General features: G+C 41.7%; 6 protein-coding genes, 1 long non-coding RNA gene, 1 other non-coding gene and 4 pseudogenes across 32 annotated transcripts; 5 read left to right on the top strand and 7 right to left on the bottom strand.

Moving 5' to 3' along the window:
• Positions 1-26381: 26381 nt before the first annotated feature.
• Positions 26382-26485, bottom strand: LOC112922782 (U6 spliceosomal RNA). Its single transcript, XR_003235523.1, has one exon. It is a non-coding gene; the product is annotated as a U6 spliceosomal RNA (small nuclear RNA).
• A 179951-nt stretch (positions 26486-206436) lies between these two features.
• RALGAPA2 (Ral GTPase activating protein catalytic subunit alpha 2) lies at positions 206437-526784 on the top strand. Of its 9 annotated transcripts, none has more exons than XR_011996989.1 (42): positions 206437-206726; positions 230027-230137; positions 235706-235758; positions 262804-262861; positions 273014-273057; positions 275653-275830; positions 276660-276775; positions 279993-280131; positions 281859-282058; positions 288319-288546; positions 297528-297695; positions 298759-298896; positions 300689-300837; positions 305409-305520; positions 311617-311854; positions 314101-314265; positions 317438-317578; positions 334050-334184; positions 335675-335772; positions 340613-340703; positions 342078-342254; positions 359434-359627; positions 360433-360531; positions 360765-360920; positions 385526-385654; positions 389968-390096; positions 390972-391030; positions 397007-397115; positions 403208-403318; positions 404995-405063; positions 405347-405484; positions 407725-407908; positions 413077-413848; positions 414670-414741; positions 419378-419501; positions 421200-421355; positions 428322-428480; positions 446470-446597; positions 507272-507393; positions 511047-511170; positions 523200-523239; positions 526324-526784. XR_011996989.1 is itself a non-coding variant. In XM_072736511.1 (42 exons), the coding sequence occupies exons 1-41, from the start codon at positions 206621-206623 to the stop codon at positions 523202-523204; spliced, it is 5817 nt and encodes a 1938-aa protein (XP_072592612.1). In that variant the 5' UTR covers positions 206437-206620; the 3' UTR covers positions 523205-523239; positions 526324-526784. The 9 variants fall into 9 exon arrangements, 7 of the variants coding, with proteins under 7 accessions (XP_072592612.1, XP_072592613.1, XP_072592611.1 ...); XM_072736511.1 differs by lacking the exon at positions 511047-511170 and adding an exon at positions 505722-505761 and having other exon boundaries at positions 446470-446614; XM_072736512.1 differs by lacking the exon at positions 511047-511170.
• On the top strand, positions 421534-427166 carry LOC140595405 (caspase-6 pseudogene; annotated as a pseudogene).
• An 18640-nt stretch (positions 526785-545424) lies between the features above and the next one.
• Positions 545425-548210, bottom strand: INSM1 (INSM transcriptional repressor 1). The gene has a single exon (XM_026002332.2). It carries the CDS (start codon positions 548132-548134, stop codon positions 546548-546550), a length of 1587 nt encoding a protein of 528 aa, XP_025858117.2. The 5' UTR covers positions 548135-548210; the 3' UTR covers positions 545425-546547.
• Positions 548211-550904: 2694 nt separating this feature from the next.
• On the top strand, positions 550905-577964 carry LOC140595404 (uncharacterized). Of its 2 annotated transcripts, none has more exons than XR_011996988.1 (2): positions 550905-551054; positions 577809-577964. It is a non-coding gene; the product is annotated as an uncharacterized lncRNA (long non-coding RNA). The 2 variants fall into 2 exon arrangements; XR_011996987.1 differs by lacking the exon at positions 550905-551054 and adding an exon at positions 575974-576067.
• CFAP61 (cilia and flagella associated protein 61) lies at positions 555715-833150 on the bottom strand. Of its 4 annotated transcripts, XM_026002334.2 has the most exons (27): positions 832978-833150; positions 826010-826160; positions 816747-816897; positions 814467-814543; positions 813560-813627; positions 813205-813331; positions 798421-798553; positions 781767-781926; positions 751730-751821; positions 745332-745406; positions 742441-742619; positions 740518-740557; positions 738357-738496; positions 717069-717195; positions 710588-710665; positions 705301-705507; positions 702116-702250; positions 671618-671745; positions 656007-656105; positions 650212-650380; positions 640777-640951; positions 627888-628180; positions 619194-619521; positions 617757-617848; positions 610291-610496; positions 564204-564294; positions 555715-556191 (listed from the first exon to the last, which is right to left on the bottom strand). In XM_026002334.2, exons 2-27 carry the CDS (start codon positions 826150-826152, stop codon positions 555991-555993), a joined length of 3714 nt encoding a protein of 1237 aa, XP_025858119.1. In that variant the 5' UTR covers positions 826153-826160; positions 832978-833150; the 3' UTR covers positions 555715-555990. The 4 variants fall into 4 exon arrangements, 2 of the variants coding, with proteins under 2 accessions (XP_025858119.1, XP_072592609.1); XR_011996986.1 differs by lacking the exons at positions 710588-710665; positions 717069-717195 and having other exon boundaries at positions 832978-833126; XR_011996985.1 differs by lacking the exons at positions 555715-556191; positions 564204-564294; positions 710588-710665; positions 717069-717195 and having other exon boundaries at positions 608780-610496; positions 832978-833126.
• LOC112922626 (ubiquitin-conjugating enzyme E2 R2 pseudogene) lies at positions 631371-632441 on the bottom strand (annotated as a pseudogene).
• Positions 825423-825914, top strand: LOC112922712 (small ribosomal subunit protein uS17-like; annotated as a pseudogene).
• On the top strand, positions 833122-848863 carry CRNKL1 (crooked neck pre-mRNA splicing factor 1). Its single transcript, XM_026002333.2, has 14 exons — positions 833122-833323; positions 834909-835061; positions 836231-836322; positions 837128-837286; positions 837935-838101; positions 839935-840113; positions 841222-841392; positions 842382-842573; positions 843275-843334; positions 844053-844133; positions 845163-845402; positions 846596-846697; positions 847141-847389; positions 848498-848863. Exons 1-14 carry the CDS (start codon positions 833273-833275, stop codon positions 848663-848665), a joined length of 2064 nt encoding a protein of 687 aa, XP_025858118.1. The 5' UTR covers positions 833122-833272; the 3' UTR covers positions 848666-848863.
• A 2181-nt stretch (positions 848864-851044) lies between these two features.
• On the bottom strand, positions 851045-866608 carry NAA20 (N-alpha-acetyltransferase 20, NatB catalytic subunit). 4 transcript variants are annotated; one of them, XM_026002335.2, is made up of 7 exons: positions 866222-866536; positions 861307-861331; positions 860878-860967; positions 858509-858575; positions 857537-857672; positions 852019-852164; positions 851045-851566 (listed from the first exon to the last, which is right to left on the bottom strand). In XM_026002335.2, the coding sequence occupies exons 1-7, from the start codon at positions 866413-866415 to the stop codon at positions 851481-851483; spliced, it is 744 nt and encodes a 247-aa protein (XP_025858120.2). In that variant the 5' UTR covers positions 866416-866536; the 3' UTR covers positions 851045-851480. The 4 variants fall into 4 exon arrangements, with proteins under 4 accessions (XP_025858120.2, XP_025858121.2, XP_072592610.1 ...); XM_026002336.2 differs by lacking the exon at positions 860878-860967 and having other exon boundaries at positions 858509-858599; positions 866222-866608; XM_072736509.1 differs by lacking the exons at positions 860878-860967; positions 861307-861331 and adding an exon at positions 865660-865771 and having other exon boundaries at positions 866222-866537.
• A 2092-nt stretch (positions 866609-868700) lies between these two features.
• LOC112922674 (proline-rich protein 3 pseudogene) lies at positions 868701-879911 on the bottom strand (annotated as a pseudogene).
• A 2145-nt stretch (positions 879912-882056) lies between these two features.
• On the bottom strand, positions 882057-1097732 carry RIN2 (Ras and Rab interactor 2). 10 transcript variants are annotated; one of them, XM_072736501.1, is made up of 14 exons: positions 1096781-1096869; positions 1051977-1052103; positions 1004552-1004637; positions 989015-989107; positions 946894-946994; positions 925239-925431; positions 921935-922046; positions 918484-918556; positions 912567-912658; positions 908126-909298; positions 894913-895218; positions 892953-893084; positions 887204-887367; positions 882057-883906 (listed from the first exon to the last, which is right to left on the bottom strand). In XM_072736501.1, the coding sequence occupies exons 3-14, from the start codon at positions 1004606-1004608 to the stop codon at positions 883583-883585; spliced, it is 2820 nt and encodes a 939-aa protein (XP_072592602.1). In that variant the 5' UTR covers positions 1004609-1004637; positions 1051977-1052103; positions 1096781-1096869; the 3' UTR covers positions 882057-883582. The 10 variants fall into 10 exon arrangements, with proteins under 10 accessions (XP_072592602.1, XP_072592606.1, XP_072592604.1 ...); XM_072736505.1 differs by lacking the exon at positions 1004552-1004637 and adding an exon at positions 984800-984981; XM_072736503.1 differs by lacking the exon at positions 1004552-1004637 and adding an exon at positions 1088516-1088630 and having other exon boundaries at positions 1096781-1096866.
• Positions 1097733-1116282: the final 18550 nt, after the last annotated feature.

Genomic DNA, 1116282 nt, shown 5'->3' with positions numbered 1-1116282 from the left:
TGGGACTGAAGTGGGAAGTGTTCAGGAAGAATTTAGGGTATGGGGATCTCCAATCTTTGGGTGTCTTCCACATATCCTATATTCAAAGTCTGGCAAAGTGTCAGTCTTTATCAATCAGATACTTAACCCGGGTCATAGAACATGTTAATATTGGGAGTTTGACCCATGCTGCAATTCAGCAGTGCATATGAGCATTTTCAGACTTGCTTTCCAATGGACTCATTGTGTCAGCACTCAGCAGGAAGGGCATCCTTCAGTAGGTCACACTGTGTTTCCAAAGGTCTGCTTCCAGCTGCACTAGATACAGATACAGTAGTCATTCTTCAGCCACTGGAAATGCCCCACTGTCTTGAATTCATCTGATCCCTGCAGCCTTGTTCTTCCTATCTTTAAACTATTCTGTGGCTACCCAAACTCTCAAAGCATGACCTGCAGAGGTGGTCTGAGTCACAAGGAACCACAAACAGTAGCTTAATGTCACATTGCATTATTGTTTAAAATGGAATCTATCCTAAGTTACAAAGACTCTCTCACATACCTGATCGCCTGTTCCAAACACCCTCTGCCTCTTATGAGTGTCTGCTTCCATGCAATCCCACTCATGGCACTGATACTTGTTATAGCAAATATCTTTGGTTACAAGGAACAGAGGCTCACTTGAGTGAACAAGGAATAAGGGGATTTATTGTAACTTACTATGATGCAAAGTTGAACTTGGAATGATATTCAAAGCTACCAGGAATTTTTGAACTCTCTTAGAATCCTGGCTTTTCTTTTTACCTCTCCTCTGTTTTTCTCCCGTTTGTTGATTCTAGTCGTTAATTCTGTGTTTTTCTCAATCTCATTAGTTTTTGCCTATTTATGGTTTCTGATATCGTACCTTCAGTTTGAATTGGCTCATCGTGACCATAAATTTTCTGTGAGGCAGAAATGAGGCAGATTATTTCCATTCTTTTGTGATACAGAGGTTTGAAAAGTGCTTGCATGTTATTATGGCTTGTCTTTTATTGCTCTTGGGACTCTTTGGCCACCCTATCAATGACCCTGAGTTAGTCTGCTGGAGAGGCATGTGGAGGATAACCAAGGACCTTTGCCAATTGCCTACCAACCTCCTGTCACAGGAGTGAGGCCATCCTGGACTACCTAGCACAGCTGATCCCCCAGCTGACTGCAGTAGTGCAAGTGAGCCCAAGCAGGAGCAGCTGAAGAGCCATGTCGCTGAGCTCAGCTCAGATCCTTAGACCAGAATGATGAACTGCTATGACTGCTGTTTTAAGCCACTAAGATTTGGAGCTATTTGTTGCCCTGCAAAAGCAAATTGATACACCAAGCAAATCAGGGACCGAACCTAATGTCGTGATATAACCCTCTCATAGGGAGGGGAAGCATTTATTTGGAAAAAGCAATACTACCTACTACAACATCTGTTTTCCATATGACATAGAGTCGTCCTTAGTTGTAGAGCTTGTATCTTGTTTATTAGTCTCATCACTCTGCGCAATAAGTGGCATCTATTATGTGTGCTCAAATAAAAGGGGGTATGTCAAAATGAAAAAAGGGCATTCTCTGTCCTCAAGCTGCCTACTGTCTAGATATGGAGATAAGAAACACATCCAAGTAATGACCTCAGGAAACAGAATAAAAAGTGCCATGGAAAGTGCTAAGTTCCACCGAGGCAGATGGCAAAGCAAGTATTTCCATCTGGAGGGAAGATAAGGTGAAGACTGCTTGTAAGTCATAACATTTAAGCTTGGCTTGAAGGATGGACAGAATTTTAAAAGGAGCTGGTAAATAAGACAGTCAATGTTAATTGTGTGAGAAACAAATAAAAAAGCTAAAAAGTTACTGCTCCTGTTTGGGATAAGGCAAAAATCCTGATTTGCTTGAAGCATAATGTGATGTAGATGGAGTTAAGATGAGAAAGGGAGAGCATTTCTAGACTGAGTTGAAGTTTAATGAATGACTCTTATAAACTTCAGGAGCAGCCAAATGTGTCAACATATTGTTATACCGCCATGGGACAGAATATTTGTAATCAACAAAAAATTTGTCTTACAAACATGTTTAATGACATAGGTTATAATTAAATGGCTAAATATAATATAAATTCACATCCTAGTTTTATTAAATCATATACAAATTTAACTGCTTATGATCCTTAAGCTTAAGACTTTAGTAGATATGATTAAACCACTAATTAGAGTGGTAATGAATTGGTGGTAGTATAATTTTGTCAGACACTATTCTAGGTGCTCTATATGCATTAGCTCATTTATTTATCATAATAACCCCATGAGGTAGATGCTGTTGTCATCCATCTCTAGCTAACATGGCGAATAGCACGGTTTGTAGGTTGTAATCCCAAAGTAGCTTTATTTGTGCCATGGCTTCTTGACCTTTATTCTTTTGGACTCATTCTCTTCTTGTCCACAGATGAAAATTAAAGTGTCTTATGCATTTTCTGGCCACTTTCATGTAATATAATGCCATCTAGTCAATAATTAATATGTGTAGTCCAGGTTGTAATCAGTACTTTACACATGATTGTTGGTTATATTTTTTTCCCCTTCTCAGTCTGGGAGAGTGAGCTCTAGGGGGTAGATGGAAAGAGTTGGATTGGGGGTGGGGTGGAGGAAGAGGCAGGAAAGTTGATATTTGGTAACTGGATAATGTGGAGAGCTGGTGTCAGCACTCTCTGCATTAGTATGTTTTAAGGCTGCCCGTTTTCCTCAAGGGCAGTACTTGTGGGTTCTCACTTGCTTGGGGATTTGCCACCTTTGATTCCCTTATTACTGATGAAAGCATCTCTCTTCAGATGGTCCCTTACGACTCCTTCCTCACCCAAAAGGCATCTGATTGTATCTCTACCTTCTTTCATCTTTTTGCGTCTCTGGATGACTCCCAGGAAGCTTCTAGAATAATCCCATGATGGCACTCTTTCATGGATGGTGCATGAGACACATTCATACATCCTTTGTCCTTCCAGACTCTGGGAGTGAATGTTCCCAGGGCAGCCACCTCAAGCTGCTTCTTCCATTAGAACATCTGACTTGTACCTTGCCCATTAGGGTCTCTGGCTCAGGTCAGACCAGTCCACTGAGTCTCCATGGCTGCTGGAGACCTCACCGTGTTCTCTGACTTCTCTATAAAGGCTGCTTCCTTGACTTCCAGTTAAACGGGAACACCCAACTCTTTCTCCATTGTGAGCATGCAGGACTTGGAGCAGCAATAGCTCTTTAAAAAATGTGCTCCTGGGCAGCCCAGGTGGCTCAGCGGTTTGGTGCCTGCCTTCAGCCCGGGGCGTGATCCTGGAGACCCTGGATCAAGTCCCACGTCGGGCTCCCTGCATGGAGTCTGCTTCTCCCTCTGCCTGTGTCTCTGCCTCTGTCTCTCTGTGTCTCTCATGAATAAATAAATAAAATCTTTAAAATAGAATAAATAAAAAATGTGCTCCCTTTTCTTCGATAGCCTCCAACCCTTACATTTCAATTTTGTGGGTGAACAATTAAGAGTCATATAGCAGTATCAACTACTTCTTTCACAAAACCTACATCGTGGTTTTGCAACTCATTTGGAAGGAGCATGATTGTCTTGGGCTGAGTCCCACTAGAATATTTTGTTAGATCCCATTTTTTTAAAAAAAAATGGGCCCAGTGGAAAAGGAGGATGAAATAGCCTGTTAAAGGTTAAGGGGTAGAAGGTAGAATTCCAATCTGGATAATTTGGTTTCAGAACCTGGACTCTAAATTCCTCTGCTGAACTGTCCCATACACATATGCAAAGGATGAGTCTGGGATAAACTTACCAAGATGTTAAACAGATTATATATATATATATATATATATATATATATATATATATATATATATATAATTTATTTCAGAGAGAGAGAAAGAGTGCACAGGGAGGGGCAGAAGGAAAGGGAAAGAGAGAATCCTTAAGCAGGCTCCTCACTGAGAGGGGAGCCTGAAAAGGATCTTGATTCCAGGACCCTGAGACCATGACCTGAGCTGAAAGCAAGAGCTGGCTGCCCAACCAACTGAGCCACCCAGGTGCCCTATAAACAGATATTTTTGAAGAGAGGGAGTAATTTTGTATTTCCCTCTATACGTTTGTCTATGTATTGCACATTTTCATATCTGCATAATGGGAAAAGTTATATTTTAAAAATTACTCTGGCAAAAACATTCAGGGGAAGTTTGGTATAATGAGAAATTGGAGATGGGAATAGTAGATAAGACAATGTCAAAGTAATCAAGAAATAAGAATATAGCAATATCGATTATAATAAAACAGAGCATTTGCTGAGCACTCTATGTCATTCCAACTTGATCCCCTCAACAGCTGACTGTACAGGTACTCCTGTTATTCTAAATTTAGAGTTAAGCACAGAGTTGTCTGACCCTCTCCATACATTGCAAGTACCCTGAGTGTAAGAACCAATTGTGTTCGTATTTTTTCTCAGTGCCTAGGAGAGAGTTGGGGCATTGCATGTGCTCAGTACACATTTGCTGAACTAGAGAGGGCAAGGTGATGGTACTTGGAAGCTGAACTGATGGGAACAACTAAGTGGGAGGACTCTGTGATGAAACCAGGCAGTTAGTGGATCATAGAACCAGTGATGGCTACTACCACATTTGCAACCAAATCCCCATCAAAACTCGTACACAAAAAAGAAGACTAAATAAATTTTTAAATCGTTTGGGTAAGAAAATTAGGGAGCAGCCTGAAGTGAAGATAGTTTTAAAAATGCATGGCCAAAGGTTAAATTTAGTGGACCACCAATTTGGTCTGAATTTTGTGGTGGCCAAAACAAAGAAAGAAACTGGGCTAGATAATTACACCACATGATTCATGATTTAATAAAGACTCAGTTCTTTAGGTTTCAATTGTCCGAGGTGCTAAAATCAGAAACAATCCCACCCCTTTGTCCTACCCATGCAATCCATAGAGTGTCCTCAACAATGTCCTTACAGCAAATACAAGCACAAGTATTATAAAGATTTTTTACATGATTTCCTCCAAGATACACTGATGGCATAATGCCAAAGCACAACCTAGTAGGAGCTGCTCTGGGAGAATGAAAACAATTCAGTCCTAGGACATAGCTCTCTGCCACCTGGTATTACTACAGAGAGATATTTTAGAGAATGTGGGCAATGGATGGATGGCATAACGTTCAGGCAGTCCTCTGTAAATATTGTTTCTTTTAATCAAGGCTTTGATAAATATTGAGTGGCAGGGAGTTCAAGGTTGCCTGGAGTAGTTTGAATGCAGCTATTCACTATGTTAGCTAAACACAGACTTCAGCAGTCAGTCTAGCTGAGAGTTACGCTTCTAGGCAGTTTGATGAGTTTGACAAGGACAATTGTCTGTATTTGTGGCAATCAATCACTGCCACAGTACTGCTGTGTAACAAATCCTCCCACAGCCCATTGGCTTAAAACAATGATCATTTATTCTCAAAATGTCTAAGGTGGTTGGTCAACTGTGTGTAGCCCTGGGCAAGCAATTTGTCTAGCTCTCTTTACATCTCCCCTCCTTACCTGATTGGTGGATTAGCTGGCTTATGTTTTTCTCACACCATTCATAGAAATGTTAGGAGACGAGGCTTACTGCACAAGGACACTATACACTTTTGCTTCTTTCATGTCCATTAATCTTCCATTGATCAAACCAAGTCACATGTCCAAGCCCAATACCAATGGGATGAGGAGGTGCACACTGTCACCATGGGAAGAGAGTCAATAATGTTCACTCTAGTTAATAATCCAAACCATCACATTCCACTAAAATTGGCCACATTGATGAGAAAGGCTTAAACTGAAATGACTGATGAGACCAAATATGGCAAGAAAATGGAAAAACTGGAATTCTCAAATACTTCCTGTGGGAATATAAAATAGTACAACTACTTTGGAAAAAGGTTTTAAAAGTTAAATGATCAACTACTATGATCTACTACTAGGTTATTTACTCAAGAGAAATAAATATATAATCACACAAAGACTTGTACAGGAATGTTTGTAGTGGCTTTATTCATTATAGCCCCAGAGTAGAAGTAACCCAAACATTGATCAACAGGAAAATGGATAATTAAATTGTGGTATATTTACACAATGAGATGTTACTCAGAAATGGAAGGAACAAACTCTTAATATATGCAACAAGGATAAAGCTCAAAAACATCATGTTGAGTGAAAGGAGTTAGACACTAAAAAAAAAAAAAGAATACATACTGTCTGAATACATTTATATCAAGTTGAAGAACACACAAAATTAATCTAAAGTAATGGAAATCAGACCCGTGGTTTCCTTTGACTGGAAGTGATATGAGGGAATTTGGGGGGTGGGTATGAGAAATGCTCTCTGTCTTAGCTGAAATTCTCTTTATGGGGGTGTATACATTTGTCAATACTCATCAAATTGTTTACTTAAAAGTATGCACTTCAGTGTATGTAAATTTACTTTACTTAAAAGAAACAAACCAAAAAACAAAAAGTGGAACTTAGGGTTTGGTCCGGCACATACAGACTAGACTACCGAGACCAGATTTTTTTATGTGTTGAACCTGGCTTACCAAGTGCGAATGCCCAGCCATAATCAAACTCGTCAGAAGATGCCCAATCGCTGGTCAATCCTGGGTAAATTATACTCTTCAAACAAACTGGCTGTAAAATGTCTTTCCTTGCAATTGTCTTACTGGGGGCTTCTGGAAAAGCTGAGCCTGAGCCAAGGACGAGAATGCAGGTGGCTTACCTGGGAGAGAAGTTCAGGCAGCAAGAGTGAGGAAGCAGGGAGAGTGAGTCTGGGGAGAAGGAGGAGAGCAAATACGTCAGTGCTATCACCTTCTACAAATTAGCTGTTTAAAGAGAGTGGAGGGCCTGATGTTAGTGCCCAACAGATGCCCAAACTGCTGTGAGGATTGTCTTCTCTGAGTGCAGTTTCCTCTTCTTCAGGAAACTCTCCTCAGCACACAGAACACTTTGCCTAGGAAATACACCCAGGGTGGCTTGTGGCCAATGATTGACTGATATGATGACATAAGAAGCCAGTCCCCTTGCCTAAAGATGGGACCGATTGGTAGAATTCATTCTTTAGAGCTCCTTATGGAATGTGGTTGAAGCTGGTCTTCACTAGAAGCCATGTCCTCACTTAGCATTTCCCCTGTCCTCTCCTGCTCCCATCTGTCCCCTTTTCTTGAGGGTGCAACCTGCATAAATCACTGAAACAAGAATCCTCCTCTCAGGCTCTGCTTCTAGGGAATTCAACCTAAGATAGGTGGTGTTATGGGTTGAATTGTGTCCCCTTCAAAAGATACATTGAAGTTCTAATCCCCATCTCCCTGTACTTGGGTATATGTCTTTATTTGGAAATAAGGTCTTTGCAGATGTAATCATGTTAAGATGAGGTCCTTAGAAAGGACTCTAATCAAGTGTGACTGGTGTTTTTATAAGAAGAGGAAAACATGTGAAGACAGAGACACACAAGGGGAGATGAAGCATATTGGGGTGTCACAGCAACAAATCAGCAACACCAGAACTGCTTGCCACCACCAGAAACTGGGAAGAGACAAGAAAGGAAGGCTGCTACCCAAAAGGAGCCTGGCCCTGCTGGCACTTTAATTTTGTGCTTTTGCCTCCAGAACTGTGAGGGAATAGACATTTCTATTGTCCTAAGCCACCCGGTCAGTGTGTTACGGCCACTCTAGGAAACTAAGAGTAGTCCTGACACTCAGTTTTAAGATTCTGCTTTGGTGCAAGTTTCACTAGGAAGAGGGGGTACTAAGCAGGAGCAGCCAGCCCTCAAATCATGCCTTTCCATAGTCTCCAGTGAAAAGTAGAGAAGAATCAAAAGACTGGGAAGAAACATCTCTTTGATTAACTGAAAAAGCTTGCCAGAGGGGTGAGTTTGGGGGGCTCTGGCCCCCTGAACCCGCTCATATACAGTAGATTCCTTCCATTTGTCTGAGTCTTATTCTTTCTTGATCTACTGATAAAAGATGATTTCTTTTGCTTGTTGCCCCATCCACTCACTACCTTCATTTCTGTCCATTACTTAAAAATAAATTCTTTAGCAAGAACAAAGGGAAGGAAGGGTAGACTTTAGTACCTACCAACTTGAAGATATAGTTTTGTTTCAGTGGAAGGACAACTCAGAGTGATCAGTGTTGACTCTTGGTTTGTGCTTTATTCTCATTATCCTTACCATCAGCAAATAATGGAAGGAAGCCAGAATGGTGTCTACAACCATAAAGTCTCCAAAATCCAACCAGCTCTATTAGTAGAAATTAGTTTGAATCTACTGCTAAAAATTTAACTCATATAAACCCATGAGCTGATCCTTAAGAATAAAAGAATACATTATGGATTGTTTTTCAAAATTCGTGTCTGTGCTCTTCACCTGCTCAAACTATCTCTGGCAGGTTTCTGTATATGTGCATTTCTAAATGACCACTGGGGATGAAGTTTAAGGAGACACTCATTGGAGTAAAGTACAAATAATTCCAAACCTGTTTCTAACCTTCCTGGTCTTCCTCCTTGACAGGCAAATCAACAGTGAAATTACTGATGTGCCGTGACCTTCACTTGCAGTTCAGTGCTCCAGAGGCTGAGTCTGGGTTTGGAAGGACAATGAGTCACGAGCCAGAAGATTGCAAAAAATGTAGGCAGGAAGAGAAAACAATACCACTATACAAAGCATAAATGATAGAGCATTGTGGCTTTGTGAAATGCAATAAAATAGTAAGTGAATTCTGGGGGCAGTGTGAACTGGTACAACCTTCTGGAGAAGTGTTTCGCAGTATCTACTAAAACTGAACATACACATGCCCTGTAACCGAAATTCCACTCCTAGATGTGTACCCAAGAGAAACAAATACCTCTGTCCAGCAATAGGTTCAGAGTAGCTTTATTCATTAAAATCTCAAACTTAAACAGTTCATCTTGTCTACCGGCAGGAGAGTGTGAAGACAGATGAGGGCATATTGCATACAACAGCATCTGACACAGCAGTGAAAATAAATAAATTGCCACTACACACAGCACCATGGATGAACCCCACAGCAGTGTGAAGCAGAAGAAAGCTAGATACAAAAGATGACCTGTGATTGCATTGATATACAAATTTCAACACAGATGAAAGGAATACTCTGGTGCTGAGGTCAGGATAATACTTTTTCATGGTGAAGGGAGGGTGTTGGGGTGTGAAGAAGGTTTAGAGGGGCTAAGTGCTGACTGCATGGTGTGTTCACTTGTGAAAATTCACTGGGCTGAAACTTGTCATTTGTGCACTTCCTTCATATTTGCTAAAACAATAAAACTCCACAAAAAAAAGAAAGGCAAGTGGAAATTCATCATCCTACTTTTGCACACACACATACCCCCTGATAAAGCATCTGTGGCTCTAAAACAGGCTGGAAATGATTGAATAAAGAACACAAGTTAATGTCCTCTGACTGCAAATCTTTATGAAAGAGTGATGCTTGCACATTATGAAACATACCTGTCTTCAACATCCAGCTGTCACGCGATTGGGACAGTATAGTGTAGTGCAGAGAAACTTCTGAAAGACACAGCAGGATCAACTCCAGCTTTATAATTTAAGAATACCAAGAAGGCTGATTCAGAGAGGATTCTCAGATTGGTTTTCTTAAGAGTTTGCTATTATCCTGGAGGTTTGCAGAGCAATGTCCCCCACCATAAAAATAAAAGGAAAAGATTTTTAAAAATATTTTATTTATTTATTTATTTATTTATTTATTTATTTATTTATGAGAGACAGAGAGGCAGAGACACAGGCAGAGGGAGAAGTGGGCTCCCTGCAGGGAGCCCGATGCGGGACTTGATCCCAGGACCCCAGGATCATGACCTGAGCCAAAGGCAGACGCTCAACTGCTGAGCCACCCAGGTATCCCTAAAAGGAAATTTTTATACTCCCTCCTTCAGTGAGGATTTTGATGGTAAAATGGACAGATTCTGAAAACTCAAATCAAATAAATTTTCCATTTCTCAAGCCCAACAAGTCTGCCCTTTCTTCCCTTATCATATACCTACAATTACCTGCTTCAGACCCTACTGAACATCCAGTTAATGTCTGCCCAACATGCCCAAATATTTGACCAACAGAGAGGTTTGAGAGGGCACCACTGTTGGGTGATGTTTGCTTCTGCTATCAGCTAACTGAGTGATACTGGACATTTCATTGAACCATCCCATGCCTCAATCTCCACACTTGTAATAGGAGATAATGACAACAGCTGGCTCATAGAATTTTTGTGAGGACTAGTTGAGTCCATGCCAGAGAAGGCTTGACACCACAGACTAAGGTCTGATGGAGTGTTCTCTGATACTGTCATTGTGCTGGCAACCTGACTTTGAATTCACCAATGTGGGATTGTCCTGGGCAGGAAGTGGCATATAGTAAAAAGACTGGAAGGGACCGCAGTAGCCTACTGTCTCTTTAGAGCTCCACTGACACAGTGAGAATTTGCCTATGTGGGTGCCAGCCTGTGGAAGCCATCCAAGCTCTGAGCTCACCACCTGCCCCAGGGGCGCATCTGGGACCTAGCTGCCTCCTCCCTCCCCCTGCCCCCTGCTCACCCACCCCTTTTCTGCCTGCTGCTGCTGCTTCGTACCCTTCTAATGTTCTCCTAATTCCTTACCCACTGGGGATGGTTTTACCCCGCACAGAATACAGATTCTTTCCGGCATGGTGCCATTAGCAGAAAGAAACCCAGACCTGTAATAACTACTCAAAATGGCCCAGCTGTCTCCATCAGGGGTCACCACACAGCCCAGAAAACAAGGCAGTGGTTTTATAAAATATAGTTTTATTTGAATAAGACCAGTCCACATGGGATTAATTAAACACATCCATAGTGAGTGAAAGGATGCATGTTGGATTTGCTCGTCTGCCTTTCCTATCACGGCTCTGGAAGGTTTAGCTTCTATTGCTTTTGTCTGCATGGGATTAAGAAGGAGGAGGTTGGACGGGGTTATTAAAAGAGAAAAGAGCATGCCTAGTGACCTAATTCCCTTCTGCATCTTTATCATGTACCGGGATGTACAAATCCCCGTATGGGACAACAATGCAAATGAGTTTTACTGGAGAATAAAACATTTGAGACAAAAAAGAAACATGAGTTTGTCATACAATATCACTGCAACTCGTAATGCTCAGACTTTTAAAAAATGACATTCTATTATGGAGTTTTATTTCCTGTCCCAGTGGGCAACCAACCACGCATAGCAATTCAGAATTCAAATACTGTACAAGGATATACAGTAACTACGGTTCTCTGAGGATTTGAGCAAATGTCAGAAAACCAAGCCCCAACTCAAATTTATTAGTTGGTGCTGATATCTAACAATTTTACGTAGACACTGATAAAGCCGTCTGGGAATCCCTCTCGCCATTAAGTGATTTAGAGGCCTCTATAGAAATTTCCTTGTCTGCTACATTTCACGAAGCAGCCCGCCTCTCCCCCTGCATGAGTAAACCATGTGAAAATAGCAGCACTGGTTAGGTGCTCTTTCCAACGGACATCTTTTCCTTCAAATGCTCATTTCTGTAAGACCCACAGACTGAGGGGTTTCTTATGAGATGTGTCAAAGCCAGAAGGAGAGACGTAAAACAATTTTAAAATTTCAGTGTTAGGGCTAAGAAAGAATCGTTCCCTCTCAGATTTACTCATCTCGCAAGCCCAGCCTTCCTCTTTAGTCCCTAGGGGTCTACCAGGGGAAAAAAATAAGTTGTTACTAGTGGATGGAGGCTTCTGGCTTCATCTGGACCAAACTTAGCTCTTGATTGTAGAAGAAAGGAAGGCCTGGGTGTTGGTGATCAGGACTCTAGTCTAGACTGGCCTGGGACTGGCTGGATGCACTTAGACAAGTAGCAAAGACACCTGGGCTCCCTGTTCTCAACTTGGATCAACTGAGCCAGAACCTTTCTTTCTGGGACTAAAATAGGGTTTCAAGCCAAAGTCCCACACCCATGCCCTTGATTTCTCCTTTCCCTCCAGTTGTCAGCCTCTCTCTCTCTTCTCTCTCTCTCTCTCCGCTCTAGTATTATCTCCAACCTATAATTGCCAAATTGCTCCTCGACCCACTTCAGCAAGGTCACATAAATGACAAAATGTGGGACTTTATTCTGCTATAGGTAACTTGCATATTTGTTGAACTTGGAAGTGATCTCTGACCTTAAAATAATTTTGAAAAGTTGACTCAACAAACTTTTGACTGGCAGTAGGGATAGAGTAACTTCTGGAATGGAAAGCTGTGATTTCTACTTTTGGGAAGCATGCAGGCTGGTCCAGGAGAGGGATAGGGAGTGGTGATTCCATGCCTTGTGGATGTGCTCTGAAGGAAGCCCCCCAAGGACAGTTGATAACACAGCCTAGAGGAATCCAGAAGCTAAGTCCAAGCTAAGTTTTAAAGGACAATTAGGAACCAACTGGGCAAATGCAAGGAAGGACTGTCCAGGTATGGAGTGAAACAGTGGATGCCTTCAGCTGTCCACCACAGAGGTGTCTTAAGATGCTGCAGGATTTGACCGTTATCCTATACTTAACAGGGCAGGGCTCAAGAGTTTTAAAGAGTGAAGGAGGTGCAGGGTTAGATTTGCATTTCCATGGGGTCACTTTATTACACTGAATAGTAAAGTGTAAGTCTGTGAAGGGCAGGGAGGAAGGAGACCAGGTCAGGAGCTAATGCAATAATGGCAGGATGACCCCAAATCTGAACTTGAGTAGTGGCAGCAGGACTTGTGTAATAATCAAGGGCATGGTGGCAGCTATAACACCCAAACCCCCCAAATGTCAGTGGGCTTAGTACCACATAAGCTTATTTGTTATTCACATCACAGTCTAGGGGAAAGTGTTCTGCTCAGCTGGAAGGCTTTTCTCCGCAAAGGAGTACAGCAGCCCAGACCCCTTCCTTCCTACAGTTCCATAGTGCTGAGGACCTCAGGTTCTCTGCCTCAGAGCAGGAGGCAGGAAGAGAAGGTGGGAGAGTCTCACCCACTTCTTGGGGACCTTGGTCTGGAGGAGACACACATCATTTCCAGTTTGATAGATAGAGCACCAGTCACAGAGCCCACTCAGATACAAGATGGTTTGGATCTGTAGTACAGACCTAGCCACATGCTGGTACCACATACAAGAAGTATGAGGTTTTGGAGGGCAGCTAGATGTTCCTGCAACAGATGAGAGGGAGGAGTGATGGTAGGAAATGTGGATGAATTGTATCTTTGGGATTTGGGGAGGATTTCTGTTCAGCTGAAAGTAGCAGGTAAATGGGGGAAGGGTGTGATGTTATCCTTTCTTAGATGGTGGTAATACCACGTAGGAGTTGATAATTAGAAGGAGCGATGTTTCTCAGGGAAAGAGGATGCATTTTGCTGGGTGTATATCTTAAGCCAAGTTTTCTGGAAACAGTTATGTGCATGTAACTTATTAAAGACATGCTTCCAGGGGAGAGTAGTAAGGGAATGAGGAAGCAGGATAGCCAAAGGAATCAACTGAGCAGGGCTAAGATTTCAGGCCAGGTCCCAGCTTCAGCCTGGTCCCACAGGGCAATGCCAGCACCTCCAACTCTCTGGGTGCGGAAGCAGAACCACATAAAAGTGAGGGAAGAACACGAGATAACAGAAGGGATTCAAGGGCATTTGGCAAAGCATCAAACATGTCTCCTACACAGTCGCTGGGGGTCAAGCCACTAGGAAAAGTGAGCAGATGATGGGAATTTTTGAGTGTGGAACCTTGGTTGCTCAGGACGAGGGATGCAGACCCTGACTCTGCACAATGGTGGAGGTTGAAACCACCACAATGCAGGAGATGGTAATGGGAGAAAGTGTGCGAGAATAAAAGGTGGAAGGGCTAGCCTTCTAGGAGAGCACCAATGCTTGCAAGTTGGAAGAGAGAAGGGATAAGGAAGAAAACTGAGAATGAGAGTCCAAAGAAGTAGGAGAACCAGGAAAATAGGCAGTCATCTGTTTCGGTCATGAGTTTTAAAAAGACAAGGACCAAAATTAAATCTGGCCATCAGGAGCCCATTCTCTATTTTGGCAAGAGCAGATTCTGTTTCATTCTGCCAAACATTTTCTGTTCTTATCTTTATTACAAAAAAAAAAAAAAAACTTTATGGGATGCCTGGGGGCTCAGTCAGTTAAGCATCTGCCTTCGGCTCAGGTCATGATCTTGGGGTCCTGGGATCCAGCCCCACATTGGACACCTTGCTCGGTAGGAAGCCTGTTTCTCCTCTCCCCTACCTCCCCTCCCCACTTGTGCTCTCTCTCTCACACTCTCTGTCTGTTTTTCAAATAAATACATACAATCTTTTTAAAAAAAACTTATAACTTTATATTTTATTTGGCAATGAACATTTGTGTGAAAATGCTGCAAAGAAAGGGTTAAGCGAATATTTTGGCTTATTTTTAATAACCAAAGGCGCTCACTTGTTACTCTCACACCTACAATATTTTATCATCCTGCAAGATAGGGGCTCCTCATTTCAATTAGTGGAAAGCTCGCCATTAGCTAACTAATTAATGCTCTTCCCTCACATCTACTTTCTAATTACAGTCACCACTGAGACTTTTTTCACCCAAGTGGCCAGTGATGCTGTGGATTTATTTTAAATTTAGTTTGACAATAACAAACACCTAATTAATGTTTATAAATATAATAAAATCCCTCCTGACAAGTTGTGGGTATTGCATACACTAGCAACTGGTTTATTAAAACATTAATTGCAGTCGGATTTGTTTTGGGATTCATGCATAATCCATTTAGTACATAGCGGGACTAACTCATTTTGAAGGGATTATGAATGAAATCCTCCACAAAGTCTTCCGTTTAATTCACATTGTAGTCAAGGAAGGGGAAAGTTTGCTTTCAGCAAATTCTGTGGCTCTTCAGTGTTCTTCAGAGGGCTACTTCATTCATTCCTTCCTGCCTTAACTCATCCATCTCATAGGTATTTATCAAGCATCTATTGTATGCATAGCTCTGTGAAGATACCCAAAATGTGTTCATGGGGTGTAAAGATGAACCCTACAAACTTCAATCGTTTGAATTCTTCTACTTCAGGCGAAAGTGTAAATTGGTACCCTCCATTTTAGAAAATTTAAAGCATTTTCTAAAGCTGAATACATGCCCACTTTATGACAGCAATTCTACTGGTAGGCGTAGAAGTGACAGTAATACATCCACATGTTCACTAACAAGAGACACATTAGAATGTTCATTGCGGCACTAGTTATCATAGCCGCAAACTGGAAACTGCCTGAATACCCATCAACAGTAGAATGGGTAAATAAATTATGGCATATTCCCATAATGGAATAGTATACAGCAATGAGAATGAACACTTTACAAAGTTCAAAAACAAGCAAAACTAATCTATGATGCTAGAAGTCGGGTACTAGCTCTTCATGGCGGTGGGTAATAAATGAAAGTTTTTGGGGTTCTAGGTAATATTGTCTCTTGATCTGGTTTCTGGTTATATAAATGTGGTCAGTGTGTGAACATTTATTATGATTGATGTACTTTTTATGCATGTTATATTTAAATAAAATTTGTAAAACAAACCAATAAAAACTCAATCTGTTAGCTAGAGACTTGTCTTTGTTTTTGTGTGTTGGTGCTTATTCTGATTTAAGTGGCTATGTGACTGCTTAGATCTGATCATTCATTCATTCCACAAGCATTTACTAAGGACCTAACTAATTTGTAATGCTGGGAGGTGTAAGTATGTGTGAAGATCTAAAAACACATCAATCGTGGTCTCCTCAAGGTTTTCACCAGGCATCTGTGGAAAGAATCACATAAAGTACTGTTACAAGTACAGTACAGCCAGCGCTAAGGTCACAGCTTGGTTCAAGCTGGGTGGTGTCGTGAGATCTTTGTGTGTGTGTGTATGTGTGTGTGAGATCTTCAGGAAAGGAGAAGAGAACATTTGCTGCTTTGTGTCCCTCAGCATTCCCTCACCCTATTTAGGCAGGATCCCCAAGTTTTATTTGTGGAGCAATTCATCATCACCTGTTGCTTCAAACATGGCCTGAGCCCCTTGTCCCAGGCCAAAGGCAAAAGTACATTTCTTCCTCTAGCTACTTTGATTGGTTCAGAGATGAGCAGGTAATTTAAGCTGATCTAATGCTTGCAAGTTGGAGTTGTTGGAGGGCTACTGAAAAAAGTCTCCTTCCTCTCCCTTGAAGATGCTGAGTCAGTGCTATGGCAGCCACCTTGCTGTTGAAAATAAAGTGACCGTGTGGAGGCCAACAGTGCTGAATCCAGGAGCCAAGAGAAGCTATGTTCTGGTGACCTCAACTGAACCTTAGTCAAGCTGAGCCTGAAGCTTGCTCTCCCTTGGGACTTTGTAGTTTAATGAGCCAATAATTTCTTTTGAAGCCCATTAGAGTGTTGTGATTTTAAATGTTTGAAAGAGATTTAACTGATACTGACAGTCTCCAAGAGGAGCCATGTTCATGTTGACCTTTGAATGTAAAGTAGGAGTTACAATAAGAGAAAAGGGGAGGGGCACCCAGAGGAAATGCTACCTCATGCCAGAAGGAACTGGAATGACCTGTCAGAACAGGTAAAGAACAGGTAAAGAAATCTGATCTGGTTGTGGGTTGGACTAGGAGAAATGAGAAATGCACACAGGGGCTGGACCATGTTGCCTGCGGCACCTGGGGCCCTCCTCAGAGCCTTTGGACTCTGCGACAAGTTCCTCCGCTGCTGCCTAGAGAAGCTTTCGGACCAGACACTGCTCTTCACAGATGGAGTTGACACTCCAAGGAGAAGCCCTCCACCCAGCACGAAGGGGCATTGGCAAACAAACACCCCAACTTCCTCCCCTGCAAGGTGTGTTCCGCGCCACCTCTCACAGGCCCCACGCAGGAGCCCGGGCCGCCCGCTTCCCTTAGTGGCGCTTGCTGTGCGGTGGTCGCCTCCCCGGAGCCCGGGCTCAGGACAGCGGTTATAGGGCCCCTCCACCCGGGGAGCGGGGTGCTGCCGCCGCGGGGCTGGCGGGCCCAGCGGAGGGAAGCAGCCGCCTGTCCCCTTCTGCCGGGCTCCCGGCGCAGGACGGCGCCTGTGCGCCCCGGCCCTGGGGTGCGGCTGTGTGCCGGGGCCGCGGGCGAGCGGGCGAGCGGGCGAGCGGGCGAGCGGGCGAGCGGGCGAGCGGGCGAGCGGGCGAGCGGGCGAGCGGGCGAGCGGGCGAGCGGGCGAGCGGGCGGGGATGACGCCGCGGCCCCACGTCCCCAGCAGCGCCTCCTACCAGGCAACTAAAAACTAAACAAACAAGCAAACAAAACCCAAAACAAGCCAGATCTTGTTTTTAGACTCCATCCTGATTTTGCTAGTGTTCAGTGGGGACACTTTGGAGGACAGATGGTTTTATTAAAAAGTTGGTTCCAGCATGACACGTCAGCTCTGCGGGGGAGAATCCGCCAGGAACAGAGTCAGGCTGCGGATGACCCGACAGCTTGGGCTCCCAGCCTGGGAACCCCTGCACTGCACCTCCAGGGCTGCTCCCAGAAACTCCACCCCCTCTCAAGAGCATTTAACACACAATGCATCTCATTTCCGGAGGCTGGAAGTCAATCTTTTCTTCTCTTTTCCCCATCAGTCTTGCTAGAAATTTATTAATTCGGTTCGTCTTCAAATACCCAGCTTCTGGATTTCTGGACTTTCTGTCCTGCACATTTATTTCCTGTTTCATTGATTTTTGCTCTTGTCTTTCATTTCTTTCCCCGCGTTTTATAATTCCTCTTCTGGCTTCTGGAAATGGTAGCTTAAGTTGTGGGGCTTCAGCCCTTCTTCTTTTCTAATATATGAATTAAAGGCTCTGCTGCAGCCTGCAAGTTTGGTAGATCATGGTTTATCTTAATGCCAGCAAAAGGATTTTGGTCTGTGCAAGCAGTTTCCTGTGACCTAAGTGTACCCGCATGCCGATGCCATCCTGTTGGCTCAGAGCTGGACTCCACAAAGGAGATTTGCCTTGTCCAGCTTTCAGAAAGTGGTTTACAATCTAGATCACAGTGCACCCCTCAGAGCCCATTTATGTGGACATGAAGGATAACGCCAGCTCTCATCCATACAGCACTTCACTTTTCAGGCTGTTTTCATGTGAACTTATTTGACTCTATTTTCATTGTTCCTTCTCATGGGAAGCTCAGCTTACCCACCAAGCAGCCTGCCTAGCTCATGCCTCTGCTTGAGGTACTGCCCTTGAAGGACCCTGTTTTGCCCTCTTAGGCTGGCAGTCAAGGCGACCTGCCACAGCCTCACCTCCAGCTAGAGTTGACTTGTGTCTGCTCCTGACTTGCTTCCTTGGCAACAACACTTCAGTCCTGCGATGACGCTGCTTTCCACTGCTCTTTTAGTATCCTGCCTGGCCCAGCCCAGCTGAGCCCCCCTTGCACCTTGTACCCCACATAGGTCCTCATGGTTCCTAGAGGGCTTCAATTCAACCGGTCTTGGAAGTTTGTATCAGAATGGCAACCACGTAAAATTGGAAGTGCAGGAATTAAAACTCTCTTTTAGTTTAAGTCTCTAGAGGCAGAGTCTGAAGCAGGGATTCTGGTGAATTGTTGAGAGAGCGTTCTCAGTAAGGGAGGGGGCCAAGCAGAATAGGACAAGGGAAGAAGCCCAGCAAGGTTGTGGTCCTCACTGTGGTGTGATCCATGGGATGGGTATGGGGGCTTTAGAGCACTATCTAGGCTACTCTGTATTGTTCCCCTGGAGGCAAGAGGTCTGGCCTTTTGTGCCTCTATGGCAGTCAGTCATATAGGAGCTGCCTGGGGAGGAGGGCAGGGGCTCTAACTTCCCAGGTGAGGCAGATCCATCAGACGAGGGCAGTTCTTGGGAGAAGGTAAGAAGCTGTGAGTGGTCAGCAGCTCACACTCCCAACTGCACTGAGGGTGGGTGTGCTGGCCCAGTACTGGGATCTGGGTGAGGCAATGGCACCATCTAGCACTGGAGCCTGTTTTGCTGACAAGCAAATCAAAAGTTTTACAACTGCCCTCTTCACAAAGCTAGTAACTTACAGAGTCAGAGGTAGAATATTTCAGATACGTATCGCCGCTTATGACTTTCCTCGTAAGACCTCACTGACAGCACTGGGCTCTGGGCGTGTCAATTGGTTTCATCACTTTGAAATCACAGCCTTCCCCTTTTATAATATACATTGTCAAGCTATTTTGATATTTGTAATGTAAAATGTCACCCTCAATCCATAATTAATTGTAACCTGCATGTCCCTAGACCTCACAGGGCTGTGGGTATACATGAGGTCCTGTGGACATTAGTAGCCAATTAAGCTAGCAATTAGGTCCTCTCTCTTTAACTTTATCACTCTGCCAAGGTCAGTTAGTTCACAGGGTTCCCAGAGGAATGCCTCATATGTGCTTGTTAAAAACTCTGTCCTGCTGCTCTCAGCTGTTCCTGCTCATTCTGTGACTTCGGGTCAATGCCTGATCCTATTGCCGTTGGTACCACTACCAATTGATTGCAGTTGATGGGAGAATGTGGAGACTTTCATTTAAAATGAAAGTGAAGCAATGGAGTTCTATGTTGGAACTTTACTCATTCGTTAGTCACATGAGTGACTTCTCTCTGAATCAGATACTCGTTTTTGAATGATGAAAGCATACTTCCTCAATTTTTTTTTATTCTATCCAGTGCAATGGCTATAAGCAAAAGTTTAATCTGCATTATTCATTTACTTATCTATTTTTTAGACTTTAATGATATGAGCCACAATACTTTTTCCCCTTAGACTTGACTTACTTTGTCATGCAGATGCTTCACATTATATTCATGTCCGTCTTTTCCTTTGTAACTTCTGGCTTCTGAGTCAGCATTAGAAAAGTGTCATCTCCGGGATCCCTGGGTGGCGCAGCGGTTTGGCGCCTGCCTTTGGCCCAGGGCGCGATCCTGGAGGCCCGGGATCGAATCCCACATCGGGCTCCCTCTTGCATGGAGCCTGCTTCTCCCTCTGCCTGTATCTCTGCCTCTCTCTCTCTGTGACTATAATACATAAATAAAAAATTAAAAAAAAAAAAAAAGAAAAGTGTCATCTCCTACAAAGTTATTTTAAAAAATCCTCCTGTGTTTTTTTGTTTGTTTGTTTGTTTGTTTTTAAGTAGGTTCATGGGGCCCAAACTCATGTGGGGCTTGACCTCACGACTCCAAGACCAACACCTGACCTGAGATCAAGAGTTGGGTGCTCAAACCACTGAAACACCCAGGTGCCCCTCCTCTTTGTGTTTTTTTTCTTGGTATTTCAAGTAAAAAAAAAAAAATTAAACATTTAAATATTTGACTCTTTTGAAATTATTTCTGTTCCATGTAAGGTAAGGATGGATCAAGCTTTATTTATTTTCAGATGGCTACTCAGTTGTCCCAACTATTCCCCCATTGATTTGAAATGCCTCCCTTATTACATATTACTTTCTTTTATATTTGAGGGTCTAATACTGGGTCTTCTTTTGTGTTCGATGGGTGTGCCAGTATCACACTATTTTAATTATTGAAGCTTCATAAAATATCACACCCTATGCTCTAATCTCTAATATAATACTTTGTAAGATTCTTTCTCACTAGTTAAAATGTCTTTTTTTCCATATAAACTCAGAAATGAACTGGCCATCTAGTTTTTTTTAAAAAAAACAATATTTTTATTTGCGTTGTGGTCAATTTCTAAATTAATTTGACCAGAAATGACATCTTTATAATATTGACATTTCTTGTCCAATGGTCTTTCCATTTGTTTTCTCTTTATCCTCTAGTGATATTTTAATTTTCTTCATAGAGGCTGTGCACATTTCTTCTGAAAGTGCTTCACCTATACTAATGTTTTTACAAGCAGGGCCTTCTGTTATGTCTTTGATCTGGTTGTTATTTGTATTTATGAAGGTTGTTGGTTTCTATGTATTTATTTTGTATCTTTGCTGGATTTTTGTACTCTGTTGTAGTTTTTCATGTGTGTCTTTGAATCTAAAGCGTGTCTATTATGGATATCATTATATACTTGAATCATGTTTTTTTAAATTAATTCAATTAACCTCTGACTTTTAATTGGAGAAACTAATCCATTTTCATTTAATGTAATCATTGATATAGGAGGATTTATATCTGCCAAGTTGCTATTTGTTTTCCATATCTTATGTGGGTTTTTTGTTCCTTAATTACTCTATTACTGCCTTCTTTTGTGTTTAGCAGATATTTTCTAGTGTACCATTTTGATTCCCTTGTTGTTTCTTTTACTTTATATTTCTAACTTATTTTCTTATTAATTCCCTGGAAATTACCATTAACATCTTAATTTATATCTATCTAGTTTGGATTCATAGCCACTTAATTTCAATAGTATATAAAAACTTTGCCCCTATAAAGTTCCTCTTTTTATATTATTGTCACAAATCACATCTTCACTCATTGCCCAACAACTTACATTTATCATTATTGTGTTATACAGTTGTCTTTTAAGTCAGATAAGAGAAAAGGAGTTATAAACCAAAAATACATTTATACTGTCTTATATTTACATAATACCTTTTTTTTTTTTTTTTACTTGTAATTACCTTTACTCATGCTCTTTATTTTCTTCATGTGGACTTGTCCTTCCTTTCATTTCCAGTCTGAAGGTCTGCCTTTAGAATTTCTTGTAGGCAGATGTGCTAGCAATGAACTCTTTCAGTTTGTTTATCCAGGAAAATCTTAATTCCTTTTTATTTTTGAAGGATAATTTTCTCAGACATAGAATTCTTGATGGGCAATTTATTTTTTATTTCAGTACTTTGTGGGTTCTTTATGCCAATTTTTAAATTCAAGTATAGTTAACCTACAGTGTTAGTTTCAGGTATAAAATAATGATTCAACCCTTCTATATGTTTTTCAGTCCTCGTCAAGATAAATACTCTTAGTTCCCTTTATCTATTTCACTCATTCCCCTCACCCACTTCCCCTTTAGCAAACACTAGTTTGCTCTTTGTATTTAAGAGTCTGGCATTTTTATTGTTGTTTGTTTGTTTTGTCCTTAAAATTCTATATCTGACTAAAGTCATATGATATTTATCTTTCTTTGACTGACTTATTTCACTTGGCCTGACACCCTCTAGGTCTATCCACGTTATTGCAAATGACAAGATTTCATTCTTTTTAATCACTGAGTAATATTCCATTGTGTACCACACCTGCTTTATCCATACATCTATCAATGGACATTTGGGCTCCTTCCATTTCAGCACTTTGAATATATCTTCCCACAGCCATATGGTCTTCATGTTTTCTGATGAGAAATGAGCTGATCATTTCATTGAATGTCTTTTATACATGATGAGTTCTCTCTTGATAGATTTAAGATTTTTATCTTCATCTTTGGCTTTTGGTACTTTTATTTTGAGGTGTCAGGATGTGAATCTGTGAATTTATCTTGCTTAGACTTTGAGATCCTTGCATGAATAGATTAAAGTTTTCAAAATCAAATTTGGGTAACTTCCAGATATTGTTTCTTCAAATATCAGCTTAGCCAGATTCTTCTCTCTTTTCTCTTTCTGGGACTTTCATTATGTGTATATTGGTATCTTGATGGTATCCTACAGGTCCCTAAGGCTCTCTTCATTTTTCTTTTTTCTTTCTACTCCTCAGACTGGATAATCTTGACTGACCTATCTTTAAGTTCACTAATTCTTTCTACTGTCTCCTGAAATCTGTGGTTGAATCCTTCTAGTTAATTTTTCATTTTGGTTATCATACTTTTCAAATCCAGAATTTCTGTTTGGTTGCTTTTATAATTTCTACACCGTTTATATTCTCTGTTTGTTGAGACATCATTTTCATACTTTCTTTTAGCTCTTGGACATATTTAAAATATCTGATATGTCTTTGTCTAATAAATCCTATGTCTGTGCTTCCTCTGGGACAGTTTCTATGAATTGCTTCCACCCCTTATGTATGGATCATACTTTGTTTATTTGCATGCCTTATAAAATTTATTGAAAACTGTACATTTCAAGTAATATAATGTCAAAACTCTGGGAACTAGATTCTCCCCTCTCAGAATTTGTTTTGTTGTTCATTGTTGAAATTATTGTTTATTTAATGAATTTTCTGAATAAATTCTATAACATCTCTATGTGTAGCTACTGAAGTCTATACTCAGTAAGCTTATGGTAGACTAACGATTGGACAAAGATTTTCTCAAACGCCTGGAGTCTATAAGTCTCCAAGTTTTTGCCTGGAGTCTCTGTTTGTGTTGCTACATAAATTCATCACTCAACTCTGGTTTAGTCTTAATTTCCTGCTAATGTAGAGCCTCCAGGAGGTCAGAAGTGAGAGCTTAGAGCCTTCTCAAGTCTTGCTGAGCATGCTCACAGCTACACCCAGCCCTAGGCAGACAGGTATCCTAGATTCCTAGAAATTCTTCAAGTGAGGCCAAATAAGAAACAATTTGCATGAGGTATTCCAGTGAACCACCATGACAAACAACCACAATTATTTGGAACTGAGCTTCATTCTACTTCCTCTGGAACTAGGAATATGGACTTACTTTTTAAGGCTATCACTGAGCTGAGGAGCAGGGAGTCGGGGGTCAAAGTGCTGCAAGCTTTCTGTTCTTACCTAGATTCACCATATTTCTATATGTTCCCAAGGATGCTAGAAGCCTTTCGTTATTTCCAGAATTCTGAAAAAGTTGGTTCTGGCAACTTTTGCCATTTGATTTATTGTGTCTATGGAGGGTTGAACTTTTGGAGATCTGTACTCTGCCACTTCCCGCTGACACCATTCTTGTCATCTGATATCACCATCTTCTCTTTATACATCTGTCCACTCCCTGTTGTATGTGCCCTGTTACTTGCAGCAGAGTTAAACAACTTTATAGTTCTTGTGCTAGTCACTCCCTAACTGGAGTCTCTGGGTCTCTTAGTTCAAATTGCTGTGAGAGAAAATCTGATTAAAACATCTCAGGCAATGGAATGACTCACTCTGTACTACTAGTTATCTATCTATATTTGTGATGAGTTGTGTTGAGAGGTAGTGACAAAGAAAAGAAAGACAAGCAGTCTTGCATTTCTAGTACAGACTTCACAGTTAATTTCTTCCTCTCTCATGCATATTCTGGAAACTTGTTTACAGAAATGCAACCCCCAGGGCACTCCCCTCAGGTCTAGGCCAGCACTCTCTTCCCACATTTCTTTTTTTTTTTTTAAGGTATTTATTTATTAAGATTTTATTTATTTATTCATAAGAGACACACACAGAGAGAGGCAGAGACACAGGCAGAGGGAGAAGCAGGCTCCCTGTGGGGAGCCTGATGTGGGACTGAGTTGGAGAGACATCTTGAAGTTTGGGGAGAATTCATAGAACCAAGATTGAGTTCTGACTGCCTCATGAAGCCAAGAAGAATTTTGCCATCTAATCAGAGCTTGCCAGGTGGTTTTCATAAAGCAGAAGCTACAGGTATGCCCACTTTATACCAGATAGCTGCTGCACAAATAGAACATCTTTACCAACTTTTAGACCAACATAAGGGGTATGATGTGGCCTCGCCAAAAGCCACATTATTATCACATTCAAGTCAACAGCCACTTAAGAGTCCTCATGTTTTTGTAAGAGCTTGTTGCAAAGTGATGATGAGAACAACTTGACTAAATATTGTTTACCACCATGGTGAGTTGTAAGACCAGCTGAAGGTGCCCTCTTGATCATAGTTCATTAGGTAGTGGAAGATAGAAGAGTCTCAAGCAGATCCATCCAGGTGGGGTAATAACAAATACCAGCTTCCTGAGAGGTTAGAGAAGCTTTGAAGAAAATTGTCTGAGCCTTCAGATACACTACTGGTGAAGCAAGTTGAAAGTTACTGATTCCATTTTGTGTATCCAGCTCCATGATACTTTTTTCAAAGGAAAAGATATGCAAGCTCACGTTAATATTTCTAGGGGGAAAAGCATGGGCAGGATTGAAAAGAAAAAAGACATTGTAATACTACTATTTGTGTTCAAGGAGCAGAGAAACACATGAGATTACAAAAGAAACTCATTTACAATCCAGATTTTGAAATCTCAACCATTTGCTGCCTTGTGTCAGGAACGAAAGCCCACCTATCAGAAAAGACAGAGGATGATCTGTTATGTAGTTTCACATATGATTTCCTATAATATATTGAGAGTCAATAAGCTATCATCCCTCATTTTATTGGTAAGAGAATTGAGGTTCGGAAAGAAGGCATGACAACCAAGATGTAAGGAAATACCAAGTACTGATTATCTCTAGCTCTATCCAGTCCTTAAGGCAGGCTACTATTCCCCAGGCTCTAGGATTACCTAATACAGTAAAGTGGCTGACCTCACAGGTGTGATAGTGGGGATGGAGGCCAGCCCTGCTCTGCTCCTCTCCAATGCTCCCTGCTCCTCTCAGCTGGGGACTCAGGTCTCCTTTCCAGCACCTGCCATTTTACATGGTCCTGGTTCTGCTTATGTGTTCTCACAAATGTAGATCATTTATGCTCCATGCCTTGTCTTGCTCCACCTCTTCTGTAAAGTGAAAAATTCTATTATTTTCTAAAAGGCATTTAGAACAAATGGTTTACATTTGTAAATATCAAAATGGAAAACTTGAATTCAACTTGGCTCTTCTTCCACCTCCAAGAGGAGAAAGTCATTTAGAGACCCCCTTATAGGTTTGGTAGTCGATGCTAGCTAGGCTGGAACATCAGCTGGGGCTGCCAATCAGAGCACCCACATGTGGCTTCCCCATAGAGCCAGGGCTTCCTCCTAGCACAGTAGCCCCAGGTTGATCAGACTCCTTATATGGCAACTAAAGCTCCCACAGTGAATGAACCAAGAGAAACAGGTGAAGCTTCCCTGGCTTCTCTGGCCTCATAGGTCACACCTTGCCACTCTCACTGCACTCATTAGGTTGAAGCAAATCACAAGCTGGCCCAGATACAAAGGGGAGCAGACATGGTCTACATCTCTAGATGGGAGGAGCTTCAAAGAATGTATGGCCTTAATTTAAAAGCCCCTTAGCCCTCTTGGGACACCTGGGCAACTCAATCAGTTAAATGTCTGACTCTTGGCTTTGGCTCAGGTCATGATCTCAGGGTCCAGCATGTTGGGCTCCTTGCTCAGTACAGAGTCTGCTTGTCCCTCTCCCTCTGTACACTCCCCACTCTCTCTCCCTCTCAAATAAATAAATAAAATCTTAAAAAACCCAAACAAAATGCTAGCCCTCTTTCCACAGGGAATCTCAGTAATCACTCTCTTCCCAGTTTCACTGTGTAATTTGAAGGCATAAGGCATGATGGTTTGATTTATACATATTGTGAAATGGTTGCCACAAGAGGTGCAGCCAACATCCATCTTCTACATAGACACAAAATATGGGATGCTTCCTGAATTTGGGTGTCATCCTTACACAGGACCATGCTAGTCTTCTCTGTGGAGTTTCAATTTAAGTATGATATTTTATTAGGATAATGATGTCCTTGGATCTACTTCTGTTTCCCATTCAAACCAACAAGTTTCAAGTTAGGAAAGAAAAAGAAGCACTTTAACAAATATGGAGGTAAGAAGAAAAATATACCTGCTTAGTATTATATACTTTGAAGGATTTCTGAAAGAAGAAAGAAAGATAGAAAGAAAAAAAGAAAGAAAGAAAGGAAGGAAGGAAGGAAGGAAGGAAGGAAGGAAGGAAGGAAGGAAGAAAGGAAGAAAGAAAGAAAAATGGCTTTCATAATACATTTCCAAACATAGTACTTCGAGTAGGTAGAATCAATACAGGAAAGTAAACATCCTGTCCTGCAGGGAAACCTTCCTTGGCTTCCCTGTTTATCAGGCTCACCTGTTCCAGGTCCTCATGGTAACCTGTCCTTGGTCCTCCTAACAGGTGTCTCAGTTTGTGACAAAATACTTGTGTGATTTTTTTCCACAATAAACTTTTTATTGTGACAAATTTCAGATATACAAAAATAGACAGCTTGGTATCATGAACTCCTAAGCCATCATTACCAACTTCAGTATTGTGTCAACTCCTGGGCAATTCAGTTTTATCCACAGTCCCTGTCCATTTCCTCCCTTTTGAATCCAATCCGAGACATCCTATCATTTCATCTGTAAATATTTCGGTATGTCTCTCTTAACAATAAAGCCTCTAAAAAAAAAACCAATAAAGCCTCTTTTTCCTAAACACAACTGCAATAATATCACATCGAAAGTAAGAACAATAATCATTCAATAACAAATACCCAGTCAGTTCCAAATGTTTAGCTATTGTCGTAAGTTTTATAGTTCGTTTGAATCAGCATCTAAATAGGAGTCTGGTCGTGGGATTAGTTGATATGTCTTTTAAGTTTCTTTTAGTGTGTAGGTGTTCTTTTCCACCTCTTTATTTTCTCCCATTGTAATTTGTTTGTTGAAGTAGATTGTCCTATAAAGTTTCATAGAGGCTGGATTTTGCTGACAGTTCTCCGTACCATGCCTAATATATTCTACTGTCCTTATTTTTTCTGTAAATTGAAAAGCAAACAAGAGGCTTTTTCAGATGTGACTTATGTGATTCCTTTGAGTAATGTCTGTCTCCTTCTCTAGACTGTGGACTCCATGGAGTCTGTGAACTCATGGATATTTTTCTCTCAACTGAAAATTTAGCACTTAGCATGCTGCCTTGTATACGATAGGTACTCAGTAAATATTAGTTGAATAAATGAATGAATGGGAACACACACAGGAACTGGGCATCTAGGAGTGAGCAGCTACACCTCTAGACAATGAACTGTAATGCTCCCCGGCCCCATCAATACAGAAATTCGTTCCTGAATGCATGTCACATGCCACACTCTGTTCTGGGCATCAGGATACCTCAGGAAACAGGTGGAATCATACCTTCTCAGGCCTAATAATCTGCTCAGCTAATTTTTCATAAGGTGACAACTTAGAAGGGTCCCCAGAGGCTTCTGGATGCATAGCAGCCATTTGTGACAGCAAAGGGAAATTCTGGGACTGTTTCAACCCAGGTGAGGATCCTAGCTCCATCACTGGCTAGCTCTGTGACCCTGGACAGATAGTCTCATTTCCCCAGTCTGTAAAATGGGGTAGCATTGCTGACTTCATGGCTTGTGTGAGAGTGTAGCTGACTCTTGGTGCTCTGCTCCCATCATCTTGGTCGGTTCTTGTGTCTTTCTGTCTGAAGGCATTGCCTGGTGCAGCCAAAATGCAGATGCAAAGTGCTGAAGATGTGACTCCCCTCAATTCCTCCAGCAATCCTCAGTCAGGGGAGATAATAAATACTCCAATTTTTTCAGTCCTCAGTGACACAGCAATGAGTTGTGTCCCTGCTGTGTCTCAGAGGGTCCCCATTGTGATTGTGAGTTCCTGTCACCTGCACAGTAACCTGCTCATTAACACCCACTGTGCTGGCTGTCTTCCCTATTCCCCATCCTTCCACATGCCCTCACCCTGCATTCTGGGATCACCTCCCAGGAACCATGTTCACCCACATCTTTACTCTGGCTCCGCTTTGGAATGGAGCATCAAAGGAAATGAGGCATAGCTAGGAGCTGCCCTAGCCAGAGCAGGATCCAACACGTACATTATATCTAAAGGGGAGTTGAAAGTGAGAGAAGCAGGAGATATTTTCAAATCAGAAAGGAATTCAAAATCACAGGGATTGGTGGAGATTCAAAGGAAGCTTCCCCATTCACTTAGGTCTCTCCCAGATCAGGCGCTGAAATGTCATAGCTCAGGGCTCAATAGTCAGAACTACACCCCAAATCATCGGGAATTGGTTATATTATGATCGCTGTACTCTCAAGGAGAAGGGAAGGGTTGTGAAATCTATTTAAGAAAGATCTCCATAAAAAATGAGTACATTAGAAAAAGACTGGCACTTTGAACAGATGGTAAGCTGCTATTATTTTGGAAAATTCACCAGCGTAGCTGGGCTCCTTCCTGGGCAACGGGAGATAAATGAGATGTGATTGTTCTAGCACCTGCACCAATGTGTTCGCCTTGCCTTGGACAAGGTGTGGCTGGGCATTGTCAGTGGAGTGGGCTCCTAATTAGATGGACTATTGTTCCAGGAATCAAAGCTGTAACCAATGCCCATGCCTTTTTCTGCATAACTCAACCACAGTATGCAGAGAAGTGAGAAAATAGGTGAGAGAGTGAATAACATTCTCAGGATCACATTTCATGCAGACCACTGCATTTCCCAGCAGATTCTTTTTATTTTAATTTTTTCACTACCAAGGTAATACGTGATCATTACAAAACCACAAACAATGAGAAATATATAAAGTAAAAGCCCTTCTCCCATCCTCCAGCCCCACTTCTGGGATGCACCATTATGGACGTCATATGAAATAGTCGGAAAGGTGTGTCCAGTCACACATCCACGTTGCTTTGCCTTTCTCACTCTGCCGTCTATCTATCCCTGACATTTTATTCCTTGGGATGTCTTACAGAATTCAACCACACAGATGTCCCACATTCTATCCAGTCCCCCTTTGGACATTTATTTTATACAAATATTTGAACATGGGACATCTTTGTACATAACTTTGTGTATTTATGAGATGATTTCTGCAAAATGAATTGCTGGAACTAGACTGACCAGGCTTAAGGGCATGCACATTTTTGCCTTTTGCTTAATACTTTCAAACTGCTCTCAAATCAAGAGAAAAAAAAAACACCATTTCATGGTTGTTTTAATTTGCATTTCTTTTAAAAACAGTTATAATTAAGCTTTCCACCCCATTTAAAAAAAGATTTTTCATGAGAGACACACAGGGAGAGGCAGAGACATAGGCAGAGGGAGAAGCAGGCTCCCTGAAGGGAGCCCCATGCAGTGTTTTATCCCAGGACCCTGGGATCACGACCTGAGCCAAAGGCAGATGCTTAACCGCTGAGCCACCCAGGTGCTCCTTTTCTCCCCACATGTATTGGCCTTTCCTATGAATGGTGTGAAAATAAACAAGGACTACCCAAATGAGAACAATTAAAGGTGATTTATTCAGGGCTTGCTAGAGCAAAGGAGCTGGCCACCATTTTGGGGGTTTGGCAAAGACTCAAAGGCAGACAGAGGGGTTAGAAAGATTTGCAGTGAGAAAAAGGGAAGGCTTCAGGTCAAGTGTGCCCTGATTGCAGTTTGTTGGCCTAAGGGAGGCTGCAGGGGGGGCTAACTAGCAGCCAGCATCCTGCATGACTGGTTAGAGGTACACGTCTGACTTTCTCTAGTGGGTTCCAAGTTGGATGCAGGGGCATAAATTAGGGAAGCTATCAGTTATTGATTGTCCTGGCTATTTGGGGCCAGTTGCTGCAGAGATGGTGGTTTTGGCTTCCTGAACTGTTTGCTGCACAATGTGAATTACATTTCTATTTTCAGGTAGGGTCTGGCCATGTGTGTCAGCCTATCTGGCCTCCCAACTGTTTTTTTGTTTCTGCTACCTAGATTTCTATTAGGTTGTTGATCTTTTCTCCTGGCAGTTTGAAGACTTGGCATAGTGGGGAGACTTTTCAAGACTAAGAAACATGTGTGGATGGTCTCCCCTGCAAAGCAGTTATGTTGCACAGGAGGAAAAAGGGATTTTCAACCCCACAAAATAAAGTTCTCTGCAGAAACAAAGCAAACCTGTCTGGTTCTTGTTCGAGGCACACATAAGGTTGGAGGTGGGGGTGCTATCGGGGGCAGAGTTTAGGGTGCCTCTATACAGTGGGACAGAATGGGACCCCTGGAGGCCGTGCATCATGGAAACTCCAGAAGATGCCCAGATGGCAGTTATTGACATTGGTGCCACTCTGCACAAAGCTTACATTTAAAGATCTGAAAACCTTCATCATGCTCCAGACTAAAGTTTAAAATGAATACTACGCATCTCCTTAATCTTGGGAGAGTGAGCAATGGGTCATTTACCAAAAAGTCTATATGTGCCTCTTGTGTGTGTGTGTGGTGGGGGGGCACAGCATTGGGTCAAGGAAACTTGGCTGTCACATTAGCTACCTTCCATCTGGCAGGTTTTGGAGTCCCCTTTTATGGTTTCTAAGCTCTGCCCCCACCTGACATCTGCAGTTTCTTTTTTGGAGGACTGCCCTTGGGCTACCAGTTCCCGGAAGTTCAATTCCTCCTACTTTTTAACCTGTAAAGAGGGTGTGCAGGTATGAAAGCTGATCCGTTCCTTTGGCACAACTTCTGCTCCAGAGCTCCCCATGGGACCCTATCCCTGGCAGGTGTTTGCGTGAGAGGCACCCCTGCCTGACCTGCTCCTTTTCTATGCCCTTGCTGGTATCCCCGGGGAGCACTTCCTTAATAAATCACTTTCCCGCCAATCATTGTTCCAGGGTCTGCTTCTAAGGAAGCCAACTTAAAATAGCATCCAAATTCCTAACTCTGTCACCAATTTGTTGTGTGACTTTCATACCGTCTTCAGATCTCTGCCCATATCTGGAAAGTGAGAGTATGAATAAGCAATTTCTTAGGTTCTTTAACAAGATCATGACTTCCTTTAAATTATGGTTACATCTTATGTTTCCTTTAGAGAAGGCATTTTTAATGTGAGACTCATGCATGGCTTTCAGATGGTCAGCAAACCCCTGGGAATTGTTTGCAAAATTATGGGTCTTTTTTTTTTTCTGGGGAGAGTGTTCATAGCTTTCACTAGATTTCTAAGGAGCCCATAACCCCCCACCAAAGTTAGCAACCACTCTTTATAGCTTGTTGTTTATAGACTTCAGAAAGGTTGTGGAGAGAGCACTGTCACTTTGCTCAAATGTTGATCTTTTCAGATTAATAACGATTTAATTGAAACCACTTAATATTTATTTTTAAATGGTATAAAGTATATGCTAATTGTAGCTACACAACAGAGATAACACATTCCTCCTAGCCCAGCTTTTAATGGCTTTTTTTCTTGTAAATATAACCTTTTGTAGGTTCAGGATGCTTTTGACCTTGCAATTGGAGTTTAATATAAATGGCAACTTTTTCTTTTTCAGACAAGTGTTGGATATGCCAGCCTGACTTTGCTAACGGAGAAAATATGTTTGCCTGTGATTAATAAGAATCCACTTACCTGAGTTCCTCTCCAGGTACGTCTCTATCCCTCTTTCCGTACTCAGACAGACAGGTATAAAGACACAGACACACACAATCACGAGTACCAGAAAAATAACTTAGAAGCTTTCAAGTGCAGGATTCAAAATCTGGTTTTGACAAAAAATAGCCCCAGCTGGTTATAGTTAAGACCCATTTGTCACGCACACAGTAGGTCAGTAAATTATGGCCCATGCAGCTGCTTCAATTTTTAGAATCATTAGGTCCCATGGGTAAATTCATGGAGCAGGGAGGTGGCAGGGTGCACAGAAGGTTCTTCTTGAGAAATGAAACATATTCTCTTGTGCATCTGGGTCAGTCACATATAGTTCCTCTTATAAAGGATATTTTATGAACCTGAATAATAAGAGTTTGTATAAATATACATGCACAAACTCACATGATGCATATGGAGGTAATAAAGAACAAGTAAGTAATGGTGAATTAAATGCATTGAAGTGTTCGGCTAGCCTTATAATAAATGAAGAGAGGAAAGCTTGAGTATGTGTGATGTCACCTTGTTATAGAAGGGTATTTATATCTTCAAACAAGGCTTCTGTGGGTTGGAGGCTTTGGGAAGAGGGGACTGGACTCCCAAACTTGGGTATAGGCCAATTACATTCATGCATTTATGACTTTGCTCAGTCTCTCTGTGGCTTTCTTTGTTAATTTATTGAATATGCAGTCACCGAATGTCACGTCCCACATTCATTGTTCAAATATGGATTCCTGTCCTGGGACTTAAAGTTTTGGGGAAAAATGACAGAAATAAACTAGCAAACAAATACTTGAATATCTAATTACTGACTGTGAAAAGATTTATTAGGGTGGTCCCAGGAAAAATCAGCAAGATATGAGAAGCAGGACAGAAAGGCAATGGGGAGCCCCACAGCAGGCTATCTAGGGCAAAGTCTTGAAGAGGGTGCTTTTGGACTGATCCTACAGGGGACTCTGGGATGTAAGGTCTGGCTGAGAGTTTGTGTCACTCATGAAAAGGGGCTGAGCTGTCATACACATCTGTTGGCTACTGCCTGTGGCCTGTGAACTCCTTGGCACTCTGGTTCTCTGGGAACAAAGTGGCTCCAGTTACCTGATAGCCACTCTCTGAAGAAGAGCCATTGGCATGAGCCAATGTGGAAGGGCTGGAGAGAAGCACTGTGCTGGGAGTGCGGTGGGTAAGAGCATTCAAGATGGAGAATAAAGCCTGCACAATTCCTGGAGGAGGAGCCCAGAGTAGCCAAGGAACTGGCTAAGAACAGGTGATGGAGGCAAAATAAAGTTGATAGCGCAAGTGAGTTTTCTGGTCAAGATGAGCACTGAGTTCCAACTTCAAAAAACCCTGTTTTTCCAAACACAGGGCAGTGATGCATGAGATATGAAGAGACAAGCAGTGATTCTTCATCTTTGCAAACAAGAAATATAGCAAAAACACAAAACAGTACATATAATACTGGGGCCTCCAGCTTGCTGGGCTGCTGTCCTGTAGAAAGCAACAGCAACTGGGACTTCAGCTTCTGAGAGGCCTAGAAGCAACCCCTTGAACAACACAGAACTGATGCAGGATCGCTGCTTGAAGCAGAGAATTCTATATCCTGAGAAACAAAGGTAAAGATAAACAAGACCAAAACCTGAGTAGTCAGGTTGTATGTCAGGCAAAAATTAACAATAGTAATAAATATCTGGCCTCCTCCTGGCAAATGTTTTCAATTACAAGGACAAGTAAAGCATTGTATTCTTGAGCATATCCTATATGCCAGGCACTAGTCTAAAACACTTGTATTTCATTTGATTCTCATGGTGACTGTATGAAATGGGTGCTGTACTCCACATTTTCAGATGAGATAAGAAAAGCTCATAGCAATGAAGTAATTTGTCTGAGGTCATAAATAGAAACTGGAGTCCAAACTGCCTATTTCCAGAACCCATGAACATTAACCATTTTGCTATATTCTTCAAACATCCAGACAGGGATCAAAAGAGGAAAGCATATCAGCTGACCTCACTTCACTACCATACTAAATGCCAGAAGACAATGAAAGGTATCTACGATATGCTGAAGAAACAAGGTATGTTCAGTTTCATTTTCTTTTGTATGTGAAGTCAAAGAAAGATACTGTCAGTCAAACATGCAAAAATAAGAACAAGTCCAGTGTACTCTCTTCAAAAGACTACTTGAAAATGGACCCTGGGCAATCAACAGAGAAGAGGGAGAAAGAGAGGGAGGGGAGGGAGGGAGGGAGGGAGGGAGGTGGAGGAGGGAGGTTACTGGGTTTTCATTTTATCTTTGCTTTTCATTAAATTCTCAGGTTGAAGTTTTCCTAACCAGGCCAATATATTTTTTCTCAATCACTTTGTAAGATACACATTATCCCTTTACAGCCACCTATCCCATAAGCATGTAAACCATGACTCAGAAAACCAAATCCTGAGACTTGGTGTCATCTGAGACCATAACATTGCCATATTACCTCTGCCAAAATCATCTATTTATTTAACAAATATTTGTTAAGTGAATAATATTTCTTTTTTAAAAATATTTATTTATTTATTTTAGAGAGAGAGAAAGAGAAGAGAGCCCGTGAATGAAGGTGGGGGCAGCATGGAGGAACACAGGGAGAGAAGAAAACTCAGACTCTCCCCACTGAGCTGGGAGCCTGAAACAGGCCTCAATCTCAAGACCTTGAGATCATGACCAGAGCTGAAACCAAGAGTCGGCTCAACAAACTAGACCACACAGGCACCCCTGAATAATAATTCATTTAACAAATATTACTGAGCATGTGCTCCAGCCCAGTTATTATAGGAGATGCTGGGAATTCTATAGTGGAGAAGACAGATGAGGACTCTGTTTGTCAGGTGCCCATGGAGATAGACCAACAATGAACAAGTAAGCAAATGTACTACAAGATCATTGCTGATCTTGGCAATTCGGTGGCTGGCAGGACCATTTACTAAAATGAAGATTTGTTTGAATTAGGAAAGCCAGGGATCAAGGTTCTATGTGGATATATGAAATGTGAAATAACTGACATCCAGATGGAAATGCTGAACAGATAGGAATAGATGCATCTAGAGCTCAGGGCAGAGGAGTCTGTTTGAGCTGGAAATAAAATGAGGAGTCATCAGCATGTAGTTGGGTAGGATCCATGAACTGATATTGCCTTAAAGCTGTACAAGATATCACCATTGGAGGAAATAGGGTAAGGGGTACATGGGTCTATTTTTGCAATTACCTGTGACTTTATAATTATTTCAAGACAAAAAGTTAAAAATAAAATCCCATGGGTCCAGATAAGATACCTTGGGAATGAATTTTTAAAAAGGATAATATGACAAAATAATTAAAATTTAAGCCATCTCAGAAAATCCAGAAATGTGGGTTCATGATAACTATGGGCTCTGTTTGTTCAAGTCCTCCAAGAAGTGGGAAAGATGGCCATCTGCTGAGGACTAGAGGCTAACCTTTCTGCATGCTGATAGGAACTCAGAGGAGTCCAAGAGTCCTGATTGCAAACCTTGTCTTCTAGGTCATTTTACAAAGGAATATTTTTCAAGGTGGGAGGATAAACCCTTATTAAAAGTTTGATGCATACGTTTCAGATATCTAGACATATATTATGGCAGCTTCCATCTGTACCTTGTGCTGGGCTTTGCCAATAGTAGAACCACTTGAAATTTTGCTAGAAGCCGTGGTTATGTGTTTCCTGAAAAATCCATATATAGATAGAAGATAACATTCAGAAAATTTAACAATTTTGAGAATTGCTAAGTAATATAAATTAATACACAAATCAACATATAAATCCTTAAAATTTATAAATAAGCTAGATTTATGTATATATTTATCTTCTATATCCCATAATTTGTTATACTCATATATCTTATAACAAAATTTCTTATCAAGTAATATAATTACAGCTAATCAAGTCATTCTAATATATATATATATATATATATATATATATATATATTTTTTTTTTTTTTTTTACTGAGTTTAGACTTCTTAGTGTGACATTTGGTTTAACTTACTGTCACTAGCTGAATGACAAATACTACTGAGCACCTGCTCCAGCTCAGGTATTGTGGTAGGTGCTAGGAATTCTATAGCGAGAATGACAGACAAGGTCCATACATAGACAACCTTTGTCTGCATGATATAACACAGGAAAACTCATCAAACTCTTTCTTATTAAATTGGTAGTCATTAGGTCCCCAGTTCTGGGTCATTTTTGCAGCTGGAAGGAGCATCATACCTTAGCCTGCGTATCTGGCATGGCACACACCCTGGAGCCTCACCTCCTGACAACAAGACTACCACCCTGCTTGCCCTGCAGTTCCCACCATGCAGGTCTTCCCCAGGGCAATGGACAGGCATTGCCCAGGCCCTGCTGCCCTGCTGCCATCCCCACCTTGGTCTACTGAGGGTTGCCAAGGGCCACCCACTTCCGCAGGAGCCCTGTTCCCAGGTTCTATTATGTATGGCCAAGTCTAGTCATTTTTATACCAATCAGACTGGAAGCATTTCAATGACCATCAGTACAGGCAGTACGACGCTTATTGGAAACTGTCATCCTGCACTCACATGCAAACTTGATGCAATTCCACATGGTTACTGACCTGTATTTCCCAGGATACACTCCAGCAGGGTCAATGATATGTCAGAAAGCTGCATGGGAGCATGAATAGACATTACCTGTCATAGCTGCCCTGGTGTCCACAGCCTGGAATGTAGCTGGTGTTCTTCAGACATCAACTGATTGACACAACTATCACCCCATCAATTCAGTGGAATCCAAAGGATGATTTAGCTACAGGTCTTCAAGCTCTCAGCTCTCTTATAAACAAAAGGCTTTTATATAGGAGAGGATTCCAATACCTAATGGCTTGGATTAGACCTCTTTTTTTCCTTTTGGATCTCCACCCCACTCTTTTAAAAATACATACCAATCTCATTCTTAACATCTGATGGATTAAAACTTTCAAGTTCCACTGAAGACTCTGAAAGTACAGAATGAAAGGAATTAGTACGGTTGAGTTTACAATTTCAGAAGGGATTGGACATATGATGAGGACTGGGTACAGATCAGAAAGTACTATTTTGGAAAAAGCCTCAGGTGGGAGAGTCCTAAAGCTAGCTTCTCTCACATGGGGCCGAAAGAGCCATGAACTGAATGTCTGAGGTAATTGATCCTACTCACAAATTACAGATGCACTAATTTTAAGGTTGGTCAATCAACTAATCAAGCGTGAGAAATTGTTCCTAAACAGGCAAAAAGAGGAGAGTTCGTGAGGATATTTAAAAAGCAAGAAGAGGGACAATGAATTCTCAGCTGCATTCCTTCAAGGTGTTGCAAGTGTATCAGACATCAGGGCTCAGTAAGGCCAAACCTGGGACGTGGGGGAGAGCAAAGGCATTGACAATAGCAAAGCTGGGGAGGGGGGGCATTCCAAATCAAGGCAGGCAGATCAGATAAGACATAAAGGAGGGAAGCAGAAGACCCCATCTATTGTCCACATGCTCAGGCTGCATTATTCAAAGACAGATTTTTAAATATGTATCAGCATTCCAGTAAACAGGGCAAGCTTGCTAATATCAGTGCAATTCAGCAATCGCTACTCTAAATAAATACATTAGAAATGTCATTACCGTAATCAGATTAAACCCGTTCCTTCATGTTATGCTTTGAATAATCATTAAAATTATTCTTAGTGAATTTGGCAAGTACGTTGTCTAGAAATACACAGAAGAAACAGCAGTGCATTAGTATTTTTCCTCTTTAAATAAGTTCCCTAAGTACTTTTAGATGCATTGATTTTTCCCCCCATATGGGCGACTTCATATGGCAAAACCAACTGTGTTCAGTTTCATGATTTCTACCATCAGGATGTAATTTTAATGCTGGATTTTATTATTCATTACAGAAGTTCATTGCTTTCTATGAAAACAATTGCTCTAATAAGTTAAATGTCATTATTTTCAAAACTACCCTCAGAGATTAGCTGCTACATCACCTTCTGGACACTTGCACTTGAATATCTGAACCATAGCTCATGATTGTATTATTCACTGGGCTGATTCTTCTTGCTAAGAATGCCTATAAATGCTTTTTCAATAGCCAGAGATCCAGTCCTGTGAACCAAACAGTCTCTACCCATTTTGGCATTGAGCAACAGCTGGGATCTTTTGTAAGTAAATTGAAATCTAGTGATGAGTTTATTTTCTATTGTAGTGGTATTCATAACGTGAAGGCCTTTAAAATTCGGACTTGTGTTGTTGGATGTTCAACATTTTTTTTAACTCATGGAATTTAAGAGGGAGAAACACGATTGTGATCATTCATTAAAAGAATTTTCCTATCAAAAAGAAAATACTCTATTATGCTACAGCATAGTTAGGAGATTAATATTTAATAAACAGATATATTGAACTAAGCTTCAACAAACATCTAATAACACCTACTTTCTTTCAGACAAAAGCAGGGACTTGCACACACTAATAATCAGCCTGAGATGGAAACCGGAAGTTCTTTTTTGGGGGGGGGGACCGGAAGTTCTAACATGACTTTTATTTATTTTGCTTTGTTTCTGTTTTGTCAACCAATACTTGACCCTTTCCACCACACTTTTAAATCTTGAAAACATCAAAAGTCGTCATGTGCTGTTCTTATATAGGAAAAACAGAAGGAAATAGTTGAAAATTCAGCCAATAGCAGTTGCCCAAAAGTAGCAATAGAAACAAATCACATAGGCCTGCTCAAATTGTCTATTTCCCTCTGCAAAATTCACCCCTCTCCCCCTTGTGCTTTCTATTCCTCAGCTTCAACAATGGCATTTCTTTGTAACTGGCTTTCTTAGGTACTTTGTGTCTCGGTTGGTCACACAGGAATCCCTGCCATCCTATAATGTCTTGAAATGCAATAGCACAGCCTTCTTTTTCAAGAGAAATTAATGAGGATCTGGAGCCAAGGCCATTCCCAAATAGGCAAAGAAAAATGAGGGAGTACAACTTGGTCCTAGGAGTGAATTTTTGACTATGGAATGTGCACAAGTTTCTTTTACAAGAAGACTAGGTCGCTATCTTACATTTCAACCTATAGTACTATAGCAAAGAACCTTTGACTCTGGCCTTTGGAACAGTGAAGATTTCTTTGGGCTGACTAACCATTCCTCCAGATTCACTAGGATAGAAGAGTTATAAGTGGAAAGGAAACCTTCAGCTCATTACATTCCTTAATTTTGCACGTGGGGAAATGACACATGGTTCAGTAGAAATAGAACTCAAGGGATCCCTGGGTGGCGCAGCGGTTCGGCGCGTGCCTTTGGCCCAGGGCGCGATCCTGGAGACCCGGGATCGAATCCCACATCGGGCTCCCGGTGCATGGAGCCTGCTTCTCCCTCTGCCTGTGTCTCTGCCTCTCTCTCTCTCTCTCTGTGACTATCATAAATAAATAATAATAAAAAAAAAAAAGAAATAGAACTCAACCGAAAGCGTGAAGTGTCCTTGAACGCAGTTCTATGCTCCTTCCTTCATCCCAATATTGTTTGTGATTTTATACTACCTTCCCTCCCCCATTCTTTCTCCTGAAGCCTGTAAAATATACCCTCATCAAAAAATAATTAATCCAATAACCCATCCACCTTGGGTTTCCTAAGTAGTTGTGCACACCACCCCAAGGACTCAAGTTCTCAGCTGCCACAACCATGAGGCCACACTAGTGCTGGTGTGGCAATTTCCCAAAGGAAGAGTGGCATCTCTCCTTCCTTCTTCTTTCCCTGCCAAGCCAATTGAGCCTGTTGCATCTTCTCTTAAAAGGAGGCAAGCAGCAATGATCTCAGGTTCCCTAGGCTTATTCCTGGAATTAATTCTTTGCTTTCACAGGAGTGTCCAGTCAAGTGAATTCTCATAGCTGCCAACAGCAAATTTTCAGAAAAATTGGCCTCAGGCAAATATTTGTAATTCCCCTTACTTTTCAAGGCAAGTATTTCTTGCTCCTAAGGAGAACCTTCCCATTTTCTCCAAAGCTTCCTCTCCTCCCTGTGGGTAGTTTATTGATTCTTCCAGACTCTTAAGCCAAGGTCTATCCATCCAATCCTCATTCCATGACCTTAGACAGAAGATGAATCATTGAACTGGGATCTCAACCTTATCAAACCAGGATTCTTGACTGAATCTATCCTTCTTCCAATACACATCAAGCTTGAAGTCATCTTCAGCATGTGGGTGAAACTAGCATATATGTGTCCATAAAAGTCAAAGGCCTTTGATTGAAGAATTCTTATATTCAGTGGGAATTTATTGACCATAAATTACATGAGCTTCTGAGCCATAAGTTAGGGCTAAAGAAAGAAAGGCCATGATCCCTGACCTCCCAGAGCTCAAAATCCAGCAGAAAAATGCATATAAATTTCCAGAATCCCACGGAGTGCAAACTATCCACTCAATAAGTAACTAGTATTAAAAGTATTTCATTGATCAAAAGGCCAAGTCCTTTGAATTCAGTGGGAGCCACTTGTAGATTGGCTTTCCTGAAGAGTATATATTCCTGTGGGGGAAAAAAATAACAGAATTGCAGGGAATTCTTTTGATGGCCTTGTGTTGAATTCAAAGATTGCTTCTGGGAAATCAAATAATAAGGTGAAAAACAAGAGGATAAGGTGAAAAACTAAGAGAACAAGGTGGATTCAACATGTCCAGGAAAACAAAGACCTAGCATTTGTGTGCAACTAATTATTGGGAGATCATAAGGTTAGTCAGAACCACCACAAATACCACTGTGTGTATTTGACCCCTAGAACTCAGTGCATAAGGTTTGCCGAACATCCACTTTGAGCATGACCCTGAAAGTGCTGGCAGCTGGCACAACCCATGGGCCCCTAAAGTCAGTTTGTAAGAAATGGCATCCCATCACCTCTATAAGGCCACCCTGCAATTAAAAAACATCCCAGTGTGATTTCTTTTGTAAGGTTAAAAACAAAGAACCCTTTTTGAAAGCAAATCTTCAGCCCTCTATCAGCTGGGAGAGGATCTCTGAAATTTGAACCCCCTAATTTCAGGAGCTTAACACAATGGAAGTTTCTTTCTCGTTCACATAATGCTTCAGGAGAGGCAGCCTTCCACGTGGTGATTCTGAGACCAGTCTCCTTTCAGCCTGTGGTTTCACCATCCTTTAGAACCTGACGTTCTCTCCTGATGCTTCTGCTTCCAGCTGGCCAGTGGGAGGATGGAGAGAGTGTGGCAGATCCAATGGGAGGTTTCTGTGGACCAGACCCAAAAAAGCATACATCACTTCCACCATTTTTCACTGGCCAGAAGTCACAACCAAACTGAACTCAAGTAAGACTGAGACACGAGGTCTAGCTACTTGCCAGAAGAAAGGGAAACTGAGTCAGTGAAAAACTCACTAGTGTCTGCGAGACGTCCCTAATGTCTTTGGTGTGGCTTTCCTAAGAGAAGAAAATGCATCTGCATAATTAAAATTGTAGCAGGACAAATTCATGTATTAAGTATGTGCCATTAGAAATTACCTTAATCTTTAAGGATCTTCATGAATTTGACCGTCAAGCCAATAAGCCAACCAATAAAAACAGATCAGGAATTATCTTGGCCAAATTATTTTAGCATCACCTGGTTGACAGCTTAAGACTATTATCAAGTGCTGCTGCTACTAAGCTTTGATTCATGAAACATAACCTTCTTTAAGAAAGATCTCAACTAATCAGACATCAGACAAACAGCTGTTTAGAAGCAGCTAAAGAAAGTACTGATTGGAATCATTTCCAAGATGGATTGTTAGGGTTTTTTGTTTCTGTTTTTGTTTTTGTTTTTTTGGCCCCTCTGCTTCCACCACCTGCCAGCCCAGCGGGAGTGGGAGCCGGAGCCCACCTGAGACTTAGGCTCCTCTTCCAAGCTGGTTGTTGGCAGAATCTGATTCTTGCTGACCCTTGGCTCCCATGGACCACCCTCAAACCCAGCAACATGGTTCTCCTGCACATGACAACCCTTGTTTCAAGGCCAGCAGGAACACCTCCCTTTGGTCCACTAGGGTGGAGTCTGAGGTAGGGGGACTTACCTAATGATGGGAAGGACATCCCATCATCTTCGCCATCGACCACGCATAAGGAGAGGATTACTTGGGACCTCCCACACTACTGGTTGCTTTTAACAACATATGCAAAATACATATAAAATATATCTGCACGAATACAGGAGGAACTACAACCCGGCTTGTCTCTGGAAAGCAAAACTTAAAGCCTGGGAATAGAGGGGAATGTCTCTGTTGTCTTTTATTATTCCTGTTTGAATAATTGTATCATATTCATACCTTCCCTGTTCACATGAAGTAATCATGTAGGCTAAGAATAGCTGGTTCAGTGCTTCTCTAGAGAAAGAGAACCATCCTCTCAGGAGCCCACAGCATGGTATCCATCTGTCCCATGGCAGATGTTGCAGGAGTGGAGGCACATGGCCAGAGCCTCTCCCAGCAGCCTCCTGCCTGAGCCTGTCAACACCAGTCCTGAATGACAACAAAGGAAGCCCTTAAACTGTCAAGGGCTCCTCTCCGGGAAGGTCCTAAGTGCTCCTGGCTGGAGCCTTAAATACAAACCAAAGTAGCAAAATTAGGGACAACGTCTTATGTGCCCACATGCCTTAGCTCACTAAAGCTGGCCGAAAGATGCCATAGTGATCAGGTGCCTTGTTTTATTTTATTTTATTTTATTTTTTAATTTTTTATTTATTTATGATAGTCACAGAGAGAGAGAGAGAGGCAGAGACACAGGCGGAGGGAGAAGCAGGCTCCATGCACCGGGAGCCTGATGTGGGATTCGATCCCGGGTCTCCAGGATCGCGCCCTGGGCCAAAGGCAGGCGCCAAACCGCTGCACCACCCAGGGATCCCAGGTGCCTTCTTTTAAAGAGACTGTCTTCCTAGATGCAAATCTTTATTTCCAATTTTTTTTTTAGCATTGGTTTTTCAAATTTTAAGTCCTTCCCGTATGGAGTATTCAACCCAACTAAGTTTGCACCTAGGACATGTATCTTGTTGACTACTTAGCTAATTTATTTGGTTTTCACATCTGGCTTTATAGTGATCGTGCCAGTGGTAAAGTTAGCAAGAACACTGCCAGGTAGCATAGTGCTACACAGTAGTTTCTTCCTGTGATTCCAAGATAGCCTGTGAAGTAGGAGTGCAGTTTTTCCTACTTTGTAAACCTAATCATTCATGAGAAAGAGAAATTTTTAATAACTCCAACCTAAAATACCTATATACTTGTTCAATTCAGTAAATTAGTATCCCATAGAAGGACTCCAACGTCAGCATCCCTCATGGGGATGTGTCTGAGACAGCCATGTGTCTGAGATAGTCAGGAAGCACCTGCAGGAATGCTGTTGGCCTCCAACAAAGATTATCCACCCAGCAGAAATCCACACTGTGTTTGCTTTTCTCCTAGACACTAATGTGAGCGAGAGCTAGTAACTGGCTGTGAATTAAGGCAACATCAAGAAAGCATGAGGAAATAAACCAAGGAGAGGAAGGGAGTCGATAAAAGGCATTTATTCACAAGCAGGTTTCTTTTTTTTTTTTAATTTTTATTTATTTATGATAGTCATCAGAGAGAGAGAGAGAGAGAGAGAGGAGCAGAGACATAGGCAGAGGGAGAAGCAGGCTCCATGCACCAGGAGCCTGATGTGGGATTCAATCCCGGGTCTCCAGGATCGCACCCTGGGCCAAAGGCAGGCGCCAAACTGCTGCGCCACCCAGGGATCCCGCACAAGCAGGTTTCTACAGTGAGCAATGGAGGCTCCATCCCTCTGGGGTCCCCCCGGGACAGTGTAGAAAACACTGGAGCGCTCTGCCCATGGGTGTGGGAGCTGGCATTTCTCTACCAACATCTCTGAGTCATTATTTGAAGATTTCCTCCTAGTATACCTGACCTGCCCCGCACTACGGGCCAGAAAATGCCCCAGCAAAGAGGAACAGGTGCCTGCAGATTGAAGGGATGTGCTGGATGTGTGAGTGGTGGGGAGCACTGAGGGGATACAGGGGATCCATAGCCTTGTGTGCAGCACCCTGTGGCTACAGATTAAAAACTAAAATTCAAAAAAAAAATAAATAAATATAAATAAATAAATAAATAAATAAATAAATAAATAAATAAATAAATAAATATAAAAACTAAAATTCTCCACTCTGGCTAAAACTCAACCCCATGCTTTTTTGTTTGTTTGCTTTTAAATTAATAGACTACTTTTTAAGGGAAGTTTTGCAGAAGGGTTTACAGAATCTTTATGGCAAGTTTATAGAAAACCTGATGAGAAAGCACAGAGTTCCTGATAGTCCCTGCCCACAGAATCTCCTATTATTAGTATTATTATCAATGTGGTTTATTTGATATCATTGAACCAATATTGATACATTATTAACTAAAGTCTGAGGTTTATATTAGGGTTCATTCTTTGTGTTCTACATTCTGCAGGTCTTGATGGTATATGTTCATCATCACTGTATCATACAGAATTCCCAAAGCTTTTTAAAAACTGCTATTTTTAGCTATTCTCCCAGGAAGACCCTCTTCCCATGTAAATTTGAGGACCTTGTACAAATCCAATTTTGATTGGCTAAAGAAGCGGCAATTCTCCTGAAGCAGTTATTTTGGCTGAAGAAGATGAAACTACCCTTAATTCTTTCAGAATTCCCAGGATGTACCCGCCTCACACCTTTCTAGAAAAGGGTCTGTTACTGACTGAATTATGTCCCTGTCCCAAATTCATATGTTGAAACTCTGACTCTAAATGTGACTAGATTTGAAATGGGGCATTTGAGGAGGTAATTAATGCTGAATGAGGTCATAAGGGTGGGGCCCGGACCTGATAGGACTGATGTCCTTAGAAGAAGAGGAGGGGACACCAAAAATCTCCATCTTTCTCCTCACACTGACAGAGGAAAGGCTGTGTGAGGACACAGTGAAGAGGTGGCTGCCTACAGGCCAAGGAGAAAGACCTCACCAGAAACCAACCCTTGTGACATCCTGATCTTGGACCATCCAGCCTCCAAAACTGTGAGAAAATTGATTTTTTGTTGTTTAAGCCCCCTCAGTGGGTAGTACCGTGTTATGGCACAGCAGCCCTGGCTGGCTGAAGGAGGATCTCCTTGAGGAAAAAAAAAAAAACAAAACAAGAGTCCTAGAAAAAACATTTTGTTCTTCTCTTTGAATCAGGAAGAGACTCTAAGAGGCCCCATGTGAAGCCTGTAGCAGGGGTTTCCGAGGCTGACACAGTGACTCCGAGGAGCAGAATGTACACTAGCTCCGGCCTGCACCAGAGGTGAGGGGGGGTGGTCCCCAGGCTCTTTTTTCTGCAGCCTGCCAGTCCTGCAGAGGCACACATCAAGCATGCTGTCAAGACAAATCCCTAGCTCCTCAGTAAATCACAGAATAAGGCTGTCAGTCATCCTGACTGCATGCCATGTGGCCCTAAAAATATAGCATCCATGAAATGTCACTGTGTCACTGCCCGATGACACCCACCGTGCCCCCTGCCAAGTCCTTATCCCCTCTCTGGCACCTCCACCACCAACATTACTCTGGTCTCAGTCCTGGCTGCACTATGCCATTCTTTTCAAGGAAGATTATCTCTTAACCTTGATCATGAGAAACAGTGTTGTTACCAGTGGTCATCCGTGTGGATACCTCCCCACTGAAGCACCTCGCATGTTGGATATTGCCCCACAGAGAGCACATCCTTTTTCCTTTCTCCAATCGTCACTCCAGACAGGTTCTTTATGAAACCAAGAACCCATTTTGCCAACTCCCATCATGAATCCCATGGGCAAGCCCAATGTGCCAACTGGCGCACCATTTTTAAAGCCATAAAGACATTTCCCAGGGGAACCGCAGTGTGCTGTTTGGGTTGGCAGCAGCACTGCTGACTATTCCAGCGGTAAAATACGTTTAGCCCGAGGTGAACGCCTTGGAAGAAGGTGTCGGGTTTGTTTACTCCAAGCAGTAGATGGGAGATAAATCAGTGCTACCCAAGCTGAACGCTGGACTCCTCCAGCAGGTTCAGAGATGGCACTTACAAGAAGCTGAAAACGCATCCCGCCCAGACAATTCTTGGTTTATTGTGTCCTTTCCCTGGGTCTTAATAAGTCATTAAGTTTCTTCGAATCAAACCAGTCTTCTCATTATGAGGCTCCTAGAAAACCAGCTTCCTATTGCTCTGAGACCTGTAGATAATGGCCTCGTTACATGGAAGTTTGAATACACATTGATAAAAATCAGATTTTCTGCATGAGATTGATATTAAAAAGACCAAACTTTTATGATTTTTGAATGCTAAGCTGCGTCCATAGGGCTGAGGTGACCTTGTGTTTGGGGTCCAGAGGAGAAGGAAGGCAGGGCGGACACCCTCCCATTGCACAGTTAATAACTTGCCCGCTGCGGAGGCCTGGGGCCGCTGTGGTGTTTGGTGCACACCTCTGAGAGCGGCCTGGTCCGTCCCAGGCAGCCGGCCTTCCCGAGCTGCATGGGAGGCCCAACCAGACCAACCGTCCTTTCACTTTCCCTCCTGACACCAAGTTAATCTAAATTCAAGAACAAAAGTATTCATATTTGTCCTTGGATGTCAGGGATTACCACCATTGAAGGGGGTTTCTATGATCTGCTTGTCACTTTCTTTCCTCCTTAATCTCTTTCTCTTGCTCAATGGCCTCTCTTACTTTCTCTCCTACTGAAGATACAAGAGAGGTTTTTTTTAAAAAAAAAAAAAAAAAAAGAGTCCTTGCTCTCACTCCCCCCCCCCTTCTAAAAAATTTAAGAAGTTAAAAGGCCAGCTCAGTCTGACCACCTGGGCAGACGAGAGGCCTTGTCGCCGGGCACCCTGCCAGCAGCCAGCTGTGACATTGTGCCCTGCCAGCTGTGCGAGGGCCCTGCTCCAGAGATTGTCCTGGCTCTACTGGCAGCCACCTCCTGCCCAGCCAGTGGCCCATTCCTATTGTCCTCTACTTCCGTTATTTAATGCTGTTTTGCAAATTACTAAAGCACTAGAAGTCTGTTAATCACAGTTCACGTCCCGTGTGAGGCCACACAGGAGAGGCAGAGCTGGGTGGGGAGACCCACTGGCAAAAGCGGATGTCTTGGTGGTGGCCCTTTCATACCCCTAACGAGATCATTACCACTAACTAAATACAAGCCCGGCCTTGTGACCCTCTAGGGAGTCAGGGGGGCCCCACACGGGGCATCAGTATTGTCCCAAACCCCCACTCTGCTGCCTTCCTGTTCTGGAAGCTAACCATGTGATCAAAAGGTCTCTAAGCCCTGCTCTGGTTCCCTGAGCGCCTGGGTCTCAGGTACCTGAGTGACACCCCCCATGGGCGCTGCCCTCAGCCCTGCCCCAGGGTGGTCAGGAACCGATTGGCCTGGCACTGCTCTTACTGGACCACCCAGGAAGCCTTTCACAGTGCCCACAGAGTCCGGAGACGTGTCCAGGTAACCTTCAGTCCCAAGTCTGGGCCCAATGTGGCCTAGATGGTAAAGTCCAGGAGGTGAGCCAGGAGTGAGGACTTTGCTGTTCATAAACAATGGGCATCTCTGAGAAGATTGTCATGAGTCTCCTTGGCATAATTTGTTTTTTTATCCAGATCTCCATGTGCCTAAACCGAGAGTGAATGTTTTCCTTCCCTGGAGATGTGAAGATGGCCACTTGTACCCACTCTCGTAAGAAAAGGTAGAGTGTGCACGAGCACACATGTGTGAGTGCATGCAAGTATGGGTGTGTATAAGCACATGAGTGTGAATGTAAGTCTCTGTATGTATATGTATGATTGTGTATAAGCATGTGAGCAGGTGTGAGTGCATATATGAATGTGCGTGTATGTGAGTGTAAGTGTGTGAGCATGTGTGGCTGTGTATGAGTGTGGGAGGGTGTACATGTGTGTATGAGCATGTGTGTGAGTGTACATGTATGAGCATGTGAGCATGCCTGAGTATGAACATACACCTGTGTGTATGAGTGTATGAGAACATGTAGGCATGTGTACAGGTGTGAGTGTGTGTGAGCATATAAGAGCGTATGTATGACATGCATCTGAGTGTGTGTGTGTGTGTGTATGTGTGTGTGTGTGTGTGAAATAGGGAAAGGTTCGCTAGGGTTGTTTGCTGCCTACCTGCTTGATGAGGATAGCCCTGGTGTGATGAGTAGAAGATTTCTTATAGAAGGAAAGAGCTGGTGATCAATTATTTCTCTTTCCCTCTCTCCTTCCTTCTCAAAAGGAGAGGTGAAATGCTGCATCTAAACGCCATTGAGCTGGAACAGTAATAACTCGAGAAAACTGTATAACCAAGAGAAAAAAACAAAAGGCAGGCCCATAGATCTAAAAAAGCACAAAAATGCAGATGGAGCTTAGTGGCCCTTCTCATGAATGACTCCACAACAGATGTGGTATTTAGACCCAGACTGGTCACAAGATTCTGGGATTAGGTTTTATTTATAGCAAATTATTGAAAATACTCTTGAAAAAGTTAACGATATACAGGTATCTATTTTATGTTTTTCTTTTCTTTTTCCTATTTCAAAGAGGTGTCACCAAACTCACAGGTGTCCGTGGACATTGCTTGCACGTGGACAGGCTTCTTCCTTCACTAAAGCACAGCGCTGTTTGGGGTCCTGTTCGTTCATCCCTCCACAGACCCTATCCCTAGAAGCCACTTCACCAGAAGCAGGACTGGGAACTCTTTGTAGGGATCGGAATTCAGAACCTTTCACACAAACAGTTCTCGTGGTTGCAGAGAGCAAACCGTTTTCGGTTATCTTGCTATCCTGGGTATGTCCATGCTCCCTACCGATGAAAAACCTCCAAAACAAATCTAACTTATTTCATGATGTAAGATGGGACAGAAGTCTACAAACAGGAAAGTGCTGAATATCTGTCTCCTAGGGACTGCACAGAGCCCCACGCTGGCATCCTTGGCTCCAGGAGGGGGAATCTGAAGCATCCCTCTCAGGGCTCATCTGAGATGGTCTTGTGTGTGTCTCTCTTTCTCCAGGAACAGGACTCAGCAGGACTCACGATGCCCCCAGGGGGCTAGGGGCTGGGGCTAGTTAAGCGATGGCTGCCTGAGCTTTGCTGCCCTCCTTGTACAAGTGAGCATCTAATTGGACCTAAGTGATGTGCAGATGGTGGCATGGTCTCCCGACCTCTCCTCAGCCCTTTGTAGTCCCACATAGGATGTGTTGATTCCGCTCCTTCTGAGCATCTCATTGCTAACACTGGCTTTGATCAGAGGAGGGAGGTGAGCTCCTGCAGAAAATTACTCTGTAGTTTGATTGTCCTGGACCAGACTGTGCCAAGAGGACAGTAAAGGGCTGGGCCTTCCCACTCAAAGCATGGTGGGTTGGTGGTTAGTAAAACTCCTGTGCCCGTGACCAAAAGGAAGATTCCCCAGAGCTTCCCCTGAAGATTAACCTTCACAGTGTGCCAGCCAAGCTGCACCATTTTCGCTTGGATGATGGAACTGGACAGAACATAAACCCTTCCTTGTGGGAAGTGAAATAAGAGAGTTTTGCTCTCATAGGTTTTGACAGAGGGTTGATGGCATCGTGAACCATGAACTGGGTCTTGTGGCCTGTGCCTCCCCACTTTGCTGTGTGAGGTTGCAGGAAGCATCTTTGGGTAGAATGCCACATATGCTTTAAGTAACTATTTATATATAAATATTAGAGTTCATCAATCAAAAGTAGCTTATCCCACCTATGACTTAGCAAAGCAGCATGCTCTTCACAGAGCGATGGCATTTTTAAAACATTAAGCGTGCTTCCTCTCCTTGCCTAACAACCTCCAAGGAAATAGCTAAACCAGAACAGATAAGGAAAAGAGTAAAGGTTTTTCATTAAATCCTTTTCAAGTTTTATCTTGGGCATAGGAATTTTCATGAAGTAGAAACACAATTTTCAGGTTCAGGGAACTGGAATATAATTTTGGTCAGTCTTTTAAGGAATATAGCTTTATCTGAATGGGTTTATTATTTTATAATGTACACCTACTTAATCTCATGCCAGGCTCCTCTTTGTTCATTTCGCTGTGACCACTCCAAGGCTGATCCCACCCCAGGGCCTTTGCATTTGCTGTTCCCTCTACCTGCTTCTCTTTTCCACAGATCACCACTCAGGTCTCAGCTCACATGCCTTCTACTTGAAAAAGACTTTTGACTCTCATAGCACAAGTAGCTCCTAGCCCCATTTTATTGTCTTGGAGGCATTTCCTTCTTAAAATTTGTCTCATCTGAATGTTTTCCTGTACATTGTCCATCTCTATTAAGGCCTCATCCCTTATTCTCTTGAAACAAAAATGCCTGGCACATAGTAGATACTCAATAAATATTTGTTGGGAGAATTCTACTTGGAAGATAAGGAAAAACCACTTGACATTTTTGTTTGCAACTCACTTGGTTCTATTTTGAAATCATATTTTATGGTGACATCAAGCAAACTAGACCACTGGACTTGTTCCATGGAGTCTGCACACACACACACACACACACACACACACACATAATATATATGTAATATATATGTGTGTGTATAAAATCTTAATATCACTTACCTTTAGTAACCAAATGTCTGCTGTGATCTTTACTCTCATGCTTATTATCTATAAAACTGAATCCACTTCAAATTGCTCCTACATTAAGAACCTGTGAAAACATGGGCTGTAAGAGCTTTGAAGGATCATTTCAAAAATCCATTCTACCAAGTTTTTCCTCCCCTCCTCCAGAGCTCTTTTTGCACCAAAGTACCATCTCCCGTGCTAAAGTAGGCTTGTAGGGAAATAAAGCACTTGAGGCCATCACAGATCGGACCAACCGATTCCCCCTTCACTATGGCTGGGTTATCCACTTGAAAGACAGTCACATTTATTCGTTCCTGTTTATATTTCATTTTAGAGTTTTTTCCACATTGTTCTTTACTTACTTCTTTTTCCTGAGTATGAAAAAATTAACATGGCTTAAAGGTCAGACTCATACTGCAAGGTATCCTAAGACAAGTGGCATTTCCGGCTCCTGCTCTATCCCATCCCCACCCCCTCCACCTCATTCTTACCCCACCGTCTCCTTCACCCTGTTCCAACCCATTCCCTGTAGATGTAATTAGTCTTGTAAGTTTCTGGTTTATCCTCCCTGTATTTCTTTCTGCAAAAGAATTGAAAATAAATGCATATTTTTTCCCCACTCTTCCTTACGTGAAAGGAGGCCGACTATAGATACTCTTTGGTCCTTTACGTCCTTCACTAACTGGCATATCCTGGAAATCACTGTATAGCAGTTCACAGTAAGCTTTCTCACTATTTTTTACACCTGCCTAGCACTGTGTTCTGTAGATGGACCACAGTTCATGCAAATACTCTCCTATGATTAAGCTAGTAGGCAGTTCTCAGTATTTTGCGATTATGAACAATGCTGCAAAGGATAGCCTTATGTCTGTGTGTTTTTGCATTGTTAAAGGTGTGTGATTTCATAGAGCTAGTACTGCTAGGTCGCTGGCAAGTGCCTGCACAATGTGTCAGCTATTGCTAAGTTCCCCTGCTCCAGAGCGGTAGCTTCTCCCTCTGCCTGTGTCTCACCAGCACATATGAGAGTATCTACTTACCCCACAACCTCATTAACAGTGTGTTGTGGAGCTTTGGGATGTTTTCCAATCTCACAGGTAAGAAATGCTGTCAGTGTAATTTTAACTAGTGTTTTTCTCAATATGAATAGAGTTGAACATCTTATATTTAAGGATCATCTTACATCCTCTTGTGAAATTGTCTGTTCATGTCTTTTACCTATGTTTCTATTCAATGCTGGTCTTTTTCCGTCAAGTATTAAGAAGTGTCTCTATATTAAAGATACCAGTCCTGAGTCTGTAATACATGTTGCAATCACTTTCCTGGGGTTGGCACTTATCTTTTGGCTTTTATTACAATGTATTCTGTGAGGCAAACTAAACTTCAAAAGTCTTTTACATAGTCACCGTCATCAATGTGTTCCTCTATTGCCTCTGGATTTGGGGACACAGAGAGGGTCTTTCCTTGACTGCAGGTCGTATGGGAACTCATGCATTTGCTCCAAATGCTGGCATAGCTTTATTTTTACACTCAGCTCTCAAATCCTTTGGGATAATTATTCCTGCATCTGGCATGAGATATGAATCTCATTTTTATTTTTGTCCAAAACTATTCAGTTAATCCCAGCACCCTTGATTAAAAGTCTCATGCTTAAGAAGGGCCTTTGAGAGCAAGGAAAGGAAGAAAAGAAAGGGAAGGAGAGAGTCAGGAAGACAAACCTTAACTCTTTCCTTTGCATGTCCCTCACCCCAAACACATTGCAAATGAGGCATATATCCAGCAAGGGGGTACCTGATTCCCAAGAAGCACCACAGAGCAGCTGTTCCTGCTTAAGCCTGAGCTTATGTCCCAGACCTTGTGGCTAACAGCCAAGTTCATGTGTCCAGGGGAAGGAAGGTTTGGGGTCAGCGGCTCTGAAGTGACAAACAGTTCCCTGAAGACCCCATAGCATATAGCTGGTTACAGCCAGCATTTCTACTTTGTGGGTTCCAGCTTATCACTACAGTTTTAATAAACAATTGGAAGAGTCATAAAACAAACAAGGGCCTTCAGGCTCTGGGCTGGAAGGCCATATGCCAAGAGGCATTGTCTATGAAGAACTCTGTAGTGGGGACCTTTGTTTCTGCAGGCTCTGGGTTTCTCTCTCTTTTTGGTGACTCATCTCCATATCTGTCTCTCAACCATTGTGGTTGGGCAAGTCCCCGGAAGTTTTGACAATAGAAGCTTCCTGAGGTATTATGATTTTTGCTTTATTTTGTTACCTAGATTTCCCTACTAGGTCAGAATCCTATTCCAAACTAAACTGTCATCCAGAACTATGACAGTGCTGCAAGTAGCTAACCTTTTCTGAGGATTCACCCTGGCCAGACACTTTGCAGACAGTGCCTCTATTACTTTCCCACAACCCTGTAAGGATTGCTTAATTATTATACCCATTTTATAGATGGGAAAACTGAGGCTCAGGCATGTTGCATTACTTACTGAGGTCATCCAGGGGATGGTAGAGTAGAATTTGAACCCAGCACCCATCTTCATAACTATCATGCTCCAGTGAGCATGACATGGGGCAGAATCAAGACATTTAGAAGTCACTGGTCTCCAGTGAGACCAGTTTCTTATAGTTACTGTGTTTAATAAGTGAAACAAACAAACAAAATCTGATAGCCTTAAGATTCTGAATTTTCCCTCGCTCATTTCACTACTGGCAAGAAATCAGTGGTGTCCCCTCCAACGTGCACCCCAGCTCTGGGTTTTATGAACAAACCCAGGCCCACCCAGCAGGAGAGTCTGAAAGAAATTGTCAGGTTGAACTGTCCACATGACATCTTCAAAAATTCCTACTATGTTTTCCAAAGGTAATATTATATTAAGTAGAAAAAATTATTTTCTAGTTAGGCCAGGTGCCAGTTATAAATTTAAAATGCAAATGGTGTGAACTAACTACACTTAAAAAATCCTAAGGTATGGCAGACTAATGTTAAATACAAAATGTCCTTCCATCTCTGGCATTCATTTGCCAGTCACATTGTTGGTTAAAAGTAGTCATTTTGAAAGCAGTAATTCATTCTCTACAGTCCTTCCTTAACACAATTTCAGCCTGCAATTTAGATGATAGGAAAATTACAACCTCAGTGCACTATATTATGTGATATAAATGTTATTGCAATTAAGCCTGGTGGGAACACACACACACACACATACACACAAAGACCCAAAGGCCCATGGTTTAGTCTAAGTAACTATTTCCTGTAAACCAGGAGGCTGTTGGGCAAAACCTGGAGTGGAATGGAAGCAGGTAGGAGATGACCTGAGAAGCTCTGAGTTTTACCTTTACTGGCCGGGATAAAAGTGTATTAGACTGACCTGAACACCAAAAAGGTTACCAGCCAGCCAGTCATCAAAGCTAGAACCACAGAGTGATCCAAGATGCCTTTCCCTCATTTTCCAGGCCAACCAGGAACTGTGACTTGAACTTCTAAATGTCTTGATTCTGCCCCCATTCTTTGCACCCGTACAGCCACCTTCTTAGATCAGCCCACCCCATTTTGTTCTAGATTATTGAAGTTGCTCCCTACCAGTCTTCTGTGTCAATGATCTATTTGCTCCTAGTTTATCCTTAACACTGTTATTCAAAAGATGGCTCTCATTCGCAAATCTGTGGAGATTCTCTTCTGGCTCAAAACCCTTGGAAGGCTCCCTGACACTGTTCCATGCCAGAGGATCACTCTTTGTCAGCAGTCTACTCTGTAACTCACCTCCCACCTAAATGTCCACTTGGACATTCCTTGTCATTCTTTATCAGCTGGTTGAGACCCCTCTCTTCTGGGAAGTTCACTCTACAAACCCCCAGTGGAGTAAATCTCTCTATCTCTCTATCTGTATGCCTTCTGTATCTGCTGCATTGGTTTTTTGCAGTACTTAGTGTAATTGTATGTGTTCATGGCTAGGCAACTCTTGGGAGCAGGATTATGAGACAATCAGTCCTGTTCCATTTCCGAGTATTCCTGGTCTGTTGAAAAATGAGGGGGATCCCTGGGTGGCTCAGCGGTTTAGCACCTGCCTTCGGCCCAGGGCATGATCCTGGAGTCCCGGTATCAAGTCCCACATTGGGCTCCCTGCATGGAGCCTGCTTCTCCCTCTGCCTGTGTCTCTGCCTCTCTGTGTGTGTGTGTCTCTCACGAATAAATAAATAAAATCTTTTTTAAAAAATGAGGGGGGAAAAATCAGGAACTACCAATAAAAGTTCTCAAAATATTTTGGGTGTTGTATGATGAATGTCTTCTATTTAATCTTCTTGGAAGAATTCTGTGATTATGCATACAGCCTTATTTGGACATAACACCAAGAGACTAAATTTAAAGCCTTGTAAATGGCAAGTTTGGCCAAATGGCTCTCCTGTTGCCTACCCTGATCTCCCATACCTCCCTTGAAGATATGTCCTATTCTTCATCCTCTGTGTAGGTCCCCTTGCCTGGTCTGGAACATCATAAACAATCAATAAATCAAAAGATGTTTGTTAAATTAAATTTGAAAGAGCACAGATTTCAAACTTTAGGTAGATAAAAAAGAAATAGTTCAATTTATTTTATATGTGCATATTATAATATATAAAATATATAATATAGAATTATATTCTGTAACTTAATATACTTATATATTATGTATCAATACAATAATATATGATAATATATAATTACAGATAATAATATATAATATTGTTGTAATATAATGTATGTGTTAATCATAGATTTTCTCTTCAAATTAGACAAAGCTAGCTACTATGATAAATTAGTTGAGAGGTGTAAAATGACTTAACGGGTATACAGTTTTTCCCCCATGCACAAAGTCCAAAAAGAATGATCTGATCATCAGGCCTCTGTCCTTCAAGCAGTAATTCTATGTCCCAGGATCCTTCCATCCCTAAACTCTACTGTCTTCCACACATGGCTTCTGAAGTTGTCTGCCAACTTTCCCTATAAAAGGGAGATGGCTGTTTACCAGCAGGAGGTTTCCATTCACGTTCCTTTGGCAGAATGCAGTCACATGTGCACACGTCAGTGCAAGAGGTTCTGGGAAATGTAGGAAAGCTGTGTCCAGTAAGATGAGAAGATTGGCTCACTGAGTGTGGAGTCAGCCTAAAGGATGTTTTTTTACATAAAGTTTGTGCTGCTTATGGCAAAAGGCAATTGCAAATCTTAGCAAAGAAAATAATAAGAGTAAAAAAGATGATGTCCTGAATGTTTACTATAGACTAGGCATTGGTCTCAGATGACATTACCCCATTTTTTTTTCTGAATAACCTGCAAGGTGGATAGTATGGTCCCTTTATAGTAGATGAGAAAAACTGAAGCTCAAATTCCTGAGGTCAAGCAGCGGAGCAGGAATTCAAACTTGTGTCTGAGTTCAGAGTCCAGGGTTTTTCTTTGTTATTATGCAGTATTTCCTTTAAAAATTGACCTTCAAAATGCATGATAAGGTTCCACATATAATGAAGTGAATTTCAGAGAGCATTATTAACAAGGAAAGGAACTTTGGGAGATACTTAACCTCTTTACAGGCGAGAAAATGGCAGTTCAGAGAAGATCTGATCCGTGGTACAGTCACAACTGGCATCCATGGTCCTGACTCTCAGGCTTTCAAACCACTGACTTGTCTAAAAAAGTCATGAGATCAATACAACAATAATTGAATTGTTTGAAACAGCAGGTACATATGTCTCTGCTAGACACTAAACAGGTTGCCTTTTGTTCTTTGGTGGATCTTAATATAAACTACCTTCAAGAAAGCTCTGGCATGGCCAAGAGAATATGATGTGGAATGATCTCAAATTCTTGGGCTCCCTTATTACATGTTTATTTAACAAGCGGAGACTCAGAACCTCTGCTTTCCAACATGGCAATGACCTTGGATTTCCTTGTTTCGGCTGGGACGAGATTGCTCTTAACCTATCAAGGGAACAGAGTGGCTTGATTCACTGGGACTCCTCCAATTTTCTGTTCTTGGGGAGCAGGGACCAGGAATTTTCCATACTTTCTACTTCTTACCACTCACCATCCATGCTCCATCACAACACCAGATAGGAGATGTTTATGCAGGTAAGTGAATTTGAGAGGAGGAGATAGAAATGCCAGGGGCGTACTCCAAGGAAATCAGAGCTTCCTGCATAAATAAGAAAGTCTCTAAATTTGCTCAGTGTCTCCATACTCGAATACATACATTTCTTATTCTTCTCATACAGATGGAATGGTTTCTTCCTACCTTAGTTTGCCTGTAATGTAGTCATATCTGGTTTATAGCATTTCCAAAACTAATAGCTAATTTTATTTATCTTTTTCTACCTCCAACCTGTCTTTGAGCTCTTTTACTTTTTCAGCCTGATTTATAAAGGAACAAATCTTTATTGTGGCCATATGTGAAAGTTCAATACATTTCACTCCATATTCCATATGTTATATAAATATAACATATTTGAATGGGAAAGTAGCAAAAAGAAAAAAGATATTGGCATTGGACAGGATTTTTTTTTTTTTTTTTTTTTTTTTTTTTTTAGGATTTTCTTCCACCTTTGTGTCCAGGCTTATTCTCTTCCTCTAACCCAAGAGCCATTTTTTTAAAAAGATTTTATTTATTTATGAGACACACACACAGAGAGAGAGAGGCAGAGACACAGGCAGAGGGAGAAGCAGGCTCCATGCAGGGGCCCAATCCCGGTCTCCAGGATCGCCCTGGGCTGAAGGCGGCGCTAAGCCGCTGAGCCACCGGGGCTGCCCCCAAGAGCTATTTTTGACGTGACTCAGAGTTAAGATTTCCAAAGCTGTAAGCAATGTTATTAATTCGGAAAATGAGTCCTGACTTAACCAGTTTTCAATTAGTCCGCAGGAGCTGAGCTATTTTGGAATCTGTTCGGACTTACAAACCTTTCATTGCAAACAGGCACAGCACACTGCTAAAATGACAACCAGCTGAGGTGTTTTAGTTCACTAGGAAATGTTTTGAGCGAATGTGTGGTGTAAAAAGTCTCGATTTTTGATAAATGGATGTGCCTTCCTGAGCTTTTAATTCCATGTTTAATTGGGCACAAAATTCAGGCTCTCAGATTTAGCATGGGAGCTGGCCAGAATAATCAAAACAGCAGTAGAATAAAAGGAGTGGCATGGGACTGCCAACTTTGATCCCACAGCACCAAGAAAGCCCTCAAGTGAAGTCTATGGTTTTATTTTTATTTATTTATTTATTTATTTTGAAGTCTATGGTTTTAAAGTGTATTTCTAATGACTGGAGAATGGTGAGAAATTGCCTTGTTTGGGCAAAGTGCCTTGCTGAAATGGAAGAATGTTAAATAGCAAACAAGGAATTTTCTGACTCCAGTTGTTGAGAAAGTGGCCACATTCCAGGCCACCGAAGCCAGTTAGTCATGCACTCCCCGCCTGACCCAAGTAGCAAAAGTGCCCGTGGCAGGCTCTCCTCCCTGCTTTTTCTGGGAGATACCACGACAGGGAGACGAACACCAGCTAAAACTCTCATGCACCATACTACTTCTTTTTGATTAAATAAATGGAAATGCTATTTTGAAAATATTCCCCATAGTGGTTTGAATACATGATCTTTAAAAAACGATTTATCATAAACCAATACTCAGTAACAATTTCTATAGAGAAACCTAAAATGACTCATTTTCTGTTTTATTAATTCCTGTTTTGATCATAATTTTATCCTCCTTGCTATTCTCCCCCTGAAAGGTAAGTCATACTTATGTCCTCCATTTCCTAATAACTGCATCGAAGATTAAAGATTTTCTTTTCAGTATAACTTTGGCTCTGTTCCATCTATTGTGACCTACACTGTTTTTATTACTTGGGTCTAATGAATCTCTCACTATTCTTATAATAGTGATTACTATTACGTGAATCTTTCCTTTTTAAGCTGTGATTTTTTCAAATGGATGTTTTTTAGTTTTTCAAAAAGTTGAAGGGGTTTGGCTGTGTTTTTAGTATTAATTTCGAATTGAGGTTTATTTTAGAGAATAGGCTTCTAATCTATCGATTCTTTGAGGTTTGTTGAGAATTTCTTCATTTAAATATTCTATGTTTCAAAAAAGGAAACATATTCTCTACCTGCTTGAGACATCTGTGTCCATCACTCAGAGCTTATTTGTGTGGTTTATTTGTGTTCTGAGCAATTTTCAGGTTGTTTTACTCTTTCTGCTTCTAGGAGTCAGGTTACAATTCCTCGTTGTGTAGATTTATCTTCATGCTTCTTGGCCACCCTTTGCTTTTTATATTTCAAGGTGAAATTATTAGGTTCATGAATGTGTGGGTTTCCTTTTTAAAAACCTGCCATGTGTGTCTTTTCCCATATTAACACTTTTTAACCTAAATCCTACTTTTGTCTGCTATGAATGCAGCTACCAGATTTCTTTTGTTTATTGCCTACCTGGGGTATCTTTCCCAGCCCTTTATTTGCAACCCTTCTGTGTAATTATGGAGTAGTATGTAAGTCCTCTTTAGCTTAGTTTTTCAAAAAACACAAAGAGCTTTAAGACCCTTCAGGAATAAATCTAGCCCAAGGCTCAGAGATAGAGGAAACTGTCCTCAGAATGAGGTTCTTCAAATACTTTCAACAACTTGAAAATCTATAGGAATTAGAGAAACAAAATTAGTCCCTTCTTTATTTGCCCATCTGGACTTGGGAGTTTTTGAAAGCTGGAGATGCTGCCTTATTTTCCTTCTTATCTGTCAACGAAGCTTGGAAAACAGCTCTGGGATGCTCAGTCCTAAGGATCATTTCCCCAATACGGAAGGCAATAATGGTGTAACAGCTCTCCACGCCCTTCAGGGAGTGTTATGTTTAGAAGAGAAAACATCCCTAAAAGCATTTGTGAGAGATGACTGAGTGTTTTTATCATCAGTGATAGGGACTTCCCCCCATAAATATGTGGCATTCAATAACACAATCTCCCTTCCCAGCTACATGCACGCGTCCTTCAAAGCCACTCTCCCTCCAACCATGTGACCATTCAGCAGAGAAAAATCAGCCCGTTTACATAACAGCTGTTAGTGCGAGCGTTGACATATTACTTCAGGGCCTTCCGCCTATAATGGGTTTTTCAAATGTGTTGCCATGTTCAGTTGATTAGTTGTGGGTGATCTGAAATGTCAAACTATTAGCCTTGACAACTACTGCCAAGGTTACTATCTTCGGAAAATATCTTTTTAATAATATAACTGTTTGTAAGTGGAAAAGGTGATGCTCAAAATACAAAGTAACAATAAGTGTGGATTACCGAACCACCGATGGCTTCAGTTTTTCATTCTCCTGGGTGATGCATGGTCTGGGGGCTTCTTTTTAATGAGCAAGTGCCACCAGCACACCCCTGGGTTTCCAGGAGCTGCACAGAGGTGGATTGCAAGATAGGAAACAGAAGGCGGGGAAGAGAGGGAGACGGACACAGACAGAAATGAGAACTTGGCGTTGAAGAGTCCTTCCGGCTCCCGAGAGTCAGGTGTTGGGAAGCTGGGTCTATAAATCCAGGATTTGGTATGGAGGAAGCCTGAAGGTCCGAATTTGCTCATTTCAGTCATCAAGACGGCCCTGGCATCAAGAAGTCCGAGGGGACATCGTATCACTCACTGGCACCTAATCCATTTTGGTCCTCTGTGCTCCCCCATATGCCGTCACCCAAGGGCACCCGGTGTCTCTACCAGTTTCCTCTAATTAGTGACATTCCTACTGATAGTCAACTCTGCCCTGCACCTTCCCTCACACATAAACTGCACTTCATCGCCTTCCATTTCTTCTGTCCTGTTCTTATCTACTTGCCTGCATGACAATTATTCTCAGGAAGCAGGCCACGATATGACGTCTTCCAACTGCATAGACACTTTCGGGAATGAAAGGGGGGCTGCAACATTACACTAGGATGTCGAGGTGGGCTGGGGCGCCACCAGACATACAGGGATGTGTGTATGGTCTCCCAATGAAAAGTCAGCAATGGTACTTTGTATTTGCCCCCTTGGGAAAGATGTTTCCATCATGACCCAGGGCTTCCTGGGAGTTACACGTCAGTCCAGGGATGTCTGTGAGGCTGGGAAATGCTGGTCTAACAAACCAACAAACACCTACTTCCTATTATCGGAGTGATATTGATACTGACTCAGCTCAAGTACCAATGCCGAGTACACTTAGTGCAAACTGAAGCCCACAACCAGCCCCCACCAGGATGACAGAGGCCAGTGCTGGGACTGACCCACACAATCGAGGTTTCAGCCAAAGGGAAAAAACACGTATCATGCTGTTTTCATGTTAACAAGCACTGAGAAACTGTGATGTTTTCTTTTTCTTGCTTTTCACAACAAAACCAGTTGAACTCTTCCACAGGAATCTAGATTATTCAGGGCGTAAAGTGGGAAGAGAGTTCATGCAGAAAGAGAGGATAAAAGAGGCATTTATAATGCATAAAAATATGAGAAACGGTGCATCTTTTCTGCATTATTTTTTTAGAGCAGTGGCTCTACAACTATAACGCCTTAATCCAAAATCAAATTAATAGTGGAGATTTCAGGCACTGTGTCAGGCTTGTGGGGAAGATACTTGAGCAGGGGCTCATTTTCTGTTGTACCTTAAAGGACCCTGAAGAAGGCTGCCAGCTCTTCAAGGAAGGCTGGAACTGCAAGAAACACTCAAAGACAAGTGGTCTTTCAAACCTCTCCCCCACCTCACCTTCCCTCCCCAGAATACCTGCAGGTATAGAAAAGTGACTTTGATACAATTTTTTTCCTGTAAGATATATGCAAATTTCAAAATGTGATTTCTTTAATCATTGCAAAACAAGATGGTGACCAGTTAAAAAATATTAATAGATACAGATTCTGAAACTTGTTACAGATTTCAGTAAAAACAAGTACATGGGTACAATTTGAAGAATATTGACTTACATTGAATGAAATCCAAAGATCACCAAACAAATCACGAGAGTGATAATTTTAAACATGTACTTTTGTTATTCGTTCCTAAAGCAGGAATCTTGACTTAATTTTGTTGAAAATAGTCTCAAAATAATGCTTTAAATGCATGAAATACAGAGAATTATGGAGAGAACCAATATCTTGCAATATAGTTACCCAAGTATTAAAATAATAAATGTATGATATGGCATATGCATACTTCTTTATTAGTGCATTAAATTACAGGATCTAGTTATAAATTCCGTTACATCCATAATTTTGTGGTAGTGGTGAGCATAAATGCTGGTTTGATATCTCTGCAACAACCACAATGTGATATGAAAATGTCTGATATCTACTGGTGACAAAGTCACAGGCCCTGTTGAAACTATGCTGTTTGTTGTCCACATTCATGATTAAAGAGAATGCTAAATTTCAGTCACAGGATTTTGAAAATAGTGATTTTTTTTTTTTCTCATTCAAGTTCACAGGTTCTCTGAATTCCAGCCATGGACCTCTTCAAGGACTGATAGACTCCAGATTAAAATCTAATATAGTTCTTGTAAGGTAACATTTACTGTGCTAATGGACTGCCTTTATTTTTATTTTTATTTTTATTTTTATTTTTTTATTTTTTTTTAAAGATTTTACTTATTTATTTTTGAGAGGGAAAGGGAGAAGCAGACTCCACATTGAGCAAGAGCCCCACACGGGGCTTGATCCCAGGACCCCCAGATCATGACCTGAGTTGAAGGCAGACACTTAACCGACTATGCCACCCAGGTGCCCCCTGTGTTTATTTTTAAGGAGGGTTGTTGCACAGCCAAGTGTAAGCCTCCCACTAAGGACCATGGAGGCCATCCTGGAAACCTGCCCTGCCCAGGCTTCATCCCATGATGGGGCAACATGTCCAGTCACAGATGTTGACAACACTTCTCCATGGCATACCAGTCTCACCAATTGGAAATCTTTGGAAAGTTTAATGACTGCATCATAGCAGTGAAGTAAAACTACATTGGTCACATATATAGTTCCTTCTGGAATGAGTCTTGAGCCTGGAAATTGCAAAATTTCCCAACTCTTGATCAAAAGGTCTGATAGAATAGTCTTTTAGCTGCTGAGTTTCTGAAAGAGAAAAAAAAAATAGGCCTTTTCAAAAAATTCCTGTTACAAAAAAATAAAATAAAAAAAATAAAAAATTTTAAGAGGAAGAGGGGTAGAGGGAGAAGGAAAGAGAGAATATCCAAGCAGGCTCCACATCCAGCCTGGACACTGGGCTCCATCCCACAATGCTGAGATCGTGACCTGAGCTGAAACCAAGAGTTGGATGCCCAACTGACTGGGCCACCCAAGCAGCCCTCAAAAAATTTGTTTTTAATTAATATCATTAAGGAAACAAATAGAAAGTGGACTATCTTGAAAGGGAATGTCACATGGTGCCAAGTATTTTCAAGGTCAAACAGATCTGGGTTCAAATTCCAGTCAAATATTTACTTAAAAAGGACCCTGACTAAGTATGTAATCTCACTGAGCTTCATGCCACAGAAGTAAAAAGTAGAGAGCACATTTCCCTGTGCAGCACTGGTGGATAAAATGAAGCTATAAAACGATGCACACACTCAGAAGGATGCCTTGAACATAGTGGTCAGTAAAGCAAGTACTGTTCTTCCTCTCTCCTAAACCCTAACATCCCTGCCACCTCCCTTTTTGGTAGGTGGCTTCTTTCTTTCTTTCTTTCTTTCTTTTTTTTTTTTTTTTTTTTGGTAGGTGGCTTCTTCTAGAAACAGTACCATTGTCAATCTTCTCATTTGAACAATGCTGTGCTCTGCTCTTGAGATTTTTTATGAAAACGTTAATTTGAAAACATACTTTTATAGTGCATGCCAACTCCCCAGCAAAGAATAAAGGCTAAGTTTTGGGCACAGAGAAACAATCCCAAATATACAGGAGAGGGGGAATCAGAGCAAGTAACTGTTAAAAAACAAAAGAAGATTCTATTGGTAGTCCAGTAACAAAATAGCAAGGAGATAAATCAGAGTTCTCAACACCAAACTAATAGGCTATTATTCTGCTTTTCATAGGAACAGTGCTATTGATTCAAATATCAAAGAATGCTGTGTAAATTGCTGTGTTTTCCTTCTTCTTTGTTTTAGTCTGGCAAAGTCGATTCTTTGAAACATTGTGAACCTGAAACTAGTATAACATAGTGTGTTAATTGTACTGGAACTTAAAAAAGAAGTAACTAAAAATTTTTTTAATCTATTATATCGTGAGTGGTGAAAGCATTGTAACAGAAAGAACTTCTTGAAGAGATGAAAACTGATAAGCGTTGTCATCAGAGAGTTGATTTTGACAATGAGGATCCACACCTTCCAGAGAAGCTTAGAGTATCTTGAGCTATCCTCCTTTCCCCAAAATGTGATCATATACATAATTTTCCCCATGGAAATGATACTATTGGGTGAAAATCTAGCTTTGGGATCCTGGAATTCCCACCAAGAGCCAGGGTGTTTGCCCTACAACGCTCCCAAGGAAAGGATTCCCTTCTAGATTTTCAGAGTGAGAGTTTTATTTTAAAAATTGTCTGTATTGGGCAGCCCCGGTGGCTCAGTGGTTTAGCGCGGCCTTCACCCCGGGGCCGGATCCTGGGAGACCCCGGATCGAGTCCCACGTCGGGCTCCCTGCATGGAGCCTGCTTCTCCCTCTGCCTGTGTCTCTGCCTCTCTCTCCCTCTCTGTCTGTCATAAATAAATAAAATCTTACAAAATAAAAATAAAAAATAAAAAAATAAAAATAAAAATTGTATTTGCTGAGATGAAGTATTCGGGACACTGCTATTGTTTTTTCCTATCAGTTAATTTCGTCTCACTTATGTAAAATAGGTCAGTGAAATTGAAGCATTTTAAATGAACATACAGTTGCCTTTAGTTTGGCTTTTTGTTATGTTAACAGCTGTTTCTAGGAGAGGAACGTTTAATATTTAATTTACCCAGAATCTTCTCAACCCACTAAAGAAAAACGACATATGTTTTCATTATATGCTGAATTTCCACCATCTTACTTTTAATAATAAATATACATCCTGCCCACATACAGAAATGGATCAAAGATAATGAAAGAAAGATCAAAATCATTAATACCAGGTAAGGACCATTCTACTCCAGTTGGTAGATGGTTACTTGTTGCCTTTCAACTTCTTAACCTTTCTACAAGGCACTGAGGGATGAGTGAGAAAGAAAACTCAAGAATATAATCCTAGTTGCCATTTATTGAGTATTTATTACATGCCAAGCACTACTGCTCACATTGTACAGCCAATTTCTTGGCTGGGAGAAAGTATTTCTTATTTCTCCTCTGAGAGCTAAGTATTTCCCTTTTAGACACAAGGACACTTAGATTCATAGAGGTGAGGGAATTTCCAAGCTCCCACAGCTGGTAAATGGCAGAGCTAGGGTTTGAACCCATGCCCTTGACCACAGAGCCTCATGTAACCTCTGCTCTGAAGAAATTTATACACAGCCTGGGGAATACAACTCATGTGCACACAGGCTGATTGTGCAACCCACCTGGAAAACACTCAGAGGGCAGTCTGGAGGTGTAGAAAATAGGGTGGCTATGAAATAAGCAGATGTGTTTATGGCTTGTCTTCCAGAATCATATCAGCAGGATTTTAAAGCCCAAGCTTCTCACATCCTCCTGAGTCCCAGTCAGAGGTAACCCAATGTCCATATTTGACTTGTACTAATTTACTGGAGGCAGCTTTTCCCATTTAGACCATAACAAATAGGCTTGAAAAACTTCCAAAGTTATGAAGTTCCCTTTTATATGCAGATTGATTTCTAAGGCTATTCTAGGGAATCACTCAATAACTGTTACAGCATCTTGATGAAAAGATAATGGTATATCCATTGGGTATCTTTTTGTGTGCCATGAGTGAAAACTGAAGGCATAGAAAGGCTAATAACATTATCTAGGGTTTAACAGTAAATCAAATGAAATTACAGGTGTGAAAGAGTTTTGCAGGAGTGAAGAGTACAATCCAAATACAGGGCATTATTATGAAGAATGCTGCTACTTCATGATGTCTTGACCCCACCACCACGCTCCAAGTACATTTTGCTGACTCTGACCTAGGACATCCTACTCTAAGCCTGATTTTTAAACTACATTCACTTATTTAACAAATACTCATATGCTAGATACTGTGCTCTTGAACTGGGAGCTAGAGGGTACGGTGGAAAATGAAGAGGAAGCAGCAGAGACCGACTTTTCTAAGTGCTAGCAAAAATTAGAATTTAGGGCACCAGAAATTATATACTAAGGAACATGCTGAGCTGAGAAACACTGGCTCCAGTTTGCATATACCATGCATTCAATAACCATGTATTGATTCAATGATGGTTTGAACCAGAGTCCCTGGGGCAAGTTGAGAGAGTCATCTAATTTAAAAAGGTGCAAGATGAAGTTGTGGCCACAAATCGGCTCTGATTTTCTATAGCAAGATACCGAGGGGCAGAAATCATTTATAAAAAATATTTTTGCCAAATGGTTTCTTTGTAACTCTTCGCTGGCAAGCAATGTCTACATGGTCACCAACACACAGGTATGGAATCCAGTTTTTCCTTTTTAAGAATTTGAAGGAGTTTTGTTTTAAAGTGTGCCCCACCCCTGTGTTATCATCCAGCCAGCAACCTAGGATCAACTGTCTTTATTTAGAGATTGAACTCACTGTGGAAAGGCTGAGCCTCTCCTCACAGCCACGAAGCCCATCCAAGCTCCAACATCTCCACCTTCAGGAAATCATGCAAAACTCGCCTCTTGAGCCTAGCCCTTTTTTGGATATCGGACCAAACAGTACACCCTACAGCAACCTCATCTGCAAGTCCTTTTTCATTTTTCTATCTCCAATCCCTCAGATCTCTCCCCATAAAAACAGCCTGAATGTTAAGGCCAGTCTCAAGGCACACACTTCCCCTATACATCAGAAGATGAAGGGAAGAAACAAGTTTCCACCCTCCTCCTCTGCTGAAGAGCTGGCCTCTTTCAAGGGTCTTTCCAGACCATGAAACTGACACTCAAAACCTGATTCAGAGCTTGATCTCTAATTGAAATTCTGGAGGGAAAAAATAGAGCAAAAATAAAGATTTGAGGATTCCACACATTTCTCTGACCGCATGAGAAGTATTGGCTAGAGATTCAGAGTCGTGAAGCTAATAGTTGAACAATCTCCGAAGAGCACAGGCCGGCACTCAGGTATTCCAACAATGCACCATTCTTTTTGTCCTTTAACCAAGGTCTGCTGGCTTCAGCTTAAACCAGTGAGGGATTGTACCCTGAGACTCTCCACCAACGTCAGAGAACAAGGATCACTTCAGTCATGGTCACACTGCTTGGGGAGCCCTATATCTACCCCCAGTGGTTATTCTAGACCAGGGCTGTCCAACAGAAGAGTCTATGATGATGGAAATGTTCCTTACCAGCGCTATCCACTGCAGTGACCCCTGACAGTGTGGCCCTTGGAGCATTTGAAAGGTGGCTAGCAGGACTGAGCAACTGAATTTCTAGTTTTCTTTCATTTTAATGAATTTAAATACCAGGAGCCACTTGAGAGTAGTGGCTACTGACCTGGCCGACATGTCAATGCAAAGTCACAGGCAGAATCAGGAGTTTGGAGATGTCTGGGTGGCTTAGCAGTTTAGTGCCTGCCTTCAGCCCAGGACGTGATCCTGGAGTCCCGGGATCGAGTCCCACATTGGGCTCCCCGCAGGAAGCCTGCTTCTCTCTCTGCCTGTGTTTCTGCCTCTCTCTCTCTCTGAATAAATCTCATGATTTATTGGTCTCTCATGAATAAATGAATAAAATCTTTAAGAAAAAAAGAAACGGGAGTTTCCCACGGGAAAGACTGGGATGATTTCCACCAGCTGTATCTGACACAAACTTCGTCTTCCCTGCCTTCTGTTTCCACATGCCTATCCATTTCTGATTTTGGTTTTCCCACACGGACATACTTAATAAATGCACCACCACCCCACTAAAAACCAGTCTTGGCAGAGGTAAGCAAACATCACAGAGAGAATCTTGGGGTTCACAGTCTTTTCAGGAGTTACATTTTGTTTCCACATCTTCTTTATTATCTAACTAGACTCAAGCTACCTCACACTTTATGACACAATTTGTCATTTGGCTTCAGTTATCCAGATAGGATGATTCCCAGTAACTCTGCAGTCCAGAGCCCTTCTAGGGGACATAGGTATAGTACTTATCTATGGTTTCCTCCTTCGGTGATGTTTCCAGGTCTCCTCCTAGATGTGATGAATCATAATGTGCAGAGGTAGATAACCCAGATTTTTACATTTGATGAGCTCTCCAATGCTACAGTCACCACGTGCTTGTACTTGGGTCAACCTTTGGCAAGTCCTGGCCTTTACGATGCTGGGCGTGCAATTATCAGGAGAGATGGCCTCCCCACTCCATACCCAGAGGGTTTGAGCAGAAGGGAATTTCACTGGTGTCATATAGAAACTGTTGTGGTACCAGGGAAGAAAACCATCTTCAAGTCTTCTCAGGAAGAAGTTCTTTCTCCCTAAGGAATTTGGAATGTCCACCCTTCCACTGAGGCATGGCTGGAAATGCTGCCTAGGCAGCCAGGGAACACAGACAAATTCTCAGTGCCCCAGTTAGAAGGTGTGAGAAAGCAAGCTGCCATCCTGAGCCACCATTCCCAGGGTCTTAAGTAGAGTGGAAAGCTAACTATACCTACAAAAGAGGGAGCATAGACAGGAGGACAAGCGAAAATGGCAGTGGCCCTCAAAAGACATCAGGAGAAGAGGAAATGCACCACCACCCCCTCTGGCCTCTGTAATTTCACCAATTCTTTTATAAGAAGTACCTAATAGTTCACATCAAAATCTTTTTGTTGGTTTTATTTCCAGTTTGGTTTCTGTATAGTAAAACACATGTTGTTCTTTTCTTTTTAAAAAGATTTTATTTATTTATTCATGAGAGACACAGAGAGAGGGGCAGAGACACAGGTAGAGGGAGAAGCAGGGTCCCTGTGGGGAACCAAATGTGGGACTCAATTCCGGGACCCTGCAATCACTACCCAAGGCAGACGCTCAACCACTGAGCCACCCAGGTGCTCTGTAAAACATACATTGTTCTAATTCTCTGGGTGTGGATCCAATCATTGACACATCCATTTGTCCATCTTCATAAAAACTACAAGTTAATGAACCTTGCAAAAGGGTGTCATGTGTGGCCACCAGGGTAAATGAGCCATGCTTGATTGTGCAGCCAGGACCCTGGAGCATAGAGCCAACTGGGCAAGCGACTGCCCATACAGAACTGTGCTCGATTCTATCAGGTCACTTGAAAGCACATTAAAATGTTGACAAGTGGGCAGCCCCGGTGGCCCAGCGGTTTAGTGCTGCCTTCAGTCCAGGGTATGATCCTAGACACCCGGGATTGAGTCCCATGTCAGGCTCCCTGCACAGAGCCTGCTTCTCCTTCTGCCTGTCTCTCATTCTCTCTCTCTCTCTCTCATGAATAAATAAAATCTTAAAAATAAAATAAATAAAATAAAATAACATAAAATGTTGAGAAGTAAATACAAAAAGATGGTGCCTTTATTTTTGAATGTGTCTTTTTCCCCCCTTTCCATTATATTTCTATGCCAAAGACTGAAACATTTGCCCAAACTGTGCTAGCTCCATGTTTTCTCTCCTCTTCAAGAGATCTCTTGAGTCATGGCAGCTTTCCAGTGGCATAAGGAGAAAATGCATAACATCGACCACACTGGGGGGTGTGATGGGGGCAAACAAACTGATCGGTTAGGGGTAATGCTGAAAGCCATGTCTATTTGTTTTAGATATCCCTTGGTGTGTAAGAATTGTTGCTGAAATCCATGTGGGGGGGATATTGGAGACTCATTCTCCCAATCCCATCAAGTGCTCTGTATAATTCAAGGATTTTCTCTTTATTCCTCCACTAGAAATTTCTTGGGGTTTTTCTGGAAGTGGGTACCTGAAACCCAAAAGGGCTTCCCTTTCACTGTGAATCTGCCCTTTCAGAGAAGGTGGCTACACGAGACAGCAACGTGGGCAAGACTGATGAGACACACACAGGGTTCACCCACTGACTGCACACTAATGCGCTCATAGTGATTCCATGTGTTCTTGTTTTCTACCGTTGAACATTTCTGTATTTTGCTGCTACGCCTTTGTTATTAGATGCGTCTGCTCAGACAAGTTTGCTATCATTTATCTCACTTACAGTAACATCGAGAACACCATTAGTGTTGCTGAGAATTACCCCGGCTCCATGAAGATACCTTAATAGTTTTGAAGGAAAGTCACCCAAATTACAGTGTATGGGGAAGAGAGTTCACACCAGTCTATAAATGTGAAGATCCTCGAGCATTGTGCTGCATTCTTTTTTATTCCTTTTCCCTGGAGTAGGTTAAACCTCTTGAATTAAGATCCATGCTCAGATGCCAATGGGAATGGAGTGTGTACAGAAACCGATACGTTTACTTGAATGTGTTTATTGCTTAAGTATCATTTCTGCCTTCATCTCTTTCATTGCCTTTTCGAGCTTTAAGAAAAGAATGTGGTATTTACGATTATTTTATCATTTCCCCCAAATGTGTGCTATGAGTCTGCTGAGAGCCATGACAATTTTTTTCTTTCTTTCGTTCTTTAAGTTATTGCTCTGGTCAATTTGTAAAATAATGGTTCTGAAGGCTTTAGTTGATTTCTGATTTTTTTTAAACAAGAGATACTACATAATTGCCTTTAGTTCCAACAGCAAAAAGAGCTTGCATTACTCTTTAGGATTCTAAATCCAAGTACAGCCAAACACCAAACCATCCCCACCCCACCCCAACCCCAAGGGTGGTGCGGGAGAGAATCGCCAGCAGGGCTTCCACCTCGGCCATGACTGCGCTTGCGCGCCCCCTGCTGGCTCAGATTATAGTAACAGCTGTTGAAGAATTTGGTTTTATTTTAAAGTTTATTGTAGCAGAGGCTCCAAGCAGGTCATGGAGGAGGTAGCAGTGTGTGCGTGTGCGTGTGCGTGTGCGTGTGCGTGTGTGTGTGTGTGTGTGTGTGTGTGAGAGAGAGAGAGAGAGAGAGAAAGGAGGGACAGAGAGAGAGGAAGAGAGAAAGAGATTTTAGTCCAGCTTGCCATTTCCATCAACTCTTCCATTTCTTTTAAAAAACATATGCAACTCCCATTTCCTCAAACTTCTATAGGGTGTTATACAAATGCACATCCAAGACCCCCATGTCCACTGCTGCCGCTTCCAGCCAGATGACTGCTTCTAGATGGAAACTGTGGACCACCACCCCACTTAGGATGTATTGAAATGTATCTGTTTAACTGTCTAGTTATATGTAATGGAAATGTTACCAAATAGTGACTCTGAAATCTCCATGTGCTGACAAAACACAGCTCATTTTCCAAAGCAGTTATGCTCTGGTAACCAGGCAGTTCCCTAAATATGAACACCCAACCTCCAGATAGTTGGCTGAAGCCCAAATGGTGTTCATCTCTCGATTCCAATACCCCTGGGCACATCAAGGGGATGGAGGGGCTGACCTGACAGGCACACACTGGAACCAGGCATTGGTAGTGTAAGTCAATGCTCCTATGGAGCTGAGACCTCAGGCTGTCACAGCAGGAAAATCGAATCTCCTTGGATTGGTGCAGAACAAATATGGCATCTGGTGCTTGGCCAGGGTGGGCTCTGGTGAAGCAGCAGTGGCCAGTGCAGTGGCAGGAAGGGCCTGGGCTCTGGTGGCCTTCTATGTCTCCCCCATGGCCATGCCCCATTTGCTACCACTATCTCTCACATCCTAATAGCTTCACAACTGCTCTCTCCATTTCCATTTGTCCTCCGGCAACCTATAATTCCCCTCTGAGGCAGCATGTTCCTCAAAACACCTAAACTGATCTTCTCATTCTTTGGATTAAAACTTTTCAAAGGTTTTAGAATAAAGACTAAAATCCCCAACCTATAGCTTACAAGGCTCATATCATAGTGGAGCCTCATATTTATCTTTGCAACCAACCTCAAATCTAAAAAGTCTCCTCTGTTTTCATTGCTTATCTTGTGAGTGCATCTAACATCAGATTCTAAGCTCCATAAGGGCAGGGTCAGACCTAGTCACTGTATCTACAGTGCCTTCCTCAAAGCCTAGCATCAAGTAGGTTATCAATAATTATAACTATTTCCTTCATAAATAAATGAATAATCCAGGTGGTGGCATGCATAGTTTCAGAAGCATGGAGGTAGTGCCAAGGATAAGTAGCACCAGCCCCTCTGGAACTCACATATAGGAAAGAGCTGCCTTGGCAGGAACATCGGTGATGGAAGCCAGCCTTCCTACTCTGTGGCTTTATTGGCAGCAAAATAATCAGCTACAGACATCCAAATGGGGTCAGAGCAGGGATGAAGGAAGATGATGGGTATCATGCTTTAACTGGGAGAACTTGGTGGTAAGCAGAGCTGAGACACCTCCTGGCCATGTGTTGAGAAATGTTGAGAGGAATGGAGTTCCAGAAATTTCCCTGGCAAGAGCTAGAGCTCCAAGAAATATGCTTTTTCTTCTTGTTATCACTTGCCAAGATTTTAGGAGTAGGCATATCAAGTTACCAAGCAACAGGTATCTTTCTGGTACTAGAACATAAAGAGGGAATATAGCGGTTCAGAGAAGGAACAACAAAGACTCAATGAGCTTCAAGGGTTTCAGCCAATGTTGATCCATGAGATCTTACCACAACAGCCTGCTTCAAGTTGCTGAGATGTCTCATCTGATTGCACTTCCTCTGGTCACATATCAGAGGCATAAAAATGCTTACAACTTCAAAATGTGGTTGAACTTTACCTCAATCCTCTTTATACACCTATATTTCTGAGATATTATATATATAGTCTTTTAAATGTTTTTTTCTTAGAGACCCTTGGTCATTTATGTGTTACATCACCTTGAAGGGGAGGGGTATCTTTGGTTCCTCTCACGTATTTCATGGCAGCCGCAATAAGTCATTTGAGCCCTTAGCAACTTATAAGAGTCAGGCGTACATCACTGTGTCACATTAAACTTGTTCAGATTTCCTAGAGAGCTTAGTAAGATTCTCTATGACATACTCAGAGATGACAGAAAGAGATATATTTGGGTTCCTCCAACTGGTTTGCTCCAAACATCACCACTATAGGTGCTAGAAAATATCATCTCACTGCTCCCGCCAGCACTTTCCTATGTGATCCTCAGTGAATGACACCTACTGGAGCTTTTCTTTCCTCTTTTTGGCAAGAATGACAGCCTCTGTGGCATCTCCTGTATTACCCAGAGCCTATTCAGAAGAGAAGCCACCCTTCTTACCTTGCTTCCAACTCCAGTGATGTTCGAAATAGCATGAGTTTTTAAGTGTGTTCTGGGCACCAAAGGTTCAGTTAACTGCATGCAGAGAAAACTCCAGATGACTATGAGGCTCTAATCCCTTGCACCAATCTAATCAAGTTATTTAAGAGAAAAACAGAAAGTGAATCAAAAGATGGGCAATATGAAAGTCTTTCCAAGCATAGGAAGGAAGGTTCAGTATACCCTAATGTGTCATATTCTATTATTTCTTTTAACAGGTGCCCCCTGTAAAGCATAGCTAATAACAATAATTTATAAACATTATAAATGTTTTATATGTAAATTTATTTATACTTATACATTTACATATAGATATTTTATACATATAAAGTGATTTATAAACATTATAAATATTCCCTTAGAATTTCAAGTTCTACATGTCAAAACACCTTGATTACCTTCCCCCCTTCCAACCTCAACTGACTGATTGTCATCAATGGAGTGACCCATCTCTCAACAAGAAGACTGGAAATTATATGTGATTTGTTTCTTGTCTCCTTCATCCCCTTGGCCCTGCAGATAACTCTTCCACATCTCACTCACATCCACCTCCTCTTTTTCATTCCCCCTACCACCTCCTGGGAATGCATTAAAAACACATTCCAACAGATCTTTCAGAATTCAGTTCTTCCTTCTCGCAATGTATCTGCATAAAACTACCAGATTAGTTTAGCATAGCTCCTCTGTGGTTTGGTCAGGTCCCCTCCTCAAAAACTTTCAATAGCACCTCATTGTTGACTTAATAAACTTTTCAATCCCTTTGTAGATTGAAATTGCAAGACTCTTTGCCCACTGGTCACAACTGTCTTTCTAAACCCTATACTATAAAAAATTCCATTACTTCCCATTTATAAGAATTTCCCTTTGCTGTCCTATCTCCCCCAGATGGTAGACACCATTTTGTAACTGAGAAAATATGGGTGAGCAGCTCTAGATACCTCCTGGACAGCGGGTTCTTTAAGTTTTACTAAAGTGACTCTTCCTCCAAGCAACCCCCCTATTTTCCCAGCATGAATTTCTTGCTTTCTTAGGTTTTCTCTAAACTCCTCGGTGGTACCCTCTGATAGTCTATGGTGTACCTGCTTCCCTTCTTAGAAGGGAGTCACCTTCATGATTAGAGGCCACATTTTTATGTTTCTGCCACTACCACCCATAGCATCTTACTCAGGCAGCACTCATTGTCTTAATAGTTGTTTGCAGAAGGGAAGAATAGTCAGTCAATGATGTTCACTGATTTGAGTGTCTTCCTTTCTCACAAGAGCAAACAAAAGGACACACCTACAAATGGCAATGCCATCCACACAACGGCAGGTAAACATCTCAATCCACACATGCCTTTATGCGCTGAACTAAAATGACCTTATTGGGAAATTGAAAAAGACATGTTTCTTTTTCATTTTTCCCCAACTAAGAAGCTAAGTGGTAAAAGCCAAGGATAAGAACAAGTAGTTTTCTAAGCTCACGACGAAGAAGAGTTATAGATTGCCATACTCAAAGCCAAAAGGAAAGTCAGGTGGGGAAAACATTGATTACCTTCACATAAGAATTATTCCCCTTACCTCACTCAGAGAGTTCTTATTCAAAGTGGCTCTTGTGGACATTATCCTACTTTTATTTCAAACAAATACATGGCTTTTATTCTCTTTGGCTAAAAACAAAAACAAAAAACAAACAAACAAACAAAAAACCCTAATAATAGTGAGCCAGACACAATAATTCCAAGCAGATATTTTTCCAGCAGGAAATCTTTTTTCCTAACATAAGTCCATTGGGAAAAAAATTCAGTATATATAGCAGCCTCTGCCTTGACTGGTAGTTCCCACTTCTGCAGCTGCTAACACTGATTTTCAGGAATTTTTTTCACCAACCAGAGGATAGTTAGCTAGGATTTGACAGAACCTTATTTTAAATATGGTATTTGAGTATGCAGCTACTTTTTCTTCATAAAGGTGTTGATTCTACCATCCTGTCCTGTAACATCTAGGCTGCAAACCTGGAAGAAGCCACCTGCTCCTGGGATGTCAAGAACCCACTTGGAAAAGTCAGCAGTGATGCAGCAGCTGTTCTTGTGGATGAATCATCCCTGCCTGCCTCCCAGCCTCTCCTGATCTGAAGGTTGATGGACATTTAGCTCAAACCCAAGGAAATGAGTTTTTGCTCTCTCCCCATCTTTTACTTCCTCCCTGGGGTTTCCTGCAATAGAAATCTTAATGAGGATTTCTACTAATTTAAAAACTCTCGGGATCCCTGGGTGGCGCAGTGGTTTGGCGCCTGCCTTTGGCCCAGGGCGCCATCCTGGAGACCCGGGATCGAATCCCACATCGGGCTCCTGGTGCATGGAGCCTGCTTCTCCCTCTGCGTGTGTCTCTGCCTCTCTCTCTCTCTCTCTCACTGTGTGCCTATCATAAATAAATAAAAATTAAAAAAAAATAAAATAAATTTGCATTTCCCTAAAAAAATAAAAAAAAAATAAAAACTCTCAAGACAAGATGAAAACTCAGAGATTTCTTAGCTCATTTCTTGCCCCTTGGTCCAGTTGGACCATCTGACAGGTGGTTCTATGGACAACTATGAATGATCTCCATAGACACCAACTGTAAGTTTCTTCCATGGTCTTTTATTTGGGGGGGGGGGGGGGGGTCTTATTTCTATAGTCTGTTTTGTCTTATTTCTGATCTGAAGGCTTATTAAACATTGTTATTTGCTTGTTTGACTGTCTTCACCTTCTGGCACTACAGTTACATGAAAAGCAGGCCTTTGTCTCAGCCACTGCTGTGTCCTCAGCACTTAGAACAGTGTCTGGCACACAGCAAGTGTTCAATCAATATTTGCTGATCGACTGTGGTCAAAGAATGAAGCATCAGTTTATCCTGATATTTCCACACAAGATAAAAAACTATGTAAAATGATTGAACTAAGTTCAAAATGCGATCTATCTATCCATCCATCTACCTACTTATATGAGGAAAGTTGAAATAAGTCTGTATCAGCACTAATAAAGTCAATCTGCAAGAAAGACCCCACCCCCCATCCAGACACAGTGTTTTTCAAACTTTTATATGCACTTGGAGGGTACCTGGGTGGTTCAGTTGGTTAAGTGTCTGCCTTCAGCTCAGGTCATGATCTCAGGGTCCTGAGATCAAGTCTCACATCAGGGAGAGGTGGGGGTCCTGCTTCTCCCTCTGCCCTCTCCCAGCTCATGCATGCACTTGCACTCTCACTCTGTTTCTTGAATTAATAAATTAAAATTATAAATAAATAAATAAATAAATAAATAAATAAATAAATATTTAAAAAACTTTATATGCACTGTAATGCCCTGGGGATCTTGTTAGAATGCAGATTCTGGTTTAGGATGTATTTCAGAGAGTGTCCCAGATTCTGCATTTCTATGAAGGTCACAAGGATGCCAACACTACTTGTCCATGAACCACATTTTGTGTAGTGAGGCTGTAGATAACCAAACAGTGTTTGAAATCATTGAATCTCTTATTTTGTTTTGAGAACAGAATGTTGACCAGAAACAATTTTTTCCCTTTCTTTTCCTTTCCTTTTTTTTTCTTGCCGATATCCTAACTCCAGAAAATACATTAACATAAAATCACAACTGAAATTATTCCAAATATGGAAATAAGCAGCTTGGTAGTTGTCAGGCTGCTTAATACACTGGGGGAAAAAAACAGGGTCTGAAAAATCATATGGAAGCAATTTCATGCCCATTAGACATTTTAACCTATTTCTTTATGACCATTGATGTAAAACAAATATACTCAGATTGATCCGGAAGGGAATCTCGAGTCTTCATACAGATTATTTCATTGCTTCACAGATATTTGGAAGAAGAAGAGGAAAGTGTTTCATACCCGAAGAGTGACTGTCCTTCAAATCCACTCCACACAAAGATTTTCCAGTTCCTTTGCTGGTGCAGCCTGCGTACAATTTTGCCTCTTTGTGGGGAAATGTAAGATGTATTCTTCCATTAGCTATTTACTATGGCTAAAATGATACTCAGCCCTCCAGATGTTTATGTAACAGAGACCTAAAGAGAAAGAGACAAAAGGAGAACAGTTCTGCACCAAAGACACTGAGAGCTCCATTCATTGGAAAGGACCCACTGACTTCCACGTTCAGCCCTGCTATTTATTCTAAAGTCACCCGCACTGTTGAAGGCTGCTGCCCCACTGCTGGGTGATCCTGGCCCAGGAAATCAGAGCAGAAGGGCGCGATTACCGCTGGTACCCTCCTGGGTGCTCACCTCTGTGAGGCCACAGAAGGGACACCTGAGTGTGAGGCAGAGCTCTGGCTTACTTTGAAGTCTGACCCCTCTGATGACCAGGACCTTATTTCCTTCCCCTTTCCCACCCCCTTTATCTGAAGCACAGGGACCTCCAATCTCCTAGTGTCTCGAATACTCAGAAGACCCAGAAAGACAAAAACAAACATAAAACATGTTGTGGCTTCCCTCTCTGGAGCCCTCTGTTCAGGGCGAAGGAAGTTATTTTGTCAAAGTTCACCTATCAGTTTGCCCATCTGGCAGGTGGAAATTAAACATGGGTGAACGTCTTCTGAGAAAATGAAAGGAGCCTCCAGTCCCTCTCTTGATAAACACAGCCCACCGTTGGACGTGGGGTTATTGCACTCCATCTTCTGGCCACCAATATCCAGGCTGCTATACACGAACACTCACACCCCTGCACATACACACCCTGGCATATGTACATCTCTGCCCACACTCATACACTCCCCACTCATACACCCCTGCATACACACACGCATACATTTCTCTGCACACTCACATCCCTGCACACATCTGTATACACCCACACATACCTGTACCCCCACATTACCCTACATACACTCTCACTTTCACACAGGTCCTGTGCACACACACACTTTCAAATTCATGCTTGTAAATCCAATAATATCCAACCAAGTGCCCCAGCACAAATATGCCCCATTTGGTTCCCCACTTCCATCTGTTGTTTTCATAGTTTGGACCACACCATGGGCCTTCCCAGGATGGAAACTTAGAAGTCCTAAGAAAATATTTAAACAGCTTCATAGTTCTGCAACCCTTAAGCTACTTTGGGTTTTGTGTGCCCTCAAGAGTCTTGTCCCACCTCACACTCAAGTTCACCTACTTGCACCCACATCTTCTCCTCCTGTGCCCACCACCTTTTTGGTTACTTTCACACTAAAGTAACATTGTCTCTCTCTTGCTCTTCCTATGGACTGGTGTCCTGTCTCTGCAAGCTGGCAGATGTCCCCATTGCTGACCCCCTGCCTGGGTGTCTGAATAATGCCTGCCTGCATGGCCTGCCTCTGTGAGCACATCAGTCCCCATCACAGGGCCCTCAGTCACCCCTTGACGGACTTCCCTCAACCCCACTGGTTGCCTGGGTGACCACTAGTTGCCTAGCACCGTATTTTACCAGCCAGATGGGCTTCCTATCATTGGCCACCCTGGGACTGTCACTATCCTTCAACACCTGAACCACTAGGTTTCATCTCACAGGCCACCCCAACCCCCCATTCTGGCATCCATCTATGTCAGGAGATAAAATTCTTAGATAAATAACATTAAGAAAACCCAATTCTAACAACCTGCTCAGTATAACACTGCTGTATTATTTGACCCAAGGGACACTGCTACTAAGAAATGGACCACAAAAAGTATCTCTTTTTATAATCTGTAATTCTTTTCCTGGTGTTCCACTGCAACAGAGCTCAGAGGTTTCACATGACCAAGTGGATGTTATAAAAGGCGCACAAGGCATTTCTAAGGAAATAAAAAGAGCTCCTCTGAGCAAATTAAGACAATGTTTTGTCAATGCAAAAATGTTCAAAGTAGCAACACCCAATACTAAAAGTATGTCATATCACCAAATAGAAACTAGCCAGGAAAAATAGACTTTTAACTGAAGAAAAGTATATACATATATATTTACAAACTAGGAAAACAAACCTAACAATAGTTCCTACTAGAAGACATTGGATTTGTTGATCTGTTTCTGTGAATCTGAGCTGCTTTCTGAAGGAGGATTGTCTGAAGGTTCCAAATAATCCTTCTGAATCCACACTTCGGCTTTTTACCATGAAAATGAAAAGTTCAGGTTCCCAGCAAGGCGGGCATGTGTTTAGATCAGTTACATCAGAAAGGAAGTAGCATATCTGGAGAGAAGGACGAAAGGCAGGTGACTACCCATGGCCGGAAGACAGAGGAGAGAAGAGAAGCCAAAGGAGGGAGGCCAGGGGAAAGGGACAGAGAGAGTCTCACCATTTAATGGCAAAGAAGGCTTTCCACCCCAGGGTTCCTCCCCTCAAGGCTGGGAGGTCATTGACTATATCTGCTGCATATCAGAGAATAGCTCCCCTGTGGGAGCAGGGTACTCACACTGTCAAGGCATTTTACATTTTAAAAAATCATAAATGTACATTCTCTGATGTGAAATGCTATAATATTTCTAGAGCTGTTGAGAGACTAATACACTGAAATTGTTTGAGTACTTAAACAAGAAATTCTAAACTTGGGACTCCTGAGTGTCTCAGTGGTTGAGCATCTGCCTTCAGCTCAGGGCGTGGTCCTGGGGTCCTGGGACCGAGTCCCACATCAGGCTCCCTGCATGGAGCCTGCTTCTCCCTCTGCCTGTGTCTCAGCCTCTCTCTCTCTGTGTCTATCATGAATAAATGAATAAAATCTAAAAAGAAAAAAATATATAAACTTAAAAAAAAAAGACAAAAGAAACCAAACTTCCAGGTCCTGGCTTAGCAGTGCTCATGGGCAAACAAGCCAAGCGGAGCTGCTGTGTCACCTCCCCTGGGATGTCTGAGCAGCATCCCCTGCCCTGTTCCTGAACCAGTTTACCAAGCTGCTCAGAGCTTGGAATGTCCACCATGACTAAACTGGGTGTCTGTTTTTCCTTGGCTTTCTTCAACGGAGACACAAAATGAATGCCTTTTCTGTTCTCTTTCGAGCTTAATAGGGCATATGACCTTGAACTTGCACAAAGCATCTGAAGACTGAAGCACCGAGTCATTGAACAGAAACTCCATACCTCAATCTCCCACTCAAGAAGCTATCAGAAACACTCTACTTGTTTCTGGGGGAGCCTACCTGCTGGTACAGGCTGCCAGTAGGAATAGAGGATGTCTGAAGTTGTGTGTGTATGTGTGTGTTTTTAACAAACCTACATAATATGCCAGGTTGGGACAGGATGTTTTCTTGCATGTGTAAGAATGATTCTTTCTCCTCCTCCTCTTCCTTCTAACTGTGATTCCTAATTTTTTTGTCTGACACGGACTCATTTTGATAACCTCATAAGTTTGGAGCTCTCTCTCCTTAGAGATTGTGCCTGGAATACACATGCCAAGCATGTTGTAGGCTCCATGATGCCCAACCTTGGATCCCACAGCCCCTGGTGAAGGGCCCCTATTCTTTGTCATACCTGTTGGGAGATAGGGTACTTCCATCAACCTGGTCTAGGGAAGCTGCCTAGGGACACCACATAGGCCACATTACCCTTCAAAGGTCACCCTGCTGGTTGTGATGTGGACCTTCTCAGTACTTCTGGATGAAAGGGGGAATGCAAACATGATTACAGAGTGGCTATCTGGAGCCAGAAGGAATTTCAGACAGGAAGGAAAGCTCTTAGAACCCTTCACAATTTCCTTGTCTAGTACACTGCTTTTTCTTTTTCATTTTTTATGGACATACATGAAACTGTTTGTCTGGATGTGGCCTGCATTATACAACCTCTCTGCATGCCTGGGTTCATAGCCATCTATTCTCAGCCTATATAATTGTTTTGCCGGTACGTTTGGTTAAAGGGTCATGATTTCCAACACAGCAAATGAGCAACTCCAGTTGTGAAACAAATAAAGAAATACACAAATGAATAATGTTACAAACACAACTTGAAAATCAAATTAGACAATAGGACAGAGAAATACCTTCAAGAGGTGCTTTTTGGGGGATGAAAGTTCTTGTAATCTTTCTGTAAAATAGACAGCAGAGACAGCAGTTATGGCTTTCTGCAGGCTCTCCCTTGGCCCTCTTAGAAGTTCACTCGTGGAGCACTCTCCCAGTCTGGAGAGTGAAGAGCTTTCTGAGCTGGGCAGGGGCCCCCACAGTGGAAGTAAGGGCTACCAGGCGGCAGGGAGCAGGGGTCAAGATGGGGTGTGGAGGCGTTGGCAGGGGAAAATATTAATGACTGTAATGTCTGCCACTTACTTAGTGTCCACTGTAGGCAGGTCTGCCACTCCCTCTAGAAGATCTTTGTAGGAAAAGGAAGGGCATGGGGTGGGGTGTAGGATGATGAGAAGCAGAAGGACAGTCACCCAGGAGTGCTATCCTGCAGCTCCCCCTCCTGACCTCTCCTGGGGGAAAAGAGAATTTTCAGGAGTCTTCTTCAAACTGGGGAATCTGAAGCTGGCCACAGGCCTCCAGAACCCAGCAGGCACCGTCAAAAGGCCAGAGGATGCAAGAACATTTTTGCAGTTTGGGAAAGTAAATTATTCCCAGTTCCATGATTTCTTTGAGAAACATCTAAAATCAGAAGTTGAAAACCTTGTTAAATTTCAAATTTCATGCTGCTGAAATATTATTTTAACACTCTAGTTGGATTGTCAAATCTTGTGAGGTCTGGGAGTGTAATGATGAAGTGACAGCCAAGCATGGGAGTGCTAAGGCCAGACTTGCTTTGGAGAAGCCACTTAGTGAACCAGGAAGAAGAGGACACGCACTGTCCCCACACAACAGAGCATCACTGAGAATGTGCCTGGACCTTTCCATCCAAAGTCCAGGGCCCCAGTATTCCTCACACTCCAGGCATTGCTCCGAACAGCCGTGTGGCCTAGAAACCTTGGTAAAATGATCCAAATATTGACAGATTATATTTTCTTCTGGTCAGGAAGGTAGCTCAAGAAATACTATGGTTAAATATGTAGTTAAATGCACAACAAATATTCCATTTAATAAAGATAAAGCACTTGAAAGCAAAGCTGAGAAAATGGCATAGAAAGGATGCATATTTCTGTCCATTGTAAGCCAGAAATGAGGTAAGATTTTTTAAAACATTTCTTTAGTGTGCAAAACGTTGATGAAATGTAAGCTGTAACACACACATCCTCATAGTCTTGGAAGGCTCCGCTCCATCAGAAAACATCTTGGGGAGCCCAACCATTCCTTCCCTCACGTAATACATGACACTGAGTGCAGCGTAGTGCGCATGCTCCTTACCTGGTTACTTGGCTGTTTCCAAGGCATGCATTTTCCTCCCTAGCTCCAGGGTAAGCTTCACAGACACAGAGGATTTCTTGTCTTTTCTTATAGCTTTGGCAGCAACAGACGTTGTCTTTCATCTGTTGTAATATACTTTCCTCTATAGTAATATATTTTTGTAAGACTTGTCTTATTCAAAGACCACAGCACTCTATGCACCCATCTCTCATGCCGTCCTATCCCTGCCAGTGAGGACGGGTCTGGAATCAGGAAAGCAGAGCTCAGTTCTCAGGTCTAGCCTTTAGGCATCGTGTGATCTCAAGCCTTAGCTTCCTCGTCTGTAAGATGGAAATATTGGCAACTGTCCTATGTACCTACACACACAAATAATCTCACATGAAGAGTGCTCTGTGTATCACAACAATTCTCCAGTGGAAATACTGGAGAGAAGTGAGTAATTCTATGGAGATAGTTCACCAGGGCAATGTGCCCACCCACCATGCAATGTTTATTCACCAAGAGGAACAGAGTGCCCTGAGCTTTCACAGCCTTATAGATTTGAATGAGGTGTTATCCACCTTCTACATCATGGCCTCTCCATGTGGCAATGTGATTTTCTGTCCTGGAACTGAATCCCTGAAAGCCAGAGAAGAGACAGCAGGGTGCCACCTGGAAGGTGGGGGTCAGAGAGGAAGCAGACAGAATTGGACTTTAACCTCAAAAGGATTTGGACATGAAGCTGGAATTTAGGTCTATTCCCAAGGCTGGATTGACAGCAAGAAAAGAGACCTGGCAAGGGACAGTGCAGGTGCCCCTGAATATATCACTTAGAGGTTTTTATCTCTGAGTCTAACCAGAAATGAGGTGGTTTTGAAGGCCAAGGTCTGAAAAGGGGAAGGTGACTCAAAGACAGAACTCAGGTTACAAAGGCAGATAGGATACTGCCTCCCATAGGGTTTGGTCTGGGACCTAAGGCAGGGCTGGGGTGGGTTGAGAAGTAGATTTATATAGAAAGCTTCTTATATGAGACAGGCTTCTGACAAGTGATGTTAACAAGGAATGGTCTACTAGAAATTTCCAAACAAGGGGAAATTCCCAAGAGGATGCAGTGATTTAAAGATCACTATACCACAGAAACTGAATTGTAGCCTTATATTGTAGAATCTCTGATTTTGAGCTCCCAAATTTAAAGATGTTATGACTGGCAAAGAAAACATATTCATTTATTTCATTTGCATATGAATGTGCTTGTGCCAATTAAAGTTTGTTTTATACTAGTGGTATGGAGCAGACTGTACACCCAGGAGCTAGTCCTCGTAGCAAGATTCTGGGTAAAGAAATTTCTCATCAGAATGGGTCAGCCACTTCATTCTGCTGCTGCTTAACAAATCACCCCTCACTTAGTGGTGACTAGAATAACTGGGGGCACCTGAGCCAAACATCTGATGTTGTCCAGCAGGTTACCCCAGGCTTGCTCATGTGAGGTAAGGTAGGATTCTAAGAAGGACAAAGGAGGAATGCAAGACTTCTTGAGACCTAGGCTCAGAACCAATATGCCATTGCTCTGCCACATTCTATTGGCCAAGGCAAGTCACCAGAGCAGTCAGAGTCAAGGGGTGGGAAAACAGAATGCAGCAGGGTCACATTGAAAAGGCATAGACAGAGGGAGGGGGATCGTGCAGCCATTTTTGGAAGCAATTTACCAGAGCCTCAGCCCCCAACATATGCCAAGTTCTAGTTCAGACTTCGGGCCCTACTCATACCTTGTAAGGAAGAGCTTGACTTTAATCCCCATAAGGCATCTTTCCCATATCCCTGGGTCCTCCCAGAGTTTGGTTGGAACCTTCTGGCTCAATTGACCATTTTGTGGCATTCACTGGGTCACAGGTCTCTGCAGGAGGACTTTCGCTTTTCTGGAGATTTAATTCTCCTGGAGAAGGAACTTACAGACTGGAGGGGCCTTATACTTCCCCACTGCCACAGGAGTTGTCAGTCCTGATGGGACCAGCCTCACAGCCCAGCACTCATTCTCTACTCCCTGTCATGTTGTCTTGTACAAAAACTTCATGCCTGAATGTAAGATAATACAGGAAGTCAGTACCCATCTCAAGGTCTATCTGTGCCTTCAAGGAAGTCATTTCAGGAGGAAAAAAAACCAAAGGTTATGATGGTTAATTTTATGTATCAACGTGGCTGGGCCATGGTACCCAGACATTTGGCCAAACATTATTCTGGATGTTTCTGGGAAGGTATTTTTTTGAATGAGATTAACATTTAAATCAGTGGACTCTGAGTCAAGTACATTCCCCTCCATAACATGGGTGGGCCTCATCCAATCAGTTGAAGGTCTTAAAAGAAGAAAGCTCACCTCCCCAGAAAAAGAGAGAATCTGCCAGCAAGACCACCTTTGGACTAAAATTTCAACTCTTCCCTGGGTCTCCATTCTGGCCTACCCTGCAGATTCTACATAGACTTTCCAGCATCCATAAGTATATGAGCCTATTTCCTAAAATCTCTCTCTCTCTCTCTCTCTCTCTCTATCTGTCTCTCTGTCTCTCCCTTACACACATCCCATTGGTTCTGTTTCTCTGGAGAACCCGAAGACAAGGATGAAAACACTCAGTGAAAGAACAAGGCCCATCCTAACCCCAGATTCTGAATTAAATAAGAAATTTAACAACTGGATCTAAAAACTGTTATAATTATCATATCCTGGGTTAAATAGTACCTTTTTTAGTAGGTTAATGGGGGAAGAAACAAAAAATGTGCACAAAGAAGGAAGAAGAGCAGGGAAAAAAAAAACATTTGTAAAGTCTATTCTCATATATTATTTCAGTTAAAGAACTGAAGTGCATTGAAGCCAAGGGGTCATATTTGACACTGATAGTCAAGCTGACATGACCTATTTATACTTTTTATTTTTATTTTACTTTTATGCTTGTTCCCTTCTTGCCAGAATGATTGTTTAAATAGGATTTCTTACGCCATTTTCCCCAGAGGATTCAGTTCTTTTACTTACATCCAAGTCAGGTGTTTTGCCAAGAACAGGGAGTCAAAGATGAGTATTTTAAAAAATGACATGGCTTTATTTTTATTTAAACCATCCCGGGAATCAAGATTTAGAAACAAAGGTTTTAAAAACAATAATGTAAACTGCCTTTAAATTGAAGATTTTCCCCCCATCGCAGTCACAGTACGGTTGCCATAAATCTTTGGGTTGGAACAGAGAACAGCAAGGTTACCAACAAGGGAGGGAGAAGGGAAGAAGCCAGAATTAGCCAGAAGCAGAACCCACAGGGTCGAACCCGACGAGTTAGCCAAGTCCAGAGAAGTGAAGGAATTCGGGGACAGCATCCTGTGACCTCACACCTTCTGAGCTGTGCGAGTCTGCAAGCTAGCCCTTCCCAGACCCGAGCGCCTGCGTCTAACGTGGGACTCTCGAGCCCCTTATCAGAAGGCCTTCTGCATGGATGACTAAAAGGCCTTTTAATTCAAAAGCTCTTCAGAAGTAGTAAATAAACCTGGAGTGTCTTACCTCAAAAGCCTGATGGCTGAAAAGAAGACAGTTTTATTTTCTGGTCCACACTGCCACCTGCTGGTCCTGCCGTCTCTCTACATTAGACACCTGCTGTTTTCTTCCTGGGGATCCGGTCCTTTAGATCTTACTCAAGAATTCACATATAAGTTTTACCTCACCATATTGCCAACAACATGAAGGGAGGCACTTGATAACCAATTCACGGACCACATGTTATTCATGTTAACTGTGGACGTGAAGTGAAATAAGAGTCAAGAAGCTAAAAATATAAATAGGTGACTCTGCACATCCCAAGTCTCATTTGGGTAATTAATATCTACACTTGTTGGCTGTGTGATTGCCCAGTAATTATAGTTTAAGTTAAACAGGTAAATCTGATGGGTATGCATTTGTTTGCGGATGAGGTTAACAACACCTGCTGTTGAAGCATCTCCTCGTCATTCCTTTGGCGCTCCATGGTAATTAGTGGGCTGTTAGGGGGTTTTTATATATGCAAATAAATCTTTAACACAGAAATGTCTCTGGATGACAGACAACAGGTTCATGAGAAGCAGCAGTTTATCATTAGCGTGGACTACTTGAGGGACATCGGTGAATGCAGGTAGTCAGGAAACTGTCAACACGTGTTTGGAAACCCATTACAGACGGTTTTTTGAATAATTCGCTTATTTAGCTGTCAAATGCAAAATGAATTGGCAGAGTCCTTCAGAGGTTAATAATTCTTGTCTTCCCTTTTAGCCTTAATATTCCTTTCTCTTCTCATTACATCTCACCACTAAATAAATAAAGGAAAAGAAACTAAGGAGGGGTAAGGGGATGGGAAATGAGTGAAAAAGACAAGAGAAAAACAAACACCTGAGGTGCCCAGGGGTAACTGTCGTGCAGTGGCAGACATGTGGGTGAAATCCCTAGCCCCCCTATAATATTTCTGATGGGTCAGGGCTTGGAAACCCATGTGTTTACTCTTTCAAGAAACTATACACACACACACAGGAAATGTTTTCAATGAACACAGAGCCTCCTATTCTCTAGTGAATAAATAGCATGTGTAAAACTAAGTGCGTTTTGGGACAGGGGCACAAGGGGTTGGGGGGTTGACCTAGTCACAGGCTCTCAAATGATCAGACACCAGATCTTCAGAGACGCAACTGGTTCTTCATCAGCTGCCCCCAATTTTCCGTGCCCCAGTGATACAATCGCTAACAGAGATGAAACCTACCCTACGCAGCCAAAGGGACCAGGATCCTTCCCCACTTAGGCTAAGATGATCCACAGGCCACTGGCAGGTTCTGAAAGAGGCATGGCTTTAGCAGAGGCTACTATCTGCTGTCCCAAACTCACAGCTCCTTTGGGCAGCAGGATGCAGCGTGCAGGCGTGAGGCTCCAGGACACTGGATTCTGCTCCTGGCTCTGACATGAGCAGTGTGTGATTTTGCACCAGCGCCGTATGCCAATCAGCTGGAATTATGACTGTGTCTCCTGCTCCTAAACAGACAATAAAGTATGTGAAGTAGCTCCACTACTTTTTAAATGCTGGAGCTTACCAAGAGGACCCTTTAAAAATTCTTCTTCTCTTCAGGATAACAGAAATGCATAACCATGGAAAAAGTAAGGAGAGCGGTGAGGAGTAAGAAAGCAGAGAAAAGAAGTGGAAGCGCAATGATTTCTCCTCCAGCAACCCTTCTAATGACGGCACATCAGCCCTCTTCTCCCATCACCACCTTGCTTTTGAAAAAAGCTGCCTCTTGCTCTGCTCTCAGTTTGCTTATTTTCTTGTCTCACCTTAGTCCTCTGGTTCTCCCAGACCCTGCACTTCATGCGGCTCAATCTGATGGACATTCTGCAAGCCTTGCCCTTGACTTTCCAGCAGCACCTGCCCTTGGCTGCTGAGCCGTCACCTGCCCCTAGTCTCCTCTTGCTTCTCTGGCCACCTCTTCATCCTTATGTGGAAGACCTGTCCTTGTCCACCTGGCTGTAGTCTGGTGGACCCTCTTCCCACTGGGCCATCTCCCCCTAGGTCTGCAGCTCTAACCCTATCTGCAATTTGAATTGCCTGGGAGCTTTTAAAATCTATTTATCCCTGGTAAATCAGAATTTCTGAAGAGGGGTTCTAGAGAACTCAATATTTTTTAAGACTTCCCAGGTGATTCTTACGCTCAGCCAGGATGAACAATTGGACCCTTCCCCACTTACACTAGGATTAGCAGCAGGTCACTGTCAGTTTCTGAAATTAGCACAGCTTCAGCAATGAAGTTGTGAGTTTTCCCTGGTGTGCACAGCTCGCAGTTACTTTGGGCAGGGACACTGTTCTTAAAGCTGGCTGCGCAGGTGGAGTCACCTGGGGAGCAGTTAAAGCTTCTGATGGCTGGCTCTGAAGTGTCAGAATTGGAGGGGTTTCCTGGGATGCATGACTTTCAGAGGAAATCTGGGGAAAGTCCCAGACAGCTCTGGGCAAGCTGGAACAACGTTGGTCATCTTACCTGGATCCTGGCCCCAGAGACTCTGTAATGGTACATGACAGGCATTGGGAATTTCAAAAGCTCCCAAGGCAAGTTTAGTGTGAAATGGTTTGAGCTTTCCTGTGCATCTGAGTCCCCTTGGAGGGCATGTTATAATACGAATGGCTGGTCTCACTCAGCAGTTTCTGACTCACTGGGTCTGGGGTGGGGCCAGAGATTCTGCATTTCCAGCACATTTCCAGCTGCCGCTGCTGACCAGAGATCACACCCCGGGACTCCCATCCCTGACTTCAGCTCAGATTACTACCCTCGCAGTAACGAAGGCAACGCGCATCTCTGGCCCAGCCCCTCCTTCCAGCTCCATGCTCACGTGCCCAGCTCTGCATGTATTTAACGTCTCTCCTGGGTGTTTTCAAGTCACCTCAAACTCAAAATGACCACAGTGGAATTCATAGTTGCCTCCCCCAAACCTGTCTTTTTAAAGGTTTATTTATCAGGGGGTGTGGGGGGCAGAGGGAGAAAGAGAGAGAATCCTCAAGCAGACTCCCCACTGAGCTCAGAGCCCAATGCAGGGCTCGATCTCAGGACTCTGACTGAGGTCGTGACCTGAGTCAAAATCAAGAGTCAGACGCTCAACTGACTGAGCCATGCAGAAGCCCCTCCCAAGCCTGTTTTCTTCTGATGGCCCCCCCTGCCATAACTCAGAAAACTGGCCGGCCGTTTTCTGGAACCAAAATCTCCCTCTGTGCATCCCCAGACCCAAGTCACCGCCAACTTTTGTTGGCTTTACTACTTCTGGGCATCTTGGGGTCTATCTACTTCTCTCCCTCCATTACACCAGCCACTGGCCTAAGCCCCACCACGGCCTTCTTCCTCGCAGAGAGCACTGCCTCTCCGACTCACCGTCCCCACGGTGGCCCTGCCACTCTGCTGTCCGTGGTGTCTTCCCTGCACTCAAATCTGATGGCAGCTTTCCCTGCTCGGTTCCTTCAGCAGTTGTGCTGCCTGGGCCAGCTTCTCCCAGTCTCTCCCCTCCCGGGCACGCTGTCACCTCTCAGACCCTTTCCTGTACACTGCTGCCCACCACCCCCCGCCCCATGCTGACTGCTCTTCATGCCCACATACACACTCCTACACTCTACTAGGTCATTACTGGGTCTCACCCTTGTCATCTCTCTGTGCTCTTCTTCCCTGCACAGCTGCCCAGGTGTGGTCATGGTGCCCCCCCCCAGGGGAGACCTGCTAGGACCATGATGCCCACTGGCTCTCTCATGAACCACCATGGCCTCCTCATGGCCTCCCCAGGACCTCCACAGCCTCCCTACTGCCTCCCAATGACCTTTCACAACCTTCCCTGATCCTCCCCACCAGCTCCCTGCACCAGCCCACCTCAGTCACTGACATGCTTGTTCCTGGACTCCCCAGCGCTGATGTGCTTGCCCACCCCAGGGCTTCACATGAACCTGTGGATGCCTCCTCTGTCCTCCACACTGCCTTCCCGACCCTACATCCTGGGTGACCCCATTTGTGAAGGTCTAATCCCCCCATCAGCCCCTTGTTCCCCTGCGCTTGCAGGGCTCTAGTCTCCCGCGAAAGCCAGACAGATGGCAGCACTCAACATGAGCCAGGCTGATGGCAATGCTCAGCTCAGTTCTAGGCACACACTAGACTCCAGTGCGTTGGGGTCGTCATTTACTATTGCTGTCACCATGGTTTAGTTTCAATTATTGGATTCAATTATTGGTCTCTCTCCAGACGCACAGTTTCTCAGCCTTGACGCTATTGGCGTTTGGGCCAGATAACTCTTTTCTAAAACACGGACTGTCCTGTGCATTAGCACCATCCTTAACTCTGACCACTAGATGCTAGTAGCATCTCCCCTCCCCAGTTGTCTCTGGACACTGTCAAATGTCCTCCCGGGGGGCTGGTGGGGACAAACCACTGTTCTGAACTGTAAGAGGGCAGGGATCAAATGCGTGTTCTGAATGCCCCTGATGATGACCCAGAAAGATGTGAGAGCTTCATGTCTTCATCTCTGATACTAATGAGCATCAGCTTGTAGGGTGAGAGAGCATGATGGAGCAGACAGGTCCTGGACTTTGGGTCCTTGGGTGTCAGACAAAGTGATTGCCTATGGGACCTTGGCTGATTATCTTTCAAAGCCTCAATTTCCCCACCTGTAAAATGCAGATAAGATTTTTCACTAAGACACTGGGGGTGGGAGCTAATAAAATATAGGGGAGTTTAAAAAATATTGACCCAGAAAACATATCACTTAGTGATTAAGTCAGATGTGGCAAAAGAACTATTTAATCTAACACATTATTTTTATTTCATAATTACCATTTATTTTTTTTAAGATTTTATTTATTTATTCATGAGAGACACACACACCAGAGAGAGAGAGGGGGGGGGGCAGGGACACAGATAGAGGGAGAAGCAGGCTCCATGCAGGAAGCCCGACATGGGACTCCATCCCGGGTCTCCAGGATCACACCCTGGACTGAAGCCTGCGCTAAACTGCTGAGCTACCCAGGCTGCCCTCATAAACACTATTTATATAATCCAACAAAGAGTCCATCTGCACTCAGTGCAAGGAACAAGTTGTGGTCGCCTGGCCTGAGACCCTTTGTGCCGTATCGCCTTTGGTGGGTAGGACGGCCAACCAGGGCCATCCTTCATTTATGCAAGTCTGCAGGGATAAGACAGTACAAACAGAAGGGGTTAACCTTGTATGTGTGTATAACTTAGCTCCTCAGTTTAATGTTTTGTCTTTTTGGAAGTATTTCATTCATATAAGCCATGCTGAAACTAATATACATTCTAGTTCTTAGCTCTTCCCTCTCTGATCCAATTCATATGATTTTTCTAAGTCAAGGGATCCTGAAGCTACTCAAGCTCTTATCTACCTAAGAGTCATCCTTCAAGGGAAGGCAAATAATTTAATATTTATATAAAATTAGGTAGATGTTTAAAAAGTGCTTGGCTCGTGATAGATGCCAAGCAGCGTTAACTCTTATCTAGAATATGAGAGAGAAGAAATACTTAAGACAGTCAATATAAAAGTTCACTTCCCTTCATGCAATGCTTTGCAGTTTACAAAGTGCCTTTCTTCCAATTCCCAGTCTGAGTTTCGGAGTTGCCCCAAAAGTCAGGCAAAACCTTTTTCATCATTATTTCTCTATTGTCGATGAGCTGAGATCTCAGCAGGGTGGAGAGCTTTGCCAAGATCACAGAGCCAAAGAGCAGCAGAGCTGGGATGGTAAGGTTGTGTCCCTGCCCCTGCCGGGAGCTCCTCCTTGCCGCACACTGCCTCCGTGCATCTGTCACTTCTGAGAGTGCGAGACCACACTGAATCTGCACGCATTTCCCCATGACTGTATCAACATGCATGCTAGCTTGGGTTTTCCAGAGACAAGGATTCCAGTGCAGATGGTTTATTTGGGGGAGGTGGTTTATGTAGAGAACATGGCGGGGGGGTTGTGCGGGAGTGAAATGGGGGTGGAAATTTGGCAAACAAAAGGTACAATTGAGCTTTGGGTTCCTCAGTGCAGTCCTGCGGGGATAGTCAGGAGCTAGCCCAGAGCACTCTTCCTAGAATGATCCCACGGGTTGGGTGGTCAGAAAGAAGTTAATTCCCTGGCATTTCCAAGCTTCTGGGCATGCACAGAGAGGTCTCTGGGGCTCGAAGCAAAGTCCCCAGGATGTGTGGACTGCTGGCCTGGCATTGTCTCTTACAACTGACTTTCCTTCCTCTTCCACCTTTGGCTCCCAGCCCAGGTGAGCTTTCTTAGAAATTCCTGTCACTCACAAGAGGGACCAGGCAGAAAAGGACAGGTAGCTCCAGGGAAAACCATTCCCCGCATAGAGACAAGCCAGCAATGAAATACCACCTCTACTTCTCTCATGGACCAATTATGTAGATCTCTTAATATACAACCTAAGAGTCCTGGCGTTTTTCTCTGGAAGCAGAATTCTTGCACGTTTTTAAAAGGACTTCCTTATGGCAGTTTGTGAAAAGCAATGGCCCTGCCAATTGTTCTGGGGGGGGGGGGGCTTGGGGGGCGTTCACAGAGATGCAGACATGCTCCTTAGGTAAACGTCCCTTCGTTTTAAAGAATGACAGGTGCAATACAGAACATGGGCTCTCAGAGGTTCAGGAGCAGGCCCCGGGAAAAGGGAGCCAGGGTGTGATGTGCAAGTTCAGCAGTTCACCTTCAGGGTCCTCTGGCTTCATTTCTCATTTCCTCTCACCATTCAGTTACTTGATATTGGCTGTGTGCCCATACAGAGGGCATTTTCTGGGGCTCCCTCCACTCCCTTCCACTGAACTACAGCTCTCCAGAGAACCTCTTGGTTTCAGGTTCTCCTCTGCAGAGCCCTACGCACCCAAGAACCATCTGATCTAACAACAGGAGGCAGCATCTGTTCATAACGAGGGAAAACATAAAACCCTTTAACTAGTCAATGCTTAGCCTCAGTACACACTTTGTGAATAGGACCAAGCTCAATTTTCCATCTCCCCTTCCCTCCAACCTCTACCACATCCTAGGTCTTAATGAATCTCAGTGTTAAAGGGAGAGCAATTCTGGTAACTAAGGAAGAGGAGCAGAGATGGGGAAAAAGAAAAGAGAAGGACCAGTATTCAGAATCATCTTTGTGCCAAGAATGTCACATGCATTATTTTGTTTCTCATCCCAAGCCTGTGACTGAAGGTGTTGTGGATGAAGAAAAAGCAGCTCAGAAGAGTTCTAAGACTTGTCGAAGATCCCAGAGCCAGGAAGTGGGGTCAAGTCAACATTGGTCTTTCCAAAGTATAAATAAACAAGTAAAGGACTAAACTCTTCCAAGGAGTATTTGCATCTTAAAAATAGAACTTCTGGGATTCCTGGGTGGCTCAGTGGTTGAGCATCTGCCTTTGGCTCAGGGCGTGATCCCGGGATCCTGGGATGGAGTCCCAAATCGGGCTCCCCACAGGGAGCCTGTTTCTCCCTCTTCCTGTGTCTCGGCCTTTCTCTGTGTATCTCTCATGAATAAATAAATAAAATATTTTTTAAAAAAATCATACAGAACTTGTGGCTAACATTTCAGATAACAAAAAATTTTAGTTGGCTTAATTAGTTCAAGGTGACAGACAGTCACAGTAGATATATGTTAATCCTCCAAACAATTCAGGAAGAAAGGCAATTTGCATTTGAGTTTTGCATTTGAAATTATACATATAGTATTAACAAGAAACAGAGAGGGACAAGGTGCTGGGTCAGACAGTACTGTTTGGTTGTTGGCCTATTAACTCAGGCAATGTGGCAGCCAGGACAATGTGTCTGCCAGGTCCCCTGCCTCAGGGAGTATAATTGACCAAAGGCTCCAGACTTTGCAACTGACTCCAGGCCCTGCATCAGCTAATGACTGAGTACAGTGGGGACATTGAAGCAGGTCTGTTCCCCAAGACTTCAGCAATTTTGACTTAAAGACAGACTCCCCGTCAGCTTCGCTGAAGTGCAAAGACCTTTCCTGTCCAATCTCCCTTCCCTCCTTCCTTCCCTCTCTCCTCCACGGGGATCAACCCTGCATCTCATTCCGAGAGTTCTGCCAGCTTCCTCTGGCTTTCTCCCCATTTTTTTCAATAAATCTCCTACAAATTTAATTTCATCTTGGCATCTGCTGCTTGGAGGCCCAAACTTATATAATCACTAAGGAAGATGAGGAGACTCTGGCGGTGGTCCGTAAACTCTAAGGAAAACCTTAACTGCTTGCCTGAGTTCCACCTGTCTTTCTTAAACTAAGAGCTTTGTCTGACACCAGAGCGCCTCTGCATGCCCCCTGCAGGCCAGGAGAGCCTGAGAATGAGCCATTCCTTGCTCAGTAGCCCAGTTAATGACTGAGGGTGTCAGAGTATAAATACCCCAACCCCCTCACCCCTCTTTGACATCTCTGCACTGCCTCCCAGAGACATCAGCAAGATCGAGCTCTAGGGGCCCATGGTGATAATTCACTTGGTAACACAGCCATTGCTGGCTGTCTTCTTCTTCTTCTTCTTCTTTTTTCAAGATATTATTTATTCAAAAAAAAAAGATTTTATTTATTCATTCATGAGAGAGAGAAAGAGAGAGAGAGAGGGGCAGAGACATAAGAGGAAGGAGAAGCATGCTCCATGCAGTGACCCTTCAGTGGGACTCACTCCAGGGACCCCAGGATCACACCCTGGGCGGAAGGCATGTGCCAAACCGCTGAGCCACCCAGGCATCCCTGCTGGCTGTCTTCTATGCCTTGTCTCACTCCTTCATGCAATTTCCAAGGTGTTTCCTTCATTCCACAGTAACTGCTTACACTTGGATCCTTGCTCAGAGCTATTCTGGGAGAACCCAAACTATACAGTGGTGCGTTGATATGATGGGACACTATACTGCAGTGATAATGAGCGATCCACAATGGCATGCAATGATACAGCTAAATCTTATGCACATGATATGGAGCAAATTAAGCCAGATACAAAAGAGGACACAGGGACGCCAGGGTGGCTCAGTGATTGAGCGTCTGCCTCTGGCTCAGGTCATGATTCTGGGGTCCTGGGATCAACATGATCCCAGGGTTCTGGGATCGAGTCCTATATCGGGCTCCCAACAGGGAGCCTGCTTCACCCTCTGCCTATGTCTCTGCCTCTCTCTGTGTCTCTCATGAATAAGTAACGAAAATCTTTATAAGTAAGTAAGTAAATAAATAAATAACAAAAGAGGACATATGCCACTAAAGGAGCGCCCACTTACATAAGAATTTCAAAAAGAACAAATAAGAAACTGTATATAAGTAATAATTAATTCTAAAACAGAAAGAGAGTGAAATAAGCACACTATATGATTACACTTTACTATAAAAGAAGACCAAGCAATCCATGCTGGTAGCAGCCACCTCTAGAGACAGGTTATGAGTGGTTGGTATGAGGGGGGCATCTGGGAATGTTCCCTTTTTGGATCTGGATGCTATTTACAGAGGTGAGTTTAATTGTAGAAAAAAAAAAAGTTCATCAAGCGATACAATTATTATTTTTTCCTTTTTATATGCATAAAGAAGACTTAAATATTTAAAAAAAAGAAACAGTGAGAAAAAAAGATTATGTTATTTATTTGTCCTTCCATCTGTCCACCCATTCATTCATCAAACAATCAAACACTGAACTTCAACAAGGCATAGGTATTTTTACCTCAAGAAACTTGGTCTCGTGAGGGAAACTGGCAAGTAAATACCATATGAGAGTTATATTTTAACATGGAGGTATTTTGTTTTGGGCAAAAGTTTCTGTATGCTTAATATTGAGTGAGGATCCTGTACAGTAGCACTTCTTTGTCATTTGGGAAGAAAAATATAAAAATAAATTCTAGGTCTCATATACTTAGCCCCTTCAATTTCAAGAATAAGACTGTTTTTTTTTTTTTCTTACAACCCCCTAAGTGAAATGGGAATGGACAGGCAGAAACCTCTCTTGGCATCAAGAGCTGCACTTCCTTTGTCAGTGACTAATTTATCACCTGACTATAGCTAATGACAGGAGGCAGAGCCACACATCTGGCCAACCTCTCCTCTTATGGTGTCAGGTTGGCAATTCTTATCTCAGGTGCCTCCGAAGACCAGAATGGAGGCAGAGTTCTCCTCCATGCTTTCTAGAAGGTATCCTGTCAGCCCATGACCTGCTCGTTTGTGGGAGGTGCTGGGCTTTGGAGAGAGCACTGTGAATCCATCACTCCAGAAGTCCCAAACCTGAAAAATACTCATTACACATCTTTGATAAATAGTTATAGTTGTCTCCCAGCAGAGGGCACCAGAGAAGAGCTGGCTGAGTCTGGGAACCCTTGACCAAAATCAAATTTAATAGGCCAAAGATACAGTCTCACTGCCCCAAGGCTTCTTTCTCCCCACCACTCAGCCCCTCCCAATTTTCCACTTCAAAATGCAGCCCCCAGTCCTGCTTTTGCACGTCTGACAGAGCAGGAAACAGACCTTGGAACATTTCCTAATCAAAAACATGTTTATAAATGGCAACCATTGTCCTGTGGTAACACTTTGAACCCTTGCTTATTGCTCAGAGCACTTTATGATGATCCACGGGGCATCCACAATCTTCCACAGGTCACACTTTCTCTACATACTTCAGAGTAAACCGCCCTTTAAAAAAAAAAAAAAAAAAGTCAGCTTAGCCCTTTCTCTTGTTCTTATTTTTTCTCAAAGGCGAAAAGGGTTAACAAGGAAGGTAGTTATGCAGGAGAACCCAAAATACTACCACAAGAGGGATCCCTGGGTGGCGCAGCAGTTTGGCGCCTGCCTTTGGCCCAGGGCGCGATCCTGGAGACCCGGGATCGAATCCCACGTAGGGCTCCCGGTGCATGGAGCCTGCTTCTCCCTCTGCCTATGTCTCTGCCTCTCTCTCTCTGTGTGTGACTATCATAAATAAATAAAAATTAAAAAAAAATACTATCACAAGAAGGACTATTCAAATCTTCACATAATAAACTAAGCTGGGGTGCTTGGGTGGCTTGATCACTTTAATGACCAACTCATGATTTCTGCCCAGGTCATGATCTTGGGGCCATGAGACTGAGCCCCATGTCAGGCTCCATGCTCAGCGGGGAGTCTGCTTGAGATTAGCTCCCTCTTCTCTGCCTCTCTCACACATACACTCTCTCTCTTTTTGAAATAAATAAATAAATAAATAAATAAATAAATAAATAAATAATTTTTATATATCCAGATAGTATTATCACTATTATCTCAAGTAGTATTATTTCTTGAATTGATTCCTTTACTTTAATATATGCAAATGATCAATGATTTTAGCAAACATTTGCAAGAAGGAAGGAATTTTAAGAAATTAATCACTGTCTTCTAGTTTTATTTGTTCTAACTTTTTTCTCTCTAGAGGCTTGTAGAATTTTCTCTCTGTTCTTAGTGGTGGAAGGGAATACTAGGGTGCTCCACTCAGATCCCCCTTCAGGATCAGACGATGGGAGAATTGCAATCACTGTCCACAGCTGAGACTCTCTCTGGGCATTGACCTCAGCCAAGGGAGCTACCTTGCCCAAAGTGGTGACGACTCTTGAAGGCAGCTTACATTCAATGTCTGTACACTATGAAGGTACAAGGCTGGGTCACCTTGTCTCAATTCAGGATGATGCTGAAGGGACATTCTAGCTGCAGAGTTCCTTGTAGGATCAGCTGTGGCCCTACCTTGCCAGATAATACTTGGCCCACCTTCCTCCCAGGATCTGCCCCACCTTCTTGCCTGGCCTCCAGATCAAGAACTAGGGTTAAGTCACGCATAACCCAGTAAGGGAAGCACTGGGTCTGCTGGCTGAGGAGAGGCACTACCTAGTGATCAAACTGCAGGACCCAGCCATCATGTACCAGCAAGAACCAGGAAGCTCATCAGGTGACTGTATCCTAAGGAGACTGGACCCAGAAGTATAGCTAAAGAATTTGGATAGGAAGATTTCATTTATATGGGCACACTCACTCATGAAGGAGATGCAATATCCAGCAAGAATCACAGAAGAAGGTGCTAACACCCTGGTAGGGTGACTTAGAAGTCTGTAAAAAGTGGTTTCCCACACTAAGTGTAGTAGAAATACCGGAACTGGGATCAAACAGCTCAGCAAAGTGATAATATTGGAATGTACATACTGTGTAAAGTTAGGAACCCATTAGATGATCATGTGCCATGGACCATCCCAGAGATCATGCCATTTACCAAAGCAGTGAAGAGTGTGCTGCCAAATCTAATCTAAACAATTAGAGATGCTTAATGGTAGCCATCCTCTGTTAGGGCAGGGCTGATGGTAGGGAATGATCTTTTTTTTTTTTTTAAAGATTTATTTATTTATGATAGACATGGGGGGGGGCAGAGACAGGAGGAGGGAGAAGCAGGCTCCATGCCAGGAGCCTGACGTGGGACTCGATCCCGGGACTCCAGGATTGCGCCCTGGGCCAAAGGCAGGCGCTAAACCACTGAGCCACCCAGGGATCCCCGTTTGGAAATGATCTTATGGAACTGGGCTCCCTGATAACAATGAGGATGAGGGGATCCTGAAATAATAGGAGTCAGGTGGCAGCACTTTGCTGTTAGAAGTTGGATGGGTACAATTACTGCAATGAGGGGCATGATTGGTGGGGCATCCAGGGTCCCTTAACCTATAGAAAGCTATGGAGAAGACCAGTAAAACATGGTGTTCTAAGGGACAAAACAGTTGGTTAGATGTGTTGGTGGTCTGCAAGACTACTCTCAGATTCAATGATTCACTAGGATTCATGGAACTCAGAAGAGCTGTTATACTCATGGTTATAGTTTATTACAGTGAAAGGATAGAGATTAAAATCAGAAACAGGAAAAGGCACAGAGGACAGAGTGCAGAAGAGACCAGATGAGAGCATCCAGTTGTTGTCTCCAAGTGGAGCCAATAGGGACAGTGTTTAATACTCCTGCAACACATATTAGAATTTTGCCAACCAAAACTCAAGCCTTGATGCCCAGGGTTTTTCTGGGGTGGCAGGGGGGTTGGTCATGTAGGGCCAGATTCCCACCCTACCTACTTAGTTGACAGCTCCTCCACAAGTCAAATTGATATAGTGTGACCTAAGACCCCCATCATAAATCACACTGTTAGCATAAACTATCTGTGAACAAAGACCCCAGGCATAAAGACACTCTTACCAGACAGGATATTCCAAGAGCTTAGAGGTTATTTCCTAAGAGCTAGTCAAAGGCCAGTTTCCTTGGAATATGCAGTTTGAACATGCCAGACCTGCTGAGTTAACCCATTACTGCACTTCAACCAACAGTTGTATTACATATTTTGTACAACTGAAAAGGAATCAAGGATGCATGATCAGAAGACCAATAATATGTTCCCCCAAAAAGGTCACAAATCCTTGCCAGTTTCAGGATGTAGGTCAATTCTGAATCCTGAAGCCCTCTGAGTAAAGAAGAGCCTGGGCCCTTGGGTGGAAGGACTCTGCTACTCTATGACAATTGTAAAAGCCAGTCCTTCCCTAAGGGGATCTATAGCCATTTAAATTCAGGTCATTGTAAACTGGGGAAAAAGGAATACAAAGAATTTCAAGACTATTAAACACAGAGACTAAATTGGCACTGATCCCTGGGGACTCAAAACATCATCATGAACCCTGGTTAGAAAGGGTGTGCACAGGGCCCTGGCAACATATGGAGTCCAGGATCAAATCCAGCTCACAGTGGGTCCACTGGGCCTATTGATTCACACGGGGGTCATGTTCAAGTCCCTGAAAGTATCATTGGTGAGTACATACTTGATAGTTGGCAGAACTTTCACACTCCTTCCTTAAAATGTGGGGTAAGAGCTATGAGAGTGGAGATGGCCAAGTGAAAGACCTGGAAACTGCCTCCTCACAGGCTTATAAAATAAAATTTAAAAACCCACATTCCATTGATAATGGCAGAAATTCATGCCATTCTTTGAGATCAAAAAGATGCAGTGTTGGTGGTCCCAATGGTATCCCTACTTAATTAGTCTATTCCTTGCTAACTAAAGCAGACAGGTCTTGGGAGGATGACTGTAGACTAACATAAAATTAACCAAATAGTAACCACGATTATAGTTCTTTCCCAGATGTAGTATTTCCCTAGAGCAGATTAACCTAGGCTAAGGTACAGGACATGAAACTTAAGAAGATCAAGGCATTGGTAACAAAAGTACACTTCAGAGGGTGACAGATAAAATGTCCTAAGAGTCAAGATCTAGCCATATCTATGAAACTGATATGCCCCAGAGGTCTGGGGCATGCTTGGATAACCTCCAGAATAAAAGATAAATGTGATGTCACTACGATGACATCACAATGCCTTGTAGGCTTCTTTGTGTTCTAGAATCAGCATATTCCACAACTAGTAATTTTTTCTGATCCATTTATTGAGTAATGTGAAAGGAACCAACTTTGAATCTGTAATGCAGGCCACACTGTAGGTGCTGCCATAAAATCTGGTAAACCTAATTTTTCTAAGTGTATTGGTAATGGAAAAGATGATATGCAAAATTCATGTTAAGATCCAATGGGATGATCACAATGTAGACTCCTAATATTCTGGAGCAAAGCCACATCCCCTGCAGCAGAGTCCCATATACCACTCAAGCAGAGATCCTTGTGTACAGAATGGTCTGGGTAGAAGCTTAGTGGTCTGTGGCCTTGAGCAGTTCACCATGAGCTTGGACCTGTCATAAGGTAGGATGGTTCCAGCAATTATCCATTGTAAGATGGGAGTGGTATGTATGTAATTGCACATGATTAGGAAAGAGGGCACAAGCAAACAGCACAAGTGTGGTGGCCTATACTCCTATGTCACTCAATACTGTTCTAGGTGACAGAAGAGGGAAAAGTCTGAGTTTGGCACATGGATAGATGGACCTGGATGTGGATGCAAGATGAAAATTGTCTGCAGATATACTACAGCCCCATTCAGGGTGGTCTTGAAAGACAGCAGGGAGGGGAAATTATTTCAAGAATTTCAAAATTCTTCCAATTCTTTCAGGCAGTGTGGAAAGAGAAGTAGCTTGAGGAAAGAATATACATCGGCCCATGGCAGTGGTAGATGATTTGGCTGGTTGGTCAGGAAGGAAAATTGGGAACAAGGAGGTCTGGGGAACAGATACGTAGGTGGATCCATGGGAGTGGGCACCACATATGAAGATCTTTGCATCACACATTAACATCCAAGGAGCATTCAATGTAGAAAAGGCACAAAGCAGCCAAGTATAGTTTGGCCAGTTGATATCAGTTCCAGTCTCTATCATTGTCCATTGCAGTGATAGCATAATGGGCTCATGAATGGACATAGTGACAGGGCTAGAAGCTATGCATGGGCCCAACAGCAAGAGCTCCAACTCTCCAAGACTGATCTTCTGCCAAAGCCAAATGTCCGATTTGCCAGGCATATAAACCAAAGCTGAGTCCCCATTCTGACACCATTCTTAAGTGACCAATGAGATGCTTCATGGTGAGTTGATTGCATTTGACTCTTCACTCTGAAAAGAGCAATGATTCATCTTTACTGGCAGTAACATATGCTCTGGGTATGAATTTCTTTTCCAGTCTGTAGAGCTCCTTGGTCAGTACCACTATCCATCTTACATTATTTGATCTACTAACATTATTTGATGTATTATACCATCTCAGACCAAGAGATTTATTTTGTAGCAGAGGAAAGCCATTTGATGGTGGGATCCAGTAGTCCTGACTGCACCACTCAGAAACTCCTGACCTTTTCTGGGAGGGAGAGGGTAGGGACCAGTGACATTTTAAAATTGGACAAGTCTCTGATATCTGATCCCTCCTCTGCCAATAAAGTAATGCAAGGGCCTTTTGAAGGCACAGCTTCAAATATGGCTCCAGCTCCACCTGGAGAATATGCCTTGCCTCATGGGGTTCCTTTCTCTAGGATGTAATATATGCCTTGAGTCAAAAACCATCACATGGTGCTGTGTCTCCTGTAGATAGAACCAAGGGATAAAAGCAAGCATGGTCCTTCTTTTCACTTCCAGTGACCAGCTTGGGGATTTTGTGCTTTTAACCCTGAAACACTAGGCTCTCATGATCTAAAGCTGCACTGCCCAACATGGTAGCCACTATTCAAATGTAACTACTTAAATTTAAATTAAACAAATAAAATCTAAAATTCATTTTCTCAATCCACTAGCCAGATTTCAAGTCCTCAATAGCCACATGTGTTTAATGGCTACCATGTTGGACAGTGCAGGTACAGAACATTTCTCTTTTTTTTAATAAATTTATTTTTTATTGTTCAATTTGCCAACATATAGAATAACACCCAGGGCTCATCCCATCAAGTGCCCCCCTCAGTGCCCGTCACCCAGTCCCCCCCCCACCCTCCGCCCACCTCCCCTTCCACCACCCCTAGTTCGTTTCCCAGAGTTAGGAGTCTCTCATGTTCTATCTCCCTTGCTGATATTTCCCACTCATTTTTTCTCCTTTCCTCTTTATCCCCTTTCACTATTTTTTATATTCCCCAAATGAATGAGACCATATAATGTTTGTCCTTCTCTAATTGACTTATTTCACTCAGCATAATACCCTCCAGTTCCATCCACGTCGAAGCAAATGGTGGGTATTTGTCGTTTCTAATGGCTGAGTAATATTCCATTGTATACATAAACCACATCTTCTTCATCCATTCATCTTTCGATGGACACCGAGGCTCCTTCCACAGTTTGGCTATTGTGGACATTGCTGCTAGAAACATTGGGGAGCAGGTGTCCCAGCATTTCATTGCATCTAAATCTTTGGGGTAAATCCCCAACAGTGCAATTGCTGGGTCATAGGGCAGGTCTATTTTTAACTCTTTGAGGAACCTCCACGCAGTTTTCCGGAGTGGCTGCACCAGTTCACATTCCCACCAACAGTGCAAGAGGGTTCCCCTTTCTCCACATCCTCTCCAACATTTGTGGTTTTTGTGGCCTTGTTAATTTTCCCCATTCTCACTGGTGTGAGGTGGGATCTCATTGTGGTCTGGATTTGTATTTCCCTGATGGCAAGTGATGCAGAGCATTTTCTCAAGTGCTTGTTGGTCATGTCTGTCTTCCTCTTTGAGATTTCTGTTCATGTCTTTTGCCCATTTCATGATTGGATTGTTAGGTACAGAACATTTCTATCATTGCAGAAAGTTCTATTGGATAGCACTGGTTGGAGGTCCTGGAGAAACAGGAAATATCCCACTAAATTTAAGCTGCAGTTGCTACCATATCACCTTGGATATTTGTGCCAAAAGGCCAGCAGGTGAGAAAAGAGGTCACTATCTAGGTAGGCAAACTATCCATGTTCCTCAGGAGGAGATAGGGCCACTGCTACACAATTGAGGCCACGGAATGGTATGTTTGACACCAAGGTGGTGTATGGGGCCATCTCTTGGTTGCCTACACCCTCCCCAATTTTGATGGTAAATGAGCAAATGCATCCATACCTGAGACAAACTAATACCAGGGCTCAGACCCCTCAAGAGAGGGGAAGAGACCCAGACTCTCTTCCAGGGTCACTACACCAGAGAAGCAACTTGGACCAGCAGAGGTGCCAGAGGTGACAAGAGGGTAAGGGTATAAAATAGAAGAGAGAGATGATGAGAATCATCTATAACCTCCAGACCAGAAGCAGTCATGGGGGTTTCGACTGATCTCACCACCCTTCCTCTTTTGTGATTTCCCAGGAAAAGTGCCCAACCAGAATCCCAGACAAATAGAAATGGATGTCTATTTCAGCAATCAAACTTGAGCAGCACAAGTGGTGCGCTCTCAGATCCCTATCTAAAACCCAGACCTCGGAGGAGGGGAAAGAAGGCGGAAGAGTAGGGTCCCCAGGTCACCTGTCCCCACCAAATTACCCAGATAACCTTCAAATCATCCTGAAAATCTACGAATTCGGCCTGAGGTTTAAATAGAGACCAGCTGGAATGCTACAGTGAGAAGAGTTTGCGCTTCTATCAAGGTAGGAAGACGGGGAAAAAGAAGTAAAGAAACAAAAGGCCTCCAAGGGGGAGGGGCCCCGCGAGGAGCCGGGCTGAGGCTGGGGCGAGTGTCCCCAGGACAGGAGAGCCCCGTCCCGGAGAAGCAGGAACTGCACCAACCTTCCCGGAGGAAAGGGGCTCGCTGGGGAATTAGAGCAGGACCCAGGGGGGCGGGGATGCCCTCGGGCTCCCTGGGACCCTAACAGGCACCTGCGCCCGGGGAGAGCCCCCCGAGCTCCCTAAGGGCTGCAGCGTGCATGGCGGACCCAGAGCAGCTCGGAGGGGCTCGGGCAGCGGCTCAGCGGAGGGGGCTGCGGGGCGGGAGCGCGAATCCAACAGCGCAGGCCCCGGAGCACAGGGCGCCGGGACACAGCCCAGGATCCGGCCTCCCCCGGGACAGGCAAAGGCCGGGAGGGCCCAGGACAGCAAGGACGCTCCTGCCCCAGCTGAGCAGATCAGCAGCCCCGCCCGGAGCATCCAGGCCCTGCAGACGGAGAGCCCCGGAGCTACTGCAGGAGCTGACTCCAGGGCTGCAGAGCTGGCCCCGCCACTGCGGTTGTTCCTCCTGGGGCCTCACGGGGTGAACAACCCCCACTGAGCCCTGCACCAGGTAGGGGCAGAGCAGCTCCCCCAAGTGCTAACACCTGAAAATCAGCACGACAGGCTCCTCCTCCAGAAGACCAGCTAGACGGACAAGTTCCAGGGGAAGTCAAGGGACTTAAAGTATACAGAATCAGAAGATACTCCCCCGTGGTTTTTTTTTGTTTGTTTGTTTTGTTTTTTGTTTTTTTGTTTTTTTGGGTTTTTTTTTTTTTTTGCTTTTTGACTTCTGTTTGCTTCCCCCACCCTTTTTTCCCTTTCTTCCTTTTTCTTTCTCTTTTTCTTCTCTTTTTTTTCTTTTTTTTCTTCCTTTTTTCTTTTTCTCTTTTCTTTCCTTCTTTCTCTCTTTTTCTCCTTTTCCCAATACAACTTGTTTTTGGCCATTCTGCACTGAGCAAAATGACTAGAAGGAAAACCTCACCTCAAAAGAAAGAATCAGAAACAGTCCTCTCTCCCACAGAGTTACAAAATCTGGATTACAATTCGATGTCAGAAAGCCAATTCAGAAGCACTATTATACAGCTACTGGTGGCTCTAGAAAAAAGCATAAAGGACTCAAGAGACTTCATGACTGCAGAATTTAGATCTAATCAGGCAGAAATTGAAAATCAATTAAATGAGATGCAATCCAAACTAGAAGTCCTAACGACGAGAGTTACGAGGTGGAAGAATGAGTGAGTGACATAGAAGACAAGTTGATGGCAAAGAGGGAAACTGAGGGAAAAAGAGACAAATAATTAAAAGACCATGAAGATAGATTAAGGGAAATAAATGACAGCCTGAGGAAGAAAAACCTACGTTTAATTGGGGTTCCTGAGGGTGCCGAAAGGGACAGAGGGCCAGAATATGTATTTGAACAAATCCTAGCTGAAAACTTTCCTAATCTGGGAAGGGAAACAGGCATTCAGATCCAGGAAATACAGAGACGCCCCCCACAAAATCAATAAAAACCATTCAACACCTCGACATTTGATAGTTAAGCTTGGAAATTCCAAAGATAAAGAGAAGATCCTTAAAGCAGCAAGAGACAAGAAATCCCTGACTTTTATGGGGAGGAGTATTAGGGTAACAGCAGACCTCTCCACAGACACCTGGCAGGCCAGAAAGGGCTGGCAGGATATATTCAGGGTCCTAAATGAGAAGAACATGCAACCAAGAATACTTTATCCAGCAAGGCTCTCATTCAAAATGGAAGGAGAGATAAAGAGCTTCCAAGACAGGCAGGAACTGAAAGAATATGTGACCTCCAAACCAGCTCTGCAAGAAATTTTAAGGGGGACTCTTAAAATTCCCCTTTAAGAAGAAGTTCAGTGGAACAATCCACAAAAAAAAGGACTGAATAGATATCATGGTGACACTAAACTCATATCTTTCAATAGTAACTCTGAACGTGAACGGGCTTAATGACCCCATCAAAAGGCGCAGGGTTTCAGACTGGATAAAAAAGCAGGATCCATCTATTTGCTGTCTACAAGAGACTCATTTTAGACAGAAGGACACCTACAGCCTGAAAATAAAAGGTTGGAGAACCATTTACCATTCAAATGGTCCTCAAAAGAAAGCAGGGGTAGCCATCCTTATATCAGATAAACTAAAATTTACCCTGAAGACTCTAGTGAGAGATGAAGAGGGACACTATATCATACTTAAAGGATCTATCCAACAAGAGGACTTAACAATCCTCAATATATATGCCCCGAATGTGGGAGCTGCCAAATATATAAATCAATTAATAACCAGAGTGAAGAAATACTTAGATAATAATACACTTATACTTGGTGATTTCAATCTAGCTCTTTCTATACTCGATAGGTCTTCTAAGCACAACATCTCCAAAGAAACGAGAGCTTTAAATGATACACTGCACCAGATGGATTTCACAGATATCTACAGAACTTTACATCCAAACTCAACTGAATACACATTCTTCTCAAGTGCACATGGAACTTTCTCCAGAATAGACCACATACTGGGTCACAAATCGGGTCTGAACTGATACCAAAAAATTGGGATCGTCCCCTGCATATTCTCAGACCATAATGCCTTGAAATTAGAACTAAATCACAACAAGAAGTTTGGAAGGACCACAAACACGTGGAGGTTAAGGACCATCCTGCTAAAAGATGAAAAGGTCAACCAGGAAATTAAGGAAGAATTTAAAAGATTCATGGAAACTAATGAGAATAAAGATATAACCATTCAAAATCTTTGGGATGCAGCAAAAGCAGTCCTAAGGGGGAAATACATTGCAATACAAGCATCCATTCAAAAAATGGAAAGAACTCAAATACAAAAGCTCACCTTACACATAAAGGAGCTAGAGAAAATACAGCAGATAGATCCTACACCCAGGAGAAGAAGAGAGTTAATTAAGATTCAAGCAGAACTCAACGAAATCAAGACCAGAAGAACTGTGGAACAGATCAACAAAACCAGGAGTTGGTTCTTTGAAAGAATTAATAAGATAGATAAACCATTAGCCAGCCTTATTAAAAAGAAGAGAGAAGACTCAAATTAATAAAATCATGAATGAGAAAGGAAAGATCACTACCAACACCAAGGAAATACAAACGATTTTAAAAACATATTATGAACAGCTATACGCCAATAAATTAGGCAATCTAAAAGAAATGGACACATTCCTGGAAAGCCACAAACTACCAAAACTGGAACAGGAAGAAATAGAAAACCTGAACAGGCCAATAACCAGGGAGGAAATTGAAGCAGTCATCAAAAACCTCCCAAGACACAAAAGGCCAGGGCCAGATGGCTTCCCAGGGGAATTCTATCAAACGTTTAAAGAAGAAAATGTACCTATTCTACTAAAGCTGTTTGGAAAGATAGAAAGAGATGGAGTACTTCCAAACTCATTCTATGAGGCCAGCATCACCTTAATTCTGAAACCAGACAAAGACCCCACCAAAAAGGAGAATTATAGACTAATATCCCTGATGAACATGGATGCAAAAATTCTCAACAAGATACTAGCCAATAGGATCCAACAGTACATTAAGAAAATTATTCATCATGACCAAGTAGGATTTATCCCCGGGACACAAGGCTGGTTCAACACTCGTAAAACAATCAATGTGATTCATCATATCAGCAAGAGAAAAACTAAGAACCATATGATCCTCTCATTGGATGCAGAGAAAGCATTTGACAAAATACAGCATCCATTCCTGATCAGAACTCTTCAGAGTGTAGGGATAGAGGGAACATTCCTCAACATCTTAAAAGCCATCTACGAAAAACCCACAGCAAATATCATTCTCAATGGGGAAGCACTGGGAGCCTTTCCCCTAAGGTCAGGAACAAGACAGGGATGTCCACTCTCACTACTGCTATTCAACATAGTATTGGAAGTCCTAGCCTCATCAATCAGGCGACAAAAAGACATTAAAGGCATTCAAATTGGCAAAGAAGTAGTCAAACTCTCCCTCTTCGCCAATGACATGATACTCAACATAGAAAACTCAAAAGCCTCAACCCCAAGATTGCTAGAACTCATACAGCAATTTGGTAGCGTGGCAGGATACAAAATCAATGCCCAGAAATCAATGGCATTTCTATACACTAACAATGAGACTGAAGAAAGAGAAATTAAGGAGTCAATCCCATTTACAATTGCACCCAAAAGCATAAGATACCTAGGAATAAACCTAACCAAAGAGGTAAAGGATCTATACCCTAAAAACTATAGAACACTTCTGAAAGAAATTGAGGAAGACACAAAGAGATGGAAAAATATTCCATGCTCATGGATTGGCAGAATTAATATTGTGAAAATGTCAATGTTACCCAGGGCAATTTACACGTTTAATGCAATCCCTATCAAAATACCATGGACTTTCTTCAGAGAGTTAGAACAAATTATTTTAAGATTTGTGTGGAATCAGAAAAGACCCCGAATAGCCAGGGGAATTTTAAAAAAGAAACCATATCTAGGGGCATCACAATGCCAGATTTCAGGTTGTACTACAAAGCTGTGGTCATCAAGACAGTGTGGTACTGGCACAAAAACAGACACATAGATCAATGGAACAGAATAGAGAACCCAGACGTGGACCCTGAACTTTATGGTCAACTAATATTCGATAAAGGAGGAAAGACTATCCACTGGAAGAAAGTCTCTTCAATAAAAGGTGCTGGGAAAATTGGACATCCACATGCAGAAGAATGAAACTAGACCACTCTCTTGCACCAGACACAAAGATACACTCAAAATGGATGAAAGATCTAAATGTGAGACAAGATTCCATCAAAATCCTAGAGGAGAACACAGGCAACACCCTTTTTGAACTCGGCCACAGTAACTTCTTGCAAGATACATCCACGAAGGCAAAAGAAACAAAAGCAAAAATGAACTATTGGGACTTCATCAAGATAAGAAGCTTTTGCACAGCAAAGGATACAGTCAACAAAACTAAAAGACAACCTCCAGAATGGGAGAAGATATTTGCAAATGACGTATCAGATAAAGGGCTAGTTTCCAAGATCTATAAAGAACTTATTAAACTCAACACCAAAGAAACAAACAATCCAACCATGAAATGGGCAAAAGACATGAACAGAAATCTCACAGAGGAAGACATGGACACGGCCAACACGCACATGAGAAAATGCTCTGCATCACTTGCCATCAGGGAAATACAAATCCAGACCACAATGAGATCCCACCTCACACCAGTGAGAATGGGGAATATTAACAAGGCAGGAAACAACAAATGTTGGAGAGGATGTGGAGAAAAGGGAACCCTCTTACACTGTTGGTGGGAATGTGAACTGGTGCAGCCACTCTGGAAAACTGTGTGGAGGTTCCTCAAAGAGTTAAAAATAGACCTGCCCTGCCACCCAGCAATTGCACTGTTGGGGATTTACCCCAAAGATACAGATGCAATGAAACGCCGGGACACCTGCACCCTGATGTTTCTAGCAACAATGTCCACAATAGCCAAACTGTGGAAGGAGCCTCGGTGTCCATCGAAAGATGAATGGATAAAGAAGCTGTGGTTTATGTATACAATGGAATATTCCTCAGCCATTAGAAACAACAAATACCCACCATTTGCTTCAACGTGGATGGAACTGGAGGGTATTATGCTGAGTGAAGTAAGTCAATCGGAGAAGGACAAACAGTGTATGTTCTCATTCATTGGGGAATACAAATAATAGTGAAAGGGAATATAAGGGAAGGGAGAAGAAATGTGTGGGAAATATCAGGAAGGGAGACAGAACATAAAGACTCCTAACTCTGGGAAACGAACTCAGGGTGGTGGAAGGGGAGGGAGTCAGGGGGTGGGGGTGAATGGGTGGCGGGCACTGAGGGGGACACTTGGCGGGATGAGCACTGGGTGTTATTCTGTATGTTGGTAAATTGAACACCAATAAAAATTAAATTTATTATAAAAAATAAAATAAAACCCAGACCTCTTTCTCTGCTGCCAGAGATACTGATTACTAATGGCTAAATCCCTTTCTAAGAATTCCCTTGGCTGAAGGGAGCCACTTTGCTCAAGGTTGCCTGCAGCCCTTGATGGCAGTCCATTTCCAGTGACTGGTCAATAAAGGGGTACAAAGGCCTAGTCCTTTTGAAGACTTGAATTTTTAACACAGGAACATTTTCATATTAATTAATTAATTTAAAACATTCTTTTTATTTAAAAAATTAAGTATAGTTGACATACAGTGTTACAGTAGTTTCAGGTGTACAACCTAGTGATTCAACAAGTTTATACATTGTGCTAAGTTTACAAGTGTGGCTGCCATCATCACCGTATATCACTATTACAATACCATTGATTATATTCTTTATGCTGTGTCTTTTATTCCTGTGACTTATTCATGCCTTAAGTGGAAGCTTGTATCTCCCACTTCCCTTTGTCTATTTTGCCTACCCTCCCAACCCCTTCCCCTCTGGCAATTATTAATTTGTTCTTTGTTTTGGTAGATTTGGATTCTTTATTTGTTTATTCATTTGTTCTTGTTTTATTTTTAATATTTTATTTATTTATTCTTGAGAAACACAGAAAGAGAAAGACAGAGACACAGGCAGAGGGAGAAGCAGGCTCCATGCAGGGAGCCTGACGTGGGACTCAATCCCAGGTCTCCAGGATCAGGCCCTGGACTGAAATTGGCACTAAACCGCTGAGCCACCGGGGCTGCCCCCTTTTGTTCTTGTTTTAGATTTCCCCATATGAGTGAAATCACATGGTAGTCATCTTCTCAGTTTGACTTATTCACTTAGCAAACTACTCTCTAGGTCGATCCATGTCATCTCAAATGGTACAACCTCATCCCTTTTATGGCAGTGTAATAGTCCAGTCTGTGTGTGTGTGTGTGTGTGTGTGTGTGTGTGTGTGTGTGTGGCACCACATCTTCATTATCCATTTATTAATTGATAGACACTTGAGCTGCTTCCATATCTTAGCTATTGTAAATAATGCTGCAATAAACATAGAGGTGTTTATGTCTTTTCAAATTAGTGTTTTTGTTTTCTTTGGGTAAAATACCTAATACTGGAATTACTGGATCATATGGTAATTCTATTTTTAACTTTTTGAGAAAACTCCATACTGTTTTCCACAGTGGCTGTACAAATTTACATTCCTACCAATAACATACAAGGATTCTATTTTCTCATGTCCTCACCAGCACTTGTTACTTCTTGTCTTTGTTATTTTAGCGTTCTAACAGCTGTAAGATGATACCTTGCTATGATTTTGATTTGCATTTCCCTGATAATTAGTGATGTTGACCATCTTCTCGTGTGTCTATTGGCCATCTGGATGTATGTCTTCTTTGGGAAAACATCTATTCAGGTCATCTGCCCATTTTTTTCATCGGATTATTTGTGGGTTTTTTGGTGTTGAGTTGTTTAAGTTCTTTATATATTCATATTTTGGATATATTAACCTCTTATCATTTGAAAATATCTTCTCCCATTCAGTAAGTTGTCTCTTTGTTTTGTTGATGGTTTCCTTCACTATGCAAACGCTTTTTATTTCGATGAAGTTCCAGTAGTTTATTTTTGCTTTTGTTTCTCTTGCCTTAGGAGATGATCTAGAAAAAATGTTGCTACAGCTATGTTCTTCAGGTTTTTTTTTTTTTCTTCTTCTCTTTCTCTCTCTCTTCTTGGGCTACTATTTTGGATTAAACTTCTGTGACTCTTATCTATAGACTCATATTTTCTAAGACTTTGCCATCAGATCTGGAAAACTTTTTTCCCTTTATCTTCCAGCTCATCTATTTCAATTTCTACTTCTATAATTAATTTCTAAAAACTATTTCTTATTTATCTGATTGTTCCTTTTACTCATAAATCTCTGTCCTGTTCTTTTTGTATAGATATGTGATAAGTTTGTTTTCGAGTTCCTTTCTTTGTTTCTTCCAGAATCAGTTTTTTCTTTGTTTTGGTTCTTCTCACACACACACACACAGCTGATTTCTGTCTGTTTGCTACTGAGACAGCTGGTCAATATCATGGCGAGACTTTCTCCTGGGTGGAAAGTGCTCCTGAGTGCTATGAATGCTAATGGACAGATTTTGCTCTAGGATACTGTGAGGAATATTTTCCATATGCCCTTCCTTCCACCCTGTCCCAATCCCCTTGTGATCTCTGCCTTCCCAGTTGTGTTTGGTCAGCAAGGCACGCTGGTAAGAGATGAGACAGAACAGACCCTGGTCTGAGTATTTACTTTCCTGTCTTCCTTCCTGTGTGTTGTTTCAGGTTACCTGTGCTCATCAGCAGAAGGTCTCAGATATTTTCAAAATGACTCACCACCCAGCTTTTGCTTGACTGCTCCCTGCCCTTTGTCTCTTCAAACTGGGGGTCATGGCAGCCCTGCAGCTTCTGGCCTTGGGTCCATCACCACCGCCTGTCTTCCCCCACTCACTTCCCTTATTAAGACTCACCTTACTTTGACCTCCCTAGAAGACAGAGCCTGAGGAAACATGCTATTTTTATTAGAGAGTTTAATCCCAGAGCAGAAGAGTAAGGAAATGGTGCTAAGGATGGGGAACCAATACTAGGAGATACAATGGTGCTGGCTGCCACTGAGTGCAGCTGGTTGCTCAGTCCTAAGAGTAGGACTATGTTCTTAGATGGGGTGTAAGTAAGATAGGCTGGGAGAAGATAGGACCAAGAATTTATCCACCAGCTCCCATCTCACATTTGTCAAAAAGTAATTCCACAAGGTGTTAATGTGCCAGCACTTTCAGGTGGCACTTGATGGGCTCCAAGCATCATCTCATTGTGTTCCTATTTGGTTTGCTAATTAAGCCCCTGGGCAAGAAGTAAAAGGTATGGCCTGGCAAGTATGAGGGGATGTGCCTGGGTGATGGTACTAAATGTTTGACAACTGGCTCTCCTATTTCTATGATATAAATTCTCACCATGGCTTATTTCAACATGGATGTGGAAGAAAGGTGCCTTGACTTTTATGGTGTATTCATTACACAGTTACAGTAGACATCTTACAGATATAATAGACTATACTCTAGGGTATAGACTATACTCTGCCTTTGGCTTCACTTAAGGTCATTACTCTTGGGTCCTGGGATCAAGCCCTGCATAGGCTCCCTGCTCATCAGGGTGTCTGCTTCTCCCTCTTCCTCTTCCCCTCTCCCCAGCTCATTCTCTCTCTCAAAAATAAATAAATTTTTTAAATCTAAAAGAACCCAATAGAATATACTCTAGATTGTATATAATAGTAAAATGTAGTGAAATAAGGAAAAAGCAATGAGTTTTGAATATTCATTCCCTTTCTTTTTTAAAAAAGATTTTATTTATTTATTCATGAGAGACACAGAGAGAGAGGCAAGACACAGGCAGAGGGAGAAGCAGGCTCCACAGAGGGAGCCGGATGTGGGACTCGATCCCGAGCCCTCAGGACCACGCCCTGGGCTAAAGGCAGGTGCCAAAACCACTGAGCTACCCAGGAATCCCCTCATTCCCTTTATTTCTAACACAATTTATTTAGCTGTAAGTTTATATAATTTAATTTTTAAATAGTGGGTATTTTAATCCTCTCACACCAGTAAAGACTGGCTCTACACATTACTGATTTGGACTTGCAAAAAAGGAAGTTGGGGCCTGCCAAGTGGCCACTGCAGCAGTGGCTAGATCAAGAAATGAGTGAAGCCCAGAGGACCTGAAGTGGTGGAAGAAGAGTCTCTGGTACAGTCCGTTATAGATAAGCCCACCATGCATTATTCTAATTGGAGTATCAGGACCCAATGATACAATTGAGTAGGTTTGGGACAACTGGAAGCTACACACTCTGCAGAGGTCAGAATTCAGAAAGCTTTACTTGAGAGGCCTCGACATCTGCTCATGAGAACACATCCCTCCCAGTACATGCAGATTTTTCCGAGAAGGTCCGCCAGATTTTGACGGAAACTCTGCACATGTGAGAGAGACACTCTCAGGAGCAGTTGTGCAACATTCCTCACACTGTGTCGAGCTCCCTTCCTTTATCCCCACTTCCACCAGACCTGCCCCTCCAGGTGCCTTAGATCCTCTAAGAGAGTTTTCTTACAGCAGTGATTCCAGATACAGTGTATAGGCCACCCCTAGCTGCAAGGGAGACCAGCAAATGCCATTTTCTAATATGGGAGGATTGCTTCCTGGAATAAAATCAGTGTTGTAAGATATGAATGAAGAATGGATATTGGATGACAGACTCAAGCTCACCAGCCTAAGGAGTACAGACCATTTTCTTTGGCCATGGAAGTTGGAGGATTCTGCAGAGAGAGGGGAGGGGATTGGGTCAAGGAGATGAAATGGCAGCATATGTGGGGAGCAAGTGGAGAGAGGAGAGCATCGGGCAATGCTATGTGGATGTGCACAGAAAGGAAAGTGGACAAACACACTCCAACCATTCTCAGTCACCTGGGAAAATGAGGCAGCTGGATGGCACTGTTTTATGAAATGCCCTCCCTGCAGCACTTGAGGTAAGAGACCTGACATTTAACTGAATGTCTTTGGATAGAACATGAAAAGCCATGTCAGCTGTCATGTGATTAACAATCTTGTCTTTCAATTATGCTCGGTGTCATTTCTTCTTTAAGACAAATGAACACCTGGGATGCCTGGTGGCTCAGTGGTTGAGCATCTGCCTTTGGCTCAGGGCCTGATCCCGGGGTCCAGGGATCGAGTTCCACATTGGGCTTCCTGCAGGAAGCCTGCTTCTCCCTCTGCCTGTGTCTCTGCCTCTCTCAGTGTCTCTTGTGAATAAATAGTCTTTTAAAAAAAAGACAAATGAATTCCTTCCATAAAGCTACTCTAAAACACTTTCTCTTCTGTCCTCTGCACTCATTTTGACACTAATATAACATTTTATAATTGAATCATATCGAAACCCTCTTCAATTTAAACTATGTACAAATGGACTTGGAAATTTTGCCGTCCTTAGCACATCAGCACCAGTTCATATGCAATCTCTAGTCACTAATGGATGACTCAAAAGACAAGGCCCAAATGAACAAATTAAACACAGCAGAAATAAATAAAGAGTATGGGCTAATGCACACATTTTACAATAAATCATAGAATCCACTGTTGATCTGAGGTGACTTTTGAATACAATTCTTCTAATGCTTAGAGACTTCTTTCAAGATTTACTATTTGGATTTGGAATATTGGAATTTCTGAGATATTTCAGTGGTTTACGGACACAAAGGATTGGAGTATTTGAAGTTGGAATTGTTCTATAAATGGCCATGGCTTCCTGCCTTGGCTATACACACTACGGATATTTAAAATTGTAGGGTTTGTGTTTGAACTACAATAATTTTTCTTTCATAAAGGGACACATAAGTGGTATGATGTAGTTCATAGTCATCAACACTAAAAGTCAAAAGACTGACACTATTGCAAGGAATAGTTTGAAATGGCCAGCTTTCAGGTCACAAAACTCTGAGGACTTTCAGGGACTCAGCTACATGAAAGAGGGCATCTCCATGTTGGCTGCTTAGAGGTCAGCAAAAAAAGAAAAATCAACCCACAGGAAACCTCGTGTCTGTCACTGACTCATCCCCTTGCCATAGTAAGACTTAGATGCTTTCAACACCATAAAGGCATATTATCTTTTGTGTTTTAAAACCCAGGTCTCTTGTGAAAGGACATGATTCCACTTCCAAATGCACATGTAGAAGTAGAAAAGAATTCTGTTCATTACTTCATTCAGCTGCATCCATCCTGTGAGGAAGAATCTTGGTTTGAGATGAGCACTTTGGCCTCTTTTTTATTTGCTAGTTACTGATGTTAGATGTTCTTTACAATGAATTTATGGCATAACGTCTGTTTTCACTCAGTGAAATACTGAGATTTACAAATTTCAAAACCTCTGCAGGTCAGTTAATGATGTGGTAAACACAGTTCACAGCTAGATAGATGGAGACTGCTCTCCAGTGCCAGCCGCTGAGGAGGTGAGGATCTGGATGGCAGGGCCTGCTCCAGGGGATTCATTGAAAATTATAACACTAAAAACAGCAGATACTCATCTATGCTCAAGAGTGATGGGCATTCTTTCTAAGGGAGATATAATTTGATTTGCCTACAAAAACACTTGCATTATTAAAAACAGAACGAGCAGAGGTCAGGTGAATTTTTGGTAGCCAAAGGTCGAGATCTCCTTCTCTGGCTCTGCTCTGCCCCTGGCTCATCACATCTGTGCCCAATTCCATCATAGGATATCTTGTTCATAAGGAATAGGGGGCCAAGTGACTGCATCCTTTAGCTTCCTGTCATCTACCAATCCCTCCGTTAAGCCATCGCAAATTAACATACTACCCGAGTGATATTGAGGTGCTTGCCGTATTAAGGTAGCTCTATGTAAGTTCCCTGATCCACCCCCCTCCAACCAGATGGCTGCCACTAAGCCCTGCCCGTATGGAAATTTTGGATCAGTCATTGCTGAAAGGATTAAGTTTATCCTAAGCTGACAGAAAAGGCTTCTCTCTCTATCACTACAAAGCTGGTGAATAGATCTACCTGAGGACCAGGCACCAGCCAGACATCTGAGCAGCAATGAGTCTGCTCATCTTTGGAAACCCAAAGACAGCTAACCAGCCTCTAAGACTCTTATGAGCGCAAGAGTGAGAGCTATTGTGTGGAGTGTAAGTGAGGACCTTGCCTGACCCTGCCAAGGCACCTAGGGTAAAGGTTTGCTTCCTGCCAGGAGTGTGCAAGAAGCAAGGCAATGGCTTGGTCCAGCCACACAGGCCTCCAGTTTCAGTAACCAGAGGGAGGCCCAGGAGTGGTTAATGTGGGGACATGGAATGGATTCCTTGTCAACCCTGCCCTCTCAGTGGCAGCAGGGGAAACTGTCTTACCTACAGTGTGCAATTTGGAGAACGATTGAAGTAAAGCAGGTAGAAGCTGGAAGAAAAGAAAATGGTGCTATCTGTTCATTTGGTAAATCCTAACTGAAAGCTGATCTGACCCACACATCATGCAAGGCACAGAGGATACAGCTACAAGTGGAAACAGTTCCTGACTCCGGGGGGCTTCTAGGTGGCAAGAGAAGAGAGGCAGCTGAAGTGTGGCCAGCCAACATCAGCAAATGTTGGGTGGGAGCCCTTAGTAGGGGATCTGAAGAAGACAGCGTGTGCCACATGCTTTTGGCCCATCCTGTGCTCACCTACAGCTGGCGGGCAGTTTTTAGGCACCCAGCAGCTTCCTACCTCCAGTACCTGTTTTGCCTCTCCCTTCTCCACCTGAGGGCTGGAAGACACTTAATACCCTTAGTGCAACATTCAACCAGTTGGTGGAGAGATTCCTTGGCTCCCTCCCTGCTCAATGGGGCAATTCTGATACATGCCTCATAGGATCTCCTAGAGGCCCCCAACAGGAGTGAGCCCCAGTTCCCCACAGCAGGAACTCACTCCTTGACAAATCCTGTATTGAAGTCCCTGCCTTACTTCTACACTTCCTCTAGCATGTCCTGAGTCACCTCCTAGTTGGTCACCTAGCCCAAATCCTTTCCTCAGGCTCTGCCTTTAGAGGTGAACCTGCCTCAGGCTAAGGATCTGAATTAGAACATGGCACTTTTGAGTAAGTTAGAAGATGGTACTCACACACTGGATGCGCAGTCAGTGCCAGGGTGCCTGTGTGGCCAACGGAGAGTGGCCCAGCTTGGATGTTGCCACACCTGCTCCCTTGATAAAGCAACTTCATTCAGGTCACAGTCTGACTAGTTTTACATGGCAGCCCCCCTGGGGTGATAGTAGAGACTTACAAAGGACCTGGAGAGGTTGTACACATGTGAAGTGCTCAAGACATCCTATCTTTTTCCTGCTGCCCATGGGATGGGTACCTTTCAAGTTATGCCTATGGGGTTCCCTGACAGCCACGGCAATATTTAGGCCTCAGAAAACATATTCTGTAAGACATTTAACACAGAGGCACAGTCTTTTAGGCAAGCCCTGTAGGTCCAACCGTGATTCAGAACTTAAATAGTCCAGAAATTGCAAGTGTAAAACCGTACATCTGCCATATATGACATATCTATCACCCCAGGCAGGGCCTGAGGCCATATTCCCTAATCCAATAGTTTAACATTTCTGTACCTTCATTTGAACACAAGGTTGCCCCAACACTACAAAAACTTTTGGTTCTCAGACCGTATCAGATCTGAAATTGCAATTACAGGATTATGGAACTATTCAATGTTCCACCCATCCAAATCCTATCACCTCAAAGCCCCTCCTCTGACTTTTCAGTACAGCACCTGATACTATCCTATCTTACATTGTTCTCATTGTTTTTCATGCCTTCATTTCAATTGCAAATATCCGTGAAGGCAGAAATCACATTTTGTCAGCATCCTGCATTTGGCAGGACTCACTTGGTGTAGGAAAAATGGATTCATTTCAACTTTTTAAAAATGGAAGTATAGTTGATTCACACTTTGACATTAGTTTCAGGGTATAACATAGTGATTGGACAAGTCTATATATTATGCTATGTTCACAAGTGTAGCCACCATCTGTCACCATGCAATGCTATCACAATACTATTGACTATATTCCTTGTGCTGTACTTTTCATCCTTGGGACTTATTCATTCCATAACCGGAAGCCTGTACCTCCCACTCCCCTTCACTCATTTTGCCCATCCTCTCCCTCCCTTCTGGAAGCCACTAGTATGTTCTCTGTGTTTGTGGTTCTGTTTCTTCTTCTTCTTTTTTTTTTTTTTTTTTGCTTGTTTGTTTTATTTTTTAGATCCCACATATAAATGAAATTGTATTCAACTTTTAAAAACTGAAATTTGGTCTCATAACTGAAAGAGTGTAGGAATAGCCTCTGATTCAGGTCCAGCTGGATCCAGGGGCTCTATTATCCAGGGGCTGGATCCAGGGAGTCTATCTTACTGTCCTTTCTGTGTTTCTGGGCACTACTTCTTCTTTGTTGGTGTCATTCTTGACCAGGCTTTCTCTATGTGGTTGTCCCTAGAGACTGGAGATTTACAACAGCTGGCTGAGCCATCCCCAAGAGAGACAGCTTCTGTGTCCTGATGTTTTCACAAAAACTGCCATCAATCACTCCCATTGGCCAGTTTGGCTCTAAACTAATCTCCATAGCCAAGAGTGATGGTGTTCTGTTTGACCAAGCATGGGTCCTTGTGTCCCCATGGAACAAGTGCTTTCAGACAATGTTGGTAGAATGCAAAATGGTACAGCCCCCAGGGAGGGGCAATTACATATACCCTTTGACCCAGAAATCCCACCTCTGGGAAGCTGAACCACTGGTGTAGTGGCAAACAAATGCAATACATCTGCATGAGACTATTCATCACAGAGCTACTCACAATAACAAAAGATTAAAAATCAGGGAAATACAAATCAAAACCACAATGAGATACCACCTCACACCAGTGAGAATGGGGAAAATTAACAAGGCAGGAAACCACAAATGTTGGGAGGATGCGGAGAAAAGGGAACCCTCTTACGCTGTTGGTGGGAATGTGAACTGGTGCAGCCACTCTGGAAAACTGTGTGGAGGTTCCTCAAAGAGTTAAAAATAGACCTGCCCTACGACCCAGCAATTGCACTGCTGGGGATTTATCCCAAAGATGCAGATGCAATGAAACGCCGGGACACCTGCACCCCGATGTTTCTAGCAGCAATGTCCACAATAGCCTAACTGTGGAAGGAGCCTCGGTGTCCATCGAAAGATGAATGGATAAAGAAGCTGTGGTTTATGTATCCAATGGAATATTACTCAGCCATTAGAAACAACAAATACCCACCATTTGCTTCAACGTGGATGGAACTGGGGGGTATTATGCTGAGTGAAATAAGTCAATTGGAGAAGGACAAACATTATATGGTCCCATTCATTTGGGGAATATAAATAATAGTGAAAGGGAATAGAAGGGAAGGGAGAAGAAATGGGTAGGAAATATCACAAAGGGAGACAGAACATGAAGACTCCTAACTCTGGGAAACGAACTAGGGGTGGTGGAAAGGGAGGAGGGTGGGAGGTGGGGGTGAATGGGTGACGGGCACTGAGGGGGGCACTTGACAGGATGAGCGCTGGGTGTTATTCTGTATGTTGGCAAATTGAACACCAATAAAAAATAAATTTATTATTAAAAAAATAAAAATAAATAAAAATCATCAAATGTCCATGAACAGAGACTGATTTAATAAACCAAGGCATATCCATAAATGGAGCTTCTGAAAGAAATGAAGAACATTATGATGGTTAATATTATGTGTCAACTTGATTGGGTCATGGGGTACCCTGATATTTTGGTCAAATGTTCTGGCTATGTCTATGGAGGGTGTCTCTGGACGAGATTAACTTTTAAATCGGTAGACAGTGAAGCAGATTGCCCTCTCCAGTGTAGGTGGCCCCCATCCAATCAACTGAAGGCCAGAATAGAACAAAAAGGCTATCCCTTTCCTAACTCAGAGAGAATCCATCCTGCCTCGTGGCCTTTGAACTGAGACATTGGTTTTTTTCCCCCTGCTTTTGAACAGGAATGTTTGTTATCGAGAGAGTGCAAGTAAATATAGGGTCTTTGTGTTTGCTGAGCCCCCTAATCTTGGTCACACAGATACTCTCAATATCATTTTCTGAAATAAATGAATGTGTTAATCAATTAACCTATGTCTTAATACTGGTACTACTGGGGTTGTTCAGACTAGAAAGCAAGAAATTACTCAGATTGGTACCAATCTATCTAACAGACTTATAGTGTGGCTGGTGATAGTCAGAGGAGGGGACAAGAGCAAAATGGTGGTCCAAGTCAGGCTTGTGAGATGGTGAAAATCTGAAAGGCAGAAAAATATGCAGGTCCAGAAACATTTAGTCAGAGTCCAGGAAATAATCTGTGGATCTGAAGCAGGGACTTATCACAATTTTTACTCATTTTTTGAGCACAGCAAGCTCAGAAGCCACATTGTGCAAGTTTCAACACAATACCTTCTGAGAAATTAGGCCATTTTAAACTCTTCCCACTGCTAAGCTTGCTTGCATCCAACTGCTTAAATTCCTTCATAGACTTTCAAATCATAAGGCTACAAGGGATTACTCTAATGTTCCGCAGTAATCCATCATCCCCTGTAACAAAATGTTTCCTGATAAATCACTACAAATATCTGCTGCTTCATTAAAAGCAGATCTCTGTTTTGTGATGCATGCACAAGATGATGGAGTGATGGCTTCTGATGGGCTTTCCATCCTGCTGATCCACAGCAAAGCTGTAACAGGTGCAGCCAATGCATTGCTGGCACCCTAGGACCCTTAAATGCACAAATCCAGCCCCTTTAGTCCCTCAAGAGTGGCTGTAGATGATAATGCCCCAAAGGAAAACAAGTCAGATTTATTTCTGGTATTATTTGAGTCCATTTGTGTTCTGTGATTAACCACCAGGTCCCTGTACATGGCAAATATGCCAACTTGTGAGGACTTAAAATAGGTAAATGGGAACCTAGCTGGGCAGACTAGACCAGCCTCTGGGACCAGCAGCTCCTTTGCCATGAAGCCTTGAGAAAGAAGCCTCAGAGTCAAAGCCCTGATTAAGGAGCAAAGGGGCTTGTGCAGTACTCACCAGATGATTCTGTCTCAGCAAAGGTTCCATTCTCTGTCACTTGGATGGGACAATCCCGAGGCACAATCCCCAGTTGGGACCATGCCCCGGTTTCCCACAGTGGTAGCCTCCCCGTTAACACACACACTGTAATGGCTGCCCCTCTACTTTCCTTTCCTTCTCTACATCTTAACTTCCTGGAATGAGCTACTCATAGTCAAATGTTTTTCTCAGAGTCTGCTTCTCAGAGAACCAAATCAAGACAGTCTCAGAGGCCTACAAACTCTTTGAGCCCAGCAGCACATGAGATGGATTCAGGAGCCTATTGGAAGCTGTGTTAGTACTGCAATGTGGTGAACTGGGACCAGAGACACAGAAATAGCAGGATGATGGTAGTATGGGAGCTGAATTCTGTTGAGCTGCTTACAGAGAAACTGAGATTCCATATGACTGCAGGTGTGCAAGGGGCCTACCTGAGATCAGCTGAGCTTGCCTCCTATCAGCAGAACTGTAGGCTTCTGAATAGTAACAAAGGATGGTTGTTTAGACCATAAACTTTGGGGCCATTTGTTATGCAGCAATAGTAACTGCTACATGACAGTTGATTTTTTTTTAATTGAGCTATGACTGACAAATAAAATTGAATGTATTTATTTTTTTAAGATTGTATTTATTTATTCATGAGAGACACACACACACAGAGGCAGAGACACAGGCAGAGGGAGACGCAGGCTCACCTTGGGGAGCCCAATGTAGGACTTGATCCCATGGACCCCAGGATCAGGCCCTGAAGCCAAAGACAGATGCTCAACTTCTGAGCCACTCAGGCATCCCAATTGCATGTATTTAAAGCATACAATGTGATAATCTGATATACAAGGGAAAAAATTGTCCCTCTGTGTTACCAAAGAAGGACGAAAATTGTGGAAGGAGGGTAACGTTGCTTCAAATGAACTATTGGGACTTAAGATAAAAAGCTTTTGTACAGCAAAAGAAACAGTCCACAAAACTAAAAGACAACCTACAGAATGGGAGAAGATATTTGCAAATGACATAGCAGATCAAGGGCTAGTATCCAAGATCTATAAAGAAGTTATTAAACTCAACACCAAAGAAACAAACAATCCATCATGAAATGGGCAAAAGACATGAACAGAAATCTCACAGAGGAAGACATGGACATGGCCAACAAGCATATGAGAAAATGCTCCACATCACTTGCCATCAGGGAAATACAAATCAAAACCACAATGAGATCCCACCTCACACCAGTGAGAATGGGGAAAATTAACAAGACAGGAAACAACAAATGTTGGAGAGGATGCGGAGAAAAGGGAACCCTCTTGCACTGTTGGTGGAAATGTGAACTGGTGCAGCCACTCTGGAAAACTGTGTGGAGGTTCCTCAAAGAGTTAAAAATAGATCTGCCCTCTGACCCAGCAATTGCCCTGCTGAGGATTTACCCCAAAGATACAGATGCAGTGAAACATCGACACCTACACCCCAATGTTTAAAGCAGCAATGTCCACAATAGCCAAACTGTGGAAGGAGCCTCGGTGTCCATCGAAAGATGAATGGATAAAGAAGATGTGGTCTATGTATACAATGGAATATTCCTCAGCCATTAGAAACGACAAATACCCACCATTTGCTCTGACACGGATGGAACTGGAGGGTATTATGCTGAGTGAAGTATGTCAGTCGGAGAAAGACAAACATATGGTTTCACTCATACAGGGAATATAGGAAATAGTGAAATGGATTATAGGGGAAAGGAGGGAAACTGAGTGGGAAGAATTAGAGAGGGAGACAAACCATGAGAGACTCCTAACCCTGGGAAACGAACAACGGGTAGTGGAAAGGGAGGTTGGTGGGAGGATGGGGTGACTGGGTGACAGGCACTGAGGGGGCCACTTGATGGGATGAGCACTGGGTTTTATACTATATGTGGGCAAATAGAACTCCAATAAAAACAAAAAACAAAAAAAAGGGCACTTGTGATGAGTACTGGGTGATATATGCAATTGTTGAACCCCTATATGTTCACCTGAAACTAATGTTACACTGTATGTTAACTATTCGGGAATTAAAATAAAGCAAAATAATTTTTTAAAAGCATTTGACAAAAAAAAAAAAAAATGAGATGGAGGGTGGGCAGTGAAGGCCAGAGCTGATCTGCAATTTTTAAGTGGAAATGACCTGATGTTTCCGTGTCACTGTGGTGAGAGAGAATTGGAGGAAAGTCTGGCAGCAGAAGCAGCTACTAAAGTACCAAAGATTCTAGAATGAAACACACCAGCCTGGGAGTACCATCTGCCCACAAGCTGTAACTTCTTGTTCTCAAAAATCCTTCATAAGGCATAAAATGGGGGAAGATTCTTACAAAACACTTATCTGAAGAAGACTTGTATCTAGACGATATAAGCAATTCTTGCAACTCAATATTAAGACAACCCAAGTTTTTTTTTAAGTTTTAATTTTTTAAAAGATTTTACTTATTTATTCATGGGAGACAATAGTTCGTTTTTGCTTTTGTTTCCCTTGCCTTCATAGATGTGTCTTGAAAGAAGTTGCTGTGGTCAAGTTCAAAAAGGGTGTTGCCTGTGTTCTCCTTTAGGATTTTGTTGGATTTTTGTCCCACATTTAGATCTTTCAAACCATTTTGAGTTTATCTTTGTGTCTGGTGTAAGAGAATGGTCCAGTTTCATTCTTCTGCAAATGGCTGTGCAATTTTCCCAACATCATTTATTGAAGAGGCTGTCTTTTTTTCAGTGGATGCCAGCTTTGTCAAAGATGAGTTGACCATAGAATTGAGGGTATATTTCTGGATTCTCTATTCTGTTCCAATGATCTGTGTGTGTGTGTGTGTGTGTGTGTTTTAAGATCTAGTAAGATCTAGTTTCATGAGAGACACACACACAGAGAGGCAGAGACACAGGCAGAGGGAGAAGCAGGCTCCCTGTGGAGAACCCAATATGGGACTTGATCTCAGGACCCTGGAATCACAACCTGAGCCAAAGGCAGACGCTCGACCACTAAGCCACTCTGGTGCCCCCTAAGTTTCTTTTTAAAGGGAAAAAAGGGTTGAGCAACCTCTTCACCAAAGAAGGTTTTACAATGGCAAATATATGCATGAAAAGATGTGCAACATCTTAGTCATTAAGGAAATGAAAATGAGAATCCTATTGGGACACCACTACAAAACCCACAAGTACACTTAATATTAAAAAGACTGACCACACTGAGTGTTGGCAAGGATGTGAAGCAACTGGAAAGGTCCCAGTCTGCTGATAGAAGTGTAAAATGGTACACCACTTAGGAAAATAATTTGGCAGTTTCTCTCTCTCTCTTTTTTTAAAAAAGATTTTATTTATTTATTCATGAGAGAAACAGAGACATAGGCAGAGGGAGAAGCAGGGTCCTTGCTGGGAGCCCGATGTTGGACTCAGTCCCAGGACCCCGGGATCACAACCTGAGTCAAAGGCAGATGCTCAACCAACTGAGCCACCCAGGCATCCCATCTTGGCAGTTTCTTAAAAAGTGATATGCTTCACTTATGACCTAGATATTCCAGTCCCAGAGAAATGAAAGCATTGTTCATACAAAGATGTGAATATGAATGTTCATAGCAGCTTAATCTCAAAAAGCAAACTGGACAAAACTGAAATGTTCATCAACAGGTAAATGGATAAACAAATTTTAGTATATCTATATGATGGAATATTACTCAACAATGAAAAGTAACAAACTATTGATACACACGACAAAGTTGAAGCTGAAAATTATTATGCTGAGTGAAAGAAGCCATGCTGTACATACTGTACATACTGTTTCCATGTGTATAAAATTCTTGAGGATGCAAAATTAATCTAAAGTGACCAGAAAGCAGGCCCGTGATTACCTGGTAGTAATAGGACAGTTGGGGGAGGGAAGGATTATAAGGGCCTCAGGGAAGTTTTGAGAATGATGTCTATGTTCATTATCATAATTGTGATGCTTTCATGGGTATACATGTGTCAGAACTCATCAAATTGTTTTTGTTAAAAAAAAATCTTCTCCTAAAGCTGATAAGGGAATGTGGTAGCTGACACATTTGGGATTCCTATCCTGGAAAATTCTACTCCTTACCGAGGCTTCTAAACTGCTTTTTGTAGACAAAACGGAATGGAGAAGTGTGGCTTTTGAGCTGCCTTCTGCTGTAAGCCTGCCCACTTTGGGACCTAGGGTCAATGTCTGCCCCAGCAGGTAAGGAAAATGAAAGGTCATGTGCCTGGTCCAAGGTCACCTATCAGGTCATGGCTAGGCCAATGGTTTGTCCTCTAACATCCCAACTGTGGATCTCTACTCGGGTCACTGAGTCACCTGGCTTCCTAAGCCCTTCATAACTGTCCATTGTTTGTTTTTTGTTTTTTGTGTTTTTTGGTGTGTGTTTTCCTTGTGAGGGCTGGATTGAGACCATTTTCTCTGTAGTTCAGAGCTTTTAAGGATGCTCTTGGAAACCAGTCTGTCTTCAGTGCAATGGTATTCCTCCTTCCATTGTATCCCCGGGTCACAGCTCTTTGGTCCTCCTGAGCTGCTTTGATCATTGGTGCCTTTATCCCAAGTCTCTACCCAGCCAGCGTCACCCCTCTGCAGCCCCCATGAGCCCAGACTCTGCGTGGGTAATCTGTGGATCAGTCTGACATACATATGCTTAGCCGGAGTAATAAATGCCTTCATTATCCTGGACCACCCAGCTAATATTTTATCTTCAATATGAATGCCTTGCTCCACAATGGCCCTGTTGTCTGCACCCTCAGGCTGTGGCAAAGCCCTACCATAATCTCCTTGTTCATAAAGGGCCCACAGGGCTCAGGTTAAAACTTTTGTGAGCACTTGTAAAATCCTTTGGGAAATCAGTGTAGTTGGTGGCAGTGTCTTATGCCGCTCCTCCCTCAGGCTCCCCCGGCCCGTTCCCGGGGGGATTTCCAAGTGACCCCACACACCACACACGGAGTGGCTGCCAGCGCCTGCCTGTGCCCACGTGCCAGGTCGGGCCGGGGTGCTCAGGCTCCCACCCTGCCCCCTTTCAGCCTCTGCCATCCCTCCTGAAAGGACTTCGTGCTCCGCACACAGAACAGAAATCCAGGAGGGCACGAGAAAGAAAAGCCACTGGCCTAATAAAATTCATACGACATTGACCCCCTTCCATCCTGCCTCGACATACCCTAGAGGAGGACAAGAGGAGATGCCTGCCGGTGTGGACAAAGCCTTGCCCTGGCTATCTATCTTCCTGACAATAAAAATGCCTCTCTGTTGCTGCCAAACTGCTGCTAAAATTCCATTTTCGGAGGTGGAACAGATGAACTTTTGTAGAACTGTCTGCTGGCACCTTGTTTCTCAATGTGGTCCACGGACAAGTGGCCTCGGCCTCAGCTGGGAGCATGTTGGAAATGCAGACTCTCGGGTCCCCCTCGGTGTCATAGAATCAGAATCTGTATTTTAACTAGATTCCCAGGGGATTAGAGCCTGAGAGGATCTTCTCAAAAAACCACTGTTGAATGTTCCAAAAAGAGAAGACTAATCAACCACCTTGATACAACAAATGGGGAAGGGGTTATTGTTTCCTGAGCTTTTTTTGGCAGTTTTTAAAGTATTCTAGAATTCCCTAAAGGGTTGATTGCCCAGTGGCCCTGGTGGGAATTATTCTGGAGGAAAGTAAAGAACACATCCAGGCTGGGACATAAAGCATGCATTTGGGAGGGGGAGGACACAGGAAAGCCACAGGTGACATTAGGCCCCCATGACCTTGGGAAAAGCCACTGGGGGTCACCAACTCACTGAGCTCTGTGACAGCTATTTTTACTAATCTCAATAAACTTCAATCACATGCCATGAGAACATTTCTATTTAAGATGTTTCCCTTTGCAGAGGTGGTATTTGTTCCTTCTCTTTTTAGACCAATTTTTCCACACAAACATATCCAAATGAACATACTCAACATGGGCTACCAGAAAAATAGAAGGGAAAAAAAGTTGAATTTATAGGATGCTGTCTCCACCAAGCTAACTTACTCTCCAGGAGAAGTTGATATAATGCCACTACTCCAGGGTTCTCTCCTTTGCTCTGCTTCCCTGGTTCCCTCTAGACCAGGGCCTCTCAACTGAGGAGATTTTGTTCTCAGGGGATATTTGACAATATTTGGAGACAATTTGGTTGTCACAGCTTGGGATACAGAGATGCTGCTGTCGTTCTAGTGGGTAGAGGCCAGGGATGCTGTGGAACATCCTACTGTGCAGAGGACAGCCCCACGTAAAGAACTGTCTGGCCTTAAGGAATCCCTTGGTTTGGGCTCAGCTCCGATCTCAAGGTTGTGAGATCGAGCCCAGCATCTGGGTCCACACTCATCGCAGAGTCTGCTTGAGTTTCTCTCTCCCTCTCCCTTTGTCCCTCCCCTCACCCTCATTTGCTTGCTCTCTCTCAAATAAATAAATAAATCTTTTTTTAAAAAAAGAACTATTTGGCCCAAAATGTCAAAAGCGCTACAGTCAAGAAACCACTCCAGACAGCTCCTGGTCTAACCACATTCCACGGCCACCTTACTGTTTATCCTACAACAAGCTCCCTCAACCTGCCCTGCCCAAGCATGACCATGTCTCTCTCTCTCCTTAGGAAAGACACAAGGGTTCTAATAATAATCATATGCCATGTATATTGAATGCTTAGCCTACTCCAGGCTTGGTTCTAGGTGCTTTCCATGGATTTGTAGCAACTCCTTTACTCTTTACAGCAAATTCGGGGGTTACTGTTATTATTATATCATTATTATTAACACCCCCATTTAATAGATGAGGAAACTGAGGCCCAGAGAGGAACAGTTTGCTAAGGTCCCCCTGCTAGCAAGGGCTGGAGCCAGGAATTATACCCAAGTGCGTTGTCTCCAGACCCCACCCTCTTAACCACAACCCAATTTCAGAAACTAAATATTTGCCAGTGAAATGACAGTGACAGAACTTCTGTGGGTAGTGTGCTGCACACCTGTCAGGACTTCAGAAGACCCAGCCCTGTGGACAAGGCCCTTCCTTCTCAGGAGAATGTGCTCTGTTAGACATGGCCTCACACCGAGAGCCAGGTCGATTATGGGACCTGAAAGGGAAAGAACTAGCATTCATTTTGGGAAATCCAGAGGCAAAGAAGTTTAAAATGTCTCTTGAGGGACACCTGGGTGGCTCAGTGGTTGACATCTGCCTTCAGTTTAGGGCAAAGTCCCAGGATCGAGTCCCACATCAGGCTCCCTACATGGTGCCTGCTTCTTCCTCTGCTGTGTCTCTGCCTCTCTCTGTGCGTCTCTCATGAATAAAGAAATAAAATCTTTAATAAATAAATAAATTAAGTTAAATGCCTCTTGGAGAATGTGTGTTATTTTCCCTACTAGGCCTTAGCAGGGCACAAGTGGGTGAGATGACCAGAATCAGGATCCTATGGTTTGTGGTGGCTGATGGAAAAAATAGAGAAATAGGCTGAAATCTGGCAACATGACTTGTAAAAAGAGAAAAGAATGAGTGTGGGGTGGTGGTTGTATTATTGTTGTTTGAGGAACAATGTGTAGTTCTGACTGATTTGATGCGAGGAGTTCCATTCCTTCTAGGAGAAAGGCTTACCTGCGCTTGAGGAAAAGTTTCAAGAGAAGCAAGGGTTTATTTTGGAATAGTGATTTACAAAAATACTAGCCTCTTGGAGTGTTTCACCAGCCACAGGGCTAAGGGGGCCCTCCGTTTGTTCCCCACCTTATACCTACGACCCCTCCACAGCCCACACAGCAACCAAGACAATGCTGGTGATTCACAAAAGACAATCAAAAACACTGTGGAGTAAGTACAGTTGTCTGCCAGCTTTTATGGACAGAAATTGAAATTTAAGTATTTAAGTAATTCAACACAATTTCTTTTACTGGTATGGACAGAATTCTTCTAGATGAGGCCTTCCTGATAAGAATGTCAACCAACACCAGTGATAATGCCAACTAAGAATGGACCAGTTCTTGAACACCAGGTACTATCGTCACTGTTTTATACTTGTATCTCACTTAAACCACTTAACACGCTTGACACCGTTAGGATGAATTAACTGAGATTTCAGATGGCAGAATGACTGGCCTGAAGTCACACAGCTGGCCAGGGGCAGGACTGTAACTCACGCTTCATTCTAATTACCAGGCCCTACTGCCGCCCTGTCCGTCACTTATGATGCTACTGAGGTGCTTGTGTATAACTTGGGGCCCACGGTCCAATGGCACCAAAGTTGTAGTTTCTTCCTTCTCTTGGAGTCAGTCGGCAGCATCCTCATGTTCCTTGGCTGCAAGTCTGGCCTGTGGAGAACAAAGTCGCCTTCCCACGGAGCTTCTCCTAATTGGTCATATGTTGGGTAGAGCCACTGGGCCAGGGGCTCTCAAGGGACAAGGGAGACGTTTGTTCCCTTGCAAAAAAGAAGACATCATGTAGAGAGTAGCCTTGCCCTTGGGTAAAAGGAGATTGAAACAAAAGTGCCAGGAAGAAGAAACTGGTAGAAGAAAGAGAAGGATTTGCCATTCTTATTTTGGTATATCTTTCTTGGGATGGTTTACCTCTGTCTTAGTGGGTTTAGGCTGCCATTACAAAATACCAGGGCCTCGTTGGCTTGTAAACAACAGAAACTTATTTCTCACAGCTCTGGATGCTGAGAGTCTGAGATCAGGGTGCTGGCAGGGTTAGGTGAGGGCCATCTTCCAGGTCTCTGACTTCCTGTTGTATCAACAGGAGGTGGAAGGAGCAAGGGGGTGGGGGCACCTGGGTGGCTCAGTTGGTTAAGCGTCTACCTTCATCAGGTCATGATCCCAGGGTCCTGGGATCGAGCCCCATGTCGGGGGGCTCCCACTCCCTCTATCCCTCTGCCTGCTTGTGCTGTCTCTCTTTCACATAAATAAATAAAACGTTTTTAAAAAGAAAGAAGGAAGGAGTGAGGGAGCGTGCTGTGCTCAGGTCTGTTTTATAAGAGCCCTAATCCCATTCATGAGGACTTTGCCCTAATCACCTCCCAAAGGCCCACCTCCTAACTGAGGTTAGGTTTCAACATATTGGCAGGGACACATTCAGACCATCACAACCTCTATGTCAGTGGCTCTCAGCAGTGGGATGATTCAGCCAGCAGGGGCTATTTGTGGATGTCTGGGGATGTTTGGACCACAGCTAGAGGGTGAGGAGTAGCACTACTGGTATCTAACAGGTGGAGGCTAGGGATGCTGCTGAACATCCCACAGCGCACAGGACAGCCACACAGGACAAAAGGACACTTGGCCCAAATGTCAGCACTGCCAAAGTTGCAAAGCTCTGCTCTGTGTGATAAAACATGGGGCTCCATTAGCACAGGCTATTTGCACCAAAACTGCCCAAACTTTGAGAAAAGCATCCTGCACTTTCACCTGGTCCCATCTCTTACTCTGTCAACAAACGATGGCGGACTCAGAAATCAAGGGACCCTCTCTGATCCCCACCCCCGAATCTGCATGTAAAAGAAATCAATTCTCAATGCTCACGTGGTCACAGACCTGCTGCGCCTTGACGGTTACCAGCGAGGCTGTGGCTTGTTTACTTTTCTTTATGGAAATGAAGCTTCTGAGAAAAAAAGTTAGTATGGCAAACAATGGGGTAGAAAAGGCAACAGGAACATTCTGAGGCATTCCAAAAAGACTTTTCAGGGGCGACCTGGCTCTAAGGTAGCTAAAGTAAAATGTACAAGTTTTAAAAAGAAAAGTAAAACAAGCAAACACTCGACAAACAACACAAGTAAGTCATAGGTGTGGTCTCTGCAACCTGGGACTTTCACAACCTGTGTTTTTTGCAAGCTGAGGAAGAGGCAAGCAGGGAGCTTTGAGCTCCAGAGGGAGGGACCATCTGCTGGGATATTGGAGGGGTCTTGCAGACACAAAGCCTGATCAGAGCCCCACCCTGCAGAGAAAGGCAAGGCCTTGTACCTGTGCCCTGCTCTGTCTTTGGCCAGAGGCCACCCCTAGAATAGAATATTGTCACCCAACCACATTTCTGGGCAGCACCTCCTTTCCTAAATGGGGAACGAGTTGCGTCGTGGGCTGGGCCCCAGAAGCAGACCCTGAGACGGGAATTTGTGTGAAAAGGATTTATGATGAAGTATTCCCAGGATAAACCTGGAAGTAGGATAGTAGACCAGAGAAGGGAACGAGGCTAAACCAGGGAAATCTTGGGCAAAATCCCACTGATGGCAACTTTGGCTCAACCCTGGCGAAGGGCATGCTGGAGTGGACCAATCAGGGTGGCAGCTGCAGTGTCCACCCCTGCTTCACCCTGCCCCTGACCCTGGTGAATCACAGGTCCTGGCTGCCCCCAGGAGCAGGAAATTCCCAGGCATTTGTGTTTTCTGCTCCGCAGGCAACGTGAATTCCCACAGTTTAGGAACAGTCCTGCCAAAGAGACTAAAGCACTGGCTGCTGGCTGTAGAAGGTGAAAACATCCCAAGGGTGGGTGTGCTTGAAAATCAGAGGGCTCTTTTCATGTATGTATACATGAAAAGTTAAAACATATTATCTTTATGAGTCCTCAGGTGGTGAAGTGAAAAATTTATTTATTTATTTTTATTTTTTATTTTTTGAAGTGAAAAATTTTAAAGTATGTTTGCTTCTATGTTTCTTACTCCTCTCATTTCCATATTATGGATGTTTTTGTAGAGAAATTTTTAAGTCTGAAGGTCCCTAAAAATCATATAGATTAGATATATAGAGTCAATAATACATATAGAGTCAGTTAATACATTAAAAAATTTTGAAGTACTGGTGAGTAAAAAAGGAGAATAACAAAAGCATCCACATAGTTGTGAAAATGACATATTGCGCCATTAGAACAGATGTATTATAGGTATTTAAGGTAAAGATTCAGCTTTAATGAACACTAAAGGGGAATCTAGCCAAATCATCTTAACCAAATACTTATGTACCAAGAAGTTTGTTAGGTATATATCCATTGTACAATTTATAATAATCCATTATCTATTTTACATTTCATAATAATGTGGTTTTTATGTTAAAGTGAGTGCCTAAATATTAAAAATATGGAAATAAAATAACATGGGTTTTAAAATACAAGCAAAAGTATACCTACGATAAAACAGTAAAATCTGCCATTGTACAGTTTTATCTCTTTGTATTTAATAAATATTTCATATGAAGGACTAAAAAAAGAAAAAGAAAATACAAAGGGTCCAAGGACGCATGGGTAGAGCTCTGACAACACTCAATCCACACTGAAACCCAAATTTACAATGATAGAGGCAGAGAAGGAAAATCAACCACAGAACCAATTATTTTTAAAGTTTGTTTAACTGTTCACTTAATAGTTACCCTGACATTTTTTTTCTTAGAAATAGTCAGCCAGGGGCACCTGACCTGGCTGGCTCACCGGTTGAGCATCTGCCTTTGGCTCAGGTTGTGATCCCAGAGTTCCAGGATCGAGTCCTGCATCAGGCTCTCTACAGGGAGCCTGCTTTTCCCTCTGCCTATGTCTCTGCCTCTCTCTCTCTCTCTCTCTGTCTCTCATGAATAAATAAAATCTTAAAAAAGAAAAAAGTAAATTTGCTAAAAGAGTAGAACATGAATGTTCTAACCTCCCTTCCAGAAAAGATAAAGATGTGAATTGATGGTTGTGTGAATTAGATGGTGGGAATCCTTGCACGATGTACACATGTATCAAATTGCCACGATGCACATTTTAAATATCTCACAAGTCTATTTGTTAATTACACTTCAGTGAAGGTGAAAAAAATCATGGTAGTATTACGAAGCTTGAGCTGGCTAAGAAAGTGACTAGGAACCCCTTACCCTACTTGACCCTCTTCAGAGCTCACCTGCCTGCCACACTAAGGCCTCAGTATTCCTGGCTGGGATATTGGAGGGGTCTTGCAGACACAAAGCCTGATCAGAGTCTTCCTAGCAGCATAATATCTATGGAGAACAAACAAGTCAAAGGGGTGGGAAGCCACTAGCTTCAGCAGGCATGTTCAATGTACTTCCCATAGTAACAGTAAATGGACTTTGCCTCAGTAGGGCTTTGGGTTGTGATAAAGCCCACCAGCAACTTCGGCGTGCACTGAAGAATTCTAACAGAGTGAAACAGAAGTTATCCTCAAAATACTTTACCCCTAAGTCATACTGCAGAAGCTGGCTTACAGACTTATTTTTTCTTCCTCTCAATATTTTTTCTTGGGTCTCTAGATAAAAGTTTCCAGAAAGAAATTTTAGAACTCTTATTTCTTCGGTCCTTGTAGGGTGGGAAATGGATCAAAGATGTCTCCCCACAGCAAATAGTGGCTCCGAGTTGGATTTCCCATGATGAATTTAATCATTGTCAATAATGGGGCCAAGTAACTTTGATCCAAACACTGTCCCCTTGAAATCCAAGTTATCTGGATGGATGGCTTATGTGAGCTTTGCCAGAAATTGTCAAATCTCCATGAAGTACTATGTAAGCACGTGTGGTATAACTTGATTTGCCTTTTCTTTTATTTTGCTTATTATTATATTTGCCGTATTTGTTTTTTGTTTTGTTTTTGTTTTTGTTTTTGTTTTTTTATAGCAGCTTTATATATGAAGAAAAATTGAGAAGGTAGTACAGACAGTTCCCATAGAGCCCCCTGCCCTCAGAGTTCCCTATTATTGACATCTTACACTAGCATTATATATTTACTACAATTAACGAATTAATGTTAACACATTCTTATTAAACAAAGTTTATAGTTTATTCAGATGTCCTTAATTTTTGAACTGACATCCTTTTTCTGTCCCAAGATCCCATCCAGGAGACCACATTACTTTTGATCATCATGTCTCCTTGGGCTCTTCTTAGCTGTGAGTTTTTCACACTTCGTTTTTGATGACATTGATAAATTTTTTAAGCTTAAATTTTATTAGTTATACAGTGCAGTATTGGTTTATGGAATAGAATTCAGTGATTCATCACTTACATACAACACCCAGTGCTCATCACAAGTGTCCTCCTTAATCCCCATTACCCATGTAGTGCATCCCCCACTCACCTCCCTCCATCATCCCTCAGTTTGTTCCCTATCGTTAAGAGTCTCTTATGACTTCTCTCTTTCTTTCTTTTATCCTTCCCCATATGTTTATGTTTTCTTTCTTAAATTCCACATATGAGTGAAATCATGTGGTATTTGTCTTTCTCTGACTGCCTTAATTCACTTAGCATAATACCCTCTAGTTCCATCCACTTTGTCGCAAATGGTAAGATTTCATTCTTTTTGATGGCTGAATAACATTCCATTGTGTCTATACACCACATCTTCTTTATCCATCAGTCAATGGACATTTGGACTCTCTCCATAGTTTGGCTATTGGTGATTATGCTGCTGTAAATATCAAATCTGTATTCTGTTGTGCAATTGCTGGATCATAGTGTAGCTCTATTTTTAACTTTCTGAGGAACTTCTAAACTATTCTCCAGAGTAGCCACACCTGTTTGCATTCCCACCAACAGGCAAGATGATTCCCCTTTCTCTGCATCTTTGCCAACACCTGTAGTTTCTTCTGTTGTCAATTTTAGCTATTCTGACCAGGTGTGAGGTGGTATCTCATCATGGTTGTGATTTGTATTTCCCTAATGACAAGTGACATTGAGCATCTTTTCTTTTTTTTTTTTAAGATTTTATTTATTTATTCATGAGAGGGAGAGAGAGGCAGAGACATAGGCAGAGGGAGAAGCAGGCTCCCTACAGGGAGCCTGAAGCAGGCCCAGGACTCCAGGATCACGCCTTGAGCTGAAGGCAGACACTCTACTGCTGAGCCACCCAGGCATCCCTGAGCATCTTTTCATGTGTCTATTAGCCATCTGGATGTCTTCTTGGGAAAAGTGTCTATTCGTGTCTTCTGTTTTGAGAAGTTACTGGCCAGGTATATTGCAGGATGTCCCTCTATTAAGATTTATCTGGTGTTTTTCTCATCATTAAAATGGGATTATGGGTTTTCAGGAGGAAGATCACATTTTCTTCACTTCGTATCAAGGGCACACATTACGGACACAAATATGACTGCTGATATTGCCTTTGAACACCTGGCGGAGGTAGTGTTTGCCAGGTTTCTCCATTGTAAAGTCCTCTTTTGTTTCCCCTTTCCACACAGTGCTCCTTGGAAGGAAGTCACTGTGTGCAGCCCATACTCAAGGAGTAGGGAGTCGTGCTCCACCATGTTGAGACTGGCATATCCCCATTATCTTCTTGGAATTCTACCTGGGAAATTTGTCTCTTTTCTCCATTAACTTTTCATCATTCACTTATATCAATATGGGCTCATGGATATTTATTTTTTATTTTACTCCTGTTTTTTAAAATACCATTTTATTTATTTTCTTGTCCACATTGTTCTAGCTTTGGCCATGGGGAGTTCTTGCAGCTGGCTCTTGTGGCCTTTTGACATACCCCTATTAGTGTGTGTTATATTTTTTCGTGCTTTTTTATTTTATAGCACTATAGGTCTCCAGTGTCATCTGGTATACTTCCCACCCCTGTTGTAAAATGAGCAATTACTCCAAGGAGCCCTGATTCCTTTTATTGGAGAACGGCATTAGAAACCAAGATGTGGGCACTAGATGCGCTTATTGCTATGAGGATGTCATTGCTAGTAGGCTGTCTCAAGCTGACAGAGCAAAGAAATACATGTATAAGCACATAAATCTATCTGTAATCATGTGTATTTATATCGAGCTAAACATGAGTTCTTTCTGATTTCTGTAACTCCAACCCATTACCATATGGTTCATTCTACCCTCCTCCCCTTGCTCATATGTAAATTCCCACTCCAACAATGAGAAACTGGCTCCCATCATCACCATCCATTAGTTTAACTGTTCCATTCCATATACAGGTATAGCAATATCAGACTAGTTAGCCCATCCCCTATGGGAAATGAGTTAATCAATTAGAGTGCAATGGTTTTTTGGCAGTTCCTTTCACCTTTAGAATTACAGACTGCATTCATTTCCAAAGTGACAGGTCAACACCTTCCCCTAGATCCCCCTACCTTGACTCTCTTCAGTGAAGTTATTTCATATTTTCAATACAGTAAGATTCTCTTATCCTAGTCTACATTTCCCTTGGATTCTGCTTAATTTGCTTCAGATTTGTAAATTTGAAGTGGTTTTTCTCTCCTTTTCAGATTGCATAGAACAGAAAATATGAGTGGCAAAATCATTTTCACTGGTAATCCAGCAACCTAAAAAAGTTGCCATCAACTATCTGAATACTTAGAAGGTGTAAAGCATGCCGCATGTTAAGGAGAGTGACAAATTGTTTAACTCCTATGTAATTATGTATTCAGTTTTCCTCTGAATCACAAAATAGTAAATGTGATTCCTACCTCTGAAGGTTTTTATAAGGTTTAAATGAGTTTATACCTCAGAAGAGAGGTTTAATGAGTTCTGATAGCCTCAGAAGAGATCCTAGCACCTAGAAAATGCTTCACAAATGCTCCGAGTTTCAGTGGAAGAGCACTGTGGCATGATTAACATCTTAAAAGATCATTCTGGAAACTGAAGTGAGGAAGCTAAGAGGCTGCTGTTAGAAATCTGAGTGAGGGATTGGAGCAGCACAGAGTCAAGCATGGAGAGAGGGAGAAGGTTACTTGCCAATGGACATGATGGAATATAAGATGGAAAGAAAGAAGTCAAGGATAAGACATAGTTTTTGTCTTGAACCAGGTGCCAGAATAGTGGTGTCATTTATTGTGGGAAGACTGGAGACTTTGGTTTGGATAATCCTGAAAGCAGAGCCTTCAAGCAGGACACAGGTGCCCAAGTTTATTTAGAAGATGGTCCCAGAAAACTGGAGTGAAGTATAGTGATCTGGAAAGAGAAAAGTCAACAAAAGATGTGTCATTGGGCCATTATTGGGATGATCCATCAGGATGAGTCATTATTGTGGGCCACTGGACTCAGTCCCACTGAGGCCATGCCTCAGAATGTTCCACTGAAGGATACGGGGTTGGGATGTTTACATACCAGCTCCTACTCCCTTTAGTGGAGAGGTGCCCCTAGAAGTGTGAACTCTCCCATACTCCCTACCCTCTGGCACTTGCTGTGGACTATGTGGGCTTCCATTAGCATTAGAGAAACCCTGGGACAGGAAGATGAAAAAGTTCTGTGGTGGCAGAGACAAGAAGTTTGTGGTGTGCACTGCAACTGCAAGAACATCAGAGGTAGTCAGAGGTGCTCAAAAAGTCGGCTATACTGAGAAAGAACAGAGTGCCAAGGGTGGGATGGAGCAAGAATTTAGGTCTTTTCATTTTCAATTCAATAATTTTTACTGAGCATATAGAATACGTAAGGTGTTCTGCCCAGGTGTGTGGGAGATACATGTGGGATACATGCCACAGACAGTAGAGACACGGTCCCTTCTCACAGGGAATTACATCTAGTAGTGTAATGGAATGGAATGTTTTATGACATTATGTGACATAACATGGAGTGCAGGCTTTGGAGTCACACATATCAGATTTAGTGCCATGCCATTTTCCACCAAGATGAACTTAGGATGTGTTGTTGACCCTTCTGAGATTTTTCCTCATTTGTAAAATAGGATAGCATCAGTTCCTCCCTGAGAAGTTTGTGTTGAGTATTACATGAAACAATGCATATGAGGTGCCAAGCACGGGGCCTGACACAAGGAAAGCACTTGGTAACGATCAGCTGCTCTTGTTGCTGCTGCTGCTGTGAAGAAGAGGGATAAGCTATTTGTCACAATTATAAGGCAAAAAGATTTTCCTAAGAAGGCAAAATCCTATCTCTCAACCCTCTCCTACTTAAATCTAGTTACTTCTAGAGTTTTTTTTTAAAAGATTTACTTATTTGAGAGAGAAAGAGAGAGAGTGTGTGTGTTTGTGTAAGCTGGGGAAGAGGCAGAGGATGAGGGAGGGAGAGAGAGGAGACTCCCCCACTTAACTCAGAGCCCATGACCCTGAGATCAAAACCTGAACTGAAATCAAGAGTCAGACACCCAACCAACTAAGCCACCCAGGTACACCTAGTTACTTCTAGAATTTTGAGGAAGACAAACAATAGGCCTAATACCTGATTGTGTAATACATTATTTATGGCTACAAAGTGAAGAGTCACCTAAAAGGAATCATTTAAAAATACTTCACATATGTTATCTTATCACTTTCCAACCTCAGAATTTATTCATTATAGCCTTAGAATCCTCTGTTTGTATCCAGAAGTGGACTACAGAGCAATTTTTCACAAGAACCGTAACCCATACTACCACTATTTAATCACCTTCATATCTTATAGCTTATTTTTATCATTTTTCGTCTTTTCTCTGTGGATTGAAATCAGGGGTTCTCAATTTGGAGAATGTATGTATTTATGCGTTTGCATGTATGTTTAAATGAGTGTGTTAAGTGTGTGTGTGTGGGGGGGGATCTGTATCAGTTTCCTACCACCATGATAATGCTGCATAACAAATGATCACAAAATTAGTGCCTTAAATAAGAAGCATTTATTTTGTTCATTTGTCTGATTAGGCTTGACTAGGCTAGATATTTCTGACTTAGTGAGACCTACTCATAAGTCTGGGAGACAGTTGGTGTTGGCTTATCAGAGTGGACATGGACTTGGCTGGAATGACTGGGGCATTTGGTCTCAGCACTACACTCATCCTCTGGCAGGCTAGCTCTGGCATCTTTCCATTGGTGAGAGCAGAGGAGCAGGACAGGAAGAGCAAACAGAAAAGTGTTATCTCACACCCCTGTATGCATTATATCTGCAAACATCCTTTGGTCAAAACCAAATCAAGGGATGGAAACAGAGACTCACCTCTTCCATGAGACAACTGAAAAGGCACATGGCAGAGAGTCTGGATACAGGGAGGGGTGGAGAATTGAGGCCATTGAGGCCATTCTCACAGTCTGTCATAGGGCAGCCATCAGAGTCACTGTGGAAATGTCTTCTAATTCCCCATACATGTCCTTTCTCTGCCACAGGGACCTTGACATATCTGGTCACTCCACATTGCTGGCTCTATACAAACAAACCTTCCTCCCAGACCCATTCAGATTCCAAATGGGTCACAGACTTCCATTTGTACAAGAATTTTCAACTGTATTTAATAAAGAAAACACTTATTGTATGTACTAGTTCTGGGGATCCAGAAATGAGTAAGACACTGTTGCTGCGCTCAAGGCACCAGAGTGGTGAAAAAAAAATAGCATGACAAACAACACTAATGTGACATAGTAGGGGACACAATAGAGGTTAAGGCAAAGTGCTATAGTGGCTGGAAGATTTGGGGGTAAGACTTATTCATTCATTTATGTGTTCTGCTTTTACTTGAAAATGCAATTAAAAAAATAAATTCCAGTTTCTTCAACAGATATGGAGCAAGAAAAAGAAAGATGGTGTTGGTGGGAATGTAAATTGGTGCAGCACTGTTGAAGATAGTATGGAGATTCCTTAAAAAGTAAAAAAATAGAACCACCATATGATCCAGTAATCACACTACTAGGTATTTACCCAAGATTACAAAAATACTAATTTGAAAGAATATACACCCCCATGTTTATTGTGGCATTATTTACAATAGCCAAATTGTGGAAGCAGCCCAAGTGTCCATGGATAGATGAATGGAAAAAGAAGATGTAGTGTATATATATATTTTTCCATATATATATATGGAATATTATTCAGCCATAAAAAATGAAATCTTGCCATTTGCAATAACATAGGTCTAGAGGTTATAATGCTTACTGAAATAAGGCAGTTTGGAGAGGACAAATAGTATATGATTTTACTCCTTTGTGGAATTTAAGAAACAAATGAACAAAGGGAAAAAAAAGAGAGACAAGTAAAAAAAGAAAATACTCTTAACTGTAGAGAACAAACTGCTGGTTACCAGAGGGGAGGTAGGAGTGGGGATGGGTGAAATAGGTGAAGGGGATTAAGAATACACTTATCTTGATGAGCACTGAGTAATATATGGAATTGTTGAATCACTATATTGTACACCTGAAACTAATGTAACCATGTATATTTACTATACTAGAATTAAAATACAATACAATTTGATACAATACAATAAATAAGTTAAAAGAAAGATAGAGGGGGATCTTACAGATCAGACAAGATTTAAGAGATGCAGAATTGCAACCTAACCATAGTATGAATCTCATTCCAGTATGACAAACTGGAAAAAAAGTCATTTTTCAGATAATCTGAAATTTAAACAGTAACATTAAGAAATTATTGTTAATTTTTTTGGTGTGAAAATGGTATTATTGTGGCTATTTTCAAAATAATGCTTATTTTAGTGCTATCTACTTAAATATGAAGTCACAAGTTTAAATTTAGCAGCAAAAATAATATGGGATGGGGTGTGGATGGACAGAACTAGCCTTTGGTTGATAGAAGTTAGGGCTGGTAGTAGGCACATGAGTTTTTATATGATTCTGTTGATTTTTGTGTGTTTCAAATTCTCCACAACAGAAAGTTAAACAGAGAGCACTTGATGGGATGAGCACTGGGTGTTATACCATATGTTGGCAAATTGAATTTAAGGAAAATATTTTTTAAAAAGAAAATTAAATAAATAAACCAAACCCATCTTCCTTGGGAAGATGGATGGAATGAACCCAACTGATACTGGTTATTTCCAGGACACCCCACATTCATGGTCCAGTCCACACACATCACCACTGAGCAGGGGCTTGGTATTTGTCATTTATATATCTCTCTTTCTTTGGTCTGGTACCCAAGGATTCCAGAAGCATGTGGAAACAGGAATTATAAACCTGGTTCATCTCCCTCCTCTCTGGGGTCACCTTGGGTGGTCCCTGACCTTACCAACTCCTACCAATCAAGGTCTTGTCAAGAATTCTCATGACTGTACTGCATTCTCTTTTAATGATGGAGGGCCATAGACTCTTAGACACATTCTTGCAAACAGGAGAGAAAGGGGAAAAAAATTAGGCCACCCATAACTCAGCAAACTGCTCTCCAGGGATAAAAGCATTCCTTTGCAAATTATTATCTTAAGCTTAAGTGCCTGGACCATTGCATGTTCAAAAATGCTAATAGTTTTATATCCTTTGTCAAGAAAGTCTTGGACACCAATACAACCAAGTCCTTTTAGCTACTCAGGCAGTCATCAGGTCCTCAGCTGAGACAATATCACTTGGAATTGAAGTTTTAATAAGAATAAGCAGGCAAGGGATGCCTGGGTGGCTCAGCGCTTGGTGTCTGCCTTCCACTCAGGGCATGATCCCGCGGTCCCGGGATTGAGTCCCACATCGGGCTCCCTACATGGGGCCTGCTTCTCCCTCTGCCTGTGTCTCTACCTCTCTGTGTGTGTGTCTCTCATGAATAAATAAATAAATAAATAAAATCTTTAAAGAAAGAAAAGAATAAGCAGGCAAGTACAGCACAGCTCATGATGCATGCATACAGAAGCTGATGCTGCCTTGTAACTAATGTGGACAGGTTTTTTTTTTATTTATTTTTTTAATGTGGACAGTTTTAATGTTTCATTCTCTTTAGTATCTTTGACATGATATCCCAGTTTATCAGTCCTCAACTACCCACCAACTCCATGGATGAAGCCAGATGGGGAAAAAAATGAACCAGTCCTTCCTGCAGGACCACCCACTTGCCCAATGCCAAGTTTCTCTAAACTGTTTATTCTTGACACACTTGGGGGTTCAATTTGGGGGGGATTAGAAACCAGGTTATGAAAGCTGAGGATGGTCAGTCTCACATGGAGACCTAAAAGCTGAGGATCATCTAAAGTGGAGGCTGAGGGCTATGGTAAGCTATCTCAGGAAGTAAGCCTAGAATTTCATTACTGTGGTCCAGAAGGCTTAACCACTTAGGCCTTCAATAGTGGCTTGATGTGGGTACTTGAGATTCTGAGGTACAGATGCAGGTGCCTTCAGGAAGCAGGCAGATAATGTCTTGGAGTGAAGTTGCCAGAGCAACTTTAATAATAATATTAATATTAATATTAATAATATTAATATTCCATATTAAGTAGACATGGCCTTTGTTTCTAAACGATTCGCGCATGCTCCCATTTTTCTTGAGACACATGGCTTTCTGTATCTATCATTGCCCCTCTTTGGGACAGATATGAGGGCATAAAAATTATTTTACCTTCTACTTCCTTGTATGTGAAATGACAGAGCAAACAAGTCGATAATTGCCAACTTATACTCAGCCTAGTGGGAAGGGTGGGGACCAGGGTAAACTATTACATCTTGTCAAAGATAGACAACGCCAGACACCTGTCAAATGGTAAGAACAGATTTTAATCAGTAATAATGATTACAATAAGGAAAAACATGCAGTGTGAACTGAAGTCAACTTTGCCTTGTGCAGAGGTGACTGGGCCTTTTAAAGAGAGAATGGAGCAATGGTGGAGGGGTGAGTTCTCAGTAGTCAGGGAAGTGAAAAAAATCACAAAAAGTGGGATGGGAAGGTGTTCCGTGAGAAATGCATCTGGGTTGGCTAACTGACACTTAGGGAAGTTAGGCTCCTGCCCTCCCACAGAGCCTGGGAGACAGGTGCCCTACCCTCAGGCATTGGCTAGAACAAATAGGAAATGCTTTCCATAGCCTTGAAGCTTTCTTAGGAAGGCACTTTAAGGGGATTTGGGTCATCCTAGGGATATGACCTTGAGCTGTTGGAAAATATTCATGTTTGGTTTTTTTCCACCCCAGATCTTTTTAGGGCCAAGGTTGAGGCCCAGTAGAGAGGAGGGCTCAGAGGAGTCTAGCTAGGATGTAATCAAGGACTGGATCTTGGTCAGTCTCAAGGTTATGTCCACTGCTTAGTTCAAATAGTTATGGCCACTTTGGACCCGACATTGCCAAGTCTTTCAGTTGCTGAGGGAAAGCTAGAAATGCAGATAACTGGCATAAAATCCCCCAATATAAAAATGTTGATAGCTTATGCCAATACATATATTTTTAAGTTTAGCAGGACAAGCACACAAAACCTGTCTGTGAACATGGACCATGGTGAACCATGGCCCTGGAACCACCAGTTTACAGCCTCAGCATAAACTAATTGGGGAAAAAATTAACCCTTGACCTTTATTCTTTCCTCATCAAAATGTCACTGTTTGGCAATAGCACTTTCCCAAATCTTTATGTGTGTGTGTGTTCAGTTTGATTTATGAAATACAAATAAAACTGCTTTTTTTGTGCATGAGCTCCACACACAATGTAGGGTTGAACTCACAACCCTAAGATCAAGAGTCCCATGCTCTGCTGACTGAGCCAGTCAGGCACCCCAAAAATGCTTCCTGACGTGAACTTTTATCTCCCAGGCCAAGTAGATAGGAACATGTCCCTTTTTCACTGCTGAATTCTATGGCTTACGAATCCTTTTCCTTTGAGAATTCACTTTTATCTCATAGCTTTAGGTAACAAGTCTACTTTGCTGAGAAAGCTTGGCAAAAGATTATATTTAGAAAAGTGGAGAGCCAGGCAAATTCCCCTATCAGCTGCACACAACCTGTGACCCTACGGGAGTGGGAGCTGCATCCTATTTCAGCCTGCCCTCCAGAGGACTTTTTATTAAACATATAATTGGATACTTCTGACTTGTATGCCCAAGAGAAGTTTATAAGCACAGATTTAAAAGAGCACAATAAAAGCCCTCTTTGTAATCATTGGGATTGCCTGATTTTATTGTTACCTTAGATGCCAGAACATAAAAAAGAGAAAGGCCATAATGAGTAGTAAAAGGGAGAGTATAGCTCCTTACCTCCCCTCCCATCTAAGCAGAGAGTTCATTTCTTAACCCCTTCTCCTAATATCGACCTACTTGTAAGCAAACAACATTTGTGATCACTCACAGTGCTCTATGCTTTCACTTTCAGGAAAAGCTACCTAGTTGGGCTATCCTCAAGTAGCAGAGGTTTACTCCAAGGAAAGATGAAGAAAAGGGAAAGAGGAATCTTTTGGGAACTCACAGATGGTCGTGCAGAATGAAGGACTCACTGAAATTCAAGGATTGTGCCTGGATCCCAGAAGGGTTCCTGATTGCAGGATTCAGTTCCATCAACGAGGCCCTTGGCCCGCAGCCCACAGAAGGAGTTTGCCCATCCCTGGCCTTTATGGGGTGTTATGGACTGAATTGTGTCCTCTACTCCCAAATTCATATACTGAAGTCATAGCACCTCAGAATGTGACCTAATTTGGAAATAGCGCTTTTAAAAAGGTAATTAAGTTAAGAGGAGGTCATTAGGGTAGGCCCTGCTCCAATATGACTGGTGTCCTTTTTAGTAGAGGAGATTAGGACACAGACCCATTCAGAGGGAAGATCCTGAAAAGACAGAGAGAGGACATCTACGTAAAAGCCAAGAAGAAAAAAAAAAAAAAAGCCAAGAAGAGAGGCCTCAGAAGAGACAATCCTGCTGATGCCTTGGTCTTGGACTTATAGCCTCCAGAACTAGGTGCTTGCTAGAAGCTGCTGCCACTACCCACCATCTTACCTCCTATTTCCAGACCATGACTTGTGCTTGGCCTCATGGCTCTTCCTGTTGGGCAAAGCACTCAAACAACCCTTTCAGGCTATTAGTTCAGGTTTCCTGCCTTCTTTCAGTTTTGTGGCCAGGAGGTCACAGGATATGCTCCCAAGCCACCTAAGGCTGTTTACTTTGCTGTGAGGCTATAGAAAGACTCCCCTTAAGGGATGCCTGGGTGGCTCAGCAGTTGAGCGCCTGCCTTACTCCCAGGGCATGATCTCAGGGTCCTGGGAACGAGTCCCACATCGGGCTCCCTAAATGGAACCTGCTTCTCTCTCTGCCTTTGTCTCTGCCTCTCTCTCTCTCTCTCTCTCTCTGTCTCTCATGAAAAAATAAAATAAAATCTTGAAGAAAAAAAAGAAAGACTCCCCTTAAAAAGGGGTGTGTTTGTGTGTGTGTGCGTGCCAGTGCATATGCCAGTGCGTGTGTACACATGTATGCTTGCCATTTGCTCATGTGTGTGCACATGTGTATGTATATACACAAACATGTGAAGGATGCTTAGATTTGGCCCATTGCCACACCCACTATTCAAAAGCAAGTTTATTCTAGAAAATGCAAATGAGCCTATAGTGACAGGGAGGTGGGAGTAAGGGGAGGGAAAGGGTGGACTGCAATGTGGTTTGAGGAAAACTTATGGTTAAAGAAAATGTTTTGGGGAGACCTGGGTGGCTCAGTGTTTGAGCTTTTGCCTTTGGCTAAGAGCGTCTCCCTCTGCCTATGTCTCTGCCTCTGTGTGTGTGTCTCTCATGAATAAATAAATAAATAATCTTTAAAAAAAGAAAGAAAGAAAATGTTTTGATCGTGGCCATGATCTCATGAACATATTTATCTTTCAAAAACTCATGAAGAAATCCTTATGATATGGATGCTATTACTGTGTTAAAGACCCTCCCCTCCCCCCCAAAAAAATTCCAAGGGAAACCTGTTTGTTTTTTTAAGCCATTTTAAGAGGTGAGTTTCCAGATATTTGGCAAATTGGGGGATGACAAAGAAGCCTGAAGGCTTTGGCCAAGCTTTAGCAATAGCTCTGCAGAAACCCCCCTTTGACATAAAAGTGATTGCTCTACTCTGCTTGGCCTGGCAAGCAATGAAGTCAGGGATGGGCTGCTTGGGGAAATGAGTGAGCAAACTGGGTCAGATGGAGGCACTGAGTAATGGTGAATGAGGAAGCCTCAGCTGATTACAGTGATCAGTGTTTTCATACTGTCTGCAAACCTCCAATTCAGGGAGCATGGAAAACACCTTCTGGACTGAGCCCTGCTTTTGTTCATCACCACTTTGCTCTGGAACTAAGATTTCTCAACATTCTAATACATACGCAGCTCAGCTCCAGTTCCACTTTGGTGTGCAGGTTTTGATAGCATCCTGTCGGCACAAGTATTTAATCAGACAGGGTGGATTGCTGCAAACTTGGAAAGGATCTTGCCAGCACCCAGAAGGGGCATGCCCAGGACACGCCCAGTGCCTTGCTTGGCTCTTGCTGGTTTCATTGTATGCTGGGTGGGCATGAGTAGATACAGCCATTATATCATCTCTAATTCAAAAATTGTAGGGTTCAAAGATACAATCAAATTTTTAAGAAAAATCTTCAAAAAACAGAGACAGGGATTTTCACCAGATGTCCTTCTTAACAAACTTTGTATTGAGATATGGCATGTACAGAAAAAAGCGCACCAATTTTACTGGGACACCTCAATGAAATGCCGCAAGTGGCATACCTCTAGGTAAGCATCCGGGTCAAGAAATAGAATACTTAGAAACGCTCTCATGCCACCTCCAGTCACGATCTCCACACACCACAACAAGATAACCACTATCCAGACTTTTAATAGCATTATATAATTTTACTTCTGGGTGCCTGAGTGGCATGGTTGGTTAAGCATCTGCTTTCAGCTCAGATCATGATCTCGGGATCTTGGGATTGAGCCCTTTGTGGGGCTCACACTTAGCAGGAAGTCTGCTTCTCCCTCTCCCTCTGCTGCTCCCCCTACTTGTACCTGCTATCTCTGTCTCAAATGAATAAATAAAATCTTTAAAAATGGTGATAATAAATTTACTTCTCCTTGACACTCATATAAATGGAATCATACAAGACAAATCCCTTTACATCTGGCTTATGTCACTCAAAATTCTGTTTGTAAGATTTACCTGTATTTTTACTTATAAATGTTTACTCCCATTGTTGTATGATACTCCATTCTATGACTACCACAATTTATTTATTCTTCTACTCTTGCTTGGCATTTGGATTATTCCAAGTTTGGATTAATATGAATAGTGTTGCTGTGAACATTTTAGTACATGTCTTTACATGAATACATGTCCTGAATTCTGCTGAGTATATATCTAGAAGCTGAATTATTGGCTCATATGTACAGTTTTAGTAGATTCTACCAAATAATTTTCTAAAATGGCTGTAGCAATGTTCATTTCCACCATTTGTGTTCAAAAGTTCCCATTGTTCCTCCTCCTTGCCAGCTTTGGTTTTCTGCATATTTTTTATTATTGCCATTCCAGGGGACCAGAAATTCTTTTGAGAAAAACAGAAGTTATAAGCTGAGAAGAAGGAATAGCCACTATAAATATGTTCTCAACATTAGGCAAATGTTGTTTCCTACAGAATTAAGTAATTAGAGAAAAGTTTTCTGGCTTCAATCAATTATATACTTAATATTGGAAGACTTAAATGTAATTATTGTTAAGTCTCAAGTGTGTTCTATGAATAATCATAATGTGGTGGAAGGAATGGAAATTGGTGCAGCTACTTGAAAGGGTAATTCAAAGGTATCCACCAAAGTTTTATTTTATTTTTTTAAATTTAAATTCAATTAGCCAACATATACTAGTACATCACTAGTTTCAGATGTAGTGTTCAGTAATCCATCAGTTGTGTGTAACACCCAGTGCTCTTCACATCACATTCCCTTCTAATGCCTGTCCCTCAATTACCCCATCCACTTACCTACCTCCCCTCCAGCAACTCTCAGTTTGTTTCCTATAGTAAAGAGTCTCTTATGGTCTTTCTCCCTCTCTGATGACTTCACTCAATTTTCTCTCCCTTCCCCTATGATCCTCTGTGCTGTTTCCTATATTCCACATATGAGTGCAACCATATGATAACTGTCTTGCTCTGATTGACTTATTTCACTCAGCATAATACCCTCCACTTCCATCTATGTCATGTAAATGGAAAGTATTCAGAATCCCATTGACTGAGGAATGGATAAAGAAGTTGTGGCATATATATACAATGGAATATTACTCAGCCATTAGAAAGGATGAATATCCACCAAAGTTTTAAATGTGTATTGACATGGCAACTCTTTCCTAGGAATAATAATAATACAGAAATTCCTAAGTACAGGGACGTGGTGGCTCAGTGGTTGAGCATCTGCCTTTGGCTCAGGGCGTGATCCTGGGATCCCGGGACCGAGTGCTGCTTCAGGCTCCCCGCAGGGAGCATGCCTCTCCATCTGCCTGTATCTCTGCCTCTCTCTTCTCTCACGAATAAATAAATAAAATCTTTTTCTTAAAAAATAAATTCCTAAGTATACAAAAATGTTCGTACAGAAATATTCCTTTGCTATTGTTTGTGTTTTTACTAAAAATTGGACACCGCCTAAGTATCAGCATAGAAGTGGTTTAATATATCATGCTATGTTTATTCTATGACATACTGTGCAGCCATTAAAAATAATGTTGATACTGTGTACTTCCATGGAAAAATATCCATAATGTATTTGTTAAGTAAAAAAAAAAAAAGAGTATTTAGAAATGATAGGTATGGTATCACTTCACATTTGTTGGGAAACAACAAACTAATAGACATTGGAAACAGTCTGGATGAAAACACTAAGAACTAATAGGGATTTACTTGGGAATAGGATTAGAAAAGTAAAATAAAGAGAGATATACAATCCTTCTCTTTTGTGTTTTTTCTTCTTTTTAAATATTTTGCTACAATAAAATATTCCTTTATAATTTTTAAAACATGTAACTTTTCCAGTATAAAACAGCACTTAATGAGGGTATGACTTTGATATGCTTTCTTAATTAAGTTGATGAATTTCACTAACCCAGCTACCCTAACAGCTCATTAATTTACTCTGATGGTTAGATTAGGTTAGATTATTGCTTAGTATATGTTCACCCCCCACCTCTATGGAGGCCTGGGAGCAGCATATTTCCTCACCCCACTGATGTTGGTCACAGCCACGTCACTTGCTTGCATCAGTGAAACTGGGCAGAAGTGACAGTGTGCCAGTTCCAGGGCAAGGCCTCAAAAGGCATCATGCATTTTCACACCTATGTGTTTTCATCCCTCTGGGACCTTCTAACTTTTGTATTGAGAAAACTGTGCCCCATGTAAACCTGCCGCACAGCGAGAAACATGACATAGGACTACCCCAGATGATCACATGAGACATGGAAATGCTTGTTTATTCTTGTATGCCACCGAGCATGTTTTGTCTTGTAGTTACTACTTGTTAATATCTTACTGGACATTCACTAACAATTTTCTTGATTTTTTGCCCCATTGTCACTTTTTTAAATAGGCACACTTTGAAAACCTAGTTTCCTATTTTAGCTCTACGATAAGCTATAACAATCATGAAACATAGACTTTATGTGTTATTTATATATTAAATATAGATTAGCACAAACATATAACTATTAAAATTTTTATGCTGATCTTTCTGAATTCCTAGAATTATCTGTTACACTGTCAGTAGTATAAATACCACATTTTCAGAAATATTGACACAATCCACAGATATATACACTCTCTTCTCTTATGTAGTAGTTGTAGCGATTTGCATAATGACCTGTAGAGTCTGTGATCCTGGAACTAAGCATATTTCTGACTGTCAGAAGTGGAAATAAACCAATGTTTTGGGCGGTTTATCACTGTTCAGTAAATTACTGGGTTTATCAGCTCAAGCTATGAGCGAGACAATATGTTGTAATGGGAGCCATTAGTTACTCGTCAATGTGCAGTATTAGCTCCATGTTTCCCTATACAAGTAAGTTAGTCACATCTATTATATTTAAACTCAAGGTTTTCTCCTATTCCTGGGAGCAGTATGGAGGCACTCTGAAAAGAACTGAAATAGCAACAAAAATCCAACCAGTTCAAAGGCAAAAGTATTTGACATCTACCAATGGCCAAGTGTCAATATAACTTGACCACTGTAAGTGATGACTGAGAAGCAACCCGCCATCTCAAAGAAGTTTCTAACTAATTGCTCAGCTGAGTAAGCCAGCATTGAGCAGCTGTTCTTGGTCATTTTTACTCTTGTAGTTTGACATCTAGATTTTGCCTCCACCAGTAATATGAATACCACACTTTCACATATACTGTCCATAAGTAATGCCTGCTCGACATCTTGAATTCTTTTATATGGCTACTCAGTGATGGCTATTGCATCTTGCATTCTCTGTGATGGCAAAATGAAAAAACCCAAAATCTCAGCACATGCTTGCTCTTGGCTGGGATTTTCTGAGGTCTAAAATATGGGTATCACACTTCTCATTTAATTCCAAAGTCTTATATAAATCTATTCCAATGCTAAGCAAAATTCCTGTCCCTTGTGGCTCCTAAAGAAACATTATTCCATACTCAGCACAAAGCGCTTTCATGATAAACTCATAAATGAAGCCCTTTTACAACTGTGGGTTCCTCTGGGGGAAAAAAAAGGACCACTGACGCTCTTTTCAGAACTTGCTACTGAAACATGGACTTGCCTATTGAATTCTGAAGCCCAGAAGAATTCCTCAGGGAGTCAGAGTCTCCAGTCCCTTTCCCTCCAAATCTGCCAGGCAACGTAGGAGAATACTTCCTTCCCTTGAAATCGGAGCTGGTTGACCATAGGCTCATTGTAATACTGGGGTTCCCCCAAAGATTTCATAGACAGAAGATTACATTGCATGGGCTTTTCAGCATATGTCTGATTTCCCATATGCAAAGTTTCCAGACACAAAATGATATGTGAATTTTATATAAAGCATATTTTTTCAAACAAATTAAAAATACACTCTGGGAACTTCCTGAGCTTAATAAAAAAACGATATCTAGCCCCATATTTACTGATGAAAGGCTGAAATCTTTTCCCCGGTCAGACAAAGGACAAAGATGAAGATATATTCTCTTGCTACTTCTATTCAACATTGTATTGGAGATTCTAGCCAGCACAATTAAGCAAGAAAAAGGAAATAAATGGTATTTCCTGTTAGTCAGGAAAAAGTAAGCTATATCTATGTAGAGATAACATGATCTTTACTACAAAAAAATCCTAAGGAACACACAGCACACATACACACACATCCTCGAGCGAATTGTACACTAAAAACCATAAAACATATTTGAAAGAAATTAAAGAAGACATAAATAAATGGAGAGGTATCCCATGTTTGTGAATTGGAAATATAAATAGTGAGATGGCAATCTTCCTTAAAACTAATCTTCAGGGAAGCCTGGGTGGCTCAGCAGTTGAGCGTCTGCCTTTGGCTCAGGGTGTGATCCCGGAGTCCTGGGATCGAGTCCTGCATCAGGGAGCCTGCATGGAGCCTGCTTCTCCCTCTGTCTATGTCTCTCTCTCTCTCTATCTTTCATGAATAAATAAATAAATAAATCTTTAAAAAAAAAAAAAGAACAACTAATTTACTGCTTTCCCTATAAAAATCCCAGTTGGCTTTTTTTGTAGGAATGAACAAGTGGATACTAAACTTCCTATGAAAAGGTTAAGATGAGGTCATTAGGGTGGACCCTAATCAAATCCAACAGACATCCTTACAAAAATGAGTAAGTTAGATATGTGGACAGATATGCACAGAGGGTACAGAATGTGAAGAACACATGCACAGGGCAAATGCTATGTGAAGACATGGAATGATGCTTACTATAAACCAAGGAGCACCAAAGATTGCCAGCAAACCACCAGATATGAGGAAGAGACAAGAAAGGATTCTTTCTTACAGGTTTCAGAAGCATGGTCCCGGCAACATCTTGATTTTGGACTTCTAGCCTCCAAAACTGTGAGAGAATAAATTTCTGTTGTTCTAAGCCTTCTGGTTTGCAATATTCTATTAGGGCAACCCTACACAACCAATATAAACTAGTTTCTTTGTTAAGGGTAGTAAATATGTGTGTGTGTGTGCGCACGCGCACGCGCACGTGCACGAACACATGCATGTGCTTTAAACTAATTTGGACTATTTTGTTATTTCACATCCAAATCTTCTTCTGCTGTTTTAAGCTCAACTGCACATAAAAACGATATGGCTAAGCTAGTCCCAGGAGCAGAGTCAATAGCCTCCTATGGTGATATAAATGATAAAAGACTACATCTGTCCAGAAGTGTCTCTAGAGTGTTGCACTGCAGTTACAATCACTCTTTGGGGGTAGTGTCTTTGTTTGAAATTGCCTCTATAAAAGGCATAAGGGCCCTGGAGGGTGCCCCATAGTAGCTCGCATCCTAAGGGGAAAAGACAGCAGGAAGTCCTAGCGGGGGCTCTCTGGAAAGCAGACCTGAGACAGTGCTTGTGTGCCCAGGCTTTATTGGGAGGTGCAATCACAAGGCAGCAAGAGTGAGGGACAAGGAGGAGAAAGACCCAGTGGGATATTACTGAGCTGATCATAGCTTCTTATTTTTTTTTAAGATTTTATTTATTTATTCATGAGAGACACACAGAGAGAGAGAGAGGCAGAGACACAGGCAGAGGGAGAAGCAGGCTCCATGCCGGGAGCCGGACGTGGGACTCCATCCTGGGTCTCCAAGATCACGCCCTGGGCTGAAGGCGGCACTAAACCGCTGAGCCACCTGGGCTGCCCTAATCATAGCTTCTTAAGAAAACACAACTGACTACTCAGTCTTGCTGGTGGTTTCCCAGAGAAACTGGAAAGTACACTTGGCTTTGGTACAGTCTGTTAGGGGGAAGAAAGGAGAAGCATTTACTGTGATTCCTTTTCATCTCTTCTTTCTCAGTGAACTACATTTCCCTCCCAAAATGTTAATTCCCCTGCATTTTTGGGTGGTTTTATCTTGACCTCCTAGGTGTCTATTAAAAAAGAAAAATCCCACGTCCAATGGTGTTTCAATCATTAATTGCTTCATAACAATCTACCCTAAAACTCAGGAGCTTAAAACAAGAACAAATTGATTTTTTAAAATAATTTTGGGCAGTTATGCTGGCCTCAACTGGACTTACTCATGTGGCCACATTCGGTCAGCAGATTGTCCAAGGCAAGGCTCAGCTGTGATAGCTGGTATGACTGGAATTCCCTCTCTGGTGTCTTTTATCCTAATCTTCTCCCCAGTAGATGAAGCCATGGAAGAGGCCAGTGGAAGATGGTGAGAACAGAAGTAGACAAAGCCTTTGAGGCCTAGGGTTGGGACTTGCCTACATCACTTCTCACTTCTGCTACATTCTATGGTCAAAACAAGTCACAAGGGCAGCCCTGGTGGCTCAGCAGTTTAGCGCCACCTTCAGCCCAGGTTGTGATCCTGGAGACCCAGGATCGAGTCCCACATGGGGCTCCGGGCATGGAGCCTCTTTCTCCCTCAGCCTGTGTCTCTGCCTCTCTCTCTCTCTCTCTCTCTCTGATGAATAAATAAATAAAACTAAAAAAAAAAGTCACAAGGCCAGCTGATTGCTTAATTTAATTTAATTGGTCCTATATCCATATAGACCCTCCCTTTCAAGTTAGGAGGTATATCTATCTACCATCCCTGTTTAATGTGAATAAGCTATATCAGTGCTCTAGATCCTACCCACAGCCGTGCTCCACTACACTTTTTCCTTTCAGCTGTATAACTAAAATATAATTACATTTAATATTTTTATTTAACAAACTGCACCTATTCAAAGTGTATATTTTGACACCTGTGGTGGCACAGCATAACATAAAGAGTTGTTGGTTGAATCACTATGTTGTACAGGAAACTAATGTTAATATTGTGTGTCAACTATACTTCAATAAAAATAAATAAATAAAGTTGCATTTTGCTGCATTAAAAGAGTTGTACAAAATTTTGGAGCGCATTCTGAATTATTCCATTTCTATTTGATTCTAAAAAGTGTACAATATGCTTAACTACTTTGTTCTGTAACTTATTAAAATTTAATGCTTTTGGAAAAAAAAGGCCAGCTGAGAATCATGGAGAGGGGAGACAGACTCTAACTTTTGATAAATAGATATATATAGAGAGATAGATGATAGATAGATGGATAGATAGATAGATGGATAGATAGATAGATATTTAACTTACTGCATATGGTATAATACTTCTTTGGAATTCAGTAGTGACAGGAGGAAGCAGTTCAGACTGTACTTGGGTTCCACACCTGGTGTGGTTCCTGCCCTTGGTGGGTTGACTGAGCCTCTAATGAAGACTGTCTCATCTGGGGGTACTGAGACAACCAGAGATGTTAGGGGACCAGGGAACAGAAGCTGTGGCCAGACATCCCATGCCTCAAGGGCTGAAGGAGGGGATGAATGTCTAAGAAGATTCACACATTTTCCTCTGTCCAAGGGACTCATAGATACAGGATGGCAAATGTTGACTGCATTGGAAGGAGTTTTGAGAAGACCCAGAATATGATTTAGGAACTAGAAAGGGAGGAGGGCATTCAATACAACCAGACAGTTGTCATAGTGATGAGGACTCTGTGTGCCTGACATCATTAAAAGGAGAACAAGGACACCTGTAAAACAAAGTTTTCCTGCTGCTTCCCATTTTTGCCTGTGTTGTCCCTGAACAGAATGCATCTAAGCTCAAACCAAAGTATCCGGCAACTTTCTTTAATTCGTTCCAGCATTAACCTTTTAATATTTAGCATAATTTCAATGTTCAACAGACTTCTGAGTTTTGTGTCAATCTTAGCCTGTGACCCCAGAAAAGACCCTGAGACAAGGATGAGGGTGCAAGTGTTTACTTTCGAGATGACTTCAGGTAACACAGATGAGAAAGAGGGAGAGGGACAAGGAAAGAAAATAGTGGAGCCAGGTGATCCAGCAGGTTAGTGAAGGGGATGCGCAGCTTACTCCTACTAGGGACTTTGGAGCCTAGTGGGGGCACACCTCAGAGTTACCTTAGCCAGTGGGCTAGGCTGCTGGAGTGCTTATTCATCAGTTCCCATCAGCCATGGGTGGAGGGCTACATCTGAGTACTCAGGGGCTCCAGAAGCCCCAGAAGGTCCTTGGGGGCTTATAGGTGGAAGTTTTTAGGTTGGTGTGTCCAGAGATGGGGGTACTGAGGAGAGATGGGGTGTCTGGAGGGAGTGTGTGCTCTAGCGACCATCTATGTCTTTAGAAAGATACAGTGCATGAAATCAGCATATAGATGATCAAATCTACACTTCTGATAATCACTATTACCCTCAATAATTCCTTTCTATATGTTTCCATCCCACCCAAATCCGAGGCTCTGAAAGCATGAATTACCAAAGAGTGGCTTTAAAAGCGTAGATCCTGCAGTGCAGTGAACCCAAGCAACACATAATGAGGGTGAGTAATATTTTGCTCTAGGCTTAAATTATTTCATTCTTGTTCGATTATATGGAGATCAAGTAGTAGTTGGCTCATCACCTCCCTTTGTGTTGTCAAACTTCCACAAAACTTTCTGGGTTGGCACTCCTAGCTTCTTGGATGCCATAAGACAATGCAAATGGAAGCCCCAAGGCAAGGATTGTCTGGGCTCATTAGCAGCGTTTGGTAGAGAGTAACGTGCTACCAGGGAGCAGTTTTGCCCTTGGTTTATCAACTTTCTTACTGAGCTGTCATATGCCCTGTCTTCCCAAGACTGACCATCAGTTTGAAAGGCAGCTGTGCCAAGTTTCCAGAGGCTGCCCTGGCATGCTGTCAGTAAGCTAAGGCTCCCACAGGCAAGGAGATCATATTTTACCTTGTCTGAATATATGGATAATGTTCCAATCCCTCTAAGACCTCTCAATGGCCTACCAAAGGGATGTACAACTCTCTAACAATAACACTTGGTTTTAGCAGCAACACAAGGTCTGCAATCAGATAGGTGAGCTGTCCCTTGAGAGGATGAGAAAAGGCAGAGAGAAAGAAGAATGTGGGGATTAGAAATCTGGAGAAAAGAAGGAAAAGGAGAAAGAGAAGGAAATAAGAGATTGAAAGCAATAAGAAAAAAGGTTTTATATGAAAGTGTACATTGGCACAGGTAAATGCCCTTTGAAATGGATATTATCTCAATATGGATTCTCTCAGAAGCTGACTCAGGATAAGCATCAGAGTGCAAAGGATTGACATGAGAAGTGAAGGTGAGGGAACAGGGAAGTGATCCAGAATGGGAGGGGTGTCAATCAAACATGCTACCGTCTTTGCCCACCATGGTGGGCAGCTGGAGCTTAGGCCTTGTGTGGAGGACCCACATCAGAATGATCTCACCTGAAGTAGAAGGAGTCAGCCTTTTTATACATCTACTTATGGTAACCATTGTTTCATGGCTGCTCCCTCAGGGTCTTAATTCCTCTAGTGCTTCTCCTCTGTAGCAAGGAAATGCTCAGTGGAAATGCAATGAGCGCCACATGGAAATGAGGCCAATGGGCATGAAGTAGGGAGGCCGAGAGGATGGAGAGCAGGGCACCCAGTGTAGACCACAGCTATCTGCTTAGCTTTCTGTTTAACCTCCTCATCTTGTAAACCTCTATTGTCGGTATTTCAAAGAAAGGTAAGGATATTGTTTTTGCTTGACTTGAATTGATTCCAATACTTTGCTAAAATGTCCCAGGCCTAGGTGACCTGAATCCTCTGACTTGAAGATATCCTCCCCTTAGTAGAGCCGACCTGGGGGTGGACACTTCGGGGACACAGCCACAAAGTTACCTCCTAACTTCTGGTAAATTGGCTTCAGCTTCAATTACCCTAGACAAAAGAAAAAGTAGCTCCATGTATTTCATATGAATGCCTTTCTTCACTGCTTGAGATGACTCACTGCAAGCAGACACGGCTGTCCTAAGCAAATAAGAGCAAAAAAAAGGGGGGGGGGCTTTAAGAATTGTATTTTTTATAGAATAGACTGTGATTTACTGTGGTTGTATTTGAGGTCATAGTCAAGAAGTTCTATAGCTGAAAAAATCAGAACGTCTTGTATGGTATCACTTAAAAGATGGTTCAATGATGTGGATTTCAAGGGCAAGTTTAATGTATTTCTAAACATGATATGACCCAGTATGGCAGTATCAAAATGATGACTAAATCACTTGTTTCAAATACTTGTTTTTTTTTTTTTTTTAAAGTACGCTTCACATTCAATGAGGGGCTTGAACTCATGAGCCTGAAAGAGGCTCATATTCTACCCACCAAGCCATCCAGGTACCTCTTAAATACTCATTCATTTAACGTGTATTTGTTGAGAATCTTGTAATAGCTCTAGTCTCTATGCTAGGGATATAGCAGTGAGCCACACCCACAAAGACTCCTGCCTTGGTGGAAGTGTCATGACAATGAATAGATAAAAAGGATACATTGGGTATTAGATGATGGTAAGTGTGATGGAAAAGGACAAAGCTGGCACAGAGCGAGATGGAGTAAGGTTGGGAGCCGTAACTTTCAATAGTGTGAATGAGGCAGGTCACACTAGACCTGGTCCAGGCAGGAGGAAAGCATATGTGAAAGCCCTGAGGTAAGAGTGTGCCTGACCTGTTAGAACTGCAACTAGAGGGCGGGGTGGCCAGGGATGAGCTACTGCAGGGTTTTGGCAGAGGAGTGGTATGACATGAATTCCTTTTCAACATGTACACATGGGTAGCTAAGTTGAGAAGAGGCTAGGCTGGAGAGGAGAGTGGGGGGGGGCAGTGGGGCAGAGGTAGGAGTAATCTAATAGCTATTCTGAGTGTGCTTATTTTAGGGGCAATAATAATGGAAGGAACTTCTGACAGCTGGCCAGAGGTACAATTCAAAGTCGAGGACTCCTTTACATCAGGAACATATCCCACAAATACTTCTTGGCGCTGGTGTTTCCAGTCCACATACATAGTCCCAGAGAGTGAGAGACAATAGCTTTATAACGAGCCAAAGACCTGAACAGACACCTCACCAAAGAGGATATACAGATGGCAAATAAGATATGAAAAGGTGCCCCACAACATATGTTATCAGGAAATGCAAATTCAGACAACGAGATACCACTACAGACCTGTTAGAATGGCCAAAATCCAGGACACTGACAACACCAAGTGCTAGTGAGGATGTGGAACAGTGAGAACTCTCATTCATGGTTGGTGGGAATGCAACATGGCAGAGCCACTTTGGAAGACAGTTTGGTAGTTTCTTACAAAACCAAATATACAGGGAGTCCTGGGTGGCTCAGTGGTTGAGTGTCTGCCGTTGGCTCAGGGTGTGATCCCAGGGTCCTGGGATCGAGTCCCACATCGGGCTGCCCACAAGGAGCCTGCTTCTCTTTATGCTTATGTCTCTGCCTCTCTCTGTGTGTCTCCCATGAATAAATAAATAAATAAATAAATAAATAAATAAATAAATAAATAAATAAATCTTTTTTTAAAAAACAAGTCATATATACTATTACTACTATATGGATTCAGCAATCACATTCCTTGGTATCTACCCAAAGGAGCTGAACACTTATGACCACATAAAAACTTGTATATGAACATTTAGGAGCATTATTTATAATTGTTAAAACTTAGAAGCAACCAAGAGGTCCTTCAGCAGCTGAGTAGATAAATGGTGGTAGCTCCAGACAATGGAATATTATTCAGCCTAGAAAAATTGAGCTATCAAGCCATGAAAAGACATGGTAAAAACTTAACTGCCAAACTGAAAAGATTTACATACTGTATGATTATAACTATATGACATTCTAGAAAAGGTAAAACAACTGAGACAGTAAAAAGATCAGTGGTTGCCAGGGGTTAGGGAGAAGGAAGCGATGAACGGGTGAATACAGAAGATTCTGCAGGACACTGTAATGGGAGGTATATGCCATTGTGCATTTGTCCAAGGCCATAGAATACACAATACCAAGAGTGAAGCCTAATGTAAAATATGCACTCTGGGTAATAATGATGACATGTCAATATAAATTCAATTTTCACAAATGTACCATTTTGGTGGGAAATTTGATAATGAGGAAGGTTATACATGAGTGGGGCATATATGAGAAATCTCTGTACCTTTTGCTCAATTTTGCTGTGAACTTATAGCTCAAAAAATAAAGTCTATAAAACACATTAATTAGTCTGCTTGCACGTGTGAAAATAAAGGAAACCTCAATGAAAATGGAGTCTAGGGAACCCTGGGTGACACAGTGGTTTGGCGCCTGCCTTTGGCCCAGGGCGCGATCCTGGAGACCCGGGATCGAGGCCCACGTCGGGCTCCCGGTGCATGGAGCCTGCTTCTTCCTCTGCCTATGTCTCTGCCTCTCTCTCTCTCTCTGTGACTATCATAAATAAATAAAAATTTAAAAATTAAAAAAAAAAAAATGGAGTCTGGAATCCCTGAAGGGGGAGCTCTAAGACTATCCCTCACCTTAAGAAACACAACTTGCATCACTCAACTGGAAGACGCTTACTTTATATACCCCAGCAGTAGGAAGAAAAAATTTCTCCCTGCCCAGCAATAGCCTAGCCAATGAGAAACTGCCACTTAGCCAAGGAGAATCCGTAATAGCCCCTCCCAGCGCTTCCTCTCCTCCTCTACAAAAACAAACCCTCTTTCTGTTTTCCAGACTTAAACCTCTGCTTCACCAGTTTTCTTGTCCCCAGTTGCAATTCTCTGCTATTCAAGAATAAATTCATTTTCCTATAATATAGCTCTTTTGTTTTTTAAGGTCAATACATATAAAATCTTCTCTTTAATTAGCGTGAAGGGGGACATTGGTATTTGATAAATTGTCCTGGGCTGGGCACTCACAGAGCTTTTTCCTTGCCACCAAAGCTCTTCAGGAGTGGGATATAAAGATATGGATACTCATTATCCCCAACCTCACCCAGTGTTCACCAGTCCTTAGGCAGGAGGAGTAGATCCAGCTGGTTCCAATGGGAACTTTTCTTTGGATTTCATTTCCATAAGCTTGGCTCCCTCTGGCCAATTGCAGTGAAGAAGAAAGATTCCCTGAAGGAAGCACCTTCCTGTCTGCTAAATTTTGATAATCCACCAATGGAATTTTACACAGTTACTTAAAATAATGACTGTGACTTTGTAGCAATATAAGAAATGCTCTGGTGAAAAAGAAAACAAAATACAAACCTGAACACATGCCACAATTACAAAGATGGATTTAAGATCTTTTAAATTAAAATTCAATTTAGTTAACATATAGTGTATTATTAGTTTCAGAGGTAGAATTTAGTGATTCATCAGTTGCATGTAACACCCAGTGGTCATTACATCACATGCCCTCCTTAATGCCTATCACCCAGTTACCCCATCCCTCCATTCCTTCCCCTCCAGCAACCTTCAGTTCATTCCCTAGAGTTAAGGGTCTCTTATGGTTTGTCTTCCTCTCTGTTTTCATCTTATTTTGTTTTTCTTTTCCTTCACCTCAGTTCATCTGTTTTATTTCTTAAATTCCACATATGGTAAAATCATATGGTATTTGTCTTTCTCTGACTGATTTATTTCACTTAGCATAATAACCTCTAATTCCATCCACATTGTTGCAAATGGCAAGATTTCATTCTTTTTGATGGCTGAGTAATAATTCCATTATATGTATATATGTCACATCTTCTTTATCCATTCATCTGTCAATGGACATCTGGGCTCTTTCCATAGTTTGACTATGGTGGACATGGATGCTATAAACATTGGGGTGCAGGTGCCACTTTGGATCACCATGTTTGTATCCTTTGGATAAATACCCAGTAGTGCAATTACTGGGTTGTAGAGTAGCTCTATTTTTAACTTTTTGAGGAAACTCATACTGCTTTCCAGAATAGCTGCATCAAGTTTGCATTCCTACCGATAGTATAAGAGGGTTCGCTTCTCTCCATATCCTCACCAACATCTGTTCTTTCACCAAGATGCATTTTAAGAAAATAGACAAGAAAAAAAAGGCAGGAAGAACATAAGAATGATAAAAATGTAACAGGGATCATATTACAAAAGTATCATAGGGCTGTGGTCACTATGAGTGTACTTTTTTTTCCTGAATTATTTGAACTCTTAGCTTTCTTATTTATTCCTTGCTACCAAAGAAAGTCTAGTTTCTAAGAACTGACAGTTTTAGAGAGTTTGAATGTCAGATTCTGGACAGCCCTGAGGGTCTGCTCTCTTCTCTTCTGTGTTTGGAAGCTGAGACTCATGTCTTATTTGCAAAGGCTCCCTTGATGTGGGAGGGCAAAATTTGAGTCACTCTATCCCTTTCAAGGTTCCAGAGAGCAATATAACAATTTCCTGGCAGTAATCACCAGTGGTCAGCAAATTAAACTGACAAAGATACACAATATTGTCTTTCCTCCTTCCTTCTTTCTCTTGAGAAATTTAGTCAAGCAGGAATTTCAAAGGTCACCTTTTCTTGTCACGTGATTTTAACACCCTTCTAACAACCTCAGACACTTCTCTGCAAAGGTAATGAATGAGCAGTTCCTGCTAACAAATGTCAAAGGAAGGAATTAAAGTTATTTTTAACTAGAAAGGGGAGTAAAAATATATGATTTGTAAAGAAGTCTGAGCTAACATGCAAAATCAAAAGTTTAAGATACTTAAGTCCACTTGTGATTATGCCTATGCAAAGGCTGCCATTGACTTCCAAATAATTCAATGTATATATTTTGGTGAAGTAATTTATACTCTCACTCAGGATCTTAATTTTTCCTTCTATAAGAATTTTGTAAAACTTGCTGTCCAAAAAGATTGCCAGGAGTACTACAAATGATAGTTGTTGAAATCACACTACCAAATGATTTTTGATCTACTAACCAAGTCACCACGGTGTCCCAAATGCATGTAAAGAAGGATCGAATTTATGAAATCTTTATTTTTCCAGATAAATATCTAATAAGATTCTCCCATATAACAATTGGGGATTTTTATGGCTATTTCTCTTTCCTCCCTCCCTGTTCCCCTCCATCCCTCCCTTGATTCCTGACTAAAAATTATAAGAATCATTAGTTACTTGTGCTCATACTACCATATTTCTCCAAACACTTAAATTATTGAGAGTTTATACTGGGTAATTTTTTTTTTAATTTTCTGTAGGTAAAAACTCAATTACTTACACTCGCCAATATATTTTCTCTTGTCCTTCTCCTGCCTTGCTTTTCTTACTTAGCCTTTGTACTCTTGCAAATAGGAATGTGGGAAAGCTACACCAAGATTTTGGGGAAAATATAATGAGGCTCCATCACTAATTAATGCTTTAATTAAAATGGTCATTGGAAGTGCTCTCCTAATGAACTGTTGTGTCCCAGAACCACAGCCATGAACTCACCCTTTGGTGTAACTGTTGTGTGGCTCTGCTTCCAAGCTTAGCTGTAAAAAATAGATCCCAGTGTAAGTTGGCATAGGCGTGTGGTTGTAATCATTTTTTGGCCTTCCTACAGAAGCTACATAGTTCCTACTCTGTTTTGAGCCAAGTTGGCTTGTCTTTCCTTTCTTCACTCTCTGGTTCTGAGGTTGGACATGGCGGGCATATAGATGACTGTGATTTGGATTAAATATTGCTAAGAGCTATCTTTAACAATATTATGTGTTTGAGAGGCTACCCCTGTACCCCAGTGTCCTCGCCATTGGGAACATAGCCATTGCACTGTTGTAACTGCAGCATGACCTGCCCACCCCTCATTCTGAGCCCCAACACAACTTTCCACAAACTTCCTCCTGCCCAAGTGGTGACCCAGTTCAGTGGAAAGAATATTCTAGGTATTTAGACCAAACTCTTAACACTTCTTCTAAAAAAAAAGGTATCTAAGCCCACATAGTCACCATTTTGTATACAATGAACACAGCAGGAATTATATAGGCACAACCAATGAGCAAATGGATCCAATAAATTTCATTTATTCTGGTGGTGGAATCCAGAATTTATAAATAGTGCAAATGTTGCAACTGGGTTCATTCCCAATAGCACACTGGTTCTAGTATAGTCATTTACTTGCAACAACACTTACTACAAGATTTGAAATAGCCAGATGTTTATGAAAGAAGCAATTTGGTGTCTCTATTTTTGAGTAATTTTCCAGTGTGGGGAATTCACCAAGTCATAGAGTATGTATATATCAATCCTTTTAAGCTTCCTGGCTGGGTCCAAAAATTACATTGATGAAGACTAGGGGTGCCTGGCTGACTCAGTCAGAAGACCATGCAACTCTTGATCTCAGGTTTGTGACTTTAAGCTCCACATTGGGTATAGAGATTACTAAAAATATAAATAAATAAACTTAAAAAATAAATTGATGAAGATTAAAAGGAGGAAAGCACAAACGTTTATTTAATATAAATTTTATGTGACGTAAGAAACTTTATAAGGAAGTAAAGACCCAAAGAAGCAGTAAGATCTCTGTACCCTTGCACTAGGTTTGATGGAGAGTAGATGGTCATGAAGGAACATGACAGGTAAGAAGTATGAAGCAATTGTAGTAAACTATAGGAAACTTAGCAAGTCCTGCTTATTAGGATTCTTTCAGTGTCCCTTTGTCTTCAGAGATAAGGAGATTCCTTTCCTCTGGGCAAAGGCGACACCTCACACACAAGGGTTTTATGGCCTGTTTTGGGAAAGAAGGGCTGGAGGAGGAAGCCGGAGTGACCTTCCTGCTTCTGTCATCCTCTCAAAATATCCAATATGGCAAGGAGCTATATTTTGAGGTACTGTGTCCTGAATCCCAGCAAAACACCACAGTTATGGTTAAGCTATCAGCTATTGACACTGCATTTTGCTCAAAATCTCTTATGACATTTCTATAAGATCTAAACACCATCACTGGTTAGAACACGTGTCATGTCGATTTGGGGAGTTGCCAGAGTATAGATTTGAAGGGGAAAAGAGGGTTTTATTAAAGGACAAAAATGTCTATTGAAGTATAAAAAAAAAAAAAAGTACATGCCAAGAGTAAGAAGTTTGCTGAATGTCTCAAACTGAGCACACCCTTATAACTAGCACACAGAGCAAGAATCAGAAAATTTGCAGTCCCCAAAATCCCTCTCAAACTCCTGCCCAGACACTACTCTCCAGCAAGGGAACCATATCCTGACTTCTAACAGCTTAGATTAATTTTTCTATTTCTATACTTTTTGAGTATGGCTTCTAAACATCATATTTGTGATCAATCCCTGGTTGCATGTACTTGCAGACCTTCGTTTTTATTGCTGTAGAGACCTGTATTTCCATGATATGAATAGACCACAATTTATTCTACTATTGCTGGCAACTTGGTTGTTGTGCTTGGCTACTACAAATAGTTCTACTATTAATGGACATTCTGGTACATACATGACTTTTGATGCACATATATGCTCATTTCTTTCTTTTTTTTAAGATTTTATTTATTTATTCATGAGAGACACACAGAGAGAGAGGCAGAGACATAAGCAGAGGGAGAAGCAGGCTCCATGCAGGGAGCCCAGTGTGGGACTTGATCCCCAGACCCGGCATCACAACATGAGCCGAAGGAAGATGCTCAACCATTGAGTCACTCAAGTGTCCCTATATTCTCATTTCTAATGAATACACCTAAAGTAGAATTATTGGGTGATAGAATATGTATATGTTCAGCTTTATTCAGTACTGCCAAACTGCTTTCCAAGGTGGTGATGTGTCAATTTATACTTTCACCAGCAATTCCTAAGAGTTCCAGTTGTTCCACATCCTCACCCAACACTTGGCATCATCTATACTTTTATTTTAGCCACTCTGATGGTGGCTGTAATTTATATTTCCTTAATGAATTAATTAAATTGAGCATGTCTTATATGTTCATTGACCATTCAGTTATACTTGGGGGCAGATTTTTAGTATTTCCAAGGAGTGTTTGCTTGTGCAATATAAAGTAATGTAGAAGAAACATTTCCACTAAAAAATAAAAATGTAAACTAAGCTTTGGGGGGCACCTGGGTGGCTCATTGGTTGAGCATCTGCCTTCGGTTCAGGTCATGATCCAAGGGTCCCTGGATCAAGTCCTGCATTGGGCTCCCTGCTGGGAGACTGCTTCTCCCTCTGCCTCTGTCTCTGCCTCTCTCTGTGTGTACTTCATGAATAAATAAATAAAATATTTAAAAACAAAAAACTAACTTTTTGCTTTTGCTTAATTTTTGATCCTGGTGTACACACACAGGTGTATTATCTGTTTGCTGTTGGGAAACAATCTCACTTAGATGGATTAGTGAAGGGATTTCTATAGTAGTGGAGGTAGGATTAACAGGCGACCAAGGAATCCCAGAGATCCACAGGAGTGAAGAGCCATATCACCCTAGACCTAAAGAGGCAAAAAGATGGAACAGTTTCCCAAAAGCCCAGTGAGAACGGCTCCAGGGAGGAAGACCTTCTGGCATAAACTGTAATTGTGGAAGGCTACAGCCACTGCCATAAAGCATTGTCCTGATGGAGAGGAAATGGGGAAGAGATACCTAACCTCTCTGTCTTCCCTGCCCTTCATTCCCCTGCTGGGGCCTGCTGTTGGCCAAATCCAACCAGAGTCTAGAGAACAAGCAAGCACTGATGAGGCACTCAGGACCCAGAGAAGGAAAATAAGGAAAGTGGAGTGGACCCGTAGGGGATTGAGATGGGGGAAACAGGTTAAGCAGTGCATGCAGGTATAGAAGTGTGGGGGAAAACACAGTCCCAGAAGCTCTGGGGTCTGGCACTCACTAGCTCTGTGTCTTGGAGAAGAGAAGTAGCCTTTCTGAACCTCATTATCCTCATTTGTAAAGGGGAGCTCTGCCTAAGTAGTCTATAGTTTTCCTTTTAGTTTCAAGATTGTGTTTTTCCAGGTCCTGCCATCTTCATAGGATGGGCTAGCCAGGTCCTCAGAGGTCCTCACCACTTCCTATTGTGCTATTCAGTCCCCAAAGGCATTTGGGTTTGGAAACCATGGCCTAAGGTTTCTAGGTACAACAAGGTGGCAATTAAAAACCTCCCCTACAGAGACACCTGGGTGGCTCAGTGGTTGAGCGTCTTCCTTTGGCTCAGGTCATGATCCTGGGGTCCTGGGATCAAGTCACCAGGGAGCCTGCTTCTCTCTCTGCCTATGTCTCTGCCTCTCTCTGTGTGTCTCTCTCACGAATAAATCAATAATCTTTAAAAAGCAAAAATCCTCCCCTACATAAGCCTTGTATTGCCACCTATAAATGTTTTTCTGCTTCCTTAAAAAGTGTGCCAGTGAGAAATAAATGACAAAGCTACTCTGGCTTTCAGAAGTTCCATCCTTTTCCAGCAGATAGCTGTCTAGATACAAGGCAGGCTTATCAGGGAAGATTGATGTGGCGTAAAGCATAAGGTGGTACTGAAGACACCAAAAATAAAGGGAGAGCTCCAGCTTTTTATACTAACCAATGAAGGAAGGTCAAACAGAAGTGTCAACATCACTGCAAAATGTTACAGTAGCTATTAAAACCTAAAACATGCACACCCAATGATACAGCTATTTCACTTCCAGATATTTCCCTGAAAGAACCCCTCGTGTATGTATGTATGTTTTGTTTAAGCTAACTTGAACGAAGTGAGTTCTACCACTTACTATCTACTTGTTACTTCCCTACTCGTTACTTATTCTGTGTGATCAGGGTCTATTTGTTGATTAATGATTTATTTTGACCTTGTGTTTGTGGAGACTGCTCGTTGAGCTTCAGTGATAGGCTTGATTTCTGCACATATTTGAGTGTTTCATTAAAAGTCATACCGTCTAGAGAAATTCAATGCCAGGAAGTGTTGCCTGATAGAGAGCCAAAGGGAAACCCAGAGGGCCAAGTGCATCAGCCAACTCCCATACAGAATGATGGCCAGCTTTGAGTGATCTTGCTCATGGTTCTGGTTTCTCCTATCTGTGCATGAAGATCTTCCTTGTAGATCTGATCCTGAGGTCACTTTCATTTATAAAGAGCCTCAGGAAGACTTTAGGTCATTCTCTGCAGCACAACAGACAAATGGCTTTGGGACCATCCAAGGTATTATCCTCTTATCAACTGCACTTGAGTTATTGGTGTCTGAAAAAAAACATCTTTGTATATCAACACAAGGAAGTTTTTGCTAAATAAGGCTGAACTTAAATTGGCATTTACAGCCTCAGTCAAGTCAGTGAATTTATGCAATGAAGTTTTTATTTAGCCATGCAGCTTCTCATCCGTTTTCTAGTTAGAAGTAGAAACGCAATCTGATTTAATAATCAATAAATGGAGAACACTACTGAAATTACAAGTAGAATTATTAAAAATTTTTATGTTACTGCAAAACATTATGTTTTCCTCTGACAACTTGCTATGGTGGGATTTTTGGAGCAAGTCAATCAAGGCATGGGATTTTTAGCATAGTTTCAGCTCTCCTGTTTTTGTCTAACACAAAAAATTAGGCCTTAATTATTAGGGTTCTTTGTTCTTTAAGAGGAAATTACATAGTTAAAGAAGCGAGAAATACAACATGGATGGGTTTCACAGACATAATGCTGAGCAAAAGAAATCGAACACAGAAGGCTGTATATGGTAGGATTCCACATGTATGAAGTTCAGAAACCGACAAAGCTGACCTATTCTGATAAAAGTCAAATAGTGGCTGCTTCGAGGCATTATAGAGGAGAGCATGAGACAGTCTTCTGGGTGCTTGAAATATTCCATATTCTGGTGCTTTTGTGAATATAGACATATGTAAAAGTTATCAATAGCTACTTGCTATTTTTGTTCTTTGCTGCATATAACTAAAAAGTAAATAAATAAAGTTAAAAAAAATCAAAGAGTTGAGTAAAAACCGCATGGTACACAGTGGTAGCTTATGACTACTATTTTGCAAATAATCTGTCTATAATTTAAAATTATTCTTGACTATTTTAAGGAATTATGAAAACAAAGAAAGAGAATCACAATTACTTTGAGCCGTATTTAGAAAACAATTGATTTCGGTAATTAATAAATCAATTTGTTTTATATGAATCTCTCAGGATGAACAATAATTAAGGACAGTCTTTACTAAACATGATTTATTTCTCAGTTGCATGGATAGTAATCTCACTGCCAAAGTTATTTGATTTTGATGATTTGGGTCATATAGGATGTTCTAGGATGTTATATATTTTAATTACCTTATCATCCAAAAATGTCCTTGTCTAATTACAAATATCCTGTAATACTTGCTTGTGTATATTTGCTCAGATACTATCTGGTGAAGAATAGGTTGATTAACATTTTTCTTTTAATACATTTTCAAAGATTTTTACATGGTTTTCTGCACAATGTCAGCTGTGTTGCTAAAAATGAATCTATTTGTTGTGTTCTGCCGGTCGTTAGATGGAAGAAATGTTGACAAATTATGAAATTAATCTTGAAGCTATAATTATTGCAATCTCCCTTGCAGCAACCCATTTGAAATAAAAGAAATATCAAGCCCCTGAATTACCAGAAAATGCTGGGCAGTTTTGTTTATTTTCAACTGCACACACAATTACTATTTCCAGTTGTTTTTTTTAACTTCTACCCCAGAGAGCTGGCACTAGATAAATCTCAGACATATGAGAAAACATGGAAGGGACTGATAAAAATCATATCATAGAGTCTAGAGCTGAGGGGGTTATTCTTTTCTATAGAGATCATAAAAATTCTTGCTCGTGGTTGTTTTTGGATGAGTTCCACCACATGGATTGTCCTCATCTTCCTAAGCCACAAAGTTAAAAGATTGAAGAGATCTGGAGCATACACTGTTGGCACACTGCCCAGCTTTCTTTGCATGGTTTCTATTATGTTTACATACCCCCCCTCTCTGGCTCCCTCCTCTGACTTTGGTGTTCTTTTCTTTCCAACAGCCTGACCTACAGCTCTTATTTGGGGCAGGTTCTCTAGCTACTGGGCAACCATTTTGCCCAAATGTGCAGACAGCCTGGAGAGCTGGGAAGTTACACCCCGCCCCCCCCCAGCAACTGTTGGGGGCAGGACTCTGGAAGCTCAGCTTTCAGACTGTCTCAGGTTGGAACAAATTCTGAGGTGTCACTTATCCTTCTGAATTCCTGCAGGATCAGGCTGAAGCCACTTATGCAGGACCTTCCTAGACCCTGTGTCCCCTCTCTTTCTGCTCCCCCTGTCCCCGCTACTGCTTCTTCGACTTCCTTAGAGGTACTTCCTTAATCCCTTTCACATAAATCATCATCTTAGAGTTTGCTTCTGGAGAATCTGAACTAAGACATGACCCCAAATCCTACCCTGTTACCCACAATGTAAGTTTCACAAATGCTGCATCAGTATCAAGATTTGAAGGTGTGCAGGAGCTGAGGTCTGCTCACCATCACTATTTTCCCCCCAATCTCTTTTTATTCTTCTAAGAATTCAATTCTAACTCCCCCACATTCCCTTTTATACACTCAGCACCTTTGGGCTGTCAACTTAGTGTTAGCACCAAATGTATGCCACAGCACGGTTGACTATATATAACTTTAAAATGGCTTATAGTGCAAAAGTGTTGGAACTGTAAGCTACTTACCTAATTTACCTCTGGTGGGTTGGAGGCATAAATTTAAATCCTTCCTATCAAGGTCTTGCAAGTCTGGTGCTATTATAAAGCACTGTTATTACAAAGCAGCATAGCTAGTTGAAATATAATGTGACACATCACTACTCATGCATTTGAAATATAGGTAATTAAGAAATAAACTAGATCTCTTGCCCATTTTTCACTCCATGTGCATAACTGGAAATGTATAGTGAAAAATACTTCGACCCTTTTGGAAAACCACAGTCAAACATTCACAAGGAGTGATCTTGAATTCACAGTATCCCTTAACATAGATGATTGGCTACCTGTTTTAGTTTTATTGAGCCCAGGAGACCTTATTCAACAATCTTGTCTGTAATTTTTAACATCAAAGGAAATTTTTACTTTTTTAGTCACTCTTTAAGTCTCCCTGGAATAATAGAGAGGAATAATTGGATAAGTAACCATTAGGGTAAACAATTCAATTTCTGCTTTTGTCATGTATTTAGAAATAATCAACCAATCAAGTAATTGCTAAATCCTAGAGATTACAACAGATGTGGCATGCCTAAAAATAGGATGCAAAAACAGGGCCATTCTAACATGATGCTTTTTTCTCACAAGTCAAAAATTAAAACAGAACTAGTTATTAGTTAGGTTATTAATCACTGCTACAAACTATTTTTCTGAAGAGTGAGACCTTGCTAACTTAGGGGCAGTTCTTTTTCCCTGTTCCTCAACCATACCCATAAAAAAAGGCTAACAGTGATGTCAAAGAATGAAAATGGGGGCTGTCCTGGTGGCTCAATTGGTTAAGCGTCTGCCTTCAGCTCAGGTGAGGATCCCAGGGTCCTGGGATTGAACCTGTGTCAGACTCCCTGCTCAGGAGGGAGCCTGCTTCTCCTTCTCCTCCTCCCTGTTTGTGTTCTCTGTTGCTATCTCTGTCACTATCTCTGTCTCTCTCAAATAAATCAATAAATAATCTTAAAAATGAAAATAATTGACCCAATAAATGGCCCTTCTTCATGGTCTTTATGGAACCAAGTATTTAGTCAAGATCTTTAGACACAATTCAAGAATGGATGGTAGAGTGCTCACTTTGCAGCACATATACAACAATGGATGATAGAATTTCATCATGGATCTCCTCAGGTTCTTTTCTTATGTCATACATACATACCTTTGGGGGAAGGGTGTCTGTGGCTTCTACCAGATTCTCAAATGGGCTCATGCTCAGAATTGGGTTAAAAATCCCTGCAATAGAATGTCCCAGTTTTGCTCACACGGTATACAGCCTTTGACTAGGGTGGGGGCACCCTGATCTAGCTTCTCGCCATGCCAGCCTCAAGACACAAGATAAGAGATTACTACAAACCATCAGAGGCGGCTTAGGGACTGGAAAGGAAAAGCAAACCAAGACAACTGGAACAGGTCTAAAATGTATATACCACACAGTCATGTTTTCTAATTTGTTCTCTATTTGACTATTGAAATTATGGCAGAATGCACAGTAGCAGCAAACAGCGAGTTTTAGCATTAAGTCAAAGAAAGTCAGTGATTGGTCCAAGCCAGACCAACAGAAGTAAGATGAAAAAAGTGGTCAGATCCGGGGCGGGGTTTTGGAAGGTAAGGCCACAGCGTGCTAATGAATTGGTGGAGGGTGTGACAGAAGGTCATGTTCAAACATGAGCAACCAACAGGATGGAACTGCTGTCAACTCCATGGGGAAACGTATGAGTGAAGCACAGTTTTGACATATTAACTTTGAGATGCCTATCCGGCATCCGAGCAGAGAAATAGGGTAGGCAGTTCATGGAAGAGCTCCAGTCTAATATAAATTTGAGTCATTAGAATATAAGTGACAAGTAAATCCATAAGACTCTCTGATATTACTAAAAAAGATAAGAAAAGAAAAGTCCAAGGGCAAAGCTCTGGGGACTCCAAGTTTAAGGAGTAAAGAAGGTGAAGAGCAACCAGTGAGTCTAAGAAGCAGGTGCTACTGAGACAGGAGAAAAGCCTGGAAGGATGTAGTACCCCGGAAGCCAAGTTTGGTGGACCTATTATCTAAAGATGTCCTCAGCACTGTTTCCTTTACAATGGGATCTTAATTCTGTACCATCGACAGGTAGGGTACAGAATTACCCTGTACCCGACTATGGCCAAAGCGAAACTAGAATTTCCTGGGTTAGATGGTAAAGGCAATACAGCTTTTGCCTGGCGCTCTCAGTCTTTGACAACACACACATTGTGAGGCTTGAGGATGTGAGACACTTGGCTACTCTGATGCAGATGCCGCCATACTGGAGAGACCACAGAGAGAAACAGACAGATGTCAGAGGAGTCCAAGCATTACAGCAGCTAGATGTGCAAGTCTTCTTAGCCCAGGCACCAGGCCTGTGAGTAAATGAGCCTCAGAGGCTTCCAGTCCCTGGCCCTTCAGTCTCCCTAGCCAGCACAGAGTACAGTAGAAATGAGTTGTCCCCTCTAAGCCCTGTCCAGTTTGCAGATTTATGAGCAAAATAGGTGTGTTCATTGTTTTAAGTGATCAAATTGTGAGATAATTTGTTATGCTGTCCTAGTAATAGGAACATGAAGTGAAGACTGAGTTTCAAAGAGAATTGAGTTCTCACTTGTGTCAAAAGCTGCTATAAGTAAAATAAGATGATGGCTGAGAACTGACCACTGAAAATAATGTAAAAAGGCATGGGAAACACTGAGAAGTGGCAAGGGCAGAGCTGAAATGAAGTGGGTTAAAGAAAGAACGAGAATTGAATTGTAATGTGAGCCAGTCACAATAACTCTTTCAAGGAGTTTTGGAAAAAGTAAATTTAAGAAATGAGGCTCTAGCTGGAGAGGAAAGCAGGGTCAGGAGACAGGCTCTTGTTGATGTGGGAGAAGCACTAGTATGTGTACTATTGGGAATGATTTAGTAAAGAGGGGGAAATGAATGACATAAAAGAGAAAGAAAATTGCTAGAGCCACTTCCATAAGAGATAAGAATGCCTGGGGTCTGTGACTCCGTGACAAAGGTGGAAGGGGTGGCTGTAGCTCAAGCATAGGCAGTTTATTCATAGTTGCAGAAGGGGAGGCAGAGTCTATGGGCACAGATGCAGGTAAGCAGATGAACACGGTGGTAGGAAGAAGCCTAACTTCTTGCTTACGTGCTTCCATTTTTTTAGTGGGAGGTTAAGTGGCTGGAGGCAAGAGATTGGCTTACTGAGCAATATTTGCAGCCCACTGGAGTTTCATAATCATGAGTTTAAAGGTAGACTAGCTAGTGTGGTTATGCTGTTATCCAGGCGCAATCCGTGGCTTGGGTGAAAGCACAAAGCAGATGTGACATGGTACTTAACTGGAGTTATGGTGTTGCCAAGAGAGAGGGCCAAGGGAGTTGAGGGTCTATGCAGATGGTGTTGATGGTCACCCAGGGCTCCAAAATAGATCTGGAGAAATTTTAGGGAGCAATCCCCTGTGTCCTGAAACCTTGCTTTTAAGTCCCAAGTGAAATTATGTTGTGAGCTTTTTGAAAGATTCATGGTTATTTTGATTGGAAACCAGTTCTTAACCAAGTTCTCTTGAGAACAGGAGTGCAGCAAAAAGAGTTGGCAAGCAGGTATAGAAACTAAAACTGGTAGTTTCAATCCATCTTGTGTGACTGGCACATGTATCCTTCCCCACTGGGGTATTTCCTGAAGCCCATGGAAGATTTCATCAAAGGAAGCCTTTGTTGGAATTACATCATGAGCCCAATTGTTTAAAGTTTCTATTACAGCCAATTAATTATAATGAGAACCAGGGGGCTCTCTATTTCAAGCCCTGATGAGACACTTGGGCTGATGGCATCACACCACAGTTATGAGAGGATGTTTGTAAGAGGAAGTTTTGTAAGAGGGGTTTGACAAGGCTCTCGTGTGTAGTATGCTCTCAATTGTATTTGCAATATCATTTCCTACTGTTGATTGTCCTGTAATTCTGGTTGTGTGGCTGTTCTGGCATTGGTAATGTGTTTGTTTCCAGAGGAGGTGGTTTGGGTGGGGAAGAAGAGGAGAGCTAAGAGGTTATTTCTTCTGTTTTTAAAGAGGGCAGCTCGGCCTGAAGGTAATTAATTATCTTCTCTTTGGGGGGAGGGAGGGAGAAGAAGGGGGGGGGATGGGAGAGAGAGAGGGAAAGAGATAAATTCTCTGATTCAGGAAATGAGCATACTAAAGTAATCTGAAGAAAATTGGGTCGTTCAAAACCAAAATGAAGTGGTAGAGAAGGAAGACTTTTCTCTACCTATTGCTTGGACTATATTTCTCCCATTTCATCCCACCATTCCACCCTTTGGGACCTCCCTGTACTTTAAAAATATGGATCCAAGGCATAGGAAAAAGAACATTAAGTTTTATCCTCAGAAAAGACCAGAGTTTTTATCTCAGTTCCATATACTGGAGTAGCCTCCAGCCAGATAGGGCTCTCTTACCCTTAGCTTTGTCCTCCATCAACTGGAGAAGGTAACGCTACCACTCAGGGTGGTTTGTGAGGCTTAAATGAGACAAAGTATGAAAAAGTATCTAGTTGGTCACAATTGGCACATTTTGTCACTTTTTGTTCCTCAGCATATCCTTTAATTCTTTCCACCATCTCCTCCTTATCTTTGTTCACAGTGCTCAGAATGTCTCCTACATTCCAGCTAATTTGGTTCCTTTCATCCATTCATCCTTCCCATGGGTCTCCAAATTCCAATTCCTCAATGAAGACTTTACAATTTATTCAGAAGATATAGTTTACATATCAAGTTTCCTCTGAAATCATCCATGAATTTTAATGACTCACATTACTATATGCTTATCATATCAATCACACATTTATTTATTCATCCAAGCACTTGATTTGCATTCTGGTTCAATGTTTCTGTTCTCATTTATGCCTCCCCATTGGAATTATACCTGAAATGTTGTATTTTTATAGTGTTTCACACTTTGTTTCTTATTTTTTTATTTTTTTAATTTTTATTTATTTATGATAGTCACACACAGAGAGAGAGAGAGAGAGAGAGAGGCAGAGACACAGGCAGAGGGAGAAGCAGGCTCCATGCACCAGGAGCCCGACATGGGATTCGATCCTGGGTCTCCAGGATCACACCCTGGGCCAAAGGTAGGCACTAAACCACTGCGCCACCCAGGAATCCCCACACTTTGTTTCTAACATGTTTTACCATACATTATCTCAGTTGAACTTCATAATATCCTGTGAGGTGAGCAGGACAAGCATTATCATCATTTTCTACTTAAGTAAACTTGAAAACAGACTCAGTGGAGTAGGTGGCTTGTCTACCCTCCCAAGGCCTCAACACTGGTTTCCAGAAGAGTGTTCTAGACCATCTTGACCCAGAGCATACTCATGACTGTCACAGACCACCTCCTATTTTGTCCAGTCTCTCTCATGCTTTCTGTGACCCTAATTCCATCAAAGGAATTCTCCAGCTACAGAAACCCAGGAGAGTGGGTCTCTGTGTGTCTCTAGTTGCTTTTTTTAGGTTACACTAGGGCCTTAATATGACATAAATCTCATTTTTCATTGATCTGAGACATCTTTAAGTTCTGAGGAACCACAGATACTGGTTTTAATTTTCCAATCATTTAAGGACCATCAGGAGCAATACCTTAATTCTTATGGTGAGAAGAGAAGATCCCCAGCAAAGCATTAGATTTTGGCTTGAAGAATTGACAAGTATTTGGGCTAATTCTTTGACCAAATAGGTTCAGCTATATTTAATTATAATTTGTAAGTTCAAAAGTATGTTGATTTGGGGGCACCTGGGTGTCTCAACTCAATTAGGTGGCCAATTCATTATTTTGGCTCAGGTCATGATCTCAGGGTCCCTGAATCAAGCTCTGTGTTGGGCTCCACACTCATGGGGGCATCTGCTTGAGATTCTCTCTCTCTGCCCTTCCCCCTACTTGCACTCATGCTCTCTCTCTGTCTAAATTTTTTTTAAGTATGCTGATTTTTATTATAGAAGAACTTGCTTATCCCTTATCTCATGAACAATTGAATGTATTTAGATTAAGTTGAGCATTACTCATGTCTCAATCCTTATCCTGCAGTCACCATATGATGTCCCCATGAACTGAAAATTCTAACACTTCTCTACAGGCAATATAATAACCTTCTAATTATATTTTGATTCTGAAGAAGGATATATTTCAGGGGATTTGAATGGTCTCACACAAAGCTGTGGAATCTTGATGACCTCATTTGCGTTACGTATGGCCCCTTGTCAAACTTGACACCTGCCCCCCCCCCACCATTAGGCACATGAACAAAGGAAAAAATACAGTGCTAAAAATAAAATGTTTGAAGCTTTTATTAATAATTATGCTGGCATTATAAATAAGTCAAGATTCCTTTCTGGAACAGATTTTGACTCATATGTCACTGGTCATTATGCATTTTCACTATTATAAACCTCTGATTAAAAATTCTCTTATTTTCTTCTGAATTTATCTTAGCAAATTTTTAGTATTTTAAGTATATATGCAGTTTTGTGTTTTATTTTCTAAGGAAGCTTCAAGTGGTTAATTTATTGCACATAAACTTGAATTAGGATGAATGTTGTCTCTTGATAGCTTGAGCTAGACTTAGAAGACAATTCAATATGCATGAAGGAATATTTGGAAATGAACTTTCAACTGAATAATATGTGTTGCATGTTTATTTTGCAATAAGCAAGGGGAGAAAAAAGATACAAATATAAGCTTTGTTTTTCAAGTATATGAGATTTATTGATAAAACAGAAATATTAAATATAATTTAAAAAATAAAAATGGATTATATCCAACTGATAGATGAGATCATCTGTGCTACACCTAGAAAAAAAGGGAATTATTAATATGAACTCAAGTCATCGTGGAATTGGCTCCCCACAAGGACATGACAGGCACTTTGCCTTCTGGACTCTTGGAATATTAGTTGTCATGAATGATGGCTAAGGAAAGATCTCATCAGAAGCCAAAAAACTTATACAGTCTGTTTTAGTTATATATAATAGGAAAAAAAACACTCCAGAACTTAGTGCTTTATTTATTCATTTATTTTTTTAAGAACTTAGTACTTAGAAGCAACAATCATTTCATTATCTTTCCAGTCTGTGGGTTGACTTGGCTCAGCTGGGTGTTTTTTCTGCTTCATGTAATGTTGGCCAGGACTGTAACCAACTATGTGGGGGCTTGACGGAACTGGATGTCCACAATGGAACACTCACATGGTTGGTGCTTGATGCTGGCTCTTGACTGGCAACTGTGCTAGAACCATAGACTGGATATCTCAGTGTGCATCCATGTGGGTTGGTCTCCTTACCATGTGGTGACTGTGTTTCAAGAATAAGAAACTGGAAGCCACCAGGCTTCTTATGGCTCAGGCTTAGAAGTCCCAGAATATCACTGTCCTTTACAGTGTATTGACAAAAACAGTCACAAGGACAGCCTGGCTGCGTAGGGAGAAGAAACAAAGGCCACCTTTCAATGGCAGAGTGACATGTGCATAAAGGTGAGGGAAGGCATTTATGGTGGCCATTGTTGGCCACTATCTACCACAGAACTCAAGCAAATGCACAAGATGTGTGGTGAATGCAATATCTTTATGTGGGTCAGCCTGCCAGAGCCATTGCTACCAGTTCTGCCACCAGTCTCCTTTCTTTGTCTTTCCTCCCACCTGTTCTTCCCTTGTGTGAACTGAACCTGATTTCTGAAGGCATTCTAAATGTAGGATGCCTGCGTTTTTCCAGGGACTGAAAGTCTTCTGGTGTTGACTAACTCCTGCATCCTAGTCCCACAAAATTTTCCTTAGTGTAAAGGGTTCTCTCTCTCTGGCCTATGTTTAGGGTCCTGGAACCCAATTGCCTCTGTGGGGTTTCATGGACTCTCAGTCCCACCCTGTCCATGTAGAATCTGATCTATTGCTCCCAATACCCTGGTTCTAACATTGATAGAGAATGGGATGGGAGTGGATGGATAGCCATGAAAGATTCCATAGATTTTAATAAGTTAAACAATTTCTGACTGGACAGAGAATGAAGAGTCTGAGCAAGGCTGTGCAATTAGGACTAGGCATAGGATGCTGACAGAGCAGAGAGGGTGGAGGAATCTTGGCTTAGACGAAGAAAAAGATAGAGGTGGGTAGGAAAACTGGGGTGTAGGGCCTGATGATGACAGCCAGACAAAGAAGTTGAGATTTGTTGTGATAAGAAGTGGTAAGCCACTGTGCATTCTTCAGCAGAGGCGTGGCCTGGTGAAATGATGTTTAAACAAGATAACTGCAAAAGTAGCATGTAGGCTAAAGTGGAGGAACTAAAATCAAGGAGGCCAATGGTTACTGGGTTCATAGATGACGAGTACTGAGGCTGCCATGGAAATGTTGGGAAAAGAGTAGATGTGAGATAATCTGAAGGAAAAAATCTAAAGGGCAGTGACTTCTTGGAAGTTAAGCTAAAGACGACTATTAAGTGGACTAAAGAGATGGACAGTAGGATGTTGCTGAGGGCTCTGGGGAGGCAAGGGGAGGAGTAGGGACTATTGAGAGCAGTGGGCAGAAGCAGCACACAGGGAGAGAGCAGAGGGAGGCAAGGTCAGTTAAACAGCAGTCACTTCCTCAGCTGGACTGGTGGATGCTGGCACAAAGAAGAGGACACCTCATCACCTTTAGTGAAAGTTTCAACTGAGAAGAAAAGGAGAAAGTATAGAGTAGAAGTGGATGTTGAAATCTTTGGGCCCACTGACAGAGATGGGGACATAGGGAAGAAAGGTTAGCTTGGGAGGGAAGCCTAATGTCACACAGAATAAGTATAATTTTCACTTGGCACTCTGGTAGGATTATTTAGAAGGGTCAAGAGATGGAGTGAGAGGTTAGGTAAAACAACATTGAAGAGTAAGTCCCCTGTTTAGAGTTGATATCCTACAGTGGTGCCGACGAGGTCCCTACCTACATTCCCAGACCACCTTGGGTTTGCTCTTCACCTTCATGAGTCAAGGGTGAAATGGCAGAGTAGGAAGGCCAATGGTACAGGGATGGTAGGGGGAGCCGTGAAATTTCAGTTCTTACCCTTATTCTTCTCAGTTCTTCAGTGGGCTCCCTGATTGCACACCTGACCTCCATCATCCAGCATGAACTGTTCTGGTCGCAAGGCTAAGGGAATATGGTTACATCACTAAGGTATCTCCTAAGTGTGATTCACATCACTCAGGTTTAAATGAATTTGAAGCCATGGACACAGCCAACTGTCATAGGTGAAAGGACAGGCTGAAAGCCTCACAACCCCTTATGCATACACTCTTTCATAAGCTTAGACCTGACCCCTGAGGAGGTAGTTCAGAATGATTCATCCTCTTGCTCCTTTTTCACATGGAGCCCACTGCATCCCCACAATATCTCAGGAGGAGTAATGCCTTCCTTTCTTCTTCTCTGTTTTGCTGTTGATTTGGAACCTAGATGCTGTTCCCAGTAGGTCTCTTTTCCTTCTTCACAGAATTTGAATATCTGGCCTCCTCAGCCCTATTATCTCAACTAGCAGCCTGTATCTAAGGAAGCTCCATGAACTCCAAGCTTTTTTTTTTTTTAATTTTATTTATTTATTCATGAAAGACACACACAGAGAGGCAGAGACATAGGCAGAGGGAGAAGCAGGCTTCATGCAGGGAGCCCAATGCAGGATTTGATCCCAGGACCTCGGGATCACAACCTGAGCTAAAGGCAGATGCTCAACCACTGAGCCACCCAGGAGTCCCAAACTCCAAGCTTTTAAACAATTAGAAGGTGGTTCCCTTTCCACTTCAAGTGCTCTCTCTCTCTCTCTCTCTCAATTAATCTCTTTCTCTCTCTCTCTCCTAACCCTTTTGAAGGTAAGTTGTATACATCATAGCTTTTTACTCCTAAAGACTCCAGTGTATATTATCTAAGAATAGAGATCCCTTAATAATCAGTGCTGTTATCAACTTCATCTGCTGCCTTTGTAAGCTGAATTTTCAATTATGCACGTTAAGATAGAAATCCACTATTCTGTTTAAATGATAGCATTACAGATAAAGCTTATTCTTTAACCATTCTTTTCTCCAATCCTGGTTCCCTCCATTCTCCCTGAGCTTATAATTGGGAGTTTGGTTTCTACCTTTCCAAAAAAAAATTGTTTATTTCCTAAAACAATGTTATATATATAACAGCCCAATAAAAAACTAGGCAAAATATTTGAACAATAAGAAGGAATTACTGATATCTGTACCAATATGGATGAATCTTGAATGCATTAAGCTAAGTAAAAGAAACCAGACTCAAAAGACTACATCCTGTTTAACGTCATCCATACAACATTTTGGAAAAGGCAAAATTATTATTTTTAAAGATTTTACTTATTTATTCATGGAGAGAGAGAGAGAGAGAGAGAGGCAGAGAAAGAAGCAGGCTCCATGCAGGGAGCCCAACATAGGACTCGATCCTGGGTCTCCAGGATCACGTCCTGGACTGAAGGCGGCGCTAAACCACTGAGCCACCGGGGCTGCCCAGAAAAGGCAAAATTATAAGGAGAAAACATATCAGCTGTTGCTAGTTGCTTTCTCTTTCAATTTATTATAGTCCTATTCAGGTTGATATGTAGAGTTCGGATTTATTCCTTTTTAATGGCTAGTTATTCTGTCGTATAAATATATTATTTTTCATTTATCTATTCCCCTACTGATGGACACTTAAGTTGTTTCCAATATTTTGCTGATGTAGCAAAAATCAATAAATATTGTTGTGTGGTTTTTTTTTTAAGATTTTATTTATTCATGAGAGACAGAGAAATAGAGAGAGGAGAGACATAGGCAGAGGGAGAAGCAGGCTCCACACAGGGAGCCTGATGTAGGATTTGATCCCAGAACTCCGGGATCACGTCCTGAGCCAAAAAGGTAGACGTTCAACTCCTAAGCCACCCAGGCACCTCTGCTGTATGCTTTTGAATGAGTTTCCTATGATGGATATGCAAAAGTTGAATGGCTGGGTGGTAAGAAGTCAGTCTCTGCATTTTCAGCTTTCATAATTTCTATCAAGAGGTCCTCTAAAGTGGCCATATAAATTGGAACTTCCACCAGAATGGTATGAGAGTATTCACTTCCCCACAGTACTTTATAACACTTCATATTATCAGACTTATCAGTATTCATGAATTTGCTTCTACTATTTTCTAAAACATTTGAAATGACGAAGTTTTGTTTTAACACAAACTGATTCAGGCTGGGGGTAGGATGGAATGTGTACTCTAGAGGCATCTATGTTTTAGCATCGAAGGGACTTGAGTATTTTTTCCTATTACCTTCACATATGGATGGATTCACTATACAGGAAAAGAGTGGAAAGCTCAAGCTGGACCTTGGGAAATACCTGCCTTGGGTTCAGGGAATAAAAATAAAAATGAGTGAGGAACAGAAGAAGTGATCAAAAACATCAGAAAAAAACTAAAAGCCAAAGAAGCCATGGAAAGGACTGGCAAATAGGAGAACCAGTAGGGAAGCAGGATGTGCTCACATCTACTGAGTCCTTATTATGTACTGGGTTCTGTGCGAATTGCTTTGCATGCACATTCCATGTAATCTTCACAATTATCTTTATTAATTATTAACATGCCCATAACTCTGAGGCATGTTCTACACTGTTGCTCAGTGTTCCCCTGGGGGATGAAACCCCAGTCGCCCACAGTGGCAACTTGGGTGATAATGCTAGCTTTAATGGCTTCTCCAGTTGCTGTTTCCTTCCTCACTCTCTGCCCAGGTTTCCAACTGCCACCTCCCAAAGAAACGCTTTGCACTCACGAACTTGTGTCAGGGCCTCAGCTGAGTCACTGTGGTTAGTGGGGCCCTGAGAGGCAGTTCTCACAGGTTCCTCGTGGGCCCCATGCATTGAGAGCTCTGAATTAAGAACAATCTGGGGGTCTGCCAAGTGGGAAGAGGAATGCGTCTGCAGAGATCGAAGTGGGTGCTCAGGCACCAGGCTGCTGGAGGATTTGGCAGACTTGGCATGGTTTTAAGTCTGCCATCAAGGAGAGCTGAGGTGATGCTGAGCAGACAGAGGAAGTTGGTTGACATCCTCTGTGAGCAGGAGGCTGACCCTTAGTCCTCCAGCCACAGGTGGGAGCCCCAAAGACCAGCAAGGTAAGAACTAGAGGTTCAAAGGGACTTTGGCCCCAGAAGGAGCAAGAAGATATCATCCCTAAGGACACTAAGTCTTTTCCCCCAACCTCAAAAGAAAACAAAATAAAACAAACATCCTGCAAAGGATTCTGGGAAAGAAGCAGAAGAGGGAGAAATCTGAAAGACTGAGCATTGCCTCATGAGACAGTGAAATGATCAGATTGACAGAATAAAAGTTAATTGCTTTCTCTGGCTCACGAGCGGAGGAGGCTTCCTTTAATGCTGTGCATTAAAACATGATTCCATTGGAGCAGCCTGCGGGATTGAACCCCAGGTGACCACGGTAGGAGCCAATTCCCTTAAGATCAAGGACCTTGGAGAACTATCCTAGGCCAGCCCCTGAAGTGCAGAGCGGAGAAGCACAGTCCAGTGTCTCCTGAACAGGCTTGTATTTCAATCCCAGCACATTTTCAAGAGTGCGCTTTGTTTCAAAGTACCACCTCTCCACCCTTGAGTACTGGCCCTCCAGGACGAAGATGTTAGGTGATTAGGCCAGCTCGTCCCTCCAGGAGGATACACTGGTTGTCCCCTCTGCTTTGTATTCTGCTGGAGCAGCTCTTCCTGAATCTGCTCGGATGGGAGCTGGCCTCAGCTGGGTGGACTGGATCCAGCCCCTCTCGGCTAGATCTGAGGGGAGGGTGCCCGGGCTTCCCTGCAAGCTGGCACACAACTGCTATTGAGAAACTGCCCACGAGGGAAAGGGGAGTATGTAAGCCTTCCGAGGTGAGCTCCCAGCTAAACAACACAGATATGATTATTTTGGGGGGTGGGGAGACATGTATCACAGAGGGAACAGGAGGCTGCTGTAAGGAATTTACAGGGCACTTAGTGTTGGCCGGAGTTTAATTATTCATTCCCAGCCAGCCAGATCATGAATGCTCAGCTGACAAAGTTTTAGCCCTTCTCTGAGCATTAGAGGAAGTAGTTTGAACCCTTTCACTTGAGTAAACACACCGTAAGTACTGGTTCCTGTGTCCTGAACAGTGTCTGAGAAGAGGGCTCTGGGCCATTTCCTTTACTGGCAGAATAGTCACTTTTCATGAGGATAAGTTCAACAGTCAAGGGCCAGAGGCCTGTCTGCAGCTCATGTTGAAGGGGAAAGGGCTTGCAGGGAAAAATCATAGCTGTCATGACACCACCGGTAGTAGACATTGTGCGTTGAGCCCCTTCTATGTGCCAGGCCATCCCCACCCAGGGCAGTCCTTTACTATCACTGTCTCATGTGACATTTGAGGACACTTGGGCTAAGAAAACTAGTTTGCCTCAAATTTTAAACCTACAACTGCTGAGCGACCAAGCCAGGAAACCCCAGTTACTATCCGGATCTACTCACTAAACTGCTTTCTATCTATATTTCTCTGTCACTCTTTCTGTCTGTCTCTGTTGCTTTCTCACATCTTCCTCTCCTATGGTGCTCTCTCTAAAATCTTTGGTTTTACAAATCAAAAATTGAGACGAAACATTGACATTTTCCCCCCCAAACTCTAAAATCAAGTCATTTCATCCATGACATTATTTAAAAATAAACTAATATGGGACGCCTGAGTGGCTCAGTGGTTGAGCATCTGCCTTCAGCTCAGGGTATGACCCCAGGGTCCTGGGATCGAGTCCTGCATCAGGCTTCCCACAGGAAGCCTGCTTCTCCCTCTTCCTATGTCTCTGCCTTTCTCTCTATGTCTCTCATGAATAATTAAATAAAATCTTAAAAAAATAAAAATGAAGTAATATTAAAAATAAAATAATATTACAAAATTCTGTACTGACTCAAGATACTGGGTGTTTGTCACCTGCTATGGGTATAGTTTCCTGTTTGACACAAGGTGAGCAAGGTGGATGTGTTTAAATTTTTCACCTCTATTTAAATGATTTATTTCAGTAGAACCTTTGTGCATAGACCTACTTTCCCCTCTCTTTGGCAAACAAGCAAGGTGACCTTTCTTTGAAGTCTCTGAGATGCTGAATCTTCCTTTACAGAACTTCTCCTCTTACCTCCCAGCACTGACTCTTGTTTCAGTTCCAGAAATACACTGACAAACAAGGAGGTCTTTAGAGGCATTCTGTGGAGTGCATCTTTCCCCTTCCACATCCCAGACAAGGTTAATGAATGCTGAATTGCTTGTATACATAACATTTTTAAATTAGTGAATTCAAATTATCCTTCAGACCCTATGGCTTCTACCTGTGGTTTGGTTCCAATCATATCAGTTTTATCTTACATGGCAATCATACTGCAAATGCATGAACATTCCATACCATGTCTGGAAAAAACATGGTAGCAAGGTGATTGAATGAGAACTTGTTTTTTGTACTACATAATTCACTGAGGTCACCTATAGGGTGTTTGTGCCACACCCCTTATTTCTGTGTGCCCACTATCACCACAGCTGCAGGATTATCTCCCAAAACTGGTTCTGGGAAATAAGTTGAACCAGCAAGGTATTACTAAAGTGTTTGTTATTTTAGGGAACAGAAGCCACTAGTTGGGTTTCTGCTGGATTTTTGTGGTTGTTGTTGTTTCTGGGTAAGAATACAGACAAATTACTATTTGTTAAAAGGTCAGGTTTTAATCACTCAGTTGGACTTTTCTTCATAAATCAGGTTAACGTGATATCACCATTAAGGTTCTTGGGTCCATGGCAACTACATTTGCCCTCACTGCTTTTGACACGGTGCCTGGAGTGCCAGGACAGAACTCCTTCCATTGTTGACTCTAATCCTGCAGTGCTCTGCTCCAGAATGTCACCCTTCCATGCTCCCTTCTAAAGCAACTATGCATTTGTCACCAGCTTCCAAGAGTGATGGGGGAGGCTATGATATATTATTACAACATTTCTAAGGCACACCTGTGACGTCTAGGGTAGCATGCCACATACTTTGGAGGGACATTCATTGAATCTTGCCAGCAGCTCTGTGCGCCATATGTCTGTCTGAATCTGGCCAGTAACAGGTGGTACTCAAAAGCTCAAATGAAGGGATATATACAGGGGTGAGGGCAGGTCTAGGGAACTAACATGGAATGGGAAACACCGGGGGAACAGCAGTAGTGGAAAGGCTTTGGGAGGAGCCTAAAGGGAGCATGGGTGGAAGGGTAGGAGAAGGGGGAAAGGCATAAGTATCCCTGATGCCTCTCTCCTACCACCTTTCAATCTCCTATGAATGGCTCCTATTGGTCGCACCCAGCTAGCAGGCTTGGCCCCTGTGGTGATGCTGCCCAGAGAGACTGGTCTCCTGGGCACAGAGCAGGACAGAGAGGAGTGGAGAGTGGATCGAGGGAAGCAAATGGAGAAAAACCCACACAGCATACTTATTCTTGTTGTCATCTCCATATAAAATGCCCATGGAAAAAATGAGGCAACTGAGGCTTATGGAGTTTCAGTAATGAGTCCAGGCTAGGAAGTGGCAAAGCAGAAGATTCAGAACCAGACTGTTTGTCTCTGGAGCCCGTGGCCCAAGGCACTCTGCCATGACTTGTCCATGGCCTTGCACCTTCCCTGCTCAGACCCCGGAATGCTGAGCTCTAGATGTTGCCCACACTTATTCTTTTCTTGATGACAAGTAGTCTGGAACCCTCAGTGTCTTTGTCAGGCCAACTTTCTGCTCAAGAAAGTAATTTCAACATGTTGTCACTCACTATAGATGACTCTAAAAATGTCAAACCACAGACTTGACTTAGATTTCATCTGTTGTCTTCCTGGGAGGATATCACACATAAAAATTCCCCTCATTATCCATGTCGCCCTTCTCCAGCTGACTTTGGTGAGTGAGATGGTCCCTGTGCCAGTCCCATACCGCAATCATCTTTGAAGACCCCCCATGCCTTAGGCAGAGAGTTCAGGATTCAACTGCTGTTTATTATTTCTGCTAAATCAATACCTCGACTGGGTCAGAAGTCTGCTGTCAAAGGCAAAGGAAGCACAGAGGTACATATGCAAATAATCAAGTGATCTTGTCCTATAATTTTGGATTTATTACAGCCAAATCTTGCTTTTGAGTGTGAAAGGATACAGTTGTACAGCTCACACTGTCTCAACAATCCTAGTGCCTCTTTCCTTCAACCTTGCAGGGACTTGTATCTCTCTCTAAACTGCAGGAAACCAGGAAAACAGCGTTTTGTGACAAATAGACTTGAAAACTCTGGTCCTGAGGTCTGGGACATTTTGAATGACCAAAGAAGGATAATAATGAATCATTCTATGCATAATTATATAATACAGTAGGTATCCAGGCATCCATACTGATATAAATAAAAACAATTGGAGAAATAAATAAATGGAGGAGGGAAAGCTTTTTATTACAGTGAAATTCCAATTCATAAATGTAGAAGACAGAATGGAATTAGAAAATCACCACTTGGCAAACACCACAGTGATAATTGTTCCAAATAAGAAACATCAACAGGAAAAAAAAATTGGTGGCAAAGTACAACAACCAATTATTTGCATAGCCTCAAGGTACCTTCCTATAAAGAGAATTATCCATTCCAAAGGGCAAAGGTGGTAACTTTACACTGTTTCTGTCCATTCATTACACGATCCATCTCTTCGTTCCAATTTACTGTATGGAAGCAGATTTCACAACTATTTGCATGATAATATCTTGAAGCTTCTCTCTCCTTCTCTGCTTCTGTATCTCTTTCAGAGCTACAGCCCTGTCCTATTTTCTTTTTCTTCCTATACCTCTCCCATCTTTTCCAATCAAAATAGATGGATGGGTGGGTAGATGGATGGATGGATGGATGAATGGATAGATGGATAAAGCCAAGGAACCATGCTCAGCTGACCTTTGAGGCAGACCTGAGACCCAGACTGAGGAAACCAGACCAGGGGAAAGAAGCCATTTAGAAGACTCCAGAAGTCAAAGGAAGAGGCTAATGAGAACCCATCACCATTTGGAGGCAAAGTGGGCCCATCTCAAGGAGTTCATACTATACGGTGTAGCTCTTGAGGGGAAAAACTAGGGGAACAAGTCCCACGAAGTACTGTGAGGTGTCTGAGGTATGGCTTTATGTTTTGATGCCACATACTTCCTCCAACTCACCTGCAAACAGTTCCTTCTAAAGCTTTCTCTCTTTTTTAAAGATTTTATTTATTTATTCATGAGAGACACAGAGAGAGAGGCAGAGACACAGGCAGAGGGAGAAGCAGGCTCCCTGTGGAGAGCCCAATGCAGGACTCAATCCCAGGACCCCAGGATCACACCCTGAGCCGAAGGCAGATGCTTAACCACTGAGCCACCCAGGTGCCCAGTTCCTTCCAAAGCTTTCTGCATCTTTGTGCCCAATAGTCTTTTCTGGCTAAGTAGGATGTCTAACTAGCACAGGGTAGTTTGCAGGTACCAGAGATTTGGAGTTAATACCCAAAGCATACTTTTCACCCCTTGAGGGATGGGAGCTGGTAAATAACTATCCCAGCTTTTTGCCCCTCAGTAGGACAATAGTGCCTTATTCTTTACACTTTTCCTCAGAGGGTCTGCAGTAGGATTGAGCTCCTGTTGCCTGCAGTGATAACCTGCTCACTGACATACCTTACTTATACCAGGTGGCCTCCCTTTCCTAATCATAGTCATATTCCTTCACTGGGCTTTCTGGAATGACCTAAATCAACTTCTTGCATCAAATCCTAGTCTCAGAGTCTGCTGGACTAAAACAACGGGACAAGGGGATCTCCTACCAATTGCACATAAACACATGCCTTAGGTTTTCTCTGTCTCTGATGGAATGGGCCACTTCTGATTTTCTATTTTCTTTTCTTTTTTTAAAAAAAAATGGTTTTATTTATTTATTATGAGAGACACACAGATAGAGGCAGACATACAGGCAGAGGGAGAAGCAGGCTCACTGCGGGAGCCCAATGTGGGACTCCAACCCAGGACCCTGGGATCAGATGCTTACCAGCTGAGCCACCTAGGTGCCCCTGGTTTTCATGTTATGTCAAGTTTATGCTTCATAGCCCTTTGAAGATGGCACTTGGTTTTCTTAACCTCCACCACCCCCTCAATTTGAGAAACTGGAGATGAGATGCTTCCTGTGATTCTGGTCCCATCCAGCTAAGCTATCATAGGTATGTGCAGCTCAAATGCTAAAAAGGGGCTCATGTCACCCAACCTAGTTGAGGGATACCTAATGAGCCTTCTTAGACAGCCTCCATGATGGTGAACTCCTCAACCGTCTCAAGAGGGAACCCAGGAACCCAAGCATAACCAGCCCAGCTAAACTGCAGAAGCAATTGCCTCAGAGGAGGGGATTCTTATTACCCTGTTGACAGTTAGTCATGACACCTCCTGTCAGCAGCCATTAACATAAATCTTAGTGTCCACTTAATTTTTCTAGTAAGTTGGTCCGAAGTGTTTAGTTTGCTTTATGGGCCTGTACAGGCTTGAAAATGAAAATATTTTAACAAAGAAGTTGAATAATCCAGGTAGAAAGTCAAGCTTTACTCTTATAATTCTTTTGTTTCTTTAAGAGGATGCCATTCAAGTTCTCATGTGTTTTATTTTTAAATGACTTTTTTTTTTTTTCTGGTTGTCAAAAGTAACACATGCTCCTGTAATAATCTGAAAAGGCACAGCCCTGAAAATAGAAATCATTGCATAAAATCGAGGTTAACATTTTGGGGTCTTGTGTCTTCTTTTTTTTCTTGCATTATATAGAATAGCAGATGCATGCATGTATTTATATAGCATTGTAAAATCTGCATTATATTGCATATATATAATCTCCTAATCTTTTTTATCTAGTATTATAATATTAACATTTTCTCCCCCTAAACGTTAATATTTTCCCTTGTCACGATATATTCGTAAAATAATTTTAGTGGCTGCATACAGTGAAATACATGATACTGAATAAATATACTATAATCTCTTCATTTTTCCCATTGAACACTTGAGCCAATTACAGTTTTTAATATTATTGAACAGTGCTATGAAAGCTGTACATAAATGTTGTTGTGATAGGTATCTACATGCATATTTAAATTTTCCTGTTATTTATTTAGGTTGATTCCTATATGGGAAATTATGAGGCTAAAGAATATAGACTTATTTAAGGCCAAGTTTCTTATTAAATACTGTCTGAATTTATGCTGTGACCAGTGATGTTTCAATGTGTTCATTTAACTGCTCATTTAAAAACCATTTTGCTTATTTACTAGGAGAAAAATGGCATCCCAATTTTGTTCAATTTGTAGTTCTTTGCCTGGTAGTGAGATTGATAGTTCCTTTTGTGTTTCTTTTTTTTTTTTTTAATTTTTATTTATTTATGATAGTCACAGAGAGATAGAGAGGCAGAGACACAGGCAGAGGGAGAAGCAGGCTCCATGCACCCAGAGCCCGACGTGGGATTCGATCCCGGGTCTCCAGGATCGCGCCCTGGGCCAAAGGCAGGCGCCAAACCGCTGCGCCACCCAGGGATCCCTCCTTTTGTGTTTCTTCTATGAAATTTTTTGTTTATAGCTTTAGCTCATTTTTCTATTGGAATTTTGGTGATTTGCCTATCAATGGTATGGGTCCATATACCCTCTAAATAGAAACATTTGACCTATAAAATTCATCACAGATATTTCTCTTGCCTGTCATCAGATTTTAAACTTATTTACTGGGCTTTTACAAAACTTGCCCACATGTATTTCTAGTTTGTTAAAATCACTTCAATGTTCACAACTAATTCCTTACCAGCTCCAGAACTTATTCTGATAGAAATGGTCTAATTTTATTTTATAAGTAAATTATGTTAACAACCATTTCGTAAAGAATACTAGAATTTTTCTTTTTTAAACTGGTAATTAACATTATACTTTGTCCACACTGGAAACAAAAGAACCTGCACATGCTCTTTGCTTCCTCAGAACTGTAGATTCATGTTTTGGAAAATGAATGACCAAAAAGCCTTTCAGAAAGCTTAAATAGGGATCCCTGGGTGGCTCAGCGGTTTAGCACCTGCCTTTGGCCCAGGGCATGATCCTGGAGACTCGGGATTGAGTCCCGCGTCGGGCTCCCCAGATGGAGCCTGCTTCTCCCTCTGCCTGTGTCACTGCCCTTCTCTCTCTCTGTATGTGTGTCTATCATGAATAAATAAATAAAATCTTAAAAAAAAAAAGAAAGCTTAAATGTTTCTTAAAAGTCATCATGGGAGGAGCACCTGGGTGGCTCAGTGTTTGAGCTTCTGCCTTTGGCTCAGGTCATGATCCTGGGGTCCTGGGATCAAGTCTCACATCAGGCTCCCCAAGCACTCCTTTAGTCTGGGGGAGCTGGGAAGACTCCCCAAGGTGGTGATGCTAGAGAGGAGATGGGACAACTAGGAAGCAGCTGTGTGGAGAACTAGGACGGTTTCCTGCCAAAATGACAGCAGGTGTAAAACCACGAGGTGGGAACATTCTAGGGAAAGAAAATCAGCATGGGCTAAGTGGGGCAGATGAGGGAGAGAGTGCAGGGAAAAACTTGCGAGGGGTTATGGCGTCAGACATGCAGGACTCTGCAGCCATATGTGGTATTTACAGCCTAGACGCTCCTCATGGGCAGGAGGAAGCATCCCCAGAGATGCAGCCTACCTGGGGGGCCCCTACCCTTCTCCACCTCCCTTCACCTGGCCTCTTCTTCACAGGTCCATTTGGGATGAGCCCGAGATGCTGGCAGTGCCCTTGTGTTAACACCCCCACAGAGCACTTTCCAGAACCTAGCTCAGCTCTCTCTCCACCTCTGTTCTGTCTAGCCCTGGTGACCTCATGGAAATGGCCCTTTACCGGCACTCAAGAGTCTGGGTTGGAAAAATTATGCAAATTCAGTCCGGTGTAGGTTGTCACTTGTGCAGTTCTGAAGAGGGTGAGTCCCCCCTAAATCTTGACATCTTGGCACCTCCCCCACTGGCCCATTTTCTGTTTGTGGCCCCAAGCTGGGATTTCACCCATGATGCCTTCTCTGCTACAAATCACACTTGATCATGTTAAGAGAGCTGGTGATTTTGCTAGAGAAAAAGTATCATTTGAACCTAGGTTCTTAAAGCATCTTATTTACAGCATCTGTTCCAGTGGCTTCTCACTTAGCTTTTCTTGTCTCTGCTCAAAAGCAGAAAAGTCTGGATCATTTCTAATTCCAAGCCACACAGCGATAGCTGATTATTTTGTTTTTTTCTTGGGAGCATAAGGACATATTTTACCTCTCTTTTGTAACTGACTTGATCTTTAGATGGTCCTTAGTTCTGTGTTAGGCAGAGTCTTTAAATATATAAAATCCATGCCCCATAAATCATTTGAAACTGTTAGTTAATGCTTCAGAGGTAGCTTGGTAACTAGGAGAAATGGGATTCTTATATGCATTGCCAATAATCTACATAAGGACCTTGAATAAGGACTCCCTCCCAGAAAAGCAATAATTAACATCTCTGGCTTCACAGGATAATATGAATTAAAACCTTGGCTCCACCATACCATAGCTGTGTGACCATTTTCAAGTTACCTGCTCACTCTGAACCTCAGGATGGCAAAGGAATCAGAAATATGAAGTGAAGAGCCAGACCATGTGGGTTTAAATACCAGCTTGAACACTTAACAGCTGTGAAATTTTAGGCACATTACTTAATCTCTCTGTACCTCATCCCCCTCATCCATGAAATAGTAATACTAATAATCTCTACCTCCTAACAACATTATATGGATTAAACAAGATAACATTTAAAAAAAACCCCACACTTAGGGCTTCATACATATTATGTGCTTTGTGAATTTTAACTATTCATATTTTTAAAGTATTATTTATTTTGGGTGGGTAAGATAAATTATTGATGGTCTGATAACTGCTAGTAGAGAAGTGCCTTCAGATCTTATTCATATCTTAAAAAAATACTTTGAGATCACTGAACTAAAGGGTCACTCAAAAAGGAAAAGATTACATTCTTCGGGGTATCACCTCTAAATAGCAGCAGACATTGTCTTGATTAGGTAATCAGTGTCCGCCAAACAGCTGAATCATAGCCCCGATTTCTCCTAATGGAAACTCACATGGTCATTGTGTTCACTTTCTATTTTTGAAATATACCTTCATGGATGGAATTTTTGGTGAGGAAGTGAGGAAAAACCAGGGCTATTTAATTCAGAAATCTTGCATGTGATCACAAAAATTTGGTAAAAAATAATTTTTTTTTTTTTGCTTGGAGTTAACTGATTGGAGGTGGGAAAAGAATAATAGCCACTTTATCTAATTTTAAGCAAGAATAAAGAAGTGAGAAGGAATGAAATAAACCAAATCAACCTGCTATTATTCTAATCAAGTAAGACAGAGCAAGCCAAATCCTGAGTCACCTTCCTGGCCAACTATTTTTATTGACTTGAAATCACAAAGGACGAAAGCCTGAAATGACCTAGATCACTTTTCTTACAAAGCTGCTCGGTTTCAGTGCCCAGTGCGTAAGGCATACTCTGGAATTCCCAAAAAGCCATGACTGTATACTTAAGTCAATATTCTGGAAAGGGACCTTTTGAAAAGTTGGGAGACAAAGAAAAAACAAAACCAGAGAAAACCTTTCTCAGCCACAGATTAATTTCATTTTGCAAAGTCTGCATGAGACTGATTGTTTAGTGCATGCTTCTAAGAGCCAGCAGTAATTACAGTGTGCTTGAGAAAAAATTTTAATATGTACAGGTAACAAAGTAAAGACAGAAAAGTTTTGTTTCTTGACTGATTCAAAGCCAGAATAGATTCACATATTTAAAAATTATGAACAATGTATTTCAGATGCACAAAGACATATTTAGCAAAGTTGAGACAAATGCCCATCGAGCAATTGCACTCCTTCTAAGGACTTTGCTGTCACTATGCTCTCCACCAGATATGACCACTCCTGTGGTTTTGGTGTTTTCTACCCAGCAAGCCCATTCACACACACGTCCTAGAAATCCTATGTGTGCGCACATATACATGCACACACACGGGGGCTAAGCACAGATGGGAATGTTTGCCACAGCATGGGCTCAATCATGAAATGTTAGGACAGTCTGATCATTCACCTACAGGAGAATGAATCAATAAATTGTACTGTATTCATTACAATGAAGCAGTTAAAATAAGACGGTCTATATCACTTACCTAGGAGCCCGAGGGTTTGTCTTTCTTGAATATCATAAACTTAATTCACTTTCATTTAGCCTGTCATGCCAGTTTGCTGAATTCAACGTTAGGAAAGACAAGCTATGAAAACCCTAGGTATTATTCTGCAAAAACCTTAGCTCATTATTTGGACTGTGTTCTCTTGTGAGACTGTGTGCTATCTTGGGTTGAAACACAGACTAGAGAGCAAGCAGTTGAATTTGGCAGGGGCAAGGGATATCCCAGGAAACACTGGCAGGGGAACAGGGACATGAGACAGGGTAGGGAAGGTGGCCTGACAGGATTCACTATCAAGCAGGGAACCAGTACATTCTTCAGAGTTTTTCTACTCCAAAAGTGAAGGAACCAGACTCTTTACCCATCAACTATCTGGGTGTCACGGGTTGAGGGTGCTTCGGAGAGCATTAGCTCTCTTCCACATCCATGGCATGGATCAAGTATGCTCCCATAATGAAAAAAGGTCTTTCAGGCAGACTGTCACAGTGTTTCACAGTAAGTGGCTTTCAGGTGTAGAGGTTAAGTGCAGGAGTGGGTGGATGGAACACCTCAAACATCTGCTTAGCTCTTGAGTGAAGATTACTAGGGGAAGTTTTTTGTCTGCCAGTATTTTCCAACCAAGTTCCAACTTAGCCTGTGGTCTACCAGAGCCAGTTAAGTACAAGCTGCTGTTCCCTAAGATTTCACTTTCCAAAGCAAGAATCATATACACCCATATAAGTAGTGCTTTGAACGCTACAGTTCTTTTTTATTTTAAGATTTTATTCATTTATTTGACAAAGAGTGAGAGAGAAAGCACGAATGAACAGAATCTGGCAGAGCAACAAACAGGGGGAGTGGGAGAAGCAGGTTCCCCATTGAGCAGAGAGCCTGAAGTGGGGCTCCATCCCCGGGAGCTGGGATCATAACCTGAGCGGAAGGTAGATGCTCATCTGATTGAGGCACCCAGGTGCCCTGAATGCTGAACGTTTATTTAAAAAATTCCTTTGCATCAGGATACTGAACACACTTCCAGGGTCAAAGCTTCTAAAGGGTGGGGACTCTATCATTAGGCATTCATCTAATGTAGCATCTTGTAGCTAAAGAAATGTGTCAACTGAGGAGAAGTGCTAAAATCTGAGTTTATCAGTGGGATCACTGTGAGTTTGATCTCTGGAGTTTGGCTATTCAGGTCCAGAAACTCAAGTGTTACCACATCTGCTTGTGGTTTTCAGGCTCTGTTGTAGCTAGCCCATACCAAAAAACACAATTCATAAAAGACTTTATGAAGTCAGGGACAATTTGAGCATTGGGAATTGAGAATTGGTAGTTCTCGAATGATACGTCCCACCTTCCAGCAGTCTTCTTCTTGATAATCATGAGACTTAAGACGGGTGCTCTGTCCCCCCACCCCCACCTTGGAATTCCTAGATAAACATTGGCAATATCTTACTATCTATTTGCCTTTTGTTTTTTAAAAAGATTTTATTTATTTATTCATGAGGGACACAGAGAGAGGCAGAGACACAGGCAGAGGGAGAAGCAGGCTCCCTCGAGGGAGCCTCATGTGGGACTCGATCCCAGGACCCCGGGATCATGACCTGAGCCAAAGGCTCGACCACTCAGCCACCCAGGTGCCTCCTATTTTGCCTTTTAATCAATCATCCACATTCTTTTTACTTTGTAGTAGGGGAAGTGTAATATAACTGAGTTTATCAAACTGTTCTCATTTCAGCAATTCTTTCCTAAGAATACACCTGGGTCTTGTAGCAGAGACTTGGAAAATCCACTAATATCACCAACAGCTCGTTTATTCCCTAACCCTCAGGACAGCCTTCTTCCCCAGACTCCAAAGTCCAGTGGTTTCTATATGCCTTCAAAAAGGCAGGGGTTATTGAAGGGTGGTCACCAAAAGATAGTTATGTGAATAACCAGGCAGAAAGATAAATCCTTTAAAGTTTGTAGATAGTAAGATGGAGTCATTTATGTCAAGCCGTAATTTATGTCAAGCAGTGATGCCAGCAACCAAGGGCATTGCAGCTAAGACCAGATATCGTCAAAACCAGCAACAGCTGGCATCACCCAGAACTGATAACCAGTAGAGCCAGAGGACATCTCCAAAGGCACAAGACTCATTAAATCCCTTTAGAAAGGAAAGATTTTTACAGCAAACTGACTATCTAGACACTGACCCTTTCATATCTATGACATCACAAAGGCAGCTGCTGCCAAATACTCTGCCCAATTGATCTCGGAATGTAACAGAGATCCTCCACTGCCAAAACATAATAGGCAGCACATGCCAAGAGCTGACCCAGACCAGACGGAGGCCTTATTTCAGCTGCATGCTCACAGGCTGACTTTGCATTTGGTTTGTCCCTGTTCTGTCTTGTTTGTTGTGTGACTTGTCTTATGCTTTGCTTTTTGTGACATGTAAGAAGCTAAGTTAACATAGGTGATGAAATGTCATCGAGTTTGGAATATTGAACCTACTTTATAATTATGTTAATCTTGCTTTATGACTGAATGAAGCTGACATTGGGGAAAGACACAGCTTGTGTGTGTGCCTTCATAGCACGCTCACAACAATGTCACAAAAGGACTGAGGATCATGAGGAACAGCAGTCTCTCCTCATTGAAGAGGCAAGTTTCCTGTGCTTCAAGTCCCCACAGGCTAATAATGCTGCCTAATCAGACAGAAGGTACTGATAGGTCCTTCAAAAAAGTTCCCTTTTCCACTGTCATGGTTGATTTTTACAAAATAACTTCCGTGGTAGATTCATTAATGGTCATATTAGAGGCTTAAAACTGCTTGTGCAATTGGGTTTGCTCGTTTCTGCCCTTTGTCATCACCAGAAGGACATGCCCAGGCTAGTCCACTGGTCTCAGGAGAAGGATGAGAAAAATATGGACCATGGTGGAGTTGCCTCAGTCATTCCATCAAAGGCCACACTAGGTCAGCTAATAGCTTCTGAACACTGAGATAAGTGATCTCAGCCAAGAGCAGCCAAGCCCAACCCAGACTGGACGAACCCCCCAGACCCAAGAGATGAATAAATGTTTATTGGTATACACCACTGAAGTTCTGTGGTTAGTTGCCATGTAACACTTTGGTGGTATAGATAATTGATCTGCCCTCTTCCTGACGTTTCTTGAGACTCCATCTATGTTCTTGCCTGCTCACCAGCTGCAAGTAACTACTTACAAGTTCAGTACGTATTTAAGTGCTTCCTGTAATACTGAATGAATCAAAAGTTAATTTCTCAAGTCAATTTCTGGTGACCTGCCTATCTCAGGCTTGCTTAGTGCTTTTCCTATGGATATTCAGTTACCTAGTCTGTAAATAGTTCCCAGTGTCCTTTATGGAGACAAACTGAGTTTTCTTTCCTTGTTGCCAGCACCCAAACTCTTGGAGCTGCTTCTTCTGTCTGCCTCTACTTCTGGAATACCCATTTTCCCTCCCTTCCTGTCACCTACATTTCTAATCCTTGGTGAGAAAAGCAATCCCTGTCAGTCCAGTCACCTTCTGGGGGCAAAAATCTCTTTATCATTTAGATATCAGGCTTACTTTGAGGCATAGGGATGAGCTACAGAGAATTTTAGAACCAGAAGGATGTCAGAGATAAGCCACTGGATGCAGTATGTATGGCTGTGTCTAGCTGAGGAGATAAGTTTTCAAGATTTGTTAGTTCCAGATCCTTGGGGCTATCAGCACACACTTCTCTCTTTTAGCTACTTATTGCTATGTAACAAATTATCTCCAAACTTACAGCTCATTACAACAACCTTTCTGTTTATCTGTTCACAATCCTATAATTTGGGTAAGGCTTGGCTGAGACAGTTCATCTCTGCTCTACATGACTGGTAGGTTTGACTGGGGCTGAAGGGTACACTTGCAAGATGGTGCCACTCCCATGACTGAGGAGTTGGTGTTAACTCAGCTCAAAGCTCAGCTGACGCTGTTAGCCAGAGGCCTCAGTTCCTTTCTATGTGGTCTCTCCACATGGCTAGATTAGACATCTCACAGGGTGGCAGTCTCCGAATAGTCAAACCTCTTACATGGTGACTGGCTTCTTCCAGTGTGCAAAAATGAAAGCTGCCAGGCCTTCTTAAGGCTTACAGTGGAAACTGGTACCCTGTCACTTCCTCTATGTCCTATTGGTTAGGAAAGATTATAGGGATGCCTGGGTGGCTCAGTGGTTGAATGTCTGCCTTTGACTCAGGGCGTGGTTCTGGATTCCCAGATCAAGTCCCACATCAGGTTCCTTGCATGGAGCCTGCTTCTCCTCCATCTGCCTGTGTCTCTGCCTCTCTTTCTGTGTCTCTCATGAATAAATATATAAAATCTTTTTTTAAAAAAGATCATAGAATCAGCTCAGATTCTAGAGGAAAAGAAAAATACAAGGGCATACAAACACTAGGAGTATGGTTCATTGAGAATAACCATTGTAAAAGATTAGCCCACCCTCCTACTAGTTTTTACTAAAGAATGAGCTTCCACTGACCATTCTAGCCAGCAAATAATGTGGTTAAAGTGAGCATTGGCCTAGGAGTCAAGAGACCTGAACTTCTTACATAGCTTGACTAATAATTAACTAGAGATTTGGAGAAGTCGCCTATCTTTGAAGTTTGTCCAGATAAATGTTAAAGGAGCCTCTGGTTCTAAAGGCAGAGTATAAAGTCTTAGTAGGTTTCAGTTCCAGCAAGTCTTTATATTCTCCTTCATAAGTCTTTCCCATTCTTTTTGAACTGGTCTATCTTGATCTGCAGTTGCAGGAGACCAACTAAGTCATTTATTTACTTCCTATGCTTTGTTGATTTAAATTATTCTGATTTGTCCTTTTGACCTGCTTCCTGTGAGCTGGATGACCTTGGGCCAGCCACACAACTTCTCTTAGTTTAGACAAAATGAGGATAAAAACCCCAGCTTCATGGGCTGTGTGGCAAGGATTGAATGGGAGAAAGTGCACAAAATTGCTTTGCAAAATGGTACTCAGATGAGATGGCATTGTCCAGTCATCCTAGTGCCACAAGCACCATCATGTCAGATTTAGGTAAGTGTTTCCATCCTCAGTTCTGGTGACAACCAATCACTAGCCAACTTTGGTTCTTATTTCTCCTTTTTCTGATGAGGGAATACATCTGCCAGGCACATTTTACTCTCAAAATGTTCTATGATTCCAGGATTTCCTTGCTGATAACACTTGACAATTAGGTGAAATTATTTAGCCTACATTTACAGTAGGCAATATCACAACCAGAGCTGAGGTGGAGTGGGGCAGAATTATACAAAGGCAAATTAAATGAGGGGCTTCTCTGAATACTTTCTGAAAGTTAAAAATAAACACAGCTTCATATTTATTTTGTAAGGGTCATCTTCAGTTAGTTTAACCAGATAGTGAGCATCTCAGGAACAAGGGTCATGTCTTTTTTTTTTTTTTTTTAATCTCTATCTATTCAGTGACTAAAATAAATGACCAGCAGAAAGAAACTCAGCAAATGCTTTTTGAATAGTTGAATGACACAGAAAGTCCTCAGATAATGAAAAGGCTCCAAAAAAAGAGACTTATTATTTTGATTTTAAAAGTGAACATTTAAGTAATGGAGAAAAATGTCAATTCACATCTTTTGGATAGATTGTTTAAACCAAACCTTTCACACTGTGGGGTGTTACTTTTGTTGTTTTATGACTGTTAGAATGAAATTATGAATTCAATGTGCTATAATCTGATTTATGACTTTCACTTTTGAAAGGACCCATAAACTATTCATGGGTTTGATCTAACAGGAACCCCATGAAGTAAAATATGCCCTGGGACTACTGCTGAGTCACACGTGATGTACTTGACCCCTTAGGCAGCATTCCTACTATGGTATCATTGAGGATCCAGAAATGAGCAGCATTTCACCTGCTATGAGGGGGGCATCAGTAAATATGCCCCTGCTTGCCAAGAGGTACACATAACAAATGTGTGAAATAAAGAGTTCTGGGGTACTGCTTTCATCTATTCTGGTGTTCAGATTCAATTATGTAAAACCATGAGAAACCACAGCTGTGTAACACCCCCCACCACCACCAATCAACACATTTAGAAGTCAAGTGTGCACAACCTAAGCAAGCAGAAATTGCCTTGTTTGTATTTTCTGGGAGTAGGGGAAAAGAGTAAAACAAAATAATAGTCATTGAACAACATTTTTGTACCAAGCATTGTGTTCTATTCTTTTAATGCTCATTTACTCCTTAGAATAGATAGCCCAATGCAAGACGTGAAAAACTGAGGCTTGGAGAATTGAGTCACCCATTGAGGATTACACAGCTAGGAAGGGGGAAGGACTGGGATTCAAAGCCTTTGATATTGCTGTCATCCCATCCTGCTACTGCAGAGTCAAAAGTTCACTTTTCTAGTTTTGGCATCATCACCTTTTACTATCATTTGGCGCTCTGTTTTTATAAGGTACAAGTGCATGCACACATTTCTGCAACCCCTACATTATGCTGAGGACAACAACAAGCACAAATGTGGGTATCCATCACACAAAACCAAACTGCTTCTGGTGATGTTCATACAGAGCATTGAGTTGTACTCCTTGTCTTGCCTGTGGTGTGTTCAACTCCTTTCCCCAGTTCATGTGTCGCCTCCTCCAGGAAGCTTTCTCTGATCCTCCCCGCATCACTACTGCCCAGTCCTTCCTGGTATCTCCCATAATTTCCTGAACATATCGCTATTGTTAATTATTATTCTCTAGTTAGATGTCCATCTTCTGCATTAGATTGTGAGCTCTCTGAGGTCTGGGCTATGTCGGACTTCCCAGCTAGATTTTGACTTCTTTGGGGATTGAGACTGTGTCCTCATTCTATTTGTACCTTCATTGCTGTGCGTAAACTGGCACAGAGTAGAGACTCAGTTAAGTCTACTGATGGGATCAAAAAGATTACCAAGAAGGACATTAAAATGTGATAAAAGTGTGGTCCATGGAGAGGTACTTCAATTCAGAGAAAAGAAGGAAAATAAAAGGATAGAAAGGGAGATACTTAGTAATGTTTCCTGTGACATTTAAATTCTTCAGTGTTGGCTAAACAGAAACAACAATATGGTTCAATTCCTTCCAATTATTCAGTATGATGATTTTAATAATTGCATAATTTGCACATATCCTATGTCTAAGTGACATCAGGGGTTTCCCAGATAAAATTTGGGGAAGAAAACTGTCAAATGTAATTCTTCCTTTAAGATTTACTGAAAGCAGTAAACTGTGTCTTCCAATCATCTTATTGAAGTACAAGATCTTAATTATAAATCAGCTAAGTGGGGCAGCCTGGGTGGCTCAGCGATTTAGCGCCACCTTTGGTCCAGGGTGTGATCCTGGAGACCCTGGATCAAGTCCTATGTCGGGCTCCCTGCATGGAGTCCGCTTCTCTCTCTGCCTCTCTCTGTCTCTCTCCCCCTCCGTGTGTGTGTGTGTGTGTGTGTGTGTGTGTGTGTCTGAATAAATAGATAAATCTTAAAAAAAAATCAGCTAAATGGATGGTCATTTTCATATTCCAGGACACCTGTTAATTTATGTCAAGCGAATCAGAAATGATGATGATTTGCTTTGTTACTGTTTTTCTTATTGTTTACTATTTATTGTTGTTATTTTAGCTACTCAGCATCCAACATCACTTCCTCCAATAATATACTTCACTGTTTTGGGGGGGTATGTCCTATTCTGTATAGTCTTGGTAGGAGATAGGTACCCCCTACCTTACAAAAAGGGCTAGCACCTCAGATTTCCCGATTCAGGGCAGCCAGGTAGGTGGACACATGAGGTAGGCATCCATCTAAGGCTTGGCCAATTGGATGTTCTTGGGACTTTGAACTTGGAGATGTTCAGGATAGTGGGAGGTCCTTTATTGTCAAGGAAGCCTTGGCATACTGACCCATGTGCTTGGCTCTATGACTTGTCTGGGCCTCCCAGACCTCCCTTGGTATCTAATTTTCTAGTTATTTTCCAAGTCTGGCTCTCCAACCTTCCATTGATTTGAGAGCCTGGCATTCTTTAGATGAATCATAATTACCTAAATAGTCAATTTCTATTGCTTAAATTGAGAATGCTGTCTGAAAAACCAAGTAAAATCAGTCTCAATTTAGGACATACATTTACATGTAGACTAGTAAAATAATTTGTATTCTTGCTTTGTGGTTGATAAGAATTGTTCTCTAAGAATTATTTTGAAATTGATTTTTTCTAGAAAATTACAGGAATTTATAAGTAAAACTGCGTGATGGATTTCCTCCATTTTGAACGGGCAGTTTTTGTTGAAATTCTATAATCTACATGTATTTTTAGAAAATCTAGCACCTTGTCCTAAATTAGGGAGTAAATCTTATCTAATATTAAACCTCATGGCATTTTGTGTATTGGAGGAAGAGTTGAGGTAATGAGCACATTTTCACAGGCTTCTCACCCATGAAATTTTATACCTCTCTAGCATTTGTGCATCATCCTTCTATTCAAGTTGATTTACTATTTAGATAGTTTCCATGATTCTTGATTTTTTCCAACATTATTCAAAGATACATTTTTTTTAATTTATAAAAGTTCTTATGATACTTACTTGTGGGCTTATATTTTTCTAATGTTGACATGTTTCCACAATTTACCACTGCAATGTTAATACTGTTGTGATGATAAAAAAAAAAGTATATCCAAAGCAGATGACATTGTGGTTTAAACACACAACTGTGAAAACATCTGCTTGACTAAATTTAGAAACATGATGATGTTTTTTTCCCTTTAAGGCATTGCTTTATCAAGCGTCCATCAGACATATCAAAACAGCTAGTACTTTTTCAAAAACTTTTTCATGTCTGTCCTGAAGTGAAATTCTCATATAAAATGATTTATAGTCAAGTTTAAAGTTAAATATTGAATCTCCTCATTTGACAGATATTTTGAAAGAAACTATTAAGAGATATTTCTGGAGAAGAAAAAATATATTTTCGGTTTCTACAGTAATATATCATCTGGAAAACGAGGACATTGGGTTTCTTGTATCTCAAGTGTTGAGTTTGGCATTTCATTCTTATGAAGGGCCACCCCTTATTTCTTAGGAATTTCAGATAGGTGTAGGTTTTCAGGGTCACAACATGCACATTGAATGAATAAGTCAATATTTCAGGGTAAAAGCCAATATAAGGAAAATTTGAATTTATTAGATTGTAGCTTTTTTTTTTTTTTTTTAAGAAAATAAGAATGCAAAACTCCTATGATCAAAATAGACTGTCACAAGGGGTTGGCTCTCTGTGGCCAACAGTATCTAAATGAAGTTCCGCAGTATGTCTGACACACTAAAAGATCTTACTCCTGAGTACAGGCACAATGAGCTTATCTGATAGGAAAATCTGCAGCTAAAAGTTGAATTTTTCCATATACTAAAATTAATATAATATTCATGACAACTAGGATTAATGTGCAGGCACAAGATATTTTAGTCAATCTGAAAAAAACCAAACCCAAATCCTTCCAAATTGAAAAACTCTGATTAAGTGAAAACTAGAAAGTAAAATATATTAACATTTAGGTTATCTGGAAACTAAGAGCTGGCAGGTCTAAGCATATAGAATGATTCCATTTATGGAAGTTAAAAAGGCAAACAAATTGTTTCTGATAGCAATGACTGAATTTGGGGGAAAATTGTGGTCAAAATTGGGGGAGAAGATCTACTAGGCATTTCCTTTGTGTCTGCAGCAACACCAATTTAGGAGGCAATGAAGGGGATCACAGTGTGTGTGTGTGGGGGGGGGGACAAATACGTTTTCATAAACCATGAATAAGCTGTTTAAAGAAGACAGAGAAGTCTATTTATATTTTAGAAATATTTCTGAGGAAAGAAGGGTAGACTTCTAAAATTTGGATATATCATCAGTTAAATTGAAAACATTGCACTAAACATTTCCTAATAATCCTGACTGAGAAATTAATGAAGAAATGAATGAAAGAGTTTATTTATTTAACAAATATTGACTGAATGCTGACACCAGCCCTATGCTGGGCATAGGTCCAACAATGATGAATTATAGAACTGTTTGATAAGTATTTAACATCAATGATGGTAGGAATTGCAGTTTTCACATGGTCCTTGAAAGATCAATTTTCAGCAAAATAGAAAAGAATGGGAAGTGCAAAACTAGTCATCACAATTTAGCTATATCTATTGTTCAGTAAATATGTGTTCGTTTGAATTTATGTAAATAGTATACAAAAACAAAATTAAAAATCTAAAATTCTATTACAGACAACATCAGGAATTGGCAAGTGTTTCTCTTTATTCTTTGGGAGCTCTTGGTCTCTCATTTCCATCACTCTGTCATGGTTACTTGGGCTCTGTCTTCCTGAACACCTGAATTCAATTTACTGTTATCAGGAAAACATGATGCTTTTCTGGTAAGTGATGTATGGAGGAAATTACAAAGCTCTACAGCCCTTCACTCTTCCCCGTTAGATTCTTGAAACACATGCCCAGTTCAGATCAGGTTCCGCATTTGTTACTGAGAAAGGGTCTTAGCCACCTGAGGGCTCTTACATTCTTTTCTTTTTTTACAAAAAGTCCGCCTGGGGGCTCCTGGCTGGCTCAGTCAGTTAAGTGTGTGTCTTCAGCTCGCGTCCTGATCCCGGTGTCCTTGTTTGGAGCCCGCAGGCTCAGCACTGAGTCTTCTCCTTCTCCTTCTGCCCTTCCCAGTCCCCTGCCCCTCCCCTCCCCCTGCTCCAGCGTGCGCGCTTTCACTCTCTCTCTCTTTCAAATAAATAAACTCTTTTAAAAAAATAAGTGTGCCCCAGGGGATCCCTGGGTGGCTCAGCGGTTTGGCGTCTGCCTTTGGCCCAGGGCGCGATCCTGGACTCCCGGTATCGAGTCCCGCGTCGGGCTCCGGGCTCCGGGCATGGAGCCTGCTTCTCCCTCCTCCGGTGTCTCTGCCTCTCTCTGTCTATCATAAATAAATAAATCTCAAAAAAAAAAAAAAAGTCTGCCCCAAATCATGAAAGGTGTAAGCAATGTCTTCTACCTGAAACACTCACCTAGGACATGGAAAAGCATTCTTTTGAATATCATTATGGATTCCTGAATTTTATTTATTCAAAGTGTCATAATTAATATCATTCATTCTGATCTTGCTAGACAGTCACAGTGGGTTCTCTCCAGCATCTGGTGGCATTCATTTTCTACGACTGCTGCAACAAACTACCACAAACTAGGTGGCTTAAACTAACAGAAATTTATTTTCTCATAGTTCTTAAGTTCAGAAGTTTTTAACTTTATTATGCTTATTTATCATTTATTCATTATCTTTATTTATTGGTGAAAGTGGGACATTAATTCAACAGCATGTAAGTGTCTGAAAAATGCTTGGCACTCAGAACCTCCAGGAATAAAGAATTAATTACAAAGATGGTAAAGTCCTCAAGGAGTTCACAGTTCTGTAGGAATGATTTTTTGAAAGCAACAGAAAATGACAAGTATTTTTCTTTTATTTTTGTTTCATGTGGAATATTAAACATGGGTTTATAGGCATCGAAGTAATGATTTATATTTCTTGCTTTTTTAGAGAAATCCTGGAGTTCTACATTTTCATCAGTAAGCAAAGGTTAGGTATAATGGATGAGATGCATTCAATGCATGAATGCCTGTTTTTGGTGTTACCAACTTTTCACAGTGTCACATGTTTATGTTGTCCCTTACCTCTTCATTTATTTAGTTGTTCTGCCCCTCAACTAGATTGAAAGCCTTGGAGGACAGGAGACTACATCTTATACATCTTTTTATCTCCAAGGTTTAGATTCATGCCTTGCACATAGGTCAGTAAATGTTTGATGACAATGACAGGTTGCTGCATGATAGACAATTTGAATTCCCTAAGACAGGTGCATCCTATTTTTTTCAATTAAAGGTGTCTTCTTCTAAGGGAACAGGGCAGTGAATACTGTGACATACTATGCATAACCAGGTACAGGCTAAGTACTGTGATGATAGCACCCAAAATGCCTTAAAGGAAAAGGTTATTTCTCTCTTGCAATAGTCTTGGAGGGTTTGTGGCTCTTTTCAAGGGGTCATCTGGGGACCCAGGCTGGCATCATCTTGAGTAGGGCTTCCTATGCTAGATTCATCTAGATCTGAGATCCATCCACGTTACTGGGTTTATCAGTAGTCCATTCCTTTTTATAGCTAAATAATATTTCTTTGCATGAATATGTCCTAGTGCTATCAAGGCTATTTTGACAACTCTAAAAATAGAGAGGCTCTAACAACTAGAAGATACGTTTTTGCATGCCTGGATGTGATAAATGGGACTATTTTAGCTTTTATTCCATTTTATTTAACAAACTTTTACTGAGTGCTTCTAGAGGCCAAATATTATGCCAGTTATGAGAATACAAAGCTATGTAAATCTCTGGCTTTCACCCCAAGTTACAGGTTTCCCTTGGAGGAGAAAAAGTTGTGTTGTTCCAATTGAAGGGAAAGCACATGATTTTAAAAAGCCAGCATAAGCACTTTCTCAAATATTGTCAAAATTTGGAGCATGGAAGGATCCAGATGCCAGTAAATTATCCTATAGATCTATTGTAAGAAACCTCCGGGCCATCTTCCATCCCAAGAGTTTTGCTCGAGGTTACAGGCACCTAGCCTTAAAAAGCATACCAACTTGAGAGTCAGGTCCCTCAGGTTCCATTTCTGGTTCTGCTACTGGATTGCTATGTGGCTTTGCACAATACAGAGAACGTGCACTTCCTACAAAGAAAGAAACAAGATCCTGAGGAGCCCTCTGAGTAAGAGAACCTCATAACCCAAGTGAAGTTGGATCTCAGGGACCAAGGGGATTGGCTGGACTCCTTACCCAGAGTCTAGGGATGCCCTTCCTGCTGCCAAAGCCATTAATTTTAGTGTGAAGGTCCATTAATTTTAGTGGAGGTCCGATTTTAGCATGGTCAAAGGGAATTCAATTTCCTCCCTGGTGTGAGTTCAGAAGTCAAAACGAAAAATGGTTTGCATTTTAGGAGCCTTGAAACTTTTCTTACTGAGATGTTCTTGTGGTTCACATTGCACTAGAAGTAACTGGGTTGGTAATACACACCAAGGAGTGAAGGTTTGCGAGCTCAGGGCCTCTTGGGGAAGGAGGCAGATGGATGCTGTCCAGCAGCTTGGGGGACCCTCCAAAGTTGTCACGGCACCCGCCCCCGACTGGAGAACTACATTTCCCTGGAGGCCTTGCGGCCCACAGCCCGGTGAGGAGGAAAAACGTGCTCAGACCCAGCCTATTGACTCTCATCGTGCCTAAGACGCGCCAGCCTGATTGGAGGGCTGTGTCGCAGTGCACCTTGGGGCTTGTAGTACAGCGTGTTTACGGGTCAAGCTTCTGTGCGATTCGCCGCGGCGCTGCGGCGCTCCGGGCGCGCCCCCGAGGCGGGTCCAGACGGTATGCGCGTGCGCCGCGCCCGAAGGGCTGGCCGGCACCTCCCGCGGGGCGGAGCCGTCGGTCCCGCGTCTCCGCCGCTTTCCTGCCCCGCCCTTCGCCAAGGCCGGCCCGCCCCTCCTTCCCGGAGCCACAGCTGAAGCGGCGGCGCGAGCGGCGGCGGCGGCGGCGGCGGCCCGGCGGGGGGCGGCGAGTGGCTCGCGCGACACGCGCCGAACCAGCCCGTATGCGGTGACTCGCGCGGCGCAGGCGCCTCCTGTCTTGCCGCCGGGCCCGGGTTTCCCGCGGCGGGATGTTCTCCCGACGGAGCCACGGGGATGTGAAGAAGTCCACGCAGAAGGTGCTGGACCCCAAGAAGGACGTGCTGACGCGCCTGAAGCACCTGCGGGCGCTGCTGGGTGAGGCGCGCCCCGGGGCGCGGGGCTGGGCTCGCGGGTGGCTGGCCGGGGGCGGGGCGGGCCGGGGGCCGGGACCTTCCTCCCCGGGCCCGGCACTGTTCCCCGCGGGCAGGTGCGGGCTCTCGCCGGGTTCGCGCCGGGCCACCTAGAGCCTGCGGCGCCGTGACCCCTGCCCGGCGCCTCCCCCAGGCGCCTCCCCCCGGCGCCCTGCGCACACGCAGAACGGCCGCCTCCTCTCCGTTCTGTGGTGTCAATGTTTGACGCCCCAGGTAGGCGAGTCCCCAAGTGTGCCCAGCATCTCCTGAACTGTCATCTCGTAAGTGGGCCCCCGCCCCTTACATTTTTTTTTTTACTTTTGGGTCGGAGTCTTCAAATAGACTGGGACTCGAAGTGCTCCCAAGATAAATTTGATTTAGCTGTTATCTCTCTCCCCGTGCTCCTCCTTTTATTTTCATTTTTTATTTTGGGTCTGGCTGCTTGTGTTTCTTTGTGTGCTTGGTGTGAAGAGGGCTCCTGCGGTCTGCTGGCAAGGAGGGGTGGCTTTCCTGGGGTCGAAGAGGCTGCTGCCTCATTGCTGCCAGCATGACGGTGACGGTTCCGTGCCTTCTACCATTGTTAGGGCTGCTGGGTGGAGGTTCTGTGGAGCCTCGGGGCCTGCAGTTGACCTGTGATGAAGCTCATCCTTGTGGCTGTGAAGTGTCCACAGGGCTTCCTGTCACCCGCTGCATGTGATCTCTAGCTGCTTTGCTAGGCTGTTTTGTTTTCTGTTTTCTTACCTACCTAGTCTAAAGTTTTGTTTAGGACCAAACACCTTGCAGTCTCTAGTGTTTGTTTTTTTTTTTTGGGGGGGGGGGGGCTAAGAAAAGGACACCTTGTTTCTTCTATATATATTTTTATTCTTAAAGTGAGCAAGAATCACATAGTCTTAATGTGATTAAGGAAATGTTCACTTGAGGAAATATGAAAAAAAGAATTCGTTTTATACGTGAGAATTTTAAATAAAAATCTTGTTCGTGAGATTAAAAGTTGCTAATTATTTCTATTTATACTCTGAAGTACCTCCGAGGAAACACACATACACACCTACTCATCTACACACCTACCTGGTTCCCCATGCAAATTTAGGGTCTCAGATTCCTTGAGATTTGTACTATGTTGTTCACTTTGGAATGAAATGTAAATTAATTACTTATTGCTACAGGGATTAGTTTTCAAGAGTTTTGAAAGTAAAGGGTAGTTGTCCTTGGTAAATTGAACTGTCTGCTACCTGTAGTAAAATCTCATGCACACACAGGTTGCATTGTGCAGAGTTCTTAGTAGTGACTGATTAACACCTACTGCAGGAACATTTTTGATAAAGGAGAGTTGAACAGTATTTTAAAGCATTTGATACTCTGGGACTTTCTGTGGTAGAGAATTTGAACTTTTGTTCTGTCCAAGTCTGCAGGATTAAATTGGCTACATTTTGTAAAGGCAAAATCATTAAACCTCGATCAGTTTGGTTTCTTAGAGATGCACAGTACATTGTTACGATTCTGAGAAAGTAGTTAGTTTTCAAGGCTGTGTGTGCTTTCACTTTAAGGTGCATTGTCTTATATTGAGGAACTTTCTTTCTTTCTTTTTTTTTTTCATTTCATTTCATTGAGCTCATTAGGATCTCAGTTTTGTAGCTTAGATAGGTTCTTTGATATTAAGTTGTGGGGTTTTGTGGACACATATGTTTGTGGAATGACCCAGTGTCCTTTATTGCTGTAATTTTTATCCATAGGGACTAGGTTTTTGTAAATGTGCCTGAAGAATTCTATTCATAATGCCTAACAAAGTTTCGCTAACCACGAAAGACTTTAAAAGAAAAACAGTACATTAATGTATCAGTTCCTAGCACATCATGTACCTTATTTGTTTGCTACTTAAGAAAAAGCCTACTTAGAAAAAAAGGCCTCTTGATCTGATAGGAATTAGCCAAGATCAAGAAAACTATTTGAAGGAAATGAATGGATATTATTGTTGTATTTTTATTTGCATATTTATGTAATATTCTTGCTTTTCACATATTTTGTCTTCAAGCGATAATAAAGATGTTCTTTTTTTATATATATATACAAAAATGATACCATTGACCTAGATTTGCTGCCTGTGGCTACATCACTCTGGCTGGTTAATAGCCTGTCTTTGAACCTCAGTTTCTTTATTTTGTCAAATGAGTATGGTAATGTCTACCTTGTAAAGGTTATTGCTAGTATAACGTATAAACTACTTCAGCTTGTGGCAGGCATGTAACAGTTTCCTCTCCCATTACTTGCCTCCCATCCTTAGTAGGATAGGTCAAGTATTTTGATAGGTAGTTTCCCACTCCCCCCTCCCTTTTTTTAGATTTTATTTATTTACTCATGAGAGACACACACACACACACAGAGATAGGGAGAGAGAGAGAGAGAGAGAGAGAGAGAGAGAGGCAGAGAGGCAGAGACACAGGCAGAGGGAGAAGCAGGCTCCATGCAGGGAACCTGATGTGGGACTCGATCCTGGGTCTCTGGAATCACGCCCTGGGCAAAGGCAGGCACTAAACCACTGAGCCACCCAGGGACTCCCCCCCCCCCCCGCACACACACACCCTTTATACCTGTTAATTTGTTCTCTCTTTATAAAAATTAGTCTGTATTTAAGACAACTGGCTGAGAAACACACAGTGAACCATGGAAAGTAGAGTATTTCAGGATCCCTGGGTGGCTCAGCGGTTTGGTGCCTGCCTTTGGCCTGGGGTGTGATCCTGGGGTCCCAGGATCAAGTCCCACATTGGGCTCCCTGCATGGAGCCTGCTTCTCCCTCTGCCTGTGTCTCTGCCTCTCTCTCTCTCTATGTCTCTCATGAATAAATAAATAAAATCTTAAAAAAAAAAAAAAAGTAGAGTATTTCTCATTCATGGTAATGGCTCCAGTTAGAACTTGCTTAGTTACTTTCATCCTGCTTTGTATTGTAGATTGGCTTGATATTATTAACTTCATTTTTTTTTAAGATTTTGTTTATTTATTCATGAGAGATAGAAGGAGGCAGAGACATAGAGGGGGAAGTAGACTCCCCACAGGGAGCATGATGTGGGACTTGATCCTAGGACCCTGGGATCACAACTGGAGCCAAAGGTAGATGCTCAACCACTGAGCCACTCAAGTGCCCCAACTTTATTTTACAAAGTGGGAGACTGAGTCCCACGCAGATGTTACAAGGGCCAAGCCATGGACTAAATGGTCTGTATGTATTATGTTACTTACAGGTAGAGCAAAGATCTTTCAGGTCCCCTGACTTCCAGTTGTCCCTGCGTTGTTGAAATCATCAATGGGAGAGTAAATGAGTAAACAAAACAAAATAGAAATCCCCCCAAAATCTGTGTATTGCTGTCTTGTTCTAGCAAAGATTCCATGTTTAATTAAAAATTAAGTGCTTACTATGAGTCCCTAAATAGAAATGGTATTGATGTAGCAGGAAGAATTAATGTAATAGTAAGCATATAGTATGATATGTAATTAGATAGTGGCTTATATTGTGGACTTCTTTATAGGATTTCAAAGGGTCAAAAAAGATCATTAAGCATGGCACAAACAGAAGAGCATCTTGAAGGAAGTTTTACTCATTCTGGTCCCTGAAGGATGGTTAGACTAGCTCTGTCCAGTAGAAATATAATCTGAGTTACAAGTTTAATGTAACTTAAAATTTTCTAGTAGTCACATTTAAAAAAGTAAAAAGAAACAGCTGACATTAATTTTAATAATAAATAATAAATAAATAATTTTATTTAATCCTGCAGATCTAATGTATATTATACCAACAGGTAAACAATATAAAATAATAATATTTTTTACATTCTGTTTTTCATACCAAGTCTTTGAAATCCAATGTGTATTGTATACTTATTACACATCTCATTTCAAACTGCATTTTAAGAGCTCGGTAGCCTCATGTGGCTAGTGGCTGCATACTGGACAGAGCAAGGTTAGGACAGGGGGAGGGCAGCTCTGAGCAAGGGGAGATGGGAGCTGATAGTGGAAATACACATAGCAATGATATAGAAAGGTGAGGAACACTAATCTGCATCTTCCTCCTGTCCAGTGAGGGAGTCATGGGGTGATGTTAGTCATGAGGTAGAGTGCTAGAACTCTTGCCCTGTGGGTGTTCACAGTGTCAGATGTGTGACCAGAGTGCTGTGTAGGCCAGATGTAGGGGCAGGAGAATGAGTTGGACTGGGAGATCTTGGTGAGGGTAGAGGAGTGGTGGCCTGAGTGGCAGAAGCTGAGGCACTTTGGGGGTCAGATCAGAAAAGGTCTTGTTTGTCTGAATTGGAAGCTCATATCTTACCTTGCACGTGAGAGGGCCTGTTTGAAGAACTCTTAGTAGGTCAAATGATAAGATTTGAGAGCTGCCTCTCTGTCTGCAGAACCCAGGAAAATAGATTGAGGGGCGATGAGGGGGGTGACAAAGCTGACAGCAAAGGAACAGACAAATGACAAGAGTCTGAAATAAGATGCTCCATAAATGGAGAGGAGGGGTGGGATTTCAAAGGACAAATGCAGCAGGAACTAGTGATTGTCTCGGTGAAGTAATGAAACTGAGGTTCGCAGAAGCCAGACGAGGAGTGATCAGTCTGAAGGAGAAGAGATCTGGGATAAGAGGCCTTAGTCAAGTCAAATCATGTGACATCAGGGTTTGGGCCAAATATTTGGACCCAGAGTGGAGAGAACAGTCTCTCACAAATGCTCTGTATATACTGAGTCAAGTGGAACATTTTGGTATATTTCTTTTTAAGCATCTGTTACTTTAGGTAGGGACAAGTTCACTTACAATTTTAAATGTTGCCATTTAAACTCATTTTATTATTAGCATTTTCCTACCTTTTTTTCCCCCTCTCATTTTTATTAACTATAAACAGTTGTTGAAACTGTGTATTGTAAGTTAGCTTACCATTTCCTGAATGGTTAAATTGTTTCCTTCCTTTCTCTCTTTCTTCTTTCTCTGATATAATACTGCTCTAAACATCTTGGGAAGCAGCTTTTTCTATATTTTGTGTTATTTCCTTAGAACAGATTCCACTGAAGTCAAGCTGCTGAATTTGAACATGTTTATGACTTGATTCACTGTGCTCTTTCCTAAGTGTTGCTCCCAATGAGCCTGCTGGCAGCAAGAATTTCCACTCTATTCTGGCTAGCAATAAACATATTTGTGTAATTTGATAATTGGAGGTAGGCATTTTTGAGAATGGAGGTGTCAGGGATAGGGCCAGAGGAGTTGGGAGGAGATCCTGGCCAATGATAGGGGAAGATGAGTTTGGTGTTAGGGGTGTTGAGTTTGAGAAAAGGGCAAGAATCAAGTGGAAGTGCCTAAGAGATTGTTGGACATGGGGTCTGGAGATTAATAAGAGGATAGAAAGCTATGGTATGGTTGTTTATTGGCATCTGGTTCCATCAGATCTCCCCACAACCTCTGATGCACAGATAGTGTTCCTACCCTCAGCTTATATATAGATGAAGAAACTGAGGCTCAGTGAGCTTAAGCTCACAAGTAGTTAACTACTTGTCTGTCAGCACCCAGTTGATAAGTGGCAGAGCTGGGACACCCGATTATAAAGCCCACGTTTTGCCTCTACTAGTTATCTGACTCAAAAGTATATTTATATATCAGAAAATATATTTACACACCACAGTGAATGTTAACATATAAACAAAAGCCCAGGGATTTTTGCATGTCTCCCAAAATGTTGCTGGGACTTGTGCTGCTCTCTTCCTGGTCTGTTTTACTAGATTCTTCTAGGGAGACTTGAGACGATATTTGATTGCAGCATGGCAGAAGATAAAAAGACTTCTTTTGTGTTCATTGGCCTCTCTCTGCCCTTGGTGGGCTTAGCAGGTGGTAAAATATTTGGATGGGCATTAGTGCCAACCAGAGCAAAGCCTGAGCTGTAATTTCAGGCTTTTCAAGTAGTCTTATATGGTCTTTATTTTTTAACCTGGTTTGAAGCAAAGTCATTTTGCCATAATGCTCCCTTTGCCAATTTTTCATCAGTTACTAACATTTTATATCTGTAACCTCTGGAATGTAAGATGAGCTTTGGACTCAAATACGTGTAACACAAATACACCAATCCCTGCCTCTAGGGCTCAGGGATGTCTGGACTTCTGAGGCAAGAAGAGTGGACCTAGGATAAAAGTCCAGTCGAGCTCAGATGTTTTGTTTGGGACAACTGGAAAAGGCTAGCTTCCTCCTTTTATTCTGGGAAGAGAGAGAATTGATAGATCCAGAATAGTTTGATGTAAACTTTTGTAATTCGTACTTTTATTTTGTTTGTAAGTGCTTTACTTGCAACAGGGCATAAATACTTTTACTAGCTATTTAGAGTACTGATCTTTCCAGAGATAAAACTGTAGAGAATTGTTTATTTAAAAAAATTGACTTTCAAAATAGCAAACTGATTCAATTTAAATTTAAAAAGTTTTTTAAAGGAGAGATATGTTATTGTACTATAAAATTAAGAATAATATATAAACGTGATAAACGACTATCCTGACTTTGCATTTTAAAAAATTTCAGTTCCACAGACATTTTTTTCAAGAGTGTATGGGTGAGTGCATATGTGTGTACGTCTCTGTGCGTGTGTGTGTGTGTGTGTGTGTGCATGTCTATCTGCTCAGGAGGGCTGTGGATTCAGATATTCTTAAGGCAGAAGCCCAGGACTTGTAGTTTAATAGGAGAGGTAGACACATAAATAACTGCATTTCCCATCTCAGTGGAGGGGATGAAACTGTAGAGGTGGCCACACATGGTGCAGAGGCCCAGCAGAGAGGCCTCTGGGAGAGGTCTCCAGTGCTTCATGACGGGGGAGAAGGTCTGAGGTGGGTTTGGAATAACGAACACAGGATTTCCCAGGTGGACAAGTTGGGGATGATGGGACTGCAGAGAGAGAAACTTGCGTGAAGGTAATGGTGTAGACACCATGGAGTTAAGTGTACAGTGGCCTTTATCCTGTGGTATAGGCAGATGTTTGGAATCAGAAAGACGTAAGTAGAGAATAGGAGCCAAATTCTGTGTGTCACCTTGGTGAGTGGCTCAGATGCCCTGAGATTTAAAACACGGGTGCTGGGAGAGTAAGAGCTCCCATCCTTTTGGATTGCAAACCCTAAGGGTATAGCATGGGCTGCCAGTGTTTATCTTTCCCCAGCATGGAGGGAACCTGCCTCAAATTGAATTCATAATCAAGAGGGAATAGGACAGAGAGATGGAGGGTGAGCTGAAAGGGTCAGCCATGTCTGTGCCATCTCCACTCCTGAGCTTCTCGCTTAAGGTGCTGGTAACACCCAGTTTTTGCTTTAGCTAGCTTAAGTTATATTTCTGAGTCTTGAAATGGAAAGAGTACAGATTAATATGTCAGGAAGAGAGGGGGAAATCCCAGATCAAGGATGGGTGGGTAGGTGCATATGTGTAGATACACTTTTTATATTTAAAAGCTGAGCTAATTTGAGTATATACATATACTCATGTATATATATGTGTGTGTGTGTGTGTGTGTGTGTGTGTATATATATATATATATATATATATATATATATGAAGGAACTAATACAAGAGCAAAACTGAAGGAGAGGGAATAAAAATGGAGAAAGGTGTGGTCTGCAGTCAGATCAAGAGTGTGGGGCAGGAGATCAGATGGCTTGACAAGAGGGACACCACTTCCTGTAAGGCCACTTGGAGGAAGTAGGAATGGGGTGCTAAATGTGGAGGGAGCTCTAACACCATGGCTTCTGTTTTCCTGGCAAAGGTAAGAGGTAGGTAGAGCTAGCTGCTGAGCCAGTTTTCTTGCTGGTGTAGTGATAGGAACTGAGGATGTCTTGTTCCCTCTCCTGTGCCATGCATCCCTTTAAAATAAGAGAAATATTGTAGTCTGTAAGATTTGTTGTTGTTATTGTTCTTTTGGGGGGTGATCTTATAAATGCAATTAACTTATATATTCAGTGCTTGGCCAGAAGCGGGTGGGGGAATGTACATATATAAAACAAGGACAGTTTAGGTAGTGCAGATATTATCTGGCCTTCCACTTGGTGACCATGTGTCCCAGATTGGCAGCAGATGGGACCAGGGAAATGCTGTGTTCTCAGTGGTCTTTTTTTCTTCACACCTCTGACTGTGGAACCATTTGACCTATTGGGTGTGGTTCTAGTGGTTAGGGGTAATTTTGCTCATCTCCATTTTTGCCTTTAATATGGCTTAACCTCAGATAAGATGTAACTTGACTGTACTGATTGCTCATATTCATGTGGCACCTTACACTTTTGCAAAATGTTTTCTCATATTCTCATTGGTTCAATGTGCTGCCTTATGCTACCAATTCAGAAAGGACTTCACCTTCTAGATTCTTAAACCTTGTTTTTGAGTTAGTTCTGAATCCCCATTTCAAATCTTTAAGTGTGATTTTTACAAAAGAGATATTTCATCACCATTTTTATATCTTTTATATTGTTTTATTATTTATTTATTTATTTATTTATTTACTTTTAAAGATTTTATTTATTCACGAGACAGACACACACACACACACACACACAGAGGCAGAGACACAGGCAGAGGGAGAAGCAGGCTCCTTGCAGGGAGCCCGACATGGGACTCTATCCTGGGTCTCCAGGATCACACCCTGGGCCAAAGGCGGCACTAAACCACTGAGCCACCCCGGCTGCCCCTTTTGTATTGTTTTAGAAACTGAAACCACATCTGAAAGATATTTTATTTTATTGGTTTTTTTAATTTTTATTTTTTTGAAAGGTATTTTAAAAGTAGTTGTAATATTAACTGCAAATATGTAATTTTGCTATCACAACTGTGGTTTAGCTGATAAAGATAAGGAGCCCTTTGATATTTTCTTGTGCTTGATTTTAAGTGATGACACATATTCACTGAACTTCAACTGTGGTTTCAGGGACACATAGGTACTAGTGACATTGCTTGTGTCCCTCTGTGGGAGCCCCAAGAATGCGGCACTCAGATCTCTGCTGTGAGGGTCATGACTGACTGGTGGCTCCAGCTGCTGCCCTCATGTTCACCACCACTTCTTAGCCAAAGCTGAGCTTCTCTTGGACTACTTGGAGTTACTGAGTAAGTAGGAGTGCTATTGTGGTCCACTCATGCAAGATCCAGATGGCTCTGAAGAATGATTTTTTGCTTGAGGACTCCCCATGGGTATAGTAAGGACCTTCTCACCACCGAGTTGGAGTCTGAGACTCTTCCTTCCCAACCCTCCTTCCTTCCCCCTTTCCTTCACAGGGGTCAGATGTGCAATGTGGTTGAAGCCAACTCTCCCTGCCTTCTCAGGTCTCTCCCCTTTCCCCTTTACAGACGGTAGCACTGATAAATATCCTGTATGTGAAATTCTGTCTTGGTGTCTACTTCTCAGGAAGCCCAAAATGACACACCACCCCTTTCCCCAGAAGGTGTAGCCATTCCTACCATCCAAAACCCTTCCAGGAGACAGCATGAGCACACTCTGTCCTCCACGTAAACTTTCTTTGTCCCTTTGCCCTAAAATGATCATTCCTCAGAATTCCCATAGCAGTTTGAACTTCTCATTTGACATTTATGGCCTTTGGCTTTGTGTCTGGTGAATCTCCCCTACTAGATGATAAATACGTTGAGAACATGAAGAGCTTCTTGTTCATCCTGATTCCTTTTGGTAATGTATTTCCATATTTGTAACCATAATAATTAGCATTGAATCAGCACTTTTCATGTGCCAAACTGCCAGAAATACTTTTACATGCATTAACTTATGTGATCCTCCCAAGTGGGATATTGTAATATTATCCTCATTGTACAGATGAGACAGAGAGGTTAAGAATCTTGTCCAAGGTTACACAGCTGGTAAGTGACAGTCAGGATTTGAACCCAGGCAGCTGGCTCCAGAGTTCCCTTGTTCATTTAACAGTTATTTTTTATCCACACACAACACGTGCCAGGTGCTATATACAGCATTGGGGATGCCAGAGCTTGCAATCCAAGTCTAGGATAAATAAGTATTTAAAAAAGCAAACAGACCCCAAAATGTGATTTCCAAATAGATGGATATAAGTCTGTGGGGGCGTAGCAGCCACCTGATGTTTTGAAAAATTTCTGAAAGCCTTTCTGCCTCAGAGATTGTTTTCACAAGCCACATGTTCCCATGATTAAAGTAATGATTCAAGACTGTGAATTAAGGTCTCCTGAAAAAGCCCCCCAACCTTCTCCTTTGTGTATGTGCACTCATTATCAGACCCACCCCTCTCATCCCAAAGTGAACAGCTGTAAAAGAGGACTGTTTGCATGGACAAAAGGCTTGAGAAGAGATTGGGAAAAGAAGTTTGGGGAGAGGGCAGCAGGACCAGAGGGCTGTTGGTAAGGATAGGCTTAAGTGAAGCTTGGGCAGGTATCCTAGATATTCTTTCATGGAAATAAAGTTGCAGAGACTTTATTGTAAAAATTTAAATACACAAAAACCAAAACAGTCACTGTCCCCAAAAAGGACCGGTTATAACTAGCAAAAATTCTTTCAATGAAATCTTTGATAGTATTTTCAAGACTGCTTGGAGAGGGGGAACAGATGACATATATTGCTTCTTTACAACTTTTTAGAGGGATTAATGTGTTTTATTTCTGGTCTTATTTCTGCCACAGATAATGTAGACCACTGTTTTCCATGGATTTTATATATAATAAGATATCCAAGGATGTCTTTGAGTTAATTAGGCTTGATGTAGTAGAGCTTATGCTGAACTCCAGAGTAGAAGTAAAATATCACCTTGTCTTTCTGTGTGTGTGTGTGTGTGTGTGTGTATGTATATCATATTGCAGCTGTTTATTTTGGAAAGAAAGGTTCCATTCCTCTCTTCTTGCTCCTCAAACAAATATGTACACAAACAGACACATCATTTTAACTGAAGTAAAAAGTAAATAATTAACTGGAAAGGTATTTGAAACTTAGAGGAGAGGATATAGTTATATCCTCAGTACATAGAGAGCTCCTACATTTTAAGTTGAAAAAGTATAACAGAAGTTTAATATATATATATATATATATAACACAAATGAAGAAATGACAAGAACCAATGTTTTAAATGTCACTTTTAAGTTGTCTAGGATATATAAACTTACAAATAAAAATGTATTTACTTATTATATTAGCAAAGTTGCTGTTGTGTGTTTTTCCCTTAATGATTCTTCCTGGTTATCTGTGTTTGCTTTTGAATATACCTTTGATAGGATTATAATTTCGTATGATCTCTCTGGAAAGTAATTTATTGGTATCTGGTCTTAAAAATGTATGTATCATTTGACTTGATTCCCTTTTCTAGGAAATGGTGATAGGTATAGTTAAAGACTATTAAGAAATGCATTGCAGCATTATTCTCACATTTAAAATTTTATTTGTTGAAATTCACATAATATAAAACTAATCATTTTAAAGTGAACAGTTCAGTGGCATATAGTACATTTATAGTGCTGTGCAGTCACCACACCTCTATCTAGTTCCAGAACATTTTCATCACTCCAACAGAAAACTGGTACCCATTAAGCCATCACTTATTCTCTCTTCCCTCCAGCCCCTGGCAACCACCTGTGTGTGTATTTAACCAGCTGGGAGATTTCTTTTTTTTCTTTTTAAAATCATTCTGCTCCACCAGAGTGAGAGTAGAATTGACCCTTGAATGATAGGTTTGAACTGTGGAGGTCCACTTATATGTGTTTTTTTGTTTTTTGTTTTTTGTTTTTTATAAAAACAGTACAGCACTGTAAATGTATTTTATCTTCCTTATGATTTTCTTAATTGCATTTTCTTTTTTCTAACTTGCCTGTATTCTTACAATAAAGCAAGTTAGAAAAAAGAAAATGCAAAATACGTTTTGTTTATGTTATTGGTAAGGCTTCTGGTCAACGGTAGGCCGTTACTAGTTAAGTTTTTGGGGAGTCAGAAGATACACACAGGGAATAACACCCCTAATCCCTGCTTGTTCACAAGGTCAGTTGTATATGTTGAGCATATTTATACTAGTCAGGACTCTTGGTTACAAGTGGCAGAAACTCAAACTAGCTTAAAAGGGGGATTTAATGATACACATAACATTTGGCTTTAAGTATGTATGATTGCTGACAGAAATGTAAGTGGAGTCCAGAGACACTCACCCATTCTCATGTCCACTTTCTTTTTGACCTCCCTCTTGTGAAAAATACTCCTTTCCACTCTTGGTTCTGTGTTTGTTTTCTGTGCTTCTTCCTCATCCTCAGGCTGACTCTGCCTGGTGCAGGAGAGATGGTCCCTGAAAGCTAGTGACCCTTAAGAAGAGTATGGTCTCCCTAGGACCCCAGGTCCTGAGAATACTCTGATTAGCTTTACGTAGGTCTTGTGCCCATTTTTTTTTTTTTAATGTGCCCATTCTTGTAAGAGATGGGGTACTCTGATTGGCCAGCCTGGATATCATTTTCCCTGTTCCTAGAAACTGAATCTCATTTTGGCTCATATATTTCTGAGAAAGTAGTTCTGGAAAGGTGTTCTGATACATTGCCACACAAAACAGTACTGCTTATATCTCGGCTCATGCCCATGTATGTCCCAAGGGTATTGACTTTTGTGTTGATAATCCTAGGTCATGGAGAAAGCTTTACATGACATTTTGTAAGTTTTACTTAAGACTGTGGGAGTTATATTTGAAGATTTATCTAAGTTGAGGGAAGTAAGGGTTTTCCTTTTAATAAATGGCTTTACCACTCTTTGAGTTCTGTCTTAGACAATATACATTGTTTCTAAGTCATTCCACAAGGAGACACTGAGGGCTTGCTGTGTATCAAATGAAGCTCTGATTTCATGAGATTTGGATTCCTTTAGGGCAGATGGACAATAAATAACAAGTAAATGTAGAATATAATTTCAGGTAATGATTATAGTAATATGAGGCTTGATGGGGATGTGTTTATGCTGGTCTAGGCAGCAGGATCATAGAAGACCTCTCTGAAGAGGGGTTTAGAGTCAAGATCTGAGTTAAGCAGGCAACAGCTTGGTCATTACTTATGGGAGTCGTGTTCTCAACAGAGGGAAAAGTGCAAAGGCTCTGAGTCATAAACAGGCTTGAGAATCTAATGGAAGTCAGTAGAGGTAGAGGAGTTGTGGGCAAGAGAGGAAAGGGTAGGACCAGTGGGCCTTGTAGGTCTCAGTGAGGACTTCAGATTTTTCTCTAAGTAAGGTGACATGGGGAGCGACCCGAGCTGACCTTTAGGACCTTTGTGAGGAAAGCTTTTCTTTTGGCTTACTTTTTAGAAAGTCTGATCCTTTGCCCCAATACTGAGCAGTGGCTGGAGGCAGAAAGGGGAAGAGATGAGAGAAAGGAGTGGTGCTAGAGAAGAGAAGTGAGTAGCTGTGGAAGCCATGGCAGGTACAGGTTTTGAGGAAGGTGGGGACATGTGGCCTGTGTCTGTCCTTATTGCATCAGTGAGTAGTGTTGAGAAGACAGGCAGGTAACACTGCAGCCCAGGGGACAGGAGAGCTAGAGTACAGTGGGGTCATGTGATGGGGTGCATACAGCAGCTCAGGCATGTAACAGGATGGAGGTGGGCTTGCTAGGTTACCCCAAATTCCAGTAAGAGGCAAGAAGCAGATATATTAGAATATGCCCCTGGGGCACCTGGGTGGCTCAGTAGGTTAAGTGTCCAACTCTTGATTTCGGATCAGGTCATGATCTCAGGGTCTTGAGATAGAGCCCCAATTTGGGCTCTGTGCTAAGCATGGAGGCTGCTTAAGATTCTCTCTCTCTTTCTCTCTCTCTCTCTCTCTCTCTCTCTCCCTCTCCCTCTCCCTCTCCCTCTTTCTTTCTCTTTCTGGCTCTCTCCATCTCTCTCTGTCTCGGCCTCTTAAAATTAAAAAAGTACCCTTGATGTTGACAAAAAATGGAGATAGATCTACCAGCTGCTGAAAAAGAATGACCACAGGTAAATGTTCATTAGTCAGTGTAATATTAATTTATATCAATGATTGCGAAGAGAAACCAATGGTTGGTTCTATTTCAGGAACCTGTTAAATTAGAGCCCCATTTGTACTTTATATCATGTTTTTTTAGTGGAAAGGCCTGGGGGAATCTTGATCTCTGGCTCAGTGTTAATTGATGAGATGTGCTTTTTATGAACTGATGTTGCTAGTTGAGTGTGCACTGATGGAGAATCTGTTCTAGCAGTTGCTTGTCAGTGCCAGGTTTACACAGAATGAAGAAATGTGACTTAATGTATGCTAAGGCTACAAGGTAAATGAACCTTATCATGATTGGAAATATCATCACTTTTTCCATTCCAGGGTGTCACACATGTGCTTGTCCCTACTCAGTGTAAGTTATTGAGTGGCTGGACAGAGATAATTTCTTCTTGTCTGGCTTTTTTTTTTCTGCATTTCTTGGTAAGTGACAATTAGAGAAACACCGTTTTCCCTAAAGATAGCAAAGTCCCCTGTAACTAGGTCATTACAGGGCATCATGTGCAACATATGTGCTATATAGTATAAGTTTAATTATAGCATTGGACAGAGGAAATTTAAGTTATTTGCTGTTTTTAGGGCCTTTTGGTCTTGGTAAAGATAGTGTTTAATATATTGTATGGGTCTTGAATGTACTTCAAAGTTAGTAAGACACGTTTAGAGAACATTATAGTCTGGTGTCATGTCTGCAGAGTTGTTCCTTTCTTTTTTATGGTAAATAGGCTTTGAAAAATACTTGAAAAAGATCTCTTTCCAAAACACTGTGGCAACTTCTTTTTTCCAAAATGAAAAATAGGTTTATAGTTTTTTGTTTTTTCCTTTCTCTAGTTTTCCTTCTTGCCTTACCTTCCCTCTCTGGTAATTGCAAGTCTGATTTCTTTTTCTATGAGTTTGGCTTTTTTTTTCTTTTTTTGATTTCATGTACAGGTGAGATCACTGAGTACATATTTATCTTTCTCTAATTTACTTCACTTAGCATAAGGCCTTTAAGGTCCATACATGTTGTTGTGCATAGTTCTTTTGGTTATGAAATTTAATGTACTCATTATAGACATTTGAATGGTAGAAATCAAAAAATAATTTAAGTGTAAGAAAGCTCTTCAAATTCTGCAGTCCCCTAATGAGCATCATTAGAATTTTGGTAAGAATGTTTTCTTTTTTTTTTTTTTTTTTTGGTAAGAATGTTTTCTATGCTTGCTCTTGCTTACATGTATCCTCTTCTCTCTGTTTTTTTGTCTCTCACCCAATCTCTGTCTGTCTCTCTGTGTTATGGAACACGCATAAACATAGTTTTACATGAATAGTCCTTATGCATGGTCTAACCCTAGATTTTTTTTTAAAGATTTTATTTATTCATGAGAGACACAGAGAGAGAGGGAGAGACACAGGCAGAGGGAGAAGCAGGCTCCCTGTGGGGAGCCTGATGCGGGACTCGACCCCAGGATCACGACCTGAGCCAAAGGCAGATGCTCAACCACTGAGCCACCAGGTGCCCCTAACCCTAGATTTTTGACTTACCACTCCTTGGACATTTTTCCACATGAGTAAGTAAAGGCTTGTATAATACTTCAGTGGCCATCTTAGGTTCTATTGGGTCCATATAACAAATTATCTTGCCACCCATTCCTCAGATAGTGAGTTTCTGGTCTTCTCATGCTGCCATCACATTGAAGCCTGGGAGTGACAAGATGGCTGCCCGGTGACCAGAGGCCTTTGGTTTCTTGTGTGAGGGGATACAGCAGACTAGTGTTCACGGCTGCTGAGAGGGTGGGGGACATTGTGATGGATTTCCGGAGGTAAAGAGAGGCCCTTGAGAAAGGCCATTTCAGCTTTTGCTGTGGTAACTTCATAGGAAGACCACCTTTTTAACCTGTGGAGGAGGAAGTCCTTTCACTTGCAGGCTAACTTTGGTGTCCTAAATAAACTAACTTCTGGCTCCAGTTTTAGGTTTAGTAACTCTTTTGTTTTGTGACTTCTACCAGATCTGTGTGCTTAAAAAAAAGTACCGTGTTTCCAGGGGCGCCTGGGGGGCTCAGTCAGCTAAGCATCAGACTTCAGCTCATGTCATGATCCCAGGGTGCTGGGATCAAGTCCTATGTCAGGCTCCTCCTCAGCAGGGAGTCTTTTTCCCCTCTCCCTCTCCTGTCCCTCTGCCAACTCATCCTCTCTGTCTTTGTTTTTCAAATGAATCAATAAAATCTTTTTAAAAAAAGTCATGTTTCCAGCTATGCTTGTCTGTACCTCCTCTGTCGCACCTGTTAATACTGGATTTAGGGGAGCAGTGTGAGAGCCTGACTGCCTGGGTTTGAGTCAGGCAGTGACCTAATCTCTCTGACCTTCCACTGGCCATGAGGACAGTACCTGTTTCCTATGGCTACTAGAGGCTTAATTAAGTTAATATATTCAAAACTCTCTTGTAAGCTGTTGCTATAATTATTAATAATAATTATTTGATGTAAGTAAGATGGCTCTCTCTGCCTTCATCACCACTTCTCTGCCTCCTTAGTTGTTGGCAACGGGGGTGGGTAGAGGTTACCAGTTAGCTACTATTTTATCTGTTTTATTTCTATCTCTGACTCCCTGGTGAGTGGTTTTGACTGTAATATAGGCTAGCCTCAATTCAGATCAAGAAAAGTAGCCATTTTGCATGGACTTAAAAAGTCCTATGAAACTTGAGTCTAGTATATTAAAATGTATGTAAAGCACATTTGATTTAAACATTGTATTTCATTGGTGTATATGCATGTTTTGCTATACTGGTACTTCATATTGGTTAAAAACAAAGTCTTAGAATCCTGTATTTGAGAAATGTATGTCAAAATGTTTAAATAAAGTAGCTCTGCTTTTTAAGACTTTAGCATTAAGTAATTGGAGTACATCTTTATAAAGAATTACTCACATGTGGACTGTCAGTCCTGGGTAACTAAGTGTTAATATCTTCCTGACTTATAAGAATTTTACTTTCTACATCTAGTTTACCTTATAGGTATAGAGAAATGAAAATAATACATTTTAGTAGGATGGATATCTTCTACAACCTCTTCAGTCATACTACTAATTGTTTCCTGTTCAGCTGTCAGATTTCATTTTGGTATTTACAAGGATGTTTTGGATGCAGGTAACAGAAAATACAAATATAAATATAAATGATAAGGAATTTTTTTTCCTCTTATAAAAGCAGCCCCAGGGCAGGTCAATCCAGAATCAGCTAATTCATTCAGCAGTTCTGTGATGTTGACAGTCCAGACTCTTTCTGCTTCCTTGCCTTGTCATCCCTAGTGTCCTCAGTGTGGCTGGCTTGTTCTTAAGGTGGCAAAGGCCTGCAGCCATTACAAGCATTGCACTCAGATAGAACAACATCTAGAGGCAGGAAAAAAGGAAATACTTCTTTGTGTTTCTTTAAAACCAATTAACCTTTTCCAGACATCTCCATCAGAATTCTTCTCACTTCTTATTGACCAGTGTTGGGTCATAGGCTTGAGCCTAAACATATCACTGGCAAGGGGCGTTTTGGCACTGTAATTGGCTCAGCAGCATCAAGTCTTACCTCCTGGGGCTGGGGATAGGTCAGCCTCATGAAGGACATGACTGTGGGTGAGGATGAGCCCTGAACAAGTAGGGGCTCTGTTTGGAAGAGGAAAAGGTCTGTCTGTGGGAGCGGGTGGGGTGGGAGGCTGGAGGGAAACCAATAGTGTTTCTCTAGGCCACTCTTGCTTTTTAGTTTAAATGCTGTGGAGAGCATCTGTGAAAGTAAATCATCAGTCATGGTGAAATTTTGAATACCTGTGTGTAGTTTTAGGGAAGAATGGAAGAATTTAAAATTTTGCACTGTAACTGGTATACATGGCTGTAACGTATGTAAGAAACAAAACTATCAACAAAGTTAAAGATGAGTTGGTCCACTTTCTGCAAATAGGAATGTAGTTTAGGCCCCAGTATGCTTCCAGAATCATTATACGAGGGTTCTAGGGGCCTTTTTCTTCTCTTGGGTCAGGCTGGTGGTGCTTGGGCATAGAGGCACATGTGTATCTGCTCTTGGCCCTGAAGAGGACTGAAAATTGGATTAACAGTGTGGATGAGGCTCACTTGAATGGTGGGGCAAAAGCCTAGTTGGCTTGGATACTAGGTTAGATGGGTGGATTTAAACTGTTTATTTTTTTATTATATATCACAAGTTACATATTTATGAAACTTATTTCACATGTATTCAATATTTAAAACAACTTAAATCCTTTTTTATGTGTAGCACATGGCCTATGCACGCATAAATACATTCAATTGATTCAAAGTCAAAACTGAGACTGGGGTTCTCTTGAGTGAATATGGAAAGGGAAAAGGGAGGGCATTAGTCCCTGTGGCTTCTGGACTTTACTCAGGCAGTCTTCTCCAGAGGTTTTCGCCCTCAGCCTTGCTGTTGCCTTTCAGCTAGATGGGGAGAAATGATTGCCACCCAGAGGTTTTAGCTGGACAGAGGAGTGGGGGAGGGTAGCTTTTGGTGTGGCTTATAGATTATTTTTGAGATAAAATGGGCAAATACTAGAAACAGTTTATTGGCTCTTGGTTGGTGGTGAAGGAGAGTGAGAAATTAAAGATTTCTTTGAAAATTAAGGAATAACCCCAAGCTCCATAAAGCTATCTGCTGGTTGCTTCTCTGTGGTTAGTTTGAATGTACTTCTCTGGGCTTTGTGATTATGTCAGGCAGTGTGCTGATATCTGTTGCCAAACACACAGAAAAAACTCACCTCAAAGGCCTGGGCTCTGTAGTTCAGTATTTGTCCTCCCTTTCTTTACTGGCTACTGCTAGTGCTGTGGAAGGGGACTGGCATGAGCTCCTTCAATGGGGAAATTGGCAATTCCCATTTTCATGAAATGAGGGGCTTGAGTAGCACACCCCTCGTTTCTCATCTGTTTACTTATCTTCCTGTTCTTTATTTATCTGGCTCTCCTTTACACCCCCAAGGCGATGATGATTTTTATATATTCCTGACCTGATTTCCGGTTTTGATTTATTCCTCCTTGTCTCTGAGGCCTTTGTGTGGTTCAGATTTGAGTTGGGACACCAGATAGGAATTCTGCCCAGATCTCTGACTGTGTCACCTTGGGCAGGTCACATAAGATCTAGAACCTGTGGTTTCTTTATTTTGATCTACCTTACAGGGTTATGGGTGAGGGTCAAATAAAAGAAATTCTTGAAAGTATCTTTAAAGCATAAATGTATAGCATTATTAATATTCTCAACCTCCCAAGTGGCTTTGTCTACTTCCTGCTTTGATGCTCTGCATAAGCTAGGTCATGGTGCCTTTTGTATTACTTATTTGTTTACCACTGAACCCTTAAAGACCCTGTGTCTTATTCTCTTTGAATTTGCTAGCACTTAGCTCAAGGCTAGTTGGCATGGGAACTGGCTCAGTAATGTTTGAATGAATGGGTAAAGAATGTCTATCTAGGGGCACCTGGGTGGCTCAGTGGTAGAGCGTTTGCCTTTGGCTCAGGTCATGATCCTGGGATCCTAGGATTGAGTCTGCATCTGGCTCCCTGCAGGGAGCCTACTTCTCCCTCTGCCTATGTCTCTGCCTCTCTCTCTCTGTGTCTCTTATGAATAAATTAAAAAAATCTTAAAAGAAAATGTCTATCTAAAGGATGTTTCTGGTCAGAGTTACTTTGTTTTTGTTGTTGTTCATTGTTTTTTCTGAACAAACCTTACTCCTTATCTCCATGCTTCTTGAAGTTAGCCTTGTTAAAAATCAGGCTATTTTCTTGTGTTCCCTTTTGCAGGTTGTTAAATTCCAGGATCTGTGTTCTCCTCCAAGATTTGGGCTTACTTTATAAATATTCATCTGATGAATCTTGCTTTTAAAAAATAAGACAAATCAGTCCTTTCAGCTATTGAATTAGAGATATAAAATATGTAATATTCGTTTGTTTATTCATTTAACAAATATTCCTGAGTACCTTTCAGGTACCAAGCTCTGTTCCTGGGGCTAAGAATAGAGCAGTGAACAAATCAGATGAGATTCCTGCCCTTATGCTGCTTCCATTCTAGTGGAGTGTCAGTCAGTGAAGAAGGAAATTAATAAATGAGATAATTTCAACTAATCTTAAGTGGTCTAGAAGGAATCATGTGAAGAGGACTCCTAGACCAGTGAGGAGAGTTATAAATAAAACTCATGTTATAAATAAAACTGATTATGTTACCTATGTTATGCTCTTAGTTTTCAGGTTACCTGAAAAGTATCTAATGGTCTTGATGGTGAGTATTTGGAGCTCTGTCCCATCCATGCCTCATCCACAAGAAAGACAGCAAATGGTTGAGGAGGAAGGTGGTTATTACCTGGACTTCTGGTTTCACGAGAGCACCTCAGTCTGTATGAGTGCTTCTCAACCTTGACTAGAACCCTCTTTGTTCAGGTTGCTCTATTTAACTATCTCTGATAGACCAAGGGGGACACAGGGAAGATGAGGGAGTCATCAATCATCCAATAACCCCACAGTGCCATCTTGCTGTGTCAGTACACTGACACCCTCAATGCCAGGGAAATTGCTTGCTTGCTTATGGCATTCTATATCCAAGACCTGTTTACTGGTGTGCAGTCAGGCATCCATCCATCGCAGAGCCTATGAAGGAAGAAGGCAGAGTGATCAGATGACATATGAAGAGTGACACAGTGGCACTTTTAGATTTCTTTGAAGATGTAATGTGTGATCCCAGTTCTGAAGGATGAGAGGCAATGAACTATATGGGGCTCTGGGGTTGGGGGCACCATACTAGAGGTAGCCCAAATGGAGAACATGTTTGAGAAATCTGGGGAATAGAAAGAAGCCCAGTGGCTGAAGTGTAGGGTGTGAAGGACAGAGTGCTGTGAAATGAAGTTGGCATCGAATGGAGGAAATTCTGCAGGGCCTTGTAGGTCGTGGTCAGGAGTTTGGATTTTAAGTACTACTGGAGGCCACTGGGAGGTTTTGAGTGAAGGAGTGACCTGGTTTGATATACGGTGTTGAGTTTTTCTGCTGACTGCATGGTGGAGGATGGACCGTGGAGGGGAGTAATGGAAACAGGAGCCCAGGCAGAGGGCATGGTTGCAGCCTGGGTGAGGATTCATGGTGACATATAGCAGGCAGAGCCATGGAGGACATGAAGGACCCAGGGCTGGAGCATGTTGCAGGTGGAACTGACACCTTGGAGATGGGCTGTGAAAGAGTGAGAAGAACCCAGGATGATGAGTAGCTAGGTGGGTGGCAGGGCCTAAGGCAAGAACAGAATTTGAGGAGAGAACAATACTTTCTTTGGACATGTTTGATTTTAGGAGCCTTGTAGACCCTCACGTGGAGAAATCCAGCTGGCAGTAGGTTTGTGGAGTGAAATCTGGAGTTTTCAGTAGGGGGTGAAATCTCTTTCTTGATAGTACCCAGGATTTGAAAGTGGGCTAGGCCATTTCTTTCCTATAGGCATATGATCTAATTAATGGTTTACATATGGTGGCCATTATCCTGTCATTGTTATATATATTAACACATATATACATATATATATACACACACACATGTGTATATATATATATGTTTTAGGACATTTCTTTTGTTCAACTCATTCAAGAAAATATTGAGCTAGATAAATACTGTGCTAGATGCAGGGGACATAATGATGCATGGGATGGACTAGAGGTTCTGTAGGGTTTGTAGTATCTCTAACAGAGAAGACAGATCATTCCTTCAGAATTAAGTCAAGAATTCTCTCGAGAGGGATTCCATCAGGAATTAAGTAAAGCAATAGATATGTTTTTTGACCAGGGAGAACCAGCTGGTGGGGCACTAGCAGAGTCATTGACCTAGTCTTGGGGCAGGCTGGGGATGTTTCAGCTACCAGTAAGTGCGAACAGGAGTTAGCAGGTGAAGTATGTTTCAGGGGGAGCAGTTAGTTGGGGGTGGACCAGTAGTTTGTGTTGGAGTGAAAATGAAGAGAATCCTTTCTTGGAACCACACATTCTGTGGAAGGCACTCAAGGATTCCTTGGCAGGATTATGTAGCTCATAAGAATGATAATACTAGTTTCACTGGTAAATTTGTTAGTTTAGTAACTAGTTTAGGAACTTCTAGGGCTTTGTGGTATTATTTGGGGGCAGAACAGAGTGTGAAATTGGCTGCTGATATGACTTTACAAACACCTTATGTGCATCATTTCAAAGAGTCAGGTCAGATTTTTTTTTTTTTTTTCCATGAAAAGCCCCTATGGAGGAGGGAAAGGAGAAAAACAACTCCTTTGATTCACCAGCATTAGTGTCAAGTTTATAGAACTTAAATATAGTAATGGATGTGTTCACATATAGACATAGTATTAGGACCCCAAAAGCAATTGGATCTACTTTATCATAGATTGAATAGCAGTATATTTGTTTTCTTGAGTAATCCTTGCAGAATTTAAAGAAGCTGTTTTTAATTTTCCTGAGATGTCTAGTGTATTCTTCTCAAGAGCTAACACCTTGGTCAGGCACAAAAAACCTGTTTGTGTAAATGGTACAAATGACCTGTTTGTTAAGGAAAATGTACAAAGGCATGTTGATAGTGGATAAGTACTCTGACCAGAGTTGTGAGTGATAATTGGGTCCCTGGAAGAAGTGGCTCTGTTGCTGCTGGGCTCCAGCAGGTGGCTGAGCTAAGTTCCATGCATAACCTTTCTAGCCACAGTTCTTGGTTGAGCAGACCTGGTCCAACAGTGAGAAACACTGCTCAGGGCAACTCTAGAAACACATGGTAGGCCTCTCTGTGTTCAAAGAGAGTGGAACAGCTCACCTAGGAGCTGGAGGGAAGGCTTTGACCAGTGGAAGAGGGTGGGTGTGCTGGGGAGCTCCAGCTAGTTCTGTTGAGCTGGTCTCAGGTCAGCTGGGAGGGAGGAAAAACTGAGCCATGTAGGAATCCAGCAACAAAATTGTTTTTTCAGATATACAGACCCATTCCTCTTTATGGCCTATGTCAAAAGTCACCTCCTCTGTGAACCTCTATTCCCCACTCCCAACAGGAAGGCATCTTGTTCCTCCCAACCTGTACTTACCCCTGGACTTCTAGCTGGTCTGTGAGTGCTGTGCCCCTGTGGCTCTGATGCCCTGGAATCAGTCCCAACTAAGATCTCTTAGTGGAGAACAAATGGTTGGGGATACTATTTTCATTGTTTGGTTTTTATCTCATAGGGGGATAAAACTAGTTCTTACTTTCCTTTACTTCTGAAAAGGTTTGTGAATTCTGATAATTGTATAAGATTATTGTTATAATGGTAACTTTTTCTTTTCAGATAATGTGGATGCAAGTGATCTTAAGCAGTTTTTTGAGACCAACTATTCTCAGATATATTTTATCTTCTATGAAAATTTTATAACACTGGAAAATAGTTTGAAATTAAAAGGTAAGCACTTCTACAAAAGGAACTTTTTTTATATGTAAATTTTTTTTTTTTAATATTCAGAAAGCTTTAAAGGTTGTATGTGTCATGAGCCCCAAGTTATATGCTATTAAGCTTTCTTTCTTGCCAGACTAATCTTAGCAAAGCTGGGAGATTGCAGTGGTTAGCATCTTTGTTTCCCTGGAACTTTCTCTTTACAGTGTTGATTGAACCACACATGGCTACAGAGAAAATGGAAGAAGAAACCCAAAGGAGGCATGACTTCCATAGGAATAGTTTACTTGAAAAGAAAGACATAAAAATAATATTTGCACACTATAAAAAAAATTCAAACTCCACCGAAGGGCTTGAAATGAAAATTGAACCTTATGTTTTGCTCAGACCCCCAATTCTACTCTGAACACAACCACTATTAAAAGTTTCATGTATTTTTTCTGTATGTGTTATTAATGTATATTACACACATATATACTTATATAAAATATTCTTTGAAAAATCAAGCCAATAAGGTCACACTGCACAATCTGCTCTGTATTTAGGTGACTGGATAGTGTAGCCTGGGGAGCCAGACTGGGTTTGGATCCTGCCCTCTCTTTCCAGCTGTTTCTCCTTGGGCGAGTTACTTCACCTCTCTCAGCTTCCTCCTGTCAGCATCAAACAGGTTAACATATATCCTAGGACTTCAGGCAGAGTATGGCACGTAGTATGTGCTTGGTAAATATTAGCTGCCATCATCACCTTCTTATTTATTTACATGTAATCTATTTTGGAAATCCTTACATGTTAACACACTTATTTCTACCTCAGTTTTATTTATTTATTACAAAATATTTTTTACTTGAGTATAGTTGACACACAATATTACATTAATTTCAGATGTACAAGTTTGTTTTTTTTTAAAAGATTTTATTTATTTATTAGATACACAGAGGGGAAGAGAGAGAGTGAGAGAGAGAGAGAGAGAGAGAGATAGGCAGAGGGAGAAGCAGGCTCCACACAGGGAGCCCAATGTGGGACTCGATCCCGGGTCTCCAGGATCATGCCCTGGGCTGAAGGTGGCACTAAACCGCTAAGCCACTGGGGCTGCCCCAGATGTACAAGTTTGTATATTAAGTTATGCTCACTACAAATGTAGCTGCCATCTGTCACCATACAGTGCTATTATAGTACCACTGACTGTATTCAATATGCTGTGCCTTTCATCCCCATGACCTACTCATTCCATAACTGGAAACCTGCACCTCCCACTCCCCTTCACCCATTTTGTACATCCCTTTAACCTCTTCCTTCTTACAACCATCAGTTTGTTCTCTGTATTTATAGGTTTGATTCTGCTTTTTGTTTGCTTGCTTATTCATTTCTTTTGTTTTTTTTTTTAGATTCTATATATGAGTGAAATCATGATATTTGTCTTTCTCTGTCTGACTTACCTCACTTAGCATAATAACTTCTAGGTGCATCCATGTTCTTGCAAATAGCAAGATCTCATCATTTTTGTATGGCTAAGTAATATACCATTCTATGTATATACCATTTCATCTTCTATTGATGGGCACTTGGGCTGCTTCCATATCTTGGCTATTGTCAGTAATGCTGCAGTAGGCATAGGGGTGCATATGTGCTTTCAAAATGTTGAGTCTGGTTTGTAAACTGCCACAACAGCAATGGGAACCCTTGAGAGAAGCCAAGTTTAGAAGGTAGGGTGATGAGTGCAGTTTTGGACAGTCTGGGTTAGGTGCCTGTGGGACACCCGGGTATAGGTTCTGCCTGGGCAGTAAAAATATAAGGATGGGAGCTTGGGAAAAGAGAGGTGCAATCATGCTATTGACAAGGGACTAGTTCTTTGTAGAAAGAGTGACAGTTAAGGATTTGGTGTAATGCCTTCATTTATTTGACAGATAAAGAGGAAAGATAAGGGAGTAGTGTGGAGCTGGGAAGGGGGTTTGATGCCAGGAAGGCGTTTTGTCACAGAAGCCCAGAGAAGAGAGAATTTCAAGGAATGAAATGTCAGCAGTGTTTGATGATGCAAAAAATTGCAGAGCAGCAGGATTAGGAAGTGGTAGTGTATTGAGGAAGTTGTCACTGAGTACTGAAAGAAAAGTCTAGGCGAGTAGTGGGATCTTAAGCCAGCCAGAGAGATGGAGTGACTGGGGTTGAGACAGTGGAGGCTACACACAAGAATACCCTTTTGGACAGTTTGATGTTGAAGACAGAATACTGTAGCTGAAGGCGTAAGCTTGGTCAAGGGAGGGTTTTAAAGGCTACATTTGCCTGTCTGCAGGCTAACTAAAGGGGTATTACTGATGGTGCAAGATGGTGGGGGAAGTGAGTTGAGATGGGGTCAGGTATACAGAAGAGGATACAGAGAGGAGTTACTAACTGCTTCTGCCGAACCTGAGGCAGATGGCAGGCTCCGAGGGGAAGGAATGTGGTGGTCTAGGACACATACCAGATGGTTCAGAGTCTTATAGCATCCTCCAGGTGCTAGATGTGTTCATCAAGTCAAATATGGGCATGTGCCCAAAGATGCCAACAAGGATTTTTATTTTTGTTTTTTGTTTTTCAGTGAATTGCTTGTTTTTTTTTCTTTTTGAATTATAGGTTGATGTAAATCTTGAGCCTATTTTTTTTCCAAATTGATATTTCTTTTTTTTTTTTTTAAAGATTTTATTTAGTTATTCATGAGACAGAGAGAGAGAGAGAGAGAGAGGCAGAGATACAGGCAGAGGGAGGAGGAGGTTCCATGCAGGGAGCCCCACGTGGTACTCAATCCCATATCTGCAGGATCACACCCTGGACTGAAGGTGGTGCGAAACTGCTGATCCACTGGGGCTGCCCAAAATTGATATTTCAAATATGATACAATTTGATTTTTATCCTGTTTTCTAATTTTGCCCCACTTAACTTCTTACCGCAGGTATGTGGAGGGAGAAAGTGTGATGTAATGGGTAATCAGAATAGAAAAGAAAGATACTAAAATCCCTTGTCTTAAAAAAAAAAAAAAGCCCTATAACCAAGGAACCCCTTTTAAAGGCTTTTCCACCTCTCCTCCCCACTTTTGCTCTCTCTGTCCTTTTAGAAAAATATAGTTGTTCAAGAGTGTATCAGTTAGTTTGTGCTGCATAACAAATTGTATTACAAACCATCCCCAAAACTGAGTGCCTTAATACAACAACCAGTCATTTAGCATACAATTTTCTGGGTTTATTGGGAAGTTCTAGTTTAGGCTTGTGCATGCCTCTCACATCAGCTGGTGGAAGATGGCTTCATTTACATGTCTTGTGGTGGGCAAGCTGTTGACTGGGACACTCCATGTGTGCAGGCTATTTTGAACTCCTTTACATGCTGGCTGTAGGGTTCCAAGCTCAGCAAGTGCATAAGGCTTTTCAAACTTGTGCTTGCCTCACATTTGCTAATGTCACACTGGCTAGAGCAAGTTACATACATCTCAGATGCAAATAGAGAAATAGACATCTCTTGATAGGAGAGGGAAAACTCTGCATTCTTGCAGTCTACTACAAAGAATCATAATGAACTAATAAAAATTGAGTGAGATTTCAAAGTCTCTTTCTTTTAACACAACCTGTGTTTCGATTGGAGTACCAGGAAGAAAGTGTACCAAAACAACAGATTAAAGGGACATGTTTGCTATGAATAATGAAATCATCTTGTGATAACTTCAGCTTTCTGTCATTTAGGCCAAAACCTGAGTTTATTGACTCTACCTTCAAAATACATCCAGAATGGTCTCTTCCCACTGCCTGTTCTGGTAATGCTGGTGCTCCCATTATCCTCACCTGCATTTGTGGTAGCCTCAGATATGGTCTTCCCCTTTCCACACTTGTGCCTCCTCCTCCTGCCCCTGTCAGAGTTTCTTCAGAAGAGCAGCTGGAGTGATGCTTTAAAAATATGTCACATCATGACTCAGCACTCTAAACCCCCAAATAGCCTCTCAATTCTGGAAGTCATTACAATGGCCTTAGACCCCACGTACCTGCCTGCCTTTAAGCTACCCACTTTCTAACTCCACCTGTGGCAATTCTCCCCCTTCTCTCTAGGCACAAGGGCCTTCTCATTGTTTCCTGATCATGACATACTTGCTCAGCCATAAGGGCTTCTCACTTTCCAGTTCCTCTGTCTGGAACAAATTTCTCCCAAATGTCCATATCGCTTGTTTCCTTACCCCCAAATGTCCATGTGTCTTCCTTCCCTTCCTTCTTTCAAATATTGACTCAGATGGCATCTTATCAGCAAGGGGGTCCCTGACTTCCCTGGTCAAAATTGAATACCATCCCTTTGACATTCCCCCTTGGCCTTCTGTCTTGGTTTCCTTCCTTCCTTCCTTCCTTCCTTCCTTCCTTCCTTCCTTCCTTCCCTCCCTCCCTCCCTCCCTCCCTCCCTCCCTCCCTCCCTCTCTCTCTCTTTCTTTCTTTCTTTCTTTCTTTCTTTCTTTCTTTCTTTCTTTCTTTCTCTTCCCTTTTTTTTAAGGGTTATTTATTTATTTATTTATGATAGACATAGACAGAGAAAGAGAGAGGCAGAGACACAGGAGGAGGGAGAAGCAGACTCCATGCCAGGAGCCCGACGCGGGACTCGATCCCGGGACTCTAGGATCATGCCCCGGGCCAAAGGCAGGCGCTAAACTGCTGAGCCACCCAGGGATCCCCCTGTCTTGGTTTTTTCATTTACTGAATGCCACCTCTTGCCAGAATATAAACTTCCTCAGGAAGGATTGTTGTGTTTTGTATCACTCCTGTATCCTCAGGGCCTGAAAGAATCCCGTGACCCAGAGACATTCTTTAGTACTTGTTCAATGAATGGGTGCTATCTTATCTTACTTGCTAGAGCTGTGGGGATTTTGTTAGAGCAGGAGTCCACAGTTTAGAGCTGGCTGCTTGTTTATATAAATAATTTGTTGGACACATAACATTTATATGTTACCCAGGGCTACTTTCGCAACATTATGACAGAGTTGAGTGGTTGTAAGAGGGGCCTCTAAAGCCTAAAATATTCACTGTCTGGCCCTTTACAGAAAAAGTTTGCTGCTTCCCAAGTTACATGCTGAATGACAAGCACTTAGCACAGAGTCTACTGCATAGAGACCACACAATAACTGTAACTAGCCGCTATATAGTTTTCTAGTTTCTGTTATTGTTACTATCAAAAGCACAGTGTGAGTTGCCTAAAGACATGTATGGCTTTCATAGTTCTGTGCCTCTTCACATCAAAAAAACTACAACTTTTTCTTTGCTTCTTCTATGCGTTCCATCATAATTTGAGCTCATAAGTAACCGGAGAAACAAATAAATTGCCTTCCACGGATTGACAGTGACTTGGAAAATGTGGAAACCGTGATTAAACAGCTAGTGAGGAGCAGCCCTGCTAGATGCGGACTCAGGCTGTATGGCTTGGGTGTCTGTCTACATTCCTGACATGGGTTCAATGCTATCTCCTGGTATTTTTTTGAATAAATGAGTGTATGTTGAAGCTTAAATGTTTTTAAGATAATTTTTAATATTCTAAAATTTACACATTGCTGTGATAACACATTTTTTTTTTCATATATTCCAGGGAATAATAAATCACAAAGAGAGGAGCTGGACTCTATCCTCTTTCTTTTTGAAGTAAGTTTTTGTTAAATTTGTTTAACTTTTAAATTTTTGTTGAAAATGTGGTATTTTAGATCTTTAATTTCATTTGAAGATAAAAAATGATGAACATGTATTTTCTTCCTTCCACTTTAATAAATAGTACTGCAAAGAATAATCTTGTGATTTTTTTTTATTTGCAAACATGTAGGAGAATTTTTCTTGTATGGTTACCTAGATGTGAAATTATTAGATGGAAATGTATCCACATTTAAAATACCGATATTAAAAAAAAATAATAATAAAAAAATAAAATACCGATATTGCCAAACTGTTCTGAAAAAGTCATATAAACTTATATGGAAACTTAATGCAAGTAGTGTGTAAGTTGCCCTAACCAACACTGATGATTTTATGTATGTATATATATATATACATACACACACACACACACCCACACACGCAAACTGACATGTTAAAAACTCAGTGTTTTTAATATATATTTTCCTGACTACTAGTGAGATTGCAGTCCTTATATGTGTCTGTGTGTCCATGTGTGATCAAATATTCTTTTCAAAGTTGGAACAATATATTTGGGTGTGGTTCTTTTTTTTTTTTTAATTTTTTTTTTTGGGTGTGGTTCTTGATCTATTAAGCTTAAGTCTTTCTTGTCCACATGTATTAGACAAATGGTCAGATTATTGATACCTTGTGAGCTATGCTTAGAACTAAATTGTAGGTTCTGAAAGGTAATTGTTGGTATCTAAAAATTATTCATGGTTTGAAGAGATATGTGCTTAAGTTGGTGTGAGACCAGCTTTATGACTGGAAAGGGAAGGCCTAATGTATATATGTTGCAGAGCTGGTCGGAAGGAGAGGCCAAGGGAAAAGGCTCTCCATGGACTTTATTGGGTTTGTGGAATAAAACAGATCTGAAGACCTCCCATCCAGTACTTGACTCATGGCTGGCACTCAGTGACTGTGGTTCCCCTTTCTCTCCTTTAAGGGCTGTCCTACTTCCCCAGAGTAAGAGACTGATTCACTGTATTTTTTATGGTGGTTTTTGTGTTTCCTATGGTAACCCTCCTATGAATGAAATCTGTACAGAGGAGCTGTCTTTTTAACAGGAGCTTTGATTAAGCCTGTCACATAAATAGGTTCTCTAATGACCATCATTTGTTTGAACTATCCATTAATTTAAATGATTTATGTAGCACTTGATACACTTACTAAAGAATCTATAACATATATGCAAGTTTTAAAGCATGGTGCTGAAGTCCATTCTTTTAACACCCTCTCCATCCCTCATTTTAAGAACTAGAAAGTGCTTGGGTACTTATCCTTGATCATGGTTCTTTTTCTCCTCTGGAGGCAGACACTCCTCTGCATTATGCCATTACCCTTCTTTTTAAAAAAAGGTTTACCACAAGTATTTGTATTCCTAAACAATGCATTGTGCAGTTTTGTTTGGTTTTGAGTATAATAAAAATGGTCTCACATGGTACATAATTATCTGTGGCTTGCTGTTTACATTTATTTATTTATTTATTTATTTATTTATTTATTTATTTATTTATTTATGATTTTATTTATTTATTCATGAGAAAGAGAGAGAGAGAGAGAGAGAGAGAGAGAGAGGCACAGAAACACAGGGAGAGGGAGAAGCAGGTTCCATGCAGGGAGCCCAATGTGGGACTCGATCCCGGGTCTCCAGGATCATACCCTGGGCTGAAGGCAGCACTAAACCGCTGAGCCACCCGGACTGCCCGCTGTTTACATTTAACATTATTTTTGAGATTTATCCATGATTTTGAATTTAGCTTAAGTTCTTTCATTCCATTCCTACTGCTGGAGCAAGTGAATATGTATGATTTATTTAATTGCAGCATTTTGTCTACTAATTTTTTTTTTTTTTTGGTGGACAGATTGTGAATTATAACAGGCTCGCCAATTAGTCTGTTTTCTTGTCTCACAGTTCTGGCCTGGCCCCCCAGTACATAGGCAAATAGACGTGGTAAAGATGGTCATCCGCTTCTGATTTAAAGAGTTCTGCTAATGTTTCACCATTTGAGGCTCCCTCAGGCTCCCGATGTTTTCTTTTTTTAAAAAGATTTATTTATTTATTTATGACAGACATAGAGAGAGAGAGAGGCAGAGACACAGGAGGAGGGAGAAGCAGGCTCCATGCTGGGAGCCTGACGTGGAACTCGATCCCGGGACTCCAGAATCGCGCCCTGGGCCAAAGGCAGGCGCTAAACTGCTGAGCCACCCAGGGATTCCCTCCCGATGTTTTCTTAATGAAGTTTTCTGTTTATCAGATTAGGTTCGCTTCTATTTCTAGTTTGGTAAGATTTATAAAAAGTCATAGATGGATTTTAAAGTTTCCAAATATATATATATGTTTTCTGCATTAGCTGAGATAACTAAGTGATGATTCTTCATGAATATAAATGTGGTGAATTGCAGTTCTGAATTTTAGAGTCTAATACTTTGCATTTTGGATCTATGTTCACAGCTGAGGTTGGCCTAAATTTCCTTTCCTTGTTTTCTGAATTTTCTGAAACTGATATTTTTTGGTTTTATTTTTAATGGGAAGATTTAATGACTTGTTCAATTTCTTTAGTCATTTTAGGATTATTCAGGTTTTCTTTTTTTCTTGATTCAGGTTTGGTAAAGTATATATTTTTCTAAGAATTTGAGGTATCTAAGAATTTCTTTTTTTATTTTTTTATTTTATTTTTTATTTTTATTTTTTTAATAATAAATTTATTTTTTATTGGTGTTCAATTTACCAACATACAGAATAACACCCAGTACTCATCCCGTCAAGTGCCCCCCTCAGTGCCCGTCACCCATTCACCCCCAGCCCCCGCCCTCCTCCCCTTCCATCACCCCTAGTTCATTTCCCAGAGTTAGGAGTCTTTATGTTCTGTCTCCCTTTCTGATATTTCCCACACATTTCTTCTCCCTTCCCTTATATTCCCTTTCACTATTATTTATATTTCCCAAATGAATGAGAACATACAACGTTTGTCTTTCTCCGATTGACTTACTTCACTCAGCATAATACCCTCCAGTTCCATCCACATTGAAGCAAATGGTGGGTATTTGTCATTTCTAATGGCTGAGTGATATTCCTTTGTATACATAAACCACATCTTCTTTATCCATTCATCTTTCGATGGACACCGAGGCTCCTTCCACAGTTAGGCTATTGTGGACATTGCTGCTATAAACATTGGGGTGCAGGTGACCTGGGGTTTCATTGCATCTGTATCTTTGGGGTAAATCCCCAGCAGTGCAATTGCTGGGTCGTAGGGCAGGTCTATTTTTAACTCTTTGAGGAACCTCCACACAGTTTTCCAGAGTGGCTGCACCAGTTCACATTCCCACCAACAGTGTAAGAGGGTTCCCTTTTCTCCGCATCCTCTCCAACATTTGTGATTTCCTGCCTTGTTAATGTTCCCCATTCTCCCTGGTGTGAGGTGGTATCTCATTGTGGTTTGGATTTGTATTTCCCTGATGGCAGGTGATGCGGAGCATTTTCTCATGTGCGTGTTGGCCATGTCCATGTCTTCCTCTGTGAGATTTCTCTTCATGTCTTTTGCCCATTTCATGATTATATTGTTTCTTTGGTGTTTAGTTTAATAAGTTCTTTATAGATCTTGGAAACTAGCCCTTTATCTGATACGTCATTTGCAAATATCTTCTCCCATTCTGGAGGTTGTCTTTTAGTTTTGTTGACTGTATCCTTTGCTGTGCAAAAGCTTCTTATCTTGATGAAGTCCCTAGTAGTTCATTTTTGCTTTTGTTTCTTTTGCCTTTGTGGATGTATCTTGCAAGAAGTTACTGTGGCCGAGTTCAAAAAGGGTGTTGCCTGTGTTCTCCTCTAGGATTTTGATGGAATCTTGTCTCACATTTAGATCTTTCATCCATTTTGAGTTTATCTTTGTGTCTGGTGCAAGAGAGTGGTCTAGTTTCATTCTTCTGCATGTGGATGTCCAATTTTCCCAGCACCTTTTATTGAAGAGACGGTCTTTCTTCCAGTGGATAGTCTTTCTTCCTTTATCGAATATTAGTTGACCATAAAGTTCAGGGTCTACTTCTGGGTTCTCTATTCTGTTCCATTGATCTATGTGTCTGTTTTTGTGCCAGTACCACACTGTCTTGATGACCACAGCTTTGTAGTGCAACCTGAAATCTGGCATTGTGATGCCCCTAGATATGGTTTCTTTTTTAAAAGTCCCCTGGCTATTTGAGGTCTTTGCTGATTCCACACAAATCTTAAAATAATTTGTTCTAACTCTCTGAAGAAAGTCCATGGTATTTTGATAGGGATTGCATTAAACGTGTAAATTGCCCTGGGTAACATTGACATTTTCACAATATTAATTCTGCCAATCCATGAGCATGGAATATTTTTCCATCTCTTTGTGTCTTCCTCAATTTCTTTCAGAAGTGTTCTGTAGTTTTTAGGGTATAGATCCTTTACCTCTTTGGTTAGCTTTATTCCTAGGTATCGTATGCTTTTGGGTGCAATTGTAATTAGGATTGACTCCTTAATTTCTCTTTCCTCAGTGTCATTGTTAGTGTATAGAAATGCCATTGATTTCTGGGTATTGATTTTGTATCCTGCCACGCTGCCAAATTGCTGTATGAGTTCTAGCAATCTTGGGGTGGAAGCTTTTTGGTTTTCTATGTAGAGTATCATGTCATCGGCGAAGAGGAAGTATCTAAGAATTTCTGATCACCAGAGTTTTAAAATTTATTGGCATGACCCTTATTTTGAGGGTCATATTTTTTCAGTTCTATTTGCTCCAGATTAATCTTCATTGTCTTCAGTTGTTATGTATGTTAGACACAGTATTACAGTAGTGGCAGTATAAGTGTCTGTAGATACCATTTTACTAGCTTCTAGTTGCCATTGCAGCAGCTTTAAACTCTGCTCTCCATCTGATTGTTCCTTTAAATGCCTTTTCTCTCTGGCTTCTCTTAAAATATTTTTTCTTAGTCTTTGGTGTTCTTCAGCTTCACTACAAAATGTCTTGTTGAAGATTTCTTGTCTTGCTTGGTGTCTATGGGTTTCCTGTATTTCTAGACTCAGATCCTTTATCATTTCTGTAAAATGCTCAGCTGCTATCTTCTCAAATGTTGACTCTTTTCTGTCCTTCTGGTATACTTTCTAGGATTCTTATCTAAACCTCCATCTATTCAAGATTGCTTTCACCCTCTTCCCCCTGGCGGCCCCCCCCCCCCCTGCCTTGTGCTGCATTCTAGGGAATGTCTTCACTTCTTCTACGCAGTGTTTTGCCTCTCAGTGATTTTTGTTTCATGTTTTAACTTCCTTAAGTTCGGTGTTCATATTTGGCCTGTTGTTTTTGATAGGTGCTTGATCCTTCATTTTTAGATCTCTTTTGTTTTCTTAAACATTTGACACATACTATTTCATATTCTGTATCTGATAATTCCAATATCTAAAGTCTTCGGTTGTCTGAAAATGCTGTCTCTCATAGTGGCTTCTTCTTTTGCATACTTTGTGATGGGATTTTGAGTTCAGGCTTAATTGAACATAGATTGAATCAGTTTCAGTCCTGTGTTTTTCTAGAGGGTTTGTTTGTCTTTCTTTTGCCAGGAGGCTGGGAGTGTTCTTGGTTGGGACCATGTTGGATTCATTTGAGGGTCCTGATTTATTAATGGAATCTCAGGTTCAGTTCCTTAAACTTACCATGTGGTGGGAACTGGGGTCTGGAGGGCACAGACATCTAAACATCCTGCAGTGAAATTGGCGTTAGTTCTCTGGCAGAGTTTTTTTCCACAATGCTGAATTGTTTCTCTGGAGCTTGTTGCTTACAAATCAGGGTTTGGCTTACTTTGTTCCTGCCACCTTCTTTCTTCTTACTTCCTTTTCCTACCATTTTTTCAGTCCTTTGTTAGTTTCCCAATGTCATCTAAAGCCCAGAAATGTTTTGAGAATTACCCTTACTGTCACTAATTGTAAGTCTCATTGTCCTGCTGCAGGAAAGCCCATCAGAGACTGTAGTCCTCTCCCTCCCACAGAGGAGGTTTTAATACTCTCTTTTTATGTCCAGAAATTCTAGATTAGGAAGGGTGTTATTACAGTTACATTGCCATCTACAGAGGATTAGTTGCCTATATAATAGAACAAATATATATTATTCAGAGCTTCATAAAACTTTCATTTTGCATAGTAAATATGAATGAATAATGAACCAGCATTACTTTTGTTTATGCTTATGTTCTCTTTCTGTCTCTGGCTTTAGAAGGTAGGTAGTCATTTGTATGGTTCATTCTGAAAATTAAGTAACTTTATTGTTATTTCTACAAGTTAGTGCCATATAAAGAGATGGTTTATGAGGATTCAGAGGTAAATACTTATCAAGGTGTAAATAATTGGGGAAGGCTTCCTTTACAAGAGGTAGAATTATTGAGACATGTTAAATCACAGAGGGCTTATCATGTAAAGATAGCCTATGAATAAAAAATAGATTGGAAGAAAGCAGAGAAATGAGAGAGTTTGGAAGGTCTGGAAGGAGAGCGTGTAGGGAGACCTTCAGCCTATCTCTGTAAGTCAGGGGCAATCTGGAAGGGAACCTATGCAAAAGGAAGCAGTAGTGTTTAGATGTAACGTTATAGTGCTCTGATGAAGCAAGTGGTGTGCAATCAAGGCTGCCAGCCCAGTTGAAGTTGCAGTTTCAGGCAGTGGACAGACCTTTCCATCTGCCTTTATCTCCAGTGGGAGCCCTTATACTTATACTCCTTGAAGTTGACCTCTAGACACCTTTGCCTATGGCTGCAAATCTGTGCATCACTTAGAGTTTCAGTGGTTGCTGGTTCATGGGGATGTTTGTCTTTTTTTTTTTTTTTTTTTAGTTGAGATTCACTTGTTAATTTTACTTTTTTTAAAAAACGTATTTCATCTGTCATTGCTGTGTGTTTCCAATGGCAGTGGGTGGATGATGGTGTGGAACTTCCTAAAATGAATTTACATTGCCATCTTGACCACAATATAAGTGTTTTAAATGGCCATCTTGTGTCATCCTTTCCTTCTGAAGTAGATTCTGTCTTCCTAGTTTTTATTGATGGAAGAGTGAGGTCTTTGTTGTTGTAGGTGACTTGCCTAAGATTGCACATCTATCAAATGGTTGATAGAAATTTAACCTCAGGTCTAATTGCAGAACCCATTTTCTTAACTCAGTGCCATGCCATCTACCATGTAGGAGTCTCAATATTCTGCTTTTGAAGCTGTATTCTACAGGCCATGTATGCCAATATGTATCTATTCTTGGATAGTTCATTTATTACACACATTTAGTGGGTGCCAGCTCTGTGTTTCAGGCACATTTCTAGGTGCTAGAGATATGGCAGTGCACAGGTTACACAGAACCCCCTGCCCTCATTCAGCATATGTAACATTTCATGCTAACTGAAGTTACCACTGGTAACAATGAACTTATTCCAGAGCTGCAGGAATAACTCTCAGTCACAGAAAATTCTAAGTGTTCCTTTGTAGAAGTGATACTGTAGCGGCAGCCCTTGAGGTAGCTACTTGCATAGGGGAGAAGGAGGGCTGATGTAGAAATGTAAGGCATCTGGTGAATGGACTTCAAGGTCAAATAATTCACTTAACTCTGAGAACCGTCTGGATTCAGTAGTTGAGTTGTTTTAGTGGTACATAGGATTTGTTTTAATCAGGTATGGTAAGATAGGCACAGTAGGCATGTCATGCAAGCAGGGCTATGGAGAAAAGCACCAGAGAGCACACAGAGAGAACTGAGAGTGGGATGCTTTATTGGGATTTTTGAGGGAAGTAATGGGCAAGGCAAGGTAAGCAAGCTAAGCAGATTTAGGATTGGATAGTTTGAATAATTTTGGCAGGCTCTAGGCTGTAGAGGTGGCCCCTAGTTGTCTTGTACCTAGTCCCCAGGTGATTTTAGCAGGAGGATAGTGTCCCACGTATGAGAGTTTATCAAAGGAGGTGGTTGCCGGACTGAATTTTGGATTGGTTGATTTGCCTGTTAAAGGCATGTTGGCAGGTGCTGACTGTGTGTATGACTTAGCTAACCCTGGGAGGGATAGTCCCTCTGAGGTCAGCAAAGGCCTAGATGTCAGAGCATCAAGAATATAGAAAATAAGAGCATATTTACAACAACAGAGATGTTGTTTTGAGCTGTCTTCCATGTGATATGCCATTTCCTTTTAGTACAGAAATGCAGTAGTTTGGAGTTACTCATATATGGTTGAGAAAATTCTAGGATTTGATAGCAAGGCATTTCCTTCCTCTCCCCCCTTATTAAAATATGCATTGACAGAAGAGGTTTAATTTTCGAAGCTTACACATGTTGGCCTCTGAATGCTACTCATTTATATATTTTTCAAATATCACAGAGTTAGAAATCACAGATATACAGGACACTTGACTTCTAGATTCCTTAGTTTTAGATTTATCCAATATTACCCCACTAGATTAAATAAGCCCTGTTTTTTCCTTCCTAGAGACCTGAATAGGTTCTTTATAACCTATAAAATGTGGCCCAGGCTGGGCTAACACTCTGAGTCACTCTGAGGTCTCCATGTATTTTTCTTTCTTTCTTTTTTTTTTTTTGTTGGGGATATTGTTCTGTGGAAGTGCTCTCTCATACACATACTGCTTTGCTTATTGCCCCTTTACCTCTTTTTGCATAGTTTTACATCTGCCTCTTGGTTTATGCAATTCTCTTTTCAGGGATTACCCTTTGCTCTACTTGTCATCTGGCCCATACTTTCAGACTCTGTTCAGATCCACTGATTCTTTTGGCAACTCCAGCTAGACATGCCCACTTTTTTCTGTGAACTTGTATAGTAGACTCCTGCTAGTTACCATTTCATTGTAGCTGGATGTTCTTAGTTTTCCCTGAAGGTGGCTGTGTCTTAGCTTCTTAGTAAGACTGTAAAGTTCCTGAGGCCAGCAACCATTAGGTATAATCCTTTGTAGCCCTTGCAGTGATTTGCACCTGTTTATATTTATTGTTGGATTAAAGGCTCTTAAATTCTCTTATCCCCCATGGAGTTATTTGTTATTTTTATGTTAAAACATCTTTCTTTCTCACCTAAACCTCTCTGGATAAAAGAAATAGGAAGAAAGTAGCTTTAGATCAGACACTGATACTGTCAAGCTGTGTGGCCTTGAGGTTGGTACTGGCCCTTTCTTTTTTCCTTTTAATTTGTTTTTATTGAAGTTTGATTTGCTAACATATAGTATTGCCCTTTCTTTACTTTGGCTTCCTTGTCTGTAACGTGGAGGAGTGGGACTGGATAGCCTTGAGGTTTCTTCCAGCTCTAACAATCCACAACACTACAAATCAGGAAATTCACAGGCAAGTCTTTTAGCATGAAATTTAATTTCATGCTTCCATTTAGTTTTAAATATTAAGTCGACTTAACTCTGACTAGCCTTTGCAGATCTTAACATCTCAGTTGCTTTTTCTCTAGGGCAACTCTGTTCAATAGAACTCTCTGAAATGATGGGAATGTTCTTTATCGATGCTATCCAATTAGGTAACCATTAGCCAAGTGGACTGTTCAGTGCTTGAAATGTAGCTGTTGTGACCAACTGAAGTTTTAATTTTAAGTAATTTCGTTTGATTTAAAATTTAAAATTAAATAGCCTCATATGCCTAGTGGCCCCTGATTAGACAGAGAAGCTCAGTAGTCTATCAACAGAGCTTTGTTGCCTCATTAGAAGGGCTTATTTTGCTTTGTTAAACACTTGGTGAAATCCTCAACACGTTGCACATTTGTGTCCTTGTAGGACAGGGGACTTAAGGTTTAGGTTTTTACTGAGATGGTTTCCTTGGGCTTCTCAGGCACTGTGACCAAAGTGCCCTTGGCTAGGTGGAATGTGCCTTTTCCTCCAGTTGGAGAAGCTTGGCTCCAAAGTGGCCGTACACAAACACAAACTTGAAAAGCCACACACAGATTCATTCTACTCTTTTCATGCTTGTTTTAGGATGAAAATAATACTTTAAATAATGGTCAAATTAAGTAGTACTTCATCTCCCCATCACAGCTGCCACCTTCCCTGCACCCACACTCCTCACCCCAAGATAAAGAAAACACAGTGTCATTTCAGGATGTTGTATGCTGTTTCTGCTTCTCCCTTGCTTCAGTGGGAGGACATCCAGGTTGAAGAGGCATGGGCACTGGGGACAAATCGTAGCAGGGGAGCTACCCACAGAGTGCCGATGAACTGTGGGCTTCTTCAGGGGCAGAGAAAGGGGAATAATATACTATGGTCACTGGTGTTTGTTTTTCCTTTACTATTGAAGATGAAGTTTGGTTGTTTGAAATTTACTATAGGCCTCCTGTCTTACCATCTCCCCTCCCTCTCTCTGGTGTGGAAGTAACGCTGGATTGGAGACAAGACTCATGCACATGGAGTCTTGCTGGAAGTAGTTTGGGAGTCACAGTTGACTGGCAGTGAAACCAGGGCTGTAGTGGAAGCTGTCTTACTTTAATGGAATTCAGCACTGGGTCTCTTGTTCTTTATTGCTCCAAGTGAGATTATAAATAGATAGTGGGTTGAGTCTCTAATTCTTTTCCTCAAAATAGGGGGAAAGGATTTTTGCTATCTTCTCTGATAATAATAACACTACTGGATCTAGTGCAGTGCCCAGAGTTGTGCAAAAGAAGGTGAAACGAATGGCTCGTTTTCACTCTCTGTAGGATTGCTTTGTATTTGCTATTAATAATTTGAGTTTTGATTTTATTTCCAATATAGATGGAAATTATTTATAACTTCACACTTAATAGCATCATCCTACCTCAGATATTGAAAATGGAGGTAAATTTCCTGAAGACAAACTAGAATTATGAATATCATAGGATTAAAAAAAATGCTGAGGTGTTTGTTTCCATTTCTCCTTGCCCCTCCCCCCACCTCATTTTCCTTCCCCTGCTTTCTTTCTCCTTCTTTTGGTGGAACTTTGTATCTTTTGTAACTCTGCAGATGAAAATGAATCCAAAGCTCCCACAGAGGTTCAGTGGAAAAGCTTGGGCTGAATTATAGACAAACCCACATATTCAGGGCAGGTATCCTGCAGTATTAAGTCACAATCCTTTTGCTTTCTTTATACAATGGCTAACGCCTTTTCTTACAAGCAAATACCACATAGCAAGGCAGCAGAATTGTAGTTTTGCAATTAACTAGTTTCCATAGCCCCTGTTCTCCTTTGCTTTATTTGTCATTATTTATTTTAGACTGTCCAGTGCGCAAAAATACTTCCACACTACTCCCTCCTTCTCATGCTGAGGTGAAGGACTTCCTTCCATAAACCTCTCATGTTGTTATTGCTTTTTATTCTTTTTCCCACAAGGACCACTTTACTGTTTTTGAGTGGAGGAGGGACAAGTACAAATAAAATGAACAAGAAAAACAGATTCTTCTTAAATCCTTGGAATTTAAGTTCTTATTGAGGATTTCAAATCTTTGGGTGCTTATCCATGGATTTTTTTTTTTTTTTTAAAGAATGGTGCCAACTTTGAATGCAGCTCCTGGGTCACTGCAATAATTCTAAATGACTGATTACAATTGGAAAACAACAACAACAAAACAAACCTAGTGTTAGTTCACATTTCCTGGAGAACATTTTAAAAAGAACTGAGCCAGTAGAGACACCCATCTCCAACCCTCAAAGCTGTCCTGAATTCCAGCTGACAAGCATAGTCAGTACCACTGGTTATCTTGACCAGAATGTTAGGTCACTTTTTATGACATCAGGGGTATGTTTTAATGTGTTTTATATATTTTAAATGATAATAGAGGTATGTATGTAAGTGTTCTGGCTTCATAACGTTAGTCATACTTGTTTTTATTAATGTTGAGCCCATGGTTGGGAACAGCTCCAGATGATGGCAGTGTTGTTATGGCACGGTGTGATCCGCTCCATGATAATCCTTAAGGCCCCTCTACAGGCACACAGTAGAGGCCCGTATGGCCCACCATGCCCCTTCTCATTTGTCTCATGGGTTGCCAGTGGTGGTGAGTTAGCTCAGAAATCACTCCTCCATTCTGTGTCCTATAATGGAAACTGGGGGGATAATAAAACATAGGGCCCAGGCCTTTTGTTTCTATAGCCTGTGGTTATACTGGTGTCCGCTTTGAATCATGAAATGTTTATGATCTCTGCAGATGGGAAAGTGGAAACAAAATATAAACATCCAGTCTTTTCTGAGGATTCTTTGAATGCATTGCTTGTGGTTAAAATTTGATTACCTTATTATAGCATGTTAATAATTTGAATTAGACTACAAGTGTCTAAGTTGAAAATTTTCAATGGATGTTTTAACTTTTAAATTTAATATTTAAGACTACAGTTTTCCTTATGCCTTGAAACTTATAGGTAAGAAAGTTGGGATTGACCCAACAGGATATGCTGAATTACCCAATTCACCTTGGGGGAAAGGAAACTGGAGACATGTTTGTGGAAGTCTGAAATTACATTCTGGTGATTATCTGTTGCAGCCCAGATGCCCTGAGCTTCCTGGCATGCCCGCCCCTCTCTCATGTAGTGTGCTACTTGACTCATTGGTAATTGATACCCTAGGGAACAGGGCCCCTGGAAGGCAGCACTAGCAGATGATTCCAAGAATCCTTTTAAGGGCACATGGTAGAAAAGGCATCAGGGCAAAATATATAGAAAATTCACAATAGCATGTTGTGTTTATTGTTAGAATAGCAGAAGATATGTAAGGAGCTTTTTCTCTCCCTTTAAATTGGTTTGAAATTAGTGTGTTAACACAGTTTGGATGAGTTGGTTTTTTTTTTTTAAATAAATTTAGGAGAGAGTTGTACAAACATATGGTATAAATTTTCTATGGCTTATTTTGTTTGGATGTAGTGTGGTGTCTGGTACAGAGTGACATCTAGTGTTTGATGTGCTTGTGACACTGGCCTGGTTGGAAGGAGACTCTGGCTTATAAAGTCTGCATGCAGTGCACCAACTGTTCTTGCAGACTTTGGACATTTGCTGGGTGAACTTGGCGGAGTGGCCAGTCCTGAGCCAATTGCGTTGAGGCAAACGTTTAAATCCTCTAAGATTCCAGGATGGCAGAAACTATAAGGTGGCATCTAACTGACACTTTGTTAATTTCTACTCATTACTTACCTGGAAACTCTCTGGAAGTGATTTTTTTGTTTTGTTTTGTGAAAAAATGGCACAGAAAAGATAGCTAACTGGTTGTGCTGGTCCCAAAATTGAAGAGACCTGAAAAATACAGTTTTTAGCCAGAAAATAGAAGCTTGTATGAAATGAAGAAAAGTATAGCATGTTTGCTTGTGACTGAGATTTCCCATGTAAGATCCTTGTATGAAAAGAAGACTCCTCTTGAATCTGTTTTAATGAGTATTTTACTCAGAACAAAACCATAAATCATGTGTAGGATTACATGTTACTAATTTGGAGACTTGTGAAGATCTCTGGATAGCCACTACTTAAAAGTAGAGTCTAGTGCAATTTGATTTTCTTTTTTTTTTTTATGATAGTCACAGAGAGAGAGAGGGGGGCAGAAACATAGGCAGAGGGAGAAGCAGGCTCCATGCACCAGGAGCCCGACGTGGGATTCGATCCCGGGTCTCCAGGATCGCGCCCTGGGCCAAAGGCGGGCGCTAAACCGCCGCGCCACCCAGGGATCCCTGCAATTTGATTTTCTTTAAAAAGATACTAGACCTTTGCATGATCTCAAGCAAAGCAAAAAAAAACAACCAAGTGCCTACACTTCTGTGTTTTGGAATATTGCATTTTTAGTATGATGAAAATAGTTTCCGATCTCTATCTATCTATTTTGATCAATATTGATAGTACTTTTCTCCACTTCATGGTCTGTATGTCTTATGCTGGTGCTCTTGAATACCCCCTTTTCCCACTACTTCAGCCTTTGTGCAGAGCTTCACTCTTCCTTCTACTTGAGTATCCTGCTAACTAGTCTTTTGATCTGTGATCTTCTGCCCCCTTCTGTCTCCCTCACCTACTTGGAATTCTTGTGAAATGTAATTCTGATTCCCGTGACCTTTAAGATGAAGACTGAACCCCCACCAATATGTTCAAAGGCCCTCTTGATCTGGCTTCTGTCTGCCTCTCCATCTCTTGTCATGCACCTTACTTTTGCTCCTACTGGTCTCAAAGCAGCAGGGTTTTTTTGTTTTTGTTTTTGTTTTTGCTTTTGTTTTTGTTTTTGTTTTGCCTAAAATGCCCCCTACTGCCTGGCTTACTCCAGTGTACCCTTGAGGATTCAGTTCAAAGGTGATCTCCCTTTGGAAGTGTGCCTCGTCTGTGCTTACTTCCTTGCACATGTACTGACAGCCCTGATATTCTTGTCTTTTCCCCTCAGGACTATCACTTAGAGCAGGAACAGTGTCCTATGTCATTTTATCTCTGATCCCTTACATGGTATCTGGCACAAAAGGGACACTTAACAATATTTATTAATGAGTCTAATAAATGGTTGATTTTTTTTTTAAATGGTTGATTTAGAGAAAACTTTGTTTTAATTACCTATACTACTACAAATTCAAATCTCCATCTAATAGCTTAGTGATTTGCAGTACTTGGAGATGCTTTTGTTCTGAAATTTTCTTTTATTTTTTATTTATTTCTTCCTTAAAAATCACCTTTTATTAACTTTTTGAGTTTAAAACTTATTTTTGTTTATTTCATTCTGGTATTATAGAAAATTAAACTTTACAGATTTGCCTCTTTCTCAGCTTTGACCAGTTTTTGTTCTATATAGCATTCACATTGTTGATGATCTTTTGTCTGTTATTACAGTTTTTTTTTTTTTTAACCTCAGTGTTGCTCACAAGAATGTTTTAAAATCCCTCAAGTGCTTGGAAATTTTTTTAGTTTAAACTCTAAAAGGTGGATGTGCAATACATGGAGTTTACTTGTGACTTGTGCAACTCCTACTTTGAGGGTTTATTCACATGGCTTAGAAAAATAAATTTTGGTAAATTTGGTAAATTTTCATGAATGTTTCTGTCTGTGAAGTGAAATTTTATCTCTCTACATATATATATTTAACCACTCTCTTCCCTATATTCAAAGATTACACTATATGGCCTGTTTTATCTGTCGAAGATAGAGTACATTAAAATCTCCTAAATGTATTTCTCCTCAGTTACTGCGTGTGTTCTATTTTTATGTACTTTTTTCATACTTTGTTATTGGTTATTGGTTGCCCAAAGGATTGTGTTATCAGTATATTGTGAATTACATTTTTAATCTATTTGAAATGATTCCTGTTGTCCTCCTTAAAGCCTTTTCACTTGATATTGATAGTACTTTGCTGTGTGTTTGTGCTCATGCACGCCTGATATGTTATTTTCTGTACTTTATTGTTAACCTTTCTGTTTTTGAAAGCCAGTTCTGACTGACTTGGTCTTTGGTAAAGGAATTTAATCTATTTGTATTTATGATTTTTGTATGTGATAATCAACATTTTTGGATTTTTTTCTCTTTTGTTTTTGGGGGAGGTCACTTTCACTTTATGGAATATACTTTATGATTTGGAAAATTTACTTTCTATTTTCTATCATTCCAATAATTATATTTAAATTAGCAAAATACTATTCAAGACTTTTTTCTTCTAATTACTTATATGAAAAAAAAAGCAGTACTTGATGATAGCTCCATGCTTTTACTTTAACCCTGTGTATCTTTTGTACTTCTCGCTTCTCAGCTGTTCTAAATATTTTGTGTACAGATTGTTTTATTATAGTATTTTTAGAGGGGCATCTGGGTGACTCAGTGGTTGAGCGTCTGCCTTTGGCTCAGGTCATGATCCTGGGGCCTTGGGATCAAGTCCCACATCGGGCTCCCTGCAGGGAACCTGCTTCTCCCTCTGCCTATGTCTCTGCCTCTTTCTGTGCTCTCTGTGTGTCTCTCACGAATAAATAAATAAAATATTTTAAAAAAATAAATAAAAATAGTATTTTTAGAATGTTATTTTTCTTAGGTTAATCATTTTGAAGATTTACTCTGGTTTTCATAACCACCTTAACTCCTATTATATAAATCTAGCTCACTGTCACAGTGTTTATATCCCTTACCTTTGTTTTGGATTGCTTGATTATTCTCTGTATTTGCTGGAATATGAATTTGCTTAGTATGTCAAGAAAGGGAGATATGTGGCAGGTATACTTCCAGCTATAGAATATCTTTCTTTTAGCTTCAGACATATATAGCTGACTATATACTTTCTGAATAATAATCTTTTTTTCCTCAAAATTCTGAATTTTGTTTGCTTTTTAAAATAGTTATAGTTTACTCTAGCTATCTTTATCATGTACTGGATTCTTATGTAAGTACCTGGTCTGCTTTGGGACTTCTGTATTGGTGGTATTCTGGTGCCCATTGGCTTGGCTTACAGTTAGCACTGACTACTGTCTTCTGGAGCTTAATGTCGCAGAGAAAAAAAACTGAGATTAGTCTGATTTTTGTTCTTTCATACATATTCTGTTTTTGTAGGTTTCTTTTTTTTTTTTTTTTTAAGATTTTATTTATTTATTCATGAGAGACAGAGAGAGAGAGGCAGAGACACAGGTAGAGGGAGAAGCAGGTTCCATGCAGGGAGCCTGATGTGGGACTTGATCCTGGGTCTCCAGGATCATGCCCTGGGCTGAAGGTGGCACTAAACCGATGAGCTACCCAGGCTGCCTGTTTTTGTAGGTTTCTGTAGGATTTTTAGTTATACTGAATTTACAACTTTAAACGTGCTGTATCTTGGTATTTATCTCTGTTCAACCTGTTTAGTTCTAGGGAGGCCTTGTGATGCACAGCGTTACACTTGGGGGACCCTGTGGTAAACTCTAGATTCATTTTTTCTGTGTTTGCATCTCCATGTAATATTTTCTGATTTCAGCATATTGCTTATTTGTGCATCATCATTTTCTTTATTTTCCAAGATTTTAAAAAAGATTCAGTGTTCTGGATCTTTTAAGAACGTGACTCAAATTCTAAAAAAATTTACCGTATTTCAGCAGATCTCTTGTTCAAAAGATGGAATCTCCATTTCTTTCTAGGAGAGTCTCCTCCTTTACTACATATTCTGGCTATGTTCTACTTTCATGGGAGGGGCACCAACTCACCCTAATGACTGATGCCTGGCAATTTCATCTGTGCTTTAAGCAGTAATTTCTCTAAGTTTTGGTTATAGATTGGATCCTTTACCCTTTCTGGATTTTAATTGCTTAATAAGGTTTTCACCATTTTAATATTGGTTATTTTCTAAAATATAAGAGGGAGAAATTAAACATGCCTCCATTTTTATTACATTCCATATATCCTTTATGTGTCTTTGTCCTGTATTTTAGTCTCTCTTTTGAAATATTTTCATTCATTTTTACCTTAGCTGAGAAAAGTATTGCCTCTCAAGTAATGATGTAATCAAGCACTAAGGTTTACTATAATGTTTAGAAGCACAATTCCATGCTCAGTTATCTTTATCAAATGCCTATTTGCCAGGTTCTGGGTTTCTACCATGTTAGAGTATTACCGTCCTTAAACTGGGGAATTTCCTTGTGTCTGCCTATACATGTGAACTAAAATCAGAATTCCCATTGTCTTCTGCTTTTTCATTTTTCACTCATTCCTCTCTTTGTGTATGCAGTGCTCATTAAGAAACATGATGAGCCAGGCACTGTTCTGGGTTGGGGATACAAGAGGGTCCCTTCTCTCAAGGAATCTAGCACCTAGCAATGGGGTAGGCCCTGTGTTCATCTAGCCGAGAGGCATGCTGGTGAGGGGTTAGGTGAGATGTATGGTTGAAGTGGGCCCTTCTGAAGAGGTAATGGTTCAGTTTGGTCTTAAAGACTGAAAAGAATATAATGAGATGGAGCTGTACTTTCCTTGCCCTGTTACAATGTGGCTAGCAATTAGATAGATAATGCACTGTTCTGCAAGAGATTGCCATATAAGAAAAAAAGCACTACCGTTTTGGCTAAAAATATAGCCATCTTATATTTAATATTATGCAGTTCTTATTTTTAACTCACTTCTCTTAAATTTTAGGTTATCAAACAAGTGTTGACACCCAGAGTTTAATAGATATTTTGTTCACACTGGAAGGTCAAGTCATTGTTAGTAAGAGATGTGTGTGTGGCTAGACCCATGATGGCTAAAGAACAAGTTACCCTCCATACAGGTCTATCTTGAAGCATCAGTACTGCCAGCCTCCACCTCCCATGAGTCTGTCTGAAACCAGACTGTCCTGGTGGCCTGGTGTTTTCTTGACCTAAGTGCCCAGTTGTCAGAAGTTTTCTGACCATTTATAACTCAAAAGATCAAGTAACTAAGACTTAATGTCCTTTTAAAACAAACTCCCTATTTTTTCCCCAGTCAGTACTTCCTTTACCTTGAACCCTTAGGTCATGTGACTAGTTTCAGGGAGAGTTGCACCCTGTGCTCCCTATTTCTGGACACAACAAGTTTAGTTGGTCATTGTTTTGGTAGATTACCTTACATGAGTTAGGATATAATCTTGTCCTCATTCTTCATCGTCCTACCTTTCTAAGTGGTATCAAAATCAGTGTGAATCTACTGGGATATGTTGCAATCATCTGGTAATAATTTGGGGAAAAAATGTTTCCCACACAAATTAAACAAAGATCAGCAGTTTTAAAGTACACTATAGCATCTTGTATAAACTCCAGCTTACATTTCACATTATTCCTGGTCATGCAGTAGGTTCTGAAGCAAAAAGAACTATGGATAATCAGTTAAAAGAATGACAGATTCCCTGATGTGCCGATCAGTAGTAATACCTAATTTTGATTTCAAGTGTGCTATAATGGATTACCATATAGATGCAGCTGAGCACTGAGCATTAAACAGAGCCATGTGTTTTTCAGAAAAGTAATATTTATTCACACTGTGTGGCTTTCTTGAAATTTTTTTATTTTACTCTCTAGTGAAACTACAAACAAGATATCAATAGCTTATGTAGCATTCACAGTATTGTAACTTAGAATATCGGCTACAGTAGAAATGCCATAATGTATTTGTCTCAGTAAAGGTAGGCTTCATCTGGGACTGTCTGTGGGACAGGCTTAGCATTTGGACACAGATTGGCATGTGGGGCTTTATTTTTATTGACTTCAGAGACTTTAATGCATAAAAAATGGTCCTTGGAATATTTGGGTACAAAAAAGAAGCATCAGTGTGGGTGATGTTTCCACCTTTGAGTTGTGTAAGATTCTGTCCATTTGGGAATGTTTTTAATAGCTCAGACTTTGGGCATTTTGTTTCATATCCAAACCTTAGAGTTTATTTTCGAGTATCTTTAAAGTACATCCACTTTATAAATCTGAAAACTTTTATCCAGAAGTGGTGATGATAATAGGCCTGACCTCAGAACAAGTTGCAGACTACTAGTGGTGAATGGCAGTATCCAGGCATCTAGATACACATCATCTTGCTGTGTTTTTTAGGTTTCTTTATATTAAAGATACATTTTTCTCTATTACTCATTAAGAAAAGAAATCCAAATCAAGGAGACAGATAAGCATTTTGGAAAGTTGGAAAGGATGATTCAGAGCCAAATTGGTTTCCTGACTAAAGTAAAGGTCTGAAGAACAGTGGGCATGCCAAGCATTCATCTAGTCCAATAGATCTATTACTCTGTGGAGTAATTCTCTTAGCATCTTCTATATGATGTTTTAAAATCAAGTGGTAGGATGGGTTCAGAAGATGATGCTGGTATGCAGCTGGGGTGCCCCATGCCCTTGGTGCAGAATACATGAGAAAGTAGGACACTGAGTCACTGCTGTGCCATTCACTCAGGAAGAGTGAAAAAGAAGGCAGAAAGAGAACTGGAAGAACTCAACAGGCTTAAGCTTCAGTAACATGAGGCAGCAGCCCACTGACAAGAAACAACGCCAGCAGAGATGGTATCCCTGAGGTAGGGTGCACTGCTCTTAGTACTTCAGCCTCTTGATATGAATGAAAATATTCTAATTAATAATTGGAAGATTATTGTGGTAGATAGAGTGCTGCTTACATTGCCCTTCAAGAAAGAATTTGCTACCCAGCTGCAAAGAGCAGGGTTAGGGCAGTCTGAGGCTATAAATGCCTTCAGCTCTCCAGCCGTAGTCCCCTCTTCTCACCTCTTCTCATCACTAGCCAGCAACAAGGACCTAGCTATTTTCAGGAATGTCTGACGCGTCTAATGCGCCCTCTTTGCTCTGGAGCTTCTGCTAGGCTGGCAAAGACTTTCAGCTCTGCATGGTGGTCTGAGGCTCCCTGTCCTCTCCTACTTCCTTATTTCTCTTCCACAGATGTTACTTTTTAGTAAACCAGGTTACTCCTAACTCCACCACGGTGTCCATCCCCAGAGAACCCAGCCTGCAACGAGTGTTTTTCAATTTGTTATCAAACATACCGAATTAGCCTCTGCAATAAATTTTTTGTGAAGGAACAGTATGAGTTAGAACCATAAAACTTAGATGTAAGTGGAGACCATCTTTCTCTCTTCAGTCTGTAGACGTCCTAGCCCATCCCCAGGTCATGCTTTTTCTGGGCTCTAGAGTTGTTCATTTGGTTGGCAGCAGCTTTTTCTGGGCTCTAGAGTTGTTCATTTGGCTTACAGCAGCCAGCTGAGACCCTGGTCCTTATTCTCAAGTCCACAGTCAGATTTTCTCAGATAAACCTCTTTGCTTGTGATGTTTTCCCATAATCTGTGGACAGCTCTCTGGGTCTTAGACTCTTTTCTGTGTTCTTGTCTACAGCTCATGGGCATATTCATGTTTATATTCTTCTAGCAGGATAGTGCTTGCATGGGTTCATATTAAAATATTCCATAGGGAGCTGACTTATTTTTACATCTTCTGATTCTCTTTTAGTATAATAGAGCTTAAAAAATAACCTCGTTTTTACCCTTCCTTCCTTTTGTGTATTATTAATCCAAAACACACGTTGGTATATATTGCAAGGTAAAGACTTACTTTGATTTTTTCCCCCCCTAAGGACTCATTTACTTGCCTCTGAACAATTTATAGATTGATTGATCCTGCCTGGTGTTTGATGTCTGGCTGACAAAGGTTATGGGTTCTTCCAGCAACAGATAATGTCGAGTTCACTTAATTTAATACTGAAGTCACTATTAGGTGGCATCATTTTTCTTATATTTTCCAGCATCTTTAACTTTTTCTAACTGGTTATACATAAATAGTTACAAGTATTTTTAATCTTTTTTTTTTAAGGTTTTATTTATTCATGAGAGACAGAGAGAGAGAGAGAGAGAGAGAGAGAGAGTCAGAGACACAGGCAGAGGGAGAAGCAGGCTCCATGCAGGAAGCCTGATGTGGGACTCGATCCTGGGACTCCAGGATCACACCCTGGGCCAAAGGCAGGTGCTAAACTGCTGAGCCACCCAGGGATCCCCTATTTTTAATCTTTAAAACAAATAAATGTTCAGACACTTGACACATCCAGAATTCTTCTTTGACCTGTATCCACTTGTCTCCAGTGTCTGCTCTTCCTTCTTCATCTTTATTGCCTTTGTAGAAAGAACTTCCATGCACCAGTGTCTCTAAGGTTTCATTTCATCTCATTTTAAGGTCTCTCAGAGGGATCTTATATACACATATCTTCAACTGCTACCTATATCCTGTTAACCATCCAAATCCTTCTTCTGCCCTGCAGACCCATATATCTAATTGCTTAGGACATCTCTTCTAAGAAGCCCTTTGACACTTCCAATTCCAGGATATCCAGAACCAAACTGGCATGCTTCAGCTCTGGGATTCATTCTGGATTTGATATCTTAGATAAGAGTATTACCATCGACTGAGCCATTGGGGAGTTATTCTTAAGTCCTCCAGTCACCGCAACTGCTCTGTCAGACCATCATCTTGAGAGTTTTACCTCTTAAATATCTCTCTTATATGCTTACCCTCTTTATTTTGCTGACCTTGTTTAGGCTACTTCAATCCTTCTGTGAAAAGCTACCAATGTCTCTTCATTGATATCTCTGCCTCTCTTCTCAGCCATCTTAAATTCTCTTCCAGCTGGAACCTGTTCAGTGACTGCACAGTGCTCCATGAGGTCATGGAGGGACTGCCTCTCCAGTCCCTTCTACCCTCCTCACCTACCTGCCAGCCAAGTGGGCCTTCTTGCTGCTGCTGTTACTTTCAGGTATCAACCTGTCTTTGCCTCTTGGCCTTCACACATGCTGTTGTTTCTGTTCCTGTTCTCTACTAGACTAATATAATTAATCCTGTAAGCCTCCACTCAAGTGTCCTTTTCCCCGGAAAGAGAGAAGCATTCCTTGAAGTTTCTACTGAGATGAGGTGCTTTCCCCCTCACCTCCATAGCTCCCTCAGACAAACTTCTGTCAGACCTTTTTTTTTCTTCTCCTGAATGATGCTTTATTTCTTGCCCACTAATCATATCATGCTTAGAAGAACAAGTATTTTATGAATATTTATTTTATTTCTACATTTCAAGCGCCAAGCTTGGTATCAAGTGTGTAAATATTTTTCACTAAATGAGGTTTGATAATGAATGTGTCCATTTTGTGTATAAGTGTGTTTGAGCATATGTCAGCATTAAAACATAGTAAAACAAGATGTAAGATACTCTTTAGTGTTATGTGCTCATGAGATACCAAGCAAACATGTTCTAGAGGAAGTCAGAAGTGGAAAGGTAGGTGAGAACTCCTGTTAGTGATTGTCCGCATGAGATCAGCCACATACTGCTTTTAACCTATATAGTCAGAAATAGTTTTCAATGTAGTTTGTATAGCATTTTCATCTGTATAGTTGGGTGGTGTGAAGAATTTATAAGAAATACTGTAACTAAATGCATTTATATTTTCTTACCTATGTCAGATCTTAAAAAATTAGTTCTTTCAAATTATACAGCTTTTATATTTTTGTTTGGGTTTTCTTTACTAAGTTCAGGGTTAAAAAAAATGCCCACACATTTTAATGTATTTTAATGTAAATATTGTTGTTAAGTCAATGACCTGTAAGGAAAGATGAGGTATATTTTATGCTAATGTGAACAAAGGACCATGGTAAAGACTAGGATACCTGTAAAACTCAAAACAGTTTTACAAGTAAAAAGCATGCATAATTCTTCAACTGAGTGTTTATTTGAGTACATGCTATGTGCCAGCGGTGCTCTAGGTACTGGGGATACTTCAGAGAAAAGACAGGAGTGTTCTTGTTCTCCTGGGGTTTACACCTTTGGGGAGGGATTACCGCCTTCAAATGAGAGAACTTGAAGATTACTTCAGCTAGCGGTGAGGGCGTGGAGATGACAGAACAGGCAGTAGAGAAAGCATCAGAGCAGTGGTGAGGTGGTGCCCAGAAAGGCCTCTGTGGGGAGGGGGCACTAGCAGTGAGAGCTGGATGGTGAAGTGGCACCGTCATACAAGACTGTGGATGGATTCTGCCAATCCATGAGCATGGAATATTTTTCCATCTCTTTGTGTCTTCCTCAATTTCTTTCAGAAGTGTTCTATAGATTTTAGGGTATAGATCCTTTACCTCTTTGGTTAGGTTTATTCCTAGGTATCTTATGCTTTGGGGTGCAACTGTAAATAGGATTTGACTCCTTAATTTCTCTTTCTTCAGTCTCATTTTTAGTGTATAGAAATGCCACTGACTTCTGGGCATTGATTTTGTATCCTGCCACACTGCCAAATTGCTGTATGAGTTCTAGCAATCTTGGGGTGGAGGCTTTCGGGTTTTCTATGTAGAGTATCATGTCATCAGCGAAGGGGGAGAGTTTGACTTCTTCTTTGCCAATTTGAATGCCTTTAATTTCTTTTTGTTGTCTGTTTGCTGAGGCTAGGACTTCCAGTACTATGTTGAATAGCAGTGGTGAGAGTGGACATCCCTGTCTTGTTCCTGATCTTAGGGGAAAGGCTCCCAGTGTTTCCCCATTGAGAATGATATTTGCTGTGGGCTTTTCATAGATGGCTTTTAAGATGTTGAGGAATGATCCCTCTATCCCTACACTCTGAAGAGTTGGATTGGCAGAATTAATATTGTGAAAATGTCAATGTTACCCAGGGCAATTTACACGTTTAATGCAATCCCTATCAAAATACCATGGACTTTCTTCAGAGAGTTAGAACAAATTATTTTAAGATTTGTGTGGAATCAGCAAAGACCTCAAATAGCCAGGGGACTTTTAAAAAAGAAAACCATAGCTGGGGGCATCACAATGCCAGATTTCAGGTTGTACTACAAAGCTGTGGTCATCAAGACAGTGTGGTACTGGCACAAAAACAGACACATAGATCAATGGAACAGAATAGAGAACCCAGAAGTGGACCCTCAACTTGATGGTCAACTAATATTGGACAAAGCAGGAAAGACTATCCACTGGAAGAAAGACAGTCTCTTCAATAAATGGTGCTGGGAAAATTGGACATCCACATGCAGAAGAATGAAACTGGACCACTCTCTTTCACCATACACAAAGATAAACTCAAAATGGATGAGAGATCTAAATGTGAGACAAGAGTCCATCAAAATCATAGAAGAGAACACAGGCAACACCCTCTTTGAACTCGGCCACAGTAACTTCTTGCAAGATACATCCACAAAGGCAAAAGAAACAAAAGCAAAAATGAACTATTGGGACTTCATCAAGATAAGAAGCTTTTGCACAGCAAAGGATACAGTCAACAAAACTAAAAGACAACCTCCAGAAAGGGAGAAGATATTTGCAAATGACATATCAGATAAAGGGCTAGTTTCCAAAATCTATAAAGAACTTATTAAACTCAACAGCAAAGAAACAATCCAATCATGAAATGGGCAAAAGACATGAAGAGAAATCTCACAGAGGAAGACATGGACATGGCCAACATGCACATGAGAAAATGCTCCGCATCACTTGCCATCAGGGAAATACAAATCCAAACCACAATGAGATACCACCTCACCCCAGTGAGAATGGGGAAAATTAACAAGGCAGGAAACAACAAATGTTGGAGAGGATGCGGAGAAAAGGGAACCCTCTTACACTGTTGGTGGGAATGTGAACTGGTGCAGCCACTCTGGAAAACTGTGTGGAGGTTCCTCAAAGAGTTAAAAATAGACCTGCCCTACGACCCAGCAATTGCACTGTTGGGGATTTACCCCAAAGATTCAGATGCAATGAAACGTCGGGACACCTGCACCCCGATGTTTCTATCAGCAATGGCCACAATAGCCAAACTGTGGAAGGAGCCTCGGTGTCCATCGAAAGATGAATGGATAAAGAAGATGTGGTCTATGTAGACAATGGAATATTACTCAGCCATTAGAAACGACAAATACCCACCATTTGCTTCAACGTGGATGGAACTGGAGGGTATTATGCTGAGTGAAATAAGTCAATCGGAGAAGGACAAACAGTGTATGTTCTCATTCATTTGGGGAATATGAATAATAGTGAAAGGGAATATAAAGGAAGGGAAAAGAAATGTTGGGAAATATCAGGAAGGGAGACAGAACATAAAGACTCCTAACTCGGGGAAACTAACTAGGGGTGGTGGAAGGGGAGGAGGGCGGGGGGTGGGGGTGAATGGGTGACGGGCACTGAGGGGGGCACTTGACGGGATGAGCACTGGGTTTTATTTTGTATGTTGGCAAATTGAAAACCAATAAAAAATAAATTTATTATTAAAAAAAAGTCTGTGGGTGGAAAAACATCTAGACCCTTCAAGGAGTATGTGCCATTTAAAGTCACCCATATTTGACGAAGTTTACCTGTTGTGCCTTTTCTCAGTAGACATTCTTACATGTTCATTATTATCAAATGAGAGCAAACGAAGTAATATATATGTTAACTGACCCAGTTGGGAGGTTAAGACAAGAAAATTCAATGAAATAAAACAAAACCTCAGGCTGGCTCAGATGGAGGAGGCAGTTTATTAGTTACCTGGAAATATACTTATTCAGGGGCTCTGGATATAAATTTTTTACCTTCATCTTTCAAAATATTAGAATACTAGCATGAGGATTTTTCATGGTAAAATAGTGATGTGTTATCCAATACCAAGAAATATATTTTGATACTTTTTGGATTTCCGTATTTCTTAAAACGGTGGCTGCAGATAAAGTACAAAGAATCTTATGACCCAAGAGTAATGTGCCAAAACTTAGTTTAGAATGGGGAAAGAAAAGAAAAAGGTCATTAGGTTTTTTTCTTTTTTTTTTTTAATTTTTTTAAAAAATTTATTTATGTTAGTCACACAGAGAGAGAGAGAGGGGCAGAGACACAGGCAGAGGGAGAAGCAGGCTCCATGCACCGGGAGCCCGATGTGGGACTCGATCCCGGGTCTCCAGGATCGCGCCCTGGGCCAAAGGCAGGCGCCAAACCGCTGCGCCACCCAGGGATCCCAGGTTTTTTTTCTTTAAAGCTGCTTTAATAGCCAAATACTCTTGTATATCATAAATTCATTATTGTGTCTTCCACTGTGTGTTTGGGGGGAAGGGGATGAATTCCTAACTGGGATCCTAAACTTATTTTTAGTTGTTAATTTCAAGAAATTCTTGGCAGTAATTTCATTTTATTATTTCACTGTATGTTCATGGTCTTATCCTCTTTGTTGTTCATCTTTTCCTCCCAACTCTGGCCTTTGTCCAGAGACTAATAATGATGATATTGGAGAGGGTAAGTGGAAGGTGGAAAAGCAGAAACCTGGGGAATCTGGCATTTGAGAAATTACTCTTTTAATATGAACTTAAGCAATGGTTATGATTTAATTAACGATAAAATTATCATTTTAGGTTTTTTTCCTCCTCCTTTTTCTTGTTTTCCTTTGGGAGGAATTAAACTTAGGACAGTGATCCCTTTAAGGCACTCAGGGAAGGAAGGTTGCTTGGGGCAAGTAAAAGACTGTCCCATGGGCTACAGGGTCAAGTGTGCTACTTATGTTATTACAAATAGTTTCTTTTCTGAAATATATATATATACACACACACATATATATATGTATATATACACACACATATATAGTATTAATTATTATGAAATGTGTAGATAATTTTCTCTTTATATCTTACCAAATTTTAAATTTGTTTTATAGAAAATACTGCAATTTCTACCTGAACGAATTTTCTTTCGATGGCATTACCAGAGTATAGGTAAGAACAATTTAAAGATTTCTAAAGTGATACAGATTTTTTCCAGCTGAATTTTCAGTAAGGTTTAATATAATTAGCACCATTGAGAAATGGTAACAAGGATATGCTAGGTAAAAGTAAGACAAGTCCAACCTGGACTTTGGAGGAAAATATAATATCTATCCTTGCTGTACAAGTACTACTTACAGAGATTGGTTCCTAGACCAGCAGCATCAGCTTCACCAGAGCTTATTAGAAGATGCAGAATGTGAGGCCCCAGCCAGAACTACCAAATCACAGTCTGCATTTTTAACAAGGACCCCAGGGGATTCCTGTGCACAAAAATTGAGAAACACTTGATCTGGAGTATTTTTCTTAAGTAACTTCATTTTTTCTTACAAAAATATCTTGTTCTTCAAGACTTTATCACTGATTCAGTTATTCTGTTTGAGTGCATTAGGGTGTGGCAGCAGGAGGGAACTTGAGGTATAGCGAAGTTACCATGACTGCCCTTTCTGTGCCACTCTTGACATCGAACAATGTTTCCTCTCAATTTATTTTTTTATTTTTATTTATTTATTTTAAAGATTTTATTTATTTATTAGAGAGTAAGAGAGAGAGAGAGAGAGCGCACTCACAGAGGGAGAAGGTGAGGGAGAAGCAGACTTCCCACTGACCAGGAAGCCCCATGTGGGGCTCAATCCCAGAACTCTGAGATCATGACCTGAGCTTATAGCAGCAGATGCTTAACTGACTGAGCCACCCAGGTGCCCCTCCTCTCAATTTAATATTCATGGCACAACCAATGTAATTTGTGGTATCAACTGTGAATCCTTTCTGTTTAAAGCATGTCTGATTTGGTCCTTCCACCTTAGACAACTGACAGTTCTCCCATTTTTCCTTCTTGCCAAATGATCATATTTGAGGAGAGCATAACTTCATAATGGAATTTTAACTCTCTGATCATTCATTCATTCAAATACTTATTGAGGGAGACACAAAGTTCTGGAGCAGAAACAAAGAATAACTCACCATTCTTGTATAAGCTGATTGCTGGGCTGGGGGATAGCTGAGAAAAATATAATTACACTATGAAAAGTGTAACGGTAGCAACAAATAAAAGCTGAATAATTCTATTGACAGGGCTTGACAAGATATCAAGACAGATAATCTCTACCTGAGCCTTGAAATAGAAGTGTGGAAAGGGTTTTCTAGATGGAAGATCAGTATGTGAAAGACCTGGGACCTGAAAGAACATGACATATTTGATGGATATTTCAAAATTTAGAATCCCAAATTTAATTTATTTTTTTTTATTTTTTTTTTATTTTTTTTTTTCCAAATTTAATTTAGTACTGTTTATATGAAAAATATAACTGACCCTTCTATAAACTGAACTTTGAGTAAGTATGTGTAATAAGTACATACATCTGCTGAACTGAATGATTAAATCATTACTTAAAGGTAGATGACCATGGGGTCTTTAAATCTTTCAAACACATAAAGAAGGTTTTCCTTTAAATTATAGAGTTAATGATAGCATTTCTGTTAATTGATACTTCGACCATGTGTATTTAGAGTAAAAATTTAAAAATCAAATGATAAGTATAATCCGAAGAGGAATCGTAGGGATTTGTAATGCTTCATGGTATAGCAGAAATGGATGAAAATGATAAATAATTGCGTGTGGTATTTTTTATTTATGCTAGATATAATCCATTTTGTTTATGCCATATGTATGAAAACGATACTCCTTTTCTACAGAGAGTACTTTAAGATGTCTGAAGATTGGCACCCTCAGCTTGAATAAACTTACTAGAACTGGGTATAGAAATTCATTTGCCGTTTGTATTATGAAATTTATGCATCTAGTAGGTGTACGGTATTACCTTAATTCTGGCTACTGTTACCACATGGACTGGTTAAGATTGCAGGTACAAGTAACTTTTTAACAAGTTTAATAGTGTCTGACCAAGAACAGTGACTCTTGGATTGGGGTTGCAGAGTACTAGTCCCCTGAGCCAGCATAAGAGCAGGTGCTGTTTATCTAGTGTGTAAAATAAACTGCTTTATCTAGTATAGAATAAACTGACTCTATAACACAGAATGAATCATGTTTCATTTTGCTGAAGTATGAGCATTTGCATATAAAATCATCCTTATTATTGATGCTTATATACTTAATACTTGAATCAAACAGGCTGTTTTCAGATAAATGTATTTTTTCATGATATATCAAACTGGGTGGAAGTTGGTGGTTAGACAGATCCACATCCCTTTATGATGATCTTCAGGCTAAATGTACTTTGGAATCAGAATTTTTCAGATTTTATTTTTTATTTTATTTTATTTTTTAAAAGATTTTATTTATTTATGAGAGAGAGAGAGAGGGAGGCAGAGACACAGGCAGAGGGAGAAGCAGGCTCCATGCAGGGAGCCCAACATTGGACTCAATCCCGGGTCTCCAGAATCACAGCCTGAGCTGAAGGCGGCACTAAACCGCTGAGCCACCCGGGCTGCCCTTTCAGATTTTAGAATGGCACTGTGGTGTGTTGATGTTCAGCAAACATTAATACAGTGTTGATGTCTGTATATAACACCCAGGAGACTGGACAGTACCCTGTAACCAAGAGAATTCTTATATAAGAATTATATAAGAGATGTATTATCTCTTAGGCTGAGATATGAATATTCATCATCAGTAGAATAACTAAATCCAACAATCTCAGATTAGTCGGGGCCTGCCAACCACGTGCGTTCAGATTCAGATCAGGTCCTGTCCACTAGTAAATTATGCACAATAAGCTTTAGTTTTCATAGCTTTTTGGATTTGGAAATTGCCAGTAGTGGATTATGGATTTGTAACTACACGTTTTCTTAACAGACCTCATTCTTAACAGACCTCATTATTCTCAGTTTATTGGATTTGTTAAAATGGTTACCATTTGTCACTCAAGGTCTTGACCAAGTTAGTTACAAAAACTAAGAAACTATAAGGAAACACCAGATTTAAAGGGAAAAGAATGTGCCTTAAATATTTCCATAGCATCAGTGTTGTCTTGATTTCTGCAAAACCCCTTGAGGCTAGGACAAGAAGCTTATCAATAGTTGGTGTCAGGCATTCTAGGTACCTAATATTCCTTATTTTAGCTGTTTTATAACCTGTATATATAATAATATTTTGTATCTAAAATGAAGAATACTACTGTATAAACTTCTTAATAAAATGTTATTGTGGCTAGTAGTGGCCAAAGTACTGGGTCCGAGCCTTGAAGCTGGATTTACACAGCACTGATTGGGTATGCTTCCTGCCCCACACTACAAATAATGCCCCTTAGTGTATAGAAACCTAAAATAAGAGCAACTCCTATATTCTGCAAGTCTTAAAAAAGTTCTCAACCATCTCTAGATGCCAGGTTTTATACAGAGAAAGAAGAAATTAATTTGAAATATCAACTGCCACAATGTTTGAAGTCTGTATATTATCTGCCATCTTGTTTTGTCAGTAGCAAAGAGAGAGGTTCGGTTTCTCTCAAAGCTGGTTTTGGAGGGAGTTAATACTCTGTAAGTTTCTCTTTGCTTAAGGATTTTATGGCTGGTTCCTTGCTATATATAAGCCATTGAATGAGGAAGCCTATATGAACTCTACGTTTTGTAATGTGAAATGAACACCATCCATTATTCCAGGCATCTAGAGATACTGCCTCAAGTGAGGGTTAGAGAGTAAAAAGATTAGGGAAGTGGCAACAAAATACTCACCAACTCACCAACTGTGATATATGCCAACCTGCTACTCAATTGTAAATTCCCATTATTAATTACAAATGGGAAGATTTTTCCTAAAGTCAGTTTTAGACCAATAAATCATGGTAGATAGGGTGGCCACTTGAAGCTTTATTTCTGTAATAATGAGAGCCGACAGGATGCGAGGAGATGACAAAGAATGGCACATCAGTAAACCAAGGATATTTGCTGCAGGGGCAGGCTGTGGCCCTTTTCCTTGTGCCCATGCATTATCAGTACAGAACTCAAGTTATCTGTGTTCACTTTAAGAGGGTTTACTGCTCATGAGCTTCTAGGGAGCAGATTTCCTGTTCCATTCAGTGTATAGGGCTGTGCCTATATGCAATAAATGTTTGTTGAGTGAGTGGAAGGTTTTATTTTGTACTAGAGATGTTTTATATCAAAAGTGTTCAAAATAAATAGCCCTTGGACTTAAAGGAGTGGGCTCAAGTGGTGGAAAATTCACACAGTACCACATATGTGTTTTTTTGTATGAGTCATTATTAATCTAGTTTGCTCAACCAGCTTCTTACAGATGATATAAGAAACAATGCCTTATTAAACTACAGATTGGTTTATGACTTTTTAAGAGTATCCCTTGCTTTATGCCTTGGGCTACCCTGTGTCCTGACAGTGCTTGGGATGTGAACACAACCTCCAAGCAGCCTTATTTCTCAAAGTTTCTACAGCTCATTGAGCTCTAACTACTCCTTGGGACCCCGAGCCTGATAGCCTTCTCTGGGTCCCTCATAGTCAGGACACCACAGCTTTCTCTACCCGAGGAAACAAGGTCTCCTGTGCACCTTACACTAGGACTCCCTCAGAGGTGCATTGCAGCCAGGCTAAGCTGCAAGGTCCCTACCCTGCATGCCTTTGTGTCCACCAGGGGATGGCTGAGCCTAATTCCCCTTTGGCCCATTTTGTGTCTTCCCAGGCTCCTCTCTGGGGTGCTTTCATCATCATTGCCCTGCATTTCTAGCCCTCCTTCCCACTTTGTACTCAGCCCTCTAGAAATCCTCTTAGAGGGTTAAGCCACAGCCCTAGAGCCTCAGCCTCTTGGTGTCACCTCTTGGTGGCTTTTCTCTCAGGTTTCTTTGTCTCTCTCAAGGCTGTGGGAATGAAATCATGGTCTTTCTTTTCTCCAAGGCCCATTCCAAACCTCCTCCACACCCCCTCTGTGGAAACCTCTCCCTTGACTATGCCTTGTCCCTTGTTGCCACCATGTCTTCTGATCTCCAGCTTACCTTCCCCCCCCCCCTTTTTTTAAAAAAGCTATCTCCCAGTTCTTTCCCTTCATGCCAAGTTACCCATTACCTCCTCGATCCCTCACCCTCTGTGGCTTCCTGACTCTGTACACTTGTCATCATGCAGACCTGAATCTGAGCACACCTCTGTCTTCCTGATCTTTCTTTCACTTAGTCACTTCAGGCCATATGCTCTGTTTCTTCTTTTTAAAAAAGCAGCTCTTTGGGGGGATTATAATTGACATACAATAAACTATTTGTAGATAATGTTAGTTTTGAGAAGTTTCGATATAGGTAGTATACTTGTGAAATCATTACTACAATCAAGATAATGAACATAGCCATCATCCCCAAAGGTTTCCTCGTGCCCTTCTCCCACCCCTTTACCCGGTCCCGAGGTAACTGCTCATCTACTTTTTGGTCATTATAGATTAATTTGATTTTCTGGAATCTTAAAGAAGTAGAATCATGCAGTGTGTACTCTTTGTTTGGCTTCTTTCACTCAATACAATTATTTTGAGATTCTTCTGTGTTGATGCATATATTAATAGTTTATTTCTGAGTAGTATGATATTCCATTGTATAGATATATCATAGTTTGTGTATCCAATCACTTACTGATGGGCATTTGGGCTGTTTTTGGATTTGGATATAAATATTATTTGGATATAGTATTTGGATATAAATGAAGCTTCTTTAAACAAGCCTTTATGTGCACATGTGCTTTCCTCTCTCTTGAGAATGGAATGGCTAAATAATATAAAGTTATATGTTTAACTGCAGACTACTTCCCATAGTGGTTGACATTCTTACCAACAGTATGAGACTTGTAGTCCCTTTACATTCTCATTGACACTTAGTATGATCAGTCCTTTTATTTTAATGGAAGTGATATCTTATTGTGGTTTTAATTTGCATTTCTCTAGTGACTAATGATCTCGAGCATCTTTCATGTGCTATTTGCCATCTGTATGTCTTTGGCAGTGTATATGTTTGAATTGATTGACCATTTTTTTGGATTGATTTGTCTTCTCAACATTGAATTTTAAAAGTTCTGTACATATTCCAGATTTAAGTGCCTTATCAGATATGTGACTTGGGAATATTTTCTCCCCATCTCTAACTTGTCTTTTTATTCCCTTAGTTATGTCCTTCAAAGAGTAAAAAAAGTTTTTAATTTTGATGAAGTCCAGTTTATCAATTTTTCTCTTATGGATTGTTCTTTTGGTGTCCTAAGGAATCTTTGCCTAACCCAAGATCACAAAGATCTTCTATGTTTTCATCTAGAAATTCTGTAATTAATATGTTTCACATTTAGGTCCCTGATTCCTTTTGAGATTAATTTCAAATTCCTCCAGGAACTCCTTCTCCTGTGTTCTTATTATAGACACTGTAGTGCCCGAAAGTTCTGTGTTCCTGTTCCACTGGCAGTTTTCAGTGCATCTTGCACATCAGCACCCCAAAGGGTATTTCTCTGTGTTCTTGTACCTTCCCTGGTGTGGTATCCTGCCTTTGCTTATTAATTGGTTTGACGCATGATATACAGAGACAGTTTTTAAAAAATTAAAACTAAGTAAGAATCCATTTTATAATAGTTAGGTTAGAATTATCTTTGTGAACTAGTGGCCTTAAAAAGATATCTACAAGATTGTTATTTTGTCAGGAGAAATGGTCAAGCATTGCAGTTCTCACAATTGAAAAAGGAGATAAGCAAAGAAGATTTTGAAAATCTTGCTGAATTTGTTCCATTAAAGCTAGGAAAGTGAAATTATGATATATTCTGTGTTATAAAACAAAATATTTAAACTAATGATGAGCTTTATACTTTTTGATTGTTCAGTATTGAGCTTTTTGTTTTTTGCAATAGTTTTTCAATGCTTAAGTGTTCTGGAAAAAAATTAACCATTAAAAATACACAAAAGCATATCTAGAGTGGTATACATTTTTCCTTTTACCATAGGCTCCAGTACGCCTCAGCTGAACACTGGTACTTACTGACCAGTAATGTTCATCATGGATTTTTTGCATTAATTGCAATAATTGATTTTTAGAAATTAAAAATTAAAATGTATTAAAATATTATTTATTTTGATTAATTAAATTATTTATTTTGATTTATTAATTTTAATAAATTAAAATGTATTAAAATATTATTTATTTTGATTTAGAAATTAAAAATTAAAATGTATTAAAATATTATTTATTTTGATTACTCAGTTTTTGGTGCCCCCTTAAGTCTTGTCTAGACTCCTCTCCTCCTTACTCTTCTCATCCTAAATCCAGTCTTTCTTAAAAGCAGTAAGACTCACATTCAAAGAATATTTGTATTCTAAGAATAACTTGTATTATAAAATACAAGTTAGCGAATAGAAGTTAGAAGTTCATAGAATCAGTCCAACTAATAGATTTTATTTACTCATTTATTCATCTTCTCCTCACATGAATCAATACAGTGACAACCAGTAGGGTTGAAGAGGCACCTAAAAGAGTTAAAGATGAGTATAATCATAGTGTGGGTGGTATTTAAAAGTCCAAGTAAGTATGATACATAGAAACTTTTTGAAATTAAAATGAAAAGTATTTCATTATGGTAGTTACAGTAGCAATATCTTTGTGAACTTAGGACCTTAAGAAATACCTAAAGTGGCCAGGCAATGCTCTCATGTATTTATTACCTATTTTCATATTGAAATACTATGCTATGTGCCCCTACTGTACAAATCTTCTTTATAATGTTCATATTTAAAAAGAGTGACTTAGTAGGCACCTGGGTGGAGTGGCTCCGTGAGTTAAGTGGGTCAGACTCTTGATCTTAGCTCAGGTCTTGATTTTAGGGTTGTGAGGTCAAGCCCCAAGTTTGGGCATGGAGCCTCTTTAAAATAAAATAAGGAATGAATTTAAAAAATTAAAAGAGTGCCTTAGAGAATAATTGATGCCTTATCTTTTAGGGAAAATATGCTTTTCATGTACCAGATACTGTTCTAAGCATTTGTATATATTAACTCATTTAAACTTCATCAATAATCCACTATGGTAGGCACTGTTAGTATCCCATTTAACAGATGAGAAAACTCAGGCATGGTGAGATTAAGTAACTGACTCAGGTTAAACAGTAAGTGCAGAGCCTAGATTTGAATCCTAGCAAGTCTGACTTCTGGCTTGTATCTGCCAAGCTGTACTGCTTCACATGTACAAGAGTTTCTGAATACAACAAGACGGGATAGATCAAATATATATGTACTAGTTTTCTATTGCTCTTCTCACAAATTGCCAGGTTAATTTTTAAAAAATGTCAAGGGCTATTGGCAGAAATGGGTGAGACATTCTGTATGTCTTTTTGTAAAGGCTATCCTTTCTGTAAGTGTTTTTCTTCTCTCTGTGTAGAAATGAGTGGATATAGGCAGCTATGGGTAGATCAGATGTTAAAAGTAAAACTGTGGACCCATTCAAAGAAGAGAAAGGGCTGATAAGCCCCAGTGGTCACACGCAATGACCAGGAGAAAGTGTTTCCAAGAATGTGTTTCAAGATAAAGGATTTCCCAGATGTCTGGGAAGAGAGCTGTGTGTGCAGACTTTATCTCAGATTTCTTGGGAAGTGGAGTGTCTGTTGACCCTGCCAACCACATGAGGTCCTCATGGGCAAATTAAGCCAATATTAAACTGAAGCACACCAGGAGTACCTGGGTGGCTCCAGTGGTTGAGTGTCTGCCTTTGGCTCAGGTCGTGATCCTGGGGTCCTGGAATTGAGTCCTGCATCAGGCTTCCCACAGGGAACCTGCTTCTTCCTCTGCCTATGTCTCTGCCTTTCTGTGTCTTTCATGAATAAAAAAAAAAAAGTATTTTTTAAAAAATAAAAAAATAAAAGTAAACGGAGGCATACCAGACTTTGTCTAAGAATGGATGAACATGGAAGCCAGAGACAGGCCCCAGATTAAGGGGAGGTGTGGGATAAAACACTCCCATGGGAACAGATGCTTGAACCGTGGCTGTGAGAGAGCTTAGCCCAGTATAGGCTGATGATAGACCAAAAATTACTGGATATGGTTTGGTGACAGGAGAAGTAGAGGGAAGAGGGTACTTTGACTTCCCTTACTTATTCACAAACTGTTGGTGATTTAATGCTGTAATGTAGTCATTTCCACTAAGCCCCAGTGTTGAGTGTTATAAATAGCACAGCAGTTAAAAAATTGTATGCATTTAACTAACACGCATGTATCTATATCCACATAAATATGACCTGTGGAAATTTGTTGAGACTAGCCCTATTTCTTGGTGGAACATCTCTTTGAAATACAGTGGTGGAGTAAATGTTATTTGATGTCCAGGTTTTAATTATTGCATAAAACTTCGAATCAGATCTATATAATTTTTTTCCCAGAAAAATTTGGGAGGAAAGGTTCTGTTGCCCAACTTCCAATATATTTTTATTTTTAAAGATTACTTCCTTCTTTGAGGTTAAGATCCCATTTAGAGCCTACATCTGATATTTAGGTGGGGTTGCCAAGCCATCTCCATACTAAGATATGAACATATTTATAGAATGTAGGTAATATATTTCCATCCTCATAAGAGAAACTTTTCTAATTGAAGTGGGCTGCAGCACCAAAGTTTTTGTAGTTGACTGGTGTAGTTCTGAGTAAACTTTGATTCCTTCTCCTTGACAATGACCAAAGTTTCTGCTAGAGGACTTCTTGATGGACTGAACCCCTAAATGTGATTGTCACTGAAAAGAGAGAAACACACTGTCTTGAATATTTGCAAAATATTCTTATAAAAATGTTTTGTGAGTAGTAGTTTTATTTTTACCTTTAGAAATTAGAAAAAATGATATATATTATGCATGATGAGATATTTACACATAATCCACTGTGGGCATATATGTTACTTTAATATCAGTCATTTTGACTCTTTTAAGAGTTTTGAAGAAGTTCATTCATATTTAAAGTACTTTCATCTTAAAGATATCTCTCCTGTTACATTGCTTTGTTTCTGAAGGTCAGTTTTATTTTTTAAAAATTGTATCTTTTGTCATTAGCAAATATTTCCTTTCCAAAACTAATCTTTTAAAATATACATTCTGAGGTTTTCTTGTGTGTGGGTGTAAATTTATATACTTTATTTCTAACTCAGTGTTTTAAACTTCCAGGCTCAACTTTAAAGAAGCTTCTACACACTGGAAATTCTATTAAGGTATTTATTTTAGGTGAATGTGCAATGGCATCTTGCATTGTTCTTAAATTTATTAATGCCATAAAGTGACAAAATTAGGCTATTTTGGGGAAAAAATTTTAAAAACCACTCAACTTTTTATTTTTTATTTTTATTTTATTTATTTATTTTTTTAACTTTTTATTTTTAATTGAAAATTATATGGCGGGACGCCTGGGTGGCTCAGTGCTTGCGCGGCTGCCTTTGGCTCAGGGTGTGATCCTGGGATCTGGGATCAAGTCCTGCATCGGGCTCCTTACAGGGAGCCTGCTTTTCCCTCAGTCTATGTCTGCCTCTCTGTGTGTGTCTCTCATGAATAAATAAAATCTTAAAAAAAATTATATGGCAAATATTGTTAGAATTTTTGTTCTTACATCATAACTTACTGTGATATACATTTTAGATACTATTCAGAGAAAGACCTTGCGATTCAGAGTTTGGAATTCAGATTTCTAATTTTGATTCTGCTGTGTAGTCAGGGAACCATTGCCAAGGCACTAACTGCTCTAGTTTTATCATCAGGAAAGGGAAGGGGTTGAACCAGTTCCTCTCCAAGCTTCAGAGTTAATGTGCTGAATTCTGTTCACCTCAGTAATCTTGTTAAAATTATAGTTGCATCTGAATTATTTTTGCTGGTTTTGAGAACCATTGTTGGGGGAAGAGCAGCAGAGCCTTACTCTTAATATTTTACTTATTTGTTTGCTGCAGATTGATCTTGTACTTCAGGTTACCTTTGGCTTCTTTAAAAATGAACATACCTTTTATGATGATATATAACATTTGATGCTAGATAAGATGACCCTAAAACATAAATGGCAAGAGAAGCCAGCCTGGAATATGTATTTTATGGAAGGTAATTCACTTGTAGCTAATCAAGTTATGTATGTGCTTTTAATAAGTTCCCCATATATTTTTTATTTTATACCAGTCTAAACACTCTTAGCCACTTAAATTTGCTGTTAAGTATCTCTTACATATTGAAAAAGGGAGGTGAGCTATTCCTAGCTTCACAATAGATTCCATATTTTATCCTTCCTATTTTAATATTAATAATCTTACAGTTAAAAATTACCAGGTTGTGACCTCAGGTTTATTACTGGCTATATATATATATATATATATATATTATTATTATTATTATTAACTTAAATATAGTTAACATAAAAAGTTGGAGGCATGATATAATTTTATAGAAACTTTCCTCCTGTTAAATTTAATATAATTTGGTTAGATATACATAGAGCCATGTCATTTTTTTTTTGTCTATTGTGTATTCAGCAGTGCCACCACTTATTTTGCCTGCTTGGGGAGAGGAGGACGGGTGTGAGTGGTCATGAAGGTTTGTGCACAGCAGTGGTGTGTCCATGGGCATGTCTGAGAGTGTGTCCTGGAATCCACTGTTGATAGAGTAGAACTATCTCCAGACAGGGTATCTGTCTTGGTGTGTTTGGCTTCTTTGGGGAGTCAGCTAAGCTTGCTCTTTCCCTACCTTCCCCTCCCTTCCCCTCCTTCCCCTCCCTTCCCCTCTATTCCCCTTCCTTACCCTTCCTTTCCCTCCTTCTATCCCCCTCCTCCTCTACCTCCAACCTCCCTCCTCTCCCTTCTTTTCTCCTCTTCCTTTCCCTTCCCTTCCCTTCTTTTGGCTTTCCTGCAGAGCCTCATGTTTGGCTTAAACCCTTAAGCTTAAGGAATCTGCACCACCTTGGTGTAGTTGAGAGATCAGGCAGTCTCTCAGTTACCTACATTTGGAGCTCACTGTACCTTTCAGCTTCATATGAGAGGTTTTTCATCTCTTTTCCTTATTTTTATTGGTGTTATCTTTTCAGCCATTTAGGAAGATAGAAACAATTGCGTACCTGTGTTTTATGAATTCTAGGAATGGGATGGAGCTGAAAGTACGTGTAGAAGAGGACAAAGGGCCCGTCTGCCTGTATTGATGTATCCTACCAAGTAGTGCTGGTCGTTCAGAGCACAGGGAAGCTGTTGGAGAGAGCCTCGTAGGGACATAAGGCAGGGAAGCTGGAGAGCTACCCTGTCCCATTGAGCCAGGTCTTCAAGGTCTGATTTAGTTCTAAGATTTTTCAGGAACATTACATTCATTATACATGTGCATATTGTAGAGACATGACAAAAACTCTATTCAAAGCACAGTGTAAATCTGGAGAAAGATGATCTTTGTATTATTTTTGTGGATAATTGACTATTAATGTTATGGGTACTGTTGTAACTCATTTAACCCTGTACCAGTACCTTGTGGTACATTTTGTTATCATCCCTATTTTACAGAGGGGGAGACTAATGCATAGAGAAGTTAAGTGGTTCTCCACTGGCCATAGCTAAGCCATCAAGTAGTAGAACTTGCATTCTAACCCAGTCACTGAGGCTCCAGCCCCCAGCTCTTAACCTTTGTGCTTATTGCAGCATGCCTGCTTATTTGTCACTAAAGGGACCTGGTGTAGTAATTTAACAGTACCTTTAACTTCTAGTTTTACTTTCTCAGAACCGATTCTGCATTGCAGTACATCTCTGTGTAAACATGTCAGTGTTTAATTTTGTTGCCTTTAATTTTATTTTTAGATAAGATGTGAAGGAATCAGGCTGTTTCTTCTGTGGCTTCAAGCACTTCAGACAAACTGTGCAGAAGAGCAGGTGCTAATTTTTGCTTGCCTCGTGCCTGGTTTCCCAGCGATCATGTCATCCCGAGGGCCCTGTACGCTGGAGACACTCATCAATCCTAGCCCTAGTGTAGCGGATGGTGAGTAACATTAGCAGACCTTACAGGTTGAAATGATTCTTGAAGTTACATTGAGGAATTCCTTTGTTTGTCATTACCTTGAATAGAAATCTTTATTTCATAGATGGGTTTGTTTGGAGGAGGAATTACTATCTGTTATTCACAGTGAAGTCTTACAGACATTAGAATTGAAGTTATCAGAGCCTGTCTTATATGAAATGGTGACAGGAGAAATTTACTGAAGTAGTGGAAACAGGAATGGAAGGGAGCGGACAGATGTTGGCAATAGCAGGAAATAGAGACACATGGTGCGTCTGGAGTGTTTTAATGGCTGTTAATGACATTTAAATCTGCCATCCAGAACTACTGTTCATTGTCCTCATCATGATTGTTTCATGAGTGGACATTGGTCTGCTCACCCAGGCTCTTTTTTGCCAGCTGTGTATTTTCATGCAGCATTCATGGAGGGACAGTAGTGGCCTCCTGGGAGTATTAATGGCAGCCAGTTATATCCTGTGAGTTTTCAAGAAACTTGCCGGTTAGGGCCATTGATTTATTAATGCATATCACTTTATTGCTCAGTGGCAGTCACTTGATCTTAGGCTGACCAAAGCAGAATTTGAAAGAGAAAAGAATGGTTCAGAGAGAGAGGTGGCTTCATGGACATTTACACAGTATTTCTAAACCCTTGATGCACACTGACCTGGAGTATAGTGTGAGCCAGTTCCAGTGGAGGGATAGATGTATTCTAATAGAGGCCATTAAAAAAACAAAAAAAAAACAAAAACAAAAAAAAAAAACAACCCTTTTAACTGTGGTGAAAGAGCTCTCCTTGTTTTCCATTCTGCAGCAAAGATATATCCAGAAGAAATCACTCCACTACTGCCAGCCATATCAGGGGAAAAGATTGCTGAGGACCAAACATGCTTTTTTCTTCAAATACTGTTGAAGTATATGGTTATTCAGGTAAGAGCAAAATCGTGGATAGCTCAGTAAAGATCTTACTCTCAGTGGGAAAGAGAAAACATGGCTTCTTTTCTTCCTGCTCATCCATATTTTCTATCTTTGCTTTTTCTTTGAGGAGATGATACACCACTAGAAATAGATATGTGCCAGATGACATCAGTAAAGACCTGGCATACGTACTGTTTTGTTTGAGTGCGTATGTAAAGGAAAAAACTCAGTTCTCCATCTACTTTCATATTATTACCACATTCACACGGAACACTTCACTTCTGACACTAGTGGTTCCCGAGTGTATGGGTTTTTCCTGCCACCAGGTGACTCTGCAACACCAGCAGGGTGTCCTGTAGCTTAACTCAGCTTTGACACCGTCTGCCTGGAGATGGCATCAGATCCCACAGGTTAAGGGCTCAGTCCCATGAGACTGTTTCATCACATTCAGGTACCCGTCACAAGTAGGAGGGCCCCAGGTTACCCACAGCTTCTGTACAACTTGGCTACAAATCAGAGGTTCCCACAACTCTTCCTCAGGTTCAACTGATTTGCTAGAGTGGCTCACAGAACACTGGGAAACATTTGTTTTCATTTACCAGGTTATTAAAGGATATGATAAAGGATACAGATGGACAGACTAATGAAGAGACACAAAGGGCACAGTCTGGGAGGGCCCAAGCCCCTGAGTTGGGGTTCATCACCTTCCTGGCACACGGATATCTTTACTCACCTGGAAGCTCCCTGAAACCCCTGCTACTGGGATTTTTATGTAAGGCTGCCTCACATAGACATATACCGTCTCCAGCCCCTCTACCCTCTCTAGAGGAATGGAGGAGTTGGGGTGGAGGTGCTGAAAATTCCAAGTTCTAATCATGGCGTGGTCTTTCTGGTGACCAGCTTTTAGGAGTCCTCTGGGAGCCCACCCAGAGTTGTTTTATTAGAACAAAAGATGTTCCCAGTGCCCTTATCACTTAGGAAATTACAAGGGTTTTAGGGGCTCTATGCAAGGAAGTGAGAGCAGAGACCATATGTATTTTCTGTTATCTCATAGTATATTAACCTATTTTTGCCTCTTTGTTCCTTCCTGACCCTGTTTCTGTGCTAGCAAGGCAGGATGGAGGAGGAGGTAGGCTCAGAGCTGTGCGGGCAGATGAGGAACAGGCAGAGCAGGCAGGAAGATGTGGACAGAAGCATACGGAGGTATCTCTTTGTGCTATCAGCACAGGCCACCTTGATGTCACATGTCCTTCTCTCTGATGTTTACTAACTGAACACAGAGTTAATATCATTAGTTTCATAACTAATGATCAGTAGGTGATCCCTGTCTCCTAGTCTACATTTCTGATATGGTTCAGAGAAAAAAAAAAACCACACCACTGAATTCTTTTCTCTCATGAACACTTTTCTTGTCCCTAGTCCTGAGTTCTTCCTGGGAACTCTCTGTCCAGTCTCTGTGTCCTCCACAACCAAGTTTGTTGACATTCTAATATCTGGTCGGTCCACTTCCTCATCCAACACTCACTGCTGCCTGCCTCTGCCCTGTTACTGCTAAGATGGAGGCCCAAGGCCATGAAGGAGGTTGAGTGGTCAAGTGCAGAGAAAGGACACTTTAGTTTTTGCCTTACTTAATCTTTCAAATGATCCAACAGTGACTATACTTTCTTCATGATAGTCTCTCCCCCCATAGTGTTTTCTTCCTTCTCTCTTTCTCCCTTTCTTTTTTTTTTTTTAATTATTTTATTTATTTATGATAGGCACACAGTGAGAGAGAGAGAGGCAGAGACATAGGCAGAGGGAGAAGCAGGCTCCGTGCACCGGGAGCCTGATGTGGGATTCGATCCCGAGTCTCCAGGATCACGCCCTGGGCCAAAGGCAGGCGCCAAACCGCTGCGCCACCCAGGGATCCCTTCCTCCCTTTCTTCTTACCAGTTTTCTTTAGGGGACTGTTTTGTTTCTCTCTGCTGTTCCTCAAGATTCAGTACTTACCTCCCTTTCTGACTACTCTGTCCTATAGGGCGATCTTGTCTGCTCTCCTCTCCCATTTCCTTTAGCCTATACTAGAAACACAAGGACTCCAGAATCCTGAGAGCAGACTGTGGTATCGTGTTGTCTTCTGGAAGCTGCACATTGTGGCCCTGTTGGCCCATTCCACCTGCATCTCTAACTCCATCTGCTCAGAAGTGGTAGGGCATTCCATCTGTCCCTGGAGATCAGCATGAAATATTGAGAAGTTTGATGTGTTGGGGCACTTCAGTCTCATTCTAGATGTGTCAGTAAGGAGCCGTGCAACTTCAGATGTCACATAATTCTCAGAATCCCACTGGAGGAAGGATGCTGGTGATATAGGGTAGGGATTTTTATGGAGACTGTGAAACCCCTGAATCATGTGCAGAATTGTTTGTGCATGCTCATCCCCCTCTCCTTCCCTCCCTTCTTTCTACTGAGTCCTCAGAGCAAGTTTCTCCCTTAGCTTACCCCTGAGAACTTCTGACAGGTTACTGACACGGAGCCCCTCTGCCCCTAGGGCAGCCAAAGCCCCTCATCCCTTGAACTCAGATGCTGCACAGATGTTTCAATTTTCTAAGTGGGCTGTGTCATGAAGGAAGTTGGAAAGCTTTGCTTCAGAGTGCTGTGTTTTAACAAGTATCAAGAACCGGTGACAAGTGTAGCTGGACTGGTAGATCTGCTTATCTTAGCTCTTGGGTTGCTTTTAATAAGGACAGTACACTTTCCAAGATTCTGTACCTTTGCCTTCTGATGATACTGATTTTTCATGTAGGTAACATTAGATGAAATCCTTGTAAGGGATTATTTCCTTAATTCCTGATTATTATAAATGGCCCTTTTCCAGTTTTTTTTTTTTTTTAAAGTACCACATTACATCTGACTTAATGTTTTAAGGGCAGAAGGAATGTTAAATCATTATAGAGAACATGTGGAAAAAATATAGGAATGATGAGTAGAGCAAGGTTAGAAACATACCATTGGGTGACTTTTTAAAAATAGTAAAAACGTCTTTAACATGGTTACCATTGTATTTTGAAGTATTCATTTTTCTCATCATTTGATTTTTAAGACATGATTTCATTATGTGATTGTTAACTTGGTCAAGTTTTTTTTTTTTAATTTAGGGTAGGAATTTTAATAAGATAACAGCATTTCAGTTTAGTGTACATTAAGTTGAAATGTAAATGTACATATGTTCTTTCCCACATATTATCCAAAGGCTGCAAGCTTGGAGTGGAAGAATAAGGAGAATCAAGATACTGGTTTTAAATTTCTTTTTACATTGTTTCGAAAGTATTATCTTCCTCATTTATTTCCATCATTTACTAAGTTAACAAACATCTACAAACCCATACTTGGTAAGTACTGATTGCACAATGTCTAGAGGATGTCCACAGGGAAGCTGTCCAGTCTCTTTCAAAGTGACCTTTGATTATTTTTAAGTAAAATAGTCATTTTATTCCTAAATTTAATGGTAACATTATTGTAGGAGGTTTAAGGTTTCCTAATAAATTATTTCCTAATAGATGACTTTACCTATTTGTACAGACTAAGGGGTACCTCAACTTATAGCGATAAAGGGGAACTGTGGCTTCTGTAATCAGAAAAAATTTGACATGTGTCATGATTTTTCGGTGTAGTAATATTTAAAATATTTTAATGTTAAAATAAAACTTGCATTTCCTCTTATGAATGGTAGGGTGTGATGACTCCAGACCTTGCTCAGTGGCGAGGCAGGCCAGCCTAGGTCACATAGCTGCCCACAGTAGGCCCTTTCTTTTATACTGGATCTTTCATCCAACAGATGCTGATGTTTGGGCAACTGGGCAACCTATGGACAGTAAGCCTCAGAAAGGAAGGAAACATAATGGAATTTCTAATTTAGCTGCTAAAGTTTTTCTTGTATGAAAAATGAAGGCTCACACCCCTTAGATTGGTGGCAGAGAAGTGGGGGTGGGGAAGGCAAATTTTCCTCTCCTTATTATTTTAAAGTAGTGAAATTAGTTAAAATGAATAATCAGGAACAATTTTGGAGGGGAAGAGGTCACAACAGACATTAATCCATCTGGGGAATGTGGACTAATTTAATTGTCTTTGGGTATTTATACACATAAACACGCACACACGCACACGTGTATGTTTGGATAAGGGGGAAACAGCAGAAGCTTGGTGCATTTTGAAAGATGTAGAAATACTAACCTTTAGAGGTACTGGGGCTGGGCTAGATATGTATTTTGTTAGCTATATATATGTAGATATTTTTTTTCAGAATTTGTTTCTGATTTTATAGTCTATATTCACTGTGAAAAACACAGTATACTTTAATATGCTGAAATTAAAAGTTATTTGTTGAGAACTTGTCTGCCTCATGTAAGTACCTCCAGGTATGTAAAAAGTTAGTAAGAGAGGTGAACATGCAGCAAGTTGCATGTTCTCAAATCTAATACTGTGTAACTTTTTTGGTATTGATTATGGAGTTTAAAGAATGAGAAAGGGACTTCTTATTAATTCTTTGAAAATGGTGGTATCTGATACCTCAAAGATGAATTCTTTCAGACATAAAGTAGATTATGCTGATTCTATTCTTTGGATTCATCTAAAGGGAAGAGGATATAAAACTAAAGTCTCATGGATTTGATTAGTGAAGTATTGGATGTTAAAATACCTAAAATGATTAAAATAATAGAATAGCTTAAATGATGAAAAATGTCCAAAGATGCTTTTAGATTTGTTTCAGCCATAAAACAAGATTAATTTAATTATAATGTATGTGAAAAGATTTTTATTATGATCTCATATCATTTCTCAAATTTGTTAAAAAGAGTTATTATCTGAGTACTTCCATAGCTGTATGCCATAGTTATAACAAACAGTAACAGTAGTTACTGTCCCATATTGGTCAGATTGCAAGGCAGAATCAGAAAGAAGCACGTCTACCAAAAGATGTCATTTTAAATAATTTCTGGCTCTTTAATTTTGCTATTCAGACACCAATTATATATCTGCTTAGTTAGAAACTGAACCAGTTGTGCCATTTGTGGGGGTTACACTCACTATCCTAATCATATGTTCTCTTTTCTTCCAGACATCCCCCATTTGAGACCAAAGCCAGTGTATATTACTACAACTCGAGACAGTGAAAACATTTACAGTACAAAAATTCCATACATGGCAGCTCGTGTTGTTTTTATTAAATGGATTGTAACTTTCTTTTTGGAAAAAAAATATCTAACTACAACACAAAACACTAAAAATGGAGTTGATGTACTACCCAAAATTATACAGGTATGTCATTCATCTTCTTATCTTTTACTTAGGTAAAAGTTCACTAACACATACCAAAGTAATTTTTAGGGTTTTTGGTTCTTAAAGGATGTTAGTTATAGGGATTGGTTTTATTGGTGGGCTCTGTCTGTATTGCTGAAGTATCAGAGAGAGCTCTGAGGTAGCACTTGCAGTGCTCTGTTGACATTGCCATGACAAGGCAACCTTGGGGGCTAAGGAGACATTCTGAGAAGATGGCTGTTGTGCGCACACTCCTGGCTTCCTCTCATTTTCCCCCTTTTGCTCAAGTACCAGTGACCTCGGAGCATAAGACCAGGGACCTGTGTTGCTGTTACCAATCCTCAGCACTAAGAAGGCCCTCAGAAGTCATGCAGGTGGGCCATGGGAAGGGCCTGTGAGACTGCCAAGTGCCCTCTTGGGATCTCAGGGGAAGGAGTAGAAGAGCATCTCAGGATTCTGGGGTGCCATGATGGAATCCCGAGAAAGGAAGGTTGTCTCTCTCTCTGAGGTCTTTAGGAAAGACCTCTTTCTGTGTGGGGCCCATGGTGTATCTTCCCTCTCTTGTGGGCCTTGGTCACAGACAAATGGGGCTTTCCCAACAGGCTGAGTTGCTTAGGGAGTTTGCACTGCATAGAGCAGGAGCACTTGGGGAAGTTTGAGAGCAAGTGCTTCATGGCAAGGACATGGTTTTATGCAGAAAATGTGGTCCACTCACAGCAGGTTTGCTGATACCCTGGAGTTCCCAGAGCATGACTAGGCCTGAACTCAAGAGTACACACACCTGAGTGACAATTAGCCTGTTGATGGAGGAGCACCAAGCAGGTCCAGAGCACGTGGCCTCATTGATAAGAACTAACTAAAGTAACTTATTTTCAAAGAAATCTGAGGGGGATACAATTGTAGTAAGAGCAACAAAAGACTTACTGAAGTTTTTAAAAGAAAGCTTTGGGGTGCCTGGGTGGCTCAGTCGGTTAAGCGTCTGCCTTTGGCTCAGGTCATGATCCCAGGGCCCTGAGATTGAGCCCTGCATCGGGCTTCCTGCTCAGCAGGGAGCTTGTTTCTCCCTCTGTCTGCCACTCCCCCTGCTTGTGCTTGATCAAGGGTGTTCTTTCTTTCTGTCAAATACATTTTAAAAATCTTTAAAAAAAAGAAAGCCTTAAAAAACCTTAAGTTCGTTAGTTTAAGATTTTAATAGGTAAAATGGAGATGGTAATGATCACTGCGAAGAACAAAATTGATTTTCCAAAGGAATATCCCACAACACTGAGAAAAAATTCAAAGCGCTAGAAATCGGAAATGAATAAATAAGAGCAGAGGTCAGGTCCAGATCCACCTTCCAAGTATCATGAGGGCAAAAGGAGAAAAAATCAGATGTGAAATTAAACTAATGCAAAATTTACTTTCTTTCAGCAAAAAAACTCATGCCTTAGACTAAAAAGGCCTTCAGGTCCCAGGAAGAATTAGCTAAACAGACAAAAAAACCTGAGCAGACATAAATCTATTTGACTTTCAGGGATTCAGAAGAAATTATCAAAGTTCCAGACAGAAACTACAAGTTCCTTCTAGAAAGTGGGACAGAGTAGCATTGAATATCAAATCTAATCTATAACCCTGAGAGCTAAAAGAATTGTTGATGGGTCTTTCTCTCTCTTTTTCAGAACCATGCTTCATGCTACACATGGAAGCAGATGTCAGATTGATTTAACTTCTAAATTGATTTAAGGCCTAGATATAAAAACAAAATGATAAAGAATTTAGGAAATAATCTAGGGGAAGGTATAAGTTTGGGAAGTGGTAGGGATAAGACCCACAAGCCATAGAAAAAATGAGATTCCACTTCATTTTAAAATTTTGAAAAGATTTTTACGTAAAAAGATCGAGTAAAGCCACACGCAGGCAACAGACTGTGAAAAGCATCTATAACATCAAAGCTGTTAAAGGAGTTCATGCTTCTGGTATGTAGAGAGGGCCTACAAATTGATAATACAAACAGTCCAATTGGAAAACAGACAAAAGGAGATGAAAGACAAGTTCACAGAAAAGGAAATAAAAATGGCCCTGGATTTCACTATGAGCCAGGGAACACTGTTGATTCTGGCCATGTTGAGAGACCTTTATTCACCCATCAGATAAACAAAAACTAAAAATCATCAGGTAGACAAAAATTTGTATGAAATCACATATAAGAAACTCAGTCACACTCTTTGATAAATTTTACATTGTATCTTGTGTGAATGTTAAGACATTCAAAACAGTCTGTTTAAAGGCTATGACTTCTTCCTACCTGGTTTCAAAATTTCAGAAAACTGTCACTATATTTATTGAAAGTAAGTTTCTCATTCTTGAAAAATACATTTGGATGATGAGAAGTGGCAAGAATAGCAAACTAACCACTGATTCAAGATTCTAGTTTTTTTCCTTAGTTGGTTATTCACGCTTATGAGTCCTCTACTTTTATTATCTGATTTTCTTAGTGTTATAAAAGTCTGACCTCCTGAATCAGTTCTGATGGTTGTATCATCCTAACAGAAAAAAACTCTGTAACTCAAACTGTCTTAAAGATAAAAAAAAAAAAGAAGTATTTTAATCTCATAAAGAAGGAGCTCATGGCAGGGCTGGCAGCGCATATGGTTTATTCACACTCTCTCCATGATTTGCTAGTTTTCCCTACTCTGCCCTTTCCCGCTGGCAACTTTGTTTTTGGCTTCCCTGCCACATATAACATGGCTGCCAACAGCTGGGGCACTGCCTTCCTTGTTCATGTTCAGAGACAACCCAGAAATACAAAGCCCTTCCCTTTTGTCTGGGACAATCTAGGTTACCTTCTGGAACAGTAACAAGGCACTGACTGACTTACAGCTGGCTATGACCCAGGAGGCACATAACTGGCTTCCAAGAGACAGAACACTTTGTTGGTACTGTGGATAGGGCCAGCTTCCTGTGAATCACCTGGGCTGCAGGGGAGGAGGCACAGGGAGCATTGGGGTTCCATTGGGGTGGGGGAATGGATGCTGGGCAGATAGCTGTCCAGGCCCAGGGCTACCACCCTGCAGATGGCCTTGCCTAAAAATGGTTGCTGCCATTGTTTAGACTCTCAGTATGCCTCACAGTGAGTTGTTATAGTAGTTTTATAGTGCCACTGTAGCAAATCACAAACTTTCAGTGGCTTGAAACAACAGAAATTTATTATCCTGTAGTTCTGGAAGTCAGAAGTCCAAAATCAGTGTCAGTGTGATAAAATCAAGGTGTTGGCAGGTCTGTGTTCCTTTTGGAGGCTCTAGAGGAGAATCCATTCCCTGGCTTGTGGCTCTTCATCACATCACCTTTCCTCCCTGTTTCCATTTACACATTGCCTTCTATGTCTGGTCCTCCTTTCTCCTTATGGATCCTTGTCATTACACTGGGACCACCCAGATAATCCAGGATTATCTTTCCCTCTCACACCTTAATTTAATAACTCCTGCTAAATCCCATTTGCCAAGTAAGGTAAGATACTCAGAGGTTCTGGGGATTAAGGCATGGACATCTTTGGGGTGGGGGGTGTCGTTATTCAGCTGACCAGTTGCCTCCTGTGCTCCCTTCCATGCCTTATGGCAGTGTTTCCCACCTCATCTCACATGTGTCTGCTGCATTCCTCTCTTCATCTTCATTGTGCATGAGAAAAAGCAATTTAAACAATTGAATATTACATTTTGGAGACTGAGTTGCAGGAATAAAAGCACATATAATTTCATTTGTCTCCTGAAAGTTTTTTTAAAAAAAGATTTTATTTATTTATTCATAAAAGACACAGAGAGAAAGGCAGAGACATAGGCATAGCAGGCTCCAGGCAGCGAGCCTGATGTGGGACTTGATCCTGAGACGGTGGGATTACGCCCTGGGCCAGGGGCAGGTGCTCAACCGCTAAGCCACCTAGGCATCCTAGCCTCCTGAAAGTTTTTATTTGTAATCTCAAATTTAATATAATTTTGCCTATTTAAAGTGAATATTATAAGTCAATTGATTCAAAAATCTCTTTTCAAAGGATTTATTGCTCTTGTAAAAGCCCTTCAAAACAATATTTTAAGTGCTATTTCCAAATAGAGTTTACACTTTTGCCAATATTATTTTAAAGATCATGTTTGAGGATTTTTTGGTGTGTTTTTTTTTCCAAAGTGAATTTGCCTCTGGATCTAAAACTAATTAATACCTTCAACAGTATTTTTTACCAGGGAGGAGAGGAATTAATATATCTTCTAGGCTAAAGTTTCTTACTACTTGGAGAATCTGGTATAACAGATATTCATGGGAGAACAAAAATACAGTTGCTCTTACATCCCATATACTGTGTTGACAACAGCATCAACCTGAGCAAAACTGTTCTTGGTGTATCATTTCAGCTGAAAATGTTTTCGTGAAGTATTATTTAGTCCTTAGTAATTCATTTTTGTATGAAATAAAAGTACCTCAACCCACTTTAGAGAAGCAGAGTGGTGATTTTAAAATTTCAACAGTGACCTTTTTTTTTTTTTTTACCAGTTCTATAAACATTAATTGACACTAAAACCCATAAACATACCTCTTTACTTAATATTGTTTTAGCTACCTAATTGCTATGTTACCCAATTAGTTATCTAATGACTTCAAAACTTGGTGGCTTAAAACAACCGTTTTGTCATATTACACATTATATACTCTTTGGATCAGAAATTTGGGCAAGATCTGGTTGGGCAATTCTTGTGCTTCATACGGCATTACCTGAGGTCAGGGGGTGGTGGTCTTTAGTTCAAGGCTAGTTGGTCTAGAGGGCTCTGGATGACTTTATTCAGATTCCTGTTACTTTGATGGGTGCAGCTGGGCCTCCCCTTCCATGCAGTCTCTGTAGCAGGGTTATTGGACTTCTTCCTTGGCTGCTCAGAGCTCCAATAGCAAAGGTTCCCAGAGATGGGAAGTAGTAACTGTCAGCCTATTGGAGCTGGGCCTGGAACTGGCACAGGTCTCTTCCACTGTATTCCATGTGGGTCAAAGGGAAGAGGAGGGTCATAGAATTTGTGATCATTTTTGATTTGCTTAGTATGTACATGGTTTTTTTTTTTTTTTCCTTTTTTTTCTTGGCCTGTGGGGAAGATGGGAGTTACTGATAAAAAAAAAGTCATAGGTTATTGAGCCACAAGAGACATTAGACTTAATCTAACCTCTATGCTTTACATATTAAAATATATATATATATATATATCAGTAAAATGAGTAAAATTTTATTTTTCTATGGAAGATAGTTGATGCATCAAAAGGATGAAATAATTTCTATAGGACAACTCATCTCACAGTATGACAGTGCCTTTGATAAGCCACACAGACTTAATAGCTAAGGCATGAAGAGAAAAATTATTATAAATATAATCTTCCATTAATTTTCCCTAGAGATTGCTATTTGGGTATCTGCTTTCAAACTGTTCTTGGTAGTTACTGAAATTACTATTTTGCACCTCTCATATCTTACCATTTTTTGTAAAAAATATTCACAGTGGGTAGAATTTTAATGGTATTTGGATTATACTTTTTTGACACTTAAATAATAGTGGCATTTGCAAAAACGAAGCAAAATTATACATGTGTTATATTTGGAGGAAACCTTTAAATCTATGGGTAGATAGATGAGAGCAGAAATCCATATTAAAATTTGTGAGTCATCACATGAATTATTTTATTTCTTTGTGCTCTTAAAGTCTTCTAAATATTTAAAATTTGGTAAATATTTCAGTTAAGTTTGAGATTCTGAATATAAAATTCAGATCAAGATTCTTCTCACAAAATACCCTCTAAAGATCAAGACACTCTTTCATCAGGTGTCACTAAGTCTTGTGAACCAAATGATGCTTTCCAATATTGTGGCCACAAAAAATGCACTGAACTTTCAAATCTCTGTGACCATAGAGTAAGTGCTGAATTTAGAGCCCAAAGGTGATCATAGTATAAATTCATTAACACAATTTGTTCTATGATTTTGCAAATGTAAGTTAAAGTTTCTAGGTTGATAAAATTTCACAGCCTCCCTTCATACAATAATTTAGTATTTTCCTGTTAAAGTAACTGAGCTGGTGAATTGGAAAACTGGTAAGTACAGGTTCTGGAGCCCCTTGTGCTTCAAGCAGGGCTGGTGTCTAGCTGGCGTTGAAGTTGATAGTAATCAGATTCTTTTACATAAAGCAAGCCTTCAGTTTCACTAGACATTCTTGAGTATCGAAGAGGCTCACTCAAAGGTGGTCATGACTTTCTTCCAGACTGTTGGTGGTGGTGTGGGTCAAGAGAGGGCGCCGGAGCTGGATGGTGGTGGGCCTGCAGAGCAGGACAAAAACCATTCCAACAGCAGCACCTTATCCGACCGAAGACTCAGCAACTCCAGCCTTTGTAGCATTGAGGAAGAGCACCGCACTGTGTATGAAATGGTACAGCGGATTCTCTTGTCAACGCGAGGTTATGTCAACTTTGTGAACGAAGTCTTTCGCCAGGTTAGTTTGTTTGTGTAAGTTCATGCAATTGAAGAGAATTTTGTTCTTTTGCTCATAGTCCTGCAAGAAATACTATTGATGAATTGGGCTACATTACAGGACTGAATTATCCCTCTAATCATGCTTTTATGTGGAGTGTTGCAATTTTTTTCTTTTATGATTTTTAAAAATTTTGTTTTTGTAAAATTCCTACACATGGAGAAGAAATTTGTTACATGAGCAGATCATCCCACAAATACTGTCATGTTTCGATAAGAAACTTGAAACCCAGGAGTAGGTGGGAAGAAAGCCCTTAGAAAGCACTTGCTGAATACTTATCAACAGATGAATATTGCAAAGAGGAGCCCCAGACTAGTGGTGTTCCAAGGGCCCTATGCAGCTCTCTGGAGGTTTCTACAAACCTCCAGACTTAAGATTTATTTATGACATAAGATTCAGCCATCAGAAAGGATGACTGCCTACTATTTACATCGATGGGCTGGAACTGGAGGGTATTATGCTGAGTGAAATAAGTCAATAGGAGAAAGACAATTACCATATGGTTTCACTTATTCGTGGAATATAAGAAATAGTGAAAGGGACCATAAGGGAAAGGAAGGAAACTGAGTGGGGAAAAATTTGAGGAAGACAAACCATGAGAGACTCCTAACTCTGGGAAACAAAGCATTGCAGAAGGGGAGGGGGATGGAGGGATGGGGCAACTGGGTGAACGGGCACTAAGGAGGGTACTTGATGAAATGAGCACTGGGTGCTCATAGAAAAAAAGAAAGCAGGAGGCCTGATGCCAACATCATGGGACTCTATCCCAGGACCCTGGGATCATGACCTGAGGCAAAAGCAGATGCTTAGCCAACTGAACTACCGAGGCACCCCTCTGTCTCATTTCTTGGCTCCTTTTTTTTTGTTTAACCCCAAATTCCAAGGGTTGACCAATATTCTGGACTTGAGCCTTTTTTGTAACTCCACAGTTGCCTCCTTAGGGATATCAACTGCTTGTGCAGAGCCAGGAGACACTGTGGCATAAGACTCCCACTCAAGCCTTTTGTCCAGACCTTGCTTTCACACTTGCCTTTTAAAATGCCCACTTGATCTTATCTCACATTATAGTGGTAACCTAAGGGTAATGAGGCCAAAGCTTAGCTTATTTTCTTCTCTAACATCAGCTTCTTTTCCAGACTTGACCACTTCTTTAATGATACTCATGTTCTTATGTGCATATTAATTTTAGCCTTCCTGTGCTCCTCATCTCCTGTTCCTCCTATGAGCGTTCACTGGGCAAGTCATGTGGGGGTTTTCTTACTCCCATTCCTTCCTTTTCCTTTGACCATGGTTAGCAGCATGCTCCCTGGAGCCCCACACCTGTGTCATCTCTTTATGAACTATACTGTATATGTCATACTGCCAAACATTCGTTTACCGAAAGAGTCCATGATTTAAAAATCTACCCTATTCTCTCCATTAATGTTGCCCTATTGTGTTCCTGTTGTACACATGGAAGGTACTTGGTACCATTTAATTTGAGTTGAAATCATCAAGGTCTTAGAGGGCATATAATTGAGAGTAGAGGCCATATATACTTCATAGAGTAAAGGACCCGATAATATTTCAGGCCTTGTTGATCACGTGGGCTCTGTTGCAGTTACTCAGCTCTGCCTTCATAATGAGAAAGCAGCCATGGACAGCATGTAACAAAGAAACATGGCTGTGTTCCTAAAGAACTTTATTTTTGAAAATCACCTGGCAGGCTGGATTTGGATGATATACCATAGTTTTCAGACCCTGATCTGTAGCAGTGTTTTATTTTTTTAATTTTTAAAGATGTTATTTATTTATTCATGAGAGACACACACACACAGAGGCAGAGACGCAGGGAGCCTGGTGTAGGACTCAATCCCGGGACTCCAGGACCATGCCCTGGGCGGAAGGCAGGCACTAAACCACTGAGCCACCCAGGGATCCCCTGTAGTAGTGTTTTAAATTCTTTATGCCAGTGCCTACTACAAGACTAGATATGACTGACAAAGCTTATGAATTCTGCACAAGAGATACATGCTAGATTGATGTGGTTTTACCTTTATTGTGTAAATTGTTAATTTATCATAAAAACAGTTCTGTCTGTATCCATTATTGCATTGCATCCTTCCCAAGAGCATGCTCTATATTCTGCATTCCATTTAGTCCCAAATCCAATCTAAATTCTGTTCTGAAGTAGCTTGGGTCATGTAGGTAACTGCAGACTACTTATGACTGAACTTCTTAGACATCTTTGCACTGTGAAGCCAAAAAATGTTTTACTTAAATTTTATCTTTATTTTTCATCAAATCTAATTTGAAAGCATATATGTAATATTTAAAATATGAATGTTGGGTATGTTTTTTGGGGGGTATGTTAAAATACTAAATAGAGTTGCTTGCAGGGGCATGGATTTGAAGGGGCATGGATTTTAACATTGCATTCTATTGCCCTCTTGTGGTCAATGAGGAATTTTTATTTTCTGGATGGCAAAACGTAATTTCTAGTGATTTCTTTTTTGATTTTAAAGTATTCAGAGACTATTATTTAGGCCTAAAGGCAATTAAAGTTTCAAATGTACATTGCATAAGTGCATATTCTCAGTGAAGAGGTAAGATGTGTGTGTATGCACCAGAGAGTGGTGCATGATGGCAGAAAATGAGATGTCCATGTGTGTGATGTGGGAATGAATGCTGATGAGGGGCCCCAGGGGCAGAGAGGCTCATGACAGGGGCTGACTGTGCAAGTCTCCTTGGACTGGATGGCCCAGTCAGTTGTAGGCAGTGGAAATAACTGAGGGGATATGAGGTTCAGTGGTGCTCAGGGCAGCCTCAGCTTACTGCTGCCATCAGCACGCAGGTTAGCAGTGAGTGCTAGAGGCTTCAGGTGGGGCAGTTTTGGTCTCGGGGTTGCCCTGTTGGAAACTTGGCTTCTTACCAGTGTTTTTCCAAGTACCTATTGTAGGTCATGAAATCAACTTATCAAAAGCCAGTATTTAAAAAAAAAATAATAGAATAAAATAGAATAGACCAAAACATTTCAGAGTGCACTGTATGTTGTAAGGATTAGCATTTCTTTGTGAAACTTCTAAAAACATTTATTTATGTGTAATCTGTATACAGATGCATATATGCTTCTGTAAAACGTCTTATTTAGGTTATGAGTCTGAAACGTTCAAAATACTGCTCTGAGCATTAGTTGTTGATTAGGTTGTTTTGTTTGTTGTTGGTTTTGTTTTAAGAATAATGTTATGTATATTTTTTTAAAGTACTCATTAGGTAAACACAGCCTCAAGCAAATCACTCAAAATACTACTGTTACACAACCACTATCGATGTTAAGAGAATATCATTCCAGGTATTTCTATGTATGTATATTTGGTGCTGGCCTGGCTAGCTAGATGAGCAGATAAGAGACTGGCAGAGTGGAGGTGGGCAAGGCAGGATATAAACAGGGAGCAGCCTGGCAGACAGACAGTAGGGCTTACAGATGAGCTGATAGACAAAAACAAACTGGCAGGCAGGCATGGAACATCAGACAGGTGGGTGTAAACAGGCCAGCTGGCAGAGGTGGAAGTGAGTAGGGAGGTGTAGATGGACAGGTATGTAGGTGCAGACAGATAGGAAGACAGAGAATTTGGCTACAGTTATAGGCGGACAGGCAGCCAGCCAGCCATGGATGGGTAGACGTAAAACCAGACAGGTTGAGGTGAAGGCAGTGGCAAGGGGCGGGTATATGGAAGTGCTAGGGTAAGGATGAGGGACTGACAGTGGATTCTTTAATTCTTAAGATTCTTTAGTGCATTTTTTTTCTTTAGTGCATTTTTAATGAAGAGCTCTGAATTTTATTTTATTTGAATTTAACAGAAGAAAAGAAAATAAAGTGAAACAGAATTCTTGAAATTCAAATAAACATTCCTTTATCACAGGAAATATTAACATCTAAAAGTTTTATCTATAATGAGAAGATTATAATCACATTAAGGTGATGGAAACACTTTTTAGCCCCATGGTATAATTTTAGATAGCACTTACTAATTTCTTAACAAATCTGAAGAAATTATCAGCCTTGTAAGCCTCCTCTCCCCATCCACTTATTTTATTCTATAATAAATTTATAGCCTAAATTTACCATTATTTGCAGTCAGTTTTGAAATCCTAATGTGCAGAGCTGTTTAGTATTGGTTCTGAATGTAGAGAGATGCTTTCCTCACTGTCCTCAGTCCTAACATGCTTGCTTTAATGGACTTCTTAGATGGCCTTATTTTATCATCGAGTGGGTGTTTTCAAGTAGGTGTCTTGAGGCTCTAGTCCCTGAGTTCCTTTATGATGAGGAATATTTTCTTTTTGCCTTTCCACATGAACAGCAGTTTAGCTGGATATAATAATTTCAAGTCATTCTTTCTTCCAATTAGGAATTTGCAAGTTAAAACTTCTAGAGCTTTCAGTATGGATACCTTCAACATGTTTAAAGTAATAAAAGACAAGCTTGAAAATGTTTCCAGGAAACAAGAAATTGTAACACATGACTAAGCAGATGTAAATAATAAAAAAAATAGAACTTCTAGAAATGAAAAAAATTTAATAATTGAAATAGTAAAGGAAAACCTCAGTGGTAACTTTAATAGCAGATTAGGTACAGCAGAGGACAGAATAAATGGGATGACAGATCTGAAGAAATTATCCTGAGGGTCCCTCAGAGAGACAAAGATGAAAAATATGAGAGATTGAGACATAGAGAATAAATACAGTGAGAAGGTAGGAAGCATGTGTTCTATTCTCTATCATTATTTTTTGTCTGTTGTTCTGCAAGTTACTGAGACTATTCTGCTATGACTATGGATTGCTCTATTCTCTTTTTAAAGTCTATCAGTATTTGATATGTACACATACATAAACATAATATATATACAATATATATATTTTATAATTTTTAGTTTCAGTACAGATTCACAAATGTTCTATGTCCTTTGAATTGAATCTTTCATCAGTAAGAATTTTTCCTCTTTATCTTTAGTTTGGTGTTTTGTTTTTGTTTGTTTGTTTGTTTTGCCTCAGTCTTCCCTATTCTTAATATAGCTCTACCAGTTTTCTTTTGGTTAGTGTTTGCATGGTATATATCACTTTCTAACTTTTTACTTTTAATCTTCCCATATCCATATGTTTTGGATGTTCTCTTATAAATGGCATATGGTTTTTTTAATAGTCTTTAAAATCAAACCTTAAATTTTCTGTCTTTTGATTAGAGAATTATTCCCTTTACATTTGACATAACAAGTACTGTAATTGTGTTTAAGTTTACTATCTTTCTAGTTATCTTGAATTCTCTCAAGCTGGCTATTTTTAGCATACCATTTTTCTCCTCTAGTTTAGTATTTTACACTCATCTGTCATATTTTAATTGTTAACATCCCTAACTTAAAATCTAGCATTAATTTCAACTTTCACCCTGTAAGTATGCACTCTAGTTCCATTTATTCCTTCTCAGTTCATATGCCCCTGCTATGTACAGATTTTCCTCAACTCATAATGCAGTTACGTCCTGATAAACCCATCATAAGTTGAAAATATCATAAGTCAAAAATGCATTTAATACACCTACCAAACATCATGGCTTAACCTCACCTACCTTGAACATGCTCAGAACACTTACTTTAACCTTCATTGGGCAAAGTCATCTGACATAAGGCCTAGCTTATAATAAAGTCTTAAATATCTCATGTAACTTATTGAATACCATAGTGGAAGTGAAAAACAGAGTGGTTATATGGGTATAAAATGGTTGTAAGTCTATCAGTTGTTTATCCTTGTGATACCAGGGATGACTGGGAGCTGTAGCCACTGCCACTGCCCCTCAACATGAGTGTCATACTCTCATATCCCAAGCTCAGGGAAAGATCAAAATTCAAAATTGAAAGTACAGTTTCTACTGAATATGCATTACTTTCGTAATGTCGTAATGTTAAAAAATTCTAAGTTGGACCATTAATATAGCTCTCCTAGTTGAGGACCGTCTATATTTAAAATCCATAGTATGAATATATATATAATATGTATTATTTTTATATATATACATATATCATCTCTTTCAGAACTATTATTTTATCAAGTTTTATTCTTAGTATTCATATATATTCATATATACATTTTATTAATTTAGATTTATCCAAATAATTACCCTTTTATTGTATTTTATTTCTTCCTGAATCTCTAATCCAGGATTATTTTCTTTCTGCCTAAAGAACAACTTTTAGTATTTCCCCTAGATCAGATCACCTGGTAAAAGATTTTCTCGTGGTTTTTCTTTTTTTATCTGAAAATTTCTCTATTTTGCTTTCGTTTTTCAAGTGCATTTTGTCTGGATACTGAATTCTACATGGGCAGCTGTTTTCTCTCTGCACATTGAATATTTGTTCCATTGTTTCTTTGAGAAGTCATGTGAGGTCATTTCCTTTGGAGGAAATGTCTCTTTTTTCCTTTGGAAGCTTTTAAGATTTTCTGATTGTTCTTGGTTTTTAGCAGTTTTACTGTAATGTACTCTGTATTTACCCTGCTTGTGTTTGTGATTCTTGAACCTGTGGATTGATATCTTTTACCAATTTTGGCAAAATTCTCAGCTATTCTTTCCCCAAATACTATTTCTGCCCCCTTTTGCTAATCTTTCCTTGTGCATCTGCAGCCATGCATAGAATAAGCTTTTCATTTTGTTCTGTCTCTTGCCTTCCCTTCTGAATTAACCATCCTTTCATCTCACTGTGCTTCAGTCTGGGTGTTTCCTTTTGATTTTTCATCCAGTTTTCAGCCATGTCCTTTCTGTTGTCAACCCATAAACATTGAATTTTTAATTTTGGTTATTTTTCAATTCCATTTACATTTCTTTTTGAAATTTTCTTTATCCTGATCTATGTGTTTAAAGTATTGTCTGGTTTTTACTGTGATTTTGTTAATATTGACTCTTTTCTCATATTTCTGATTTTTATTTTTTTATTTCTGATTTTTAAATTAATATGCTACATATTAATCAGACAGTTCATACAAATAATTTGTGTTTTACTATGATTTTATTTTCCTACAGAGAAAAATTGTTTGCTTCCTGGGAGGAGGGCAACATGATATACCTTGATTTTGGATTTGGGTTACCTCATTGTCTAGATTTGTCAAAACTCACCATGAGAGGAGTCCACTTAAGATTTGTGCATTTCATTATTTATAAATTTTATGTTAAGTACCATAAAAATTTTTGAACTCTAGTCAGTGATATGCATTAGATATGAAATAATTAAGTGTGAAATGTACTGATGTCTGCATCAAATTTCTTTGAAATGCATCAAAAATAAAATGGATTGAAACAAGGCTAAATAGGGGTGGATTGACAGATACATGGTAAAGCAAATCTAGCAAATGCTAATGGTAGAATCTAGGGGGTGGTATGTGAATATGCACTATAAAAGTATTTCTACTTTTTTGTAAGTGTGAGAGTATTTGTAATAAAATTTGGAATAAAATCAAAGTGAGACATCACTGTACTTTGTCATACCCCTCTTGTCTTTGTTGATCTTCTTTGAGATACAAGTCAGAATATTTGTTACATTGATAACGTTGCAATCTTGCTAGAGCATAGACTCCTCTATTGTGGAATTCGATGTGACATGACCACCATCAATGGAAATTTGTATATTGTGTGAACCCTTGTTATACTGAAATCTGCCTGTAATTGGATGCTGTGGTATGAACATTAAGGACAGTATTAAATCTCTGAACCTTGAGATCAAGACCTAGAATCATCACTTAACTAACTTTGGAACCTTGAAAAAGATCTCAAGTGCGCTAAGCCTCATCTTAATTCCTCATCTGTGGAATGACAGCATTTGCTATAGTATTGAGTTCCTCTCCTTTGTATTTACCCCTCAGACAGAAATATTCCTTAGAGCTGATACTCAAAAGGCAAATACATTTCTCCCTTACCTTTTTGTTTATATTTTTGGAATCTTATTAAATCAAAATTCTTACGTGCATATGTGTAAAGACCTTCTTTAATGTTAAAAAGTTTATGAGGTGCCTGTGTGGCTTAGTTGGTTAAGGTTTGGGCTCTTGGTTTGGGCTCTTGGTTTGGTTAAGGTTTGGGCTCAAGTTGTGATCTCAGTATCGTTACATTGAGCCCCAAATCAGGCTCTGTGCTCAGCGCTGAAGTCTACTTCTCCCTCTCCTTCGATCTCTGCCCCTTCCCCTGCTGTGCACATATTCTCTCTCTCTCTCCAATAAATTTTAAAAATCTTTAAAACAAAAGTTTATGTAAATGTGCACAATGCTACAGCTGGCCAGGGGGCTCTTTTTATTGTTGGTGTCTGTACTCACTTGTGTGCTGGTGAATGTTGGCTTCTCCGAAAAGAAAGTAAGGTGGAAGGGAGGGAGGGAAAAAAGAAGGAAGGAAGAGAAAAACAAAGGGAAAAATAAAACAAATATAAGAAAGGCTCCAGTTGGTAGCATTGCCAACTTCTGCGGTAAATCCTCCCTCTGTCACCAGCATGACATCCCTGAACATGGAGTTAGGAAGAGGCAGGACAGCTGGCTGCAGCTGGCTGCAGTAGTGTGTCTGTTGTCTTATGATCACTTTCTAATTCATTGAACTCATTCATGATCACGTCTAATTCATTCCTAGTTGTAAAACTATTATTGTTTATATAGCCAATTAAAGTATCTGTATAGGTGTGCACATCGGCTATTTTTGTGAAAAAAAAAAAAAAACATTCAGAATGAAGAAGTTATTTTTAAATTGCATGACATTTCCTGGCCCAACTGAAATTGCCTTTTTTCCTCAGACAATTTGGTGTGCACAAAACCTGTCTGGCCCTGTATGATTCAGAGGAAAGTCTGCAATTGGTGATGGTGATTGGAAATGTCTGTTATATGTCTGTTATAGTGACGTGAACAGGTGTGGAGTTCAAGGGAGCCTTCTCTTTTTATTTTAGGCATTTTTGTTGCCTTCCTGTGACATAGCTGTAACAAGGAAGGTAGTTCAAGTGTATAGAAAGTGGATCCTCCAGGACAAACCTGTGTTCATGGAAGAACCAGATAAAAAAGAAATTGAACAAGAAGATGCTGAAAAATTAGGATTTTCAGAAACTGACAACAAAGAGGTAGTGTGTTATCAATTGTTGTTTCTGTTGGGAGTACCCATATTTTAGCAAAGTATACGGTCAGTCAAGGGTGCCAATCAGTGGGACATGGGCAGGTGGGTCTCTTATCATGTGATGCTCTCAAGTTGCTGAGTTCTGTGAGGACCTGCTTCAGTGAAGCTGTTTCTGGGCTCTATTCAAGATCATTGGTTACCTCATAAACCTCAGGGTAAGTACATATGTGCGTTGTAGCTTCATTATTCACTGTTGCAGAAGAGTTGTTTTATAAACCATCGTATTTTACATGTCTCTGTATGAGACTGAAAATGTCACTATCTTAGGATTGACATGTTTAAATAAATAGCATTTGAGAAACTAAATTTAGCATGTTTTGGCAGTCTATTCTTATGTAGTGGCCTGTTCTAGAGCAGTTAGGATGTTACACACTTGCAAGGACTACGCCAGTAACAAGTGCTATCTCCATTAATAAAGCCTCACTGCAGAGTGGGCAGTATCCTCAGAATGAGTGCTGTTAGAATGGAACTTTCAGTCCTGGTGAGGTAAAGCTGGAGGCTGGATAAATCTAAAACAACACATTGGGACCTCTTCCTGAAACAAAAGATATCTGTCATAGTTATATTTCTGGCATGCTGTTTTGAATCTAGTCTGAGAAATTATTTCTAAAAATGGGTGTTTGTTGCAGCAATTAACAAACATTTAAAAATATTTGTAATCAAAGGCAAACCACTTTTAAATATTTGTGTTAATTCCATAATTTAGATTTTTTAATATTGGTGAAATCATTTCTATAACTAATCATGAGGTCGAAATGAGTAGATTAGCAGATGGAATTTATCACACATTTTAAAGGTCTGTGTTACAGACTCATTCAGTCATGGGACCTTTGTTTATTCAGCACATACTAAACACTAGGCACTATTTTAGGTGCTGGAGGTGGTGAACAAAATTGAAAAAAGACCCCCCCTCCTAAAACCTATATTCTTATGAATTTTGGTGAGTGTAAGGAATTATCTATGTAAACATATACTTCCCCCCTCCATTAACTGATTTTTATATTCTAAAGACTTCATCTGAAAGTTCTCGTCATAAGCGATCTTCCAGTTGGGGACGAACATACTCCTTCACGAGTGCAGTGAGCAGAGGATGTGTGACAGAAGAGGAAAATAAGAACGTGAAAGCTGGAGCCCAGGCTATGCTGCAGGTAGTAGCCAGCCAGAGACACAAAGACCTCCAATTGGAGTCAATTTGAACATTTTCTTTATTGTGATCGTGTCATATAAAATACGTTGATATTTTGATCTGTCAGTAAATAGCTTTTAAGTTCTCATTCTGAGTTTTCTTCCTGACTGCTCACCTTCAATTTATAAAGATTTTTTTTTTTCTAGTCAAAGGAGACCTATGAGATGGTTGCAGTTTTCTGAGAGGGATTATTATGCATCCAATGTGAAATGACTGAGATCCAAATCTTGAAAAGTATCTTCTGAACACATATGGGCATTTAGTCGCCTGGACTCTAATTTGTAAGACAGGCATGATGATTATATGATCTTATAGGGAATATTCTTAAAAACTGCCTGTTTATGAATAATGATTATAAATTCTCTAATTTTAAAATATTTATCTGAGTGGGCATATAAAATAGAACCAGTGCCATTTGGGAACATTGGAAAGAACTTTTGGCTGATCACTTAATCTTCCCAGACCTCAGGATTTTATCTCAAAAATGGGGATTGGGAAATTGATTACCTATTGGTTCCCATCTAGGTTGAAGGTTATTAGGAGTGTAAGTGCCTAAAACAGAGTGCCTCTTTCCCCTGCTCCCTGGCGCCCCACCCTCCACCTCATATCCACTTTTCTAGCCTCCCACACAGAAGCCAGTCCTGGATGGCTTGCCTGTTGCCCAGTTTTCAGTGACATGTGTCATCGGTCTCTCGATAAGATTCTTTGTCATGGTATCCTTTTTGCATTCAGGTTCATTAGCAGTTTAACACTTTGTAACTATTGAGTTTTCTTGTTTTTCAGTGAAAATCAGCAAATAATCTGAAATTAAAATCAAGATGATTTTACTTGACTAGTTTCAAAGAACTTTGGTGCCTGTTATTAGTAAAATCTATACCCTCACCAGAGAAGTGCATGCAGGAGTCCCTGCCCTGTGTCCCACTTGGAGCACAAGGACAGAACAGACTAGATTCAGGCTTCTCAGTTTTCCACTGAAATGCCCCTGCCAGTAGAGGACAGTGAACTTGTATCGTAAAGGTCTGAGGTAGAGTATAGAGCAGTCAGCTGACTATCAAAATTTTTAAAAATCTGTCTTTATCCCAAAAATTCACTTAGGTTTATATTCTGTTGCATAATATAGTTCTCCTATTAAAAGTATATGCTCATGGAAGCTGTGCAGTGTTGATCATGTGGCATTGCCTGTTTCTAGGCTCCCTAGGAATCTACACCCCTGTTGGGTGCCGGTGGTGCTTTCTGTCAGCAAACTTCATGTGCTGGGAGATTCAACAATAATCATGTTTTTTTCCATCCAGTGTAGACCGCTGCTCTTCTTCTTCTCCCCTGTCCCCCACCCCAAAATTTCTCACCCAGAAGCAGTGAGCCTTTCTTACCATATTTTCCCCCTTTTCCTTTGAATAATGTCAAAAAGAAATCAAAAAGAAATGTCAAAAGCTTTCCCCCTTTTCCTTTGAATAATGTCAAAAAGAAATCAAAAAGAAATGTCAAAAGCTTTCTGATTCATAAATTTTCTGAAGTTGCAGTGTTAACATGTATCAGTTTTTTTTCTAAGAAAGCTCTTTCAGGTATCTCAGGTAATTCTAAGAGAATCAATTAAAAAAAATCTTGAGTATGTGTTGGTACCACTTGCCTTAATTGAAATAACTCAAAGGTGATCCCTCAGTAGAAGGAAATTAATACCATTATCTTTAAGAAAAATTTGTTCAGATTTATATGTTTAATTTAAATTTTCTCATGTAAAATGTGTTGTTTTCAAGGTATTTTTGACAAATGCAGCAAACGTCTTTTTGCTGGAACCATGTCCTGAAGTTCCCATGCTCTTGAAAGAACAAGTCGATGCTTGTAAAGCTGTTTTGATTATTTTTAGGCGCATGATAATGGAGCTTACAATGAATAAAAAGACATGGTAAGTTTATTTCAAATTAATACTGTAAAACAGATGTTTCTGTTTTTCAACAGAATAATTAAAATGTTAAAGCCTCCACTTACTGATGGCTTTATAAAGTTAACAATAAGATGATAATCAATCTTTTGTAACAGTTTCTGTGAATTCTGAAGAAGGTAAGTATCCAGTACTTTGATGGTTTATTTTTATTATAGGCTTTAAAAATGTTACTGAATTAAAAGTAGTCCTATTACTTAATAGTAGATTTTTCCATTTTAAACTGTCATCAGACTGCTTTGTGGAAAAGTAATAAAAGTGGTGTTTTATAATATCGTTCTTCATAAGCCCAGGAGAAGTTGTTAATTGCTCTGAAATGCTGTTAACTGATTTTTATTGCTTCAAATTTGAAGTTTTAAATTCACTTTGGAAAAACAATTATTTTTTAAATGACATTGTCAGAATGGCTAAATAAATAGTACCGTCAAACATATAGTGGCGTCATGAAAATGTGCTTATGAGAAATGTTTTCTTTTTCATCCTTTGTTTTTGTTTTGTGTCTGTGTCTAGAATATCCCTGAAAGTAAACAGTGCAGTAGGTTTTTCCCATGCCCTGTCCCATAAGGAAGGCATCACTCCAGTTTAGGAGGTATTTTCAGACATTCTCAGTAACAGAGACCTCAGAGCCGCTCTGTACTCCTCTTTCTTCATGTCCCCCAGTTGTGGTTGTAAAATGCCTCTCCAGCCTGTCCTTTGCGTGTTTCTCCCAGCTGGCACGGCCTGTGAGCGGCCTGGCTGGGCTCAGCCCTGCTGTCAGGATGTGATTTTTGGCCTCTGTGCTCAGTGCACGGGACTGCTGCAGACCGGCACTGTTGGCCCCTTCTCTCATGGAAATCCTCGGTGGGGCCCCGTTACCAAGCCTGGGTTCTGGATGTTTTTCTGGATATCTTTGAGTCAGCACTGGGGGTGCTTGGAAAGCTCTGTGTGTATCTGAAAGCGTGCAAATGAGATAGGACTGAGCTGGCCAGAGCCTCTGGGGCTGTGGAGTCCAGCCCGTTTCTTTCTCAAATGAGGGGAGTGTGGGCCTCAAGAAATCCTGTCAGACAGCAGGTTCACTGGTACAGAAACCACAGGAATCAAATAATTATTTGAAGGTGTAAACTCTAGAGTTATCTTTTGCAGACTTTTAAACATAGGACTTCTTGCCAAGAAGCAGTTACAGCTGGAAATATTACTGTGATGAACAATATGATTTAAACAGAGTTAAATGCTGTATCAGAACATTGAAAGTAATGAGAAATGCTTGTATGCTTACAACAGAAGCATCTGCTTCTTGATAGTATAGTTACAGTAATAGCATTTTTGATGTTTTTTTTTCTTTGAAAACTATGAATTCAGTTCACTTTTGTATCAGTAGTATTTTGATAGTTTTGATAATTTTTTGGTGAAAATCCTAAGACAAAATTAAGCAATTCGTCTCTGTTCTTTTACAATTCAGAAATTTCCAGGTAAAAGTATAAAAAAACCCACCCAAGTTTATAGAAATATTTGAAAATACCAAAAAATAGTAGCACATAGAAAGGAATGTAACCTGTTTCCCCAGCAGATTATTGTATGCATTTTTGTGCCAGGCAATCCCTGAATTCTCTTCCTCCCTTCTTTCATGCAATACATGACTACTGAGCTCTTGCTGTGAGGATATAGGGTGAACTAGACAGACTGAGGAACAGAATGAACATAGAGGCAGTTTCAGTGAAGCTGGGGAAGAGTACAGAGTGGTGGCTTAAGGGAATATCGAGGTGTCCAGGAAGACCTTTGTCTTCCCTGGAGGGGATGAATAGAACCCTGAGGGCAGGGAGGGAGGGGCCAGGGGGACATCTGAGCATAGAGTTTCTCATAGAAGGAACAGCAAGTAGCGGGGCTCCTGGGTGGCTCAGTGGTTGAACTTCTGCCTTCGGCTCAGGACATGGTCCCAGAGTCCTGGGATCGAGTCCCACATCGAGCTCCCTTCGAGAAGCTTGCTTCTCCCTCTGCCTATGTCTCTGTCTCTCTCTGTATCTCTCATGAATAAATAAATAAAATATTAAAAAAAAAAAAAGCAAGTAGCAAGTGTGATGTGTTCTAGGCCAGTTAGAGAAGGAGAGGGAGGCTGGGAGGGGATGGAACTGGGGCCAACCAGAGCCAACTTGTGTGGGGCCTTCCTCGCAGGCTGCAGGACGGACATCAGCTACTCTTCTGTGTGTGCACAAGAGTGTGACACAATCCAGTTTACGTTTCCAGAAGATTTCTCTGACTTCCTCTGGAGGAGAGACGGTGCTGGGTGTGAGGGTTGGTACACAAAGTCCATAGCAATAGATGATGGCAACTTAGATTAGGACTGTAGCCAGGAAAGTGCTAAGAAGCAGTCCTGGAATAGTGAGCGGCAGCATTGTGTGAATGGTTACTGCCTGTGTGAAAAGAAGGGGACAAAGTCTGTAATAAAGAGTGCAGGAAATCCTGTTCCTTAGTGCAGGGATAGCACATATGCATAATTTCCCGTGTTCCTGTGGAAGTTTTATACTCTTGGAGCAGTTGTTCTTTGAGGAGAAGGGACCAAAAGTCAATGTTTCACAAAATAAAAAGGAAGAAGCTGGAGTCAACACCTTTGGGAAAGATTTTTCCAAACTGGAGATGATTTTTTCAAATTCATTTTCTTCCAGAAGACTATGTGGCGATTTCATGGCTTGCTAAGCTTTCATAGGTTCAGAGATTAAATTAACCCTGTGTCTTTGTCGTTATTGCTTTGGTCAGGTTTGCATTTTTTTAGAAAGATTTATTTACCTATTTATTTGAGAGAACGTGTATGAGTGGTGGGAGGGGTGGAGGGAGGGAGAGAGAGAGAGAGAGAGAGAGAGAGAGAATCTCAAGCAGACTCCCCGCTGAGTGTGGAGCCTGATGCAGGGCACAGTCCCACAACCCTGTGATCATGACCTGAGCTGAAACCAAGAGCCGGACGCTCAACCAGCTGAGCTACCCAGATGCCCCCAAGTTTGTGTTTTTTGATAGCAGTTCCCATGACTGAGGTTTTATGTGAAAATTATTATGTCTCTTGTTTTCATCATGTTCATAAGATGGGTATGTAACCATTCATGTGGAAAGGACTGTCTTTTGTTGTTTGAAGCACATGTAAATGTGAGCAGGCAGTGCTGATGCCAAGGCCTAGATAAAGGTCTGGGTACCCTGAATGGGTGAGAGACATGCTGTCCCCAGCTCTGCACCATTTCTTCCCTCATTTTCCTCTAAGCTGTCTGCTCCATTCTTGTGTGCCTACATCTCCCATGACTTGACAGCTTTTCTTATTCCATGCTTCCAGAGCCCATCGACAGTGGGCTCAAGCAAACAACTAGAACAAAGTTCCAAATGTATGCCAACAGATAACACTGGGATGAAAATCAAATGGGGTCAGCTATAAATAGGGTAGGAAACCCTATTTGTAGACATCATTGTACCATGAGAAGCTTAACGAGATTCAATGTCATGTTAAGAGAAAATACTGTTTCAATATGTGGAAGTATGAGAAAAGTGTGAAGGAACTATGATTTGGAGATCTCATGATCTGACCTGGACTGAATTACTTTGTCCAGTTCCCAGTCTTATCATTAACGAGCATGTAGGCCAAGGAGAAAGTTGCAAAGATGAATGAACAGTTAGTGTACAAGGGGAAGTTACAGGGGGTGTTTCCCCTCAAAACAAACAGATCTCTCGTACATACAAAAGATATGTGTTCTTGGTTTGCATAGAATTCAAGAAAGGGAAACATAAGCAAACACTCTGATGTGAAAAATGTAACTTAGCTGTGAGAAATAAAATTGCCCCTTCAGCTGTGCTGAAGAACTTACTATTAACATAATTAGCGGTGTTAATGTGTCTTCAGTGCCCTCGTGCAGATCAAGCATCTTCCAGGCACCAAACTTTGTGCCTCAGGATGACCAACAGTGACCTTTCCAAACCCCCTACCTGTTTTATCCTGTTTATTTTTTTTTAATTAATTTTTATTGGTGTTCAATTTACCAACATACAGAAAAACACCCAGTGCTCATCCCGTCAAGTGTCCACCTCAGTGCCCGTCACCCATTCCCCTCCAACACCCGCCCTCCTCCCCTTCCACCACCCCTAGTTCATTTCCCCGAGTTAGGAGTCTTTATGTTCTGTCTCCCTTCCTGATATTTCCCAACATTTCTTTTCCCTTCCTTTATATTCCCTTTCACTATTATTTATATTCCCCAAATGAATGAGAACATACACTGTTTGTCCTTCTCCGATTGACTTATTTCACTCAGCATAATACCCTCCAGTTCCATCCACGTTGAAGCAAATGGTGTCCTGTTTATTGATGTGAGTTTAAGTCACATGTTTTTTGAACTTCGGTGACATAAGGTAGTTTATTTTGATAAAATATGGCATTCATTATGTAATTGGCATTCAGATTATCAATACTTTTGAGTAATACATGATTATCATTGTTGCTGAATTCATCAGAGAATTTCTTGTACCTATAAATTAAAGTGCTTTGGAGACGTGATTAATAATGTGAGCTTTTATTTTGGGTGGCCCAGGGAACAGATGTTGCAAATACTACTCAGGATAACAGAAGCTGTCATGCAGAAGCCAAAGGATAAACAAATAAAGGACTTGTTTGCTCAGAGCTTGGCAGGGTTACTGTTTAGGGTAAGTCTATTTTATTAAAACACTGCAAATGCAAAAAATGAACCATATTTTATAGTAAAATAATTTTAATCATTGAGAATTTTAAGAGTAAAATTAAACTATAGATTTCTTGAAATTTCATTTAAAATTTCTTTTTTAGCTTTGTCTTAAAGGTTGTAATCTATTCTTTACTATCAGTGCTTGGCTATACTCTGGTTTCTCTTCAGATCAAATAAATCTTTCACTCTTTTTACTATTAGTGCTTGGCTTCTTTTAGGCCTTCCCACCTGTCTGCCATTTACTTCCTTGAGGTTGGTAGAAGTTAGGAAGACAATAAAAACTGATGTCCTTGGTGGAGGGCCAGGTGGATTTGAGGAAGTAAAAGGAAATGGAAACACAGGGTTGGGGATAAGGTCACGGAGCGATTCAGGCTGGAAATAAAAGTGTAAGAGTCATTAGTATATTGGACTGTGTGTTTGAAGCCACAGGACTAGATGGGATCACCATGGAGAGATTTTGTGTCCTAAAGAGGAGAAGGCCATTTCCATGGTTGGTGGAGGAGAGGAAACATCCAAAGATGGTGAGAAAGGTTGGCCAGGGAACTGGGAGGGAAACTAGAGGAGCATGTGTCTGCACACTGGAGATAAGGATTGGGCAAGAGGAGAATGGCCGGTTGACACTGACTTTGACAAGATGTTGATGGTTGAGAATATTCTAGGGGAATGAGGCTCCCTTGGAGTGGATGGAAGAGAAAATGAGAGCTGGGCAGTAGAAATAGCAAGTATAGTTAAGGCTTTAGGGAATGGGAGAGAGGAGGAGAAGGGGAGATAGTTGAGTGGGCAGCATGCATGGAAGCCAGAGTTTAGGTGAGTGGTTTTAAAGTCTGTTCGCTTGCAGTGAGAAGGGTCCAGTAAGGACAGCCTGGGGGAGAGAAAGGAGAACTACAGAAGTAAAGTCATAGATAAGGTAAGTGGGACTGGGCTGGCCTCAGGTAGAAGCAGAGAGCCAAGGAGATGGCTGTTTCTCTTACATCTCACAGAGTGAGAAGGGTCAAGAACCCAAGTAGTCTGGCATCATCCCGAGGGGAAGAGAACAGGAAGCAGATGATGAACTAACTGCATAGGAAGTAGAAGTTTTAAAGGGTCCTGAGTGCAGTAGCCTCTTGCAGCATTGCTCTGGAAAGCACTAGCATTTATGGGATACACAGAATTGATAAAGCATTTCTGAAACAGAGCAGTGTGAAAGGACTCTGGAAAAGTGTAACATTCTTTTTTTTTTTTTTTTTTAAGTGTAACATTCTATACAAATAGAGGCATAGTACAATAGATGGGCTGGCTTTGAGTAATTTGGTGGAAGATAGTATGGTGAATATGAGCTAGAAGTGATGGTTATAGGGAAGAGAAGTCAACTTTCCCCCTTCAGTTGACTTGAAGGTAGTTTTGGAGGATATATACTAAGAGCATATCTAGAATATAGGTAGAAAATGGAGGGTGACGCAAAGAGAAACTAGTTCTCTAAATAAGGTTGTATATTCCCACTGTAACACAAGAGAACCCAACTGTTCATATTAATTTTTAATAATTTAACATGATCAAATGATCTTGGCTTGATGAAAAATATATGAGAGGCTGCAGAAATAATTGGCATGTACTCACTTGCCTCCTGAGTAGTATTGAATCACTCTTAACTCTGATTGCCTTGCCTAGTTATTAGGTAAAGGAAGTAGTCTACACATCATTTTTTGTGTGTCCAGCCTTGCCTCAAGGGTGGTACTGACCACTTGCTTTGCTTCCCTCCTGGAGTATAGATACTCTGCTCACTTAGCTCTGACTCTCCTGGAAAGTTTCATGATCAACAACACCTTCTCATTTCTTCTATGTCTGCTGGGACTGGGGCTGCCAAGTGACATGGACTAAAGACAGGCTCTGGCTACTGGGTGCCTGTGCCTCATTCATCACCAGTTGTCTGGCCTTGCATCTATGGGTTGTGATGGAATTAGAGCAAGAACTTGTCACCAAATTAAGCAAGAATCTATTGTGGAGTTGTTATTTTTTGGTTTGGTTAGTTTTGGTTTGGGAGGAAAAAAACCCTTATTAATGGAGAATCTTGTCAGATTTGAAAAATTAGTTTTAAGTCTATGAGTATTAATTATTTTGATGTCATCTTTCTTTTGGAATGGTTATATAGATGAATCAAAAATAATCTTTAAGAAGCAACCATAAAATAGTGGAGAGAGGATGACCTTTTTGGAAGTAGACGGATTCTGAGTTTTGATCCAGAATCCTCTGGTACATCCTGGCTGTGCAGCCTTGAGCAAGTCACTTCACCTTTCTAAGTCTCTTCCTAATCTATCACGATCAGGAGAGAAGTCCTTCTGACCTTTCAGAGTTGTCATAAGAATCAGAGCAGGTTCATCTGGGATTTATAATCATATGTTGACCTCCCCAAGCCCTTTTGTGAGATCCAAGAAAAGAGAAAGAATGTGAAACGTCTGGATAGCTGGGCATCATCTGAATTTCATGTAAGATTAAATGTGCCTTTTAAATTATTATCTGTTCATGTAGAATGTCTACAATTGCCAGATGCTTGATTTTTAAAATTTTTGAATAAAGAAGCTATTAAAGGGGACAGGAAGTTCTGAGTTGCCATTATCCTTTTATCTTTTTAAAAAAATCCTCTAGTATTTAGTCTCTTCTCTCAGTAGATAACTTGAATTGGCAAATCTTCAAATGATAGTTGGATTTTATTTAAATATTTGCCAGATGATGCTGTTTGCCATAAGTGATGTTTAAATCTGTTATCAGTGCTAAATAGGATCTTATGCTTGAAGCTCTGACAGTATATTAGGAAACCTGGACTATGGGTCCCTCTACTTGCAGTACTTAGAATTATGTAGTCCCCTAGGTGTGGTGAGGAGAGGTAGCAAGTGGTTGATTAGAAAACATATGAAAAGAAAAGGAGTGCTTTCAGAACAGATATATTTGTTTATACAGCTTATTTGCCAGGATATATTTGATAAAACATAAGTTTCAGTGCTGCAGGAACTTTGGAGATGCTCTTATTCAGCTTTTTTTTTTTTTAAAGATTTTATTTATTTATTCATGAGAGACAGAGAGAGAGAGGCAGAGACACAGGCAGAGGGAGAAGCAGGCTCCATGCAGGGAGCCCGACGTGGGACTCGACCCCAGGACTCTGGGATCACGCCCTGAGCTGAAGGCAGATGCTCAACCACTGAGCCACCCAGGCGTCCCTCTTATTCAGCTTTTTACTTTTAACCAAAAAATGACTCCAGAAAAGCCAAGTAAATAGCCCAGCTCACACATCAAGTTAGTGACAGAACCCAGAGTCTGGAGCTCTCTCTTTCCCTCTTCCTAGATGAGAGGAGAAACCTCTCTCACTTACTGAGAGAGCAGCCTGCCTTCATGGGCAAAAACGTATCACCCGTCCGCCCCACACTAGTTGTCAACAGTTTTGCTATAGGTTCAAGTGTTGTTAGCTGTGACTTACGGATGATGATTATGATTTGTCAGCTCTGTGCACGTTTGTGAGATTTGCTAAGATGAATTTAATAAGCTGCAAGAAGTCTGTTCTGTCCTTGTTTTATAATTAGTCAATAAAGTGACACCAGTGCAAGATTCTCAGCACAGGGCATCTTCTACCACACAAAAACTGCTTTTAACCTGAGGCTAGTGCTGTAACCAGAAGTTAGGCTGACCGCTGGCAGCATTGCTGGTCTCTCCTTTCTCCTCTTAATCTGATAAGTTTCTCTTTTTGATCTACTCTTTATTTTATTGTGCCTATGTACTTTATGGTAATGCCTTTAAACTCATTTTGAAAACAGGAATGTAAAGTAGAATAAACAGGAGGTGGCATTTTAGTCATAATAAATATATATAAGGTCTTAGTAATAAGAAATGATAAAATCATTTTAGCTTTTTCTTTTGCATTGTTCTTTCGCATTCATCCATCTTAGAATTGTATTTTAAGTATGAATGTTTAAAACCTTGTTTTCAATATATTTAATGATTTTAGCTCAACTTTCACATTTTTACCCTCTCAAAAAGTGTGGTAAATGTGAATTGAAACATAGAAAACAGATACATTGCATGAGGGTCACTTTAAATATGATTTCTCAGTGGTCAGAATAGACCTATTTACAGACTGTTTTCTATTTCTCAAAGTTTTCCTATGTGTATGCTAAAGAAAAATTTCTCTCGTAATTAAAAAGCCAATTTGCCCCCATTCCATGCATAGGACAGCTCCCATCGACTGTGGGAGTCTATTTGCATCTGGGGTGGGTAGAAATATTTGCAGGTTGGCACTTTAAAGAGAACATTTAGTTCTGACAACAGATCAAGGAAGTTATACAGACTTTGGTTAACTCTGCCCTGTAGTAAGATTAGGAAAGCCCTTGGGGCTCACCTGAGATGGACTCGGCACTTCTTTCAAGGCAGATATATTTTTATTTTAATTTTAAAGGATGTGAAGTATTTTGGCAGAGGTAAGGAACTAGGCAGTTTCAAAAGTAAGGAAATATATAGAATATATGCATAATTGTCTGGTAGGGTTGCCCATGTGGCTACTCATAGTGCCATGGACCATAAGGCTAGAGGAAGGACATAGAGAAGTGAATGGACTCCTATGGAAAGTGCTCTGATAGGGAGATGGAGACAGTTGTGGGAATGGAGGTTACTTACTGGAAGCTGGGTGGGGTGGCAGTTAGGGATGCCTTGGAGGAAGTAATGTCCACATTGTGACCTGAAGAATTAAAGAGGCAAAAAAGAAAGGGAAGCGAGGAATGAAGACTGCATGCAAAGTCCAGGAGCAGGAGAGACCAGGTCGAGAGACTGAAAGAATCTCAGTGGAAGAATTGAATTCTTTTTACTATTATGCTATGTAAACAAGTGCCTGCAGAACATGCAAGTAGAGCTGTCTAGCATGCAGATAGACAAGGTCAGGAAACTAAAGAGGTCTGGGCTGAACATGAGATTCAAAAGTCAACCATATATAGATGTTAACTGGAGCCATGAGAGTGGAGACCAGAACCCTGGCAGAGGTGGAGTGGCATAGGAAGGTAGAAAGCTAGAGCACTCAGCTGACTGGCTGATGAGGAGGTGCACACACAGTGAGCGTGGAACATTCTTTCAAGAAATTTGGCTTTAGAAGTTCTAGTTGGGGGCAGGTGGGGCAGATCTGGGCTCAAGGGAACTTTTTGGTTTGTTTTTAAGAGGAGGTAGACTTGGAGCGTGTTTAAATACTGATGGAGAGGAGCTGCAGAAGTAGAATAGACTGAAGGAAAAGGAGAGGCAGGGTTAATGGAAACAAAGGTCAAGGAGGAGGCTCAGAGCAGAGGTGAGAAACAAGCATAGAAGAGTGGGATCCCCTCTCTACTTACAGCCTGCAGATGAAAGAGAAGCTGGGCAAACACCTGTGCCTTGTGGGTAAAAGTTGAGGGCATTCTTGTTTAATGGGTTCTGTTTTTTCTCAAGTCTGCAGTGAGTTCATCTGCTAAAAAACAGGGAGGAGTTGGTGGGGCTGGAGGTTTACATATTGAAAAGGAGGCTAGAAGCAGCTATTGTAGAGAATGAGAGAGAGAGCTGTCTCAGGAAATAGAATAGTTGGGATCCCTGGGTGGCTCAGCGGTTTAGCATCTGCCTTTGGCCCAGGGCGTGATCCTGGAGACCCAGGATGGAGTCCCACATCAGGCTCCCTGCATGGAGTCTGCTTCTCCCTCTGCCTATATCTCTGCCTTTCTCTCTCTCTCTTTCTCTCTTTCTTTCTATCTCTATCTCTCGTGAATAAATAAATAAAATATTTTTTTAAAAAAGAAATAGAATAGTTCTAAGAGCTTTGTCTTCGCTCCAGTTATGTCCAGGACTAGCCACAGGCACTAGAGGGATTTTTGAATCAGTAGCTTTGTTCATAATCATGACTAATTTCTCAGTAGCTCAGATCCTAGTGACAGTTGATCAAATGAATTGTGAGAAATAAAAAAGAAAAACAAGATCAAGTGCTTTTTAAAGTTCATTTTAATGATAGTAATTTAAAATATTTTGTTGAAATGCCATTCTTCCAAATGAAGGCAATTCAATTCTCTTGTTGGTTGGTTGGTTTTAGACACTTATGGTGGCATGGATCCGAGCAAACCTCTGTGTGTACATTTCTCGAGAGCTCTGGGATGACTTCCTTAGGGTGCTGTCCTCCCTCACGGAATGGGAAGAACTCATAAATGAGTGGGCCAACATCATGGACTCCTTGACAGCAGTGCTTGCGAGAACTGTTTACGGAGTTGAGATGACAAACCTACCTCTGGACAAATTAAGTGAACAGAAGGAAAAGAAGCAGCGAGGCAAAGGTACTTCTCTCTTGCAAGATAACACCAGATGTCTGAGACTGAGGAGGAGTGTGTGTTTATACACATAGGCAATTATTGCATGGAATTTCATGGTAAAAAGAACCAGCCATACAGGTGGTATCTTTTTAATAGTGGCATTGGATTGTGTTTCATAGCACTCTGTCCTCTTAAAGAGAATGACGAATTTATGAAGAGGCTGTGGATGAAGAAGGAAGATGAAGGAGAGTAGCAGTAGTAGCAACAACAACAACAACAATAATAACATCTTATGCTTGAATATATTCTCTTTCTTTACCCTCATGGTGACTTCTGAGGTGGATATTACCATCCCAGTATCACAGACTGAGAAACTGAAGTATAGAGTCCATGGTGATGGACTCATTCGAGGTACATAGCTAAGAAGTGGGAAAGCCAGAAATAAAAGGTAGGCAAGCCCCAATTCAAGGCAGCATCCTAGAAAAACATATTCACTGCCTGCCTAGGAAAGGTGGAAACATTCTGAATGTTTCAGATGGGAGTCATTTTGGCTTTTTTGTGTTTCTGGGTAAAAATTGTTTTGAGACCGAGAGTCAGATCAAGGTGGAAAATGTCATTGGTGGTTTCTATTGGGGACAACAATTTGTCTTCAGTACTATTAAGGCTGTGACATAGTCCTTGGATTAATTCACTTGTACTCTAATCTATTATGTAAAGATTTTGAGGCAGTTCATAGAAGTTCCTGCAATACAATAGATAAAATGCATAAGAACACTGGGGCAAAATTAAAGGGGTTGGAATTGCAGGAGAGGTTATAATGCCAGAATGAATGCCGGAGAGCCTCATATATTTGCTGGGGAGGTGGGAGGTGGGGCAAGATTAGATTTGACTCTGATCTTCACAGGATTAGATCAGAGGATCACAAATTGCAAAAGGTGATAATCACAGTTTAGGTGGTACGTAGCTTTTCCTGGTCCTAAGACCTGGGAGGAATTTTTCCTCCAAAGATTCATAAAGTGTATGTTGCTTGCTGTGGTAGACTATAGCCCCAACAATAGCCTTATTATAGATTGTATCAGTTTTCCCTTTCTCTGTATGACAGATCACTCTAATACATAGTGGCTTCAAGTAATAGCCAATTGTTTAGATCATGATTTAATGAGTTGGCAATTTGGATTGGACTCAGTTGGGCAGTTCTTCTGCTGGATTCACTTCTGTGTTTGCAGTCAGTTAGGCTGTGAAATAATCAGTTAGGCAGCTCGGGCAGTGGAGGATGGAGGGGAGGACATGGCCGTGTACCTTTCATCTCCCAGCAGGCTAGCTCAGGCTTTTTGTGTAAGGGGTTCTAGGAGCAGTAATAGGGCAAACCTAGATTTTCAAGTGCGTTTCAAATCTTTGCTTGCTTAGTTTTGCTACCGGAGTAAGTCATGTGATGAAGCCCAGGGTCATTGTGGGAGAGGACAACAGAGGATGTGAATGTGGGGAGATGTGAACCAATTATGGTGATTACTTAACCATACAGACATGTGATTGACGTGACTGATTCTTATAGTATCTTTGTTGCAGTCTATGAGAGGTTGTATTTATTTATAGGGAGGTAAAAAATTTGAGAAACACTATTTACAGAATGATAACAGAATGGATTTAATTATTTAATGATTATGGCAGATGTTTCTGATTTATCTATTATATTGAAAGGAATATAAAAAGTGATTTAATTATTTGTTATGGAAATACCTGTCCTCTACACACTGGACTTGGTGGAAACAAAATACACTCTCAGGAACCTGGGTGTGAAAATGAACCATAGATAATAGCCACTGGCTACATCATACCTGTGCAGAAGTCTCTGCCTCATTCTCTTTTCCCGTGTATTTATTTTGGATCCTTAACTACTCATTTGAAATATTTGACCAGAGCTATATAAGAGGAAAGCAGAGAAGTTGTACCTAATTTTTTAAAAAAAGATTTCATTTGTTTATTCATGAGAGAGACAGAGAGAGGCAGACACAGGTAGAGGGAGAAGCAGGCTCCCTGTGGGGAACCCAATGTGGGACTCGGTCCCAGGACCCCAGGATCATGACCTGAGCCAAAGGCAGACACTCAGCCACTGAGCCACCCAGGTGCCTCAGTCGTACCTAATTTTGCAACAAGAAAATCTGCTAATTACATACAGTTGTATTTATGAAATTTGCTGAGCAACACAGGCTGTGTAATGAAAGATAACAAATCCAGCCTTTAGATTATTTTTCTTGTCTTATCCTTATCAGGCTGTGTTCTGGATTCTCAGAAAGGAACCACTGTGGGGAGGTCCTTTTCTCTCAGCTGGCGGAGCCACCCAGATGTGACTGAGCCGATGCGATCTAGGAGTGCCACCACATCTGGGGCACCAGGAGTTGAGAAAGCAAGAAATATCGTTCGCCAAAAAGCAACCGGTAAATGTTTACTTAAATATTTCTCTAAGGTCTAGTTGCTATCTAAAATGGATTTATAGGAATAAAATATTTAAAAAATTTTAAAATTCCACTCACCTTCCCTCCAGTGACTTTGAGGCTATAATTACATTTAAAATAAATTTATCTGAGCTTCCCATAGTTTTTCACTTCAGTAATATCATGCTATTATAATCAATATTCAGCTTGTTGACTACAGAAAGTCACAATATCTTCTGGTCATAAACCAGAGTCATTTACACTCAACATAGTTTACAGTGCTTAGTAAAGTCTTCATACACATGGCTTAGAATCCTGTTGGAGTTTTTATGAAAATATACTGTAACCCTATCTAATGTTGTCTGCCATAGCATTTGTTGGTAATAATCACTTTATTTACATTCACCTCCCATTCACCTCTTCTGCTTTCCTTCATCCTTTCCCCTGAGGAGAGACTCAGTTACTGATAATAGGCACCTTTGGGGAAGGCTTACTCAGTGATTTCCATTCTCATTCCAACTCTTTAAAAACCCCTTTCTTCCACCATTGGATCAGAGCAGAAGTTTGTGACAAAGTGGCATCCTGCCTGAGCTGCCCAGACTCTCTGATACCCCTTACAACCTTTGAATTGTAATGATAATAAAAGTGATCATTCACAACACTGTATAGAACTTTCCTTTCACGTTTAATGAGCAGCAAACTGGGGTGCCTGGGTAGCTCAGTTGGTTGAGCATCTGCCTTTGGCTTAGGGTCTTGGTCCCAGGATCCTGGGATTGGGCCCCACCTTGGGCTCCCCACTTGGCAGGGAACCTGATTCTCCCTCTGCCTCTGCCTGCCACCCCCCTGCTCGTGCTTTCTCTCTGTCAAATAAATAAATAAAAATCTAAAAAATAATAATGACAGCAAACTATTATATACTGTATGCTCCTTATTCCCTATTTGGCCAAAACACAGCCTTAGAAGAGATTGTATTTTAGTTATTCAACAGGTGTTTTAGAACAACAATATGGTAGTGGCACCCATAGTGCTCTCAGTAAGCCTTGATGTCTTTATGCCAGTGAGCTTCTGTGCTTAAGTGTTCTCAGGTGTCTGAAAAGCCATTGTATTGCATCATTAAGAACTTCTACAAAATCGTTTTAAAGGTGTTTTAGACTATATCACTTAAAAGTCATAAATCTGGCCTTGTAGGATTAATTAAATTAAAAACACTTGGAACCATAACCTTTAAAAGATAGCAAGATAAGAGCTATTGAGTTGGATGGATCTATCTAAGGTAATACTTCATGTATTTTGCACATACATAGTTCCTTTTTTTTTTCATAGTTCCTTTTTTTAAAAAAAGATTTTATTTCTTAGTAACCTCCATACCCATCGTGGGGCTCAAACCCACAACCCCAAGATCAAGAATTGCATGCTCCACTCTATAGTGTATTTCCTATTTTATTTCACATTTTTGTCTTTTTAGTTGCCTGTGAAAACAAGTCTCTGAAGATTTTACTATATCATGCTGTTTTATAAAATTAATTTATATAGACTATTAGTAGTTTTACTCATTTCTCTTATTTTTACATTGTGTAATAATTCACCTTTCCATCTTTTAGAAAGGTTCAGAATACTTTGATGGTAGATTTTCATTTGTCTGAAGGCCACCTCTTAATGAGAAAACAGTAGCTCAGAAAGTTAGTTTTTGCCACTTTTAGCTTTAAAGTATTTATTATGGAAGACCCATTGAAAGTGACTTTTTTCCTAATCCCAGTATAAGAGTAATTTAAGATTATTATAATTTGCCTCACAGATTACATTTAGATTTGAGAAAATTTCAGTGATGGTGGCAAGATGGAAATAATAAGATAAGCAGTTGCAGAGTAGGGAAATGATAATTTAACAGAATGAACTAGTTTGCAACTTAAAAAAAACTGATAAGGAGAGTCTTCCAAAGAATTATAAAGGAAAATTCTGATTGTGAATGATGCTTAAATTTTAAATGTCTAAAGTGAGTGATTAAAGCAAGTCAATTTCTACACACAAAAAAATTATTTTAAGTTTTATTATTTCTAAGATATTTAGTGATCAGTTTTGAAAAAATGCAATCATTTGATTTATAAAAGGAAAGCTCTTTCAAACACTTCTGACATTGAGAGATGAACACCTCTTTTAAGAAATTTGAAGTAAGTCAGTTTGACATTCACACAGAAGTCATTTTCCCTTAAATATTATCTTAGTCATTTGTGAAGTGTATTGTAATCACATTACAGATAGACCTTTAGACATGGGAATTAGAACTGGGAATTTTGACAGCCAGAGAACGGGGCCAGAAGAGACATAATAAAGAAGTAAAAGGTTTGTTTTGCCCTTTGCAAATGTGTCATTCTCGTTTGTATTTGTATTTCATTAATGCAAAATAAAATTATATAAGAACAAACAAGTAAACTTTTATATTTTAAGGTGTAAAACTGATCTTACTGATGGTAGTTACATATATATGAGGTGTATTCTCTTCCTGCATTTATCCTTTTTCTCAAATGTTCATTTCATTAGCAGTCTTTTGAAAACTTAAGAACATCATAAAGTTCATACTAAGAAATTATAGATTCAATAAGCATGAAATGTATTATAAAAGGATGTGTTTCATGGAGATTTTTGCCTTTTTTCCCCCAATATCAAATCTTTTAATGTTATCTTGACTTTAATGTTTTCCTGAGGTTTTAGGATATTTAATTTACCAAGTGATTTGCTTGAATACAGTCACCTCTCAGCAAGCCAATTTTTGAATTATTTATTATTTATAGAACAATTTTAATCTTAGGCTAGATTTTTCACTCCCTCCCTATGGTCTTTTCATATGTGTGTCCTTTAGGAAGGGAAAACTGATTGTAGTGTCTGCCCAAATAAACAACCCAAATGTAAGGAAAAAAGGAAGGCTAAACATGTAAAGCATTCTAAAATAAGATTGATTATTTGTGAATTGTCCATTCTCCCATGGCATCAGAATGGTTGAAGGTAAGCTGTATTTAGAGACTACAGCTAAATACTCTGCTTTGTACTGATTTCTTTAAAGTATAAAATGACCTCCTTTAAATATTGAAAGGAAGCCCAGAAAAATGGTAATTAAAAAAAAAAAGTGAAAGATCCTGATGTGCTTCTGACATAACTGTTACTTTATCTCTCTTGGAAGCTAAGCGAAGCCAGTCTATCAGCAACTGTGTCCACCTTTCTGAGGCTTTGCCTGCCACTAAAAGCGTCCCGCTCCTCCTTCACACCGTGAGCGCTCTCTTACCTGGTCTGTCTTACTCCTCTTGTTCTCACAGGCTGTCAGGTACTGTAATGCTATCTCTTGTCCATCAATGTCAATGTCCCTGGGCTTCTCCTGCTTGCCTCTGGGCCTTGCTTCCTTTGTCAATACCCTCCCCCCACCCCAACCATGCATGCATGCCTGTCCATTGCAGTTTGCGTTTATTTTCAATGAATATTAATAACTGTTTTTATGTAGTTAGATGTTTAGTAGTAATTAGACAGCCAAGAAAAATATCTTCACACCACTGGTCTTTGCTTTCACAATTACAAAGGATATAGGATTTTGTGGCCCATAGTTTTTAACAGTGATGTCAGCAGAACAAAGTTTTGAGAATATCAGCATCAGAATGCTTGCTGTGCCTCCCCAAAATGAATATCAGGAAAAATCATGTAGATAGGAACTCCTTTGAATTAATAAATTATAATCCTGTATAAAGTAATAATGTTTATGGAGATTCACAACAACTATTAAGATTTGAGTTAAAAAAAGATGCTAAAAAGTGCTAATTTTCAAAGCAAGGAAACATTGGTCTTCTGCTCCAGCCAATTAAAACTGAGTTTAGCCATATGTGGTTTGCACAGTGTATTTTCTGGATTATTAAGACATTATGGCACCAAAAGTAGTGTTATTTGGCACAAAGGGCCCTACATTACAGTGAATAGTTAAGCCCAAGTCTAGTTACTTTTCAGTGATTCTATAATGAATTGAATCTTCGCGCTAGAGAGGGACATGTTTTCATATTCTTTTTATTTTCAGAAAGATGGTATTATAGATTAGTAGTTATTTAGTATCAGAGATAGTCTGCTGTGGCTTTCTGTAGCACTAAATCATATACTATGGTGTAGCAAAGTAGAATCAAATCTTAATTTCCCTGATGAATACATAAGATATCATATTATTTAGTTAACAGAATATGAAGGAAGAAGTTCATTTTATTGAGACTAAGGATTATGTTTCTTAGAAAATACTTTTCTCTAGTAAATACCGAAGGTGAAATACAGTAAAAATGGTAAGATGGTCACCAGTTATTTAAATTACTCATGAGCATTAACTACTTGATAGTTTGGTTTTAAAAAAAAAAAGTGCTACTGCCTAGAGGTGATTAATAAAGTATTGAAAATAGTTTGGTTTCTATTTGGGTGATATATACCCAAAAGGAATTCTTTTCATGGTGAAAAGTTTTTGTTTTTGACAGTTCATTTTTCCCCCATATTGTTCCCTTTCTTTTTTCTTTTTTTTTATTGTTCCCTTTCATAAAGGTTTCTACTAGTTTGTCCAGAATATTTTCTCACAAGAAGCCTATTTCTGTTTGTAATCTCATTTGGAAACTTTTTTCTCATTCACTGTTACATTTTAGTTAACTCAGATTCTTGATTCCCATTTATACGTACACAGTTCCAATAGAAGTTAAATATGATTTGGAACAGTGGTTCACAACTAGGGATGATTGTGCCCCCCAGGGAACATTTGGTAGTGTCTAGGACATCTTTGGTTGTCACAGCTAGGGCAGTGCCACTGGCATCTAGTTAGTGGATGCTGCTAAACAACCTCCAGTGGCTGCACAGGACAGCTCCGTCATGAAGAACTATCTGACCCAAAGTATTAATAGTGCTGAGGTTGGGAGACTTGATTTAGAGTGAAATGAAGCAGGACATGCTGAGTCAGTATTTTCCTGCCTTTGCCATCCTTATTCCTGGTTTTAAAGCACAAAGGATAAAAGGGACTTAACAACGTAGTGACCTTGAGAACAATCTGCTATTCCATTTGTTCTTTACTATTAAGGTGATGGCATTTTCCTTTGGGACTGTCCTACCAAGAGCAGTGCATATCAGTCCTGTCTTAGATTGCACATTCTCACTGGTTGGCATACTGGAGCATTGAATTTGTGTTCTAATTTAAATCCTTGTGTGTTGGCATATCTTGCTTACCTGTTGCTAAGTGTGGATATAGGTAGATGTATATCTACCTATACATAGTATGCAGATACTTATAATGTTGGCTTTCTGGCCACAAGTTCTTTACTAGAAAAATGATTGCTCATTTGTTTTCATTTGTTCACATTTCTTGTTTTGTTTCTAGTCTATATGACTATACAACATGCCAAAATTGCTTTAATAATATAAGCAATAGAGAATTACTTACCTTCAGCCATTATTGTATTTATTCTATTCCCTTAAAGACACTTGCTTTGTGGCATCAGAATTTTGGGAAAGTAATAACCACCTGTTGTTGGACCCTTGCTCACGGGTGCCAACGTGTCCCGGTGGACGCCCCAGAGACTCAGACCCCAGACAGGCAGATGCAACAAGCAAGAGGGTTTATTGAACGTTTGCACAAACGGGCTCTCCGCCTCAGAGGTGGCAGAGCACCCCGATTAGCAATTACAGGCATCTTTTTTTTTTTTTTTTTTAATTTTTTTTTTTTTAAATTTTTTATTTATTTATGATAGTCACAGAGAGAGAGAGAGAGGCAGAGACACAGGCGGAGGGAGAAGCAGGCTCCATTCACCGGGAGCCTGATGTGGGATTCGATCCCGGGTCTCCAGGATCGCACCCTGGGCCAAAGGCAGGCGCCAAACCACTGCGCCACCCAGGGATCCCTAAAGGCAAAGAAAATGCGGGAGTAGCATAGCATTCGGGTTATGACGTGATTGATTTCTTTGAAGGTCAACACGACCATGTTCAGGGACTTTTCCAGTCAGGGCGAGGCGGGGGATAGTTTTCTTATCTCGGAAAAACAGAATGTTTTCGTTGCTTGAATTCATGGGAGGCGCCTGGATGGGCTGCCTCAGGGTTAGGCCTGGGCCCACTCACGGGGGGGTGTGTGTGTGTGGGGGGGGGGGGGTTTCTTCATTCCCTCCTCTTTGTTTGGACTGATTTTAATCTTAAAATCTTAGGGAACTTTTTAGCAAGAGGGTCAATAGCAGAATCTAGTAAGTCCATCACTGGTGGGGGACCTCCATAGAGAATCTCGTAAGGAGTTAGTCCATGGCGCGTGGGAGTGTTCCGGACTCGGAACAGGACCAAGGGGAGGAGTTGGACCCAGTCTCTAGTGCCAGTCTCCAATGTCAATTTGGTTAGGGTCTCTTTAATTGTTCTATTTATTTTTTCTACCTGCCCTGAGCTCTGGGGTCTGTATGCACAATGTAATTTTTAATTTATCCCCAGTAATCTGGCCACCAACTGACTTACCTGGGAGACGAAGGCAGGGCCGTTGTTCGACCCTATTACCTTGGGCAGTCCAAACCGGGGAAAAATTTTTTCTAGGATTTTCTTGACAACCACCTGGGCAGTTTCTCGTCTGGTGGGGGATGCTTCTGTCCATCTTCCTGTGGGCCTAGTGCAGTGGCTCGTGCTGTTTCATCAGCCATCCTGTTCCCCTCTGCTACTGGGTCGTTGCCGTGCTGATGCCCTGGACAGTGAATTATACTCAATGTTTTGCTGTCAGTATAAATGTTGACCTTTTTGTCCTTAGCCTTTTTTAGGGCCTGAGTTAGGGCTATAAGCTCCGCCCTTTGAGCTGAAGTTCCAGGCTCTAGGGCACTGGCCCAGATGACAGTTTTTTTTATTTACCACGGCAGCCCTGGCTTTACGTTCACCATTTCGTAGAAAGCTACTCCCATCTGTGTACCAGGTTGCTTCAGCATCTGGCATAGGCTGGTCCGTCAAGTCCCCTCTGGTGCCATGGACCTCGGCTAGGATCTGATGGCAATCATGCATTATCAGGGAGGGGGACTCGGTTTCTGGAAGCAAGGTGCCCGGGTTTAGGGATGTAGCCGTTCCAAACTGTATCCACTCGGAATTCAGTAACATGGCCTAATAATGGGTGACCCAAGCGTTTGAGAGCCATTGATCAGGGGGCTGGCAGATGACTGTCTCTATGGCGTGGGGGGGCCACCACAGTGAGGGGTTGGCTGAAGGCCAACTTATCTGAGTCTTTTACCAGGACTGCCACAGCCGCTATTATTCGGAGACATGGGGGCCATCCTGCAGCCACGCTGTCTAATTTTTTGAAAAGTATGCCACAGGCCTTTTTCAGGGTCCCAGTTTCTGAGTTAGGACCCCTTTGGCTATTCCTCGGCGTTCATCAGCATATAGCGCAAATGGCTTGGTTACATCTGGGAGGCTCAGGGGGGGGCGGTCAATAAGGCCCTTTGTATTTTGTCAAAAGCCAATTGTTGCTCCTTTCCCCAGTGGTAGGGGGTGTTGGATTTCGTGAGAGGGTATAGGGGAGCCGCCAGCTCTGCAAACCCGGGTACCCAGAGGTGGCAGAACCCGGCACTGCTGAGGAACTCTCGTAGCCCTCTGGCATTAGTTGGTGCTGGGATCAGGGCTACAGCCTTTTTGCGGCCCTCCGTCAGCCACCTCTGGCCTCCTTCCAGGAGATATCCCAGATAGGTCACTCGTCTCTGGCCTATTTGGGCCTTTTTGGCGGAGGCCCTATACCCCAGTCCTCCCAGTCTCTCGAGCAGGGCCCCCGTACCTTTTACACAATCCTGTTCTGTCTTAGCCGCTAGGAGCAAATTATTCACGTACTGCAGGAGGATGAGGTCCGGATGGCCAACTCGGAAGTCTGCCAAGTCCTGATGCAAGGCTTCCTCGACAAGGTGGGGGAGTTTTTGAATCCCTGTGGCAGCCTTGTCCAAGTGAGTTGTCCTGAGAATCCCGTCTCAGGATCTTTTCATTCAAAGGCAAAAATAGGCTGGCTTTGAGAGCTTAACCTTATGCAAAAGAATGCATCTTTTAGATCTGAAACCGTATACCAGACGTGGCTCGGGGGCAAGGTGCTGAGTAAGTTGTAGGGATTCGGCACCGTGGAGTGTATGTCCTCCGCCCTTCGGTTAACTTCCCGTAAGTCTTGTACCGGCCGGTAATCTCCTGTTGTTTTTTTTTTTTTTTTTTTTTTTTTTTACGGGCAACAGAGGAGTGTTCCAGGGCCACTGACAAGGTATTAAGATGCCCAATTGTAATAGTCTCTGTATATGTGGCTGAATGCCCTCTTTGGCCTCTTTGCTCATTGAATATTGCCAGATCGATATAGGGGTGGCCGAGGATTTTAGGTTTATAATTATGGGTGGCTGGTTAACAGCTAGTCCCATTCTGGCTGTTTTCACCCAGGCCTGAGGGTAGTTAGTGAGCCATTCAGAATTTAGGGGCTGCATGGACTGTGGAGAGTCCTCGTGTAGCCGGTGTTCATCCTCTAGGCGCAAGGTCAATACCTGGAGGGGCTGCCCTTCTGCGCCAGTAATGGTGGCCCCTTTCTGATGAAAATAGATCTGAGCCCCTACTTTTGAAAGAAGGTCTCTGCCTAGGAGGGGGTAGGGGCAGTCTGGGACCAGTAGGAAGGAATGTGTTACTTGCCCAGTGCTCAGGTGGACCTTCCGTTCAGTTGTCCATCGATATAACTTGCCTCCAGTTGCTCCCTGAACCCAAGACGTTTTAGAGCTCAAGGGTCCTTTTGCCTCAGTTAAAACTGAATGTTGAGCTCCCGTATCAACCAAGAAGGTCACTGGCTGGCCCCCCACTTTAAGGGTTATCCAAGGCTCGGGGGGGGGGGCTCCTGGCCCTGACACCCCTAATCTTTATCTTTTAGGGACAGAACGGCAATGGGCTTCTTCTTAGGTCCCTGCATTTGGCCCTTCTTTGGACAATCTTTAACCCAATGTCCTTTTTCCTTGCAGTAGGCACACTGGTCTCGTTCAACCCGTGGTTTTCTTTTATCTCCCAGGTCCTTACTCTGTCCTGACTTACTCTGCCCTGAGCCCTGTACTATGGTGGCCAGTATCCCAGTCAGTTCTTTATTGCGTTTCTTTTATCTCTTTTATTCCCTCGTTCCTCTTGCTCTTTACGGATCCTTTCCTCCCTTTCCTCTGGGGTGTCTCTCTCTCTCTTTTTTTTTCTCTTTCTCTTTTTCTTTCTCTTTCTCTCTCTCTCTCTTTCTCTCTTTCCTCTCTCTCTTTCTTTCTCTTTCTTTTTCTCTTTCTCTCTTTCTCTCTCTCTCTCTTTCTCTTTCCTCTCTCTCTTTCTTTCTCTCTTTCTCTCTCTCTTTCTCTTTCTCTCTCTTTCTCTTTTCCTCTAAGTATACATATGGTAGCCCTCCATTAATCTTTCCAGAAAACCTCCCGGCGCCTCATCTTTCCCCTGCACTATAGCACGTACCTTTGCCAAATTGGTGGGGCATCGCCCTGCCCCTCTGAGACCCGCTAGGAGTACCTGGCGATAGAGACGGAGCCACTCCCTACCGGCAGCAGTGTCACAGTCCCAGGTCGGGCGAACCAAGGGGAAAACATCCTCAATTTCATTAGGCAGCTGGGTCGGCCTCCCATCCGCCCCCGGGACGCTTTTCCATGCTTCGAGGTAGAAGCACTGTCTCCTCCATGGTGAGGAGAGTCTGCAGGAGCTGTTGGCAGTCATCCCAGGTCGGCTGGTGGGTCAACAGAATTGACTCAATTAACCCGGTTAGCGCCTGGGGGTCTTGGGAGAAAGTGGGGTTATGAGTTTTCCAGTTGTAAAGGTCAGAGGCAGAGAACGGCCAGTATTGCATCTGGCCACCTACTGATCAGAGGGGAAGTGCCTGGGAGGTCCGGACGTCTTCCAACTCCCCCTCGCTCTCTCGTCGAAAGCGGAGGCGACTGGAGAGCAGGGGTGAAGCGAGGGGTCGCCTCTCTACCCCAGTAGAGTCGGGGGAGGGAGCTGAGGGAGCGGAGGGAGAGGTAGGGCGGGGAATAAGGGGAGTGACGCAGGGAGGGGGTGGGGGTCTCGGCCTGGTCCCCCCTGAGAAGGGGTGAAGCATTTTATCCAGGGGGGTGGGTTTTTAGCGAGATCCTCCCAAACTATGATGTACGGCACCTGATCAGGGTGCCCATGGGGTCCTGGCTGAAAGACCAGGGCTTTCACCTGCAAGATAACACCAATATTAAAAGTTCCATTCCTGGGCCACCCGACGTTGAGAGTCGGCCATTCTGAGGAGCAGAAGGTGACCCACTTTCGTCTTCTGACTTCGACCGAAAGGTTGTGTGCCCGGCCGGTGACTTCTTTCCAGTGATCTAGAGTGAGGCTTAGAGGGGTGGTTACAGTCTGTCCCATGGGTGTAGAAAAGAGGTGAGCGGTGAGGAAGAGGACAGAGAGAAAGACACAGAACAAACAGACGCACATGAATGACAGGACTGGTGCGGCAGATACGGATGGGAGTGGTCTCGAACAACGACCCTCCCCGAAGAGGAGGGAGTGCGGGGCTCCGTTCCTCTTCCAGACCACTCCGGCGTCCGACTCCGGAGGGGGACCAGGGGTCTCAGGGCACGTCTGCCTCCCCCGCTGGTCCAAATACAGAATACAGAGTACAGAGTCCTGCAGGCACAATACAGACCCGGCACAATACAGACCCGGCCAGTCAGACAGACGGACGAGACAGATATGACATTTAGCGAGCTCGATCTTACCTCCTACCTGTTTTAGGATTGAGCCTGGGGGCGTCTCGGATCCCGGACGAGCCCCCAAATGTTGGACCCTTGCTCACGGGTGCCAACGTGTCCCGGTGGACGCCCCAGAGACTCAGACCCCAGACGGGCAGATGCAACAAGCAAGAGGGTTTATTGAACGTTTGCGCAAACGGGCTCTCCGCCTCAGAGGTGGCAGAGCGCCCCGATTAGCAATTACAGGCATCTTTTAAAGGCAAAGAAAACGCGGGAGTAGAATAGCATTCGGGTTATGACGTGATTGATTTCTTTGAAGGTCAACATGACCATGTTCAGGGACTTTTCCAGTCAGGGCGAGGCGGGGGATAGTTTTCTTATCTCGGAAAAACAGAATGTTTTCATTGCTTGAATTCATGGGAGGCGCCTGGATGGGCTGCCTCAGGGTTAGGCCTGGGCCCACTCACGGGGGTGTGTGTGTGTGTGGGGGGGGGGGTTTCTTCACTGTATTCCATTTATATGAATAGCTATATAAACAAACATGTGAGAGATAGAACTGACAGTTTCAGTGACTTTCCTACTTCTCCTTTGTGGGAATAATTCTTTCCAGCTGTTTTACTGCTTTTATGTTGGGATATTTACCAATCTGTAGTGCTTATAGGTTATGCAGACTATAGATTTTGTTTTAGGGCCATTGTGATAGTAATTAGAGAATCAGTGATCTTCCTTCATTCTGAAAGCATCTCATTGGTACCTAAGTGAAAGCCTTATTTAGCTGCTTCTGCCTCTGGTTCTCAGGCTTTCAGGTATCACTGTCAGGGTTTGAACAGGTTCATCTTTAGACCTCATGAGAAACCTCAAGATGTTGAGTTGGCTTCCATGTCTTCTGCTTTTTATAGGGTCAAGTCAGTATTGTGTACAATGCTTTAAAAGGAAATTACACTATTAATTTTGCCTTTGCAACCCTGTATAAGGGATAAATGAAATCCAGAATTTTGGTAATTGAAGAATAGGTCTCACTTCATTTAATAAGATTAAGGAAGCCTTAGATTAAAGAGTAGTTAAATTACTTTGAAAAGTAATCAAATGTGTGGATTACATGGAAGTTTCTAAAGACTTTGCACACTTAATTTAATCATGTGAATTTTTCTCTCAGTGGGGAAAAAAAGTGAAGTAATTCTACTTTGGTCATTTTCCTGGTGTTTTGAATGGACTTTGAAAAGCAATGATTTAGTAGTCGTGTGGTATAACTTACAGTATCAAAAAGCTAGAAGGTTAGTGCTTTTAAACTTTGGATTATTAGGTTAGCAATATTTGAGAGAAAGTGAATGATTTGATGAGTCTGAGAATTTGCTCTTTGAAGTAATTCAAACCAATTGTGTGATACTCAAGAGAGAATTGATTAGACCTACCAGAATCTATAATGTAATTTTTATATAACTTAGATTGTTCATTTCTGTATGATTATAAGATAATCCTGTATCTTGATATTTGCATATCAGTGTTAAAATGTTTTAATTTGTTATAAAAAAGCAACTGCTCCAGTTGACACTGAAATGGGAGCAGCTTTAACAAGCAGATCTTTCTTTTTTTTTAAAAAAGTTTTCTATTGGAGTTCAATTTGCCAACATTTAGCATAACACCCAGTGCTCAACCTGCCAAGTGCCCCCCTTAGTGCCCATCACCCAGTCACCCCAACCCCCCCCACCTCCCTTTCCACTACCCCTTGTTCATTTCCCACAGTTAGGTGTCTCTCATGTTTTGTCACCCTCACTGATATTTTCACTCATTTTCTCTCCTTTTCCTTTATTCCCTTTCTCTAATTTTTATATTCCCCAAATGAATGAGACCATATAATGTTTGTCCCTTTCCAATTGATTTATTTCACTCAGCATAATACCCTCCAGTTCCACCCACGTTGAAGCAAATGGTAGGTATTTGTCGTTTCTAATGGCTGAGGAATATTCCATTGTATACATTGTATCCACATCTTCTTTATCTATTCATCTTTCGATGGACACCGAGGCTCCTTCCACAGCTTAGCTATTTTGGACATTGCTGCTTTAAACATTGGGGTGCAGGTGTCCCGGCGTTTCACTGCATCTGTATCTTTGGGGTAAATCCCCAGCAGTGCAATTGCTGGGTCGTAGGGCAGATCTATTTTTAACTCTTTGAGGAAACTCCACACAGTTTTCCAGAGTGGCTGCACCAGTTCACATTCCCACCAACAGTGCAAGAGGGTTCCCCTTTCTCCACATCCTCTCCAACATTTGTTGTTTCCTGTTTTGTTAATTTTCCCCATTCTCACTGGTGTGAGGTGGTATCTCATTGTGGTTTTGATTTGTATTTCCCTGATGGCAAGTGATGAGGAGCATCTTCTCATGTGCTTGTTGGCATGTCTGTGTCTTCCTCTGTGAAATTTCTGTTCATGTCTTTTGCCCATTTCATGATTGGATTGTTTCTTTGCTGTTGAGTTTAATAAGTTCTTTATAGATCTTGGATACTAGCCCTTTATCTGATAGGTCATTTGCAAATATCTTCTCCCATTCTATAGGCTGTCTTTTAGTTTTGTTGACTATTTCTTTTGCTGTGCAGAAGCTTTTTATCTTGATGAAGTCCCAATAATTCATTTTTGCTTCTGTTTCCCTTGCCTTCATGGATGTATCTTGCAAGAAGTTGCATGGCCTAGTTCAAAAAGGGTGTTGCCTGTGTTCTCTAGGATTTTGATGAATTCTTGTCTCACATTTAGATCTTTCATCCATTTTGAGTTTATCTTTGTGTCTGGTGTAAGAGAATGGTCTAGTTTCATTCTTCTGCATGTGGATGTCCAATTTTCTCAGCACCATTTATTGAAGAGACTGTCTTTTTTCCAGTGGATAGTCTTTCCTGCTTTGTCGAATATTAGTTGACCACAGAGTTGAGGGCCCATTTCTGGTTCTCTATTCTGTTCCATTGATCTATGTGTCTTTTTTTGTGCCAGTACCACACTGTCTTGATGATCACAGCTTTGTCGTATAATCTGAAATCTGGCATTTTGATGCCCCCAGCTATGGTTTTCTTTTTTAATATTCCCCTGGCTATATGGGGGTCTTTTCTGATTCCACACAAATCTTAAGATGATTTGTTCCAACTCTCTGAAGAAAGTCCATGGTATTTTGATAGAGATTGCATTAAATGTGTAAATTGCCCTGGGTAACATTGACATTTTCACAATATTAATTCTGCCAATTCATGAGCATGGAATATTTTTCCATGTCTTTGTGTCTTCCCCAATTTCTTTCCAAAGTATTCTGTAGTTTTTAGGCTATAGATCCTTTAACTCTTTGGTTAAATTTATTCCTAGGTATCTTATGCTTTATCCAGCAAGGCTCTCATTCAGAATAGAAGGAGAGATAAAGAGCTTCTAAGATGGGCAGAAACTGAGAGAATATGTGACCACCAAACCAGCTCTGCAAGAAATATTAAGGGGGACTCTGTAAAATAAAGAGGAAGTCCAAGGAAATAATCCACAAAAACAGGGACTGAATAGGTATCATGATGACACGAAATTCATACTTTCAATAGTAACTTTGAACGTGAATGAGCTTAATGATCCCATCAAAAGCTGCAGGGTTTCAGACTGGATAAAAAAAACAAGACCCATCTATTTGCTGTCTACAAGAGACTCATTTTAGATGTAAGGACACCTACAGCCTGAAAATAAAAGTTTGGAGAACCATTTACCGTTCAAATGGTCCTCGAAAGAAAGCAGGGGTAGCCATCCTCATATCAGATAAATTAAAGTTTATCCTAGGGGATCCCTGGGTGGCGCAATGGTTTGGCGCTTGCCTTTGGCCCAGGGCGCGATCCTGGAGACCCGGGATTGAATCCCACGTCGGGCTCCCGGTGCATGGAGCCTGCTTCTCCCTCTGCCTGTGTCTCTGCCTCTCTCTCTCTCTCTCTCTCTCTGTGACTATCATAAATAAATAAAAAAATTTAAAAAAAAATTAAAGTTTATCCTAAAGACTATAGTAAGAGATGAAGAAGGACACTATATCATACTTAAAGGATCTATCCAGCAAGAGGACCTAACAATCATGAATATTTATGCCCTGAATGTGGGAGCTGCCAAGTATATCAATCAATTAATAACTGAAGTTAAGACATACTTAGATAATAATACACTAATACTTGGAGACTTGAATACGGTGCTTTCTACAATTGATAGATCTTCTAAACACAGCATCTCCAAAGAAACAACATTAAATGATACACTGGACCAGATGGATTTCACAGATATTTACAGAACTTTACATCCAAACGCAACTGAATACACACATTCTTCTCCAGTGCACATGGAACTTTCTCCAGAATGGACCACATACTGGGTCACAAATCAGGTCTTACCCGATACCAAAAGATTGGGATTGTCCCCTGCATATTTTCAGACCATAATGCTTTGAAACTAGAACTAAACCAAGAAGAAGTTTGGAAGGATTTCAAACACGTGGAGGTTAAAGACCATCCTGCTAAAAGATGAAAGGGTCAACCAGGAAATTAGAGAAGAATTAAGAAGATTAATGGAAACTAATGAGAATGAAGATACAACTGTTCAAAATCTTTGAGATACAGCAAAAGCAGTCCTGAGGGAGAAATACATCGCGGTACAAGCATCCATCCACAACCTGAAAAGAACTCAAATACAAAAGCTAACCTTGCACCTAAAGGAGCTGGAGAAGGAACAGCAAATGAAACTCACCCAGCAGAAGAAGACAGTTTAATAAAGATTCGAGCAGAACTCAATGAAATAGAGACCAGAAGAACTGTGGAACAGATCAACAAAACCAGGAGTTGGTTCTTTGAAAGAATCAATAAGATAGATAAACCATTAGCCAGCCTTATTAAAAAAAGGAGAGAAAAGACTCAAATTAATAAAATCATGAATGAGAAAGGAGAGATCACCACCAATACCAAGGAAATACAAACGATTTAAAAAACTTATTACGAGCAGCTATACGCCAATAAATTAGGCGATCTAGAAGAAATGGACACATTTCTGGAAAACCACAAACTACCAAAACTGGAACAGGAAGAAATAGAAAACCTGAACAGGCCAATAAACAGGGAGGAAATTGAAGCAGTCATCAAAAACCTTCCAAGACACAGAAGTCCAGGGCCAGATGGCTTCCCAGGGGAATTCTATCAAACGTTTAAAGAAGAAACCATATCTATTCTACTAAAGCTGTTTGGAAAGATAGAAAGAGATGGAGTACTTCCAAACTCGTTCTATGAGGCCAGCGTCATCTTAATTCCAAAACCAGACAAAGACCTCACCAAAAAGGAGAATTATAGACCAATATCCCTGATGAACATGGATGCAAAAATTCTCAACAAGATACTTATCAACAGGATCCAACACTACATTAAGAGGATTATTCACCATGACCAACTGGGATTTATCCCCGGAATGCAACGCTGGTTCAACACTTGTAAAGCAATCAATGTGATTGATCATATCAACAAGAGAAAAAACAAGAACCATATGATCCTCTCAATAGATGCAGAGAAAGCATTTGACAAAATACAGCATCCATTCCATTTCGATCCAAGATCGAAACTCTTCAGAGTGTAGGGATAGAGGGAACATTCCTAAGCATGTTAAAAGCCATCTATGAAAAGCCCACAGCAAATACCATTCCCAATGGGGAAACACTGGGAGCCTTTCCCCTAAGATCGGGAACAATATACAGGGATGTCCACTCTCACCACTGCTATTTAACATACTACTAGAAGTCCTAGTCTCAGCAATCAGGCAACAAAAAGAAATAAAAGGCATTCACATTGACAAAGAAGAAGTCAAATTCTCCCTCTTCGCAGATGACATGATACTGTACATAGAAAACCCAAAAGCCTCCACCCCAAGATTGCTAGAACTCATACAGCAATTCGGCAGTGTGGCAGGGTACAAAATCTTTGCCCGGAAATCAGTGGCATTTCTATGCACTAACAAGGAGACTAAAGAAAGAGAAATTAAGGAGTCAATCCCATTTACAAGCAGCTCTTTCTTAACAAAGAAAAAGCCAGCAGAGGGAGCCCAAGAACTGTTTAAAATAGAAAAAAAAAAGTATCAAAATATTTTTTGCATTCATTTGTTAATTATGCAAGACATATATTGATATACACTTAAAGTGTGAGTGTGCCAAAAAATGAACATTTGCACATCAGGAAATTGGGTTTTAATTGTGAAATAAGGAGAATTTATTTTTTCACACTCTATCACTTAATAGTCAACTATAGGGATAGCACAGGGCACCAGTAGCACACCAGCCCTGACAGCATGTTTGACATTGTGATTCTCCTCTTCCTTTCTATCCTCATCATGGATGCTCCCATCCTTACCACTTCCGGTGATGTCTGCAGTCTTGGACTTTCTCCATCTGAGAAGTCCCTACCAACAGTTTTACAAAAACAAAGCCTTACAGCTGCATTAGGCCAGTCTTTTGGGAAGGCACACCAGCTGGTGATGGCAGGCTCTTCATCCGTCTGTTGTGTTGAGGACCAGTGGGGACTCTTGAATTTGGAAGCCATGGTGCTGTGACTGTCCTGTATCCCACCAGATGGCAATGTTCTTTATCTTTAAAAAGATGCTGCCAATGTTGGCCTTCCTCTTATTTGTTTCTGCTCCTAGCCCAGAAGCCACCATCTACCAGTTTTTGGCATCAAGTTTAAGTGAATAAAACCCACTCTTCCCACTGTCCATAAAAACTGGCATTTTCCAATTATTTTTTAGAGAATTAGGAAACTCTTGGGCTCCCTCTACTGATATTAGATTAACAAGTAGGTTCATTAACAAATATAAACAGTACCCAGAAGGTTTCAGTGTCTTGCATAATTAGAATAAACAATGATTGAAGACAACCGGAAGGGACTGGTCCCACAGTATCCTCTGGCTTCTGTTGCCTAATGCTGAAGAGCCTAGAAGCAGACCTGTGAAAAGAGCCTAGTCTGTGCATGGGGATTTGTGGGGAGATCACAGATAAGTACATCTTGTGTCTCTGTGGGACAATGAACAGTTCTGGCTCATCAAGAGAAGAGAAGGGCAAAGACAACCTGGAAAAGATGCACTTTAATGGGTCTGTGTATTCTTACTACTTTGGCCTTTGTTTGCTTGTGCCTCAAGTTCAGCTTCCTATCATCAGTGTCTACATTTAGACTGTGGCCCAGTACTCTGAATTATAAGTGAAGCATCACACAAATTTCATAGTTTTGAAGTCTTGTAACTTATATAAGTGTACTTTAAAATTGGAATTTTTAGCAGCAATGTCCACAATAGCCAAACTGTGGAAGGAGCCTCGGTGTCCATCGAAAGATGAATGGATAAAGAAGATGTAGTTTATGTATACAATGGAATATTACTCAGCCATTAGAAACGACAAATACCCACCATTTGCTTCAACGTGGATGGAACTGGAAGGTATTATGCTGAGTGAAATGAGTAAATCGGAGAAGGACAAACATTATATGTTCTCATTCATTTGGGGAATATAAATAATAGTGAAAGGGAATAGAAGGGAAGGGAGAAGAAATGGGTAGGAAATATCAGAAAGGGAGACAGAACATAAAGACTCCTAACTCTGGGAAATGAACTAGGGGTGGTGGAAGGAGAGGAGGGCGGGGGGTGGTGGTGAATAGGTGACGGGCACTGAGGGGGGCACTTGACGGGATGAGCACTGGGTGTTATTCTATATGTTGGCAAATTGAACACCAATAAAAAATAAATTTATTATTATTTAAAAAATTGGAATTTTTATTTGGATAGTAAAAATAAAGCAGCAACCATTTTTTGAAGTCCAGTGTATTACATTTAGAATCTTCCTACATACAGCTTCTTGATTAGGAAGAGCCAGCACTTTGGCTTGTCTTCAGAGTAAAGAGTTACACTGAGGATGGCACATGGGCAGCGAGCTTCATTTCAGGTGAGGGAGTGGGTAACACTGCTAGGTAAGATAATACAAGCTGAATTTTGATCCATCTTATCTTAGAAGGAGTAAAGCTTCAGCTAATTAAATTTTTTGGAAAATATTTTACAGCTCTATAGATGTAAAGTTTCATGACTCTGTGAGTGAGTGCTGAGGGATGCAGTGGCAGGTTTATATGCAGGCAAGTCCTTTAGGAGGGGTGTCCAGGTAGCACGGGAGGCAAGGAGGCAGGCAGGAACAGGTCTGTTAGCATGGAGGAGTGAGCAGCCAAAAGGAGATAGTAACAGGTGCAGGTGGGCTAGGATTGCTTGAGACTAAAGTGAGTGAGAGCTCCTGTGGGGGATCACATCTATGGGGTGAGGTCAGATGGAGTGGTTTATTTACTGAGGAACACAGGCTTGACTGTACAGTGACAAAAAACCTTGGCAGGAGACAATTGGTGCAGGCAGATCTTTATTTCAGAGGGACCTCTCTGGAGCCACATAGTAACGAACTCATTCTCTAGGAGAATATAGTTTGTAATAATGCTAGCTATTATTATCCAATGGTCAGTACTCATCTATGGTTTTCTATTTTGTGACATTTATGTATTGGTTCTCTAAAAATACCATTGGATCATTTTTGTACTTAGTGATTAATTCAACATTGCATTTGGTGGCATAAGTTATTAAGTAATTAAAGTATTTTATTTAGTTGTGCATTTATCTGTTAAAAAGAGTAATAGAATTGAAATTCCCATTTTTTTTTATGTTCCTAGAGAGGGGTATGTGTGTGACTTTCTACTCTCAAATTTACCTATTCCATGTATCTCCTGGTTCTCTCGTTCCTTGGCATTACTGTCCGTTAAATTCCAGGTGACTTTTACAGGTCTCAACCATTTCTGCAGCTTTTTTTTCTTCACTTTGAAAAATAAAATGTTTTGCAGAACTTAAAACGTATTCTTGGAGTGGAATATTACTGTTAATAAGTATAGAAACTGTATGTTATAAATGCAGAATATAATATATAATTTTTGTGGGGAAAAAAGTATCTAAAACTACATTTTTAGAATCTGTTCAAGTGGTGAAATTATTTTTAAAAATCTTGAAATACACCTCTGCATGTTTTGTGTTTGTGCCCACAGAAGTGGAAGAATGTCAGCAGTCAGAAAATGCACCTGCAGCAGAATCTGGCTGCCTGGTGGTGGAGCAGCAGCACATCACTCGGAGCAGCAGCACACCTGATGTCACTGAGCCGCTGCACTCAGATTCTTCTCAGGGTACGAAGTAGCTGCAGTTACTAATACAGGACTGCACATCCTGGTTGAGAAGGAGCTGCATGCCATATTGCTTTCTACATTAATCCTAACCCTACTTAATTTATTGTAAGGGAACTTTCTTTTTAAGTTGACTGCAAGGATGTGACTTCTGGCAATGAAATAGTGTCACTGTTTATTTGAATACATTTATCTAAATTACATATACTTAGGTGCACCTCTTTAAGAATAGCCTGTTTGAGGACTGGAGAGAAGTCCAGAGGATCTGGAATAGGGGGGAAGCAGAGAACGCTGCAGTATAGAGTCAGGGAGGGCAGCAGAATGAGGCAGGAGGCAGGGGAGGGGTATGTGGGAAAGGGCTGGGCTGTGTGAGAACCCTAAAGGTTGGCCGTGAGCATGGAGGGCTAGCTGGAATTGTGAAAAAGTTTACTAGCAGCTTGTGGATGCTCTGAGGTTGAAATAATAACTTGTGATAACATGCATCTACATGATGTCTCTGACACCTCTCAGCAACAACAGAGCATGGAAAGCCAAGAGGCAGATGGCTAAACGTAAACAGTGAACAATGTGGTTTTCAGGAAAAGTGCATGTTTCAGTTGTGTCTGGTGCCAATGAGCATGCTTATCATTTAGTTCTAGTTTCATCAATTAAGTGAGAAATAAACCAACTTCCTTATCAACAAGTTATAGCCTCATTGAAAGAGTAGGGAAGTGTTCCCTCTTAGAAATCTTCTTGAAATAAGAAAATACAATAAGAAATAACTTGAGATATGTATTACCTGAAAGATTTCCTATTCTCTGAAAGGTTCTGTGTAAGACTGTTGTTATTTTTCTTCCCCTTAAATATTTGGTAGAACCCATCAGTTACCTGGAGTCTTACTTTAGGAAGATTTTAAAATACCATTCAAATTAATAAGTCATTTTAAGACTATTAAGATTTTCCTTTTCCTTTTTGGATTCAGATTAAGTTGTGTGTGTGTGTGTGTGTGTGTGTGTTTTTAGGAGTTTGTTCCATTCGAGTATTTTTTTAAAAATTTATTGGCCCTTATTTGAATGTTTACAGGCTTTGTGGTGATATTCCCATTTTTATCACTGATTCTGGTTATTTGTGCTTTCTTTCATCAGTCCTTATTCTTGAGTGATACTGAGCCAGATTACTGCTCTATTTTCCTGTCAGCTCACCTGGCCTGTGACTTTCCTCTGAGATCCCTTTCTGAAGGCCCCTAAGGAGAGGTCTTGTTGCCCTCCCCTGTGCTAACATAGTGTGCTATGCTACAGTGAGTAGCATTCAATTCACTCTCTTAAAAGCTCTCTGTGGGTCAAAGATTCTATAGAGTAGATTTAATCAGTAGGCTACCAGTTTGCCAGATCCATAACTCCTGTTTTTATGGATTGTAGGATATCTAAATTTGATTAGTTACTTCTATGTAAAAATATTTTTTCAATTTTATCATCTGAAATTTTATTTTGTAAATTTCCCTCCCAAATCTTTAGGCCCAAAGGTAGAAAACTTACAGACTTTGAGTTCTTCAGAGTCCAGGCCTATTCAAGAAAATAAAGGACATGTGAAGAAAGAACATGAAGGAATAACAGTAAGATATTTTTAAACTGTATCAGTTTGTTATTAAAAATAAGCATATAAATTATTGGCGAAATAAATTTATTAGTGGCAGCGATACTGCCTTTTAAAACATTTCTCCATTTAGATGGGTTATTGGCAATTGGTTATTGGTTATTGAAATCTCTTAAAGGCTTTCCTGCTTTCTGTGTAAAATTACAGTCACATTATAAAAGTAGAAAAAAGTTAGCATTAAAGTGGAATTTACCTTCTGGTCTGTATATGGTACTCTATACTTTTAAGCATGCATCCTTGCTTGTCATACATATATTCACATTCCCTGTTCCTAATACTGCTTTAGGTAGTATGCTCCACCTGACACAGGTTGCTAGATAAATGAATTTTTGCAAAGATCAGTTATAATTTCTTTTTTTAGAAAAATGCAAAATAGCATTTATCATTTTTTTAGATCAAATATGACGTATAAAGATGAAAATTAAAAAATAACCCATATCTCATGCATGCAGGTAACTCCTGTTTAGTCATTAAAAAAAATGTAGTATATATAATAAAAACTCAAACATTATAGAAAGGTGCAAAATAAACAGAAACCCTCTCCCTAGCCCTCCCTCCCCAGAAGATAACAATTGTGAAGTTTTTCTGTATTTTTTAAAAGGGCATATACCAGTTTATGTATGTATATTCTGTATATATGTGTAGGTATAGTTCAACAATATATACATATATTCATATATGTATGTATATATGTATATTTCATACATACATATATGTATATTTCAACAATCCGATAAGCACCTACATGCCCACCACCCAGTTTAAGAACTAGACATTTTCCAGTGCTGTTGCTTTGGTCTGTAAGTTCTTTCCTTGTCCCTTCAGAAAGCAGCATTATGTTGGCTTTGTGTTTATCACATCCTTGCTTTGCTCTGTAGTTTTGCTCTATATATATGTATTTCCAAACAATATTCCTTTTGTTTTCCTTATTTTTAAACTTTATTAAAGTGATAATACTGCTTTGTTCACTTAGTTACGTATTTATAAGATTTATCAACAATGGCATATAGCCTGTTTTCTCTGCTGTATGACAACCCACGATGAATATGCCACAATTTATTTTTTCATACTCATGTTAATGGATATTTAGAGTGTTTCAACTTTTTTAATGAAAACTATAACTATGTATATTCTTGTATATGTTTCAAGATCTACATGTTTGAGATTTTCTTTACGGTGATTATCTAGGAGTGGAATTAATGAGATCTAAAGTAGAAGAATGTTTTTTACAAGAGAATGTGTGTTTTCTGAAGGGATTGCACCACTTATAATTCTTCCAGCAATGTGTTAAGTTCCCATTCATCCACATTCTTACCAACACTTGCTATTGTCAGATTTAAAAATTTTTGAGTCAGGTGGGTGAAAATGGGATCTCGTTTTATTTTGCATTTCTTCAATTACTAATAAAATTTAAAATCTTTCCACATGTTGATTGACCATGTGTGTTTCTTGTTATGTCTTTGCCATTTTCCTATTGATTTTTTTTTTTTGTCTTTTCCTCTTTTATTTTTACTAATTCTTCATGTAGTCTGAAGACTGATCCTACTTTGGTTGCATTTCTGGCAAATATCTTCTTCCAACGTGTGGCTTATATTTTCACTCTTTTAAAGATGTCTGCTGATGAACAGAAGTTCTTAATTTTGGTATTTTTGTTAAACATTTTTATGGTTAGGTTTTGTGAAAATCTTAAAAATGCCAACTCTATAAGCATAAAAATATTTATAAGTGTTTCAGTTTTGCTGTACATATTTAGGTCTTTCATCCATCTGGAATTGATTCTTGCTTATGGAGTGAAGTAGGATCTAATTTTATTTTTTCCCACATGGATAACCCCCATTTATCTAATTCATTTCTCCTTCATTGATCTTTCAGATGACACCTTTCTCTCTTATATACTTATCTTGACTCACTGGTTCCTTTGTCTCTCTGGACAATAAGTAAAACATCTTAATTAATAGTTGCCCTACTTCTTTCTACCTTCTTCCCACCTTCTATTGGAAGCTATTCTTCTATGTCTTGTCTTTCATTGCTGTTATTGAGAGTTCTTCTGTCCATTCTGTCCATTCTCTCCAGTTGTTGTTCTTTACTGTTCTTTGTCCTCGTCCATCAGTCTTCTTGCTTTATATTTAGGTGCGTTTTCTTTTGGCTTATACATTTGTCATTTTTGTATATGCTGTATGCTGTATACCACGCATCTGTGAATGCTTCTTCCTCCAGTGTTTCTGGAAAATTCTATGTCATCATTTCTTTAAATACTGCCTTTTTTGTTCTGTCAGTTCTTTTTTTCTGGAATTTGGGTAGAAATGCATTTAGACTTTCTCATTTTGTCTTCCATGTTCTTGTCACCTTTCATATTTTCCACTCTTCTTGGCCTTCTTCTACATTCTGGGTAATTCATCAGATATGTTTTTGTTCAGTAGTTCTCTCTTTACTCTCTTATATAGAGTTGGCTGTTTAATACTTCCACTGAGTTTTTTAGTTCAATAATTTATAACTCTTGCTTCTAAAAGTTCAGGTTAATTCTTTTCAAGCATTTCTTATAATTTCTAATAATCTCTTGTTGCTTGCTCACTTTTGTGATTCCCATCTTTTATTCCTTTAAAATAATCACAAATTAGAATTCTAAATTCTTTTTCAGATTATCTGAAATCCTTGGGTGTGGCGATAGGGTCCAAATCTGGTATTTGTTGTTTTTGAGACTCTTATAACATGATGATTTATTTCCTTGGATGTTTGGTGATCTTTGATTATGAGTTGAGTTCCTAGCTGATGGGTCTTCATCTACAGAAAACCTGGATGTATGAGGTGATGGAGTTTCACCAGGACAACACGTACATTTGTATCTTCCAGGAACCAAGAAGTGCTACTTTAGTCCTGGACTTTCAGTGCTTTTGCTCGTGGCAGTGGTAATACTAGATTTACCCTTGTGACAGCCCTATTTCACTGCTCTGGTTTTTGCTCAGTTTGTGAGGGGAGTGTGGATCACTGGGAGGTTTATTCTACTTCCTGTGAGCTTGAAATTCTTATGTTAAATCTAGTTCTATAGCTGGAAGAAATTCAGTCTCGTATAGTCAGAAGCAGAAGTGCCCACATTCTGCTTTTTAGTTAAGGAAAGATCCTGGGCATGTTTCTATTATCACATTAAGTACATATATCATCCTTCTTTAAGGCTGGGTAATATTTTTTCATGTGCTATTAGTCTTCTGAATATTTCATATATGACCTACTTTTGTGTTTTAGCTTCATAATTATTCTGTCTTTTAATTATACATCTCAGCCCTTCCTTTTCATTCCTTTGCTTGTTTAGTATTCTTCCTTTTAGTTGACTCATTGAACCCCAGGTTTTCTATCCACTTTGCACTGGAGGACCTTAAATTTGCATCTTCATTCCTGATTTTCTCCTCTATCTTGCTAGTCCTGGATTTTTGTTGCCTGCTTACAGTACCTTTGCTTTGAGTATTTAGCTCAAAGATGAAAATTAAAATATCAGAAATCTTCTAAAGTTCCTTTGTTCTTATGCTTTCTTCTTTGCTTCTTTCCTTCCTCCCACCCTTCTTTCCTTCCTTTTCTCCTTCCTTCCTTCCTTTGTTATCATCGTTCTCATGGTCCCCTAGATTCATATCCTTTTGTGATTTAATTTTCCTTCACTCTCATATATAGCTCTCATATAAGCTCTTGTCTGTCATTCTGCAGCATTCTCTTATTTGTCTCTTTTCCTTTTCTACCATCTAAAGCTGTATCCTTTCATTCCTTAATCACTACAACAATTCCATTGCAGTTTTCTTCTTAATTTTAATCTATCCCACAGATGACGACTAGACTTACCTTTCTAGTTATATTTTAATCATGGTAAACTATTGTCTGGGACACACAGTTGTTCATTTTGTCAATATTGGGTTGAAATTGTAGCCTGATGTTGAAGGCCCCCTGGCAGCTACCTCTTTTAGAAGGTGGTCTGCATTTCCTTCTTAACATTTTCCTTCTTCACCTGACTGCCTTGCATGGCCTGCTATATAATCAGCTTCTTTTCCTGCACATAGAACTTGCTGATTACCACTCAGTGCTTCCTGCCTTGAATCCCCTCCTGCCTTCTCTCTACCACTTCATGTCTGTTGCCTTCTTGAACAGCTCTCCTGTAACTGTGAGCCAATTAAGGTAACACTTTATTCTGCATACCTTTTAGAGACCATATTTTGCTTATGTACACTGTAATCATTTTGTGTAATGTGTGTTTTGTCTCCAAGCAAGTTATACATTTTAGAGTATACAGATTGCCTCCAAATGTTTTTTTTTTTTTTTTTTTATTTTTATTTGCCTCCAAATGTTTTAGTTCTCCAGTGTTTTAGTGTGGAGTTGCCCCAGAAGGTCTGCTGCACATTTAACAAGGAGGCACAGAGTGACCTTTAGATGTCTGGGTAGAGTTTACACCTTCCCTGCCGGCACCATTCCTGGGTAACCTAGCCTTCTGCAGAATTGGTTTCACTATGTATGTGTGCTGAAGGAGAGGTACAAATAAAACTTTAAATTACTTCCATAGAAATTGGCATCTCTTCTCAGTAGATCAATTTAATTGGATGCCACTTGACAAAGGAGAAGCCAAAAATTTCAGACCTTGAGTAATTTATAATTCAATTACAATAATTTGTGAACACATATCCTTCAAATGGAAAACATCATTCAATTTTTTTGTTGCTATTATTATTGTTTCTTTTTCTTTAGAAATGGAGACTAGAAACTTAACAGTCTTATAAAAATCAGAACTTTCCTGTAACAAATGCATTATTTCTTTTTGTCTAAAGATCTTAGTTCGAAGAAGCAGCAGTCCTGCTGAATTGGATTTAAAAGATGATTTGCAGCAGACACAAGGAAAATGTAGGGAAAGACAGAAGAGTAAGTTCCAGGAAATGCGGTTTGTGTTTGTCCAACTTGAGTCAATCTATTTTATTCTCTTCTACTTTCTGACTGGTATGATATCCTCTGAAGAGACATGGTTGTGAAATGGGACATTTTTATTCCTGGAATCCCAGGATTGATGGATGGTTAGTTCACAGGTATAGTAAAACAGATCAGTCCATTCTGTGTGTCATAGAGGCCTGTCCTTCCACCCTGGGCCTTTCTCCAGCTGAGAGGGACAACCAAGGCCAATGGAAGGGTGAGCAAACAGACCCAGAAGGAAGAATGATCTTCCCAGAAAGTTCATACAGACTTGGAGCAAAATGCCTCAGAAAGACATTGAAGTCAATGGTATAAGTATTTAAAAAATGAAATTTGGTTCAAATCCTTAGATATATTATATACCATAAACTATAGCTCTAATAATCTGCTTCTCTGAAGCCAGCTTCCTGGCTGCCCCCTTCTCAGAAGCACAGTAAACATCTCCTCCAGATCTAGGGTGGTTTTGGTAGAGGCAGAGGAGCTCTTCTTAGGCTTCACCTTCAGACTCTTTTGGCTTGGAGTTCTGTGGCAGATGAAGTTAGGGACCTAACAGGTTGGTTACTGGGGCAACTGGCAGTTCTTGGCACGTGAATAGAGGACAGCAGATTAGAAGCAACGAGGCTGAGGGACTGTCAGCAGCAAATAAAAAGAGCAGACAGAAGAGTGAGCAGACAGGGGGCAACTTCACAGTGTTGGGAAGTAGAAGACTTGGAGGAGCAGACTGTCTAGGTTTGGATTGTGTCAGACTAAATAGCTTTATAAGGTTTAATCGCCTTTGAAAGCATCATTGTACTATGACAAATTAGAACTTTTTAGTGTTTAAAGGGGAGAATTTCTTTTGGAGAAAATCTTTTGCAGTTGGACACCTCAGCCCCCAGTGAGCCTGATAATTCACTCTGAATTTAAGTTTAAACATTGAACCACAAGGTAAAAAGCATCCTTAGGCTCTTGTAGGATAAATTTGCATTTGTGGTGAAAGGCATTCCTATGCCTTCCTCCACCCATGCCCATTTCATAGTGGAGTAAATTGCAGTAGAAAGCTGAAGGACTTGATGTCATCTTTGGGGCATATGGGGTAGCTGGATTGAAAACTCCCTTGAAAAGAATGTCACTTGGTGATATGTAAGGGAGCTCCTAATGACGATTAATGGCCTGCACCTGGGAGCTTTATTTTGTTGACCAAGATTCCCACAGAGTCTGCTTTTGAGCCACTATCCCCTAAACTATTCCTGCTGTGTCAACTGTTCAGTCACTTGCATGTTGGTAATGGGGAGCATTCTGATTTCCAGCTATTTGTTATCTCATACTTCAGTTCTTCCATTGTACCAGGTGAAAGTATCAGCAGTGACACAGCTCTGGGCTATAGCAATGAGGCAGAGCTGTCCATGAGCCCATGGTCAACCTGTGAGGAAGACCCAGAACTGAACACTCCCACAGATGTTGTGACTGACTCCGATGCCCGCCATTGGTTACAGCTGAGTCCCACCGATGCTTCCAACTTAACAGGTAACTGCATCTTTGAAAAAGAGGCATCAGTGTTACCAGTTGGGAATCCCAGAGTTAACCTGGTTGCAAGAATTCTAGGAATCCTTTGACACAATGATAATGTGGATGCTACCTCCAACGAAATTGATGTGGCAGTCCCAACCACCTGTTCATAATCAGTCATGAATTCTCAGAGTCCTATGTGGAGAAAATCCTAAAACAGTGGTCAGACATGGGAGGAAGCAAGCCATCCCAATGACCACTGACCACCATGGGAGGGAGTGATGATACTCATGCCAAGCCTCTGCCACCCCTGACCAAATTTGCTTGACTCTTGAAACAGAAAAATAATTCATCCAACCCACATGTATCAAAAATCACAAAGAGTTTGAATAGCTTATTGATTAATATTTTCTTTAATTTTTACAATAAAATGACACATACAAGGTGAATTGTGACCTACATGTAAATTATGGGGCGTAGTAATAAAATAATCACCAGTAAGCCTGCTACCCAACTTAAGAAATAGATGGATCCCACACAAGTGAAGTTCTCTCTAGGCCCTTTCCAATCCCTTTTATTCTCTCGTCCTCCTGTCACCATAGTCCCAATTTGTTCAATAACAATTTTCTTGAGTTCTTTATAGTATCAGGTAATTTAGATTTTAGACTTCCAAAAAATGATATATTCTGTGTTTTTTGCTGCTTTCCCCTCCTGAGTATTACATTCTTAGAATTCATGATAGGGATTCCATTAAACGTGTAAATTGCCCTGGGTAACATTGACATTTTCACAATATTAATTCTTCCAATCCATGAGCATGGAATATTTTTTCCATCTCTTTGTGTCTTCCTCAATTTCTTTCAGAAGTGTTCTGTAGTTTTTAGGGTATAGATCCTTTACCTCTTTGGTTAGATTTATTCCTAGGTGTCTTATGCTTTTGGGTGCAATTGTAAATGGGATTGACTCCTTAATTTCTCTTTCTTCAGTCTCACTGTTAGTGTATAGAAATGCCACTGACTTCTGGGCATTGATTTTGTATCCTGCCACACTGCCGAATTGCTGTATGAGTTCTAGCAATCTTGGTGGTGGTGGGGGGGGGGGGGTCTTTTGGGTTTTCTATGTAGAGTATCATGTCATTGGCGAAGAGGGAGAGTGACTTCTTCTTTGCCAATTTGAATGCCTTTAATGTCTTTTTGTTGTCTGATTGCTGAGGCGAGGACTTCTAGTACTATGTTGAATAGCAGTGGTGAGAGTGGACATCCCTGTCTTGTTCCTGATCTTAGGGGAAAGGCTCCCAGTGTTTCCCCATTGAGAATGATATTTGCTGTGGGTTTTTCATAGATGGCTTTTAAGATGCTGAGGAGTGTTCCCTTTATCCCTACACTCTGAAGAGTTTTGATCAGGAATGGATGCTTATTTTGACACATGCTTTCCCTGCATCTATTGAGAGGATCATATGGTTCTTGTTTTTTCTCTTGCTGATATGATGAATCACATTGATTGTTTTATGAGTGTTGAACCAGCCTTGCATCCCGGGGATAAATCCTACTTGGTCATGGTGAATAATCTTCTTAATGTATTGTTGGATCCTGTTGATAAGTATCTTGTTGAGAATTTTTGCATCCATGTTCATCAGGGATATTGGTCTATAATTCTCCTTTTTGGTGGGGTCATTGTCTGGTTGTGGAATTAAGGTGATGCTGGCCTCATGGAACGAGTTTGGAAGTATTCCATCTCTTTCTATCTTTCTGAACATCTTTAGTAGAAATAAGTCAATTGGAGAAGGACCAACATTATATGGACTCATTCATTTGGGAATATAAAAAAATAGTGAAAGGGAATAAAGGGGAAAGGAGAAAAAATAAGCGGAAAATATCAGAAAGGGAGACAGAACATGAGAGACTCCTAACTCTGGGAAACGAACTAGGGGTGGTGGAAGGGGAGGTGGGTGGGGGGTGGGGGTGACTGGGTGACAGGCACTGAGGTGGGCACTTTTTTTTTAAAATAAATTAATTTTTATTGGTGTTCAATTTACCAACATACAGAGTAACACCCAGTGCTCATCCCGTCAAGTGTCCCCCTCAGTGCCCGTCACCCATTCCCCCCCACCCCCAGCCCCCCTCCCCTTCCACCCCCCCTAGTTCGTTTCCCAGAGTTAGGAGTCTTTATGTTCTGTCTCCCTTCCTGATATTTCCCACACATTTCTTCTCCTTCCCTTATATTCCCTTTCACTATTATTTATATTCCCCAAATGAATGAGAACATACACTGTTTGTCCTTTTCAGATTGACTTACTTCACTCAGCATTATACCCTCCAGTACCATCCATGTTGAAGCAAATGGTGGGAATTTGTCGTTTCTAATTGCTGAGTAATATTCCATTGTATACATAAACCACATCTTCTTTATCCATTCATCTTTCGATGGACACCGAGGCTCCTTCCACAGTTTGGCTATTGTGGACATTGCTGCTAGAAACATCGGGGTGCAGGTGTCCCGGCGTTTCATTGCATCTGAATCTTTGGGGTAAATCCCCAACAGCGCAACTGCAGGTCTATTTTTAACTCTTTGGGGAACCTCCACACAGTTTTCCAGAGTGGCTGCACCAGTTCACATTCCCACCAACAGTGTAAGAGGGTTCCCTTTTCTCCGTATCCTCTCCAACATTTGTTGTTTCCTGCCTTGTTAATTTTCCCCATTCTCACTGGTGTGAGGTGGTATCTCATTGTGGTTTTGATTTGTATTTCCCTGATGGCAAGTGATGCAGAGCATATTCTCATGTGCATGTTGGCCATGTCCATGTCTTCCTCTGTGAGATTTCTCTTCATGTCTTTTGCCCATTTCATGATTGGATTGTTTGTTTCTTTGGTGTTGAGTGTAATAAGTTCTTTATAGATTTTGGAAACTAGCCCTTTATCTGATACGTCATTTGCAAATATCTTCTCCCATTCGGTAGGTTGTCTTTTAGTTTTGTTGACTGTATCCTCTGCTGTGCAAAAGCTTCTGATCTTGATGAAGTCCCAATAGTTCATTTTTCTTTTGTTTCTTTTGCCTTTGTGGATGTATCTTGCAAGAAGTTACTGTGGCCGAGTTCAAAAAGGGTGTTGCCTATGTTCTCCTCTAGGATTTTGATGGAATCTTGTCTCACATTTAGATCTCTCATCCATTTTGAGTTTATCTTTGTGTATGGTGAAAGAGAGTGGTCCAGTTTCATTCTTCTGCATGTGGATGTCCAATTTTCCCAGCACCATTTATTGAAGAGACTGTCTTTCTTCCAATGGATAGTCTTTCCTCCTTTATCGAATATTAGTTGACCATAAAGTTCAGGGTCCACTTCTGGGTTCTCTATTCTGTTCCATTGATCTATGTGTCTGTTTTTGTGCCAGTACCACACTGTCTTGATGACCACAGCTTTGTAGTACAACCTGAAATCTGGCATTGTGATGCCCCCAGCTATGGTTTTCTTTTTTAAAATTCCCCTGGCTATTCGGGGTCTTTTCTGATTCCACACAAATCTTAAAGTAATTTGTTCTAACTCTCTGAAGAAAGTCCATGGTATTTTGATAGGGATTGCATTAAACGTGTAAATTGCCCTGGGTAACATTGACATTTTCACAATATTAATTCTGCCAATCCATGAGCATGGAATATTTTTCCATCTCTTTGTGTCTTCCTCAATTTCTTTCAGAAGTGTTCTATAGTTTTTAGGGTATAGATCCTTTACCTCTTTGGTTAGGTTTATTCCTAGGTATCTTATGCTTTTGGGTGCAATTGTAAATGGGATTGACTCCTTAATTTCTCTTTCTTCAGTCTCATTGTTAGTGTATAGAAATGCCATTGATTTCTGGGCATTGATTTTGTATCCTGCCACGCTACCAAATTGCTGTATGAGTTCTAGCAATCTTGGGGTGGAGGCTTTTGGGTTTTCTATGTAGAGTATCATGTCATCGGCGAAGAGGGAGAGTTTGACTTCTTCTTTGCCAATTTGAATGCCTTTAATGTCTTTTTCTTGTCTGATTGCTGAGACTAGGACTTCTAATAGTATGTTAAATAGCAGTGGTGAGAGTGGACATCCCTGTCTTGTTCCTGATCTTAGGGGAAAGGCTCCCAGTGCTTCCCCATTGAGAATTATATTTGCTGTGGGCTTTTCATAGATGGCTTTTAAGATGTCGAGGAAAGTTCCCTCTATCCCAACGCTCTGAAGTGTTTTGATCAGGAATGGATGCTGTATTTTGTCAAATGCTTTCTCTGCATCTAATGAGAGGATCATATGGTTCTTGGTTTTTCTCTTGCTGATATGATGAATCACATTGATTGTTTTACGAGTGTTGAACCAGCCTTGTGTCCCGGGGATAAATCCTACTTGGTCATGGTGAATAATTTTCTTAATGTGTTGTTGGATCCTATTGGCTAGTATCTTGTTGAGAATTTTTGCATCCATGTTCATCAGGGATATTAGTCTGTAATTCTCCTTTGTGGTGGGGTCTTTGTCTGGTTTTGGAATTAAGGTGATGCTGGCCTCATAGAACAAATTTGGAAGTCCTCCATCTCTTTCTATCTTTCCAAACAGCTTTAGTAGAATAGGTACGTTTTCTTCTTTAAACGTTTGATAGAATTCCCCTGGGAAGCCATCTGGCCCTGGACTCTTGTGTCTTGGGTGGTTATTGATGACTGCTTCAATTTCCTCCCTGGTTATTGGCCTGTTCAGGTTTTCTATTGCTTCCTACTCCAGTTTTGGTAGTTTGTGGCTTTCCAGGAATGCGTCCATTTCTTCTAGATTGCCTAATTTATTGGCGTATAGCTGTTCATAATATGTTTTTAAGATCGTTTGTATTTCCTTGGTGTTGGTAGTAATCTCTCCTTTCTCATTCATGATTTTATTAATTTGAGTCATCTCTTCTTTTTGATAAGGTTGGCTAATGGTTTATCTATCTTATTAATTCTTTCAGAGAACCAACTCCTGGTTCTGTTGATGTGTTTCACAGTTCTTTTGGTTTTGATTTCATTTAGTTCTGCTCGAATTTTAATTAACTCTCTTCTTCTGCTGGGGGTGGGGTCCATTTGCTGCTTTTTCTCTAGCTCCTTTATGTGTAAGGTGAGCTTTTGAATTTGAGTTCTTTCCAGTTTTTGAATGGATGCTTGTATTGGGATGTATTTCCCCCTCAGGACTGCTTTTGCTGCATCCCAAAGATTTTGAACGGTTGTATCTTCATTCTCTTTAGTTTCCATGAATCTTTTCAATTCTTCCTTAATTTCCTGGTTGACCCTTTCATCTTTTAGCAGGCTGGTCCTTAACCTCCACGTGTTTGTGGTCCTTCCAAACTTCTTGTTGTGATTAAGTTCTAATTTTAAGGCATTATGGTCTGAGAATATACAGGGGACGATCCCAATCTTTTGGTATCGGTTCAGACCCAATTTGTGACCCAGTATGTGGTCTATTCTGGAGAAAGTTCCATGTGCACTTGAGAAGAATGTGTATTCAGTTGAGTTTGGATGTAAAGTTCTGTAAATATCTGTGAAATCCATCTGGTGCAGTGTATCATTTAAAGCTCTCGTTTCTTTGGAGATGTTGTGCTTAGAAGACCTATCAAGGGTAGAAAGAGCTAGATTGAAGTCACCAAGTATAAATGTATTATTATCTAAGTATTTCTTCAGTTTGGTTATTAACTGGTTTAAATATTTGGCAGCTCCCACATTCGGGGCATATATATTGAGGATTGTTAAGTCCTCTTGTTGGATAGATCCTTTAAGTATGATATAGTGTCCCTCTTCATCTCTCACTATAGTCTTCGGGGTAAATTTTAGTTTATCTGATATAAGGATGGCTACCCCTGCTTTCTTTTGAGGACCATTTGAATGGTAAATGGTTCTCCAACCTTTTATTTTCAGGTTGTAGGTGTCCTTCTGTCTATAATGAGTCTCTTGTAGACAGCAAATAGATGGGTCCTGCTTTTTTATCCAGTCTGAAACCCTGCACCTTTTGATGGGGTCATTAAGCCCGTTCACGTTCAGAGTTACTATTGACAGATATGAGTTTAGTGTCACCATGATATCTATTCAGTCCTTGTTTTTGTGGATTGTTCCACTGAACTTCTTCTTAAAGGGGAATTTTAAGAGTCCCCCTTAAAATTTCTTGCAGAGCTGGTTTGGAGGTCACATATTCTTTCAGTTCCTGCCTGTCTTGGAAGCTCTTTATCTCTCCTTCCATTTTGAATGAGAGCCTTGCTGGATAAAGTATTCTTGGTTGCATGTTCTTCTCATTTAGGACCCTGAATATATCCTGCCAGCCCTTGAGGTGGGCACTTGATGGGATGATCACTGGGTGTTATTCTATATGTTGGCAAATTGAACACCAATAAAAAATAAATTTATAAAAATAAAAAAGATTCATGAATAGATTAAAACGGCAAACTTTCTGGAGCTGCATCCAGGCTTTGCCAATGAATTTTGGGGTGGCCTTGGGCAAGTTAATCTCTCTATAATTTCTTTTTTGTAAAATTTGGGTAATAATAGTCCCTATTATAGGGTTGTTGGAGGAATAAATATGTAAACACAGAAGTGACCAGTACAGTGCATGTGGAAGCATTGTGCAATTTTAGCTATACACATGCACGCACGCACACATGCACACAAGTCCTTCCTGGCCCACCATATTCATGCTTATGTGCAGATCCCTTTTAAGAAAACAACAGCAAATTAGAAAGCACAAATTGCTAAAAATCATTTTAAAATTGTAAATAAAGGCTAAAATTTTGGCTTAGTTTTTTTTTTTTTAACCAAGCAAAGTTTGGTTTTCATTAATATGAAATAATATTTAACCAATCTCTAATATTCTTGGAAATTCCTGATGGAGTAATATCAAAATTTAATAAAATGTACATAGAAAAATGGTGTAGATAAGACTAAGAAGTATGATCTTAATGTGTCTTAATGTGTATTTTAATTTAGAATAAATTCATGAACAAAGAAAAACAAACCATTTAACTGTAAGTGAATAATGCATTGCCTTATGATACCGTAGTGCTGTCCTTAAAAGACAGTGGACATCTTTGGCCTACGTTTTCAAAGCTGCCAATGGTAGAAGCCTTTCAGAGTCAGTGAGAAAATGATTGGCAAAATCATGTGCTTAGTTTTATAAATTGTTGGGTAGCAATTGGTGCTTCTCAAACTTTTTATTCTTTTAAAAATTATTTAAAATTCTTTACATATAATGATACATAGATACATATAATAACTTTAATTAATACTGTGAATTTATAAGAGATATAACCATTTACAAAGACTTGAGGTTCTTCTCTGATTCTGTTTGGCAAGCAGGCCAAGTCTTATAAATGCTATTTTAGAAATGAGGAAACTGAGACCCAGAGAAATCATATTATCTAGGCAGAAAGTAATTGCCAGAGTTGGAACTGGCTTCCAAAGTGTTTTGACTCCAGTGCAGTGCTATGTCTACTCCTTCCTACTGCATTGCTCTTCAAATTACTACTGCAAACCCCTTTAAAATTATTTGAGAATTATTTATACCTTTATGGAATAAATGGCTTCTTTGGATCTAGTATACAGATTATCTAAGGGAAATCATCATTATAGTACTGTCAAGGGCAATCATGACTTTTCAATAAGTTGAATTTACTTAAGAACTAGCTTTAATTATTTTTATTGAAAAGAAAGAAAATTGGGTGCCTGCTTCTTTTGTCTGTCCTTTGGAAAGATTAGTTTAGATCCCATTTCAGAGTATGCGTGGGACAGGTCAATTTAATAAACTTGTGTGAGGTAATCTTATATGATGCACTCTATGTTGTGATTAACTCCTCCAAATACTTAGTTCTTCTTTGAAATACTAATATAGAGAATCAGTACACTCAGTTCAATAGTTCATCTTGTAATCTGTGAAAAGGACAAACTGTAATATGATAAGGTTTAAGGATTATCACTGTTCTGAATTTAACTTTCTGTTCTTAAGAGAACAATTTCTTCATAAATATACAGAATAAAACTCATGTTAGCCTGATCTTTAGGACATGCAAAGAGAATGATCAAACAATTTGAGTGTATCTTTTTTTCCCATTGAATAAGCAAGCCTACCAATTAGGATAATAAACTGCTTCTAAATTCTTGAATTCCTTCATCACTGGCAAACTAATAGTTTTACATTTGTTTTCTCATTTACATTATTATGTGTTTGCTGAAAATAACAGCTAACTTTATTTTTCTTCTTTAAAAATAGGGATTTGTTTTAATAGACATAAAGACATAGAAATAATTGCTATGAGGGTAAAATTTTATAGCCATAGGTCCCTGGAAATAGGGCCATGGTAATCCATGCTGGGGCAAGGGGGAACATGTGGAGAAGCACAAGGAGTTGGGGGAGAGAGAGAAGAAAGCATAGGCAACAGCCTTTATTGTCATTTCAAGGCAAGGCCGATGAAGCACATTTAAGATTAGCTAGTTTGAATAAATTCAACTGACTTTGGAGCATTGACCAGTTGCCTGGTACCTGCCCTGGAGTGGTTAGGCCTTGATGTGTAACAGCTGGATAAAGGAGATATTTGGGACATATGCGTGTTGGATTGGTGGGTTTGCATATAAAGGACACATGAACTGTTTGCTGTCTCTAGGAGTTAGCTAATCCTAGGAGGAGTGGTCTCTTCCTGGTCAGGAAAACCCTAGATGGCAGAGCATCAGGAATACAGAAAATAATAAAACATAGCTAATACATACATAATTTTTTTTCTCTTAAGGTAATGATTTTAGAGGGGGGAGTATTTATGACTTTATAGTGGGAAGCAGTATTGCTGTTGACCTCATCTCTTATTTAGTATATAAATTTACAATCTAGAAATACTGATATTGATGCTATAGGAAATAAAAAGATGAGTAAGTCATAGCCATGACTGACTTAGGAGCTTACCAAGAAGATAGAAGACATTTATCCTGATAGCCACAAACAGTGTGATAAATAGAGTTTCTTTCTTTCTTTCTTTTTTTTTTTTTTAAAGATCTTATTTATTTATTCTTAAGAGACACACAGAGAGAGAGGCAGAGACATAGGCAAAGGGAGAAGCAGGCTCCATGCAGGGAGCCCAACATGGGACTCAATCCCGGGACTCCAGGATCATACCTTGGGCTGAAGGCGGCGCTAAACCGCTGAGCCACCTGGGCTGCCCGATTCTAGAGTTTCTTAAAGAAAGTTTTAATCACAAGGATAGACAGTATGACTAATGGAATGGAATATATAGAAAATATATATTGAATCCACACAGGCATGGAATTGTGATATATGAAAGACTTGGCATTCCAGATCTGACAAAGAACATATTGTTCAACAGATGCCTATGGACAAGTATTTAGCCATATGGAGAAAAATGAAATAGAATCTCTACATCACACCATGCTCACAGATGGATAAAATACTGAAATGTGAAATGATTTAAAAACTTTTGGAAGAAAACACTTCCTAAAAATGTAGCTAGGACCTTGAGTTAGGGAAGATTTTCTTAAACAAGATGGAAAAAAAAAAAAAGGCTTTCAATCAATAAGAAATATTGATTGAAATTAATATCAATCATTAATTCAATTTTAGCATATTTTAAATTTTTTTCATTATCAGAAAAACTAAGAATTCTAAGGGTTTGCAGAATTCCAAAGGGTAGAAGACAGCTTTGATGCTCTTTCCTTTCCAGGTTCCTGTCAGGTCAGTGATACATTTTAAGATAAGGTTCAATAAGATATTGTATCAAACATTTTAGTTTATTTGGAGGAGACTTATTGGTATTCCCTCACTGGAATATGAGCTTTAGGAGAGGGATGTTGTCGGCTGTGGTCACAGCAGATTCTTGGCTCCTAGGATGGTGCATAGCAGGAGAGAATATTCAATAAATACTTAAATCAATAATTGAATAAGCATTAAGCTGCAGGCTACTGTTTTATTTAGTTAAAAATAGCAATTAAATTTTAGCCTTTTTTAAAGAATGAAAAATATATAAGGTTCAGTTTCAAAACCTCTTTCATTTAGTGTATTCATCACAGTCCTGCCTCCAAATAGCTGTGCATGTGAATTTACATTTCACTGTTACCTGCCACCAAAACTGTTCTTGGCAGGAACAAGGTGTTCTCTGCCATTGTGCACATTTTCAGCATTTTCACTAGGCTTTAACCTACCTGGAAGACATGAAATATTTTTTAACAGTAATAGACTACTATGGGCTTGGTTGCTCACCTTCTAAAATCTTTAAAATGAATAGTGTATGTTTGGAAAGCAGATGAGGAAGAAAAGGAGTCAGGCTGTAATGGTGGTCAGTAGAAGGCCAACCAGCTACTTCTCCACTTTTGATATCAAAATCCAGGCCTGATTTTTCTGGTCCCAGAATGAAGGTGTTTCAGTTGAGCCTTTGGGTTTGTGCCTTTTGTTTAGTTTTCAGACTGGAAGGGTAACTCATTTCCAAAGTGCCAGCTATGTTTCTTCTTCTACGAAGTCTACATAAAATTGCAGCCATGTGAAATCTCCATTTGGTCTCTAAGGGCCTTGTTTTACCAATTACCAAGACATTTCACAGCTAAAATCCTTTGCATATTTGCAAAGTTCTATACTTTAGATTTCTCTGCTAAAATCATGTATGTTTGGAGAAGATGATATGATTTTATTTGTTTGTGAGACTTCCCACCTTAATAAATTTTTTTAAAAATTTTTTAATAAAAATTTTTAAATGTAGCATTTAAAAAAAAGAAACAGAAAGATACCAGGCTAGCATGCTAGCTTCCTCATAAAAAAAAGAAAATAAACTAAATACTTGGTATTTTTAGGGTGAACACAAAATTTTCTGAAATCTCTCAAATCCCCATATTTAATTAAGTGCTGCTTCACTGAGGAACCATCTACATGTAAAATGTCAGCATCTGTTCTGTTACTTATGCCATGAGTGGAATAATTTTGGGCAAAAACATGTCAATTCATTTAAAAATTTTTCACAGTAATATTGGGCAGGCAGTCATTTCAAATACTTCTAAAGGACTCAACATATTTTGGTAATGTGGTGAGGGATGTTTCCTAGGATTTTATCATTGGGGTATAGATTTTTCTAAGAGAAAAGCAGTATTAAGACAGACTTTTCTGGGATGCCTGGGTGGCTCAGAGGTTTGGCACCTGCCTTTGGCTCAGGGTGTGATCCTGGAGTCCCGGGATTGAGTCCCACATCAGGCTCCCTGCATGGAGCCTGCTTCTCTCTCTAACTGTGTCTCTGCCTCTCCCTCTCTCTCTTTCTGTGTCTCTCATGAATAAATAAATAAAATCTAAAAAACAAAACAAACAAAAAACCCCAGACATTTCTACATGGGATATTTTCATAACTAAGATTCTATTTAGTTGGCAGGTAGCAGGGATATATAGGTGGTGAGGTATGTGACCTACAGTTACTTGGGGTTGTTGCTCAGCCTGAGTTTCAGTGTGATTGGAATGCTGGGAGCTGATCTCTTTGGATGGCTGCATTTGGGTGGTGGTAGGGAATTAAACAAACCTATGAATCATCTAATCCCCTTACTTTTTTTTTTTAACCCCTCAGAGGATTAAAGACATCAGAACATTGTTTATGAGAAAAATAAATACCATATTATGCTATTTGTTCAGTTGGGGGCTTATATTGATTTGTAAGCATTCATTAAAGCTTCAGCATAACTTCTCAGACTGACAGATGCACTTATTATATTGATTAAACATTAGGAGAAGCTGTCTCTCTTCTGAGGCTTTAGAAAAGTCATGAACCTAGAAGACCCATAACTAGGCTTTTGCTGTCTCTACCTCCTGTCTTTCAGGCACAGTATGTAGGATTTTCAGCTTGGATTATATCTGCACATTGTAATGTGTCTCCTCAACTAATTATATGATACCACTGTGGGAAATACAGATGTGTTTTCCTCTAAGAATGAACAGTGCTGCTGTGTTCTGGAAGGCCTTTCCATGACACTATGCACCATCCTTATTAAATCCTTTGTTCAGTGTTTTGCGATCTTTCCATAAATAATATAATAAGCTATCAGCAGCTGCTGTGGGTGCAGTGTTGGAAGCATACAGAACTGTTTCTGAATCTGCCCTGGCTCCTTTTCAGGTTCACTCCTTGCTCCTTGTTGGCTCTTATCATTTCTCTACTTGAGTTCCTCACATCCATAGATTGTGCTTCAATTTCTTTGATTAGGCCTTAAAAACACCAACAACTTATATACTCAGAATGTTGATGATAATTGATAATGGTGGTGATAAGTGCCTGAAAATTAGTCTGTCTTCATTTGTATGGGGTGAGGAACAGAACTTTGGAAATGTTGTAAGACAATAGAGGAAGAAGATTAGTGGTGGAGATTTGACACAACTCTTAAACTCCTTCCAAAGATTCAAAAGAGAAGCAAAGCAGGGTGCCTAGCTGGCTCATTTGGAAGAGCATACTGACTCTTGATCTCAGGGTCCAGTCATGAGTTTGAACCCCACACTGGGTGTAGAGATTGCTTAAATAAATCAATCAACTTAAAAAGAGAGATACAAAGCAAAAGTGACTTAAACAGGAAGCTGAAAGTAAGATGTTAGAAATAAAATTTAAAGTCAGCAACTACAATAAATACAAACCATGTAAACTTGCAGTTAAAGTCAGAAGCTCTTAAATTAGATTGAAGAAATAAAACCTGGGATGACTGGGTAGTTCAGTGGTTGAGTGTCTTCCCTTGGCTCAGGGCATGATCCTGGGATCTGGGATCGAGTTCCGCATCAGGCTCCCTGTGGGGAGCCTATTTCTCCCTCTGCCTGTGTCTCTGCCTTTCTCTCACTCTGTGTCTCTCATGAATAAATAAATAAAGCATAAATAAGTAATAAATTCATGAATAAAGAAATCAAAAATAAATAATTTCATAAATAAATATTTTAAAAAAGAAATAAAACCTAGCCATATGATGTTTACAAGAGGTAACCCTAATACATAATGTATAGGAAGATCCTAAGTAAATAAATAAATACATGGGTGCTAGGAAGAAAGACAGACTGCTGAGCTAACTATATGTCAGTAATGAAAACTTAAAAGCAGAAATGACTTATTAGTGAGAGCAATAATTCTGAATTTATATGAACTTCATAGCCTCCAGATGCATGAAGCAAAATTTGACAGAATAACAAGGAACTACTGATAAAACCATATCATAGTAGAAAATTTTTAATGAGTTTTCATTAATTGATGAGTTAAGCAGAAAAAATATTGGAATAGAGAAGACACACATGATACAATTAATCCTAATTGAATGGATATATATAAAAAGCTTTGAAATTAAATTAAAAATATGTGATTTTTAAAAGCACGTGGAACATTTACAGAAATTAACCAATTAGATCATTAAGTCTTAACATGTCCATGCTTTGAAAACTTAACACTGCATGCTTTGAAACTATACCACATCCTGTGAATATGGTAAAATGAATTAAGGACAAAAAGATAAAAGAAAAATCCATAAGAAATTAAAAACTACACTTCAAATAAATTAAACCCAAAAAGAAATTAAATTGTGAATTAGAAAATATTTCAAACAAATCTACAGTGAAGGCTACATACCAAAATCTCTAGTTTGTAGCTGAAGGCTTATATGGAGAAAAATATATGGCCTTAGGTGCATATATGAAAAGAGAAAATTATTGATCTGTGTGTCCTATTAAAAAAATTAGGAAAAGAATGGCAGAATAATGATATATAGAAGTTAATTTAAAAAGGAACTAATAGGGCAGCCCGGGTGGCTCAGCGGTTTAGCACCGCTTTCAGCCTAGGGTGTGATCCTGGAGACCCGGGATCAAGTCCCATGTCGGGTTCCCTACATGGAGCTTGCTTCTCCTTCTGCCTGATTCTCCCTCTGCCTGTGTCTCTGGCACTCTCTCTCTCTCTCTTTGTCTCTCATGAATAAATAAATAAAATCTTTTAAAAAAACACTTTTTAAAAGCATCAATAAGATAGGCAAGATTAATCAAGGAAAAAATAATGAGAGTAAAAAGGGAACAGAACTATAAAAACAATATAAGTTTTTAAAAATAATACAGTAGGTTAATTTGAATAGATTTATAAAAATAAAAGACAATTCCCTGTTTTACTGAAGCTTCAAATAAAAGAAAAACTATCATTTTCTATTCCAGAGATTAGAAAGAAAGCCCTCTAAATTCTGTTATTTACCTTGTGATACCTTGACAATAAAACCAGACAGGGTCAGTATTGAAAAAGGAAAAAGAGTCCATCTCACTTAAAAGCATATCAGCAAAAGTCCTAAATAAAGTATTAGCAAACGAAGTCCAAGAATATTGGGAAAAAAATCATAAATACATCAGAACTAAGAGAAGTTCACTTCAAAGATCAAAAGCAAATAATAATGGAAAAAAAAGAAAAAGAGCCTATTAGGAGAAAGACTGCAGATAAATCCCAATTGAAGAACATTCTACAAAAATACCTGATCAGTTCTCCTCAAAACAATTAAGGTCATCAAAAACAAGGACACAGCCAAAAGGAGATGAAGGAGACATGACAATTAAATGTGATGTGGTATCCTGGATGGAATCTTGGAACAGGAAAAAGACATTGAGTTAAAAACTAAAGAGATCTGAATAAAGTATGGACTTTATAAAAACAATGCCTCAATATTGGCTCATTAATTATAGCAGATGTACCATACTTGCATAAGGTGTTAGCAAATAGGGGATGTTAAATTAGACATTTGTCTAATATTAAGTTAGACATAAATCCACAAGGTCAAGGATACCAGAAAAAAAAGACAATAGTGACCAACACGACCAAGGCATCGGCAGACCTGAGAACTCCAAATCCTGTGTCAGCACTAGGGAAAGCCAAGAAGCAACCTGAATACAATAAAAATAAAAAAATAAAAAGTAGGTTCCCTAAAAGTGTTAGAAAATTGCCTGTAAGAGGTAGCTATAGAAGTAGGAGGTAATGGTGGGGCTAAAAGCAGGAAGACTGTAAGTCCTTTTAAGAGATGTTAGAACTTAATTCCAGAAAAAAGAGCAAATAAATTAGAAGATTTCGGGCCTGGAATCACCAATACTCAGCTAAGTTGTAGAGATGCTATCTTGAAAACAAAGGAACTAAAGAGTTTGCTTATTCTGAGCAATTCAAACTCAATAGAATTTGAGTTCTAGAGAAAAAAAAAACCCAAACCCTAAAGATATGTATGTCTGAAGTTCTCTGAGAACATGGTAAGATTCAGTAAAGATCATACCTGTGCATTATACTTCCATTCAGCTCCTTCATATTTCTTAAATATGAACAGATAGCCAGGATCCCCAGGCATTTGAAGAGGATGTCTAATATGAAGCATATGAGACATATATAAGAATATGGGGTGAAGTAAGGTGGAGCAGATCTTAAAAGGAGTCTGAAAAAAAAGTCTGTTTCACCCATTTCTCCACCAAAGAGATTAAGAGTGCACTTAATCTTGATGAGCACTGAGTAATGTATAGAATTGTTGAATTGTTATATTGCACACCTGAAACTAATATAACACTAAAATTTTTTAAATTTATAGTAAGCAAAAAAAAGAATATTCTGGGTAAGAAAATTTTAAAAAGCTATTAATATCTTTAGAGAAATAAGAGTATATTGCATCCATGAAACAAAGATCAGAAGTATAAAAATGAACAGAAAACAAGAAAGAGCTTTTGAATATTAAAAATACAACAGTAGAAATAAAATCAAGTCAGTGGAAGTCAATATAACACCTGAGTATTGTGGTTGAAAGCGCCAATGACAATGAATTGGCAAATACAGTAGCTAGAAATACATACTAGGGCACATGATGAGGATTCTGAACACTAGGTACAAGAAGAGGATCCTAAAATTTTGCAGACTTAATAATTTTTCATGAAATAATTTCAATCACTAGAATGCTGTTGACTTTAAAACCACGAATGAAATGATAAGAAATTGGAGCAAAGCTTTTCCATCACAGATTTCTATACCAAACCAAACTGTGGACTACAAGTCAGGGATCAGACACTTGAAGATATGTAGGGACAGTCTCCTCTTTCAGGCACCCTTAGAGGATATGGTTCGCTAACAGGAAGAAATATCAAAGAAATACTGTCATTTTGTGATTCCAGTCTTTAAAAAGAGAACTAAAAACATACATTCATACAAAAACCTGCACACATATGTTTATTATAGCCTTATTTATAATCACTAAAACCAGGAAATATGTCCTTCAACATGTCCTTCAACAGATGAATGGATAAACAAAGTAGGATACATCCATAAACTGGAATATTCATCTGCAATAAGAAGAAACCACCACATGGTGAATCTCCAACGCATTCAGCTCTGTGACAGCACTGAGACTAAAGATACATACTGTAGGATTCCATTTATATGATATTCTGGGAAGGGTGAACCTATGGGGATAGAGAACAACAGTGATTGCAAGGGGCAAAGAATAGGGGGAGGAAACTTACCATAAAAGGGCCTTTTTGAAGTGCTTATTCCTTGTATCAATTTTCATGGCAGTTTGTGGTAACAGTTACATGGTTGTATGCACTTCTTAAAACTCTTTGAATGTAAGAAAGATAAAATTTATCATAAGTAAATTATACCCCAATAAACCTGAGTTAATACCAGCCACCACAAATGTCACCCCAGCCACGAGGCCTTTCCTGGCTACTATTTTTCATAGCCCTCTTCCCCACTCATCCTGCTCAAGGTTCTCTCCTTCCCCTTCCCTGCCTTATAAAACCTTTCACAGGAGCTCCAGAAACTGTTTTATCATCTCTAGGTTGTTGCCCTTTTAGTTCAAAGAATCAAAGTCATTTGATCTTTCTTCAGTGATTCAGCTTTTCTGTCCTTTCAAATTGTCAGCCATTGCACACTCTTCATTGTAATTATTTTACTCTGAATACTTACCTTGTCAAGCATTGGTAATTTGCATTAAAGAGAAAAGGCTGGGGATGCCTGGCTGGCTCAGTGATTGAGCATCTGCCTTTGGCTTAGGTCGTGATCCTGGGGTCCTGGAATGGAGTCCACGTCAGGCTCCCTGCAGGGAGCCTGCTTCTCCCTCTGCCTATGTCTCTGACTCTCTCTGTGTATCTCTCATGAGTAAATAAATAAAATCTTAAAAAAAAAACATAGGAGAAAAAGTTGTAATGATGAAATCAAGATTGTGTTTACAGACATGTTTCTCTCCATAGATAGCAGTGAGTGCCTTGCAGATGACTGTAGTATAATTGCTGGAGGGAACCTCACTGGTTGGCACCCCGACTCTGCTGCTGTGTTATGGCGAAGAGTCTTGGGAATCCTCGGGGATGTGAATAATATCCAGTCACCCAAGATTCATGCCAAAGTATTTGGCTATCTCTATGAACTCTGGTACAAACTAGCAAAGGTACGTCCTGCTATGTTACCTTTTATTCTGATGGGGGGGGGGGGGGAATTGATTTATCATTTAACATAAAAACTGTTGCAATTAACATGTTATGAACACAGATTAGGTGTGTAGACAAAGTATGTTTCATTGTCAAAAAATAAATATAAATAACATAGGTTGGTCATTTTATAAATGCACAAGAGTAATTTTGTTTAAGGCATATGTAGAATATTACTATAGGACACTAAAGGATAGGGTACTGAATAGTTTTATTTTCTTTATAAAAGTAATACTGGCTTTATTGTACAAAATTTGAAAAATATAAGAAAAAGTTAACATCATCATCCTACATAGATAACCAGTATAAATATAGTTTTATTTATGTGGGTAAACATATTTTACAAAAGTAGAATCTTAGAATACATATAATTTTCATTCTGGTTTTTGCTTACAATGTATGCTTTCCCTAGGCTATTAAGTTTTTTGTTTTTAATTTTGTTTTTCAAAAATTATTTATATTTATACAGTATAATTTGCTAAACCATTCCTTGCCATGTAAAGTTCAGGACCTCCCCAGGCAGATACTCAAGGGAAAACAATGCCCTAGTTTGGTATTAAATCTAAAACTATGTACAGTAAAGTCATACAATTCAAAATGATGGTAGACCTCACAATAAAAGAAAAAATTGTAAATGTTATAGGTTTTCACTCAACATGTAGAAATTTAATGAGAAGCAGCTATTTGGCCATGGAACACAATATTGAAATATTGTTGGGATAAACTAAGCATGGCCTTCCTAAAATTCTCCTCCTTGTGATTTAGATACGGGATAATCTGGCGATAAGCCTAGATAACCAGTCCTCTCCCTCTCCACCGGTTCTGATCCCACCACTCAGAATGTTTGCATCATGGCTATTTAAGGCAAGTGGATATGTGTTTATTCTTTCATTGCAATTTCCTCTTCCTTACTGAAATTGAGTTTAAAAAATGTAATTGCCCAAGACTGCACATTTTGAAGACAAGCTGAATCTTACTAAAGCCACTATAACCCTCACTCTATAAACAACTCTTATGGAATACTGAGAAGTAAATGAAATGTCGAAATGGTCCGCATCTGGAGTTAATTAAATCTTTAAACTTCATCTACTTGACAGGCAACAACGTTGCCAAATGAATATAAGGAAGGCAAGCTACAAGCCTACAGACTGATATGTGCCATGATGACCAGACGCCAGGATGTTCTACCAAACTCGGACTTCCTGGTGCATTTTTACCTTGTGATGCACCTGGGATTAACCAGCGAGGATCAGGTATTCTGTGACTCACATATCATGGTATGGTATCCCATAAGGTGGAAAATGCATATCACTTTTTGCAGGTTAAATTGGGGTTCATGAAAATACATCAAACACATTAAAATTTTCAGTAGTTTCATGTCTTCTACATACAGCAACCACATTGGTCTTTCAAAAATGTAAATCGGATTTTATCACATGCTTACTTCTCTCTGCTGACCTTGCCTTGTGCCAACCAAATTTGAATTTATTCTGTGGCTTACATAGGGCTGTATGATCAAACTTCAACCTATCTTATCAAATTGAAAAATACTGTTTCAACCACTTTTTGTTGGAGTTCTGCTGTAGATATTATTTGAAGAAAATTATTCTGGTCATTTAAAAATGTTTGAAAACTATTATTTTAGTAGTTAGGATGTTTTTGTACAAGACCTCACTTATAAATTAGGGGTCCTCATATTAATTTCTTCCAAAGGAATATGATTGGTGGTTAAGTTAAAACAGAAAGGTTAAAGGAGCTGCTAATGACAGCCCATCCTTGTAGATCCTGGATGTGGCCTGTCCCTGGTTTTCCTCCCTTGGGAAGACTCCTGCCAGTGGGCAGAGGGCAAGGAGGGGAACAGGAACTCTGGGTACTGATTTGTTGTATAAATGTCAAGCAGGCAAGTGATAGGATTGGTTTGTACTTTACAGAGATTATTTTGGACTCAGTTTGGAGGATGGATTTGAAAATGTGGCAGTGGTAGCATAGAGTGGGAGATTGAGCCTGGAGACAGATTAATTAGGAAGTGGTTAAGTGAATATAGAACTTAAAAATGATCAGAATTAAGATGGGAGCATTGGGAATAGGAAGAAGAAATAGGAAAGATTCAAGAAATTAAAAAAAAAAGAAATTTCAAAACATTTCATGTTATTACTAGGTCTTCTTGACCATTTAGAGGTATGAAGAATGTTTCAGAATTTACCCTTGAAATTATGCATACTTATCAGTGACCTTGAGTCATTCAAAAACTAAGAAGTAGTCGTCCTTTCTATATTTGTTTTATTCTTTGAATGTATAATACAGACACACCTTTTTGATACCTCAGGATACATGTTAGAGGTTAGCCAGTTATTCTCTGTTGCATCAGAATGTGCTTCTTGAAGCTCCTTGACCCTTCAACCCTATTTAAAACTCTTGCAGGGGCACCTGGATGGCTCAGTTGGTAAGAGTCTGCCTTTGGCTCAGGTCATGATCCTGGGGTCCTAGGATCTAGTTCCACATCAGGCTCCCCATGGGGAGCCAGCTTCTCCCTCTGCCTTTGTCTCTGCCTCTCTCTGTGTGTGTCTCAGGAATAAAAAGATAAAATCTCTAAAAAAAAGAAAAAAACTCTTGCAGTACATCCCCTGATACACACTTGGAGCTTTCATCATTGAGCTTTTATCTGAACTAATAACCATACTGTCCTACTGAGTAGTCTTTGTCATATTTGCTCCAATGCCAGCAGTGCATAGAGGACATCTCTATATAACAGGGTGGACTTGGACCAGTCTCATTTATTTCCTAAATAAATACAGAAATAGAGATGTGAAAGTAGAAATGTTTGTACTACATTCTCAGGTATTTGTAGCCTTCATTACAGGGGAAAGCATCTTTCACAGAATGATGCAAGTGAGGGTGTATCGAAGATTCAGGGATATAAATAGGGAAGGGACATTATCACAGATAATGAAATCCCTCAGTGATAGAGGAGACAAAGGGTTAGTTAATATTAAACACTATACTTTATAAAGAGATATTTTGCATGGAAAAAAATTTACTTGGAAATAATAAACAATTGTAGAATTTTCAAATTTAATGAAAACAAATAAGAAGTTAGCAGCAAACAGCATTCCTAGAATGAGTTTTCTAGAAAGTCACATAAATGGATACAGCTTTAAAATCACCTTTCTACTTTAAAGGCTGTTGGAGTGGAGATGAAACAAAAAAAGGTGAAATAAGAGTTTAAGAACCCAAAACCTAGTCTCAAAAAATATGATTTTACAGGGTAGAAAAAGGAGTTTTCAGATTTTATACTTAAAATCATTTTCACTTTAAAAATCATTTTAATATATGTCATGTTTTTGGTTAAGTTTGATCGTTTGTAGTTTGTTGTAAAATAGGTAAATCTTAATTGTTGGCCCATTGCTAGCAGTGATCCCAATATCCAGAATCCCAAGACAAAACAGGAATATTATAAATCTCTGTTTTATAATCAGCCTGTTTTCTAGCCATTAGACGCTTGAATTTTTATGCATGCTTAATAGAATTGGCAGTTTTGCTGTAACCTTAACAATTGCTGGTATATATTTTAGAAGTCCTGACTGTCTGCCAAACAGAATTACTCTAAATAAACTTTATTTCTTTTCCAGAAGAAAATTACATAGAAAACTTCCCTTTTTAAAAAAAATTTATTTATTCATGAGAGACAGAGAGAGACAGAGGGAGAAGCAGGCTCCATGCAGGGAGACCGACGTGGGACTTGATCCTGGGACTCCAGGATCACGCCCTGGGCTCAATGAGGTGCTAAACCGCTGAGCCACCTGGGCTGCCCCATAGAAAACTTCCTAATGAAAGAAAGTTTTCTCATTTAAGTAAGAAATGTCTCTGATAATTAATTTAGCTTTTGGTCCACATGCCTAAATGGATCATGGTGGTTGTTCCAGAACTTATATGTTCTTCTGGAAACAGATATTATATTAACCATAAAAAGACAAAGCACTTACTATAGAGAATACAGTTAAATTCAATTTTTTAATTGGTGAACTGTGCACCTGTGATTAGTACCATCTCAGAGCTTGTTTCCTTCTTGTGAGAGCTCTCAAAGAGTCACTAGCCTGCCACTAAAAGCCTTTGTTACTGCAGATGGAACTTTATAAAAAATTTCCATATTTCTTAGTAAGATAAGTAATAGCAAATAATTTAAAATGGTATAACATTTATTAGTTTTGTCTTACAAATGCAATCCAGGGTTAAGTTCCTCCTTTCACCTGTAGGTGGCACACTTGTCTGCACAACTCTCACCTTGTGGCTCAATGGCCACCGTGGGCCTTAAAAACTGCCACAAGGCCCAGGGTTCTGTGAGCATGATGGTGTGGCATAGTCATTTTACACATGCTTTCCTAAATATGAGAATATCAAAATTATGTCAGTAGTGACTAATAAAGTGTTGAATCGGAAATAAGTTCTAAGATGTTAAAAGTTTTTTTTTCCAGACGTGAGAATGCTTATAGTAATTGAAGACATTTTTTAAATTTTATTTAAAAAACCTATTTGTAAAATAGATGTCTCACAGACTGTTTTGTGATACGATCAGATGAAGCCATGGTTTCATTTAATATGGTAGCCAATTCATTATGTAAACAAATGTAGTCCTTTCTGTATTTAAAAAAATAATAATAATACATAGACTGAACAGCCAAAATGTAGCGCTTCCCAAACCAACCTTTTTGTTTGGGTCAGGTTTAGCTATTCTAACAACTTAATAATTAAATAACTAAAATAGTGACCTTATCAAATAGTATTTTCTCAAGTACATGTGCAATTTGAGTTTATGGTTTATTAGTATGATTGAGAAAACGCTTTGAAAAAGCTGTAAACTTTCTTCCAGTCTGACTTTTTAAAAAAATTGATCCTGTTATTGGTTTAGAAAATAAGTAGGATCAAAATACCTCTACAGTATGGGGGAGAAATGAAACAATAAAATGAGGTGAAGTAAGAGTTTGAGTACCCAAAACATAATTTTAAAAAAATACGATTTTACAGTGTAAAAAGAGAGTTTTCAAATTTTGTACTTCAAATCATTTTCATTTTAAAATCATTTTAACATATATCATGTTTGATTAAGTTTGATCTTTTGTAGTTCATTGTAAAATAGGTAAATCTTAATTGTTGGCCTGTTGCTAGCAGTGATCCCAATATCTAGAATCCTAAGACAAAACAGGGGTATCATAAATCTCTGTTTCAGAATAACTCTACATTTTGAATACAGTTTGGGGTGACTCGTGGGACTAATTGCCCAGGCTGCCTATGAAGGATCTTCCAGTTGCATTCCGTCCGCCCAGTGTCTGGTGGGCTGGCAGGAGCAGAGGGTCTTTGATTCCCCAGCACCCATAGTACCAGATTCTGTGCTGGCACCTGTGTGACATTGTCCTACCAGTTGTCTACAATTCAGTTAGATTAGTATCATGACCCATTGTATAATAACAAAGGTTCAGAAAATATTGAGAACTTTTGCCCAGGGTCACACATTAAAAGGCTGTTAGAATTCATAGACAAGCCTTGGCTTATTCCACAGGGTATGTATTACTCCTTAATTCACAGCTAACAGGCCAGTCAGTCAGTCCTTGATTCTGTTTCTCCTTCCATCTTGCTTGACCTGGGCTCGGGGACCAAGGCCCCTCCTCAGACCTGTCTTGATTGAAGCACCCCCCCCCACACCTCCAGCCCCATACAGCCTTCCACAGCTGCCTTCCCAGTTCCTCACCAGCTTTCGGCTCCCCTTCAAAAGCTGTTCTTGGTTGTTCTTAGTTCCTAATGCTTAAGCAGCTTTTTCACCTCGGTCTTCCCCAAAATATTTGGACTTGAAAAGCACCATGATTTGGGTTTATTAAAAACAGTTCCTATTAATTTCATCATCATTTAAAACACATGGAAAGATCAATATGTGAGAAATGGAAAAGGACAGTTGAGGAAAGGAATTTTATTTTCATGTTTCTAAGAACCTATATCAAAGACTAGAACGTTTTATTTGCTTAAAATAAGTAAGCTGTTTTTTAACAATGACTTACAGATTTAATGTCTTAATGCAGTTACACATTAAAGTCAAATTCTCAAAAAAAATATAAAGTCAAGTTCTCTTTTAAGTGCAAAGCTTACATTAATGTAAAATTATTGTTGCAAATTTGCATATAGAATTTTTGGGAGATGTAGGTCTTTGTCATTTTCATCTATAATTTTGTAATATGCCAGAAAAGCATGAGGCCTCTCTCAGGTAGAGAAATATGTATTGTTCAGCCTGGCGGTAACCAGCAAGTGACAAATTTGAATCATAACAATATAAAGTCATGATTGAATGTAATATGGTGTGATATAGTGTAATAGTTAAGAGTGTAGGCTTCAAGACAGCCTGTCTGAGCTCCAGGCTTGGCTATTCCTCTTATTAGCCAAGTCACTTGACCTCAGTATGCCTTGCTCCCCTTACATGTAAAATGTAGGAAACTGTGGTGCTTACTTCCAAGGGTTGTTTGGAGACTTTGAGAAGATAAAATATGTAACGCACTGAACTCAGAGCCTGGACACAACAGCCCTTAGTAAGCGTGAGCCCTTGTAATAAGACTGAAGAGTATGAGGGAAACGACGGCCGTTATTGAGTAACTGAGTGTATCTTATTTTCTGATATCTTAGGATGTTAATGTTTCCCTTTCCCCATATATTTTCTTACTTTTGAAAATAATGGTTTGACTGAAAGATAAGAGTTGGGCATTGTGGAATTTCAGCACGGGTGGAGAAGTAACCAGTCTCCATGCTGTGGGGCAAACCTAAGTAAAATGTTTATTTAACCCTCTTGTGATTCAAAAATATTTTTGTGTATCCCCCACCACTGGCTGTGCCTTCTCTATGATGCGAGCTAAAAAGATGAACTATACATGTCCCAAGTTCCTTGTAGCTGAGTCCACATCCACCCAGGTCCCATCCAGCAGAGGCACATACATGGCAGAGCTGGAAAGTGCACATAGGGAGTGGTAGGCAGCAGCTTTTGGGAGGTTCTGCTCAGGAACCTGCATCATAGTGATAAGGGCAGGCAGCAGCATGTCTGCTACAACCACTGTGGCACATAGCTAGACAAGATGCTTGCCACCTTGTTCCTGGCTGTGGAAGGTTCATGCTTGGTTCCCCGATACTTCTAGAAACTCTATAAACCATCTAATGCCCCGATATAAATCCCTTTCGTCTTCATCTCAGCAAAGTAGATTCTGTTGCTTGCAAGTAAGAACCTGGCTCAGACAGTAGTGGCTACTCTGCAAGATACCAACCTGGGCGCTGATGATACATGATCAACATAGTTCATATTTCAGTCACTAAATGCACTTGTAGTGTTTCTTTTTCCCCCTTAACGTTAGCCACTTGTTTTATTGCCAAGAATGTTTAACTTGTTTTAGGAACCTTTGCTTTCATTTAATTTCATATTATAGTGAGCCTTTGCCATACCAATGTTAAAGAAAACATAAATTTTAAACATTATATAGAGTAATGTTCTTAGAAGTCGAAATACCTCCTGATTGTCTTAACGGATGTTACAACCTCCTCTCATGAGGTATATGATGGAATAATATAATAATAAACAGTCGTTTGTAAAAAGATCCCAAGAGGCCTCTCAGTGAGCATAAGACTACGCAGTGAGCTATGAAAGCAAGGTGCAGGGGTGATATTTGTAAATTGGCCATACCTGACTCTTTTAATAACCCCAGACAGCCTGTATCATGCAGTGATATGTAATAATTGCATCACCTTTTCGCAGACAAAGAATTGTTCTTTGCTGAAAATTTAGACTTATAACTAGAACCATGTGTTAGATACACATAAATTTATAAATATATTTAAGGCTAAACATAAATGAGTATTCAGTTTAAGGAAAAGTACAGTTAAGATGGCAAATTAGGAAACTTTTTAATCTCATATCCAAGGAAGTAATTCTAATATATCTCTAAAGTGCTTATTCTGTACAGCAAGTGATTGTTATCAAGGTTTAAATTCATGGGATTTTGATGTAGTACTACCAGGATAAAGTGCATATTTATAAATTTAAAGGTCTAACTGATGGTTAGAGGATTAAATAATAGCCTCGATGTGTATCAGTGGAGGAACTGTAGAAGGCCAGCTTAAGAGCGTCATTTAAAACAGTTTTTTAAAACTATAAGGTTGTACAATGAGTAAAAACAGGACTAATCCTGGGCCTTATTCCTGAAGTTTTTAAGAATGGGGAAATGTATCTTCCAAGACATCAGGATATAAGATGGCTTCAAAGTATATTCAACATTTGGCTTTTATGGATGTCAGGCCACATATTAGGAGATGAGAGACCTGGGAGTGAGACTCACCATTGTCACCCACTGGCCATGGGGCCCTTCCTTGAGCAATGAGTGAGTTGGACCAGAGAACCTCTACAGCCCTCCCCTACTGAGCCTTCTTGGATCCTCTGATCCATTTTTAGACATTTTATTATTAGGGTCACATTGTTCTTTCCTAAATATAGCAAAAGGTTCAATAATCTTTTCATGTTGAATATTTTCCCTCACCATTGTAACAACCTAGTCAGGTTCTGAGGACATATATGGCATTAAGATAACACATGAGTATCTGTGGTATCCATCAGATTGTGCAAAGAGCCAAGCAAGTGGTACACATGTTACTGGAATTGAACTGAGTTGAATACCCTTCTAGCTAAGTTAATTTGAAAGCCGCTCACAGAGGAAGTAGAGTCAATTTGAGCAGAACTACCAAGGAAGGATGGGATTTAAATAGTAGGACAAGAAACAGGGAAGAATTTCACATGTCAGAGATACAGACCTTCTCAGGCCAAGGAAGAGTGACCAGAATGGTTTGTATTAGTGCCAAATGTGTGCCTGGAAATAATGTGCGGACATGAATCTAGACAGCACTGTAGGGAACCTTGATTCAGCATCGTTTTCATCTCATGTCTATTGGGGAGCCATTGAACGTTTTGGAGCACAACATTCAGCATTGCCAAAAAGCATTTTAAGAAACTTAAACCATAGTTATGTGGGATGGATTATTTTTTTTTAATTTTTATTTATTTATGATAGTCACACACAGAGAGAGAGAGAGGCAGAGACATAGGCAGAGGGAGAAGCAGGCTCCATGCACCAGGAGCCCGATGTGGGATTCGATCCGGGGTCTCCAGGATCACGCCCTGGGCCAAAGGCAGGCGCTAAACCGCTGCGCCACCCAGGGATCCCTGTGGGATGGATTATAATCAGGAAGGAATGAGGGCAACAAGCACAGAGAGGGAATTGTTGTAAGAGCCCAGAGGCAAGCTAATGAGGGCCTAACAAGGATTAAAACACAGATGGAGTTTGTATGCAGAAATTCGTTTATTTATATGTGCATATTTCTGTGCATGTGCATATATAGGTTTTATGTATTTTGTGCATTTCTTTGTGTATGAGAAATATTTTGGTAGATTGGATATAGTGGTGAGTGGTAAGTACCCTGAGAAGACAGAGCCTGTTTGCACTATTCCCACTGTCTCTCAAAGTAAAGGTCAACTCAGAAAGCACAATGATGAATTGAGAAAAGGTGGGCGGCAAGGTAGACTGGGATCTGTCTCTTCATCATGGTCACTGTAGCACAGAGGTGGGCAAAGCAGATGTATAGAGGATACACTGAGGGCTGTCCCTAAAGAATTCTTACCTGGAAAGATTTCCAAGCACATTTCCTCTCCACTTAAGAGAACACATTGTCTAACCCTGTTGGAATTTGAACAGTTGACCTCCAAACTGTAAATTTATTTAGAATTTCTAAAGATCTCTATTATCTTATTTCTTTGTTAGCCTGTTTTGTTACTATTCGTTTTTTAAAGTACTTTGACACTTAAAAAAAAGCCTCCCTTATTTTTCTAAAAATATTATTTATGAGTTTGAATTTACTTTTTTAAAAAATTAATGGAATTTTGTTGAATATAAGGGTTTACTACAGCAACACATAAAATAAAACTTTCAAGTTTGGCTTAGTTCTGATGGAAGAATAATATTTACAAGGATAGGTGATATATGTGAATCCTCTCCTAACATGTATTGATAAATTAATAGTAATTCTTATTTTATCACATTCAGGGTGATGCAATGTAGACTCTATCACATAGTTAGTGTTCTACCACTAGGTAGCATCCAGTGGTTTCTGAGTGTTTCCCATAAGGTTTCATGAGAATGTACAAACCACAGATTGGTCAAGTTTTACCAAAAAAATTTTTATTATGACTTTGCTTACCTTTCAGTGACCATGGAGACTTTAGACAGATGACTACATCAAAATAACAACCTGGAGGGTTGTTTTTTTTTTTTTTTTTTTTTTTTTTGCAGCTGTGAAAGCAATAATTATTTTCATTAAGCTATAAACTGAACCCACTTACCCCTCATACACCTAAATAAGGAAAATAGAAACATGTAGAAGGTAACAGATGGTAGAGGCTTCAGTTAGGAGATTTAACATGTGTGCAGTGAACTTGTTTCACAGATTTAGAAAGGTAAGATGATAGCAGGGGAGGATGACCTGGAGAGGGAAAGGTTTATCTGAGGCCAGAAACTTGAATTTTGTTTGATTTCCTTTTTGGAGTTAAAGGCATAAAGGCTTTCTTTCAAATGACATTATCAGTGAAGAATATGAATTATGAATTTCTTTTTTTAAGACTGTATTTATTCATGAGAGACACAGAGAGGCAGAGACACAGGCAGAGGGAGAAGCAGGCTCCCTGTGAGAAGCCCAATGTGGGACTTGATCCCAAGACCCCAGGGTCATGACCCAAACCAAAGGCAGATGCTCAACCACTGAGCCACCCAGGTGCCCTGAATTATGAATTTAAATGTGAACTTAGCCATACGTGTTTAATAAGCATATGCTACATGAAATAAAGCATAAGAATGCAATATAATAGCAACTCAATATATGTGGAAAATTGAAAGATTTTGTCTTTACTAAACTGTTACCATATGGTAAAGTGTATAAGCTGACCTACATCTTTCAGTAGAAAAAAATGTTCTTTTGTGCCGAGTCTCTTTGGAAGAAAACCCTACAGTGGCCTCTAACAAGGCCCAAGTAACCAGAATCTTCCTTATAGAATCCCTGGAGTGCATCCTGTCTTTTCCCAGACAGAATAGGCACTCAATAAATATGTCAATTGATCAAAACTAGCAGGGAAAAAAAAGGTCAGCCTCCTCAAACCCATGTGGCATCATGGGGAAGAATAGATGACCAAGTAACTTAGCCAAACCATTCTCCTTGAGGCTTTGGCTCCAATGATCAATTTCAGAGCTGACATGAACTTTTGTCTTTCTATAGAGGTGATCTAGCCATCATTCGTTACCCTAGAACACTGATTCCCAGGCTGGCAGGGGTGTTTGGCACCCCCTCCCCTCTGGGGACCCTGGACAATGGCTGGAGATACTTTGGTTGTCACAAGAGGGGAGAGGGTGTGCTGGCATCTAGTGGGTAGAGGCCAGGAATGTTGTTACACATCCTGCAATGTATAGGACCACAGCAAAGATTTTACAGTTCAGTGTCAGTAGTGCTGTGGTTGAGGAACCCTGCCCTAGAATAGTACCTGGGCAGATGACACCAGACTAAATGACAAAACCCAGCAATCAAAACAAGTATGAAAGACTAGTTCTCTGAACCTAACCAAGGAAATTAAACCCTACAAAAATTTAGCTAGGGAGATGAAAGAGAGGCAAATGTTTTAGGTTGAACATAATGAAAATTGCCAGTAGTGGACTGTTCTTAAGGGGGGGGGGGGGGTTCAATTTCATATGGCCCAATTTATTTTTAAAAAGGAGAAGCAATTTAAGAACTCAAGCATGGAGTGATCACACTAATTCAGAGTTAACATGACAAATAGCTGAGGTGCATTTTGTCAGAAGCCAAATCTGTGGACAGAGCCTAAGGCACTGCAAGTGTGAGGGGAAGTGAAGAGGGGCTCAGGGAGGCTGTGCTCCGCCTGCACACTGCATGCATGCTGCCGAGTGGCTGAGAGGAAGAAGGATGGCAAGAGAACAGCTTGCATGGCGAGTAGTTGGCACACAGGCACAGATCATTGCTTCCTTCAAATGTCTGGAGTCCTGCCTGTGAGCAGAGACAGATCAGGCTGTCTTACCTCCAGAGTGGGGACTGATGGTAGACTCCAGCTCACCATCACAGGCACTTTCTAGCCAGTTGTTATGTTCAGACATGGCCAGTGATTGATTGGGGGTTTGTAAGCCTCTCAAGCTCTATCGTGTGTGTCTATGGCCGCTGGTCTGGCTGCCTCCTGGCAGCCTAGGCAAAAAGGCCATCCACTCCAGACTTTGAGCCCTGGCTTTGTGCTGAAGTTGCTGTTTGCTTGAGTCAGCAATTTTTGAGGCCACATAACCTCCCCTGGCCTGAGCTACTTGTTCTGTGAAATGGGGTTGTATTGGCTCTCTTTAGGGCCCTGGGAAAATGAGCAGTAGGCCTTCAGTAGGTTCTAGTAGGGTCACTGCAGAAGGGATTCCCCTGTTGTTTGGAAAAATCACTTTTTGACATGCAAGAGCTTCTTTTCCCATTTAGAATTCTATGAAGATTTTAAGAAAATTCACATTTTTCTTTAGGTAGAGAAGAACTGAGAGACAGAGGTGACTTCTAGAAGCATTGCAAACTCTAACTTTTACTTGAGGAGGGGTGTGCCTTAACTCCTATGTGGAAAGGATTGATTTTTGAATATAAGAGATTTTAAATCATGACTGTGGTTTATAACCCATAAAGGATAGATTTGGATACAAGGAAATAACATCAAGAAAAACATTCTAAATTGCAAGTTTTGTTTCTGTGAGAGAATGCTCTCCTTGTGGGGAATAATCTCTTTTTGTCTGTTGATTCCTTTTTAATACATAACAATAAGTGGGAGTGTGGTAATTGCAGACTGTTCAGCTATTAATGCTATTTACTGGAACACATTTTAGAGAGAACATTGTTTTTTGAAGAAACAATAAACAACGGTTTTTCTTTTGTTCTTCCTTGGAAAAATATTCTTTGGTAGGTATTTGTGGGCTAGAGAAATTTTAGAAGAGAACCTTTTAGTAGTAAGACATTAAAATAAAATACCTACCTTACCCCACCTCCCCTGACCGGAGTCTTGCCATGAATGTGTGCAGCATGGTCCTTCTTTCAAGATCAGGGCCTTTGTGTCACCTCTCTGCTTCCCTCCTGGGTTCTCATGAGTGCTGGGCTATGCCTCTCCAGGAGCTCTCTGCTCTTGGCCTGCCCTCACTCAAGGCTATGCAGAACTGTCCTCTACACCTGAGGGGTCTTTGCTGGAAGGTAGGGGCCATGCTTTATTCCACATCATTCCCCTTACAGCAATGACATGGTACCTGCAACTGAGCACTCAAGAACTTTGTCAACTTACTGTGGAATGATTTTGTAGGAGATTATCAGAATGATGTGGCTTTCATTTTGGACTATTTTTTAATGAGTGGATTTTTTTTTAAAGCAAAAGCACTTTCATTTATTTATTTATTTAGGAGAGAGTGTGAGTAGGGGAGGGGCAGAGGGAGAGGGAAAAAGAGATTCTTAAGCAGGTTCCATGTCCAGTCCAGCATGTAGCCTGACACAGGGCTTGATCTCACAACCCTGACATCATGAGTTGAGCTGAAATGAAGGGTTGGATGCTTAACTGATTGAGCCACCCAGGGACCCCTAATGAGCGGATTTGAAATCAGATCTGTTTCGAGTCTTCTTTTTCAGGTGACCCTAGAAAAATTAATATTTTAATAAGATTGTAATTAAAAATCCTGCTGTAACTTAATATAAACAATGATGTATGAGGCTTTGGAATTTACAAAATGCTTTCCAGTCAGTCTCTGTCACCTTTTGTAAGAGCACTATGGAGTATGTTGCATTTTCTTTCCCATCTTACAGATGAAGAAATTGTTGCTCAGGAGGCCATGTACCTACCAAGGTCAGAGAGCAAAGTAATGGTATCTTTTAGGAGTCTTATATCCAAATCCTTTCTCTTCCTTCTTCCTCCTTCTCTCTGACATCTGCCTGAAAGCAACTTTGTGTAAAGAAAGTGCTTTTTAATCCCCATAGGTGAATTTTATTGTATGTGGATCAGAAACCAAAATGTTAAACAGATATTCCTAGAATTTGAAGCAGCAAGCCACTTGTTGACCTGTCAGAGCTCATTTAATTATTCTAGATGGTCTAATTCCTTACCTTTACCTCTTTCGTCCTCCTGTGGTGGGATTCACATCCACTCAGTTCTCCATCACAGGAACAAGCAGGCTAGGGAATGCCTCAGGTTTGCCAAAACTGTCACTTTCTTAGTGGTTCTAGCCTGAGGTTTCCTCAGAAGTGGGTTGACAGAGGTAGCTCCCTTTGGGAATTGTCTCTTTGATTTAAGCTGTTCTTGGGAGCTCATTGTCCAGACACATATTACATTACAAAAAGAAGAACATGTAAGTCTTTTACCCAAAATGAAACTAAAAATATTACCTGTTGGAACTGCTCTCCATATCATTCTAGACGGCCATCTAACGTTGGTAAGATGCGTTTGTAGAGTCCTAGAATCGAATGACCAGCACATAGCCCCTCTTTCTCTTCTTCTTTTTTTTTTTTTTTTTTACATAACATAAAATATGGAAAAATATGGAGCTTTGATTTTGCTCCCACATGCCAGTGGAGTAATTTTACTTATAAGGAAACAAAATAGAGAGCATGCATTTTATGTTATCCTAGAATGAAAAGAAGATGTAATAATCATATTCCAAAGTATATTTCTTTTCCAGAAGACAGGCGAGGCTGCAACAGGAAGAGACTTTCCTCTTACCCTTTTTTCTGGTTATGGCCTAGCAAAGAGTCTGAAGAGCTCCATGCCACCAAGCAGCACACTTTCATCCATACCTGACAGCCAGGCTTCTTGATTTCAGCAAAGGAGAAAGAAACACTTTTAAGTGCACCAGACACTTGTCTTTAACAGCATCCTAAGTTCTAAGTCTTTTAGCAGCATTAAATGAACACAGAATCCACAATGATGTGGGTTTTCTAGTATTCCTTTTGAGGGAAAAGTAGGAATCCTGGTTTCTTGTTGGAATTCTGGGAGATTTCTTGGTGTTTTTCCATAGAATTGTTCTCACTACCACCCGTAGGCATACAGTGCCTGTGCTTCATGCACATGCACAAGTGTACACATATGTACACACACAACTTTAATTTTCATCTAGCAGTTTCCTAAGAATATTTTGGCAGGAGGCTCATTTTTATTTAGAAGATAGCCTTTTATGATCTAGTGCCCTCATTTGTTAATATTCCTGTGAGACTGATATGTGTATATTTTGGAAGCACATTTTTAAACCAGAGCATTTATTGACTTCACTTGAAAGTATAGCTCTAAAAAGTGTTATTTGCATTTATAAATGATTATTCAGCAGAGTGAATGGGATGAAAGAATAATTTGTATTTCAGACTTAAGTAACATCCTTAGAATAATGCTCTGGCTCTACATATGAGGCCCGTTACTCACAAATGTCAAATGGTGCTTCACTGACCCTGGATTAACATTTTCTCTTCCTAAGGAAGGGGAACATGCTTGGGTTTGTGTCCAGACCTTTGGACAATTTCTGGCCTTCATTGATCTCCCACTCCATGTGTGTCAGTGAAAACACTGAATGATGCTCTCTTAGATCTTTCTTCTCTAGGTTTTCAAGATTCCAAGGGGATACACTAAATATCCTTGTTACCCAAATTCAGTAGAGAGACATTTTCCCTACTTAATTTCTGTACTTTATTCTAAAGTAATACAAGTGTGCGGTCAGACCCTAACTTGGATTCCAGCCCGAGAGTGACATGAGTGTTCTGCTTGGTGTCATTGGCAATATTGACTGAACCTCACTGCACCTTGCAGCCATGGCATTAGGCAGCACCTGAGTATATTAAGCCTATGGTTTCATCCAATAATTTCTTACTAATATTCTCAAGAAAATATATTTCTAGGTGATGCGTTCCTGAAACAGGATGAACAGTATGCTGCCTGTGGCTGTAGGACCTATATTAATTCTAGGAGGGCATGTTGCGGTCATTGCGGTAATTCCTACATTAATGGTATTACTTGCATGATTATGCTCCATAAGTGCATTTCTAATCTGTAATCTGTGAAGGCAGTGACTCTTTGCCTTTGCTTCTGTGCCAGAACATCGTGAAAGCTATGGAAGAGTGGGGAGGAAGAGCCAGTGGAGAGACTTGAGCTGTCTGCCTCAGAATATCCTGAATATCCTCCTATCTCACCTCATCCATCCCGCTCCTAGGCCCTTATAAATTCTTGGGGTGTATACAAATGCCTTTCTGCGTCTACTTGTCCCCCAGCATTGTCTACTAGCTTTGGTCCCATTTCAGAGTGCTGCACCTATCTCCAGCACTCTAAGCGTCCTTTGTGCACGCAGGAGTCTGCTGCAGCCTTGACACTTTCACTGTCATCACTCACCAGCAGCAACTTATTGAAGGCCTCATTTGCTGAAGTCCCATTGTCAGGAGTTAATAACTGCTCTGAGCATTGCATCAACCTCATTAAACCAGCCTGTTGTACAAACTGTAATGTTGTAGATTGGAGGCTATCAGGGTCACAACTAACATAGTCATTACATAGTCAGGCCATGGTGTCTTCAAGGCATGATTGCTGCAGCTGCTAAGTCACGTCTCTTTACGACCCTCCAACAGTTTTTTTCATCTTACGGAATCATAAATGTGCCGGAATTTCCTGATGGGTTTGCCATCTCTGTGGTAGTCTCCCCTAGTGAGCTGTGAAATGCCCATTATAAGAAACACACATAAGGGACACCTGGGTGGCTCAGGGGTTTAGCACCTACCTTCGGCTCAGGGCGTGATCCTGGAGTTCTGGGATCGAGTCCCACATCGGGCTCCTTGCATGGAGCCTGCTTCTCCCTCTGCCTGTGTCTCTGCCTCTCTCTGTGTGTGTGTCTCTTATGAATAAATAAATATGTAATCTTTTTTAAAAAAAGAAACACACGTGACTGCAGCTCCTCCTGATCCATGGCCTGCAAGCAGGGTATTGTTGGTCAGAGTAAAAGGGGCTTTAATTTCGTTCATGTTGCTGAGGATTTAGAGGTGAGAGAATAAATCAATTCATATGACAGAGGGTAAGTTCTTTCTCAGAGTATCTGATCTCTGAATACCCTGAGCATCCTTATGCTAATTTGCTAAGCTCCAAAAATATTTTGAGAACAGGTGAATGCCATGTCATAGGCTCTGGCTTTTTGCCCACCCCAGAAACAACAGGCCTTTCCATTTTAAACCTCTACATTCTCTCTAAGATGAAGAAACATGTTCACTCTCACAGCTTTATATTCAGTGGTGTCCTGGAGATTACAGCCAGGGCAGTTAGGTAAGGAAATGAGATAAACGGCATCCAAACTGGAAAGCAAGAAGGAAAGTTCTCTATAGTCACAGGTAATATAATCTTGTATAGAAAACCCTAAGGAATTCCCACAATCACAAAAAAACTCCTGTTAGAATGAAAACATGAATTCAGCAAAGTTGCAGGATACCGAATCTATATACAAAATTAACTGTGTTTCTGTATACCACAATGGACAATATGAAAATAAAATTAAGACAGTTTAATTTACAGTAGTATCAGAGTGAACAAAATGTTTTAGTAATAAATTTAACTTAGGAAATGAAAGAGATATACTAAAAACTATAAAACATTGCTGTAAGAAATTAAAGACTAAAATAAATGGGAAAATGTCCCATATCCCTGAATTGGAATACTTAATATTGTTAAGATAACAATATTCCCCAAACTGATTTGTAAATTCAATAGGATCCTTAGAAAATTCCAGTGGCCTTTCTTCCAGAAATGGAAAAGCTTATCCTAAAATTTTTAGGCAATTACAAGAAATCTCAAATAGCTAGGACAATCTTGAAAAAGAACAAAGCTAGAGGACTCACAGTTGCTTTTCAAAATTCACCACAAAGCTACTGTAATCAAAATGGTGTTGGTGCTAGTAAAAACTTGGATATATAGATGAATGGAATAGAATTAAGAGTCCAGAAATAAACTCATATATCTCTGGTCAACAGATTTCTGACAAGGTGGCCAAGATGGTTAAGTGCGAGAAGAATAATCTCTTCAACAAGCGGTACTCAGACAACTGAATATACTTGTGCAAAAGTATGCAGTTGGATTCCTCCTTCACACCATTAACACAAAAGACACTAACACAAAATGGATCAAATATATTAATGTAAAATGGACCAAAGACCTAAATGTATGAACTAAAACTATAAAACTCTTAGAAGAAATTATTAGATTTGCCATCAAAAGCACAAGCAACAAAAGAAAAAATGCTAAAAGTACACTTCATGAAAATTAAAAATTTTTCTACACCAGAGGACACTATCAAACAAGTGAAAGACAACCCACAAAATAGTAGAATATATTTGCAAATCCTGTATCTGAGAAGAGTCTAGTGCCCAGAATACATGAAATATTATAACTCAGTAGCCAAAAGACAATAGATGAAAGATTTAGACATTTCTCCAAAGAAGATATAATGGCCATCAAGCATGGGAAAAGATGTTCAGCACCATTAGTCGCCAGGGAAATAAAAAAAAAACAAAGCTATAGAGAGATACCACTTCACACTCACTAGAATGGCTATCATACTTTTTAAAAAATAAATGTTGTCAAAGAAGTGGAGGAATTGGAACCCTTCATATGTTACTGGTAAGAATGTGAAATGGTAAAGCTGCAATGGAAAACAGTTTGTTACTTCCTCCAAAGTTAAAACGTAGAAGCACCATATGAACCAGCAATTCCATTCCTAGGTATATACCCAGAAGTATTGACAGTAAGTATTCAAATGAAAATTGGTGCACAGATTTTCATAGTAGCACTATTCACAATCACCAAAAGTGAAAACAACCCAAATGTCCATCAGCAGATGAAAGGATAAACAAAATGTAGTGTATCAGCATAGTGGAATATTACTGGGCCATAAAAAGGAATAAAGTATTGCTACATGCTGCAACATGGATGAACTGTGAAAAACCTGCCAAGTGAGAGCCAGGTAGAAAAAATACCACATAGTATATGAGTCTATATTCTGAAAAGCCCAGGGCAGGCATATCCACAGAGACAGAGAAGTAGGTGAGTGGCTGACTGGTGGGCAGGAATGGAGAATGACTGCTAATGGGTAGAGGGTTTTCGTTTTGGAGAGATGAAGGTAGTTTTAAATTAGTGGTGATAGTGCACAATTTTATGAATCTACTGAAAACTACTGAGTTGTACACTTTAAAATGTTTTTTACTTGAGAGAGAAAGAGAAAAAGAAAGGAAGAAAGAAAGAAAAAAGAATATAAAAGAAAGAAGGAAACAGAGGACATGAGCAAAGGGAGAAGCAGGCTCCCGATATGGGACTTGAGCAGGGAGCCCGATATGGGACTTGATACCAGGACCCCGGAATCATGACCTGAGCCAAAGGCAGATGCTTAACCAACTAAGCCACCCAGGAGCCCCTGAGTTGTACACTTTAAAGGGTGAATTTTATTACATGTAAATTATATCTCAATAAAGCTCTCCCTGGTGGTCTAGTGGTTAGTATTTAGCACTCTCAATAACACTCTTACAGATAAGAAAGAGAAGCAATCGAGACAACCTGATCACATACCAACTTCAATATAAAATAAAATTCATATGTTTCTTAAAATCAGTTAATCAACCAGTCAGTCCCCCATTTTTCCCGAAGCAGTCAGACAGTCTCTCCATTTGAAAGCTAGCAGAATTTTTCCTCACAGATGCAGGATTAACTACAAGCAATCATAAAAGCATTCAAGGCTCTCTTTAGGGCTGAGGGTTGCAGTGACTTTCTCTGCCACCTGCCTGATGTTCGGTCACTCCTGAAATCCTGATTCCATGCAAATGGCCATAGGAGTTCCTGTGGCCATCAGAAGTTCATTTTAGGTTTCTCACTCCCTTTTACCTTTGCACCCTGCTGTCAGGGAAGCTCAGTGTCTTCTCCATAGCATATTTCATGGTGAGAAGTACTAGGGGACTTTGTTTTTCTAGCTACAGAACTCAATTACTCTGACCCAATTACTCTGTCCTGTCGTATTTCTTCTGGCCTTGGTAACATAGTTACACCCAGAGAGGTCACATTTGTCCAACATTTACAAAAATCTCTGCTTTTTCTCCAAACAGATCATAACCATATTTGGCCCTTTTAATGGATAACATGTAGCATATTCTTTGACTCAGATCTTGAAAGGAATTTTTAGCTTTCTTCTGCTGTGTTTTTATTTTCAGTGACTTTTCCAGAAGCACAGTGCTCATGACATGATCTGCTGAGATTCTTTTAAAGGCCAGAATAATAATAACCACTTTATTTTTATACGTGAAAAGTCCTATCTGAACCAATGTAGAGAATGAAGAGGCCAGGTAGCAGCTATGGTATGTAAAGGGTGTCTTTTACACAGAGCTGAGGACACAGAGACCTACTAGCTGAAGAAAGGGGCCAAGGCCTTGGGACTTTGAGGGATCTGTTCTTCCAGTAACTAAAATTTTTTTTGTCACTCGGCATTTCTGAGCTGGCTAATAGATAATTGATACTTCGAATATGTCTTCAAGGTACTGTAGGTTTGTAGCTGCCTTTTTAATTGTTAAAGTTTAAATTATATCCAGGGTTAGTGTTAAAAGTATCCTTTTGCATTCAAATATTTTGATAATTAGTAATTCTATTTGGGTGTGAAATGAGTTGAACCTTTTCATTAACCAGATTAATGAGATAACTAGATCTGAACATTATGCCTGTTACCAAACAAAAGAGCTCCCTCTAGATTTTTCTAGATAAAAGGCAGGTATCTTTGAAAAATAGTGAAAATATTCATTATGTAGCATTTTATTTTTCTTAAAGTAAAAAATTAAGAAGGAGATTAGTGATTTTTTTCTATACATGAATTTTATTTCTTAACGATTCTCTTTGGCCTCCTGGAAGGTCTGTGTGACTTTAGGTGGAATAACCGGATCTGTTTGCTCCTGAGGAGCAGGCACGAGTCCGCTGAGGAAAGGCAGGGAGACAGATGGTCGGCTATTGTGTTACAACCATCATCTGCTGGGCCGTGAGCAAATATTAAGTGAATAATATATATGTAATTGGTGTGAAAGTACAGTTGCAACATTTCTAATTCCATTTGAATGATGGCTACTTCTTGAACATTTGTGTTTCATAGAATACTATATTGAAATGTTTTTGTTTACAGGGTTAATCCATTTTAAACTGCTTTAAAGTGAACATTTTCCCCCATTTTTGACACCACTGTGCAATATTTTGAATTGAAATGGCCTGTAATGGCCCTTTTTTTATTTTCCATAACAACACGAGCGCTAAATTATAGCTGTGCAATTATGTAGACAATGGAAATGCTTCCAAAATGAATCCTTCCTTTTAAATTTTCATTTTGTGTAATTGTTGGAAGGTTTGGAGCCATAATAAACAAAATTATTTTACACATTTATCGTTCTAAAGGTCAATTATAAGAGAACTAAAGAAACAACACTATGCAAAATGAATAAACCAATTTCTATTGCCATCACCATATGTTTTTCTTATCACTTATGGTTTTTCCAGTTACTGTGTACATAGCATTCAATTAAAGCGATTCATTTACCAGGCTGAATGTGGTTTGTGTTTATAGAACGGTGCTTTGGAGGAGAGGAAACAACACGCCTCTATTTGAATTACCTGATTTTTTGTAAGATCAGTGATAAGAGGCAGATGTTCTCGCCAGTTACTTTCTCATAAGCCGGAATCTTTTGATAAGCTGCAAACTCACAATTATCATCTTACAATCCACTTTCGCACTCAATGTGTACAATGCATGTGGACTTTTAACGAAAAACAGGAGAATACTACTTTGGTGGTTTGTTTGCTATATTGCAGTATATTGCAGAATGAAGTTTATTTCCTTTGAGCAAAAACATGTAAAAGAGTTTTGTCTGTGCTTCATACTGGTCAGTTTTCAAGAATAAACTTGATTCCTGTTTTAGAGTCCATTTTTCATTGGACTTATTGTTTTACTTAATTGTTTTTAGCCTGTTTAGAGTGTGGGAAAAGAAACTAATTTTTGCTACCAGATTCACTTGTTTTGGGTAAATTCTGTAACTCCTATAAATTCTATAAATTCTTCTAGAATGAAAGCTAGAAAATCTAAAAATATCATTTTCCTATTTTTATTTTATTATTTGCCATAGAAATTCTCTATACATTATAGCTAATTGCTAGAATGCTTTGCTAAGAATGTTATTTGAGAGTATTAATTTCTAGAGTTTTTTAATATCTGAAATAATGTAATCTGAGAGGCTTATTTATGCCACCTTTGAATCTTTTGCTCTTTCTGAATATCAGCACTGAATTCTGCGAAGTAAATCTACAAAGTAAATTCTAGAAAGTGAAATCCTTCAGAGTCCTTACCTTTTTGGGAAAAAAAAATTGTTACTGTATTTATTTCTGATGGCCCTTTTCAGTTTAGAAGGACATGTGTTCACATATATACTTCAGATATGACTTTGTATCCATCTTTCATGGAAGAGAAGCATGAAGCCCTAAGTATGACATGATCAGCCCATAGTCAAATACACTAGGCCTTGAACCTAAGCCACAAGGCCCCAGTCCTAGATCTCTTTTCATCACGCAGGGTTTGTGTGCAGGAGCATTTCCCACTCGTGGTCACAAAAATGGAGGTTTCGCTAAATAGCATCCAGTCACCCAGTAAGAACGACAGCCTTTTTCTTCACCTTCACTGGTCCTTAAGACTCTTAGGTAGGCCAGCTGGAGCAGGGACAGAGCTTTTACACCACGCTGAGGATCAAGCTCCCCTTTATGACAAGGGGAGCCTCTGTCAGTGCTATTTAACAGAAATTTGGTAGCCTTGCTTTACCATAATTGTATTAGAAATACATTAAAAAATAAGGCTTATTTTTTATTTGTGATGTAGGATACTAGTTTTCCAGAATAATCTTAAGTTAAAAAAAAAAGTGAGTTGCTTTCAAAAACAGACAAATAATGCTCACTTTGGACATGTATATGGCAAAAGGCACAACGTCGTACATGAATAATTAACATTTGGGAAGCAGCTTCCTGTCTTCTCTATATATGAAGCCCAGGAAAGTGTGTGGAAAATTTCACAGTTTCCAGATTTTTATTTTTCCAGAGATTCCAGCCATAGCTGTGATCTTACTGTATGGAAGGGAAGGTGAAAGAAAGATTCTACTAGAAATGAGTAGAACCTTTGGTGGATGTGCCTTTATTGGGAATATGCAGCTGCTCTCTTTTGAGCACCACACAGTTATTCCTAATTTTAACATGTTACCACAAAGATAGAATCTTTGGGTTGTTCCATTTCAGTGTGGATAAGCAAAATAAGCAGGCATATGGCCATAATTTGGCTGACTGGCCATATAGTTCCCTCTTTGACTCCCACATTACCCCTACCCCAGTGCTGACTGTAACTGTGACAACTACCCAGGCCCTGCTTCTCCTCAGGACTCTGTCTTACGTGGGTGGCAGGGTTGGGTAGGCTAGCCATCTGTTGCTTTGCCCTCTCTTTCCAATCTTCTTGCCCATAGAAACAGGTTCCGTTGAAGTGACTGGCCCAGATCCAGGGGGTGTGGGACTTTATCTCAGCTCCATGCATTTCTGCTGTCTTTAGCATCAATGGGAACTTAGTAATTTTTTGTGAATGCCCCATTTACAGAGCATTACCTTTATGCAGATAAATTTTGTGAAGCAAAATGGATTTCATGTACAAATTCGAGCCCTAGATTCTTAAAGAATTCAGTTCATAATTCCCACAAATTTGTCCCAGAAAAGCATTTTTTAAAAGTTAAACTCTAAATTCCAGTGGTGAAATTGGCTTATTTAAGTTATATGCCAAATATTTTTAAAAATCCACAGAGTTCAAAGCTCAGTTCCTCATCTCAACAGATGGAATTAGCACAAACATAACAAAGTTAACATCATGGTTGTTTGCATTATTAATCTTCAGATGCATGGCATTCTGCTACCTTGCTGGCCAGGTTTGCATGAATCCTTTCACTGCAGCATATGTCAACAGAAATGTGTTTCCATCTGCTGCCGGGTAGCTTGATGCCTGATATTCCGAGACAAGGCCCAGCACAATGCGTACCTCTGTGAGTAATTACAGGTGTGTGGTGAGGAGCCCAGGGCATTAATCAGAGGTTTAATTATGAAAAAGGTGGATCTTTTGTTCCACTCTTGGAGCATGAGTTTACTACACACTTTCTAAACTGCAGCATCCATCTGCTGAGCCCCTTAGAATGTTTGCCTTGGCTGATATGGACCCTAAAGTGTATCAAAGGACGTGATTAAAGTAGAGTTAAACATTAACCTGGGAGAAGTGTGGGTCAGGTTTTTCCCTTCCTTCCTTCCTTCCTTCCTTCCTTCCTTCCTTCCTTCCTTCCTTCCGTTTATCTGTTTTTGGTATAGGATAAATTCTGTTTATCTATTTTTGGTATAGGATAAATTCTGAAATGCTAAAACTTTAAATTGGTACTTGCTAAACTATTTACCATATCTGAGCTCTAAAAGAGTAAGCATTGTACAGTCATTTTAAGGATATAAACAACACAATTTGTAGAAACTAAATGAATCCATTATGTAAGGGAAAAAATAAATCTTTACTTGGGAAAAAATGTATTGAGAACACATAAAAATTCTCTTTCAGGATTACATGTTGTGAAATGAGGTTATTTTTGTTGCAAAGGACTTAACATATTAGAATTTGGCATGTTGCTACTACTTTGCTCTAACTTAAGCAAATTAAATCAGGATTATTTTAAAGAGTTTCTTAAATAGCCACCCTGAAATCTGAGAAAAGAAACTAGATTTTTTTTTTTTTTTTGTATTATGTCTCTTGCTTGGTTTTTGAGACTAACTATAGGTTAAATAACTACAAGACATATAAAGTCTAGTACGTCAGTAGATTTGATTAATGTGCATGGCCTAGAACTGCATAAAGAAGTTTGTGGTTTTCTGACTAATCCCCCATGTACACACACATTTGCACAGATGGTTACAGAGATGTGTCCTGGCCATGGGTAGTAGGAATGCTGCCCAGTGGTGGAGTCCTGCTTTGCCACAGGCTGGAATGTGCTGGCTGCCTCACAACAGAGCTGGTGGGCAGGGGCTAGCCTCCCACCCACCAAGGACAAACAGGCCATTCCAGTCACAAGAACACCAGGTGTCTGGGCAGTTGATGGTATTCACACTGCACACCACGTAAAAGGCAACTGCTGTATTTGCACTTTTGCATCATGATCACACTTGTACCCAGAGCCATCCCAACTGTCTGAGCTTAGAATATTACTGCTCTCCATTCATTCCCATTGATTAACACAGAATTATCCAAAAAGTGAAAATTTCCATCTCTTAGCCTACTTGTGACTTTTTAATGTAACAGTGTGCTTTAACTTTTGAAAGTTGAAGACTACTAGAAATGATCAATGTTTGCAGGTTTTATTTGTATACCTACCTCAGCACTCCTATAGGTTGTTCAAAGAGCTCACCTTTAGGTAAAAGAAGGAGTGTCTAGTCCCAGCGCCATGATTTAGATTTGGGGCATGTCATCTTACAACTTAGTGTCCATTCTTTTATCTGTAAAATGGGTACAATAGCCCTTGAACTAACTCATCTCTCAGTTTCCCTTTTACTGAAAAATTTCTGTGACCTGTGTTCCCTCAGATTATCATACAGTGTCCATATGTATACTTGCTTTGTTATTGAAAATTACAGTTGTGTTTTTTTATCTTCCTTTTTAAGGATATCTTAAACACCATTATAAGGCACTGTCCACCCCGCTTCTTCTCCTTGGGTTTGCCTGGCTTCTCAATGCTGGTAGGGGACTTCATCACAGCTGCTGCCAGGGTCCTCAGTACAGACACGCCAGCGGTGAGTATGACAATGCTCAGCATCCACACTCCCAGGAGGCTTCGCAATCACTAACAAGGTTCAGATTTCTCCACTCTTAACAGGTGTTGACTCATTAGTGCAATGTGAAACTGGGCTCTCGGGTAGATGCCCTGGCAGCTGATGTGTGAAATTGTAGGATAAGATGACACACTGGTATTGGGAAGGCGTTTCATCAAAAGGCCAGAGTGTGAAAAATCATATCCTCACTAATATTTCAGCACATTTACACAGTCACAAGCAGGACTTGTCTTAGAGTCTATTAGCATTTTCCAGTAAATGGTGGCACAGAGAGATGTCTGCAGTAAAGAGAGAAATTTATCCCTTATTATATCAATAATTTTTAAAATAATTTTCTTGCTTATTATAAGTCTAATAGAAAATATATTTTTAAAATGTTAGAAATATTAGAACACTTAAATTTTAAGCAGATAATAAATAGATACTATTAATGTATAATAAAACTGGCAAAATTCTTGTACTAAAAAATTAGAATCAAATAGACTAAGTGAACATTCAGGGCTGCAAAAAGAAATTATTTGCAATTTCCACATTTACCTCCACTATTAGGGCAATGTGTTAATGCCTTTTGAGAGAATACTCTTATACATTTAAATTTAAAGGGCCTCTCAAAAAATAAAAAATAAAAATAAAAATAAAAATAAAAAATAAAGGGCCTCTCACTTTTGTGCTCTATACAACTGTTATCTGTTCAGACTCAATTGTTTTTCTCTGCAAATGGCGTAAGTGAAATAAGCTTTATCGTTTGCCAGGGACTTGTATTGAAATCAATATGAGTATCTAGGTATGCAAATTTTATTTGACATGGTTTTACTTTTTCACTCTACTTATTTCTCCTGTTCAGGGTAAATTCAAATCCAAACCTGGATTTTAAATTAAGTTGTTTTTTAATACTGTATATAGCTGGCATTTCACGCTGGTATTTTTACGTGCTAACTTCTTCTTATAAAGTAAAAAGCAAAAGGAAGGGAAAAGAGGAGAGACGAAGGATGAAAGAAGAAAAGAAAGGTAGAAAAAAAGAAAAATGTTGAGTTTATTCAACTTTTTTGGTGAAGAATATGACAAATTTTTATTCTTCTTTATTTCTGAAGAAAATTGTAGGATAATCATTCTCAAAGAACCTTCACATTTATTTTTAAGCATTTAGATCAACATTGAAGAAACTCACAGGATATAGTGTTAATATCTGTGCGTGAGTTTCTAGCAGCCACAATAGAATCATATGCAGACCCCAGAGGGACAGCAGTAGAATAGTTCTATGGTGAGAAGTGGAGGGGAAAACATGTATTAGAAAGATCTTCAAAAAAAAACCCAGAAAGATCTAGAAAGATCTTCATGGGAGAAGTGATGCAGAGACCTGAAATATCATCAGTGTTCATCAGATAAATGGGGACAGCAGGAGGCAGAGACCTGAAATATCATCAGTGTTCATCAGATAAATGGGGACAGCAGGAGGCACCCCATATCCTGAGATACTTATTGAGCACCCACTGGGGTAGAGAAGTAGTGAAAACCATCTAGCCCCTGTCTTTGTTGGGGTTATAAACATGTGAAATGACTATATTACATGTCAGAAAATGATGTATGCAAAGAAAAAAACCAAAGCAGGGGTGCTGGGGACCATGGTGGAATGACATAATGTCTTCAAGAAGCTTTAAAGTATTGAAAGTGGAAACTTCTTAGTGAATTTTAAATATTGAAATGAAAAAGAAAAAAGAAAAAAGAAAAGGATACAGATGAGCCAAGAGTGGTAAAATCTTGAATCTTGGTATTGGGTATATAGTTGTAACACTCTCCTTTTATGTTTAAAGATCTTCTTAACTTAAAAATAAAGGAAAAGAAAAGGCAGCCGATGAGGGGACAGACTGATGGAGGTGTGGGGTAGTATCACAGAGAAGGACAGAACTCAGGTCAGATGGAGCTCATCAATGTGAGATGCCTCTCTACCCCTGAGGGGGTATGACATACAAACCTGGACTTCAGGAGGGAAGTCTGGTCTAGAGAGAAATGTCAGGGAGTCCAGCATACACGAAGCATTGAAATCATAGATCTGGAATATCCTTTGCAAGTAAGTACAGATCTGAAGGAGAAGGGGCACAGGACTACACTTGGCGTCACAGTTTGGATCCAAAGGAAATGAGGCATTCTGGCACAGAGACTGTCAGATCGCTGTAGGAACAAAGAAAGGTGTTCCAGGGCCAATTGGTGAAGTGTTTCCAGGCCCAAGAGAGCTAGTACCTGCATCCAGGGGCCAGGTGAGGAAAGGCTTGGGTGGTGACCACAGAGCTTTGTGTGGTACAGATCACATAACAAGCTGTACTCACTGACCAACTTTGGCAAGTCTTAGCATTTTCAGTTTGCCCTAGTGGTTTCAAATCTTTGTATTTAAAAAAGAAATGAGATAAACCATTAATGATATAGCAACTTCATCCCTGATGCTATAGAGCTGCCATCACTTTGGCCTGCACTTGGCTTCAGTAAGCATCTGATACTCTGATCTCCCTGAAAGCATCATCACCTCACACTCCTGCTCCGTACTGATAGCGCCACTGCTGGTGGAATGAGGTGGGCACTGTGCTATGTGGCTTGGGAGTCACTACCTGGGAGCTGCAGTGCTTTTCTCAGTCTCTGCCTACAGGAGCCCCCAGTTCCTGCAGCACACGCCCACATGGCCTCTGGGCTCTGTGCTCCTGGGCCTTTTACAGGTCCATGGGTGCCCCAGGTCTTCTGCCCTCTCCATTCCCACTGCCCACACAGGCCTCGTGCCGCTCACCTCACTGCCTCACTCTGCTGGCCTGGTTGGCTCCTCTGGCACCATGTGACTTTTAGCAGCAGGTTGTCTTAGTGTCTCTAACTGTCCTGAGCAGAGCCAATCATTACTTCATTTTGGTTCCCAGAGAGTATCTCTCTGCCTGTTTTACATTGTCTTTGGACCCGTGTGCTGATGAGAACCAAGAGAGGTAAAAAATGTTCTGGGCTCCCACAATATCCCCACTATATGGTTCTCATAGCCACATCACTGTGTTGTGTATCAGTGCTAATTGCCTTTTCTCCCACACCCCACATGCCACACTGCCATCTCTGCTTTACTCTCCTACCCTCAGATGCTTAACAAAATAGGCCCAGTGGGACTCTGGAGTTAGGTGGCCTCAGTGCAAATCAGGGTCTGTCACTTGAAAAACCATTTAATTTCTCGGAGCCTCAGTTTTCACACTTGTAATATGGAAATGATAATAGTATCTATTTCATTGGATTGTTGAGGGTATTCTTTTTTTTTTTTAAGATATTATTTATTTATTCATGAGGGACACAGAGAGAGAGGAAGAGACACAGGCAGAGAAAGAGGCAGGCTCCATGCAGGTAGCCCGATGCGGCACTGGATCCTGGGACTCCAGGATCACACCCTGGGCTGAAGGTTGGCGCTTAACCACTGAGCCACCCAGGCGTCCCTGTTGAGGGTATTCTAAGAGCCCTTATAAAGCATTTAGAACAGTGCCTACCACTATAAGTGTTAGCTGCTACTGTTAGAATTATCAGATAATAGTAGAGAGACAGAAGGTAGATGGACAGATGGGTAGATGGACGAATGGCATACCTTTGTTATCCTGGTGCCTGCCCCATTCTTGGCTAATCATAGCTGCCAGTAAGTGTTAGCTGGATTGAAATCTAGAAAAAAGTGTCTCCTTTAATATATACGTAATTCCAATAATGAACAAACAAGTAATTTTGTATCTCACTAGATATCAGACACTATATGTTATTTTGCAAAGTAGTTCTTGATGAGACAGGAAATTTGGTAGGTGGTGTCTGCTTTCTGTCTCTGCTTTCTGAAATTCAGCCCAACCCCTCTTCCTTACGATTTTTTGTTAACTGTCTTAATAATATTAAGTTGATATCACTTACCTTGCTTTGTCAAGAATATTGACTAAAAAATAAATAAAAATAAAAGGTAAAAATCATGATTGAGTCATTTGCTCTTCTGACTCAGAATGTATCTGCAGACCAGTTTTCACAATGCGTATATGAGTATAGTGATATTTTCCATTCCTTGGAACTTTGCTTTTTCATTTAGGCAAACCTCTCTTACTTAAATATTCACCTGGAGGAAAATAACCCGGCATAGTGTGATACCTCTTATCTAGGATAAAATAATTGTAAAGATTTTCTCCCAAAATCATGAAACAAAGCATGTTGCTTATGTAAAGTTTATGACTTAGAAAAAGAAAAAAATGGTGTTTTCCCTTTTTTTTGTATGTGTGTGCGTGTGTATGCAGACACCTCATTCAGAAGCTCTCACCATTCTCGGTTCTCTTGTCTGCTTTCCAAATACCTACCGGGACATCCCTTTACTACAGTCTGTGCCGGAAGTCAAGGAAGTTATCACAGGAACCGAAGATGTCAAGGTACCTCATGCATTTGAATGAATCTCAAGTTTAGTATTTTACAATTCTAGCTCTGTGGTTATCTCTTCCATTATCATACATTGATCTACTTATCTCTGAAAATTCTGCTTTATTGTTTAAATCTTTCAGTAGTTATTGTTGTTGTTTTCCAGAAGGCTGTTTTAGGGGGATTAAATGTATTAGATTCAGAGCATATTACAGTTAGAACTGATATGTTCCTTGGGTGTATTTTATTAGATCTGCTTATCATGCCTATGGATTGTAATTATGTAATGAATCATCGTTTGTAATAAATTTTGGTCTAATTGTGCTGCATTAGTGCATCAAATGAGTTTATAAGAAATAATTGTAGTAAGCCAAATATTCAGTCCCATTGTTAGCCTGATTAAATACTACTAATAGTTTGAAATGTCAAGTTATTAATTCCTTAGAGAATAAAAGTAAAGTATTTGTTCTCTCCTTAACTGACTTTGGGGCAAACAAAAATGCTTTTCAAATCTCAGAATCAATCTATCTATCTACTTATGGTACATAATTATAATATATAATTTAGCGTATAATATATAATCTAATAGAAGTAAAAGAAAACTGAGCTTTTCCTATCTGAAGTCTCAATTGCTTTGCTAGGTTTTTATTGCATGGCCAGAAGCCCTCTTCTCCAGGCTGGTTTACTTACCCAGGAGGCCCTGGCTAAGACCATCACCAGGCTGTTCCCCTGAGCCCTGTGTTTCCTTCCTCTCAGGTTCTCCCTGATGGGAGTCTTTCCAGAGCATCCTGGTCCATCAGTAACTCCTGACTGCCTGGAACACAGTCAGAACATGTGGGAAACCAACTACTAAACAAAGTTTTTATTTAACTTAATTTTGTGTTTTTAGCATTACCTCATAAATATTTTACTGAAGAATGCCACAGAGGAACCAAATGAATGTGCAAGGTAAATGTTGACTAAAAGGTAAACTATTTTAGGATTTTAAGATACATACAAATTTATGTGTAAACAGTTAATGTTTAAAAAAAACACTTCCACATTACTCATACACACATAAAAGGTATAGTAAGAATTATGTCAAGAAAATGCTTTATTTAATTTCTTTAAAGTGTGCCCTTATTAAGTGAAAACAGTAAGGTGCAGAAGATCATAGCATGCTACATTTTGTAGAATTAAAAAATAAGATTACAAATATATACATGTATCCTCTGTTATTTTTTAATGAAGAAGAAAATGGAAGGATAAACCGAAAACTTATAAAAATGGTATAATGTATAGGGTAGTAATTCTCAACCAGAGGTGATTTTGTACCCAGGGAGACATTTAGCAATGCCTGGAAATATTTTGGTTGCTTCTGCCAGGTGTCTGAGGTTGCTAGCAGTCTGTTACCAATATAGAGGTTTTCTGGGCCACCTACATAATAAATAGCTGCAACCGCCCTTTTAGCCCAAAGCTGGGAACAGTGGGCTAAAGCAGTGGAGGGGAACATCAGTTTCTCATCCTCTGCCTCTAACCTCAAGGTTGCCAGAAGCCCAGCTCAGCCTACTGCTGCCTCCAAGGACTCAGCTCCTGCCCTGCTCTCTCTCTAGCAGCCTACCAACCATCATTGCTTTGTTAGCTCTTTTGATGATTTTAAGGCTTTCTGGATTGGGGTGGGGTGGGGAGTGGTTTGCTTGTTCTTTGTTTTTTGTTTTGTTTTGTATTTTGACTAATTTCTTCAGTGGTCTTTGGTGGATAACTTAGTCTATATTTTCTAGTTTCCTGTTACCAGCAGCTATAAATTCATTATCAATTTGTTCATATTAGGGTACCTTGAATTTTGGTAATAAACTCTTGAATTTTGGAATAAACTCTAATTGCATTATACAGTACCAGATCTGACTTGACTAACATTCTGTTCAGGAAAGTTGCATTTATGTTTATGGCCTGTAATTTTCCTTCCCCATCCTGTCCTTGTCAGGCTTGATTCCAGAGTTAGATATTCTCACAGAATGAGTGAAGTATTGTTTCATTCTCTGTAGTTAGCAGAATTGTTGTAAAATTAGAGTTTGTACTCCTGTGTATTTAGACCTTGATGGTAAAACTATTCGGACCTGGTCATTTATTTATGAGAAGGTTAACCATTGACTTTCTTCCATGATTTTAGGAATATTAAGGTTTCTTTCTTTTTTTTTTTTTTTTTACAGCTTAGATAAACTAGTCTAGAACTCTGTCCATTCCATCTAAGTTTTGAAATATGCTGGTATACATGATGCCTTCATTACCCTCTTGCTGTCTAGTGTCTCTTTCATCCTGTAGCTATATACACTTCTTAATCCCTGACCTTATTGTATATTCTCTGATTTTTCTCAAGAGTCTTGCTAAAGATTTGTCACTTTTGTTAGTCTTTTTAAAGAACATACTTTTGTTTTTGTTCAGCCTCTTTATTCTAATTTGTTTTCATTCTCTACTTCCTGCTTTTTTCTTTCTTCCTTCTACTGTCATTACATTCTGTCATTTCTGCTCTTTTTTTATCAGTATATTAATTCTGATATCTTAATATAATAGTATCCTAATTCAGCATATTAACTCAACCTTTCTTCATTACAAATGTCAGCATTTAAATTTGTTTATTTCTAGGTGCTCTGTTGTCTGAGTTCTGTATGTTTTGATATGTAATATTTTCCACTACAGATTTCTTTCAGTTTCCATTATGATTCCTTCATTGAGTCATGATTTATTTAGAAATATATTAATTCCTAAGTATATAGTTATTTTTACTTATCTTTTTGTTACTGATGTCTTAAAGGCATCACAGATCAAATATGTTATCTGCCAAATGACAGTCTTTGAAATTATTGAGATTTGCTCCATGGTCCAATATATAGTCACGTTTTGCAAATGCCCTGTGTAGGCTTGAAAAACATGTATAGGGTAGCCCCCGTGGCTCAGCAGTTTAGCGCTGCCTTCAGCCCAGGGTGTGATCCTGGAGACCTGGGATGGAGTTCCGTGTCGGGCTCCCTGCAGTGGAGCCTGTTTCTCCCTCTGCCTGTGTCTCTGCCTCTCTCTCTCTCTCTCTCTCTCTCTCTCTCTGTATGTCTCTCATGAATAAATAAATAAAAGTCTTTAAAAAAATGTATATACCATTGCTTCAGTTGTTGGGTGTACTGCTCTAGATATGTGCATTCAATTAATATTTTAATCGTGTGTTTCAAATATTTTACATCCTTTCTAATTTTTTTCACAATCTTAATCATTTACTGGGGAAGATGTATTAAAGTCTCCCACTATTATGGTGCATCTATTTTACCTTGTATATCTGTCAGTCTTTGTTTTACATATTTTGAAGCTATATTAATAGCTGCATAGAAGTATAGAATTATCAAATCTCTATAGAGAATTATATCTCTTTTAATTTATGTACTGACCCTGTTTACTTCTAAGGATGATTTTTTTTTTTCTCTTAAAGACCACTTGTCTCATATCGATTCAGATATTTTAAAAGAATATTTTCTATCCTTTTAAATTTAACCTTTCTATATTCTTCTCTTTAAATGCCTTTGCAAAGGGGTACCTGGGTGGCTCAGTGGTTGAGCATCTGCCTTTGGCTCAGGTCATGATCTTGGGGTCCTGGGATCAAGTTCCACATTGGGGCTCCCTCTGCCTATGTCTCTGCCTCTCTCTGTGTGTCTCTCATGAATAAATAAGTAAAAATCCTTAAAAATAAAAAGAATGCCTTAGCAAAAATTGCAATTCTTTATTTTATATATTTATCATGTCTGATCTTGATCTTTTGACTGAATCTTTAGTTCATTTACATTTACTGCAATTACTGACACATTTGGATGTGTTTCTTTCATCTGCCTTCATACTTTGTTATTGGTCCTTCTCAGTATTCTCTCATTTTGTCCCTTTTATTGCCTTCATTTTTCCCCCTCTCCTTTTCTTCCTTCGTTTCTTTCAGATGATTTCCCCCCACATTCCATTTATTGTCTCTCTTTTTGTAGAAATCATAGACTCCGTTTTTTTAGACATTACCTTAGAAATTTTAATATGCATACTTGTCTTCCTAATTCTGGAATTGGTCTGTCTTTCCTCTCTTCCTGAACAATGCAATTTCCTTAGAATATATTCTTCTGATTTTATTCCTATATCACTGCAGCTGCTCCTGTTCTGTCTCTCTCCTCCACCTAATGTCTGAATGTTAGAGTGACTCGAGATTTAGGGCTGGTCCTCTTCTCCCTCTATGACTCTCCTAGATTCTCTTATTCATTGTAACCAGGCTTTAAATACCATTGAATTGTCGATACTGATGATACTGAATTTATTTGACTGGCCTCTTCTGTGAACTATTATATATATTCAGGCTTATGTATTAAGCTGTCTACTTGACATCTCAACTTGGATGTCTTAACACATGCAAAATTAACACAACCACTACTGAACCATTTAGTCTCCTGGCTGTCCCTCCAACTTCATCTCAGTAAAGGGCACCATCATCTACCCAGATTTTCAATCCAGAAACTTGGGAAAAATCCTTCAATTGTCCTTTTCATTTACCTATGACATTCAGACCTTTAACATGTCTTGGCAGTACCTTTCCCCCCATTTTTTCTTTACTGTAGGAAGCCAAATTTCTCTGTAGTGAAAAATGGAATAGAAATGTGTATGATGGGACACCTGAGTGGCTCAGTGATTGAGCATCTACCTTTGGCTCAGGGCAAGGTCCCAGAGTCCTGGGATAGAGTCCTTCATCAGGCTCCCCAAAGGGAGCCTTCTTCTCCCTCTGCCTATGTCTCTTCCTCTCTGTGTCTCCCGTGAATAAATAAATAAGATCTTAAAAAAAAAGAAATGTGTATGATATGCTCAGTCTTAATTAGCTGTGTATGAAACATGGAGTTAGTGAAATTTAGATCATGCAAGTGGATGTAAGGAGAAATATCAAGATTTCAAATAAATGGAGGCTAATTACAAGAGTCATGAGTGATAATATTATTAATAATTTAATTATTATTTTTATATATATATATAATAATTATAGTCATGAGTGATAATAATGTAGAAAAGTTAAGAAAAAAATACTAAGTTTCTGTTACATAAACCAGAGTGGTGTGAGATGGCAAAGTAGCAAATGGTCTCCAGAGAGTGTGTTGGCATATAAAGGAGAGTGAAGGTGGTACTGTCATTAGCTTAACAGAAAAGTCTTGAGAAATAGAACTCTTTTGGGATCACAAAGGACGTATTTGGAATACAGAGAACTTAACTCTGACAGAAACTGAAAGGCATAAGGAATAACTGAGAGTGTTAGAATAGTTAAGATGATAAATGGGGAATGTAAATGATAAATTTCAAAGAGAAAATGGTATTGAAGAGCTGCTTATAAACTAGTGTGGCTGCAAAACTCAAGGCAGATGAGAGTAGTTCACATTATGAAACCATTTTATGGATCAAAAATGTTCTCCAGTGTGCAAAGCTAATAGTTACGGGGTAATGGAGATGTTCCTAAGAAATGAGAGATCTTTGCTCTTAATGAATTATATTTAACAGATAGGTTAATGGGTTGTAAAAAAAAAAAAAGTGTACTTATATACACACATACATGCAAGCCTGCAAAAAAAGAGAGGCTCTTAAAGTGATAAAAATATGATTTAGCGTTTAATTCCATGTTGGATAGATTTTAGTAGGTTGAAAATCAGAGTCTGAGTTAATCTGGGGGAAAATAAAGAGGCTGTTCTGTGTCATACAGAACATGTGACAAACAGGTACAAACTAAGAATATAAAGTGCTTTTGTAGACTGAGAATAAGTGTTGGAATCAGGCAAGAGGTGACTGCTCAGTTGAGGGTTTGAACCATGTGGAGCTCCTGTATCATACTGATGTCAGAGAATCAAAAAAGACCACGTACACTTGTAAACTGGGCCACATACTTACCCTGAGTGCACTTTGGTAGGTGGCATAGTTTCCCAAGTGCTTTTAATAAACCTGTTGTGAAGCACTTAACCTGTCCTAATTTAAAGAGGCAAGAATCCAGTGAAACATGGTGGTTTTATTTATTTATTTTTTTAAACATGGTGGTTTTAAAGCCTCAAAATATATTAGTTTTAATTGCTGAATTATATTGAATGCAAAGAACTTTCATTGTGGAGAGCGGAGCAGTACGTTCAGTTTATTAGCTCTGGATATGACCTCTTCGTACAAAGAACAACATATACATATTATGGATAACATCTGGTTCTGAGTATAGGCTTGAAAACCCTCTTTTGTTCTGAAAGTGAACAGGTTTGGGAGCAAGTATTTTAATTTTATATGTGGGCATTCAGAAAAAATTAACAGGAATATGACTTTTTGATCATTGAGAAAGGTAGAATATATCAATTTCACAGAGAATTACCACTTAAAATTGATTTATAACTGAAAAAGGTAATTTTTAAAGGACTGTGCAACTTGAAGAAGGCTTTGTCTTAACATATTGCTTAAAAGCAGTAGCAGGGCAGCTGATTCTGACAGTTGTATTCAGGTATTCTTTATAATGAAATATGTAGTAGATGTGTATATTACTGTAAGGAAAACAATTAAAAACTCGGTTTCCAATCATTTTCTAAGATTCATGTTTTTGATTTTTCCTCAAAACTATCTTGAAGCAATACAATGTAATTAAAAATGTCAACAAAAATAATTGATATGTGCTCTGTGACTACTAACAGGAAATAGATCATTTATTTCATTAAATATTTAATTACTAACCAATATCAATATTTCTATGTGTCCTGAAAACTGGACTATTGATGGCTTCTTATCTTTTTCCTCAGGAAGACACTCTGTTAACATGTCTGTAATTTTGGCCATTTTGTAAAAAAGATTTAAAATACTTTGTCACTAGAAAATACCAAGAAAATATATTAAATTTTTTGAGTTTCCTTCCTTTTACTTCTTTTTCTAAAGATGCATTGCCATTTGCTCCCTTGGAGTCTGGATATGCGAAGAACTTGCACAGTGTACAAGCCATCCTCAGCTGAAAGAGGCTATCAACGTGATAGGTGTCACTTTGAAGGTATTACCGATTTGTGATATGTATTTGACAATAAACTGTATCCCAGATATTCAGCCCATTCTAGTTTGAATTAGCCCCATCGTTATTTTCCCCTACATGAGCGATTTTTAATCAAAAATTGTTTTTCTGAGAGCCATGTTGAACATTCTGTCAGGCTCCCAAGGGAGGCCACCAACAGCTGCTTCCCCATTGGTGGCTGCATCTTGGCCGACCATAGCCTGAGCATTTCTGGACCAAGCACCCTACAGCCATATGCGGTTCCTCTGATAGCTGGGCACTTTCTGTGGCAAGCAACACAACTGTCATCTGCTGGTAATAGTGACAAGAAAGTGGGATTTCATGTCCTGGCCTCCTCAGTAGGACCAGGAGAGACCTGATAGCTCCTAGTTAACAGCCCTAAATGCTCACTATCTGACTGGACCTTGGCACTTTTAGGATGGCTTTCTTCCTTTGCTTTCTTAATGAAAAGAAGAGCTGCCATTCACTGGACAGTCATACTGGGCCAGATTCATGATAAAGTCTCTATAATCTTCACAACAGCAGCTCTGCAAGGTAGATGGTACAGTTCCTATGTCACATCAGAGGAAAGCAAGGCCCAGAGAAATCAGGCCATGAGCCCACCGCCATGCAGGTATAAGTAATAGAACCTGCACCAAGAACAGATCCGTGTAACATGAGAAACAAAACCTTTATACATACTGCCACTTCCTACATCAGAGCTCAAATCCTGCCAGGTCCTTTTCTGGCTCCTGCTTAGAAATGGTGCTACTAATTAGCAGTGCTGTCATTATATCCCCTAATCCCTGCCAGGCACTGTGCTGGGGGTTTGTGGAAGTTCTTAGGTGTGAAGCAATTGTCCCATTTTACAGTAGAGGAACTGAAGTGCAGGAGAGCTAAGGACCCTCTCATTCCAGGCTCTAGAGTCTGGCTGAGCCAAAGTTCAAACTTCAAACTGTTCACCCGATACTGGCATCCAGGCTCAGGCCTGCACCTCTCTGCTGCCTGTCATGTGCTGCTGACCCTAGGACAGTCCTCACCAGGCCATTGACAAGCCCCTGTGCCACTCTTTGTGCTTCAGCCCACAGGATAAGCAGTTAGGGCCATCCGCAGCCCGTGGCTTGGCATCCAGCCCTCTGGTCGCACCTCTGCCTGCCTTTGCAGCCTGATTTCACGGCAACCCTCCTCACCCACTCCCCTTCCTCATCAACCTTGATGCCCTCTGACTGCCTGCTCTGTTGCCCTGTCCTGTCGTTCTGTCCTCCACAACACCCGGGGGTGCCAGTTATATCATGAAAGTTAGAAAAGCACTTGCTGCTGATCCCTGTGGCGAGGAAGAGCAAATTGATTGAATCAAGATATCACTTAGGAGCAGGGCACTGACCTTTATTGTTGCTTTTAATCCTTAAAACTACCATATGAAATGAAGGGTTACTGCCATCTTCACTTCACAGATGTGGAAAATAAGCTGATGGGGATGTAAAGAGTTGGCCAGAGTCAAACCCAAGACACCCTGGCTCCTTGTCTGGCCTTTTGCACAATTGCAAAAGCCATAGGAAGATAGTCATATATAACTATTAAAGTGGAAAAAAAAAAGTTGGATATCAATTATATATCTATGCAGAGTGTAATTTTTTTAATATCCTATTTTCTCAATTCTAAGATCTATTTTTCAAGTCTTAGTTTTTTCTTAAATCTATTAATATATATTGAACATGGTGTGTCTTTCCCACCTCTACCCCTTTCCTGGAAAAACTGTTAAGAATTCAGTGGTGTCTAAGAATGAAGGAGATATGTAGATATGTCTCTATAGCTATCCTTCTACCTGTAGTTGGTACTGTATGGCACTGTGTAGTATAGAAAGGAGATGGAAATTGATAACAAGAGTAGAAGGATATGAGGGCTTACATTTTCTCATTATAGTTCTCCACATTTTCAAACATGTCTTTAGTTTTTCTCTAAATGTAAGGAAAACAATAAGGCACCAGAAGAATGCCTGGAGCCCATAGTCCATGGGGGCCTCCCAGCACAGGGCAGGACTGCCCCATTGAAGCCTGCACCCCTGTAGATACTCTTGCTTGCCCCATGTTGGAAACTAAGAAGTTCGATGAAATCACTCCAGCTTGAATTGCTAAGAAATCAGAGAGCTAAGATGAGCCAAATCAGCCTCCCTTTTCCCATTAGGAATAGCAGAGGGAAACTCATGGATGGGACAGCTCCCTGCCTGCCTCTCTCTGAGGCCTGTGTTCCTGTGCCAGTTGGTACTGTTACCGAAGGAGATAAGAAGTGACCTAGCAGGGAAGGCATGGCCACTAAGAGCAATTCTAAGGAGAGGGGCCTCGAGACTCAGCTAGGAGGATGCCCAGCCCCAGCAGCACAGGGAGCCTGAGCCCTGGAAGGGCTTCCTGCCTTGTGGATTCCACATGGCTCTGGGCACCACTCTGCTGTGACCCTGCCTTCAGGAACACTTGTCAAGATTGACCTGAGTGTTCCCTTGGATGTGGGAAGGACATGGTCACAAAAAGCTGAAATGCTCCCCAGAGGGTATGAATGAAAACCAGCCTACAGCCTCAGCAATAAATGAGAGCAGTGCACTACACAGGCACCTGGAGAATTCCACCCAGCTAGTTGTGTCTGGTGGGGCAACAGGGGTGTTGGGGAGTATTCTAAGCCTGAACTGTAGTTACAGACTTAGGTGTCCCATCCAGGATGTGGGCCAAAGGCATTAGAGTGCCAGCTTCAGTTCTGGCTCAGGTGAGCTGCCAACCCTGCCTCCCAGGCAGCCCAGCCTGAGCCCCCACCCTCAGCCACACCTGCTGCTCCTTCTCTTACCCCATCTTAGGAGACATCATGGACAGTCTCCCCTTCCTCACCCCACCACCATCTTTAGCCGTAGAGTTCTGCTGCCCTAGGGCCATCCCTCACTGGGGCTGACTCCCTCTGCCAATAACTGAGCTTCCTGGTGCTCTGCAACCCCATGGTCCTAGTTTGGCCCCCACAGATCTGTCCTCCATACTGCCACCAGAGGAATCTATCTGCACGAGGCCTGACCAAGTCACCACAGAGTAGCATGGCATTCAGGGACATACACCAACAGGTCCCTGTCTGTTCCCAGGACTGTCAGTCTTTCAGAGTAGGGACTGTGTCTGCCCTGTTCATCTTGTGCCCTGTGGTTGTTGTTTGCTGTTGTTTTGGGGTTTGGGTTTTTTGTTTTTGCCTTTTTTTTTTTTTTGGCTTACACAACATGGGAATGTATTAGTTCATATAGCTGGAAAATACATGGGTATGGAAGAATTTGAGGTTGGTTGATCCAGGAGATTAATAGTGTCAACACTGATCTAATTGGCTGTTCTGCTCCATAGTCCACAGTGCCTTCATCTTAGGGTGGGATGTCTGTAGGGTTGGAGGATGTCTGCCAGTAGGAGTCAGGGTCCTCTGTGTCCTTGCTTATGTTCAGCAGGACTTCCATCACAGCGTTCTAGTAAAGGGTACTGAGACACATTAGCCACGGCTTCTCGCTCATCCATGTACCAAAGACTGAGGCTGGGAATAAAATCTTCTGATTGCTTTCAGCCAGTTCAGGCACATTCCTGGAGCTGGGAGAGAGGACTTGCACAGAAGAGGGAAGGCACCTAGAAAAAAAAAATCTACTATTAGTTAAGGAGAGAGAGGGGAATTGATACTGGCCAAGCAACTACATATGTACACTATAGAGAGCATCCAGGAGCAATCCCACTCTTCTAAGTGGGAAGAGGTGGTATATGAGTGGAGAAATTAATAATGAGAAGGAGCCAGGCAGTGTCTGGGGAAGGGGCACTCCAGGCAGAAGGAGCACCAAGTACAAAGGCCCTGAGGTAGAAATGAGTTGGTATATATTCAAAGATCAAGATGTTGGTGTATTGGAGTCCAGTGCAGTGTCAGGGCAGTATGGTGGCTGGTGCCTTGGTACTGTCAGTTTAGCCAAATCCGGACATTTCCCAGAATTTTTTCCCCTGTATGTTTGTATGTTTGTTTTTTGAGAGGATGAGGTTGATTACATTTTTTTTTTTTTTTTTGAGTATAGCTGCCACACAGTGTGATGTTAGTTTCAGGTGTACAACAGTTGATGAAACAACCTATACCTTCTGCCATCCCTACCACAAGTATAGCTACCATCTGTCACCATCAGTGCTGACATGTGGTCATTACTCCATGAGTATGTGCTGAGTGAGTACATGAGTGACTTATTCCCCCCGCATCCCCCACAGCATTCAGGTGTGATTAATCCCACCCCACTTGCATCCCTCCAGCCCAGCCTTGCCTGCCACAGTGCACTGTCCTTCTGCATTCTTCCAGGCTAAGCTCAACTCTCCCTCCCACCACAATGTGGCCTTTCTGCTGTCTGCCCCACCCTCACACTTCACCCCTCTCTCCCTAGAGGCTTGTTGTCTGCTCTATCATAGCTCTCATTTTCTCCTAGTCCTCTTGTGTGCTTCTAGCTTCTAGATTTAAGAGCCATGCCAGCCTTCTGGCTCCACCTTATGACTTGACCACTGTGATGCAGCAGAAACACATCCAGTACCTACTTGTGTTCTTAACTCCTTCAGTTCCATCTTCACCTCAAACTCACCATGTGTCACTCCTCAGAGGGCTTTGCAACGCATTAGAAATATAATGGTGAGCAAGATGTGGAAAAATTAAACACACGAAAGAATAGGCAGACAAGTACAAAAGATCAGCTTGATAGCTGTTAATTCCATAAGGAAATTATAAGAGGGAAAAAGGATGAAGCTGAAGAGCTGGCGCAGGTGGGCTGCCACTCCTCTGGATGGGCATGGGGGCCTCATTGAGGAGACATTTTAGTGCCATGGTCTGTAAGATGTGGCAGTGTCAGCTACCTGCAGACCTGGGGAATGACTGTCCCAGGTAAAAGGAGCAAGTACAGAGGCCCTGGGGCAGAAGCAAGCCAGAGTGCTTGAGGGATTGAAAGGAGCCATTGAGCATAAGGTCATCTGAAGCCTAGAGGCCCCCTCTGAAGAGTGCCTTGAGCACAGATATTCATGCCTCGGGTGTACTTTGCACCTATCAGGAAGGGACAGTCAGGAAGTGTTTATTCTATAGAATTCAAATTAATCCCCTTTGCCTCACCTTCTTTCTTGTTCTGTGTGTTTACATTGAGATGCTAAATGTTGACTTTTCTGTGTCTCTGTGGTGCTGAGGTCAATTGATATCTGTTTCATGTGACTTGGAGCTCCTGGTATGGAAATAACTAAGCTTCATATCAAGAGGTTTCCCTAAACAGGGACCCAAAATCAGTGACAAGCCTTTCTTCTCTAGATAATGAGGTATGGATAGCAGTGTAGCCCCAGGCTCTGGCCAGGGAGAGAGGCACAGGGTGTCTTCAACTATTTCATCCACCCCAGCCAGTGGACCTTGTAGGTACCATCCCTCCTCATTAACATACCATCTAACAAGAAATGGGAGCATCCAGTGTGACCTTGGACACACACCAGACTCTGAAAACATATTCAAAGTAATTGAATACACCATAACGTATGAATTATGTTCTCATAGTCCCCAAAGTTTCACATTTCTTAGTACATTACACATGTGGGTTCAATTTAATTTTGTAATATAGAAAGTCACTTGATTAGTCCCCATTTATCCAAGTGTAAAATGAAGATCACATCTACCTGGCAGAGCTGTTAATGAAGATTTATCAATGAGAAAATGAGGAAAATTTTTGTAAAGGTCCAGCGCATAGGGAATACTTAGTAATGTACTACATTTTAATTTCCTCTAATTGTCAAAATTATGATTTATGTGATCTGCATGAGGCATTTGAAATCACTGTTTTAATTTTCATATAACTGAATGACAGCTACTTGTTTCTCTAGAATGTTAATACAACTAGTCTGGCTGGACAAGAGACAGTTACAGGATGGTGATCATCTACAAACTACCTGGTACCAGGACACATTTTTCAAACAATTAATGCCAAACAAGGAAATGTATCCCTAAACATTGCTGGAAAGAAATACCTATTCTTTTCTTCCTAGGACAAGAATACATGTTAAGTTCAGTCCTTTAGTTGGGGGTTTTGTTTCCTTTTATAGTTTTCTAACAAAATCGTGGCTCAGGTGGCCTGTGATGTTCTTCAGTTGCTGGTTTCCTACTGGGAAAAGCTTCTGATGTTTGAAACCTCTCTGCCTCGGAAAATTGCTGAAGTAAGTCTTTTCCTGTAATGCTAAAACATAAGCATTTCCCTCTTATATTCGGTATTCGGTATTTAATTACAGATACTCAAATGATTGTTCAAGAACCGTCTGTTATGTTGCTATATGAGTCATTCATTTTAAGACTAAATCGCACTGGCTCTTCTCAGCTGTGATTTCAGGCACTACGTAAAGAAGCCACCAGTGTTCCAGGGTAGTCTTACACTTGGGAAGTTTGAAAGGCAGACATGACCACAACAAAGAGACCTTTTGTAGATTGAGCTTCATTCATTTAGAGTAATTTGGATGGTGCTAACAAGGAGAAGGCAGCTGGTTATGATGCCCTCTGAGCAGGGCGGGGGGCGGGGGGGACCTTTTGTAGGAAACAGGAGTCTCTCCCACACTGAAGCCCCGGATCACGCTTTTTGCCATTGCGTGACTACCCAGCTGGAATGAGATTACTACTGGAATACCCTCTGGGGGTGGTAATTGGTAGGAGACAGGGACAGAAGGAGCGGGAAGAATCGTCCCAGTGATAATATCCTGGAGGTCGGTTACATCTGAGGATGCTTGTTGTGCACAGGCATGTACCCTCCTCACCTCTGTAGGTGCCTGCATATAAGGCCCATCCATTCCTGTCAGTTTTTAAAGCTACACTTTTTAAAGCATGTCCTGTTCTTCATACATCCAGTGGTAACTCATCAAGGAAATTTGATTTGTCTCTTTGTGCTGTTACAGGGAGAGAATAAGTGATTCTGATTTATTTTCTCTCAGGCCTAGACAGACTTCACCAGTGAGATCACTTTGTTCTCTCAGAGACCTTAGGTGACCTAGAGTGGAACAGAGCCCTGGACACAGGAATATGTGATGCTGCAAGTTGTAAAGTTGTATTGTAGGGCAACTGTGTTTAGTTGGCCCTTGAACAACACAGGTTTGAATTGCAGAAGTCCATTTATATGTGGGTTGTTTTGGATAAATATAGTAGAGGACTGTAAATATATTTTATGATTTTCTTGACATTTTTGTTTCTCTAGCTTGCTTTATTATAAAAACACAGCATAAAATACATATAACATACAAAATATGTGTCGATCCACTGTTTATGTTACTGACAAGGCTTCCAGCCACTAGTAGGCTATTAGTAGTTAAATTTGGCAGGAGTCAAAAGTTATACATGGATTTTTAAATTTTTTTTACTGTGCAGGTTCAGGGAGGTCAGCACCCCTAATCCCCAAATTGTTCAAAGATCACTTATAGTTTATCATCAAAAGAGGAATGCCTTTGAGAATGCAAGAGGTGCTTTTATACCAGGACAACAGATGGAGACCTGGATGGTTTATAAGAAAATCAAATGGAAACATTTTCATAGTTCTTTTTGAAAATATTTTTTACTTTCATAGTATAAAGTGTGGATGATGAAGGGAATTGAGTGACCACACAGAGAGAAATGTCCCTTCATCAGGGGCTCCCAGTTTCAGCACCAGCAGAGTGGAATGGAGACTAGACATGGCTCTATCACTTTTTCCAATTTTCAGGATCACAGGCAACTCAGCTTTTTATCACCTTCCCCTAGTGAGTTGACACTAAGCTGGGTTTAGTGCACGGCTATCTTGGGACTCTTATCATATGGTTTCCCAAACTATTGCTATGCTCTATTTCATTATGGATTTGATTTATCTTTTATACAGATCCTTGTGGCCACAATTGCTTTTCTTTTACCAAGTGCAGAGTACTCTTCGGTGGAAACAGATAAGAAGGTAGGTGGCACATCTGCTAAGTTTTTTCCAGAGTTTGTTTGGTTTTTTAACATAAGGCAAAATGATAAATAATGTCATACGTAGAGATATCCTTTATGATATTCTTCTGTATTGGTCCTAATGGTCTTCCCTGTGAAAATTATATTTATTCATTTATTTCTTTTGCATTTTTGTACCTACCAAATAATTATTATTGTGCAGAGACAGTTCTGTTGTTTGCTATTACATGTAGTGAAGTTTGAAATTCTGCAATGTGCGGTACTGGGCCTGTTTCCTCTTCCAGTTTATTGTGTCCTTGCTACTCTGCCTTTTGGATTGGTGCATGGCATTGCCAGTGAACACCCTTCTCCACCCAGTGTCCACGGTGGCCCTGGAGGAGCAGCATGCATCCAGAGCTCCTTTGCTGGATTATATCTATAGGGTGAGTCTCCATTTGAGCTTCAAGGACATAGAGTATAGACTTAAGCATCACAGAATTGCCAAAATATGTTCTACATGTTTATTTATTTAACTATACCCTTTTGAAAAGCATATATGGGGGCTCAATCATTTTAAAAGAAATGAATAATTTAAGGAGTGAAAACAGAGCAGGTATTATTGTAGAGATAAAATGGTTACCAAATAAAAGCCTACAATTTCACATGACTGCCATCTTTAAACAACTGTAGTTTGACCATCACCACCCCCCTCAGTTTTCATGTGATATGGTCTATCTGTACTTAATTTTAAAAAGAACTGTTTATATTATAGGAATATTTATAAGCCTTAGTTTGACAAAATCCGTTCATCAAAGGAAGAAAAAAGTATAAAGGTCTCAGTAATCTCTTTGCTTCAAAAGATCTTAAGAAATAAATTAAGGAAATATATCACATTACAATATTAGTGTCATCATTTTTATAGTATTTAAAATATTAGAATATCACCTCCTACTGATGCCTAGGTGTGATATTTGCTCTGGACCCTTTGTATTATCCTTCCATATTGGCTTTATAGTCCCTCCTGTGAAAGCCTTACTTATGAATTTAGCACTGTGTATCCATTGAATAATTACTAGAGACAGTCTTGTTTATTTTTTTTAGTAACACACCTTTACTAATAACCTTTAAAAAATATTGCAACTCATTAATTTATTACTGTGTTGCCTTATTTTAAAATGTGTTAAATACAAAAAAAGATAATATGGTTGAAATTCAACTATAAAGTATTATTGTATTTTTAAATGGTTTCTTTAGTGATCAAAATTTTAATAACTCTGTTAGGATTAATTAGATACTCCTGTCATCTTTGTGGCTTATAAACCTATGTGAGCCCTGGCTCAGTCAAGTAAAGTAGCCACAGTCACTTAAATTTATCTCTTTTCTAGTATTTCTTTTCTTAATAGATTTCTTTTAAAATTGTTTTACCAATAAAAAAGTTACCTCCTAGTTAACACAATTCACAAATTTATTGAATAACGTTATTGTACTTTTATTTTATTTATTTATTTATTTATTTATTTATTTATTTATTTATATTAATGAGAGATAGAGAGAGGCAGAGACACAGGCAGAGGAAGAAGCAGGCTCCATTCAGGGAGCCCAATGTGGGACTCGATCCCGGGTCTCCAGGATCACGCCTGGGCCAAAGGCAGGCGCTAAACCGCTGAGCCATCCAGGGATCCCCCATTAGTGTATTTTTATTTTATTTTTTATTTTTTATTTTTTTTTTTTAATTTTTATTTATTTATGATAGTCACAGAGAGAGAGAGAGAGAGGCAGAGACACAGGCAGAGGGAGAAGCAGGCTCCATGCACCAGGAGCCCGACGCGGGATTCGATCCCGGGTCTCCAGGATCGCGCCCTGGGCCAAAGGCAGGCGCCAAACCGCTGCGCCACCCAGGGATCCCCATTAGTGTATTTTTAAAAGAAGCTTTGTATTAAAGTATAATATGCATCCAGAAAACAGCATCAATCATAAGTGAGAGGTTGATGAATTTTTACAAAGTGAACACACCTGTGAAACCAGATCCCAGCTGCAGAAACTGAATGTTCTTGGTATCCCAGAAACCCCCATCATGCCTCCCTACTAGTCACTATCTCCATTCACATACTTGGGGTAACCACCAATCTGTCTAACAGTATAGATCGTTTTTGTACTTCGTATAGCTGGAATTACACAGTGTATGCTTCTGTGTCTGATGTCCTTCACTCAACATTATTTCTGAAGGAGTCATTCATACTATTGTGAATAGCTGTAGATTTTTCACTCATTGCTATTTAGTATTACACAGTGAAAATAAGCCCATGATTTATATATCTATTCTATTGTTGGTAGAAATTTGGGCGGTAGAGTTTGGGACCATAAAAAGAAGTTCTATGAATATTCTGATGGACCACAGCAGGACTTAGGTGTGTACAACCACCCAGAAGGGTGGCAAAATAAGCACTTTTTAACCTTCACTTTCCTTTTGTCTTGAGCATATATTTATTGGCATTGATGTAGAAGGAGCAAAATAAATTTGCAGATAGCAAGATGTTTTAGAATGGAAGGGATTCTATGTCTTTTTAGGTATTACCAAGCCTATCAAGTATTACCTACCTTCTAAATGCTGTTGTAGTTTGGCAGATTGTCAGGGAACAGGTTAGTTGCATCCCTGGAACATATTCCCTTCTGTTTTTCACAGGTTCTACACTGCTGTGTTTGTGGCTCAAGCACATACACCCAACAGAGTCACTATACACTGACCCTAGCCGACCTGTCATCCCCAGATTATGACCCCTTCCTACCACTGGCGAATGTGAAGAATTCAGAACCAGTCCAATATCATGCATCAGCAGATTTGGGCAACCTGCTCACAGTTGAAGAAGGTAAGATTCTTCAGAATATTAATTCTCATGGGTGAGAATAGGAAAGATTATAGCCTTTGGTCCATGCTTGTTGTGTTATTTTTAAAAATATAGTTGTTTCTGGTTTCTAGACTCCTTTGTGATAGCAAATTCTGCCTTCCTAGTTTTTCTTTTTCTGTTTCTTCACCTCCTCTCTCTTTTCTCATCTTAGTTGAATTTTGTATTTAGGACTTATATGTCTCAGACCTATGAGACCCACAGAAAAAAAGCTCATTTTATATCTCAGGAATTTTACATGCAACTGGAGAGACAGAATTAATGTAGGTGTACTGTTTGTGGAACAGTAGCACCTAGGAGCTTCCCCTGGGGAAGGGCCTAAGTCAGACAATAGAAGGATGGGCAGACTATGAAAGGATCTAGTCGAGGGTTACAGGCTAAGAGAGCATCGTAAAGAGAGAGGTGGGGATTTACATGCCTCAGTTTGAGGGTCATTCTGCTAATGGCATAGGGACCATTTTAGAATGTGCATATTGTCAGGATTAGGGACTGCTGTATGTCTTCCTCAACCACCCTTCTTCCTGAAATTATAAGAGCCTATCTCTGGGCCTTGAAATGTGAGTCCAAAGGTAGGTATATCATCTGTATATGTGAAATGATGGCATAGAACCAAACACACATACACACACAGTGTATATAAAACTAGTAAACTCTGAATATTGATGAATCATATCAATGTCAAAATTTCCTGATTGTGATACTGTACTATACTATGCTATGTAAGGTAGTACCAAGGAAGTGAAGGATATTTGCAAACTCTCTGTGTTATTTCTTATAAGTGCATGTGAATATTCAGTTGTCTCTAAGTTAAAAGTAAAAAAAAAAAAAAAAAAATGTGGGTGTGGAGTGTTAGATCATCCATAAAAATGTTACAGACTCTGCAAGTTAAAACCTAGGCACAAGGATGGAAACTTGGGGGTAAAGACCCTTTAAGAAAAAGGAATGAGGGAATGTCACCAGGAAAGAAAAGTCATGGAAAAAAACAAGAAAGAATCCATGCCGAGAAGTCAAGGTAAGAAAGGGGAAAAGGAGCCATGGAAGGTCCTTGGTGGTGCTAGGTGCTTCAAAAACATCAGATAGGGTGGGGCCGAAGCAGGAGCTGTTTTATTTCCCAACTAAGCATTTGGTGGCGAGTTTTGCTGAGTACTTTAGGTATGGGTCGTTAGTCTATAGCTAGATAGGCTGAGCATGTGATTTGGGGATCACTTTTCGGAACCCTGAGACCTTCTTCTTGTAGGGCCTTGGTGGACAAAGGAAAGATAGTACCCAGGTGAGGGCACAGAGTCCAGGGTGATGCTTGCAAGACTGCAGAGTCTGGAGTATGGTTTAGGCCAAGAGGAAGGGGACAGGTGAGGTGATGATGAAGAGGACAGAAGTGGGGCACGAGTCAGGGGCAAAGGCTCTGGAATTGGCCAGTCCTGATTTTATAGGTTGAGCATCTGAGGTGAAGGGATTTTCCCAAGGGTACATAAATCAGAAGTAATAGAGGTGAAGTTTGAATTGAAGGTGTAATAACCAAGTTTCAGGAATATCATAGTATTTACTCTGAGATTTTTTCCACTGAGTAGACTAAAGATTTAACTTTTAGTTGTGCTGGTGGACAGTACATGGCACACTTTATTACTGTCCTCCCAATTGACCTCCATTTGCTTAATCATTTAGTGGTCTTTCTGGACTTCCACTCTTTTAGATTGCAGTATTTTCTTGATTCCACCCCCCCACCATGGTTATTAAATTCAAACCATATCTTATCAAAATGACCATTGATCAATTTCTTTTGTTGGTTCCTACCACGCAGTTTATGTCTTTGAAGGAAAGTAACTTACTTTTTCTGAAAGTCATTAATTTAGACTCATTGCACATGGCTATCCCTAAAATAAGTTCACCATACATTATGACTTGTCACTTGAAAATAGCAGAAAATTGAAAGGTTAGTGCAAAATGAAAAACCTAAAAATGCACATTTAAATTTTGGTACCACCTTGCTTTTGATGTACAACAGTCTTCGGCTATATTCTCCAGAAAACCTCAGGACCTTATGCAGGAACTATGTCCTAACAGTTCTGTAGTACTAAAAATAACTTTGAACTTTGGTGGCAAAGGAGTTTTAAAATTCACTAACATTCTAATAAAAAAGCAAAGCAGCTTAAAAATATATTGGCATGCACAGACACTCTTGGTGAGTGGGTACACCCTCTTAAGAGTGAGAGGAAAATTAAAGATGATAGCTGAAGTCTTTTTTTTTTCTCATTCAGTGTCATCATTCATCACCAAACTATTTTTTCTCACGTTTCTGGGAAACAATATTATATTTTTATCTAATATTTTCAAGTGACTCTTTCATACAGTATTGCCTACTATTTGATATAAATACTTTCTTTCAAATAGTTACAGGGAATAGACACATTCAGTTACCTACAGCTGAGGTGGCTGCTGGCCCAGCTCAAGGAATAGCCACTGATGGTATGCACAGGTGCTCAGATTTCTCATTATTAATGCCTAATTGCTTTAAAAAGAAGGAAAGAGGATCATCTGGGTAGCTCAGTTGGTTAAGTGGCTGCCTTCAGCTCGGGTCATGATCCCAGGGTCCTAAGATGGAGCCCTACAGCCAGCTTCCTGCTCAGCAAGGAGCCTGCTTCTCCTTCCCCCTCTGTTGCTCCCTCTGCTTGTGTGTGTTCTTTGGTGCTCTCTGTCAAATAAATAAAATCTTAAAAAAAATAATAAGGAAAGAGGGGAGTTTTAAAAACTAAAGATTGAAAGACTAAAATTACAAAGACAAACTAAAATTACTGCTTTTCTATTTTATCGCTAAATTTAGCAAAATAGGATAAATATTTGGATTATATTTTTTCATAGTTTGTAGAAGTTATGAGATTGTTTTCTCATCAATGGAGTCTAGATTTTCTCTTTATTTTGTTTTTAATTTTCATTTATTTATGATAGTCACACACAGAGAGAGAGAGAGAGAGAGGGAGAAGCAGGCTCCATGCACCGGGAGTGCGACGTGGGATTCGTGGGATTCGATCCCGGGTCTCCAGGATCGCGCCCTGGGCCAAAGGCAGGCACTAAACCACTGTGCCACCCAGGGATCCCTTTTCTCTTTATTTTTTAAGGGAACCACAGGCAATTGATGCAGCTGAAGGCTGCCAGGGAAAAACAATTTTGACTTCACAAATATTCCCTTTCCTTATTCTTAATACCAAAGATATTTAGAATTTTTACTGGGTGTGTTCTGGTCTATGACTTGATTAGTGTGACTCCAGTTAATTTCCCATTGTAGAATTCAAACACATTCATTAAAATACAAATCTTTCTGTATCTCAAATTGAAAGCACAATCTACATAGGTAAAAGCAGAAGAAAGTTGGTTTTCTAGTAGTAATTGTGTGCTTTGGGCTTCACCAAATCAGACCTTTGTCATTAGTTCATAGCCTGCTCCATCATGTCATCACCCCACTGGGTCTTACACCATATTCCTCTGAACCTCCAGCTGGCCATGCTTTTGTTGTTTGGGGCATTAACATTTCTGACAGAGTGTATATTCATATGGAATGATAAGCATGAATAAAAAGCATCTGTAACTTTTGAAAAAGTTAATATGGACACAAAAGCAAAGGCATTCATAACTGTGATTTCAGGGGAATTAGTTGAGGTATTTAAATTTCTCAGCTGTATGGAAATCATACGCTCTTGTACGAGGGTCAGAAAGGAGAATTTAATGTCAGAGATGGATGTACATGACCTCTGCCTATGAAAACTGAAGTATTCATGTGAAATTTTATTTTACATTATTGAATACAGCAATTTCTTATTCACAGAATAGTAAGAATTAAGAAGAAATTCAAGAAAAGTCAGGATAATCTGTTCATCAGTCATCACACCGAATTTTTTACATTCTAGGATTTGATAGTTTCTTGCTAGGTTTATACATCGTGGTATAATTGATGTTGTATAGGTAAATCCATTGAATTGTTAATGTCTGAGAGGGAAGGTGTTTAGCATCAGAAAGCATAATTTATAGTTATTTGTATTTAAATATCAGATTTTTCTGTTGTGAATTTAGAAATCAAGTATTTCCTAAACCTTTAAGCCCAAAGTGTAAATCTTACCGTATTTAAATATCTAGTGATATTTTTTGTTGAAGTTTAAAACTTTCGTTTTCACTTGTACTTGGATTAATACATAGTTCTTTTCTAACTTTGGCAGATTACAATTTCCCTGACCATGCTGAAGCTTAAGTGGTTGTTTCATTATATGCTTACAGATTATTTCTCTGCTTCTCCCTTATACCTCCAGCATTTCACCGAGCCCACCTTTACATGCTAGTGTCTGTCTTTCTACATATTTGAAGCCTTAAAAAAAAAATTTTTTTTTTTTTAAGATTTTATGTATACATGAAAGACACACAGAGAAAGGCAGAGACATAGGCAGAGGGAGAAGCAGGCTCCTCCCTGCAGGGAGCCTGATGTGGGACTTGATTCCGGACCTTGGGATCAGGCCCTGAGTCAAAGGCAGACACTTAACCACTGAGCCACCCAGGTGCCCCTGAAGCCTTAAAAATTGTGTAAGTCAGTTGCCCTTGGGCATTTTATCATCAACTGCAAATTCAGTTAAAGCCTATTTCCATGAGTTAATTAATATATCAGATTCTGTTAAATATTTAAAATTCCCAATCAACAAAACATACATTCTTGCAAAGAATGCCAACTGCTTTGAATCCATCTACCAAGGCTTGATTGATTCCTATAGCAGAATCTGCCTTTACCCTGGTGAGGGGAGTGTAGGGTAACCCCTGGGGCCTGGACCCCCAGCCCACCACCATTCCCACCAGATCCTCTCCAGCTATAGGTTTCCAACTCCCAGAACTTCCTTAACCACCAGCCCTTCCAGGACAGGAAACTTTCTCTTGTTTACTGCTGTATCTCCAGATTTTTAAGTATCCCTTTCAGAACGAGATCTTTGTGAAAGTTGGTTCTTTTAGTAATCTATTTAAATTGTACTTTTATTCAGGTAGAATTAGTGTCAAAAAACAGCTGGAAAAAATGCCCAGACTAAAACAAATCCAACATTCCAAGTAGAGATTTTAACCTTCCTTCTCCACTGTCTGGTCTGTTGCCTTACCCTGACTCCCAGAGCGGAAGAGGAGGAGCTTGGAGCTGATCCCTCTGACCGCCCGCATGGTGATGGCCCACCTGGTGAATCACCTGGGCCACTTCCCACTTCGTGGGGGCCCCGCCGTGCTGCACAGCCTAGTCAGCGAGAACCATGACAACGTGCACGCGGAGGCTCCCGAGCTGTCCTCCGAGGTGTTCCGGAGCCCAAACCTACAGCTCTTTGTGCTCAATGACAGCACCCTCATCTCCTACCTTCAGACACCCTCAGAAGGGCCTGCGGGGGGCTCCCCAGGGGGCACCCTGTCAGACGTCCGAGTAATTGTGCGGGATATCTCAGGGAAGTACTCTTGGGATGGGAGGGTTTTGTATGGACCTTTGGAGGGCTGCTTAGCACCCAGCAGCACAAATCCAGCGTTTCTGATTTCGGGCTGGCAACCTCAAGCTTTGGGAGCTCAGAAAGATTTTTCTCAAACTGAAGAGGGAGATGATGTCCTTGACAAATTACTTGAAAACATTGGCCACACTAGTCCGGAATGCCTTTTACCATCACAGTTAAATCTAAATGAGCCCTCTCCCCCCCCTCGGGGAATGAACCGTGACCAGGAGAAGGAAATCATCGAGGTCATTTTGCGCCAGAAGGCCCAAGAAGATGACTATATCCAGAGGTGTAACTCTGACTTGGCCATGAAAGTCTCCAGCCAGGAGCAGCCCTCCCCAGTGGAGCCACCAGGACCCTTTTATTTCTGCAGGTTGTTGCTTGATGACTTGGGGATGAATTCTTGGGACAGAAGGTAACAATCCTCTCTAGACTTTCACCTATTTTATCATTATTTTGGGGTGCTTGTTCTTGCTCTCAATTTGAAGTTTGGGAAGCAGAGAATACAAATGGAGATCTTTCTTTCTGCATTTACAGCTTATTTTGTGCTGCTAAGTTAAAGCTATAGGTGGAACTCATTGTGCCGTACTAAGACAGAGATTGAATTTCAGACATCTCTTGTATATTTTAAAGGATATCAGACATTTTCTGTGTGCATGTGTGTTTTAATTACTGTTCTGTCCATTATTGCTTCTGTCATCACAAAAGATGCGGATAGACTACAAAGATGAATAAGCCACCATCTCATGTTAGATCTGGTGAAGGAGGTAGACTTGGCACAACTCTGATGAAAGATAGCATGACACAGGAGTCCAAGAGGAACAGTTAAACTGATACAAAATGTGGGATGGTGAGGAAACCTCTGTGGAAGGGTGGATTTGAGCTGGACCCTGACTGTAGAGTGGAGTTGCTAAGGACAGAAGTAGGGAAAAGGGATTCTCCTTTTGAGCTGATAGTGAAAACAGGCACAGGCTCATGTACATCAGTGACACACTCATTCACCTCAGAGCCATCAGTGCCAATGGATAGTCATGGGATGCCGTGGAATTTTGGTGCCTTTGAATGTCTTAAGGAGAATGGAGTTCATATTGTGAGCTCAGATCACAAATATTTCATGAATGAGGAGGGTTATGGATGGGTACATGGATGGATGAATCAGTAAGTTTGTTAATTGATTGGAAAGGGCAATATTGGTCTGTGGTTATTCAGCTTTTCTTCCATCTCTTTTTTTTATAGAAAGAATTTCCATCTTTTGAAGAAAAATTCAAAACTATTGAGAGAGCTAAAAAATCTGGACTCACGTCAGTGGTATGTGAAAGTATATTAGATCACTTCCTTCCTGTCTGTCATTGTGTGTTCTTGGATGACAGAGCTGCAGGAATGAGTCCACTTACAAAGACACCCAAAGGTCATTCTGTAACTAGAATCTGGTGACATCTGCACATGCCATACCTTTAGTATTTTTATCCTTGAAGATAACCATACATGCTTGCTATGCTAATAGAAGAGGTAATTGCCTCCACCTAATCTGTGTCTGTGGTTGAGGACCTTTTCATTTGGCAGCCAGTGGACATTCATTCTCATTTAATTTCTGCAGCCACCTCTTTCTCTAGGGAGGATTAGAGGCTTACCTAGCTCAAACAGCCTACCTGTGTTCACACGTAATCATGTTGTTCAAACCAAGTGAGTTTGACTTCATAGCCCGTGCTGTGTGCCCGTGCACTGGCTGTAGTCCCTGCTCTGCAACATTGGCAAGCTTAAAACCAGTGTGTTTCAGTTAGTAACTCCCTAGTAGTGAGCCTTATTCTCAAAGCTAGTAAAATCTCAGCTCTGCCCCTTTTCTGTACAGTCTTAAAAGCAATTCTAAAGATAAACTCATGACCAGTTTTTGATGTGGGGAAATGTGTGCTTCTAACACCATCTCAGGCAACAGTAAGTGTAGTGCTTGGTACAAAACAGGTGCTTAAAAGTCATGAATCAACTGCTTCTTTAATCTTAGTTTTTAAAAAGCTCATTTTCTAAAAAATAGCTTTTTGTCCTCCTTTAATTCTCTGCAGGAATATCATTAGATAGCTCATTACAGATGAAAAACCTGAAGCCATTATTCTTCACATCACCCTTCACCATATTCAGTTTCCCAATTGTTGTTATGCTGCTTTGTCTCTAGAGGAATAGAGACCAAATTCACTGTGGAGACTCTGCGAGGGGTTTCTTGTGAAGGACTCAGGGGTTTACTTCTCTCTCCCTCTTGTCCTCCAGTATTAAACAAGCAGTCACTTGGGTTCCAAACTTGGCTTTTCAAGCTTATGCTGAATTATTCCATGCTTCTTAGAATTAAGTGAATACATTGGTGTCTTGTAATTGTGGCCAATTTGTTGAGTGTTAATGCACTTTAGTTGCATGAGGTACAATTGAATGAGCTCCCTGGGGTGCTGTTGCTGTAAAATATGGCTTTGGAGAGCTGATCAGCCAATCTTCTGTCCCTTGATTAACCTTCGCTTAAAACCCCAACTCCTGGATATAGCATCTTCTTAATATCTTAAAAAATATATCAACTTACTTTATTATAAAGGTTGTTTTTGAGGTTCTTTTTGGGATAAAAAATGGAAATAGGTTGGGGACTCTAGGTATCGGAGATCTAGACTGTCCCATGTATTGGTCACTGAGCAGGTAGGAACGTACTTTGTCCTCAACTTTTAGTTACAGTGGCTCTATTTATTTCTGATACCACTTTATCTCCCTGCTGTTAAGGTATAGTTCCTGCCTACCATGTTTTTAGGAAAAGTAGAGACTGTCTTGCAACTCTCATCTCTATACTGTGAAGATAGGGAAGATGTAAAAAGTATGATGAACATACATGCAAATCACAGTGGGCTCTTTTAAATATTAATACCTCTTGTCACCACATGGTAAGGTGAAAGTTAAAATCATGTTTTTTTTTTTCTTTGTTTGGCTTTTTAATGTGACAGCACAAGGAAACTGAGCTATTCTAGTCTATTCCTAATAAGAAAGAAAAATGCATTCTAATGAGGAAGAGGAAATTGTTGATTTTATGCGCATGTGTTCCTGAGTTACCTGCTCCTTCATGCATTGGTGGTGCAGCTTATGGATATGAAGTGCTGTTGCTAATTATCATCTCAAAAGCCTGGCTCTAATAAGACCAGACACAGCGTCTGATCTTAGCAGGCTCTCTGTGGTGCTAACATTTTGGAGGATGTGAAATTTGATGAATGTTTACAGCTAAAGGTCACCTTTAGTCACACCTACATTAGTCAGGCAGTCACTGGGGCTTAGCTCTTATGCTCCCATGTTGAGTTAATGAGGACTCAAGGACCTGTGAGCAGCTAAAATATAAAAAGCTTGGACTTTGAGGAGAGTCAACAAAACTGTTTCAGACTGTTTCAGATGGTCTTGATATGTTTATGAATGTGTGTAGAATAGAGAATAATCACATGCTGAGGACTTTTGAATATGCAGAAAGAGCTGCAGAAAGAAATTGAGTGACTATACTCTTCTTCCTTTTTTTGAAAGAGACAGTCTTTCAGGTCATAGGTTATGGACACTGTCATCATCCTAGCCTCCAAATTAGAGGCTCTTAGAATAAACTATTCAGATTCTAGACTGCCAGTGTTTCCTGCCTGTCACTCAGGGAATAAATGGTGTGGCAGTTTCAGGGCTCCATGCTGCATAAGGACAGGCTTTCTGAAAGTCTGAGAGCACAAGATCTCTACTCTAGAGCATCAGTCCCTGGGACCCATCACCACAAAACTTCCCTCTTCTCCCAGCAAACTGTTCCCATTAAGAGAGGTACCCTCAACTGTGTGCTTATACCGTACCAGTCAGGGCATTCAGGATGTCCACCTTCTCTAGAAGCAGCAGAATAGTACTTATCAAAACCCTTAAAAATGAGCAATGATCAACATTCTTTTCCTATGAATGTATTCTAAGGACATATCAAAGATAAAGCACACTGTCTTTAAAACTGGAAGCAACTTAAATGTGTGATGACGAGGATTTGGAATAAGGTGTATTCATATACTAGAATGTTACACAACTATTAATAACTTTGTCATACAAGTATATGGCATAAAAATGATCCCACTCAAAAATGGTTTAAATGGTGACTTTTGTGTGATGCATTTTTACACAATAAAAATACACAATAAAAAAGTGTTCACAAATATTTTAAGTAAAAATGATCAATTGTAAAACAGGATATAGTAGCTTCTCACGATGGTATTTGAAAACGCATCCAAAAATGATAACAGTTGCAATTTCAACATAAAAACAAGGAATGTAAGTGAATTTTTTATTCTTCTCTTTCTATATTTTCTAATTTTCCTCTTAAGTGCATTTCTCTTACGTAATCTATGGGGGGAATGAATAGGCTACGTAGGTAAATAGAAGGAGAGTACTCTCCTCCTTGATTAATTTTTATTACCTTCTTAGTTGAATTTCATTTCATTCTGCTTATTAAATAGAAACATAACTCCTGCAGAAGGAAATATTTACAAATATGTTAAAATAGAGCATCCCCGGTTTAGCGCACCTTCAGCCCAGGGCGTGATCCTGGAGATCCAGGATCGAGTCCCACATCAGGCTCTTTGCATGGAGTCTGCTTCTCCCTCTGCCTGTGTCTCTGCTTCTCTGTGTGTGTGTGTGTCTCTGATGAATAAATAAATAAAATATTTAAAGAAAAAAAAAACACAAAAAAACAAATATGTTAAAATATGGAGTCCAAATTCCACCAGTAGATGTCTAATCAGATTATACTGTTGAGATGTTGAACAATTAAGACAATAGTAACATTTCTGTATTGTTTGAGCACTTGTTTTTCCTATGAGATTTTTCAGAATGCAATGCAAAAATAATAATAAAGATGGAACTGCTATGCAGGTGGTAATCCGAAATTTTAGAAAATAGAGACCAGAGTAAAAACTCTTGGGTGATGGGGCCATGGAATGAGTAGTTCTTAATGGAAGCTCTGAATTAGCACAGTGTCTTCATCTCTAAACTATCACCAAACTTCTGGGTAAAAGTCTAGTGATTTTGACACTTTACACTGTAGGGTATAATTTTTAGAAATTGGTCATTAAAATATTTATATAATAGCACTGGGTCTCTGGTTAACAGAGATTTAACTGAGCAGCTGCTATATGTCAAGTACCTTTTGCCTTTTACAAAAGGCCAAAAGGCAGGACTCCTTTCCTCAAAGTACACATCACATTTACTTGATTTAATAGCAAAATGCCCAAAATCCATCATGGAGGAAGTGGGTGAAGTGTTTATATGGCCTAAGAGGTTTCCCTGGACATCTGTCCACCCTACTAAGTTACCTCAGATTAGTTGGAGCACAGAGTGGGTAGATCTCTCCACAAAGAAAGTACCTATGTGTGTTCTGCTGGGAAGAAGCTTCTGTTTCTTATAAAGTGTTGGCACATTCTACAGTTCTAGTCAGGGAGCTATCCAATATCCTTATCTCAAAATGCATTAAGTAAAATATAGATCTATAGGCAGTCACATAGATCTAGTCTCAGTTGATATCTGTGTGAAGTGCTTTCACATACTTTTTTGCACCAAAAATGGAGTGTGTGTTCTAACATGCTGTTAAATATAGCACATGTCTGAAAGAGTGATCTCAAGAACCAGACTGCCCTGCTTCAATTTCTGGTCTCCTGCTTGCTATGTGTGCTTTTTGTTTAATTTTCCGTTCCTTATTTCAACCACCTCTATGAGGGAGGTGATGATAATTACTTGTCTCTTTAGAGTATTTGCAGGGAGTAAATAAGAACTGTGAGTCAAACCTCTTCAGAACAGTGACCGACCCTTACCTAGTAAATTCTCCATAAATGTAAGCTCTGTATCAGGAGTCATGCTAGTGGTTGTAGTGAAATAAAATTTTAAATATTAGACTTCTAACTTCTTTAAATTTAAAAATTTATAGCCGCGAAACGCACAAAATTGCAGTATTTTACATTGCTGAAGGTCAAGAAGACAAGTGTTCAATCCTTTCCAATGAAAGAGGAAGCCAAGCATATGAAGATTTTGTTGCCGGACTTGGATGGGAGGTGATTAATTTCATTTAGGAGCTGTTTATTGACCAGCACTATTTAAGGATATATATGTAAACTGGACATCAATTATATAAGCTTTCACATTCAAATCTAGTATGGATAACATCCTGGAGTTAGTGAATGTATTAAGTTTGACATCTTCTGTTAGTTGTTTTTCAGTACTTCATACATGAACTTTTGTTTCCTATAACTTTCCCTTTAGTATTATTTCATCTGCTTTTTATCTGTACCAAATAATCAGATTGGCTTATTCAGCCATAGACAGTTTGTGGTATGAGAAGATAAATATGGGCAGAGAAGCATTGGCTTTGGCTATCATATGGAGATTAGAAAATAAATCAGTGACATGGTGAGTGAAAACATGAAAAAAGAGCTGGATGAAGTCACAAATTGTCGTGAAAATAGAACAGAGTAGCCATGATGGTTTAGCAGCCAACCTGTTTCCCTAAGGGAGACCCCAGAGTGACTGATATTGAAAGAGTGTGCTTTTTCTCTACTAAATGATACTTTGACAGGTGGACATATACATTTATACACACACGTGCACACACACACACACCCATCTGTCTCTAAGAACATAAACCTAAAGGAAAATATATTTTCAGAATCTAAAAGAACTCAGAGTAGTTATAATGGAAATCAGCATATCTGAAGTCATTTTCTTACTTTTCCTTACTTTTGTTTTGGTTTCCTGGTTATCTGTGCTGTGGGAAACTCTCTGGGGGCATAAATAAGACTTGTCTCTGATAGTTAAATGTTAAGCAAGGAAACTAATATGGAGATAGGGACAGGAGAAGCCTATATCAAGGTCAAGACCATGTGCTTTATAAAATGTCAAGTAAATTATAGTCTAAAAGAGTTCCTGTACTCCAATAAATTATCCTTATTACTAATAAAGTGACTTATTATTTGCTGAGGAATATATTTAATCATTTAACTAATACTCTTTTTAAGCCACACATTCCTAACTAGAGTTTTAAGAAAAGACTAGAACATTAATTTAGTGTATATATTGATTATATTTGGCACAAAAGAGATTCTTCTGTTGCTTTTTTTGGATTATGCTACAACAGGTGCTTTTACTGAAAAAAAAATGAAAAATTAAATTTAAAAAAAATGGGTCCTTGGCACTAACAAGTGAGCATTCACACCATAGCTTGAAAAAGAGTAATTCCAACTTATATTAGTGGTGTAAATCAGAACAACTCCTTTGAATGATAGTTTAGCAATGGCCGTTAAATTTTAAACCATCTGTACCCTTTAATACATCATCCTACCAAAACATTCCTTTGAATGCTCCTTATGGTTTGACCACACAGCAGTGTTTGGGAAAGCAGCTAATCCCATAAATCTGTTAGTAGGGAAACTCTGTATATGTGTACATAAATACACATAAATACACACATGTAAACATATAAACACATATATACATACATACAGGATGGAAAAAAACTAGAGAAATAAGCACTAAATTTGTGATGGTGGTTTTCTTAAGTTGATAAGATTTAAGAGCACTTTCATGTTAATGTTTCTTTGATGTTTCAATTTTATCTAACTTAGTATTACATTTGTTTGTTATCAGAAAGCTATAAAAATGAAAATAGATTTTCTTAAAAAACAGACATTCCTGCTTGGTGAATGAGGACAATTCAGGCTTGACCCTCACTCGTTCCTCTTTGTTGCCTGCATCAGGTGGATCTCTCAACCCACTGCGGGTTCATGGGTGGACTTCAGCGCAACGGCAGCACAGGGCAGACTGCCCCTTACTATGCTACCTCGACTGTGGAAGTGATTTTCCATGTTTCAACTCGGATGCCATCAGACTCAGATGATTCACTCACCAAAAAGGTAAGCAGCCTCTCTGAGGACCATCCTAAGCTGCCATTGTTTGTAGGTGGGTCTCTCATAGTCCAGACCAAAGGCCTTGGCATAACATGCACCAAGACTGATTTCCTCTGGATGCAACTTCAGTGTAGTTCTTCTCAAGCTACAGTTGTAGTTAATCTGAAATATCTAGCTTGGCACAAATTAGACAAAGAAGGAAATGAAAAAGCAATCAGATCATTTAAGCCTTAAATCCTGAGATTAAGATTTAGGGAAAGGAAGGGTCTTCATAGTTATTAATTTTGGATCTTCCCTCACCTGACTGTTAACTGACAGAAAATAACATTGTTGACCTCTCAGTTGGCAAAGGTCGTAACATGCAAGGACTGTGTACTGACAGAGAGCTGAGAAAACAGGCACCTCTCAGGCTTGCTGAGGACAGTTGGGCAATATCTGTGAGAATGACAGGTGCAGGTGAGCTCCTGCCTAGGGGTCCTACATTTGGTACTAACCTTGTTTCTCTCCAACTTGGGCCCTGGAGGCAATTTTCTCTAGAATCCAGAGGAAACCTCCTTCACCTCTGAAGACCTCCCCAGGGGAACATGGCCTTTAACCTCTAGCCTACAGGATGTTCACCTCAGGTGATCCTCTGTTAGAGGTGATGAGCACCTTAACAGAAGAATTTTAGTCTGGGAAGGAAGCCTAGAAATCTGACTCCAGATGAAAGGAACAACTGCAACTAGCTTGGTGGTGGGTAGGCCGGAATCCCTACCTCACACCCACTCTCTTTCTACAAGGATGCAAGACAAGTGCAGACAGCACCTGAATGGGTGGGAAAATAGCTCATTTAGGAGCTAAGGCTGCCATTGAAGGATCCAGTATGGTGGTTATAGCCAAAGTCTGGAGACAGGCAGAACCTGGGCTCAACTGTATATCCAGTTACTGGCCCATGCCTCAACTTCCCCATCTACTAAATGAAATTAAAAATAGCCTATGTCCCAGGGTTGTTGTGAAGTAAATGGATAATGCCCGTGAAACTGCTTAGCATGGTGCCTGGTGTAAGATCGCTAATGTCAGCCCTCATCATTGCCCACGGTCTAATTGAATCTTTTCTTACCTGCCCTATGAGAGGGTAACTGATACGGGCCAGTAAACCCTGCTCTTACCGCCTCATCTCTTTTCTCTGCAGTTTTGCTTTATCATCACTGCAGCCCCAAATGTCTAGACCACCTATATTGTAGGCAGTGGTGTCCATAAGATCTCAGAACTTGGGTCATGGCACAATCACAGACAGCTTTCACAGTGACTAAGTGTCTGGGTTGTGCAAAGCATGATGGCCATAGAGGAGCTGCCTCCATGTCTTAGATTTTGGTGGCCACCCTGGTGGCAACATTCTTACTGAAGGGGACCCTGCTCTCTTTCAGATTACCAAGACCTTAGGGAAGGCTTCGACATCCTCTTTATTTGTAGTACATCATAAATTGCTGCTAATCCACAAATGTATTGCCATATTCTATGATTTTCTTTTATGACCAAGAACTATTTTGTTAATAGGTTTATTTAAAATATTTTTAAAAATTATTTCCTAGGTAGGATTCTTTTATTTTTTTCTCTTTCTCTTCTTTTTTTTCTTTTTTGAGAAAAGACATCATGTTTTCTTGTTAAAACGCCTTGCTATAAATAATGTTGCAAGGCTTTGCTTGGTTGAAAGATTCCCTACTGTAATAATCAAAATTCAGCGATACCTTTTGAAGCTCTGAGATTTAGCATCATTAGTGACAAACTCTCTTTATCAGGATGTCTCACAGCCAGACTAAAAATCAGTCACAGTAACAGCAGCCCACAGTTCCTTGTCTTTTTCTAACTAAATTGTCCCTAACAGCTTAAAAATGAGCTGCAAAATTCTAAAGTGATTCATGCTCTCTTCTGCCCCTGTCATGGGGGTACTTTTTCAATTCTGCAATCCGGTTGCAACCCCATACTGAACTCTTGATCCTTCACTGCAGAAATTTGTTAGCTCTAGCTAGATTAGATTTTTCACAGCTAATCTAACTGCTGTAGGGGTTTGCAGAGTGGGGACAGAGCTGTGCTATTGGATTTGTCCAATTCATTTGACTCCAGGACTATAATTGCACTTATGTCTTACAAGGCTTTTATAGCCTCAGGCTGGCCAGCCGCATAAAAAACAAATTGGCAGTGATACAGTACGAGTGAAAAGGGATGAAAGGCCCACATTATCAGTCTCCAGGCAGCACTGTTCTGGCAGGAAGTTTCTTGGTTAATTTACAAATAAAACTTAGATTTTAGGATGGGCACACTGTCAGCTGAACAATGGGGATGTCAGGCCTGACTGTTACTTAGTAAAAGTAGCAGCCGGGCCCACTGAGGAGCAGGAATTCTTCAATCAAACAGACGACTCCTTCTGGAGCCAGCTGGCGATGTAATGCAATTAGTCGGGAAAGGAGGTCAGCCTATTAGGTGTGTACCATGACCAGTGTCACCAGTGCATGCCGCCTGGCAGCAGCAGGCAGAATGGCCCGGGCGGAGGAACTTTAAAACTCTGTCAGGATGAGAAGTGGCAGGACATAGGGTTGATTTCTTAAGACTGAAGAACCAAGCATTTGTTCCGAGCCTGTTAGGCATCCGCACATTCTGGAGCCTGTTGTGCAACTGAAGCAATTGCTGGCGTGAATGACAGCTCCATCCCAGGACGAGATTCATCAGTCTCTCCCACATTATACATGAGTCATACCAGCTTGACTTGTGCGCACACAACAAACTCACTGGTGGATTTCAATTTGGGAACCTCTATTCAGAATTCTCCAGAACTTACAAAATGACATCTTTGTAATGAAATCCCCTTTTAAACTGAGCAACACAGTGAAGTTTCCAGAGTATTCCTTCATGTTCTGACATGGTGGACATCTTGGCTGAGTTAGCTTTACTTGTTTCACTGGCTTGGGTTCTTGTCTGAGGTAGAAGAGAGCATGTTTCTGCTCTTTGCTCCAGATCTACCAGTCAGTGGGTCCCGTGGCCTTAGCTCTTAGTTTTGAGAGTTAGCTAATTAAACTGTGACTTGTCCAGAGATCTGGAGCACATGACATTGAAAGCTTTGAGATGATGAATATTATATCATTACCACACAGAAATAGCTTTTCCTTAATTACAGAAATGCCACACTGGGGGGATGGGTCTGTCAGTGGGATACTGTTCTCCCTTGCTGCGGTTCTGAGAACACAGTCCAAACAGAATTGGAAGAAACTTATTTGGATCATATAATTGAGGAACCTAATTGAGAAAAGAGAGAGTGACTGCAAAATTTCAGTAATCACTGTATTACCTCAGAGCTAATGCCTTAAGCAACTTACACTTCTAGATTGAAAGGAGCCTCACAGGTTTTACGGTGCTAGCATTAGGTGGGCTACCACATTTGTAGGGTGTTTAGTGGTGTATTGTTCCCATTGCGACTTTTGTGCTGGCTTATCAAAGAGCACAACAAAACCACCTGGAAGTTTGCCCCTCTTTACAGGATGACAATATCCCCACTGTCACAATTATCTTCTGTTGGCCTAAATTCCCCCCAAAAGTTTAAATTTGATAGAATTCCTGTTTCCCTTGAAAACCTGCCTTCATTGTGTTGCTGATAATGCTGCTACCATGTTTTTACTCCGAAACGATTGAATTTCAGGAGTGTGTTGAGAGAGCCTGGCATGTTTTATTAAAAAAGAAAAGAGAAAAGAAAGAGAGGTGGAAATAGAGAAATATAGAGACATTCATGCAGTATTGCTGTAAGAACTTGGTGTCTTTCCTTTAACTATTTATGGATGGTAATGGCTTCTTGGCTACACCTTTTCCCTGCTACCCTTTTAGCCTTTTTATGTGACAGAGAAAAAAGAAGAAAAGAGATATACTGGGTAATTTTACATTGAGAAAGTTGTAGACACCATTAAATTGTTCTGGATCATATGACTTGTGCTCAACACACAGAGTTGCCTTTATCCCAGAGCCCAAGTTCAGACATGGGTGAATTGTGTACCTCCTACTGTAGGGGTTACCTGCAACTGCACATGCACTTCACTATAGTACAAGGGTACCAATTTAAGCCATTTTAAAAAATAGACTTACACAGTCATTCCCAGAAGCATGAAAGAGTGAAGAATAGGAAAGCATTGCAGCAAACCAAATTCCTTTGTAACCTTGTAAATGGAAAGGAGGCCATGTTGGGGTCCCCTCAGATTTTTCTTTTGTGGTCAAATAGTCTGTAAAGAAAATTTTATTTATGCTAACATGTTTTAAATACATGATATTCCAAAAATCCTTTTTTTTTATTTTAATATAAAACCACATTACCTTTGGTACAACATATTTTATTAACAGTGCATCTGAATTTAGTCATTTTTAGGGCTCATCTATTAAATAAGATGAGAAGTAATAAATTCTTTTTCATGGTGGCATTCTTCTCAAGCATCGGAGAGAACCAGACCTCAGATTTTCAGTAGGTGTTAAAGGGCCTTCTCCAGTCAGCTTTAATGGTTGTAGGACTTCGGCCCGGGGCCGCGATGAGCTCGGCGCCGGGGCCCCGCCGGGCCGGGCCTGCAGATGAGGAACAAAATGTGACAGAAACTGATGCCTTCTATAAGAGAGAAATGTTTGACCCGGAAGAAATGTACAAAATGGACCACAAGAGGAGAGGAATTGCTTTGATCTTCAATCACGAGCGGTTCTTCTGGCACCTAACATTGCCGGACAGGCGCGGCACCAGCGCAGACAGGGATAATCTCGTGCGCAGGTTTTCAGAACTAGGATTTGAGGTGAAATGCTTTAATGATCTTAAAGCAGAAGAACTACTGCTCAAAATTCATGAGGCATCAACCTCTAGCCACATAGATGCCGATTGCTTTTTATGTGTGTTCCTGAGTCATGGTGAAGGAAATCACATTTATGCATATGATGCCAAAATTGAAATTCAGACACTGACTGGCTTATTCAAAGGAGACAAATGTCAGAGCCTAGTTGGAAAACCCAAGATATTTATCATTCAGGCATGTCGAGGAGACCAGCATGACGTGCCAGTCCTTCCGTTGGATGTAGTGGATCATCGGACAGACAAGCTGGAGGACAACATAACGGAGGTGGATGCGGCCTCAGTGTACACTCTGCCTGCTGGAGCGGATTTTCTCATGTGTTACTCTGTTGCAGAAGGTTATTATTCTCATCGGGAAACTGTGAATGGCTCATGGTACATTCAAGATCTGTGTGAGATGCTGGGAAAATTTGGCTCCTCCTTAGAGTTCACAGAACTACTCACCCTGGTGAACAGGAAAGTTTCTCAGCGCCGAGTGGACTTTTGCAAAGACCCAAATGCAATTGGAAAGAAGCAGGTTCCCTGCTTTGCCTCAATGCTAACTAAAAAGCTGCATTTCTTTCCGAAATCTAAATGATAGAATCTGTTTCATGTATCTATATTCAAAACACATTTTCCATCTTTTTATATAAGTATCATTAGGTTGAAATTTGATACAGCAATTTAAAATGTCTTAATGGTGTAATGAGAACTTAAAAAAATAGTTCCTATTGGTATTAGACATGGTGAAAGGGTTTGATATATGTGAAATGAAGTCCTCAGGGAATTACTATAAAGTAAAAATCCACAAGCGTTTGTAATACTTGATTTTTATAGTAAATCATGAGGTTAGTCAAAATATCTGGCTGATTTAATTTGTATTTTGTGAAGCTTTTTTATAAATGTTTTATAATGTTTTTAAAGGTTTTAGAAACCCAAAAATTAGTTGTTTTCCCTTAATAAAATATTTGAAATTCAAAAAAAAAAAAAAATGGTTGTAGGACTTCAATTTTGGCCAACATTTTAATGTTTGTAACCTACTTTCTTTTAGTTACACTTTCAGGCTTACCAGACAATTTCATGTGTGGATTTCTATGGCTCAGGATGTTCAGTTGGTATGCAGGACCTTCAGCAAGAGTGTTCTTGCATCTGAAAAGCTCGGACCGGGAGGAAGTCTCAAAGAGACTCTTCCTTGGAGGCATGCTAAGCCCTCCACAGACCCGCTGAGGTCTCTGACTTGTTTTTGGACTTTATGGCCTTTTTGTCAATAAAATGACCAAAACAATGGGCTACCCTATTTGAGCTGTGACAGTACAGTTGGCTTTTGGGGATGACTTAGATGGCCATGAGCAGGAGAAATGGCACAGAGTTAGAGGCCCCAGCCCAGATCTCCATACCCACTCTGCTACTCACTGATTTCACACCTTGGTCAGGTGGTGCCTTTGTCTTCCTGAGACCCATCTCCTCCCTGTCAGATAACACAAAGATGATGTCATCTGCCTAAGAGTTAGTGGAAAGATTAAAGGAAACAATCCATGTGAATATCCTTTGTATTTAGTAAGGCACTCTCTGAATGCTAATCAAGTGTTCTTATTAAATTTATGTAATATTATTTCTTAGACAAAGGTAATTTAATACACACTTTTTCTTAAAGCTTTGTCACAAATCTAGTTTTTATACATTTGGTAACAATTGTGTTAAAGTGGCATTTGGTCTCATATTCATATTTTTTTCTTAATAACCATTGAATTAAAGAGTCTTATGAAGCCCTATTGTAATATGGAATAAAAGGCTAATGTCATTCGTTAATTGTTTGGAGACATGCTCAGCAATATAAAGCAAAAGGCTTTAATACAAGAGTAAAATTTAATTTAAAAAAATTCTTGAAAAGGTCTTGACCCCTTCCCGCCATAATGTACCTGCCATGTTTATATGCATCATCTCAGTGCCCATGTATTTCATAGAAAGTGAGCAGTGTTTTCATGTGCTTGTGTCTTTTAAATCCTCGTAGAAGACAGTGGTATCATACCTTTTTTTAGTAGTGAAATATTTTTGCCTCTGAGTATTATAATTCAATTTGTAAGCCACGACCCCTCATAAACTGCTGTTATCACTCTGATTAATAAAGAGCCAATTGGCCATTGCAGCTCCGTCACTTGGGGAACGACGAGGTCCACATCGTCTGGTCTGAACACTCCAGGGATTACCGCAGGGGCATTATCCCGACCGCCTTTGGAGACGTTTCAATCATTATTTACCCAGTGAAGAATCACATGTTCTTTATCGCAATCACAAAGAAACCTGAGGTACGTTTTCACCTGTTAGGTACGCTCTGACATATAGCATTTGCCATATGATTAACTGTTTTTGAAAAACGATGTTATAAATATGTTAAAGGGGACTTTTTTCCAACTGGTGCATGTCTCACATGTATCTGAATTACACCTGCTATATGGAAATTCAGTATGAATTGGGATTTTCAGAGTATCTTTCCTCAAGAATACAGAATTCTGTATTTGTATTACAAGACTCTTTGGAAATTATAGTGTGAAGACATTAATGGTATTTTAAATGTTTTGAATTTAAATTTTTTTTTTAATTTTAAAAAATGGTGATTTCAAATTTGGAACACATGGATTAATAATAATAAGAGTTGAATGAACCCCGTGTCACATCTAGCATTTTGTGGATGGCTGTGGGTATAGAATTTGACCTTGCGTGACAGACAGGCAGTGCTCACTGAGCCTCCGACTGCCACTAATAGGGGTCAATCCTGAAGGATTGCGGGCATGGCCGTGAAGAAGGCTAGGCCTCTGCAGCACAGCCCACCCATGTGATGATTTTTAACAATTGAAGCACCTTGCCACAGAATCAGTGCAGCCACATCAGTTGGTATTGATCATGGAAATGGCGGGAACAATCCAGTGGTTCTGTGCCGTGTACTACATTGGCTATGGCTATGGTTTTGATCCTTGCCATGTCTTTAGTGGTATTTCAGCAGTGCTTTATATAGTGACTTGTTTTTGTGTTGGAATTATTAATAGGAGGGTTTGTTTCTAAGTTTTGAATTAAACGTGTAGCATAGTTAAGTCACTCCTCAAGAAAATGACTTTGTGCTCTGGGTTGATATTAAGTGTAATTTTCATTTTCATTCCAAATTACTCTCTCAAAGGAGCTAAAAGTTACTATTCTAAATACTCTCTATTTTTGAGCTTTAAAATAATAATAATAATAATAGATAACCGAGATTTCCTGGGATTTATAACAAAATCTAAAGTGTTAAAGTCCTGCAGATTAAATGAGCTAAGAAGTGAAAGGCACTTCGAACAGTGGCTGGCTCAGAATAAAAGCCATTTAAGTGGTAATTGTTGTGTTGTTATATTACTCTTACTAGTACCTTTTTGGTTACAGTCACTACCATGCAAATAGAATAAATAATGAGCCATTTCTCAGACTAGGCATAGCGTGGGTCACCTCCTGAATTGAGAAAAGCCCCACTCTGGCTGGTGAGAAGCCTGACATAAAGGGAACCCTCTTTTCTATTCAGGGAGTGGAGTGATGAAGCCACAAGTTCTTTATACTAAATATTTGCGTTATCTTTGATTCATGTCTTTGTGCATGTGTAAAGTTTTCACCCGTGTAAGAAAATGGCTTTGAGTGTTAATAACATTTGTGTTTGTCCAGGAAGAACACTAATTTTAAGAATTAAGCTGAAAATGTTGATGTTAGACAACCAACAGATTTAGTGCCCTATAGCTTCCAAATCTGCAAAATGTGGTTCTTTAATATTTAGTATGGATTAACTGACTTTATTAGTTCATTTTCAACATGGCCCTCTAAAATGTCACTTACCATCCTAAAAATGTCACCTTTATTTTTTTGTAATGAGTAGAGAACATGAAAGGTATTTTAGTTCACAGTGTGAAAGTGACACTTCTAACTTTCTTAAAAAGTGATTTTTTAAAAGATATTACACTTTTAATGCATTAAACAAGTATTAACATACCTTTTCAAAATTTCTTTAGAAAATGTATGTAAGTTTTATAAATTTGGTCATAAATTTTGATAGATGAATTGAGCAAATCGCTGTCTTAATATTTCAATTCAAAAAGCCTAAAGGGAAGAAGAGAATAATGGCCAACTGGAAATTTAGTGTTATCCCCACATTTAAAGTACAAACCATTACAATGTAATAAAATTAATCCAGACATTTCCAGGGCAAGTGTGGCTGACCTTTTGTTCACCAACCACTGACCCCAGGGTGAATGCAAGAGGCTTGTGGAGGGAAAGTCTGTTTGTTTGGCTTCAGTCCCTGGTATTTAAATTGCATTCCCTAATCAAATGAAAAGGCTGTCCTCTCTATCAGGTTACAGAATCCATGGCAACATTTGGCCTTTTATATCCATAATGTTAGCCTTTTTGTTTGCATCTAAGTAGAGACACCTGGAGCAATGTTAACATTAACCGATTTAGCATTAATAGCTTCATTATATAAGAATTTCTGATCAGATAGCTGTTACTTTTGTTATATTGCTTCAGCTTGTATTGTTGTCATTTTTTATCTCCCTGCTTGGCAACCAGGCAATGATTTGCAAATTTTTTTTGTCTTGATTAATTAAGCAATATAATTATCAGTAACCGTGATGCAGTCTTTGCTCAACAAAGCTTCTGAGAGAAAACAATGGTAAGTCTGTTAGTATGAATGCATTCCACGCGTCCCAGATGCATGAGGATATTATGGACAATGAGGGGAAAGGCCGCCTGTGAGCGAGGACAAAGGGTGCCACGCAGACTCGACACACTGCACATACCGCCAGGGACATGCTGCGGGCTCCCTGGGACACAGACGCCTCGTTAGATTACAGCTAGTCAGCAGAGATTAATTCTCAGCCATTTGGTCCAATAATTTACCCATTCCCCAGTCTTTTAACTAGTGCTCCTCACTGTGGAAGTAAAGGCTTTGTACTCAAAAGGTTTATTTAACCTTGCCTACTTTTAGGGATCTCCACTAAAATCGTTATTTTTGCTTAGAAACTGTAGTGACACAGCTGCTTGAAGCTGGGGAATATTTCTTTGGAGGAGGAGAGGATTATGCACAAGTTTTGTGAATTATAGGTAGAGTCAAAAGCATTCTTTTAGCACCTGTATATTTCATGTGAATATAGTATGACTCTGGTCTAAGTACATTTATTTTACTGGTCTCTGGGCAGCCATACTTCTCTGAGAATAATTTTAATCCTTTTTTAGGAGGGGGGAAAAAAACCTCATCAGTACACAAAAGTCCTGCTCATTGGATAGAGTCATGCATATTCAAATTGTACTTTCATTCACTCCGCCTCATTAATAGCGTATGTAATAATGTAGGGCTATTTGTAATACAAGCTCCCAGGCAGCATTGCTTCCAAGTCCTTTGAAATTTAACATATTTCGCTTTCTCATTCCATACACCTCCCTTAAATATACAAATCATGTGCCTGGCAGAGTCCGCCTCCTCTTAATAATACACAGCATTTGCAAAATGGTATGTTGAAGAAATGTGGGTTTGCTGTGTGAGCACAGAAAACCCTCACATCTGAGAGCATCTGCTCACTTCTTGAGGTTTTTATTGACCTTTGTATAAAATAAATATTAGTGTGTTCAGTGACATGATTTCATTGTGAAATTATTTTCAAAAATAAGTTTGTCCCTGTAAATATTGACAGTCTTTGGTCATGGAAAAGAAATGTGCTATTGTCAGATTGCTAGGGATTTTTTATTTCTACTTTTATTACTAAGTCAGTAGTCAGGGAAGACTTGCATATAGAGCAGAACATGAGTGCTTGAAACGGTTTGTTTAAATGCCCAGTTCTGTAGAAAAGGGGTTCATAAAGCTTCCATATTGCCATGTTGCTTTTCTTTTTTCAACAACTAAAAACAATCTGGAGGATTAGAATATTTGCTTTTTTATGTATTTGTGAAGGTAGGCTTTAGTGTTTCTGTCGTGTTTACCTGCAGGCACGTTAGTGACCGTCTAGCAGAGCAGACATGCTGAAGCAGCCTTGACTGGGTGCAGTAAAGACAAGAGAAGCTAAGAGTCCTCCTTGTCACCTCCACCAGAATGTCAGTTTTATAAGTGAAAGACATGTTAATATCCTCCAGACTCTCCTTACTTGGCCGTGGTAGATATGGGCATGGGAGAAAAATGGATGATTCAGTCATTTCTGAGAAGTGCAGGCAGGAAAGAATGCTAGGATAGAACGCAGGACACCACTGTGCTGCCACAGTGGGTATGGGTGTCTCTTAATTTCTTTGGACTTTTATTTCCTCAGGTGTAGCATTCAGGCTGGGGCCTAAGTCCTCTGCTGTCCTTTTCAGGAATTCTAAGTGCCCCTTTAAGACAATGGCCTGTTTGACTCTCCTGTTCCTAGATGCCCCTCCTTTCCTCCCTAAGCCACCCCAACTCACCAGGTTGCTGTCAAGGTGGTATTTGTCTCCCTTGCAGCCTCAGCAACTACTGCAAGTATGTCAGTGTGTGAGTGTGTGTGTATGTGTGTGTGTGTGTGCCCACTAGCCCAGGAGCTTCACCTGGAGCCAGTGCCCAGAAATGCTGGTTAAGGCTGATGTACCAGAAATCACAAAAGCATTTGCCCATGTAAGGCAAAGAATAGCCGGTATTGGCAGCTGTGTTTGAAAGGAAATCTTCTACTAGTGTGGCTTCATTATATGTGGAGTATGTTTGACCTCAATGTGGTTATGGAAATTTCTTTTTATTTCATATATGTAATTTTCTTACCTATTTATCTCGACCCCAACCAAATAACCTTTTTCAGATTAAGGCATATCCTTTAAAATATTCTGGGAAATTCTCAGGGAAAGTAAGTTGTTAACTTTTGAATATGTGAAGAATCATTTATTCTAAAAGATAATAAAAAATACTGAATAACCAGAATTTACTAAAAGGCATTATTTTTTTTAAGATTTTATTTTTTTAAGTAATCTCTACACCCTACATGGAGCTTGAACTTACAACCCTGAGATCAGTCATCACATGCTTTACTGACTGGCCAGCCAGGTACCCCAAAAATATGTTATCAAAAATGTATTGCTGAGATATATTGTTTTGGGAATTTATTATTATTGTTATTGGAGGTTTTTTTTAGTAAAGGAATGACATTAAGAACTTTGTGAAAGGCAACTGTCATCTGCAGATTTATATCAAAAACAAATCTCTTCTCTAATTCATTGCCACTCCTAATTAAAGGAATTCCCTGGATACAAGGGATTTATATTATTTCTTTTGTCCAGTTTTTGAAAGACTGAGTCACCTACAAGCAGTTGCCAAAGAATAATAAAGAACATTTATTTATAAGATAAGCTCCAATACAGATGGAAAAAAAAAATCTATAGCCTATTATTAACTCCAAGCTCCCGTTTTATCCTTTACAACAATTTGGCTATTGAGAATTCTTTCTCCATTGATTTGCCTCAAAAGTTGACATTGTTTTCCTTTTTTTTCAGTTGGCCTTTGATATATAGATCATTCTCTCTTTTTTGCCTTATCCTCCCTCCCTTGGCAGTCAGAGCCAGCCTGTGTAAATGTACACTGAGTGGCAAATGGTAGAGCTCGCTTTGTGTTAGAAATCAGGACCGTTCTCATCCTCTACCTCTGAGCTGCCTCGGTAGGAAGGGCCTTCTGTCCAAGAGACAGGGCGTGTTCTCCTGATTTTTCCATTAGGGTGTCAGAAGCACACAGAATTCCTCTGTGAGAAGGAAACAAGGCCCACTGTCCACCACTGAGAATTTCTCCTGAAAGGTATACTTTGTGTTACTTGAAATCCATTAGGTTGTTGTTTGTTGTTGTGGAGGTTTTGTTGTCTGATTTTCTTCATGTGTACTTCTATTATAGCTCATCTCACTGATTATGGACTGCTTTTAGGGTAAGTCATAGGAAGAAATGCACTTACTATTTTAAGATAGGAAGAAGGGGTTATTCTTTCTTATTTGTTGGTTGTCATTGTTGCCTAGATTAGGCAACTCTGAATAACTTTCGACTATGAATAGCTCCTTGATATTCCTCTCTACCCTGACGCCAGGAGTACTGTCATAAGGGGGAGATGCTCATTATTTTTCATAATTAGTAAAAGTAACAGTTTCATCCTTCTTTGCTCCTTGTCTAACTATTCCTCTGTGCTCTAGGTGCTAATCTCAAAATAGGTTTAGTCAGTCTTTGCAGGTTTTACGTTTCTGTGTTTTAACTGTGGACCCTTTTTTCAAACACATCAAACGAATTAAAAGGTGTAGCACCAGAAGCCTGCTCAAGGCCCTAGGACCACACTGTTAACCCTTTCATCCTGGCCTTTCGGGCATCTCCATGAAGCGAAAAGACAGACCATCATGACAGGTTTTATTCTAGAAATGTGCAGGGGGACAAAAGATTTGGTTAGTGTCCAGTGGTCCGAGCCTTGGGAGCCAGAGGCCTTCTCTCAGTCATTCAAGCAATGCATCTATTGAGGCTGCTTCATGCCAGATATGTGGCAAAGACCTGTGGTCTCATACTCCTGGTTTTTACTAAGGGAGTTTTACTAAGGGAGACAGCCAACTAGTAAGTAAATAAATGGTTGAACTAGAGACTTTCAGATAGGAGCTTTGGTGTTATAAAGAAAATAAAACAGAGTGATAGGATGGATAAGAATGAAGCTGCTTTAATTCACGTAAGGGGAATCCTTGTTTCCAGTACAGCATGTAGGGAGCTTAGAAGTCATCACCACCATCCTAATGACATGAAAAGCTGAACAAACTGAGAATCAGCAGCTCTTCTTTGAGCCATCAGAGACTTAAAGTTAAAAAGAAAATTGCCACCCCCCAAACAGAAGAGACAGACAGATAACAGAATCATAACTTGCCATAGTAGAAGCCCAGGAACAGAAACCCCTGGGAACCAATAACAAGGTAGGAAAATGTCAACAGTAGTTGATCAGTTGCTGGAGGCTCCCTGTACACAAATCTGAGAGTTAGAGTCAAGAGGGGCCTGGTCTTTGGGAGACCCCCCACACACACACATACTTTTGTGTGTTTTCCCTCAAGGAGCCCTACCACTTTCTCACAAGGAGGATGGGGCAGGGGGAACCCTCGTGCTTCAGCAGAGGGTGGGGAAAGAAGCCATTTTGAGATAAACCTGGAGCATTCTGTTCTTCTTAACCAGCCCTATCCTCAAGAGGAAGTGTTTTACCAGAGCTGTTACCTAGTGGAAGAGGAAGCACCCAACTTAAGCTCCCTCTAGCTTTGCTGTTCTCACCTAAAGGGAAAGTGGGAGGACACAGAAAAACAAAAACTAAGAAGCACTTATGAAGGTCACAGCCTAGAGATCCAGGCTCACTGAAACACTGAGACCTGATCATAGATCAGATCATAGGTCTGTGGAACTTCTCTCCCATGCCATATCACTATATCAAAAGGACTTTTGTCAAGTAACAACTGAAAGAACTACATATCTAAGACCTTATTTAAGGGAGACAACAAGGTAGACAAAAACATGGGAATCAGAAAATAAGCACAGTCTAACTCCAAGAGAGACACACATAAAGCCTCGCACTAAAGGCCTATTGACTTCAGTTCCTTTTATGTGGTATATTATGTTCAGCTTTCAACAAAAAACTACAAGGCATACTAAAGGTAAAAAACAAACAAAAAACAACCAGCTTGAAGAGACAGAACAAACATCAGAATCAGACCCAGATTTGGCAGAGATTTTGAAATTATCAGACCAGGAATTTAAAATAACTATGATTAACATGTTAAGCGTTATAATAGAAAGAGTGTGGACAGCATGCAAGAAGAGACAACTAGTGTAGCAGAGAGATGCAAACTCCCAAGAAAGAATTAAAAGGATGGGATGCCTGGGTGGCTTGGCAGTTGAGCGTCTGCCTTCCACTCAGGGTGTGATCCTGGATCCGGGGATTGAGTCCCACATCGGGCTTCCTGCATGGAACCTACTCCCTCTGCCTATGTTTCTACCTCTCTCTCTGTGTCTTTCATGAATAAATGAATAAAATATTTTTTTAAAAAAGAATTAAAAGGAAATGCTAGAAATATAAAACACTGTAACAGAAATGAAGCATACCTTTGATGAACTCATCAATCAGCTGGACAACTGGGGAAAGGAACTGTGAGCTTGAAGATAAATCAGTAGAAACCTGATTTCTATGATTTCTGAAGAGAAGTCAATGGTAATACCTATGAAATGCAAATGGAAAAAAGGATGAAAAACATGAACAAAACCTTTAAGACCTATGGGACAGTTGTAAAAGGTATAATACACACCTAATGGCAATACTAAGAGGAAAAGAAAGGACTAAAAAAAATATTTGAAATTATAATTAAGTATGTTATGTATTTTTAATATGTAATTTTAATATACATGAGAATTTCTCAAATTAATGACAGATACCAAACTACAACTCCAGGAAGCATAGAAAATACCAAGTAGGATAAATTCTAAAATATCTATACCTAGATATATTACATTCAAACTATGCGTTATAAACTGAATGTTGGTGCCCCTGTCCCCAGAATTTATTTTTTGAAACATAACCCCAGTATGATGGTATTTGGAGATAGGGCCTTTGGGAGATGATTAGGTCATCAGGGTAAAGCCCTCAGAAAAGAAATTAGTTATAAAAGAGAGCCCAGAGTACTCCCTTGACCACTTCCTCCAAGTGAGGGCACAGAAACAGCCATCTATGAACCAGGTAGCAAGCTCTCACAAGATATCAGGTTTCCTGACATCTTAATCTTGGACTTCCCAGCCTCCAGAACTGTTAGAAATAAATTTCTGTTGTTGTAAGCTACCCAATGTATGATACATTCTTATAGCAGCCCAAACAGATTAAGACACTACCAAAAATCAAAAACAAAGGGAAAAATCTTGAAAGAAACCAGAGTTTTAAAGTAACTATAGAGGAGCAAGGATAGGTATTACCGTTGACTTCTCTTCAGAAATCATAGAAGCAAGAAGCAATTTGATTAAAGTGTTAAGAGAGAGAAACCAACATAGAATTCTGTATCCTTCAAAAGTGAAGGAAAAAAATATTTTTTCAGACAAATAAAACTTAGGAAATTTGTGGCCAGTAGAGCTGCCTTGCAAGAAATGTTAAAGTAAATTCATCAAAAAGAAGGAAAATGATATAGATCAGAAATACAAATCTACTTTTAAAAGGAAAAGTTTTAGAGAAGAAATAAGGTAAATGGAATCTTTAATTTTTCTTATTCCTAATTGATCTAACAGATAACAGTTTGTTCCAAATAATAATAGCAACCATGTATTCAATGATTGGATAAATAATGAATGACAGCAGTATTATGAGGATGGAATTAAAGAATTGACAATACCCTGTTGTAAGGTACTTGTACTACCTGTGGAGTGGAATAGTGCTGTTTGAAAGAGGACTTGGATTAGTTACAAATGTATATGTCAAACTCAAGAACAGTCACTAAAAAAAGTAAAAAAAAATAAATTAAAAAATTAAAAGTTATGAATATGCTAAGAAAAGAGAAAAACTGGAATTATATAAATGCTCAATTAAAATTAGAGAAGGCACGGGGTGCCTGAGTGGCACAGTAAGTTAAGTGTCCCACTCTTGGTTTCAGCTCAGATCATGATCTTGTGTTTTGAGATTGAGCTCCATGTCAGGCAGGAGGGAACCTGCTTAAGATTCTCTTTCTCTCCCTCCGTCCGCCTTCCTCACTTATGCATGTGCTCTCTCAAAAAAAAAAAAAAAGAGAGAGAAAGCAGGAAAAGAATAGGAAGGGACAAGAGGAACAAATGAAATCTACTAACAGACCTGATGGATAGTAATCTAACTATATCAGTCATTACATTACATGTCAACAGTCTAAATACACCAATTAAAAGAAAAAAGACTGTCAGTGGATTAAAAAATAAAAACAACTATATGTTGTCTATGAGAAACCTACTTTATTTTTTTTTAAGATATTATTTATTTATTCATGAGAGACACAGAAAAAGGCAGAGACACAGAGAGAGAACCAGGCTCCTCGAGGCAACCCAATGTGGGACTCTATCCCGGGACCCCAGGTCATGCCCTGCGCAGAAGGCAGCTAGCTGTTTAACCACTGAGCCACCCAAACATCCTGAGAAACCAATACTTTAAATTGTAAAAGCACAGATTAAAAGTAGAGGGATGGAGAAAGATATCCCACACTAACACAGATAAGTAGAAAGCTGGACTAACTGTATTAATACCAGACAAAGCTGACTTCAGAGCAAGGAAAATTACCAGGGATGAAGGGGGGCATTAGTGGGTACAGAAAGCTCTGGGGGGGGTGATACTTACACGCCCCAGGAGGTGACCCAAAAGGAGCAGGAGACGCAGCCCCCAAAGAGCATCACACAAAGAGGACAGCAAGAGCAAAGTCCTTACAGAAAGCATGAGCTTACTAAGAATGAGGAAGGATGCTTACTGCAGGCAGGGGAGGGGAAAAAGAAGGGGGGAAAGGGGCTAAGAGGAAGGCTGAGGGAGCTGAGAGCATCCATGGCCCCAGGTGAGGACTCTGATCTTGATAAGCTTAGAAAGGCAGACAGTCTGACAACATTTTTCTCTGTAAAATAAAGATAAAGTGTCAGCCTCATGGAATTGTGGAAATTACATACTGGCCTGTGAGCGCTGAGCTCAGAACCTTGGCCCAGCATAGGGAGTTTATAGCAGTAGCCACAGCCATTGGACTCATCATCAAAAATCAAATATTCCTGGACTCCTTTACCCCTGTTCTATGATTCTTTTGTTATTCTGTCTTAATGTAACCACTCTTTTAAAAAGATTTTATTTATTTATTCATGAGAGACACAGAAAGAGAGAAGCAGAGACACAGGCAGAAGGAGAAGCAGGCTCCATGCAGGGAGCCGGATGTGGGACTCGATCCCGGGTCTCCAGGATCAGGCCCTGGGCCAAAGGCGGCGCTAAACCGCTGAGCCACCCAGGCTGCCCAAAATAACCTCTTTATTTCAAAATAGATCAATTAATTATGTATACTACTTTCATTCCAGTTACTAAGAATTACAGACTGTAAAGGCGTCACAGGAGAATCCCTTATAGGCCCAGTTAGTTAATCCATTAACCTACTTTAAAAGACAGTCATGGAGATGCCATGATTGTTTCCTAAAGGGACTTTCTTTCTATTTGGAAATTCTTTTCTGTGTCTACCCCAGGCTCTGCAAAATAGAGTTTAAGTCTGTTCGCACTTATCTTTCAAGAAACTAAGCCCGAGTCCAGTGAGCTGTTTTCCATCTGGCCCCCCTTCGGAGAGCATCGCCCTGCTAGTGACCTTGTGGCATTGTACATTACCAGAGGACACTGCCATTCCTTCCCCTTTCCACATCTGTGCATCAGTAAGGTCAAAACAGATGATCTTGAAGGGCTCTTCTACCTCTGCCATCTAGGATTCCAGGACCTGCTACAGTTTCCCTCTCCAGAAGTTCTCAATCCCACAGTATGAATTTACGAACTGAAAGAGTGTATTTGGGCCCATAAAATTATGCTTGAGATGTCAAAATGAGTGACAGATAAATCAGTTCAAGAATTGCATTGAAGAACAATAAATTTCCCACTGGAAAAAAATAGCAATTATATTATTTGCCAGAAAGACTGAAGAGTCCATAACTGAAAATTTTATTAAAATTTTTATAAGGATAAAATATGTTAAATTCTAAGCACTCTCATGTGGTCTGTGGCTCCATAGATCTTATACGGATCAATTCTTGATGGAGAATTCCTTACTGAAGGCGATTCTGGCTTTGGAGTAACTAGAGTCAAGCTTCTCCGGAGGATTGTCATTGGCCAGCTCTGGTCAGCTAGGTCCCCACGACTGTTCTTTAGTCTTTTCATTTATCTCTAAATGATAATGATTTTATCATTATTTCCCTAGATTTCCCTAGATACCTGTTGGAGAGCTTTCCAGTCCTCCCAAGTGTGTAGTCCAGCCTCATCTCCTGTGTTACTCCCTTTAGTGGCCCTGTCTCTGACTTCCCACTGTGATATAGGAAGTCCCTCAGCATTTGTGTGCAGCCCTTTGCCCTGTTCCAGCCACAGTCTTTCCCTTTATTCACCTGTGATGCATCTAACACATCTAACTAATGCTTGGCTAGATTAGTAGCTCATGGAATACACTTTGGGGACACCGCCTTAGCAAAGAGAGCCAGTGCCACCTCACTGTTTTGTTCTTGTTTTATACCACTTGCCTGGAGGGCTTCTCTGTTCCCACAGGTTTCCCACAGTCATGACCACCTCCAACACAGACTTCTGTGGCTGTTCTCAGCTAGAAGAAGATTCTCCACAGCTCCAGAAGATTATATCTGTACCCAAACTAAAGCTTTTTTTCTTTTCATGTTTTCTTTTTTGCCTTCTTGAATACATATTTTAATCCCCTGCACACTGTTTATGCCTAAGAGTTCTGACATATTTACCTCTGTATTCCTCTCTCACCCTTACTGAGGTGTGGATCAAAGCAGGCTAACACATAATGATTAAACAGATAAAATCTAAAATCTCTTCCCTTTTGACCTAGAAAGATTCTATGTATTCTTCAGAATTTTCAAGCAAAATTTCAGAGTCCTTTAATTATCTATTTTTTCCCAAAATTATCTTCTGATATTTAGAGAATGTATCCATACAATATAAAGATTAAAATATGTGGAAATAAACATTCTCAGAAACATACCTTATACTTCTCTTAAAGTTTTTACCCTTGATCTCAATATTGTATGGTTTTTCTACCTTGTCTCTCATTAGGACACTACTATTTGCAACCCACTTTAGGGATGTATATTGCATCTGAATATTTTAGCCACTCTGCGAGGGAAGTAGAGCATATCACACCTCTCTTGGGCTCCAAATACATCCTTGAATGTAAGTGTAGTAAGTTACCATAGGACTTGGTTTCTTGGCAGCCAAACCAAGTCCAAAATTTGAATCCCAATAGTCTCAGCCTATTTAGGAGTAGAAAAGTGTTCATTTTCACTCTCGTATGTGGATGCTTATTATTGAAAGGCTGTTTGCATTTGTGTGGCTCTGAGCATACATATTGTGTACACTTTACAGGCATACATATGGAGTCCAGCAGAAACTTGAACACTGGATCTCTGCATTGTCACCCACTTTTTGCATGATAAAGGTAGTGCCAAAAAACAGGGTGCAGAAATCCTAGCCATATCTCTGCTATGAACATGTGCCCCAGTTTTTATTTTTTTATTTTTTATTTTATTTTTTTAAAGATTTTTATTTATTTATTCATGAGAGACACACAGAGAGGCAGAGACACAGGCAGAGGGGGAAGCAGGCTCCATGCAGGGAGCCTGACGTGGGACTCAATCCTGGGGACTCCAGGATCACACCCTGGGCCTAAGGTAGGCGCTAAACTGCTGAGCCACCCAGGGATCCCTGCCCCAGTTTTTGTTGTTTTTTTTTTTTTTAATAATAAATTTTTTTTTTGGTGTTCAATTTGCCAACATACAAAATAACACCCAATGCTCATCCCATCAAGTGCCCCCCTCAGTGCCCGCCACCCAGTCGCCCCACCCCCCGCCCTCCTCCCCTTCCATCACCCCTAGTTTGTTTCCCAGAGTTAGGAGTCTTCCATGTTCTGTCTCCTTTTCTGATATTTCCTACCCATTTCTTCTCCCTTCCCCTCTATTTCCTTTCACTATTATTTATATTCCCCAAATGAATGAGACCATATAATGTTTGTCCTTCTCCGATTGACTTATTTCACTCAGCATAATACCCTCCAGTTCCATCCACGTCGAAGCAAATGGTGGGTATTTATCATTTCTAATGGCTGAGTAATATTCCATTGTATACATAAACCACATCTTCTTTATCCATTCATCTTTCGATGGACTCCGAGGCTCCTTCCACAGTTTGGCTATTGTGGACATTGCTGCTATGAACATCAGGGTGCAGGTGTCCCGGTGTTTCATTGCATCTGTATCTTTGTGGTAAATCCCCAGCAGTGCAATTGCTGGGTCGTAGGGCAGGTCTATTGTTAACTCTTTGAGGAACCTCCACGCAGTTTTCCAGAGTGGCTGTACCATTTTACATTCCCACCAACAGTGTAAGAGGGTTCCCTTTTCTCCACATCCTCTCCAACATTTGTGGTTTCCTGCCTTGTTAATTTTCCCCATTCTCACTGATGTGAGGTGGTATCTCATTGTGGTTTTGATTTGTATTTCCCTGATCCTGCCCCAGTTTTTAAAAAGAGTTGCAGAACCAACCAAACTGGGTAAGTCAAGCCACCCATACTAATAATATTTGGGTCATTTCCATGATGTTACATGTAGTTGTGGCTTGTTCATTTCATTACTGTGGAATTTTCTGTTGGTTGAATGTACTACAAATTTTTCATTCATTCTCCTGTTGATGGACATTTAGGATATGTCCAGTTTGGTGAATATATGTGACTTGCCTTTTCACTTTCATTATGAGCAGAATGTTTCACATTTTTATTAAGTCCAATTTGCTTTTTTTTTTTTTTTTTAATGATCGGTGCCTTTTTTACCCTAAGAAACCCTTGCCTAACTCCAAATTGTGAAGATTTTCTCATATGTTTTCTTCTGGAAACTTTGTGGTTTTAGCTTTACTATTTACATCTATAATCCATCTAAATTTTTATGTGTAGTATGAGGTAAAGGCCAAGATTCACTTTTAAAAATGTCTAACTGCTTATTTCAGTGCCTTTTTGAAACAGACTTTCCTTTCCCTGTAAAATGGATGTACTGCTTTATTGCAAATCACTTGGATCTGTTCTTGGACCCTATCTTCTGTTCTGCTGGTATATTTGTCTATCCTGGTGCCAACATTTTGATATATTAATTTTTTGATATATTAATTATTATAGTTTTATAGTATGCCTTGAAATTAGGTAATATAAATCTTATTGTCTTGGCTAACTTAAGTTCATTCTCAATTTATATTAAAATGAAAAAACTTACCTATATCTATAAAAACAGCTTGCTAGAATTTTTATTTAGTTTGTGCTGAATCTATTGCTCCATTTCAGCAGATTTGATATCTTAACAGAATGGAAACTTCCAATCCATGAACATTGTACATCTTTCCATTTTTTAGATATTCTCTAATTTTCCTCAGCAATGTTTGGTGGTTGTGTGTGTGTGTGTGTGTGTGTGTGTGTGTGTACACATCTTCTGTCACATTTATTCCTAAGCATTTGATGTTTTTTTTTTTTTTTTTTTTTTTTTTTTTGCATTTGATGTTTTTTAATGCCATTATGTAAATGTCATTTTCCAATTGTTGGTGGCTAACATTCAGACGTATAATTGATTTGGCGGGTGTATTGTATCCTATGACCTTTCAAAATCTGGTTAGTTCTAGTTAAATTCCTTTGGAAGTCTCATGTAGATAATCATGTTATCTGTAAATAAAAATAACTTCACTTGTTTCTAATCTTTATGTTTCTTTCTTTTTTCTTCCTTTCTTTCTCTTATTTTCTTTATTGTAATGACTAGGACCTTCAAAAATGTTGGATAGAAAAGGTTACATAGACATCCTTGCCTTTTCAGATATTAGGTGGAATGCTTTAATATTTCACCATTAATTATGTTATAATTTTTTTTCCTTGAAGATTTCATCAAATTGAGGAAGTCCTATTCCCAGCTTGCTGGGAATTTTTTTTAATCATGAATGAGAGTAGAATTTTATGTGTGCTTTTTCTTTATCAAGAAGATCATACAGTTTTTCTTCTTTATTAATGTAGTAAATTGCATTAATGGATTTATTATTGTTAAACCAACCTTGGTTTTTATGCAGAATACCACTTTGTCAAGATACAGTGTCTTTACTGTAATTTGCTAAAAATTTGTAAAGGATTTGTATGCCTTTGTTGAGGGTTGTTAGTCTCTAGATTTTTTTTTTAAGTTTTCATTTATTTATTTATGAGAGATGCAGAGAGGCAGAGACACAGGAAGAGGGAGAAGCAGGCTCCCTGCAGGGAGCGGAACTTGATCCCATGACCCTAGGATCACAACCTGACCCAAAGGCAGATGCTCAACCACTGAGCCACCCAGGTGCCCCAGTTTGTAGATTTCTTATGTCAGTTGTTCCTCATGTCCACTCTTTTGGGCAGAGATAGTCTTCTTTTTACCATTGTATCCCTAGCCCCTCTCCCATTTCCAACCATGTGGAAAAGATAAAAAAGATAAAAAGATATTCCACTAATAGATGGCCTTTGACACAAGTAAAAAGACCTATGCTGGAGACCTGCATTTATTAAATTATTTAAATTATTTAAAATAACAATCAGTTTCAACCATTCAGGCATTATTTGCATTCCAACCATGTGCCAAGTACCTGGAGGTTTCTCTCCATCATCTCCTCCTCAGTTTTCTTTGCTAATTCTTCCTCACGTCTCCAACCTCTAAATATTGGAGGGCCACAGGATTAGTCCTTGGACCTCTTTCCTTCTCATCTGATCATCCAATCTCATGGCTGAAACATCATCTATAAATAACTCTTATGAATTTCCAACTGGAAATTCTCCCTTGACTTCTTGCCTGGTATATCTGCTGCCACCCCCATACATCACCACCCATATCTAATAGGCATCTCAAACTTAGCAAGTTTAAAATTGAACTAGTGACCTTCCCTTTTGATCTCTTCTCCATTTTAGGAAAAGGTGGCTCCAATCTTCCAGTTGTCCGGCATAAACCATGGCATTGCCCTTGATGCCTGTTTTTCTCTCCACTTCAATAGTAATCCTCAGCAAATCCTGTTTACCTTCAAACTATATCCAGAAACCTACCACTTCTCACCACTTTGGCCATCATTTTGATCCAAACCATCATCATCTCTTGCCTTGATCATTCACTAGTTCCCTGTTTTCCATAATGCTTACTTTTTTGCAACTTTCCCAACACAACAGCCTGAACATACCTTTAAAATGTAGGTGAGATCAGCTCTCCTACTTCCCTAAACCCTCCAGAAGAAGGCTTTTATCTTGTTCAGAGCAGAAATCTAGAACCCTTTACAGCCTGTCTTAGGACAGGCCTAACTTTATTGCATTCTGTTCTCTTTCTTGCTCACTCAGCTCCATCCTCTGTGGCTTAGTTGCTGTTTCTTAACCATAGCAGTTCTACTCCCACCACAGGGCTGGCTATTTGGTGTTCCTCGGCCTAGAATGCTCTTCCATCAGATGTCCTCATATAACATGAGATTCATTCCCTCACTTCTGTCAGGCTTATACTGAAATAACCATCTTCTCCTTAAAGCCCTCCCTGGCCATATGATCTAAAATTGGAAGACATCTCCCTTTAAAAAGAGTCCTATTACTCTTCCTTGCTTTATTTTCCACCTTAGTGCTTTTAGTACCTCATATATATATATTATGTATTTATACTGTTCATTCTCTTAAGCCTCCAGTAAATTGTAAGCTCAGTGAAATAAGAAATTTTATTATTCACTGCTGTGTCCTCAGTGAATAGAACAATGTTTGTCACATAATAGATATTTTTGAATAAATGAATAAACAAGTGAGAGTGAATAAATACCAAGAGTTACAAGGCAGATTCAGTCCTTGACCTCATGGAGCTGACAGTCTCCATATTAATAAATGGAGTTGATGAATTTGTTAATGGAAAAAAAAAAAAGAGTGAGAAAGAGAGAAAAGACATGCACTAGAACTTCATGGGTTGCCCAGGTAGTAAAAGTGGGTCCAGTGAAGGAAAGCCATGCCTCTAATAAGGAAGTAGATAGAAATGAGGATAACACAATTATCTTGGAAGCAGAGGAAAGAAGGTTCAAGAAGAACGAGGACTCTAAGTAGGACCTTGTAGCTGCTAACAGTGATAGTCATCATCTCCTTTAAGGGTCAGTACACATCAGGGTCCATGCAGAAACACTACCAATTCCAAACTGGTTTCAGAAAGTTGCAAGACTAGGAGGTGTACAGTGAGACATGGCTGTGTATTGTGCATAATCCACATGATGCAGGCACTTAGAAAGAATAATGCTATTTCTGTAAATGACAACACAAGGAAAAAATAATAACCCAGTGAGAATTTGTCATGAACAGTTTTGTTGATGAGTTCATAATGGAGGAGTATTGTAGAGCAGACCTGTGTTGCTTGATTTGAAAGCCCTCCATCGTATCATGCTAAGGTTAGCATCTCTTCTGTGGGTGATGGTCTGCATGGTCATGACAGGTCTGAGACATCAACCAGCTATTCTCATGTCTTTAGTTTGATTTTTACTGGTTTTGGAAAGTAAGTGTTTTTCTGTTTTGAATCAACAGGTTCCGTTTTTTGGGCCTCTGTTTGACGGAGCCATAGTGAGTGGGAAGCTCCTGCCAAGCCTTATATGTGCCACGTGCATCAATGCCAGCAGGGCCGTGAAGTGCCTCATCCCACTCTACCAGAGCTTGTATCTTTTTGTTTTGAGTATGTACCTATTAACTATCCCCAAATCCTGATTCTCAGCAGTTTGCCATGAGAGGTAAGTATTCACTGGGTTGAAGAGGGAATAGAGAACGTTTTTCAGTATGTGTTGAAAATAACATTGTGTGATCTTCATACCATATATTAATTTATATTATATATAATAATACTGTGCTTCACCAAACCCCAGAAGAGTTTATGTTCATAATGTAGTCATGTAAGTCTGTGCCAAGAAGCTGTGACCATTAAGAGCGGTTCATCCTTTCCCGGTGCTTTGCCTGAGGTTGGGTTCCCTCTGCCCATCCCTGTGAGTTGTAGTCTATTGTGTGTGGAAGGTGAGATGCTGAGGAAAATGTAGTGGGGTCACCCAGGGTGCCTACCCGAAGCCAACAACAAATGAAATGAATCTAATCAATCAAAGAATGTGATGAGTGCCACTGGAAGTATGAATGGCCTTCTAGGAGGTCAGAGGAGAGGGCAGTTGCATCTGGCTGGGGGACAGGGAAAGACCTCCTCAGTGAAGTTGCTTTGGAACTCATCAGTGAGAATGGCTAAAAGTCCTTTTATAATGTTTCCCAAATCTTCACCAACCCTTGATCTTCTCTCTCTTCTCTCTAAAACCAGAAGAAATTTCACTTTTGTAATTTTTTTTTTCTCAGACATCAGTCAGTACACTTTATAAGTCTAGGCATAATGTCTGATTATAAGAAAAAGAAATTAAGGTGACATCATAAAATTGCTACAAAATGCATCTGACCTCCTAGTAAAACTTAAAATTTCTCTGTTTCTAACTGGTATTGATAATGAGCATAAACATGTTGTGTTTGACCTCTGTCTATACTTCTCCCACTCCAACCATAAGTGATATGTTGCTGAAGGGGTGGGGGTGAGGGTGGGTGAGAAATACCATGTGTGAATAGATACAGTTCATGAAAAATACCATTCATTAAAATCCTGGTCACTGTATTGACTGATATTCTGTCTTTAGATTTAAAAAAAAAAAAAATACATATGCCATGTGGGCAACTTGGAATTATCATAGAAATTAGTAGTAGAAAAGAGCTATTAGGTCCCATCTGGTCCCTCCCCGGGGGCCAGGGCGACATTATTCCCTTCTGCGTGCTCCCTCACACTTTGTCCAGGCTGGTGGTGTGTGTTTGGAAGATGGCATTCTCTGAAGTGATATCCACAGCACTCTAGACTTAATCTTAGAGCTGGTGTCAATTCAGCCTTCAGCATGGGGGTTTTTATTTCACAAACAGCTTGAAAGAGGTTTTTGGCAGAAATGAGAAAGACCTATTCAGCGATTGGCTTGTCAGTTTGCATGTCAACTAGGATGAGCTGGACACTCATCAGTCAAGTATGTTGGACCAAGGCAGGGAAAAATCATTTGCAAACAAGAAAACTCTGCATTCTATAAGTCCATTGTGATTTTTGGCACGTCACCTTCCCCACTTATCAAATTTCTCATTACAAAGAACATGCTTTGTTATTTTGTTCAACACTGCCTTCTCCAATAAGAATGAATATAGCATCAGAATAATCAGGTTTAGGGAAAACAATATTGTTACAAGTTCAAAGAATAAGATTCAGTGTCACTTGAAAAACTTTTCGATGAATCGCATTAGACTAATGTGGATGCCAGCCAGGGCTACTGATGCTAATGTGGGTTAGTAAATGCTATATTGTCCAGTGTTTCAGAAGATAACCACGTTGACATCTCAGAGGACAACTTGGTATAGAAATCAAGAAAGGGAAAGTAACAAAACCTATTATGTTGATCATTATAAAAATTTAAGTATTTTTATTTTATATCCTGAGAAGATTCAATTCATGCTGTTGAAATAAGTTATTTAAAACAAGAAATGAGGGGGATCCCTGGGTGGCTCAGTGGTTTAGCGCCGCCTTCAGCCCGGGGTGTGATCCTGGAGGCCCTGGATCGAGTCCCGCGTCGGGCTCCCTGCATTTAGCCTGCTCCTCCCTCTGCCTGTGTCTCTGCCTCTCTCTCTCTCTGTCTCTCATGAATAAATAAGTAAAATCTTTTTAAAAAATTAAAAGTGAATAAAATAAAATAAATGAAATTCTATATATAATTTTTATAAAGATGTAATCAATGGGGAAAGCTTTGTAATCACTTAACTACTCTATTGTTTAATTTCTGCCTACGGAAAGTGCTAATATAGGCCAGAAACCAAACGTATAATAAGAAACGTTGAGAAAAGTAGAAAAAAAGAAAAAAGGGTTTCTTTTCTGTACTTCTGCTTTTTAAAACATTACTAATTATTACACTTTTTAAATAATTATAGATGTCCGCCTAGGCTATTAAAATTTAACTGCTCCCTTAACATTTTGTTAAAACATCATGGTCCTCACATGCTTGGGCAAAAGTCTATGTATAGCAGCTGATGTCTGGAATTTGCTGCTTTGTAGAGATAAGTCTTAGATTTGAATTTTGAAAAACACTGAATAACCTAACACATCCTAATCACAGATGTCTCCTTGCATTCTCATTTAGCAAACAAACAGTGTGGACTCAAAAACTGCTGAGCCCAGCAGCAGGAGCTTGCAATACACAGGGAGCAAGGTATAGGGTTTTTACCCCGCACATCACAGAGAAGACACACAAATGTTGTATAAAGCAACTCAATAGAGGATGTGGTGAAACAGGACCAGGGAAAAAATCTCTCTGCAGAGAAATCATGTATGCTGAGGTTGGAGGGATGAGAGGGAAGCTGTCCCCAGGAAGGAGGGATGGCATTCCAGACAGGACACCATAGAAAGCCCAGGAGTCTGAGTGTTTTCGAGTGGTAAACTTGGGATTTTTAGCATTTAATGCATGGTCAGGCCCATCAGAGTACAGAGTACGTGTGATAGACACAAAACCAAGCTTCTAGGAAGCTGAGTTTTCCCAACCTTGTCACTTCATTGCCCACCTTGAAAGTTCTAATCTTAGCACAGAGTCAAGGCTGCCTGATTTCAGGGGCAACCATCTCAAGCCTCTGTAAGTTCCCCCAAGGACTGAGAAAATTAGTACTACTTTGGACATATCTAAAACCAGGGCTTGGGACCAAGAGGTCCTGGAAAAGAATGCAAATGTAGGGCCCCTCATTCAAAAAGCAAGGAAAGTGTCTTTATTTTTTTTTAAGATTTTATTTATTTATTCATGAGAGACACACAGAGAGAGGCAGAGACACAGGCAGAGGGAGAAGCAGGCTCCATGCAGGAAGCCCAATGTGGGACTCAATCGTGGGACCCCAGGATCACGCCCTGAGCCAAAGGCAGATGCTCAACCACTGAGCCACCCAGGTGTTTCGGAAAGTGTTTTTAAACCTGCATACAATATAAAGTTTTTTCCATTCTTTTTCTGCTTTTTCTCTTGACTTGTCATGGTATATTTATTTGCTATCTAATGTCACTTTAAGTCAAGAAATATTAAAAATTTAGATTATTAGCATTAATTTTTATCAGTTTTTATATTGTTTAATATACTAATGCTAAAGCATTTAACTCATATGGAATTACCACAATGACACAGCTTATATTTTTGTGACTTGTGCAGGGATATGTTCTGTTCTTAACAGTGAAAAGACTGCACAAAACTAACTTACCTATTTTTCTCTCATTCTTCATACGTACATACTATACCAACACTTCCTTCGGTTCATGGATGAGTAAGGAAGGGCTGATAGGAAAAGGAACTATGAGTCCCTCTGTTTTTCCTTTTCCTTCTCTGACATCATTTTCAGAGTAAATTATTGGCTAACACAGAGAAGTAACACAACTAAGGATATATATGATTTATTGGTTATTGTTTTTAGAACAACACTGCTTTTTGGGCTCAAAGCAAGTTCTGGTTCAGGTTGGAAAGTATGCCTCTCAGAATAGTCTGCTTTCCCACTTATTCAGTCTTGTGGTAACACTCCCCTGTGCTCCCTCTGAGTCTCTCTTACCTTCCAGGCACTATGGCTCCACCATAGTCCTGCTCCTGGGGCACTGCTAAGGCTTATGTGCAAGGAACCAGCAGAGCACATGTTGTGTGCGTTTCCTTTGCCCACATGCATGCTCCATTCTCTCATTAGTCTTCAAGTGCAAAACAGAAGATCAAAGATAAAATTATTAAGAACATCAAGAGAGCAACAGCAGAGTATTAAACCAAGCAGGGCCCATTGTAAGCACTGTGCAGCTGCTCAGGTCACATGCCCATGAAGCCCTCTCAGGAACCCATCCCAATCACCACTACTACCCACCCCCTGACCCAGTATGAGCTAGGGAATTCTCCTCCTGGGTATTTATTAGATTTTATTTCCTTCCTAAAGCCTGACAGTATATCCCCTGGCAACTTTTATTGGCATATGAACCAAGACCCGACAAGGAATGAAGCAGCTTACATGTATGGCCCTAGAAGACACGATTCATATAAGAGACCAAATTTCTGAGAAAACATTGCTATTTACTGTTGCCCTAAGATATTAGGTATAGTAGTGGGTGCTGACGAAGAACGGGAAATTTCTTTGTCAACACCAGCCATTGTATATGGGCATCTGTGTGTCCCCATTTTGTTTCTAATATTAAGGTTACAGCTGTTAAGTAGAACATCGCCAAACAGTTCATTGCTTCCAAATGTCACTCAGGTATCAGAATGACTATTGTATGAACAAAGGACATGTTGTTTACTTCAGACTTTCTTTCAGTCCTTTAGAGAGAAAGTACTAGTTTTGTTTTTGTGGGGTTTTTTTTTTTTTTGTATTGACCACAGATAGCCAAGCATTGAGCTTGATGACAAATGAAGAAAAGAGCCAGTGGAGTTAGTTTGCATTTCTTGTGCCCTGCCCACCTAATGATTGACACTTCAGTGCCCTAAAATAGTGTCAGTTGTGATTCAGTGTTATACAGTATTTAACTAGAAGTAGAGATGTGAGCAGTAAACACATCAAGTTTGTTCAGTAATGTTTAAGAAAATACAACATGTCTTATGAAACAGAGGAGTGGGTATATTGTTAGAATGGATTTGCCTCTAGGGATCTTTTTGAGCAGTAAATCTAGCTTAGAATTAATATCAAAGGAGTTCTTGTTTGGGGTACCCTTGGCTAAATGATCAAACAGTTGGAACTGTGTGGTGAAGACTCACAGGAGACTGAAGAATATACCATTGTCGTACATGATCAAAAAAGTGAACACAGTAGGGATGTGTTTGGAAAGCACCCTCAGTAACATTTCATTCCAGCCCCTTTGTCCTTCCTGGGTTTTCTGGTAACTTCCTCAGCAGGCTAAATCTAATATGTCAAGTGGAGCCCTTGTCCCGTGGCCGCTGCTTTTCTGAGTGACAAGGGCCAACTCACCTGCCATCTGCTTTTTCTATCCCTCATGGGCAATCAGGGGGCCTATTCCCATGCCTAAAGTGTTGTAAATGGGAAGTTTGCCACATGTTATGTTTACGGTTCCCAAGCCAACTAAAAATTCCAAAATCAAACCATGCTCGGCTGGTGGAAGTTCCCCAGATTGTCAGAGCCAGGGCTCTCTCATTCTCCTCCTCAGCTAACTTGTTTCATGGAAAAGGTTGCCACATAACATGCAGCACTCCCATTAGGAGGAGCTCACTCTGAATCAAACAGATGGTGGCTTTTTAAAATAAACGTCCACTTCAATAGAACAATAGCCACAATGGCATTCACCATCTCTCCTCTCTGGAACTATCAGCATTTTATGGAGAGAACTGGGCTGCCTAAGGAAAAGTAATTTTGTACCTTTTTCTTAAGTGAAATTTAGTTTCATTTTCAATTAATGGATATAGTGGATAATACTATGGATTCTCTCTTAGACTTATGACTTCCTAATATCATTGCTAAGTTTTGATCTCAATTTATATACCTTCAAAAGTGGCCTTTCTTCCCTAAAGGTATAACAACCCCATTTCTAACTTCTCCAGTGGGATCTTGGTTCTTATTCCTGGGATGATCTTTAATTTCCTCTGTTTGTCTCTATATGCTTAAGAAAAGTGTATGAAAATGAGTCAGACAGTACCATGTAGTATATTTTGCCATGCAGAACCAGTTTGCATTTGTCAACATTCACTGCCTCCTTGCTAGGCACTTAGCCCCTGGAAGTAGAAATATGAATAAGATATTCCAAGTGGTGGACAGTGTTTGCTTAGCGACCAAACTCTAAAAATGCACATGACATTTGAGAACTGCAAAAGCTTCCACACAGCAGAGCAGAAGTATACACATGCACACATGGTGAAGATGGAAGTGACAGGAGCATCCAGGGGGGCAGTGGGAGGAGTTCTGAGAGAAGGTGAAGGCCTGACCTAAGGCAATGGCAGGGGAATATTGGATCCCTACATAAACCAGGTAGATTAATTCAGCGTGGGACCTGCTGGATCTACTGGGCTATGCAAGGAAATGAGAAGATGGTCAGGAACAGGCCTCTCCAGGGCATCATGTTTGAGAAGTAGCTTGGGAGGAGGAAGTAGAGAGGAAGGCAGAGTAAAGGGAGAAAATAGTGTCACAGAAAAGGAGGAGCAGAAAAATGAAGGGTTACTTTAGCAGTGGTCACAGGGCATACTCTTCTGAGAAGTCTTGTCTGTAGCTGATTGTAGCAGTTTCATGTCTTCACACAGAGCATTGGGTATGATAGGACCCAGGACTGAATTATTTCAAGGAAAGGCAAACACATCAGATAATAGCAGCACCAAAAAGAAAGAAGACACTCCTGGGTGGGATGGAAGTGCTTGAGAATGGGAAGTGCATGGAGGGCCAGACCTTAGGGCAGCCACCAGAATGAAGCCCTGCTCCATTTGGGAAGGCACACACAGTGCTTTCCCAGCCCACACTTCTAAACAGGTACAGAGGCAAAATGTCATTGTGACAGGGATTGGCGCCACTCAGTGTCAGCTCCACCCCGCATTCTACTAAAGGCAACAAGCGTTTGATCAGTTTTTGACAGACAAACAATATCCTTTTCTCAGAAGACAGAGGAAGCAAATGAGGGGAACTATTATTTTGGATCTGTTCCTTAGCAATTTGAAAGGTTTGGATTTGTGACTGTGAATGTTGCAGAGGTAATAACTTTGTGCTAGCATTCATGTAAGAATGGGAGGAAAACGAGTAGACTTGTACCTTGACACTTGGGAAGCATGTTTCAAAAAGTAGAGTTCAGATCAAGAAATGGCATATTCCCATGGGTGGGTTGAAACTATAAAAGGGAATAAGAAATGAGAGATTTTTTTATTATAAAATTACAACTGTCTCAGAAGGAAAGACATGGAAGTGCAGCCAGTGTAGCTGCCCAGGGTGGGGTCCGATGAGTGCACATTTAACATGGGTGCATCAAGACTGAAAGAGAGCTCCATGCCACCCTGACAGAAGGCTGTCACATTAACCTTTACTCCACTTGTCCTCCATATTCTTCATATAGGAAGGGACAGAAAAGTGTGTGAAAGAGTTTGAATTAAAACTCAAATTATTGAGAACATTATAAGAAGAGGGGGGAAGAAAGGAAAAAAGAACCAGCCCCTGAGATTAAGGTCTAGCCTTTAAGGGCATTATATGTCTAGTTGTAGAACAGATTTCCAATAGTGGTCTCAGATCCAGAACTGCCCCCTGCCCCAAAATCGAGTAAAATAAAGGATGCACCCAGAACTGAAAACAGGAAAATGTTTTCCTTGTTTTCAAATAGGATTATAAGGATGGATTTTAGAATGTTGCATGGACCTCTTATAAAATTGTTATGCTAGATTATTAAATAGCTGTGAGCTTTCAGAAAATAATGACTGTACAAAGAAGAAAATATCCCAAACACATTAATTGTGTTTGATAAGATAACTATCTTCAGAGATTAGAGAAAGCTTTTAAATTAGAATCTTAATTTTGGTATACTGCAAGATAAAATATCACAGACATCTGGCAAATAGGAGAGAGAAATAGGGACCCAGGGGAGTTGGGTGACTTCACTCTAGCCAGACGTACAATGCATTAATTCATGGACCACCAGTCCATTGGGCCTTTGTGTCTCTGGTACTGCATGTGCACCACAGCTTTGTCAACCCTTCTACCACACAACAATGTTTTTATCAGCAACTTTCACAAAGGTCTAGAACATGTTTACCAAAATACCATTGGTCAGAAAGCTAAGAGGGTTAACTTAGTTGACATGAGGCAAAATCAAAAACTAGGATTACATCAACAGATGAGACTTTTAGGCGCAAACCCAACAAGGTGAGATTTAGCAGGGTAGACCCATGTGCCTGGGTTTACATGATCAGTGGTGTGTGGACAGGATGGGGATGATGGGATGTGACAGCAGGCCCTAGGGATTTTGGTTAAGCATAGATTTGGGGTGAGAGACCAGAGGTAATGCAGGGACCTATCTGTTCTCTTAGACTACAGCCTGAGGCCCCTGAGGGCTGGGTCACAGAAGCGAAACAAAGGCATCAAGCCTCTGCTCCTGAAGCTTCAGGCCACACTGTGAAAGGGGCTCTGCTCAGGGCCCACACTGTAAGGAGAGACCTTGACCAACCTGGAACATGCCCAGATTAATAGTGACCGCTATACCTAGAGGTCTCAGGGAGCCATTAAAACCAAGAAGAAGTTGTTTCAGAAGCCTGGGGTTTTTTTTAAAGAAGGCAATAGAACTAGGACCAAAAAACAGAGGCAACCAAGGAGCAGTTTTTAGCTCAAAGTCAAAGCCAATGTTCAAAAACCAGAGCTGACAAACCAGCTGCCTGCAGGCTGAATCTAGTCCCCAGATGGGTTTTGTTTGAAGTGCAGTTGGCCTCCATTGTTACTTATAAAGATTGTGTCAGCCTCTTTGAAAAATCAGAAGATTTTGCATTTTCAGAAATCTAGGTTTCTGACTTCTCTCCAAGAATCAGAGCTTCTGACTCCACTGGGCCCCCTTTCTTGCTGGCAGCAGTCAGCTTCCTAACCGTCTGTGTGCTCTCCTGTCACCACAGCTCGCCCAGTCCATGTGCCTCCCAGCGCTGAGGCCTGGTACTCGGCACCACCATCACAGCACCCACCCTACCTGAGCTGGCCTCCCTCTGCAGGTTAGTGAAATGGTTAGTGAGCCAAGCAGGTTAACATAGTGCCTAGTCTTTGGTGAGGAGTCTGTGACACCCTGGTTATTTTTATCATCTCACCAGCTTGGAGTTTTAAACCTGTGTTCTCAAAATTGGAGCCTTACCTGTGGACTTAGGTCTGGGAAGTACTTCCTTTCTCCCATCTACAGGTATTAAAGGCTAGAGACTGTCTTCCCTCGGTGATATGTGGCAGGCCCTCTCCGTGTGAAGGTGTGGCTCCCTGGGTTTGGGGCTGCCCACCTCCGTTGGTGCCTGATGGAGCCTGGGAAGAGCACATGGTATGGGCAAAGTCTTCAAGGAGTGGGAGCAAGAAACCATTCTGTACTCCTTTGCTGTAAAGTGACTTCTCACTATGAGACAAAAGACCATCCCCTCCAGAAAAGTTAGTGTAAATCTCACAATCTGTGCAGAAACCAGGGTGGTGGCTGCTGCTTAGGGAAATAGCAGCAACCCAGCTTTCTGCTCTGCCCCTCTCCTGTTCATGGCTATGGGGTCACAGTATCTCAGAGCCAGTTCTTCACAGGCCTGTGCTCCTTCCCACGGAGGGACCTTTGGGAACAGTGAGCTCTGCTGACCCCAGACACTCCCATTGGGTCTCTCCTGTGACACAGATTGCTCACCCTCCCACAGCCATCCAGCCCTCTGAGACTCTCGTAGCCAGACGGGGCCTCCCTCTATCCTCTTCTGTCTCCTGATTATACTACGAGCTGCTCCACAGGGGCCTTGTCTCCATTTGGTTGATACCCTGGTCTCGTGTACCTCGTAGTAAATTATGAATATGAGTATGTATAAAGAGAGAGAGAGGGAGGGGCAGAGATTGATTTGGTTAAAAAAGTTTTTTTTGGTAAACAGAGACAAAAACAAATCATATTTTATAAAACTGAATTTTTTCAAAATTGAAAACCTCATTTATCCAAGAAATAATGGCTTTACAAATAGAGTACATATTTACATATGTATATATTGATATAGTCTCAAAATCCTTTTTATTCCACTTCTGCATGTTTAAGTTCATACCTGGATCCCCAACACTCAGAACAGCACCTGGCACATAGTGGGTACTCAGTAGTTTTTGAGTGAACTATACTGGCAAAAATACGTACATGATAGTATTCAAGAAAAACAAGGTGTTAGAATTTATACTGAAAAATTGTATTCCATGTGTATTTTTCTTTATACTGAATGATAGTGTTTTGTGCATATTACTTTTATATTCTATTGCATTCTAAATAATAATCCATTCATCACCACTCCAAAAAGTTACCGAACGACATTCGTGTAGAAATTCTGACAATGAGTATGGTGATTTTATATTTGGTCTTGAAATTAATGAAATCTTACTGACAGGCATGAAAAGTAAAGGCTATTCAGTTATCCCATTTTCCTAAAGTGATAAATTTGTTTATTTAGTTAGTTTTTGAGAGACAGATTGAATTCAAATAGTGTTAAAGTCAGAAAATTTACAGACAAGAAGGAAGTGAGAAGGAAACAATGTTGCCAGGAAAGCCATGCCCTCCCAGGAGAGGCGTGCCCCTCCAGTCTCAGGAAAAAAGAAGTGTCTGGATAGGCCTTAAATAACGTTGGTGCCAGAGTCTGTTTCTAAATCCTAGGGTTGTACTTGTAGGTTTTTTTTTTTAATTCTTAATTGTATGTAAATTTTATACACGTAAATAAAACGCCTGCAATGCCTAAGGGAAGCTCTCCACATGTCTGAGACATGGAGCAGGCTGGGCCTTGGCTGCACATGCAAATACTGACAGCTGAAGTCACTTGTTGGAAAGTCCACAAACTCTGGTTACAGCTGCATTTGTCAGTAGCTTTAAGGGAAGTGTAATCAGCCAGAGAGATCAATTTGCATCTCAATTAGAAAAGAGTCGGGAGGAAGCACTAGGGTCTGGTGCTGGAAGGTTGTGGAAGAAATCTCACCCAGCACAAAAGCCTCCCTCGCTCAGTCCTCCAGCTGAGTGGAGGACAATATCTGAGGTTTGGTTTCCATAGGGACCAGAAGCCTGCTGGGCCCCAGAAGAATCTCGGGTTTGCACCGTAATCATTTGGTCATGATGACACAAATTCCACTGTTGTTCCCAAATACATTTTGCTATTAGAAAGCTGTTAGAAAAGTGGAAATGGTCATCATGTCAAAAGCATGTGAGAGGGTATTTGCTGACCCTACTTACTTTTTTTCATAGTGCTGCTCCAGTTTCTAGGCATTTAACATTTGTTAATGTCTGACTATTCAAAGAGCAAAAGGTCATCCCATAAATGACAATATTTCTTTAGCATTCAGATGGTTACTTTGGGAATGGCACAGCTTCAAAGGGAGCCCATTATTCCTGATTCTCCCATACTCTTCAGTAGTAGGCAAACAAGATTATGGATTTAAATCCACAGGCAGGGAAGAGACATGGAATCTTTTGGCCGTGGAGCACAGAAAAAATTCTGGAAATTACAGCCCTTTTTATAATCCTGGGGAAACTGAAAGAGGTATCCCTAACCTGAACTTTAAAGAGCACATCACAGTATCAATTTAAATTTTTTCCTTCAAATGTTATCTAGTGGTTATTTTCACAGGCTTCAATATTACACCAAACAGGTCCTTTGTTTTCAGAGAAGTTCATCATATTTTCAAAATTTTGTACTTGAATCTAGTAAGAGCTGAGATTGTCTGAATCATTTATCTATGCCAGGTTACTCTGCCATAACCAGGAAGGGGTCACCCTTGGCATTTTTAGAGGAAGACTTTTATTTCTAGTTTATTTTATTCTCTCTCAAATAGTTAATTCATTGGCTCCAGCTTCAAAGTGAGAAAACAAAAAAGAGTGAGAAAAAACTGCATCCTAGATTACAAACTGTTGAATGAAACTGAATTCTTTTTTTTTTTTTTTTTTTTAATCAGGGTTTTAAATTAATCTTCCCACTTTGGAAAGGGGAAAGAAACAAGTTTCCTAAGGACAATCTCTTCCAGTGCCCACAGACTGAAATAACACATACCAGCGAGACATCAGAACCTCTTAATCCAACATTAATCAAATTTCAGTTTACTAATTATCAGTCCCATTTTGAAAGGAGCATAAGGCCATAAACAGCATCCACAGAACATTTAGTAGACTCTGGGATTATAAGCAATATATTTGAAAGTGAGACTTTCTGTTATTCAAATCTCCAAAAAGGATAATACATGCCTTATTATAATAAGAGATTGTGCAAAGCCAAGGAAGGACAAAGCAGGCAAGTCCAAATGGTGATCCCTTCTGTGCCCGTCTGCCTTAGTGTATGCAGTAAGCTCCCCGCAGGTTTCTGAGCTACAGTAATTTGCAACACACTCAAGTAAATTTTTTAATCAAAGTAGAATACTTTTTTGGTAACCTGTGGGTGAGTACAACCCAAATGCCATCATTATTTAGCCTTGAAGGGGTGTTTTTTTCTAGTTTGCTACTGTGGAATTTTACCAAACTCTAAAATTGGTACTTTGAATGTTGTGCTTTAAATATGTTTCTCGGGTCCTGTGCTTTGAAAGCATTTGACTTTATTCTCTGAGACTTGATAGAGACCACTGGGGCCCGTGTAGGGGGAGGATGGGAGTTCAGAGGATCAGTGCTAATGCCCACCCCTTTTCTCCTCCTCTTCCCCTCCCACCCCTGTGATCAGGTGTCCAGTGTGCAAGCCACTAGGGAGTGAAGATTCATTTTAATGTTTACGTTGTATTTTGCACATGCCTTTAACATAGCCAACTTGAGAAGTACACAGCTGCTTTAGTTTCCAACAGTGGCATGTTTCCAAAATGCCAGTATTTTAAACAGACACTCCTAGGACACTGCTCGTTATTACTTACAGACCCACCTCCAATATTATGTATATCCAAATCATCTTGTCACATTCATCAGAGTCACAAAATTGAAACAATACAGTACTTAGAGGCTTATGATGTTTATCTTCAGCTGATTTCTTCTAACACTTCAGTCTTACTAATTTGGTCCTAGGACATACAAGAGTACAAAATTTGTGTCCTGGTGTGCCCACTCACTTAGACTCTCTAGTACAAAGCTTCGGTCTTAATCCATGAATGATCAGTGAAGGGGCTGCCTTATAAAAACTCAGTGTCTGCTTGTCATGGGACAAGCCAGCCCTGAAGATGCCAAGCCCCTTTGGTTTTCCCTTCATTTGCCTATGAAGTGGGATGTAAGTATATCAGTGCATCCTGGCTTTGAGGCAGATGTGTGCCTGGAAGTGCAAAGTCTCATACCTCCACAAAGGGTAGGCAGGCTCGCTAGCTGATGGGATTCTGAATTTATAAGCAGAGTTCCAGAATTCCCTCAGGGCCTACTTTTCAAAGGCAAATTAGTATGTTTGCAACTTGATCCCTGGGCAACTTTTGACAGTTGTTCTAAGAATAATAAAACAGATGGACAGAATAGATTTTGGGGTCTCCATCCAAACTGCCATCCTCAGTGGAATTTAAAGAAGGCGTGGAATTGATGGGGGAGCGGCTGCTACTTATCATTATGTTCTGCTTTTAACATCCCAGAACCATAACGTTCTCCCAGAAGATGAAATTGTCTTCACATTATATTTTCCTGGTGAGAGTTCAGTTTCACTGTGATAAACAAATAGGGTATGTGTTTTCTTCATATATTCAGAATTAAATGAATTAAAATTAAATGAATTGAACTTAAATTTATACTACCAAGAAACCAACTTTAATATGAATATGAGAAGAAATGTAAATTAGTTTTAACTTTAAGTGGTATTTTCATAGGATTTTTGACTCCTTTGAATAAAGGAGAGCCTCTTTAGAATGTCTTAGAAATACTTTCTACTCATTAATTTGGGGAAACAGAATATAGGCATAACAGGATAAACATTCTCTGCATATAATACTATATATGCGCATCAGAGGTCTGTGTCAGAAACCAGCATTAAGTTATCTGAATGAAGATTATCTCTGTGCTTATGCACTATAATTTTGTCAAGCAAATGTCTGTAGAATTTCAGACTTCTCTAAGTGTTGGTTTTAGCTCACATCAGATCAGGATGAGACCTTCTTACCTTTTAATATATTGGCTTCCTTTGAGATAAATTTTCATAATCTTTTCATTGCTCCTTTTCTCCTTTCTCTGGATTCATTAGCCGCAGGTATCACATGTTAGGCCGTAAAGATTAGATAAGGGAGCAGATCAGCTGTGCTTTTTGAGTTCTGGAGCTGCCCCAGTGCCATGGCCTGGGCGCCCCTGATTTACTCAGGGGTTTGTCATATTGACCAGTCATTTAACTAAACTTCTACCAATGATAAAGGATATCAGACTTCCCTCTTTTATTTATTTATGTTTTTTTTAGAAGCCACATGAAAACACCTTAAACCCTTTTTCTAGAATTTACATGAGGCAGTTATCAGTGACACAGTAGCAGTGGACGCTCCTGGTCAAGCTTCCATTCTCACTGAGAAGCATCCAAGGACATTCTTTTCCCTCTTCAACAGCAATTTTTCTATAAGTGCCAGATAAATTGTAAGGTGTGTACTTCAGTTGTAGTGCTGAGATTAGCAGGTGATGCATGGTCGCTGGCCTCAGACAGACCTTAACTGATTTCAACTTTATTTTAAACAATAACTGATTCTTTGGCTTTGAACAAGTATCTTTACCTCTGGCAATTTCCTTATCTGTAATATGAGGACCATAATTCTCACAAATAGATTATTATTAGGATTTCTGGAATGAATATATATATACAATTAATAGCTCACACAACATAACAGAAGTGCAGCTGCTCCTTACCTCTCCATCACTCCCCCTCTGATCCAGGCACCCCCTTCCTGAGCCAGTGTGGCAGTCTCCCTGCTTCTTCCGGCTCAACCTGGAATACTCCAGCAGCCAGAGCTTTCTTCCTGAAAGAGAAATCAGACCATGTGGGGCACTTCGGTGGCTCAGTTGGTTGGGCGTCTGCCTTCAGCCCAGGTCATGATCCCAGGGTCCTGGGACCAAGCCCTGCATAGGGCCTGCTGCTCGGTGAGGAACCTGCTCTCTCTCCCCATCCCCTACTCATGCTCTGTCTGAATGAATGAATGAATGAATGATCAGTCTTTAAAAAAGAAGGAAAGAGGGACGCGTGGGTAGCTCAGCAGTTGAGTGTCTGCCTTTGGCTCAGGGCGTGATCCTCGGGTCCCTGGATTGAGTCCCACATATGGCTCCCTATGTGGAGCCTGCTTCTCCCTCTGCTTGTGCCTCCTCCCTCTGCCTCTCCCTCTCCCTCTCTGTGTTTCTCATGAATAAATAAATAATTTAAAGAAAAAGAAAAGAAAAGAAATCAAAGCATGCCAGAGCATCACCCACAGAAAAACACAGAATCCGTACAAGGATCCACAAACAGATCCCAGCCTCAAGGAACTGCTTGCTGTGTGAGGAATTCCTCCTCTTCCCCCTAACATCTGCACAGCTCAGCCCTTCCCTTCCCTTAGGTCTTTGCTCAGCAGTCACTCATCAGGAAGTTTTCTGTTAGCAAGCTCTCCTGGAGGTCTCACTCATGTTCTCCTTAGCACTTACCATTTACTTAATGTCTCTTCCCCTCACGCGTATGTAAAAGGCAGACGAGCAGGATCTTTGTTTTGTTCCCTGCTGTCTCCTCCACCCCAGAGCCCAGGATGAGACCATGCAGGAGAAGTGCATCCACATTGCATGAGCAAACTGATAGCACATCTCTTGGTTTGAAAGGGAGGGCTGGCACCCTGTACCTTCTCTGTATATCCAGAAGCAGCTGCGCCTCGTCCCCAGCACAGGAGGACAAGTCAGATCCCGGCCTGCTGCACACACCTGTTAACTCAGGGTGTTCATTGTTCCTTGTTCCTCCCTCAGCCAGCATTGGTGGTATGACTGTGGCAAGTCCTGTCCTGTGCAGAGATGAGCAGCCTTGCCCTTGAGGCTTCCCAGCCAGTATGGCCTTAGTAACTGTGACAGAGGGTGGAACCTGACCCTTGCTGTAGGAGACACATGCAGTTAGTGCCCAGTGGGCATTTGTGGAGTCACAGAAATACAGAATTAAAAATCAGAAGGTCCTGGGAGAAGCTTATTTCTGGTTGCACCTTCAGATTGTTCACATATTTTTGCGTATCTCTTCACGTGTCTGCCGTCTATACCTCGAGGCCAGAAATTGCAGTTTTGTTCATGTTGTTTGTTTTACAGAAGGATAGCCATAAGCTAATTAGAATTGATTACATAAATGCCCGTAGACTATTTCAAGGTGCTGAGGCAGGTTTTCAGTGTGTGAGGTTCATTGTGAGCAGCCTTTCATTGTCAACACATGCAGCTTACCACTCAGTCCATCCCTGCAGCAAGGGTGGAGGTCATCCCGAATAGTCCTAACTGGGTGGCTGGGGACACCCACCTCGAACCTACTTCCTACCCCCGTCACCTCCAGTCTTTTTCTTACTATATACCCCATCAAAAGACAAAAAAAGAAACTTTTAAACATGCCATTCAAACATACATGTATTTATTTTAAAGTATACATAGGTTCTGCTATCCCAATATTTTATGACATTATAAAGTGTACTCAATGAGAATTTGAGAGGATGTACTAAAGATTAAACAATAATTTGAAGTTTTTCATATTTAATAATATAAAATTATTTTTGCTTTTATTAAGATACAGTGTTTTAGTGAGAGCAATGGGATTAAATGTAATTTTTATAACTGATTTCATAATAGTTCTGTGATTCAGTGATTTTAAGGAGTCCTTCCAAACTCAGTTTTTTTTTAATACTTGGTTTTAGAGCTGAAAACAAAACCTTGCAAAGTTACATAGGCCTGCGGGGGCAGAGGATCTTGGCCTACTGACACTCATGCTCATTCTTAGCCACCAATTCTATGAAGGTTCTTATTGGCATTTGGCAGGAGATTTCCATCTTCCCTGAGTTGTTGATTATATTTTTTTCAACAGAGATCGAAAATGTAGTAAGTTCTTCATTGGGAAAGTTAGAAACAGCTTACAAAATTGTGAAGGTTTGGTGGTATAGATCGGAGAGCTTTCTGGAAACATAGGCCATCTTCAATAGTAAACCAGGCTGCAGGCAGCATTTTCCAGCATTTCTTTGCAAGATCTTCTCTCCATGACATGTTTCCTTTATAAGCAATGACTCTCTTGATATCCATATGTCACTTGGAGGGAATGGTAATGTCATTTTTCATAGGATGATGGCTAAGGATGTACTGTTGACCAACCATAGCCTCCTGGCTTTGTCTCCTGCTTCTGGCCCTGTTTCTGCTCAGGAGTACAGTCAGAACAGCAGCCAGAGCCAACCTGCTAAAACATGGGTCAGACCACATTGCTGCCCTGCCCACAACCTCCAGGGGCCCCCACCTGACTCAGAGTCAAGGCCAGAGTCCTGCAGTAGAGGCCTGAATGCTCTGTGTCCTCTGCCTGAAACACTGTTCCCCAGATGTCCACCAGGCTCCTTTCATCTCTTCTCCGGTGCCCTCAGCCTCCCTGAGGCACAATGGCCCCACGCCTGTACACACCTGCCCACTGCCTCCTGCAGCACACCTGCATCTTTTATTTTCTCCACAAGCCCTTATTGTCCACTAAGTTACCATATAATTCACTTACTCATTGTACTCCTGTTGTGCCCCCTGCATAAGGGCGGGGATTTCTGTCTGTTTTGTTCCCTGATGACTCCAAGGATGATAGTTGAAATATTTAACTTTGGGCACCACCAGGGCAGCAGCAGACACTGGCCAGGATGCTGCCCATGCTGGTGTTTTCCAGGTGAATACCAACCCTGAATGCAGCCTCAGCACCTGCCGCAGAGTAAACATTTGTTCAATAAATACTTGTTAAATGAATGAATAAATTCAGCTTCTGTCATCACAGAAGCAGTCACCAAATTTAGAACATTTGTCTTTCTATGAAAAAAAAAAAGATGAGTAATTCATCTTTATGTTGAAGAGCTTTTATAAGAACTTTCCTGTGAGATAAAGAGCAAATGTTTGTGTGGTACGAAACATTTTCATGGTCATGACCTGCTTCAGTACAATGTATTTGAAAGATGATCCCATTTATAGGATAATAAAACTCAGAACTTCAGTATGAAGGGTCATGTAAACCACGATACATCACAGAGTGGTAAGAGTGACTGAGGGAGCCCCCACCCCACCCCTGTCTCACTTAGGACTGGTCCTGACCTGGGAGAGTCTGATAGATGACCGAGCAAGAACAAGAAGGGTGCCAGGCACTACGCCTCAGTAAAGCTGAATTTTCTTCTTAATTTTAGATATAAAAAATACATAGGTATAGATACTCAAACATTGTCTTCTCATTTCCCAATTTGGAGATTTATAGGATAAAGTCTAAAAAGACTTGTGCTGAGTTTTGTTTTGGTGGGGGGAGGGTTGTTTGTTTTTTTAGTTAATTTTCTTTAGAGAGCATGAGCATGCATGAGTCAGGGGAGGGGTTGAGGCAGAGAATCCCAAGCAGACTCCCTGCTGAGGGCAGACCCCACTCAGGGCTCCATCCCATGACCCAGGAGATCATGACCGGAGCCAAAACCAAGAGTCCGACACTCAACCGACTGAACCACCCAAGCACCCCATATGCAGAGGTTTTTAAAGGAGAGGTGGTAGAGAGAGGACCTCCCATGGTACTGTGGGCTCAGCTGGGTGGTTCTCACCCAGGTCTCTCATATGTGTGGCACCTGCACGGGCATAGCTGGAGCAGCTGCAAGCTCCTGGACATCTCTTACTCCTCGGCAGCCTCCGCACTTGGCTAGCTTGGGTATTTTCACAGCAAAGTAACCCACAGCAATTGCACTTCATACATGGCTACTCTGAGCTCCAAGAGACCCAGGTGGAAGGCACTAGGTTTCACAGTTTAACATTGGAAGTCCCAGAACTGTTGGCCAAGGCAGGTCCCAAGGCCAGCCCAGATTTGAGGGAGGAGAATCCACCTGCTGAGGGGAGCAGCAGCGACCTAGCTGTGCCGGGAAGGGAGGAGGCTGGTGGACCTCTCTGCTGTCTTTCATAGTGGGTGTTGGTGCTGACCACAACAGGGCAGGGCTCACTCTGATGCACTTGCCCTCTCTGCTGGATAGTGAGCTCCTTGAAGGCAAAGACTCACCTTACTTGCCTTTCAGTCCCCTACATCTAACATAGTAAGAACTCAGTAAGGGTTACTAGAATTAAAATCTGAAATGCAAACATTTTAAGGAACTTTTAATTAAGGGAAAATAGACTCTAGCACCATTTATTTAATTATACCATAAGATATCTTTATGCCTGCATGAGAGAAACGACTTATAATGGATACCAAAAAGAGAGAACTGACTTAAATAATGACTTCTTAGGCCTAAGAATTTAATCACAAAAGCAGTAAAGTTGAGTTCACTGTGCTTCCTGGTCCACAGAAACACACATTTAAAGGGTACATTTTGTTCTTAGCTTAATTTCTTTGGGTTCCTTATTTTCATTTTAATCTGCCCTCATTAATTATTTAATTTTACGTTGCCTTCAAGAATCACAACTGTGATGTACCTCATAATTTTACTTGACTCTCTAGATGAGTTTATGTTTTTGTGCTGTGGAAGTTTATCTCCATGAAAATCTTTTGAGAATCATTTATATAATTCAAACTTCCTTAAATAGAATGTCAGCTTGGGACTTTTTTTTTTTTTTTTAAATATTCAAGCAATAAGTGGGGAAGAGCGGTCAACTTGTAGTGGGCAAAAGGTTTTTGTCTTTTATAATAAGAGCTGTCCTTCTGGCTTTAGTGAACCTCTCAGACACTAGAGGGACATTCTTGAAGCTGCATACACATTGCTTTGACAGTTTTTTGACATGGCCTCTGGCAGTTCTCTGTGGCAGTGATCCGTCTGCCTTGGAAGAGTGCACCAGTGCTGATCCTAGGCTTCTGTTGCCATTATTTTTTTTTTTTAAAGCCTGAGATTTATGTGGCATCTTTGGCGTCTCTGAGAGGTATTGTGACTGGCTAACATGAGAGGAGGTGGCTTTGAGACTCCGGCATTTGGCCCGGTTCCCCCATCCCTCTGTGCCCGGATGCACATCACAGTAACTCTCCTAGGTGGTGTGAAGGAGTGCTGACCTTCATTTGGAAGCGCAGCCCCCCTGCTGGAACCAATCAATACTAAAGCTGTCTGTCTCTGCCGCTTACCTTCCCTTTGCACAGCAAGACCCTTCTGCAGGGAGCGATCGATAGCTCTAATCTCTGGCAGCCTGCAGCAAGTCATGCAAGGCAGAGCGCTTAGGTGACATTACACGGGACTGTAAAGGCGGCAGCTTTATGGCTCAGATTCATAGCACCCTTGCTAGGGGCACATTCCATCTGTAATGTGTGCGTCTTATCATCTCTTGCATGGATCACCATTCCTCTGAAACTTGATTCAGGGAAATAGACTGCTTGGGACATGTGTGTTTCAATTTCAGGCACATACGTCACTCACTTTTCAAACTACCAGCTTTGTTTTGTGCTGCTCCTGATCATAACTGTATACTGGGCAGTTTCATCTACTCTTGAGCCTTGTGCTGTATTTCTATTCCAAATATTTTTAACCATTACAGATTTTTTAAAAAATCTTTGAAATCCTAGTGACTAAAGATCATTCTTATTCTAGCAACTACTTCCCCACAAAAAAATCGGTGGAAGAAACTAAACATTGTGTGTCACTCTCCTCTTTGAATGGCTTTGACCATGTGAGAGACTCAGGGTTAAAGACCTGGCCCTTCAGGACCACTGAGGCCTGGAGTGCCTCTGCCTGAGGGTCTGCTGCATATTGCTTCTGTGTATCACCTGTAAGCAGGGTGGGAATCAGGAAAAGCCCCTTCCAGTTCTTCACCTTGCTTTCCCTTTTTTTTTTCCACCTTGCTTTCCAATCCTTATTTAACATGTCTAGTAATCCTGATTTTGTCTGTGGAATTTTGGATGCAACAGAAAATTGAGAGCTGATTATAAAGAAAGCAAATATAGAGGAGACAACAAATTCAAGTCAGGGTCAGGACTGACCATTGTGCAAGCCCACCCTACCAGGAGCAGACAGCCAGGGAAACAGAGCCGGGGGTCTGCTGCATGTGAGAACCCCAGCAGCTGCTCGCCAGAGAACTTAAGATTTCCTCCAGAAACGGAGTTTTCCAAATTAAAATATGCTTGAATTCATCATGAATTCCACTGTATTTTACACAAAGTTCCTCAGGAGGTTTATCGTGGTACTTCTTTAAATTCAAGCTTTTCTCCCTTGGCATATGGTCTTTATGTCAGTCTTTGTCTTTTAAGCTCTGAGGCAGTGATTTCACTGCTCTGCACTCTGTAGGCAATGGCATACTTTCTATTTTTCATAAAGTACCAATGTCACCTTCGGGTTGACATCCCCCAAGCTGAGCTTAGCTTGCAGGAAGACTTCAAGGAGACAGTTCTCCACTGTATTTACACACACCCAACCCCAGGAATAGAGATGGAAAGTGCATTCGCAGCTGGAGATGATCTTTCAGTAAAGCGTCTTTTCTTAGAGCTTTCAAGAAAATCTTGACAAAAAGTGATCAGCAGTTTCTGATCATCTCATTCACACTCCCAGACACCAGTTCTGAAAATGACAAATCTAATAGCCATTTTTTCAATTAGTTTATTCACTCAACCAAATATCCATTGGGCATTTCCTGTATGCCGGGAACCATGCTGTTGCCGAGGGCGCACAAATGGAGGGGGCACGGTCCCCATCCTCAAAGGGCCCTTTGTTGAGTATGGAAAACATAAGGAAAAGAGAGGTCTATACAGTTTTGTAATGGCTGTGATGGAGAGCTCAGCCTAGGGCTAGAAAGAAGATACTCAACCCTGAGCAGGGGCCTTCCGCCTGGCATTTGGAGAGTCAGTAGGAGCTACAGGGACTTGGTCAAAGCAAGGAGTGTTCAGAGAAGTGAGCTCCCTTCAGCAGGGTTTTCCTCAGTAAACCTGGAACCTTCAAGGATCTCTGGTCTAGGGGCCCCAGCTGTGACTGCAGGTATCACACCTGGCATTCAAAGACCTCTGTACTCACTTCCCTCATCCCCACTGTCTGATCATACTGTATCTGCCAGTTGTCCTCCCCACCCCCACCTAGCGGGCCCTTCACTTTTAAGGAAATGTGCTGTATCTTATGTAGTGAGAGAAGCAAGGCTAGGAGGTTAAGGAACTTGCCCATTGCCTCGGTTTCAGAAAGAGTAATGGAGCTCAACTCTCTGGTCACCTGGAGAGCCAGTGGTTAGCTTAGCTTCAACAGCATTTGCTCTGTCCCAGGCCTGTGAGCCTCACACATGTTGTCACTCATCTGATCCTTACCGCAACACTGTGAGGAAGATACAGTTATTATCCTATTTCACTATGTGATGCAAATATAGTACAGTGTCTTATGTAACTTATTCTATATTTTATTATATTTGAAAAATATAGTTGAGGGTACAGAGGCCCAGAAAGGTTAAATAACTTGCCTGAGGCCACACAGTCATGTTAGGGGTGAGCCAGGACCCAAATCCAATAGCAGCTGCTCCGGGTGAGCTATTACTCCACTGCCCCCAACTCCCTGCAATATGTAAAGATGCCTTTGGAAATTGTACATAAATTTCAATGCAACTTTTAATGCATGGTAAATCTGTTGGGTGGATTTTAAAATTGTGACTTACAACTGGTTTTGATAAACCAAATACCAGTATTGTGTTTTAATGAGACTAAAGGCATGAACGAGCAGATTCTACTCTTGAGGCTGTTGTGGGGACATGCAGACATTGCAGTCCTCCCTCTGAAGGCCGTCATTGTCGCCAGGCTCATTAGCATCCGCGCTCCACTTGGCCGTTGCTGCTTGCTAGCTTACCAGCTGTTCCTGCTGCTCCGTACAATGTCGGATGTGTTCAGCTCACTGGGTTCCTGTCCTCGCCGCCGGGAGGAGACAGCCCTTCCACTGGGGATACCCACGTGGCTGCCTGTCAGCGGTGGCACCGAATAAAGTAATAGGCCTTCGCATGGCATATGGTGTCTGGATTCGTACAAGATGCAAAACTCTTCTGCTGCTAATGCATGATGACTCATAGCATTGCTAATTTTTCAAACAAAAGCTGACTTCCACACCCATACTTTTAACCCCTCCAGCTAAAAAGTCTTTAGTTGCAATGCTCTAGAAAGGTGGCTTCTGGATCATTATATAAAATGTGTTACACTTATTGAAAGCATATGAAGTGGCTTGCTTTACTTTGGATTGAAGTTATTTTAAATTTCTGGATCATTTTTTTCCTTCAGAGAAGGGGAATTTTTAAGTTTATGCTGCATCTCTTTCTCACAATTAAACGCTAGCTTTCTCTTTTAAAAGTTCCATAGAAACTACTGCCTGATCATATATCAACTCAATTGTAGAGCATTTCAAGCTCCTCACGTTAGAATATTTTAAAGCTATAAAAGAATGGTGATTCTTTTGTGGAATATTAGATATTGCATAGTCTCTCCTAGTGTACTAAATGCATGGCTCATTTAAATAAATCTACCCAAACGAATCTAGACTATAAGTTTACATTAGAATGAACATTTTCAAACTATGAAGTAAATGCATGGGGATCCTCTAAAAAAATGTTCCTACTAACTTATTTAGGATCAGTTGTGCTAATACATGTCTAAATTCAATCTAGGATTTAGACAGTCATCTGCATTTGTACAATCAGGCTTCCCTTTGAATTTGTGATCAAAATATTGGTTCTTTTATAAATAATCCTTTATTGAACATTTTATTTAAGCATTTCAGAGTCAAGAATTGCCAACAAAATGATTAGACAGTTTCTAATTATGGACCTAATCACTAAGTGTTTTGTAGTCAGTCTGGCACATGAGAGCTTTTGCAATCAGAATTTGGCGAATACATAAATTTTTAAAGGAACTTCAATCTAGGAGGATAATGCAGTTTTTTTTTAACAGATTACTTTGTGTACCCTGGAAAGATTTATTTGGGGGAGGAGACTGGAGACTCATATCTTCAATATTGATATTTCATTTTAAATACATTTTCAAATCCAGAATTTTTGCTTCCTTATCAACAGATATGAATTCAAATATACATTTTATCTCTTATAGAGGGTATTCTGTTCTCAAATAATGAAACAAAATATGTAAAATTCCTAAATGTGCCTCACTTAAAGATCCTCATGTTTGAAGCTCTTTTTCCAGCGTGTTGCCCTTTGCCACTGGAAGTCAGCTAGTATACGTTCCGTGAGCCTAAAAATCCATTAGACACTTTTAACATTCACCATAACAGGTAAATTAAAATTAAACAGATACTGAAGTTTTAAAAATACTTGGGCAGCCCAGTGGCTCAGCGGTATGGAGCCGGCTTTTCCCTCTGCCTGTGTCTCTGCCTCTCTCTCTCTCTCTCTCTCATGAATAAATAAATAAAATCTTTATAAATAAATAAACAAACTTTACTTGAATTTACCAAGTAAAGGATTTCCAGTGCTGCCACTGCCATGAGTTTGAGAACTGTGTGTGTTAGTAGTGTTCTATTCCCACTCCTTGTTATGAAATGTAGGTGAAATGCAGTGGAATATCTGAATAGTTGCCTGAGGATAGAAGTGAGGAGACCACTGAGACTGAACTCTCCATCAGTAGTCAGTGTCTGCACGTGACCCATAAAATGCTCTCTCATTAGCTGATAGACTGGAGGCCACACTCGGCACCCACAGGGTAGTTAGGGACAGCGGTGTGTAACATGCAGAGAAGCACAGGCCAAAGACACACAAAAGAGGAGGGCCATTGGTCCATTATTCCCGCTCTTGGTGACAGCTCTGCAGTATATCACAGATGGAGAGAGTGAAGCTTGAAGAAACAGGGCTTGGCCACGGCCTCACAGCCTGGGCAGGGCCAGGATGAAGCCCGGGCCAACCACTGATTCTCATGGGTCCACACTTTTGACCTGGCCATCAAAATGACAGTTTTGAGAAAGTGAAGTGATTCCACTCCATTTTAGCCTCTCTTATTCTTACCAAGAGAACTTAGCCCCTTCAACCTCGATTCTATGAAATAAAGGTGAAAGCAAAACTATTGTAAATTGCAATGGAAAGGATGCCATTTTGAAACCACATGTCCATCACTTATACCTAAATACATGTGGCTTCCAAATTAAACAGCAATGAAAATAGTATAAATATTCTCAATGTCATAGCTCACAACAAAGTCTTACTCAAAACAAGGACTTGACTGGTGTGACTCCTTGTGCTTTTGCATTAATGAATATTTGAAAACACAGTTCCATCATGGTGATGTTTCTGTTCTTGCAAGCAAGATGCTGATTTGTATATGTTGAATCTATTTATATTCTACCTCTTTCAAAACTGGATTTGAAGAAACTTACGGTAAAGGACATGTGTACTGAGAAAATCAAAGCCAAGGAAATACGGATCAGGCAAACAACACAGAGCATCCCAGTGGGGGCCACAGGATAGAAGCAGAGGATCCCCTTTAAAATCGACCTCTGAGCTACTAATACATAGCTACCCTGTGTTCTCTGGATACCCTTGTTCCAAAGTTCTCAATTACTGTTAATGAGATTATATTATGTCTAAACTGGAAAATATAACAGATCATTCTAAAATATATTCTTCATTTCAAAATTTTAAGTTTTAGACAACAAATATTGATAGCAAATTTTTAATATCAAAATAACTTTCTCTTCTGAGTCTAAAAAATTTCTTTTGAGTGGGTATACAAGTCCATGTGCAGCAAAGGCTAATTAGGAGCTCCCCTTAAAAAAAAAAAAATAAGGATTTGACATAGCTGGAAAAGTAAAAAATTAATTAGTGATAAGAGAAAAAATATCATTAAAAAATCATCTTAATGCCCAGGTCTTCTGGATAGCTGCTTCTGCTAAGCCTTTTAGTTTAAAAAGCCCAAGTACCTGACATTTTGCATCTCTGTTTTTCTGTAAAGATAAAAGGAATCTTGAGAGTCTCATTCTCAATAATACACTTAATATGTGACAAAAAGGTTTCTGTCTCATTCATTTCCATGGCCAGGCATTTTCATATTATTGCCCTGCTGTCATTTCATGCTTAACCCTTTTAGACTCATTCCACTTTCCTCGGCTCCTGGAATGGTCCTGAGATTGAATGACCTCAGAGGTGTTTTTGTGTATTGGATACTTCCACTCCTGTTGGTCTTCTTGTTACCATGTTGCAGGACTTGTTGCCCTGATAATCCAGCTCTCCTTACAGGCTTGTTTACTTGTGATCACTATGTAATCATTCATTTTATAGAGCCTCATTAAGGACTGCAAACCTCTGTCCCAATTTAGCGTCATTCGAGCGTAGGTAGCATCCATCTGCTCCACCCGCACTGTTTAATTAATGAACTTCGTAATGTGTTCTTTGCCTGTGAAAAGCGCTCCGTCTTCTCAGGTTGTTGAATGGGACTTGCATTCCAGGTTTTTCCTTGTTGAGATTCTAGAAAGCCCGCCCTGGTAGGTGCTAATTATGGACTCAACAAACTTCTGTTAAGTCTTAACTTGAAAGCAAATTTACTTTTTCCTTCATTATATATTCATAAACCCAAAGTCAGATCACTTCTTAAGTAAATGAATATTTCATTTTTATAATTTCTTTCTCTTCGGTGAGAGTAAAGATTCAAAATTTTTAAAAAGCTACATTTCTTTTCAATGCAGTGAAAATATACCTGTTAATTTGAGCTTTTCCCTTCTGAAGTTAAAGTTCTAAAAATGCTTGAATGTCAAAGATAAAATGTTATTACCGTTTTCCAGTATCTCCTTTATGGAATTGCCTAAGAAATTTTATAGCATAGATTTTATTAAAAGTAACAGAATAACAATTGAATTTGTTTCTTCTGGGAAAATAACACTCAAGAAAAATATTTTTTAAACTTCCATTATCTGATTTGTTTTTCATTATCTGGTTTTTAGTGTTGTAAATTCTGTCTGAACTTAGAGGTGATTTGTAATAACAAATCTATTCAGAGGTCTGATAAATTTGATATTTTACGATACTTGGTGTAAATCTAGCCAAAAAATCTATTACAAACTAAGATCAGCTGTTTAATTCCAGTTTTCAAAAATACCTGTGGTTCATGTGTCCTTTCTTAGACTATTTTTTTAAGATTTTATTTATTTATTTGAGAGAGGAAGAAAGAGAGTGCATGAGAAGGGGCAGAAGGAGAGGGAGAAGCTGACTCCCTGCCGAGCAGGGAGCCCAATGTAGGGCTTGATCCCAAGACTCCAGGATCATGATCTGAGCCTAAGGCAGACACTTAAACCACTGAGCCACCCAGGCGTCCCTCTTAAAAACTATTTAATATTGAAGCTAAAATCCACTCTGCCATGTCGGGTGCTCCCAAATTACAGAATATCTTTCTACACTAACACAGGATAGTCTCCCACATTCAGCTTTTATTTCTTCATCACAATATTAACTCTTATTCCTATAATGGTAAAACGTGTCTGAATATTGCTTTCTTCAGAGACTGTTTTTACCTACCCCATCAGAATTAGTGTAAAGTATTGGGTGTGTTTGTATTCCCATTTAACGATGATAAAGTTGATAAATTTGAAAATCAGTGTTATAGTTATTCCAAACTAAGTACCCCATGCACGGTAAGCATAAAAACAAATGGGATTAAGAGCTAGAAGAATAATTGTGGCAAAAGACGGCTAGAATGCTGCCATAGGGTGCCCACATGTGAATGTATGGGATTGGGACCTTTAGAAGACCACCACCCTTGTCTCTCCCTCCCCAAACCTTTGTTGAGCAGAATGTAGTCTGTAGACAAGGTCGGGGTACCCTTCTTGGAGACACCATTGATAAGAGCCAGGGATCCTCTGTTTCTGTTGATGAGGCCTGAATGAGAACTGTCCCACCTGATCCTGTCTAGGGGTACTCTGAAAACAGCTTGATGATGATGAAAAATAAGACACAATTGTGGGATGAGCTCCCCCACTCCTTGCTTTAAATTGGCTTGAATTAAATGAAATTACTAATATTTGACTATTTGGGGCTCAATCAAAAAGGCATTTTCATGTAGTTAAACATAATTTTTTGGATCCTCAAAATGTGTATTACATATGAACATGAACTCCATTAACAGTGCAGAGAAATCTGCATGCATGGCGGTGGGTGGGGTGGGCTGTGAGGAGGGTTTAACTGCCAAACAGGACATCTGCCAGAGCCCAGGGCTGCGTCTGGGAGGCTGTTCGTTCCATGGAAGCCCCAAGTGTCGACATTGCTGTATCTTGAACCATTTTGGTCTCTCTCTGAGACCATCGTTTTCCTTTAGCCTTGTATTTGCATAGCTGGTTTCTCTGGGCATTGTGCCCAATGAGTGTTATTTTATTATTGTTATTATATGCAGTGTCTCCAACCCTGTTTTGTGATAAGGGCTTTAAAAATCAATTCCAGAAAAAGGTTTATAACCTGCCACCATATGTGGTTTAATGTAAAATTAGTTTAGAATTGTTTTTCATTTCTGTAAATGGTTCTCGGTTGTTTTTAAGTGAAACCCTCAAAATGGAGAAATTGAAAGGAAACAAAAATCTCAGATTTTGCTGTTTTGTAGCTCTCCATTTTTACCTGTGTTCCCCTGCTAACTAGAGACCTAACAGAGGAGTTCACAGGTTTGATTTCTATTATGAACTTGTTGTTAAATAAGAATGTAAAATTTTACTGACCATAGCTCTTGTTGAAAGGAGGGGAAAGGTCCTTCAACAGAAGAAATACTTTTGGCTCTAAGAAGAAAATGGACTTCACTCGTAAATCCAGTCATTAAAAATCTTTTTTTTTTTTTTTCAAAACATATACATTGCTCAGGGCCAGTAGGCTCCATTAGTTTCAACTGTGTCATGATTTCAGCTATAAATTCAGCCTACAAATTCAGACCTTCTTAGAGTGTCTTTCAAAGCCATTGCTAGATTTTGCCAGTTTTTCTTTTCAAGAGTATACTGCTTACAGGCTAGTTCTAAGAATGGTACAGGACAAACTAATAAAAGCTATTTATAACTAAAATCCCACTGAAGAGTGAATCTTAAACACCTGTTTGATAGTTCAAGTGATGGGAGTGTTTCAGTGCTATGCCGGGGAGGCTCCTTTGAAAGGTTATTCTCATGCATCGGCTGTCACAGCCCTGGTGGAGAAGAGGGGTTGGTGGTTGGTCTTTTTGCTTTGGGTTTGTTTTTGAAACAAGCTTTTTCAGAAGCAGCCCCTTCTGGGAGATGTGGACTAGTCAAGGCCACAAGCTGAGCCAGAGCCAGGATTAGGTTAAAGTCCCCCCTTCCAATTCTAGCAGCAAATGTCATGCAGTGGCCCTCCTACCCAGAGCGAACCTCTGACCGATGTTTGTCCTGTCATCTGCCCTTCCACCATCCTGACTTCAGTCCTTTGAATATAACGGACTTCTCTGTCTTCGTGAACCTCCTCTTAAAACTCAGACACTCCTGGGATAACCAGACATTATGTTAGAGCCTTCCAAATTGGGAAGCCAGGCAGTGAGCCAGTTATAGTTGGGTCCCATGAGAAGCTTAACACATCTTTGTAGATCAGAAGCAGTACTTGGTGTTTAATCACTGACAACATTTTTTATTAACATAAATACACGCCAGGAATTTGAGTTGTTTTTAAGATATGAAATCAAACACATTTCTTACTTGCCAGTCCCTCAGGCCCAACTTCCATACCCCTGAAGGTAACCCCCCTCCCATTCTGTGCCCCTGTGCAGGGGAGGCCTCCAGGGGAAATACTTGTGCCGCATGGGCATCAGCCCTGGTTCTCAACCCTAGCATCACATGGGGAACTGCAGGATAACCCAGGACCCGCTCCATAGATTCTGGTGACTTGATTTGCAGCGGGGCTTAATCAATGCTGATTAACCACCGGAATATTCTCACATGTGGCCCGGAATGAGCAGTGCTGCCATAAGGCATTAGCAGGATAATGGTGGGAGATGGGGTCAGGAACCTCCATGGTTTCTTTCCAAGCCGAGAGTGGCAGGTAGTGGCAAACATCTATCTAGGGCTTAGCTTGTGCTGGGCACCCTACTAAGCGGTGTGTAGGATCACTATTTTCACCCTTTACCCATGTGGAGGCTGAGGCTCAAAGAAGTGGAGTGACTTCCTCATGAGTGCACAACTGGATGGGTAGTGATGATGGGGTTGGATTGGAGCACCAGCAGTCCGACCACAGAGCCCAGACTCCACCCACAAGAATGTCGTGTGAGATGAGGAACAGCAGGAGGGGACTCTGGGATGCTGGCTGGAAACTATGAATGACAATCACCACCAACTTCACAATTAGGGCACCTGTTAGGGGACACCGAAGGCACAAGGAGAGGAAAGTGGAGATGGGGAAGCATCTGAAGACACCATTTCATAGTTCTCCCCCCCCCCCCCAATAACTCAGGGTCAGAAGAGTCACTGCCTGGATTGTCTCCATTCCAAGGAATCTGATCACCAGAGAACTATCTCCCCCATTTCTACCCCAAAATGTGCTTCTTCTGCATCCTTTCTGATCCAGGAAATGAATGTGACCCCCTTCAAATTACATCCGTGTGCCACTGTATTTTTATAAATCCTGTGATATTACCTACCATCTTACCTTTCTGGACCTTTGTGAATTGATCAAAGGGTTAAAAGTATAAAAACTATGCAGCTTTAAAGAAAGCTTAGATATTAATGCTATTCTTTAATCTATAATAATGAATGGTTTTAGTCAGAATGCTTTATTTTTTTTATTTTTTTTTTTCCTTTAGTCAAAATGCTTTAAATGCAGCTATTGTAAAATCTCTGCCCTGTATCAGTGGTTAAGTATCATGGCCCATTGATATAGCTTTAAAAAGTTCAAAGGCTATGCTAGCATATCTTTGTCTCCTTGTCTTTTAACTGTAAAGAAAGAGATGTCCTTGTTATCAAGCCTCAGCATTTATGTGAAAAATGAAATTGGGTTCAGTTTGTGCATAGATTTTGAGAGAGATTAAAGTGGACATCACACAATTTTTCTCCATAAAAGGCTGCCTTTGATGTGCTGTCTATTCATACAGAAGCGTCAGCCATTGTTTTTGAGCTGCAAAAGAGTGTCTGCTTGTCACCAGCACATTCTAATACCTTTGTGCTGGAGCCTTGTTCAAGGTGGATCTTATAATTCAGAGATAATGTTACTAGAACCGTACATTGTGACCAGACACCAGCCTGCCTCAGAAAGATAAATGCCAAGGCAAAGCCAAAGCGTTTATCAAAAATGATCAGGAAGCAAAACTAAAACATTTATTCTGAATGTCCGATTGTAATCTGTGCTCTTGATATTTCATCAGCAATATAACGGAAGGTTATTCTTTGGTGCTTGCGTTATTCTGGCACTGGGTTCTAATTTGCTTTTGCTTGGGAGGTTTGACTGCAAAGGAAATCAATGAAGTGGTTACATTACAGGGCAGTGAGTGCCTGCGTGCGTGCCTCCAGCTTGAATCAGGCTAGAATGACAGAGGACGGAGTGGAGGCGCCTCAGCTAACTGGAAGTTGATGACGTTCTAATAAAATGTCTACTAGCCAGTCATCCTTATGTGAGCTCTGGGGGTATACGTGTAACGCAACAAACACTGCTTTATGTGCACTTAATTGTAACTAGGGAAGGGGGTTGTTGCCCCATTTTCCACAAGAGGAAAATGAGGCTCAGAAAGAAGTTCAGAGACTTGCCCTAGCATCTCAGCCAGTAAGTGGAGAGGTATTCACACCCAGGCCAGTGCTCTCCCCCTAAGCACTGTGTTTTCTGGTGCCTTCCACCTCCGACTGTGCTGTCACTAATTTCTACAAATATTCACACACAGTACTTGAAATTTGCATACGAACTAAAATGTACACCTTTCTCCCTAAATTATTGTGATACTCTTCCTCGTCTCTTAAAAAAAAAAAAGTAGGAAAAAAAAAAAAAGTAGGTAGGGTTCCCCCCCCCCCCGACCTTAAATGAAAGTGAAATTCAATAGAATTTTTTCTTTGCTTGGCTTATGTTCTTTTGGTACCTAATATGTACTTCAGGAGAATCTAACTTTTTTTGTTGTTGTTTCTGTTAATGCTTCCTCTGAATTAAAAAAAACAAACAAGAATCCTATTTTAAATTATCTCTCAAACAGCTAAGGCTAAATTCCTAGAAAAATATTATCTAAATGACTAATCTTTCTATGCCTTTGTTTTCCTTATATTTCTTCCACTTCGAGCTCTTAAAACCCATTCAAACTGTGTAGCCATGTATTCAAAGCTGCCAGCCGGATATCTAACTATCAGAAACCTTAAGCGCCCCCCAGAACAGCAAAGGGCTCCTCCAGGGGGAAAGCAAAGGAAGAAGAGGGCAGGGAGGCACCAGTTTGCTGCTCTTCTGCCCACCTGCCCCATGAGGCCTGCAGGGAGCAGCTCCAGTGGGTGGAAGGGCGGCACCCTAGCTGCCCATCTAACTCCACCATTGTGTGTGCACTTCCACCCAGACTCACCTCCACCTGAGCCTCGGCCCCAGTTCCCATACCTACAGCTCAGCGACTGTTCTCCCTCCCCACTCTTGTTTCCATCTCTTCCATTTTCTGTTACAAAAATGGTGATCATATGAAAGATTTTTTTTAAAGCATATTACGTAAATTCATGCCAATATATTTGAAAGTCCTCCTGTGAAAGAAAGTTGGAATATGGATTCTGAGTTAAAATGAGACTTAACTCTTCTGGCCAGTTTTCAATTCAGTTCTGCTTTTGTTTGTTTTTTTATTTGCGAGTAAGCATTAACCCATATTAAAATGAAGGCAAAGCCACACTGTTCCATTCCGAAGAAACATTTGGCCACTAAATGAAAGAAGAGCCAGGATCCATGTATAAATTATTCAGAAATTTGGTAAATAAACGTGCAAACTTCTCGCTGGGGCTATCGTGACTGCATTATGCAGTCCAATAAAGAGAATTTAATTTAATGGATTTTCAGCAACATTGTTCAGTGATCAACAAAAGGCATACTGTCCTTTATGAAGAACTGATTTTCCCGGGGCATTCTGAAGAAAGTGGGTCCTCGTTAACCCTAGAATGGCTAGCTAATGTAATTGAAGCGTGACCACCTGGCAGCGAGGTTGCCCGTCAGCTGCCAAGGAAGGCCCGGCCGGGAGGACCAGGTGCTCCGCTCGCGCCGTCTGATTGTTACAGTGGAATAAACAGCGTGATTGCACAGTATGGCCAGGGGCGAGAATCCAAGACCGCTGCCAGCCAGAGAGCCTGCTTTCTTCCCTGGTCTTTGACGAGGCGGTCCAAGAGTGCTTCTATTCAGAGCAGGTAACGCTGACAAAGCTCTGATGCTGTCTGCTGCAATTAGGAGGGGAAAAAAATCAGACTGGCCTGAGAATGAAGTGAGCCTCAAGTACCTGTTTCTGCATCACACGAAGCCTCAGCGTTTTTAATACAGGCTGTGAAATTTCGGCATCAACGTAAAGGAAATCCAAGCAAAAGCACCTAAATCAGAGTAACCATTGTTGGTTAAAGCATGTTGGCTTTATGGCTGCTCATTTAGAAGCATCACACCAACTTGTCCCCAAACAATAAACTTTATTTAGGCCTGAATTCCATAGAAACCCAAATTTTGAGGTTCTTTGGTTATATTTATTAAAATGCTGGGCCAGGCCTTTCCTCTCTCTGTCTTCCTTTATGAAGCCCTACAAGCATCGATCTTTAACTCACTGAAGTAGTCCTCACTCAATTCTGTTGTTTGTTCCAGTTAATTTTTTTTTTTATAAAGCACTGCTCCCCATGTGGAGATATAAAAGAAAATTAGCATTATTTGAATTTAAAAAAATTTAATTAGGAAATAGGCATTATGACCTTTCTAAGGGGTTTTGAATGTGAAATGGTTCATTAAGTTCATGTTAATAGAAAAGTAAAGAGCTCTTCCCCCCAAGCAGCAAGGGAAAAAAAAATCGCTCTCTCTTAAACACATTGATTTATTTCATTTACTGAGCACAGGAACCATGAAATGTTTCATCCCCAGCAGCACATTAAATATGTGCAGAAGTAAAATTACAGCCGAACAGCACCTTGTACTTTGTCCTCGTGGTGTGTACATTTCAATAGGCTGGGAGGAAAAAAAACAAACTGTAGAAAGATCCTTTTATGAAATTAAATTACCTGTTTTGTGTTGCTCTGAAGCTGTACGTGTGGCTGTTGATTCAGAGGGGCTGTAACTGTTGCCTGGAGCTTTTCTATTGGTGAATCCCACACCTGCCCCCAGGGCAGTAGCTATCATTAGAAAACCCAAAATGAAAGAAACAGTTCTAGCAGGGGACTGGGTCTGATTCATGGTAACTAATTGTAAAGAGTTACTAGGATTGCTTAGAAGAACAGGTGTTAGGGACACCCAGGTGGCTCAGTCAGTTAAGTGTCTGCCTTCCGCTCAGGTCATGATCTCAGGGTCCTGGGATTGAGCCTGCATTGGGTTCCCTGCTCAGCCGGGAGCCTGCTTCTCCCTCTCCATCTACCACTTCCCCCACTTGTGTTCCCTTTCTCTCCCTCACTCAAAGAAATAAATGAAATTTTTAAAAAAGAAAAAAGGACACATGTTAGGTCTTGGGTGTTTCTCATTATATTTATTATCAAATGGCAGTCAAGCCAGTTAGCTGTAAAATGGGAGAGCCACCTGAGCCAAGTCAGGTCATTATTCCAAGCCTCAGCTTCCACATCTGTGAAAGGGGATAACAAATACAATGGTACGTGAAAAGCTATTAGTGCAGCAGCAGAGTTTGTTTCATATGTGTAATCCCTTTCCTCCTTCCCACATATTGTGTCTTTTCCAATGGAAAATGACCCAGATCATGCCCCTTTTTCCTAAATGATTTTTTTTCAGGCTCCATTTTACATAAGTATTCTGCAAGAACAAAGTAAATATATTTGAATTTAGTTGTTGGACAAGAAGCATGTGTGTGTGTGTGTGCCACTCTAGCTTGGAAGACCATTTTGTTTTGCTCAAACTGCCAAGACTTACTGGCAGCCCCTCTTAATACTGGCTCAGGATTCTAGAACTAGAAACCCAGATCTGAATCCTGTTCCCAGTTGGACCTCAGCAATATCCCTTCTCTCTGGCTGGTTCCACATCTATAAGATAAGCTGATGCCGGCCATGGATAGGGAGGTTGGGCAGATGCAACTGAACCATACTGTTAGTGGTTCCCAGGGGTGTCGCTCTTATACTCCTTCTGAGGACTTAATTTTGAGCACATACCCTAGAACTTAATGACTGGCTGTCCCACCAGCAGGTTCCCTCAAACTCCTTTGTGCAGTAGACGTCCTGCCCTTCTCAAAATGTTTATAAATGTAGAAAAGGCTTAGGATTACAAAGTAATTCAGGTATAGTGAAAGGCTTTCCAAATCAAGCCCATTAGTGGTATATGGCCATTGTTATGCATGCATTAAATATTAAGCTCTAGCAGTGGGCATTGTAACTACTGTAATTTTGAAGCAATGATGAGTGAAACCAATATTTTGAGACATTGGCAGTACCATAATGTGATATGAAAATATCTGTAATTTCCATTGGTGACAGAGTCACAGGTAGTACCACTATAGTTCATTGTCCACATTTATAATGGAAAGAATTGCTTAATTTCACTTAGAGGAGTGAAAGTAAGGATGTATTTTATACCATAGAAGTCCAAGGTCTCCTTGAATCCTAATCATCACCTGAAAGAGACCACTGGGGTCTGTCCATAGACATAGATTAAGAACCCCTCCTTCAAGGATTCACAGGGACCATGAAGGCAGACTCCTCATCCTATCCTCCTCTGAGTGCTCTGAACCAGGGTAAAAAGCCAGCATCAATCACTGCCATGTTCCGCCAGCCAGCCAGCCAGCCAGCCACACAAGGAGTTGGTACTGACGCTTATGAGCAGGAGGCCTGGGATGAAACCCTGACCAAAACACCACAATGCCTGCCCTTCTGGAGCTTTCATTCAAGTAGGCATTGGCACACAGCAAGAAGGACAAATCATGAAGATGCAGAGCCCATTAAGATGTGAAGAGTATGGAGGAAAGAGAAGGGACTGGATTGGGGTGGCTCACAAGGAGGCGAGGGGGTTTCTGGGAAGAACATTCCAGGCAGAGGACACAGGTCAGATGTGATTGATGGCAGGGGATCTCACCAAATGCCATAAGGACTTTGCTTTTCTGTGAGATGGGAGCCATTAGAGGGACACCATCCCATCATTACCCCCACTGCTGGGTGCAGAGAGGCTGGCAAAGCAGAGAGGGGACTGCAGCTGTAATCCAAGGACAAAGGCCCTGGGTTGGCCAGGGGTGGCATGTAGTGGTGACAAGTGGCCAGGTTCTAGACACATTTGAATTTGCTACCAGATGGGATATAGCGTGTGGAAGGGAGTGGAGTCATGGGTATTCTAAGTCACCAGGTCTTTGAGACATTCAAAGCAGTTGGTGCTCACTAGTCTGATTTAATTTCCTTATTTGTAGAAGGTAAGCATCTATTTCATAACAATAACCAGCAGTTAGCTAATGTAACATTGTACATATTATATATTACACATACATTAACAGCTGGTTTCTGTAATATACCCACTTGACAGAGGTGACCAGGGCTTCAGGGAGGGTAGGGACCTTGCCAAGGTCCTGCAGAGAGCATTCAGAATCCTGAGCCTCCCATGAGCTGTCCAGGACGTCTCCAACCGATGGCAACCCTGCCTGGCTCCTTGCTCATGCACAAATTCACAGGCTGCGCCTGGCATGGCCGTCATGACATGGAAAGTAACTGCTCCCACCCTTCCAGTGGTCCAGGGCACAGACTCACCACCTTCCCTGGACCCAACAACCGTAAAAAGGCCAGGGCTTTTTATTCCTTCTGCTCGGATGACTCTCCCACCTCCAGTTTTATGGTGACAGACTCAACAGGATCAATCAGTTGTAATCTTTGCAAGCCATACTGGTGTTTGCCTCCTTGGGGGAGATAGGCCATGCCCTCAGCTGCCGTGCAGCAGTTTCTGTACCTCTGTGCGCTGGGCAGGGATGCTTTGCCCCACTGCTCATTTTTTGTTGCAACACTTGAGTACACCTTCTCTGTCAGCCACCAGTTCATTCTGCCTTCATGTTAGGAACTGTGTTGGAAGAGGGAATAGGTAAATATCACCTCTGAGCTAGGAAAGATCTATCTTCATAAGTCGTTTGACATAGTAGGGGTGGTATTTACGAACAGATGGAGGCCTCTTCAGAAAGAGATGAAGGTCTGGAATTGGTTCGGTAAGACATGGAAGCACTGGGGATTTTAGTAGTCCTGAGGCTCCATCATGGGGTAGTTTCAAGGATTCGGAAAGCACTGCATGCTGGAGGCCATCCAACTCCCTGGTGAGCCAGTGGCCTGTACCCACAAGTGGGGCTGTGGCCCAGGCCTACTCGGGGATTTTATGTGGCCTGTGTGCTTTCCAGAGTAATCAGTGACCACATGAAATTTCCACTTTTGTAGGCCAAAATTCTTCCAGCCATTTTGTATGATTTGACCTAATACATTAAGTCACCCTATTTTCAGACTTCAGGAGCTACAGTACAGTATTTTTGGGATTGTTCACTTACACAGAATTTGAAGCAAGAAATCTCCAAAAACTTCTAATTGTACCCACAGACTTCATCTTGATTCTGGTCCGTGTGAGTTCAATCCAGAGCAGTCCCTGGAAAGGGACTACAATGTAGCCCCTGCCCATAGAGAGGTCTGCACACCTGTTCTAGCATTGGGGTCCCCTGTTCCCCTGAGCAAGACACCCCTGGTCTCACCACAGAGGACTCTGGCAGCCTCTCAACAGCTCCACCACCAGCCCATTTCCTTCTGTGCTAAAAATGGTACCATTCCACATCTCCTGCAGAGTTCCCCCTCCCCTCTGCCTTGGCAAAGGAGAGTGTGCTCAGCCCTCTGCCTCAACAGCCTTTAGAGCAGGGTGACCTCAATTCCCTACTCTTCTCCCTCAGATATCATTTAGTGAGCTTACATTTGATTAAAAGTTTATTCTTTACCATCCTTTCCCTTTTGCTCTGCATTAGGTCCTTGGTGTATATTTCCCTCCCTAAAAGATGGAGCCAGTGAAAGCAGGGGCTGTTGTCCACCCCCATTGTCATCCCTCCCAGTGGTGCCTGCTCAGGGATGACTGAACATGTGATACTTGCAGGTTGTACATCTGCCTCTCCATTATGGAATTCAGTTTCATATTTTTGCACATTTCATCTCCCACTGCACCACTTCACAGGACTGTCTCCTTCAGCTGGGGGCTGAGCTGAGTGTCGGCAGCCTCCAACAGCAGTAAGAGCATCTGTCATTAAGGCACAGCACCCTGGCATCAGCCTTCTTGCAAAGAAATGGGGCTGCAGTGTCCACTGCTCCCAGGTATTAGGTGAGTCCCCTTGCACCTCAAGTGTTGGGACAGATAGAATTCTGGAAGTGTAACTGATGCCACCCCAGAGCCATCTCTCTGTAATGTTTTTTTCTAATTTCTGGGCACAGGGTAAAAATAGCAGAAGAGTAACTTGTGGAATTATTTCTTGTGAGTTCACGTTGAATGGCTCTCTGTAGAAGGAATGTAAATATAGTACTCTAGCCTCATAAGATGGTGTGAGATAAAAGATGACACGCTGCTTTAAAACAAGTGCACCCCATCAAGGAAATGGCCTTCCCCAGCTTTGTCTTCACTTCAGAGCATCTAGCCTAAAACATCTCTGTGTCTTGTGTTAGGATGTCTGCAACTCGCTCTCAATGATTTCGGGTACAACTGAAACGGCCCCGCAGAACTCAGAGGGGCTGAAAGCATCTCCACTTATGTGTACATGCTTTTACTCTTACCCATCTACTCTGGCTTTGAACCTTTTCATTTAAAAGCCAGGACCTGTTGCTGACTGTCCAACAGGAGAGTGAATCCTCAGGAGAGGCCTGTGTGCAGGGATGTAAGTGACTTTTGTCTGGGGGAGGCTAGTCACCTTATTAAAATTTGCCTTCCTTGTTGCTTTCATTTTGCATATAGCCACTTTATTTCTCACTGCCTGATCTCAATTACTAAAGCTTGGGTCTTCGGGAGTTTTTTCCAGACACCCTTCTCTCCACCTAGCACATCACCATTCTTTCCCTTCTCTTTCTTCTTCCCACAGCAGACACTCTCCAGCTGAAAGCTATGTCTGAGAAGCTGTTAAAGCGGAGTACATTTTTTTGCTCAAAAACATAAAACTTTTATGTACATTTTTATTAGAGATACTTTACTATAGAAAATGCACATTATGGAATATTATATTTCTTATTTAATCTATTATCTATTCTGAAGCTTCAGAATTTTATCAGTGTTGACTGCATTTCTAAACTGTTTTTGCACTTACCCATTACACTTTGAAACAGAAATTCCTGTCCAATTTTGTTATGAACATTGTCTTTGTTCTCAAGCAAATATCCAGACCATGTAACTTTTCGGGTGATCTCGTCTCTGTAGCCCTTTGGGTGCATGATGCCAACTAGTTTTAAGTGAGAACACATTAATTATAAAATTGATTAGTAAGAGCTTGCTTTAAATGGGCTGAGTGGGTTTGTTCATGAATATTTACAGTTGCCAGACCTCATCTAAGAAATATTTTAACCTTGTAAGGTAAGTCAAACCATGGGTGGTGCAACTTGTACAGAAATGTACAGATTGTTAAAATTGAATTTGTATTTACTGCTTACATCAAAGGGCTTATTCCTGATTTCACAGACTAACAGCTGCTGGAGGTGGTCTCCCATGTGCGCCTGGCTTCTCCCAGCCCCCCAGTTGGGTTTAAATATCTCTTCTAGTTCCTTCCACCTCTTTCAAATTATTCTGTGGGAAGAATGCAGTCTTACACTCCCTTACTTGTGTGCTTGCTCTCTCTTTCTCCCTCTCTCTCCCCCTCCCTCCCTCCCCTTCCCTCTGGCTCAGGACACATTATTAGGTTATACCATGAAGTTGCCAATGTTTGCCTAATCTTTAACTTCTCAGAACCTTGCTTCCTTCACCTTTGAAGTGAAAATAGCCAACATCTTCATAGAATTTCCCGAGAATTTTTCCAAATAATTTCGGCACATGATTGACACAGAATAGGAGTAATAATTATGTTTGTGAATGGACAGATGGGTGGACGGACAGATGAATGGATGGATGGATGGATGGATGGATGGATGGATGGATAGGAATGTCTGTCTTCTTGGCATGAAGTGAAAATGGCCAAATGGGTTGTCATTAAATGTGAATGGTGTTTTCTTAAACTACAGGCTCTTTAGCACTAGTCGATGTTGGAGGCACAGCAGCGAGCCAGATGTGGGTCTCCAGAGAGCTGGAGCAGAGGTCCTGGCCATGCCCTACTGGAAAGGCCCTGGCAGAGAGCAGCTACTTTTCATATAACTCCAAAAATGGGCAGTTTGAGGAATTTGTGCACTTTACAATGATAATTATCCTCCCTATCAGAAGCAGGAGGCCAGCTAACAACAACAAAACACAAAACACCCAGGGATGAGGCTATTTGGAGAGACATCAGAGGTTATTCTTTCAAAATAGACATTCTAAGTAAGTAAAGAATTCTTTGGTTTCCCATATACATGTAATGTGGTGGAGTCGATTTTCAAATGGTGAACTAGTCTGCTATTTCATTTCCTTTAACTCATTAACTCTACATAACTGTTTTCTAAGAAAATGCAGTGGCCTTTATTTTCAGTTCTCTTCTAGTGAAGGGAATTTTATAGCATTACTAAGTGATAAAAAGTCCAAGTAGATGTGTTTAATTTGTCCTTCAAGAAGTTCAAAGGTAAAAGCTCTTTAGGTGGCTTATTGCTCACCTTTAATAATAAGATTAGCACTGTCACAAAACTCATGGGGAAAACCACTGCTTGGTAACTTTTGACCTCCCCCCCAATTTTTGTCTGATGGTATCTCCTGGCTTGTGACACTAGGCAGCGAATTATAATCACCTACATTCTTGGACCATCCCTATAGAAAATGACCCAGGCATCTTACTCTGTAGTGGTCAGATCATCTAGGGGGGAAAATGGCTTGCTCTCTTGGTGACTTCTGACAGTGACAAGTGATCCTGACCCTTTTGCAACAATGACTGCTTCTTCCAAGCCCTTAGAATTCCGCTTAGCAAGTGCTTTTTCAAAAAGATATATGATTTTAGTGAGCTACATGTAATTTGTTATTAGTTAAAAGTTAATCCTTTTATCTCTTATTAAATCTGTATGAGCGACATTAGTAGCTACTCTACATTAAAGGTAGACTCCACTTGAACTGCACATGGAGGGAAGACCCAGGACACAGTCCTATATCAGGAACTGCTGCCTCACCCAGAGGTACACATGTGCTTTCTGTGTGACATTATGACCTGGCAACACCTCACTTTGAGTATCTCAGAAACAAAGATGCTTAAAATTGTTTTGCATGTTTCTATCCCCTATCTCAAGAGTATTTTTAGAGTAATCTATTGCCAGTTTGCAAAATATTCCTGCAAATTCAGTAAAACATTTAAAAACTATAAAATGTGGTGTATGATTAAATTTGTTTTCTCTGTACCATCCGTTAAACCTGTCTGCTCTTTGGTTGGTTTGTTTGTTTGTTTTTAAGATTTATTTATTTTAGAAAGAGAAAGAGACCTCAAGCAGGGAGAGAGGCAGAGGGAGCGAGAGAGAAGTAGACTTCCCACCGAGCTCAGATCTTGACTCTGGGCTACATCCTCCAACCCTGAGAGTATGACCTAGGGCAAAATCAAGAATGAGATGGTTAACCAACTGAGCCATCCAGGCGCCCCAAACATTTTATTTTTTTAAGTAGGCTCCACTGCCAATGTGGGGCTTAAACTCACAGCCCTGAGATCAAGAGTCAGATGCTCTACCAACTGAGCCTGCCAGGCCTCAACAGCCTCAAGGCCTGTGTGCTCTTTGAATGCCCTCTACCTGTCTGGTTTCCTCTCCCGAGGCCCTGCTATTTTTCTCACCCAGAGGCATCCTCAGGGCTGTGTCAGGGGCTTTCTTTGTCAGGCTTCTGTGCTGTGTCATCTCTCCTTCCCCTCAGCCTCTGTGCCTGGCTGCCAGACCCACCTTGTCACAGCATCAGTCAGGCTTCCCTCTTCAGGGGCCACCACGCCTCCTGCTCCTCACATCTAGACTTCTCTCAGTCCTATTCCTAAGGAGCCCTGTTTTCCATAGTTCTATAGATGGTCTTCTCTGCCCCTGGCACTCCCCACGCCCTCCTCCATCATTCTTTGCCTGCATATACACACTCCACCCAAGTCTTGTAGCTGTGCTGCAGGAAGAAGCCACCCCACAGAGTATCCCAACTACCCCAAAGGGCCCAGCCAGGTCCCAATTCTCAGTCCCTGGAGCATTTATATGCACTACCTAGAAGCCCTGGGAAGCATATCCTGTAGTCAGTCATGCCGCACCAGTGGTAAACTGGGGAACAGACAGAGACCGTGAGCCTGATGTCTTATAGTCTCCATGAACTTAAAAAAATAATTACTCCTGATTGAGGACATGTAGACTTTCTTTTTTTTTAACACCCTCTCATTCAGGCACTCTCCTTCACCCTTAGGGGCCAAGTCAAACACATACCGGGACAGGGGATCCCCGGGGCATGCATATGTGATGTCCCATGAAAGTAGTGGGACCCCATCTCTATGATCAGCATGTGGGTATGGAGAAGTCTGGAGGGTAAGAGCAGTAGAGAAATACCAAGGGAATTTCTAAAATGACGTTTCTAAGAAGTCAGGGGCCAGAATAGTCAGAATCATCAATTCACAAGTAAATCGCCCATTAATTGATGAGATTCAGAATCCACTGTAGGCAGCACTCAAGTTTCCATCATCTAAAATGATGATTATCATAGTCCCTGGTCCTCCTGTTTCAGTTTTTAGTTAAGAAGAACATTTCCCCTGAAATGTTTCTCCATCATTGGGGGAAGCAATTTTAGGCCATGGGACAAGGAGATGCCTTAACCCTCATCAAGGCCCACCACTCTGGGCCACATGTCTGGCCACTGTACAGGGTGCTGACCAGTCCTCAGCCCCAGTGCCATCCTTCCTTCCATCCTCTGCTCTGTGATGCCCAGCCTCCCCACCCCACAGTTATCCCTTACCAACAACTACTAATAGGGATACTGCTGTAGTCATGAACAACATTCTACCTGGCCCCTGGGCTCAGCACCCATATGGCAACATGGCCCTACAGTTAAGCCCTGAATCCCTGTCTCAGATGAGGAACTGGGGTTCTGCAAGGCCAGCTACTTGCCTAGGGCCAAATGGGCCTGAACACAGGGTCAGCTTAGACCATGCTCTCTGCCACAAGCACATAGAATATCAGACTTGTGTCTCTCATCCCTCTTGCTCAAAGTCATTGCAAAGATGAGTGTAGCCCCTATAGTGGTTTTTAATGACACTAAATAGCACATAATTTAAAAATAAGGATTTGCCAGAACCTTTATTGCCCAAGAAAGATAACAGTTGAAGAATAACAATCCCGTCTTCTTGCCTCTCAGTGTTTTGATTATGACGCAAAAGCCAAATGGGCCTTGCAATGAAAAACTGCATTGTTCTCCAATGTTGAAACTTCAAAATACATATATGATGATGCTAAATTATTTTTTCATTGAAAATGTCCATTCAAAATAATTAATAAAGCTAAACTTTAGAATGATATACCGACTGCCTTAAAGATGTGATGATGAGGAATAATCAAAGTAAGATCAATTTTGCTTTAAATGGACTCATTTAAATTTCCCAATCCCTTCCTGATGCATAAATGAAACAATTGAATTAATACAGCTTATTACTCTGAATTCTGGCTTTTTACATCAATAATACAGATAATAATTCAGGTTGGTAGTCACCATTTATGTTAGTTTAGCTATAAAAATTGCCAATTTATTATGTGCTACTCCTGGTTCTGGAGGAAGAGAGAAGGATCTAATTTCTCTAATTTCACCCTCCCTGTCAGCAAGTAATAGTATTTGTGAATTGACTTTGCATGACTACTGCAGACTCTTAACTAAAATAATATTCAAATTAAACTAAAACAGCATAAGAGAGTAGAAGGGGCCAGCATTTGAAACAAATAGGCCTGGGCTTGAGTTTAAGCCCTGCTCAGTACTTGCTGGGTAGTCTCAGAAGGATCATTTCTGCTCCCTGTCTCTGCTTCAGCATCTATGGTTTGAGATTTCCAAGAGGACCCTGTGGGTTCATGGCTACAAAAGGGCAGAGCGGTATGCCGGTTATTGTTTATTTCACAAGGATTGCCTTTTATTCTAAGTGTGGTATTGCCCTACTAGAACTCAGGCTAATTATAATGTAAACTCAGAGCAATAATGTGTTTTAGAATCCTCCCAAAATACTATAACACTGTGATGGTTGAGTATTATATATTCTAGAACTCAAGATTTAAGAGAATTATGAAGCAAGAAAGTTTTGGGGGTTTTTTGTTTTGTTTTTTACATCTGAAGGAAGAAAAGTGGATTTATCACAGTAAGATTTAAATAAATATTAGCTGGCTGGCTGGATGGATGGGTGAATGACAGGCACAATAATTACAAGTAATAAGGAACTGAGGGAAGAGGAACCTGGGCTTTCTGGTATAGTCTATTTCATTGGGATCCTATCTGTCTTCCTGATCTGGGAACATCTGATACAATTCTACTTCACATTTGAATTGTGAAGAACATCTCCAGCTCTCTTTAAATAAAATACACAGTGGCTCCAAAGGACATCTTCCTCATCTGGGCCATGTCTCATGCCATTAATAATATAAAACTGGTGATTTAATGGAGCTGCTTTTGATCTATCAAGAAAAGACACACCTAATTCAATTTGGTTATTTTTCCAAGAGTAAGTATCTTAATTTGCAAAAGAATGATTTGGTTATAACCTTAAGTAATACTGTAGTTATATTTTTTGTCATGAAGATGATACTGAGTGACTTTATGAGACCCAAATATGGAAAGTCCTAGAGAATTGTATGAGTTGGGAATTTGATCTTCAGCAGCATTCATAGCTGTTCCTGTTTGTAATGTGACAAATATATTTTAGTCAGAATGAACAGGATCTCTGCTAGGGAATTTTGCATATAAAATATAAAAGCAGGCAGTTTTCATTTAAAGTGCAAAGTGGAATAATATAATGACATCTAAAATCAAGGTATAGACTCCTATCATTTTTTATCTGTATGTTTTCTTTTTAAAGCATGAGTTATTATTAGAGAATTTCTAATTCTGATCTTTGTTCCCAGTGGATCAGTATTGTTTATTTCCTTTTGCATTACTCTGAAAAATGGAAAATTCTAGATATTAGAAAGTACCTACTGAAATGTAGTATAGGTATTGAATCTGTTATCCAAATGTCAGACTCAAATGGGATTGAATATCCACTCTGCACCTGATGACATATATTGTCCAAGTACAAAAGAAAACACACAGACAAAAATCTTTCTTCCCACAGTTTACCCTGAGCCAGATTCAGCCATAGCTCGTGGAGAACATTGCTTTCCTGTAACTGACAATTTGTGGGGTCATTGGTATGACACTGTCAGGTGCCAAGTAAAAGCCATGGAAGATACCACCACAGGTGAATAGGAACGTCACCAGAAGCACAGAGAATGCAGTGGTCACCCCATACTGTCCACCATCAGATACAGGGTGCCAGGCACTGGGGTATGAGGATGCCAGCCGATGGGCAAGCCTGCCAGAGGTGGGAGGTAGTTTTAATGAAGGAACAAGTGACAGAAGCAAGTGCAAGGGTGGCCTGACCTGGGGCCCTTGCAACAGAAGTCCCATGCTGCAGACAAGGAATTGCACACAAATAGGGGTTAGTGAAAAAGTCCCCCTGTCCCTGCCTGAACCCACAGGAATTTCTCTAACATGTTATGCCTGGAAATACTTACTTGATATCCAAGTGTTGAGATTTATTTAATTGGCAGTAGGAAACACCTTTGGAAATGCAACAAGTTTTCTTTCTCCTAAGGTGTTGGAAATAGTCTCTGAATTGGAGGATATAGGAAAAGGGTTTCCGTTTCTTCCCTTAGGTTTCCATAAAAACATGGAATGTTCTTGGGCCTGGATCTATGCCTTCTGTTAGTTGTGGCTACACTGGACTTTTCTCCTCAGAGAATTCTGACCTCAAGAGGCAGAGCCGCGACTGAGAGTGAGGGCTCCAAAGTCAGGCTGCTGGGGCTTGAGTCCAGGCCCTGGCATTTACCATCCGAGGTGCCTGGAGTTTGGCTCTCTGCACTTTAGTCTCCTTCCCTAAGGAAAAGAGTAATAGAAAAAAACATACAGGTAGTTGCCAGGAAGAGATGTGATAACAGCCTATAAGACCCCTCGCACAGTGCATGGCCTATGGAAAGCACATGATCATTTTAGTTGGCATCACTCTCTAAATATCAACCTATAGTTGTTGCCACATCAGCAGAGGTGCCTTGGGGCTGGGGCTAACTTATACTCAGGATGCAGTTTGATTATTGGCCACAAACAGAAACACCTCACCCAGAGAGCTGTCAAGAACAGGGACTTTTCACGTTGGAGTACTTTTGTAAAAGGGCATCGTGTACATTATGTGTTGCCAACTGTCTGTCTCCGAGACCATGTGGCCACCATGCCTAAACCTCATGTTGGACTTTTCTCTGAGATCTCTGCCACTTTCCTTACGGGCAGTTTCTGTTTCTCCCCAAGAACTAGGAGTGGCACAATCACCACCATGCAGGGTCCTGGGCCCAATGGAAACAGGTTGTTTCTCCACACTGCTTTCATCAACACCCATGCAAATACATCTGTTGGTGTCAAGCAACTAGACCTTCATCCAGACCAACAATTTTTAACACAAAACCAGAGTCATTCCATCAACCCCTGGGAATTTCTGTGACCAACCTTGAAAGCAAAACATAAAAATTTCCCACTACATTATTCAGCTTTTATATATCTTTCTGGCTTCTTAAACCTAACACTGACCCAGTTGCTGAAACAGTTGTAAAAGGAGTAGAAGGTGCTTTTTGCCTTCCAGCTGCACAAAACCCCTTCCACAGTCACAATATTAATGAAACTAGTGTTCTCTGTACTCATCTGACCGCTTGAAGTTTGGACAGAGCCCATACCTGTCACCAGGCCTGGTTGTGCCTATGGTTGGAGCCATTCTACCGTACGCTGCATCCGTGTATGTCCCCACCTAGTGCCACTCAGTGTGACAGCTCGGCTCTTGTGTCCACTTGGTGTAGCTTCTGCCTAAGTGAACCATTTGCATTGTACACTGTCTTCAATTGCCAGAAATCAGTCACTTTAGTAGCAAGTGCCAAACATAGTTTTGCTACTTCTGATCATGGAAGAGCTTTGTAGTATTAGAATTTCCCCAAATTTCCAGTTAGGTTTAGATAATTGTGGCAGTCTTTTTTTGCTCCAGCTGATAAGTCTGTGGGTATATTGAGTTTCGAGTGTCAGTCAGCAGTGATGGTTATCACTCAGGTGTGCTGTGATGCCCTATTTTACCCAGTAAAACAGAGTCTGCGTAGGCCAGAGGAGGCCCCTTGGCACCCTTCACATGAGCTGATCTTTAGTTTCTAGGTCGCTTACCTTTGGTAACCCCCTAACTTTTCTTGGAGTTTCTCCTTGTCATCTGATAATTGGTGCTAATATGAATATCTTCCTGGAAAACTCAGATGCCATTAAGCCACTATAATTATTTTTTAATAATTATTTTTATAGCAATATAGAAGTATTCTTTTGTTTTCAGATATATTTGTGTTTTTTAAATGCTCAAAAGAAAAAAAACAAATATAGCTCAAACTTATAAACATCATAAAATGGAGTATTTCACCCAAGTTGTTTACAGAAATGAAAAATCAGGAAAGTCTATATAAAGCTTGGTACAAATACTTTGGGTGAGAAAATTTAATTCTGCCATGCCTGAACCCTGTCCTAGTTCATCTGGGCCCAGTGGGTTGTTGATGGGCAACCACAGAGAATATTTCAAGAGAAAGATAACCAGAATATTTGCCGAAGATTTTTTTCTATCCTTATTGACTTTATTCTTTTATTGTCTGTCATATATCATCATGAGTCTGTTTTATTTTTTTTAAAGATTTTATTTATTTATTCATGAGAGACACAAGAGAGAGAGAGAGGCAGAGACACAGGCAGAGAGAGAAGCAGGCTCCCTGCAGGGAACCCGATGTGGGACCTGATCCCAGGACCCCAGGATCACACTCTGAGCTGAAGGCAGATGCTCAACCACTGAGCCACCCAGGCGTCCCCTGTTTTATTTTTAGAATCAGCCTAGGAATAAACTAATCTGTTAGGGCACATGGAATGTGCTTTCGCATCCAAAGCAAGAGTGCTTGAAGCATAAATATTGGATGATTCAGTTCAAATCACATTGCACTAAATAATAACCTTTAATGTATTCATAATAGCTTTCCTTTTACAGTCAGTGATGATAAAGTTAGAGCTTAAAAATCCATATTTACTGCTATTTCAATTGTCTGCCCTTTCTATACCTTGCAACAAAGAAGATTCCAGACTTTAAGAGCCGCTTCTGCATTTCTAATTGTTTTACATTTAGTTGTGACTTTTACATGGATGTTGAGTGCCAGCAGAATGTCAGAGGTAGTCATTTCTCCAGCTAAGGCCAACAGTACATTTTTAGCCATTCACATGTCATATATTTAGGGTGAATGGAAATCTGTGAAAGAGAGTTCAGGTGACATTGACTCCCTTCCTCCCAGAAACCATGCTATTAGCATAAGCATGGCAGAGCCCTTGGGCTTCTCTGTTGTTTGTTTGTTTTTTTTATTTTTATTTATTTATGATAGTCACACAGAGAGAGAGAGAGAGGCAGAGACATAGGCAGAGGGAGAAGCAGGCCCCATGCACCGGGAGCCCGATGTGGGATTCGAACCCGGGTCTCCAGTATCGCGCCCTGGGCCAAAGGCAGGCGCTAAACCGCTGCACCACCCAGGGATCCCTGTTGTTTGTATTGATTCATCACTTCTTGGGTCGTTTTCATCAGCAAAGCAGTCTGCAGAATCCTTGCTCACTCACTTGACAGCTTGTTCTCCAGATGTTAAGTAGGCCGAATGGCTGATTTTCTCATCACTGATGTCTTTACCACCATGAGACTTGGAGTGGCAGTATCGTAGGGTCCTTTCTCTCTTGGTAATTTACCAAAGGTGGGGTGTACTCACAGCACCAGAAGAGATGGAAATGGGTGTGCTCCTTCACAAATCAGTCCCCTGAACAGAGCTGATTTGAATAGAGATCAAATCCATTGCACCCTTGAAGCATTTCAGATCCTGAGAGGGAGACCATCCGTTCAATGCACCGGAAAGATGTGGGATTATGGGAGCAGAACTCCAAAAGTCTGTAATCTAATAGCCTGAAGCAAACCTGTTTCTGTCCCATTTCCACTTACTCTTGTCATTTCCTCAGAATTATTCTTAAACCTGGTTACATGGGTATTTTCTTCTGTCTTAACAGAAGTGGACTGTTTTCCTCTCCAGGAGTGTATCATTAGTGTTTGAAACCTAATCTAATATCTTATACCTCCATGTGTTTAATTTCCTTTTTCCCAAACATCCATTTTATTTGGTTACATTGTTCAGTAAAGTCATCCTCTTCATCCCTTACCAGGCTGTGACATTTACTTTGAATGATTCATTTATTTGGGGTCTTACACGGTCTTAGAATTTAAATTTGCATTATACTGAAAGACAAACAGAATCCCTGTAAAAAATGATGTATGGCTCAAGGCTGTAACTGGCATCTGTTTCTGTCTTGATGATTATGGAATTTCATCCATTTATTTAGGACTATGAAATGCCAAGCCAGCCCACCTATGGAATATTCCTCTGGGTGGCAGATACCAGGGAGGATAAGGATAGAGAAGTGCATTGGAGCAGAGACTCCTCCTTCCAGAAATGCCCTCCCAGGGTTCTGTGACATGGCTCCCTCCTCCATCTTCCTTCCCTGTGAATATACTCCCACCACCACCACCACCATCACTAGGAAGTTGGCTGGAAGGAGTTCCCAGCACTGCATGCTCCCCTTTTCTCCTTCAAAACTGTCTCCAAACCTGTGACTCATCACTTCTTATCTGCAGCCCAAGCCTCTCTGCTGGGACACAGTTGTCACCTGCCCAGTATTTCTCCCCTGGCATGCCTTTGGGCCGTTCAGACTCCCCTGATCATCTGAACCCACCAGTTGTGAGCAACCCTACAGTCTAATGCCTCCTCTCCCTTCCCTCCACCCCTGCTTTCTTGAGGCCCATATCACATCTCTCTCCCTGACTAGTTTCTCTTCCTCCAATCTCTGTCCCTCTGGGCCCTTCCACACATGCCCTCCCCCACCATTTTCTCTCAAGTAGCAGACATAGCTTGCTATTCATCTGTTTAAAAACCCCCAGTGATTCCCAGATGCTAGAGACTGTCATTCCTCCTGCCATGACAGGCCTTTTGCTGTCTGACCTAGACCACTCTCCATCCACAGGGATTCACACACAATCTGGGTCCATGCAATCCATGGGATACTTACCAGCTCACAGGTGATGGGTGTCTGTCTTCCCAGATAGGTCATGAATGCTGTAGTCTTTCTCATCTTGCTCCCCTCAAACTCCTGGAACAATCCCTGGCACATGATCTGCTCCCTTTCAGGTGTCTTTCATGAATAAATGATCCAGGAATAGTCCCTGGGGTACTTTGTTCTCTGCCAGGTCACTGTCCATCTATTCCAGAGTGTGGTCAGTGAGGACCTTTTTATTCAAAGACCCTCCCCACAATACATATTGTGTGCTACATACCAATAGGCATTTGGGGGGACAGTTTTCCATTGAGATATAATTCACATGCCATAAAACTCACCCTTTTAAATTGTGTGATACAGTGGTTTTTAGTATATTCACCAGATTGTACAACCACTAGCTTCATCCAATTCCAGAATGTTCTTATCACTCCCAGAAGAAACCCTGTATCCACTGATAGTCACTCTTCATTCCCCTTCTCCCCACAGCCCCTGGCAATCACTTAATTTCTTTTCTGACTCTGTGGATTTTCTTATTCTGGACATTTATATAAATGGAGTCTCACAATATGTGGCCTTTTGTATCTGCTGCCTTCCACTTAGCAGTGTTTTCAAGGGTCATCCATGTTGTAGCACATTCAATATCTCATTCCTTTTTATGGCTGAATAATATTCCATTGTGTGGAAATACCATATTTTGTTTATTCATCAGTTTATGGACATTTGGGTTGTTTTCACCTTTTGCCTGTTATGAATAATGCTGCTGTGATCATTTGTAGACAGATTTCTGTGTGAACATACATTTTCAATTCTCTTGGGTATATACCTCAATGTAGATTTGCTGGATCATGTGTTTAACTCTTGAGGAACTACCAAACTATTTTCCTCAGCAGCTCCACCATTTTACATTTCCATGAGCAGGTATGAGAATTCCAGTTTCTCCACATCTTTGCCAATACTTTCTGTTGTTCATCCTTTAAAATATATATATTTTTATTTATTCAGGAGAGATACAGAGAACAAGGCAGAGACATAGGCAGAGGGAGAAGCAGACTTCTTACAGGGAGCCCGATGTGGGACTTGATCCCAGGACCCCAGGATCACACCCTGATCTGAAGGCAGATGCTCAGCCACTGAGCCACCCAGGCTTCCCTCTGTTGTTCATTCTTGTGATCATAACCATCTTGGTGGGTTTTAGTTTCTACTTCCTTAATAGCTAATGATGTTGAGCATCTTTTTATATGTTTGTTGGTCAAGTATCTATCTTCTTTGGAGAAATGTCTATTCAAATCATTTAATTGAGTTCTCATTTTATTATTGAATTATAAGAGTTTTTACAAGAGTTATATATATATATATATGGATATATATAAGGATACAAGATCCTTATCAGATAAATTATTTGTAGATATTTGCCACAGAATGACTTGTGAGTATTTACCACAGGATACAAGATCCTTATCAGATAAATTATTTGTAGATATTTACCACAGAATGACTTGTGAGTATTTACCACAGAATGACTTTTTTTTTTTCCAGTCCCTTCACTTTCTTGATAAATTTTCATATTTTTTCCCTTGGTTCCTTGTACTATTGGTGTCATATCTGAGGCCAGTGAGCACTTAAAAGCTTTATTGTTTGATCACTGTTCATAACACTGCCCAAGAAATGTAAATGTGTTATCATCATCCTCTGCATCTCCTGTTCTAAACCCTGGTAGTGGGACCAACAGAGAAAATCAGCTCATTAGTTTCCTGTCTTTAAATTATTCTTATTTGTCCCTTCTCTGAGCTCAGATATTCTCCAACTGTTAATGCATCTTTTTGCTAGGTTTAAAGTGTATCTATAGATATATATTAAGCATTTGATTCAAGGTAGCATTCCTCAATCCATAGCTGTCTTAAATCTCCTTTTTACCAGATTTCTATGAGCACAGCATCTGTCCTCATGTGACGAATGTGCCTACTATCTTGTCTGCAACAGTTTGTTCTCTCTTTTTCCTGGGAGGGCTGCTTACAGCTCTGCCTGTGCTCCATTTCCTCTTCCCTCCAAGTCAGGCACATCACCCAACCAGACCCCTTCTCAGTGTCAAGACCATTCTCAGAGGTTATGGTCATTTCAAATCTGCAAGTAGTCCTCTTACCATTTCCACTTGCTCAAAATATATATGTCCTGGAAATAGGCAAAGAACAAGTATAAAGAATTGAGACATTTGTATAGCCCATAGATTGATCATGTAGACCAAGTCAACACTGACCTCTTCAAACTTGAGGGTACTCTAGACTCTCCTTAGTGATGGCAGATCTTCTCAGAGTGCTCTGGAAGCCTAAGTGAAGCCACATTGCCTCCTTGCCTCAAACAATTCTGTGACCCAGCTCCAGCCAGTCTTTTAACCACACCTCCTGCCCCCTCTTCCTACCCTGGTGTTCCAGTCTCACTTCCTGAACCTCCTCAGGGCTCCTTCCAGCTAATGCCTCCCTGCACCTGAAATGCTCTTACCACTGCCTGCCCCCACCCTCTCTTGGTTAACCCCTTTCTGGCCACCTCTTCAGAGACTTACTGCCCTATTGGTTCCTGCTTTCTTACCTGGCACTGATGTAAGAACAATTCCCCTTATTCTGTGCTCTTGTCCCTGCTAAAATGTGGGCCTGACAAGAATAGGGGCAGAATCTGTCTCATTTCTCAGTTGTGTGCCCATTGCCAAGCACTGGTAGGCACTCAGCACATATTTTTTGAATGGATGAATGTTTGAGTGAAAACAGACTTGCTTTCTGAAAATGGCATTCACTTGAGATCAAGTGTATTGAGTAGAGTAGGATGCGGTACAGAAACCGTGCACACAGGCCCATATATATATATCATGTTGACTATTCTTTAGTTCAGCCCATTTTGTCATTCTTAATGTGCGATAATTCCAGCAAGAGTATCTTTGTAGAAAAACCAATTTTTTTCTGGAGCAATATGCTGTTTCTCATGAATGGCATTTGTATCCAAAGTTTTCCACAACTTTCTGAAAATTTTGAGCTCTCATATTTTGGTCTGTTTCTAGAACTAAGGCCTTAAAAATAGCACTACCTCCTTTCTGCCTTTTCTGTGTCTGAATCAGACAGACCTGTCTGTCATTGTTATCTCTAACCAACTTTCACCTTTCATATCTGCCTTTGGCTTAAAGAAGCTTATTCTGTCATTTGATTAGGTGAGGAAAGATCCCTTTGATTAGTACTATATTTGATTCTCACCAGATGGCTTATTTTCATTATGAAATATTTTATACATACTAGAAAACATCTAACATTTACATAAGTTATTTTTTTTTTAAGATTTTTAATTTATTTATTCATGAGAGACACACAGAGAGAGAGGCAGAGACACAGGCAGAGGGAGAAGCAGGCTGCATGCAGGAAGCCCGACACGGGATTCAGTCTGGGGTCTCCAGGACCATGCTCTGGGCCAAAAACAGTGCTAAACCTTTGAGCCACCCGGGCTGCCCAGATTTACATAAGTTCTAAAGAACAATAGAACATGCCTCCATACTGGCCCCCCATGTGTACCGACCAATATATTTGTGACTTTTCCACACTACCTCCTCCTCCATCCCAAAGATAATCTGGGTTATAGTTTCATTGCAGATGTGTGTATTCTAAAGCAATATGTTTCACTTTGCTTATTTTTAAAAAATGTATGTAGTTAGAATTGTGCTGTACATGATCTTCAGTGAATTCCTTTTTTCATTAACATTGTTTTAAGTCTCATCCATACTAATAACGCATATCTACAGTTTGTCACTAATGTGTAGTGTTCTACTATGTGATGACATCTATCAGTAGAAGTCTCTTTTGACTTTCCTGCTGTCTAAGAATACTATAACCACTCTTACATGTGGAATTGCTGCCTTTTCCTGGACAATGTTAAATTGCCTTCCCAAGAAGTTAGGCCAATTATCTCCTACCCATAGGCTCTGCAAGTTCCTCTGCCCCACATCCTCTCTGACATTTGGCATTATTAGTTTTTTTTTTGTTTTGCCAGTCTGGTATATATGAAATCGTATCTCATTTTGGCTCTAAGCACCTTAATAGCCATTCATAGTTTATGTTCTGGAATGTTTTTTGCCCATTTTTCTAATAGATTATTTGGTTCCTTTATTGATTTTTAGGAGTTCTTTATATATTCTGTGCACTTGCCCTTTGTCATTTATGTGTTGCAGAAGACTTCTCTCACCTGATGCCTTGTAGTTTCCCTTTCTTTATGATATTCTAGTAAACATTAGTTCTTAATTTGGATATGCCCAGATGTACCAGTCTTCCCCCTTATGGTTCATGTTTTTTGTTTTGTGTTTAATAAAGTATTTCATATCCCAAGATTAAAGATTTTGCCCCATACTTCTAGAAGTTCTATATCACTTTTCTTTTATCTATGCAGAATTTTACTTCAAATTGAAAACTCTCTACTTTTTCCTTATAAACTGCTTTTGCTTGGGATATACCTAGCAGTGTCACAGCTCACAATAGTGGGCACAAATCCTAGGCAATCCTTTATCCATTCAATAAATATTGTGTAAAGCACATATAGGCTAGGTAGCAAGTAATGTAAGGATGACCCTGACTCATACTCAAGAAGTATAGTGGGCTATGTGCTGGTCCCTGAAAAGATATGTCTAATCCCAGAACCTGTGAATGTTAACTTATTTCAATAAGTGTCTTGAGATGAGATCATTCTGAACTATTCAGATGGGCCCTAAATCCAATGGGAAGTGTCCTGGTAAGAGACACACAGAGAAGAGGAGGAGGCAATGAGCCAAAGAGATGGGGATAAGAGTGATGCAGTCACCTAGAGCCTCTGCAGGGAGTAAGGCCCTGCTGACACCTTGATTTTGAACTTCTGGCCTCCCAGAACTGTGAGAGAATAAACTTCTATTGTTTTAATCCTCCCAGCTTGTGGTGGCTTTCAGCAGCCACAGGAAGCTAATACAAGGATGTTTAGGATGAGACAGTCCTACCAGAGGTAGAACCAGAGGTTCTCTTTTCTCCCCTGTCATGGACCAAGTAATGGTGGTAAAATTTGCAAGTGCCACAGCTTATCAGAGGGGCCTGGGGTTGGCCAAAGCCTCCCAGGCAGTGCCAAATCTTGGCTGCCCTCCCTTTGTAGACCACCACCGTGTAAAGTAGTCTTCAGAGTCACAAGAGTGGTCAGCTCTGGACAGGGTTGTGTCAGCGATAAGGGGCTGCATGAGTTAAGAAAGAAAACCAGGGATAGGTATGGAAACCACTGCAGAATATACACACAGACCTCAGGAGGCAACCTCATCCAAGGCTACTTTGTCAGGCTGGGTCTGGTATCCATTCCTCGGAAGTTTAGAGAAGGTCCCAGCAAGGAGGGTTTCAAGGGTTGTAAAAAGATACAACTTGCAATAGAGACTCTTTCAGACAATTCCCTTTTTTCTTTAAAAACAAAAAAACAGAAGGAGTTATTCCAAGAGAAGAAATTGAAAGCCCTAGACAGCAGTCAACTAACACGTAGCCTCAATAAGTAAAAAATTAAAATGAAGTAATTGTTATTTTTCTCAATTTATAAAGTCAGAATGGTGTATGGGTGTCAGCTTAAACCTATGGACTCAGGTTGAGTTTCATACCCACATATATTTAAGGGGGTTGATTTATCCTCACCACTAGTTTAGCTCCCAACCTTGCACCCTGAACTTAATCCCATGTACTCTAGGGTCAAGATATATTAACGGAAAGCAGTAAAGGTTGGAAGACTTGGGTTCTGCTCCCAGTTGCACCATCAAGTAACTATGACTCTGGAAAATCACTTGAACCCTTTCTGCTTCCACTTCCTGATCAGTAATATGGGGCCATGGCACTCCCCCAGCTCACAGGGATCTAGCAGAAAGGGTTCTTGCTTGTCCTAAAGCCTGACACAAAGGCTCCCCCTACTTTATCCTACTTTCTGGAAGACAAACCCAGAAGCCCACATCAAGGGAGGAAGAGGAGCAGACAATCCTCATCAATTCTCTTGTGAGCTGGAACCTGGGTCAAGGCTTCATGATGTGATTCCATCTGATCCTCTGGGCAGCCCCAAAAGCAGATGTCAGCATCTCTGCTCTACACATGAGGCAACCGAGACTGGGGGCATTAGAGCAGCTTGCCCTGGGTCCCTGAGCCAGTGGGGGAGAGGACTGGAATTCACACATAGGCCTGTCTGCCTCCTAAGGTAAGCTCCTTCCTGTCAGGCTGCTGCTGTCACTTCTAAATGTAAAAACAAATAATCATCAGAATAAAGTTGGGGAATTGGGTTTGGATTCTTGGGCTTTTATGACCCAGCTGAATGTGTCTTGAGGGTCTCAGAAAGTTATCTTGGAAGTTTTTGATAACATGTAAGCAGCGAAGACATGCAGCCTCTTTATTCAAGTAGAGGAACGTTGGTAATTCATAAACTTCTTCCATGAAAACATAGACACAGTGAGCCATTGAAGAAGCTCAAAATATCTAAAATCCAAGATGGATGTTCTCTGAATTGAGTAGTCAAGAGGTAATTTTTCTCTTTAAAAATTACTTTGTGTGTATGTTTTTAAGATTTTATTTATTTATTTGACAGAGAGAGAGCACAAGCCCAGGGAGTGGCAAGCAGAGGGAGAGAGGGAAGTAGGTTCCCCGCAAAGCAAAGAGCCCAATGCAGGACGCGATCCCAGGATCCCAGGATCATGACCTGAACGGAAGGCGGATACTTAACCAGCTGAGCCACCAGGCACTCCTGTGTGTGGTTTTGAATGAGATAGTACTTCAGAACAGAATTTAAGTTTTATATTTGTGAGTGGAATTTTTAAGAGAACAATAAGGCAATGGCCAGTGTTAAAACAAGTATTGGATTTGTTACCAGGACCCTCTTTAGGTACCTGCTTTCAGCCAGAGGTGCTGACCATCCTGATGACTGCCTGGCATCATTACAGCATTCAGTTCATATCTTAATATGCCTTACACATGAGAAGGACCTTATGGTGTCTAAGTTAATAAAAGCTTATTTTTAATAGCAAGTAACCAACACTGAAGCCCTGGAGATGTTACATAAGAAAATGTCAGGTGATACTTCTAATTACCCTTGCTAATAATTCTAATAAATTCTGTTAAGTCCCAGAGCTACGTTTTTTAAAGCTACTAAAAGAAATGATTTTTGGCACCCTGAGCTCCTTGGCTGTTCTCAACGCTGCCAGGATTGGGGTGGTGTTTGTTTTCTTTTTGTCATGGTGTTTACATGCCCTGGCGTGGGCCTCTAGTGAAAATGCTTTGGTGATCTCCTGGTCTCCCCACAGTCCCTAATGGATGTTTGTCTAAATGACAACACCCAGTTTAGCGCTGTTAACGCTCCAGTGACAGTATAGGACCAGTCTGGGGGTTGGGGAATATGTGCCACGTGTGATAGTGGGGGAGGGGGGGTGTGAATGCGAAATTGGGAATCTTCTATGAGGTAAACACTTTCTCCTCTAATATCCGGTTCTGGAAGCATCTTTTTGTGCTGTCTCCCATAGTGCCTTCTTTTAGGAGCCAGACCATAAATATTCATTGAGCCAGAGAATCTCAAAACTTGATTATCACCACCCTGTAACTCTAGGGCTGGACTTGCTCTTAGGAGCCCAGATTTCTTGGACTTGACAAGGACAAGCTTACGAATTGGCTATCTGGGATGAGGATGACAAGCTGCTGTCTGAGGTCAACTTAAGTGCTATTATGCATAGCATCTCTTTGTAGGGCTGCCTGTGAGCTTGATTAACATAGAAGCCACTCTTCCAGATATGTGGCTTCCAGAGCATATTTAGCAAAATGCATCCGCACTTCTATTTTGTTCACCATTGTCCCAAGCACTGTATGTGGATGTGTTGGACGCAGTGGGGCCTTTCAGGAAACAGCAGGACCATTCTAGACAGAGCATGACAGGTCTTTAGAGGGCTGCGCCTGCTCTAACCCAGGCCCTCAAGCAGACTGCGGTCTGAAAGGGGTAGCCATGAATTGTGCGTTGACAGCGGGCCACGGCTGTCCTAAGGCTCAGGTGGTTGTCAGCCATAAGTTTAGCTCAGCTCTTTGAGTAATTTGTCACGCCTCGCTCGGCCCCTGCTGGGCCAGCACGTGCCAGCTTAGTGTCAGAGTGCCTGTTCGCCAGACGGCCACTCAGGCCTAACGTCCTGCTGTTCCCTGGACCCGTGGTTTGCTGGGGCCGCGCATGGAAGGCCGAGCCGCGCGACAGCCAAGTGCTGTGCAGAATAAGCGTGTTCATAATGAGACGTGAATGGCATTAGTGGATCCCTCTAGAATTGGGCCAGAGAAGACGCCTCTCACTGTGGAAGTTTGGCAGCCTGTTCCTTCATCAGGGTGAGTCACCGGGAGTTCAGCCACACTCGCAAAGCTGGTTCAAGCTACCACTGCCCAGGCCTTAGGCTGTGGTGACCATCTATACAACACATTATGAATCCATCAGAGGGCCACTTTTAACATCTTCAAACTCATTTTGTTTTTTTTTTAAATTGCAGAGAGCAAGCCTAAAGAGAAATCCTGGAATAGAGCTGCCCAGTATCCCTTTCCAAGACAAAGGGCATGTTCTACATCCATGCAATCCAGCACAGTAACCCCAGCCTCATGTGGCTGCTGGGTGCTTGAAATACAGCTAGTGGGACAGGGGAATGAAATTTCTATTTTTTCATTGTAATTAATTTAAATTTAAATTTAGATAGCGACATGCGGCTCATGGCTACTGCATTGGACAGCACAGCCTCAGGATGCCTCTGGTCTCGTGGTATAAAAAAATCTGAGTATAATGAAAGGAGAGGAAGAGGAAGGACCTGCCCTGGGAAATTCATGCATACTTTGATAAAGGAAACTAGAAAAATATTTCAATCACATGCATACTCCTGAAAGCTAATTAGAAAAGCATCATTTTCACCAACTTTTATTTATGAAGTTGGCCATTTTGGAAAGATAGTTTTAAAATATAGTGAGAAATGCTCAAATTACTTTTGCTCTTCCAGAGCAGCAAATAATGAACTGATTGATGATGATCCACGTTCCCTGTGTTCCTGGGGAATTAGCATGATTTTCAAAATGACTAAAACACGTCTTTTAACTTTTGCATTGATAACTAGGAAGGGGAAAATGAGACATCATGCAGACTTCCCCAAGTGTTAATTCATAAAGTCATACATGCAGTGCTTCCATCCGCTGTCGAATTGTTCTGACGTTATCCTGTTATTGGAAGTGCATGATTCACCTTCTGAGGAAACAGAAGCCATACACAAAAGGGGAAGATTTGCTTTCTGCCCTGTGAAAGGCTGCCACACACAGGGGTCCTATTAAGACAGCTGGAAAGTTGCTTCAGCGTGTTACGCTTGTAAGTTTTATTGGTGACTGGTTTTTGATTACACATTTGAATGCGTGTGTTCCAGACTGCAGTTTTAATTAAAAGGCAATAGTCTTTTCTTTTTTAAATTGCACTGTGCACTCTCCGCTAGAGTCTCTCACTTATTAGCTCCTGTTTTCTCATGCTCTAGCCTATCCTGGCTTGAGACTCTAGTACCCCTTCACAGCATACCTTTCTGCCTTCCCTCTTCCCAGGGACATGCGTCATTTTTTTTTAAGTGTACCAGCAATTCTTGTTTCAAGTGTCAATTAATTCTATAGGAGAGAGAAAAGAACATTCTATCCACTAACCTGGGAAGGGAAGATCCAGCACTGTCCCACAGCTGTCAGTGGAAAGAGATGTGTCCACAATCAGTGCCTCTGTTTTTGTTTGGATCAACCTTAACGATCTTTTGCTGGGATTCTGTAACTATTGATGTACATATCTTTCAGGAATACTGGTGTGGGATGTAACTGAAGTCTAAGAGAATCTTAGGTCTCAATATCAGAATCTTCCTGTTAATTATGATTCATATTTAATTTCCTGGCAGGATGTTAACAGACTTTGTAGGGTACTTTTCTCCCCACTCATAAAAGTTATATAAGTGTATTCAAACCAAAGTGAACTGTGTCATTGTTATGCATGTCATTCCACATGTGCAATTGCTTCCTTGACTGGTAACCACAGCTATGAAGAGCGGGCTCTGTACCTCGAAGCAATAATTCAGAACCACCGAGAAATCATGACGTTTGAGGATTTCGCCGCCCAAGTCTTTTCTCCCTCGCCCAGCCCCTCCCTCAGCGGAATGGGTGAGTGTCTGCATTAGTCTGCCCTCCCGCGCTTAGGACGCACTCGAGCAGCAGATGTACACCTGTTTTTCACAGATAAATGCTTGCAAATTTAAGAAGAGCATTCTCCCTCTGAATCAACTAATGAATATCAAAAGAAATGATGACATTCATTTTAATTTGTTTTGTATCCGAGCTGTTCACTCAGTGCTTTTCTTCAGCTATCCTGTTAACCCCCGAATCTAGCAAGGTTAATGAACTTTTTCTCAGTAATGTGCTCTGGTTCATTCAGGAGTGTGGGTTTCTTGCTGAGCTGGGAATATGTTGTTTAAAAGCGATGCCCGAATCAGTGCTTACTTATCAAAAAAGTGTTCCTCACAGTCGAAGCCGTTGCTACTAATGCTAAATGGGGATTATGCTGCCAAGATACTCGGGTCAGGGATTAATGCAGGAGAAATGGAAGGACAGTGTCCCCTGGTCCGTCATTACAGCAGAATGGCATGCACGCTTTCTCTCTGGAGTGGTCTGTGTCACACGCACAAGCTGCCGACCAGAGCAGCACCTGGCATGGAACCTGTTTAGCAACTGGCTTTCAGTCATTTTCATTTATTACGCCAATGGAAAATTTCAGAAATTTCCATGAATGTCCCTGTTTTTTGGTTTTACTCTTTTTATATTTCTGATTTTTTTTTAAATGGTTACTACCACTTAAACTGATTATATGATTACTGTGGGGGTTTTTTTCCCAAAGAATAGAATTACTTGTGAATTTCTGCATGTAATTACAGATTAATTGCCTTTCAGAAAGTAAATGGGATATTTAGTCAATGCATGTTGAAATTCTCAATGAGGGGCTTCCTTCTTCTTCCACCAGTGTAGACACAACTGTTAGCATGCTTAATAGATTTCTAACCTGTGTCAGTTGTCTCTGAACACGGCCTTACTTCTCCAATTCTGACTTGTTAACAAATATCTTACACCCAAAGTAAAAAAAATTAAATTCAGTGAAATAAATCACTTACAAATAAAATCAACCATGCATCATTGTTTAACACCACTGGCTTCAATCCTTGCCTCTCCGAGCTTTGTTGGGAGATAAGAGAGAGAGGCTCGCACTTGCACAGGGAGCCAGGAGCAGCAGGCAGAAGGCCTGAGAGATAAGCGAGCTGGCTGAGGTGCCGGGAGCCCATGTGATTTACATAATCACGCCTCTGCTTCCTGGTGAGGCGTCAAGAAACACAGGGATGGCCTCTATTGATCTTTGTTGAACTGGAATACTAAACAACATGAGAAAGCTTATAACTTAAAGCTTTGATTAATGTTTCTTACATTAAAAAAAGAACAGCTGTGAATTGAATTCTTTTATACACTCTGCCAACATTCTATCTAAAAGCAAAAAAAAAAAAAAAATCGGTTGCAAGGGAAATGAAGATTTCACACCACTCTGGCTAGAGGTTTAAAATCATTTCTAGTGTGTAGGTGAAAGAATATGAAGGATCTGTAGCAAAGCTAATTTTTTAAAGATCTCATTCAGTTCTTTCTCATCTTCATGAGGTACTGGGACTTAATTTTTCTATGCAGGGTTTTGTGGGGTTTTTCTTTAACTCTTGAGAAAGCTTTCGATTTCTTAAAATTAGAAGAAATTAAATAACTAGATATTGACATTCCTTAGCTGTTATGCTCCTAAGGCTCCAGATTAAGATGTTCCTGAAACAAATATTGATGAGCTTTGTTTTCTATGCATACTTTAGCATCTATATAAATTAATTTGATCTTTTCCAAAGATTTACTTAAATCAATTCAAATGAGGTAGTGTGTAGGTAACTTCTTAAGGGAGTGTCCAGAAGTGATTGCGGTTTTCCAGGACCTGCTATTTGGAGGCAGTTGCTAACAGGCTTCTGTAAGAGCACCACATTTGCCAAAGTAACTTAGCAGTCACTGACAGTTCATGAGTGGACTCTGGAACCCATACAAAGGGAACGTGAAACCAAAGATGAGCTATCAAGACAAATGCTGGTTCTTCCTCGTTATTAGCATCCGTATGACATTTCATAATGTTCAGGGCTTAGGACATTTGGTGTTGAGTGATAAAATTTTTGGTACACATATCACGGCAATCCATGAGTGTGATTTTAAGTCTGGGCACCACGTTCTCTATCACCACTTTGCCTGTATGCCCACAACTGAGATTAGGAAGGAACTAGATGTGACCTGAAATTTGGGGGCAGTGCAGTGGGGGCGGAGCATCTCCAGACCATACATAGACACGTTTCAGAAGCACATCTCCCCTCCTTCCCAGGCCAGTTTTGCTTGTGAGGAATATCTGTCCCAGCTTGTCACCACATTTACAGATGAAAACATTTTCATTTATTCAGTGTTTTCAATTTTCTTGGGACAAGGACAGTCAGACCCAGATGAGCCAGCATACTGAAACTAAGAAACAGAGGTGGACTCTGCTCTTCCGAGCAGCAAGCCAACTGGAAAAATTGACCCTGAGCAGCTTGAGCCCCCACAGTGCACTCAGGACCCAATCAGACCATCTCGGCCAGCAGTGCCATCAAAGCGGGTCCTTGGGCTCCTGCTCCCATGCATATGCACAATCTGAGGAATTAGGGGCTCCCCGGTTTTCTTTGTATCCTCTCTGCAAGGGGCTTTGTCGTTAATGCAGAGGGAGAATAACCTGAACCCTGTATCCCTTGCACACTGTATTTGTAGCTGCAAGCCACCCTCATTGCTAGAGGGAAGGCCTATAATATAAGCCTTGGAATCCTACACGTAAAAAAGAAATTTGTTCAATGAGAGGGGCTTATGCCCAAAGATGCTTCTCCTCAGACTCCCCCTGTCCCAGTGCTGTTAATGTCACCCAAGGAATCCATAGAGGGGCACACTGGCCAAGTACATGTGTTTCTCTTCATGATTCACTGTCAGCCACTGATGCAGATGGAGCATCTGCAGTGTGTAGGCTCATAGGTGGGTACTCAGCTTTTTAAAAGAGATTTAAATATATATATCTGTATATTTTCCCAATCAGAAAATGTTATTTTAAAATGCCACCTACCTCATACCTATTCCATCCACTGCTTGTACTAGTAATACCCAGTGTATAATAGCTGTTTGAGCTGCCTGCCTCTTTCTTAGCACTGTAGTTGGTGTTCCTTTTCATCCCTTCCCTTTTGGCCAGCAACTTCTGAAAGGTAGCCAGTGTGAAAGTATTAGCTTTGGTTACACACACGTTACACACACACGTGTGTGTAACATATGTGTGTTAACATATATATACACATATATACATATATATGTTTATGCATGTATATAAATGCATTTAACACACACATACACATACACATGTTGGGGTGAGGGACTCAGCTTGTGTTTTCCTGCATGTTTCCAAGGAAGGGAGGCCGGCAGAGAGGACTTCAAAGGGTTAACTAGAGTGGGCACCCTCGACTGCTGGGCGGGACTGATGTAATCGCTGCAGCTCACAGCCAAGTGCATCTGTTCACCATGAGGTCATTCTTCTGCATGCTAATGATTTGGAAAATCAAGTCTAATGTTTGACATTATCAGAAAGGATATAAATAGTATAAATCTTTATTTTTTGGAAGCTGATCTTATAAACAAGTGGAGAAAAAAAGAAACTTTAGCTTGGACCTGAGATTTTTTTTTATCCCCAGAACTGCTTTAAAGGTTGTGTCTGGACCCTAAAACCTTGGAGGAATCCACTTGTGTCTGCTGATAAATGAATCCCCAAATCACTATTACAGTCACAGCTAGCAATTTGGTAGTAGAGGACTACAGGTATGTCCAATTTAATATCTAATTTAAAGAATTTCCAAGTGCCTTAGTCAGGACCTCATAAAGACTGGTTTTTTTCAAAGAATATCCCAAATCAAATTAAACGAGTTATCAGTATATGCAAATCAACTGTGTTTGCTGAACATGCCAACACTCTTTTGGGTTCCTTTCTACTTTAATATTGCTGTCGGGAGCCAGCAGAGGGAGCACAAATCTTTATTTGTGAGTCCTATACAAACATTTGATTTCTCCAAGATATGGTCAGAAATACTTCCTCTTTCATAATAGGCTAGATTGTAAAGTTCAGGATTTTTAAAAAGTGGGAGGAAATTCCTCACTAGGCTCCGCCAGATTCTGCCACTTTTAATGTAGGTCATATTTGGAGCTTAACCCATATTAGTCTGAGTTGGTCTGAGGTTGCTGCTGCCACCACGACTCTTGCACAAAACTGTAAGCTTTCATCAGTCACGTGCACAATGTGCACGGGTGTCCTCTTGGAAAGGATTATTATGCTCACCTACCCGATAGTAAAAGACTTTTGTTATTTTCTCCTACAACAAAATCAAATTAAGTTCATAGAAACTATCAGAGGACTCTGCCTGGTGTCACTGGGTCATTCTGGTGACCCTCTTAGACTGTAGGTGTATTGGTCCCAAAGTGAATCTGGCAAGTAGATGCCACACAGACTGCTTGTGTAACTCAGCAACCTTTGGCTAGAGGAGTAAAGTTACACCCAGCTTCCACTTGCCAGACCCCAAACCACGCACACTGCTTACATGTGCCAGGATGTGGTAGGCTTGCCCTTCTGCACGCAGATCCCAGTGTGGCCAGTTTGCTGGGTGGTCAACAATCAGGTAATCCCTAGAAACTGCACCAGACAGACTCTTAACTACAGTCCCCCAAAAGACGACATATTTTCCCCATTCACTGAGAGTGGTCATGTTACAGATTCATTTAGTCTCTTTCTTTGTCTCTCTCAGTCCCTCCCTTCCTTCCTCCTTCCCTTCCTCCCTCCACATTAAAGTGCTCTTCATAAGGTTTTGATTGATAGCCCTTCTTATATATTCACCGTCCCCATAAATTTGCTGAAACCAGCAAAGAACATTGTAAGATGTTAGAGGAAACTTCAGGAGATCAAGCTGATCCCTTTCACATTCATTTTGAGTTGGCTGAAGAGCCATAAAGGGACAACCAAAGACCATGGGCAAGTTGGCAGTGGGGCCTTCACCCCTTGTTCCACATTCTCTTTTCTTCCCAAAGTGGAGTCAGGTGGTAGTGACATTATCTAAGACTCAGATAATTACCACCATCCCCTACTTGGTAAGCTGTCACCAAAATTGGTGGTTAGTTACACTGGTCACAGAGTTCCTAACCAGCCACTTATAAGAGTTTTTCAATGTACAACACACAATGTCACCTCTTTGAGAGGAGAGAAGCAATACTATATCAGTGTTTTTCAAACAAGGTAGAGACACAGCCAGAGGGAGAAGCAGGCTCCATGCAGGGAGCCCGACGTGGGACTCGATCCTAGGTCTCCAGGATCACACCCTGGGCTGAAGGTAGCGTTAAACCACTGAGCCACCCAGGCTGCCCCAAAAAGTCTTCTTAAGAGAAGAATGAAGTTTGGGAAAGTGATAGTGCTGGAAATATAAATTGCAGAAACTCAGATTACTGAACTATTAGTATATGATGCTGTGGTTATTGGTTAGTCAGGTGACCATTTATACCAGCACACTCGTGTCACTGTGCCAGTCTCAGGAGCAGCCTCATAGTTGTGGCTACAAAACCCTTCCAGGAGTTCTCTCATTCCCCCTTCTAACCAACCAAATGGAACAGATGAGGGAACTAAAGCCCAGAATTACTCTGATTTCATGTAATGAACAAACGTGCATCAGAGGCTTCCATGTACCCTGGCTAGGTCTGGCCCCAAGGGTTCAGGCAAGCCACCCCAAGACCTAGAGGAGTTTCTGATATTCTGGGGGTGCTAGGAACACAGCCAGGACCCAAGCCCAGAGTCCATGCACCCACACACTACTGCCAAACCCTGGAATAAAGGCAGATGGCAGGAGCCATAGCGAACTTTTGACCCTTCATACACCATTGCCAGCATTTGCAAATCTTCCTCCCTCAGTATTTAATATAGACCAGGCTTACCTTCTTTTGCTCTTCTTCCTCACATATCTCAAATCCCACTGTCTTCCTATCCTCTTTGCTCAATGCTGGCCAGAACCTTCCACCTGGCACCAGCCTCCCCAGCTGCTTTGGGGGCTCCTTGCAGGGAGGATGGGTTCCCCTGAGAAGGTTGGGTTCTGCAGCCAGATAGCCAGTGTCTTCTGTGTTCCAGCATGTGGCCTCAGCCAAGTTACCTTTCACTCTGTGGCTCAGCCTGATTCTGTAAAATAGGTCTTATAAGAACTTTCCTTAAAAGATATTTGTAAGGATTTGGCAAGTTAGTATGTGTAAAGAGATGAGCACAGTGCCTGGCACATAGGGACCCCTCAGCCAGTGTTTGCTGGGCTGTCACACTCACTCACTGTGTCTGCCCACATTTTTCTACACTCCGTCCTCAGTAACCCTCTACCTCTTCCAGCCCGTCTTCGTCTTAGAACGTGTACCTGCCTATTCTTCCTTTCTCGTCCTGGAATACACCGCTTGCCTGCCAATTGGCCTGTCTCCTAGAAGGGGATCATGGCTACTACTGAGCCACCCAGGTGCCCTGGTATTGTGGGTTTTAAAGAAAATTCTTCATGGCCCTGTTTAGTACCAGATTTTACTTCACACTTATTCATCTCTTTTTTCCTCTTAAAATTCTTTTATTCTCCTCTGTGTCCACTCTGGAAGGAGGAAGAAATATGAGACAGCATTTGTTCCAATAGGAAATGATGGTACTACCTGTCCCACATTGCCATCTCTGAATTGGCCCCACCTTCCCTCACCCCTAAGACTGTGCTAAGCACCTTAAGGCAACACAAAGGCTCTGGAAGCTTCATTTTCAATATCTCCCCCTGCCCTTCTGGAGCTTGCAGTCTTGTTGGGGAAGAGCAGGTATTCATGAACCACTAAAACATGGCTACTTATTTGTAAGCCCACATTAGTTACCTCCAAACCGTTACCCCATATTAAAAAGACACAGTTCAAAGGAAGAAAGTAAGATACAGTGAGCCAATGGTTTGGGTCAGTTGGATTGAGATTTCCCTGAGCTGTGCTATCCACCTTGTGAGCCTGGAAGAGAACGGAAACTTACCTAATATGTATTAGATACACTCTAAGTCTCCTGCCAGTCAGTTTTTAACTTTGCCACATTGGCTAAGAATTAAGATGTCTGAGAACTGGAAGGCCATGGACAAGAAGCATAAAATGAGGGACAGTCCACGTAGGAAGAGCACAGAGGAAGAAATGACTCCTTTCGGAGCCTGTGTGGGGGCCCTCCTGCTCCTGGAGCTGGTGCACAGGTTAGGGGTGCTCACAGATTCCCAGAAAAAGAAGGGACCCAAGATTGTTCCTCCTAAAGTGTTGACATCACATTTAAATTGTTGCTTTGGAAGAACTTGAAGATGCTGCCTTTTCTGTGAAATGCCACCTTCAGTTTACTTCTGATTTCTCAGTCCTGACAGGGTTTTAAATGCAAGTGGCATCTTCCTCCATGCCTAACTGCTAATTACAGTTCCCATGACACTTTTACAGCTGCCAAGAGATAGCCGGCAGGTACCAAGAATTTTTCTGAAACAATTTTTGGAAATGATTCTTAATTAAAGCTTATTTCAAATAACCTTGAGGATTTTTTTCAGAAGAACCCAGAACTTCCAGAGCTTCCGACCCCCTGTGTTATGTTTCTTGTGAACCATAGCTATGACCCTCATGTTCTCCTGATTCTAGCAGGTAGAACAGGTGCAAACCACAGCCAGGAGTGTGGGTTCCTGGAAAACTCCATGGTTTTGCTTGAATTTCTGATTAGCAACAACCAAACCAAAGCACAGGCCAAATGGAAGCTCTCTTATTAGCATTTAAGTCTGCTGGTGGAAAAAAGAAAGAATATTTTATACTGTCCTTTTCCAGAAGGATGTACGATGGTAACCAGGAAGTAAATCTCTACATAACATAATAAACAGAAAAGCGGGTTGCTTTTCTTCAATTAACCTTCAAAGGCCTTCAAAAGGCCAGTGGGGGGAAAAAATCCCTAAAAAATGGGAAACATGCCAGGCAACATTGGTAAATAAAATAATAAAATAAATAAAATAAAATAATAAAATAAAATAAAAAATAAAATAAAATAATAAAAAATAAAATAAAATAAAATAAAATAAAACATATTTACAGCATTGATGTGGCCAAAATCAATTTCTCAGCCCTTAAGAAACCTCACAGCATCTCTGTAAAGAGTGCAAAGAGAGAAAGAAAAGGCAAAACTATTATTCGACCACTTCAGGAACACAAGACAATAAAATCTCAGATGCAGAGAGGACGCATACACCTGCCTGTGTCCCCACATCAGAACCCCCAGCCTCTCCCCTCTCCCCCCTCCCCCCCCCCCACTCCAGTGCTCAGCCGTTACCTGTGGCAGGGTCCCTCGGCCTACACAGTCACCCAGCCTGTCTCTTCTCTCAAGCAGGGTCATCCAGTCTTGAGATTTCCTCAAGAGGAGAGCCGCTGCTGGTCTTCCAGGACTCACATGGCAGGGTCCTGTTCCCCCACCCTGATATCATGCAAAACCACAGAGTGCAGGTTCTCTTGCCGTTACTGCCAAGATATGTCCAGGCAGACCCTGCAGCTGGTTCGCGTCCCAGAGTCCATGTGTGGTAGTTAGGGAAACCCTGCGCTCTAGCTCTGTCCCCAGGGATCCAAGAAGCAGCTAGAGAAACAGCCTGACTCCAGTTAACAGCAGAGCCCTGTGTAATATCTGGGCATGTAGCTTTCTGAGTCCAGGCTCTTCCGACCAGGGATTGTTGGCCAGCCCAGCAATGTGAGGGCAAGAGCCCCAGAGGAAATGGATAACCACAGAGAAGAAAGGAAAAAGCCATAAAGGGAACTCTGCAGGCCACTAGGCTGACTCTGCTCTTTACTGCAATTACCCAAAGCTGGTGACTTGCTAGAATCCATATTTAGATATTAAAACTCAGTCCATCTCAAGTCCTGCAAGGATATACACACCTTTGGTACAGCCGAAGAAGATGGAAACTCTGGCTTCTGTCCTTGGATCATCACATGAGCCCCACAAGGGTTGGGCTTTCATTTCATAAACATTTACTGTGCACTAATAGGGAAGGTGCAGAAATGGGCAAAACAGCAGCCCTACCCTCCTTATCAAAGAGACTCAAAGAGACTTATCTTTGAGATGGATGAGAAAGATGCTGGGCTCTTGTCAGGAGCTGGGGGATGCCAAAAAGAAAAAGATGCAGGGAAGGAGGACCAGGAGTGTTACTGAGAAGCAACACTATAGTGAGGTGCCCTTTAAAATGGGCGTTGGGGGGATGCCTGGGTGGCTCAGCAGTTTAGCGCCTGCCTTCAGCCCAGGGTGTGATTCTGGAGTTCCAGGATTGAGTCCCGCATCGGGCTCCCTGCATGGAGACTGCTTCTCCCTCTGCCTGTGTCTCTGCCTCTCTCTGTGTGTCTCTCATGAATAAATAAATAAAATCTTTAAAGAAAATAAAATAAAATGGGTGTTGGGGGAGCACCTGAGTGGCTCAGTCAATTAAGCATCTGACTTCAGCTCAGGCCATGATCCCAGGGTCCTGGATGGAGCCCTGCATCAGGCTCCCAACTCAGCAGGGAGTCTGCTTCTCACTCTGCCTCTGCCTCTGCCCCTCCCTGCACTCAGGCACATGCATGCTGTGCTCACTCTCAAATAAGTAAAATCTTTGAAAAATAAAATGGGGGATGAGGAAGGCCTCACTGAGAAGGTGACATTTGAAGAGAGGCTTGAAGGAGGTTAAGGGAGTGAGCTATTTAGAATCTGGGGGGAAAGCACTTCAGGCAGAGGGAACAACCAGTGCAAAAGCCCTGAGGCTGGTGCTTTTCTGGCACATTTGAGGAACAGTGGGAGGCACAGCATTAAGGTAGAGGGAGTGAGGAGGACGAGGGAAATCAGAACAGCCTCACAGGCCTAGGGAAAGACCGTGGCTGTTCCTCTCGCGAGCTGGGCAGCTCCTGGAGGGTGTTCGGCAGTGGGGTCACATGATGAGACTCTTAGTAAAAAAAAGATCACTGTGTCTCGTGGGGAGGATATTCTAGGGGAAAGGCAGGAGGGAGACTAGATAATATTTTGTTCTCCGTCTCTTCCCATCCCCTGCTACACAGCAGGCACGGAATACATGTTGACTAATGAATGAGCGTTGTGATGACCCAAGAGAAGTTCCACCTGAACGTTCCCCATGTCCAGGGACTAGAGGGGCCCCCAGTGCCACAGAATGCAGCCCCTAACTGGGACTGTACCAGTGAGGCGAGCGTGGGGACACCCCGTCCTTGTAGGGGAAGGTTTGCATGGTGGGAGAAAGGAAGTGAAAGCAGGTGGGGCAGAAATCTGACCTGCAGCCACATGTCCTCCCCCGCCCAGACTCCCCCCGCCAGACTCCCACCAGGGTCGCACAGGCAGGCACCCGTGGGCTAGCATGAAGAATCATGGTAGATGACCATCCCTAGTACCCAGAACACTGTTTGAAGAGGCATGAAAGGACTCATGATGATCCACAAGAGCTAGGATACGAGAGTAAGGTTCCTTGGCATTGTTTTGCCTGGAGGAAGAGTCTCTAGAGCAATCCATGAGTAGTAAAGCTCTTTACCTATGTGTAGAAATCATGTTCCTGCACCCTCCCCATAGCCAGCCTTCCACAAAGCAAGATTCATCTCTTTGGCAGTTTGGGAACTGAGGAGGGTTGGTTTTCTCATTATCAGTTGAGACCAGGGCTCAGGTGCTTAGCCAGATGAGACTCACTGCCCATCCGGAGAGGCCCTCTGGTTCTCAGTGCCTGCTTGTGGCAGGGGGAGCCCTTCTTTTGTGGCAAAGGCAAAGGTGGAAAGGACTACTCTATAGGACTTACGACCTCTATAGTTTGTACAGTAGCAAATGCACATCCACTTAGACACAGATCACCGAGAAATGTAACTGAAAGTTAACCAAAGTGTTGCCTACCTTGGAAGCACCACAGAAAGAATTCACTCATAGAAAACATCTTAATTATGGAATAAAACTGCTTCCTTCATGTCTTCAGACAACAGGACAGTGAAACAACCAGACAGTTCCATTGCTTCTCTGATGCTTCCTCGGACAAATATCTTGAGCTCACTGTCTCCCCACAAGCCACCACAGACATAACTGCCGCCTTTTCTTGAGCAGTTGATTAGAGAATGTAGTCCTGAGTGGCACACAAAATCCTAGTGTGTCCTGTGGAGAAGTACACTGTAATCTCACCTGGCCACCCAAAGCCATTCCTGGGTGCTTATAGGACAAATGAACTCGAGTTAGGTTAAACCCAAGAGAACCTCAAAGGAAAGAGTAGTGTGTGGCCCAAAGGGCAGCCCCATTTTCTTCACTCTGAGGATGGCTGGAAGTTTGTGGTGTGACACGGGGAGAGTTGCTGCTGGCATCTGCTAACTTCCTAAGTGCCCCTGTCCCTCTGCTCCCTGGGTGCCCACAGGGGATTTGATTTTCCCCAGAACTTGTAGCCACTTCTGTCATGTCCCTTTTGGAAAGGAAGTAACAGCAGTGCTGCCCAGTCCACCTTCTATCCTTTTTTGCCATTTTTTCCAAACAACATTAATGAGATATAATTCTCATATCATATAGTTCATCCATTTAAGGTATATAATTTGACGTTTTTCATATAGTCACAGGCATTTGCTAGGCAGATGTACAACCATCATCACAGTCTCATTTGAGAACTTTTTAATTCATCCTAAAAGGATGTGGAAGGGCTCCCCCTGCCACATCCTAAAGCTGACAGCCTACTCCTCTGTTCCAAGTGTGGGCCCCCACCCTTTGGTAGCACTGCCTGTGTGTCAAGGGCAAAAACAAACCCATAAACACACAAGCAGTCAATTCCCACTCCCCACTCCCCCCACTTCCAGCCCCTGGCAACCATTAGTCTACTTTCCATCTATGTGGATCTACCTATTCTGGACATTTCGTATAAGTGAGATCACACAGTATGTGGTCTTTGGTGCCTGGCTTCTTTTGCTCTGCATGTCCTCAGGTTCATCCATGTCGTAGCTGATATCTCCAGATCTTCCAATGTAAGGGGAGACCGTATTCTGGTTGTCTGTTCATCAGTTGATGAACATTCAGGCTATTCTTACTCTTGGCTATTAGAAATATTGCTTCTATAAACATGCCTGTACTGTTTTTGCTATTTGAGATGTGAATTCAGTCCAGTACCACGAACAGCCCTGTCATGGCTAAGGGGTAACTGAGATCCTAGTGTTTGTGTTCTGTGAGTGAGATAGAAGGATGGTCTAAAGACCTCTGTCTCCATGAGGGCCTGACCAGAAAAATTATAAATACATTATAGTTGCGGAAGGGAAAGAGAAGAATGCCAGAAAACCTCATGAGCCTTCCACCTGCTTGCTTAGCCCCCCACACAGGTGCATATGCACGTGCAGGCCCACAGTACACGCACTCTCTCTGCCTGACTGCCTTTCGGTCCAGCTGTCCCAGCTTTCTGATTCAGAACCAAAGTTGATGGGCAAACCAACGACCAGAAAGAGGAAGCCCAGAGCCAGGGCCAGGGCCAGGACACAGCCACTGCTGCTGAGTTGGAAATACTGGAAGCCATCCTTGGGCCATTTGGAAATGTTAATTAAGCTGGCTAATTCCCACTGGTCTTGAGTTGCCAGTGTTGAGTTGAGCATGTAGGCTTACCCCATCCCCGGCTGCACCTGTTCCCTTCCTCAGAGTCATTCCAAGGGGGCTGAATAGCTCAGACAGCTCTCTGATCTCCCGCTCTGTCCGCCTTCCTGCTGGGAGGATACTTAGTGCTCGCCTAAAGCTGGAACTGCAGTCCACTGTTTCTCTCTCTCAGCCATGCCAGCTCTCAAAATCATTCCCTTCCCTAATTATCTTGGACCAGTTAATCATTTTCCACACTGACTGTTCAGTAACAAGGACCCAGGGAGAAGCAGCCACTTTTCCTGTCTGACCCTGCCCAGTGTTATCCCAGGTGGCAGCCTTTCCTCAGAGATAAGAAGCTCCATTCAAACCCTTGCTCTTCTGCTCTCCCAGTGAGTCCTGTCAGAGCACTCATGAAGACACAAAAAGACCTACTAGTTCTTGAACAGCCTCCACTAGGCAGACCTGTGTGGAACACAGTAGATATCCCATCAAGACTGTTGTTTCCAGGGTTTTGGTAAATTCTTGCTGACATCCGGAGCATTCAAGAAGCTGCACGAGACCCAAGAAGTAGGATGTCGTTTTCTAAACATGACTTCTGGATCCTCCGGGCTTCGGCTCTATGTCTGAGCCACTGAGTGGCTGTGGCTCGGCCCCTTGGTGTCGGCCTGACACTGGAGGGTTCTCACCAGAGGGGTCCCACTCTGCTGCTCTTAGACGTGAGCGGGACTTATTCCCGCGTCCCAGCACCACTAACATGGAAGAAAAACTTTGAGTTTAATGGAAAGAAAGAAAAATTTTGAATTTAATGCACACATTAAACCCTACAACCCAATGTGGCTTGACCCCTTTTTCACTATCACCCACCCTGGAAGTCCCTAAGACATTTCACTTTCCTAATTTGTCATCTCCTGAAACACTCCAGAAATACTGTGTATCTGTTTATTTACCATACCTATATCTGGGCTTTCTATGTATAAAAAATAAGATATTTTTGTCTCCCAAGGGGTGATATCACTCTGATATCAGAATGCATGTTGTAACTCCTCTACCAAAGTGCCCCACAGGCAGGCTCTTCATCTGCTTTATTCACATCTGTAACCAAGAGCCTGGAACAGAACCTGGCACATCTCAGGTGCCCAGTTGATGAAAAGATGAAATAATTATGCTGTGTCTCTCCCCCACACCACTAAGCATCATATGCCTCCTGTTCTCTCCCCCTGCCCCCATCTCCAAGCACCATGTGCTCTCTTCTGGTGCCTTACAGCACTGCCCAGGCTAGTTGGTACCTCACCCCCAGGGATGTATCAGGAAGCTGACAGGCTACTCCTCTGTTCCAAGTGTGGGCCCCCACCCTTTGGTAGCACTGCCTGTGTGTCAAGGGCAAGTGACATTTGTGCCCCACGGAATAATTAAGGCAGCCCCAACTGTCTCTGTCTTTGCATCTCCTTAACTCACCCATGGACTGGCAGTTACTGAGACATTCTATTTGGTCCACCACACCACACTAGGCTGCATCTGGGGATGCACTAGGGAGAAGAGCAAACCAGTCCTCATCAGCAATTACAAACAAGTCCTCCATTGTTAGCTGCGCCATCTGCTTTCTTGGTACGTCCAGCATAACCAGGGCTGAAGGGGCTGCAGGGAGGAGGCCAAGGAGCCCCTTCATGAAGAGGCCCTTTGCTCACACTGGAGAGGGTAGGTAGTATGGTGCCCTGAAAATCCAGGCCTCCCCAACTCAAGGAAGACAGACCCCCAGAGAGACGTTGTATGTCTGCCATATTCTATAAGAGGAAATGGGGCACCACAGAACAGGGCATTGGGAGAAAACAAGAAATCTAGACCATCGTATTATCCAGGATCCATGAAAAACATTCTAGTCTGTTACCAACAGTCAACACAGTCACAAGCACTTCCTGTGGTGTAGAGCAGTATTGACGTACAGACATGGAGCAGGTAACAGTGGTTGAAAATCAAGGAAGACTGATTATCCACAGTTACTTATCCTGAATTCCTTTTTTTTTTTTTTTTAATTTTTTTTTTTTTATTTTATTTATGATAGTCACAGAGAGAGAGAGAGAGAGAGAGAGGCAGAGACACAGGCAGAGGGAGAAGCAGGCTCCATGCACCGGGAGCCCGATGTGGGATTCGATCCCGGGTCTCCAGGATCGCGCCCTGGGCCAAAGACAGGCGCCAAACCGCTGCGCCACCCAGGGATCCCTTATCCTGAATTCCTAATACCAAATAATTCTGCAGAGGGGTGAATTTTCAGTAGATTGTAGAAGTGCACATTTCTTCCGGAGACCCCAGCTAAAGAACATGTCAGAGGGTCAGCAGACAGTCTGGGCTGACAACTGTGGCCATGCAGACAACGGTCCGTGTCATTGATGAATGTCCTTTGTCTGGATGTGATGGTCTAGTGACACTGAGTCCAGGAGTGCGGCAGGGGTTGGCATGAGGAGCTACGCCTAATGCAGAATGAGGCTGGGAATTTGCCAAGGGAAACCCACCTAGGAGATAGGCTGTCCCTGGAGGGGCGAGGGGTCAAGAAAACCTGTCACAAAGTACGGACAACTCAGAGCCTCTCCCGAGTCAGCATGACTGCTGAGGTCCTTCTGCCCTGTGAGGGAGGGTGAGCCTGCAGTCCGATTTCACCACGACAGGGTTTGCTTCTGGGTCGCCGTCTACACACAGCGTGCTACATGCTCCTTCCCTGGAGACTGTCACATCACATGTGACACAAGTACTGAATTAACATGCTGTGTACAACTCAGAAATCTACAAAACGAAGAGGCACATAAACTTGCACGCTTAGAGCCTGTCCAGTTTTTTTTTCAGGTCATCCATTGAATTCCAAATAGACCAAATCAGCAAATATGGGAGAACAGGAAGAGGGTGTGGTGGTCAGAGCCGCCGTGCCTGTAAAGCTCCCAACAGCATCTACACAGCACATCCTAGGAACACTGCCGTCCCTCTCATTTCACGTGTATAAATGTGATGGCGGCTAGAATTCTCTCCTGCCAAGTAGAATTTTATTATTTTTTTTTTCCAAGTAGAATTTTAAGTGAATTTTCGGTTCGTAGTGATCAGCAAAGCCCTGACAACACCCAGGCAGCCCAGGGATAAATGTATTGTTAGCACTGTGTTCATTATCGGGTTCAGCTGTGGGTGTGCTGGGCTTGTAGTCATTTGATTTTATGCTCTTTCCTTTCAGATTAAAATATGAAAAGTCCTCATTGCAATGTTGGAACAAGGTAAGACTGATGTTTTGAATTTGCCCAGCCACCCTGCTCTTGGGGAGCTGGATGTAAATTCCTTAACCAGCCTTCGTCCATGGTTAACGCCGTGCTGCAGGGTCCCCTCAAGTTCCTGCTGCCTCCCACCTTCTCTCCCGAGGGACCCTGCCCACACTCCTGCCCCTGCATGTCTGTGCTGCCCGGGGAAACCCAGCATCGCCTTTCTTCTGCCCGTGCACTCCGGGTGGAATCTGACACCAACACCTGCCATCCCGGAAAATGTCTTTGTCGCCCGCTCTTTTGTGTGCAGGGCCATGGGGCGCCAGTGGACCCAGGGCCGCCCCCTTTTTTGTTGCCCAAGCCAGGAGGAGTAGGATCTTGAGATGGGCCGATAAGATGTGGCACGTGCTGGGCCGGCCTTTGACCGCTCGCCTTAATGGGGGCCTCCAAGGCCTCAGTTCAGGGAGGGCAGGTTTTCTGGGGGAATGGAACAGCTGGAGGAGGAAGAGCAGACAAAAGCTGGGGGAGTGCAGAGGGTAAAGAACCCGGGGATGGGCTACAGTTTAGGACTCAGAGGGCAGGTGTGACCTCCGTGGGCCTCTCCTTTCTGCCCTGGCTCTGGGGTCCAGGCCTGTCCCTATGCCACCTTGTGGCCCAGTGTGGCCCAGGCCGCACTGACCCGTGGGCTCACAGGTGGAAGGGAGACCAGATGGCGATGATGTTAACAATAATAATACTGCAGGACACTAGTAAGCTGTCATTTATTAACCATGTCACCAAGAGGAACATGTGGTGCAGAGCCAGTCAGTTTCCAGTCTCAGGAAACACGGAGGTGGAATGATAGTATATAGACTTTTGCGTTCATCCCAAACGTCACCCTCCTCCACCTGAAGGGCAAACGAGCAGCCAGTGCCACAGCAAGCCGCCCCTCCAGCCCAGCTGCCCTTTCTTCTCCCTTGGCCACAGCTTTGGCCCCGTCCCAGAATGGTTCCAAACCGGTTCCACTTGCCGGGGTCCCCCAGAGGTACCATGCCCCGCCAGCCCGGGTGCTCATGTTGGGGGAAGTAGGGCGAGGCTGTACAGTCCTCTCCAGAGCAGGGGGCCTCCTGTAGGAATCTTGGTCTGTGGGGACCCCGTATCCATGTGTCCCCTCCTGCTACAGAGTGGGAAGTGGGGCTTGAAGTGGGAAGACCGGCTTCCAGCAGGAGGAAAAGGCTGAACGAGTGGAGTGACTGCCGACAGCTTGCCAGTGGAATGATCTTCGTGGCCCGTGCCCCAGCTGCCACCTCCCCATCCATCACAGAGTGCAGCGGGCACAGCAGGAGCCATCCCAGGCTGGGGATGTGCCGCGGGAAGTGGGAGACGGGAAGAACACAGAGTACGCTGCTGTGCAGGCTCCAGCCAAGGGGGTCCTTCCCTGTGCCCCCAGCGGTTGAGGTGGCTGCTTCGAGGTGCATGGGGCCACTTGGCTACAGAGTTTCGTGCAGCTCCTCAGAGTCCACCACCTGCCTGCCTTCCCACTGTCCTCCCTCCAGCTGCCTGCCATCCTGCCCTGCTGCTGGAATGCAGTGTGCACCCCTCCTCTCCGTCCTTGCCTTCCCTGGCTGAGGGGGTTCAGTATTTCCTTTCTAATCTAGAATTAGATTAGAATTAGATTTCACTTATGTTCTGTCTTTGAACATCATTTTCTCTCTTTCATTTGCCTGCTTTTTATTTTTTTCCTTCCTCTCTCCCAATCGATCTGATCACAATACTGAGTGGAGTGGTTCTAGTGAGTAATGTGAAGTCTTAGACAATTTGAAGTGTAGGTATTTCAAAACAGAGTATTATCCAGGATTGAATCAGGCTTGTTCACCCCCACGTCCAGCTCTGAGGGGGCAGAGGGTGGGTGACCTTTTACCAATGCCGTCTCTGCCATGGAGAATGGTCTAGCTGTGCTGCCTTCGTCAAAAGCAGCCAGTTTTTAAAGATGAGACTAGCAGGAGAGAGCCTGGGACATTTCCTGTCTGGCCAGCCTATGGGGACCAGCAGGGCAAAGACGGTAGGGCTCCAGCAGCAGGTACCTGAGGGTGCTGAGACTGGGGACACGCTGGGGCAGGCTGTCTTCTCAGGTCCAAGCATGTTTGTGAGTATTGATTTCAGAGGTTCTTCCTAGAAACAATAAGGTAAGGTCAGAAAATGAGAAAAGATGTTGTCTGTGAGTAAGATGACTTACATAAATTAATTTCAAATGCCAATAATAATAAAAAATTTCAAAAGCCTTGGAAGTGAAGTATGCTGGAAGGAAGATAGAAACCCTGTTTCTGAGGTTTGTTCAGAACCTGGGAGCTTGGGGTATAACACAGCCAGCAGAAAAATAGCTTATGGGGGAAGAGGGGTGATGAAACAAGCCTCTCCCTCGCAGCCTGGTCCCAGGGGAGAGTATACTGTAGCAGCAACAGGGGCTGGGTATTGCAACAGGCATTCCTGGGTTCCTCTGAGCACCTCGCAGCAGCCCTGGGGAGGGGAGAAGTGCAAACGTGCACACTTTGGCTTTACTCCCTTTCCGTCCAGTGCTAAATAGCGCTCTGCTCATCTGCACTCATTCAGGCAAGCAATTTAGTTCTGACCCCTTTCTCAGATCCTTGGGGGGAATAATCGAGTTGTAACTCATCAGGTGAAATATCAGTATGTAAATACGTGTAAATAATAACACCGACAGGGATCCCCAAAGCTGTCCATCAAGTTTTATTTGCTTCTTCCTTGACTCTGGGCCATGCTGTTGCTTCATTCCCTTTACTTGCTCCTCTCCCCTTTACTGCAATCAGATGCCTTTTCTCTTTATTCTTTTACTTGCGGATTGGATGGTAAGGCCAAGTGAATTTCGAAAAGATTCATAGTTTTATGCTGCAGGAAGGTCCAGAGCAAAGACCTGGAGGAAAGGCATTCACATGTTGATTCATTCAGCAAACCTCTCTGCACTGTGACAAAGGGAGGTCACCAAAGCCTTTCTGGGGATGTGGTTCCCATCTCCTGCATGCCACAGATCCTTCTTGGGTCTGTCCAAGAAGACCGATGTGTCCCCTCGTGCCGTGACTCGGCCTTTCTCTGCTTCCTCTGCAGGGCCTTGGCTGCCAGCCTGAGTGGCTACCTCGCAGCGCCTCTTGGAAGGAGGAGATGAATGAGACTCCCCTCTGTTCCCACCCTCAACCCCCAAACACAGAGACTCCGGGAACATCCCTGCTCTGCTAGTGCCCTCGACATAGCTTCCCGCTAACGGATTTCTGAAGTTAAAGGTGAACTCCACCAGAATGTCTTGGGTTGGACTTTCTCTCCAGGCCATGTCATCTGACCCTAGAATCTCACACAACTTGGGCTTCCAAAGAGGAAGAGGGGAAAGTCACCAACAACCAGTGACAAACCCACTCTCATGGGTGTTGATGTGGCTGCTCCAGGCAGGGATGGCAGAAGAAGATTCTGGGCTTTTGGGAGGGGATGGAGGGCAGCTGGTTTCTGTACCCCGTGTTGTTTATAAACCTAAGCAAGATTCACAGAAGAACCAACAAAAACAGTTGTTAAACTGAGGAATTTTCTCTGCATTGATTTCTTTAGTTCTTATGTTAGGATTTATGGTTTACTCAAAAATTTCATCATCATGGAAATTGGCTTTCCCTAGAGTTGTTTGCCCAGGAGAAGTTTTATCTGAGTCGCTGAGTGTTTTCCACCTGGTGCCTGATGCCCACTAACTGGGGAGAGGTTTTCCTGGCCATCCTGGAAGCCCTAGATGCCTCTGGAAACAGGGTCCTGTCCCCGTGAAAGTCAGGAAGCTTCCAGGGCCCAGCTCAGCACAGCGCCATGTCAACACGGGAGGTGCACACCAGCACAGGCCCTAGGCTGGGACAGGCACCCCCGTGGTGTCCATCTGCCTCCAGAAGCTTCTCCCTGCTCAGGGAGGGCCACAGCACAAATGGGGGCTTTCTAATTATTTGGCTCCAAAGAAGATATGTTGAGCCTGTTTAAAAAAAAAAAAAGAAGAAGAAGAAGATATGAAAAGCCCTACCTTCCATCTGTGCTTGCCCAGCATCCTTGCTGTGGGTCTGAGGGTGTCAGCAACAGAAAAATCATTTAGGAAGACCTGTTTGGCCCTCTGTGTCTCACCTCAGCCTGCAGCCTGTCTCTGGAGTAAGCCCATGTTTCAGAGAATGGGGCAACCACTAAGGACCCCAGAAACATCAGTCCATGCAAGGGTGCTTGCCCTCTACTGTCTGCCTATCTGCTCTGTGCCCACTTGTGTGTTACCCCCAGGGGCTTTGGTCACCTCTGGTGAGTCTCCTGAGCCCCCTCAGCGCATCAGAGTGGTTGTTTTCACTGACCAGCCAGTTCTTTCCATCATCCATTGGGTTGGTTTGGCTGGTACCTAATCCTTGCAGGAGAAATGAACAAATCCAGGAAGGAACCAGGCCTGCTTCTGGGAACAAGTGAAGAAGGACTGAGAAATTCCTATTGCAAGGATATACCTAAGTTAGAATTTGTTTCTCAGCTTTATAGAGGACTTCAGGTAGGGCCAGAGGCCCAGGCTCACAGGCAGAGCAGCTCAGGAGCCACCCAAACCTCAGAGAAACAGAAGTAAGCCTTAGTCGCTTTGGGCTGTTCTGTAAAGGGGCCCAGTTGGTTTGCTCACTGGGGGCTTAATGGCACTAATGGGTGACTGAAAGTCACAGCATGTTCTGTTGTGTCAGCAAATGCTGCAATTTTCATCTTCCCCACCCCTGCCCCACCCGCCCATCCCCACCTTTTTAATAATTTGGACTTTCTGGTCAGCACGGTTTGCCTCCTATCGCTCATACTCCAGGCTGGTGTTCAGCTGCTTCACAGCATAATTTACAAAGTGCCCAGACCTCATTCCTGCGGGGAGGGCATCACAGGTGCCTGGGCCCCAGAGTCCCAGGTAGGCTCTGCCAGCAAATAGCTTCAGAACATTTCATTTCCAGGCTCTAGAAATCCCTGATGCAGAATTCTTGGATTTAGATGAAGTGTCAAGACTTGGAAGTTGTACTGAACTCCCCTGGGCTTAATTGTTGTGCTCCAGGATTCCATTTTATCTCCCAGACCCAGTCCTTCTAACCTGCAAGTGGGAAGTTCAGTTGTAGGCAGCAAATACCTAGACCCTCCTGTAACCGTACGGATTTTAACATCTCTAGGACCCCAGACTCCAGCCAGTGGTTTGGGTGCTGGAGCTGCTTCAAGTCCACTGTCAGCAGTAGCATTGGTTTGGAATAGGGGAGCAGGGAATCTAGCAACCAGGTTTGCTTACAATCACATGGACCTGAATCGTTCTTGTTATTTGGGGTGGAAAATTGAAATGATCAAGTTCTTTTTTTTTCCACTTAGAAAAGCAAATATTGTGCTTTTGCAATAAATGCCTTTCCAGCAAAATTATGAAGGGTCACTTATCCAGTGGGGACCCACCTGAGTCACAGTGCTGACTTGTCATATTAGTAGGTCAGCCATCTGGTCTCGAAAGTGGCCCTGATCAGCCCCCAAAATGGGTAGGACTCGCCAGCTCCCAGGCAGGGCCAGGCCAGCATCCCCACTTCTCTGCACACCCATTTCCATCCAAAGCAAAGTTGATGTTCCATAATCTCACTGAGAAGGTTTTTGTACTTTTAAAAAAAACAAAATGATGACTTTTTTAAAATAGTAGAATCTGAAGTAGACAGTAGTGAGGAAATTTAGCTTGGATCAGTGACTGTCACAGTGTCTTCAAGCGGCCACTAAGAGCCACAGGGAGGAAGGAGATTTAAGCCTTGCCTTCACAAGAGGGGCTGACCAAACCCTCATCCTTACAAACAAGAGACCATGCAGATCCACAGACTGTGCAAATCACGTCTTCCTGACCTTCCTTTGGTGTGGCCACCTGCACTTCACTTCCTGTTGTGTTTGTATCATCTGGAGGCTTAAGGGATCCTTTAAAACTTCCTGTGACGTCTTATATGTAACTGTGTCATGACTATATCTACTGAGGGGAAATGTCCACACACAGAGGGAAGTGCAACATGAAACAACCACTGTTCTAGCTGCACTCCGTATCTGTGTATGACATGCACAGTAAGTGAATGTTTTCTTATGGCTTCAGGTCTACAACATTAGTACATGTAAATAAGGAAAAAGAATTGATACCTATGGTATATTAAGTTATAGTATGTCATTTTTTTTTTTGCTCTTATTTAATTTGGCTAATGCCCCACATCTGGGTTTAGGCCTCCGTGGGGTAAACCCCTCCATACAACCTACTTCTGCAGGTGTGTGTGCCACACCCGGAAAAGCACACAGCTACACTGCTGACTGCCGCTCGACTCTCCAGTTTACCCTCTTTTTCTCTTTCATTCTGATTTACTGTGATGACTTAATAAAGTAGAAACACAGCACTTATGTTTCCTTTGTTTTCATGATAGTTTCTGGGAAAATAAAGTTTACCCTGGCATCTAACAAAAGATAGCTTGCTTTTTTATCAGAGTTGCTCAAAAGCATTTTTTTTAACCAAAGCCTAATTATGTATGCAAAATGGTAGCCAGTATGAATCCCGGGAAGTTTACAAATGTGTTTATGTGAAACTGACCCCTCAGTGAAGCAGGAGTCCCTGGCCCTGATGAGCAAGAGGCTGACTTGGAGGGTTTGTCTTCATGTATAGTGGTACATAAAATGTAACACCCCCTTTGGTGTGGCTGAGGCTCCAACCATCCCCTTCCGACAGCCTGGCCAGGTGGTCTCAGAACCAGTGTCCTGAGCTACTCCCATGCTCTGGGCACCAGGGAACTTTGAATATATTGGACAGTTGAGCTGCCTACAGATCACCCATTGCTTCAGTTAGCAAATAGTTGTTGAGTATGTATTATTTAGAAGTCCTATCAGTGACCTCAGAAAGGGTCCAGGAGCCAAGAAGAGCCTGAATTGATGTGGCTTTTTTAAGCTTTGGGCTGGAAGCAAGTGCTTTTACCATTTGGTTCCTCATAGAATGCAGCTTGATGCATTTTTAAAGCTTTGTTTCCTAGAAGCAGTGGTTCCCAGCCTTGTCATGTGTCAAAATCATTCAGGAAGCTTTGTAGGTGCTTCCATCCCCCACCTAGATTCTGATCCACCACATGTGGATAGAACCTCAGCATCTAATTTTTAAAGTCTCCCTTGGCCCCTTGAGGATCCCAACCTGCAGATAGATTTGGATTGAGACACTTGAACCAAACCCACTGTAATGCTTTGGGCAGCCCTTACTCCCCATCCCACACATGTGCCCTGGAGTGCAGGGAACTAGAGCCAAGATGCCCTTAGGAACTGCTTCGTGTAGTGTCCTGCCCTTTCTAATGATTCAGCTTTGGAGATGGCTCGAGGATAATTTATGGATTCTTTTCAGATCTGGAAATAGTTATTTAAATTTCACAGGGTATTGTTAAGTCTCATAAAGTAGTTTATTGTCTTATTTATAACAAAATATAGGGAGGGGTTGGGGAGGGTGTTCCAGTCATCATGCTTCCAGCCATTTTCAAAAAATTCTCATCAAATCATAAGCCAAATCATGCAAGACCTTCCGAATTCCAAAAAGAATCAAACTTTCTATGGTTCCAAAAGGAACGTTGCTGCAAGTAATGCTCTCCAACCTGTCTTGCCTTTAGCCAGGTGCCAGAGTGTAAAGAAAAAATATCCTTAAGGTACACCCTGGCCGTAGGAAAATGCTCTGTTACTGGAAAAATGCCAGAGTTTTTTACGTTTGTTGCAGTACAGAGCACCTCTCAGCAGTAAGACTCAGACATTAATATTTGTTCACATTTGAGCTAGTGTTATTGTCCTGTGTGTGTGTGTGTGTGTGTGTGTGTACTAAATTGAGGCCCCTTTGACTTATTAACCAGTTTATGTCAAGGGGAACTATTATCCTTTGTTCTTCCTTCTATAAATAGAAATGGTTTTAATTGCATTTCATTTTTTAAATCAAAAAGATAAGGTTGGAGATAGAACACACCATCAACTTTATCCCTGTGCAGCTGGTCTGCCCAGGACTATCAGCCCAAAGATGATGCCCTGGGGTTCTCACAGCTGAGAGTGGAGCTCCAGACAGAAGTTAGGTTTCCTGGATCACACCTCTGATCAGCAGCAATCACAGTTCTTCATTAGCGTGTCGACTGTTAGTAGTTTCCATGATTCTTCTGGCCGCTGTGAAAGTTTCACTGAGGCCAAGTCAGAGGCCCCCTTGACCTTTCTCTCACTTGGATCAGGCAGAACAGAGACGAGGGGTTCCCAGCACTGGGGAGTTGTTTTACTGGGATACTCTTCCAAAGAGCAAAGAAGATGATGCTCTTACTGACCTTTCTCTATTACTCTGGAAACCTCTGGATAATACATCTCTGGAAAGAAAAATGGCTCATATCTTCAGATCTGAAAAACGGACTATGGCAAAGAACCAGGAGAAAGAACAGATCATACATGGTGGTATGTGCCACACTCCAGAGGTTTCCCCTGCACTCTGTACACACAGATCCACAGAGCGATTGCCGTAGTTGGGCCACAATATTCTGTTCGTGTTTCCTGAGACAAGTTTTATGTTTCAGGAGTTTAAGTAGAGACACAACAGTGTCCTGTGCCCCAAAGACTGCCCCTGAGTGGAACAAAAAGAGACTTGCTCCTGAAACTGAGGTCAGAGTCACTGCCCACTGCCTACAGCAGCTTAAACCACCTCTTCACCCCCAAACAACGTAACAAACCCAGATGACAGCCCCAGGAACCAGGGGCATTTTAAACAAGAGTAACATTCTCTCCCAAATATGCTTTCAAATGTGCCCCTAAAAGTAGATGACAGCAACCAAAACAGCAAGAGCTCTGAAATGATTTTGGGGGTACTTTCTTTATTGGGATACTCTTTCTGGGTAATAGAAAAGAATTTTCTAGAATTGGAGATTGCTTCTTTTTTATTGTTGTCATTTGAAATTAAAGGTACAATGAATACTCAAGTCTTTACTATCCTAAATTAAATTGGATAAGATGAAGGTGAGATTTTATAACAAGCTCTCATGTTAAGAAATATGTGTCTGAAAAAAAAAAAAGAAATATGTGTCTGAAAAAAAAAGAAAAAAAAATATGTGTCTGGAAGATTCTGCCCCTTACAGAACAAAGAGAAATCAGGGAGGCCCAGTCAGCATCCTCCCTTTTGTCCCATGTCTGGCAAGAAAAACACTAACTAGACTTTTTTTTTTTTTTTTTTTTTTTACATTCACGCCAAGATATTCCTGCCTCAGATATTAGAAGACATTGTGTCTGTAATCAAAAATTCTATTTAAAACATTATTTTGGGAAAGAATAAATGAGTAAATTCTCTCTGGGACAAGGGTTCCCTTCCCCCATGTGTCCACGTGTAATTTTTAATCTCCCACTTGTATGTACCACCTGTCCCTCCAGCAAAATGTTTGTTGAGTTTGACAGAGAATATTTTACATAAAGAGGTCACATTTGTCAGCCTCCACCTTGACGTGGGGTCCTGGGGGTCTGAAAATTGGAGTGTGCCTCTCACCGAGGGTGTGAAGTGGGAAGGGGCTTGCTATTATAGCTCCTGAAAGGATCTTTTTGACTTCAGAAAATAGCCTGGTGAAGAAAAGCTTTTTTTTCCCCATGAATACTCAGGGACTGCATTATGCTCCTGAGACGGTGGAGGTGAGTACTTTTGATCAATATTCCCTGAGAAATGGCCGCTGGGCTAAGTGCAGGCAGAGGGCCTCAATAACAGATCTCCCTCCCGCCAAGTCTGCAGAGCATTTGCTGCAAATCTGCCGTGAACGGTCTGAACCAGCCAGGGCGGCACATTAATGGCATCATCTTCTCCTCCCTTTAAAACATGTCACCCCATTTTGTCTTCCATGTTGATGGCTGATTATGAGCACTAGAAACAGCTATTTCTATGGCCTACCTTCAGGGAAATCTTGGCACCTTCATTTTAAGGCACCAGGAAAAGTGGCCCCCTGGAACTGTTTCATCCTAAAGAAGAGGGCAGAATGCCAGTGAGAAAACACAGGTCAGGAAGATTTATTCACTAATCACCACTGAGATGTTAATAGAACAGCCAAAGTATAGATTTGTACTTTACACCATGTATTCTGTATTTTTCCTTCTAAAACTGATAATCTATCCTCATTCTAACCCCCTCCATCCAATGGATAAGCAGATTCTGTCCAGGTGAATGTAAACACAAAGATACGGGGCTTTCTTTTTTACAGAAGTAGCATCATACACTACACATCATTATAACTTCTTTTTTAAACTTTGCAATGTGTCATGGGCACCTGTTCTCCTAATTTATCCTTTTTAATAGCTGCATATTGTTCCTCAGAATAGATGGACCTTTGCTAACCCATCTGTGGGCGTTCAGGTGGTTTCCAATGTTTGTTTAGAACAAATGTCCCTGTAGCAAACACCATCATACCTCTAGCCTGACATACCACTGCTTTTAATTCTAAAAGATACATTCCCAAAACTGAAATTACTGAGTCAGAAGTTTGTGTCATTTTAGCCTTGAGAGGCTCTATGATCATTTTAGAATTCTGTAAAGCCAATTTTGGAGTTGCATTTAAAAAAACGAAGCTAGGATTCACATCTTACCATGTTTGGGAATTCATTAAATTACCCATCAGCTTAAGAAAAGAAAAATATTTGGTAAGAGGGGCACCCAGATGGAAGGTAGAATTTCAGCCACACTAAGATGAGGCATTTGCTGGTAGGAGACAGTGAGGCTGCCTCCTCAGCTGGCCCAACTCACATGTTCCATGTGTTTCCATGATAGCATTCAGAAGAATTCCCTGATTTTGAAGACATTTCTTAAAAAAAAAAAAAAAAAAACATAAATGCATCAAAATACACTCTAAGTTCACCTTTCATTGTAGATGGAGAGGAACAAAGGCTCAGGAGGCAGGAGGGGTGGCTCTCTTGTAGTGTGGCCTGGAGCCCTGAGTACTAACCATCCTGACTCTGGCCTGTGGATTAGGGTCAGAATACTGACTGTGGTGGCCAGCCTCAAAGGTGGCCCTTCTGACCAAGACCCCCTGGCATCCACAGCCTTGTGCAGTCCCAGCCACTCTGACTCAGGGATAATCTATGGGGGCAGGAAGTTACAGCTGAACTGATGGGGTGTGTCTCCTGATAGTAGGCCACAAAGGTAATGCAGCTCCCACCCCGGCCTTTTGAATTGCTTGCTCTGGAAAAAGTCAGGCACTGGGCAGTGAGGACACTCAAGCAGTGCTGTGGAGCTGACAGCCATGGGAGGGAGCCGTTCTGGACATGCATCCTCCAGCCCCAGTCAAGCCTTTGTTGGACTGCAGCTCCAGCTAACAGGTCACCAGCCCCTCAGGAGGGAGCCCAAGCCAGAGCCACCAGCCAGGCTGCTTCAGAATTCCTAACCCACAGAAAGCAAGTAATTTGGTAAATGACTACTGCCATTGTAAGCCACCCAGTTTGGGGGTGATTTGCCACTACATGGTTGTGATGATTGACCCAATGGCCATCTGAAGATGAAGTGAGGACAACATTGCAAGAGGCACACACAGCCACGGTACGTTCTAATGGCACTTTCAGTGGAGCAGTGATGAAGATGAGTGTAGACCCTAGTCCTTTGGACCCTGACCACGTCACTTCATAGAAAGAGTGCTGTGGTTGGGGAGCCGCAGAGGCCTGTGACCCGGTCTCCTCACGCCTTAGATGAAGAGCCTTATGATGTAGGTCTTCCCATCCAAATTACTGCATTAGAAGACTTTCCACACAGGGTTGATATGAAGACCAAATAGAGAAATACACACTCTGAAAACCAGACAGCTATTGTTACATAACAAATCACCCCAAAATTTGGTGATTTAAAACAAGGACAGAGCACATACCATGGTGAGCACTGAATAATGCAAAGAATTGATGAATCACTATATTGTACACCTGACACTAATGTCGCACCTTATGTTAACTACATTCTCTCCCCTGCTCTCCCCTGGGCTCTCACACACATGTTCTGAGGTGGTGGAGGGGGCAGGCATCACCTCAGAGGCACGGAGGCTCACCTGCTTCACCTGGAGTCAGTCCTGGCCATCAGCGGACATCATGCCTCAGGCCGTCAGCACAACACCTGCACGGAGCCTCTGTATGCAGCTTGGGCTTCCCCACAGCATGGAGACAAGATCCCCAAGAAAGAACCAGGCAGAGACCACATGGCCTTTGCTAACCTGGTCTCGGAAGTCACATTGTGTCCCTTCCACTGCATTTTGTGTGAGGAGCAGTCAGAAAGCTCATTCAGTTTCGAGGGAGGGACACAGACTCCTTCTCTCAATGGAAGGCATGTCAGAGTTTTCAAACCTGTGCTGTGTGGCATTGACATTATATGAAATTTAGAATCAGTATTCTCTCACGTCCTATGGATGGATCTGATAGACATCAAGGAACTCACAATAATGAGTTCTCATGAGCACTCAGCCTAAATATCTCAGTCTCAACAACAACCTCAGGTGGTACTTAACTGTAGATGGCTAAATGCACTTTAGCCCACCGAAGTAGATAAAGAACTTATTAAATGCTCTTGGCTACCTCACAGACCATCCAGAAGGGCTGCATAAAAGGCTTTGGGGCTGAAAGAATCAGGAACAATGCCCAAATCACCCTGCTGGACAAGTCCAACTGCAGCTCACACCATGGCACTGAGAGGCAAACGCCCCACCATGCCCCTCACCCGTCCTGACTGCGCCTGGCACACCTCTGTCCCGTCTCTTATCTGCATCCATATCTCACAGGAACATCTCATCAGAGGTTGAACACCTTTGCCCCAGGCTGTGAGGGTGACCTCACTGGAGGACACAGATCATTTCTCTTTTCTTCCAGAAAAAAAGAAAAGAAAAGCCTAGCTGCAAGGGAGGCTGGAAAAAGTAATTTCTGGGTCCTGCCTTGGGGAACCAGGACTCATGGGATGGGAGATCATCTGAACATAGGAAGAGTGTTCAAAAAGTGCAGGGTTTGCAGAAAGCATAATAAGTGCCCAGTACAAGTAGGCACTATTCTTTCCTTGTTTTATCAATGAGAAAACAGGCAAAGAGAGATTAACTGGCCCAAGACCATGTAGCTCTTAGATGGTAGAAATAAGATGATGAAAGCAGGCATCTGTGCTCTGAGCCCCTGGCACCTGCCAGCCCCAGCATGCTGGAGAAGAAACAAGGTCCCACTGCAGGTGAGCTTATGAAATCCCACCCTGGCGGGAGGATAAAAGGAGTGCCTACTAGTCTTATCAGGATCCATTACTTGGAAACTACATTTTTAATTGAGGCACAAAATTAGATTTTTTTAACTGAAAAGTTTTCTTCAAAGTGACTCAAGTGTGAGTCTCAGATTTGGGGTTTGGGACTGGCCCCTCTTTGCCTCAGCCTCGGCGTCCCTCTGCCTGCACTTGGTTGAAGCTGAGCAGGGAGTGCTTAACAATGTATGCTTAGGGATTTTTCCTTCCCTCACTCTTGCTGGTTGCCATGGTTCTGGGACGGCCTGTTAACTTGCTGGCTGGTGTAGAGATGTGATTTCCACACCCAAGTGCTTTCAGAACTGAAGTGGAAGGTAGAGAACGGTTAGAAGGCACATGGGTGTGCTAGCCCCAAGTGATGTCTTCACTGGGGTACTTCCTAAAATGAATTCAACCGACTCTCCCTCTTACAGTTCTCATCTTCAGTCTATTAAAGCAAAGCAAAAGTGGTTTGGAATCTGTGCATTTGGTCCTACAGACATGTGTGTGTGGGGCCTTAGGTACAATCATGGAGTGCTGAGTCACCTGGTTTCCCATGAGTACTGGTTATTTCTGTTTGCAGGTTGGGTTATGCAGAAATAAGACATTTCTCCAATGTACAAGAAAGGGATAACTTGAAATGATGACCTAGGTGCCTCCTCTCACGGAGGTGGAAACTCCAGGCTATTTCTTTGGAGTTAAGTTGCCAAAACATGGGCAGCTCCAGTAGCTCAGCGGCTTAGTGCCCAGGGTATGATCCTGGAGACTCCGGATCGAGTCCCATGTCAGGCTCCCTGCATGGAGCCTGCTTCTCCCTCTGCCTGTGTCTCTGCCTCTCTCTGTGTGTGTCTCTCATGAATAAATAAATAAAATCTTTTAAAAAATTGCCAAAACACAGACTCGACATTTCCATGCTTTAGGGATTAGAACTGTATGTGTTCTTAGGCCACCAGGTCATGCTACATTCTTTGGTATCCCCAGGAAGATGGAGTCAAGACTCTTGTATTTCACTATCCATTTGAATTCTCTACACTGATGCATTCATCCCCTTCGAGGTTTATTTATCTCTGAGCCAGTTTCATTCTTGCTCTCAAATAAATATCCCCACTTACTGGTCATGTTACCTTACTTAGGGCCTTCCATTTCTCTGTGACATGGGAGTAATCAGTACAACCTCATAGAGTAGTTGTGAGAAATCAATGAGTAATTCATATTAAGGCATTAGAGCAGGTGAGTAAGAAGGGCTCAAAGAATTTTAGCTGTTATTACTGTTATAAATCCACCATTGATTGGGGGTTAGTGGCTTCCAGTTAAGACTTCAAGCCATCAACTCTTCCTGGACCAGACTTACTGCCAGTGACCAGCAACTGGGAACACTCTATACGACCAACACCCCACACTCTCTACCGCACAGATTACACATCAACATGTGCACAGATCCACTGGGGATCTTATGAAAATGCACCTTCTGATTTGGAGGGCTGGGAGTGGGGCCTGCAATTCTTCACTTCTAATTAGCTCTCAGGTGCACCGATGCTATAGCCTCTGAGTCTCCAGGCTCTGAAAAATACAAAGACTGTTCTGCACTGTTGCTGCCACAGTTGATACACCTGTGGGGCCGGGTCGGAAAACTGCTTTAGAAAACATTTCAAGTAGAAGTTGGGAACTGCTCATCAGAGCTGACTTCCTGCTATTGGACATTGATCTAAATCCCCAAATGCTCAAATATTTGCAAAATTAAATGAGGTCAGCAGTTGTCATGAAGGTGCTTGCTATTTTTTAATTGCTATTATTTTAAAACAAATCAATGCTGAATTAAAGTTATCTTCTGGCTTTAACTCAAATTGTTAAACCAATGACTATCCAAATCCTTGAAATGGTAGGTTGAACCATACAAACTATTGATATTAAACTTCTTATTTTTACCAATAAAAACTTGAAATTTACCATTATTCCATCTAACAGTTGCCACTTCACTCAACAAATTTAGCCATTACTGCAGTGAGGAAAAAAACCATTCAAACCAGAGGACACTGTTCCTCCTCCATTTAGATTTTTGTGGATAACAGATGAGAAGTTGTATGTATGGCCTGAGAGTCACTACCGTTGATGTGACAAACATGAACAGCATTACAAAAACTATCTTGAAGGCAGCATCCTACTTAATAACTTTCTCATTTAAACATTTGGGGTTTTAAAAGTGGTGCCTAGAGGCATCAGGCTGACTTAGTTGGTGAAGCACGGGACTCTTGATCTTGGAGTTCCAAAGCATGGGACTCTTGATCTTGGGGTTCTTGATCTTGATCGAGCTCCACGATGTGTGTAGAGATTACTCAAAAATAAAGTCTTTGAAAAAATGAAAGTAGTGCCTGAAGCAATGACACCTATAAAAATAGGCAGTGACCCCCTCAATGTTGCAATCTTTTGTTTTTTAAGATTTTATTTATTTGAGAGACAGAGAGAGAGTGAGAGAGAGACCACGAGCAGGGGGGGAAGGGCAGAGGGAGAAGCAGACTCCCTGTGGAGCAGGGAGCCTGATACAGGGCTTGATCCCAGGACCCAAAGACCATGACCTGAGCCGAAGGCAGACACTTAACTGACTAAGCCCCCAGGTGCCCTTTGCAATCTTTAAGACTATGTGTGCTAAGTGGTTGGATTCGTGGCAATCAAGGCACACCAAGGCAACCCCAAATCTCACAAGGACCACGTTTCCATCTCATCAAGGGCAGGCATGTAGGAGATCGTATACATTACTGCACAACCCTATTGTCTAGTCTGGGAGTGAGCAAACTTTATCTAGTTTGTATTAGTAAGTATTTTAGGTTTTGATAACCGTTGAGTCTTTATCGAGATGCCAAGACTCTGCCACTGAGGTATGAACACAGCCATAGACAATAGTAAGCACATGGGTGTGACCAGGTTCCAATAAAACTTTATTTACGAAAACAGCCTGCGGCCAGATTCTGCCAGCAGACCCCTGGGTTGGCCTCTTCTGTTATAATGGTAGAAATGGTGAAGTACCACAATAGAGGCAATAATTCTGGAATCTCAGTACAATCTTAGAAGGTCTAAGATCCCAGTTGCTACAATAAACATGTCAAGGCAACTATAATATGTGTTTAATTTGTTTTACATTCTGAATTAACAAATTTTGAAAATTAAAAAGGGGAAATCATGATTTTTCTCTGTGGTTAATAAGGTAAAAAGCTTTTTGATACAAATCTGAAATCTTCAGTAAGCGAATGTTTCTCTACACATGATTTAAAACTGTAATTGGTATTTGATGAATTATCAAGATACTCATTTGAAATCCCTCAAGAAGATATCAGGGATAGTAATACTGCTCAGAAGAAGCAATAAAGATCTTTTATTAAAGAGATGAGCGAAAAAGAGTATGTTCCTTTGGGGTGTAATATATTTGATGAGATCTAACATGATTCTGTTTGGATCTGGACACCCAGGGATTGCAATTTGGTCCATCGTCTTGTGTCCATGACATTCATCTTTATGTACATTATTCCTATCGGTTTCTGCCCATCCTCTGATAATAACCTCTCTGTGGCTGCATCCTGGAATGATCAGGGTTCATTCTACATAAGACAGTAGAACACATAGCAGGAGAAAAGAACCGGAGTCCACTGGTGTGACAAGCTTTGAAACGGCAATATTGGACACGTGGGGCTCAGCCCAGGTTCCCCATCCTTTTCTGTTCTTTGTGCTTGGAAGAAATCGTAGCCTAATTTTTGTTCCCCTCCTGTAAAAAGAGCCTTCTCTGAAACCCTTCCATGCACTAACACCTCCTCTGCTTCCTATCAGATCTGACAAACAATGGCCTCTTGGCTCAGTCCATCCCTCCTGTTACCGTCAGGTGTGACACCTGGCTGTGGTGTCTGAGAAGGGGCATTGCATCAGGGCCCCTGTCCTGCACAAGGGAGATGAAGCAGATGTTGCATTCAAATAAAAGGGCCTTTTCTGAGGAGTGAAAAAGGAGAATAATCGATTCAGGTTGAAGTTTCTGCCGTCATTGTTTCCTGCTGCTTGATGCTTAGTCTACTGGCTCAAATCAAGTGGAAGGAACAGTGAACACTTGGGTTGTGGGGAGGGAAGCAGCATGGCAAACACAAACCATGTGGACAAGCTTCCTATAGATGCTGGGAACGCTGCACGGTGTGAATCTGACATGCTCAAAACACGAGCTCCCGATCGTCGTGCCTTTGACTGTGCTCTGACTGGTAGTAAATATTCTACAGGTTCCATTTCAATCCAGGAGACGATGTCCTGAGGATGGCAATTGCAGTAGTGCAGGCTCATGCCATGAGCTAGGGAAAAAACAACAGTGTGGATGCTTTGTGTGGAAATGCCACCAAGAAATCCACACAGCATAGAAATCTTCAAATAAGACAAATAGAAGCACGTTTACCCTGCAACCCATTTGCTCGCCGTACATACTGCCAGAGGGATCATCACATCTTGAACATTTCACTTTCCAGATGCAACAGACTGAGCCCACAATAAAAGTATGTGGTACACAAATGATGACAGTTGGGGCTTAGTAGATGAAGGGATGTGTGTTTGGGTTAGTGAAAATATGTTAACTGACTTCAAGTCATATGCTCAAATATGTTCTGTGATTCTGAGAAGTATATTGGGCCTTAATGACAAGTGGAAGAAGAGGAAAGAAGAAGAAGAAGAAGAAGAAGAAGAAGAAGAAGAAGAAGAAGAAGAAGAAGAAGAAGAAGAGGAGGAGGAGGAGGAGGAGGAGGAGGAGGAGGAGGAGGAGGAAGAGGAAGAAGAAGAAGAAGAAGAAGAAGAAGAAGAAGAAGAAGAAGAAGAAGAAGAAGAAGAAGAAGAAGAAATGGTTGTAGATGGTAAAACTGTGAACCAAGTTGTTTATCTCACTGGCTGTAAGAAATCAATTCTCTCTGCCACGAAGGTCCGTCAGAGGTGCCTTGCTGGTGACACTTCTCACCAGTCTCTGTCACTTTCCAAATCTAATCTGGCGTGTAGTACTTTCCTCCTGCAGTTCCTCATAAGGAATGTCCAGAGAAATAGGATTCATTTGCCTGCAGAAAATCCTTTTGAGGAGAAATTGCCCTGGTGACCCCAAAACCTGTGGCTGGTTATTTTGCCTATGACAAGATGTTGATGGATTGGTTGAAAATTATTTATGTTTCCTTAGCAACCTCAGAAGGAAGCAAGAGTTCCCTAATTTTCCTGGTGAAAAGGAGATCTTCCTATTTATGGAAATCACTGGGCAGGCAGGCAGGTGCTGTCTTCTTTCACCCCTTCTTCCCGTGGACGACATACCTGGCCTCAGTCGCCTGACCAATGTTCCAGGGGGCAGGAGGAAGCTCCAGGACCTTGAGCAATCCCTCAGAGGACGACCTTCCGACTCTGGGTGTTTGGGAGTAGTTCCCTTCCCTAGGGCATTGGGTGGGGGTAATCGCAGGCCCCCTGACCAGATCTCATATCTCAACCTTTCTTTGTGCAGCTGATACACATGCCCGGTAGGCATGGTCTCCCCACCCCCCCCCCACCCCCCGTGCTGCAACCCAGAAGTGAGGAGTGGCCCAGACTCTCCCTGTGAGTATTGGTTGCTTGATGCTGCAGATCGGTAATAAAGAAGCAATAGGATTCTTTCAATATATAAGGTGTATAGAACTCAAAGATGCATTTGAAGGTTTTCTCAGCAGGGTGGGATCTTCGGGCAATGGGTATCAAGTTATATCTCCAAAACATTAATTAAATGTTTCCCTGATGTAGAGTTAGAATCCTAAGTGTCTTTAAAAGACCGCCACACTGCACTGCGTGCACTGGTACGTCTTTGGCAATCAGGGGGACAGAGCCCCGGTGTGCGGTGCAGTTCGCTCTCCCCCACTGGTGTTCTTTGCCCCCGTGGCGGGGGGGAGGCTTCCTGCAACTCAGTTTCCCTCTTGACCTTCTCCAAACCTCACAGCTTGTACCTTCGACCACAGAACGATCCAGGCCTCTCTAGCTTAACCTGCTGCCATGAGAACCCTGCTGGCTGACACATCTCTGTAGGTATAATATGTCATTCTGACTGACCCCACATACTAGGGGTGGGTTAGAAATTTTGTCCACAAGACCAAAATGTCCCTTGCTCGAGAAGATAGCACGTCTTGCTCAAAGCCTGACTGCCACAGACCAGAGATTCATCACTAGTCCTAAACACCAAAGCACATGCTCTGCGTGAGGATCGCTCCCGCCGGGACGAAGGATGCCTGCTCCCTTTAGGGTCTTTGCTGCCTTTCGTCTCACAGCCTCCTCGAAGGTCTCCTGGGCCTCGCGGAGCCCCAGTCTCTCTGGCTGAAGGATGAGGAGGCAGAGGCCGGCATTGAGCGAGGGACCAGGACAGCCGAGGACTTGCTTGAGGTGCATTTCAGACCCTTTCTCTTTTTGCAAAAGACGCTTGGTGGCTGAAGAATGCTGCCTGCTCACAAGGCCTGAGGAGGACTCTTGGCAGGCCTGCTGGGTGGCCGGGAAAGCAGGTCCAGGGGGTGGGACGGGGGTGGCAGGTAGCAGGGGCAGAGGCTCCACTCGAGAGCCTGCAGCAGAGCGACAGGGGCAAACGGGAAGCGGTGGCCCCTCTCGGTCGGCAGTGCCTGGCACAGGCCACATCCACCTAGACACTGGCACGGCCAGGGCCCAGCAGGGCGCCCCACATCCCCGCAGGGGCCAGCGTGCTGCGGGGCGGCCTGCCAGGCTCTGGGCTCAGTTCGACCCCCCTGGCTGGTCATCCGGCAGCTGTGGAGCCTCTGGCCTGGCCTCCAGTGCTCACAAGTCACCCGGGCATACCCGTGCGACCTGGGGATCCCCGCCTGAACCAGCGGTGGGCCCTGGGACCCTCTGAAGGCAGGGGGAGCGCCCAGTCAAAGGTGCTATGCAGGAGCCCCGACCTCCACAGTGGAGGCCTCTGGGGAGGTGGCCCAGGCCTGGAGGTTCAGTCGGGGGAGGGGAGGGCCTGCTCTGACCCTGAGGGCTGGAGGAGCCCTGACTTCTCCAGGCCTCCAGGGAATCACAAATCAAGAGGACACACTCAACTCTGGGGCAGGGGGCAAAGCTGCAGGCTCACCTCAGAACTGGGGAGCCCGGAGCAGACTTTTGCTTGGATTATACCACCTTCTCGTGGGAATAGAAAAAGTGTGCAGACCACTGGCAAAAAGAAAATACTCCCCTTTATTGGGCCCCCTCTTTGAGCTCCTCGCTCTGTGTCTCATCCCTTTCCCCAGCCCTACCCCCTTCTGGGCCTCAGTCCTCTGCTGGGGAACAGTGGAGGTGTGTGGCCGTCCCCAGAGGTCCCAGGGAAGGTTGTCCAAGCTTGGAGCAACCTCAGATCCACAGGATATCCACAGCATCCTTTGCATATTGATAAAGAAGGTGAGCACATTTCCACTTGGGTGTTCCAGAACAGGAGCCCCTGTGAACTTACTACCCAGGGAACGATGAAAAAGAGAGAGACCAGTGGACCAAACACAGATGACAAGAGACCATTCCTGTAGATGAGCCTCTATTTGTCGGGTGTGGCCGTCAGGTCTTCCAGGAAACTTTGTTGGCAGAGAACATACCCTGACCTTCAGTATGAGGAACCTTTTAATGGACAGTGTGACACAGAGGGGACATTTAAAAACTCTAGTGTTGGTGTCGCTCCGAGAGGACAGCCAACAGCCCGCAAATTTGAGTTTTGTTTCCTTCGAAGTTCCCAGGATGTTATACTCATTTGTCCTCCTACTTTCATACTGTGCAGACACTGAGATTCTGTCCTCCTGTATTTTTCCCAACTGACAATGCACCTACCTAGTCATCACAATAAAGGGGAACAGGCGTCTGTCTGTCCCGGAAGCAACTCACCTGCAGTGGCTTCTCCTTCATTGTCATTCTGAGACTGTCACAAGGCCCTCACAGGGAGGAATATTCAGTGCTCCTGACAGCTGAGTCCTTTTACTAAACCCTCTCTCGAAGGAGACTTGAGGCTCAGAAATCTGAAAAATGACCTCTTCCAATCCTTCCTTCCAAGTTTCTCAGGGACCGTCCTTCCCTCCCTCATCCTATCTACACCCTTGAGACAGGCAGCCCTTTCCCAGACAGATTTCTGAAATCGTTTTGGTGGGCACAGCTTCAATTTAGTGGGGGGCTCAGGAAAAAAGTAGCAAAACACACCACAAAAGGAAATACACACTTGGGACATTGAGCACGGCTCCCTGATGGACTGTTTCAAAGAGAGGAAAACAACTCGAAATATTAACTGGTGAGTATCAGAGCTGTTCTTGAAAGAACTGAGTGACACATAACAGAAAACAACGTAATGAACGGTTATTGAATTTAATACCCCAAACAGATGGTGTTCCATTTTTTTCCCTCAAAAGCAGATTGCTCACCTGATTGAAAAATAATTTTAAGCCCTTGTCCCAAACCCAGTTGTTTAACTCCTGTTGTATCCACATGTGATCCTGTTTATTTCCCTTACTTTGGAAATCTGACCATGAAATCATTTCTACTTTTTTCTAGTTGATACTTGAGGACCCCAGACCACCTACCTTATTTATTTGAGGAATTGCAGTTACACTGAGCTCCAAATTGTCCAGAAATGAAGGGACCGCTAAGTTAAAGCAGTGTCTCTACATGCTCTGGTCAAAAGGAGAGATTCTTGTGGGCCCTTAGGTAGATCTCCCCGAAAAAGACTCCACAGATTTTATTCTAAACCCATCTTCCCCTGCATTTCTGAGGGTCCCTGACACACCTTCAGCTCCAGTTGGCTATTTTTTGAGGCGACACCCCCTGAACCAGCAGAAGGGCAGAACCCAGAGGTTCAGGCTCAGCTCTAAAACCCATGATCCTGGTGAAGGTGGTGGAATTTTTTTTTTTTTAAATAAAAGTCAGACATTTAAGAAATCATTTTAAATCCTTACTGAAGCAAAATAAATCCATCTTACTTTGACTTTGAAAATACTTTTATTTGAATAGTAAATAGTTATACAGTTGAAACAGTTCTATTGAAGCTTTCTATAAATAGCTAACAATTAAGAAAATAATGTATGTAGAAAAGAGATTGCATTTAAAAGTAAGAGCTGTCGGTTGTACAAGGGCCTCAGGGGCCCTTCAAGCAGAATAAAATGGTAGGTTGTCTGTAATTTGCTCAGATAGGTATAAAAGTTAAAACTTTTAACAGATTCCTTTAGAAAAAGGCTGTCTTCTAAAATGCACAGTGAAATGTCAAGAGTGGCGGGAGGGGGGAGCGTACAAAAAAAAGATCTGCAATCAAATAATATCATAATCTTCATAATTAATATAAATAAATAAAGAATAAATAACAATTACTCATAAATCAACATATACATTTAGAACTCATATAATCCTACCTCAACAAAGATGATCAAACCAAAGTCTTATATGACATATTGAGGCAGTTTCTACAGCATTTTCTGAAAATTCCCTTCCCTCCCCCCAAAAACAATCCCAAACAGACAACAGTTCAAGGCATTTGTGGCTATGCTAAAGAAAACTCTTTTTTTAAGCGATTTGATTTGTTCACATACAAAAAGGTAAAGCCAGACTCCAGCAGTTCACAAGCCATAATAAAGCTAATCGTGTGGGAAGTTCAATTTACAGCCTGTGAAATATAAAGGCATTTATTCCTCAAGATTCACCCAAAACAACCCGTACGCTACATACATAGAGAGCAGAGATTGGCAGGCGAGAGCAAACCGCATTTCTAGACCATGAACACAGCGAATACAGCAAGCACGGCTCTCCGCTCCACGGGACGCTTCCGACCACGAGACAAACGCGTACAGCTTTTCTCTCTTGTACAGAAAGAGATTGGCTCCTGTTGCGCCAAGGAGGGAAAGGGGACACGACGCAAAACGGGCGGGAGGTCCAGAAGGAGTCACAACGAGAGGATCGGGGTGAAGCGGAGACGACACCTTCACCGGGGGTGCGCGGCCCCGGCGCGGACGCGGGGTCGGGGCGCGCGGGGCGCGCTCTCCTCGTGGGTCTCCGAGAGAAGGCACAGTTCGGGGGCGGACGCGGGGGCGGGGGCGGGGTGGAGGGCGCGCTCTAGCAGGCCGGACGCACGGGCACCTGCAGGAGGATCACCTGTCTGTTCTCCGACGGGTGGCACTTGTTGATGTGTCGCGTGAGACCGGGCGAGCTGTAGAAGGTGGCCGGGCAGTACTTGCAGGGGAACACCTGGGCGGCGTGCAGCAGGCGCAGGTGGCGCTCCTGGGCGCCCTTGCTGGGGAACGTCTCCCCGCACACCGGGCACAGGTGGCACTCGGCGGGCGCACTCAGGCCCAGCACGCCGGCCGCCTCGCCGTCGCCCGCCGCCTCCTGGGGTGCCTTCTCCTCGGGCCCCGGGTACAAGGCCAGCAGGTCCTCGGCCGGAGGCGCGGGCGGCGCGCCCTTGGCCTGCAGCGCCTGGTGATGCGCCAGCAGGTGCTTGCGCAGATAGGCCTGGCGGCGGAACTTCTTGGCGCAGTGGTGGCACTCGTAGAGCCCGTCCTCGGAGCCCGACTCGGACACGCCGCCGGGGCTCGGCGTGTCGCGGTCGCTGCCGCCGCCGCCTGTCGCCTCCCGCGCCTCGGCCCTGGCGGCGGTTTCAGGCTCGGTCGCGCGGGCGGCGGCGGGCGCAGGCCGCGGCTTGTGCCAGCGGCGGTGCGAGGCCAGGTTGGCGGGGCAGCTGAAGACCTTGGCGCACTCGGGGCAGCGGTACTCCACGCGCACGATGCGCGAGCACTTGTGCTGCGCCAGCGCGAACGGGTCGGCGTACTCCTCCTTGCAGAGCTGGCAGATGAACTCGCCCAGCGGCCGCGCGGCGCCCCCCGCCCGGCCGCGCGGCGCCTCCACCGGGCCCTCCTTGATCTTGAGCCCGAGCACCGGCGACGTGGTCACCTCGTCCTCGAAGTGCAGCTTGCGGATGGCCTTGGGCTTCTTGGCGCCCGGGGCCTTGGCCGCCTTGGCGGGCGGCTCGGCGGCGGCGGCGGCGGCGGCGGCGGCGGCGGCGGGGGGCGCGGGCCGCTTGCCCGGGGGCCGCAGGGAGGCGGCGGGGGGCAGCGGCGGGCCGGGCCCGGGGCCGCGAGCCGCTTCGGCGCCGGCGGAGAAGGCCGTGCCCATCTTGAGCTCGGCGGGCGCGAAGAGCAGCGCGTCGCCGCCGCAGGTGCCGCCGCCGCCCGTGCCGTTCGCGCCGCCGCCGCCGCCTCCGAGCAGGGCGGCGGGCGTGGGGAAGGACTCGGCCGAGACCGGCGACCCGAGGTTGAAGCTGCGCTCGAAGAACTTGTGCTTCTCGTGCTCGCGGCTCACGGGCCGCGTGGGGCTGTAGAGCGGCGCCGGGTGCGCGGCCTCGGGGTTGCCGAAGTGCGCGGCCCGCGGGCCCGGCGGGGGCGGCGGGGGCGGCGGGGGCGGCGGGCCCGGCGCGCAGGCGAGCGCGGCAGCGAGAGCCGCATGGGCGCGCTCGGCGGGCGGCGGCGGCGGCGGCAGCGGGCCCGGCCCCGGCCCCGGCCCCGGGCTCGGCGCGGGGGGCGAGGCGCGGGCGCCCCCGCAGCCCGGCGACAGCAGCGGCGCGCGGGCGCCGTCCTCGCCGCCGCGGACGCGGTAGGACACGGGCGTGGACTTCTTGCTGCGCTTCACCAGGAAGCCGCGGGGCATGTTGGCGCGGCGCGAGGGCGAGGGCGAGGGCGAGGGCGAGGGCGAGGGCGAGGGCGAGGGCGAGGGCGAGGGCGAGGCGCTGGCTCGGTCCCCCCCGGCGCTCGGCGCGGCGGCCCTCAGTGGCCCCGGCCCATGGCCCGGGCGCGGCGGCTGCGGGACTCGCGTGGCGGTGGCGCTGGCGGTGGCGCTGGCGGTGGCGCTGGCGGTGGCGCTGGCGCGGCTCGGCCCGGCTCTGCGCCCTGCACGCGCGTCCCAGTCCCCGGGCCCGGGCGCCGCTCCCTTTTAACGGGGGGAGGGGGCCATTGTTCTCGCCTCCCGCTTCCCCGGAGCCAATCAGCGCGCCCGCAGCGCCTCCGCCCGGCCGGGTGGGAGGGCGACGGGGCGGCCGAAAGGGGGCCGGGACTCGGGGGTCGCCCGGTAGGTGCGGCAGATGTACCTGAGGGCGCGGGCCCCCGCCGCCCCGCCGCCGCCCGCCCGCCCGCCCCGCCCGGCGCCGCCGCCCCGCCCGGCCCAGGCACACGCCCGGCCCCGCCTCCCTTCACGGTCTGCTGCTCCTCTATGGGGAGGCGCACGTGCCTGGGCTTTGTGTCTCTCCTCCGGGGGGCGCGGAGCCGCCAAATGGGCCCGTCCGTCAGCACGACAATGCGCGCCCCCCTCCCGCGCGGGGATTACCCGCGGGTCGCGAGCAAAATAGCAACAAAGGAGAAGAATGGCCCCAAATATGTCAGGAGGGTCCAGCCCTCGAGCCGGCGCGGGGGGGGGGGGGAGTCGCGCGGGGACGGGGCGGGGGCCGCGGCGGGCAGCAGCGGGCGCGGGGCGGTCGGCGGGAGGGGCTCGGGGAGGCGCAGGGACGACTCCTGGCGTCGGGGAAGTCATCAGAAAGTCGAAAATAGCGGCAAAGCGCAGGCGGCCGGGGCCTGGGCCGGGCGGGCCGCGGGACCCGGGGCTCCAAACTTGGGTAGGGGTCCGGCTCGGGCCGCAGCCCGGGGCGAGGCTCGTGGCGGCGGACGCCGTGCGCCCGCGTGGGTCTGGAAGGTTTTTCTGGAGTTTGGAGACAGTTGGCCCCGCGCTGCAATCGCCGGCGGACGCAGCGCTGGGGCGGGCGCGGGGGCAGGTCGGGCAGGGCTCCAACAGGAACTTGGGTGTCTGAACTTTTTCTTTTCTTTTTTAAGTTCTCCGAGGCTCGAGAACGGGCACCTTAGCGGAGCGCGGCCGAGGGCGCTGGGCTGGCTCGGGCGGAGCTGGCCGCAGGCCGCGTGCGCCGCGCTGAAGTTGGCCTCCGCTCGCCCCGCGCCGCCTCATGCATTTTCATGGGGACCGGGCATTTTGTGCCGGCTGACATCAGATGCCGCATCCAGGGCTCCAATCAAGGCGCAGCGGAATAAAGGGGCCGCCAGCCTGGGCGCACCCCCTCGCCCGGAGCCGTGCCCCCTTCACCTTTGTGAAGGAAATTAACCTCCCGCTATTGAGCGCCGGCCGCGGCCAATCTGGACGCAAAAGAGACGCGTGCTGCCGGCCGGGGGAGGCGGGGGCAGTCTGTCCGCGGAGGCGGGCGGCGGCCTCCCCGGCCACCGGGAAAAGACAACGGCGCAGATCCGCGCACCCACAACCCCTGCCCGCCACCCGGCCGCCCCGTAGCACCCAGATCCGGCCTAGCCCACGTCCCTCCCCAGCCCAGCCCCGAGGAAACACAAAAGGCAGAACGTCCGGGGGGACCGGGGCGGAACCCCAAGAGTGCGCGGCGGGCCTGATCACCCATCACTGGGGAACTAATAGTAAAGCTGCAGAAAATGTCATTAGGTGGGGAGGAAAATGTCACTTTATTGAGAGAAAAGGAAACGGACATTTTCCTGGAAAGCTTGTGCTGGGTTTGCTTATGCTTAATGCCACTAAAGGTATTTAATTCTTTTTGTGTTTTCCATCCGAAAATATCCTGGCGGAGAAATTAAGCAGGTGTTTTTTTTTTTTTTTTTTTTTTTTTTTTTTTTTTTTTTTTTTAAGAATCTGTATGAGTAATAAGTTGTAATGAGGACATTTGTTAGGCTTAGTTAATCAAAGGGTTAATCAAGCTGGTTAATCGAAAGGAAAGATGTTTGATGATTTTATGCTTGTGATCTTTTTGAACTCAGGCTAAAAGAAAAATACATAGAATGGAATATATTTTGAAAGCTCTCACCCTCGTTTTAAAAATTCTAACTGTGGTGAATGCTAGTCCTCAAAAAAGTCAGAAATTCTAAAATGAGCTTATCTAAAATTCATAAATAGGTTTCAGTCTAAAAGTAACTGATGTTATTTCCTTGCTCCTTTGAGCACTGATTAACACTGCTGATGAAATTAGAAGTAGTAGACAGATTCCGGGACAGCTTTGGCCAATTTTATTTTCTAATCACGAAACCCATCTGGATTGTGGAATAGTAGGGCGGGGGCTCAGCCCGCGGTCCCCAACTGACTAAGGGGTATTTGGTCTTGCCTGTAACACTGCTTTCATTGAACAGATAACAGGGAGTTAGTCACCTTGTGAATCCTTTAAAAATAACAACACCCATAATTGTAAAGGAGGGGGTGTGGGGAAGCAAAAACAAAAACAAAAACAAAAAACAAACAAAAAAAACCCCAAAAAACAAAAAACAAACAAAAAACACACCCAAAGCAAAATCCTGCCTGAATGCAGTGAATTCAAACTGGTTCTGAATTAATCCTAGAGAACATATTGAACACTATTGAGATACTGAGATTCAGTGGATCTTTTTGCTTAATTTGTGGTTTTTAGTCTTGCCAGCGAAGAGGAAATCTGACTTCAAGACGAGTACGGTCAACATAAATGGAAACTTGAAAGGTGCCAGTGTCAGGAACTAATTTGATGTCTCGGGACTGGGCAAGAATTAGGCTGAGGGCGCGCGCACACACCAGCGACCTGCAAGTAAGTACAGCCTTGCACCTGGTCCTAGTTTCCGTTGTCTTCTGAGTGATCTCATTTCTCAAAATCTGCGCGCCTGCAGGGATGGGGACTTGGGGTGGAAACATTTGTCTTCTGGGAAGGGCAAAGCACCACCTCGTTGCCCGGGGCGGCCGGCCTTGACACGCTGCGATCCCGAGTGGGAGCCGCGTGGAGCCGGGTGGGGGACACTACGAGCCCTCCTTTGCCGGCCTCCAGAGGCGCTTCGCGGGAGTCGGCGAGCACAGGGGTGCCAGGCGAGAGTGCGAAGGGCCCTTCCCAGGCCGCGGGCCACTCCTCCCCTCCTGCGGGGTCGGACCAGGGCCGCGCTTCGCAGACCTTCGGCAGCCTCTCCGCTTCTCGAGGTTGCCGACCCCGACCTGGCTGCGGGTTCCTCCTTGGACGGCTGCAGGGCTGGAGGCCGCGGCGCTGATTTTTTTTTTCTTTTGGTACTAGTGTCCCAGGTAGCCGTCGGGGAGCGCGCCGGGGTTCACTGGGAACCCGGCTCAGTCTGGCTCCGAGGAGTTTCTCGAAAGCGCAAACATAAAATAGGTGTCCAAGCGGGGACTTTGGGTCTAGGAATTGCCCCTGGGTGTCGAGTTGCCCAGGCGGCCCTCGGGCCCCTGAGAGGCGAAGACGCGAGGGTCCGCAGTCCCGCTGCGCGGCGCGCTTCGTGACCCCCGGAGGGGCGAGAGGGGGTGCGCCGCGCTCCCGCGCCGACACCCCGGTCCCCGCTCTGCCGGGCACCCAGCTGCCGGGCTCACAGAAGCCCCCACCCCGGGCCCCCCGCGCCCACCCGGCCTGAGCCGCCGCAGCCGCGCCCGCCCGCCAGTCCCGGAGGGGCCCGCGCCCCAGTGCGCAGGGCGAGCGCGGGGCCCGAGCCCGGGAGAGGCTTTGTGTTCGCTGGAATGAGGGGTTTGTGCGTCCGTCCCAGGGGCACGCGAGAGACACGCGCAGCCCGCCTGCCCGCTGCCCCGCCCGGCCCGGTGCGGCCTCCAGGCACCTTCCGGGCCCCCGCCCGCGGGCCGTCGCCTTTGTTCGGCACATTAGCATAAAGCTGCCTTGGATCTCTCGTTTAAATAATTCCACACAAAAGGAGAGTGCATGAAAGAGAGCGAACAAGGGAGGATCCGCGAGGCTGCGCCTTCCGCGGGCGCGGGGAGGGCCGGCGCTCGAGTGTGCGCCTCCCTGGGAGCCCGCAGTGCCCCGGCAATCTGCTGCGCACCCATTATTCGGCCGGGGGCCGGGGCCGGGGCCGGGGGTGGCGGGGTGGGGGGTGGCGGGCCGCCTCTTTTATCCTCGCGGCTGTGCCGTCGGGGCCGCGGCGCGCTCCGTGAAGTGCCCTCGGGGCTGTTTGTTTCCGCCTCGGGTGGGTCCCCGGGAGGGGAGGGGGCCAGAGGCTGCCGGGCCCCGCGGCGGGAAGGTGCTGTCGGCTGGGCCTGGCGGAGGCCACGCCAGGAAACACGGAACAGCGGGAGGCGGAGACTCGTGCCCGTGAGCGCTGGGCTGGCCCCGAGCGGACCCGGACGACCTGGGACGCGGGGCGAACGGGGGACTGCGGGCGCCGGGGCAGCCCTGCCCGCTCCCCGCTGCCCGCTCCCCGCGCGCCGCCGTCGCAGCAGACACTGGCCGGGAGGGCCGCGGGGCCTCGGTCCCCCTCCTGCCCCCGCCCGCCCCAGGGGGTCCTGGGGTGGCTGGGCCCTGGGGGAGGAAGGGGTGCGTACAGCATCTGGGCCTCGGCGCCCCCTTTCCCGTAGCTGCTTTGGGGTCTAGGTGTGGGTGTGCGTTCGCCGAGCCCCCTAACCCTCTCCTACCCCATCTCTGGCCTCCCTCCTCCGTCCTCCCCTCGTCCCCCCCTGGTCTCGTCCCTACCCCGCCCTCTGCAGTCTCTCACACCCCGACTCACCACACACACACACACACACACACACACACACACGGCTCCCGCAGCCCCCACTCTCCGACTCCCACCTCCAACTCCCCTTCTTTCTCCGCCTCTCCCCCACGCAGCTCTTCCCCCTCCTCCCGCGTCCATCTCTCCCTCCTCTCCCCTCCGGTCGGCCCGGCCCGCTCCTCCCCCGGCTCTCCTCTCCCCCTCTCTTCCCCCTCCCTTCTCCCCCCTCCCTCCCGCTCCCCCCACCCTGCTCCCCCTCTGGCTCTCCCCCCTCCCCGCAGGCCAACGTGTGTTATTTTATTTGTCTAGAGAGAGCCTATTTGTTCAGTGATGTGTGGCCTCCTGGCCGCCGGCTTTAATGGGGAATGCGGAGGCTCGGGGCCTGGGAGCATTAGCATACAGCTGCCGGCCCGCGGCTCCCGCGGCCCAGCCCGTCGTCACCTCGTCTCCGCCCGAGAACAATCAGCAGCTCCTCACCAGCGGCGCTTTCGAGCCCCGCTCCCAGCTTCTTGGCCAGCGCTCCCTCACCCGGCGCCGGGCGCGCTGCCTCGCTCCCTCTCTCTCACACACGCCTCTTCCCAGGGTAAATATTGACTGGCTGGCCGCACATTTTCTCCTCGGTGTGGTGCTCCCTTTCCTCTACCAGCTCATCTTTTGTTTTCCTTTGCCCTTGCTGCCGTGTTTGGGTCTCAGGCGAGGAGCCAGTTCTGGAAAGGGGGTGGGTGCACCCATCACAAACCCACCTCCCAGCCGCGGAGGCCTGTGATTTGCGGGACTAAAACTTGGGGAAGTTAACTTGGGTGTTTTCTGTCACTGTGCTTTGTTCAAAACTACGGAATTCCAAGATTAGCCCTAGAGCCCAAGAGGTCCCCTGCTCAACAGCAAATGCTGACATACGTATGCAGGGACTTCACGCATTCATCTGTCCACAGCATCCATGTGGGGGCACGCACAGAGAAGTCCCAATATTGCTCCCTCGCCGCCACCCTTTCTTTTGCCAGGCTTTATCATTGGTGAAGAGTCAGGATCTTTATTCTCTCCAAGCCCTAGACGTGGTCAATTTCCAGGCCCAATCGATGACTCTGGGGTTCTTCGCTCACTCTGGCAAAAGTTGTCCCGCGGTGGTAACACGCTGAAGTCCACGCATATGGGCTGAAGTTGATGCCTAGACTCAGGAAATTATTCACTTTGTGAATATGGGCCGATGGTGAGAATGACCTCATCAGACATTCTGGAGACCCATTGTGGACATTTTCAATTCCAAGCCTACTTTTTAAAAAGCAAAGAAAAACTATCACACATAGGATAGTTAAGTTTTAAGGTCGGCATTGCCATGTGGGGTCACATGTATGTGACTCAAAAGCTTTTAATGGTAATACTTGGTCGAAGAAATCCTAACTGTTGATCTTTGAAATTGTTCTGTTAATCTCCACCCAAGGGTCCCAGGGCCTGTCACAGAAAACTCACTCCATTTGCTGATGAATTTGACCCAGGACCTCCCCCCACGGGAGGGGGGCGTGGTGGGAGAGGGGGGGACAGATCCTCAAGCTGCCTTATTGGCTAGCCCCTGAAATAGGGTTCTGTGTGTAGTTGGTTTGCAGTTTCAGGAGCCAACCAACCAGTAGGGATTGTTCTCCATTCCAGTTTCACAGTTTGTAGCCTATGGCCAAAGCTGGGCCTCCCTTTAAATGACCCATGCATTTGGGTAAAACATAAGCGCAAAGGAATTAGCAGACCTCATTGCTTGCCTTTGATTGAAGCAGAAAAATCGGAATCCAGTTTTCTGGAACAGTTTTCTTTTTGAGACATATCAGTTTGATAATGGGTGTATAATTCTGCATCACCAACTCTGAGTTTTCCTCCTAATGGCTGTGTGACCCTTGTAATGTGCCAACTTTTGCTAGATGTTAACATAAATATGAAAAAAAGGAAAAAACTGGAATTCCATCCATAAAAAACAATTTTAAGTCCTGCTGACCAAAAATTCAGTCATGAACGGGGTCACGCTATCTATTAAAAGAGATCCAAATAAACGAAAACTACTGTTCCTGCATTCATATGTTTTCTAGTGGGCACTAACATTGCTTTATTTATAAGAAAGAGGGTTTTGGAGCCACATTACAGGTGACATGTGCCAGAGGCTCTGCAGAGCAGAGCAACAGTGCTAAGGGTCAAAGGAAATGAACTAAACTGATTCCCCACTACTATTTTCTGATCTAAAACCTGCATGTGGGCCTGTGTGATCTTTGAGTTTTCACTCTCCTAACCCACAAGGTTAAAATACAGAAATTATGACAGCAGCTGTGTCGTTTTCAAAGTTCCCATAAACTCTCCTAGGCAATGAGTTCTTACGATGTTGACTTACAGGGCTAATTTCCTATCATCTGTTTCACCAGTTTTCCATACTAGGCAGAGTCCGTCTTTTCTTTCTTTTCTTTTTTTTCTTTTCTTTTCTTTTTTCTTTTCTTTTCTTTTCTTTTCTTTTCCTTTATTTTCCTTCCTTCCTTCCTTCCTTCCTTCCTTCCTTCCTTCCTTCCTTCCTTCCTTCCAACTTCCTAACTTCCTAACTAACTTCCTAACTTCCTTCCTTTTCCTTCCTTTTCTTTCCTTTCCTTTCTTTTCTTTCTTTCTTTTTTTTTTTTTTTTTCTTTTATCACCCAGGAGTATTACTGGGTAAGCAGGTGAGGAACTACCACAATTGGCGGCAGGGCATTTCAGGAAATCACTATCACACCCAACGAAAAAAACGAGTTTCACGTAGTACATCCCACTTTATTGCTGATCATTCTGCCCTGTAATAGGCCTGGTGCTCAGAAGCGGCTCCCTGCCCCAGGATAGAGACCCACGGCCGTGCGCCGCCTACTGGAGCGATAGAAAACTTCAGGGGTTGGTAGAGGCGGAAAAGCAGCCACAGAACCCTGCGGCGGGGGTGGGGGGGGGGGGCCGGGGGGCGCTGGGCCTCAGAAGGGTTTCCTCACCCCCAGGAGCTCCGGGAGTGAAGACGGTAAAGGGAGACCCCGGCCACAGCTAGATGATGCCTGGCCACGCGTACATGGGCAAGTGGTAGTGATTATAGTGCAGGTAGTCCAGAATGCTCTTCTCCACCAGCGACTTGTAGATGGTTTCCTGGAAGACTCTTTTGAGATATTTCCTGGGTTTCTCCTTCAGGCTGATTTCCTCATCTTCTATCTGCCGGGCTAACTGTTCTATGGAAGGAAAGTCTTCCTCCTGGAAAATGCAGGAAGAGGCCACATCACAGAAATTACTTGGACAAGAAGAGGACAGTTTCACTAAAATTTGAAAAAGAGTGCTCGCCTTCCCAAGGATGGTCATTTTCCCCCCTAGTTTTTAAAATTTTTCATTTGTAAAAAAGATTTTATTTATCTGTCATGGGAGACGTAGAGGGAGAGAGGTGGAAACACAGGCAGAGGGAGAAGCAGGTTCCCTGCAGGGACCCCGACGTGGGACTCGATCCCAGGACCCCTGTAATCATGATCTGAGCCGAAGGCAGATACTCAACCACTGAGCCACCCAGATGCCCCTAAATTTTTCATTTTTAAAAAAGATTTATTTATTTATTCATGAGAAACAGAGAGAGAGGTAGAGACGCAGGCAGAGGGAGAAGCAGGCTCCATGCAGGGAGCCCGTCGTGGGACTTGATCCTAGGTCTCCAGGATCATGCCCTGGGCTGAAGGTGGCACTAAACCACTGAGCTACCCAGGCTGCCCAATTTTTCATTTTTTAATTGTGGCAAAATAAACATAAGATTTACTGCTATAACCTTTTTTAAAATATAAAGGATAATTTATTTAAGTAGTAACCCAGGATACACATATAAGAAAGTCATCCAATTACGAAGAAAACAGAATTGCACCATGTATTTTGTCAATTGCTATAGAAAAGAAAAATAGAGAATCTTTTGCCCTTAAAGCCTGAAATCTTTGACAAGAGTTTATTTTTTAATTTTGTTTTTTCTATTTTAAATTTAAATTCAATTAATGATCATATAGTGTATTATTAATTTCAGAGGTAGAGTTTAGTGATTCATCAGTCTTCTAGAACACCCAGTACTCATTACACCATGCGCTTTAACAATTTTTTGAAGTGTACAATTCACTAATGTTGAGGACATTCACATTGTACAACCATTGTCAGCTCCTGGCCGTTCCCATTCTACTTTCTGTCCATGGACTTACTACTCTGGGGACTTCATATAAGTGCGATCAAATGGCAAATATTTGTCTTCTTGTTACTGGCCTACTTCACTTGGCATAATATTTTCAAGGTTCAGCAATTTTAAATTCTTTTCTTTTTTTTTTTAAAAGATTTTATTTATTCATGAGCAAAACACACAGAGAGAGAGAGAGAGAGAGAGAGAGAGAGGCAGAGACGCAGGCAGAGGGAGAAGCAGGCTCCATGCAGGAAGCCTGATGTGGGACTCCATCCCGGGTCTCCAGGATCAGGCCCTGGGCTGAAGATGGTGCTAAACCGCCGAGCCACCTGGGCTGCCCCAGTTTTACGTTCTTAATACAGGTAAAAATGATCTGCAGGTCACACGTGTTTTAAAAATAAGAAGTGATTAAACACTTTTACATGAAAACTTCTAGATGTTTCATGTGGCTACAGCCCTGTTAGGTTCTTAGTAAAGTCAAATTTTATTGACATCTTTAAAGATAAGGCTCAGAGAGAATAAAGTTAAAGTTGAGAATCACACAGTGTGTATCTGTAATATAGTAGTGGTTTTTCCAACATTTTATTATAAAAATATTTAAACATCGAGGCAGGTTGAATTTTACACTAAGCACCAGTGCACACACCACTGGGTTCTACGGCCAACCTTTTATCCTATTTGCTTCATCATACATCTGCCCATTGATAGGAGGTTATTATACAATGCACTTCACCAAGGTGTGAGCTGTGTGCATTCTGAACACCGCAGTAACTCCAAATAACCCTAACAGAAGAGTCACGGGGACTTTGATGGTATATTCATTATTGAATGTCCAATAATTTTTATTTTGAACAGGAAAAAAGTAGGTAACTTGCAGAGTTCTAATGGATCATTTATTTATTAATAGTTAAGAATTTTATAGATAGGAAAATAGGTTCAAACGATATGGAAGTACAACAGAATTAGCACTGGGTTATTTAACTGAGACACTACCAGGTGTTGGAGATGACACACTCATTGCTTGGAAAAACAGTGAGTGGGGCTCAGAAGACTTCAGCTTTAAATCAGCTCAACAAAACAATGACAGGGAAAAATGCACCTGATGCCCAGGACTTAATAATAGAAGTGCTGAAACATTTGAGTGTTGTCAGCATGTCCCCAAGCATATATCCCATAATATTCCCCAGTTTTTCAGAGAATTGTATCAAGCAAAAACAACTTCACAATAATTGTAGACAATTTGGGACTCATGTTGGTGCTGTTCTGACAATGGGGTAAATACTGTAAAAATCACAAAATGGAGCTTTTAAGTTTATCTAAGACAAATACTGCTCTAGATTATAAACAGATTTTTGTGCATTTGTCTCATAGTGGGTCTTCTCTGTGTGACCATCTCCCCCCCATGTGAACATCTCTCCTCTTCAGTATGACCATCTCTTGCCAACACTTACTTCCTTTTTCTTTTTACTATAGCCATCCTAGTGGGTATGAAGTGGTATCTCATTATAGCTCTGATTTGCATTTCCCTAATGATTAATGATATAAATCTTTCCATGTCAATGGTTTTACTTCTGGATTACCAGTTTTATTCCATTGACCTATTTATCTGTCCTTACACAAGTACTATGCTGTCCTTGTCACTGCGGATTTATAGTATGTTTTCAAGTTGCAAAGTATGAAGTCCTTCAACTTTTTTTTTATTCCCAAGATTGTTCTGGCTATTTGGAGTCTCTTGAATTTCCTATGAATTTTTCCACTTCTGCAAAAGATGCCATTGGGATTAATGCATTGCATTAAATGTGTACATTGCTTTGGGGAGTGCTGCCATTTTTAACTATATTAAGTCTCCAAACCATGAACACACATGTCTTTCCATTTATTTAGTTCGGCTTTAATTTCTTTCAGAAATATTTTGAGGTTTTCAGTGTACAAATCTTACACCTCCTGTTTAAATTATTCCCAAGTATCTTATTCTTTTTGATGCTATTATACATAGAATTGTTTTCTTAATTCCACTCTTCAATTTTTCCTTGCTAATATAGACAACTGATGATTATATGTTGTATCCTGTAGCGTCACTGAATTCATTTATTAGCTCTAACATTTTGTGGATTCTTTCAGATTTTCTACATATAAGATTATGGCATCTGAGAATATAGTTTTACTTCTTCCTTTCCAACATGGATGCCTTTTGTTTCTTTTTTCTGCCTAATTGCTCTGGCTAGAACTTCCAGTACAATGTTGAATGTAAGTGGTGAAGGCGGACATCCTTGTCTTGTTCCAGATCTCACATCAAAAGCTTTCAGTCTTTCACTGACTGTGATATTAACTGTAGGCTTTTCATAAATATCCTTTATCAGGTTGGGGCAGTTCCCTTTTATTCCTAGGATTTTTAGTGTGTGTATGTGTGTGTGTGTGTGTGTGTGTGTGTGTGTGTGTTACCATTAAAAATGTTTGATTTAGTCAAATACGTTTCCTGTATCAATGGAGATAACAGCATTTTTTCTCCCTTCATTCTATTAATGTGGTATGTTACACTGGTTTATTTTTATATGGTAAACCACTCTTAAATTCCTGGGGTAAATCTCACTTGACCATGGTGTAAAATTCTTTTGATACACTGCTGGATTTAGTTGGCCAATATTCTGTTGAATATTTTTGCGTCTAAATTCATAAGGGATATTGGTCTAGTTCTCTTCTCTTTTGATGTCTTTGGCTTTGGTATCATGGTAACACTGGCCTCAAAGAATGGGCTGGAAAGTGCTCCTTTCCCTTCTATTTCTTTGAGAAGTTAGAGAAGGATTACTGTTAATTCTTCTTTAAATGTTTGATAGAATTTGCCAGCAAAGCCATCTGGTCTTGAGCTTTTCTTTGTTATGAGGTTTTTGATTGCTAAGTCAATACCTTTACTTTTCAGGGTTTTTTTTTAAAATTTCTTCTTGTATCAGTCTTGTAGTTTGCGTATTCCTAGAGATTTGTCCATTTCATCCAGGTTATCTAGTTGGGTGGCATACAATCATTCACAGTATTCTCTTATAATCTTTTCGTTATTTCTGTAAGATCAGTGGAAATGTTCCCACTTTCATTTCTTCTTTCTTTTTCTTTAAGAGAGGGAGAGAGAAGGGGGAAAGGCAGAGGGAGAGGGATAGGAGAATCTTAAGCAGGCTCCATGCCCGATGCAGAGCCCAACTAGGGGCTTGATCTCACGACCTGAACTGAAATCAAGAGTCAGACACTTAACGGAGTGAGCCACCCAGGCACCCCTCTGACTTTCATTTCTGATTTTAGCAATTAGAGTCTATATCCTTAGTCTAGCTAAAGGTTTGTTAATTTTGTTGATCTTTTCAAAGAATTATCTTTTGGTTTCACCAATTTTCTCTGCTGGTTTTCTACTCCCTATTTCATTTATCTCTACTCAAATTTTTATAATTTCCTTCCTTCTGCTAGTATCATATTTAGTATAATTTCCTTAGGGTATAAAATCAGGTTAGTGATTTGAGATACTTCCTTTTTATAACTGTAGGCATTTACAGCTATGAATTTCCCTCTGAAAACTGCTTAAGCTGTATCCCATTACTTTTGGTATGTTGTAGTTTTGTTTTCATTTGTTTCTAGTATTTCTAATATATATCATTTGATTTCTTCTTTAAAATCAAAGAAGTTGCTTAAGAGTCTGTGTTTAACGTCTACAGTTTTGTGAATTTTTTCCTTCTGTTTTTGATTTCTAGTTTTATTCCATTGCAGTTGAAGAATATACTTTGTATGATTTAAATCTTTTAAAAATGTATTGACACTTGTTTTGTGGCCCAACATATGGCCTCTCTTGGAGAATGTTTCATGTACGCTTAAGAACAAAGTGCATTCTGCTGTTGTTGAGTAGAGTGTTTTGTGTGTATCTGTTAGGTGTATTTGGTTTATAGCATTAAGTCCCCTATTTCTTTACTGATTTTCTATCTGGTTGTTCTATCCATTATTGAAGGTGAGATACTGAATTCCCCAGCTTTTTAGAACTACTCTTCCTTTAGTTCTATCATCTTTTGATATATATATATATATATATATATATATATATATATATATATAGTTCTGTTGTTAGGTGCATATATGTTTATATTTTTAAAGACTTCATTTTATTTTAAAGATTTTATTTATTTATTCATGAGAGACACAGAGAGAGAGGCAGAGACATAGGCAAAGGGAGAACCCACAGGGAGCCTGATGCAGGACTTGATCCCAGGACCCCGGGATCATGACCTGAGCCAAAGGCAGACAGGCACTCAAGCACTGAGCCACCCAGGTGCCCCTGCATATATGTTTATAATTACTATCCTTTTGAAGAATAATCTTGACTATACAAAATTACACTTTGGTCTGTTACTCTTTGGCTTAAGTCAAAGCTAAATGCAATGCTAGTGGATTTATAACCTGTTCTCTTTACTTCCACGAAAGGACTTGTGAGGTATTACAATGAGCTTGTTTTAAAATAAATGATTCATAGATTTGAGATGACTCATAATAACAGTCAAAGGTAATAGTCTTTTTTTCCTTTCTCTTCATGTGGAGGGAGAGCTATAGGATATCATAGTTAATGGGACTGGACTGCTGTACTTTCCTATAGACAAGCTAGAAAGTGAAATGAAATGGGTTATATCATCTCAATATCTGAGAAAAAGAATTACCATTATTCTTTAGTGAAAGCTATCTTCATTTTCCTATTGCCAGACTCTTAAATGAACTCCTGCATATCTATATGAGTACTGCTTCCACCACAGCAGGTCTCCACCAGTGTTACTTGAGGGAGGGTGGGGGTGGACAGCACTTACTGGGAGCTGTTCTTCTGTGCTGTTTACTTGTACACATTCCCTCCTTCAGTCCTCCCACTGCTCTCTGAGATGGAAACAGGTAGCCCATGGCTCCACAAGGATCTGAGTTGCAGGCAGACACCACTGCATGCACCACCTCTTCCTCTTGACAAATGTAATTGCAGAAAGCAGAGCAAGACTCCAGTGGAGGCTTTTCTTCCAGAAATTTCACTTTCTGGAAATCTAAAAAGCTACGAGAATGGTGGGAGAGCCACCACACTAAGGATTGTGTCTTCCACAAATGTTCATGGTCACTTCTGGTCTACTGAAAGGGCCTGTTGTCCACCTGACTTCATACTTAACAAACTGACCCAGAGAAAATGTCTGTTTTTTTTTTAAAGATTTTATTTATTTATTCATGAGAGACACAAAGAGAAGCAGGGACCAAGGCAGAGGGAGAAGCAGGCTCCCTGTGGGAAGCTTGATGTGGGACTCGATCCCAGGACCCTAGGATCATGACTTGAGCCAAAGGCAGATGCTCAACCACTGAGCCACCCAGGTGTCCCCAAATGTTTGTTAGGGATAAAAGGTTGAGGCTATCTTGGTGAGGGCCATGAAAAGTGACTATTGTTGGGTTTGTAGTTTACTTGGAAGAGTGAGGAAAGCTTCCCCTTTAAGCTTGATGCTAACCCCCTTGGTTCTGTGCAAAATATTAACTGAGGAGCTCAATTCTGGAGTTTTAAAGGGTTTAGGCAGAGAGTTTTGATGAGATAACTGGAAAACTAATGAGTCTTTACTACGGTTTAGTCATAAGCTGCAGAACATAGTCTGAGAGGAAGAGAGGGACCTAAGGAATAGAGTGAAATTCAGTAGCACCAGGCTTACAACTCAGGTTCATAATTCAACCTGAGCTGACTCCCTTACAGATTTAGCATAAAGTGCAGGGACCCATTTGATCTGTCGCATTTATTCAAATTTTAGTGACTTTAGCAGTGGATGACCTTTGTATGGTCACAGTGTCCTCTGCCTCCCTCATGTACATTTACCTGCCTGCTTCCTATCTGTGTGGATCCTAAAGACAACTGAGTTTGGCTTATATTTTAAACCTATTTCCCCCCAATCTGAATCTGCTTTGGATTCATATAACTATTTACATTTCCCATCTTGGACTCCAGGCATAAAACCAAAAAGGAGATGGACAATGTAGGGAAGATACTAAATCACACAGTTTAGTCCATGTGGCTCAAGGCCTATGCGCCTGGCTTTGGAATGAGAGACCCTTGAGTTTAAAGCTTTCTGGTCATAGACTGTGTAACCAATGGCAGATCCTTTAAAATCTTTCAGCTCTTTAGCCTTCTTGATGGTAAAGTCAAAACTATGATTGTAATGTGTCCTGGAGGGTTCCTGTTCTGGTTGAGCCAAGTGGTGCATGCGGTAGGGACTCAGCACATGATCTGCAGCTGTGCTGCCCTTTGGTGGCCTACACCATGGGAACCTTTGACAGGTCTGGGTGCTCTCAAGTGGAAGTGGTAAGAGTCACAGGACTTGCCCATTTAGACAGTAAAACATGGTGACACTAAGCTGTGCCCCAGCCCTTGTCTGACTGGGGCAAGGGAGAATCTAGGATGGATATCTGACCACTTTTTGAGCATAGATGTTAACTTTCCACAACTCTGATAAAGACTCTAGTGTTGAAAAAAAGAATTTAATTTAAAATTCACAAATATTTCACTATTTACATTGCAGAGTCACATTTCCTCTTGAACGTGGAGACTTTGGGAAATGTAGCCTAACTTCCAATTAGTCTCACTTTGAGAAAGAAATTTTGGTTATTAAAGAGGTGTTTTTGGATACTTATTGTCTTCCCTTTACATTTTTATAAAACACACACACACACACACACACACACACACATTTAGTGAATGGCTGGCAAGTATGGGCAGAAACTAAAGGAATGCAATGTTCATTCTTGAAAACAAGTAGATAAAACTCAGATCCAGTTTCCAGTCAAGTCTGCCTGTTACCTGATAATGAAAATACAGTTATGTGTAACAAGGAAAAAGAAAGCTGCCTCTCATAAAAGGATTTAAATAATCCACTTTTCCTGAAATATTGTTGTCTATGTTCGCATAGTTCATAGCTTGTTTATAGGCAATACAGTTGGTTTTAAAAGTAGAACCAAAGGGGGAATGAAAAGTCGAAATGATCAACTAAAAACTGCTTGTAATTTGCAAGGGATAACTCACATATCTATTAATCACTCTTACCTCCTTGGAGGTCAAGATCTGGCGTAACTCTTTCCTGAGATCAATAAAACGATCATGAAAGAGGGCCATGCACCATGGCTCCATGAAGTAGCTAGGGAGGAAAGAAAAGATTCAGTTAGCTGGAAACCCTCTCATTACCACTAATAAAGTATTTACCTGCTTTTTTGCCTTTATAAATTACAGCTCTGGCCCCTTTGCAATCGTTTGCTCATAAAATGCCTCGTGGAACAGCCTGGTCAATCAATTTTTTAAATGGATGTTCCTGATGTAAGGCCAGGTTCCATAATTACATTTAAAGTGGTTTAATTCAGAGCTGAGGCAAGACCCAGTGAAGAATCCTGATTTTATCAGAATTTAAAAGCCTGAAGACTTGTAAAGAACGGTGTCTCCATTATCTGCCCTCATTTGAGAAAAACAGATTGCAGGATTAACTGAACTGCTGCATAAACAAATTACATTTGGGTAGACAATAACACAAATGTTGTTCATCATTAAGGTTTCTGGATTAATAATGACCAGAAAAACAGGCCACCTCAGTGTTGCAACATGGTCTCCATACAATTGCACTGATGCTTAATTGAATCTCTTTTTAGGAGAGCAGCTCTTTTGGTGTTTATATTGGCTAACTTTTCACTGAAAACTGTTTGAATAAATGCTTTCTTTCATGGAGAACAATATGGTCATCCTGTATTTACAGATGATCACTGGAAAATATGATGCATTCTAGGAGAACCAAGAGCATTTATTGGTATTTTAACTCTTATTCTATTTTAATGCCAAATGTCTTGGAACCAGAAACATCACTTCTTCAGTGCTGGAGACACGCTGATCATGTGGGTTTCGCTCTTCTCCGGATGTGAGTTTGTCGTTCCCATTACTGCTAATGGATGCCATGTGTGTGCACAGGGGAAGAAAAACTGGTGCCCACGTGCAGACGAGCACCTTCTGTTTTTCCAAACGTAATTCTTAGGGAAGGAGGTGATGAGTCCCAGGGACCACTGATGCCTTAAAGGACAAGTGTAATGACAAGATTCTGTGCTACAATCAGCACGGCATTCAGTGTATCAGTTATTACCTATCACCTATTTGCTGGACCAGAATATGACCGAATTTCATGCTTAGTTACCTCCTTTGTTGTTATTCATTTAACTCTTAATTCCACTAATATTTACTGAACATCCATTATGTGCTCAGCACTGTTCCGGGTCTGGGGGTGGAAAACACTAGGAATCAAAACAGACAAGCATCCCTGCCACTGTGAAACTGATACTCGGGATCCCTGGGTGATGCAGCGGTTTGGTGCCTGCCTTTGGCCCAGGGCGTGATCCTGGAGACCCGGGATCGAATCCCACGTTGGGTTCCCAGTGCATGGAGCCTGCTTCTCTCTCTGCCTGTGTCTCTGCCCCCCCCCCCCCCCCGTGTGACTATCAAAAAAAAAAAAGAAACTGATACTCAAAAAACGATAAATAAGTAAACATACAGTGCGTTGGGTAATGAGAACTGCTTTTTGAGAAAACACAAGTCAGGCAAAGATGGGGGCCACCAAAGGAAGGCTCAAGCAGGGGAGGGAGCGAGAGAGCCTCCAGAGACAGGGAACAGCAGATGCAAACACCTGGAGGCAGGAATACCTGCATAGAGCACCTGGGGATGCTGAGTGGAGATAAGAGCAGAAGTGGGACAGGGCGACCTCAGGAAGGTGATGGGTGGGACAGATGCTCCTAGAAGCAGAAGTCCAGTCAGGACTGTTGTGTGCAGTAGTTCCCCCCGCCCCCGCACCTCCTGTATCCTAGATTTTCGCTTTCCAAGGTTTCAGTGGTTTCAGTTACCCCACAGTCAATTGTGGTCTGGAAGCAGGTGATCTTCCTCCTGACATATGGTCAGAAGGCCAGTAGCAGCCTCACACTATGTCACAGTGCCCAAGTCATTCATCTTGCGTCATCTCATCCTGTGGGCATCTCATATCATCACAAGAAGAAGGATGAGTAGAGTATGATATTTTGACAGAAACCACATGCACATAACTTTTATTAAGTATATGGCTATAATTGTTCTATTTTCTTATTAGTCATTGTTGTTAATCTTTTACTCTGCTTAACTTACAAATTAAACTTTATTGTAGATATGTCTGCATAGGAAAACACAGTATATATAAAGGCTCGATACTACCCGTGGTTTGCACCATCTACTTGGGGTCTTGGAAGGTATTTCCCTCAGGTAAGGTGTGGGGGACTACTGTAGTCACTCCATGGCCATCTAGTACAGCACTTGCAAGCAACAGGCATCTTATAGATCTTCACGAATGAAAGAACGCACATTGCACTTGTGTATACTGCCTGGCCCTGACTGGTCTTTCCTTAATATAGAATAAATTTCTGCTAAATAAATAGGTGACAAAACTCTACAAAGTGTCCCAAGATGCACAGCATTATGAAAAAGAGAGCCTCATTGGGAATAGTGGGAAGGCCATATGTGAAACCAGGATTTCAGGATGGTCCGCTGAGCCCCCCAGCAAACAAAGCTGAGGGTATCAGAAGGGCACCTGTGCTCGCCTCTGGAATTATTCAAGGCCACCTAATCCTTAGTGAAAGGAGCTGAGTTGATGGGCATTCTGTATGGGGTTCTGGGCCCCTACAACCCTGGCCAACATCCAACAGCCATCTAATTCCTGGAGCAAAGGCACAGGGGCCATCTTGGCAGGGATGGGCACAGTGGGGCGATGTTTTGATACATCTCAAAGCATAGCTTCGTGGACAAAAACATCAATTATACCCTATATCTAGGCTATATGTTTATTTATTTAGTTATTTATTTATTGTTTTCTAGGCTATATGTTTGTTTGTTTATTTATTTATTTTTGTTTAATTAGAGAACATGGGGTGGGGGTGGAAGGGGCAGAGGGAGAGGGAGAAAATCTCAGGCAGACTCCTCACTGAGTGTGGATCCTGACACAGGGCTTGATTCAAGGACCCTGAGATCACAACGTGAGCTGAAACCAAGAGTGGGAGGCTTTACCAACTGAGCCACTCAGGCGCTTACCAATGGGCCCTTTTAAATTTGTGGGTACTTGTGGTCAGTTGCTGAGCTCTTTGGTGTGTGTTTCCATAGCACCATCAGGGGTTCCCAACCTCTTGGTTTCAGGGATCTACAGCCACATCCCTCTAGGTGCCACATCTTCTATCTTTCTGCCTTCCTCACCCCAGCACGGCCCTGCTCTCACAACCCAGGCACGGTTCAGGCAGTCTTAACTACCTGTCCTCCTCATCATCTGCTTTACAGAGGGAATTTTGGGGAACCCCATTCCCTGAGGTCACAACCTGCCTACCCCCATCTCTGGCCCACTATTGAATGCCTAGATTCCCTTTGCCTCTGTCCACAAAGCCAAACACTGATGGCTGGAGAAGCAAGTGACCCTTAATGTTCTGAGAATACAGTTGCCAAGCCCTTCTGCACAGTGCCTGCCAGCAAGCAGGAGGAAAGGTGAGGATTAGGGTGGAGGAGCATAAGGAAGTTGGATGTTTTTACAAATTTCTTCTTTTGCTGCCTTTGCAACTCTCCATGCATCTCATGCCAGTGTCCAGCAGAAAAGGCACCTGGCTATTTGATGCCCTCTCTTCTCATCACAGTACACTGAACAGCTTGCTGACCAGTGATGTGGGAGACCCGAAATCTTATTTCTCTCACACTTCCTAGCACTGTCTCCTATGGGAAAACGCTTTGGGACCCTCATCCAGAAGGTGACAATATCTGTAGCAAACTATTTGTTACCTATACTCCTGGAATTCATCTGTGGCAGCCATTTTTACTCATAAAAGAGAAAAGTTTATAGAATTCAATTCAGATGTTTCTTGTCTCTCAAGAAAGAACTCCCAGGTTCCATTAAAGCAAAGTGTATAATGGAAAGAGATACCTTAGAAGCTAAACCAAGAAGTTGACTTCCAAAGGCTCCTTGTCAATTTTAGTGCAGCCTCAGTGGCAGCCCCTATAGGGGTGACCGACACCGGCATCATGAAATGCTAACCCTCCCAGAGGAGGGGAGAGCTGGTGCACTTCCCAGAGGAGCGTGTGGGTGCGGGTGCCTACCCTGTCTGGAGGGCGGCTTCTGCACAATATCAGATTGCTCGGAGCCTACCACCCTGATTGCCTCTTTAGAGGCATAAAGTGACACCCTTAGCCAAGGGTAAAACAACAACTTCAGACTCAGGTCAGTCTCTGAACAGGAGTCTCCACTGGAAGGTCATACATTGCAATTGCACCTCTCACCAGGTGGCATATAGAACTGAATGGGATTTCAGAAGATGACTAGCACATAATCTGCAGTTTCCAAGACGCTCTCCGTCTGCTCTGTTTAAATTAGGATTCAGGTCAGGCTCTTGAGTCGGGGTGGATATAATTAGCCACAACTCCATTGTCAGATGAAGTAGCTGCTATTTTGTAGGGCAGGCGTTAGATATAAGGTGCTTTAGATAGTGGTGAAAAGGAATGGGTCCTTTTGACTAAGAGGAAAAAACATACTAAAAAATCTACCCAGACAAGAATCTCATTTGCAAGGTTCTTCCCCAGTTCTTACAGAAACTGCTTATTTTGGTAGTGATTTTTAAGGGCTCACCAGATGACCTCAGAGTGGCCACTATGATGAGGACACCCATTCTTTGTTCATGCTCCGGGCTGTAGTCCTTGGTCATTTACCACCCATAGCCCTACGTAGGTCTGTCCCTGTCGGTAATTCACTTCCACCCTCCCCTAGACCTTGTTTGCTTCTGGCAAATTAACTTTTTTTTTAATTAAAGAAGATTTTATTTTTAGAGCAGATTTAGATGTACAGAAAAAATCAGAGCAGAAATAGAGTTCCCGTACACTTGCTCCCACCGCTCTGTTTCTCCTCTTAACGCCTTGCATTATTGGTAAGGCACATTTGTTACAGCTGATGAACCAATATCAATACATTATTCTTAACTAAGGTCCACATTTTACACTGGGGTTCATTTGTCATGTTGCACATTCTGTGGGTTTGACAACTGCATCATGTCACACGTCCTCTACTGCAGCATCATACAGAACAGTTTCATTGCCCTAAGAATCCCCTGTGCTCTGCTTTGTCCCTCCTTCCCTCTGAACTGTGTGCAAATTAACACTTTAGGAAATTGACATAGAAAAAAAAAGGAAACTGACAGAGAAAATGGGGCTGTGTAACAATTTTATAAAAAAATTTTCCAGTATTTCCTTCAGAAGTAGAGTAATAGTCTCCCATCACAGAACACGATGCCCTCAAACTTGCCAGTCACCCCTCACACAGATGGCTGTGTGGCTTGAGGCTTTGGTTTTTTAAAGTGTTGGATGTGGGCATCAGTTTAGGATGAAAACCATTCGGATTTCTATTTTCTATAACGTGCAGGGAGCTAGACCTTTTAGGGGACATTTTTTAATGGAGGCATTATAATCTACTTGCTAAAAATCCATATGCTCGTGACCAAACCAAACCAAAGCAAGCACACGTGGAATGCTGGAGTGAGGTTTGCTCCCCGAGAATTTCCAAACCCAATCTGTCGTGGTCGAAGGTTGCTGGGAATCTTAATTCGCAAACCCTAATCCGACAAGGCCAGTCGTGGCTGAGAGCAGCCCAATGGCAGGGGGTCTCTTACTCACTGTGGGCTTTGGGTCCTCACAGCATCAGGCACAGCCTGGTCCCTAGGAGACTGAAGGAGCTGGTGGGAGCAGAGGTCCTACTCCAGCCGTCTTCCCTCCTCTCGACGGAGAGCTTCTGCACCAGCTCATAGCTCCCAGTTTGAGTAAGAGGGGGTTTAGAGAGGCATGGATCCCCATGGGCATCCTTTAAGTCACCCTAGACACATGGCAGGCTTCATTACTCAAATTAGAAAAGCTGTGAATTTAACCAAACTCATTTTGCAATTGGTAAGAACACAGAATCAAACAAAGGTGATCTCTGTTTGCTTAAGGAGGTTGGAAGGAAGTTTTGCTTTATGAGAAGAGTTAGGTCTAGTTTTCTCCCCACAAACTGAATGGCTCCTGTGCCTTCGCTTCTTTCCTTCTCCAGAGAAAGGAAAGGAGCATCTGGAATCCTTGCCAAGGCTGTGGTCACATCGCCATTGACTGCCCCAAGTGCTATGGATACTCAGTATTAGGGATAAGCTTTCAGGAAACATGTATTTCCATGAATACTGAAATTTTTTGAGAGAGAGAGTGAGACAGTGAGAGTGAGTGGGGGAGAAGGGACAGAGATAGAGAGAGAGATAGAGAGAGAGAGAGAGAGAGAGAGAGAGAATCTCAAGCAGGTTCCATGCTCAGCTCAGAGCGTGATGTGGGCCTCGATCCTATGAGCCTGAGATCACGACCTCAGCCAAAATCAAGAGTCAGCTGCTTAACCGACTGAGCCATCCAGAAGCCCCTGAATATTGGATATTTACAAACAAGAAAATACTAACTTCTTTCCCAATTTATGTTCAAAAAAGGAAGGCTAACTAGAGCCACGTTAACTAGGTAACATTCATAGCTGGTTGCCTAGAAATCTTCAGGAGCAAATATCAGGTAAGAACACAGCAACAAGGTGACTTGTCAGTGGCTGTGTGGATCTGGGTGTGAACATCACACAAATCATTTCTACACAGCCGTGAGAAAAAGTTTACACAAATTATCCAGGGCCCCAACAGACACTATTGTCTCTTTTCATCTTGCCAATGGCTGGCCCTAAGTCCTTTGTGGGGACTTAAATTCTCCATCACTTTTGCAAATGATACTCTTTTCTCAGAATCCCTGGGAAATGTCGACTTGTGGAACTCTATTAGCCATTCCTGATCGATATGGCTCAATCATTAAGCTATTGATCAGACTTGTCCAGAGTTCATCCTCATCTGGTCAATCAGCCAACTTTATCGACAAAATCACATAAGCTAGGTGGGGATCTGATAACTAGCTTAGCCCATTGGCCACACTGAAGGCTGAGAAAAGCAACTCCGCCGACACGCTGGAGGAAGTCCCATTCACTGGCCTTAGGAGAAAGTCCGTGTGTCTAAGGGAAAAGAATACAGTGGGCAAAGGATGTTGGTCTTTCAAGTCCTGGATCTTAACTGCAAGGCAAGGCATCCCTGGAGGGTGGGGAGGAGAGGAGAGAGGCCGAAGAGCTAGGCTGCACTCCCTGCCTGCTGAGGGTCACCTGGAAATGGCTCAGCTACGCAAGAGTTAGAGGAAAGGAGGCAGGGGCAGAGAAGAAATGCATACTTTCTCTGAGATCTTTCTTCTTTTTAAATGAAAATCATTGTAATTTTATCCTGGAGTGATAATAGTTTTTGCTTTTACACTTGTTATGGGGGCGCCTGGGTGGCTCAGTCGGTTGAGCATCTGCCTTCAGCTTATGGTCCCAGGGTCCAGGAATCAAGCCCCGCGTGGGGCTCCTTGCTCAGTGTGGGGGGGCCTGCTTCTCCCTTTGCTCCTCCCCCTGCTTGTTCTCCTTCTTTCTCTCTCTCAAATAAATAAAATCTTTAGACTGGTTAAGAGGATCCCCAGCTACCACTCACACCAGCACAGAGGTCTGCTCCCCTAAGGGTTGCCTTTTCTCCCAGAACAGGGGAACCATACAGGGTGGGGCAGTGGGAGGCTGCAGGCTTTCCTGGGGAGTGAAGTTCTCACTTCGAAGAAGTCCCTTCTTTGACTGACAGCATCTTAGGTTCAAGAGGGGAGGACAGACACCTCCCACAGTACCTGCTTGTAGGTCACGCCCACAGCGAGTCTCAGCCTGTGGTATCCATGGGCTGGAGCATGGCTGGTGGGATGTGTCTCTTGCATTTACAATCCAAGAATGCAAAAAGTGACAGATGTCAGGGTATGTCATCGAGGATGTGCCCAGACACCTTCGGGGCTAGGATGACCTACAGATGTGGCTGCTTGGGACTGAGCAAGCTTTGGAAATTTGATCTGGGGCATTTCCTTAAAAGAAATAATACTTGGCAATGCTGGGTCCTCATAGTCATGTGGGAGCCATGAGCTCACTTGATGCCGCCCATGGCTTGTCACTGTCATTAGCAGCCTGGCTGGTGTCATTCACCTGTGGGCTACAGAAGGCATGCGGCTGTGCAAAGCCTAGCAAAGGGGTCTGGGTGAGATGGAGGCAGGTCTGCAAACAGGTTTTCGGAAGCCACTCACCCTGTGTCTCCTTCTCCATCCTGGTATGGGTGCTAAGAACACATGCTATGTCCTAGCTTCCTTTCTTCTTCCATCCTCCTGCCCATCTGTCCATCCATCCATCCATCCATCCATCCATCCATCCATCCATTCATCCATCCCTCTACCCGCCCACCTAGCCAGCCATGCACCCATCCGTCCATCCTAGCAGGTCCAAGGAGGCCTTTCAAAACCCTATTTCTTTATTTCTAGCAACTGTTTTGCTCTGGTTCTCTGTTCTCTGCTGACTCAACCACCTCTCACAGAATACACATTTCTTCCCCACTGTGCTCCCATGAGGACTTTTCTCTCCTTTCTTTTCTCTGACCTTGGTGTCTTTCAGGGCTCCTGACCTCCATGGCTATAAAATGGGAAGGAAGGGGTCATTCTTGGCCATTAGTCAATCACAGCCAGACACTTTTTGGGCACCGAGGAAACCACTGTGCAAGTGTGGTCCCCTCCCCAGAAGCACACCCTGCAGGAGAGGGAATAGTGTTGGGGAAACTGAGGCATGTGCAGGCCACAGAGGGGCACATTGTGGGAGGGCAAGGCTGGAGGGGGCTTCAGCAGGAGTGACGTTGCCCAGTTTGCTTGTCCTCAGGTCTTTGTCACTGCATCTCTAGGTTCACTTCTCTCTGGCCACTGTTCACCAAGCTTCAATCACTTGGGAACCCATAAATTTTCCAGGGACATTACCCATTACTTCAAAAATTTTCCTTAGATTGATTAGTCTTTTAAAAAAACCCCGAAATAATTACTTCTCCCTTGTCCTAAGCCATGATATCTGCCAAATCACAGATTTGATGTGCTTGTATACTTTTTCTAATTCTTATTAAAATTATTCCATAATTAGTAAGGAATATGGTCTACTGCCTAAGGTCACACCACCTGGCAGGTGCTTATTACACTCTTGGGCAAGTCCTTTTTCATGACAGCTTGATGGTGAGGTGTGTTGTGTTCGTCCAGGGACAGTAACCCACAGACACTGTGCTAAATAGTTTCTGTGCATTATCTCACTTCATCCTAATTCCAATCCTCTAAAGTGGGACTTGCCAGCCCATTGTCCAGATGAAGAAATGGATTCAGAAAGGCCACACAGCTTGCCCATGGTCATACAGGGATGAGCTGGGTCTTAACCATAATTCTGCTTGATCTCAAAGTTCATGCTCTAAACAACCACACAACCCAGTCTCATTTCCCTATGCTCATTCGTGAGCATCTCTAGCAACTTTCTGAATCACCCCCATTTCCTCAATATCTCCTGCATTACCTAAGATTAAGTTTGATTACAGTTGTAAAAATTGTTTAAGTATTTTTTTCCCACACAAAAAAAGGCTAGGTGGAGTGTCCAGGATGGGTAGGGTCATTCCACAGACTTCAGAGCATAGTACTAATCCAGAGGGCATTGGGCCTCATGGGGCAAAATGGCTACTGAGCTCCAGTTATCACATACATGTTCTTAGATGGATACAGAGAAAAAGAGGGCCCTTCCCCTCTCTTTTAGGGAAGGTTCCTAGAAATCTCATATAGCACTTCTATTTATGTCTTACTGATCAAAGTTTGGTCATATGGCTTCCTGGGCTACAGGGGAGGCTGGGAATCATTGTCCTTTAAGTATAATGTATCATGCTATAAATCAGGATCCTGTTTCTGAAGAGGAATAAGAGAATGGAGGCTCTGTCTTCTAAAATAGCCCAAAGACCCTGTAGCATCTATGTTGAACAAAATTCTTTTCATACAGTTACATTCATGAAAATTGGGAGAATATGTTTTGTTAATGTTCCTGGGACCAGAATGTATCTATCACTCTAGATTCAATCCAGTCTCAAATTAAACAATCTGGAAAAAATCCCACACAAAACGTTTTCCGTATGTGACTGTCACCTCCAAGCCCATGGGAGAGCCCTGCTGCCCTGCACGTCCCCAGCTAGCCCATGGAGGCTGAAAGGCAGAGAACAGGCAATGATTTGTGTTTGTGCTGGAAGATTGTATTGTCATTTTATTCTGCCCATGGAAGAAAGTGGATTCATGCATTTCAATACAATTTTTAAAAATAATAATAGGAACAAATAAGTATTTCCAGTTAACCCTAGGTTTGCTCAGAAATTAAATTACACATTTCTGGGGCAGCGGAGTTTACTCAGGGATGCCACGTATTACAGGGGCAGCCAGAAACAAATAAACAAGCCCTGGAGTCTGAAATGGAAGTCTGATTATGAATATTTCCTGCCCAAGCTGAGTTTGCTAGAAGCTCTATGTGGTCAATTTCCTGCTTTGAGGCATTTCTGGAAAGGTAAGATTGATGATTTTGAAAGCAAAACCAACTAGTCATTTGACAACCAGTCATAATTGTCACTTGCTAAAGATCGGTGATGATCTTGCTGTCACAGTCTGGAACTGGCCCCAACCAATAATGGGGGTTTACTGCTCTAAGGAAAAATGGTTTACGACGCACTAGCACTAGAACCAAGACTCTAATCTTGGGCAGAAGTGGCTTGGGAACTGCCTCCATCTTATTGCTCTAGGCTCAGGGATGCACGGGGTGACGGTCGCCGAGCTACCCAGAGGCACCCTAGAGCCAGATGCCAGCTCCGCCTAAAGCCTGGTGTCTATGGTCCGGGAAGCCTTTGTCGGGCTGCGGGGGGTCGGGGGGCTGGGGGTACTCAGAGGCTGCCATTGGCTGCAGGCCTCTAGCACAGCCTGGACTCAGTTGTCCGTGAGTTGGACACATGCAGAACTGCCTCCAGAGGGAGATCCTGATAAGCCCACGGGCCCTGGCACCCCCACACTGACTTGGGGAGGCCATGCTCTCTCTCAGGCACAAATCTTCTGAGGCTTTATTCACAGTGTCTTAAAGAACACTGATTCTTGGAGCACATTTATCCTGAATAAGTAAGTGTCAGCACCCAGGTGGGGCTGAGGACAGAGCACAGACTTCCTGCCTCCCTGGCCCCTAGGGTCCTGGTTTTCAGAAATAACTATTCATACAGGATCATCTGAAAGGTCTGTCTGCTGTCCATTTGTTTCTCTGAATCCTGGATACTTAGACCAGGAGAAGCTGCTTCACCTGAGAAAACAGAATACATCTATCTTATGACCCTCACAAATCCAACCACTGATGCTACTTCCTTCTCTATTTTGACCTTGATGGAACTCAAAGACAAGGCTGTGAATTTTCTAGATAAAGACCTGTGCTCAAATACCCAGCCTTTGCATGCAGCTCAGCCTCTCACACGGCTGTCCTGCCCTTCATTTCCCATTTACCCAAGCCTTTCACTTTTGATCCCAGATGTACCGCTTGTTGCTAATGCAATCTCGAGCTAGTTAGCTTTGACTTCTCCCAGCTTCACCCTTCATAGCTGTAAAATGGGGAGAACAGTAGTCCTTACCTCAAAGACTTACTATCAGGACATAATGAGACAGTCCAGGAATAAGGTTGCCTTTATGACCGGCACAGGGGAAGGGCTCTATATGTCTTGTGTTGCTTTGATGGTGATGATGATGATTGTTCTTATGTCTTTTTTTAAAAATTATTTTATTTATTTATTCATGAAAGACACACAGAGAGAGGCTGAGACATAGGCCGAGGGAGAAGCAGGCTCCCTGCGGGGACCCCGATGCAGGACTCAATCCCAGGACTCCAGGATCACGCCCTGAGCCGGAAGCAGATGCTCAACCACTGAGCCACCCAGGTGCCCCATTCCTGATTATATTTTATAGTGTACATTTGTGTAAGCTACCTCCGATCTTTTGTGGTATGAATTAGAGGTGAAATAATTAAGATAAGCACTTTGTTGTTTAATTGGAAGACAGTCTTTCTCTGGCACAACTCTGCAATTTTTTGTCCATGGGGATTGCTTTTCTACATTCAAGGGTGTCTGCATAAACTATTTTAGCCACAGTTTTATGGCAGCTATTAATTTTAGCTGCACGAAAGTTAAGAGAGACTTCATAACCAGCCTCCATCATGTTTTGCCACGCACCAAAGAGCTATGTAGGAATCCATAAAAAAAACGTAAAAATGGTTAAACTGAGGCCTCGATGTATTTTTTTGTCTGCACTGATGAAGGTTAAATAAAAAGAGGAAAGACAGAGTGCCTTGGTTTTGCTGGTTTATTTTGAAGAGCGAGGCGGTTAAGGCAAAACAGTCATCCCAGTGGTTCCTGGGACGTCTCAGGAGGGCGGTGAGGAAAACTGGCCACGGTTAAGGTGCACGCCTCTGGAGGCCCAGCTGGGCCATGTTTTCTTCTGACCTAACTTCTTGCTGACCTGCCAGAGCAAACCTGTCTTCTTGTAGAAGAGTATATTTTTATAGACTGAAGAATTGACCTTCTATTTAATTTTACCAGTGGAAGCCCAGAGCGGCCCTGTCACTGCAGGGGGTGAGTGGGTCTGGTGGCCCTCGGCCCGGTGTCAGAGCACGGGGATGACTCTCTGCTCCCTAGCTCTACATATCTGCCTTTTTATTTCCATCTGTGGCATTTCCTTGCACATTGCTGGTTTATTAGGGGCTGCATTAATTGAATTTGTACAATAAATCTAGTGCCCTGGGAGTCATCCAGCTATTTACATTGATTTGTTACATAAATTCAGGCCGAAGAGTCTGAGGCAAGGTTAGCATTTAATTCTGCAGCAAAGGGAAAGCTCTTAGGGCTCAGCTTCCCTTCCTGAGTCGTCCCTTCTTGTTATTCTGTGTCTCTCTTCATAGAAAGCACAACCATTTCCCTTTAATTAGGCTGCAGCGAGCACAGCCTAGCATTAGGCCACTCAGCCACTCAGCCACTCAGCCACGCTTACGGCCATGGCCATTTCCTCTCTATGTTCTGTAGGAAAAGAAAAAAAAAGTGTTTATATGCACGTATAAACCCCCACAAGTCCGAGGGTGGGGGGGGAAACAAAGGAACCAGGTGGAATTACCTTTTGTGAGACCGAGGCCACAGCAACTAGTCAACACCAGAAAAGCAAGATATTTTGCTGCCTCATTATTCCTTTGGTTAAACTAATTGCCCTTTAAATTTTAAAAGGGTGCTTAGTAGAAATATCACTCACTGGTACAGGGTATATAGCATGTTTAATACAGGTTTATAGTAATTCAATAATTAACACATGTTTAGAATAATTCCCTTTAGGGGCACCTGGGTGGCTCACTCAGTTAAGCGTCTGCCTTCAGCTCAGATCACGATCTGGGGTCCTGGGATCCAGCCCTGCATGGGAGCTGCCTGCACAGTGGGGAGCCTGCTTCTCCCTCTCTCCCACTTGTGTGCTCTCTCTCTTTCTCTCCCTCAAATAAATAAAAAATCCTTAAAAAAGAAAGGCTTTCATAACAGGCTTTTCTAATTAACGTGTTTATTTTTTTTAACTGAGGCTTTTACTAAATATAACGACAAGCCACAAACTGTTCCTTCACTTTCTTTGTCACTCTTATATTTGCAGGTCTGCAGTTTCCAGAAATCAAGTATTAAAATTCAACAAAGCAGTGGATGCTTGGCCGGCTCTGTCGGTGGAGTATGTGACCCTTGATCTCAGGATCATGAGTTCAAGCTCCACACTGGGCGTGGAACCTACATTAAAAACAAAACAACTAACACATTCCTGGTTCTTACTTCTCTCACACACAGTAATGAAGGCAACGGATTATAACCCATGAGATGGTACTAGAATCCCTAAGTCCCCACTGATATGGACAAGTGGATAAACAAATGGAGGAGTAGGGACAGCTCTTCCTTACAGTCAAAAGCTAACTAGTAAGTGTAGAATAAATGAAGGAGTTGCAAAAATCTCCCCGTGGTTCCCTAGTAACAGCTGTTTCTGGCAAGAATTGTGTATGGATGCAAAAACTAGTGGAGAAAAGGATTGAAAAATGGAATCTTTACATAGTTCAAAAATATCACTAATTAATTACAAAACAAAAAACACCACATTTCCAGCAGAGAAACCTGCAGCATCCACCCCAGCCAGGAGGCCCTGGCCAACAGTACAGTGTTGGGGTGAGTCCATACCGGGTGCCTCCTGAAAGGATGCCCTGGGGGCAGCCCGGGTGGCTCAGCGGTTTAGCGCCGCCTTCGGCCCTGGGTGTGATCCCTGAGTGTGATCCCTGAGACCCCCAGATCGAGTCCCACGTCAGGCTTCCCGCATGGAGCCTGCTTCTCCCTCTGCCTATGTCTCTGCCTCTCTGTGTGTGTGTCTCTCATGAATAAATAAGTGAAATCTTTTTAAAAAAAAAAAAAAAAGGATACCCTGGGAGGGACATAACAGCACTCCTGCAGTTCTGCCAAGAAGGCCACACCTGACAGGAATAATGAGGCAACATCAGAGAAACCCAAACTGGTAGACGTTCTACAAAATACCTGGCCTGTGTTTTTCACAGGGGAAGGCTCACGAAGGCAAAAGGCTCAGGCACTGTCCCAGATTGGAAATGATTCAGCAGACACAACAACTAACTGTCGTGTAGGATCGTGGAGCAGTACGAAGAGAGCAGCAGGACAACTGGCAAGCTCCGCGAATGGCTGAAGAGTCCATTCATCTCTCATGCACGTCATCTTTAAATGTTGACAACTGCATTCTGTCATAGTCTTAGGAAGGGCATACTGAAGGATTTAGAGGGCATCGTGTCTCTGCAGGTTACTTTCAAACATTAGGAAAAGACTCATATCTTCCCATCTGTGTGTGTGTACGCGTGTGTGTGAAAACAGAGAGTCGGAGAGAAAGAATGATAAAGCAAGGATAGTAAAATGTTAACATTTTGGGAATCCAGGTGAAGAGTATGCAGCTTTTTACTTGTTCTATTTGTGCCAACTTTTTGGAAGTTGAAATTATTTTGATATAAAAATTTCAGGGGCGCCTGGGTGGTTCAGTGGGTTAAGCATCTGCTCAGGTCATGATCCCGGGGTCCCTGCTCAGAAAGGAGCCTGCTTGTCCCTCTCCCTCTCTCTCTCTCTTTCTCTCTCTCTCTCTTATTCAAATAAATAAATCTCTAAAAAAATTTTAAAATAAACCACTAATTGTTTTAGCCTCTTTGTGGTGTCACTCTTAGTAAAGAAATGGTCAAGGAGTTAAGTTTCCAGATCTGAGCCCACAGGAGTTCCATGGCCGAACCATACTTCCAAGGGCGTTGTACGCCATGCACTGAGCCCAGGGACAGGGGAGTACAAAGAAATGGCCAGTCCATTTAGTCGCTGGTGGAAAGACTTTTCACTCTGAGAGGGAACACTGTCTTCACTTCATCATGAAATACCAGAGCTTCCCACCCACTCTTTTTTTTTTGAACTGTAAGGGATATGAGATTACAGTTCTTGAAGGCTTTCCCGTTTTGTAGGTAAAGGAAGCAGAGGTCCAGAGTAGCAACTGCCAAGACCCGGGCTGCCCAGCCCAGGGGTGACCAGCCACCAGCCACAGAGGACTATGAGTGCTTGCAGTGTGGCCGGTCTGAACCGAGATGGGATACAAGTATAAAACATACACTGGATTTTTAAGACTTAGTATAAAGAAAAAAGAACATAAAATATTTCAGTATTTTTGTATTAAATGTTGAAAAGACAACAGTTTGGATATACTGAGCTAAATAAAAATATACCATTAAATTAATTTCTTTTTTCTTTATGATTTTAATGTGACTACTATAAAAGATAAAACTACATATGTGGCTCACTGTATTTCTACTGGACAGCACTGGTATACAGTTAAAAAATAATAAAAGCAAGGATTTGCTAAATGCCTTCCATGAGAAATATTCCAAATGCAAAGACAAATATGCCATGAGCCTTTCATCCAGAGGCTCTCCAACAAGAAGAGGCAACAGACATGTGAAAAATAATTGTAATAGTGGGCGACAAGTGTCATAAGAGCATGGACAAGCTCTGTTGATAACCCACAGGGAGCTCATTACAGAAGCAGGAAAGGGATTGGTGTTCGCGAAGGGTACTGGAGGCAGAGCGCAGGGAAATGGAGGGGCAGGAGGCTGCACAGGGGTTCTGGGCCGCACAATGGTTTGAGGCTCTAGCGTCCAGTCAGTTGCCCTGTGGGAGAAGGTAGTTGGATTCTAGCACTCGTCTAGGAGTCTTAGACTTCCACTGCTTAAATGATACAGAGCCATGGAAAGGTTTTATTTTATTTTTTAAGATTTTATTTATTTATTCATGAGAGACACAAAGAGAGAGGCAGAGACACAGGCAGAGGGAGACGCAGGCTCCTCGTGGGGAGCCCGATCCGGGACTTGATCTCAGGACCCTGGGATCACGCCCTGAGCTGAAGGCAGATGCTCAACCACTGAGCCACCCAGGCGCCCCGCAGGACAGGATTTAAACAAATGAGGTGTGCAGTCATATATGTTTGAGATCTGCCACACGGGAATAGGATAAGGCCAGAGGCCAGGGAGCCTGCAAAGCGCAGCCGAAGCGGTCAGAGACAATGGCTGAGGGAGACGGGGGCGGGGGGTGCATGGGAGGGAAGGGACGCGCAGCTGCTCCCAAGTCCAGGGGGCCAGGACGGCGGGGTGAAGGCCGCGCGGAGGGCCCTTCCTTTGCTCACGGAGGGCGAGGCAGACGTGCCTGCAGGCGGCTCGGGAGTTGCCGTCCAGGTGGGCAGCCGAGCTGACGGGCCTCGGGGGAGGGCGGCCGGGAGGGACCAGGGGGACGCAGGTATTTCCTGGGGGCGGGTAGGGGGGCAGGGGCAGAGGCGAGGCTGGGGCAGCACCATCGGACGTGACCAGGGCCATAGGGACAGAGCCAGGAGTTGTGAACCGCAAGGGACTCGGGGCAGGGCCTTGAAGGGACGTAGGCTTCCTCGTGCTGGCGGGTGCCCGGGCGCTGCCTCCAGGATGTGGCTCCACGGGGGAGTCCCCAAGAGGCCGGGTGAGGGGCAGCAGTCTGGGGACTGCTTGGGTCCACACTGGAGGCGGAGGCCGGGGACAGGGGCTGCCTTGTCGCCAGCAGCCACTTGTGATTGGGAAGGGAGGGCGCGTGTTCATTCTGGCTGCAGCCGCCGGGCTGTGTCGCTCGGGCCACAGCACCGTGTGTCCGGCTGAGCCGCGTGTCCCCAGCTGCCGAGGGCCGAGGCTGGGGTGAGGAGGGACGGGTCAGCGGCCAAGCTCGGCCACTCCTCGGCTCCAGGGCGCCCCCCCTTCCCTCCTGCACCTGCCGCCTGCCGCCTCCCTTCCGCACCGAGAAGCCAGAGACGCACAGAAAAGCCTCACACGACCCCCGCCTGGCCCTGGACGATCTCCCCCGGGCGCCCCGCCGCCCAGTAGCGCCAAACTGCCCCGTCAGCTCCCGCGTGGGCCCTGAGAGGACTTCTCTTCCCTCAACCATCCGAGCCCCCTTCCCGCTCTCCGCTCTCAGCTGATGAGCTCTGCCTCCTGCTTCACTGAGGAAGCCGCCAGGCACTGCCTCCACTTCTCACCCCGAAGCGCCCCAACCTGCCGACTTTCTCCCATGCTCGTGCCTCTGCCTCTGCAGGTGTTAGAAAAGTTGTCCAGGCTCTGCCACCGTCCTGCTTTACCTGCATCACGGAGACATTCGTCCTCTCTCCCCCTGCCCCTGCCATGTATCCCCCAGGTCTCTGTCCAAGCACAGCTTGCCAAAATTTGGCCCTATTCACTGCACTTCCAGTTCCTCAGGTTACATCCTATCTCTCGAGCTATTTCCAGCCCCCCACGTCCCTGGAAGTGGCTCTGGTGAGAGCCAGCTCCGGTGACCAATTCCCTGTCCCCAACTTAGCTCCACAGTGGACTCGGACACAGCTAGGCACTACTTCTCCCTGGAAGCTTCTGGGAAATCCCACGTCATGTTCTACTTCTTGAGCCACATTTCCTGCTGGATGTTGAAATGTTGGGACACTCTCATCTCTCACCTCTACTCTGAAGTCACTGTCTCCTGAGGCACTCATGAGAGGGACAGCGAAGACAGGAGGCCGGCCAAGAGAGCAGGAAGTGCAGGGGAGGGGCTGGTGAGGAGTCTCAAGGAAGGAAGTGTGGCTTCAGCCTGGGCCCAGGGGGAGTTCTGGAGTGGGAAACTACACCACCGAGGTGACTGGACCTTGGGCCAGGGGACCTCTCATAGCCCATATTTGTCATTAGCTGTGGTCTCGAGAACGGACAGTGTCCCTTTCAGGGCAAGGTGGCTCCTCGCTCCCCATATGGGAGCTGGGGGTTACAGACCAGCATTCACATACCCGGGGATGCAGGCAATGGACTGGTGGAAGGGGTGAGGTGGGCCATCCACAGTGCCCAGCTCTGAGGTGGAGCATGAGTTCTGGTTGGCCACGTTAAGTTTGAGGGTAGAGTCAGCAGTTGGATATGTTGCTTGGAGCAAGTCTTGCGCACTCTGCTGCTTAAAATACATCTCAAATATGACCACAACACCCTGTATCCATCTGGTCCAAAGCACCAATTCTCACCTGGGATAGAGGCAGAAGCCTCCTCATAACTACTACGGTCCATTCTCCACGGAGGCTGCAGTGAACTTTTAAAACACGAGCTGGCATGTTACTGCTCTTCACACAGGGAAACAAGCATCAAAAGCCCAAACCTCCACCTCCCAAGACTACACGATGCAGCTCCTCTGACCTTCATTTACTCTTCCACAGCCACACTGGCTTCTTTTTGTCCCTCAGATACACCAAAAACTTCTCCCACGGCAGGACCTTTGCACCTGCTGGTCCCTCCGGCTGGCCTGCTCTCCCTCCAGATCTGCTGTGCCTGCCTGTATCTCAGCAGCTCTCAACTCAGATACTTACTCCTCACAGTGTCTCCCCACCCACCTCAACTCCCGGCCACGTTTTCTTATTTGTTTTATTTATTGCTCTTTGATATGGTCTTGTTTTCATATTTATTTACTTGTTTGTGGTAAGCTGTCTTCCTCTAGATTATAAAATCCAGAAGGGCCAGACTTTTTCAGTCCTCTTCACAACTGTACCTGCAGAACATAGTACACAGCAGGTGGCTGAAAAATATTTCCTAAATGAATGGATGAGTAAATAAAAATCACAGACCAAAAACTGTACTGTACCAGGTCATGCAGAGACCATTAGAATCTTAACTGGGAGAAGCTTCAGTTAAAATGAATGAAATGAGATGAGAATTGTCCACTCCTGCAGCCAAAGACCGAGACAGACAGACACAGTAGGTCAGTGTCAGCCACACACATTCACTGACGTCCAGAACTGTGGGCCAAGTCCCACACCAGGTGCCCGGGATCCCCAGGTGAAGATGTGTTCCTGTCCGGAGAGGCTCAGGGACCAGGAAAACCCAGTAATATGCCCGAATGCAAACGCAGTGAGCTCAGTGGGCGCAGGAATATGATCTCCTCATGGCTGCTGGAAACACAGTCAGTTGTTTTGTTACATGTCTTCTACCCACATACACAAACTGGCTTTGACTGGTTAGCAGATTTAACCCAGGGGGTTCATTTAAAATATCAAGTGGGGGATCCCTGGGTGGCTCAGCAGTTTAGTGCCTGCCTTCCGCCCAGGGTGTGATCCTGGAGTCCCGGATCGAGTCCCACATCGGGCTCCCGGCATGGAGCCTGCTTCTCCCTCTTCCTGTGTCTCTGTCTCTCTCTGTGTCTCTCATAAATAAAGAAAATTATATATATATATATATATATATATATATATATATATATATATATATATCAAGTGATTCTTTAAAGTCCAGGTTTTACAACAGGCTTGCTTACTTTACAAAGCAGAAACGCAATGAAACCAGTCTGGTCTGCCTGTGTCTGCGGGACCAGACCCATGGCTTCAGCATAACTCAGACAGTGTCTGAGGACAAGGTGGGATGACCACCAAAAGATCAAACACTCACCCAGGGCAGATCAAACCTGACATTGTCATGAATGAGTGCCCAGCAATTCGAATCACACATAGATCTGCTCTGCCAGGAAGCAAGACTGGTAAGTCCTGTGGATAAATACCACTATGCACCTATTAGAATAGCTAAAACCCCAACACTGCCAACACCCAATGCTGGCAGGGATGTGGAGCAAGAGGAATTTCCTTCACTGCTGGTGAGAATGCAGAATGGTCACAGCCACTTTGGAAGACAGTTTGGCAAATTTCTAACAAAACTAAACACATGCTTACCATACAATCCCAAATTGAACCCTTTTGTTTATATCCAAATGAGTTGAAAACTTTATGATCACACAAAAACCTGCACCCAAATGTCTATAGCTTTATTTGTAATTGCCAAAACTTGGAAGCAACCGTGACGTCCTTGATAGGTGAATGGATAAACAAACGGTGGAATATTATTCTGTGATACAAAATTGAGCTACTAAGCCACAAAAAGACATGGAAGATCCTTCAATGCTTACTGCTAAGGGAGAGAAGCCCATCTGAAAAGGCTGCATGCTGTATGGATCCGAGTATACAATATCTGGAAAGGCTACTATGGATGCAGTAAAAAGATCAGTGGTTGCCAAGGGTTTGGGAGTAGGAAGGAAGGGACGGATAAGTAGGCAAAGTACAAGAGACCATTAGGGCAGGGACACAGTAATGATGGATGTATTTCATTACACATTTGTCAAGAACCATAGAACGTACAACACGAAGAATAAACTAATATAAACTATGGACTTTATAATAATCTAGCAGTATTGGTTCATCAGCTGTAAGAAATAAACCACACTAATTAAAATGTAACCACAAGGTGCCTGGGTGGCTCAGTGGGTTAGGTGTCTGCTGTCGGCTCAGGTCATGATCTCGGGGTCCTGGGATCAAGCCCTGCATGGGGCTCCCTGCTCTGTGGGGTGTCTGCTTCTCCCTCTCTCTCTGCTCCTCCTCCCCACTTGTGCTTTCTGTCTTAAATAAATAAAATCTTAAAAAAAAATGTAAACAGAAAACTGTGTGTTAGGTGGGAAGGGTGTATGGAAACTCTCTATACTTCATGATCAATTTTTATGTCAACTTAGAACTTTTCTGAAAAAAGTAGCTTATTACCTTAAAAATGATATACTGGAAAAATTTTTCAATATATAAAATAAGCATTATTAGCCTTATGTTGTTATAAACACTCATAAGTTTAAAAAAGGCAACCAGTAGGAAAATGGGTAAAGGATGGGAACAAATAATTTAACACTGAAGAAATGAAACGTGTTTTTTCTATTTCTTCTTCCAGCAGGTTGGCAAAATTAAAACATGGAATATAGCCAGTGTTGAGGAGGAAGGGGAGAAACAAGCCCTGTCATAACTGTTTATGGGAATATAAATTGAAATTACCCTTCTTGAGGATAATTTAAGCTAAGGTTTTGATCGAAATTTATTTATGTATATACTTCTTGATCAAAACTTAAATGTGCATACCCATTGATCTAGAAATTCCACTGATGGTGCACACAAAGTAATGAACATGTGACTCAGTAACATGGAAAAAATGGAAAACAAACTGAATGCTTATTAATAGGAAAATAGTTAAGTCAACTGGGATTTAGCCATTCTATGAAATATAAAGACGCCATTAAGAACAATGGGATTGATGCGTCCTGATGCAGGAAGATCTTCAATGCGTGCTATCAAGTGAAAGAAGAAAATTATGTGCAGTCAGCAGGACAAACACACATTTACACATCTGGAATGTGCTCAGTGCCAGGAACAAGAGTGGGATTGGGAGAAGGGGAACACTCACTTGGGTGGTGGTAGAATTTTTTTTAACTGCCATTTAAAATTTTCTGTTTCTACTACTTAATTTTAAGGTCTGTGAAAGAAGGAAGCCTGGCTTTCTTGGTGGCTGTACCCAGACGGCACACTGGTGTTCAATAAATGCACGGTGAATGGAAAAGAGTTAAGGACACTGAAAAGCCTATGATGGAAACCATCAGGGCTATGAAAAAGCTGTATCACTAAGGATGTCCACTGCAGTGTCAATCATCAAAACAAAAAGTCAGAAGCACCCTGATCTAGTAAGACACGGTGGTGTGGTACACCCTCTTCACTCACTAGACATAATGCCATTGAAATAATACCTTAAGAAACAGAAAAGTGTTCAGAATAACCTAACAAACCAAAATAGCAAGCTATAAACTAGCATGTTAAAATACTGTTAGCATATATAAATATTTACATGATCAGAGATGAAATGTTGGAAGGACATACACCAAAAAATGTATGTGGTCGTATCTGGGTGATTGTTTATGAATGATTTTGATTTCTTTTTATCCCCACCCTCTTTGACTTATGCAATGATCATACATTATTTTTGTAAATAGAAAAAGAAAAATTTTGTAAAAAGTCATTTCTAGAAATACAACTCTGCTGTTTAGATTTTTGGAAAGTTTCTTTCTGAATGCCTCTAGGAGCAGCCCTTGACTTACAGACGTTGGTTCTGTGTATTTGACTATAACATACAGCTTATCTGTTCATATCTTAGCCATTGATACCCTAAAACTCCTTTCTGTGTGCTGAATTGACATTTTTAAATACTGAGGAACATTTTGAGCACATCCTCTCTGGAAAGGGAATTACCCTTGTAAGATATTAGTCTATTATTTGGCTTTTGTACATTTGAATTCCATTCCTGTTTTCAGAAATTGTGTTTGAAAGCAGGGCACTGCCTGTATTTCTTATCCTCTTTCAGTGACTAATATACTTTGTTACCCTTATTTAGAGAGCAGCAGATGTCTGAAGAACTTCTGGTAGTTCCTCTCATGCTTATGATGATATGGGATCCATTTATTCATTGGAGCCTTCTTCAAGCAGCAGATGTTCCTCTGGTCTTCTATCTCTGAGCTCCAAAGAAAGGTGTGGACAATCTGGAAAGTCTACCGGTTCAAACCAGAATCCTTTCCTAGCTGAGGTTTTGGCGGTAAGAAGATTGGTGGCAAATAGTTAGCTGGCATTGGGGTTGGGCTTCTGGGGAGGAGGCTTTGTCTAGGATGGTGATCGCAGGGTTGTAGCTGCGTAATCACATCATTAACAGCCATCCGATATTATTGAAAACAAAGTCATTATTATGATACTTTAACAGTCTCAAGCCTGAAACCACTCTTAGTCTAATTCAATAAATAAGCTACTGAAGTATAGAAAGTCACAAGGAAGAACAGATTTTGTGTCATATTAGCAAATTTGATTTTCATTAATGCAAGATGAATATCTTCTATGAAACACTTTCATATCATATTAATGACATGATAGCAAACAGCATTCATGAGTTGCTAGGCAACACGAGGACCCTCTAATGATCTCCTCTGTACTTGAGAGGCCACAGAGGAAAGATGCCAGAGCTCTGAGGATATTTCCCATTTCTTGGCAACTATTTCTTCTGGAAGACCACTGTGGGGCTGGGAGGGAAGGGAATTCATGGTGCCATTTACCATGGCAAATACACCTCTTCACTCTTCCCTCCTTTTCATTGCCTCAATGTGTGGGAGAGCAGGAACTGAGAACCAGGCTCAAATACAAGAGGTCAAGAGTTCTCAATCCATATACCTTCCCTCTGCTTAGGGAGGCAATGGGCTTCTGTGACACCAGGACAAGAAATGTAGTGAACTCCCTAAGGGTTGTTTGTCAAGCCATCGTTTGTTGTGATCTGCTCCACTCTTTGTTGTCTCTACTTCCCTGGGGGTAGGTCTCCAGCAGTGAGATCATTATTTCATGCAGCAGGGACAGTCATCTGATCCAGGCATTGGATATTGACATGCAACAATCACCCCCAAATTTAGTGGCATGGAGCAAAAGCCATTTTATTATGCTCACAATGGCTTGGCTCAGCTCTGTGACTGTAGGGGCTTTGGATGGGAAGATAAATGCCCAGGGGCCACTCAGATGGCTGGGGCTGGAATCATCCAAAGGCTTCCTTATTCACATGTCTGGCACCTGGGCTGGGAAGACTTAAAGGCTTGGCTCAGCTGAAATTCTTGCTGGAGTGTCTGCATGATCTTTCCACATAGCATGGGCTTCCTCACAGCATGGCAACCTCAGGATGGTTGTACTTTTTATATGACAGGTCAGGATGGTCCAGAGAATAAGCCAGAGACTGTGTGGCCTTCTATAACTCAGCCTCTAAAGTCATATGACCTCACTTTTGCCATACTCCATTGATTAGGGCCATCACAAGCTTGCTCAGACTCAAGGGGAGGGGACATAGACCCTACATTCTCTATGGGAGGAATGCTGAATCATCTGCAGTCGTAGTTTGAAACTGGCACACCAAGCCATGCCAGCCAATCACTCTATGAAATCTGCAGTCGGGATAGAGTTGCATCTAGTTAGTCTCTGTAGGTTTGGGATTTGGAACAGGTAAGCATGGGAGGTGAAGGGCAAGCCAAGAAGGCCAGTCCACAGGAAGAAGCCGCCACTGCTTGGTTACTAGCTGCCTTGTCCTTCCTGACTCTGGTTCCTTGTCAAGGCCTAGCCATAGCTCTGCCCTTTGTTCCTATGAGATACAATCATGAATCCTTTTTTTTTTTTTCTAAAGATTTTATTTATTTATTCGAGAGAGAGAGAGAGAGAGAGAGAGAGAGAGAGAAGGGCAGAGACACAGGCAGAGGGAGAAGCAGGCTCCCCACAAGGAGCCAATCGCTGGACTCGATCCAGGGTCTCCAGGATCACACCATGGGCGGAAGGCGGTGATAACCGCTGAGCCACTGGGGCTGCCCAGTATCTGTGATTATATTAACAATGCAAATATTAATCACATTTCTTTTTTTGTAACTTTTTGCTTTTCTTGGAAATAATAACTGCACTGTTTTTTTCTTCTTACTTTCAATGTATCTAGCACATTTCCCCCCCCAAAAAATATTCTGGAAGTTCTTTAAAATGCCCCCTGGGGATTCCTGGGGGGCTCAGTGGTTGAGCATCTGTCTGCCTTTGGCTCAGGTCCTGATCCTGAGGTCCTGGGATCGAGTCCCACATCGGGCTCCCTGCATGGAGCCTGCTTCTCCCTCTGCCTGTGTCTCTGCTTCTCTCTGTGTGTCTCTCATTAATAAATGAATAAAATCTTTTAAAATAAAATAAAACGCCCCCCCCCCCCTTATCTTCCACATAAACCTATTAAATGATCAAAATAAATTATTTTTTCCCCCCAGGATCATTCCTTCGTTGCTCCTGCTTGGGTAGTCTGGTTGTCCCCTGGGATCCACTGGGACTTCCTACTGTTCTCCAGCGTTTGAGCCCTTGCTTTACTCCTTTTTTGTTTATCACTTTGGTTGCTTTTTAAAAAATAATGCTTTATTATGCATAAATTTAAGATATGTTTTTGAAAAATTCAAAAGAATGTTTTTTAAAAAATTTAAATATGGTCAAGGACATTATACTAAGCAAAGCAAGTCAGAGCAAGAAAGACTAATACCAGTTGGTCTCTCTTATATGTGGAATCTCAAAACAAAACAAAACAAAACAAGACAAGTCATTAAGCTCATAGATACAGAGAACATATTAATGATTGCCAGAGGGCAAGCAGTGAGAGAAATGAGTGAACTGTTTCTGTTTTTAGTTTAAATAAATTGTTTTAAAAAAAGAAAAAGAAAATGCTTAAATTAAAAGGATAGTATACCAAAAAATAAAAAAAAAATTTAAAAAGAATAGCATGCTGAGCTCCTATTACCCATCGCCCAGTTCCAACAGTTACCAACCCATGGCCAATCTTATGTCACCTTTAGCTCCATATACTCTTCTTCCCCTTGGGTTATTTGAAAGCATATCCTTGATATTTCAATATGTATTTCTAAAAGATAAGGATTCTGTTAAAATATATATATATATACATATAAATATATATAACACTGTCTTCACATGTAAAAAATTAATAATTCCTTAACATCATCAAATATACAGTGTTCAGATTTTTAATTAAGCCAGAAGTGGCATCATTTCTTTTTTATAGCTTATTTGAACCAGGATCAAAATAAGTTGTTATATTTTTAAAATCTGTTTTAATCCATAGGCTCCCCCTCCAATTTGGTTTCATTTCTCACAATTTACTTATCAAAGGGCTTAGGCTGTTTCCCACACACTGAATTTTGTGTACTGTAGCTCTGCAGTATTATTTGACATGTTCCTCTGTCTCCTCTATTTCCCACAGCCTGGTTGTGGATCTAAGGTCCCAGTCAGATTCGGTTCAATTTTTTTTCAAGGTGGCGCTTCCCCACCATGAAGCACATGGTATCTGGTTGTCTCTCTGTGTCAACATCTCTGCCCTTTAACCCACCAGGAGTTGCAAAACAGTGATGCTCTAATCACCCCACCCCTCCTTCATTTATGAGCAGCCATGGTTCTATCCCTTTGGCACTTCCTTGATGGGTGGCCACAGAAATGCTGCTTGAAATGATTTCTTTTCAGAAGTTTGAAGACCTTGACCCATTGTCTTTTAGGTTCTGAGGCTGCTATTGAAAAACCTGATGTCATTTTGATCCTAGTTCCTTTTTAACATATCTAGTGACACGTTTTACGTACTGGATTTGAGGAGCTTCTCATTACCCCTGGTGTTCTAGAATTTCATGCTAGAATGCCTTTGGGCTATTGGTCATTTATTGGGGATTTTTCGACCTGGTGATGATGTCTTTCAGTTCTGGGGATTTTTTTCTATTGTGCCTTTAAAAGATTCCTACACTCTGTTTTCTCTGCTCTCTCTTTTTGGAATTCTCACTAGTCAGATAGAAGGCCTTGTTTTCTTTTTCATGACATTTCCTTGCCCATTTGCCAATACCTCTGCTCCTGGCTGCCACCATTCTGGGCAAAGGGCAGGAGAAGCAGACCAGGGACTCTACCGGTCAGTACTGCGGCTCTCATCCAATTTCCTCTCCTTTTAGCCCCACACCTCACACTTTCCCTCTGTTGGATCTGGTGTCCCCACATCTGGAGTCTGTCCAGGTCATGTTTTTCAGGGAAAAACCTCCTGTGCCCTATGGGGAGGAGAGAGGGAGGAGCAGTTGCTTGGCTGTTGCAGGAAGGGGAGAAGACTGGGGGAGGGGGCATATTATTTGCTTTAAATCTGCTCTGTTTTCAGTCCCCTGCCTCATCTCAGACTCTGTCATCATTTGTATCTCCCAGGGTTCTCTCCGTAGGCACTTCAATTGCAGCTTCCTCTGCTCTGCTCCAGCAAGCTTTGCAAAATCCATTGTCATCTCTCATCCACCATATCTCCTCTCCAGTTCTATTTCTCCTTATGGGTAGATTTATACATTTCTTTACTTGTTTTGTTCTCATCTTAGGGGGGCTTCAGGAGGGAGAGTGGTAAGCTTGTATGTTCAGTCCACCATATTTAACCAGAAGCCCCTAAATTATTTTTCAATACATTCTTAACGGGAAGCCTTTTCACTAAACTTTGATCTAAATTTAACTTAGTGGAATCCTCATTCTGAGACAAATTTATTGGTCACTGTCTCCAGATCAGCCTGAGTACTTTGTTCCCATGGATTTGGGGGCTTTTGGCATAATAATAATTTTTAAAAACTGTGTTTGTGATTTTCATCATTTTTGTTATTCTAGTGTGCTTCCTGTCCTCTCAAGGAAACAGAGCCTCAGGCAAGGATTGTGTTAATGTTTTAGTTGGGAGGTAGAATCCAAAAGCAGCCAGAGAAAAAAGAAGGGGCATTGATGTGGGGAAAGACGGGGAGCTGTGCAGGATTATGCATTATGTGCTGGCCACTGTTTCAGGTTAGGGGCACCCACTGAGCCCTGCAGGATGTCTCTGGACAGGCTATCTGGAGAAACCTGGTCCTGGGATAGTCCACTGGAGACAGAGAAAGGGGATTTATCTTCTCTGGCTCCCTCCTCTCCACAGAGAATTAGGCCCCTGCACTTTAGACCTGGCATCATGTAGCCTCTTTGACAGTTGCTTGGGAAACCAGAGCCCATGGCTTGTGGCACAGGGATTTATCCAAGTCCACAAGTGAGAGGAGGAGCTGGAATTCTCAGGGGCACTGGTGAGGTGTGAGAGCCTAAGGTCGTGTGCCTGAAGCTGAGACATGGCCAGGCTAATGGTCTGAATGGATGGGCTCATTGCAGGAGCCAGAGCCTTCTGAGTTCTTGGCCTGGAATGTTTCAAAGTAGCCCCTACTCTCTAAATACCAAGCTACGAGGTGCATGCGGCTGAGGCTTGTCACGACTTTCACCCTAGGGGGATGCCAGTCTGAGAGAAGGAAGCCAACATACAGGGACAGGAAGCCAAATTCTGATGGGGTTTCACATCCTGGCTCTGGGACGCCCTGGCTCTGGTGCCACCAGCCCCTTGCTTCCTACAGTTCTGCAGAACATCCTAGCCTCTTCTGGGACTTCACGGACTCTGAGCTGGGCTTCTGTCACCTGTGGACAGAGGCTCCCAACTAATGGTTATAACCAGGAAGAATATCAACAAAGCCTTTAAAAAACCTTTTATCTGAGGATCCCTGGGTGGCGCAGCAGTTTGGTGCCTGCCTTCCGCCCAGGGTGTGATCCTGGAGTCCCGGATCGAGTCCCACATCAGGCTCCCGGTGCATGGAGCCTGCTTCTCCCTCTGCCTGTGTCTCTGCCTCTCTCTCTCTCTCTGTGACTATCATAAGTAAATAAATTAATTTTTTAAAAAACCCTTTTATCCAATAATGACTTGAAATTATTTTTTTAACTCTGATATTAAAAATGCTTTCCCACTTCAAATATCTTCCTACTTAGAGTGCTAGGGGCTGACGTGTTGCCATAAAGGCCCAGGTTAGCCCTTTGGCCCAGGGCATAACTGGAGAAATCAGGGTGTCGTTATATTAGTTTATATATTAAATCCTTGCCAGGACCCCAGGAGCCTTGGGCCCTGCATCTGGAAAGATCCACTTACAAATCTGTCCAGAGAGCAATAATTGACCCAATGAACACCCTCCAAGGGTGCACTTTAGAGAGTTCAATTCAGGGGCCTGGCAAGCCCAGCAGCTCTCTAGTAGAGAGTCTGTGTTAATATCTTGAATGAATCCTAGCTTTGTTCAATTATCATGTGCAGGAAGCCTACAGCTTGCAGGCGCCGCTTGTCAGCTGGAGCTGCTAGTGGCTGGGAACTAATCATTAAGCCTGCCACCGAGCAGCGAAGCCACCTCCCAGCAGCCTTGCGGCCTCCAGCGTGGTATATATTTTCCTATTTCACTTGGATTTGCTCCTAATGATTGAACTATAGATTATTAATGCTGCGAGCCTCTGGGATCCCAGCGTGACTGTGCTGGGCTCTATTCTGCGCTTGGAGCCTGCAGCACGTAGCCTGGCCTGGCAGACAGTGCTTGGGCAGCTGTCACAGCCGCTGGGGCCAAGGCAGTGCCGTGGGATCCAAACAGTGGCTCCTATTAGCAGCGGTGCAGACATCATCAGTAGCACTTGGTGCTCTCTTCTCCCCAAATTACCAAATAGAGGGAATAATAAGTCACAAAACACAGCTCAGAGTTTGCTGGGTGGGTGACAGAGAGTGTCTGTGGAGTGAAGGAAGAGGGGCTGGGGCCATGCTGGGGCTTTGCCATCTGTCACTCTGCAGCATTGTCCTGAGTGGGCACCGGAAACCGCTGGGTGGCACATGCACAGCCAGGTCTGGGGGTGCACAGGGCCTGTGGCAGCATGACTCCAGGACTGGGGGCTTCCTGGAGAAGCACAGCCTGTGACCGCATGGGGAGTAGTTCCTCCAGGGCAGGCTCTGAGCCACAGAGCTCCTGTACTTCACTTCATGTGGCCTTCACAGCAACCTGAGAAGCAGTTCTGAGCTCCCTTTCACAGGTAAGGGAAACGGAGCTCAGAGGAATGCTTTGGCCTGGCAGGCAAGGTCTGAAGCCCCTTTGCATGTGAGGACCACCCAGTGAGAACCAGGACAGTCCCTTTATGCCCCAGTAAGGAACTTGAGGCTGGTGTGAGGGCAAGAGCAGGGGCAGAGCTGAGGGCTAGCTGACATGGAGGTCATTCTCAGGTGGCTGAACAAGAGTACCCCAAGGAGAACGTGGCCAGCAGCTGTTGGAAGCAGAAAAATCTTCCACCTGAGTGGATGGCAGTCCAGTGAACTGCAGGGAGACAAAAGAGCACCAAACCAGGAGTCTGGTTTAGGGGGACTTAAAGAACAGAAATTTACTTCTCACAGTTCTGGAGGCTGGAAGTCAAGATCAGGGTGCCATGGTTTCCAGGTTTCGACAGTTGTCAGTTTCTGGCAATACTTCTTGTGGTTTGCAGATGGCTGTCTTCTCACTGTGTCCTCACATGAAGGAGAGATCGATCTCTCTTCTCCTCTTCTTATAAGGACACATTTAATCATAATGACCTCCTAAAGACCTTATTTCCAGATAGTCACACTGAGGATTACGGCTTCAACATATGAATTCTGGGGAACACAATGCAGTCCAGAGTACTGGGGTCATAATGAAGTTATCAACAGGGAGAGTAAACCAACAGAGAAGTTAAACAGGCTAGGAATAGAGAATGACTCAGAGATGGTGGCTGGGGATGGATATGGTGGGCCATGTAATATGAGGAGGGGGGCGTTATGCCATGTATTATGTTGGAGATGTTATAAATAAGTAATAAATATGTTCTGAAATGTGAAAAAAAAAATTTCAGGGACATCAGGGTGGCTCAATGGTTGAGTGTCTGCCTTCTGCTCAGGGCGTGATCCCAGGATCCTGGATTGAGTCCCACATCGGGCTCCTTGTGGGATGCCTGCTTCTCCCTCTGCCTGGGTCTCTACCTCTCTCGCTCTCCCTCCCTCTCTCCCTCTCTCATGAATAAATAAGTCTTTGAAAAACATTTTTTTTCAGTACTTTATAAAGATGTTGCTCCACTGACTTGCTTGCATTGTCTCTGATGAGGAATCTGTTGTCATTCTTATTTGTAGTCCTGTTTTCTCTTTTTGCTTAAGACTTTCTCTTCAACATTAGTTTTGAGCAAATTTAACTATGACATGCCTTCATGTAATGTTTTTCATGCTTGATATTCATTGAGTTTCTTAGATTTGAAAAATTTGAAAAAATTTGGTCATTATTTCTTCAGGCCATTTGAAGTTGTCCTATAGCTAACACTCTGCTCATTGTTTTGTTTTGTTTTTTTTAAGATTTTATTTTTTTATTCATGAAAGATACAGAGAGGGAGGCAGAGACTAGAGGGAGAAGCAGGCTCCTCACAGGAAGTCCGGTTCAGGACTCAGGTCCAGGATCACACCCTGAGCCAAAGGGCTCAACCACTGTGCCACCTAGGTGTTCCTCTGCTCATTGTTTTAAATTCCCATTTTCTCTTCGCCCATCATTTTGGGTAGTTTCTACTGTTATGTATTCAAGTTCACTAATCTTTTCTTCAGCAGGGTCTAATCTCCATTAATCCCATCCAAGGTAGTTTTTCATCTCAGACATTATAGTTTTCATCTTTAGAAGTTTGATTTGGGTCTTACAGATACCGACTACAACTCTACTTAACTTTTTGAATATGTGTAATATAATTATAGTAACTTTGCTTGTCTGCTAATTCTGACATCTGGGTCAGTTCTGTTGAGTTTCAATCAGTTCATTTTTCTCTTCATGATGGGTTGTATTTTCCTGCTTCTTTGGATGCCTGTTGGTTTTTTCTCACTACTGAGGGGAGACCATAGTGTGTACTCCACCCACTGCTCCATGAATCTGGGGCTTCTTCAAGGTGGCTGGTGGGAATAGGCACCATCCTCAGCCCTATGTGAGTACCAGGCACTGTGACCTTTAATCCTTTTGAGTGATCTGGGGTAGTTTCCTCACCTGCAAACACTGATGAGTACTCAACTAGATTCTCCAGGGAGACCTTCTGCAGATTTCCATAGTTGTCTCTCTGTAGCTCTCTCCTCCCCAGTACCCAGTACTGAGGACTCTAGCAACCTTGGCCCCATCCACCATCCCCCGGGCTCACGGGTCCATTCCTCAATGCAGGGAGTCCACCGGGTCCATCCCTTTGCTTTGGTCTCAAAACTTTTTCAAGGCAGCAAGCTGGATCATATGATGGTGTATCTGATTTATTTCCGGTTTCTCAGAGTTCACTGTCCTTCTTTGCCTTATATCCAGTATCCTTTATTTAATGTTTTTAAAAAACATTTTATGAAGTTTTTAGTTGTTCCAAGTGAGAGGGTAAATCTCCCCCCCCCCCCGCCAATAATTTCTTTCTTTCTTGTCTTTTTCTTTTTTTACCTTGTTTTATTTGAGTATAAAGAATTTTTCTAAAAAACGGAATGCTGCAACATCTGTTCCTAGGATTTTGGATAAGGGTTTGTCAACCTGTATATAATTAGGGCAAAGTTCATCCTTATTGATAATAGTCCACCCAAATTATAAGTGGTCTTCTTGATGATAGTTTTGCATTTGGGGGGACTAATTTCTGGTAAGTTTGATTAGCTAGTTATTGGAGGTAATGCAGACTCGCTCAGCTAGCCACATCTCAGACCCTTTGTAGCATGACTTACCCAAAATATCACATGTAGGAAAATGAAAGACTACATTTCCTAGAGAGTGGCAATGCGGGTTCTATGTGGAACTGAGTCTACAATCTGAATTCTAAACAGGACCAAGCTTCCTCCAACACCTTCATGGAAGACTTGGAAGGTGGATGTGAACTCCACTGAGGTGAGACACTGCTTCCACTATTTTCCTTGCCTTTCTGGCAAGCCTGGTCATGGTACTGTCTGACACTGGCTGTAGCAGAATTGTAATAATCAGCAAGAGGCAGGACTTAGGATACCTAGGATCCTACTTAGGATACTTAGGATACTTAGGATGTTTTACTGGTGTGGATTGTGGCAGAGAGGCGTGATCACGGAGCTGGACCTCACTGTGGCAGAGGTCGGCCAGATATGTAAAGCCATTTTCTTTTCTTTTTCTTTTTTAAAGATTTTATTTATTTATGAGAGATACACAGAAAGAAGCAGAGACATAGGCAGAGGGAGAAGCAAACTTCTTGCAGGGAGCCCGATATGGGATTCAATCCCGGACCCTGGGATCATGCCCTGAACTGAAGGCAGACGCTCAACTGCTGAGCCACCCAGGAGTCCCTGTAAAGGCATTTTCTAAAATTTTCCTGGAAGTCAGATCAATGCCTTCAGCCCATTCAAGGAATTTTTATAAACTACCCATAACTAACAGTACCTCACTATCTCACTTTGTTTGAATGAACCAGAGAAGATTCTGTTGTCTGTAACTGAACTCTGATAGATTAATCTTTATGCATCCTCCTAATGAGCCTGGTAAAAAGCCTATCTGAGGAGTAAGAGATATTAAATCTGCCATTTCCTGGTTTGCTCATGCATGTTTTACCAGGATTTTCAACCTATGGTTTCTTTGGAGGAGTCCTTTAAATGATCTTGCCCATGTTGCTGAGATTAGTTTAGTTAAAACCATAGAGTATCTATAAATCCACCGAATCAGATACACAAAAGCTTTAGTACATTCTGAAGTGCATTTACTAATGCACCTTACTAGGTTGATCCCTCTGTGCTGTGACATCTCCCTGCAACCCTAGATATGTTCAGTCCTTGTAGGACACACATCTGTCTTTCATCTGACCCAAGAATGTGCTGTATCTATGCTTCAAATATGAATAAAGTTTGGTTCCTCTCAATTAAAAAAAATACAAACAAAGGTTCTAATATTTTCTTCCTGCACACATGAATTATCCTGGGCATCTTCTGCAGTATTTTGTCAGAGAAGAAACATTATTCTCATGTTCCAAGCAGGTGCTTTCTCTAAGGATGTCACTGCACAAGGGAAAACATATTCCTCTTGTCCCTGTATAAAGGGAAAGCAATTGAGAGTAAAGGGGCTGTAGTTCCAGTGTTATTGATGCTGGTAGCTTGGTTGAGACCAATGGCAAGCCCTGTCACTCTGGGCTTCTCATTTGTGAGGCGAGTGTGCTGGTCTGCAAGTAAGGTCTTTCCTAGGTATGACTTGCCAAGAGAGGCAAGTCATACCATCCATGAACTTGTTGCTGGTCTTTGTTCTAGGAGCAAACAGCAGTGATCCTTCAGCTCTTCTCATCTTAAATAGCTTAATCATTTGAAATATGCTCTAAGTAGTGAGATTAGAATGGGTTTTGTATTCTAGTTAGCTTTTAGAATATTTTTCTAAAATTTCTATAATAAATATGTATTGTTTTTGTAATGGAAAATACTAAAAGGTAAACAAATATGTACAAAATAATCCTCAAAAAGAAACATAAAAAGATCCAGTCTTAGGAGGAAAGGAATGAGAATGTTTCATGCATGATAACTCCATGCCAGCCAGTTGGCTTCAAAGCATCTTTTTGCAATTGTTAGTTTGCCATAAAAAATTCAGGCAGACAGGCCAGTTTCTTCTCATGGTTCAGTAGAGTAAAAAAAACATGATTTCTGAAACGTATGTATTTTAACAATTCCAATAACAATAGGGCAACTCAGTTGCTTCCTGGATCTTGGTAAAGAGGTATTTATACTAAATCAATTTAGTAGCCTTATAGGTAACTATTGGCTCATCAGTTATTATTTTAGACTCATAAATAATAACCTCAACCCACATGCTGCCAGATGAGGAGGAATAAAATCTATAAAGAACTTTAACTCCTGCAGCAAAATTTTGAAAAGTGATATTACAAAGATGCTCAGAGGGACAGAATTCAGTTCTGAACATACCAGTCTGGTTCCTGAACCCCAAACTGAGAGGTGCAATCTGACAGCAGGATGGGATGTTAGTCATTGAGGCTGCCAAGCATAACTGGTGAGGAAGTGGCAGCTGGTTGGGGTTTGGCCAGCTGGGCTGTACACAAGCATAAATGGGTAGGAAGTACATATGGTGCCCCTTGCCTTGCCTATACTATGACCAAATACACCAGAAAGCTTGTCTGCTCCACATGCTACCCTTCTACCATGCTAGCCTCTCTCCTCAGCTGTTTACCTTTGGCACATGATCCGGGGAGAATTTTCTTTCCAATTGACCCTACAAAAGTACGTATAGACAGAAATCACTTCCTCCTTCTACCCACTGGCCTTCACTGGACACCCATCTATTAGTACCATATTTGCACGTCAAGGGCTCACAACCAAGTGGGGCTGGTGATTAGCATTTTAGGAAAGGATTTCTGTAGACTGGCCCAATACCACCGACTACAAACTCCATGAGTGTGACTAGTCTATAGTAGCACTGTCCAAGAGAACTTTTCACAATGATGGAAATCATCTATTGTGTGATGTGCAGTGTGGTAGCCACTAGCCACATGGAGCTGCTGAGCTCGTGAAATGTGGCAAGTGTGACTGCAATACTGAGCTTTTAATTTTATTTAACCCTTCTATTTATAAGAATCTAAATTGTCACATCTGACAATTGGCTATCATTTTGGACAGTGCATATCTAAGGTATTTGTAACTCTTCACAATGTGTGAAACAATATTCCAAAGCTATTTTTAAAACTGTATGGTATTAGATTCTAGACCTCCTTGATAACTCAAATAGTTCAGTTTCAACTTTAAATGATATTCCAAACCTACTTGGTTGCTTTTGGTGCCAGTGGTTTGAAATGAAATGTGTTTAAGCATTGCTTATGTAGAAACATTTGATCCATTCCTCTGCTATAAAGTACCCTGGGAGGTACACTATTGAGCCTAGTCTTCATACATTACTGATTGAATTACTAATTGAAAGCACCTGATTCACACTTATTAAATTCTTGGTAACAACCTCTCCCTGAGTAGATCTGAGTAGATATTTTCCTCAGAGTATGACTCCAAAAAAAAAAAAATAATATGAAATCTCACTGGTACCTCCAGATACATAATTTTAAAAAATAAAATATAGAAAGTGCATATATTACTGCAATTTTTTATTACTCTTTTATTACTGCAATTTGAAAACATTTGTTAACTTGAATTTTTAAAAGAAGCACTAAATTTTCCTAAATTTATGTTAATTTTGAAGGGAGAAGAAATGTTGCATAAAAGCCTGAAAATGTCTTCCTTTCCACTAAGGCTAATATGAACTTGTAGCAAATGTAAACACTTGAGCTAAAGTAATTGCAACATTTTGTACTTTTAAATACTTTCACTCATCATCTACCTTTACCTTGTGATGTGGTAAAGTTTATCATAAATTACATCTTCACCTCATCAATGAGGAAATTGATGCTCAGTGTGGTAAGGTGGCTTGTCCAAATTCACAAAACTAATAAGTAACAATGCAGGAACTGAACCCTCTGTTTTAGCTTAGTGTCCTTTGCACTCTAAGGAAAGAGAAGTAATAATTCACTTTTAAACACTTTTGAACTAAAATTTTTTAGAATATATATGCCAAAAGTATACGGGTACAGCATGACAAAGATGGTGGCCAGCAAAGCAGATATGGCGATGGAGACTACGAATAACTTGCAGGTGGCTGCAGTGGTCTTGCCAAAAGATATTTCCTTGTTTTTATAAAGTTTGGTGAAAAGTTTGAATTTTTAAATAATATTGTAGATGTGACCCAACAGACATGTATGTGAGTTATGTCTTACACTTTACATGATTTATTCATGTACAGCTCATACGCAGCACAGTCTTTTGGGATGGACAGTCATCCTTACACTGAAATTGTTTCCCTGGGTATTACCATGCGATTTAAACATACACATTTCCTTTCAGATAATGAAAACACTGATTTTCTTTTATAGTATGGAGACTATCAGATTCCTCTGTTTTATGAGGTAATAATGCCCACTTGCAAGGGGTGATACAAGGACTATGGGAGTTCACCTTGGATAAGGTGGGTAGAGAGAGCTGGTGAAGAGTGATCCATTAATACATGTGAGCCCCCACACTTCATCTCCCATGTTATATTGATGTTAATGGGTACTGAGTTTGCTGGCTTTAAATTCTGATTAATAAAAGCCTTTACCATTAAAAAAAATCTTGGCTGTAAGATGGGGTACTCATTTCTTTTCCATTCATTCATAAGCACTATCTTCAAAGCAAAGAATCTTACTAACATGAATAAGACTGAGCCATCTGAAATAAGAATTTATACCTTCCTATAAAAAACCAAGAGCTTTTCCCCTAAGGTCAGGAACAAGACGAAGATGTGCACTCCCACCACTTTTATTCAATATAGTACTGCAAGTCCTAGCCACAGCAATCAGACAAGAAAAAAAAAAGAATAAAAGGCATCCAAATTGGTAAGGAAGAAGTAAAATTTTCACTATGTGTATATGATGTGATACTATATAGAGAAAACCTTAAAGACACCACTAAAAAACTACTAGAACTGATAAGTGAATTCAGTAAAGTCACAGGATACAAAATTAACATACAGAAATCAGTTGTTTTTCTATACACCAATAATGAAGTAGCAACAAAGAAATTAAGAAAACAATCCCATTTACAGTTGCACCCAACATAACAAAATACCTAGGAATAAACTTAACCAAGGAGGTGAAAGGCTCGTGCTCTGAAAAATATAAACTACTGATGAAATAACTTGAAGATGACACAAACAAATGGAAAGATACTCCATGCTCATGAACTGGGACAACCAATATTGTTAAAATATGTGCACATATCACCCAAAGCATTCTACAGATTCAATGCAATCCTTATCAAAACACTAACTTTTTTGCAGAACTAGAATAATCCTAAAATCTTATGGAGCCACAAAATATCCCAGATAGCCAAAGCAGTCTTGAGAAAGAGGGAAAAAATGAAGGTATCACAATCCCAGAATTCAAGATATAATACAAAGCTGTAGTAATCAAAAACAGTATGTCACTAGCACAGAAATAGACACACAGATCAATAGAAGAGAACAGATAGCCTTTTATATCCATTATTTTATGATCAAATAATCTCTGACAAAGCAGGAAAGACTATCCAATGGGAAAAAGACAGTCTTTTCAACAAATGGTGTGGGAAAACTGGACAGCTACATGAAAAAGAATGAAACCGGACCACTTTCTTACACCAACCACAAAAATAAACTCAGAAAGGATTAAATACTTAAATATGAGACCTGAAAACATAAACTTCCTAGAAGAAAACATAAGTAGTAATCTATCTGACATCAGCCACAGAAACGTTTTTCTAGCTATGTCTCCTTCGCCAAAGGAAACAAAAGCAAAATGAAACTACCGGGACTACAGCAACATAAAAAGGTTTTGCACAGTGAATGAAACCGCCGACAAGGGACATCTGAGTGACTCAGTGGTTGAGCATCTGCCTTTGGCTCAGGGCGTGTGATCCTGGCATCCGGGATCAAGTCCCACATCGGGCTCCCTACAAGGAGCCTACTTCTCCCTCTGCCTGTGTCTCTGCCTCTCTCTCTCTGTCTTTCATGAATAAATAAATAAATCTTAAAAATAAAACTGCCAACAAAATAAAAAGGCAACCTACTGAATGGGGGGAGATATATGCAAATGATATTTCTGATAAGGGATTAGTATCCAAAAATATATTTAAAGAACTTACAACTTAACACCAAAAATAATTTTATTAAAAATGGGCAGAGGACATGAAAAGACATTGGTCAATAGACACATGAAAAGATGCTTAACATCACTCATCACCTGGGTAATGAAAAGCAAAACCACAATGAGATATCACCTCACACCTGTCAAAATGGCTACAATCAAAAAGTCAAGAAATAACAAGTGTTGGCAAGAATGTGGAGAAAAAGGAACACTCATGCAGTGTTGGTGGGAATGCAGGCTGGTGTGGAAAACAGTATGGAGGTTCCTCAAGAAATTAAAAATAGAATTATCATATGACCCATCAATTACACTATTTTGTTTTACCTAAAGAAAATGAAAACACTAATTTGAAAAGATATACACATCCCTACATTTATTGGAGCATTATTTACAATAGCCAAATATAGATGCAACCCAAGTATCCATCTACAGAAGAATGGATAAAGATGTGGCATATATATTAAATGGAAGTCATGGGGATGTAATGTACAGCACAGAGAATATGGTTATTATAATAACTTTGTATAGTGACAGATGCCAACTAGACAAATTGTGGGAGTGATCTCACAATGTATAAAAATATCCAATCACTATTATGTATGCCTGAAACTAAGAGGATACTGTATGTCAGTTATACTGATAAAAAAAAGATCCATACTTTATGCAAAGCTCTATAGTGTTCATTACTTTTGACATTCATTCCTGACTATGTGAATGGGTGTGTTTATTTTTTTCACATTATAATTTTTAGCATGGATATCTGAAGGGATGTGTACTGGCTATAATTCTAGGATGGTTCAAACCAATCTTGTCCTTCATCCCAGGAAGGGTTAATTCTACCCAAATTCACAGTGGGAAGGAGGGAAGTGACATATACTAGGAAAAAATCCTTAGTCTTTTAATCAGAGCAATATTACGGATGAAAATGAACATATATTGTGTCACATGGAATTCGGTCTCCACGATGGTTTATACTTCCAGATCTAAGACTGACCATCGCGGTAATGAGGAATGTTCAAGAATGTGGGTTCAGGGATCCCTGGGCGGTGCAGCGGTTTGGCGCCTGCCTTTGGCCCAGGGCGCGATCCTGGAGACCCGGGATTGAGTCCCACGTCGGGCTCCCGGTGCGTGGAGCCTGCTTCTCCCTCTGCCTGTGTCTCTGCCTCTCTCTCTCTCTCTGTGACTATCATAAATAAATAAAAATTAAAAAAAATTAAAAAAAAAAAAGAATGTGGGTTCAGCTTCAAGGCCATGTGATCATAAGAGAAACAGCCCTGGGCAGGAAGTTAGAGCAAGTGAAACAGTGAATGACCAGTGAGGAGCCCCGGATGGAGTGTGTGAGCACGACCATTCAAAATCACCTTTAAGAGGGTGGAGAAAAAGATTGTAATTAAATGACCAGGGAGCAAAATGAAGAGAAGAGACTTTGATTTCTCTTCTCTTCATTGAAGAAAAAGGATTTCTATTTATAAGGCTACCAAATGCAGTGGGCAGCGCCTGAAATGAAACAGACAGGAATACTTTAAACAGTCTACAGAAAGGCAGGTGGATGACTCCAGAAGTGGCCAATGGGGAAGAGAATGATTATCCAGCAATTTTTAGGTATGTAGAAAAAAAACCTGACATACTGGAGTGGGCAGTCATAGTTCATGGAATTTGGATAAGTATGGGGAAAAGGGCATGTAGAATTTAGAGTGCGATTTTTCTACTGGACACAGTGCAAGGCCACTGACTACAGAAGAACAGAAAAATATTTAAGTCATGATTAAATGACTCCAGTTGGAGTCTAATAAGTGCATTGGGAGACAATGTGCATTGGCAGAGTCCTGCTTAATGGCTCAGAAGACAGAGACAGCACATGGCAGTCCTGGCTTCCTAAGGGAGTAACTTCTGGGGCGTCATAGTTCAAAAGGTAATGGAGGCCTTTTAAAGGGCTTGCTCAAATCCCATTTAGAATATTGTGCACAGCAGCACTTACCCACTAAAAATAGGCCATTCGAGTGTTTGAGGAAGTGTTGAGGGTGGCGGTGCTCGCAGGAGGAGAGGGCCATGTGAGGGCAGTCTTTGAGAGCTGAGCATGTGAAGATGTGAAAAGAGGTGATTCAATCAAGGTTTCCGAGCATCTGATGGGCTCACACAAAGAAGCCAGGGCAAGACCTATTCACACTGCCTGGGGGGGGGGGGGGTGGATAAAGGATGCTACAGACTGTTAATTAATACTAAGAAGGGGAGGGACTCTGTAGGCAAGACCTTGTTTTTGCAGGGCCATCCATAAGGGGGTAGATGAAGATGACAGCAGAGTTAAGAGGAGTAGGCAAGGGATGTGCCTTGTTAAAGCCCTGCAGCAGAGGCTTCTCGGGGAAACAGCCTCGCCCCCGCCTCTCCCCTCAAACCCAAGTTCCCACTCTGTGACTTCTCACCACCCTCACAGAAGCTCCTTCTGCACCCTCGCCCCATGTCTCCAGGGGGGAACAGTATCAGCAGGTGCAGGGGCTGCTCATTGGAAACACTGTCACTGTCCTGGGATCCAGCAGGCAGGGGTCTGCAAGGTTTGCAAGAGGCATCTGTGTGCTTGCACAGGAGACGCTGCCAGATGCAGCTTCTCTAGTCACACATTTGGGGTTTTTTGTTTGTTTTTGTTTTTAAATACTTTATTTATTCATGAGAGACACACATTTGGGGTTTTTTTGTTTGTTTTTGTTTTTAAATATTTTATTTATTTATTCATGAGACACAGACAGAGGCAGAGACACAGCAGAGGGAGAAGCAGGCTCCATGCAGGAAGCCCGACGTGGGACTCGATCCCAGGACTCCAGGATCTCGCCCTGGGCCGAAGGCAGGCGCCAAACCCCTGAGCCACCCAGGGACCCCCTAGTCACACATTTGTTAAGTGACTTTAACTGCTGACTGGTTCAGGAAGGAACACATGATAAAGATGGGCTCCGTTCTTTTTCCAAAATGGTAAATCAGTCAGTTGATGAATTTATTGCTGTCTTGCACACACACACTCACATACACACAGAGTCTCTGGTGGTGGATTTGTTCTCTTCATCATTAATGATTTCTACTGGCACTCCAAGATGAAAACAAAGAATAAAATCACAGCCAGACTCAGTCCCAGATCCTCAGTGGCACTGCCGTCCTGTGGCAGCTGTCCCGCTACAGATCGCAGTGGCTGACTGCTCAGCCACCACCTCGTGTTTCCAAATGGCTCCAAGCAAGCCCCTCCACAGGCAGCCAGAGCCACTGCTCAGGAGGCCTCGCCTGCTACAGCACCTGCCCCTGTAGTTGCCACCGTTCCCGCTGGCACTGTCAGTACCTGCTCTGTCCTGGCCCTTGATGGGGCAAGAAGAGATTGAAGGACATGGAGAGAAGGGGTTCTGGGGGGTTCTTTGGGCCCGAGGAGGAACCTGATCTTGACATCATGTCCATCTTGCAGAAGACGGAGCGGCTGGTTGATGGTCAGCCCATCCCCAGCTTGCAGGATGGTGGCTCTAGATGTGGTGGATCGAAACTGGCCTGGGTTCGAACAAGAATATTGCCAGTGCTGCCAAGGTCAGGGAAATAATCGGGAATCAGACCGCAGCCAAAATAAGCGAAACCATTTGCCCTTCCTGCTTGCAAAGAACCTTGCCAGTCTGTCTGACAACAGACAGGGCAGGCAGTGGTTGGCCAAGAATTAGCACTGAGGCCTGGCAGCATTTCATGGCACTTGAAAGGAACGTGGCCACAGCTGCATATACACACTAACACGCATGTGGGAGTGACTGACGAGGCATGGCAATGGCCTCAGCACGTCACTTAAACATGACCAGTGACCTCTGATGATCAGCCACCATCTTCCTGCCCGCCTTGCTTCTTTCTTACAGATGTCAATTGGCACGTCCTGATATGGCACGTCCTAGTGTTGTCTCATTTTGCCATCCCAAATATTCACTCTTAGCAAATCAAATTAACTTTTAAAATTATTACTACCATCAGTTAACAGCTGCGCCCTGACTAGTGGTCCCAAGCTTACAGAGTCTGTCTCTTTCAATACCACCTTCTTCTCAGGGAAAAACAAATCAGCTAGGGCTTCTGAAATTGGTCAAATGCAAAAACATTTTCTTTTCAGAGGAGACTTTTGACATATTGTTCCTCCCTGAGTAAAAATTTTCTTCAACAATCAACTGATTCCTTTTTAATTTAATATTTTGGATAAGGTTAAAGTAACAATAAAATCCTATTTACAAGCTAAGGAAAAAATGCATTCATTTTTTAAATACTTGTATTTTTCTTTATTTTAAATAAATATTGGAGTCAAAAGTACTAAGATTTGAGAAGGGAAAGCCTATGATTAAGACATGTGATACTTTACCAAATTTGGTATTATATCAAAATATAGTTTATAATTGGGGGCATATAGGAAAATATCCTCATATATAAAAGGTTTCAGAAATTAAGTACTCTTTCTGGTAAACAATAAACATTCATGCATGATTAAAATACCTAGCAAGTTAGCAGTAACAAAAAGCAACTTTCTTAACTTGATAAAAGGCATCGACAAAAATATGTATGGCAAATGTCATATAATTAATATTCAACACATTCTCTTTAAGATTAAGAATGAGGCAAGGGTGCCATCTCTCACTACTTCTGTCCCACCTTTCACTGCAAAGCTTAGCCAGTGTAGCAAATAAGAAAAAGAAATAAAAGTTACAAAGATTAGAAAAGAAATAAAAGTTACAAAGATTAGAAAAGAGGAAACAAACTGTCATTATTTGCAGATGATATAATTTTCATGTGTGGAAAATCTAAAACAATATTTAGGGAAATTATTTGAGTAAGTGAGGGAGTTTGGCAAATTTGCAGAATGCAAACCCTTACAAAAAGTGTATTTCTATGCACTATTATGGCAGAAACCAATAAGCAAATGATTATTTATAAGAGCAATACAAATATAAAACACTTTGGATTATAGCAAACAAAAATTTTGGAAGCCATCATGGAGAAAATTTTAAAATTCTATTGGAAGATATTAAAGAGACCTAAATAGACTAAGACCTATGTTATGTTATAGCATAACATATGGGCTTAATATCAAAGATGTCAATTCTCACTGAACTAAGTTTTATTGCATTTCTTATCAAATCCAGTGGGGTTTTTCATGGAGCTTCACAAGTATACTATAAAACTATTGGAAGAGCAAAGGGACAGAAATATCCAAGACACCCTGAAGAAGATAAACAGATTACCTTAAAATTAAGAATTTAATTTTAGTTCTGTTAATTGACACCATAAAGTGAAAAGGCTCAAAATGTTAAAAATAACTAACATGGGTGTGTATCCAGAGTGCATAAATAATGCCTGTGAATGAGTAAGAAGACAATCCATAAGAAAAGTGGACAAATGTCATAAGCAGGCATTTCCCCAAAGCTATCATGAGCAGCCCATGAGCAAACGAAAAGACACAGAGTTGTGTTACTGAACAGAGCATGGAAACTAAAACCACGGGAGGATACCTTTTCACACCATAAGAAGGACCACATGTTAAAATCCAGCAGTGCCTCAGATGGACAGGGCTGTGGAGGCATCTTCATGTACTGCTGGGGGGAGTTTAAGTTCTCAGCACCACCAGGTACAGGTAAGAGAAGTTCTCATATGTGACATGTGCCCACAATATCCATAGCATTGTTTGTGATGGCATCGAGCTGGGAACAATTTAAACATCAATCAATCAAACATGAATGGGACCATAGTATAAGAGAATATTATACAGCAGGATAAACAAATGGACTCCAGCTCTATACATCACGTGGATGGGCCTCACAAATGGTGCTAAAGGGAGTGTTGACTTTCTCTTTCTTTTTTTTTTTTTTTTATAAAGATTTTATTTATTTGAGAGAGAATATGAGCAGGGCAAGGGGCATAGGGACAGGGACAAGCAGACTCTCTGATGAACAGAGAGACCACCTTGGGCTCAATCCCAGAACCCCAGGATCATGACATAAGCCAAAGGCAGATGCTTAACCAATTGAGCCACCCAGGTGCCCCAAGTGTTTACTTCTTCTAGTCAGCCACAGAATTGATTCAAAAGTAATCGAAACAAATGAATTTATTATTTAGGAAATCATATGTATGTGGTACACCTTTAGAACAAGGATTGACTTGGCACTTACTCTGGTACAAAGTTTTTTTGGGACACAGCTACATCTGTTTGCCTATGTATTGTCTGTGGCTTCTTTCACACTGCAACATAGAATTGAATTACTGTGATGAGATTGTATGGCCCATAGAGCTGAAAATATTTACTATTTGGCCCTTTATAGAGAAAGTTTGCTGATCCCTGCTTTACAGGAAAGAAAAGAGTGATTAACCAATCCTCATGATAGTCGTTACCTCCAAGGACGTACTGTGAATGTGATGAGAGAGAGCTTCAAACATCCTGAAATAAGGAATTTTCTTTAAAAAAAAACAAGTGTCCCCCCCACCCCAGAATTCTTTCTTATGAATTTCTGTGAGGGACACAGAATTTTAGTACTACTATCCCTTAAAGTGTACATAGATGTTTTATATACTTTTTGTTTGTATGATGCATTCTACAATGTAAACATATTTCTTAAAGATTTATTTATTTATTTGAGAGAAAGCATGGGGGGGGGTGAAGAAGGAGGGGAGGGGGGGATCAGACTCCCCATTGAGCAAGGAGCCTGACGTGGGGCTCAATCCCAGGACCCTGAAATCATGACCTGAGCAGAAGGCAGATGCTTAACCAACTGACCCACCCAGGCACCCCAATTTAAGAGGTAAGAGAGAGGTAAGAGAAATTGCTCCTGATCTTAGAAGTCACCACCATGGATACTGAGGATCCTGGAATTCTATGACTTATGTCCTACATCTCTATCTGATACTGACTCTGTCATCATCTTGTTTTGTGCAGAGAAGGAAGTTCTCCTAATCTTTCCAAGCAACAGGCTGTGTTCAGGAGTAGCTTTCTACTCTAAAATTCTAGCCCTCCCAGAGGTATAGGATGAAAAAGTGTCTTAGCATTTGAAAAGACAGAGGCAAGATCCCCCAGTCTAACCACCCTGTTGTGCAGAATTCCCGTAACAATATCCCATACAAATGGCCTCACCCCTATGCTTGTGCACATTCTGCGAGGAAGGCTGGGGTCACAAGTAGCCTGTCTGTGGCTGTGGAATTCCCTCCAAGACCAAGTGCTCCCATATCCTGCTCCCAAACCCACCTCTTCAATTTCTGACTACTTTTAGAAGCCCATGTTGAAAGTGACTTGAATATCATCTCATCTGGGCTTGTTAGTGATGTAGAGGCTGCACTTGGATGCATTTGGGATCCAGGCCTGTGTGTGGCTATGGGGACAATATTGGGACACACAAAGAGCCCATGCACTTCTCCATGTGACCCTCCACTCTCAGGCCAATGCTAGTGGTCAGATACTCTTCATTATCTTAGAATAAATTTTCTGCCACTCTAGCTGCTCCCACGGGTCCCCGTGTTGCTTTCTGTGCATCGCAAAAACACATCTCTCATTCACAAGATATTACAAATGCTTGCATTTCCTTTTAGTAAAGTGTAATGTTCAACTTGCCTGTAGAGATCTGGGATCAGCTTGTCCTCATACCGAGCACATAGGTTGTTGAGAAGTTGCTCGTGCTGGCCAAACAAGCGGATGTAGTTGGAGGCAGGGAAAGGCTCTTTAGAAAGGCACGTGATGGTTTCCACCATTTTATACTTGTTAATATATATTCGGAAGTAAGTCCCATTTTTTGCATTCCCTGTTACTACTTCTGAACCCTGGTAGGGGGGGGGGTTGGGGAGGAGAATCAGAAAAACAACATTAGAAACATTTCTGGAGTTTGGGAACTTTATCCTAGCAAAATAGTTTTAATATATAATAGGTTATACCTTATCACACATCACAAATAACAGTAATAAATATTGACTAAACGCAGCAGAAGCTAACCCAGTTTCAGAAACCACATACTGGACTTAATGACTAAATGTTCCTCAGGATATTTTAAACTGTGATTGCATTGTTCTGCGTTTCTAAATAAGTTGCCTGGTTACAACCAATTCTGTGCTATTCAATACCTCACACAGCTAGTGCAAGGAACTGGGTTTATTCTCTTCTGTGAGGTGTGTTAAGACTGTTAATTTTTAAAATTTTTTCACAGCACTGTTTTGAGAAAAACTTCCTAGTCAACAGTGATTGGAAAGAATTTCAGGTTTTTAAAAAAGTTTATGTAAGCAAAAGGAATAAGTTAAAGGTGAATCCCTGCCAGCTGGATGCAGAGAGATCAGCTGTTTGGTCAGGTCTGTTCCCAGGAAGAAGGTTCAAGTTCATGGGAAGGAAGTACACATGCATGTGGTGCAGGCTTCTTGTTAGCTTGTAAGTTGTCAGAGGTGTTGATGGATGGCTTTGTGTCCCCTAGAAGCTGGCTAACACTGCAGCATGAACCCACAGGATAAATCCCATGTCACATTCACTTTTTCTATTTCAGCCCTTAATGGCTACCAACCTACCAATTGGAGACATGCTCCCCACCAGCTCAGACAATCAAACTGAGAACCCTCAGTGGAAAAACATGGGTTCTATTGGTGATGGCTGAAAGTGCACTTTGCCCCTAGACTCTGAACTTAGCACACAGTTACATTCAATAAAGCTTTCCTGAGTGCATATAGATTTAAGCTTTTGCTCTGCACTTGAATGTGGCATTTTAGAAATCCAAGGCAAGTTGGACTACACTGATCCCAAACATTTACTTAGTCCTGGACATCCCCTGGGGATTTTGTCTAAACAAGGACACAAGGTTTAAGGTTTAACTGAATTTTTAAATAAACTGAAACACCTTATGGGTGTTTGGGCAACACGTGGCAAAGCCTTGGGGAGGAATCTGCCAATGGAAAGGGCACATGGTGAGATATATAGGAGGGATATCAGGTAAACCTTGGGCCAACCCCACATGTGTGTGTGAAACTAGTTATCTAGGGGTCAGGGAGAGAGCAGGTGTGGCTTAGGAAGGGGGTTTGGAGGTGGCACCTTGAGGGAGGTGCAAGTCATCCAACACTTACACAGATGGATGTATGCAGATGGGAAATCTACCTCCACAGCAGCGTGGAAAGCATCAACCAACAGAACAATGGTACATCCACACAATGGGATCAACACATCCAATAGAAATCATTGGTAAACTATATTTCACAACAGGAAAATACATTCACAGCACATTTGATACTATAGTAGTATAAAGTTATACTTTATAACTTACACAGCATCATTCTATTTTTATAAACATACATAGTATCATTCTATTTGTTTTTCTATCAACACTTTAACAAAACTGTTCAAATGGTCAATTTCTGTGGTCCATAGGCTGGATCACTTTTAGTGTTTCCCTTTCTGCTCATTTGATCATCTATTGTTCCTAATTTTTAAAATGACTATCACTTCTAACATGATAAAAAGTTAGTTTAAAATATAGTGGCTGTGTTGTGGCACAGAATCAGACTCCTGATGAACAAACAGGAGTGAAAGAGAAATGAAACAAAGTAGAAGCAGCAAGGGAGAAGGAGGGAAGGAAGGATGGAGGGAATGAGAGAAGGACGGAAGGAGGGACGGTGGGAGGGAGGAGTCTGGTGCAGAAGAGTGGGGCTTGTCTGGACTCAAGAATTGAGTCTGGAAAGGCCAGGACTGAGTCACTAGCTGCAGGTGGCCTGCTCTCCTTGTCCAATCATCCCTTCACCTTTGCTCCTGTCGCAAGAATTTCTCTAGTCTTGGATAGCCCCACAGACTTTCTTCCATCAGGTGTGTTTCCTCAAGTCTTGACTTCTCAGAGTGAGCAACAAACACCTCCCAGAGTGAGGCATGTGACATCACAGGCATGTCTGACATGCCAGACATTCACCTGGCAGCCCATCGTAGCAAAGGCTATTTTTGAATTAAATACACATGGCACTGTGAGAGTGAAGAATGTGCCTGCCAAGTGTGTTTCTAAGATTAAATACAAGACTTTAAAGACCATTCGAGTTTGGCGCCAGCAGCTTTAGGCTCAGCTGCCCGCCCCCCCCCCCTACCCGATGGGTGGTGGGCAGCCTTTCTCAGGAGGGGTGCCTCAGTGCAAAGTCGAGTAAGTCTCTGAGATGGGGCTGCTCCCCGGCCCTTGTGGTTGGGCAGCTGGGGGGGGGCATCCAGAAGAGGGGGTACTGGCAACAGCTCCAGCATAGATTTAGTGCCAGGTTTCCCCAGGGCTCGCTGGAGGGCATAGTCCACAATCCCACAAGGTCTTGGCTCTTCCACCTTCTCTTTAAAATTTCTTTAAACTTGGAGAGTAAGGCAGGGAATCCAGGCATCAAGGGGCACAGCTTGTGATCTACACATGTGACAGACTTTGACTTTGCAAAGTTTTTCACTTCTGCTCACAAGAACTCTGTGCTTAGGGGGACTGATTTGGCCAAGGCTGAGCACCTCAATTCTTGGGCCACAGTAACTTAGTCAGTTTTTTTTTTTTTAAGATTTTCTTTATTTATTCATGAGAAACACAGAGAGAGAGAGAGAGGCAAAGACACAGGCAGAGGGAGAAGCAGGCTCCCTGTGGGAATCTGATGTGGGATCCAATCCCAGGACCCCGGGATCACACCCTGAGCCGAAGGCAGATTCTCAACCACTGAGCCACCCAGGCATCCTGGTTGGTGGTGTCTTGACACATATTTGTAGAGCCTGGCTAGCTTGCTGGTTAAGAGTCTGAGTGGGACATGCACTCCAGGGTCAGCCTGTCCCAGAAGGGTGATAGAGTCAGCATCGATTCCAATGATTTGTCCTCATGGTATCTGTTGGGGTGGGGGTGGTCTTCTTTATAATTTAAATACTGAATTACAATCTTTGGGCTGCCTCTATGTTTTTGCACATTATAGCTAGGAGGGCTTTAAGATTGCAGAAAGTGGCCATGCTGTAGTGGAAAAAATGACCACGCTGTGTGGTAAGATAGCTGATCTCAACTATGAAATAATTTTGTCCATTTTAATGAGATTTGGCATTGTGTTAGCATAACCAGGGGGCCGTTCTGGGAATGTGGAATGCATCGAAATATTTTGCATTGACATTAAAGACAAGCCATCTACAGATGGGCTTCTCAGACACAATTTACTCTTGTAGGGCCAGGCAGACTCATCTGAATTTCTTAGGTCATTCCTAGTCACAGTTACTGATAGATTCAGAAAATCCAATGAAGAGCAGAACTCTCTCTGCCTATACTCACAGAAAATCACTCCATTAAATGATAACTTAGGCAGCTTCTAGCCCTGCCACCGCATAAGGGGTTTTGAGGTAATGATGATGATTTCATACACTTTCCAATTCTTTGGGATGTGTCTAGTTGCTTCCTTTATTTTAAGTATATTAGTAAATTGCTAGGAAATGTGGATTTTTTTTCTTTTTTGAAATGTGGATCTTGAATTTAAGATTTTGGTGGAGTAACTGGTTCTGGTGTAGTATTTTTCCTCCTTCCTTTTTCCCTGAATACAATTATCCTTTCGAGTTCCTTTATGATTTTGACAAAGGTTGGAAAATGGCTCTGGAATTCATGCCAAATGGAAGACACAGGAGTAATCAGACTTGGTGTGCAAGAAATCAAGTCCCCAGCTCTCATGATGAACACACAATTTTAAATTTGATGATATCCAAGGCAGAATTTGTTGTGACAAATTTCTTTATTCCGTGGTGTATAAGCCAACAAAGCATGTGGACTGGAATCTGTAAATTAGTTTATTATGTAGGGATCTCCTTTCTTCTTTTTGTCAGGTTACCTCTCAGAAAGCTCATGAATTACTAAAGTATCTTCTTACTTAAATATTCCAATTAGTGAGTGCTATAGAAGTCTGGTAAAATTCATCTGCACTACATTTATTGTAAGAATAGCAGTTCAGTTTCTCTAGTGAAATATTATTCAATGGGCTCCATTCTCAATCAATTGGTTATATTTAGGTGACTGCCTGACCATTTTGGCAACAATTTTACTTAATCAAATTAATTCCAACCCCAAAAGATTGCCATGGAACCATCCTACATTTTTTTTATTGGAGAATAAAATGGAAAAAAATCTGTTTAAATCTGTACTAATTAAAAAGGAGGCCCACCTGGCAAAATGGTTAATTAAAGTCAGGGGTCCTGTTCAAATACTGTCATAGCACCAGCCAAAGAATCTATTTAAGTTGCATTCTTATTAAAACTAATTATCTTTAAAAAAAAAAAAAAAAGCCCTTTTTAAGGGGGTCTTTATTCAAAACCTTCTCTGACTTTATTCAGAGGGAGGGCCCGTGGTTCATAAATAAATGACACTGCATGTAGGAAACCACAGTGTTCTTGAAGAATCTGGTTCTGTCTGAAACCAAGTCTAATATTTTGTCCCCATCCCACATACTCATCTGCAATTTGACCTTGACACTCTTCTCATTGAGAGATGAGCTCTATGTCCTCTCTCCTTGAATCCCGGTGGGCTGTGACTATTCCAACAGATGAAGTGGGGGAGTGACACTGTGTGACTATTGAGGATAAGTCATAAAAGGTCCTGCAGCTTCCAGCTTGTTAATGAAGACACATGCCCTTGGAGCCCTGAGTCATCATATAAGAAGTCTGACTACTCTGAGGCTGCTGTGCTGTGAGAAAACCCAGGTGACCAGGACAGCCTGGGTGTGATGCTTCAGTCAGCACTCCCTGTGATTGAGTCATCCCAGCCCAGGTGAGTTCAAGCCTTCTGATCCACCCACTGAGTCACAACGAATCTTATAGTCTCCTCAGCTGAGGCTCCAGGCACCAAAGGGCAGAGACGAGCCATTCCCACTGTGTCCTGTCCAAATTCCTAACCCACAGAATCTGTGAGCAGAATCAAATGGCTATTTCATGTTGCTCAGTTTTGTTACATAGCAACAGATACCATAATACTATTCTCTATGATCTTTTATTTGTAAGAAAAATCTGGAATCAGACCATGTATACAGAATATACCACAAAGACTCTGGGAGAAGCCCAAAGGAAATAAGGTTTTTTTTCTTAAGATTTTATTTATTTATTCATGAGAGACACACAGAGAGAGGCAGAGACATAGACAGAGGGAGAAGCAGGCTCCCTGAGGGGCGCCTGATGTGGAACTCGATCCTAGGACCCCGGGATCACGACCTGAGCCAAAGGCAGATGCTCAACCACTGAGCCACACAAGTTCCTCTGGAAATAAGTTTTAAATACATCTATCCTACCTTGCAAGAACTTGGTTTCATTATTTATCTGGAATTATAATTAACAACAACATCCACCACTGACTGGTTACCTCTTTTGTTCCTTAAAGGCACTATTACTTTATATATGATCCCTAATAATACCAGAAATACAGAGAAGTTGGTAATTTGTTCAAAGACCATGGGAAGTACATGGAAGAGCTGGGATTCTGCTTTCCAGAAGGGAGAAAGGTGAGAGGCAAATAGCCTATGCCATTTTTGAGTCTGCCTCCCTTAAAGGAATGTTCCAATGTTCCAAGCTTCTACTTACATCTCATTGGCCAAAACCCACCATATGGCCAACCCTATTCTCATGGAAATCTGGGAAATATGTTTATTTTACATTGGGAAGCCTGTTAACCCTCAAAAATACTCAGGATAAGAAAACAGGCAAGTTCTAGTGTTTGCCTCAGAGACAAAAAAAGCAAACATGACACATCAAAAAAGCAACATCCAAATGACAAACATCAGGTTGGGACCGTGTGCCAGAGGATCTAATCTGAACAGGTTGCTGACTGACCAACTGCACTGTGTCCCTTCTACTTACGTTGAACCCAGGGGGTGTCCCACCCCACAGCTTTTGCTTTTCCTGGATGGTCTTTCTGGGGTAATTCAGGCAGGACAGGAGAACAATGTGTTCTGGATGGACATCCCAGACTCTAAACAATGTATTTGTATACTGCCATATACTGCTCTATTGGAGCATCACAGATTACCTCAAAACTTAGCAACTTATTGTCCTTTAACAGGTGGTTGGATAAATAATTTGCATTCCATCCAAGCAATGGAATTATTCAGCACTAAAAAGAAATTCCCTATCAAGCTATGAGAAGACATGGTGGAAACCAGTGCACATCTCTCAGTGAAAGCAGCAATCTGAAACCATGCTGTATGATTCCAACTATATGACATTCTGGAAAAGAAAAAACAATGGAGACCATGAAAAGATCAGTGGTTGCTGAGGGTTGTGGGGAGGGACGGATGAATGGGCAGAGCACATAGGAGCTTTAGAGCTATGAAACTACTCTGTATGACACTATAATGGTGGATACATACCATTCATTATACATTTGCCCAAACCCACAGAATGTTTAACACCAAGAGAGAACTCTAAACTGTGGACTTCGGGTGACAATGAGGTGTCATTGTAGGTAAGAGGTTATGTATAAATGGGGATGGGGGTACATGGGAAAATGTCAGTACTTTCCCCTCAATTTTTCTGTGAACCTAAACCTGCTCTAAAAAAATATTCTATTAAAAACACTTAATGGCTTGGGAGTTATGAAGTTAGGAGCAGCTTAGTTGTGGGATTCTGGCTCAAAGTCTCTCATAAGTTTGTAGTCAAGATGTCTGCTGGGGCCACATCATCTGAAGCCTTGACTGGGGTTGGAGGATTTACGTCCAAGGTGGCTCCCTCACATGACTGGCAAATTGCTAATGGCTGGTACAGGGCAGCCTGGCTGACCTTACAACATGGCAGCAAATGATCCAGGAGGGTACAAGTTAGAGATGTAATATCTTTCATGATTTAGCTTTGGAAGTCACACACGGTCATTTCCACAATATCCTGTTGGCTACATAGGTCAGCCCTACTCTGTTTGGGTGGGGACCACATAAAGGCATGAATACCAAGGGGCAAGAATCATGGGGCCATCTTGGGAGCTGGCTACCATGTGGCTTTTCTGATGAACAGTACATTATACTAAAGACTCTGAATAAAGAATTTCATCCCCCTGTAAAGAAAGTGTTATATTTGAAAGTAAAATGAAATTTAGGAATAATACTTACAAAACTAGGCTGGGCCCTTTGTACCTCTAAGGGAGTTGGAATGGCAGGTTTGGCAATATGCAGATAGTGGTAAGAACCAGGAAGAATGCCTCCTACAGGAAATGGAAAGTTTTCCACATTTTAATTTACTTGTTAATGAAGTGGTAATGGAGTTGATATATTTGTATATAGCACATAAGACATAGACAAAGAGATGCTTACCATGGTGTATGCTACTCAAACTATCCCAAGTACAAGTTTTAGCAAGAAACTTTGTGAGATTGATTTTATTAAACAAAATCAATGTAAATGTGCCATTGTACCCCATAATATAGCCAGCAATGCTCCAGAAGATGTGCCAAGCTAATCTTGTGTATCCTATGATTTCCCATAACCCCTGGCATTCTAATCTATGCCTGTCAAAGCCAAACCAAGACCTATAGAGGCTTTAAATGTTGCAGTGATAATCCCATTCCCTGTCACTCTTTCATTATGTAACCAAAACATTAAAGTGGGTATTATTAAGGAAAATCAACAAAGTTCTTATTCAACACTTTAGACAATTATCATTATGAAATTCTTACTATTTCAAGCTTGTCCCATAGAATGAGCTTGATCTAGCTCTGCTCTTTGATTCCCATTCCTTTTCTTCTTTTCCCATGGTCATTACCTTTCCTAAGTTCTCAACCCAAAATGAGAAGCAGAGCAGGATCTATCAGAGTCCATTTAGTTAGGTAGGAAATTACAAGGACTGGAATGTAGGACTTGTGACTCCTTAGTTCATGCTCTGTTTACTGGATTAGGGTCCATGGATACCTTAAGGGGTCCATGGATGGCTTTAAAGATTGGTCCATCAACCTCCTGGAAATGAACTTACAATTTTGTAAATATGTGCATTTTTGTGATAGAAAATCCACAACATTCAAAGACACTACATTCAAAGATATCTCTCATCTGCCAAACACAAAAAAATCCTACATTACTCGTACAGTGATCTCCTTATATTCACAACCATTACAGCTGTGAATGGTTTAGTTTATCCATCTAGGTAATAAGCCAAGGCCTAGGACATTTGGAAGGGTCTCCTTATCTCCAAGTTTATAGTGAGAACAAAAGTTTAGCATGGTGTCGGGCATTGTCTCACTAACCAGTTGTGAGTGACCTTTGGGTAAGTTACTGATTATTCCTAATCTCTCTTCATGTACCTGTAAAATGGGGACCACAGTTATGATGTGGTCCATAATACATGCTCAAAATACAAAGGACCACAATAAAATGCCAGGTCCATAATAAATCCTTAAAAATGAGACTGAGCCCTCCTCTGTCTCTGTGCAAACCCACTGAGAGACAGAGAAGCCTCCTTACCAAGCCTAAGAGAAACATGGGGGGTTGCTCTGAGCACTGATCCAGATCCAATGAGTGGCTTCATCAAAGGAAAGAAGGTGACCTAATACACACCTTGGATCTTGGCTCCCTTGTACATGGGGATGAGTCGGTCAAGATCAGCTGGTGGTTCAGTCACAGGCTCAAGGGTTGGATCAAAGAGACTAAGCATAGCTGCTGCCAGCTGGAAGCCAATTTCTTTGGAGCTGAAGCTGCTATGAGTCCATTCATTTGAGTAATATTTATTGGAGAATTTGGTGAGGGAACCAGCAGCTCTGATGGCTACGTCGTTGGTGTGGAAGTTGGTATCAATCACAAGTCGGCCATCATAGACAAGACATGCATCATTGAGCGCTTTAAATGTTTCATAATCTACATTTTTCTCACTGAAACTGAAGAACATCTACAAAGCAAACATTCATGTTATTACTCAGTTATCACACTTCATTTTACATTCTCAAGAGTATGAATAGTCTCCAGAGCACCTTATTACTGGGGGCATACAAAAAACCAAAACAAAAAAATAACAACGCTTAATCTACTAAAATGTCATAATGGCATCATGACATAAATGTCATGATGGTAGTGGTAGTGGTGGTGGTGGTGGTGGTGGTGGTGTGTGTGTGTGTGAAAAGAGCGAGAGAGACAGAGGGAGAGAGTCTGTCTTTGGTATGAAGAACAAATTAAGATACCTAGTATCACCTTTTTTTGTAATCACTCAATTTGGATATCCACTGGAAAGAAGAATGCCAAGTGATGGAGTATCTCTCAGAAAAGTATTTTTTTTTCTCTGTAAGGAGATTTACATCCATAGGGACATTGCTTTCCCTTCATTTGCCTACACTTTAAATAGTTCTATCTCAGCCTCTATTTTCCTCTTCCTGTGTCCAACACTTAGGTCTCTCCAGGTTCCTTCTTGGAGTCACCACAACCAGTCTTGAGTCATCAGATTGCCTTGTTTCTGCTCCCCATTTAAAAAAAAAAGATTTTATGTATTTATTTGAGGGTGGGAGAAACTGAGAGAGAGAGCACGAGCAGGGCAGAGGGAAAGGGACAAGCAGACTCCCGACTGAGCAAGGAGCCCAACAGGGTCTCAATCCCAGGATTCTGGATCATGACCTAGGCTGAAGGCATTTGCTTGACCAACTGAGTCACCCAGGCACCCCTTGTTCCTGCCCTTTTAAATCCAGAAATCCTATCCCTGAAGGATACCTCAGTAAGGAGGAGAGTCCCATCAGCCTCAGTATCTCCTGGCTCTGGGCTCCTACCTTGTTCCTTCCTGCTCTGGCATGGAAACTAGTCATTCAGTAAATATCCCAGCTGGAGCATCTTGTGGGCACCCAGGAGGCACTACCACTGGGCAGAAGGAAGTAAGGTGCTGATGTGAGTTCAAAATACCAACTCAAGAGTTCTGCTTCTGGTATAATGGTATAATCCTCTCAGACTAATCCTTTCACTGATAAAACCATAAACTCTGGTTGAAGTACAAAAACAATTATCTGAGAATTCCAAAGAGCATTTAAAAGGAGATAAATGGTAGAGGACAGTAGAAATTTGGAACAATAACCAGAATGAAGGTAATTTCTCTTATTTTGGTGGAAAGAGAATAGATTGTAGTCAGTTTATTCACTAGCAGAAGAATAAAGATGATAGAGGAAAGAGTCAGTGAACTTGAAGTTAACATCAATAGAGATTACTCAATGTGAAAAACAGAGAGAGAAGAAACAAAGAGAGTGAAGCAAATGAATAGGGCCTTACAGACTCATGAGAGAAAAAGAAAAAGTTTAACAGATATATAAGTAGAGTCCCAGGAAGAGAAGAGAGAAGAATGAGGCAAAAAATAATGGCCAAGATTTTGTCAAAATGTAGTGAAAGTTAAGTGTATGGATTCAGAAGTTGAGTGAAGAACTTTGAATAAGATAAATTCAAGAAAAACTATGCTTTAAGACAAAATAAATATGGAACCCACAGCATAAACTGCTGAAAACTGAACATAAAGAGAAAATCTTGAAAGCACCCGGGGGAACATGACACATTAAATATAGGGAAACAATGGCTTGAATGATGACAGATTTTTTAAAAATCAGAACTCATGAATGTCAGAAGACCATGGAAAAAAAATCTTCAAAGTGCTGAAAGGAAAAAAACCAACCTGTCAGGCCATAGTTTTATATCCAGCAGAAAAATCCTTTAAGAACAAAGGTAAAATAAAGTTATTTTCAGGTAGAGGAAAATTAGAGAACCACTGCCAGCAGAGCTGCAACTATATGTGCTATAGAAAGTTGTTCAGGTTGGGGCAGCCCAGAGGGGTCAGCGGCTTAGCGCCACCTTCAGCCCAGGGTGTGATCCTGGAGACCCAGGATGGAGTCCCACGTCAAGATCCCTGCATGGAGCCGGCTTCTCCCTCTTCCTGTGTCTCTGCCTCTCTCTCTCTCTCTGTGTGTGTCTCTCATGAATAAATAAATAAAATCTTTTTTTAAAAAAGAAAGTTGATCAGGGTGAAAGGAAATTATATTAGATGGAAATCTGGATCTTCAGAAATGAAGGCAGAACAATAAAATAGGAAAATATTTGGGTAAATACAGAAGTATATTTTTCTTCTTAAGTTCTTTAAAGTATTTATGACTATTTAAAACAAAAGTTATACTTTTGTTGGTTTTTCAATGTGTATAGATACATGACAAATATAACAGAAAAGGATGCCCAGAAAGTGGGGAGAAGGGAGCTGTACGGTTGCAAGGTTTTTATATTTTATGTGAAATGATACAACATCAACACTAACTAGAATGTAAAAGATTACTGATGTATATTATAATCCATAGGAAACTGCTAAAAAAGAAAATAAGATATACACCAAAACCCAATTGAAATGGAATACTAAAAAATAATTCTAACTTTTAAAAAGCAGGCAAAGGGGACTAGAAAACAAAAAACAGAGGACACAAACAGTAAACCAATAACAAAATGGTAGACCTAAATCTAGCCATATAAATAATTACATTAAACACTTGTGGCCTAAACAATTAAAATGCAGAAAGAATAAAAGAGCACGTGGTAGGTAGATTTCTAAGCTTGTCTCGAAGATTTCCACCCCTCCCTTTGAGTATGAGCATGAAATGGGACTGTGATGGGAGGTCACACCCTGATAGAACTATGGCATAGCTGACTTTAAGATATGCTCTGTGGTTCTGACCTATTCAGGTAAGCCCTTAAAGACAACAGGTTTTTCCCAAAGAAGATTTGAAGTGTGAGGGGAATTTGACATGAGAGACACTCTGTTCTGGCTTGACGAAAAAAGCCATGTGGCAAGGAATGTGGATGGTCTCTCGGAACAGAGAGTGAACCTTGTCTGAACAGCAAGGAAACAGGGACCTTGGGTCCTCAGCTGCAATAAACTAAATTCAACCACAGAGTCAAGCTTCTGCAGCCTGACCAACACTGTGATTTTAGCTTTGAGGGTCCATGGGCAGAGAAGCCAGTCACATCATGACTTCCAACTTGTAGAACTATGAGCTAACAAATGGATGCTGTTATAGTTTGCTAAGTTTGTCATAACTTGTTATGCAGCAATAAAAATACTAACAAAATCTACTTTATGATACCTATAAGAGACACTGAATATACAGACACAGAAAGTAAATAGATGGAAAAAATAAACCATGCAAACAGTAAACATAAGAAGGATATCAGATAAAGTGAACCTTAAAATAAGGGACATTATCAGAGATAAAGGGGCATGTTTCATAATAATAAAAAGGACAATTAACGAGGCAGACATAACAATTACAAATGTTCATGTTTTTAATAACAGAGCCTCAAAAAGATAAAGCAAAAAGTAACAGAATTAAAGGGAGAAATAGAAAATCCCACAATAACAGTAAGAGATTTTAATGTCTCTCTCTCGGCAATTGATAGAATGAGACCAAAAACTATCAGTAAAGACAAAGAAGATTCAAACATCAATCAGCCACACTGAACTAATTGTAACTTACACGTGGAATCACTGTATAACTACACCTGAAACACCTGAAACTAATGTAACACTGTGTGCCTGCTATACTTCAATTAAAAAAATTGCTATGTACCCTACACTCAACAATGGCAAACTGCATATTCTTTATATGTTTATGCTTGGATATAAAACAAGTCTCAATAAATCTTAAAGGATTAAAATCATAAAGAATATATCTCTGACCACAATGATATTAAATGAGAAAGCAATAAAAATATGACATCTAAGAGCACCACACTTCTAGATTATCCAAGGGTCAAAAAAGAAATGATAGGGAGATTAGAAAATATTTTTGAGCTAAATGATAATGAATGTTCAACATATTAAAACTTATATGATACAGGCAACACAAAAGAAATTAGCTTTAAATGTGTATATATATATATAAATAATGGCTTAAGGTTATACATTAAGGAACTAATAAAGGGCAAAGGAAATCCAGAGCAAGCAGAAGAAAATAATTGTTAAGAGGAGAAATCAATGAAAGAGAAAACTGAGACAAAAGAAAATTAATAGATTTGAAAGCTGGTTCTTTGAAAAGGGTTAATAAAGTCAGCAAACATCTAGCTAGACAGAAAACTTTAGACAGTTCTGGGTCTCACTTCTCTCATCAGTTTGGCAGGGAAAGAGAGATTGAAAGCAATTCTCCAATACCAGAAATGAAATAGAGGCTATGCTACAAGTTTTAGACCTTAAATAGATAATACGAGAGCATATGAACAACTTAATGCCAACATTTAACCAGTTTAAATGAAATGGACAAATTTCTTGAAAAATACAATACCCAAAATTGACATATGAAGAAGCAGAAAATCTGAGTAGCCTTAGAGCTAATGAAGAAATTGAATTAATCAGAAATCTTCCCATAACATGAACTCCAGTCCCAGATGGTTTCATTGGTTAATTCTATCAAACACTTGAGGAAAAAAATAATAGCAATCTTTCACAAACTTTTTCAGAAAACAGAGGAGGGGGAAACATTGCCTAAATTATTTTATGAGGCCAGAATTGCCCAAATACTGAAAACTTATAAGGATGTTACACAAACCAGGAAACTACAGATCAAGAACCCTCATGAATATAGTTTTAAAACAGTTTCAAAAGTTCTTTAAACATTAGCAAATCAAATCAACAATATATAGAAGGATAATAAACCGTGAATGACCAGGGTTTATTCCAGAAATGTAAGGTTTGCTGAACAATTTGAAATTCAATCCATGTAATTCATCTTGTCAATAGTACTAAGGAGAAAAGAATATGATCTTTTTTAATAGACATGAAAAAATATTTGACAAAATTCAATTGCTATTCATGATAAATTTTCTGAGCAAACTAAGAATGAAAGGTTAATTCCTCAGTCAGATAAAAGGCACTAAAGAAAACTATATCGGTAACCTCATATAAAGGGGTGAAGGCCTAAAGTTATCATTTGAGATATGGAAAAAGGAAAGAATGTCCATTTCCTGCACTTCCAGTCAACATTTCACTGGAGTTCTAGCCAGCAGAATAAGCAAGTAAATTAAATAAAAGATCTAAACATGGGAAACAAGTAAAACAGTTCCTACTTGCCAATGGTATATTTAATTGGATCTAGAAAGCAATTATTGGAACTAAAAAGTGAATTTAGCAATGACTCAGGATACAATGTTTATATACAAAATCAACTGCATTTTGTATACTAGTAGCAATCAGTTGGAAAACAAAATTTACAAACCCATTTATAATAGCTCAGATACTGCACAAAGGAAGATAGACTAATGGCCAATAAGCACATGAGAAGATGCTCAATATCATTAATCATCAGGAAATCACAAATTAAAAACACAATGATACATCATGTCATGCCCAATAGAATGGCTAAAATGAGAAAGACTGATAATACCAAGTCCTGGAAAGAATAGAGCAACTGAAACTCTCATCCATTGCTGGTAGAAATATGAAATGACACTGCTACTTTAGAAAGCAGCATGGCAGCTTCTTGAAAAGGTAAACATTCACTGACCACATGACCTAGCCATTCTTCAGATGTACAGCTATGAGAAGTGAAAGTGTGTCTACACAAAGATGCATTCGAGAACGTACATAGCAACTGAATGGATAAACCAAATGTGATACAGCTATACAATGGAATACTACTCACCAATGACAAGGAATGAACCAGTGACAAATGGAATAATATGGATGAATCTCAATGCCATTGCACTGACCAGATATAAACTAGTATATAATGTATGATGCCAGTTATAAAAACGTTAGCTTAAGCAGGTACATATGCTTGTGACACCACTTTTAGTTTGCCTGTCCTGCTACAATAAAGTACCACACAGCTGCTGGGTGGCTCAAAACAACAGAAATTTATTCTCTCACAGTTCTGGAGATATCTAAAGTCATGATGTTGCCATGACCATGCTCTCTCCTGAGCTCTAGGGAAGACTCCTTCCTTGTTTCATCCTAGTGTCTGGTGGTCACCAGCAATCTTTGCTGCTCCATGACTCATAGCTGATGCCATTTCATCATATGGCCTCTTTCCCCAAGTGTCTCTTCTGAATCAAACCTTTCTTTCCATGAATAGGCACCCATCATTACATTTAGGGCTCTCCCCAATCCAGTATGACCTTCTCTTCAGTTGATAAGATCTAACAAGATCCTATTTCCAAATGAGGTCACATTCATAGGTACTGGGGATTAGGACCATATCTTTGGGGCAGGCATAATTCAACCCACAACACTGTGACCACAGTCAAGATAATGAATGTATTCACCCCCACCAAAAGTTTCCTAATTCCCTGACAGAGATGCTCCTCAAAGCAGAGGGGAAAAAATCCCCTGGCTTCTTTCTTCTTCCTGTATCTAATCTCCTGCCAGTATCTATTGTTGGCCAAACACCAGAGACGGTCAGTGAGCAACCAGGGCTACCACATGGCCATTCCTTGTGGAGAAGAACACAGTTGGGGAAGCAGGAGACTTAATTGCTTTAGGATGAAGTTTCAACAGGAAGGTGTGTTAGATCCAAGGCAGTTGAGAGTATTTGCAAAATGTCTTTGCCATGATTTCAGTTTTGATCTAAACAGGGAAATAAAGGCCAGAGGGGGCTCTAGAAAACCTGTATTCAACTGGTTACTAGGGGGAGGTTTTCTCATACCTCTGCTTCCTACTTAGGGTATGTGTTTAGCTCCAGAAGTTCTCCAGGATAAGCTTGGCACATCTTCCAGGATCATCATTTTGGGGAGAAAATTTGGGTGAAGACATTTTGATTCTTCTTAAATAGGTACTGTGACATGTCACTTCTACATTAAAATAAGATGAACTGTTTCTGTTTTTTTCACTGATATGTCCCTGATACTTAGGACAGAGCCTAAGACCTACCAGATAGTCAACGAATATTTGTGAAATGAATGAATAAACGCATATATGAAGGAGCAGAATGCAAAATTTCCATAGATTATCAAGCTAAATTGAGGGATTCCAGAGAAGACTCTTTGGTGGTGGTGGTCTGCTTTGATCTCCTGTCTAGACTGTGGGGTGGGGGTGAGGGGAACGAGGATCACTATCATTTACCTGTGGGGACACTTGAGCGGAAGACCTGACTTAGGTAAGGGATTGCTATGAGCCACCACTGACTTCCCCAAACCAGTGTGCCCACTAAATGCTACTAGCATTCTTTACCACACCGATAACATGCCTTTGACCTACATACGCAGCTCCATACTCACACCAAACTCAGACTCCCCTCTACTCTGCTAGATTGACTGGCCCCATCCCTCTCTCATCCACTGCTGGCTTCTGCTCATCTCCTGAACTGGCAAATCTGAGGGCACAGGTTGTAAGTCAAGCTATTATATAACCGGAGAGAAAAGTTCTTTTCTCCAAATATATATATATATATCTTTATATAGAGAGAGAGATAACACATAGATAGATGATAGATAGGAGAGAGAGAGAAAGTGAGAGAAAGAGAGGTCTTCCAAGTCTCTATTCCATGGGGGAAGGAACCCCTATTGCTGTTTCCAGAGTCTTAGAAAGTTAACAGCAGCAGCACAGACTTTAGGGCACTTCTGAACTGGGTTGAGAGCCCAGAATACCACTGATTTGGAGTTAGAGCATTCTCATCTGTAAAATGGGGATGCTCTCCTTTACAGAGCTGTTGTTACAGGTGACCCTGTACTGCGAGCATGCAGCATGGTGCCTGCAGCATGGCGAGGACTCTGTCAACGTTAGTGCTCATCAAACCTTTGACACTCCTTCCAGGGACAGGCAGGGTCTATTTCTCTTCCCCTTGGATATAGGCAGGTGATACAGTCTCTCTCTCACTCTTCCTCTCTTTCCCCCTCACTCTTAGAACTGGGTCACCCTGCCAAGATGAAGTGTTCTGGACAAAATCTCAGCTGCAGCTGATCTAGCATCAAAAGCCAGACATGGGGATGAAGACTCCAGCTCCACCCACAGTCTGACTTCAGCCCCATAAGGGACCTCAAGTGAGAACTACCCGGCTGGGCCCCTTCAAAACCCTAGGACCGGAGATAAAATAATGAATAAATAAATCATTCATGTTTTAGGCTGCTAAGTTTGGGGTGGCTTGTCCCTCAGCAATAGGTCCCCTGAACTGGTAGAAAACAAGAGCCAAAACCTGTAGCTAGAAATCCCCCTGCCGCCATCTCTCAGACCCGAAGTCCCCGGGGAGGTGAGCAGGGCAGGTGAGCAGGGAGCAGGTGATTGCTCTCCACAAGTGGGAGTGAAGCTCCTGGGGACTGACTTACACGGCAGGTGAGTCTGAAAGGCTTGGTGGGCGTGGTGAAGCAAGCGCTCTGAATGGGGTCCGGGTACCTGCCGTCGTTCCACTGAGCCAGGAGCGCGTCTCGGTGGATGGTCACCCCCAGGGCTCTGAGCGCGTCCTCCACCGCGCTTTCCACTGAGTAGTTGTTGATGCAGGTGACGGTGGAAGTGGGCGGGGGCTGTACCAGGTGGATGTAGGAGCCCCTCACACCGACGTTTAAGAGTGTCTCCACTGTGGTGTAAGTGTCAATTGTATTCCCATAGACAATTATATTCCCTGGAACAGGGGGTAAATGCTGAGATACAAGGTTGAAAAACAAACAAACAAACAAAACCCAACAACCTTCTTAGTCAAATGCTAATAATGCCAAATTGTTCCCTATAACCTCCTCCTCCTTTCAGCTGCTGGAAGCCAGCGGTGTTACCTAGCAACGATGACCAAAAGATAATTTAGTAAAGAATTGGCACAAAACATCCCATAAAGTAAGTCAAGTACTTTTAATACAGAAATAGGACATTCATCTATGGGCCTGTAATTTGAAAGTTGAAATTATGCTCAATGGAACCATCTGGAATAAAACATTTTATCTTGTTTCGGTTCCCTAGTCACTACACTTATTAAGGAAAAAAAATTACTAAAGTTTGCAGTATTTGCAAATTTTTCCTAAGTGATGAAAAAGGACACTGGTTTAAAAAAAAAAAAAACACCAACAAACCCACATAGTCATGGCTGTGATGGTACAGATATTTTAAGTATTTAAGTGTTGAACTGGGTTGATTTCAAAGAACTCCTTCCCTTTTTGAGAACTAAAGACTAGAACATTCTACCTTTCAAAGGATAATTTTATGAAGATTCATAATCTGATTTTTAGAAGTAAGGTGTCAAGACTAGGCAAAAGGGACTGCAGGGTGTTCTTTCAGTCATAAGAATGAAATCGCAACATAATCTTGAAAAATTTCCCCTGTAAGAGCATTTAGATGGTAACAATCTAAACTACATATTTATATTTTAAAAAATACTACAGAGGTAATTACATATGTTATTCCACTAATTTCATCAGTTTTAAGATCAAACTATCAAATGAGTGAAATGTATTACATGCTATGTATATGCTATTTTGAATTGGCATTTTTACCTTTTTACAAAGGAACTGCTGTAGACTCACTTGTCGGGCAACATGTAACAATTTTACGACAAAATGATTCATTGAAAATCTTTTTTTCCTCATTTATGAAATCGTATTAAGATAAATTTTACAAGGCAAAATAAATGGTAAGTGTATTTATTCAATTTGGTTGGATAAAAGATGCAAAAATCTATTTCCATCCAAAACTGAAAGAATGTAATGGCTTGTCTTACTTGCTTAGAGAAAAGAACGAACTAGGATAACTTTCAGATTGCTTCTTTGAGGGTAACAGCATCTAGAAAGTTCTCCCATACTGCCTGTGCTCAAACACGGAATGACAAGAAGGCATCGAAGCCAGGGAGTGGGGTCCTTTCTTCCTGTCTTCACTTAGATCCTCTAATTTTGTGGCTATGATTCCTTCTATTCAGATGCTCTAATGCAACATTCCTCGGTGGGCTGCATTTTCCTTGGCTGAAAGAGCCAACATTTTGCTTAAATTATTGAGGCTTCCACCTGCTGTGAAACATGAATATTAGCTGTCTGGCACAACAAAGAATCAGCCTGCCAGGAAAGCCAAAACTTGAACCTGAAACTGTCAAAAGTTCGAGGTCTTCTGCCCTTTTAAAATAAGCATGTCAAAACAACATTCATTTTCAGAGAAACAAATTTGAGTGTTTAGGCCTCCACACAATTCAGATTTGAATATTTTTTCAGTCTCTTTATGTTAGGTTTTAGTAACTATACTGTGAGATGGGCTCTTTTCATTATAGGCTCAGGGGACCCAGGGCCATGCAATGTTGCTGGATACTGTCTAGCAAGGGTTGCCCACAGATTGTAAGCAGCTGAAGAAGACAATGTTTTTCACTTGCACATCTGCAGGCTGGCTGACGTCAGCCCAACCAGCTCCACTTTGTGGTTGGTATCAGGTTTGCACCATGTATCTTGCATCCTCCTTGGACCAAGAGATACCTGAGGCACGTTCTATTTATGGAGAGGTGCAGGAGGACAGGAAGGCAAGAGCAACGTCTCACTTTTCAAGCCTCTCCTTGCAGTGGGTCCACTAACATTCCACTGAGCAAAGCAAGTCACATGGCCATCCACACGATCAAAGGAGTGAGGTGCATACTCTGCCCACTGTAGGAGGGGAAAGGGTGTGGATATTTGCTAAACAATAGTCCAAACTATTACAGTCATACTGCTCATAGTAAATAAATGCTTATGTAATGCCATCTAAAAGTTTTCATTGAAACGTGTTTTATAAGATTATTTACATATATTCCTCTCAATACCCACAGAATATAGTAGAGTCTCATTTTAATATAATTTTGTACAACATAAATAAAAATACATCACAGGTCAAACCACATCCCTTCACAAATATAACAAAACCCCATGTGACAGAGTCAGCTTTGCCAGTTCCATCTCTTGCCTTTCAAATGCTTGCACTTTTGGGGTACCTGGCTGACTCAGTCAGCAGAGTACACAGATCTTGTTCTCAGGGTTGTGGGTTTGAGCATCACATTAGGTTTAGAGATTACTTTAAAAAGTAAAATCTTTAAATATTTGCACTCTCAGGGGGATTATTCTTTCCATGATATTTGTACAATTGTGAGATCTTTCTATATCATTTTTCACTCTACTTTGTAAAGAATTTTTAGAATCCACTCATGTTTATCTTGTGACTCCTACACACCAGGCACAAAGCCAGGCACTTTGCTACACCATCTATTATTGCATTATTACTTTCATCATCATCAGTAATAATAGCATAAGGTATAGAGTTGTGAATCTCTATGTTGTAACCCTGAAACTAATGTAACATTTTGTGTGTCAATTGTACTCAAACAAGAAAAACAATAACATTTGGAGCTGTTACCAATAACAGTGGCTTCATTCAAATGCCTGGCAAATAATTTTTTTTCTATGTAAAGTATGAATATTTATTTCAGGCTTTAGATCCCAATCGATTTCAAAAAACAAAATCTGATCTTTTCTCCTTAGAGTAGCTGAGGCCCCCTGTGTTAGGATGATTTCCTGGAGGCTGAAGGGGCTCTGTGCCCTTAGAGAACACATTTTATCAGGCTTATAGCACAAAGTCCCTGACGCCCACTGTATCCCAGCCTTAAGAAGGGAAAGGAAATAAAATTCACCACCATGGGGCTGATTGAATGCACACACACTAATGTAAATGAGCAGCTAAACCTTGGCAAATTTTTTTTTAAATGTTTGTTTTGTGGGGGTTTTATATATTTTTTTTCCATTTTCTTTTGCTACTCAGCATATGCAGCATTTGTGAACTCATTGGAAAATGAGTTCCCAGCTTTAAACACATTAAATGTCTCGATGAAAGACTATTTAATTCTTCAAGAATCTAAAAACAGACCAAACGTGTTTTGCTGTGAATGCTCTGTAGAGACGAAGTGAGGCAAGAGTTTGGGTTTAAAGAAGGAAAAAAAAATCAATACAGTGATGGAAGGATAAAGAATGCAAGAATTCAGACATTCTGTGGAGGATTACTTTCTCTCCATTAAGAGGTCCATAAAAAGAAGCAAACCGAGATCCATAAGGGGAGTCAGCAGGAGCCATGTTTGTTTTTCCCACCCCCGGTGATAGGTTTTTTGCTGAGGGGCCACCGCTAGGCCCCACTTGCTCCCCTCCCTTTGGCCTGAGTCGGCAGGGCAGTACGGGGCACTGAAGGACTCCTCATTCCCAGAATCATCATCATCATAGCAGTCGGCATCTTCCTCCTCATCTTCATCATCGATGTCACCCTCGTACAAGTTGTCATAAAGCAAATCTGAGCTGTTGTCATTGGAAGGCACTTTAGTTTTGATGCAGTATTCCACCAGGGTAGTGGGGACCTTCACTCCATCTTTTTCTGCTTCGGCTTTAGTGGCTGAAACCTGTTTCCTAATGATTTCAGCATATTCTTTGTCTTTTCCTTTACTGTCCCTCCATTTCCTGAACATAACCAAAGCATCCACATTGGCTGGGGAGAAGGTGTTGGGCTCATTGAGCAATGAGATTACATTTAACAGAATAGTCCTGACATTCTGAGTAGGATTCCACCTTTCAGAGGGCAGTTCTCCACTCTGTGGGTCATCTACAGGCAGATGAAGAATCGAAATGCATACATACATCTCCATTCTCATAAATGTTGGGGTGCCACATTTTGGTCAAGAATCTGAAGGTAGGTGGTGAATATGGGTAGTCAATAGGAAATTTAATGTGTGCCTTGAAGTAGCTGCCTTCGTAGAGGGTGTTGGGGGGTCTGAAGATGGCAACCTCCCAGTTGTAGAGGTCAGACTCATCCACCAGGGTGATCTGGAAGCCCTCCACGGGCTCCTCCTGCAGGGATTTCAGCTCGAGCATCAGGGCCTTCTGCGAGCTGGTCATCTGCTGCTGGGCCATCGCAGCGGCGTGGGGCTGGAGCCCCAGTCCTCTTGCATTGGCCCGGCCGGACAAGGCCCCTCCCCTGAGCTAGCCCTCTGCTGGGCCCCAACGGGCCCTTGTCTTCACACACCCCGCAGGCCAGACCAGGCCCCAGACGGCCTGTGGGCCAGCCTGGGTCCTCCTCGCACATGACGTGGGCCGGGCCTTTTTCCTCACACTTGGCAAATAATTTTTTGATAAGCTAACAGCAAAAAGATAACCATGGAAATCATTCATAGGCTAAGCAAAGTCTTATATTTTGGGGCCTCCCCCAGAATAAAACTAGTAGACAAAGATTTTGATTGTTAATTTATTTCAGGACAAAACAACCTAGACACAAAAATATGGTTACTTATATTTGTCAAAGTAATTTTCTAGCACAGATGGGATAGAACAAGTACTTTCGAAGCCCTTGGGTCAAGACCTTACTACAGCCTGTGGTTTTGCCTTGATCTAAGCAGACATTCCAGCCTCCAGCCAGGTGAAGCCCCAGGACGCCCATGGTAGTCTTGTCTCTACCTTTCCTTCCCTGCCTTCATCACATCCCTGTCTACATGCCTAAGATTATCTATGAGATGACTTCAAGTTTGCCCTGCCTGCCATGTTATCCCTGGAGCCTTGCATAGTACCTAGCCTACTATGGGTGTAATAAAATGTTTCCTGACTGCACACATAGATGAATGTTTGAGGTTTTATCATACAGTTGACCGTAAGTTAATTGGGCTTTAATTTTTGTGGCCAGATTTTCCTACTATTTCTACTTGGTATTCACTATAATGTTGGCACTACTTCATCCAACCACAAGATAAGCTGTACACCTGAGATTTTTATGACAGAAGCATGTTCCCCTTCACAATGTTAGATTTGGTTATTAGGTTTCCAATTAAGGCCCACAAAATCCTACCTAATCCTAAATGTAACCAAAATTGTGTGTGCCTACCACACAATGGCATGAAGTAATACTTCTGCCATATTGGTATGTGCTTAAACCCAAGGAAATGAGAATGACTTATGAGAAAGTTAACCCTTGTATAACTATCATGTTGTGACAGTTGGGTCAATTTTTAGCTAAATCAAAGAAAGAAGATGGGGAAAAATGAAATGTAGAGAGAAAACAGAGGGGGCAGAGAGACAGAAGAACAGAGAAAGCCTTGGAGATACAGATTTCTTCAATCGCTGGGTAGGTGAGAAGAGAGTTTAAAAGTAGGTGAAACAAAGTGGTTTCCAGGCTGAGGGGAGAGGATGGGTGAACTCAGCCATGAATTGTAACAGAAGAAAGGGCTTTGCCTCAGGGAGATATTGGGTCTGACAGCTTTATCATAGCCAGAATGTATGAGATAGGATGCGGTAGATGGGATTCTGTGGGTGCTGAACACCCTGACAACTGAACAGAAAGGGTGAGCCAGCCCCCGGTTATGTGGGACCCCTGATACATATTCATGTATGGCATGCTTTTAACGCCAGACAACTTCAGTTAGCCAAAGATTTACTTTAATCGGCATATTTCCATGATGTAGGTTCTGTATGACTCATGGAGTCTCTGCAAATGGTTATAAGGAGGGTAACACATTGCAGGGCCCTCCTTCACATAACTGGGATATCATATATATTCTTTTGACTTTTCTACGCATAGATGATGCAAATAGAGTGGGAAAGCTGGGGACTTCCCCTGCTTATCAGTTTTATGCTAGAAAATCTCGGCACTGTCTTCTCCAAAGCTCAGTTAATCTAAGGATAAGAAATGACCTGTTTTTGCACTTGATCGGATAGGTGACAGAGGTACCACAGTGGGCTGCCCTGCTTTGAAATGGCAAATGGTAACTGATGATCAGAGCAGTCTAGGTGAATTTTCAATAAAGGGTAATAGAATACAATCAGAGCAGTTTTTATGGGAGGCCAATCTTGGTTGCTCCTTTTAGGGAATAAATTATGCATTACTAAGATTACAGATCTGAAATGGGAAGCAGATCACAAGGAGGGCATCATTACAGAGAGGACCATATGAAAGCTCCAGAAATGAAGGTTGGCAAGGAGAGCACTCACTCATTCCCTCATGGCTAACCTGCAGCAAACCTCCTGGTGAAATGGGCAAGGCAGCTGCCAACAGGAGAGAGGGGTTTCAGTGTTGACAGCCCAACTGGGGAGAAAGGGGGGGGCAGTGAGATCTCAAATCACCCTCTGCAAGCTGTCAATTCTCCATCTCAGATCAAAAAAGCACTAAGATTTGTCATTTTAAATGTTGGCAGAAATGGAAAGGTGATCTTCTTGCTTTTTGATACATGCTCTTTGAAGATATAAATGAAAACACTAACAACTTTGATTGTGACCACCAAAGTAAGGCAAAGACCCTCTAACATTTCAACTATCATAATGCACCCAGATTTAGGAGGTTCTTCAATTTATCTTAATCAGAGGGGAAATGAGGCCGGTTCCATCATCCCAGTTCCTGGAGGAGATAAATAAGTTTCAGAGGCTACAAAATTTACTAATATCTATTTATTTTTTAAAAGATTTATTTATTTGAGAGACTGTGCAGAGCAGGGAGGAGCAGAGAGAAAAGGAGAGAATCTTTTTTTTTTTTTTTTTAAATTTTTATTTATTTATGATAGTCACAGAGAGAGAGAGAGAGGGGCAGAGACACAGGCAGAGGGAGAAGCAGGCTCCATGCACTGGGAGCCTGATGTGGGATTCGATCCCGGGTCTCCAGGATCGCGCCCTGGGCCAAAGGCAGGCGCCAAACCGCTGCGCCACCCAGGGATCCCAAAAGGAGAGAATCTTAAGCAGACTCCCCGCTGAGCTCTGAGCCTAGTGTGGGGTTTGATGTGGGGCTCAGTCTCACGATGATGAGATCATGACCTGAGCTGAAATCAAGAGTTGGACACTAAACCAACTGAGCCAGCCAGGCACCCCCAAAATTCACTATTATTTGAAAGTACCAGGACACCTGGGTGGCTCAGCAGTTTAGCACCTGCCTTTGGCCCAGGGTGTGATCCTGGAGTCCTGGGATCAAGTCCCACATTGGGCTCCCTACATGGAGCCTGCTTCTCCCTCTGCCTATCTCTCTGTGTCTCTCATGAATAAATAAATAAAATATTTAAAAATAAATAAAATATTTAAAAATAAATAAAAGTACCATGGCTTTAGAGAAATGAAATACTTAAGGTGACCTCCCTGTTAAGTTCAAAAAACAAAATATGGTTTCAAATTTTTAAATATGGATTTGCTCTAAGAGTGATGGAACAACCTTTTAAATAATTTTTTAGTAGATGCTAAAAAAAGTATTTTATTCTTTTGAATTGAGTGCTTTAATTTTAACCCCCTAGAAAGTATGTATTTCACTATCATGCTCAATACTCTAAAGATGAAGGATTCTCCAGGATGAAAACCATCTAGTGAAATGAAGAAAAGGAAGGGATTTCTGGATTTGGTAGTCTGGCCATGAAATCACACCTCAATGTATGATGCAGTCTGTAGAAGAAATCAATCCAAAATTTATGCACATTGATATTAATATGAATTTTTCTTCCTAGTTAGTATATGTTTAAGACCAGATAAAACAAAAACTATATGCTATATTTTATAATTTATGTATTTTAATTATGTCTATGTATATTTATATATTCCATTGGATTTTAATGAAGAATTATATTTCCCTTTTTCCACTTCAAAAGAGACATAGAGTAATTATCTATGACCTCATTCATCCTCAGAACAGGCCCAAGAGATATGTTTTACTATGCTCTCCAGAAAACCAAGGACAGATTGGCTAAGGATCTAGCTCCAGGTCACACAGCAAGTAGGTGGTTCAGCAGAACTCAGACCTGCCGAGTCTGGTTTCAGAGTGCTAATACAACTACACTATATTTGCAAATGGACATGTAACATATTTCTAATTGGCATTTAATCTATATAATTAACTTTAGCAAATAACTAGATAATGAAAGAATTTAAAATAGATATCATAGAATATTAGTAAATTATGAAATAAACATTCATTTAAAAAACATATAATGTCTATAAATAGATGAGAGAATGTTTTTATTTTTTATTAGTCAAAGCATAAGATTTCCATGACCCAAGCCTGACCTGTCTCATTTTGCTCTGCCAAATAAAAAGGGAAGACTATATTCAATATAACATAACAAAGCCTTTGCTCGGTGATTCATGCACTGGAATTTTAATGTTATACTTTTCCTAACAAACATGCTTTTAATAAGGCAGTAAACTGTATTTAGCTAAAGATGAAAATAATTGATCCATTTTGGGCCATTAGGGGCGTTTTATTTATTTATTTTTTTTACTTTACTTTCATCTTACTTTTCATTTTCATGGAAAGTACAGAGGTAATAGCAGATGAATTTCAATTAGTTTCAATTAATGCCATAAACTGTTGTAATGTATTAGGTTGCTGGGTTCCATCTGAAACCCCTGGCGGAAACCTGCAGGTTTTGTTTGCAGTTGAAAGCAGCATTTGAGCTGGTGATGTCACCTATTCTCAACAACACTGGAGCAGTTCTAATAGTTTAGGATAATTTACATCTATAAACCTATCCAACTCTAGAGCCCAGAAAACAATTTCCTTCAGACTGGGCTAATTCCATCACAGATCAACCATTTCTCCTTTGGAAGTGGAGGCAGGCAGGATAAAGCAACCTATGGATGCTGCGGGCAGTGGGGATGCTGTATCTGTAGTTTCAATGGGTAGAAATTCCAGAGCTGACCTCTCCTACTTACCATCCATTGCTTCTGCTAACCAGCATTCACCTGTCTTTCTAGAACAATCCCTTTACCATCCTCAACAAACAAGCCCCACCCCTCATGTCCTGGTACTTCAACCAAGTCAAGCCTGGTGTGTCCCAGGATCCGATGTGGGATTCCAGGATGGACATGTGACCCAGTCACAGCCACTGAAACACAGGAGATTTTTTTTTCTCCGACTTTTGTAGGAAGGGTCCTGTTGTCAGCCCTCTCTCACCAGCCCCACCCTGAACTATTGAGAAAGGAGGAGATGAGCACCCAGGGAGCAAAAGCCAACTATCATGAAAGATGTCCACATTCTTTCCCGTGTCATTACAGTGATAGGAAGAGGAAGCAAGACCTGGCAGGTGGAGCGATGGCAGTGTGTATAAGAGTGCAGTCCTGCTGGTTCTTCATGAAGTGCCAGGCTTCTAGTTTCTAGCTTCAGGTCCCATTATCCCATAACTGACCTGAATATGAGCTAGAAGTGGCGGCAGCAGCCCTCACCTGCATGCACGGCCAACCCACCTTCAGCGGGCTACACAGTCTTCTCCCACCTGTTCCTTCTGGATGGCTTTCTCTCTACCCGATGGGTGCCACAGATGGGAGGTTCACCTTCTTCAAGTGCTGTCGTGTGCACTGGTTATCCCCCTTCACTAGCTCCCCAACCCCTAAAAAAGTAACCAGTTAAACCAGCTGGGCCCTGCTGTCCTCCACCTGCTGCCCTCTAAAGGTCTGTCCGGGACAATTCCCACTCCCCCAGCTTGTCTCTCTGTTTAGTTACCCTGCTGTTCTTTAAGGCTGAACTCAGTCCTCTTTCTCCAAACTGCTATTCTAGGGCTCTCGTGAAGGACCCTGTGCCTCACTACAGCTGGGTCGATCCCTGGTATACGCAGATCTCCCATTTTTTGTGTAGACTGTGTCCTAGACTGTGCTATTATCAGGGGCTGAGACTACACTCTGGGTAACCCTCAGTGCAGGGCAACAACCTCGTGGCACCTAGCAGTAGTAACGATAATGCAGATGTCAGCCTGTATTACTGAACTCTTACTATGTGTGGCACACTGTCCTGAGTTGGGCATGAAATATAATCCTCACAGCAACCCATATGAGGAAGATATGATCTGGAATGGGACTAATTAAATTCAAGTTTGATGGGACTCTAATTGTGGAAAAGCTACAAAGAGAAGGAGCTTCCTTCAAGCAGGAGGTTAACATTTTTCTTCCTAACTTTTCTTATATGAAAAGTCATTGGAAAAGAAGCACCACACAGAGTTGAATTAATGTGGCAGGGTTGAGTTTCTCAAATGTCTCCCAGAGCCTGGGCCCAGCATTTGAGAGATAGGAGCACCTTCTTGAGAGATGCCCTGGGAATGTCATTAGCACTGAACTTGGGGGAAATAGCCTACATAGAAGACAAGAAACTAATTTCTATATACTTCTTATCTTGGTTGTTCAATAGACAAAACAGGCACTCAGAGGGGTTTTATGCAGTGGTTGATGAGAGACATTCTTAAATCTTGCAAAAGCATTTATTTCCCTTTAAGTGGGCCTCAAAGTAACACCATCCCTGACAACTAGTCAAGTGATCAGAACAGCACAGATGCTCTTCCCCCATCTGACAACCAAGAGCATGAAAGAATAGGCATCTGAAGGAGAGCACAGTGCTTGTCGTTTGGAGATTTTTAAATTCTCTGCCATAAATGTTCAACCTAAAGAACCTGCACTGCCACTTTCAAGGGGCTTTTTTTGGTCAAAATACTCTTTATCCCTAATGTCAAAAATAGGCAACTGTTCAAAGTTAAAACACTGTAGGATTGGTGATAGTCCTAAAACACACTGCATATTTTGTGTTGAACCATGGACTTTTGAGCTCTCAGGGAGTTTAAGTTACAATTTGAAGCCCAGACTTGATGAAATGGTAATGATTTGTCATAAATACTATGCATAAAAGCAGGTTCTGCAAACTATGGTTCATCATCTATTTTTGTAAAGTCTTACTGGAACACAGCCTTGCCCATTTATTTATGTATTGTCTTTCTTGCTGCAATGGCAGAAATGAGTGGGTGGATAGAGGCCACAGGGCCTGCAATCTGAAGTTTACTGTAAAAGTTTGCAGATCCCCAAATTAAGAATTCCTTAAGTCTATGTGGATCATAGGGCAGTGATTTAAAAAAAATGACTAAAATATTGAAACAGGTTTAAACACATACAGATGCAAAACTGAAAACAATACCAAGTTGTGAGGCAAATGTGAGAAGACTTTGAGAAGTTAAATCTGAGTCCAGTGTATATCTATGTATCTCACCTCTGCCCAAAGGTTCCAGACCCACTTGGTTTTATGGGTTATTTCTGTCTACCTTTTAGGTTACACTACGTATTTCAGACCCTAGAAAAATGCAGATAGCTTCCAAAAAGCCCTTGGTGAGACTAGCATACCCTTTACTGGACATGTAAAGCTTATAAAAGAAAATGATAGGCCAATCTGACTTACATCTAGATCAAATAGCCTATAAAATATTAGCAAATCCAGCAATGTACTGAATCCAGTAATGTACTGTGTCACTCGAGACCCATTTTTTCAATTTCTAATGGAGTAAGTGTAGTAACATAACAATAAGTTAATTAATCCCTAAATCTTCCACCAAAAATCAGGAGAAATTATATTCAATTTGAATATATTAATTATATTAACTAGTATCATTAAATTGTATTTAAATAATTACATTAAAAATTAATACATTTAATTTTACATATTGATCCCCAGATGATAAGTACTTAGTGTTTTTTCACATCCGTGGATCACCTGGAACTACAGGCTGTCATGGGTAGTTGTATAAGCCAACCCAGTCACTCAACCTCCCTGGGGTTGGTGATTTAGGTTAAAACAAAGGGGTTGCACTTTGTCATCTTCAAAACTTGACTTCCAGATTTCAATTAAGGACAAATAGGTAGCCAGGCCCTATTTTGGTTGTTATACTAGTCAAACAATTTCAATTTAATCCAAGCAACAGAGAAGAAGACGCTTGAGAAAACACTTTTGAGTGGCAGAGGCATTTGTTCAAACCTTTTACTGTCTCATTTCGATTCACAAAGTAGCATACAACTCGAATATGTGTGTTTTGTGCACAAAATCCCAAGAAAGAGAACAATGGATCAGGAAGGGAAGAAAAGAGCCCTTCCAATGCAGACCTTTCTTTTTCTTCCTAGGTCTTTTCGGCTTCACAAAAGGAGACATATTTTCCATATAATTGCTAAACATGTTTGCTTATTAAATTATTCTTTAATTAGTTAATGATTTTAGCCATGCTTTGCTCTTCGGATATTCATTTTGTGTAATAAAATAATTATAGATAATTAAACTATCTGAAGCCTTTTTCTTTTCCCCAGCAAACATGCGGGGTATCCAAAAATGACAACAAGTTGTAAATTAATCTGGAAAACAAAGCATGACAGATGAATGATTTGGTTGGAATTAATTAGGCACTAATTATATACTGGAACTAGATGAAGAATGAGACTCATTATAAAAATAAAAAGCGATTCTGCAAAGATGCACAGTTACCAACATCCTTACCTTCTGTGATGATGGAGTTGCTCCTTATCCAACTCAGGGCCTTACAGCAATCTTCTTCATCATTGAGAGTGAAATGATTGCAAGGAACTTTATCGGTGTATCGTTGCTTCCCACTGTTTGGAATCTCTCTGTTTGTCAGGTGTTGATTAATATCAGCCCCTGTAGGGCATGGGACCTGAGGTATGTTACAGAGACGTGCTTATTTCAGTGGTAGTAAGTGAGGCACTCACACAGCAATAAATACATGAGTTAATTAAATAACCATAGCAATGTCTAGCATACGTATGCCTTTTTCTGTCCTCAGATACAATCAGGTTTTACTTGAAAAAGAAAAAGCAAGAACCAGGTGGAATGACCACTCAGAGACAATTCTCAGAAGGCATTGCTCTGGTTATCTAATGCCACATAACAAATTATTCCAAAATCCAGTGGTGCAAGACCACCATTTACTAGGCTCATATGTTCTGTAGGTCAGTAATTCAGACAAGGGCAAGGTGGAGGTGTCAGCTGAGAAGACTCATAGGCTGCAGGTGACTTGATGGCTGGGGGCTGGATTCATCTGGAGATAAACCATCTCACTCCTTTATTTCCCTCAGAAAACATGCCAGGTATTAAAAAATGATAGCAAGTTGCCACTATAGGTTCAGCAACTAATGCTAACCTCGGACTGGGATCTTGGCTAGAGTGCTGGCACAAACATCACATGTGCCTCTCTATGGGGCTTGGGCTTCCTCACAACATGGTGTCTGGGTTCTGAGGGCAAGTGTTCTGAGAGAACCAGTACAAAGAGCTCCATGTTTTTTTCCAACCTAGTCTTGGAAATGGAGGAGTGTCCCTTCTAACATGTCCTATTCATGTAAGTCATCATAAAAGCCTGGCCAGGATCAGGGGGAGGGACCCTAGAATCCATCTCTTCAGCCAGAAGTGGCAAGGGCCACAAAAGCACACATGGAACAGGATTTGGAATAGCCATTTTGGTCAAAAAGTCTGCATAGAGGCAATTATATCCGGGGTTGAAATCCAAGTGCCTAGAGGGGATAGGCAGAAAAGAAAATGAAAGAAGTGGACTACTATTTAGGCACGAAAAGTATAGAATTATTTTTCACTTTGTCAGAGAAATATTCTCCCTCTGTCTCTCTCCCTTCTTCCCTCCCTCTCTCTCCTCTCTGTCTCTGTCTCAACACAACCCTCTGAGGAAAACTTCTGTTCTTTCCCTTTTGACACAGACACGAATGGAGGCAGACACTTGCTCGAGTGTAGGAAAAGCAACAGTAAAACATAAAGGCTGATGCTTGTCTTTAGTGTTGAAGGTACTCTAGCAAACTCAAAGGCCCAGGCCCAGGCCCTGGCCAGCATTTGGCCACAACTCAACTCTATACACTTGGTGCCAGGGTAGAGTATGGGTTCAGTGTGGCCAGATCTGATTTCTCAGGAGATGCCAGATACTTTTTTTAAATGTGGACTCGAATTTTTTCATTATTTTGGTTCAAATTAGAATCAAACAAATGCCATCGTGAAAGCCAACTAAAATAGCACAGTGGCATTAGTTTGCCCCATGGGCCAGCAACTCACTGCTCTGATTTTTAATTGGTGACCAGGAGAGATTAAATGGAAGAGAAGGGGCCTGTACCTGGAGCGAGACTTAAAGGCAATCAAGGGCTCTGTGAGAAGACCTGCACCAGCTGCCTTGCATACCCGTGTCATAAGGTCCACTGGCTGTGAGTCAGGGATCATTTTACAGAGATGATGGGCAAAAATTTCACTTGCAATAGAAACTTCTGTGGGTATAGAGGAGATTCTTTCTCCCTTGACAAGTGCAGAAAATGCCTTTTATATGGGGTAAATGTGAATGCTGGCTGGTGCTTGAAGAAACCAGGCTTCACTAAATCTCAGATAACATTTAGGAAACTTTTTGGTTATGTCCTTCCTTAATAAACCTTGTAGATTATTGTGATGCATTTTATTCATTTTCAAATAGGATTAAATAGCTTAAAAAATCAATTTTTAAAGCTACATGTCCTTTCTCTTAAAGAGCCTGCAGTAAAATTACATTTAGTAAAAAGGAACAACTCAGGAATTAGTGGTCATTTACTGCAATTACAATTGTGGAGGTGAAATTTTCTTATTAGCAATATTATTTGTTTATTAGCAAAATCACAATAAATTTTGGCATTTTCATATTCATAAGTATTATAAAGAAGTCCACATAAGGCTCCAGAAAATGATTTCATATGCATAATATTGAATGCTATAGCTTTGGAGGTTCAACACCCCATCAGAACTCCAGTGAGCACTGTAGTATAAAAGAAAATGAAATTTAGGTAATAGTACACCCATCTAGCAGGTCATGCTTTAATGAATCAGGAAAGTCATTGGTAGAAAATGGCAGCACTGAAGAACAAATTGAGAGCTACTCAATTTATAAAACTTTCAATGAGTTATCATTCCAAATGGTAAATGTTTTCATGAAAAAACAAGGAAGGGGGAGGGGCAAAGAATAAGGTCCAAAATGAAAATCAGCTTACCTACTGCCATCCTAAAATGTAATTGCATTCTGATAACCCATATGATTCTCATGTGTACCTAGAGTGCAGAATTGTTTTTGCACACTTCTAAGTTAAAGAATTCTAGAAATTAAAGGAAAATTAATGGGATAATGTAGTTTTCATATTCACACAATGGCATTTTCATACACTAAGCAAAACTAGGCAAAACTGAAGCTAAGATTTTAAATCCCAAGGCCAATTGCTTTGTCCACACAGAACTGAGAACTCAGTAAATTAAAAAAAAATCTATGGAAAAAAATCATATTATTTCATCAAAGTAAGAGAGAGAATAAAATTTAATAGGAAAGCATGGGTGCATTTCACATACTAGAGTGTTCTGCTGTTAACTAAACTGCTGCTAATGACTGGCCAGTAATGGGCGACTTGTCGACCATCCCATCAGATGTTTGGAATTGAACAGCCCAGCAGCCCTCACTGATGAGAGCCCTTCAGCCACACCATTCCCTTAGCAAGTTAATAACTTATGGTGGCAGGGCCTGCTGGTGGCCCCCTCAATATCCATCTTTCTTTCTTTTTTCTTTCTTTCTCTCCCTCCCTCCCTCCCTCCCTCCCTCCCTTCTTTCTTTAGTAACAGGCTCCTGAAAATACACCTAGCTGGAAAACTATATTTCCAAACTAGTGACCTAACAGGTATCAAGAAATTTATTAGCAGGTGTCCTTGGGTGGGGCAATTGGAAAAGTCATTCTGTTCTAGTCCTTCCTCCCCACTACTTCTTGCAAATGGAATGGCTGGAGCCACAGCAGTCACCACAAGATGCTGAGAATGGAAGCCATTTAGTAAGGATGGAAGAACAAAAGATAGAAGGGTCTGAGTTCCTGATGCCATCAGGGAGCCACCCTACCGCACCTGAATTGCTTTTCTCCAAATATTTTTAATGAGAAAGAAAGAAGGAAAGAAAGAAAGAAAGAAAGAAAGAAAGAAAGAAAGAAAGAAAGAAAGAAAGAAAGGTAGGTCCGTGTTGTAAAGACTTTAAAAGCCACCAAGTATAATTCCCAAATCACAACTGTGAGTGAAGGAGGGTGGGAGGAGAAAAGGAGAGGAAGAGGCAGAGAAAGAGAAAGAGAAGAGAGAGACAGGGACAGTAGTAAAGAACTCAGTTTAGAGCCCTCATTTAAATCCCAGTCTGTCATTTTGTCGTCATCTGACCCTAGACAAATCACTTCAGCTTCACTGCACCTTGGCTCCCTCATCCATTAAATGGGGATGCAAGCAGCATGGACCTTACCTTGGATACTTCCTGCAAGAACTATGTGAGTTAACACATGTGGCAGTCCCTCAACCTCTGTCAGGTGTTCCTACTGCCTTAGAAGGGCCCTGCCATGGCGTGCTCGCTGTCTTGTGGGCAAGACATTCCTCCTTGGAGGAGACCCTGACTCTTAGGAAGTTGTTTCGTAGGATGAATAAGCACTGTATTCCCATTATGGCTGGTGGTCCATCTTCAATCAGCTTCCCAGGGCCTTGATGTACAAGTCTGATCTGTTTTCTGCATGCACACACCCTTCAAGTATTTGAGGAGTGCGATCCTGAATCCTCACCCCTGTGGCTGAACATCTGGGGTGACTGAGAGTCTCTGGATGTGCTTTAGCTTGATTTTTCCCATCTTAAATGTGACTCCAAGAAACAAATACTCCAGGGCACCTCTGTTTTTGTGATATGTTCTTTGACATGATCATGTTCAACATGTAACGAGCTCCTCACCTCTGTATTGCTGTCACGAATTGTACCCTTTGTTGACATTAGTATTTTTCTTTCTCTAATTAATTCTGCTTTGTTGGATATAATATTGTTGTTGCAGCAGCAGCAGCAGCTGCTGCTACTGCTGCTGCTGCTTGAATTTGCATTGATACCTTTTGCTGGTGCACTTTTCACTATCATTTCATTTTGAAACCTTGGGTGTCATTTCATTTGGTATTTCTCTTATATTTTGAATTTGGTACAAACACAGAGCCTTGCTGTAACAAGCACTAAAACCATGGCATTCCCCATTGTAACTGTTATGTTTCCTAATGCCATTCTGGTTTATACTGTTTAAAGCACTGTGGCTATTTCTTTGTTTTCTTCCCTGGGGTCACACGAATGTCCTGTCTTATCTCTTGTGGGGTTCATAGGGTGAATTTACTCATGCTGTTCAAAAGCATTGTTAATCTTATTCTTTCTACATATAAGAAAATTAAATTATTACCTTTGGGTTCCTCTACTTCAGACAATTCTTATTTCTCCCTGGCCACCTCTCTCCCTATTTTCAAACAACTTAGTCTTAATTAGATTAGTCTTAATTAGATTTATATTGGTGTTCATTATTACTCATTTTGCAACTTACCAACAGACTTACAAACTTTTAATTATCTTTTAATTTAATAATTAAATTAAATAAGTGACCAATGCTTGTCACTTATCTCTTAAACTATCATGAAGTCCTACATTTTCCTTTCTGCCTCATTTATTTGGAGTACACATTACAGAACACAGACAGAAGACCATTCTTCTGAGGCTTTACACACAAAATAACAGCTTTTTGCTGTCTTCAAATAGACTTTGGTGGGCATATAGTTATTGAATCACCACATTCTCTTCAAAATTCTGTGGCTAGTTTCATGTTCTTATGCTATTTCTTCCTGGAAAGGTAATGTTGAGGTGTCTGTCTTCTTTTTGTTCTTTTTGTGGGGGAAGTTCGGTAGTCTGTTATTTTTTCTCCTGAAATTTGTTCATTTTTTTCCCTACCATTCCCACAGAACCAAAATTTCATCAAAATATAACCAGCTGAGAAAATTTTTCTTGATTTTGCCTGGAATGTGCCCAACTGGACAATATGGTGTTTAGGCAAGGAAATTTTTCTCCTAGCATATCTTTGTCTCTATTCCATTTGTCATGGTGTCTTCTTTGAGAAAACCAATGATCAATATACATTGTCTCCATGTTGATCACACCTTCTCATCTCTTCTGCCAAATGTATCCTTTGCCCTTTGCCCTCTGCCTCTGCTCTCCAGGGGAGCTTGGTGGTTTGTCTTCAGCATCTAATATTAGTCAGCAAGTTGATAGGGATTTAATTTCAACCCTTTCTTACCCATCTTCCTTTCCATATAATAATTCTGTGGCCTTCTCAGCTCAGCTTCTGCTCTTCAGATGGCTTTAGCCCCCATCTCGGAGCTTAGGTGATCAAATTGTACGGAGGAGGATGAACCATGCCTACAGTGTGTGTGTGTGCTCTTGTGTGTGAATCATGCATTTTGGAATATTGAGAAGAGTATGCTCTTTCTCTGATTTTTTCAGATGTTGTTCCCTTTCTCTTATTTCACATTATTCTTTTGTTCAAGGAGCCTCTTGCTACACAACAAACTCACACCAAAACAGTGGCTTAGCAAACACCATTTTATTACTTTTCATGATTTTGTGGGTCAGAAATGTGGGTAGAGTTTGGCTGGGCAATTCCTTCATTCCATCTGTTAACAACAGAAGTCACTTGGTGATATTCAGCTGGTGGAGGGTCCAAGGTGGCTTCACCCATGTGGTGGGTGCTTTGTCAGTGATGGCTTGGATGGCTGGGCTCAGCTGGAGAACCCATGCATGGTATGTCCAATGTGATGATCACAGGGTAGGCAGCTGGACTTCTTACATGGCCTTTCAGGGCTCCAGGAGCCACTGTTGCCACAGACAAGGAGATCCTGCATGGCCCTTGACTTGCCTCAGAAGTCACACCACATCATTTCCCTTGTACTCATCAATCAAGACAGTCACAAGCCTGCCCAGATTCAAGGGGGAACAAATGCAGACCCCATCTCTTGGGATGTTATTTTTCCCCTTTAATCATCCCAAACACAGTGAGGTCTCTTCATGATAGTGCTGCTCTAGGACATTGGGGGTACCTCTCAGCTCTTAGATCACAAGAGCCAAAGTGGCATATGCAGTTCTCTTTTTAGCTGTTTGTAGCAGCTCTCACCTGGGCCTGCGCCATTCTGGATGCCCTGCTTTTTTTTACCCCACCAAGGACATAATTAGCCTCTGTGGAGACCACATCATATTGTTGACCCACATCAAGTTCAACATAACTAATATTCCCAACTCACTCTCTTGCCTGGTGGGATACTCTTGCCCCACCTGCTGGCTTTTAGGGAGCATCAGCCCTTTAAGAGTCCTCGAGAGTTAACAAATTTTTATTCTTCCTCTTGCTGAGATGACTCAAAACCTGGGACGGGAGGCATCTGTCTGTCTCTCCATGGCTCCCCACAAGCTGTGGAGTCCTCGGTTGTAAGCTATTTCAGAGCTTGTGCATGAGCACTGGCATGTGCCCACCAAAAAAACCCCCACCCAATCAGTAGGCATGGTGGGAAAGGGGGTTAGCGGGTACCGAATATGAGCTAGACAAAGCTTCATCTTCCAAAATTGAAAGGTCATAGATACTGTCAGGAGTTGACAGGTCAAAAATAAAACTTCTTTAAATACATTACTTGGAGTTCTTGGGTTAACCCCTAAAGGAACTAACAACAGAAATCCCTCCAAGTGGTTGCCCCTAGAGAGAGAGGGCTTGGAGGTAGATACAAGCCCCGCAGCACAGTGTAATCTTTTATTTTGTGCATGGGTTGTCTGATTAAAAACTTAAATGATATGTATTTGGATATCAAAAATATTGCTTAATATTTTAGAATGATTCATGCCATTTAAGGTTCTATTTAGAGGTTAAAGTTTGTGATGATATTTTATAACAGGTTGTCTTCTGGCTTTGGATTTAAGCTTTATTTTCATCATTAAAAATTTTTTATTTAAATCACAAAATTGGGACAAAACCATGGGAGAGTTGAAGAGAAGGAAATAGGAAAATGAATAAGAACTGGAAGCCCTCCCTAGTGAATTCAGCAGCTTTTTTTGTATCACTCTATGTACCTTTAATTTGTATGGTCCTTCTGGAAAAATTAAATTGGAACTCCCTTTATCACTTCTTCATTTCATTTTTCCCGTTGTAAAAAGGGCAAGAGCTTAACGTGCCACAAACTAAAGCTGCAGGGGCAGCTGGACACACATGGGCAGATGCCCGAGGCTCTGGACAGCTGGCTGGGTCTTCCACTCACATTTTCCAAAGTCTATGGTCCCAGGCCGCAGCTGGAATTCAATGGGGCAGGTGGGGAGGGGGGCAATTCAGTGGGACAGGTGGGGGGGGGGCAAACTTAGGGGATGCACAGTGTTTTCTTTCATTTTAATGTTTTTTTTTCATTTTAATGTTTAAAAAGAGGAATACTTAACTATCCAAAGAAGATATTCCTCCAGTTTGTGTTTATCCTTTAACCAGAAAAAGAAATCCTTTTCTACACTGTGAAAACTGTATTTTTTTCACAATACAGGCGGTGGCAATAGTAGGAGGAGGAGGAAGAGGTGGAGGAGAACCAGAAGCGATCACTCAGAGGCTGGGCCATACTCAATGTGGCCCGCTCAGTAGCAGTGCTGGCCCCACCTGGAAGCTTGTTAAAGCCACAGTATATGTCCCGCCTCCATCCCTTGCTCAGAACCTGCTTTTAATAAGATGCACACGGGCTGTGTGCACACGTTAAGGCTTGAGAAGTGCTACTTTAAGGTATGGATGAAAGATTCTAGGTCGAGTAAATTCACGTCCTGGTTCTTAGCCTTAACTTAGAATCATCTGGGAGTTTTTAAAAATGCTGATCACTGGGCTCCATCCCAGAGTAATTAAAACAGGGCCTCTGGCAGGTGGGACCTAGGCATGGGTGTATCTCAAGTGTCAATGTGTAGCCAAGGCTCAGAACATTAAGTAAGTGATGCTGGGAGTTGCTAAGCTGTCTGCCCCCACCGCTACCACCTGCTGCCTCCTCCTGGCTGGGCTCTGTAAGGAAAACCTGCCCACATTTCCCCTTGTTAAATCCATGACCATTCACAAAATGGCCTAAGACAGTACCAGATAAAACATGGCAGTGCCTGGGGTAGGGGTGGATTACTCCATGCTTGTCAGAAACAAACCCCTATAGGAAGGCCTATCCAGGCTCCTAGAAAAACATGTAATTAAAAGACCCTATCTTTGAGTTACAGAATAAATCTCTTTAAAAAAAAAAAAAGATTTTATTTATTTATTTGAGGGAGAGAGAACATGCAAGAGAGTACAAGGGGAAAGCAGGCTGCCACCAAGCAGGGAGCCCGGTGTGGGGCTCGGTCCCAGGACCCCAGGATCATGACCCGAGCTGAAGGCAGGTGCTTCACTGACTGAGCCACTCAGGTGTCCCAGTATATCTCCTTTAATTAAAGAAATGCCCTATTTTTGTGAACCACATGAAATACTAATGTGTGTTGCAAAGTACAAGTATTAAAATTTGCTTCCCTAAGACATTGGACAGCTTCTGTTGTTTCCACAATGCTTTCCTCAAATGTGGTTTTAGAATTTAATACAAATGGAAAGCATGGTCACTGGGTAATCAATCAGTCACATTTCCTAGTTTTATAACTGAGAGACAAAATAAAATAAGGGTTGACAGAAGGTGCACATGTTTGAAATACTTTTGCATGAGCCCGTCACCACCGCCAAATGTTAGCCTCTTGAGGCATAAATTAATTTACCACAAATGCATGCCGGGTTGTGTCTGGATTCTGCTCTGCTGAGCAGTAAGTGTTAGACTTTTGGACAACAGCTTAAAGAATGACATTTCTCCAACTTGCTGTGATTTTTACCCTTGAGCAGAATGTTTTTCTTGGAATGGATTTCCAGGAAAGGTTTTGGACATAATTCTGGTCATGTGTGCAGGCCTTGTGGGTGCTTTTATGAATAGAGTGGCAGCTGTTCCGGTGGGAAGGCTTGCTCTCACCCCCTATAACATGTGCCCCAGTAAACACATTAACTATTAATCACTGAGATCTTGTGTGTGGCCTCACCTGGTACTGCTGCCCGGTGCAGAGGATGAGGTGATCATAGAGCACAATTTCCTCTTTGGAGACCACCACGTGCTTGGCTGCTCGGTCTATGGCAGTCATTCTACCAACCACCACATTGACCCAGGAGCACAGTGACATCGAGGCATAATCTTTATCATTAAAACAGTGGCTGCAGAGAGAAAAGCTCCATCAGTGACATTTGAGCAGCTGACAGTGGGCATTAATTAGACATCTGGTGAGCTAGTGCAAGGCCCCTAGTGGGCCAAGTCTGTGCTCTTGCTGTGAGTTTACCAGGACCTCGGCTAGATTCTGGGGTATTTTTCGTTATGAGACACGTAGTCACAGATTGACATGGTCCCATTAAAGCTAAATCGCTGCACCTGGCATAGGCCGGTCTACACAGGGAAGGCACATGCTCGCAATGCATCTGTGTCTCTGAAATCATTAATATATATACTCTTTCTTCTGCTTCTATTTCATGGTGGGGGTATACTTATTTTAACTGCCGGATTGTCATGTGAACCACAGACTCAAATGGAATAAGGAAGAAGAAAGTGACATTGCTGAGGGTTCCCAAAGGCAGGGGTCAAGGTCCTGAATATTGAGAACCCTTCATATTTGCTAGTGTTCTTTCAAAAAATGACTCATTCTTAGAATTAGCATATGGATTCAGGCCAAAACACCTATACATTTTTAGAGAAGATGTCAATTAGGGAATTACGTTTGCAGCGAGGGTAGTCCCTAGAGACTTTCGGGATTCACTCTGTGGGGCAAAGGTGATTTATGTCCAACTGGTATTTTTGCAAACAGTGCATCCAGGGCGCTCAGGTTTTCTTCTCTGGGTTCCATTTGAGTTTGAGCTTTCTAGTGTGAGAAAAGTGGGGTTTTGGTGGCTTTGGATTTGGAGAGTTTTATGAGGGTGGTTTCTAGAATTTTCTGAAAGGTCTGATCTCATGTACATGACCCTTTTTGATCCTGTTCTGAAGACCCAGAGCGTAGGGTGGCAGAACAATATGTGCTTATTTTTTTAAAATTTATTTATTTGGGAGAGAAAGTGAGAGAGGGAGGGGCAGAGAGAGAAGGAGAGAGAGACTCTCAAGCAGACTTCACTCTGAGCATGGAGCCTAACATGGGGCTCAATCTCAGGACCCTGAGATCATGACCTGAATTAGATGCTTAGCTGACTAAACCACCCGGGCACCTCAACACTTAAATCTAAATTTAAATCTAGGCTTTGCTATGCCATGGTCTGTGTCCCTGATTTGTCACCAATGAGACTGCAACCTGGGACTGCATGCCCTTTAAATACTTCAGTTTCTTGACCTCTCAACATGAGGTAACTGCCCTCCTCATATGCCTTGATCATCGTACATCGTACATCGATTCATCGTACAACATGAAAATGTAAAGATGCTGTTTTGTCAAGTGCGATGCATATGTGAAGGGTATTATTCTAAATAATATTAATGATGCATAATTCTGTTTATGCTCCTTGGAGGCAAACAGGAATATGAAGTGGTAATGGGAGGACATTTTTTCTTTTTGATCCACACGAGCCTGCTCTCACCACACAAAAATAATTCTTGTAATGGATGCACATTAGACCCCGTTATAAGGGCCTGTAAAGGGGGCTCTGGGCTTTATATCTCTTCACGAAACAACACTTAAAAACAAGAAGATTTCTTTTTTATAAGAAAAGAAAATCAGGGACTGGCCTGTCACCAGAATATAATAGCAGGATGCAATTCTCTTTCGAAAAACCATTTTGGTAGCTCGACAGGAAAACAGGAAACTTTGCCGATTTCACACATTCATGAGAGGCCCACAAAGGACTGTCCTTATTTGCTACATGGTCTCTTCATAATAGGAATGGTACTGTCAGTCATCCAAGGTGAGGCAAAATTAAATATAGTTAGTGTACAGGGATTAGTCTTATGAGGGTTTGCTCAAAGATAAAAGTTCTCAGGGGAAATTTGGGGAAGGCTAAGACAGTTTTATTTTTAATGACAGCAGGACAGTAATGCTGACAATGTCAGAATGCATATTGCAGAGTTAAAACCTGAAGCTCCATCCAGTGGAACTGGCACTAGGAACAGTGGTTTTCTAGGAACCTTCGGAAGCACTATTTCTCTTGTTACCAAGTGCATTACGTCTGTTACTATATTTGAATGACATCTGTCAGTTTTTTGTTTTTTTGTTTTGTTTTGTTTTACATCTGTCAGTTTAAAGTATCACCGTGTAAGTGGTCACTGTCCATTCTGGGTCTTCTTTAATTTACCCATCAGGTAGGTGAAATTAGACACTGGAGGGATGCGTGGGTGGCTCAATGGTTGAGCATCCGCCTTCGGCTCAGGGCGTGACCTTGGGGTCCTGGAATCGAGTTCCACATCGGGCTCCCTACAAAGAGCCTGCTTCTCCCTCTGCCTGTGTCTCTGCCTCTCTCTGTGTTTTCATGAATAAATAAATAAAATCTTTTAAAAATTTTTTAAAAAGAAATTAGACATTGGAGACTGTTGATGATATTTTTCCAGAATTATTTCTTAAGCAGAGTTAATGAGCATTGGGATTCTAACATGGCAGGGGCTATCTCATGGCTTGATGACAAGAGAAATATCCCCACTTAAGTTCTCTGGAAGAGAGACAAAGAACCAAAGAAGGAACATCAATAAAACTTCATGCTTCTCAAGTGAGCTTGACCCTGACTCAAAAATAGGGTGAAAGTTTGTCTTCATAGAACATTCTGGAGACAGGTAATAAGGAGGAGAAAAAAGCAGAAATGTAGGACAGGGAAATTTCTGGAAGGGGTCTTATAAACAGAGTGGCCAGCCTGCCCCCACACCCAAGGGTAAGAAGATTTAGGCCAAGACTCTAGGTGCAAAATGACAAGTAAACTCCACGGTAGCGATTACAAGCAGGGTAGAGACATGCATTTCATGAAACCAGAACCCTTCAGAACTGGAAAGAACCTTAGAGGTTTTCATAAAGGATTTATTGTGACACTCCAAAGAAGGAGCATCACAACTAACATTCCTTATTCAGGGTTGAATGTCCAATTAGTCGATTTCTCCTGCTTCCTGTTTCTCCTCTGCTCCCACTGCCTTCCTTTCTGCTGTATCCCGGCATGTCATTAGCACCTCTATAAGATGCTGGACTCAGGTTGGTAGGGGAGCAAGGGGAAGATAAAAAATGCTTGTTCAAAAATTAGTAACAACAATAATCAAAACACTGGTTAAGGCAAAGTTCAAAATTTGTATTTAGAATGAGGAATTTATATTGTTAAATTTATGGATGTCAATGCATTAGCTATTTTTAAACTCCATGACCAGAGATAATTTCCTTGATGGAAAAGGAGGACCATTTGAAAGGCAACATCCTGTTTACATTTCATTTTGTAGTTTTTAAGAATTATGATAACACGCGGTCACCCACACAGAGGCATCTGGCTGTGTTATTCAGTCCTTGTCTATGTTCTGATTGAGAGGACTTTTGCAGGTACTTTTGGATGCAACTTTCATCTGTTTGACATTATTTATCGAGCACCTGCTATGTGTCACGCACTGCCCCAGATGCTGGAGACATGCTGATGAACAAGACAAAAACAAACAAACAACCCTGCCCTTAAAGAGTTTACAGTATGCAGAATATAAAGAATAAACATAATTTTAAAGGGCAAATTTTATAATATTTAGAAAAATTTCTGTAGCAAGAAAAAAAAAAACAGATCAAAGGAAGGAGAACTGGAGTGTGTGGGAGTGTGGAAAGTCAACATTTAAGCAAAGACTCCAAGGGGGAGACCTGCCCACTGTGTTTCAGGAACATCATGGAGGCTATGATGGCTAGAGTGGAGAGAACCAGGGTAACAATGGTAAAAGACAAAGTCAAAGAAGTAAGTAGACAGGGATGGATTTTAGGTTGGAGCATTCTAGAAACTCCTATGAGGATGGAAATGTTCTGTTGCTGTGCTGTCTGATATGGCAGCTCCTGGACAAATGTAGCTGTCTAAGCACTTGAAATATGGCTAACCTAATTGAGGAGCCAAATTTTTAATTTCATTTAACTTTATTGAGGTTAAATTAAAATAGCTCCATGTAACTAGTAGCCACCATACTGGACAGTGCAGTTCGAGGCCGTTCAGTAATTGACATGATCTGATTTACATTACGTGGCATTGCTCTGGCTATTGTATTGAGAATGTGAGGGGCAAGGACTGAAGTAGGGCCACCAGGTGACTCTCAACCTAGCCACACACAGATCCCATGCAAATTCACACCAGCAGAAAGTCATTTGCTAGCTGTTCTCTCCAGTAGCATACCTAGCATGGGGACTGACAGAAACCTTTGTCAAGCTGACTAGATTGTTCTCATGAGGTGTTAATCAATAAGACCAACATTTCCTGGGAATCCTGTAATTTGGAAGACAGGCAATGATGGAAGGAGATGTGCACGTGTTGATCCTTTACCCTTTGTCAGAACTTGCTGTTACAGCAATATTAACCATAAATAAATAAATAAATAAATACTCCAGCAAGGTTGGCTTATCATACACTTTCCACAGTCAAAAAATCCAGAGCTCAGAGAAATGCAATCCCCTTTGGATTAGGGGCATCCACCTGAATCCGCGTCCATCTGGCTCAAAACCCATAACTTTTTAACTGTCCTGATGATGTCCTTCAAGACAAATAAAAGTTCATAGTCTGATAAAAGTATTAGGTCAACGTGAGGTGACAAAGGTTCTGCTGGCAAGGAAGCTGCCATTTTTCTCACTGTTTGAAGATCTCTTCATCCTGGATTCTAAAATGAACACCCTAAGAGGGAACAATTTCCTTCTCCCCCGTTGGAAAAATTGGGACATTGTTTCTAGAGGCAGGGAGCCTAATATGCCCATGCTTTGCTACAGGAAATGAAAATTAATGCAAGCTGTGTGATAATGAAATGGCATTTTCTAGAACAAATGTTGACAAATAGTGACTCTACTGGGATGCAAACAATGAAGCTTGCCCAGACCAGCAAGAAGGTCATAGCATGATCAGTCCCACATGACAAAGGGCGGGGGGGGTGGGGTGGGGTGGGTGGGGCGGCGGGTAGGGGTGTGAAACTCACACCCCAGTGAAGTGCCCATCTTTATCTCCCAACTCTGAACCTTCAAGGGAGTCACCTGGTCTAATGCAAATATAGTCACCAAGCTTCCCTGCACTGTAATGTCACTCAGAAGCCAAGTGCAGGAGGTAGCTGTGTCAGTAGGCTCCATCCCAGTTGTTTGGAAGAAAGCAGACATGAGCCCATGAATAAAAAATGGCAGCCCAACTCTCCATTCCCTCATTAGCAGGTTTGTGCTCGTATGTTTTAAGTGAGTTTGAACTACAGGAGAAAAGCCTGCCACTCTTCTTTTTCCAGTCTGAAATGTGCTACAGCCGACCCTTGAATAACACAGGTGTGAACTGCACCCACTTACACACGAATTTTTTTCTCCATAAATACAGTATTATTATTATTATTTATCTTCCTTGTGATTTTCTTAACTTTTTTTCTCTAACTTACTTTAAGAATACAGTATATATTACATGTAACATACAAAATAATATTAATCGATTGTTTATGTTATCGGTAAGGCTTCTGGTCAACAGGATTTTACTGACTAAGACTTTGGGAGTGAAAAGTTACATGCAGATTTTGGACTGCATGGGGGTCAGCACCCCTATAATTCCTGTATTTTTCAAGAGTCAACTGTATTTAGCATAAAATGCACACAAATGAGGACATTTAGGCCCCAGAATGAAAAAGCAATGGAATTCTTACTCGCTCGCTAAAAACTTCCTTTGTTCTGTGCCCAGAAGGTTTTTTCCAGGGAGTCCATGCGTTGAAATCAGGGTGAGATTACTAAACTTCAGGTGAGGGCTAAGGAGAGAGAAGAGAACACATGAAAAGGGAGGTAAAGCTCAACTTAGTGAAAGTTCATTATAATTCCATTTAACCTTATTTCACGTGTCATCCAATTGTTGAACTTTTCTTTTCAGCAACTTTTTTTGCACAAACCTTCCAACCGAACCGACCACTTCAGGGAAAGAAGGAGGATGGCCCTGGAGCAGCTAACTGCAGAAAATTTCAGAAGCTACAACAGACTGTTATGCCAGGCACTATTTCATTTTTTTAAAAAGTTGCTTCTCAGAGTAAAACACAATACAACCCAACATCAGGAGAAAGGAGAAAAACTGAATGTAAATTAATGCAGAGTTTGAATTTCAGACTACTCCTAAGAAGCTGCTGGGATCACAACCACTAAGGCTAACACTTTCTGAGTGCTTACCATCAAGTGCTTTGTGCGTCCCTCATTGGGTCCTTGAAGCAGCAGTACCACTAGGTCAGTAAAAATATCCCTATTTATTATGGGGAACTGAGGCAAAGTGATCTGCCCAAGACTATACAGCAGGGGAGTCTGGAGGCAGGGCATGAACCAGGCTATCTGGCTCCAGTGTCCACTCACCTAACCTCTGTCTCTACGGCCTTGTAGACACCAAACTGTTGACAAGGATCCAAAAATCATCTAATCCCCATCAGTCAACATTAATTTTATTATTTTCATACATATCTGATACATATGTGTGTGTATATATATATGTATGTATATATTATATGGTGCACTTGCACTTACTACAAAAATATATATTATTTTCAAATATATCTAATCTCTCTCTCTCTCTCTCTCTATATATATATATATATCAATTACTCAAATCAGAGTATCACCTAGGAGAAAATTCTAGAAGGTTGCTTTTAGAAGCAAAACTGCTTTATATTTGCATCAGACTTTCCAGGGCCCAAAGCATGTTCATAGGCATTATCATAGAGATTAATCTTCAAGGCAGTTTGTGCCAGGGTCAGGGGGCAGGTTGCTATTATGTGCATTTCATACAGAGGAAAATCAACGAAACACCAGGTAAGTTGTTCATGGTCCCAGAGCTCATGGGCAGCAGGACCAGAAGTGAGAGCCACATGTCTTCCAACCCCTAGCAGTGTCCTCTGAGTCCTGTGAGTGATGTTAGGTGGCACACCCGGAGCACGAAAGCAGAGGCTGCTGGAAAACTGGTGTGCTCAAGACTTGCTCCGTGTTTCCCCTTACATATTAAAATACTACTGCTGCAAATTTTCCCTCCAGCTAAAGTCAGCAAAATTTTATGGGTGAGTTGATCTTTTCATAGGATGGTGAGAAAGATATTTCTCTCTAAAATCTCTTCTTAGTTCACACCTCCCCTTAAACCAACCAGATGCCACAAAAGAAACCTTTACCAGGTTCGAGAACACCTGCCCTGCTTTTCCATGAGGAAATTGGAAATTTTCCAAATGTGGAAATGCTATCAATTTACTGACAATCTGATAAGTAGCACTAAAAGCAGGAGACTTTTGGTAACAGCGTGGGCCAGCAATGTAATACTCAACTGCACCTGACATTTAAAAATAGCTAAATATTATGAAAGGTTGTGCTCTAACGTCTCGAAGGATGCATGTCATTTAAGAATGGATATTCTAAAAAAAAAAAAAAAAAAAAAATAATAAGAATGGATATTCTTATTTGATACTAAGAAAACCAAGCACATCTTATCCTCTAATAATCAGAATAAAAATTTTTGAATGTGTTCAAATAACATAAAGGTCACAATTAACCCCAGCTACTTAGGGCTGCTGGTCTGCAAATGCACACTGATGACAGGTCACTAATCTAGTTTCATTTAACGGAAAATGCAAATAATAATACACGCTTATACTCACATGAAGTTAAAATTTATTTTGGCTTTGGTGCCTGTGTGATGGGAATGTGGTTTATGTTGTACTAATAATACCATTATATACTGGCCGTTTTTATAGCTCTATGTGAACAGGCGGCTTAGTAATTATCCAGCTATATCTTTTACTACAAAAACAATCCCTTTGGCACTGAATAATTTGAATGATCTAACAACATGGATCAAATGACTTCTAAATTGCCAAATTGCCACACTGTAATGTCCTGAATTATGCAATTGTGCAATTAAAGACTTCAAAAGATTTTGAGTACAGTACATTTTCTAGATTTTTATCTATAAGGGGACCAGCTTCCCATTTCTTTTCTTCAGCCTTAGCCAAATTCCTTTTGCATTCTTCACTTTGGCTGCTCTGGCCCTTTATCTAGTCTTCAAGGCCATGAATTTAAATTTTCTTTTTTTTTTTTACTTTAAATTTTCTTGTTCTCCCTCTGATCTCCTTTCCTCATTCTCAAGTGAGTACGTCTCCCACATCAAAAAGAAGACAGAGACTAGCCACCAGGCATCCCCACCCCGTTTCCCTTCTTGTTACCTCCGGTAATATCTACAAGAGTGTTCTTCCATTCCTTCTAATTCAGAAGACAGGTTCTCTGATGTAAATGGAGGAAACAGGGACAGCCGGAGCCATGAAGGAGACCCTGGCTAAAAGCTGCAGCCATAGAACCTATGGTCTGGGACAACATTCTCCTAAGGTTCTCTTCTATGGTTGCTTTTTGTACCAGTTCTTCCTCCTTTGCCCATCTTTCCCTGTTCACAAGCTCCCCAGTCTTTGTGCCAGTAACCTGGGCCATGCTCTCTACTGCCATGACTTCCTCTCACATATTTGCACTATAACTTCCCTCTGAACTTGACACCCAATTTCCAAATGCCTACAGGTCCTAACGGGTCTGCTTCACAGGCATCCCAAACTCCTTATGTGTCTACACAAAGGTCTTTGGAGCCCTATTCCATTGCTGCTTTATCTCCATGAAAGGCATGACCAACTAACCACCTCTCTAGTTAGAAATCTGAGAGTCAACTTCAGACTGCTACCCTCTTTCTCACTTCCCACATTTGGTCACCATGTCATCACTTTTACCTGGTCCACATGTCTTGAATGTGCCACACTGACATTCCCAGGACACATAGCCTTAGCTCACCTTCTTGCCTACCAAAATAGTCGCAGGTGAGTTTCTCTGGCACAAGTCTCTCTCTCTTCTGCCCATCTTCCACATAGTCATTGGAAACCTCTTTTCAAATTAAATCAAATCTCAATCATCCCTGGTTTTAAGTTTCCCTGTTTGCTCACCATTTTGATAGCAGCAAAGCAGAGTGGCTAAGGCCATGGGCCCAAGAGTCAGATTGCCTCAGTTGGACCCCAGGCTGCAGGACTTTCTAGCTTCTTGACCTTGGGAAAGTGGCAACTTACTTAACCTCTCTGCAGCTCAGTTTCCTAGTCTGTAAAATGGTAATAAAAGAACCTAATGCCTTACAGGGGTGCTGTGAGGATTACATGATAGTATCTGTAAAAATGTTTAGAATATCACCTGCTACATCTAACGTTTGCAATAAATTACAATTTTAATTAAAATAATTTAAAACATCAAATCCAAATTCATGAGCATAGTATGTAAGGCCTTCATACCAGGGCCTAACCTTACCTCATTAACCATCTTGCTAACCAGTCAAAATTCCCTTTCATGACTCTTTCATGCCTTTATATGAATGTGTCCATGTTTTCCTCCAACCTTGTATTTTTTTAGTTCATTTTTAATCTGATTCAGAAATATCTAAATAGGGCAGCCCTGGTGGTGCAGTGGTTTAGCGCCACCTGCAGCCCAGGGCGCGATCCTGGAGACCCTGGATCGAGTCCCACGTCAGGCTCTCTGCATGGAGCCTGCTTCTCCCTCTGCCTGCATCTCTGCCTCTCTCTCTCTCTCTCTCTCTCTGCATCTCTATGAATAAATAAATAAAATCTTAAAAAAAAGAAATATCTAAATATTTAGTTTCTTAAGTTTATAACTATCTAAGAATATTGTTCCAAAATAATAAAGTTTGTAATGTACAATTTTAGTAGGTTTGGCTCTTCCGAAGATGAAATATGAAGACCAAATGTTTAAGGCTTTTAATGCGATGACCAATGAATATTTTAAAAGTTCCTGCAAATAGAACAGTGAGTCACTCACTCACTGTAATCCAAGGGTACGTCTTGGATTTGGGTACGACGTCAACAAAATGGCAGGAACAGCAGGACCACAGAAAAAACACGGTTCTCAGATCTAATAGTGTTGGCTTCATGTACATAAACAATATCTAACATTATTGTGAACCCTCTGCTCCAAAATCAAAGGTCATGGTGTCGTGGAAAAAAAGAGAAAAGTTCAAGTTAAGTGCTCAAGCCAATGAAACATTAAACAAGTGCACCTGCATTTTTGCAGCAGATAATTCCAGTGGGGATTTTATGTTGCTGTGGATACAAGGGGAAGAACAGCTCAAAGATACTTGTAAAGCAGGGAGGGATTAGAGTATCTAGGGAAATAAGTAAAAGGTATTGCGTTTCATTCCATGCTTCAGGAGGACAGCTACAAAATTAGGTCTAAACATCCTTATCCTTCAAATAAAGAGGGTCACATTGCCAATTTATTGTGAACATGATAAAAGAAACATAAAACTTTTCATGTTGCTTACCCTTCTGGGCAATAGAAAGCTGTCAGCCTGCCAAGTGAATGTTTATTATTTTTATTTGTAATTTTTTTCTTGGCATTTTTTTTCTTTTGGCATAGCAAGGGCAACCAAAGCCAATGATTTAATTAACTGCTTTCATTAATGCTTTTATTTGAGTAAATAATGTAGAGAGAAAATATCCCACATCAATCTAGATGTTACCATTTAATTTACTAAAATCTTTGTTTTCTGAATTGTTCAAAACAATGACAAAAATATTTGCCAAATTACAGTAAATCCTAGCTCAAGACAGGTATTTAACCTAACTGCTTATTTAAGTGGTCAAAGAATAACTCCAATCTACTTCAGTCTTAATAATATCACCAATGTCACAAAATTAATGATGAAATGCTATAGATGGAACTTAAAAGTTGGGAGTTATGTGAACTTCCAATACCGAGAGAAAAGTATACGGCAGAACAAGTCAAAATATTTACGGTAAGTTTTTAAGAGAATCTACCAGTTTTTCCCTGAAAAATGTTTTAACTTTCTTCAGTAACATCATTTTGTTTAGATCACAAAAGAGATTTTTTTTGACAATGTCCTTGGCTACTTCATTTTTGTTGTGTTGGTAAAAACCCAGGTGCATCCATGGCCACACCTAGCAGTCTGTAATGGCACACTTGGACCTCCAGGGGGGAGACCAAAGAAAGAGAGACCCAATGAGGGTGGGGTCAAGGATTCTGAGCACTTCTAAAAGTGAGTAGAGTGTTTATAGGGTGAGGAAGAAGTTTAACGTTATCTCCCTAACGCTTTTTCTCTTTCATGGCTCCCCTGTTCATGGAAGCCCCAGTAGGAACCAGCATGGGGTCCAGAGAAAAGGACCAAGGAGCAAGTCTTATACCTGCCTGAGTCCAGGCTTGTGTCCTAGGACAACGGATCTAGAATCAACATTGAACCCAGCAATAAGGTCTGGGTGCCTGCCTGGAGTAACATAGGTGCTCTGGAGATTCTCCAGGGACCCATAAGGGGAAATGGATGGTCCCAGGGTAAGGGACTAGGGAGAAGGTCTGGGGACTAGAGGATCTCAGATGAATAGCTTGTGTATCTCTGCATAAAAGTAAACCATAAATCCTTACTGAAAAAATGAAAATGAATGTAATATTTGAAATGGTCATTGAATGAATAAGAATAAAATTTGGAAGTCCGGGCAGAACAAATGAAATTGAATTTTGCTTTATAATTTATGGGAAATGATTATATATATGAAGTAAAAATGTTCTACATTTATACTTTGAATATATTTTTTATATACGTGGGGCACATACAAGATGTAATCCCAAGACAGAAGTCAGAAAAGAGCAGCTGAAAAGCCTCTGTACACAAGAGATGGTGAAATATAAGATGCTGATCAATCACTTCCCTAAGACTGGAATGAAGCATTGTGGGGATTCAAAAGTGAGTGAGATCACTTCTGGAAGTGTGGGGGTGGGGATGAGGATGGGTTTTATGTTTGGGGCAAATGCTGGTGGTTACATACACCATATGGGCAGGTTTCCTCATGCTTGTCAGATATATCCTCTTGGACCTTTATTCTTGATGGTAATAGTTTATGCATGAAGTATATGAAATGCTTTCTACTAGGTCCAATTTAGCACGTAAATACAATGATATGGGGTAATAACTTCAGCTATGTCATTTTTAATAATAAGTTAATAATTATGCCTGGTAAGCTCTGAAGTAATGATATGACCTAGAAGTTTAGGATTTGTTGAGAATTAGAACATGTGGTTTGGAAAACAAGCTCATAAAAGCTCAAAAAAATTACAAAGGGCAATTACAGGGGGAAGTAGGTTTCCTTATAGATAAGACTGCCAATTTTGAGGAAACGTCTACAAAAATGGTTACAATACCCAGGTGCATGTCTGAATTATGTGGGGAGTCTTAAAAATACATATTCCTGGGACCCATGCCACCCTGGATATTATAGCCACAGCAATAAGGGCCCAGAAAACCCTCTTTATAACTACCACCTCCAACTCCACTCCTACCTCCATGCCCACTAGTTGAGTCTGGAATTTTCATAATCTGTTGCTTATAGAAAAAGTTACTCAACATTAACCTCATGTCTAGGAACCTGATCACAACATTTTTCTCCATCACAAGTTCTCAAAACACAAGGAAATTCAAGGCAGCTTTTTTTTTTTTTTTTTTTTTTAACCCAAGTGCCTTACTATGCTAGTATATTGGGAAGATTCTGGTTATTCCTTTTGAAAGAAATCATCTTCAGGGAACTCCAGTTAGAGATTAACATGGTCTCCAGAGGCCACGTGCCTAGTAGCTGGCCTTGCCTGATCTAGGTCTCACACAGTGGCTCCAAGTGCTCCAGTTCTCCAAAGGGGATGGCTATGGCTACCTAGCACCTCTACACAAGGACCATTCCCAGATTTCCAGGCTTCTCCTCCAGATTTCTACCTAACATCAAATGGTGTAAGAGAAGTACTATGACACCTCCTTAATCCCTCAGAGTGCTTGTAGCTACTTCTATTTGCTTGTACTGGGTCCACAGAATTCAACTGAGGGTTGATATAGAGAAGCAAAAAAGTGACTAGGGGATTCAGAGCTGAGGCAGGGTCAGGGGAGTGTGACTTAGAATGTATGGTGTCCTTTGTCTTTGGGGAATGAGGCTGAATATGAGAAAGGTGGGGACAGTAGGATGGAGATAGATAGTATCAACTAGTGCCATGGCAGTCCAAGTAACTCCCTGGAGGACTTGGTTAAACAGAGATCTCTAGGCCTCATTCTTCAGGTTTCTGATACAGTAGGTCTGGGGTGGGACCTGAGAATTTCTATTTTTAACAAGTTCCCAAATGATGTCCATGCTGGTGGTCCATTTTGAGAACCTGTGTTCTAGGCAGAGAAAAATGAGAGGCTCCCAGGAGTTTTTGGGTACTAAAGAAAAGTGGGTAGAGTTTAATATAAGTTTCAATGAAGGAAATACATGATCCCATTAAATATCTAAGACATATGAGTAAAGACTGAAATTTTTGTCTCAGCCTTGTTTTTTTGATGTAGTACAACTCCTGGATTTGGGGTGGAGGGTGCACTCAGAGACCCCCAAGACTTACATGATAAACTTAAGGTCAGTGGCAAAATAGAGGACCCAAAATAGATCCAGATTAAGGTTTGCAAAGCATCCAAGTATCATGAAAGGGCCTAAGAAACATCCATTGGCAGCCCATAAAGCTGTGAAGGTTAGTGGGAGCCAGAGATGTAGCCCCTGTGACCATGAGTCTTGGGTGCCTTGGGGATTTATCTATCCCAGAGTCTGGGTAGGCAGCTAAATGAGCTGGGCACAACTCCAGTTTTCTTCATAGTTAAGCAGCTTTGCAAAGTAGTGACAATACAGTGTTGGTCGGTTTTTTTTGGCCTTCCTGATGTTAAACCACAGGTGGTGGCCATTTTAACTGAACTTCAAGAGGAGGTCTTTGCCAGACTGGGAACTCTTGCAAGGAGCAGACACATACACAGGCAGGAAACACCGGTGATCCATCCCTAATCCTCAGAGAAGAAAGCATCTTCCATATTAAGGCTCTACCTCCCCAGTCTCTTCCCTCCTATGAGAGACAATGTGAGGCAGCCATAGGGGAACCCGATATGCAGATTTAATTAGTGGGGTGATGTCAGTCTAATGTGTTTTCAGGATGAGGCTTTTTCACATGCTTTGCATGTATTACCTCATTTAACCCTCGTGACATTGAGGAGGAGAGATTCTGGGTTCTCTCCCCATCGTACAGGTGAGGATAGTAAGGTTCACAGATGTGGGAGGATTTTCCTGGGCTCCATCAGTCATGACAGAACACTGACTCTCTCCACCACACCCTAACTTAGTGGTTCTTGGACCCATTACCTCCATCTCCGAGGGTTGTGAAAACACAGATCTCTACCCCCTTCACCCACCCATTTCTGATTCAATTCTCACAGGGTGGCACCTGAGTATCCGCATCTCCAGTAGGTGCCCAGTGATGCAGATGCACTGTTCCACAGACCACAATTTGAAAACTATTGCTCTAACTTTACCTCTGTCCCAAAGTAAAAAGAAAGTATTTGCCAAGATGGTTCCCCCCCAAGGCTGTCTTTTTTTCCAGCAAAGGTTTCTGGTAAAGCTGAACTGGGTCCTCTTCAGAGCTACAAGAATGCCTGGGAAAAGAGGTGGCCATGAAATCCTCTCACCACAGCCTTTTCATCTAGTCTCACTTTTTCTCTGCCTCCATATCTGCCCACATGCTTTGCTAAAAAACAATGGAATATTAAGAAAGAACAAACTGAAGAGCCTAACCCACATCACCTGCAAAAGGCTCTCCCACCCCAAAGCCTTCCTGCTCCTCTCTGCCTGGGGGCATCCTCTGACCAGGGGAGATGGAGGGACAGGCTGGATAAACAGCCAAGGGTGACCATGCCACCAGAAGGACGGTAACTGGTGGGTAAATACAGCATCTCCCTCGGGTGAAGAGGGGCCACTCTCTCGTGCCCCTTCCAGGGCCTAGAATGGGGTTAAGTCTCAGCTGCCCACAGCAACCTCCTGACCGATGCTTTTTGTTTTTGTTTTTTTGTTTTTACTTCTCTTTCCCACCCCACACCCTGCGGTCTCGGGGAATTTCCTGGGATCACTCCCAAATAAACTGCTTGCACCCAAGTTCTTCGTTTTCAGCTTTTGAAGGAAGGCAACCCACGACAGGTGCCGACATCATCATTTGAAAATGATCTGATAGCAGAGGGTGGAGAGTGGGTGAGTCTGTTACTCAGTTTGCATATGTGGTTTGTACTTTGATTGTGAAGAACGCATTCCCTACTTATCCCCAAAGAATCACACATACAAAAAACCCACACAAAAAATGACAGTAAACTTGTCCTAAGAAAGGTCTAATACCGCTCAAAGAGTCTTGCTTTTCTTTTGTTCTGGGATCTCTAAAGTGGGTAGTAGGAGAGAAGTTATCCTGAGATGAGCAGGAATGGGTCATTTCAGTAAATGAAGATTTTTTTCATTTAACATTAGTCACACTTAAATCTTGGAATCAGATTAGGAAACACAACTGTGATCAGCAACATCAGGGCGTCTCAGTCATTATTTTCTGGTGGCAGAAAGCCAGGTCCTTCTGCCTGGGAAGGCTGGACCTCTGAGCCTGACACAGAGCTGTCCCCGCTCGCCACCCCCACCGCCCACCCCTGCCAGCAGACAGGCCTCTGTGTGGGCCCCCCCCCCCAACAGGCCCACTGTGAGGCCAACATAACAATAGGCAAGAGTCACCTGCCCGCGTTAAGCTCTGCCTGCTGCCCAGGCAAAGTGGAGGCAGCACCTTGTGCACCACAGGCCTGGCCACCACGCGGCGTGTGCCCTGGTATCAAAAGGACAGTCGAGGAGAGCACATGTCCCTCCATTCATGGGGCTGAGACCAACAGGAGGGAACAATGACGATCCCCAACCTGTTCACTGGGGTTTAGCTCTGAGATCAGCAAGTAAGCACTAACTATTTAATTAGTCACCTAATTAGTGATGGGCCACGCTGAAGGTTTCAGATGTCCTCAGACAAATGGAGAGATAAAAAGTCTAATTAAGCTGCCAGCACTGGGCTGGAGGCTGCCAGACCCACAGCTGCGCCGGATATGTGGCCCCATCACAGGACTTCTAGTCATCCGGCCACCTTGGCGGGTTGACGAATGTGCCCTCCTTGGTCTGAGCTATTCTCAGGCCCCCAAACACACCTAACCAGATGAGGGGTTAATGTTTAGGTAGAAAACCAGAGATTTCATCCATTGGTGAGACTATTTGGTTGGTATTGTTGAGAAAACTCTCCGCCTGCCTGTGGTGGGAGTGGAAGAAAAGGTGAATCCTGGCCTTGGCGCTTGCCTGTGCTTTTTGTGAATCCAAGTCTGTTTCTCTGGGCACGCGAAGGGTCATCAGGACGCCACCCAGGGCTGCTTTCAATCACCGTCACCCCAGGATGCCACCGCAGGCCCCTCAAGAGATTCCTTATCTCAAAATTTAATTAGGAAGGATTTTAAAATAATGGATTAAAAGGCACTGCTCCATAATTAGGAGTAAATAACACAACGCACAGAAGCAGAGAGACACACAAGCTGCAACAGAATAAACCCATAACTGTTTTATTTATTTATTTATTTTTAATTTTTTATTTATTTATGATAGTCACAGAGAGAGAGAGAGGCAGAGACACAGGCAGAGGGAGAAGCAGGCTCCATGCACCGGGAGCCTGATGTGGGATTCGATCCCGGGTCTCCAGGATCGCGCCCTGGGCCAAAGGCAGGCGCTAAACCGCTGCGCCACCCAGGGATCCCCCCATAACTGTTTTAGATCAGTAAGTCAATGCCCAAGAGGAAGCAAAGAAGCTGTCCTGTATAGTTCTTGGGGCTCAGGGAGGAGGGAACCACCTGGGACACTGTGTGGGGCAGGGCCTGAGGCTCTGCATTGCTGGCGAGCTCCTCGGTGCTGGGGGTACTGCTGGGGCTTCACAGCCCATACTGGGAGGAAAAAGGATGCAAAACACTAAGATGAGTTCACAGACTTGGCTCCTGCTTTTCTTTTTTCTTTTTCTTTTCTTTTCTGTTCTTTTCTTTTTTTAGAGAGAGCATTGTGAGTAGGGGAGGGGCAAAGGGAGAGGAGAGAGAAGATCATAAGCAGGCTCCACACCCAGCACGGAGCCCAAAGCATGGCTCGATTTCATGACCCTGAGATCATGACCTGAGCAGAAATCTGCCCCTTCTCTTGCCATAGCATTTCTCTATTTCTCTTTAAAAAAATGATTTTGGAGTACTTTAGTGGAAAGCCTGAAGTATTCAAAGCATGACATTTGGGGAGTTCAGCAGAGCTGGACTTGGTTGGTGGAGTGGCTGGTGAAAATATGACTTCCCAAAGTTGTGTGGGAAAGGGCCTCCTGCTTTCTGAAAAGAGCTTTCAGATTTCATTGCAAAGCTGTTCTTTGGGAAACAGTATTTCCTTGACAGATGATCAATGCTCACCTCCAGATCTGGCTATGGATCCCAGAAGAGGAAGTTCCCTCTAGGCCTCAGATGCAATTGGTGGAGTTCCTAGGGTGACAGTACCTTGAGGCTGGCAGGATCATGGGGTCCCTGCCATGACCCTCTCAGCACAGTGAGAGGGACAGGTCACAGTACAGGTTGGCAGCAGAGGGGACTGATGGCTGATGCCAGGTTCTTTCTGCTTTTTCCCACAATTGGAATTATAGACAAGTCCTACCACTAGAAGTACTGAGAAGGATAATGTATATGAAATATTTATATTGTCCAAGACAAGATCTTTCAGTCCCACAGAACTGGGTGAGCTGAATGAACCCAAGCTATCTATCATGAGAACCATAATTTAAAAATAGCTCAGGTCCATGATATAAATGTCTTGGGATGCTGAAGAACCTAGATGACACACAAAAATATTTATCGGGTTAATGTGATGTCTTAAGGGCTGTTTTCCCCTCTGACTCACTGCCCTCTGCACCATAGGATGAGCAGGGGTTTCCTCCTCTTCTCACCCTACCCCAAGAAAGCTCCCCTGGCCCTGACCCCACACCTGCTATTAGTTCCCTGCTCAGCTTCTGGTAATCACCATGGGGGCCCATGCCCTGGCAGGAAAGGTAATGGGGAAAGGCTAGGGGACACATGTGGCCAGAGCCCCTACTGGCCATAGGGTGGGGGTATGGGGCCTGAACACATTCCCTCCTCTGCTCTTCTCAGAGTTTCTTGGACACAGCACTCTCTAAAGACAAATATTCATGGCCTGGGTGGTGGGGGACAGATTATCTGAGCCTCACCCTGACCCTGCATTACCCTGCACCTCCATCAGCCAGTCAGCAGCCTTAGGAGGGTTAATGAAGATTGCAAGACGCTCTGAGAGCAGGCCTGCTGCTCTTTTGGCCAGCACTGGAGAACCGAATAGGACTGGGAGGACAGGAGCACCCCAAGGGATGCTGGTATGTGTCCCTAGGAAAACAGCTGTCATACGTCACTGGGAACTACAGGGCCCAGGAGACCTTGCCCTAGGAAGGAGAAGATGCAGGGTGACCCACAGGTCTGACAACCAAAGACAGGAAGGTGTGTCTTTGCAGATGCAACTGGACGGGTAACAGCTAAGGACCAGATAGAATGTTGTACTAAAAGAAAAAAAATCTAAACATCACCCTTACTTCCCCCCATCATGTGGAGCTTTGTCCTACTGTATTAGTTGATGACTTAGGGCAAATCCCTTCAGCTCCCCCAGTAGCACCTTAGCACTTGAGGAAAGGACATGACAAGGGAAGAGAATTTATACAAGGACTGCTTTTGCTGTCCTTTGAAGAGGACAAATGCTTTGTAATTTTTTTGCATGTATATAATATGAAGATAAAGAGTTGTCTGTTCTGTCACCAGATGACAGGATTATGAGATTTTCTGGAAAAAAGAGGTTGCTGTACTGGGCCTCAAATGGGCTTTCCATGAACTACAGTGCCCCAGCTGAGTCGATAGTGCAGTGCAGAAACATCAGGAGGGCAATTTCTCTAAATCTTGCCTCCAAAATGTGGTTTTAATCCTCGCTGGGGACCAGTGATTGGGGATCATTTCCATTTCATTTCGGGTCAAATCATTTATAATATCTAGTTCAAATGGCAGTCAAGCTGGTAAAGTAAAATATGCAGTAGGTTACTATGGTGATTGCTAATTTAAAATAATTAGGGAAAATAATGAGAAAAACTATTTCCTCTGTGAAAGGTTCAAGATCCGTAAACTGATACTGGTTTATTTTTAGTGTCTGTAATCTCTATAATGATGACAGAGACCTAGGAGTGCTTTGAAATGCTTTAAAAAGGTCTGATTGAGGAATTTAATCAACCAAGAACTTATATCTACATTTATACTTGTGTTTATTAAATCTAAGTTGATTCCACAAAAAGAAAATTCTAAGTATATATCTTAATGTAATGATTTACAAAAGACATAATGACTATGTAGGTACCTACATACTGAATGAAGATTTCAGACCTGTTTCTTTTTTTTTTTTTTTTTTTTCAGACCGGTTTCTAACAACTTCTTGACTACTCTTATTTCACAAGGCCATACCAATAATTCATCATTCAGACATGACTTGCTGTTTGGAGTCTTAGAGAAGAGACCCCTGACAAAGAGGAGAGGCCTCTAACTGTAGTGTGGTGTATACTTGAAAATGGATATTCCCGCATGCTTCTCATTATTTCTTCTTTGTGGTCAAAGATTGCTATAGACTGACCATAATATTTAAAGTATGTGAGCTTTGTTGCTAATTTCAGTAATGACATGAAACTTATTTCTGATTAACAAGGGGTATGTTCTAGATAATTGAACAAATTGGCTGGAAAGTAAAAAAAAAAAATCTATCTGGTTAATGTGATGTCAAATTAGCAAAGTAACTCTTCAGGATTAGTTTGTCTCCTTATCAACCAGGGACAAACACCTGTTAGGGGTCATTTCCTCCATCCCTTTCCTTGTCTAACCCCTCACAAGGCCTCATGGCTTGGGATGGTAACTTTGCTGGATTCTAGAGGAGTTGGTGCAGGGAGGGATGCTTTTTCCTGTTTTTTTCCCATCTTCCACTTATCTCTTTATACCTAAAATTTTGAACAGGAGCTAAAATTTCTCATATGATCCTTAGAAAAAGATTTAGGAAAAACTGGACTCTTGTTTCAGGAGTCTGTGGGTCTTTAAAGCCAGGGTCTTCTAAGACATCCTTGAGACTTAAAAAATAATAACAATAAACAAGGAAACCAAGCCTGAAAGAAGTGAGGTGACATATCTAGGGTTCAGCATGAGGTGGTGGTGATACCAAGCCATGAACCCAAGTTCTTGAACAATAACTCAGGGCTCTTCCTTGTCAGAGAGGGGCTGAATTCAGTGAGCAGATGGAGAGCTGCACAGGGGAAGCTGAGAACCCTCGGGAATCCCCTATCAGGAAAATGGGCTCTGAAAGGAAACCTGTTTAGTGCTGTGAGGGTAACAGTAGCGCTGAAGATGCACAGATCTCAGTCTTCCCAGTGGGGTTTCCCTCTGTTCTCTGCCACCCAAAATGCAGGAGTTGGAAGAAAGGTCCTGGCCCCTCTGCCATTTCTGAAAGCCTATTTGTGATATGAAATGTCAAAAGTGGTTCCCAACCCTGCCTGATTATATGGAGCATCTGCTAAAGTACAGATTCTCAGAGCTGTCCGCAGAGTTTCTGATTCTGTAAGTCTGGTGCTAGGGCTGGGAACCTACATCTTTAACAAATGTTCTAGGGGATTCTTCTGATTCAGCTAATAAGGAAAACACTAAATAGATTGGGGTTGGCAAACTTCTGGAAAGGCTCAGAGTGTACATATTTTAGGCACTACAGGCTAAATAGCCTCTGTCACACCCTCTCGAATCTGCCATTTTATCAAGAAAACAGAGGCAACATAGAAATAAATGACTGTAACTGTGTTCCAATAAAGCTTTATTTACAAATGCAGGTAGAAAGCCACATTTGACCCATAGCCTAGAGTTTGCAAACCCTTGGTCTAGAATATTTCACTGATTCATTAATCCACCTAGACAAGGTGTGTGGGGTAACAAAAAAAGCTCAGGTCTTTTCTTTCAAAAAGCCATCTCATTAAAATCTTAAAAAAATGGGGACACCTGGGTGGCTCAGAGGTTGAGCATCTGCTTTCAGCTCAGGGCATGATCCCAGAGTTCCGGGATCAAGTCCCACACTGGGCTCTTTGCGTGGAGCCTGCTTCTCCCTCTGCCTGTGTCTCTGCCTCTCTCTCTGTCTCTGTCTCTCTCTCTCTCTCTGCCTGTCATAAATGAATAAATAAAATCTTTAAAAAAATTTTTTTTAAAAAGCCATCTCAGGTGTAAATGAGCGAGAAGGGCCCCTTTAAAAACAAAGAAATAAATAAAGTAGAACAAACTCACCAAAATACCAATGTCTCTAGGAAGGAAATTCCAACACTGGATGCACCAACCACAACAATCTTGGCATTGACAGTTATTTTAGGTTCCAATGTCAGTTTTCTGTTTGTATGGTTCAAGGCATAACTTAACTGGAAGAAAAGATACAAAGAGAAAGAGACTTGAGGGAAATGTAACTGAGTCTAGGCTCCCAGACTGAATTAAGTAGAGTTATTTAACCAGGACATTATCCCAGGAAATCAGACTGAACAGTGCCCATGTACAGCCATGGTAACATTAATTGGAAAGGCATTTTTAAGACATTAGGGTAAAAATATGAGAATATACCTAATACTTGGTCTGGTTCACACCAAAACTCTTGGTTTACATCATTTTTGCCTTATTGCTGATAGATGTTTCCTATAGAACTGAGGGACTTCATGATTAGAAACCATAAGATAAAAATCATCCCACAAGAAGACAGACAAGTTGCTCCTTGAGATCTGGAGTTTCATGAAAGGTTCTTCTGTCCAAGATTACCTTGAAAACTTGAACAATTAGATTGCAATTGTTGGGTAATTTAGGGCAAGTATTAACTCTTTCCATTCTGCATCCCTCACACTACTTAACATAGTGCCTTGTGCATAGGTGTTCAGTAATATTCACAGAAAAACCAACCTTAGTTGAATGACAAAAACATATTGGATGAAAAGGGTTACTTAACCTTGCACATGATCTGAGGTCAGGGAGGACTCTTAAAAGCAGAGAAAGTAACTGGTGATCATTTTAATGTCCATGGTTGAAAAACTTGCCTGAGTTGATTTGTTTGATTCACTTCCCTTCAGAAGATTCAGTGGAAGCAGTAAATGTACAAGGTTTTACAAAGCAATGGTGGGGTATTCTTGAAAGAATGTTAGATTGTGTCAGAAGACCATGGTTCTGTCTTTAATTCACTGATTCAACACACATTTTTATTTGTTGCTTACTCTGCGTCTGCAAGAACTGCAGCTGACTTCTCAGAAACAACGGAGGCCAGAAGGCAGTGAAATGATATCCACACCAATGTACCCTACTCTGTTAAATTCTCATTACATTAGCATTAATTCATCCCACAGGTCAGAGATCTTCAAATTCCAATAGACCAAATCTATTTTCCATTTTTCTTAAAACTTGCGTTACAAGGAGTTTGGGAAACCAGTGGGCTAATGGCAAAGTCCTATGTAAAGCACCTTCTGGTGCTTGAGGTAGCATGAGTATGGCCACATGCTTTACCATTTACAAGGAAACATGTGAAATTTAGAGGATTTATCCGCTAAATTTATCCTCTTCTCTCTAGCCCTATCTAGCCTAGCAATATGGAAGTAGAAACAGTCTTGACCCAAATAATGTAATGTCTGGGGATTTTAGTTTCTCCATAATTAATGCTACTGATGCCTCTCAGCATGTTCCCACCTTTAATGAGGCACACCATGGATTTTGGAAGAGACTGAGCTTACCTCCATCTTTAAGAGGGGAATCTGAGTGACATAAACCAAGTTGAATAATCCCATCTTCCTTGCTCAACAACTGGCCCAGGATAGACACATGACCTGTGTTGGCCTAATCAGAGTGAAGCCCAGGACTTTTTTTCCCCCAAAATTTTTATTTAAATTCTAGTTGACATACAGAGCAATGTTGGTGTCTGGAAGAGAATTTGGTGATTCTCACTTACATATAACACCCAGTGCTCATCACAAGTGCCCTCCTTAATACCCGTCACTCATCTAGCCCATCCCCCACCTACCCCCTTCCATCACCCCTCCCATATGTTCATCTGTTTTGTTTCTTAAATTCCACATATGGCTGAAATCATACAGTATGTTTCCCTGATTGACTTATTTCTCTTAGCATAATATATTCTAGCCCCATCCACATCATGGCAAATGGCAAGATTTCATTCTTTTTGATGGCTGAGTGATATTCCATATATATATGGAATATATATACACATACACCATATCCTCTTTATCCATTCATCAGTCAATGGACATTTGGGCCCTTTCCAGAATTTGGCTATTGTTGATAATGCTGCTATGACATTGGGGTGTAGGTACCCCTTCAAATTTGTATTTTGTTTCCTTTGGTTAAATACCTAGTAGGGAAATTCCTGGATGACAGGGTAGTTCTATTTTTAACTTTTTGAGGGACCTCCATTCTCTTTTCCAGAGTAAGCCCAGAACTCTTATATGATGGTTGAAAAAGAGAAATCTCTTGCCTTCTAGTTAATATTGGGATATAGATGAAAAGCCTGAAATGGTACAGTAACCATAAGACCAAGAAGGAAACCATCCGGGTTGAAGCCTCAAGAGAATCACCAAAAAGTGGAATAGGAATTCCTTTCAAAGTCTATCTAGAGCCCATGTTACCTTTGGAGACTTCAGTTATATGAACAATAAATACCAGTTAACTATTGCCACAATGGTGCTGCATAACAAACTGCCACAAAAGGCATTGGCTTAAAACAGCTGTCATTTGTCCTCAGTCATGCATCTCTGGGCCAACTGGAAGCACATTGTTGAAGGCTGGATTCAGCTGGGTTTGGCTCCAGCTTGGCCTCACATGTCTTTTACCTTTATTTTGATGAAAGATAACTGGTGAATGTTCTTATGGCAATGGTAGAAATGCAAAAAGTAAGGATACGCAATACTTCTTCAGCCTGGCCAAAGCAAATCATGTGGCTGAGCCCATCACCCACAACATGGGCAAGTAGACTTGCCTATAATGGGAGGAACGTCAAAGGCACCCAGCAAGGGCACAGTCCAAGGAAAGAGGAATAGCTGGGGAGAATGACACAGTCCACCCCACTTCCTTGGTTGTTTAGGATAGTTTATTTCTTTTATATCCAACTGAAAATTCCCTAACACATTTTCTAAATGACAATAATGAATCTATCATTTTGGGTTAAAAAATATCTGTTCTTCCAATAAATGTTACTCCAATCTGCTCTATAAGAATTTCCCGAGACGTGCCAATGAGGAATTTTTTGAGAAACATAGTTAATTCTGGTATATGTCAGTGCCACCATGTACTGTATTCTGATTAATTTCCAAGAGAAGCTGGGTGGCAGCCGATTCACTAGCCAGTCTTGGGTCTGGTGGTTTACAGCAAGGAAGATTAGAAACATAGATGTTAGTATGATGGCATCTGATCACAGGTCTAATTAACAGACTTAAAATGCCAGCATCTTAACAGAGGTCAGAACTCCAAGATTCCTTCCATAGGAGATATGTTCAGACATTTCCCTTTGCTATCCGGAAATGCACACGAACACTGAAGCATAGGCAGTAATGAAATTCCCTGGTAAAGAATTATACCACATTTATGAAACAGCTCCTGTATCAATGATACAAAGGCAGCTGGGGAACAGAACAGAATGGCTTTTGTTTCCCACACAATAGCTTTAACACCAACAGCTGCCAGGCCTCAGAAATCACCTTTCTAACTGCTGAATACACAAAGTGGCCTCGGGGTGTCAAGAGTTAGCCTTCAGTACCAATGATGGTGGGTGTCTCGGCAGAATAATTAGGCATCACAATGATTTTCAGTAAACCAATTTTATGTCCAGGCTTTAATTAAAAACATATTCCTCATCAGGTATGATGAAGTGACCTGAAAAAACCATATTTTTCTTTTGTTAAGATAGATGGTTTTTAAATACCTTGAAAAAAATTCTTCCCAGCCTGGAAATGTCTTTTAGTGACAATTTCAAGTGAAGACTGCTTCTGCTGCTTTATAAAGGGTTTATTTTGCTCATACGCAGGAGTACAAGTCATTTTTGAAGGAAAGCAGAACATTTCCTTCAAGTTCCTTCAAACTACAGGTTTTCGTGCTTGCTTCAGCAGCACATATACAAACTACAGGTTTTCATGGAGAAATAAACCAAAAAAAACGAAAAACAAAAAAAAAAAAAACCAAAAAACCCACCAGATACAGAAGATCCTCTGAGTCAAGTTAGCTTTTCCTTTTCTTGGTCTGAATATCTACCAAAAATGTCCCCCACTAGTTTTTTGTTTATTTCCTTATTAGTGAAGTAAAAATAAAGCTTTATCTACTGACTCATTTTACAGATAAATTAAACATGCCTTGTGATAGGAAGTTATTTCAAAGATAATAGAGATGAAATTATGTAAGCTATTTAACTACATACCAAACAAGTGACAATATGGGGGAGAAAATAGATTCTTACCTCCATGTCTTGCGAAGATACTTATAACTCTTATTTTTCTAATGACACTAAGTTAATGTTTCTAGACAAATGATACTTTTATTTTATTTTTTTAAGATTTATTTATTTGAGAGAGAGAGAGAGAGAGCACTGGGGAAGGGGCAGAGGGAGAGGGAAAATCCTGAAGCAGATTCCTTGCTGAACATGGAGCCAGACACGGGGCTTGATCTCAAGACCCTGAAATCACTACCAGAGCTGAAATCAAGAGTCAGATGTTTAACCGACTGAGCCACCCAGGTGCTCCAGACCAAGGGGTAATTTTAAATGTAGAGATCAACATGCATCCCAGAGAGAAGGAATAAAACACATATCATGGTATGTAAACAGACCTTCTAAGGCTAAAAGAAGTGGTCCTTGAAACTGACGATGAGTCTAGTAAAGAGTTTAAAATGGAAAGACCATTCAGTCAATCCTATACTGGAGAAGAAAGAATGATATTATGTGATATCCATGTTAGAAAATTCTAGAGCTGGGGAATTTGAAGTGGGGGAGGGAAATAACAAAGGTCAGGCTGAGAGGGATAGGAGTTGAGATGAGAAAACAGGAAATAGAAATGAGCACAAGATTAAGTCATAATCTATTTATCTGTAATTTCCTGTGAGCTTCTGAAACAGACTTGTAAGTGAATGAGCCATTAGAGGAGGTTTTGGTTGCTTTTATTAATTTAGTTGGTTTGTTCACTGCCCTCCACTTAGACTGCTTGCTTCCTGAGGTCAGGAACGACATCTTTGCTTTTTGAGACATCTGTTTCATTTGGGTTTTGTTTTGCATATTTAATCTGAATAATTTCTGCTATATATTTGGAGGTAAAACAAACGGCAAAAGAATGATATTTTTTTTTCATGAGCCCTTCTTAAAGAATGTTGACATAATTCCACTGATTCAAATTATTTTAGCTGGTTCTTTGCTAGTTGCTTAAATGAGCAAACAAATGACTTAGATATAATTAGAACTGCTTGTGATTAAATCTGATTTTTTTGGTAAAAATGATGTTGATGTACACAGTCAGTGGAAGTGATGCCCGATTCACATACATTTACCAAGAAACCTTAAATACATCATTTTGAGTTTTATGCATATTTGTTTACTTTTTGTGTGTACCAAAAATTGGTCAAAATGTAATTTTATGTGATATACACGGATCTTAGTTCTGTGATTCAACATCTGGTTTGGTTTCTCTTAGGTACTTAGAATGAGTTAGAATGAGTACAAAAGCATTCCTGAAACTCAATTTCAGTAATAGGCCCCAAATCAGAAGTTCCTAAAATTACAAATAGGCCAATAAACTAGGAAGCAGTCAAAATAAATATAAATGATCCTACATAATAAATGCAAGGTTCATACTAAAATGGAACATGACAATATCCATGGTGAATTTTTTCTAATGATACCATTTCATTGGGAGATTACCTTCAACCTCCAGGATCATTAGACTGAGCACCATTAGCCCAGTGGCAAGGTTCAGGCTTGTTTTCTTAATTCTGCTACTCGTTGAAATTCTGAGCCTCTCTTCCTTAAATATCAGTTTCCTCAGGTGTAAAATGGCAGTAAATTACACAAACCTCTGCCTTCCTCAGCAGGCAAACATGGGAACTATTCATTAAACAACATCTACAAATACTTTGAGCTTTTCAGGCAAAGATGTTACACAAGGTAAAATTGCACATCCTCTCTCCCATCTGCAATATGAAAGGCAAATCTTCGAAAAACACATTTTAAAAGGGCAAAACAATGAGCTCAATTTTCAGCTCCACACCCATGTATATATATTTTTTCTTACAGAAAGCTTCCAAAGACTTCAAAGGGAGCTCTGTTCATGCAAGAAAATGGAAGATGGAGAGATTCAAAGCCATTAGGAATAGAATTTCTGAAATTCTTAATAAGTCCACTTTTGCTTTATAAATGTAATTTTTTCTTATGCTTCTCCATTCTCTTTTCTTTTTGAGAAGCCCTCCATTTCTCAATTGGATGGAAACAAATGACAGATTGATATCAGTGTCAGTTTCTGAGTTCCAGGTTCACAAGTTGAGCTCTTTGGGGCAAAGTATTGCAATATTTACCAAATAAAGAAGGGGTAGAGAGGTACAGACATGTAAAAAAGAACTAAAAAGTTAGAAATCACTTCCATAGATACAAAATATGATCTCGAAAAGCCTCTCTGCTAAAAATCATTAAAAGGGTTCAAAGGTATATTATAAACACCAATGTTGCCAATGTTGCTGTCCTGGCAGAGCAAAAGAAGGCTGTGAAGAAGATGCCATGACTTTGAACCTTGCCTTATGAAGGATTCTCTTAACTTTCCCAATACTTTTCGTAGCCCCAATACTCCAGAAAAATGCTGACTCTTCTGCCTATGGTATCTGCTGAGAGCAATGATGACCCAACGACACTTTCTGGCTTGCATTCTTAACACAAGAAAGAGCATACCTAAAATCATGCTATGTGAGCAGAGTGGGCTGTGGTTAGGGCAGGATCTGCTCCAGGTACACTCTAGGCACTCCTGAAATATTCAGGAGGTAAATGAAGCACTACTTTTTTTTTTTTTTTTTTGAAGCACTACTTTTACCTCTGCAAACTTATTAATAATATACTACCCATGAAGAACTGTTGTTTAAAGAATTATATGCCTTTAATTCCTCTACATTTTACCCATTATCCTGGGCAAACGGTGGGAGTATAATATATTTTTTGTGGCATATTCCCACATAGATTGAATCCTAGCTGAAGAAAGAGGATTCCTGTATCAATTAGGGTTGTGTTTTACTGCATACAACAGAAAACCTAGCTTAAACAGAAAACCATAAACAGGACTGAAGATAATTTCCCTTTTATACAAAGGAAATCTGTAAATACGTATAGTTCAGGGTTATTGAGGCAGGTGCATGAACTTATCAAAGACCCAGACTTCTACACCTAACTCCCCATCCCAGTACATGGCTTCCATCCTCACAGATGGCCCAGGATGGCTGCTGGCGATCAGACATCATATCCTCATTCCAGGCAGCAGAAAGGAGAAAGAGAAAAGGAGCCTTCCTCCTTGCTAAGTCACTCCCTTTAAGCAGCCTTCCCAGAATTTCCATGCCAACTATTTCTACCTCCATCTCAGTGCCAAAACTGGTTATGCCAGATGCAAGGGAGGCTGGGAAATATCTTAATTGGGTCCAATGCTGCCTTGAATAAAATCGAAGTTCTATTATTAAGGCTAAAGGGAGGAATGGATATTGGGAGCAACCAGTGGTCTTTGCCATAGTTCCTGAAGCCACTATAATTCACTGAGTAAATTTCTTCAACTTGTATTTTTCTTATATTTCTCTTATCAACTCCTTCTGTACCAATCTTTCATATACCCTTATTCCTCATCTGGATATTATCACTATTTTGCAAACATTATTAAAAGGAAAGTTATTGCCACCCTCTGACACTCATTTGTGACCATTCTTATACATTTATATTAGAAAAAAACAACATGTTTTGGAAGTAGTTGAGTGACTTTACTGGATTTCATCAATTCTAGGATGCACATATTTCTCACATGTTGGCATTCTTGCCAACAATCTGGCAATCAACCTTGCAGTCAATGTCATATTAACCACTGCAGTCAGCCATGCAGCAGCAGTGACATAATTCCTTCCTGAGCATGGATGGCTTGGTCATGGCTATTCCTTGGCGCCACTTCTGGAGAGTCCTCTGCATTATGTGTACAACATGTGTTGAGTTTAACTGCTACTGACAATGTTTTCAAAAAGATTAGAACATGATTTGGCATTAAAATGAACACTTATTGTGTTTCCATAAAGGCCCAGAAACTGAGCAGCAGGGTGCGAATTTGATATCAGTGAAGCAAATATTAGTCATTGGAGGAATGGCTGTAATTCTGTATTTTCTTGCAATGCAACAATCAAGTGCTTTATAGGAGCAAATAAAGGATGGCAGATACCCACAAGTAGATACCCATGTTACATTTTGTTACTGAGACACATGCAAAAGTTTTATTCCCATCACATAGAAAACAGTGCAATTGAAGGGAATGTAAATTGCCTCTCTTCTCTGAATAATTGAAAGAAATTTCAAAGCAATAAGACTTATATGACTGATTCATATTCTGTTCAGGACTCCCATTAAAACACTATGTCACAGCTTAATTTGCCACTTTTTTTCTTCCTGGTACATAAAATAAAGGTACACCTTATAAATCATGGTGTCTTAGATTTGATAAACTTGATTAACTCACTTGTTTTTAATTAATTAAGTAACTGCCTTGAACAAGCAGCTCATAAAATCATTAAAAGTATGATTGCTTTGATGCCTACATGAGCATTTGCAAGGGAGGTCCACTGCTGGCTTTATAGAGACCTATCGCTGATCCCCAATGTCAGACATGCTGGCACGTATACCAGGATAACCTCAAATGGCTCCTTGTCCCTCCCTTCCTTCTGTGAGCCAAGTGTTTAGAAATGTCCTGGGAGGGCAGCCCAGGTGGCTCAGTGGCTTAGCGCCTGCCTTCAGCCCAGGGCCTGATCCTGGAGACCCGGGATCGAGTCCTGCATTGGGCTCCCTGTGTGGGGCCTGCTTCTCCCTCTGCCTGTGTCTCTGCCTCTCTCTCTGTGTCTCTCATGAATAAATGCAAAAAAAATCTTAAAAATAAAGTAAAGGCAGTTGAAAGGATATCCTTAGAAAGAAAGAAAGAAAGAAAGAAAGAAAGAAAGAAAGAAAGAAGAAAAAGAAGAAAGAAAAAGAAAGAAAGAAAGAAAGAAAGAAAGAAAGAAAGAAAGAAAGAAAGAAAGAAAGAAAGAAAAAGAAAGAAAGAAAGAAAGAAAGAAAGAAAGAAAGAAAGAAAGAAAGAAAGAAAGAAAGAAAGAAATGTCCTGGGAACCTCTGCATCACACTAATTGAATCTTGTCTGACTCTGCTACTTGGCACTCCAGGTATCATCTTCAATACAGTGTCACCAACAAACTGAAGAAATGACTTCTCTAATGTGAATACAAAGGGAAAGGCAAGAATGAAGCAAATCCATGGCAGGGAAATGGTTTGCAGGATCAATGACCTGACTCTGTATTGTTCTCAAAGCACAAAATACTAATACATTACATATGTATCTCATGAAAAACTTCATTGCTGCTTAATCATTCTCAATTCCTATATCCCCATGAAAGACCCACTTGTGATCAAATAAAATGAGGTATGGCCTCAAAGGTTTTGCACACAAATTCAGAAGTGATGGAAGGCACTCTTCTGTAAGTTATGCCCTTCTGAAATGATGGCATTCTCTTACAGGTATCTGAAGATAAAAATGGTCCTCTGGGTGTGAAATGAAAATGCATGCATATATGTGTTTACAATATAGAATTTAACTCTGAATGTATTAATAATTATGTAAGGACTCAGAAGCATATGAAATAACTTGTGATAAATTTACCTTCTTGAGACTTTTGTTAAATTAAAAAAAAATAAGTTGTTTTGTTGGTTATTTTCCCTTTTGAAAAAAGTAAGAGTGAGGTTTATGGAGAATGTATGGGATATCATCTGTCTGACTACTACTTACTTAAAGAAATACACCTCCTTCTCTTTCCATCCCACATCATAAAGGGTGGGACAAGTGGTTTATTGGGGAAGCCCAAACAGTTGATATTTAGCCACAGGCTTGAAAATATTTTCCATTTAATATCCTGGAAGTAGACTGGAATCTGCCCTTATACCTATAGAAGCAATTTACAAATACATAGCAGAGAGTTACAATGTCACACTGTCACATCCCCAGAGAAACAACTGGAAAAACTGTTTATATGAAATCAATATTCTAGCAACAAAGCCAGTGTAACTTGGTGGAGAAGGCAGTGGATATGTGGAATGATTATGAAGGCATTAGGATAAACCCATTCAGTATCCTGATGTCTGAAACTTTGCCATCAAAACTTTAACACAGAACTTAATGCAACAATGTCAACTCAACAAATACATATTGAGCATCTACTGCTTGCCAAACACTGATCTATGTGTTGAGGTAAGAATGAGGCATGATTCCCATCTTTAAATCTCATTAAGTCAGATGACAAATCTATAAACAAATAAAACACAGTATATAAAATGCAGTGATAAGGGTAGTGTGTCAGGAAGCTATTGCTGTATAACAAACTAATCCAAAATTTAGCAATACTGAAAGAACATTCCTTACTCCATGATACCGTGGGTTGGCAGTATAGGGTGTGCAGAGCTAGGCAATTCTGGACTCAGCTGGGAAGCTGTGGAATCAGCTGGTGTTTGGGTGGCCTAGGATGGCAAGGAAGTCTTTCAGGAGAAAGTGCCAGCTGATTTGGATTTAGAAGGGTCATATATGTCCAAAAGGACGAGGGAGAGAACAACTTTCTGGATGAGAAGGGAAAAGCTAGAACAAGAGTCTGGAAGGGTGACACCTCTCACTGAAACATTATATTCATAAATGCATTTTTCAGATGCTGTCCTGCCTGGCAATCCAGGGGGTAGTGGAGCAGGGGTCAAGAGAGAAGCCTAGGAGAGAAAGCCCACGACCAGCTGTGTTACTATGTTCGAGCTGCCATCTCCCACCTCTGGGCACAGAATAAGATGAGAACTTCCCATCCTCCTAGGGGATAGGTTGATAGCTTAGGTCGCATATGTGGCTATTTGCACTGCTGGTTTAGACCTCTGGTTCCTTTGTTGGGAAAATGACAACCATGGAGGAAAAGAAGTCATTTTCCTGAGCACCTCTGTCCAAGCGGGTGCTGTTCCACAGATACAGTTTTTAAACCTTGCTGTCTCCCTACCATTTTTTTATTTTCACCCCTGGTGATTTTCAACATGTTTTCATGACTCAGGAAGCAAGCTAAAATGCCTGACTCTTTTTCATTTGGAAGGTGTGCCTTCAAGCACACTTTCAGTCTTTCAATTAGGCTCATTATTCCTTTTGACATTCAATTTTATCTCTGAGTTAGTCTGAAGAAATTAAGTATATCTCTTTCATCTCAATGCAAACAATTGTTTGTATTCTTTTTCATAAAACTGCACACCAAAAGCTGCTCTCCTGGCTTTTTTGGTGAGGGCAATGCACAAGGATTGTTTTGAGAGAAGATGTCTTTCTGAAAATTCCTATGGAGAATGCAAAGGTTAAATGGAAAGTTCAAAAGCATTTGGTCAGAATCAATGGGACAGCCTCTTGGTTCAAGAGGAAGGAAGAAAACAAATCCAGCTTCTTTTGAAATTGAAAAGAAGGGAGCTAAGCAGAAACCTCCACCTGAAGAAGCAGCCAAGAAGAGGCCGACAAACAAAAAATGGGAGTAGCCACTGCCCAGTTAGAGATACTTTTTAATAAAACACAGAAGGGTAATTTCAGTCATTCAGATACATCAGAGCAGAGAAAGCATAGATCTTGGTCCCACTGCTAATTCTGGTGAAAAGATGAGCCCATTGAATGGAAGAAATTAGCGCAGAAAATTTCCACTTCCCTTCTCCTCATTCTTTGAATCAATTCCTCATGCTTTTGACAACACTTTTTAGAACCCCTAATTTCATGCTCTCAACAGAAACTTTTCCTAAATAAGCATTTAATATCTGAAATTAAAACACACACACACACACACACACACACACACACACACACACAGCAGTAACAATCCTGCCATAATTAATTAGTACAAAAGGGCTTGCCATGCCTGGAAGGGGAGCTGGCTTGCCACTTATGTGCCACCTATGGGATGGCAGGTGTGACTTTCAGGGTGCTTGAAGATGCCACACACACACAAAATCAAGCAGAACTCCTCTGGAGAATATTCCCCTTTGCTTTACTCTGTTCTATATTCAAACACAATATGATTTTCAAAAAAAGAAATCCCCTAAAATCCCTCTCTGTGGGATGGAAGGGAATAGGCAAGCATATTGCCCTGCCTTTACACCTGTGCACCACTGACATCATGTTTCAATGCAAAGACAGGCCCGCACTTTTAATTTCTCACATGCACGTCAGTGGTAAACAGTCCCAGCATTCGTGTTAATGACACCATCTGGCGCCTCCCATAACTGTGTAGCATTCGGCTTCCAAACAAGATGTAATGGCAGCAACACATGAAACCCACTGACATTTACAGTAAGGAAATTTATTATCAGTCATCGGTTTGGTATAAATGTGTTTGCATGACTGCTAGGGCTATAAAATCATCACCTTTGCCAGGCAAGTGAAGGTGCAATAAATAATGGATTTTAAGCCATGCATGTACTACCAAATCATTAAACATTTATCACACAGGCACAATAGCATCTTCAGCAACAGTTACCACTTGAAAAATTAATGCCACTTTTGAGGGTTAAATGAAAACCATTTAGTCTAAGCTTTAATGATTTTTAATATGGTTTGGTATAAAATACAATGATTTTTTTCCATTTTTTAGCTGAATATGATATATATGTAAATAGCTCTTTTACAATAATTTTCTCCTGAGGAAACACCCCCCCCATGCTCTTTTGTTAAAAAAAAAAGACTCAAAAATATAAGCTGAAATGTTTCTTTAAAAAAAATTATTGTTAAAACCTTTTCAAAACTAGAAATGACACATAAAAGGTTCTTTAGGAATCAGATGGCATTCTTCCCTAAAATCCTTAATGGATTAGTCAGTATGGTTGCAATTAAATCATTTTAACTTTGAATTAAGGAAATAAGTAAATATTAAGTGAAACCCCATCAAATCCCTTGAGTAATCTAGCCACATTTGTCCCCATTACTTACTCCTTTAAAATACTCTCCCTATGGGGTGCCTAGTGATTTTCTCTTATATATTTATTTGTTCATTAGGTATGCATGGCTTAAAAAAAATCCACAGAAGTAATAATTCAAAATACAAATAGACCAAGGGATGGTTATTCGCTTTATGGAGATTTTATCAAAGAAAACTGTTCAAAGGAACAAAGAGGAACCTAAGTGGGAACTAGTTATTTCTTTTCTTCCTGATCATGGAACAGCGGAGGTGGGAAGTCAGTGGCTGCTCCTACACAAGCCTCCTGTGCAGAGGTCAACCAGCAAACCAGGCCGGGCCTGAGACAATGTGCCCAAGAGGCTCTGTCACGGGATGCGACAAGGAGGATAGACTGTTAAAACACCACCATCTCTACACGTAAAATGATCACCTAGCAAGAGGAAACAGAGCCAGCTTTATGTCTGGTGAGCGGCACTGTTTTTAAAAACATAGTTTTAGGCAGAAGTCAAGAAAGGACTGAATTAGAGCTTTCTAGCTCAGCCTGTGAGTGAGGCTTAACTTCTTGGTGAGAGCTACGCTGCAGTTTCATGGGCCTGCAGCACTGGGATTTCCCTCTGCCTACCATGCACAAACCCAGAACACGGAGTGGGGAGACAGCCCTGGAAGGAAGGGCAAGACTGTCTGCACAGCAGGCCAGGAGGCCTGTTCCTGATCCTGAATCAGTGAAAGAAGTATGGAGATTTCAAGGTCTTCATTTCCAGCAATGACTGTCACTTAAGTGGGTCAGAGGATTGAACTGAAATCCAAGTTTTGGTCAGTATAAGAGCTTCCTTGGTTGTTAGGGAGAACTGTAGGGAGCATCCATTGTCTGGAGAACAGGAGTAGGGACCCCTGTAATGCACCTCCACAAATACATACAGTGCACCTTCCACTGGTCCCAAGTCATAGAGGGAGAGCATCAGGGCCCAGCCTACGTAGAGGGAGGAGCAAGTGGCCACTTGCCCTGCATTGTTTCATCCATTACATGAAGGAACTACTTGCTTGACTAACTAGCAGGATTGGGCAGACTTTAACCCAATCCACTGGGATTGTTGTACTATCATGAAATAACACGTCCTGCTTGAGCCTTGACATTAAAAGTATCAAGTAGGGGAATTCTTCTAAAGCGGTTTCTCTATCCAATATCCTATGTGAGGGCCACACATTGTCCTGGTCTTTCCATCTGTCACTAATTAATTTAAATATTTCCTAGAGTTCTAGCTGTCACATTATGTGTTCTGGAAATGACTATCAGGGCTCTCCCAGCAGTAGGAAATAAACAATAACACCAAGAAGGCCTTGCTCATTTCTTTCAAAGTTATGTTAGCTCCCATATACTTTATTAATCACTCTGCCTCCTTGGGGGCTGGGCAGAGCGTGCATTCGAGAGCACACCATGGCAAAAACAGCTCTCCTGAGGGTGTGATACAAGCCGACAGCCTGAATGCAACTGTGAAATGAAAAAACAGTTAACAATGAAGGAAGAGAAACAAAAAGCAATTCAACAGATGCATGTCATTTTTACTCTTCAGTGTGGATCGGTTTTTCTTGTTAATTATATCACCTATTCTTTCCTTATATTGATAATTACATAATTACATGAAACAGATGGGTGACAGAATGCACCCAGATGGCGAGAACGTAAACAGGCTTACAAATTGCTTATTCTTGAGCATATTATAAAGAATTATTTGATAATACATAGATTTCTATACTCTACACATCTGTTAAGTAGAGCCTTCAAAATAGCAGTTACTTTGTCATTTTTTTTTCTTAAACAGATACAATACTCTCTCTAGGAATTCCTAGGAGGCCAACTGCCATCTAGGTAAAATATTGAACCTTTTCCAAACATTTAGATACCTGAAATTCTAAACTCTTATCTGAGTTGGGTTTTTTCCCCCTTAATTAAAAATAGAAATCATTGTTTCAAGGGGAGTTATAATTCCACATAGCTCTGGTTCTGCTTTGAGCAAGCTATGGAAGGTTAAACAGGTTTAAGTACAAAATTTGAAACATTTTAACTGCATCTGTTGGGCTTCTTGCAGTGCAATTCATTTAAAATAACTCTGAAATTAAAGGCAAAGCATCGGTGCTGTGTCATTGGGTGTCCCCACAAGAGGGTGGGGGCATTCTCACAGGGGGCCAAGAGGCAGACACCAGGGCCAGCCTAGGTGTCTGACAGGTATGAAGAAGAGAAATCAGCTCCTTCCTCCAGGACCCCATCCCCACCCCTCTGTTCCATTGGGTTAGGTCACTGCTTAAAAGTGACCCTTACCAGAGATGTCTTCTCTACCTCACCCCTTATCCTCCACCCCCTCCCAGGCTTTCTTCTTGCCACTACCTGGCACAGGGCATCCCTGTCTGTCTGTCCATTGTGTGTCTCTCTCACCATAACATAGGCACCTGGATGCCAAGAAATTGTCCACTTGAGTGTTGTAGCCCCAGGGCCAAGAGCAGGACCCACCACGTGGTCAACACACAGGAAATACTGATATGACATTCAAATGACATAAATTAAGTCTCTATCTCCAAGCCTCCTAAACCGGAGATGCAGAACAGGTGCCGGACCTGTGTTTAGGCAGAGGAGTCTGACCAGGCAGGGCAGGGATGACTCCAGGAATGATACGTGCAAACCACAGTGTGTATTAGAGTCTGGACAAGTGATGCGCTGAGGTAGGGAAACAGGCTCAGGAAGAACAAACCCACTTGGCTCTGGGGGAAGAGCCAGGGTAGAGGGGACAGGGGTGAGGAACAAGACTCCAGAATCAGGCGGTGGTTTATCCACTATGCTCTGGGAGCGGATTCTGTATGGTAGATGCGCCTGGGATTCCAGCACTTCTCTAGGATGTTTAGATGTTGACTATGTGTACCACATACGTGTGTGTGTGTGTGTGTGTGTGTGTGTGTGCGCACGGGTGTTAGAGAGAGAGAGTGAAAGAGACAGAAAACACAAGAGAGAGTGAGAGTGAGAGACAGAGATTGGTTCATAAGAAGCATTTGAGAAGATGGTCTTGAAACCTAACTATGAGCTCAATAAAAAGAGCTCCTACACCATAGGTGCCTGTGGGGATTAAATGAGCTCATTCTTATAAAGAATGTGGAACAACAACAAAAAAAGAATGGGGAATAGTGCCTTTCACATACAACACTTACAAACGTCAACTCTTCTTAGCATTTCTCCTGACTTTGCTTGGCTTTTCTTACTTTTCGCTTATTTTTTTTATTTGCAGAGAAATATAATGAGACCAATTGAACAGTTTTATTGAATTATTTAATGTTTTGCTATGTTTTATTTTGCAAAGGATGATACTCAGAACTTTTTTTAAAAAAAATCCCTCTAACAGTAGCAGAACTATTTTTGTTTGTATGTATTCCTTCCTGTTTTTTTCATACACGTTCATATTTCTACTTTTTTTTTAAGATTTTATTTATTTATTCATGAGACACAGAGAGAGACGCAGAGACAGGTAGAGGGAGAAGCAGGCTCCCTGTAGGGAGCCCGATGAGGAACTCGATCCCAGGACCCCAGGATTATGACCTGAACCAAAAGCAGACACTCAACTGCTGAGCCACCCAGGTGCCTTTATTTCCACTTTTAAAAAATATTTTATATATTTGCTTGAGAGAGAGTGAAAGAGAGCGAGACAGTGAGAGATCACACACAAAAGAGAGCACACTGAGGGAAAGGGAGAAGCAGAGTCCCTCCTGAGCAGAGAGCTTGATTTGGGGTTGGATCCCAGGACTCCGAGGTCATGAATTATGCTGAAAGCAGACACTTAACCAACTGAGCCACCCAGGCATCCCTGCATGCATATTTCTATATAGTTGCAATAAATCCCTAATTAAATAACAAAATTAAAAAGATGCATTAGGGCCTGGAGATTCTTTCGGAATTTGGACTTGGTGGGCTGTATCCCCTATCTGCTTTCCCATAGGGTAGGTTAGTAGAAGGCAAGCATGCTGGGAAAAAGAAGCTAAGCCACTTGTGTCTTGTCTCACTTCATGCTCAAGAGAACCTGGATCTCAGCCTGGCTGCCCTGACAGGGGCCCTGGGTTCTTGAGCCCTAGGCAGAATTCTCCAGAGCAAACAGCTCCCCCACAGCAAAACACACAGGGAAAGGGAAAGTGGTAGGAACATCCCCATGAAGAAAAAGTAAAGTGCCTACACCTGACAAGACAAAAGGGATGACAAACCAAGGTCATGGGCAGGGCACTGGGCATAGAGTTGAACCTAGCCACCCAAACTACTTCAGAGTCTGGCATTTGCTCCTGCCTTTGGGGTGAGTCGGATCACCCAAGCGTTTATCTATCTATCTCCCTTTTGATGACATGAAGAGAGGAGTGAGCTGTTAGAAGTCATATGGCCCAGGGGACCACTAGCCGGGGTCCTATCAACACAGAGTGACCCCAGAACCCATGTGTGGGAAGGGAGGCTGTCAAGCAAACTAATTAAAATAGTTGCCAATTATATATAATTCCATGGGACACTATCAGATATCATTTGTGACCTACTCAACAAATTAAAACTGATGACAGAAAATGTCTGGGAGTGCCTGGGTGGCTCAGTCAGTTAAGCATCCAACTCTTGATCTGAGCTCAGGTTTTGATCTTAGGGTTGTGAGTTCAAGCTCCATGTTGGGCTCCATGCTGTGCATGGAAGCTATTTGAAAAAGAGAGAGAGAGAGAGAGAGAGAGAGAGAGACAGGAAGGAAGGAAGGAAGGAAGGAAGGAAGGAAGGAAGGAAGGAAGAAGGGAGGGAGGGAGGGAGGGAGGGAGGGAGGGAGGAAGGAAGGAAGGAAGGAAGGAAGGAAGGAAGGAAGGGAGGAAAGAAAATGCCTGGTTTAGTTTTTAAAATCAGCAATTATCTCTGGTTTCACTGGAGCACCAAACTGAGGGTCAGTGAATGTAGTGGTGAAAATGGGGATGGTTTTAGCCAGTGGAGCTTCACCACAGCGATCAGAGAGTGCTGCCTGAGACCGGCTCCCTGGCAGCATGGCTCCCTGCAGTTAAACACATAAACTACCATAAAAAAAACTCAGTTATAACAACTACCATGGTGATAATTTCAGTGTGCTGAATTATATTACGAAACAGAACAAACAAAAGCTGGGACATGATTGAAGATTGTGAGAAGTAGAAGCAATGGTATAGTATGTAATTTATGTTTATTACCAGGAGTTTCAACCGCCTGAGCGGCTCAGGCCTGCCTGCGCTGTAGTTGAGTCATGTTTGAGATCTCAAACAAGTAGCAATAAAAAAAACCTTTATGGCTCCCAAGCTACTTCCATACCTGTTTATTCTACCCTTTTTTCTCTTGTTTCTAAGCCACCCATTTTGTTTTCTTCTTGCTTATTAAGTTGGTTACCATGGATATTGTGACATCAGTAATCTTGACTCAGCTTAATGGTCTTGAGGCAACATACAGGATAAAGGTTTTTATTTTCCCTTAAAGAGGTTCAACCCCAGAGAACAGTAGCCGTGAGGACTGAGAGCTGAGGGCTTCAAGCTGCTCCTGCAACCAGGGCAACGTGCAGGGAGCAAGCACAGCGGGCTCCCTGGGCCAATGCAGCATGGGTCAGCAACCTGGGGCAGTCTGGAGCGGGGAAGAAAGATAGCCCAAGGCCCACTTACTCCTTTGCCTCTGATACCTAAATGCCATTTTGCCTTCCAAGTTGAGTGTGTAAATAAGGACAATTCAACTTAGATGGCTTTATAGAAATTAATTGTTGAAAACTTTTAACCCACCCAAGCTCAATGTGAATGTAAAACCTCTCTAGGTTCCTGGTTGGTTTGACTGTTTCCCTAGTCTTTCATGTCTTCCAAGAAAGCATATCCTACTTTTAAAAACTAGAATTTAGTTATTCATTTTTAAAATAATTATATTTCTTGTCATCATAGTAAGTTCCTATCTCCCTCCCCCTCCCCGTTACCCCAGTCCCCTCTGGGAACCATCAGTTTGTTCTCTACAGTTAAGAGTCCGGTTCTCTCTTTTTTCTTTTTCTTTTTCTTTTTTTTAAGGATTTTATTTATTTATTTATTTATTTATTTATTTATTTGAGAGCTAGCAAGAGAGAGAGCACAAGCAGGGAGGGGAGAGGGAGAGGCAGACTCCCTGCCAAGCAGAGAGCCCAACATGAGTATCCATCACAGGACCCCGAGATCATGACCTGAGCTGAAGGCAGATGCTTAACCAACTGAGTCACCCAGACACCCAAAGATGTTGTATCTCATTAATAAATTATAGTTTAAAAAGGAAAAAAAAGGGCTCCTGGGTTGCTCAGTTGGTTGTGTCTGCCTTCGGCTCAGGTCATGATCCCAGGGTTCTGGGATTGAGCCCTACATCGAGATCCCTGCTCAGTGAGGAGTCTGCTTCTCTCCCAGTCTCCTTCTGTGCTCTCTCTCTCTTTCTCTCAAATAAATAAAATCTTTGAAAAAAAATAAGATATGACATCTAAAGCTTTCATGAAAAGACCTAAAAGTTAGATGTATAATATTTTAGAATATGTGCATCCATTGACATAAAATCACTTCATAATGAATGGAATTGTGTTTTTATAATTCCTCCTAGGGCTTGAGGGAATGGGCCAACCCTACAGAGGCCTTCTTGGTCATTATGAGGGGTGGACTATTTAATTTTAACAGATGCATTTCATTCCTGCCAAGTCCCTGTTGACTCATGACCTCTCCTGATCCTTCAGGCAGCAGCCAGGGACATTGGCCATTGGGTTGACATGCCATAGGAGAGTAAGTAGGCCAGTTCTCTATTTTTTCATTTCTTTTTTATTTTTTTATTTTTTTATATTTTCATTTTTTCATTTCAAAACTGATGGCAGATTGAGAGGGTTTTGAGTGTCAAAAAAGCCTGACTTTTGAGTATCAGAAGTCAGAGTTGATGCCTCAAATGACAGATTTCAAAAGAACACATGGTGACAGCAAAGTCTGTTGTCCCAAAACTAGGAGGAGGAGGAAAGTTGGAGGAAAAACCAGACAAGTATAGTACAGGCCTCTCCTTCCCTCTGGTTAAAGCCATAAAAGTGGAAGAAAATGAAAGGATCCTCACAGAGCTTATGGAGAATACAGGAGCAGAGGTATCTGTGCCTCACAGAGATGCCCCTGCCACCTGTTCTGAGAAGGGTGGAGATGGCTGAGGGTGGTGCCAGGTCAAGAAAAAAGATGAGGCAGGTCATGAGCTTCTCAAAGCCCAGAAGGGTGCAGGAGGAAGAGGGGCAGAGAGGGAAGCAGAGAGAGTGAAGGGAAGAAAGACAGGGGTGTAGGGAAGAGGAATATATATTGAGAAAGAGAGAAAGAGCACACTCCATCCAACACCATGCCTGCCTCAAAGAGTTCTCAAGGCCATGAAGAGGGAATGTTCCACTGCAAGTAATAAGTGCCAGCTGGGCACCTGGATGTGAAAATAAGGGATGGACTGAGGACAAGCTGAAGTTCTGAAACCTTATGGATGCCTGTGAGGACAGGCACAACCCAAGCACTAGACAATGGCCCCCACAACCCCTCCATGCCATCCATGACGCCATGAAACTTCATAGGTTCCTGAGAACTGTGATGTCTTCCCCACTCAAAATAATAAGAGGGAAAATTCCTGAATACATGCCATTTACACTTTAAATGGTGAAATTTACTTGGAATTGGAGATTGCTTCTCCCATCAGGTGGAGTTGAGACTTCAAGCAGAGATTCAGTTGAGCCAGAAGAAAATGAGAAAATGGAAGATGGCCGTTTTATAGACCTCATTATCCAACTTGAAACATTTATATCTGACAATAAAAAAGAGGGTTTCCAGCATGTTGATGATTTACATAGATAAAGCAAACACAATGCAAAAGAGAAATCATCTTTTTAAAGTGAGGAATCATAACTTTCATTTTCAAATTCTAAAACTTGATTTTTTTAAAATTAAAGAAAAGTTTTACCTTTGACCTCCCAAAAACAATTCCTAGGAATTTACTGAAAGGAAATAATGATGAATGTTCTCAAAAATAAGGATGGACATGATAGCATTGTTCATAATGTTGCAATTTGGGAAAAAACTGAAATGACCAACATTAGGGAATTGGCTACAAACAACAGTGGTGAGTGAATCTTGAGGATCCCACAATCCCAAAACCTGAGCCTTGGGTAAGTTATGTCACACAAGATATCACAAGCATGAAGACAATGGATGCTGCCTTCCAAAGAAGCTCCTCTTACACAAAATGCCAAAGCAGGTGGGCAAGTACTGGTTAAATGACTTTTAAACCCCTCATTCACAATGAAAATATAAAAGGGTAAGAAGAACAGATAAAAGAGAAGATTCTTTTGGAGCTTGCCTCAATGAGAAACGTTGATATGCTCTACCCTGAAGAGGAGACAGAGGGATGGCCTCGTCTTTCACTTTATATCTCAAGACAAGGGTTTGGGGGCCCTCAGAGATCCTCATGTGAGTTTCCACACTTAGTGGCCACAGTGGACTGGTATGTACTTTCTGCCCTAGGGATCTGAAGGACACAATGGGCAGGCCAGCTGCTGCTGGGTGATGAAGGAAAGGTGGCCTGCAGTGGCAATCTGTTGACAGGTATGAACTTTTACTGTAGGTTCTTCCTATAGAGCCACCCTAAAGGAAAATTAAGATTCAGATCCCAGAGCTAGAGGGTGCACTGCCTGCAGTATGGGATGCAGGTGGGAGGCCCCTAGTTACAGGAATCTCTGAGGAAATCAAGCACCCGCAATGAGAAGAGGAGTCCAGTCCACAAAGCAGGAGCTAAACAATGACAGTAGCAGTCAAGTACAGATGTGCCTGTTCCCCCAGCTGTTCCTCCCTGCCCTGGCCCCAGTTCCAAAAGAACCAGGAATATAGCTAAATAACAGGAAACTAACAAGCTTAAAAAAACAAACCCCTGAACTATATATAATGAGCTAAATAGATGTTAAATAAGTGGGGGGCATGATCAGTTAGAGAGAAGAGAACCTTTCGACCTTCCTTCCCCAGCTACGGGCCTCAGCAGCAGAAAGGGGAACTCTAATATTTGGATGAAAATTGAGTTTTGATTGTTACAGGAAATGAAACTGGATGGACATTTTGTGGAATGAAGATGAGGTTTTGTGATTTGGAGCGACCCACACAACTTTTGTTACCGAAAATTGACCATAAACGTCACAGGCCTTGCCCATTTTCCACCTGGGTATGGAGGAAAACCCACCACGGGGAGCATATTTACAGAGTGACGGAAGACAGAAATCAAGTGGCTTCATCATTATTCCCACAAGTCCTGCTGGGCTTAATGCCCTGTTATGTAACCAAACCTCTCCTAACCTGTTTCCTTCACTGCAAAATGGAGACAATGACACCCCAATTTCTGTGAGAACAGCGTGAGCCAATCCATGCAGGTGTGTGACACAGAGCCTGGCACAGAAAGTACTCATGGACCGTTAAGGGTTGCTTGTCACATAGCAAGCACAACCACTGAAAGGACACTTTAGAATACTTAGTAATGTGCAAAGACATTCATAACATATTCGGTGAAAAAGTGTGTTTCAAAGAAATACCAGATTTAATCACATTTTTTTCATATAAAATAATCTAAAAGTAAAAACAAAATATTAAAAAAGATAATCTGGATATAGATAATTACAGTTTTTACAGATTTTCTTTCTATTGATTTTTCCTAAAGCTTCAACCATAAAAATTTATTGCTTTTGTAAGGACACTTTTTTTTTAGTCAAGAGGAAAAGATGTCAGTTCCTAAGTCAGCATCTGCAGCTCTAATTGTCCCCTTTGTCAATTTATATCCCTAGCTACTTTAAAATACACAAAGCAAAGCCTCCTGTTGGTGCTGCCATGCCTTTCCTCCCTGAAGGCAGATTGTGAAGAAGCCACTTAGCTGTGAAGGCCAGTTCCTGCCCCAGGGAGTGCAGGTCCACCCAGGAGCTTTGGCTGGTCATGGCCCTCCAGAGCGCTGCAGCAAGCAGCTGATGTACCCTCAGGTGCTTCTGGACCTCCATGGAATTCATTACTCTGGCTCTGCAGGGAACGGAATGCATTTTTTTTCTTCCTACTAGGTTGTGGTAAGAACCCGATCAGCATCCAGGAAAGCCTCAGGATCTTCTTTTGCTATTGAGAGCTGTTTTAAAAGCAGTAACACTAGTAAAAGTGGACTCAAACAAAGGACATGTTGGTGGCTTAAAAATCAGAAGTCCTCCATTTCACTCTCGTGGTTTGGATGGACACTTTTCCCCCCTGCTGCTGGGGTTCTTCTAAATGTGCAAGCAGGCTAACGGGAGACTGATGAGTCAGAGAGGGTAAGGCAAGGAAGATAAGATCAGGAGAAATCACATTTTAGAAAAATTTCTGCTTTCAAAATAACTAAAGCTATTAGTATGGGTGTACATTACCAAGCATGATGCTCTCCAGGAGTGGTGGGAAAGGCCCACCTCTGGACTGAAAGAGTAATTAGGTACATTGTCCTCCCATGGCCTTGAGTTGACCAGCACTTCACCACTTATTAGCAGGAATGTTGGGTCTAACCCAAGAATGAGAGAGTGCAAAAAAGTGCTGTCACTTGTATAAACAGTTTGAAAGTTCCTCAAAATTGTTGAACATAGAGTTACCATATGAACATAGAGTTACCAGCAATTCTACTCCTAGGAATATACACCCAAGAGAAATAAAAACATATAGCCACATATAAACCTGTGCAAGAATGTTCATTGCAACATGGTGGAAACAACTCAAATGTCCACTGACTGATGAATGTATAAATAAAATGTAATATATATATATATATATATATATATATATATATATATATATATATATAAATAATTGTAGTATATATATACTACATATAATAAATGTAGTATATATATTAATAATATATAATATAATGATATTATATATAATTCAGCAATAAAAAGGAAACAAGTACTGATACACACAATAAAATGGATGAACCTTATAAACATACTAAGTGAATGCAGACAGTCCCAAAATGCCACATTGTATAATTCTACTTACACAAAATTTCCAGAATAGGTAAATTCATTGAAATAGAAAGTAAGTTAGTAGTTGCCTAGGGGAAGGAGTGGATAGGGAGTGACTTTTCTGGGGTGACATAAAAACTTCTGAAATTAGATGGTGATGGTTACCCAGCTGTGTCATATACTAAAAACCAATCAATTGTACAATTTAAACTGGTAAATTGTATGGTATATGACTTAGGTCTCAATAAAGCTGTTAAAGAGAAAGAGAAAAAAAAAAAGAGAAAGAGAGGTAGGGAGAGAGGGAGGGAAGGAGATATTGATTTTCCTACAATATCTATTCTAGAAAATGAGGATAAGATGTAGGATTGATTTTTGATGATGCTGAGTCTGTTAAGAAGTAACTTTACTTTTCACAGTTTCTTAGCTTATCACACCCTGAAGAACTCATTTGAGTTCACTTACTTGAGCACTTTCTTTTTATTTATTTATTTTTTAAGATTTTATTTATTTATTCATGAGAGACAGAGAGAGAGAGAGGCAGAGACACAGGCAGAGGGAGAGCAGGCCCATGCAGGGAGCCTGACGTGGGACTTGATCTGGGATCTCAGGACCAGGCCCTGGGCTGAAGGCAGCACTAAACTGCTGAGCCACCTGGGCTGCCCCACTTGAGCACTTTCTAAGAACACTGTGAAGTCACATGTAGCATGGAACTGAATATGGAGAAATTTATAACAACATAACCTATGAATGGGATCCTAATTTTTTCCCTCCTTTCCCAACAGCTGCCACTATAATTTCAAATGTGTTGCAACAATAAGCTGGAGAGAGAAGTGCTGACAGCCTGATCAGCTGGTGTCTATAAATTGACCCCGGCACACCAACTTGGCCCTGTGCATCTGCTCCTTCCCAACAGAGCTCAGTTGGGGTCAGGCCGGCCTGGAATCAGACTCAAGAATGAAGAACTTAGCCAGGAGGAAAATCCAAACCTCTCCAGGGAAAAGCCAATTATCTGTGGGTCACCTTTTGATTAGGTAGCTGGTGCCAAAGATCTGGGAAATCCCAAAAGCTCTGTGGTTTGGCTTTCCTAAAAGGAGTTGTGGTAGCAGCACTTCTACTTTTTAGGTCAGAGTATATATATGCCATATATATATGGTTGAAGGCAGGCGCTCTGGCATCCAATTGCCTGGATCTGAAACTCTGTCAATGAACTAGTCTTTGGACAAGCCATTTACCCTCCTCTGCAAGCCTGTTTTCTTTAGGTACATGGAAGAGGGAAGTATAAGTTACTATTTACAAGTGCTGATGTGAGCATGAAATGGGATGATTCACGGGTGGCCTTTAGTAAGAGCTCAATACTGTCAGTAGAAGTAGTTGCTGTTGTTATTATTTTGTAACCTTTCTAAGAGGAAAGAATTATGAGAATAATGAGAACAAGTCACTGTCATAGGAGTCAGGCTGATGTAGATGTATATACTGTATATTATACTAAACTAGATAGTGTTCAGAGAATTGGAATGAAATGACCATGGAACTTGCACTGTTCAAAGAAAAAAAAAACTCATGAAGGAATCTATGAGAATTACTTTAAAATGTCAGAGTACAGGGTTCACCATAAATAGCAAATACATATCCTATAGGTAGCACCAACAGCTGAAGAGACGGCTTGAAAAAAGCACACTTGACTCCTGGGAAGTGATTTAAAGTGCGTTAATTTCATTTCAAGATACTATCACCATGGTCACCTTAAGATGATCAGTGCATACACGATGTTGAAAAACACATATATGTGTTTTTAGCAGCCTCTACTGAGGAGATGCTAACAGGCTGATTTTAAAACACACCCACGCACCCTGACCACAAGTACAACCAAGGAAGTCTAACCCACAGACAGCGAAAGTTTCCAAGTTTGAAGAAGGGGTTGGGGAACAATTAGGCTGGGGAAAATCTAGCAGGTGCTGCGAGAATAATGCAATTTCCTAGGGGAGCAGATGTACAAATGAAACAGTATCCAGTAACAGTCCATCAGATGGTAATTATAGCTGGACCGGGGAAGAACAGCCAAGATGAAAAGGGACAATTCAAAGAGTAACTGAATGCCAGTGAGTGACATCTTCCTGAGAGATCACATACCAGGAAAAAGCAGGCCAGCACTTAGCTTGGAGAAGGGGGGGTTAAATAAACCGTCATTTTCCTTTGTAGAAGGACAAAAGGAAAATGGAAGCCTCAAAGAATTCATTAGTCAAGATTTAAAAAGATCATTGCTAATAAACCACCACAAAAAATAACAACAGGTACTGATTGCCCTGAAAGTAGGATTCCTGTGTCATCTGAAAGATGATGGCTTGGTTTGGTCCCAAAAATTTTGTGAAGAAGAAAAGAAAAAAAAAAAGAAAAAAAAAGAAAAGAAAAGAAAAGAAAAGAAAAAAGAAAAGAAAAGAAAAGAAAGAAAAGAAAAGAAAAGAAAAGAAAAGAAAAGAAAAGAAAAGAAAAGAAAAGAAAAGAATTCACACTATAAACCAGGAGGAAGAACTAAAGACACTGGAGTGGATGATAGGGAGCATCTATGATACTGAAGCAAGGGTAGGAGCTGTTTCAGTTCCAAGCAGATTTTCTGGTATTTCATATCACAAATAAGACTCATTTGCAATCATGGTCTTAGAAAGGAAACGGTGCCTTGGAACACATTCCCTACCAAGTGATTGTGCAGACCCCAATGTGGCTACTCCTCCCGAGTCTGCCTCTCGATACATGGGCCAGTGTGGCCTTCTCCTGTCCCTGGTTTAACTGGCCCAACCAGTCCTGCATTAATACTGACACTAGCCTGTAAGCTCCCAGAAGGCAGGGGTCATAGTTATCTTTGAATCCCTATATGGGAGCAGGAAAGGAAAGAAAACAGAGCCACTCCAAAGTACACATGGCTCAAATTGCTCCACAGTCTTTAATTAATATGGACATTCAATTAATTCAGCTGAATTTTGAGTGTTTCCCTGATCACAGTTTTCATGCATGTGGGCCATATGCTGATTCATCTAATAAAAATTCTCGTCACAATAGTTCTCACAATGTGAGGCCAAGATGCCCAATTCAAGCTGAGAAATGAGTCCTCCAAGCCTGTCTTGGAAGAAAAAAGCCTTCTCTTTTATCCATGAATTGGCCCTGGTTGACTTGGTCATGGTTATGGTCTTGGTCAGGAAAAAGCCTTCTCTCTTATCCATGAATCAGCCCTGGTTGACTGTGGAGATATGAATCTTTGGAGATATTATGACGAATCTTAAAATATTACCTCTGTAATGTGTGATGAAAATCACTTATGTGTTTTCCCAATATGAAGCATGCTGTCAATTAATAATAACAGTAGTGAAGATACTATGGCAAGGACACCTATCATCCAAACCAGGCAGAAACCACCAGAGCCTTGAGGTGGGGTGGGGGCATATTTCCCTGCCATCCAGTGATGAATTTCAATCACTGCTGGCTTGTGCCAGATTCAAATTGGCAACCCACTGAGATGAAACACTCTCTATCCCATTACTCATGCCTGGAGTGATCTGTTCCCTTGAAGACTGGCTTCCTAGGAGAGAGCAAGGGAATGGATGGTAACTCTGAAATGGCTTAAGTAGGATAAAAGGTATGAAAGGCAAGTGCCCAGACAGAGAAATGTGCGGACATGGTGAGGGAGCCATATAGCCACCATGTGCTAGGGATGATATCAAACTTAAAGGGAAAACAAAAGGAGTTCATTTAGTAATGACAGTCACTCAATTTCACAAAGTTCAATGGCTGCAACACTATTGCTCTGCTAAGAAAACAATGTTCTTAGGACTGTATAGAAATTCCTCCTAAAAAATTTTTATTTGGCTCTCCTTGTCTCAGATAATTGGCCTAAAATGTTAAATCCACCTAAAATGTTGAAAAGAAAAAACTAATTTAAAATAATATAGCAATTTAACTTTTGAATATCCAGGCCCAACTCATGTGGATTATAGTCTTGATAGTCCTGTGATCAGACTTCTAAGATTTCTAAATTTTTTTACTAAATCTTGTTTGCTAAATCTACATCCTTACCGAAATCTTCTTAAGGAGGAATACAATAAGTAGCAGCAGAAGAAACACTTCTGCTGAACACAAAATTCACTGATACAATAAACAATGCAGCACAACACAGCAGGTACCGAGCATCAGTCCCACCCAGCTGGTAAGTGGCTACCTTCTTGCACCAGTGATTTAAACAATACATCTTCTGCTGTGCCTTGAATTGAGCCAGGGCTCTTGGGGGGGTGGGGGGGCACAGCACACCAAGGTCATCACAGAAAGGGTTACTAAATGTAAGTAATGATTTCATCTCACAACCTGGAAAGTCAATGATAAGATTGTTTTGCATGAAACAAAATGTCTTCTCTGGCTTTCTCCCTACCTGGAGCTCTAGGCTCTCAAGACTCCTGGGGGTTGGGGTGAGGGAGAAGGTCCTGGTGTTCAGGAAAACACTGCTCTTGATAACCAGGTGACAGCTCTAGATTCCTCCCCTTCCCTGGACTGGCTTAAGGTGCCAGACCCATGTGAGGGCTTCTCCTCACCCAGTAATATGGTCTATCCATTCTTGAAACAGGCTCAGCAGTGTCTGCATAAGGGCAGCATCTCTTATCCTTACCCTGATCTGACATAGAAGCTGCATCCTTGTGAGGGTGCACCTTCTCCTGGTATCAGCATGACTCTATATGAGCTATGTTTCATTGAGCAATAGAAGAAGTCACCCTCTCTGACCTCAAGGCACTCTTTTTGTGCCAAACCTATGAGTCTTGGCTTTCATTCCAAAGGAGTCAAATCCCAGGATCTGTACACAAAAAACAGATCATCTGGTGGCCATCTCAAAGGTCCTCCAGATGGGCTCGGGCACTCTTACCTTTAGCATGGACAGAGCGTGAGCTGCAGTGCTGTGGGTCCTGCTACCTAGATCATACCTCTGATCCTGGATGAAATATTTGTATCTGAAAATTGCTTCAAAATGATAAGAAGGGAGGAGAAGTGGGTGGAGGTGCAGAAGATCCAAAATTGGCCAAGAATTACAATTGGAAAGTTTTGAAGCTCGGTGCCAAGTATCTGGGAGTTTCAGTGCTGCTCAACATGTGGTCTAAGACAGGTGCCCATCTGCAAATTGTCATTGGCCTTCAAAGATGTAAGCATAGAGACTGAGAAGAAGCATTCAGCAGCTTTTATAACAATTGGACAGAGTAATTCTGTGTCTGTTAAGTCTAAAATTGAACTTGAATTTTGTCTTTGTTTTAAAACTCGTTTTTAAGGAATTCACCTGTTATAAAACTATTAGTCTATGATGGATTGTACATTTATAAAAAAGAAGATAAGGTCCTTCAGCACAGACAGTATGAGAAGCCCTGTTTTATCCGGTTCTCTCTCTACTTTGTTGGTACGTGCTTGACATTTTCCACAATAAAGAGGATAGGAAAGGACTGCTATTGATTTTTAGTTACTCAAATATAAATTTAGAACTTATCAGGAAAGAAATATAAATGCATTGTCTGTTTTACAAATGTAAAGATGAATGCTGAATTTAAGTAGCCTTGGTTACTGTAAGCAGGTGTCACCAGGCCCCACGTAGGGCAGCCATATGCAGAGTGGGACCTGGGGCAGCAGGGTGATACTTCCTGCAGCACTGGGGGTGCCCACGCTGTTTCTTTGAGCACCATATCTAGCAACTCCTTGGCTACCTTTTAGAGAGCTTAAACCTTCCAATTTTCCTCTTCCCTCTTTCACAAGGGACAAATGTCAGCACACCGAGGAAATTTTTTTCTGCCTTATTTAAACAGGAGTGTATACAAATACTATAAGCCTACATATGTCAGTCAACTTGACAAAAAAACGTTTCTGCCAGTTAATACATTGAACACGGCCCTGTGTGCACACACATGTATATTTCCATTGAAAGTGCAATCCAGGTTCTATTTTGGTTTCTTCTGTTCTGGTAGTAAAAGCATCACAGGGTGGTTCATTTTAAGGTTAAGCCCCGTGCCACCCCCAGGGCAGCTAGTATGATCCTGTTAATCATCCTGACTCCCCACAGAGGAGTTAAAAGAAACTCAGCTTAGGACCCAAACATGTCAAAGACAGCCAGCTCTACTTTCTCTCTCTGCCTGACTTGTGAATGACCACTTTTGCCTGGCGGACAAAACATCAGTGGAAAGGGGAAAGCTGCCTTTGAGGAAGAATAAAGAAGGCAGAAATATGCAGAGTTTGACTCCAAGCCACTTATGCTGGCTGAGACGAAGCTGAGCCCATAAAGTGTCCCTGTGGTGTCTGTCATCCAGGGATCATGAGGCCACTCCTGTTTCAGGTTTCAGTGAAATAACCACCTAAGGGAAAGGGCAGCAGGGGTGCCTCCGCAGGGCACCCCGTCAGGGCGTGAGCTCCAGGCTCCCTGTAATTAAGCAGCAGCCTGCTCCCGAGAAGAGAGTGCTGCCACCCCATCTGCCACGCCCGCGCGCTGGCACAGCGCCTCCCTGCCTGCTGCCGCCCGGCTACCCACCGGATCCTTGGAGACCGCCTTTGATGGAGCATTGATGCCAAGCTTTTCCAGAGGATAGACAATCTGTCGTCGAGGCCGCACGGGAACCAAGTAATGAAGGGCGGATGTCAGGGAGTGGGCAGAGGAGCTCTGGAACTGAAAGACAGCAATCTCTGTTTTAGGGGAGAGAATGTCAGAGCAGCGCAGCACAGATGCCTGTGTGTGGCTTTACAAATACAAAAGTCTGAACTCGGCCAAATCGGAGAGGGGGGAAAAATCAGCAAATAAACAAACATACTCTTCGAGCAGAGGAATGAATTGTAGATAATGCCTGACACTAATGAAGATAATTACGAGAGTAATTACATTACTATCTCTGTGGGAATGACAGATAAACAAGTGGTTTGGTTTATGGGATTTTTCAATACAAGTATTTTCCCCAGGAGGATATTCTTCTCCATAGTGATCATGAATCAGCTTGATTTGACCCCATTAAGCTGTGTTATCTGCGTCCTGTTAACCTTTGCGTGTTTGGCACAAGCTGCTTTAAGAAAGCATGGAGATAAAAATGTCATTTGTGGGGAGGCTGAGCACGGAAGTGGAAATCCTCCTGTTTGTGAAAGTCACAGCTACTTCGACTGGACCTTTGTTGATAAAATAAGTGCTTTAAAACAAAAACACGAAACCGGAATGTGGGGTGGGGGTAGGGAAACTGGATCATATTATTTTGATTTATATTAACGCTAAATTATGTGCTGGATTTATGTTTACCATAACAGACTACAATAAATCATATTTTAGGAGAATGTGTTAAATATTCATTTTACCCCATTTTTAAAACTTGGCAGAGAAAACTGAACATGGTGATTTTTATTCCTTTCACATTTATGCAATCTGAGGGGGTTCTAGTGAAACTAACTCAGGGTATTTCAACTATTTAAACCTTAAAAGTAACACCAAAGTCTGTAATGATATATTTATGGAATTCAAACTGGAAAATGAAGCAAGTAAAATTCAACTAAAACTAGGTGTAGTTTAATAAATAAGATGGTTTACAGTTGATTCTTCTGCTCTTTGAAACCAACCACCTCCCTGCCCCCCACCCCCACCACCCCACCACACACACACACACACACACACACACACACACACACACACACCTGGGCCCAGGCATTTTTAAGAGTTTCCAAAAGGGATTTCTAAAATCTTTCACCATGGAACTTGACACCCTCACTTTACACACTGAAAAATAGAACCCAGGAATTCCTAACTAGAGTTCTGCTTTTATGCCTGGAGGATCTCTCAGTAAATGTCCTAGCAGGAGTGGGTAAGGAAAACCATCTTCATGATGTGAGCCCCATGTTCACTTTTACTATAGTCAAGGGATTTATAGCAGATTTTGGAAATTCTTACCTAAATTATCTGTTTCTACTTCCCATGCTGGTTTAAAGGTGTATGTGTGAATCTCTTGAAAGGGCAGAGTGAGAGGAAAAATCTATCTCCAAATGTGTTTCTATATCCTATGTGAAACAGTGCATAGTTTATTCTAGACTCTATATGATTGAGATTAGTATATGAACATTCAATGAAATGTCAAAGATACTATTTTTTACTACAGATGCAAAAGGACTTTCCGGACCAATTGGGCACATGCAGGCAATGTCATGAATAAAAAGTAAGAATTTAATACCACATCCTGAAGGTCACCACATTGGTGACTGGCCAAATGCAAAGTAAAAAGAAAATGTGTGGGACCAGGATTTTCCAGCAAAACCATTACTTTTCCATCTCCTTAAGTTTAAATTTAGGACATTCACATGGCTATCACATGCATTTTGAAAGGAAAAAATCATTAGTAGAGCATATTCTACATCTCACTGAAAATCTTTTCCATGCTTTTTTCTTCTTCCTCATTCCCTCTGTACTTCCCCAAAAGGCTTTTGTTAAATAAGAAACATTGGCAAAATTACCAGTTGTGGGAATGTACTGATAGACTTTAGACTGTTCCTAAATTTAATAAATAAGATTATGTTTAAGATCTGCTTAGTTCATTTATGGTAAGAAAGAAGTGTGACAACATCTTAGACTCTGGGCAGAGCATGAGAAAGATTTTGGCCATGAATGGGATGTGATGGGACAACTTCTAGCTGGCCGAGTGATTGAATCTCATCACCTCTCAAGTCCACATGGAGCAGAGAACCAGCTGTCAGTGACAGAGGGATCGACTTGCCAGAAATAATACCTTGAGAAGTCAGCTTGAAGAGATCCTTGCCTGTGGCACAATCAGGATGCTGTGTGTGTGTGTGTGTGTGTGTGTGTGTGTTGTGTGTACACATTGATGTGTGCATGCACACATGTATGTGACTCTTCTAGACACTGGACTGGGATGCAGCTTTGAACAAGACAGAAGAACACCTCTGCTTTTGTGGTAAAAGATATAGTTTAGCTAGTGAAAAGTGCTCTGAAGACTAAGCAGAATAAATGAAATAATGAAAAAATGAGATATAATAATGAGAAATAAATGAGATAAATGAAATGAAATAATGAAATGAATGAAATGAAAGCAAGAGGAAGCAGATGAAGAACTTGCTGTGTGTACGTGCAAGTATATATCATGGCTACTACACCTTAGAGTGTTTACTACAGAAGGATTAGTCTACCTAAGTATAACAGTCTTAGGCAGAGCTATAGAGGTATTTATGACATAAAGGCTACATCGTGTTCATACATCTCTACTTTTTATCCATCACTTTCATGGCAGTGGTTATAGTGCTTATTTGCAAAGTTGTGACAACACACCAACCTTATAGGATTGAACTGATTTGTTCTATGAGTTCAAATGAAAATGTTCTTTGTTTGGAGAACACAACAGGACCATTTTGGCACTTCACTAATGCACATAAGAAATCATTTGACTTTCATGTCCCTTAGGGCATTTTTGCAGACTTTTCAGTCTCTGTTTTGTCAATAGGAAAAAGCCATCAAATTGTTCTACTAATTATAATGGTTGTAAATGTTTCAGAGAGTCAGTCTTCTGGACTTTCACTACAGTGTCATAAATAAAAGGGCTGATATGGCCCTTTAAAATTCAGAGCCATGTTATAATCCAAATCCATTCGGCAAGGAAGCAATAAAATACAGTACACAACACAAAGGAGGTCACAAGTATGGATATGCTGGAAAAATGAATCACGACATTCTCTTACCTTGCCTTCCCTGAGCTGCGGATAAACAGGGTAGTAAAGACAAGACTTATAGCCTAAACGGAGGATCTCCTTTAGAAAAAACTTGGTGTAGTGCCGGAAAATAGGGTTCAGAGCAAAATGATACAGGTGCCCATGTTCTTCGCGCTGGTGGTGACTAAAGTAGATGAAATCCTCAATGTTGTAATGGGACCGGATGTACTCTATGTCCTAAAAAAGAGGAGGGTAAGGACATCTAAGAATGTTTTAAACAAGTGGCCAGCATTTTGTGATAAAAATCTTTTAAATATTAGCTTAGGTACAAGAGTAATAAATGTGCTTTTCTCTCCTGCAATTTACTACCTCATTTTCATTGTTCAACTTTTTAAAACCCAAACTTACACTTCCTGAAAGTTCTGATGGCTTGGCTCTGAAGGATGACCACACAGCTTTGGAGTTTGTTCCTTATAGCCATGGTTGCTAAAAACACCGAGAGCCTGGAGTCTCTGCTAGTGGCCAGGTGACTATTCTCTATTCACCCATTAGGGTGGGCAGTGCCATCTCACAGGTAATACACTTTGACTGGCACGAGTGGCTGGGCTGGCGTACAATAAAACCACAAGGCTAGGCCTCGTCCATAGGCATTAAACTTTTTATGGCTCACAAGTATTCTATTGTTACATTGTGGAAAGTGATTTAAAGAACTGGTGTTTACTTAGAAAATATCAGGCATTCCATTCCTGCTTCTGTGGGGCCAGTTCTGCCCACCACTCCTTGTCCCCCACACTGGGGCAGGGAAGCAGAGGCTCATCCATGATAACTGGGTACTTGAGTCAGTTGGTCCTGCTTTACTGCCCAGTAGTGCACACCATGAGGTGGGGGTGCCATCCAGAGTGACTCTGACTTTCTCTCAAAAGAATAGCAGTAAACACACCTGATATGCAGGAAAAATCAAACTATCACACATTGCAAAGCACCTACTTATATTTCTTCTTATTTTCCATAGTAGAATTGTCCTAAAGGCACACTTTCAAAAAGAGGAATTAGAGAATGCAAGGAATCTGATTTACTCTGTGATCAGCAAAGCTGGTACTAGAAAATTCAGGAAACTGAAGTTTATATCCAAGTCTTTTGTCTTTACAGCCTCTGCCACATAGCTCAGAGGAAAGTGGGCTCGCAGAAACCAGGCCCACTGGTGGTATCTGAGGGCAATTCAGGCAATGCCTGACCTTTCCATCTGCACTGACCCTATTGATTGCCTTAACACTCTAAGACTTTTCTTTAATTACCAAGAAGGCATCCCTCATTATAAAATAAAATGAGTAAAAAATGTAGGGTGAAAACCATTGAAAAACAAAAAGCAAAGATCCTACAGAGGTTATTAGCTCAAAACAGCATATGGGCCATGTGCACCTAATTTTCCTCCCACCCCAAATCCCTTAAAATAAAAACAAAAAATTATTTTTAAATAATGAGATGGTATGATGGGGAAAACAAAAGTAAAGTAGTCTTTGGAAACCTAGTGGCTCAGTCAGTTAAGCGTCTGCCTTTAGCTCTGGTCATGATCTTGGGGGTCCTGGGATCAAGTCCCACGTCAAGCTCCTGCTCAGAGGGGAACCTGCTTCTCCCTCTCCTCCCTCTGCCCCTTCTCCCACCCATGCTTTCTCTCAAATAAATAAAATCTTTTTTTTTAAAAAAAATGTAAGTTAGTCTTACCTTGGAAGGAAACATGTCAAAGTTCTCTAACACCTCCTTACACCTTCTTACCTTGGGCCACTTAAAGGCCACTGCCTACCACCTGCCAGGACCACCTACATTCAAAGCCTCAAGAGGAAACCAGACAACTGATGCCCCTTCCCAATTCTACAGAGGGATGGGCAGCCCTTCCAATGACTGAGGGATAGAATGGAGAAGCAAGAAGCACAACCGTCAAGGATACACATGCCAGCCAACCATATTGATACTATCATCTTTCATTCATGACTTTCAAGAAAACTGACAAATGCAAAAGATCAGAATAGAGAAACTACAGCTTACTGGAGGGGGAAAAGAGGTCAGTCAGGAAAGAAAAGAGAGCTTTTATAGAAAAAAATTCTAGTTGGTGTTCTCAGAGATACCAAGAAGGATATTGCATATAACATAACAAATAAGCTGCTATAAAAAAGGAGTAAGGAAAGAACAAGGAAGAGACTTGGAAGTTAAATATATGAACCCTGAAATGAAAATTCAGAGAGAGGGGCATGTGCGTGGCTCAGTCCAACTATTGGTTTCTGCTCAAGTCATGATCTCAGGGTCATGAGATCAAGCCCTGGTGTTGGGCTCCAAGCTAAGTATGGAGTCTGCTTGAGATTCTTTCTCTTTCTTTTTCCCTCCCCTTCTGCTCCTCCTTGTGTTCTCTCTCTCTCTCTCTCTCTCTCTCAAATAAATAAATAAATAAATAAATAAAATCTTTAAAAAAGAAAATTCCAATAGAAGGCCTGTATAATAGAATGGACATAGCTGAAGATTGAATTAGGGATCCAGAAGACAAAATCAAGGGAGTCTCCTAGAATGAAGAATAAGAAGTACAAGAGATGAAGAAGGGAGAAGAAAGTTAAGAGACAATAAAGGAGCAATTCCAAAGGTCCAACATCTATCTTAAAAGGAATTTAGGAAGAGGAGAATGAAAAAATTAAAAGGGAAAGAATAATGAAATCATAGAAGAAAGATATTCCCAAGACTCAGGAAAGGCATAAATTAAAATTTCAGAATTTCAGGGATAGAAAAGAAACAAACTAATTCTCAAGACAGAAAACAAGCAAAATTTATTTATGTCAGATCACATTTTTTTCAGTGACACTGGAAGACCATGAGAGTAAAAATGTCAATAATCTGTTAAGAAGTAGTTGGAATAAGAATTCTACATACAGCCTAATGAGTATTCAAGGGTGAGAACAAAATGAAAACTTCTTGTATATGTATGTATGCACCTACTACTATTTCTTTAAAAATTACTCAAAGATGTACTGAGCCAAAAAGGTAATAAATCCAAGAACAAAGAGAGTATAGGATGCATTAATGGAATAAAGCCATATGGTCATTTCAATAAATACCAAAAGCACATTTGATAAAATTCAACACTCGTTCAGAATAAAAACTTTTAGCAAACTTTTAGAAATAGAATTTCCTTAACTCGATAAAGGATATACCCCCAGAAACTGCAGCAAATATTGTATACTAAATGGAGAAAAATATAGAATCATTCCCACTAAAATAAAGAAAACCACAATAGTACCCATTATAAACACTACTATTCACCAGTATTCTAAACATACAATAAAACTGAAAAAAGAAATAAAATATAAATATTTTTAAAAGGAGGTGTGGCAGATTCTATTTTCCAAAGATGGTCATGAGAGTAATCTGCATTCCACACACTCTTTGGTAGACAGACCTTGCAACACCCACATCAAGAGGTAGAGTCCATTTCTCCATCCCTGGAATCTGAGCATGTTCTGTAACTGCTGTGGCCAATAGAATATGGTAGAAATGATGCTGTGCCAGAAAAGAGAATCAACTGAAAATTCTCAGAGCTAATAAGAGACTTCCGAAAGGTGGTTGGATATAAGATCACAATACAAAAATTAGCATTTTTCTCACACACCAAAATAAATATTTAGAAAGTACAACGAAAAAAGTGTCTATTCACAATACTCAGAAAGATATAAAACAAGTAGAAATAAATTATAAATGTCCAGGACTGTATTAGTCAGGATTTCAGCAAGAAAGAGATGGTATGTTCATATTAGGATAATTGGAGGTGAGTTTAACAAAGAGACTATTTACAAGGAGGGGCAGGGCATAGGGAAATCAGTAAGGATAGTGTAACAGCAACTGCAAGCTATCACCACTCTAGGTGGATGGCATGGGAGGTACTTGTTACTAGAATCCAAAATGAGAGAGTCCTTGAGAAGATGCCACCTTGAAAAGGTCAGGGAACTGAATGGAGAAACCAGCCAGCTCATGGCATCCCAACCTCACTCTCCTCCCTTCTTCTCTCAGGGTTCCCCATTGGCCACACCCAATTAGAGGTGGAGGGGTAAAGGCAACCATGATGCTGCCCACCAGGTCAGGCTCCCTGGAACAGAGCAGGGCAGAGGGTAAACCTCTAGAGGCAAACAAAATACCTAGCACAAGAAACCTGTATGCTAAACGCCATCAAACTTTGCTGAAGAACTCAAAAGAATTTACCACCACCACCACGATTACAGGAAGCCATGTTCCTAGAAAGTCTAAGTATTTTAATTATCTATTCTGCCTAAATTATTCTAAAAAAAAAAAACCACAAAGGTACAAATAAGTTCATAGTAAGTGTTATAAGGCTTATTTGGAAATGGAAAGATCTAATTAAAAGCAAGATAATTTATATATATATAAATGACAAGCAAGAGAAGACTCCCTTACCAGACATCAAAGCACATGATAATACCACAGGTTATCAACAAATAAACCCATGGAACAGAACAGAGAGTTTATTTATTTATTTATTACTAATTAATTAATTAATTAATTAATTTCAGAGAGTTTAAAAATAGACACAGGCACATGGAAATTTAATCATGTAAAGGCGGCATTTTAAATCATCAGGAAAAGAATGAACTATTCAGCAATAAATATTTAGGAAGAACTGGCTGTACAGTAGGAAAAGAATAAAATTACTTGTCTAATTGACTGCGTGCGTGCGTGCGCACGCGCACACACACACACACACACACACACACTGCATATAATTAAGTGCAAGGAAGAAAGTAGGAAGGAATTGATGCCTAACTATTGATAGTAGTAATACTTTGGGAAGAGCAGTGAGACTTTTTTTAGTGGTCCTGATGGAAGGTTATTTGAATTTTTAAAATGTGAATGTTTTCATGTATTCTCGATAATATTTTAAACTGAAAAAGAAATGGGAAATTGAAAGTCAATCAATTGGGATGAAGGAGATGATGACTTATAACCTCCCCCCAAAAATTCATAGCCTTAAAAAAAAGGCATTCATAATAAATACACAAAAATGAAACGTGCTAATTCATGATCTAAAAAGGCAGAATCCAGGGCACCTGGGTGGTTCAGTGGTTGAGCATCTGCCTTCAGCTCAGGTCATGATCCTGGGGTCCTGGGACTGAGTTCCTCATCAGACTCCCCACAGGGAGTCTGCTTCTCCCTCTGCCTCTCTCTCTCTCTCTCTGTGTCTCTCATGAATAAATACATAAAATCTTAGAAAAAATAAAAATGAAAAGGCACAATCCAGAAAATCAATGTCTATTTCATAATTTACCATTTCATCTCTGATCACTGCAATGCCAACTATTTGTTCTGCAACTTCAGCTACAAATGCTTTCATGGATGTTCCATCCTGAAAAGATAAGCATGTATTTTAGGGCCCTTAAAATATAATTATCAAGGTTTCTGTAAGCAACCAGTAGTGGACCTTAAGCATGGTCACCTAATGACAATGAGAGTCAGAGCCAACATCCCTCAGTACTTACCTTTGGACCATGTACTAAGTTAAATGTCTTCCCTGTGTTCACTGAATCCTCATTCCTTCAAGGTAAATATTATCACTACCTCTATTTCACTTACAAGAAAATAAGGCTTGGAGGGCTGAGTAACCTGCCAATATTTCCAGCTAGTAAGGGATGAATCTGTGATTCAAATCATGGTCCCTTTGATTTGGAATCTGTTTTCTTTAGCTCTACATCAGCAGTTCTCAAAAACTGTGATCTCAGGAACCCTATTCCCTGAGGACTCCAAAAAAGTGTGGTGTATGTGTGTAATATCTATCACTAGTTTCTGTATTAGAAATTAAAACTGAGAGAATTTTTAATTTGTTTATTCACTTATGTTTAATTTACTAATTAAGACAAAATTTAAAATTTGACAAAAATATTTAGAGAGGAGAGTAGCATTGTTTTATATTTTTGCAAATCTCTTTAATGTCTGGCTTAATGGAAGACAGCTGGATGCTCATATCTGCTTCTGCATTCAATCTGTTGCAATATGTTATTTTGGATGAAATATATGAAAAAAATCTGTCTTCACAAAGATACAGAGTTGGAAAACAGAAAAGTATTTAAATAATCTTTTCAGATAATTATGGATAGTCTTCTCTGATGCTCCACCAAAACTCAACAAGTGGTACTGTTTTGAAGATCAGCTCCAACATGGAATCTGAAACCTTATCAATAAACTTTGCATGCATTGTTACATTAAAACTCATTAGTCTATTCTGAAGTTTGAATGAATCTTTTACCTATGTGTGATTTTGTAACATCATGTTTTATCTCACCAAACTTACACAGATGTTCCAAATGTTGACCTATGACAAAATATCAAAGCATCACATTTGATAATATCACTATCAACCTCATTAGAAAATTTTAAAAAGTTTTTGAAAGCTGTCAAGCTCATGATGAAAGTTACTGATCTCCCAAAATTCTAATTTTTTATTGAAAGCTTGCATTTTATCAGAAAGAACAAATGTCAGTTGTTTTCTTGGAGTGACAGCCTCGCTTGATTCATTTTTAGGAAAATGTCTGCCAACTATTCAAGACCGAAGCACCATATTTTGCCTGCCAGTTGTTCTTTTAAGTAAAAAATGGTGTTCCGTGAGAACAGTGTCTGGTTCAGCATGAAAAACAATTACAGAAATGCTTTTTCTTGAAACAACCAACATACTTTAGTCTACAGCAGAGCGGCTTTATGTGCACTTCTCATTTTGCCACAACAGAATACTGAAAATACATGTAAATAAGGATTGAAATGTAATAACGTTACAGTTTTTACTGTTTTAAGTGAAACTGGCTTTTCCTTTTTTTGTGGAAACTTATATTGAGATAGCTGTATAATACAGAGAAATACCTTTTTATTTTTTATTTTTTTTTATTGGAGTTCAATTTGCCAACATATAGCATACCATCCAGTGCTCATCTGGTCAAGTGCCCCACTCAGTGCCTGTCACCCAGTCACCCCAACCCCCCGCCCACCTCCCCTTCCACTACCCCTTGTTCATTTCCCAGAGTTAGGTGTCTCTCATGTTCTGTCACTGATATTTCCCACTCATTTTCTCTCCTTTCCCTTTTATTCCCTTTCACTATTTTTTTTATATTCCCCAAATGAATGAGACCATATAATGTTTGTCCTTCTCCAATTGACTTACTTCACTCAGCATAATACCCTCCAGTTCCATCCACATTGAAGCAAATGGTGGGTATTTGCCATTTCTAATGGCTGAGTAATATTTCATTGTATACATATACCACAGCTTCTTTTTCTTTTAAAAGATTTTATTTATTTATTCATGAGAGACACAAGGTGGGGGGGGGTGTGCAGAGAGAGAGAGCCAGAGACACAGGCAGAGGGAGAAGCAGGCTCCATGTAGGGAGCCTGACGTGGGACTCGATCCCAGGTCTCCAGGATCAGACCCTGGGCCAAAGGCAGGCACTAAACCGATGAGCCACCTGGGCTGCCCCACCATAGCTTCTTTATCCATTCAACTTTCAATGGACACCGAGGCTCCTTCCACAGTTTGGCTATTGCGGGCATTGCTGCTATAAACATTGGGGTGCAGGTGTCCCAGTGTTTCACTGCATCTGTATCTTTGGGGTAAATCCCCAGCAGTGCAATTGCTGGGTCGTAGGGCAGGTCTATTTTTAACTCTTTGAGGAACCTCCACACAGTTTTCCAGAGTGGCTGCACCAGTTCACATTTTCACCAACAGTGCAAGAGGGTTCCCCTTTCTCCGCATCCTCTCCAGCATTTGTTGTTTCCTGCCTTGTTAATTTTCCCCATTCTCACTGGTGTGAGGTGGTATCTCAATGTGGTTTTGATTTGTATTTCCCTGATGCAGAGCATTTTCTCATGTGCTTGTTGGCCATGTCTATGTCTTCCTGTGTGAAATTTCTATTCATTCTTTCAGTTTCTCCCTATCTTGGAAGCTCTTTATTCTGAATGGGAGCCTTGATGGATAGAGTATTCTTGGCTGCATGTTCTTCTCATTTAGGACCCTTTCTGGCCATCAGGTCTCTGTGGAGAGGTCTGCTGTTAACCTAATACTTCTCCCCATAAAGGTTAGGGATCTCTTGTCTCTTGCTGCTTTAAGGATCTTCTCTTTATCTTTGGAATTTGCAAGTTTCACTATTAAATGTCAGGTGTTGAACATTTTTATTTGATTTGGGCGGGGGGGGGGGGGGGGTCTCTCTATCTCCTGGATCTGAATGCCTGTTTCCCTCCCCAAGTTAGGGAAGTTCTCAACTATGATTTTTTTCTAATACACTTTCTGGTCCTCTGTCCCTTCCGGCACCCTCTGGAACCCCAATTAAACGTAGATTTTTCTTTCTGAGGCTTTTATTTCCCTTAACCTTGCCTCATGATCTTTTGTTTTTCTCTTTTTTCCTCAGCCTCCTTCCTTGCCATCAACTTGTCTTCTATGTCACTCACTGTTTCTTCTACCTCATTAACCCTTGTCATTAGGCCCTCCAATTTGGATTGCATCTCATTTAATTGATTTTTAATTTTGGCCTGATTAGATCTAAATTCTGCTGTCATGAAGTCTCTTGGTCCCTTTATGCTTTTTTCTAGAGCCACCAGTAGCTTTATAATTGTGCTTCTGAATTGGCTTTCTGACATCAAATTGTAATCCAAATTCTGTAACTCTGTGGGAGAGAGTACTGTTTTTGATCCTCTCTTTTGTGGTGAGTTCTTCTTTCTAGTCATTTTGCTCAGTGCAGAGTGGCTAAAAACAAGTTGTACTGGAAAAAGGAAGGAAAAAAAAAAGAGGGAAAAAAACCCCAAAGAACAAAAAACAAAAACAAACCAAGGAGGGGTATCCTCTGGTTCTATATAGTGTAAATCCCTCGACTTCCCCTGGAGCATTCCAGCGCTGCCTGGTCAAAAACTTGCTCATCCCCTGTCCTTCCAGCTGGTCTTCTGGGGAGGGGACTGCTGTGCGGATTCTCAGGTGTGTGCACCTGGGGAAGCTGCCAACCCCCTCCTCACCAGGTGCACATCTCAGTGGAGCTGTTTACCCCTTGAGGCCTCTGTTCCCTGGCAGTCCCGCTTCATCCCAGGCACAGAGTGACACCAGGAGGAACGACAACACTGGCGGTGGTCAGGTCTCCAGCCCTGGAGTCAGCTCCCGCACTAACTACCACAGTCTCCCAGTCCGCACTGGCCTGTATGCTTCCAGGAGCTGGGCAGGGCACTGATCTGCACAGCTCAGGGATCCTGGTGGCAGGAGTCCTCCGCCTGTCCCGGGGCAGCGCAGGATCTTGGGCTGTGTCCCCGGCGCCCTGGGATCCAGGGCCTGTGCCGCTGGACTCACGCTCCCGGGGCCGCGCAGTCCCCTCTGCCTGGAGCCGCCACCTGAGCTTCTCCCGAGGCCCTGCCGGGCGTGCATTCCAGCCCTTTAGGGAGCTCAGCCTGTGGTGTGTGGCTCGTTCTCCCCCAGGGCACACTTCCTCTATTAGTGACCCCGGGAACCTGGAGGCTCCACTGCCGCTCCTGGGATCCTGCCGGAGTTCTCTGCGAGCACCTTTCCATCCGGGAAGATTTTTAAAGTTCCTGCTTCTCCGAGACTGGGCTTTCCTGTCCTGGAGGCTCTAGCAGCCGGGCCTTAGCCCGGCTCCTCGCGGAGGTGAGGGGGGGGAGGGCACCTCCCCCACTGGATTCTTTTTTTATTTATTTTTTTTCCGTCTTCCTACCTTGTTAGCGCAAACTCTTCTGTGTAGCATTCCAGCTGTTCTCTCTTTAAATCTCAGGCCAAATTCATAGGTTTTCAGGATGATTTGAAAGTTATCTAGGTAAGTTGGTGGGGACAGGTGACTTGGGGACCCTGCTGTTCCGTCGTCTTGCCTTGCCCCCAGAGAAATTCCTTATACATGTTGCCCAGTATCCTGTCATGGTAATGTTCTGCAAAACTCTAGTATAATATAAACAGGGACTGCACATCGATGGGATTGTGTGTATGTGCATCAGGTTCTACACAATTTTAAGCTCTTTATAGGTTCATGTATCCACCACCACTGTCAAGATACTAATAGTTCCAACACAAAGATCCCTTGGGTTGCCTTACAATAACCACATCCATCAACTCTCTGCTCTCCTCTCCTCCTTAACCTCTGGCAACAAATAATCTCTTCTCCATTTCTAAAATTGTGTACTTCAAAAATGTCAAATAACCCCACCACCACCACCACCAAGCCCTCAACTCACAGAATTCCCTGCAAATAAATCCAAATTGATGTATGAATCAACAATTTGATCCTTTGTATTGTTAAGTATTATCCATGGCATGGATGTGCCACAGTCTGCCTATTCACCTGTTAAAGGCCATCTGGGCTGATTCTGACTGCTTATGAACATTCATGTACAAGTCTTCATTTCTCTGGGATAAATGCCAGGAATGCAATTACTAGGTCACATGATTGTTGCATTCAGTTTTTTTAAGAAATCACCAAAATGTCTTCCAGAGTAATGGTATCATTTTACATTGCCACTGGCAACATATGAATGATCTTATTTCCCCATGTCCTCCCCAGCATTTAGTGGTGCTGCTCTTTTTGTTTTAACAAAAAGAGTGCAGCGCTATCTTCACTAGGCTCTCTTGTCCTATTGTTATTATAAGTGAATGGCAATGAAGAAACTGATGAAATCCAGGCATCCACTGCCCTGATCCACACTGAGGCTCTCAAGGTTCTGCCCACCATTGTGTTTGCACCATCAGCCTGAGTATCAATATAGTGGAAATGGAAATTTTGTTTCTTATTCTTGTTCTTATTATGGAAATAGTTTTTACTTCATGGACCTCCCCTGAAAATTTATGTCTCAGAGACCCCTAACCACATTTTGAGAACTAATGCTACATGATACTGTATTGATAGGTCAGTATGGGAAGGAGCAAAAAAATAGAAAAACCAGAAGATCAAGACAAACCAAAACAAAAAGCACATGCTGGAGAGAAGTTTTATTTTAATGTGATACCTTGATAAAATACCAAATATTTCCCTGTGTTTAGGTGGTGTCTCTCTTTTGGTGACTTTAAAATTTAACTACAGTGCTTATTCAAAAGAGCCAATAACTGGAAATTCCCCCAAATGACAGTAGAAAGAAAAAATAAATTGTGGTATCTTCATTCAATGAAATACTTTACAGCATAATATAGGTGAATCTCACATAGTGCTGAGAAAAAAAAAAAAAAGCCTGATATCAGAAAACATACTATGTGATCCTTTTAAATAAAGTTCAAAAACAGGTATGACTAATTTATGATCTTAGAAGTCGAAGGTGGTATTAACCTGGGGAGATTGTAACTGAATGGGAGCATGAGGGGGACTTCAGCTAGGCTGGGGTTTGTCTGTTATTTGAAACAGGTGCTCATTAATCACATGGTGTATTCAAATAGGGAAATCTATCAGCTGTTTATTGATTATATTTCAATAAAACTTTTTTCAAGATAAAATTTCTCAAAATTTCTGAAACGACATACACTGTTCCATGTCTGGTTAAGTTAACTGCCATGGTCCTTAAAAAAGCACTATTAACGTAAGGACCACTGCTAGCTTGCCTTCTGCCAGGACAAAAGTATAGTAGAGTTACTCATCTTAAAAAGAGAACCCAACACTTGTCATATAGGTGTTTGACCGCCTACCCATTCCCTGAGGATGTAAGCAGCTCAACAAAAAAGTCTAGACAAAATCACCATCCAGGAGGGTCAAATGCGGTCCACTGCCCTAAGCCATCTGATGATAGCAAGTACTTACAGGGTCTCTGCGAGCCTCATTGTACTGCTTTAAATCCGCCAATATACTTTTATTCAGCATGAGGGTGCTAACAAGGTTTTCAACACCAGGAGTATCCAACAAAGTGGCTAATCTTATGTTAATAGACCTGGATGAGGAGAGAGACTTTTTTTTAGGTTAAAGTACTAAAGTTTGTATTCCTCCCTGTTCCCTCAGCCAAATGAAGACAAAATTATAAAATACCACATATACATAAAATAATATCCAGTAAGGTATGTTTATATAATACTAGGGTTTGATTAACTATAGAAGTAACTGATTTCATTCTAGAAAATTTGTAAAACATATGCAAAACAGTACAAACAAGGTAAAAATCACTGATACTTTCATTAACCAGAGACAATATAAAGTTAAAGTTATAGTCTAAGTGCATTTAATTTGACATGTGCAGAAAGATGGGACAATCTAAAATGGAGACATAGAAAGATCCTGAACTCATCTCTTCCCATGGACACAGAAAATCTACAGCTACATGTGGAATAATTCCCTCTGAAAAAGACCTCAAAACCAGCTGAATGGCTCCTTCATAACAAGCAATAAAGGACCGCCTAAAAATGGTTGGAGAGACAGAGACACAGTCTTGCCAAAAACCTCCCCCACCCATTGCCCGCACAGTGACCCACAATTGGGAGAGATCTCACAATATGGAGCTTCTCCTTGAGGAGGGAAGAGTTTGTGCCCCACATCAGATACTTCAACCGTTGGGACCTGCACCAAAGAGATGAGCCCCTAAAACACCTGTGTTTGAAAACCATTGGGGCACATACCTGCAAAACCTGAAGGGCTGAAGAGACCTAAAGATATTGTTCTTGAAGTGCTCGCCTGCATACTCACTCACATTTGGGGCCCAGTGTACAAGCAGCAGTTTGAAAAGTACTTACACTATGTAAAGGAGATTCATTTATAATCCTAAAGCATCTACTGGAGGGGGAAGGAGCCTGTTGGAACTCTCTCAAGGAACATAGGCCCTGGAAGGTGTCATTTTTATGCTCCCACTTTACTTTGCTAGTGCCAGGAGGCACACACAGTCCCTGCGCTATTCCACTACCCCACTACAACCAATAGGCACATGTGACCCTGTGCTCTCCTGCTGCCCACTAAGGCCTGCAGGCACACCCCAGCCCTGCACTTTTTTGCTGCCTTGCTAAAATTCTCAGGCATGGGCAGCCCACACAGAGGTCTCTCTTGATCACCTGGCTCTGGTATCCAGGGAGGCTTGTGCTCTTGGGTCCAATGGAACTGTAACCATCACAGAGACAGTTCTTGGCAGGCTATCACCCCAGGGCAGTGGCACTGACAGTGGACTTAAACACACACACACACTGGTTTTTCTGTGAAAAAGGCCTAGGTATTTGTCATGGAGCTCCAGCCTGAGGGGTAAGCCTCAGGTTTGCCACACATATAGCAGCTAGAGAGTATTCTCAGAGAGAGGAGGCCAGGGGATGCTATCTTTGTGCTCTCCCTTAGCCTTGCTGCAGCTTGCCAGTAACTCCCAGAAAAGAACTTATACCCTCATCTGAAGCCCCAAATTTTATAAATGTCACTCAAGAGACACTTCCAGATTATCTGGAGGCCAGCAGGATTGATTATTGAAGTCCCACAGAACTATATATATTTGCATACTTCAAAAGCTGCTACTTGAGGGTCTGGCTTCCAATCAGCCTGAAAGTCATCACTGAATAAATTCTCCGTTTGGAACACTGACAGCCTTGGCCCACCTTCAACAACTGGGACATATCAAGAATAAATCAGGCTGCTTAGACAACCACACAGGGTCAAGAGACAATCAAAAAGCTAGGGCAAGGTTTAACAATAGGTTCCTCCTCTACACAAAGTCACTCCTTCAAGACTGGGAGGGGTAGCTATTTTGCCTAATACATAGAAGCAAACACAGAAAGAGTTAAGCAAAATACGTAAACATGAATATGTTTCAAATGAAAGAACAAGACAAAACCTCAGAAAAACTCTGAATGAAATGAAGATAAGTAACTTGCCTGATTAAGAGCTCAAAGTAATGGTGAAAAATGTTCACCTAACTTGCCTGATTAAGAGCTCAAAGTAATGGTGAAAAATGTTCACCAACTAGGAAGAAGTATGAATAGCCACAGTGAGAACTTCAACAGAGACAGATAACACAGAAAGTACCAAACAGAAGTCACAGAACTGAAGAATAACTGAACTGAAAAATATGCTAGAGTGGTTCACCAGCAGACTAGATGAAGCAGAAGAAAGAATCAGTGATCCAGAAGACAGGGCAGTGAAACTCACCCACACAGAGCAATGAAGATAAAAAGAAATGTAAAAACTGAAGATAACTTAAGGGACCCATAAGATAACAGCAAGCAGAATAACTTTCACTCTATAGAAGTCCCAGAAGAAGAGAAAGGGAACAGGGCAAAAAATTTATTTGAAGAAACAATGGCTGAGAACTTTCCTAACCTGGGGAAGGAAACAGACATCCAGATCCAGGAAGCATGGGATATTCCAAATAAAATGAACTCAAAAAAGTCCACACTAGGGTACTTGGGTAGCTCAGTCGGATAAGCATCTGCTTTTGGCTCAGGGTCCTGGGATCAAGCCCCACATTGGGCTCCCTGCTCAGTTGGGAGTCTGCTTCTCCCTTTGCTCCTCCTCCCACTCACAGTCTTTCTCTCTCTCTCAAATAAATAAATAAATATTTTTTTAAAAAATCCACACTAATATACACTATAATTAGAATGCCAAAAGTTAAAGATAAAGAGGGAATCTTAAAAGCAGTAGGAGAAAAACAACTTGCTACATACACCCTAAACCAGCAGACTTTTCAGCAGAATCTTTACAGGCCAGGAGGGAGTGGCAGGATACATGCAAAGTGCTAAAAGGAACATACTTCCAACCAAGAAGACTCTGCCCAGAAGGCTATCACTCAGAATTGAGAGATGAAAAGTTTCCCCAACAAGCAAAAGCTAAAGTTCATCACTACTAAACTGGCCTTACAAGAAATATAAGAAAGTGTACTTATTTGTAACAAGAAAACATATGAAAGTAAAAATGATAAAGGTAGATATATAACAAAGGTAGTGGATTAATCACTTACAAAGCTAGTATGAAGGTTAAAAAACAAAAGTAGTAAAAATAACTATAACTTCAATGATTAGTTAAGGGATATACAAAATAAGAAGATGTAAAATGTGTTATCAAAAACACAAAACATGGGCAGCCTGGGTGGCTCAGCGGTTTAGTGCTTGCTGTCAGCCCAGGGCCTGATCCTGGAGACCCGGGATCAAGTCCCATGTCAGGCTCCCTGCATGGATTCTGTTTCTCCTCTGCCTGTGTCTCTGCCCCCCTGTGTGTGTGTGTGTGTGTGTGTGTGATAAATAAATAAATAAATAAAATCTTTAATAGAATGTGTTCAAACTTAGATGCAATGAACTTAAAACAGACTATTTTATATTATATATGTATATTATAAACATGTATATATAACTAGTGCCCATTATTTTCAGTTTAAAGGAGTCCCTTTATATCTTGTCTATAAAAGACTTCGGAAGTAAGAACATACACAGACTGAAAGTGAAGGGATGGAAAATGATGTCCCATGCAGATAGAAACCAAAAAAAAAGCTGGGGTTATATCAGGCAAAGCTACAGCTATATTAGACAAAACAGGCTTTAGAGCAAAGACTATAATAAAAGACAAAGAAGTGCATTAAATAACGATAAAGGCATCAATCTAACAAGAGTATATATAGCATTTGTAAATATTTATGCACCTGACATAGAAGCACCTAAATGGGAGAAATTTATAGCAATACATTAATAGGAGGGGACTTTAGTACCCCACTACATCAATGGATAGATCATCCAGACAGAAAACTAAAAAGGAAACATCAGCATTAAATGACTTATTAGACCAGATGGACTTAATATAAAGATATACAAAACATTCGATCCAAAAGCAGGGGAATAGACATTCTTCTCAACTGCACATGGAACATTTTCCAGGATAGTTTAAATGTTAGGCCACATAATAAATTAATAAATTTAGAGAAATTTAAGAAGATTGAAACCATATCAAACATCTTTCTAACTACAATGGTATTAAACAAGAAAGTTATTACAAGAAGAAAACTGGGAAAATCCTAATACATGGAGATTAAATAAAATAACATGCTGCTGCATAACCAATGAATCAACAAATAAATCAAAGGACAAACCAAAAAATATCTTGAAACAAATGAAAATGGAAATATAACATACTTATATCTATAGAATGCAGCAAAAGCAGTTCTTAAAGGAAATTCATAGTGATACAAGCCTAACTCAAGAAACAAGAAAAATCTCATTTAAACAATCTAATTTACACCTAAAGGAGCTAGAAGAAGAACAAATGAAGCCACAAGTTAATAGAAGAAAGGAAATAACAAAGATCAGAGCAGAAATAAATGAAATAGAGACTAAAAAAGACAATAGAAAACATCAGTGAAACTATGAGCTGGTTCTTTGAAGAGATAAACAAAACTGAAAAACATTTAGCTAGACTCACCAGGAAAAAAACAGAGGGCTCAAATAAGTAAAATCATAAATGAAAGGGGAGAAGTTACAACTGATACTGCAGAGATGCAAAGAATCATGAGACTACTATGAATAATTACATGCCAACAAATTGGACAACCTAGAAGAAATGGATAAATTACCAGAAACATACACCCTTCCAAGACCAAATAATGAAGAAATAGAAAATCTGAACAGACCGATTACTAGTAAGGAAACTGAATCACTAATTTAAAAAAAACCTCTAAACAAACCTGGTCTGGTGGACCAGACAGCTTCACTGGTGAATTCTATCAAACATTAAAAGAAGATTTAATACCAATCCTTGCAAAGTGAAGGAAACAATCAACAAAACTAAAAGGCAGCCTACAGAATGGGAGGAGATATTTGCAAATGACATATCTGATTAAAGGGTTAGTATCCAAAATCTATAAGGAACTTCTCTTCAGGCTCCCCAGAGGGAGCCTGCTTTGCCCTCTGCATGTGTCTCTGCCTCTCTCTGTATGTCTCTCATGAATAAATAAATAAATAATATTTTTTAAAAGGCCACATATTATATAATTCCATTTATAGGAAATGTCCAGAATAGGCAAATTTATAGAAACAGAGTAGATTTGCTGCCACCAGAGTCTTGTGGGGAAGGAGAGGATGGGGTGACTGCTAATAGGTACAGGGTATCCTTTGGGGTGATGAAAATGTTTTGGAACCAGAGAGGAACTCAATAAATATCTAATGAATTATGCAGCCTGCATGGCCAGAGAGTTTCCCCCATGCTTCTGTCTATGATCCGTGCTACAACAGTTACCAAAAGTGTTTTGGAACCAGGGGGGTGAACAGGCATGTGACATTTTCTCCATGTCTCTATTATGCTATCCTTTGCTTTCTGGGATGTGGCATCCTCTCTTTGGCAAGGCTCAGAGGTAAGGCGACATCATGATCCACTCTGAAAGACCAAGGCTCGTCCTCACCCACAGCAGTTTGCAATAACAGTCAATGGAATATCACAGTGTTTTACTGCCAAGTATTAGAAAAAAAACAAGCATAATTTCTCCAATTTGTCCATGAAAATATGTTGTTGATTAGAGGGCACAACCATTTTGTGTTGCATTGTGAAACTTTCATCTCTACTATTTATGTTGCCAAAGAGGAGCACCTCATGGTCTTCATGTGTTTCCAGATTTTCACGGGGAGGAACGGGCAATATGTTTGTGCACTACTCTCAAGCTATGCTGTCTGATATGGGAACCTCAAGCCCCATGTGCTACTAGGCAGTTGAAAGGTGGCATCTCTGAATCGAGGCATGCTGTATGTGTAAAATACCCACTGAATTCTAAAGACTTGGTACAAAAAAAAAGAATGTAAAGTATTCTTACTGATACTTTTTATAGCAATAACGTGTTGAAACAATAATATTTTGGATATAGGGGCTAAATAATATTACAATTAATTTTACCCAGTTTAAAATTTTTTAATTAATAGAGCTATCAGAATATTTAAAATTACATATGTGGTTCACCCTGTATTTCTTTTCGGCAAGGCTGCTCTCTGTTCCCTAGTGTTTGACTCTGAGAGCAATTTTTCCATTGTTTCTTGCTTAGCTCAAAAAGTCAAATGTAGGTTTACTCTGCAGGTGAGTTGTCACCCAGGGCTTTGAGGCAAGTGGCCAGTGTGTATATGATTGCTCATACATCAGGTGTGAGGGATGGCAACTTGTTTGTTTTGCCTTTATCTGGAATGAGAGGATGGGGACCTATGGCCAGCAGACAGGAAATACAAATGTGGCAATAGTTACACGGTCTACTTGCTTTTATACTGCAATTGACAGAAGCACCCAGAAAAAGTAAAAAAATGAATATGCATAAGATCAAGATGTATTCCTAAAAAATCAATTATTAAAGTGGCTTTATTGAGAATGGTTCATGGTCAGTCACAAATACTGATTAAACACCTGCTGCATGAGTGGTGTATTCTGGGTATTGGGAATCCATTGGGGAACAAGACAGGCCACAATTCCAGCCCTTGTGGAGTTGACCTGTTGATTCTAGAACCATCTTCCAAGAAATAATTCTGAAATTTTTTCAAGTTTTAAATGATGTATGAGTTTAGAAATGGACCAGGAATAGGCAGCCCAGGTGGCTCAGTGGTTAAGCGCTGCCTTCAGCCAGGGAGTGATCCTGGAGACCCAGGATCGAGTCCCATATGAGGCTACCTGCATGGAGCCTGCTTCTCCCTCTGCCTGTGTTTCTGCCTCTCCCTCTCTCTCTCTCTCTCTGTCTCTCATGAATAAAACAATAAAATCTTAAAAAAAAAAAAAAAGAAATGGACCAGGAGTTATGGAGAACTCACCCTGTGTGTCTCAGTTATAGAAAACTGTCGAAAAATAAAACAACTTCAAAACAAAGGTGTAAGGATGCTTAGTGTTTTATTCTCAACACGTGTGATCCTTAATTAAAATGAAATCATCATAAAATATATATGGATGTCATACATACACATACTGTAAAGGGAGATTGTATTTACGACTGAATTAGCATGCAGCTATCTTTATTTCTTATCATATTTTCAGATAAATCTAAAGATAAAGAAAATTCATTGAAGGTTTATAAAATGATATCAAGCCCTTCCATGGAATGAACTTTTAATGGGCTCAATGGATATCCAAAAAGACACAGTTTATTTTGGCATTTACCAGTCCAAATTAGGCCCAGCAGGGCTGCAAAAGATGGTGGGTCCACTGGAGGTATCTAAATGTAGGCCTATTTTCACCTCTTCACAAGTCTCGAACAAAGAGTTTCTGATCTTCATTTTTTCATGATCACCTTTATGCTAGGCTCTTCCTACTGTCTCATGGTATATAACTGGGAAGGGGAACGCCTACCTCCCTCTACCTGTTCTGCATGTCATCTTGCCCAACTTTTCTAGAAGTGAACTTATATTCAATAACCAGGACAGTTTAACCATTCTTTTGCCAAAGTTTAGGCATGGTTCTAAAGCCACTTTGATTCAGAGAGACAGATCAGCAGGGATTCTCCTTACCTAATCTTATGGTTTCCTCCATCAAGTTTCCTGGGGCTCCTATGTGGGGCTATCATGTTTCTTAACCCTTCCCCATAGGCCTTCAAGTTCCCAAATCACCTCTCTCTTACACTTTCTGTCTCATGTACTCAAATGCCCAAACCCATGATCCCCCAGGAAATGTCACTTCTCCATGAAGAAATGGTGAAGCCCCTGCCCACTGGTTCCTTCTTGGGGCTTGGAAGTTTGGCAGCCCTGGACCTGCTTGCCAATGAGTTTTTCTTCTTGTCCCATTTTTATACACTCTGACCTCAAAGGTCAGAATTTACAGTACTGAGACTGTACACATAACAAAATAGAAAATCATATATAAAAGTAGAGGAAAAGGGATTTAACAGTTAATTTTTCAAGCCTTAATTGAATGAATGGTTTTAGACACCTACATGGATATGTGTACATGGATAGAGCCTTGCAGGATATAGGACAACTTTTTGATGCCAGCAAATGAAACCAAAATGATAGAAAGAAGAAAAAGCTGAGTCTGTCCCAATTCCAAAGGAGTGATCTATGTTAACAGAAACATGAAACAACTTGACAGTCACCCATATTTCAGTTTCAACCAGCCAACCAACAAAGCAAAACAATAACAACAAAATAAAATGTTCTTTTAGGTTCTATTCAAGGAGGCTGATTTAAAAAGCACCAGGTCCATTATCACTAACACACTCTCAATGACCCATGGGCCCAAAATAGGTATAACAGTAACACACTAGAAGAAATGACAACCAGGCACAAGCGAGTCACTGACAGAGAAGCAAATAAAAGAAAAACACTGAGGGGACGAGTCATTTAAAAGCCAGCTACCTAGAGGCATTTGCATTTATGAACAAAGTTGACAACTCGTAGTATGATTTAACTTAGTACGTGTTTATTCTTAGAAAACAATTTCTGGGTGGCTCAGGTCATGATCTCAGAGTCCTGGGATGGAGCCCTGCATCGGACTTTCTACCGAGTGGGGAGTCTGGTTGTCTCTCTCCTTCTGCTCCTCCCTCCTGCTTGTGCTTGAGCTCGATTGCTTTCTCTCTCTCACTCTCATTCTCGCTCTGTCTCAGATAAATAAAATCTTAAAAAAGAAAAGAATTCCCAGTACAATAAGTTTGAAACATATTCCCCCAAATTAAAAATGGCAAACTTCAGAGAAACATGATTTGGAAGGGCAGGAAGATGGAATGAGTGGCGAGTTCATCCAAATGTGTCCTCCACTCACAAATAAACAAGTGGAAGAAAAAGCCTGTATGAAGGCAAAGTTTAGGCAAGCATGAGCAAAAGGAAAAATAATCATTTATCCCATATTCTAACCTTACATTAAGTTTGGAAACTTTCTAGAAATCACTATATAAAGTAAAAAGAGGTGAAAAGTATTTAGTGTATATACATTTATAAGGAAAGTTAACATAAACATTATATTTACTTTAGAAGTCGGAAGTGAAATGACAGGGAACCTTGGCATGGAATCTGTTGACAGGAGAGGTAAGTATCACTAACAACTGAATGACTGATTTGTTCCAGGGCTTACCAGCATGGCCAGAGGGCAGGTGAGAGACACAAATATAATTTCCCAAGGGAAGAAGAATGAGATTGGGTGGGAGACCAGAACATGAGGTCATGAAATTTAAAGTAACCAAACTTAAGAGCAAGAACAATCCATCCCAAATGTCAAGAGAAGTGAAGCAAAAAATGGAAGAACACAACATATTCTAAAACCAAGGTATAAAAAGAGTAGGTGTCAAGGACCTGTGTGACTTCCCCCTCACCTCCTTCCCCAGGGGACTTCCCTCCATACCCTAAAGCCCAGCACATCATCTTTTCCTCATCTGCTTTATTCTGAGCATTTGCCCTCATCACTTACACACTATGTATTTAATCTCTTCCCTTTTGTGTCTTTCTCCTCTAACTAGAATGCAGGCCCCATGAGGGCAAGGACTTTTGTCTGTTGGAGATGCTTCTGCTTGCCCAGCACCTGGAATGAGGGCTGGCACACACCATGCAGTCAATATGATGTACTGGATGAATGAAGGAGGCATGCTGGGGCCTCTGGGAAAGAAAGCACTGGCCTTAGCCAGCTCCCTCCCTCTCTGCAGTGGTGCAGACATGTCAGCCCAGAACAGCCGCAGCCATCCTGCCAATGGGACAGCAGCCAGCGGCAGGCTGAAGCTGACACCAGGAAAAGCAGAGTGGAAAAGGGAACGAAACCCAAACCCTGAAGATTCAAACCCCTAAGTCCGGCCTGTCTCCAGACCTCCCAGTTATACGAGCCTATAAATGCCCTATGCTTGAAGCCATTTTGAGTTGGGTTTTCTTTAATTTCTGACTGGAAGCATTCTCACTGATTATCTGCATTTTGAAATCTGAAAACATGGTTTTAGGAAAACTCAGGTTAAGGCAGGGTGTGTATGAAAGGACAAGATTGGGTGGGAAGAGATACGAGAAGTCATCTTCACTTGGTATAAGTAGATAAAATCCCACGCCTGCCATGGTTCATATATTCCCGTAAGATCTAGCCCAAGGGTCTATGACAAATATGAAATAAGGCCTTCATGTCCCAACACAACCAGAAATTACCAGATAACAAAGGGTTTAACGTAGCTGTGGCTTACATGGTTCCAGAAAACCTGTATTTGGAGAAGAAGAATCATTATCCTTTCCCACCAAATGATATACATGGCCCCTCCATGTCCTACCACTTCATTTTTGCTGACAGAAAGAAATCTGAAGATTTTTACTTTTACAAGGAGATCCATAATCATACTAATGTTGGTCTTTCCAGAAAGTGAAGTGGCAGCAACGTGAGCTTTCAGAAAGCAGGGAATACTCTTCAATCTCTGTAGGCCATTTCAGTATAGATGTTTCATGGGAACAATTTCCTTTGGGATAGTAGGGAAAGCTGTATTCATAAAAAACGGAAGTGCTTCCAGCACTTCTCAAACTTCAACGTACATAAAAATCAAGTGGACCATTTGATAACAAACACAGATTCCCAGGCAAACACAGTCAGGAGGCCTGGGGCAGGGCTGCGATTTTGCATTTTAGCAAGTTCTCCATGGATGTAGAGGCTGCTGTTCCACGGACCGTGCGTGAAGTAGAACTGAACAGCATATGAAATAAGAGTTCCCCTTAAGTAAATTGAGGTAAATCTGAGAGGGAAAGCAATGTGTTGTGGGGTTAGCAGGGGGGTGGAGGGTGCAAGATGACATGTCCGTGCCAGCCTTGTGGAGCTGCCAGCCACCCCTGGATGGTCTTCTCGACAACAGGGACAAACAAACCCTTGTTAAATCCTTACATACTAAAAGCCCAATGAGCCTGTCACAGATAAGAAGGACGTGTCACAGAGCTTCACCGTATAGGCCCGGGCCTACAGGGACATCGGTCCTGCCCCCAGACCCCTCCTGTACTCCTAGCTGAGGTGCAGGCATCAGTGCACAGAAGTGACAATGAAAACATCCTGGAATTTTTAGAGAATATTCTGGGAAAGAAGGGGCAGAAAAGGGAAGCCCTGGAAAGGCAGCATCACCTTAGGAAAACTGATGCCAGGGGTTATTTAGAGATGACAGCTGGATTTTGGGGAGGTCACTCCCATACTCACATTTCTGATCTGCATTTTTCAAGATATGAAATTCCTCCAAACTCATCCTTTAACACCAATCATGTTTTAAAAATACAAATATCTCCTAGGGGTAAGAGTGTGAGTTTGTCTTTCCTTCATATTTTGTAGAAACATCTTCAGGCAGGCTTCCTCCTTCTCATCCAACCAAGCTTAGCTGCCTGAAGGCCTTGCAGGGGTTTTTATACATTCACTTGTTGAAGGATATCCTTGTTGCTTTCAGTTTTTTGTGTTTTTAAAAGCAAGCTCTAGGCCCAGCATAGGGCTTGAACTCACAATCCTAAGATCAAGAGTCACATGCTCTACTGACCAAGTCAGCTAAGTGCCCTGAGTACAGGGGTTTTTAAAATGAGCAGAGGAATGGGGTGCCTGGGTGGCTCAGTCCATTAAGTGTCTGACTCTTGATTTCAGCTTAGGTCTTGATCTCAGGGCTGTGAGACTGAGCCCTACAAGCAGGCTCCACACTCAGCATGGAGAATACTTAAAATTCTCTCTCTCCCTCTGCCCCTCCCCACCCCCAACTTGCATGCCCACACATGCTTATATGTGCACATGTGCTCTTGCTCTCTCTAAAAAATAATAATAATAATAATAATAATAATAATAATAATAACAATTAAAAATGTTTAAAGCATAGGAAAGAAGGAAATTTTTGAGATCATATTCCCTGTAGGAGCTTAGCAATCCTGACAGGCAAAAGTACCAGGTATAACATTAAATGTGTGACCTCTCTAAAAAAAGCTCTTTGTGCTTATAATTTAGTTAAAATACAGAATTTTTAAAAGATTTTTCAATTTATTCATGAGAGACACAGAAAGAGAGGCAGAAACATAGAGGTAAAAGTAGGCTCCCTGTGGGGAGCCCAATGCAAGACTTGATCCCAGGACCCCAGGATCATGACCTGAGCCAAAAGCAGATGCTCAAACACTGAGCCACCCAGGTGTCCCTAGAATAAATAATTAAAGAAAAAATCTAAATAGCTAAAATCAATAACACAAGAAACAACAGGTGTTAGCAAGGATGTGGAGAAAGGGAAACCCCCTTACACTGCTGGTGGGAATACTAGCTGGTGCAGCTACTGTGGAAAACAGTATGAAGTTTCCTCAAAAAAATAAAAATAGGGCAGCCCCGGTGGCGCAGCGGTTTAGCACCACCTGCAGCCCGGGGTGTGATCCTGGAGACCTGGGATCAAGTCCCAGGTCAGGCTCCTTGCATGGAGCCTGCTTCTCCCTCTGCCTCTCTCTCTCTCTCTCTCTGTCACTCACGAATAAATAAATAAAATCTTTTAAAAAATAAAAATAAAATAAAACTGCCTTACAATCCAGTAATTATACTACTGGGCATTTACCCAAAAGATATAAAAACACTAATTCAAAGGGATACATGCACCCCAATGTTTACTGCAGCATTATTTGCAATAGCCAAACTATGGAAGCAGTCCAAGTGCCCATCAATTGATGAATGAATAAAGATGTAGTATACAATGGAGTATTATATAGCCATAAAAAGAATGAAATCTTGCATGTGTAACAACATGGATGGAGCTAGAGAGTATAACTGTAAGCAAAACAATCAGTCAGAGAAAGACAAATACCATATGATTTCACTTACGTGGAATCTAGGAAACAAAACAAATGATCAAAGAAAAAAAGAGAGAGAGAGAAACAAACCAAGAAATAGACTCTTAACTACAGAGAACAAACATATGGTTACCAGAGGGGAGGCAGAAGGAGGGGTGAAATAGGTGATGGAGATTAAGGAAGGTACTTGTCATGATGAGCAATGATTCCAGGTGTATGGAATTGTTGAATCATTATATTGTACACTGGAAACTAATATGAGGCTATATGTTAACTATTTGGAATTAAAATTAAAATAAAAAAATAAAAATAAAAGGTTTAAGCTTTCTCTAGAAAACCATGGTCTGGTGCCATGTCCACAAAAGGAACATGGTGATGGTGACAAACGTGGGTTTTGAGGGATGTCTGTCCCCACACAACCCCCACACAACCAGGAACACATTCTATGTGGAAAGGGATATGGGAACAAGAGGAATAGCACAAAGGAGCTACATGCATGGACAAGCTGAGAAGCAGTGTAGAGTGGCAGCTGGTTGGCTACAAAATTCACAGAGGAACAGAGGAAGGTTATTGATGAGGGTTCAGATGGGAACAGTGACAAAAGATCATGATTTTCTAAGAGTACAAAAACTACCTTGGCATGTGAGACTTTAATTTTCCAGAAAGGAACCCAGGTGTACATGACTAGCTCCAACTTCATATGTGAGAGATTTAAAAAAATGAAGCTGACACTGCAAATGGGTACAAAGTACAAGGAGAAACAAGGGCCTTGCTGTAACCACGACTAATTTCCAGGCAAGTGTTGAAAGTCTCATTAAATTAAATTAAATTTTTAATAAAAGCAAAATAAGTCATAGTAGAAGAGAGAGAAAAAAGAATATGAATTAAGTAATGAAGCCACTGAGAACAAGGCCATGACTACAGCCAGACCCATAACCCATTCATGACCCTGAGTCATCTGATTTTCCTCCATCTCCAGTGTGTATTTATTCAGAGAGAATCCCAAGTCATAAGGAAATGTCACCAACACACTCTACTTAAGAATGTAGACAACGTAAAGTACATTTTAATAAAAGCTCTACTTGAGTCATAATAAAAAATTTAAATATCAGTATACATAAAAATAACTAGATTTCCTATTATAGAAGTATGCATGCCCATGATTTTTCAAAAATCAAACAGAAATGAACTCAATTTAAAAATACATAAAAGATCTGTACAGATGTTACCAAAGTAGACCTACAAATGGCAAATAGCATATGAAAAAATGCTCAATACCATACATCATTATGTAATTACAAATTAAAACAACAAGATACCACTACACACCTATTAGAAAGGTGGAAATTCAAAACATTGACAGTACCAAAGCTGGTGAAGATGTGGGGCAACAGGAACTCTCATTCATGCCTTGTGGAATGCAGAATGGTATGGCCACTTTGGAAGATAGTGTGGTAGTTTACACAAAACATTCTTACCATATCACTCAAACTTGTGCTCCTTGGTATATACTCAAATCAGCTGAAAACTTACAACCACACAAAGACCTGCACACAAATGTTTATAGAAGCTTTATTCATAATTGCTCAAACTTAAAAGTAACTAAGATGTTCTTCAGTATGTGGATGGATAAATAAACTATGCTACACCCAGACAATGGAATATAATTTAGCACTAAAAAGAAATTAACTATCAAGATATGGAGAAACCTTAAAATGTATATTACTAAGTGAAAAAGGCCAATTTGCAAAGGCTACATACTTTATGATTCCAACCATAGGACACTCTGGAAAAGGCAAAACTGGAGACAAAACTTTTTACTGGAAACAGGAAATAGATCAGTGGTTGCCAGAGGCTGTAGGGAAAGAGAGAGGGATGAAAGAGGTAGAGCCAGAAGATTTTTTTTTTATTTTTATTTTTATTTTTTTAAATTTTTATTTATTTATGATAGTCACACAGAGAGAGAGAGAGAGAGGCAGAGACACAGGCAGATGGAGAAGCAGGCTCCATGCACCGGGAGCCCGACGTGGGATTCGATCCCGGGTCTCCAGGATCGCGCCCTCGGCCAAAGGCAGGCGCCAAACCGCTGCGCCACCCAGGGATCCCAAGCCAGAAGATTTTTAGAAACTACTCTGTAGAATACTAAAATAGTGGATACAGTCTTTATGTATTTGGCAAAACCCACAAAGTGTACAACAGAAAGACTAAAACCCCAATGTAAACTATGGACTTTGGGTGGTAATGATATAGGTTCATCAATGGTAATTAATGGCCTAACTCTGGTGTGGGATGTAAACTGATGGAGAGTCTAGCGAGAGAGAGAGAAGAGGTATGTAGGAACTCTCTGTACTTTCTGCTCAGTGTTGCTCTAAGCCTACAATAGCTCAAAAAAAGGCTATTAATGAAAGAAAAATCAAGCAGCACCAATAAATATAAAGCAAAAAGTAAGTCACCAGCTATACCCCAACCTCCTGGTCATGCTCCTCAGGTTAATGAAGTCTTATGTACATGAGATCAGTAAGATTAATTAAGTCCCGTATACCTTTCTAGAGCTTCTGTATATGTGTGAGATAAAAATTAGACATGATGGGCTCATAGCATTCTTCCCCCACCTTTTTATTTTTATTTTTTTTAAAGATTTTATTTATTTATTCATGATAGACAGAAAGAGAGAGGCAGAGACACAGGCAAAGGGAGAAGCAGGCTCCATGCCAGGAGCCCGATGTGGGACTCGATCCCGGGACTCCAGGATCATGCCCTGGGCCAAAGGCAGGCGCTAAACCGCTGAGCCACCCAGGGATCCCCGCCCCCCACCTTTTTAATAATGGAACCAACTCTGGGCACACATCCAGCCTGTCAGAGACAGACCCTCAGTCTCCCTTGCATCTAGGTAGGGCCATGCAACCAACTTCCTGACCATAGACTGTGCACAGAAGTGATGTAAGTTCCATGAAAGAGAAGCATTTCTTCATTTTTCTTCCTATCTTTCTCCATGGGCTGAAAATGTGGCTATGTTGTTCTGAGCCAGCTCAAAGCATTCTCATGGAGCAGGAAAAGAGCCTGCTCCATCTAGAAATTTTGTGTGCCAGGCTATGGACCCCTTTGATAGTCTGGTGATGCTACACCCCTGTTCAGACTAATGTTTTTAAATATGTAAAATAAAAGACAATGAATTATATTGAAATAAAGTTAACAAAATGTTTGAAAATGTGTGTTTTAGTAACATCTATGCCTCCAAATTAATGCATTACATAACAAGGTCTAGTTAGAGTAAACCCAGAGAAATTTCAAAGCAGGATGTGCATACATATTTTGAGATACCTGGAACAACTGTAACATGATATGAAAATATCCATGATTTCTATGGTTACAAAGTCATGGTTTCACAAACACTCCAGAGGCTCATTGCTTCCATTCACAATGGAAGCATGCACTACATTTCAATTTGAGGTTAATAAAATAAAGATGAAGTTTTTCTATCCATCCAGATTCACAGACCCCTTGACTCATTATGCAGATGTTAGGTAAACACGCTTAGTCTACCAAATGAAGAAGCAGTAAGAGAAGGAACCTGGGTGCCCTGTGTAATTTCATGGGGTAAAGGCTGCTGCTCTGCTCACGTCTGCACTACCCTGTGAGAGAGGTAGAGTTTCTGTCTGGCTCGAGCCACTGTGTTTTGGGGTTTCTCTGTTGCTTTGCCTGAAAACTTAGTAAAGAGAGCAGTATGTGTGGTGAGGAGTTGAATCTGGAAGCTAACTGTCTTAGTTTTTTTTTTTTTTTTTTGAAACAGAAAGAGTGAACCTGTGAGAGCAGGGTGGAGAGAGGCAAGGGGAGAGGGAGAGAGAGAGTCTCAAGCAGATGCACTGTTGTGTGCAGGGCCCAATGTGGGGTTCAATCTCACAACCCAGGGAGATCATGACCTGAGCTGAAATCATGAGTTGGACATTTAACTCACTGAGCCACCCAGATGCCCCTAACTGCCTTAGTTTTAATTTGAGCTCTGCTACTTGCTGTTGAGTATTCTTTGGGCTAATTACTTAACCTCTCTAAGTCTCAGTTTCCTAACCTGTAAGATACGGATGATAATAATGGTACCTAGCTAATAATGTCACTGCACATACTGATACACAGAAAGTGACCAAAATACTACAAACCTTCCATACATGTAAGCTATCAGTACTATTACTATTATAGTGTTTACTGTTTGTAGTGTATACTGTTTGACTCCTGGCTTCTCTCACCATCCTAGACATCATTCCATATAAGATATATAAGTTTATTTCTATTTCTTTAAAATCTGCATAGTAATGTGCTGAATAAATATGCCAAAATTCATTTAGCCAGTCTCCAAATACACAGTGATCATTTAGGATATTTCTCAAAGTTTCACTTAAAAGGCTATTATATGAATTATAGAAAAAGCTCTCTGAAACTACTCCACCAATCCCTTTGTCCTAACATTTTGCAGCAAGTTTACTGAGATCTTATTTACATTCTATAAAAATGCACCTATTTTATTTTATTTTATTTTATTTATTTTTAAGACTCTATTTATTTATTCATGAGAGACACACAGAGAAAGGCAGAGACATAGGCAGAGGGAGAAGCAGCCTCCCTGCAGGGAGCCTGATGCAGGACTTGATCCCAGGACCCTGGGATCATGACCTGAGCCAAAGGCAGATACTTACCACTGAGCCACCCAGATGCCCCAAAATGCACCCATTTTAAATGCACAGTTTGATGAGCTCTATAATACCTTGTAAGAATAAGACTTCATGTATAAGACCTTACCTTGAAAAAGGTAAATTATAGAAAACGCAAACCTGCCCTACGACCCAGCAATTGCACTGCTGGGGATTTACCCCAAAGATACAGATGCAATGAAATGCCAGGACACCTGCACCCCGATATTTCTAGCAGCAATGTCCACAATAGCCTAACTGTGGAAGGAGCTTCGGTGTCCATCGAAAGATGAATGGATAAAGAAGATATGGTCTGTGTATACAATGGAATATTACTCAGCCATTAGAAACGACAAATACCCACCATTTGCTTCAATGTGGATGGAACTGGAGGGTATTATGCTGAGTGAAATAAGTCAGTTGGAGGACAAACATTATATGGTCTCATTCATTTGGGAAATATAAATAATAGTGAAAGGGAATAGAAGGAAAGGGAGAAGAAATGGGTAGGAAATATCACAAAGGGAGACAGAACATGAAGACTCCTAACTCTGGGAAACGAACTAGGGGTGGTGAAAGGGGAGGAGGGCAGGGGGTGGGGGTGAATGGGTGATGGGCACTGAGAGGGGCACTTGATGGGATGAGCACTAGGTGTTATTCTGTATGTTGGCAAATTGAACACCAATAAAAAATAAATTTATTATTTAAGAAAAACATTCTTGAAAACAAACAAAAAAAAGAAAATGCAAAGCATTGATATTATTCCTACCACACTAATACTGTTCATTTTCTTTGATAGAGATGATCCTGTCCTGAAAGAGCTGTGGAGAGCAACTCAACTGTCCTTTTCTTCAGCAATGTCCCCAGATTTGTGTCTGACAATGCATCCCTCCTACTCCTGAGCTCTGGGAATAGACCTAAATGATACCAGCCAGCAGCTTCTGGCCCAGTGATGGGTCAGCACAGGACATAATCTGAGCCGACTGATGACAGGCAAACAGACTTTTGTGTTGGGGCTTCTGAACAAAAGTATACCCATCACTCTTTCCCCAAGGGACTTGAAGTGATAAAAGGTCTGAGGCTACCTCACCCATCCTACAACCACAGAGGAACCACTGGTCTGAAAAGGGTCAGCCTGGAAGAGACAGATCAAACAGGGCTAGCTAAACCCTCCAGGAAACTAGCATCACCATGGATTCTTCACTGGACTCTGTGTAGTAATAAATTCTCCAGTTACTTAAGCAAGTTGGATGGGTTTCTACTACTTGCCAGCAAAAGAATCCTAGGCAGTACTCAAGCTAGGTATAGAATTCCAAATTTTAGGCAACGTAAAGAAGGGAATTAAAGATCATCCCTGATGGTCCTACTACCACCAAGGGTCAATTATTGGCCACTTCTAGTGTTGTAGGCCTCCTTCCCTGGGAGGCAGCCAGGCAGCTCACACAGAGCTCTACATGCTGGGATTTCTTGGGGTGAGCTCTTAGGACCTTCCATCCCTGTAAGGAGTGACAGAAACAGGACAGGACACAAGGAGAGGTCAGACTGCAAGCAGTAGGGTTACAACAAACACTAGCTGATCCCATTGGGAGTTCTGGCCCTGGGAAGACCCTTCAGAATTACCCCTCCTTGAGGCAGGGAGCTAGTGACATTTTATACTGCATGTCCTCCTTCTCCTGCCCAAGACTAGTCCCTAGAGGCAGGCTGCCCTTGAGAGGGGCAGGTGTTGGGCAAAATCCTGCTCTTCAGTCCAGGGCAATCTCTTTCAAGGGGGACTCAGCTTCAAGCTGCTGATGCTCACACATTGCACAGTTAGAAAATGAATTCTTTAGTCTGGAACAAGAGGGGTCTGGGTGGCACAGAATAGTATCACACTTGCACGTTTCCTTTTATGCTATTTTATTCATGTGTTTTCTTTCTGTAGAAATTTAAATCATAGGGACCCCTGGGTGGCTCAGTGATTGAGTGTCGCCTTCGGCTCAGGGAGTGATCTTGGGATCCTAGGATCCAGTCCCCACATCAGGCTCACTGCAGAAAGCCAGTTTCTCTCTCTGCCTATGTCTCTGCCTTGCTCTGTATGTGTCTCTCATGAATAAATAAATAAAACCTTAAAAAAATTTAAGTCATATTTATTTTTTTAAATTTATTTATGATAGTCACACACACACACACACACACACACACACACACACAGAGAGAGAGAGAGAGAGAGAGAGGCAGAGACATAGGCAGAGGGAGAAGCAGGCTCCATGCCCCGGGAGCCCGATGTGGGATTTGATCCCGGGTCTCCAGGATTGCGCCCTGGGGCAAAGGCAGGCGCTAAACCCGCTGCACCACCCAGGGATCCCTTTAAGTCATATTTAAATGCTGTTTTATATTTTGGTATGAGCCTAGCATTACAATTCTGAGAATTTTCCAATCATTAAATATTCTGTAAGTGAGGGCAGCCTGGGTGGCTCAGCGGTTTAGCGCCGCCTTCAGCCCAGGGCCTGATCCTGGAGACCCAGGATCGAGGCTCCCTGCATGGAGCCTGCTTCTCCCTCTGCTTGTGTCTCTGCCTCTCTGTCTCTCTCTCTTTCTCTCTCTCTCTCTCTCTCTCTCTCTGTCTCTCTCACGAATAAATAAAATCTCTTTAAAAAAATAAAATAAATATTCTGTAAGTGAATTGCAGAGTTATAATTCCTTCATATAGTTACCATAAAGTATTTAAACATTCTCTTATTATTGGACATTTAGAGTATTTCCAATATCTTTAATTCTCATGTATAAATTTTGTTTGTATCTTTGCAACCAGTTTTTAAGATGTATTTCTAAGAGTGAAATTAAAGGGTTGAAGGATATGAACCACTGGCAGCATTCTGGCCAAACTGCCCTTTGGAACTTCATGTCAATTACAGTCCAATGACTGCTACATTTGTCTCATTAGAATTGAATGTTTCTCTATTTTATATCTTGCCAATTGATCGAAAATGATGTCTCATTCTTGTTTTGGCTTCCTTTCCCCCAATGAATGATAAATTTTAAGAGCTTTTTTTTTTTAACTTTTTTTTTTTAAGATTTTATTTATTTATTCATGGGAGACAGAGAGAGAGAGAGAGAGAGAGAGAGAGAGAGAGAGGCAGAGACACAGGCAGAGGAAGAAGCAGGCTCCATGCAGGGAGCCTGACGTGGGACTCGATCCCTGGTCTCCAGGATCATGCCCTGGGCTGAAGGCGGCACTAAACCACTGAGCCACCATGGCCACCCAATTTTAAGAGCTTTAAATATCCATTGTTTTTTGTTTGTTTTTCTTCATATGTAAACAGTGTGGCCATTTTTTGGGGGCGTCAGTTTCTCTATTTTGGTATCAAATGGTCTTTTATTGACAAAAAATATCTGACTGGACAAGCAACTTCTCAATATGACTCTTTCCCTAAATGTATTGGTTAAACTCACTCGATCAAGCCCTCCACCAATAAAATAATTTTTATTTTATTTTTTTTATTTTTTATTTTTTTTAATTTTTATTTATTTATGATAGTCACAGAGAGAGAGAGAGGCAGAGACACAGGCAGAGGGAGAAGCAGGCTCCATGCACCGGGAGCCCGACGTGGGATTCGATCCCAGGTCTCCAGGATCGCGCCCTGGGCCAAAGGCAGGCGCCAAACCGCTGCGCCACCCAGGGATCCCTAAAATAATTTTTAAAATAAATCTTTCAGTTAAAATGGTAGCAAGCTCCTTGTTCTATTCTCTCTTTTTTTAATTTCATGGATTGTCTTTTGGCCAAATGTATGTCCACTTACTTGAGCAATCCAGCCCGATGGAAGACATAGAGATCCTGCTCCAGAGTACAGTTGTTGAAGGGCACAATCTTCACGAAGTTCTGGATGAGGGCAAACTCAGGGGTGAGGTGTGGCAGAGAAATGATGCAGAAGTTCTTGTCCTAACATGATTGGCGATCAGGGCACACCAGAAAATAGGGAGTAAAATGTGTAAAGGACAGGGTATTCAAGTTCAACTTTCTGATAATTTGGAAAGTGATCATATGAAATTCAAGTGGATGAGGAATTACAAGCATATGGAGAAATTCTCTGCAAGTCTGACTGAAACCTAAATAAATGAGTGTTGTAAACAATGGGACCCATTCGGCATAGCTCTTTTGTGGAAGTCATTTTTGAAAGTAAAGTCCTTTGTGCTGGCAAATTTGCTTGCACCCTGAAGGAAATGAGGCAGCACTGTGTCAGTCAAGGCTCTAGGCTTGCTAAGTGACAGAGCACCAGCCTCGGTCCCCTCTTCTGGGATGAGAGGCTTGTCCTCCAGGCCTTTCTTCTCTAAAATCCTGTATTATATGTGAATGGACATCCATATTTTATCATGACATGATCTCATTTAGTGAACAGATCTAAGGATGTGTTTAACCTGGGAAGTGTGCTTAGTTAGTAGGCATAGGAGGATCCAAATGTCCTCAGAACTGCTACTTACCCCTGGGATCTGCACTGCCCAAAGTGGGAACCAGCAGCCACGTCTGGATACTGGGCATTTAGGAATGTGGCCTGGTGCGACTGGGGAACTGAGTTTTTTATTTTACTTCATTTTAATTAATTTAAAATTTAAATTAAAAACTGATACTCAATTCAGTTATTGGAAAAGTTCTATGTATGTTGGAATAACTTGAGTATATGAATCTACTTATTCAACTGTAAATTTTACAAAATCTAAACACATATCATATATTTTTGATGAAAATGTAGCATTTATATTGAAATGTGCTACAGGTGTAATATACATTTTAGATTTCAAACACTGGGAAAAAGAATGTTAAATATCTCGATAACTTTTCATACTGATTACATGTTAAAATGATTAAATTTGGGCCATATTCAGTTAAATAAAATGTATTATTAAAATTGATTTCATCTCTGTGAAATCACTTTTTTTAACTTTTTTTTTTTAATGTGGCTACTAGAATATTTAGAATTACTTATGTGGCTTAAATTTGTTGTCTATGGAACAGTGCTGTCCTAGATGTTGTGTTCCAAACTTTGCACTTGACCCCCTGCCAGGTGCCTGCAGGAACCGCCTGCTCTTCCCAGAGCTAATTTGTCCCTTTGGGATCTCGCCTCCTCCTGAACCCTGTGAAGGCATTACTTGTGCTAATCCACAACCCTGGGGACATTTGGGCAAACCAAAGAAGTGAATCATTGTTTGACCTTATCTTCCTTCTTTCTAGCAAAATAACACAGCTCCTTTTGGGGAACTTGAAAGTCACGTTGTTGAAAATATTCAAGTTGAAAACAAGGAATCTGTACCAAGTCTCAGTGGTACCTCAATTGTCTTCCTTCCCCACTTTTCTTCCCTCCAGCAAAGTGATAAATTGATTAGAATCTCCATCCCTTTACAACAATGAAACAAAAATAGAGGAAGAGGACAGGAATGGAGGATGTTGTTTGCACTGGTCTGTTTGCCTGGGGCCCATTCACCAAACATATTGTAGTAGGTTGAGTGCCTCCTACACATCAGGGATTGTGTTGGGCAATGCCAACCAGAAAATCAGCCACAAATTCCTACTTTCCTACTATCAGAAAAGCAATATAATGGTTTCAGAATTCTTTGAGCCAATGTAAGCTATAAAGTCAGATAGCAGTCAAATGCACTTTTGTGTCATTTCTGACATTTTCATGTACTACCAGCATTCTATTAGTGATTTGATTCTACTAAAAAACTGTTAAAGCTATCCTTAAAAGAAATTATACATTGAAAGGGAACTATTAAAACAGCAATGACAATATTTTTAAGAGTTCACAGTATGTCACTCAACCTTATTTTTCAGAACACAGAAGCAATTCAAACCTCAACATTCATAACAATATACATGCTTGGAGAGTGAATATGGCATTTTACTTTTCTGTAACTTTTTTAGCTCACAAAACCAATTATATCACTCAAAATTCAGCATGTACTTACAGGAAAAAGACTGAAGACAAAATTCATAAAGTCCAGTGACCTGTAAACAAGACAGTAAGCATTGTCACTGATGTGCAAGCAAAAAGGGCATCAATCTATATTTAAGGAGATTGATGGTTTTCTTCCTGTCAGGTAGTGACAGCCAACCACTAGTTGGAATTTATGTTTAGCTGAACATTAATCAAGTAGCAGAAAGTTATAAGCTTCATATTTCAGTAATGAAGTATTTTTCTATAACTAAAGACATTATTATAGCAATTAATAATTTGTATATTCAAAGAGCAAGATACTCATTATGACACATTGTGACACTCCCTTTTGTTAGAGCTTTTTGGGGAGATATGGGTATATTATAAGCAGCTCTGATCTTTTTATCTTTTTCATGCATGAGATCTTCTGGCCAGCTGTGGATGTATAGTCACAGGCAAACCATAATGGATCATTGAATTTCTGTCTGAAAATTCAAAAGTCATACTCTAAGCACAATCATATCTGAATGCACAGGGAAAAATAAATACACACAAGAAATCTAGGAGGGCTTATAGGCTTTTTAGATGTCTGTAATATAAGTGAAATAAATATTTCCCTTTTCAACTTCCAGGATTTCCAAAGAAATTGAAAACTGAAGAGGAAAAGAGTACAAATAAAACATAATTCTAAGTGAGATTGGAAGACTGGGAATATGTTTAAATACATTTTCTAAGAAAGAAATGTCTGGGAGCACTCTTGGTCATCTAAAAAATACTCCAGAACCTCTGGTCTATCAAAATGGGGCAATTTTATCCTTTTCCAGATTATCTTGTGAATAAAATGGTGGAGTAGGTGGGAATTCTAAAGGAGATGCGAATCTAGGCATCGAGGTCAAAGGTCCACTTCCAGACTAAGACTATAGATGGGAGTATGCACTGAACACACGGAGATAGGAAATGGGGTGATTGAGTGGTCTGGTGGGCACCCAGGCTTTGTCTGGCACCATGCCTCCTTCTTCTAGCAGTTGCCACAGATTGTTGTTCAGTCCCACTAACCCCCTCTCAGATTACTTTTGGGTAAGGTTTCAGCCCCAAATTTGGAGGGGAGCATGAGACAAAGGACTAAGCTATCACCATGGCCTGGCCTGGCCCCATCTATCAGCTCAGGAATGAGCACACAGTCTTATCAGGTCTGATGGAGCTTTAGCTAGAAAGCCAGCCTCAAACCATAAAGAAGTCCTCACTAGCTTCTGGTACACAGCCTGAGCTCACTGTCTATTTTTTCGGCGCCCATAAAGTATACTCCTCTGAGAATGGGGCCAGCAGCAAGGAACCAGAGGTTAGGAGGGAGAGAGAGAAACCTGGAAATTGATGGGGTTATCTTGAATCAAGCCACATTGAAAATCAATCCCATCAGTGCACTTATCCTTTGTTCTATGAAGTGATTATTCCATTTTTTAAAAGCCATTTCAGTTGGATCTTCTGATACCTGCAACCAAAAGACTCCAGACAAGCAACCACTTAACTCCACATCCTCCCCCCAAAATGCAAACTTTAGAGAATGGAGAGCAGCATGTGGTTACAAAAGTGATGATTTCCCAAATCCCCAACTGTTATACAGGTGAGTCAAAATAGGGCAGTCTGGTTCTGCAGCCCTTGCCCAAATTATATTATTATTCTGAGACCCTCTGGGACTGGGTCTCAGAAATCTCTACTTTAAAGAAAAAAAAGAAAGGAAAGAAAGGAAAGAAAGGAAAGAAAGAAAGAAAGAAAGGGAAGAAAGAAAGAAAGAAAGAAAGAAAGAAAGAAACAAACAAACAAACAAACAAACAAACCCAGGAGATTAGAATGCAAGGCCTGGTTTGGAAACCATGGGCTCCCCAAGATTAAAATGTGAGGCTGCCACTGCTGTAAGAAAAGTCTTCCTGTCATGGTACCTGGGATCGGTACTTGCCTTGCTTCATATTTCTCCTCGATACAAAAGAGCTGAATACAAAAAGCAGCTGAGGCTCCCTTATAGGTGGGGCGGAAGTAGCCGGTCTCCTCGGGCAGCAACATGGATGCCAAGCTCGAATTGCTGCCATTGCAGTCTGTGTCGCCCACAGTGGACTGCTGGCTGAATTTTTCTATGTCCTAGAGCAAGGAGACAGGAGGATCCAAGTGAAAATCCTATTCATCTTCTGCAATTTAATGGGCTAGTGGTTGCATCATCTCTACATTTTATGGTCTCCCTAGGACAGATGTGATAGTCTCACCTGAAACAAATAATCCTGAGCCAGGCCTTTTAATGAAATATTCAAAATTTATAAAGGGATTGAAAGAAGTCCTCACATGAAGATCAGAAAACAAATGGTTTTGTTGGTCTTTCAGATAGGATCCATATTTCAACTGCAACACTGTGTACAAGTTGTATTATGCACATAGCAATTCCATAGGCAAAACACCTGTCTCCCAGTGTTTTCACTGAGATTTTGGGCTATAAAAATTTTTGGATCTTGGAACTATTTGGGCAGTTTGGTGATGAGGTGGAGCCCAGGGAGGTCCAATTGGCGAGACCTTTTAGGGGAGTCTGAGAAGGTGTTATAGCTCAGTACAGGAAAAGGATTCATTCTGAGATCCTTCTCAGAGTTCTTTTATTATTTTTTTTAAGATTTTATTTATTTATTCATGAGAGACAGAGACACAGGCAGAGGGAGAAGCAGGCTCCATGCAGGGAGCCTGACGTGGGACTCGATCTAGGACATAGAAAAATTCAGCCAGAGTCTTCAGGATAAGGCCCCGGGCTGAAGGTGGCGTTAAACCACCTTTTGTGGACACAGGGAGAGAGGGCACTGCTTTCTGCTAGTCCCTTCCCTCACAGTACTACTGGACTTTCTCCTTTCTCCACTGTGCTAAGCCAGTGTAAACTCTTCCATCGATTTTCTTCATTCTCAACATTTTGAAAGGGCTCACTTTCTAATATCTCCTCTCCTAGTCTTGTTTTCTTTGTGGATTTGTGCCCTTCTTATTGCTTTATTGTCATTTCCATGATTTTTTTTTCCATAAAGGAGAGGAGATAAACATAAGACATCAAATCCACCTTGTTGACCCACATGCCCTCTGGGGTTCCAGTATGTCTAATGCAGCAGGGACCATCCTGTCCCCTCCTCCACATCCACATTCTGCTTTGGGGCCCTATAGGAATAGCTAGCTACCTGTTAGAAAGAGAGCCTGGCTTGCCCTCTGCTCCATGCCTTTCTCTCCTCCCTGGAGCCTGACGTGGTAGTGCCCTGGTGTGGGTGTTCTCAGAGGCAAACTCTGAGCTAAGTTCATTTGGGGAGAGATGCCAGGAAATTCTGCAAGGTGAGTGGGAAAGGGAGGCAAGGAAGGAAGGACGCTAATGCAGAGTGTCCCACTCAGTCCCAAAGATCCCTGGGACACTCTGAAGAATACATTTCAGAGCCGTCCCACCTAAGGCAAAGAAACTAGGGTAGTGATTCTCCAACTCCCTTCAGTAATTTTCTGATGGCTGGTCTCCAAATATTCTGACCTGCCTACAGGCACAGCATCAGAGAAAACCCAGGCACCTGAAGTCATCAACCTTAGGAGCTGAGCAATGAACAGTGCCAGAATGATATGGGTGGGGCTCCAAGGCATATGCTAAAGTGAGATTCAGAAAATGGACCCATGCCTGCCCGATGCACTCTCTTCCTAGCTGCACATCCTGCTCCTGATTGTATGATCTCTCCTGTCCTCCACACACTTTGCCCAGGAGGGCAGACCCTACTTCAAGGGTGGAGTCTGCCTCCAGCCAGGTGTGTACACTGAATTCAGTAGGGGAAATAGGAAATCCACTTGTTACAGGTCTATGCTTTGTTCTCCAGTTCAGCGTTAGCCAAAATAAAGTGGCACCTTTATCCTTAGCCGACTTTTGTGAAGACTTCCTAATTGTTCAGAATCTGGAGAAGGAAAAGGTACCAAAATCTGGCCCTCTTCCAGAATTCTGATGTCTGGGATTAGTGTTCAGTTAATGTGTCCCAGGACCTCTATGGAGATGACTCAGCCTCCTGTTCCTTCAAGGGTTCTCCAGACTTCTCACGTTGAATCACAAATCTGTAAGAGGTGCTGGGGAATCCACTAAAAGCTCAGAACTGTGCTCACCACTGGGGAATGAGAGTCTGATCATGTGAATCTCCCACTTTAAATTTTCAAAGCCTTCCTCTGCTCCTTAGGAAAAAATCAAAATCCCAAGCAGGGTCCACAGAACCCTGCCAAACCTGAATCCTTAGGTTTCTAGCAGGAAACAGAGGGTGCATTCTAATAGAGCAGACAAAGGAGGTTTGACAAAGGACCACATGTAAAAGTGGGAGAAGGTTAAAGAAGGGAAACCAATAAAGGAAGATGCTACCACCCCTGAATCTGTAACAGGAGGGAGCAGTTACTAGAACCTGACATTCACATATGAATGAATGACACATAATACATACAGGTGTACAGGTGAGCATATATGTGTGCCAATGACACACACAGTTAGAGAAGACTCTTACAGATGTCTTGCCCCTCCAAAGTGTTTTCTTGCTGCACAATGGGAAGTGGAGGAAAAACTATTTACTGAAATCGCTGCAAATAATTCCTGTAGAAAGTATAACCTCTAGGACCAAGCTGTACAAGGGATACAGAATAAAAGATTTCTCAGGGGAGGAAGATTTCATTGAGGGAGGCTTTGTGGAGTAGGTGCTAAAGAAGGCAGCAGTTGTAAACTGAGAGAAAGAGGCAGGGGAGGCCTGGAGGAGGACCAAGCACGCCAACATTCAGCAGACCGTAGAGAACCTCCCTGGGGCCAACCGGGCAGCACATAAGCCCTACCTCCATTTCACTACTGTTTCCGCTTTGGACTGCTGAGAAAAGATCATCAACTGGGGCTTCATCTGTAATTCTCCCCTGCAAATGACAAAGGCAAGACATTTAATCAACATCTTCAGTGATTTAGATCCTGGTTCTGTGGCTTAATGGCTTGGGAAAGTCATGGAGTCCCAGTGGCCTCATCTGTAAAAAGGACTAAGAGCAGCAAGGTTGTTATAAGGATAAAATAAGAACAGAGAGATAGAGAGATGCTAGCAGTGCTGGCTCCTCCTCATTCTCTGTAAATGTCAGTTATTCCTTTATTATTCTTATTCTTCTGTGTAACTTAAAGCTGCACTAAGTTTTTTCCAACTGCTTTATTGCAGTATAATTGACAGTAAACTGCATATATTCCAAGTATACTTTTTGAAAACTTTTAACCTAGGTATGCACCCATGAAAATATCACCATCATAAAAATAATGAACACATACATCACTCCCCAAAGCTTCTGTGTTTCTTGGTGCCTCTCTCTCCCCACCCTATGCCACTCGACCAACCACATGCAAATGATTATTGGCTTTTTGTCACTATAGATTATAGGCTGAGTCTATTTCTGGATCTTCTATTCTGTTCCATTAATCTATCTGTTGCCCTTGGCATCATTATCACAGGGGCTTAATGACAACTATACAGTAAACCTTGAAATCAGTAGTATTAGTTCAACAACTGTTCTGTTCCAAAGTTGTTTTGGCTATTCTAGGTCCTTTCCATATGAATTTGGAATCAATTTTTTCAATTTCCAGTCAAAATTCCCCTGAAATTTTGACTGGAAATGCATTGGTCAGTTTGGGAAGAATTGACCCATTGACAATATCAAGTCTTCAAAACCAGGAACATGAGATATCTCTCCATTTATTTAGATCTCATTTCATTTCTTTCAGAAATGTTTTGTGGTTTTCAGTGTGCAAGTATTGAAAATCTTTTGTCAGATTTATCTCTTAGTATTTTGTATATTTGTGCTATTGAAAATGGTATTTATTTCCAGTTGTGATTGTTAATTGTTATTACACAGAAATAAAATTGAACTTCACATATTAATTTTGTATATATTAGCAACTTGCTAAATTATTTATTAGTTCTAGTAGCTGTTTTGTAGATTCTAGATAATTATCTGCAAATTATAATTATCTGCAAATAAAGGACAGTTTTAATTCTTCCTTTCCAATTTGGATGCCTTTTATTTCTGTTATCTTTTTCCGCAGGCTTGAACTTCTAGGATAATTTTAAATAGAAGAGGTGAGAGCAGACATTCTTGTATTGTTCCTGACCATGGTGGAAAAGCATTCAGTCTTCTACCATTAAGTATGATGTTAGCTATCGGGTATTCACAAATGGCCTCTATCAAATTGAAGAAGTTCCTTCTGATTCCTAATTTTCTGAGAGTTTTAACAAGGAGCGAATGTTGAATTTTCAAATGCCTTCCTTGCATTTTTCAGAGAAACACATAGCTAATCTTTTTTAGCTTGTTAATATGGTGAATTATATCGATTGACTTTTTTTTTTTAAAGTAGGTCCATGCCCAGCATGGAGCCCAGTGAGAGGCTTAAACTCATGACCCTGAGATCAAGATCTGAGCTGAGATCAAGAGTTATCACCCTTAGCTGACTGAGCCACCCAGGCATGCTTGATTGATTTTTTTATGTTAAACCAATCTTGCATTCCCAGAATAAACCCTACTTGGTCATGATGTACTATTCTTTTTATATATTGATTCCAATTACTAAATTTTTTATTAGGACTTTTCCATTAATGTTCATAAGAGCTATTAACCTGGAGTTTTATCTTCTTGTAATCTCTTTTATTGTGAGAAGACATACTTTAGATGACTTAAATCCTTTTAAATTCATTGAGATTTATTTTGTGGTCCAGAATATGGTCTACCTTGGTAAATGTTCTATGTGCACAGAACAAGAATATGTATTCTGTCATTTTGTGGGTAGAGTGTTAAGTGTCAACTAGGTCAAAGTTGTGATAATATTCTTAAAAATCTATATTCCTACTGATTTCCTACTTTTTCCATCAATTATTAAGAGAGGATATTGAAATCTCCAAATACAGTCATTTATTCATTTGTTTGTATTTGCAGTTCTATCCGTTTTTGCTTCCTGTGTTTTGAAGTTCTATTAGACACATAAATATTTAGGATTGTTATGTTCTCATGATCTTTGTTATTTCTGGTAATATTCCCTTTTCTGAAATCTGCTTTGAATGCAATGAATAAAGCTACTCCAGCTTTCTTCTGATTAGTGTTAACATGCTGTATCTTTTTGTATCCTTCAAATTTGAACCTATTGTATCTTTGCATTTAAAGGGCATATTTGGGATCTCTGGGTGGCTCAGTTGGTTAAGTGTCTGAATTCAGCAAGTGCATTCTTATGGTCTAAATATAACCAAGTCTTGTTTTTCATCCAACCTATTTTGGCCTTACATAATCTTTGATTGGGATATTCAACGTATATTACATTTAATGTGATTCTCAATATGGTTAGATTTAAGTCTGACACCATATTTGTTTTATATTTGTCCTTCTGCTCTTTATTTTTTTCCATATTTTTGCCTTCTTTTAGACTAGTTGTATATATTTTTTTAAAGATTTATTTTAATAATCTCTACACCCAACACCAGGCCTGAACTCACAACCCCAAGATCAAGAGTCACATGCTTTACCAACTGAGCCAGCCAGGTGCCCTACTTGTATATTTTTATGATTCAACTTTCTCTCTTCTGTAGGCTTATTAAGTATAACTCTCTGAATTTGATTTGTAACTTCAATATTTTTTTACAGTTTATGATATACATCTTTAACTTACCACATCTGTCTTTTAGGTAATATTACACCACTTCAGGTATGGTAGAAGAGCCTTCAAGTAGTATATTTATATTTCTCCCCTCCTGGTTTTTATACTATTCTTGCCATTCATTTCATTTTTACATTTGCTACAGGCCCTGCACTATGTTGTTTTTATTTTACTTAAACAATGAATTACCTTTTAAAGGGATATAAATAATTAGAGCACAATTTTACACATTTACCCATCATTACCATTTCCAGTGTTCCTCATTCCTCTGTGTAGATCCTGAGTTTCATCTGGTATCATTTCTCTTCTGCCTGAAGGACTTCAACTTTTTTTAAAAAAAGATTTTGTTTATTTATTCATGAGGGACAGAGAGAGCGAGAGAGAGTGAGAGAGAGAGAGAGGCAGAGACGTAGACAGAGGGAGAAGCAGGCTCCATGCAGGAAGCCCAACATGGGACTTGATCCCAGGATTCCAGGATCACACCCTGGGCAGAAGGTAGGCGCTAAACTGCCAAGCCACCCAGGGATCCCCAACTTCAACATTTCTTATAGTATGCATCTGCTGGCAATGAATTTACCTACCTTTTGTATGTAGATGAAAATTTTACTCATTTTTGAAAGACACTCACTGGGTATAAAATTCTAGGTTGACAGTTTATTTTATGCCAGTTATTTAAAGATGGGACTGCACTGTGCCTGTGCCAAGAAATCTGCTACAACCATTATCCTTGTTCCTCTGTTCCCAAGTTGCCTTTTCCCTTCTGGCTGCTTTTAAGATTTTCTCTTTATCACTGGTTGTCCACTATTTGATTATGATGGGCTTTGGTACAGGTGTCTTTGTGTTTCTTGTGCTTGCTATTTATTGAGCTTGTGTCTGTGGGTTTACTGTTTTTATTAAATCTAGAATTTGTTTAATCATCATTTCTTCAAATATTTTTTCCATACCAACCTCTCCCTCTTCTTCATGTACTCCACACATATTAGCTACTTGACATTATCCCACAGCTCACTGATACAATGATCATTTTAATTTAATTTTTAATTTTTAATTTAATTTTTTAATTCTCATTTCAAGTTTACTAACCCTTTTTTTCTTCCATGTTTAAGCTATGGTTGATCCCTCTGTGTATTTTTTCATCTCATGAATTGTAGTTTTTATGTCTAGAGATTTTATTTGGGGTGTTTTTATATCTTCCATGTCTTTCTTTGAACTTTGGGACTTACATAGTTATAATAACTGTTGTTAATGTTTTTGCCCACTAGTTCTAACATCTGCTTCAGATCTAGGTTGGTTTCAATTGGTTATCTCCACTTTATACATCATACAATCTCAGTTTTTTGAGTGCCTGTAGTATCTTCTTGGATTCCAAACATTGTCATTTAACCTAGCTGGGTGCTAAGTTAATTTTGTACTCCTACACACATTATTGAACTCTATTCTGGGACTCAGTCACTAGAGCAGTTTGATCCTTTTGGTTCTTGCACTAAAGATATGTTAGACATGATGGTGCCATGTTCTCTCTAGAGTTAATTATTCCCCACTACTGATGCAAGGCTCTTCTGTGCTCTTCCAGTGCCTTGTGAGTCATAAGGTTCTCCAGTCTGGCTTATGGAAGCAGGCATTAGCTCCAGCTTTGGATGAGTACTGGGCACTATGAACTCAAATCCTTTTGGGAAGTTCTTTCCTCAGCCTGATCTTCACTATTTCCTTGAGATCCCTAACATCCCTCTCTGTGCAGTTTTCTCCTCTCTAGTACTCTGTCCTGCAAACTTTATCAGCCTTAGTCTCCATGGACTTCCAGACCTGCCTCCTCAACTTAGAGAGTCCACAGGGTTCCCACTGAGCTCTCCTGCCCTGTGCTGTGGCCTGAAACTTTCGTAAGGCTGGAAGCCAGGAAAATCAGAGGAGTTACCTGGCTTGTTTCCCCATCTCTTGGGCATATATTTCTTTGGTAACCTGATAAGCAGTGTCTTAAAAATTGTTCTCTCATATATTTTGGCCACTTTTTGTTTTTTTTTAGGCAGGAGAATAAATCTAGTCTCTGTTACTCCATCTTTGCCAAAAGCAGAAGCCCTTAGCACTAAGTATTTCTTTTTTATTAATTCTATTCATCAGCTTCATCTACCTTAACCTAATCCATGTCATACAACATTCTTTAAAAAGTCCCCTCCTCTGGGATATTTCCCATCCTCCTTTCCAAATACTGAATTAGGGGTTTCCTCTTCTCTATCAAGTCACTATCTCTTGAAGACTGGAGTTGTATTTTGGTCTCGAGTGCCCTCAGACACAGCAGAATGCTTAGCCATTGTGTGTGCCCAACTTCCACGGAGAGAATAAATTAGCACTTGAAATATAATAGCCAACCAGTTACAGGTTGGGTCCTCTTGGGGCATAAGAATGCATTTTCTATAGGGACAATGTGACAATCTGGGAGAACAATCTGGAAATCAGGTGGCCTAGTGCTAAGATAAAGGTCCTCCCTCCATCCTCCTTTTCCCAAGATTTCCTTTGCATGAGTGGATGGCAAAGAGGAACTCTGTTTTGTCCAATCTTGAAAACAAAGGGGGAAAAAGATAGAGGCTGGAGTCCAGAAGTGAAGGCACCACCTGCCCCCCAACCTAGGCTCAAGGGAGGTATTCTGGACCTAGTTGGATGGAAAATTCAGAAAGACCAGAGGCTGAAGGAATGGTATAGGAAAACATCTTGTGTGTCTGGCCACACACAGTGCTGATGTAGGACCAGGCCAACATTAGCCTAGAAGTGAGCATGTTTTCCTGCCCCACGCCCTAGGTGAGGCCTTGTTCCAGAAGACACAAGAGACATACTCTGAGGTCCTGCAGGAATCTGTAAGGACCCAGAACCCAGTATATTTGGGCATTTATGTTACCATGAACCTAACAGTGGTCAGAAGTTGGCAGAGCTGGAGCAAGGAGCTGGATCTGCTAGCTTGTCCACCAAGTCCTAAGTAATCTATCATATGACTGTGGCCTACTTTGGTGTGGGTTTCCCCTTTCTTCAGGTTAGGGCAGCAGCAGCTCATGTGGAACTCTGGTAGCAGGAGGGTGTAGGTGGTGGGGGGCTTCTGATGAGGCCAGGCAAAGACAAGTGGGGCCAGCAGTTCTCCAAGAAGCTATGGAAGGCATTTCTATAGCTTCCAAAGCCCGATCAGGCAGGAAGAAAAACAGGGCCTCATGCAAGTGTGTAAGTCTCATTGGTATGTCTGAATTTTCTACCTGGCTTTAAATGAGCAGCTTTATTTCCCTTGACCTCCTAAAATCAGGGAATGGGTTTTAAGGAAGTAAGAGAAGGGATGAAACTCCATTCTGACCTGTATTCTTGAAGCTAGTGGTGAGGCTCTGATTTATCTATTACACCTACACACACCTGAGTTTTCTCCCGGCCTGCTGTCCCCCAGTCTTAGTGCTAGTGAGGCCTTCTCCACATCAGGCATCAGAACTCAGTGATTAACCAGCACCAGGCATGCCTCTGACTGCACAACACAAGTAGAGCCCCCTCCCCCACCCTCCCTGGGGCCCAGGCAGGGGTAAATGAAGTCTGTTACCTGAATGATTTCCATGGCCTCTGGAGAGAGAGGTTCCTGTGGCTCCTCAACTGTTTTCAGGGAACTGGGGTTGCTACTACTGAGCTCAGCATCTTTGAGGAAAGAATGGCATAAGGACAGAGAACAGATGATAAATATCTTCAGGACACAGAACACTGGAGACACCATGGTAATTAACATGTTTCTCACCTGCAGCACATCTGAAAGAACTGCAGTGCAGAGAGTGGTTCCATGAGGTGGGAAGCAGAGGGTCTTCACATCCTACCCCAATTCTGACTTCTTGTGCCCATATGCATGTGATGGAGATAAAATGATACCCACCCCGAGAAAGCTGTGGGGGAAAAATGCTGCCAGCAATGGGCTAGATACCTGGTCTGGCCTTCAGGGAGCCCTCACCCTCTGAGGCTCCTGAGCCAGTGCTCCTTTCATAGGAGCCCCCTTTAAAGTTTACCAACAACTGATTGCAACTTTCTGGGCTGTAGGCTTTGAAATTATTTAAAGACCAAACAGGGGAAAGACCACAAACAACTATTTGTACTTCTCTACTTTCTAAGCAATAAGAACTGCAGCTAAGCATTACTGTTTAAGTATATTCTGGAAAGTCAGTACCAGGGTAAGTGTTTGTGTTTTTAACTTTCACTAAAAATTACAGTAAAAAACCCCTTTCTCCTTTTGTCTACAAAGCTCTTTTCCCCCTCTGCCTTCTGAATTCTTGTCTTTCTTCCAGCTCGTCTTTCTTCTGGGCCTTCTTATTTCTCTTCCTGTCTCTCTGCTCCCTCTCTCCCCTTCTATTTTGTCATTCTCTCTTCACTTCCCCTTTCCCTCTCCTTCCTCTCTCCCACCTCTTCCTTCTGGCTCACCTTGTGTCTGCTCTGGTGGAGGATTTCAAGCTATGACATTTATTCACAGCCACCCTAGGATGCTGCCCCTCTGCACTGCCAGCAGAAGCCTGACCCTCCATCTTCTTGTTTCTAATGAATGTTCATATCAGATGCTGGGGATAGACCAGACGTAGCCTATCCTCTTGGCTCCTTCATTTCTCACTATGCTCTTCTAGTGCCAGCCAGGGCAATGGCTCCTGCAGATACCGCTTAATCCCAAATCCCCAGATTACCCATGCCCTGTACCTGTCTTCTGGCAAAGACATAGCTGAGTGAAACAGAATGAAATTCTAAGAGAAAAACTGGATGGCCAGGGAAGTATAAAGGGCATAGATAAAGAGGTATATAATGTTGAAAGAGGTATCTCGTTGAAAGTACAACGAGAAAGAATCACATCCTAGGGTAATGGGTAGTTCTTTTGGCATGGGGAGAAAATGTCTGGAAACAGGAGCACAGGACATAGAATCCCTCTTCTGAAGAAACATGCTTTGAGGCATGGATCACATCTTAGTTCCTGAATATGTCTTGCTCCTTGCAAAACTTTTCATAAAGTCTATATGGGGTTTTAGGCATTCTCATGATGACAAGAGCCATGTGCTTTTTACGTTAATTTACTTTGTTGATATAATGTGTATTCAGTAAAAATGCATGAACTTCTACATTTATCTATTCCCATGTACCAACCACCCAAATAAATAGCTAAAGCATTCCCAGCAACCAGAAGTTTCCCTCATTACCATGTCTAGCCAATATACCACTTAAAGGTAGATGCTCTTCTGTCTTCTGCCATCATTGATCTGTTTTGCTCAGCAGTAAACTTCTTGAATTAAAAAAATATAGATATAAAATAAATAGATACGTATAGATATAGATATAAATGTCTCCCTATTCTTAAGTTCAATTTTATTTTTTAAAAGAGCGATTTTCCTATTTTGTTTTAAATCTGAAGGACTATCCAAAAGAAGAAACTAAAAGAAAAATACTAGACCTTCATTGTACATATATTTATTTTATATACTAGGACAAAATTACTAAAAAAGTAAGTAAAAAAAAAAAAAAGAAAAAATAAATAAATAAAAAAGTAAGTAAGAGACCTTAAAGAATGGATTAGATTTGAAATGAACTGATAATGCTGGTGACTTCACTATTTGACAGTCTAATGTTCATGAGACAATTACCAATTACAACAGCTAATTGTCTTGGTTAAACTGTCGTGGGGTTATTGCAGTTTATTAGTAAGCAGCTGCCACACTCATCCCTAGAGGTGGCTGCATTTCAGAACTAGGCAAAGTGATGCTGTATCTCTCTTTCTTGTGTCTCTGGGGTTTTGTGAGGTTTAATTAGTTAATGTTCATAATGTGTCCTGAGATCCTCAAACGTGAGGTGCTTATACCAGAGAGAAGTCAAGGCACTGGCATTATATAGCACACAACTGAAAACATGACTGAGGCTACACATTTAATTGTTATTTTATTACTAACACCACTTATGTAGCTTAGAAGTTACAAACTAGTGGGAGTAGAGGTACTATTTGCTAAGACTTTCCCTGTTCTTGAAACTGCTTTATTTATTTATTTTTAAAGATTTTATTTATTTATTCATGAGAGACACAGAGAGAGACAGAGAGGCAGAGAAACAGGCAGAGGGAGAAGCAGGTTCCATGCAGGGAGCCTGATGTGGGACTCTCGATCCCTGGTCTCCAGGATCACACCCTGGGCTGAAGGCGGGGCTAACCTGCTGAGCCACCGGGGCTGCCCTTGAGACTGCTTTATATGGGTGGGTTTACCCATATAATGTTAGAGTTAATAATGTTAGTTTCAGGTATCCCCCCTAATAAGGGCCCTCCCAAGACATAGCACCTACTATTGCATTCATAATTTTACATTTGTTTTCTTAAAGAGGGTTCTCAAATTGTATAGACTTTAGGTCCCACAAGACCTGGGCTGCCCTACTCTTTACCTGATAGTGATAATACACAGGGAAAGATAACTAATACATTTTGATGGTTTTAGGAATTAATAATAGTAAACAATCAGGTATTTAACATTTATTTTAAATACAGATCAAAACTCCCAACAGGACTTTTTTTGTGAAGTGAAATATGGAAGAATGGTTTTTTGAAATAGTCAACAACAGAAATTTAAGAAATAAGAACAAAGAAATAGTCAACAACAGAATTTTAAGAAATAAGAACAAAGAGTGGGCCAAATTTCCTAATGAATATTAAGACATGTTATAAAGCCATAGTTACAAGAACCACGGATTATTCAAGTAGAAATAGAACAGAACAGAATCCAGAAAAAAGCCATACATTTATAAAATTGCTGATATATGTTAAAAGTGGCATTTTGAATTGTAGAGAAGAATAAACTATACAAATAAATAAATAGTGCTGGCTCATCATATGGGAAAAATTAATTTGGGCCCCTACTTCATACACTGCATAAGAATCACCTGTAAATATGTCAATAACCTAAAGATTTTTTTTAATGTTGAAATTACAGGAGAATATTATCTTGGGGGTGGAGAAATTCTTCCTTAAAAATCCTTCTGCAAAAGGGGAGAAGTCATAAAAGCAAAATATTATTTATTTATTTGTGTGTGTGCCAGGCATTTTTTAAGTTTTTATTTTAATTCTAGTTAGTTAACATACCTATTTGACCACATCAGAATCTAAAAGGTCAGTCAAAAGTACCCTAAGAAGAAATTTTTTTAAATTAGAGACATGGAGAAAATATTTGCCACACATAAAATGGACTAACAATTTAATTACAGAAAGGAGAAACAACCCATTAGGCAAAGGCAATGAATATCCAGGGAATATAAATGACTTTAATAAACATACAAAAGTGTTTATCCTCAATAATATTCAGAGACAGAGAGAGGGGCAAGATGGCGGAAGAGCAGGGTCTCCAGGTCACTTGTCCTCAACAAATTACCTAGAAAACCATCCAATCATCCTGAAAATCTACGAATTCGGCCTGAGATTTAAAGAGAGACCAGCTGGAACGCTACAGTGAGAAGAGTTCGCGCTTCTATCAAGGTAGGAAGACGGGGAAAAAGAAATAAAGGAACAAAAGGCCTCCAAGGGGGAGGGGCCCCGCGAGGAGCCGGGCTGAGGCCGGGGCGAGTGTCCCCAGGACAGGAGAGCCCCGTCCCGGAGGAGCAGGAGCTGCACCGACCTTCCCGGGGGAAAGGCCTCCCGGGGAATTGGAGCAGGATCCCCAGAAAGGCGGGGATGCCCTCGGGCTCCCGGGGACAGTAACAGAGGAACTGCGCCCCGGAGAGTGCGCCGAGCTCCCTAAGGGCTGCAGCGCTCGGCGGGACCCGGAGCAGCTCGGAGGGGCTCGGGCGGCGGCTCCGCGGAGGGGGCTGCGCGGCTCCGGGAACAGCTCGGCGGCGGCGGCTCGGGCGGAGGAAGAAGCTCCGCGGAGGGGGCGGCGCGGCTCCGGGAACAGCTCGGCGGCGGCGGCTCGGGCGGAGGAAGAACCTCAGCCCGGAGGGGGCGGCGCGGCTCCGGGAACAGCTCGGAGGGGCTCGGGCGGCGGCTCCGCGGAGGGGGCTGCGGGGCGGAAGCGCGAATCCAACAGCGCAGGCCCCGGAGCACAGGGCGCCGGGACACAGCCCAGGATCCGGCCTCCCCCCGGGACAGGCAGAGGCCGGGAGGGCCCAGGACAGCGAGGACGCTCCTGCCTGGAACTGAGCAGATCAGCGGCCCCGCCCGGGAGCCCCCAGGCCCTGCAACCGGAGAGACCCGGAGCTACTGCGGGAGCTGACCCCAGGGTCCCAGAGCTGCCCCCGCCACTGTGGCTTCCTCCCGGGGCCTCACAGGGTGAACAACCCCCACTGAGCCCTGCACCAGGCAGGGGCAGAGCAGCTCCCCCAAGTGCTAACACCTGAGAGTCAGCACAGCAGGCCCCTCCCCCAGAAGACCAGCGAGACGGACCAGTTCCAAGGGAAGTCAAGGGACTTAAAGTACACAGAATCGGAAGATACTCCCCGTGGTTTTTGCTTTTGTTTTTTTTTTTGTTTTTGTTTTTGGTTTTTTTTGTGTGTTTTTTTTTTATTTGTTTGTTTTGTTTTGTGCTTTTTTTTTTCCTTTCTTTCTTCTTGATTTCTGATTGCTTACCCCGCCCCACCCCCCCTTTTTTTCTTTTATCTCCTTTCTTTTTCTTTCTTTTTCTTCTCTTTCCCCCCCCTTTTTTTTTCCTCTTTCTCTTTTTTCTTTTTCTCTTTTCTTTCCTTCTCTCTCTTTTTCTCCTTTTCCCAATACAACTTGTTTTTGGCCACTCTGCACTGAGCAAAATGACTAGAAGGAAAACCTCACCTCAAAAAAAAGAATCAGAAACAGCCCACTCTCCCACAGAGTTACAAAATATGGATTACAATTCAATGTCAGAAAGCCAATTCAGAAGCACTATTTTACAGCTACTGGTGGCTCTAGAAAAAACCATAAAGGACTCAAGAGACTTCATGACTGCAGAATTTAGATCCAATCAGACAGAAATTAAAAATCAATTAAATGAGATGCAATCCAAGCTAGAAGTCCTAACAACGAGGGTTAACGAGGTAGAAGAACGAGTGAGTGACATAGAAGACAAGTTGATGGCAAAGAGGGAAACTGAGGAAAAAAGAGACAAGCAATTAAAAGACCATGAGGATAGATTAAGGGAAATAAATGACAGCCTGAGGAAGAAAAACCTACGTTTAATTGGGGTTCCTGAGGGCGCCGAAAGGGCCAGAGGGCCAGAATATGTATTTGAACAAATCATAGCTGAAAACTTTCCGAATCTGGGAAGGGAAACAGACATTCAGATCCAGGAAATAGAGAGATCCCCCCCTAAAATCAACAAAAACCGTTCAACACCTCGACATTTAATAGTGAAGCTTGCAAATTCCAAAGATAAGGAGAAAATCCTTAAAGCAGCAAGAGAAAAAAAGTCCCTGACTTTTATGGGGAGGAATATTAGGGTAACAGCAGACCTCTCCACAGAGACCTGGCAGGCCAGAAAGGGCTGGCAGGATATATTCTGGGTCCTAAATGAAAAGAACATGCAACCAAGAATACTTTATCCAGCAAGGCTTTCATTCAAAATGGAAGGAGAGATAAAGAGCTTCCAAGACAGACAGCAACTGAAAGAATATGTAACCTCCAAACCAGCTCTGCAAGAAATTTTAAGGGAGACTCTTAAAATTCCCCTTTAAGAAGAAGTTCAGTGGAACAATCCACAAAAACAAGGACTGAATAGATATGATGACACTAAACTCATATCTATCAGTAGTAACTCTGAACGTGAACGGGCTTAATGACCCCATCAAAAGGCGCAGGGTTTCAGACTGGATAAAAAAGCAGGACCCATCTATTTGCTGTCTACAAGAGACTCATTTTAGACAGAAGGACACCTACAACCTAAAAATAAGAGGTTGGAGAACCATTTACCATTCAAATGGTCCTCAAAAGAAAGCAGGGGTTGCCATCCTTATATCAGATAAATTAAAATTTACCCCAAAGACTATAGTGAGAGATGAAGAGGGACACTATCTTATACTCAAAGGATCTATCCAACAAGAGGACTTAACAATCCTCAATATATATGCCCCGAATGTGGGAGCTGCCAAATATTTAAACCAATTAATAACCAAACTGAAGAAATACCTTGATAATAATACACTTATACTTGGTGACTTCAATCTAGCTCTTTCTACCCTGGATAGGTCTTCTAAGCACAACATCTCCAAAGAAACGAAAGCTTTAAATGATACACTGGACCAGATGGATTTCACAGATATCTACAGAACTTTACATCCAAGCTCAACTGAATACACATTCTTCTCAAGTGCACATGGAACTTTCTCCAGAATAGACCACATACTGGGTCACAAATCGGGTCTGAACCGATACCAAAAGATCGGGATAGTCCCCTGTATATTCTCAGACCATAATGCCTTGAAATTAGAACTTAATCACGACAAGAAGTATGGAAGGACCACAAACACGTGGAGGTTGAGGACCATCCTGTTAAAAGATGAAAAGGTCAACCAGGAAATTAAGGAAGAATTAAAAAGATTCATGGAAACTAATGAGAATGAAGATACAACCGTTCAAAATCTTTGGGATGCAGCAAAAGCAGTCCTGAGGGGGAAATACATCGCAATACAAGCATCCATTCAAAAACTGGAAAGATCTCAAATTCAAAAGCTCACCTTACACATAAAGGAACTAGAGAAAAAGCAACAAATAGACCCCACCCCCAGCAGAAGAAGAGAGTTAATTAAAATTCGAGCAGAACTCAATGATATCGAGACCAAAAGAACTGTGGAACAGATCAACAGAACCAGGAGTTGGTTCTTTGAAAGAATTAATAAGATAGATAAACCATTAGCCAACCTTATTAAAAAGAAGAGAGAGAAGACTCAAATTAATAAAATCATGAATGAGAAAGGAGAGATCACTACCAATACCAAGGAAATACAAACGATTTTAAAAACATATTATGAACAGCTGTACGCCAATAAATTAGGAAATCTAGAAGAAATGGACGCATTCCTGGAAAGCCACAAACTACCAAAACTGGAACAGGAAGAAATAGAAAACCTGAACAGGCCAATAACCAGGGAGGAAATTGAAGCAGTCATCAAAAACCTCCCAAGACACAAGAGTCCAGGGCCAGATGGCTTCCCAGGGGAATTCTATCAAACGTTTAAAGAAGAAATCATACCTATTCTACTAAAGCTGTTTGGAAAGATAGAAAGAGATGGAGTACTTCCAAATTCGTTCTACGAGGCCAGCATCACCTTAATTCCGAAACCAGACAAAGACCCCACCAAAAAGGAGAATTACAGACCAATATCCCTGATGAACATGGATGCAAAAATTCTCAACAAGATACTAGCCAATAGGATCCAACAACACATTAAGAAAATTATTCACCATGACCAAGTAGGATTTATCCCTGGGACACAAGGCTGGTTCAACACTCGTAAAACCATCAATGTGATTCATCATATCAGCAAGAGAAAAACCAAGAACCATATGATCCTCTCATTAGATGCAGAGAAAGCATTTGACAAAATACAGCATCCATTCCTGATCAAAACCCTTCAGAGTGTTGGGATAGAGGGAACTTTCCTCGACATCTTAAAAGCCATCTACGAAAAGCCCACAGCAAATATTATTCTCAATGGGGAAGCACTGGGAGCCTTTCCCCTAAGATCAGGAACAAGACAGGGATGTCCACTCTCACCACTGCTGTTCAACATAGTTCTGGAAGTCCTTGCCTCAGCAATCCGACAACAAAAAGACATTAAAGGCATTCAAATTGGCAAAGAAGAAGTCAAACTCTCCCTCTTCGCCGATGACATGATACTCTACATAGAAAACCCAAAAGCCTCCACCCCAAGATTGCTAGAACTCATACAGCAATTTGGTAGCGTGGCAGGATACAAAATCAATGCCCAGAAATCAATGGCATTTCTATACACTAACAATGAGACTGAAGAAAGAGAAATTAAGGACTCAATCCCATTTACAATTGCACCCAAAAGCATAAGATACCTAGGAATAAACCTAACCAAAGAGGTAAAAGATCTATACCCTAAAAACTATAGAACACTTCTGAAAGAAATTGAGGAAGACACAAAGAGATGGAAAAATATTCCATGCTCATGGATTGGCAGAATTAATATTGTAAAAATGTCAATGTTACCCAGGGCAATTTACACGTTTAATGCAATCCCTATCAAAATACCATGGACTTTCTTCAGAGAGTTAGAACAAATTATTTTAAGATTTGTGTGGAATCAGAAAAGACCCCGTATAGCCAGGGGAATTTTAAAAAAGAAAACCATAGCTGGGGGCATCACAATGCCAGATTTCAGGTTGTACTACAAAGCTGTGGTCATCAAGACAGTGTGGTACTGGCACAAAAACAGACACATAGATCAATGGAACAGAATAGAGAACCCAGAAATGGACCCTGAAATGTATGGTCATCTAATATTCGATAAAGGAGGAAAGACTATCCATTGGAAGAAAGACAGTCTCTTCAATAAATGGTGCTGGGAAAATTGGACATCCACATGCAGAAGAATGAAACTGGACCACTCTCTTTCACCATACACAAAGATAAACTCAAAATGGATGAGAGATCTAAATGTGAGACAAGAGTCCATCAAAATCCTAGAGGAGAACACAGGCAACACCCTTTTTGAACTTGGCCACAGTAATTTCTTGCAAGATACATCCACAAAGGCAAAAGAAACAAAAGCAAAAATGAACTATTGGGACTTCATCAAGATAAGAAGCTTTTGCACAGCAAAGGATACAGTCAACAAAACTAAAAGACAACCTACAGAATGGGAGAAGATATTTGCAAATGACATATCAGATAAAGGGCTAGTTTCCAAAATCTATAAAGAACTTATTAAACTCAACACCAAAGAAACAAACAATCCAATCATGAAATGGGCAAAAGACATGAAGAGAAATCTCACAGAGGAAGACATGGACACGGCCAACACGCACATGAGAAAATGCTCCGCATCACTTGCCATCAGGGAAATACAAATCAAAACCACAATGAGATACCACCTCACACCAGTGAGAATGGGGAAAATTAACAAGGCAGGAAACAACAAATGTTGGAGAGGATGCGGAGAAAAGGGAACCCTCTTGCACTGTTGGTGGGAATGTGAACTGGTACAGCCACTCTGGAAAACTGTGTGGAGGTTCCTCAAAGAGTTAAAAATAGACCTGCCCTACGACCCAGCAATTGCACTGTTGGGGATTTCCCCCAAAGATTCAGATGCAATGAAACGTCGGGACACCTGCACCCCGATGTTTCTAGCAGCAATGGCCACAATAGCCAAACTGTGGAAGGAGCCTCGGTGTCCATCGAAAGATGCATGGATAAAGAAGATGTGGTTTATGTATACAATGGAATATTACTCAGCAATTAGAAACGACAAATACCCACCATTTGCTTCAACGTGGATGGAACTGGAGGGTATTATGCTGAGTGAAATAAGTCAGTCGGAGAAGGACAAACAGTGTATGTTCTCATTCATTTGGGGAATATGAATAATAGTGAAAGGGAATATAAAGGAAGGGAGAAGAAATGTTGGGAAATATCAGGAAGGGAGACAGAACATAAAGACTCCTAACTCGGGGAAACGAACTAGGGGTGGTGGAGGGGGAGGAGGGCGGGTGTTGGAGGGGAATGGGTGACGGGCACTGAGGTGGACACTTGACGGGATGAGCACTGGGTGTTTTTCTGTATGTTGGTAAATTGAACACCAATAAAAATTAATTAAAAAAAAATAAATTCGAATTCCAGATAAACAAAAAAAAATAATATTCAGAGAAATAAAATCAAAACAATATCTCCTTTCATACTTAACATATTGTCTAAAGTTTAAAATGCTGACACTCTTATATGAGAGAACTATGAAAGGGTCTGGAGGAATACCACTGGTTTGGTCATATTTAGTGGTAATGTGAGTATTTCCAAGCCCAGCAAGAACAACTCCAGGAATAGAGCTTGGGGAAATTCTGGCAAGGGGTCCAAGGAGACATGCACTGTAATGTTTACTGCAGCACTTTTCACAATATCAAAATAACAGAAACAAGTTTAATGTCCATCTAAGGACAAATGTGACACATTCCATGTTGTAGAATACTGCCCAGAAGGTAAAAGGAGTATCCTAGAACAACATGTACCAACACTGCCAGATCTCAAAGAGTTGAGTGAAGAAGTAAATTTCAAACATCACATATTCCTAAAGACACTATTTATATTAAAAAAAAAAACTGCTACAAAATGGTAGGGTTTTTTTCTATGAATACATGGACTTCTTAGAAAAGTATAAAAAGTTGGTCTGGATAGACACATACTAAAATTATTACAATGGCTATTTCTGGGGAGAGAGAAGAACCAGGCTTGGATGTGGTTCAATGGGAACTCAACTTTTAAGTGCATTATCTTAATATTTTTAGGAGGATGGTTTCCTATGTTACTAATACCATCAAGATTTTTAAAAATTTCCAGTTATAAAAGTAAGTTTCTTATTAAAATATTTTATTTACTTATTCATGAAAGACAAAGAGAGAGAGTGAGAGAGAGAGAGGCAGAGACACAGGCAGAGGGAGAACCAGGCTCCACGCAGGAAGCCCGACATGGGACTCCATCACTGGACTCCAGGACCACACCCTGAGCTAAAGGCAGACGCTCAACCACCGAGCCACCCAGCCATTCCTAAAAGTAAATTTCTATCTCCAAAATATTACAAAGCAGTCATTTTTGTTTACTATTGCAATATTATGGATCATTTTTTAAAAGCTGCCAAATGAACTTAAGTCATTCCATTTCAAGAAGGGAAAAGGTTAGAGATTCAAGTTAAATCATTCATCCAAAACCTCAATGGAGAACAATGAGTTGCATTGTTCATTTACTCAAAAGTAAATGAATAAAATGTAGCCCCTCTTATTCTACAAGGCTCACAAATGTCAAAATCAGTATCTCTGAGCAGAAATCAAGGTGTTGGCAGGGATACACTCCATCCAGAAGCTCTAGGGGAAAGGCTGTTTCTGTGTACTCCAGCTTATAGTGACTGCCAGCATTCCTCGCCATGTGGCCACATCACTTCACTCTGTCTCTGGGGTCACAGCCTCCTCCTGTTATCTCCCCTGTCTCTCTCTTATAAGGATATTTGTGATGGCACTTACTAGGAAGATTAAACTCAACTCTGCCAAATCAGAAATCACAGCATTTCCATCATATAATTCACTCATTCTTATTATTCCCATCTTGCCAAATGGTTCTACTATCCATCTAATTTCTGCAGTCATCTTTGATTTTTTTCCCTTTTCCATATCCCACCCTCTCCATATGACCTAAAATATCAAATTCCTTTAATTCCCCAAAATACCTCTCAGGCTCATCCATAATCATTGTTCTGATTCAGTCCCTCCTCATCTCTTTCCTGGACACTCTAGTGGAAAGTCTTCCTTTGAACTAGAACTTGAACATGGATCCCTTTCTAATTAAGGATTGCCAATGGAACGTCATTAGGTATGCTGTGAATAGATTAATCTAAACTCTTTTGCAAGGCATGTGAGCCTTGATCGCATCACCTCAATATCCTGTTCTGCTTCATCTCCTGTCAATGCCTCACTTCATGTTCTAGCAACCCTGAATTTGTACTTTACCCTAATAAGTGATGGTTTCTAATACCTCCTTATTTTGTACATTTTGTTCCCTCTGCTAGGAAAATCTTTCTGCCTATTTACCTAGAAAGCCTCAATTAGTTTTTGAAGTTCTGACTCAAAAGCTTTTTTTCCCTGTGAATTCTAAGCTGATGCTCTCAAGATGACTTAGGTATAATTCCGCTGTGGTTCCACCACAATTTTCTAGCGCTTCTCTCATTGCAAATTAATTTGTCCTGCTTATTTATCCTGCCATTAGTCAGTACTAGACTCACCAGTGTTAGACTAGGCTCCCCAAATCTAGTATATGGGAGGTACTCAGTATTTACTGAATGGCTGAATGAATGGCAAGAAGCTGATGATAAAGTCCACAACAATACAAAGGAAAACACTAGGCAGCTGCATGAAAGGAGGATAAAGGGCTTTTTTCTTATTTTTCAAGGAAGCTCTACCCATCTGGACTGCAGTGCAGACTCTAAGCCATACAGTATTATCAATTTGAGTTTCATGCCCTGGTAATTCCCATAACACTGTCTTAAGTGAGACTACAGGTTTTAGCCTCCTCCAGGCTAAACTGAAGTTTGTGTCTCTAATAGGACTAGGGAAAGAAGACCATGACAAAAATCATCAGCATTATTCTTTTGTGTGAATAAGGATTGAAATAATGATGTTGATTTTTCACCCTCCCTGTATTTAGTCCCTTCACTAAAGGAACTTCACTAAAGAGAATCGTCTCCCTCCAATTCTGGGCTCAGCCATATGACCTGCCTTAGGTAAGTAATATATATTAGTTCAAAGCCTAGACCTCAAGACGCCTTGTGTGTTTCTATTTGGTCTCCTGCACCTTTGTGGTCACCATAAAAACATGCCCAATCTAGCCTGCTAAAAGGATGAGAGGCATACACAGCAGAGCCAATGCCAGCCCAAATCAGCCAATAGGCAACCAACCCCAAGACATGTGAAAAGACCCAGCTAAGATCAGAAGAACTGCCTAACTAACCCCAGCTGTATCAGCAAGACATGCTTATTGTGGTATGCCACTGTAGTTTTGTAGCTGTTTGTTTGCAGCATTATTGTGGTAATGGATTATTGATGCAATCACAAAGGTTAACAGAGAGAATCAACCAAATCCTGAGGCTGGCTCTTTGAAAATACTAATTAAATTGACACTGGTAAGATTTAAAAAAGGAGAAGCACAAATAAATGATGCCAGTAGTGAAACATATAAACATAAGAGACATATATAAGGTAAGATGGTAGCTATAAACCCATAAAAACATTAAATATACATGGACTAAATTCTCTAATTAAAAGACAGCAGTTGGCACTCTAGATCAAAAACAACAATTAAACTCTATGCTGTCTATAAGAGACACAACTAAATATAAGGAAATAGAAATAATGAAAATAAAAGAATGGAAAAAGATATAGTATACAATTTGAATCAAAGAAAGTAGGTATGTCCATATTAATCAGAGAAAGTAGACTGTAAGGCAAAAAAAGATCACTAAAGATGAAGAGGACACTTCATAACTGATTTTATTTAAAGTTCAAAGAAGATATCATGATTTTAAATTATATACCTAACAACACAGATTCAAAATACATAATGAAAAATGATAGGCTATGAGTAGAAATCAGTACATTCGCAATCAAAGCAGGAGATTTTAACACACCTCTCATTAATTGATCAAACAAGTGATGAAGTCAATAAGGATAAAATATTGAACAACATTATTATCAAATGTAACTGATTTATATAGAATGTTGCCCCTAACAACTATAGGATATACACTCTTTTCATAGACTCGAGGAACATTTTTAAAAATTGACCATATGTTCAGCAAAGTTTAAAGAATTAAAATCACACGGGGGAAAAAAAATCACACAGGGTAGGTTCTCTGACTTCAATGCAAGTGAGCTAACACACAATAATAAAAAGATAATTAGAACATCCCAAACTGATAAAGAAAATGTCACACACACACACACACACACACACACACACACACACAATGGAATATTATTCAACCTTGAAAAAGAAGGAAATCCTGCAATATGTAACAATATGAATAAATCTTGAATACATTATCCTAAGTGAAATAAGCCAGTCACAGAAGGACAAATAATGCATGATTGCACTTATATGAGGTTTATACAATAGTCATTCATAGAAGCATAGAATAGAATGTTAGTAGCTAGGGGCTAGGAGAGGAGGTAAAGAGGAGCTGCTATCTCACAGTTATAAAGTTTCAGTTATGCAAATTGAATACGTGCTAGAGATCTGCTAAACAATACTGTACCTGGTTAATAAAACTGTATCATACATTTAAAAAATTTAAGAAGATAGTTCTCATGTTAAGTATTCTTACCACAATAAAATTAAATAGAAAGACAAAAGATAGTCCCATATGTTTGAGAATAAATAATTCTTTTAAAAACTTAGGGCCAAAAGATAAATAAATAAAAATAAAAAAATGAAAATGAAAATGAAAACTTAGGGCCAGAGAGTAAAATAAAGAAAAATATCAAAAATACTGATAATGACCGGTGTCCATCGAAAGATGAATGGATAAAGAAGATGTGGTTTATGTATACAATGGAATATTACTCAGCAATTAGAAACGACAAATACCCACCATTTGCTTCAACGTGGATGGAACTGGAGGGTATTATGCTGAGTGAAATAAGTCAATCGGAGAAGGACAAGCAGTGTATGTTCTCATTCATTTGGGGAATATAAATAATAGTGAAAGGGAATATAAAGGAAGGGAGAAGAAATGTTGGGAAATATCAGGAAGGGAGACAGAACATAAAGACTCCTAACTCGGGGAAACGAACTAGGGGTGGTGGAAGGGGGGAGGAGGGCGGGTGTTGGAGGGGAATGGGTGACGGGCACTGAGGTGGACACTTGACGGGATGAGCACTGGGTGTTTTTCTGTATGTTGGTAAATTGAACACCAATAAAAATTAATTTAAAAAAAATAAAGTCTTTAAAAAAATATTGATAATGAATACATTGTATAACTTATGAGTTTCAGCTAAATTCAGAGAAGAATATCTGTAATTTGAACACTCATATAAGAAAAGAAAAAAAAAACCCTGAAAATCAATGAGTTAAGGATCATCTTAAAGCATTGGAAAACAAACATCAAAATAAGCCCAAAAATAAAAAGGAGGAAATAAAGAACAGAAATAAAATATGTAACAAACACAAAATAGAGAGGACCAAATAAACTAATAATTGGTTCTCTGAAAAGACTAAGAAGATTGACAAATTACTAGCAAGACTGAGACAGGAGAATACACATAACCAAGGTCAGGAATTTTGAAAAAGACAGTGTCACTACAGAGCTGATGAACATTAAAAGTGTAGTAGGAGGGATGCCTGGGTGGCTCAGCATGTCTACCTTTGGCTCAGGGCGTGGTCCCAGGGTCCAGGATCGAGTCCCACATTGGGCTCCTTGCAGGGAGCTTGCTTCTCCCTCTGCCTGTGTCTCTGCCTCTCTGTCTCTCATGAATAAATAAAGAAAATCTTTTTTAAAAAAGTGTAATAGGAAAAAATGAAGAATGGCTTCAACTTTATCCTAAGGAATTTAAAAATGTAAAGGAAATGTACAAGTTCTTATAAAAAATTACAAACTACCAAACAAAGAAGATAGTTCTACAACAACGTAAAAAATTGAAACTGCAATTAAAAGCCTCCCCCCAAAAAGCTCACCAGGTTTAGACAGCTTCCCTGGAAAATTCTACAAAACATTTAAAGAATAAGCATCTCTAACCTTGCCTAAACTTCCAAAAGTGGAAGGATGCTCCTCAAATTGTTTTATGAAGCCAACAGAACCTCATCTCCAAAGTGTTGCAAGGATGTTTCAAGAACTGAAAATTGCAGATTACTCCCACTCATGGAACATAGCTGTAAAAGTCCTCAACAAAACATCAGCAAAGAATCCAGCACTGCATAAAAAGAATAATGTATCGGGACATCTGGGTGGCTTAGCGGTTGACGCCTGCCTTTGGCTCAGGGCATGATCCTGGAGTCCCGGGATCGAGTCCCACATCGGACTTCCTGCATGGAGCTGGCTTCTTTCTCCCTCAGCCTGTCTCTGTCTCTGTCTCTCTGTCTCTCTCTCTCTCTCTCTCTGTGTGCATCTCTCATGAATAAATAAATAAAATCTTTTAAAAAAAACAATAATATATCTATTGTTAACAAAATAGTTAATGTACAAAAATTAATCAATGTAAGTCACTTCATTAACAGAATGACAAAGAATCGTAAGATCAACTCACCAAATATAGAAAAGCATTTTATAGAATTCAATAAAAAAAACATTAAAAAAAATTCTTGATAAATTTCTTAGCAAACCACAAATACAGAAACTTTCTTAATCCCTTAACAGGTATTCACAAAATCATCCTTAATGGTAATATATTCAGGAGTTTCCATTTCATATTAAGAACAATAAAAGGATGCCTGCTAACATCATTTCTATTCAAGGTATTAACCAGTACATGAAAAAGAAGTAAAAAGAAAAACAATTGAAATATACAAAACAAAAACTTACATTATACTGAGAAAATCCAAAAAAATCTGCAGATAAATTCATAGAATTAATAAATCAGCATACAAAGGTTGTTGGATATTAAAGTCAATATCCAAAACAAACTGCATTTCTATATGACAGCAATAAACAATTTGAAAACAAAAAATTTTAAACATAGATTTCTAAAAGTGTGACAATATTCAATACCTAGGAATGGATCTAACAACAGATGTGAAAAGCATATATTGCAAAAAGTATAAAACATTATTGAAAAGAAATTAAGGACAGAAATAAATTGAGGAATATACCACATTTATAGATTAGATATTTTACTACATTGTAAAGATGTCAATCTTCCCCCACACTGATCTATAGGTTCAAAGTAATCCCATTCAAGATCTCAAATTATTATTTTTCAGGGCACCTGGGTGGCTCAGTGGGTTAAGCATCTGCCTTCCACTCAGGACTTGATCCCAGCGTCCTGGGATGGAGCCCCCACTGGGCTCAGTGGGCAGCCTGCTTCTTTTTCTGCCTGCCACACCTCCTGCTTGTGCACTCTATCTCTAGCTCTTTCTATGTCAAATAAATTTTTTTTAATCTTTAAAATTATTTTTGAGTTCTCAAGTTTATGTGGGAAATCAGATAAACTGGGTTTTTTAATTTTTTTAAGATTTTTATTCTTTGAGTAATCTCTACACCCAAGATGGGGCTCAAAGAACCCCAAAATTAAGAGCCTCACACCCCACTGACTGAGCCAGCCAAGTGCCCCATAGATAAACTGGTTTTAAAATGTTATAAGGTGAATTTGTTTGTTATAACTATGTTACCTCCTATAGTTACTTCTGAATTCTTTATGGTTACTTTGTTTAAATAGGTTGTTAAGTATTTTTTTTTTAAGATTTTATTTATTTGAGAGACAGAGAGAGAGAGAGAGAGAGAAATAGCAAGAGAGAGCATGAAGGAGGGATAGGGAGAGGGAGAAGCAGGGATCCCAAAGTAACTCGGGAGCCCAACTCAGGGCTTGATCCCCAGGATCATGATCTGAGCTGAACACAGATGCTTAACCACAGAGCCACCCAGGTGGCCCAGTAATTATTTTTTTCACAGCAACTTGTAATTCTATAAAATAAGGTGTGCACACCTTTTAAGATACTTGACAACTTTTGGTATTTTGCCTTCCCAAAATCAAATCCTAAGTAAAATCTTGATCCTTAACTGACTTCCCAGAAGGCTCCCTGGAAAATCTCAAGGGATTTGTTCTTTTCCTTTTAAAACGAGAAATATCAAAAATCAATTAGATATATTGAATAGCATAAAAAGCACTGTCAAATAAGAAGAGATGTTTAACTCTCCCTAGGTTATATTTGTGTGGGTAAATGTTATTAATATAAACATTTCTAGAAATTTGTCAATGCCCTCACTGTCCATGTGTCCTGGTACTGCTTTGCCTCATATTAGACACAATAATAATATAATGCTATCAACATTCCAATTATTATTTTCAAATGTAGCATGCCACAGGGACAACAAAATTTCCTTGCCAATTGTGTTAATTTCATAATGAACTCTCATAAGATCTTTAGCCACAACCAGTTAAGTCTTCAACATCTGCTGATAGTTGTTGGTTGTCTTTATCTTTACTGAAAGCTCTTACAATCAGCTACAAGCCACAGGGACAATGCCAGGTACTCTAGGGTGTAGGATTCTGGTAGCACTGACCAACATTGAAAGCATACCACTGGACTGCGGAAGGAGTTACAGATCTCTAGCGGGCAAGCTGATGGGTTCATGAAACTGCTAATCCAAGATCAAGGAGAACCAAAATTAATTACATGGTACAAAATGAGCTGATTAAGGATATTACATCATTTGTTTAAAATATTGCTCCTGGATTTAAGGAACAATTCTCTTTTTGCTCTTAAGGTATTTTTAACTTACAACGATTCAGATTATACTTTTGAAAACACTTTTTCTTCCCTGACTAATCCCTCCAGAATTTGGAAACTCTTATTGAGTATTCTAATTTTCATGACAATATAGTTACTTTCACAGGTTCAATACGAATCTGTTTTCTTTGTAAACAGGACATAACTGGAAACATTAGTTTATATGACCAAGGCTTTGATTGTAACATCATATTTAAGAATGACATGTATAGAATCAAACACAACTAGATAGTCTTAAGGTAATAAGGTTGATTTTTTAAAATAAAGACTTATTTATTCATGAGAGGCACAGAGAGAGAGGCAGAGACATAGGCAGAGGGAGAAGCAGGCTCCCCACAGGGAACCCGATGTGGGACTTGATCTAGGATCCCGGGATCAGGCTCTGAGCCAAAGGCAGGCGCCAAACCACTGAGCCACCCAGGTATCCCAGTAAGGTTGATTTTATGGACCTAATGTTTATAAAGCCCTCTTAAGTATCTGGCACTGGCTGACGAGGTTCTCAGCATTATAGATGAGTAAGGAAGGATATTCTGGGGACTTGGAGAAGAAAGGAACTTTCCCAAATCTATAGATACTACAAATGAAATCTGGTGGGGAGTTCTTAGCTTAGCTTGGCATTCTAGCCTCAAGAAACATTTAAAGGCGTAGGGTACCTGGTTCAGGCACTTATTCCCTAAGACTATCTTGACAACTGACTCTGTACATAGAAATGCGCTCCTTTGTCTTTAAAAGATGAAGAGCGAGTCAAAGCGTTTTTTCCCTGCCCATCTGATTACTCAGATTCCAATCTGTGATGTGTTTCCTGTTAATAAGATAATTTACTATCCGTAGTACTATGGTTAAAATATTGTGACACAAGTTATCAGAGGGATGAGGGTTTCTCATCTCTTTCTTCACAGCTCAGTCACTCATCAGGAAATGCATCTTTATGGATTTGGAAATAACTGAGAGACATTATCACCAATGGTCCTATTATAATATGAAGTATTCTTCCCTGAGATTCTTCCCCTGTTTTAACTGACACTGAGCACTGTGATTTCTTTGGAAGACAAGTGTCAAGGAAATAAATGTTAGGCATTGCTAATTCAAAAAAAAAAAAAGGGGGGGGGCGGGTGGAGTGTCGTAGGGAGGGAGGAAGACTTGATATAGATTAAAACTAGATTTGATACTAAAAAAAAAAAAATTTTTTTTATAGTGCTATGGTTTATTCTGTCTGCATATCTACATGCGCCGAGACTTAGAGGATCAGTTCATAAAAACAGTTGTTGAATTTTGATTTTTTTTTTCCATTTTGTGCTTGCAGGCCAAGTATGCCCTCAGATATAACAAAGATAATCCCCAACCCTCCCTTTAAAGGTCAACTTGACCCTTTCCTTCCACCATATTTAAGGTTTCAGCTCCTGGTACGCAAAACAAAGCAATTGACAGCTTTGGTTTATCATCAACCCGTTTTACTAAAAAATGTTAGAAAAGTAAGCCTACTCATAGAAAAGGGGTACAAGCAAAGAAAAACAAAGGGCCTCTATTGCTTCTGCAATGATTACCTGAGAAACAGGTCTGATTAGCAATCAGGTACTTCAGTCGGTTAAGTGTCTACCTTCAGCTCAGGTCATGATCCTGGAGCCCCACATCAGGCTTCTTGCTCAGGTGCAGTCTGCTGCTCCCTCTCCCTCTGCTCCTTCCCCTACTCATGCTCTTTCTCTCTCTTTCTCATTCATTCTCTCTCTCTCTCTCAAATAAATAAATAAATAAATTCTAAAAAGAAACATTTAAAGGTCTAATTTAAACTTTCTTATAAAATTGCAACAAAGTAGGCTCCCTGGTCCTCCCAAGTCAATAAACAGCACATTTTCTTCTGCAATGCCAGCAGCACTCCTAAGACACAATGCTGAAGGTCAGAGAAAACAGATTTCTCAGCCATTGAGTGCCTAATCACCAATGGTCCTGCTTCTTAAAAAAATATTTATTTATTCATTTCAGAGAGGAAGCATGAGTGGAAGGAGCAAAGGGAGAGGGAGAGAGAATCTGAAGCAGATGCTGACCTGAGTGTGGAGCCCAACACAGGGCTTGATTTCAAGACCCTGAGATCATGACATGAGCCAGAACGAATCATCAGCCACTTGGTGGACTGCACCACTGAGGCACTCCACAAGAGCTTCTTTTACCTCTGGCAAAGTGGATATTGTCACCATCAATGACCTCCTTCATTGACCTAAACTACACAGTCCACATGTTCCGGTATCACTCCATTCATGCATGGCAAGTTCAATGGCACAATCCATTAGCATTAAAAAACAACACAACCGGGATCCCTGGGTGGTGCAGCGGTTTAGCGCCTGCCTTTGGCCCAGGGCGTGATCCTGGAGACCCAGGATCGAATCCCACGTCGGGCTCCCGGTGCATGGAGCCTGCTTCTCCCTCTGCCTGTGTCTCTGCCTCTCTCTCTCTCTCTCTGTGACTATCATAAATAAATAAAAATTAAAAAAAAAAAACAAAATAACATTAAAAAACAATACAACCTTCTATATTTTCCCATTGAAACCCTAACCCTTCCCCCTATTATTAAACTGATATACATATCTTTAATTCTGGCTACTTGGTGAGCTGTTCACCACTACAGAGCATTTCTGCACACACAATAAACTTTTTTTCCTATTAACCCATCTATTGTCAGTGATTTTGCAGGTCCCTGACCACTCAAACTTGAGTTGCTAGAAGAAAAGAGTTTCTTCTCAACAAATGCTTTCTATATCAAACAAGAAAAAAAAAATCAAACAACTAGAATAGGAACACCAAAATAAATCCAAAGAAATTAGGAGAAAGGAGATCATAGGAATGAAAACCAATATTAATAAATTCAAAAAGAAAGCCACAGATTTGGTAGATAAATCTAAGAGCTAGCTCTTTGAAAAGATCAATCAAACAAAAGAATCTTTTTTTTTTTTTTTTTAAGAGAAGGTTAAAAAGCAAAGAGGAGAAGGAAGATCTATAAACAGCTACAGTAGAGAAGAAATTGTAGGTCAAGCTCCAGACTGGGCATGGGGAAGCCAGGTCCATGTAGATCTCAATTGTCCTAGTTTGAGGTAACAGTGGTAACTGTCAGTGTGATGTCTATTTTGGCTACAAGCAGAGTCAGGAACCACTTCCCTGCAATGGGCCAGGCACCAGCCAGGATTAGAGATACGGACAGATCCTATACAGACGGACTGACTCACTGGGGCAGCCAGAGCATTATCTACCCAAGGAGGCATCTGTGGCAGCAGCAAGTGCCCATGCTGGGATGCTGGGCAGAGCAAATCTGAAATTTCACAAGGGGGTTAAAATAGCGTCAGTGAAGCTGCTAATTCCAAATGAGAATCAGGGCGGAATCAATATAGAGATCAGGAATGGAGAAATTATTATAGATTTCTGCACTGGCTGGAGTAAGCTAAAACAATTTTAATTTTTTACCTATAAGAGTCACTTTAATCAAGTAATCAAAGCAACCACACACCATCAGTAATGGGACAGACTGAGATAGGGTGCAATGAGAACCCAGTCCCTTTTATGATAGCCCTCCAGGTGGGCACAACTTGAATCTCATCAGGAGGAGACATCAGACAAACACAGATTCAAGCAAAATCCACAGAGGCGGGGGCCTATCATCTTAAAAAGTGTTTAGGGCATCATATTCAAGAAAGTCAGAGGAACTGTTCCAAAATGAAAGATAACAGAGTAACTAAACTCAGTTTTTCATTCTAGACTGGATCTTTCTGCTATGAAGAATGACATTATTGGGACAAACAGAGGACCTTGAATAAGGTTTGTGGACTGTGGATTAGTTGGGAGTAACATATTCAAGTTAATTATTCAATATTGATGGATATTTTGGGTTTATAAAGGAGACTGTCCCTCTATAGGAAACTCATACTGAAGTATTCACAAGTGGCTCAGTAGGATGTCAGCATCTTATTTTCAGATGGTTCAGGAAGAAAAAAAGTACTTGTAACTTTTATGTAAATTTAAGATTGTTTTCACATTTATTATTATTTTTTAAAGATTTTATTTATTCATGAGAGACATATGTATATAGAGAGACATATGTATATATATACACATTTGTATTCTAATAATTTTTAAAAACTCTTATATGAAATGATGCTTTTTTAAAAAAAAATCTGATCTTCTAAAGTTGATTCAAAAGAAATAGAAAATCAGAATATATTAATAACTTTGAAGTGGAACGTTGTCAAAGATAACCCTGAAGTCAGAGCCAGCTTCCAAGCTGATTGTCCCAGGTCTTCCACTAAGCTAGCTCTGTATTCCTAGAAGACTGAAAACACCAAAAGACAGCAATATGCAGTGGAGAAAAGGCTTGCAGCCCAGTAGAAAAAAAAAAGGGCTTCATGCTGGGCTTAGAATTAATATATTATCCTTTGTTTGTTATTTACAAAGACTGTGATTTTTAGTAATTGCTTCCTTAGTTGCTTTCTCGGATTAAATTTGGTCCATGATACTTTAAGAGTTGTCAAAAACCCTGTGTAAACAGACACAGAACTCACAGTGACCCCAGGGCAATGGGTGCAGCCCAACCGGCAGCCAATTTAATCAAGTGGGAATTCAGAGTATTCACCGCAAGCAATTGATTTTCAAGAGAAAAGTCAGCATGATCAAACAGCCTGTTGGGATGAAAATCCCCTGAATCACCCCATCACCGTGTTTTCTACCAACTAACTCCTGACTCCATATAGAGTAATAGCCAAATTACTATAATTATCCTGCAACACAAGTGGCATATCAACATTATTTTAAATGTGGATTTTTTGCATAATCTTTCATTATTATCATTCATCCTCCCATTTGGAAATGGCAAACAACAACAAACTGTGATCTACCCCCAAAAGAAGAAAGGTCACCAAAGAGAACAAATAAAAAGGCTATTTACATGTGAATATACTAAGAGAGATGTGTTTTACAGTCAAATACACTCTTGAAATTCATTAAATGCCTTCTTTCCTGCATTATAAATATGGGCAAAACAGACATCACCTACTGAGAAAATAATCCCAGCACATAATGATCATAACCAACATAAATAAAGCCACTTTTCTTTCAAAGACCTCAGGCCCTATATAAAAATGTGTTTGTATTTCTACAATCGTGAAATTCTGGCTGGTAGCAAGCATGCCAACCAGTCATAACATATGTCCTTCCTGGTGCTGAACAGGAGAGTATGAATGGTCCCCAGTCATCTTGCTCTCTGCAAAATAATTCGTTGCCATCATTCATTGCTGCTATTTTAAGAGCATTCGAAAGGATGCAGAAACCAGTACTTGACTTAAGATGGAAAATCACCAACAGGTTTTGTTAAATACAGCTGACTGTTGGAATGGGGTTTGAACTGCACAGGTCCAGGTACACATGGATTTATATATATAATATATATATACACACAGTGCAGTGCTATAAATGTATTTTCCTTACAATTTTAATAACTCTTTTCTCTAGTTTACTTTATTGTAAGAGTCTAGTATATAAACATACAACATGTTTACCTATTATTAAAGGTACCCATTACCTTTATAATGTGGATAACACAAAACATGTGTTAATTGACTGTTTATTATTGGGAAGGCTTCTGGTCAACAGTAGGCTATTAGTAGCTAAGTTTCTGGAGAGTCCAAAGTTTTCCCCAGGTGGGGGAGGGCGCACAAGGCCCCTCAACACCATGTTGTTCAAAGACCAACTGTAATGAAAAGGCTCACCAAGATTTTTGAGGCAGTGTCCCTAACAACAATACTGATTTCAAGTCTGCATCATCTTCTTCCTGGCATGTTAGCAGTTCAAAGGCTCCACCTTGAGAACCCCTGTAAGAGTTTACGCAGTCAGCCTTGGAGATAATCACACGAGCTGGGCATAGGTCTGACATTATATACTTGTTTTATCAACATCTCTAGCAAAGCATCAGAACTCACATGGTTAATTCTAGAAAACCAAAGCTGACAAGAGTGGCTAAAGCTTTGAAAGAACACAATTTTGTTACCTTCATATACCAAAAACAACTTTGGTGGCAAAAAAAAAAAAGACAATATTCAGATTGTGATAAATATGAGCTGGTGTATCAGGCTTTGTATGAGCATCAAGCAGAGCAGACTTCATTGCCACTATGTGCATAATTGCTGTAGCCTTGTAGTCTTGGCCACAAGGCTCCAGGGGACTGTTAACACAGGACCCTAAGTGTTATGGCTGGACTGTGTCACAACATTCATATCTTGAAGTCTTCATCCCCAGCACTTCAAAATGTGACTGTGTTTGGAGGTAGTGTCCTTAAAAAGAGAACTAAAGTAAAATGGGCCAATGGGCAGACCCTAATCCAATATTACTGGAGTCCTTTAAAGTCCTTAAAAGAAGATTTGGACACAAACAGGAGAGAAAAGAAGACCACATAGACACACAGAAAGAAGACATAGCATCTATAAGCCAACAAGAGAGGCCTCAGAGAAAAACTAACCTTGCCTACACGTTGATCTTGGAGTTTTAGCCTCCAGAACTGTGAGAAAATTAATTTCTATTGTTTAAGCCCCCCATCTGTGGCACATTGTTAGGGCAGCCCCAGCAAACTAACATAGAGTCCCAGTGGGTCACTAAATAATTATAGAATGTACTGGTTGTTAAAATAGTGATCTGAAATATACAATGCAAGTATTTTGGCAGAAATACTGCTATGCTACAAACACAAGTGTTTCATCCATATTTGGAATCCATGTTAAAAGAAAAATACAGTAAAACAGAAGGCAACCCAGGCATATAAAATGGAAACCTTAGGAAGGGCAGCTAAAAAGGTTATTTAACACAAAATAAGATTTGATCCAGCCACTGTTTCTTAGTTTTGGCACTGGAAACTGGTTTCAAATGTTCTTCTACCTACAGAGAGAATCCGAGGTAAGAAGCAAATGTAAGTTCAAAGAAAAGAAATTTAAATAAGACATAAACGTTTCCTGACAAAAAGTATTTTTTTTTTTAATTTAAAAGGCAACATTGCTATGTTCTATATGGACATGTTATGAAAATCATATTTGGAAGGGCTGATTAAGTATGTACTAAGCAACACTCGTCCTGAGTGGTTTGGTTACTATATTGGTTATTATACTGGCTACACTGACTATTCTTTTGAAAGCCCACAAACTGGTCATATAAAACTAGGTTTCTCCCTGCCAAGTACACATTAGTTCCACAGAGATTCTGTACAGTGGGCCCTGGGTGAATAATAAGATTCACAGATCTGAACCTGAGGCTCCTGCTTCCCAGGTCATACCAACCTACATGACAAACAAAGGTTGCTTTTTGCTTTTTTTGTTTGTTTGTTTAAACAGTAAACGGGGCAATGCCAATACAGCTATGGAAATGCTGGCTGTGCCCTATTTTACCTTATGCATTACCAAGAAATTTGCCAGCTCAGTTCTAATTCCAAATTCTTTACTGCAATGATGCAGTGAATGAAAGATACAGAGTGATTTTCAAATGCTAGGCAGGGCCAGTGGTGGGGCCAACTGGAAAAACAACAACAACACTGTTTTGAGCCATTTTATTGTTACCAGAAGAAAATACACATAAGCTATCAGGCATATGCCATATCCTAATGTGTGTTCACTAAATTTTCACAGAATCTTAGCATCTTAGGGAATTTTAAATTTCATTTAGTATAATATCCCACACAAGAAGAAAACCTTTTCTTAAGCATCTATGACTACTATTTCTTTATGAATTCTTCCAATATTGGGAGAACCTGCTACTTTTAAGATTTTAAGATTTTATTTATTTATTCATGAGAGACATAGAGAGAGAGGCAGAGACACAGGCAGAGGGAGAAGCAGGATCCATGCAGGGAGCTTGATGCTCCTGGACTCGATCCCAGGACCCCAGGATCATGACCTGAGCCAAAGGCAATGCTCAACCACTGAGCCAGCCGGGTGCCCCAGAACCTCTTACTTCTAAACTAGGCTTTCCACTATTTAAATAAATAAATAAATAAATAAATAAATAAATAAATAAATAAATAACTTTCATTGGAGTTTCTTTATGTTGGGACAAAAAATTTGCATCTGTAGACTTTGTTCCTATTGGTCCCAGTTTAGTCCCAAGGTTTAGCAAATAAAAACCAAAATTTACATGTGTACAGTAGGTTATGTACACAAAATGAGTAGCTAGAAAATGTTAACATACACAAATTACTCAAGTAAAATGAAAATTGAATGTGCACAGTTAAACTTTTTAGATCCAATGAAAACTTGTGATATGGCTGAAATAATGAATAGCTAGCAGGCTGATTATAATGTGGATAAGCAGCTAAAGAGGGAAGGTCACTATATTATCTTAAGAATGTTGAACCTTGACATTAATCTGCTCAGAAGGATTGAGGTTGGTGTGATATTGCAAGTTTCACAGCTAGTGGGGAAAGTGTAGACCCTAGTCAAGAACTTGAGAACAAGTGACTTATTTGGGACGTGATTCCAGGAAGCATCAGTAAGGTGTTGGGGAAGAGAGAAAGGGAAGAAAGGGCAGCTAGTAAGCATGTGTCATTACACAGATTACCATTGTGGATAGCTGGAACTGAATCCCAGAGAGGAACTTTGGGAAACAGTACAAAACTAATGTCTCAGACTTATCCCACCTGAGAAGTGAGGGAGCTGGGGTATTAAACCTGGACTCTTGGCAGTCACGTAAAAATAAGTGTTTTCATAGCTGATGGCAAAAGACTAGATAGGCAGGGTCCTGGTGTGGGTTTCCTCAGAAGCAAACCTTGAGGCAAGGACTCCAGTACAACAGTTTATTTGGGAATTGATTGAGAAAGAGGCATAGGGGGCCAGGGACATGAGACAGGGAAGCAGAGGCTGCTCCTGGAGTGCTAATTTCCTGGCACTTCTGACCTGCCTCTTGTGCAAGTGGTCTTCCACAGTTCTGGCAAATCCCACAGACATAAAGGTGGAGATTCCAGTATATGGAAATTGTTCAGAGTGTGTGCACACACACACACACACAAAAGCCTGAGGGAAATGGGTGGGCCACTGAGAACTCATTGAAGTGGTAACTCATTACAACTTGTTGAAGTGAAGAAAGCTGATCATGTATCCAGTGCAGCAGACACATTACTGGAGTCTAAAGTCAAAGACATTCAAGATAAAATGTCACCTTGCCAAGCAGAGAGGGCTGGGGCTGAGTCCTGGATCCATCCACTCCTGATGAGCTTGAGAACCTTGCATGAGCTTGGACAGGTATAAAAAGGAAATAATGACACCTGTCCTAGTCTCCTATATCAAATCATGATGATAAAATGAGATAAAATATACGACAATCCTTTGAAAAGTAAAAAATACTAAACAAAATAAAAGGTACAAGGCAAAATGATGCATGCTCATTTGAAACAAGAATTTTAGTTCATATTTTAGAGAAATTATATTTCTTTTAACTTGAGACTTTCATCAGAAAAACAATGAATGGTAGATCAGAGCACATTTAGAATTTTCTCTGGAGTCTCATTCTTTGTTGTTGAAGGAAGATGGTAGCAAAATGTGTTGATGACTCTTTTCTTAGATATAATAAGCTGTTGATGATTTGTGAATCCATCCCTGAGTTATTTGGAAGCTTATAATAGTGCTCCCTGATGACAATTTAATAATCATCTTTGTATGAGTGAACATAAAGCTGGATTTTCAAAAATAAACAAGGCACAGAAGGTAACAAGAGAAGGTTTCCTATTTCCTTTACTTCCCATTTTATCCTAGATAAGTAATTTTAAGTAAAAATATTAAAAGTAGTAGAAAGAAGTAGGACTTCCTTCAGCTCCCATATCTCCTTGAGCTTCAAAGTATATTTAAAGTCAGGTTTCAGTCTAAATTTTGGATTTTTTTCTCCCCATAATGTTTCTAAGATAGGAATCTTCTATTCACTCTGTGTATGGAACATCAGCCACCTCATGGTGACTCCCAGAGAACATACTCAGAAACACATGGAAAATGACTTTATCTTCTCAATTTGTTTTTTAGAACAGTAACAGTCGGAGGCAGAAACAAAAAAATTTTTTGAGGACTTACACTGAGCTGAGCACATCATGTAGATTCTAATATTTAGTCTTCCCAACAACTTTTTGGGTTCAATACTACTTTTATCTCCATTTGATGGTGGAGAAAATCAAGCCATAAAACCTATTTAATGCTGCCTTTGACAAGAATTTATACACTTGAAAGTGACAAAGATAACTTATGGTTCAGGACTGCATCATACTGAAAATTTCTGTAGAACACTCCAGTATCTCTTCACTGAGACGCATAGGCAAGCCAGCTTTCGCTATTCAAAAATAATGGCCTCAAACCTTTCTTTTGGGAAGTGTTGTTGTCAGTACAAAAAGGAAACACCTCTCCATCTGTGGCTCTGTAAGTTCTTTTAATGGGTGCAAACATTCAGATAAGCTCTGTACATTCTTGCACGTGGTTTCCCACTGAGGAGATAAGATCAGACAGACAGACACCTGCCATTGCTTACACTGACAAGTCCTTTGCCACCACCCAGTGTGTTCCTCTTCCTATTTTTGAACAATCTTGATATCATCTTTCAGACATGAGAAAGCAGAGCAATTCAAAATGTCCTGATTTTAAACTTAGAAGGCTCAAATAGATCAAAGACCAACTGCAAAGAAATAACCATCACTAATAATGATGGTCAACATTTACTAAGCAGAGTAATATCAGTGAAACTTTACAATTCCCTTATATGGGAGGTATTATTATTTCTATTTTATAAAGGAAGAAACCCAGGTTTAGAAGAGTGAATTAACATACCTTGCATCTGTTCGATTTAAGAATGGAAACACTTTACCTGCAAAGATACCTAGGGATGGAGCAAGACCTCATCAAAATACCAAAGTCTGAGATTACCTAATTTCACTTCATGAAGAACCTGATACAGACAATATTTAAAAATCAATTTTATCATTTCATATGACTAGAAATAACTTAAGCAGGTTAAAAAGGACTACTTGCAATAGACTCGTACTATATACTAATTTGTCAAAGACACAAACACAAAAGTACTAATTGGTGGGATTAAAACCTGACAGCATTCAGAACTTCTCAAGTCACTGACTTGAAAAAAAAAACACATTATATTTTGGTGTGTGTGTTTGTGTGTGTGTGTAAAATGCTGAAATACTATCAATTCTTTCACAGTGAACATTCTGAAGGCAGGTATTCTGAATTTAGGGAAGTTTAAGCTTCTATGCCACTATGTCTGTCTACATCTGTGCACTTTTGGCCATTTGTGCTCCCACATATGTGCACCAGATATAAGTAACCATGGAAACTATACCTTAAAGGGAATTGGAGAAGGAGATATAAAATAAACTATCTAGTTCCATCACTCATCAAAAGGCACAGTGGTATAGAAGGCATGGATTTCATTCTTGACATGTTCCTGTGATAGCCACAGTACCTTGACTTCCTTCAATGCCTTGCTCTTCTGGTGGTTGCAGAACATCATCAGGGTGTGGGATGCAGAGTCCATGGAAGGGCCCCAAGTCAAAGCACTCATGCAGGAGCTGCATGTTCACTCTTGAGCACACACTCATGAACCCGACAGCTACACCTTCCACCTGAAACATCCAAAACATCTCGTTACTCTATCAGAACACAAATGAATTCTCATCATGAAACTTCTAGGAACCCGTAGCTTTGAAATAGTTAAGGGAGGGTATGATAGCTTCCTTTAGAATCTCTACTATCCAGAACAATGCATGGCACACACAACATACTCAAAAAAATGTCCAATGAATGACCACTGTGAACAATCCTAGAAGTGGATGCATAATTTAGGGAAGTTGCTAGAGTTCTTGAGGGAAAGAACATGTGCCCTCTTTGCCCAGACTTGGTTCTTTTCCTTTCTATGGTCCCACTACAAGCCCAGCCTTCCTATGAAGTTTCTTCCCTCTACCATGCACAGTCTCAGTAACATCAGCCATCATTCCATCCGATTGACCCTTGATTCAGAGATGTTTGTTCATGGTCACCTATTCTTTCAGACTGGAACTTTGATTTTCTTGAATTCATTCATTTATTTGATTGGATGGTTACATGGGGAAGAAATGTGAGCAAAGAGGTTTGGTGGGGATATTTGAGCAAAGTAAACTCACAACACTGGTTCACCATGTGGGTCTGACTTACAAATATGTCACTTCCTAGCATCCAAATGGATACTCGGTTCTGAACCTCTTACAATGGTCCCATGATTTTAGGCCTCTGATGAGGAATACACAGGTGGGAACAGTGTGATGTACTAAGAAATACATATTTGGTCTTCGATCCTAGTTCCTGGCATAAAGCCCCTAAGACATTTGTAATTTCCTGAGAGAAGCTTCTTTGTTTTTCCTAAAAAAATCTTTTGAGTAATACCCATGTGTATGCTAATGAGGTGACTCCCAGATAATGGCAGCTGATTGTCAGGGAAACATGTGATTGATTAGAGTGTTAGAACTTAGGCTCCCACTCTCTGACCTCTGGAGAGGAGAGAGGGGCTTGAGATTGAGTTCAGTCACCACTGGCCAATGACATAATCTATCATTAATGGAATCATCATAAAAACCCCTAACCAGTGGGAATCAGGAGCTTTGGGTTGGTGAACACATGGAGGTCCTGGGAGAAGACCTGCCCAGAGAGGACGTGGAAGCTCAGAGTACCTTGCTATGTGCATCCCCCCTTGCACATAGCTGTTACTGAGTTGTATTCTTTATAATAAACCAGCAATAGTAAGCAAAGTGTTTCCCTGAGTTCTATGAGCCATGCTAGCAAATTATCCACCCTAAGGAGGGGACTGTGGGAACTCCTGATTCATAGCCAGTAAGTTAGAAGTACAGGTGACAGCCTGGGACTTATAACTGGCACCTAAAGTGGGGGCAGTCCTGTGGGCCTGAGCCCTTACCCTGTGAGGTCCACACTAACTCCAGGGAACATCAGAACTGAATCGCAGGACACCCAGTTGGTATCCAGGGAGCTGAAAGATTGGTTGGTGTAAGCAAAACCCTATACATTTAGTGGCAGTAGTGTTAGAAATTAAGAAAACAAGTTATCTTCTAATGAGTAATTAGCCGATCTACACTTATTATTGGTAGTAATACAAATCAATGAAATTTAACTCTAGCATAGTCTGCACTGATAGATATCTGTGACTGAAATTCTTTATGATGCCCCGTCATTAATCCTGTATGTTATTCTTCCCTGCAAGAAAAGCATTTAAAATTTTGAAAGAGGGGCACCTGGGTGGCTCAGTGGTTGAGCATCTGCCTTTGGCTCAGGTTGTGATGCTAGGGTTCTGGGATCGAGTCCCACATCAGGCTCCCCATGAGGAGCCTGCTGCTCCCTCTGCCTATGTCTCTGCCTTTCTCCCTGTGTCTCTCGTGAATGAATAAATAAAATCTTTTAAAATATTAAAAATAAAAACATAAAATTTTGAAAGAGAGCAAGAAAGAATGCATAGTTCTTCAGTTAACTAATCTGTGGTAATTATTTATAAGTTTATTTATAAATAAAACCTATATATATGTATATATATAACATATATCATCTATACCTATATGCATGTCATATATATGCCAAATCACTACATTGTAAACCTTAAACAAACTTATATAATGTTATACAATTATATTTCACTAAAATTAGAAAAGAGAGAAAACTAAATTGTACATAAATAACTCTTCCTGTTAATCATAACATGCGTTTTAAGCAAATTCTGGTTGATTTGACTGACAACTCTTGTTGAAAGCCACCATTACTAGGTCCTACCCCTCAAGTATTCAGACAGTATTTCTTGAGACAACCATTCTGTGCAGGAAGCAGAACTCATTGTAGGCATTCCCTAGTTCCAAGAATGTAGCATCATTCCATAAATGTCAGTCAGAGAAAATGGTTAATATTTTAATCTACCAAAGCATAAAATTAAGCTACAACAATGCTCAGTCTCTTACATGACACACAGAAAAGTTAGGCATTAAAATATTTGTTCTCAAATGTATCTTCTAGTTGGAAATCAATTGTTGTCAAACATGTGTTTGAAAAATAAATGTGAGACTCCCTTTGTTTTCTCCCTAATGCTAAAATACAAGACAAATTCTTAAAAAATAATTTTTCCATGCATATTCTTTTCTTTATGGCCCCTCACCTCTACCCCATAATGATACTAGCAATACAAGGCTGGATTGACACAGCTGTTTTTGTAAAGCTATCAACACTTTAATAAAAGTCCAAAATAAACATTTTAATTTTTTTCCCAAATAACAAGTGATTGTCTTGTTTGCCCTCCTGAACAAAGGCTGCGTAGCCACAGTTGTCTGGCTTCTCTGCAATTTTAGGCTCAAGACTCAGCAGACACTGATTAACCAATCCATCTACCATATGTGCAGAAAGAGACGGCCAGCCTCATTCTCGGCAGGGAAAATTGGCATCCATCTTGGTTCACATGGAGATGTCCTTCTAATCTACAGCCACGCTGGCGCAACGAAACTTCGATGGCCTGAAATACCTTTTGCTGGCTTCACAGCGAGCTGCATGTGCATGATAAGAATGTATTATTTATAAGACCACTGTTAGTAATGAGCTATTACACTAATGGCTCGTTGTGTTTGGAATTTGATTTCAAATGGCATGGATCACACATTCTGATGAAAATGAGAAAAAACATGTTTTGCCATTAGGAACAAAGATGTAACGTTCTCCAATTCTACAACCTGTTATATTCCCATCATTCATCCTGGGTTGTGACAATTCACAAAAGTTCACAATTATGAACTGCAATAGAGCAAGGACATACATATTGTGGACATGTTTGCTTTTTCCTTTGAGTTTCTTTCAAATAACTATTCTTTTTTTTTTTCTTCAAATAACTTCTGATTTGAGAAACACACTCTGAAATATGAATATGTGGGAGTATTCAAATGCATCTTTGTGTGTATGTTTTCTGAAAAAAGAGATTCAGTAAACTTTCTTTACTTGAACAATGTAAAGGGCTTGATTGTTGGCTACTATCTATCCTCCAAGGGACAGAGATAACTTTCCACTACTAAGGTGTCTTCAATTATCTTATAGTAAGAGAGCAAAATTGAAAGTTCTATTTATTGTTCTTGTTTTTCCTCTGAGAATATATGTTAGGATACAGAAAGCTCTGATTGCTAGAAATCCCTATGTGCAGTGGCCTTGTCTTCACACGCAGGTCCATTTAGAGACATGTGTGCACTATATCATTTATGCTTCCTTCTAAAAAGTCACTCATCCCTTTTGGGTGACAGTACTCCACAATGAGGGTGCCCTTACTGTGACCAGTGCCAGCTTTGATACCCTCTGCCTCATGCCAACAGCAGGGCTGAGCTGGCAGGCTCTGCCCACCTGCAGGTCAGTGGTGCCTCCTGGGACCACTGCTGCCCATGCTGTGGATGATGCCAGAGCAGACGCTCTGCCCATCTGTCTCTAGGAGCCGCCCTTGGCCTCCAACCGCCCTTCCCTAAAATCTCAGTTTGGAGTAAACACCAGATGTCAAGGTAAGCCAGGATAAAGTTATGAAAAGCAACTTGCAGCAAAGTAATGACTCAAAACTCCTCCAAAGTAGCTATCAAGCCAAATAAAATCTGCACAGTTAAAAACCTTACTAGTCAAGAGTTTCCTACATGGCACGGGTATAGTTTCCAGGCATTCTATGTGCATGGTCTTTAACTATCATGGGCCAGTGTGGGAAGAGACAGATTTGCTGTACTGTTCCATTATCTTTTTTTTTTTTTTTTTTTTTTGTTCCATTATCTCTGGTCAACTGCAGTCACCCATAAGCATGGCATGCTGCATGTAAGTGCTTAATCAGCAACTAGGGTGGGGAAAGCCCTGATTTAGCTTTAGGCAATCTCTGGGGTGTAAATATTCCCATTGTGGCCAATTTTAAGCTACCAATGCAATGTTACCAGACAGGGGAGTTGGGAAGGGATGCCCTGTAGCCACTATTATATAGTATTTCTACTAGAGAGACTACAGGCATAATCTCAAGAGCAAAGAATAATAAAAAAATAATTAGGAAGTGATGAGTTTTGAGTATTAACTTTGTTTTCCAGTGTGACTTATTACACTTCAGGTTTATATAATTTAATTTTTAATAATGGGTGTTTAACAACCAGCTTGCAAAGTTCCTGAAGATTTAACATTTGGTTCTTGTGAGGCAGAATGAACTAGTTCCCTCATGCCACTGGCTACAAGGCCAGCCAAAGAAAGTCCAGGTTGTTGGGAGAAGGGTCCAGGAGGCAGGTTTTAGGGGAGTGACAGCACTGATCTTGAACTCAAAAAGGCTTACACCAGATAGTACTCAGTAGAGACTAGAGATGTGATCCCAAGACCTGGATTGGCTTCACCCTGTTAAAGGAGTCTTGCTTCTGCCCTTCTATTCAAAGACTGAAGTCCATGGTCACTTCTCCAGAATGTGAAGCATCTGATGGCCTGAGGTAACACGGCCTCTCAGAAACTGGGCTGGACTCCATTCACCTCTTTAGAGACCTCATAGGATCCTTGCATAGTTGAGACCGCAATTTTCATCCTCCAACTTTCCTCTAATGTTGTATGCACTGAAAATTTGTGACATGTGACTAGATAGGAAAGGAACATTGAGGCAGTCACTGTAGCTGCTCCTCATAAGTACTAACACAAGTGATTTGGGTTGAAACTAGCATCTTAAAATCAAAGGATTAAAAGCCTTCTCCAGAGAGACATCAGCATCATAGTGGCATAAAAATGTCCATCATTTTTTCCCCTAAGCTCAATAGCAAATACTGGCATCCAATCATGAACACAGGGGCCTTTGACGGAGCTGTGGGATCCAGCACTAGAAGCCAAGGGACCTGGAAGAGTCTTGCCCACTGTGCATGAGGAAATAGGCAAACATATCTTGGTCTTGACTATGAACCCTGCAGAGGACTATGAACTGGCTCCAGCCTATCTTGGCCATGATCTAGAAGCCCTTGGAGAATATTGACTTAGATAATCATTTACAGATAAGAGAGTCTTTGTGAAAACTACAGTTTCCAGAGAAGTTCCAGGACTCCACTGGAGCAAAAAACTATGAGTTTGGATACACTGAAATGAATAAGAGGAACAGTTTGGCTTTACCCATTTCACCCATCCCCAGTGAGGCACAGCTTAGGGGCAAAAAAGATCTTCCTTGGCCCATGATTTATCCAATGGGGAAGGTCATTATGTCAAGCTGGGTATGAGTGAGCACTCAGCTTCCTCAGCTGTGTCGCTGCTTCCAAAGAGACTCATTTCTATTTTGCCTCATCCAGAGACTGAATTGGAGCTCCATGACTTATGTCCTAGCAGAAAGAAGCTAGGGAGAGCAGCAAATATTGCCCTCTTGGAGGGCAATGAAGGAACCTGGTTCTTTTTTTTTTTTTTTTTAATTTTTTATTTATTTATGATAGTCACACAGAGAGAGAACGAGAGAGAGGCAGAGACACAGGCAGAGGGAGGCAGGCTCCATGCAGCGGGAGCCCGATGTGGGACCCGATCCCGGGTCTCCAGGATCGCGCCCTGGGCCAAAGGCAGGCGCCAAACCGCTGCGCCACCCAGGGATCCCTGGAACCTGGTTCTTAATTACACTGTGGATTGCATCAAGAAGCCCACCCTGCTGCGAATATCTTGCCCAAGAACCTCCTAACTGGCCCACAAGCACTCCCAGCAACCTGTGTGCCTTACCCACACATCATCCCACCTGGTGGCTAGCTCCTGTACACACTCTCAACAGCACCATGAGTAGTCTTTAGCAGATGGTTAGAGAGGACTGCAGAAAATCCATCTGTGGCCAGAGAGAGACTATAAACTTGAGCTGCTATCTTTGGGAAAATAAAAGAGGATGTCAGCACTCTGCCTGGTGCTTTGTAAGATCCAGAGAATGCATACAAGCTTAAGAACTCTGTCAAAAGAGGGAAGAAGAAGGGTGAAGCAGATATATCCATAGAAGGTCTGAGAACTTCTCAGGATCTCTAACAAGGCTGACAGACGGATGTCTGTTCTGAAGAAAGTAAAGACTGGAGGAGATAATTGCTACTTCAAATGAGAAGACAATAATGCAAAACTCCAAGAAACATGAGAAAATCCAGAAAATGTCATCCACCAAAAGATCATAAGAATTTTCCTGTAACCAAACCCAAAGAAATAGAGATCTCTAACTTACCAGATAGAGAATTTAAAATAGCAAGGGCACCTAGGTAGCTCAGTCAGTAAAGTGTCTGACTCTTGACTTTGGCTCAGGTCATAATTTTAGGGTGGTGAGATTGAGCCCTGCTTTGGGCTCTGTGCTAGGTGTGGGGCCTGCTTGGGATTCTCACTCTCTGCCCCTCCCCTACCACTCAAATTTTCTCTCTCTCTCTCTCAAAACATAAAAATAAAAATAAAAAAAAGCAGAGAAAAGAAAGATAAAGGAAGGAAAAGAAAAGACCCAACTATAATGCTGCCTAAGAGAGACTCACTTCAGCTTTAAGGAAACACATAGGCTCAAAGTGAAGAGAAGGGAAGTCAAAAACAGAAACAAAAGACAATGAAGGTCATTATATCAATGATAAAGGGGTCAATTTATCAAGAAGAGATAGCAATCATGAATACGTATAAGCTTAATACTGGACCACCTAAGTATACCAAGAAAATACTAAAAGATAGGAAGGTAGGCATAGAGTACAATCACAGTAGGGGACTTCAATATCCCTACTTCAGCAATAGATAGAAGACCCAATACAGAAGATCTACAAGGAAATGTTTGACTTGAATATTACTTTAGACCAATGGACCTAACAGACATGGACAGAACATGCCATCTAACACAGGAAACTATACATTCTTCTCCAGCATACATAGAACATTCTAGTAGTAGTAGTAGTAGTAGATCATGTAGTAGGCTACAAAACAAGTCTTAGAAAATTTAAGAAGACTGAAATCATGCCAAGTATCTTTTCTGACTACATGCTATAAAATTAAAAATCAATAACAGTAGGGAACTGGACAGTTCACAAATATGTGGAAATTACAAAAAAAATTCCTGAACAACCCTGGAGGTGTTCCAAAGAAGAAATCAAAAGGCAAGTAAAAAAAATCTTCAAAGAAACAGCAATGGAAAGACAAAATACCAAAACCTATGGGATGTTGAAAAAGTAGTTCTATAAAACTGATGAACATATGCGAGGGGAGAAAAAGGACAGAAGGAGAGAGGGAAACAAACCATAAGAAACTCTTAATGATAGAGAACAAACGGAGGGTTGATAGAGGGAGGTGGGTGGGGGAGGGGCTAGATGGGTGATGGGGATTAAAGAGGGCACTTGTGATGAGCACTGGGCATTGTATGTAAGGGATGAATCACTGAGTTCTACCATTGCACTGTGTGTTAACTAAAATTTAAATAAAAAATTTTAAAAAAGAAAAAGCAGTTCTAGGAAGAGGAAAATTTCTAGCAAGAAACACCTGTTTCAAGAAAAAAAGATCTTGGGGCTCCCTGGGTGGCTCAGCAGTTTAGCGCCTGCCTTCAGCCCAGGGCGTAATCCTGGAGTCCCGGGATCGATTCCTGCACCAGGCTCCCTACATGGAGCCTGCTTCTCCCCCTGCCTGTGTCTCTGCCTCTCTCTCTCTGTGTCTCTCATGAATAAATAAATAAAATCTTAAAAAAAAACAACAACAACAAAAGAAAAAAGATCTTAAACAACTAAATTTGCACTTTAAGGAACCTGGTAAAGGAGATCAAATTAAGCCCAAAGTTAGCAGAAGGCAGAAAATACAAAGATCAGAGCAGAAATAAGTGAACTAGAAAAACAGTAGAAAAGCAATGAAACTAAGAGTTGATTTTTGAAAAGACAAACAAAATTGACAAACCTTAAGCTAGACTAAGAAAAAAGAGACAAAAGACTCAAAAGCAGAAATGAAAGAGGAGATATTACAACTGGTAACACAGAAATACAAAGTATCATAAGAGGCTACTGTGAACAATTATATGGCAACAAACTGAACAACCTAGAATAAATGGATAAATTCCTAGAAACATATAACTTACCTAGTCTGAAAAATGAAGAAATAGAGAATATTAACAGTTGAATAACAAGAGACTGAATCAGCAATCAAAAACCTCCTGCCAAAGAAAAGCCCCAGAACAGATGGTTTCACTGGTAAATTCTACCAAATATTTAATGAAGAATTGACACCAATCCTTCTCAAACTCTTCCAAAAATTGAAGAGGAAGGAATACTCCCAAATGTATTTTATGAGGCCAGCATTATACTGATAGCAAAGCCAGATAAGGACATTACAAGAAAACTACAGATATCCCCGATGAATATGGATGCAAAATTCTCAACAAAATATTACCAAACAGGATTCAACAGCACGATAAAAGGATCATATACCATGATCAAGCAGGATTTATCCTTGTGATGCAAGGATGGTTCAATATACAGAAATCAATACAAGTGATATACCACATTAATAGAAAAATAAAAACCATATGATCATGTCAATAGATGCAGAGAAAGCATTTGATGAAATATTACATCTCTTCATGGTAAGAATGCTCAATAAATAGGTCCAGTAGAAAAAAATATTTCAATTAAATAAAGGCCATTTATAACAAGCCCATAGCTAGCATCATACTCAACAGTGAATGACTGAAAGCTATTCTTCTAAGATCAGGAACAGAACAAGTGTGCCCACTCACCACTCCTATTCAACAAAGGACTGCAAGTCCTAGCCAGAGAAAGCAGGCAAAAAAAAAAAAAAAAAAAAAGGAATAAAAAGGCATCCAAATCAGAAAGGAAGTAGTAAAACTGTCTTTGTTTGAAAATGATATGTTATCTTACATATAGAAAATCCTGGGGCACCGGGGTGGCTCAGTCAGTTAAGTGTATGCCTTCAGCTCAGGTCATGATCTCGGGGTCCTAGGATAGAGCCCCACATTGGGCTCCCTGCTCAGTGGGGAGCCTGCTTCTCTCTCTCTCTCTCTCTCTCTCTCTCTCTCTCCCCTCCCCCCTGCTCATGCTATCCCTCTCTGTCTCCTTCAAATGAATAAATAAAACATCTTAAAAAAAAAAAAAGAAAATCCTAAAGACTCCACCAAAAAACTGTTAGAACTGATAAATGAATTCTGCAAAGTTGCATGATACCAAACCAATGGAAATCAGTTGCAGGATGCCTGGGTGGCTCAGCAGCTGAGCATCTGCCTCCATCTCGGTGTGATCCTGGTATCCAGGATCGGGTCCCACACAAAGCTCCCTGTGGGGAGCCTGCTTCTCCCTCTGCCTATGTCTCTGCCTCTCTCTCTCTCTGTGTCTGTCATGAATAAATAATCTTTAAAAAAAGAAAGAAAAATATCAGTTGCATTTTTCTTTTTCTTTCTTTTTTCTTTTTTCTTTTTCTTTTTTTCTTTTTTTGACACAGAGAGAGAGAGAGCACAAGCAGGGGGAGTGGCAGGTAGAGGAAGGAGAAACAGACTCCTCAGGAACATGACCTGAGCTGAAGGCAGAGGCCTAACCAACTGAGCCACCCAGGTACCCACCCCCCAGTTGCATTTCTATACACTAACAATGAAATACTTGAAAAAGAAATAAAGAAAACAATCATATTCACAATTGTATCAAAACAATTGGATTAGAAGAATTAACATTGTTAAAATGTTCATACACCCAAAACCATCTCTAGATTCAGTATAATCCCTAACAAAATTCCAATGGCATTTCTCACAGAAATAGAGCAAACCATCCTAAAATTTCTATGAAACCACAAAGACAGCAAATAGCCAAAGCAATCCTGAGAAAGAACAAAACTGGAGGGACATCTGGGTGGCTCAGTAAGTTAAGTAACTGACCCTTGGTTTTGGCTCAGGTTTTGACTTCCAGGTCATGAGATCCCAGCCCCAAGTTGGACTCTGTGCTCAGCAGGGTGTCTGCTGAGTTTCTCTCTCTCTCTCACTTTGCTCCTCCCCCTGCTTACTCACTCTCTCTCTCTTTCAAAAAGGAGTGCCTAGGTGGCCCAGTCAGTTAAGCATCTGACTCTTGGTCTTGACTCAGGTCGTGATCTCTTTCAGGAGTTACACAACAATTTTTTTGATACGACACCAAAACCACAAACAACAAAAGCAAAAATTAATAAGATAGATGACACAAGGGGCATCTGGATGGCTCAGTTAAGCATCTGACTTCAGCCCAGGTCATGATTCCAGAGTCCTAGGATCCAGCCCCATGTCAGGCTCCCTGCTGAGCAGGGAGTCTGCCTCTCTCTCTGCCCCTCCCCCTGCTCCTTCTCTCACTCTCTCTCAAATAAATAAATAAAATCTTAAAAAAGAAAGAAGAAAGATAACACCAACTCAAAAGCTTCTGCACAGCAAAAGGAACAATCAACAGAATGAAAAGGCAACCTACAGAAATGGGAGAAAGTATCTGTAGACCATGTATCAAAATACTAGACAGGAGGTTAATATCCAAAATGCAAATGCATAAAGAACTCATACAACTCAACAGGGAAAAAAGCTCCAATTTAAAAATGGGCAGAGAACCTGAATAGAGACATTTTTTTCCAAAGAATACATACAAATGATCAACAGGCACATGGAAAGATGCTCACCTTCTCTAATCATCAGGAGATAAAAATAAAAACCACAATGAAAAATTTCCTTACATATATTAGAAGAGCTATCAGCAAAAAGATGAGAGATAACAAGCATTGGCAAGAACATGGAATAAAAGTACATGTTCAACTGGTAGAGCATGCAACTCTTGACCTCAGGGGGTTTTGAGTTCAAGCTCTATGTTGGGTGCAGAGATTACTTAAAAAAAAAAATCTTCAAAAAAAAAAAAAAAAGTAACTCTCTTGTGCTGTTTGTAGGAATATAAATTGCTGTAGCCAGTATAGAAAACAGTATGAAGGTTTCTCAAAAAATTAAAAACAGAAGTGCCATATGACCTAGCAATCCTATTTTAGGTTGTATAGCCAAAGGAAACAAAAACAGGATCTTTAATAGATATCTGCACTCCTGTGTTATTGCAGCATTATTCACAATAGCCAACATATGAAAACAACCTAAGTATCCTTCAACAGATGAATGAATTTAAAAATATGTCAGATAGGCCTACAATGGAATATTATTCACCCATGGGAAAGAAAGAAATCCTGCCATTTACAACAACACAGATGGACCATGATGGCATTATGCTAAGCAAAATAAATAAGAGAAAGGCAAATATTGTATCATTAATTTGTGGAATCTAAAAAAGAACACATAGTAACAGTAAAATTGTGGTTACCAGGGGTTGGGAGGTGAATGAAATAGGGGATGTCAGTCAAGGACACAAAACTTTCAGTTGTAAGGTGATTAGTTCTGGGAATCTAATACAGCAGGTGATTATAATTAACAATACCGTATTATATACTTGAAAGTTGCTGAAAGAATAGACCCTAAGCCTTCTCACCACAAAAAAGTACTGGTAATTACGTGACATGATGGAGGTGTTAGCTAATGTTATGGTGCAATCATTTTACAATATAGAAGTGTATCAAATCAACACTAGTATACCTTAAATAATCTGTCAATCATATCTCAATAAAGCTGGAATATATAAAAAAAGCATCCTCTAAAAAAAAGGCCTGATGGATCTGGGTTTGTCCTTTTGTTCACTAAAAGACCTGACTGGTGTCTGCATGAATCGTTACTTTTCAGTCATTTGTCTCATCGTGTAAAAACAGTTTTTAAAATGGTGCTGTTGGGCCCAAATAACCTCTGACTCTTCCTTTTTTCATTACCTGAAGCTATAGGCTGAATGAAAATATATGAAAGTCCTTAGAGGAAAATGCAAAAACCTATGAAAAAATAAAAATAAAAACCCTTTCAGTGGAGAAGAAACAAACATTATGGACCAGTGCCTCAGAATCTAATTTTTAGGGCCAATTTTCACCTTAAGAAATTAATGCCTTTATCTCTCTAAGGTCATCCTGTACTTCACCAGATATGTTTTCATTTTCCATCATGTAGATAAGAGTTTCAGCACCTGCAGTGCACATTGGAGCCATATGGGGAGCATTTTAAAAATACTGATTGTGTCTGACCTCAAAAGACTGATCTGCTTGGTCTAAGTATATCCAAGCATCAGAATTTTTAACTGAGATATAACTTACCTACCATATAAGTAAACCTTTAAAGAGTATACAATTCAGTAGCTTTTAGTATATTTACAAAGGTGTATACTTTCAACCACTAATTCCAAAACATTTTCATCCCCTGCCCCACCCCTACAAAAAATCCCATACCTTTTATTAGTTATTCCCCATCCATCTCTTTCTCCAGCCACTAATCTATTTTCCATCTCTATGGACTTGCTTATCATAGGCTTTCATATAAATGGAATCATACGGGGATCCCTGGGTGGCTCAGGGGTTTAGCACCTGCCTTCGGCCCAGGGCATGATCCTGGAGTCCCGGGATCGAGTCCCACATTGGGCTCCCTGCATGGAGCTTGCTTCTCCCTCTGCCTGTGTCTCTACCTCTTGCTCTCTCTCTCTCATGAATAAATAAATAAAATCTTTTTTTAAAAAAGTAAATGGAATCACACAATACATGGTCTTTGAGGTCTGGCTGCTTTCACCTGGCATAGGTTCATACACATTGTAGCATGTATATCTTCATTCCCCTTTATGTCCTAAAAATATTCCATTGGATAGCTACACCACCTTTTGTTGATTAATCATTCATCAGCAGATGGGACATTTGGGTTATTTCCACTATTTGGCTACTACTAATAACACTCCTATGAATGTTCACGTACATGTTTTTGTGTGGACATGCATTTTCAATTCTAGGAGTGGAACTGTTGGATTAAATGGTAATTCTACGTTTAACTTTTTGAGAAAATGCCAGATTGTTTTGTAAAGTAGTTATGCTATATTATAATCCCACCAGCAATGTATGAGGGTTCCACTTTCTCCACATCCTCACCAACACTTGTTATTTGTCCCTCTCTTTTATTATAACCATCCTAGCAAATGTGAAGTGGTTTTGGTTTTGTGGTTTTTGGTTTGTATTTCCCTAATGACTAACAGTGTTGAGTGTCATTTCATGAGCTTATTGGCCATTTGTATATATCTTTTTTGGAGAAATGTCTATTCAAATCCTTTATCCACATGTTTAGATAATTTGTCTCTTTATTGCTATATGAGTCCATTATATATTCTGGATACAAGTTTGTTGGCATGGGGATAGTCTAAAAGCCTCCCAGGTTGTTCTTATATAAACTGAGCTTGAGAACCACTGATATAAATAAAAACAAGTCTCAAATAGATCATGTTATCAGAATGAAAGAACTTTTGGTTTCAAGTTTTCCAAGAAAAGTAATATTCTTTAAATAGCTCTTTAGTTTTGTCAGAGAAATCAGTGTATGAAGAATCCCTGAATGATCATCCTAGAAGTAAAACCTTTGAATGCTTTTCAATAAACTGGCACAAAGCAAAGGTCAAATAACCACTTGAAAAAAAACTAATTTGTGGTCATCTGTATCTGAACCTTGGGATTGTATGAATGAAGTATTCAGGTATAGGGCTGGGAACCCAAGGGTTCTATCCATATGCCAAAGACAACGCAAAAATTCATTCACAATAAGATTATCTTGTCAAAACAATCTTCAATCCAAGCTTGCATAAACTTCTTTTAAAGGCTTTTACAAAAATTGCCCTCTATATTTCTCATGTGATGCAAAGAGAATATCTTAGCTCATATATGAATTGCTTTCTTTTCTTGATTCCTAAAACTATCAACAAAAGGCTGACCTTGTAAGATCCCTGTACACAAATCAACAACAAGCCATTTGGAGGGGAGCTTCAGTCCTTTAAAAGAGTACTCAAATGTGATCCCTGAACCAGCAGCATCAGTATCATCCAGGAACTAGTGAAAAATGCACATTCTCAGGCCCATCCCAGACCTACAAGATCATGCTGAGGGTAGGTCCCAGGAATCCGTTTTCTTATCACCCCAAGAAGTCATTTCAAAGCATGCTTGAGTTTGAGTACTTACTTCTTAAAAATATTTTCCTCGCATTTCTCATACACACATAAAGCAGATGCACTGGCCATGGCCTTATTCTTCCTATGGCTGGACAGTCACCACATATTCCCTAATTACCCTGAGACACTAAGAGTCTCGATGTTTTCTTCAGTCAGACAATGCTCCATACCACTGAGCAGATGCTGTGAATATCCCTATTTCAGCATTTTCAACTCTTAAGAATGCCAAAGCCTCAGACAGAGTGGTGAGAGGCAGACTGTCATCACGCTATTTTTCAGGAAGGCCTATTCCAGCAGGCTCAAACCAATATAAAGGCCTAGAGATACCTCAACACACTTGCATTTAGCTATGAGAATGGGGATTGAATCCTTATTATCAAACTTGTGGGGACAAATGTAGAGAAGGAAGCCACAGCTAGCTAATAAAATTCTGTAAGGAAGGAGCGTCCCTCTGTGAATGCCTCCACAGAATGAGAGACAATCTCAAGAGTTGCAGAGTTGCTCATAGTGGCCACCCAGGGAGTTGGGTCAGCCTGCCTGCTGCTTTGAGCTGAGACACACTAAAGTTAGCTAGCTTGCCAGTTGTCTTCTGTGTCTCTTCCCCCTACTTCATGTGGGTGTAGGTCCCCCCACAGGGTTTACAGCTGGCAAACCAGAGGGGGTGGGTTCCATCTTTCTTTATTCCCATCTCTGCCTCCCATCTCACTAAAACCTTCTAGGACAGATGATGTGGAATTAGGATATTAGTGGAGCATGTTCTGAATCAGTGGTCACAAATGCTCACAAGGGCCAGGTTGGTATAAAGTGGGGAAGATGGCTGGAGGAGGGGCATGAGCCCCCAGGGCACAGTGGTAACAGTGATGGGCTCAAGGGCACCTGCACTGTCTACAACGGCAGCTGCTCCAAAGCTCCAACTCGCTAGGGCCCAACAGCAGGCCTTCTGATTTTTCTAAAGAAGCTAGAAATTGTTATATACACTTTCCTAATTTTTAAATGCTAGCCACAAATACAACAAAATTTAATCATCTATAACCTAAATCAAATCATGAGAAAACAATGGACAAATCCAAATTGAGAAGCGCTGCATAAAATAACTGACCTGTGCTCTTCAAAACTGTCATTGTCATGAAAAACAAAGACAGACTGGGGAGTAGTTTGGGGTTACATGAGACTGAAGACACATGACACCGAATGCAACAGATGATGTGGATTTATTCTGCTGTAAAGGACTGTCAATATAATCTGAATAAGGTCTGTATAATAGGATTGTCAGAATCATACCTGCTCACCCTGATCATTGTAGTGCAGTTACATTCTTGTTTTTAGGAAATACACACCAAGTATTTAACAGTAAAGGGGCATTATATCCACAATTTATTCTTAAATGATTCAGAAAAAATATATGAATAAATAGTTCTAAAATAGTAAATATATGTATAATATTTATATTATGGCATAAATATATTTAGGTTACAATACAACAAATAACCTAAATATATATGTTTATATCTAAAAATAGATAAATCTAAAGAAAAAGCAAGCAAAGAGAATGATAAAGCAAATGTGGTAGAATGTTATCATTTAGGGAATATCAGTGCTTAAAAGTTTTCTGTAAGTGTGAACTTTTGTTAAAACAAAAAGTTAAAAAATATTATTTTCCAAGTCAAACAAAATCCATGTGCCAGCAGGATGCTGGCCTGTGACCTCCAGCCTCTGGGATCTTGGGGTCTCAGAAATCTCCCCCAGACATCCTCAAGAATCTCTCCTTTTCACCCTAACTTCCATCCCTACCTTCAGGGGCAGGTCAAAGAGTCTACAGCAGCCTGATATCTGGATGTACTTTGCAAAATCCTAAAAACCCAAGGCCAGGTCATACTGGGAAGAAGGGTGATGTCATTGCTCAGAAGTGGACCTGGCACACCACCAGCAGGGGCCTTAGGAAGCAGGGAGGGGATGGCAGCTCTGGCAGGGCTGGGCAAAAACCAGGAGCAACATCACTTATTTCTTTCATTTCTCTCACTGAGTGTATCCACAGGCAGATTAATCACTAACCTCACATACAACAGCATTATTCTCTTTGTCTTGGGCCTCTATTAGTTCAGCCAGGAAGTACTCGCCGTAAGTTTCCTTCAGAAGTGTGTCATGGCGCATAAATATCGGCATGAGATCATCATGATCTTCGACCCTGTTTAATGCAAAGGCTTAATTAAGTTCAGTGTTTGTTCCTTCAGTGGAGCACCTACTATGTGCCAGAGCCTATTCTAAATGCCAGGAACACAGCAACATGCTCATGACATGAACTTGCATTCTGATAGGAGAAACAGAATGGAAATACAACAAATACATCACTTCAAACATTTCAAATAGTGGTAAGTGCTCTGGGATGGAGAGGGTCAAGTGGTGAGGGAAGACCTCTCCAAAGATGGACATCTGAGCTGAGACCTGAATGAACAGAAGGGGAGAGAGCTATGTCGAGAGACCTGGGTTGGGGGGTGGGGATTCCAGGCAGAGGGAACACATTCAGTATATTTGGATATGGAACTTAGGGCAGCATTTGTCATGAGACAAAGGACAAAAAGCTGAGGACAGTATTTTCCAATTGGGTTCCAAGGAATGCTACTTCTATAACATTGTCCTCAGCATCCCTTCTTCCCTCCCAAAAGAATTCTACCATCTAAAGACAATTTCCTGGTATAGGTGCCTTCTGGAGTGCCACAGTTATGTATTAAAGAATGAGAAGTAACATAAAGAATATTTAACATAAAGAATATTGAACCTTGTTTATGCATTTACCCAACGCTGGCCCATGGTACTCTTTATTCCTATCAAGGTGGACGGGGAACAGAAGCCATGGTGCTCACCAGCCCTTCTGACTCAGAGAAAGTTCCAGCAGTTACCTTGGCAGGGTTCTAGGGTTAATTCCTTTATATTCTAGTTGTCCTTTTAAACTGAGGAGGTTCCCTTCATTCCTGTGTCTCTGCCTCCCTTGTTTGTTCTCTCTGTGGTCCCTCTATTGTTTGTTGTGCTATTCAGAAGCTGTTCATTCAGTCTTCTGTTCTTCAGGAGCAATTGCTCTAAAATAGCCTCTGATTTGGTGTGTCCATGGCAGAGGTGACTTCAGGGTCTTCTTTTGTCGCCATCTTGGACCAGAAGTCTACCCTTTATTCCTAAGACATTGCTACATTTCCCATAAAGGGGGAAATGCTGGTTTAAAAATAATGAAGCTCTACTCACCATCTTGGAGACATTCACCTCAGATTTCCATTGTCAGGATTCTGTACAGTGACCTTGACAAACAGTGTGGGAAGAGAGGGAGAACCAGGAACCAGGTTTATGGTAGCACAGTGATGCTGGTCCTTGAACTCCATTTTGCTTCCAGTGTTCAACATTCTTTTCTTCTTTTTAATACACTCTTGGTTATATTTAGTACTCTATTTTGCCTGTCCAGGATGTTCTTATACTTAATTCCTGGTACTTTTCTTATTAAAATGTTCTACTACTTTTGTTTTTCTGTAATATTTCTGATTTGGCTACTAATTTTTATCTTTTTTTCTACCTACTTCATTACTATGCCATTTTAATCATCCTATTTGATCTTCTAATATGTTCTCTTTGACAATAGTAGGTTCATTTGAGTGTTCATATGTATATAAAGCTCAGGGCTTTGCCCAGATAATCTCTGTTGCTATACTTCTCATAGCAACCCCAGGAGGTAGGCATTGCCATCTTCACTCTGTAGATGGAGGAGAGCAAGGTTCATGGAGATGATGAAATCCTTTGCCCGAGATGACAGAAATAGTTGGCAGCAGAGCCATGTTATGAACTCAGGTCAGCTTAGACCCTAACGTCCCATATTATACTAAGCCCACAATGCACTTCAAAAATTTACTTCCAAAAATTACTTAGACCTTCCTTTTGAAAATGGGGAGCAAGAAGCATGAACACAAGTAAAACAACTGAGAGGAGACTGGCTCAACAGCCAGAGGTCAACAACATGAGCTGACTCACCCAGCTCTGCCACAACTCCTGGATCAGATTCCCCCAAACCTATCACATTCTACCCTCCACATCTAAATACTTTAAATTGGACAACTCCATGCAATTTGGATGAAACTCTCTACCCTGTTTCCAAGATGAAACCTTTACTTCTGGTGACAAAGCCTCATCTGTTGGAATGATTGTTGATTTTTCATCAGTAATAAGTGTCTTGGTGGAAGAAACACGTATTTGAAAAACTAGGCCTCTGCTATATGAAACCTCAGAGGTAAAGAGAAAGCTAGCCAGCCAACCATGGTATAGGAAAGAAAAAAAACAAAGAAAACAAAGAAAAGATGACAACCAGGGGGGCTTAAACATAACTCCTCAAGTTGAACCTTATTCTTAACCTCTTGTCCCTCTGGAAGGGAGAGACAGCAGACGGTGCTTATCGAAGTAACGAGGATATTTGCTTTTTATACTATCAACCTGGCATTGATGTCATCACCAACCAACAGTCTCATTCTACATGCCAGGGCATCAGAGGGATTCTCTAGTGGGGAGTCCAAAACATGGAGCCAGAACTGAATAATCTATAGAATTGTTGAATCATTATATTATACACTTGAAACTAATATAACACTGTGTGTTCATTATACCGGAATTATTAAAATAATGATGAACTAAATAAATACACTTCAAACACGGGGCCAGAAACAAATATATCAAATACAACAAATATATTGACAATACAAATGTCTTTAGGATGGATGGAACTGCACTCTGACACCATAGCCATTTTACAAGCTATTTCAGTGCCACACCAATTTTTTACTTGCCCATCTATTTTTGTGTATACACAGTCACTTTGAGAGCTACCAGTGGCCATCTGTGGCTGGGAATACTAAAGCTCCACAATAAATGCATTGAAGGCTGGTAGTGCTCTTTTGAAAAGATTGGAGGATAAATGATACAGTGTAGTGGTCAAAGCCTGGACTGGGTGCCAGAATGCCAAAGTCTGGATTTAATAATTGTGACCTTGGACAAATCACTTAACCTCTCTGTGCCATAGTTTTCTCATCTGTCATAAAGACAGTAAATTAAATGTTGAGATAATAATGTGTGACATGGTACTGTTATTAATATTCCTAACACTTAGGTAGGAATGGTAAATAAGAACAACTGAAGAACATTTATAATCAATGCATGGAATGGAACAGGTTATCACTACAGATGCTTGAATGAATCATTGCGCTAGTTGTCCACTGGCCACTATAGGTATAAACTTTCCCATTCTGTCCACTATTGCTAATTGGTTTAAAACTCTGCTTTCTTCACCTCACTCCCTTACTCAAAACTTTTGCTAGCCCCCAATGTTTCTGGGATGAGCCTAGAGCCCTTAGCCTCATTTTTAAGGCCTCTTTCCATCATTATCACCAACAATAACACAAGTTGATCTACTCATTGTCCGTAGAAGGGGTCCTTACCATCTTCCCTCCTTCTGCCTCTGTCTCTAACCCAGCACTGTGACTCCCTCCTTTATTCCAAATTCCTGCATCCTTCAATGTTCACTTCCCCCGACACACACCCTCCAGTGGCTCATCTTCCCAGGCTCCTTTCCCGGAAACCATAATGACGGGGTCAAAACTGGATATCTATTGCCCACCTTTGTGTTAATGTTGATACAGGGCATGTTCCCACCCAAGGAATATGCTCTTTGGGGACACAGAGTTCTGTGCTTCTCTGTAAACAAAGGTTAACCAGAAGACTCTGAGCCCTCTCCTAGGCTAGACTTCAACCTTGACTTATAAAGACTTGAACAAATACCCACATAGTTTCTCTGAGCTCAAGACCACAAACTTAGGATGACCACAGCCCCTCTTGAAGTGCCTTCCTGAGAAAGCAAGGCTGCCAAAAGCATTTCTTAATTATTTTAGCCAACACCTGAGAGTAGTGCCCTTGTCTCCCAGGCTCTGTGGGAGGGCAGGAGCCTAATTTCAATGAGCTCCAGCCAGCAACTCAGATGGGTTTCACAAGAAACTTCCCCCACTTCCCACTTCTCATAAGTTTTCACTTCCCTGACTCTACAGTGGCTCTCCCCGCCCTCTCCCAATCCCCTCATTTTCTCTTTAAAAGGTCTAGTCACCTCTGTACAAACCAAAGTTGACTCCAGTTCACACTGCCTGCTTTTCCCCACTTGTAATAGTTATTACTGATTAAAATTGGTCCTTACTACCTTTACCAGAGTCTGGTTTTGTTGACCTTTGATATCTGCATATCCTGTAGGCCCTAGCACAGGAGCAACAGTGACAGCCAACATGGTCAGGGACCTTACCACATTCCTAGGACATATGGGTATCCCACAGGAACTGACAATGCTGAGGGGTGCCACTGCTAAGCCCATTTTCCAGGTGAGGGGCATGTGGCCTGAGGGGGAACCCACCTGGGGAGAGAGCCCACAGCCCTGTACTGACTGAGAAACCTGCCCAGGTATTTCAATGCTAAGCCTTAGTTTCTCATCTACTTAACAGGCAGGGACAAGGGTAGCAGGAAAGGTACAATGTACTGATAAGGCACTCTCTGCAGGCAGTAAGACCTCAGCAGCATTTGCTGTGGGGAGACTTCACATTCCCCTGTCCATCCACACCACCTGGCAATGCCCCAGCAACTGGCTCCCGCAAGCACTCAGGACCTCTGTTCCAAGAGCCTAGAACACCCCATTGCATTCCAGAACCCACTTCCCCACTTGCCAAAAGGGTGCTGCTCATGCAAGGGGTTTTTCTCCGTAAAAAGAGTACTGAACACTTGTTTGAAAGAAAGAAGATTCTAAAAGAGAAAAGCCAAAAAATCCATTTTCAAACATTCTGCCAAAAACAAAACTCTACATTGATATTAATAGAGATCATTGTAAGTAATGGGAAGATAATTCAACATCCTAGTCCTTTTAAGTGAATCAAGACACCTCTCATATAGAAAACTCTAAAATCAACTGTGTTCCATGGGATTTTATCTACATGGGATGGAAACAAAAATAACACTGCATGGATATAAAAATCAGAAACAAAGGCTCAGATAAACCCAAGGCCATATGTCTGATCATGAGCCCTCTTTGGCCCTTAACAAAGTTATCCATAATCATCTCTCAATACTAATTCTTCTGGAAAAACAACAAGAAAATATCCAAATTGTGGCATTCTAAAGAGTTCCTCCCTTCAGCTTTTCCCCAAAATGGATAAAGTGGAACTTGTTCTGCCAAATGCATTCCTTGGGGTAATCGATAATTTATGATCTTGCATCAGCCCCAGTGCTAATGATAAAAGTATGACATCAGCCTTGCAGAGTCTCAAATGGCATGTGACAAAGTCCAGCTATACAGAAACAAAACACCTCAGCTCCTAAAAACAATTCATCCAGTAAAATGTTCAAATTTGAGCATTTTGAGGTAATGAGCACTGCCTGCCTCTGGGATAGGAGAGCGGTGACTCAGTGTGAATTTGTCCAGTACAGCATAGCCACGTGTCCAGCACGTGACCCACAGTATTTCAGGGGTTATACCTATGTAAGGTTATAATTCATCAACACAAAGTACAATGGGAATGATACTGTTTTTTTCTATTCAAAAAATGGCTTGGAGGAGGCAACAATGTGCTTGCTAATGTGAATGGATACAGAATATTTTATTTTAACTTGTTTGAAGGAAACAAAAGGTCCATCCTGTAAAGACTGATTGATTGCTCAGGTACCTAAATGTCCATCAAACTCTGAAAAATGTACCAGATGAAAATGGGAGTAGAATCCAAAGTATAAGAAAATCAAGAGCCTCTCAAGGACACATCATTTGGGGTATGGGTGTCCTCTAAGCCCAGGGGAAGGCAAGGTGGAGGAGGACAGGAACCTGAGGGCTCTCCCCGGCTTCCTGGTAGGACAAACACTCATCATTTCCACTATATCAGTTAGCTGGGCTTTCCAGGAACATCATGATGTCTGTAACCCACAGAACTTTCCCAGCTGACTGGCACGGTCTCTGGGTGATAGGGAGACACTCGGGTTGCTTCAGAGCTTCAGCATCCTGATCACTCTTCTATATAATTACAATCCTAGAGGAAAATCTGTAGGCTAGCTTCCCTTGAGGGTAGAAGATGCGTATTATCTCCTTGCCAGCACAGAAAGTACTGCAAACTCACAGGTGGAACGTTCACACTTAAGGACTGGCAGGACATATCACTTCTCGGCCTTTTGGCTAAGATCAAGTGAAGGACTGGCAGGACAGTGGCAGGGGCGAGCCACTTTTGCCTTCATAATATTGGCACAGCCTCTCCTCTCTTGTCTGACGGGATTTTCCACGTCCAGAGAGGATTTGCATTTCATTAGCTACACTTAAATATGTACTATTGAAAAAGTGATGCTGATGTTACTTTAAATGCCATAAATTCTGTATTTCTTCACACCCCAAGAGTATATGTATGTGCCTGTGCTTCAAGGAATCAGTGAATGAAGGAAAAAAAAAAACTCACAAAAGAATCTAATTGAGTGGCCATCCTACAGAAAGCAAGGTATTTGAGCTAAGCCAAACTTTTACCACTGTTTACCATTTCCACTTGAGGTAGGAGAACCTAAAGTAAGTCTTTTTCTTCAGATGCATACAACAAAGCACCTTTTTTCTTTCCAAGATCTCTTGAGACCTCTAGTGGCCTTCTGTAAGAAAATCAAATCCATCATTTCTCAACCACATGATGCATTTTAGAACTTTAGATGGATTTTGGAACCATTTAGTTTCTACTCCTTGGAAAATGTCATAATTTTTTTAAATGATGGAGGATTTTAAACCCTAAGTGACTTCAAAGCACGTTCAAGGCCAATAAGAGGCCCTGCCATTTACACCACAAGGATCTGATCCAGACATCTATCTTGGCACACCATCACTCCAGCTGGATTGTTAACCAGATTTTACTTGGTTGGGTTACTTACCAGGACTCAGGAAGAGCAACAGTGAAGCCCCTAATTTTGCTATTCCTCCTTTTTGAATGCTTTGGAATTCTCATAACTTAAGCATCAGAACATTCATTTATATGAAATTGCTCAGAAGTCCAACTTAAGTAAATTCCAAAAAAGGATGAGGCTATCAAATGCTTAATAAAAACAATTGCTTTTAGAGGTAAAAAGTTAGTATCTAAAAACCATAAACCTCATGTTTTAAAGCCCTCAACTGTCTTTCACCTATTTTACATAGCAGTAATATTGACACAATTTGGTTCACATTTATCAGCAAAAATCAGTATTTTAGTTATTTTACACTGACAGTACATAGTCCTTATCTGGCAAGTCTTCGCCCACTCCCATGAAGGACTTGAAAAAGGTAGGTACCCCCCAGAAAGGCTATTCTAATAGTTTCTCAGTCTGAGAACATCTCAAATCCACCAGAGTATGAACCAAGCCCACGATAGATTATAAAGGTGTGTCCAGAGCAGCTATGCTTTATTTCAAATATTACAAAAAATACAGAACAATAACTTCAATAATTATTGTCTAAGTGGATGGGCAGATTCCAGCACAATTTTCCACATGGGCGAATCAAAGAACTGGGACTGGGGATTACAGTGTTAATTCTCTGGTTCTGAACAATGTTGCTAGGTAAACAGGAGAAGGATAATTACATCCCCAAACCCTTCTCCAGTCTAGTGTTTGAAGAACTGTGTTCTTCACTGTTAATTATTGGTGCAAGTAACTATTGATGAGACAGATGTCAAAAAATCAATGTGGGGGAAATAAGAGAAAAGCAGCAGCCTAAGAGGATCCACCACCATGATCATCTGACCTTCTGAAAAATCTTTTTTCCTGCATCCTTAAGGAAGAGAGATGATCTACCTAAGTGCATTTTCCAGATGTCTGAAATTCTACACCTGCTAGTGTCAAAACTCAAATGTGAATATTTTGGACAGAGGGCTTCTTAAAATGAGTCTTACCTTTTTATCTTCTAACAAGCAAAACCACCAATCAGTATAATGTCACCATTCCCTCATGAATTCACTACTGGATGCTGAACTGTCTTTAGTACCCACTGTCATCTCTTTGCCATTAGGACTATATGCCTCTTGTGATTTGCTACTTGCAGATTTTCTGTAGGCTGGGAAAGAAGGACATTCCACCATCAGGGGCTGAATGAGCAAGACCTCAGCATCAGGAATCAGGACGGTTTAGTTCAGGCTGGGACAGACCCGTCCCCTTGAAGGCTGTAGTCCATGACTCTAAAGTTTTCAAGGACAAAAGGAGGAAAGGAAGGAAGGGCTGGCATGCAAAGGAAGAAGGAGAGAAACTAACTCAAAACTACCAGTTGCCACATGCTTACTAGGAGCCAGCACTAGGCTGGGCGCAATCTACATCTATTCTTGAGCCACCTACACCCTGAATGACAGGTGAGGCATCAGTGAGTAGATTAGCAAAGATGTCACCTTACTAAAAAGTAAAAGACATAGGTGATTTTTAGATATGCTGCCTCTGTACATGTCAATTTCAGTATATTAGATTTATATACAATTTTCTAATATAATAATAGGTTTTATAGAAATATCTATATTCTATATTCTATTCTGTATTATACATTCCTTTTTTTAAGATTTTATTTATTTATTCATGAGAGACACAGAGAGAGAGAGGCAGAGACACAGGCAGAGGGAGAAGCAGGCTCCATACAGGGAGCCCGATGTGGGACTCGATCCCGGGACTCCAGGATCACACCTTGAACGAAAGGCAGGCGCTTAACCGCTGAGCCATCCAGGCATCCCTGTATTATACATTCTAATTAATTCTACAGTATCATCTATTACAATAGTAGATAATAATATAATATCACCTTGCCAAATATGTACACTGAAAGTATTTGAGCTTTAAAATTCCTCAAGAAAATGACAATTGCCAAGGTCCATATTTGGTATACTGCCTATACACTTTAAGAAAATATGGAGCTTCTGTGTTGGTGAACGTATGCAGATTTGAGGAGAGTGGCCCACCTGGAGAAGGTATGGAAGCTCTGTTCCCTTTCCCCACACCTTGCCTTGTGTACCTCCCCCATCTGACTGTTCCTGACTTACATCCTCTTATAATAGACTAGTGACCTAGTGATAAAAAAAGAAAAAAGTCAAGAAACTACTTTCAGAAATGTCCCTCCCTCACATGCTGTTCTCTACCCCTCTAATTGTCTACTTTGTACATACACATTTAATCAGCCATCCAGATAATTTTTAAATTTGAAATTATTTTAAATTCAATCATTTTATTTCAAACAAAACCTGTAAAATGGCACTCAAACCCACAAATATTGAGATAAATGCAATTAAATAACAAGATATTGGCTTGACCTAACAGACTAGAAACAGTTTTAACAACTGAAAACATCTAGCATTGGTGAAGGTGTAAGGACACTAGACTCCATTGATTAGAATACAAATTGTTATGAATATTTTGGTTGAATAATTTAATAGCATCTATTTTTAAATCTTAGTATTTAGTACACTCCTACCCAGAAATTCCACTTCTGGTACCTATACTTCAGGAAAAAAAAAAACCACATTTAGTACCTGAACATATATGTGCAAGTCTGTTTCCTACAGTACTACTTGTTATATAAAAAAAAATGAGGACAAATTTTCATAAATAAGGAATATTAAATGGATATTAGAGCTACATGTTGAAATATGCATCCATTAAAATGAATAAAACTGATCTGGAAAGATGATGAACTGTTATATTAAATGAAAAATGTAATTAACAGAACCCATGATCATTTCTATATATAGACAGAAGATACACACATACTTGCACATGTGTGTATAGTTACATACTCACATAAAAGAATGTAATGAGTAGTCTTACTTTAAAAATTGTTCTAATTTGAAAATATAATTCATTTTAGTAAGTGAACCCATTCCCCAAGCTAATTAGCAAATGGCAGAATAAAATGAGAGATTTTTAAATGAAATGAAACAAAAGTTCAGCAATTATTAGACTACTTACAAGATCCTAAGCAATTAATTTATGTAAATTTCTGCTAACATAATAACAAAAAGCCCTGCCTACTTGTGAATGCTTTTACAATGAAACTTCTCTAAAGAATGTAAGTTCCAGGGATCCCTGGGTGGCCCAGTGGTTTAGCGCCCACTTTTGGCCCAGGTCGTGATCCTGGAGTCCCGGGATTGAGTACCATGTCAGGCTCCCTGCATGGAGCCTGCTTCTCCCTCTGTATGTGTCTCTGCCTCTCTCTCTCTTTGTGTCTCTCATGAATGAATAAATAAAAATCTTTTTTTTTAAATCGAACACTTAAAAAAAAAAAAAAAAGAATGTAATTTCTTGAAGGGTAGGAGGACCTATTTTCCTGTGCTGATACTAACAAGAGAAACTTCATAAATCAGGAAGAAGAAATTGAAAGGTATGAGAGAATCAATTAAAAAGATTATTTAAAAAATATTTCACTCACAGAATTCCTTTATGCATTTGGCTTGTATTCACATTTATATCATGACCAAAAGGGCTTTATAAAGAGAATTATAATGTATTTAGCTATGAATTTAAAAAAGAAAAACAGGGATCCCTGGGTGGTGCAGCGGTTTGGCGCCTGCCTTTGGCCCAGGGCGAGATCCTGGAGACCCAGGATCGAATCCCACATCGGGCTCCTGGTGCATGGAGCCTGCTTTTCCCTCTGCCTATGTCTCTGCCTCAATCTCTCTCTCTCTCTCTCTCTCTCTCTCTGTGTGTGTGTGTGACTATCAAAAATAATTAAATAAAAAATTTTAAAAAAAAAGAAAAAAGAAAAACAGGTTTCTACGAGGAATTTTCTTCTCTCTTATCCTAAATTGGGTAGATAATTTGTATCAATTTATTGGCAATCTTTTTTTAGACATGTGGTCTCTGGATCTCAGAATGCAAGGTAAATGTTCTATGTAGAAAGTAAAAATGAAATCACTTTACATTGTTTGCATAATGTTCAACAGCAGCCTCCTTCTCTTTGCTTCTCTTCATCACCAAACTTCCCTAAAGAGCAATGGATATCCCCTTGCTTTCACACCCTTACCTCTCATTTATTCAGCTCACTGCAATGGGATTCCCCAAACCGAACTCTGCTCTTCAAGGAGGGACAAGACCAGATCCCAAACCAAGGGGCTGAAGGTAGGGCACTAGTGACTAAGTGGCCACTGTTGGCACAGAGAAGCCAAACGCATGAGATTGAGAGAAAGATGAAGCCCAGGTCCTGGGAAGACAGAGTTCAGAGAAAAAGAAGAGAAGAGCAGAATGGGGTAGGGTTAGGGTTGGATATGCCAGTGCCAAGGCAGGGAGCCACCCTTCTTCTTACCTAAAGTTCATACAACTTTTCTTTAATGGATACAGAATTCTCCAATATAATTTTTTTCTTTTTTAAAAAAATACTTTTTCTTTTAAGAAAATTCTTTTTTAAATTTATTCATGAGACACAGAGAGAGAGGCAGAGACATAGGCAGAGGGAGAAGCAGGCTCCTCACAGGAACCCAATGTGGGACTCAGTCCCCAGATCGGGATCATGCCCTGAGCTAAAAGCAGACACTCAACCAAGGCATCCAGGTGTCCCCATAATTTTTTTTCCTTTTTTTTTTTTAAAGATTTATTTATTTATTTATTTATTTATTTATTTATTTATTTATCATAGACAGAGAGAGAGAGAGAGAGAGAGAGAGAGAGAGGCAGAGACACAGGAGGAGGGAGAAGCAGGCTCCATGCCAGGAGCCCGATGTGGGACTTGATCCCGGGACTCCAGGATCATGCCCCGGGCCAAAGGCAGGTGCTAAACGGCTGAGCCACCCCGGGATCCCCAATTTTTTTTTCTTAAATGAGTTTGGCAGATTGTGTTTCTCAAGGAATTGGCCCATTTCATCTAAATTGTTGAAATTACAGAGCTGTTGTAGAGCCCTTATCCTTTTACACCTGTCAGATCTGTGGTGACAACACCTCTTTCATTTCTGATATCACTCATCCGCCTTTTTCCTTGGTCAGTTTGGCTAGAAGTTCATCAACTTTATTCAACTCATCTGTATCTCTTTAAATTTCTAAATCCTAAGACCTCTTATTTGTACTCAAATTATTTGATTTCCCTGCATTATTTGTCACCTTAAGAGTCAGACTTCTATAAGATTCCTTGCCCTCTCTTCTACTTTTCTTCCTTATTATTGTTAATATCTCATCTTCACCTTTCAAGATTCTGCCCCAGGCCTCTGTGTTTTCAACTTTAAGATCTCCTTTTCAACTAGACAATCTTCTTTATTTTCATGACCTCCTCACTCATGAGAGGACCTGTATTTCCACCTCCCACCTGTCCATCTAATGCTATTATTTCCACTCCCAGCTAATGAACCCACCATCCCCCATATTTGAAAATCTGAGTCACCATTAATACGTTCTTATCCTTCAACTTCTCCATCCAGCTGGCAACCAAACTTCACTTTCCCCATCAAACATTTCTTTGCATCCTTGCACTGGTCCCAACTGGATTCCTGACTTGTCACTGCCTGAATTCCAGCTAGGATCATTTCTTGGCCAGACTGTTCTGTATTCCTCCATTATAAGCACTAACCATATGAAATTAGTTATCTTTCACACACAGCCCATATCATGCCTCTTCGTCAGAGCTCCCTGCTGGCTCAGGATTAAGCCTTCTCACTATAATTCTTCCTTTGCTATCCAGTGGCCTGCTCTTCCTTCCCACACCTTGAACAGTAACAACACCTGCCTACTGCCTGGTAATAGACATTCCAGGTGCTTTCCTGCCTCCACCTTTGCCCAGTCTGTCCCCCTGGTTAAACTCTGGCTCTTCATTTCTAACTGGATTCAGAGGCTACCTTCTCTGTGAAGCCTTATTTTAAATTATTTTTTTTAAGTTGAGGTATAGTAACATATAGTAAAATGCACAGGTATTAAGTTGGGTGAGTTTGGGCAACTGCATTACCCTCAATCAATACACAGAGCACTGCCATTGCCCCAGAATTCCATTGTGTTCCTCCCAGTCTCACTCTTCCCTCAACCAGAGGCAACTATTCATCTGTTCTCTATCTCTACAGATCAGCCGTTTGCACATCACACAAGAGGAGTCAATAGTCTACGGTCTTTGTTTCTCTGTCAGCCTTCTTTCACTCAGCATGAAGTGATTGATTGGCCCTACTGTGTCTACAAGAAGCTCATCATGTTTCATTGCTGAGAAGTATCCACTGCATAGATGCACCAGTTTGTAAATATAAAAAACATTTACTTGTTGATGGATATTTAGATTTGGGGGTGGAAGAAGGCACAGAGATTTTGTATGAAGCTGTCTTCATCCTTCTCTGTCCTTTCTTTTCCTAAGCCATCCAGCATTATAGTTTATTGTAGCTGGGTGTGTCTTCCCTATTTAACTTAATCTTAATCATTTCATTTCCTTGGGCATTTACATGTGAGTGAAAGTATGTAAAGTACTTAGTACGTCCATCAGCTCATCCAATCATTGCAATGATTCCATGCAGCAGACAATACGGTGACACCCACTGACAGGGAGAAAATGAGGCCTGAACAGGTCAAGTTCCTTTTTTAAATTAACCCATCTGGTGAGTAGTCAAATTAAGATCAGTATCTAGATCTGATGCTGTCATAGTAAATTCTTAACAATTATGCCATAATACCACGTGCCTGGCACTTTTTAAAAACTTAAATTTAATTAATTAATTAAGTAATTAATCTATTTATTTATTATTATAAAAGATTTTATTTGTTTATTTGACAGAGAGAGAACACAAGCAGGGAGAGCTGCAGGCAGAGGGAGAGGGAGAAGCAGGTTCCCCAAGGAGGAGGGAACCCGATGGGGTACTCGATCTCAGGACCCTGGGATCATGACCTGAGCCAAAGGCAGACCCTTAACTAACTGAGCCACCCAGGCAATCTAAATTTAATACTTTCTAAAGAAATACAGCATTCAGGGCAACAGTTTACCCAAGACACAGTTTATTCTCCACTGATAAGACTAAGCAACCACCCTTGTGAAATGATTTCATATGCACTTTTATTTCAAAAAGCTCTTTTATTTTGCTCACAATTTTGTGAGTCAGAAGTCTGGGAGGACTGAGTTGGTCAGTCCTTGCTTGGGGTCTCTCCTGGGGCTGCATTTACATGTCAGCTGGGCTCCAGATATTGGGGGGACTCTCCTTGGCTGGACGTCCACAATGGCTCACTCACATAGCTGGCAGTCGATGCTGTCAGTGGGAGCCATGCTAGGGCTTGACCTCAGGGCCAACATGTGGCCTCTCCAGCACAATGGTCTCCCAAGATCACCTTTAGGACAGCTTGCAGGATGGAAGATGGTGCTGCCGCCATTTTTGGAAAATAGAATCTGCCACAGCCATTTCCTTAAGGCTGTTGAACTTTGGGGCATGTCACTGGGCCCACTGATGGTAAAGACTTTCAACTTCCAAAACTCCTCTTTGGGGTCAATAGGCTCCTGACTCACTGACTGTCGGAAAATAGGTGGGCTTTATTGGGAAAACTAAATAGGCAGATTCATTTTTAAGTTTATTTGAAAGTTATTTCACCCAGTGTGGGGCCAAGGATTGTGTGTGTTCAGAAACATGTAAGTAGTAAATGCACAACTTTGCTGGCCACACAGCACCAAATGAGTCTCGTTAGATATTTAGTCCTGTAAATTATGTCAGTAAGGGAAACTGTAAACATCTCCAAATGAAGTAATATTTATGGGTATTATAAAACAATTTAATCCAAGCTATAATCACCCACAATAAGAACTGGTAATTTGCAACTCTTTGTAAGGTAACTGTCCAGGTAAAACTTAGATAGGAAAAGGCACAGCTCTAGCTTTACCTGGCATTGCGGATGTGCAGCTGAGGGTAATGGTGATGCCTGTGACATATATGCACAGCAAAGTCCTCATCATACATCAGACTTGGAATGTTTCCCACTTGCTCAAACACAGTTATGAGAGTTGAGCCTAAATCACAGAGACAAAGAAATGGGGTCTCATTTTTACCAAGGAATAACTTTAGGACTTCAGAACAAAATGTAGCTTCCATTCTAAATTGTATTTTAATTGTTCTGATCAAAAAGGCACATGATGCATTTAGGACCTGGAAGTCATTCTTATTCCCATTCCCCAAGCACCATTTTAAACATGAATTTCCTACATTGGCAGCTGGGGAGGTAGTTGCATAGACCTTACCTAAGCTCATGTAGGATGGCACTATGAGAAATATGAAGTGCAGTTCTGGCACTGCCTTATACACGGTCCTGGCAAGGGGAAGAGACAGTAGGACAAGTGTTAATAACAAAGAAATCCCATTAGCTGGCCCTGTTTGAGAAAAATGCCTTCACTAAAAACATCAGATATTCATAAATCCACATGAGCTCCTTTGCTCCTTGCCTGCAAAGGCAAGAACATCTTCAAGGCAATTTCTTTTCCTTCTCTACTCCTTAAATTCCAAACGGACTCTTTTCTGTCTGTTCCATGGAGGTACAGAGAATAAACAGTGCCATATTCATGTGGCACACCATATTTCTACTGACATTAACCTTTGACCTGGCATCTGGATGGTCTGGTGTGACATTACAAAGTGACTTGAAAGCTGAGGCCACCACCCCCAAATGTCTGTGCAGGCTGTCAGACATCACCCAGTAGCCTGCCTGATCATATTTCGACACACCATATTGTTCAGGATGCTTCTGCAGTCTGTCAGGTTAATAGACATTTCTAAAGGTAAGATTGAGGAAAACTATTTTTAGAAACATCCAAACCTATGACGCTTTACTCTTCCGCCCCAAATGCATTTTTTTTAAATGACTGCACTACCTGTTTGCCTCAAATGATGGTAGTTAAAGATGTGTGTTGAAGGGAGTGCTCAAAGAAATAGATTTTCTTTCAGAAATATTACTGCTGTTCAACATAGATGCTCTAATACAGCCATAGGTTACAAGCAAATTGAACATTTCAAAGAATTTCACATCTTTTGAAAGGACATAGTCCTTTTGCACATAGTCTCTTTCGTGTCATTTTGGCATTAATGCATTTTGTCTATGGGACTGCTGGCCAGCCCCCTGACGTCACCATCTGCAAGACCCCAGCCACTCACCGAATAATCTCTCTGCAGCAGCCAACAGAATACTCATCCACGGCCACAAAGAGGTGCATGAACAATGTGTTCAGAGGCTGCACAAGGAAAGAAAACATGATTGAAGGCTGAGTCAACATTTCGGCCGTATCAGAGCAGGATGGGAGGTGGGAGAAGGATTTGGAGGTGGCCACAGGCTCAGAGCTGCCCATTTTTGGAGGGTGATATTCTATGTCTAAAGTGATAAGACACTCAGGCAGTTTTCAAGCAATCTCACTGACTCCATTCGCTGCCTTCTGTCCTCCTAGCCTAGAATTATTCAAGGAAACAGGCACTGTAAATGAATCCAATGCATCCAGCCCTTCTTTCTGCCCTTGCGAATGGGGCTCTGGGCAGGGAAGTGCCTGCAGGGGAGTGAAATCGATTATTAACTCAGTAGTCCTGTCCTCGGGGGTGTCTATGCCAAGTGAAAGACAATCACCCATTCCCCAGGGCTCTTGAGTCAGCAGCTGCTGCTCTATTCAAGTGACACAAGAAAAAGATTCTCTTATGAATTTGAAGGATGGAAGGCAGATGCCATGTTATGAATCCAATGGCTTGTTTTGTTCAACATTCCCAGAGTCAGAATCAAATATTACTCTTGGGATCCAGAAAACCTGAAAGCTGGAAACTCATAGTAGCAAGATGCCAATGTGACTTTAGGTTAAATCTTTCCAGTTTTTAAAGAGATTTGTGGGCAGGCCCAGTGGCTCAGCGGTTTAGTGCCGCCTTCAGTCCAGGGTGGGATCCTGGAGACCCGGGATCGAGTCCCACGTCGGGCTCCCTGCATGGAGCCTGCTTCTCCCTCTGCCTGTGTCTCTGCCTCTCTCTCTCTCTCTCTCTCCCTCTTCCTCTCTCTGTCTCTCATGAATAAATAAATAAATCTTTTTTAAAAATGCTGGATAACATGTTGGGGTGCACGTGGGCCTGTATGTGTGTGCACATACATGTGTACATGGCAGGGGTGAACTTCCTCATTCACACAATTGGCATTCCCTAGGGTTCTGGGGACACAGTCTTGAATTCCACTGATAGACAAGCATGCTACCCACAGACCTGGCTTCTAGCTCTCTACAGAACTGGGGCGCTCTCTACAGAACTGGGGCCATATGCGGGCCTGGCTCTGGCAGGCTGAGGGCAGAGAAAGCTCAGATTTGACACCAGATACCAAGTCCAGCTGCCAACAGGTTGTAATGTGCTCACATCTAGAATACATAAATGAGCCAGACTCCAAGAGTACACCTTGAAAATTACAGAGACAAGAATCTGATAATAGACAAAAATCTATTATCATTGTTACAGGGGCAAAGGTGTAAAGTCTGGTGCCCTCCCAGCATATCAAAGACTTCAGACGCTGAGCCTAAATGTCCACTGACTGATGGAAGGATAGAATATATATACATATACATATATACTATGTACATACACACACAATGAAATATTACTCAGCCATAAAAAAATGAGATTTTGCCATTTGTGACAACATAAAAGGACCTAGAAGGTATTACACTAAGTGAAATAAGTCAGGTAGAGAAAGACAAATACCAAATGATTTCACTTATGTGTGGAATCTAAAACACAAACGAGCAAACAAATAAAAAAAAAAACAGAAACATATCCATAAATACAGAGAACATACGGTGATGGCTAGTATGTTCACCAGCCATACTAGCTGGTGAGGGGGGGGTAGATGGGCAAAGGAGGTACAGGGGAGTGGGAGGTGCAGGCTTCCAGTTACAGAATGAGTAAGTTACAGGGATGAATGTTTCAGCATAGGTAATATAATCAATGGTATTGCATTGTAAAGTGACAGGTGCTAGCTACACTTGACATGAGCATAGCATAACACACAGAGCTGTCCAATCGCTCTGTTGTACACCTGAAACTAATGTAAAATTGCATGTCAAGTATATTTCAAAGTAAAACAAATTTAAAAAAGACTTTGGACAGTGGGGGCACAGTGTGAAGAACTGGGAAGCACACATCTGACCCTCGCTCCCTCCTAGATCTGCAAAGGTGTGACCTATGTCTTGCCACCAGCTGACTCATCTATTATCTTCCCTTGTGCATCCCCTCCAGCCTCTTGCTCTTAGATTCACCTTTCCTCTCCAACAGCTAACTTTGTTTCTAACTGTCACGATGTCACTTTCTGTTTTGAGTTTTGAACTGCTCCGCCTCAAAACTGAAAAGACATATGTGCAAACGTAGGACTTCCTTTCAAAATTAAGGCTGTTCTAATAAGAATTGTGTGTAATTGCTTACTGTGCACGGGATTTCACTGTCAAGTTCCTGGAACACAGATAACCAGTTGTCCTGATTGGAGACATTCCAGTTGGGATAGTCCACAAAGGTAGCCTGGGCCATGATCTCCTCTTTGTCATTGCAGAGGGTAACAGCAAGGTTTGCCTTTTCCCTGTGGAAATGATTAAAACTGCACACATGACAAAGATTACCAAAAGGTAGATGAGGTGATGTTACTTTTATCCCCTCCTTTGGTTATTGCAGCCTAGTTACTGAAACTTACCGCTGCATAATGAAACCTCTAGAAGAAGGGAAAAATGTGGCAGCAACTTTGAGAGCACATCTTTCAGGACATCTGGGGCTACCAATTAAATTTTTATTGAAAATTACATTTCATTAGAAAGACGTTGTGTTTACATGAAGTGTCCAATACCCTTCCCTTGGAGATTGGCTATGATTTTCCCTATACTTTGCACCTGGTCAATTCCACTGTGTTGGCTTAAACATATAAAGTTAGAGTGGCCAACTGTTCCTGTTTACCTGATTCTGAGAAGGTCCCCAGGACATGGAGCCATTGGGGATACAAGTCCTGAACAAATTGGGATGAGTTGGTCAGCTATGCAAAGCAGAAAAGCCAAAAATTTAGCCTCACCTCTGTCAGCTATCCTAACCAATTTCTGCAAACCTTGAGCCCATGCCTCCTGGGCTGATGGATTCTTATGGGATGTGAGTATCTATCAGCTGATCCACCTGCAGGATGAAGACCCTCAGGGGTCTGGCTTAAGCTAAGGCAACCCAGCAAGCTAAAAGAGACAAGGGTGGAGAAGCAGGTCTTCCAATTCTTATTCTGGTGGTTGTCCCAAAGGGACATCTTTTTTTTTTTTTTTTCCAAAGGCAACTTTCAAATGCTACCCTGTCATGCTGTCTGGGGTGACAGCAAGAACTCTGACTCAGAGGCAGTCTATAGTTTACTGCATGGAGAACCATTTGTATATAAATTGAGATGCAGTTTTCATTTTTTCAGCTGGGTAAGATCTACTGGTATCTTAATTTGGAGAAAAAAAAAAGACTTAAATGTCCTTTCAAAAAACAAAGTTTATTCCTTAGTAAGGGGACAAAGATAGCATGTAACTGAAGGAGGAGAAAAGGTAATGGAAAGCACAGAGAGAAAGTTCTAGATGCTCTCCAGTTATATTTTCATCATTAAAGTAACAATTATGACTGCAATCGAAACCAGAAAGTAGTCACAAGAAGAGAAAAAGTAATTAGAAAAGTCATCCTCCGTACCACTTCCATAGGTAACCAGCGTTGATATTTTGCTGTCTAACTCACCAGATTTACCCCTTAATTTTGAGAGTAATTATACAATGAAATGTACTTTGTAAGTTTTTCAACATGGCATCACATAACCCATACATTGTAGTCTGCTTTTTTTCCCCACTTGACAGCATACCACCTTACTAGAGCCGTTCACCAAAAAGCAGTCTCTCATACACGGGCACTTCCTGTGCTTCATTTTTTTCTTCAAATTAGTTCACTTTTGGCTTAGATAAGACCATTTCCATAGGAACTTCTAACATCATAAATGGAAAAGCAGTATACCTTGTTTTGAAGATAACCATAAAAAAATCAAGACACACATTTAGAACAAAACTTGTGTGTATCTAAACAAATCACCTTGGGTACCAACAGAAGTATAGGCACTTTGGGGAAACATCATGCTAGGGACATCAATCTCAGCACCTACAGCCACTGTCTCCTCTCACAGGAGATCCACTCTTCAGCCATAGAGGACTTCCTCTGGGTGCACCTACCCCAAGGCCCCTGCCCTAGTGCTGGTTATCATGGAAAGAAAACAGTGGACTGCCCTCAAGTCCCAAGAATACACTATCCACATAGGGAGCTAATTAGCAAAAGGATGCAGCCCCACAACCTCTCCAGTCTGCTTCACCAAAGCCCTGCCCCTCTTAACATTCCTGGAGTGGTTCCCTCCTGCTCCTGATCCTCTGGGCTCCTCTGCCCCAGGCTCCCACAGCCATGACTTACTGCTTCACAGAAAGCCCTCACTCTAATTCAGATGAGAAAATGCCCAGAGCACAGGACCCAGCGATGATGGTGGTGATGGAGGAGGAGGAAACGGGCAAGAGCTGGGCCAAGGCAGCTACCATCCCCTCAGGGAAACAAGGGAAATGTGTTCCTGGAATCCCAATTTGAACTTGAAACACATTTATCCATGGGAAAACAGGGTGGTGGTTGGGTTCCATAGTACAATTAGCACAGTACTATACCACACAGACATTATAGATTAAATAGGCTTTTATGGGTTGGCCTGGGAAGCCAGCCATGAGTAACATCGTTTCAATGGGAAAATGCACTTCAATTTCCAAATGGCTGAGTGCAAGAAAGTAACTTTTATAGCATTATCCTTTTGTATGTATAATTTCCACTTCTTATTACCTCTTAACATGAGTCCTCTTTGGGACAGATAAAAATCATTGTAAGGGAAAAGAAGAGAGAGAAGGAAAAAGGTAAGAGAGGCTTGTTTTTAAAAGCTGGGTTTAGAATTATTCTTTGGAATAAGTCAAATAAAAAAATACACACACACACACCCAAAATACAAAATTCACACAAAATATTCACACAAAATACATTAAAAGTATTCACACAAAATACATTAAAGCTCAAGGATATTATCCAGCAAGCAAAATCACAGTTCTTTTCATTAAAGTAATGTCTCATTTGTTCACTTGGTTTAGCGAATTTTCCTTTAGCCAAAACTCCTTTTATTTAACTGAACTTGATGGAAATCTTGGTGAAACAGCATCCCCATTTTCTGCTTTATTAAGCAGCACAAATGACACAGATCTGGGTGTTCCCAGAGCCTGTCATGGTTTCCTTCCCCCTCTCAGCCCTTTGCACTGTGACATGTGCACTCGATGTGGCCAATTCTTTTGGCTCTTTCCCCACTCATCTGCTATGCCCAATCTGCTCATTTTCTACCCTACCATTTAGCAGGGTTTTCAGGTGAGGTCAGTTGTATTCATTCCTACATCTGTGACTGAGCCGGCAGGTAATTTAATGAAACTCAATAAAACTAGGAAAGAAAACCATCAAATTTAGAAATGCTTGTAAAATGGGTCTCTAAGCCTTGGGGTTGGCCTGCCAAGGGAATGGGAGTTACCTGATATGAAAAACGAAAGGCTGCATGGGCTGAGTACCAGCTATCTGGGGAGTTCCAGGACACTGATGAAAATGTAAATTTACTTTTTACTTCTGAAGATATGCTGGCTTCTAAAGTAGGTCACAACCTTTTTTAGTTATTAGGATCCCATTTCAACATTAATTTTTTAAAAAAAAGCCTTTCACTACTCTACTCCCACATGGCATAAGCTATGCTTTTCATATCTGTCAATTCAGAAAACACATAAACACATTAAACATGTGGATTTGAGCTACCCTGACAGCCACTCCAAGACCCAGCAGCAGTGTGAAGCTCATCTTCAGAAACAACTGCCTGTCAAGAACTTTCAGGTAATTAGTATGTGGCTGTGTATAGGATTTGGAAACACAACTCTGTGGAAGGTTTTTGAAAAAAAATCTGTAGAAAGGCCCCAGTTGTAAGTCCACCCCCATCCCACATGCTATGGTCTGAATACCCCCTAAAAGGATGGGCCATTGGCAACTGATCACATGGATCACTGGTGATCACATGGACAGGACAATCACATACCCTCCTGCTCAGGCCAGCTATGATCCACTTTCACCCCAGGAGGGGCAAGTTAGACGTGCACATTTGCTACTGAGCTGGGGGCTTATAGTTTATTTACATGCAGAAATTTATTACTGTAGTAAATTACAGTATACAGTGGCCCCCTGCCACTTGCTTTTCCTTCTCAGAGGCAATCATGCCTCCCTTTGTGCCATGTTCTGCAGATTGTGGTTTTAACGATATATATGTAAGAAAATTCCATTGTACTGATAAAGCAGTGCTTCATCCTGTTCTATGACTGCCTAGCTGATAAGAAAGGAAGGGAGGGAGAATAGAAAAGCTTGCCTCTATCTGACCCTAGTCCTTGCTCCCTTAAAGGCAGAACCAGAGGAAAGGAGAATCGCTATGAGCACCTCATAGGAGCTAAGCATGGCCCTGTATTTAACAACTATTCTCACTGTCCCACTCATCCTGTAAATTAGGTACAATCATCCATCTCACAGAGGAGGATGCTAAGGCTTAGGGAGGTTTTGCAAAATCACATGGCTAGTGGTGAATTTATTCATTAATGCAACAAACATTTACTGAATACATACCAAGTGCCAATCTTTTTTCTAGGCTCCAGGGACACAGCAGGGAACAGGCAAAAATCCCTGCCTTCATGGAGCTGATGTTCTAGTGAATAGAGACAGGCCAATTTTCAAAACAAAACAAAACACAACAACAACAAAAAACCCAACTAAAATGTACAGAATGTCAGATGGGGACAAGTGCTGTGAAGAAAAACACGGGGAAGAAGATGAAGCTTGCAGGTGTGTGCAGGTGCTCTTCCAAGAAGAAGGTAGTGTTTGAGGTGTGATGGAAACTCCTCTGTAACTGTAAGATGAGGCACACATATGCCTGGGGTGTTCCAGGAAAAATTAAAGAACTCAGTGGAGCTCAAGGATGGTGAGATAAAAAAGGAAAAGGGTGGGCTCTACACCAGATCATGGCAAGCACATGGCAAACCAGTGGAGGGTTTTGAGCAGAGCACAACAGGATCCAGTTGGTGTGAACAGTGTCACTTTGGCTATTATGTTGAGAATAATTTGCTGGGGCAGTGGGGAAAGGGGGCGGGAGAGGGGTGATGAGCAAGGGTTGATGCCAAGGTGGATGCAAAGACCAGAGAGGGGATGTTGAAATACTCAAGTGAGAATGCTGGTGCCTCACAACTCAGCTCAGCAGAAGTCAAGTGGAAAGCAGCAGCCAGGTTCTGGATTCTGAAGGTGGAGCTGACAACTCTGCTGGTATAGGAAGTAAGAGCAAGAGTCAAGGTGACACCAGGGTTTTGGGTCCAAGTAAGTGAAAGGCTGGAGTTGCTGGAGTTACTCAGATGGGGAAAGTATGGACAGAGTAGTTTGAAGGCAGGTGATTATGGTGCTGGGTGAGAAGCACCTACTAGGTAGCCAAGGGGTGACATCCATCGGGAAGCTAGAAATGAATTTGGAATCTAGGAGATTCCATCAACAATGTTAGCTGTTTTGTACATTTAAAGCATAAATTCACCAGAATCATTTTTGGGGGTTTTGGGGGGTTTTTGTTTTGTTTTGTTTGGAAGACAGGAGGTTGGTCTTTACATTTATTCTATTGTCCACATGGCTAACAAATTGTCCCAGTACCATTTCCCCACTACTGTGGTCATCACGTTTTCATAAATGTGTGGATCTCTTTCTGCGATCTCTAATTCCTTGTCCTGATTACTATATCTATGAGTCTTTAGTTGGGCAAATCTCCCCACCTTATTTTTCTTCTTTCAAATTGCTCTGGCCCTTTGCCCCCTCGTATAAATTCACACCCATATTATCAACTTCAATAATAATCCTATTAGGATATTGATTGGAGGAGAATTGACTTCTTTATGTTATTAACTATTCCTATCCAAAACATGGTATACCTCTTCATTTATTTAGGTCTTTTTTTATGTCTTTCAGTAAGATTTAATAATGTACCCCATAATAGGCTTGGATATGTGGTTCCTGGGAGGGAGGGGGGTTCCTTTGAGTACTGTCTTCCTCTTGAATAATACTTTTAAGAGTATTTTCATTCTAATTGTACACTTGCCAATTTATCTGTTTTGGTTCTGTATTTTACCTAACTTATTATTTATATCTTATATCTTACTATTTATATTTAGTATCTATATAAGTCATTATCATTACTTCTTTATGCAAGTTTGATTTTTTTCTTAGACCTACCAACTTATTTATGCATATATTTGTTCACTTTCTTGTATCTTGGCTTTTCAGATGAGATATTCTTCCTTCTGCCTAGAGTACATTCTGGGGAATTCCCTTTATTCAGGGTTTATTGATAAGCTCAGTTTTTGTTTGTCTGAAAGTGCATTCATTTTCCCCTAGATATTAAAAACCTGTTTCCCGGGCAGCCCAGGTGGCTCAGTGGTTTAGTGCCTACCTTCGGTCCAGGGCATGATCCTGGAGACCTGGGATCCAGTCCCATGTCGGGCTCCCTGTATGGAGCCTGCTTCTCCCTCTGCCTGTGTCTCTGCCTCTCTCTCTCTCTCTCTGTCTCTCATGAATAAATAAATAAAATCTTAAAAAAAAAAAAAAAAACCTGTTTCCCTGGGTACACAATTTTAATGTGGTGCTATTTTCTCTCTAATATTGAAGACATTCTACTATCTCTGGCTACCATAGTTGCTACTGAGAAATCATTACTAGTTTAATCGTCAGCTGTTTGTAGGCAACTTGCCTTTTCCAATTATTTTTCAGATCCTCTCTTCAGCTTTGGCATTTTGCTGTTTCATTATGATGTGCTTAGCTGTGGATTTCTCTGTGCATTTATCCTGTTGGGGATTCACTGAGTTTTCTAGATCTAAGAATTGGTGTTGTCAACAATCCTGAAAGCTGTCAGCCATGATCTCTTCATATATTGCCTCTTATACTTCCCATTGTCTCCTTCTAGAAGTCTGATTAGACCCAACCGTAACTGTTAATTGTTCCATTATTTTTTTTGCCTCTGTCTTTTTGTGCTGAATTTTGGATAATTTATCGGTATTGGTCCCCCAGTTTGTTACTTCCATCTTCAACTTTGTTATGATATTTAATTCATCCAATGAGCTTTTAATTAGTTTCACTTCTAGACGGGTTGACTTTTTTTTCAAATCTCAATATTCACTTTTATGGTCTTTTCAAATGTATCTTTTTACTGTAGACATAGTAAGCATAGTTATTTTATATTCTTTGACTGAGTTAAGATATGAAGTCTTTGAGAGTCTGATTCTGCTATATATTTTTTGTTACTGGTTCTCAGTGATGGTGCATGTTTCCTTGTGCATTTGTGACTTTTGACTGTGAGTGCATATCACTTAGAACTCTGTGTGCATTATTTGAAGTTTGAGTTGAAGCTCCATCCTTCAGACCTGATTTGTGTTATTTCAGCCAGTTTCCAGGACACACTACTAATCTGAGACCACTTTCAATCAAATTCTCCACTTTGTTTGCTTTATTCAGTCGATTGGTAAACAAGCATAGCTTTTGTCTGAAATTGCACTCATTATCTAGGAGGTTTTGAAGCTTTTTGGGATTACATAGATAATTAGCATGGACCTTAAATGAACACATGCTTACAAATTCTTAAAGGCTTTGTCCCCCTTCATTCCATGCTGAAGTTAAAAAAGGCTAGTTTCCTTACTGTCCCAGCTTCAGCAGTGGTTTTCTGGCTCATTCATCCTTATAATGAGCAACCCAGTTTTATACAAAAGGATCTAATACTTCCCTCCTTAGGTGGAGGGAGTATTTATCTTCTGTTCTTTGCAAAGCTGTCAAAACAGAAGCAGGGGGTCTCTAGAATGTAGCCAAAATCCTCAAGGAGAAGGTGGCATCGATTCCTGCTGTTTTCCTAAAGTTTCTGATTTCATTTGGATAATATTCTCTGTACAGTCCTTAACTTTTGTGTTCACGTGTGTGTATCAGCATGTTGTTTTCATCCAGAGGACATTAATCCACCATAATGGCAAAAAATGGAATCATTTAATTGATATACACATTTTTAAAGAATTTTATACATGTTGCTCTGCTGCTTTCCCACAAAATTATGTCTATTTACATTACATTAATCAGCGTGATGAACAGAAACCATAAATTCTAATGTCTTAGGCTGGCTTCTTAGTTTAAACATTTCAACTGGATTTAAATGTGAAGCTTTATGAAATCTAAAATAGTGAGCTATCTTTTTATCTTTTTCAACAAAAATAATAAGGAATAGATTATAGGATAGTTATAGTCTAGTGAACAACAACAACAACAACAAAAACCGGGAAAAAATCTATGCATATTTTGAAGTTTAGAAGACCATTTTTTTTAAGATTTTATTTATTTATTCATGAGAGACACAGAGACAGAAAGAGGCAGAGACACAGGCAGAGAGAGAAGCAGGCTCCATGCAGGGAGCCTGATGTGGGACTCGATCCCGGGGCTCCAGGATCACACCCTGGGCTGTAGGCGGTGCTAAACCATTGTGCCACCAGGGCTACCCTAGAAGACCATTTTAATAGTAATGGTTAAGAACAAATCTGGGCATTGTCGCTTACTAACTGCTTGACCTCTAGTTTCTCATCTGTAAAATGGACAAGATAGTGACTACCTCAGAGTTGTAAATAAGACAATACGAGCAAAACTTAGATAGAGCCTGACAGAAAAAATATTCTCGAAACTAGCAGCAGATATTAACTTACTCCAAGTGACTCTACTAGTGGGTGGGGCAGTTGAGATTAAAACTCAAGTCTGCCTAAATCCAAAATCCATGAGAAACGCTTTCAATTTGTAGGTTGTTGTGGGACTTAGAGATTGGTTGTTCTGGGACATCTCCTCAGCAAGATAGATTTTCTTGGGGCCCACTTCCTCACCATAAAGCCCTGTAAGACAAGGAGTGAGGTCCCTCCTTACATGTGATAAAATTCATAAACGGCTTTTTTTCAGGTGGCCAGGAAGATGGCAGACATTCAGACCAAACATGCTTGTCAAAAGCAGCCAACCATCTTTCAGAATAAGAAGAGGGTCCTGCTTGGAGAAACTGGCAAGGAGAAGCTCCCACCATAGTACAAAAACATCAGTTTGGCTTCAAGATGCCCAAGAAGGCCACAGAGGGTACTAACATGGACAAGAAATGCCTCTTTACTGGTAATGTCTCCCTCTGAGGGTGGATACTGTCTGGTATCCACCTTGTGACCAAGATGAAGGTGCATAGAACCAGGTCAACTGCTGAGACTACCTCCACAACATTCAAAGGGACAACAGCTTTGAGAAATGCCACAAGAACATGTCTGTGTACACATACCCCTACTTCACATGAACATGGGATGTCCAGATTGGCGACACTCACATAGGGCGAGTGCTGGCCCTTGAGTAAGTCTGTGTGTGTGCTTCCATGTGCTCAAAGTCATGAAGGCCACTGGCATCAAGATGCAATTCCAGAAGTTCTGAGACTAGACATCTCCCCATACCCCAAAAGAAAATAAAGTTATTTTCCCTGGGAAAAAATTGATAAACATTCTGGGCTTACTTAGCTACATACTTACAGAAGATAGATGATATTAAGCTTCCCAAACAGCTTCTGGGTAAATTTCCTAATGAGGTTTTTGATACAATAAATATCCTGTGATTCTGTTCTTCGGCAATGAACCACTTCTACTTTTCCTCTTGGAGAAGTGAGCACTGACATTTTTTATTCTGTCTCAAAAAGAGAGAAAAGAGTTCACCATTAATTTGAGATGACAAGCCAATCTAGTTACAGTACTTAAAAATCAGACATTAATTCAATTTCCGTGTGGTCAGAGTGAACATGGTGTTTGAGTACTGGTGGGACACATTTTCTCTTGGGGGTTGGTTGTGACGACTGTCATCGCAAACCAGCCACATGTTTCTCTCCAGGAGAATGATGTTTCTGAGAACTGGCCCATCTAGAAATTTCTGCAACTGCACTCTTTGTTCCTAACAAAGCTACTTTAATACTCTAACAATAGGACTGAAAAACACTGAAAGGAGTTATTTACGGATTCAGAATCCTCTTTATTTAATTGGCCACCATGGCATGTAGTCAAGAGTTACAGGGGAAATACTGGCAACTTCTGCCCATGTTCCAAATAGAGTTCCCCAAACTGGAGCCCTAAAAGCAATAGTCCTGAGAGATATTTTGGGACAGAAAAAAAAAAAAAAGTTCTGTGGTCAATTAAGTGTAGGAAATGCTGTTTCTGATGGCCTTCCTGTGGGGCCACCATGCCCATTAGAGTCTTTGAGAAACTCCATAATAAAGTACCTCCTTTCTTTGTATAGCCCAGCCTTTCCCACAGCTTTTCTGAGGAGAATTTCTAGTGACAGCAACAGTGGAGAATCTAATGTTTCAGAAAGACACTTTGGGGAATGCTGCTGACAGGAATAGCAGACCACAAACTGATTTCAATCTCTCTTTTAATGTCTCAATATGTGTGTGTGTCTCTCTCTCTCTATTTCCCTCCTTCCTCTGTCTGTCCCTCCATTCCTTCTTTTTTCCTAGGGAAAATCATTTTATTATGTATTAGCCAGTATGCTCAAAACAGGCATTACCATTCACCACTGTGCTGACCCTAGGAGCAATATGGAGCATGGCCAGCACCCTGGAAGGCTGCCTCATGGCCCCCCCCAGTTCAGTCAACCCTTCAGAGGTAACCACAATTCCCACTTCTACCACATAGATGATCTTTGCCAAGTTTTTAGTATCACATGAGTGGAATTATATAGCGTGTGTGGTTTTCTTTCAAAACACAATATTATATCATTTGGCTTTTTGTTGTTATTGTTGTTGTTTACATATGTACATCCTTACATAATTTTCAATGTGCCAAAGTACCAAAGAACTTGGGCACTGCAGGGGTCTGACACAGCATGAGACAAAGCCCCTCCTTCGTCAGATGAGCAAACTGAGGCCCATGAAGTGAAGTGACGTGCCTCAGGATACCCATATTTGATCAGAAATCAAAACTTGGGCAGTTCTAGTCCAGCCCCCTGGCACTCCTCCCATTGAAGCAGCCTGCAGGCTGCCTCTGTGGGCAAGGGTCCCCTGCTTTCATAGTCCACTGCTGTTCATGAACTGTAGTCTGACTGCTCTTAGCCATCAACACTTGGATGTTAAGGGTGCAAGGTGTAGGGTCAGGCAGGGGGACTTAGCAAGGTGGCAAGTGGCCACCAAGAATCCTCACCCAGTGGCCTTCTCCTTCGTGAATTCAAACCACCCTCAACTTTTGCAGGCCTCCATCGCACCTGCAAAGCAAACGCAGCTCTTGCAGATGCCCTACGTTGTCCAAGGTCACAGAAACTGAAAGGAGGGGTTAGAAACTGCCAATTTTTCATTTACGATGGAAAAGTCAACAGCCAGATGGTCCAGATGTTTCTGCAGCCCAGTAAGTTAACAAACAAGTCATGTAGGCTAAATACAAGTCTGACTTCCTCTTCTTTGATAGAACATGGTATGCTATGTGGCCACTGCCTCACAGCCTTGGTGTCAGGGTAACTGAGGTGAACCGGGGAGCATGTCTACTCTCAATTCTAACCTCATGTTGTCTTGTGAAAATGTGAGCTCAGAATGGCAGGTCTTCACCTTCTGCAAAGGAAGAAAACCTTAATATTTACAACAACATCCCCAAAATCAGAAATAGTGGCTCAAAATTTTCTTCACAGTCTGAAGACGTAAATAAACATTTCTTTAAGCTGGGTTAGCCTCCACACTTCCCATGGCAAAGCCATCCACAACACTCTCTCTTTACAGAATAACTGTAAGGAAAGCCCAGCTATCAGAAGGTGACACAGGGCCATGGCTATGGAATCAGAGTACCAGAGATGAGACCCAGTTTCTAACCCCGATTAGCTGTGTAACTTTGAGCAAGTTACTTTAACTCTCTGTGCCTCGGTTTCCTTATCTGTAAATCAGAGATAATACACATATTGTAAAAGGTTTTATAAATGAATTGTTATATGCAAAACACTGAAAGCAGTGTTTGACATGTGCTCAGTAAATATTGGCCATATCATCACTAATATTATTACTATTGAGCAGGAATGTTCTCAGGATTCAAAATAGTAAACATCAAAAAGTCACTTGAAGCTCCTGAGGTCTGGGGGACCTTCACCTAACTGCAGAGATGTCAAGCCGAGGAAACTAAGAGATGGCTAATGCTTAGGTGGCACCTTCATAGTTTCCTGGGCATCTCTATGTTGTAGACAACCAAAGGACCAATCAATCCCCTTTGCAATAGACACTTTCTTTCTTTGATAAACAAATACACCTTTAAAAAGTGGCAGTCAAGTTTTGATGACCTGATAACATTTCCTTTCTAAGATGGCTTTACATAGCCCAGCTGCAATATAAGCTGATTTCATGTTATAACGCTAATGTCAATCTTCCTTAACATTTAATTTTAAAAAGTATTTTTAAATACAGCAATGCATTCTTCATTATACCTTCTCAATGCATAATACTTTCTCAATGTGAAAAACATATAACTTTATATATAAGGCTGAAGTTGTGACTTTTATTGTGGCAAAATATACAAAACATAAAATTTGCTATTTTTATCATTTTGAGTATATGGTTCAGCGGCATTAAGTACATTTACATCACTGTGCAATCATCACTGATACCCATATCCAGGCCTTTTTCATCTAAAATTCTGGTGTGAAACTTTTTGGATCAACTGAAATCTCCTCTCTTTTGGGCTTGGCATGTATATAATTTCAGACAGTATCTTCTATGTTAGGGGAAACACAATACATGCTGAATGGGCACAATGACCCAGGAGGAAGATATTCCATATGGGGTTTCACCTGAAGGCTTCCTCACTCCAAATTGGAGAGGAGCAACAAGCAATAAAATGACAGTATTATTTCAAAGGAGGCAATCAGAACCTGGCTGACTACCATCTGAGCAATTAAATATTCAGTAATATTTTCCATACTCTCTGTGGATGTGAAATTAGGTGCCTTCTACAAAGACATGGCATTAGTAGAGACAATAAATTTTCATATTTGCAAATATCTTTTACCTACTTTGGGTAGAAATGGACATTAATAGGTCTATATTCTTGTCAAAACTAGCCATAAATATTGTCATTCCTGGTTTTGGTTTTAACTTAAAAGCAAAACTGGAAAGAGACTTCCTGTTTGTGAAACATGATGTCGTAAGCTAATGCTATAATTATATACAAATTTTCAATAAAATAAAACAAGAAAGCATAATTAGATAAATGAGCTTTGGGAAAAAAAAGGAAACAAGGAAAGGAGGAAGAGAAGAAGCAAAGGGAAATCCCCCACCCAGGTGGCAGTGACTTTGTGTACAGAGGCTCACTGGAATCATCAAATGTGATACAGGCCCTCAGGGCGAGAGTTTCCACCCTCCATGCCGAGAGCAGAAACCAAATCCATGCATACAACCTGGACCTCAGAGGGGTGGACTTCTTGATAAATGAGACTAAAAAAACTGAACCCACTAGCCCATGGAAGTGGTTAAGCAGCTTTCTCCACCGATAGCTCTGAGTAGAAAACAAAAGAAAACAAAACCACTTGTGAGGAGTCCAAATCCTAAGCCAAAGTAGCGTGTATCCCAACCCATGCTACTTGTGTAATGTGGAAGTCCCCAGGAACTTCAGATAATAATCTGTGAAAGAGATGATGACATAACTATGTTTACAATTATTAGAAATGTAGAAAGAGAAAAGTCGTGACAAATAATTATGAAAAAGAACAAAAACTTTAAAATGGAAAATATGGTTATTAAACTTTAACTGGATGGGTTAAAAACATTAGACAAGATTGAAGAGAATAAACTAGAAGGCAGATATGAAGAAATTTTCTAGAAAGAATCACAGAAATATATAGAAATCACAGAAAGAAAATATAGAAAGCAATGAAGAAACACGTAAGACAGAATAAAAAGAACATCTATGGCTACAGGAATTCCATCTACAACTTATAGGAATTCCAAAAATAAGTAAATAAAATGTTGTTTGAAAATAATGGCTAATGATTTTTTGGAACTGAGGAAAGATCTCAATCCTCAGGGGCAGAAAAATAAAAACAAATAAAAATAAACCCTAGATATTTAGCAATGAAATTACAAAACACTAAAAACAGAAAACCTGAAAGCAACCAGGTAAAAGATAAACTGCCTATGAGAGAATAAAAATTAGACTAAGGGTATATTTCTCATCAGCAACAGTAAGAGCCAGTAGTACCGGGGCTGGCAAACTTCCTCTGTAAAAGGCCACATGAAAAATCTTTTAGCTTCATGAGCCACATGTTCTTTGTGCAACTACTCAGCTCTGCTATTATAGCATCATAACCAGAAACAATATGAATACAAATGAGCATGACTATATTCCAGTAAAATTCTAGGAGTGCCTAGGTGACTCCATTGGTTTAGCATCTGACTTCAGTACAGGCCCATGATCTCAGGCTCCTGGGGTCAAGCCCCAAATTGGGCTCCAGACAGTGTGGAGTCTGCTTTTCCCTCTGCTCCTCCCCCAGCTCTCTCTCAGATAAAATCTTTTAAAAATATTCTACTCATGGACACTGAAATTTGACTTTTATATAATTTAGTGTGTCCTGAAATACACTTTTGATGTTTTCAGTTGCTTAAAAATATCTTAAGAGAAATTCTTAGCTCATGGGCCCTACAAAAATAGTAAACAGGCTGAATTTGACCTATGGGCTACAGTTTCCCAATCACCAGAATAGGATCTTTAAGAAAGTAAAGATAAAAACAGTCTTTAACTTAAAATTCTTACCTAGCTAAACAATCACCAAGAGATGAAAGTAAAAAAAAAAAAAAAAAAAAAAAAAGACAACCTAAAACAAAGATGGAAAGAAAGTATAACTCAAAGAACCTGGCTGAAAGAACCCGTAAAAGATGTGAATAAAATTAAAATCAGAAGGGAGTGAAATATAAGATAAAATGCTAGGGAGAGAAAAGCAAACAAGCAGGTTTATCTAAAAAAGCACACACAAAAAAGAGTAATAATGATTATAAATTTTGCTTAAAAAACAAAAAACTGCATCGAATTACCAAACAATAAAAACTTGTGAGATAGAAGGAGACAATCAGTAATAAAACATTCTAAGTGTATTTCTGAAAGGAGGCTAGATTAAACTTAAATCAGTTAAGTATAGTTACAAGTTTAAGGGACATCACATAAGGGAAACATTTTTTTAATTTTAATAGTTGTTTATTTTGTTAGGCGACTTTATTTCAGTCATATAAAATCTCATTCAACTTACTTAAAATGTGAAAAGTGAGATAACTTACAAATATTTAAGTAAGTACATAGGTAGAACAGAGGTATGGCAAATATTTTTATACTGGTTACAAATGACTTGAGTTAACGTTTTCTCAATAGCACTATTTACGGAGATAGATTTAAATACATAAAATACACACATATATTTATATTTATGAATATTTTTTCTGAATACCAAAAGAGCCTTGCAATCGTAAAAATTTCTTAACCAGTGAGCTATCACACCACGAAGACAGGGAGGAAGCCCAAATGCATATAACAAGTGAATGAAACCACTCTAAAAAAGTTACATACTGATGCAAATGACACAACATTCTGAAAAAAGCAGCCCTAAAATTTTTTTAAAATCAGTGATTATAGGAGGCAAAAGGAGAAGGAGGAATAAATAGATGGAGCACAAAGGATTTTTAGGATAGAAAAACTATTCTTTACCATTCTATGATGGTAGATACAGGTCACTAAATTCCATAGAATGTGAACCCTAATGTTAACTTGTGAATAATGATGTGTCAGTGTAGGTTCATCAATTGCAAAAATGTACCACTCTCACGGGGAATATTGATTGTGGGGGCAAACGGGACGGCAGGTGTGAGAAACAGAAATTCTCTGTACCTTCATTCGACTTTTCTGTGAACTTAAAACTGCTATTTTAAAAAGTCTTTTTTAAAAAAATTCTCTTCACTATTTGCTTGCATAAAATTAATTTTTTCTTTTGAAGATAGGCCAAGAATTACACCAGCTAACATTTACGGAGCACTTTATAGATTTTCTCTTTAATGATGATAAAATAGATACTATTATTTTTGTCTCACAGCTAAGTACCATGGGGCTAAGAGAATTGATGTAATTAAGGCACATTTACAGAAAATTAAGCATCTGTTTATCTGACCACAAGGATGGTTTATTTGCTAGTACTTTGGTGATTTATTTTCATTTTTTTCTATTATTTGGCTTTAAGATACCTTCAGTTACTTCACTTGTGCACAACTGTCCAGAAGAAGAGACCTCCAAGACTACAAAACCTAGAACGCAACGCGGCGCCAGGCCACCTAGGAACGCAGCAGCTCGCCCCTTAGCATGCTGGGAAAGGAAGTTTTCTGGCCTACCTCTCTTCCCCGACCCCAAGCCTCCGGATCGGAGCTCTGTTCCTTTTGCCCTTCCCCGGAGCCACGGTTCGACCGACCCACCCATCCTCGCAAGTCCTCCCAGTTCCGCAGACTGACCTGGGGATGCGCCCCTGACGCCCCGGACTCCGTCCCCGCGTCCCTGTCGGGTGAGCCAGCACTTTCCACCTCTCCCGCAACTCCAAGACACTTCTCTCAGAGGAGGACGCTCAGCCCGGTTACCACAGAAACGAAGTTGCCTGCGTCACGGCGCGTGCGTGAAGTCAAAGGTCATGCCAGCAACTTCCGCTTCCTGTTTTGGGATCTCGCTTGTTGTCGGAAAGCTCTGGGTTTCTGTCCACCCTCGGGGTCTATTTCTGGGGTCCAGGTTGACTCGCGGTCTTGTGCTGCAGTCATGGCGGCCTCCACCGCTGCCGGGAAGCAGAGGATTCCCAAAGTGGCCAAGGTAGGAGACCGCGAAGGGCTTTGTGGGAGGAGGCCCGGAGAGGGGCTTGCCCCAGCCTCCCCGGGGCCCGCGGCGGAAGACTGCCTAGAGCCATCCTACCCCGTGTGGATCGAGTGGAAGGGTCGGCAGGCGGTGGGGCGCAGGCTTTTGTCGCCCCGGAGACGCTCCCTCCCACGCCGCGTTGGCACGGCTTCTTTCTAGGACGTGTTCTTGCGGAGGGAGGAGTGGGATCATTCGGCAGGATTTAGGCAGCGCGCTAGGCGCTGGGGAAGGAACTACGACCACAAATGACACGAGCCAATGTAAAATTGCAGCCTTGCCGAATACGAGTGAGGCGGCGTGGAATATGCCGTGGAATGATGGGGTTTGTATGACGGGTATGCAGAGTTAGCTTTCCTGAGGAAGTGGTATTTAAGCCGACACCTGGTGGCTGAGTAGGAGTTGCAAAGAATGAGAGGGCATGGGTTGTGTAGTGGCATTAATTTAATTAAACAGTAAGTTTGGTATTATATGATAGTTCCATCGGTGACTGATACTCACTGAGTGCTTAATGTGTGACGGGCTTTATCCTGAACCTTTACAGACGCCCTCTCTCCGGTCTGTCTCTCCAGCCCAGGCGGCTCTCTTGAGCTTGTCCTTTACATATCCATTTAGATGAGTCCCAGAGATAATTTATATAAGTCACATAGCACAGCATCTGTGACTGCATGTGAGCTGTAGTCATTATTATCAAAGTCATTCCGCACATGGCATTAAACAATTAATATTTCTTATAATTCAATTCCATAAAATGTTATTGGGCACCAGTGGTCCAACAGATATACAGTGTGAGCCACATTATGTAACTTTAAGTTTTCCTGTAGCTACATTAAATAGTCAAAACAGGTGACATTAATTTTAACTGTATATTTTCTTTAATCCATTATATCCAATGTATTGCTAATTGAACATGTAATCAATATAGGAAATCTAATCAGGCAGTTTACTGGTTTATTTCACACTATGTCTTCAAAATCTAGTGTATATTTTACCCTTACAGTCCATCTCTATTCGGGCTCACTGCATTAGCTCATGACTACTATGTTGGACAGCACAGCTCTAAGACTTCAAGAAACTTATGGTCTGTCTAATGATGGGAATTTATTGAACTGTCTTTGATTTGAAATGCCATGAAAACAACCAAACGCAGTTTGAGGCATTATCATCCACATGGGGCATAATTGAAAAGTTCTGTAAATAGAGATTGTAACACTAGGAAAGATATAGCACACATCTTCATAAAACACCTCTAGTGAGAATTTACCTAAGCAGCCTCAAGGTTTATTATTATTCTAATCTAAAAGAGAACACTTGCTATTTTTGCTGCCTTTTCTCTTAAGACTTACCTATGGCTTTGTAATAAATACCATGCATAAGAAAGAAAACTTTGTTTTCTGTTTAATTTCATAGAGAAATGAAAACCTGTCATATGAAGAGGGCATCTTGTAATAATACAAAGTTCCCATCCTAAAAAAATGTCTTTTTGCTTCCTAAACCTTGTGTGATGAGCATCTACTAAAAATGAGAATATCTTCTATCTTAAAAGGTGAAAAACAAAGCCCCAGCTGAGGTACAGATAACTGCTGAGCAACTCTTAAGAGAAGCTAAAGAAAGAGAACTTGAGCTTCTTCCTCCTCCACCTCAACAGAAGATCACAGATGAAGAAGAATTAAATGATTACAAACTAAGAAAAAGGAAGGTCAGTCAGGGTGATATTTTCAGTCTGTTAATAACATTGTTATTACTTTATAGGTTAAAGTTTGCAGAATTCCTCATTGGTTAGAGAGGCTATAAGGATAGGTTAGTGTTTCTAGCCACATGAGTAATGTAACTCCTGGTTACCAGATAATTGCATTTTGCTGAACTTTAAAAAATATGCCATGAATTGTCTTTTAAAGTATAAAGAGATTCAGTCCACCAGAGACATAATTTTTGGTGCAGAATCAAAGATGGAAGTTTAACAAGTGGAACATCTGACAGCTGGAAGGGGCTGGTCTTAACCAAGGTCACATTATGTGCTCTCTCTGTACTACATTTTATGGTAGGAATTGAGACCTGGAAAAGAGCTGAGAGTGGACTTGGGAATCTGACCTCTTCACCCTAGGAGGGGCAGAGGGAGAGAGAGAATCTTAAGCAGGCTCCAGGATCAGTGTGGAAACCCACACGGGGCTTGTATTTATGACCCTGAAGTCATGACCTGAGCCAAATTCAAGAGTCGATTGCTTAACCACCTGAGCCGCTCAGGCACCTGTAGGATAATTTTAAACCACTAAGCCTGTTTTATCTACTTATTAGTGATGTTCAAAGAGTGATGTGTGAAATTCTGAGACATTACTGAGAGGACTATTAGAAATAGTCAAGAACATTTCCATACTAGGAAAAAGTATAAAGTATATTAAAGTATCAGTTAGCTATTAGCAAGAAGAGAAAATACCAACAATTCTGCTAATAATTCTTTATATCTAAAATTTTTCTCTTCATGTGTAAGACTTTAAAGAAACACCTGAGGGGCAGCCCGGGTGGCTCAGCGGTTTAGCACCACCTTTGACCCAGGGTGTGAGCCTGGAGACCTGGGATCAAGTCCCACATCGGGCTCTCTGCACGGAGCCTGCTTCTCCGTCTGCCTGTGTCTCTGCCTCTCTGTCTTTCATGAATAAATAAATAAAAATCTTTTAAAACAAAAGAAAAGAAACACCTGAGATTGTAACCGTCATTCGCGAGTTTCTTATTTCTCAAGGGTTCCAGGATGTAATCTCTCCTAAATAACAACAAAATGAGTAAACCTTTTAGAACAGGATTAATAGACAAAGGATGATGTCATTTTTATTTATTTTTCCCTTCAGTTTGACCCTTTTCCCCTTCCTCCAGACTTTTGAAGATAACATAAGAAAAAACAGGACCGTGATTAGTAACTGGATAAAATACGCACAATGGGAAGAGAGTCTAAAGGAGATTCAAAGGTAAAATTGCTGAATGTATAATTTCCTATGTCGAGATATAAGTTAAGAGACAGAAAAGTAGGAAAAGTTAAAGCACAAGTGAAAGAGCACACCTCTGCTAGTAATTTTCCAGGTTGTCCCATGGAACCCTTGGACTCCTTTGAGGAACCTCAGAGGCACTGTGGTAGGCGAGTCCTGGGAGGAGCAGCGAAGGAGATGCTAAAAATGGGTCTCACCTCCAGCACACCCTCTACAGTCAGAGAAGCACAGTTTCATCTGCTTTCTTTGTACTTGAATTTTTTTTTTAAATAAAAACTGTTCACTGGAAACCAGTGGCCAACAAGATAAAAATCATAACCTGGCCCTTCCTGATGCCCAGCCTTTCTACATTCTCCCAGCATACCGACTGCCCTGGCTATGCCCATGTACTTGCCACTCCCGAACACATCGTGTCTCCTTACCCTACACTCAGCTGTTCTCTCTGCCTGGAATGAGCACTCCTCCCTACACACGTTGACCTCTAGAGCTTTCCTCAACTCACTAATTCTGGAGTTATCTACTACTTAGCCATTTGCACCAGACATTATTTCTTCCTTTTGGCTTCCTTGTGTAAACCTTGACTATATTGCAGTATAATTATGTGCATGTCTACCTTTCTTTAAGAGTTTGTAAGCTGCCTGAAAGCATGTCTTTTCACTTTTTTATGCCCAGAATGTGCTCATGGTGGATACCTGGTAAAATAGCAGGGCACTGGAGATGGTTTGAGATAGTTGCCACATGTGTTGTGTGTACTACTTTTGATATTCTCCAAATCTGCCTTCTTAAGGGCTCGATCCATATACGAACGTGCTTTAGATGTAGACTACCGGAATATTACACTCTGGCTAAAATATGCAGAAATGGAAATGAAGAATCGCCAGGTCAACCATGCCCGAAATATCTGGGACCGAGCCATAACAACTCTTCCTCGCGTCAACCAGTTCTGGTAAGTTTTTGAACTACCAAAGCAGCTTTTTGTAGGCCAGAAAAGTTCTACATTTTTGTGTATTTATTTTATTTTAATAATTGTAATCACATATATTTAATTGACATTCTACTTTTTCTTTAAACATACCGTAAGTAGTTTTTAGTGTCCTATAGTATATTAAGTCATCACAACATGTAATAGCTATATAATCAAAACTAAAATTTGGGTTGTGATCTTTTGTGCATAAGAAACTTTTGTTGGACTAAGTGATTTTTAAGAAAAATGTGTCTTTATTCCCTGTGGTTCACACTTTCCAGGTCTATATTTGATAAGGAAACATGTTCGTTTTAACCTTTGGGGAAGATAAAGTCCTAAGTCTTCACATTTTACAAAGTGTCAAAGATCATTTTTTCTGGGCAGCCCCGGTGGCTCAGTGGTTTAGCACCACCTTCAGCCCAGGGCCTGATCCTGGAGACCTGGGATCGAGTCCCATGTCGGGCTCCCCGCATGGAGCCGGCTCCTCCCTCTGCCTGTGTCTCTGCCTCTCTCTCTCTCTCTCTGTGTCTATCATGAATAAATAAATTTAAAAAATGATAAATAAAAAGATAATTTTTCCCCCTAAGTCATTTTGACCAAGACAGATATTTTGGGATGATTTTATTAAAGGTACAAGTACACATACATGGAGGAGATGTTGGGAAACATTGCTGGCGCCCGGCAGGTGTTTGAGCGCTGGATGGAATGGCAGCCTGAGGAGCAAGCCTGGCATTCCTACATCAACTTTGAGCTGCGATACAAAGAGGTGGATCGGGCCCGCACCATTTATGAACGATATATCCTTTGAATGAGTTGTGAGTATTGTCCTGGTTACTGCCGCTTCCATGGAGGTATAGTCAGAGTCTGGACATACGGACAGTCATTAACATAAGCCTGGAAGCCAAAGATAGAGGTTTTATTTGCTTCATGAGCTATATATATTTTTTCTAGAGAATAGGGTGGTCAGAGTAAAAGTTTGTGGTCTAGGTAATTGAGCTTTTTCCAGTGAAACTTTGGGTTTGTTTATATTTTGGCATTCCTTCTGGAAAGTGACATAGCAAGGCTTTGGCTGCTGTAGCCAGTCCTGTTTTTCTAGGGCTTTATTTCTAGGTTTTTCTAGGGTGTTGATCATTAGCAGCACTACTGGAGTCCATTCAAAGGATAGAGATAGGAGGGCAGCATAGTGTAGCAAATTCCAGCTGCAGTGCCATTTGCCATTTGGATGGGTGTGAGTCCTTTCTCTGGCACCTGTTAATGGAGCAGCCTCAGACAAGTCACTTAACACTTCTGAACCTCAATTTTGCCTTTATAAAATAAAACCAAATCTACCAAGATTAGGTGTTTTTAGGATTTAAGATTATAAATCTATATGAAGGGTCTGTGTGTGTATACACATTGCCCTTGGAAACAGTGATTTGGTATTTGCTGTTTAAGTGACTTAATAGAACAAAGCTGCCAGGAAAAACAACAATCAACTTTACTATGCAATTTTAAGGTCTCCATTACTTCTGCCCATTTTAATATGATTAATTTAACAGAAGCTTGTATAGTACTTGCTAATGTGCCAGGCATTGTTGTAAGCATTTTACAGATACCATCGCTTAATCCCTAGGCAGTCCTGCAGTGCAGAAGCTAATCCAGTCTGCAGGATGGTAAATGCAGGCACGAGCGCAATAAGCAGCATGGCCAGGGTCTCTCAGGTAGTAATGGAAATGGGCTTTGAACCCAGCTGTTAACTTCGTTGCCATATTTGAACATATTACTATGGAATTAATGATTTCCTTAAGCAAAGTAGATGAAAATAGATTTAATCTATTAAGATATAAAATAATTCAAAACTTTCTTTTGTATGTCAACCATATTTCAATAAAAAAAGAGAAAAACCTAAAAAATTCTTCTCTTTTGCCAGTACTTAGCAGTTTTGTTTTTGTGAGATTTTTTTCTTAGTCATTAATTCAAATATTAATGTTATTGAGCATATAATAGAGTAGGTGCCATTTGTTGAGTGGACACATTCTTTTGGCCCCAAGCTGCAAGGGATTTTACACACATTTCCTTCTTTAAAGCCACTGAGTTGGGGCAGCCTGGGTGGCTCAGTGGTTTAGTGCCGCCTTCAGCCCAGGGTGTGATCCTGGAGAACCAGGATCAAGTCCCATGTCGGGCTCCCTGCATGGAGCCTGCTTCTCCCTCTGCCTGTGTCTCTGCCTCTCTCTCTCTCTCTTTCTCTCTTTCTCTCATGAATAAATAAATAAGAAATCTTTAAAAATAAATAAATAAATAAAACCACTGAGTTGGGTTAGTATTATTTTTCTCTATTTACAGATGATAGAACTGAGTCTTAGGCAAGTTAAATGAATTGTCCAGGATAGCATGGTTTATAACAGACCTCCGCTTTTTCATTTCTCAAAAGTCCCATTTGTACCCACTACAGAAATACTGAATAAGCACTGGAGGAAGACAGATGAACCAGACACAACCCCCTGCCAGAGGTTACAGATTACCGGTTCTTCACCTTTGCATATGTTTTATCAAACCCTATAGTTTGTATTGTTGGGGGTTTGGGTTTGGGTTTGTTTTTGTTTTTTTAAAGCCTTGTTGTCTTACATGGTATTTCCTTAATTCCCCTGAACTTGTTCTCGTGCACCCTGATGTTAAGAACTGGATCAAGTATGCTCGCTTTGAAGAAAAACATGGTTATTTTGCCCATGCACGGAAAGTGTATGAGAGAGCTGTTGAATTCTTTGGAGATGAACATATGGATGAACACCTTTATGTTGCCTTTGCCAAATTTGAAGAAAATCAGAAAGAAGTAAGTACACTTGAAGATCTCAGTTACATTGCAGAACAGTTTAGGAAAGAATACTTGTGCACATGGAGTTCATTCCATTTTCTTATTCACTTATCCTTGGAAAAAATGTTTCCAGAATCTCTCAGAGAACAGCACACATTTGTGGCTTAGCTGCAGATTGGGAACTGAGCAATTGTACTAAAGTGTCCTAATTGTGTTGTCCTTTTTGAAAATTAAGCTTTTATATCTATGATGAGAATACTGTATGTAAACTGAAAGTTCATCATTTGTTCTCCTCATAAAAGGGCTCTACAGGTAATAAACCTGGAAAACAAAAGTCCAGAGCCTTTAGAACAGAGAACAGAATTTGAAATGAAAACAGAGGTTGCCCCACAAATAAATCGGTTCTGATCCTCCATAATATATATGGAAGTAATCCCTTAAAGTAACTCAGATACTACAGAATCGAGAGAGATGGGCTAAGGTCCAAATACAGGGTCAAGCCTGTGGGAATTATGAAGGGTTTGAAGCATAAGAGTGGTAGGATGTGATTTATATTCTAAGGAAGGCCTCTAGCTAATCCATGTAGACTGTATTGGGGAAAACAACGGTGAAAGTGGAAATAAAGGGACTTTTGAAGTGGTTGTGGAAGAAATGGAGATGGTTTGGGGGTTGGGGGGGGGACAAAGGGCCATGTTGAAAAGGTAGAGGTAGCAGGGCTCTTTGAGGTAGTGCATGTGGGGAATGAGGACAGGAAGAGTCAAGGAGGACTCTTGGGGTTTGGGGCTCGAGCAAGTGCATGACTGTAGGTATTGCTTACAAAGACTGGGAAGACAGAGAGACCCAGGTTTGATGGTGAGAAAAAGGAGGTCAGTTTGGGACCTTTTTAGTCCTAGATGCACAGACGATACCCAACTGGCAGTGTTAGGTAGACAGTATTAGGCGTGGAGCTCAAAGAAGAGTATTGGTGTGCCCTGACAAATACCTCAACAGGAGGGAGAAAAAAGTTTTTTAGGACATTTTGAAACCGCACAATCTTACAGGTAATATATTATGTCATAATTACTTTCCAAGTTGTTGCTAGAGTGAGAATATTGTGTTGAGAAGTAATCCTCCTATCTGCTTTTAGTTTGAAAGGGTACGAGTGATCTACAAGTATGCCCTGGATAGAATTTCAAAGCAGGAGGCCCAAGAACTCTTTAAAAACTATACCATCTTTGAGAAGAAGTTTGGTGATAGGCGGGGTATTGAAGACATCATTGTGAGCAAACGAAGATTCCAGTATGAGGAAGAAGTGAAGGTGAGTGCTGATGCAGACGCTGACCCCTGTAGGTAACAAACATGCTGACCAATAGCAGCTACAATGAAGGGAAGAATAGCAAGCAAGGACTCCCAGGGATCATGCTCTTGCTGATACGTCTGCAGTTATCGGCAGCCACTGCAACGGGAATCAGCAGGGCTCATAGAAAAGGCCAGCAAGCAATGCTTGGGTTTGCTCTGCCACCCACATGTTGAAAGTCACTTTGCTGCTTGCTGATTGTGTACCGTAGAACTTGAGCAAATGCTGGGAATCCATTTGAACTCATTTCTGAAGAAGATGGACGAGTCAGAGATTGAGCCAAATAGCTTTTGTGCACTACCTTTTAGCTTAACTGCTTGAACGAAAGATGTACTGTAGATATGGTTCTCTTCTCTATCTGTGATGTACTATTTTGTTTCAGATTCAAAGGCAGTAGTGTTTCACTAATCTGCTGTGTATCTTAAGGCTTTTGCTAAGTCAAATTAATTAGGATATTGCCAAACAAAGGACTGGGTCCTGTGTTAAATGAGGTCAGTAAGATATATTCAAGATAAATAACTTACTGGAGAAGGCAGATTTCACATTTGTGGCCATGGTTCTGATTGCACTGTAATTTTAAATCTAGACATCATAATGATATGCAGTCACATATATAAACAAATACATTCATAAAACTAGGCATCTGATTATTGAGTAACTATCTTGAGGGTGGTGGTTGTATATGAAAGCGGCCTTGCCGTGGGATACCTGGCAAATAATCTGTCCTCTATGTTCCTTTTTCTTTTCTATTTATAGGATCTCAGGAACAGTATTTTTATTTTTTTATTTTTATTTTTTTTTAGGAACAGTATTTTTAAATGAGCTAGTTTGTGAAATCTAGAAAAACAGTTGCTAAAATACAGTCAATCAAGGGTGTTCTTTTTCCTCACAGAATCCAGCGAGTGTAGCTCTTGGTTTGATTTTTATTCATTAAACTTACGGTCTTTTAGGCTAATCCACACAATTATGATGCATGGTTTGATTACTTGCGCTTGGTGGAAAGTGATGCAGAAGCAGAAACCGTTCGAGAAGTCTATGAAAGAGCCATCGCCAATGTGCCACCCATTCAAGAGAAGCGGCACTGGAAGCGTTACATCTATCTGTGGGTCAACTATGCACTCTATGAAGAATTGGAGGCCAAGGTAAAAAGTGGACTTCCGTATCAGCTATTGATGGCTGCGTCAGCTCTGCGCGTATAGGTCTGCTGTTTTGGGTAGCGGTGGGTATGGACATGTGCGATCCCTGAAACAGGAATCTAGCTTTAGATTCTCGGCCATACAGTTACATACTCTCTCTGCAGCCTTGCAAACTCTTAAACCTGTCATTGGTCCAGGTGAGGTATTTTGTAGTATTTTGTGTTTCAGACCTGAGGCACAAGATTATCACTTAGAACTTCGGAAGGGAACAGTAAAGCAGCCTTTAGCTTATTTTGTGTCGTTTCCTGGATTGCCTTCTCAGTAGGGATCACAGCTAGAACACACATCTTTGCTTTTAGTAAAGATCAAGGGGGATTTTCAGAAATCGGCTGTTTTTAAATTAATTGGGAAAGATAAGCTTTCTGCTACTGATCTGAGGCTATAACTCATCTTTGTTTCTGCTCTCAGGCGAAAAGCTTCTCTACAGCGAAGCTCTCAGGGTTTGATGGCTATCTCATTGGTGATTCTTTAACTAAAGTTTGATGGCCCCTGGTGGTTCACACTTGATCATAAATGATGAAATCAGGGTTTGAGAATAGCATGCTGTGAAAACACTCCGTGTGGGGGTGTACATTTTTACTAGTACTAGCAAAACCAGCATCAGTAACAGACTTCAATATGTGATGAAAATTTCGTTCCTAATACAGGATCCCGAGAGGACAAGACAGGTGTATCAAGCTTCTTTGGAATTAATTCCTCATAAAAAGGTATGTTTGCTGTAAGTGGTGTGTTCCAAACTGTCAAAATCCTGCTTCCGTTACTTATGAAATAATACTTAACTGTTTGAATAGTTTGCCAAGCAAAAACCTGTCAGAACAAAGTATGCCCTTCGCCTCTGAAAACACCTCACAGTCTAGTTGAGAGGGCAGCCTGTGTTAAATAACCAATGAATAATACAGAGAATAAGGTAGAATTTCAGAGGAGGATGGGTCATTGGAACAGGCTGGGTGGAAGGCGGAAGATGCACATCTGGAGAGCATGCAGCAGGTGCAGGAGACAACAAACAGGTGTCTGTTGCCATCCAATGGGACATGTGTGCGTGAGGGAGCACTGGGTGCACGAGTTCTGGAAGTAGTTGGGACATTCTCTCTGTCCTGTTTCCCAGCATGAGAAGCCAGCAGAGACTTGACCAAGTTACTGTCTAGACTAGTGGTGGCTTGTTCTTCCCACTCACAAGCATACCCACAAAACAAAGCCAGTTCTCAGTAGGGGCTGCAGGGCCATGCAGTACAGTGAAGTCTTTGGATTACTCTTTCTAACTTTTGTGAAATAAACATCATCATATTCACTTAAAAACAAGAAAACGCATCTGTCTTAGCTCTGAATATTTAGGAAAATCTAATTACATGTGGCCTTTTATTAAATTTCTAACCAGTGTAATAGAAACAACTCTTTTAGATGTTTTTGTGTGCTTTTGTTTTCTAGTTCACGTTTGCCAAGATGTGGTTACTGTACGCACAATTTGAAATAAGACAGAAAAATTTACCGTTTGCCAGAAGAGCTTTGGTAAGTAAAGGAAGGTTCAGGGGGCTCCTGGGTGATCCAGTTAGTTGAGCATCTAACTCTTGATTTTGGCTCAGGGCACGATCTCAGGATTGTGAGATCCAGCCCCACACTGGGGTCCATGCTCAGCATGGAGTCTGCTTGGGATTCTCTCTTTCTGCCTCTCTCCCTGCATGTGTTCTCTCTCTCGTTCTCTCTTTCTCTCAACGCCCCCCCCCCCCCCCAGTGAATAAATAAATTCTTTAAAAAAAAAAAAAAAAAGAAGGATCAAGATGCATTCCTGACTTCTTTGAGGAGGAAATTAAATCTTAGTGCTTATAAGTTGGACAGTTCCTACTAAGAATGCTACAAAAGTGTTCTGCCTTTATAACCTGAGGTGTGTCAGAGAATGCATGGCCTTTGAAGTTTGGGTGATAATGTTTAATTACTCTGTTTTAACATTGGCAGCTTTATCTGTAGCTGCCAGTTACCAGATCTCTTCTCAGACTGGAAGATCTGATGTTACATCACATTAGATCTTAAATCAGATCTTTAGTAGACTGATCTTGTGCAAAACCTGGGAGTATTACCTGTGCCATCCTCTTAGCAACTATCCTGAAGTCTCTTAATAAGATCAAATACTGTTCAAATGCAGTGGTCCTTTTGTAGGCCACTCTTGCCTGGCTGAGGGCAGCACAGCAGGTTTCATTCTGTGATCACTACTTTACTTACAGGACGTTTTATCCATCTGACATCTGGATTCCCTTAGGTGCCCCTGAGAAACTAAGTAAAATCCAAAGTACTTGTGAGACAGTTCTGCAACCCCGTCTTGAACAGGCACCAGCGGGCATCAGCCCTCCTGACAGCTGGGTGAAGTGCAGGGTTTCCGTCAGCCTTTTGTTAAGAAGCAGCGTGGGCAGTGTGATACCACAGAGGGAAAGAATAGCTTGCCATGTTTTTTCCCAGCAGAGAACAGCTGCTAGGATAGTTTGGTGATGTCTGTACACAGGTTGAACCCACATATCCTAGTGTTTTGGTCGTTTTATTTTCCAGGGAACTTCCATAGGCAAATGTCCAAAGAACAAGTTATTTAAAGGTTACATAGAACTGGAGCTGCAGCTTCGAGAATTCGACAGATGCCGGAAGCTTTATGAAAAGTTCTTGGAATTTGGACCTGAGAACTGTACCTCTTGGATTAAATTTGCAGAATTAGAAACAATCCTTGGTGATATTGAGAGAGCCCGGGCAATCTACGAGTTAGCCATCAGTCAGCCACGCTTAGACATGCCGGAGGTGAGGATCTCGAGATGAATATGATTTGGTTTTAGATATTTCCCTAGTATTGCTTTAGATGACCACCTAGATGTGTGTGTATTTTAGAGTATAAAGATAAACTCACCTGTAGTCTTGTCAACTCAGATAGTACTTAACTGTTGGAGGCAATAGAAGAAGGATGGGGGTGGAAGAAGCAGCCCTCTAGGAAGATACCAGAGCCCAGCAAAGCCCCAGGATGACACCAGGATGAGTTGGGGTATAACAGGGCTGGTGACTGGCTCTCTTCCTCCCTTCTTCAAATAGAAGGCTAAAACAAAAACAAATAGAAAGCTAACTAAAGGAGATGGGGCAGGGATGGCCAGGCAAGGAAATAGGCAGCAAGCAGCTCTGACTGGAGAATAGGGCAGATGAAGGTTGAGACTGCACATCTCTAGATTGTCCTGGCACAGTTTTTCCCAGATCGGGCCAGCAAAAGAAGCTCTGTATAAACCACCATATTGCTGAAATTAAATTGCCAAGGTCCTGACCTATCATAGGAGCTAAAATTATCCCTTCCCTATTTAAACTTGAGCCACAAGGTGGCGCCAAACCACGGAGAGGCTGGATTTGAGAGCCACTGAACTCACCCAGCCTTTTTTGTTAGTCCTGCCCCAGTGTGACTTCATTTTATGGCTTGGGCTGCATAGACCAGGGCTTTGTGTATTATTGGTTCCGTCGCCTGGCCTCCACTGCTAGGCGTCCAGGCCATGTTTTACTTCATCCTTTTTCTCTGACAGGCAGTACCCAGCAAGTAGGCTGGGTACTCAGACATGAAGGAATTTACAGTGGAGGTAAGAAGAATATATCCTGGCTAATCTAGGCATGTCTTCTGGCAATGTCAAGTTGATAGGATCATGGCAATGTCTAGGAGACTTGGCAATCTCTGAGCCTTTCTTGGTAAGTCTAGCATTTGAAAAACTCTGAAAGAAAATCCAAAAATGAATCCTGAATCCAAAGCCTTTTATCTCATAACGTAGAATGGTAACCACATTTTGGCCAGCTTGTAAACACCACTGGTTTTATTGTGTCCAGATGCTGCCTGTTCCTTAACTGTTCATAGAAGTTCCTAGGTTCTAGGTGTTCTAGGTTGGAATGGTAGTTAAGCTCAGCTTTGGATAGGGACGTGTTGCTCTTTAAATGTCAAGGCTGATTTATTAAGTTTTCTTTTGTAGGTGCTTTGGAAATCATACATTGATTTTGAAATTGAGCAGGAAGAAACTGAGAGAACACGAAATCTTTACCGAAGATTGCTTCAGCGGACACAGCATGTCAAGGTACCCTGCACTCTGTAGATTATCTCTGATTTTGGTTGAATCAGCAGTCCTGAAGGAAATAACATATTTTTGTATTTTAAGTGTTTCAAGTTTGGTTTGTAATGATTTTCTTGCATTTAGAAAGAGCCTCTGAGTCTCAGAGGACTTTGTGATATAAAGCTTATAGCAGGTCAGTATTTATACTGCATTTGAATAACTTTAATATCATAGGATTGAGTAAAAAGTTAAACTCTTTCCAGGATTTTACGACTATTTCAAACACCTAATTGGTTAGAGAAGCAGACTGATTTCAACATTATTGAAGCATATAATCAATATGTTCTTTAGAATACTATAGATAAACACGTTAGTATGTTCAGATGTCATTAACTAGAATTAGCATTACTACATGACCATTTTCTGGGTGACATGGTTAATTTGGTTCTGTAATAATTTTTCTAAAGGTATGGATCAGCTTTGCACAGTTTGAGCTATCATCAAGGAAGGAAGGAAGTTTGGCTAAATGCAGACAGATTTATGAAGAGGCTAACAAAACCATGAGGAACTGTGAAGAAAAGGAAGAGAGACTTATGTTGCTGGAATCATGGCGAAGCTTTGAAGATGAATTTGGAACAGTATCAGATAAAGAAAGAGTAGACAAACTCATGCCAGAGAAAGTCAAAAAGAGAAGAAAGGTCCAGGCTGATGATGGGGTAAGAACTGAGCCTCTGGTGCTGGTCATCTCATGTCAGATGAGCAGAATGCATCTGACTTTGAAATTTGTACTTTTAAGTGTCATATATGAATCTGAACATGGGAGCAGATAGCCTGGAGTAGGAGATGGTTGCAGTCTGTCTACCTTGGAAACACAGAGCAGAGTATATAGATCACCCAGGGGTGGAGAATGGGAGATAGGTGGCAAAGCTTTCTGGGAGGTGGTTGATTCCGGGAGCTATATGAAGCATGATGTTTCTGGAGCATTAAACAGGAGGTCAGAGTGAAGGGAAATGAAACTTAGCTTTTAGGTAGGATCCAAGCCACAGACTTTGTAAGCTATAGGAAGGCCCTTATGCACAAAATAACATGACCTAGTGGTTGGCATCTCCTGCAAGCATACCCAAGGGGCTCAGAGTTGAGGAGGACCTATTGGGGAAGCTATTGTAAGCAAAGCAAGTGATGGTGGAAGCTGGCACTAGGGTAGTCTTTAGGAAGCCAAATAAATGACCAATTGGAGGTGGGGCTGTAAGGGCAAGGAGTCAGAATAATAGTGCACAGATTTATGACTTTGGTTACTGAGTATTAAATAAGTCTTTAAAAACTTAAAATCTTAGAAAACTTAAAATCTAGATGAAGGTGGACATGGAACATGGGATATCTTGGTTGATGAAAGAGGAGGAGCTGTGCTTTGATTTTTAGTATCTTTTCCCACTGGTTTTTAGCTCTCAGTGAGCTCCACTTGTAGCAACCCCAACCCCAACATCTACTGTTTGGGGTTTTTTTTTTTAATTCAATTAACATGTAGTATATAATTAGTTTCAGAGGTAGAATTAAGAGTTTTATCAGTCTTCTGTAATACCGAGTGCTCATCACATCCCCTGCCCTCCTTAATGTCCATCACCCAACAGCTACTTGTTTAGCCCAATCTTGCAAGCCAGCCCTGGTTCTTCTGAGATGGGCTTTGGTGTGGTTTCGTAAAATGAACGTAAGTTAAATTTGAAGAACTCTGTGGGTTTTGTGGTGAAAATTCTGCACTTTAACTGCAGTGTATTTCAGTCACGTGTTAGCTTATCTTTTCATTGTTTTTTTTTTTTTTTCCCATAGTCTGATGCAGGCTGGGAAGAGTACTATGATTACATCTTTCCAGAAGATGCTGCCAACCAGCCCAACCTCAAGCTCCTGGCCATGGCCAAACTTTGGAAGAAACAACAACAGGAAAAGGAGGCTGCCGAGCAAGACCCAGATAAGGACATTGATGAGACTGAATCCTGATTTTCTTGTTCATTTTGATAAATGTTTTATTATTTTTATAAATTAATCATTTGGAACTCTTGTGACTCTGTTTTTTTACACCTCACCAATAACGAATTGATTGGAGTCTTTGATAGCTACTTTTTGAATTATTTTTAAAATGCTCTTGGGGTAAGTGAGGGATTGGGGGATTGCAAGTAAATTTTTCTAACTGCTGGATTTATCTGAGTCTAAGCATTTTTTTTGGTCCACATCACACATTAGGAAATCTAATTGAGGTAATGCTTTCAGCTATTTTAGATGGACCTACAGACTCTTGAAAGTGGTTTTCTAGAGATGTTCAAGTTACATTCTACAGTAACGTTTAAGGTGGTTTTATCATGCTTTTCATAATGATATATAGAGCACGCTCACCTGAAACCTCCAACTTTTCTGAATCTTCAGTCACACGGACTTGAGTTTCATTCCCAGCTCTGCCATTTAGTGATCTATAACTTAACCTTTTAGTTTCTTCACTTACAAAATGGCCTTCTGCCAGTTTGTTTTGAAGATTACATTAGAAATGGAATAGACCTGGCACATTGTGAGGGCTCAATAAGATGTTCATTTCCAGCCACTTTCCTAAACATGTTCATCCTTGTAGAATTGAAATGTGCTTAGATTAACTTCTAAATATCTGTACCTTCTTAACAGTGGCCATTGGTGCTATGTGCTTCTGAAAACGCTAGTTGAGAAATAATTTATAGTTACTGTGTTTCCGACAAGATCTTTTTGTTACCAAAAGGTTTAGTCAAATTTCAGTTATGGCTTAATCAGGTTCCCCGACTGGCTGAGCCCTGTAATGGCTTAAGGAATAGTAAAACATGTGCTGTGAAAAAGAGTGTCACTTACTCTAGGAAGTTTGGGAAACCCTAGATTAAGGTTTGAGCTTTGTTAATCAAATCTCTTTACAGTTCAGCTTCTCAGAACCTTGGGTATGCTGCTGTGTATCATGAACCCTCAGTGGCACTGCTGGCGGGTTTCCCATCCTTACTGGACAAGAGAATCACTGCTACCTGGCACACCTATAGACATCCCCTAGCGTGCTACAGCAGAAAGTAGCTACTGTAATACAGGACACATTTAACTTACCCTTGGGTTTAGAACATGTGAAAAACACCAAAGATAGCCCAACTATAGTGCCAAAACAAAACAAAAACCAAGTAGCAGAGAGATGAGAACATGTTTGTTGACACATTACTCATACCAAGCAAAGAGTATTTGCTTAATTAATTAACTGATCTGAGTATTTTCTTTAATCTAGCCTGATTTCTCAAGCCTGTTTAATTGCCCAAGCTATTTGACTTGTCATCTTCAAGAGTATTTTTTCACCTGGAAGGGCAACTGGCAAACTTGTTATTTGCAGATTTAATTGGGTAAACTTAATAAATTTACAAAAATGTTACGGAATTTTAAAAAAAGCAATAAAATAAAAAAAGGAATAAAAAAAGCTAGTCAGTACATTCCTAAATTGTATCTTGAAAGTCAGCTAGTGTTTGAGGGCAGAGGCAACTAGGATGTCCAGGATCAAAGGCACATCTGTGTTCACCCTCAGTGCTTCAGGGTCTGGACCAGTGTCACCCCAGCTGCTGGGTGTCACATGGGTCCTAACTGTGGACTACTGAGGTCTTGTCTAGTTGGCCAGGAGGAGCATTTCTGATTTTAATACCCTTTGGCTAAGTGCAGAGTCCAAGGGTGAGATAAAAGCAGGTCAAAATGCTAATATAAGTGACTAATCAGTCTTCCTGCAATTCTGTCCCATTTACGTTGCATAAGAACAAAAACTAATGGTCACATTCCCAATGTAACCTCTTAACACCACTTTCTGGCCAAGTGCCAGCATGAAATGCATGAAGGAAAAAGTTTATCTTCTCAGGGGAGAACATAAAAGATTTCTCTTAACCTCAACACCAGAGTAAGTCCTTTCAGGGGCAAAAGCTTTTTAATAATCATTTCTATGGGTTCTTCTTCAGCAACTTCTTTTACTCTCTGGATATTTTCAGGTACGTATTACAAGTAAAACTATACATGAAAATACAAGCATAGCCCGTGACCTAGTTTTATTGCCTTTCTGTAGAAATTAGGTCCTTTTTCTCCTTCAAAGAAATCTCAGTATCTTTTTATATTTTGAAAAAAAAAATTTTAAGGAATAGTAAAACAATTTTTTTTCCAAAGATTTTATTCATGAGAGAGAGGCAGAGACACAGGCAGAGGCAGAAGCACAGGGAGCCCAATGTAGGACTCAACCCCAGGATCCTGGGATCATGACCTGAGCCAAAGGCAGATGCTCAACCATTGAGCCACCCAGATGCCCCAATCCTGATCCAATTTTATAAAGGACCAACAAGCTTCCAGAACACATTCAAAGTCAACAGTGCATTTTATTATACATTTTAGATTTATACATTTCATATATGCTTTTAAAGCTTCAATTAACAGTTTGATACAAAATAAAAAATACATATGCAGCAGTGGTTCTCAGGCACAGAATTTAGGAGGAGACTGGAGCAAGTTTTTTTTTCCCTAGCACATAGTGAATATTATGAACCAAAATAGTGGAATGTTTCCATCTGACCTAGCTGCCTTTTTTGATTGAATTTTATTACAGTGAAAGGCTTTAGTAGGTATGATATTGCTAACTGGAAACAATGAGACTTAAGTTTATAACCTGTATTTTCTTGAAGTCTGTAAGACCTAAATAATTACTTTTCTCCTAATACAGCTCCAAGATCATCCAATGAAAATAATACTGTCCATAAAATATCTGGAGCATCAGCCTAAGAACCACTGCTCATGGTTATTCAATGTCTTCAGGCCTCACAGGATGAGGTAAAGGTATGATGGATTTCTTCTCAGTGTCTCTGGAAAGTGCTTTTCTCATATCTGTTAGGAAGCAACATTTAATATAAGTACCCAACTACCAAAATGTCTTATATCAAAGTGTGTATATATGTATATATTTATATATATAGTTCCCATAAGAGGTTTGTCCCACCCCCACGTTTACCAGGTCCTCAGAGACATGTTTTTAAGAGAGACTCCCAGTCACAAGTACTCAGCTCTTCCTATCAATGTTCTTTTGACAAAATCTTAGTAAAATTAACATGCGTTAACATAAACAACTGATAGTAATTAACCATTGGTTAATGTAAGTTAATCCGTAATAGTTTCATAAGACAAGTTAAAGGAGACTTAAATATTATAGCTCAAATTTAAAATATTAAGTCCAACAAATATGGTTCTTTTAAATGTATTAAAAGGACTACTTCAGTGTGTAGAATGAATGTAAACGTTTTGGCTTCTTTATGGGGATACTGCCACAGAAGGGAGCTCACCATAGGCATCTTCGTCGGGCTCCCCATTGCTGGCTGAGTAGTACTCTATGACTGTCCTGTATACGCTGTAGCCCAACCGCTTGTACATGTTCACTGCAACTTGGTTAGATACTCTTACAAAGAGATCAACAAAAAATCCACCCTTTCTTTAATTAAAAAAAAAAAGAAAGAAAGAAAAAGAAAGAAAGAGAGTTAGAATGTGAGACATACTTGTTTTTAGTTGGCTTTGACTACTATTCAAAGAATGCTAGTAACAGGACTTTGCAGATGATTACCTCATACCAATTTTTATTACTGAGGATATATGGCAGTACAAAGAGATGATTTTCTGTTGGCATACTAACAGTTTAAAACCTGTACTTTTCTTAAAAGATAAGCTTTTTAAAAACATTTAAAACCATAATTCTGCCTCTTAAAAAATTTACTGAATATTTTATATCACAATAAATTACATGCTCATTTTAACAACTAGTGATACAATATTTTCACCCATATGTACAAATTAAAGGTTTTTGAACAGTAGCAAGCACCCATGTAGCCATGGCCCAAGTGTAACTACAGGACACTGGCTGCCTGACACTGGCAGCTCTGAAGCCCTCGGGTCTCTGGTCATTGACAGCCATCCCCCTTACCCAGAGGTCTCCAAGTCCTGACTCTTACTCTCATTGGCTCCTTGGTTTTTGTTGCAGGTTCATCAGCTAGTATAGTTTTTCCTATTTATGAACTTTCTGTGTTATATGTCCTGTGGTGATTTGCCTTTCTCAGTAATATGCAAGTCAGCCTGGAGTGCTAGATCTTATTCACCTTCCCTTTGTTTAGCACTCCATTGTATGGATGGATATACAAGTTGTCCATGGTCCCACAGATAAACATTCCTGGTTTCTATTATAAACTATGCTGCTATGAATATTTTTATTGTCTCATGGTATAATATCTAAGGTCTACAGCTGGGAGTGTGATCATTGGTTCATAGGGGTAACTTCAGGTTTTTTAGGGAATACCCATTTTCCAGTCAGCTTACACTCCCAGAGGAGGGTAAGACTCCATTCCCAGAGTGCCAAGGCTTGGTACATCAGACTATTTTTTTAAATCTCGTTAAGTATCTCAGAGTCATTTTAATTGACATTTCTCATGTCAATTAATGAGGCTAAATACAGTTTTGTAGGCCGTTTAGGTTTTTCTTTTTCAGTCCTTATTAGTCGGTCTTTCACACTTTTTTTTTTCCTCTCCCCATCTGTGGTTCTCTGTATTCTGGATTGTTGACATTGTGTAAAGGATTGTTGTATATCTATTCTCAGTTTGTGGGCTGACTTAATATCATTTGATGAACAATGTTACTTCAATGAATTTGCATACGAGCCTGTCCCTTACAGACTTTTAGTAGCTTAACTTCTTTTCTACCCTGAGGTCCTGGATATACTCTATTTTACCTTAAAAGAGCTTTTGAGTTTTGCTTTTCATATCTAGGTTTTTAATCTGGAACGGATTTGTGTACAAGGTAATAGTCTGGGTCATTTTTTCCCATGTGGCTATCCAGTTGTGCCACCATCTTTACTGAAAAGCATATCCCTTCACTGCCGCTCTGCAGTTGCCTCCTCTGAGGTATGTCAAAATCCATGTATGCTTGCATCTGTTCCTCAGTTCTCTTCCACTGGTCTAGGCAAGTACTCCAGCACTGATACAGAGCTTACTCATTACAGCTTGATATCTGGAGGGGCAAACCCACCCACTTTGTTGTTGTTCAGACAATCTTACTTCCTTCCATTCCCCTGTAAGTTCCCCCCCCCCCCCCCCGTAAGTTTCAGAATCAATTTAACAAGTCTCACAAAAAAGACTTGAGATTTTTATTATAATTACACTGGCTCCATGGATCAAATACCAGTTTAGCTGTCCATGCCACTGAGGTAATTCTCTGTCTGCTAAGGATAGGTCCTCTTTTCTGTATCTCAGGAAAGACTTTAGAGAAGTCTTACACAGAGAAGTCAGATATTTCTCAAAGGGCTTAATGTATTTTGATGCCTTTGTAAACTGGCCTCTTTTCCTAAATTTTACTGTTTGTATAGAAATGAAATTTAATTTATACTATCCAACAACTCTTTTTAGCTTTTAAACATTTATTTGTAGCTTCTTGTGGTTTTGTTTGTACAATCTTATGTGTATAAAATAAGAGCTTTGTTTCTTCTCAGTCCTCGTATCTTTGATTTTTCTTGCTGTATTGTCTAGGATTTCCAGTAAATTACCCAAGAGGGGCTGAATGTAGGCATCCTTAGCTCATCCCTTTCTTCAAAGAGAAAGCATTCAATGCATCACTGCTAATATTTACTACAGGTTTTGGGTAGATAGAGTTTTTTTTTTTTTTTTTTTTAGATTAAGGAAGTTCTCCCCTTTTATTTCCTACATTGCTAAAAGTTTTTAACCAATAGGATTTTATCAAAGCATTTTGCATACATACTGAGATAACATGTTCTCCTTTAACCTGTTAATATGGTGGAAAACACTTAAAAGATTTTTCTATGTTAAAACTTTTCTTCCCGTGATACACTAATCCATTTTGCTAAGATTTTAGATGCTAAGACTTTTGCATCTATAGACTGATATATCTTCTTCAGATTTTCATTCTCATATTGCTTGAGTTTTCTTATATATGTAAGTTATTCTAGCCTTAAAAAATGTTGAAGAATTTTTTTTTGTGTGTAAAAGTGAACTTATAGTCATTACTACTTAGAATAGCTGGTACAATTTGCTAGAGAAGCCATAGCTTTCTAGAAAGATTTTTGCCAACTAATTGTAATCTGTTAAGGAAATGGGTCTGCTCGCAATCTATTTTTATACTGCTCTCAAGCTAAGAACAGTTTTTAAAATGTTGAAGGGGTGTTTCATATACACACATACACATATACAAACACACACTAGAGACATGAGCTGGTCTCTAAAGCCTAAATATTTATCTGCCCCAGAAAAAGCACTCACCCTTATTCTTTGCCTTTAATCAGTTTGTCTAATTGTTCTATCAATTAGAAAGAAGCATGTTCAACTCTCCCATTAATAACAATTTGCTTATTTCTCGTATTATCAATTTTTGCATTTTTACTTTGAATTTATGTCACTGTGTACATAAAATTTGTAATTATTACACCTTCTAATGGCACTGTATCTTCTTACCTATAAGCAATGACCCTTTTTTACTCTGATAATTACTGAACTATAATACGACTATGTTAAGCGTATCAACGGTCTTTTGGTTATAATTTGCATGATAATTTTAAGAATTTATTTCAATCTTTGTCTTTAATCTTCACATATACTTCATGCAAATGGAATATAGTTCTGACCGTCTTTGTCTTTATTTTACTGTTGTAGAACACTTTAACATGAAGTTTTCCCTCTTAATAAATTTTAAATGTACGCTATTGTTTACTACAAGTAAGTGTTGTACAAGAGACTGATTTAAGAATAAATAGGCTTATTTATTCTGTTTAAATGAAACTTTATACCCGCTGGTTAGTAACTTATTTCCCCCTCTCCCCAGTTTCTGGCTACCACCATTCTACTCTTACATTTATCTGTTTTAGCTATCTTGTATAACTGGAATCACACATTATTTGTCTTTCTGTGAATGGCTTCACTTAGCAGAATGTCTTCAAGTCTTTAACTGGAGTAATTAGTTCATTTTCATTTAGTGTTGTATTTACCGATTATATTTGGATTCATAGCTAACATCTCGTTTCAGCCTTGTTTTACCACTTTAATTTCCTTTTTCTCTCTTGGTTTTTAAATGTATACACGGTTAAAAATACATGTATATATGTAGATAGGTATATATATATGTACACATACACAAATCTTAGCAACAATTCCAAAGTAAGGAAGACTTAGAAACTGAAAAGGAAGGCAGCTTAGAGCTTTTCTACTGTAAGATAATCTATAAGTACATTAAATCATATGTCTAGGGTGATAGCTAACTAGAACCCATTTTTTAACTCCCTGTCCACTATATAATAATGCCAAACACCTTTTTTCAACAAGATGCCATTAACAAACTAAAACTTTTCAAAGACCAGAAGAGATTTCTTTTTCAGCTAATACAAGTTTCTCTCTTCCCTGAATAAGCTCAAGTTTGTCTTGCCCCCAACTTGGCCCAGAGCATTTTCAGGCCATGGTTACTTCTTTAAAACTTACCTTTTTAAATCCATTAAGTGGAAAGCCTCAAGAGCCCTTCTCAGCAAATACTCCCTTTCCTATATACTTCTAGGCATTTAAGAGTAGAGAAAAAAAATAAGTGGCAGCTTGACAACTGATTAAACTTATATACACATCTCTTAATCTCTTAGAATGGGAGCTGGCAGGAGTCTTTTAATTATATATATATATATATATATATATATATTTTTTTTTAAGATTTTATTTATTTACTCATGAGAGACACAGAAAGAGAGAGAGGCAGAGACACAGGCAGAGGGAGAAGCAGGCTCCATGCAGCAGGGAGCCCGATGTGGGATTCAATCCCGGGACTCCAGGATCACACCCCAAGCCAAAAGCAGACACTTAACCGCTAAGCCACCCAGGCATCCCTTAATTATATTACTTTTATCTCACATTAATAATGAGGGTGTTTGACATACACAACAGGTCTTTTTTTTTTCTAAAGCCCTAATGCTGGTACTTCCCAAACTGTGCTCCAGAGTGCTCCAATGTGGCCCAAACTCTTAGAGGTGCTATAGGATATTTCAAACGTTTGGGGAAAACACAAACCTTACATGTCAGACACTGGCAAAATACCAGTTTGATATAATTCACAAATGCAGCATTACATGGTGTTACATTCCTTTTGATGACAGAGTATCTTTTATGAAGCCAAGTTTTGGCAGGTCCCATGATTAAAACTCAATACCACAAGAAAGTCAATATGAAACAAGAATGCAGGTGGTTGTGTCCAATCTGTTTCCAAGGTTGAGCGGTCATGTAATGCCCAAAAAGGCACACACATCTCATTAGTAGGTAAACACAGTTATTTAACAATGAAATAAAAATATTTTTTCTTTCAATGTGTTTATTTTTTTCCTAAACAGCTACTAGGTTGTTAGGTCACAAATACTAAACAGGTCATAACAGCTTAAATCTAAACTGAGGGATTTTTTTTTTTTTTTTTTTTTTTTTTGCCTTAGGGACACTATGAAAAAAAAAAAAAAATCACTGAGAAGCCAGGAGTGATGTTAACAGAAAATTTGGGAACATCTGCCACAGGGTCAAGAACACTAAAGGAAACCTTAAGGGCTAGTTTTTTATTGCACCTCTTACCCAACATATAAGCCCATGGCAGGTCACCCATTTTGCCTGAATATTCCTCAGTGGCAAGATAGAGACAATACTACTACTATGAATATGTGAATACTGTAGAAAATGAAATCCTGTAAACAATAAAGTACAATATTCAGCCTGAACAGGAAAAAAATCTTAAAATTTTCACTATGAGAAATATCAAATAGTTAGGGTTCATACTTGAAAAGCAGTATCCCACCTTTCTGAAATCTCCTCTAATAACTCCATAAGTTTAGCAGCCAAACCAAGGCGTCGAAATTCTGGGGCGACAGAGAGAGCTGTGACGTGCCCATGCCATTCTTCCCGAGCTACTGAGCCTTCCGCTTTACCCATAACTGCCAACAAAAGATTACACTCAGTAATTAAACACATGGATTTATACATGAATATAGACTATTGGTTACATTTTTATTAGAGAGGAAACTAATGACAAAGTTTTAATTTTTAAGGAACAAAGTCATCTACTTAGCAGTTATTAGTGCTCTTATTTGAATCTCACTTAGAGAAAGGTTTCTTTTAAAAAAAAGAATGATACACTAAAAACACAACTGATTTTTAACACAGAACCAGATTATGTATTTTTTAAATATCTGCATTTTATGTCGGTATGTATACACAAAACTGAGATAATCCACAGCTCAAATTTTCATTAAGTAATGCTACTAATCAGTGAAGATGCTACAATCCCTGCATTATGTACCAAATAAACCATGTAGAAAATGTAACATAAACACAGAATGAAAGCTCCAAGAATCCTAAAACCATTATCTGTCTACTTCACTGCTGTATCCCCTGGGGCCCTAGAGCACAATGCCTAAAACATAGCATCAGCAACCATTTAATGGTTAAAGGAAATAAAATTACAGGCATCATGATTGTATTTCCATTTCTGCAATCAACTTAATTGGTTGAAACCTATGTTAAAATCTCAACTGCCGGGCAGCCCCGGTGGCACAGCAGTTTAGCGCTGCCTGCAGCCCAGGGCGTGATCCTGGAGACCCGGGATCGAGTCCCACGTCGGGCTCTCTGTGTGGTGCCTGCTTCTCCCTCTGCCTGTGTCTCTGCCTCTCTCTCTCTCTCTCTCTCTCTGTCTCTTTGAATAAATAAAATAAAATATTAAAAAAAAAAAATCTCAACTGCCTACCCAAAACAATTCTAGTGGTATACTTACTATAACCCATTAACTCTCCACCAGGTGCCTCCGCAACAATGAAGTACTCTGGCCAGTGGGCGAGGTACTGTAAGTAAAAAGGAATCCCATACTAGAGTCTTGTTAAGGAGTATGGAAAGTAATGGACAGTAGAGTTCTTCATAAAAGGAGTATTGTGAAGAAAGTTTCCTTTAAAAAGTATATTGTTACTTTATCCCCAGCTCTTCATGTGTGTGTGATTTCTATATTTAGTCAGTACATTAAATATTTAGGTTAGCACTAATAATTTATAACAAAATTGCCTGAATATGTAACTTCAAAAAATAGTGCAGACAACACCATCTAACAGAGCAGAGAACCAGGACTCTGAAGTTCTATCATCTCTATCCATACTGATCACACTGTATCTAAATCTCTGCACAACACTTATCACTTGTTTACTGGCGCTCTCCCTTTTGGATATGTCATGTACTGTTCATTCTATCCCTGGTGCTTATCCCTGTGCTTCTATCCCTTGGCACAAAGTAGATGCTCAGTACATTTGTACATTGACCCGTAATTGCACTACGAAATTAATGACTACCCTACTTTTAGCTTCAGCCATGTGACTATGAAAATAACTTTAGAAGTTAATTACTTCCAGAGTCAACAATTACTGAGTATCTCCCCTGTGCTGACTCAAATTCTCCATATCTGGTACTACAAATAAAAGGTGACTTAAGAGTGACAGCCTGAACAATCTGCTCGTTAGTAACTCCTCAGCCCCAGTGTCCTTACTGCCATGTGCTAATTCCTCTATTCCTTCTGTAAGCCGGCTGATGCAAGTCCATGAGGGGCCACCACCGATCACAATTTTTTTTAAAGCTCCTGGAAAATCTGTTCACTAGTAAATCTTCACACTCTCATCTGAAAGACAGCCACTATTTTGAGCACTCTTCCAACATAACCCTTAACATGGCAGGCCAGCCAGTCTTCTTGTCATTCAGCCACTGCACACACCATAACCACCTCTCCTCTGGCTCAGTAACCACGAAGACCTGGTAGGTTACTTTCAAATATGGCCCCACTTGGATTATGGGACTTTTCCTGTAAATTATAAGTGTAACTAGATACACACCATGTAAGTTGATTTGCATCCTAATTCTTTACCTTACTATACAGTGTAAATTTTTCTCTCATTCAGAAACCTTTTCTTTAAACATGGAGGGCTCTTTAAAAGGTCATTTTTGAAATACAAAGGGAATACTTCAGTGTTTTGCTTTTTCACTCAGCTTTGTTTCTGATACATAGCCCTGTTGTTACCTCCACCTAAAGTTTATTTTTAATACCGTACAGTATACTCCATTGCGTGAACAATATGGGTTATTTTCAGTTTCTCGAAAATCTTTTAAAATTCCTCACAATTACAGTATAATTTAACATTTCCTTATTGTTGTGTATGAATGCTATTCCAAATTTTTGATAATTCTGCAATAAATGTTTTTATAATGATTAACTTGGAGGTTAACAAACATATCCTATCAAGAGACAGTAAATATTCAAGGCTAGATGGATCTTATGCTCTCTGCTCCAACTACTCTAACTATGAAAGCCATGGACAAAGCTACAGACAATATGTAAATTATTTAGCATGGCTGTGCCTATTTACAAAATATAAAACTATTTACAAAAATAAAAATAGGCAGCAGACCAAATTTGGCCCATGTACTTTAGTTTGCTGATCCCACATCTAACTGACTCTACTATTACTTTCAGTTTGTAGGAAATGCAGTTCTTACTATGTATTACACTGTCAAAGTGCCTTCTAGAAAGACTAGCAATTTATACTATCACTAGCAATTTATGAGGATGCTTCTCTTACCCTTATCAGCATGAGTTTTATCATTTTTTTAAATCCTTGATAATCTGAAAGGTAAAGCATGGCATCTCATTTTGGGTTTTTTTTTTTTTTTTTCATTTTGGTTTTAATCCACGTCTCTTAACTGGTGAGACTGAACTCTTAATTTCATTAGCTTCTTATATGCCCTCTTTTGTTAGATTATCAGTTAATATTACACTCCTACCTTGCAATGGACATGGAATATAAGCTAGAAAGCCAACTTTGTTTTAAGCCACTGAGAATGTGGAGTTGTCTATTAGTACAACAGAACCCAGAGCATCCAACTTCACATATCTTTGTCCATTTTTTATTGGGGAACATGATAGATATGGCTAATTATTATCCCCAAATCCTTTCTTAACTTTAAGTAGCAAGCCCTAATTTAAAGCTGAGCTCATTCCTAAACTTATAGCTAGGTGAGTGTGGCATGAAGCAGATGTTGGTCATTGGGATACAGAGGGCCTGTGTGGTACTTCCTAAAGGTACCCCTGAAGGGGAAGGTCATTCTTACCTTCCCCTCTGTTGATCCTCCTGCCAGGAACATGGACTTGATGCTCTTTGCTCTGGCAGCTATCTGGGACAGGAAAGCAGCCAAGGCCACCTTGGGAGTGATAAAGTGGTTAAAGTGCACAGCCAGGTCGCCGACGACTACATGAAACTACCACAGACTGCCCATCACCCGCTGGGCTCCAGTCAGCTGATGTTGCTGCATTCTGTTACACGGAGCCATACTTACTACCTATTGCAAGGTACATTTATGACGTCATTCTGTTACCACCTGGTCAGGCAGATGCAAGACAGCTCTTATTCCTAGTTTGTTTTTTTACATTGCTTTCAATGTTGCTTATGTTTCTTGGCCTGTAAGTTTTAAGTCTATTTTTTCCTTAGTTTCTCCATGTTCCTTACTCTTAGCCTTTAACTTTTTTTTTTTAAAGGATACAGTTTCTGTAAGTGGATCCAAGTTACTAAAAGAAAGAAAAGAAATGTCAATAGTAAGCAGTGTTGACAAAACCAGTTTTTTGTTTTTTTGTTTTTTTTTTTTTTACAAAACCAGTTTAAATAAGCCACTAAAACCAAAAATATGCACAAAAATAACAAAACATGCTACATCCACAACTTTAAAACCAACTTTAGAAGGGATCCCTGGGTGGCGCAGCGGTTTGGCGCCTGCCTTTGGCCCGGGGCGCGATTCTGGAGACCCGGGATCGAATCCCATGTCAGGCTCCTGGTGCATGGAGCCTGCTTCTCCCTCTGCCTGTGTCTCTGCCTCTCTCTCTCTCTCTGTGTGTGACTATCATAAATAAATAAAAAATAAATAAAATAAAAATAAAACCAACTTTAGGGCTAAGGAAGATGGCATCAGCTACCAAATGGCTAAACCGGGTCATCACAGCCACTAAAAAGATACTATACACTTTCATTTAACTCTTCCTTACAAATTACTTTATAGTTAAGTAGTTAGTGCGTCTGCATCAAAACCTTCCATTTTCTAAATGGCATCATTTAGAAATCATTAATGGAACTGGGGCCCAACCAGGCATCTAAATCACAGAAAGTAAAACTAGCTCCCTGCAGTGTCTGACAGCAGCCCTTCCCACCCATCTCTGGGCCTTCACCTGCTCAGTGTGGGCCCTCACCATTTGAGTAAGTCTGCTCCACACACTTCTACATTCTCACCTCCTCTTCCCCACCACTCCATCCCTTAACTTCTGGAGGAAAACTCTTTGACCTGGCTCTGGGGCTGCTCAGCACCTGTCTCACCAGCATATCTGATCACAACACTCCTGAATCAGCAATTCTTAAAATGAACCTCTCTAGCTGTCTGCAGAGAGCTCTGCCCCTTACTTTCCTATTCAATTAATGGAACCACTATTTTGCCAGGATCAAAACCAGCCACCTGCAAATCTTCCTCTTATATATGCAAATTCTTCTCTGGGATCCTTACCAAGGCACTTCTCTAGGCCAGTAGTTCTCCAACTTTTGGGTTCCAGAACCCCTTTACGCTCAAATTATTGAGGACCCCAAAAAACTTGTTTATGTGTGTCATATCTACTGATATTTAATTTTAAATATACATTTCAAAATAATAAATCAAGGGATCCCTGGGTGGCACAGCGGTTTGGCACCTGCCTTCGGCCCAGGGCGCGATCCTGGAGACCCGGGATCGAATCCCACGTCGGGCTCCCGGTGCATGGAGCCTGCTTCTCCCTCTGCCTATGTCTCTGCCTCTCTCTCTCTCTCTCTCTCTCTCTCTCTCTCTCTCTCTGTGTGACTATCATAAATAAATTAATTAATTAAAAAAAAGAAATAAAATAATAAATCAATTACATGTTAATATGAATAACTTAAAACAAAAACAAAAAGTCACTCTACTTTCAAGAACACAATTTAGCAACAAGAAAAGCATTGCTTTGCGGCACCTGGGTGGTTTAGTCTGTTAAGTGTCTGCCTTCAGGTCAGGTCACAATCCCAGGGTCCTGGGATGGAGCCCCACGTCAGGCTCTCTGCTTCTCCCTCTCCTGCCTCCTGCTCCACCGCCTGCTTGTGTGCACACATGCCCAGGACCCCTGCTCCCGCAATTCTCTTTCCTCCGGAGGTAGATGCGCAGACATGCTGTACACTTAGCCATCAGCAAGCCGCTCCTGACATGGCTCCCCACTCCCTCCACCTGAAATGCTCTCCCCACTCAGCTTCCAAGCCCTACCATCAGCTTTTCCTCCCACCAGAGTGGGCCATTAGGTCTCCTTCAACACCGGATGCCCTGGGGCAGCATCCCGGAACTTCTTTTTTCCTATCCACACTCACTACACCACTGACATCACCTCTACCTCCTGGTTTTATTAATACCATCTGTATAGTGTGGCCCCCCAAATTGCAATCTTCAGCCCAGATACCTACCTGACTTCTCCACCTGGGTGTCTCAATGCACCTAGCAGAGAAGCCCAACTCCTAGGAGGGCCTCTCCAAGATCTAGCCACTGACTGCCTCATCTCCTCAACACTCCCACCCTCTCACTACTCCACCCACACTCGCTGCGCCTCCCCTCACGAAGAGGTACCTGGTGCCTTTACTACCCTCTCTGCCTGGAAGTTCTCCCAATATCCACAGGACTCACCCCCTCTCTGCCCTCGGTCTTTCTTCCTAAACATCCTACCTAAAGCTGAATCCCTATTCACTTCCTATTTCCTTTTCCTGTGGGTTTTTTTTTTTTTTTAAGATTTTATATATTTATTCGTGAGAGGCAGAAACACAGGAAGAGGGAGCAGCAGGCTCCCTGCAGGGAGCCTGATGCAAGACTTGATCCCAGGACCCAGGGATCATGCCCTGAGCTGAAGGCGGAGGCTCTACCACTGAGCCACCCAGGCATCCCTCCCTTCCCTGTTTTCATGTTTTTCTTTGTACTGAACACTAAGTTCTATATGTTGTACTTCCTTATTTTTTTCCACTCTAAAATGTAAATTCCATAAAGAAAACATTTTTTGTTTTGTTCCCTGAGTCTCCAGCACTGAGCACAGTAGGCATGCAAATGTTTTTCCAAAAGTAAAATACATAATTATTTGGATCTATTGCATCTTCACTTCCTACTGCAATCACTTCTTATCCAGTAATTCCCAGAATTCTCTATGAAAGTACCCTAATCAAAGTGAGGAGTGGGAGGAAATGGGAAGGAAGAAGAGTTCCCAAAGGCATATTCTGAAGAGGCCTTAAGAAGTTAGACAATTCTTTGAAATCTAAGGTTTTATTATATTCCTGCTTATTTTCTTCTACACTGTTCATTTTCATATAAGTGTTGAGCCTTCCTAGATCTTCAGCTAAAACAACGTTTTGCAGGTGCCTGGGTAGCTCAATCGGTTTAAGAGCCTGACTCTTGATTTTGGCTCAGGTCATGATCTTGGGATTATGAGGGCTCCACCCCTCCCCTTGGCCACTTGCAGGGATGGTGCGAGCTTGCTCTCTAAAAAAACAAAACTAAACTAAACTAAGGGTTTGCCCTGTCTACTCTTAAAGCTCCAAGGCACACTGTCCCTTCCCAGGGACAAACCTCTCAAACCCAAACCTTTGTCAAGTCATCATCTCCGGGCTGCTACCAAGACATCCTAAATGGCTTACCTGTCTGGTAAAACTCCTGTAATCTTCTCACATTCATATAACTGTGAGGAGCTTGAGCTCCAGAGCCCTGGTCCTTAAACAGCTGAGAATATGCATTTCCAAAGTGTCTCCAGGTGGTTAGGGACCAGTCTTAAAGAACCAACACTTTTGTAGGGCCAATCTCCTTGGATTAGCTTCCTTGCTTCATTCACTCCCACCATGGAGCTCAGACGCCTGGGGCAATGCTCTTGAGCTCTCATTACCTTATTTTACTCATACAAAAAATGGGGATAATGAGAGCACCTACTTCAGAGAACTGTGAGGATTAAATGTACCAGTACCCATGGCGGGGGGGGGGGGGGGGGGGGGGGGGGCACCACAAGTTACACTGCTTTGACTGAAAGAGGCCCATTAGAAAATCCTTCCCAACAGGCAAGTCTGAATCCTCCAACAACAGAGTAAAAGTCCAGCCTCACCAGTTCCCGGGATGGCTCAGTGAGAGAAACCCGCCGCTCCTTCGCATTTGTCTGCCCACAATGCCAACCTTTCACTTTCACCCCTGCTTCCTTCTCCAGAACTTCCTCATCACTGTCAACATTTTATCCATCCTTCAAAGCTTATCCCCTCTGAAAGGGGATAAGAGCCATCTCCTCTCAAGTTCTTCCCGTCCTCCTAAAACTTGAGTCCTAACCACTTGATCCTCAGTTTTGTTTTTTTTTTAATTTTTTTATTTATTTATGATAGTCACACACAGAGAGAGAGAGAGGGGCAGAGACATAGACAGAGGGAGAAGCAGGCTCCATGCACCGGGAGCCCGATGTGGGATTCGATCCCGGGTCTCCAGGATCGCGCCCTGGGCCAAAGGCAGGCGCCAAACCGCTGCACCACCCAGGGATCCCTGATCCTCAGTTTTCAAACATTGCCCCGCCGTCCTTAAAGTGGACTTTGGACTGGTGGGTGGACGGACCGACAGATATGCGATGGATGGATGGATGGATATTTGCTTGATGGACGGACCGATATGTGATGAAGTCAGCATAACAAAATGTTAACTGTAGAACCCAGGCGGCGTGTCTATTCGGGTGTTACGGGTAAAATTCTGTCAACTTTTTTTAATGTTCAGAAACTTCCTTAATAAACTGTTTTCTTAAAAAAAAACAAAAAAAAAACAAAAAAAAAAAAACAAAAAAAACAAAACTAGTACCTGCACATCGCAAGTCCTGCCCTCACTGGGGAGTGCACAGGGCGGGCCTGCAGCAGCGCACGCCCCTTCGCCTCCGGCCGGACGCGCGACCCCAGCGACGAGGCAGAACCCTCTGCGCAGAAACAGGAAGGGGGCGGGCGGGGCCGCGTCCCGGGCTTTACTGCGATATAACGGGCCGTCCGCAGGTGGCTGCGCCACGTCCTGGTGCTCAGCGAACACTTGGATGCTGACCTTGCAGCGGCCGCCGACGCCCGCCCGGACCCGGCCGCAGGCGACAGAGCCACGGGGGGCTCCCGCCGGCCCCGCTCCCGGCTCGGTCCCCTGCTCCGCCCCGCCCCCCCGGCGCGCCGCCGCGGGCCGCCGCGCGCTGCCCCCGCCCAACGCGCACGCCGCGCCGCGGAAGGAAGCTGCAGCCAGGCGGGCCCGCCCCCCGCCGGGCTCCGGCCCCGCCGCCCCGGGGACGTGCCGGGGACGTGCCGGGGACGGCCGGCGGCGGCTCCGCGGGCCCCGGCCCAGGAGAGGGGACGCGGCCACCAGCACTGGCCCTGGGTGCCGCACTCACATGTTGTTGAAGCGGAAGAGGTCATCGCACGTGAAGGCCCGGAGCGTGGTCATCGCGCCGCCGCCGCCGCCCAAGTCGGCTCCCTGCGACCCCGCGCCCGTCCCGCCGGAAATGGTCCTGCGCGCGGCCGCCGCGGTGCGGGACGGAGAACTGCTTCCGGGACACGAGTTGCTTGGCAACCAGGGCAGAGGCATGGCGCCCTCTGACGGCCGTATCTGGAGCTGAAGGATTCTTCCTGAAAAGTCGCGGCGCGGGTGGGCGTGTGCTTACCCTTCAGAGCCTCAACCCTCCGCGGGGGTGACTGGAGGAAGCAAGTGGCGTGTTCTCCTGGGAAATCACAGCAGAAAGGCGGGGCTCAGGCCCCCTGGGCTGGTCTGCAATGAATGCGGAAGGCAGTGGACCAGGATGGGAGAACCCTGGTCCAGAGGGGCCTGTCCCGGCGGGGCGGGGCCACCCAGCAGGGGACCTCAGATCTTGTACCACCACGTTTGCAAACATGAAGACACAGGGGAGATGAATCGTGTCACAGTACATGCATATCAAAAATATTGTCATTTTACGTGTAACCAATTAAAGAATACTATTGGAATTTTTTAAAATTTTTATTTACTAAGTCTTTGAATCTGGTGTGTACTTTACATTTGCAGCATATTTCAATCCGGGAGGCGATTTGTCACCAGAAATATTTCTTCTGTTTTTAGATTTCATCAAATGTATACATAACACGTAGAGTTAAAAAGTAGATTTGCGTACTCAAATGGTTCCAATCATACTGAGCTTTCAAATAACTGAAAGGAACCTCAGTCTTCAAATTTAAATGTAAGTCAGTTAAAGTCAAATGAAGTTAAAAAGTTCCATTCTTCAGTGGCATTAGCCACCTTTCTAGCCCTCAATAGCCCCATGGGTAGCAGCTGCCACCGTATTGGACAGCACAGGTCCAGAGGCCAACAACTCTCCTGCCTGCTTTTGGAGGTTCTTTCGCCTCACCCCTTTGCTAAGCAATTACTGAGGTGGTCTTGAGGGACACATTGCAGAGGTCCTCTGCACGTAACTCCTCAGGAAGAGAGATGAATTCCAAAGCCCTCACATCTAACTGCCTTGGGATGCCAGCTGCTCCATGGGGATCTTCCGCAGCCCCCTGCCCAGAGCTGTGGGCCAGGCATGGAAGGAGGAGAGCAGATGAGGAAACGCCCATCAGAAGGCTCTCAGGATCCAAGCTCAACTGCAGGCATTGTTTCCAAAACCTCAACAATAGGTGAGTGTAAACACACAGGTCCTAGATCCTGGAGCATGCAAACTTGTCCTAGAAATGCGCTGGAGGGCAGAAGATGACCTCATGAGCTCATCTACCGCCTGCCAGGTATTTACACAGGGAGAAATATCTGTTTTTTGTTTGCTTGTTTCCACTGCATTTATTACTACTATAAAAAAATGTTAAAAAGAAAAAAATTCATTCTCAATTCTCCAACCGCTCTCATCCTTCCCTCTTGCCCACACAACTCCTGACCCATTTCCTTAGGGCCAGTGCAAAACCGAACCTGTTCACTGCTGTTTTCACAGAAAACAACCAGTGCCAGGGATGTAGGGGAGAAGGTTAGACGAGGGCGACAGTACCATCCAGGTTCCACCCAAGGGTAGGCCAGGTGGAGATTCACAGAACTCAGACGAAAGGGCTGGTGGCCTCACAATGACGGACTCTAACTAAAGTGGGCTGGAGAGGAGATCGGATAGCCCGTAAGAGGCTTTAGAGGACATCTCATGGGCTTGTGTCAAACCCCAAAAAACTGACACTAGGAGAATAGGGAGACCAGGGAGGCAGTCTTGCAGAAAGTTTCACAATTCTCCCATGTTGGGAGGTGTGGAAAGTCAGGAGGGCATTAAGAGCCTCACTCATTTTGGCAGAAAAACTTAACTCTAGTGTTGGGAAGTCATAATGATGCCACAGACACTGAGGAAAGCTATGTATGAGGGGATGCACAGTTTCACAAAGCACAGTGATCACAGACCAGAGCGGTGGGGATCATGCTACTGATCTACAGAATCCAAAAGCAGGGAGAGTGGCCTTTCAGGGAGTAACTCTGCACCAGTCATCCGTACTTGACTCCAGGTCAACCTGGTGAGTTTCACAGAGCAACTGGCAACTTTGGGGGTAGGGTTTGTCACATAAAAAGGACTTAAAACAAGCAGCTAGAAGAAGGGAATGGTAGGAAACTGCTCCAGGGCTCTTAGGAATGGAGGGCAATACTGAGGGCTGGGTGGACAGGTGCACAAGAACCAGCACCAAAGAGGTTTCCTGTTCAGCAGTCAATTGGCGAAGGGGAAGAGGATCCAGGAGGCAGTCGAAGAGAGCAAAGGTGGGGTCCTGAAGGCGAGTCTGTGGAGGCTAGATCGGAATAAAGCCCACACGCTGGGCACCATTGATGAAACAAAACTCTGGACCCCAAATGGGGGAGGTGGCAGATGGGGGTGGGTGTCACTGACTGAGGGTGGTGGATGGAACAGCCTCACAGTAGCCGTCACAGGGCCACAGGGAAATGTATGGCCGCTAGGTCAGAGGGCTCCTTCCAGCCTGGATGGGAAGGCACAGTCTCACAGAGGAGGTCCGTTGACGCCTGGGTGGTAGAAGGCACAGAGGTCCTCATATCGACGGTGGCCCTTTTTGGCAAAGTGTCGGCAGACAGGGCGGTTGGATTTGTCTTCCATAACTTGGGGGCCATCCTTGGGCGGGCAGGTATTTTTGATAAGAGACCAACATTTGAGCCTTCGGGGATTTCTCTGCTCTTTGTGAAAGCCTCCTCTGGAAGGACCCCCATGGCCTGGTCCAGGAAAAGGAGGTTCAGTATTGGCCCCCCACCAGCCATGACCATATGGGCTGCACCTGGGGCCCAGGCCTCCCCAGATTGAGCCTCTGCCCCTGGGAGGAGGTGGGACGCTCAGCACTGGTGGAATCATTGGTCCCCTTGATCCTGGAGGACCTCTGTGAAGAGCTGACTTGGGGTCACCAGGTTTTCCATTGGCCATGGGGGGAGGGCCCAGAAGGCTGGGTGGTCCGATGGGACTCCCATCCTCCTCATCTCCAGTCTCCTCCCGCTCTGGCAGGGGCTGCTGTGGCGGCAGCTGCTGCTGCTGATTCTGCTTCTTTCCCACAGGGAGATATTTTAGAGGCATTTTCCTGTCAGCAAAACCTAATGTGCCATTTAGAATGAATGTTAAAAGATAATTTTTAGAAAAGGTAAAATTGTGATTTTCATACAAATATAAAATGAGCACACGACAAAGATCGTAATTCATTAATTAGTGAAAGAGCCAGTTGGTTGTTAGAATTTAAAGTGCACAGCGCAGGGTTCCTGGGTGGCTCAGTCGGTTAAGCTCTTGGTTTTGGTTCAGGTCATGATCTTGGGGTCCTGGGATTGGGCTCTGAGTGCAGTGAGGAGTCTGCTTGAGGAGTCTCTCTCCCTCTGTCCCTCCCCCGACTCGTGCACTGGAGCACTCTCTGATAAATATTTTTTTAAAAAAACTAAAGTGCACAAGGCAATCAGGAATGCTGAAATGTATGTACAAATAAATGTGATGCTGGTCAGCATCCACAGAGCGGTGATCTATTGCATCTTTGGACATGTATGATGCGTTTCTATTTCTGTGGACAAGAAACATTTTCTTTGGGATCTCTGGCTGGCTCAGCGGTTTAGCGCCGCCTTCAGCCCAGGGCGTGATCCTACGTCGGGCTCCCTGTATGGAGCCTGCTGCTCCCTCTGCCTGTGTCTCTGCCTCTCTCTCTCTCTCTCTGTCTCATGAATAAATAAATAAAGTCTTTTTTAAAAAATTAAAGGTGAAGACTTTGTAAACATCATTACTCCATTGTTTTCTGGTGTTTCAAGTTTCTGGAGGAAAAGAGTAGGCCAACGTGACTTTTGTTTTCCCTTTTGTATGTGAGTTAGTTTACGCTGGAGTGTCATTGTCATAACACTTCCAGAAGTAAGAGGTTCTTAGCAGTGCATACATTTTAAGCCTACTGAAACTCTGGACTGCATCTCCTAGTGAATTTCAGCAAACACTGAAATTAAAAAAAAAAGAATCAAAGCTGGATCACTCCCACAGAGCCACTAAGAATGCGAAATAGTGCAGCCTCTCTGGAAAACAGTTTGGTGGTTTCTTTAAAACCTAAACATGCAACTACCATTTAACTCAGCAATTGTACTCCCAGGCATTTATCCCAGAGAAGTGAAAATTCATGTTCACATAAAAACCTGTATACAAATGTTTAAGCCAGAGTCAAAATTCTGTGTATGGTATGATTCCATTTACGTGACATTCTGGAAAAAGCAGAATTATAAGAACAGAAAACAGATCAGTGGTTGCCAGGGGCTGAGGTCAGGGGAGCAGAAGGGAATCATGGGAGTGTTTTCTGGGACTGATCATTCATGTTTCTGTCAACATTCATAGAACATACACTAAAGAGAGTGAATTTTGCCGGAAGATTTTTTACTGTAAAAAATAAAATCAGCAGTTTGTACATTGTTTCCACCATCTCAATAAAAAGCATGAACTACACTGAATCCCATAAAGTCTCACCGTTTTTGGAGCTTCTGGGACATGCTGTTACTGATATTTATTTCAGTGCGTTCAACGTTATTTTTAACATGCAGGAAAAACACTGTCTCTGTGCTGGCTGCACACTTTCCCCACATTAAAGATGACTCATAGAACTTTTTATTTATCATTTTACATTGTGTAATTCCTTTTACTGCTTAGTTGGAAACAACTACAAGCTTTTATCACATTGTATCACAAAACAAAATGTTTTCCTGCTCATTGAGACAAAACACCCGTGCTCTTGCATAAATAGTATTGACCCAGGTGCACACCCACTGTGGGAGAATTCCACATCTAAGCAGGAAAATGGCTTGGTGTGTCATCTCTTGTGGCTCGTTTCTTTTCCTTCAGATCATGAGGAAAGGACAAAGAGCATAGTGAATAGATGTAGCTTGAATCCTAGGTGATGCGCTTGACAATAAAACAGCGTTGGTGGGTGGTGGCCTTCAGATAACAAATTTAGTTTTTATAAAATAATAACTGAGCAGGATGGATGCACTGACTCTGATCGTCAATATAATGATCTGTGTTCAGTTCTGCTAACCAGGTTTTCAAGTGTGCTCACCACTCATATTAAGAGCCGATTACAGGTTTCCATTAAACAGGACAGAATGTATACATCTAGTCCCTACCAACACCTCACTAAAGTGAGAATCAAAAAAAAAATAATTGTTTTTCAAGGTATAAATCCATAAGAACAAGGAGAAAGAAGGAAGGAAGAGACAATAGCTAGTGAGAACTGGCAACAAAGCTATGGATGCTGATGAACTCACTGAGCAGCTAGAACAAAGCCCAGAAGACAGCAACTGCGGGAGGAGAAGCCAAGAGGCCAGGCAGTTAACTCCTCAGGCAGAATCCAGGGAGGCTCGGGGACCTAGACAAGCCAAGCAGCAGAAAGGGAGAGGAGGAGACCCTTGCTCTCTGGAGAGGCACAGGAAGCTGTGTCCTTGAGTTCAGAGCAGCAGCATGAAGAGTGAGGCTAAGACACCCTACCGACAACGGGGATTAAGCAAAACCCAGCTTCCTGAATGATGAACCCCTGCAAACTCTGCCTGCTTTGCTCCCAGAAGGCTGGCAGCTAGACTAAACCCTGCCCTGCCACCCCCAGAAGGATATTAGAGAATTTTTGGTAGGGAAACTGCCTGACCCAAGAGAAAACCCCCACAAATATTCACACTGTTTTCAGTCCTCTGGCAAAATGAGCAGAGTGCCACATAGTCTTCCAAGAGAAGGGACATCAGTTCTCGAGCTCTGCCCAATATACACGATTTCCAACAAATTTTGTGGCGCTTTACATTTAGTTATGAATAGTTAAGTCACTGAGCATTTGAGTAGAGCCTCTAACCCAAAAGGCAGCGATCCAAACAACTAAGCAAAAATAGAACTAGATAAACAGAGGGGCACCTGAGTGTCTCTGTCAGTTAAGGGTCTGCCTTCAGCCCAGGTGATGATCTGGAGCCGTGATCTCTGGGTCCTGGGATCAAGCCCTGCTCAGCAGGGAACCAGCTTCTCTCTCTCCCTCTCTGTCTCTTCCCCTCTGCTCTAGCTATGTCTCCTTATATCTCAGGTAAATGAATAAAATCTTAAAAAAAAAAAAAGAACCGGATAAACAGGAAAACAAACACTAAATTAGATCTTACTATAATATTCACAGAGAGGTAAGAAGATACTGTATCCATGGAAGGAAAGAACAAAATGTTATAAAAATTATATTCAGAGGCAAAAAAACATTTTGGATATTGCAAATATGTTATTATATAGAAAATATCAATAATTGAAGCATTGCCCTGGAAGTATAAGAAACAAAGACAGAAAGTAGGGATTAAAGCTAAAAAAGGCAGCTCAATCTAGTAAATCCAATATTCAAATAATAGGAATTCCAGAATAAAAATAAAAAGAAAAATTCCAGAGAAAGAAATGATAATTGTAACAGTATAAGAAATGTTCTCAGAATTTAAAAATATGGGTCTCGGGCCACTCTGGTGGTGCAGTGGTTTAGCGCCACCTTCAGCCCAGGGTGGGATCCTGGAGACCCAGGATCGAGTCCCACATGGGGCTTCCTGCATGGAGTCTGCTTCTCCCTCTCCCTGTGTCTCTGCCTCTCACTCTCTCTGAATAAATAAATAAATAAATAAATAAATAAATAAATAAATAAATCTTTAAAAAATAAGTAAAAAATAAAAATATGGGTCTCTAGAGTAAAAGAGACTATGGAGTCTCCAATAATAGTTGAGGGAAAAAAAATCCACATCACTGACCTTCCCAATAGTAGAGACAAAGAGAAGATTCTAAAAGTTTCTATAAAGATTCTAGAAAATGGAAGCAAAGTAGATGACCAATAAGGAAGCAGTAGAAAGAGAAATCAAGGAATCAATCCCACTTACCATTGCACCCAAGACCATAAGATAACTAGGAATAAACCTAACCAAAGAGTTAAAAGATCTACGCTCTGAAAACTATAAAACACGTCTGAAACAAATTGAAGACACAAAGAAATGGAAAAACATTCCATGCTCTAGAATTGGAAAGACAAATATTAAAATGTCTATACCACCCAAAGCAATCTACACACTCAGTGCAATCTCTATCAAAATGATACCAGCACTTTTCACAGAGCTGGAACAAACAATCCCCAAATTTGTATGGAACCAGAAAAGACCATGAATAGCCAAAGTAATGTTGAAAAAGAAAAGCAAAGCAGGATGTATTGTGATGCTTCAAGCTGTATTACACAGGTGTGATCATCAAGACAGTGTGGTACTGGCACAACAACAGACATATAGATCAGTGGAACAGAATAGAGAATCCAGAAATGGACCCTCAACTCTATGGTCAACTCATCTTTGACAAAGCAGGAAAGAATATCCAATGGGAAAAAAGAGTCTCTTCAACATGTGATGTTGGGAAAATTGGACAGCCACGTGCAGAAGAATGAAACTGGACCATTTCCTCATACTATACACAAAAATAAATTCAAAATGGATGAAAGACCTAAATGTGAGATAGGAATCCATCAAAATCCTCGAGGCAAACACAGGCAACAACCTCTGTGACCTCGGCTGCAGCAACTTCTTGCTAGACATATCTCCAGAGGCAAGGGGAACAAAAACAAAAATGAACTATTGGGACTTCATCAGGATAAAAAACTTCTTTTTTATTTAAGAGAAAGAGAGAGCACACATACAAATTGGGGGTGAGGGAAGGAGGAGCAGAGAGAGAGAGAGAACCCCAAGCAGGCTCAATGCCCAGCATGAAGCCCAACAAGGGCTCAATTTCATGACCCTGAGATCATGACCAGAGCTGAAATCAAGAGATAGACACGCAGCCAACTGAGCCACTCTGATGCCCAAAGATAAAGTTTTTGCACAGTGAAGGAAACAATCAACAAAACTATAAGGCAACCAATGAAATGGAAGAAGATATTTGCAAATGACATATCTGATAAATGGTTAGTATCCAAAACCTATAAAGAATTTATCAAACTCAGGACCCAAAAAACAAATAATTCAGTTAAGAAATGGGCAGAAGACATGAACAGTAATTTCTCCACAGGAGATATACAAATGGCTAATAGACACATAAAAAAAATGCTCAACATTATTTGGCATCAGGGAAATACAAATCAAAACCACAATGAGATATCAGCTCACACCTGTCATAATGGTTAAAATGAACAACTCAGGAAACCGGAGATGTTGGTGAAGATGTGAAGAAAGGGGAACCTTTTTGCAGGGTTGGTGAGAATGCAAACTGGTGCAGCCATTCTGGAAAACGGTATGAAGTTTCCTCAAAAAGTTAGAAATAAAACTACCTTATAACCCAGTGATTGCTCTAACAGGTATTTATCCAAAGGATACAAAAATGCTGATTAAAAGGAGTAAATATACTCTTATGTTTATAGCAGCAACAATAGTCAAATTAAGGAAAGACCCCAAATATCCATAGGCTGATGACTGATAAAGAAGATGTGGTGTATACACACACACACACACACACACACACACACACACAGACACATACACACACACAGTAATATAACTCAGCAATCAAAAAGTGAAATCTTGCCATTTGCAACAATATGGATGGAACTAGAGTGTATTATGATAAGCAAAATAAGTCATTCAGAGAAAGACAGATACATGATTTCACTCCTATGTGGAATTTAAAAAACAAAACATGAAAATAGGGGAAGGGAAGGAAAAATAAAATAAGATAAAAATAGAGAGGGAGGCAAACCATAAGAGACTCTTAAATATAAAGAACAAACTGGGGGTTGCTGGAGGGGAGATGGGTGGGGATGGGCTACATGGATGATGAGCTTCAAGGAGGGCACTTGGGATGAGCACTGGGTGTTATATGTAAGTGATGAAGCTCTAAATTCTACTCCTGAAACCAATACTACACTATATGTTAACTAACTTGAATTTAATTTTTTTTAAAAAAGGAAGGGAGGTGTATTAGTTCAGTTTCGCTAATTAGCAAACCATATAAACTTGTGACTTAAAACAATTTGTGGGTTGGTTGGGTAATTTGGTCTGAACAGGATGCATAGCCTAAGACTGCCCGACTCACATATCTTGTCTTCCAGACTCTCACGAAATGAGTCTAGATTTGTTCACAAGGGTAATGAGAGGGTTCTCAGCAGCAAGACAGGGCCTGCCCAATGCACTTTTCAAACATTTACTTGTCTCATGTTTGCTATTGTCCTTTTGACTAAAGTAGGTCATATGGCTGGGTCCATAGTCAAGGTGGAAGGAGATTAGCTGATGTTATAGACAAAATGAGATATAATTCTTTGGTCATTTTGACAACCACGTAAGGTACACACAACGTGTACCTTGACAGAAACAAGGATTAGAAATCAATGGTATCAGACTTGTCAACAGCATCTCTGAAAGCCAGAAGTCAAATGAAGGAAAATGATTTCTAATCTTCAAAATTCTTCAAAATTGTGAGGGACAATTTCTAATTGAATTGTAGAATTCTGCAGCCGGCCAAACCATCAAGCACTAGTAAGGATAAAAGAACTAGAAGATATGTAAGGCCTCAAATATTTCACCTCCAATTCTTCTGGATGGTGTGCTTCAAGAAAACAACAACAACAACAAAAAATGAGTGAAGAAAAAGACAAAAAAGGGATATGGGATATATAAGCTATTTAACTCTGTAGAATGGAAAGGAAATTCTCAGGGTGACAGCTCTATTGAGTCCTGAAGACCAAACGGTTCATGTTACAAGAAGTCAGTTCTAGGAAGATATGTCCATGAAAGATAAAAATAAAACAGGAAATGATGGGCTATTCCAAATTCTTGGGTCATATTAAAAGGAATTTCTCAAAAAATAAAAAATAAAAGGAATTTCTCAGCTGTGGAATAGAAGCTAAGGATAAATTAATGGTAGGTAAGCAAGACAGAGGGGGGAAAAAAGGAAATAACTCCAAGAAAAACAAAGATTTGTATAAAAAAGGAATACAACTGCACTGTAAGTTAGTTCTACAATGTTTACATTGTCATAATAATAAAAAAACATCAGTTTGTCCAAAGTGTTATGTTGTTATTATTTGGGGAGGTTGGAGAAGAAAACATGCGTGTGTATGTATATATGGTGAGGAGAGAACATGATATAAGAGATAAAATCCTCACCTGTTGTAATAGGAACTGAGTAATGTCTAACGTTGGAAAAGAAATCAGTAAACATCCATGTACATATGCTTTTAGGAATATGGAGATAAAGAACGGAAGACGCAGCTGGAGAAGTTGTTTAGGGGAGGAGGCATCAGAAACAGGCTGTGGGGAGCTTCTCTGTTACATACCAGGGGATATTTGACATTGTAAACTGTGCATTGTTTATTTTTTAAAAAAACAAACCCTTCCTCCTTTCCCCCAGAAAAGACAGGGCAAAGTCATGTGAATGAACCAACGTCACGGAGGAAAGCACAGGAGGGCCCAGTATTGTTGGGAATGATTGCCCTGAGAAATGAAGATCAGAAGAATCTGAAGGATATGGAAGCCTCAAACATTTCACTTCCAATTCTTCTGGTCCTTTCCCTCTGCAATCACTGGCCAGTGAGGCCAAAGGAGTTCACTCTTCCAAAGACACTTTGAACAATTCGCTCCTTGGTCACCAAATATATTTAATTAAATATATCTTCCACGTTTTTCAAAATTGATGAGTAAAATGGCCCCCTAAGGAATGCCATCCTTCCAGAGAATAAAAAAGCTCATCAACTTCCTACATCACATGCAGACAATGTGACTAAATTCTCTGGACTACATGATGCTGCCCCTGCACACACACACACACACACACACACACACACACACACACACGTGTGAACAGCTGGCCCAGACAGAAAGAGCCTTCCCAATTTTTGTTTGCTCTCACAAGGTCAGAGGTAAAAGAAGACAACATCCAACAAAACCAGCAAAACCAGTAAACTTGACTTCATCAACCCACCTCCTTTTCAGTCTTTCTCCAGACCCTTCCGGTCTCTTTCCTACAAAAGCAAGAATTTAATAAGTGACCTTGAGGTAAATACCTATTTCCCGACACCTGCCTTTTGAACCTTTTGTGATAATGCAGGTGATTTTAGTTTGCCCTTTTATAAAGTGAGCCCCACTGGAGCACCTGAGCGGGGCAGTTGGTTAAGTGTCCAACTTTTGGTTTTGGCTCAGGTCGTGATCTAAGGGTCGTGAGATTGAGCCCCGCATCAGGCTCCCCGCTCAGTGTGGAGTGTGCTTGAGATTCCCTCTGCCCTCCCTCAGCCCCTCTAAAATAAATAAACAAATCTTTAAAAATAAGAAAATAAAGTGGGCCTCACAGCCATTTTCTTCTTCCCTCCAGTGTGGTAACAGCAGCACACCTACATTTATATATATATTTCTTAAGATTTTATTTATTTGACACAGAGAAAGAGAGCACAAGCAGGAGAAGTAGCAGAGGGAGAGGGAGAAGCAGGCTCCCCGCTGAGCAAGGAGCCCGATGTGATGCAGGGCTAGATCCCAGGACACGGGGATCATGACCTGAGTGAAGGCAGACACTTAACCAACGGAGCTACCCAGGAACCTCCCCTACAATACAAATATATTTGTTTAATTGTATTAGCTACACAAGTGTCACTGCCCCAGACATGCCTGGAACTAATGCAGATTTTGCTAAGATGCAGGTTCTGCTTCAGCAGGTCTGGGAGGGGCCCAATATTCACGCCAGCTCCAAGGAGATGCCATGCTTGGCCCATGGACTATAATTTTGCAGCAAAATGTTAAACTATCTGTGTAATGAGATTTTGTAATTTGCCAAGTATTGTGCCAGTAAAAAAACCAATATTTCCAGTGTCCTAGCTAGTTCACATATATCCACTTTTGATTGGCTGAAGAGTCTTTGTCAGTTTATTGTTCTTTGCAGGTTTTCATTCTTTCTGTTCAGAGTATATGCATGTCTCTTGACTGCAAAGGTGAAACCAAGCGAGGAAGAGAAAATCAACTGGAAGTGCAATCTGATAGGCAAGTCCATTTTCTCATGATTTGTAGAATGAGCAAGAGATGGGAAACATGATCAGCAGAGATCAAGAGGTTCACATCAAATACCTTATTCTTTTGGGTACAGCATAATGCTTTTAGGCATAATCCTGTTAAATGATATACATGCTTATATAAAGATCTAAATAAATAAGTGAATATAATAAATAAAATGTGGAGAAGCTGTCGAAATAATCACTGACTAGAGTTATGCTTCTACTTAAGTAATAATTCCTTCCTGGGAAGGGCTGCTGTAGACTCTGTGCGGGCAGAGATGGTTCCTCTCAGCATCTCACTCAGATTGGAAGCTGACAAGCCTCCCTTTCTCCCCTTCACCCTTCTTGGCAAAAAAAAAAAAAAAAAAAAAAAAAAAATCCCTACTGGCTATGGGCCCTGTTGATACTCTGAACCAGAAAGGAATCCTGAGAAAACACTCCCAATTCTTGCACACATATGTGCACACATGCACACACAGGTGCCTGCATACGCACAGTGGCCACCACTACCCCCCTCATCAGCATCAACAGGTTCAAGGATGGCATCCACTCTATTTTTTTCCTCCCACATTAGGCATCTCACCCCAATATATTTTGTTTAAACCTTTGAGATGGGCACACTGCCTTTATTCTATTTCATAAGAAACTTGTCAACAGGTAATAACAGAAGCAGAGAAGTACAAAGAACAGCACTGAAAAAAATTTAAAGAAATTGATCATTAATGATATGTAAAGATATTAGCAACTAATATTTAATATGCTTGTGGGTGCCAGGCAGTGTTCTGATGTGGCACAGATGAGTTCCTGCTGGCCGGTGGCACTCGGATGAGCCAGGATGCTGTTACGACCCCAGCCAGTAAGAAGTGCTTGTTCGACAGTGTGCATGTGTGTTTTGCAATGGATACAAGGTGGATGCTTTTTAAATTTTCTATACACACACGCTCATATTTTTTAGCTTTTAAATACTCCTAGTTAATATGCTAGAACTGCGCTACTCAACATGGGAGCCACTAGCCACGTGTGGCTGGTGTGAAATGAGCTGTGGAATGAGTGTCAAATGTACACCAGATGTCAAAGACGGTATAAAATATTAACTTAATATTTAAATTAATTGTTGATATTTGGGATGTCATGAGTTAAATCTACCATCTTTTTCAAACGCATTATTCAGAGTATGGTAATATATTGGTCTTCATTTTACCTATTTCTTTTTCCTTTTTTAAATGTGGCTACTAGAAAATTTAAAGCGGCCTCTGTGATTTGCTTCCTATTTCCCTGGAGTGATGGCACACTAGAGGCGCCGATCCCCGGGGCTTCTGCCAGCTGGGGAAGAGGCAGAGCCTCCACCTGTTGGGTGATGGTGGCCTTGGGAAAGGTCTTCTCTCGCAGGTGTGTTTGTATCTTCAGGTCTGCGTCTTGATCTAAACCGGGACGGTATCTCTCAGGCGTGGCTTCACCGTACGGCCCCCCTGGACGGCTTAGCAAGAACGGCCACCGAGGGGAGCGGCCTTCGCCCGCGGGAGGGCCAGGGCGGTCACAGGGACGGAAGGGCTGGCACCGGCCAAGGGAAATGCTCCGATTCATTTCTGCGATGCAGCTGCAAACGCCCGCCGCGTGCAGGCCTCGGACCCCAGGGCCCGCGCAGCCAGGAGCACCTTCCAAGGCAGACCAGAGGCCGCCGCGGCCCCCAGCCGCCTGCCTTCAAGCCAAGGGGGGGGGCAGGTTTCCCCGCTGTGTTGGGGCTCGAGGGCAGTCTGTGCCGAGCGCTCCATCCAACCTCTGCTCCATCCAACCTCTACCGGATCTCTCCCAGTGATCTTCAAACACTTCCCAGCTCCATCTTCCTGGCAGAGTCGGTGTTCACGTGGGAAAAGTCTGTGCCACCTGCCGCCCATCCTTTGATATTGGAGAAAAATAGATGTTTTCCCAATAGAAACCTGTTCTCTGACAAATACTAAAGAGCCTCCTCCTCCCTCCGCCTCTCCCTTTTTTTTCTTATTGTCTGCTCATGAATCTGCAACATGATGTAAGTTTTTCACATTTCCAGCGTGGTTGGGGTTAACTAAATAATCAACAACACTTTTGGTTTCAAATTCACCATTATGAACATGGTCTGAAAAATGGTGATTTTTAGGATTTCACTATTAGATACGGCCAGGTGATTCAAATACTGTGTCCCATGTACTGTGCCATTTCTCTCCCACTTTCAGGGAGTGACCCCGCAGTGCTGTTGGTAACCAGAATGCTCTCAGTTCTAGCCTCTTCCAGATGAAGATAAGAGCTGCCCAGTGGAAGTGAAGGCATATTTATGAATGAACGCATTCACGGTTGGGTTTCCTGCCTTTTGTTTTCTTATAGATCTAAAGTTGTAACTTCCACATAATACTGAACTGCTTTATCAAGTTTCTATTTCTATTCTGTGTCCCTGAGGGGAGAATATTTGGCAGTGCCTACAACATAAAAATATATATATATATATATATATGTATATATATATATACATATATATACATATATATAAATACATATATATATATATGTATTTCCTTCTGGCTAGCATTCAACTTTTATAACATAATTTTAGATTTGGAAATACATTCTCTTCTCCCTCCGCTCATCATGTATATTTTTACTCTCCTCTTATTCCTTCCAAACTTCACCAAAATCTGTTTCCTGGCAATTTGAGAAGTGAGAAATGTCTGCGTGGGGGGAAAAAAGTCAAGACACATGTGATGTTGTAATTTTAGCAGGGAAGCATTGCCCAATGACAAAACCAGGGGCTGTCTTGTGATGTTTTTTTCTGCTCACACAAATTTTTCCTATTTTGATCTCTCTCATCTCACTGAAGGCTGCTCCCATTCAGATGTTGGGGTTTGCTTTAAATGGCTGTGCACTGATTCCTAAGGACAAGGAGAAGTGACCTAAATTTGGAGGGTAGGGAGCACAGCTATGTGGATTGAACTGTCCTCATTTTTAATTCATTGTAAATATAAAAAGCAGGCCATTCATTTAACTGTTGTTCTGATCTTTAAGTATCCATCCTACTGATGGGTTAGAAAGTTTGTTCGCTCAACAAGGACTTATCAGAAACTCCTGGGTGGCTCAATGGTTGAGCATCTGCCTTCGGCTCAGGGCACAATGGTGGGGTCCTGGGATCGAGTCCTGCATCAGACTCCCTGTGAGGAGCCTGCTTCTCCCTGTGTCTCTGCCTCTCTCTGTGTGTTCTCTTGTCAATAAATAAACAATCTTTAAAAAACAAAAAACAAGGACTTATCAAGCGCTTGTTATCTGCCAGGATGGCTCCAACACTAGGAATACGGTGGTAAAAAAGACTGCCTGTCCTGCTGGATTTTTGAAAGAGCACTCACTCACCTTTTGGACAGGACACTGCAGAGGTCACATAAGAATGGTAGGGGGTGGTCTGAGGGCCCTTCTGATTAACAGTGATTTTTCTCTAGGTCCGACTAAGCCACAGACTGTCTTAGATGACACTGGAAATCCTTTCAGATTGGAACACTATATTTTCCTTCTGCTCCTGGACTTTTGCCTCACATCAGTATATGGGCTCCTGAAGAAATGCAAACTTTTCCATTTCCTCTCTATGGATTATCTAACTGCAAACGCTGGCGTGCATTTCACATTTGCATGACATTGTGTGGTGCATGATTATACTCTACTTCTTGAAGACAAAAAAGCACAACTCACTATTTCAAAAGTCTTCACACATGATTATCATACAGTATTACAATGTATTATGTGCAAAATTCCATTTAAAAAATCATTTACAAAAGGAAGTACAACACACAGTGTGTGCTGAGGGTTCTAGATGTACAGCAAAAGCTAAAAAAGGTACAGGGTACAAAGCCAACCAAATTAGATGACTACGCATCTTTACACAGTACAATGACATGTTCTTGTGACTACCTGTGTCACATTGATACAGGACCCTCATACTTTGTACACTCCCAAACAGGTCTCATAAGACATGAGGTTAACTTCACCATACATTCTTATAACACAGATGGGCTTTTTGGTGGCATTGCAAACTCTTTTCGAAACAGCACCCTACTTAATTCAATGGAAGTCACATTATACACACATGGTTTCTGCCCCCAAATAATTTGATGCTGTTAGTTTTGATTTATATGGAAAAGGTGGGGAAAGTGTTCTCTTTATTTTTTTTCCTCCTCGTGGGGTTTTCAGAATTGTTTCCAAAAGCAAATAACATTGGATAGGTTTTGCCAAATCTCACTGCATATTTACAGTATTTTCAGAGGAAGTGGATCCTTCCATTTCCTTTCACCACTTCCTTCCAGGAGTCTGAACCAGCAGACTACACCGCTTAGTCCTTTGTTAGAGTCTGTTTTTCTGTCACAACCTCTCTCTACATTCATTTCTCTCCTGATCCTCAGCATCACTTGGTTAAAACACAAAAGAACACAATACCACTGAGTATGAAAAAGGTAACAGTACATCAGATTTCCAAAGGCATTCTGTGGCCAGTGTCAGTAATACATTGCTTTAAGAAATCCAGCAGTCTTTCCCCACAAAGTTGCCAAAACATCCAGTTACAGAAGAGAGACATTTTAAAAATGCGATACTCTCAAATCCAGCAAGAGATTTTTTTTGAATATTAAATGTTAAAATCACATGCATAATTATAGAATATTTTAAAGTTACAAAAATATTTTAAAAACCAGTTCCTGACAGTTTACCTGCAACTGCTATAAAAATTTCTATGAAATATATAAAACACAAAGGCTTTTTGTAAAAAAAAAAAAAAAGGAAGAAGAAGAAAAAAGAAGAAAGCAAAGAAAGGAAAAGGAACGAAGGAAGGAAGGACAGAGCCATCCACAGAACTGAGACATACCTGATGCACTGCATCAGACAGTCTTGTCAAACGCCTGCCGTTGAATTATAAGAGAAGAGCTTGTACCTTAAACGTTTATTCAGGACATATACATACATGTGAGCCAACTTAGAACCTGGCTGGGGTTAGGCACACAATCTTGGGACACTTAAACTATCAAATGCAATTCTCCCATCCCTGAAGGAGAATCCTACTGTCTCATGAACCTCAGCTACCTTGCCTGGACAATGCAGCTAAAGATGATGCCCTTGGCCAAGTCAGCCTGTGGATGGCTCAGTCACTGAACCGAGGAGGTGACTGCTTTTCAAGCCCAAGCACGTGGAAGCCAGAAGGCAAGGTTCCTAACCTCCCCCTTTGGACGCACCACCAGGGAGTCTCGTCTCTTCTATGAGGTGGTAAGATCTTCTTCCCCGTTCTGGAAAATGACGCCGTAAGGATCATTCTTGATGCGCTTGTACACAAAGTGGAAGATGTGGGGTTGTGGCCGGCTGTGCAACTCAGCCTTAATTTTTTGAGGGTAGGTGTCCTCTGCCAGCTGCTGCCACGTTTCATCAACAAAGAGAAAGAGGCTGTACTCCTCAGGGTCCCCCACCTTAAACTTCTCAGCACAGAGCTGGCACACGTCCTCAGTGGTCACGTAAGGTCTCACGAGGAGGGTCTTCCCTGTGCAGCCGCTGTTGACCTCCTGGAATGCAACTCGGAGGTAATTCTGCAGGTGGAAAGAGAGATGTTGGAGACCCATCAGAAGAGGAAGTGAGATGGAGCAATAGGCCAGCGTGATAATGCAAGGGAGAGGCCTATCTCGTGAGCTGCTGCAGGCCCTGGCCTGTCAGGACAGCCCCCGTCAGGACGTGAGGCCTCAGGTGTGATGAGGACAGAGGCCGACCTGATTTTGGACAATGGAGGCACAACTTCTATAGGCACTGGGTTGCTGTATTTGGATGCGGTGTGGATCCAAGGAGCAGGAAGTCTGGCAGCCCTGCTCTGATCTTTTAGTGCCCCTCGGAGAGCCTGGTTAAGAAAGCTCTGGTTAAGGACGGGAACCAGATCCTGTGCCGGGTTTATTCCCAGCTTGAAAAGGAAACCAGCCAGCAGAAGAGTCCACACTGGAAGTCAACAGGATAACATTTTGAAAACACAAGGACACAAGAGCATGTGCTATACTCACTTTGGACTACTTTTAATGAAGCCTAAACAAAGGCCAAGACTATTACACAGGACCACAAGATAGAGCTGATATTTGAACATTTTTCACCTCCCCAAGTGGCAACCTCATGTGGTCCAGACGAATCCGAGGCTCCAAGGGGAGGGTCATGTGGAAAAAGTCAGCAAAGGAGAATGCTGGCTCTGCAACAAGGCTTTGATGCAGGGAAATAAAAGAGAATTCTTGCAGGCATGGGTCTGCCAACAGCACCGGGCACCGGCCACCTTGGCACACAGTAAACCTAGTGTGAGCTCACGCACACAGAGCCTGGTCAAGCTGCAAAGAACCCGACACTCGTGCCAGGCTCTCTGGGATCTTTCTCACTTTCCACTTTGTCAGGAATGAGATTACCAGACAACATTGAGAATGCTTGGACAGAAAACAAATGTTTCCCTCTCCCAAATCTGGCGCCCCAACTCAGGAGTGGAGGGAAGGTGCTCTCAGCCCAGAGTCCCACAGGATTACCTTGAGGGTTTACTGGCGGATGGAAGGAAAGGCCCCTGGGAAGGACGGTGAGCTCTGCACATGTTGGATAGCTCTGACAACCTTGGATCTGAACACCTGAGTTTGTACACACATGTTCCATTTTCTCCCAGCCCACTGCCCCCAACATTTGTCTCACACGCTTGGTGTGCATTAACCCACAGACTCCTTTTTTTTTTTTTTTTTTAACCCACAGACTCCTGAAGAGAACTTTGTAATGAAGTCTACACCATCCCCACTTACTCAGTGAAGAAACTGCGGCACAGAAAAGCTAAGTAACTTGCCTCAGCTCGTAAGTGGGAAGGCCAGTGCTCTGGCGTTTTCACCATCATGCTGTGTGCCGTCTCTCCAGTGTGAGGAGACCATTGAGTGTGTCTGTGCCTCTGACTTAGGGGTTCCAAGTGGAGCTTTGCTTCTGAGTTTTCCCTTTTACAACCAAGCTGAGCACTGACAAGTCCTTTCTTGGGTTATATCAAGCTCCAGCTGTGGCCCACGACCCCGGAGAAGGGTTCGAGACACTTGGTCCTGAAGATCTGCGGAGCAAGCTATTTTCCAGGCATGACTATCTAAGAATAAGAATGGCTTTACCTTCTCTGAAGAGCCTCTTGTAACTGCTCAACATCCCCAACAAGACCTGAATATGCGCAAGTGGGCCTCCCTGTCGGGCTTTCCCTTCTGTCTGGTGTGTGAAAAGGGACTGCTATGAAGAGTACAGGTGTGCGGTCTCAGCTGGGTTCTGGATTGCTTAAGAAGGGTTTACTTGGCATTCTACCTATTGTGCCTCTGTTCTTTATTCTGACAGAGATCCAAGGAGTGGGTTAGGAAATAAAGGTTCTGCCCATTAAAAAAAAAAAAAAGGTGTGCGTATCCCAGGTGGACAGAGGCCAGTGTCTCCCGTAAGCAGCTCCAGATGGAGGAGGGGCTGGTGGCCAGCGGGGAAATGGAAACATGAGCTTTTCTCATTTCCTCTGTTCTTCTCCTCAGAGGCTGTAGGACCTCAGAAATCTTCCTGACACCAGCCCATATCACAGTATCCCAAGAGCCTGCATGTGCTAAATCACTTGACACGTGAATGGCTCTTCAACAACCCTTTCAAGGGGATGAGAGAGGGAGGAAGCAGGCATTCTTTGTAGTTCTGTGCTTGGGGATGTATTTCTGAGAATAGTGCTATCTTGGAGAAAGACTTGCTAATCTTGCCTTTCCACAACAGCTGACTTTGAACCAGAGACACCTCTGAGTATTTTCAGAGCATCAAGAAGACAAAAAGGCAAAAAAGGAGAGTCCAGACACAGAGACTAATCTGCCCTGCTTGGAAATTCACCACGTGACACATAGCAACAAAACATAGCCAGGTTTTATAATTCTGTTCGAAACTTTGAAAGTACTATTCAAAGACATTTGCAAAATTATTCATAATGTCACTGACTATGAGCAAATCAAGAGTTGTATTGGGCAAGAAGTCTGCAGCCTTAATCTGCCTTTCCTCCCTGAGAAACCAGCTCTTTGGCCACACTTCTAGCTCATGGCCATGGAAAACTCTGGATGGGGATCTAGGCGGGATTTGGCTCAGATGATTACTCTGAAACTCTGGTCCCAACCAACTGGTTGTAGAGCTGATGCTGCCAATTGGATTCTGATGTCTTCCATTCTGAGGGGGCAGATGGAGAAAAAGAATGGAGAACACATCTCTGCACCTCTCCCTCTTCTCAGGGACACCAGGTCAACTACGATGCCTAACACTCCCACTCCACTGGCCGAATCAAATAAAATACCCACTGCCTGAGCCAAGAGCTTCCTTCTTTTTAACTTCCTGTCTGCTCAGGTGTTCTGCATCCCTACTGCACATTCTGAGAGAAATCTCCACTTAATCTGACTTTCTTTTCTTTCTTTTTTTAAAATAAATTTTATTTATCCATGAGAGACAGAAAGAGAGAGAGAGAGAGAGGCAGAGACACAGGCAGAGGGAGAAGCAGGCTCCATGCAGGGAGCCTGACGTGGAACTCGATCCCGGGTCTCCAGGATCAGGCCCTGGGCTGAAAGCGGTGCTAAACCGCTGAGCCACCCAGGCCGCCCCCTGACTTTGTTTTCTTAATGGCAGCAAAACTTGCACCAAACCCCCATGTATTTTCTTTTTTAATTCAAAGAAAACAGAGAAGTGAAACAACAAGGTCAGAGGGTGGTTTAAAATATCCCTTTTCCGCCAGATGATCTAACAAAGGGGGGACCTCAGGTGCCCTGAGCCTGTGCGCTGTGCTGTGTGTGCCACCCTGGAGGGCTGGGTGGCACTCGGGCCCCGAGGCGCCCCTGCCAGCTACTTACCTGAAAGTCGTCCACTGAGGGGATGGTTCGATTGGTGGTTCTCCGTTTGTGCCACTGCCTCAGGGTGTCCCTGGTCTCTGAGCTGAGCAGTCGAGCAGCCTGTTCTTCTTGGAAATTCTTTATCAGAGAAAGTGCCCCGTAGGCACTTGTCAAGTAATAACCTCCTGGAAAGGGCAGAAAGAATGAGTTTTCCAGGAGTTTATATGCTGGTGATGACAGGTGAGGACAGCAGAAGCAAGGTCATGCTTCCTATTGTCTTCATATGGGTTTCCTCCTGGGACCAGAAGTTCAAGTCCTTCCTACCTTCCTCCATCCATGCATCTCTTCATCCTATGCATGTACTGGGGACCCCCCCACCCCACCCCACCGCCTGTGCCAGTGCTGGGGGGCGTTGTGGGGCCAGGCTGAGGGCGCCTGGACGGAATTCCCATTCTACTGGGGCAAGACATACAAAATCTCTAGATTATTATTTTAAATTTATTTATTCATTCATGAGAGACACAGAGAGAGAGAGGCAGAGACACAGGCAGAGGGAGAAGCAGGCTCCACACGGGGAGTCCGATGCGGGACTCGATCCCGGGTCTCCAGGATCACACCCTGGGCTAAACGCAGGTGCTAAACTGCTGAGCCACCCAGGCTGCCCTTATTTCAGTGCGACTGTGGAAGTGCTTTGTTGGGAAAGATCAGGACACTAGGTCTGATGGAGGCAAGGAGACGCTGGAGCGTGGTGAGGTCAAGCACTCCAGGCCTGAATCATTTACTTAGGAACAGGAGTCCACACACGTCTTGGCAATACTCACTTTCAGGTTTTCCTTTTCGGAATTCATATATTCTAAGTTTTAAGTAAACTCTACATTTTGAAAGAACTGCACAGGATACAAGTGTGTTCACAGTAACATGGGTTTTTCAAACTTCTTCCTTTCTGATTCCCTTTTTAAAAAACCCTTTCTTGGGGGCTAATGTAACATGACATTTAGGAAAAAATAATTCACAAGTGACAGAAAGTGAGTGCATTTACGAATGATTTCTTATGTTTAGCGAGTATTAAAAGACTTGCAACACCATAAGATGCCTGTAAGTGGGTTCAGAACTTTGTCCTAAACTATAATTAGATGCCTTTGGTGGAACTTGTAAACGCCACGCTAGTGGACCACGAGAGGGCACCCCCAATGTTTATTAAAAATTCCCTAATTGGGCTCAGCATATTTTATTATTATTATTTTTAAGATTTATTTATTTATTCATGGGAGACACACAGAGACATAGGCAGAAGGAGAAGCAGGCTCCAATGCAGGACTCGATCCCAGGGCCCTGGCATCACAACTTGAGTCAAAGGCAGATGCTCAACCATTGAACCACCCAGGGGCCCGGGCTCAGCATATTTTAACTTGAGAGACACTTTTGTCAAAATACCTACTGAATTTCTATTGTGAGCCCAAATTTGGTATAGAGCAGGGGGTAGGTTTGTAAGAAACAGAATCTGAGTCCCAGTTTACAGAAGTTTATGAATTTATTAAAGAAAACAGGTATAGTGGGTTTATTCATGGAGGATTCGAAGTTAGTTGTGGTTAAATGAGTTTTGTTAATGGCCAAAATATTTAGCTGCTAATGTAAGACTCTGAAGAATTTTCTCTCTGGTCAACAAATGAGAACATTTGAGGTGGTAGGCACCTGGGTGACTCAGTGGTTGAGCGTCTGTCTTTGGCTCAGGACGTGATCCTGAGGTCCTGGGATCGAGTCCTGCATCGGACTTCCTGCAGGAAGCCTGCTTCTCCCTCTGCCTCTGTCTCTGCCTCTCTCTCTCTATGTCTCTCATGAATAAATAAATAAAAATCTTAAAAGAAAATTTGAGGTGGCAACTGATCCACCATCTGAGAAATGAGCACAGCCCTCTGCAAACTGCATCAGACATGCAACTTAGAAAGGAACACACCTTTGTGGTTTTCAGGTCACTGACAGAGATATGGGGGAGTTATGATTTATCACAGCATCATCTAGCCCACTCTGGGCAATACAGGTCCCATGCATACAATGGGATACCTGCTTAGAGTCACCTGCATAGCTTAATGGCCCAACCATGGGGATGCAAGTTCCTTATGGAACCTCCCACATGTTAGTACAGAATTCTGTATTAATAGCTGACTTTTCCTAAATATTTGCCCCATGAACAAATCAGCACATGGCTGAGTGTGAAATTCAATGGGCAGAATTTAAATGCTACAGAGAGGTTTTCCAGTGCAATCAACAGGGACGTCAGTGTTCAAGAAAGGCTGCGTGCGGGATCCCTGGGTGGCGCAGCGGTTTGGCGCCTGCCTTTGGCCCAGGGCGCGATCCTGGAGACCCGGGATCGAATCCCACGTCGGGCTCCCGGTGCATGGAGTCTGCTTCTCCCTCTGCCTGTGTCTCTGCCTCTCTCTCTATCTCTCTGTGACTATCATAAATAAATAAAAATTAAAAAAAAAAAAAAGAAAGGCTGCGTGGAGGTATTAGTATTGGAACTGGGACTTGAAGGGACCAAGTGCAGTCAAGTTTGGGAGGGAGGGTGTTCCCTCTGGAAGTCAAATTTCAGACTCCATAGCTCTGATCTGTTCCGGGCATTAAGGAGAAAGCTTAAAATTCTGGAAGCCCAAAGTTGACCACACTTTGAAACATGTGGATGCAATTAGAGGAAGGGTTACATTTCAGCAAAACTCTAACCCTGCCACAAGAGCCATGCACTGAAGAGGGATTTTATGACGCCTTTCCTGTAAATGAAACTAGCTGCTTAAACAGCAGAAAAGAGATGTGGGCTGCTGCCCCGAAAAGCAAAGAGGGCTTTGGGCAGGCCGCAGAGGACTGGGCTGGTAACGCACGTCTTCCTCCCGGCCTGGCCTGCGTAGCTTCAGATCCCTGACGGGCGGGCCGGGCCGGGTCTGTAACCGCCGCCAACCTGTCCGCCCGCCAGTTGTCCCGAGGCAAGAAGCCAAGGAGCGACACAGTGAAGTGGAGGCAGGCTCTAGTTGAAACGCAAGCTCACCGGCTGCCCCCTACGTTCCCTCTCTGGGTCCTTGTCTTTCTTTCATACGTGATTCCTGGAGGTGAGGACGCCACCTGCCCATCTGTCACCAAAACGGCGCCCAGGGCAGTGCCTCGCTCTGGGGGATCGCTGGGAACGGTGGCAGGAAGTGGCTGTCTCCGTCCCTTTGACGTCCTTTTTTTTTTTTTTTAATATCTTTGCCATTTATTTTAAAAATCTTATTCAAAATATTAAATAATACAATTTCAGATATGAAAAATTACTGCAATAAAACAGTTCAGGTGTATTTCCATTGTGCTCCCTTCCTTATTAGGACAGTAAATTGTCCACCTGAAAGAAATGATGGATTGCCCTACTTCTTCCATCTTTACACAAAGCACATGCCCACTGGCTCACCCGGGCTTTCTGAGTAGGTGTTTAACATATATCAGGGACTATGTTTTCTAAAAAATTGCAGTGACATTTGTAAGTCAACCATGGTTTAAATCACAAATTTCAAACTGATCAACTCTTTATTATATAAAGACAGGCTAAAATGAAATACATTAAATAATTTCCAGTTGCTGTGAAAAACAAAACAGAAGAAAATAAAACAAGTACACGAAGGAAGGACGTAAGCATGTGTTTGCCTGAAACATAGAATGGTCACTTTCTCAGTGAAACTGACATGCCCGTTCCCCAAAGCTCCAAGAGTTTGATGTACTCATTTCTAGAATTAAGCATGATTAGGGCTCAAAACAACAAAAACAACGCTCAGATGCATATGAAATAGTAATAAAAATACAACAGAAGAAAGGAGGGACACCTGGGTGGCTCAGCAGTTGAGAGTCCTTCGGCTCACGATGTGGTCTGGGGATCTGTGATCTGGCCCCACATCGGGCTCCCTGCATGGGGCCTGCTTCTCCCTCTGCCTGTGTCTCTGCCTCTCTCTCTCTCTCTCTTTCTCTGTGTCTCTCATGAATAAATAAATAAAATCTTTAAAAAAAAGAACAACAATAGAAGAAAGTAAAGCAGGGCATGGAGACAAACTATGCTTCTATTAGTCATTGGACAAAACCACAATCTTTCCCCTCTCCTTTTAAATGCCAAGGCAAAGCAGGCCGGGAAGCTCCAGGCAGGATCTTGGTGGGTCATCATGGAATGTCTGGTTCCAGGGTGGTGAATATTACTGAGGGGATGGGTAGGTGGGGGAGGGGGTAAAGGGATCAAAGAGGTTCATTGATATCTCTTTAGGCTGGAGGGACAGGATGAAAAAATATTCATCACTAATCCTGAGTCAGCGCTATCCCTCAAGGGGTGGGAAGGGTATACCTCGTACCTCCAGGGTCTCCCGGGAGGACAGACCCTCTGAAAAAAAAAAGCCAAGCACTAAGGACTTAGGGGACTAAGGGACACATTCTAGGGGTGACAATATACTTCAGTCTCCCTCCAGGGAAAATACCAGTGTGATGCATTCCCTGTAGAAGCCTATCAGCACATGGATCTTTTTACTCAAGGCCAGGCTAAAACTCAGCAGAGAAAGGGGGGAAAAAAAAAACCCAGTTCTATGCACCAATTCACCACTTAGGGTCCATCTGGGCTCATGAAAATGGATTAACAGGATTCACAATGCAAAGACCCTGATGCATTCTCCTTTAAAAGGACAGCTCACATAAGAGCCCCAGTTATTTCTGCTTTTCAAGGCTGGGCAACACAATGGTGAACATCCCAATTATTTCCAGGATAAAATACCTAACCGATGTATAAGGAGAAGGAATTTCTGCTAAGACATGTCAGGGTCAGGCAGATTCAAGGAGACTGAAATGACAAGGTAAGTTGAAAGCAAACTGCTCAGATTGTACTCCATTGCAGTTTTATTTTAACAGTGAGCAGATACAATTATTTAAATAGAAAAGAAAATCAATGCTGTTTTCATCTTGAAAACAACATTTTTTAAACAGATGAAAACAAAAGGCCAGCCTTCATCCGTTTCACTGGTTGAACAGCAGGATGTTCATCTGGTAGTGAAAATATTCTCTAACAAAAGTTTATACCTCCCTTCTTTCTCAAGGAAACCATTTGTTTTTTAAAATACGCACTTTTTCTATTGAATGGTATTTTTTATCGCAATTAACCATTCTAGGTAAAGTATATTTATGGGTGGGTTCTATTTTTGTGGTTTTCTGACTTTTCCATATTTTCTACAGTGAATATGTATTGCTTTTATAACTAGAAAAAAGCACATTCTTTTAAATCGAAAAAGAAATTAAAAATATGGTTAACCCTTATAATGTCAAAAAGGCACTCACATGACTGTTGAATGGGCATGGGGTTTTATCTTGGGGTGATGAAAATCTCTTATTTATTTGGGGTAAAAGAGAGGTGGTGGACAGCACAAAACTGTGAAGGTACTAAATGCCATTGAATCATTCACTTTAAAATAGCCAATTTGATGCTATGTCAATTTCACTTCAAGAAAAAAAAGTAAGGGGCACCTGGGTGGCTCAGTTGGTTAAGCATCTGCCCTTGGCTCAGGTCATGATCCCAGGGTCCTGGGATGGAGCCCCACACCAGGTTTCCTGCTCAGTGGGGAGTCTGCTTCTCCTTCTCCCTCTCCCTCTGCCCCTGCCCCCACTCATGCTCTCTCTGAAATAAATAAATAAAATCTTTGAGGAAAAAAAAAAGGAAAACAAGATGAAAACAAAACCAAAAAAAGATACCCCAATTCCTCCCATGTCATCAAGTGATTGTTACCTTCTCCGTGTAAGAGTGATGGGTCTAAGAGCTCCATCATGTACTCAATTTCAGTGTCCAGTTCCAACATGTCACACTGAGCTATGACGTAGGTCAGGACTGGTAAAAAATCATCAGCTCCATACATCCTCCCTGGGATCAGAAGAAAGGGGAAGATGGGAATATTTTTACCAACACTTCTTTCTTTCATATCCCACGCATACTGCTTTTATTAGATAGCTAGGAGTCATCTGGGGAAATGTGCTATTCATAAACAGAGGTGGGTGTTTCTGGAATCCTAAGCAGCCTGTGACCCTCCGGGCTGCTCATGTCAGAGACCAACCCAAACTACAATTTCAGAATGAAATGTCTATGAGTCAATGAATACATGAAAGATTTTCTCCATGCTTTCATGATATGCATCAGGTTATACAACAGAACAGAGTACTTGCAAAGAGTTTAACTTTCAGCAAGTAATATCATAAAGCATTTACTAAGTATCCACTTATTACCTTAGTCCTTTGTGAATTCTAATGTGTTCCCTACTGCTTGCTTTCTTTTTTTTTTTTCCCTTCTGGTTTCTGTGGAAATTAATCATCAACATGCTCAGACCAGGAAAAAACTTTGCTCTGTGTTCAATGTGAGCACACAGTTAATTTATTTAAATGTGCAAATTCAGTATATGTCGAATAGATTACATATGATTAATATATGACAAAAATGTTTTAGGCCTTATTGCTACTTTTCATTACATGAGTGAGTTTTTAGTTTGGGGTGACTGTGCCACCCCCAACCCCCGCCTAGGGGAATTTGGCATTGTCTGGAGACATTTTTCACTGTCATGACTAGAGGGTGGGGTGCAAATGACATCCAGGATGCCAATAAACTCCAAACAGGAAGCAGCCCCCACAACAGAGAATTATCCATTTTAAATGTCATTAGTGCTAAGGTTGAAAAACTGTGCATCAGAAGAACATAATCCTATGCAGACACCATTTTAGAATGTATGTCAATGCTTGTCTGAACTACAGAAAATATACTTCTTGTATGTGAAATATGTTTGCAAATTTCAGAGGTGATGTTTATACGCTGTCATGACCAGCTCAAGAGCTCACATTTTAATGTCTTTGCCCAACAACGTAGAAGGTGCACACACATTCCTGTCTACCCAAGTGGAGGTTAATCAGCCTGTGTATTCTGTTGCTTCTCCATGAGGAAAAGTTGATTAAAGGCTCACTGAAACCTACACAGGCCCCAATCACTAGCTAAGAATCACAGTCACTCGTGGGTTTCATAAGAAGCAGAACTGAGGAAATACGAGGACTTACTTTTGAACCATGTGATTCTTTTGCGAATTCAATTACATTGTTTCAGCTTGTAGCAAAAACGGGAGAACCAATGATATAATTGTAATGAAGCCACATCATTACTGAATGCTCTGTTTGGCACATGCTGGACCTAGATCATCTACACAAACCATCGCTGGCCAGAATGTAGTAATAACTGCTGATATTTCCATCATGCTTGGGGCTATGCCTGCATTGCCTCATCTAATCCCCACCTTATAAAGGACAGGGTCAGTTTCAACAACAGGTGTAGAAACTTCAGTTTAGAAGTAGATCAAAGTTGCCAAAGCCCCATAGGTAATGAATCATTCACAGAGGGAGGATATGAATTCAGTCTCCAGAGACTGAATCTGTATCTACTGCCCTGAACTAAATCTTTCATCAACTGGTATCATAAAAGAATCTTATTGCCTCAATTGCTTACTTTTCTTGGTGTTACCAACCTGTTACAAGTGACGGATTTGCCAGATACTAGTGTTAACACTTGTATTTTTGTGAGCTGCTTGGTGAAACCAAGAGATTGAAACAAAGCGAAATCTGGAATCGAAAAGCCTGATGTGTCACCAGCCATGTCACCAGCCACGTCCCTGGCCCCGGTGGGACGTGCAAGGAGCTTGGACTTTGGGTAATCTCACCTGAGTTGTTCTCCATGACAGTATAAATAAGCTTGCAGACCCTCAGCAGCAGCATGACTTTCTTTTCCGGTGAATACATCTTCTGCATGGTCATGAACTTGACTTTGATTTTCTCCACGTCCACAAAGTCAGGAGTTGGGGCGAAGACCCCCAGCTCCTGGGGGTTCCTCTGCCGCACAAGCTGCAGGTTCTCCTTGAGCTGTTTCCACGAGCCGTCGGCCATGTGGAAGTCCCTCAGCATGGCCTCCACGTGCCCCTTCAGGGGCTTTAAGATGCACTTGTGCATGGCTTTTTCCAGCACCACATCTGTCAAAGAAAATGCAGCTACTGTGACCCTTGTCTGAAGGAAGAAGAAACCCGAGGTCGGCTTTCTCAGAATAGACAGCTGCAATTCTGTACTGGCTACAGGGCAGACAGGCTATAACTTCACACCCGCCCAACCAGCAAAACCTAGCAGCCCCACGCTCCTCACACTCCAACACGTTTTTCGGTAAAGCCAAGGAAAATGAGTCTCCCTAATAAATTCTTACAGTTCCTTTTGCAGTCAATACAATGAAATAGATTTGTTTTAACTACTTTTATGCCCCCTGGCCCATGCGCACAGGTGAATATTCTAAAAGGCATTCTTTTGACCCAGTCCCTCCACTGATCATCCAGTTGACAGGTAAGTAAATATGTTATTTTATTTTACTTTTTAAAAGATTTTGTTTATTCACAAGAGACAGAGAGAGAGAGAGAGAGAGAGAGAGAGAGAGAGTTAGAGGCAGAGACATAGGCAGAGGGAGAAACAGGCTTCCTGTGGGGAGCCTGATGCAGGACTTGATCCCAGGACCCCAGGCTCACGGCCTGAGCTGAAGACAGATGCTTAACCACTGAGCCACGCAGGTGTCCCAAATATGTTAAAGGGAAGATTTGCTAATTGGGAAGAGTCAAGATTTCTTCAAATATTTCCAGAGAAGATAAATTCACCTAAATACACATGTTATCTTAGATTGAAGTCTGGACCCAAAATTCTTTATTTTGTTTGCTATAAAGAGCATCAGTAGGACATTGAGATTTGAATGAAGTCTGCAGTTAAGTACTAGTGTGAACACTTTATCTGTTAATTTGTAACAAGATGTCTCTGTTTTTGTTTAGGGTTAAAGGGACACAATGTCTGCAATAGTTCAAAAAAAGAAGGGTGTATGTGTGTGTGTGTGTGCCCAAGCCTGTGCAGGTGTGTGTGTGTGTGTGTGTGTGTGTGTGTAAGCAAACAGAAAGGAGAAGAATGAAACATGACAAAGGACTAACATTCAGGGAATCGGGGTAAAGGGTAGACACGATTGCAACTTTTCTGTATGTCTGAAATGATTTCAAAATAAAAATTTAAAAAATTTTGAAATGCGTTTCTGGTCAGAGTTTGGAAATACCTGTAGGTGTGGAAGGCATTATTTTTCCTTCTTTCTTTGAATGGTTGCCCAATGAAGTAGCTTTCTTGGCCGACAGTAATGTGACCATAAAATCTGGAGATCCAGACCCAAGAAGACTTAATAACAATCTCTCTGCTTTTTCAACATCAGCTTTCCAATCTCAAATGTTTGCATGTCCTCATCAAAGCTACCTGGGTAGCCAGACCTCATCTCTGAGACTTTAATGTGATTCCCTTTTAGAAGCCCATCGATCTACTTCCTTATAAACGTGAAATAGTTGAATTATCTCTCTGGCCTTGGGAATTCCTGACCCTGGATCAGATCACATTGCATCCAAATTACCACCTATTATTAGAAGGTCGGGAACAAAGAGAAATCTAAGCCAGATGCACAAACACCAAAAATGATTTTCCCATAACCGAGAGTTAAAACTCATGCCAAAGTTAATGCTGACAATGATTTGCTTCTCCAGCCCAACTTTGTTTTTTTTCCTTCCCCTCCACCTCTATCCAGGAGAACTCTGCTTAAATTTAGAGCTTTCTATAACTACAGAAGTAAATACGAGGACTTACTTTGAAGAAAAAGAGGTTATAGAGAAAGAAGAAAAACAGAACAACATTTTCATTTGATATCTGGCATTGAAACAAACTACTTGGTCTACACTGGTTCTGTTGTGTTAATAAACCTGTGTGACGTTTTAGCATTTTTGACTTTACCCTAAGTGATCATTACATTGAAAAGCCAGTAATAGCAATTGACACCTGAGCATTCAGCTGGGGTAGGCTCTATGTGCTTTAGTTTATTAGCTCATCTAATTCTTACAACAATTCTTTTATTTTTGCATAATACTATTGTTTTACAACTGAGGAAGCAGAGATTTGGAGATATCTAATGGCTTGCTTGAGGCTGCACAAGTATTTTAAACAATCACGTTGCTTTCCAAAGTAAATCACCTCTTAATTCTCAAGTTCAGGTTGCTTTATAAACATTTGCCGGTTTTTACACTCTATCTCAAGGTTACACAAGCACCATTCATGTTAAGTGACCACTACCCTGTTAGAATGAGGTCACCAAGGGGGGGTGGGTAGAAGTCACGCTCATCATTAATTAGGACTGTACATGAACATGGATATAGCGGCATGATTCATGATAGCCCCAAACTGGAAACCATCCAAAGGCCCATCTCAATGGAATGGAGACAAGGATATCTTCGTAGAATGGAATTCAGACAATGGAAGATTTATTCCATGAAAAACAGCACACTGCTTCTCCAGATACAGCTGGATGAATCTCACAGATGGAACACTGTGTGAAAGAAGCCTGGCATAAAAGAGTATCTCCTTTAGCATGTCATTTATATAAAATTCAAAAGCAGGCACAATTGAATCTATGATGACAGAAGTCAGGATGGCAGTAACCCCTAGGAATAAATGAGGCTGTGGGAGGACCCTTCTGGGGAGATGGAGATGTTCTGTATCTGGATCTGGGTGGGGGCTACATGTATGTGCTCATTCGTGAACATCTGCCAGGCTGAGCAGTTAAGATTTGCACATTTTATGAATGCAAGCTACAGTAAACATGTATAAATCAAGCCGACAGAAAACAACTGCTTAAATTGTTGAGATCAGCTTGAGGTTTTCACCTTGACCCCCAAGGGCAAATTTTAACTTCAAGGAGAGCCTGGTCACCTCAGAGCCAGAGCACTAACCTGAATCATCTACATAAGGTTCTGTGCTGCTCCTGGACCCTCATGCAACTCATCTTTGACACCAGGGAAGGGACACTGGTCTTTGTGCCACAGACTCCCACCCTCAGGAATGATGCTGTGGAAATCTTTTGATAGGACAGTTAAAACCTGCGATCCACTGCCAGATCCACTCTTAAAATTCAAAATAGAAAAAAAAAAAAGACCAGTGTTAGATGGTTTTTTTTCTTTAAAGTATACTTTTTAAAGGTCATAATTTAGAAATAAGACTGGTCTCTTTTACATTCTTTTCCAGGACTTTATTCCTTACTCCTGCCCTGTTAGCTGAATGACCAAAACTGGAAGCACATTTTCTGAAAATATTCATATAGATCCTATCAATTGTTTCCGATGGTAAAAAGCATGGCCAGAGGCGTCGCTGCTCCCTGCCTCGAGGAGACCCGGCGCTGTCATCTACAGGAAGCCTTCCCCTGCCCCGCCAGCGCTGTGAAGCCGTCCCTCCCGGCTGGGAATGGGAGACGGACGCTCTGTCTCTGTGGCTTCACTCTGAGGATCAGCTGATCAGCCGCTCGCAAGAGAAGGTCAGAGTTCCGACAGGGAACCGTCACAAGATTGGCTCATGCGTCAGCTTGGTGTGAGTCCTTTCTGCTTCCCCACTGCGGCGAGGCGAAGGTTAAGGTGAAGTGCCCAGAAGGCAACCGGGCAACAGGAGGCCTGGCAGCCAGCTGGGCTCTATCTTCCTAAGTGGCTTCGGCCAAGTCGCTTCACCTCTGTCATTGCCTCGAACTTCTGAACTGCCATCTGACTCACTGTCCAAAGGAAGGCGAGACAGAACCAGGACCCTTAATGATTGCCAGACCAAAACAGAATCATAATTGACATTCTCCAGGAGATTCTAACAGTACCCAGAATCTAAACGACCTAATGTTCAAAATGTACAGGCTGCAACCTAAAGTTAGTTGACAAAGATAAAAGAGGAGGTCCCATGGCCTCTTGGTTTGTTTGAGTTCTGACATTCTGGGTATTTATTTTTTCTAGTAGGAAAGATAAATTGCAGCTCATGTTTGAGATTTCACATTGTGAAGTTGCACATGTGTAATTGCTCCAATGTATCGGGCTCCGCCCGTGCAGTTCTTCAAGGGGATGGCACTGGTGGGCCCCCACTGTATGTTAGCCCTCGCTGTGCAGATGCACACGCAGCTTAGAAGTCAAATGGCTCCCAGGGTGGGTGGTGGAGACGAAGTGCAAGCCGGTGGCTGCTGCCAACAAGTCAGGTGGCACCATGGGCCTCCCTTGTACCAGCACAGTGAAACAAGTTCAGTATTTTCTTTTTGTGCTAACCCATCTTCCTTTGGGTGCTTAATTGGATTCAGGATTATTACTGACATTGCCGGTGTTCATTCAGCTTCCTAGCACTATTACATACTTTACACAGATTTAGGATTTAAACAACCCTTCAGCTGAAACGAGTACATAATCCCTATTTGTTTTAGCTTGGGTTCTCCGGAAGCCAACCTTGAGAAGAGGACTCAAGTGTGAGTGGTTCATTTGGGAGGTGATCCTGGGAAGCACTGTTAGCACGTGAGGGGAGTGAGATGGGACACAGGCAGCCAATGCCACATACTTTATTAAGCCAGTTAGTATAGTGGGCAGCCGGAGCTTACCCAGCTCACCCTGAGGGAGGTCCAAGACACAGTGTAGAGCGTGCCTCAGGGCTGTCCCACCAGAGGGGAGGCAGCTGGGGTATTTATACACCTGCTCCCTTCAGGCTCCGTGGGAGTGAAGGGGGCATTAATCTCCCAGCTGTTTCACCTGCCTGGGACAAGAGTTCTGGTGGCGTGAGAAAGTGTCAGGCAAGATATCTTAGCCCTGGCAGTTGGCAATCGAACAGGTAAGTGGGTGTCAGGGAGGCAGGCACAACACTGTCTAGTTCATGTTACATGTGTAGAAATGGAGGCACAGAGATGTTAGGACACGTGACCAAACACACACAGCTCATCAGCAGCAGAACTGGGACTGCAAACCCAACAGTCTCACCTGAGCATGTACTCTGAACCACCACACACTTCTGCCTTCAGCTGAGAAATTTATCTGTTCTGTCTTAGCAGAGCTGGGATGTGACACCCAGGCAGCCACAAGAGAACTTTGCTGATCCTCTGTACACACTACTCCTAAAAAGTGGACCATCTGGTGTTCTTTTTTTTTTTTTTTTTTTTTTTTTACCATCTGGTGTTCAAGTGGCTCTCAGGTTCCATGTGAAGAACAAATGAGCCCTTTTCTACTCTGTAGCCTTGAGGTAAGAAGATGACCTTAGCAAGCCTTAGCTTCCTCATCTTACAGCTCCCCAGTGGGATTGTTGGCGGGAAGGGTGAGATCCCACATGGTGAGCATTTCGTATGTATCTGTCGCCTTGTAAATGGCAAGAATCACTGGCTTCCTGTTATTTTTGAATGCGAGGTGTATATCTTGGGATTGGGATTCCAGGTTTTTTAATGATTCAGGTCTGTTTGGTTTTGTTTTCTTCTGTGTTAACTGTGGTTTACTCGGTTTGAAATGGGAACTGAAAGCACTGATAAATTAATCGAAAAGCTGCCTGGCTTTCTGTACATTGTTCTTTCTCTCATGCCCTCTTACTCTTCCTCAGCCCTTTACACCCCCAGAGACATACAAAGGCAGAAGATGTGCAGTCTGGCTCCCATGCCTGCCCTGAGCTTGCTGTTTTGTCACAGTCTCACTCTGGCCCCTGTCTAACAGCTTAGACTCACAGACGAGCTGAGCACCTTGGGCAGTGGTGTGTCTCTCAGAGGAAGTTAGAGTTGGAGAGCCCCGAGCCCCATTTTGGATGAGCAAGTGTGAGAGATGAAGGGTGGATTCGGTTCATTGCTGACAGTTTTTGATCTACTCATTGGGAAGGCCGGGTCACACTGCTGTGCTGCTGTGTCTGTCTACCCCATGCCCCTGGCCTCCTGGTTTGTTGCACTGGCCTGCAGGTGTTTATGGCTGGCATCTGATTCAATTGGTTGGTACCTGGGCTACAAAGATCATTAAAGAGTTCAATCTTTACCTGGAGTGATTTTTCTAAAATGCTTTCTACCACCCTGAAGACTCAGCTTCTGGGGGTGCAGCCCTGCTTTGCCTTTCCTTCTTTGCTCCATATCCTCCTGAAGAAGCAACCCACATTCTCACTGAAGGCAACAGTGTTGCAGCCCAGCTGTACCTCTGCACCTTTCCACATGCTGTTCCCTGCGGCTGGTGGGATCCTTGCCTTTACCAACATAGATTCCCACGCAGCCTTGCCTGTCTGCCTCCTTCCTGCTCCCTGGGTTCTTGGTGTTCTCTGAGGCCTCTGCCATGGCATAGAGCAAACTAGACCTCTCTGCTCTAAGCACCAGACTTGGGGGCAGTCACATGAGCCAGCTGCAGTCCCCGGCTGGAGGCCTACAGGTAGCAGGTGCTCTGAAAGTGACTTTTGAGTTGAACTGAAAACCCTTCTGGAATGTCCCTACATGAAAATTGTGTTTCTTCTCCTTACCTCTGCAGAATACAGGAGGTGGGACTCTGGCAATGAAGCCATCCCCCAGCTGTGGGGCAGTCGGCTCCATCCCTACACAGCTTCCTATCACCCTGCAGGGATGTCCTGTAACCTGAGTTTTGCTTTAAGTTTTGTAAGTAATGCAAGCTTTGGCCCACAAATAACCAAGGGTGCTTTCTCATTTCAAGGAAAATCCCACCCAAAATAAAGATACCAAGCGCTGGGTGGTGACTCATTTACTTTTTTGTTCATTTTGGTGTGCTTCAAGGAAAGGAGTTATGGAAAGTATAGGTTATGTTCATGTCATTGTTCATGTATGGAATCTGCTGGCCTGATTTCAGGACCTTCTAGCAAAAGGACAGTAAAAACCAAAGCAGTGGAGGGGGCACCTGGGTGGCTCAGGAGGTTAAGCGTCTGACTCCTGGTTTGGGCTCGGGTCATGATCTCGGGGTCCTGGGATCAAGCCCCACATCAGGCTTCATGCACAGCAGGGAGTCTGCTGGAGATTCTCTCTCCTTCTCCATCTCCCTCTACTCCTTCTCTCTCTCTCTCAAATAAATTAATATATTTTTAAAAACCTCAAAGCACTGGAGAAGCACCTAATCTTCCTTACAGAAAAGTTTTAAATAATTTATGTAGCTCCTCTGGCCTTGGGGAGGTGAGGCTGAATTCTAGCCTCACCCCTCGGTTGCGGGCAGTGCTTAGTGTACTGCTCCTGCAGAACAGAGAATGGAGGGGGGTGGAGGGAAGGGCCAGCATTTAAAGTTGTTAAATTCAGGGTAACAACATCAATGATAAATCAGCCTCTGGAGAGCAGGTCCCCTCTGCTATGGTGACCTCCCCAGCACACTCTTCCTCTCTCCTCATTAAACAGCCCCGAAAGGCAGTGGAGCTGCCCTGGGTGGTGTGAAAAGTGAAAAGCCCGCTACATGATTTGGTTCAGTCCCATTTGTACCTTGGCGTGACCTCGCTAAGCTTTTGTTTCCTCATCTCTAAAAATGAGGATAATGGGACCCCCCCCCCCCAAGGCATTAAGGGGATTTAAGGGGATTCAATGCATAAAATTGCTCCATAAACCATCAAGAACCACACACCCCATGAGGGATTATGGGGGCTTTCAGTTGCTTCTATTAAAAACACAGTATGCATTTAACACATACTCTTGGATCTGACAGAGGGAGCAGGCTATGACTTCTAGTTTCTAAAAGAAGCCTCCAAGTCTGGCCAGTAAGGGAGAGTCTCCAAAGTGGACACTGTCCCTAGAGGTCAGGTGAGGGGTGCTCCTGCCCTGGCCTGTAGACAGACGGGGGGAGCAAGGCGAGCCTGGGGTGTCCCTGGATGGTGAGGGCTCCATCCATTGGTAAGACAGCCCATCGGGGCCATTCTGTTGGCGAGAGTGGAGTAGCAGAAGACGCGTCCAACTCTTAAAGGTTCTGATGCCTCCATTTCAATTAGCACAGCCTTTCAAGTGTCCCCTTGCTCACGCTCTCAACTGCTGTGAGATTCCTCTTTTGCCTGGTGATGTTTCCTGCCTGGGGTGGGGGCTGACCTCTCTCTTGAGATGGAAGATTCTCAGGATATACTCAGAAAACACTCTAGTGCAGACATCTCTATGAGCCTTATTTTATGATGCCATCTCAGTCCTCACCTCGTTAACAAGGGCTCTCTTACTCTGAATTTCTGAGCTACCCATTTCCTTGCACAGAGTATCATGGAGTCAGGGACTCCTAACACAGATCCTTAACTCCAAGGTGACCTTTCTTTTAGTTGACACAATTAACCCAATTTTTGATGCCCTAAAGTAAAAACTGTACAAGAAATGATGCCCCATAGGAAAAAAGAGGTGCTTCCTGGGGTCTTCTATTTAAATTAATTTTCAAAACTAATGTAGGCATTTTTATCTTGCAAGAGGTCAATCTTTCTCCTTTCTGCCCTTTGCTAACTGTACAAGGACATTCCTTCCTTGCAGGTGTTATGGTCACATGGTCTAGATCAAAAGTCAGATTCAAGGTTCTAATCTCCACTTGGCACTAACATGCTGTTCTGGTCACATCTCTCAGAATGACCTTTAATCTAAGAAAGAGCAATAAATAATTCAAGGGCTTGAACCAAATGGTGAACTAAAAATGAAAAAGCAAGTCACACTCACTAGATATTGAAACTTGAGGCAGCTTTATGAAGCAAAGTAGCTGTAATTGTTTAACTCCTAGGGGATCACTTTAAAACCCCTTTCTCATTCATTTACACTCTCTGCTCTCTAACCACTTTTCATTATTGTTTCGGTATTAAAAAAAAATCACATGAATACGAATTGAGCTTAAAGATACTTTTTCTTTAAATAATTAAAATGTTCTTCAGAGAGAATACATGTGTTAGTATACAGCAATTAAAGCAGAACACTATTGGTTGCTTTTGGTTTTGTTTTGGTTTTTTTGCTCTTGGCTTTTAGGAATACAAACACTTGGCTCTTTTTATTGTTGATAGTCCGTGGGGGACAGTTTGAATGAAATAGAAAATTTGGGATTACCAAGATTTTTGGAGTTGGAGAAATTTTGTTTTTCTTGAAACAAACTTGAAAACAGAGGGATTTCCCAAGATTAACATCAGATCAGAAATAAAGATTCTTTTGCTTGAATAAAATCAAAATACTAACCTCAAAAATGAAACCAATTCTACTGACCAGAGATTTTTTTTTTTAATTTTTATTTATTTATGATAGTCACAGAGAGAGAGAGAGAGAGAGGCAGAGACACAGGCGGAGGAAGAAGCAGGCTCCATGCACCGGGAGCCCGATGTGGGATTCGATCCCGGGTCTCCAGGATCGCGCCCTGGGCCAAAGGCAGGCGCCAAACCGCTGCGCCACCCAGGGATCCCTGAGCAGAGATTTTTATGATCAGAAATCTTGACTAATCTGTCCTATTGGTTGAAAAGGACTGGAGCAAGACTGGTATGATGTGTAAGCTTACCAGTGAGGAACTCATGATGAAATAATGAGTAATGTCAAACCTGGTCTCTACTTTATAGGGTGGACACACCAGTAATGAGTATACCTCACTGTCGATGAAGTTACTGATCCCGAGACTTTTGAGTAGGACCTGAAAGTGTGTACAGTTTTGTCAAACCATCTGTTTGTCTTTTCATGTACCACTTTGTAGGGTGTGGGGGAAGGGGATGAGTGGAGAGCAATCAAGAAGGGAAACGATATGTGGTCCTGGAATGAACAGGAAGCTGAGTTACCCGGGAACTCACCATGTCTCATCCCCACTGGCTTCATTCCCCAACCAGGAAAGTGAAGCTGATGTCAGTTAACTAATATTTATTCAAGACCCTCTACATGGCAGGGCTTTTGGGTGACAATGCTTTAAAAAGTAGTCTCAACAGAATGTAAATTCTCCATACTAGGACACAACCACTTAGAATGGTAGTTTTTTATTTCTGAGGTTGGCTATTTATCATTTTATACTCACCTAGAAAGTGCTGATCTAATGGGTTGTGACAAGAGTACATGGATGAAGTGGCAGTGAGTAGGAGCTGCTTGGTGTTTTCATTGGCTCTCCTCTAGATCACTGAAGAAGACAAATGAGCACCACCTCCATATACTAAATATATACACAATACATTCATAAGGTTGTTTTTCACATATGAATGACAGCTCTAATTCTACATGGGTTAAGCCAGTGAAATGCTTCCTCCATTTGCCATGATTTCAGGATGGACATTCTGCATATGCAGGCTTTAAATGTAAACTCTCACCTCCTTTTGCAGAGCTATTACCTTCAGAAGTTGTGGGAGAGGAGGACAGGACTAGACTGGCATCCTTGAAAGGCCGTAGGAGCATTAGCAGACACCTGTTCCAAATGAACTTGAGTCTTGGTATTCCGGAGATGGCATTCAAAGTGAATCCATTTGGAGTGAATACATTAAAAGTTAATTACTTCCTCCAGGAAGTAAGAAATGGTGGGCATGAGCAAACAACTGAGAAAAGATCTGGGTTGACTCCAAGCTCCCCTATGTATCAGCCGTGAAACCCTCTACAAGTCAGTTTTTATATCATGGCCTCTGTTCTTGAATTTTCAAAATATGAACAATATCTACATAAATGTACCAACCTTGTGTCGGTTATGAGGCTCAAAGGAGTGACTATATGAACAAGTCTACAGTAAACTAGCGAGCACTTCACTTATGAATATGTAAAACAGCCAATTAGACTAAGTCCAGTTCTTTTGTCGGAGTCCTAATCGAGTGACTTACACATTGAAGGGGATCACCTTTCTGATCATTAGGGTCACCTCTTTCTTTCCATTTGGCCAAGTGTTGAGTTTCTCGGGTTGACCTCTGTTCTGGTTCACCTTCTTAATTTCCTTTTTTTTTTTTTTAATATTTTATTTATTTATTTATGAGAGACACAGAGAGAGAGAGGGAGGTAGAGACATAGGCAGAGGGAAAAGCAGGCTCCATGCAGGGAGCCCGACTTGGGACTCGATCCCAGGTCTCCAGGATCAGGCCCTGGGCTGAAGGCGGCGCTAAACCTCTGAGTCAGCCAGGCTGCTCCACCTTCTTAATTTCAAAAGGCCAGCACACTCACTATACCTTCAACACAGAATGATGCTTTCACTGGAGGCATGGAGGTGCCCACTTTAATGCGGAAGTTTAAAAACCAAAACAAGGCAATAAAAAAGCGAGGCAATGCCTAGCTGGCCACACCCACATCTCCATGCAAAAATTTAGTCTGAGCTGTCTCAACAAAGGGTGAGCCTCCTCTCCCACATGCTGCACCTACTAGGTCCTCGCTGGTGAATCCCGGCTCCTATTAGAGGCTCCATATGTGTCAACGTCCCTCCTTGTCATTGACCTTAGATTTTAAATTAAAAGCTGCATCCTTCCAAAGCAGCAAAGCGTATGTTTGTTTTTGGAGAAAATGAGCCCTTGAGCTCTGAGAGCAAGCACCGTATCTGAGCTTCCCTTCAAAAGAATCTGGCAGAAGAGCATCCGGGGAACAGCACTCTGGCGCTTACTATCGCAGGAAGGAAGGGAAGGCCCTTGCTGCCTCAGGAGCCTGGTCTCTGTGGGCTGGTTGGCGCTGTGGCCACATAGCTCGGTGCTGACATCAGCACCCGCCTGGCTCCCCCCACGGGCTCCCTCAAGGGAGCTTCTTCCACTGGTTCAGGGTCCCTGTCAACATGGCATGTGAGCTGGTGTCCCCTGAGGGGCAGGCTCTGCTGGGACAGGGGACAGGATGGCCTCCGTGGCTACTCTGCTCCCCAGAAACCTTTGTCAGTTCCAAGCACACCACCAGGGCGCATTCCTTCCAGCCTCTCTCCTCAGCAACACCCAGCCCTCACCCCGCCCCGTCAACCAGGCTCAAACCAGGAGAAAACAAACAAGGCTTTGATTCCTTTGTGAGAAAATCAAAGAGCTGCTGAAACTTACTAAAAGGAGAAAGAGACAGAGAGAAAGAGAGAAAGGAAGGGAGAGAGGGACAGAGAGACCACTCTCTACCACCTACTGTTTACTACTTTCAACAAACAGACCCAATCAGAAAGAAATCTGGGTTTAGCTTTATGAACTGCCTGGAAATATTGGGTAGCTCTTTTGGCTGTGGCTGCCCAGTGAATGAGGTCTCTGAAATGAACCTTTTAGAGTCAACCTTCTAAAATTAAAAAAAAAAAAAAAAAAAAAAAAAAATCCTTGCAACCCTCTTGTCCTGGAAAAAAAAGATGCCTTGCCAAATTCAAATTTTCCTTGGCCAAAGTAACTATTAGCAATTCAGCCCTTCAGTGAGGTTATAAAGAAAATATTTCCCCTTGATTTCAGAGAAAACACCTTTCACGTGACCACCAAATATGTTACTTATTTGAAAGATTACAAAATAAACTTGTCTTTTCCTTTTTTTCCTTACTCCCAAACCGTGTTGCTTCAGGAATTCTGCACCATCAGAAGCCAGAAGGGCAGTTACCCTTTTGGTAGAAGGGTGACAGGGTGGTAGTCTCAGGGGGCTTCCAGATGTGGGTCTGTTGTGCTTACTGTGCTCTAACTTGTCACACAGTTGTGGTCACTATGGAAGCTCATCCAGCTGCACAGCTGTGATGTCTGCACTCTTCTGAACATGCACTCAGTGAAAAGCATACTTCCCAAACAAAGCAGAAGAAAGACCCTATCAGAAGACAGCACAGACACCTTTCTGTTTGCGTACACTGCCTGCCAGGGGATGCGCTTTCGGGAAACGCTCCCCCGCTGTGTCACACACCCAGCACCAAATCAGGCGGGGAATTGGACCCTCAGAAGGCAAATTCTATCCCAGAACAGAACCATCCTGCCAGTTCCCATCAGTGGCTCCCTCAAACACTTGCAAGCCTGGGTTGCAGCCGGAGAGGCAGGTGCATGAGGTGAGGGCTGCTTTCAGGACCCCGGGTGCCACAGGGAACGGTGGAGGGCAGGGACAATGCTGTTGTTTAGAAGTCCAGAGAGAACTTCATCCAAGGGAACTCCAATAGGGTGTACTGTCCTACGAGGTTATTGGGGCTTTTTGTATCTGAAGAGAACAAAAAAGGCAAAGTGGGGACTTACCAATTTGGTCTTCGGGGATCAGCGACTCGATGGGGGGGTCCAGCTCTGAGCTCTGAGACAAATAGTTCTTCACCTGCGTCATGAACTGCCGGATGGTCTGCAGCATGTCCGTGCTGGACACGTGGCACTCCTTGTTCTCCTGCAGAAAGCTCACATAGTCCTGCACCAGGCAGCCGAAGTACGTGCACTTGTCCCGAGACAGCTCGGCGATCCTGCGGACCATGCGCTTCTCGGGGGTCAGGAAAGAGCTGAACACCCCGCTCATCTTGCGCAGCTGCGACTTGACCAGCTTGGGCAGCACGAAGGAGCCGTTCCTCTTCTTCTTGGACTTGATCGGGGGGGCCAGGGTCTCCTGGTCGCTCTCCTCCTCGCAGTCCTCCAGGCTGCTGTTGGTGTCCGCCTCGTAGCCGAACAGGGGCATGCTGCGGTCGAACTCCAGCGAGTCGGAGGAGGAAGTGGAAAGGCTCATGTCGCTCAGCCTCTGGCCGCCTCCATGCCACAGGGGCCGTGATTCAGGGCCCGCGGCCCTTGTGCAATCCCCCGGGGCCTCGGCAGGCGGGGCCCTACCTGGCCGGCCAGCTGTGCCGGGCCCCGGCTCGGGCTCGGGCTCCTGGGGCTCCTGGGGCTCCTGGGGCTCAGGGCGCTCCTGGCCCGGGCGAGGCCGGCCTCCGGTCAAGGTCTTCGCGCTGCCTTCCGCGTCCAGAAAAAAAGCCTGCTTCTTCAGCCGGGGTGGAGGGATGGGGGCTGGTTTCGTTCCAAGCAGAGCTACGTTCCCATGTTTGTTATGGTTGACTGTTTCTGGCATGCTCGCCAGGGTTTCAGCCCTGGACAGCTGAGGGCTTGTGTGCAGACTATTAATAGCGGGTGGCGGGGGCCTGGGTGGGGGGGACCGCGGCCTCTCGGTGCCATTCGCGTTGGGAGTCCTTGTGCAGGGCCGCTTCGGGCCCCCACTGAGGTCCTGGCTGTGCACTTTCAAGAAAAGAGGATTAATAAAACACAGGGCTCCGTTGGTCTGGCTGCACTCCAGCTCCGAAGGCGTCCTGGTTTTTATAGAATGCACTCCATTTATAAGGCAAAGCTGACGCGAGGCAGGACAGACACCGTCTGAGGAGGGAGGCCTATGGGGAGGTGGAGGGTTTGGGGGTTTGTTGTCAGCTGGAGAGCTCCAAAAATCTGAAAGTCATTATCAGTGAACACAAGAATGTAAATACAGTACTCTCAGGGCCATTCCTTCACAAATTAAAAAAAGCACACTTGCATGACAACACATGTCTTTGGAGGGGGAGGCGCCACGCTTGGGTGTTGTCTTTGTGTGTGTGTGTGTGTTTCCTTTTTCTTTTTCTTTCTTTCTTTCTTTTTTTTTTTTTCTTTGACTGCACTCCCTTACTGGAAAGGGTAGAAATGCTGCCAGGCCCAGCTGTGGGCTCACAGGAAGGTTCCAGGGGCTTTTCACCTTCAAAGCCCTGGAGAAAAGGCTTGGCCAACAGACAAAGCCAGCCCAGGCTTTGCACAGGTGAGGAAAGAAAGGACTAGAATCGTTACTGGAGAAGCCTGGAAAAGGCCGTGCGGCTCCCCGACTCGCTGTACAAAATCTGAGCCTCCTTGCAAAGCAAACCATCCTTTCCAATCCACTTTTCCTGGAGATGCGCTCCACAGAGGACCTGGCAAGTTCCCCCTTTAGTGGGCAGGACCGGCAGCTGGGCCTGGGGGATGTTACACAATCTGCTTAGGGTTTTACACATTCAGCATTAAAACCCCAAAAGGAGGAAAAATACACTGATGGAACCCATCAGCAGAAAAAAAGGACAGCCAACCTATGCAAACGCTAAGTGCAAGTTCAACCATTTATCTTAGTGGTTAGCTGCCCACACTCCCTAAATTCTAGGCCTCCTGACTTTGGCTACATGCACTCAACACTCTTTGGAGCAGGGCACATGGCTTACCGCAGCAATGCCCTATGTCACCTACATACGGGACTCGGGTTTCCACACAAATCGTGGGAGACAGTGATGGTGGTAAATGTCTCTGTTGTGATTTCCATTTGGAACAGCTCTATTCTCTTTCTCTACAGCTCTGCCTTGTTGTGTTTGCCTAGAATGTGTTTCTTTCCTATGGGCCCAGAATGGCTGACCATGGGGGACAGTGGGGAGGCTAGCATTGGGAGACCTTGTCCTGTCCTCTCTGTGTTGTAAATATGCCTGGTATTGTCATCATGTCAGCTGCTTCCTCTTGCCCTTCCTTTCCTTCTCTCTGGCTCTGTGCCATCCAACACCCAAGAGCCACTGAGTGCTTGAAATCCAGCGATTGTGACAGAGGCGGTCGATTTTAAATTTCACTTCCTGTCAATCAATTAAATTTTAAAACAGATGTGCAATTTGATTACTGACTAACTTTTAAGTAGTTTTGGAACTAGGGTTGGTGAATGTAGTTTTCAACCGTAAATTTAGTGAAATCTTAAATACAGACCATGTGTTTCTGATGAAAATTTAATGCCTGTTGAGACAGGCCCTGTGAGGATAATTATGTACTGGATTCAAACACTTAGTATGACAAAAAAGAATGTAAAATATCTCAGGAATGTTTTTATAATGTTGCTTTTATTGCATTAATACTTAAAAAAATATGGTTTCTATGTTGAAATATTTCAGCCGTATTACATTCAATAAAATAAATCATAAAAATTAATTTCACTTGTCTTTTTAATTTTCTTTAGTGGGGCTACTAGAAAATTTGAAATCACACGTTGCCTTGCCTTATGTGCATTTCTATCCTCCAGTATATATCTTGGTGGAATGGCTCCCACCACCTGTGGATCCTTCTTAGGCTTTCTACTGCCACCACTACTAGACTTTATACGCTCAGTACATTTAGCTCCCATGTAAGTGTTTCTCCCATATGGACCATAGACCTGGGTAGTGGGGGAAGGGAGGGACGGACACTATTAACCTCTGAGCCCTTGATGGGGAGCCTGCCACATGGCAGATCCTCCAGAAACATTGGTCGGAAGGACAAATAAATGAAGTTCAGCATTTTCAAAAGGTCTGCCTCTTCATAAAATGAATAATGTGTACACTGACAATTACAAACTGAGTTTATATTAATTAGACCTCATTTGCTTTTGGTCCGTGGCCACCAGAACAAGGCATTTTTGCGTTTATCTTTGCAGGACACAAGCACTGACCATGATACTCCGGTGCTTCAGCCCTGGCATAAAGTAGGCACTGCACGCTGACCACAGAACCAGGTGTTATGTGGATCGAGGTCACCTGGTGCAGGTCCTCAAGAGGCCTGAGACTTAGTGATTATAGTCACTTAAATTCGGGAAACGTCTTAAGCTCTCTCCTAAGGCATCTGAAACTCCATTCATTGCAAGAGATGGCGTAACTTTTCAGAAGGGACATTTATCCTATCATGGTATTTTTACCAGGAATCGGTTTCCCAATCCCACTACCTAACTGCCTGTCAGACAGGCCTCAGACACATGTGGAAACTTTCTTGCAGCAATCTAAGTTTGAGAAGGGAGTCTGAATCTACCTCCAGGCTTCTCACAGGTCCTAGAAGGTCTCGTACTTGCATTTCAGAATCTCACATTTCCATTCAAATACTATGCCCTGATTGTTAATCTTTTGGAAGACTGAAGCCCTAAAAATCTTAAGAGAATTGCTCCTTCCAATCTAGAGGGAAAGCTTTTTTGTTTGTTTGTTTGCTTGTTTGTTTGTTTGTTTTCAAAAGTTAAACCCACACAAATTCCACATGGCAATGGGATAAGGAAGTGAAATTGGGTGAACTGTATGTCCTGATCCATTGTCAGTCACTGTCCAGAAACACAATATTCTGTTTAGAGGTGTTGGCAAAGGGGCCGGAGGGGGTAGCGAGTGCCCAGTTGGCCAGAGTAAGGATGCATGGCAGGATAAAGGATGTGGCCCAGAACACCAGGACTGAAATTGAACAGCAAGAGAGGAAGTGAGGCAGATGTTCTGCTAGATGCCTGCACGGTCAGATTCCTTAAAGCACAGAAGTGCTGTCAATGCCCATGTGTTCTTCCAGAACAAAACTCGCACGTGAGGTGTACTGTGTGCTTTCCCTTTCTGCCAAGCACTGCTTTTCCCCAGTAAGACACCACAGGAAGGAAAGACACGACCCATGACAAAGTTTATGTTCCATTAGGACTTGGACATTTAGGGTAGGTGGAGATGCTGGGGAGATGTGGGGGTTACCCGGGCAAACAAGGTGCTTTCCTCTGAGTGTCATCAATGTTTGGCTTAGAAAAAAGACTCTGGACAGGTGTGAATCAGGGAGCTCATGGGCCTGCAGGCCAAGCTTCCCAATGGAGATGGGGATGATTTTTCAATGGAACAATGTATCACCAGCCAGCCTGACACGGACTATGCCCCATAGATTCATTTCAAGAAAGACCTGGGCGGGGGGGGCACCCACTTACTTAGTCCCAGCTGGGCTAGTTCTTCAAGCTGAGCCTCAGTCTTGGCTGTTGAAATGGCATAAGGCAACTTCAAGGTAAACGGCAGAACGTCCCTGATTTTTCAAAAAAGAGAATATTTGTAATTATGTGTCTTGTTTCTATCTTTGGTTTGCATTTCCACCCTAGGCATGTTTTAGCTTAAACTGAAATGTCCCAAGGAGACACTACATCATGCCTGACCGAACCTGTCTTTACTGGGGACAAGACCACAGGGCTGCTATTCTTGCCTGTGGTAACACACTCGGGACAGCCTGAGAGACAGGCTGACTGGTTTTGGTGTCTGTAGCGAGAACCAGTTTCCCTCCTGGGTAGCTATACTGTATCTAAGCACTAATATCAGAATCCCTCTGTTGGTGGATATACATGTAAAACATTGTGTACTAATTTGCTACATGTTCTGAAAACTGGGCCCCAACTCACTGAGTAGGAATGTGTAATCCAAAACTAAGGTTTATGACCTCACTTCCTTACACGTGGCAGCTTCTCAACCATTATCTGTAGGTTTTACTTTGACATCTTCCAGCTAGAGCCCATGCCCTGTGCTTTGTGTGCTAAAGGCAAAGCTTGCTCTTGTTTTCAGATAATGCTTCCCTATCTGTAACATGCACGTGAATCCCTGGGAGTCTTGTTTTACTGCACGCTCTGATTCAGGAGGCTGGGTGAGGCTGGAGACTAGGCATTTCTGCCATACTCCCAGGCAATGTTCCTACTGCCACCCCTGCACCGTGCTCTGAGTAGGGAGGCAAATGGAAAGACTTTATGCAACAACCCTGCCCCCAAGCAGCATGGCACCGTGTGTAGACCAACAAACACACACACTCAACATCACAGACCAATAGGCCCAACAGGAAGGAGCTGAGCTGAGCTGGCACCAGGGTCTCTCCATGGCCAGGGCATAGTGTCACCACTACTAAATGCATGGACCATGATCTCCTGCTTTCTCCTAAAGGGCAAAAGCAGACCTAAAGAAATTCTGTTTATTTTCATATACAGGGGATAAGCATTGATGTTTCACCCCCTAGGGCTCTCACAACACCTTGCCTCATACAGACAGGGAGAAAGCGTGTTTTGAATAAATGAATGAATGAATATGAAATAACAATGGTGACTTATCAAAAAAAATTTTTTTTCAGTGGTGGTATTGGTCTTACCAAAAAAGAACTCAGGGGTGCCTGGGTGGCTCAGTCGGTTAAGCGGTTGACTCTTGGTTTAGGCTCAGGTCATAATCTCAGGGTCCTGGGATCGAGTCCTGCATCAGGCTCTGCACTCAGCAGGGAGTCTGCTTGAGGATTTTCTCTCTCCCTCTCCCTCTGCCCCTCCCCCTGCTCATGCTCTCTCTCTCAAATAAATAAGCAAATCCTTAAAATAGTTCATTCATTCACTCAACAAATGTTTATGGTCATCTATGATGTGCCAGACACTGTCCCAGGTACTGAGAACAATCAGACAAAAGACCCTGCCTGCATGGAGTTTCACTCCAGTGGACACCAAATGACAATGAACAAACACACAATTTGTGGAATACATGAGAACGGGATGTGTGCCACAGATTTTTAAAAATGTGCAAAACGGGAATAACAAAGAGTATTCAAGAGTGAGACTTGGCCAGAGAAGGCCCCATGAACCTGACTGAAGATCTAAAAGGGGCCAGGGAGTACACTGTGAAAGAAAGAACTTTCTAGGCAGAGGGAGCAGCAGGTGCAAAGGACCTGGGGTGGGAGAGGGTCTGGCAGGTATGAAGAACAGCAAGTAGGACATCATGGCTGAGGTGGAGTAAGTGAGGGACAATACCTGGAGCTTCCACCTGTATTTTGTCTACACAAGATGCTGTGAAAATTTCCATTGAAGAGAATGACTATCCCAAATAACTCGTTGTTTACAGTAAGATTAGGCAACATTCTAAATTGAATCAGATTAAATCTGGATGACTGGAGAATTTTGGAACCCCTGAAGCTATTGACAATAAATAACAAATTAGTAAGGTCAATGAAAAGAGCAAAACATGAATAAAATGTAATTTGTCGCATAGGCTCTAATATACTGCTCACATAAATACTAGATGTTGGCAGTCAAGAGGCTGTTCTTTCCTGAGGTGTCAAGCCTGGGTCACCCCCTGTTTCCAGGGACCCTTTCCTCTGGCTTCAGATGTTGTGAGCACCTCCTTCTTGGCCACTTGCATCTGTTCTGGATGAAGCAGGCAGAGCCTCAGGGAATGGCAGTGATTGTAATAGCTGCTGCCTGACCCGGGAGAGGCAATGACTCAGATTATAATCTTAAAGGAAGATTAATGGGAAGTAGAAGTTTGTAACGCCAAAGCATCACATAAATATATGTTTCTATGGCTGTACAAACTTAATTAAAATCTTCTTTCTTTAGACAATTTGGGGGAAAGCCACATATGACAAAACCAACCTATGTTTATTTTCAACTTTTACCTTGTCTAATGCAGTACCTAAAGCCTAAACATCACATGGCTAGTTTTGATTTTTCTTAATGGCACATATGACAGGAAACCACACCTGTATTTCACTAATGAGTGGTTTTAGGCTTTGATCTACTGGAAAATTAGATGTTATACATGAGTCCTCTTCCACTGTAGCAGCTACGGGTATAACATAGCATCTTCTCTCTCTCTCTCTCTCTCTCTCTCTCTCTCTCTCTCTCTCTCTCTCTCCTCTCTCCTCCCTCTCTCTATCTCTCTCTCTCTCTCTCACACACACACACACACACACACACACGCAATCACTTCCCTGTCATCTGTATCCTGTTAAAGAAAGGGGCCCTGGGGATCCCTGGGTGGCTCAGTGGTTTAGCGCCTGCCTTTGGCCCAGGCGCGATGCTGGAGACCCGGGATCCAGTCCCACATTGGGCTCCCCGCATGGAGCCTGCTTCTCCCTCTGCCTGTGTCTCTGCCTCTCTCTCTCTCTCTCTCTCTCTCTCTCTCTCTCTATGTCTATCATAAATAAATAAATAAATCTTAAAAAAAAAAAAAAAGAAAGAAAGGGGCCCTGATTCTAGAACCTGTGTAACAGACAAAATAAAGCCAGGTTAGGTATAAATGTTTCACTCAAGAGTTTTAATACACATATCATCTACTTCTTAAACTTTTCTCTGTATGTCAGGGAAGAACACTGACTTTATTGAGTACCTACTAAGGCACAAGCACTGTAACTCTTGTAGGACCACACGGGCCCCTGGGAAGAAGCTTGATGTCCTCCATTCCATGGATGAGGAGCACAGGATATACGACAGATGGGGAGGTCCCCACACTCACTCACAGAGCTAACGTGGAAATAAGGGGGGGCCAGGAACCCAGGTGTATTGGACCCCAAGGTCCATGGAGGGGTGCTGTATGATGGCAAAATGTGGGCTCTGGCAACAAGGTAGGCCTGGGCTTATTTTTTTTTAAGATGTTATTTATTTACTCATGAGAGACAGAGAGAGAGAGAGAGAGAGAGGCAGAGACACAGGCAGAGGGAGAAGCAGGCTCCATGTAGAGAGCCTGATGTGGGACTCGATCATCAGACCCAGGATCATGCCCTGAGCAGAAGGCAGACGCTTAACCACTGAGCCACCCAGGCATCCCGACAGGCCTGGGTATAAATCTATTATCTGCCACCTACTAATTGAATGATTGCAGCCAAGTGCCTCACTCTCTGAGCCATGGTGTATTCATGATCCTAATTTCAGGGCTGCCATGAGGATCAGAAATAATGTATGTATAGTGCCTGGCATATATATAGAAAACCCCTGAAATGATAATCATACTTAACCACTGATAATTAAGAAATGTATTTTCCTTTAGCCGCCCTTTGCTAATCAAAGTATAATTGTAGGACCAGCAACATTGGCTTAATTCCCTGGGAGACCGTTGGAAACTCAGACTTTCAGGCACTTCCCCAGACCCCCTGAATCAGAATCCGCATTCCAACAAGATTCCAGGTAATGCTAGCATGCATAAAAGTTTGCAAGGCAGTGCTCTCCACAACACTGATGATGCCGAACTGACAGGGAGCTACCTGGCATTGGTGGCCAAGGTTTGCATCTCATTTGTGTCCTCATCCCCTACTCTTCATGTATCTTCCTGACGTGTCAAACCACATGCTGACTGACTCATGAACTCCCTAGCTAGTGCACCTGTGCATATGCATTCTGGGGAGATCACTGGGGCTGACAACACAACCACTTTCTCCATGTGAATATATTTATGTACCAATAACGAAGGACAACATTTCAAGAATATTGTGGTGAGACTGGGTCAAATCAAGTACTGATTACTGAGAACACTGATTTAGGTAAATGAGTAACTGAAAGCATTAGAGGAGAAGCAAAACATTAAGAACCTTTGGATTTGGGGAAAAACAAACAGGAAAATGAATCTCAGGTCTCTCTGATAACAAAATGTCAATGTGCAATGTGTCAATAAGCACCTTATATTGGTATCATGTTTTGTAGTTTAGAGAAGGCTTCTGTGTGCTTTATCTCTTTCAACCACCAAATATCCCCAGACAGCAGGTATGCCAGTCTATTATGAATACTGAGGGGAGAGATAGTATCTTTTGTGTGCTGATGCCAAATACTGTTTGATAAATGTAATAATCTTTCACAACAACAGGACAATCAACAAGCCAATGCTTAAGAGTAAGCATCGGCCAACTTCACCTCTGACCAATAGGTTAGTGTTGAAATTCACTTTCCAAACTGGTTGGCCTCAAATCAGACCAGGTGTGGATCCCTAGGGACGGTGGGGGTCTCTGCCCTAGTCTCTTCTTTCCTTTGGGCAGCAGATATTCATCCTCACACAGGCGAAGGGCTCTTGCCCACGAGGTTCAACTCTAGATGAAGCCCCTTGGTTTCTTCCTCCAGGTAATCAGTGCTGGAGGCCCCCACTGGAAGTGCTTCTCCACCTTCAGGCCACTGGCTTCACCAGACAGGTGACTTCTGGGGTGACAGCTCATTGCCTGCCCCTGGGAGGGTCTAACCCAACACGTACAACAAATGTATAACTCAGTCTTTGAGAACTAACTTGACCCTTAAATTAACAAGAAGGAAAGGAAACCCAAATAAGCTTCACCGCTTCAGATTAGGATGGCTATGAGACAAGATCTTTGGAAACAACCTGGTAACGCATGCCTGTCTGGGCTCTATTGGCTCCAACAGGCACATAGAGAAGCCAAGGAGGCCAACTGAGCTCTGTGGCCCTACATGGATGCAATGTCAGGTTCTGCAGATGAAGAGTATGGATTCTGAATCACCAAAAGAACACTCCATTTGAAAAACTATTATGGCTAGAAAAGAAAGAAAAGGGGGAGCCTTCAACAAGTCACAGCCTCCCCACCGCTTCCTAACATAGTGATTTGGGGCTGAACTACTTGTAGCCTAACACAGTTGCTTTAGTTACAAAAAGGGCATGAGCACCGCAAGTGGGCCTGTATGACAGTGATGCAACACTTGTGGGCTGGGTTAAGGAGCCCACATTTCTAGCATGAACTCCATCCCTCAGAGAGTTTTCAGAAACATTACTGGTGATCTTTAAATGTTACAGGCTTACATCATGAGTCCCTTTCTGTGTGTGCATGTATGTGTCTATGCATGTTTTTTTCCCCTGCTTGATGGGTCTAGGTGAAAAGAGCCATGGGAACAGCTTGAGGACACAGGCATATTAATTTGGAGGGGCCAGGGTAATTATTTTGATCTGAAGCCTGGCAGAGGGGACTTGGTGACCATTTTATTCCAGTAGCCAATCCTTTCAGAGTCATCTCATAGGGGGCAGGCATCCCAGACTCCTCTGCCCTACTTCAATCAAGAAGCCCCGGGGCCGTTCATTTTGTACGCACCAAGGAGGTGCTTGAACTTGTAAGAGGTGATGAGGTCTTACCTGCTGATGCAGTAAAAAGCAATGAGCCGGAATAAATCTGCAAAACTGATTCCCGAGCCTTCCAGGGAAAAGGCTGTAAAAGAGAGATTTCGGAAACCATCTGAGTGACCCAGAGCATTATTCTGGGAAAGAGAAGGCCCTCTGGTGTTGTCTGCCATCTGCGCAGGACCATCTCTGTGCTCTCAAATCAACTACTGTTGTGGCTTATCAGAACCAGATGTGAGGAGGATGCGTGTCACTCAGAAAGCAGGCCAGTAAAGAAAGCGTGGCCTTGAAGTTCAGCTCCTGACTCATTGGGAGCACATGCTCTGGTGCTCGGTAAACAGATCAGCATGGGCTCAAATTGCACAACTATCTTTTTCTTTAAAAAATTCAAACACAAATTTGGGCAGGGGATGAGGGGCCAGTCAGGCTGGCATGAGAGGCCATGAACATACAACAGGGCTGGGGAAAAAGTCCTCACTGCCCTTGACCCTTCTTGGGTGGACCTACTGAGTCACATTCTTCTTTTACAAAACAGGCCACCTCTGGTTAAGACACGAGGCAAAAGGAGTACAAATCTTGGAGGAAGACACAAAGTTCCAGGAAATTAGCTTTTGTTTAAGTTCAGTACGAAAGATTCTAAAACCATTTACTTAGAGTGCCCCCACCCACCACTGCTGCCACCACCAAGTGCACAAGCTTCCCAGTGACCATGTTCTGGCAAGATGCGGAGCCATCTTGCACATCTTTCAAGCGGCAAATAATTATGAATTGCCAACCACTCCTCACATCACGTCAGCCAAAATGCCACTCAGCCGCTTTTCCAAAAACATTTCAAATATCCTCTGCTTTGTGAAGATTTCCTCTGTTCTGCAATCAATTTTAAGTTGCTTGTTATTTGCTTAGGTTGTATTATTTTGTTTATTTAGTATCTCTGTAGCACCCCTAAACACACCTGTGCCTCTTCACATACACCATGACAGACCGACAGAAATAGAAACATACACGTGCACAATTAATTAATTAAGTAGGAGGAAACTGATGTAGGGTAGGTGAACCTCTCTGAGCCTTCTTTTTCTCATATGTACAATGGACAAGAATAGGACTTTCCCCTCTCTCCCAGATGGTAGGAGTGGGAACTGAAATTTTAAAAAATGGAGTAACTGTATGTAAGTGATGAATGGCTGAATTCTGCTCCAGAAATCAACACTGATCTCTATGTTAACTAAGTCAAATTTACGTTAAAAAAATTTTAAAGTAAACAAGCAAAGAAACATGAAGATCTTGGCATTAGGTATGCTGGCCGCTCCTGGGATATTGTTTCTTTTAGGTGTTACTGTCTCAGCTGGCAGACCAAAGAAAGAGATATGTGTGTATACCAACCTGTGTAAACACATCTGACTATAAATATTCCCTATATGTAACCTTCCTTATCCATACTAAGAGAGACATGAGTTCTCGCTCATGTCTCCAACACTAATCCTTACCACAAGGATCATTCTAGTTTCCTGCTCTTACTGCTCTGTAACCCCCATGTCCAAGGTAAGAAACACGGCTCCCACCACCTGCCATCATTTACTTAACTGGTAAACTCCAGTATACATGTGCAGTGGTTTCAGAATTGTTAACCTGTACCCCTGTGGGAAGCAACTTTTATAACTAGAGTACTCATGTGCAGTTCCTTTTGCCTTTAGTCTTGGGGGGGGGGGCACTTTTGATTGTCATAATACCATTTATGCCAGTAAAACCTGTTTATTATCTAATAAAATAAATTTTTAAAAATGGAATAATTCATGTGAAAGTAGTCTCTACAAATATGAGCCGGTCTCTGTCACTAAACCATATTATCCACACAGTCTGACAAAATATCTGTGTTTTTCTTATAAGTTCTTCCTTTCTCAATTCAGCTCCATTCACAGAGAAGCCAGAGCCCGGCCAAAAAGAGGCCATCATGGTGGGACCAAGACGTGATGATTAGTTACAGGTGAATGATTTGTTCAGACTAGTTTTTTCAATCACATTAAGTCCCCTGGCTAGGAGTAGGGAATTGATACAAGTCCTGACACAACAGGGAGGAAAAATCTTCAGCCAGGAGGAATCTAAGATAAACACCAAGAAAGCTTTAAAGTACAAATATTAACTGTACTTAATGTAGGGGGGCAGAGAATGGGGGCTTCCAGGCTAATTTATCACGCTAAACTTTGGAAATTAGAAGAGATATAAAAATCAGTTATATCTAGCACTTCTCGGTTAGCGACTTCCAAAAGCCACCTCAGCATTGCCTTCCCTCACTTAAAATTTGATCCATGGTCTTTAGAACAGAGGTTTTACCATCTATCTTGTGATTACTTCCTAATGCAAATAAAACTGATATAAGCCACTCGTGGAGGTTCTCCCGGGATCAGTGACCTTGTGAAGCCCAGAGGAAAAACATCACAAGGCCCAGGTTCACAGCCAAATCTGAGGCTGACGACAAAGAGGTTGGCAGGTTTCACTTCTGTGGGGAACGTCTTCTCTAGGCTCCATGAAGGCAATTTGGCTCAGCGAGACTATGAACTCTGGGTTGGGTGTAATCTCTTATCTGCCCTTAAACTGACCTCAGTACCTTCTATTACTTCAAATGCAGGGCTTGAGGCTTGCTTAGGTGGAAATCAGGAAGCAAGGGAAAATTCTGGTCTCAGTCTTGGTCTCAGAGAGTCAATGAGCTGCCAAACTCACCTCTCCTGGCCTTCACTTCTCAGCTTGCTAACCTGTGATTTCAATGAAGCCTTCCCCTTTGGGGCACAGATTGCCACGGATCCTTTCTTGGAGGCTCGCAATACACCAGCACTGCATGTTCCCTTTTATATTTAAAACATGGCCTCCCAAGTCTTTACATTTTCAGTGAGTGCAGAACAGAGAGAAGACCAATGCCACTACTCTCCCTTCAAAACTTCCACCAGTTGATTTTTTTCAGAGGGCTTCATTCTGCCTCCAGTTAGCTGTGTTTCATACAAGACTGAACAGCAATTGTCTGGAGGCAACATGTCCGCTCAAGGATTATTCACAAAGATGTCCAGGCACATGCTTTAGCATGACATCCCATAAAAAGGCACAGTTGTTGTGGCTTGTCGTGTGGTTAGTCATCAGCAGACCTAGGAACCAAATCCATGCTCTACTTAACTGGGAAGGGGGCAAGAAAGCCAACCTGCCATGTGCTGAGCAGTGGACTACACACTTTGCACACAGGCTTGTGTTCAATAAAACTGTTAACAGCTCCCTGATGTTGCGATCACCCCATTATACTGATAAGAAAACCAAGGCTCCTTGTATAGTCTAGCTGCCCAGTCACTGAATGAATAAATAACAGTGCCAGGACTCAGACTCATATCTGTCTGTCGCAAAGGGCAAGCTACTTTCCACTTCCACTTGCTCAGGAGACCTGAGGTCCTCCCATCAACCGGGACTTCACCATCAGGTGACCACTTACTGTATGTGCTTTCCTTTATGGCAAATTCCTTGAGTGGGGCTCCAAATTCACAGGGCAGACGAAGTGAGAGAACTTTCTTCTGCATTTTGGTGGATTTTCGAACGAGGAAGATCTAGCAGAGGGAGAAAAAACCTCAAGCTTAGGAAGTATCTGGAAGAACATGGGCATATGGGCATATGGTTTCCTGCACACCCAACATCCATGGCAAGAATGTCCTTTATAACTAAACTGCAAGGCTCAACCTGGGACACTTTATTGCCAGTGAAAGGGACTATCAAGAACCAGCTGCCTTCTTTTGATAACTGGCTTCAAAAGAATCCTACTTCCCCTTTGACAGACTCTTCCCCATGAGACTAAGAGCTCCTTTAGTCAGCAGCAGCATTTTCGGTTTGTTGATTGTTTTATAGTTCATGTTACATGTTCTTTAGCCCTTGTCTTTTACGGGCATTACGGTTGATGAAACCCAGATTCTAAACATGGGTAACATGGCTGAACCACAGGAGGTGAATTGGGAGTTCACTGGTTAAGTTGGCTCATGGGTATATTTATGAGAGAAAATTAAATTTGTGGGGCGCCTGGATGGCTCAGTCAGTTGAGTGTCCAACTCTTCATTTTGGTTCAGGTCATGATCTTGGGGTCGTGGGACTGAACCCTACATCAGGCTCCACGTTTAGTGGAGTCTGCTTCTCTTTGCCCCTCCCCACACACTATCTCTCTCTTTCAAATAAATAAATAAATCTTGAAAAAAAAGAAAGAAAATTTGTTTCCAAGTAAAAAAGCAGGTTTTTAAAATTAAAATCTGACTTGCTAGCTTCTCTTGGAATACAGGATGATATGGCAAGACCAGGTAGGGTAACTATTGCTGGAGATAAAAATGTCTGCCCCATCAGGGAGGTGGGGAGGTATGCTCTGAGGTTTACTGAAGCCAACGCTGGAACTGCAGGTCCATTTTTACCTGAGTCACTCCAATCTGTGATAATCTCCCTCCAGGTTCTAATACTGTCTTCAGACATGTGCTTTATTTATTTATTTATTTATTTTTTTACAAGATTTTATTTATTAATGAGACACACACACACAGAGAGAGAGAGAGAGAGAGAGAGAGAGAGAGAGAGAGAGACAGAGACACAGGCAGAGACACAGGCAGAGGGAGAAGCAGGCTCCATGCAAGGAGCCCAACGCGGTACTCAATCCCAGGTCTCCAGGATCTAGCCCTGGGCTGAAGGTGGCACTAAACCGCTGAGCCACCTGGGCTGCCCCAGACCTGTGCTTTAAACCAACCCAACCCCCAGCACCAATCTTGGGCCACCAAATCTATCCTGCTGCCTATTTTTATAAATGAAGTTTTATTGAAACAAAGCCACACTCATTCATTTACATATTGCGTGTGGTTGCAAGGCAGACTTGAGAGGTTGTGACAGATTATATGGCCCACAAAGCCAAAAATAGTTATACTTTGGCCTTTTATAGAAAGGTTGCTGATTCCTACCCTAGGACATAGATGAACTAAGGATGGTGGCACCCCAAGGACTCATGCCACCACCGCTGGACTTTCAAATCTTCCTTCCTCTCAGACCCGCTTTCCTTCCCTTCAGCGTCTGGCTTCTGGTTCACTCTGGCCTCTCCTGCTCCATGCTGCTCCTGTCCTCAGCCTGCCCTCAGCCTGCCCTAACTCGTCAGGCAGGTCCCACCCAGGGATCAAGTAGATGGGCACACAGAACATTCTCCTGACTCGTGCCCCACAGGTCTCAGCAGGAATGGATGTGCCCAGCACTGGGAAGAAAGCCAGGAAGGAAGGGAATTGTTGCCTGGCAACACAGGGCAACCTCACTCCTCAGAATTTCGGTGCAGAAATGCAGGTGCAGACAACTCAACTTCCAAGAAGAGGGGGCAGCACAGATGTGGGTACTGATCATACAGATCCAGGCTGCAGGAAAGGACCGGGCATATGCTGGCCACGGAAATTTCCACAAGGATGATCAAATATTGCACCTCGTCACCCTGAGCAGGATCCAACAGGAGTCTCAGTCCCCTCTATTTCTGTCAGATGAGAAACAAAGACTCACTTATAAGTCAAAAAGTGATAACAGAGAGGCTCTGGCTGATAAGAAACTCAAGTTTATTTTGTGTTCAATTGCTACAACATTCTCAGCTAGCTAGGATGGAGGGAGGTTCCCCGCCCCCCGCCCCTTTTCCCCAAGCTTCTTCATCTATTTCTTAGTTTCTATCTCTTATCATGAGTTGTTCTGAGTCTAACTTTATCTGTGGATTTATTGTATTTATTCTTTTTGGGAAGTAGACGTGGTACACAGTACTGTTTGGTATAACTTTCTGTGACGGAAACTTGATATTCCGCACCATCCTATATGGTAGCATCCAGACATCTGTGGCTAGTGCCACTGAGGAAATGAATTTTTAATGTAATTTAATTAATGTAAATTAATTAATTAATTAATTTTAAAGATGTTGTTTATTTATTCATGAGAGACACAGATTGAGAGAGAGGCAGAGACACAGGCTGAGGGAGAAGAAGGCTCTATGTGAGGACTCTGATGCAGGACTCGATCCCAGGATCCCGGGATCAGGACCTGAGACAAAGGCAGATGCGTAACCACTGAGCCACCCAGGTGCCTCTAATTAATGTAATTTTAAATAGCCACATGGGGCAAGTGCCTACCACTTGAGCAGCACGGGATACACCAGTCACTGAGTGATATTTTTTGAGGAACCTCTACAGAGTTGTGGAATAGTCTTGATTAAGAGATGGGTGTTGGGTAGGCAGTAGATGGAGAAACAAAATTGGACTGTGAGCCCTGTGGGGAGCCACTGATGAAGCCCAAGGAAATGGGATCACATCAGCAGCCAGAGAAGACAAGCCTATCGACACTGAACTTTTGAACTTTGGAAGTGCCTCTTTGAATGGCTGGACCCTGGCAGGGATCTCAGGCTCAGGATGCAAATAGCAAGGGCAACTGAAGACCCGGCAACCAGGGTCATCCTCAGTTCTGAGGCCCAAGATGCCAGTCCAGGGCCCTCCTCATTACTCAGATGCCTGTCATCCTGCCAAGTCCTGGACCTCCCTTGGTAACAGAGCCAATGAAGACAGAAAGACAAACCGTGAAGGGCTCTTTTCCTTGGAGCTACCTCAGACATCCCACAATCCCCTTGCATTGCAACCCAGGTGCACACTGGAAGCCGTGATCCCTACAGCCTGGGAAGAACTTACTGGAACTCCAAGTCTTTCTCTTTAAGGAAGCAGCAGCCCTGCCTCTCTCAACCTGTTTCCCAGGATTCTGAGTCTTACCCCCGGAGGCTGGGACCGGAGGACTTGTGCTGCCTCCTCCTCACTCAGACTCAGCTGCAGCCATATCGGATGGGTGTGTAGAAGCCGGTCCAAGATGCTGAGCCTGCTGGAGAGGCTGTCATAGCCAGAGTCCCGCGGACAAGTCTTCATATCCTTTTCTTCGGAATAGCCATCATCCTTGTGTCTCACCATGCTAGGAGAAAGAGAATTGGCAGGGGTCAAATGGCTGCAGTCCCATTTCCTTGATGAGGAAACCATCCTACAGTCTCTAGGCTAGGCCTGTCCTAGCACATCAGCCATCTTTCATCACCACCTCACTTGTCTTCCCCTCTAACCCAGAAGCTTTCTGAAGGTAGATGCCACATTAGCTCTCACTCCATGTCTATACTATTAAACAGAATACTCCACAGACCCAACAGACCTTCTATTTCTAACCCAGTTTTCAAAAAGTTCTAAATTGAATGCTGCTCAGTCTTTCTTCTGGCATAAATCATTTCACAATTTGAGTGCAGGACCCTAAATGCTGCATTCAATCTGGTAACACGAGGTTCTATGACTGAGAAGCATATCTCATAAGCACAACCATGGCATGCGCCAAAGCAAAACCAAAACATTCACACTCATTTATGCACCCTCATTTGTACCCAAGTGAACTGGATTTCATTTCTTTTCACACATCTAGGCATGTTTATTACTAATATTATTTGTAATACAATCTCACAGTTGAATAATGCTGTGCTATTCGTAAGATCATACTAACATTAGTTCATAATTGCTATAAAGTAGAAACAGCCCAAATTTCCATCACCTAATGAATGGATAAATAAAAAGGGGAATTTTATTCAGTCATAATAATCATTCATTCTTTTTATGAATGGAGTACTGATCCATGCTCCAAAATGGGATGAACTGTGAAGACTTCATGCTAAGTGGAAGCAGCTAGACACAGATATTGTATGACTACACTTTATACAAAATATGGAGACTAGACAAAAATAGAGAAACAGAAAGAAAGATTAGTGGTTGCTTGGGACTAGTGGTGAGGGCAGGATGGGTAGTGGTTGCTAATAGGCAGGGAGTTCCTTTCTGAGGTAAAGAAAATGTTCTGGACCAAGATGTGCTAATGGTTGTACAACTCTGTGAATGTGATGAAAACCATTGAATTGCACACTTTAAAGTATGATGTATGATTGAAATCTCAATTTAAAAATATATTGATTTGCATAGTTGCCTTTGGTGCCAACACTAATCCTGTGCCTGAGTATTTAAATCCCATTTTATGAATGAGAAAACTGAGGCCTCAAGAAGGCATTGGGCTGTCCAGAATTATAAACACCCATGAAATGGCAGAGCTAAAAATTCAAGAGGTCTGGTGTCCCTCCAACTTTGCAGGTAACAAGAAAGATCACGAAAACAGGTGAGCACATATCTACGTAGTGTCTACTGTGTGCCAGGCCCTTTGCAAATATTCTCTCATTTCCTTTATAACAGCCCCCAAAGGCAGGTACCAGGAATCCAGTGTTTAAAAAAAGGTGGGGTGGGGCAGCCCTGTTGACTCAGTGGTTTAGCACTGCCTTCAGCCCAGGGCGTGATCCTGGAGACCTGGGATCAAGTCCCACGTCGGGCTCCCTGCATGGAGCCTGCTTCTCCCTCTGCCTGCATCTCTGCCTCTCTCTCTCTGTCTCTCTTGAATAAATAAATAAAATCTTTAAATTAAAAAAAAAAACGGCGGGGTGGGGTAGAGGGACAGGGAAACCCAGATTTCTTGAGTAACTTGCCCAAGGCAAGTATATGCCTCTGGTGAGAGTGAGCAGGTGGGCATTCCAACCCAAGAGTGCATGGCTCTGGTGTCTCTCTTCCTCTACCATGTCCTGGCTGTCCTTGAGCCAGTCATCAACACCGGTCCTGGAGCGGCCAGTGGAAAATATCAAACCTGATCACTCACATTTGAAGAGTCAAGTTCACATTGGGGTTCAAATGGTCTTCAAACTTCTAAATCGAAAGAAACCCAAATGTGTGGCCTGAATGAAGTTTTTAACATTGCAAATGATGATGATAAAGTCAAATAGCCAAGAGTGGGAAAATGTTAAAAAAAAAAAAAAGTGAACTCTTCCCATTTGGCCCACTCCACTCCTAAGAGCTGGAGTTGAATATAGAAGATCATCCTTGGGTGAGCAGGCTCAGTAACAATACCCACAAAGCGCATGGGCTGGGCAGAGACCCACAACCTAATGTCTTCCATGCATGTTCGACTTTCTTCAGCTCTGAAGAATCTCGTGCTTCCATTCAAGATTTACATTTTTGTTTCCCCTTAAAGTTTTCCTTTACATTTGCTACAACTTTCCAGATGGGAGAGTCTGGGCCAAAAAAAGAGCAGTTTCTCATTGTGCAAATGCCATTCCAGGGCCTCTAGGTATTTTGAAGTGAATCTTTGCAGCTATAAGAACATACTCTTCAAAATGAAGCTGGTGTTAGAATTCCTTTCATGTGAGGTAAATGAGGCAACTTTAGAGCAGTGATTCTCAACGCTGACTGCCAAGCAAAACTGCCTGGAGAACTTAAGCATGTTTTGATGGCTAGACTGCACCTGAGATCAAATAAATCAGACACTTTGGGATGGGGCACAGGCATCAGAATTTTAAAAATTTCCCCAGGCAATCTCAACTTGCAGCCGAGTTTACAACCATTGCCTTGGATTAGCTCTTGAGCCTGAGAGAGAAATCTCCTAGGGTTTGTTAAACTACAGATTCCTGGTCTCAGCTCCAGAGGATCTGATTCTGCAGCTCTGGGGTGGGGCTCTGCATTTCTAATGAGCTCCAGGACTTGCTGATGCCTCAGTCTGAGGAGCATGAGGAACAAAATGTGTATTTGAACTCAGAACCAATTAAGTGCAGTGAGGTTTTTTCGGTGGGAGGTGGGGGTGGTAGTAACATACCACCGAGAATTCTCCAAACCTAAGTAAGCCTTTCATCCCTGCCATCTCAGGCTAGTGATATTTTACCAAGAGAACATTCTAGAATCTCTAATACAGCAATCCTAACACTCATGTGTGCTGTGAGTAAATATGTTGCCATGTCTTCCTTCCTTAGAAGGGCACATCCTGTGCACCTCAGTTGTTCAAGAAGTAAAGAGTCTTTGTCCTGACAACCCATCTCAGCCTAAAAAGCCAGGACCCAGACAGGAAGACAGTGAATAAGCTTCGTGGGGCTTCATAAAGGAGCAACCATAGATTAGATCTTGTCTTTGCAAATGACCAAGCTAACACCTTTCTTTAACAGTCAGATATCTGAGGTTTATAATATATTATTATAAGATAGATTGAAAGGAAGAATGAAACAAGGCAGTTTGGCCTTTATCAGAGACAAGACAACCTTCAGGAAAGAGCTAATGAGGGCAAGGAGTGTGAACTGCAGGCTTCTGGTGCCCTGCCCAGTTCCCCTTTACCAGACTAGACCAGTCCCTACCCACCCCCACCCTGCACCACAGGTGTCATCTGCCCCCTGGGCCCAGTCACATCTGGGAAGTTATGTCCTCCCCTGGGAGCAGCTGCACTGCTACTAATACACTGAACCAGGGAATAGAGGAACGGCCTGTGTGCCTGAAGGTGAGACAACTCTGGGGTGCTGTCCCTGAGGCAGAGCTCCCTGTGGGATCAGGCCAAGGGGAGACTCCAACTGCCCTGTTAGCTTTGTTTTTTTTTTGTTTTTTTTTTTTTTTTACAGATTTTATTATTTTATTTATTCATGACAGAGAGAGAGAGAGAGGCAGAGACACAGGCAGAGGGAGAAGCAGGCTCCATGCAGGGAGCCTGATGTGGGACTCAATCCCCGGTCTCCAGAATCACGCCCCAGTCTGAAGGTGGCGCCAAACCGCTGGGCCATCGGGGCTGCCTGCCCTGTTAGCTTTGCCTGCTTTCCTACTCATCCCCGACTGCACCACTCCCTCCCTCACAGGATGCTCCTGAGACCCATCTCAGTAAATCACTACATGAGGCTCAGCTTCTGGGGAATTAACCTAAAACAGAAACTGATGAGATGAATAGAAACCAGTGATTCTGAAAACAGACGTCTGTATCCCGAATGGGGGGAGAAACAAGGAATGAGTGATCCGTAAACCAGACATCATTGTGATGTAATTCAGGAGATTCTCATGACGACAAGGTCAGGGTCAGCCAGCCCTAGCTGGCAGGTGAGACATACCTCCCCTTCTGAGCTTCGTCTTTCTAATCAGCAAGTGGTAAACAACACCTCCACCATGGTGTAGAACTGATACAAGCCAGATCCTGGATGGGTGCTAACATCAGCAGGTGGAACGGAATATTCAGTCTCCAATTTTCAGCCTACAGATTACTTATTAGGAAGAGGAAATGTACCCTGATAATGGAGAAATCTGTGAGATACCTTTTTTTTTAAGATTTATTTATTTATTTATTCAGAGAGAGAGAGAGGCAGAGACACAGGCAGAGGGAGAAGCAGGCTCCATGCAGGGAACCCGATATGGGACTCGATCCCAGGTCTCCAGGATCATGCCCTGGGCCGAAGGCAGGCGCTAAACCTCTGTGCCACAGGGGCTGCCCGAGATACCATTTTTTAAAAAAAGATTTTACTTATTTATTTAAGAGAGAGCAAGCTAGAGACAGAGGGAGAGGTAGCCGACTCCATGCAGAACAGGGAGCCTGACACCAGGGCTCAACCATGAGGACCATGGGATCGTGACCTGAGCTGAAGGCAGATGCTTAACTGACTGAGCCACCCAGGCGCCCCTGTGAGATACCATCTGAATCAAGCGATCAGCATTAACACCTCCAATAATCAGGCACCTGACATCAGGTGCCACTGATATGATGCTCTGAGAAGGTTATAATAACCTCGAGGTCATCCTCCTGCCTCCGAACATGCTTAACCTGAATCTACGCAAGAGAAAACAACCATACAAATCCAAATTCAGGGACTTCCTGCAAAACCACTGGCCTGAACTCTTCAAAATATCAATGTCACGAAATATTTTTAAAAGGCTGTGGGAAAAAAACATAAAAAAAATAAAGGCTGTGGGATTCTTATAAAAGGAGAATAAAGAGATCTGATAACTCTATTGAGTGCACAGAATTGATCACATATGGCATCAAAATAAAAAAAAAGCAATAAGGGACAATCAGAGACCTCTGAATAAGGGCATATAACATAATATTGTATTAATGTTTAATTTCCTGTGATGATTTTATTTATGTAGGAAAATGCTCTTGTTCTTAAGAGATGCAAACTGAAGAATTTAGGGTCAAAGTATGAAAATGTTGGAAAGTAAGTGTCAAATGGTCAGCCTCCCATTCCCCTCCAAAATAGGGGAGTGCAGGTAATATAGAGGTAAGGGAAATGTGGCAAAATTTCAATAATTGGTGAATTTAGGTGGACAGTACTATTCTTAACTTTCCTATAACATTTGAAATTTCTCAAAACAATAGGTGGAGGAAAATGTCTACTATCTCCCTGGGTTTATGAGTGTAAAATTCATTTATTTATACAACTAGTACTATTATTTCCAAGCATCTATGCCTGCTTTCATGGAGAGATAAAGCTTTGGTATGGATTCAGTAAGACCCATATCCACCTGTGAAAATACTGGGAAGACCACAGAATGCCCCATAAATGTAGGGTGCTTCTAGGGGCAGAGAACAAACTCTGGGCAACTCACATACTGTATCTGCCCTCATTCTAATGACCCAGGCCTCGTGGCTCTGAAGCAGCTTGGTGGATATTACACCCACACTAGGGGACAGGGCTCTCCAGCTCCAGCTACATTCTGGTTGCACCAATTTAAGGCTCTTTTGAGTATGGGATGAGAGTAACCTTTCCACTTGGTTATATTCCCTTCATTCCTAGCACCAGCTGTTAGTAGCCTAGACAGAGGCAAGAACAAGTGACTGCAGAAAGCATGTTCTAATGTAGGATAGACAGAAAGATACTAGATCTACTTTTATTAAGTCACACAGAATCAAATTCACCTCAGAGAAACCAATAATCAGCAGAGTTTCCAAGTGATGCTCTTTCTTGTCCTAGTCCAGAACTCCCAAGGATCATGACCTATCATTGCACCTGCCAATGACCATGGTCCCAAACATCACATAGGAGAACTATACTTTCACGTTACAATCCAGTCTTTCTTCAAACAAATGACATTGAGAACAAAGAAATATATAAACTACATAAAACTTTGATGTAGGTTGTCTTTGTGGGGAAAAACACTGGTGCAGTAAATATAGCCAGCAACCTTCTACACGTAAAGAATCTTAATTCAGCCATTGAAGAGCAGAAATGTAGCTTTAGGAGACTTGACATAAGGCATAATGCCAAATAATTACCAGCAACAATGTGCTACCTTCCTTTTATTTTTTTTTTTTAAGATTTTATTTGTTTAACAGAGAGAGAGAGGGAGGGAGGAAGAGGGAGAGAGCCAGAGAGCACAAGCAAGGGGAATAGCAGAGGGAGAAGCAGGTTCCCTGCTGAGCAGGGAGCCAATGTGGGGCTCAATCCCTGGAACCTGAGATTATGACCTGAGCTGAAGGCAGGTGCTTAACCAACTGAGCCACCCAGGGGCCCCATGGTGGTACCTTCCATTTGACTAATGGGTCTCAGCAAAGGTGCAGTGCTCTGGATGGCTCTATGCTCAGCACATGGGGACAAAACAAGAAATACAAACAACAAAAAGTCAAGCCTTCCCTGTGCATGTTATAAGCACACCTTCATTAAGCTGAACAATTATGTATTTAATTTTTATTTACTTATTTAATTTAATATTATATATTTAAAAAAACTTTTAAGACTTTATTTATTTATTTATTTATTTATTTATTTATTTGAGAGAGCATGAGCAGGGGGAGGAGCAGAGGGAGAGAAGTGGACTCCCCACTGAGCAGGGAGGCTGCCGTGAGGCTCAATCATAGGACTCTGTGATCAAGACCTAAGTGCAGGGATGCTTGGGTGGCTCAGCGGTTGAGCATCTGCCTTCAGCCCAGGGCATGATCCTGGAGTCCCAGGATCGAGTCCCTATAGGGAGCCTGCTTCTCCCTCTGCCTGTGTCTCTGCCTCTCTCTTTGTGTCTCATGAATAAATAAATAAAATCTTAAAAAAAAAATCCCAAATCTGAGTGCAAAGGCAGATGCTTAACTGACTGAGCCACTCAGGTGTCTCTGAGCAATTATATTTTTTAAATGGACAATTTACATCAACATCTTTGATAAGATATTCTTGATTATTTTTAAAAGACAGTCACTGTTTCAATTAAATACTTAAAATGTACTCTGAATCTTTCTTTCTAAAGCAGACTGTTAGATCATAGTTCAACTAAAAAAGAGATGGATTTAGTTAATTAACAACTTCTAAAAACCTCTCATCAAATCAATGGTGAGTCCTCTGGAATTAAATAACACAGGCAGTGACTCTAAGTCAGGAATGCTCTCCTAAACCACTTCATGGTTCTCTGGCTCATGCAGAAGCATGTTGGCATATGTGAGTATGCGTGCCTCCCCACAAACATTATTCTGTCTGCCTGGGATTTGGTACTACCAAATGCAGTCTACCTTCATGGAAAAGCCACTCTTATATTTTATTGAGGTGTTCTGTTTTGTTTCCACTTACAGAATTAATGGCCTTGTAAACTGGAACATCTGGAGTCATTTAGATGATGAAGTAAGCAGGATGGGTTGAAGGAAGGACTATCACAACCTTCTATAATACAGCTTCACTTTGGACTTCTGTCTCCTTCTCTACTTCCTAGTTCCTGGCTCCAGGCTCCACCCCTGGCCTCCTATGTCAGGCTTTAGAAAGGTGTGGAAGGTGATTCTCTCTTGGAAGGGGAATCCTGTGGTTGCTTTCCCTGTTCCTTCCAGGCCAATCCTGGCAACGAACTTGGGGCTGAGGAACCCAAGGTCACCTCAGATTTGGATCCAAAGCAGTTAGTGGCAGCCTCCAGCCAGGTCTTACCTGGATTTCCAGCAAAATGCTCCCTGATAACTCAGCCCTGAGGGAAATTCAGTGCTCTTCCTGCAGCCTGAGTGCCAGGTCCCTGAAGGTCACCAGTGGACCTTCCCAACCTTTAAGAAAACTAAAAGTTTTTGCTTTACATGGTAAGTGTCTAATTAAACTAGGAGTTTCTAGGAGTCATGACAAATCAGTGAGATTAATTATAATCAATAGGATGCTGACCCTATCAATAATACACAGCAAAACAAAAATAAACAACAAAAGCAGAGTCATGCTTTTTTCTAGGAGTCATGACAAATCAGTGAGATTAATTATAATCAATAGGATGCTGACCCTATCAATAATACACAGCAAAACAAAAATAAACAACAAAAGCAGAGTCTTGGCTTCCAAGGTGCTTTTGTCCAGGACTTAATTTGGCTTAAGATTTATCACACCGTCTGTCTCTCTACCAAACACCGCAGTCCTGCTACAAAGTGTAGAACTCAAAAACAAAGCAAAACCATATTTGGTAGGAAAATTCTGATATTTTATAAAATTCTCTATGGCTTATTAAAATTGGTAATATTTCCCAAAGAATATTGGATATACCAAGTCAGTACACATAGGCACTGTTTTTATTTTAATGTCCAGGACTTACTTACATAGCTACTGGATTTAGTGGTTCTCAATGATGCAGAGATATTAAATTTACTTTTTTCCCCATTTTTTTTTATTGTGGAAAAATACACACAGCATAAAGTTTACCATCTCAATCACTTTTAAACGGAGAGTTCAGTGGAGTTACGTATATTCATACTGTTGTACAACCATCACTACCATCCAATTCCGAACTCTCTTCCCCTTGCAAAACTGAAACCCAAGCTTTGTAAAAAAAATACCCTCCCCCCACTTTGGGAGACCACCACTCTACTTTCTATCTCTATGATTTTGACTCCTCTAAGTATTTCATGTAAGTGGAATCATACACTTTTTGTCTTTTCATGACTGGTTTACTGAATACACTTTTAAAAATATATGTCAAAGGTGAGTCAATTCAAAGAAGAATGTTAGGTACGTTAATAATAGGGAAGATGATGTAAGAATAAGAGAAAAAATGTGGCATGATGGGTGGAATTTGGGCTGAGACAATCTGGATTAAAAAATAATATTAAAAAAATAATATTTTGCCTACGTTAATGTTTACAAGGCTTGCTCTTGGACTCAAGGGGGAAGATGATCCCCTAAAAGTATCTATTTGCCACTGTTCAGCTCCCTTCTTCTCTGAGTGCAGGCTATTCTGAGTGCCCAATGGATACTGGCTCCAGCTCCCTTGTCAAAACCAAGGTCAGATCCTGTTCCCTCCCTATCTCCTGCAGCTGCAAGTCATTTTTTGGCACATTCAATTCCTTCACCCACTGTGTATACATATGCACCTCTGGGCCACTGACCCCATTTTACTCTGCATTATACTTAACTCCCTCACTAGCCTAGCTTCACCCCCAGGCAGGCATTGATCATATGCTTGCTGTATGCATGATGGGGGACTGGGGGGACTGGTTCAGATCTCACCTGCAAACAACAGGTTTATTCCTTGTGAATGAGGAAGAGAAGCTCAGTGGGCAACGAGAAACATCATGGGCACTAGGTCTCTCCGTTAGCTTCCTTCTGGGTCCCCCATGTATAACATCTGATCCAGGCCTTCCCTCAGCCAGGTCCAACAATAGAATCTGGCTGCCCAGCCCCAGTCTCAAAAGACAAAAGGTTCTTTTCTCTCTGTTTATCAGGAAATGGGTGGCAAAAATCACCACAGCTACCAAGATCCTCCTGGCCTTTGGCCATCTTATGGCCTGGGGCAAGAAAAGGAAGCAGCCCAAATCCTTCCAGAACAACAAATCTAAAGTGTTCTTTCCTCATGGCTCATGAATTTATTTCATGGACAGGCCCTCCAACCTCCCACCAGCTGGCAAGGGGTGGGCTTTGGATATAAAAGTCAATACTGAGTTTTAGCTGATGCCCACTGACACAGAGCATTAGTCATACATGCTTCACTTAAGGTTCCCCCAAACAGAATGCCTTGTCCCAACACTGAGAATGAAATTTAATTTCAACAAAATGGGTTGACATGTACCAGCTGGTTGAGCACAGAGAAGATAGGAGTAAAGAGTACTGGCAGTATAGCTGCCTTTCGTAGAGGTATGGAAAAATCCAGAATGGTAACCCCACACGCACACCTATGGGGACTTTAACATTCAGTTCTCGGCAAAGTTCTCACTTACCTGGAGTCAGGATGCATCAACATGCGAATTTCCTGCACATGTGAATCAACATCAAGATGTTAGGTTTTGTAAGGCATGCATGGTTTAAGCTTGATGCTGGCCTCCCCTCAGCCTTCTAATCTCCAGTGCTTTGGTATGGTTTGGTAGAAAGAGCACTTGTAGTCAGCTGGGATCAAAGCCTCAGCTGACTCTTCCTATCTGTGAGGCCTTGGCTTGTCAGTACATGTCACTCAGACTCAGTTTCCCCTGTCTCTAAAGATGAAGTCTTATTAGAAAAAGGAATCTGTTACTAAAACAAAGTCTAAAAAGAATGGACTCTAAGAGTCTAGAATGTCCTGGGATCTATGAGTAAAGATTCTGTTCAGCAGAGTTTCCAGGATGTCTCTTTCACTATCCCCTAATTTCCAGAAATTCAAAAAAAGAAAGAAAGGCAACCTTCTTGCAGATGGCCCGGGGTGGGTCCTTGTAGCTGGTGCATTCTTCATCCACCATTAGGGTCTAGTCCCAACCTGGACTCTAGCACTTGCAATCCTCAACTTTCAGATGTGGCAAAAGAAAGGGTAAAAAGTTTTTTCTCTTGATATTTCACTAATGGAGGCCCTCCTTCCTTATTCTGCCCATGTGAAGACTTCAGCCTAACAAAGCCTCTTCACATGAGATTGCTTCAGCGGGTCTCAAAGGCAAGAAAGGTGCAGCCTGGGGCATGGCACTGCCAAAGGCTCAGGCTTCCAGGAACAAGAGGCCAATGCAGGAATTATCTTGAGAATTAAGGACCAGACGAAATTGGGAACCCTGTGTCCACCACAACCTTGCTGTTACAGTAGATCCTCATCTACATATCAAAGGAAAGCGAATATACCCCAGATATCAAGCAGTGGCCAACATGCCAGGCTTGGTGTGAGATGAATCAAGGGCTTCCTTGATCTTTGGGGGAGAGAAGTGAGGGGTCTGCCATCAATGGTTTCTGAAAATATACAAGTAGAAGAGGCCCCTTATGTGGAGAGACAGAGAAAACAACTGCTCACACAAAAGAGATCCATCTGATAAGAATTGTTGGCAGAAGGACCAGTTTCAATTTTTGTTACACACACACACATATATATATACCCATAGAGCAAATGCAAAATTCCCAGAAAACCTGCCATTTCAAAAATACCTACTAGTTGATGTCCAGTGATATCCTACTTTCAATCATGAAAACATTTTGTTAGAATTTGTGAAGCTGAATTAAACCCCTACTCTGAAATATTTAAGTCTGGAGAGGAAGGGAGGCTCAAATTCATTCTGGCTACACATGGGGGCCCTGGCTAATTTCTTGCTTGATAGAAAAATTGCCAGGTGAGCTGAGGAAACTTTTACCCAACACTGGAGATGGGAAAAGTGAGGGGGAAGGCCTGGAGGAGAGGCTATCCCTATAAGGATCACTGCCTGTTTATCTGAGTCCCAGGGTTATTAGAGACTCTCTAGCTTACTCAAGGTCAAAACACTAGATAGAAACACTGATGGAACGGGGGTCCAGCTCTCTGACCCATATGGTCTCCTCTAGCATACAAGTTGATATTTTAATCTCTTGAGGCCTTTCTTTGTCCCTTAAAACTCTAAAAGAAAAGAGACTAATATGTTTTGGGTTGCAGGTTTTATTCCCACACTCAATAGGCTTCTGCTTTCCGAGGGAGGAGGCCTTAGTTTCCTCAAAAGGATTTCTAAGAGCGTATGTGAAGAACTCTCAGGGCCTTCAGTGATTTTTCAGCTCTCTTTACTGAGGACTAGGAGGAGTGAACAAGGCAGAAAATGGGAACAGAAATGCATGTCTGCCTCCAGGCAGGAGGAGGCACTGCGATTTTCATAGAGGAGAAAGATCTGGTGACTTTTATGGCTTATGAACTTCCTGTCATTCAGTCTCCAGCTATAGATGAAAAGGGCAGATAAGGAGCCAATGCTGGCAGGGACCTTCACTGGTTCCTGTAAAACTAAGAAATAGAAACAAAGAACATGTTGTCCTGGCTGCCTTTAAAGCTGAAAACAGGAGAAAGAGCCAGGCAGGCTCTAAGTCTTGGTCTGCTGACCTCTGACCCTGAGCAGTGGCCTGCACGAGGCTTCAGGGAAAGGCAGTCATTTCATGGATTTGCAATTCTTTGTGTTTAAGTGCTTTTGGTTATACTAGTTAACTAGTTAGTTGGACTAAATCTCAACTGCATCCTAACCAAGCACATATTTCGTGGCAGAATGCACTACCAATATAATAGTGAGGCAAGGTCTGTAAAAGGTAAAATGTATTTAACTCCAGAGTATGCCATCTTAAAATTGTGCACCCAAGGGTACTGTGGGCAGGGAAACCAGCAACTAAATTGGAAGGTGCTATCCCTCAACATAAATGGAATCAATTTCTAGGACATGCTGTGCATTTTCAGGACCATCAGAAACCTCCTGGTTAAATCTGTGAAAATCATGCATGATCTGCCATTTAAGAGCACAGAAAAACATTGGAGGGATACACGCAAAGGAAAAGAAATACGATAGGCAAACGATCAAAAGTGGTTCTTTCTCTGGGAGTGGGTTCATGGTAATCTTTTTCTTTTTGACATTACTCTTTTTCTACAACGTACATGTTCTACTTGGTCAGCAAAAAAATAAATCTTGAATGTCCTTTTTGAAAACCTTCCCCAATGTAATAGATGTCACCAACCAAAACAGACTAAAGAGGTGTTTGGAGCATTTTTGATCTGGAGGCTTACCTGATTCTTTATTTAAGGTTAAAGTGGGGGGACTCATCTTTCCTAAAACCATCTCCTACCTGGAATAACCTGCTTCCTTCTTCAAGTTTTCAGGATATCTAGTATACTCCACTATTATATCCTCATTGCATTATATGATACTTGTTTACAATACTTTCTCCCACATCAGGCTCCCTGCATGGAGCCTGCTTCTCCCTCTGCCTGTGTGTCTTTGCCTCTCTCTCTCTCTCTGTCTCTCATGAATATGTAAATAAAATCTTAATAAAAATATATATAAAAATAGCCTTAAAAAAACAATACTTTCTCCCTGCACTGTTCCACTGTGTTCCACGGTATTTTAACAAATAATACTTAATACATATTTTCTTGAAGTTGAACTTAATTGTAGCTACACTGGTAAAAGTATAAGCAAAGAGTTGGTCAGTCTTCATGGAATTCCTTGAAACCATATTCCAAACACCCAGCAGTGGCTTCAAATCAAGAAACAGTTTAAGGGTTTTGCCGGGGGCGTGGGGGCGTGTTGGGGGATGAATCAAGATAGTCATAGCAGTATATCCTCAATGAGCATGATAGAAAAATTTAAGTAATCTCTATACCCAACATGGGGCTCTAGTTCATGACTCCAAGATCAGGAATCACATGCTCTTTGACTGAGCCAGCCAGGTTTCCTCGGTTTCCCAAAGAAACCATAAATTTTGATAATACCAAACACCCTTTTCCAGGGACCTAAGATACTGCAAGATATATCCAACACTCTGTAGCCAGTGATTATTGTGAGCTTCCCATGGGAGCTCATAGGAAAGAGGAAAACCAACCTTTGTGACAGGTGTGACTGGTTCTAGGAGAGTGGCCCACTCTCAGATGCTGTGGGACTTGAGGATGGGCCCTCAGCTCTAAACCAATGGCCTGTGGTGCATGCAGCTTTCCAGATATGGCAAAAGAGGAAATATTTGTTTTGCTGGTTATCAGTACCCATGACACAGATGCTGTGAGAAGACAAAATGCAAATTGATTTTTGCATCTGATGACTTTACCTTGCTTCCCGACGACCACATGAATATACTCTCCAAAATCTTCAGAAGAAAGCAGGTATAGATTAATGAAGAATGATCACTTTGTATCTGAGTGTATCTTTGTATCACTTTTCCTTTCAAAAGGAAAAGATGGAAAGAAATAATTTGAAGTGACATTAAATTCTATGTCTGAAGTCACTGTAGTTGAGATATATATTTTAAATACATATGTATTTTTTAAATATGGGAAATTGCATCGGATGCAGATGTATTCTGAGTTGCAGAGAAGAATTAAAACTCCAACTATAGCTCTACTAGATTTATACACATACATTTCTTAGTTATGATGCAGCTAATAGCCTTGGCCAAATTAATTCATGAGATGTTGAATATTTCCGCATGTAAGTATTGAACAAAGTACAGCATAAAACAAAAGAATCCAAGACATGGGGAGAATTTCATTAGTGTTTTTTTTTTCTGCTACAAGTTTATGATCTAAGATTCATAAGCAGAAATACAAACAATAAAAGGTACATATGTACTTACACCATTCTCATAATTTCTGGATTGTTTTATCTTTTCATCTTCTCCTCCCAAATAATCCTTTCCATAACTTCATGCTTTCCATAAATATCACCCAAAGAAATGGCTATTAACATGCCCCATTACTTTAGCCTTGAACTTAAGCATGCAAGAATTATAAAATAATGCTCCGTTAAAACGAAAAAGTTCCCATTCCTGACTCCCACAGCACTGAGATCAGAACTTGAGTCACAACATACAGGTACTGTTACCGGTCTTCATCCATCATGTTTCCAGAAGCTCTAAATCCACCCACCCTTCCAAATAGCTAAAATGAAAAAGCAGCCAATACCAAGAGTAGACCAGCAGAACAGAGCATTTGGAGCTCTCATAGCTGATGGTGGAAGTGTGAATGAATGAATGACTATAATAACTGGAAAATTCGTGGGCACCATTTACTGATGCTGAATATTTAACCATTGTACAACTCAACAACTGCACTCCTATATTCTTAACTGAGGGGTGTCACCAAAAAACATGTACAAGAATGTACATAGTAGCATTATTCAAAATAGCCCTAGTGTGGAAATAATATCCAGTAATGGTAGAATGGAGAAACCAATTATGTTGGGTTCACACAATGAAATACTACACAAAACATCAAACGAAAGAAGTCAGAGTTAAAAGAACACATGCTATATGATTCCAGTGACACGAAGTTCAAAAACAGGCAAAACTAATCTATGGCAATACTAGTCAGGAGAAGGGTTACCCTTGGGGTGCACAGCACCTGCGGGGTGCTGCTATGTGGTATGTTTACCACTGAAAATTCACCTAGCTGTATACTTATCTGTGTGCTTTTTCTAAATCATGTTTTAGTTTGGTGGAAAGTTCTTTTTTTATAAGGCAGCACTAAATGAGAATGAGTTTCTTCAGAGTTTCTTTGCTAGGGAGCAAGCTTAAGGCCATTGCCCATTTTCAAATTTCTATTTTTTTATGCACCAGCTGAGGTCCCCTATCTGCTTTACAGGGTAATGTCTTGTTTCTTCAAGAGGCTTGATACTTTAATACCTTTATAATATTTATTCAAATATTTATTGAGTGTATTTATTCACTCAAATATTTATTGAGTGTATGCTACATACACTCCTGAAGTTCTGCTGCACTTCAGGAGACTTACTGGAGTAGAACACTGGGCATCTCTTCCCCAGACTGTAAGCCACTAATCTCCTTTTCTGACCTTCTGTTCTAACATCCAGTCAGCTGGAAAAAGTGAAGGGTTGTACTAGGGACCAGGAATCTGAGCTTTTTGCAGGTTTGGTAGCAATGCATTTTTGGTAGCAATGCAGGTTTGGTAGCATTGTGTAGCTGTTGGGAAGCTGAGAACTTCCTGGGGGACACAGACCCTTGCAGAAGAAGTCAGTGGTGGTGACCAACTGCTATACTATAGTATTGGGCAGCACTGGCCAAGGAATTTTTGAGTTCTATGCATCTCAAAATTTGAGATGGGGAGTTGAGTTTTTTTTTTTAATATTTTATTTATTTATTCATGAGAGACACAGAGAGAGAGCGAGGCAGAGACACAGGCCGAGGGAGAAGCAGGCTCCATGCAGGGAGCCTGATGTAGGACTCGATCCCAGGACTCCAGGATCACGCCCTGGGCTGAAGGCAGGTGTTAAACCACTGAGTCATCCAGGGATCCCCTGGGGGTAGACTTTTAAGACCCTGTCTCATCCCCATGGGTCCACTCAGGCTGGCGTGTACTAGTGAGGTGGCAGTAGGAGTGAGGAAGGTAGGAGAGGAAGAGGCAAACAAAAGTAACCTCAGCCTTTGAAGACTTGATCCAACCAGGCCCCCAGCATCCTGCAAAACCAGCCTGAGTCTCATCTTATGAAGTTGCTTTGTTTGATTCCTCTATTCTACCTGACAACGAAGGAAGCTTCAGAGATTTGTCTTAGCCTAGAGGTGATGGGTCCAGATGGCAATGAGGGTGGAGGACCACCTACATCATGCCTACTGTGCCTGCCCCAACTAAAAGTGAACTGCAAAATCATGGGAGAGAGAGAGGAAAGCACAAAGCTTCCCCCCCCCCCACACACACACTCTAGTCTTGAGGGGGAAATGAAGCAGAGAGAAAGAGGAAATCAATAGCCTTTAGAGAGAGCAGCAACAAGAAATCCTTGCTCTCTCTTCTGGCTTCCTAGCTTCTTTTTGGTAAAACACTAGCAGAGGGTATAGAGAAGATCTGATCAGATGCTCCTCTATTGGCAGATGTTTACAACAGCTCATAACCCAGAAGTGACAGAGAAAGCATCACTGGCACAGGGCGGGAAGATGTCCTGGTCTCTCTTCTTTGCTAGGGAGCAAACTTAAGGCCCATTGCACATTTTCAAATTTCTATTTTTTTATGCACCAGCTGGGGTCCCCTATCTGCTTTACAGGGTAATGTCTTGTTTCTGTTTCTGCAGGAGCCTTCTTCTTCTTTTTTTTTTCTTTTTTTCTTTTCAGGAGGCTTCTGATGCTTTAGTACCTTTAGAATCTCCAAAGGGCTGGCATCTTTCATTTGTCCATTCAAATATTTATATTTATTGAGTGTATGCTATATGCCAGACACTATTCTAAGGCACTGAAAAAACAGCATTGAACAGAGACCAAACCCCTGCTCTCAATGAACTTCCTTCCAAGTGCTGGGAGGCAAAAAATGCACAATTTAAGCAAGTGAACATATATGTCAAATCTGCACAAGTTCTTTGAAGAAAAATGAAGTCAGCTAAAGTAACAGAAGAAATGATGGTCCAAAGGTGAATACTTCCTGGAGGAAGGGCATTCCAGGCAGAGGGAACAATAAGTGCAAAGGCCAGGGGGTAGGATCCTTCTGGGCAAGGAGCCAGTGGGGCTGGAGAGAGGGACAGAGAGGGGAGAGGTTGTGAGAGAAGAGGGCAAGGGGGGGAGGTGGGGAGTCAGACCCCGGAGCATCTCAAAAGCCATGGTGATTTTTTAAAATTTTATTTGTTTATTCATGAGAGACACAGAGAGAGGCAAAGACACAGACAGAGGGAGAAGCAGGCTCCCCACGGGGAGCCCGATGCGGGACTCGATCCCAGGACCCTGGGATCATGAACCAAGCTGAAGGCAGATACTCAACCTGTGCCTGCCCCAACTGAAGCCACCCAGGCATCCCAGATGAATTTGGTTTTAAATAAAAAGTACCGAAGGGCTTTGAACAGAAGTGACATGACTTGGATTTAGGAGAACAAAAGTCAGATCCTTCTCTGTGCTGCTTAAATAACAGCCCAGGGAAGGCAGGATGGATGAAAGTACAGGCACTGGGCAGGCATCTCCTGCAGTGGTGCTGCTGGGGGATCTTACAGGTAGAACTGCCAAGGTGTGGAGTTAAGAGATGGAGCACGGATATGAGAGACTGAGAGGCAAGAACAATGGCTGTGAGGCCCAAGCACCTGCAGGCATGGTCACTGGGATGGGGAAGACCAGGGAGAAAGCAGGTTTGTGAAAGGAAACCAAGGGCTCAGTCTTGGTCTTTGTAAGCTTGAGATGCCAAAGGCTGCACTGAATGGATAGCTGGCTGCAAACACCTGGATTCAAAAGAGGACCAACCCAGGGATATAAATTGGGAATTGTCCATATACACAGGGTATAAAAGCCACAAGACTGGATGGGATTAACTAAGAAATTACTTTACAGATCTCTTTTTAGTCAACAGCATGCTGTATTTGTCCACTGTCAGCATTGTGCAAAGTCCTTTACAGCTATTAACTCACTTAATCTGGGCAGCCCTGGTGGCTCAGTGGTTTAGTGCCGCCTTCAGCGTAGGGCCTGATCCTGGAGACCCGGGATTGAGTCCGACGTCCGGCTCCCTGCATAGAGCCTGCTTCTCCCTCTGCCTGTGTTTCTGCCTCTCTCTCTCTCTCTCTCTCTGTGTGTCTCTCATGAATAAATAAATGAAATATTAAAAAAAATCACTTAATCTTTCTTGCCACCCTTAAGTCAGCCTCTATTATCATCATCCTCATTTCACCGATGTGCTCACTGAGGCGTAGAGACTTTTAAGCATTTCGTTCAAGGTTAGAGGGAGAGAGAAGCGGGGCTGGGGAGAAGAGGCTTGAGCTCTGGGTGTTCTGGGGTTAGGAAGGGAGGGAGATGAGAAGGAACCAGCTGGAGACCACCAGCAACAGCGAGCGAGGAGAGAGGAAACCAGGGAGTATGGTGTCCCAAAGCCAAGCCAATCAAGTGTCCGTGGAAGGGGAGGTAGATCAACTGTGTGGGATGACGCTGATAGGTCAGGAGGTAAGAACTGACCTTTGGATAGAAAAGCGACATCTTTACTTTCACTAACCACGTTCTGAAGCTAACTTCCTCCCATTTTGAATGCAGACAACAAATCCCAGGAGTTCCCGTAGTTGCTGATGCTGTCACCAACAGAAACCCCAAACATTTCATTGTTGGTGAGGAAGTACTGTTTCTGGCCGTCTTTGCTTTCAGATGACAGTAGTCCCTAGGCTTTGTTATTTAATGAGTTAATAAAGAAGTACCTATGCTGTGAAATCATGCGTTTGGAGAATTCTATCATTCTACTGCAGAAGAATTGTTTTCTCTGTGTCCTCCTGCATATTTTACTTTATGCATTTAAAATATTATTCAGAGAAGGGGGTCCATGACACATGAAAATGTTAAAGATTATCTCAATATTAACCACAAAGGAGCAACCAAAAGCCAATGCAGGTAGAGGGATAACATTCCTGATGTAGGGCACCAGTGTGGCACTTAACCCAGTGTTCAACAAATGAAGAGACCACAGATACTTTGCGGTGACTGCGGCTGGGGTAGGTGAGGCTGTTACCACAGCTCCCACTCACTGAGGAAGCCCCAAAGGAAGGTGATGTCAGTGCATCTGTGCAGCCACCAGAACGTGCCCAGCCAAGGTCCAGGGGGTAGGTGGTGGAACGCTTCTTCTCTCCACAGGGGTTTCACTTGATGTGACTCTGCTCTCTCCCTCATCCCCTTTGGGCTGCTCTGTGCTAGGCTGACCTGCTGTTTCCTTGTGGCCAGAGTTCTGCTCTACTTTTATTTTGGAAACAATGGAAGGTCCCCTTTACCCTACCTCTCTGATCTCTGGACACCCTGACATCATCAGGCAAAAGAGAGAAATTAGCAGCAAAGTCACGACTCCCTGTTTTGACAAAATCAGTGAGAGACCCTAGCACAGAAGCCACAGCCTCATTAATCATACAGGTCCTGCATCAGCAGAATGAGGGCCATACTGAAGCTTTATCTCATCTTTAGCTTTATCTCCTATCTTTAGTTAGGAGACTCAATGAGATGCCAGCTGTGACGCACTTAGAACAGTGGCTGACATGTGGTAAACACCGTACGCATTGTTCAATAAAGACAATCTTGCCTTTTCTCTTTCTTTCCCACTAAAAAAACCCACCAAGTAAAATGCGTCTGAAATTTCACAAATTCATTGTTAACCAACATAGCATTCAAGAATAAGTGACATTAATCTGAAAAACATAGCTATTATGGGATGCTTACAGTCATTCTTAAATTTGAAAAGAAAAAGAGATGTTAAAGACGAGATGGCAGCCCAACTCTCCCAGCCCAGTATCTACTGCAGTCAGACATCAAGCTCGTGATGTGATGGACCTGACATACCATCATGTCTTCCAGCAAACCTAACATCCCTGGGCCTTGCCACTGGTGTCTGTCATCTGCAGAGCTTGGGGACTACCTTGCAGTGTTGTGCTCCCTGGCTGCAGGAGAAATCAAGCCACTAAAGCTTTGTTCTTTGTCCCTTGTCACCAACCCGGACTCCCACTGTAATTTTAGTTCAAGAATGCAAAGGGGAAAGGGAAATCCCCTGGCTAAAATTCCATTTCCAGGGAGTCTGGCATTATTTTGAATGCGAGGTGGAGAGTCTTTAAACAAAAATCACTGTGCATTTGTTTAGTTTGTGGAGAAAAAAAATTAGTCATCAAGGTCCAGGGAAATCAGAGAATGCCAGGATGTTGCTGCAAGGAGCTGGGGACCATCTGGTCTACCCCGTCATTTTGTAGAGAAGGGAAGGAAATGGAGGGCCTGCCACATTTCCACAGCGAAGGAGGAATAGGGTTCTTCCAGGGACACAGGAGAGTTAAAGCACCACCTTCTAGCTGCAAAGTGCCTCCTGGCAATTGCCTGCTCCCGCTGGCAGTCTAAGGCAAGGAACAAGTTGGGCTGGTTTGAAACTTGCCTGGGCAACCAGCGGCACCTGGTTCGCCTGCCATTGCTGGATTCCTGCATGTCTCATGACTTGCAAGCAAAACTCACTCCGTGAATCTCACCCTCACACGGCACAACACTGCCTCGACCCATTTCCTGGGAAAGAGGGGAAAGCTAATAATGCATCTGGCCTCCAAAGCACCAGGAGTCCTTGTCACTTTGTAGTGATTATATTCTGTTGCCTTTTGCTAGCGAAGAATTGCAGCATTCAAGAGCTAAGATGAGGTTGGAGTGACCTCCTCCAACCTACCACCCCATCCTGACCTCTGCACTCCCATTCTCCTGATAAAGGCCAGTCGCCTACAATTTACTCAGATCAAGTGTGATCGAAACATAACACGTCATGCTTAGACAAGCATAGCATATTGCCCTCCCCCCTTTCTTAGTTATTTACAACCACATCCAACCTCCAACACACTAGGTCACATTTTAGGCTAATGGCTATGGTAAACGCCAGGGATTTTTCTGACCTGAGAACGCAAAATGAGTCCATCCTCTTTAGGGCTCCCCTTTAAACCTTCTGGAGACTGACACGGGCTACACTGAATTCTATTTTGCACGCGGAGGATCCTGCTGCGTTATTGTTTCCATCACTGTGAGCAGGTGGATACAACAGATAGAACTTTAGGTTTCCGGGTTCTGGTGTCAGGAGGCATTGAGAGGATGTAAAGTTCAAGTGCCTTCAAAGTGATTAAAATAAACAGACAACTGGTTCCTAGGCCACTCCCACCTCCTACAGAGTGCTTCATTGGGAGAGGACACCACGCTCCCAGTTCCCAAACTTCTAAGGAACCACTGAGATCACAGTCTTCGTAGCTGCTAGGGTCCACTTAGCCCCCATCTGACGCCCGGCACCTGATCGTCTCTGTCACCTGTGGGATTCGCTGGCTTCCAGTCCATTTTCCAGGCTGACATCTGTCTGCACCATCTCCTGTTTCAGTTCTCCGATCTCCGAGACGATTGTGTCAATGAGCTATTCAAAGACAAAAATAGTGTGACGTCAGGCAGTGAAAGAGGCGTGCCCAGAGCTTAGGGAGCTTCAGCCACTTCAGTAGGAGCACAGAGAAGACCACCTTTTTTTTTTTCTTCTTTTTTTTAAATCCTGGCTGTGTGAATTTCCTCTACCCAGGGGAAAAAATAAAGAGGGTGGGAGCAGCTTTTTCTAAAAGAAAAAGAGGAAGAACTTAGGTTTCGGTACTGCCCTAAGAAAAAGGATATGACACCCAATTTGGTTTCTCAACATGAATACAAAGAGGAATAAACAAATCTGGGTAAAACCAGGCTTCCACATTCATTTTGTTAAAGTCAAAACTCAAGAGGAATTCCCTGAATTAAAATGTATATAATCACTGTCTGGCTACAGAAATAAGCCTATTTGTTTTTGTTTTTTAAAATATTTTATTTATTTATTTGAGAGAGAGAGCACACATGAGGTGGGGGAGAGGGAGAAGCAGACTCCCTGCTGAGCAGGGAGCCCGGGGTGGGGCTTGGTCCCAAGACCCTGATATCATGACCTGAGCCAAAAGCTTAACTGATGGAGTCACCTGGGTGCTCCAGAAATAAGCATTTTAAAAATACATATATAGTTTGCAATACATTTCCAGACATTAAGCTTACTACTCATCCTAGTCTTTGCTTTTTATTTATTTTGTTTAATAAAGAAGACTTTTAGAGGAAAGGGAAAAGAGAGGGCTGCATGGGGTGCAGAGTGAGTGAACTATAGGAGGAATGGAGAGGGAGATGTGCCCTCCTCTTGCAGAAGGCTCATGTGGGCTTGCATCCTTTAACCACATACCTGGGAAGAGATCACATCTGTCCCTGAAGGCTGGTTAAATTCTTGAGCCCACCTACTCACTACTCCTCAAACAGAATCCTTTCTGGTGCTAACTAGGCACTCTATGTGTAGAGCAGCTATTCTCCAAGTATGTCGCTGCCCACTAATTTTTAAAAACATATAGCGATTTTTAACATAAATATTATTTATGTCATCATGTACCAGATTTATTATTGTTTTGAAATAAATGTTTTCAAAATTTTCTCCATTTTAATTCCTGATACAGCAAGCATCTGTAGCTATAATCCATCATGAACACAAAGCTCTATGGGGTCCTCCATACTTTTTAATAGGATAAAGGAATCCTAGGACCATAAAGTTTGACAATCACTATTGTAGCTAAAGACAAGTGTTGTCTTGCCTCAAGCAGCTTTTATCCCACTCAGGCTCTGGCAGAAACTTCATTTGAGCTTACAGGCTGTTCTAAAATGTTGACCACATCTATTCGTTCATTAATTCAACAAACCTTTACGAGGACCCAATTCATGCTACAAGCACAGAGTAAGGTTAACAGTTTTCATACAGATGACATTCTGGTGGAGCAGAGACCACAGCCTTGAACACGGAGAAGTGCCAGGATGAAAATAGAACAAGGTGATGCTGTACGAGGCAGCTAAGCTGCCACCACTCTAGGGTAGGTAGATTGGGATGGTGAGGGTGGATCTTTGAGGAAGTGATGGAGCCCTAAATGACAAGGGAGCCATGAAAAGATCAAGAGAAGACCCCTCCATATAAAGAAAGTCCCAGAGGCTGGGGGCGGGGGGGGGGGGCGCACTGGCAGGAGAGGCAGGTGGGGACCAGAGGCTCATTGGCATTCTAGATCACAGTATCTATAAATTTGAGTTTTCTACACTAAGAACCATAAAAGGGCTTTAGGAGAGAAAGGCATTTTCTTTATTGTATGTTCCAAAAAATCATTTTGACTACTGGCTAGAGGTGGTTTGTAAGGGCAAGAGGAGAAGCAGCAAGACGAGTTTGTAGGCAACTGTAGGGATCCAAGCAAGAGTGGTCCAGGTGGCTTGCACCAAGGTGGTAGCAGAAGAATTAGAAAGAAGGGGGGAAATCTGAGAACAATTTAAAACAGAAATTTATAGAAGCTGATTGACTTAATGTAGAAGTGGTAGAAAGAGAGGAATCAAACTCAACTCCTACATTTTTTTACTTGATTATCAGATAGGTGGCAGTGCCCTTGACTGACATGGGTAAGGGTTAGGTTTTAGGAAGAAATCAAGTTGGATATTGGGTCAGTTAAGTCTTGACTTTCTTATTGGCCATTAAATATATTTGGTAAGTGGCTTTTAACATTCAGTATGGAGATATTTATACATGTGGAAGTCACTGGCATATGTGCTGGCATTCCAAAGCCCTGTGACGGGGAGAGATTATCTGAGGAGAAAGTAGAGATGGAGAAAAGGTCCCTGCAAATAGCTCCGCACGATCCCAAAGCTTGGACATCAGAAGAAGGGGGGCCGGCCAAGTCCTCCATGCTTAATGTGTCCCCAAAGTGTGCCTGGGATGCAAGCTGTAGGTGAACATTCTAGAAGCACTGGGGATGTGGAAGAGAAAATGACCAGGAGTTCCCTGTTATACATATCCCACTGGCAAAAATTTAAAAGTTTGACAATATTTGAGAATGTGGGGAAACAAGAATCCAAAATGCTGTTAGAAGAGTGTTATTTGTAGAGCACCCTCTGAAGAGCAATTTGGCAATGTCTTGTAGGGTCAATGACACACAGACCTAGATATGTTCTCTAGAGAAATCTATGCACATGGGTGCAAGGAGACCTTTATAAGAATATTTGCTGCACCATTATTCATAAGGAAACCAAACTATAAGCACTTAGATGTCCATCAATAAAAGAATGAGTAAACTGAAGTATGGAATACTATATAGCAGTTAAAATTAATGAACCAGAGCTAGCAGTATAAACACATATATAAACTAAATGCTAAAAACTTTTCATAGAAGAAAAAACACTTGAAAAGGGTTACATCCAGTATATAAAGTTTAAATCTATCCCAAACTATATAATTCAATAGTGTTTATAAATACACACATAGACTACTCCAGTGTGTGATATATGGGCTATAATCTTAGTCCAGCATAGTGGTTACCTCTGGAGGAGAATGGATGAAGATGTTCATAGGTAAAGAGGTTCAACCACCTACATGTGAGATTTTCTTTCTTTCTTTTTTTTTTGAGATTTTATTTCTTAAAATGGAATGGCAAAATGATAACATGTGACAGAGCTGAGTGATGTGTTTAGCACTCTGTGATTTTCTGTATATTTATTTATAATCAAAATTATTGGGAAAATAAAAAGGGTGGATGTGTATGAAAATGGAAGGGGCTGGAAGGACCGAGAAGGTGGAAGTGAGTGGGACAAGTGAAGGTGTAGTCTGAGTGTCTGTGCTGAAGTCCTCCATTCTGTGCTGGGTCATCCTCCCATTCTGGGCCATGGCTATGGTCCTGGGCAGGGGAGTCACACACAGGAGGGTCACCCACAGCCTCAGGCAAAACTAGGAGCAAGCGTTCCCATCCCCAGCAAGGAGACAGGTCTCTAGGCACCATCATCTCTCATGGCCACCATATTTATTTGAACGTAAAAATAGCCTTCCCCAGAAGAAGCCTTCTCTGGCCAGCCTGCTCCTCCTGATGCTGATTTTGCTGACACCTTCAGTAGCATCCCTAGACCTCCACATGCCATACTTGCTTCCTTCTGTGTACCTAACCAAACACAAAGAACCTAGCAGTTGTCTTTCTCATTTGGCAGCACTCGGATGGCAAATGATGAACAACACCATTTACCTGAAATATAGGAGGAAAGTTCAGTGATAGAAAGGTGGATGAGGACAGAGGGTGCACCTGGTTGCATGGCTATGAGAGCCGTCCCAACCGGGTGAGGATTTTGTCACCTACTCTCATCTTCTATTCGGCCCTAGCTCACCCATCTGATGGCACAGACTCTCTGAATGATGTCATTATACCCAGCAGGCCCCTCCACCAGCAAAAGTCATCCCTAAACATCTGTTCCTCCCTGAGGTCTGCCCTGGTGTGAATGATTGGATTTAAGATGTTCCCCACATTGTTCCCAGATACATGTATGTTTGTTTTTAATACCTATAGATATTTGATCTCATCTCTTATGCTCTTTTTTTTTCTTCTTTTTTTTTTTTTTCTTATGCTCTTAATGCTGTTTATCTTTGAGGATAAACAGAGATAATCTGCCACCCACAGAGGGGGCAGTTTTAAACTAAGCTTTCCCATGTTAAAGACAACAGCAGATTCAACGTTAAGTGCTTTATCAAAGTTGGTGTTGCAATAGAAATTTCTCCAAATCTGCCTACACAACCCAAGACCCCACCTCATCCCTGTGCCTGTCCAGAATTCCTGGAAGACAGGGGGCTGCTTAAGCACCTGCCAAGCAAGCACTGCTCTTCACAACCCTATTTTTCTGCCCAGGACATGTGTGGACACTTGGGAAGATAGCCACAGAGCCAACTGGCTCTTATTCTGTGCAATCAGAGTAAGACAGGACACCAGGTTCCAAGGCACCAAATTAGTGAGACAGTGGTTCTATCAAAAGCACAGTATTTGTATCATTTCCAGAAAACTACAAGTCATGAGGAAGTCCCCAAATTATGACAGACACCGACAAGCACTAGGCATCATGGAGTCCACACTGATAAAGCCAGGGCATTGTCTGTACTTCTTTATCTCCCACAGGGAAACAGAGGTGGCATGCTCGCATCCCCACACAGGCACAGAGAGGGCTGCTGTGTACACCAGGAGAGAGGAAGGCAAGCCAGGAGTTGGGTATCTGGATCCCCTCCCTCATTCTATTCAGAAACCTCTGTCCTTCCATCTCCCTCACAGATGAGCATTGGTGCATAAGAAAGCACAGGAAACCTAAATGGTTCACATGGGTGATTTTCATGCTAACTGGCATCCAGGCCAACTGGCAGGAGAAGGGATCAGGAAGGCCCAGGAAGGCCCAGGTTCTTTTCCTCTGTGATCTGAGATTACACCCAGGGCTCTGCCTGGGCAAGGCTGGGTCTGCAGTGTCCCGGGCGAGAGTGGGAGTCTACACTAATTTGTACCACTTTGTAATCATTCTGGTAATCTCCCCGTAGGAGGGAACCTCCTTTGAGGGGCCACACTGCAAACAGCATTGTACAATTTCAAGGATGTCTAGTGCAGCAAATGCCTGGTGGTTTGGCAGCACGGACCAGTGGTGAGTGCAACAACTTTGGGCTGCCTTCAAATCCCATTCTGACACCCTGTTGGTTGGGTCCTGGACCTATCTGGGCACACACCTTAGATCCCTGATGCTAAAGGCTTATGCTACTAGGGGGAAGCACTGTTTTGTTTTGTTTTATTTTTTTAAGATTTTATTTATTTACTCATGAGAGACCCAGAGAGAGAGAGAGAGAGAGAGAGAGAGAGGCAGAGACACAGGCAGAGGGAGAAGCAGGCTCCAGGCAGGGAGCCTGATGTGGAACTCGATCCCAGGATTCACACACTCTGGGCCAAAGGCAGGCGCTAAAACGCTGAGCCACCCAGGCGTCCTGGGAGAAGCACTGTTGGAGGGTTAAAAAGGATGGTGAGATGAAAACACACTGTGACAAGCACCTAAATGCTTCACAGTTCATATTTAAATTCTCTCTGTTTTATTAACTGTGAGCATTGCCATGAAGCAGAGTGATACTAGGAGATACTTCAAATAGACACAGACATCTCCCAGCCTGGAAAGAGGCTATTTCATTACTGGGGCAGACCTGACCTACAAAAGGCCAGTGTTTGTGGAGTCCAAAATCCTTTGACAGCTGCCCAGAAGTCTCTAATCTCAACATCTGCCCACTAGATGCCTCTTTTCCCCGACTAGGGACAGAAGTCTTGATGCCACCATTCCTGCTCGCACAGGAGGCTAGAGGGAGGGAAAGGGGAGGGACTCCAAATCTTGTGTTCTTTCTTTTAGGGTTAGATAAAGGAGAAAAATTCTCTTGAAGGCCGAGCAGAATTAAAAGGAGAAAGTGTTTACCGAGCAAGTTCTGATACAGCCTTCTTCAAATGGCAAGTCAAACTAGGAATGTTATCATGGTGTGAAAAGGGATGTGCTGCAGATATGGCAAAGACTTGAAACCTAGGGTATAGGAAAAGTCAAGTGTTTAGCTCTCAGCTATGGAATTTCCTGTCCTCCAGTGCATCAACTTGGCCTTGGGGTGTGATGCACCTTTACAGTCCCATCAACCCTGTGGGATTAGACCTACCTCCAGGTCATGAAAAACCACATTACCCAAATAATCCCTTTCCTGTCTGTTTCTGTTGATCTGGGGGAGCATCATGGTCTGGTGGGCACATCCCATGTTGGGGGCTCCTCTAAAGTAGTCTGTAAACTAATGGGCTCCTTATTGACCTTCGAACCTTCAGATGATCTCTGCCCCCAGGAACTGTCGCCACGGGGGCGACAAAATAATGAAGGCTCCTTCCTTCCACTTGCAGAAGACTGTCTAGAAAATGATGGTAGAGCATCTCAAAACCCTGTTATTTTTTTGCTTTCTAAATTTTGTGTGTCACATCCCCCAAGAGTGTTTGCATTTATATTTTTGAAATTTAGCTGTAATTGTAAACATAATATATGAATACATTCTCATTGAAAAACACAAATTGTTGTAGTTAAAGCTAATCTCCCTTGACTATTACCCATAATCCTTTTCACCTACCCAGAGGTAGCAGTTTTGTGTACACCATTCTTGAATGGTATCATTCTGTGCTTTTTCTACACAGTAGAATTTTACTGATGAATTGTCCTGTAGTTCCCTGATTTCATTCAGTGAAATGTGGGATTTATCCACATTGATACATGAAGCCCTAGCTCATTCTTTTTTTTTTTTTGCGTTAAAAAATTTATTTATATTAAATTAATTAACATATAGTATATTATTAGTTTCAGATGTTGGGTTCAGTGATTGATCAGTTGCATAATAACAGCCAGTGCTCATTACACGTGCCCTCCTTAATGTCCATCTCCCAATTTTCCCATCCCCCCACCCAACTCCCCTCCAGCAACTTTCAGTTTGTTTCCTAGAGTTTAGAGTCTCTTACAGTTTTTCTCCCTCTCTGATTTCGTTGTTTTATTTTTTACTCACTTCCCCTATACTCCTCTGTTTTGTTTCTTAAATTCCACATATAAGCAAAATCATATAATTATCTCTCTGATTTATTTTGCTTGACAAAATACCCTCTAGTTCCATCCATGTCATTGCAAATGACAAGATTTCATTTTTTGATGGCTGAATAGTACTCCCATAGTTCAATTGCTCTGTTGTAGGGTAGCTCTATTTTCAACTTTTTGAGGAATCTCCCTACTGTTTTCCAGAATGGCTGCACCAGTTTGCATTCCTACCAACAGTGTAAGAGGGTTCCCCTTTCTCTGCATCCTCGCCAACATCTATTGTTTCCTGAGTTGTTCTTTTAGCCATTCTGCCTAGTTCATTCATTTTAAGTGAGAATGGTTTTCCACCTTAGGGGCATACCACATGGGGATATACATAAGGATATACCATGTAGCCATTCTATTTTGACATTTAGGTCATTTCCAGTATTTTGCTGTCACAAGTGGACTGTGTTAAACATCTTTGTGTACTGTGTGGAACCTCACAGAAAATGCTGGGCTCCATTTATGTAAGAGGTTATGAGGTGGCACCACATTGTTCTCCAGGTGGCTGTGCCAAACTATTCTGCTCCATTATCTTTGGAAGTGTTCCGTTCATTTATCAGTGTTTGATTTTATCAACTTTTAAGCTTGGCCAATCTGATGAGTATAAGTGGCTTCTTATTGTTTTAATGTGGTTTGCTCGGATTCTATTTTTGTTGTTCATTTGTAATTGTTCCTCATTTATCTGTTGCCCATCTTGGAGTTTCTTGGCTTTTCTCTTTATTTAAAAGATTTTCTTTCATACTTCTTTTTGTTTTTTAATCTCTTAAGTTTTTAATGTTCGTAGAATCAAAATTTTTTCATTATGGCTCTTGTTTACTGACTCTTGTCTAGGAAGACATTTCTTTTCTTTCTTTCTTTTCTTTTTTTTAAAGATTTATTCATTTATTTTAGAGAGAGAGTGAGTAAGCAGCGGAGGGGTAGAGGGAGAGGGAGAGAGAGAACCCCAAGTAGTTTTTACACTGAGTATGGAGCCTGATGTGGGTGGGGCTTAATCCCGGAGATCCTGACCCAAGCTGAAATCAAGAGTTGGAAGTTGGGGATCCCTGGGTGGCTCAGCGGTTTGGCGCCTGCCTTTGGCCCAGGGCAGGATCCTGGGGTCCCGGGATCGAGTCCCACGTCGGGCTCCTGGCGTGGAGCTTGCTTCTCCTTCTTCCTGTGTCTCTGCCTCTCTTTCTCTCTCTCTTTCTCTCTCTCTCGGTCTATCATAAATAAATAAATCTTTAAAAAAAAAAGAGTTGGAAGTTAACTAACTAAGCCACTCAGGCACCTCTAGGAAGACATTTCTTATCTTGAAGTTAGAAATAATTTCCCCTCTTTTCTGCTGAGACTGACATGTAGTTTTGCCCATTTACATATAATATATTACTATAAGTAGGCTTTTTTATTTATCTGGAGTATAATTTTATGTATGGTATGAATGAAGTAAGGACAAGGAGGGGAGGGATAATTCTAATATGGCCCATGCTAGTTCTCCAAACCCCTAAACCTTGGACTCTGGGATGGCTATATCTGCCTCAAGGTGCCTTCTACAGGCTAAGGAATGTGCCAGAGGGCTGTCACCTTCAAACATGTCCAAAGGTTAGGGATGACCTGTGAGGCAGAAGACAGAACTCTGCCCTTGATTTCTTTATTCCAAATGGAGAGCAAATGAACTCAATAGCTTTTTTGCAATAATTCATCTTAGCCTTGCTGATTCAAAACATCCCCTGATCATAGCCAGAACCTTCCTATTTACTAAAAAACAACATTCACTATCGTTTTATTCCTCTATCTTTTTATTCTACTTTGGAGTTAAGAGAAAAAAATACCTCCACATACTTACATACAGAAAAAGGTGATAAGCAACACACCCCCATACTATCCTCTGAGTAAAGTGAAACAAATGGTTTGATGTTAATAACCTTTTGTTTTTAGCTCAAAGTAAAAAAAGAGCAGTGTTAAAAACAGAAATATGAGGCTCCAAATGGAGTCACTTGTGCAAAGCCCCATGTCGCAAACCAGGACTTAATGCCTAACCTAACTGCAGCTCCAAACTCTCCCAGGAGTGGTATTTTAAGCCAGTCCGCAATTTCCTAATCAACAGTGGTAATGTAAACTGAAGGACAGACCCAAGCCCTTCCCCAAGAGGAAGGTGACCCAGCCTGAAACAAATCTTTCTTTTCTTTATCATGTCCCTGTCCCTACTCCCTTCTGCCTCTGCAGGTCTCCCATGTTGTACTGCTCCTTGGAGCTCCTTTCTACTTGCTGGTCAAGATGCTGGCCCATTCAGAAACTGTTGGCCAATTAGACCTTCAAGTTTACTCAGTCGAATTGTGCTTCCTAAATAGCAGTATTTAGAGGAAACAAACACAAGTGAACAAATCTAATATTTAAAAGCAGAATTTGGCTAAATGACTGGCTTGGAATTCCTTTGACTCTGCAGCTTCAAGCAATGGGTCCTTGAATAAATCATTTGACTCTTTAAATTCCCTCATCTGTAAATTGAGGATATATTGAGACCTGCCTCTTGGGGCAGTTTAAGAGTCCATGGAGGTGATGCAAGCAAAGCCCGCAGCAGATGCACATTTTTATATTTGTTGGTGGGGAGCAGGCTTACCAGGTTACATTGCTCATCATAACAAAAATCAGAGGGTACTGGAAGTACAGAGTGGGAATAAGGTAGCAGGATGTGTTGGCTGACTGTATCTGTTGGGGAACACAGCTCCTTGTACAATGCTCATGAGAGAGACGTCCACATGCTATGCCCCTAGGGGCACTTCAATTCCATGGGGTTTCTTGGGGCCCAACAAGCATGAGTGTTCTTAAAGTGGACAGAAACAATTGAAATTAGGAGATTTCCAAGAAATTCAAGACCTGGTATCCTTTGTGTGCATTGATATCTTCTGGGTATACTTCAAGATGTTGAAGGATCAGGTTTTCATAGCTTTTAGCCTCTCGGACCTTCTTAGATTTGAAAACCCGTACCAATATCAGGCAGCACAGTGGCCTCTCCTGAGACCAATGCTTCCACCAGAGGGGGAACCCTAATGCTTCTCAAGAGTGGTCAGGAGAAGGGAACCTGGCCTTACACAGCCAGCCCCAAGGCCCTTGCCAAAGCATGGCTTTCAGATAGCCAGAACCTGCTCTGTCTGGGGCACAGAGACCAAAAAGGACCCAGAGTCAGTCCTTGACTAATGACAGATAGGTGCTGAGGTATAAATGCCCCAGCTACTTCTCCTCTGATGGAGATAACTAAGAGGTCAGACTTATACTGTCCCCAAGCTCCCTTTAAGATGTAGCCAAAGTTTTCTTTGAGGGACTTTGCTTGAAATTGGACTCTTGTCTGACCTCTTTGCTGCCCCACTCCACTTTGGGTTTCTCTTGGGAGCATTTCCTGATAAGCCACTTTGATACAAATCTTTAGCTCTGCACCTATTTCTGAGGAATCAGACTTAAGATAGCCCCCAACCTTCACTCTTGGCCTCTTCCACCATTTGAAGTGGATATTCCTGCCTGTGGGTTATTCCTAGAGCCAGAGGCTCTCTCAGATGCTCCCACCTAGATGTTACTTCCAGAATAAGAACCACATCTTTTTGCTCTCTGTTGCATCTTTGGGGCTCAGGCCAGTCCCTGGCACACATGAGTTGTTGAATGAATGAGTGCTCTTCCCCCTCTGCCTTCCTCTTGATAACTTCCCTGTTCATTTTCCTCCTAGACCAGGGCTAAATCAGGACACGGAGTGGGTGGAGCTCCAGCCAGTCCATGAGAAGCTCAGCTGGACCTGGTGGGGAAGTGACTGACATGGTAATAGCCATTAAAAGGCACTGTCCAAGATTTTTCAACCATTCACCATCAACAACTATCTATGTGGTGGCTTCAATTTGGAATGCACTCTTTTCTGATCCACTGTTAAGTTCTCATGGAGCAGAAGCCATTGGCTTTAAAACATGATCCCTCTAATGACTAAGTTGTAAACTGCTTCTACTGGCATGTAAGAGAAGCCCAAATTGGCTCTACATCACCAGATATTCAACACTAAGTACACAGAGTCTGTGAGGGCCTGGGAGGACCGTGCTGGTATAGGTGCTGCTCATTCTGTGCAACTTCTAGAGGCTGAGCTCAGAGTTTTTTGAGTTTTGTTTTTCACCATATTTGAAATGATTCTGCAAACACTGATGTAACTTTAAATTTAGTGTATCCGTGGCGGAGGGTGGGAGGGAGTTTTTTAAAGAGACACAGTGTCGGTAGTTCAATATATGAAACATGGAAGCAACTTGTGTGGCCACATCTTGACCAGTCATTCTGCTGAGGTCCTAATTTACTTGGTCAGTTGACTGAGACCAGTATTGTGTTAAATTCTTCAAGGACTCAGAAGTCACAGATTATCACCATCCTACTGCTTGTGGTTTTGAGTTTTAACGTTAAGTAATAAGCTAAATGGCAGAAGGGCCACAAAGGACAGAGTTCTCAGAGTCAGCACTGATGTCTGCTACAGTCCTGGTTAGTTTCAGCATTTGTATTTTAAATCCGGTTTTGCATTTGATTCTTTATATTTTTACAAAATATTTATAGAGTATGTAGTAAGCATTAGGTTCTGCGAGGAGGAAGAAAAACAAAGACATAGTATGCTGTATCAAATTGAAGGTACTGTTAATTATAAGGCACACTCTTATTTTATATGTCATCAAGAAAAAAAAGAGCTGCCAATTATAATTATGACACACCACTGACTGTAGCATACAAATGTTTTCAGAGATGATACATTTAGAAATCAGTGACTCTTGGAACTCAAATGTGCTGATCTATGCCTTCATGGAGCTCAAGTTGGAGAAGCCTGAGGTTTTCAGTGGCTTGTTTGGCTGTCTTGTCAGTGACAAACCTGCTGTGTGGGGGATTAGCATCTTGGAGTTTACAAAATGGGGGTTGGTGAGATGACCAGCAGGCACTCAGGCCTTCTGGGCTCCTTCTGGCATCCTGTCCAGGTGCTAGGGCTCTCATGGAAGGCATTCTACCTTGACCATGGCTGGAAGCCTGGCAAGGGCAGATTTCTGCATCCTGAGCAGGTTCTTCTGCCCCCTGATCACTGAGAAACATAAAGGTTGAAGCCCATTGCCATGGGAAATATGCACTAAAATCTGAATGTGGTGCCCTTTTGGCCTTCAAGCATTCAGAGGACCTCCAAGGCCAACGGAGCTTTGGGTGGATTTACCACGGAGATCAATCTTGTCCATCCATACATCAGTTCAGCCACAAAGGGTTTGTTCCTACAGTTAACAAAACTATGCAAAACTCAATATAAAAAAGTTCTCTTTCAAAGTCATAGTTAGGCACTGTATAAGAAACCTACCTAAGGGTCACTTGGAACATCATTTTGTTTCACTCTTTTCTTTTGATTAAAGCCCAAACTCTGTACAGTAAGATGCGGAACACGTGGAAGATTGTTAAGTTGCAAATGATATTTTTTTGGCAGAAAACATAAAAAAAGGTTTTAATTTTATTGCCCTGGACATCTTTAGCCACTTTTGTATTAGGCTGAGCCAAATGAAATTGCAATTGTTTGAAGGCCAAAAACTGTTGAATATTAGCAGTATCAAGCTTACATCTAACCTTGCAAAGTTAGACACACAGAGCTGGCTAACAGTGGATGTAACAGCTGGCTCAACATGGGATTCTTTTGTCCAATGACTATTTATCAGTCTCTGCCATTTGGAATTAGCTTTAACATCCTGTTGATTTTTTCTTTAATGACTTAAATCAATCTTTGACACACAGTCACTAAGTATTTGTATGAGAATTACGGTTTTGACTCTTGGAAATTATCTCTGAAGTTCAGGGCCATCTAAGACATTGGCTAATTGTGGATCCCAGGCTTTCTGTGTGCATGAGGGAGGAAGTGTTCCTTAACCTCTCTGGACTTCAGCTTCCTCAAGCATTAAATAGATGTAGTATATATATGCAGTGGAATATTACTCAATCATTATAAAGAACAATATCTTGCCACTTGCAATGATGTAGATGGACTAGAGAGTATACTGCTAAGTGAAAAAAGTCAGAGAAAGACAAATACCATCTGATTTTACTCATGTGTAATTTAAGGAACAAATGAGCAAAGGAGAAAAAAAGAGAAAGAGGCAAACCAAGAAACAGACTCTTAACTATTAATAGAGAACAAACTGAGGGTTACTAGAGGGAAGGTGGGCAGGGGGATGGGCTAGATGGGTTTAAGGAGTGACATATCATGATGAGCACTGGATGTCATATGGAAGTGTTGAATCACTAAATCCTACACTTGAAACTAATATTACACTGTATGTTAACTAGCTGGAATTTAAATAAAAACTAATGAAGAGATCAATGAATTTTTAATGCCTCTTCTGAGTCAAATTCTTGTTGATCACCAGCCTCGTTCTGTGCATTTCAGGGTGCAGTGGCATGAATGTTGTCACATTCACTTCCCTTTTATCACCTCTAGCTTCCTACTGAGCTTCACTGGGCTTTCTACAAGCAGTGGAGGAGAAATAATGACTCACCCTTTCTGGAAGACAATCTGAATGTATACATCATCAATTTATGTATGAAAACTGTTGGATTCAGCATTTCTAATTCTAGGAATTGATTCAAAGAAATAATCAGGCATATAGTAAAGGATGTTCGAGGCAGTATCATTCATAATAGTGAACAAGGACTAAATATCTAACAACAGTGGACTGGTTAAAGTGTGGTACAGCAATATATTAGAATACTGCACAGTTAATGAAATAGCGATTCTGTTGCTCTTAAATATAGAAAACGAACTGATGGTGGTCAGGGGGAGGTGGGTGGACAGGTGGGTGGGATAGATGAAGAGGGTTAAGAGGTACAAACGTCCTGTTATAAAATAAAAAGGTACTGAAGATAAAAGCACAGCATAGGAAATATAGTCAATAATATTGTAATAATGTGATATAAGGGTAGGTGATAACTACACTTATCGTGGTGAGCACTGAGTACTATATAGAATTGTTGAATCACCATGTTGTACACCTAAAACATAACATTATATGTCAACTCTATCTCAAAAATAAATTTTAAAATGGTGATTCTGTTATATATTTATTGATATGTATAATACATGTCAGTATATCAATATAGTGATAAATTATTAAGTGGAAGAAAGGATGCAAAACAGCATGTATTCTCTGAGCCCATTTATGTAATATATTTATCTATGGATTTGTGTAATATAACAGAGCAAGATTCCAGATGCCTTAGCACATAAACACAGGGCTCATTTCCAGATGGAGCAATTAGTGGTGGTAATCTTCTCTTTCTTCTTTATATTTTTCAGTTTTTCTGCAATAAGCATATTTTTCTTCCCTTAGGAAAAATAGCTATCTTCATTTCGGGAAAAATAGAAGTAAAAGAGTAATTCAATGGGTGGGATTCATATGTAGAGCCTGGAGTTAACCGCACAGTAATTAGACAAATTTTCTTGAGAGCATGTGGGCCCTGTGATTTACTACTCTGCTGACAGGTACTTAGATTTGCCAAACCTAGAGCCAGTGATACATCAGCTGGTTGGTGTAGGCCTTAATAAAACAAAGGAAATAAGATATCCTGCCAATGGCCATGGCTGAGGTACGGAATTACATTCCTCATTTCCTGAGGCCAGGGCCTTACCAAGAAGAGTGGCACCGCACCTACACAGTGTAGGTGGATTCAAACTTTTTTGATGAATCCTCTCAGCTGCCTGCCAGGGTTGACCTCAGTATGGAATAGAAGGCCCTCCTCATTCCAAAACATCAGTTTATATATAGGGAAGTGTTCTCTCTCTTTTTTTTTTCTAGTTACAAAAAAGGGAGTAAGCTCTGAGCTATAATTTCCGGTGCCCCACTGTTGCTATTCAACCCATTCCAAGTGCTTACCAAGGTCAAATGCCAAGAGAGTCCAGGGATATGTTCAAATTAGCACTTCCCCAAGTGTTTTTTTGCCCAATACCATCAGTGTAAGATGTGAGCAGGTGGGATTTCCAAATGGGGTGACTGCCCCCTTAACACTGGAAGCATCCAATGAAATCAGGTTAAACATTCACTTGAACAAAGTCATGGTGGGCTCCTAGGAACCTTTAAGATGCTGCTGTGCAGAGTGGGCCACCAGGAAAACAACGGGGCCTGCAGGATTCCACAGGCCTACTGCCCTACTACTCTTTGCTGATGACTATTTCAGTGAAGCAATGTTCTGCAGAAACTCTTAAAGAAATGCTGACTTATCAGGATGCTGACATGGCCTCTGGAGACGATAACTGCTGTATGCAGAATCTTGGTTTTAATTGCAATAAAAACAAAACCACGAAAAAGCCACTAGGAATGCATGGAGTAAAGATTCAAAGGGGAAAGAACTGAAGAGGAAGCATGAATTTGTGACTTGCAACATTAAAGTGAAAATTTTGAAATAGAACCTTAAAAACTTATTTTCTGTAAATTGAGTATGATAATGTACTCTGAGCACATATATTTAGTTTAGGGAAGGAAGAAGGTGGAGGGATTATGAAAAGGGAATTTGGACTTTTAGAAAATGTGAAGGTCGGTCATTTTGGTCTTGTGAAGATGATTAATAACACTGAGGCAATGAATCACTGAGGCTTTGAAACTTGTTAAAATGCCAAAGTTCAGTTTGTTCCTCATCTGGAACTGGAGCTTTGATGCATAGGTCCATGGAGGCAGCCTGGACTCAGGATTTCAGATAGGATATGCTAGCAGGTATGATTAGTGCCCTGCCCATAACCCTGGGAGGCCACTGCTCCTGTAGCCTGTGATGGCTTTCCTCTGCAAATACCTAGAAGACTCTCCTCAAGGCCTGTGGATACTCTGGCCAGAGGAACTCAGAGCAGGGTGACATCTGGTTCATAAATACCCCAGCCTCTTCCCCCTGGAGGGACTACACTGATACTACACAGTTTTCCAAGACCAAGCCCCAGAGGCTGCCTTCCCTTCTCTGTCACACTCTTCTACCTGAGTCCCTGTGATCACCTCCAAAATAGTCTACTGGTATTCACATACTGTCTCTGAATCTGCTACTGGAAAACCCAACCAATGCTTTTCTTTTTGCTATAAATTCACAGCACAACCTCTTAGGCTATTTCTTCTACGTTAGACATCCAGGTGCTTTCACCAGCCCTCAGGGCCTTTACCTCTCCCTAGTATTCCCACATAATGGGTATATGGGGGTGCAGATGATTTCAAGGCTGTTTTGGTTTAGTTTGTGTGACCAGATTTGGACACAGTGTTTCAATGCTAACCTGGTCTCATCTCCTCTAACACACACACACACACACACACACACACACACACACACACTGATAAAGAGGTTTGCAACTCTCTTATCACCACTACAAATAAAACTAACAGAAAATATCCACCAGACCAGTATTTCTCAAAGTGGAACCTGCACATGCATCACCTGGGGAGTTCATTAAAATGCAGGTTCTGACTCCTGGATCTGGGGTAGGGCCTGGGATTCCACATTTCTAACAAACTCCTTGGCCTGATTGAAAGCCCATACAAGGAACAAGGTTCTAATGGGAACCCAGAGGATAAAACCAATGCTTTTGATGTCAGCATATTCGGCATCTTGTCCAACTGGCCACATAAGGGATGCCTAATATATACTGGTGAAATCAATTCTTGCAATTGTTATATTAATAATTCAGTCCACTAATTTAATTGAGCTACAGATAAAACAACAGCAACTGTTCGGTGCAAATTTGCAAAGATCAATCTTCCTGATGGTGGGAAAGTACACATTGGGACACTGATGATGTCAATGCACAGCATGGGTAGATAGGTAAATCAGAAAAGTGAGTCACTGTCCATGAACAGACACTTCTCCAAAGAAGACATATGAATAGCTAACAGACACATGAAAAAATGCTGAACATCACTAGGCCTCAGGGAAATACAAATCAAAACCACAATGAGATACCACCTCACACCGGTTAGAATGCCTAAAATTAACAACTCAGGAAACAACAAATAATGACGAAGATTCGGAGAAAGGGAACCCTCTTACACTGTTGGTGGGAATGCAAACTGGTGCAGCCACTCAGGAAAACAGTGTGGAGGTTCCTCAAAAAGTTGAAAATAGAGCTGCCCTATGATCCAGCAAATGCACCACTAGGTATTCATCCAAAGGATAGAAACATAGTGATTCAAAGGGCACATGCACCCCAATACTTATAGCAGCCATGTCCACAATAGTCAAAGTATGGAAAGAGCCCAGATGTCCATCGATAGATGAATGGTTAAAGAAAATGTAGGATACACATACAATGGAATATTTCCCACCCATCAAAAAAATCTTACCAATGACATGGATGGAATTAGAGGGTATTATACTAAGTGAAATAAGTCAGAAGAAGACAAATACCATATGATCTCACTCACATGTGGAATCTAAGAAACAAAACAGATGAACAGAGGAGAAGGGAGGGAAAAATAAAACAAGATGAGAACAGAGCGGGAGGCAAACCATAAAAGACTCTTAACTCTAGGAAATAAACTGAAGGTAGCTGGAGGGTAGGTGGGTGGTGGGATGGGGTTACTAGGGGATGGGCATTAGGAGGGCACGTGATGGAATGAGCACTGAGTGTTATATGCAGATGATGAACCACTAAATTCTACCCATGAAACTAATAGTACATTATATATTAACTAACTTGGATTTAAGTAAAGTAAAAATGTGAGTCACTGTCAACTCATTTACTGGAGACCTGCTCCTTTTAGGGTACTGGGCTAAATGGACATGTAAAGAAGTATAAGACATTTTCCTTGTCCCGGAAAAGGTTTACAATGTGATAGGGAAGGTAAGACAGAAATAAGGAACAGGAACACATGCCTGGTGAGTGGTCACAGACGCTAGTAATGCCAACAACTTGCATTTGCTCGACATAACCTACCTGACCCTTTGGATCACTAAATAGGTTGCACTGTTACTAAAGACCTTGGCTCCTCCTATCTAGCAAACACAGGGAGCTGCATCTTGCAAGACAGACTTGGGTTTCACTTCAGCCCTAGCCTGGACCCTTCACACACACACACAGACACACACACACACACACACACACACACACACCCCTTGTGGGTTGTGTGCCCCTAATTAGAAAAGTTTTAATATTCTGATTCAGGGCAAGAGAACTAAGAGCATGTTCTTTAAAAACAGAATCTGACCCATGTTCGTAGCAGCATTACTTGCAAGAGCTAAAAAGGGGGAAGTAACTGAAATGGACATCGATGGATAAATGCATAAAAAAAATATGGTATATACAGACAACGGAATGTGCTTGTTTCTTAAAAAGGAAAGAAACTCTGACACTTGTTACAACTGGAGGAAGATTGCACTGAATGAAATGACCCAGACACACAAAGACAAATAGTGTAGGATTCCACTCATATGAGATATCTGGAATAGTCAATGCACGGAGACAGAAGGCAGAATGGTGCTTACCAGCAGCTGGGAGGAGGGCTTAGTGTTTAATAGGGTCAGATTTCAGCTCCCGAAGATGAAAAAGTTCTGGATTTGAATGGTAGTCATATTGGCACAACAATGTGAATGCAGCACTGTGAGCTGTTCTATGTCACAAACTGTTCACTTGAAAATAGTTAAAATTGTATATTTTATGTTTTGTTTGTTTTGCCTCAGAATCTATAGTCAGACAACGGGGTATCAGAGTTTTTGTAAATGTATGCTGTAGAAACCATCTTTGGAGGAAATGATCTATAGTAACCCAGCAGCATTCTTTAAACTCTGGGTTCCCCTAAGAAGGTAACGATCACCTAAAGCAATGCCCAAGAGAGGCATGAAATGTAAAGCAGAGTAACCCTCTTGACAGTGTTTTCACTGATCCCATATAGATATGGACTAAGGGCTAACCGTGTGCAGGCACATTCAGGTGGTGCCTCTTGATGGGAGGGAGGCACAAAAAGCAGCCCCCTGTGCCGTGCCTCTTCCACATCTTGACATCTCCTGTTTCCTGATGACACCAGACACTCAGGAATGGACAAGAAAGGCTTGCTGTTCACACACATAGATTAGGAACTATAATCCTAGCAAAGAATCCTGGGATTCTTTCTCATGTTGGACAGGCCTTCTGGGATCAGGTAGTATAGTTAAGATGCCCAAGGGGAAAGACCTGGCCCGCCCACAGAAGCATAGGCCTGGGGACACCTGGGTGGATCAGCAGTTGAGCATCTGCCTTTGGCCCAGAGCGTGATCCCTGGATCCGGGATGGAGTCCCACATCAGGCTCCTTGCAGGGAGCCTGCTTCTCCCTCAGCCTATGTCTCTGCCTCTGTCTCTCATTGTGTCTTTCATAAATAAATAAAAATCTTTAAAAAAAAAAAAAAGAAGCATTGGCCTGGAGCAGGAGAGCTGGGTGGAACCCCATGTGTCTCTCTTTTGTGTCTATGAGCAATGTCTGCAGCTCCTGTCCTGTTTGTAACAGTGCATTTTGGTTCAGATGAGAAAGTTGTCTATGGCCAGACTTTTGTTTAGGTCAGTTAATGAAAGGGATGGAGGAAGACTTCTAGAGTGAAGTCTGGAACACTAGAATCTGCTTTTAATGTTCAGCTTAATTTAATCACCGAAATACAAGTGGATACTCTGAAAAGGGAGCAGGGGGCCACAGACATCTGCAGGGTGAGGAAGTAAGAGCTGAAGAGAGAGCCCTGCAGGTCCTTTGATCAATGCCACTGCCAGCCCACATCACCTGCCCCATGGCCATGGTTGGCTGCACATCCATGCACTGGGCTCACCTCCTGAGAATCGTCTATTCTGATGACCAAGGGATTGATGTTTTTGACATCATACATAAAGCACCATTTAGAACCAGCACCAGGCAGGTTGACTTTGTGAGAATTCATCAAGCTGGATACTGATGTGAGCACTCTCTACATGTATGTCACACTGAAACAAAAAGTTAAAAATATAATAATAAAGTGAATAAAATGATGTCATTTGAAGATTCAAGAATCATGACCCCTAAGTGCACATGTGAACCTGGGATGAATCCAGAATGAGAGGAAAAGAAATTCCATAAGGACATAACTGGGCAATCACCAAACACTGATAATGGACTGCAGGCTAGAGCAGTGTTGTAGCCATGTTTAATTGCTTGGTTTTGAACATTTACTGTGAATATGTAAGAGAATGTCCTTGCTCCTAGGAAATACACATGGAAGGGTTTAAATGGGTGTGATGTCTCCGCTGAGTTCTCAAATGGGTCAGAAAATATATTGCATATATGACCATATATAGAGAGGCAAAACATATATTTATGGAATAGTTACATATTTATACAATTGCTTGTGCATGTATATATGTAAGAAAGAGAGAAAGAAAGGGTGCCTGGCTGGTTTAGTCACTAGAGTATGCAACTCTTGATCTCAGGTTTGTGAGATCAAGCCCCATGTTGGGCAAGGAGCCTACTTAAAAAAGAAAAGAAAGAAAGAATAAAGAGAGAAAGAGAGTTATCAGGAAAATGGGACAAAATACAAACAACTAGGGAATCTGGAACTGGGAAAATGGGTATATTCCCTGGTATTATTCTTGCAACTTCTATGGATATTTGAAATTATATAGTATACACACACACACACACACACACACACACATATATATATATATATATACATGAAATTATACATACATACATGAAAGTATAATACAAGGAATTGCTCGTGCTACTCTTACAACTCTTCTGTAAATTATATCAATAACCTCCTTCTTCTACTCTACCTAGCCTGAAGGGGGAAAAATATTAAAATGATGTACACAAGAATGAAAACCCAGCTGCCAGGAACCACTTCCCTAATTCCTGCTAGCACATCTCCAAAGCTCACTATCACATTCTTATTGTTGGGAAATCTGTCCTTTGGAAAGCTCAGTAAGCTATGTTCCTTGTCCTCAAAAATCTACATCCCTGTGCCTTTGGAACACAAGTCAGAGGAAGTTAGCTGAGGCAGACTGAACCTCTTCCTGTCTAAGGCTGCTGAGCCTGGACACCTGGCTGAGCCATGGCCCCTGTGCATGACAGCCACACCCAGCAGAGGCCCCAGTGGAGCCAACTGGGCAGTGGCCACCGGGCAGGCCTGCTGAGCTACCTACTGAGCCCTGGGACCACACATGCCTGGTAAGAAGGCCAGCTTAGGATCCCCCCACCTGTAGGATCTATGGGGCCATCTGGGAAAGGGGCAGGAGTAACTTGGTGGGAAGATAGAAGGGAAATAGCATAAGGAAGCTGCCCAGCACATTCGTGGGCATGAGAACCCCAACCACAGTCAGCCCAGGCCAGCAGCGAGGAACACCTGGAAGCACACACATACTCATAAATGCTCATCTTTGGGGCCCCTGGCTGGCTCAGTCAATAGAGCATAGGCCTCTTGACCTCAGGGTTATGAATCTGAGCCCCACATTGATGTAGATATTATAAGGAAATAAATTAAAAAAAAAAAAAAAGAAATTAAAAAAATGCTCATCTTTGATGGCCTCACCCAGCACTCGGGCTACCATGTTTCCAGAAAGGAAACAATTTAAATTTCATCAGAAATTTAACTCTTTCATCAGAGTTAACTTCGTGTCTCTTGGGAAAAATAAAAATTTATTTTGAATTACAAATAAAGGGTGGTGGATCAAAATTTTTCAGTATTTGGGAAACTGTAAATGCATTTAATATGGTCTTGGGGGTAGGGCAGGAAAAGACTGTGGGGTAAGTGTCTGGGGTGGAGGAGACAGTGAAGGGAGCCCAGAGGAGATTATAGAATGGACTGCTCTGGTGACAGGTGTATTTGTTTTATGTTCCCTGGTAGATTCCTAGCAAAAACATGGCAGCAAGCACAGTGATCCCTGTGTGTATTTCTTTCTGTTGCCCACATCTCAAGTCTGGCTCCTTCAAATACAGTTGACCCTTGAATAACACAGGTTGGCACACTGACTCCCTTGCACAGTTGAAAATCCAAGTATAATTTTGGACTTCCCCAAAACTTAATAGCCTGCTGTTCACTGGAAGCCTTAACATAGTCAATTAACATTTGGTATTATATACTGTATTCTTACAATACGGTGAGCTAGAGAAAAGAAAACGTAATTAGGAAAATCATAAGGAAGAGCAAATACATTTACAGCACTATAATACACTTATTGAAAAAACTCCATGTATAAATGGATCTGCACATTTCAAACCCAAGCTGTTCACGGGTCAACTGCAGTAGGTACTCAACAAATGACTACAATCTCTCCAAGTAGAAGGGAAGGTGGAACATTCATCTCTTCTGCCTGGGAGTAATTTCTGCCTTTTTGATTAGATTAGCTTTGTACTTAGTCATAAATGATGTCTTTGGGTTACTTGAGTTGTTCCTAAACCTCATTCACTTGCATGCTGGGAACGAGAAATTCATTCCACAGCGTTATTCTAGTTTCTAGTGGGTTACGTTTTCCCCCATTGCTTTGATGTCCAAAGTCTTTCTAGAGGTCCTACATAGAGAACCTAACATAATCCTTGGATGACTCTTGTCAGGTCTTGAAAAGATAGCACTATGGATGTGATGGTGGAGAAGCTGAAGCTGTCCTAACTTTGGGGAAGTCTCAGCAAGTCCATTTCACACACCTTAGGAAAGGTAAAGAGATACACTTTGCTAGCTTTAGCCAATGTTGGCTACCACTTAAAGAGTGGCCTTCTCTGCAGCAGGTACTATACTATACATCATATCATCTAATCTTCACATAGTCCTGGTGTGACAGGCAGGGACTTTTAGTCCCATTTTGCAGAGGAAACTGAGGCTCTGAGAGTTTTCTCTTGGCAAGCAGCTGGTACTGGTAGCCAGGATTCTCAGATTTGCAAACCCATGACCTTTCCACAGTACCTCTCCCATTTTTTTTAAAGTTCTTATTTTAATCACTTGATGCTCATCATGAAAAGAGCACTGTTTAATCCCATCAACTATTTAACTCATCCCCCCACACTTCTCCCCTCTGGTAACCATCAGTTTGTTCTCTATAGTTAAGAGTCTCTTTTCTTTTTCTCTTTCGTTCTTTTTTATATAAGCTGTACACCGAGTGTGGTACTCAAACTGATGACTCCAAGATCAAGAGTGGCATGCTCCACTGACTGAGTCAGCCAGGTCCCCCAAGAGTCTGTTTCTCGGTTTGTCTCTTTCTCTTTTTTTCCCACTTGCTCATCTGTTTTGTTTCTTAAGTTCCACGTATGAGTGAAATCATATCGTATTTGTCTTATTCTTTTTTGCAGCTGAATAGTATTCCATTGTATATATACACTACATCTTTATCCATTCATTGATCAGTGGACACTTGGGCTGCTGTCATATTTCGACTATTGTAAGTAATGCTGCTACAAACATAGGGGGGGTGCGTGTATCCCTTTGGATTAGCGTCTGTATTCTTTGTATAAATAGTAGTCTTTAACTTTTTAAGCATCCTCCATACTGTCTTCCAGAGTGCCTGCAGCGGTTTGCATTCCTACCAGCGGTGCAAGAGGGTTCTTTTTTCTCCACATTCTTGCCAACACCTGTTGTTTCTTGTGTTTTTGATTTTAGCCATTCTGACAGGTGTGAGGTTATTATCATTGTAATTTTGATTTGTGTCGAGGGGATACCCATTTTTGATGTACTAAAAGTAAAACTGGGCTTCATTACATTGGAAAAGGTTGACATGTGCACCCCTGGAAAGCCTGTATTGGCTGTACCCAGGATGAACTTAGTAGCTTCCTCTCAGACCCTGGGGCTCTCCTAGAACCCATCTTCCTCCTCTAGGAGCTCAGCCTTCCTGACTTCTGTATCCTCTTTGACTCGTGGGCACTTCCTTCCCTCTGCAGATAAGTGGAGTCTGAGGCTGCTCTGAGTGTCCAGCTGAAGGCTTCACCGGAAGTCAGGGCTGATGGCTGATACAGAACTCTTCCTGGTGAGTGCCCAGGAAAACCCTCTGCTGCCTTATCTAGAGCTGTGAGGAAGCTCTGATGGTCAGTCCAATGTGTATGTCAGGTATCAGAGGTCCCTGGTGACCTACAGAGATACTCAGCTATGCTTTGTCCAACTTGCTCACATGGGCCTGTCCTATCCTTTATGGTTAAAATGCTTCCAACATTTAAACATAAAGTGTATTTCATGCAAAAATCAGGAGATCTACACAAAAACCCAAGTTTAAAAGTTCAAAGGCTTTTAGCTTCTTGAAAATTAGAAACACTGTGGTATCCTGGTGATGTCACCCTCTTGATGTGGGACATCTACTCTTCGGTTTGCTGCAGTCTCCACCATTCCCTAGTGTTCCTAGTACTAACAGCCAAATTGTTGTTGCCATTTATCAACTTTCGCCTGGGTTGGTTTTACTGGTTTACATAATCCACCTGGCCCCTGTATGTATCGGAGGTTGAAATCTCCAGTGTATTTATTCTAGCTGTTTCTGACAACCCATATAAGGCAGGCAGTATGATTCAAAAAAGAGAATGGGCCCAGCCCTCAGAAACCAAGCTCTTATGGGCAGTGCACGCATCTGTTCATTTGTTAGTGAAGACATGGCTACCCATCCCCAAGACTGACTTTGAGAATTGGGTGGCAAAAATGCAATTATCTCCCAAGTCAGTGGTCAGCAGACTTTTTCTAAAAAATATTTTAGGACTCACAGGCAATAGTCTCTATAGGAACTCAGTTCCGCAGCTGTGAACGGATGCAGCAGTAGACAATACATAGAGGGATAGGTGTGGCTGTGTCCCAATGATCAAAACAGGTGTTTGCTGGGTCACAGTTTGCTGACTTTGTCCCAATTGTCACCTTCCCTCTGCTGTTCCTCTCCAGTTCCCACCACATCTTTCAGGTACAGGGGTTATTTCAAAAGTATGGGGCAGGCCTAACAACAAATAAGTAAGAGTTTACAGTCTCTCTTCCTTTCCCGCCTTCTAAAACTGAGGTGTCAGCTCCAGCCTCATGTTTGCTGTGCGGTTTCGAACTAAGGTATTGAAAAGGAGAAAACAAAGCTCAAGACTCCAGAGAGACCAAGACACTGTGCACAATAAAGATGAGAAGGTGGAATTGAGGCAAAGAAAACCAGAAGGGATCAGGAGACTCAGGGATGAGTGTTGAAAGAGTGAGGAGGGAAGGGAGCTCCTGGATACATGGACAAGGTGCAGGGTACTACCAGCAAGCCAGCTGCAAGTGGGCTGAGCGGAAGGTGGCTCAGGGTCCTTTGAGGGACCCCAGGCAAGATCTGGGCTGCACTTCGGTTTTCTTGGTTAATGGAATACAGACAGGGCACTAATCCCAAGTGAGCTTTCTTTTTTTCTTTTTTTAAAGATTTCACCCATTTATTCATGAGACATACACACACACAGAGACAGAGAGAGAGAGAGAGAGAGAGAGAGAGAGAGACAGAGACACAGGCAGAGGGAGAAGCAGGCTCTATGCAGGGAGCCTGACATGGGACTCAATCCCGGGTCTCCAGGATCAGGCCCTGGGCTGAAGGCAGTGCTAAACCGCTGAGCCATCAGGGCTGCCCTTCCTCAAAACCCTTCATGGTGTCCAACTGCACTAACTGCCAACTCCTCGTCCAGCCAGCATGCCAGTCCTCCCCAAGCATCCTCACAGGCAGCCCTGCCTCTCCTCCCCATCCTTCAAGCTCAGGTTTCTCTGTTATGTTTCCCCCATCTCTGCATACTCCGTACCCAGGACCAGCCCTGCCACTGTGGGTGCTGAATAAATGAATAATGCATATATCATACACACATATACACATTAGACATTTTTCATGCATTCAGCATATTTATTGAACACCTACTATTAAAGAAAGACCAGGCACGAAGCTAGTCCCACAGGATGCCAATTCAGGATAGTGGGTGCTAAATACACATGCACACTTTTCTTGCTTTCGTTTCCTTTAGTTTCAGAAGGCACACCCCAGAGATAGTCAGAGAGACCTCAGAAATGAATTATTTCCTAATATACATGGAAGACCAGGATTTCTTGGCCTCAGCATGATGGAAATTTCGGGCCAGATAGTTCTTTATTGTGGGGGGCAGCCCGTGCATTGTAGGGAGCCACCTCCACCCATGGTGTAACAATAAAAAATACTTTCAGAGAACCGGTGGCTTAAACTGAACTGGCTGTCCTGGAGCAGACCTCAAGTGAGCTGCATCTTTGAGACATTAGTATCTGGGGACATGCTGAAATAACCACAGAATCTGGAAGTTGAATGCAAAAGTAAGCAATGCCTCTGGCTTGTTTCCAAGTGAACATTAATAATGCACACAGAATGTCAACACATGGATTTAACACAGCCACTAGCCACCAGGTCTGAAACAAGACAGAACACAGGATGCCCAAACCACAAAAATGACTAAATGGCCCCCTCTTCCGACACTGAGTGCTGGCTGCTTCACCGCAGCTACCTCTGGCTTCCTTCATTCCTCCTGCCTTCTAGATAAAAATTATTAAGCTACTCAATCAACCAAATTTTCCTAGCTTCCTGATAACACTCAAATCCTCATTCAGGGTTGCCAGATAAAATACAGAGTGCCCAGTCAAATTTCAATTTTAGAAAAACAATGGATCATTTTTTTTTTTTTAGTATAAGCATGTTCCCAGTATTGCATAGAATGTATTGCCTCTATATATGCTAAATCTGAAATTCAGATTCAGCTAGGTATCCTGGATTTTTCTTTCCACCTCTGCAACCCTTCGTTCCTTAGAACTAGCCAATACAAAGCCAAATCCTATAACAAACCCCTCCCAAGTCCCTCTTACTGAGACTTCCCTTCCTACCCCCATGCTTCTTCTGGTGTCTTCTCCCTGGCTGCAGCAAGTTACAAAACCCAATTCAGGTGAAGGATGTATTCAGGGTGGTCTCTGAGAAGAACGATGCTCACTGTACAAGGCAGGAAACTCTGAGAGGCGGCTCTCCAAAAGGGACAGCTGTGGGTGCGCAGCATGGAAAGCAGAGTCGGGTTCACATCTCAACAAATAAGCATCCACTACAGGGACCATGATCTGAAAAGTGGGGAGGGGGGGAGGGGCCCATTTCTCATTTCACAGGGTCAGCACATTAAAGCCCCAAGGGTGCTAGGTCCCATCTCTGAAATTCCTTCCCAGTTGAAGTGCCATCACCACGGAACCACTACAGAATCCACAAACTGTGTGACCCTAGGCAGGTATCATAACCTGTCCATGCCTCAGTTTCCTCATCTGTAGAATGGGCATACGATAGCGAGAGGATTAAGTAAGTGAATGGGTGTAAAGTGCCTAGAATAATGCCTGGAATGCCATTTCTGAAAAGAAACATAAAGTTTAAAAAGTCATTGAATAAAGAGGAAGGCTGGGCTGCACCCATGGAGTGGCATCAAAACAGTCGGCTCCCAGGGTGCCTGGGTGGCTCAGTGGTTGAGCGTCTGCCTTTGCCTCAGGGCGTGATCCGGGGGTCCCAGAATCAAGTCCCGCATTGGGCTCCCTGCATGGAGCCTGCTTCTCTCTCTGCCAGTCTGTGTCTCTCATGAATAAATAAATAAATAACAACAACAACAACAACAAAACCAGCTGACTTCCCTGAAAAGCTGGGCCTTTAGTAAAAGTCATGTTGCTTCTACTAGTTCTTCTCTTCCTCTGGCAAATGGCAGTGCATACCAACGACACAGTTTGAGTTCATTCTCCCCAGGCTTTCGCTGAGGAGGGAGGAGCCCACATCTGTGAATCTGAGCTCAGAGAAAGTTTGAGAACCTACAGGTAAATGGCCACAGCCAGTGTGGGGGGGCCTGGTGGGGTGACTGTGTCTGTTACAGAGCTCTTCATGGCTGTGTCATCCCGCCTCTGTGGGTCTTCTTCACTAGTGTGTCTGTGTGCAGCTGCTTTTGAGGGAGCAAATATATGTGGAGGTGTCATGGGGAAGCAGGCAAAAAAACCCCAATGCCAGAACCTGTATCAGACAGTGGCAATGACACTAACACCTACCACAGGGGTGTGACTGTCATCATGAAAACACTATGTCTGCATTGATGGATGCTCACAGCCCACTGGGAAGGTGATACACTCCTTTTTCCAGACAGCAACATGAAATCAGCTCTAGAATGCAGACATTTCCATGCTTTTTTTTTTTAATTTTTTTTAATTTCCATGCTTTTTGTACTGTCCTGTCTACTCATTCAAATATAGAGTATAGCAGCTCTCAAACTCAAATCCCCTGGCGGGCTTGTTAAAACGCAGACGGCTGGACGCCACCCCCAGTGTCTGATTCACTAGGTCTGGGGTGGAATCCAACAATCTGCATTTCGAAGAAGTTTCCAGGCCCAGCTGATGCTGGAGGCCAACACCACACCTTGAGAACACTGCAGAAGTCGAGGCTGCCTTGCTATCGAACTCTGGGCCATGCCAGCACTGCCCGGCCAGGGACCGTATTTCAAGTACCAACTATTTCCTGATATGTATGTTATTAAAAAGGAAAACCACAGGTCCTAAATGGAGTCACTTATGTTAAGGGCCCCATATAATGGAGACTTGATTCCTCACCTGCCCCCTCACCCCCACCCCAGCCCCTGGCGGGATGTATCCCTCAGCCAGTCAACAGGCAGGTTTTTCCGGGCAGTACTGGGAAATCTACCGACAGACCCCTTGTGTTCCCCTAAGAGGGCAAGCTGGGGGCAAGCTTGCCTGAAGCAACGGATTCTTTGCTAATAACTTCTTTTTCGCACCCTCTACCTTGAAAAACCTTGGCTGCAGCTCCACGGGGCTCCTTTAGATGGGCTAGAGGGGGTGCCACCTGTTTCGTGAATCGTTCAATACAGCCGATTTGACCTTTTAGATTACTCAGTTGAATTTCTGTCCCCTCACAGGTTCGGTGGCAGCGATGGGACCCGAGGGGAACCTCCTGTGGCGTCCGGGACACTGACAAACACAGGTGGTTGCCCTGCGACCTCCGAGCCCAAGGCGTCTCCAGGCTTCCCAGGCCGGTTAAGTCCCGCCCCTTGCTGAGAGCCTTTCGATCTGATTGGCTGCGCCGAGCCACTGGGTCCAGTGTAAAAACCCAACTAGGTCCAGGACCTGACTGGATCTAATTTGAGCTGAACTGGGTCCAGGAGAAGGCCTTGGGCGGATAAAATATGGTTAAGCGAAATCCTTGAAATCCAAAGAGCTAAGTATAGCACCTTCCAGCACACCTGCTTATTTTATATCTGAGAACCGTAGCCCTACCAGCGACAAATATCTGCAAAAATGGCACGATCTTACTAAGCTTGTTCTGTGTCCTGAAGAACTGGTTAGGTGACGTCAGGTTAGGAACCCCAAAATAAGGCTGGACAGAAATGTGAGTTGCACCGCATTTGAGGCTAGAGTTGACTGCACAGAAATGTGGATTAAGCCTCATCTGCGGCCAGGGTCCTACCAAACTGCTGCCAGCCCTCAAGGGAGTTACAGCCTAGAATTACGATGGCCATAATGGGAAACATTCCAGTTAGGCAAGACCGTTTGAGGTGCACTTAAAGGGACCCCTGGGTGGCGCAGCGGTTTGGCGCCTGCCTTTGGCCCAGGGCGCGATCCTGGAGACCCGGGATCGAATCCCACGTCGGGCTCCCGGTGCATGGAGCCTGCTTCTCCCTCTGCCTGTGTCTCTGCCTCTCTCTCTCTCTCTCTGTGGGACTATCATAAAAAAAAAAAAAAAAAAAAAAAAGATTAAAAAAAGAGGTGCACTTAAAGAAAAAGCTTCAAAATTTCCAAAGTAGCTTCGTTGAAAGTTGACCAATTAAAAAGGCACAAGAGGTACTTGATACAAAGAACTATATACAAAAGACTGACCTAATATCCTCCTTTATTTGAATACTCATCCTAGTTATCCTCTGTCTGAACTGCTTCTATAGGGTCATAAACAAAAGGCCATGACGTTATAAACACTCCCATATCTACCTTTGAAGGAGGGCCCTCGGTGAACTCCTCCCAAACTCAATGACACTCAGAGCTTTCCTGGTAACTGCTAGGTTTTCCCCTTCATAGCCAAAGGAAAACTAAAACCAAAGCCAAGACAATAATACATTCTGACATGGATTGATGGGTGTGGCAGTCCTTAACATCCAAGCCACACCCCAGTTCTCTGAGGAATCAAAAGCAACTGTCCTCTTTCTGATCTTTACAAAACTAGAAATGCAGCTTTGGAGGCCATTCAAAGTTCACCTGTTCCTTTTTACCAACTCCAAAACCTCCCCTCTATCTCAAAAGGTTTGTAAATTAGCTTCAGGAAACCAAGCTCCTTCTTGGGGGAACCTGCATTTGCTCCCTGACTTTGAAATGAAGACATTAAAAGCTAAGCCTCAGTGAAGTAATTCTTATCGGAAGTGAAACAAAAGGGGGAAAGGTCATTTAAAATTTAGATGAGTGAAAAATCCTGTTTTCTCCACAAATATTGTTAGCCTTCTGACCAGGTAAACTTAGCTTATTCCCCTGACCAGAAAACAGTTTGGATCCAACTGTTTTTTTTTTTTTTTTTTTATAAGCTACTGAGTTTTTATGATCATACCCTTTTCATGTCTAAAAATTTAAAAACAATAGCCATAGGCCTCTATATGCTTGTGTGTGTCTATTGTACGTATGTGATATTTTCTACCTCTGAATGGCATTAAAATTACTTTGCAAATGGCTCTATTTGACTTAAAAAGAAACACTTATAAATAAAGCATTTCTAACTCTCTGAAATATAATAGGAACTAATACTAATGTTTTTCAAGTTCATGTGGTCTAGGATAATTTTCAGTAAATTAGACATACAACTTTTAGCCTACCTAGGTTTCCTAATCAAATAAATTCATGTCATTTTTAAGAGTTGTCAGCAAAAAATAACTTAATACTTTGTCTAATCTTTTATAAAGCTTTTTGTGGGTAATCTAAACATAATTGTGAAGAACAAGTAAACTGAATAGATGTAAATAAGATAAACTTTTAAAAAAAGTCCAGCAAAACAATTTGGACTGGATCCTGAATTCTTTTAGTTTCCTTGAAAATCTGGTTACAACTCTCCAGACTAATGTTTCCAATTTACTCCTACTTTTCTGATTTGGAATCAGTAAAAATAGAGACTGCCCTTGAATCTCCTTGGAAGGAATTAAACCAGGTCCTCCTCACTACTCAGATGGCAGCCAGACTTCAGGAACTTACACCTTGAATATACATCTCAAAGAAGGCTCCACCTGACATCTGGCCCTGCGCAGATGATGCAAACCTCCAAATCAAATTGACAAGGAAGAGAGGCAGCTGCCATGGAGGTAGACTGCTTCCTCCCAAGACATCAGATCAAGACTTCATATTTTAACTAAACATTCTTCACTTTCTTTCCTTTACTCTGACACTGGCCTGAAAGATAATGTCAGCATCTGTATCTCCCAGGACATTGCTAATGGGGTTAAGCTTTGCCTTTCAGACTGCTGGATTTGTCATCAAAAACTCCTATGTGCCCATTAGCAGTGCCACCTTAAGGGGAAAGATTTGCACCTGTAGGGTTTGTCTTTGTCTGTGATGGTTATCATTCCCCTTGGGCCTCCAGACCCAGAGCCCTTAAACCCTTGGAACTTCCTAAGTGATAGAAATGTTAGGAGTGTCTTGTTATTCACTGCAAGCCCCTGAGTAGCTTCAGGATGAGCCAGGGGAACCAAACCCTGTGATTAGAGCATTGGAATGGGGAAAGAAGTGGGGCTGGGGATTGAGCTAATTGCTAATGGCCAGTGATTTAATCAACCATGCCTACGTAATGCGTCTCCATTAAAAACTCTAAATGCAAGGGTTTGGGGAGCTTCTGATTGGTGAGGCTGAGAGTGGTGCATCCCAAACTCCACACAGACATAAGGTCCTGCGCTCAGGACCCTGCCAGATCTTGTCCCATGTATCTCTTCATCTAGTTGTCCATCAGTATCCTTTATAATACATTCGTAACAGGAAATAAAGTGTTTCCCTGAGTTCTGTGAGCCCATCTAGTAAAGAACAACCTGAAGAGGGGTTGGGGGAACCACTGATTTATAGCCAAGTTGGACAGAAGTTTGGAGAATCTGGGAGTCCACTGCTTTTGATTGGTGTTTGAAGTAGGGACAGTCTTGTGGGCCTGAGCCCTCAACCTGCGAGGTCTGTGCTTACCCGGAGTAGTTAATGTCACACTTGGATACCCAGCTGGTGTCCATAGAGAACTGGAGAATGGGCTGGTGTGGGAAAAGCCCATACATATGGAGTCAGAGTTTTGTGAACAGAGCATTTTCTTTTGGCAGTAAAAGATATATTCTAAATAAAGGGCCCATGTGGAACCACTCAGTCCCCAGGTTCAGGGCAATGGTGTTTGGAGACTATCAAGAAGGTGGGATTATTTGTATCTCCACCTACTACTTCCTGACGCCCTTCCCTCTCCACTCTGGGTGATGGGTGCCCATGCTGCCTCATCCACCCACAGGGGGTCCCTAAGGTCCATCCTTTGCCTCAGAAACCCCAATTTGCTTTATTCGAACCCCCTTCTCCTCAGTGCACACGAACTCAAATTTCTTCTCTAGGCTGACTGAAGCTAGTGGTTCATAAAGTCCTAGTTTATACTAATGTGAATGACTAGTGAATCATCTGACATTCTTCCAGTTAAGTGCTACTTATTAACTCAACATGAGTCTCCAGTTGGAATTACAGGAAGGAAGGAGGGGTATTTTTGGCAAGCCATTGTCCTTTTTAGAAGATAAGATAAAGGAGAAAGAAGACTGTATCCCATGTTAGTTCCTCTCTTGATACCTTTAACATCTGGGACAGTGGACTGTCAGCACTCCATCAGCTACACGTGAGAAGCTGCTCCTAAAAGTAGCAGGAGGAGTCTCTGCAACTTAAGGTCCTTACATACCTTGGTAATCATGGCTGACCCAAGACCCTGTCTTTTTTTTTTTTTTTTTTTAAATTATTTATTTATTTATGATAGTCACACACACACACACACACACAGAGGCAGAGACACAGGCAGAGGGAGAAGCAGGCTCCATGCACCGGGAGCCTGACGTGGGATTCGATCCCGGATCTCCAGGATCGCGCCCTGGGCCAAAGGCAGGCGCCAAACCACTGCGCCACCCAGGGATCCCCCAAGACCCTGTCTTAAGGCCTGGAGAAACTTGCCGCTCCTTTCCCTGAATATCCCTCAGTCCATCCATGGTTGGTCCTGCCTCTCAGGGCTCAGCTAGAATTCATAGAGTCTGTCACTGTTGAATGTGAGGCGCACAAAAGAAAGAGCAGCTGTGGTATCCATCTCTCCTGCACACCCCCAGGGCCTCCTGGGGGGTCAGCAGTGTTGGGAGACTGAACTTTCCACCTGGCTGATCCTTCTCCCAGCTAACTAAATAGGAGTTCAAACTGACAGTCCCCAGGCCAAAGTCTGTGCTCAGAAGCATTTTCTTCCATCCTCACTGTACTTTTTATTTTTTATTCATTTATTTTTTTAAAAGATTTTACTTATTCATGAGAGACAAAAAAGAGAGAATTTCTGGCCTCTCTTGAAAAATATCAGAGGACCTACATTCGTTCTTGTGGGTCAGCATCTGGTTGAAACTGAATAAGCAGCGTCCCCCTCCCGGCAGGGCCTGGTGCTCTCCAGTCAGTTGTTTTCCCACCAAAAAACTACCTGCCCAACACCAGGTAGGCCCACTCATTTCACATCACTCCTGTCATTCTGTCTGGCCCTGAAGGTTTCTGACTAAATTATTTTCCTACATTTTTGTCTCTAAAATAGCTGGAGAACTCTGCATCCTGGTATTTACACCTTCAGATGACATCTCCTTGAGTGAAGGCTGGACTACCCGAAGGGCTTCCATTGAGCAGAACACAGCAGAAGTGATGGGGCAGCACTCTCAAGATTAGGTGATAGACTCTAGCCATCATCTCTTTTGTCTTCTCCTGTATCACTCGCCTTGGGGGAAGCCAGCACCCTCAGCCTGAGGCCAGCCCTGCAGAGAGGGATGGAGACCTGCCAGGTGGCTTGGAAGTAGGGTGCCCACTGTTCAAACAGTCTGATGAGAATGCAGCCTGGCCAACAACCTGACTGCAATCTCCTAGCAACCTCGCCCTGGAAGCACTCAGTTATACAAACTTAGATTCCTGACCTGCAGAAATGGTGAGATATAGATATTTGTTGCTTTAAGTCATGGAGGTTTGAGGCAATTAGTTACATAGCAACAGATAATGCAGCTTTCACATTCTGTTCTGAAGGTGATTTTCTGCTTACCATGGAAAGAAGCTAGAAAGACTATTATCCTGCGAAATTAGGCTCCATATATTTCACCTTAGTCTGGTGAACTTGGTGACAGACACACGTGCAAGGATTTTGTCAGCCTCTGGGAGGTGACTTTAGGTGTCAGAGCAGTATCCAAAACATCATCTTAAGGCTTTAACATTATGAAAAAGAGCTCAGAAATCAGTGCTATTAATACAGACACAATTCTTCAGTGAACAGGAAATTTTTCTTCTAAAGTATTTAAATCAATCAACTCAGAACAAGCTTTCCCATAGTTCTACAACCTCACTGAAGAAATTCACTCTTCAAGGTACAAATCCTGGTTGTAAAAAGCTGAGGACAAGGGAGGAAGAAGGTTGTAGAAAGGTAGGAAATAGGCTGTTTCAGCAGAATAAGAAACACTATTTAAAACTTGAAAATAGGAATGCCTGGGTGGCTCAGTGGTTGAGCATCTGCCTTCGGCTCAGGGCGTGATCCTGGGGTCCCGGGATCGAGTCCCACATCAGGCTCCCTGCGTGCAGCCTGCTTCTCCCTCTGCCTGTGTCTGCCATTGTCTGTGTCTCTTGTGAATAAATAAATAAAATCTTTAAAAAAAGCCCTTGAAAATAAGGCAAAAAGGTGGGTGACGCATATCTTTTTTTTTGATAAAGTGCTTAATACTGTGAATTTTCCTCTGTTCTCTGCTTTAAGTGAATGCCATTGATTCTGACAGGTAGTGTTTGATTTTTTTTTTTTGAGAAATTCTATAAATCCATTTTGTATTTCCCCTTTCACCCAAGAGTTTTTTATTAGAAAGTCTTAAAATTTCCAGGTGGAAATTTTGTTTTGGTTTTTGAGCATTATGCTTGGGTATTATTTAATAAAGTCATCTAAAGGTTATTTAATTATCTGGGGGGGTGTATCTGTTGATTTTGCTATGTGCTACTTAGGAAGGAATTGGGCACTGGGTGGTTACATGTCAGCCTGGGGATTTCTGTTCAGGAGAAAAAAAGATTAGAAGATTAAAATTAAATAATAATAAAAATTAAATAATAAAAAAAGATTAAAAATGGTTAGAGTTTTATTGCTTGTAGGACTTTAACCAGTTTTGATTTTACCCAGTAAATTTATTACAGAAAGACTTTTTAAGTCAACTACAGATATAACACTTGTCAACATGTTCTTTGGACCAGCTTTATAGTGTTTTCTTGCTTTAATGCATGGGGTGAATAAAGCTTTGACAGATGATCATTCCACATATGAGTCTTGTTTTAACCTTCTGAAAATTATACAATGACATGATAGTCCTTCAAATCTACATCTCCCTCCTTGGCGTCTCCCTAATAATGGAAACTCAGAGTTACAAGTAAGCCTGGAGAAATATATGGTTGAGGGGGACCAGGGAAATTTATTTCATTCTGGATTTAAAAAAAAAAAAAGTTCCTTAAAGCAAGTGAGAGAGTACTGCAGCCCCAAAGGCAATATTTAATATCAGAAACGAAGGGCCAGAATGTGCTGGAAAAACTACCCCATTAAACCACGAAACCCATTGCTTTTTGAAAACACAAATGGGAACTGCTGTCCACAATACAGCAAGTTTATGACATTCCTAGAAAGTCATGCCCCGAGGGACTGATCTGTTTCCTGGAGGGATCTGGAGCAGATGGTGAGAGATGCACGGGAGTATCCCAAAAAAGCCAAATGCTCTTCCAAAGAGGGGTCACTGTCCCCATGACCTCTCCAGAAGGAATTTCCTGGCAAATCTCACTAGAACAGGCAGGAAGGGATCAGACTGGATCTCCCGGGGGGGTGGGGGGGCCGCTACCTAGGGTGGGATGCTTCAGGGAAAGCACAACAACTGGAGGACAACTCCAATTCCCTCCTTCCCATAGGTTAACCAGCTGCAGTTCAACCTCCCTGGGCCTCAGTTTACCCATCTGTAATAGGAAGCAGTTTAGACCAGATCACATGTAATTCTTCACCGGCCACACATAGTGACTGAGCACTCAAAATGTGGCTAGTCTGAATTGAGAGGTGCTCAGTGTAAAATATATCCTGTGTTTCAAAGGCATGGTACCAAAAAAAAAAAAAAAAGACTATAAAATACCTGATTAATACTTTTATATTGATTACATATTTACATGATAATATTTTAGAGGTACTAAGTTAAATAAAATATAGTATTAAAATCATTTTCACTTTTTTTTTAAATGTGGCTACTAGAACACTTAGAAAGACCCCCATAGCTGACTTTGTATTTCTATGGGACAGCACTGCTCTAAGGCCTCTCCAGGTATAAGTGTCCAGGAAAATAAAAGAGACACCAAATACTGACGTCAGCTCTGCTCTGCAATATTAGTATGAATAATTATCAATACGTCATCTACTCCGACCGAATCTCTAATCTCTGTTTTGTTTTTTCTGCAGTGCTTAGTCCTTTCGTGATTACAGACTGTGGCATGGTGCCTCCCTGGACGCCTAGCACGTGAGGTGATGTCTATTCACTGCTCAGCGCACAGGCTAGGAGACAAGGGCGTGGCGCTCATGCCTGTGGCTTGTGAGCGTTTACAGATCCACGGGAAGATATGTTTAATGAAATTACTGACTAAACTGTGATTTTGGCTCCATCCATTATTTTTCAAGCCCTTGCTCTCTCTGTCCGCTGCCACCCAACAGTGAATTGCTGTCTTGGGTTGTGCATGCAAAGAAATGACTCTCCACATGAAGAATAGTCTGGAAACTTGAATGCTGGAAATCATGGACACCCAAGCTCTGTGGTTGTGGCAGCTCTGGATGATTAAAAATCTGCCTGCAGGGCAGCCCTGGTGGCTTGGCGGTTTAGCGCCGCCTTCAGCCCAGGGTGTGATCCTGGAGACCCGGGATGGAGTCCCACGTCGGGCTCCCAGCATGGAGCCTGTTTCTCCCTCTGCCTGTGTCTCTGCCTCTCTCTCTCTCTCTCTCTGATGAATAAATAAATAAATAAAATCTTAAAAAAAAATCTGCCTGCAGATGGAATTTTTGAAAAGAGAATAGTTTTTCAAATGCTGAGGAGGGATGGATACTTAGGGAGTTGGAGTGAAGGTAATCGTCACCCCTGCTTTATCTGTTTTGTAGAGGCAGGTTTTAGCAATCAGATTTCTTCAGAGCTAGTCACACTCTATTCTCTATGGTGCCAGAGAGCTCTCTCTCTTCTATGGCTTCTCTGGACTGTCTGAAAAGATGAACACGATGCACCTGTTATCCAAACTATTCCAAATGACCAAAAGAACACCTCTCAAATTTAGCCTCTGTTGCTGAGCAGGGCCCGCGCAGCCTCCAGTTGGTTTGCGAGCCCACGCTCAGGGCATCTCCCTACAAATGAGCACCAGGGAGGCACAAGACGGCAGGGTCTCTGTTGTCAAAAGCATTTTCTTCCTGATCAGTTAACACAAACTGTTCCCCTGTCCCAGAGGCAAAGGGAGGCTGCGTAGCAATCACTGAGAAACAGAGAGCTCTACCAACTTGTGGTGCAGCGCAGGCTCACCCAAGCATTCCTGGAAGAAATCGGACTGTCGGGATCCCTGGGTGGCGCAGCGGTTTGGCGCCTGCCTTTGGCCGGGGTGCGATCCTGGAGACCCGGGATCGAGTCCCACGTCGGGCTCCCGGTGCATGGAGCCTGCTTCTCCCTCTGCCTGTGTCTCTGCCTCTCTCTCTCTCTCTGTGTGACTATCATAAATAAATAAAAATTAAAAAAAAAAACATAAAAAAAAAAGAAATCGACTGTCGACGGCAATACACACTGGTCCTCTTCTTCAATTGTCCTCTGCTGTAGAAACTCCCTCTCAGGGTCAGGGACACAGTGTCAAAAGGACAGAGCAAATTGCTCATGGCAGAAGTCAAGTTATGAATGGAAGTTTACTTCCTGGTACTACAGCTAGGCCTTCTGCCACAATTTTATCTTCAGACAAAAAAAAAAAAAAAAAAAAAAGGGTAGACGCCAACTCAGACCATGTGAGTTCCTTTGGATAAAGTGCATTTATGTCAGCCTGGAAGGGTAGTTGGGAGCCCAGCAGGGAGAGGTGGAAAGAGAGGGGGAGGAGGAGGGATGGGCAAAGCCTGGAGTCTGGGCATCAGCAGGTTTGGACCACAGGAACAGACCCAAGATGCCACAGGGGCAGGACTGGTGGCAGAAGAAGGGGGAAGCATAGCTGGAAGATCTCGAATGTCAATGTGGATGAATGGAATGGTTTGGAAACAAACAAATAAATACGTTTGGTGGTACTGCAGATAGATTACGAGCATCATCTGTGTGATTCTGCATGAACCGTAACCACCAGACATTGTCAACCATCCTACAATGCTCAATCTTTGGTAGCCAACCAAATAGTCATAATATTAAGCATGTTATGAGTCATAAGAGAAAATAATGCTTCGTATGAGAAGCAAATGGGGCTCTGGAATATGTAACCCAATGTGATGTTCCAGAGAAATCTTTTCTGAGAAAATGGCCTTTGGTTTGAAAGCTGAGGTTGACTCCATGGGGAGGTGGGGTAGACTTAAATTTTGGAATGACTCTCTTATGCTATTGCCATGCTGATCTTCACATTTACTAGAGATGTCCTATGAACAGATAGGACACTTTCATGAAGTGTGAGCATACCTGGTTACATTCTTGAGTCACAGCTGAATTTCACATGCATATTATCCATTTCTTGGTGATTAGGGCTCATTTAATTCTGTGTAAAGTGCAGATAATTGGAAAACAACCACCAGACCTCTTTTTCATCATTATCTTCCCCTATCTAATTTGTGTTCTTAAACCAGAGTTGCTAACCACTGGTGGCAAGCTTTGATTTGTGGTTTCCTGTCTATCGTGGCTCACGGAAATGACTCAGATAAGTTGCAAGACACAAGGGTGCCTTACCTCACCTTCTGAGATAAAATGGAGTCAACTTCATCTCTCTAATCAAAGGACACTTCTTCAGGGAAGATTTATCTGGAATATTCTCAGAGGTACATATTCTTTTACTTCTCACATGAAGCATTGCTGTCTCTTTTGATATTATTATGTGTTTAGCATTGTGATTATTTGATCAAGGCATTCATTTTTCATTTACCAGACTGAAAGCTCCATGGAATCAGGGATGACTTCTGGTTGAAATTTCCCTAGTGACTAGTACAGAGCCTGGCTGATCTCAGGTGCTTGATAAATGTGAATTGAAATGAAGCATGAAAAGTGAAAGAAGAGCCAGTGGGTGCCAGAAGGTGCTAAGCAACAAACCATCCCAGCAAACTGATCTCTATGTTAGCATTTTTAAGATGAACCTCCAAAGAGTCAGCATTAAATGTCCAAAGGGCAGCTGACTTCATCCTTACTGATAACTACATGCCTAAATTATGAAATCATCAATAATAACTAACAATATTTATTTAATATTATAATAACTAATAATAGTATTCTATCATTAATGAAGAATAACCATAGTAAAGAATAACAATGTCTAGAAAGAAAAGAAGTACAAAGTAACTATACCATTTATTTGGAATATGTAACTTAAGCAAACTAAACAATTTAAGCACTGGGTTAAAAAAAAAAAAAAAAAGGAGAAAGACAACACCAAGTCCAGTAGTACAGGCCATGTTGCCAGCCATTTCCTCATGGGCATTTGACTCAAGGAAGATGAAACAGGACTTGTCCTCAAGGGAGTCAGGCAGGCCTCTCACCTCTTGCCTGATTGATTCTTTCACAGGACATAGCCCAGAAATATAAGTTAACTGTTTTACCTGCTGTCCAATGGGGGGAAAAAAAGAATTAAAGTTTTCCCCAGAACTGCAGGACACACTGGCTACCATGGACTTAACAGGTAATATTGAGTCCAATGTGGACCCTCTCTCAGGAATTTTCAAAGGCGATTTTGATCATACTTAATTTTCTCCTTTGGTTTTGACTATAAAATCCAACTGCTATGTAAGATTTCAGGCCCACCGTACTTCCTGAGCAAAGGGTGGTAGTTACCGAACAGCCAATAGTTATGCTGATGTAGACAGTGCTTTAGGTTAAGGAATGGGGTGGGCTTGTCCCTTCTACCAGGATGAAATAAGTATCTCCATATATGGGATTCAGGAACTGGAGATGAATCAGGAGCCTGGTGGAGCTGGTCTACAGGGGACCTGAAGAGCTTCTCGTCTGGCTCAAATGGGTTTGATTCAAACTTGAGTAAATGGATCAAGAATGGAGACTGAGAAGTCCACATCACATAACTATGAGGATGAAGAATTGAGACCATCTGTGTTAACATAACTATTTCTTCCAGGATATTCTTGCCCAGGATGTTAAGGCTTTAAACCAATAAATCACTTTGCTGTTTGCTGCAGGAAATTCCTACAAAACAATTTGTCCTGGCAAACACTATGCTCACCTGGGAAAAGCCTGCTTATCAAACAATAGTTAACTCACCAAGACTCTATTCAAGACCAGTTTCTTGCTGAATCCACCAATCCTGAACTATGATGTCACATACTCTGCTGAAATCTAATCAATTCTCTCTTGAAAAATGCAGCTCAAAGGGTTAGCATCCAGACCCATAGACCCTATAAAGATGCCTCCTGTGCTCCCACCTGCACCCCAGTGGGACTGTATTGTGGTAATGTCTGTCATTACTGTAGTCAGCTTATTGAATTTAGCTTTACTATATCAACAGCCTCTTCTGATGGGTTTTTTTTTTAGTCCAAAATTGATGCAATAAATCAGATTTAGTCTTTTGCAAATGAGAAGCATATAAATGCAAGTTAATACAAACTTACAACTCATCAGGATGGAATAATCAGTAAACATTGTCAGTTTTCCTCATTAACTAAAAGGCTTCTATATCATTCCTCCTTTGAGGAAAAAGGTCTGGTGTTTGAACACCTGCCTATGACAGATGTCAAATGTACCTTTTACCTCCATTTTGTAGTCATTTACATGATTGTGTGTTTACCAAATTTTGTACAATGAGTATGCATTACTTTAAGGGTGAGGTGAAAGGATACAAAGTAAAAGCCATAAAGAGGAAATGAATGCCCAAGTGCAAATTTGAAATGACCGCCAAGTCTTAATTTACAACATACACACAGAGTACATCAAACACCCACTTAGAATCTTATCTCACTCACTAAGCTAGCAAGGTGCTTTTAACCCATTAATATCAATATGCAAATTGGAAAGTGGTACAGTTCTAATCATGCTGCTTTGGTTCTCTCTTGCCTGATCACAAGAGGCCCCTTGGTATTTGATAAAATACACCAGCTAATAACGTTCAATCAGTCTAGGGTGAGACCCAGGAATCTGTTTTACTGTTGTTATTTTGTAATGAGGACTTAAGTGACTCATACAATCAAGCAGAGTGTAAAACACACTTGCCTATGGCACCAATTCACTGGAATGCAAATTTCGGCTTCTATCATAAAACCATCCAGCAGCAAAAGAACAGCTGAGCAGTTGACAAAGATCGCCTTGATTATTTTACACAGGGTGGCATCTCGCAGCTCTTGGGTCCTGGGCCTATCTTGGAAGCACTAAGTCACAAAACCTCCAACCTACTGTAAACTATAAAGCCCCATAACAGCTCGCAGCTGGGCTCAGGCAAGCTCCCACCGCTGCCCCTCCCCCCCCAGAGCTGGCTCAGAGCAGGCTTCCCTCCACTCCACAGCTCCCCATGCAGCCCTGCAAAGTGAGTGAGTCTGCCCATTAGCAATCCCAATCAAGGCTTCCTTTTACCTTAAAGAAACTTCCACGCTTGTCCAGACCGCGGGCGCCCATGGTCCAAGCTGACATCTCCCCCAGCGACACTCTACTGCACGCCCGGGACTCCTGAAGGTAGAGACATTATTAATGGTTAGTCCAGCCTGTAGGAAATTCCTTTCTAAGCCACAGAACACTCACAACAACGGTCCTGCCAAGATCTTTTTCCGTCAACAACACAGTGCCATTTATTTCCCACCAAAGCCCTTCCATCCCCTTTCAGGCTGATTTCCTGCCCCAGACAGCACAGTCCCTAGCCTGCGCCCCACCTCGCTGCCCCACCTCCCGCTCCTCAGCTGACGCACAAGGTCTCTGGCACTGCGGAAAGTATAATGATTGCTTTGTGTGTTTGCTTGACCTCACGCTCGAGTCCTAAAGGGACCGATATTAGATGTCACCGTAATCTGCTCTGAAGCTTATGGACTTAATGTGGCTCAACACAGAGGGACGGCAGAAGAATGAGGCCCTGCATGTCCCAGGAAATCCTGCTGGAATGGGATGAGGTCATCATCAGCTCTGCTAGCCCTCTCCCCCAGGCAAGGTCAACACAAGGGCACTGGGAAGAAATCCCTTTATTTTCTCCTTAGAAATCAGAGATGGGGATGAAATCCTGTTGTCCCCATTGACAGAGATGAGTCTGTGTAAGGAAGAGCCCGGAAACAGCTCCATGATAACCCAAGGTGGGGGGCAGGGCACTTTGGAATGCACAGAAAAATGTAAAGGCATGATATGATTCTGAATCATAACTGTGGCCATTTCAGCTTGGAATTTCCCTCACTTGAGCATCAAAACCCAATAATCCTTCCTCTTGGCTACAAAGCCTTCAGTGTCCACGTCTAAGTAAAATACATACACACCCAGGCAGCTGGCCGCATCCCAGGCAGTGTGCATCGAGGACCTAGGTAGCATTCCTGAACCTTCCTTACCCAGGGAGAGTGGGCCAGGAACAAAACTGTTTTCCCACTCATGATCTCTTCCGCTCACCACAACATGCCCACAATAAAGCTCGTCCTGATTATGACCAACACGGTGTAAGGACAGTAAAGTGAAAACACGTCACACCACATCAAGGAATATTAAAAGGGGTTCAACTGCGGGGGTGGGGGTGGGGGTGGGGAGGCACCAAAGCCACGGTCACTGCTGCCAGTTTGCTAAAGCTGTCTCATTATGCGCTAGGAGACAGGGAGCCAGCAGCTCCAAGGGACTTGTCAACAAGTGTTAAAGTGTAATTACTTAGCAGAGAACTACATGTGCATTAGCGAGCAATGCTCTTTGGAAAGAGGCTCATTTTGGCCCTAAGACTGGCCTCTGTGTTCCCATCCACAGCGGGCTCCACTGATCTGTGGAATCCCATCTAGGGAGATAATAATGCAGTGCACACCCATCCCTCTTTCCTGAACCTTCACCTATATTAGTGAAGGTTCAGTCACTTTAAAGGTTTGGAGGTGCCTTTCCTGTGTTTCTCTCCACTTGCTATCCCTCTGGGATGAAGGCCAACACTCTAAAGCCTCCTGAGAAGACTGGTGAGCTTTCCTTTGCAATTCTGCTGACCTCAGAGCATTAGGTTCTCGGACTCAGCAGCTGAATGCAGCCCCAGCTTCCAGGCCTTTGAAGTTCATCGCATATTAGCAAAATCCACAAATTGGAGCGACTCCAGAAGGAAAACATAGTGCTGTGTTCAGAATCAAGAGGGGAATAGGAGCCACACTGTAACCTTGGGGAGCACATGATTAACTTTCCATGTGGAAGCACACGCATCAACAAAGGACGCCTCTCGAAACCAAGCCTCATATGTAATTCTTTTCCTTTCAGGCATTTTCTCGGCAAAGGATTTGACATCGTACAGCAGGGGAGGAGCTGCCTGGCCAGAGCCAAGATTTCATTCCTCATCCAGGCCTAAGTCTCTTTGTTCTGTTCCGAAGATTTCCACAAACCCCTTCTGATGAGCCATGACAGGCAGGGAATTTTGCCTATAGAGACGGAGCAGCTTGGATTCCAGAAGTTTACCAGTTTAATTAGCTTGCCTGAAAATTGCGTGCCCGCGCTTCAACCTCCCTTGGTGGAACATCCAGTTTGGATTCCGCGCATGCGAAGCAGATAGACCCATCGCATTTCTTCAAGAAAATGCAGGCTGCCTCCCTCCTTCTTCAAAGGGCTGCTCTAGGAGGGAGGTGACAGCAGGCAACAAGAGCAGGTGGCCAAGCGCAACAGTGGGTCCTTCCCGTTAAATAAAATCTAAGCAGACAGTGCTTTCCTGATTGTTCTCATTGAAAAAAATAAATAAAAAAAGCTCTCAAGGACCCCAAAGAAGTTCTGGTGTGAGGTCCTTCCTGTTGTAGCAACAGTTTCCTTCCTAAACCATAACCTCTAATGTGTTAACTCAACATGGATAGAAATTGAAGCTAACTTAAAGGGATAACTTCTTTCTATTCATGGTTCCACACCCCTCTCTGTCCCGAGGTATTACACCAGCAATTTGGTCCTAAAACCATCCCAGTAACAGGCTAGACAGAGAAACCAAAAGCGGGGGGGGGGGGGGGCAGTAGTTTTAAGAGGTTGTAAAATTCCTCCAGATTTATATGTTGGGAGCTTGCTCCTTTCCTGGTAAAGTGGATTCTTGAAAAATGAGCCCATTGTGTCCATCTAGTGGATCTTTCCAGATGCTAGCTTTAGCTAGCAAAAAACAAAACAAAACAAAACAAACAAAACCTCCCAAAAACAACAAAAAAGTAAGTGTGGGGGGGAAGCCCTAATGGGACACTGTAAACATTTGGGAGCTGCCAAGCCTTTTCAATAACACCACCGAAGGAATGTAAACGAAGCCAGTGGCTCCAGAAAGCTAAAGGACAAAGGCAGGAAGTGAATATCCCTCCCTGAAAACACCAGCCTCCACCACTTGAGGGTAAACCTAGCTGTCGCTTTTCGTGTGGCCCCAGGAGCCACTGCTGATGTTGAAGGTCTGTCCTGGATTTTCAGCGTAAAGGACTCACTGAGCTACCTGGCCAGGCCTGGTCGGGCTGTGGAGCCCATTCTATCGAGAGCCCCCGAGGACGGCCACTGAGGCCCCGCCGCCCAGACCCTGGCTGCAGGCTGGCCACAGGGAGACAGACGGACACCTAGTGGCTAGCTTCCAGGTCACTGATCAGCGGGGCTGGGCTGAGACCCTGGCACTCTTGCAGCTTTTGCGCTACTGGGCCACAGGCCAGATCTTGGCAAGACAGGAGGGACCATGGTGTAGCCACCTTCCTCCCGTGCCCTCCTCTCCCCCCTCCATTTATTTAGTCAAACCACCCTTCCTCCTTATTGGCCTCAGGTCACAAGTGCAGACCCACAGGAGAAGCAGAAGGACACTTGCACTGGCATCCACTACTCACAATTAGAAGAGGCTTCACCTATTCAAGGCATGGGTTTGCAACGCCGAGCCACTCTGACAGGTGGCCGCAAAAGCCTTCTAATCACTACCTTTCTTCTTCTCCTTCCTAGCAGCTGCATGAGACGAGGCAAAGTGGACTTCAGCTCTTGGTAAACAGATCTCGTTATTGTAATTATTTTACAGCCAAACTGACTGAAGAAGGATAAAGTGACTCACCCCTGGGGATCTGTCAAGTCAAGGCCAATCCCGAGAAGTGCACATCACCTTTCTGCCCGGTTCCTTAAGTGGCTCTGATGACGGCAGGTCTGCCTTGTGAATGCTTTTCGTCGTTACTAAGAGGTAGAAGCCAGTGGGGCGGCTCTGTGTCTGGATCCAGGGAAGGTCTCTGAATATTTCCATAATTATCTTTGTATTACCACGGATTTTACAAGCTGGACAGAAAAACTCTATTCCAGGCTCTGGGTTGACCAATCAAATTACATGAATTTTTTTTCAACCTATGTGAATTTTTAAAAAATGTTTTTCCTTTAAGCATTTTTTTTCCCTTGTATCACTGTCCAGCACTGATTTTCCCTCAGTTGACAAACTTTTTTATTAAACAGTTTTAATATTATGATTTTTTTTCATTGAAAAGGGAAACTAGTTTGTGAGAAGAAATCAGAAGCAAAATACTGTACTCCCCATCCTCTTACTAATCACTGTATTTTTATTCTTTCATTTTTAAAAAAGATTTATTTATTTATTTATTTGAGAGAGAGAGAGAGAGAGAGAGAGCGCACAAGAACAGGGGGTAGAGGGGGGCAGAGGGAGAGGGGGACAGAGAAATCCCAAAGCAGATTCCCCTCTCAGCATGGAGCCCAATGCAGAGCTCAATCTCAGGACCCTGAGATCATGACCTGAGCCAAAATCAAGGGTTGGATGCTTAACTGACTGAGTCACCCAGATACCCCTAATAACTGTGTTTTTAAATAAAATGGGGGGGCAATGTTCAATACCTCAATTTTCCCAAAAGTAGCCAAGCATCATAAAATAATTTTCTCTTTCTTTCTCTTTCTTTCTTTCTTTCTTTTTCTTTCTTTCTTTCTTTCTTTCTTTCTTTCTCTCTTCTTTCTTTCTTTCTTTCTTTCTTTCTTTCTTTCTTTCTTTCTTTCTTTTTTCCTTTTCTTTTTTTAAAGCAAGGTGCATTTCTGTCACTTGTAAGACCAGCCTGACAATGAGACTAATTTCACTGAAGGTCAAGCCCTTCCATCCTTGGAAAACTGGTGCCTCACAGAGCCTCTCGCAAAATCTACACTGCATTAATTTTGCTGGTGCTCACATGGTCAAGGTGTGGACACTTGCACCAATGGCAATGCATGCCACCTTGGGCAATAGGTGGGCAGCTCAACTGCCAAGAAATTCCTGCCTTTCTTGGATGGGAAACTGCCTCTCTCACCTCCTACCCAAGGCCCTCATTTGACCCCCTGGACCATTCAAGAATTAGCTTCCTGGCTCCCCCTCTTCCATATCCCTGTAGACATCCCTATTACTCCAATGAGTGACTGCTTCTCTTGAGCATAGCTCAGCTATTGAATTGAATCTACACTGCAGATTTAATGGACTGAGTAATACACTTAAAAAAATAAGTTTGAATTAGCTGTCTCTAGAGACCCTGAGTCAACAACTCATGTCCAATAATTTATTAGAAGTGTCTTCAAGAAACACCAGGTGGGGAGGGGAAGTGACATGGGGGAAGAAGAGCAGCCAATACAAAGTGCATGACCAAGCATGTAGCCACTGGGCAACTGGACTTCAACTCTTCTGGGGAACACTGGAAACCCGTATAGACCATGCCTCAGAGTAGTCTCAACTGAGGGACAAGGGAGCTGAGGAGATGACCAAATGTTCCCAGTCACTGGTTGAAAGCTGCTCCTAGGAGGTCTTAATTCAACAGCATTTCCACCATGCCCCTAGTGTGGGTAAAATGGGCTCTAGTGGCCAAAGAGGGCCCTTAAGCAAAGTTGGCAGTTGGAAATCAGGCCGGCATGCATGGAAATGTTAAGTACCCAAGGGATATGGGAAGAGCTTGACAGTGGCTGCTACAACTGGCAACTTTTAAAAAATCAGGACATTTTGCATAAAATGTAGATATGTAGCTTCTCTGGTCACACTGAGCTGTCATTCAGCAGGGCCACAACTGGCTGACTCTGAGTGTTCTCTTTAGATGGGACAGAAGCTCTTTTAGTTCACACTGCCTCTGCTCCCCTCATTCAGATGCCTTGCCCCACCCAGCCACACCCCTTGTAGAGCACCTGCCTTGCCCATGTTGTACCTGATAAGCAGTGTGAGTGATTCTGTTCACCCCATCCCCTCAGATGATTGGACTGGTAATGTTACAACTGTCCCCGGCTACTATTTCATTGGCTGTTCTCGGATGAAGTAGAATCTTCTGTTGAAGATTTTGAGCTGAGAGTCACAGGGCAGGTGCTTATGCTTGAAAGTTGGATTTGGATCCATATGCCTACTTGATTTATGGAGAGCATATATCCTGAGTGAGCAGATACGCAGGGCTACTGGTTCACAGTGGGCCAGGAAGGAAGAATGCACATGTGCAACTGAGAATCTTGACCTAAGGCCATTGGCCTTATAATTCCCACCAGGCCTGGCAGTGCCAAGGTTCTTATATCTTGACAATAAATGCTCCCTTTTCTTGAGTACTTTGAGTGGATTTATATTCCTTTTCATCAAATATACTGGACCAGAATAGCTTCAGAAAGATAACCATGAGTTTTCAGATGAAATGTTTTCATCATCTTATCAAATATTTTATTTATATTTATTTTAAAAGATTTTGTTTATTATGAGACACACACACACACACAGAGAGAGAGAGAGAGAGAGAGAGGCAGAGACAGGCAGAGGGAGAAGCAGGCTCCATGCCGGGAGCCCAATGTGGGACTCGATCCCGGGACTCCAGGATCACACCCTGAGCCGAAGGCAGATGCTTAACCATTGAGCCATCCAGGCATCCCATTATCAAATATTTCATCCAAAGATCTTGGAATAAAGTAAGGCACACACTGATAAAGAAAAAGTCCTATCAAATCAGAGAAGAACTTGCTGGTGTCAACTCTGGTGGGGACATTTTAGGTAAACACAGGACAAGGAAGCCTTTGTACCATCGAAGGGAAGATGCTTCAATTTGGGGGTGAAAACAAACAAAAGGCACATTTCTACTTTTTATATCAACACTCCAAGGCTGAATGGAGGCTTTGTCATGTGTTTACCTCTTTTATTTTATTTATTTATGTATTTATGCATGCATGTATTTATTTATTTATAGAGAGGGAAGAGGGGCAGAGAGAGAGAGAGAATCTTAAGCAGGCTCCATGCCCAGGGCAGAGCTGGATGTGGGGGCTCAAATTCATGACCCCAAGATCATGACCTAAGCCAAATCAAGAATCGGAGGATGCTTAACCAATTGAGACCCTAGGGGCCCCTACCTCTCTCTTTTCAAAAATTTAAGTTCCTGAGTTGAATGAAATGGAATTGATTCAGCTTCTCTAATCATGAAACAGTTGTGGATTGTCGTAAAGATGTTTTTACCCTGTTATTTTAATCTGGTCTTTGTGTCTTCAAGGACATTTTAACTCAATGCTTAACAAGCACAAATATTTCCACTGGAATTGGAATGACCAATATTGACCATTTCCATGGAGAAAATATTTTCTGGAGCACACTCCATTAAGCCATCTTAAGTCCTTGGTCAGTTTTTTACACAGTTAAAATGTTTAAAGCTTTCTTCAATTCCTTTTAATTTTGTACCTTTCTTCTTTTCTGATGTAAGAATTTAAAGCTACAAATATTCTGTTTCATTCCAAAGATTTATAGTCTTAGTTTTTATGCATTGATCTATGATCCACCTCAAATTAATTTTTGTGTATGGTGGGAGGTAGGGGGTTGGGAGTCTTTACTTTTCCACATGGTTATCCATTTAATTTTGATTTTAAGGAAAATGGTTTTTAGGGATGAATTCTGCTCTTTGTAAACTTTTTTTTAAAATTTTTATTTATTTATGATAGTCACACACACAGAGAGAGAGAGAGAGAGAGAGAGAGAGAGAGAGGCAGAGACACAGGCAGAGGGAGAAGCAGGCTCCATGCACCGGGAGCCCGATGTGGGATTCGATCCCGGGTCTCCAGGATGGCGCCCTGGGCCAAAGGCAGGCGCTAAACCGTTGCGCCACCCAGGGTTCCCTGTAAACTTTACATTAAAGATGTGATTGAGCAAAAAGAATTTTGTCTTCATGAAACTCTACTGCTTAACATTCCTGCCCCATAAGGTGGCAGTAATTATTTTCATAATTTTTATCAAGTTCCAATTTCCCTGGGTTAAAGTTTGAATACACATTTTGCAAGATTATTCAATGAGTCTGCACATTTTTATAAAATAACAAATATGACTTGCATAGTTTAAACTCTTGTAAGGTTTTCTCCTACCAGTGTAATTTTGCTCAGACCAAGGTTTATTTCACTTCCCCAAATTCCAAACAAATGCAATTCATAAGTCAGGTTTGGATCTATCACAAATGATGTTCAGTGCCGCTTCACCTACTTTATTATGAATTGTTTACAGTACTGGATACTTTGTATTTCTTAGATAATCAGTGAGAAAAGTGGAAGCAATTCTCCTTTGAACTTGTGGAATACTCTGTTGCTCAGCAATAGACTACTGTAATTCCAATCTCAATGTTCTTTATTCTTCTAATTTGTTTGGTTTACTAACAGCCTCTGCCATTAGTGGATCACAGAGTAAAGAACATACACACAATCTCAATGGTTACATAAAAATGTCTTTAAGAAAGCAAGGCTCATGTTAAGTATTCTTGCCACAATAAAATAAAATAGTCCTAGATTAAAATGTCACGACAACCACCACTGAAGGACAAAAAGAAGGACATCATCCCTATAGATTAAACTAGCCCCCGGGGCACATAATGCCTAGAATTTCCTGTCCTGACTTGCTTCTCTTTCCTTCATTTGGATCCTGTACATATTGATGTCTTTCCAAACTTTCCATTTCACTGTGAGGACACCTACCTGCCCCTTTAATCAGGGGATGTGCTGGAAAATGCTTAACAATGATTTCTGGGAGGATTAAAAGCCCCCAGCTTTAGCATTAGCCTATTTTATGGGGTAAATACTCTCATCACGGCCAATCTCAAGTCACCACCGAACATCAACAAACTTGCAAAGTTCATGAAAATCAGACAATCAGCTCTACTGAGCAGGGAGACGTGACTCCTTGGCCCATTCTAAACCCCGTGGTCTCTGAAGAGGTTGCTTTCATTTGATTCTTCATACACTGAGGTAATAAAAGAGAGCAAAGTAAGAAACTAGATCTCTAGCCTGAAATGAAACTACAATATTCATTCCTAGTAAGACATGAGACATGTCTGGCTGTCATCTCAACCAAGGTGAGTGATCCCATCAGGAAAACCTGACGGAAGCTTTATGTTTAGGCTGTTATTTTAGACTTAACAGGCTCCGTTTCTTTACACGTTGGAGAAGAGGAGAAGAGAAGAAAAGATCTTCCCTCAGCCAACCAGACATTGGGGATCCCATCTGCTCTATTCAGTATAGTATCTCTAATACATGACACAGTGACTGGCATGTATATGCTCAGTTTCTTGGACAAGTAAGTGCATGAGATTTTACAGAGAAGCCATCAAGGCTGAAAGGAAGGGTTTATAAGAAATGGCTTCATCAAGAGCATAAATGATAAGATAAACTGTAACTCCAAGAATGACAAGATAAGCTCAAACACCATGCTGTCAACCCATATAACACACTGAAATAAATCCTTCTTCATGCTACTTTGAAACACAAGGATGTTGGTTTAGGCAACCCATATGTTCTCTCTGTTGTTGGATTTTTCCACCAGAGTCTATGATATGGAGGCCTTTCCTTTCTATCACACACAGACCCACTTTGTTCTCTGCAATTTGCTATCCAATCATGTTTCTCAGCTTTTTCATTTTTTGCACAATCAGGATTCTAGAGTGGATAGTGGAGGCACTGAGCTATTGATTGCGTCTGGGCTCTAATGCCTCCTAATGGGATGCTAGGTGGGCATGAATATTGCGGGGCCTGCCTGGGTTAAGAAGACAAATGGAGGGTCATAGGCTCGCAGGCTCACATACTATATGTCTGAATCTTTAAAAATTATAAATCAAGACTACAAACTGTTAACTAAAATGCATTCTATCCTCCTGTCAAGACAAATGTCCTTTATAAGGACTTGGAAGGTCAGGCTTCGATTTGAAATTTTCAGACTCTTCAGTGTTCTGTACTGATTGTGGGGACATGGGGCAAACCTGAACCTACCCCAGAAGGCTACCCTTCTCTTCTGACAGTTCTGTGGACAACCCAGCTTTCCTGTCTATGCTGAATTCCCTGTCCAAACTTCCAACCTGTGCAGGTTGTGCCACAAGGCTTGGAGCATGCAGGCAGGGATTCCAGAGTGCTGTGCATCTAGAGCAAGAAGGGAAGGGAGATGTAGGCTCCAGGCTGGCATAACCCTTGATGCCACAGGGGGTGATGAAGCTGGAGTGAAACAAAATGCATAGCTCAGGACAGAGGCCCCTCTTGCCCAGGTCTTGGGCATGTTGGATCATGTTAGGACCAATGAGAGAATAGATACAGTCCACTACTGGTTTGATCTTTGCCCACGCTCACCTGACCTTGGTTTGCAGAAGTGTAAGATTCAGTGCCAAGTGGCCCTACTTACACCCTGGTGGCACTTGGGAAGAGAGAGAGGCTTGTATTCAACAGCCCTAAGGCTTCCTAATTCCTCTCTAGCTCTTAATTTCAGTTTAAGAGGTTAAACTCCCTCCTTAAAAGCATCCTGGCTGTTATACTCCTTCCTCCACCTTCTCTCTCCCTTTGGCTAATTCTAAAATGCTATAGCCCCTCACTATGGGTCTACCACCTCAGGGTCCTCCACCAATCCTGTCTCAGTTCTAAACCAGCTGCCTTTCCCCTGCCAGCATCATCATCTTGGAGGTCCAAACGTACCCAGTAGGTTTTGAAAAATACTTCAGCCTTGTGTCTGAGATCAATCCTCCAAATGCACACTTGTTTTGGGCTGTGTATATTTGGGGATATATTATGACCTTCTACAATCAGTTTCTCCTGACCCTGGGTTATTGCAGATGATAGGAAACTGGGTAACATGCCTGAGGATCCCCCCAAAGCTGATTATCTTGGCAAAACAAGACCTCCCTCTCTGGCTGTAATAGGTCTCCAGCAAAAACGAAGAGTGGAGGTTAATGCTTTTATCTCCCTGAAGACCTTACCCTCTTGCTCTTCTCTAGATGGCTGAAAGCCTTTGTGTGAAAGCCAGGAGAGAGAGTTCATGTCTGCTTCAGTACTGAGCCAAGCTATCTCCCTCTCTGTCTCCACTGGCCTCACCCAAGTGGTGGGGTCCAGACATAACATGGCTAATGCCCATGACTCTGGGGACAGTGGCCCAGCTGGCACATGGCACTTTGATTTATAAAGGGTTTTTACCCATATATCCCCATTTCTTGCCTGTTATGACATCTCATGTTACATGGCACTTCTATGTACAAATGTGAGGCTCCCCTCTGGCTGGAAGCTTCTATTTTAACCAAGGCCTTCTCCACAAACCAAAGGCTTTCCTTGCTCAGTTAGGGCCTGAGTGTTTCCTTCTCCTTCCTGCTCCCTGTTTCTAATTATTTTCTATCCCTTTTGCTACTTCATCAAGGTGTACAAAGAGAGGAAACAGAAGTCAAATCATTCAGCTGGCAGACTTGTGCACTATTTCTAGATTGCAACTATGTATTTTGTCTGGTTCCAATTTAGAAAAAAAGCAAAGCTAACAAAACCCAGTCTTTGCCGAGTCCTCTTCCTGCTTTCTGAACTCAGAAATACCTGTCTGCAAAAAAGTCCAAGAAGCAGCACTCCTTTTGGCTTCTTCTCCTGAAATGCAGCTCTGAATGTTGAGTGCTGACTTTCCACTTAACATTCCGTTCCTCTGAAGTCCCCTCACCCTTCTGTTAACGAGGGCACCAGGCGTGAAACCTTGCTTGACTCCGCACATCAATCACTGTGCAGTTCTGCAGAGTCTTCTTGCTGCGATGGCTGTCATCTTCCTTCCCATTTTCCACAACCACTCAGACCTTGGGCCACGGCAGCCTCAATGATTTCTGCAGCTCTGTGCAGCCCCGCTGTCTGCATCTGCTCCATTCCGTGCCACAGGAACATTCTATACCAAAGGGACCGTCCTTTTCCAGCATCCTGCTGCCCTGCTCACAAGCCAATTTTTAGAATCGAAAATCCATATTCCCTGGTTAGGTATTCAGGGTCCCTTTTTGATCTGTTTCCAGCCCAATTTTCTAATCTCAGCAGTGATGTGTATGTAGATTGGCACTGCTCCCTCCAGAACAGAGATCTCAAAGATTCCACATGAGTGGAGAGAGAGAACGTTCCTGACTAGCACTGGCCTATCCTGGCGGAGCATTTTCCCAGGGGACATTTGCAGGTGATCACTCCTGGTCACACTGTCCAACCTTGAGTTGAAAATGGACTAAATTGGCAATCCTGGGAGGATAAGATTATGAAGCCACCATGCATGATGCAACAGTGACTTGCCCCACCTTGTCCCAGCTCCCTCATCTCTCCGGTGGGAGAGCTCTGATGTGCAGGCTCTATACTCTTTCCCAGGTGTATCTCTTGAGATTGGGCCTCAGGTGCCCCTGTGGGGCTGGCTTGGTAACAAACTATTTAGTGGCTAACTATCTTTTCTTCTCACTTCCAAACTTGCCAACAGCATCCCTTCCAAATCCCAAAAAACTATTTGCACTTGAATCCTTATCCTTGTCTGTTTCTGGGGGCAGCCATGCCAAGACAATCACGGACAATCATGGATGGATGTGAACATACACACACCATAGACATGGACACAACACATGTGCATGCACACACCACACATAATAGCACCAACACATGTGCACGTGCGCTTGCACACACACACACACACACACACACACATTTGCTTAATAACACGCTTTAATGACTGTTTCCTTCCCCATCTCTCCTGTGTCTACTGGCATTCCCCGAGATCACCTCCCAGGAAATGGTCTATACTGGAATTCTTGTTTTAGAGTGTGGTTCCCTAGTTGTCTTAGCAATCCTGCTCAGCTGGTACTGAATTTACAATTAATGGAAACATTTTTGCCAATATAAAATCCAGAAAAAACCCCGCATATATTGAATAAAGTTTGGGTGTCCCTGTAAATAACCGCTACCCTTTGTGAGTATAACTAATATTATCCAGTTAAGACTAATGAAAAAACTGAAAGACTTATTTTCAAATTGTTGCAAATTTCCCACAATTAAAAGACTTGTTACAGAGGATGTGATTTTTATCGATACAAATTTTTTTTTCCAAAATAAAGTCAAAGACTTTGATTCATCCTCTTGAGATGCTTATGCACTTTGGTCCAGCTCTGCTCCCATCTGACCACAATTAAAGCTTTTAAGAAACTCCTATTCTTCTCATCATAATCCCTTGCTTGTTTCACCAAGGTCATCAGCAATTAATCCCACAATATAAATAGGCCCTTGAATCAGTGAGGAGCTTTTATGTTGTAAGTAACAGAAAATACAATTCAAATTGGCTTAAAAATAAACAGTAATGTCTCCTTACAGACTACTCATTAGTTACATAAGAAATGATAGTAACTATATAGAGAAGAAACTACATAAGATGCTCAACCAGGTGATCAGAGTTAAAATCCCTACTGAGGGTGGACAGATGCTACATTCTTCCTGATGTGATGCACCAAGAATATAACCTCAGTTATAGGGCATTCCAACAGGAGGTGTGAAACCTGAATCCAATCACAAAGAAACAGCATATACACCCCAAATGAGGGACATTAAATAAAAACCCAGATTCTCCACAAACATCAATGTCATGAAAGACAAAGAAAGAAAGGCTGAAAAGTCATTCCTGATTAAAAAGATGCGAACCTCTGAAAAACACATGACCCTTGACTGGAGAAATAAATATGCTATAGAGGATGTTATTGGGAACATCTAAAAATTAGTATCTATAGTTCCGATCAATGATTTAACCTCAGTCTTGGATGATCGGACTGGGGGAATGAAGAGAACACCCCTGCTATTAAAAACAGCCTATGGAAGTAGTAAGTAGTTATAGGATGGGAGGACTACAACCTGCTCTCGACTGGTACAGCCAAAGGGGTGAAAAGGTACAGATCGATGAATTTGCATAAATGTTAAACAGGGGTTGTCTGAACTCTTCTTACAACTTTTTAAGTGAAGTTTGGCATCATTTCAAAATAAAAACTTAAAACTCTTTAAGCAGTACAAGGGATATACTGGTGTCTAGGCCGCACGAAGCATGGGCCAATCCAGTGGTTCCATGATTTCCACAGGGCCGTGTTTCCCTTGCTTGCCTCTATGTCTCGGTTCTGCCTTCCTGTGTTCAGGGCTGTGTGTGCTCTGTGTGCCCCGTGGTAGTGAAAAGAGAGCAGCAGCTCCTGCCTTCACACCCCCACGTCTAAATATCCAGAGACAGCTCAGGTCCCTCAGAAGGGTGAGTGAGGGTCTTCTTTCCCAGAAACCCTTGCCTCATGTTTGAGAAACCCTGCTTGCTCTGAAACACAAAATCTTTTTTTTTTTTTTTTGAAACACAAAATCTAATTGAGATGAGATGCTAACCCTGACATTTAGGACACGAAGTCCAAGCTCTTTAATGCAGTGTATACTGCAGGCTCTTCCCCCACCTGATTCAAACTTTTATTCCTGTTTCTGACCCCACAAACCATGAGGCCACCCTCACCTGCCATAGCTTTGGATCTCTGCAAGTCTCCTTGTTTGTTTTTTTATTTTTTTAAAGATTTTATTTATTTTTTCAAGAGGGATACACAGAGAGAGGGAGAGACAGAAGCAGAGGGAGAAGTAGACTCCCTGCCAGGAGCCCAATGCAGAGCTCGATTCCAGGACCCTGGGATCACAACCTGAGCAAAAGACAGATGCTCAACTACTGAGCCACCCAGGTGTCCCAAGTCTCTCTGTTTAGAATGCCCCATTCACCACTGTGTAAATGCTCCTTGCCTCTCAAGACTCAACCCAAGGATCGCCTCGCCTCCTCTATGTAACCCTCCTTGGCCCGCATCCTAAGGCCTTCCCTTCTCTGGGTACCATAGCCCCTCGAACAGCTCCCATGACATTATAATTCCATGTTTCTATTTTATAACCCACAGGCCCTGCATGTTCTCTAACGTTCAGAGTTAGGGAATATGGTCATGCCTATAAAACACAGACGAGATTCTAACATCTGCCCTGCCCACACCATCATACCCCCTTGGCCCAGTGAAATTGTGTGTGATGAATTCCTGTGCAAATCTGTGCGAGAACTTAAAACAGCTCTGGACACTATAAAATTCATTAAAATAAATGTTATTTAATAAAATACATCATAATTAGCTAAAGTATCATACTCTCTCTTATTTAAGCCACATGGACCGACTGAGAAACTCATGATTTAGCCAATACGTGGAAAGTGCCTATGTTCTAATTTCCTGTTTTTCTTTGAAAGGCCACACTGTCCCAGGCTGGGTCATCCACAGTTTGTGGCCTGGCACTTCAGTAGCCCTGGCTCAGAGAAAAGACCATCTTTCTTTCGCACGGGAAAGTAGGGAAACCTCAGAAAAGCCACACTGTACAAATATGACATCACTAGACTGGGGATCAACCGCACTCAGCCACCATTCTGGAGGCCCAGCTTGGTGTAGACTCCTGTTGTGGAACTTCCTTCAGCTCTTTGAGCACTAGGGTACCACAAGCCAGACATGCAGACACTGACGGCTTTTGCAGCGCCCGCAATGGCAGGCTGCTGATGCTGCCCCTTCCCTGGGCCACAAAAATGCAGCACAGCTTAGAAAGCAGGTTGGCTCACCCCGCTGACTAACATTTGCAGAGCAAGTGTGGAGCTATGGTCCAGGAAAGCCTAAATAAGTCCCCCTGGACTCCTCACTCATTTTAGTAAAAAATCTCCCACTGAAAAACCTGGAGGGCACCCCTTAGACAGCCAGCAGAGTTACCTACCATGTGGGCCTCCTGATAGCAGGCACTGGAGAGGGCACAGCATTCCTTTTGTAGCATTCTCAGCAAAGCGCATGAACTGAATCCACCTGCAAGGAACATCAGATGCTCCAGACGGAAGGTCTTTACAAAAACAACAGGCTCCTGAACTCTTACAAAATGTCAAGGTCTTAAAAGACCTGGAAAGGATCCGGTCCAGATTGGAAAGCTCTAAAGAGAAATGATAACTAAATGCAATGCACGATCTTGGACTGGATCCTGAGTCTAAAAAGTAAAAGATAAAATCGCTATAAAATGGCATTATTGAGATAATTGGGGAAACTGGAATACGAACCATAGATTAGATAAAAGTATTACATTATTGTTAAATGCCCTCAGTTTGACAACTATACGGTGCTTACATAAGAATCTGTCCTGGTTTAACAACAACAACAACAAAAAACAAAAACAAAAACAAAAAAACAAAACAAAACAAAACAAAAAAAGAATCTGTCCTGGTTCTTTTTTTTTTTTTTCTTTTTTTTCTGTCCTGGTTCTTAAGAAGTAAAGAAGTATTAAGTAGTCCTGAGACGTGAGGCGTGTGACTTCCTCTCAAATCATTTAGAAATAGGTGGTGTGTGTGTGTGTGTGTGTGTGTGTGTGTGTGTAGGGGAGAGACAGATAATGATAAAGTAAATGTAGTAATATGTTAACAATTTACTAATCTGGATAAATAAATGACATACTTGTTTCTTTGTCCTCTTTGCAACATTTATTTAATATGAAATTGTTTCAGGACACCCGGGTTGCTCAGCTGGTTAAGTGTCTGACTCTTGATTTTGGCTCAGGTCATGATCTCAGGACCATAGGATCAAGCCCTGCATCGGGCTCCATGTTTAGCGCAGAGTCTGCCTGAAGTTCTCTCCCTCTCCCTCCACTCCTGGCACGTTAGTGCCCTGGCTCAGTGCACTGGCGTGTGTGTATACTCTCTCACTCTCTCCAAAATAAATAAGGAAATCTTTATGAAAAGTGTGAAATTGCTTGAAAACTTAAAAATACAAATACAGTCTCATTATACAAAATAAAATAAAACAAGATTCTCAGTGACAATTTAACGTTTTGACCATTAAAGCTCCCCCATGCAACACTGGAAAATGTGTAATTAAACAGAGAAGGCAAGAGAAAGCTTTATTCTACCACCTGGACATAAGTTTAGCCCAGTAGCAAATTTGACAGTGTTTTTCAGAAGTTTTAAATTTGATATAAAATGTATTTGTGGGGGCATGTCTTGTGAATTTGTTACACGATATTTAAGATATACAACAAAGTTTGGGGTGCCTGGGTAATATAGTTGGTTAAGCATCTGACTCTTGGATTTAGCTCAGGTTGTGATCTCAGGGCCATGAGATCAAGCCCTGCGCTGGGCTCCATACTCAGCACAGATTTCTCTCTCCCTCTCCCTCTGCCCCTCATCCCTGCATTCTCTTTCTCTCTGTCTCTCAAATAAATATATAAATCTTTTTTAAAAAAGATATACAATGAACATTAAAGATAGTATCACACACCTCTGTACTCACAACCATTGCAAACTCTTCACCATCATATGCTCTTTTCTATCTCAGGAGGTTACAAAAATTCTATACTTGATGTTCACGAGTCCCACATATTTCTTTATAAGTTTGCTACATGTGTATGCATGCATGTTCTTTCATTATATTTTTAAAAATATAACTTTGAAAAAGAAATTTGAATTAAAGTTTGCATGACCTGTGAAGCATCCCTAAGGAATATTATTAGCATTCTAGAGATTATAGTTTCAGGACTATCAGATCAGCTGATCTTCTAGGCTCTTCAGAGACATTTACTTAGTGACCATAATTCTACATCCTTGGAAAGTAATTTGAATACCATGCCCACAATCCATGAAATGTATGTCATAGTACACACTCAAAGATGTACTGGGACTAGAAAATACTGACTCACAACAGTGACTGTATACATTTCTTCTCAAATCTGCCTTCAGTGACATCACATTGGTAGATGGAGATTCCCCACGGCTGGAGCATTTATACCATGGAAATAGGCAGATGCCTAGGCATAGAAAGGTGTTGTAAACACAGGAAACCACTGAATGCACCCAGCTCCCAGGCGCCTTTGATGTGAAAGGGACGAGTTAATTCAAGTTTTTCAGGTAGCCCTTCAGATACTCAAAAGAAAAATAGAAGAATTGAAGTTTGTTAAGATTTTGTTGGCCATAGAGACTGGTATAGAAAATGCCAAGGTGAATCTGGATGATAATTTAAGAAAAACTGCCCAAAACATCCAGATATAATCATGCAGATATAATTCACAAGTGACATCTGTCCAGTAGAGAACAACTCCAGAGATTATGGTTTGATTGCCCTGTACAATGGTAACTAATTTTGTACCTAAGATAGATGAGCATATTTCAACCGACTTGCTTTGAATGAAATCCTTTATACATATTCACCTTTTATATCCTACCTCGAACTAGCCTGACCATGCTGCCGATGCCTTCCCAATAAGTGAAATAAATCCTTAAGCCAGGTTCATTATATGTCTGCAGGAAAGCTATATTTTTAAAACTCTTTTAATAATAATACTTTAGCAAAAAAGACATGAGTTGGAATGAAGGAAGTCAGTCTTTTTTTTTTCTTCTTGCCAAATTCAGTGCTGCCAGCAAAGAGGAGAAGCTTTGGAGAAGTCAGAAGGAAAGATTCAAAGCACACCATGTTGGATGAACCAGTCCTCTTGTTCCTCAGAGCCAAGCCTTATGGTTCTCGAAATGTAACCAAGTCTGGTTGTAATAAGAACCAGCACAATCTTAACCACAAACAGATGGATATTTTGCCAAAAGGGTGGTGCCTCCCTGGGCAAACATAACTAAACAACTTTATGTGAGTTCAACTGTTAACTCCCTGCTCCAAAAAAGAGGACATGAACCCTGCAAACTAAACAGTGCCACCCAGTATGATCCACAGCCAGAGTAACGTCAGTAGTAACTTTTTTGCCTGTTAGAACCAGCAGAGTTCTTGTCCTTGTCATTTCTCCCCTCCTGGGAGCTCTTTCTGACATTTTTTTCCTAATGATCCTCCTATTCAATTTTCATGTTACAAATATACTGTATATTTATTTCTATGTCATAGTTTATCTGTGATTTATACATAGAAAGACTAACATTTGTTGTCTTTCCCTGTCTACCCCCAAAACAATGTTTGGCTCCTTGGGGCCATTAGAACCCCCACTGAGAAGTTGCACAGATTATAAACTGACCATTATCAACTGGGCTCTGACAGTCTCATGATGGCCACATGGAGCTTCTCCCTGCAGCATGGAGAAGGTTGCTTTCTCACCAGGGGCATCTTTGCTTTCTATTGCTGAACAACTAGATAATGGCAGAAACAACAGTTCTGAGCAATTTAGGTGCTAGGCACTGAGCCAAGCTTTTACATACTGTCGGTATCACAGTTCTTATAAACAAGAAGAATTTATTGCTCACAGCTCTGGAGGCTGGACGTGCTAGATCAGGCTGCCAGCATGGTTGGGTGAGGGCCCTCTCCTGGTTGCAGACTTCTTGTTGTATTCTCTCACATAAAAGAAGAGGTTAGGGAGCTCTGTGGGGTTTCTTTTATAAGAGCACTAATCCCATTTATGAGGGTCTACTCTCATGACCTCAGCAATTTCCAAAGGCCCCACTTCCTAATATCATCACCTTGGGCATCAGGATTTCAACATGATTTTTGAGAGGACATATTCTAAGCATAGCATACTTCTGTAGCTGGGTTCCCCCAGAAGCAAACCCTGAGAAAAGAATCCCAGAGCAAGCAATTTCTAGGGCAGAGAATCCCAGGAAATACTGGTTGGTGAAAGGGGAGTGAGACACAGAAGGAGAGGATGGTTTTCAAGCCAATTTCACTGGAGTTTAATTTCATAGAGAAACTCTGGCAAACAGCATCAATAACAAGCCTTAGAGTGATCCCATCTGAAAGGGTGAGGGAGCTGGGGTATTCATACACCAATACTCTTCAGTGATTGATCGAGTGCTTCTCCTGCTCTCTTTGGACAGAGAGATGCAAATGCTAGGAGCCAGAAGTCAGGTTGGTATGAGCTGAACAGATAAGGCCCAATGTATCAGACTGGGCACACAGACTCATATAATTCTGACAACATCCAGAAGAGACTGGCATACTAAAAAGGTTTAAATGAGGTGTAAATATGTGAAATAATGTTCTCAAAGGCAACAGGAAGTAAGTGGTAGAGCTAAGTGAGGACCCCAGAGGCTACACGCTTAAACCATGCTGCATTTTATATTATCCTTCCTCTTGCACATCCTTGCTGCTCTTCTTGATGTTTCCATTCAAATAGATTCAACAAATTGGTAAGGCTCATATGAGATAGTGCTCCTTTTATATGAATTCATAAGTAAGGAAGGAAGGGAAGGATTTTGAGAAATATAATGAGCTGGATTTTAGAATTTTTGGGTTTGGATTGCCAGGACAACTTCTAGGAAGAAAGATCTGGAAACAGGTACATCAATGGATCTGGTTTTTAAGGAGGGGGGGGGGTGTACATGCTGGAGAAACAAGTGTGGGATTTGTCAGCACAGACATGTGCTATGGACTGAATTTTTTCCCTGAAAACTTGTATATTGAAACCCTAAAGCCCACATCTCAGAATGTGACTGTATTTGGAGACAGAGCCTCTAAAGAAGCAAAATGAATTAAAATAAAGCTGTCAGGTTGGACCCTAATCCATCTGACCTTATAAGAAGGTTCTTTTTTTTTTTTTTAAGATTTTATTTATTTATTCACGATAGACATAGAGAGGCAGAGACACAGGCAGAAGGAGAAGCAGTTTCCATTCAGGGAGCCTGACGTGGGACTCGATCCCGGGACTTCAGGATCGTGCCCTGGGCCAAAGGCAGGTGTGCTAAACTGCTGAGCCACCCAGGGATCCCCCAGAAGGTTCTTATAAAAAGAGATTAGGTCATATAGGGAGAGACACCAGTGACACACTCACACAGAGGAAAGACCATGTGAAGAGGCAGCAAGGGGACAGCCATATGCAAACCCAGGAGAGGGCTTCAGAAGAATCCAGTCCTGCTAGCACCTTGAACCTGGACTTCCAGCCTCCAGAGCTGTGGGAAGATGAATTATATTGTTTAACTCACCTATGTCTATGGTATCTTGCCACTGCAGCCCTAGCAGATTTATACAACATGATGGCTGTCATCATATATTAGGGTGATCTACCTGGGAGCCAAGGGGAGGTTTTATTTCAAAATATCGTGACTGTTCCATTGACCCAGTGCTCCAAAGTGGGCAAGAACGACAAAGGACTGACAGCTATCCATTGGGTGGAGCATAGGGAAGAAATAGGAGGAAAATGGGAAAATCAGCATTTTATACATACTGCCTTACTTGATCCTCTTGCCATTCTTAGGATAGAAGTATCATGTTGCCTAGTGTCCTACAATTAGCACGTAGTAGAGCCACTATTAGAGGCAGATATGTTTGACTCCCAAGAGTACTCTCTTTCTACTACACCATGCTCATCTACCGTGTCTTGAGGATGGACAGCCAAGGACATCTCTGCAGCCTCATTCAGTTCACCTTCTTAGATATTAAGTGGCTACTCCCATCTTGATCCTGCCAATTACTATCACTTAGGAAACTCAGCTCCATTTCTGTTATCCCGACATTCTAAGGATAAAACTCTTGGAATATGCCGGCAGGGAGATATGTTCTCACCTCACAGCTATTCTTCCTTCCCAGGAAAGATTCACAGAACCATGGCCTTCAGAGCTCATCTCCTGAGCTGTGGGGTCTCAACTCAGCTGCTGCTACTGATCTCAAGCCCACTTTGTGACATAAATTTCTGTCCCCCACAGAGTCTACAGCTGCCCCATCTTCTTCCCACCATGTCCTGTGCATCCTGCCAACTTCCACTTGGCACTCGTCCCTCTCTGCCTGGGAAGTTCTGTCCAGGACCTGCCAGGGTCTCATTATGACAAGTAAACCCAAACATTTACCCAGGACTGTAGGAAAACAGATGAGATTATGGAATTATTGACATTGATCTTTTTTAGGAAAACTTATATATATATTTTAAGATTTTATTTATTTATTCATGAGAGACACACAGAGAGAGGCAGAGACACAGGCAGAGGGAGAAGCACGCTCCCTATGGGGAGCCCAATGTGGAACTCGATCCCAGGACTCCAGGATCACACCCTAAGCCAAAGGCAGATGCTTAACCACTGAGCTACCCAGGAATCCTAGGAAAACTTATAAAAAGTGGGAGAAGAGTGAGAGGATTTGGGATGGACAAATGTTATTCTAAGTGGAGGTTTTATTTCCTGAATATGGTCAAGAAAGGATTATTAAGATAAGGGGTTTTGAGCACTTAGAAGAAAAATTATGGCCACTAGACATTAATATCATGTCGCTAAAACATGAAGTTTGTCAACTTTTTTGTTTCTAGGCAATAAATCAGAAACTGTGAACATTGAAGAGTTTAATGTTACGAAGGAGTCTGACAAGACTCTCAAAATACTCTAAGAGATACAACATGGGCTGGACAGCAACACAGCAAATTATCTACTCACCCAATCACAAAGCCTCTAGAATTCATCTTTCCTCAGACCAAAAACCTGTGTTGGGCCTCTTTCTGCTTCAATCTATTCTGCAATCTATTCTGCTTCAATCTATTCTGCTGATTTCACCTTCCTAACTTAACTCTGGCACATTTCCTGCTTCACTCAGATTTAACCTGACCTGATTTCTATTCTCAAGAAAATACATTGACTTTGGCATGCAATTGAACTGGCATGGGAAACAGGTTATTAGACCAGGGAAGTAAGGAGTAGGCAAAGATTTCTTAACCAGGACATAAAAAGCAGAAATTATCTTAAAAACAGCAACAACATTTTAAAAGGATATAATCATGCAAAAAAAAATAAATTTGACTTTATTAAAATTAGAAACTTTAACAAAACACATCTTTAAAAAGTGAATGGAAAGTCATAGGATGGAAAAAGATATTCTAAGTACATACATCTAACATAGAACTTATGGTCAGAATATGTTTTTTTTTTTTTTTAAAGTTGAAAACCAGTAAGAAAAAGATAAGAGAAATTTTTTAGAGGAGCAAAAGACATGAATGGGCCCTTCACTAAAAAAAACATACAAATATACTCTAAAGTATATTACAAGGTGTTTGATATTGTTATTCATCAGGAAAATCTTAATTAAAACCATAATGGATATACCCATGTAACCAGCTGAACAGATAACATTTAAAAGACTGCCGCATCAAGTGTTGTCAAGGATGCAGGGCACCTGAAACTCTCATACACTGCCGGTGGGAGTGAAATTTGGTCCAACTACTTTAGAAAACTGTAATGTCTACTGATATCTATGCCTGCAGGATCATAAGGAATGTTACTTCAGATAAATGAATGCATGTGTCTGCAAAAAGACATATATATATATATGAGTATACACACACACACACACACACACACACACACACACAAGAATATTCATGGTATCTTAATCCCATAGTAGCTCAAACCTGAAACAACTTAAATACCCATTAATAGGGAAATGGACAAATAAATTGTGGTATATTCATATATCATGCATAAGTACCCAGGAATTAAATGGAACAAATTATTGATATATATCATAACATGGGTGAATCTCAAAAACATGTTGAGCAATCACAAAAGTGTGTGTATTTTATGCCACAGAGTAGCTAAAATGAATCTATCATGACAAATATCTGAATAATGGCTGTTCTTATTTGGGTGCGCTATTGACAAACTACCTTGGGTGATACAGATACTCTACACCTTGATCTGAGTGGTAGCTACAGTTGTAGTATGCTACAGAGCTCTGTCTGCATAAAGTTTACTGAGCTTTACATCTAAGATTTTACTTTTACTGCATGAAAATTATGCCTCAATAAAATAATTTTTAAAAAACGAGGATGGATAGTGCTAAAGTACCCCAGTATATGTAAAGGCTTTAAAAAGCCAAAGAGTGGTTTCTCTTCCTGTTTCTTCATTATTAGCCACCCTGTGGGTCTGGAGTTATTCAATTCATGGTTCTAGTTCCATTTTTGATGAACAATCAGTAGTACGCTCTAGTGGAAAAATATCAAATTTGACAGCATTTAAATCACCATTGATGGTAAGACCACCATTATATTACATACCATTTAGTAGGACAAACATTGCCAATTAAACCATGACACAATGCTTTCTAATCCTTTTGAATTTATCTTATTCTTATTAAACGAGCCTTTAAAAGCTAGAAGCCTAATTTAGACACACAGTGCTGTTATAGATCATTTTCTGCATACCTTAAAAGGAAGGCATAAACAAATAGGTTAATATAATACTAAAATTCTTTCATATCCAGAGCCTAATCTTTGAAGAGCATTTTTGTGCAGAACCTCTTAAGAGTGTTCCATTATTGTCTCTTGGATTTTCTCTCCGGTTTCTGACATCAAATGTGCAAGTCTAATGCTGGCATTTTCTTTATCGTGCGTAAGGGCCAATGGAAGATTTTCAGACAAGCTAGACTCTTATTTCTTCCTCAAGTGGTTCTTAAGTGCTTTGTTGACTGAAATGTTGAGGCTATCAGTATCCAGTGAGGCCCCCAAGGATAACAAACAAGTTTGTATGCACTCAGGAAATGACACAGTTTGTATGCACACACTTCATGCCCACATGGCCAACAAGTATTCTAAATGCTCATTGTAATTTCAGAGTTATTAATGAAAATGTAAAGCACCTGTCCTAAGCAATGATCAGTACTTGGGTGGCTGTGAAGTCTTGGAAAATGTCTTAATTCTCCTTATGTTTATCAGCTGGTAGTCACTGTGGAATAATTTCATTATCATTTCTAAAGCTATGGTTGAGTCAGTTACTTTGTACCTAAGAAAGATCGTAGGTTATTAATGATCACAGAAGAGGTTAGAAATGAGCAGGGCAAAAAAGTAAGTTGGCACCATCTCCACCTAAAGGGGGGCAATCCTCCCAATTACCCCTTTGGCAGGAATCTTCCTATAGTGGAGATGGAGGTCTCCACTGGAGACCAGGCCCCAACCAATGCCCCTTGCTCTGTCTCCACGTTCATAAGCAAAACTGGAATGATTATTTGATGCTCTCGTTAGCTTTCCTATCAGAAAAGAATATACTAAATGGATGACAGGAGTTACTAGTCCACAACATATTTAAGTTTCTTATCACAAATGATTAAATTGGCATTCTCATGTAATTATAAGCTGTGTGAGTTCCATTAGTAGAATCCATCCTGAGCAGTGATCAAAACCTACATGTGCTGGGGGTGCTTGGTTGGCTCAGTTGGTGGGGTATGTGATTCTTGATCTTCAGGGTCACAAGTACGAGCCCCATGATGGGTGGAGAGACTGCTTAAAAATAAAATCTTAAAAAAAACAAACAAAAAACCCTACACATGTTGGAAAAGAATCAATTTTTTCCCAAAATTCTTTACTCCTTTCTCTACCCACGCTTTGTCACATGACTTTGCAGTTCCCTTCAGCAGAGGCAAAGGCAGAGTATATTTCCCTGCCCCTTTGCTGATGGGCTTGTTTGTGTAACCTGCCTTGGTCAATAGAATAAATGGTGTGAGCACTGGCTTTGAAAGCTCGTGTGCAGTTGGGTTTGTATTCCAGTGCCTCTGCTGTAGCTGTAAGAACACATCCCAGAGAGCCCAGGAAGATGAGCGATGCATGGAGGGTCTGACCCAATGTATGGCTTGAAGACAAGCCCCGCTGAGTGCAGCCCAGATCATCTGAGCTCCAGCCCACCTGCAGACAGGAGAGCAAGAAGAAATCCCGGTGGTTGTTCACCTCTCATTGGATGGTGCTCTGCTGGCAGCATTATTGAGACGAGAACTCACTAACCCACTGTCCCAGCAGTCACTACAGTGCCCACCAACGACATGCAGTCACCCCTTTCTGGAACTCTCGGGAGCCCAAGGTTCTTTGTCCCTCTGGATCTCTGGCACCTGAGCTGGCCTCTCCAGTGGCTAGAAACTTGCCCCAATCTTCTCCCTTAAACCTGGCTCCAACATCCCTGTGTCTAGAACTACTGAAACTGAAAATCCTTCCTCCCTCTGGGGCTGGACCTGTGTGGCCCAGTATCATCTCCATGCCATCCGAGTCCCTTCCTCACTTTCATCTCATCTGCCACGGGCTCACACTTTGCCCTCCTTGCTTCACTGTCGTCTCTCACTGTTCTAGTTCCCAGCAGGCCTGGAGTGCGGAGTCAGACTGTGGTGCAGACAAAATCCCTTTGGCCAGCCACTCCGAACCCCAGTGTGTACCCTCTGAGAGCTTCCTGTAACTGGACATACTGTGCCAGGTGCACATGGTGAGTGATAAAATGTGCATGGCAATCCCGCTGAATTCAAGGTTCCCAGGCCTCTGTTACTAGGAGCCTGAGCTGTTCTCTGCAGCTCCACTTATTCATGGGGCTGCTACAAACAGAAAGGTGACCATCACACCCAACTGGTTTGGGAGAACTCTAGATCACATTTCCCCTACAGTGATCTGCAATGTTGGCTTTTGTCCTCCCGCTAAGCATCCAGCCAGAGTCCACACCGATGAGGGGAGTCCACAGCATTTCTCCTTACAAATGGTCCCCTGAAGGAGAAACAATCGGCCTCGTTGAGCCAGGCCTGATGTGCTGAGACGGTGAACAAACCCACCCTCTCATTTTCCAGGGTCCTCACTAGAGGACACTTTGGGCAAAAAGAAGGATGTACAGGTGGGAGAGAAGCTGATTGTACAAAATTAACCGACTGTCAATGGCCTTTTTCCCCAAGGCACATTTTCGTAGGCCATCCAGGCTAAAAAGCTTCTCAGGCATGAGGCTATGAACATGGCATGGACTTTTTCAGACTGCTCTGAAATCTACTTTAAGGAGTACAGTCACTGATACAAAACCAAAAATAAAGGTAGGAAGAGGTTCAGTAGGAAAGAACTTGTTTCTTTCCAGTAAATCACAAGGAACAGAGAGGGAAAGTTTTGATCTTTAAAACTCTAATTTCTAGCCTGGTATATTAAGCTGCACATTTTCCAGAGGCTGCTGTTTTGAGGCATTAAGAGACTTGTATTTTCATATAAAACACACAAAACCCTTGCTTTTTTTCTGTGCTGTGCCATTATCTGACTCTTGGCAGACTTAAAATTCTTCCTTTTAAAACTATTTCCTTTCGGAGGTCAGCTGAAGGCCCAGTTCAAGCACCACATTGATAACACTGAACACAGGACCACTCTTAAAAGCCAGCCATTACGGGTCCCAGTAGAAAAACACTCTGTGGTGCCAGGCTTCTGAGACATCATGCCTCAAATGTGGCTTTGTGTCAACGCAGCTGTATCCACAGGCGAAAAGTTAAAAGATTTATTTAAAAATGTTTCCACTTCTGGAAGCCCTCTCTCTGCAACTTTGAGGCCGCACAGGAGCAAAGAGCTGGGGGGGGGGGGGGTGGTAGAAAGATCTTTTCTCAGCTACGGAACCTGGGTGTGTGTTGAGTTCCTGTGCCCACACCTCGGCACCCCTGTCTTCTCAGCTCTCTCCTTAGATCTGAGCAGGCCCGCACAAGTGCTTGATCACTGGTTAGCAGCGAGGTCCAGAAGGAAAGATCATACTTTGCTGACTGTCTATATTTACATGACAAAAAGGTTATGTCCCCTTACATCTCCCCAAATGGCCAGGGGCTTGACTTTTGCCCCTGTACAATTCTCTTGAAGGTAGGATCGCGTTGCAGAATGAATGTACAGTAGGACAGAGTTATAGATACTTGGTGGGAAAGCCAGATTATGTGGGGCAACTAAATGGTTGACTACCAGGGGAGAATGGGCAAAAATGATGTCACTTTTAAAGTGGGAGGAGGACTGTCAGTGATTGACAAGAGCAGATCTATCTCTCTGGCTCTTAAGTCAGCTTTTTATAAAAATACACAAACGACACATAAACAGCCTGATGAACTTTCAAAAAGCTGGCAAACCCACTTAACCAGCGTCCAGACCAACAAACATCAAGCCACCGGACCATAAGAAGCGACCCCATCTCCTCCTTCCCGTTTATCTTCTCATTAAGCAGGAGTCAGCAAATGTGCCTCCACCTGTTTTTGTAAATTAAGGATTATTGCAACACAGCCACACCTATTCATTTACATATTGTCTATCGCTGATTCTGCACTAGAATGGCAGAGTGAGTGGTTACAACAAAGACTTTATGGCCTGATAAACCTAAAATATTTACTACCTGGACCTTTGCAGAAAACACTGGCAGACCGCTGTTCTAAGGCACCACTCCAGTAGAATATAATAGTAGAATATAATAATTTTCTAGTAGCCGGATTAAAAAACAAAAATAAATGGGTAAAATTAATTTTAATATTTCATTTCCCTAACATATCTAAAATATTATCATTTTATTTTATTTTACTATTATTTTTTTAATATTATCATTTTAACATGTAATCTATATAAAGAATGAGATGTGTTCTCTTTTTTTCCATACTGGTTCCCAATACGGTATTTTACACTTAAACATCTCATTTTGTGCAAGCCACATTCCAAGTGCTCAACAATCCCATGTGGCCAGGAACGACCATGTGGGACAGCACAGTTTTAGAACACCCTCTGGCTCTCCAAAGCTGAAGCCCCAACACCTCCAACCCCTTGCTGCTCCCAGCTGCCAGCCTGGGCTCCTCTCCCTCAAATGCATGGGCGTTTTTTGGCATAAGCTTCCCTGTTCTTTAACATGTGAAATGAAAATCACATTCAGAAATCTTGCAACTTGTGCTTGTAACTTATCCCTAGGACAAAGAAGATAGAAGAATTAACTGCCTGAACTCACAGCTTCATGAGAAAGAGCAGAATGAGTTGGTGGGGAGGGACTATCAGAACCCTTTGGACTTTTGTGAGTGGGGAAGATGATGCTAACACACAAGCTAAAACAAACTGCAAACAATGCTTTAGATGAAGGACAGAAGAAAAAAAGAGGACTTGATGAGCATCCCTTAAGAATATCTTGGGCAATTCAGCAATGTCATTATTCTATTTAGCAATAAAAGAAGGTTGGCTGCAGGGCTGAATACTAGTTCTGGGCTGCCCAGTGATACAAAAACAAAGAAACAAAAGAAAAACTGAATTGTTGCCAATGTTGAAAAATGAAGACATGACACTTAACAAATCTGAATTTCTGGCATCTTTTGAAAAATTACAAGGGCTGGCAACACAGGTTCTACATTCCCATGTGACAAACAGCCTGCTGGATGGAACAACAGATGTCTCCTCCCCCAGAGAAGGAATGGGGGTCCCCAGTTGGCCAGTCTCTACCATTCTCAGTTATCATACACCAGTCATGTACCTTTTTACATGCCTACCAGGCCTTTGAGCTTGTGCATCCTGCAGTAGACATAACTTTGAGACACAGACATAACTTTGGAATTATGACAGGCTGATGTTGAGAGTAACAGTTCCAAGCGACTGGCAGTAGAGAAAAACTTAGCAGAAGAACGATTACATTTCAGATTATATTCTAGTGGTTTCAGTTCAATCTTGAGGGGCTTTGATCCTTAGCTTATATCTTGGCAGAATCACTGACCCCAGATTCAGAGGCAAGTGATGTTTTTTATCCTTTAAATATCTGAGACGATGAAGTGTTTAGTGGGTAGCTCCCAAGAGCAGAGGATTGCAATTACGAACTGTTTCCAGTCTTACCAGCCAAACTGGAAAAATACTCCATCAACATCATTTCTGGAGTTATTCTCTCTTAAATTATTGTGGCATTGGAGTTTGACATACTTGAGGGTTTAAATACGATTGACAATCAAAAGACTAAGTTTATTCTCTTGGCATAAGCTATTTGTACCCTGCATCTTGTTAATTTATCTGAATCCTGTTGTACAGTGTTACAAATGAGCTATGACATTTCATTGCAATGTTATATGGAACTAAAAAATGTAGTTTTTAGAAAGTCAACACCTTTTATTTGAAACATCTTGAAGACTGAAAGGGATTTTGTCAGTAATTTTCTACTTCTAACAAGACTTGTTCTTCTCAAAGAAAACTCAAAGTGTTTCTTTTCTATAATGCTGCTTGCCATTTTATTTTTGAACATGCTGGGGTATGGCTGGATGAGATTCCCAGATTGACTGTAAGAGGAGCTGTCTTTGACCAAATGTACAATGGAGAAGCCCTGTTCATCTAGAGGATGTGTCTGATGAGTTGTATCATCTAGAAATGATTTGCCTCCCTCCTGTGGGCCTCAGTTTCCATATATTTAAGGTGTGACAATGGGTTGGTGAATTCCAACATTTTTATTTGCAGCACATCTCTTTTTTCAAGTGAAATTCTAGATGGAAATTCACCAGATACAAGTCAAGCTGTGTTGGCTGAAGGGGGTGGGTGTGAGATGCTCGGCTGAGACACCCCACCCCCCAATCTACTCACAGGCAGCCCCAACTGGTCTCAATACAATTGGCTGAGTGAGACACTTTTATTCCTTTTCCAGGTTAGAAAGTTTCTGAAGCAATTATTAAAATTGCCTAGGGTACCCTGGTAGACCTTCTAGAACTACACAGACTGTGCTCACTCTCCTTGCAAAAATTCTACATACACCTCTACTAAGTGCCTCCAGCCCTGGACAGTGCTGTGTTCTACTCTCCCTGACTCCTTTCTGCTTTTCTGAACCTCACTCAGTCAACTGCCTTCTCCAGCCCTGCCTCCCTTCAGAAGGCTTTCTGAAACACTGTGCCATCCTGCTTCTCCTGGGTTCCCTTCTCCATTGCTAGCACTTACATCACAGGAACAACCCTGACAGGACCCTGCCTTGGAAGAGGGACACAGGAGGTCCTGACAAACACCAGCTAAGCTCCATGTGCTCCCATTCTTCTAAGAGCCCTGCTTTCCACATGAGGTGCAGAGTCTCCCCCTGATTTTCCACAGCAGGAAGCTCCCAAACGTTTTGATCTTTGAAAAGGAAATCTTCATCACATGCTAAGCCCCTTCACAATGAGGGCATGCCAAATACCTAAGATAAATATGAACACTTACTAGTACAGAAAAAAAAAAAAACCTCTACCTTCTGGTTTAAATTATCATTTCATTTTTATTTTTGTATGTCAGCAAAGCCCTTGAGGCTACATCTGTGAGCCCCAACTCCAGGTGAAGGTACGTACAGTTGAGTCACTTCAATAGAACTGAAAGAACAAAAGCCCATTCATGTTCAAGGTGGCAATGCCAAAAAAAACCCTAATAATGTTCTTTAGGGAAAGTCCTTGCCTGCTATGTTCGGAAGCTTGAATAGGGCCATATGACCAAATGCCCATGAAGAACAGACCTCTTAGGGAATGGGAGGAGACAGAGAAGAAGGAAGTGGTCCAAAAGTCTCATGTCAGAGATGATGAGAACTCTCTTGAATCTGACTTATGTGCCAACTCTCGACAACAAAAAATACCTTTAAAATTAAAAAAATTTTTTTTAAGTTTTTATTTTTTTAAGATTTTATTTATTCATGAGAGACACACAGAGAGAGGCAGAGACACAGGCAGAGGAGAAGCAGGCTCCCTTCAGGGGACTTGATCCCAGGGCTCCAAGATCATGACCTGAGCCAAAGGTGTCTGCTCAACCACTGAGCCACCCAGGTGTTCCTCAACAAAAAAAATACCCTAACCACATTTTAAGATTTTAAATTTGTGAGTTCCTAGAAAACAAAAAGATATGTATTGATGGATCGCTTTGGATGTGCCCAAGCACAGTGAAGGGCCCCGATGGGACCTTGAGAAATCTACAGGGAAAAAGCACTGTTGGGCCACAGGGAATGCAACTGTATGGATCTGAGTCTTGACCATCCTTGATGGAGATGCTCTCCTAGCAATTCAAGGTGTGACCAGGCATGTAAAAGCATTTTCATTTTCTTTTTCTTTTTTTTTTTTTTTGGCATTTTCATTTTCATAAGTATTTTGGGGTTGGACTAAGGGGCATGGCAACTTAACCTTGAAAGGAACCTATGAATGAGCTGTGTCAACAATTTCAAAACATTCCTGGAAACTGTGGGGAAGGGCTTTTTATGGAAAGGGAATGATGATGTGTGTTTGTACATTAAAAACACAAGAAAACAGGGCAGCCCGGGTGGCTCAGGGGTTTGATGCTACCTTCGGCCCAGGGTGTGATTCTGGAGACCCAGGATCGAGTCCTAGGTCGGGCTCCCTGCATGGAGCCTGCTTCTCCCTCTGCCTGAGTCTATGCCTCTGTCTCTGTGTCTCTCATGAATAAATAAATAAATAATCTAAAAAAAAAAACCAAGAAAACAAGAATAGCTCTTTGTTTCGAATTGTGTCTCCCCAAACATTGCCAGCTCCATGTCACATAGAGGAAACTCAGACCCCTTATGAGGAACAGAGAAACAGCCAACTCCAAACTCTTGCCCAGGTAAGCACTGATAAGCCTGACTGCTTTCTTGCCAAGGCATAGCACCAGAGGAAGAGCCATGGGGACAAAAGCCATGAGATCTGGACTCAGCCAGTTCCATCAGTGACATATTGTATGACCTTGGACCAAGCATGTTGTCTGAGTTTCAGCACCTTTGCTTATGAAATTTGAAGTTGAAATTGACAGTCTTAAAATATTAGTTTGTGGCATGGTTTTGCTACCTTGATTAAGAAATAATACATGTTCATTATAAAAATACATGATTCATTCAGAGGATGAGTGGCAAAGGGGAGGGTCCTGCTGATACCCTCATAACAGGAGAAATGGGAAGGGTAGGAAGGATGGGGGTACTGAGGCATGAGAAGAAAGGCCTAGAAGAGAAGCCAGAACAGGGCCTCTTCTAGTCCAACAATTCCTTATGGCACAGCAGACCAGAGGAAGAGCATTAGGCCAGGAGCCAGGAGACATGCCCAGCAACACTGCTGAACTGGTTTTGTGACTCTGGGCAGGTGAATGAAACTTCCTGAATTTTTATTTCCTCATCTGTAACACACAGACAATAGTTCCTATTTCAAAGCAGGATTGGGACAGTACTAGGGATCTAGCTCATGAAAGCTGTGGGCAAGCTTTAAAGCATGTACAGGGCCAGTTATCTTTACAGTCACAAGAAAGGAGGCCCCTTCCCATATTTGCCTTTATTGTATTTCCTTCACAAGTTTCCTCACAACCAGAGGGACTGTGCACAGCAACTTTCCTTACCTGTTGTCTTGCTCCTCCCATGAAAATCATGTGGTAGTGAGACATCGGTTAAAGCAGACAAGGGCAGAAAAGAACACATGTCAGGTGCATCAGTGAGGTGATGAGTATAGGCACATGTACAGAATTAGAATTGGGCCCATCCCGCTGGGAAAACAATCTCACCCAACAGTTCCTGCTGGAATCCTGCTCTTAATAAACAGGATGGTCTGCTCATGTTCAGATTAAAAAAATGATGGTGGAAGTCTCACAGGCCCACCAAGCTGACCAGCTTCTGTTGTCAGGTCACTGTATAGCGCTACAGGGACTAGAGGAGAAGGCTTGTGGGAGATTACCAGGATCCAGTTTATGGAATGGGTGGGGGTGGCACCCCAGCATCAGCCCTGAACCCAGAGCTATATCACACATTGGAAAAACAGATGCTGGAATATAGGTGTGTCAAGACCTGCTGGGTTATCCATTCTCCCAGGCCACAAACAGTGTCAAACTGCCTGCAATAGACTTATCCAGGCCATCAGTTTACATTTTTCCATGTTTAGGAGTATGATTTCCTCTGAAAGGGGAAAGAAACTTGAATGGAAACAGCCAGCTCCAGGCCCCAGGATGATGCCCAGTGGGAAAGGAGTGCCTACAACCACAGTCCTCCCTGAAGTGCTGTGAAATTCCCCTGCCCTTCAGAGCATCCACTGTCTCAAAGACTCTCTACTCCATCTTCATCTTTTCCTAGCACTAAATTGCCTATTGAATGCATCCCCCCCACCAGCACTTACTTATTCATTTAACATTTTTCCAAAACAGAAATACTTTTTATCTTATACACAATCATTGCAAAAAAAATTTTTTTTTCAAAACAGATGGACATAGAGACATTTCTCATCCTGTTTCCACCCATGCTTCTACTTTTCCTACCCCCTCACTATTTATAGTTTGGAATATATTTTTCCAAAATTATTTTTTCCCTTAATTTTGGGGTTGGTGTGACATATATGCACAGATTTTAATTGGACAGCTCTATAAATCTGTATACATTTCTACATCTGCACACCAAGATTAAAAAACCATCTGCCTTCCAGAAACCTCTATCTTGCCCTATTCCAGCTAACACCACCAAAGAAACCACTATTCTGACTTCCATCCTCATATTTTAGTTTTGCCTGTCTGAATTTTATATATATGCAACCATATGGTATGTATTCTTTGTTGCCCAACTTATTTTTCTTCCCTTCTTTCTCTCTCTTTCTTTTTTCCCTCTTTTTTTCTCTCCCGCCCTCCTTTTTTCTTTCTTAAATATATTTAAAGAAGTAGACATTACCCTTTCTAGTAATTTATACCTCTTTGCAGGATCCTTAATGTATAATTAATTCTCTCTCTCTCTGTTCCCCCCTCCCCAGTAGATTTTCAAGTTCTTCCAGGACTCAGGGCTCCTCCAGGCATCTAAAGTTCGAGAGTATCCCTAGACTCTTGTTCCTTCTTTATGAAAGGTGAAGAAATGAAAACTGAAATGAGAAAGTAGCCAACTCTGCTACTTCCTATCTGTTGACCTGGATATATGATCTCATCAGGAACCACGCAGGTCAGAAGGTAGTGGGATAAAATATTCAAAATTTCCAAAAGAAAAGCACTGTCATCCAAGAATTCTATACCTAGTAAAACTGTCTTTCAAGAGTTAAGGAGAAGTTAAAGTACTTACAGATAGACGAAAACTGAAAGAATTCATTGCTACCAGAACTTCCCTACAAAACAATACTAAGGGGAATCCTTCAGGCTGAAATGAAAGGACAGTAGACAGTATTTGAATCCACATAAAGAAATAAAGGGCACCATTAAAGGTAATTATATAGAAAAATGTAAAGGAGTGTACAAATGTATTTTTTGTTTGAATTTTTTTTCTCCTATCTGACTTAAAAAGTTGATTGCATAAGACTGTTACTATAAAACTTTGTCGATGGGCTTATAGCATATAAAGATGTAATATATATGACATAATTAGCACAAAGGAGAGACCATTTTTATATATTGTGAAAATTAATGTGGTATTAATCCAAACTAGACTATTACAAGTTAATATAGTCATTTTTTAAAATTTTTATTTATTTATGATAGTCACAGAGAGAGAGAGAGAGAGAGAGAGAGAGAGGCAGAGACATAGGCAGAGGGAGAAGCAGACTCCATGCACCAGGAGCCTGACGTGGGATTCGATCCCGGGTCTCCAGGATCGCGCCCTGGGCCAAAGGCAGGCGCTAAACCGCTGCACCACCCAGGGATCCCTAATATAGTCATTTTAATCCCCAGGACAAACAAAGAACATAACTAAAAAAGAGAAACAAGAGAATTAAATAGGTACACTAGAAAATATTGATTTAACATAAAAGAAGGCAATAATGGAGGAAGAGGGACACAAAAACGCTTGAGACATGTAGAAAGCAAATGACAAAATGGCAGATATAAATCCAATCTTACCAGTAATTACATTAATTGTAAATGGACTAAACACTCAATAAAATAGAGATTGGCAGAAGAAATGTACAAATCCAACTACAGCAGACCTTGAACAGTACAGGTTTGAACTGTGCTGGTCCACTGATACACAGATTTTTTTGGGGTGGGGATAAATACACTACAGTTCCGTGAATGTATTTTCCTTATGATTTTCTTAATAATATTTTCTTTTCTCTAGCTTAGTTTATTGTAAGAATACAGTACCCAATACATATAATATACAAACTATGTGTTAATTGACTGTTTATCATTAAGGCCAATAATAATTAGCAGTTAAATTTTTGGAGAGTCAAAAGTTATGAGTAGATTTTTGACTAGGTGAGGGGTCAGCCCCTCTTAACCCTCACATCGCTTAAAGGTCAACTAAGTATGTTCTCTGTAATGGTTAATTTTGTATGTAACTTGACTGGTCAGAGAGGTGCTCAGATAGCTGGCAAAACATTATTTCTGGATGTGTGTATGTCGATATCTCCAGAAAAGATTAGTATGTGAACCAGAAGACCGAGTAAAGAAGATCATCTTCATCAATATGGATGAGTATCATCTAATCCACTGAGGGCTCGAATAGAACAAAAAAGTGGAGGAAGAACAAATATGCTCTTTCAGTTTTAAGTCAAGACACTCATCTTCTTCTACCCTTAGACACTGGTACTCCTGATTCTTGGGCCTCCAAACTCAGACTGGGATTTAAACAGTTGCCCTGGGCTGCTCAGGTGGGTCAGCGGTTTAGCACCACCTTCAGCCCAGAGCCTGATCCTGGAGACCCAGGATCGAGTCCCACATCAGGCTCCCTGCATGGAGCCTGCTTATCCCTCTGCCTGTGTCTCTGCCTCTCTCTCTCTCTCTCTCTCTCTCTGTGTGTCTCTCATTAATAAATAAATAAAATCTTTAAAAAAAGTTGCCCCTACCCCCCAGTTCTACGGCTTTTGGACTTGAACTTACATCATTGGCTCCCCTGTTCTCAGGCCTCAGACTCAAGACTAAATTGCATGACCAGTTTTCCTGGTTTTTGACCTTCCAGACTGCAAACTGTGACTTCTCAGCTTCTAAAATCACACTAGCCAATTCTTAAAATAAATCTCCTTTTGTATCCATAGCTGTGTCTATGTCTGTCTGTCTGTCTATCTACCTACCTACCTACCTACCTACCTACCTACCTATCTATCCCTTATTGGTTCTATTTCTTTATCATCTATCTATCTATCTATCTATCTATCTATCTATCATCTATCATCTATCTATCCATCTATCCCTTATTGGTTCTATTTCTCTCTGAAGAACCCTAATACGATCTCCATGAAATACACTTTAAATTCACAGACACAAATAGTTTGAAAGTAAAAAAAAAGGGGGGGATTAAATCATGCAAATAGTGCCCAAAAGAAAGTTGGTGGAGCTATACTATTATCATACAAAGTGGAATTTAAGACAAAAATTGTTGCCAGCTAGAAACAAAGAAGCATATTTTATAAAAATAATATGGTCAATCTATGTATGGCCAGTCTATAGTATGTCAAGAAGACATACAATATAAATATGCACCTAACTACAGAGCCCCAAAATAAATATAGCAAAAACTGACAATTGAAGGGAGAAACAGAAATTCAACAATAACAGTTTGCATATTTCAACACTCACTTTTAATAATGAGTAGCAGAATTGGGAGATAAATAAAGAAATATATGACTTGAACAACACTATGAACCAAGCAGATCAAATGGACATCTGTAGAACACTCCATCCAATAGCAGCGAAATACTCATTCTTAAGTGCACACTGAACATTCTCTGAGACAGATCATATTCTAGGCCATAAAAAGTAGCCTCAACAATTCAAAAAGATTAAAATCATACCAAGTATATTTTCTGATTACAACAGATAAATTAGAAATCAATTGCAGAAGGAGAATTGGGAAATTCCTAATATTAAATTGACAATTTAATTAAACAATTAAACAATATGCTCAAATAACCAATGGATCAAAGAAGAAATCATAAAGCAAATTAGAAAATACTTGGAGAGGAATGAAAAAAACCCCACAATGTATTAAAAGGTATGGAGTGCAGTTCAGGCAGTGCTTAGCAAGATATTTATAGCTATAAAATGGTTATATTAAAAAGGATAGAAGATTTCAAATCCAAAACCTAACTTTTCACCTTAAGAATTAAAAAAAAAAAAAAAAGAATTTTTTTTAAGATTTTATTTATTTATTCATGAGAAACACACAGAGAGGCAGAGAGACTCAGGCAGAGGGAGAAGCAGGCTCCCTGCGGGGAACCCGATGTGGTACTCCATCCCACTGCGATCGCAACCTGAGCCAAAGGCAAACACCCAGCCACTGAGCCACCCAGGCACCCAAGAATTTTTTTTAAGTAGCAAACTAAACCTAAAACAAATGGAAGCAAGGAAATAAAGATTAAAATAGAAATAAATGGTGCTCGCTTCGGCAGCACATATACTAAAATAGAAATAAATGAATTAGAGAATAGAAAAAAATGAGAAAAATAAACAAAAAGTTGTTTCCTTAAGAACATAAGCAAAATTGACAAATCTTTAGTTATGCTGAACTAGAAAAAAGAAAAAAGTGTCAAATTATTACCATCGAGAATGAAAGAGGAGACATCACCATTTACTTTACAGAAATAAAAAGAATTTTGGGGCAGCCCTGGTGGCTCAGCAGTTTAGCGCCACCTTCAGCCTAGGGCCTGATCCTGGAGACCCGGGATCGAGTCCCATATTGGGCTCCCTGCATGGAGCCTGCTTCTCCTTCTGCCTGTGTCTCTGCCTCTCTCTCTCTCTCTCTGTGTCTCTCATGAATACATAAATAAAATCTTAAAAATATATAAATAAAAAGAATTTCAAGAGAATGCTATGAGCAATAATATACCAACAAATTAGATAACCTAGATGGAAGGATAAACTCCTAGGAAGACACAAACTACTGAAACTGACTCAAGGAGAAATGGAAAATCTGAATAGACCTATAACAAATAAAGAGACTGGTTTAGTAATTAAAAAAAAAGAAAAACAAAAACCACCCACAACGAAAAGCCTAGGACTCGAGGACTTCCCTGATGAATCCTACCAAACGCTTAAAAAGAATTAACACCAATACTTTACAAACTCTTCCAAAAAAAGAGAAACATTGTCTAATTCACTCTAGGAAGCTGCATTTTGTGATATCAATAACAAAGTTATCACAAGAAAACTACAAATCAATATCCTTTATAAATATAGCTGTAAAAATCCTCAACAAAATAACAGCAAACCAAATCCAGCAACATATTAAAAAGTTTAAACACCATGACCAAAGGAGATTCATCTCCAGAATGCAAGTTTAGTTCAACATACAAAAATCAATCAATGTACAAGTATTGACAAGGATGTGGAGACAGGGGCACCCTTGTGCATTTTTGATGGGAATGTAAATTGGCGCAGTCACTATGAAAAACACTATGGATGTTCCTTAAAGAACATTAGAAAATAGAACTACCACATTATCCAGCAATCCAACTTCTAGATATATATCCAAAGGAAATGAAAACAGAATATTAAAGAGATATCTCTACTCCCAAGTTAATTGCAGAATTATTCACAATAGCCAAAGTGTAGAAACAACCTAAGTTCCCTCAGTGGATGAATGAATAAAGAAGATGGTTTATTTATACAATGGAATACTAGTCACGAAAACAGGAAATCCTGCTGTTTACAACAACATGGATGGACCTTGAGGGCATTACACTAAGAGAAATTAATAAGACCGACAAATATTACATATCACTTATATGCAATATCTTAAAAAGAAAAGTTAAACCCATAGAAACAAAAGTGGTTGACAAGGGCTGGGGGTTGGAAGAATTTAGAGAAAAGTAGGTAAGAGAGTATAAACTTTAAGCTATAAGATGAATAAGGTCTGAGGGTCCAATGTACAACATAACTATAGTTGATAACATTGTATTGTATAACTGAAATTTTCTAAGAGAGCAGAACTTAAATGTTCCCACCCCCAAAAAGAAAAAAGATAAATATGTAAGGTGATGGATTTGCTAATGAACTAAATGGGAGGAATCCTTTCAGAATGTGTACATATATCAAATCATTGTGATGTGCGCTTTAAATATCTTAGCTTTACTTGTCAATTATAGCCCAATATAGCTTTAAAAAAAATCAATGTAATATATAGGGCAGCCTCGGTGGCACAGTGGTTTAGGGCTGCCTGCAGCTGGGGGGGTGATCCTGGAGACCTCAGATCTAGTCCCACATCGGGCTCCCTGCATGGAGCCTGCTTCTCCCTCTGCCTCTCCCCCACCATGAATAAATAAGTAAAATCTTTAAAAAAATCAATGTAATATATAAATAAATGACAAAAATAGAAATCATCTCAATAGATGCAGAAAAAGCAACTGATAAAATCAAATCCATGATAAAAAAACACTGAACAAATGAGGTAACAAATGAGGAATAGAAGGGGATTCCTTGGGCAGCCCGGATGGCTCATTGTATTTCATACAATGAAATATTATTTAGTTATAAAAAAGAATGAAGTACTAATATATGCTACAATATAGATGAACCTTCAGAAAAACAGTATGCTAAGCAAGATAAGACAGATAAAAAAGCCACATATTATATGATTCCATGTATAGAAAATGTCCAGAATAGGTAAATCCACAGGGAAAAACAGTAGATTAATGGTTGCCAGCTGTTGGGAGAAAAGAGAAATGGGGAATGACTGCTAATGGTTATGGAATTTCTTTCTGGATTGATGGAAATGTTCTGTAATTAGATAGTGGTCATGGTTGCCAAACTTTGTGTACATACTGAAAACCACTAAATTGTATGCTGTGAAAGGGCAAATTTTATGTCATGTGGATCATACCTCAATTTTTTGAAAGTTAAAAAAAAGTAATGGTCTTAGTTACTTCATATTAAAACACAAAAATAGCCTCCCAATGAAAAAAGATGTGATTTTATTTTCAAGCTAACATCTCTGAAGGATTTTTGGCAAATCAAAACAAAACAAAACTTGATTTTTTTTTGTAAAGTTACTGCTTCCGCCTGCTGAATAAAGTCTTTGTTTTTCTTCTCCTCTCCACTCGATATATGTTCCAGATATTATAGAATTAAATATACAAATAATAAAACCAGATGAAAATACGGACATTTACCTCTCTCTTCTCTGAATAGGGGATATCATTGTCAGCATATACTCCCTTCCAGGGGGAATAAAAAGAATTAAAAAGGAAAAGATTGATAAACCTAATTACATTAAAAATTAAGTATCCGTACATCAACACACGTCATAAATACAATCAAAAGGCAAAGTAACGGATAGTTTGACAGTTGCTAGGAATGTGAAAAAGATAATATAATTAACTTCTAATTAATTCAGATAAATCAATAAAAAATTCTAAAATCCCAATGGTGAAATCTGCACAAGTTATGAACAGAAAAAAAACCCACAAAAAAAGCCACAGGATAGAAAAGATATGCAGTTAATCTGAAACTGTTGAAATTTCCCAGTACAAACATGCAAACTGGGCTGACAATGAAAAGCTGTTTCTTACTTATGAAATCAGCCAACATTAGGAAAGAGATAATGCTAAAATTTGTTGATTTTTCAGTGCTTTTATTTTCCCCTGAGGCATTTAAATTTTCTTTGAACAGTTCCTCATGGTTTTTGAGTTAAATTCATTCTCAAGTATTTCCTTTTTTGCCACTATTACATGTAAAGGCTTTGGACTCAGTCAGAAGCCCCAGCTGGTTAAAAACCCAACTCTAATTTATCATTTGTGCACATGGGTTTGTGTGTGTGCTTGTGTGTGCACACACATGCTTTATGTTTAGTATTAGTTTAACCTCTCTGAGGCTCAGTTACCATATCTGTAAAATGGGGACAAATAAAGCTTCAAGGGAAATATCTGCATAGGATAAGCAATAAATATTAGTAATAATAGTGAGGCAGCCATGACGGTGCCCAATATCTTCCAATTCCTCTAAAATGAGTATCTATGGCTTGCACCTCAAGTGGAGAGCAAAATACTAAAGCAGAGTCACAGTAGGGAGGACCCAGCTATTTTAGCAGGTATGTGATGCAGGTGGAGATAATACCTACTCACAAGGTGGGGTGGTGTGTGGATTAAACTGGTTGAGTTATGCAATGCACCACGCCTGCACTATTAATACGAGTTGTCAATATTATTATTATTATTAATTATAGACCCTAGATGCTGCCTGCCCAACTCAGAACATTTAAGATCTGCCCCAGAGTATCATTCTTTTTAGAAATAAGTTATCAGAGACACAGGTCAGAATTCCAGCAAAATGGAGATGATAATAATACCACTCATAGGACAGCATTCTGTTAGTCTGGGTCCTTGGAGATGCAGACACCAAGACAGGATCAATTGTGTGAAGATTTTATGAAGGGAAATGCCTGTGGAAGAAAATGGAAAGGGAGCCTGGGGAAGCTGGGAGAGCCATGAAGATGGGGGAGCATCCTTGATCACCATGAAGTCTGAGAAGGCCACCAGAGTCATGGAGGCAGCGATGGCAGTCAGAGGAGTTCTGTGTCTCTTAGGAATGGACCTGCCTTAATATCCCTGCAGGGCACAGTCCCTAGCTGGGAAATTCAGGGATAGATTACCAAGTGCAGACGTTGACTCCTTGGTCAATCTCACCCCCATTAGTTGGAAGTCTGTAAGGCACCTTCTCATGACCACACGAGTGTAGGATGAAATGTATGAAAACATGTGAAGATCTTGGAACATGGCCAGGCATGAGGCGAGCACAGTGTTAAGTGGCTGCTATTATTATTGTTATTATTAATTGCCTGAAATATTTTCTCTATAGTAGAACTAATAAATGCAATTTAAAAATCTATGTCAAGGGTGATGTGATCTGAAATATTAACACCTAATGTTTTGTATATTTTATCTACTGTAAAAAAAAAAACCCTGTAGAATAAAGCTCTTATATTTCTTTATCCTTCCTGGAACGTCTGCATAGACATGTTCATAGAACACACTCAGTAAATGCTGAATAAATGATGGATCCCGTTATCAGGGAAATTACACTGGTAGGATCTTCAGTACCTCATGGGCTTAACCTTATCTTGGAAATAAATTCATAAAAAGTTCCCAAGTCTGCCCTTCTTAGGAAGACCATACCTAGTTGTTTTTCCAGTATTTTATAATAAAAACTTCAAACAGAGCAAAATAGAAGGATTTTTTTCAGTGAACACCTATATACATACCACTGCAATTCTACCATTAACATTTTACAGTGCTTGTTTTATCACCTATTTATCCATCTATCCATCTTTCTATCAATCCATCTGATTTTTGGTGTATTTCAGAGAAAACTATAGACACCTGTACTTGTTCCTCAATATTTCATTACGTATATCATTAACTAGAGTCAAACATCTTCCAGTTTTTTTCTTTTGATATAAAATTTACCCTGAGTTTTTTTTTTAAGATTTATTTATTTATGATAGAGAGAGAGAGAGAGAGAGGCAGAGACACAGGAGGAGGGAGAAGCAGGCTCCATGCCAGGAGCCCGACGTGGGACTCGATCCCGGGACTCCAGGATCGCGCCCTGGGCCAAAGGCAGGCGCTAAACCACTGAGCCACCCAGGGATCCCCTACACTGAGTTTTTAAATGAATGAAACCACTTCTGAGTGCAAGGATGTTATCTTGTTGAGAGTAGTTGGCACCTGCATATTTCAGGGGGTTTATTTTATTTTATTTTATTTTATTTTATTTTATTTTAAGATTTTATTTATTTATTCATGAGAAATGCACAAAGAGAGAGGCAGAGACATGGGCAGAGGGAGAAGCAGGATCCCTGCATGAGCCCAATGCAGGACTCCATCCCTGAGCCAAAGGCAGATGCTCAACCACTGAGCTATCCAGGCATCCCAACATGACATTTTTAAATGAAAATTTCATCTCTTATGGTCTGAATATTTGTGTCCCTCCAAATTCATATATTGGAAACCTAATGCCCAAGGTGATGATACTAGGTGGGAAGTGATCAGATCATGAGTGGAGCCCTCATAAATGGATTAGCATCCTTATAAAAGAGGCTTCACAGAGCTCCTTCATGCTTCCACCATGTGAAGATACAACAGAAGTCTGCCACCCAGAAGAAGGCCTAACCTGAACATACTGGCACCTGATCTCAGACTTGCAGCCTCCAGAACCATGAGAAAGGAATTTCTGTTATTTATAACTGTGGTGTTTTACTAGAGCAGCCTAAATAGACATCTTATACACTTTCCCTTTAAAACATTAGTGCGTGGGGCTCCGTCAGTTATGCAGCAAACTCTTGGTTTCAGCTCAGGTAATGATCTCAGGGCTGTGTGATTGAGCCCTGCACTGGGCTCCACACTTAGCGTGGAGTCTCCTTGAGTCTTTCTCCCTCTGACCCTCCCCGCACTTGCTCTCTTTCTATCTCTCTTTCTCTCTCTCTCAAATAATCTTTAAAAATAAGTAAAATAAAAAAAAATTAGTGCCTTCCTAAACTGGACACTTGTCATTTGTGTATGCCTCAAATCTCTTGACCAGGTTCCCCACACTTTGATAATGTCTTACATGGTAAGTCTTTTTCTAACATAGAATGTGAAAATAAAGCAAAACCCTCATTTCCTGGCCTCCTAGCTGCTGGGATGCAGTCATGTGATTTAGGTTGCTCCAAGCAGAATGGCTCATGCAAAGCTCTGCTAGGAACTGAGGGATGCAGGCACAGAGGCAGTGTCAGTGTCAGAGCTAGTGTGGCCCTGAGAGTAACTGGGGATCTTCTGATTCACCAGCTGACCATTGTGTCACTCTGTGAGTCACTTGGGAAGTGCAGCCTGAAGCCCACTTCTTGACCCTTTTATGATTCTGAGAACTCTGTTCCTCAATATCCCTTCCTACATAAGCCAGCCACAAGCAATTCAGTTGTATGCCTCAAAATATCCTGACCAATACATTCCTATCACCACAACAGTGCACTTGGAACTTTCTAAGCCACAACACACTTTCATCATATATGATATTCTGTAGAAGCCTGGTACATGAAGTAGATTCTAAATGAAGTTGTCCTAATATAGTTTCATCTTCTTGTCCCTCCCCATTCTAGAACTCTACGATTACAGGGAATTTGCCTATAGGAGAAATTGCAAATTCTTTAGCAAGGTTATTCTAGAGGGTCCTTCACATGCTGGACCCAACATATTTTCTTCTGTTTCATCTTTCATGACTGACGCCTTCTGTTCTATAATCCTACCTGATGAATCCCAATTTTCTCCATAACTGTGCATTTACTCTTCCTCTTCTGAGCATGTTGGTCATGACTGCCAGAAAAACATTCATGGACTCTTTAAGACCCAGATCAGGGGATCTCTGGGTGGCTCAGCGGTTTGGTGCCTGCCTTCAGCTCAGGGCGTGATCCTGGAGTCCTGGGATCGAGTCCCGCGTCGGGCTCCCTGCATGGAGCCTGCTTCTCCCTCTGCTTGTGTCTCTGCCTCTCTCTCTCTCTCTCTCTCTCTGTCTCTCATGAATAAATAAATAAAATCTTAAAAAAAAAAGACCCAGATCAATTATAACCTTTATGAAGCCCTCACCAATGCTTCTTTTCATCCTGTGACTGGTCATTTCTGTAGTCCTTACCATTTATGGGCCTGCCTTTTTCAGATGCAAGTATTTGCCAGTGATGACTCCAGGTGACCCGTAATTTTGCTGAGGCACATATCTGAGTCACTAGTACACGAATTGCCCTGGTTTCTCCCTTCCTTCCACCCATAATATCCATCAAGACTTTACATTGTTCAAACCTGGCAGGAAGCCAGTTAACAAAGGGGGGCTGAGAAAACAGGGCCAGCTGGGCTAGTCCAGGTGCAACATAAGGCAGAGTCAGGGAAAAGCAAACCCAGATCTAGGGCGAGAGGAGGATATGATCAGCTCAAGAGAACCTCATAGGAGTCAGTGAGACCACAAGGAATGAGACTCTGAATTAGAATATGACAAAGGTAGGGCATACTTTGTCATGTGTTGTTTGTAAGAAATGGATTCTGTTTCTTTTGTTTTGGAGAGTCAGTAAGCTGTCTCTGTAAGTCAAGAACAAATCTATACATCCATCCATGCATGAGTTTTCATGTTGGGAAATAATGGAGATGAATGAAAAACAGTGCTATTGGAATAGCAGGACACCACAACCCCAGTCAAATGCAGGAAATGAGTAATTCACTCCTGCCATAGAAATCAGGAAGAAAGACTGAAGACCAAACTGATGGGAAATTCAACTGTGCACCCACATTCTTATAGCATCGTTGTGATTAAAAAAAACTGTATATGACACACTCCTGACCTACCGCACCGACAAACTCTACCCTCGGGAGGTTGGGCAAGCAGTAGGAAAGGGGAGCTGTTCTCGTCTTACTTCCAATCACAAGGAGGAAGTGATGGGAGAAGTAGCAGTAACGGGCACCAAGAGAGAGAATTCGCACATTGTCCTTACCTTCAATTCAGATCAGAAGGAGAAACCTAGTCTGCTGGGAATTTTGTAGTTATGAGCACAGATTTCAAAAACTAAAGGTGAGTTGGAGTTTATAAAAAATGTCTTCATTCACATCAAGTAGGGTGGGAAGTTCTTGGCAATGGGGTTCTGATACCACAAACACAAGTAAGCACATAACTAGAGGAAGAAGAATCATGACAAGCTGGTGTATTTGCACAGACAGCCTCTGCAATGAGCTCACACCAGAAAGGACAAAATATAGGTACAGGTTCCAGAGTCATAACTGAATCCCATCTACTGAGGCAGATCTATAAGTATAATGTCAAGAAGGAGTATCTTGTAAATAAAACACAGCTAAATAAAACCATAAAGGAACTTTTCAAAGGTTTGGGACAAGATAATGTTGATTGGCAGCAGAATAAAAGAGAAGCAAACCTACTCAATTTTGTGTCGACTGGAGTATTTAATGCCTGTAATATGAACAAATAAGGAATGAGGTAAGACTGTAAGAGTGGGATGAGGAAGCCAGCATTAATATGCAGGAATGAATCCTCAAGTATCTGGATAGTCCATAAGCATTTCCATTTCCCAAACTGGTGGGATCACATGCCAGGCTACAGTAAAAACAAAATGCATGTGAGATTATTTGTGGTTATCTTCAAGCATTCATAGGAAACTGAAGAGGTGCTGGGTCAAGGCTGGTGGCTAATATTAGCTGGTGGCTAATTTGTTTGGTTTCACAAACAGAGAAGGCAGTGGACTTTTGCAGCTATGCAGCTGTGGGCTGGAGGGCCATCTTACTCATGACTATGGTTGGGATTATTGGCACAAAGTTCTCATCCTCAGGTGTCAGCTTGGGTTTCCAAAACAAATTGTGTCAGCTTAGCCATACTTGTCATGTTTTTGGTAGGACCATTAGACTAGGAAATTACTAAGAACCTGTTACCCATGGAGCTGAATTTCATTAAAGGAACCAACAAATAATGACACCTTTCAAGCAAGATGGAAAATTATGCTTAAGAGGATGACAGTACAATAGTGAAATTCCACACACAGAGAGCCCTACTTGATGGGTTGCAACCACACTGGAGCAGATCCCTGGACGCCTGTCCTGTTCAGGATGTTTATTAATAAGTTGAACCAGGATAAGGGTTGAGTGAAGGTTAAGCTGACAAATGGATTACAGTACAAAGAAATGTCAAATCTTCTAAGTCCATGTTTCCTGAACATCAGTCATTTATGTACCACCCTAACAATTTCCATTACTGTGTACCAGATGGGCTTAAGGAATTTCTTTAAATTGGCTAAGCTTGGGATCCCTGGGTGGCGCAGCGGTTTGGCGCCTGCCTTTGGCCCAGGGCGCGATCCTGGAGACCCAGGATTGAATCCCACATCAGGCTCCCGGTGCATGGAGCCTGCTTCTTCCTCTGCCTGTGTCTCTGCCTCTCTCTCTCTCTCTGTGACTATCATAAATAAATAAAAATTAAAAAAAAAAAATAAATAAATTGGCTAAGCTTTTTAAAATTTAAATTTATATAAAAAGTAGCTATGTATTTGATGTGATAATTATGTTGCAAAGTATAGATTAAAAGGAACAATGAAATAAAAGTATAGAAAATGCTCACCTGAGTACCACCTAAAAAATTTCTGGGCTACCTCTAGGGGCATTTGTAACATGCTTCAGAAAAATGGGACTAGGTGACATGACTGGGATACGATTTTTCTTCTCAACTCCTATTGTGTCTCTGACAGCCAGCACTTGCAAAAAACCACAAAAAATAAACAAACAAACAAAAAATAACAAAACCAAAAACCCAAGAAACAACTCTTCCTGAGATTCTAAGAAGATCCTATAACTTTTATAAAGTCCAACTCATGCAGGGGTAGATACAAGTGTCGGGTTTATTCTATTTTGGAAGCCCCGTATATAAGAAAGAATTCAAAATTACTAATGCAAAATGCCTGCAGGCCCCTGGAAGGGCTCTGGCACCAGAAGAGCCTTGAAGGATACTTGACTATAACTAGATATACCATAAATCTATGTCTTCCTGCATTACTTTTTGCCACATCCATGGAATACTGCTCTATTATTTATTCACTTTTTAAAAATCAACTTATTTAAAGACAAATAAATCTAACCCATTCTAAGCAATAATCATGGTGATATCACAATTTGATGTGCTAGTTAACATATTTTATGTTATTTTATGTATTTATGTATTTTGTACCTGTCCTGAAGCATTACTCATCTGCAAAGCTCTCAGGAAGCTCAGACTTCTGGGCCACCTAGAATAAAATACACTTGGGTCCACCTTAAAGGATGGAACACAGAATAGAATGGACTTTGTGGGCCTGAAGATCCTGGAGACCAAGTTCCTACATATTGTGAAAATATCCTCCACAAACGTGAGAGAGGAATGAGCCAACTCCAATCCTGCTTTTCACCTTTCTAGGTCTTGCTTTCCCAACCTAGGCCCTGAGGATGGGTGTATCTTGGCCCACAAGTCATTCAACCATTCTTCTATTTAAGCACCACGATTGGGTACCTACAATATAGCGGGCAGTCAATGTGAAATAACAGGCCCATTAAAATACTTCCCTCTGCACTGAGACACTCACAAGACCGTTGCTAAAATTGAGATTTGTGACCCTTGCAACAGGAATGGAAGAAGTGTAAGTTCCTCTGAGGGAGACCAGAAGAGCTTTATAAGGAAGGCAACCTCTGAGTTGAGCCTGGAAGGATAAGTAGGCTCTGGAAGGGGTTCCAGAGAAATGCATAAGAAATGCACAGAAAAGCACAAGAAGTGCCATATAAAGTGAGGGGCATTGTGCTTTGGAGAAACCACAGATCCAGTGTTGTTCACTATTGCTAAGAGCTCCCACATATTCTGTGGAAGGGGAACTGAGGCTGGACAGAAGAGCATCTTGTAGGCCATGCAAACACACTTAGGTTTGACCCTGTGGGTGATGACAAGGCACCACTGAATACTTTTTTTTTTTTTTTAAATACTTCTTAATAGTAGAGTGACAACGTGAGAGCCAACCAGGTGAGGGTAGTCTATGTGTGAGATGAATATAAAGGGTGGGGCATAGATGCATGTGAGATCTATTTAGGGTGTATAGGATTTAATACATGCAGGTAGTAGGAAGAAGAAAAAGTGTCTAAGACAACATTCAGGTTTCAGCTCTAAGAAACTGGTGGACTGGTACAATTCACCAAAATATGGCACCTAGGAAAATAGCCAGTGTAGTGGGAGGACCAAAAGAGCTCGACTTCGGGCCACCTCAATTTGAGGAGTGGGTCCTCAAAGCAGAGATGACCAAGAGAGAGTTAGAGAGATGAGTCTGCAGCTCAGATACAGGCAGGCAATGGAGACAGAGACCTGTAGGGGGTATGCAGCAAGGCCAGTGGATGCCATGGATGAAATATGAGGTAGAAAGCCAGAGGGTTCCTCCAAACGAGCACCATCAGTTCTGCCTACAGCAATATTCTGGAACCAGCTCACTACGTGTCCAGTTCGTCCCCTAAATTAAGCTCCACTAAAATGTCTAAAAGATGAAACAAATAAAAGGCTGGAGAGAACAAACATTATTTGACTCACATGGAAACAAACTCTTCCTTACTGTAAGAGCCAGAAGTGACAAGATCATTAAAACAGAACACTGCAGTGGGAATGGAAACTGAAACAAAAAGCTTTATGAAAATCAGATTATCGGAGTTTCCCTGACTCAACTGGTTGTTGGTGAAGGGGACCGGTCAGGCACCCAGGACCTCCAGCTGCAGTCCTGTCATCCATGGGAATCACCACTTGAGACCATTCACTTTCTTTCTAGTTCTAAGCCAATCAAAGCACCTTTGGAAAAAAGAGTGTATTTTCCTTGGCCTACAAATCCCCGAACAGCAGGGAGTATTCCAGTTTCCTACCAGACACTAGCTCCTGGGGTGGAGCAATGTCCTGGCACTGTGGTTTACACAGGAAACCGAGCTCGGAATCCAATTAGGACAAACAATCTAAGGCCCGGGCCTCCCCTTGTGGTGGCCTGGGTTTCTGGGCCTCTAAAGTTTTCTGGGCAGTGTTCAGGCTAGCTAGTTAGCAACAAATATGGCCTTCTGGACCTATCAGAAGTCGCAACATCTCAGAGTGCTGTTAGCACCAGGAAGAAGCTAAGGGATCACTGAATGTGTGGATGGCAGCCGACTTAGTCTCTCCCTGGCATCATGGACACTGATAATCAGTTGTGGTGACATATCCCGATGGAGTACCTCAGAACCCTTCCTAAGGGGTGTCCGGGTGACTCAGTTGGTTAAGCGTCTCCTTTGGCTTATGTCATGATCTTGGCATCCTGAGATTGAGCCCCAGGTCTGGCTTCCTGCTCAGCGGGGAGTATGCTTTTCCCCCTCCCTCTGCTCTTCCTCCTGCTTGGTGCTCACTCTCTATCTTGTTTTCTTTCTCAAATAAATAAATAAATCTTTAAAAAAAAGAAAAAGAAAAAAAAAAAAAAAGAAAAAGAACCATTTTCAATATAGTACCCAAAGCCTTCAGGTAAAGTTGGCCCCAAATGAATTCTGTCAATGAAGAAAATGAGGCTCAAAGGCTAAATGACCTACCCAGGTTCTCACTGCTGGCCAACATCAGAGCTGGGGTGCAATGTGGCTCTCCAGAACTATCTTTGACAGTAGGCCAACACTTAGATTCTAATTCCAAATGGGAAGGTGACTATGTTCTGTATGCCCCCCAGAGCTTCCAAATGATCAATAGGACAGGCAAGAGTGGAATATCCAGACAAGAGCTCTGTGGTCTCAGTAGATAGAACTTGGAATATTTTTTTTACAGCAAAGGTTAAAGATTTATATTTCTCCGCGTTCATCTGATATATGGTCAGGATTTTTTATCATGTGACCCAGTTCTGATTACAGGTCACCTATGTCTAACCCTTGTGTGGGTGCACTATTTTCTGTTGCATTTCCACTTCTAATTCTCTATGCTAATGGACTCATAGGAAGCCTAAGGCCTACCAAGGCAAAAGTAGTTTCCCAATGCCACCCAGGGCTGAACCCAGAAATGGACTTTCTGATACTGTGTTCAACCTATCTACCTGGTTAACCAGTTGTTTCTGCTCTTCAACTGTTCTAGTTCCTTACATTTAAAGAGGCTTTGCTCTGGTTAAGACAATTAAAGTTCTTCCAACTGCAGAGATAGCAGCTCTAGTGCCCTTAGGTCAGGTGGTATCAAGTGGAGATAAAATCACAATGGTATCCTGCTGATAGGTAGCCACAAACTGTCAATCAGCAATGATAAATGCAAGTCAAAACCTAAAAACAATAATTGCTATGATTAAGGTCTGACTTTATTTATTTTTTTTTTTTTTTAAGGTCTGACTTTAGGAGTGTCTTCACAGGCCTGATCAACGAAGAAAAATCCTTTGGTTGAAACTTTCTAAAGTTAGACCCAAGTGGGTTAAATAAAAATATGTTTGACATAAATGAATCTATTCCAACTTTTTCAAAACTGCATTAATAGATTAAGACTCAACCCATCCAAAAAACACTATATACAGGTTCTATGGGCAAGGGGCCATGACCAACTCTTGTATTTGGTCCCTGAGGCCAGAAGTATGCCTGAAAAGCTCCTTAAACAAATGAGACATTTGTCTTCTATAATATCCAACATGTCTGTCCATAAAATTGTAAAGATGAACCCAGGAGTGCATACAAACCCCTGAACTAATGCCCTATTACTTCCCCAAAGGAAGATGCTATAGCGACTTTCATCTTCCTCTAAAAGACATAGTTGTTGGAGCAGATGCTGTCCAGGGGCACGCAAGGTGCCTTGCTTGGTGGTGACTAATCAGTTTCCCAGAGGACTCTGTGGAGCCAGTGAGCTCCGGAGGAAATAGATGGCCATGAATCACAGTAGTCAGGAGTGGAAAATATAATATGATTCACATTAACTAAAAGAAAAGGCTGAGGGAGAGAAAAAAAAAACAACAAAAATTAAAACCACACACACACACTCACACATCAGCAAATATCACACTGAGCATGTCAGTGTAACTTCTGCTCTTTCAAAATCCAAAGAAGGAAAAAGAGGGCAGATTTTCAAAACAAGGCCTAATAAATCTACTTATGGCAAAATGGAACTAGCATAATGCATAAAGTAGTTACATAAAAAGAAATGAATTATTTTTAGTGAACTTGATATTTGTTACGAGAAAAAAGGAACTAATATATTATTCTTCATTCAATCTCAAATAGTCCTTTAGACACCTTCTTCAATCTTTCTTAAATATTATCAAGCTTTAAGATGTTAACTTTTATTAAAGTATACTTTATCTTTGTAGATAAAATTCTTGCCTCATTACTATAAGCATTCTCTGTAGCAGCATTATTTGATTTTCCAGTAAGGAGTTACCTAGGAATACAAAATAAGGGAGTGAAGGTTGGAGTCCCTAAGAACCTAATCAATAAGCAAGTAAACAGAGAAACAAAAAACAAGCCTCTAAGCTATTTGGATCACAATCACTTTGAAACAATGGAAATTACTAAAAACTATGAGAAGAGCCATAGAGTTTAGACTTAGAAGTATAAGCCAATGAATAATCTGTGTAGGCATAAATTTTGAGTTTCTTTGTCAGTGCTTAAGTAGATAAATATGAATCTGAATTAGTTACAAGAAAACATGATCAAGCATACAAAACATAAAATGAAGTTCATATTTGGATAGGATTTAATTTATTCTGCCACCAGAGATGGCCAAATGGATTTTGAAATTGGTATGGACCAGAAATCAAATGATTTGACAGTGTAGGGCAGGAAGGTTTTGGGTGGGTGTCTTGGGTGGGGGCGTTGTGTGACCATACTATTATCGCCAGTGGTTGTTATGATCTAAGTGGTGATGTTACGAACTAAAATGTCAGCCCTTTGGGAAGTGGCAGCAACCAATGAAAAGGCAGAGTCCAGGCATGTGGAACTCTGACATGAGAGAAAGCAGAGAGGAAGGAAGGAGGAACCAACAGTGTGATCACCCCCCCCCCACCCCCACATACCAAACATGCTGGCATCTGTTCCATGGAGCTGGGCCTCCAGCAAACAGCCTGGTTCAAGCCTTCGTAACTTGTATTTCCAGATATCAAAATTCCTAATGTATGCAGAAACCACACCCCCAGATAATAAAGACTATGTGTTATTTTCCAGTTGACTTTTCTCAATACTTTTGGTATAAAACTAGAATACAAGTGATCTGATTAACCATGTAGACATTCAAATCTCATATTTTTCTGCAATTTTAGAATAACCTTTTTATTACAAAAGCAATACAAGTTTGTTTTAGGAAAGTTCGAAAATAAATTCTAAAATACATAAATTTAAATGATTAGCTCTATTAATCCTTTTTAGTACATCCTTCCAGAATTTTTATGAACCGATCTGTCTCCACATCCTGATTGCATTTCATTTCATTTTGTAATGTTTATTATAACCTGACATACGTTGCGTATTTACTTGCTTATGTATTATCTAATTCTCCCACTAGGGTGGGAAACTTTGGTGGAAGCACTTTGTCATGATGGCTTATTACTAACCCCCTCTAGCCACACAAAGTGTCTGATGCATAGTAGGATTTCTTAAAGATTCAATGAATGAATGAAAGAATGGAGAGTTGGTACACAGTAAATATTTGAAAAACTGAAAGCCAGGAAGTACAAGTCAACCTGCTGAAAGTCAAGGAGATGGCAGGTGGACTGGAATATTTTTCTGTTGCATCTCATTGTTCTTTACATCATCTGCTATTAGGTAACTGGCCCATATATTTTTTAAATATTTTATTTATTTATTCATGAGAGGCAGAGAGAGAGAGAGAGAGATTGAAAGAGAGAGAGAGAGAGAGAGAGAGAGGCAGAGACACAGGCAGAGGGAGAAGCAGGCTCCTTGCAGGGAGCCTGACAGGACTTGATCCCAGGTCTCCAGGATCACACCCTGGGCTGAAGGCGGTGGTAACTGGCCCATTAATTTCTGTTTGAACTCAATACATTTGGCTATGGAATGTATTTAGTTCACTTTTGACATGTGAGAAATTGTAGAAGTGGTGGATTTTGTGGGAAGTGAAAGAGAGGCAACTCCATGGATGCACTGGCTGTGAGCAATCAGGGTCAGCGTGGAGAGAGTGTGGGAGCACCGCTGGGGAACGCACAAGTTCCCACGCCCGAGAGTGGACTAGCTCTGCTCTTTTCTCTGCTACCAGGATCTGGCTCTACACTGGCAGGAGGACATATCACAAGTGTCTCTTACCCATACATGGAGGGAAAAGGGTGAGGAAGCTGAGTAACTTCTGTAGGGACAGAAGAAAGAAAGAAGATAATAATAAGCTTGCTCATGTTTCTCCTTTTTTATTTTTTTAGATTTATTTATTTATTTATGATAGACATAGAAAGAGAGAGAGAGAGGCAGAGACACAGGAGGAGGGAGAAGCAAGCTCCATGCCGGGAGCCCGACGTGGGACTCGATCCTGGGACTCCAGGATCACGCCCCGGGCCAAAGGCAGGCGCTAAACCGCTGAGCCACCCAGGGATCCCTCATGTTTCTCCTTTATCTAACATCTGGACATTTGTAAATCACCAATTTCCCATTTACAGAAAAAAAGTAGTCAAGGAAGTATGTCTTGATTTAATAAAGATCCATTGTGTTTTTACCAGACAATGACTTTCTGGCAGAAGCTTGAAAATTTGATCTCTCCCTTCCCTTTAATTTTTTTTCCTGAGGATGAAACACCATGGAACAATTCCTGAGTATACCATTCTGATGGGGCATAGGAACACTGATGGGGGTATAGGATTTTTCTTTTTTTAACTTTCTATTTGGAAATAATATTGACCTTACTATTGACCTTAATATTTTCCTTACAGCAAAATTTACAACAGTCCAGAATCCTTTTTAATCAATAAGAAGAGAAACAAAAATGAGAGAATATTTGAGTAGACAGTTCCCCAAAGAAGATAGATGAATGGAAAATAAGCACATGAAAAGGCGGTTGACATCATTAGTCTCTAGGAAAGGTTAAACCCAAAATAAGATGCTACTACACTTCTATCAGAATGACTAATATCAGAGAGATTGACAATACCAGTTGTTGGTTAGGATATGGAGAAACTGGCCCCGCATGCAGTGCTGGTAGGAAGCAACTAAATGGTACAGTCTCTTTGGAAACCAGTTTGGTGTTCCTTAAAAAAACTATACATGTACTTACCACATGTTCCAGAAATTTTGCTGGTTAAGGGCCTACCCAAGATAAATTAAAATATATGTCCACATAAAGACTACATGTGGGGACACCTGGGTGGCTCAGCAATTGAGCGTCTGCCCTCGGCTCAGGGTGTGATCCTGGAGTCCTGGGATCGAATCCCACATTGGGCTCCTTGCAAGGAGCCTGCTTCTCCCTCTGCCTGTGTCTCTGCCTCTCTCTCTGTGTCTCTCATGAATAAATAAATAAAATCTTTAAAAAAAAAGACTACATGTGGATGTTCCTAAGGAGCATTGTTCAGAATAATAAAACTAAACACAAACCAAATATATATCAGCTGTAGAATGGATAAACAAAAAGTGATATATCTATACAATGAAATGCTATTCCACAGTAAAAAGGAAACAAACTATTGACATATACTATGATGTGAATAATTTTAGTAACACTATGCTGAGTGAAAGTCAGACATAAAAGTCTACATATTGTATGATTCCATTTACATGGAATTTCTAGAAAACTATATATTTACCCAAACACACTTATATATTTAAAATGGGTGAGTTTTATGACATGTAAATTATAAACCAATAAAAGTGTTTGCATGAAAAACCCAGCGTATTCTTTTTTTTTTAAGATTTTATTTATTTATTCATGATAGACATAGAGAGAGAGAGAGGCAGAGACACAAGGCAGAGAGAGAAGCAGGCTCCATGCTGGGAGCCTGACATGAGACTCGATCCCGGGACTCCAGGATCGCACCCTGGGCCAAAGGCAGGCACTAAACCGCTGAGCCACCCAGGGATCCCCAACCCAGCATATTCTACATATTGTTCCACACTGTGCTTTTTTCCTGCTCAAAACTATAAGTTGAAAAGAGTTTCCTATCAGCTCATTAGCTCTCCGTCTTTTGTTAGTGGTTGTATAATGTTTCATTATATGGCTGTGCCAAAATGTAAATAAATAGCCATGCAAAAGAATATTCACCTTTCCTCATTCAGCCCAAAGGCCTTTGAGGTATTTAGCTTCTGCTGTGCTTGGTTTCAAAAGCTACAAATTCCCTTCTTCCTTTCCCGAAAATCTGTGAAGTGCCCTGTAGCAGATGCTGACAGTGCCTCACCCATAGCCCCTCAGCACCTACTATCCTCCTACGAGTCTAGAGTTTCCACAGCAAGTATCAGTGGCACTCTTGCTGAAGATTCTGACAGTAGCATACCTGACTCACCACTGGGTAGACCAGAAGACCAGGGAGTTACTACCCTCTGAAATGGTCCTCACCAACAGAAGTGGATAGAATACTCCAGTGACCTCACAACTTGGTGAAGCAACTCTGAGTTGAGGTAGAATCATCTCCCAGAGCAAACCCGCAGGACAGAGCCCCTCCTTGCCCACAGTGGGAATCTGCCCATTAACACAACTGCTTTCTCTTCCCTGTCTCATTTACCCACTGCCCCCACCATCCTTCCCACTAAGAAATGACACTTAGTAATTGGCTCCCATAGCTGGTACTCTCTGCTCCACCTTGTGCATTTATAAAGACAGAAACAAACCACTAAGTTCACAGACATTTTGATTTAGTATTAATGAGGCACATGATTTCACTAATGGATTAATCTGAATGCTCTAAAGGGACAAATAAGGTGCCATGGCTAATACATTAGCATTAAGGCCTGCGTTCACTTGCTTGCCCAGTTTGTGGACACATTATAAATAACTTATGAGTGTTTGCAAAGACGTTTAATCATTCAGGGCTTAGGTTTTTTTCTGCAGACCTTCTTCACAGGGCCAAGAACACAACAGTCAAGCCACCCTGAGCATATGCTTTATGACTTATAACTCACAGAAAGCATAACACGGCAAGTCTTTTCCATGCTAACTTGGAAAAAGTCCTGTATATTTATGGCTGCAAATTCCAACCAACATAAAAGCTCTGCCTCTTCTCCTTCCAGCCAAATTGTAGTCATGCCAGACGAGAGAGCCAAGGTACTGAGAAAAGCAGAGAAATGAGATTCTTACAGGATTCCAGCCTTCTCCTAAAATGTAGGAAAATACACACATCAATATAACTGACAACTTAATCATTCCACTTGCTCCTCTTATTTCATTCTAAGCTTGAGCAACTGGTAGGGGCAGATGCTAGGTCTCACCATTTGAGGCAGCTGGCCAGGTGGTACAAATTGTAACTGGGACAGAAGATCTCAAGGACTCCAAACACTTTGTGAGTCCGGGATGAGCAGTCACAGTACAAGATAAGGCAACAATCCCCAGCTGAGGTCTGAGACTGCCAAAGAGGCTTCTGGAACCTTAGGGTGCACAGCTTTTAATAACCATGTCATCTCCCATTAGTAACAAATTATAATATCGTTAAAGATTTGGGATTTTGCCCAAAGTGATAACTAAAACTGGCACTGGCAAAACTTTTAAATTTCACATTGTATTTGTACAGTTTAGAGGCAGGCAAAGAAAGCACAGTAGAGTGCCTTATTGATTCTAAGCCAAGGCGAGTAGTAGAAACTTTCCCAGTAAAGGCAGGATATACCTTTCTGCCTCTTAACTTGGGTTTGGACATATGACTTCCTTTACTCAATAAGATAATACAGAAGTCTCCATTAAGAGGCCTCTTGGGTTTCCACTTGCACCCCTGTGCCTCTGTCTGGTTATGAGAAGAGCCTTCTTCAGGAAGCACCTGCCCACAAGCATAACTTAGAATGCACTCCGGTAGAACAGGTTTGAACCTATATCTCAGCCAAGAGAAGTCAGGCCTAGCTGGACCTATGCCAGAAGCGAGCCAACCAGCTAAGCTCAACCCAGATAAGCCAAACCCCAGCCAACCTTTAGTTGCATGAGCTAAGTATTATTAATTAATATTATCAATTTTCCACTGAGTTTGGGGATGGTATGCTGCAAGTGACAGCTGAGGCAGAGAACAAAGGGGGAAGTATGGGAAGCCAAGGGGGATAACGCACAATAGCTTTTCCCGGTTTCCTTCCCTGGACAAATGGGTGGCAACATGCAGGATACAAGGATGAAGCCCAAAATTACTTTAAAAAGATCCTCATGATTTCTCCAAGAATCCCTCAGCTTCTGTTCCCTTGGCAGGTAATTCCAAGATGTATCCATCCTATACCATCTGTCACAGAACCCTTTTGGGATTGAGCCTCAGCTACTCACTGTCACCTGTTCATGGTCACATCCAGATGGCCTCCCACTCTTCCCAATCCCACCCGCTCCTTCACTGTGTGTCCAAGCATCATTGAACACAAATTCTTGACTGAAGCTAAGATATGGCTCATTTTGACAAGTAAAAACTAATCATCGAGCCCTCGAGCGTTCCAGGCACTGTGACACATAGACAACTGCACCACTCTCCATTTTCTCATCTGTAAAATGGGGACAAAGACAGTGCCTCTCTACCTCTCAGGGATGTGTGAGGAAAGAACAGGTCATGTACCTAGAACAGGACCTGACTCATAGTAAGCCTTAAAGAAATGCTACTCTTTCCAACAAGACTCACTCATCCTTATTACTATCAGGCTTCTAAGCTGCTTCCGCATGTTGGAAAGAACCAGCAGGATTGAGGAAAATACGAGAAAGAAAAAACAGTGATGAGAAAAGAGGGAAATTCTTCACAAAACCACTTTAAAATTCTTAGCCAGTGGATGGCAGCACGAGCTTTTAAACAGTGAGCCAGGAGAGCAAGAGGGAAAACAGGCATTCTCCACCGATTATATTTAATTTGTGAGATTCTGTAGCCTGGAGGGAGGAGAAGCCTGAGAACTGGAGAACTAGAGATCATACGAGTGGGTCCAGTGGAAGATACGAGTCAGCTCCTCCGTGTGCCGGCCAACGCATGAGACGTATTTGCAGAGGAGCTGTTTCAGATGGGCTCCGCGCTGGCCTGATGATCTTGGCCTGGTGAGCAGAAGCAGGCTTGCTCTACACCCTACCAGAGCACCCTCTGGGTACTACAAAATAGAGCACTCAAACTGCACCTCTAGGGCCTTGGAACTCAGCCAGGAGACGGAGACGGATCACCCAGTTGGGCTTGAAAATGCTTCCCCAAGGGGGAGAGGGGATCTTCCCAAAGGTAGCTGCTTACTTGCTGCTTGCCAAATTCTCCATTCGTGATGTCATCCCACCAGCCCTACCCCTCTATAGCATGCTCCTCAGTCCGAGATCCAGACAGAGGTCAGGGGAAGGGAAGAGGGAACGCCCCATGTGCTCTGATCACATCTCTGTTGGGGCTGCCATTTCTGTCAAACCCGCAGGCCATGTTGGCATCGCAGGGTTCAGGGGTTCAGCCAAGTGCACCATGGAAGCCATCACACAGTCTGGCTTTGAACCCCATCTTGTCACTGTCCAAGTGCGATCCAGGACAAGTTACTTAACCACATAGCACTCAGTTTTCCCATCTGTAAAGTGAAAATAAAAATGATCCCATCCTTATGGAGCTGTTGTGACGATGAAATGCGACAGTGAACTCGATAGTAGTTTCATGAGGTCAAGTGTTCATAAGCTGAAGCCCTCCTGAAATTCCGTGGGAACAAAGAGATTCAGGAGACCGATCATTTGACCCTTCCCCCTCCCTCTCTGCTGGCTCCCTCTAGGGAGACACGAGAGAGCCACACCTTCATCACCTGCCACCCCCCAGTTGCTAATGGGAGGGCAGGGAACAGCGAAAGCAAAGAGCCTTTCCTACCAACTGGGCCCCTGCACTCCGACACACACCTCCCTCTCAATTCCCCTTTTACAGGGCTGGGCGGGAGGGAACAGAGAAATAAATGGCCTGTGTCCATCTCAGTTTCTTCCTGCTGTCCTCTCTTCTCAGCCCACTGCCATTTTTCTCATAAGTTGTCAGTCAATGCACGTGGTTTCCTCTCAACCATTCTCTATTGTAATATTGTTAATTCCCTCGGCACAATACTGGCACTTCACGTGGTGTTGTGGGTTGCAAAGATGACCACAGTTCTCCACCCTTCCTATATGCCTGCCCTTTGCAAGACAGCTTTGCAGTTCCTCCCATCAAGGGCTGGAGTCTATTCCTCTTCTCCTGAATCTGGATTGGCCTATGACCTGCTTTGGCCAATAGAACCTGGCAGATGTGACCCTGTGTCCTTCCAAGCCCTGGCCTCAAGAAGCCAGGTGTATTAGTTCTCTTGGATCCTTAATGTATGGTGGGGAAGGGGGGAGGCAATGAGATACACGCAGAACAGAGGTGAGTTATCCCAGGTGAGGCCACTATCCTACCTGGCAGCTGATGGAAGATGCATGTGTCAGCCCAGCTGAGCCAGCCAGACCAGCAGAGCCCGATCCAAACTGTCACCCTGCAGAACCCTAAACTAACTCAATGCTTTCATTTTAAGCTAATACGTTTTGGCACGGGGTGGTGGTGGTGGTGGGTTTTTTTAAGGCAGCAAAAGCTAACTGATGAATTGGGCCATAAAAAATATGATTAAAGACTTAAACTTGCCTCATATTCTGCATGCATTTATTGATCCTTCATAATAATAAAAAAAAATCCTCATATTCTGGTCCTGCTGCCACCTCCATTATTATTGGAGCTCTACACGTACTAAATGTAGGGTAAAACAGTGGACATTCTGGGCAAGGTAGAGATCAGAGCTATTCACAGTTCATGAGCGGCTGCAATGACATGCATATAACTAAATACAAGATGAAAGACACAAGTACAAGTGCCACCATTCCTATGAGTAAAGGCTGCCCAGAGTGAAAGCAGAAGCCACATGTCGTATTTCAACATTTGCACCCAAATCAATTCACCAGTGTTGTACTTCTGAAAATATTTTCCACTTGGATAAACAACACAGTGAAATAGTGTCTCAGAGCCCTGCCAGTTCCTGCTATTGTTAATTAACTGTTGCATTTCATTGAAGTTATTTTTTTTATAGAAGTCAAACATGAAAATGTTTTACCTAACAGGAAAGACAACGGAAGTGAAAAGGAAACCTCTGACCTCAAAACACAAATCTTTCACAGCAAGATAAGATGTCAGTATTTATATCTGGAATTTTGTACCTTACCCTACTGTCATCATCGTCAAGGAAATTCATATATTTTTTAAAGATTTTATTTATTTATTCATGAGAGAGAGAGAGAGAGAGAGAGGCAGAGACACAGGCAGAGGGAGAAGCAGGCTCCCCACAGGGAGCCCAATGTGGGACTTGATCCCAGGACCCAGGAATCACTACCTGAGCCAAAGGCAGACACTTAACCGCTGAGCCACCCATGCATCCCAAGATAATTCATATTTGATGCTCTGTGATATTTATTTCCCATGCCTTTATTCATGGTCTACTGGCAGTCAGAAGCTGTGCTAGTAAACATGAGGCAAGAAGGAAACAGGAGACAGGCCAATCCCTGGCCTCATGCAGCCAGAAGTCAAACAAAAAATAGCAATGTTGGTGACATAGAAGTATCTGGTCATACAAATGACTTTACTTTACATGATATGGAAAAGTATCTCATGTGACACGAGCAGATCCCATGGAATCTAAGCTCATGGAAAGAAGATAGCTGACTTTCTGAGAGATCGTCCTTAGGTCTAAGTCAGGACTGGCAGCATTTATCTGAGATTCAAATTAAGGAAACAGAGTCACAACAAGATCATGTAAAGCTGCTTCTCTTGTTTTACTGTCTTGTCCTCTTATGCCAAATTTTTCTCTGAAAGCAGCTGTGTCAAAGGCCCTAGCTCTTGATCCAGAAGGAATAGACAGCTGGGCAGTGGAGGATCTCACAAGCTTGGGTAGAGTAGACCTGGATTCAAATCCCAGCTCAGTGTGTGGCTCTGGGTGAGTCACATAATCAAAATGGGCCCCTATTTCCTTACTTGTAAATGAGTGTAATGCCATCTACCTTAAATGGTATTGTAGTGAGTGTGAGACAGTGCAAAATGATGACAATGTTAATGCTACTCATGAATCTGCTATAGGGGCAGGGCTGAACAGGAACAGTTCATTATGGACAACTTGTCTCTGTTCTACTTGGCATCCCTGGGGGCAGCTCCAAGGCTGGGAACTAGAGCCACCCAAAGTCTCAGTCACATATCAGCATGGCCTTAGGTGGGGCTGGTGGCTGGAACCCCTCCACATTGCCTTTCTGTGGGAATAGCCAACAGTGGCTGGTATCAAAGACAAGGGTGCCTAAAGAATGAGAGAACCTGGTACAAGCCATGTTATCTTTGATGATCTGGCTTTGAAGTCACTCTGTGTCACTTCTGCTACCTTCTCTCTGTCATTGAGTTCTACCAAGACTCCAGGAGAGGGAAAGTAGACTTCCCTGTCTGAGGGAGCATGGCAAGGTCCTAAGCAATATTGTTGTGGCCATTTTGGGAAAATAAGATCTGCCAGTGATGTATACTGACATCCTCTGGTTCTAATTCCCTGTCATATGGAGACACCTACAATCCTATAAAAAAACAAAAAAACAAAAAGAGAGAGAGAGGGAGAGAGTAAAAAGTAGGGTTAGGAAGAAATGTATGAGAAAGGGAGAGAGCAGAGAGAGTAAGGCTTTCATGTTGGGATGAGGTCTCACCATCTCAATGTCCCCTCAGTAAGCAACCAGCTTCTCTGTGCTCCTTGGTGGCCCCATTTCTAAGATGGAGACAATAGCCATGCCTGCTTCATGGTGGTGGTGTGGGAATTCAATGAATTAATCCATTAAAGTGCTTAAAGCCTCACCTGGCACGTAGTCAGTCCATGCCCCATAGATGGGAGCAGCTATAGTTTATGTTCTCCATAACCATCCAGGTTTATGTGGCCAGTGCAGCATACACTGAATCCCTCAGATACCTGGAATCAGGTAAGCAGCTGCCCCTGTCAGAGAAGTCACACCCACACCAACATAACCAAGCTGGAGCACACAATCTCTATGACAGCACAGTGGAACCTGGAAATCAGGAAAAATCGCTGGGTCTTATAATCTTGATGTTACATACCCTTCACACCAGCATGTCCCTGCCTTCCTCTTTGTCTTCAGTTCAGCCCTGGCCTCCCGAGAGTCCCAAAGGGCTTGCACATTTTCTCTTTTCCAGTAGTTCAGAAGTCTGGATCTCTTGTTTCCATCTACAACACACAGAATCAGCTGTTTAGAGTTTTGGAAGCAATTTAATAATGTTGTGAACAACCGCATAGAGGACTCATCTTGTCGAGTTTTGGAAGGATGCTGCAATGACAGCTGGGAGAACATTGAATGGCCTTCCCTTCCTTTTCTGGCCTTCATTCCCATCTCTGGGCCAGGTACTTAAAGAGGGCCTTTCTCTACCAGGATGTTCTCTAAATCCCCATGCCAATGCTCAGATTTCTGAAACTCCAAAATACTCTTTCACTTAAAAAAAATGGAGCTGATTAACAGCCAAGCTGTATTCTCTTTCAGTTAAGTGTCAGTTTTTTTCATTATCCACTTGCATCATATCAGCTTCTACAAATTTAAAGAGTCATGCCATCTTCCCGTCTAGGACTTTGGAGATGGGACCAACCTGAATATGAAATTCCAAATTATCCCCCTATTTCATTTTTTTTTATCAATGCTCTAACATTTCAGAAATTACCTAAGCACACAAATGCAGTCAAATTGCTCACAAACAAATAGAAACAAGACACAAATATTAGGTCAAAGCTCAAGGGCTTTTGGCCATCATAACTGGAGCCCACATCCTTGGCAGAGGTGGACACTGTTATAATTTGGGATTATATCTTTCCAGATCACTTCTGTGCATTCAAAGATTTAATATCTCTCTCTCTCTTCCCCAACCCACCCAGATATACACGTGTTTTTTTTTCCAAATAAATGTTCACTGTGAGCCATCCTGTACCTTGCTTATTCCATGCTCAAGATTTCCTATCAAACTTCCTACATCAGTATAAGAAGAATAAAGCTGGAGATATCACAATTCCAGATTTCAAGTTATACTACAAAGCTGCAGTAATTCAAACAACATGGTTCTGGAACAAAAGCACAAAGATCAATGGAACAGGATAGAAGTCCCAAAAACAAATCCACATATGGTCAATTAATCTTTGACCAAGGAGGCAAGAATATACAATGGGAGAAGACAGTCACTTCTACAAATGGTACTGGGAAAACAGGACAGCTACATGCAAAAGAATGAAACTGGATCACTTTCTTAGTACATCATACACAAAGAATAAATTCAAAATGGATTAAAGATCTAAATGTGAGACCTGAAATCTTAAAAATCCAGAAGAGAGCAGGGGCAGTAATTTCTCTGACATCAGCCCTAGCAACCTTTTCCTAGATGTCCCTTGAGGCAAGGGAAGCAAAAGCAAAAATGAACTACTGGGACTTCATCAAGATAAAAAGCTTCTGTACAATAAAGGAAACAATCAATAAAACTAAAAGGCAACCTACAGAATAGGAGAAGATATTTGCAAATGACATATCTGATAAAGGCTCAGAACCCAAAATATATAAAAAACATAAAACTCAACAACCAAAAAAAAAAATCCAACTAAAAAATGGGCAGAAGACATGAACAGACATTTCTTCGAAAACATACGGAAAACCAACAAGACACATGAAGAGATGCTCAACATCATTCATCATCATGGAAATGCAAATCACAATTACAATGAGGTATAACCTCACACCTGTCAGAATGGCTAAAATTAACAACACAAGAAACAACAAGTATTGGAGAGGACGTGGAGAAAAAGGAACCCTCGTGCAGTGTCGTTGGGAAGGCAAAGTGGTGCAGCAACAGTGGAAAACAGTATGGAGGTGCCTCAGAAAGTTAAAAATGTAGCTACCCTCTGACCCAGGAATTGAACCAGGTATTTACCCAAAAAATACAAAAACAGTAACTCACAAGGATACATGCATTCCTATGTTTATAGCAGCATTATTTACAAGAGCCAAACTATGGAAGCAGCCCAGATGTCCATCAATAAACGAATGGATAAAGATATGGTGTGTGTGTGTTTGTGTGTGTGTGTGTGCATAATGAATATATATATGTGTAAATATACATATAGAATTGTTGGATCACTCTACTGTACATCTGAAACTAGTGTAACACTTGTGTGTTAACCACTGGAATTAAAATTAAAAAATAAAATTATAAAAAAATAAGATTAAAAAGCAAAAAGAAAATGAATTATCTTTACATGCAGTTTGTTGTGTGGAGAGGCTTGCAGTAATGGGAAGTACCCAGAAATGGATCACCTGGGGAAACAGCAGTCACCGGTCCCAAATCATGCTGACTCCAGACCATTCACTCACAGAGTGGAATGGCAAGTGGAATGCTCACACGATTCAAATTATCCCAGTCTCTTTGCCACTGACTGCATTCTCCCTTCACATTTCTCTAGTGGAACTACTGGCCCCTGGGTGGTGCAGTCGGTTATGCATCTGACTCTTGGTTTTGGTACAGGTCATGACATGGGTTGTGGGATCAAGCTCCACACCGGGCTCAATGTAGTCTGCTGGAGATTCTCTCCCTCTGCTCCTCCCCCCAACTAGCATGTACTCTCTGTCTCTGTCTCTTTCCAACAAATAAACAAATAAACCTTAAAAAAAAAACCAACAAGGCTGGAGGTGCCCAACATTCCATTTCACAATCTCTTAGGGAATCATGACCCACAGTTTGAAAAACACTGCCTTAGATGACCTAGAATAGCTAACTAATAAACACTATCCTCAGAATATATAGATATTTCAAAAATTCCCAAAGAGGATGTGTGAACTCCTGAGAATAAATCCATACTTACAGATGCCCATTTTGAAAACCTTTATAATCCAAATCTTTCATTCAACAAAACAGGAAAGGCCAACCCCATATATATTTCCCTCTAGTATGCACATATGCCTGTGTATTCACCCATTTGAAAAACTTTTAAATGATTACATTGTAGACCTCCAAACTTACCACTCTTCAAACTTAATGACTTGTTTCAACATGTGTAGCACAGGGGTGCTGGTCTTAATTTTTTCTTTGCTCATGCACCATCCTGCATCATACAATATGGAGCCTTAGGTAGGAATCTGCATTAATACTGTTGATTGAGTTCTAGCATTCTGGCCAAATTTCCAATTTTGATTTAACAAAATAATGTACTAGGGAGGTTGACAAACACATCTGGCCATTGGAAGAAGGAGATCTGCTGTCACTATGGTGTCTCAGTTACCATGCTTGGAACATTAGCCCATGGTTTTAGGTATCTGGTGCTCTCACCACCTGGGCAAAATAGAATTAAATGTTGCAGCCAATATTCAATTTTCACTAATGTTGCTGCAGTAGCATCCCTAAGTGCTTAGACAAAGCGTTTTGAGCCTCTGGGGGAAAACATCTGCCAAGCAAAATGCTATTAGCCAACTTCCAAAGGGCCTTTGACTTAGAAAAATAAAGTAACTCACCAAACCTAAGAAGTATAGATATTGAACCAAGCTAATGGTGGACATATAGGATATATGTTATAAAGTCTTACATACAGAAACATAAAACACCAGCCATATAGAGATCATCTGTGTATCAGAAAAGTATAACTGAACACTTCTCATTGGTGGGGGTGAAGTAGCTGGAAAGGCCTGGGAAGCTGTCCCACCCTTGCTGTGTTGGTTGTACAGAGGCATTCCCTCAGCAAAGGGCTTCTGTTCTCACTTGGTCATTGAACTTTAACATGGTGGTGTTCCTTAAACAAATGCAAATTCATTTCAAACTTACATTGGTTGCCAAACCGACCAGATTTTCTCTTAGGGAAGACTAAAGTGTTTTTCACCTTGACAACTTTAAATTGTCTTAAGTTTTAATTTCATTGCTCTGTGGAAAAAGCTAAATTTATGGGAGAGTATCTTGATCACCACTATTCATTAATTAAACAAATATTGGTTAAGCATCTATTTGGTGTGATTGCACACACCTGATATTCATTGGAAGTTCTAAAGCCTTTATGAAGTATTTAAAAACTGAAATCCTCAAGGTAAAAGCAGATTGAAGAAAACAGGCTGCCAAACAATATTACCAAAGTGTTAAAAGAAAACATTATTCTATAATCCTAATGAACTGGGAAACATGGAGTTACACAAAGTAAAACAGGTTTTTTTTTGTTGTTGCAAGATTTCAAGAGCCTCTATGTGAATATAATCTGGAAGGGTTAACTTCTGTTTCGGTATCTCCCAAAATTCTTTAACCAAAGAGCTTTTATTACTAAATATCTCAGGATTAGGTCAGCTGTGAAAGATGGTGACCTGGAGCGTGTTTTCTCCCTCTCTTTTCTTTTTTTTTTTTTTTTTTTCTCTTTTTTTTTTCTCCCTCTCTTTTCTATTTCCTTAAATTAACTGTATTGGAGAAAGGCAGTGCCATCTCTCTTTTTAGGGAGGAGGACAGAGAGAAAGACTGCAAAGATAACTGTGTTACTATTATCAGAGTAAGACCTCGTATGTCCAGGCTGTACCACACAGCACCCACTAGGCCTGCATGGCTATTGATCGCCTATAATGTGGGGAGTCTGAATTCAGATGTGTTTAAGTAGAAAATACACACCAAGTCTTGAAGACTTAGTAAAAAAAAAGGAAAACACTTCATTAAAAAATGTTTACATTGCTCACATGTTGAAACTGACATATTAAAGAAAATATGTTATTAAAATTAATTTCACCTATTTTTAAAAACATTTTAAAATATAACTACTACAAAATTTTATTTTATTTTTAAAGACTTTATTTATTTATTCATGAGAGACAGAGAGAGAGAGAGAGAGAGAGAGAGAGGCAGAGACACAGGCAGAGGGAGAAACAGGCTCCATGCAGGGAGCCCGATGTGGGACTCGATCCCGGGACTCGATCCCGGGACTCCAGGATCACGCACTGGGCCGAAGGCAGATGCTTAACTGCTGAGCCACCCAGGGATCCCCTACTACAAAATTTTAAATGACAAGTTTGGTTCACATGATAGTTCTTTTCTTTCTTTCTTTTCTTTCTTTCTTTTCTTTCTTTCTTTCTTTCTTTCTTTCTTTCTTTCTTTCTTCTTTCTCTTTCTTTCTTTTTTTCTTCTCTCTTTTCTTTTTTTTTTACATTTTTTAAGATTCAAATTCAATTTGCCAACATACACTATAACACCCAGTGCTCATCCCATTGAGTGCCCTCCTCAGAGCCCCTCACGCAGCTACCCCAACCCTCCACCCACCTCCCCTTCCACAACCCTTTGTTTGATTCCCAGTTAGGAGTCTCTTGTGGTTTTTCTCCCTAATTTTTCCCACTCAGTTCCCCTCCTCTCCCTTAAATACCTTTCACTATTTCTTTTTTTTTAATTTTTAAAATTTTTAAAATTTATTATTTTTTATTTTTTTATTGGAGTTCAACTTGCCAACATATAGCATAACACCCAGTGCTCATCCCGCCAAGTGCCCCCCTCAGTGCCCATCATCCAGTCGCACCAACCCCCTACCCACCTCCCCTAACACTACCCCTTGTTCATTTCCCAGAGTTAGGTGTCTCACGTGTTTTGTCACCCTCACTGATATTTTCATTCATTTTCTCTCCTTTCCTTTTATCCTTCCACTAATTTTTATATTTTCCAAATGAATGAGACCATATAATGTTTGTCCTTTCTGATTGAGTTATTTCACTCAGCATAATACCCTCCAGGTCCATCCAGGTTGAAGCAAATGGTGGGTATTTGTCGTTTCTAATGGCTGAGGAATATTCCATTGTATACATAGACCACATCTTCTTTATCCATTCATCTTTCGATGGACACCGAGGCTTCTTCCACAGTTTGGCTATTGTGGACATTGCTGCTAGAAACATTGGGGTGCAGGTGTCCTGGCGTTTCATTGCATCTGCATCTTTGGGGTAAATCCCCAGCAGTGCAATTGCTGGTTCGTAGGGCAGGTCTATTTTTAACTCTGAGGAACCTCCACACAGTTTTCCAGAGTGGCTGCACCAGTTCACATTCCCACCAACAGTGCAGGAGGGTTCCCCTTTCTCCACATCCTCTCCAACATTTGTGGTTTCCTATCTTGTTAATTTTCCCCATTCTCACTGGTGTGAGGTGGTATCTCATTGTGGTTTTGATCTGTATTTCCCTGATGGCAAGTAATGCGGAGCATTTTTCTCATGTGCTTGTTGGCCATATCTATGTCTTCGTCTGTGAGATTTCTGTTCATGTCTTCTGCTCATTTCAGATTGGATTTTTTGTTTCTTGGATGTTGAGTTTGATAAGTTTTTTTCTAGATCTTGGATACTAGCCCTTTATCTGATATGTCATTTGCAAATATCTTCTCCCATTCTGTAGGTTGTCTTTTAGTTTTGTTGACTGTTTCCTTTGCTGTGCAGAAGCTTTTTATCTTGATTAAGTCTCAATAGTTCACTTTTGCTTTTGTTTTCCGTGCCTTCATAGATTTATCTTGCAAGAAGTTACTGTGGCCAAATTCCATAATATTTCTTTTTAAAAAGATTTTATTGGGCACCTGGGTGGTTCAGAGATTGAGGGTCTGCCTTTGCTCAGGTCGTGATCCCAGGGTCCTGAGATTGAGTCCCAAGTTGGGCTCCCTTTGGGGAGCCTGCTTCTCCCTCTCACTGCCTATGTCTTTGTTGCTCTCTTTCGGTCTCTCATGAATAAATAAATAAAATCCTTTAAAAAAGATTTTATCTATTTGAGATAGAGAGAGCATGAGCACAGGTGGGGGCAGAGAGGGAGGGAGAGGTAGACTCCCCGCTGAGCAGAGAGCCCAACTCAGGGCTCTATCCCAGGACTCTGAGATCATGATCTGAGCTGAAGGCAGATGCTTAACGAAATGAGCCAACCAGGTGCCCCATCACATTATATTTCTACTGGACAGCATTTCCTTATGGAATAGCCCTCAAAACCTTACTGGTCACTAATGCCACATGGATATCCCTTATCCCTTGTCTGGTGCACTTTACACACAGAGACACACACAGACACAGTGGCTGCTCAGCCCCAAACACCTTACTGTCTACAGCTATCTTGCTACAATCCTGTCCATCCTTTAAGATCCTCTCAAACTATAGCAGGCAATTGCTGGCATTTATTACTAATTTATTACAGGCAAAGCACTGTTTTAAGTACATTTCATGTGACTCTCTTAAACCATCACAGCAGCTTTATTAAGTGGGCAGCATTTAATTCTCATTTTATAGCTGGAAGAGGTGCTCATGGTCAGCACCATCAGCTGGTCAGTGGCAAAGCCCAGATTCATCTTTGCCTCATTAATCACCATTGCCCCATCTGCTGTTCCTTGCCATCATGCTCCAAGTCTGCTCAGAGTTCCTGAACACATGTATCCCTCACTTCCTGGAGTCCTCACTGCACTTCCTTCATGCATCTTACTTTATATGCCTTTTTCACTGCATGGATTACTGCACTGTATTATCATTTTCACGATTTTGTGTGATCCGCATGATTCTCTCTGAAGACCAAGATGAATCTGGCTCATTTAAATCTTCATGGAAAATAACACTTTGAGACATCAGGCCGTATTTGATTAGTGCATAGCATATTCTATGTTTAAACATATTATATACTCCTCTCATGCCTTTGACAAATGTAAATCTTGTTGCTGAAATAAGAATTGGCTAAATTGATGTGGATGGCTATTCCTGACAGGTGGAATCTAAAAGCAAAGCAAAAGAGAGCACCCAGAAGTCCAGTTTCCCCTCTGGTAGAGGAAATCTCTGAAGACCCTCCCAGCACAGTTCCTCTACCTACAATGAGTAGTCTCTCTCTCTCTCTTTCTCTCTTTCAGCTCATACTGTTAAGTTGACTCTGTCCTATGTTCTGGCCTTGACCCTAAAGGGGATCTTGTCTCCCTGACCTACCCTAACCATACAACAGTGTCCGAGGAAAACTGATAGGGGAGAGAGGGAAGGAATTAAGATAGGAAGTATGGGGTGATTCTCAAACATCCACATTTCCAGGAAATTTAGAAGACTCCATCCCTTACCCATTTCTTGTCTGAAAAGGGCACAATATAATAAAAGTAGACTAAAGGCCCTGGTTGTACTGAAAAGTCATTCCAAATGCTGCTATTTGCACAAGAATAGTAAATTTCCCAATAGAACATCTCTTGGTGACAGTTCTAGGAATATCAACAATTGGAGAAATATTCTTTGATAACAGTTTTTAGTAAATATTAGAGTACATGTGAAAAACCAGGATTCGATCTGATATATTTTTATGACCTTCCCAAAGTCTTCTATGCAACGGAGAACATTCAAATTACTTCAGATCATTTCAAAATGGACACGCTGGCTAGTTTTCCTTATCCAGTGATCTACATGAAGTTTTCCTCACTTCTGTGTACTCACATCCATGTGTGAGGCATATCTTCTTTCCAGGTCCATCATTTTCTTTCCCTTCTGGAATGTCTTCTTTCAAAGGACAAGCTAAGAATTTTGTTGACCTCCAACAATCTAAAACCTTGACTTTTGTTTAACTACATTTGATTAAAGTAAGGAAGATCCACAAATTATTTTGAATAATATTCTTATAAATATGTTTACTATTTTAGAAACCTTTTCTCATCTTCAAAAATGACTAGTATTTCAGGACTCCTGGGTGGCCCAGTGGCTGAGCATCTGCCTTCGGCTCAGGGTGTGATCCTGAGGTCTTGGGATTGAGTCCCACATCGGGCTCCCTGCAGGAAGCCTACTTTTCCCTCTGCCTATGTCTCTGCCTCTCCCTGTGTCTTTTATGAATAAATAAATAAAATTTTTTTATTTTTATTTTATTTTTTAAAAGATTTTATTTATTCATGAGACACACAGATATAGAGGCAGACACAGGCAGAAGAAGAAACAGGTCCACTGCAGGGAGCCCGATGTGGGACTTGAACCCAGAACTCTGGGATCACGTCCTGAGCTGGAGGGAGACACTCAACCACTGAGCCACCCATGCATCCCAATAAAATCCTTTTTTAAAAAAAAAAAAAAAGAAATGACTAATATTTCTAGGAACACATATACATCCATGGTAATTTTCAACTATTTTTATTTCTATTCTGCCGATTAATCAAAGGGGCAAGGAACCCATGTATTTATTCAATTTAACACACATTTGCTGAATTTTGTTCCAGGTCTAAGATGGACACTGTAAGGACACAAAGAGAGATCTGTTTTTAGATGTAGGCATCTGAAGGGGAGGTAAAGATGGGTGCAGATTCAACTGGGAGAGCATGAGGAAAAGCATTTAGTTTAGACAGAACCACTTGGCTAAAAGCAGATGTATGGAGGCAAAGGCATGAGAATTTGGGCTGGCCCCAGGGGAACAGGGTTAGAAGGGAAAGGTAAGTCAGGCCAACGTATGAACTCAGGGGAGGGCTTCCTTGCATGAGGTAAACCTGCGGGAGCCCCTGAAATCTCTGTCTCGGTGGATGCTGGAGGTAGAAGGACAACTTAGGGCAGATAACCAAGAACTGAGTTAGGGAACTATAAACTTCAACTTGGAAAGAAGGCAGCAGACACAAGAGCTCTTATGCCAAATACAAGGAAGCATTGTCCATTACAGACACCCAGAGGATAAGGAAGTCAGGAGAAGGGGCTAGTGTGGGCAGGTACATGATTATTATATTTTTAGATAAGGTGAGTCTAAGCAGAGAAGTTCAATACCAGTTGAAAAATGAATAGGAACAAACCAATAATCTGCATCAGGATAAGCAGTCCCCTCTCCCAATCCACATATGCAAACAGAGAATATAAGGAAGAAGAGAAAATGTAAGAAAGTATTGACAGCTGCCCTCAGGGTTAGTAAAGCTAAGCTTAGGTCTGATCGCGTCTGTGGGAAGAAAGCAACGTGACCCACTGGCCTTAATAAGATAGAGGAATCACTGCTCTGAGTAGATGTACTCTTGTTTCATTTTTGCAAAACATGAGTATTAGGTTCTCAAGTCTGAGGTTTCTCCAGGTTGAGAAATCCAACAGGCAGTTGGAGCACCAACACAGATAAATGGATAACAATATCCAGAAAAGAGCATCTACAATGAAGGGGATGATGGTCTAGAGAAGTCAGATCACCCTGAACTCTTCTATTTAATTCTGAGTGCCATGATAAAATTGGGGTCTGACCAGAAGAGGAGAGAAATAAAAAGTGTGACCATGGTTTGGGGAAAAGTTTGAAGGAGCTTTGAATGCTTGACTTGAAGAAAAGGATAAGCAGGGAAGACTCCTTGTATCTTGTCAAAGAGGATTCAGACTTGACTAGTAACAGGAAAGAGCTAGATGTAAGAACCAAGGGACAGATATGAGGGAAAGGCACAGTCCAAGTCAAGGTAAGGGCTCCCTGGACAGCATTTTGGCATTGAGGTGATTGCCTCATCATCAAGGAAACTGAAGCACAGGCTGGACAACAACTGAAGGGGATACCATTGAGGGGACTGAGGCATATGGCGGTGAGTGCTATAATAGATGTCCCCATCAGTTCTATGACCCATGGGAGGAGGTAGACTGGAGCAAAAGATATATGGGTGAGGGTCCCCTACAGAGAGCAAACAGGTAAGGCCACAAGTAAGATGACCAAGACACATATTGTAGCAAAAAAAAAAAAAACAAAAAAACAAAAACAAAACAAAACAAAAAAACCCCCAAGGGAATTGTGGAAAGAATTTTGTGCAAAATGAGGGAAAAGAAGATAGTGGAGATTGAAAGACCATAAAAGAATAGGAAGAAAATTCAAAGACTGTTACATAACAAAAGACAAGGAAGAGGAAATGTTATTGAGGTGTAGCTTATTACAGTAAAGTACACGATTGTTAAGGGTATAGCTTGATGATTTTCACAGCATTCCAGAAGGTTCTCTCAAGCCTTCCCTATTCAGTACCTTCAAAGGATAATCACTGTTTTGACTTGTGGCATAGATTAGATTAGCCTGTTTTGAACTTTATATAAATGGAACCATGCAATAGGTACTTCTGTGATTTAAGTCAATATTATGTCTGCGAGATTCATCCATGTTGTTATGTGTCAGTAGTTCGTTCCTTCCCATCATTATGTAGATAACGGAAGTCTGGCTATCATAAATAAATACATGTGGACACAACACTCATTTCTGTTGTTTAGCCTTCACAGTATAATCTCTGTGGCATAGATGTGTATTCAGCTTAGTCAACATAGCCAAACATTGTTTCAAAAATCTTGTACCAATATATATTCTCTCCATCAATATAAGAGAGTTAAAATTCTCTCATTTTCATTAACTTTGTATGTTGCAGCCATCTCGGCTAATTGTAGCCATCTTGGTCTATGTGTCATGATATACTAATCACGTTATTTCAATTTCTCTGGTAAGAACATTATTTGGTTGAGATGAGACCATCTCTGGTTGAATATTATTTTTTCATGTATTTAGTCCATTCTAGTACCCTCCTTTATAAAGTGTCTGCTCAAGTCTCTTGTTCATTCTTAAAGTGGGTTGTCTGATATATATACTTCTGGATTTGAGTCCTTGATTGGATGCATGAATTGCAAATATCTTTTCAAAGTTTGTGACTCGCTTTTTTACTCTTTTAAAGGCATCTTTGAGTGAACAAAATTAATTTTAATGAAGTCAAATTTATCCATCTTTTTCTTTTATTATCAGTTCTTTTTTAAGAAATCTTTGCCTTCTCCAAGGTCACAGAGATATCCTCTTATGTTTTCTTCTAGAATGCTGATAGTTTTAGTTTTAACACTTAAGTCTATGATCCATCTGAAATAATTTTGGTGTATGGCATAGGGATCAAGTTCAATTTTTTCCTTACAAATACACAACTAGACCTCATGTCAACTGTGGAAAAGACCTCCTCTCCATCACTTAATTGTGGGGTAGCCTTTCTTGTAAGACAAGTGACTGCATATCTGTAGGTTTGTCTCTGGACTCTCATTTCTGTCCCATTGATCTATTAGTCTATCCTTGTTTCAATGCCACAATCTCAATTATTTAGTTTTAGTCTTAAAACTGGTAATATGAAACCTCCAGATTTGTTGTTATTTTTAAATATTGCCTTGGATGTTATAATTACTTTTCATTTCTACTTCAATTTTGTAATCATCTTGTCTACTTATACAGGAAAAACCCCTACTGGGACTCTAATTGAAATTTCAAAGAGTCTATAGGTCCTTTAAGGAAGAACTGACAACTTTTAAAGTGTTGAGTATTCCAATTCATACATGCTTCTATTTTTTAAGAACTTAATTAATTTCTCCCAATGTTTTGTACTTTTTGGTGTGACATTCTTGCACACCTGGTGTTAAATTATTACTTAGGGATTTTTATGGTACTTTTTATATGATAAACCATATTTTTTAACTTTGCTAATTGTTGCTAGTGTATTAATCTCTGAATGACGCTTTTAATTATTACTTTCTAATTTTAATAATTTTAATTTCTTTTTCCTTGCCTTACTGCTCTGGTAAATAGCCAGTTAAGATGGTTAACTTTTTTTTTTAAGGATTTATTTATTTGAGAGAGAGTGAGAGAGAGCATGGGAGGAGGGGCAGAGGGAGAAAGAGACAGAAACTTTAGTGGACACAGCACTGAGCATGGAGCCAGACAGAGGGCTCAATCCCTGACCCTAAGATCACGACCTGAGCTGAAACCAAGAGTCAGACACGCAACCAACTGCACCAAGCAGGCACCTCAAAGTGGTTGCCTTTTAATCCTAGTTTGCTTTCAGTATTTTAAATTTAAATATTAAACTCTACAAAGAAAACTTGATAGGTTATCTGGACTTTTCAGGAAGGGAGTATACTTTGCTGATGACTGAACTTCACCCTTCTATTCAGGAAAGACCATCACCTTGGAAGATCACACAGGTCTGGAACTGTCCTATCTACCAAATGGGCAGTATTATGGTCACCACTAAGCACACATCTGAGTCAAACTTTAATCTTTGATGGTTCTTACTTCGTGTTTCATCCTTCCTTTCACTAGATCTAGGTCTCTGGATTTGGACCTTAAAATCCTGAGAGCAATGAATACTCACTACATGCTTGACATTGTCTTCAGCCATTCCCAGGTATTATTTCATTCAATCCTTGTGACAACATTTGTAACAACAAATGAGGTAACAGGGGCACAGTGAAATGGGCTTATTTACCCATAGCCACACCACCATTCTGCAAGGGAGCCAGCATCCAAACCAGGTAGTCTGACTCACAACACAGCCACTATGAAATCAGGAATCAAATCTTCTTGCCCCAGCCCTCTGTTTGAGGTCTCTTCTCTTTATCATGGCCTCAGCCACTGGACATGTTTGCTCACCAGGCAGCCAACAGGAAAGCTACTGAACTTGGTTGGGCCTTCTCAGAAAGCCTTGAAAATGGCAGTCATGTTCTTAATTCCCATTTTCTTAAAGTTTTATCACATTTGAGAACAAAGTGAACAGTTCTCTCCAGCATGCTGTCCCATCATTTACTTTTGCCAAAAGCAATAGGTAAAGCTCTGAAACTACAAAAGATAATTACCTGAAAATAATTCAACTGTTTCTGAGTGGAAGGGTTAGCTTATATGCAAAATCTAGAAAAGTCCACAATTCTTCTCAAAAGAGATATGTTCTGATCTATCAACTGTCTCTTTAAAAATTATCCAAAACAAACTACAGCAGAGTATTAGGTATAGAAAGAGTCCTTATTCTTTGAGGCATCGTTCATAATTGTTGTTTCTTATATCAGAGTAAATCACCGCAAGACTTAGTGACTTAAAACAACAATCATTTTATTATCTTTATGGTTTCTGAGGGTCTAGAATTGAGGAAGGGCTTTGCTGGGCAGTTCTGGCCAAGAGTTCTGAATGTGGTTGCTGCCAGATGTTAGCTGGAGCTGGAACAAAGGGCAGTGGGGTGGGGGAGGCACAGCTGGCAGAGTCAGAGACTGACCTATAGTCAACTAGCTTCCTAAAGGTTCAGACCGTGTGGTCTCTTCCCATGGGCTAGTTTAAGCTTCCTCACAGTATGGTGGCCTTGGATGGTCTAACTGTTTAAATGGCAGCTCAGGGCTCCAGCTGTTCCAAGAAGCAAGGTGGAAACTGCGCTACCTCTTCCAAATGATCCAAAGACTAATACAGTATCATTCCTGCCACATTCTGTTGTTACAAGGAGACACACATGTACCCAGATCCATGGGGAAGGGATTAGTCTTTCCTCTAGATGGGGAGCTGCCTAAGAGAACATGTGGGTTGGGCAATGATGTAGCCCCCTTTGGAAAAATACAATCTGTCCCACAGTCTAAAGTTAGTCATGCACTGCAAATGTCACATATGAGGGAACCCGTGCCATTCTCATTTTTCAGATCTGTAAACCAAGAGAAAGCATTGCTAAGCTGTTTCAGATCTTTAAACCAAGAGAAAGCATTGCTAAGCTGTTTCTGGTTACACAGAGGAGGGGGAGGAAACCATCACATTTGTTTAAACATGCAACCCAAAGATAACATAGTATGTAGAAATTACTTTGTGAACTGCAAAATATGGCATAATTTATTGTCATTCACTGTAATTTGGAAACATCTCTGAAAAGTCTGCTCTCTCTGAAAATCTGACGTTTTACCAAGACAGATGAGCTGTCCTTCAAAACATTTATCTACTTAACAAGTACCACCATGGGGTTCCATGGTGTAATGGTTAGCACTCTGGACTCTGAATCCAGCTGAGTTCAAGTCTCAGTGGAACCTACTCAGTGTTTGGGATGCCTGGGTGGCTCAGGTGGTTGGGCACCTGCCTTCAGCTCCGGTGGTGATCCTGGTTTCCTGGGATCAAGCTCCGCACTGGGCTCCCTGCTCGGCAGGAAGCCTGCTTCTCCCTCTCCCACTCCCTCTGCTTATACTCTCTCTGTCAAATAAATAAACAAAAATCTTAAAAACAAACAAACAAACACCACCTGAATTGCCCTAGGAAAGATTTTGGGCATTTCCTACACTTATATTTAATGGAGAACTTGGAAAGTTAAAACTATCAACAAGATTGGTCTGACAAAATGTTTCCCATTGGATGGGAGTACAGTTGCCAGCAAGGAAGACTTACTTAGGCCTGGAGCTCAGGAGAGAAAGAACCATGGATGGAAAAGGGAAACTCTCAGGTGCCAGGTTATTGGTCAGTCTGCTGTCCAATTAGCATCCGCAAACCGAAATCCTTCATCTCTTCTCCCAAGTTCAGCCAATTCTCATTTCACATCTTACAGGTTTCTGTTCATTTTAGTTCTGATTTTTTAAATTTTTTATTTGGAATATATATATATATATATATATATATATATATATATATCACAAAGCTGTGTATGTAGGTACATATATACACAGATGTATGATATATATGTATATGTGCGTACATGCATATACACACATATATGAATATATGTGTGAAAAATACTGTACTGTTTTCTTCTGCTTTGGGTGTATGTGTGTGTGTGTGTGTGTATGTTTAGAGGGGGTGACAACATTCATCCTCTGAAAGGCTTGGTTCTGAAACTTTCTTCTGACTGCGGCTTTGCTTGCATGTTGTGTGCTGTTTTCTGCTCCTCCGACAATATTGTCTTTTCTGGACCAGCAAGGGGTTCATGCAGTCAGGAAACAGGGCTTGGGCGGCTACCTAGGTTTCTTGATTCAACCTCGCCCTCTGCTGTTAACTTAGTGATGTGCAGCTTCCGTATGGAACAGCGCTGCTTTTGGGAGAGGGTCTCTTCTGCATTTGTGATTCACTGATCTCTGCGGGGCTCTTAATTTTATCGCTTTCATTTTTCTCTCTCCATATTGCCCAGTCTCCAAGTGGTAAGTGCCCTTCCGAGGCCACCACTTCTGTCTTGAAGCCTCATCATTCCCAGGTTTGTCACCGCGGGTCCCACTGGCGTTCAAATACTTCCAATGGGGATGGGACTTGACTTTCTAGGAGTGATGTTGCCTTGGAGCTTGGGGTTGCATCACCCCAAGCTCCTCAGTTCCTGTCCTTTTCTCCACTTGTTCTCCACTGTTTATGCAGTGGTCCTGACAGGGGGTGGGCTCCAGAGCCACCCGGCTGGACCTGGGTGTTTCTCTCACTCTACAGGTGACTTGAAGTGTGTAAAATGATGTCTCCTAGTAATACTGAGGACATGTGCAAAAAGATGCTTTTATTTGCTCTGTTTGTTGATTTGGGTGATTTGGGGGAGAAGATATACAAAGATTTGGATGTAGGCAATCATCATTATTCTACTACAACTTGGGAGTTCTGTGTGTTTAAATATTAATGCTATTTACTGCATTAAAAATATATCCATTTTACCCAGACCTGTTTACTTTTCACAATGCAGGAATGTCTCAGTGCAACAGTATATATAACTTTTTAACCAAGGAACTCTGTAATAACGAACAAGCATTCACACACAAAACACCAGATGCTTAAAATACTTTCTGACGACCTAATGGACACCCAAAGCTAATTCTTATTCTTATGTATCGTCAGCCATCACCAAAACAGCCAACCTGCTCCAACTATATCAGCAAAGGGTAGAGCCCTTGACAGCATCTGCCATCCAGAGGGAAATTGTAGGTAGTAGAAGTCATTGGAAAAGAAGCACTCAGGTTTCAAGGTGCTCTGAGATTTTCAAGTCTGAAATTCAGCTCTAGCAGAGCTCTCCTGCTCCAGGTGCCACCTTTACTCAGAGACATACGGCTTTCCACTCCCAGCCCCCATGGTAGACTTTAGACCCTACCTGTGCCAGGAGCACAGCTAGCCTCAAGTGCTGGGAATTGCTTCCCCCCCCAACCCCCTTCAGGCCTCATCCATAACTTCTGGGAGCCAGCTAGGAATACCCAGCCCCCTTACCCCCCACCTAATGGGCAGGACAACTGACTCACAGTTTATGCTCTGGCAAGGGTAAGCCCTTATCCACGGGGCTGATTTGATTGATGCACCCTGGATCGGCTGCCTCCCTCCCAGCTCACCTCCCTACTCCCCTGCTGATGCTTCCCAGGGCTGCCCCCCTCCCCCAAATAAACTACTTACATTTAAATCTTTGCTCAGGGCCCGCTCCTTGGGGAACCCAGCCTGAGACTGCCCCCTCTCAGAGCCTCCACATGGACAGTTCAGAGCCAGGAAGACAGCCTGGTTCTCTGATCCTGGTCACTGATCCAAGCAGGGTAAGAAGGGGAGGAGTCTTGGATGTAAGGGTCCAGGGATGCACATATGAAGGTCCTAATGGGAGTGCACAGGGCACGGCCTGGAGGACTCTCTGTCTCCAGGACCACTGGGCTGAGTTTATAAAGGGACAGTGGTGAGGTGGCCCCTTCGCATTCCATGGCTAAGGCCTGTGTACATAGTAACTTCTCTGTAAATATTTGTGGAATGAATGGACAAGGAGGAATTCATTTTGAGAAAACCACATTAATATAAACCCTGCTAAACATGGAAGGCCTAACTCCCACTCTAATATAATAGACATACTTATTGTCTTAGGATGTGATAGCGAAATAAGGCAGAATGGGCTGAATTCTACAGAATTCCCCCCACTGCCACCGTGGGGGGGTTCTAGAAAACTGCACACTGGCCACTGGTAGCCTCTTTGTCGTGAATTCTTGGTGAGGTTGCACACAGGAGGAGAGGTCATATGTGAAGAAGTGGAAATGACTTAAGGGCATCTTATCATTCCCTCACTTTGTCATAAAGCTGGCTGGCACACTAGGCTCCTGCGCACGAGGGCCGGGGGGTGCTGTCCCAGGGCCCGGGCATGCAGCGGGGCTTACGAAATACTCTTCCAGTGGCCAAGAGATAAGGACAGTCATGTGCCAGCTGGGCACCACTGGAACGGTTAAGACAAGGACAGCTGACCTGCGTCATGTTTTAAAAGAAGCCATGCAAAGTTCATGCCTCATACAAACCAAGGGAACCATTTAGACTGCAGGAGAAAAAGATGAATATTTATAAGCAGGATCACTGCTTTTTGGAATTCTTGGAGAGATCAGTGAATCAAATCAACAGCTATTTTTACACTTTTTAAATTTACAATAATCACCATTTTAAGATACATATTTCGTGTCTGGCATCGGATTAGGTGCCAGGCCCACAGCAAGGAACAGGCAAGCTCCATCTGGCCCCTTCCCTCAAGATGTTTAGTGAGAAAGACAAGCCAATCTAGTGTGATTAATCCATAGGATATTTTATAAATAATTCTCCTGTAGATATCTACTTTGTCTTATTTGGGCCTGTGGGTTCTGGTCACATGCAGAGCCTAGAAAAGAAGGGCTAACCAGGCTCCCTAAGAGGAGCCTGCTCCTCCCTCTGCCTATGTCTTTGCCTCTCTCTCTGTGTCGCTCATGAATAAATAAATAAAATCTTTTTTTTTTTTTAAAGAATGGCTAACCATTTAGGCATTAAAACCTCAAAGAACTAAACAGATTTTTTTACAGGGCTTTATTTAAAATGTGTTGCATCACTCTACCTTAGAAACCAATCTATCAGGAACAATGTAATCTTTCTTTGATTAGCTGAGTCATCAATTATGTTTGTTGAGTACGTGTTAGCTCTAAGTAGCATCGTAAGTGCAAGCACAGGGTTAAGGAAGATTGGCTGCAGATGAGTACTTGGAAATACTTTTCCTGGGGAAGAAACCAAACAGCACATCATCTTCCTCTGTAGTCACGTCCTCTATGCCTCCTAAAAGCATGGTGAAGGGTATACCCGTAGATGTAAGGTGTCCTGAGTGCTGCAACATGGCTGCTGTTTAGACAGATCCCCAAAGTCAGGACGCCATTTCCTCCAACCTCTAGAAAGTCACCTAATCAAAGTCATGATCAGTCTTGGCTCTCTTGGCAATGATATAATAAGCAAGTTCTACATCACTACTTACAACACGGTAGCCCCTGTGTAGAAGCCACTAAGCCTCCCCACGTGCCTTTTATTTCGAGGCTCTTGTATTTCGGGAGAGCCTATGTGACTGGGTTCTGTCCAGCTTCATATGGGTGGACAGCAGTATATGCCACCTCCCCCCGACACATGATATTTAAAACCCTCCCATGCCGTCTCCAGCCCCCTCTCCTCTGCTATGACCCTGTAAACTGTGTCTTCCAGCTGACATTCTACAAGGTGGGAACAGGCTTTTTACCTGAGTCACCACCTGGGGAAGAGCCATCCCAGCCACACTGGCTAGACCACTCCCTTTTGTGTTAAGTTCCTGAAAGTTGGAGGTTTATTGTTTAGTCTCTCCTAACAAATGCAACTATCTAACCAACCTGCCACCACTCTTCCATCTCTCTAGCAGGAGAAGACATGAAGTCAAATGAATAAAAGCCCTGCCTCCCCCTTCAGGACCTCTATTATTATCCTTACTTCATAGGCAAATCATGAGAACATGTCAATCAAAGTGAGGTATTACACATGCATAACTCTTTGGATACTCTCCTTCGTGGCAGAGGCTGTTCTTATTCCCATTTCACATATGAAGAAACTGAGGCTCAGAAAGGTTCATTAATTTGCCTAGATAACCACAGCTAGGAAGCAAGTGGAGGTACAACTGCTCTAGAACATAGACTTAAATCACCACCTCTCCCTCTGGCCTTTGGTTTCAGCACCATCTCCTGGAGCACTGCACATCTCACCTAACAGCGCACTGATGCATGGTGGCCTCATGGTGACACCCCTCATTCATTCACACTGGGTCTGCTCTGTGTAAGAGAGAGTAGGTGCAGAGTGCAGAGTGTGGCAGGGCACGTGACACCCCAGAAGAGAATGAAGCACCATCTCCCCCTGTGAGTGTACTCTCAGGGAGGCACTATTTCTTCAAAACCACAAATTTCATGACCATTACCAGAAACGGCCTCTGCCAACAGCCCTAGGTTATGACTGTGACCGTTTTATTTTAATGCTTCCTTTTATTTTATTTATTTTTTAATTTTTTGTATTTTTTTATTGGAGTTCAATTTGCCAACATATAGCATAACACCCAGTGTTCACCCCATCAAGTGCCGCCCTCAGTGCCGGTCACCCAGTCACCCCAACCCCCCACCCACCTCCCCTTCCACTACCCCTTGTTCATTTCCCAGAGTTAGGTATCTGCTTTCCTTTGAACAGAATTCTAGGCATACAAAGCTTTCAAGTGACCTAGCTGCCTGCACAGTGAATGACATTTCTCAAGGAACATCTCCCTCATTAACAATTCATGGTCTGAATCACATTACATTAGAACCCAAGGATTCAATCCATGAGCTTTGGTGTTCTGTATTTTCGTTTTTATATTTTCCTAAATTGTTCAAACTGTACACAAGTGAATATTACCTTCATAATCAGAAATAGAAGGTATTATGCAGTAATGATACTATTACTAACACAGAAGCCACATTGCCTCTTTAGGACAAACACTCTGACTTCCAGAATTGAGCTGGTTTTGCTGTGCTTTGGCAGACTTCAGTTTTGCTGTATTCTTTCCCTAGGCGCACAAGATATGCTGGTACCAATAAAAAACCAAATCAGTTGCATTAACTTGAGTGCTGTCAGCAGTAGCTGTTGATACGTGTTTTTTTTTTAAGATTTATTTATTAATTTCAGAGAGAGACAGAGACAGAGCATGAGTGGAGGGAGGGGCAGAGGGGGAGAGAGAGGGGAAGCAGGCCATGCAGAACATAGAGTCCCCCACACAGGGCTCAATCCCAGGACCCTGAGATCATGACCTGGGCAGAACCCAAGAGAGTTGCCCTGTTCAGCTACAGTTTGACAAGGGTGGCCCCAATGAATGGTTTTCATCATAGGAGGCAACATGGGTCCTGGAATGTGGAATTGCATTTCTTATGCAAATTCCGGCTTTCCAGTCTTTTAGTCCTGGGATCCTGAACAAGTTAATCATACCAGTCTGGTTCAGTTCTACTGACCCATGAACTGTGGCCCAGGCTCTGCTTAGAAACAAGTCTGAAAAAACAAACTGCAAGCTTCCTTGAACACTGCTCCTTAACATCTGATCTTGCTGTTTTCTTTTTCCAAATCTATCCCAATCCCTTACAATACATGAACCCTTAGGTTTGCCCCTGTAATACTCCGTGCACGGTAACACTCAGCAAAGATTAACTACTGTTACTGTTGTTGTTGTTGTTATTGTTATTTCTTTCTGGGCTTTGAGTGCCTGACACATAAGAGCTGGCATTTGTTAAGGATTTCAGTGAGAAGCCAGGAATCAGATCCTCTCTAATCCTCACTGCTGTGCCCTCCTGGGCATGACACTCTTCTCTGGTTGCAGAATTGCAAAGAACATCACCAGATCTCCTTTTCCAGCCTTGGGGCGATATGAGTGGATGGATCCTCCAAAATATTCCCATTAGCACCCTCATTGGACCAGCTGTGTGGCATGAGTTCCTCTTTTAAGGTACTTACCATTTTCTTTTGGCTGTTTCTACTTTCTGACTTTGTAACTTTCCCTCAATCCTAGATCCAGATTCTCCACTGCTGGCCTTTGGCTGTGAAGAGGGAGAAGGGAAACCCCTGAGGTCATAGAAAAGTCGGGAAGCCTGGGACCCAATCCCTGACTCTAACAGGCAATGTCTGTGGCTTCTCTGGGCTTCAGTTTCCCTCGCACCCCAAGGGATCCTCTGAGTTCCCAGCTCTTTGGGATGTCCTTCCTCCAGATTTCCACAGCACACATATTCCATTGTTTGGTGTGTCCCAAGCACTGGCCACTGGGCCTGTGTATTTCCTGGGGCTTGGGTCCTCCTTGCCCCGCTAAGCATCAGGGATGTGGATTCAGCATGTTTCGGATGTGTCCTGGAAAAGCTGGGCTTTCCACTCTGCTACTCCTGGTGGCAAATCCTGGCTGTGGCACCACTTACTAACTTTGTGACTTAACTTCTCGGAGCCTTTGTTTGCCTATCTATAAAATGGAGATCATGGCTCTTAGTTCACTAAACTATGTCGGGGCCCCAAAGAGAATAAAGTAGATAAAGTTCCCAAACACAGTGGGAACTATTGTTTTCAATAACAGCATTTTTATTTTATTCTCATTAGAAGAGCTCTATTCAACTTAGACATTCAAAAAAAATCATAGATCACTTTTGGGCATAAAAAGAAACACATAGAAAGAAACTGACCAGCCAAATTAATTGCTTAAGGTCTTTAAGACTTCCTTCCATTCAGAGTCCAACTTTTCTGGATCATTCTACTCAGAATGGTTTATGGCCAGGTTTTATTCATCTAACACCATCCCCTATGACATCAATAGCAAAAAGAGCATAAATGATGCTGTTTTTTTTTTAACTTAAATTTTTACTTGTTTAATTTGAAAAAAAAAAAAAAGAAAACCATTAGTTTGAAAGTAGAGCAGCTAACACACTAGGAGCAACAAACTAAAATAATCCAACTGTCTAACGATAACTTAGTTATAAAAGTATAATTTGCAACATCACATATCTCAGAAAAATATAAACACATGAAATAGTTTTCCTTCCAGATCAGATTGTTTTCTCCTCAGAAAGAAAATAAAAAGGCAACTAATGATTTCAGATTAAAATCAAACATAACTGTTATTCACCTCAGCAATAGCTAAATAAAGGACCCACACAGCACAGCAGCCCCAAAATGTTAAGTGTGCAAGTTATAAGAGCTCGGACATATAATTTAACTATTCTAGGACTCAGTTTCCCCTTCTGTAAAGTTAGGTGGTAGGATTGAGTTTTAGGGCATATCTGTTTTTGAAAATTCTTTGTCTACATAAATGCTCATGTAACTTGAATTCACCATTTTGTTTGGTCACTGCATGCTGCCCCTTTTTTGTAACACCTGGCAGTGAAGCACACTGGTGTAGAAAGTTTATAGATTTCTAAATGCTTAGGGGCAATACCCTTAGCATTTCTAAAGTTAATAACTTCTGTATCAGGAAACTTTATTTTTCTTTCACAATAAATGAAAATATATTCAGGTAGGTTCCAAACAGAAACATAATTTTGTTTTCCATTGTAAATACAGCTTCTTTTTTTCTTTAAAGATTTATTTATTTATTCATGAGAGACACACAGAGAAAGGCAGAGACATAGGCAGAGGGAGAAGCAGGCTCCATGCAGGGAGCCCAATGTGGGACTCGATCCTGGATCCTGGGATCACACCCTGAGCCGAAAGCAGAGGTTCAACTGCTGGGCCACCCAGGTGTCCTTAAATAGAGCTTTTGTAGCATTATTTGCCTTTCCAAGAATTTCATTACATTTGGAGGAAAATCACACCTGTAGGGCTAGATTGTAGCACATGTTGATTGTAATCATAGGTCTCAAGCCTCCCAACATCCAATTTTGTTGTTATTTGTTTCTAAAAAAGTAAAATTTTACTTTAAAAAGAAAAGGCAAAGTAAAAGCCCAAGGAAGCCACAGAGTAAGGTTCTACTCCACCTGAATTCATGTGGAATGAAAACTGCACCAAAGAAAATGAACGATTTCACATGAACAGGAAATCCTCCTTATGGTAAAGAAGGTCAGTTTTTAGCTGGAAACTAATACAAAGTTACAGAATATTGGGGAATGTTTCTGCTAAGTGAAGAAGGCTCCAGTTTACTTGAGGGTTTGGTTTTAAATAGTCATTTCCTGGAATCTCCAGGTTATGTGGGGTTAGATCCAATAAACAATTTATAAAACCCTTAAGACTTCCTAATTTCGAAACTTACATCAAAACTACAGTAATCCAAACAGTGTAGTACTGGCATAAGGACAAACATATAGACCAAAAAAATAGAATAAAAAAACAACAAATAAGCCCATGCGTAAACGGCAAAGTGATTTTCAACAAGAGTGCCAGGACTATTCAATGAGCAAAGGACAATCTTTTCAAAAAATCGTGTCCAGAAAACTAGATATCCACATGCAAAGAATGAGGTTGGTCCTTACCTTACATGACATACAAAAACTAACTCAAAATGGATTAAAGACCTAAGTATAAGAGCTAAGATCATAAAATTCTTTGAAAAAAATACAAATTGGAACTGGCAATGAGTTCTTAGGTATAACACTGAAAGCACAGGCAACAAAAGAAGAAAAAATTTAACTGGACTACATCAAAATTAAAAACATCTATACCTCAAAGAACATAAACCATGTGAAAAGGCAACTCAGAGAATGGGAGGAAATATTTGCAAATCACATAGCTGATAAGGGATTAGTATCCAAAATATAGAGAGAATTCCTACAACTCAGTAATAACAAAAACAATCAACCGGATTAAAAAATGGACAAAGAACTTGAATAAATATTTCTCCAAAGAAGGTATACAAATAGCCAACACAGAGATGAAAAGAGGCTCAACATCACTAATCTTTAAGGAAATGGAAACAAAACCATAGTGAGACATCAAGTCACACCCATTAGGATGACTCCTATCAAAAGAGAAAAATAACGAATGTTAGCGAGGATGTGTAGAAACTGGAATCCTTTGTGAACTGTTGTTAGAAATGTAAAATGATGCAAGCTATTGTGGAAAACAGCAGAATAATTCCCCAAAAGACTAAAAAAGTAGAATCACCATATGTTCCAGTAATTCCACTTCTTGTCCAAAGAATGAAAAACAAAGTCTCAAAGAGATTATCTGAACACTCATGTTCACAGCAGCCTTATTTACAACAGCCAATAGGTGAAAGCAAGCCAAGTGCCCATCAACAGATGAGTAGATAAGTAAAATGTGGTATGTATACATATACACAATGGAATATTGTCCAGCCTTAAAAAGGAAGTGTATTTTAACACATACTACAACATGGTTGAATCTTGAGGACATTATGCTAAGTGAAATAAACCAGTCACGACAAGACAAACGTTCTATGATACTGCTTAGGTGAGGTACATAAAATAGTCTAATACACGGAGACAGAAAGGAGGATGGTGGTCGCCAGGAGGTGGGGTGAGGAGGTAAAGAGTAGAGAGTTTCAGTTTCAGAAGGTGAAGAGAGTTCTGTGGACAGACAGTGGTGATGGTTGCAAAGCAATATGAATGTTCTTAATGACACTGAACCATACACTTAAAAATGGTTAAGATGGTAAATTTTGTTAAATTTTGTCACTATTAAAAATAATAGCTCAGTCAGTTAAGTGTACAACACTTGATCTCAACTCAGGTCTTGATCTCAGGATCATGAGTTTGAGCCCAACACTAGGCTCCATGCTAGGCATGGAGCCTACTTAAATAATAATAATAAGAAGAAGAAGAAGAAGAAAAGAAGAAGAAGAAGAAGAAGAAGAAGAAGAAGAAAAGAAGAAGAAGAAGAAGAAGAAGAAGAAGAAGAAGAAGAGAAGAAGAAGAAGAAGAAGAAGAAGAAGAACTATAACTAATCTTTTATTTGAAATTATTTGTTAATAAAAGATGAGAATTTGGCGGGAGGAGGAGTTAAGATGGCAGAGAAGTAGGGGACCCTAGTTTTCTCTGGTCCCTGGATTACAGGGAGATCGTTAGCAAATCATTCTGAACACATGAGTAATCAATTGGAGATCTGAGAAAACATATGCTGCAACTCTACCCACAGAAAAGTAACCACCAGGGGATGCCCAGATGGCTCAGCAGTTTAGCGTTGCCTTTGGCCCAGGGCGTGATCCTGGAGACCCGGGATCGAGTCCCATGTCGGGCTCCCTGCATGGAGCCTGCTTCTCCCTCTGCCTGTGTCTCTGCCTCTCTCTCTCTCTCTCTCTCTCTCTCTCTCTCTCTCTCTTTCTGTGTCTGTCATGAATAAATAAATAAAATCTTTAAAAAAAAGAAAAGTAACCACCATTTCGAAGGTAGGAGGTATGGAGACTTGAATCTGGGGAGATATTTCTAAGGATACGGCAGAGAGGGGAGAGTGGGCTTAAGGAGGCTGCCACTAAGTATTATAAGCAGCAGAGCTGAAAACCATAACTCTTAGAGGTCTGCTACAGTGGGGGACGTCCCTGGCTTAAAGGCACTCAGGTGGCAAAGCAGAGCAGAATCCCAGGTGGGACAAGTGGCCTCAGGACGCCTGGGATCACACACAAAAAATGGGGGTGCCTGAGCGTGGCGGAGTGGCCAAGCTCTGGAGCAGGAAGCTGGCTGAGAACAGCAAGTCGAGGCGTGGGCTCTGTGCTTGGTGTTGCCACCAACACGAGCCAACCACTGCCCCCTCACACACTGCTCTCCGGGCAGGGGTGTACAAAAGGTGGAAGCCTAGTGAAATCCCTCGCCCTCGCCGGGGAGGGACGGCCCGGGCTCAGTCGCATGGGTCCGTAGTTTGGAGTTTCGAGCCTCAGCAGCGTGCCTGAGATAAAAACGCTCAATCACAGGCTGGGGGAACACAGAGTGCTGAGGGAAACTGGGGACACAGGAGTGTCTGACTGCTCTTCTTCCGTGAGGGCTCACTGAAGAGTGGGGGCTGGAGAGCAGGTGCTCCCATATCCATCCTGCCTTTTGGCGCGGAAGCCATCAGGGAACAAAAGAGCATCACCTAGTGGAGTCAGAGCTGCATACGCCAAACCTTGCCTCCCTGTAGCGGGAGGCGTATTTCCACTACAGCAAGTCCCCCCGAGAATAAGGGAGAAACAGCTGCCTTCCCCAGAGGACCAGCAAAAGCCACCTCAGTCACACCAAGTTTACTGATCGCAGAGAGCTGCAAAGCTTAGGCTCTCGGGGAAAATGGTATATAGCATTCTTTGTCTTTCTTTTCTATTATTCAGTCTTTTTTTTTTTTTTTAAGATTTTATTTCTTTATAGATAAGAGACACAGAGAGAGAGAGGCAGAGACACAGGCAGACAGAGAAGCAGGCTCCAGGCAGGGAGCCCGACGTGGGACTCGATCCTCGGTCTCCAGGATCCTGCCCTGTGCTGAAGGAAGATGCTAAATTGCTGAGCCACCTGGGCTGCCCTCTTAAGTCTTTCAGTATTATCTTTTGAGTTATTTTCTTACTTTTCAAATATTTTTTAATTTTTATGTATATCTTATACATATTTTTTATTTTTTGTTTCATTTCCTTTTATTTTATTTTATGTTCATACACACACACACACATACATTTTTCTTTCTTATTTTGGGTTCTAGTTTCTTTTTAATAAGCAGATTAAAAACACACTCAGAATCTAGTGTTTTGGGGATTTCTGGGTGGCTCAGCAGCTTAGCACCTGTCTTCAGCCCAGGGTGTGATCCTGGAGTCCCGAGATCAAGTCCCACGTCAGGCTCCCTGCATGGAGCCTGCTTCTCCCTCTGCCTGTGTCTCTGCCTTTCTTTCTTTCTCTCTCTCTCTCTCTCTCTCTGTGTCTCTCATGAATAAATAAATAAATAAAATATTAAAAAAAAAAGAATCTAGTGTTTTGTTGTGTTGGCATTTTTCTGTGGTTGTTCTTGTTTTATCTTTCTTCTTTTCTTTCCTAGACAAAATGATGAGATGATGATATTCACCCCAAAATAACTAAAAGGAGGTAGTACTCACTGCCAGGGTATGGATACAAGTAAGATGTCTGAACTAGAATTTAAAACGATTATAAAGATACTAGCTGGGCTTGAAAAAAGCAAAAGGACACTAAAGATCCATTACTGTAGAGATAAAGGAACTAAAATCTAGTCAGGCCAAAATTAAAAGTACTATTACCAAGATGCAGTCTCAAGTGGAGGCCATAAAAATGAGGATGAATGAAGCAGAAGAGCAAATCAGTGAGATAGAAGATAAAATGATGGAAAATAAGGAAGCTGAAAAGAAGAGGGAAAGAAACCTATTAGATGACAAAGGTGGACTGAGGCAACTCAGTGATTCCATAAATATCTGTATTGTAGAAGTTCCAGAAGATAAGGAGAAGGAGAAAGGGGCAGAAGGCTTATTTGAATAAATTATAGCTTAGAACTTTCCTAATCTGTGGAAAGAAGCAGGCATTCAAGTCCAGGAGGCACAGAGAATTGGCCTCAAAATCAAAAAAAATAGATCAACACCTTGATATATTATAGCGAGGCTTGCACAATACAAAGATAAAGAGAAAAATCCTGAAAGCAGCTCGGAACAAGAGGTCCTTAACCTATAAGGGTAGATGCATAAGACTGGCAGTAGACCTGTCCACAGAGAGCTGGCAGGCCAGAAAGGACCAGCACAGTATATTCAATGAGCTAAATGGGAAAAATATGCAGCAAAGACGACTTTATCCAACAAGGCTGTCATTCAGAATAGAAGGAGAGATCAAGAGTTTCCAGGATAAACAAAAACTAAAAGAATTTGTGAGCATTAAACCAGCCCTGCAAGAAATATTAAAGGGGATCCTTTGAGCAGAGAGAGAGCCCAAAAGGAACAGAGATGAGAAAGGAACAGAGACAATCTACAGGAACAGTGACTTTACAGGTAATACCATGGCACTAAATTCATATATTTCAATAATCACTCTAAATGTAAAGGGACTAAATGCTCCAATAAAAAAACACACACACAGGGTATCAGAATGGATTAAAAAAAAAAAGACCCATCAATATGCTGCTTATAAGAGACTCATTTTATACCCGAAGATACCCCCAGATTGAAAGTGAAAGGGTGGAGAACCATTTCTCATGCTAATGGACATTAGAAAAAAGATGGAGTAGCCACTCTTATATCACACAAACTAGATTTTATTTTTATTTTTTAAAAAATATTTTATTTATTTATTTATGTATTTATTTATTTATTTATGAGCGACACACAGAGAAAGGCAGAGATGTAGGCAGAGGGAGAAGCAGACTCCTTGAGGGGAGCCCAATGCAGGACTTGATCCCAGGACCCTAGGATCACACCCTGAACCAAAAGCAGATGCTCAACTGCTGAGCCACCCAGGCATTCCGAAAAACTAGATTTTAAACCAAAGACTATACTGAGAAAAGAAAAAGGACACTATATCATAGTAATGGAGGTCTATCCAACAAGAAGATTTAACAACTGTAAATATTTATGTCCCTAACATGGAGTAGTGAAATAATATAAACAAAATAACAACAAAATTAAAGAAACCCATTGATAATAATTCAATAATAGTACAGGACATTAACACTACACCCACAGCAATAGACAGATAATCTCAGCAAAAGATCAACAAGGAAATAAGGGCTCTGAATGTCACAGTGGATCAGATGGACTTCACAGATATATTCAGAGCATTTCATCCTAAAGCAGCAGAATACACATTCTTTTCAAGTGCACATGGAACATTCTCCAGAGTAGATCACATGCATACTGGGTGACAAAATCAGGTCTCAACTAGTACAAAAAGACTGAGATCATACCATGCATATTTTCAAACCACGATGCTATGAAACTTGAAGTCAACCACAGGAAGTAATTTGGAAGGACCACAAATATGGAGATTAAAGAACACCCTACCAAAGAATGTATGTGTCAACCAGGAAATTAAAGAAGAATTAAAAAAATACACGGAAGCAAATGAAAATGAAAACATGACAGTTCAAAACCTTTGGGATGCAGCAAAGGCAGTCCTAAGAGGGAAATATATAGCAATACAGGCCTTCCTTAAGAAGCAAAAAAAGTCTCAAATATACAACCCAACTCTACATGTAAAGGAGGTGGAAAAAGAACAGCAAATAAAGCCTAAGTCCAGTAAGAGAAAGGAAATCATAAAGATTAGAGCAGAAATCAATGATATATACAAATCAAAAGAACAAATCAACATAATTGGAGATGTTCTTTGAAGGAATTAATAAGACTGATAAACACCCTAACTAGACTTATCAAAGAGAAAAGATAAAGGGCCCAAATAAATAAAATCACGAATGAAAAAAAGGAGAGATCACAACCAACACTGCAGAGATACAAACAATTATAAGAGAATATTATGAGCAATTATATGCCAACAAATTAGGCAATATGGAAGAGATGGGTAAATTCCTAGAAACATATAAACTACCAAAACCGAAACAGAAAACAATAACAGACTAATAACCAGCAAAGAAATTGAATCAGTAATCAAAAATCTCCCAACAAACAAGAGTCCAGGGCCAGGTGGCTTCCCAGGGAAATCCTACCATTTAAAGAATTCATGCCTATTCTGAAACTGTTTTAAAAAATACAAATGGAAGGAAAACTTCCAAATTCATTCTATGGGGCCAATATTACCTTGATCCCAAAATCAGACAGAGACCCCACTAAAAAGGAGACTTATCCCAGATGAACATGGATGCAAAAATTCTTAAGATATTATTAGTTAATAGAACCCAAGTACATTAAAAGGATTATTCACCACAACCAAGTGGGATTTATTCATGGGCTGCAGGTGTGGTTCAACATCTGTGAATCAATCATTAATAAAGAAAGGACAAGAACCAAATGATCCTCTCAATACATGCAGTAAAAGTATTTGATAAAATACAGCTTCCTTTCTGATAAAAAACCTCCACCATGTAGGGATAGCATCATAAAAGCCATATACAAAAGACCCACAGCAAATATCATCCTCAGGAACACGATAGGGATGTCCACTCTCACCACTGTTGGTCAATATGGTCCTGGACATCCTAGCTCCAGTAATCCGACAACAACAACAACAACAACAAAATAAAAGGCATCCAAATCAGCAAAGAAGTCGAACTTTCACTCTTCACAGATGACATGACCCTATATGTAGAAAACCCAAAAGATTCTGCCAAAAAATTGCTAGAACTAATACAGAAATTCAGCAAAGTCACAGGATATAAAAATCAATGCACAGAAATCAGTTGCATTTCTATACACTAATAAAGAGACAGAGGAAAGAGAAATCAAGGAATTGATCCCATTTACAACTGCACCAAAACCCATAAGATACCTAGGAATAAACCTAACCAAAGAGGTAAAGGACCTGTACTCTTGAAAACCATAGAACACTTATGAAAGAAATTGAAGAAGACACACAAAAAATGGAAAACCATTCCATGCTCATGGATTGGAAGAAAAATATTATTAAAATGTTTATGCTACCCAGACCAATCTACACATTCAATGCTAACTCTTATCAAAATACAATCACCATTTTTCATAGAGCAGGAACAAACAATCCCAAAATTTGTATGGAACAAGGAAAGACCCCAAATAGCCAAATGAAAGTTGAAAAAGAAAACCAAAGGTGGAGGTATCACAATTCCAGACTTGAAGCTATATTACACAACTGTGATCATCAAGACAGTATGGTACTGGCACAAAAACAGACACATAGATCAATGGAACAGAATAGAGGCTCCAGAAATGGATCCTCAACTCTATGGTCAACTCACCTTTGACAAAGCAGGAAAGACTATCCACTGGAAAAAAGTGTCTCTTCAAGAAATGGTGTTGAGAAAATTAGACAGCCACAGACAGAAGAATGAAACTGGACCACTTTCTTACACCATACACAAATAAACTCAAAATGGATGAAAGACCTAAATGTCAGACAGGAATCCATCAAAATCCTAGAGGAGAACACAGGCAGCAACCTCTTTCACCTCAGCCACAGCAACTTCTTGCTAGACACGTCTCCAAAGGCAAAGGAAACAAAAGCAAAAATGAGCTATTGGTATTTCATCACGATAAAAAGGTTTTGCAAAGAAAAATAGTCAACAAAACTAAAAGGCAACCTGTGGAATGGAGAAGATATTTGCAAGTGACACATCAGATAAAGGGCTGGTATCCAAGATCTACAAATAACCTATCAAACTCAACACGCAAAAAAAAAAAAAAAAAAAAATCAAGTCAAGAAATGGGCAGAAGACATGACCAGTCATTTCTCCAAAGAAGACATACAAATGGCCAACAGACACATGAAATGTCACTCAGAATCAAGGAAATACAATGAGATACCACCTCACACCAGCCAGAATGGCCAAAATTAAAACTTAGGAAACAACAGATGTTGGAGAGGATGCAGAGAAAGGGGAACCCTCTTACACTGTTAGTGGGTATGCAAACTGGTGCAGCCACTCTGGAAAAATGGTACGAAGGTTCTCAAAAAGTTTAAAACAGAACTACCCTACAACCCAGCAACTGCATTACCAGGTATTGATTCAAAGGATACAAAAACTGTCATTCAAAGGGGCAAATGTACCCCAATGTTTACAGTAGCAATATCCACAATATCCAAAATATGGAAAGAGCCAAGATTGTCCATCAACAGATGAATGGATAAAGATATATATGTATATATACATATACACATCTAAACAGTGTATCTAAACCCAACTCATATATATGTATATATATAGATATATATGTATATGTATATATACATATACACATCTATATCTATAGGAATCTATAGAATCTATAGAATATCTATATATCTATATATCTATAAATTCCTATATATTCCTATAGATATAGATATAGATATAGATAGATATAGGAATATTACTAAGCCACTAAAGTAATGAAATCTTGCCATTTGCAATGATGTGGATGGAACTAGAGGGTATTATGCTAAGTGAAATCAGTCAGAGAAAGACAAATACCATATGATTTCACTTATATGTGGAATTTAAGAAACAAAACATGAATATAGGGGAAGGGAAGGAAAAATAAAATAAGATGAAAACAGAGAGGGAGGCAAATCATAAGAGACTCTAACTATAGGGAACAAACTGGGTTGCTTACTCGGTGATGAGCTTTAAGGAGGGCACGTGATGTAATGGGTGTTACATGCAATTGAGAAACCACTAAATTCTACCCCTGAAACTGATAATACAGTTTATGTTAACTAAATTGAATTTAAATAAATAAATAAGAAAAACAGATGAGAATTTGGTAGTCCACCAGCAATAGAGCCTTACAAATAGGGGCGTGGGGAGCCTTCCCTCCCTGACCTTCCCCTTCACACTTCTACCTCCTTCCCAAACCCCTTTTCCCTTATCACCAATTAACCTCAAAGACATTACTGGTAGACTTTAGGGCACAGAAAGGAATGAGGCTTGAGAATGCTAGGTAAAGTCTTGAATGAACTATAAACATCACAGAAATACATGTTAGCATTAGCATTTCTATTTCAGAGGGAAACTGTAAAACCGGATCCCGGGCATCACTTTACAGCCAGGGCAGGAGCAGAGCTGCAGGCTGGGATGGAAGGCTCCTGCATGCCAAGCCCCACACCCACCTAAACAATGGTGGGTCACATGATGACTGCTGACCTGCTTAACAAAGTACCCCAGACTGAGTGGCTTAAAACAACAGGTATTACTTGCCTCCTGGTTTTGGAGGCCAGAAGTCTGAAAGCCAGGGGTCAACTCCCTCTGAAGGAGGCAGAGGTAACTGTTCCTTCCTTCCCTTTCCCAGCTTCTGGTAGCCTCAGGCCCTCCCTAGGCCTATAGACCTAAGCGTTCCTGGCCTCTGTCATCATCCTCTCAGGACCTTCTCCCCCTGTGTCTCCAGATCACTTTCCCTCCCTGCAGTCACCTATCCAGGTGTCCCCTTTATATAAACACACTAGTCATTGGAGGAGGGACCCCCTCGTGACTTCATCTTGAATGACTCTGCAAAGACCCTATTTCCAAATATAGGCACATTCTGGGTACTGGCAATTAGGACTCCTGTGGATCTTTTCAGTGGGGCTTGGAGTGGGGGGAACACAATTCAACCCATAACACATGTAGAGACTGATCACGTATCTGGGAATGGTGACCAAGGCACACAATCAGGAGAGGCATTCTCGGTAGTAAATCATTGACTGTGTGACTTAAGTGCCTGGTAGGAGGAAATGCCTCTCTGCTGCCCTATTCAGCCAGGGCAGGGAGCCCTTAGCACCCTCTCAGGAGTGGGTAAATGCCAAGCATGGTCGTTGATGGCTTAAAGAAGGGGCAGAGTGGGTGGTCCTTGACTATTGATTTGGAGATGTGCTGTCCATTCTACCTCCGTGGCTAGTTTCAGTGATCTCCTGATGGCACTGTTGGGTGCCAGAGCCTCTTGAGAAGCAGGTGCTAGATGAGCCACTGCTTCACCTACTGCTGACTTAGGGTGTGCCAGAGAACAGATGACTGAGTTTGGGAGATGAATAACAGAACCTCAGAATTCCTAATAATACAAGGGACTGTGATCACAGTCCCTGTTAAAAAGAACATCATGGGGTATGTAAAAATAAAATAATAAAATGCATTATATAATATTATATGATTGATATTTCATTATGTACATAGAATTCAAAAGGGATAGATTTAGGGTGCTTTTTTAAAAAAATATTTTATTTATTTATTCATGAGAGACACATAGAGAGAGGCAGAGACATAGGCAGAGGGAGAAGCAGGCTCCATGCAAGGAGCCCGATGTGGGACTCGATCTCGGGATTCCAGGATCACGCCCTGAGCTGAAGGCAGACGCTCAACCACTGAGTCACCCAGGTGCCCCTAAATTTAGTTTTATATGAAACTCATGGTCATGCCCTTGCTTTCCGCTGACCAGCACCAGCCTCCATAGGGGTTCTTCTGTTCTAACCCTTGGGTTCTGTCTTTAGAATAACTACCCTCATTCACAGGCAGGATTTGGAGGCTTTTGCAGGTTCCCCTCTTTTTTTTCTCACAGAGAACTGGTCAAGGCAAAGCTCATGCTCCTGGATTCAGCTAAAACAGTGTATCTAAACCCAACTCAAGTGTCACTTCTCCCTTCCTGACCCCAGCCACCAAGCAGAGTTCATTGAAGCAGGAAAGGGAGCTTGGGGATTGCTCGAGAGGATAGAGCCATAGAGCAGCACAAGGCACTCAACCAACCCTGACCTATGTTTCCAGAGGAAGTCAGATAAGAATGTGGACTGGGCACATTGTATTTTTCTTGGAGCTGCAAATGATAAAAGCAATATTTTTGCAACCAGAGAGAGAAGTGGGGAAAAGATCACGAGCCAGAGATTGCAGAAGATGGGAGAGGAATATTTAGTCAGGAAAAGCTACGATTTTTCCTTGTCTTCTGCCTCTGTTGCACATGAAGGAATTGAAAATGCCTACAGAAAATAATTTTATTATTTTATTTTTATACACCCCATGACGTTATTTTTAACACCTGGCTTTCAGACTTCTGGTCTCCAGAATCAGGAGGTACGAAATTTCTGTTGTTCTAAGCCACTCAGTCTGGGGTACTTGTTAGGGCAGCCCTAGGACTAGGAAACACCTTCATCTTTCTGCATGGAGATATCTGTACAGATATTACAGGGTAGTTGCTAAGAGCTTAGGACCTGGTTTGAATTGTAGCTCTTTCATTCTGTTCTTTGTGACCATGGATAAGTTACCTAATCTCTCTGCACCTCAGTTTCTACAATATGAAAAATGAGGGATATTAAAACTATTTCATGGATACCAAGGGGATGATACATGAGGTGATCACCTCACAGGCAGACTGGTTAAGATTCCGAAATGAGGTCAGCATGTGTGAGGTGAGCACAGAGTCTGCCACATGCTGGGCACTCCCATACTCCCAGCTGATGTCATTCATCTGTTCCTGACAGGGAACTCCTGCCAGGGGAAGCTTAAGTCTCATGCAACCTGGGCTCTGCAGAGCGCCTGGGCCAGCTTTGGGGTGCATGACCCATGTAGCCACACAGGCTCTGTGTTCAGAAAGGCTCCACTCTTGGTTTAATGCTCTGCTGATACCACCTTGAAATTATTAATTATTTTTAAGCAAGGGGCTCCCATTTCCATTTGCATTGAGCCCACAAGTAATGTGGCTGGTCCTGCCTTGATCCACCAGCCAGGCGTGAGGGTTGAAAACCTGTCTACAAGCAGCATTTGCAGGAGCAATTTCTCCTCAGAAGTTAAGTGACTCTCAGGAGTCTGGCCCTTTGCTAGCTTCAGAGCACTGCTGTCCCCCAGAGCCATCCCTCAGACGTGGGTTACATTTAAATTTCCAAATTTATCTTAAACTTAATTTGAATATGACATGTACTTTTAAAAAAAATCTCCCTTGAAGAAATTGTTCCTGGGGTTTGGGGCAAAGGATGAGGAGGGAGGATTCAGGGGCACCAGGGTGGCACAGTGGTTGAATGTCTGCCTTCGGCTCAGGGTGTGATCCCGGGGTCCTGGGATTGAGTCCCACATCTGGCTTCCCGCAGGGAGCCTGCTTCTCCCTCCACCTGTGTCTCTGTCTCTCATGAATAAATAAATAAAATCTTTAAAAAAAAAAAAAAGAGGGAGGAGTTTCGTAGCCTGTTTCCCTCCTGATTCTTGAGGGTGAGCCATGAGACCTTGCGCTATGGAACTGAGTGTGAAATGTGTCCTGCTTCAACTGGTGAAGGCTTCCTCAGAACAAGGCACATTCTTATTTTTAGCATAAAAAGATATTTTGGCCTCCGTAGCTACACTGCCCAAGACTTCAGGTACCTTTTTGACTTAAATGTGGCATCACAAGTATTTATGAACAAGTATTTATATGCCAGTGCTATTCTAGGTGTTGAGGAGGACAAAACAGACATCTTGACTTTCCTAATCTGTATTGTGTGAGAATAAATGCTTGATGAAAAATAAGGCAGGGCATGGGGATGGAGTGGGTCAGGAGGGTGGGACGGAGGTTTGCTATTTATTATGAGGTCAGGGCCACCTTCTCTCAGGACATTTGGGGGAGACCAGAAGGAAATGAGGGGCGGGTCATGTGGGAATGTGGAAGGGGCACATCCCAAGCCAAGGAAGAGCTAGTGTGCAGGCACAAGGGGCGCAGGCCTACTTACTCAAGCGAGGACGCTGGTGTGGCTGGACTTGTGGGTGGCAGATGGGCAAGTATGGTCAGGAGAGCCCACAGCACAGGGGGGCTGGCAGGTGGCGAAGGACATTGCAGATTTTGCTCTGAATGAGATGGAAATGAGAGGGACATGAAAGGTTCTGACTTATGTTTTTAAAAGGTTCTGACTGTCCTGGAGACCATACACACACATGAGGCAGCGGGGCAGGATGAAGTCACCTAGCACGGGTATCAGTAGGGAGGAGAAGAGACCCAGGACCAAGCCCCCAAGGCACTCTGATATGTAGGGATCAATGAAATAAGAAGCTGGCAAAGAAGGCTGAGAAGTCCCCCAGTGAAGTAGGAGAAGCAAGAGAGAGTGTGGTTTTCACAGCCGAGTGTTTGTAAGAAGGAAGTTCAGGTACTGTGTCAGATGCTGCTGGAAAAGCAAAGGAGATGGGGACCAAAAACTGGCCACTGGATTTGCCGATATGGAAGCTGTGGGGGACCCTGATGAGATCAGTTCAGCGGGCAACATCTTCATGGTAGTGAACATGGGAAAGAATGGAAGGCTCTGTTATAAAGCCAAGTTGAGGAGGCAGGTGCTGGTGGTGGAAGTGGGGTCAGGGTAGCTTCTCTAAAGATGGGCAATATTGCAGGATGATTGTGCCTGGATGGAAATGACCCAGAGGGGGGTGGTGGAGACCTGATGATCCAGGACAGACAGGGGGACAACTGCTGGAGTCATGTCTTTGAGGATGCAAGAGAAGTCGGAATCTGCTGTACCAGTGGAGGGGTGGACCCCCTCTTGGAGCACAGATGTTAATGCTCTGTGGCAGAGTCAGGCAGCATGTGGACGCAGGTGCAGGTGTGGTGCTCGTTTTAAGCCAGGAGTGAGGGAGGTTCTTCTGATTAATTCTAGTATAAGAAGGTCATCAACTGAGGGTTTGGGAGGTCTGAGAAGAGAAGAATCTGAATAAAATAATAATCCAAGGCATATTTTTTCAAAACCTATTAGCAGGTTGTGAAATCGATTTAGAAGGTTGCCATTGGGACATTTTAAGAAAACGAAACAGGACAGATCAGAGGGAATGGGAAATATCATAGTAAGCTTTCATTCCCCAAACTTCATATCACTCCTATATACACATGGATGTGATTAAAAAAAAAAAGTTTGTCAAAGACTGATCTGAGCAGGAGAGTGGATGGGCTCAGAAAAATGGAGCATTCACGTCCCCCTGCCTGGTGCGGGCACCGACTAGGGAAGGTGTGCCTCAGCCAGGGTTGGGTTTAGGCAGGGGAGTCTTCTGAGACAGAGGGCAAGACAATGAAAGTATATGCAGAGGAAGGATTCTAATCCCCGGCCATGGATTCCACGCTGGGAAGGAGACAGATGTGAATAGATGCAGATAAGGGGTAGTGACCAGGATGCAGGGCCAATGGATTGCAGAGCATGTTTGTGACTGAGCCAAAGCAACTCTGCAAGGAAAACAAGATTTCCTAATTCCTCCTCAAGACTGAGGGCAAGGCAAACTGTGTTTCCTCACCAATGTTCATTGGCAGAGATTTTCTTTTGAATAGTTTTATCAGAAAATGTTTTATTGGTCAGAAGATGCTCTCCTTGCTTCTGTGCTGGGCTTTTTGTATGGCGTATTAAAATGTTTGAAAGCAAATGGTATCATATTCTGGTCAGTCTTTCCAGCATCCACCAAAAGGAAATGTCCCTCAAAGGCAGATTTGTTAAATTAAATAATACTAAATCATACTGTTATAAAGTATCTTCAGTTCAATCAGCCTTCAACAGCTATTTTGCTACGTTTATTGATTTGTACCACTATTTCTAGAATGGTGTTTATTTTATTTTATTTTTTTTAAATTTTTTTTTATTATTATTTATTTACGAGAGTCACAGAGAGAGAGAGAGGCAGAGACACAGGCAGAGGGAGAAGCAGGCTCCATGCACCGGGAGCCCGATGTGGGATTCGATCCCGGGTCTCCAGGATCGCGCCCTGAGCCAAAGGCAGGCGCCAAACCGCTGCGCCACCCAGGGATCCCCTGGTGTTTATTTTATAAAAGCATCATAAGCCCTGAGAACTATGAAGTCTTGGTTCTTACACCAGGCTCCTCTCCTCTCTGGCAGAGTCGAGTACAGCTTTCCCTGAAGCCTTTCACAGCTTTGCTGTATCATCATTCATGGGATGCGATAAAGAATCCCTCCGTATTAAAGACCAGCTAAGGGGGCAGCCCGGGTGGCCCAGCGGTTTAGCGCCGCCTGCAGCCCAGGGCGTGATCCTGGAGACCCGGGATCCAGTCCCACGTTGGGCTCCCTGCACAGAGCCTGCTTCTCCCTCTGCCGCTCGCGCTCACTCTCTCTCTCTCTCTCTGTTTCTTATGAATAAATAAATAAAATCTTAAAAAAAAAAAAAAAAAAAAGACCAGCTAAGGTCCACAAGTTTACATGGACTCATGGTAAAATAGTAGCTAAAATGTTACACCATCGTGCTATTCATTTTCTTTCATTCTTACAGCTGATCATTTTCTCCTCTTGCAATTGCGATTTTAATGGTTTCTTGATTCTTACACTAAATGAAAAGTGCCTTAGAAAAAAAAATAAAAGAGATTTTTTATCTTATAGCGATCATCCAAATCACATCCTATCATGATTTATCTCTTGAGATCCTGAACCATAATGTTTAATGTCTCCTCAGATTCCACAGGGTCCTGCCATATTATTCTGACTTCTCTGTCTCAACCACCATTCCAGGTGCTGCATACTCAGAAGAGCAGATGCATGGAGTTCTTACTGGTGGGACATCACCGGTAGGATCTCATGTTACATTGCAAACCCCTGGCAATAGTGCACTTTCCCTCTGAGGCTGCCTGTGATTGGCTAGTTTTATTTTTTTATTTTTATTTATTTATGATAGTCACACACACACACACAGAGAGAGAGAGAGAGAGAGAGAGGCAGAGACACAGACAGAGGGAGAAGCAGGCTCCATGCACCGAGAGCCCGACGTGGGATTCGATCCCGGGTCTCCAGGATCGCGCTCTGGGCCAAAGGCAGGCGCTAAACCACTGCATCACCCAGGGATCCCTGATTGGCTAGTCTGAAACAAATCACATATCCCACCATCTTACGCTTCCAACTGGCAGGGTCGTGCACCCACCAGAAATAGGAGAGGATGATGGTGGTCATGGGGCAGAAAGGATGGAGGTGAGAGGCGCATATGCCCTCAGATGTTTACGTGTATTTAAAGGGTAAGAATGTGACATGCGACTGGCCTGGACAGCGAGGGTATAGGTTGCCCTTTCCTGATGTAAGAAATTCTCTGTCAGATGTAAATGTTCTCTGGCTTCCTAGATGCACAGTTCTCAATGTCCTCCATCCTACACTTCATTAGTCTTCAAGGAACTGGGAGCCAATGATCGTAGACACAGTGAGCTAACTATGTCCAAGAAGGACATTTACAAAGTTACAGGCATCTTGTGATTACACCAAATATTTCCAATATGCTCTGAGGACATTTAGTCCGCAGTATAACTGTGGGAAGTAAGCACAGCCAGGAAGCATCTAAGATGGTTTCTGGTGGGCCAGTGTGCCCACTCACGGGCCACAGAGGGATAAGCCTCATGGCAGAGGGTTAGGAAGGAACTCTTGCTCCTCCTACCATCACAAGAAATGAAGAGGGGGCTAATTTTTCCCAACTGTGTGCCCTCCCCTGTCTGTGGGGTTAAGAACAAGCATCACAGAGTGCAGTAGGTGCAGCCAGTGGTCTGCCTGTGTGCCCTCAGGCCCCTCCACCATTTTCCCTCCTGAGAGCAGCACTCACTTCTGTGGGAGGATGGCTTCAGGCTGATGCAACCTGCTCTGACTGCATATAAAGAGGGCTGAAGGGTCAGGGCAGCCCTTGGCCAAAGACTGACCGGCACAGGGGTGGAATCACTCCAGTCCCCTGGCCTCTGATCTAGCCACTCTATGGGCCCTACATAGTCTCCAGAACTTTCCCATGAAGACCTCCCCTTATTTCCTGTTAGACAAAGGAATCTGAGATTCACCTTACATTAGAGCATAATTCCCTGCAGAGCCGGGGCAAGGCTTACAAGACTGGAAGGACTCAGACTCTCTTCATCTCTTCAGTCTGATTCCTCAGGACATGACACTATCCTAAACTGTCCTCCACAGGTCCCACACATACAGCTCTCACCTTCCTCCCTGGGCTGAGGCCACAAGAGGATCAAGATCACACCTTCCCTCTCTCCACACTCTCCAGAGCCCAAGCAGGAACCAGGAACGTTAACAACCTAGGTGGAGCTAAATGATCAAAACACCCCTTTCCTTGACTTCTGTGATACCACCCTAATCAAGAGGTCCTAGAGACTACCTCCTTCTCATGCTTTGGAAACATCTGTGAAACAAATCTTGAGATAAATTCATTCAGCCCTGGAGACCTTTGAATGTCTGCTTGTGGCTGTGCCCTCTCTGATGGTGGTGTCACCTTTCTGAGGGCTCCTCTGCTAGTCCTGCTAGCCCAACACTCTCCCTTGAAACCCTGAAATACGAACTCTAGCTTCCCCTGTTCACCTCCTCCCTTCAGCGCAAAAAAAAAAAAAAAAAAAAAAAAAAAAAAGGCCTGAACAGCCAGGGTTACCCATCTGTGAAAAGTGAGGAAGAGCTGGTTGCTGGCAAACTCTCTCTTAAAATCATCAGATTTCAAACAATGGGTATTTGTGGGCTGGCGGCTGCCATCAGCAGTCCTTTGTTCCATATCCAGCAGCTACCTTTCCAGAGTAAAAGTAGACCTCCTACAGAAACCACCACACTGCTCCCAGGGAGAGAGGAAATGAGACAACTGAAAACCCTGGGTGCACCTTCCTGCTCAATGGAGGTGATCAAGCAAGATATGTCTCAGCTCCAGACGCCCTATGTAGCCATTCCACATACCCAGCAGCACTGAAGGCACACTCAGGGAAAGCTGGTTTACATCTGCCAGCTTCTAAGCAGAATGAAGACAAGTTCCCTACAGCCTGTTTGCATTGTTTATTCGACTCCTTCGGTTCCCTCAGATCTGACCAAACCCTGGAAAACTGACTCCTGTTAATCAGGCACGAAGCAGCTGCCAACCAACACTTTACAAGAGGGAGGAGGGGATTATTGTGCCTTTTTAATGTCCAGAATATTGATGTTTTGCTATCCGAAGCACTGATGCTCCTTGGAAATTGCTTAGATGTCAGAAGGCGAACTAAAAAAGCATTTGCGGTGAACTAAACATTTCCCAAAGTAGACTCCTTGGAACACTGGACCCTAAAGATGCTTCATGAGAAAGAGTGTTCTGTGGCCAAATGAAATTTCCATATTATGACATTATCCTAAAGAGTCCCAGTGCACAATATAATAAAGGCACTAAAAAGTCCTGCAGAGGAAACCCTGCTCAACATTAACATTTTTCTAATGCATTCTATCACTGTAACTCTTGAGTAATTCTTTTTTCTTTTTCTTTCTTTCTTTTTTTTTTTGGAGGGGAAGGGATGGAGAGACCACATGAGCAGGGAGGGGCAGAGGGAGAGGGAGAGAAAGGATCTTGAGGAGGCTCCACACCCAATGCAGAGCCCCATTTAGGGCTCAATCTCATGACCCTGAGATCACGACCTCACCTGAAATCAAGAGTCAGATGCTTAACCAACTGAGCCACCCAGGTGGCTATGTATGTACGTATCTATCATCTATCTATCGTAATTCTTTAGTAAAGTTGCACCCTAAAACAAAACCTGGTTAAACCCTGCTCTAGACAGACACTGTCTGGGGTGTACTTCGGAGCACAACCACCTCTAGCAAGTCAGCTGTGGTTCACTGAGATGCCTACTGGGCATCTCAGTCCTGGTCCCAGCTCTGGTGCTTTGACCTCTCCAGGCCTCTGTTTTCCCACCTAACAAACGGAATTAATAGTATTATGGTGTAAAACAACTGAGATGTTATCTGTAAAAGCATTCTGTGACGTGCTATAAAAGTATGATGATCTGCAAAGGATGGAATTCTTCCTATGCATTTAACCAAGGACTACTTTTGTTCATTCTTTTCAACACCCGCTCCCACCCAGGTGTTGGAGGCTAGGCAACAGGAGACTAGGATCTGGCTTTTGACCGTGTTCACAGCGGGCAAGTGGGGTCCCCTGCATACTACTCATAAGTGATACACAAGGAATTGTGGTGGCACTGAAGGAGTGTTTTATCAGGGAAAGGAGGGAAGTCAGGAAAACCTTCCCTGCTGAAACCATTAGAATCTTGAAGATTCATTAGGAGCACAGGCTATATACAGGGAGGGGGACATAACACCAAGATGCCATAAGTTGGGGAATATGCGAAGAATGGGCCCCATTAAGGCTGACCTCCCCATGCTGCATGCCCTCACACAGAGAGAAGTAAGTCATCTGTCTCCTCCACGCCAAGGAAGAGGATTCAGCCCAGTAAAGAGGTTGATTCTGGAGAACTGAACTCCTCTTTGAAGTGGGTAGTGGCCCTTGGCTTTGGAGAAGGGGAGGAGAGGCCTTAAGTGGGGATAGAAGGGCTGCTGGGAAGCTCTCTCTCACAAAAAAGCACATACCAGAGCTCTAGAGAGAGTCAAGCTCCTCCCATCTCTCTGTGCACAGGGGTCAAGTGTGGGTTCCTTTAGGTCTCCTTCTCTACTTAGCTAACCTGGCTGCACAATGCCGCCAGACAAAGGAGGTCCCAGTGGCAGGTAGCCCTTCTCTCATGTCCCCAGCCTCCAACTGCTGAGTGCAGTCCCTGTAAACCACCAGGCTTCTCCAGTCCCAAACGCAAGGGCCCTTTACCGTTCCTGGCTCTACCCAACCCCCACCCCCACCCCTGGTGCCCTCTATGGAGGCACCCCAGGACCCCAGCACAGGGAATGCAAAGATGTTCTAGAAACATATGGGAACCTGAGGCCAAAGGAAAACGTGTACTTGTTTGTAACATCTATCAAAATATTCTCCCATATTTGAACTAGGTAAAAAGTTAATAAAAGCTGTACAGTCAAAAAAAAAAAAAAAAAAGACCATTTACAAAGCCAGCATTGCCTAATCTGCTGCAGGCCATTGTCAAACCTCCTGAACCCCCAGGTGGGGACCAGGCAAACCAAGGATGATTGGAAACCAGGGTCGCCCTTGCACAATAATGCAGGGGCATAACAAAAACTGCCTTTATTTAAAATGCCGGTATTTTGTTGATTGTGGATTTTTTTACATTAAACTTTATTTTTTAAATACTGCCTAAAAATACTATGTTATTACTGAGTACTGCCAAGTGTTTATTTTTGCTCAATATTCACAAAGTCCTGTTGGTGGAAGAGGGCTCTGAGGTTTCCTTATTGATGACAGCACGTTCCTAAGAAACCCCAACGTTCGGGAAACCATCAGGCCCGCAAGAAAGCGCGACTCCACAGTGCACCCGGGTTGGGTGCAGCCTCCTTGGCGGAATTAGGAGAACCCAAAGGACTTGAGATCTCTGCGAAGAAAGGCGCCCCTTGGGGCCGGGGCTGGGTCTCGCCCCGTATTTCCTGGCAGCAAATCTGAGGCTTTAAAGCAGGATTCTGCAAATCCTGCCGTCCCCGGCCCGTGGAGGGGCGCCCAGCGGCCGGCGGGCGGACACCACGCTGGGGGGAGCCGGGGCCAAGGGTGGAGATCGAGCCCAGAAGGGGGCGGGAAAGTGGCCCCGGCCCTTCCCGGCAGGAACCCGGGCTCCTCCTCCTGCTGCGCAGCCGCCGATCCCGGGACAGCCCCGAGCCCGCAGGTCGGACTCGCCGACCCTCCCGTGGGGTCTTCCGCCCCGGGAGGAGGAAGCCGCGGACCCGGCCGGGGAGGTGCACGGACGAGGCGCCCGGGCCGGGGCTGCGACCTCCGCTCCCTCCAGCGCTCCCAGGCGCCGGGCGCACTCGCCACCCACAGGCGACCCCGCAGGCCGGGCTCCACCGAGGTCCCCGCCAGCTCCCGCCGCGCCCGCGCCCGCGCCCGCACCTGGAGCCCCGGCGCCCCGCCCCGCCGCGGTCGGCTGAGGATGCTCCAGACCCTGCCGGGACCCGCGGTCGCCTCGCCGCACCGCAAGGTCACCTGCCCTGTCCAGGCGGCCCCCGCCCGTGCCCCGGCTCCCCGAGGACACCCGCTCGCTCTCTGCCCCAGCTCCCCTCCGAGCGGCGGGTGCACCCCGCGCCCGGGTCTCCGCGCCCCCGCCCGCGCCCCGAGCCTCCCGGGGTGGGGTCTCCGCGGCCGCCGCCCCTTACCTCGCGCAGGCCCTCCCCGCGGGTCTCGGAGGCGGGGGCGAGCGGCGGCCGCCGACCGGCGCGGGGCTGGGCTTCCCCGGCGGGGCGGGGCGGGGGGAGGAGGAGGAGGAGGAGGAGGGAGGCGAGGCGGGGCGGGGGGAGGAGGAGGAGGAGGAGGAGGAGGGAGGCGAGGCGGGGGGAGGGCACGGCCGGGCTTTGTGTCTGCCTCCCGCCCTCCCCCTGCTCCGGCGCGGCCCCCCCGCCGGCCCCCCCAGCCGCCCCCCCCCCGCCCTCCCCCTGCTCCGGCGCGGCCCCCCCCGCCGGCCCCCCCAGCCGCCCCCCCCCGCCCTCCCCCTGCTCCGGCGCGCCCCCCCCCCGCCGGCCCCCCCAGCCGCCCCCCCCCCGCCCTCCCCCTGCTCCGGCGCGCCCCCCCCCCGCCGGCCCCCCCAGCCGCCCCCCCCCCGCCCTCCCCCTTCTCCGGCGCGGCCCCCCCCTCCCGCCGGCCCCCCCGGGCGCCCTGGGAGCAGGCGCTGCGGGGTGAGGCGAGGGGCGCGGAGGGCGCGTGCGCAGCCCCGGGTCCCGCCGCCCCTGCCCGCCGCGACCCCCCCCCTCCCCCTCGGGACGTGCCCGCGAGGCGCCTGCGAGTGGCCGACAGCCCCGCGCCACCGGGCGAGGTCCGGGCCGGGAAGGTTGGTCTCACCAGAGCGAGCCCGGCCGCAGCGGCCCCCGACGAGCCTCGGCGCCGCCGCCCCGCTCCCCCGCGCTCCGGGGACCTGGGCTCGGTCCTCGCAGTCTCCTCCGGCTCCTTCGCGCCCCTCCCCCGCCGCCGGGCCCACCCCGCGCTCGGCCGAGCGGGCGGGGAAGCCCCCGGGGGAGCCCGCCTGGGCTCCGGCCCTTTGTCCCCGGCCCCGAAGCGCTCCCGGCGGGACGTTTGCTGCGTCCCCGCCGGGACCCCCGGGAGCCGGAGCCGCGGGAGGCGGGACGCGGCTCAGCCCAGCTCTCAGCCACCGGCCCGCAAAGCGCGAGCTGACACGCGCGCCCCGGGCGGGAGACCCCGCGCGCTCCTGGCTGCCCTGGAGCCAAGGGACGGGAAACACGGTTCGCTGATAAAGACCCCGGGCCTGCACGAGCCAGCTCACCCGTGCCCGAGAGAATGCGAGGGAAAAGCATTAGCCTAACCCATAGCCTAACTTTCAGATGTTCAAAACTCCATTTCCTTGGAGCCCTCACATCACCCTCCCCTCCACAGTGATGTGGAAAACAGAGAGGCAGAAGGGAAAGTAAGCAAAATTAAATTTCTTTATGACCTGAAGCCCATGGACAGGGACCTGAGATAGGAAGAGTAGAACATCCCTCCCGGAAACTCCCAACTGTCTTCCTGTTGGTGCCTTACTAGAAGGAAAAACAACGTTAGCTTGACAATGGCCAGGCTCCAGCATCCTGAGAGTCTTCTTTAGCATTTTTGGACACACCCCCCCTTAGTCCTCACCTCCTCCAGCCTCTAAGTTTATAATCAGCCACCCCTCAAAACCCCAGGACAGCAGCTTTTTCTGCCCACCAGTCCTGTCCCCATGCTTTAATAAAATCACCTTTTTGCACCAAAAATGTCTCAAGAATTCTTTCTTGGCCTTGGCTCCAGACTCACCAACATTCCAAAACTAGATCCTAGGGACAGCGACAGGGACTGCCTGGGAGTTGTGGGTTGGTGCTCTGCCAGGAAGCAGCAGTCATTTTTTCTTGGGAGTCAGGCCTGTCCTGGGTGAGCTGCTGCATTTTCTCACTCTCCTGCCATGGAGAGCAACTGTGAGGAGACATTGCTAATGGTGTTAGAGTTATTGAAGTAGCCAGAGACACAAAAAGAGCCTCAGACACCTGTTTGGGATAGTAGCAGAAAAAGGCCCTTTGCCAGAGAGGAGGATTGCATTGGTGTTGGTCCTTGTGATTCCTGCCTTGTATAATCCCAAGATTTATCCTTTATAATCAGCTCAGCTCCCAGGAGATCATAATCCACTGTACTTCTCTTCATGTTCCAAGTCACCAATTCAATAATTAATTGAGCACCTGATATGTGCCAGGCACTGCTCTTCTTCAATAATTAATTGAGCACCTGATATGTGCCTGGCACTGCTCTTCTGTTTGGGATACCTTGGGGAACAAATCAGGCCTCCCTGCCCTACTAGAGCTGACATTCTGGGAAGTAGGAGCTAGGGACAGGGTAAATTGTGAGCATCAGCAAATAGTTACCTAGAATGTTAGAAGAGGTCAGCAATAGGGGAAAAAAAGGAAAAGGAAAATAAGCGGGCTGAGGAGTGCTGGTGTCTGGTGCAGAGGGTAGACTGAAATATGTGGGGAGGTCACAGTTGGCCTGGCTGAGAAGATGGGATCTGAGCAAGAACCTGGATGAGGTGAGGTAGGAATACCTGAGAAGAACATTAAGGTCAAGGGCTCTGAGGGGGTACGTAGAAGCTCATGAGGGTCTGAGCAGGAGGTGACATGATCTATATTGCTGAAAGATTAGTTTGATGCCATACAGGGAGCCAGTTGTGTGGGCAAAGTTAAAACAAGTTAGGAGCTATTGAAATAATCCTGGCTGGAGAGGAAGGTTGCACAGAGCAGGGGCATAGCAGTGCACAGAGTGAGAATTAGTTGGATCCTTGTTGATTTTGAAGGTTAGAACAACAGGAGAAATTCCTAAGAGGTTGAATATATTGGTAAACGAGAGAGGTGGAATGAGGCCGACCTGGCTCCCTGTCCTTCCCTCTTCTGTCCTTTCTGCCCCTAGAGGATTCCATTTTATATACAAAACTCCCCGAGTAAATGTCAAAGGTATATGGCCTCTGCTCCTTTCCTTCCGTTCCTTTCCCTTTCTCTCTTTTCACTCACCCTCTTGAAAATGTCCTTCCTCTTGTGGACATTGCCCCATGGATGGCCCTACAGGCTCAATCTGTTTTAAAACTTGGAGCTTACTTGGCTCTGTCCTCCCTCGGGAAAACCTCTTTTACTGTAGAGATGGATTTGGAGATTATTCACCTGAAACTATCTACTGGGGGCGCTTAGGTGGCTCAGTTGGTTAAGCGTCCAACTCTTGATCTCGGCTCAGGTCATGATCTCAACATCATGGGATTGAGCCCCACATCCATTTCCTTGCTGGGTGTGGAAATTAAAATTAAATTTTTCTCCTCTTTTCCCTCTCTCCACCACCATATGCACGTGCACATGCATGTGTTCACTCTCTCTCTCTCTCAAACAAAACAAAGCAAAACAAAAGCCTATCTATTGAGTAAGCCACTATATTTCAAGCACTATTGTAGGCAGTGGGGCTAGAACAATAAACCAAACAGACAAAATGCTATCCTCTCATGAACTCACATTCTATCTAATGCAGAGACAGAGGCAATAAAGCAGACAAGGAAAATATGTAGCAAGGTTGATGATACCTGCCATGGAGAAAAATTAGCCCTAGAAGAGAAATAGGGTGGTGGAAGGCTACAATTTAAAACAGGTAGTCATGGGGATCCCTGGGTGGCTCAGCAGTTTAGCACCTGCCTTTGGCCCAGAGTGTGATCCTGGGGTCCCGGGATCGAGTCTCATGTCGGGCTCCCTGCGTGGAGCCTGCTTTTCCCTCTACTGTGTCTCTGCCTCTCTTTCTCTCTCTCTCTCTCTCTCTCTCTCTCTCTCTGTCTCTAATAAATAAATAAAATCTTAAAAAAAAAAAACCAAAAACAACCAGGTAGTCAGAAAAAACTCCAAGAAAAACAACAACAACAACAACAACAACATTAAAATAACAAACTTTAGGGGCTCCTGGGTGGCTCAATTGGTTAAGCAACTGCCTTGAGCTCAGGTCATGATCTGGGGGTGCTGGAATCAAGCCACCATGTTAGGCTCCCTGCTCATTGGGGGGGGCTGTTTCTCCCTCCCCCTTTGCCCCTCCACTCCACACCTTCTTGCATGCATGCACACATTCACACACACTCTCTCTCAAATACATAAATACACTCTTTAAAAATAAATAAACTTTTGACCCTCTCATGGACTTATCTCGCATTTGGCAGGTTTGACTTCCTAGCCCAGGTTCTTGGGGACTGAAATGACCCCTCTAGTTAGCTGCAGAGATCACAAGTGCTCTAGGGGCACTTTGGTCAGTTGGGACCCACTAGACAAGAAAATGTCACTTGTAATGAAGGTATTTCTCCTCTAAAGTAAACCCAGCAGCACTGGTTCTGAAAGCATTGCCCAGAGCTGGAAACTCAGCAATTACTCTTCTCTGTTGTAGAAGTAGAGGTGTCTTTTGCACAGAAAATGACTTGAAAAGAGCACTTCTATATCCCAGGGTCTGAGCCTTAGAACAATCATCCTTATAATGATGGCAAGTCTTTATTCATGGGTCTGCACTGGTACAGGGTGACATTAGCTTGGTCCATCCCCAACGCCACCCTGGGAAATAAGTAGAGAGTGTCCGCACCCCTGGCTGGCTCAGCTGGTAGAGGGTTCAACTCTTGATCTTGGATTGTAAACTCTAGCCCCGTGTTGGCTATAGAGATGACTTGAAAATAAAATCTTTAAAAAGAAAAAAAAAAGAGTATCCACTGGATAGTTAACCAATTCCTAGTGTTAGGAATTATCTATTAGTTAGATGGTAGTTATAAATTCCCTTTCCAAAGATGCAGTTCATGTAGAGGGAGGTGGTTCTTCACAGAAAGAGGTACATGGCAAGCCTCAGCATTTAAAATGGTGTATTACTTTGTTAATCAAAAAAGCACTAATTTTATATATAAAATTGGATATACAGAGATTTAGAAGTATAAGTGTAAAGGTGAACTTACATATAATTATCCGATATTGTAATTTTCCCTCTGACCTTATTATTTAGGCCATTTAAAAATGTCTGAGTGTTAAGGTTTTTCTTCTTTAAATTTTTGTCATTAATTTCCAGATTTATTGCATTGTGGATAAAGGGTGTTGCTTATATAATTTCTGCTCTTTGAGATTAATAAAGGTTTTCTTTGTGATCTAGTATATAATCCATTTTGAAAAATAGTTCTGTATTTATCAGAAAGGAAGGCATATTAAACACCGCATAACCTAGTTCTACAATTAGTATAGAGCAGGTGTTCAAAAACTGTTTATTAGTGAACCTGAATGCCAATTAATTAAATGTTAATTCATCTTTTACATTTATTCTAATTCATGGTGTCATTTATTTTACTTTTTTATTTGCCAGTCTCCTAATTTATATCCTGCTTCCTCTCCTCCTCCCCTTTTGGAATATAATGGACTTAGGACGGATGTGTAAGATCTCCCATTTTGGGGCTCCTAGGTGGCTCAGTCAGTTAAGTATCTGAATCTTGACTTTGGCTCAGGTCATGAACTCAGCGTCACAGAATAGAGCCCTGCATTGGGCTCTGCGCTCAGTGCGGAGTTTGTTTTAGATTCTCCCTCTCCCTTTCTCTCTAAAATAACTAAATACAATCAGGACGCCTGGGTGGCTCAGGGGTTGAGCATCTGCCTTTGGCTCAGGGTGTGATCCAGGGGTCCTGGGATCAAGTCCCACATGGGGCTCCCCACAGGGAGGCTGTTTCTCCCTCTGCCTATGTCTCTGCCTCTCTTTGTGTGTCTCTCATGAATAAATAAATACAATCTTTAAAAATAAATACAATCTAAAAAAATCTTCCATTTCAGTTGGAGTTCTGATATTTTTCTTAGAATTTACAACCTATTTACATTTACAATACAACCTTATGATCTATTACGACTTACAATTATTTGTATTCTGGCATTTTTGCACTATCACCCAGTACCTAAATACTCCTGTTACTGTACTTTCACCCTGGATTGTGTAGTTTATTATAAACCTCCTTTCAATGTGTTTGCTTCGATTGATTCAGAAATTCCTATCATGAGTCATGCTTTCTTTGTGTGTGCATTCAACCAAGGCATTTTTGTCTATCCTCTATTGTAAAACTTTCTGCATCATTTTGTTGTAGATGAGTCCTTTTGGAGCAATGTATACCATAATCGAATTTTATTTTTTAAACCCACCTGGTAAAATTGCTTTAATTTCTGTCACCATGTTTGATGCTTTTGGGGTTTTATAAACCCCTGCACCGTGTGAAAACCCCTGCACCCTGCGCCTTCTCCTCTTCTCCCCTCTATTTTTTAAGCACTGATTTGCTCAGCCTACTGTATAAGCACTTAGGCCTCACCACTGGGGGGTGTAGAGGGGGCGCTTCGTTTTCCTGGGTAGGCTCCTATGCAAATGCAAATTAAAATGTGTATGCAAAAAAAAAAAATAATAAAAAATAAAATGTGTATGCTTCTGTCTCATGTCGACGACTTCATACTCGGGCCCTGCCAGAGATTCTAAGAGGATAGAGGAAACGTTTGCCTCCCCTGCACTATGAGGGTAGGACGCACTGGGCGTGTTCTGTGACATACCCCTCCCGCCTTGTATCTGGATAATAATGTCACACTTTAGTTGTTCCTCCATTGCCCCCAACCCAGGCCAAGCCATCAACTGCACGAAGGCAGTAAGCCTGGAATCTGGCATCCACTCCTGCCCCCTGCTGGTTATTTTATGCACAGCAGGAAGAATGGTGTATTCAGAAGGGAAAGGGATCCTGTCCCTCTCCTGATCACCCCTCCAGCTACTCCACTATTCTTAGAAGAAATTTAAAATCTTTTTCATGGTTTGCAGGGTCCCCATACTGTAGCTCGGGGTTCTCTTTAACTCCCTCTTGTGCGGCAACTTCTGGCCTTCCTTTGGTTCCTTGAACACACTACACTGAGCCTCATCCAGCCCCAGAGACTCTGCCCTTAGCTGTTTTCTCTCTGGTCCTTCGCACATCTGCACTTCTAGCACAGGACACATTTTTGGAGACTTTATTTTTATTTTATTTTATTTATTTATTCATGAGAGACACAGACTGAGAGAGAGAGAAAGAGAGGCAGAGACACAGGCAGAGGGAGAAGCAGGCTCCATGCAGGGAGCCCGATGTGGGACTTGATCCCGGGACTCCAGGATCACACCCTGGACGGAAGGCAGGCACTAAACCGCTGAGCCACCCAGGGATCCCCCCTTTGGAGACTTTAAATGCCTGAAAATGTTTTTATTTCGTCCTCACAGTTCAGGCATAGTCTGGCCAATTATAAAGTTCTAGTTTCAGAGTTGTATTTATGAACACTTCACAAAATAGAATTCCATTGTCTTCTTGAGCTTAAGACTGCTGTTGAGAAGTCTGAGGTCAACTTTATTCTTGCTCCATGGCAAGCAAGAAGCAAGGAAGCAAAGGTGATCTGCTTTGGTAATCTGGAAGCTTAAAAATAATAGTGTTGCCTTTAATGCTTTTAATTCCACCATAATAGGGTCCAAGAATCTTTCTTCTTCTACAGTATTCTTGGTGTCCATTAAATGTGCAGACTATCATCTTTTTTTAATTCTAGGGAATTTAAGGACATTATTTCAAGTCTTTCCTCCTCTCCTTCTGGATCTCCTGCCACCTGGATCTGCATGTTTACTTTTGTCTTCTGTTACTTTTAATTTTCCCATCTTCCTTAGCTGCCTTCTTGGAGAGGTCTTGGATCACATCCTCCCGCACAGTGCTTCCTGGACTTTGTCTGTCTGTTCTTTATTCCACCTCTATATTCCACCACTATCATTTTCCATATTAAAATAGTCTTTCATATCTAATATTCCCACTTGTGTGATCTCTGATTCTTGTTTCATATGGCCAATTTCTTCCCCTATGTTCTCAATATGTTTATTATGCCTATTTACATTTTTTGGCATCACCATTTCTGTAATTCTTTCTCATGGTTCGCAGAGTCTTCATACTCTAGCCTGGGGTTCTCTCCATCTTGTGCGCTCAACTTCTGGCCTTCCTTCAGGTAGTAAATGTTGTTACATTTTGTCCTTTTGCAGCTGCCGTACTCCTCAGACAAAAAATATTTTGGCCTGAGCATGCATGGTATTCTGAGAGTACTGGCTATTCTAACTGGTCTGTGTATTGGGAAGGGCCAAAGGTTAGCTCCAGGCTTTATCGCTTCTTGTGAGCTCAAGGATATATGTACTGGTTTTCTGTTTCCACATAACAAATGACCGCAAATGTGGTAGCTTAACACAGCACCCGCTTATCATCTCACAGTTTCCTTGGGTCAAGACTCTGGTATAGTTTGGCTGGGTTCTCTGCTCTGGGGTCTCACAAGGCTTCGATCCAGGGATTGGCTGGGGCTGTGGCTTCAGCTGAGACCTCCGAACTTTTATCCGGGTTTGCTTCTTAAGCTTCCGTGATTGTTGGCAGAATGCACTTCCTTGCAGCTGTGTGCCTGAAGCTCTCAGTTCTGGGGAAATAAATTAAGCCCAACCAAGGGAGACGAGGCAAAGGCTATCTATCAGAACTTGCTAGAGCAAGGCAGTTGGTCACCATTATTTGTGTTTGGTGAAGACTCAAAGGAAGGCAGAGAAGTTGCAAAGATGTGTATTGGGGGAAAAAGGGAAGTCTTCAGGTCAGGTGTGGCCTGATTGCAGGCTGTTGGCCTGGAGAACTGGAGGTGTCCAGCTAGCAGACAGCATCCTGCATGACTGGTTAGGGGCGCATGTTTGGCTTTTCTGGTTGGTCTCAAGTTGGAAACAAGAACAAAATTAGGAAGCTGTCAGTTATAAATCAAGTTCTGGTAATTTGGGACCATCATTACAGGGACTATTGTGTGGCTTCCTGGACCAGTTGCTAGAGATCGTAGTCTGACTTCTTACAAGTCTGCTTTATAAACAGTGACTGGCTTCCTGGGCCGGGTACTGTAGATGATAGGTTGGTTTCCTGGGTTGGTTGCTGCAGGCTGGGGTCAGAGTTCTATTTGTACACTCAGCCTGGCCATTGTCCATTGGTATATTCACTCTTTCAGCTCCTGGAGACTCTCTGTGGCTCCATGGCACATGGCCTTCTCCACCTGCAGTTCACATGCCACTTTGTGTCTTCAAGGTCAGCAGGCAGTGTCTCTAACATGCTCTGTAAGATGAAGATACACACACACACATAATCACAGGAATGACAAGCTTTCATATTCTGTTGGCTAGAAGAAAATCACAGGTCCTGCCCAAACGGACTAGGAGAAGATTACAGGACATAACTCCAGGGATAAAGATCATGGGAATTTTCATCCTGCATAGGAGTTTTCCCACCAATGTAGGAAAGGATGGGCCCCATGAGCAGCTCCCCAGGCCCTGAAAAACAGTTGCTGGTCATTCCCATTTACTGCCTTCCACCAGACAACATCCCCACCAGGTTTCACCTTTAAAGCAGTAGGAGGAGCAATACTGGGAGAAAGCCATTTCCCCTTTACTATGCTCCATGGCCCCTGAGTCTAGGGGAAAGGGGTACCCTAGCGCCATTGGTCCCTGTGTCCCTCTTTCGATTGACTCCTCACCTTAGCAGGCTTTTGTGCTGCCCTGTCCATCTCTAGCATCTGCATCCATATTCTTCTGGCTGATTTCTATGGGGGAAGGGGTTTCCACTGCTTCCTCTGTGCATCCTCTACCTCTGGCTCCTGCCATGGGGTCCCTTACCTAATTCACTCTCACTATTAATGCTGTGTTACATGCCAGGCAGTGGGTCTCCACCTAGGCAGTACATTGCAATCACCTGGAGAGTTTTATACCATTCAAACACCCAGGTCTCACCTCCTACCTATAAAATTAGGATCTCTAGAGTAGGACCAGGCATGAGCATGGTCCTAAAATCTTTTTTAAAGATTTTATTTATTTATTAATGAGACACACACACACAGAGGGAGAGGCAGAGACACGAACAGAAGGAGAAGCAGGCTCCATGCAGGGAGCCCGATGTGGGACTCGATCCTGAGACTCCAGGATTATGCCCTGGGCCAAAGGCAGGCACTAAACAGCTGAGCCACCCAGGGATCTCCCATGAGCAGCTTATAGCTACCAGGTGATTCTGATATGCAGCCAAAGCTCTCGAAGAGTCACTGTTCTAAAGGTAGCAGCTTTTAAATCAGTTCTTAGCCTTGTTGCATGCTAGAACCACTGGGAAGCTCTTTAAAATTTTTTTTAATTTATTTGAGGGGAACACATGAACAGGGCAGTGGAGGGGGCAAAGGGAGAAGGAGAAAGAAAATTTCAAACAGCCTCCCTGCTGAGCACAGAGCTGGACATGGGGCTCAACCTCAGGACCCTGGGACCATGACCTGAGCTGAAATCAAGGGTTGGACACAACCGACTGAGCCACCCAGGCACCCCATGGAATCACTGGGAAGCTTTTAAAAAAAACACTGATGCCCAAGCCCCTACCTCCAGAGATTTTGATGTAATTAATGTGGAGTGTGGCCAACACGTAGCCGAGAATGAGGACCACTGATTCTACAACCAGGTAGCAAGGTGATTACAGAGAATGGTGCTTGGTCCTCTTTTCCCAGTAAGGAAAGGGGTAGGTGTCCAGTTTTAGTGTAATTAGTAAAAAATGGTAGCCAGAAAATAAAGATCTGTATTGCCTTTGCTCCAAAAGTTGAAAATAACCAAGAATGTGAATTCAAAGATAGATCAGATTCCTTGCTTTTAGGAAAGTTTTCCAAATGAACAGTTGAAATTTCCCTTTGCTACCACATTTTGCATGTGTTTTGATTTTATAAGCAGTATGAAGAGACCATTCTTCAAATCCTCTGTCTGGTAAGTCAGTTTGAGTCTGTAAAACAGTTCCCAAATGTACAGTGATCTCACTGTAGACTGGGGTTGCCAAAGGAGACAGCCCAGGGAAATTGAAATGTGAGCTGGAGCCTGAGCATAGACTCAGCTAGGCTGGAAGTAGAGGGAAGGATGCAAGGCCAAAGGTGTGGAGCAGAGGAACTGTGTGTGTATGGCCTGTGCAACAATGGAAAACAGCTCAGCAGATACAGGGCAAGAGGAGTTGCAGAGAGGACAAGGCTTTTCTGACCACCTCCAGGATAGAACTTTTTCCTCCATCATCTTTATCAGATACATTTTTACTTTTGCTTGTACATCCTGCTCTATGATCATAATTCAGTTTTCTAGACCTTGTTTACTGTTTAATTCTAAAGACTGAACAACAACCAACCACATTAACCTTATCATAACTGAGGTTCATTCTACAGCTTCATAGTGGGCTAAGATTTATTTTCCTTCTCTAAATAATCAAACAGAATGTCACATTCCTGTGACATTTAAAGGAAGATGTCTCTAGCATCAAAGTAAAATGAATTTTCTTCTTGCATCCCTTCAATTCTTCAAAATTATGATCGTGCTGTATGTTTCAGCTGACTTCATATTTGAGCTTTATTTTCTTAAATGGTTCTTTGAGAACCTCCCAAAGTTCCTGATTTCTCATCCTACCCTCCCTCCCTCTGTGCCTTCCTCCTTTCCTCCTTTCCTTCTTTCCATTTTATTTTTTAAAAATATTTTTAAAAAAATTTTTGTTTATGATACTCAGAGAGAGAGAGAGAGAGAGAGAGGCAGAGACATAGGCAGAGGGAGAAGCAGGCTCCATGCACCGGGAGCCCGACGTGGGATTCGATCCCGGGTCTCCAGGATCCCGCCCTGGGCCAAAGGCAGGCGCCAAACCACTGCGCCACCCAGGGATCCCCCATTTTTATTTTTTTATTGTTCATGTTGTCAACAAAGCACATTTACTCTCACACAGGTTTTCTGAAATGTCCAGATTTTCAGTTAGGCTAACTGCTGCAGGGAATCCACTTTCTGAAACCATGCTTCCGGGGACTTCTGTATTTCTGCTCTAATCTGAATTGTTTTTTTTCTAGATCTACTGGGAACTATTGTTCCAAGGCTCTTTCTTTGCGCTTCTGGGGTAGATCCACTATTTTCTAGATTTCAGGCCTTCTTTGTTTGCCCCCATTTTATCTCAGGAAGGGCTCTGGAAAGCTAACTTTCAGAATCTGTGTATGTCTGAAGACTTATTTTGCTCTGGTGCTTAATTGATATTTTGATTAACAGTGACACTTTGGGCTCAAAATACTTTTCCCTCTTCATTTGAAGGCATTTATTTCTTCATTGTACCTTACCATCTGGTGTTGTTGACAAGAGACCTATCTAATGGACGTTGTTAGTCTGAATCTCCTTCATAAAATTGATCTGATTTTCTCTTCCTCTGGAAAGTTTTCTTTATCTTCCAAGTTGCAAAATTCATGGGAATATGTCTAGGGCTGGATCTTTCATTCATTGCTTTGTTTTATCCAACAGTATCCTCTTTTTTAAAATTAAAAAAACCTTTTTATCCTCTTTTTTTTTTTAAGATTTTATTTATTTGAGAGAGAGAGAGAGAGAATGAGAAAGAGCATGAGTGAGGGGAGAGGCAGATGGAGATGGAGAAGGAGACTTCCCCACTGAGCAGGGAGCCTGATGTGGGGCTTGATCCCAAGACCTTGAGGTCAAGACCTGAATCAAAATCAGGAGTTGGTCGCTTAACCAACTGAGCCACCCAGGTGCCTCTTCACCTGCATCCTCTCATCTGTTTTTGTCTTGGGTAAATTTATCATTGGCTCAAATTTTCTGATGACATTCATACAGATCTCTTTGTTATGATGGATTTAATTCCAATTTCCACGCCTTTACTTGCATTTTAGGGGAGCGTGGGGAGGGGAGGGAAGTAAATGTATATGATTAGTCTACCATATGGAACTCTACTTTCAGAGATGTTGTTTGGATATTAAAGGAAAAGGGGACCCTAGAAGATGGGACTTGGGGGTCCTTGACTCACACTTTGGGGAAACTAGCTCTCATAGGAGTCAGTGGTGGTTTGAAGAAGTAACATCAGGTGTCTCACATGTGTTCTGCTCTTAAGTAAGCTATGACATCACTTCTCTAGTGAATAGAAATTATTGGGAATATTCCAATATCTTTTGGATTGTTTCAATTAGCCCACTGTTTATTCAGAATATCAAGTGAAGGATGGACATAATAAGGTGGCTTAATGTAGGAACTCTTTTTTTTTTTTTTAAATTGAAGTATAGTTCACACAATGTTCCATTAGTTTCCGGTGTACAACGTAGTGATTGGACAGCTCTATATTTTGGACCATGCTCACCACAAGTGTAGCCAACATCTGTCACCATGTAATGTTATTACAATGCCACTGACTGTATTCCCTATGCTGTGCCTTCCATCCCTGTGACTTATGCTTCCGTAACTAGAAGGCTATACTTCTCATTCCTTGTTACCCATTTTGCCCATCAACTCACCTCCTGCTCTATTAACTATCAGTTTGTTCTCTGTCTTTATGGGTATGTTTCTGCTTTTGTTTGTTTAGTTGCTGTATGCATTTTAAGTGTCCAGTAGTTCTGGAATGTGCCTGGTGCTGGTCAGTGGACACATCTTACATTTCTTATATTCTAGTGCGCTTTGTCCTTGGCACATAAGATGCACCAGGAACCTGAAGATGATGCTACTTATGCGAATGAAGAATCAACCCAGGATGCTTCTGATCAGGTATCATCTAAGGTAAGCCTTCTGAAGGAAAGGCGTAAATGCTCTGCTTCCTGGTAAGTCCAGGTTATGATTGGGAGGAGTCATAGATCCCTGCATCTTCTTTCAAAGTTGGAGGATTTCAGGGTACTCCCTCATTCGACATGATACGAAAGCAGAATAAATATCCATGAGGAGATAGAGGTTCGTGGACCTGAGACAGATCCATGGAATTATCACACCTGCCAGCTGGCAGCAGGGACCTGCATGGACCAATGAAGAAAAGTAGAGAAAAAGAGCATGTCTCAGCAGGTGCCAGAGTGAATAAACATGCCACACTTGGGCCAACTGCCTCCTGGAATATACCCTCAAGGCTGCTGTGGGGGCAGTGATGGCAGAGCCTGGGATTGACTACTACGTGGTTTCCCCCACTGGTCTCCTTTGAGGGCAGATCTGGCATGCTTGTGTCTCAGAGAATCATATCTGCTGGGCTCTTCTTTTGCTGGTCTTCAAAACCATGGCTAATGAAGGCAAATGACTGCTGAGGACAGTGGTTCTCTCAAGCTAGAAGACCCCTTGGGTGGACATTTGGTGCACATAGGAGTGAGAAGTGGCCATCGCACACTTCAGTAGCTGCATAGCCTGTGTCCTTATTAGCCTTCCAGATGTCTGAAGGCTGGGGCTGCGATCATCCCATTCATCCTGAGATTGTCTGTTACTGTCCCACCCTGGCCCCAGGCTCAGCCTCTACCCCTTGGAGGTGGTATTTCACAGAGAACACTCCTCCATCTTCTGTCCACTCTCTGGCATGGGCCTTCAGCCCACTCACATAAGAGCAAATGGTAGTAGAAGCTGTAGAAGTCTTGGTCTCTCATGCATACCCCACCCCCATTAGACAGCATTTCCCACCTCTACCCCCCCGCACTCAGTGTCTAAGCCTCATCTCATAAACCAACGACCAACCACTACCTCTGGCAGAATCATGGATGGATCTGTTCCTATCTTTGGGACTTCAGGGAGTGTTAATGTGTGTAGGTGATGGGCAGTGGCCCTGTGGCCTTGACATCTCCAGGTATCACCTGGAATGGATGTCCCATAGAAATACTGTTTCAAAGGTGGCAAAACTGGGGAGTCCTATTTGTCCTGTTTATACCATGGCCCCACAGGGAAAAGGACCCAGAGAACAGAAACAGTGTTGTGCAATTTTCCAATACGTATAACTTTTCCTAACAAGTTAAGATCCAGTCAAAGAGACCTAGTGTGCTTATAAACTTGGTATTATTTTTATGTTGCTATCTGAATCATCATGGAATTGGTTTCCTAGGACCACCGTAACAAATGACCACAAACTGGGTGTCTTGAAACAACAGATATTTATTCTCCCCCAGCTCTGGAGACTGGAAGTCTCAAACCAATCTGGGTTGGTTCCTTCTTGGGGGCTCAAGGGAGAATCTGTTTCATGCCAATGTCTCAGCTTCCTGATGGTTGGAAGTCCTTGGCATTTCTTGGCTGGTAGCAGTATAACTCTGCTTCTGGCTCTGTGGTCACATAGCATCTTCCCTGGGCATCTGTGTCTAAATTTCCCTCTTATAAGGATTAAGGCCCACGTGAATCTAGTATGGTCTCATCTTAACTTGTTTATATCTGTGAAGACTCTCTCCAAATAAGGTCACATTCACAGGTAGCAGAGGAGAGGACTTGAACAGATTTTTGGGGGCAGGAGACACAACTAAATCCATGATTATCAAAGTAAATTAAGAAATAATTCAAATAGTAACATATGGTAAGTCTCGTTATTCTTTAAACAACAGTGTTGAGAAACTTCCCTAGGTTTACAAATACTTTTTCAAATACTGAAAAACAGGCTTATGAATACTTAGATTCTCAAAAAGTGGAAAAATATATGCTCCCACTCCTAAGCTCCTAATTAGAGTATCCAAGTAGAGAAAGGGTGACAAACACAATAGTGTTTGTCTACAATACATGGCAAAGACAAATATAGAGAAATATTCACAGAAGCATGAAAAAATCAGTTTATCTCTTTTAAAAAGATAACCAAAGATTTTTCTCTTATGTCATCTTACTTTAGGGTGAAAAATTATTTGAGGGGAATGTAGTGTTTGAGAATGAACTTTTACCTTCATAATTCATTAGTTTATTTCTTTCCTTAAACTGTAGAGTCCTCCCTAAATAGAAATGAATGCTAAATGACATAAGTGTTTCAATTTTACACTGTTTCATGCATGTATTACGCTCAGAGAGAAAAGAACTTTTAATTCAACTCAAATATTCCTGCCTCATTTCTCACCTGCTTATGGGAGAGAACATGCTCAGTTGAATGTCTCCTGTTATGCTTTCTTGCTGCCTTGGATGAAATGTCGGTATCATGTAACAGGCACAAAGGCATGTTTGCAAGCAAGAGGAACCCAGCTATTGCATGAAGTTCCTTTGAATTAATATCTTGTACCATGTGTGGGAGGATAGCTACAAAGGGGACATTTTAGGGGAGGAAAAGGCCATGCTTTTAATGAAAAGGCTAGGAAACTATAGGAATCTCAGGCCTGTTACCTGGATCACTTGTGAACATGCATGTATAGTGAGTGATTCAGTTGAAACCAGTTGGAGTTCCATGACATTACCCAGCACTTGGAAAAAAGGCCAAGAGAGGGTTGGAATGAGGGTTCAGGCCAGTCTGTCCTTTTGGTGTCATACTGAGACATTGTTCAACAAGTCCATTCAGGGATTATGGAGCAACATTGAGGAATGTGCCTGTTTGACTCACTATTATTGATTAAGCTCGGAACATTAACTTGTGGGTCTTATTTGAGGAGAGGCAAATAGTTTCTAGGTCTGGTGGCCCTGGTGCTCATTAACTGGTCTTATATGGAGCACTTATCACTTTTCTCTTCAGGATCTTTGTGTATACCTCCAAGTCCCCACACCCTCCCACACTCTTGAGACCAGCTTTACCCTCTTACTAGTCTCCGTTTAGTGAGTTTATATATCTTCAACCTATATTTATTCCCTTATTTTATCTTTGCTGAAGAGTAATTTTGAAAAGCTTTTTTGAATAGAGACTTTGACACATATTTGGACTTTTTATCTGTATCCTTATTTTGGCGGCAGAACATAAGAAGTTATTTGTCAAAGTCCCAGTGGTGTGTTTTCTGGTACCAGGACCTTGTAGGTCCTGGGGGAGGAAGCCACGGATCAAGTCTTCTCAACTGCTTTGCTCTTGTATGTGAGTAGAATCATATAAAATGCCAGAATAAAACACCTCATTTGTTTTCATCTTGTGCTTATTTGCAAATGAAATTATGTAATGATAGTCTTAAAAAACAGATTTTGGGGGGCACCTGGGTGGTACAGTTGGTTAAGCATCCCACTCTTGGTTTTGGGTCACATCTTGATTTCAGGGTTGTGAGATCGAACTTCTCCCTCTGCCCTTCCCCCTGCTTGTGCTTGGGCTCTCTCTCTCTCAAATAAATAAATAAATAAATAAATAAATAAATCTTAAAAAAAATAGCTTTTGTATAAGGAGGGGAGGGAAACGATGAATGTTAATTTTAAATAGTTGAATCTGGGACGCCTGGGTGATTCAGTGGTTGAGTGTCTGCCTTCAGCTCAGGGCCTGATGCCAGGGTCCGGGGATCCAGTCCTGCATCGGGATCCCTGCAGGGAGCCTGCTTCTGCCTCTGCCGGTGTCTCTGCCTCTCTCTCTATGTCTCTCATGAATAAATAAAATATTTTTAAAAAATAGTTGAATCTGATTTCTAGTTCAGACTTGGGATGGTCTGAACAGCTGTGGAAGAGGCATTTAAAACCAATTCCCAGCTATTTAATTTTATATTTGGATTGGGGGTGCTAAGTGAGGAAATGAGTATGGGGACAGGAGGTCCCAAGGCAAGGAATATTCAACCCTAAGTAAAGTTTGGGGGCTGTTGGTGTTAAATATCCAGATTTTGGCATGCAGTACTGTGATTAAATTACTCTCATGAGCTATGAAAAGACCAATATTTATTCTTGCTCACAGCGAGATGACTACACAACACTACCAACACAACAGATGACTGTTGGTGCTCCCCTGGGTGAAGTAATCATCCCAGCCTCCTGTGCCCTGTGGGCTGAGTCATTTGCTACTCCACTTCCTGGCTGTGCTGGCTCCTAGCTTTGAACCTTACCACTATCCATCTGGGTCCCAATTTTCGTTTCAAAAATTACAGCCTAAATGTCCTCCCGGTGGGACCTGTCCCCATGCTTATTACAAAAAATTACTGTTACATAAACCACTCTCCTCCTGGTTCTATTTCCTGCCTCCTTTTGCTATGCAATGACTTTGTTGGTTGAGTTTTTTTGGTTGTTGTTTTTAATAGCCGTAAAGGAGGATCTCTCATCTTGCAAGTGAAGCAAAATCTTGTGGGACTTCAGAAGGCAAAAGGTAGAATCGGCTCCAAGTTTTATTGTAGATGGGAGACAGTCCTGCTTAGTCAATCAGTATAATGTGGGAATTTCCAATATTAGCAAGACATCTGGCAGCATATCCACCGTGAATCCACATCTAAAGAGTGCGGTGAATTTCAGGATGAGGTGACATACATCCTGGATTAAATCTTGCCCTTTCAATTCTCTATAGTTTTTCCTTTACCCCCAATTTACTGGAACTAAAATATAACCCTTTGTCCTCCAAATTCATCAATCCACCCCCAATTTCAGATGAGTTCTCCATAATCTGTGCCTATCCTCAATTGGCAATTCTTTTTTTTTTTTTTAAAGTACATTCTTGCCTAGCATGAGCCCAACACTGGCCTTGAACTTATGACACTAAGATTGAGATCTGAGCCAAGATCAGTTAAACAACTGAGCCAGCCAGGTGCCCCCACCTCAATTGGCAATTCTTATAATATACGCTGCTACCGGTGACAATCTTGAGTGACAATGTAGAGGGCATCTGTGCAAATGGTTTTGTGTCTTCTGGAGGTCAGAGCAGATATCCACATGCAGAGCTTCATCAAACTTACACTTGTCAATGTTTGTACAAATCATGTACATGGACCTGTTTTATTTATTTAAAAAAGATTTTATCTATTTATTCATGAAAGACACAGAGAGAGAGAGGCAGAGATCTAGTCAGAGGGAAAAGCAGGCTCCCCACAGAGAGGCCGATGCAGGATTCCATCCCAGGACCTGAGATCATGACCGGAGCCAAAGGCAGATGCTTAACCAACTGAGCCACCCAGGTGTCCCACCTGGGGGCCTGTTTATTATTTTTTTTAATAAATTAATTTTTTATTGGTGTTCAATTTACCAACATACAGAATAACACCCAGTGCTCATCCCGTCAAGTGTCCCCCTCAGTGCCCGTCACCCATTCACCCCCACCCCCCCCCCCCGCCCTCCTCCCCTTCCACCATCCCTAGTTCATTTCCCAGAGTTAGGAGTCTTTATGTTCTGTCTCCCTTTCTGATATTTCCCACACATTTCTTCTCCCTTCCCTTATATTCCCTTTCACTATTATTTATATTCTGGGGGCCTGTTTAAATGCAAGTTCTGATTCAGAAGGTCTGGGTGGGGCCTGAGATCCTGCATTTGTAACAAGCCCCCAGGTGATGCTGCTCCTGCTGGCTCAGCAACCAGGCTTTGAGAACAGCTGGCTAAGGCATAGCTCCTAGTTTAGGACAGCAGGCCTCTTGACTGAGGGGGAAGCAGAAGGGGTACTTTTCTATACTATGGAAGAAACTGTAATCTTTGTCAGGCCCAGTGGGCCCCTTAATAATTCCTGACTTGCTCTGCCCTATACTGCAACCACTAATTATATAGGGCCCTTTAAATGTAGATTTAAATTAATTTTAAAAGATTAAACATTTTATTCCTAGTTGCATGAGCCACCTCTTAAATGCTCAACAGTTACCTGTGCCTAACAGCTACCCTACTGGACAGCAAAGATGTTGGACATTTCTATCACTGCAGAACATGCTACCTGACCATGCTGTTCTCTAAGAATTCCAAAAATCTCTTTCTAGTCCAGGCTGCTAGTTTAAGGCCCACCCACACTTTGAGTAGCAAAAACCAATGGATCTGC

Source organism: Vulpes vulpes, chromosome 14 (assembly GCF_048418805.1).
Source record: "Vulpes vulpes isolate BD-2025 chromosome 14, VulVul3, whole genome shotgun sequence".
Taxonomy (NCBI): Eukaryota; Metazoa; Chordata; class Mammalia; order Carnivora; family Canidae; genus Vulpes; species Vulpes vulpes.
This window is presented reverse-complemented; position numbering and strand designations above follow the sequence as displayed.

Bases quoted from the DNA above. Each gene is read 5' to 3' on its own strand.
- CFAP61 (XM_026002334.2), bottom strand. From the start codon at position 826,152: ATGTCAGTGCTCACTTCTCCAAGAGGAAAAGTAGAAGTGGTTCATTGC. The intron at 710,666-717,068 runs GTAAGTACTTGC...TTATCTTTTCAG, and splicing joins ATGAGGCTCGCAGAGACCCT to GATGGAACATCCATGAAAGC. The intron at 617,849-619,193 runs GTGTGTATTAGG...CATTTCCTGTAG, and splicing joins CAAGGGAGCCAAGATCCAAG to GAGGCATTCTTCCTGGTTCT.
- INSM1 (XM_026002332.2), bottom strand. From the start codon at position 548,134: ATGCCCCGCGGCTTCCTGGTGAAGCGCAGCAAGAAGTCCACGCCCGTG.
- NAA20 (XM_026002335.2), bottom strand. From the start codon at position 866,415: ATGCCTCTGCCCTGGTTGCCAAGCAACTCGTGTCCCGGAAGCAGTTCT. The intron at 857,673-858,508 runs GTAAGTATACCA...TTTTGTTGGCAG, and splicing joins TGGAGAGTTAATGGGTTATA to TTATGGGTAAAGCGGAAGGC. The intron at 851,567-852,018 runs GTGAGCTCCCTT...GCTTCCTAACAG, and splicing joins GCCCGACGAAGATGCCTATG to ATATGAGAAAAGCACTTTCC.
- RALGAPA2 (XM_072736510.1), top strand. From the start codon at position 206,621: ATGTTCTCCCGACGGAGCCACGGGGATGTGAAGAAGTCCACGCAGAAG. The intron at 273,058-275,652 runs GTATTTATTTTA...TTTTATTTTTAG, and splicing joins ACACTGGAAATTCTATTAAG to ATAAGATGTGAAGGAATCAG. The intron at 405,064-405,346 runs GTAGGTGGCACA...TTCCTCTTCCAG, and splicing joins CGGTGGAAACAGATAAGAAG to TTTATTGTGTCCTTGCTACT.
- RIN2 (XM_026002338.2), bottom strand. From the start codon at position 989,251: ATGGAAGGGCTTTGGTGGGAAATAAATGGCACTGTGTTGTTGACGGAA. The intron at 946,995-989,014 runs GTAAAAGGAAGC...GTCTTTGAATAG, and splicing joins AGCGTGGAAGTTTCTTTAAG to CTCATTGACACAATCGTCTC. The intron at 922,047-925,238 runs GTAAGACTCAGA...TCCCTCTGCTAG, and splicing joins TCCGGTCCCAGCCTCCGGGG to ATCTTCCTCGTTCGAAAATC.
- CRNKL1 (XM_026002333.2), top strand. From the start codon at position 833,273: ATGGCGGCCTCCACCGCTGCCGGGAAGCAGAGGATTCCCAAAGTGGCC. The intron at 838,102-839,934 runs ATATCCTTTGAA...ATTCCCCTGAAC, and splicing joins CCGCACCATTTATGAACGAT to TTGTTCTCGTGCACCCTGAT. The intron at 844,134-845,162 runs GTAAGTAAAGGA...TTTATTTTCCAG, and splicing joins CGTTTGCCAGAAGAGCTTTG to GGAACTTCCATAGGCAAATG.